A 975,175-nucleotide genomic window follows, 5' to 3' on the forward strand; every position below is an offset into this window, starting at 1 on the left:
GCATCAGATAATGCTGGACAGTAACAATGAATGAGGAACTCCGCAGAAGCAACAAGAATAAAACCAAAGAGGAAAACTGAATTACTGGGCTGTCTTGAAATCAGCATATGTATGTAGCTGACACACATTGTTAAGTGTTAATAAATAAAGGTGATAAAACTAAAACAATGTTCCAAAATGGCATAATGGGATTGTTAATAAATGTGGTTATCACTATCCAGCAACACATGCTAGAACTGAACATTAACCTTAACCAGCTTTAAATGCTCATTGAATATTCTTCTATGCTTAAGAATTTCAGCACTTTTCTTCCTGAAATGTACGACATACCATCAGCATTCAAAAAAAGAATCCCCCCAAGTCACTACTTGAGTCTATGAGGAGAGGTGCAGAGATCACCCATGGCCAAGACCCTTGGTTTGGAGAATACCCTGTCATAGCCAGCAAATCAAAGTCACCCCTGTGTAGCACTCACCTGTTCTCCATGCTGCAGGCTTCGAGTCATGGCCTTGAGAGCTTTAACAATCTGAGCTTTAGTGGCTGCTGGGCTGTCAAGATTTTCAAGACCAATGCCTTCGAGTAATTTTAAGAGGTATGGGACCAGATCTACTTTCAGGGCCTAGAAGAAAATATAAAGCATACCATAAACTTGCTGAAAAAAATGTAAACCATACACTGAAGAAACAATTTCACTCCCAGAACCATACCTGGAAGACAACCTCCTGTCTTTCATTTTAACATAGATGAAGATTTCTTTTACAGATCTAATAATAACGACACTCTTTTTTTTTTTTTTAACTCTTTTTTTTTAATGTTTATTTATTTTTGACAGAGAGAGCATGAGCAGGGGAGGGGCAGAGACAGAGGGAGACTCAGAATCCCAAGCAGGCTCCAGGCTCTGAGCTGTCAGCACAGAGCCTGATGTGGGGCTCGAACTCACAGACTGCGAGATCATGACATGAGCCGAAGTCAGATGCTCAACCGACTGAGCCACCCAGGTGCCCCAATGACACTCTTACTTAAGGAGATTTTATTTCATGCCATCAACTGTTCTAAATGTTACAGACTAGAAACATCTAGTTGTGTCATTACACATCACAACATGTAATGACATAGGCACTACTATTATTACTGATGGAAAAATCAATGCACAGAGGGTGAAACCTGTTGACAGGTAACAGGCAGCAATGCAATCTCTAACTGGAACTACAAAGTGCAGAACATGAGATTTTAGCCACTATACTGGGCTGTCTCTTCTATGACACTATAGTAATGGGCACAAAATTTAAAGTATCTTAATATTTTTTTCACATTTTTTTAAAACATCAACTTTTCCATTTACCATACATTTCCTGTCAGTCTTAAAAAGGCTAGTTAACATTCTGGTATCGCACAATTTTCAATACCCACGCTAAAACTCAGAGGGAAGAGATGGAAGTAACTAACATTTAGTGAGTATACCTCCCTTTATAGATACCGTTCTCCTAACAACCCTGTGAGGGAGTTAGAATTTTACTTCCCAGATGAAGAATCTGAATGGAAGTTTGTGAGTCATGCCTGAGGTCACAGAGCCATCAAGTGGTAGCACTAGCTCAAGCTGTTTCTAATACAACTCCTCTCCCCAGCCAATTATAAGTCTGAACTTCAGGGCATCCAAATACCTCCTTGAGATGTACCCAGTACTTCTGAACTGCCTAAATGAGGGATGGGAATAGGAGATGGGGGAGGAAAAGGGGCTGGGAGAATAGGAGGAGCAGATACAAAAATGCAAGGCCTTGTACTGAGGCTAAGGATGTCAACTGTCACTCTGTTATCTGGTGGTAATGGGAAACCAATGAAGGGTTTTTAAAATGAACGGTAACCCAGTTAGAGTTATATTTGAGGAAGATCACTTTTGTGATAGTTTTTGTTCCTTCAGTGTCTGTCTACACTACATTCGTACCCACCAAGTCTTATTTTCATTAGGTGGGTAGTCTCTTTGAAAAAAAAAAAAAAAACAAAAAAACAGTAGAAATCTTGGCATGTTCTTAAACATGACTTCAGAATCAAGGAATCACTAAACAAAGTGAATCTTTCCAAAGATAATGAAACAAATTTGACAAAGCAAGCTAAGAATAAATGCTTAGCAGAAAACCAAAATTCAAAACTTAAATATCACAAAAGTACTCTGAAGTTGGTTAAGATTCCTGACAGCTGGCCCACCTTTCTCAGTGTGTGTGTGTGTGTGTGTGTGTGTGTGTGTGTGTGTGTGTGTATGCATGCATGCATATATATATAGGCATGTGCCTGTTTGTATATAAAATATAAAGTCATGCATGCATTAACCCACAAATGATTTCTTTACCAAACCTATGTCAGAGAAACCAAATCAGTGCTAAACAAGTGAAAATCTATTTGCCTGGTATATTTGTTTTCCTGAAATAGTACTGAATCTAGAAAGTCACTTACTTGTGCTACTAATTCATTCTGCTCCTTCTGAAACATTCGATTAATTGCTTCACAGGCTAAACCAACAGTATCTGGTCGTTTTTTCATCCCATTCATCAGTGGGCCAATGGTGTCCAAAGATGCCATGGCTCGAACACACAGCTAAGTGTCCGAAAAAAGAAGTAAATACAATAAACACAGTAAATACAATAATAAAATATATGAAAAACCTACATTCAGCTCAAGTTTAATAATGAACTCAAATTCAGTCTCCTGTTAATTACATCATTTAAACTAGTTTAAGAGTTGCTACAATACCACTGGTTCACATGCAGAAAGGCACATGGTAGGAAGAGGATGTGTACTGCAATGTACATTAATCACAAAGAGGAAACATAAATAAATTCCAAATTTATAAGCTACTAACTGGATTTATCACTACCTCATTTTCAGACAGGGCATGGATAATGCGGATGGCACTCTTAGGAATGGCATTGTTCCTATGATTCATTGCCTGGATCACTTTGGGGAGGTGGCCCAATGGTGGGACCTGGTCAGCCAGCTGAGGCTGTGCATTGAAGAGACATACTGTTGCCATTGTCAAAGTTTCCAAAGTTTCTCCCTAGAGGGTATAAAACAAAGAAACAAACTATAAAATACTGACAAAGTTAAGTCCTAAACATCCTTGGAAACTATTTGGTGTTCTACCCTAGAGATCTACAAGTTCTACGTGCTGATTTTTTAAAACTGATTCACAAATCCTAAGAAAACAACTATCTTCCCATCTTGAAAAAAGGCATGAATTCAAAGTCAAAGGACTTTAAGAATGTAATCTTTTTTTAATGTTTATTTATTTTTGAGAGAGAGAGAGAGAGGGAGTGCGCGCGTGCAGGAGAGGGGCAGAGAGAGAGAGGGGGAGACACAGAATCTAAAGCAACCTCCAGTCTCCGAGCTGTCAGCACAGAACCCCACACAGGGCTCAAACCCACAAACCGCGAGATCATGACCTGAGCTGAAGTCAGATGCTTAACTGACTGAGCCACCCAGGCGACCCAAGAATTAATTAATCTAAGCAGTCTTTCACTGGGCCAGGTCACATCTCATTTCTGTTGCAGGTTTAAGAGAGAATCTCCCAAAAGTTATTACCAGAAAGTTTTAGTCAGTGTTATAAAAATGTCAGTATCAGGGAACATCAATAGTTCATGAGAATGCAGAAGTCATGAAATGGGTATCCTAGTTCTATTAAAAATCCTATTGAACCGGTTTGGCTGCCATAATGCACTTTCTATTGTGGATTGCAAAAAACCTGTAACTTATCCCATTTTATCAGACGTGTACACCCACAGCATCTGGAACAAACATGGAAATTGGGATAGGCCCCAAAGCCAAGGTGATAGGGGAGGAAAATGCTGTGTTTTCCCCTAAGTTTCTGCTTTTTGAAGATTTTTTTTTTTTTAAGGAATCTATTTATGTAGCAAAAATCCTAGTAAACAGAAAATGAGACTGAGAAGTTATGTACGTAAATATTTGGCAAAATAATAATACTTTTTTTTAAGTTGTGCTAAGCTAATGATAGTAACTAGTAATTTCTAGGTACTTGACATGTGCCAGACATTATTCTAAGTACTCTCCATATGTCAAAACTCACTAAAACCTCAGCCTTAGGGACAGGTGTCGTGATCCTTCCATAAATGAGGCAGACCACGAAGTACTGTTCAAGGTTACAGAGCCAGTCAGTGGTGAAGCTGGTACTGGGATCCAGGACCATCTAATAACACAGCTTGGGCTCTTTATTACCTTGTTCCATAGTCAGCCTGTTTAATACAGCCAACAGTCACGTACCTCAATTATTTTTACTCTAAAGGTTTAAATAACAAAACCTTATATAGTATAAGACTACTTTCTCACTCCTGCTTACCCTGTAGCCTCTGCCTTTGAACACAGATACTAGGTTCACTCTCCTATCAATGTCTTTCACAAGGGTCACATATGGAAAGCTGAGTGAAGTACACTAGCAGGACACACTTCTAGGGGAGCACCGAATGTTTGTGTTTTTCCTTAAACTAATATAACCATTGGAGATGAAGTTGCAGATACCTTCTTTTAGAGCCTCTATACTTGCCAGAGATAGCAATTTGTCAATATAGACATCTCCAACTTTGGTTCAGAAATAACCATGTTCACTTTTGAACATGCCCCCAAAATAAGATGAATGGGCATATCTGAATTTGAACCTGGCTGCTGTATTGAAAAAAGTAACCAATTCTTAATGTATGGGCCATGAGGATGGTGTTTTAACAGAAACCCCATCAGTATATTTAGCAAACTACTGGAAATGTTTTGCTGATGGCTGAAGCTTACATGAGGATTGTTCTTCTCCAGGAGCTCAGTTAATTTTTCTAATAGTGCAATAAGGAATTCTCTAGGCTTTCTTAGAACCCACGCTGGCTGTGCAATAAAGATTCTCAAGAAAACTCCTCCAACAGCAAGTTCACCCTCTGCTTCTCCAAACACCACAGCAAAATCTTCAGGCAACTTTAAAGAAAGAAAGAATCATAATCAAGTCATTTAATCCTTAGTCACACATGACACAAAAAATGCAAATCCCATTAAATAGCCATTAATATAATCAAATTATATACTTTTGTATAATCCCTTAATAAAATTCAAAAAAGGTACTTTGATTACTTACTTAAAAAGTGAATATTCCTAAATTTAAAACGTGACTTCCCAGGGGAATTCTTAAGCGTCTTAATGACAAAGTGTCTAACAGTTATCAAACTGACGCAGTAGGAATTAAAAAACAACAGCAAACTAAAATACAATAAAATGTAGAATTCCTTCCTCTGAATAAAAGTATATTTTACCTTCCAATTTACATCAGGGTTATCTCGCTGATTTTTAAAGTGCCTTGGGGAAAAAAAAAGTGAGAGGGTAGAATATCAAACTTCAGTCACAAAATGCACATTCATCAATTGTTAGAATAAGTATTAGAGAGGTGATGGACAAATGGGAAACATTTGTCCTTTTTGGCGATTTACCTGAAGGCATTACTTACTCTAACATCATTTCTCTAACTGTTGTAGACACTTTATCTCTGGAGCTATCATTCCAAATTAACTCAGGATTTTCATGAGTTCCTTCAAAAATATGTACAGCAGCTTCAGGGTTGTCTCTCATGGCATCCATGAAAACGCTTGGTAGAAATTTCATTAGCGTAATGCGGACCTACAGCAGGGGGGTTGAGAGAGAAAAGAGATCTACTGGTGTCGGGTGTGTTCTGTATTTCTCTAGGATATGATAACTGTTGTATTTTGTGGTGTGGCTGATCTGAGCCGTAACTATTATCCAAAGTTCTGGAGTGGGAGAAGGGATCCACCGTAGTTTATGCAAGGGTAACTTTAACAAGACTTCCTACTTACCTATCCAGTTTCACTTCATCTCGGTCTCACATTTAAGATACCTGAAGAAATTCGATACTGCTGACGCATGTAGTGTCTAGGGCACACCTTGCTGGATCATGCCTTGCACATACTGTTCCTTCTTCCCAGAATACCCTTATTCTGGTATTCCAGGCCTGTCCCCCAACCCTGCCCCATGCTCCCTGCCTTTGCAAACACATTTTTCTCATTTTTCTCACAAAGTGGCCTTTGTGTCTTTCAAGTCTTTTTTAGTGTACTTATTTTGCTATACTATGTTCTTATATTATACTGTGCCTTTTTCCGAAAAGGACTTAAAATGCAGCTTTAAGAATAATACAGGGGTGCCTGGCTGGCTCAGTTCATAGAGCATGCACCTGTTGATCTCAGGGTCATAAGTTCGAGTCTCACATTGGGTGTAGTGATTACGTTAAAAAAAGCAGTAAAAATAATACATCCAAAACACACGCACGCACACACACACACACACACACACACACAAACTGAAAATTACACTGAGGCATTATAATAGAGGGAAAAGGAAGGTTGGGAAGTTTTCTGCTGAGGTCTTCACTTGGTTTTCTCTCCTTTATATCACTCAAGCCTGTGCTCAAACTCATCCTCTGGAAAGTTTCCCTGACCTGGTCTGTCTCACTCATTGCTTGTATTCTCAGGCCCTGGCATGAGAGTCAAAAACTTATTTGAATGAAGACTAATATAAAGCCAGCCACAAAGGAAATAAAATAATTTTCTATAATTGACAGTGATATACTACACATTCAGTGTAGTAAATTTATACTACAAATTTAGTTCTGAACTTGCTAGGCACCCAAGAACTAAAGGAAACTATCAGTTACATAATAGAGAACATCCACCAGGAATTATTTCACTTTTCTTTTTTTTTTAAATGAATAAGTTTATTTTCAAAAATAAAATAAAAAGTAGATTTTTCAACTTACTAAATTTTAAGAAGTATCTATAGAACCAAATGTCTTGGCAATGCAGGATACTAATTGTCCTTCAATGTCTTTTATTTATTTTAGTTTCTATGATTTATTTTTTTATAATTTACAACCAAGTTAGTCAGCATATGGTGTAAGAATTATTCCAGAGTAGATTCCTTAACGCCTCTTACCCATTTAGCCCATCCCCCCCTCCCACAATCCCTACAGCAACCCTCTGTTTGTTCTCTACATTTAAGAGTCTCTTATGTTTTGTCCCGTTTTTATATTACTTTTTCTTCCTTTCCCTTACGTTCATCTGTTTTGTACCTTAAAGTCCTCATATGAGTGAAGTTATATGATACTTGTCTTTCTCTGACTAATTTCGCTTAGCATAATACCCTCCAGTTCCATCCACATAGTTGCAAGGCAAGATTTCATTCTTTTTGATTGCTGAGTCATACTCCATTGTGTGTGTGTGCACATATATATATATATATATACGCACACACACACACGTTATACATACATACCACACCTTCTTTATCTATTCATCCATCGTTGGACATCTGGGCTCTTTCAATAATTTGGCTACTGTCAATGGCGCTGCTATAAAATACTGGAGTGCATGAGTTCCTTCAAAACAGCACACCTGTATCCCTTGGATAAATACCTAGTAGTGCAATTGCTGGGTCATAGAGTAGTTTTATTTTTAATTTTTTGAGAACTTCCATGCTGTTTTCCAGAGTGGCTGTACCAGTTTGCAATCCCACCGGCAGTGCAAGAGGGTACCCGTTTCTCTACATCCTCGCCAGCATATGTAGTCTCCTGATTTGTTAATTTTAGCCACTCTGACCAGTGTGAGGTGGTATGTAAGTGTGGCTTTGGTTAGTATTTCCCTGATGAAGAGTGACATTGAGCATCGTTTCATGTGTCTGTTGGCCATCTGGATGTCTTCTTTGGAAAAGTGTCTATTCATGTCTTCTGCTCATTTCTTTACTGGATTATCTGTTTTTTGGGTGTTAAGTTTGAGAAGTTCTTTATAGATTTTGGATACTAACCCTTTATCTGATATGTTGTTTGCAAATATCTTCTTCTTCCGTCGGTTGCCTTTTAGTTTTGCTGATTATTTCTTTCACTGTGCAGAAGATTTTTATTTTTTGATAAGGTCCCAATAGTTCATTTTTGCTTTGGTTTCTCTTGCCTCCAGAGATGTGTTGAGTAAGAAGTTGCTGCAGCCAAGGTCAGAGAGGTTTTTGCCTGCTTTCTCCTCGAGGATTTTGATGGCTTCCTGTCTTACGTTTAGGTCTTTCATGCATTTTGAGTTTATTTTTGTGTATGGTGTAAAAAAGTGGTCCAGGTTCATTCTTCTGCATGTCACTGTCCAGTTTTTCCAACACCATTGACTGAAGAGACTGTCTTTATTGCATTGGATATTCTTTCCTGCTTTGTCAAAGATTAACTGGCCATAAGTTTGTGGGTCCATTTCTGGGTTCTCTATTCTGTTCCATTGATCTGAGTGTCTGTTTTTGTGCCGTATTTCACTCTTCTTGATCATGACAGAATTCAATTAGAAAGCAACCACTCACTGATATTAAACATGTAAGTAAAACAATTTCCGTAATGCAAATTCTTTGACTATAAGCCTTCAAAGTTATGTCCAAGTTACTTAGGTATTTGGCACACAAATTAGGGTTGGCACACAAAAGCCAAATTTGGCCTGCCACTGTTTTTATATGTAAAGGTTTACTGAAACACTGACACAACCATTTACACAGTTACTATCTATGGCTGCTTTCCTGTTACAAGGGCACAGCTGAGTATTTGTGAAAGAAATCGGATGACCCAAAAAGGATAAAATATTTTTTACGTGGTCCTTTATAGAAAAGTTTACTGGTCCCACCCCTACCTCACACCATGTACAAAAATTAATTCAAATGGATCTAGGATATAAATCCAAGAACTAAAACTATAAAACTCTAGTAGGAGGAAACACAGCCATAAATATTTATAACCTTGGAATAGGCAACGATTTCTTAGATATAAGATCAAAAGCACAAGCTACAGGGGGCACATGGATGGCTCAGCTGGTTAAGCAACTGAGTCCTGATTTCCATTCAGGTCATGATCTCATTCATGGTTTGTGAGTTTGAACCCTGTGTCAGGCTCTGTGCTGGCAGCGCGGAGCCTCCTTGAGATTCTCTTCTCTTTCCCTCTGTCTCTGCTCTTTTCCCACTTGCTCACACACCTCTTCTCTCTCAAAATAAATACACTTAAAAAAAAAGAGAGAGACTGGACTTTACCAAAATTGAAAACTTTTGTACTTCAACAAAAGGCACCATGAAGAAAAACAGAATGACATTCATGGAATGAGAGAATATTTGCATATCATATATCTGGTAAGGACTGCATCCACAATATATAAAGAACAATTATAACTCAATAGTAAAAAGACAAATGACCCAATTAAGAGATAAGCAAAAGATGTGAACCAACAGACATTTCTCTAAAAAAGATGTACAAACAGCCAATAAGCACATGAAAAGATACTCAACATCATTAGTCACCAGAGAAATGCAAATCAAAATCATGACATACCATTTCACACCCACTAGGATGGCTGTAATCAAAAAAGGTATCTAAAAACAAATGTTAGATAAGATATAACGAAATGAGAACCCTCATAACTGCTGGTGGCAATGTAAAATGGTGCAGCCATTTTGGAAAACAGTTTGACAATTCATCGAAAAATTAAATAAATGTTACCCTTTGATCCACAAATTCCACTCTCAGAGACATAAAAATACATACCCACATGAACACTCCTGCACAAATGTTCACAGTCACATTATTCAGAACAACCAAAAGGTAGGAACAATTCACGTCTATCAACTGATACATGGAAAAGCAAAGTGGTATACCTATACGATGGAATATTATTTGGCAATAAAGTACTGATACTTGCAATAATGTTATAAATTTGAAAACATGCTAAGTGATAGAACCCAGTCACGAAAGAACACATAATGTCAGATTTCATTTACATGAAATGCAAATGCTCAGAATAGACAAATCTAGAATGTAAGTTAGCAGTTGCCAGGTGCTAGGAAGAGTGGCTGCTAAAGGCAACAGGTTTTCTTCCTGGGTTAATGAAAACTGACTGTGGTTACCCAATCTGTAAATATAATACAACCATTGAATTGTACACTTTACATGGGTGAACTGTATGGTATATCAATTCTATCTCAATAAAGCTGCTAACCAAAAGGGAAAAAAATTTACTGACCCCAGTTCTAAAATATCTTCCTGCAAATCATTCAATTAAGGAGCTGTTACTTGTATTGTTCCCATACAAAAAGTTTAAGTATAAATATATTCGCTTGATAAAATTTGTCCCTCATATAGTTGAATTTTTTTTTTTAATGTTTATTCATTTTTGAGAGAGACAGAGTGTGAGGGCTCAAACCCATGAACTATGAGATCATGACCTGAGCCAAAGTTGGGTGTTCAACGGATCAAGCCACCCAGGCGCCCCTGTCCCTCATGTATTTCAAAGGTCAAAAGATACTGAACAGCTCAAAGTCAACTTCAGTATTTATTTTAAACACCTAAAATGTTATCTAAAACACTGTACTACACAACTCTAGCTTTAAGAAAGCTCAAGTATTAGGGGTGCCTGGCTGGCTCAGTAGGTGGAGCATGCATCTGCTGATCTCAGGGTAAGCCCCATCTTGGGTACAGAGATTACTTAAAAATAAAATCTTAAAATTAATTAATTAATTAATTTAAAAAGAGGGTGCCTTGGTGGCTCAGTCATTTAAGTGTCCGACTCTTGATTTCAGCTCAGGTCATGACCTCACAGTTTGGTTTATGAGTTTGAGCCCCACATTGGGCTCTGTGCTGATGGCAAGAAGCCTGCTTGGGATTCTCTGTCTCCCTCTTTCTCTGCCCCTCCTTGCCCCTGCTTGTGCGCCCTCTCTCAAAAGTAAATAAACACTAAAAAAAGATTCTCTCTCTCCCTCCACTCCTCCCCCCCGTGAGCATGCTCTTTCTCTCTCAAAACAAATTAACTATCAATACTCATACTTTTGTGGGCCCTTTCAACAGACATCCAAATGTAATCCCCATCAGTTCATCAACCCTTGTGATGACAGACTATTAACTTTATTCCCAAAGTAAAGCTGTTTCAGGCCCTGTGACACATTCTCAACATCTAGAGAGGAGACCAAACACACACACACACACACACACACACACAAAATCCAGATTACTTCACTGATGCAAAATCAGACTCCGGAAGTGAGGGCTCAGGAGCCTTTATTTCAAGACACATTTCACTGAGGTGCTGCTTCATGGGCTGGCACAGACAATGCTTCAGTGAGCACTACCTCTTTTCAAACTAAGTTAATAATCGAAGAAGACTGACTACACCTATGTCTGGACAAATTCTATTTAGAAGTACTGTTTTAACAGGTTCCTGCTCCACAAACTGGACCATGATTCCAAAAATCATCTGGTCACCTCCAGACTGTGGATGAAAAGATCTCCCTGCAGAGTGGAGAGGCTGTTACACTCACATGCCTGTATGGACTTACTTCCCGAGGGCTGTGTATCCTTACTAACACAGATGTGGTGGAGTGGGTAAGAACATAGATCACCATCTCCCCTTCACTAGCTGCTGCTACACAGACCAATCCTGACAGTGTCAAAGTCTAACTTAATTATCTTGTCTTCAAGGAAGTTAAACAGTTTATCACCATAATCCAACACACTCTTAAGACTTCTCATTTCCAATTCAGACTTCTCCAACTGTAACTCTTCTCAAAGTAGTAATACAGAGCAACAATTCCAAGTATGCCAATCCTCCAACTTTCATATCAAATCATATCCTCATCTTCAATGTCATACTTTGGTAAACTTCATGAAATCGGTATCAACGTAACAGATTTAACAATCAATTTCTTTCTAAAGACCCATTTTGTGCTCACCTTTGGACCTATTAGTTTGTCTGCGGTCATTTTAGCAAAAAGTTCTGCTGTTTGGGCTCGAACCTGTGGATGTGTTGAATTGCAGAACATATCTAATAAGTAAATCAAAGCTCCTATGAAGGAAAAAAAAAGGATTAGCATTTATACTATAAAGAATAGGACTTGTCTGATTAGTTGAATTCATTTTCAACTTCATTTCAACTTAATGCAGTTTGATTTTTTTTTTTTAATTGTAAGCCCTCCAAAGCATTCTTCTAGTTTATCAGACTACACATAACAGTTCAAAATAAGCTTCATCATCACTGAGCAGGACTAGATGAGAAAGCCCTCATACAGTACCTTTTGCCATTGCTTCTTTGATTATTTTTGTACTTGAGGTCAAAGCATAAAGAGTTTCCAGAACAAGCTGACGACCTGCAGGGTAAGAGACATTTCAAGGAATGCATTATCATCACATTAGCTGACATTTACTGGGCATCAATTCTGTGCCAGGCACTGACCCAAGTGTTCTACAGAGGGTATCATACTTAAATCTCCACAATAATCAGCGACTTCAAACAATGTAAAATTACATTGAATAAAGACTGTTACAGAATTCATAGTTTGAAAGTGTAATTTTATATTTTTATCTCATTTAATCTTACAGGTAAAGTAGCTGACACCTAGAAATCTCAGCCTACTCTGCTGTCATTTCTATTTTGGACTTAATTATCTGTCTTCCACTGTTTACTAAGGGACTTTAAATACATGAAATGTTTACTTAGCCTCCCTCTGTCCCCTCCAAAGACTTGTTTTCCTTTGAAACTATGTTTAAACAGGGGTGCATTTTCAATGATGTATTGTTGCTTCTCTTAGGAACCCCCTTCTGAATGTTTGTTCTCCTGTATGTGAACACAGCCCAGCCCAGTGACCAGCTTTTATTGTTGCTTCAGTATCAGCCTCACCCTTTGCAGCCTCCACTCTCCTTGCCAGCTCTTTACACCCCTTTGGGCACCTGTCTATCATTGCTATTTGACTCTAGGAGAGTGAAATCTAATAGCCCCTAGAGTCAAAAAGCAATAAAAAAAAAGAAAAACCGACTACAAATAACCTACAAATGACTTTCAAAAGCTGTCATTTTAGAGAACTATTTCAAATGTCACTTATTAAAACAAAATTATTCAATCGAAATTCGACTCCATTCAAGTCACTGAACGTAAAAGAAACACCTAAAGTGTGCAAGATACCAAGGCATCCATTAAATGAATGAGACAGGTTCTTGCTCTCACAGAGGAAGACAGGTATGAGCCAAGAGTGACATGGGTTCCAAGAGGCTGGCAAAGAACTGAGTAATGTTCTGTTAGTGGTGATGTTGGAGTTATAGTGCAATGGTCTTTGAAAAGCAGTCTCGAGGTTGACTCAAGCACAAATACACACAATGTTAGACAACGGCACAATTTAAGAGGAGCCTATATTAGTGCAGGCTGTGTTGAAGAAATAAGATAGGTATATTTTTAAAAACTAATCTCATACAGGAATGCAGGACTGAACTCTAAGCTGAAAACAAGGTAATGTTCATCTTAAGCACTTTTTTCCTGTCATCCAAGACCAATGATGTTTCTTTATAAACCGTGCGTCAATTCTCAATTACTTACATATATATCATCCTCAGAAAACTGAAAAACCCAGTTATTTTTCCTTACTTTTTGACCTCTCTCGCCTCCAACTTTCGAAATGGAAAATACAAAACAGTTTTATTATTTATGTATAACACAGTTAGGAAGACAACTTTAATATAAAAAATACCACTTAAGAGATTCCAAAGTAAACATGGCTGTGTTTTGTCAGAAGTTTTATATTATCTATGTAACTGCTCCCTCTACAGGTTGGCCATGCTGTGGTTTTCAAAATTCCATTCATGAATATATATATACATACTTGACGGCAATGAATGTAGAAGAGCCAATAAATTGGACAAAACCATTGATTCAGCAATATTGTTGACACAATCTTGGTTAGATGTCACTATATTCACAACCTGAAAATTAAATCAACAGGATATTAAGAGTTTGGGAAATAATTTTGGACCTAAATCAAATTAAGTCAGACCTAAATAAATTTGAGGCTTCACAAAAGTGAAAAAAATGTTTAGAGGACAAAATAGTTACTTTTCTTTTCCTGGTTATTTATTTTTTTGAAGAAGAGAGAGAGAGCACAAGCAGGGGAGGGGCAGAGAGAAAGAGAGAGAGAGAGAGAGAGAGAGAGAGAATCCCAAGGAGGCTCTGCAATGTCAGTGCAAAGCCCAATGCAGGGCTTGAACTAACAAACTGAGAAAATGACCTGAGCTGAGCTGAAATCAAGAGTCGGAGCCTTAACCGACTGAGCCACCCAGGTAACCCGCAAAATATTTTTAACAGTTTGATTTTAAAAGAATGTCTTTATTACTTTGATCTTTTGAGAAATAACTTAAAATGTTAATGCTCGTATATATATTATGTACTTTAGCTTCCTATTAATTTAGAAATAAATATTGAACAAAAGAAATATTTTAGCACCAATTCAAAATCTTGAGGTTATTAAGAAGTCTTTGACGCTATACTGGTTCATGCAATGTTTTCCAATCACAAAACTGGGGAGGGGAGTGGTTAGGAAGATAACAATCCTCACTAAATAAACATTAAAAAAAGTTAAAAAAAAAAAAAAAAGGATGAATTCTCAAGTCTAACTTTTATAGTAAAGATCAATTTTGCTTCACTTGAACCATGTGGTCAACCAACAGATCTTAGATTTAATAATGTTCATTTAAAAAGTTACAAGGTACATGGAGGAATTAAGTAGAGGAACATGCTTAAGATTTTTTGACCAATTCAACTTGTATTATTTTATTAAAAATCTTTAAACCAAAATGCAATCTAAGAACACGTTTTACAAATAATTTAGAAACTGCTCATAAACCTGTTACAGCAGTGTTCTTTACAAGTTGTGCTACAAAATGATCCTGGGAGCTTACTCTGGGTTGCCTAGACCATAAGCCCCCTACAGCTAGGGACTTCCTGCTTCTCCCAGAGGAAAAGGCTGCACCAGGCTTCCCATGGGACCAGTGCTTTGATCTCCTAAAGGAGGGGTTTCCAAGTTCTCTTGGACCTCCAAGGCTCATAGGTTCTGGGCAACTGGCTTTCCTAGCCAGCTCCTGTAAAGAGTGTTAACACCCCAGTTGTCTGTCTGTAACCCTCACTGAAAAGGCTGCTTTTGTACTAATCCACAAAAAGGGATAGCAACTGAAGGGAAGGGGCAGGGGGGAGTCTGTCCTCTAAACACAAACCTACAGTGTGTAGCCAGCAATATGCCCTGGTCTCTGGGGACACTGGGAGATCAAGGAAACCCTACCCCCTATTCTTGTCATCTGTGTCTTCCAAGCTTCTCCAGTAAAGCCCAATCCCTAATCCACACTGCATGACACTATACAATGCATCCCAAGTTCTGATGCATGACAGACAATGACCACACAGGGAAGCACCTTGAGTAACACTGTGCAGTTTTCTCTTCAAAATGAATACGCTAATTCAAATTTTAAGACCATGTTTACTTGGCTTAATACGCAAAATGAAAAAATAAACACACATGGAAACTTCCAAATTCAGATGGTGATTAATTAAGGCCTAAACCACATACGGTACTGGTAGGAAAGGCAACATGCTTTAATATAAAATTCTTTTACCTCTAAAGCCAACTGCTGCACTTGACCAGCTCCATGGACTCGGAGAAGAGAAAATATTAACTTAAAGTGCCCAATGCATTCACTTTCAGAGCCTGGGGAATAAGAATAAAAATGTTTATCTTTTATTTCTAAGCAATGTTCTCAATGACAGACCTTCAGAAAACCAATATACACTGTTGTTTACTGGCAATTCTAAGTCTCTGATCATCTTTCCTCAACATTTCTATCATTAAGTGAGTGAAGTTCCTCTAAGCAGCAGTAAATCTTAAGAGGCAAAGAATAAGACAGAATTTCTTAGGTTTGTTTTGTTTTCATTTCCATCCACACTCCTAGCCCTCAGGTTAAAAACAATGTATCAAATACACACTCCAAATACAAGTTTAAAAATAAGGGTGTAAGGTGGTATTTTTACTCTTTACCTCTAGATCTTATAGCTACCCCCTCTGCCTAATTATATTTTGGGAGTGTGTGACATCATTTGCCTTTTAGTTTTTAGACTGAATTGGAACTCTGCTGGTTGAGGACTACATCATAGACACCTGTATGCATATACAAAGGACTACTTGCGAAAATACATAAAACTGAATAGTATTTCTTTCGTTTCTCACCCACCTCAAACCCCAACCCCATATACTTACTACCATCTTGTTGTTAACAGAACAAAAACATTAAACATTAAAATTTTGTTCAGTGTATTTTTCCTTTTACTATATGGTAGTAAGAACACGTATGGTGTAATCTGTAATTTTTTGAGACTTCAGAAGAAAATTCACTAAGACTCCTTGAATTAAAAGAGTCTGAAAATATTCCCATTCATAGGTTGCTTTTAAATTCATTTTCAAATCACTATATCATCATAATATATACTGAAAAGAGCAAAAGAGTACCTGAAAGTTAATAAAAATTAATAAAAAGGATTTGGGGTCTTCAAGTAACTTACGTTGAATCTGTATTGTTTTAGGTTTTATATTCCATATCTGTTATCAAAGTTAGAAAACGCTTTCAGATTTTCACGCATGCATCTCCCTGGAGTCAGGCAAGACATTTTTGGAAATGTCCTCTTAAGGTCATTTAAGAATGAAAACTCTCACTTTTTTATTTCAATTTTTATATACCAAAAGCTTCAGTTTCTCAAAACTATGTGTCAGGTAGCAGAAAAGGCAAATTAGATCACCTAATTAATAAATCTAATTTAAGCACTTATATGTCAACTTATGTCATCAATGTGAAATTTTACACCATCAAAGTTATTCTACCTTTTCAACTCATTAAGACTTATTTTCTCTTAGAGATATGAATACTTCTAAACATGATGCCTTGACCTCTCTTTCCATCCTACTGTTTATAGGTAAAAATATGAGCTCAATTCTTGTTATGTTATACCAAGTAAACATTATAACCAAGTATACTATTTTCTTTGAGTTTCTCCGATAAAATTGGGAATTTTTAGGGCCCTTCTATTTTAAGGATCTTACTGATCAAGGGTATAGTCACACACCTGGATTATATTTTATGACATTTCTCAGAGCCTCCAAAGCCATTTCCACTCTTGGCAAGCGGTCTCCGTGTTGCTCTGACTCCACTTTTGCAGCATGTGTGATAGCCATGAATGTGTGGAGGTACTGGGCCTGGGAGCCTATATAATCCAAAAGACTTGCGGCAAATGCTTTTGGAACCTAAATTGAGTGGAGAAATGTTTACAAACACGTGTGCCCCCAGAAATAATCATTAAAAAACTCCAGAGCAACACCTTCCCCCACCCACCCTCCGGCAAAACCTTCAAGCTATGGAAGGATTAAATTATATACACACATGAACATCTATGAATTGGGAGTTGTGGGGACAACACCCAGTTGCATTAGAAAGTGTTTCAGGGCACCTGGGTGGCTCAGGCAGTTAAGCATCTGACTCCTGATTTCAGCTCAGGTCATGATCTTACAATTCATGAGATCAAGCCCCGCATCAGGCTCTGCAATGATAGCAAGGAGCCTGCTTGGGATTCTCTCTCCATCCCTCTCTGCTCCTCTCCCGCTTGCAGTGTGCACACTCTTTTCTCAAAATAAACAAACTTAAAAAATAAAAAAGTGTCCTTTAACTTTTGTCCTAATACATTAGAGATCTAATATACTCCCATTAGGATCTTAGTATAACAATTCTGAATTAGAGTATCTCTTCCCTTTACAAATCAAAGTAATTGATAGTACAATATGTAACTTCTATAGTTTGGTTATATTTTTATATTTTAAAAAATATATACTTAGAGTATCAATTCAAGGGACAGTTTTCAAAGAGACTTCACAAATAAATGAACTAATTCTGCTTAACAGCTATTTATATATATTATCGTGATAAATAATATATATTATGGTTTAGTAAATTCCTTTTTTTTCCAAGCACAAACTTTAAAACAGTCTCCCTTCTTCCCTCCTTACATGGCAACCAACCACAAAATCCTCCTTATCACTTTCCAAAAAAGTAACTTGTGCTGTCATTGTGACACTCACTTGCTTCTCAAAGTGATTAGGGATCACCACAAGAAATGACATGGTTTGACCTCATTTTCTAAAAAATCTCTTTGCTTTCCACGGGTATTTCCTTATTGTCCTCTAATAACTGGCCAGAGAAGTACTTCTATCTGGTGGATGATGGAGTGAATGTGTAAATGACCTTGCACTTCCAGGAGAGACTAGTAAGTTGAAGGCATATGCACATGACACAGCTGGGAAGCATTATGCATAAAATATAAAAAATAGCTGGGCGAGGAATAACTTATTCATGAATCCACAAAATCAAATTCTTCAACATGCAAAATAAAGAGGCCTGTAATGGTACCCCGTCACATACCCAGGTTAGTATGCAGCATTAGGCAAGAGACAGGTATTTATTATTTCTGAATACCACACCGAGAAGTGAATAAACTAGCAGCTTTCAATAACAAATGACTGAAGGTATCACACGAAACTAAAAGCACAGAGCTTACCTCTAGTTGGAAAGTAGGGACTTCATTATACACCCTAACAAAAATCTCCCCTACAATAAGTTCTTTGGCATGATCGCTATAGACAAATTCTGATCCATAAGTTTTGTCACAATCACCCTTTTTAAAAAAGAAAACAAGCTGTTAGTTGTAAATCAAAATCATTACTGTCTGGTTTACAAATCTAACCATATTCAATTTAATAACAGATAAATAGCTTAAAAGATCCATTCCTTTTCTAGAGGAAAAACAGGGTAGGAAACCAATCATAGCACTCAATACAATATTAATGTTTATAATAATATGAACTCTGAAATAGGCATGGAGTTATGTTATTTTTTAGTTCAAAGATTAATACTATAACCCATTTTAAGATTTCAAAAGATCACAGAAGTCAGCCAATGAAGTGTCTTAGAGCTAGTGTTTATAAAGCAAGTATACGACACTTGGTTCTTCTCATTCCACTCAGCAGACATTTGGCCTAGTCAGCTATAGAGTGATGGAGCTCAGAAATGAACACATTTGGACTGGCCTTTAAAAAGTAACACGCTGAATGAAAGTGCTGGAAAACAGAGTCTCTGAATAAAAAAAAGACAGCGTACTGTTACAGAGATTGCCAAACTGAAGAGTTTCCACTTAAGGAAAAGGAAAAAGACAGAAAAGAGGAATGGGAGAGAAACAGTCCCAATGAAGATTCAGGTTGAAATTACACAGAATTTAAGTTGGACTGAAATCATATGTAAAAGTATACAATAAATTGTGAAGTATTAAACAAAGAGAAGATGCTATTATGTCCCTTCTGGTAAAAGGAGAGATGTATAAAAACGTGAGATCTATTCTCCTCAGCTCTGCAATTTTCAAAAGACTTCTATCTATGTAGAGTTCTGAGTGACTATCATGAAATGAGTTAAATAGTTCAGGACATAACAGTGGTGTTTATTGCATAATAACTTCTAAACACACAGACATAACTGTCTGCTAACTCATCAAGTCTCAACGATCTAGTATGTGGATTATACAAGCCTTATCCTTATTGGGCACAGTACAGTCTTTTGGGGTTTTTTGTTTGTTTTTTCATAGCTTAACAGATTCTCCACCAGAAGATGGCAAGACAAGAGAAATCAATTCTGATACCAGAAAGCAACTCTGATATACTCAAAAAAGAGGCTGAAGAGAAGAGTGCTTTTAGGTAGAAAAATTCGTTACAATGGGAAGCAGCTACATGTAAACTAAACAGTAACAACCACAAATACAAATGTATCATTAAATACAAGAACACTGTTCTTACATGGACCACATATTAGGTGGCAAAAACCTATAGGCTTAATTAACATCAAACGGAGACACAATAAATACGTTTCTGTTTTGTCAGTACTAAGTTATATTTCCAGAGAATATTTATAAAAGTTACCCAAGAAATTTATGAAACAATAACATACTTTTTTAATCATGTTTTCTTGTTGGGATTCAAGAAACTCAAGTAGTTCTGCTCTTGTAGAATTGTTCCATATCAAATAGGGGCTCTCTGTGTTGCTGTTAAGCATCTTCAGAATCTAGGGCACAGAATATTACTATTTTGTAACATTTGGAAAAAAATAATTCAACTTATCATTTACTGAAACTGCTGATCACATGCCAAGCACTGTAACAAGTGCCTTAGGTACAATGGACCTCAATAATTCTAACAAGTTTGCGGATATCATCCATTTTGCAACTGAGAAAAATCAAAGCTGAGAGTAATCCAGGGATTTGTCCCAGGTCACACAGGCCTTAAGTGGGTAAACTAGGACACAAATTGGAGTCAGTATGACTTCACATCGTAACACTTGCTCTGCTATGGTGAAAATTACATGAGATAGTTGTGTTGAAACATTTAATAAACAGTAAACATGAGCTTAAAAAGAATCATACCATACTGCCTTTACATAAACAAATCAGAAAACAAAATCTGTCTTTCTGAAGCATACTGCTATGAAGGGAAATAAAACTGAGGAGCAGAGAGTCACTTTAGATTTCCTTGGCCAAACCCGGACTCAAGGCTGCATGAAGCAGTTTTGAAGACACAGCTTCTGACTGCTTAGCCATCTAGTGTGCTTTCCCACTGTTTATTTAGCTCTCCTCGATTAGCAGTGTTATAGAAAGACTTGAGACTCTCTAACACAAACTTCTTAATTCTACATTTACAGAGCTCTATACTAGGAGGAGAGTAGCAGGCTATAACCTTCCTCTTATACAAAGCCATCTAACCTGTTTTTAAAACGTTATAACTACTAGTTAAATAAAATGATTGAAAAAATACATTCTTAGGAAAATTATAAAACTTTGAGAAATGGCAGTTTAAAATAAGCATTTTGAAAAATCCACATGGGGATTAGGCCAAGATTCTGAAATGCTACTTTTCTCCCCCACCACCCCACCCGACAGTTTATCAACAACCTGTCAGCATTTCTGGAAAGAATGTTTTCAATCAGCAAAATGCATCATGTATACTTTGCATAGAGAAAGTACACACATCGGGAGCAGTATCTAAAGCTCTTCCCTCTTGCTCAGAGGGCACTGAGAAGCAATGGTCTACACTAAAAAAAGAATCAGGTTGAATTAAAAAACAAATGTCTAATAAATTCTAAGAATACTTTACATTTTGAACACTGAGGACTTTTTCCCTTACAAAAGTACTGGATGATCATCAGAGAAAACATAAAAATAGCCTATAATTCAGCCATTCAGGGAGAAGTACAGTTAACATCCACCCATTTAATACCAAAAATGGGATTTTTAGCCTTTTCACTTAAAATACTTTAAACATCTTCTTTTTTTAATTTTTTTTTTATATTTATTTTTTGAGACACATAGAGAGTCAGAGCACAAGTTGGGGAGGGGTAGAGAGAGAAGGAGACACAGAATCCGAAGCAGGCTCCAGGCTCCAAGCTATCAGCACAGAGCCTGATGCGGGGCTCGAACTCACAAACAATGAGATCATGACCAGAGCCGAAGTCAGACGCTCAACCAGCTGAGCCACCCAGGTGCCCCTAAGCATGTTTTAATGTCTTTAAACATACCTTCAAGGTTTCATAATATCCTACTCAGTGGGTTTTTATACTTTAATTCTTTAATGCTACATTCTTAGATTGTTTCTCAATGATCCTCACAAAAGAGACCAAAGAGGCCAAAGAGGTTGGGAGAGCTGTCAAAGTCATGCTTGACTTTTGTCATGAATCCACGTATGTGTATGTATTGGCTTTTAGGATTTCAACTCTGAGTGTAAATAAGTTAGAGCTTGTAAAACTAGACTCTGGGTCTCCTAACTCCCAGTTCTGTGCCCAGTGGGAAACACCATTCCAAGTTCACACTCTTGTCCTGTCTCTTCATGACTCAAGGTTGGGAAGAATTATGGTGGGCTCCAGAGCAGAAAAACCTGAAGTTAATCTACCCTTGCAGAAAGGGTGGACTTGTAGAACCGTTACCATCAATCCGCAATAAACTGAATTTCCTGGCTGAGAGAACAAAGGTGAACAGTTTCAATTTTTAGGTTTCCTACAGCAATAAACATTGCTGTGTTCCCCTCCTATTTAAAGGATCTTGCAATATTCATCAAAACCCAGGCTATCTCTGAAGCACGTACCTCAGTAGCACTAACTACAGCAAGTTTTCTAGCAACATAGGGTGTCAGCATGCCAGCTAAACTTTTTCTTATGGTTGGATTTTCTGGGGTCGCTTGTTCTTCAGGCAGGTATCCTCCAAGGCGACTCAGAGCACGGACACTCAATTTAGCAAGGCTGTTGGCTACTTCCTGTTACAAAAAGTATTAATACATTGAAGTAGGTATGTCATCTTACATAGGTAACATGGTGCCTTTATAAAATCAAAACTGTATGGACCGTATTTAAGGCGCAGAAAGGAAGTTCCCAACACTGATGTCAGAGAGTTCATGCATTAGAATGTACTCTTCCATTTACACAAAAGAACATCAGAATATACATACTCAGTTATAACCATTACACCATCTTATAGATAACTGGAAGAAGTACATTTGGGGGTAGGGTGGGGAGTACAGTAGAGGTAGGCAGACTTGCCTGCTAGAGGAACACACTAGCAACGTGAGTAATGAAGGTGAGTGACTAAAAAAGGAGACAGAAAAAATATTCAAGGAAATGAGGTTAAGTATTCAAGTGCCTGGGGGAGCTAGCCCCAACAGCACCATTGTATTTCTCTGTGATATACAACCATAATTTTGCAATCATAAAAATGATTCTAGGTAACAGAAAAGATTAAGTTATGTGCAGTATATGCTACTATAAATTCCCTCCCCTTGAATCCTCATAGCATAAATGGTTAAGATAAAATAAGTTCTGGGACTTAAAGAGCTATAAATTTAGTTATCCAGAAAAACAGTTCATGTCTGGGGCTCTGTATAGCTAGACCTTTGCTTTGCATTATTCAGCATTAACCTATGGTTTGGGTTTAAATTCAAGACTAAAGCAGTGTGAAGGTTACCTGCTGATTTGTTTCTTCGCTTTTCTGAATGCCACTCTCTTCTAGCGTGTAGTCATAATTAAATAGATAACCAAGCAGATGCCACAAAATTCCAGCCTGAAATAGGTGTGTCTGTAGCCAGAAATCAACAGCAAAGGAACTGACACATTCTACTCCAAGAGCGGCCACCCGTGGAATACTCTGAGAGATTAAGAATAATGAAATTAAAAAAAAAAAAAAAAAGCTCCCAAGGGAAATTGGTTATGAATGTACGTCAAGCTAGCCATCTTACTGTGCAAAATGTTCACCTCTCTTGTATTTTCAATTCCAATTTAAATCTTAATCCAATATCCTTTAAAGTCTAAAATTAAAAGTGACCCTGTGATAAGACACTGAATTGTTTTCGAGGCTAGTGCTCAAAGATTCGGAAATACAGTTTTCTCCATTTTTTGTATTCTAATTTTTAAAAATAGTGTTAAGGCATTACAACTCACATGCTAGGGTCTTAACTGTATCAGAAATATCTTTAGTGCAGGTGTATGGATTTACTTCTTTATATCAGAGTTTGTATTCTCATTAAACACTTCGAAGGACATCATGTAAATATACTTAAGAGATTTTCATCAGATTTATTAACTCTAGATAACTTAGTCCAGGATCGGCACCCCAATCCTATTCAATTCCAACAGAACTCACTCCATCCAGTTATCTAAGAAAGCTCTCTCTCCTTTCCAGTCACCTACTTCACCTACCCTAGTTTGAGGCTAATTTGCCTCAGCAGTACAGGATTTGGAGGAAATATTAACTTCTCAGCAACCCAAAGCCCTTCCCACCAGTGACTTGATTGTTACAGGTTTCACATGGTCCTTTACTTGCATTAGATTCATTTACTCTAGTCTCTCATTTCTTCTCTGCCTCTCTTCCAATGTTCAGATGAGACCCACTTCCCTTTACATGTCACTTTAGTTTTATTTCTTATGGGCCACCATAGGAACTAAAGCCTCCATTTACACCAAGGGTTCTGTGAAAAATGATTTTAGAGATCCAAATAATGCACATAAAAACAATTTTGGGAAAACAGCTTATGTATAAATTGGGGACTGGCTATGTGACAAGAACACCCATTGCCTACTGCATCTAGAAAGCATTAAAGATGAACTCTACCTTGCCAAAATATAGCACCCGACAGAGATCCTTGATGATGCCAGGCATTTCCGTGATCTTCTCTCGGCATTCTTCAAACTGAGCAGCCACACTGTAGCATTTGCTTATGTGTCCACACACCTGCATGCAACACAACAGAGCAAAAACAAAAACCAAAAAAAGGTTCACATGCACATTCCTTACTTAAGACACGAGAAATCAAGTCAGCAGAGATTCATGAATAATGCTTAATCCTATGTATGATGCTCCAAATTTAAAAAGAACATTTCTACTGAATCACTAGTAATTCTGGCTAAGATTTCCTCTATATGCAGGGTGGGCAAACCATGGCTACTGCAGTGCATGGGCCAAATTGGCCCTGGTTCATTTTTGTATGGCCAGGGAGCTAAGAATGTTTTTACTTTTTCTCAAAAAAAAAAAAAAAAAAGAGTATAAGTGGGGTAGGGGCAGATAAAGAGGGGAGAGAGAGAACCCCCAATCAGGCTCTGCACTGCCATATCGGCACAGAGCCCGATATGGGGCTTGAACTTATGAACCATGAGATTATGACCTGAACCAAAACCAAGAGCTGGATGCATAACTGACTGAGCCACCCAGGCACCCCAGTTTTACATTTTTAAAGGTTGTTAACACACACACACACACACACACACACACAAATATGCAAGAGAGACTGTAAATAGCCTGACAAAAATATTTATTTACTCTCTGGCCCTTTATAAAAAGATGTCTGCCAACCTCCGGTTAAGGTATTTTTGTCCAACTTATTAACATTGCAGAACTAACAATTCTACTTATTTACCACACTTCAAAATAAAGTATGAAACTAAAAAGCTTGTACTCATTTAAGTGTTTATATTTATTTTTGAGAGAGAGAGAGAGAAAGAATCAGATGTGAATGGGGGAGGGGCTGAGAGAGAAGGGGACACAGAATCTGAAGCAGGCTCTGGGGTCTGAGCTGTTAGCACAGAGCCCAACATGGGGCTCAAACCCACCAACCACGAGATCATGACCTGAGCCGAAGTCAGACGCTTAATCAACTGAGCCACCACCCAGGCACCCTGTACTTGTTTGTTTTATATTCTAAAATTTGCTAGCATAAAAAGGACCACACAAAAAGATGCATTCTACAATGATCTTAATGAATTCCTGATGGATTTTTCTCTCAATAAGTTCAATTATAACCTTAACAGAAAAAAAACAAACTATAGTGATGGATTGTTATATCTAAGATGACGAATGTTAGGTGAACCTGTGGTAATCATTTCGCAGTATATGTAAATCAAAGCATCATGCAATATGCCTTAAATTAATACAATGATGTATGCCAACTGCTTCTCAATACAACTGGAAAAACATGACTAGAGATGGGAGAGGGAGGTAGAGAAGGAAATTACGGAAGGAGCAGATGATAAGTGAAAAAAGAATGGCAAAATGACAAATGTTTGTAAGTGGATGGTGGGGATATAAGAGTTCATCATACTATTCTCTAAGGAAAAAAAAATCAAGCCACTAGATTCCACGTGATTTAGTGTAGTACTTAAGTGTGATAAAGAAACCAATAGCCTCAGTATCACCTGAGAATTTGTTAAAAGCATATTCAGTCCTCTACCCCAGAACCACTGAATCAGAAACTATGGGCAGCAGCCCAAGTAGGGGTCAGTCACCCACGTTTTCATGAGCCCTCCAAGTGATTCTCATAGAAGTTCAAGTTTCAATTACTACTGGTCTAGTGTAACTGTCTTGGAACCATACATTTTAGCCTCACCTGTACTGACATGTCACTTGGTTTACTAGAACGATTCAAGACAGCCACACAGCGACTAAATGCCTCCTGTAACACCTGAAGAGAAAGAAGTTATCCATTAATCACCCATTTTGACTTAAAGTCTGAAAAGTCTTTTCTGGTAGGAATAAAATATTAATGACCTTTTAATGTTAGATACTTGGTAAATAAATGTTTGCTCAATTAACATTTGTTAAACAAGTAAAAGATCCCTAGAAGTTTTTTGTTTTTTTTTAACATTCCCAATAAGCTATTTTGTGAGCAGTTAAGGTTATCAATTTTGAATCAAATACTTTCCATTTCACATTATGAAATAAAGCTTCATTTCTACCTTTAATTTTAATGCTAGAATATGGAGAATATAACATGTTATTTGGTGGAATAAATTAAGGTAAGAAATTCCATCAATTGTACTTGGTGAATTCTCTATCGCCAAAAGTCATGCAATGTGCCTCAACTAGCTTGAAGAGAAAGAAGGACAGAGGTCATCCCATATTACCTCAATTCCATTCTCCCTCCTGAGCTCTTCAGCATTGAGGGCCGAGCAGTTAACAGTATGGAAAGCTAGCTCTGTAGCAGCGGGCAACAATGGTGATTCTTTTGAGAACAGGAGGTCATCTGAAGTTTCCATTGTTATAGTCCTAATTAGCATGGGGTATCCTGCATATTTATAAGGCTGTAAATCTGAAATAATCAAAAGTTAGTGTTGGGAAAACAGTAAGCAAAACAAAAATTGATTGTCATGGTTTTAAGTTAATTCTGACACTATGTTCAATTGTGTTCCCTTAAAAAAAATGACAAAATATTTAACATCTTAAATGTCTCCTAATTCTAGTTCATAAAAATAAATTAAACCTAGTGTAAATCCCTTGGATCTTTCCTTTTCTAGCATACTTGTTTGGCTGATTTCTCTAAAATTTTTCTGCCCCCAAATAGATTACTTTCTGGTAGATTAAACTTTATTAAACTTAAGTATGTAGTGGTTTTGATCCTTTGCAAAATATCTACTTTCTACATTGTCCACGGAATCTTTGTAACTTTTCATGTGACCGCAGACAGCACAGACAGATCAGGACCCCACACCAGAACTTATTTATAAATCCCCTTTGGGAAAAGTGGGAGGTGCAGCCTGAAAAAACATTATGACCTTGATAATAAACCAATGGTGAGCCACAAGTGCAACTCTAATATAGTTATTAGCCATTAAAATGTAACCAATGGTTTGAAAAAGACTTGTTTAAAGTCATTTTGATTAGTGGTAAATGCCATATAACTAAATGCTTTACAAATGTGTTCTGTTCAATTCATATGCAAAAGTGAATCAATTAGTTACTGCTCTCAAACTGCTAGATCCCCATGCTGTCCCGTGTAATACTAAAACTGCAATCCCACTTGTCTTCAATTACCCAACAGTCCTGCTTATCTCAAATCCCCACTGTCCTCTCTTCCTTCTCTCCCAACATCATCCTACAGAGCAAATGGGTCTCTTACTCTTGGCTTCAAGCCAAGTTCAGTTCCAAAGACTGCAGTCTTGAAACTAACTTCCCATCCCCAACAAAGCCTTTAAAGTTTTCATTTTCCTGGCTTTCTGGTTATTGTTAACAGCAAATGGCACTGCAAACATGCTGGAAATTCCCAATAATCTTGTACTGTGAAATCATACCTATTTCTTCTACAATTATGGTTTGCAAACTATCCCATAGGATCAGAGGGTTTTGAGAGCTACCATAGGAAATGAGAAGTATGAGAAAAGTATATGATCACATGAAAAGTTTCTATTGGTTTTAAAGACCAGACCATTCTTTAGAAGCTTTTAAAGTTATGAACAGGCACAAAAAGCTAACGTCCTTCCAGAAGGAGTAACAAAAACTTGCTGGAAATGCAAAATACTAAAAAACATAGGTAAGAAGTGGAAAGTATAAAAACAAACAACATTTTGGCCCTTCCAATAGAAAACTGCCCTTTTACTCTAAAATGCAATTCTAAGAATCTTATGCAATAACTCTAAATCTATTAAAATATACTGTAGAAACAAGTAACATGGTAGATATCAGCTGGAAGGTAAATTAGAATTCGAAAATAACACATGCCTTACCTTCTTTATGACGGTTGAAGAGGATGCTCTGTGTTTTCAAAATTAAAATTATATTCTCTGGATCTGGCCCATCCACTATTTTTGCTGATTTGGTACATAAAAATTCATATGCTTTATTTACTTTTTCAAACATATCCTGTATATGACCAAACGTAATTAACTTTTAGTGTGGAAGATCTCAAACCAAACAGCTGGTCTGTATTTTACCATTAACTTCTTAGTTATTATTTTGTTTTTTACATTAAGGAATTCATTCCAATTGTAATCTAGCTGGTACACTCAAGGTGAAACCTTCCCGCCCCGCCCCGCCACCAAATAGCTATTTACTGACCTTAATACCATTACTAAAAAATTCTTCTTCACTTGGTTTATACCATATATGTCATATTGAACTCATACATATAAAGACAGTTTCTGAGCTATTATAAAAATAATAAGAGCTGTTTATGGAGTACTGCAGCAGGCATTGTACTAAATATGCATTACAAACATTATCTCATTTAATCCTCCAAAAGTCCATATGAAGTGTGAACAGTTATATCCTCATCTAGGGTCACAAAGTCAACTGGTGATGGGCTAAGACTTACACCCAGGTCTGACTCCTAAATCCATGTCTTAAATGACAACACCATATTATGTTCCTTGATCTACATGCTGATTCTTGTGTGTCATATTGTTTTACTACCATAGCTTTATAGAGTATTTCAACATCTGGTATTAAGTCTAGCAATTTAATACTGATTTAAAAATTTCTTCCTATCTTGACTGTTTTCTCTCCCAGATGAATCTGAATTGCTACACATTTCTCAAAAAATCCCAGGCTTTTGATTTAAAATGTCTTAAACATATAAAAGCAGTATCTTTTCTTTTTAAAAAAAAATTTTTTTTAAATGTTTATTTTTGAGAGCAAGACAGAGAGAGACAGACAGACAGACACAGAGTGTGAGCAGGGGAGGGGGAACCAGAGAGGTAGACACAGAATTAGAAGCAGGCTCCAGGCTCCGAGCTGCCAGCACAGAGCCTGATGCGAGGCTTGAACCCATGAACCTTGAGATCATGACCCGAGCTGAAGTCAGATGCTCAACCAACTGAGCCACCCAGGCATCCCAGCAGTATCTTTTCAATACCAAGTCTTCCCATTCAGGAGTAATGTCTGTCTTTAATTTAAAAAATATTAACCTTGAAATCAGTGGAAATTACTCCAAGTTTCTATGAATAAGCTATCAGTTGTAGTTATAGAAATCATACTGTGTGATTTCATCTTTTATGTAATCTTTCTTGGTATTTTCGTAGGAAGCTGAAGAGGCAGGATCAGGAAATACCACCACCAGGTAACTTTTAAGTCTGATCCAAATTTTCTATTTTTTCAGTTAGAACAATATGAAGTTGAATGTCATTAGAAAAAAAAAAAAATCACCCAAAGCAATTCAGATGGCCATAACGTCACCTACAAATTAATTACATTCATCCACATTCTTAACATTCAATTATTCATGTGACTGCCCATTAGACTTAATTCTTAGACATGAGAAAATATCCACTAGTTACTAGTATAAGGGCAGTCCTTCTGGTAAACTGAGAGGGAGGACCATTCATGCACAAACCAGGGGCATATGGGCCACAGGTTAATGTAACATACACTGGGCATTACGAGGCGGGCACGAGCACAGAGAGTGAATATACCTTTTTTCCACCTAAAACATTAATAGAGCAAAAGGAAGTCAACCCAAAAGTCCTAATTCCAAAGGTAGTACATACCCTCCCTTCTGGATTCTTATCAGGGTGGTACTTCTGTGCAAGTCTGAAGTAAGCTTTTCTAATCTTGCTCTCATCATGCCTGTTAAATAGCAAAATTATTTTATGAACAGAGTAAAGTACAAGAAAAAAATTTATATAATCATTTAAAATGATACTGTAAGAATCTTACTTTTATTATATATGATCACATAGTAGGCATCAAATTAAACCCAGTAAGATTCAAGTAAGAATTTTTTTGTAATGTTTATTTATTTTGGGGAGAAAGGAAGAGGGACAGCACGTGTGCGCAAACAGTGGAGGGGGAGAACGAAAAGGCAGAAGATCCAAAGTGGGCTCTGTGCTGACAGCAGGGAGCCCAATGAGGGGCTTGAACTCATGAACCGCAAGATCATGACCTGAGCTGAAATTGGACATTCAACTGACTGAGCCACCAAGACGCCTGAAGAGTATTCTTTACATACAAAAGATAAAACCTCAATGTTCCCTATGGAAGGTTATCATTCACTTCAAATCACAAAACTGTATTTGAAGAACTAAGAAAATTTTTTTCCAATTTTTCAAACTGTCACTTCAAACTCTATAATTTTAAGTAATATTGACTATTAGCCTTGCCAAAAATGTATAAAATGTATAAAATCAGACTTAAGAAAATGTCTTTTAAACCACTTTTCTCTAATATTATCTATTCTACTATAAAAACTTCACTTATATATTAATGAAGTAAATGCACACTCTTTCCTATACATCTTAGCGTCCTAGATATATTGCTACCAAATCTATTCCTCACATGTAACACAAATAGTAGGAGGAAGGGGGAAGATGAGTATATGAGTGACGACCATGTGGCAGGTACAGTACCAGGTGTTTTACATTATTTCAGTTAATAGAGAGCAAAACCTGTACCAGCAAGACAGAAAAATGTTAATTCTAACAAATTTGTAATAAATGATAATCACATGGATACAGTTCCATATGGTTATTCCCACAGGTGTATACATATCAAAGAATAGGCAAAAAAAAAATGTAAAAACCGTTGTTTAATAACTCAGTCTTTGAGGCGCCTGGGTGGCTCAGTCGGTTGAGCGGCCGACTTTGGCTCAGGTCATGATCTCGCGGTCCGTGAGTTCGAGCCCCGCGTCGGGCTCTGTGCTGACAGCTCAGAGCCTGGAGCCTGTTTCGGATTCTGTGTCTCCCTCTCTCTGACCCTCCCCCGTTCATGCTCTGTCTCTGTCTCAAAAATAAATAAACGTTAAAAAAAAATTTTTTTTAATAACTCAGTCCTTGATATTAATATTCTAAGGCAAGTAGGGGCGCCTGGGTGGCTCAGTCGGTTAAGCATCCGACTTCGGCTCAGGTCATGATCTCACAGTCTGTGAGTTTGAGCCCCGTGTCGGGCTCTGTGCTGACAGCTCAGAGCCTGGAGCCCATTGAGATTCTGTGTCTCCCTCTCTCTCTGCCCCTCCCCTGTTCATACTCTGTCTCTCTCTGTCTCAAAAATAAAATAAAATGTTAAAAAAAAAAATTAAAAAAAAAATATTCTAAGGCAAGGCAAACTTTTACTATTACAATACTGAAAATAACTCACGGGCCCTGTCCTTGAGGGAGATTAAGCACTTCATAAGCATCATCTATTGACATTGTAGGTGGCTTCTTTTCAACTTCCTTCTTCCAGGCATCAAGAGTATCTTTTAGAAGCTTAACCTTAAAGACAGAGGATTAAAATTTATATCTTTTATGAAAGTAAAACTATTTCAGAATGTAATTATAAATTACAGAATTCTTGTGCTGTATTTAAACTGACATTTCTGGGCTATCCAACTATTACGGTTTTCTGAAATACACATAACCAAAGTCACTGCTAAATAAGTAGCAGGGTATCTGCTACAGGGCTACATTCCTCTCTTTTTCTTATGTGTTATTTTTATTCTCTGACAATTTCTGTCTTTACTTTTAATTGTTAAAGAAATGTTCAGAAAGCACCGAAAATTTTGAAATTAGTGGATACACTGCAGTAGGAAAGAAAGCAGTATATGGTTACATGCTTCTCAAAGTGATCTAATGTAATCACCGGTAAGCTGACATTCAAACAAATCTAAGAGACAGTAAGTAAAACCAAGAGAGTCTGGGTAGCAGGTCAGAAGAAGAAAGCCAATATTTACTGCATGCATTTATGCCAAGGAGCTAGATGCTTTACAGCCTGTAGCAGACTTAATTCTTGTACAAAATTTCGTTAATACATGAAACCATTCAGATTCTTTGAGATAGCACCATGTTTCCCACTTAGTAAGTGGTAGAACTGGATTCAAACCTAAGTCTGACTAAAAAGCCCATACTTTTCTATTGCATGCTGAATCCATAACAGGTAGCAGAGATAGCTGTCTTTATCTGGTCACAATAAAGAGGCAATGCCTAAGATGGCAACTGTTCTGAAATCTTTTGATGATAAGGATAATGGTATAACCACTGCTAAACTAAAAAACCAACAGGGGCACCCAGGCCCACTTTATTCCAGGCTTCCAGCAGATATCCAAGGGCTCAAGTTGGAGGGTTCCCAAGGGCACTGTGGACAGGCTACTATATAAAATAGTAGGTCCCACTTACTGCCTCCTATGTGTGCCAGGAAACATGCTATTTTTCATATGAATTCTCAATCTTCCCAACCACATGAGATAGTTGCTATTAGTAGTAGTAGTAGTAGTACTGTTACTGTAACGGAGGCTTAGAGAAATCAAGCAATGTTAAATACACCTACTAATGGCCAAACTGAGACTCAATCCCAGACTGCCTAATTCCAACATCTGCAAGCTTACTCAATATGGTATAAAGACAAGCTTCTATATTTGGGATTTATCCAAATATATTACATTACACTCAGAGGTACACAGTCCTTAAATAAGAGGGAACATTTAAGGAAGCTATTATCCTTATCAGAGAAGAAATAAATACCCAGGAGTGATTAGAAGCTATTTTTACAGTTTGAGAAGGCACAAATTAACCTACTGACTTACCGGATCTTTAATGGGCCAATCTGGAAACCGGAGTGTATCGCAAAGTTGTTTGAGGTAATAAATATTACAAAATAGTTCATTTTCTAGTTGTGGATAGTTGATTACTGGGATGGGACAATACTGATAAAGTGCTCTTGTATTACTCTGAAGACGTGGTGTGAAATCAGCAAGATGGGCAGCAATCTTCTCTATCATGAGGCGTCTACAATTAGAAAACTCTCCAAGCATTATGAAAGGATTATTTTATTAAAAAAAAAAAGGTTAAGACAGGTAATCATGCACAATATTTACGTGGATCTTCTTTAGAGTAACTCAATTATTGGCCTAAAATGTGTGTTTATAAGAATGTTACTGAGAATATTCCATACTTGTTATGTAAAAAGTCTCAATGGATATAAACTTATTTATAATACTTATCTATAAGGACAAGCATAGAACAAAAGGCTGATATTCCCAGTCCTTCCAAAAATCAGTCATTAGAAGGTCAAATGGTATTGAATTTGCATACTTCATGCAACACATGAGGGCATAACCAGGGGACTAAGTTTACTAGCACCTCAAAGAAGCTCACTACACAGTATTTATTATAATTAACAATCTGGTGTCTGGCCCTCAGTTCAGCAGAAATTTGATCGGATTAGTATACAGACAGCTATATCTTTTAGACAGGGACTTATATTAACCAATCTCAGGGGAAAAATATTCCATAGAAAAGTTGTGTTGTAAACTTCTTTATATTCCTATACATTTGTTCCCAATGAAAAGCATGATTGTCACACAGAATACATTGTTGGCTAGCACATGCCAAGTCTACGGGTCAACCTACCTGACAAGCCAAATGATAACCAGCAAGAGGCACTGTGAGTGTGAAGTCAGCCAAGGGAGGGAATAACAGACTCAGATCAACCGCCATCCAACTAAGAGGACTGAGGGGTTCTCCACAATAGTGGTGGCCTTGACACTGGACCTATGAAGTGTGCAGTCTTTTTCTAGACACAGCCTGTCTGGATGCTGACGTCTGCTTCTGTGCCTCTACTTTTTCTTGTTTTCCAAGGCTTTTCCTCCTCAAGGGCATTCTTTAGGAAAGCTAATTTCCACATTAAGGTCAAAATGTGCTAAGGGCCTCATTCTAAAATGAATTGGGGTATCTCTGGTATGATCCATTCTATGTGGGCACAGTCTTTAGTGGGGGACAGCTCTGTTTCCAAATACCAAGGAGGCGTGTCTTGATTTTATCCCTATATATTCCTTACATACACTGCCTAAAATTCTACCAGTTCCATAGACTGACTTAAGCATCACCAGTGGTAACAGGGTCAACCTTATGTAAAGCTCTATTAAGGTAACAGTAACTCTGTCAAATCATGTTAGATTAGAAAAAAGCTCATGGCCTCGTCAAACTCATCCCTTGATTTGGCACCAATGATTACTGTAGCTTGGATTGTGTAACTAGTGAAAACAGTTCTTTTAACAGAAGTCAAACCAGGTGGCAAGAGGCAAGGATTCTGAGTATACAATACAAACAATCAGTTGGCTATTTACCTCATTTCACTGCTCCAGATTGCTTCTGGAGTATCAAATTCTCCCAGAAAAATCTCAGAAAACTTTTCAGGCTCATAATTTTCTAAGTAACAAACCATTGCTTCTGGTAGGATGTGTCCAAGTATACTTCTCTGAAAAATATCTTGTCCTTTTGTCTTTAAAACAAAACACAAAAACACTAAAGTTACCGTTCAATTTTCTAATAAATGAAAGAGGGTTAGGGAATATTTTAAGAAAACAACCAGAACAAATTGCTTTTACATTCTGTGAAGGGGAAGATGTCTGGTATTAACTGGCTTTGGCATGAGGTTCAAGGTAGAATTAACACTATCTGGGCCTCCAGCAGAGTCTTAAGCTCGTCAGATGTCAGGGGCTGCCGACATTATTTAGGATGATCTGCTTGGACCACATGTAATAGTAAAGGACAGCACAAGGAGAGATGCCACCAAGACTTATATCAATTTTGCAGTTTTCACCTAGAACTGCTTCTGTTTTCAAAAACAAGTTAAGTCCAGAAAATCAACATCTTAAAAAGCCTGTCCTCAGGAAGTGTGGCTATTTAGATGGAAAGTATCTATTCAAGGTAATTATAATTAACTGTATTAAGAACTTCATATTCTCTGGCTGGCAAATGGGAGTCAGGAGAATGATCATACTTTATCATACTAAATTTTAAAACTCATTTCTTTACCTGATGGAAATAAAATCCTAAGGACTATAAATACTTTTCTTTTTTCCTTCTAGGCAAAGTGAGAATGTTTTATTCCTCTAGGATCTGACAAAGAGACAGAAGAAAAAACCCAGACACGGTTTTACCACCTAGTGCCAAGACAAATTAGATGATAAATACTTTCAGGCTTTTTTGCTAAATTCACTATCCGTTAAATTTTGGGACAAAGAATTGGTGGTTTTGTTCTTTAGAATACCATTATTTGGGGGGCGCCGGGTGGCTCAGTTGGTTAAGCATCTAACTTTGGCTTAGGTTCATGGGTTTGAGCCCCATGTCGGGCCCTATGCTGACAGTTCAGAGCCTGGAGCCTACTTCATATTCTGTGTGTCCCTCTATCTCTGCCCCTCCCCTGCTCGTGTTCAGTCTGTCTCAAAAATAAACATTAAAAATAAAATAAAATAAAATAAACCATTATTTGGTTAGTTTTTGCATCTAGAGTTCTGTTACAAACACAGTTTTGCTGTAATTATTCAAAATACTGTTAGGTGAAATGATATATCATTTTTGTTATAAAAATTTGAAAAAAAGATTCCATATGCATAACTGCACAGAAAAAAAGGGGAAAAAAAGAAATGCCAAAAAATGCCTAATGTTATACTGTGATGGTCGCATTAATTTTTTTAAAACTCTTTTTATATTCTCATTTTCTATTTGTATAAAGCTGCGGAAATTATACTGCCATGGGCATCACTTTAATATTATTAGATTATTTTCCAGGCCTTCCCTGGATGCTCTAGAAAACATGACATTATATCACATTGTCAAAGAGGTGTAACATTCCTTGGTTAGTGTCCTCAGCAGTGGACTGCTGTTGGTTTATTATTCTGCTCACAATAAAATCTGAAAATCAATGCTCCGTGAAAACTCTAACAAAATTTGAATCATCTTTCAGTTATATTTTGACAATAAATACCTCTGTAAAATACAGGTATAAAGTTTCAGGTTGTCAAAGCTATCTGGATGAACCTTAGCTTTTTTTGGATGCCTATTTTTCTTCCCCAGTAAAATGGCAAGGATACTTGAAAGCACCTGAAGAATTAAATAGCTTCAAAAAAGAAATTGGCACTTCTGCCACCTGAGGATCTGAACAAAAAGAAGGATGAAGTCTTTACTGAATTTTAGCTGAGTGTGAGATTCAGATATATACTGAGGTATTTGTGGAAGTTATTAATCCAGGTTTTACACAATGGGAACAAGTTATATTCACAGCAGGGTCATGTTATAATTCATATCTGCAATTTCTAATGGGCTACATTTATTTTCATTAAAAAATATTAGCTTAGACTTTCTCTGTACAAGGTACCACAAGGAATGTGAAAGAGGAGTAAAACAGTACCTGCCCTCAAGTGCTTATAATCTAGTAAACATACACAGCTCAGGACAGTTTAGTGCCAAACAGCTTATGCAGCGTCAAGTTACATGAATTAATCTGGCTTACCTCCTCAGACTTGAAAGCCTGTTTGGTATGTGTATACTTCAAAAATCTAGAAAAAGAAATTACCTGTCAGACATAGGAACTGATTTAAATTAAGTAACCTTAGTTTTCTAAAGATCAGATTTTTTTATACTTAAATAAAAGCCATGAAAGGCAACTTGTAAAAATACATACTCCCAAATTGTTTAATTTCTAATTAAGGCAAGAACTTAAATGAATTAGAAAGATTTTTAAATGATGGTCATATTAAGAATATATAATATGAAAAATTATCTAATTTGAAGAAAAAAGCAAAATGTCAAACTGTACGTGCAATATGAACATAGTGATGTTAAATACATATTAAAACTGTATAAAAGATGGTGATAAATTCTCACGTTAGATGTGGTAAAGTGGTATAATTATTTTCCCCATTCTAATTTCCAAATTCTCAGACATATAAACAGCTGTCCATGTACATTTGAAATAATTTTAAATAGATTACCATTAAAGTTCTTACCGAGCAACAGGAAGCACATTGGAACCTGTATACATCATGATAAAGAAAAATACTCCACTAAGATAAAGACGAGGTAACTGTGGGTTATCTTGCATGATATGGTATAACAAAATCGCAACCTTCTCAACAAGTATAGGGTCAAAGGTCAGCAGTAGCTAAAAAAATAAAATGTTTTTGTTACTGGATTATAAAAAAACTTGCAATAACATCATTTACTTCACGCTTATGTACTTCATGTGCTGAGGTTACACTTTCTTATATGTAATAAGTTACAAAATAAAAATCTGTGGGATTTAGTAAGCTACTGTCTACCAGACTCATCAGATTTGAAAATTAATTCATTTAACAACATTTAATGCAGAGAGAGTAAAATATTGAGAACTGTTCAAAACTTATTCAGAAAAGACCCAAAGATGCCTGAAACTATGCTGTCATAATTACAGATAAAACCGTTTCTTATGCAGGAATCTTCTTAGGTGGCCTTTGTTAATGACAAAATAAAAAAGAAAAAGGTAGGTATGCTTTGGGTTAGTTTCAGGATGTCAAGAATTCCCTGGAGACTACTTGAGAACTCAAGGAGCAGAGAAAAACTATCAGTGCACACTAACAGTACTAAAAAATGAATCTACAAGTACAAGTAGAAGGAACGTGGGTGACCAAATACTAGTGGTACGTTTACTGCTGGCCGAAAGTACTAAGAGACGTGATCTCTAAAAAAAATGTGAGCTAGTAATACTTAAGGGAATATCCGGGGCCACCAAAAGGAGTCTGGGCTTTTGAAAATCATATAGAGTTGCTATGAATAAACATTTGATCAAGAAATTTTCTAAGTCTTATCTTAACACAAGTGGCACTTCACTTTTCTATAAACATTTCCAAAGAATCCCCAGTGTTGGGTCAAATGCCACTAGTACAAAAAAATAACAAGAGTAAATACTAGCTCACACTAGGAGGTCAAAGTTCCAGACTCAGGAGACTAAACTGGTGTATGTCTTGCCTTTTAGTAAACTAGATTTCTCTGTGTTCCGGTGTCTTATCTGTTCCTCAAGGTATTTTGATGTAGTATTTAGTACTATGAGATATTTTACAAAGGAAAAACAGATACAGTAACAGGATTTTCCCTAGTGTTAGTAGCAGTCGTAGCTCAAGACTTGACATCATTTTAATTAAAATATGGGAATAAGCAGGCAAAAACTCAGAATATTTGAAATTAAGACTATACCAGAAAACCTAGGACATTCACTCACTGTATCTTAGACACACTCTAAAAATTCCAAAGCTGTATCAAAAGGTAAAACCGGTGTACTCTTAAAGTCAAATGAAGTACAGAAATCTGTACCAACCGATGTAGATAATGTGTTCCTGAAAACTACTATAGCTGCCTGTGTTTAGCAAGAGTAAGGTCTCCCAGAATACAGGAAATTAAAGAAAAATAAAATATGTTCTAAAAGTATTTTTTGAACTCAGTATATACAAAATATATACACTATTAAGAGCAGTTAGAGTTAAAAATTAAATTCTTCTCCTGAGTCATTTTAATTGTTCAGCTATTACTAGAGATTTTTTAGTTAATTTAAACGGACTCTTCCCCTCGAAAGCTTCATGTTATACCAACCACATCTTTTTTTTTTTTTCCCAGTCATTCTTTCCTGGCCTGAAATTCAACAATGTTCGCATTCACTTCTTTCTTTTCAGTTCCCTGATTCTTGAAAATAATGCTCGGGAGAGGTAGATTTTCTAGGCCTTTATCTACATGTCCAGAAGAGAAGGCAAATCCCTCTTTTCATTCTACCTCACATAAGCAGCCACACAGTTCTCTAGGCTGGGGTGGATGGCGGGTTACAAGAAAGAACTGCAGTGTTCTTTCATGTAAGCACTGAAACAGAACGGTCCACAACAGAAAAGCATACAAATTTTGCAATGCTGATATGCTTAAGTAACAGAAGTCAGTGGGGGGTGGGGTGGGTAGTCAATAGGGTACTAGCACTGTATTTCAGAACTCTTTTTCATTATCAGTGACTTGCACAGGCACTTACTTACCTATCCATGAATGTAAAAATATACAAACTAAGTAATTCTCCTTTCCCATTTCACATCAATGTTTAAGTGATATGTACAAACAGCAAAGTTACTGGCATATATATACTTTAAAGTCACATCATGTGTGGTTAATATAAAAAATAAGATTTAACAATAGGACACTCCATAGACAGGAGGGAAGCACTGACCTGAAATCTCTGGGACCTGACTTATTTGGATTTAATGCTAATCTGGAGATACCTTAATTCCAGAACAGCAGAATAATGAGGGGGAAAAAAAGAAGAAAAGATACTTTAGTATATCCTGCATAATTCCAACTGAATGTACCGGATCAGCTGCTGTCCATGGAAACATTTAACTGAAAAGAGTCAAAACACTGAGGCAAACTGGCAAGACAGCTGTGATTATTTCTTGAGACACAGCCCAGCACATGTCCATTTCTGGCCCACTAGTGTGCTTCCCAAGAGTCCTAACTTCAATGGTGTGATTCTAAGAATGAATAAAGAAAACCTTTTGAAAATAATTCTGGAGTCTGGGGGCTTCCCATGTTTAGGCTCTTGGATACACAATCTTCCACAGTTTATTCAGAATATCAACTCAATTAGAAGTAAACTAAATGTAAATCAAAGTTGAGGCTTTTTGGAAATGGAATAGACTACAATAAAAAAAAAAAAAAGACTAGGGTTCATAATAAAATTGAACAAGGGAGAATGACTCTTAAAATACTGTTTCTAATTTGATAACATAAAGGTAACTCACCTGAATGATATGGGGTAGGCAAGCGCTGTCTGATAGCAGTCTTTTCACTCTGGGTAGAGGCCGAATGATGGCATTATCTTGATCCCTAGAAAATATTTTCTAAGGTCGGCATTTAATATATCTATTAAAATTTGTATGTGCAGAGCATAGGACATTCTACTAGGCATGAAGCATGTTACCTTACTTTTTTGTTAATGAAGACTAAGCTCTCATACAGCTGGGAACATGATTAGGTATTTTGGTTTAAATCTATTTGGCTGCTTAATATGACTTCATTTCCTTCCATAAGATTTCCTTGAAAAACAGTACCCTAGAAGAGCCAAAGACTCTTATTTATTATTTAATTGATTAAACTTGGTGTTGTCCAACACACTGTCAGAGGATATTTCCCCCCAAAGGGCATATCAAACGTTGTTACATAAATTTAAACCTTAGTTTAACTACTCTCAGTATTTTCCACGTATAGCTTTAATTTTAATGCTACATTTTTTCTAAATGCTAATTGTATGCTTTCAAGTGTGATCTGAATTTTAAAGAGAATTGGAACCATGAAAGCTTCAAGTGTTATAAAATTGATAGTCCCTCTGTAGTTTCCATCACAAAATATCTTTAGTACAGTAATAAACAAAATGATGCATATGCAAATATTTTATAAAGATAGAAAAATTCCCTGCAACAGTTATAATTATCACTGTATAACAAACTCTCACCTTTACTGATAAAGTGGAACAAGACCTGCGGCAAGATGTGGGCTTAGGCTCAAGTTCTATACCAGGAGTGGCTAACGTGACAGATGAAGAGCTGCTGGTGGCACTCACCGCTGTCTAGGACTACAGTGTATTTATTTCAAATGTTCATGCCTGCTTGCTATGAATGTGACAATTGTTACTGTTGCCAGAGTGTAGCTAGTAAGCCTCAATTTGGTAGCTTCAGAGAAGTCTCCCAGAGAAAGTTACCTTCTAGCTACTTTATCAATATAATTTGCAAGTTATTTCTTCTGTTTCAAAAGCTCCAAAACTCAGCAACATTCTCTCAAGGTCACAAAAGGAATATCCTTGCTCTAAATCACCAGACCAATCCCATGTTGTTACTGAGGAAGCACCCATTGGGAGAGAACAAGACATTTCAGAGTACCTCTTAACCATGGAAATGTTCAATTACATTTTACCTGCTTGGAAAATATCCACACATTGTGATCAACATGTTCAATATAAGGGTAGCAAGGTCAGTTTCATTTAGTACAGCCTGTCCACTGGCTAACAGACACCACTTAAGCTGAGGTATTGCCTGAAGTGGTCGCCATCCATCCATGCCTTGAGCCCAGCATCTGGTTTTTGCATTTAACATTCCTTTGGTCCACAATTCTTGCATCTAAATGAATGGAAGCACCATTATTACAAACATGAATGAAGCAAAATGAAGTTTGCTAATGTCTTGTATTCTGTGATAAATACACGAACTATGGGAATTTACATGCAAGTGTACAATCAAAAAAACAGTAACAAACTTTTGTTGACAAGCCTTCAGGAACCTGAATTAGGTTACTGATGTAGGAAAATTACCATACAGTTGGTCAACCTGCAGAGCATAAAGAACATTGGAAAGAATGCAAACAGTAGGCAGATGGTAAAATGATCAAGATATAAACAAGCTAAAGGCTTGGTCTTCTATAAAACTATGTTTGGCTAAATTCCAACTGAGCCTGGGAGGGCAAGATCAAGTATCAGCAAACGTTAAGATGGAAATTATACCTGGATTGCACAGGCAACTTTCAATGAATTTCAGACTTCTTATTAAAGTTTACCTGTTCATTCCATAATAGAAGTGTTACAGTTTAAAAAGCTTATTAATACTTATAAGATTGTAATACCTTATAACTATTAAGGTAGCAACTATTATTATTTTAAAATTCATTAAAAATCTGAATGCTACCTCCATAACAAGGGCCCATAAACAGTAAGGTTTGAAGACACAACTGTGTCTGCATGTCTGTGTGTATGTGTATGTGTGGTTCTTTAGAACTGCAAGCCATCTAATCCTTCATATGGAAAATGAATGGCAGAGCCGTTGGAGCTAATGATAGTAATTCAAACCATAGTTTAACAATCTTCAACACCCCTACGTTTGCTAAGCAGCAGGGCATAACAAAGACTAAGACCATCACAAAAAGTTCTTCTAAGACACAAACCTCATGAAATCCATATGGGCCACTCCTCTCTTTGTCTGCATTGCCAAAGTACCATTCCTTTTCACTCTCTCTTTTCATATCTGGAGCAGCTTCAATTACATTGCTCTAAGTTTTAAAAAGATTTAGTTATTTTCCAAGGCAGAAATCTAAAGGGCCAGATATCATAAAAAGTAACACAGTACTAATTTCCTGGGTTTACATTCCTTTAGAAAATCACCTTTCACATGACTTTTTCAGAGTTAAGAATGTCTGACCTAGTAGTTCAAAAAAGCTATTTCCTTATTAATATGCATTTGAAATAAATGGTTTCCTAAATTCACTTGGCAATCGAAGTTAAATTCAAAGACATCTACATTCCCTATGGTCATTAATAAATTCTTAGTACAATAACATTTTAGTAGCAAAGAATATTACAAATAACTATATAAATAAACACATTAACCTTAAACCACAATGCTGAAAATCCTTAAATTCTTTTGAGGGAAAAAACTCATCCAACTAAAAGTTTCAATAAGCATCCAAGATCAAAGAGTTAAAATACCAAAAATTTTTAATACTATTAAACACTTTCAATTTACTACCCTCACTACAGATACTTATAATTTTATAGGTCAATGTTTATGAGAACCTAAGAGAAAAATTTTATGTAGTTAGTGTATTTTATTAAAACAAGATTTTAACTACCCTATTAACTTTTGGTTTGATTCATATAGAGAGGCACAGCAAAGTGGTCAAGAGCAAAGACTTCCAGATTCTAACTCTGGCTCTGTTTCTTAATGCATGACTTTGGACAATACACTTGGCTTCTCTGTCCCACAATTTCTTCATCTGTAAAATGGGAGATCTGTCATGGAATTTAAAGAGTTGATACATCATTGGGGCGCCTGGGTGGCTCAGTCGGTTGAGCATCCAACTTCGGATCAGGTCATGATCTCACGGTCTGGGGGTTTGAGCCCTGCATCGGGCTCTGTGCTGACAGCTCAGAGCCTGGAGCCTGCTTTGGATTCTGTGTCTCCCTCTCTCTCTGCCCGTCCCCTGCTCATGCTCTCTCAAAAATAAACATTAAAAATTTTTTTAAAGAGTTGATATATCACGTATACAAGAATAGTACCCGGTATACTGTAATGATATACATGCATTACAATTACTAGCATTTATCCCTGATAATAGAAAATGCCATATTCTAAATATTCATCAAATAGCACTTTTGTACACAATTCAGCCAAAAACTAAGACAGAATATCTCAAACCAGATTAAACAAAAACAAACCACCACAAAAATCACCAAGCTAGGTATAGGTCTCTTGTACAAGTTAGGTGTCAGAAAAGGCCTTTTAGTAAAGACTTGCAGCTCTACCCTCTTACTGGCTGGTTTCAATAAGGGCTCCAGATTGCTAAAGACAAAGTATATTCTCAGTGGCTAGAACTAAAAGTTCTAGTTCCATAACTGATAGTCAGTTTAAATCTTAAAGATCACATTGCCTCAAAATAAACCACATTAGAAATACCGTTACTTTAAAAGACAAGAGACACAAGAAAAATAAAACTGGATCAACACTGTCCATTTTAGACTGCTCTTATGGTTATTTTAACTTTTTGTGTGTGACCTAATCTCTTAGGCATTAGTTCTATCGTAATTATTGGGTATCTTAATTATTGGCTATATTCATGGCCATATATACTGACATGTTTTCATGCCAAATTTTTATGATTCTTTTGATCCTAAATTGTACTCGAAGACCATTAAACTTGTAAAATCTAGATAAGCATACATACTTGCAGTGGTACTGTAGCTCGGCTTACGTGGAGATGTGCAAGGGTAAGCAAGTCCACAAGGATCCTAATTCCATTTGAATCCATGAGATCCTTAACATTTCTCTGGAAGACAAAGACACCTTTACATAATTGAAAATGTTTCTTCCAAATAGGTACTATTACCTACAAGACTCCCAAAGAAGAAAATATTTAGAATCTCGTTGGAAAGACTGACCTACAACTGATATTACTTAGTATTCAAGGAACATGAATTCGAGGAACATGACTTGAGATAAATGTGAAAAGAGCCAAGAGATCGCATAAGAATTTTTACTTAAACATATTCTGAGAAAATTAAAATAAAAATAAAGCCTAGCAGGAATAACACCCACGGTAAACTCTCTGGTTCTCCAAGTATCCTGCATTTTCCTAGGTTATTTTTGTTAATAAACAGATTATAATCAGAAATAAAATATGGTATATTAAAAAACCTTTTAACGTTCCAGTTTGTTTTTGTAAACTTAAGGCAAAACTGGTAATTTCTTACAAGTTAGAAAGATACAATTTAAATTTCCTTAAGACTTATTAATTACGCTTCATTTTAAAACGTGCATCATCTTCTAAAGATGAGACTGAAACTAAACAAGTTAAAATATAAAGATCTGCTCAGATTTCATTGCAACACCATATAATTGTGAACTGATGCTATATTTACAACTATAAATTCTTGTTGGAAACAGTATGAGCCTATTAATATGTCTTAAAAAGACAATGTGAAGAGCTAAACGGAGTCTTCAGTTTATGTCTTCAAATTAATTATCATCAAAATATACACTGAATAAATTAGAAACTTTCCATTTTATGTCAAACATTTGTTTTACTAAAAGTCCAATCTTAAAGAGTCCCTAAAGAATAATCGGATAATGATTTCATCCCTCATTATTCTTCATTCAGAATTTGATTAGTCTTAATTTATTTAGTATCTGTAAGAGTAGGACAGAATGTGCAGAGAATATCTGACAAAAAATTTTCACTCAGGTAGAGCACACTCCTTTCATCTAAAAGGAGAAAATAGAAAAGAATCACATCTGGATAATTAACCCAAACTGTAATAATTTATTTTTTTGTTACATACTTATGTGATTTATTTGAAAATAATTGCTTATTTAGGCAAAGATACTGCACCTTATTAAGGATCAACTTGTTAAGGAAGAGGATCAACCGATCTCGTTCAAGTTTGTCTGTGCACTAATGAAATAAATGAGAATTTAGTCAGAAGTGAGAGAAACACAAACTAAGATTATCATCATCACTGGACAAAATCAACAACAGTCAATAAGAAATAGTGTCATCTTTTTTTTTTTTTTTTTTTTTTAAAGTAGGTTCTACACGTAGCATGGAGCCCAATGCAGGGCTTTAAATCACGATCCTGAGATCAAAGCCTAAGCTGAGATCAAGATGCTTTGGCTAACTGAGCAACCCAGGTGCCCCAAAATAAGATCTTTTAAACGTCAAGAAAATGAGAGAAGACTGTAATTCATCAATGTCTTGCATTCTCTGCAATTTTATATAACTTATCCAATTTCCCTAGGAAGGCATTTATTTTATTTTATTTTTTCAATATATGAAGTTTATTGTCAAATTAGTTTCCATACGACACCCAGTGCTCATCCCAAAAGGTGCCCTCCTCAATACCCATCACCCACCTTCCCCTCCCTCCCCCCCATCAACCCTCAGTTTGTTCTCAGTTTTTAAAAAATATGGAACACTTCACGAATTTGCGTGTCATCCTTGCACAGGGGCCATGCTAATCTTCTCTGTATCATTCCAATTTTAGTATATGTGCTGCCGAAGCGAGCATGGAAGGCATTTATTTTAAAAGTCAAAAACAGATATATAGCTTTAAGAATGTATATAAAAATGAAATAAAAAAGAATTGGCCCAAATGATGTGAATGCAAACTGGTGCAGCCACTCTGGAAAACAGTATGGAGGTTCCTCAAAAAACTAAAAACAGAACTACCCTACGACCCAGCAATTGCACTACTAGGCATTTATCCACGGGATACAGGTGTGATGTTTTGAAGGGACACATGCACCCCAATGTTTATAGCAGCACAATCAACAATAGCCAAAGTATGGAAAGAGCCCAAATGTCCATCGATGGATGACTGGATAAAGAAGATGTGGTATATATATACAATGGAGTATTACTTGGCAATCAAAAAGAATGAAATCTTGCCATTTGCAACTACATGGATGGAACTAAAGGGTATTACGCTAAGTGAAATTAGAGAAAGACAAGTATATGACTTCACTCATGTGAGGACTTTAAGAGACAAAACAGATGAACATAAGGGAGGGGACACAAAAATAATATAAAAACAGGGAGGGGTACAAAATATGACACTCATAAATATGGAGAACAAACTGAGGGTTACTGGAGAGGTTGTGGGAGGGAGGGGATGGGCTAAATGGGTAAGGGCACTAAGGAATCTACTCCTGAAATCATTGTTTCACTATATGCTAACTAGTTTGGATGTAAATTAAAAAAAAAAAAAAAAAAAAAGAATTGGCCCAAATGATACTTCTCAAGTAAATATTCTAAAGAATGATTAATGATGTTTCACATAAATCACATCATGATGAACACAAAACAAGAAGGAAAAATATATCTACCTAAAAATTACAAATGCTATGCCACAAATACTCAGGTTCACTGGAGTAACAGTGAATTGGAATTCAATAGTACAAACTCGTATAACAGCAAAGAAAGATTTTTCATCTGGTTATGTTATTTCCTAGGTACATTTTGTAACCTTATCCAGAATCAGTTTCTTAATGTACAAAGCATGACTGACACATAAGGTAACTATAACAAGCACTGATTATAAAAACCATTTAAAAATTGGTGAAATAGGGGCACGCGGGCAGCTAAACGTCTGACTTCCACTCAGGTCATGATTTCACAGTTCATGGGTTCGAGCCCCACATCAGGCTCTGTGCTGACAGCTCAGAGCCTGGAGCCTATTTCAGATTCTGCGCCTCCCTCTCTCTCTGCCCCTCCCCAATTTATGCTCTCTCATTCTCTCTCAAAAAATGAATAAACATTAAAATTTTTTAAATAAAAATTGGTAAAATGGTGCAAAGGCAGTTCACTGAAATTTAAATGGTTAAATGTAAGAGAAACAGAAGCACAAATGAAAGAACAAAGTGTATATACTGCAATAAGTAGGTAACACTCAAATTTGGGCTGCACTAGATGAATGGATCAGTATGTTTTTTCCCCCAGCCAAGCTCAAGTGTCAAATGACAAACTTTCTAAAATGTGCTAACTCAAGGTTCCCTTTTTTTTGTTACCACTGTAGTTCTAAAAAGTTTTACTATCTTCACACTTTGAAATTTAGTATGCTAGCATCATTTAAGACTTTTTCCAAAGTGGAAAACCAAATATACACACAAATCTAAGAGTCACTATTTCTTTTACACACCTGTCCAGCTCATCCATACTTCACTGACATGGACAAACACTAGCCCATTTATTAGTCATTTTCCTATTCATCTAACTTATATTTAATTGAGTATTAAGTAAATTACACAAAAACTCATGCAGAAAGTTATGGTAACAATGTAATCAAACAGAATTTACATTTAGTTTTAAAAACGTAACAAGTACCCCAAATGCACTACCACATAGCAATTTCCTTAAATGATATCCTTACCCTCTCTAACATTCCAATGATGTATCTCGTATCTGTAAAGGGTCCTATTTCTTCATGACATCTGCCATAAACAATAGCAAGGGCTTGTAAACATAAACACTTCATGTTTACTTTTGGGGTGAGAAGGAAACGATGATAGAGCTCATTGAAAAACTCATACCTAGATTAAAAAAAAAAAAAGTTCACAATAGAATTAGCCATGAAACTACTAGTGAAAACAAATACAACAAGATATGAAGAGTAGCTTACGATCTCTTAATTGATCCACTTTCTTCATTCTCATCTTCCTCCAATAGTAACCTCAGGTAATAGTCTCCTATTTTGATTTCCTCTGCGAGGCACTCATATTTAACCTTTATTAATAAATGCAAATTAGATTATTTTAGTTTACAGGAAGTTTTTGACAGTTTCCACATAATCATTTCTCAAATTCTGTTCAGAGCTTTTTTCTTTTCTTGTTAAGATCACCTTTAACAGAAAAAAAAAAGTCATCATTTCTTAAAATATCTGGTAATTATGATTAATATGACCTACTATTTTATTTAAGTGTTAAAGAGCAGGAATTACATACCAATTTTATGAATATGAAACTTGCTGATAAAAACTTCCACAGGACTATATGGTATTAATGAGGTTTAAGGGAAGGAAAACTCAAAACACTGTTAACAGATTATCTGCTTCATTCCCTTCTCAGTTTGCCATGACCAACTACAGAGTAAATGATCCGGCATCATACACGGCTTGTGCAATTCACACAAGGAACCTCAGGTTTCCCTCATCTCCCAACATATCAACTACATTTTATGGTGTAATTTTTGCTTTGTTTGAGACAGAGACAGAGAGAGAGAGAGAGAGAGAGAGAGAGAGAGAGAGAGAGAGAAAGAGAGAAAGAGAGAAAATCCCAAGCAGGGTCCATGCTCAGTGCAGAGCCCAAAGTGGGGCTTGATCCTAGGACCCTGGAATCATAACCTGAGCTGAAATCAAGAGCCAGACAATCAAGTGACTGAGCCACCCAGACGACCCTATTGTATATTTTTATTTACTCATTCTCTGTATGTCAAATTACCCCAGATTACAAAAGAGGTGATACATGAAGGAGGAGCCCATGATCAGGAGCTAAGGCAGCACCATAACCCTTGTACTCAGACTATTACAAAAAGGAATTCCTTGACCAGATTATTAAATTCTTTTTCCAAAGCCTAAAATAACGGATTTCTAAAAATATAAATTATATAAAATCATGCATGCACACACACACATTTCACTTTCTGTAAATTCTGAGCATTCAATTCATTCGACTTCTATCTATTAAGCATATAATACTGTGTGTGCCATGCACTGTTCTAGTCATCAGGGATACAGCAATAAACAAACATAAAAATTACTGTCCTTATAGAAGCAGCAGATAAAAAAGTAAAATATGGGGGCACCTGGGTAGCTCAGTCGGTTAGTGTCTGACTCTTGGTTTCGGCTCAGGTCATGATCTCATGGTTTGTGAGATCAAGCCCCCTGTCAGGCTTGCTAACAGTGCCAGAGCCTGCCTGGAATTCGCTCTCTTCTCTCTGTGCCCCTCTCATTGTGCACATGTATATATGCTCTCTAAATAAATATTTTAAAAAGTAAAGTATAATTAACAGTTGGGTGACAGTGCTATGGTGAAATAAGGCAGGGAAAAAGGACAGTGTGTGTGCTTATGCGGGGGGGCGGGGGGAGGGATATCCATGTACAAAGAGGGCTGCATGTTTAAACAGACTGGCCAGGAAGGGTCTATTCAGATGATGATATGCAGGAAAAGACCTGAAGGAGAAAACAAGTTGAGGCTATCCAGGAAAAATAATATTTTAGTTAAGCAGGAATACCAAATAGAAAGACCTTGAGTCAAGAACATGAATTTGGTGTTTCCAGGGAAGTCAGTGTTGCTGGAGCAAAAGTGAAAGGCTCAGTAGTAGAACACGAGAACAAAGAAACAATGCTGCGGGTCAGGGGGTGCACAGATCCTGTAAGTCATTTCAAGGACCCAGGCTTTGACAAAGTAAGATGGGAAGTGACAGTGACAGAAGCACCAGAGGGCTCTGGTGAGCACAGGAGAGGCATGATCTACTTACATTTTAACAAGATCATAATGCTGCTATGTTGATAACATTACAGGGAGGCAAGAATGGAAGCAGATATACTGATATAATCCCATAGAGAGAAAATGGTTGGGTTCTGGATCAATTTGGAGGATGCACTGAATAGGATTTGCTGATAAATTAGGTTTGGGGTATAAGAGAAAAGATGACTTCAAGGGTTTTGACTAGAAAATAAGGGGAGCCATTATCTAAGATCAAAAAGACTACAAGAAAAGTAGGTTTAGGGAAAGAATAAGAGCACAGTTTAAGAGCTATACTCTAGAAGCTTACTGGATATCCAATTAGAAGATAAAAGTATGAGGTTGGGGCATCTGGGTGGCTCAGTCGGTAGAGCATCCAACTTAGGCTCAGGTCATGATCTCACGGCTTGTGGGTTCGAGCTCTGCGTCCGGCTCTGTCTGACAGTTCAGAGCCTGGAGACTGCTTCAGATTCTGTGTCCCTCTCTTTCTCTCTGCTCCTCCCTGGCTTGTGGTCTCTCTCTCCCTCTCTCTCTCTCTCAAGAATATTAAAAAATTGTTTCTAAAGATAAAAGTTTGAGGTCAAGAAAAAGAAAACCTGAGCTAAAAATATGGAAGCCACCAGCAAATAAAAAATACTGGAAGCCGTGAGAATGGTGACGATCACTGAGACAATGAATATAAGTAAGAGGTCCAAGCACTGGTCCTCTGGGACAATTTAGCAGTTGGGGAAATAAGACAAATGAACAAACAAGGAGGAATGCACCGTGAAGGAGGAGAAAATCCAGGAGAACACAGGGTCCCAAAACCAAGTAAAGGAAGTTTTTCAAGGAGGAGAGAATGAGCACAAATTGTTTTATTTTGGAAACGCAGTTGAATTCAAGATCAAAGCCTGTGGGGTCATGAGTAGGTTCATATTTACAGCTGTTATGAGAGTTTACATTATACACACAAATAAGATTATCTACACCACCATTTTTTTTTTTTTACCAACATGTTTCTTGATCTTGTTTTGCTGTTCTTCACATCAACATTTTAATAGAAAAGCAAAATATGGCCACATTCACAAAACTACCACAAAAAAATTAAACAAGGTACAAATAGAAGGAAAAAGGGAGAACAGGCTATGTTTTAATGGAAAAAAAAAAATCTAAGGAGAAAAAAAACAAGCAAAGAACAGATCTGGAAAGTACAGGATCCAATTCATTAACCCTCTACATGGTTTTCAGGCACAAAGCTGAGTTACTTAACGTAAGTAATTTTAAGTTTTTGTCTCAGGCAAATGTTAAAATTTTCTTTTAACATTTTAACATTTCTTTAACATATTTTCCCCACAAAATTAAGAAGGTAAAAATGTTATATAACCACAAATCTTAAAAAAAAAAAAACCTCCAAAAATAACATGTGCTTTAAAAAAAAATTAATATTACAAAGTTAAACTTTACCTCAAACTCATGGTGGTTCCAAGAGATCACATTAGCACTACCAAGCTCTCTATCAATATTAAATGCTCTCATTTCAGATTCAAGACTATCTCTCAGTTCTTCTCGTGTTTTGAAATTCCAAATTAGGTTTGACTTGGCATGATCCTGACCAAACCTATGCATATAATCAGAAAATAGTAGTAAACGATAAACTTTTTAAAAATCTATAAATACCCCTTATTACATTTTATAGCAAAAAAAACCAGTGGAATTAATAAACTCCAAAAAGTATAATGAAGAAAATAAAATCTCTGTACAGTACAATATAGAGTCTTGGTGACAGGTATCAGATACACACTGTAAAATTCTTTGACCTTTTTTGTATATTTTCAAGCTTTCATAATAAAATGCTAGCGGAAAAAAATGAACCTAAACTGTAAAACAAATCTGTGTAGATTTCAAACCAAGGAACTGTTATTTCAATTTCAGTATTTATTACTGGTATAAATTTCAGTCAGAAAATAATTATAATCAAAAATCAAATTTCACGTTGGAGATAAGAATTTCTGAACTATGGAGTGTGAAGTGTGTAGGATGAGCAACATTCTAGATAAGAACGTTACAAACTACCTAAGGAAGAATATGACTAAACTGCCAAACTCAGATTGGTATTTACAAAATATCTTCCTTTTGTTCCTGGAATAATTTAACTTGTGATAAACTTGGACCCAGGTCTGAACTGGAGGTAGAGGGGCATCATATCCTTTTCACTTTCATTCTGCAACCCTTCTAGAAAGCCTAATGTCAGAATTCGAAGACAGTTCTAGGGAAGACAACATAAAAGAAGAATTCCTGAGGAAGAAACCAATATTCTTAAGGCCATACTATATACTGTATCTATACTATATGCTTTAAAAGTATATTTTGGGAAGTATATTATATATAAAAGTATATTTGGGAAGTTTCCAAAGCAAAGCAGTATTTTCCTTTATTAGCCAAGGTATAATCAATGTCAGCTTCCAGAATAAGTACAGTAAGTTATCCCCAAAAGTTTAGCAAATCCCCAAAATGTTTCTAAGTCTTTCAGTGTGTATATATCTGTGTGTGTTTGGGGTGGAGGAACAGGAGGCAGGAGAAGTAGATGGAGAGAAGGGGTCAATAGATCAGAAAGGCTGGACAAGTATGAAAACACCAGCTAAGCTGGATACCCATTTACCTCAAGTCTCATGTTTTCATCCATCTACCTCTTTTAAGACCCCATTTCTAACAAGGCTTAAAGGTTGTAATGCTTAAACTGATTATCTCAAAGCCTTAATAAAATTTTAAAAGTGACTTTAGCTCCTCAGACAACCAACACTCTACAAAAGACATTAATTTTACGGAAGCATCATTAATCATACCGATCTTAACAGTTACAGTTTTTTAACTTCATGCTGTAAAAGTACTCATCGCATAAGTACTAGTTTCATGCAAGAAAAACCTATGATGATTCCTCTAATGGCAATGCCAAACTTCATCTGTTGGAAGAGAGGCTTTAAGTTTACCTGTAATAGAAGAGATCCCAATTTGCTTCTATTTTTATTCTTTGTCTTCTCTTTCGAAGAACAACTGGCTTTTGATTTATATTCTGGAAAAACAAAAACAAAAACAAAAAACTTCATAGTGCTCAATCTGGGACTACCAAATAGGCTCAGTCAGAAAATCATCACTTTTTAAGTGATGAGAGACATTTCCTACATCAAATTTTGGCAGAAACAAGTTAATGAAGCAAAATCTATAAAATATGAATATAAAATATTAGATTATTTCACAAAATACTACTGTGCTAGCAGGTATTTCCACAGTGTTGTTGAAATATTTTCCATTGTAGCCTAAAGTTGTTCCAACACCAAATTGTTACAGTTTACAGTGATGACTGATAAAATTTATGAGTCAAAAACAGTGACTTGTTTTAAACATTTACATGCAGTTAATACACAAGTCATGGGAAAATAATAAATGCAAAAGATTATAGGTTATTAAACTGCCACCAAAGCCATAATGCGCAAGTATAAAATTGAAATAGCTAACAGACAAGAAATAAGAATCTACATTCAGACACGTGAGGTGAGACTTGAATTTAATTAGACAAAGAATCTCAAAGACAACTCCACATGCCAGGCAGTTTAATGCATTTCACACATGTAGCAGGGACTTAAACTCACCATATTGTTTCTGTCCTGAATTTAATTGTAAAAAGGAAAAAATAAAAGTTTTAAAGAAAATAAAAATAACAAGAGTGAGAGTGAGTTAAGCTGTATCTATCACACAAATTCCATGAGGATGTCACCAATACAAATTACCTTCACCTTAAGACACCTGCTTCTCTAAGTCTGTGACTCAGATTTTAGGCAGTCATAAACCCATTTGAGAATTCAAAGAAAGCAATGGCCTCCTATTCCAGAGAAAGACATACATAGGTTTATAACTGGAGGGTAAGATTTCAAGGATTTCTTGAAGTCTATATATGGGCTGGCAGTTAGGTTTCTCTGCTCCAAGTAAAACCTGTAGATACGGCAGATGTTAAAATTCTAGTCCTTAATGTGACAGAACCAAAAAGTAGAAAGTATTATAAATTAAAACATGAAAGTCTGTAACTTCATTAAAGTGGCAAATTACCTAAAATAAAGCAAGAAAACAGACCAGATGACATAAAAGAATAAAGGCTAAATGAGTAATGAATTTTAAAAAGTAAATGCTGTTTGAAAAATAAAATCTATTGGTTATATAAGGAAATGTCTCCTACAAAGTTGTAATTCTGTGCACTCTCATGAAAACTCACGTAAAGTGACTTGAGTAAAGCAATAAATAATTCAAAAATTTAGTCTATTGATAAACCTTTCTCTATAACCTCTAATTAAGGAGCACTTTCTTCAATTTCCCCTGCTCTCAGGACAAAAAGCTGGGGGTCTAGAATAGTGAAAACGTAAATGCTATACATAAAAAATACAACCAGCTCTCCACAAACAGAGCTCATGGACTCAGAAACTTAGGCTAAAACCCTTAACTAGCTAAACAAATTCCTCAACTAAAAAAAAAAAAAAAAAATTAAATAAAAGTAATTTTATACATTAGCCAAAGATTATTAATTGGACACAGAACATTAGCTACAAATGAAATTGACTTACTAAACGTTCTGATTATATAAGAAATGCAGTTCATTTCAAGGCTAGCCAGTTAATCTTGACAATGGTTAGTTTTCAAACTAGCTAAAGCACATGATCATTCCATATATGGGTGTTAATATTTCTACAAAGAAAATAGTCACAAAGATTATTCACTGTTTTCTAAAGAAATTAATGTTAAAAATAGTACCATGGCAAAAATAATCCATTTGCTACCAAAACAGTTTCTTGACCAGCATATATACTGGGCATCATTTTTTGCTCAACATTTCAGATAACACTCGTAAATGAAACCAATAGACCAATAAAACATTATTTATGTTAAAAAATATATTCTTTTCCCTCTGAATTGTTCTCTTTAAATAACAAATGCTTCAGGGCACCTGGGTGGCTCAGTCGGTTAAGCATCTGACCTCAGCTCAGGTCATGATCTCGTGAGTTCGAGCCCTGCGTGGGCTCTGTGCATACAGCTCTGAGTCTGGAGCCTGCTTCAGATTCTGTGTCTCCTCCTCTCTCTGACCCTCCCATGCTCATGCTCATGCTCTCTCAATAATAAATAAATGTTAAAAAAAATTTTTTTAAATAACAAATGCTATCCACATTTAGAACTAAAATAAAGTAACTGTGCTAAAACTTACGCTGGATAAATGTTACGTAAGAAAGCGGATTCCAATAACTTATTTTCAGTTAGATAATTATATCCAACAGCTTGAATAACTATTATTTTAGAAATGGGCTTAACTACGTGAAGTCAGCTCCTAATTTTTTATTAACTGAAAATCATTCATATCCCTATTTATAGATTTTTGACTTTCCAAATGTAACAGCAATATTATCATGACCAGATATGTATACAGTGTTTCTATTGTTACTTTGTTATAATAAAAAAGCAAAGCAACACTACAGAACAGAGAAGGGAGATACTGTTATTCTGATTTTATGAAAGAGGAAAGTAATGTTCTGAAAACCCGTAACTTATGTTTGGGGTTAATAAATGATAAAACTAGGGGTGCTTGGGTGGCTCAGTCAGTTAAGTATTTGATTCTTGATTTTAGCTCAGGTCATGATTTCACATGATTTCACTCACAGTTTGTGAGTTTGAGCCCCACAGGGGGCTCTGCACTGACAGTGTGGAGCCTGCTTAGGATATTCATATTCTCTCTCTCTCTCTCTCTCTCCCTCTCCCTCTCTCTGTCCTTTCCACAGTCTCTCCCCCCATGCCCAAAATAAATGAATAAACTTAAAACAAAATAAAACTAGGCTCAGATGTAGGTTAAACAGTTCAACCTTCAGTATTTTCACTATCGTAGCCATTCAGAAAGCCTATCTAGTGATTCTTTATATTGCATATGCCACTCATACAAATCAGCATGAACGCATTTATGCTCAAGCTCTAAAGAACTGAATTTTGGTCTCATTTTCACATAGACACACAAGACTGCTATGTTCTGCTACACCTGATGCCTTATGTTTGGAAGTTCTGGAAATTCTTAAGAAACCTGTTTAGCAAGATATTTATATTACTTTCTCTGTATAAAGAAATAGCTACCATAAGCGAAAAGATGCTTAAAAGCAAAGAATCTCAGTGTGGTTAACAAAAACTGTGAGACCAAGTCAACTTCTATAGTTGACTTAACCACTGCACATTACATCCTAGAGAGAAGAGTGTATTACTGAAATTAGGTTCTACTGATTATATATACTACATGCTGAAGAATCAGGCCTGACCTGATTTGAGGAGCTAATATTGAAATTTAAGTACATACAGTAAGTTTAATTTAAAAATATGAAACTTATGGGGTGCCTGTGTGGCTCAGTCGGTTGAGCAACTGACTTTGGCTCAGGTCATGATCTCAAAGCTTGTGGGTTTGAGCTCTGCATCAGGCTCTGTGCTGTCAGTGTGGAGCCTGGAGCCTGCTTCAGATTCTGTGTCTCCCTCTCTCTCAGTCTCTCTCAAATCAGTCTCTCTCAAAAATAAATAAACTTTAAAAAAATGTTTTTTAACAAATAAGTAAATATGTATATTTATATGTGAATAGATATATATATTCGTGAAACTTATTACCAAAACACTGGTCTGGCTAGCTCTGCATAAAAATGCTAAGCAAGAAGAGCACCTTTACTTTTATAGCCATAAAATAAAATTCAGAGGGGTGCCTGGGTCACTCAGTTGTTAAGCATCTGACTTTGGCTCAGGTCATGATCTCACAGTTTGTGAGCTCAAGCCCCACTTTGGGTACAAATGAGCCCTACTTCTCTCCTTCTTTCTCTGCCCCTCCTGGGATTCTCTCTCTCTGTCCCTCACACAATTGCACGCACGTGCTCTCCCTCAAAAAATAAATTAAGTTAAAATAAAAGTAAAATTCAGAGAAGGATGAAAAAGAGATACATATGGATAAAGAAGTATAGGAACTGAAAATCATGGAAGAAAACTTGAGTGAAATTTTACATTCAATTTAATATAAAATACCTAAGTAAAAACCTAACCACAGATTCTTAAAACTATGAATTAAGAAAAACTTATATAAAAATATGAATCAATTAGGTGACATTTCTTCGTATGTTCAATCAGAAATACTGGACTACCATCTCTGTGAACAGGAACAATGAAAGTAAGCCTGGGATATACAGAAGTGCTACAAGTTTGGACGCAGATTTTATTTTTACCTCTTTTTGTGCAATGCCCATTCTATCCCTCCAGTGCATCAACACAAGATCTACTTTTTCTTTGGCAAATTTTTCAACTTCCTTAGCAGCTTTCCCAGCTAGTCTTTGCCATTCTGGAACTTTATTAAATTTTCCATACTGATCCTGTAAAATAATGTTAAAATCCATTACAGTCCTGTTTGTAAACTTATTTTTAAAATCCAAGTAAAGCTGAGTCACACTATTTGTTTTACATGATAAAATACATACTGGATGTTGGGGGCTCAGTGAAGAAACAAAGTGAAAATTTCTACAATAAATTACACTTTTGTCCAAGAAATCTTAACTTTTCTGCTTAAGTTTCAAGATGATTCCTATGTGAGGGGTGGTGGGATGTGAATGGGAGATGGGTGCAAATAGAAAAATGGGATGAGGAAAGGAAAAGAACACATACAAGACATTATTACAACAGTGTATCTTGAAAGATGTTTAAGTAAATTTTCTCAGAGATAGCCCAACCTTAATAACAAAGATAGCTTTTGTAAGAAAAAAGTCCTACCTAAGTTAATTTTTTCACTGTTGGCCCCTTTCACCAACAACATTTATCAATCACATATTACGTGCAAAATATCACATTATACATTTGAAACTTTAAAAAAAATCCATTCCTGAATGTGGCAATAAGCTGAGTGAAGGGAAACAAAACATACAAGATTACTACTATTCATAATATTAGACTGCGGTGACAGTTTTACAACTCTATAAATATAAAAAAAATTACTGAATTGTATACTTGTAACAAGAGAATATTATGGGATGTAAATTTTACCTCAATAAAGTGGTTAATGATACAAAAAGAGTACTATTATTCAATTCCGTGAATTCTTAGTTTATCTCTAAAAATTTTATTGTGTTTCAGAGAAGAGTGTTCTTTTCAACCCGAAAACACACTTAGGACAATCATATTTACCATTGCTATTTTCACATTATCTCTAACATGCATGCGATCAGCATCCTTCTCAGGAACTGGATCTGAGCTGTCCAAGTATGCCAGCAAGCCTGGCGGCTAAAAGTAAACAAAAACAAAACATAAAATCCATTTGCAAAACAACCGCACAAAAGAAAATTTAGCTTCCAAACTCAAATAAATACTATGATTTAAGCTATTGAGGTTAGCATTTATTATGTGACAACTTCTACAATAAACATCTTTTAAATAAAAAACAAACTAAAAAAATCCTTTAACAGTATAAATAAACTTACTCAATTAAATTTTATTGGACAAGAATGCATAAATCTTCTTGGTCATTCAACAGACTTACCAAAATGCGTTTCAACAGGTTTGTCGCAGTTACGTTATCAGCTGTCCAGAGTCCCACTAAATGTCTACTTAGCTGTCTGAAAAAAGCAGACGTTGAGAAAGGTTTGCTGCTTTATCTCAGCTAGAATAGAAAGGAATTTTTAAGAACAAAATATCATATAAGCAATATGGCTACAGGAAAAAAAAATCATTCTGACGTTAATATTTAAAGTCAGTACTTCAATGCGGAGAGGTGAATCAGATAGTAATTCAAAATATTGCTAATGTTTTAGAATTTTCTCCAATCAAAATGCTTCCCTGATCAATTCCCTGATTTTCAATGGACCTGAACATGAAGTAGGTTCTTACCTCATTTAAAGACAGGGACAATAAATAAAGCAATTAGACTGGATGATACAATTAGTTTGCATAATAAGTCCCAAAACAGTGATCATATAGCATTCTGGCATTCCTTGGAAACCTCAACATGAGCAAAAGTCAGTAACTATGTTCTAATATAACCTTTTTAGCAAGGTCAGGGATAGAAAATATTTTCAGTTTTGGAGCCTAGACAAAGGCTCAAAGCACTTAGAGCAAATTATTCTACTCTTGCCACTTTAATTTTTTTACGTTTATTTTTGAGAGAGACACAGAGCGCAAGTGGGGGAGGGGCAGAGAGGGACAGACACAGAATCCAAGCAGGCTCCAGGCTCTGAGCTGTCGTCAGCACAGAGCCTGACATGGGGCTCAAACTCACAAGCTGTGAGCTCATGACCTGAGCCAAAGTCAGACACTTAACTGACTGAGCCACCCAGGCACCCTTAATCATGCCACCTTCGAGGTAAAAACATATTTTAGTTCAAAGTGGAAATCTAAGATCCATGTTGACTTATGACTTAATCATTTATTAATCTTAACCCTCGTGATAACATCTGTCTCCTAGGCTAATAAGCTCCTCATAAGCAGAAAATATATTTCATTGTTGACCCTTCTGTGCTTCCGTAGGGATTCAAATTGTCATGTGCTTCAAGAATAGGCATGAAACCTGTGAGTGAAATAACCAAACCTATAGACATATATATTTATAATACGTTACATTGCCAGAAGAAAAAGGCTTAAAAACCCAAACTGCACTTTGTTACATTACCAAAAGAAATGAACACCAGTAAAACGTTCATTTCTGGGGCACCTGTGGGCTCAGTTAAGTGTCTGACATTTTGTTTCAGCTCAGGTCACGCATGATCTTGTGATCATGGGATCGAGTCATGTCAGGCTCTGTGCTGACAGTGTGGAGCCTGCTTGGGATTCATTCTCTCTCTCTCTCTCTCTCTCCCCCTTTCTCTCTGCCTCTTCCCTGTTCATGCTCTCTCAAAAAGAAATAAACTTAAAAAAAAACAAACCTGTTCATTTCTGTGCCTATTTGGAAATTACTAATGAAGTAATTACACTTATTTTTTCCTTCACTTGCATTGGGTAGGTATCATTATCAGTGATTCCTTAAAGAAGGCTTTAATCAGGGATAAACAGGATAACATTTTATAATAGCAAAGACATAATAAAAAATAAAGTAATGCAAATAACAAGTGGTACCTATATTATAAATTGATAGCTTTTCATTAGTGTAACTGATCACAGTAGGGAATGTAATTGATTAATAAGAGGAACACAAGAAGCAAACATCTAACACAGAGGTTTAATAGAATAAGACATCAAATAGTGTCTATTTTAATGAAAGATGGTATCTAGCATCGCTAAAAAGGCAGTATGCCAAGGAAATCATCTTTCTTTTAGATCTTTTTGTCCTCTCAGGCAACATAAAAGACTACTTTTGGGGCTAACATTTATAAGTTGAGGGATGCAGACAGCTTCTTATAATACCAACAGCAGAAAACTACTGGCAAGGCAGCATATCAAAGCATCCAGTAACTGAATATAGGTGACAAAAAAGGGAAATTTATGGTATCATAAAGTAAACCTAAGTGAAAATTTATGCTATCATTTAAGAAGTCAAAAAGAACATAATCAAAAACATCTTTTTTTAAACTAATGAATCATGAGTCATAATATAGTATGCTAAGGTTATCTGAAGAGTCACACATCAGGAATCATAAAGAATGATTAAAAGGGATGGAATTCACATGGCCTAGAATAAATGAATAGGTTTATATGCTTCCTTATATTTAAATGATTATTATAAAAAAAGAATTTGCCAAAGTGGAAACTGTTTAACTCAAACAGATTTAGGATAGGCCTACATTAGGCTGATTAGATAATGTTTTCTTTACTCTTTAAAAAACATTTTTCAATGTTTATTTTTGACAGAGAGAGAGACAGAGAGAGAGAGAGAGAGAGAGAGAAACAGACTGTGAGTCAGGGGAGGGGCAGAGAGAGAGGGAGACACAGAATACAAAGGAGAACCATGAGATCATGACCTGAGCTAAAGTCAGATGCCTAACTGAAGGAGCCACCCAGGAGCCCCACTGTTTTCTTTATTCTTAAAGTAGAGTACCTAACCAAAGATATTTACAAATTGACATCATGGCCAGAAGGAAATACAAAGAGAAAAGGCCTGGATATGTGGTTCTAGTTCCATAAGCTTCTAGGCACTATTTTTCATATTCTACTCCCTTGACTACGGGTCCCTCCCAAGTTATCCAGGGGCAGGGACAATGATCATCTGGGCACAATCTTTCTATAAGGGAAGGAAAAGGAGAACTAGGTGAATCAAAAGAAAATGAATCATTCATGTAATCCAAATACTTATTCAGTCTGTTTTATGTAATATCTGAATCCATTTTCTAAGCAGCAGTTAATTTACAGCAAATTAAATTTAACCTACCTATTTGTAAGCATCCTCTGATCTGAGCTTATTGTAAACATCGCAGTATGCAAGTGTCGAGGTAAGGCACCTTCACTTAGGGCAAGCTCCTGCATTTTTGTAGCAATTTCTTTGTCACCTTCCTTTGGAAAAAGGGTAAGATGATCCCTAAAGCAGCAATCTAGAACAAGCTATCCTAATTTTATAAAACTAATTTTACATCTCTAAGTAAAATTATACAGTATACAACGTAATAAAAATTTTAAATGCAACTTTACCCAAAAACAACACAGGTGATACAAGTAATTTAAAAAATATTATTTGACTGTGGTGTGAAGTTCTAAATGTTTACAAGTACATTTATCCAATGAATTATGCTTTGCTTAATTTAATATTAAAGTTAGGTTCATTCTCTGAGTATTTATCAGCCAATTAAAGGGAAATGCAACTCAGGGAAATCAGCAATTCCTGGTCTACAAACCAGGCTTGCTTTTATTATTAACAATACATACATTTTCATGGTGAACACAGTTATTTTTTTTTTAAAGAATGATTGATAATTGAGGTAGTTCTTTTTATTCTTAGATTTTACTTTGCTTATATGGGCTCATTTTGGCAACAGAATATGACAGGACAGGACTATTGATCAAAGGTAATCACAGAACTATGAATTAAGTAAGCAGTGTGATATTTCAGACAATCTGTTGAAAAGCATGAATGCTCACAATGTTAGTGAAAAAAAGTACAAGTATCTAGTACAACTGAGTATGTAGTATGTATACAAATATTCACATAGTGTGAATATATATGTACATGTATCATTCTGACAGCACTATCAATACAAATATATACAGTACATGGTTTGTATATGTACACATATAATTCTGAATACTACAGTCTGAGAGAAAACTTACCAAAATGCTAAGAGTAGTTACCTCAGGATGATAAAAATACAAACGATTTATTTGTTCCTTGATTTTTTTCTATAAACTCCAATGTTTCTTCAAAAATCATATATTGCTTTACAATCAGAAAAAATAATTTAAGATACTTGCCAGGATTTCAGTGTAAATAAAGAAGGTGTTCCTTACATAGATACCTCCAGCTCCAGTCACTGACTATGAAACGGACATGTATAGCTTATATTGAAGCCCTAAGTCCACATTTTGGTTATACATGGCCCTCAATAAGTATTTCTGAATGAATGGCAACATATTGGTGGATGAGGGTCAGGAACACACTTTTGTTTGGTCTCATGGTCTTAACCGTCCTTGGCTATTGTCAGCTCTGTGAGAGATACTTTGGAAACAACCCATTAACTAGAGGAAGAAAATCAGCCTTTCTATACCCACTAAAAATGAAAACAACCTTTGATGTATAACACCTATATAGAATTTTTTAACATCTACTTAGAGGTATACTAATTATGTGCATTTTATTTAGCAACATGTTATATTTATGAGTTACAATCACTGAGAGTTTTTGATAAAAGGGGCACTCTTACATTTTATCCAAACCACTACTATGACAACAAAAAAGTAAGAATTCAAAGCCACTTATACTGATGTTATCGTAAACATCAGTATGCAAGTTGATATTCATAGCCATGATTTTGTTTAGTAAAAAACACAGAAAGCTAAAGAAATTATCTTGGGGAAACAATATCTTGTGTCTGTCCAATAACATATACTAATCTCTAGAGCTCACTTACAAATGCACTTTAGCCTGAGGAACTTATTTTTGTTACCATTCTTATTTAACACCACTCTGCTATGAACTAACTCCATTAACAGATTTCCATGTAACCTCAGTACCTAAAGATTTCAGGAGCATCAATACCATCATCTCCCATGCCCCCCAAAAAAAGAGCAAGAGAGGAAGAATGCTAACTTTTAATTCTCTTAAACGAACACAACACAAATAATAGAGGAACAAGAAAGATTTATTTGCCCTAAACCCACTTACCTCAGAACTTTCAAACTCTTAGTTTAATATTGAGGATTGTTTCTGTAGTTTAAAACTAACTTCTGAATAAAGATTTAAAATTACTTTTCTTACCCAGAAAAAGTGCATGTTTCCCATAACAGGCTGAAAGGTAATTTTGTCAGCTTCAATGAAAACAGCCAATCAACATTCAAGTAAGTTTCAAATTTCCAAGCTGTTCTCACCTCTATTATTGCCTTCATAACCAATCCAGCTCCCTTGATAATTGCCATGGAAGGATGCTTTAACATGGGGAGAAAAATGAATCACAGAATGAAAGAATTTCATTCCAACATGGCTAGCTGTTGCTTTTAAGGAGGATATACAATTTTATTCAAGGTATAAGTCATAAAATTAGTAAAGGATACATCTGAAAGTCAGATCACAGTTTGGTTAAAAATTTTAGGTATCCTTACAACATAGCTTTAAAGAAAATCAAAGCATCAGCAGGAAACAGCTGGTACTTATTTGAATAATTATACTTATTTGAATAAATATCAAATGTAATGATACACTGACATTATACAAATTAATATGAAATAAAAATATAAGTATATAGAAACACATCATATATATGTAATACTGTAATATCATATGAAATAACAATGTTTTCAGCTATTTATGAACAGCTCTACTAAAACTCATCCTATCATTTGGTAATTTATAAAGAAAAGGGTACTCTGGGCCTATCATAGAAAAAAATGCACTTCTCACTCCTGAGATGGAGAAGACGGGCAACAGGGTCAAAACAGTGGTCAAAAGCCATTGATAGAACACCAAGAAATCTGTAGAATTTAAATATCCTTAATAGGATAACATACTAGGCTGTGTTTGCTTATCAACATGATTACAGAAGCACACATCCATTATTTTAAAACCAAACTCTAAGTGGTTCTCTTAGAGTAGCTGTTAGCTGATAAAGAAGATAAACTCTCTCACCTGAAAGAGTTTGAAGAGGGTTCTTCCATTGGATGCTACCATCTCTAAGAGCATATCAAACTGCTGTCCTTCTGTTGTCTCACTATATGGAGCACAGAGGGCAAAAGTAAGGAAGTCCAAGAGTGAACTAATAACTAGGGCACCAGTCCCATGATCCTGAAACAAGTAACATATTACCATGACTTAGGGCAGAATTTCAAGCAAAACAGCAGTAACATGCTTCTGCTAGTCTATATGTTAAAAGTATTCCTCAACATGAGGTTTAAAGTTTGACTAAGGAGTATTTGTTTTACTAATGCAATAAACCCACTGCTTACCATATTTCAAAAGGAAAATAATTAAAACTTGGTCAAATTTCAACAGAATAACCAAGACTCCTCAAACACGTATAATAAAGGTTAACGTGTATAGAATTCATATAAAAAGTAATCTTTGACAAAACTTATAAAACTCTGAAAATTTGTTCCTTCGAAATGTTACAGACTGCCCATCTCCAAAACTGTTACCAGTGACTGAAGAGTAAGGATGTCACTAATTTTTAAGAGCAGCTTATTTCATAATGACATTATTAAAGAACAAAAAAAAAAAAAAAACCCTGGAATATCACTGCAAAAATCTAAAGTCTTTCCAACTTACTCTTTTAGGATGAATGGATGCAGTCCTAAAACAGAGTATTTTACTATTAGTGAGTGACCAAGCTGACCAAACTGTGTATGACCAACTGACCAAAGCTGGGAGCTCCAATTAAATAAAAACTGTCTAGGTCACCTGGGTGGCTGAATCAGTTAAGCGTACGACTCTTGATTTGGCTCAGGTCATGATCTCATGGTTCATGGGTTCAAGCCCCCTGCTTGGGATCCTCTCTCTCTCTCCCTCTCTGCCACTCCCATGCACGCACTCTCTCTCCCTCTCTCAAAATAAAAAAAATTAAAAAAAAACCAAAAAACTGTCCAAACTGCACTTCTGGAATACCTTTCAATAATGTATGGTATTTCTCATTAAGACAAATTTAATTACAACTTACCACATGGGAATTAAATTTCTCCAGTAAGTTTTCCAGAAACTTCTTTGAAGAGAGAAGAGAAGCTTTGTTCAGCTGTTCTTGCCTTAAGTCATAGTCATCGTGCATGGGCTATTGATTAAAAACAGTGATAATTCATGAGCAACCCCATATGCCAGCATCACACAGAAGTCATTTATAGAGAGTATTCATTAAATACTAAAAAAAATTAAAAACCATAGCCTTTAAGGTTGAAGGCAGAAAGGAAACTCGTGATAAGACAAACAGGCAAAAGTGATGATTTCCCCCAGGGTCTGATGAGGCTTTGCAGATAATGAATCTGTAGCGAGTACTATATAAGGCACTCTCTCAAAAGTCCAGGTCTCCTCCTTAAAGGCATATGACATCCATTTCTTCTCCCCCAATTTTATAATTTAAATTTGAAATGGTAAAACTTAGCATTTATTTACCTATATTTTTAAACAGCATTTAAAAGCAGGTACTAAAGGAGCAGCAAATACTTCTTTGTCCCTTTGACTGGTGGAATAAAGGAGAATGGAAAACGGATTCTAACATGAGGGTTAGGAGTAAAGATCCAATCCTAACTTTGCTACTGACTACAGCTGACCTTAGGCAAGGTTAATTGCTGTAACTCCAAGTTTCCCTTTCCTCAGCCATCAAGTAGGATTAATGGCACTCAGCTCACAGGACTACTATGAAGCTTAAATGAGATAATTCATGTAAGATACACAGCCAAAACCTAATATGTAATGAAGGCTCAAGGTGTTTCACACTACCACAGTTTATTTTCTAGGTATCCCACTAACTCTTTTAATGGAGTTATCCGGAGTAGTAAAGATAGTAAAATTCACTTTGGAGAATAAATGTAAGACTTTATGTAAGTGATTACTTAGGTTTATTCTATACCACTGAGCTTGCCTACAGCACTTTATATGAAACATAAAAGTCCCACTGCTATATACAACATTGAAGTTAATCAGGAACTTCAAGTTACACTGAACAATTCATTGCTTCTCCTCCCAAAGAAACCGTCACCAAGTTAGACCTTTGCGCTCAGCCTTCAAATGTGCCTTCTTTAGTCCCAACCTACTCCAATCTTATTTCTTACATATTTAGTCTGCCTCTAACCTTACCTCTAATACAGTCTCCACATACCATCAATCAGCTTTCAGAGGTCCAAACCTCTGCTGAATATACTCCCTTGCTGAAAAACCTTTCGGGTTGTTCCTTACTAAAGAATATAAATCTAGCTTCTTTGATATAAAAGGCTTTTTGATAACTGTCTCTGCAATACATCTCTAACTTTAACTCCTAATCCCACATACCTCCATACATGCTTTATGACACAGCCATTTCAATTATGTGCTTCATCCTAAACATGCCTTTGTATATGCTATCCCATTTCTCAGGAAAGCCGCTCACAGAGGGAAAATACCTGTCTATCCTTTAAGATTGAGTTCAAGTGTAACACCTTCCAGAAAGATTGGCCTAGAATCTTTTATGTTTTCCTCACCACAAAACCAAAACTGAGTGCTGCTTTTTAGGGATCAGGTAACCTCTACTACTTTAGACTATACATACAAGCTTACCTTACTAGACTGTTAGCCATTTCAAGAAAGGAAGGAATTCTATTTCTAGTAGATAGCACAGTGACAGTTTATATGTTTAAAAAAAAAAAAAACAAAAAAAAAAACAAAAAACAAAAAACACACACACACACACAAAACCCACAAAAAAAAAAAATCACATTTATTTGAATAAATAAATGGCTATGAGAACAATCTAGGAAATCTAGGTTTGTGGAAATTTAAACCATCAATCAACTTAAGAAAAACCAGTAAAATGACATTAAGTAGATGGATTTTAAAAACTACTACTTACACACATGAGGGCACAGAGCATATCAACAGCTGCATGGATTACTCCATTGTTGCTCCTCTTGAGTGCTTTTACTACCTTCACTCCTAGACGTTCCCGAAACCTTGTGGAACAACAACAACAAAAAACCCCCAAGCATATAATAGCAATATCAGAGCATTACTTTATCATTAAAATGTGACATAATAAGTCTTTGTAAGTTTCTATTGCATTCAGCAAGTACATATTTTATTTTGAGAGAGAGAGAGAGAGAGAGAGTGGGGAAGGGGCAGGGAGAGTATCCCAAGCAGGCTCCATGATGTTAGCACAGAGCCTGATGCAGGGATTGATCCCACTAACCATGAAATCATGACCTGAGCCAAGCTCAAGAGTCAGATGCTCAACCAACTGAGCCACCCAGGCACCCCAGCAAGTATATATTTGTTTTTTTAAGTTTATTTATTTTGAGAGAGAGTGTGAGCGGGGGAGGGGCAGAGAGAGAGGGAGAGAGAGATCTCAAGTAGGCTCTGCACTGTCAGCACATAGTCCGATGCAGGGCTTAAACTCACAAACCACCAGATCAAGGCCTGAGCCTACATCAAGAGTTGGATGCTTAACCAGCTAAACCACCCAGGTGCCCTAAGTACTTATTTTAAATTCCACTTCCAGAACACATCCACTCCCGTAAGTTTTGTTCTTTGCAGGGGGAAGATTTTTTGTTTTAACTAATTAAAACTAAAATGGATTTCACTTCCTGTTCAAATTCACTAAAATAAGAGTCAGTAATATTACAGGTACGTATGAGGACAATATCCACCCCCTTTAGTACCACTCCCCTTTCCTCTTTAATTTCTTATGATTAAAAACTCCCATATCATCATATGAAAAAGTTTCAGGTTTAGACAGATATAAAGACACAAACTTGATCATTTGCTATTTTGACTTGTCAGTATACTCTATAAGAAGTTCAAAGCAACTTACTTTGGAAGCTGAGTGAAGGCCAGAAAACCAGCTTTGGAAGCTACAAGCCTCCTCACAGCCTGGAACTGACTCTCAAGTTCTGCATTTGAAGCAACAACATCTCCCTCTTGAGACAATAATGCTGTTATGGCATTATTGATCAGTTTTTCTTTGTTTTCTGAGAAGAGACCCTAGGTAAAGGAAGAATGTTTCAAAAAAGTTTCCATACCAAAAGTTAGTGACTATGAACAAATTAAAATACAATTCATCTTACATCCTGTGTTACTGCATGCAGAACTCCACTATATGAAATATTAGCGTTGAACCTGAATACAGCATCTGCGAAGTTGCCGTCTGTAAGATGAAAAGGTTTAAAAAGATTTAGAGGTTTGCATTCTTAACTTTTAAATTATTAAGCAGATGGATGGAAACGCAATTACACTTAAATCAATACTTACTCGGAGGTGTGGCCAAAAATCTGAGATGAAGGCTCTCTACTTCCTCATCGACAGGCATGCTGAGTAACCCCCATCGCTGACCTTTATGAGTTGGTGTCATTTTTACACAAACATCTCTGTTACCAGAGGCTCTTACTCCATCCAACAAACTTGCTAATAAGGAATCTCTAAGCAAAGTAAAAAATAAAAAGATTTTAGGACTGATAATTAAGGGGAATTTTGACTCAGAACACAGCATAGGCCCTTCAGCAGGGAACCTGTTCAGGGAGGGCACTCAAGTAGAAGAAGAAGCACGAAAGAAATGGGGCTTTACGAAAGAGCCTAGAGTGCCAGTGCTAGCTCTGCACTTTGTGGTCACATACCTTGTACAAGTTACTAAAGTGCTGTAAATGTAACATTTTGTTCTGTTTTTTGTTCTAAGATTTTTAAAAACAGTTTCACTGAGATACAACTTACAAATCAAAAATTCACCCAATTAGGGGCGCCTGGGTGGCGCAGTCAGTTGAGCGTCCGACTTCAGCCAGGTCACGGTCTCGCAGTCCGTGAGTTCGAGCCCCGTGTCAGGCTCTGGGCTGATGGCTCAGAGCCTGGAGCCTGTTTCCGATTCTGTGTCTCCCTCTCTTTCTGCCCCTCCCCCGCTCATGCTCTCTCTCTGTCTCAAAAATAAATAAACGTTTAAAAAAAAAAAATTCACCCAATTAAAATGTACAGTTTAAGAATTCTTAGTAAAGGGCACCTGGGTGGCTCAGTCGTTAAGCACCTGACTTTGGCTCAGGTCATGATCTCACAGTTCATGAGTTCAAGACCCGCATCAGGTGAGCTCAAGCCCATTCTAAGTGAGTAAAGCCCCACTTTGGGTAAAACAGGAGTCCTGCTTTGAGTAAAACACAAGCCCCACTTCTCTCTCTGTCCCTTGTGGGATTCTCTTTCTCTGCCCCTTGCTCACTTGTGCCCTTTCTCTCTAAATAAATAAATAAATAAATAAATAAATAAATAAATAAATAAATAAATAAATAAATAAAAAATCTTAGCAAGTTTTTTCAATTGTGCAACTATCCATCTGTGGCATACTTCCATCACCCCAAAAAGTTTTCATGCACCCATCTGCAAAAGACTCCTCAGCATCCAGGCAACTCCTTATTTTCTATCTCTGCAGTTTTAACTTTTCAAATAACTTCATCAAGAGAATGAAAAGGAAAGCCACAGGCTGGGAAAAAATATTTATAAAAGCCCTATCTGATAAAGGTCCATTATCCAAAATATACAAAGACCTCTTAAAAGTCAACAATAAGACCAAGAACTCAATTAAAAAATGATCCAAAGTCCTTAACAGACATGTACCCCACCAAACACAATACACAGATGGCAAATAAACATATGAAAAGATACTCAACACATATGTCATCAGGGAAATGCAAACTGAAACAGTGAGACACCACCAGGCACTTACTAGAATGGCCAAAACTGAACACTGACAATACCAAATGCTGGTGAGGATATGGAGCAACAGGAACTCTCATTCACTGCTGATTGGAATATAAAATTCACAGCCACTTTTGAAAGACAGTTTGGCAGTTTCTTACAAAACTCAACATCCTCTTACCCTATGATGCAGTGATCATACTCCTTAGTATTTACACAAAGGATGAAAACTTACGTCCACACAAAACCAGCACTCGGATTTTTACAACAGCTTTAATGGAAGCAACAAGAGGTCCTTCAGTAAGCAAATGGATAAATAAACCATGGTATGTCCAGACAATGGATTATTAAGTGTTAAAAAGAAATGAGCTATCCAGGAATGAAAAGACATGGAGAAAATGAAAGAAGCCAATCTGAAAAGGCTACATACTGTACAATTCCAACTATGACACTATGGAAAAAGCAAAACTTTGGAGACAGTAAAACGATGAGTGGCTGTCAAGATTTAGGAGGGAGGGAGAGATGAAATTAGTGGAGCATTAGGATTAGGATTTCCTCATCCAAAGTATTTTTACTGCTAGAGAGGATCTGTGGACATTTTTAGGGTGGTGAAAAGTCTGTATGATACTATAACAGTAGATAAATGTCATTATACATTTGTTCCAATTATACAATTGTAGGTTAGTCAATTTTAACGTATGTATCATTCTGGTAGGGGTTGCTGGTAATGGGGGAGGCTCTGCCAGGAAGTCTATGAGAAATCTCTGTACCTTCTGCTCAATTTTGCTATAAACCTCAAAGTACTCTAAAAAATAGTCTCTTAAAAATGCAAATAAACAGAATAATATGTAGTCTTATGTGTCTTGCTTATTTTACATAAATTTTTAAGGTTCAGTCCTTTCTATTGATGAATAGTTTTTCACCATGTGGATACTCAACATGTTTGCCTATTCATTCACCAGGTAATATATATATCAATTGTTTCTAGTCTTGGCTGTTAGGAGTAATGTTATTATAAACATTCACATACAAGTTTTTATGCAGGCATATGTTTTCATTTCTCTTGAGGTAGACACCTAAGAATAGAATCACTGGGTCATATGATAACTTTATGTTTAAGAAATTGCCAAACTATTTTTCAAAAGTTTATGACTTTATGTTCTCCCACCAGCAATGTAGGAGAATCCACATGCTTGCCAACAATCGGCATTGCCAGTTTTTTCGATATTACCCATTTTACTGTATATGTAGTGGTTTTACTTTTCCTTAATGAATCACGGTCTTTTTATGTGTTTATTTACCATTCACATATTTTCCCTGGTGAGATATCTATCTGAATATTTTGCCTACTTATTTTTTGGGTTTTTAATTTTTTTACTATTGAGTTAAAAGAGTTCTTTATATATTCTAAAAGCAAGTCTTTTACTACCTATATGTGTTTTCCAAATATATTCTTGCTGTCTGTGGCTTGTCTTGTCCTTTTCTTAATGGGGTCAAAGTTTTAAATTTTAACAAAGTCTAATTAATCAGACTTTCATGAATTATGTACTTGGAACTATATCTGAAAACCTTTTCCTAGAGCACCTGGATGGTTCAGTTGGTTAAGCGTCAGACTCTTGGTTTCAGCTCAGGTCATGATCTCATGATTCGTAAGACTGAGACCTGTATTGGGCTCTGTGCTGACAGCATGGAGCCTGGTTGGGATTTTCTCTCTCGTCTCTCTGTGCCCCTCCCCCATTTGCATGCACTTGCACTTACGCCCTCTCACTCTCAAAATAAACATTTAGAAAGAACAGAAAGAAAGAAACCTTGTCCTAATCCAAAGTCACAAAGAAACTGTTTTACTTTTTGCATATAAACTTGATTGGGAATAATGGCATCTTCTTCCTAGGGATCAAGATCAAACAATGTATGTACATAAAGCACATGACAAACTGTAACTGTTGAGATCCCTCCCCTGATTAGAACATGTGCAGTTTTTTTCCCCCCCAGAAGTTCTCTTCCTTGAATTCAGGACAGGAAAAAATACCACCTTTTTGCTTAAAATGTCATTTTTGTTGAACTTAGATCAAAAGCTTTCCAAGGTAAGAAAAGAGTTACTGGTCATACTACAGGAAGTGACAGGACTTCAATAAGGCTGCATTCTGAACAGTGGCAAAATGTGCCAGAACCATTTCAACTATGCTTTAAAAACAGATTCAGTCTCAATCTTTTTAAACAGCACAGAAGAACTGCCTGGAATGTAAAAGCTGCCAATACCATGACAATGGCTTAGTATATGAAGAGAGTTCTAGTCATTCACAGGATAGCATTCAAGTTCTTTACCTCACAGGAGTTGATGAGCTATAGCATCTCACAGCTTTTCACATCAACAGCCAAGTCACAGTGATATAAAAATAATCAGGCTCATTCCACTGGAAAATTAGTAACTAGACTAATGAAACTAACTTATAAAAACCTAAAAGTATATCTAAAGTAACTTGCTGCTGTTATTCAAACAAGTTAACAATGAAAAGTGAAAGGTGCTATTTTAAAGTGCTTTATTTAAAAGCATAAGTTACAGAAACACACCTTATTTTCATCATTTCATTTAAAATCAAATCACCATTTTTATTTTTTAGAAATTTGAAAACGGGATCTTTATTTTTTTAACATTTATTCATTTTTGAGAGATGAAGAGACAGAGAATGAGTGGGGGAGGGGCAGACAGAGAGGGAGACAGAGAATCTGAAACAGGCTTCAGGCTCTGAGCTGTCAGCACAGAGCCCAACGTGGGGCTTGAACTCACGAACCATGAGATCATGACCTGAGCCGAAGTCGGACACTTAACCGACTGAGCCACCCAGACACCCCAGTGAATGGTCATTTTATTTTATTTTATTTTTTATTTTTATTATTATTTTTTTCAATATATGAAATTGTCAAGTTGGTTTCCATACAACACCCAGTGCTCATCCCAAAAGGTGCCCTCCTCAATACCCATCACCCACCCTCCCCTCCCTCCCACCCCCCATCAACCCTCAGTTTGTTCTCAGTTTTTAAGAGTCTCTTATGCTTTGGCTTTCTCCCACTCTAACCTTTTTTTTTTTTTCCTTCCCCTCCTCCATGGGTTTCTGTTAAGTTTCTCAGGCTCCACATAAGAGTGAAAACATAAGGTATCCTTCTTTCTCTGTATGGCTTATTTCACTTAGCATCACACTCTCCAGTTCCATCCACGTTGCTACAAAGGGCCATATTTCATTCTTTCTCATTGCCACATAGTACTCCATTGCGTATATAAACCACAATTTCTTTATCGTGAATGGTCATTTTAAATCTGCACCAAAATAATGCTGCCTTTCCTAAGTTATAGGATTTTAAAGATCTAGATCATAACTTTGTTTTTCCTTTGATGGAACATTTGCCTTGCACATACTAGGATATTAAAAGCTGGATGAATTAAAAAAAAAAAAATACCTCTCTGTTGAAGAATATTTCCGTATTTGCCCTTTTATAAATTCAATGGTAAAAAGTTGTGGATTTTCTGAATCACAAACCAATGCAAATACCTAGTGAAAACAAAAAACAAGTTCAACAAATGGTAGTTTTATGACATTTCCTTAGAACTACAGACTACCCTTTTAGCTTACAAAAGTCAGTATTTAAAAATTGTTTGCAGGATCAGAATTTAAGAGCTGCTTAAAAGTCTCAAATTGTCATACCATTACTGAATAAAAAGTTTCATTCGTTGTATACTTGGAAAACAAATTTTGTAACAGTCACTGTTCTAAGTACAATAAATATAATAATGTGAAGAATTAAATAGATTCTCCTTATTTTCCATTTGTTGGGACATGAAAAATTACTACAATAGAATATTATCCTATATTATCAACAGGAATAAACCTCATTAAAGCTAATAATGTCAAACTTACTTCTCCTAAAGGCTTCAAAGTTGCAATATTGTATGTCGCTGGATCACGTTCTACTAAACATGTTTCTGTAAGCGCTAGGACTCGTTTTACAGGCTCCTTCAAACAAAATTTAAACATATTAAAAAGTTATTAAAAAAATACGTCAAAATCAGATGAACAAATTATCATTTTTAATATAGAGTCTTACCGAATGTCTAGGTGATATTTTTTGGACTATAAACTCTGCTAACGATGTGATGGATTCATCAGTGCTGTATTTTCCAAAGCGAAGATTCAAATACTGCTCAAATTCTAAAGGTTCTTTTCTGATGCGCAATGAAATACCTATGTAGTTGCCAGCATGATCTATTGCACTTTTGATAATTTCTTCTCTTTGCTCTGAAGCAAATAAATGCTGCACAGATTTTAAAATTTGAAAAGTCAGGATTGAAACAACTAAAATGTGACCATTTTGAATCAATTCACAAGAAAGAGACTGAAGTAGCAACTCTAAAGAAAAAAAAAGATAGTGGATCTTATCAAAGGTAAATAAGCAGTGTGTTATATTTGAACCACTCAATTAAAATCCCAAAGTCTGGGATATAGAACCTTGCAAATAACTAACTGAATGGAAATTATTTCATAACTTCTCAGGGTCTGGTTCCTATCATCATGTGGAAAACAGAATGCTGGGGCTTCCCAAAGTGGTCCCAGGGACCCCAGCCAAGTCCAGTAGGGGTAGTGGGTACTACGTGGGTAGGATTCCCAGTTTCAACGAAAGTAGCTCTGATTTAATGTTTTTATATAGTGGGCTTTCTTGCAAGATCACCTTGAGGAATGTTTATGTTTACAAGTCATTGGCTGATGGATATTACAAATCAACCTCCAAGAGTGTACTTTACAAAGGTAAGGATAAGGTACTGCTATCTGCATTTGAGTCCTGGAAGCCAAAAATGCTAAATGGGCTGCAAAGGACAGGGCAGGAGAGTGCCATGCAATGATAAGAACTGTCCTGTCCATATGCCAATACCTCCCCTACTGGCTGAGTAACACTGATTGAGATCACGTTTTAAAACCTGATTTTAGGGGCACCTGGTTGGCTCAGTCGGTTGAGTGGGCAACTCTTGATCTCGGGGTTGTGAGTTCAAGTCCCACACTGGGTGCAGAGATTACTTGAAATAAACAAATAAAATCTTAAAACCTGATTTTATTCCCAGCTGCTTATAACAGTTACTATATATGCAGAAGGTACCAGATAAAGGTTTGCTAAATGAATCTGTCATGGTATCATATTTGCAGTGAATTGACTCATTTTAGCTAGCATCTTTTAAAAGGCACAGTATGCTTAGAAAATGGATGATTAAAATTAAAACTACTTGATGCCATGAAAGCAATAAAAACTGTTGGTAACTGAGGAGTATCAGATAATTCTCATCCTTAATGTTTACCTCAGGCACTGTAAGGCTTAGTTGAATTACTGTGATATAGTTGTCCTGTTAAGGTCTGCAAGGCTACACTCCTGTAATTAGGTATGGTTTCCACCAAGGGGTTAATCATTACAAATTTCCACTGTCCATGAAAGAGATAAGATAAGCCTTTGGATGGCACTTCAACAACAGGCTTTAGGCTGCTCTAGGGTGGGGAAGGAACCTAATTTTCTCTTTGGGCCTAGATCTTTTGGGTCTAGACTCAAAGGTAACAAAATGTCTAGATATGTGTTCCTAGAGGAGGGACACCAGAATTGTACCCATCACCCAGGAAAAGGTGAAATCCAAGATGGAAAAAGGCCTCTAACTCCCTATTTTGTAAATCAAATAGTTCAGCACCCCTCCCCCATCATCATTCCCTTCTACTACCCTATCCCCTTGTGTTATCGAAAAGTTCCGGGCTTGCCCTGGCTCTACTACCAAGAGAAGGATAATTTATCCATAGAACACTAAATCATAAAGTAGCGGTTCCCAGGCCACTAAGATATCTACAGAAATTAAAATTCTCAAGAGAAAGGAAACTTGAGAGTAAGCTCAACTGAGCCTTTCCTTGTGGAAACTCTCCAGTGCTCATCTTGAAGAGGTGAGATTTCATTAAGGAAGGCAAAATGTTTCTTATAAAAAAAGATGGTCATCATTTAGAGTTCAGCTTCTATTACCAATTAACAAACGGTCTGAGCATCTTAAGTGGCTTTTGCTATACCTCACAATTCACATATAATTCAGAATTTCAAGATAAAAACATGCAATGAACTCCAAATTTGAAGTTTCAATGAATACTCAGACTTCAGATTACAAACAGCTGGGGAAAGGAGGAAAGACTATAAAAATAAAAGATCTTAAATTACTTTTTCAAAGAAAGCTTAGAATCTTTCAGTTAAGACACTGATATAATGAAAATAACAACTGTAACCCCCATTTACTGAACACTAAGACACATATTATGCTAAGCATTTCACATAAATTATCTCATAGAACCCTAAAACAAAAACCTATGACATACATATTACTCTTGTCACTTTAGAGAGCTCCACGTTGAGATTCAAGCTCAGGTCTCTTTGATAACAAAGCACGTACTCTTTAATACCATACTTCCTTCCACAAGACACATGTAATGTAAATAGAAGTGTAAAAAAACCCCGCTTTCCTTCAAATGGTTATGTCTCTTTTTAAATGACTTTTTAAAAATACTACTTACCAATCTACTAAATCCTCCATAAAGTATACAAAATCCCCCTTGATAATCGGAGAGATCTACAAAGCCTTCAATATTTCTATAGTCATAGGAACAGAGGACTTTGTTGGTTGCAGGATTAATTTGGTCAAAGCCTCCAGGAGTGACTTCTAAAACAACAGGTTTTCTTGTATCACTCCAGTGGTGCTTATAGCAGTTATACCTCTAGAGAGACAAACAGTATTACTTTTAGGTTCATATTTAAGCTTACCATAAAATAAAATCACATTTAATCTCTCAGTCACTGCTAAAACAACCAGAAATCCAAATATTATAATTATTTACAGCTACTATCCAATCGTTTTTGTTTATTGAGAGTGAGAGCCAGTGTGTGAGAAGTGGGGGAGGGGGCGGGAGAGAGGGAGGGGGAGATAAAGAGAGAGAGAGAGAGAGAGAGAGAGAGAGAATGAATGAATGAATGAATGAATGAATATATCTTAAGTAGGCTCCACACTCAGCTCAGAGCCCTACTTGGGGCTTGATCCATGAACTGTGAGATCATGACCTGAGGCGAAAAGAAGAGTCGGACACTTAACCGACTCAGACACCCAGGCGCCCCTACTAGTCAAATTGTTAAACATATTAATTTTAACTATTTGGAGGTTTGTATTTAAGTAAGAATGTTCACTCAAACTGAAGAAACTATGTCCTTTTTTTAAATTAACAAAAGTTCGGGTTACAATATTTTGTGAAACAATTTTAAGTCAGTCTTATGCAAATCTATTTTTTAAAAAAAGGAAATCCTAAAAGAATACTCTGAAATTTTTGCCGGGGAAAAAAGATTTCAACTTTTGTTGATGGATTCTTTTAATCCAACTTACATATGGAAAAAAGCTAAGTCACATTTTGGGGAAGTTACAGTATTCAATGTAAACAACCTGAGCTGGTTCAGTATATTAATACAGATTTTCTTCCTATACACACAAAAAATGCTGAAGCCTCAGTCTGACCTTACACTTTTCTAATCACACCAAAGGTATAAATCTGATCACATTAGTAAGTCAAATTCCATTTAGATAATGACATTCCTTTATAAAGTACCTACTATCAGAATGATTAGAGGGGTGCCTGGATGGGTCCGGAAGTTAAGTGTTCGACTCCTGATTTCAGCTCAAGCCATCTCAAGGTTTGAGAGATCAAGCCCTGAATTCCACTCTGCACTGACAGCAGGGATCCTGCTTAGGATTCTCTCCAACCCCCTCTCTCTCTCTCTCTGCCCCTCCCTCACTAGCATGCGCATGTACTCTCTCTCTAAATAAACATTTTTTTAAAAAATTTAAAAAGTGATTAGAATGGTTAACATCCATTTACTACCCAGTTTTATTCTTAAAAAGAAAAAGGGCTTCAGTGAGGCTGCTAACCAAAATGATATGATACAAGAGAAAATAATTCAAAATAAAGACAAAATGAGGCAAGAGAAAATAAAAATAATCAAGTGTCAGATGTGAAATGAATCTCCCCTCACCCACCCACTTCTCTACCCAACAATATAAAGAGGAACACACAGTCAGTTACATGACTCTGAAGGTAAAAGTAAATTGGATGCTCAAGAATACAGCTATTTCTCGGGTGCCTGGGTGGCTTAGTCAGCTAAGCATCTGACTTCGGCTCAGGTCACGGTCTCTCAGGTCATGAGTTCGAGCCCTGTGTCAGGCTCTGTGCTGACAGCTCGGAGCCTGGAACCTGCTTCAGATTCTGTCTCCCTACGTGCCCCTCCCCCACTCACACTCTGTCTCTCTCTCAAAAGTAAATAAACATTAAAAAAAATTTAAAAAGAAAATAGTACAACTATTTCTAATACTGAAATGAGAGAAATTCTCTTGTAGGTGTTTAGAAAAGTGAGAAGGGCATTCATAAACACCTCTACAACACCCCAACACTGAACCTAGCAATGAGCCTCAGTTTGGCTCAGGATCATATGACATCAAGTCCCCTTAGCACTACTACTGATCGATGACATAATGCACATTATAGTTCCATAAAAGGAATTCTGCAGAACAAAGGGCCTGCATTAACCCAAGAATATGCTTAGAACCTTGACTCTGAACTAAAGGATGGAGCAGTGCCACTCCTCTCCAGAAGGGAAGCCACGAAAATGGTGGTGCTTTTCCAAACTATGCTTGTTCATGTGCCCCAACCCACTCTGCAGGACAGTCTCTATTCCTCCCAGGTGATAATCAATGGCCATAATGAGATGTGCTGATGGAAACACATCATTATCCCTCAGGATTGCAGAGGCTGAGAGAGACTCAGACACCTAATTTAGGTATATCTCAATTGAAGGCCTGAGTGTCAAATTCAATTTATGCAATAGTGTTCAGCAGCAGAGAATCTGGGGGAGGAGAAGGTACCATTTATTCCTGATATAAAATTAAGTGGACTGTCTTTAGAGACACTGTTTCTACCTCAAAGTTCTGAAACATACTAAGTTGCTGAAGTTAACTGATATAAAGGGAAACTTACAAACAAAATCTAAAGTATGCTTTTGGAAGCAGCAGTTTTCCAAACAGATGAGGAATATGGAAAACTCAACTGCCAACATGAAAGAAATTGTAATTTATAGAAATGTGACTGTGGCTCATGAGCAACAAGCAACAAGCAGCTTGCCAACAGCCATTAATCTATTTTAAATGGCTCCTGAGCAGTCACTTGCTTGACTTGAGATCAGTGAAGCTTCTGGGAGGCTAAAACTAGCAGAACATCCACAGAAAGAATGAGGGCTTAAAAGGCAGGGAGACGGTGCTGCCAGCTTCTCAGAATTCAATTCCTGCCTTTTACCAGAAGAGCCAGAGTTCTGAACAGTGCTATCAGTTTAGGCATTATTCTGCCCCCTTGCCCGTTATAAATCCAATACCTTCTCACGGAAAGAAATTCAGTATTTCCAGGGAGTGAAAAAAAAGCACGGACTCCCATTTTCCCCCCTCAGGAGTCTCCAATTTAGTTTAAATGCTGGTGTAACATGATTACAGAATGCATGAGAAAGTTAGGAAGATTCTAATAAGCAACCCTGACTTCCCCAAAGCTGTCAGTGCACCATGCAAAGCCTTACTAGAAGCCAGATCCAGTGCAGGCACATATAATAAGACAGTTCTGACATACCCCAAACTTCTTAAAACCTTAATGCTTCTGAAACAGAAAAATCCTACACAAAACAACTGCTGCAGGTTCCAACAGTGTGTTGCTTACGATTGCTGTTTAGAATATTGAATAAAAAGTACCTGAGTGGTAACAGCATTGTTTTTATTGCTCCATAGTTCTGCCTGAAGACTTTTTTCCCTGTCATAAGCATTAAGTCATAAATCTAATTCCTCATATCTGAGTTTCCTGGTAAACTACATTCATCCATCACATAGTGCCAGACAACATTTAATGATGATTCCTTTTTTCCCTTCAGCTTTGCCATAAAAGGAACACACAGACCACAGAAGCATTTCTATATAATAATGGGCAACATTAGAAAAATAAAAATAGATATTAATAAATGCTAAATACTTGCCCTTCCTGTGATTTTTCCTTCTGAAAAATCAGTTCTAAATCTCTGAAAGAGAAAACATAATCACAACTTATGACAACAGACTGGTAAGGAAGATTTGCAGTTCAGTTCTTTCTATCCAAAACACGTAAAACCCCAACTTGATAACTTTGATATTAAAAAAATGTTACTGAAGATATAGTTTAAGGCTGTTCAATACAAAATGTGTGGAACTTCACTGAAAAACAAGATAGATTAAACACACGACTGCTTTGCTCTATATATGTGCTTAAAAAGACTAAACACTATCAAACATATCTGGATTTTCCAGACTTTCCATTAGAGAAAGTGAAAGTTTCACCGAATCAAGTTAACAGTCAATAAGAAAAAACACTGTGGTCACAGAGACTCAAAACATTAATATCTGTACTGTAACGTAACTGTTTAATTTAAAAAAAAAAAAAAGAGGAGAAATTTAGCTTATTAACACGGAACTGTTCTTACCAATGCTTCTGTAAGAAGTTCTGTTCTGTGCTCTGTAGAAAATTTTAAAGTTTCTGACTTCTTTCCACTGCCTTTACGAAATGTGAGGTTGAATTCTGTTCCTTGTCCTTTCCCAACGGGACTGACGCTGCAAATGTCTCCATAAGGCCACTAACAAAAAGAAATTCTCTCAAATGATGCTATAATATGGTGAAATACAACATTGTTTTTCCTGCTTTAATTTCACAATAACCGATTAAATTACAAAATAATACAGAGGTCTAGAAGGTGTCACATCTTATAGTAATTCTGTAACACAAATTCTTTTTAAGGTTTTCGGTTATCAGGGACAACAATTAAAAAATCCCATCTGTTTCCAACTTTAATGATTACTGACATTAATCCAAAGCAATTAAAATACAAACAAGTGAAAAGAAGTGAGGAATAAAATTTTATGATTACCTGCAGATCTGCTAAAACAACAAAAAGGAATCTGTAAAACATGTCTAATTTAGAATTAAAAATAAACTAGATTATAAATATGTTTACTTATCCATATTCAAGCTAGTCTTGCCTTTATAAACAGTAATCCTACTTCCATGACAAGTATTTTCCATTTACTGCACTGCAACTTCTGTATACCTTTATCACAATATTAATACCGCCTAGGGGCGCCTGGGTGGCGCAGTCGGTTAAGCGGCCGACTTCAGCCAGGTCACGATCTCGCGGTCCCTGAGTTCGAGCCCCGCGTCAGGCTCTGGGCTGATGGCTCAGAGCCTGGAGCCTGTTTCCAATTCTGTGTCTCCCTCTCTCTCTGCCCCTCCCCCGTTCATGCTCTCTCTCTGTCCCAAAAATAAATAAACGTTGAAAAAAAAAAATATATTAATACCGCCTTTAGAACTATAATGAACTAACGTACCAATTTCACATAAAAGAGACGGCAATCAAAAGTAATATATCAAAAAGTTATACTCCTTAGAGCCTAGAAATAAACACATTTTTCACTACCCGCTTTTATTTATTTATTTTTGGTACTGAGTACCAAGCATTATATAAGCATATCAATCTCCTTCAAAGTTGACTTTTCTAACCTAAAGTACAGATTTCAAGAAAGGGAAATCATGGGTCATATCCTGGCTTTTAAAATTCAAATGGAGTTCAAAACATGCCTAACAGCTTCTAACATGATTACCTGATTTGTTACTTCTAAGGTATTGGGATTATATGTAGTAATCGCATGGGTTCCAACTGAAAAGACACGCTTATACCTACAAAGAAAGACAAGTACTTAAATTTAGTCTTAAAAGAAACATTTTATAATAAAATAGGATACTAACACAAAAAGAATATTTCAATAAACATAAAAATTTAACAATTAATACTAACTAAATAGAGCTTAGTTTTATATTCCCACATTTTTTGATGTTCTAAAGTGTTATCGGGGAGGCTGGGTGCCGTCTGGATACTGTTCACAGGCTCTGCTTTGTTCTCCATGCATAAGTTCATAGACAGACATGAATGGGTAACAACTGGAAAAGGGTACTGGGACAGTGGAATCAACAATTTTGTATGGCAAACTTAGGGAGATGTTTACTGTAGTCTGAAGCTGGGACAAAACTGAACAAGCAAGATGAAATGTGCGAAAGCTGCTAGAGCTCTATTCTCCTCTACCAGGAGAAATAACTGAAATTAATGAACTCTTGAAGAAAATCCAGAACTTGAACAAATTTTATCAAGAAGATGGTTGGCTGATCAAGATAACTCAGTAATCCTCAGAACTGGATGAATTAATGAGTGAAGAAGCATATGAGAAAAACATAAAATCTACTGAGGACTCAAAATGGAACTCCTAAATAACCTAGTATAAAACAAAATGACCAAAAAAAGAAACTACTATTGGTATTAAAACCCACCGACCAGGGTACCTGGGTGGCTCAGTCAGTAGAGTGAATTTGGCTCAGGTCATGATCTCACAGTTTGTGAGTTCGAGCCCCACATGGGGCTCTGTGCTGACAGCTCAGAGACTGAAGCCTGCTTCAGATTCTGTGTCTCCCTCTCTCTCTGCCCCTCCCCTGTTGGCACTCTATCTCTCTCTCTCAAAAATAAAGATTAAAAAAAAAAAAAAAAACCCACCTACCACTCAGTTTACGTGAACCAGGGAGATCCTTAATTAGAGAAATATGACCTATGCAAGCAAGCTTGTGTTGACTTACTATACATGAAGTTTAAAAGATACCACCCGAGGATACCAAGATTCTAAATGGGAAATTTTATTAAACAACAACAACACTGCACACTACTAATTCTTTCAAAATACACTTTCAACAAAACCATGACGCAAAGGAAGGAAAAGCTATGGCCTGTAACTGATCAGTCACAACAATATTCTGGAATCTTAATAATTTCTATTTAAGCAACTACCTATTATAGTTAAGTGTTGCAACTCTATAGAAGTAGGAAGCTTATACACAGACAAGCCCCCAAGTTTCACTTCCCACTTTACTTCCTTCACTTAAAGTACCATATCTAAGGAAAAAAATCACTTGGGTATCAATAATCCTTTAGGATAGAGAGGAATTCATAATGATAAAGAACCTGAATAGAAAAACTTACTCAAAAATAAAGAATTAGTTCTTTAAAAATAAAATAAATACAGGGGTGCCTGGTGGCTCAGTCGGTTAGGTGTCCAACTTAAGCTCAGGTCATTATCTCATGGTTTGTGGGTTCAAGCCCCATGTCAGGCTCTGTGCTGACAATTCAGAGCCTGGAGCCTGCTTCAGATTCTGTGTCTCTCTCCCTCTCTGCCCTCCCCCGCTTGCACTCTGTCTCCAAAAATAAAAATGTTAAAAATAAAATAAATACATAAAACATTAGCTAGTCTAAAAAAACAAAATTAAGAATGTAAGAATTCATAATCATACAGAAGACATAAAGATGTGTGTAACTCTATGCAGATAACTTTGAAAATTATGAATAAACCAACCCCTATATAGAAGAGTTTAAGATAGCTGTAAACAATTACGACCTACAAAATAACCATGGCTCCAACAAGGAGGTGAATGCTTTAAAGGAACAGATAAATACCATGCTTCTTAAACTGTTCCAGGAAACAGACTAAGGACAGTTTCTAAATTCTTTTAGGGACACTAAAATCTGGTAAGACAACACACACATTAAAAAAAAAAAAAAAGATACACCAATCTATTTTTAAAATAAATATTAGCAATAGGGGTGCCTGGGTAGCTCAGTTGGTTGAAGCACTCGACTTCAGCTTAGGTCATGATTGATCTCACAGGTTGTGAGTGCAAGCCTCTCGCATCCGGCTCTCTGCCGTCAGCATAGAGCCTGCTTCAGATCCTCTGTCTCCCTCTCTCTCTGCCCCTCCCCAGCTCATGCGCATGATCTCAAAAATAAACATTAAAAAAATAAATAAGTATTAGAAGAATCAAGTAACATATTAAAATAGCAGTATACTATGACCAAAGAAGGTTCATGTTAGGAAAACAGATTTCAATATAAGAAAAATCTATTAATATGATTGGTCATATTTTATCTATTAGTATTTTAGTTAAGAGACTTTTAAATTACTAAAAATGGATGTTAAATACAATCAAATGCTTTTTTGATATTTATGGAGATCACAGTTTTCTGCTTTAAGCTACTAATACAGTAAAAAGACATACATACCTTAAACAGCAGCCATTATCAGACTGAACAGTAAAACACTAGAAGGATTTCCACTGAGATCGAGAGGGCTTTCACAATTTTTCTATTGCCTGTTTTTTTTTTCTAATTAGTATATTATATAATAAAAATGATAGTTATTTCCATTTGGGAAAAAAAGAAAAAGATTTTATTGATCTTTACCATATATTTATTTACAAAGTATTGCCATGTTACAAATACCTTTTCCCTAATTTCACATGTCTAAAATGGAGTGGGATAGGCACCTGGGTGGCTCAGTCAGTTAAGTGTCCGACTCTTGATTTCACCTCAGGTCATGACTTCACAGTTCTTGAGTTTGAGCTCCACATCTGGCTCCGTGCTAATAGTGTGGAGCCTGCTTGGGATTCTCTCTCTCCCTCTCTCTCTGCCCCTCCCTCACTCATGCTCTCTCTCCCTCTCTCTCAAAATAAATAAATAAACTTAAAAAATAAAATAAAAGGGAGTGGGAAATGATCCAAAGAGAGACTACCTAATATAAAAACATTCATTTGCTGCTTTCTAAAGCTGAGTGAGGGTTGAGAGATTGGCGAAGTATATAAGGATTAACCTAAACAGTGAAAAAGTCTCAAAACTTCAGAGGCTTTAACAATTTACAAGAACCAAGAAATAAGATCTTATTAAACCACTATCTACCTTAAAAGATTACCCAATGAAATCAAATGTATGATAGAAATGTGAATTCACAATTCTAACTTTCAGAATCATCTTGAGAGCCAAACATGCCAATTTTTATAGTCTTGAAGTGAAACTACAGAATTTCTTTACTTGACTTTGGGAGCAAAAGAAAGAATTAAAGAAGAATTAAATGCCTGAAATGTTTCCAATGTCAACTCGTGTTGTCACATTCAACACCAGCTAGGAAGATATTCTTTTCAATCATGTACTAATTTCCTCCACACAACCAAACCCCTTTTGACATCTTTCTCATTAACTTTGTTGCCTAGATTAGTGCCATGTGAAAGAACTTTCCAAGAAAATGGAAATGTTCTTTATCTATGCTGTCTAATGAGGCAATCATGAGCCACATGTAGCTATTAAGCACCTGAGATGTGGCTAATGCAAATGAATTTTACATTTATATGTGATTAAATTTAAACAGCCACAGGTGGTTAGTGACTGCCATATGGCAGAGAGCACATTCTAGATACTTCAGCAAAAGGATCCTAGAGTTAAGTGTCATTAGGCCCAAAGCACTGTTATGACTAGCAAACTAGAGCTATCTTTCAGATAAATACTGATCTCTACAGCCTCCATAAGAAAAAAGTTACAAGGAAACAGATTTCTCTTTCATTCTTCTCTCTTCCCCCTTCTCTTATTCCATGAGCACTCCCCCCGTTTCAGTCCTCTAGAACGGCTGCTGCACTTCCTTTAAGTATAGAACAAATACTTCTAGGTCATTAAAAACACCTTAATAAGCAGCCCTAAACCTTCAAAGATTACCTATAAAGCCTCCATTGATATCAGATTTAGAAATTAAAATCTGAATGATCTCACATGTATGGTATGTTAGTCACAGTACTTGCAAACTTAAGATTTTTTTCCTATCTTTTACTAAGTCATTAGTACCCTAAGTCAAGAAGAATAGACAAAGATTCCCTAAGTTCAGGGAGGTACAGGTCTTCATTGTCTTTGAAACTAACTTCTCACATAAGACCCAGGACTGCATACAGCACATGCTCAATGTTTACCAAATAGCTAAATAGGCCAATCCATCTAATAATAAACATGCATTCAAATCTATGACCTAATTTACTCTTGCCTTTAAAACAGAATAGCAACTACTTTCACACCAGGTTTTACTCATTTCATAACCACTATAATATCAGGAAATGACTAAGGTCTTTATTTTTATGAAAGAAAATATTCCCATTTTATTTGCTATCTGCAAAAAATACCATTTATAAATTATAACTTAATTTGCTATTCTTATGGGTTTAAGATGAATTTGTTGGCTAATTCCTTAAAATTATTATAAAGCTCCTATAAAAAGTTATATAAAATCAAATAAAAAAAGGAATAAAGACTAAAATAAAAGGTATGAGAAATTTATGAAAGATGCCATATGTATATGAAGAAATGTGAAAGCAAACATCTTTTCCCCCAATTGAGAAATTAATATTCATTATTGATTTTATTTACTGCACTTGTTTCCATTTTATTCAGGAAGTGAAGGTATACACATGATTAAATGTCTATAGGGAATAGGCATTTTTTCTCCTCAAGTTTTCATAACTCATTTATTCTAATAGGACAGCTTAATAACAAATATAATTTACATTACCCATTAACTCTAATGTTATTTAGAATCAAGAAACTGATGCTATTCAAATAAATAAAAACATGTTTGAGGCAACTGCCTTATCTATGGTTCTTTTTGCTCCCATAACTATTGGTGATAAAAATAAGAACAAGTAAAAAGGTGCTAATGACCGTGCTGACTGGAGATAAGAAAGATAATCTGTAACAAAGACCACCGAAGCAAAAGTTAGGGATGTAATCTGGTTTTGGATTGGACAGGTGATGTTCAGGTTTTTTTTAACAGACTAAACTTATATTAACTTACATTAAAATAAACACTCCTGTACTACTTAATTCCTGCAGATTAAAATGTTATTCCATTCTTAAACATTCTAGTCCTTATAAATATTGTTTTCCTCTTTGAATAACTTTTTATAACATGATTTTTTCCCTAGGGCAAGTTTTTTCTTAGGAAAAAAACCTGTTAGATCAGATACTGTATTAAGTATTCCCATGGATTGACCAAATATTAAATGAGCACAAATCAGTGCTGTGTACAAGGACATGGCAGTGAATGAGGGAGTCAGCCCCTCAAAGACCCAGTTTCCTCCCAATATTTTATGTATTGACTAATTCAGACATCTGAAATGAACTGCAAAGTAGTTAAGAGCTAAGATACTTGTCAGTCATTGTTTCAAAGTTAATTCCAGACTTGAATACTCCTAACTGGCATGTATCACTTTTGTGTAAAATTTAGGCATTTTAGGCAAACTGTGTAAAAATTAGGCATATCTAATAGTGTCAACATTAAGAGACTGCAAAAATACTGGCCACCATCATAATACTCTTCTGCACAAAAATTCATTATCATTCAACTATCTCAAACTAGAGAAAATTCAACAGTACTTTCTTTGTTTTAGTAGAGAAAAAGCTTATGTTTACTATAAAATAATGGTTGTCAAATTTCTCAAGGTCATAAAACCTCTGTGTATTACTTTTAAAGTTAAGATCTCTGGGGCACCTGGGTGGCTCAGTCGGCTGAGCGACCAACTTCGGCTCAGGTCATGATCTCATGGTTTGTGGGTTTGAACCTCGCTCTCTGCCCCTCCCCCACTCATGCTCTGTCTCTGTCTCAGAAATAAACAAACAAACATAAATAAATAAAGTTAAGATCTTCAATCCTTTCAGTAGATAGCCTATGCAATGTGCCTCAAATAAGCCAAACAGATCTAATCAGAGTTGGAAGACAGACATTATGTTTTGGAGCCTAGTCACCATAACATACAGCTTGAACATTTACAGTAGTCTGGGCAAAGTTGGCTAGTTTTAATTGTTCATTACTCATGCAAGGGAACTAACTAACCTTCCTTAAAAGTAATTCTATTTCGTGGTGCCTGTGTGACTCAGTCTGTTAAGTGGCTGACTCTTGATCTCAGCTCAGGTCTTGATCTCAGGGTCATGAGTTCAAGCCCAGCGTTGTGTTCCACGATGGGCATGGAGCCTACTTAAAAATAAAAGAAAAAAAAAAGTAATTCTATTTATTTTCCAGTACTGCAGATACTGCCCATTGTTCCTTAGGATTAAGCCAATATAGACTTCCCCACAAATTTCACCCTCTGGTCCAAGTTCTGTCTTTCAGCTTCACAAAGGTATAATAATTTTTGTGCCAACCAGACTTTCCCTTTGAATCCTCTTCCTAAGCTGAACACCCTAGTTCCTTCGACCATTTTAAAATAAGTTTTGGCTACCAATTTCTAGGAAGCCATTAGGACACACACAGAACATAGGGTTCTTCCTTTTATTATTAAAAGCTTGAAAATCCAGTTAACTGAATTAGAATTTTAGTTCATCAAATAGTGAAACTAAGGATAACTGAAATACAATGTTTCTCAAAGAGTTAGGAGATCAACGTTAAGCACTGCTAAAGGAGGCACTACAGCTTAACAGTTAAAGCCCACCAATTCTGGAGCCACACTGCCTGAGTTCGAACACTGTCTGGATTATTCACTTTCTGTGTATCCTCTGATAATCTGCTTAACCTAAGCTTCAGTTTCTCTATCTGAAAGATGTGGACAGTATATATACCTATCTCATAATATGAGAAGTAAAAGAAATAATCCGTGTGGAGTGCTTGTCACTTGCTGTTTATAATTGATAAATATTAGCTATTTTAACATTTATTCTTGAGAGATAGAAACATACAGCATGAGCAGGGGAGGGGCAGAGAGAGGGGGAGACCCAGAATCTGAAGCAGGCTCCAGGCTCTTAACTGTCAGCACAGAGCCCAATGCAGGGCTCAAACTCGTAAACAGAAATCATGAACTGAGCCAAGTTCAGACATTTAACCGATGAAGCCACCCAGGCGCCCCAATGTTAGCTATTCTTATTGGTATTATTCTGTTAAATAACAGGGAGGAGGGGCTCAAAACTCCAGTAGAGTCACTGAATTAGTTATAATTAGTATCATTATGTTTCCAGTAACCATGACTGCTAAATTCATAATACACAGAAAATAACAGGCAAAGTGATCAAACCTTAACAGCCACTCATCTTTTTACTGTCTCCAAAATTCTGCCTTTACTGCAATGTCATACAGTTAGAATTAAACAGTAGACAACCTTTTCAGACTGGCTTCTTTCACTTAAGTTTCTTCATGTCTTTCCTGGCTTGATGGCTTATTTCATTTTCGCACTGAGTAATATTCATTGTCTGCATATACTACAGTTTATCCATCCTTTCACTTACCGAAGGACATCTTGGTTATTTCCAATTTCTGATAATTATGAAAAAAACTGCTAGGAACATCTGTGTGCAGGCTTTTGTGTAGACATGTTTTCAACTCTTTTGAGTAAATAACTACAGAGTGTGATTGCTGGATCATATGGTAAGAGGATGGGAGTTTTTTGGAGCATTTACTCCACTGACTTTAGAGTGAGTACTGAAAGATATGAATTTATTGCCATCATGTTGCTTGTAGAGTTGGAGTTTCTGGTGGTGTTCTCTGGTCCTTTCTAATCTTTGTTGCTTTTGATATTCATTCATGTATTCATTCATTCATTCATTCATTCATTCATTCATTCATTCATCTTTTCTCCCCTCAGAGAGTTCCCCTTCAAATTTCTTGCAGGGCTGGTTTAGTGGTTACAAAGTCCTTTAATTTTTGTTTGTCTGGGCAACTTTTTATCTCTCCTTCTGTTTTCAATAACAGCCTTGCTGGATAAAGAATTCTTGGCTGCATATTTCTCTGATTCAACACATTGAATATATCCTGCCACTCTTTTCTGGCCTGCCAACTTTCTGTGGATAGGTCTGCTGCAAACCTGATCTGTATTCCCTTGTAGGTTAAGGACTTCTTTTCCCTTGCTGCTTTCATGATTCTCTCCTTGCCTGAGTATTTTGTGATATGCCTTGTTGATGGTCGGTTTTTGTTGAATCTAATGGGAGTCCTCTGTGCTTCCTGGATTTTGATGTCTGTGTCTTTCCCCAGATTAGGAAAGCTTTCCGCTATGATTTGTTCACATAACCGTTCTACCCCTATTTCTCTCTCTTACTCTTCTGGGAGTATAATTCTGATGTTGTTCTTTTTAACGAGTCACTGATTTCTCAAATTCTTAAATCGTGCTCTTTTGCCTTAATCTCCCTCTTTTTTTCTGCTTCATTATTCTCTGTAAGTTTGTCCTTTATATCGCTGATTCTCTGTTCTGCCTCAGCCATCCTTGTGGCCGCAGCACCCATCTGAGATTGCAGCTCACTTATAGCATTTTTTATTTCATCCTGACTAGCTTTTACTTCTTTTATCTCCACAGAAAGAGATTCTAATCTATTTTCGACTCCAGCTAGTATTCTTATTATCGTGATTCTAAATTCTGGTTCAGACATCTTGCTTGTATCTGTGTTGGTTAAGTCCCTGGCTGTCGTTTCTTCCTGTTCTTTTGGGGTGAATTCCTTCGTTTTGTCATTTTGAAGGGAGAAAAGGAATTAAGGTAGGAAATATTAAAATTAAAAAAATTAAAATTAAAACATTAAAATTTAAAAATTAAACACACACACAAAATAATCGAATAAATGATGTTAGATCCTAGGTGTGTTTTGGTCTGGGTGTTGAAAGTGGCTTGACAGATTAGAGAAAAAAGGGGGAAAAAAGAAAAAAAAAAGGAAATCATCTGAAAATTTGAAAAAATGAATACACTGAAGTAGACGAAAATGAAATGATGGAAGTAAAACAATTTGAAAACATTTACACAAAACTAAAAAATAAAGAAAAAAATTAAAAATATTTTTAATAAAAATTTAAAATAAAAATGAAGTTTTTCTCTCTCTGTATTCAAGAAAACAAAAAAGAGCAAAAAAAAAAAAAAAAGGAAAGAAAGAAAATTGAATAGTTGGACCAGGTAATAGACTGAAATACAACTGAAATTACTTTGTTTTCCCCTAAAAGTCAAACTATGAAGCACTTTATAGTCCATAAGCTAAGCAAGTGGTGAGACTTGTGTTCTTGAAGAGGGAGGTTGGCTCAGTTAGGCAGGGCTTAGTGTAAAGGCTCCATTCTCCACTAGATAGCGCTGCTAGCCTACGGGGGTGGATTGTTGTGGCACTTGTAGGTGCGTATATGCAGGCTCAGGAGCGGTGAAAATGGGGTCACCCAGATACCCAGTCTCTAGTATCGGAACTCTGTTCTCCCCGATTAGCAATCACGCACCTATCCTTCGTCTTCAGCTTCCATCCACTCGCCGTTTCCACGCTGTCCATGACCAGGCCCCAGGCAGCACCTCCCTCCCGAGTTTTGTCTCAGATGCGGCTGCCTTCCCCAGCCCCCCACTTCTGAGGGACTGCGGCTTTGACCCGCTCCACCCCTCTGTGAAGGGTCTCACTGAGCAACCACCGGGTGCCAGCCCGCCCCAGAAAAAGTTCACGAGAGTGTAGCAGCAGCGTCTCAGGGATTATGAAAATCATAACACACATCTGGTTTCACCCCCAACAACCTTGTTCCAGCACCAGCGAATGTGGGCGTTCTCTGGGGTCTGCTGGGTCCAGGTGGCCTTACAGCCTCTACCAAATGTCCTTCCAGCAGTGGAACCGCTTCTCCCCATGTGGCCTGAGAACCTCCCAAAGAGGATTTGGAGTTTTTTAAGAAACCATCAAACCGTCTTCCAAAGTGGCTGCACCATTTTGCATTCCCACCAGCACTGGATGAGAGTTCCCTTTGCTTCATATCCTCATCAGCATTTGGTGTTCAGTGCTCTGGATTTTGGCCAATCCAATAGTTTTATAGTGGTATCTCTACATTTGCATTTCCCTGATGACTTATGATAGGAAGCATTTTTTCATATGTTTATCTGCCAAGCGTATATCTCTTTGGTGAGATCCCTATTAAGTCTTTGGTTCATTTTTTTCATTAGGTTGTTGTCTTATTGTTGAATTTTAAGGATTCTTTGTGTATTTTGGATAATAGTCCTTTTTTAAATGTCTTCTACAAATATTTTCTCCCAGCTTGTCTTCACATTCTCTTGACAGGGTTTTTCACAAAGCAGAAACTTTTAATTTTAATGAAGCCTAGCTTATCAATTCATTTTTTTGAATGTATTGTCACATCTTTGGTGCTGTATCTAAAAAGTCATCACCAAACACAAGAGTCATCTAGATTTTCTCCCATGTTATCTTCTAAGAGTTCTGTGTTTCACATTTAGGTCAGTGATACATTTTGGGTTAATTTTTGTGAGACGTATAAAGTGTGTACTTAGATCCTTCCCCTCCGCCTCCTTTTTGCATGTCCATGTCCAGATGAACAGCATCATTTGTTAAAAAGACTATCTTCTGCTCCTTGAAGCTAGCTTTTAATGCAACACTGTGTGTAAAATATGAAAATCTTATAAAGCAGATAAATTCCTATTTGCACTTCTGGGTGAAAAATGTTCAAATCCCAGACTAATATTAAGCACAAAGAATTATATGAAGAATACACAAAAAGTGTTCAGGATGAACTCATCTGAGGTTTAGAGACTGGCAGAGTCAAGAGCCAGGATCAATAAATCAAGGGAAAAAACCCTCGGGATTTCTAGGATTATCAGAGTTGGTGACGTGTTAATACCAGGCAGCTAAAGAGTACCTCTTCTTTTCTAGGATTCCAATTTCTACACATAAGGTATCAGAAATTTGCGATCTTCACTTTGAGTCACCTTTCCTATTTCCTGTATCTAGTCACTGCACTGACTGTATATGAATGTCATAAGGATCTGCCATTTAATCTCATGAACTGATTACCATATATCCCAATGTATTAAAATCCCTTTCAGATACTAAAATGCCACCCTTAAATTCAGAGCATTTGCTACAATTAATATATGCAAATATCAAAGTGACCCAGAAGTAAATGCCCACGTTTTACTTGTGATTTCCATCCAGAAAAAACAAAGAACCATATTCTGAATATCACCCTCAAGTTTCCCAAAGTGAAACCGCACTTCTGCTTTAACTGAAACATATGCATCTTCCTTCCTATCGGAAATGATGTGCTTAGGCCAAAAAGGAAACTTTGCTCTTTCATGAAAGTGCTTGTTACTCCTGAAAGCTACTCCGTCTTCCTGCTCCTTCCAGAGCAAGCATAGAATTATGTACTTTCCAAGTGGGAAAATGACAAGTGTAGGAGAAAAGGTTACTTTGCTAGCCAGGGAGACTATACTGAGTGAACAGACCTGAAGTGGTAACAACATGAGTAGTGGCTGCAAAATGAAACACATGAAAACTATTACAAAGGTAACATGAAACGGGAACAAGGGAAATATGTTAAGAGGTAAAGATGGTAATTTAGGCATATCTTAAGAAAGAAAAATATTGGGGCGCCTGGGTGGCGCAGTCGGTTAAGCGTCCGACTTCAACCAGGTCACGATCTCGCGGTCCGGGAGTTCGAGCCCCGCGTCAGGCTCTGGGCTGATGGCTCAGAGCCTGGAGCCTGTTTCTGATTCTGTGTCTCCCTCTCTCTCTGCCCCTCCCCCGTTCGTGCTCTGTCTCTCTCTGTCCCAAAAATAAATAAACGTTGAAAAAAAAATTTAAAAAAAAAAAAAAAAAAAAAAAAAAAAAGAAAGAAAAATATTTATTCATCTTTACTGCTTACAGCTGCCTTTTTTGTAAAACTGACTAGCTGACTCTAAAATTCATATGGAAATGCAAGAGACCCAGAATAGCCAAATGTTATTAAGTGAAAAAAGTTGGGACCTCAAACTTCCTAGTTTTAAAACTTAATACACGGGGCGCCTGGGTGGCGCAGTCGGTTAAGCGTCCGACTTCAGCCAGGTCACGATCTCGCGGTCTGTGAGTTCGAGCCCCGCGTCGGGCTCTGGGCTGATGGCTCGGAGCCTGGAGCCTGTTTCCGATTCTGTGTCTCCCTCTCTCTCTGCCCCTCCCCCATTCATGCTCTGTCTCTCTCTGTCCCAAAAATAAATAAACGTTGAAAAAAAAAAAAAAAAAAAACTTAATACAAAGCCACGGTAATCAAGACAGTATAGTGTTGGCATAAGGACAAGCATATAGATCAATGAACAAAACTGGCAATTCATAAATAAACCTTTACATCTATGGCCAATTATTTTTGACAAGAGTGCCAAAACAATTCAATGAGGAAAGAATAATCTCTTCAACAAATGATGCTGGGACAACTGGATATCTACATGCAAAAGAATGAAGTTGGATCCCTTTTTCACACTATATACAAAAATTAACCCAAAATCAATGCTATAAAATTCTTAGGATATAGGATATGTCTTTGAGACATGGGTTAAATAATGGCTTCTTAGGACAACAAAAGCACAAACAGCAAAAGAAAAAAGATAAACTGGATCTCATCAAAATCAAAACCCTGTGCTTCAGTGGATGACTATCAAGAAAGTGAAAAGACAACCCACAAAATGAGAGAAAATACCTGCAAATCATGTATCTGATAGCAACTTGTATTCAGAACATATAATGAGCATTTATAACCCAATTAAAATGGGTAAATGATTTGAAAAGACATCTTATGAAAGATATACAAATGGCCAACATGCAAAAAAGGTATTCAATACTTTAGTCATCAGGGAAATGCAAATTAAAACCCTAACAAGAGGGGCGCCTGGGTGGCTCAGCTGGTTGAGCGTCTGAGACTCTTGATTTTGGCTCAGATCATGATCCTAGGGTCAGGGGATCAAGCCCTGTGTCGGGTTCCATGCTAAGCATGGAGCCTGCTTAAGATTTTCTCTTTCCCCCTCCTAGACTCCTCCTATGTGCACATGCATGCATGCACACACGCTTTCCTCTCTGTAAAATAAAAATTAAAAACCTTAAAAAGTAAATTAAAAAAATAAAACCACAACAAGACACCAGTTCTCCATTAGGATTGCTAAAATAAAAAAAAGACAATGACGAATGTCGGTGAGGAAGTGGAGAAACTGGATTCCTTATACACTGATAAAATTGTAAAATGTTTCAGCCACTTTGGAAAAGCTTGGCTGTTCCTCAAAAAGTTAAATACAGAATTACCATATAACTTTATATAACTCCATACAACACCAATTCCACTCCTAGGTATGTACCCAAGAGAACAGGAAGTACACATTCACCCATAAGGTTACACATAAACATTTACAGCAGCATTATCCATAACAGTAAAAAAGTAGAAATAAAACAAATGTCCATCAATTGATGAATGGATAAACAAAATGTGATAAATCCATACAATTGGCACACACACAAAAAAAAGGAATGAACTACTCACACAAGTTACAATATGGATGAAGCTTGAAAACATTATGCTAAGTGAAAAACAAAAGAAAATATTATGCTAAGTGAAAGAAGACCGTCACAAAAGACCACATAATTTACGATGCTATTCATATAACACATGCCAAATAAGCAAATCCTATGACAGAAAGTAGATTAGTGGCTGCCAGATGCGGGAAAGATGGGAAAAGAGGAGCAACTGCTATTACAGAAGATTTCTGGGGAGGTGATGAAAGTGTTCTAAAAATGGTTAGTGGTGACGGTTCACAACTCTATTAAATATACTAAAAACCATGGAGTGGTACACTTTTTTTTTATTAAGTATTTATTTTTGAGAGAGAGAGAGAGAGAATGAGAGAGCACACACGAGAGCACAGAGGGAGGGACAGAGGGAGGGAGGGACAGAGGTTGAGGGAGAGGGAGAGAAGGGGAGAGAGATCCCACAAACCATGAGATCATGACCGGACGCTTAACCGACTGAGCCACCCAGGTAACCCTGAATGGGTACACTTTAAAAAGGTGAATTTTATGTTATGTAAATTATATCTTAATAAAACTGTTATAAAAACAAAGTTTCAAGGTGTCAATGATGGAAGCAAGGAAATGTACTGACAACACATAAACAGTTCTCCAAATTATTACAAAAGAAAAAAAATATCTTAAGTCTTAGTCACAACTTTCCTAGAACATCAAAAAAAGTTTTTTCCAGATGATCACATTTACTGACAAGCAAAGCAAGAAGTATTACAGTAAGTTTGTTCTTTAGAATACATCAGTATGGTATAATTGTATTAAAAATAGAAGTTATATTATGATGACCAGAGCAATCTACCACTTGAGGAAAAAATAAAAATCATCCCAATATACAATTTTTTTAAGGCTAATTCAAAGAATTAAAGAGACTCACACTACCTTGGATATCTCAATTTTCTACCTTTGCTCAATGAAATTAAATGAAGAGAAAATTTCAAGACAGATATTCTACAAGTGTAACCATTATGCTCCCTAATTTAGGAGTTCCTACAATTGAACTACTAAAAGGAAACAAAATTAAACATTCTAATCTTTCAAAATTAGTCAGTTTGCTAATGCAAACCAGAAACACTACAGAATCACATGTTGCACCACTCTAAGTTACTACACTATTACCTAAAAAATGAAAAGTTCAGAAAAAGAACTAAAGGTATTGGCTTTGTGAACATGGCACGTTTTATGAGGCCTGATTTGAAATAACGTGGTCACCTATTCGTCACAGTGTGGGACACTCATTATACTTATTACTACTTAAAAGGGCTAGAGAGGAAACTTTTTTGGTGATGGTCAACAGGTGCCATTCACTGAATACTCAATTTATTTAAGTCATAATTTTAAAACCTTCACACCCTCCATGTCACTTCATTTAATCCTTACAGCAATGTGAGAGGTAGGAATTACCACTCATTTCACAAAAAAGAAACAGAAACATCAACATCTTGGTTTGACCAGGCAAGCTACTAAAAAATGTCACTGCCTCTCTCAAGGAAAAGGTAAGATCAAATCCAATTTTCAAAATTCATTATAGGCCTAAAGAAAGGTTACAAAAAGCACTACTAGCATATTCTCTCTTGACAGTCAAATGGACATGAAAATAGAGCGATCACACACAGGCTACAAACTTGTGAAGTTAATACTCTGCCACTACCATATAATTAACTGACAGCATCTAAGGAGGTAGATAGATGGTCTGTTTTCCTTTTAACTGGTACTTTTAATTCTTACCAATTTCTTCCCAACACAGAAGCAGAAAACCAGATATGTCAAGAGAAAAAAAGAACAATAATGTATTCTAAGTGTAGCATTTGCATTTAAAATATGCACATATATTTTTCAGAAGAGAAGGACTAAATGGCATAACTGAGCTGTGTGGTACTACTCAAGATATTGAAAGTTATGTTTAAAATGATACTTCATAGATGCACAGAAAAATAAAACCAACAGAAATACTTACTTTCCTCTCCATGAATGTTTTGTTGTGTAGAAACATGACAAATCCTTATTTTCCCTAATCATGTTCATTTTGTGCTGAAACCTAGAAGATAAAAATATGGCTGAATTTAGTACGGTTATCCCTCGAGTTTTTCCTGAATCTCACATACCATACTGTCAAAGCCTGCCATATGGTACTAATTTTAAGGCACAACTTATTCTACAAGTCCATAAGGTTTAAAGGGACAGGTACTGGTCTGTTCCCCTCTCTGTCACACACTTTAGCACACCATATTGTGACTGTCTGCTCCCCTCCACTACACTGGGTTTCTTAAAGACAAAAATTGCCCTCAACATCCCAAGAATAGAGAATCTAATAAAAAAGGTTAAAGTAAATGAATCTTTAAATCTCACATTACCAAACAATGCCTTGGCACAATACAAGCACCTAAAAATGTGTGCCAGGTGTCCAATCAATTCCAAAAAGTTTTTGCTGAGCTAAGTGCCAGCCATTCTGCTATCATTGTCACTTTAAAGGAGACCCACTCTAAATACGATTTAAGTTAAAAATAACATTTTCATTAAAGAAGTAATCCATGTCCATAGTAAAAACAAAAACAAAAAAAAAACCTAAAGTGCTCACAAAGTAAATCCTAGCATCCAAAGCTAATCATCCTAGCCTCCCTTCTAATTAGAATAGGGTTTTTTAAACAAAATTGTGATTGTCAATTGTACTGCTTAAGCCTGTTTTCACACAATATTAACCTTCTTCTATGGAATTAAAATTTTTAAAGTCTACGTGCTATTCCATTGTATGAATTTAGTATAACAATGCTACTCAAAGTTTAACTGCAAACATCAAGCCAAGTACAGAAACTGACAGTTAAGGATTTAGAAACTTTTATAGCAATTTGGTGTGTGGACTCCTCTGGCTGAAGAGTTACATAGACCAAACAGTTCAGGACTCTCAAACTTGTGTGATAAACCACACAGTAATAGCTTCCTACCAGCCATATGCACAGGGACCATGTTACATGAAATATTTAAAAATTAGTTTATTGACCATAACCCAGAAGTATATAAAATCCAGACTCTACTTATTTCATGAGAAAATTTAAATTTAGCTAACTGTACAGGATAAGTCGGTAGAATTGTTAACTAATGAAAGGCTGATAAATTTTGAAAATGCTACATAATTTGCTTCATATTGCATAAAAGTTAAAAATGAACATGGTCAGGCACCTCGATGGCTTGGTCAGTTAAGCGTCTGGCTCTTGATTTCGGCTCTGGTCATGATCTCACAGTTTGTGGGTTTGAGCTCCATGTCGGGGCTCTGAGCTGACAGTGGGGAGCCTGTAGGATTCTCCCTCACTCTCTCTCTGCTCCCCTCTGCTTGCTCTCTCAAAATAAATAAATAAACTTTTAAAAAAATGAATATGGTCATTTATTTCATCTTTTGTGACTTGACTATCTCTCCTTACCTTTAATTAGAAACGCATTTTTTTTTTTCAACGTTTATTTATTTTTGGGACAGAGAGAGACAGAGCATGAACGGGGGAGGGGCAGAGAGAGAGGGAGACACAGAATCGGAAACAGGCTCCAGGCTCTGAGCCATCAGCCCAGAGCCCAACGCGGGGCTCGAACTCACAGACCGCGAGATCGTGACCTGGCTGAAGTCGGACGCTTAACCGACTGCGCCACCCAGGCGCCCCTAGAAACGCATTTTTAAAAAAATTAAAAATACTGGATACATACCAAAGTGTCAATGCACACTGAATCATTAGAATCATGGTTCACTTCAACTCCCTTTATATCTTTATACACTGGTCTAATGTTTTTTTTTTTTTTATCAGCAAGTATTATTTTCATAATTTTAACAAAACCGTTTTTATTCAAAAACATTTTTGCAATAGCTTTTAGAGATATAATTCACACACCATAAAATTCACCCTTTTTAAGTGTACAAGTCAGGGGTTTTTAGTATATTCAGAGTTCTACAACCAAGGCTGTTTTTAGAACATTTTTATCACCCCAAAAAGAAACCCTGTTAGCAGTTAGCAGTCACTCCTCATTTCCACTCACTCCCAGCACCTGGCAACCACTAATCTACCTTTTGTCACTATGACTTTGCCTATTTTAAACATCTCATATAAATGTAACCACACAAAATGCAGTCTCTGTGACTGCCTTCTTTCATCTAGCATGACATTTTCAAAGTTCATCCACATTCTGGCATGGATTAGTTTCCTTCTATTGTAGAGATATACCACATTTTGTTTATTCATCAGTTGATGGACAGTTGTGTTGTTTCTACTTTTTGACTATTATGAATCATGCTGCTATGAACATTTGTGTGAACAGTTATTTCTCTTGAGTACATATACCTGCAGGGCAAAAACATTTTAAAAGACACCTCTATTTTGAAACTGCTTTCTTCACTCCTACTACTTGCTTTTGTATTAGCAAACTGGCAAGGTCCTCTACATTCTCTGTAGGACACTCTGCCTCTAGATACCTATATGGCTCACACCTCCTTCCAATCTGTGTGCTAATGTCAGTTTTGTTTTGTTTGCTTTTTTTTTTTTTTTTTTTTTAAGAGAGAGAGGGTGTGCACACCTGCATGCAAGCAGGGCAGGGGCAGAAGGAGAGGAAGGGAGAGACAGAGAGAAAAATCTCAAGTAAGCCCCACACCCAGCACAAGGCTCTATCTCATGACCATGAGGATCATGACTGGAATTGAAATCAAGAGTTGGATGCTCAACTGACTGAGCCACCCAGGTGCCCCAGATGTCAATTCTATAATAAAGCCTACCCTAACCATCCTGTTATAAATTATAATCATTCTCCTCATTTCACACTTTAAATCCTTCTGATTCCTGTTCATTTTTCCTCTATGGCAACTTTAATAGTCTAATATGCAACTTATTAAATGTATTATTTAATCCTGCTACCATATCCAGACAGAAGCGTTTTTGTGTGTTAAGCTCATTATACACACACACACATATATATACACACATACACATGTGTGTGTATATATGTATGTATATATATGTGTGTGTGTATATATATATATATATATACATATATATATATATGTATATATATATATAAAAACCTCAGAGCCTATAAGAGTGCCTGACACAAAACAGGTTCTCATTAAGTATTTGAGTGAATGAATGACATACAGCAACCCCGTGGGAAACTCTGATATCCATTTCAAGTTGATGTTCTAACAAGTACTCCTAAATAAAGTTTTGCCAAACCTGCAAAAGCATCAACTCATACTCTGAGGAATCAGAGAATCACAAGTAACAGCAAGGTTAGGGAAACCTTTACTGTTACCAGAGAGGAAATTACAGTCAACTGACATCTTCCTACTAGTGTGTATGGAGACAGCTAAATATAGTCCTGACAGTTGGTGTGTTTTGTTGTTTTTTTCCTGCATCGTGTATCTGGGATGACACAGCCAACGAAGACTTAGTAAACCAGCAAACATTTCCTCAGCCTTCTAAATCATTTGCAGTAAATGATACTGATGAAAAGAAACTCAGATAGGATCTCTGATAAAGTACCAAAATAGCGAAAAATACAGGTCTAGAGATATTCTCTTTCCCTTATACACTACGACTGAAGACTGGAATAAGGAAATAAAAAAGAAGACAGAAAAGATGATGGCTGATATTAAAGAGTAGAGTTTGGATTCCTAGAGTCAAGTTAAGATATCTGAATGTCAGACTCTGTACCAAGGGCCTACCTTAGGAAAAGTGACAAAAGAAAATGTATTGAAGTGACTGATATCATTAAGGGACTTTAAATTTAAAATGGAAGTGAGAGAAAAATAATAGACTTTAAAATGATAACCCCCAATGCCTGGGTGGCTCAGTTGGTTAAGCATCCAACTTTGGCTCAAGTCATGATCTCATGATTTGTGAATTCGAACCTTGCATCGGGCTCTGTGCTGACAGCTTGGAGCCTGAAGTCTGGAGCCTGCTTCGGATTCTGTGTCTCCCTCACTCTCTGCCCCTCCCCCACTCATTCTTTCTTTCTCTCTCAAAAATAAACACTAAAAAAATTTTAATGAAAGGGGTGCCTAGGTGGCTCAGTAAGTTGAGCATCCAACTTTGGCTGAAGTCATAATCTCATGGCTCACGAGTTTGAGCCTCACGTGGGCCTCTGTGCTGACAGCTTGGGGCCTGGGGCCTAGAGCCTAGAGCCTGCTTTGGATTCTGTGTATGTCTCTCTCTCTGTGCCTCCCCCACTCGTGCTCTGCCTCTCAAAAATAAATAAAAACATAAAAATTTTTAATTTAATAAAAAAAAAAAAATGACAGCCCCCCCCCCCCCCCAAAAAAAAAACTCAGAGCATGACCCAGAAAAAAAAACAAGCAACAAAAAAACCTCAAGAATTATTTCATAAGTATTGCTGACTTGGGGGGGAATATGTAACTCAAACAGATCTTTTAGGAGAGGAATTAAAACAAGTTTACATCAAGAAGGTTTATCTACAACTTTCTGGAGACATATGAACTTGATAGTGATGAAAGTGGTGAGATACCTAAGTAGTCAACTCAATCCAGAGAGTTCTTAGGTTAGGATAGATGAAAGGAAAAAGGGAGAGAAGACCTAACATATTAATATAAAAGTAAACTACTGGAAGATATACAAATGGCCAACAGGTATATGAAAAGATGTTCAATGTCACTATCAGAGAAATGCAACTCAAAAGTATGAGATTTCAACTCACACCTGTTACAATGGCTATTATCAGAACAAACTCCAAAGACAATTTTAGCAAGGATGTAAAGAAACTGAACTTTTATACACTGTTGGTGGAAATGTAAAATGGTGTAGGCAGTATGAAAAATAGTATGGAAGTTTCTAAAAAATTAAAAATAGAACTACCAAAGGATCCATGATTCAAACTTCCAGGTATTTATCCAAAAGAACTGAAATTAAAATTAGCATCTTGAAGAGCCAACACTCCCACGTTCATTGTAGCATTACTTGTAAAAGCCAAGATGTGGAAACAACCTCAAGTCTTTCAACAGGTGAATGGATTAAGAAAATGTGGCATACACAAACAACGGGATATTATTCAGCCTTGAAAAAGAAGGAAATCCTGCAATATATGACATGAGTGAATTCTGGGGGACATTATGCTAAGTGAAGTCAGTCACAGCAGGACAAATACTGCATGACTCCACGCAGTATCATGAGTTATCTAAACTAGTCAAATTCTTAGACACAACCAGGAAATGGAGTGTGGGAGAAATGGGGAGGTGCTAATCAATGGGTATAAAGTTTCAGTTATGCGAGATGATTAAATTCTAGAGATCTGCTGTACAGCATGGTGCCTACAGTTAACAATACAGTACCATACACTTAGAAATCTGTTATGAGGACAGATCTCATGTTAAGTGTTCTTACCACGATAAAATTTAAGAAAATTTTAAACTATTGATCACCTGACCTGACAGAAGAAATACTGATGTAGATAACTATGCTGACAGAAAAATACAATGTAAGATTTTAAAAGTACTCATCTCTCTGGACGTCAGAAGTTCCTATGGCCAAAATCAGCACACCTGACCATTATCTCTAATGTTTTAGGAAGCAATAAGTGATAACTGCTTTAATCCTGAGTAACAACCACCAAAAAAGGCTAGTAAAATGAAGTGCCCTTTATAAAAGATAATTACTCTCTCTAAAAAGCTTGCTTTAGCCATGTTAAGTATATATAGGCAGAGGTATATCTGAGAGGTAAGAGAGGGAGGAGACACTCACCTAAGTAGCCAAGTCAACCCCAGAAATAATGGAATAATTCAATGCTATTTATTACTAGTGTCTGCATAGCCTCATAATGGAAATCAGGATAATGCTTTTCTGAGCCCTCAGTAAAGATTATACTGAAATTGGGGAGGCATGGTGACCCTAATAAAAAGATTTAGAACACGTCCTGAAATTATGCAAAACCTGGGTTTACTGCGTATTCCTTATGCTTTAGTGAGCCAGGCCCTATGCATTTATCTACCTCATTTTGTCCTCTACCATGGTACAGGTAGGATGATCCCCATTTTATTGACAAGAAAACTGAGTTAGAGAATTTATATCACTTCCCCAAGGTCACACAGCTGGTAAATAAGTAGTTAGGCCAGACTTTGGACTCAATCTGCTTAACTCTACACTCCATGTATTTAACCTCAATAATAATACCTTCCCTCAAGTTTAGGAAATCAAAATAAATTCATTCTGACCATGTAATTACAGATTTATCATTTGACAGCACATTCCAGGATTAACTTAGAACGAGTTCCAATTATTATCTTTACACAATTTCAAACAATAAAACAAACTACCATACTCAACACAGGACAAAATAAATAAAAGAAAAAGGAAGGCTCCAAGGCTGAAATACTCTACCATCTAAAAATAAACTTTCAAAAATTTCTGCCTATAGATAAGCTTTAAAAACACTTTTTAAACAAAGGGTTCAAGACGAACATAAGATGACAGAAATCTGCTACCAATATATGATTCCACGATAGTCTTTAAGGAGCTCAAAAATATTCTTTTAACTAACACTGAACTTTTAAAATAGCCAGATTAGGGGCACCTGGGTGGCTCAGCCAGTTGGGCGTCTGACTTCAGCTCAGGTCATGTTCTCATGGTTCTTGGTTTGAGCCCCGTGTTGGGCTCTGTGCTGACAGCTCAGAGCCTGGAGCCTGCTTCGGATTCTGTGTCTCCCTCTCTCTGGCCCTCCCCCACTCACACTCTCTCTCTCTCTCTCTAAAATAAATAAACATTAAAAAAAAATATAGCCAGATTAATGAGATCTGAGGCTAGGACCTACTTTCCAACAGCATAATATTAATCTCCAAATTTTCAAGTCAATCTATTTTATATTCTCCATAAAGCCTCAATCACTTTATGACACAGTCATTTCATCTAATGAAGGCAACTGGTCTGGAAACAGCACTCTTTCAGACCATGAGGATACTTCTAGACACACAGATAACTCACTAGTAGACAATGGCAATACACAAATATCAGGAAAATGCAGAAGAAACAGGATAAGAAATTCTGTATTATGTATCATTCAAAGTGAGACTTGGAACACCTTCAAGAGAACCACTAGAAAATGAGTGAGTGCAAGTCTTGGGGTCTTCCAAGTACAGTGTTCAAGTGATGATTTAATCTGGCAACACAAACTTCAAATACTTCCCTGTAGCACAGATACCAGACCACAATCAACATAACTAATGATTAGCACAAGAAGCTACATTAATATACACACTAGTTTTCTTTTTTAATGTTTAATATTTATTTTTGAGAGAGATAGAGTGTGCACTGTGCACGCACGAGCAGGGGTGGGGCAGAAAGAAAGGGAGACACAGAATCAGAAGCAGGCTCCAGGCTCTGGGCTGCCAGCACAGAGCCTGAGAGGGGACTCGAGCCGACGAACTGCAAGATCATGACCTGAGCCAAAAAGCTGAAGGTTTAACTGACTGACCCACCCAGGCACCCCTGTATACACACTAGTTTTAACACTTAATCTATCACCAAGGTAAGTAAGGGTGGTGAATTTTTAAAATACTACTTATAGCTAAAGACATATTAGTAATAACTGCCATTTACAGGCTGCATAACTTTGAAAAAAGCTTCCTAACTTCTGGGAATCAAGGTTCATCTATGAAAGGGAGAGAAAAACATCGTTAACAAAGAGCTTTGGTGCAGACTAAATTAGATAACTCAAATAAAGGGGAGAATGTGATGGTTGGCTCAGAATAAGCACTCAAAAATATTAACTGCAATCATAATAGTTATTACTGTACTTTAAATAATAAATAGTACTGTACTGTACTAGATATGAAATATTTATCTTTCTAGAATTCTCTTTCAGGCTTCCAGGTCCTGTATCTCTTAAGGTGTTATTAAATTACTTGATCCTAAGTCTTTTCTCTATTAATTTCAATCCTTGTACTATTTAATGTATATTACCAACAAATATCAGTTGGAATTGTTATTTTCAAAAGTACAGTGTTTTACTGCCTTAATCAATTAGTATTCACCTGCCCATTCAAAATTAACTACAGGAACAGGGACACCTGGGTGGCTCAGTCAGTTGAGCACCTAACTCTTTACTTTGGCTCAAGTCATGATCCCAGGGAGATGGGATGGAGCCCTTTGTGGGCCTCAGCACTGAGCCTGGAGCCTGCATAAGATTCTCTCTCTTCTTCTGTCCCTCCCCCATTTGCACATGTGCACACATGCTCTCGTTCTCAAATTTAAAAAAAAAAAAATTGTTTTTTAAGGAATATATATTTCTTAATCTGGATGGAGTATGAGGGTGTCATTTTATTATCCATTGTTATTTTACTCTTCCAATTTATCTTACCGAAAAGAGTTTTTAAAAAAGAAAAAAATATATGACAGGTCCAGATAATCATGATAGATGAATTTTTTTTTTTTTTTTTTTTTTACTTTTTTTAAAAATTTATTTTTGAGAGACAGGGTATGAGCAGGGGAGGGGCAGAGAGAGAGGGAGACACAGATGGGAGGTGGGTGGGCTCGAACCCACCAACCAAAAGATCATGACATAAGCTGAAGTCAACACTTAAGTGAGACATGCACCCCACGATGGATGAAATTTTTAAAAATTACTAAGTCAACTATAACCTAACATTTAGCTTTTCTTTATTGCAACTTTAGTCCTATAAAATACTACCATTTTGCAAGTCAATGATACTTATTACATTATAAATACCCCCTCCTACTTAGGTATTTGGAATTTCACTGGTTAGAAATTTTAGATGAAACCAACATAATATTTTTATTTTCAAACTATTTTTTAAATATTTATTTTTAGGGGCGCCTGGGTGGCGCAGTCGGTTAAGCGTCCGACTTCAGCCAGGTCACGATCTCGCAGTCCGTGAGTTTGAGCCCCGCGTCGGGCTCTGGGCTGATGGCTCAGAGCCTGGAGCCTGTTTCCGATTCTGTGTCTCCCTCTCTCTCTGCCCCTCCCCCGTTCATGCTCTGTCTCTCTCGGTCCCAAAAATAAATAAACGTTGAAAAAAAAATTAAAAAAATATATATATACTTATTTTTAGAGAGAGAGAAAAAAAAAAAGAGAGCGCACACACGTAGGGGAAGGGCAGAGAGGGAGACAAGAGGATCCAAAGCAGGCTCTACACTGACAGCAGAGAGCCTACTGCGAGGCTCGAACTCCCAAACCACGAAATCGTGACCCAAGCCAAAGTCCGACATTTAACCAACTCTTGATTTCAGCTCAGGTCATGATCTCATGGGTTCATGGGTTCGAGTCCCACATCAGATTCCCTACAGAGCCTGTTTAGGATTCTCTGTCCCTCTCTCCTCTACCCCTCCCCTTCCATCCCCCCACCATCACTCAAAATGAATAAAAACTTAAAAAAAAATAAATTTATGTTTGATACTTACAAGTTAACTATGATTTAAGAAACTTTTGGAAAAAAGAACTTCACTCCCTAAAAATAATTTATGCTGCATTTAATATTTACATATTTCTCCATTAATATTTACAGATTCTTTAATAAGCTCTAAAAGTGGTTCTAAAATTATTGCTCACAGGCAAAAACTCATAAGCAACCACAATTCCCATTAATAGTCATGAAAATCTGCAACAATTTTTGTTTATTTACTTTTGAGAGACAGAGCGTGCATGGGAGGGACAGAGAGAGGGCGACAGAAGATCAGAAGTGGACTCTGCTGAGAAGAGAGCCAGATGTAGGCTCAAACTCACAAAAGGTGAGATCATGACCTGAGCCAAAGCCAGATGCTTAACTGACTGAATCACCCAAGCCCCCCATAATCCGCAACATTTCTAATATCAAGTCCCTCAAGCATCAACCAGGTAATAGCAGTAACAGTCACTTATAGGCACATTCTCTAAATAGCAATGAGGTATCCAACTAAGAACATGTAAAAAATTGTTAGATGAGATCTTGGTAGCAGCTGCATCATCAGCACTTGCTACCCTGCCAGTTGCTGAGATGCTACTTAAGTTAGCAAGAATATATTGTTCAGGGGCGCCTGGGTGGCGCAGTCGGTTAAGCGTCCGACTTCAGCCAGGTCACGATCTCGCGGTCCGTGAGTTCGAGCCCCGCGTCGGGCTCTGGGCTGATGGCTCAGAGCCTGGAGCCTGTTTCCGATTCTGTGTCTCCCTCTCTCTCTGCCCCTCCCCCGTTCATGCTCTGCCTCTCTCTGTCCCAAAAATAAATAAACGTTGAAAAAAAAAAAAAAAAGAATATATTGTTCAAACTAATTAATGCTTAATTTCATCTCCTTCATTCCTGCAATAGTGTCCCTCTTCAAATTCTTAAAGACCTACCCTTTTTTTGATGAGAAAACACAAGCTTCCATTTCTTTTGTAACTTAATCACATTGGAAGCATCTCCAATGTTTGCAAGTTGGCTTCGCCTGTTTTCATTCCAAATCTTAATATTACACCGCCAACAGAGCTTTTTTGCAACTTTGCATTTTGTTATTTTAAGAGGTGTTCTTCCAGGGGTTAAAAAGTCAAATTCAGGACAACACGGGCATTTTGGCTAGATTCACCCTATTCATGAGTTCCCTTGCTTCATGCTTTCCAACAACATTTAATGTTCTTCACATTCTCTAATTTATTACTGGCAGCAAAAACTGGCAATCCATTTAAGATAATTTATGAATAAAATAAGATCATTCAGAAGAGACAATTGTGACACAAAACCACAGGATCTGAGAGTCTACACTGAGCAGGAGCCTACATCAAATTGATACTAAGAACAAAGAGCAGGTTAAACCGCCTGGATACCACAGCACCCAAGCAGACAGATTACAGCCAAGCTAGAAGCAAAAGAATTTGCACACATAGCAAAATTAAACGTTATGTGCAAGTCTTAAGTAAAAACAGAGCCTTCACTTAGCCAGACATGTATGAGTATAGTCAGAAAAATAGTTGTGCCTTGACTTCATATGGAGTTACATCCTGATAAGCCCATAATCTGCTGAAAATGCATTTAATACAGCTAATTTACCGAAAATCATAGCTTAGCCTAGCCTACCTTACATGTACTCAGAACACTTGTATTAGCCTACAGTTGGGCAAAATCATCTAATACAAAACCTATTTTATATTAAGTGTTGAATATCTCAATGTAATTTATTGAATACCATACTGAAAGTGAAGAACAGAATGGTTGTAAGCGTATCAGTTGTTCACCCTGTGACTGTGTGGCTGACTGGGAGCTGTGGCTCACTGCCACTGCCCAGCATCATGAGACTATGCTACCACATAGTGCTAACCTGAAGAAAGTACCAAAATTCAAAGTATGATTTCAAATGAAGGTATACCACTTTCACGCCATCATAAAGTTGAAAAATTTTAGGTCAAACTATTGTTAAGTTGGGGATTCTTATTGATACACTAGTGAATAAATTAAGGAAATGGCTTTAATAAAGGCTATCTGCCTTTAAAGCACACATTTTGCATGACCAACAGAGTAATTTTTACGCAATTACAACTTGGGAGAGAGCTGGTAAGATACTAATTTTTCCACTTCGAGTCTGTAAAATGAAGAATTAACTCTGCTTTCAAGTAATGAATTAAAAACACGAGTTTGTTTGAAATGCATTAAAAAATAAGATGGATTGAAATATGATAAAGTACAGTAATGTTAATGTGAAAATCTTGGGAGACGAGTATATGAATATGTAAAGTTCTTTCAACTTGGCTATAGATGAAAAATTTATTTGGGGGGGGGAACTGCATTTACCTTTATTTTCTGACCAAATTCTCCTATAAGAGAAATATTTTTCTGCTACATTGTAACACTACACCAGAAAATATGGTATATAGTCACATGATAGGAACTAATTTATCAACTTAATATTTCCTCATACAGCTATATCCTATTAAAAATGCAGGGGGAAGGAGAACCACTGCTAAGGCAAAAGCTAATAATCTTGAGTAATAACCAAAAAGAGAACCCCTTAATACTAGCTTCTTAAAGGCCTAGTTTTATTTGTAACTGAATTCAAAATATGAGTGGCTAGTTCAGTTTCAAAAAAAGGTAAAAATGTTTAACATTCCAATTTTAGTAGATGTGCTGCCAAAGCAAGCACAAAATATAGTTAACAGAACATTAATTTTTACCCAGATTAAAAAGCTACAACTAGATTGTCTTAGAATGTTCTGTGTATGGGGGAAAACAGATATGAACTTGAATCTTTAATTTTCAGCTTCATGTTTTAATATAGAACACAAGTATAGGTAAAAGCATTTCCTTGTAAATAAACAACAAAGCAGTAAATGTAACTTATATAATACCTACTGTATAGGGATCTTTATTAAACAGATCACAAAATAAGGTTTGAATACATCCTACCTCAGCTTTCTAAACTTGAAGAACCCACTAACTCCAGAGATAAATGTGGTTAGCAAAGAAAGCCAGTGGTATTATCAAATTTCAGCTGACCAACAGATCTCCAATAATTGCCCCAAAGTTACAATACTGAAACCTCTGCACTGATGTATCACAATGAGCTTTTAAATACTTCCAAAATAATCTAAGATCCACCTTCCCATTTTTAAAAAAAACCCATTCCTTTCCAATTAGAAACCAGACATATATTCATGAAAAGGGCAAGGGAAACTCAAAAGCAAACACTAAATCTAAAAGAACACTTTTAATATTATCTTAATCAGGGGAAGGGCAAGCATAAATATCACAGCAGTTAATTTTGTTGGCCTTTCCTATTCAATATAAATCAAACATTGAAAAAAATTGCTGTCTATATTTTAATCACATGTATGCTGATTTCATCTGAGGGAATAATTCTTACTTTTCACAAAACAGACCTCTATCTGTTGTAACAAAAAAAGTTTTTTTCCAAGAAAGACACATGATTATGACTCTCCTTTCCAAAACTTAAAAATGCCCTGAATATTCACCTAAAAACTGCAAACATGTCCACTTCAGCAAATACTGTGAAATCAATGTCACTGATCATTTACATATTTTTAGTTTGTACACATTCTTGAAAATTTTTAGACATAATTTCTATCTTTGAAGCTAACCTGGCTTTTGCAAGAACAAAACATACTAGTTCAATAAGCTCTTCTTCAGCTCACAAACAGGTACTTAATAGTCTTGCTGTTACACTAAGTAGACCCTAATGGGTAAAAGAGACTTTCAATTGCCATGTTTAACTTGTTGCTGTTTTTTCTATCACTACAGTAAATGCATAATAGGGGTTTAATTACCTAAGCATATTACAAATACATCTTAGAGGAAGTTTAATAGTAAGCATCCTAATATGCAAATACACTATTAAAAGACAAGGAGTTGGGGCACCTGGGTGGCTCAGGTCATGATCTCTTGGTTGGTGAAACTGAGCCTTGCATTGGGCTCTGCACTGACAGTGCAGAGCCTGCTTGGGATTCCCTCTGCCCCATTCCTGCTTGTGCTCTCCCTCTCTCACAAAATAAATATACAAACTTTAAAAAAAAAAAAAAAAGACACATTTAGGCTGCTGTCATTTCCCTTTCACCCAACACAAAATAGCAACAACATTTAGGCTTTTTAGCTCTTTCTGAAATTTCCCTATTATTCCTAACTCTCCCATAGTTCTACACATTTTACAGAACACTCCCAAATCTATCAGTGAACTAAAAAAAAGAAAAAAAAAAAAAAAAAGGAAAATTCCACTTTTAAAATTAAACCCAGCAGATCTAAGGCTGGGGGCGAGGGAATGGCTTTAACTACTCTCAGATTTGATAAACACCCAAAATACATTCTGCATCTCAAGTAGAAGTTTGAGGGAGAGAAAACCTCCTAGCACTAGATGACTAAGGAATACATGTCTGAAAAACATGTAAAAAAATGTAAATATTATAATATAGGATTTATGAAATATTAGGGGGAATCTCCTATATTCATAACCTTATCAATCCTTCCATTGTGTTCTGGCAACTATTCTTGACAAAATCAAAACATATAAGTAATTATTTTAGATTGCTTTGGGATTTTATTTTTGATCTGTTCATCAAAATATCAAATTTTGGGGTACATGGGTGGCTCAGTTCGTTAAGTAGTCGACTCTGGATTTCAGCTCAGGTCATGATCTCACGGTCTAGGATTGTGAGCGCCACATCAGGCTCCGTGCTAACAGTGCAAAGCCTGCTTAGGATTCTCTCCTTCTCTCTCTATCCCCTCCCCTGCTGGTGCCTACACATACTCATGCTCGCTCTCTCAAAATAAATTTAAAAAATATGTATCATATTTTTACTCATCAACTGCACAGAGATATTACCAATGACCATGTGCTAAATATGTGAACACTGCTTAGGCAGTGTGGTCACTTCTAAGGGCAACTTATAATGCTTCAACTATAAAATCCCAATGAATTAACTTTGTTGTTTTAGAGATCACTCTTCTTTATAAGCAGTTCATAAAAGTACAAGTAAAACTCAAATATGCAGGCTGTTGAATAAAGTTAGGAGCATGTGAAAAGAGCTACTAGCAAATTATGTTTATCTTTATTGATAAACATCTTAGTGAACCATACTTAACTGTACTTTGCAAATGTAACTAACTGTGTCTAAGTTAGCAAAGATGATCACAACCATGCTGGCTTAAGTTACTTACTACAAAAATATCCCTAAATCACTGACTCTCAAAGGAGTATCCACAATTAGGAATCATTCCATACTGCAAGAGATGTTACTGATTGGCATGTGCTGAGCATGTGAAAACTGCTGAAGCAGAAAAATGTATTGAAAACTACTGACTACAATTTTACAGTAATGGTTGGGGCAGGATGCTGCCCCATGAGATACTATGATTAGAAACACTACAGTAGTCCCCCTGCCCCTTACCCATAGGAAATGTGTTCCAAGACCCCTAGTAGATGCCTGAAACTACATAGTAGCCAATCCTATATAGACTATGTCTTTATACATATTTACCTATAATAAAGTTTAATTTAGAAGTTAGGCACAGTAACAGATTAACAACAATAACTAATAATAAGACAGAACAATTATAACAACATGCTGCAATAAGTTATGGGACTATGGTCCCTCAAAATATCTTACTGTATTGTCAGCCTCCTCCTGATTTGAGATAAAATACCTATGTGATGAGATTACATGAGGGGAATGACACAGGCACTGTAACATAGCATTAGCTATTACTGACCTTCTGACATCAGGAGGATCATCTGATTCTGGACTGCTATTGACCTTGAGTAATTCAAACTGTGAAAAGTGAATAAAGGGGGATGGGGGAACTACGGTACTATGATTCAGTGAATGGAGCTAGATACCCCTCAATGTATAAGACAGTCCTATGGGTTGAAGAACTACCCTTAGTTGACTTTCAAATATCCAAGTGGGCATTCACATCCATAAAAACCTACTTATAACTAATGCCAATTTTAATTCTGTATTAAATATAAATCACAAAGTACATTTTGCAGAGTTTAATATGAATATAATTTTCTAGGAATGCAACTATCATGTAAATAGAAAGATTATACTTTGAGTCCTCTTGGCTTTTCAGAATGTCTGTATTTTGTCTTCATTGTTGAAAAATATTTTTGCTTTTTTTCTTCCAGTACTTTAAAGTTGTCACTCAATTGTCTTTTTGATTGCATGGTCTCTCTACTTTAACTCTTTGTTTCTCTGTATAGGTCTCTCTTTGGCTACCTTCAAGATTTTCTTTCTCCTTTGTTTACATCAATTTAAATATGATGTCAAGGTGTATTTTGAGTTTTGGGGGGGCATGGGTATTTTTCTTGGTGTTCTCTAAGATTCCGGATCTGTGGTTTGATGTCTGACATTAATTTTGGAAAATTTTCTATTATTTCCTCAAACATTTCAGTATTTCTTCTGCTCTGTTCTCTCTTCTTCTGTGATTTCAGTCATTATATATTAAAATGTTCGATACTATCCCCAAGCTCTTGGGTGTTTTTTAACTTCATGTTTCAGTTGGGTAATTTCTTCTATCATCTGTAAGTTTACAGACTCCTTCCTTGGCTATGTCAATTCTGATAAGCCCCAAAGCATTCTTCATTTCTTTACTGTGTATTAATACTTCTAGTATTTCTTTTGATTCTTTCTTATAGTTTCTATCAGGTGAAACCACCCATCTCATCTTGCACACTGTCCATTTTTCTGTTCAACATTTAACATTATAGTCATTTTACACTGCCTATCAGATAATAGCATCTATGTTAATCTAAGTGTACTTCTGATAATTGCTTTCTCTTGAGAAAAAAATTTGTCCATTTAGCATGCCTCGTAATTCTTGGTTGGAAGCTGAACATGTATAGAACAAGAGAGACTGAGGCAAATAAATTTGGTAACTGAAAATGGGCTTGTCTTTGCTAGGTCTTTAGTGCAGTGTTTGTGATCTGTTTAGAAGTTAGGTTGGGTTTGATGTGCTGTTGCTGTGGTTATTCTCAGTGTTCGACAGGCTTCAAATGTGCAGAATAGCTGGTGCCCATGGTGAGGACAGTTTACTAAAGCAATGTCTATTTGATCCTTTGTGCTGTACTCTTTGCATAATCTAGTTCCTCACCTAATAATACTCTGCATTTACTTGTTACTGAAACCTTCTTATGATGGTGGGGGTTGGAGATAGTCTTTGTGGTTCAATTAAGGTTCAGTCTTAGGCATACACTAGATCTCTGGATCTCAGGGGTATGATCTTATTCATGCTGGCAGCAATTTTAAGCTCAGTGCCCCTCCCTGAGAAGATTCTTTCCCCTTTTCTGGTCTTCCCCCAGCTCAATGAATGCTCACCAACAAGGCCAGCAGAGATATCCTTCCCTCCACAGATTAAGGTTTTTGCTCCATAAAAGAAGCAAAGAGAAAGAATCAGAGTTTTGTGCCCCTCCTGAAAACTGCTATTTTCCTCCTCTAAGTCAGCACCAACAACAGACATTCCCCAAGGTTCTTTCCAATCTTTTCTAGGAATGCCCAGTGAGTTTGTGGAGAAAAAGCGTGGAAAAAGGTATACTCAGCTTTCATCAATTTGTCAGCTCTTCTAGCTCAATGCTTCTTGCCAATACCCAGCTGTGTCCAATGAAGGTGAATTTGAACGCAAGTCTACTCTGTCTCCTTAAATTCTGGGCTAGTAGTCTGCTCTGTGACCTCAGTTTTTTTAACAGATTTCCAAAAAAAAAAAAGTCATGAATTTAAAGTTAGTCCCATTCTTTTCTGGTGCAACAGTGAGAGCAAAGCTTCTTTTTATCCCAGGACCAAAGCCAGAGGTGGCTGTATTATTTAAAAACGATCTTGGGACAATAAAGCAGGTGATAAAAATTATTTGGAATAAAAAGGGGGTCTTTATTAGGTTTAATGAAATTAAGAAACACTGTCTTAAAGGATTTCTTTCAAAACACCTCCCCTTTAACCCCTGCTAGACATTACAGTCAACATTTAGGCCTAAAACTATTAGCAACCAAATTTTTGTTATAGTTTATCCGCACAGTCTTGCATCTAATTTACTCATTTTAAGTACCTCAATCAGAGAAGCAGGGGAAAAGTGCAATGGAAATCTCAAAATCACCTGTGTAAACAGAACTGGTTAAGGAACTGAGCCAAATTAAAACAGGTCCTTTTCTTTTCAACTGTAATTTAGTATCTATTGAGAACCAGATTCAACTATCAACCTTTCTACAAATTTAATAAAGCCAGCATTGTTACATCCAACTTAGCAACCAGCTTCAATTTATTTGTGGGTAAAGTTAAATTCTTACAAATAACTCCTGCTTTCCATCATTCCATAACTTTTGCACTGAAAGTGTTCATGTATTTTATAGACTATTTACTACTGCCACTTTAGAAAAAGAGGAATATCCATTGCCTCCCAGTGGAATAGAAATGCTGGTATTTTCCATGAACTGGACTATAAGCTTAAGGTTCTTGACATTCCTATCTCTTAATAACCCTCTGACTCCTCTTTTCCTCCCTTAATATGTTCTATTTCCTGTTTTCAAGCTAGGAATACAGTGTAACATTTTCTAAACAGGACTTATGTCCCATTGTAATATTAATAGCAAAAGCCAAGTTTGAGATACAGCTGTTTAAATACTGTTTCATATTACATTTAAAATGTTAACAAGGTTTTAGGTTATATACTACATTCAGTTTAAACACTAAAGCACTTTCCAGAAACCAAAGAAACACGAATCAAGTCGTTTTCAGATACGGAGTTTCTGACAAGCAGTTTTCTAAATACATAAATAAATAAATTTTTTTAGGGCAAGTCCTATTTCATATCCCTATAGACTCAGAGAGTACTGATAATATACTACAAAACCTAACCACTGTAATTTCCTCAAACTCTGCAGACAGTATTTTCAAACCTAGAAATCCATCAGCTCTATAAAGTAAAAAAAAAAAAAAAATACAGTGAGACAATCACTAGGGTAGATCCTGAAGAAATATTCTGAATTTTTTCCCCCGAAGACATTACACTCAAAGAGGCTCAAAATAACCCTATATAGTGTAAAGTCCTTAATAGAGAACGTAAAAATATCAGGCAGAGAGACCCTCCTTTTTTAGGGGAATCACGGCAAGGTGAAAGGGAAAGCAGAGAAGGGAAATTATCACTTTGGGAAACCATGGCCACATTAGGGGGAGTTTTTTTACTGTCCCCCCCAACAACTGATAAAGGATACAATCTCAAGACATCAACTGATAAAACAATCTCAACACAAGAGTGGTTAACTGAACACCCTACAACAACGCAGTTTAAGGGAAGACACTCTTCTTCAGTGTACTCAAATTTGCGTTCAACTGCTAGTTCACTGAGCGTTTCAGTCCTACTTCACCTAATCCAAAGGCCACATTCAAAGGCAAAAACCACGGCAGTGAAGGAAAAGACCACTGAAAATAAGCTTCCCTGCAGGAAAAGGAAAAACCTTAGAGGATAAACTTGATTTTGGAAAAAGGAGACTGGAGAAAAAAAAAAAAAACAAACGCGGGTGCTCCCCATCTCCTAACAAAACGAAACAGAGCTAAGCAAAGAAAGTCCAAAAGTCTATACCGGACGTGGGGGGAAAAGGGGGTCGCCGACCCCAGGAAACGAGAGTTGCCGGCATCCAGCAGAAAGCGTGTTCAGACTAGAGGGCTGGAAGGGAATCCCGAGGGCGGAGTCCAGAGGGGAGTCAGGGGTGTGTGGGGGTAAGGCTGTAAAGAGCGGATCTGGGGGGCCACGGTGGGTAGAAAACGAAAAAACAAGCCAAAAAAAGAGGGGTGGGGTTGAACAAGGCAGCACCCTGGGAGACTGTCACTTAGACACGGGGGATCCGACGGGAGGAACCAGACCAGCAGCCTTGGGGGAGGGTAATCTGCTTTCCTTAGCAGCTGAAGGCCAAGACACCACCCCTCTTTTTCCTGTCCTCGGCCCCTCAAGTATCCGTGGCGTGAGAAGCGGGTAAGAAAGAGCCCCCAGAGGCCGGTGCCCAGAGCGGTTTACCTTCGCGGAAGGCTGGAGAGGCTCCAGCCCGAGCTCCTCCCGCCGCCGGCTCCGCGTCCGGAGTGAGATGAGGTGCACCCCAGCCTCCTCCGCCTCACCACTTCCCCTTTCCCCGGTCGGGGCCCTGTAGCTCCGCTGCCGCGGGTTCCTGGTGCCGCGGCGGCGCGGCCTCCCCGCCCCCTCCGCCTCCTCCCTCTGCCTCTCAGAGGCTCACTCTGGAGGCCGCCATCTTCACTCAGGCTTTCAGCGACCGTGCTCCAATACGCCTGCGTCGCCACCGCCCAGGCTGTCACGAGACCCGGTCAGCTGATTTCAACTCTTCCGCCTTCTGTCCCGCCCTCCCGCTGGCATTTCTCGGCTCTCCCCATCCCATTCGCCCCCTTTTCCCAGAAATTCCGCGTTCTACGACCCGCCCGCCCCCCAAAAGTTACACATGCGCAAAGTGACGAGGCCAGCTGTAGGATCCGGAGTCCACGCAGCGCGTGAGGGGGATCCGCCCCTTGGTGCGTGCCGAGAAGCACCCACCCCGGAGCGCGCGCGCCCTCGCGGGCAGAGCCACGCCCCTCCGGCGTGTTCTCCTAAGGTCACGCCCTGCGGCGTGTGGTTCTGAGTCCTGCCGGGTGTTGTGCGGTCCGGATATTTACGCTGTTAAGTCCCAGATGTCCTGTTTTAAATCCTTTACGCAGCTTCGCGCTGGACTTCAAGTGCCGTGAAATATCCACGAGGCAATCCGAAGAGTCAGCCTACTACGCGGTTTGGCTGGATTGCGAGTCAGCAGGTTCACCACTATTAAAACTTCCAGAACGACAGTTTGAGGGCTTAAAGTTTTGCTGGTCTGGGGGGGTCGCCAAGACTAAAACTTAGGTGTTGCCTCCAGCTTTCCGTCGATGGTAGGGCCGAGAAGATAATACTGATAGCTCCACTTATTGTCGGCTGATCACGTGTCAAGGGTTTTATTTGCGTTAGTTAATCCTCAACTCTGAAGTAGGAATTGTCCTTGTTTTGCAGAGAAATTAAGGCCCCTTCCCACAGTAACGGACTTGGTATTTGAGCCCTAGCAGTCTGACTCCATGGTCAGTGCCCTCAATAGCCTCTCCCCTGAGCATACAAGGGAGCTGGAGGCGGGGCGTCAGGTTAGAGGAAAGAAGGGACATTATGTGTTCACCTGTGAGCAAAAGTTAAAGGAACTTCAGTCTCCCCTCCCAGACCTGAACTCTAAAGACCGCAGTTCAAAAACAAACTATGCTGCTGCAAACTTCAAAAGATGAATGGGGGTGACTTGCATGGATACATTATTTCATGCAGGTTAAAGGTGTCTGATGAAGGGTTTAATATTCTGCAGAGCAATGCTGAAATTGATTTATCAGAGTCTTTTTCAGCGGTTGACTTGTTTTTAGAGATGGTGATTGCAGGATGAAAAATGTAGACAGTGACTTTTACAGGTTTTGCTTCTTGACTCTGTTGACCCTTTGCCCTACCTTGGGGCAGAAAAGACTGCATTTAAGCTCAGAGTAGTCTTTCCTGTACTGCAGCAGTAAGATAAGGTGCATCTAAGGGGTGGGGTCAGGAATAGCTGGGTGTGGACAGAACCCTAAACAGAGTAGAAGGGTAGAAGAAGAAAGAAACTTGAGGGCTTAGTTAAGGAGCCTTCTTGTCTTATCCCATGGAAACAGAAACGGGTTTATGTGGCATTTTATAGGTTGCAAAACCTGCCAATAATTACAGAAGTCAGTATGGAGTGTATTTTCATTTTTTAGAGGAAGCAAAGAGAGTCCAAGTGACTTGCCCAAGGTGACCTAACTCCTAAAGGTTAAGCAGAGATATAGTCACAGAACTTGTAACATCAAAGCCAGTGACATAGTAAACCTCCACACAGACTCTCTGTTCAATATTTGGGACAAATATCGGTTCTCAGAGTTGGGAGAAGACTTAGGCATACTGCAATGCCCCCATCCCCAATAGTGGAAAATCTCCTGCCTTCCAAGATATTTTTCTTAATGTTTAGAAACTATCTTATTTGGGGGCGCCTGGGTGGTGCAGTCGGTTAAGCGTCCGACTTCAGCCAGGTCACGATCTCGCGGTCCGTGAGTTCGAGCCCCGCGTCGGGCTCTGTGCTGATAGCTCGGAGCCTGTTTCCGATTCTGTGTCTCCCTCTCTCTCTGACCCTCCCCCGTTCATGCTCTGTCTCTCTCTGTCCCAAAATAAATAAACGTTGAAAAAAAAAAAATTAGAAACTATCTTATTTGTATTCAGCCAACTTGACCTCTCTTTCATGAGCATTTTGGTTTTTTGTTTTGCCTGTGTGTGGCATTCCTTTAAGTATTTGCCTATACAGCTAATCACCTATGTCACTCTCTCTCTTCTGTTTATCACTGACTACCCCAGCCACAGCTTCCCATCTTCAGAAACCGTATTCCTCATGGTTTCCGCTACTGCTTACAGGATGTGGTTTCAAGCCTTTTCACAATTGCCTTGGTTGCTCTTAATTTGATTTGTACAAGTTTGTCAGTGTCCTTCTTAAAACACTAGAGCTAAACACAAGAGTCAGGAAGGACAGGAGGACTTGTCCCTTATTTCCCTTTTCTTCTGTTAAATCCGTACCCGCCCCCCTCCCCCGCCACACACACTCTTTTTAAAAAGGGCGACAAATACAAGGCAGGCCCCTCAGACTTCTCTTTCTGGATTTGTCTTTTTACTCAAAATTTAAATTTGCATTAGCTTTCCTAACACGTTCATAGTGTACACAAATCAGATTTAGTTAGGAAAGGGGAACACAGAAGATGCCATTCTAAACTGTGTGATACATATACTGACAATATTTCACAGCTGTTTACTTTCATCAGTGGTGTAAGTTAGTTTACAAAGCAGGAGAGGTTTTAGATTTTAGGGAACCCACAAGATGGTCAAACACCTGATTAAACTCCCTGTTGCAGTTAAATTGTCCTTCCTGGGGCGCCTGGGTGGCTCATTGAACTCACAGTTTGTGAGTTCAAGCCCCAGGTCAGGCTCTGCCCTATCAGTGTAGAGACTGCCTGGGACTCTCTCTCTCTCTCTTTCTCTCTCTCCCTCTCTCTTAAAATAATAAACTTTAAAAAATTTTTAAAAATAAATAAATTGTCCTTCCTAGTTGTATCAATGTCCAGATCCAAAATAAATCCCTAGGAACTCTGTGTAATTCAGCAAGATTTGACCTGTTTTCTGTACAGTAGCCACTAACCCCATGTACCTCCTGAATACTTGAAATAAAGCTAAAATACCAGATTTAATAGTAAAATATTGCATTAATAATTTTTATGTTGATTACATGTTGAAAGAATATTTTGGATCTATATTTGGTTAAATAAAATACATTATTTAATTTTACTTGTTTTCTTTTTTTTCAAATGTAGCTACTAGAAAATGTAAAATTTTATAGGTGGCTCCTATTATCTTCTCCTCTGACACTGCTGGCTTAGAAAGTCTTGTACAGACATACAGTCTGGAAAATACTTTCCAGTTAACAAGCTTGAAACTCCCACAGAATCACCTTCTACTGGACTTCATTTTAATTTTCTATGTGGTTGTTTTTTGTTTGTTTTTCTTAAGGTTTATCTTGCCACATATAGCTTGTTATGTTCCTCTATGATGCTCAAATAATTGTATAGACTTGAAAATATTACCAACATGTGACAAATGATGATAGCACATGGAATCCTTGATGTATGTGCATATGCATGTACACATAAATAGTATTCACATTTAAAAAATAAATAAATAAATCATAGGGGTGCCTGAGTGGCTCAGTTGGTTAAGCATTTGATTCTTTTTTTTTTTTTTTTTAACATTTATTTATTTTTGAGACAGAGAGAGACAGAGCATGAACGGGGGAGGGGCAGAGAGAGAGGGAGACACAGAATCGGAAACAGGCTCCAGGCTCTGAGCCATCAGCCCAGAGCCCGACGCGGGGCTCGAACTCACAGACCGCGAGATCGTGACCTGGCTGAAGTCGGACGCTTAACTGACTGTGCCACCCAGGCGCCCCAAGCATTTGATTCTTGATTTCCGCTTAGAGGTCTTGATCTCCGGCATGAATTCAAGCCCCGAGTTGGGCTCTGAGCTGGGCATGGAGCATACTTGAAACCAGCCAATCAATCAATCAATCAATTCAACCAATCAATCATAGCCTGGCTTCACCTGTTCAATTAATCCTATCCCAGGAACTCTAATTTTATTAATATGAATGAAAATGTATTTTTAAAAAGTATAATTATGTTCACATAGGAAGGATTTTGAACTTCTATTACCCAAAACATGCTTTCATTTAATTACAGAAAATTACTGAGTTCTGACCTTATTTTCAGGGTTGGATCAAGAGGGAAAATGAAATACCTGGTGTGTGGTTTAACAATTTGAAACCATTATTGAAATACTATTTTATTAAGGAAAAGGCCTTCTGTATTCTTTTATTAAACTTAACCCCAACTGCTTGTTTTTTTTCTTTTCTTTTTTTTTTTTTTTTTTTTTTTTTTGCAGTCTATGCATTGCTGAGGATTTTCCAGTTCAAACGTTCCTACTAGTTAATGAAACACTTTCAGTATTACCAGATTTGAGGAAAAATCAAGAGGCTTATGTATGCTTTTCCATAAAGGATTTTGCAGTAAAGATTTCCAATCTGCTATGAAATTATTACAGACTGGCACAAAAACAGACACATAGACCAATGGAATAGAATAGAAACCCCAGAACTAGACCCACAAACGTATGGCCAACTCATCTTTGACAAAGCAGGAAAGAACATCCAATGGAAAAAAGACAGTCTCTTTAACAAATGGTGCTGGGAGAACTGGACAGCAACATGCAGAAGGTTGAAACTAGACCACTTTCTCACACCATTCACAAAAATAAACTCAAAATGGATAAAGGACCTGAGTGTGAGACAGGAAACCATCAAAACCCTAGAGGAGAAAGCAGGAAAAGACCTCTCTGACCTCAGCCGTAGCAATCTCTTACTCGACACATCCCCAAAGGCAAGGGAATTAAAAGCAAAAATGAACTACTGGGACCTTATGAAGATAAAAAGCTTCTGCACAACAAAGGAAACAACCAACAAAACTAAAAGGCAACCAACGGAATGGGAAAAGATATTTGCAAATGACATATCGGACAAAGGGCTAGTATCCAAAATCTATAAAGAGCTCACCAAACTCCACACCCGAAAAGCAAATAACCCAGTGAAGAAATGGGCAGAAAACATGAATAGACACTTCTCTAAAGAAGACATCCGGATGGCCAACAGGCACATGAAAAGATGCTCAACGTCGCTCCTTATGAGGGAAATACAAATCAAAACCACACTCAGATATCACCTCACGCCAGTCAGAGTGGCCAAAATGAACAAATCAGGAGACTATAGATGCTGGCGAGGATGTGGAGAAACGGGAACCCTCTTGCACTGTTGGTGGGAATGCAAACTGGTGCAGCCACTCTGGAAAGCAGTGTGGAGGTTCCTCAGAAAATTAAAAATAGACCTACCCGGGGCGCCTGGGTGGCGCGGTCGGTTGAGCGTCCGACTTCAGCCAGGTCACGATCTCGCGGTCCGTGAGTTCGAGCCCCGCGTCAGGCTCTGGGCTGATGGCTCAGAGCCTGGAGCCTGTTTCCGATTCTGTGTCTCCCTCTCTCTCTGCCCCTCCCCTGTTCATGCTCTGTCTCTCTCTGTCCCAAAAATTAAAAAAAAAAAAAAAAAAAAAAAAAAAAAAAAAACGTTGAAAAAAAAAAAATAGACCTACCCTATGACCCAGCAATAGCACTGCTGGGAATTTACCCAAGGGGTACAGGAGTACTGATGCATAGGGGCACTTGTACCCCAATGTTTATAGCAGCACTCTCAACAATAGCCAAATTATGGAAAGAGCCTAAATGTCCATCAACTGATGAATGGATAAAGAAATTGTGGTTTATATACACAATGGAGTACTACATGGCAATGAGAAAAAACGAAATATGGCCCTTTGTAGCAACGTGGATGGAACTGGAGAGTGTGATGCTAAGTGAAATAAGCCATACAGAGAAAGACAGATACCATATGTTTTCACTCTTATGTGGACCCTGAGAAACTTAACCGAAACCCATGGAGGAGGGGAAGGAAAAAAAAAAAAGAGGTTAGAGTGGGAGAGAGCCAAAGCATAAGAGACTGTTAAAAACTGAGAACAAACTGAGGGTTGATGGGTGAGAGGGAGGGGAGGGTGGGTGATGGGTATTGAGGAGGGCACCTTTTGGGATGAGCACTGGGTGTTGTATGGAAACCAATTTGACAATAAATTTCATATATTGAAAAAAAAGAAAAGAAATTATTACAGACATTTTTACTCATCAGCCCTTCAAGGAAATATAAAGTGGTAAAACATCACAAGCAAGTCTCTGATCCTCTTTGAGCTTCAGTTCCCTCATCTGTAAACTAGGGATATTGACAACTTGAGAGACAGTAGTGAGAGTTAAAATAACTTATGTGGATGGAGCACCTGCCTACTAAGCACTCAATACCTGCTAATTTCCTCACTATAGTTAATCTCAGGGTCTCCAACTGGTTTATATATAATCCTTGTGCTTGAGTTCCCTCTGTCTGGCCAAGACAAGATAAACAGACATTTAAATTATTAATTCACAAAACAGGGAAGTTCAAGTGTTCATTCTTGACAACTGTATCTGAGTACCATGAAAAATCATAAAATAGTTCATGCCAAAAAGGTGTCATTATTTTTTTATTTCTTGCAAGAGAACACAGTCGACTTGCTAAAGTCATACATGAATGTTAACAATGTGTAAAGACCTAGACGCATGCGGTGTTCATCTGTACAATATTTGAGTAATGAGCCAAAATTTGATCATGAAGTTATTAGAATGCCAATGGCCCATTCACTAGGAATCAAGGTGAGAAAACATCCTCTAAAGTTAATTAGGTGCACAGAAGCTTCTACTTCCCATTGATTTCATCAAAATTCACCACAACTCTGAGGAAAAGATGTCGATTTGTTGATATTGGATAATGACTTGTTCATATTATGTTCATCTAAGAACATAACACTTAATTACACAATTAAATTCTTGCTGACTTTGTACGTATAAAGATATGACTGCCATTTCTGTATAAAACTTAATTTTGCCAAAAAAACCATGACTTTTTTTTTTCCTTCTGAGCAACAGTAATCAGGTGGCAGCCACTTACTTAGCATAAAGCAAAATAAAACTAGTATATAGGAAGTAGTATTTCAAGCTCAGCTACTGGTTCTCAAATCTATACTGTGGATATTTTGCAAAAAATAAATAGTAAATGAATGTAAAGCAAAATAAAAGGTACCTATTAATCAATGCAATTTCAAAAAAATCTTACTAACATGAAAGTCACTCACACACTTAGTCATTGCAGCCACGCAATTTCAAAAAATGGTACAGTTACAGTGGGTCTATTACACTTCTGCCTATCAAACAAACCTTTGACAGTGGAAAGCAGTGTACTGTACTCAAAAGAAACAATGGTTTATTTACAGCAAGTAGGGTCCCCTTTTTTTCCCATTTGTGATTATCTTCTGACGAATGTATTCACTTACTTGGGGAGATATGTATGTACCTATGTTTTTCTTACCTTTCCTTTATCTTGTAAATGTTCAAATCCCAGTTCTACCAGTTATTAGCTACTTAACCTTTGGACCTCAATTTCCTTATCAAAGAAAGGAAGGTAATATACATATCAACTACAGTTGTTTTGAGGATTAAGAGTCAAGACACACTATCAGATAATGATGGACCAATATTATTTAATATTATAAATGTACATAATAGAAGAATAAAAATCATAAACTTAAAAATGGGATAAGGGAGAGGGAGATAGTCTAAATGTGCCAAGTCCTTATCTTTCATAATAGGGAAGAAATTAATACTGTCCAAATGTTAAAAACCAAGAAAGAAGGGCAAAAGAAGACTTTTATGGAGCATTTAGTAAGCACCACTCATGTTTCCTAAGTGTTAACTTCCTCTTTTCCTTATATACCTTTTGTTCTCTTTCTCTGTAATTCTAGAAGAAAATAATGCAATATTTGGGGCAGTGCTGGATTACACAGTAGGCAGTTTAAGCAAGTGCTTAGGGTACCAGCAAAGCAAAGACCCCAAAGATGAAAGAAACCTAAAAAGGATTTGCTATTTAATGTTTTATTAAAAGCATCAAAATAATAATCATGAGAAAAATCAGAATTTTGTTGAGTTCCCTTCACTTATTTCATGGGTGTAGAATTGAGGACCTCTAATGACCTAAATCCCGTTCTGAGTTGGGGAGATTTGTTTTTTAATCTGTGAATACATATTCATGGAATAGGAGACTTTATATTACTATGTTGAAAATGGAAGTTGAAGACAGGCATGACAGAGCAAAGAAGAGTTGTAAGGGAGGGGTATTACTGTGCACTAAAAGTTTACCCTACACCCTAACATGTTGTTACCTGTTTTGTACAGATGAGAAAGTCTCCAAGGTTCAGAGGGCTTATGGGACCTGCCCAAAGTCCCCCAGTTAAGTAAGTGCCAGAGTTAGAATTTAAATCCACATCCACCAAGGGTACCTGGGTGGCTCAGTCAGTTAAGCATCAGACTTCCAGCTCAGGTCTTGATCTCACAGCTGGTGAGTTCAAGGCCCATATCCAGCTGTGAACTGACAGTTTGGGGCCTGCTTTAGATTCTGTGTCTCCTTCTCTTTCTGCCCCTCCCCTGCTTGCTCTCTCTCTCAGTCTCTCTCTCTCAAAAATAAACATTAATTTTTTTTTTTTAAATATCCACATCCACCTGTTCCAAAGCCTAGGATTTTCCAAGAGTAATTTGATGACTGTTTTTAATTACAGGCAAAATGATACAGTTTGAACAGTTAGAATAGACAACTCAGATCTTCTTCTAGTCCTTCCTCTGTACTCTCTAGAAACTTAAAGATTTTCTGCTATGACCAGAACACAAATTCTGTGGTGATTATTATTACCATTAGTAGGTAGAGGAAAAGATGCCTAAGGGAGTCCCAGATAGTTTTAGGAGAATTACCAAATAATAAACACTGAGAATTTCCACCGGAGAGAAAATGTATGCAAGTAATAGCTAGTTAGAAGTTCAGGGGTTAAATTTTTCGTGAGGGTCATTAATATTTCTAAACCAAGGAATTTCCAACATATAGTCTTATATGTAGGCTGAGTTTATCATTTATGGTCTGATAACAGAATCTTTTGAAAATCATATGGATAGCTTAGACTAAGGAACACTTTAAAAGTTCACCAAATTGGGATGCCTGGGTGGCTCAGTTGGTTGAGTGGCTCAGGTCATGATCTCAGTTTGTGAGTTTGAGCCCCAGGTCGGGCTCTGTGCTGACAGCTAAATAATGTCAGCATTATTTATGTCGGGGAGGTGCTAAATAATGATTTACCACGTTTTGCTTGTTTCAGACCTAAAGCACCATGGGGCCACCATCTATTTAAATATCTCACTGTATTATTCATTGGGGACATTTTTGCAAAACTCGGACTTATTCATGTTTTAGAACTAATTTGGTTGTTGACAGAAATTTAAATTGAGAAATAAAAACTGTTTTGTTTTAATATTTGTAAACAATCTTAAATTATTTAACATATATAGAGACATCTTATGGCAAACATAGTTTTCTAATAGTTACATAGTTTTTCAAGTAATCCACATTTACACACAGACACATAGGTTAATGAAATCCACATTAGAGAAAATATATGTCTTCTAACATTATATAGAAAAACAGAATAATTAGACTTGGTGATCTGGTGAACTTATAAAAAAATTTTTTTTAATGTTTATAATTTTTGAGAGAGAGAGCAAGCAGGGGAGGGGCAGAGTGAGAGAGGGAGACACAGAATCCAAAGCAGGCTCCAGGCTCTGAGCTATCAGTACAGAGCCTGACACAGGGCTTGAACCCACAGACCGTGAGATCATGACCTGAGCTGCAGTTGGCCCCTTAACCGACTGAGCCACCCAGTGGCCCAGTGATTTGGTGAACTTTTTTTTTTTAATTTTTTTTATTTTTTAAATGTTTATTTTTGAGAGAGATTGAGACAGAGTGTGAGCAGGGGAGGGGCAGAGAGAGAGGGAGACACAGAATCTGAAGCAGGCTCCAGGCTCCCAGCTGTCAGGACAGAGCCTGATGTGGGGCTCCAACCCATGGGCCATGAGATCATGACCTGAGCTGAAGTTGGATGCTTAACTAACTGAGCCACCCAGGTGCCCCTATGCTATGAGCTTTAATACATCATCTGATTTAATTTTCATTGCAATCCTGCAATGAAAGGAAAATGCTATTATTATCCCCGTTTACTAGGTAAGGAACCCAAGACTTTAGAGAAGGTATTTAGCATTCCCAATGTCTTATCACTAAAAGTTACAGAGCCTTTCCAACCAGGTCCCTTGTATTTCAAAATCCATGCTCTAAACCGATTACCTTCATTTAAGACATTAGCTCTAATAGCCATGATTTCCTCTTTCCTTGATCATTACCAAGTCACTTCTGGTTGTAATTCCACTAAAAATTTATGTTGGAGGTTTGTAAATAAAGGAAAACTCTTCCACACGTTGTTTATGGTGTGTTTTCTCAAAATAACATGGCAGAACTACATTTGTACCTTATTCTTATCAACATCATTCATAACACTGTGTTATCTTGTATTAAAATTTGACCTATGGGTAAATGAACTCCTCAAAAATATTGTCTGTAATTTTAAATAACAGAAAATAGAACTTACTCTCATCTGCAGTCTTCCTCATTTCCAACCCATTGATAGCCTAAATTAGGAGTAACAAATAGAAAGTAAATAGTCCGTTTCTAGTGAAATCAAACAAATGACAAGGGGGAAGTGAAACTGCAAAATAATCAAAAATCAACTGAAATTAAACTGCATAGGATCAAAGCTGGTGGATTAAAGGGGATATTTTCATACTTTTTTTTTTTAAAAAGTAAAATGACTGTACATTAGCATTTTAGTTGTTTTATTACATTATCTGTTGCCTTGCACCCAGAGTCCACATCTATGTGGCATCAGGTGTATTAAGAAATTAGGTCCTGGAAGCTGTTGGTTATTTTCTTTGTTTCCCTTAGTGGTACTCCTTAACTCATTCACCTGTTCTTCCATTTGGCAAAAGGTGTCTTGGGAAAAGGAGGACTATTTCAACACTGGGAACACTCTCCCAATATTTTAAGAAGTGAGCAGATGAATATATTACCACAGCCCTTAATGGTGGTAACAACCCACAAAGGATGAGCAAGGAAACCTGGTTTTACCTTCAAACATACATAGTTGACCTTTCTATTTTTCTCTCTCTCCACCTGCATTTTTTTTGTCTTCGCTTTTTTTTTTTTTTTTTTGAGATAAAGAGTTGGCGGGGGGTGGAGGCGCAGAGGGAGCCTGAGAGAGAGAATCTTAAGCAGGCTCCATGCCCAACTCAGAGCCTGACTAGCGGGGGTGGCTGGGAGTGGTTGATTCCACAACCCTGAGACCATGACCTGAGCTGAAATCAAGAGTTGGATGCTTAAGTGACTGAACCACCCGGGAACTCCTTTACTTCACTTTTTTTTTTTTTTTTTTCAACGTTTATTTATTTTTGGGACAGAGAGAGACAGAGCATGAACGGGGGAGGGGCAGAGAGAGAGGGAGACACAGAATCGGAAACAGGCTCCAGGCTCTGAGCCATCAGCCCAGAGCCCGACGCGGGGCTCGAACTCACGGACCGCGAGATCGTGACCTGGCTGAAGTCGGACGCTTAACCGACTGCGCCACCCAGGCGCCCCACCTTTACTTCACTTTTTAATCACTCCCCCCAACTTCACTCAAGGGGACTTTTACATAAAAAAATGACCAAAAGGTCTTCAACCATCAACAGAGTTGAAGAGTCCTCCTACATGGTCCATTTACTCAGGCAACAATTGATTACAAAAACACCCTGATTAACATTGTAAGAATCTACACTGACTTAGGTGGCATTTGATTACACAGTTGCAGATTATTAAGAGTGTTTTCAGTTGAAAAAGGCAACTAATCATTCCTTGCTGCTGCTGTCCCTTTGTGACTGTGGTATTGAATCTCTCTTCCACTGCAGGAGTCCTGGGTGATGGCAAATCCAGTGCCACAAACTGGACAGTAGCGAGTGGTGGCTCGAGTGTCTGAAAAGAAGCCTGACTTCCTCTGGCTCAGAATGCTATAAGCATTACTACATGTCACCACTGTGAACTCAGAGCCCTGGGGGCTCACTCAAGCCTCTAACAATTTGGACTGTGAGAGATGATCTCCCGTTCTGCCAGGGGTAGGGCCGGAGTGAACTGTGTAGCACCCCCAGACCCTAACAAGCCTGTGGAGTGGAGGTTGCTTATCTCGTTTTGCATTAACCTTTGATTCTGTCTGTCAGATAGTCTTAACAGTTTTAGCAACGGATAATAAAAAAAAATCAATATATGAAAATTCTCAGAGAAGTCATGAAGATCACAACAGGATTTGTTGAAAATAGTTAAATGTGCTCAGTTAAATGAGAAGGATAGAGATTTTATAAAACATTAATTTTTACCATGGCACACAAAATAACTACAAAACATATGTAGTAGGAAGCTAATAAATAATTCCAGTTCTGCCTCTCTGAGGAACTGTTTTGATATCAGTCCAAATAGCCTTCAAAGCATGAATTTGGTCTCTGTCCCATTCTGCTTTCTGTTATCCCTCTTTCCTCTTTGTGACCCAGTACATGACAAGAACAGAAACTGTCTAGGATCATTAAAGCAAGCTGTTGCAGAAGCAGGGATGTTGATTCAGCATTTGGCTAAAGAATAGAAGGGCTGTTCAGTGAAAGCCTTGATTTCATTTTTGTTAGGCCAGCAAACAATAGCAGCACACTGGCTTTGCTGATAAAAAGAACAAAGAAAACAAACCAATACCTTTTGCTGACATTTCTCTTTCTAATGCAAAGAAGGGAGGTGTTTTCTCCCTTTTCCACCCTTTTCTGGCATCCAGAAGTCTACAGGAGCCAGACCGAGACTATGGTCCATTCTCTGATATTAAAGGCTCAAAAACAAAATCCATAAATATAAATAAATAAAATCAATGGTTGTTTTTCTCCCAGCTCTTCACTTCTGACCCTGTTCTGCTCTACTCTCTTCTCTTCCCACGGTGTTCCACGTTGTTATTTGCTGAACACAATTCTTTTTATAAGTGAGACTAGTTAGAGAGGAAAGATGTTTACTGCTTTGTAAACTTCCTGCTGCCATAAGCAGCGTCCTGGCTTATAGTTCTGAGCTGGCGTTGCTGAGAAAAGGCCTCCCACGATCGAGTCATGATGCCCTGTCAATATGTTTGGCTAAAGTGTTAATGCTGTGTATTTCACAAGCACAGTTTTCTATAGGGGAAGGAGTTTAAATCCAAAGACAAAGGACAGAAGTCTCCGTCTGCTTTTGTATTAACTCGAATAAAACCTCCAATACCCGGGGCAAGGGGTTTGTTCTAGAGAATAAAGAGGTTGTCAAATTGCTGTCTTTGGGTAAAATGTTCTGATACTCTCTCATAAGATACACAGTGTCAGCACTAGCATATATTATAATTTTCCGAATTATGCCAGTTCTGAGCCAGCTCTGTCCTTACTAGAAGTAGAAGGCTACAAAACAATTTGGCTTGGATAGATTTTTTTTCTTACTGCTTGTCGTTAGGAGCTATCATGGTTTTCCTTCGCCATCTCCTGTTTCTTCAGTTGCTCCGGTATTGTCTGTTGTCCCCAGTGCCCTTGCCTGGGGATTTTTGCTGCAATTTTCCCTCACTAGGAAGTTTTCTTAGACTTCTTTAAAAGGAGCACTAGCTTTCCTAAAATACATTAGATACAAAGAAGAAAGGGGGCTTTTCTGGTAGAAATTACCAGCTAGGTAAATGGCGATATTACCTGTATTGAGATTATAAAAACCTTGTCTACCTTAAGTATTTTAGAATTAATAGAATGTCATTTTTCTTACACATGTTAAGACATTTCACATATGTTCATCTCTTAAACCTTAAAGTTGTCTGAGGTAGGGTGGGGCAGGCATTTCAAGTACTGTGTTCAGAGTGACCCAGGAATTCATTCTGGCAGTGGTCTGCTGAAATCAGAGACCTTTGATGATAAAACTGTTACTGGAAGGGCGCCTGGGTGGCTCAGTCAGTTAAGTGTCCAACTTTGGCTCAGGTCATGATCTCATGGTTCATGAATTTGAGCCCTATGTCGGGCTCTGTGCTGACAGCTCAGAGCCTGGAGCCTGCTTCAGATTCTGCGTCTCCCTCTCTCTGCCCCTCCCCTGCTCATGCTCTCTCTGTGTCTCTCAAAAATAATGGCTGTCCCTCCACTTTGATCAATGAAGAACATGGTCACAGTCCACACTTCACTTTTGAGAGGGAGTTAGACAAGTTACCTAGTCTCTCTGCCTCAGTTTCCTCATTTAAAAAAAACATTTTTTTTTAATGTTTATTCATTTTTGAGAGACAGAGCTCAAGCAGGGGTGGGGCAGAGAGAGAGAGGCAGACACAGAATCCAAAGTAGGCTCCAGGCTCTGAGCTGTGAGCATGGAGCCCGATGTGGGGCTTGAACTGAAGAACCATGAGATCATTAACTGAGCCTAACACAGAAACCTAACCGACTGAGCCACCCAGGTGCCTCTCCTTATCTTAAAATGAATAAAAAGAACACATATTTCACAGAGTTATAGTGAAGGTCCGTACATACGTGCACTATCTATAGTGCGTGGAAAAGTGCCTGGAAAGTGCCGGGAACAGAGCAAGAGCACAGTAAATACCGCTCTACTACCTAGTACTACAATTGGAATTATAATTTGTTTCATTGAAGCACCAGAAAGGCTAAACTCAGCTCCCTAAAAAGATGACACTTAAAAAGCTGATAGCATTTCAATTTTTCAGGATGTCTTTTTAAAATCCAAGCTATTCCAGGATGTTACAAGAATGAGAACTAGAAAGCATCAGAACCACTCCATGATTCTGAGTATCTTACATGCATACATCGATGTATATATGTATAATGGATACATATGTGTGTATATGTATATATACATGTTATATAACACATATATAACAAATATAACTATATTACATGTATACAGTTAATTTTTACAAAAATGGTAGCAAATCACACCCAGTTCAGTAGCTTACATTTTTGATTAATAATATATCCCCAGAATTGGTTTCATTGTCTCATTCTTTGTGAAGGCTGAAAATTATTCCAATGTACAGATGAACCATAATTCAATTTTTCTCCTATTGATGGACTTTTAAGTTGTTTCCAGTCTTTTGCTTTTATAAACAAGGCTGGAATGAACATTATTGGACATAGGTCATTTCAAAAGATGTGGAAGAATATCTCTTGACTTTTTTATTATTAAGTTTAGTACAATTCTTCCTCACTCTGCAATAAATTGTAGCCTTCCTGTAGCTTAGAATATTCCTATCTAGTTATTTTATTTTTGTAAGATGTACACACAATATTTTTAACACATGTAATATGTTATATATTACATATGCCAAGCTTGTAGCAAAAATAAAGTACATGAACACATGGGTAATGTCTGCAAAGATTTCCTGTAAACAACCACTCTCAGTTCTGGTATTGATTCTCTTTAGTTTCAATCCTGTGATCTAAGTGTCCTATCCCTTTAATGACTTCAGCCTCCAGTCATGTTTTGTCCTAGATCTTCTTTGAGTTAGACTCACTTGCTAGATCCCTTGATCATCTTTCATACCCTATATTTTATTGCTTTTATTTCCAGAAATGAAGATGGTGAAATGTTTTTTTTTTTTCTTTTAGCTATCTCCAAAGGCAAGGAAGTTCTTCTAAACATACTGAAGACCAAGGAATTTCCAATGGCAGTAAAGCAATTCTGAGGAATTCAATATGAATAATCAGGGTTGAAAACACAAATATGAAGTCCCATTGCAAAAAGGGTTATATTCAACTGCATTAAAAAAGAGCATGATATAGGTTGAGAACTACCAGTAAGTTCAGCCATGAGCATTAAGTTCCTGATGGGCATAGCTAAGACTCAGTTTTATACCTAACCATTGAATAGTCCCAAATAGTAATAACAGTAGCTGATGTTTATTGAGTACTTACTGTTTTCAGGCACTGCCCTAATAATACTATACATGCATTATGTTATTTAATCCTTCAGAAACTTATAAGATAAATGGAATTATTAGTTCTTATTTGGTAGCTAAGAAAATGTGTCCCAAATCATATATATAGGTAGAGTTAGTATTCAGTCCTAATACTTTTAACCATTTCACTTTATAAAGAAAATATATATTTTTTGAAGTTTCAATTTTTAACTCTAAATGACTACTGGCTTTTTACTTCCTCGTTTCTTTCATTTTGAATGCAGCTATTTCTGAATTCAACAAACAGATATGGTAAAGAATAATAAGAAGTTGAAACACATGTGGTTTAAACTGATTTCTAATTACTGAGTTTCTACTGCGATTGTGGAAACTGTATATTCCTGAATAAAATTAGATTGCCATACTTCCATTTTGCTTAGTTTTGAAGTATTACCTATCAATTTCTTCCAGTATAGGTTTATATGCTTCATTGGTTTACCAAAAACAATTTATCTGAGCAAAATAGAATGTAGCAACAGGAAAAATCAACAACTGACATTGAAATTTGGCAGTAAAGCCATCTATAAACGCCAGCTGATCTATACACAGCAATAGCCAAGTTCATTGAAGAGATCAGGTGTGATTATTATGATTATTATCTGCTTCCACATTTAGGAAAGAAATCAGCTCTGTGGTTTTATTTCATACCAAGTCTACTATATCAACATGAAGAATTTGGCTGAGTATGAGGACAGGAAGAGGGACTAAACCAAGAGTTTCAGTTTGAAATTGCAAATTAATTTTTGTTCATTGTAACTAGTCTGGTGATACAGAGATATATCAAAACAAAACCAATAGAGATATATCAAAATAAAATCAATACAGATATATCACCCACCTTTCTCCAAATCCACCCACTTGAGGTTATAAACATTCTGTTTATCCTTCCAAACTTTCCCATACTTTTACAAACACCTACATACATCTAGACATATATAGTTTTATTTTTTACAAAAGTTGGATGATACTATATGCATTCCTCTAAATCTTGCTTTTCCCCCAACACAGACATTCCTCCAGCTCAATGCATATAAATCTAACTCGGGAATTTTGAGAGTTCCACATTATTCTCAATAAGTTGTACCATAATTCTATTCCCTTATTGATAGATATTCAGGTCATTTCCAGGTTCTTGCCATTGCAAACAATGCTGTCAGATACTTTCTTATTTCCAATATTTGAAGAAATATATATACACACATAAATTTTTGAAGAACTTGGTCTAAAGTTTGTGTACTCAAAATTGGTCCTAAATAGTGTACTAAAATAGTGTACTAAAAATTGGTCCTCTTGCCAGCTATGAACATAGTTCAGACACATGGTCAGGTGATGGGCAAATGCAGTTCTCCCACTGTTTATAGCACCATACGAGATATGCTTTTAGTAAAATTACACTTTGCATTGTCCTGTTTGATTGAATTTTTCCAATCCATTCAGGTGTAGTAAGTGCTTTTACTTTGTTATAAGAAAATTCATTTCTGTTTAAGCATTTTTTAATTATCAGCTACTTTTCAGGATTCTTACCATTGTTTACAGGTATAAGCTGAAACAAAAGGTAACTTTGATTTGATATTATCACAATTTCTTGTGTATGGGATTTATTTTCTCCTGCATCTCAATTTGTCATTGGAGTAAACTGGGTACTTTGTACTTTGGGGACCAGTAATGGACAGGAATTTGTTGAGTCTCAGCCTTCCCTGATCCAATTTAAACACTCCCAGCATTGTCAGTCTTTATTACAGTTTTTATTTTCCAGCCCACAAAGTGTCCCCCGCCCCCATTAGCTTTTTAACAGCTTTATTAATGTACAATTTACATATAAAAAATTCACCCATCTTAAGTGCACAGTTCAATGTATTTTAGTAAACTCATACGGTTGTGCAACCATCACCACAATCTGGTTTGGGAACCTTTCAATCCCTCCAAAAAGTTTTTTTATTTCCATTTATGGTAATTCCCTGCTCCCACTTTGAGCCTCAAGCTAACTCCGATTTGCTTTCTGTCTCTGTGGATTTGCGTTTTCTAGAATTTCATATAAATGGAATCATACAACATGCAATCTTCTGTGTCTGGCTTCTTTAACATGTCTTAAAAGTTTACCCACACTGTTGCATATGTCAGCAATTAATTCCTTTCTCTTTCCTGGAAGTATTTCATCATATAGATGTAACACAACTTGTTGGTTCTTTTACTAGCTCATGGACACTTGTATTGTTTCCTGTTTTTGGTGACTACGAATAAAGCTGCAGTGAACATTATCGTACAAATCTTTAGTTGGGCATGTTTTAATTTTTCTTGGGTAGATACCTAGGTGTGGAATTGCTCCATTGTATGGTAAAGTGACAAAAATTATATCTTTTTTTTTTTTTTTTTAATTTTTTTTTTCCAACGTTTATTTATTTTTGGGACAGAGAGAGACAGAGCATGAACAGGGGAGGGGCAGAGAGAGAGGGAGACACAGAATCAGAAACAGGCTCCAGGCTCTGAGCCATCAGCCCAGAGCCTGACGCGGGGCTCGAACTCATGGACCGCGAGATCGTGACCTGGCTGAAGTCGGACGCTTAACCGACTGCGCCACCCAGGCGCCCCAAAAATTATATCTTAAGTCAATGCTATTGTGTGCATATAATTTTTACATATTATCCACCTATAATAGATATACTTTATTTACACCACCCATAAATCATTATATATTATCTCCTTTTTCCTTCCTTGTTGTTCTGGGCCTTTTTAAGCTTTAAAGGTACTACTTCGAGGCGTAGAGATAACATTCTAAAAAGGAAGGGATCTATGACTGTGCTTGCCCCATGTCCTTAACAAAGCATTTATTTCCTCATGTGCATTTAATTCACTTCTCAAAACAGCACTTTCATTTAATATCCTATTACATTTCTCCACTGAAGTAGCTATTGTATCTGTTTTCACACATTACTGAACTCATCACAAGACTACAAACTGTAACATTGCTTCTCAGAAATTGTCTGAAAACAGGACAGGAATTACATTATGCAGTCCTTGTTAATAATAGATATTAGTTGCTATTTATTGTGTTTCCCATGTGCCAGGTACTTTGCTAGTTGCCTTGCAGACATCGACTTATTTAATCTTCAACAAATTCTGTGAAATAGATAATGTTATCATTCACATTTTACAGATAAAGAGACTGAGATTAGAGAGTTTATTCAGAGGTTGAGACAGCTAGAAAGTAATTTTTGTAGCTATACTAAGAACAGTAAAAAAGTTTTGAAGAACATGGCTTTTAACTAGCTGGTCAGAAGAATTCCTGCTTTTTACTTGTTGCTATAGAAAGCAACAAGATTGCTACATGATTAAAGTAACAAAATAACCCAAGTATTAGACATGCCTTAATAGGAACCTGCATGTCTCTGTTAAATATTCCTTGCTTCACTCTTTGATCAGAGTTTAGTGGCTTATAATATGAGCACTGAGAATGGGAGAAATTCTTTGTGGCTGAAAGCATAACTAGATAAAATGAACATAATTCTTGCCTTCGTAACAAGGAGCCAATTTATAAAGTCATATTATGGCAACTTGGGCTTTTGTTGGTGGGAATTAGATCAATGTCTTCTAGGAACATGCCTCTTTGCTCAGACGTATCCTAAAGGATGCAATTTGTAAAGAGATCTTAGGCCAGCCTGGAGCAGCTCTTGGTCAGCTCACCCTGACTTCCAGTGAGTCTTTTCAAACACTATTTGCCAAGATCCTTTAATAAGAGTATATCAATTTTTTATTTTAAAAATAGATACGAATGGAAGAATGATAAGAAGCAAATACATTAAACTTGGTTAACATTCGGTAGTGGTACTATAAGAAATGTTTCTCAACTTCATTGTGCTTTTCTACATTTTCCAAATTTTTGATCCTGAGCAAAATAAAACAGCAAGAAATATATTTTTCAGAATATTATCCTTTCCTAGGTACTGCATAGCGCAGGTACAATTGGAAGGACCACGAGGGAGAAAATCAACAAAGTCCCAAAGGTCATCAACCAATGTCATCATTTCATTTGGGGCTAAGTGCTAGGATTAGGACTGACTTTGCTGTCACCACAAAGAAGACAATACTTTATAGGATCAACTAGTAGGGAGGGGAAATACTACATTATACTTTAGTGTACCCAAATTCACTAGGTTCTCACAATTTGCATCAGAAATTGGAGTAATGTCTGGTCAGGATCAGGAACCTCTTCAGTCAGAGTGGAAATGTCCACAAGTGCAATTTGTTTCCTTCTTAAATGAACTTAGCAAAATGTGCCACCCCAGACCAAATGAATCAGCATCACCCGGGAACTAAACAAGAGGCAAATTCTAGGATCTTACCCTGTACCTACTGAATTAGAGTCTCTGGGTGGGGCCCAACAATCTGGTATAACAAGCTTTCTAGGTGGTTCTGATTTTTACTCAACTTTGAGAATTCCTGGCCCACAACATGGTTGTAGTTTAAAGCATGAGATTTGGAATCAGACTACACAGATGAGAATCCCGTATCTATCGTTAAATAGTTCTTTAAGCAAGGTGAATTTAGGCAAGTTATTAAACCTCTGTATCTCAGGCTCCTCAACTGAAAAATGAGGCTAGTTATTTTTTCATGTTTGTTGAAACTATAAACCAGTTAATTTTTGTGATAAACTTAGAGAAGTATTTGGCACATGATAAATACAGTAAAACCTTGGTTTCCAAGCATAATTCATTCCGGAAACATGCTTGTAATCCAAACCAATTTTGTATCAAAGTGAATTTCCCCATAAGAAATAATGGAAACTCAGATGATTCATTCCACAACACAAAAATATTCATATAAAAATGATTACAATACTGTAATATAATACAAAATAATAAAGAAATACAAAATATAAAGAAAAATGAACAACTAACCTGCACTTGCCTTTGAAAACCTTTGTGGCTGGTGTGAGGGAGACGAGAGAGGAGGGTTACTGTGTAGGACGACTTTCACTATCACTAATGGAATCACTGCTATCCATTGGCTCAACGGAATCTTTTTCTTTTCCTACAACTTTGACAAGGAACCTATTCAATGACTTAGAATGAAGCAAAGCATTCCTAAACTTGCTCCTGGAAAAGGAAAAGCAAAGGACTGTCCATAGGTGCTTTGAAGTGATAAAAAAAATACCCTAGTGCCAGTCGTGGGCACCTTCCAACATTCTAAAAAACCACTAATTTCTGCCAAACACCGCAGCCTGAGACCAAGCATCCGAGCATGGGAGACGATCACCCATAAACACACACACACACACACACACACACACACACACACACACACACACACAGATACAGAGAGAGAGAGAGAAAGAGAAAGAGAGTGCCACTGACTCAGTTGTAATCATGTGACATTCAGTGTCATGTACTGCTCATATGGCAAGACATCGCTTATTTATCAAGTTAAATATTAGAAATATTAGAAATGTTTGCTTGTCTTGCGGAACACTCGCAGAACAAGTTACTCACAATCCAAGGTTTTACTGTACTTGGAAAGTGTTTCCTACTATTATTTTTCTGGAATTGTAGCAATATCCCCTTTAATGTTGTTGGAATCAACAAACTCCAATAGAGGAGCAAACAAATATCTCACATCGAACAAATATCATATTCATTTATGCATTCATTCATCAAATATTGAAAATTAATTATTAAGCTTAAGGCATGATTTTATGTTCTGCACACTTTCAAGTACTAACCCATAATCTTAGAAGACACATTTAAGGGGTGCCTGGGTGGCTCAGTCGCTTAAACATCTGACCTTGGCCTAGGTCATGATCTCGCCGTTCCCGAGTTCAAGCCCTGCATCGGGTCAGCTCAGAGCCTGGAGCCTGTTTCAGATTCTGTGCCTCCCCCTCTCTTTCTGCCCCTCCCCACTCATGCTCTGTTTTTCTCTCTCAAAAATAAATAAACATTAAAAAAAAAAAGACACATTTAAGGGTGCAGTATTGGTTAGCAGACCACATGACGGTACCTGGAAAAGGATGGAATGCTAAAAATGATACCACTAAGCAAAAAAACCCCAACAGCCCTACATTAAAGAAAAGAGTATCTGTTTAACAAAAAGCTGAATGGAAAATATACATACCATCCCTCATCAGTGAGGATTCCTAACTTTGTTCTGACTTTATTCCTAACTGTAATATTTTGTAGCTGACAATTGCGGACCCATTAGTGTATATTCTAATTTCATTTTGATGAAAAACAATTTTATTTTATTTATTTATTTAAAAATTTTTTAATGTTTATTTATTTTTGAGAGAGAGAGAGAGAGTGCGTGTGTGTGTGTGGGGGGGGAGGGGCAAAGAGAGAGGGAGACCCAGAATCCAAAGCAGGCTCCAGGCTCTGAGTTGTCAGCACAGGGCCCAACACAGGGTTGGAACTCATGAACCGTGAGATCATGACCTGAGACAAAGTTGGACACTTAACCGACTGAGCCACCCAGATGCCCCTAAAAACACTTTTATTTTAAAGGATATAATTCTACCAACTGATCTTGCTGTCTCCATTTTATTTCCACTTAACCACTTGCCTAGAAATCTCCATGAAACTTTGCCTCTGTGGATCAAAAGCTATCTCAAATATTGAGTTGTAGGTTTCTCTTTTGTTTGTCTGCCATTTTTACCTGTCCTGCATAGACCCAGTTACCATCATCTGGTCTCCTAACTAATGTAATTCACTCTAAACTATGGCTCTTACATGAAAAGATGCTCAATGTCGCTCCTCATCAGGGAAATACAAATCAAAACCACACTCAGATATCACCTCACGCCAGTCAGAGTGGCCAAAATGAACAAATCAGGAGACTATAGATGCTGGAGAGGATGTGGAGAAACGGGAACCCTCTTGCACTGTTGGTGGGAATGCAAATTGGTGCAGCCGCTCTGGAAAGCAGTGTGGAGGTTCCTCAGAAAATTAAAAATAGACCTACCCTATGACCCAGCAATAGCACTGCTAAGAATTTACCCAAAGGATACAGGAGTGCTGATGCATAGGGGCACTTGTACCCCAATGTTCATAGCAGCACTCTCAACAATAGCCAAATTATGGAAAGAGCCTAAATGTCCATCAACGGATGAATGGATAAAGAAATTGTGGTCTATATACACACTGGAGTACTACGTGGCAATGAGAAAGAATGACATATGGCCCTTTGTAGCAACGTGGATGGAACTGGAGAGTGTGATACTAAGTGAAATAAGCCATACAGAGAAAGACAGATACCATATGGTTTCACTCTTATGTGGATCCTGAGAAACTTAACAGAAACCCATGGGGGAGGGGAAGGAAAAAAAAAAGAGGTTAGAGTGGGAGAGAGCCAAAGCATAAGAGACTGTTAAAAACTGAGAACAAACTGAGGGTTGATGGGGGGTGGGAGGGTGGGGAGGGTGGGTGATGGGTATCGAGGAGGGCACCTTTTGGGATGAGCACTGGGTGTTGTATGGAAACCAATTTGACAATAAATTTTATATATTGAAAAAAATAAACTATGGCTCTTAAGATTATTCTGTAATACCTGTAACTATGCTGCATAATGTCTTAAGCCTAGGATATTTTCAATAAATATTTGCTGAATGAATGCACAAAAGAATGATGTGATACTTGCTTGAAATGGGATATGTATTTGCTCCCCTATTCGGATTATGTATATCTTTTCCATCATTTTACTTTTGATCCACGTGTATCATATTTAAATTGAGTTTCTTACAGATGGCAGAGTTGGGTCACATTGTTTAATCCATCTCCACATTTCCTGTTTTTAAATTAGTATGTTTAGATAATTTACATTTATGTTATTATTGATATCATTAACAGATACACTGAAACATATTAAAAATTTTAAGAGTTTATTTGAGCAAAAATGGATTCAAATCAGGGCATTGTCCAATCTAGCCAAAAGAAAGAAGCTCTAAAGAACTGTATAAAATTAAAGACTACTCAGGGCGCCTGGGTGGCTCAGTTGGTTGAGCGTCTGACTTCAGTTCAGGTCATGATCTCACAGTTTGTGAGTTTGAGCCCCGTGTCAGGCTCTGTGCTGACAGCTTGGAGCCTGGAGCCTGCTTCAGATCCTGTGTCTCCCTCTGTCTCTGCCCCCCCCGCCCCCCCCCCCCCCCCCGCCAGCTCATGCTCGCACTCTGTCTCTGTCAAAAATAAATGAACTTAAAAAAATTTTTTTTTGGTTAAAAATTAAAGACTACTATAGCCAGAAGAGAGTAGGAACAAGAAGGTTATAGTAGGCAACAAAGCAAGTTGATTATTACAAAGTTACTTTTCCTTACGGGATGGGTCTATCAGGCAGATTGCCTAACTAGTACCATCCAGGGAACTGCTGATTGACTGGTTTAAGATTCCATATCTGGGAGAGCTGAAACTGTGATTAAGTCTAAGTTTAGTGATGGGGTCTTAGTGTAAGTGACGCCATTTGGGGCCTGTCATCTTGTTTTTGACAATCTGGATTTAGATTGATGGTACTCCAAATTCTGGTGTTTCCCACTCCCCTCCCCCAACCTGCCTGTTGCTATTTACTTTCCAGAGTCTTCACAAAGGTGTTCTGTGCATTCTCCCCAGGCTCTCTGGCTATATTCAGTGGGAGGCAATAAATGAAGCATGCTGACTCCATCTACTTACAATCAGAACTTTGGGGATAATTATTTTTAGAGTTCCCGTTAAGTCTGAGGGTCAGATTTCAAGTTTCTGATGGTTACATTAATGTTCCTGTCAAGTCACAGAATCTCAAATTTGCCACAATCCAACCAATTTACAGAAGTATCTTCCTTCAGCGATTAAAACAAACAAAAACAACTCTTCAGGACTTTCAGGATGAGTTGCTTATAAAACTTTCCCAGCTCTGCCTCAGACTCAAGTTTTCCAGAGTTAGGACATGCTTCAGGTGAGTATGCATAATAGACTTTTCCAAGACCAAATCAGACAGAATCTCTAGGCTAGCAGATGGATAACGTCACAAAATGTTTGTTCCTGTTTTTTTTTTTTTTCCAACAAATATTGTGGGTCAGATCCTGTTCTGAGTATTTGGGATATAGCAGTCAATAAGAAAATGGCCCTTACCTCTAGTGGGTGTTGGGGTAGGGAAGGAAGAAAGACAAGAGACACGCTGACAAATAAATGAATTAAATAGTTTCAGTTAGTGAAAGTGTTGGGAAGAAATAAAAACAGGGTAATGGGCTACAGAGTGAAGGGGGTGGAGGGTATAGTGGCTACTTTACCCAGGAAGTTGGGAAAAGCTCTCCAAGAAGCATTTGAATTGCCATCTGAATGTTGGCAAGGAGGAAAACAGGAAGATGTGGGAGCAGAAGTATTCAGGAAAAGAGAAATGAAATGGTCAAAGTGCAGTCTACCCTTTTTCTATCTCCTTTCTACATTCCTGACCACAGAATTTAAATCTAGATGAAGAACAGTTGTTGTTATGGTTGTTGTTTTTCTCAAGCAGCTGGAGACCTTCATCGAACCTTAAACTATGCACAGGCAATAAACCACCCCAGAATGTGACTGATATAACCCACTCCCTTAATAATGTTTTGTCTGCACATCAATGAAAGCCCAAGTTCTGGCCCAATATTAAGGGAAGAAGGATGGTGAATTTTAGCTGGATATGGTATTTAGAATGAAGGAGGCAGATCATTAGATTCTGGATAAAAAGAATCCAGATTGTCCCATTCATTCATTCATTCATTCATTCATTCATTCATAAGAAATAGTGAAACATTTAATTTGCATTTTGAATCCTATTTTTTAAACTATGAAAGCAAGCATACGAATACCATTTTTGGGCAGTAGGTGGCTGACTACACCTACAAACTAATGGTTAAGTCCTCTGCAACCTTACAAATATTTGGGAAAGGAGCTGGCCCCAGCTTCTTGAATCACAAAGATTAGGCCAAAGGTATATATCAAGGATACATACAAATGTTGGAATAATAGGAAGTTTCTGTATTCTGATACCACTGAAAGTGCCCCCTCACGTAAATACGCATTCAAGAGGTGCTGGGCCCTGGGAAAGAATGTTTCAGTGACTGAAACATCCTAGCCTCAGTCCTGTAGGATCTAAGTTACCATATGTAGAGCTTACAGACATGGACACTTGTCTTAAATTAGGAATTTTGAAAGAAGGTAGGTGGAGTGGGGGTGTCTTTGAAGCCCTTAGCACACTCTAGATTTAAAGGCAATAGGTAGTGTACTTAAGCAGTATGGTAGGAAAAGGCAATAAAGCCTTCAACAATGGCACTTTTATACATGGCATGATTTTGTGACATCAGCTGTCTGCCAGCCTAGAGATTCTGTTTGGTTTGTTCTTTAAAAAGGCTACAACATCATGGATGCTCATCCCAAGCATCTCTGAGCTAAGGGGAACTTCTGAGTCCGGAGGGATTCATTTCTAGCAGCCCTTCCTAGGAGTCCTGAGAATTTTGTTCTGTTTTTTAACCGCTGAAGGAAAATAATTATGTAAGTATGTTGGATTAATGGCAAATTTGAGATTCTGTGATCTGACAGGAACTTCAACATGACAGCAGAAACTTGGAACCTAATCCCCAGATTAAGGCAACCTCTAAAAACAATTATTCCCAGAGTTGCAGTTACAAATAAGATGGAGTAATCACACTTCATAGCTTCTCTCTCACTGAGCGTAACTACAAAACCCAGACAGACTGCATGGAACAAGTACCTTAAGACTCTGGAAAGTAAATAGCAATACACAGATTGGGGAAGAACACCAGATTTTGGAACACCACGAGTTAAAATCCAAACATATCAACAATAACATTAATAAAAATGATTTGAACATTCCAATTTAAAAACAAAAATTCTCAGACTGGATAAAGAAACATTGTCCAACTCTATGCCATCTACAAGAAACCTAGTTCGAACATAACGATATAGATAGGTTAAAGTAAAAGAACGGAAGAAAATATGCCATGCACACAGTAGTCAAGAGAGCTGTATTGATGTCAGACCTACCTGACTTCAGAGAAAAGAAAATTACTAGTGATAAAAGGGTTAGCTAACCAACAAGCCATAACAACCCTAAATGTGTATGCAACAACAGAGTGTCAAAATTAGTGAAGCAAAAACTGACAGAATTGGAAGGAAAAGGACAAATCTATAATTAGAGTTGGAGACATCAACACTCCTTTCTCAGTAATAGAGCTAATAGAATATCAAGGATATAGAGTAACTGAACGATACCATCAACCAACTGATATTTGAAAATAGTCCACCTAAAAACAGAAGAAAATGCATTCTTTTCCGTGCACATGGAACATTTATAAAGAAAGACCATACTCCAAATCATAAAACAAACTTTAACAAATTTTTAAAAATTCAAAATATACAAAGTATACCCTCAAACCATAAATGAAATTAAACTATAAATCAATAAAAGAAATACAACAGAACAATCGCTAAGCACTTGAGTTAATCAACACACTTCCAAATAATCCATGGCTGAAAAAAGGAAGTTTCAGGATAAATTATAAAATATTTTGAATGAAATGAAAATGAGGGGTGCCTGGGTGGCTCAGTTGGTTAAGCATCTGATTTCAGCTCAGGTCATGTTCTCATAGTTCATGAGTTTGAGCCCCACATCAGGCTCTGTGCTGACAGCTCAGCCTGGAGCCTGCTTTGGATTCTATGTGTCCCTCGCTCTCTGCCCCTCCCCCACTCACATGCTATCTCTCTCAAAAATAAATAAACATTTAAAAAAGAAATGAAAATGAATATAACATCAAAATTTGTGAGATGCAGCTAAAGGAGTGCTTAGAGGAAAACTTATAGCATCAAAATGCTTATGTTAGAAAAGAAGAAAGTAATCAAATCAGTTACTTGCTTTACCTTAAGAGACCAGAAAAAACAAAACCAAACTAAACTGAAAACAAGGATGACAAAGGAGAATAAAATCAGACCACAAATTAATAAAATTTAAAACAGAAAATAGAGAAAATGAATTAAAGGCTGGTTTTTGAGGGCAATAAGCTTGAGTAACTTCTTTGTTTTTATTTTTATTTTTATTTTTTTTATTTTAGAGACAGAGAGAGCATGTGTGATCAGGGGAGAGGGGCAGAGGGAGAAACAGACAGAATCTTAAGCAGGGTCTGCACTCAGCATGGAGCCCAATGTGGGGCTTGATCCTAGGACACTGGGATCATGACCTGGAGACAAAATCAAAAGTCAGATGCTCAACTGACTGAGCTACCCAGGTGCCCCAAACCTGAGTAACTTCTAGTAAGACTGACATAGAAAAACAGAAGGTACAAGTTACCAATATCAGACTCTGTAGGTATTAAAATGCTAATAAGAGGATATTATGAATAACTCTATGCATGTAAATCCAATGCTTTAGATGAAATGGACCAGTTTCAGCTCAACCAAGATAAAATATATAACTTGAGTTGTCCTATAACTATTATAGACATTAAATTTGTAGTTAAAAACCTTCCAGAAATGAATTGCCTAACCCTGAAGTTTCCACAGATGAATTCTAGGAACACTTAAAGGAGAAATGGCACCAATTCTATCCAATAACCTCCATGAAATAGAAAAAGGGGGAATATGTCCCAAGTTATTTTATGAGGCTAGTATTACTCTGATACCAAAAGTAGACAAAGAAAAGTAAGAAAAGAAAAATAACTATGGACCTATATTTCTCATGAGCATGGATGTAAAAATGTTTAACAAAATATTATCAAATTGAATTGAGGGATATATAAAAAGAATAATACATCACACTAAGTAGAGTTTATCCCAGGACCTAAGGTTCAACATTCAGATATCAATCAATGTATCCACCATTTCAACAATATAAAGAAGAAAATCTTTATGAGCATTATCAGTTGATGCAGAAAAGCATTAGATAAAATTTAAAGATCATTCTGAACAAAAACTTGCAGCAAACTAGGATTAGAGGGGGAATTTCTTCAACCTGCTAAAGAGTATCTACAAAAAAAACCCCAAAAAACTATAGCAAATATCATGCTTAGTAATGGTGAAATGCTTTCCCCTAAACTCAGGAATAAGTTAAGGATGTTCACTCTCAACATTCTTATTCCGCATTGTACCGAAAATTTTAACCAGAGCAATAAGGCAAGAAAAAAAACCCCACACAGATTGAAAGGAAAAAAACAAAACTGTTCCTATTCTCAGATCTCAGATAACATGATTCTGTAAGTAGAAAATCTCAAGCAATCTATAAAATAACTCCTGAAACTAGTAAGTGTTTAGCAGAGTTGCAACATATAGTCAATACTCAAAAACCAATTATGCACTAGCAATGTACAACCAGAAAGCAAAATATTTAAAAATACAATTTACAATAGCTCAAAAATTAAATACTTTGGTTTAGGTCTAACAAAACATGCTGATAAAAGAAATCAAATGAGACATATTTATGAAAAAAAAATATACCACATTCTTGGATTGGAAGACTCAACAAAGCAAAGATATTTTCTCCCCAAATTGAACTGTAGACTTAATACAATACCAATCCCAAGAGAAGCAGGACTTTTGGTTGATATAGACACACTGATTCTAACATTTATATGAAAAAGTAAAGAAACTAGAAGAGGTAAAACAATTTTTTTAAAGGAAGAATAAATTTGGAGCAGTCTGTGGAAAGAACATTTTGTACTTCAACAAAAAACTATGAATTGTCTATAATATACTTCTCTACTTTATCAGATTCTGATTCTAAGGGAGCTATTTTATAATTCTATAAGACAGATGGGCATGCTGTTTCATTTGGTAGAGGTTCAAACGTAGTCCCTCACACTCTGGAAAGACCAATTTCTTCTCCATATGTAATTCATTTCAATATTCCTTCACTCCATGTAAATATGTACTCTTTTGACCTTTCCTTTGAATGATTTATAACATCTGCTTGGTTCACTTATTAGCAAGTAAAATAAAACTTAACCTGTGTTCGATTTTGGATCTGTATGAGCTTTTACCTTTTTCTGAAAAATTGTTTTTAACAAATCACACTACCTCATTTCAAAACTCACTAGAAAGCTACAGTAATCAAGACAGTGTGGTATTGAAAGGATAGACACAGATCGGTGAAACAGAATGGAAAGTCCAGAAATAGACTCACATATATAATTTATAACTTTGACAAAGATGCAAAAGCCACTTAAAGTATTAAAAATAGTCTTGGGGGGTGCCTGGCTGGCTCAGTCAGTAGAGCATGTGACTCTTGATCTCGGAGTCATGAATTCGAGCCCCACTTTAGGCATAGAGAGTACTTTAAATCAATCAATCGATCAATCAATCAACCAATCAATCAAATAGTGTTTTCAACAAATGCTGTTGGAACAAGTGAACATCCATGGGTTAAAAAAAAGAGAGAGAAGGGGCACCGGAGTGGCTCAGTTGGTTGAAAATTAGACTTCAGCTCAGGTCATCATCTTGCAGTTGGTGAGTTTGAGCTCTGCATCAGGCTCTGTGCTGACAGCTCAGAGCGTGGAGCCAGCTTCGAATTCTGTTTGTCTCTCTCTCTGCCTCTCACCTGTTCACTCTCTCTCTCTCTCTCTCTCTCTCTCTCTCTCAAAAATAAATTTTTTTTTAAAAAAAGAGACAGATGCACTTCAACCATAACCTTATACAATACACAGAAATTAATTGAAAGTAGACCGGAAACCTAAATATAAAATATCAAACTGTACAGTTTCTAGAAAAAAACATAGAAGACTTTGGATTTAGTGATGACTTCTTACTTATGGCACCAAAAGTATAATCTTTAAAAATATGTAAAGTTGACAAATTGAGCTTTGTCGTAATAAAAAAACTTTTGCTCCGCTAAAGACCCAGGGCACCTGGGTGGCTTAGTCAGTTAAACATCTGACTCTTAATCTTGGCCTAGGTCATGATCTCATGAGTTGGAGCCCACATTGGGCTCTGTGCTGACAGCACGGAGCCTGCTTGGGATTCTCTCTTTCTCCCTTTCTCCCATTCTCTCTCTCTCTCTCTCTCTCTCTTTCTCTCTCTCTCTCTCAGCCCTTCCACCACTAGCACTCTCTCTCTCTGTTCCTCTCTCTCAAAATAAATAAACTTTAAAAAAAAGACTCTGAAGACCCAACAATAAGTAAATAAACTCTCCATTAAAAATCTGCCAAAGACATGAGTGGACACTTCACCAAAGAGATAAAATGGATAGCAAATAGACACATGAAAAAAATGTTCAACATCATAAGCTATTAGGGAAACTCCAGTAATCAATGAGTTACCATTACATTTTGGAGTGGTGAAAATAAGAATTACTGACAACATCAGGTGCTACTGAAGTTGTGGAGCAACCAGAACTCTTATACACTGCTGCTGGTGGGAACGCAAAATGGTTCAGCCACTCTGAAAAATGGATAGCTTCTTAGAAACTTATAAACATAAACTTACTGCATGACCCCCAAATTCCACTCCTGGTACCTGCTTTGAGAAATGAAAGCATATCCACAAAAAAAAAACCTGTACACAAATATTTATCATAGTTCTGTTTGTAATTGCCTGCATTTGGAAACAACACAAATTCCCTTCAACGGCTAAATAGAAACCAAGTGTGGTAAATCTGTACTAAGGAATACTACCCAGCAGTAAAAAGTAACAAATTCTTGATACACACAACATCTTGGATGAATGTTAAAAGCATGCTGAGTGCAAGAAGTCAGTCTCTAATGTCCCTTTCTTTTATCTTATTTTTTTTAAAGTTTATTTATTTTGAAAGAGAGAGAGCACACATGCACGCAATGGGGAGGGGCAAAGAGAGAGGGAGCACCGCGATGGATATGGGCTCAAACCCATGAATGGTGAGCTCATGACCTGAGCTGAGATCAAGGGTTGGACACTTAACCGACTGAGCCACCTGGGCACTCCTGTCCCTTTCTTTTAAAAGCCCTTAAAGAGAAGGAGGGTGTTGGATCTAAATTCCATACTCCTCAATCAGAATTATCAAGTTTTGCTCAGTTCTCTATCTTGTTCCACCAAAAAGACAGATACAGAGTGAGCCTAAGAAAAAAGTCTTTTGTGGATACATAGTTGAATACTATAGTCTTATGCTTTTAAAAAAAGGATTATTGTTGAGCTGTGAAGTGGTATTTATCTGTATCATATACAATTGAGACCATGAACTAGGTCTATCACACAAAAATATAAGTGCAATTTATCAAAAACTTAACTGATTAATTTAATAACAATTTCATTAATAATTTATATAAGTATATAGACCTCTATTCCACTAATCTATTTATCTATATAACTTTAAATTGTAACTACATTTCACTGAAAGACATGCTCTTTTTAAGTTTCCATTAGTGCATTTTGTATCAAGTTGGTGAGGTGACCAATAAAACAATTTTGAGCTGTATTTTCCTGTCTGATATTAATAAACCATATTTCCCTAAAATTATTCAATATTCAATGACTCATTTTATTTTACTCATTGGATTTGTTATCTATCTGTGTGTGTGTGTGTGTGTGTGTGTGTGTGTGTGTGTGTGTTTACAGAATGAACTAATTCAGTGTTGGGGATAAGGAACCAGTTCTAGAATCTAGAATTTCTAGCACAGAATGGTGGCATGACCTAACAGGTCTCTTAGTCTTCCTTCCAGTATTCCACCTCCCAAATGAAAATGAAAATGTGAGATGTGATTAATTTCATGTATTTCTTCTCTGCTCCTAGGAGTCCGTAATAAGGCTGATTATGCTAATTATAATGTTGGCTACCACTGAACCAGGCTATTTACATATGTCATCTCATTGGATTGTCACAACAGCTTTATGAAACAGATATTATATGTAGATCTGTTAATTATTAGAAAACTTGAGATTCTTCAGTGCATTTCCAGCTCTGGCATCCTAGACACCATGACCTTGCAACCCCCAGGGTCTTCACTCCTGCTGGGCTCCCAGCAAGTATGCCTTCAGGTATGCATGCTAATAGTTGTCTTCTCTATGTCTCCTGCTGGCCATTCTGACAATGTGAGCTGTTGGGTCTCAGTCTCATGCTTCTCAGCTCCTTCTATCATCCTATAGCCTTCCGGTAGTGTTGTAGATGGTCCATCTGAAACTATTTTTAATTTTTAAAAAATGTTCTCTTTATTCTTGAGAGAGAGAGAGCATGAGTGAGTAAGGGGCAGAGCAAGAGAGAGACACAGAATCCGAAGCAGGCTCCAGGCTCTGAGCTGTCAGCACAGAGCCTGACACGAGGCTCAAACTCACAAGCCATGAGATCATGACCTGAGCCGAAGTCGGACGCTCAACAGACTAAGCCACCCAGGCGCCCCCTCCGTCTGAAATATTAATCTTGCTCAAATTCAATTCCAATGACTACTTTCTCTCCAGTTCAGTTACCCACTGAATGGGTCACATTTTCTTTGTGGGAATTTGAGCCATCCTAGAAATCAAAGTCTAAAGTCCTTCTATACTTCTAGGTCTTTCCTGCCCGCATCATTCAGCCTCATAAAAACCTCAGATCCCCGCCATCTCTCATATTCCTTTTGGCACAGACTCCACATTCTTCCCTCTTCCCTTTGCCCAGCTTGAATTTCACAGTTCACCGCTTGACTTTCTTAACACTAGCCCCTCTTTGTTATAGCTTGAAATGTTTCTTGGGCTGATTCCTTCTTCCCTTGATGCAGTGACCTCCAGTCTTGTTCAGTTCCCTCCCATTTTTTCTCTTTACATTCTTCACTTTTTCTTCCTTACACCCCATGAGTTCATCATCCCACTGATTGTTCTTTATCCTGCCAAGTCATTACAAGTGCTTTCAGGAGGGTTGTTAATGTTGGTTCAATAGCCAAATCTAACGTAAACAAAATTGCTTAACTCCCTAGACAGTTTGCTGCCTTTCAAATTGCATATCATTCAGTAAGGTTTCCCTTTGAAAATGATTTTCATTTTCTTTTTTGGTGTATTGTCCTTTGTCAGTTTTTCAATTGGATTGTTGGCCTTCCGCTTATTAATTTCTAAGAGCTCCTTCCCTGCAAAGGAAAGGAAAAAAGCCCACTATCATTTATATTTCCCCTTTCTATCCAGGTTTGTCATTTGTCGTTTGTTAACTTGGTTTATGCTATTTTGTTCCATGCTCTAATTTTTAATATGTATGTAGTTTTATTTATTAAGTTCATAGATTATCACTTCTAAGTTTTAAAAAGTTTTTGAAAAGCTTTTCCTATTCCCAGATTTTATATATATATATATATATATATATATATATATATATATATATATGTATGTATAATCTGTATAATCTTACATGCTTTCTTGGTATACTATATCTGATTTCCTTAAAAAATATAAATGTATAATTTGTCTGAAAATTATTTTTCATATGCTTTCTAAATAGCTAGCCAGTTTCTCAGCCCTGTCTTTTCACTGAAATACCACCTGTTTCATATATTGATTTATATCATTTGTGCATACTTCTGGAATTTATACTTTCCCCCTCATTGGGCTGTCTATTCACAGACCTGTACAAACTGATTTAATTCCTCTAGAGATATAAAAATCACCATTGTCATATACATACCCACTTTTATGCCATTATACCTCTGGTAGATATATTATGGTTTCTAGAAATTATATATATAAATCTCCTATTCTCTAGATCCATCACAAAGTATCTCTTGTACCTTTTTGACTTTCCATGAAGTAAGAAGCAACAGATGATAACAAGTTAGGAACTCCTTTGTGCTTCAGTTTCCTCATTGTGGAAAATTAGATGAATTAATTCATGTTTATCTCTTGGAATGAGCTCACAGTAAGTACTCAGTGTTTCAGCTATTGTTAATAACATGAGTAACTTAGGACTCCTATTCTTCCTTTTGCCTCTTTTTCCACTTTTCTATCTGTAACCTGCTCCCAACTTGGGAACATTCATCATCTCATCTGTAATCATAATTCATCCTTGTATGCTTTGTTTGTTGGTCGGATCTAAAATTGGTAATATTGGGCGCCTGGGTGGCTCAGTCATTTAAGCATCTGTTGATTTCAGCTCAGGTCATGGTCTCAGTTTGTGAGTTTGAGCCTCAAGTCAGTCTCTGCGCTGACAGTGCAAAGCCTGCTTGGGATTCTCTGTCTCCTGCTTCTCTGCCCCTCCTCCGCATGCGTGCTCTCTCTCTCTCTCTCAAAAATAAATCATTAAACGTTAAAAAAATAAAAAATAATCAAATTGGTAATATCAGTATACAGTATTTCCATTATTGTGATTAGTTAATATTGCTCATTATTCAATGATTTCAGTACCCTTATTTTTACATTTTTTTTGGTCATATGTCTTCATCAAGTCAGTCAGATCCTCTGTCTTCTTAAAACATATCCATGGTAAAAGATACAATGTAATTATTGAAGATATATTTTGCAGCACTTTCTGCCTTCTTTTTTCAATCTGGACCAGCTACTCTCTGGGCTGGATGCCAGCCTCATCCTGATTTCCTTTTACCCTGATCTTGGGTTGAAGCCAGGGTTCTTGGATCTCAAATCTTTACCTTTCTTGGATTTTATTCTTGTTTTAGCTGAGAATATCTTCCAGTAATTTTCTTGAAAGCGTGCATCAGAAATAAACCTTTCAAAGTTCTACATGTCTGAAGTGACTTTATTTTGCCTCTCGATTGACATGTTTACTAGGTATAGAGTGTAAAGTTTCATAATTATTTTTCTCAGAGAGTTGAAGCTACTGCATGCAGGGATTCTAAGATGAAATCACATTCTTGTTCCCTTGTAGGACATATTTTTCCCTCTCTGGAAACTTAGGATATTCTCTATACACTAGGAGTTAAGAAATTTCTTGAAGATCTGCTGCTGTTTGGGTTGTTTTTTAATGTGTATTTATTTATTTTTGGAGACAAAGACAGAGCATGGGTGGGGGAGGAGCACAGAGAGAGAGGGAGACACAGAATCCAAAGCAGGCTCCAGGCTCTGAGCGCTCAGCACAGAGCCCTGACAGCTCAATGTGGGGCTCGAATGCATGAACCATGAGATCATGACCTGAGTTGAAGCTGACTCAACTGACTGAGTCACTCAGGTGTCCCTTGTTTTGTTTGAATTCCTCTTGTATCATGATTATATGAGTATATACAACTGTCAAAAATCATCAAAAAACATGGTGTCTTGAATCAGATTGAAGCATCAGGAGGAAGAAATCCTGTAATACTTAAAGCCTGTGCTACAACATTCAACATTAGATGATACCATTATGTAGGGTTTCTCTAATTAGTTTGCATTTATATATGTAATGTTTTGATCTTCATCTAAGGTAGGAAATCTTGAACTTTCTTTTGGGTCATGAAACTTCTGGCTTTCTGGTACAGTCTAGACTGCTTTCCAGAATAATGTTTTTAAATGTTTAAAATAAAATATGTAAGATTATAAAAGCGACTTTTAAAATTGAACTGTAGTTACCAAAATGCTAAAAAACACAATTGTAATAGAGTAATATATTGCTTCTTTATGAACACCTTAAGTAAGATTTAGTGGAGGATTTTATATCTACTATAATTTCAAAACAGTGATGTGTATAAATGATATTTTGAGATATCTGTAACAACTGAATGTGCTATAAAAACGTATATGATTTATTTTGATAACAAAATCACATGTGTTTCTATACACACTTGAGTTTGTGCTTATATTCAAAATGGAGAAAAAATGCTAAAGTTTAGTTAGAGACTAGGGAGAATAAAAATATAATTTTTCCTTCTAAGTTCAAAGACCTCCTGAGTTTTATGCAGGGACTCCTATTTATGAATCCCTGACTTAGAGTAAAAGCTCTTTCAGATGTGGTGGACTGCGTGTTCCCAGGATGGTGGCAGCAGTTTTTCCCACCCCCACACGCTCTTCCAGTCTATGACCTTGACCTTCCCTCTTCAAGAGGGAGATATTTCTGCACTCCCTTGAATCTGCCTGTGACAGCGTTGACCAACAGAATATGTTAGAAGTGGTGCTATACCAGTCCGAGCATGGGCCTTAACTGCTCCGTCAGCTTCTGCTTTGCTCCTCACAGAGGTAAGACACCATGTAAGAAGTGCGATTAACCTAGACCACCATGCTATGAAAAACCTAAAAGCCCTATGAAGAGGCCCTGGAGGATGAAACGCCATGTGGAGAGAAAAAGTGACCAAGGAACACTGAAGCACCAGACACTTGAGTGAAGAAGCCATCTTGGAAGTGGATCCTTTAAGCCACCCTACTTGATGCCATGTGGATCAAAGGTGAATTGATCCTCTGAGCTATTCCAGAATTCCTGACCTATAAAATTGTGAGCACAATAAAATGCCTGTTTCAAGCCACTAAAATCTGGGGTCGTTTGTTAGGGAGTAACAGATGGAATAGAGGACCATGACCATGTTCATGTGTCCTTCGTATCCTTCACGTTCATTAGCAAATTGACAGGCATAAAAAGGGGACTCAGGAACTGTTGACATATTGAGGCTTGCATAGCATTTTGCTGTTGTTAAAGAACCACAGCAAGTAACATCATGGGATCAAAGTATATTGTCCAATAAATGACCTCAGGTTCTAAGGTACCCAACCTGCTTTCTGAGATCTCAGATTAGCCCCAGGATCCTCCCCAAATGCTGACTCCTGGCTTGGTTTCCAAAGATTCTCAGAGGTTACACTCGCTCCAGGGAGGAGTATAAGAGGATTAGAGAGAGGATAATGGAAATGACAATTCAAATGGTGTAGTTGTGCTGGAAGCAATCTCGGGTGCATACAAACACTTGGACTGGGCCTGGTGACAGGCTCAGAGGGGCAATATTGCATCATGGTTGTGAGCACTGGCTCTGAAGTCAACATGTCATAAGTGAGATCTGGCTCCAACACAGGGCTTGCTATGTGACGAAGACATGTGACTTAATCTCTCTGTGCCTCAGTTTACACATCTGTGAACTAGGAATAAAATAGCATTCCCCTGCCCCCCTCATAGGAGTATAATGAGATTTTGATGAATTAATACATTTGAAACATTGTTTGGCACACAGATGTCCCACTGAGGACCAAATGGATCTCTCTTGAATTACTTTCAGTGACTCTTGAATTATTTAAGCGGTTCCTAAAATACCTATGTGCCACATGTGATTTCAGATAGTGCATATATCAACTTCTTATGACTATGGTAGTTTATAGTTGGCTTAATGTATATTAGAATATTGATAGCCAGCATTTCTGGGCTCACACATAGGATAGTATGATATTTTACAAGGGGTTAGTTGAAAGATACATGAAGCCATAAATGGGAATAGCAATGGCCCAAATGGTGAGGATGGAACTAAAAGGCCTGAAATGGACATGCGAGCATTGCAAATCCAGCAGTGTACAAAGGAGAGAGGAATACAGATATGGGGTCATTTATTCATATTCACTCAATCAGCATCCAATACCAGCAATTCTTTGAGTTAATTTATTTTATTTTGTGTTTGACCACTCTAAAATAGGCAACACCATTTAGAATCTACATGTGCCTTCCAAAAGGGCAATGCGTCTTCAATGGGGCAAGCAGTAAGATTTTTATTTCAGCATGTTTCCCTGAAAAGGATCATTAATTATGGTCTACAAAACACTGGTCTACAAAATTAATGTGTTACTTTGGTAAAAGTAAATTCTCATTAGGTTGACTAACTTTATTGTCATGTGCTCTGGTTTCTGGAAACTTGTCCTTATTGGTTGTGTGTGTGTGTGTGTGTGTGTGTGTGTGTGTGTGGGTGGGTGTTGATGCTGAGGTTGATCACTTTTTGAGGAGCTTACAATGGACTTTCAATACTACTCAGCTATTCAGTTGTGATGACATGATTTGGCAGTGACTTTGCAGCATGGAAACTAGGGGGAGATCTGACAACTCGGAGTTTTCAGCACTAAGTTTTTGTTAGGTGGGGCTATCTGACTCGTTAATAAACACCTGATTATTTTTATCAACATATTAAATTGTTGACATGAATATCTGAGCCCCAATATGTCATTCATAAAGTCGTGAGAGTATCAAATCTTACCTTCATATCTGACTGCACCTACGTGTCTATGTAATTGTGGCAGGTCAAATTTAGTCAAGAGAATTACATATTTTGTGAGTATAGAGTTACTTCCCAAATCTTTCAGGGATTTTAAAATGGCCAGATAGGATATTATTTTCCTAAAAAAGTGTAAAAACATAAACAAAAACAAAACAACCCCAAGTTAATTTATTCAAGAGATATCAAGTTTGAAATTATCAAAATAAAATGATATTCTACTAGAGTAGGACTCACATATCATCTTAGCAGTCATTTTCCTTTAGGCATTGATACACACACAAGTGAGATATCTTGGATAGAAGTAAAACAATAAAATAAGAATGAGATGTGATTTTCTGAGAATCTTACCTGAGTGCTTTTCCTCAAAGGAAGGCAAGTGTAGTGTAGCAGTTTAAATGTGCAGTGTCTAGAATAAGACACTGTGGGCTCAGATCCCATCCTTGCCACGTTCCAGTTCTGTGACTGTAGGCCGATTACTTAGCCTCAGTCTCCCCATCTGTAAAATGGGCATGATGTTATTATTAGTACCTACCTCACAGGACTAGCACATAGTAAGTGGTGCCATATAAGTGTTTGTTAAATGAATGTAAAAAATTTATTTGTTGACCACAGGGATGTTTCATCCATTGCTTTAATGAAACTAGGGTATTCCAAGGTCTCATACTACCATCCATATGGGTACTTTTCCACCTTTTAACAAAGAGTAACTTCTTTGGAAATATATATATAACTCATATATATGAAATTCATATATATATAATTCATACATATAATTCATATATATACATATATATATATGAAATGTTTAAATTATGAAAATAACAGCTTCTTAATGTCTTATGTTTGGAAACGCCATTGCATTAAAAGCATTATAAATGCTTTTCTCATCTCCATTTGTTCCTGTCAGTCTTTCAGAAAACCAAGGGAGGTAATTTTGCACATGAATGTCACCCTCAAGAGGCCAGGAAGATGATCTGGGTAGAAAGGAAAAGAAGATGAACAAAGTGGCTGTTTTAGTAACTTGGATAATTTCCTAGTCCACTGTACCCAGGATTCACATGCTGTGGGAAAGGGCCATTCATGGTTTTCTGCTGGCTTATCAGAGAGAGAAGACAAATGCCACCTGGAAAAGCTGGTCCATAGTCTGATCATGGGGATGACTGGACCCCGCTTGAAATCATCCAGTTACTGAAGGACCCCCATTCACCAGCAGCCTGCTCAGTGTTGGAGCAATGGTCATGTCTGCTCCATTGAGGTCAATAAAGCCCAGGCACAGAGGAGATAACTGACTTCTATAATTATAAGAAAGAAGTTAAGTCATAGCCAGAGATTAAAGAAAGACATCTAACACCTACACTCAATATTAGTCTACTTGAAATTATTCTATTTTATCATTAACAAGATAACACATTTTTAGAAAACCATTTGCTTGTGTTCTGTTTGTTTACAATACTTATCTTCACAATGAATTGGTAATAACTTAAGCCGGCTTCCCTGTGGAATCTTTCTTCATGCTTTAATGGCTTTTCTTTTCTCGGCATTCTATTACAATTGACCTTGCACTAATGTCTAGTTGCTTTGATTTTTCCGGAGAATATTAAGAGTATTACGTTCTCCCAGAAATAAATCCTCAACCAAAGTAACATTTTTAATAAGATCTCAAGTTTTCTTATTTCTCCACCAGATGAAACTTCCATCATTTTAATAATAGCTGTCACTTCAAGATGTGGTGTAATAAGACTGAAAAAAAAACCATGCTTTTGAGAATATACAGAGAGCTAATGAAAAACGACATCTCATGGTTATTTCTTTTTACTTTATAAAATTCAAAATGATAATGTTTTTAGATGGAAATGATAAATTCCTGTCTTTTCATTCCATATTTTATTTAACAAACCCTCTTTATGTTGTTTACTACGTGCCAGGCACTGTTCCTGGCACTTTACAAATATTAACCTGTTTATTCCTGTAACAATCTTCTGAGGTAGGTACTATAATTATTGCCATTTTACAGATGAGGCATCTGAGGCACAGGAACGTTAAATAACTTGCACAGGGTCATATGGCTAGTAAGTAGCAGAGCATGGATTTGAAACCCATGAAATCTGGCTCCACTATTTTATTCTTTTTGTCTCCCATATTTGATAATGGTATTGAATAAAATTCCTCTTGAGTTACTTCACTAAGAATGGTAACTTCTAACAAGAAGCACTTGGCAAAAATTTGGCTTAAAAGACTTGGCTCCTCTTCTATAAAAACTTAAAATAATTTAATTATATGTAGATCAGACATAGATGTCAGAAGACAGGGACAGAAAAGGGGAAGAAAGGAAAAAAAAATAAAAACACACTTCTAAAGATTGAAGGAGAGACATACATGTTTTATTTTCCTCCATCCATCTTATTTATTTCAAGTATCATTTGCTTTGTACAACATATGTAAGGGGGTGGAAGGTAAACAGGAAGTAGTTCTAGAAGATGTAACAACAATGAGTTACATATTAAAGTTTGACTTTAAATTTTCTTTGGTATGTTACTTACCTTGGCAAGATTACGACTTGTCCCAGGCTTTTCAGGGAAGTTATTGTTTCAAATATTTTATTGCATTGTAAATTTATTTTTCCTATGTTTGGGCCTGGAAAATATGATCACTGTAAGCATATTTCTATTTGTTTAGTAATAAAATGAGTTAATTTGTAAACCACAGATTGAGAATGGCTGACTTTTTTTTTTTTGAGAGCATGAACAGGGAAGGGGCAGAGAGAAGGAGACAGAGGCTTGAGAATCAGAAGGGGGCTCTGTGCTGACAGCAGCAAGACTGAACTCAGGAACCCTGTGAGATCATGACCCAAAGATCTGAGCTGATCAGATGCTTAACCGACTGAGCCACCCAGGTGCCCTGAGAATGGCTGACCTTTTTGAGGAGGCATCACTCTTTGTTCTCAAGACCACAATTTTAATTGTAAATTAATAGGCCTTAAATCTTTAATTTCTTCTATTCTTCAGGCAAGACTTATTAAAACTATGTTTCAGAATGTGAGCTTATTTCCAATTTCTTCTTTGATTCTTATTTTGAAAGTACTACTTAATTTCAATAGTCTATTTTCAATGTCTATTTAATGAAGGCACTGTTTTAGACCTCTGAGCTACTTCACAGATGAAGTAGATAAACCTGAAGTAACAGGTGAGTATCCTGCTCACCCTGAGGGGGTCTTGCGTAGTTTAGAGTAGGGTTTCTCCAAAGAAGGTCAGGAACTGCCTACAGCACAATCAGGTGTGATAACCTGCTAAAAAGGCAGATTTCTGGATTTACTAACTCAGCATTTCTAGGAGTGAGGACTGGGAATCTGAATCCTTGTAGATTCTTCAGCACACTGAAGTTTAAGAACTGCTAGTTTAGTTACACTTCGGGAATGTCCCTATAATCAATGAATTTGAGGCGGGGCTTCATGAAACCCCTCCGGCTTGAAATTGATCAAACGTGATACAGTCAGTACCTACAGTAATATTGGTTGGGTCAATCAACAAGTATTTATAGAGAACCTAGTTTGAATCAAACCAATGTATATTCTTGAATAAGGGGCAGAAAATAATCTTTTTTTTTTTTTTTTTTAATTTTTTTTTTCAACGTTTATTTATTTTTGGGACAGAGAGAGACAGAGCATGAACGGGGGAGGGGCAGAGAGAGAGGGAGACACAGAATCGGAAACAGGCTCCAGGCTCTGAGCCATCAGCCCAGAGCCTGACGCGGGGCTCGAACTCACGGACCGCGAGATCGTGACCTGGCTGAAGTCGGACGCTTAACCGACTGCGCCACCCAGGCGCCCCGGGGCAGAAAAGAATCTTAAGAATACAGGCATTCCTCATTTTATTGTGCTTTGAAGATACTGTTTTTTAAAAATTGAAAGTTTGTGGCAACCCTGCATTGAACAAATCGCCAGTGCTGTCTTTCCAACATCATTTGCTTACTCCATGTCTCTGTGTCACATTTTGGTAATTCTCACAATATTTCAAACCTTTTCAGTATTATTATATTTGTTACGGTGATCTGTGAACAGTAGTTATGACTCACTGACATCTCAGATGATGGTTAGCATTTTTCAACAATCAAGTATTCCAACCAAGTACGTTGGTTTTTCTTTTTTTTTTTAGACATAATGCTATTGCACACTTAATAGACTGCGGTATAGTGTAAATATAACTTTTATATGCCTTGGGAAACCAAAAAATTAAATTGACTCACTTTAATACAATATTTGCTTTGTTACAGGTACTGGAAGGGAACCTCAATATCTCTGAGGTATGCCTGTATATGCATTTGTGTTGGTTAGGACTTGGATTCAGGCACATACCTTGTACTCCCAACAGCACACTCCCGTGAGACCTGGCCTCTCCAGACACTTGCCCTCTTCCAGGTCTGGCCCTGGCTACACTGACCTGGGGGGCACAGAACGCAGCTCATCAGCCTGCTTTGGGAATCCTGAGCCCTCTGGGCCTGTGGATTCCAGCCAGTCCGGAATCATCCACCTAGCTTCCAGGGCAGAGGGAGCACACCACCCCAAATTCTTTCTGAAGAGGCAGTTTAGATTGCCCACAGGCAGTCCCCATTTGGCGCTGCCTGATAGGGTCCAGGGCATCCCAATAATCAAGGCTCTCAGGTGTCTCTCACTAAAGGCTACCTCCAGGCCTCATATTGGCAAGGCAGTCCAGATTCTTCCAGCTTTAACTTCAGGGAGAATATGTGCATTTGTGTGGGTTAAGACTGGAATTAGGATGATGCCAGATACCCTAAACAGCCTTCTCTTTTGAGCCAGCCTACCGCTACACCTGCCCTGTTCCAGGTCCCTGGCTACCTTGACCTGCATGGTGTGTGCATGTGTAAACACACCTTGTCATTTGGCCTTAGACTGCAGGGGGCACTCCAGGCCTGGTGAGCCCTGGAATGAGCCCCACCACCTGCCTGGCCTACAGGGAGGAGGAAGGCCAACTCCCTCAAATCTTTCTGAGTCTACAACTTTAAGTTGGCAATAGCCCCAATTTGGACTAGCTGCTTGGTGGAGTATCAATGTCCCCGGCCATCAAGTGTCTCTTTTTAGAGGGTGCTCTGACCACCCTGCACACCCCCACTCTGGCTAGCCAGTCCAGATTTCTCCAGCTCTGCTTTCAGGGGGAATACGTGCATTTGTGGAGGTGATGGCTTGGGCAAGGCAGATGCATGTACTCCCAATTACCCCCTCCTGTGACCCTACCTTTCCCTATAGATGTCCTGTTCCAGGTCCCTGGCTACACTGACTACTCATACATGAGGAATAGCTCCCCAGGGGGAGCCAGGGCACTCCAGGCCTGTGGGGCTTGAGTCAGTCCCGAACCATCTGCATAACCTCTGGGGTGGAGGGAACCCACCTCCCAAAACTCTTTCTGAGGCAGCAGCGTTAAGCTGGAGACATCCATCAGTCCCTATTGGGAGTGGTTGCCTATGGAGTCCTTCATTTACCAGTTATCAAGTCTCCCAGGTCTCTCCTACTGATGATACCCTGGAAGCCTGCCAGGCCCCTTCTTGGCAAGGCAGTCCAGATTCCTTCAGGGGGAATATGTATGTTCTATGCAAAATTAACTGGAAGGAGGAGGAGACCGTGTGGTTTAAAACCAGACATATGCTCGAGGGCAAAATTTGGTGATGGCACTATATAGGAAACGCCAAGTCCTTGAGGCACTCTAAAGGAAAAACGATATAAGCTAGTAAAAACAGAAAAGCCCAGTTAGAGAAATTATTTAGCTGTGAGCTTTATAAAGGCAGGGTCTATAAATAATTCAGTACTGTATTCCCTATGTCAAATCATGGCACAATGGTACTTAACCTTTCCTTGAGTTAAGATTCCCTTTGAAAAATATGAGAGCAACTAGGGACCCTACTTCATTCTAAGAGCAGGCACTTAGCAAATGTCGGTGAGATTAAATTGTGTACATAGTGTTAAGTCTTTTTTTTTTTCCCCCTTCACTGAATGGCTTGGCTCACTTCCTTAACTTTGACAGACACAATTATAGACTCCTTTGCTAAAAAAACAAACTTAGAGTTTCCTGTTTAGGGAAAAAAAATCCATTGCATCTGACTTCCCTTCCTCCCAAAGTTGTACTGAAGTCATATAAAAGATGTTAAAAATAAGAATGAAATCATAACAGTGCTATAGAGAGTGCCAGTGGCAGGTCAGATAGTTTAAGAAATTCTTCAAAGATAGGCAGATATGATTGAACTGATGAAGAAGTCAAAACAGGGAAATTATAGTCAGACCCACAAGAGATGAACATGGTTCTTTCTGAGGGAGCCACAGAGAAGGTGGGAGCTTGGCTCATCTCATAGATCATTAGGGAACTGTGAAGTACTTGTCCAAGTAGCTAAGGAACGCATTCTCTATCAGCTGCACATCCCACTCCTTTCTCATATATAGGGTGACTGCCCCCCCCCCAGATAAAATCTTCGAGGAGTGCTGTCTTTGGAAAGAGGGTGCTCATTTGGGAGGACACCTTGTGTGGCTGCTGTGCCCAGAAAGAGAAACAGAGTAGATGTTGAGATAACTCAGGACTTACATCACAGACATGGAGTGAAATTTTAATTTTTTTCCTTTTATTTATTTTTAATTTATTATTATGTTTTAAATAGAATTTATTGTCAAATTGGCTTCCAAACAACACCCAGTGCTCATCCCAACAAGCGCCCTCCTCAATGCCATCACCCACTTTCCCCTGTCCCCGAACCCCTCATCAACCCTCAGTTTGTTCTCTGTATTTAAGAGTCTCTTATGGTTTGCCTCCCTCCCTCTCTGTTTATAACTTTTTTCCTCCCTTCACTTCCCCCACGGTTTTCTGTTAAGTTTTTCAAGATCCACATATGAGTGAAAACACATGGTATCTGTCTTTCTCTGACTGACTTATTTCACTTAGCATACTACCCTCCAGTTCCATCCACATTGCTGCAAAGATTTCATTCTTTCTCATTGTCAAGTAGTATTCCATTGTATATATAAACCACACCTTCTTTCTCCATTCATCAGTCGATGGACATTTAGGCTCTTTCCATAATTTGGCTATTTGCTATAAACATTGGGGTACATGTGCCCCTATGTATCAGTACTCCTGTATCCCTTGGGTAAATTCCTAGCAGTGCGATTGCTGGGTCATAGGGTAGTTCTATTTTTAACTTTTGGAGGAACCTTCACTCTGTGTTCTAGAGTGGCTGCGCCAGTTTGCATTCCCACCGACAGTGCAAGAGGGTTCCCGTTTCTCTACATCCTCGCCAGCAGATATAGTCTCCTGATTTGTTCATTTTAGCCACTCTGACCAGTGTGAGGTGGTTATCTAACTGTGGCTTTGATTTGTATTTCCCTGGTGATAACTGACATTGAGCATTGTTTCATGTGTCTGTTGGCCATCTGGATGTCTTCTTTGGAAAAACGTCTTCTGTCTTCATGTCTTCATGTCTTCTGCCCATTTCTTCACTGGATTATTTGTTTTTCAGGTGTGAGGTTTGGTGAGTTCTTTATAGATTTTGGATACTAGCCCTTTAAACGATATGTCATTTGCAAATATCTTTTCCTATTCTGTCAGTTGTCTTTTAGTTTTGTTGATTGTTTCCTTTGCAGTGCAGCTTTTTATCTTGATGAGGTCCCAATAGTTCATTTTTGCTTTTGATTCCCTTGCCTTTGGAGATCTGTAGAGTAAGAATTTGCTGTGGCTGAGGTCAAAGAGGTTGTTGCCTGCTTTTTCCTCTAGGGTTTTGATGGTTTCCTGTCTCACATTCAGGTCTTTCATCCATGTTGAGTTTATTTTGTGTATGGTATAAGAAAGTGGTCTAGTTTCATTCTTCTGCATGTTGCTGTCCAGTTCTCCCAGCACCATTTGTTAAAGAGACTGTCTTTTTTTTCCCCATTGGATACTCTTTCCTGCTTTTATTTTGTTTTATTTTAATTTTATCTTATCTTATCTTATCTTATCTTATCTTATCTTATCTTATCTTATCTTAGAGAGCGAAAGAGTGCAAGCATGCATGCACAAGCAGAGGAAGGGCAAAGGGAGAGAGAATCCGAAGCAGGCTTCATGCTGAGTGTGGAGTCGGACACAGGGCTTGATCTCACAACTTTGGGACCATGACCTGAGCCAAAATCCAGAGTTGGCCCCTTAACCAACTGAGGCACCCAGGTCCCCTTTATAAAATATTATTTTATTTTATGGGGCACCTGGGTGGCTCAGACAGCTAAGAATCCGACTTCGGCTCAGGTCATGATCTCACAGCTCTTGAGTTTGAGCCCCATGTCGGGCTCTGTGCTAACAGCTCAGAGCCTGGAGCCTGCTTCTGATTCTGTGTCTCCTTCTCTCTCTGCCCCTAACCCACTCGCATTCTGTCTCTGTCTCTCTCGAAAATAAATAAACATTTAAAACAAATTTTAAAAACATTTATTTTATTTTAAAGAGAGAGTGGAGGGAAAATTTTTTAAAGTTAAGGCCATTCCACCCAGGAGATACATACACAGAAACAGTCACCCCAGCAAAGAGTACAGTCTTAATTTTTTGATATGTCATTAGCTGACATGCCACTTTCCTGCCCACAGACACTACTGGGCACCTATGCTATAGCTCTTGCCCTCCCATAGAAATTCAGATCAGGCCTTCCCATTCAAATGAGAGCATTCACTTCCATCTGTGGTTATGTACCTCTTATCAAGGTAATTTCCACAGATAACAACTATAAACTCTTAGGGAAAAATATAAAATACAACTAACTAAATGTACTTGAGAGCAATCAAAACAAGGCAGATTCTGGAGGGGAATCAGCATTTGGAAAAAGGGAATAGCTGCTAGGCTAGTTTTATTTTGTTATGGCCTTTAGTCCAAGTGCAGCCTCAAGTTCATGCCATGCAGGGGCAGAGTGTGGGGATGGAATGGTTAAAATACAGGGAAAACAAAACAAAACATAATCTTACCCACTTGAACCACCAGAGGACAGAGTTTGGGAGGTGGGCGCCCATAGTCTCTTAAAAGTGAGAAGGAAATTCCCCCCAATTGAAAGCCAGAGAGGAGAAACCCCAAGTTCTGTGTATAAACTCTGCCCCAACTCTATGGCTGACCCCATAGCTTAACTATCTATAGACAGGGAAGACTCCAAGCAGCCTTATTTAGGCTAAAAGAACTGAGCTGAGATTTGAGCTGCTGTCCATTGTAGGGGAGACTGTAGTTTGATTTTAGTCAATTTAACTGACAGCTCGAGGAACACGATGAAATCCAGAGTCTCTACAATATATCATTCACAATGTCTAAGACACTATCCAAAATTATATTCAAAGCAACAGGAAAACATAACCCATACATGGGAGAAGAGACAATCAATTAAGACGGGTCCAGAGATGACAAGGATGTTGCAACTAGCAAACGAAAATTTTAAAGCAGTTATTTAAGTAGACATTTGTTGGGGAAAGAGATATTCATGACTAAAAGGGAAACCAAGACCAGCCATCCCTATTAATCCACAGAGTTCTTTATTTGTGGATTGTGATTCATGAGTATGTGAGAAAACCCCAGAGCCTAAAAGAAGGTCCAGAATTAATACGTTTAAACAACAGAGCCCAGAGAAACAGAGATAATATAGGGAGCAGAGGAGAATTTGAAAAAAATTCCAAGTAGGATTCTTTTTTTTTTTTTTTAATTTTTTTTTTCAACGTTTATTTATTTTTGGGACAGAGAGAGACAGAGCATGAACGGGGGAGGGGCAGAGAGAGAGGGAGACACAGAATCGGAAACAGGCTCCAGGCTCTGAGCCATCAGCCCAGAGCCTGACGCGGGGCTCGAACTCACGGACCGCGAGATCGTGACCTGGCTGAAGTCGGACGCTTAACCGACTGCGCCACCCAGGCGCCCCTCCAAGTAGGATTCTTAAAGATATTCAAGAATAGATTGCATTCATAAAATAAGTGGCCATTATGAAAAAGGAACAATCAATGAATAGGAAAGTATTCTTTAAAATTTTTTTTTTTTTAACGTTTATTTATTTTTGAGACAGAGAGAGACAGAGCATGAACGGGGGAGGGGCAGAGAGAGAGGGAGACACAGAATCGGAAACAGGCTCCAGGCTCTGAGCCATCAGCCCAGAGCCCGACGCGGGGCTCGAACTCACGGACTGCGAGATCGTGACCTGGCTGAAGTCGGACGCTTAACCGACTGCGCCACCCAGGCGCCCCAGGAAAGTATTCTTAAAATAATAATTAAAAAAAGAAGAGGAACAGATTTCCTGAAGACTGATTTTTCTGGAAATAAACTTTCCTAGAAATAAAAGAAAAATCTGGAAAATATGTGAGAAAAGTTGAAGCATGGAGGATAGATCCAGAAAATTCAAATTCCAGATACTTTTTTTTTTTTTTAAGTCAAAGACCTGTATAAGCCAGATAGAATTAGACAGAAAAACAAATACCCATGCCTAAATACATCCTAGTGAAATTTCAGGACTCCTTGGATAAAACAAATATCTTTAAAAATTTCAGAAAAAAATGGAAGAAAAGGAAAAAAGAAAGGAAAGGAAAGGAAAAGAAAGGAAAGGAAAGGAAAGGAAAGGAAAGGAAAGGAAAGGAAAGGAAAGGAAATAATACCAGATTACTTACATTGGGTGAGAATGATACCAATCAGACTTTTCATCAGTAGGCCTGTGTGTTAAGAAGACAACAGAATACTACATTCACATTCTGGGGGAAAATGATTTTCAACCTGAAAATGTATACCTTGCTGACTGATAGGTAAGTGGGAGGGTAAAATACACACGTACTTGGACATATCAGAATCAGAAAGCTTAGTGCTCAAGTGTCCTTTAAAAAATTACTTAAAGAAAATGAAAAAAAATAATACAAGAAAGAGGACACCATGGGTTATAAAAGCAGGGAAAGATGTGAAAATTCAGAAAATCTAGGTATAAGTAAAGTTCATAAAATTCATGCTAGTCACTAGAAGAACTAAAACCAGATATCGTTGACAGGATTGTCTCTGATGATTAGAAATGGGTAGAAAGACTTTTTTATTGTATTTTATACTCTTCTATATCATCTGAATTTATTTTTGTTTTAAAAACAATTACTTATGATAAAAAAACTTAATAAAAATTTAAAAAGGTACCCTTTCCCCAATCTTGCAGTAGTTTTAAAGGGTGTTGTCACATTCCTTCTTCAGACATTTTAAATTTTTTTTTTTCAACGTTTATTTATTTTTGGGACAGAGAGAGACAGAGCATGAACAGGGGAGGGGCAGAGAGAGAGGGAGACACAGAATCGGAAACAGGGTCCAGGCTCTGAGCCATCAGCCCAGAGCCCGACGCGGGGCTCGAACTCACGGACCGCAAGATCGTGACCTGGCTGAAGTCGGACGCTTAACCGACTGCGCCACCCAGGCGCCCCTTTCTTCAGACATTTTATAAGAAGAAATAGTTCATTTAGTATAGGATAGTGTTGGAAAATTTTGGGGTGTTGCTGTGAAGACAGGTCTACAAATAAAATATTTCAGAGAAAACCTTGATCAATTCAGCACACACACACAAATAGTAAGATGTAGGCACATAAAAAAGATGACTTTCATTTCTTCACCATAACCTGAAAGTGAATCTTGCAAATTAAAACACACACACACACACACACACACACACACACACACACACAACATTCTTTCTGCTTCAAAAAGTTTGTCATTGGTAGAAAGTATAACTGTCCCATATGGTAGCCACCAGCCACATATAGCTTCTGAAACTTGACATGTACCTAGTCCAGATGGAGATGTGCTAGAAGGGCAAAATACACATCAGATTTCAAATACTTACTATTAAAAAAAACTGAAAAATATCTCAATAAAAATTAATAATGTGTTGAAATGATTTTTTCAGTGCACTGGGTGACATATATTTTATTAGAATTAATTTTATGTCTATTTTTACCTTTTTATAAAGTGGCTCTTAGAAAATTTTAAATCCCATGTGTGGGACTTATTCGTGGCTTGCATTATGTTTCTATTGGAGAGCCCTGGTCCAAAGCACCAAAATGTAGCACACATTCATTGCTGCTCCAGTGGGGTTTCTATAGAGAGTTTTGAAGGAGAAAACTAACATTTGGCTTTCACTTACCAAGAAACTCCTCTGGCTATGAAGACACAATCAATGCTAGCGATATTAGAACAACACAGAAAGAAAGAGACAGAAAGAGAATAGGAAGTTGGGAAAATAGAGACCATGACTGAATTCAGGGAGAAGAAATGCCAGTTCTCATATAAAAAGATTTCTTGAATGACGTCCAGTAAAATGTTTGCCTCTGTCTTATACTCTTCTAATATCATAAATTCTTCTTTTTATAATCATATTTTCTTAATACTTTCCTTACACAATGCCATTCTAGCTAGGAATACTAGCTAGACTAGTCAAGGGAATACTCTACCTTGACTTTTACAGAACTTTTCTACATGTATATTGATCATATTTTTTATAGTAGGCTATTTCCCTACATCCATGTGGTAATTACTACTTTATTCTAATCCTGTTCGAAGGTGTCTATAGCGGCTCAGATGTGGGGAATACACTGCAGAGCAGAAGTTATCTCAATCCTAGCAATTATCTTGCAAGCAATGTTTCTCCTCATGTCAGCTGAGCCTCTCTGACTCATCTGAAAAAGTCACTTTTATCAGTAGAGAGAATTTGTATTTTTCTGTTGAAGTTGGATGATTAGATTTTTCCTGGGGAATGTGAGAGCGCATCTGTGCTCTCTGCTTTATCGCCATAGATCATTTGTCACTTGTGATTTTTCACTCTGCCTTGAACTATGAAAAGCCAATTACAGTGTTTGTCAACAGAGTAGCTCTGTGGAAGGGAAAAGAAACAACTCAGTTGGGAATGACAGCTTTCTTTGCAATAATCAAGAGATAGGAGAAGGAAGAGAAATGGGAGAGATTAACCTCCCCCTGCTGAAACAATAGAAAGTATTAAACATTGACACTGTTAGAAGATGATATTAGGGAAAGCTTGTGAAGGTTTTTACTTTCACATTCTACCAGCCCTGTATAAGGCTGTCGTTGGGGTCAAACACCTTACTAATCACATTAGGGATGGACAATTTAGCATGTAGGCCAGCGATTAGCTAACAGTAGGTCCTCTAACAATGTTAAATACTTGAGAAGATCCTTGGCCTGTGGTTCTGTTTTCTACTTCTATTTTAAAGTCTCATAACTTATTAGCACAAGATATTATGTCCCATTACTAATATGACTGGCTACTTTATGGAGACAGTAATTTGTCATTTGTTTTTCCTGCTACAGATGTTTTACCTCTTCCCAAGTTGAGGATGAAGCCAGATCTTTCATTTATTTTCCTACATGCCTTTTGTGTTACTGGAGAAAGCAGCAGTTGCCAGGCAAGAGAACACAACTCCTTCTCAAGATTTTTTTTTTTTGCATAGCCTTAGCTCAGTGAAAATTACATAGAAAGTGAGGGTGATAGAGGTAAGTGCTTGAAGTTTAACAGGAGAAAGCCATGGAATCCAAGGGGCGAAGAAGATTCCTGAGACTCAGAGATGGGGTGGGGTTCTAGGAGGGTTTCTGGTTCATAGGTATCACCCCAGGTAGGGGACCGGACAATGCCAGGATGGTGAAGTCCAAGTGTGTGGTCTTGGGAGCCATGCATAGATGTCCTCTGCCTACCTTTAGGAGACCATGTGGGAATAGACAGTGTGTTTATTGGAGACCAGTGTAGATAGCAGTCTAAAGGACCCTCATCCAACTCTTCCCACAACATTCCAGGACCTTTAGTAATACCTGAGAAGGTGAAGAACTCTACCAATGAATGAGATTGAATTTCCCACCAATTGGATGGTTAAAAGCTCAGGATGGGTTAAGACTGTTTAGAATACATATCAGGCTTACTATAATGGTACCATTTATGAACATGCTTTCTTGGACAATGACCAATCCATGAATGAAATGAAATGAAAAATAAATTGTTCACAGAATATGAGAACTAGATGTGACCTCCATGTTTATCTAGTCCACTCTTCTTTTTTAGATAATTAAACCAAGGTTTAAAAGACTTAAAAGAACTTGTTCCAAGTTGTTGGCCTAAAGCCAGTGCAGAGCTGTGGCATAGGGTCATCAACCTTCATCCCATTTTTCTTTCTACTTCACCACTTGGGAAATGTAGATCTATTTGTGGTGATTAAATATATTATTATCTCATAGTGGCCATGAAAAGTTCTCATGAAAGTAAGTCTCTTACTTTTAAAATGAAATGAAGAAATTGGAACTATAAAAATATAGTCTCAAATTGTGGTTTATATACACAATGGAGTACTACGTGACAATGAGAAAGAATGAAATATGGCCCTTTGTAGCAACATGGATGGAACTGGAGAGTGTGATGCTAAGTGAAATAAGCCATACAGAGAAAGACAGACACTATATGGTTTCACTCTTATGTGGATCCTGAGAAACTTAACAGAAACCCATGGGGAGGGGAAGGAAAAAAAAAAGAGGTTAGAGTGGAAGAGAGCCAAAGCATAAGAGACTCTTAAAAACTGAGAACAAACTGAGGGTTGATGGGGGGGGGGTAGGGAGGGGAGGGTGGGTGATGGGTATTGAGGAGGGCACCTTTTGGGATGAGCATTGGGTGTTGTATGGAAACCAATTTGACAATAAACTTCATATATTGAAAAATAAAATAAAATAAATATATAGTCTCATGGTAGAGGTAGAAAAAAGAAACATGACTGCATGGACTTCCTGGTTATTCCCCATTATAGAAATTGTGGGGAAAATGACCTGAGCAACAATTACAATAGTTGATATTACAGTTTCTGAGAATTAAATACCTCTCTCTAAGGCAGTTTCAATACAGCTATGTGTTTGTATGTGTTAGTATATATACACATACAGAAATATGTTAGCTATCAAACACTGGGTAGGAGTTTCTTTTCAGGAGTGTATACATGTTTGTATTCAACCTACTGAACAGCTAAAAAAAAGATTTATTTACACCTTCTGGTTGGGTCTTATTTCTTAAGAATCATCCTACATGATACTATTTCTAGTGTAATTATTGTCATTATCCAGTCTTCTTTAATCTACGTTGTCACACGTTGTAACCATTTGCTCTTTGAAGGCAAAAGGCTGGTTGGAGTTTAACTTTTTTCTTTCTTTCTGGACATCCATGCCAGAGAATACAACTATCCTTTGCAGAAGAACTTCTTTCTAGCTGCGTGAGAAGCTTGCACTATGGGGAGGAGACCTAACCATCAGGAGACCTAACCAAGTAACTTGGGGTTCATTCATCAGTCCCTGGGTCACTATGAGTTCAGACCCTGCTCTAGCCAGGCTCAAAGGGAAGGGTGTGGGCAGGGTGATGTCCACATGGTGAAAGCCAGTCCTTTCCATGAGGCATCACTGAGAGGTGCTGCATCCCAGGAGGTTGGTGGTTGGTGTGGTGTGTCCGCCCTTATTCAGCCATCTGTTCAGATATTCCGATAGGGGTCTCTGTGCCAGCAGGGCCCATGGCGGATGAGGGTAAGCAGCAACACCACGAGGACACCAGACACCAGGCAAAAGGCAACAGCAAGGACGACCCTTAGAACTGTGGAAAAATTGGAAGACCCATAATGTAAAATTAATGGATTAGGAAAATATGAAGATTATAAAATGAGGAAAATAGGAAGATCACACATCAGTGTTGATTTCTGCCTAATTGTAAAAATTCAATGGTGTTTCCGAAGCAACCTTGAAACCAGTAGCGTGTGCTGAAAAGACACTAGACCAGGAGTCAGGAAATAACCTAGGTTAGTTCTGGCATGACCTTTGACCTCTGAGTCTCAGCTCCTCCACCATAAAGGGAGGGTGATTGACTTAAGTATTTCTTTTTCCTTTCCTTTCCTTTCCTTTCCTTTCCTTTCCTTTTCTTTTCTTTTCTTTTCTTTTCTTTTCTTTTCTTTTCTTTTCTCTTCTTCTTCTTCTTCTTCTTCTTCTTCTTCTTCTTCTATTTTTTTTGACTGAAGTATTTCTAAGGTCCTTTCTAGCATTAACTTCATGCATTTTTATACAGTTAAAATGATCAGTTGTTCATGGTCTCAGTGTCAACAGAAATACTATCATTAATTGGGTCTAAAAGAAATGGAATATCATCTTTTAGTTTCTGAATTTGTTTTTCAATAAATACATTTTAGAGAAGAAACCTTGAACACATGTTAACAATCACAAGCATTTTTAAGATAACTGTGTACTATTGCTAATCTGCATCTTTATTTACACATAGCCCTTTGATAGCTGACCAGTTATGGGGAGATATATGGGGTCATTTTTTATGAGATGCTATTCATTATTGCATATAGGAACTTACCCTCCACACACACACACACACACACACACACACACACATACACACATTCGTGCGCACACCCTGGTACACTGTAGTATATCCATCATAAATATCAGTTTGTACCATTTCTAAATGGATGTCTGATCTTCATTGTAAAACTAAAGGATTGGTGGTTGGTTTAGGCAGTGGGAGAGCAAACATCTCTCTGATCTGGCAGCTCTGTCTACAGAAGCCCTCACGCTCCATGGAACACAGTTGAAAATCACTTATTTAACCTAACCTTATCATTGTAGACATGAAAAACAAAAAGAAGCAGAGAGATTAGATAATTTGGCTAAGGATAAGCAGATAATTGTATTTGGGTTGGAATATATAGGTTTATCAGTCTCATGATTCACTAATGACTCAGTTCACTAATGACTTCCAAATTTAAATCTTCTGCAAACTCAAGACTCATATCTCCAACTGTGTACTTGACATATTCCCTTGGACATTGAATAGTCATTTCAATCTCAGCAAGTCCAAAACTGAATTCCCAATCCCTTCATGCCTTCCCCTGCCCCGAACTCTGTTCTTCCTGCAGCCTTCCTCACATCAGTTGATGGAAAATTCCTTCTTCTGTCTCAGCCCCATACTCTTGAAATCTCCTCTGATTTCCTCTATTTCTCTCACATCCTATAGTCAATCTGTCAGTAAGTCCTGTTGTTCTTCCAAAAACTATATCTAGAAACCAATGATTTCTCCCCTTCTCTCCACCACCCAGGATTATTACAACATCCTCCTGACTTGTTCCCTAGCTTCTATACTTTCTTCCCTATGATCTATTTTCAACACAGCAGCCAAATGACTTCAATTCAAGTCATGACACTCTTCTACCTAAAACAAAGTCTGCAATGAATGCTTATGTCACTCAGAATGAAAACCAAAGTCCTAACGATAACAGTTTATAAGGCTCTATATCATCAGGCCTGATTAACACAGATTTCGTCTCCTACCACCTTCCCTTCGCTTACTCTCTTTTGGCCACACAGGCCTTGTTGTTCCTCAGACATGCCAGGAACACACCCATTACAACCTTTGCTATAGTTACTACTATTGCCTAGATGCTCTTCTCATGAATCTCTGCATCAGGTAACTCTATTGCTTTCTTCGCTCAAATCTCATCTTCTCAATGAGGACTTTCTACTTAAAGGTGCAACCAATATGCCCTTTCCCCATTCCCACCCCCAGCTTGGCACTTGGGATCCTCACCTTCCAAAGTACTTATTTATTATATTTGTTACTCATTATCCAACCCTCCCTCCCTCTAATAGAATGTAAGCTTCATGAAGGCATAAAACTTTGTCTTTTTGTTCATGAATGTATCCCTGGCAGTTAGAACAATACCTGGCACATAGGAGATGCTCAATAAATATTTGTGGAAAGAATGAATGATTTAGAACTCACAGGTTCTCAATTCTTAGTTCAGTGCTTTTCTCACAATGTCAGGATGCCTCTTAGCATCACGAGAAGATTAATATTAATAAAGTTAGATCGTGGTGGATGGGTGCCATTACCCCTGTGAATGGAGTTTATATAAAGCTGGAGGAAACTGAAGAGAATTGAGGAAGGAAGGAAAGAGCTAAATAAAATGGGGGAAGAAGGCAGAGACTAATGATTCTTCAAAGTTAATGTTCATGGATGACTATCTGTATTTGGAAATGTATTTTCAATTATTTTTATTGGCTACATTGTCATAATAGTCCCATGGAACATACTTCCCCAATATTTTCCCTTCCTTCAGTCTTTCCTAGACATGCAGTGGGCACACACCATACGCCAGGTCAGCGGTGTGTTGGGTTCTGGGGTTCCATGATCCCTGATTTTGAGATCACTAATATCTAGTGGGAGAACCAGATAGACAATTATGAGATCATGTGATAAATAGTAAAATAGAAGTATAAAAGACATGCCATTGGAGTAGAGACAAAGTTGCAATTAATACAAAGCTTTCTATTTAGAAGAGAACGAGGTTGGAAAGTCTTCTGAGAAAATGATAAGATTTGAGCAGGCCTTTGAGGTAAATAAGACTTTTCTTTTATTTATTTATTTATTTATTTATTTAAAAAATTTTTTTTTCAACGTTTATTTATTTTTGGGACAGAGAGAGACAGAGCATGAACGGGGGAGGGGCAGAGAGAGAGGGAGACACAGAATCGGAAACAGGCTCCAGGCTCTGAGCCATCAGCCCAGAGCCTGACGCGGGGCTCGAACTCACGGACCGCGAGATCGTGACCTGGCTGAAGTCGGACGCTTAACCGACTGCGCCACCCAGGCGCCCCTAAATAAGACTTTTCCATGAGACAGAATGAGTTGCACAAGAGTGTGTTTGGGAAATAATGAGCAGTTGCACGTGGCTGGAGTATAGCTTCTGGTGAGTTAAGACTAGACAGGTAGGTTGAGGCCTAGGTTTTAGAAGGTCTGGTTTGTCGTGGGTACATGGAAATCATCAGCAATTATGACACACGGAAGTGACATGGCCCAATTTGTATTTAAAAAAAGAAAACAACTACAGAGAAAGATAGGGTGGTGGAGACACTCTAGGCCTGACGGCTGTTAAAATGCCTTTGACAAGATACTTAGGGTTCAGCACTGGAAGTGTGGTCGACATTGCAGATGAAGGAATTCTAGGATACTCTTGCAGTAGAATTGACAGGTTCTGTGATGGATTACAATGTACTGGTAAAGGAGAAGTGGGTCACGGCCACCCATGGGTTGTAGCTTGGGTGAAGAAGATGATTAGGCTATGAAGGGAGATTGGAAGCCCATTAAAAATGATCAGTTTGGAGTGGAGGAGATAATAAATTTTATTTCAAATGTAGGATTGAGATGGGTTAATATCCTCATAGAAATGATCAGTAGGCAGCTGTAAAAAACAGATCTAGAATTCTATATGCAGATGTGGAAATAAGGATTGTAGATGTAAGAAGATGGAGGCCCGGGTAATGCTGGCTCATGGCGAGGGTAGAATGATGGAACCAAGGACAAGCCAGTAGGATGTTATCATTTAGGGGGTTGGAGGAAGATATGAGTCTGAGAATGTAGAAAAGACTCAGGAGAGACTCTTTCTCCCTCTCCTAAATTAAAAAAAAAATTTTTTTTTAATGTTTTTAGTTATTTTTGAGACAGAGAGAAAGCACAAGCTGGGGAGGGGCAGAGAGAGAGGGAGACAGGAACCCAAGAGGGCTCCATGCCGACAGCACAGAGCCCGATGTGGGGCTCAAACTAATGAGCTGTGAGATCATGACCTGAGCCGAATTTGGATGCTTAGCGGACTGAGCCACCCAGGTGCCCCATATCTCCTCAATTTTTAAAAATTTATGCTCCCTTGTACTGAGAAGCATTTTGTGAGTTTGACAGAGTAATGTTCTAGGGTCTGAGAAAGTGATCAGTTGCATCTTACTGCGAAGAGGTAGGACCCGTAACGACGGACAAGCTCTCCTACTACACAGGAACACATGAAAGCCACTGAAGGCAGTGTGAATCAGCACTGCTCTTCTGAGATCTATTTTGGCAACATGTATCAAAATGCCTCTTCCTCTTGCCATTACTCCTGAAGTCCTGTATACTCTTCCTCTTTCCTGTTTGAATAAGTCTGTCTGCATCCTTGTCCTTGGATTACTCCAACAGTCTCCCAGCTGTGCTCCCTGCTCTCAGTCCCATGGCTCTCCGATCCTCTCTCCCCACTGAGGACAGAGGTCTTTCTAAAACAAGAAGCCAATCCCATCATCTGTCCTCTGCCGAAAACCTCTTAATGACCAGAGCTATTCAACTTGACCTGAGACACTTAATGTCCGCCTTCCCAGTGTTTGCACTATGACCGGACATACTCCTTCCTGTTCCTAAAATGCCCCATGTTGTCTTTAGCCTCTGGGCTTCTACACATTTTTTTTTGTCTGTAATACTCTCCTCTCTCCTCACCTCCACTCACCCTGTTAATTCCTTCTTTCCTTCAGGCTTTGGTTTATTTTTTTTTTTAATTTTTAAAAAATGTTTATTTATTTTGAGAGAGAGAGAGAGAGGAAGAGCCAGTAGGGGAGGGACAGACAGAGAGGGAGAGAGAGAATCCCTAGCAGGCTCCACACTGACACTGCAGAGCCTGATGCAGGGCTCAAACTCCCAAACCGTGAAATCATGACCTGAGCCAAAATCAAGTGTTAGACGCTCAACTAAGCCACCCAGGTGCTCCCAGACTTTGGTTTAAACAGCACCCCCTTTGAGAAGCCTTCTCTGACCCCTTAGACTTAAGCTAGTTGCCTTTCCCCTATGTCCTTTATTATAGTATTACCATACTTAACTGTTAGGGCTTATTTAATTCTTTATCCCCCTGTCCTCCCTGCCAAGGGGTCCAGGTCACATGGGGACAATTTTCTTGTATTGCTGCTACTTTCTCAACAAACTTAACACCTGCTACATAGGCACATATTGGGTACATGAGAGGTACTCAAAAAATACCTGTTATTAAATATTCATTAAAAAGGTTTTTTAAATGTTTTTACTTATTTTTGAGACAGAGAGAGACAGAGCATGAGCAGGGGAGGGGCAGAGAGAGAGGGGGAGACACAGAATCCGAAGCAGGCTCCAGGCTCTGAGCTGTCAGCATAGAGCCCAATGCAGGGCTCGAACTCATGGAGTGTGAGATCATGACCTGAGCTGAAGTCGGATGCTTAACCGACTGAGCCACCCAGGTGCCCTATTAAATAGTCATATACTTTGACCCACTAGTTCAATTTTTGGGCATTTGTCCCAGGGGAATAGTCAACAAGACAGTGTGGGATGGAAAGGGAAGATGATATAGTAGAAATATGGTGTTAGAGACTGTGAGGCTTGAACCCTGACCCTAACACTTGTGGCATGTTGTTTTCTGAGGCTGTTTTCTTCTCTATAAAGTGGGGAGATGTCCTATTGACAGGAAAACAAAAACAGATCACTGAGCTAGGTGCCGTGACTTTCAAAAGGGAAGTTTCCAAAAAGAGATGGAAGGAAGAACATCATTTTACGGAATAGTTCAGGAGTGAGTGAGGAGGAAATACAGAATACAAATGATTAGTTCAAGAAAATTGGGATTGAAGAGAGTGAGATGGTGCAGGCACTTGAGATGTCCTTTGATGAGAGATGTAGGCATTTCCTAGTAGAAGGAAGCCAACGCAGAGGAAGAAAAAGAAGCTAAGCTTCACTGAGGTCCCAGGAAATGAGGGGTGGGATCATACACATGAGGAAAGGATACTCAGGGAGTAACATGTTTTCTTGAGGAGAAGCAGTAGAGTCAAGTTAAGGCTACTAAGATATTTGGCGGTAGTGACAGGAAAATCTAAAAGAGTTTTCAGTGGACTATCTTGCTCTTCTAAGGACATCTCACTAGAATTAAACAAGCCAAGATGAACTTGAAAGTTTGGGGGAAAATAACAAGGCCTTCCTGTAGAACTCAGGAAAAGGGTCCAGGAAGAGTGAATACTTTGACCAAACAGCATTGAAAGAACCAGCTGGGGTTGAAGTAGAAATTTCAATATTCATAATTTGAAATTTGTAACAATAGGCTTCTGTTCCAATTTAGCAGATCAAAATGCCAACACTGTGTGGTTGGTTTAACCAAGGGTTGGATATTATTGTGGTGGGCAGGGTATAGGATGGGCCACTATTATGTCAGAATTGCCTAGGCTGAGGACAGGAGGGGGAGTGAGGAATGAGCTGGCATATATACCAGAGCAAGTTCCCAATGCCATTAATGAATGATGACACATGTCCTGGGAAACTGATGATAGTAGCAACAAGAATGAGAAACAGGTGCTATAACTGGCTTCGTCTGTGAGGGAGGTGGGGTGCTGGAAGGGGTATCAATGAACAGTGGCTCCAAAAAGCAATAGGAGAACAAAAGAATGCCAAGCTGACAATGCTGAAAACAGGCCAAATAATACAGACATATTGGTATATACATATATGTATGTAGTTGGTGACTGGGTCTTTATAGTACACTCCCATTTGAGGCTCATTCATAGCTTCTCTCCCCTATTTATTGAACAAGTGAGTTCTAAGCTCCTGATACCTGGGTCCAGCCATGAAGAAGCCAGGCTAAGTGTGAAGGGCTGAACATTTATTCAGTTAGCAAATACTGACTGAAGGTACCAGGTTCTAGGCATTGTCTGAAGATTTAAGGAGGGAAAGGGTAAGGATCTTGCCTTTAGGAAGCTCATGGTTGAATCTTGGGCATGTGTATATTTGCTGAAGATTTACAAAGATTTTTATAAGGAGAAACTTGAACTTCCCACCATTAATTCTCCTTCCCACTAAGTATGTGGTGGGTGCTGGAGATTGAGGGAGAGGGGTGGGAGAGTGCTAGCAATGAAAGTCTGACTGTGTTAGTAAAATTTTGGAATTAAGAAAGCATTTTCTAAAAAGGGATTTTATTTTCAAGTTACATAGTATGGAACTTAGACTTATCATGAATTCCCCAGCAAAGAGTCTGCTTACTTTAATTGATATGACAGTGATATTAATTGGGTCTACTAACGCTAGTGAATAACACTGCTTACAGGTATGGGTAGGATTTCATGGGTGGCAGAGTAGCCAGGCATTCTGCACATACACGATGTGTCCTGTATTTAATGGTTTGTCCTGCTTCCTGTATTGGCTTTCTCAGGACACCCTAAATGTTCTGTAGCCATTTTTTTTCTGAGTAAATTATAAAAATTCAGCAGTTAAAGCTATTATGCAAATTGATTTGGGCATCCTATTTGCTAAATTTTGTGCCCTACTAAGGAATCATTCAATGCTTATACGCTTCCATGCTCTGGCGTGCTTCATGGTGTCTCTGGCAAGGCAAATAGGATTTCCTGTCCCAGGAATTTCCCAACACTGAAAACAGTCTGTCTTCCTGAAATTTTTACCTGATACCCCAAGCAGCACTCTTTGAGACCATATAGAACAAACCAAATCCCTTTTCCTTAAAGAACTTCAGATATTGAATTTGCTTTGTTGGAGACCACCTCATGTTATAAACTCTTAAGTTTTCTATGAGCTCAATCCACTGGTGTGCTAGTAAACTGGATCAAAACCACAAAAGACAAAACCCTGGTTTGTGGCATATGCTGATTTCTGTGATGAAGACGCTCCAGCCATGACACCATGACCAATTTCATGCTGCCAAAGTCAAGTGATTGAACTCAGAGTTGGGAAGGGCTGTGCACATTCCACTCTCGAGGTTGGTATGTGTTGGCTCCAGCACACCGATGCTTCAGTTTTTGTTTTATTAACATATTTTGCTAATTGGTTTCACTCCATTTGAATACCGAATTGATACTGGTGTCTTGAGGAAAAGAATTTTATAAATACTCTACAGCGAGATTTGTGAAGAGGAGGTGACATATTGGCTATGGAGGATAAAGGAAAAGATGGGCTCAAAAATACCCCCCAGGTTAGCAGGTATCGCTGCTGATCAAGATAGAGACGGTATGTTCAGGGAGGAAAGGTAAGTGATCTATACATCCATTGGGCAAATATTTAGTGAGCACTAATTCATGTCAGGCACAGGTATTTCTGAGACAGCTAAAAGAGAGAACACAACAAATAAAAACCCTTGCTCTTGTGTTGTTGATATTTGATCTTATTAGAATTGGACCCTTGAAGGAAACCTGTGGGAATCTCATTGGACCCAGAACCTTCTGCTGAGTAAGTCCTCTACCCTTTTCAGCTTCAAGCCACTAAGAGATTTGATAAATGGCTTTCTAGTACCTTGTGCTGTACCATTAGAAACCTCCATCCAAACTGACTTCACATGGTGCAATTGTTACCTCTTACAGGTAGCCCTTCCTGACATTCCTTACTGCCTCCCTCCCTCTGAATCCAGTTAACTCTTGTTCCATAGCAACCCTTGTGGTGGTAAGATATAACCCTTGTTATTCTGTGTAATATGTATCTTTTTGCTTCCCCACTGGGTTGTAAATTTCCCAAGGGTGTTTTCTTGCAAGTTCCATCTTAATAGATAAAGCAGAGCCATCCATCAGCTTAACCTTTTTCTGAAGTAGTAAAGACCGAACTAAACTCATTTTCAATGTAAAATATTCACCTAAGCCAGTCAAAATCATTTTTACTTTACATTAATATTTTCCCTCCTGTTACATTAAAAATAAAATCCCCAAACAAAAATGTAGCCCCTAAAATCTGCCCTTCACGTATTTTATTCTAATTAAACACACACACACTTTTCAAAAATCATTTTAAAAGTAATGTTTTTGAACTCCCTACTAATGACTTTATTCACTAGTTTACATTTGTCTTATTGTGGAGGAAAGTTACATGCATGGGGGAGGAAGAGTAATCAGAGAGCAGCCCTGGGGACAAATATTGCCTTGGGAAAAAATAATGCAAATAAATATATGAATCAGTGTCTCAAGTCAGTCGTTCAATGACTCACTGGGAGAGGGAATGGTTTTTCCTCTGGACTCTGGCGCCCAGCGGAAACCATCTCTAGAAAACATTTCATCTTTTTCTACAATGGTAACGTAGCACAGTGTTCGCTAGGCGTGTTACATCTGCCACATGGCAAATCTACAAGACTCTAAAGAGTGCCATTTGAATATGATTTCTTCTTGCATAGTGAGTAGTTTCAGCAGGGCCAGGAGTTTGCTTAGGTTTTCTGAAGATAATCGGGATCAAAACCTTACACGTTCCTTTCGTCCTCAGAACAGCTATCACAGCCATACTTTTCAACATTCCGGTAAGTTTTGATCTTGAAGGCATTCAGGAACGCTCTTACATTTCTAATTTTGTTCCAGTTTGATATGTATCATACTTCCTCTCCCAAATCAACTCCACATTCAACATGTCTTACCATCTTCCAAGAGAAACCACTCATGCAGGGTACTCATCTCTGATGGTTGTGCCTAAACATTGTGCTCTCACCAAATTACTTATTTGCCAGGATGTCTGCTCTCCAAGAGCTGCCATATATATTATATACAGCAAAATTTTCTGGCAAATTTGCTTTTGGTTTCTTCAAAAGTAACATGGATTTTCCAGGGCTAAAGGATACAAAGAGGTGTTTATTTTTTAGCTTTTCTACCCAATTAGTTTTAACACAAATATATAAAGATAGTACCAGTGTCCCGGTGGAGGTGATTTCTCCGGATTGTTCCACTGTATCCATTTATCTGTCTCTCCTTGTGAGAAGGCTGGAACTAACAGTTCCAAAGCTGGTCCTCTGCCCATTTGCCTAGGATGAACTTCTTCCCTTCCTTGCTCTCACCCTAGATTGTGGATTTTGTTTGAAATCTGTTCCACTTCAGACACTTCAAGAGCAACCTCATTAATCCTGCTCAAATGAAATCTGGGAGTCCTTAAAAAAACCCCCAAAAGGCTCTATGTGGCCAGTTCATGGCAACCCCAAGAACTTTGATTTAAGTTTTGCCTCTGATTATATTTTGACATGATGCTTTTTTTCCGTAAACACTGAAAAAACCAAGTCAAGGTTTAGGCAAGTAGGGGCAGGGCCTCATGGAGAGGTTGGAGTTGCCTGAAGTTGGGGGGGGGGGGCCCGAAACTCACAATTATCACCTCAAACCTATTTCCCTCAAAGCTGGGAGTGATGGCTGAGTGATATTCTCAAAGCACCACCTGTCTGGAGAAAGGGTATTCTGCCTTCTCTACAGAGCTCTGCATGTACACTAATCCATAACATCCTCAGTAAGTACCTTGGTCGTTGCTTGTGGTCATACACTCCGTGGACCAGTCTTGGGGGATCACAGGGGCAACCAGCTCAGCAAACTTGGTCAGAGGACAGCTGGGAGTGCAGCCTGGCAGTGTGAGGGGATATGGTTTGTGCTGGGTCTCATTCCGATAGTACATCTCTATGAAATACTCCCTGGTGGAAGAAGGTAGAAGAGAGAGCTGTTAGTTCTGTGTTGTTGAACTGCCATTGAATATTTTCCCATCTGGCCTGTAACATGTCAGCTGTAGGACTAGGGGAAGAATATACAGGAATGAGTAGATATGAGCTAACTTAGGTGTGGGAATAGGGAGATTGGGGCCAGTGGGCCAGACCCCAGAGGGTAGAAATGGGAGGACTGGTTTGTTAGATAACCAGGGGCAAAGGAGGTAGGGACCAGGAAGCTTAATCAGAGAGGGAGCTACCAGGTGGTGGTTGGGGGAGTTGGGGGTGATTTGATGAGCCTTTGAGTAAGAAGTGGGGATCAGGTGGGGTGTTGGGTTTTCTTTCTCCTATTCTCTCCCCTTCATGATCCCCATTTGCTTCATTTTCTTTTCCTCTCTCAGTATTTCTTGTAGCCTTTCCCCTGAATGAAGATGTCTCTCTTCTCCTTAGCCAGGCAATAACTTGGAAACACATGCGCTTAAATATACATCAAGATTTTATCAAAATTACATCTCAGAAAGAGGGTGTATACCTAGGTAATTTATATTCCCTCATACTCGATACTTTACTTGAAAAAACAAGGTGTTGTTTCAGGAAAAACCACTGGCCTTTGCCAACCTTGTAAAACTAGTACGAGGGGCTTATGGAAGTCTTGCCAAACATGCAGGAGAGAAATTCAAGTAGGATTTAGTGATCATTCTTGCCGTAGTAACCTCACAACTGCCACTGTTGGTTGTTGTTATAAACAAGCCTTTAAAACATCACTTTGAAAGCCACATAAACAGTATTAACCGCAAATATTCGCTTAGAGAAATGTTTTTAAAACTTCCCAATATTATGTGAATGAGTGCTTATACCCCGGGATAATTTTCCAGTGACAGCATCTTTTCTCTCAAGATGATATGGCAAACATAACTAACAGTCAATCAAAATTCGTGATTCTCTTTCTACTGAATAGAGTTATGGCTGAAAATGGACTACATTTCCCAGATTCCCTTGTACCTAGGTGGGACCAAGTGACTACAGGTATTCCTTGGAGATATTGTGGGTTTAGTTTCAGACTACTGCAAGAAAGCAAATATCACAATAAAGTGATTGAAAGGAATTATTTGATTTCCTAGTGCATGTAAAAGTCATGTATATTCTATATAGTAGTCTACTAACTGTGTAACAGCATGTGTAAAAAATGTGTGTAACCTAATTAAAAATACTTTATTGCTAAAAAATGCTAACCATCATCAGAGTTTTCAGTCAATTGTAATCTTTTTGCTGATGGAGGGTCATGCCTCTGTATTGGTGACTGCTGACTGCAGGGTGGTGGTTGCTGAAGGTGAGGGTGACTGTGGCAATTTCTTAAGATAAGACGACAGTGAAATTTGCCACATCAGTTAGTTGACTCTTCCTTTCCTGAACAATTTCTCTGCAGCATGTGATGCTGTTTGGCAGTATTTTACCCACAGAAGAACTTCCTTCAAAAGTGGAGTCAATCCTCTCTAACCCTGCCACTGCTTTATTAACTAAGTTCATGTGATATTCTAAATCCTTTGTTGTCACCTCGACAGATTTCTCAGCATCTGCAGCAGAAGTAGCTTCATCTCAAGAAACCACTTTCTTTGCTCATCCATTCAAATTTTGTCATGAGATTGCAGCAATTCAGTCCCATCTTCAGGCTCCACTTCTAATTCTAGTTCTCTTGCTGTTTCTACCACATCTGCACTGAAGTCTTAAACCCCAATCATTCATGAGGGTTTTGGAATCAACTTCTTCCAAACTTCTGTTAATGTTGATATTTTGACTTCTTCCCGTGAATCATGAATGTTCTTAATGGCATCTAGAACAGTGAATCCTTTCAATTTGCTTGGCCTCAATCCATCAGAGAGGAATCACTAGTGTATCTATGGCAGCTAGAGCCTTCCAAAAGGTGTTTGTCAAATCATAAGATTTGAAAGTCAAAACTGCTCCTTGATCCATGGGCTGCAGAATGAATGTTGTGTTCTCAGGCATGAAAACATTAATCTCATTGTACATCTCCATTACAGCTCTTGGGTGACCAGGTGCATTGTCAATAAACAGTAATATTTTAAAAGGATATTTTTCTGAGCAGGTCTCAAAAGTAGGCTTTTGTAAAATACTATTTCAGTAAACCATGTTATAAACAGATGTGCAGTCATCCAGGTTTGTTGTTCCATTTACAGAGCACAGGTACATTAGATTTAGCATACTTCTTAAGGGTCTTAGGATTTCCCAAGTGGTAAATGAGCACTGGCTTCAACTTAAAGTCACCAGCTGCATTAGACCCTAACCAGGGAGGCAGCCTGTCCTTTGAAGCTTTGAAGTCAGGCATTGACTTCTCTCTAGCTGTGAAAATCCTAGATGGCCTCTTCTTCCAGTAGAAGGTTGGTTCATCTACATTGAAATGTGTTGTTTACTGCAGCCACCTTCATTAATGATCCCAGCTAGATCTTCTGGGTCACTTGCTGCAGCCTCTCCATTGGCATTTGCTGCTTCATCTTGCACTTTTATGTTATGGAGACGGCTTCTTTTCCTAGACCTCATGAACCAATCAATCTCTGCTGGCTTCCAGCTTTTCCTCTGCAGCTTCCTCTCTCTTTCAGCCCTCACAGAATTGAAGAGAGTCTGGGCTTGCTCTGGATTAGACTTTGGCTTAAAGGAATGTTGTGGCTGGTTTGATCTTTTACGGAGACCATTAAGACTTTCTCCATATAAGCAATAGACTGTTTTGTTTCCTTATCATTTATGTACTCCCTGGAGCAGCACTTTTAATTTCCTTCAAGAATTTTTCCTTTGCATTCACAACGTGGCTACCTGTGTGGCACTACAGGTCTAGCTTTCGGCCTATCTCAGCTTTCAACATTCCTCCCTCACTAAGCTTAATCATTTCTAGTTTTTGATTTAAAGTTTGACACATGCAACTCTTCTCTTTACTTGAACACTTAGAGGCTGTTGTAGGGTTATAAACTGGCCTGATTTCAATATTGTTGTGTCTCAGGGAGTAGAGAAGCCCGAGGAAAGGGAAAGACAGAGAGAGTGAGAGTAAGAGTGAGAGTGAGAGAAAGAGAGAGAGAGCGAGAGAGAGAGAGCAAGAGAGAGAGAAAATGGCAGGCTGGTGGAACAGTCAGAACACACACATTTATCTACTAAGTTCACGGTCTTATATTAATGTGGCTCACGGTGCCCCAATACAATTACAATAGTATCATCAAAGATCACTGATCACAGATCACCAAACAAATATAATAATAGTGAAAACTTCAAAATATGGTGAGAATTACCAAAATGTGATACAGAGACACAAAATGAGCAATTGCTGCCAAAAAAAATAGCAGCTGTCAAAAAAATTGCTTGACACAAGTTTGCCACAAACGTTCAATTTGTAAACAATGCAACAACTATGAAGTGCAATAAAGTGAAGTACAATAAAATGAGGTATGCCTATCATTTTAGCCAGTAGAATGCAAGCAGAAGTGATATGTGCCCCTTCTGGGTTAAGGTGGTTGATAAACAGGTTGTCTTCTCTACCCTCTCATTTCTTTCTATAAGTTGTCTGCAGGTGAGCACAGCACTCTTGAAAACTATTGGTCCAAAAGATGGAAGCCTGGGGGTGCCTGGGTGGCTCAGTCGGTTAAGCATCCGACTTCGGCTCAGGTCATGATTCGGTTCGTGAGTTCAAGCTCTGTGCCGAACTCTGTGCTGACAGCTCAGAGCCTGGAGCCTGCTTCGGATTCTGTGTCTCCCTCTCTCTCTCTGCCCCTCTCCCACTTGCGCTCTGTCTCTCAAAAATAAATAAACATTAAAAAAAAATTAAAAAATAAAAGATGGAAGCCTGGGTTCCCAAATCACGCCATGGGTGAATCAACTCCTATTAGCCAGGGACATCTCTACTAGAGTATTAGATATGTGAGAAAGAAATGTCCATTGGGGTAAACCTCTGAGAATCTGCGGTTCATTTGTACAGCGGCTAAAATTACCCTTATTTGTTAATATATCTGGAAAACAGTTTTTACGGGACTCAAAATTGACTCTAGTGGTGAAGACACAAGTTAAGATGCATACAAAGAGTTTGGATAAAATTGTTTCATGAAATCTGAAAGTGGAATAAAGCAATATTTTTAACTTAGTGAATTATTTTACATTTTACTTTACTTTACTTTAATTTTATGAGAGACAGTCCATGAGCAGGGGAGGGATAGAGGGAGAGGGAGAATCTTATGCAGGCTCTACGCCGATGCAGGGCTTGATCTCATGACCATGAATGAGGTCATGATCTGAGCCAAAATCAAGATTCGGATGCTCAACCAACTGAGCCACCCAGGTGCTCCTTTAGTATTTGATTTTAAATTTATGTACCTAACTGAAAATTAAATATTAAAAAATATTTAAGCTAATAATAATAAAACCTGAGATCAAGTGGTAGTGATTGTGAAAAGCACCTTTTAGATACCTACCCATTCTCAAGATACAATTCCATTATGTGGCAGGAAGCATAGGGAGGAAGGATTCCATTGTAAACATCTAGTGCCATCTGCAAGCCAGCCACGGTAGTATCATGCTGTGGGGATTTGAGACAAATCATTTTTGATCTTTACCTCTGGTTCAGATGTACGTTCCATAGGTAGTTTTAAGCACTTGTAGAAAACCATGATGGTTTCCGATCCAATTAAATTTGCCATAACCCCAATGACTCAAGGGGTAGAGAGGGGAAGAACTAATTTTGGTTGAGCATCTGTTGTGTGCTAGGCAGTGAGACTTAAATACATATTATTTCCATTACAAAGATGAGCAAACAGACCCAGAGATATTAAGTAACTTGCTTAATGTCATATAACCCTGAAATGGAAGAAAATAAATTTGAGTCAAGTTTTCTGCTTTTGTCCCTTGCGTTTTCTAGCGGAACATCTCTGTTTTAGCTGGTTTCACTGATTTGCATTACATTTTAAAATATGTTGGAACACATTAGTGCTAGATTGTATTTCTTCTACAGATTAGAATAATCTGTGATTTTAAAGTTGGGGAATAATATGTAAGGTTATAAATATCAGGGAAGACAAAAATGTAAGGAAATGGAGAGCACAGCTTAAAAGTAATTGTTAAAGGTTTATCCCAGTGTGGCTGGAAGGCATAGGGGACTGGTTTTTCAGTCTTAGTTTTGCCACTAATTAACTACACAATCTTTGAAAGCCCTCAGCTTCTCTATCGACAAACGGGCATAACATTTGGTTGCCTAAATTATATGGCAGTGTACATATATTAAAAAGGGGTTAGAACTAATTTACTAGAGAAAGAAATAGAATTACAGAATTATGACTTGCCAGAAATCACACAAGTTAGAACTGGAAAGCAGATGGGAAGCTAAAAAAATTGGCAGAATGGACTGGTTTCAGGAAGCCCTTCTCCAGGAAGCACTACACTCTGTTTCATCCATAAGCTCTTTGTCTTACCCCATTTAGAACCCCTGATCATAAACAAACTTCCTTGTATCTATAGTCACCTCATCCATCTTCCTGCAGAATGGAAACATGGCTTTCTTCAGCCAAACCGCATCTGAGAAATCCTCTATCATGGAAAAGTGGGTGGGAAGCCGAGTCACCATGTTGCGTGTCCTGGTTCGCTGATCTTTGCAGACTCAGTCCGTGGACAGCCATTTCAGTGCTCAATGCACCCCTCAAATCCCACCCTCCACCCCGCCAACAGTGCCTATTTGCCTGACTCCTGCTCCAAGATGGAGGTTTTCTCTGAGACCTCTCTTTTTCTTCCTGCGCCCAGTGTAGCTCTAACTTCAGGCTGCAGTCATTTGCCCCCTTCTCTCCCCTATTCCCTTTGCCACCTGGAGATTTTTATTTGGATGCTCCCTGGTGCTTCAAACCCAATTGTCTAATCATTCCCCTGCCCCAGGAGCACCTCCGTTAATGGCTCCACCCTCCTTTTGGTCTTGGAGGCTTGAAACATGGCCTTCACCTGTGGGTTTACCTCCACGTCATTACTCTCTGCCCACATCTAATTCATGCTCTGCTTTTGGTTTGGAACAGAAATGATGCTTCCCCTCTCCGAGGCAAAGCTTTTACCTGTACTGCATTTCCATACTGCTTTGTATGGTATTTATGTTTTCCTGTCAGTTTTAGACTGTAAACTCAAGGGCCAGAATTAGGTGTTTAATTTTAAAATTAAAAATTTTAAATATAAAAGCAAAATAAAATTTAAAAATGCCAACCACATAGGTGGTCACATATACACATATTCAGGAGATCTGACAAATCAATATTGAAAAGCTTTGAAGAGCTGTCTACTTTCTGCTGGGCATTAGGGAAATGATGATGAAGAAAATGAGGCTCCCTCCTTAAAGAGGTCACTTACTGGACAAATGGATATTGATTGGAGATGAAAATACTTACTGCAGAATACATGACAAGTTTTCTGTGGTTTGATGGCCGAGTTGCACTCTTCAGGTGATTGAGGATTTCACCGACCAGGACACCTTAAAGATAGATCAACAAAGGAGCTGAACCAAACGTGGGCTTATGTTTTAGTTCCTAAACTTTGTGTTTATTCCTACTTAGTGATTCTCTCTGCCATGATTCTCAAGACTTGAGAGGAAAAGAACTAACTTTGGTTGAGCATCTATTGTGCTTTATACACATTAGTTTACTGAACCTGACTTCTATCCCCCGTTTACACCAAGGAAGCTGAGGCCCGGCGACACACAGCGAGTCATATACAGGCTGTGCAAAGAGAGCTGGATTGGCACACTGGGACCCTACCACCCCCAGGTTTTGTTAAAGCTCAAGACAGGAGGTTGAGGAACTTGAAAGGAATTGCAAATGGCATTTTTCAGACAGTTCTTAGTGAGTCCTCTTCTCTAGGGAGCCGTGATGCGATAGCCTGGCACGTATTCTGTCTCCCCCTCTTGCTTCTGTTCTCTTGGTCAAACCTGTGGGAGGCCATGGGAAAAAGCAGCTCTCTGGATGTCTGTACAAGTCATGGGCTGTTTTCTGTGGCCCATTACTCCAGGTTACCCTGGGTATCACTATTAGGGGGCAGCCCGCATCTTTCATCTAAGGAATCCATCTGTCTTCAGTAGAGGAGAGCTCTTGCCCTTCATGTTTGTTGCTCCTGAGGTGATGAAGGCGGGTACACAACTCACAGTCTCCACGTCCTTGAAGGCTGAGGGGTACCTTGGAGTGCCAGGCATGGTCTTGAGGACGTACTGCCCCAGGAACTTCCACAACCATCACCTGAAGACTCCTTATATCTCTGGTGTTTTTTTTTTTTACTACACGTGTACTCTCCTGGCTTCCCAGTGATCAGTTTGTTTTTGTCAAGAGCAGGGCATTGATGTTAACAGATGGAAGGTCATTCTGGACTCTGTGGTCCACTCAGCAAACACACACTGAGCAGCTACCATGGGCCAGATACTATGCTAGGTGAATCAGACTCCTGCCTTCGAAAATCTCTTAAAATAGTACACAGAGACTGTTTATTCATCTATATACCAAGAGGCACAATAAAAGGCTAATTACGAAGGGAGGTGGTCTGTTCTTTCTGTAGATGCTGTGACTCCCTTGACTGGGAACAGAAGAAGCTAGATGCTGCTTCTCCAACGGGTCTACATCACTCTGCTTCAGAGAAGGTTGCTTTCTCAGAGTCCTTTAGGGATAACACCATCACATAACAGCAACTTGCTCTGCAACAGGTAACTTTGAAGCTGCCTTCAGCATTGATAATGGGAGATGATATCAGCTCTTGGTTCTGAGGTGATTGTCCACCTTGCCCCCAGAAGAAACTAGGGGTAACTACCATAGTCATCCCCGGGCTCTGACATGCCAATTATTTTGCTTTATAGGAGGGGAAACTGTGGTTTAGAGACACTCAGCAACTTGTCCAAGATTCCACAACTTGTGCACAGGGGAGCTGAACTTCTCTGAACCCAGCATGTCTTAATCACTAGACTCCACTGTAGCATGCACTAGCTTCTCCGTTCCCTGTTACATCATTTATTAACTGCATAAACCAGACAAAATATCACTGAGTGGAAGACATAAACTTCCCTTCCCACACTCTTGAGCTACAGCAGGGGCTGGCAAACTTTTTCTGCAAAGGACCAGACAGTGGACCATATGGTCTGCCATAACTGTTCACTCTTGGGTGGAAGCCCCAAACAGCCATAGTCCTACCTAAATGAATGAGTGTGGCTGAGTGTCAATAACATTTTATTTATAAAAAATAGGCAGCGGGCTGGATTTGGCTTGCAGGCTATAGTTTACTAACCTGTGGTCTATAGCAAGAAGAGGTTTACATTAATACAGATGTGACCAGCCATATATTCCTAAATGAACCTTAGGGATTTTCTTGGTGTGTGTGTGTATGTGGCAAAATGTGGGTGGAGTGTGCATATTACCAAATTGTATCATCCCTAACACCAACTGGTAGAACAAAAGTTTTGGCAAAGATCAGAAGATACCAGTCAAAGTCCTGATGTTCCTGTGTGACTCTGTCACCTAGACAATATATGTTTTTTTTTCCTGCAGGATTGTGTTCAGCCGCTTCATCATTCAACAAGCACGTAGTTGACAAATCTCTCTTGCCTAGCCAGATCCAAACAATAGGCTGAACTTGGGTTTTGGTAGGAATCATTCAGGAAACTATTCCCTGGTTTATCAATACACTGGACTTCTCCAGAAAACAGGGCAGGTGCGTTCACAGAGAAACCAGTCTTCAAAGTCCAAGACGGAAAGAGAACCCCTGAGGGAAAGACTCTCACAGACAGAATCTAGATGGGGAAACTGACTGAGCGGGGAAGTTATTTCCCTGAAATGCAATCTCTAGTAGTCAAAGGAAAAAAAGAAGAGGAACAAACTGTGAGGAAAACCCCCATTTTTTATTCCTGTACAGAGTTCTACATCTATTATTAAACTATTCTCAACTTCTGCCTGGCTTTCTCTGCCCATTTCTTCACTGTTTCTTGCATCTAGAGAAGTGCTTCTGAACTTTCATGTTTTATGAGGTACCTCAGGATTTCATTATAATGCAGATTCTGATTCATCTGGTCTGGGGTGGGGCCTGAAATTTCTGCATTTCTAACCAGAGGCTTGGTGAGGCTGAGATTACTGCCCCATGGACTGCATTTTGAGTAGTGAGGAGCTGAATTCCTCAGCCCATCATGACTAGGTTGAGGGACCTCAATCAAGAACCCTGTCTCTACCATCTGATGTGGCTTGGGATGGAGTCACACTTCTAAGGCCTGGTGGTTCAGGAATAAGACCCGGTGTATGTGTAGTCAACAAGGCCCAACTTCCACCCTCTGCCTCCTTTCCTGTTTAGCACATCAGATTGGGCTGCTTCCTGGTCTCTGTCCCTACACCCAGCCCTGAATGAACATCTGCCCAGTCTGGTCCAACAACCAGGATGCTTTGCCTCTGTCTATTCTCCTGGGGCTCTGCTGAACTTGTCCTGACCCCGCCAGTGAATAGGGTCTGGCAATGGTTGGAGTCTTGATGTGATTGCCCTTTTTTTCTCAAACTGTCTAGAGTATATGACTTGGAAATTCTAATCCTGTGGCTTAGAATTTCTTCACTGTTATGTCAACCTGCCATAATGGACTATCTTACTCTCCATCCTTGCTTTTATTTATTTTGAGAGAGAGAGAGAGAGAGAGAGTGAGAGAGAGAGAGAGAGAACAAGCAGGGGAGGGGCAGACAGAAGGAGAGACAGAATCCCAAGCAGACTATACAATCATTGCAAAGCCCGACATGGGGCTCGAACTCACAAACTGTGAGATCGTAACCTTAGCCAAGATCAAGAGTCAGATGCTTAACTGACTGCGCCACCCAGGCGTCCCTCTCCATCCTTACTTTTAATGCCTATATTAACAACACCTGAATCTGACGCTTCCTTTGGTATCTTGGCTTGGCCACCCAACTGCCCTCAGAAGCATCACATGTATCTCTATCCTGCCTGGTCCTAGCTTCTTTCGTCCACCCACCTATCCTGATTATAAGGATTTGGCATCCTCTTGCCTGGTCTACCTTTGTTATGATAGGATGTCCTACAAAATGAAGGGCCAAATCCAGCTGAAAGGAGGCATCACTGAGAAATAAACACCTTCCACCCCCAATGGGAACATTTAAGCTGTGTCATAAACTTGTCAGTTGCAGTATGTGTTAATCTACAGGACACAATTAGCCTGAAAAATATGTTTTATTAACTTAAACAGTGGATACCACCAAGAATTTTGGGAAAATGGGCCCCTTTTGTCATACTTCCCCCTTGAAAAATTCATACTATAGGCCACCAGACACAATTGCTTTTCATGGAGCTCTGATACAAAATCATTGAGGCACCTGGGTAGCTCATTTGGTTAAGCCCCTACTTCAGCTCAGGTCATGATCTTATGGTTCGTGAGTTCGAACCCTGTGTCAGGCTCCGTGCTGACAGCTGGAGCCTGGAGCTTGCTTTGGATTCTGTGTCTCCCTCTCTCTCTCTCTGCCCCTCCCCTGCTCATGCTCTTTCTCTCTCAAAAATAAACATTAAAAAAGTTAAAACAACAACAATAAAAGCCTTAATTGTTTGAAAGGATGAAAAGTATCATTTACCTTTATCCCAAAGCTTCCATTTTCCAGATAGGAAAACTAAGGCCCAGAGTGGGCAATGTTAATGAGTATAAAAACACATAATGTTTACTGACAGTGTATTATGTACCAGGTACTATTTGCCCTAAGCTTTTTGAATACATACGTTTATCGAATACATACGTATATATCACTCAACCACAAATCCAATACTCTCCTTTCACTTTCTTATATACTTACCCCCCTGCAGTCTAGATTTCTCTTTCTGCTTGTGAATTCCATAGACAGACAGGATGGACAATTCTGATAATTCTTTCAACTTAGTCATGGTGTCCCCTGTGGCCCAGGAGGGTAAAGTGAAATTGTGAACACTCTGTAGCAGAGAAAAAGGGAAGAAAATGTGTATTTTTATTTGTTAACTTTTTTGTCCTCTTTCCACCACAAGAACTCCTGGGTCTAGGCTTTCTTGTCCTGACATTTGTCTCCAGGAAACCTTTCCTTTGTGATAAGTAGTGGTATTAATTTTCAGAAGAAAAATTCACAGGGACTAATTTGCCCCTTCCTACCGAGCCCATAGCTTTTGGCTTAACTGTGGGTCCAAAGGATGATTCCTATTTTGCAAAGTAAGGGTGAGATAGGGTAAAAATGTACCTCATTCCTTTATGAAAGGTTTAGAAATCTATTAACCTGTGGGGAAGGTGACACTGACAGGGTTTGATGATGTTTTCCTCAAAGCTGAATGAATGTCCTGAGAGGATAGCCGGGAGAGGCAATATATTTCTGGAACCTTCAGTACCAGACCCCCACTCCCATTAGCTCCAGTTCACTGACTCCCGAGAAAGTGCACTGTATATACAGTAGACTCTTTGTGAAACTTTTTAAACGGATGAACAAGCTGTATAGCATGGTGGGTAAAGGTTTTGTGCCAATATTTATTACTTGCTATGAAAAATTGATTAAGACTCCCCCAGATTCGAAACAGGAGAGACAGAGAGACAGAGAATTCTTGAAAGAGGAGATCAAAGTGGAGTGGCCCAGAGGGGAAATAAGTGGGAGGGAGGAGAAAAGGAAACCACGCACCACGCCCACATTATAGAACAGCTCAAATCAACCCAGGGTAAGGAAGAAAGAAAAGAAATCAAGACTTGAACCAAAATGTGGGCTCTTGTCCCCACTAAGGAGTCTTTTGTAAAGCTAACGAATCTTCCTTGAAACAGGGGCTAATGATAAAGTGAAAATATTGGGAGAGTCATGTGTACTTTTAGGCAATGAACTCGATCATGAAAGGGGGCAAACTGTGTCATTTGTTACTAAGATGAACTATGAAAGTAATTGCTGTCCCCAGACATTCATGATGGCCTCAAGATGAGAGGTGGCTGTAAATCGTGTGGGTGGTCAGAATTTTGCCCCAGGATTCAGGGAGCCTGGTAGGGAAAACAGGATTATAGAGTACCCCTTTGGGCCAGTAGGTGGTGCATAGTGAGTGAAAAATACCACGTAGGCTTGAAAACCTCAAAGGTCATTGATCCAGCTACAGAGTTTATTTCGTATGCATTGTACCGCAAGGAAGAGATTCCCGATAAACCAATTTCAATAACCTGGTTTCAAGTTGGCTTGCTTATTTCTATATCCAGAAATGAGGTGCCTTTTTTTCTCCTGTCTATTCAGTAACATTGCTGCTTTCATTAAAATCCATGACAGGAGCCCAGCATTCCTGAGTGACTGAAAAATAAGTACACGGCAAGGCACAAAAGAAAAGCAATTTTGCCTGCAATTTTCTAAAGGGTGAAAACATAAATAATGGAGAGAAAAAGTCAGGATTTTTAAGTTCGTATAAAGAAGTCTTGAATTATGTTTCAATGTCAAAGGAAGCATAAGTAACATATCTGCCAAAAAGTGAAAGAAAATGTATTCATCTGTCTCAAAATAGGCAGGGGTCATAAAATCAGATTGCAGGTTAATCTTTGATAATTTTTCTTTTACCTCACAAAATAAAGGGTCATAGACTTTAGTCCACATTCCAAAAAGGTCCCGGGTATGGAATCCTGTAAATGTTGGCAAGGTTTCTATAAAATCCTGAAACACACACAGAGGGAGAAAACGTTTCTACATTAGAGACTCTTAATTTCAGCATTATGAATATTTGGGGCTAATTTTGTTGTGGGGAGTGCCCTATGTTTTGTAGGACATTTGGCTGTCTCCCTGACCTGTATCTACCAGATGAACAGCATGGCATCATCCCTCATCCCTCAGCTGTGACAACCCAAAGTGTCTCCAAACATTCCCAATGTTCCCTGTGGGGCAAATTTGCCCCCATTGAGAGCTGTGCCGTTCTTCACATGAAAGTGAACCTGGAATATTGGCTGTGGTAATACAAACCTGAAGAATTTTACGAACGCTAATTGATTACTTAAAAAAAATTTTTTTTTAACATTTATTTATTATTGAGAGACAGAGAGACACAGTGGGTGAGCAGGGGAGGGGCAGAGAGAGGGGGAGACACAGAATCCGAAGCAGCTCCAGGCTCTGAGCTGTCAGCACAGAGCCCGACGCGGGGCTCAAACTCACTAACTGCGAGATCATGACCTGAGCTGAACTCGGTCACCCAACCAACTGAGCCACCCAGGCACCCCACTAATTGATTAGTTTTAATGATTACATTCAAATGTGGGCACATGCTGGCTTACTGCCACGTGCTCCTGGTTTGTCTTGGAACCAGGCCAAGCGTACTACCTCAAATGTTTTTTTGGAAATAGGTGAAGTATAACTCACATATACAAATGACTGGTCAAGGTGGGAAGGGGAAGCAGGTCTTAGGCCAACACACCTCGGGAATATACAGCAGAAACTGGACCTGATATCTGGCGATCAATCAAACTTGGGAGGGACGCACACATTTCTCTAGATTCTGGATTATTCTTGTATTGTCATGATAATGACACTTACTGTTCAGCTACCTGCCTGATGGATTTGGCAGCAATTTCTGGGAATCCTTTTGAAAGATATTATATGGTGGATAAATTTTCTAGGAAAATATAATTTGCCAATATTAACCTAAACAAATCTTCTTAAAATAAATTAATTATTAAAGATCCCCCCTCTAAACGAAACGAAATCAAACCAAGTAACAGCTCTGGGGCCAGATAACTTTACAGAGGAATTCTACCAAGATTTTCAAGAGTAAGTTATTCTAATGCTGTTTTAACTGTTATAGAGTGTGGAAAAAGAAAAAAAGAAAAAACTTCCAAAACATTTTTCTGAGTAAGTGCAACACTGACACTGACAAAAGACTGGCCAGAAAACTATAGTCCAATGGTGCTTTGAATAGGAATACAAAAGGTCTAAGTAACATATTAACAAATAATTCAATATCCAAAGAAAGGGCTTGATTCTAGACATGTAAAGATGACTCAGTAGTAGCAAATCTATGACAATAATTAATCTTAGTAATTGATCCAAGGAGTAAAATAACTTAATTATATTTAAATAATGTTAAAAAGACTTTTCAAAAAATTAAACACCACTATGGATTAAAAACAATCAACACAATAGGAAAGATAGCTAGTTCCTTAACTTGATACAAATATCTTTATTTGGTCCTAAAGCCAACATGCTTAATAGATAAAAAATAAGACAAAGATGTCCTCTGCCAATACTATTACGTCATACCGTACTTTAAGTATTGGCCAGTGCAAATATGCAAAAGAAATCAGAGGCATAAATATTGGAAAAATAGAGATAAGCCATATTTGTTTGCAGATGTTATAAGCCTGGAGCAAACTTAACAATAAATGTAAAGACTTAAATGAAGAAAACCTTAAAAAATTCCTAAAGATAAGGGGCGCCTGGGTGACTCAGTTGGCTAAGCATCCAACTCTTGATTTTGGCTCACAGGTTAATGGGTTCGATCCCTGCATCAGGCTCCTGATGCTGATAGTGCAGAGACTGCTTGGGATTCTTTCTCTCTCTCATCTCTGCCCCTCCCGCGCATGCTCTCTCTCTCAAAATAAATAAATAAACTTGAAAAAAAAATCTTGAAGATGAGAACAAATAGGAACATGTACCATGTTCTTAGAAAGGAAGACTCAATATCATAGAATTGCAAATTCTCCAAGTTAATATATAAATTTAATCTGACTCCAATAAAAACACTAAAAAGTGAAAAAAAAGTGGTTTTGGAACTCAGACAAGTGGACTCTAAAGTTCACAAAGAAAATAAAAACATAGTCATGAAAAACCAGAAAAGTAGAGAGTGAAGGGTGACAAGCCTTTTAGATATTAAATCCTGTATAAATGTTACTAAGTGTAACAGTGTAGTTTTGGCTAATGAAACGTAAAAATAATTGAATAAAAATTCCAGCTACAGACCACATACACTGGGGAATTTTAATATATATAATAAGAAAAAGGTGGGAAAAAGAGGAACTGTTCAATAAATAGTGACAGGGTGATTAGGGAAATATGGAAAAACTTAAGCAGGTTACAAATTTCGCAGCTCGCACCAGCATAAACTATAAATGGGTCCACTATGTAAATGTATGATAGAGTGGAATTAGAAGAAAACATTGAAGACTTCCTTTATTACCTAGGAGTGGGAAAAACTTTTCTAAATATTACTACAGTATACAAACCATATATGAACGCATCAGCACACTTAAGACTATACCCTAGCAAAAACACTGTAAACAATGTCAATTGGCAAACAATAGAAATAATGCCCTTTATGGAACAGGAAAAAAATGTCAAAATACAGGGAGAAAGCTCCTAAAATTTATAGAAAAGAGGAAAGCAATAACTCAAAGGATAAATGGTAAAGGGATATGAAGACAACAAGAAATACAAAAGACATTTAACTAGATAAAGATATCCAAAGTTCACTCATCATAAGAGAAAAGTACTATAGCACAATGCTCTATAATGATGATGGTACTGGGCTTCCTTGTCTTGTTCCTGACTTTAGAGGGGATGCTTCTAATGATAACATTTTTTAACATACAGATTGGCAAATCTCCTCAAAGTTGTCTACACATTGTTGGCAAGGCTATAGAGAAACAGGCAATCTTGTGCATTGTTGATAAGGGTAGCCATTAGTATAATCACTTTGGAGGATATTTTGATAATATTTCCAATTGCCCCAGATTTTCTACTTCTGGGATACTATTCCACAGATATTCTTGCGAGATGATTTAGATGTACAAGATATTCATACAGACTGTAAATGACTGGAAATGACTCACTTGTCTATCAATATGAACTGGTTAGAGAAAGTATGGGAGGTCCATGAATTCAAATGCAGTTATAAAAAAATGAGGAAACTCTTTATGTACACATATAGCAATATTTCTAAGATCTATTGTTAATTGAAAAAAACCCAAAGTGTCCAACCTTGTGAATATAGTATACCACTTTTGTGTAGCAAAGAGGAAACCACCAAAATATATTTATATTTATTTGCATATGCATAAAGAAACTGCAAGACTTTATAAGAAAATACTACCAGCAATTACCTGTGGGGTCTTTAAGAGACTTTCCACTGTACTTAATGTATTAGAGATTCAAAATATTATTTTTTCTTAAAAAATACTTTTTAACGTTTATTTAGTTTTGAGAGACAGAGAGAGAGCACAAGTGGGGAAAGGGCAAGGAGAGAGTAAGACATAGAATGCAAAGCTCTGAGCTGTCAGCACAGAGACCGATGCGGGGCTTGAACCCACAAACCATGAGATCATGACCCGAGCTGAAGTCGGATGTTTAACCAACTAAACCACCCAGGTGCCCACAAAATATTTTTAAAAGTATGAAGCATTATATCTATCTTTTGCATAGTATTAAAAAGGGGTATTTTGCAAAGTGGAAACATAAAATAAAAAAGATTATCCTTTATGTTTGAAGATAAATGGTCCCAACCCCTCAACCTCAATAAGGCAGATCATTTTAGACTTGCATTTATTCTGACCTAGCTATGCACTTTCGTCTGGCTCCTTCAGACACACGGGTATAGGATTAGAAAGGGACTGGCTTCGTTATTAGCTTGTGGTCTCACACAGGGAAGGGAACCGGGTAGAGATGACTGACCCTCACTAAACATTTTAACCCATTGCTATAACCAGCCACTGGCAGACATATTCCTCCCACATGTTTAAGAAGCTGGAGTTTCATCCTTTGTCTTTGGCCCTTTCACTCCTGCACACCACTAAGTGACACCATTTTTTAACCTTATAAGGATGCAGCCTCTTCTGGAATTCCTCCGATTTGAGAGTCTCATCCTTAAGTTCTTTAAACCGAGGGCAGTCCCCGAAAGGCAGGTACAGCAACTGAGGACAAAAGAAAAATCATAAATTCTTTGTTGGAAGAACTTTTCACCAAAGAAGCAGTAGACATATTTTAAGCCTCATTAGGTACAAAGCGACCTGAATAAGAGATTAAAATGTGTTTTCAGCTGAAAGGAAATTCTAAAATTGAGGAAAAGGAGATAAATGGTCTGTAGGTCTTAAAGAGTAGGATATGTACCCAGAACTGAAAAGCTTTTTTTTTTCTTCTTTCATGAATTTGCCTAAGTAGGACTATATCATTGGTAAAAGAGTCACACTTCCTGGTTTTCCATGTTGATATGATTATCTTGCTTCCTACTGGACCTCTTTCATTTCTAGCACAAATTGCACATGTATGTGCACATGCACCCCTCCCCCCCACCCCACATAAGTATGGAGAAATGAATAAGAGGTTCTGGAAAGAATCTTAAGAGATTGATTAACCATTCATTGACTTGGATTCTTGCAAGTTTGCAGGCTGTTAAAATAAGAGCATATACTAAATATGTAGAAAAATACATTTAAAAACCCATTATGAGGACAAAGGGATGAGTTTAAATTCAACAATCTTTTGTAGTCTTAATATAACCTACAGGTTGGTGACTCTTCAGCTTATTTTGCTGCTCTGACTTTTCATTTGTGGCTGGTCTCGTATTTCCAGCCTTTGGTGGACATCACTACTTGGATGTTTCTCTCTCCTCAAGTTTAACATGTACAAAACTGAACTCAACTTCATTTTTAACCATTTTACTTCTGTAATCTCCTTACTTTTGCAATGGTAACATTTATCATCCTATTTCATAGACTACTCAGTTGTTTGTTTACTTTCAAAATATATCCAAAATAGACCCCTCTTCATTTTATTCATTGTTCCCTCCCAGTCCAAACCACTGTAACCTGTGTTTCAACTAATGCAAGGGCCTGCTATTTGGTCAGTAGGCATCCACTCTTTCTACCTTCACAATTCATTCTCCACACTGCAGTTACCCTAATCCTTTTCACATCATCTATCTATCTATCTATTTCTGAGAGAGACAGAGACAGCATGGGCGGAGGAGGGGTAGAAAGCAAGCGAGAGAGAACCGCAAGCAGGCTCTGCACTGACAGCACAGAGCACGATGCAGGGCTCGAATTCATGAAACCATGATTTCACAACTGAGCTGAAACCAAGAGTTAGACATTTAACTGACTGAGCCACCCCAGGTGTCCCTGGCATTTCATTTCTATAAACACAAATCTTTCCAAAGCATCAATCAGACCACACCATTCTGCAGTTTATAACTTTCACTGGCTTTCATCTTACTTGCTAGAATCCAAACTCAGCTAACTCTAGAGATCTCGTTGCCCTGCTTTCCTGCTACTGCCCCTTCACCCACTCCTCTCCAGCAACACTGTCGGCCTCCTTACTATTCCCTGAGCTCACAGGCTTGGGGGTGCTGCAGACGGTCCCCTGCCTGAGACTGTGCCCCCGGTGACTCTCACCAGCCTCTTCTAGCCATTCTTTCTTGCTTTATCTCCTTCAAAGACCTCATCGCCATTTGAAATCATTACTATTTTTTACTTCTTTATCATCTGTTTCCTATAAAATACAAACTCGAAGACAGTCAGGATCTTGTCTCTCTTGTTCACTGCTGTGTTGTCAATGCCTCGAACAGAGCCTGGCATATGAGTAGCTACTCAGGAAACTTGTTTTCTTAATAATTTGCTTCCTCACTCTGTCTCATTTGTCTTACTTTGCTTTCTTTCCTCTTCTTTAGCATCTAATTTCAGACCTTCATCTCCTCATTGCTGAATTGCTTCCCCAGATATTCTCAGATGCTCCAGTATCCTTTGCTTCCCAACCACTGTCAGACAGGTGCCTCAGACCACCACTTATCATGTGTGTACGGTACTGAAGAATGAACGTGCACAGGTTTCTTTTATGTCTGCTGCTTTACATCTTCATTTCCCTGCATGGCTTTCCAATTTTTCCACAGAACAAAAAGGGAAGACACTGCGAAGGGAAAAGGGACAGGACTGTTCATTTAAAGGTCTAGGTTTCAATGAATTACTCAACCTTCCTAGTCTTTAGTTTTCTCATCCCACATATTGAAATGAGAGAGGCTGAAAATAAGTGGGATAATCACCTAAACATCTGACCAGCATTTTGCAATTGACAAAATTTTTCATTTCTTAACCAACTGGGTTTTTATGAATCATCATGAAATAGTTAGGTGGGTGCTGTTGTTCCCACGTTACAGAAAAGGACACTGATGCAGGGTGGGGGGGTGACTTGAGGTCAAGTGTCTGAAATGGTAGTTGGCTCTCAGACCTAGGTTTCTCCAGCTTTAAATGCAGCCTTCCTTCTTTTTTTCAGTTTATTTATTTGGGGGGAGGGGGCAGCGGGGAGGGGTAGAGAGAGAGGATCCCAAACAGGCTCCATGCTGTCAGCGCAGAGCCCGACATGGGGCTTGATCTCATGAACCATGAGACGATGACCTGAGCTGAAATCAAGAGTCAGATGCTTAACTGATGGAGCCACCCAGGCGCCCCTAATGCAGCCCTCCTATATCACACTGCCACTTAGTCCCAAGATTCCCCCTGGCTATTCAATTTGGATTCTTTAATCTGTGTCCAATATAGTTATTCAGACATTTTCATTCTTTCTAAATATGAACTCTGGACACAGAAGGGCAAACCCTCTGTATATTCACCCACTGCCATGTTTTGGGGCTGCTTTCTTCTCCTTTCCTTCCTTCCTCCAAGGTCTGGTGCGAGCTCTCACTCCCTCCACGAAGACTCTGTCATTACGGGCTGCCCTGTGGCAGCTCCATGTGTGTGTTTCTCTGGGCTCCTCCAGCACGGGCAGCTTATACTTGGATCATCAACCCACTACTTGTATTGTGGTCTGCACGTGTCACACATGCGAGTCTTTTGTAATCAAGTGGATGATAAATTAGGGAAGGAACCTGGCCTTATATTTCTCTTTGGCACTTAGCACAGCTCTGGGAATAACTGTGTGTTGATTGATTTTGTCAGATTTCTTAGCTGATGTTAGAACTGCTTTCATCTTAGCACGTAGCTGGAAGCCATGATAATCTTGCTTGCTTCTCTCTCCCTCGCTCTCCTTGTTTCTCTTTTCCTCTTCTAATAGCTCCTATATTCTCTTTACTACATAATTTAATTACTAGCTTTCAGGATTAAGGGTTAAACAACTACCTTGGTCTGCACTGGCTAAATTTGGGTCTGCTGTCCAGTGTCTATCTTTGCAGAAAAGGCTGTGGCAAATGTGATTTTTTTTTTCTTTTTGGAAGACAATATTCACCAACTCCTAAGAACACTGATCATCATAATATTTTACTCCTGATTCTGTTGAAGAAAAAGAGGTACAAATAAATCATCCTATCTTTTCAGGAAACATCAGAACGACTGGTTAAAGAAGAGTTACCTGGAGTGATGTTGACAGGCTCAGGCTGTTTCTACAAAGTATTTGGGAAATATTCTTACGTCATTAGATGCAACAGTTCAGTCAAATGTCTAGGAGTACTGGCAGGGCAAAGAGGACAGTGGCCTGCCCCAGGGGGTCTCTGGGCAACAATCAGGGTGCAGAAGTTGTGCTAAGCCCCAGCTACAGAGAAATGACATGGTCATGCTTACAATGTGACTGCAGGGGAATCAGGATGGATTCCTTGTCCCAAACTATTTCCTTCATCTAGTCTTAAATCACGCATCTGGGAGATTAGTTAGATGTATTTAATACTATTAAAATAAAGCAATTCCTCTGAAAATGTTCAAGAGTTCTTGGTCCCTCCTATGCAGTGCAAGTAAATTTGAGAGCTTCTCTTATATAGCCTCATTCAGGCAGCTTGGTTTATGGTACTGGTTCTCACACTCAGCTGTCCACTGGAAACATCTAGGGAGATTATTTTAAAAGTACTCATATCTGCATCCCAGCCTCAGATATTCTGATTTGTTGTGGAGAGTGCCCTAGGTGCCAGGATTTAAAACATTCTCAGGTAATTCTAATATAATAACTTTGAGAACCACTATTTTACAGGGAAGGAAATTGCTCTGGAATGACCCAGGCCTGGTTCTAGTCCCAGTTGTGATGCTTACCAGCTTTGTGGCATTGAGCCCATTTTATTTATGTCTCTGAGTACTTATATCCCTGGATATAAAAGGAGAACACTAATATTGTCCATTCAAGATTGTTACAAAAGGTAATATGATGACACGTATAAAGTGCTAGTCACTAACTATGTACTCAAATCTTTCTTTTTTCCCCTACCTCGGAATGAGAGTTTCATGTGGGGATGGGTGTTTTGTAGGGAGAGAGGTCTTAGGATGTTCTGGAAGAAAGAGAACCCTATGCGGGGCACCAAAAGCCTGGGAATTGAAGGTAGAACAAGGGGAACCCCGTGTGTGTGCATGTGTGTGTGTGTGAAGATGGAAAGGGATGAACTGCCATTCGGTGAAAGAGTAGCACAACAAAGTCGATGATAAAGATCCAAGCTGAGATTCTGTTCCTACTCTCTATTGCCTGGGGCTTTCTGTGTCCTACTTTGTCCCTTGCACCTTTATTAGAAAAGGATTGAGATCGCACAGACCAAGCAGTGTCCAGACCTCCAAGCCCACAAGTACTGGACAACCTGCATTCCTCCTCCTCAGCTCCAGGGGATGTCCTGGTTATCCCAGAATACTGACCCGATCTTCAGAAAGAGAGATTGTGTGCACCGGGATGGGCTGCCATGGTAGGCTGGGATTCCAGATGCTGATACCCTCTGGGGGAAATAGGCCTGCAAGGTTTGTCATAGCACTCATCAAAGTCCGGTCAACGTCTGTGCTTTGAATGTAAACCTAGAGTGGGGAAAATCAAAGGAGAATCCAACCAGTTGGAACTGTGGGTTTTCCACTGTGGAGTGAAGAGTATTTTTGAGAAAGGCCAGGACCCTCACACCAAAACATTAGCATCATGATCGTAGTATCTATGGAGATAGAGACAGTATGATGAGAATGCCAGATGGTATGTCAATAGCTGAATTGACAAAAGAGATCAATTAAGTGGTGGCTACTTGCCAAGCCAAAGTATTTGCCAATAGTTATCCATAAATTTTTGAACTTATTCATATTCATAAATTTTTTAGGAATAAAATGTTTGTATAAAGAGGAGTATATTTGTAAATGAGATCTCTGACTTGTATAAGTTCCCTGGAAAACAGGAAAAACACTTTCACAAATGCACCATTATGTTACATCCTATCAAGAAAAAATGTTTCCACTCTTGGATCCCCAACTTACCTGTTCACGTTTGTAGGACTCATTCAAAAATTTTCTATATCTTTGCCTTATATACCGTCCAAGTTCATAATGCTGTTCCATGCCCAGCTATGAGAACAAATAAAAGCAAAAATCAGTGAAAGTAAATTCTGGAATCTTATGTGTGAGTCTCATCTCTCCTCACTGAATGAGCGGAGTAAATAAAGGTGCACTTCAACAGTTCAACAAAAACAACAACATATTTTTAAATGAAAACAAGAAAAGAGAGTTGTAATCTTTAGCCATGACTTCTGGAGAAAACTCATTCACCTTTATTGGCACTTAACATAGAGCCTTGCACACTTAATAGCTGGTGATTGATCTGATTTAAATAAATGGTTCATCTCTGGTGCGGTAGAACATCACTGGCTCATCTTTGTTGTAGAACATTCAAGAGAGCTGGTTGACCACTTGGTGGAGGTTTTGTGGAAGAAATTCAACCATCTGGTAAGAAGTTGGACTTGATGAATCTGAAGATCACTTTTTTCTCATTGTTGCATTTATGTTTTGAGACAGTTCAAGCGGGGGGACATGCAGAGAGAGAGATGGAGGGGTAGGGGGTGGGAACAGAGGATCTGAAGTGGGCTCTGAGCTGACAACAGTGAGCCTGATGCGGGGCTTTGAACTCGGGAACTGCGAGATCATGACCTGAGCCAAAGTCGGATGCTCAACCAACTGAGCCACCCAGGGGCCCCTGAAGATCACTTTTAACTTCTAGGTGTAATGATTTATTATATGCACAGTTTATTTATGCCTGGTTCATGAAAAACTAGAGCCTCCTACCCAAAATGTGGTCTGGGGATCAGCAGTATTAGCATCACTTGGGAGTATGTTAGAAACCCAATTCTTAGGACTCACCTTGATCTACTGAGCCAGAATCTTCGGGGGGGGGGCGGGGCATGGAGCTCAGGAACCTGTTTTTAACAAGCTTACTAAGATTCTGATGGCCAATAACCATTGAGGAGTGTTGCTTTAGTTCAGTGATCCTCAAGCATTACTGTGCATCAGAAGCAAAATTATCTAGGGGTTCTTGTTGAAATGCAGATGACTCAGCACTTCCCCCAGAGATTCCTGCTCATTAGATCCTGGGGTGGCCCTGGAATCTGCATTTCAACAAGTACCCTGAGTGATTCAGATCCATGTAGTAGAGTGCCATGCTTTGAGAAACACTGCATTCGAGTCCATCTTTAATCCCAAGTTTTACCAGAGCCTCAGGAGTCAGAGAGGATATGGTCACTATAGCTCAGCTTTTGTCCCACTTGTTCATTTGCTTCTACTCCTAGATACCATGATCATTACCACCTCCCTAGGATGAAGAAGCAGGTGTGAAAAGAGTCAGGTGTGCTTTAATTTTTGCTTGTTTCCTGGGTGATGCAAGCAGCTAAAGAAGCAGGTACTTTGGACCTAATTTGTTGCATTAACTTACAGCTGAATTTTGAAGAAACAGTCATCTTCTACAGAGCAGGGGATTTCAAACTCAGCATTCCCAGAATCACCTGGATGATTCATTAAGACAAAGGCTCCCAGAATTGAACCCCATAGTTTCTGGTTCAGTTGGGGAGGGCCAGAGAACTAACATTTATGACAAGTTTTAAGTGATGGTGATGTTGCTCATCCAGAGACCACACTTTGAGAGCCAGTGACCTAGACAGCCATCACTTGGTCATTATGTAGATTGGAAGTGCCTGGCCAAGGGAGGAATTTGAGCTCTAGAACCTTGCTACTTCATGTACCAGCACCATTGGTATCACCTTGGAGTATGTTAGAAATGAAGACTCTTAGGCCCATGTCAGACTGGCTGAATTAGAATCTGCATTTTTTCCCCAAGTGTCATTGAGATAAAATTGACACATATCACTGTATAAGCTTAAGGTATGCAGCATAATGGTTTGGTTTACATACAATGTGAAATGATCACTGGTATAAATTTAGTTAGCATTTCATACAGATACAATAAAAAGAGAAAGCAAAAAGAAAAAAAGAAAAACAAATTGTTTTCCCTTGTAATGGGAACTTTCGGGATCTCCTCTCTTAACAACTTTCCTATATATCATAGAATATCATAGAGCAGTTTTACCCATAGTCATTGTGTTGTAAATTATATCCCTAGTACTTATTTACCTTGTAACTAGAAATTTGTACCTTTTGATCCCCCTTTTCCCAACCTCCCTCCCCCTACTTTCTGCCTCTGGTAACACAAATCTGATCCCTTTTTCTAGGAGTTTGGTTTTTAAAATTTTTTTTAAATTCCACATACAAATAAGATCATACAGTATTTGTCTTCCTCTGTCTGGCTTATATCACTTTACACAATGCCCTCAGGGTTCATCCATGTTGTCCCAAACACCAGGATCTAATCATTTTAAGGCTAAAAAATATTCCATATATATATAATATATACCATCATATATACATATGTGTATGTGTGTATATATAGATATATATGTCTCTCTATATATTTCTTTATCCATTCATTTGTTGATGGACACTTAGGTTGTTTCCATGTCTTGGCTCTTGTAAATAATGCTGCAATGAACATGGCGGTGCAGGTATCTTTGTGAATTAGTGTTTTCATTTCTTCTGAATATTAGAACCTACATTTTAACAAGATGATACATTTACACTTGGCACTTGAGAAACACTGCTCTAGGAAAATCTGATGGCTAGTCAAGAGACACCCAGAGGAGAATCCAGATCCCACAGTCTAAAAGTATTTTACCGTCTTACTGGAAAAGCAAGCAAGGGAACAGGAGTCTTCACACCACCACAGGTATTAAGGACTAGTGCTGGGTTTTTGCTATCGTTCTCTCTCTTTTTTTTTTTTTAATTTTTTTTTTTCAACGTTTATTTATTTTTGGGACAGGGAGAGACAGAGCATGAATGGGGGAGGGGCAGAGAGAGAGGGAGACACAGAATCGGAAACAGGCTCCAGGCTCTGAGCCATCAGCCCAGAGCCCGACGCGGGGCTCGAACTCACGGACCACGAGATCGTGACCTGGCTGAAGTCGGACGCTTAACCGACTGCGCCACCCAGGCGCCCCGCTATCGTTCTCTCTTTTAAGGAGCCGCAAGCTGGGTAGGCTATGGTGGGAGGAGCTCAGACCTGGGAGCCAAAAGATACTGACCTCAAATAGCCTCAGTGGGATTTTTCCTCTATGAAGCAACATGGTTGAGTTAGGGAAGTGATTCTCAGCCTTGGCTGCACATTAGAGTCAAAAGCTCAACTGAGGAGCTTCTCAAAATCCCAACATCCAGGCCACATCTTAGATGAATCAAATAAGAACTGCCCAGACAGACATCAATGTTTTTTAAAGCTCTCCAAATAATCTCAATTTTTAGCCACGGTTGAGGTACACTGGTTTAAAAAAAAATTTTTTTTTAACATTTATTTTTGAGAGACAGAGAGCACAAGCAGGAGAGGGGCAGAGAGAGAGGGAGACACAGAATCTGAAGCAGGCTCCAGGCTCTGAGCTGTCAGCACAGAGCCCGGCATGGGGCTCGAATCCATGAACCACGAGATCATGACCTGAGCTGAAGTCAGACTCCTAACCAACTGAGCCACCCAGGCACCCTGAGATCCACTGGTTTAAATGTTCAGTTAAATGTTTAGAGATTTTTGACTCTAAACATTCTATGAGATTTTCTTAATGTATTTAAACTGCTTTGGTTGGGACAGAAGCAACACCTGCGGCCTCATGGCCCCAAACAGGCGCCATCCACTCTTGCAAGGGAAGGGGGTGGGGCACTGGAGTGGTGACTACAGATGCCTTTGTCCTCCTCCCCTTCACCTTCTCCTTTGGTGCTCTTCAGGGAGCAGGGCTCCCTATGTTTAACCGACCACTTATCAGGAAGGCTCAATCCCAGTGTACATAGCTGATAAAAAAAATCAAATTTGGTATGGGCATTTGCAGAGGAATTCTGTTTTCCTAACCCTGCTGATTCAGTTTATCGACTACAAGATTATTTTCTACTTTCTCAGGTGGAGGCTGAGAAACTCGGGGGGCTGGCCTCCAAGCATTTGTTGGCTCTCTTCAGCACCTTTAAGTTCATGTATTCATCTGTGGCCATGCACAGCTCTCATGCTTCAATAAAGCCAAACAGGGTAAAAAAAAAAAAAAATCAAAACTGGCAATTTTATACAATTTTCCTAGTTACTAGTCACTTGGGTGATCTGGTCATAATGAGAAATTACTGAAATTAAACATTATTGCCTCTCCTTCCACAATCAAAACACATTTTAGACTTTTTAGATCCTAAGCAACTGTGCAAAATACTCCTCCAGATCTGAGTAACTAAAGTAGTTGTATGGCTTCAATATATTACAGACCCCACACAGTTTAATTTCCCTTAAGACTTATCGGCAATCTTTAGCTAAAAATTCAACCAACCTGAGTGAGTTGGCCAAATCCTTGTGGCCATGAGGATTCTTTGATGGGGTCATTAGGAAAGGTTTCGATGGGACTTCGGTCTCCATGCCTAAATACCTGAAAAGAGGTCAAGACAGTAATGTTAAAAATTTCACTTCGGTGTTTTGCCTCTGCTCATCCTAATAGATTTTCTTTTAAACCGCTGGTTCTCAACCTAGGCTGCTTATTGCAATCACCTGGGGCAATTAAAAAAATTCTGAGGACTGGATCCCCCTCCTAGTGATTTTGGTTTAATTAGTTTGGGATGTGGTCAGGGCATCAGGATTTTAAAGATCTCCCCAGGTAAATCTCAGGTTATGAACCACTGTTTTTGTTTTTTCTTTCTTTCTTTTTTTTTGGTGTTTATTTATTTTTGAGAGAGAAAGAGTGTGAGCAGGGGAGGGGCAGAGAGGGGGGGCGGGACACAGAATCCAAAGCAGGATCCAGGCTCTGAGCTGTCAGCACAGAGCCCGATGTGGGGCTTGAACCCACAACCGTGAGATCACGCCCTGAGCTGAAGTCGGACACTTAACAGAATGAACCACCCAGGTGCCTCAAGGACCACTGTTTTAAGCTCACTAACACTTTTCCGTGTTTCAGGTAATGTAGGTAACAAGATGATCACTCATTAGAAAGCAGGCAAGCCACGTGTGGAGATTGGTTTGTATATCAGGGCAAGAAGGAACACAAAGCTTAGAAAAATCACTTTACCGCAGACAAACTCTGATAAGAAGTATTCTTCCTTAATTATGGTTACAGTAAAAATGGTGTTAAAAATTTTACATAACATAAAAATAGTGGCTTTTAAATGCCACATACCATTTGTGACTGTCTTGAACCAATGATTTATTAGTTTTTAGGAGATTAGGAATAAAGGACTTGTGGATAGGAAGATGAGAAAAGCTAAGCATCAATCCTTTAAGAACATACTTCTGGATTAATATGCATGTCATGCTATTTTGATTGCACATTTTATCCTTGGGGGAGAGTAGTCCGGACTTTCAAGACCCTGGTATTTTATGATTCCAATACACTTCCTGAATAATACCAAACCAAACACAAAGCTATTTTATAATCAAAAGATAAGACAAGTAAAACACTCAAGAAACTCAAGATGAAGTCTACACTGAGGCCACCAAACATTTTTAATACAGAGGAGGGCTGCATAATGCCTTGCGGTGTCTGAGATTTCCTGTACTTATCATTTACACTGCCTGGCTAAGATGCTCCAGTAAACGTAGAATAAGGAACAGTCTTAAATTTTGGTCATCTTTCAGATGGGATTCTAAGAAAGTGAGGGAGGCCTCTAGGACCTGGGTTGTGTCTCTGGTGTCTAAAGAAAACTGATCTTTTGGTCCCCTAAACTGCTAAGAAATTAAAGTCTCAGTAGAACAGTTTGCAACAAACAGACAGACAAGGGTATAGTGGGTCTTAAGCAATCATTTTGGTCAGGTAAGAAACTGCGGTCATGAATGGTCCCCTCATGGAAAGAAGAAAGGCTGCACATTCTCAGAAATTATCGAGGCTAATCATTGGTGCTCTATCTTCGAAACACATTTTAGACTTTTTTAGATCCCAGGTAATTGTGCAAAAATACTTTCCTACATCAGAGTAACTAAAGTTGGTATATGGTTTCAATAGATTATAAAAGCTACAATGTTTAGTTTCCAGGGTTTCTCAACTTCAGCACTGTTAACATTTGGGGCTGGATGATTCCTTTTGAGGGACTGTCCTGTTCATTGTGGGATGTTTATCAGCATGCTTGGCCTTTGCACACTAGACATCGGTAACAATCCCTAATTGTGGCAACCCAAAAGTTCTCCAGACACTGCCAAATGTGCCTTAGGGGGTTACCTGTAGCTGAGAGGCCCTGAGTTAGCCAAAGAGAAGTCAGATGAGAGACACTGTAGTGAAATAGAATTTACAATGCTTCCTACCGTACTATAACCACAAGAATTCCTCAAGGTTTTTTTGAATGCTTGTTGTGTCCTAGAAAATGTGGCAAGTGCTTCTCATAATTTAATCCATTCATCAGTTCTACAAAGCATTTACTATTATCTTCATTTCACAAACAAGGAAATCGGCCCTATAGTTAAGTGACCTCACAAGGTCACACAGAGTGTAAGTGATATGATAGGGCAGAGATCCAAACACAGACTGTGTGTCTCCAATGCCTGCATTCTCAACCTGTGTAAGAGGCTCATTTTTCTGTGCTAAAACATAGTCCTTAACATCCCACCAGTGGGTGATCTGGAATCTGGGGTTTCCTCTAAGATTGGAAGCTGTGTGTGTTGGGGGGGAGGCAGTGTTGCACTAGAGGAAAATAAAACCTTGATATAAGAAACAACCCTGAATACCATTTAAAAAATAAAACTGAGGGGCACCTCGGTGGCTCAGTCAGTTAAGCGGCTGACTTTGGCTCAGGTCATGATCTCTTGGTCCATGAGTTTGAGCCCTGCCTGCATCAGACTCACTGCTGTCAGTGCAGAGCCTGCTTCCGATCCTCTGTTCCCCTCTCTCTGCCTGCTCCCCTCCCCACTCTTGCACGCTCTCCCTATTGCTCTCTCTCTCAAAAATAAATAAACATTTAAAAAATTTTTTAAATAAAAACATAAAACTGAGATTATGCATCTAAATGACAGTATAGCCTGGGGAGAAAATAAGTGTGGTCCCCTTGGAGGAGGGATTGTTAAACAGCAGAGCCATGGAACATAATCATAAGGCTTAAACAAGCTTTCTCACTCTGTCCTTACAGGTCAGGAGTAACTCCTCTATATTTCAATAGGTTTTAGGGCTCAAACATGCCATGAGCTCTTCAGAAGGGGTGTCCCGCAGAGATACTTGATAAGCCATCCCCCCCTACCCAGCACTGGAAATCAACATGTGTGTGTGCGTGTGCACACGTGCATATCAGGGAGTGCCCTCAAGTGCACAGGTGGGATTCTTGAGCAACTGGAGTTTCAGCTGGAGCCTTTGGACGTGCCTAGGTCCTCTTTTAAGTCTGTGGAAAGGCAATCTTCTTAACTACTGCTCTGCCAAATTTGTAACCTATGTTCTCAGTCCAGCAGTCATACTCTACGAAATCCTTTAGAAACCTAAAAATAGAGGGTCAGCAGTAGGACTGTTTGCAGTAGTGGTAATTGCAATAGAAGACATCCAGGATAACAACCTCTTGTGTTTGTGCAACCCTCCATGGTTTTGTACAGTTCTTTCCCTGCTCTTTCAATTCTCACAACTCCTGTGAGGCCAGGCTGGCACTGTTGCTGTTCTGAACAAAGAAGGAAACTGAGGCTCTAAGAGATTGAATGAGTTGTGTAGATCTCCTTCTTTTCATGATGGCTACCCACTGTTTTCCCCACCACGTCACATTCACTTCATCCTTTTAGATCACAGGTAACTTTTTTTTTAATGTTTGTTTATCTTTGAGAGAGAGAGAGAGAGAGAGGGAGCAGAGTGGGAGAGGTACACAGGGAGACAGAGGGACAGAGGATCCTAAGTGGGCTCCACGCTGACAACAGAGCCGGATACAGGGCTTGAACCCACGAACCGTGAGATCATAACCTGAGGCAAGGTTGGACACTCACTGGCTGAGCCACCTGGGTGCCCACAGGTTACTTAAAACAAAATCAAAAACAAACAAACAAAAAAAACCATGGTTTGGACCCCCATGAATGATCTTTCTCCACTGAGTCTGCTAAGCAGATTTGGCATGTTACGTGGGTCCCACAGCACCCTACCTGATCTGGCCTTGCCCACCTGGATGTTATAACTTTATATTCTTACTAAACATGCTTTGCCTCAGAGCCCCTGTGGCACATACACCTAATACATTGTTTATCCTAGCCTCACGGCAGTGATGTTCTGTCGGCCTGGAATGTCCTACTTCGGCTTCTAATCCTGGCAGTCACTAATTTCAGGTCCCTCCTGAAAAAAGGCAATAGAGAGAGATCTCCCTTGACCTCCCATACTCACCATGCTTATTATTCTCTCTCTAAAAAGTTAAGAATAATGCTTCTCTAAGGGTTTTCTATGGGACACTCTGGAAAAGAAGGAGGTAGATTCTATGGTCAAAGTTTAGGAAATGCAGTTTTATTAAATCCTTTCCTTTAAAGCCACAGCACATGGCGCAGTCGGTTAAGCGTCCGACTTCAGCCAGGTCACGATCTCGCGGTCCGTGAGTTCGAGCCCCGCGTCAGGCTCTGGGCTGATGGCTCAGAGCCTGGAGCCTGTTTCCGATTCTGTGTCTCCCTCTCTCTGCCCCTCCCCCGTTCATGCTCTGTCTCTCTCTGTCCCAAAAATAAATAAACGTTAAAAAAAAAAGTTTAAAGCCACAGCACATATCAGAAAAAGACTGAGGAGTCCTGCCCTTAAAACACCTGAAATACGGTTTAACCCTTGTTCTGTTCCCAGTGCAGATTTAACTACTGAAACCCATTTTGTTTTTACCAAGCAACTCCTGTTAACAAGTCATCAAACTAGCATTCCATGAGACGAACTTTGATAAACCTGTTTTAAAAGATCATGTGATGACTCTCTTCATGACAGGGAACAAGAACCCGGGACAGTTTCCTGCTCTTTCTGCCAAGAACAGCTTTTTAGAATTGGGGAAGATTTATTTTTCTTGGATCAGAGAGAAACAGCGAGGAAGCCACCTGCTGATTTTGAGTAGGAGTTAAATCTGTACACCTAACCTCCATGGAAAGATCTCAGCTCCATGTGCTGGCTTAAACACATACAGCAGGAATGGAATATGTTTAGTGATTAAGGGCACGGCCTCTTTGATCATACAGCCTGGATTCAAATCCTGACTGCACCGTGTAACCATGGGCAAACTGCTTAACCTCTTTGTGTCTCAATTTCTTTATCTATAAAATAGAGTTAGTAAGGTTTTTACAAAAACTTTGGGGAACAATTGCCAGATATAGCAAACAAAACTACAGGAGGCCCAGATATTGCATGAAACACCCTTTATACTAAAAATTTATTTGATGTTCATCTGAAATTCAAATTTAACTTGGTATCCTGTGTTTTCCTAGAAACCCTACTTTACAGCGTTTTGGGGAGGTTAATGTGACATATTCCATATTGAACTCTCGGAGCAGTGCCTGGCATGTAAAAAACATTTGAGTCACGATTGGTTATTGTCACTAATATTACCATTTTAATCAGAGGCAGCTTTCCTTTATTCTGGTTCTAACAATTTTCTCTCATTTTTTTTTGTAGGCTTCACTGAAATATGTCAGTTAGAGAAAGACAAAAGAAACAAGACAGATGAACACAGGGGAAGGGAGGGAAAAATAAGATAAAAACAGAGAGGGAGGCAAACCATAAGAGACTCTTAAATACAGAGAACAAACTGAGGGTTGCTGGAGGGGTGGTGGGTGGGTGATGGGCATTAAGGGCACTCGTTGGGATGAGCACTAGGTGTTACATGTAAGTGACGAATCACTAAATTTTACTCCTGAAACCATTATTACACTACATGTTAACTAACTTGGATTTAAATAAAATTTTGAACAATAAAAAAAGAAAGCTAAAAAAATAAAATAATGAACACTTATATAGTTTATGATACTAAGCAAGCAATCTAACTTTCTTTGTCTTACTTTGCACATTTATAACATTGAGACTATAATGCCTAGGGAAAAGTCTTTTTAGAACAATTAAATTATGTTTTTTATGTTAAAAAATAATAATAAAGTAGGCTTCAGGCCCAGCACGGAGCACAATGCTGGGCTTAAACTCACAATCCTGAGATCAAGACCTCAGCTGAGATCAAGAGTTGAATGCTTAACCGACTGAGCCACCCAGGTGCTCCTGGTTCTAATAATTTTGTAAGGATTTGCCTGGGTATATAATTTAACCATGTATAGTCAAATATTCTCTATAATCAATAAAAACAAGAAAGTAGTATCTTCTTGCTGAAGTCCTTAGATAGAATTAACTTGTGGTCCTTGAATACATGTTAACTGAGAGTTATGGGGGAGAAAGGAAAGCCACAACAGTTTGGTACCAATGGAAGTTAGCCTGGACTTCGGTAAAAGAGGCAGAGAATTGGCCACGTGAAGTTAACCAAAACTTCCCTGTAATATCTCAGAGAAGATTCCACTCAGCCAGCTTGCAACAGGTTTACAGTGTTGACAATGTAATTTCTGCAGAGTCCCGACACTCACTTAACGCACGTGTTGGCAAGGAATACAAGTAAAAGTCTAACTACAGTGCCTGGGTGGCTCAGGCAGTTAAGCGTCCGACTTCAGCTTAGGTCAGGATTTCTCGGTAGGTGGGTTCCAGCCCCGTGGTCAGGCTCTGTGTTGACAGCCCAGAGCCTGGAGCCTGCTTTGGATTCTGTGTCTCCCTCCCTCTCTGCCCCTCCCCCATCCACGCGCTGTCTCTCTGGCTCTCAAAAATAAATAAACGTTAAAAAAACAAACAAAAAAGTCTAACTTGCATGGATGTCTCTACAGAAGGTACACAATATTACACACTTTTTTTTTTTTAGCACAGAAGTCTGGCAGCTGGTAAATCATTTGTAAATAAATTGATGATATGTTTCTGATTCTCTGTCTCATTTGTTGACTCATGACCTAGTAACGATTTACTGTACTAATAATCATATGGTATGAAATTTTTATTTTCTGTAGGGAAAGAAAGGAGTGCTGAATACGCTGAGAAAACAGGAACTTCATGTTTAATTTTTAAGTAAAAGATGACTTCCCTGCAAATTATAGAAATAAATTTTGAGTACTCTTACAGTATGAAAATTTAATTATTTACTAGCATATTTTCACTCTATCAAATAAAAAAAAGTGAGGAAGAGAAAGAGATTGAGAGAGCGGCTGTGAAAGACAAAGAGAGGGTCAGAGGCAGAGGGAGACTGAGTGAAGCAGAACAAGAGAAACAGACATACAAAGAAAATCAAACACAAAGAGAAACCAGGAGACCCAGAGGGATTGATTCCAGGACACCCAGGTAAAATGATAAATCCCCTTTACTTTGCAAAGCCCCTTTCTATCTATTTTTAAAATAACACCAACAGTATATTTTCTTTCCTTAACTTCATGCCACCCATTTTCCCCATAATTTGTCGCATGTTACATTGCGTGGAGAAAAACATTATTTTAATGGTCAACCAAATCTATGCATCAGGAAGTCCTCCTCGAAGTCTCGAGTTTAGTTTCATTTTTACGCTTCAAAGACTGTTTACAAATATATTTTCCAATTTCCTGATAAATAAAAGGGAAGGGGCTACTTAATTCAGAAAAGGACAGTTTTTTGGTTTGCAAACTAATCATCATTAAACTGAATGAAGCCCGATTAAGCTCCTAGTGCGAACCGTGGCCAGCTGCGGCCTCCCCCCACTTTGAGGAAGCTCCCCCTTCCTTTGAGGCTGTCAAAAGGAACGTGCAGTTAGGGCAGTTGTGAAGTAAGTGAATAAAGAACATCGACAAAGGCACATACAACCAAACCAAACACTTTTTGTCAGGACACGTTAAGTATTCGTTAGGAGGAACTTGAGAAACTTGATTATTCACTTTCTGAGTTTGGTCTCTGGGAGACCACAGGAGGCTAATATGAAACCTGACACTTGGTTATCAGCCGCTGCTGGTAACAGTTTTAAGGGAAAAGCAATGAGAAAAGTCTACTCACCAATGTCACAAACTTCAGCTCCTTAGCTACCACACCTCGGTCTACCCAGAAGGAAAGCAGAAACAAGAAGCTAAGGGGAAGACCTGCTGTCCTGGCCGAGGGGAGCGGGACAGCGCTCATGCTGGGGAGAACTGTCTCTGGCAGGAGTTAGGAGGTGCAGTTTCCAGAGCAAAAGCCATTAGAGGGGAAGCTATTTATCAAAGGAATTGAAAGGGAAGGAGTCGCTGGGAGGAGTCAGACTCAGAAATAGTAAGGTCGCCAGGTAGCTTGGGGCGGGGCTTGGCAAGTGACTGGTGAGATAATTTTGGGGCTGGGTGTGAGCGATCACAGTCTTCTGAATTTAAGGTAGAACTGAGGCCCAACGAGGGGAAAGCTGTTGCTTAAGGTCACAAAGAGCATGTTGAGAGACTTTTTTGTGGTTGGCAATTCTCTTTTCTTGAGGTGGGGTGTGATACAGTGTTTGCTTTGTGACTGTCACTTGGGAAAGGGATCAATCTTGACTTTGGAAACCTTAGGCCAGGGATTCCTCATCTTTTGGGAATCCAGAGTTATAGGCAGAGATATATGGAAGGAACTGCGGGTTCTGGCATATTTGGGGTCTATTCCCCAGGCCAAATATGGCTCCCTTTGTAAAACTCTCATGTAGCCTAGAGGGGTGTTTTTAAATTGAAGGCAAGTAAGAGGAATATTATTTTCTTTTTTTTTTTTTTTTTTTAAATTTTTTTTTTTTTCAACGTTTATTTATTTTTGGGACAGAGAGAGACAGAGCATGAACGGGGGAGGGGCAGAGAGAGAGGGAGACACAGAATTGGAAACAGGCTCCAGGCTCTGAGCCATCAGCCCAGAGCCCGACGCGGGGCTCGAACTCACGGGCTGTGAGATCGTGACCTGGCTGAAGTCGGACGCCCAACCGACTGCGCCACCCAGGCGCCCCGAGGAATATTATTTTCAAAATTTCCAGTGACACCTTAAGATATTTGGGGTTCATCTGTCACATCTCAACACTAGGATTGGAAGGACCTTTCCAAACCTGACACAATTTAAAAAACAACGACAAGGACAAACTTACCTATAGCTCTCTACTGTCAGTCACCAGCTTTGGCCACTAGCCCTACATTCTTCATTCTGGGAGTCACACCCCTGCCTCTCCAGCTATGATCTCATCAGGGACGCTATAAAAGAGGATAATCCGGACTAAGGGAATTTAGCTGTCCATTTCCCCCAACCTGTCAGTTCCATCATAGGCTACAACAGGATTTGGGTGCACAACTCCCTGTCACGATGCTTCTACTCCATCAGCAGAGAGAGAACAGTGGTTTTCCCCACAACCTATTCTCTGGTACATTGCACTTCCCTGTGACAAGAAGGTTCTGTTGTAATGTGATCACAGGATGCCCTAGAATGTGGTGTGTGGGAGAGAGGTTGCTTCTTTTGGTATGGGAAGATGTGTGTGAGGAACAAATGAATGTGTGGTTAGGGTTACACATTTAAGGGGACTTGTGACCCTCTCTTTGCTGCCACATTCTTCACCTGCCACTCCCCGCACTCCTCTTCAGTGGGTGGCACTTTGAGGAGATGGGTTCAGGGAAAGGGGGATGGAGATTGGGAGGTTGTCCAGGGCAGACTTGAAATTGCCACTCGGATCCCTGCTGTATGCACCAGGCCACCTGACAAAGAAGCTCCAGCACCTGTTTACCTTCCACAGACTTGGTTCTGACCCACATGCTTTAAATCATGCCAGATCCGTGATTCTGTTGAATGTCTTGTTTTTTTCAAGGATCAGCCTGGCCCCTTGTTCTCCTGTCTTCTTCTTTGTCTACCTTTGGATTGATGCCTGGCACTATTTTGGCTATACCAGTGCTTCCTGGTAATGACTGGTTCTCTAACCTACCTATGCCATGTCCTGTTAGCTGGGATAAATCCCTTTTCTGGTCCAGACCCGACTTTCTCTGTGTCACCTCTTTTGGGCTCCTTTTAGCCCTCCAAGTAGGAACAATAGTAGCAATAGCAGCAACAACTTCTTCTAGAGAGAACCAGAAAAAGGCTGATTAGAGTGAATACGTCTCGTCTCAAACTGATTCAAGTTGGAATAAGTGGATGGTTTATACTTCTATTCTCCACCCTAACTTCTACTTTAATCATCCAATTATAAGGAGAGGAGATCATAAATATAGATCTGAACACCATGAAGTTGAGTTTGAAAGCATCTCAACTCAGATAAAATTCATTAAAAAACCTTCTTTGGTCTCTGGAACCTTAAACTCATAAGGCTTTTGTAAAGACTTTAAAGAGTCATCTAAAGGGGCGCCTGGGTGGCGCAGTCGGTTAAGCGTCCGACTTCAGCCAGGTCACGATCTCGCGGTCCGTGAGTTCGAGCCCCGCGTCGGGCTCTGGGCTGGTGGCTCAGAGCCTGCAGCCTGTTTCCGATTCTGTGTCTCCCTCTCTCTCTGCCCCTCCCCCGTTCATGCTCTGTCTCTCTGTCCCAAAAATAAATAAACGTTGAAAAAAAAAATTTAAAAAAAAAAAAAAAAAAAAAAAAGAGTCATCTAAATAAACACACAGATATGGTAGCATTTAAGGTGAGACTTGAAAAAAATATTGGGATGTCGTAATTGATATCCCAATGAAGCGTGCCAATAATCTTAGTGTCAGTGATTAGCAGAACTTACTGGCTGAATCACTTTTGTTTCTTCATATGGCAAGTGTTCAGCCTCCAATTAACACGATGTTAGGAAGTCCCATAAATGAAGCAGGTTGGGTTCATCGGAAAGCAAACTTCCAGATGGAGATTTGCATGCAGGAAATTTTATTTAGGAATGCTCTCAGGATCAACAACAGAAGGGGGAAGAGAAATAAGCAGGGTTGGGCAGAGGGAGAAGGCCTCAGCTGACCCTGCTAGGCATGCTGAAACTGGAAAAGACTTTGGGAGTGGTGCTGAACTGGGGTGAGGGACCCAGGCTTTTTACCCCTGTGTCAGCCACTCACTGGAGGTAGGCTGCTCCCAGCAGAGAGTGTGACCGCAGGGAAGGTGGATCTCTTCTGCCACGGCAATTCTGAAAGGAATTGACTGCTGAGTGATGTCAGACAACAAAGTCCCAAGAGCTGGGGGGAATTAATCCTTCAGCTCATGAAGGGACATGTGGGTGGTATAACACAGAACCCATGCCAATGAACACATATTCATTGGAAAAGAATTCACGATCCTCAGTGGATCAAGGGTTATGAAATTACTAAGTGTACTTCTGATAGCAAGAGTCTGGGTTGGAGTTAAGATCCACTAATAGCTATACTGGTTGTTCACCAAGTAGGCAGGCTGTGTTTAAACTCCAGGACTTGCTATACCTTTACAACTGTATTGTTTGACTCTCAGTGACCTATGGACTATTGGGTACTGAATAGTATCGATTGATCAATAGTCATTGTAAAGGCAAATTGTTGCATCAGAACTTGTTTATAATGTTAGCTGTTTTGAGGCAAAATTTAATATAAGATGGGTTCAGATAAAAGTTTTCTGGGGTGCCTGGGTGGGTCAGTCAGTTAAGCATCTGACTCTTGATTTTGGCTCAGGTCATGATCTCAAGTTTTGTGGGATTGAGCCCTGGGTCGGGCTCTGAGCTGACTGCGGTGGCTGCTTAGGATTCTCTCTCTTTTCTCTCTACACCCTCTCACTCTCTCAAAATTAATAAACATTAAAAAAAAAAAGAAAAAATAGAAAATTTCCTCCCCTCACCTCAACGGATCATTTTGTGTGTTTTGTGTCTGTCTGTAGATCTATTTGCCCTTGGTATGTCTAGTTTATTTTTAATATTTAGGCAAACATCCAATATCCATGTCATTGGTGGAATGGGGGACAGATGTAAGATAAGCAACAATGCCCTGCCAAACCTTATGGGAGCCTGAGGCAAAAGGAAGTAATATAGATCCTGCCTTTATTCTAAACTTTGACATCTTTTTATTTATTTTTTAAAGGTTATTTATTTATTTTAAGAGAGAGCACGTTGAAGAGTATGAGTGGGGGAGGGGCAGAGACAGAAGGTGAGCCTTCTGAGCCTGATGCGGGGCTCGAACTCATGAACCATGAGATCATGACCTAAGCCAAAACCAAGAGTTGGACACTTAACCGGCTGAACCACCCAGATGCCCCAAATTTGACATCTTTTTAAATGACAGATTGTTTTACATTAATTTTTGTTTTTAAAAATACTGTGTTAAAATATTATCGATCATCTTTAGGAAGTTTTTGGCACCCCTTTACATCATGAGTGCAAGGTGAGTGCCTTGCTCTCCTCACCTAGTTCCCAGATGTGACTCTGAGAGTTGGAACCTGGGAGAGAACAATTTCTCTGAGCTCTGAGCTCTCAGCACAGAGCCCGATGCAGGGCTCGAACTCAGACTGCGAGATCATGACCTGAGCCGAAGTTGGACGTTCAACCGACTGAGCCACCCAGGCGCCCCTTCTTTTGAGATTAAATGATCTGACTTCCTCTGGTTCTGTCTCTGAGGAAATGAAGGCTTGGGTAGGAGAAGGCTCGGTTTGGATGGCTCTACTGAGGCATCAAGAACTAGGGGCACCTGGGTGGCTCAGTCGGTTAAGCGTCCAACTTCAGCTCAGGTCATGATCTCATGGTTCATGGGTTCGAGCCCCGCATTGGGCTCTGTGCTCTCAGCTCGGCCTGCTTTGGATACTGTGATTCTGTCTCTCTCTTCCCCTCGCCGTTCATGCTCTGTCTCTCTCTCAAAAATGAATAAAAACAAAAAAGAACTGAAAAGAACAGAGAATTTATCTGTTAGGCTGAACAAAGGTGACCTTCAGCTACCCCTTGGACTGTGATTACCTGCCTAGGGCTGGCCTCCCTCACACCCTTTTGCCCTTGTGATAACGCTGCTTTCTTCACATTCAGAACTAACCACCTGAGAGAAGAGAGGTGACAGTGACTCATAAATGAGTAGAAGCTCTGAAGACCAGAGATGTAGTCTGAAATTGTCACCCAGGAGCGAGTCTCAACTGCTCAGGCACTGGCAGGAGAGACAGGGCAGCTAGGTTTTGTCACGGTCTGTCTACTTTGCGTGTCATTCCAAGGTTCCAGTCACTGGGATAACCAGGCAAATACTGCCCTAGCACTGTTCCACCTCTAACACAGCTGTCCAGATTGAACATTGTATTGGTTCTACTGTATTTAACATGTAAAGGAAAGAACTGACCACTTACAAAAATATTATCTTATCTGATTTTGTGTAATGTGTATTGAAATATGTATATTTTGATGGTGCTTTATTCTGGGTGATGTGATTGTAAAGTGGTTTTACTTTCTTCTTTCTACTCCTCTACTTTCTAAATTTCTCACAATGAACAGATATTTTTATTAAATCAGAAAAGAAATTTTTAAATGTCTAATATGAATTGTATGCTATTTCTTACTTCATTACTGGGTGCCCTCAGAGTTATAGAAAGTGGGTCTTAAAGGTCATTGACTTTATTTTTTTAATTAAAAACATTTTTTAATGTTTATTTATATATGAGAGAGAGAGAGTGTGAGCAGGGGAGGGGCAGAGAGAGGAAGACAGAATCTGAAGCCGGCTCCAGGCTCCACGCTGTCAGCACAGAGCCAGACGCGGGGCTTGAATTCATGAACCACGAGACCATGACCTGAGCCAAAGTTGGACGTTTAACCAATTGAGCCCCCCAGGTGCCCTGTGTTACATATTTATTTATTTGTTCGTTTATTGTCTGTCTCCTCCATTAGAATGTAAACTTCATGAGAGTAGAGGACTTTACTGCTGGATCCTCATTGGCTAGAACAATACTTGGCACATAGTAGGGGTCTACTGAATATTTGTTGAATGAATGAATGAATTCTTACTAATCAATTCCTTTATCTAAAAAAACCTCCCAACATGTTTCAAAACTTTCTTATAATATCTCTAAACTGGTTCTGTTTATTCCATTACCAGAAGGACTTTCCTTTGAATAAATAAAGTCATGTCAATCTTTATCTCTTGATTCTGAGACTTTCAAAGCTTTGTGATTTTCTAAGTCCTCTTCTCCAGTATTTGACTGCTGATTTTAGGCTATCTGCTAATTTCTGTCAGTTGGGATGTATTTTGGGGGAAACAGTCAGATGAAGGAGACATATTTTTGAATTCCATATTTGATGTGAAAAATTAATATAACTTCTTCATTTTATGTGATAATGTCTGCGTTTTTATTTTAATAAAAATATTTTAAATTATTTATCACCTCAAGAAGTTAAAAGTAGAACTACCCTATTATCCAGTAATTGCACTACTGGGTATTTACTCCCAAAATACAAAAACACTAACTCAAAGGGATATATGCACCCCTATGTTTATTGCATCATTATATACAATAACCAAACTACGGAGGCAACCCAAGTGTCCATCAATAGATGAATGGCTAAAGAAGATGTGGCATGTATATACAATGGAATATTATTCATCCAAAAAAAAATAATGAAATATTGGGGCACCTGGGTAGCTCAGTTGGTTAAGTGTCTGACTTCAGCTCAGGTCATGATCTCATGGTTCACAAGTTTGAACCCCACGTCAGGCTCTGTGCTGGAGACTTGGAGCCTGGAGACCACTATGGATTCTGCGTCTCCCTGTCTCTGCCCCTCCCCAACTTGCACTCTGTCTCTTTCTCTCAAAAATAAATAAATATTACAAAAATTTAAAAAAAAGAATGAAATCTTGCATTTTCAGTGACATGGATGGAGTTAGGGAGCATAATGCTAAGTGAAATAAATCAGTGAGAGAAAGACAAATACCATGTGATCTCACTCATATCTTGAATTTAAGAAAAAAAACAAATGAGCAAAGGGGAAAAAGAGAGAGAAACAAACCAAGAAATAGACTCTTACCTATACAGAACAAACTGATGGTTACCAGAGGTGATGTGGGTGAGAGGATGGATTAAAAAAAAGAAAGAATAAATACCTTATCAGGGTACACACATCCCATGATGATTTTACCCTTTCCAGTCCTGTCACTGTCACACACACACACACACACACACACACACACACACACATCCAGGGGCAGTAAGATGGCCCCTGTTATATCATAGTGAGGTTAAGAGTAGGATTCCTAAAACTTTCTAAATATATCCACTTAACCCTATTTCATTCTTCTTCACTTCTCAATAAATTTATTACACTACATTTGTTCAAATAAAATTGAGTAACCTGGAGTTCATACTCTTTGCCTGACACTGGGCATTAGAAATAATGTTGAATACAGAAATATTATCCACAGCATGAGAAAAATTCAAGCTCTTTGGTAACATGATACAATTTTGGATGTCATTCAGATATAAAAAACAAAAATATTTTTATAGTTCTAATTTTGGACAAGACAGTATATTCTTACAGGAAATTACTGCCCTGATGTGTAGATATTAGTGGATTGGACCAGATTATAAGGCTACATGGCTATTGCATTCAGAAGAGTTTTAAAATTCAAAGGAAACCCACTGAGTCTCCATTCATGTACAACCCCCCCCCCCCCCCCGCCTTTTTGTTGTCAAAAAGCCTAACTGAACACTAGGGTCCTTGTTAGCTGAAGGATTTTAAAGTTAAGTGCTGCTACTGGTATTATGGAAAGGTAGTGCAAAAGTCATAAAACATATTCCCAAAGTATCAGTTGCTCAAAAATACAAATTGTCTATATGAAAAAAAAATACCATAGAAACTTCAGAGACGTTCTATCAAAAAATATATTTTGTTGATGTCTTTAGTACCAATGTTATGGCTTTACAAAAATCCCATCTTTTAATTTACAAAACAGTGATTCACATGAAATGGCTGCCAGTTCCACCTCTTCTCAAAGATCCCACTGGGACATAGTTGCTATGCTCAATCCTAAATCATCATCCTTTCTGTCAAATCCATAGTACCTAACCCAGGACAGAGTATTTATTTTTTTCTGAATCAATTTGTTCTGGTGAAGATTTACTCTAAGGCAGTGGTTCTCAAAGTGTGGGTTGGAGACTCTGAGACCCTTCGGGGAGTCCCTGAGATCTTTTCAGAAGATTCCTGAGATGTTTTCTGAGGGCCCATGGAGTCAAAACTACTTTTATAACAATGTTAAGATATTATTTTCTTTTTCACTCCCTGTCTTTCATGGGTATTCATTGGAGTTTTCCAAAGTCTACAGGACGTGTAATGACATCACTGCTCCAATGGCAAGTTGAATGTGTGCTTGTGTATTCTTGTGTTTTACAATGTCCTCAGTTTTAGGGGTCCCTGGATGACTCAGTCAGTTAAGCATCCGACTTCAGCTCGGGGCATGATCTCATGATTCATGGGTTCAAGCCCTGGGTCAGGCTTTGTGCTGACAGCTCAGAGCCTGGAGCCTGCTTCAGATTCTGGGTCTCTCTCTCTCTCTCTCTGACACTCCCTCACTCACTGTCCTCAGTTTTGATTTTTTTTTTAATGTTTATTTTTGAGAGAGAGACAGAGTGTGAGCAGGGGGAGGGGCATAAAGAGAGGGAGACACAGAATTTGAAGCAGGCTTCAAGCTCTTGAGCTGTCAGCACAGAGCCTGATGGGGGGCTTGAACTCACGGATGAGATCATGACCTGAGCCAAAGTCAGATGCTTAACCTACTGATCCATCCAGGTGCCCCTGGTCCTCAGTTTTAATTCTGAACACAGTAAATATCAACAGATAGAAACCACATAAACAAAATTGTTAAGCAACCTCAATTATTTTTAAGAGTATAAAGGGGTCCTGAGACCAAATGTTTGAGAATTGTTGCTACTGGCAAGCTAATGATTCAAAAAATTTGTTGAGTGTCTGTTATGATCAGGCCCTGGGAACACCAGGTTTGAGCAGACACAACCCCTTCCTCAAGGAGCATACTATCAATTATATTGTGATGAAGCTGGTGAACCATGCAGAGAATATTATGGTTACTAAGAAGAGGAACATTGACTTAAGCAAATATTAACCTAGTATTTAGGTCACTAGAAAAGACCTGGAGGCATGAGAGAACGTAATGCATTCTGGGAAACTGAAAGTAGTTGGATTGGTATATCATGAGGGTAAAAAAAATCTTTTTAAAACTTACCAATGTCTTTAGCTACTTCAGTATACTTGGTGATTATTGCTGGACTGTATACAAAACGATCCATTGACTAGCGTGTTGCAAATGTTTAACAATTGGATCTGAAAAAAAATTCTCATTTGTAGCATTTGCCAATTTCCATGGTGCAAATAGTCTCACCACAGCTGATTTCAAGCTACCAACATGATGTCACTGAGCGTGCAACTGGGAAGAGATAAAGATACCATTATATAGTATCTCCATCGTACTTATTACACTTACCATGAGTATAAATCACCTCAAGAGAATGGATAATAATACTATGCAGTAAAATAATTTGGAAGTGATGAATTTTGAGTATTTATTATGCTTTTAATATAACCTATTTGATTTTAAGTTTACGTAGTTTAATTTTTAGTAATGGCTGTGTTTAGCAGCGAGCTTGCAAAATTCCTGAAAATTTAACAGTTGGTTCTCACAAGCCAGTGTAAACTGGCTCCAGCACACCACTGGATCCACCATCGCATTAATACTACATTGTTAAGGATGGCGTCACTACAATTTCCTCATCTTGGAGGGGGAGGAATATGGGCCTTCCTGACTGAGAGACAGGTGGGAGATTGTAAAACTCCAGTTATGGGTGTAGTTACCTGAAGGCGTGGGTGGCAGACAGGGTGGGCCAGGGAAGTTGTGCAAGAGCTCAAACATAAGGGTAAAGAATAATAATTATAAAGTCAAGGTCAGAGAGTGAACACTAGACGTTGGAAACAGAAGGGCCCCTGAGAGGGCAGAGAGGAAGAGAGGGCATTAACATTTACGGAGTGCCTACTGTATGCTGTGAACTCTGCTAGTCACATGGCACATCTTATTTCATGTAATCCCCGCAACAGACTTGAAAGGCAGCTAGCTAAAGAGTCCAGTGTAAGAATGCGAACGTAGGTCTATCGAACTTCAAAATCCCTACTCTTTTCATTTCATCAAGCAAGGACAGAAAAGTTACAGGGTAGTGGACTAGGAATAACTTGAAGCTGAAAGCAAGCAGACAGATGCTGAGGCCAAGGAGGCATCAGTGTGAAAGCAAGACCACAAGGTGCTAGACATGGAAAAGTTAGGGCCACACTGGCAGTCTTCTGGCATTCTGGGGCAGCTTCCTAAGGGGAATGTCTGTGGTCTCCGAAAGACAGAACATACTCTTGTGACAAAAGAAAATTCTTCTCTCCATTTCCAGGAAATGCTGAGAGCTCTGTGCACATATAGCCAGCAACAGAGAGTCAGTGAGGCAGTTAAAGGAATTTGTTATAGGCAGAAGGCAGGAACCCACGGTTAAAAACATCTGACTCATGGCCATCCATACAAAGCCCCTACAACAGAAGAGCAGAAAAAGATCCCAGGGAGATGGTGCTGAGCTCTGCTTTATTCCCACCACTGCTGCTGTTGCTGGTCGTCTATACCTTCTCTCTCTGTCCTTCCTTCAGTGGAGGATCTGGGCTGCCTACCAAATGCAAGCAGACTGTTGCCCTGAAACTATAAAGCGTGAACGCTCCAGGAGCCTCCCCTCCTCTTCCTGCCTGTGTCTCATGCGTTCTTCTGTATATTGGCCTTCAGAGAGCATGAGGGCTGTTGGCCTTGCCCTGCACTTGGTTAATGTGTTGGTTAGGCCCTCTGGGAGGCACATGCCAAGACAGAGTTAGAAGCACAAGCTCTTTATTGGCGATAATGTCTGGTAGAGGGGAAAGGGTAGGCAAGGAGAGCTTCAGATTCAGGTCCAATACTTGGGAAAAGGAGCGATGGATGGGACGATTAGCTAGAAAGAGCCTCAAACTGTGGTGCAACCCTGTGAAAATCTCAGGCTGCAACATGGGGACTCCAGTGCAACAGAAGAAACTTGAATTAGGCCAAAATTCAGTATCCCACTATGCTCAGTTGTTGCCTGGGAGCTGTCTGAGAAGAATCTGGCCTCAGCTCAAATGCTACAGTGGATCCCAAAGGTAGTGCAACTAGAGGCTGCTAGCTAAGCACTCCTTGGAATTTCTGGCAAGTTTGTTCTTGAAGGCAGATCTGAGCCACTGCTACTTTTCCAGCTAGTGAAGGGCGGTTCTCATTGGCTTGGTGCTGAGGGAGAGTGGGCCTCAGTCAAGGTGCCTGGCTTCTGACCGGGGTTCCCTCCACCCTTGAACATCTGATGTTGGAGCTTCCTTTGGGAGGGCACTGGGAGCCTCTCTGAAGCCTGCAACCCACCTTAGTACTCAAGATTCTTTTGGTGGCAGGTGACAGATTTGTTCATCTCAGGCAAGGAAGAGAATTTTTTGCCTCATGTAACTGAACAAAGGGAAGGGTAAAGACAGTGGGACTTGGAACAAAAATGCAACTGGGGTTCCTCTAATGCATTCTTCTTTTCTCCTCTCTTCATGCGGCTTCCATTTCTCAAACCACACATCCTCCCAATTGAAACTAGAACCAAGGCTGCTCATAGCTTCACCCAAGAAGAAAGGACTCTTCCCCAACTCCAGTGCGAAACTCCCAGGGAAAACTCTAGTTGGCCTGTTTTGGTTACATGCCCATCACTACAAATTCAAACCAACAAATGTTTATTGGTCATCTGTCTGTGTCAGGCACTGTTCTAGGTCCTTAGAATGCTGGCGTGAACAACACAGGTGAGTTCCCTCTTTAATGAAACTTCTATTTTAGCAGGGGAGGCAGATAAGCAAATAAAGGAATGAACAGGATGATTTCATATAGTGATAATTACTGTTAAGTCCAGTAAAATAAGGTGACATGACAGTGAGCACATCTGTGGGCGGGGGTGACTTAAGATGAGTGGCCAGGGAGGGTTTCCCTGAGGTGATATTTAAGGTAAGACCTGAATGAAGTGAAGGTGAGCTACAAGGGTCTCTGGAGCAGAGCGGACTGGGCAAAGTGAGGGGCAGGTAAAGACAGAGACAGGAATGAGGTGGTTGTATCAGAGGGAAGACAGGAAGGCCAATGTGGTGGGAGATTAGTGAACATGGGGAAGATGCAGAGAGGACAAAGTCAGAGAGGTGAGGAGGTGCTAAATCACACAGGGTCTTGTTTGCTGTGGTGAGGAGTTTGGACTCATTCTCAGTGCAATGGGAAGACAAATGAAGAATTGGATCAAGGGAGTGATACATGTTCAAAATCACTGTGGCTGGGGTGCCCGAGTGGCTCAGTCAGTTAAGTGTCTGACTCTTGATGTCAGGGTCGTAGGTTCAAGCTCTGTGTTGGGCTTTGTGCTGGGCATGAAGCCTACTTAAAAAAAAAAAAAAAAATCACCGTGGCCGATTGTCAAGAATGGATTATTGAGGAGCAAAATGGGAAGCAAAGAGAACAGCCTGGTGGCTATGACACTAGCCCAGGAGACAGATGGGTTGGATCAGGGCAGACATAAGGGAGGTAGAAAGAAGTGGATGGATAGAAAAATACATATTTGGAAGGAAGGGATGACCAGCCTTGGGTATGAGATGTGAGGGGTGGGAGTATCAAGAAGCACTCCTAGGTCTTGGGTTTCAGAAATTGGATGAATAGTTATGTTGTTATTGAGGTCACACATCAGGATGCTTTGGGTTACGCGGGGCTGAAGACCATCTCAATTTTCTTTATTTTCCTTCCTTCCTTTCTTTCTTAATGTTTATTTATTTTTGAGAGAGAGAGAGAGAACTCAAGCTGGGTATGGGCAGAGAGAGAGGGGACAGAAGATCCGAAGCAGGCTCTCTGCACTGACAGCAGACAGCCCGATGTGAGGCTTGAACTCACAAACCGGGAGATCATGACCTGAACCAAAGTCGGATGCTCAACCGACTGAGCCACCCAGGTGCCCCAAGATTTGCATTCTTTTAGCATGAAAGAAATGTGGGTGGATGTTGTGAGTAAGCAACAAAGGTGTCAGATACAGATTTATGAACATGGGGGAGAGCAGGAAGTTAAGCTTGAGAGAGAAACAGTTTCACTTATTTAATACAAACTTATCTAACTCTTAGACCCTGGTCCTCAACCTTAGCCTCACATGGAAATGACTTGGGAATTAAAAAAATACCTGTCTGGGTATCACCTCCAGAAATTCTAACTTAATTGATATGGGGTGTAGGCTGGGCATCCAGAACTTTAAAAGCTGTCCTCAGAGATTCTAATATGTTGGAAAATTTGAGAACCACTGATTTACTATACCGAGGATCCTGTTTAAAATGCTTTGTGGGGGCGCCTGGGTGGCGCAGTCGGTTAAGCGTCCTACTTCAGCCGGTCACGATCTCGCGCTCCGTGAGTTCGAGCCCCGCATCGGGCTCTGGGCTGATGGCTCAGAGCCTGGAGCCTGTTTCTGATTCTGTGTCTCCCTCTCTCTCTGCCCCTCCCCCGTTCATGCTCTGTCTCTCTCTGTCCCAAAAATAAATAAACGTTGAAAAAAAAATTTTTTTAAAAATAAAATGCTTTGTGGATGTAAATTTGTCTAATTCTCTTAACAGTCCTAGGAGATAGGTACTATTCTCAAACTCCATTTTATAGAGTTGGAAATTAAGGCACAGAAAGGTTAAGTTACTTGCCTAAGGTCACATGACTAATAAATGACAAGCCAAGAAGATTCAAATCCTGGATTCTGGCTACAGACACACTCTTAGCCACTATATCATGTGGAATAAACAAGCAACAATCCTGCTTAGAAGTGTTTGAAATGTCTGTTAAAAATCCAAGTAGGGGGGCTCCTGGGTGGCTCAGTCAGTTGAACGTCTGACTCTTGATTTCGGCTCAAGTCATGATCCCAGGCTTGTGGGATTGAGCCCTGCATGAGGCTTTGTGCTGAGCATGGAGGCTGCTTAACACACACACACACTCTCTCTCTCTCTCTCTGTCTCTGTCTCTGTCTCTCCCTCTGGCCCTGTCCTCCACTCATGCTTTCTCTTGCTCTAAAATTAAAAAAAAAGGTAAATAAACAAAAGTAAAAATCCAAGTAGAGATGTTGAATGTCTATTGAAAATGTGAGTCTGTGTTTGGCAGAGAAGGGACTGTTGACATAAATCTGGTTATCCTGGACATAGAGACAGCATATAAAGCCACAGGCATATATGAAATCACCTACAGAAAATGTGTCAAAAGAGAAAAGGAAAAGTGAATCTATATATAGAGCAAGTTGATTTGTAGCCTCCTAGGCTGGGTGTGGGAACCAGAATTAGCTATAAATGAGCAAGAGAGATCTTACTGGGGCCAGAGAAATGTTCTAAAACTGGATTGTGGTGATGGTTGCACAACTCTGTAAATTTACTAGAAATCGTTGAATGGCACACTTAAAATGGATGAATTTTATGGTATGTAATTATACCTCCATAATGTTAGGAAGAGCAGAGCCCTACGGCACAGCAACATTTAACGTTTATTTATTTTTGGGACAGAGAGAGACAGAGCATGAACGGGGGAGGGGCAGAGAGAGAGGGAGACACAGAATCAGAAACAGGCTCCAGGCTCTGAGCCATCAGCCCAGAGCCCGACGCGGGGCTCGAACTCACGGACCGCGAGATCGTGACCTGGCTGAAGTCGGACGCCCAACCGACTGCGCCACCCAGGCGCCCCACAGCAACATTTAGAGTACAAACAGAGGAGGGCCCTGGAAAGGTGTTTTGAAGACTTGGAAGGGAACAGGGAGTGTAGTCACAGTTGATGGGCAGGGAGAGAGAAATTCACAGAGGTAGTGGCTGACCGTTTCGAAAGCCCCGAGGGTTTGCAGAAGAGAAATTGGGACAGAAGCAGTGACCGCTGGATTTGGCAAGAAGAGGTCATGTTGATTTTGATAAGGAGCAGTGCCAGTGGAGTCGGGGGAGATGGAAGCACAATCAGAACCCACCGAGAAGGGAACAAGAGGCTAGGATGTAGAAGCAGCAACCACCACCAACTCTTTGGAAAAATTTAGCTATGCAAAACGAGGCGAAAATGGGAGAAAGATGGAAAATCTGAGGAAGAAGATGGGGGCTTTCCCCACTCTGTGTTTGTGAGTGTGTAAGTATTGAGTTTGTATGATGATGCCGTCAGGAGTACAGAGGAAAGAGGGACTGGGATCCACAGCACAGCGGAAAGGGTGCACAGGAAGTGGACAATTCACGCATTTTAATAGGAGGAGAATTGGTTGTATTCTGAGGACTATTCTCCGCAAAAAAGTAAGAAACATCACCTGGCGAAAAGGAAGCAAGGAGAGTGGAATGTGTCTCAGAGGTTTCAGGAGCAAGGAGTTGGGAACTACATGTCCTGGATAGTAGGGAAATGAACAAGCAATGGAAGGACAGGGCAATTACCAGGCAGTGCCAGGGGCCCACGTGAAATCATGGCTATAGTATTTCAACATTCCTTTACTCCCATTGTTTTATCTGCTTATCTTTTATCCAGCACAACATCGTTAAGAATACCTTTCCGGGTTTTTGTTTTTTTTTTTTACCTCCTATTTCTCTTTTCTAATTGTAATAGTACTTAAAATGTAATTTTATTTTATTTTATTTTATTTATTTATTTTTTTAATTTTTTTTTTTCAACGTTTATTCATTTTTGGGACAGAGAGAGACAGAGCATGAACGGGGGAGGGGCAGAGAGACAGGGAGACACAGAATCAGAAACAGGCTCCAGGCTCTGAGCCATCAGCCCAGAGCCTGATGCGGGGCTCGAACTCACGGACCACGAGATCGTGACCTGGCTGAAGTCGGACGCCTAACCGACTGCGCCACCCAGGCGCCCCTAAAATGTAATTTTAAATCATACTTGTGCTACGGGGGCATTTTTAGCCCATTTCTGACTTTAAAGGGATCACTAATGTTTCACCATTAGGTAGGAAGTTGGAGTTTTTATTTTATACACACACACACACACACACACACACACACACACAAACACATAAATATGAGCATACATTCCCCAACTCCACCCCAAGTTTGTAGAATTAAAAATATTCCTCTATTCCATTCTTAAATGCAGAGAACAAACTGGGGGTTGCTGGAGGGGGGTTTGTGGGGGTGGGTTAAATGGGTGACAGGTGACAGGTATTGTTGGAGAAGTGGATAAAGTACACCAAAGATGGCTGATTGGACTGAAACAAACTCTGGTCTCTAGCTTAGAGACCCCTCCTCCGGTTTCTTCTTCCTTTGTTTGCAGCCCATTTCTCCTCCCCTTCCAGGCCAGAAAACCCTCCCAACAAGTCCTGGTGGCCAGATTGTACCCTCAGCCAGGGGCAGGCACTCTCCAGATGCCAGTCCACATCCGCTGATATCAAGAGGCCCTCAGGGGGATCAGAGCAGGGGGCTGAGAAGGCCATAAATATGCCCAGCTGCAAGGGGAAAGGACATTAAAAAGAATAAATGTCCCAACCAGGGAGAGTCCCAAAAACCCAGCAGAGATCAGGAGGAACCTTGAGAAGGGGACCTTACTGTTCTAGCCGAGATAGAACCAGACTAAAAGGGGACCCTGACTCTCTCTCCCTGTTTCTCTGCTTAATAGATGTGAGGGATTCTCCCTTAATTCCCAGGTTAACAGCTATAATTGGAGCCAACTGTGGTTAGTCTACCTTGGGCCCGGGACTTTAAGGAATATTCCCAAGCAGTTGCTGCTTCTGCCTTCCCCTCCCCCTCACGTTTCTGCAACAACTTGGGTGTGGTCCTACACCATCCTCAGTGTCTCAGGCAACATTGGTTCCTCCTCCCACCCTCCAGGTCAAGGAGCAAAATGCACCCCGCCCCCCCTTGGACCACCCATTTCAGATATCTCCACTGGTGCCCCAAATGAAAATTGACAATGGGGAAAAATTAATTTACTTTTAGGTGGATGCAGGTGAAACATATTCAATGTTTAAACTAATTTAAGTTTATTGGATCTGTCTTTAAAGTTATCAACAAAGGTCAAATAAGCTCATGTTATCTCTGTTGCAATTTGTTAATGATAATTAATTTTGTCTGTCTCAAAGATTTCATGGGTAATTGTTAAGATAACTTTCAAGGTCCTTGGTAACCTGAAACTTTCCAAATAGGATGGAATGCTAAAGCTTTGATTATTGAACATAGGTTTGTGTTTTTATCTTCTTATTGCTGAGAAATTAAGGTTATTCGGACCTATTGGAAAACATGCTTTGTGCTTAATTGGTTCATGAATTTACCATCTAAAAAAATTCTAATGTAAATCCCTCTCAATTGGTTACTAAGTCTTCAAATGGAGACTAAGGTTTCCTAAGAGTTAAAATTCTGCTAAATGTACTTAAGACTGATGAAAATAAAGCAACTCTGTATGTAGGAAAATAGGAGGTATATAAGAAAGATATAAGGAATGGAAATACAGTTTCGTTGAGGGTAGGAGAAAGTAATTTTGTCCTAAATGAGACTGGTTATTTGGAAAGAAATGGCTTTGGGACAAAATTTAGAAGCAAAAGAAAGTTATAGAAGGTTGAGATGAATAGAATTTTAAAAGTACACTAGTATAAGGTCGAAATCCTGCTTTTCTCTCTGATCAAATGACACAGTTTTCTTGAACTGTTGATCTGCTCTTGATAAGACAATGCAAACAAAGGTTTATCCTCCGGGAGAATCAAAGTCTTAGGTCTCATCTCTATCAGGTCTTTGATTACTTAGTTAAAACTTCTGCATGTTAAAGGAGCTAGGTTTTGATAACAACTGTATAATGCGATACATTCACCTTTGGGATCCTTTATTGCCACTTTGGTTGAATATATAAAATTGTAAAATTTGTAATGATCTGTAATTCTATTTAGGATGCACTTATGACTTCTGAGGTTTTAACAAACTTCTCAGGATTTAAATGGTAAATGAAGTCTTCTTGACGAATTAGGTCCTTTTATTTGGGATGTTAAGTTATTTGGAAAAGCTCTGTCATACAATGGTAAACCTTAGATTGTATTGCACAGGTAAATGCTATAACTGCCCGAATATATGCAATTCCTAAAATTTTAATGTTTTTTTTTTTTTTCAACGTTTATTTATTTTTGGGACAGAGAGAGACAGAGCATGAACGGGGGAGGGGCAGAGAGAGAGGGAGACACAGAATCGGAAACAGGCTCCAGGCTCTGAGCCATCAGCCCAGAGCCTGACGCGGGGCTCGAACTCCTGGACCGCGAGATCGTGACCTGGCTGAAGTCGGACGCTTAACCGACTGCGCCACCCAGGTGCCCCTAAAATTTTAATGTTTTGATAGAAGGTCATCACTTAATATTCTGATTACTTGAGATGTTATGTGTCACAGAAATAACCGAATTTATTTGTCAATTGCATCATAATAAACTCTCATCAGATCTTTAACGATGTCTATTTCCGAGATTTTGCCATTTATAATTGTTCTTATTCTCTCACAAAACGTGTTTCTTCTTCAAGGAGATTTATAAAAAGGACTTTGGGGATAAACATAGGTATTCGACATCTTTAAGATTAATACCAAAATGGGTAAAAAATTCCAGAACAAAGCTGTATTCCAATTGAACAAGAATTAAGAACATGGGATTAAATGAACTGAGGAAGATTATAGTTTTGTGATTCTTGTTGAAAATATTGCAGGTTTCTTAATGTTCCCTCTTCCAGATTAAGGAAACTTTCTCTTAAGATATCTACGATATACAAAAATGTCATAAAGTATGCATTTGTAAACTGAAGCATTTGTCTTTTCTCTCTACATAATTCCCCTGAAATTCAAAACTCTCAATGAGTATTCTTTCTTTCATGGCAATTACAATTGTTTGCATAAGTTCAATAAGAATCTGTTCATCTTATAACAGGTCACCATTTGGAAATACTGGTTATTTTACCAAGGCTTTGACCGGAATGTCATATTTGAGGATGACATTCATAGACTCAGATATGACCAGACAACTTTAAGGAATTAGGGTTGGCTTTATAAAACAAGGAGCCATAAAGCCCCTTGGAAATGTTGGCCTGGTGCCTTACTTACAGAGTTCCCAGCAGCCTCACCAGATAAGTAAAGAAGGTCACTTCCTGGCAGGTGCAGGAACCTCAGGATATCTCAGGGATCTCATGAAGAAGAATTCACCCAATTCTACAGGTATTGCAGGCCTGTTTGATGGCAAGTATTTGGCGTGGCTTCTGGCCTGGAGTTCAGAAAGTTCAACCCGGAGATTCCTTATAAAAGGTTCCAACAAAGCAAACTTTAAAAGATCCTCATGATCAATCGCTATTCTTGCTGAGCTTATGTAAATAATTAGGCCAGATTTGTTAAGACTGGATTTGTTCTACAAATGTATTTGTCTCAATTTGGCTATCTCTGGAAAGGGGGGGGGGTGTGGTTTAGAGAGAACAACTATGTTTCAACAATGCACCATTATGGATGTTAAATTCTAGTTATGATTGCCTTTAAATGTTTGTTGTTTTCCTAAACTAGACAACTTGAAATAAACTTTAGAAAATTGTCACAGTATTTCATATATAGGCAAAATTCTGTGCTAGTTATACTATGGGGATAATAATAAGACCCCATGGGCATATGATTATTTAAACAACTGGAAAACAGGATGGATCTCCAAATATGCAAACTATATGTTCCCTAAACCTGATCTGACAGTTACCAGAAACCCGCCCCTTTCGAAGACTTGGAGGTGGACTTACAGACATACAACCAAATAGAGGATTCAGTTTCAGGTATCACCCCATGGGTCCATCACTCCAGAGCTAAGAAGGCCAACTCAGAGGAACCCTCAACCCGGTGAAGTGATCCAGATCCAGTCAACCCGCTTAAACTGACCCTCAAAAAGACACTTGAGATCTCCAGCCCTGCTCCAGCCACACCCTGGAAGCTGGCTGGCCTGCGCGTGGCAGAAGCTTGAGAAATCAACACATGGACCGAGCCCAGGGGTTTGGATGCAACTCTGCCAGCCCTTGCCCCTCACTGGTGTCATAGCCCTGATCTTACTGTTGGGCTGATAGAGACTGCACCAACAAGCTGGACATGGGACAAAAGATGCATGCTGGGTCTCACATACCTCCTCTGGATGGGAGGATTATTAAGTATTGCCTGCATATTATGATAACCTCTCTCACCCTCACAACTGCTGCTTACCCACTTCACCCCCAGGATTGTTATATGATAATAAGGGAGTCAAGGGCGTTCAGTGCCTTCACCTCCCTCCACAAAGATTGCTACAAGGGAAAAACACGCACTCTCTGTCAGTCACCAGGTGCCCCAAGGACTAAGTATTGGACTGTAGAGATAACCCAAAATGTCAGGAACCCATGTCATGACAAGGGCCTCCAGAGAGGGAAGTGAGGTTGCTACACTTACCTTCCTCAATAGGGGAATCTTGAGCGGGGAAGGGATGCAGGACAGGACCCTTCAAAAAGTTATAAAGGATACCCAGGACAGGCTACCAGGGTTTGAGCCTTTTAGCCCTCAATCAGATGCTTACCAATTCCCCACTCCAACGTTGGACTAACACTACTCTACCATAAAATAGTCTTCCATAAAATAGATAATCACACCCAAACCTGCTGGATGTGCTTCCCCTCAGCCGGAGGGCTTACTTAGCCATTCCTATCCCTTTGACCTGGGAAGCTCCTGAAAATCTCAAAACCAACACTTCTGTCTTAATTGGACCCCTGGCCACTGGGATCCATCTCACAAATGCCAACAATCTAATCTGTACAGTCCCTGAAGATATGAATGGTACCTCTCTATACGGAAGAAATATAACCTTAAAGAGGAATACAACCCTATGTTCAACCTGTGGGGTGTTCTGTCTATATTCTAATTCGGCCTACCGATGCTTAGAGGCCAACTGGACTCAGATATGTTATTCCATCTTCCTAACCCCAGAGATATCCGTATACACTGAAGATCAGCCCCTAACAATCTTTAGCCCCACCTCCTGGGCTAAATGGGCAATCCTGCTACTCCTCTGATAGAAGCAGGAATTGTGACAGGAAAAGGAACTGGAATAGGGGGCATAGGTTCATCCGTCAGACTATACCATAGACTATCTCAAGAGATAAATGAACACGTGGAATAGGTGGCAGATTGTCCGGTAACCTCACAAAGCCAAATAAACTCTCTGGCGGCAGCGACCCTCCAAAATAGGTGAGCCCTCGATCTCCTCGCTTCAGAAAAAGGAGGGACTTTCATCTTTCTAGGGGAGGAATGTTGCTATTTCGTAAACCAGTCAGGAATAGTTACAACTAAGGTTAAGCAACTCAAGGAAAGAATTCAATGTAGACAACAGGAAAACATCAATCAATGGAAAGGATGGGATCTCACAGATTGGGCATCCTGGCTTCCTGCCTGGTGGGGGCCCCTCTTCTCCATAATTTTACTTGTATCCATCAGCCCCTGTATACTGAATGCCATGGTACGTTTTATTGAAAACACTGTTGTTTGCCAAACTACTGCATATATCTTAGCCTTCTGAGAGTACCAACCTGTAAAACTGAAAGGTGATGCCTACTAAAAGTTTTTTTTTAAAGTCATCAAAGGGGAGAATGTTGGAGAAGTGGATAAAGTACACCAAAGATGGCTGATTGGACTAAAACAAACTCTGGTCTCTAGCTTAGAGATCCCTCCTCTGGTTTCTTCTTCCTTTGCTGTGCGTGCGAAAATCCCTACAGATATGGAGGCTGTCGGCTATAAATTACCCTCCCCACTTGCATTCTGGGCTCAGACCTTTGGAGAAACAGTCTCGTCTGAGCCCACCGGTGTAAAATAAATCTCCAATCCACCAAGATCTCCGAGAGCCGCTTGGTTTTTCCGTCAGTGTTCCGGCCTGGTTCCGTAACAGTATTGGGGAGGGCACTTTTAGGGATGAACACTGGGTGTCATACGTAAGAGATGAATCACTTGAAACAAAGACTACACTGTATGTTAACGAACCTGAAGATAAATTAATAAAAAAAAATCCTTCTATTCCTGCTTTATTAAAAGTCTCCAAAAATTGAGACAAGTATATTGACTAGGTAGGGGATATTTTACAAGTTCCATTTTAACATCCATGGAAAGAATGATCTATTTTTGCTCCTTTGATCTTTAAATATGTTGAATTTTAATATTAAACTTCTGCAGTCAATCCCTTTTGATCATGTTGCATTTTTCTTTTAGTGCACAACTAAATTCCATTTCTATGATTTTATTTTGGACTTTTAAGTATTATTCTTAAAATATCAGCCTGTAGCTGTCTGTGTTAGTGTTTTCAGGTTTTGGTGTCAAAGTTATACTGGCTTTGTAAACACTGCTTGGATGCCCTTCTTTTCTCTTATGCTTTGGAACTATCTTAATAGCACTGAAAACTTTGCTCCTTGTAAGTTTGAAAGAAAGTGAATGAAATTCCCTGTGAAATTGTCTGGATTTAGTGGTTTTTAAAGGGTAGTTATGTGATAATTTTCTGTTTGTGGTATGTGGTCTCCTTTTTCCCCCATCTCTTTTGATGTCTGTGTTAATCATTTATATTAATATATAATTGGTATCTATATAAATTTGATAATTTATATTAAAAGAACCCATTTCATCTGGTTTTCTCACCATATTTTAAAATTCCCTTTATATGTGTGTGTACGGGCACATTTTTTCTCACTTCTTAATTTGTACACTTCCTATTTAAAAATTGTTTTAGCCAGTGAGCTATGTTATTGTTATTGTTTCAAGATTTGATTTTTGGGTTATTTATTAGCTCTATGTCTCTGTTTTTTTTCTTTTCTGTTCTTTTAATTTCTTGCTTTCTGCTTTTGTCTTTCTTTCATGTTGTTTCACTTGACCAAATTAAGAGTTTCAAAATTTTTTGATGACCAGAGTATTAGTTTTTTTATTTTTCTTAATTTTCAAAGGTAAGCTAAAGTCTCCTACTGTAATTGTATTTCTGCTCACTTCTCATTGCATTTTTTGAAAGTGCTGCCTTATGGATTTACATGCTATGATATCTGCTGTATAACAACTTACGATAATTAGATCTCTGTTGTAGACTGTATCATTATTTTGATATAGTGCCATCTTTATGTATTTTTTTTCTATGCCCAAGTGGCAAACTTACCCCAATTATTACATGGCTGGGCCTTTTCTTCATCTTACAATGTATATTCTAAACTTCTTCCCATTTTGAGCCAGTCCATTATCAAAACAACCCACATGTCATAATAAACAGCCACATGAATTCATAATTTCTATACCCTGATTCATAGCTTCAATTATACTGTTAAGATTCCAGGTATCTCTAGATCCTTTCTTAGCATAAAGAAAAATGTAGAATGTGGTGAATGTATTCCCTATAAAACTAACCAACCAATCAAACCTATAGACCTTGTTACTTGGGCAACCCAAGGATCTAGGGTCCAGAAGGCTGCTAGGCCCTAGAACTGTTCTGACAGAATCCACCAGGGATGCTGGTAAAAAATGCAGAATACTGGATTCTACTCCCAGAGATCTTGAATCTCCAGATTTGGAGGGTTGCATGGGGACAGAAATTGGGGTTTCAAAGAAGTATTGCAAGCGACGTTACAGAGCATGGTATTTCAATCTCCCTTTAAAAAACACTGACTTCGGGAAGGACTTGTGCCAAAAAATAAACACAGAAATACTGGAGAAGAATAAAAATCATTTGCTCTAGGCTGTTTGCCCACTTGGAACAGTAGGCCTCCCAAAGGAGCATGAGCTAGACTCTGGGATCCTTTTTCCTTTAGTTCCACAACCTCACAGGACATCATGGCCTGGAGCTGGGAAGGGAACAATGCTGTTGATACTCAGGTTTGATCCCAGATCTCTTGCCCTCTGCAAATGCTAAGCATTCTTTTTCTTTTCTCAATTCATCTCTGAGATAACATTTATCTGTCCCTGAATCTTGCCATTGAAGTCTATTTGTAATGCAGAGGAAGGAAACACAATGTCTTCCCGACAGTCTGCACTGATCCATTATCTTCTCAGGAATGAAACACGTAGGTGACTGTATCAACTATTTTTAGGAAACTTGTGGTTATATTGACTATTTTAACATAACAAATTAGCTTTTTGTGGACATTTTCCTTGTTTCTCCCCAGAGACTCAGTTTACCAGGCCGACAAGAGTTGCTGTCTTTTCTTCTTTCCCTCTTCCCCTTCTTGCACCGTGATTAGGTTTTAGGGCTGCTATGACAAAGCACCACAGACTGTGTGGCTTAAACAACAGGAATTATTGTCTTCACTGTTCTGGAGGCTGGAGATCCAAGATTAATGCTATTTAATTAAGGTTGGTTCCTTCTGGGGCTGTAAGGGAGAATCTCTTCCATGCCTGTCCTCTAGCTTCTAGTGGTTTCCTGGTAATATTTGGTGTCTCTCAGCTTGCATATGCACCACCCCACACTCTGCCTTCATCTTCCCATGGCATTTTCCCTTTGTGTGTCTATCTGTATGCCCAAATGTCCCCTTTTTATAAAGTCATATTCATTAGAGGCACCCTAATGACCTCATTTTAACTTGATCATCTACAAAGATCCTATTTACAAATAAGGTCACATTCACATGTAATGGGGGTTAGGACTCCAACATGTTTTGGGGAGATACAATGCAACCCATAATCCCCCTCCTCCTTCTCTTCCTGGTGGCACAACTATTGCTTGTAACTGCTGTTAATGACTAGCACTGCTTTCTACCTCTTTCCTCTTCCCTTCACTATTTGATTTTGGTTTTTCACTTATGTGTTAGCATTTCTTTCCCAGTGCGGTTGATCAGGCAGTCAATTATGTACTATTATTGACTTGCTAAATAATATTAGAGCAGTAAAATCTATTCATAATGGATTTATGAAAATAATAAATGATAAAGAAGAAAATAAAAGTAACCCATAGTATCATCAACAAGTGAATAAGAGAAAATAGTATCATAAATCCACAGTATTTTATAGAATCTAAAACAGTTGGTTTGAGGGGTGCCTGGGTGGCTTAGTCGGTTAAGCGTCCGACTTCAGCTCAGGTCTGATCTCATGGTTTATGTGTTCAAGCACTGCGTTAGGCTCTGAGCTGACAGCTCAGAGCCTGGAGCCCCCTTCCAATTCTGTGTCTCCCTCTCTTTCTGACCCTCCCCCACTTACACTGTGTGTGTCTCTCTCTCTCTCTCAAAAATAAATAAACGTTAAAAAAAATTAAAACAGTTGGTTTGAAGCGGATTCTAATTTCAAAATGTGAGAATATACATCTTGTAATCATTAAAATATAGTATATATATGCACATACATATGTATATAACTGGAATCACAAAATTCTATGAAAAATCTCTCAAATTCCAAAAACATAATGTTTTGTATTCCCACTATATTTTTCTTAGCATTGGCTTAAGTATTTTCCTAAGATACATATTTTAAAATTATGTTAATGACTTCATTTCTTAATAGTGTAATGGTTTAACAATTGTATTATTTTCATTTTTTTCCTATTTTGAATTATACGAAATGAACATTATTATACATAAATCTTATGTAATTTTTATTATTTCCTCAGGATAGATTCTAAAACTGTAACTACTGAATCAAATGGTGTGAATTTTTATTATTTTTAGTTTTTTTTAGTTTTTTTTTTTAATTTTTTTTTTTCAACGTTTATTTATTTTTGGGACAGAGAGAGACAGAGCATGAACGGGGGAGGGGCAGAGAGAGAGGGAGACACAGAATCGGAAACAGGCTCCAGGCTCTGAGCCATCAGCCCAGAGCCCGACGTGGGGCTCGAACTCACGGACCGCGAGATCGTGACCTGGCTGAAGTAGGACGCTTAACCGACTGCGCCACCCAGGCGCCCCAGTTTTTTTTTTAGTTTTTAAAAATTTATTTATTTTGAGAGAAAGGGAGAGAGAGAGAGAGAGACTGAAGGAGAGAGAGAGTCTCTGCAAGCAGGTGTGGGGCAGAGAGAGAGAGAGAGAGAGACAAAATCTCAAGCAGGCTCCATGCTGCCAGCACAGAGCCCTATTCGGGGCTTGAACTCATGAACCGTGAGATCATGACCTGAGCTGAAACCAAGAGTCTGATGCCACTCAGGCGCCCCTCAAAGGGTGTGAATTTTTAAAATGCTGTTCATAACATTGCCAAATTGTTTTTAGGAAACTTCTTTCAATTTTTATCACCACCAGCCATATATAAAACCCCAGTCAAAAGCATAATATTAATATTTTCTTCCTTCCTTCCCTCCTTCTCTCTCCCTTTCTCTCTCAGTTGTTTGATATGCCACAAATAGCATTTCAATGTTTTGTTAGGTAGTCCTTCAAGTATTGGCCAGCATAAAAGCTTTAAATTTGTTTGTTTAGCCATTTAAATTTCTTTTTGGTGAATGTTTTGTTAAAATTGTTTACCTTTATAGGGTTTAAACATTTTTTTTGTATTGATCTGTTTAAATACTGAATCTGTATTTTATTTATTGCAAATACTTTTCCTAGTTTTTGCTATTTGTTTAAATTTTGTTGACGATATCTCGACGTGCCAAAGTATTAAATTCTTACACAGTCTTTTTATCTATTTTTTTCTTTCAACTTTTTATTTATTTATTTTTTATTTCTTTTTCTTTTTCTTTTTTTCTTTTTTTTTTCTTTCACCTTTTTAAACCTTGGAGAATGATTAGCCAATTATCTACAAGAGCTCCAACAAGGCTCCTTGTAAGGAGGCTAAGTTCAGACAATTAAATGAAAGCACTTTCTAAGGGCCATGCATAGCATTTTCTGAAAGCTTTCTATGGTACCCCATCCTCTCAACACCCCTGAAAGTGTTGGTTCACAACCTGGGGAACTTCCTGAGTGAAACCCGAAACTGGTTCCCACACACAGAGGGCAAGGAGAGACCAAAGAAAGAGGCAGGCCACTCCAGATCGGTAGGTGGCTGGTTTAATAAGCGAAGGAACTTACCCGTGAGGTTTGTCTCCGGCGCTCCAAAATTCAAGTTTCCACACCTGCGGCCAGAATCTTCAAAGTTTATTATGGAGGCCTTAATGGATACCTCTAGATGGTGACAACAGCACATTGCTCTCTCAAGGCTTCGTCCTTGAACCAGGCCCCCACTGGGGGAAGGGTGGGCAGAAGTGTGTTTGTTCCAAGGACTAGGGGGGAGGGTGAGGAGCCTCCATGCCCCCGCCCCAGGGCCAGCTTACAGGTCAGCTGGGGGTCATGTCCCCTCCATGACCTCCTCCGACAGAAAGGTAGCTGTTATTGTCAATGTACAGATGAAGAGTTTGGAGTTAACAGATTTCTCAGGACGCAGAACGTTAAGGGCTGGAGTGAAATCCAGGATTTCCTGAATATAAAGCTGGTATTTTTCTTTAATTTTTTAAATGTTTATTTAATTTTGAGAGAGAGAGAAAGAGAGAGAGAGAGAGAGAGAGAGAGAGACACACACACACACACACACACACACACACAGCAGGAGTGGGGGAGGGGCAGAGAGAGAGGGAGATACAGAATCCAAAGCAGGCTCCAGGCTCCTAGCTGTCAGCACAGAGCCGGATGTGGGGCTGGAACCCATGAACTGCGACATCGTGACCTGAGCCGAAGTCACCGCTTAACCAACTGAGCCACCCAGGCGCCTCTAAAGCTGGTATTTTTAACCCTTCTGCTGTATCTCTGCTAAAAGGTATGTATGAGCCAGAGGTTTAAAGTTTAAATGACAAAATTTGAAATTATTATCTTGGTATTTAAATTAGCACAAACCAATTTTGCTTTCTATCGTGCATTTATTTAACAAATATTTACTGGAATCTGAATTTTGAGCACTGTGGTCGGTAGATGCTGGTATTGCAGAGATAAACGAAGCATGTTTACTTTTGGGAAGTATTTGAGAGTGAGGCAAGTGGAATCAGATAAACTAATAATTGCCTAACGTGGTGGGCTCAGAGTGCTCAAAAAAGAGGAATTGGCTGTATATGTGTGCGACATTCTTCCTTTTATTCTCTGAAAACCCAGGTGACGCTTAAGCAAACCTACCCCAGAACTTGGGGTTACCTTCTTCTTTGCATGGTCCCAGCCATCTGTTTCCTATCTTCACATTAACTATTGTTTGCCTCTCCACACCCTCTGGTCTCAATTCAAACTCACGTTTTTGAACAATAAATCTGCTGTGTGTCTTTCAGACAGAACAGAACACGTTTGGAGTAGAGGATGTTTCTCGGGTTTCCAAATGGATCTTTGTAAGGTCAATCTATGTAGGCCTCAGTGGTGGGGTTGAAACAGTGCTGCCTCTTTTAGACATGTTTCCTCCTTTCCCTCTTGAGTTTCATAGCGATTTCCTGCTCAGGGAGGAGCTGGCAAACTTAACTTCCTAAGAGTTATAATGTTTTACTTTTTTGCAACATCGTACAGCCTTCTGAGTGTCCTCTTCTTACCACAGACTTGGCAGTAGTCTCACAGGCCCATTAATCGAATCACTTGTCTAGTGCAACTCCACAGGCTGGGATGTGGTGGAGGGATTAAGGGCTCTGGTGGAGGCTTGACTCCGGATCCCACTACATACAATCTGTGTGTCTCTGCTCAAGCTCCTTGAGTTTATGAAATCTTAGTTTCCTCACCTATAAAATGGGGATGATAATAATAGTGCTTAACTCATAGAATTCTATGGGGCCTGACTCAAATAATATAAATAATATGTATTATTATCCTAGACAACCGATCTTTTAAAGAGAACTTTTTCAGGTAATAAAAATTTATTGAGCACCTGCTATGTACCCAGACCTGTATTAAGTGCTAGTGACATAGCAGTGAATGATGGTAATAAAAACATAACAAAACAAAGACCCTGTCTTCCTTGAGATTACATGGGAGTGGAAGAACAGACTATACTCCAATGAACATAAATTTATGGTATTATTTCAGATAGTATTAAATTCTGTGAAAAAAAATGAAGCAGGATGAGGGAAAGAAATAGGGGATGGTATTAGATAAAGATGTTAGTGAGGTGTCTTTGAACAGGTGACACTCGAACAGAGTGCTGAATAAAGAGAATGAAACATGGTTTTCTGAGAAAGAGCATGGGTCATGAGCAGTTGTGGAGGGGAGATGATCCAGAGAAAAGAAGAAAATACCTGATTTTTCCATTTTGTGTTTCCTGTTGAACTTCATTTCTTTTTTTTTTTTTTTTTTTAATTTTTTTTTTTTTTTCAACGTTTATTTATTTTTGGGACAGAGAGAGACAGAGCATGAACGGGGGAGGGGCAGAGAGAGAGGGAGACACAGAATTGGAAACAGGCTCCAGGCTCTGAGCCATCAGCCCAGAGCCCGACGCGGGGCTCGAACTCCCGGACCGCGAGATCGTGACCTGGCTGAAGTCGGACGCTTAACCGACTGCGCCACCCAGGCGCCCCGAACTTCATTTCTTTGAGTGCAACCATAAATTTAGACTGAACCCCATGGGAGCTTGTTTTGCATGGGTTATTTCATGGGTGAGCTCACTGCGTCGAGTGACTCTAGAAGAAGAGAGGAAATTTGTTCTCTGCCCTCCTTTTTTAAAAAAAATTTAAACTATTTATTTATTTTGAGAGAGAGAAAGAGAAAGAGAGAGAGAGAGAGAGTACAAGTAAGCAGGGGAGGGGCAAAGGGAAGGAGAGACAGAATCCCAGACAGGCTCTGTGCTGTCAGCACAGAGGCCAACGCAGGGCTCGAAACCCCAAATCGTGGGATCATGTCTGAGCCGTGATCAAGAGTTGGGTGCTTAACCGACTGAGCCACCCAGGTGCCCCGATCTCTGCTCTCCTTGTATAAGGGAAGCCTACTGTCACTCACTCCAGCAGGCTCTGCAGAGGTTGGGAGCCCAGAATTGGAGTGTGAGTAAGTAATCAGCTGAGCTATGTGGTAATGACAAAGATCTCCAACTACTTGCCAAGATCGAGCCACAAGTTAGAGGCGATAAAAATGCGCTGTGTAAAAGTGACCTCCCACAATAGGTAATGACATATTTCCGGCAGAAATTTTTCCTTTCGTTTTTACCATAGGTCTTTCTGATTTTAAAAGTTAAAGGAAATGTTGAGTAAGTGCCTTTTGTGTTCAAGGCACTTTATATATGTGTCTCATTTAATCCTCCTAATAATATCAAGAGGTAGGATTTATATCCTCATTTTTCAAACTAAGAAGGCTCAGGGAGGTCAAGTAATTTGTCCAAGATCACACAGAGAGTAAGCAGCAGAGCCAGCTTTCGAAACCCAGGTCATTGTGATTCCAAAGCCTATGGGTTTCCACTTACACAATATTGCTAACCTCAGGCAGGGAATTTCCATCATGTTAACCAGTGGGACGTTTTCTTCTGCACATTAAATAACTTCTCGCGGGGCGCCTGGGTGGCGCAGTCGGTTAAGCGTCCGACTTCAGCCAGGTCACGATCTCGCGGTCCGTGGGTTCGAGCCCCGCGTCGGGCTCTGGGCTGATGGCTCAGAGCCTGGAGCCTGTTTCCGATTCTGTGTCTCCCTCTCTCTCTGCCCCTCCCCCGTTCATGCTCTGTCTCTCTCTGTCCCAAAAATAAATAAACGTTGAAAAAAAAAAATTAAAAAAAAAAAAAAATAACTTCTCGCAAAGGAGTTTCCTCAGATCTTCATGTTGTATTGAGAACTGAAGAATGGATTGTGAGTTAGGAATGGTTGGTAGGCAACTGGTTTATAAATTGATTTAGAGGGAAGTTCATGACAATGAAGAGAAGTGCCAGTGCAATAATAATTCTCACATGACAGAGAAGTCCTCTTCTGAAAGATAGAGACTTACCCTGTTTGACGAAATCTCTCTCATGTGCTGTTTTCCCATGAGGAACCACAGAGAAGGTCCTATTGAGAAGCTTATTCCTTAGGAGGAACTACCATAGTTTAGTTTCACTACTGGCAGAGTCTGGATTTGAGTAAGCTGATTAAATACAAATATGATTTCGTCCTTTCCCATAATTGCTCTTTCGATTCTTAAAATACCATCAATGAGTGGTGTCACTTCCTCAGTAGTGGCTTCAACAAGAAACCTTGATGCTACCCTGGATTTCTTCATCTCCTGAATCCTTTCATATTAAATAGTCAACAAATCCTGCCAAATATTATGTCTTAGATCCAGAATCTCACTCGAATGTAGTTAATGTGTATCTGGGGTTCGGACCCCAGCTAGTACCTTAGCGAACTTCTCTGTGCTTCCCTTTTGTCTTTAAAGGATGCTGTATTAGTTTCCCATGGCTTCTGTGGCAAATTACAGAAGTTTTCATTTTGGTAACTGAAAACAACACAAATTTATTAACAGTTTGTTACAGTTCTAGAGGTCAGAAGTCAGAAATAGGTCTCGCTGGGCTAAAATCAAGGTGCCGGTAGGGTTGTGTTCCTTCTGGAGGTTCCACAGGGAAACTGCACTTTTCTTGCTTTTCCATTCCTAGAGGCTACGTTTTGTGGTTCATGGCCCTTTCACCAAAGAGAGAAGCCATTTATGGACCAATAACTCATATGGTAAGCAGGACAGTTCCTCATGGCAGAGCTATGGCCAAATCTCTGTTATAATAATGCACCTTGGATCTGTGCTGAGGCAGGCACTGAAAGTGCAAGTTCCAATCCAGGACAACAGTGTTGGTTGTGCCGGGATGAATGGCATGAGACTCCGAAAAGTAGGTCAGCAGATTTCAAGCAATGAAGGAAGAAAAGAAATCTGGAGTAACAGAGTCCCAGTGGTTAAGGACTTTTACCATTTACTTTGGGATGAGAAGTTTGATGTCCATATCAAACCTTTCTCAGTAGATACATTGCTTTTGCTATTAGAGCCGTGTAGTAATCTTTATGTGCTTCTCATTCCATAGTTTGGGTTCGGTCATTCTTTTTTTTTTTTTTTAATTTTTTTTTTTCAACGTTTATTTATTTTTGGGACAGAGAGAGACAGAGCATGAACGGGGGAGGGGCAGAGAGAGAGGGAGACACAGAATCGGAAACAGGCTCCAGGCTCCGAGCCATCAGCCCAGAGCCTGACGCGGGGCTCGAACTCGCGGACCGTGAGATCGTGACCTGGCTGAAGTCGGACGCTTAACCGACTGCGCCACCCAGGCGCCCCGGGTTCGGTCATTCTTAAATTGTTTGTTGTTATCATTAAGCCCTGAATTAAACAATACTACAAGTGTTATCAATAGCTATTTAGTTGGCTTGGGTGGACCCGGGTGGCAGGTGCTCAAAGTTGGGAGACCATATCAACACTCCCCCACCCCCTACTGGTTTAACGATGCTTGTTTTTCTCTCAGGGTGCACTTCCGGATACATCTGCATATGCTGTTTTCCACCTAGAATGCACTGTGTCCTGCCTTCAGCCCTATGTCCACTTTCTCACATCCTTTAAGAACTTGTGTAAACGACACTTTCTCAGTCTTTTCTGATTCCCCCAAGGAGTTATGTTGCCACTACCTCCTGTGTCCCACGGCCTTTGTACACATCTCTATTCCAGTATAGTCACTTAGTTACCTCCCCTCCCCCCCAGACCAACTGGGACCTACTTTAGGTACAGACTGCACCTGATCGATTCTCCTTTAATCTCCTCCAGACTCTCAAGAGTCGCCACCACGTGGTAGACTCCTGGCAAATGTCTGCAAACATTGATCTCATCTCTAGGGAGGCAGACGGGCCTGACAAGATCTTGGAACACCTCAGTGAAGGGACAGTTGACTTGCTGTGGACAAACACCTGTTTAGCTGTATAAACAGACTGTGATTTTCTCTGGTTAGTGGCCTCTTTGTCCAGAACAGAACACTCTGCTGATCAATCAGCTTGGTTAGAAGAAAGATAATGCTCTTATTTTTTAAGTCTACTTTTATTTATTTTGAGAAAGAGAGAGCAAGCAACACAGGGGCAGAGAGAGAGAGAGAGAGAGAGAGAGAGAGAGAGAGAGAGACAGAATCCCAAGCGGGGCTCGAACTCACAAACCATGAAATCATGACCTGGGCCAAAAGCAAGAGTTGGATGCTTAATCGACTGAACCACCCAGCAGCCCATAATGTTCTTATTTCATTAATAGGTCATAGTTAATGCCCTCCCAGTAACCTAGCTGCCAACTGCTTTGTATAAACTAATGGTGCTGTAACACAGTGGGTCTTAAAATTTATTGCCATTATTATTAAGAAATCTTTTGAATTTTTATTGCCAGAAGGACTTCATCTGCAATAAAGACTCAACCAAAAGTAAATATAAAATTCTGCCTTAAGAAAGGGTTTCAGTTGAAGTGCCTGGGTGTCTCAGTCAGTTAAGCATCTGACTTGCGCTCAGGTCATGCTTTCACGGTTTGTGAGTTCGAGTCCCACATTGGGCTGTGTGCTGACAGCTCAGAGCCTGGAGTCTGCTTCAGATTCTGTGTCTCCCTCTCTCTCTACCCCTTGCCCACTCACACACACTCCCTCTCTCTCAAAAATAAATAAACATTACAAAATTTTTTTAAAAAAAGGAAAGGGTTTCAGTTTGGTTATTCTATAAACACGCTTTTGCAAAGTATACATTGAATGAAGGGTATACATTTCCTCCCTCCCTCCCTTTCTCTTCCTCAAATATTTACTGAACACTTACATTTTGACAGGTCCCATTTTAGGCATAAGAGATACAAAGTGAAGGAGTCATACTCCCTGCTCCTCAGTTGCTTTCTTTCTAGGGATTTTCATTTGCAAAAAGAGAAAGAAGAAATTTGTAAAACTTGGAATTTGTAAAAATGAATTGAGAGTAAGAGTTGGCAGCCGATGATTAGTTTTGTGCCAGTTGAAATAGAAAGCACTCAGAAGGGCAAAAGTTCTCATCAGATAGTAAAATTCAGTATTTCATTGTCACAAATTCAGATTGTATTAATTTGTCCTTAGTGCACTGATATTGTATGAAATGAATAGACGATGTGGCCCCTGACCTCAGGAACTTCATCATTAGAGTGATAGCTTTTATGAGAACCTCAAGTTCTTTGCCAGTATGGTGAAAAGCTAGCATTATTATGTGTATACATAAGCTGGAGGAAACAAGGTTCTAAGAAGTTTGACTAGCTTAGACTAGACCAGTAATTCTCAAAGTGTGATCCCCAGACTAGCTGCATTATTGTCACTTGGAAGCTCGCTAAAAAGGCAAATTCTTAGGTCCTAACCGAGAGCTACTGAGTCTGAAACTCTGGGGGTGGCGTAGGACACAATCTATGATTTTGCAGACTCTCTGTGATTTTGATACATGCTCAGGTGTGACTGAGGGCCACTGCTCCAGTCCAGATCCTTAATATTCACAGTGTGGGCCATGGACCTGTAGCATCAGCATCCCCTGAGAGCTTGTTAGAAATGTACAGTGTTGGGTCCCACTTCAGATCTTCTGGGTCAGAATCTGGCCTTTCACAAGATTCTCGGGTGATTTGTATGCACATCACGTTTGTGAAGCACTGCTCTACACCAGGTTGGACATTGAAGGGCATTGAGCCAGGCCCAGACTGGGTCTCCTCCCATCTCAGTCCTCGTACTCCTGATGCACACCCACGGGCTGCTCTGCTCCACTTCCCTCTGCACTGGGAAGGTGTTATTATGAACTGGCGTTATGCAAGCTCGGACAGCACCAAGGTTTCTTGCAGAGCAGGCTTAGCTCCTGTCCACAAAGACGGAGGACAGTGTGGCTTGAAGCATAATAAGTTTGCCAGTAGCCAATAGGTCACTATGAAAGTTGTTTGTCAGATTTCCTCTTTCTTAAGATACAATTAAGTTTTTTTGTCTGAGGCAAAGGTAATGCAATTTCCAATATAAGTGAGTCAGGCAGACTGACAAAATGATGAGTAATGAGAAAAATCTGGGACTTCCTGGCCTGTTATTACATTGGCATTAGGAAGGGCCGATAGAGCCAATCAGATTGATAATTCCATAATAGACTGGTAATTAGCTGTTGTCTCCATAATGCTCCTGGTAACACAGCTCTTCCTTTGGGCTCTCACTAGAGCTCCTCATGACCCAGCACCCAACAGTACTCGAAATATCCTTTCCTGGCACATCATGGGCCCCTAGGGCCTTAAATAATGTGGTCTGCATCTTTTCTGATCTGCTGGTGCTCCGGCCCCACCAGTTGTTAGATATGGCTGATCCTTACTGTTTGCAGATTCCACAGTTGTGAATATACTTCTTCGCTGAAATCTGCTTGTAATCCCAAATCAATACTCACAGTGCTTCTGCGGTCATTTGTGGACAAATGCAAAGTGGTGAAATAGTTGACATGCTCTACGGGCATGGTTCCGGCTGAATGAAGTCCAACAAAGAGATGTTCTGCCTTCTTGTTTCAGTTCTCCTATTGCAAACAACTGTCCTTTTTGAGGTCTATTTGGTGGCATGTTTTTCGTATTTTTGTGCTTTTTGTTGGTGACTCCACTGCTTAAAATGCCCCCCCCCCCCAGTGTAGTGTGCAAGTGCTGTTTGGCGTAAGCACAGAAGTCCCTGAGGGGCGTTTCAGACAAAGCGTATATTAGATAAGCTTCGTGCGGGCATGAGTTCTAGTGCTGTTGGCCATGGATTTAATGTCACTGAATCAACAATACGTATCAGCTAAGGTGTCTTTAAACACAGGCACGCATAAAACAAGGTTACATATCCACCCAGTGATGAAGCTCTTGTGATCAAAGGCTTTCAGGAACCTAACCCTGTATTCTCCCTAGAAGCAATGGCTAGCTTTATTTGCTAACTCAGTGTTTGTGGCGGGTGTATACAACACACCCACCATATGTGAAATATCACCCCAGAGGTATGGCTTATTAGTGTTTTAATCTAATATTTTTACTCTCAATAGTCTAGCTGAAAATATAAAGAGTGCCATCACCCTAGCTCCCATTGGGACTGCCAGTTTCAACATACTTGCTGGGTGGTCATGGAGGATGGAGTAGTTACATGTTGCAAAGATATGTTTTCTTTTTTTTTTTTTTTTTTTTTTTTTTTTTTTTTTCAACGTTTATTTATTTTTGGGACAGAGAGAGACAGAGCATGAACGGGGGAGGGGCAGAGAGAGAGAGAGACACAGAATCGGAAACAGGCTCCAGGCTCTGAGCCATCAGCCCAGAGCCCGACGCGGGGCTCGAACTCACGGACCACGAGATCGTGACCTGGCTGAAGTCGGACGCTTAACCGACTGCGCCACCCAGGCGCCCCGCAAAGATATGTTTTCTGAAAAGAAAGTGCATGAAGGAGTTCAGAAGAAGCCTCCTCAAAATGTGCCAGTTTGGCATGTAGATTATTTTGAGGTAAATGCAATGGAAACCTTTTGGGTTCAGGAGAAAAATTTGCCTCTCGTTTAACTACCTAGAAGAATCTAAATTGGTTGCCTTTCCCAGAATAAGAGTTAATACCAGAGATAGATTTTAACTGAGTGACCCATCTTTGTGGCAGGGCAAACATTTAATTGCCAAATATATGTTCTTTCTACTGTCTTATGAGTCACCCTCCTTGCCTTCAAGGCCACAGCCCCCATCCCATTCCTTAGCTCAGGATGGCATGAAAGCCTCATTTTACCTTTCTGCCTTTGAATTGCTCATGCATGTGCAGTTCCCAAGTGTACATTTGATTTTCTCCTGCTAATCTGTCTCATGTCAATTTTATTCTTGGACCAGCCAGAAGAGCCTTTGAAAGGTAGAGGAACATTTGTCCCCACACCCAACATGTGTATGTCTTCATTGTATTCCCAAGGTGGCATTTACTAAATGTTTCCTATATGTGGTTAGTTGAATGTGAGCGTTGAAGGGGAAATCCTGTGAGCTGGTGATGGAACTATGAGGAGGAATGGGGGGTCTAGTTAGACGCCTGGCTAATGGTCCTTGCAAAATGCATGATGCCTTTAGCTAGACAGTGGATGTGAGAGGTCAGCGGCAGACAATGAGCAAGAAAGCGCCGTCCTTGCCTTTAAGAGCACAAAGCCATGAGCAAGACAGACTTGAAAAACAAACAATTCCCACTTGGTAATCACAGCCATATTCAAACTGTTGTAGGAGAAGCTGTGGGAAATTGAAGGAGGAAATGCCTAATTTTTCCAGGTTCCCAGAGAAGGAGACCTTTGAGCAGAGTTTGAAGCAGGGAGAAGAGTTCTTTAGGCAAGCAAGAGGGTGAGACTAACTGGGTTGGGACTGAGGAGAATTCTAGTTAAAAAGGAGCAGAATTAGCAGAGGCACGAGTGTGTCAGGAGCGTGTGTATGTGTGTGTGTGTGTAGGGTGTGTGTGTGTGTGTGTGTGTGTGTGCAGGGGTGTGAGTGGAGGGGGTTAGTAGGTAAGGAGGAGACCGAATGTTGGGGATGGGAGAGAGGAGTGGTGAGTGGGCCCCAAGATCAGGGAGTTGGACTTTACAGTGCAGGCCATAGGACAGCAGCACAGGATTTGAGTTTAGGAAAAGATCACTTTGGCAGCAGTGGACAAGATGGGCAGGAACAGGGTGATCAATACCCAGCTCAACCTGCTTCTGCAGAAAAATCTCTGTACCCTGGCAGCCTCCACAGGTCTATTTCCCTAAATTTAACACTTTCAGACGTGGATGGGCACAGAAATCAGTAGGTCTGAGTGCAGTCCAAGTTTCTGCAGTCTGAAGAGCTCCCCAGTAGTGTTGTCAACCTTAAAAATAGCCAGTTCTTTTACTCAGCAAAAGGAGTTTTCAGAAATAGCAGAGGGATTGCAACTTGTGATGAGCAAATTGTGGCAAACAATAGGCAAGGCCTAAGAGACAAAGGGAAGGTCAGCTTTTACCAGGTTATAAGAAGAAATTGGGGAGGATGGTTTCGAACAAGTTTGTTGAAGAATAAGAGTTTGAGGTTGTGTAAGTTGGCTGCAAGCAGTGTTTAGTGCGTTGTGGCTGGGCAGAGAGAGATCTTTCTCCCTCCCACCCTCCCTCTGTTCCTTCCTTCCTTCCTTCCAGAATGATCTTCCTTCTTCCTGCTGCTTATGCAGGCTGCAATGAGTGGTACTTGCACGAGAGCTCCCTCTTCAGGGCTTCCTGATTCCAATGAATTTTTTTTTTTTTTTTAATTTTGAGTATAGATGACACACAATGTTACATTATTTCAGGTGTATAGCATTCAACTTCTCTATACCCTATGCTCACCACAAATGTAGCCTCCATCTGTCACCATACAACACTGTTAAAATATCACTGACCATATTCCCTATACTGTGCCTTTTATTCCTGTGACTTATTCACCCCGTAACCAAAGCCTGGATCTCCCACTCCCTTTCACCCATTTTGCCCATCCCTCTGCTCCTCTTGCCTCTGGCAACTCTCAATTTGTTCTCTGTATTAATAGCTAACTCCATTTTAAATGAGATTTCCTTACTCATTTCACAATGCCAAAGCTATTGGTCCACAGACATACTTGGAGGAGAAAGGCTTCAACTTGCTTGCACACTGGAATAGCCTAGGTTTTTTTGTTTTGTTTTGTTTTGCTTTGTTTTAAAACTGGCTTCTAGTGGCACTCCCGAAACTCATTTAATAGGTATAGGGTGTGGTCTGGACAATGAGAATGTAAAAAGTGCCCCAGGTGAAAGACCAGGTTTTTCTGCTTGTTTTGTTTTAAAATTTTCACTAGAGGATGCTGGAATCTGGAACCACCAGCCATGCAGCTATGCAGGGTGGGAAGTGAGTGGGGATTCAGTGTCCTGGGAGGGAAGGAGTGATTGCTTCACCCTGGGCTAGTGTTGGATGGAGGCTAGAGTGGGCTGAGACTCCCACTGCTCATTGTGCTTCAGAGCGTGTGGTGCCTGGAAGGGTGGGGACATCCTAGGGAATCTCTAATAATTGCCTGGTAGGGGTGGCTTCGCCCCTATCATGATTCAGGCAAATCATTATGGAAGAGCAAGGAGGGAAACTGTTTTCCTATCTTCTTGGGTCTTCCCCTTAACTCTTCTCTCCTTGGCTTTGTAGGGAAGGAAAAATTCTTCCTCCCCTCCCAGGTCTTCCAGCTGGACTAAGAATTAGATTTATTTGAGACAGGTTAACAGGCGGAAAACTCCAAAGCTTGACTATGTGCCCATGGAGGCCCCAAAATGAAATTGGGACCTAAGCAAATGGCCGAGGCAAGTAGTTTTTATACTTTTTAGACAAAGGGACGATGAATTTGTGAGGAATTGACAGGATAAAGAAAACAGATGTTTGGGACCTTTAATTAGTAAGGAATTTGGGCTGAGGTGTAGTAGATTAGGAAAAAAGGAACAAGGTTTGTTTCTACAGCTTTCTCAGCATTGTAGTTCCTCTCTGGTGCTAAAGATGTCTTCTTAGCGCAGGGAGAGTACCTTTCATATGGGAGATGTAGTTCCTGCTTCCAGGGGGTACAGAGGAGGGTCTGAGTGCCCTTGCACCAGCTGATTCTTGTGTAACTTTTATTTAAAATAAACAAGATGTTGGGGCGCCTGGGTGGCGCAGTCGGTTAGGCGTCCGACTTCAGCCAGGTCACGATCTCGCGGTCCGTGAGTTCGAGCCCCGCGTCAGGCTCTGGGCTGATGGCTCGGAGCCTGGAGCCTGTTTCCGATTCTGTGTCTCCCTCTCTCTCTGCCCCTCCCCGTTCATGCTCTGTCTCTCTCTGTCCCAAAAATAAATAAACGTTGAAAAAAAAATTAAAATAAACAAGATGCAAACGTGGCACATTTTGGGGCACCCTGCCCTTGGCCCCTACACCTTCAAGGCTTGTGTTATTATACTGGCTTTAAATTTCCTCCATGAGAGCAGCACCAGCTACCTTCTCCCACACTCTATATTGTAACAAGTCTTGTTATTTCCTACATGCTGTTTCTTTCCCGTGCCTTCAAATGCTAGCTAGAACCCACAGCACAATGTTGCATAGGAAGTGGTAAAAGAGTTTGACTCTCCTTGAGTGGTTTCTGATTTTGTAAAAAATGATCTTAACGTATTACCATGGTTGCTTTTATTCCTGGAGGGGAAGGGGCTGTTCTTTATTAGGTTAAAGAAATTTATTCTTGATGTTAGGAATTTTTTTTTCTTTTTAAAAATCGTGAATATTACCGATGTTCATCAAAGGTTCTTTTTTATCTATTGAGATGATGACACTTTTCTCATAAGGTTTCTTAAGGTGGGGAATCACATTAAAGGATTTTCTTAATCTCTGCATTTCTGGGTAAAATCCATTTTCTTTATGTTATCTTTTTTTAACTGAAGTAGAGTTGACATACAATGTTTGTGTTAGTTTCAGGTGATTGGACAACTGCTTGGACAGTGTTTGGATAGAGCACAGTGATTGGACAAATCTATACGTTACTCAATGCTTACCACGGTAAGTGTGGTCATTTATATTTACACATTGTTGGATTGGCTTTGCTAGCAGTTTATCCTTTTTGCTCATGTATTAATGAGTGAGATGGTTCTCCTATTTTTCTTATTCATACTTTATCAGTTTGGACATCAAGGTTATGCTAAACTCATTAAATGCTTCCCTGTTTACCTAGTCCCTGAAAGAGTTTGTACAAGACTGGAATTATTTGTTTCATAAATGTCTGACAGAGCTTGATGCTTAAATTTTTGGAGACTGAGGTTTTTAATTTTGGTAGATTTTTAACTAACAACTTAATTCTATACTGGTTGTAGTGTTCACTGGTTTCTATAAACTCCCATCATGGCTAATATCAAGGTGTTGTTAAGAGTTGGCTCACAAATGTCCTTAATACTTGATAAATGGCTCTAGAATTCCAGTGTTAGATGGCTCCAGGACACTATTTTATAGGGCTATTTATCTTTGGGGACTTTTATTGGAATTGCATTATATTTTTTCTAGAAATTTATCCTTTTCATCCATTTTCAAATTAATTATCATAAAATTATTCCTAATACTGCCCCCGCCCCTGCTCCATGAGACAAATGGTGTGGCAGAGGAGCTGCCCCAAAAGAGCTATGACCTTGAGCAGAGCAACGTAGTCTCTGCCATCTCCATGGCTCAGTAAGGAGGGAGTAGAGAATAAATAATCCCATTTCTCTTCCTACCCTCTGTTGTTGGCCAGTATCACCCATTGAGTAAACCAAAGTAGAAGTGGGGCGCCTGGGTGGCTCGGTCGGTTAAGCATCGGACTTCGGCTCAGGTCATGATCTCACGGTCTGTGAGTTGGAGCCCCGCGTTGGGCTCTGTGCTGACCGCTCAGAGCCTGGAGCCTGCTTCAGATTCTGTGTCTCCCTCTCTCTCTGCCCCTCCCCTGTTCATGCTCTGTCTCTCTCTGTCTCAAAAAAAAAATAAACGTTAAAAAAAAAATTAAAAAAACAAACAAACAAAAAAAACAAAGTAGAAGTCAGCTGAAAGGTAGCTGGAGTGATATGTGGTCCTTGGAGGTGGGACTTTCAGGGGCACAAAATAAGGGCAACTGATAGGGGGGTGTCAGAAAGTAATCAGCAGAGAGACTTAGCTCATTTATTTAGTCCCTCTCTGCCCTTGCCAGATCTGTGTATTTAAGGCTATATATTTCCCTCTAAGTACTATTTTAGCTGCATCTCATAAATTGCAAAGTGAGGTATATTCATTATTATTCATTTCTAAATATTTTGTAGATTCTGTTAAGATTTTTTCTTTAATCTTTGAATTATTTAGGTGTATATTTATTTACAAAAAGAAGGGTTATTGTGGTTTTCATTTTTTATTGAATTTTAATGTAATCACATTGATCTGAGACTGTAGTCATTTTGACACCAATTCTTGGAAATCTCCCGAGACTTGTTTTCTGGCCTAGTACACGATGTTCTCTGTGTGCTTGAAAAGCTTGTATATTTTGAAGCACTTGGTAGTAGTAGTCTATTTATGTCTATTTGTCCCCATTAGATCAAGTGTCTTTATTCAGATCTTTTATGACCTGACGTTTGTCTTCTTGATCTATCAAGGACTGAGTGAAGTATAGTAAAATGTGTCATTATGATGGGGGATTTTTTTCATTTCTCTTTTGCTTTCAATTTCATAAATACAATTGAAAAATATCTTGTTAGAAAGACAGACTTGGGAGTCATTTCTTCCTGGAGAATTCAACTCTTTATAACATGTCCTGAACTTTTTCATGTGTTACTATTTTTTTTATCTAAAAATCAATCTTGCGCATGTTGCTCCCTCCCATGGGCACACTATTCTCACTTCTTCCTTCTACGTATGGATTCTGGCTAATCCTTTAAGTCACAGCTCGTCCCAAGGAAGCTTTCTGGACACCTCAGACTAGGTCAGGCTCCTGTCTCTGTGGGCGATGTAGCATCTTCATTGTCTCTTCTTAGTGATTTCCATCGTTTTTACTTTCACATTTTGAAATTATTATTTGATTTTGTATCTATGTCCCTCAATAGGCCGTCAGATTTATAATGGCAGGGAAAGTATTTTTGGTTGTTCACCTTTGTGTCTCTAGAACAGTGTTGGAAATTAATAAGTTCTCAACAAGTATCTGATGAGGGAATAAATCAACAAAATGAAAGCTGATGGTAAAAGCAGTGTATTTGTTAGAGCCACCATAACAAAGTACCACAAACTGGGTGCTAAACAACAGAATTCTATTGTCTGACATTTCTGGAGGTTAGAAGTCCAAAATCAAGGTATTGGCAATGTGGGTTCTTTCTGAGGACTGTGAGGGAGGGAGGGATCTGTTCCAGGCATCTTTTCTTGGCTCCTGGATGGTCCTCTCCTCCTTACTGTCTTTTCCCATTACTTTTCTCTGCAGATCTCCATGTCCCAGTTTCCTCTTTTTAGAAGGACACCAGTCATATTGGGTTAGGTCCACCCTAATAATCTCATTTTTACCTGAGTACCTCTAAAAGAGAAGCTAGAGGCCATTTCTAAATAAGGTCACATTCTGAGGTACATGGGATTAGGATTTCAGCACATGAATTTGGGAAGGACAGAATTCAACCCATAACACATGCTTACAGGCTACTTCCTTTACTGGTCAGTGGAGTTTGAGGCTGAGAGGGATCACAAATTCCTGATGATGTGTCTATATATGGGGGGGGGGGTATGTTTTAAGGGAACAGAAGCAGAGGAGGCACCCAGCCAGCAAGTGGTGGATCCAGGACATAAACTCTTTAACTTAGAAGACGTTTGCTTCTTTTCTATATTTGGATGTGTACTTTTTTTTTATTTTTTTATTTTATTTAAAAAAAAATTTTTTTTTCAACGTTTATTTATTTTTGGGACAGAGAGAGACAGAGCATGAATGGGGGAGGGGCAGAGAGAGAGGGAGACACAGAATCGGAAACAGGCTCCAGGCTCTGAGCCATCAGCCCAGAGCCTGACGCGGGGCTCGAACTCACGGACCGCGAGATCGTGACCTGGCTGAAGTCGGACGCTTAACCGACTGCGCCACCCAGGCGCCCCGTGTACTTTTGCTTTTGTGCAATAATGTAATACTTTGAACACACGGGGTCTAAAAAATGATATATTACTCTAGGGAAGTTTCCCCCAGTTTCTTAATCTGTGAATAAGAGACATTATGGCAAAACATGTTTAGGAAATATCTCGGACATCCATCCCCCTCTTGGAGTATTATAAGGCACAGTGACATATTAAAGCCTCTGAGAACTCTTGCGGTAATGTGACCTGATTAATTTTATTGAATGCAATATTTCTTGAACTTATTTTTACCAAGAAAAACCCTCCTTTTTATATTATAATTTACCAATGTACCGTATCATTTGATTAGGTAGGTTTGGGAAATGCTGGCTTCGGTGGATGGGAGAGAGATGCCATCGGTGGTGACTTCCTTTTTGTCTTTCTTCTAATAACAGAGAAATTATCTCTCTCTCTCTCTCTTCCAGTTTATAGTTCATTAGTGCTTAGGTCTGTCACATTTGGGTTTTTTATAAATGGCAAAGGCTCTGGCTGAGATTAGTAGTTCAGGATCCTGTTACAAAAGGGAGCAGACAGTTGTATTTACTGGTTACATTTGTCTACAAGGAGCTTTACAGGAAATTTGTAAAGAAAACTTCCTTCATTCCACTGCTCTTAGAAACTCTACGAGCCAAACATAAGATCTCTAAGTGCCTCAGTGATGATGTAAGCGGTAGTCATGCATCTGTGGCAAGCTCTTCTTTGTGAAGATCCAATTTTAAGAGCTTCTTCAGTGTAAGTATCACTCCTTAGTGGGAGGTTGATTAAACGCCCAATGAGACAATGAGATCAAGTTGATGTTCATTCCTTTAGAGCTTATTGCACAGGTTTATATGAGAACTGAGAGCAGGCTCATTCTAAAGCATCTGCTCCTTCTCACATCCCTCCCACTTAAGAGTGACGAGGAAAACTGCTGAGGAAAACCCCCAGTCAGGCAGCTCCAGCCTTCCTGGAAATGGATAGGTCAAACATTTAGGTGAGTGTGGTTATGGAGCAAGTGAATCACTGCATTTTTGCATCCTCACTCATCACCATTTGTGACAGATCAACAGTTGTCATTTTCTTTAAGCAGAACCTGGACATGACTGCCTGAGATTATGTGTGGGATAACAAGAAGGTTGAGGGAGGAACATGAATTCCCCGACCTTCAGCCTGGGGGCTCAGTTTCCCTTTGTTTTAGGTCCAGAAGTACAATTCTGGCTAGAACATCCCTCCAAGGAAATGAGCCTGGTCTAAAGGATGCTGGGAAGGCCAGCATCCAAGGAGACAGCTGAGGATTAGGGAGGCTCTGGGGTGAATTTGATCCAGGAACCAGAGCTGTGAATTTGAGTGAACAGCCCTAAAGGGTTCTCTTAGGAAATGTTCTTTATAGTCGTTTTGGCTTCTGTGTAATTCTACCGTCCTTCAGCTTAGAAATGAAGTCATAAGTAGTAACAACTGCTATAGATTGATTGTTCACTGTGGGTCAAGCACTCTGCTAAGAGCTTTGCATGCATGCTTTTAAAAAAATTTTTTTTAATGTTTATTTATATTTGAGGGGGGGGAGAGAGAGAGAGAGAGAGAGAGAGAGAGAGAGAGAGAGAGAGAATATGAGAATGAGCAGGGGAGGGGCAGAGAGAGAGGGAGACACAGAATCTGAAACAGACTCCAGGCTCTGAACTGTCAGCACAGAGCCCGACAGGAGGCTTGAACTCACAGACTGTGAGATCATGACCTTAGCCAAAGTCAGATGCTCAACCGACTGAGCCACCCAGGTGCCCCACATGCATGCTTTTTAATGTGTAAAATCACCCTACGATGTGAATTCTGTAATTATTTTGTAGATGTTGATACAGAGGATTAGGAAGGTAAAGCCACCTGCCCAAGGTCAAACATACCACCTGGATCTGACACCTGAGCTCCTGCTCTGAACCACCTAACTTCATGTGGTTTAGGTGGCACTTTGTGAAAGGAGATGCAATTTTCCCATGCATCTCCCTCCATTCCTGCTATGATTATGTTAGGGCGAGCAGGTAGGAGTATTCCCCTCTTGCAGAAGAGGAAACTGAGGCACAGAGAAGCTGAGAGAAGACAAGTTCCATAGTAATAAGTGATGGGATCTACATAGTCTCCAAGTTCGGTTTCTTCCCACTGCCATGCTGTTTTCTGGCCCCCCTTCTTCTCTAAGCCTGAAGGCATAGTCAGGGCTTGAGTCAGAACCCATTTCATTACAGAATGAACACCATAACACCCTTAGGATGGAAAGTTATTGCTATTATTTGTTGTTTTTAAACAACGTAAATAAAATTTGTAGATTTAGTTTGAAATACAACTGTTCCACTGACTTGCTTCCTAATGCTTCTCATTAAATAACAAACCTGATGTAATAAGACTAACAAAAGTCTAACTTGCCTGAGCAAAATCCATCCTTTTTTTATTAAAAGTTTTTTTTTTTTAATTTTTTTTTCAACATTTATTTATTTTTGGGACAGAGAGAGGCAGAGCATGAACGGGGGAGGGGCAGAGAGAGAGGGAGACACAGAATCGGAAACAGGCTCCAGGCTCTAAGCCATTAGCCCAGAGCCCGACGCGGGGCTCGAACTCACGGACCGCGAGATCGTGACCTGGCTGAAGTCGGACGCTTAACCGACTGCGCCACCCAGGCGCCCCTATTAAAAGTTTTTTTAATGTTTTATTTATTTTTGAGAGACAGAGAGAGAGAAAACGAGAATGAGCAGGGGAGGGACAGAGAGAGAGGGAGACACAGAATCTCAGGGAGGCTCCAGGCTCTGAACTGTCAACACAGAGCCCGACGCAGGGCTTCAACTCACGAGCCATGAGATCATGACCTGAGCTGAAGTCGGACACTTAACTGACTGAGCCACTAAGGTGCCCCAAAATCCATCTTATTTTGCTTTATAAGTCACTTGAGGGGACAGAGAGCAAATGTATGTGCAGAGGTGAGAGAAGCAAGCAGGGAGGGCAGCATGCAGGGAGGTAGCGAAAGTAAAGAGCTAAGACCCTGTGAAATGGAGCAGTAGTCTGAATTACTCTATTTGAAAATTTTTTTTGTGGATTCAACCTTATAGGCTTAAAAGACAAAAACAAAAATCAAAATCCAGACAGATTGCAAACTAATGAAGCTGCTCATAGTACCTTTACCTTTTATTTATACGTATGAAAATATTTATAGATGAAATGATATGATATCTGAGATTTCATTCAGAATAATCTAGTGGACAGGGAAGTGGATTGCATAAGTAAATAAGGCTGGCCACTTGTTCATAATTGTTGACATTGGGGGACAGGTACATGGGGGGTTTGTTATAATATTGTCTTTACTTTGTATATGTTTGAAAATTTTCATAGTAAAAAGTTTTTTATTTTTTAAAAGAAACAATTTCATTATAGCCAACTAGTGCCATCTATGGGTCATTCATGGAAACTGTCCTTTAGGGGAGGAAAACCTGGCGGGCAGAGAGCAAGCTGCAGAATGGCTTAGAAACATGTTCGATTCCCTGGACAACGAAACAATGTTGGCAGAAATGGAATGGGTCATACTGCAAAATTTATGGGGTCTGGGTTCCAAGGTGTTGATGATAACAGCCATACCAGTTAGCATAGTTCAAAAGTTATGATTTTTTCATTTGTAGCATCAGATAACATACATGTCCTTTTTCTTTTCCTTTTTTTTTTTTTTTTTTTTTTCTGGAGAGACCTTAGCAAATCAACGAATCGTTTCGAGGATCATGTAAATTCTAGTGTAAGTGACTTTTGAAATTGGAAATTATTTTTCTGAAATTGTCTCTATACTAATGTTTCTTAATATTTCTTAGGTTATTTGGAATCTATAACAATAGATTTCTGGGTTCGAGTGGCTTAGGGGTTGGACTTTTGTTGTATCCTGATTTGATGCTTTTCTATCCAAATATAGCCAGTTTGCAGGTTAAGAACCATTTTAATCAGGAAAGGGATGGGAAGACAACCATTAGGTGTCTGCTTCCCCCTGCCTCTCTACCTTTTCTTGTTGAGTCATCACAAACACCCTTTCATATATATTGTTGTATTTATACTAGTTGCTAGGAGTGCCAGACTGCCAACAAATATCACAGACTGCGTGGCTTAAGCAAAAGAAATTGATTTCCTTAGAGCCCTGGAAGCTAGAAGTCCAAGATCAAGGTGTCTTCGGGGTTCATTTCTACAGAGGCCTCTCTCCTGGGCTTGCAGATGGCTGCCTTCTCACTGTGGCCTCACAGGGCGATTTTCTCTGTGCCTGCATATCTTCCTCTGCTTATAAGGACAACAGTTCTATTGCATTAGGGCCCATTCCAGTGATCTCATTTAACCTTACTTATCTTTTTAAAGACTGTATGTCTGGGGTGCCTGGGTGGCTCAGATAGCTAAACATCTGACTCTTGGTTTCAGGTCAGGTCATGGTCTTGCCTTTTGTGGGTTCGAGCCCACGTCGGACAGTGTGGAACCTGCTTGGGATTCTCTGTCTCTCCCTCTATCTCTGCCCCTCCCCCACTCACTCTCTCTGTCTCTCTCGAAATGAATAAACTTAATGAATAAACTTAATGTACACCTAAAACTAATATAACACTGTGTGTTAATTATACTTCAATTAAAAAAAAAGAAAAAGAAAGAAAAAAACCTTGTCTCCAACAGTTACATTCTGAGGAACTGGAGTTAGGATTTTAACACATGAATGGGGTGTGGGAGCACAATTAAGCCCCATTCCAGTGTTCTCATTATTCCGTTTATTGCTAGTGTTGAGTCTGAGACTTAGAGAATTTCAGTATCCACCCCCCCCCCCCCCAAGATCTCATAACTTGGAAGTAGCACAGTCTGTACCTGAATCTGGATTATTTGCACACTCTCCTCTCTCCTACACTGCATGCTAGTGTCCTGTTTACTCCTCTTTTCGTGCTAACAAACACTTTTCCTGTCTCTGACCTCCTCTGGATGAACTGGACCACATCCTCTCAACTCATCTGGTCTTCGTTGTCTCCGAGAATGAAGATTTTGTTGTTGTTGTTTCATTTTGGTATTAAATGAAGGTTTTTTTGGTTCATAGTTTTTAAATTCAGTTGTGTTTATTTCAGTAATTGAAGGTTTTCACTGCTCATTTCCCCAGGTAGTTCAACATGGGATAACCCAAATAGTAAAGTTGGGGGAACAGTGAGTTCTTGTCCTAATTTCTCTAGTCTGTGTTCCAATTGCCTTTCTTAGCTGGCTCTTGAGGAACTTTGAACCTCCTTATTTTCTCTTTTACCCTGAACATAAGCTGTTAGATAATCTTCCTCTCCCTTCATTTGCTTCCCCTATCACTCCATCTTCCTCTGATCTATTTCATCAGGAAGATGTCTGGAGTCAGTCCCTTATTAAAGTTTGAAGGCTCACTTTGAGCAGACCAGTAGTGGTGAATCAGCAGATGATTCAAAAGTCTGCTGACTTCCAAGTGGTGATTTACATCTTAGGGGAGCCCAAAAAATGGGTAGTTTTTATCCATTTGCTGTCTTCTTGGTATAGGAGTTTTTTCATACCTGTCAATAATACTATCAATAATGAAACTTTATGTTCAAGATGGCTGACTGAGAATGCCTGTTTACCTGTCCTCCCTTTCCAAATCTCATTAGAATGAACAGAGAAATATAAAAATTGAACATATAAATATGTTTCTACTTACGTTACTTATGTTTCTACTTTCACACATATTCATTTAATCTTTACAACACATGTGGGAGGTAGGTAGCAATACTAGCATTTTCCATAAGGAAGCTAAGTCTCAGAGAAGTCAACTAATTTGCCCAAGGCAAAACAACACAACATATCAGTTGGCAAAGCAACGTGGCACCTCAAGTGGAGTCCAGAATTGCCTCATTCAGAGCTCTGGTCTGCCCAGGTTATTTGGTTTAGCAAGTCTAACCATCCGATCAGGCCGGATCGACTTCTGATTGCATAAGAATTGCTAATATGGAGAAACCACTTTACATGTAATTTAAAATCCAAAGGTCTGTTTTTATTTGTATTAAGTCTCAGTTTACAATGTAGACTGCATCTGACTTCACCATCCATCCCTCTAGATCATGAGCATTTTTTGTGGTGCTTGGATGAAGCCTGAGGCTCATTAAGTTGGCTATTTTAGGCAGTTCTGTATTTCATTTAGTTTTACAATAGCACCTATGTTTTCACTTGGGGCCTGAAATAATAATCCAACTTGATATGTAATTAAAAAAACCTTTTCATCTTATTGAAAAACAATTTCAACTAGGGTTTAGTTGAAAGCAATGCCAACTGTCCAGTTTCCAAAAGTGATAAGCAGAAACAGGTGAAGCAGGTGTCTATAAGGACTCTGCCTTTGTCCCTGAATCCAAAAAGTTTTGAAGATCATGGTTTCAGATCATTCTAAATAAAAATGAAAGATTCAAGAGCAGTTGTATAAAGAAGAAATGCATCCAGTCATGGCCTTACTGATGTCATTAAACAAGTGTTTAATGACCAAAAGCTATTCAGGAGAAAAGTCCCTAAACTGGCCCTGAAAACCACTTAAAACTGAACATAGCAGATATAAGAGTGGATTTTACAAATCAAACAAAACCAAGTCAAACAAACAAAAACCAGTCCCTAAATCTAAGCATTTAAGAGCTGCCAGAGAAGGTGGTAGCTAAGATGTACACAATGACTGAAGGATTTGAATATACTGACATTTAAAAATAATGATTTTTCTTATTTGCTATATGCTTTTTTTTTTAAATATGAAATTTATTGTCAAATTGGTTTCCATACAACACCCAGGGCTCATCCCAGCAGGTGTCTCCCTCAATACCCATCACCCACCCTCCCCGCCCTCCCACCCCCTCATCAATCCTCAGTTTGTTCTCAGTTTTTAAGAGTCTCTTATGTTTTGGCTCCCTCCCTCTCTAACCTTTCTTTCTTTTTTTTTTTTTCTTCCCCTCCCCCATGGTCTTCTGGTAAGTTTCTCAGGATCCACATAAGAGTGAAAACATATGGTATCTGTCTTTCTCTGTATGACTTACTTCACTTAGCATAACACTCTCCAGTTCCATCCACGTTGCTACAAAAGGCCATATTTCATTCTTTCTCATTGCCACGTAGTACTCCATTGTGTATATAAACCACAATTTCTTTATCCATTCATCAGTTGATGGACATTTAGGCTCTTTCCATAATTTGGCTATTGTTGAAAGTGCACCTCACGCCAGTCAGAGTGGCTGAAATGAACAAATCAGGAGACTATAGATGCTGGCGAGGATGTGGAGAAACGGGAACCCTCTTGCACTGTTGGTGGGAATGCAAACTGGTGCAGCCACTCTGGAAAACAGTGTGGAGGTTCCTCAAAAAATTAAAAATAGATCTACCCTATGACCCAGCAATAGCACTGCCAGGAATTTATCCAAGGGATACAGGAGTACTGATGCATAGGGGCACTTGTACCCCAATGCTATATGCTTTTTGTGGAAAGTTTCTTAATTGCTTAAATTCATTGTGTAATTGGAGACATAAAACTGTGATTTCACTGTATGAACATAATAACTGCCATTAAAAAAATTTTTTTTAATATTCTTTGAGAGAGAGAGAAAGAGAGAGAGAGAGAATGGGTAGGGGAGGGGCAGAGACAGAGGGAGACATAGAATCTGAAGGAGGCTCCAGGCTCTGAGCTGTCAGCACAGAGCCCAATGTGGGGCTCAAACTCACGAACTCTGAGATAATGACCCGAGCCGAAGTTGGATGCTTAACCGACTGAGCCACCCAGGCGCCCAGTCACTGCTATTTTTTTAATTGCATTCTCTACTGCTCTCTTTATTTCCTGTTCTCTGAATGTGTATAGATGTACACACATTTACACACATGTACCATGTATACCACATGTATACATATACCCACATACACAATGTAGCTAGTGGCTCTATACACATACAGACACATACATACCTGTGTATATCAAGATTATATTACATATGTTGTTTTATAAGCTTCCCCCTGCCCTTAACATATAATGAGTTTATTTCTATGGCAATTAATGGAAATATACATTAAAAAGTGCTTTATTCCCAAGGCCAATTCATAAGTACCCTGGTCCTCAAGGTTTATCCATGTTGGCAGGACCTCCTTCTTTCTCATGGATGAATAATAATCCATTGTGTATGTATACTACATCTTTTCCACTCATTTTGGCTATTGCGAATAATGCTGCAGTGAACGCAGGAGTGCACATATCTCTACAAGATAGTGATTTCGTTGCCTTACGATAAATAACCAAAAGAGGGATTGCTGGATCGTAAGGTAGCTCTATTCTTAATTTTTTGAGCATTCTCCGTATGGCTTTACCAATGTACACCGACAGCATACAATGGTTTCATTTTCTCCACATCGATGCCAACACTTGTTATCTCTTGCCTTTTTGATGATTGCTTTTCTAACCGGCATGAGGTGATACTTCATTGTGGTTTTGATTTGCATTTCCCTGATGGTAAGTGATGTTGAGCATCTCTTCATGTACTTATTGTCCATTTGTATACTTCTCTGGGAAAATGTCTATTCAGTGCCTCTGTTCATTTTTAAATCAGATTATTTTCTTATTATTGAGTTGTATGAGTTTTTAAAATACATTTTGGACATTAACCACTTGTGTGATGTATGGTTTGCAGATATTTTCTCCCACTCCATAGGTTGACTTTTCATTTTGTTGAGGGTTTCTTTTGCTGTGCAGAAGCTTTGTAGTTTTTTTTTTTTAAAGTTTTTATTTATTTATTTTGAGAGAGATAAAGAGAGTGAGTGGGGGAGGAGAAGAGAGAGAGAGGGAGAGAAAGAATCCCAAGCTGATAGCACAGAACCCAACACGGGGCTCGAGCTCACATACCATGAGATCATGACCTGATCCAAAGTCAGACACTTAACAGACTGAGCCACTGAGGCACCCAGAAGCTTTTTAGTTTGATGTAGTCCTGCTTGTTGATTTTTGCATTTATTTCTTGTGCTTTCAATGTCATACCCAAAGAATCATTGCCAAGACCCAACGTGAAGGAGCTTTTTCCCTATGTACAGCTTGTATTTTAATACTCTATGCGATACCTTCCTTGCCACTTCTGACTCATTTTCAGTGCAGTCACTTGCAAACCTTTTGTTACCCATCATGTATCAAAATTTTCACTGGCGTGTGATGTGAGGGCAAGACGAAATGCAGTGACTGAAGATAGTACTGTAACAGGGGCAGGGGTGGGAGCAGTTGCCACCCCTGGGTGCTGCCAGGAAGTGGGGGCACTGTCTACAGGGGTTTAAAAATAGCAACGCAACTAAAAGTTGGTCTGCTTTTTATTATCACCATGAACCAGTGAGTCCAAACAGTGGCAGTGATAAAATACTTCTCTGTGCTTCAGCTGACCACTCTTACTACCTCCCTGCCGCTCTTCCACTTGGAAACCACTACTCAGCAAACACCGATTGCCAGGCTTTTTCTACAGGGAAGGAAGTGGGTTGATGCATTTGTACCTTCTGGATGAGAGCATTAAAATAGCATATAGCAGGGGCTTCCGTATGGCTCAGTCAGTTAACCAACTTTGGCTCAGGTCATGATCTCACAGTTTGTGGGTTGAAGCCCCGTGTCTGGCTCTGTGCTGATGGCTCAGAGCCTGGAGCCTGCTTTGGATTCTGTGTCTCCCTCTCTCTATGCCCCTCCCCTGCTTATGCTCTGTCTCTCTCTCTCTCAAAGATAAATAAATGGACATTGAAAAAAAGTAGCATATAGCAGACCTGCACTGTCTGATAAGGTAGCCATGGCCACATGTAACTATTACATTTAAGTCAGTGAAAAATAATATTAAAAGTATTTACTTCCTCAGTCTCACTAGCCGCATTTCAAGAGTTCATCAGCAGCCCTATGTACCTAGTGGCTACTATACTGAATGGCATAAACAGAATATTTCCATCATTAGACAGCATTGTTCTAGACTCTACCAACTAACTGACCATATGAAAAATATCTATTAACTGTGTACTGCTTATAAATATTATATATATAATACTATTTATTATATTTAATACTACTTGTTATATGTGTTACACATTATGTATTATGCTATTATTAAATTAAATATATTATTAACAAATAGTACTACATGTATTATATATATCAATATTTCAGAAATGAACAGTGGCATAGCAGCTCACCGTTTTATGGAACAGCATTAAATAAGATATGTCTCTACCCATTAAAGTTTGAGAATAGTTCAGTTCAATATAAATATTACTGAATGCCTAGTGAGTGCCAGAACTGTGTTAAGTACTGGAGATAACAAAGTAATTAATCAGATTCCTGCCCAGGAGATCATCGTCTAGTACAGGAAACATACAGTAAATAGATATATTGCAGCATGATACGTATAGTAATTGAAGTGTGCTTAGAGAGTCAGCACAAAGGAAGGTTTAATAACTATCTCAACCTTGAAGGTGGGAGGAAGCTGGTATTTGAAGTATGTGAAGGAAAGGGCAATGTATTAATTAAATTGGAGAAATGAATATCTAGGATGATTTATTCACAAGGATCAGTTCAGCCCATGCCATCGTAAAAAGGAATAAACAAAATGGTTTCTGGTCTTAAGGAAAAATGGTGAGCTGTTTGCCTATGTACTTCAAACATTGATATTGCTAAATTGGAAGATGAGTTTGGTTGGTGGGATTAGGAATGTCAACTGAGTTAATGTGACAGAATCTGCGTATTTTGGAGGAAACCATTGTTTAGAGAAGATGTTAAGTTTGCTAAGAAGAAAAGGGTAATGTGTTCATTGAATCAGGACACGAAAGAGTGAAGATGTGTTGAATAAGTTGGGGATAATGGCATGCTAAGCTAGGGAAGTGGGGAAGAAGCATATTATAAAGGGCAAAGCCTATTAGGAAAAACCAGAGGGACTTTCTTCAATGTAGTGTCGAATTCTATCTAGAATAAAGGTAGAGCTTTTGCCATAATAATGGAAGCATAATTACACAGCGGAGGAACTGGAGTCTCAGAGGGCGTGTGGTTTTGTCAACCCCTAACTGCTTTCTAAGTACATTGGTGCCTATTAAACACTTGTGGGATAAATATAAACTACTTATTGTGGTGGATCTCAAAATTTAGTGAGCATAAAGCTCACTAAATGAGCATAAAGTGAGCATAAAGCTCATTTAGTCTCCTAAATGAGCTTGTTAGAAATAAAGACCCCCTGGGAAAGTCCCCACCTCACCCCAGTGGGTTTGGGAGGAGGTCAAGAATTTTTAACAAGCCTCCCGGGTATTTCTGATGAAGGTGGTCCTATTGACCACAGTTTAAGAAGTACAGTTTATCAGAACACTCAAATGGTCAGACTACTGGAAGATTCCCTGGTCATGTCCTTTTCAAGAGAAGAAGAGTTTGCAAAGTGAGTATTAGTTTTGATTTCTAATATCCAGAGAAATTTGCATCTAAAGCAAATGGCAAATGGATTCCATAAATTAGCTATTTCATGTGGAAACGGGCTGACCTCACTAAGAATATTAAAAGGGTAATAATCGCTTGCACTTTAAGATTTACTTAATTTGCAATGCACATTTATTAGCAATAAATTTGTTTAGTTCTATAATTGGGCACAAGGGCACAGCTGGGCTAGCTACAACTCTGGGCAAAACAGTAAGCAGAGACTGAGTGGGAATCAAGGTCTTTCTTGCAACCAGTATGTTGCCTCTCTGTTGGTTCTCAAAGACTCTTTCGGGGCACCTGGGTGGCTCAGTCAGTTGAGCTTCTGACTTTGGCTCAGGCCATGATCTCACAATTTGTGAGTTCAAGCCCTGCGTCAGGCTCTGTGTTGACAGGTTGGAGCCTGGAGCTACTTCAGATTCTGTGTCTCCCTCTCTCTCTGCCCCTTCCCTACTCAAACTCTGTCTCTCTCTCAAAAGTAAATAAACATAAAAACAAAAGGCCCTTTTCAAGTTCCCCCTGAAGAATGTTTCCCACTTGAGGTAAGGAGGAAGCTCAATGTCTTCCTAGTTCGCCATTATTGATTTTACCTAAACTTCCTTTCTGGCCAAAATGAATGGCTCACTATCAGTGGATGGTCAAGGTAGAGTGGTTTTTCTCGACAAGAGAAGTGCAAGGGTGACTAGTGTGGCTTAATGTTATGTATTCTTGGGGATAAAAGAGAGCAGAGAGGGTATCTGGGCTTCTTGGCACAGAACAGGGACAAAGGTGAGGAGAAAGTAATGAGATGTTTTGAATCTATCTGGTTTCTTTATATTTCATCTTGTACATCCCTTATAAGTCCATTTACTTTAGTTATTAAGTCCTTACCGGAATAGTATTTATTCCTTATTGGGTGGATGACAAGTTCAACTGGGACCTGGGTAGACAGGAAGTCTTGTAGAGGGTTCTAAGGGGACAAAATTCTAGAAGAGGAATAGAGAACAGGTTGGCCTCCCAGCAGCCTGCTGGAAGAATGTGTTTAGGCTGAGGAAGATAAAGGTATAACCTCAGGAGAGGTTAGAAAATGGGAATGGCTTTTGTAAGTACTGAAAATCTCACTAAGTCTCATCGTTACTGCCTTTAGGTAGAGTTCCATATTCCTCATTTGCCTGGGACTGATAAGTGTGAGGCTCTCTTCTTCTGGATAGGAAGTAACTACATAACCCAAGAAACTGAAGTCCTGCTGTTAAGTGGTCTCCTCACTACCATGCTCAGGAAAAGAGTATGAAAGGTTTTCTATATGCAGAAGTGAACTTTTTGGGTGATGATAGGGTGGAAGATTTGGGTGATGATGGATTAGGGAATGCAACTCTGCTGTGACCCAGACTAGGGTTGGCTGGAGGCCGAGGACAGTCTAGGACCGACTAGCACTCCAGTGCTGATTAGAAGGAAGTGCAGTGGATGACAGAGGGGGTAGGGGCAGAAATGACCTGGGAGTGGGAGGAGTCTGGCTTGGGATACCTGTTCTCAAAGGATCACCTTTGAGAGGCTTTCTTCTCCAAACTCCAGAGCTCCAAATAAGCTGACTGACTCATGATGTGAAAACCCACATCACACAACTGCATGAGCCACAGCAACAACAAAGGCCACTGGCCCTGCAGGACCGCTGCTGATGCAGTTTATGTTCTCAGGGTTTCCAACTTGAGGAGACTATAACTGTAGAATAGAGCAGAAAGTCTCAATGGGTACTATTTATGCCGCCATGGAAACTCTCTCATTATCTAAGGCATTGGTTCTCAAAGTATGGGCCCTGGACCAACAGTATTAGCATCTGGGAAATGGTTAGGAATGCAGATTCTCAAGACCTCACCTCTGACCTCTGACTCAGTCTGGATCTTGTCCCTGAGCCTTAAAGTACTCAACACTTAGGCAATCTGAAAAACACCTCTCCCAAGAGTTCTGTAATCCCTATGCTCCTTAGCTTTAATTGGGTACTGGTTTAGAATTTGGGGGGAATTTTAGGAGTTTGGGCAACATATTTCACCCTCTTACTTGGAGCACACAAAGGAATAGCTAACACATTGAACAAACTTGCTTTTCTTTCCTCATGAATTGCCAGAACTCTTAATACATGAAATAAAAATAAAAGACAATTTCATTAGCAAAGAAAATCCATAGCAAATTGGAAAGCTGCAGATATGACATTAAGATCAAGGTCTTGCAAAATGTATATTCTTATGAGATATACAGGTAACTTTATAAGATTAATGGAAAGGGAAGAAGAAAACAGGGTGGAGAGGTGTAGGCTCCAGAGAGTCAGCGCTCTTTTCTGCTCAGCCTGTACACATTTCTGGCAGGTGCCCTCATTTCTCAGCCTTAATAATGGCGGTTCTCACCCTGAACACAGTGGCTCTCCCTGCAGGTCTGTCTCTGACTTCCTGCTGCACCATCTGCTTTCTGCTACCTCACTCACTTGCCATATTTTTGACCTCTCCCTCCATTTCCTACTTCTTTCTTTTGGTAGGATTGCCAGTACATTTCTGTCTGTTCTAGATCAAGGTAGAATACATTTGAGCCCTTCCTGCCTTTACTGGCTGTCTGATGACATATCTCTCCCTCATTACTGTAATTGTGGTCCTCATGGGAGAAAGCCCTGCTCGCCTACCAAATAAGTACTTTCCTTTAGCTGAAGACTCACTTCTACTAATGCATTTCAGGTAAAGTTGCTAGATTACCAAATAAAAAATACAGGCAGTTCTCTTAAAGTTGGATTCTAGATAAACAATGAATCATTTTTTTAGTATAAGTATATCCCATGCAATACTTGCAACACACTTATACTAAAAATTTACTCATTATTTATGTGAGATTTAAATTTAACTAGATGTCTTGAGTTTTTTCTGGTAAGCTTACTTGCAGGCAATAGGGATTCCCATTTCAGTTGCCTAATCGAGGAGAGGCACTTTTTAATTTAATTGAATTTTTTTATTTTTATTTTTATTAGAAAATTTTAAGGTTTATTCATCTTTGAGAGATAGACATAGAGACAAAGTGTGAGCAGGAGTGGGGCAGAAAGAGAGGGAGACACAGAATCTGAAGCAGGCTCCAGGCTCAGAGCTGTCAGCACAGAGCCTGATGCAGGGCTTGAACCCAAGAACTGTGAAATCATGACCTGAGCCAAAGTCAGAAGCTCAACTGACTGAGCCACCCAGGCACCCTGAGACACTTTCTTTTAGAAAAGAATATATTTAGTCACAAAAATAAGGACAGGCTATCTGTACATAGCTGTGCAGTCTAATAAATCAGCCGCTAGCCACATATTGTTGAAGACCTGAAATGGGGCTAGTTTGAACTGTGTAAATACGTACCTGATTTAGAAGGCTAAGTATGAAAAAAGAATATAAAATATCTCAATAATTTTTTACATATTGCTTACATATTGAAATGACAATTTAACATATTAGATTAAAAACATTTTGGAAGTTAATTTCACCTGTTTATTGTTCGTATTTATTTATTTATTTTTACATTTTATTTAAATCCAAGTTAGCTAACATATAGTGTAATAACGATTGCAGAAGTAGAACTCAGTGATTCATCAGTTATATGTAACACCCAGTATTCATCCCAACAAGTGCTCTCTTTAATACCCATCACCCATTTAGCCCATCCCCTCACCCAACACCCCTCCGACAACCCTCAGTTTGTTTTCTGTATTTAAGAGTCTCATGGTTTGCCTTCCTCTGTTTTTATCTTATTTTTCCTTCCCTTCCCATATGTTCATCTGTTTTGTTTCTTAAATTCCACATATGAGTGAAATCATATGATATTTGTCTTTCTCTGACTGACTTATTTCACTTAGCATAATACACTCTAGTTCCATCCATGTTGCTGCAGATGGCAAGATTTCATTCTTTTTGATTGCTGAGTAATGTGGCCTACTGGAAAATTAAAAGTTGTATATGTACCAATTTTCATTTCCAGCAATGGTGCACGAGGGTTTGCTTTTCTCCACATCCTCACCAACCTTTGGAGGGAATGTAAAATGGTGAAAACACTGTAGAAAATGGTATGGAGTTTCCTAAAAAAAAAAAAAATTAGAGGTAGAAATACCATAAGATCCAGTATTTTCACTACTGGGTATTTACCCAAAGAAAATGAAACCTCTAATTTGAAAAGATATATGCATCTCTATATTTATTGCAGCATTATTTACAATAGCCAAGATATGGAAGCAACCATATTATGCTTAGCAACCATCTAAGCATCCATCATTAGAGTAATGGATAAAGACGTGGTGTATATATATATACAATGGAATATTACTCAGCCATAAAAAGAATGAAATCTTGCCATTTGCGACAACATGGATGGATCTAGAGGATATTACGCAGAGTGAAATCAGAGAAAAACAAATATGATTTCATTTATATGTGAAATCTAAGAAATAAAACATAGGAACAAACAAAAAAAAAAAGCAGAAACAGACTCATAAATACAGACAACAAACTGGTGGTGTCAGAGTGGTTGAGGGGTTGGGTGAAATAGGTGAAGGGGATTAAGAGGTACAAACTTCCAGTTATAAAATAAGTAAGTCATAGACGTGAAAAGTACAGTGACAGCATGTAGTCAATAACATCATAATACTGTTGTTTGGTGATAGATGGTGACCACACTTACTGTGATGAGCACTGAGTAACATATAGAAGTGTTGGATCACTATGGTGTACACCTGAAACTAACATAACACTGTATGTCAACTACACTTCAATAATAAAAAAAAATTATGTGTGTAGCTCACATTTGAGGTTTGCATTGCATTTCCAATGGATGGTGCTGTCCTGGAGTGGGAGCCAAGTCAGGCAGACTTCATGGCTATCAGGCCACAAAGCAGAGGCCGGCCACCCAGAAGGAGTTAGTTCTCATTACAAGCATGTCGTGGCCGACACGGCTGGGGGTGTGCGGAATCTTTGACTGTAATATGTGTTCACGAAGTTTCGTTGTTCTTGTTTTCTTTTTTTTTTTTCTTTAATTTTTTTTAACGTCTTATTTATTTTTGAGACAGGGAGGGACAGAGCATGAACAGGGGAGGGTCAGAGAGAGGGAGACACATAATCTGAAACAGGCTCCAGGCTCTGAGCTGTCAGCACGGAGCCCGACGCGGGGCTTGAACTCATGGACCGAGAGATCATGACCTGAGCTGAAGTTGGCCACTTAACTGACTGAGCCACCCAGGCGCCCCTCGTTGTTCTTGTTTTCTATTCTGATGACAACTTGGTGATTTTTGAATAATTGCAGTCAAATAGAGTCAGGACTGATGTTTGGTATGATGTGCAAATATTTGGCAGTTGAGTTACGACATTAGATTGAGACATGGTGGGAGACAGGAGGGGGTACTGAAGGAGGGGGTGAGCTGGGAAAGATCCTGGCTCCTGGAAGCTGTGCCAAGTTGTTCTTTTTCACTTCTTTTTCTTTCTTTGGTTTTATGATTGCAAACTGGTGGTGGCAGGACAGCTCTGACTATACTTGTTAGAAGCAGATGTCCGTGTTAATTTAGGATTTCAGAGATTGGAAACTATAGCTAGTGACACTATGAAATATGGAAGAGGCAAATGAAAATTTTGTCAGCCAAGTGAAATCACTGCAAGTCTCCTGACTTCTGAAAAGTGTTTACAGAACTGGGTTCTGAAATTGGGACATCTTTTTATAACTGAAATATTTTAGGATTTCAAAGTTTAGATCCAGGACTTAAATTCTCCTTGATCTGCCACTCCCATTCTCCCCCCACTTACCTTCTTCTGAAGTTCCTGGAAAGCAAAGACACATTAGTGAAAGCAAAGCAAATAAAAAATTTAGACCTTATGGAAGCCAAAGGTTTGCTTGATCTGTGGTAAAATAACCTGACCTTTACAAAGTCTATTTAAAATCTGTATGCCAACCATGTCACATTGAAGAATCAGTTCTTGGCCGCAGGATCTGCCATCTGTCAATTTCCATTTTTTGTTCCTAATCTCACCACCCACACCCGGGGTTGCTGCATTGCCCTCCACAGACGCCTTGTCACCTCATTCTAGGATACGCCATCCAAGAGGTCACACCAGTGAAAAGGGGTTGCTGCCATATTCCTTATCAGCTGGCAATCTAGTAACTCTGGTGGTTATTTTACTGAATCCTGTGGCCCTCTCCCCTGCAGTGGGTCTTCTTGTTGGCATTGCCGTCATTAGTTGGGCATGTACTGTGGGGTGGCTTTTCAGTAAGCTGATGCTGATGGCATTGGCTGGCAGAATGAGGCAGGGAACAGAGACACATGGGCTGTGTGCCAGATGCCATTTGGGGAGGAGAACATCTCACTTCCTTGAAGCCTTGAGATTTCAGACCCAGAGGAGACTGGGACTGAGTGTGTAGGAGGAGGGCTGGGTGCTGACCAGGAGATTTGACTGTGGGAAAGTATCGTCGCGGCCGCACTCTCTCCCTCACAGGACATCCTGGCTTGCCTAGAAAGGGGTCTGAGGATTGGTACCTGGCGTGGGGTTCTGCCAAGCGAAGCTAGAGATTTTCCAGAAGCCCATCATCCACTGGTCACTGGTCCTTGTTGTAGACCAAAGGGAAACTTGAGATGTAAGGCAATGCTCTAGATGGAGGTGCCAGGACAGATTAAGAACAAACAAAAAAATTCAGACATGTCAGGCTTTGCTCACCAGACCGAATTCAGCCTTTAGACTTTGATTTCAACCACATTGCCAAATTCAACTATTAGACTTTGATTTCATTTTCCTTATTTACTGCCTAGTCATGACCATGTTACTCACCATCATGTTTGTACTATCTTGTGTTTCATCCACAAGGCAGTGATCCTGCAAATCAGAATGGGTGAGGGAGGGACAGGGTCTGGATCTTAGCCTCATACGTTGCAATGCTGGTGGGGGATACTCAGTGAGATAGAAAAGGAATAGGATCCAGGGGCACCTGAGTGGCTCAGTTTGTTAAGCCTCTGACTCTTGTTTTTGGCTTGGGTCATCATCTCACAATTTGAGGATTCAAGCCCCAAATCAGGCTCTGTGCTGACAGCACAGAGAGATTCTCTCTCTTCCTCTCTCTCTCTCTACCCCTCCCCTACTCTCTCTCTCTCTCAAAATAAATAAATAAACTTAAAAAAAAAAAGAAAGAAAATGAGCAGGACCCCAAGGCCTTGCAGTCTCCAGTCTTGGCTGAGGCACGGAGTGATAGAATGCCCCAACAGCTACAGCAATGACAGGGAATACAGGCAGGTAGTTCCAGTTATGTATTGTTGCCTGATAAACCATCCCAAAGTTAATGGCGCAAAACAACAGCTGTTTATTATACTTAAGAATTCTGTATGTCAGGAATTTGGAAAGGGCACCATGGAGATGGGTTTGTCTCTGCTTTGCATCATCTGAGCCCCTCAGCTGGAAGACTTGAAGGCTGGGGTTGACTTGCCAGCTAGGACTGGAATGATCTAGGCTTGTTCACTCACGTGTCTTGTTGTTGGACTTTAGCTGGGGCTGTTGGCCTGAATACCTACACATGTTCTTTCCATGTGGCAGCTTGGGCTTCTTCCCAGCATGGATCCGAGAGTTAGAATCCCAAGAAAAGTAGGTGGAAGCTGCATGTCCATTTCTGACTTAGCCTCAGAAGCCATACAGCATTACTTCTGCCATACTTTACGGGTTGTAGAAGTCCCAAGTGCTTGGTTAGAATCAAATGGTGGGGACTACTTTCCAATGGGAGAATGAAGCATTTTGAAGTCATGTTTTAAATATGTTTTAAAACAAAATCTATTCTCTGACCACAATTGTTTACATTCTTTCCACATGCAAAATACATTCAGTCCTCCAAAGTCCCTACAAAAGTCTCATCCCATTATGAAATCAGGCTCAGCCTCAAGGTTCAAGTTCAAATGTGGGCCCTTGGGTGTTGCTCCTCAAATCTTTCTCCTTGAGTATCATCCTTCTCAATCTGGAGACCTGTGAACTGAAGAGATTATGTGTCCCACTATGGTGGTACAGGCACAGGCTATCTGGAATAGACACTTCCATTCAAAGAGAGGGAAAACAGGAGGCAAACAGCAGCCCTTGGTCTATAGAAATTCTAGAATCAAGCAAGACACATGTGTGCCTAATTCCGGTAAGGCTCAATGCTACTATCATGATTTTCCATGCCTCTTGACTCTGCCTTCTGGGCTCTTAGTTTTGCCCTCAGAATTACCTGTCCTTGTCCAGAAAAAAATGGACTCAGAGGAAATGCTGGGAGGTTTGGGAAAGGAGGCAGCCAAGTAGTTGGGCCATCTGTCCACAGAGGGCAGAGCTCTGGCCCCTGGGTTTGGTTCTGCAGCAGACACCTGATCATCACTGGGCAGAGACTGGTGATAAAGTGAGATATATAGCTCACTGTACATCTTCAGGACTCTTCAGAAATTAATGTCTGATGTCCCTCACATAAAGTGGGGACCTGGGTCTAGGTATGCATCAGCTCAGGTAGCATGGAGGACCCAGGTCGACGAGGCAGGTTTCCTAAAAGACAAAGACTAAGGCTCTTTTGATCCATGTGAATTTGGTCAAGTCAGAAAAACTTTATGCTTATTTTTTTTTCCCCAAGCTGAACTCACTTCCCAGAAGTCAATCAAGGCCCTTTGAGAGCTGTATTCTTCCCAGCAACCTTAAATAATGTATTAACTTGTTGTTCCCAGGTGACATAATCAATGAGTTTTAACCTATAGTAGTTTTCCTTTAGAGCTGCTGAAATATTTTAATATTTCCTTGTAGTTTATATTTCACATACTTCCAAATAGGATTGAGCAGTATACGTTTAAGAAACAAGATTATCAAAATAAAAAAAAGGATCAAAAACCATGTAAATAAGTATGCTAAAAATTAGACTTAATTTAAATTTGGTAACAGTGAGAAGAGGGGACAAGATGATGGAATAGCATGGAAGGTTTTTTTGCTTCTCTCGTCCCTGAAATGCAGCCAGATCAACACTAAACCATCTTGCACACCTAGAAAACTGATTTGAGGATTAAAACAACAATTTGCACACCTGAACCACAGAACTTGGCAGGTACGCAGCGTGGAGAGGTGAACGGGGGGAGAGAGAAGCCACGGAGAGCAGGGAGCTGTTTTTGCTTGCGGACAGAGGGCGGAGATGGGGGATAGTATGGGAAAACACCCCGCATCCCCGCAAAAGCAGCTGGAGAGAAAGTGGAAAAGTGGAAACTGCCACAGGGACTGAATGCAAAAGGGAGAAAGGAGAAAGGAGAGGGTTTAAATTCCATTAAGACTTTATAAACAGGTGGAGCATAGAGTCTGAAACTCTGCAGTTCAATACCTGACGGTGTTCTGGTGGAAAGGATGAATCCCCAGGAGCAGAGAGCAAGGTCTGAGGGGTCCATGGGCCACACAAGGAGTGGTGGTTCCCCTGCTGGGAGGACATTTGATAGAGGCTGTGCGGTCTCCTCACAGGCAAAGATCCCAGCAGACCATGGAGAACAACCACATTCACTGGTGTTGGAACAAGGATGTTAAGGGTGAAGCCTGGTGCCAGATGTGTGTTATAATTTTCCATAATCCCTGAAACGCTGCTGCCACAAGATCACACGAACTTTTTCTGGGGTAGACTGGCACCCAGCCGATGTCTCTGGGCATCGGCAGCAGTGCTGTCTTGAGAAGGTTCCTGGGGGTGAACCCGCACCTGGCCATTGCTCAGCAAGACCCTCCTTCCGCCAGGGGATCTGAGCCGGTCAAAGCCGTTATCCCTCAGAAGTGAGGGGTTGGGAAACACAGTTGCATTTGAGATTAAACTCAGGAGGGAGGTGCTGCCTGGCTGTCTGATGACTTGGTCACAGACAGTGTAGAAGTGGGGAGTGGATAGAAGCTTGAGACAAAGGAGGGATGCTTGATTGCTGGTCGTGGAGAGCAGAGAATTCTGATATTAGAGACTGGGTAGCTGGGTGACACCGATTTCATCCCTCTTGAGCATGCGCATGCCCATACACGCCTACATGCCCCACAGCAATCCACCCCAGTAAGCTAAGCAGTGCCATCTAGTGGAAAATGGAACCATGACACTAAGCCCTGCCCAACTGGGCCAATACCACTTTTGACAAACACAAGTCTCTCTGCCTGCTTAGTTTATGGACTATAAAGTGCTTTATAGCTTAACTTCTACAGGAAACCAGATGTAATTTCAATCGTACTTCATTTTGTTCTCTGGTCCTTTTATTAAATTTTTTAATTTTATTTTCTCATTCTTCAATACAGACAGAAAAAAATTATTTTTATTTTTCATTTTTATTAACAAGATTTTTCTTTAATTTTTCTATGTATTTTTTAACTTTTTAATAATTTTTTAAATTCTGTTTTACTCTCATCATTTTATTCTATTTTATTGTATTCATTTTTTCAAATTTTCAAACGTTTTCCTTTTTTCCCTTTTCTTTCCTTTTTTCTTTTCTTATAGTTCCCTTTTTTCTCTAATCTATCAAGCTTCTTTCAACAACCAGACCAAAACACACCTAGGATCTAGCATTCTTTTTTTATTTTTATTTTTTTAAAATGTTTATTTATTTTTGAGAGAAAGAGAGACAGAATGTGAGCTGGGGAGGGACAGAGAGAGAGGGAGACACAGAATCTGAAGCAGGTTCCAGGCTCTGGGCTCTGAGCTGTCAGCACAGAGCCCGATGCAGGGCTCAAACTCCTGAACCACAAGATAATGACCTGAGCCGAAGTCGGAGGCTTAACCGACTGAGCCACCCAGGTGCCCCTAGGATCTAGCATTCTTTATTTGATTTCTTTGTGTTATTTTAAATTTTTTAATTTTCAGCTTTTTTTTTTACTTTATTAATTCCTTTTCTTCCTTCAAAATGACTAAATGAAGGAATTCATCCCAAAAGAAAGAACAGTAAGAAATGACAGCCAGTAACCTAATCAACACAGATACAAGCAAGATGTCTGAATGAGAATTTAGAATCATGATAATAAGAATATTAGCTGGTGTTGAAAATAGACTAGAATCCCTTTCTGTGGAGATAAAAGAAGTAAAAGCTAGTCAGGATGAAATAAAAATTGCTAAACTGAACTGCAATCTCGAATAGATTCCATGGCAGCAAGGATGGATGAGGCAGAACAGCAAATCAGTGATATAGGGGACAAATTTATGGAGAATAATGAAGCAGAAAAAAATAGGGAGACTAAGGCAAAAACCATGAAATAAAAATTAGAGAACTCAACTCATTAAAAAGGGATAACATCAGGGCGCCTAGGTGGGTCAGTCAGCTGGGCATCTGATTTTGGCTCAGGTCATGATCTTGTGACTTGTGAGTTCAGGCCTGTGTCAGGCTCTGTGCTGACAGCTCAGAGCCTGGAGCCTGCTTCAGATTCTGTGTCCCTCTCTCGCTTTGCCCCTCTCCCTCTCATGCTCTCTTTCTTTCTCTCTCTCTCTCAAGAATAAATAAACATAAAAAAAGAAAAAAAGGAATAACATCAGAATCAGAGGGTACCCAGAAGATGAAGAGAGAGAAAAAGGAGTAGAAAATTTATGTGAGCAAATCATAGTGGAAAACTTTCCAAACCTGGGGAAAGACACAGACATCAAAATCCAGGAGGCACAGAGGACTCCCATTAGATTATAAAAACCGACCATTAGCAAGGTATATCATAGTCAAGTTCACAAAATACTCAGACAAGGAAAGAATCATGAAAGCAGCAAGGGGAAAAAGTCCTTAACCTATAAGGGAAGACAGATCAGGTTTACAGCAGACCTATCCACAGAAACTTGGCAGACTAGAAAGGAGTGGCAGGATATATTCAATGTACTGAACTGGAAAAATATGCAGGCAGGAATTCTTTATCCAGCAGGCTGTCATTCAAAATAGAAGGAGAGATGAAAAGTTTTCCAGACAAACAAAAATCAAAGGAGTTCTTGACCACTAAACCAGCCCTGCAAGAAATTTTAAGGGGGACTCTCTAAGGGGAGAAAAGACAAAAGAAACAAACAAAAAACCAAAAACCAAAAAACAAACAACTAGAAAGGACCAGAGAACACTACCAGAAACTCCAACTCTACAGGTGACATAATGGCAATAAATTCATATCTTTCAGTACTTACTCTAAACATCAATGGTCTAAACGCTCCAATCAAAAGACATAGGGTAACAGAATGGATAAGAAAACAAGATCCATCTGTATGCTGTTTACAAGAACCCATTTTAGACCTAAAGACCCCTTTGGATTGAAAATAAGGGTATGGAGAACCATCTATCATGCTAATGGTCAACAAAAGAAAGCCAGAGTAGCTATACTTATATCAGACAATGTAGACTTTAGAATAAAGACTGTAACAAGAGATGAAGAAGGGCATTATATCATAATTAAGGGGACTGTCCACCAAGAAGACCTAACAGTTGTAAACATTTATGCTCCAAATGTGAGAGCACTCCAATATATAAATCAATTAATCAGAAACATAAACTTATTGATATCATAATAGTAGGGCACTTCAGCACCCCACTAACAGCAATGGACAGGTCACCTAAACAGAAAATCAACAAGGAGACAATGGCTTTGAATGACACACTGGACTGGATGGACTCACAAATATATTCAGAACATTTCATCGTGAAGCAACAGAATACACATTCTTCTTGAGTGCACATGGAACCTTCTCCAGAATAGATCACATGCTGGGACACAAATCATCCCTCAACAAGTACAAAAAGATTGAGATCACTCTGTGCATATTTTCAGACCACAATGCTATGAAACTCGAAATCAACCACAAGAAAAAATGTGGAAAGATAACAAATACTTGGAGACTAAAGAACATCCTACTAAAGGATGAATGGGCTAACCAAGAAATTAAAGAGAAAATTAAAAAGTACATGGAAGCCAACGAAAATGATAACACCACAACCCCAAACCTCTGGGACACAGCAAAGGCAGTCATAAGAGGGAAGTATATAGCAGTCCAGTCCTTCCTAAAGAAGGAAGAAATCTCAGATACACAACCTAACCTTACACCTCAAAGAGCTGGAAAAAGAACAGCAAATAAAACCCGAAACCAGCAGAAGACAGGAAATAATAAAGATTAGAGCAGAAATCAATGCTATTGAAACCAAAAAACAAAACAAAACACACAAACAAAAAAACCCAGTAGAACAGATCAATGAAACCAGGAGCTGGTTCTTTGAAAGAATTAACAAAATTGATAAACCCCTAGGCGGTTTGATCAAAAAGAAAAAGGAAAAGGCTGAAATAAATAAAACCAAGAATGAAAGAGGAGAGATCACAACCAGAACAGAAGAAATACAAACAATAATAAGAGAAAATTATGAGCAATTATACTTCTATAAAATGGACAATGTGGAAGAAATGGACAAATTCCTAGAAACATATAAACTACCAAAACTGAAACAGAAAGAAATAGAAATTTGGAACAGACCCATAACCAGTAAAGAAATTGAATTAGTAATCAAAGTCTCCCCCCCCAAACCCCCCAAAAACAAAAAACACAAGAGTTCAGGGCCAGATGGCTTTACAGAGGAATTCTACCAAATATTTAAAGAAGAGTTGACACCTAATCTCTTGAAGCTGTTCCAAAAAATGGAAATGGAAGGAAAACTTCCAAATTCTTTCTATGAAGCCAGAATTACTTTGATTCCAAAACGAGACAAGCCCTCACTAAAAAGAACTATAGACAAATTTCTCTGATGAACATGGATGCAAAAATTCTCAACAAGATACTAGCCAAGTGGATCCAACAATACATTAAAAGAATTATTCACCACGACCAAGTGGGATTTATACCTGGGATGCAGGTTCAATATCCGCAAAACAATTAATGTGATATATCACATCAATAACAGAAAGGACAAGAACCACATGATCCTCTCAATAGATACAGAGAAAGAATTTGACAAAATACAACATTGTTTCTTGATAAAAACCCTCAAGAAAGTGGGGATAGAGGATCATACCTCAAGATCATAAAAGCCATATATGAAAGACCCACTGCTAATATCATCCTCAATGGGGAAAAACTGAGAACTTTCCCTCTACGGTCAGGGATGTCCACTCTGGCCATGGTTATTCAACATAGTATTGGAAGTCTTAGCTTCACCAGTCAGACAACGTAAAGGAATAAAAGGCATCCAAATCAGCCAGGAGGAGGTCAAACGTTCACTCTTTGCAGATGACATGATATTTTATATGGAAAACCCAAAAGATTCCACCAAAAAACTGCTAGAACTGATCTATGAATTCAACAAAGTTGCAGGATATAAAATTAATGCACAGAAATCGGTTGCGTTCCTTATACACCAATAATAAAGTAACAGAAAGAGAAACCAAGGAATCTATCCCATTTACAATTGCACCAAACCCATAAAATACCTAGGAATAAACCTAACTAAAGAGGTGAAAAATCTATATACTGAATACTACAGAAAGCTACAGAAATACTATGAAAGAAATTGAAGAAGACATACCCCAAAAATGGAAAAATATTCCATGCTCTTAGATTGGAAGAACAAACATGGTTAAAATGTCACTACTACCCAAAGCAATCTACATATTCAATGCAATACATATCAAAATAACACCAGCATTCTTCACAGAGTTAGAACAAACAATCCTAAAATTTGTATAGAACCAGAAAAGACCCTGAATATCCAAAGCAAACTTGAAAAATAAAACCGAAGCTGGAGGCAGCACACTCCTGGACTTCAAGACATTACAAAGCTGTAATCATCAAGACAGTACTGGCACAGAAACAGACACAGATCAATGGAACAGAATAGAGAACCCAGAAATGGACCCACAAACATATGGCCAACTAATCTTTGACAAAGCAGGAAAGAACATACAGTGGAAGGAATACAGTTTCTTCTGCAAGTAGTACTGCGAAAACTGGATAACAATGTGCAGAAAAATGAACCTGGACCACTTTCTTACACCATACTGAAAAATAAACTCAACAAGGATGAAAGACCTAAACATGAGACAGGAAGCCATCAAAATCCTAGAGGAGAAAGCAAGCAAAAACCTCTCTGACCTTTGCCGCAGCAACTTCTTACTCAGCACGTCTCCAGAGGCAAAGGAAACAAAAGTAAAAGTGGAACTATTGGGATCTCATCAAAATAAAAACTTCTGCACAGTGAAGGAAACAGTCAGCAAAACTAAAAGGCAACCAATGGAATGGAAGAAGATATTTGCAAATGACATGTCAGATAAAGGGTCAGTATCCAAAATCTATAAAGAACTTATCAAGCCCAACACCCAAAACACAAAGAATCCAGTGAAGAAATGGGCAAAAGACATGAATAGACACTTCTCCAAAGGAGACATCCAGATGGCGAACCAACACATGAAAAAATGCTCAACATCACTCATCATCAGGGGAATACAAATCAAAACCACAATGAGATACCACCTTACACCTGTTAGAATGGCTAAAATGAACAACTCAGGCAGCAACAGATGTTGGTAAGGATGTGGAGAAAGAAGATCTCTTTTGCACTGCTGGTGGGAATGCAAACTGGTGCAGCCACTCTGGAAAACAGTATGGAGGTTCCTCAAAAAATTAAAAATAGAACTACCCTATAACCCAGCAATTGCACTACTAGGTATTTGTCCAAGGGATACAGGTATGCTGTTTTGAGGGGGCACATGCACCCAATGTTTATAGCAGTGCTATTGACAATAGCCAAAGTATGGAAAGAGCCCAAATGTCCATTGATGGATGAATGGATAAAGAAGATGTAGTGTGTGTGTGTGTGTGTGTGTGTGTGTGTGTGTGTGTGTGTATATATATATATATATATATATATATATATATATATATATAAAATGGAGTTTTACTCGGCAATCAAGAAGAATGAAATCTTGCTGTTTGCAACTACATGGATGGAACTGAAGGGTATTATGCTAAGTGAAATTAGTTAGAGAAAGACAAATATCATATGACTTCACTCATATGAGGACTTTAAGATTCAAAACAGATGAACATAAGGGAAGGGAAACAAAAGTAATATAAAAACAGGGAGGGGGACAAAACATAAAAGACTGTTAAATATGGAGAACAAACAGATGGTTGCTGGAAGGGTTGTGGGAGGCGGATGGTCTAAATGGGTAAGGGGCATTAAGGAAGCTACTCCTGAAATCATTGTTGCACTATATACTAACTAACTTGGATGTAAATTAAACAGCAGATAAATTAAAAAAAATAAACTTGGTAACAGTGATTGAATATTAAATTTACTGTGTTTCACTCTGAAATATGCTTCTATATAGCTGTGTCTGTGGTTTGACATATTTTTGAAAATGTACAAAAGTCTAAATATTTGCATCTGGAAATATTTACTTCCAGCTCCTTTAAAGATGAAACTTCTCTTAGTGTATATAGAGTGTTATTTAGAAGATGTATTTTGAATGGAATGTTTGAAGATGGAGGGGTATTGAGAGATGAATTCCAGTTCTTTCTCTCTGCAGGTGAAGGTTGGAGGATCCAAAGAGATTCAGGCGCTTGCCCAAAGGTCTGATTGAACAGAGCTGGTTTTGACCTGTAGCCAGTGTTCTTCTCCATCCCATAAAGGAGAGATTCTTGGGTCTGAAGTTTTCAGAATTATTGCTAGATAAAGCTTAATGAGAAATGAAGAAACTGTATATTTGTAGCAAGCAATTATAATTTGATATACACAGGTCTGATTTCAGATACAAAGTGACTCTAAACAGACAAGAACCAATAGGTAAGGGTAAGGGTACACCTATGAAGAGAGAGCTCAAGGAAGGCTGGAAGCTGTTCTGGGTGCTGCTCACAGTGAGGTTCGCAAGAAAATGGCATATTTGAATCTGAATGCCACCACCTTTCTCTTCAGCCATCCAAGAGAATGCCATTATAGAGAACAATTTGATTGGACCAAAGAATTTCAGCTTCCACATGTCATTTGCTGACTTCTTTCCTCCATTAATTAGTTAGGTTGAATCAGTGAAGCAGAAGCATATATGTGATATAAAGAATTTATTATAGATATAAGACCTTATGCAATTGTGGGAGCTGGTTGAGTAGTATACATAAGTCTGGTTAGTCTGGGTCTGGTGCTGGGCCTGAGGCCAGTGAGGCCAACAGTCTGCAAGGGAAGATGGACATGAAATGGGGGAGAGAAAGGGCAAACTGGAACTCATAAAGATAAACTGGAACCCGCATCAGTCTCTCAATGCCTCCAAACCTCCAACTTCAATGATGTGGGTGACCTGCTGGCACATTTCACCCCAAAGCTGCTCATGAACGTGGCCCAGTATTCAGAGAAGCTAAGGAGCAGATCCAGCCAGAAATGGACAGGACTGTGAGCCTGGGAGTGTCCAAAGCCAACAAAGTGGGCCTAGAAATCAGTGAGTGCGAGTGGACAACAACGGCACGTGCCCCGGCTCCCTCTATCTCAGTGTAAACACTTCCCCCACCTTCCCATCTCCTGCACACTCTCTTGTGGGTGTAACCCTACCCCAGAGCCATGCAGAGAAAGGACTTCTGGGAGATGTAGTTCCAGCTTAGCTCAGTTGATGTCATACAAGCCACCACATTTATAAATGAAATTATTCTCCTTATCCTCCCAATAACCTTATATTTGGTGTACTAGCCAAATGATTGGCAGGTTGGCTATTTTTATTTTATTTAATTGAAAAATTTAATGAAGTTTAGTTGATGGACAATGTCACATTAATTTTAGGTGTATAACAGAGTGATTCAACAACTCTGTATGTTATGCTACACTCACCACAAGTGTAGCTACCATCTGTCACCATACAATGCTATTACAATATCACTGACTATATTCTCTATGCTGTGGCTTTCATCCCTGTGACTTTTCTCATTTCATAACTGGGAGCCCGTGTTTACTTTCCCCTTCACCCATTTTGCCCATCCTCTTATCCCCCTCCCTTTGGCAACCATCAGTCTGTTCTCTTATTAATGAATTTGTTCCTGCTTTTTTGTTTTGTTTTTTTTTGTTTGCTTTATTTTTTTAGATTCTACATATAAGTCAAATCATATCATATTTGTCTTTTTCGTCTGACTTAGTTCACTTAACATAATACCCTCTAGGTTCATCCATGGTGTCACAAATAGCATGATCTTATTCTTTTTATTGCTCAGTAATATTTCATTAGTTATATATACCACATCTTTCTCCATTCATTTATCGATGGACACTTGGGATGCTTCCATATCTTGGCTATTGTAAGTAATGCTGCAATAAACATAAGGGCACATATATCTTTTCAAATTAGTGGTTTCATTTTCTTTGTGTAAATACCCAGTAGTGGAATTATTGGTAGTATGGTATTTCCATTTTTAATTTTTTTGAGGAAGTTACATATTGTTTTCCACAGCGGCCGCACCAGTTTGCATTCCCACCAAAAGTGCACGAGGGTTCCTTTTTCTTCACATTCTCACCAACACTTGTTATTTCTTATCTTTTTTATTCTAGCCATTCTGACTGGTATGAAGATATATCCTGTGGTTTTGATTTGCACTTTCACATGATGATGAGTGATGTTGAGCATCTTTTCATGTGTCTTTTGGCCATCTGTATGTCTTCTTTGGAAAGTGTTTATTCAGGCTCTCCGCCCATTTTTAAGTCGGATTATTTGGGGTTTTTTTTTGGTGTTGACTTGTGTAAGTTCTTTATATATTTTAGATATTGACTCCATATTTGATATATAATTTGCAGCCGTGCAGCGTTGGTGGTATAGTGGTGAGCATAGCTGACTTGCATATTGGATATGTAATTTACAAATATCTTCTCTCATTCAGTAGATTGCTTTTTTTTTTTTAATTGTTTCCTTTGCTGTGCAAAAAAAGCTCTTTATTTTGGTGTAGTCCCAATGATTTACTTTTGCTTTTGTTTTCCTTGCCTGAGGAGACATATCTAGAAAAATATTGCTAAGGCTGATGTCAAAGATATTACTGCTAGGTTGGCTGTTTTTGGAAGATTTTTAGGAAAGCTTAGAGAGAGGGAATATGTGCCAGGCAAGACAATATTTCATGAAACAAATTAGCACAGGCATTCATGGAAGGACACAGGACTATGGTTATCACATAGTAAATTGTAAGGAACCAATTTTCCCACAAATGAGGCACTTCTGTACCTGAAATTTTAACTTCTGAACTGAAACAATGCAATCTGAGTAGCTTGAATGGACCTTGTAAACAGGCTGTTGTTTCATTTAGGGAATAAATTGAACCTTGGGAGAATCTAGATTGCTTTGAGAGACAGAAAGAAGAATGGAAGAGAGAAGGGGAGAAGGAGATGGAGAATTTGAGAGTGAGTTTTACAGTAAAATACAACACTTATTGTGACCTCAGGGTTATAACCTGCAGAGCACATGACTTTTCCTTGAAGGCTCTGGAGATGTAATGTAAACTGCAAAGCAATTACTGAAAATACCATTTGGCCAATCTTCCCCATGACAATTCATTTGGATGCCCTTTGACTGGGACACCCCCTGACATACACACAAAATTGTAGTAAAACTAACAGGCGCCAGCCTCCAACTTTCTTTCACCTGGCTGGAAGCTTAGCACAAACTTGAATGACTTCTCTAGACTACGTATGGTCAGAGTAGAAAACCTGAGCACAGGACAGGTGGATTTGCAGGTTGGACTGTGGGTCTAAATCCAGAGGCTGCTTCTCCAAGAACAGAAAAATAGGCTATGATATTAGCTTCATTTTGCTTTTTTGTTAAATGGGGGGGCTAAAATAAATGATACAGCGACCATCTGGGGAATAGAGAATGCCAGGTGGTGGTATGCCCTGCTGGGAGCAGAGAGAGGCATTTGGGCTTGCCTTTGAGTTAGAGGAAGAATTTTTCTTGGTCTGTGAATCAGGCAAAATCTGTTCATGAAGCTGGAGGTTGTGAAGTAGCTTTCCATCAAGTGAGGTAAGCACTTACATATGCCTGCCATTTCTACAACGGGCATGTGTTTGGTTTTTTGAAGTAGCTTGCTTCATTACTCAAGTTCTTTTTAATATTGGGCATAGGTTTTTTTTCTCCTGGTAAAAAACATATAACATTAGGGGCACCTGGGTGGCTTAGTTGGTTGAGCGTCTGACTTCGGCTCAGGTCATGATCTCATGGTTCGTGAGTTCAAGTCCTGTGTTGGGCTCTGTGTGACAGCTCGGAGCCTGGAGGCTGCTTCACATTCTGTGTCTCCCTCTGTCTCTGCCCCTCCCCAGCTCGCACTGTCTCTCTCTCAAAAATGAATAAACATTAAAAAAAACATACAGCATTAAATTTACCATTCTAATAATTTTTAAATATTTATTTATTTTTGAGAAAGAGAGAGAGAGAGAGAGAGAGAGAGAGACCACAAGCAAGGGAGGGGCAGAGAGAGCAGGAGACACAGAATCTGAAACAGGGCCTCAGAGCCTGACACAGGGCTCAAACTCACGGACTGTGAGATCATGACCTGAGCCGAAGTTGGATTCCTCACCAGCTGAGCCACCGAGGCGCCCCTCATTCTAACCATTTTTAAGCATACAGTTCATTAGTGTTAAGTATGTCCACACTGTTGTGCAATAGACCTCTAAAACTTTATCTTGCAAAACTGAAACTCTATACCCATTAAACAATTCCTTTCTTCCCCCAGCCCTCAATGACTACTTTTTTTTTCTTTCTTTTCTTAAACTACTTTATTGAGGTATGACTGATGTAAAAAAAAAAAAAAGTATATATGTGTAATGTATACAACAACTTGTTGAGTTTGGAAATGAGTTCACACTTAATGAAACTATCACCACATTCAAGGCTGTAAACCTTCATCACCTCACCTCTAAAAGTTCCCCCTCATCCCCTTTATTTCTAAACATTTTTTTATTTACTTGTTTTTAATAGATGTTTTCTTCTGTGGTAAGAGCACTTCACATAAGATCTACCCTCTTAGCAAATTTTTACGAACACAATACAATATTGTCAACTGTTGGCCCTATATTGTACTGTAGATCTCCAGAACTCACTCATCTGGCTTCAGTGAATTGTATCCTCTGATCGGCATTTCCTCATTTCCCCCTTCACCCGGATCCTGGTAACCACTATTCTGTCTACACTATAGTTATATGAAAGAAATAATTTGGCTATTGGAGATTCCTCATGAAAGTGGAATCAGGCATTATTTGTCATTCTGTGTCTGGCTTATTTCACCTAGCATCAAGTCCTCCAGACCTATTCATCTTGTCACAAATTGTAGGATTTCTTTCTTTTTCAAGGCGGAATAATATTCCATTGTATATTTATACCACATTTCCTTTATCCATTCATCTGTTGATGGACATTTGGGTTGCTTCCACCTCTTGGCTATTGTCAATAATACTGCAGTGAACACAGGTGTGCATATATCTCTTTGATACCCTTCTTTGAATTTTTTCGAAACACATACCAGAAAGTGGGATTGCTGAATCATAGGGTAGTTCTTTTTTTTTTTTTTTAAGTTTTTTTTTAACTTTTATTTATTTTTGAGAGAGAGAGAGAGAGCAAGGGAGGGTCAGAGAGAGAGAGGGAGACACAGAATTTGAAGCAGGTTCCAGGCTCTGAGCTGTCAGCACAGAGCCCAACGTGGGGCTTGAACTCACAAACCATGAGATCATGACCTGAGCCAAAGTCGGACGGTTAACCGACTGAGCCACCAAGGTGTCCCAGGGTATTTCTGTTTTTAATTTTTTGAGGAACCACCATACTGCTTTCCATAGTTGGCTGCACCATTTTACATTCCCGCTAACCGTGTATGAGGGTTCTAATTTCTCTTCCATCTCATTAACACTTGTTATTTTCTGTTCTTTTGATAGCAGCCATTCTAAGGGGTGTGAGGTGATAGCTCATTGTGGTTGATATGCATTTCTCTTTTGATTAGTGATGTTGAACATGTTTTCAGAGAGCATAGATATTTATAAGAAAACATATCTTGTGTGGAATAAAATGAGGAAGAATTAGGGTAGTAAGGCTGATGGTAAATCTTGTGGCCACAGTAATATATTCCTTCTTTTTAATCACTTTTTGCTACCATGTTTTGGCCATGCTTGTACTTTTTATCTAGTCCCCCACTGAAGCTAAATTTGGAATTTGTGAGTCATACATTGTTGGGATTGGAAAAATTTAAGGAGATCTTCTAATCGCAACATCCCCATTTTACACCTGAGGATTAAAAAGTGAAAAAGCATTTGATTAGAAGGAAGGTAAGGGAGAAATTATTAATATAAGGGGAAAAAGGCTTCTGATTACTGAAGCTTAAATTCTAATTCATTCCCATTATGAAATAGTCCTGTGGGATCTGGAAATATTAGGAAGACTCAGTCCAAAACTCCGTGGTTGAGCATATTTTGAATAATTGCCACAGTTTTCCAGAGGTTTCTGCAGATGTTTTGTGCTGTCATCCCCTCCTCCTCTGTGGCCCTGATGTAAATCTTTGAGTGATGGGCTTTGGAGCTCAGGTTAGATTATTTGTCTTGTATACCTTACAGTTAAAACACATACTAACTTTTACTTATATTTCCACAACGAGAGCCAGTTCATGTGTGTGATATCATGATGGTGAAGGGAAGAGAAGTTAGGAATACAACAGCAGTTCAGTTCAACCATCATTCCTGATCCCCAGCTTGTAGGTAGGACAAGTGGTGCTGTTTTGTGCACCTGCGACAGTTTTGTTTGATAGCACTAATGAAGTAATCAATAAGAGAGTAATCAGAAGTAGCTCAACCCATCAGCTCCAAAAGTAGTTTTTCTCTTCTCTTCTCTTCTCTTCTCTTCTCTTCTCTTCTCTTCTCTTCTCTTCTCTTCTCTTCTCTTCCCTTCCCTTCCCTTCCCTTCCCTTCCCTTCCCTTCCCTTCCCTTCCCCTCCCCTCCCCTCCCCTCCCCTCCCCTCCCCTCCCCTCCCCTCCTCTGCTCCTCTCTAAATCATATACTTACCCCATCCTTCTTTCTCACGAGAATACCTTACTTTCCCCACATGAGCAGGGCACTTTTCTAAAAATCTTTTTTTTAATGTTTTTAAAATTTTATTTTTGAGAGAGAGAGAGAGAGAGAGAGAGAGACAGAACACGAGTGGGGGAGGGGCAGAGAGAATGGGAGACACAGAATCCAAAGCAGGCCCCAGGCTCTGAGCTGTCAGCACAGAGCCTGACACGGGGCTCTATCTCACAGACCATGAGATCATGACCTGAGTCAAAGTCGGACACTCAAATGACTGAGTCACCCAGGCACCCTAGGACACTCTTCTGACTACTCCATTCCAAATCTGCACTCCCTGAAACAATTATGAGTCTCCAACTAAACACCTTTGTACTTTTTCAGTTTCCAGTTGACAATAAGTCTGATATTTATCCCACAAACATTGACAATAAGTCTGACATTTATTCCACAAACGTTCATTGAGCACCTATATCATTCCTGGCAGTGAGGAGTCTCCAAGGAGCTGGTAGTAGGGAGGACCCTTGGTTCTGATCCTGCTTTGGTATGTCTGTGACTTTAAACAAGGGTCTTTGGCTTCCCTCCATCTGTGTTTCTTAGTCTGCAAAAGAAGTGGTTGGAATAAATGATCTCCAAATCCCTTCCAATGCTGGTTCTTAGATATGGAGCACACACTACTTCTGTTGCTGCTAAAATCTCAACTCCCACTGATGTTCCAGATGGGGAAAGAACAATGAGCAGAGCATGCATTGTGATTCTTTTCTTAGTTCTCAATTCCAGCCTGCCACAGAGGAGAAAAAGAATGAAATGGAGTCTCTCCCTCTCCTGGGCTCCCAACCAGCCACAACCCTGACACACAATGACCAACCCACCCAAACTTAGGATCTTTTGAAAAGACCTGAAAAATGTATGTAGTCTGGGAAATCAGTGGAAGAGAGACTTCTCAATAGGTTTAAGCATTCAAGATTTTCAAAAGAAGCACCTGAACCATTTATTAGGGTGAGAGGTAACTTTATATAAAGCCATGAAATATAGGTGGCTCTAATTGTGGTTGTATTTGCAAGTTGAAAAGGAATTTTGGTGGTAGGTAGGACCAGGATACATAATTTACTTCATTGATTAAAAGGCTCTTGCTTGGAACCTTGTTTTTCTTCATCAAAAGACCTTTTGGGATTGACAGTTTTCCAAGTTTTAGGCAAGTTATGTTACATAAGAATGTAACTCAGGGGCCATCTGTTTTTGTGGGATTAAAACCATCTTACAGTTATGGCTTGGAAAAGCTATCTCACACAAATAATTATTTACACATATTTTCCCCAGAATCAATTTAATGAAACAAATATCTATTGAGTATCAGTTCTGAGCTCAGTTCTGTGAAGTCATTAAGAGGAATGAGAAGCGCAGTTGCCAGGAGCTCTGGCTATAAAGGAAGTGTGACAGGAATCCAGTCATCGACACTACACTGATGTGGCCATTTGTGGAAAACCTGATGATTTTTACCTGGAACTGAGATTCTGTTTATGTGAGTCTCATAGAGTGGACAGAGAGGCTGTGCGTATTGGGAAGCCTAAGAAGAGGCTCAGGGAGCTTAGTTCTCGGGAATCCTGTCTTTTTTCATAATAAACTTCTAAGACTTATAATGCCCAGACTGCTTCCAGGCAGCATTCTCTCTAATTATAGCTCCCCTGAGTCACTGGAGGTTTCAGAACCAGTAAGTTGAGGGAGAGATAGACTATAAAAACAAGCTCATTTCACTGGGGGTATAGCTCAGGGGTAGAGCATTTGACTGCAGATCAAGAGGTCCCTGGTTCAAATCCAGGTGCCCCCTGTACAGTCTAGTTTTTGCTTCAGAAGAATCTGGATCGACTTTAGCTTTATTATTTTCCATAGCTCATGGTTGAATAAATAACTAATGTCCTTTGTGTATAGGCCAGACATCAGTCTAAATTATTTACATTAATTATCTCCTTCATTTCTCTCCAAAATTTTATGAGATACATGCCATCAGTATCCTCATTTGACATGAGGAGACAGACTTGGAGATGCTCAGTAATTGGCTAATGGTCAAAAAAGTCTACAAAGAGAAGGCCTAAGGTTTGAACTCAGAGCACACAGCCTCAATGACTCTATCATACTACTCTTGCTGTTCTAGTGTTAAAAGTTGTGTGACAAAATTCCACTTAGTAATGCTCCCAAGGTGCTAGGACTGTCCATCCAGGTTTAGAACCTTTTGGCTGCAGGGTCAACCCAGCAGCTTAGCGACTGTGCCCACCCTGTGCAGTGACCTGGGGAAAGTCAGGGAATAGTCTTCACCAAACAGGACTAGGGCTGAGCATGAACTGGCCTGAAGGTGAGGGAGCTGCACTCTCTTCCTGCTCTAAAGCCTGAGGAGTTTCTATTTCCTTTCCGCCCCTAATTCATTTTCTGCAGCTCAGCTCTCCCACCTTGGGTGCCTTCATTCAGGATCCAGAGTGGACCAGGCCCCTGCCCACAGCCCAGGCAATGCTGTGTCTTTAAAGGAGCCTGAACAACATATAGAGTGCCTTCTGTGGGCCAGAGCCGTGCAGAGTGTGAACCCAGAGGTGACTGAGACACAGCCCCTGGCCTCAGTGTGCTCTCATCCAGGGAGCAGGCCTGCAAAGTACAAAATCGGACCAATTTGAGCTGCATGTCATTGTGCCAGCCTCAGTGCATAGGAGACAGTGACTCCTTCTATGTGGAGGAGGGAAGGTTAAAGGAGGCTTTTGGAGTTGCAGATGGCAAATCACAATTTCAAAGATAAATGATATCTCACAGGACAGAGGGTGGAGTGGAGGTAGGGGTGTGCGGGGTGGTGGCCGAGGTCCAGGTAGACAAGGCTGCCTGGGCAGAGACTGGGGCCAGATGGATGCAGGTAGAGGCAGCAGGAGCACAAGAGGTGACATGGGCATGTCAGAAGATGAAGTTGAAGAGGCAGTTGGGGATCCAAACTTGGAGCCTTTCAGGAAGGCATTTAAGGGGGGCATGGCCTGGATAGACTCCATTGAATTTTTAAATTTTTAATTAAAAAATTTTAGAAATGTTTATTTTTGAGAGAGCAAGCACGAGTGGAGGGAGGGGCAGAGTGAGAGAGAGGGGGGCAGAGAATCTCAAGCAGGCTCCCCCACCGTCAGCACAGAACCCGATGTGGGGCTCGAACCCATGAGCCATGAGATCATGACCTGAGCTGAAGCTCAACCGATTGAGCCACCCAGGTGCCCCTAGACTCCATTGTAAAACAGGCTGCTTGGGGAGCAGCAGGAGGATGGCTGTAAGGGGTGGAGGCTGGGAGGCCATTTAGGAGGTGGTGGCACTGCTGGTGTGGGGGTTGGGATGAACCTAAATGAAGTCAGAGCCACGATCAGCAATACCCAGCGATTACCTGGAATTGGAGAAGAGCCGGTGAGAGAAGCGCCACCGTTGTAAGTGTTTCGACCAAATGACTGAGTGCACAGTGGTGTCACCAACCAAGATGGGGGGAGACTGATCAGATGGTTCAGGAGGCAGGCCGGGCGCTGCACCCCAAAAGTACACTGGAATCCTGGCTGCAGCACCTCCTGGCTGTGTGACTACTCTGTGCTTCAGTTTCCCTACCTGCAAAATCAATATGCTAATGATAACGTCTTTTTTATGGCGTTTTCGTAATGATTCTCGGGAAGTTACGGGTGGAAGCTTTAGTCCCGTGCGTGGCACGTAGAAAGTGTCCAGTAATTATGCGCTGTCCTTATCAAAACAGAGCAGAATAGGAGGAGATGCAGGCTTGGGCAGGAAGGTGACAGGTTTGTCTGGGGCACCCTGGGTGTGAACTCTGAGGTTCCTGGAAAGCCTCAGAGCGGAGTGACTGGGAATGGGTATCTGGGACCCTTGAGAGCCTGTGAGCGGAACCTCTGGCTGCCTTCGCTCGGCAGCTTCAAGGAGGAAACGGGCCTCCTCAGGGAGGATTGGTTGCAATGACAGAGTTTTCCTTGACCTTTCTGCTCAGTGTCAGAGGTACACAAGATTAAAAACCCTCAGACTGGAACCAAAGAGAAGAGGAATCAGAGGTGCTCAAAGGTGAATTTTGGACTTTGGAATACCTAGTTGTTGTTTGACTGTAAAATAAGACAGTTCATCCTGGATGAGGTCTCCTTTGAAAATTTGATGAAAACGTACACAATATACGATGCACGTACATACACAACATTTGCCTACACTATCGGAGTTACATCTGAACCTTTGAAGTTTGTGGATACCCAGTTAAGACTCCCTCCCTGTCCAATACTTGTTGGTGACCCATAAAACTTAAAACATTCGTTGATGTGGGGGTGGGGGGAGAAACATTCACGATGTGCCCAGAGATTTTTAGGCAGTTGGTAGTGTGTTTTAAAAACTGGAGAATTATATGGAGAATTATACTCAGCTTGAGGTGCTGGGAAGAGAATGAGTATATATACTCTGGGAAAAGCAGGCGCTGGTGTGGCTGGAAGGGAATTGAAGATGAATTTAAGTCCAGGAAGAATCTGAGCCATAAAAGGTATTTATGAAGTATGACGTAACTCATAAAAGTGAAATAAGTATTTATGTGCAGCTTGTTACCATCAGGGGGTATAGCTCAGTGGTAGAGCATTTGACTGCAGATCAAGAGGTCCCTGGTTCAAATCCAGGTGCCCCCTCTGTGTTCTTTTGCTCTTCTTGGCAGCTTCATTAAAATACTGGGTGTAGAGTGAGGAAAGCAAGGTGCCTAGGGCTCAAAATTTAAGGATGTGCTCACTCTCACATAAGTACCTTGGCTTGTTAATTCCCTCGCAGTAAAGCTGTGTACATATAAATTCACATAAACACAGCCATACGTCCAGAGGCATATACACACCCCCCACACACCAGATGTCCCCCGACCACATGCACACATCCTGACCCACACACCATCCCACAGACCCACCAACAGACAAACATACATACACATATGCTTACCTGCATCTTCTCACGTGGACCTTTGTTTTTTCCTTTCTGTGTATTCGATCTTATTCACCAGACCCTTTCTAACCTCCTTTCTTCAAACTTTTAACCTTTTAATAGTTAGGATTTACAGAAGAGTTGTGAAGATACTACAGAGATGTCCCATATACCCTTCACTCAGCTTCCCCTAGCGTTAACATCTTGCATAATCATGCCACATTTATCAAAACTGTGAAATAAACATTGGTGCAACACTATTAGCCAAACCTTAGACATCATTCAGATGTCACCAATTTTTCTGTTACTGTCTTTTTTTCCTGTGGCAGGATTCAGTCCAGGATGCCATGCTGCCTGGAGTCATAACGCCTCCTTAGTTTCCTTCTCCGAGAGTTACTCAGTTTTTCCTTGAGTTGTTGTTTGTTTGTTTTGTAATCTTAACACTTTTGAAAAGTCCCGGTCAGATATATATATTTTTTTTATAGTTCTATGTTTATTTATTTATTTATTTAATTTTTAATATATGAAATTTATTGTCAAATTGGTTTCCATACAACACCCAGTGCTCATCCGAAAACGTGCCCTCCTCAATACCCATCACCCACCCTCCCCTCCCTCCCATCCCCCATCAACCCTCAGTTTGTTCTCAGTTTTTTTTTTTTTTTAATTTTTTTTTCAAAGTTTTATTTATTTTTGGGACAGAGAGAGACAGAGCATGAACGGGGGAGGGGCAGAGAGAGAGGGAGACACAGAATCGGAAACAGGCTCCAGGCTCTGAGCCATTAGCCCAGAGCCCGACGCGGGGCTCGAACTCACGGACCGCGAGATCGTGACCTGGGTGAAGTCGGACGCTTAACCGACTGCGCCACCCAGGCGCCCCTGTTCTCAGTTTTTAACAGACTCTTATGCTTTGGCTCTCTCCCACTCTAACCTCTTTTTTTTTTTTTTTCCTTCCCCTCCCCCATGGGTTTCAGTTAAGTTTCTCAGGATCCACATAAGCGTGAAACCATATGGTATCTGTCTTTCTCTGTATGGCTTATTTCACTTAGCATCACACTCTCCAGTTCCATCCACGTTGCTACAAAAGGCCATATTTCATTCTTTCTCATTGCCACGTAGTATTCCATTGTGTATATAAACCACAATTTCTTTATCCATTCATCAGTTGATGGACACTTAGGCTCTTTCCATAATTTGGCTATTGTTGAGAGTGCTGCTATAAACATTGGGGTACAAGTGCCCCTGTGCATCAGTACTCCTGTATCCCTTGGATAAATTCCTAGCAGTGCTATTGCTGGGTCATAGGGTAGGTCTATTTTTAATTTTCTGAGGAACCTCCACACTGCTTTCCAGAGCGGCTGCACCAATTTGCATTCCCACCAACAGTGCAAGAGGGTTCCCGTTTCTCCACATCCTCTCCAGCATCTATAGTCTCCTGATTTGTTCATTTTGGCCACTCTGACTGGCATGAGGTGATACCTGAGTGTGGTTTTGATTTGTATTTCCCTCATAAGGAGTGACGTTGAACATCTTTTCATGTGCCTGTTGGCCATCCGGATGTCTTCTTTAGAGAAGTGTCTATTCATGTTTTCTGCCCATTTCTTCACTGGATTATTTGTTTTTCGGGTGTGGAGTTTGGTGAGCTCTTGATACATTTTGGATACTAGCCCTTTGTCCGATATGTCATTTGCAAATATCTTTTCCCATTCCGTTGGTTGCCTTTTAGTTTTGTTGGTTGTTTCCTTTGCTGTGCAGAAGCTTTTTATCTTCATAAGTTCCCAGTAATTCACTTTTGCTTTTAATTCCCTTGCCTTTGGGGATGTGTCGAGTAAGAGATTGCTACAGCTGAGGTCAGAGAGGTCTTTTCCTGCTTTCTCCTCTAGGGTTTTGATGGTTTCCTGTCTCACATTCAGGTCCTTTATCCATTTTGAGTTTATTTTTGTGAATGGTGTGAGAAAGTGGTCTAGTTTCAACCTTCTGCATGTTGCTGTCCAGTTCTCCCAGCACCATTTGTTAAAGAGACTGTCTTTTTTCCATTGGATGTTCTTTCCTGCTTTGTCAAAGATGAGTTGGCCATACGTTTGTGGGTCTAGTTCTGGGGTTTCTATTCTATTCCATTGTCTATGTGTCTGTTTTTGTGCCAATACCATGCTGTCTTGATGATGACAGCTTTGTAGTAGAGGCTAAAGTCTGGGATTGTGATGCCTCCGGCTTTGGTCTTCTTCAGAATTACTTTGGCTATTCGGGGCCTTTTGTGGTTCCATATGAATTTTAGGATTGCTTGTTCTAGTTTCGAGAAGAATGCTGGTGCAATTTTGATTGGGATTGCATTGAATGTGTAGATAGTTTTGGGTAGTATTGACATTTTGACAATATTTGTTCTTCCAATCCATGAGCAGGGAATGTCTTTCCATTTCTTTAAATCTTCTTCAATTACCTTCATAAGCTTTTTATAGTTTTCAGCATACAGATCTTTTACATCTTTGGTTAGATTTATTCCTAGGTATTTTATGCTTCTTGGTGCAATTGTGAATGGGGTCAGTTTCTTTATTTGTCTTTCTGTTGCTTCATTGTTAGTGTATAAGAATGCAACTGATTTCTGTACATTGATTTTGTATCCTGCAACTTTGTTGAATTCATGTATCAGTTCTAGCAGACTTTTGGTGGAGTCTATTGGATTTTCCATGTATAATATCATGTCATCTGCAAAAAGCGAAAGCTTGACTTCATCTTTGCCAATTTTGATGCCTTTGATTTCCTTTTGTTGTCTGATTGCTTGATGCTAGAACTTCCAGCACTATGTTAAACAACAGCGGTGAGAGTGGGCATCCCTGTCGTGTTCCTGATCTCAGGGAAAAAGCTCTCAGTTTTTCCCCGTTGAGGATGATGTTAGCTGTGGGCTTTTCATAAATGGCTTTTATGATCTTTAAGTATGTTCCTTCTATTCCGACTTTCTCAAGGGTTTTTATTAAGAAAGGGTGCTGGATTTTGTCAAAGGCCTTTTCTGCATCGATTGACAGGATCATATGGTTCTTCTCTTTTTTTTTGTTAATGTGATGTATCACGTTGATTGATTTGCGAATGTTGAACCAGCCCTGCATCCCAGGAATGAATCCCACTTGATCATGGTGAATAATTCTTTTTATATGCCGTTGAATTCGATTTGCTAGTATCTTATTGAGAATTTTTGCATCCATATTCATCAGGGATATTGGCCGGTAGTTCTCTTTTTTTACTGGGTCTCTGTCTGGTTTAGGAATCAAAGTAATACTGGCTTCATAGAATGAGTCTGGAAGTTTTCCTTCCCTTTCTATTTCTTGGAATAGCTTGAGAAGGATAGGTATTATCTCTGCTTTAAACGTCTGGTAGAACTCCCCTGGGAAGCCATCTGGTCCTGGACTCTTATTTGTTGGGAGATTTTTGATAACCGATTCAATTTCTTCGCTGGTTATGGGTCTGTTCAAGCTTTCTATTTCCTCCTGATTGAGTTTTGGAAGAGTGTGGGTGTTTAGGAATTTGTCCATTTCTTCCAGGTTGTCCAATTTGTTGGCATATAATTTTTCATAGTATTCCCTGATAATTGTTTGTATCTCTGAGGGATTGGTTGTAATAATTCCATTTTCATTCATGATTTTATCTATTTGGGTCATCTCCCTTTTCTTTTTGAGAAGCCTGGCTAGAGGTTTGTCAATTTTGTTTATTTTTTCAAAAAACCAACTCTTGGTTTCGTTGATCTGCTTTACAGTTTTTTTTAGATTCTATATTTTTTATTTCTGGTCTGATCTTTATTATTTCTCTTCTTCTGCTGGGTTTAGGCTGCCTTTGCTGTTCTGCTTCTGGTTCCTTTAGGTGTGCTGTTAGATTTTGTATTTGGGATTTTTCTTGTTTCTTGAGATAGGCCTGGATTGCAATGTATTTTCCTCTCAGGACTGCCTTCGCTGCGTCCCAAAGCATTTGGATTGTTGTATTTTCATTTTCGTTTGTTTCCATATATTTTTTAATTTCTTCTCTAATTGCCTGGTTGACCCACTCATTCGTTAGTAGGGTGTTCTTTAACCTCCATGCTTTTGGAGGTTTTCCAGACTTTTTCCTGTGGTTGATTTCAAGCTTCATAGCATTGTGGTCTGAAAGTATGCATGGTATAATTTCAATTCTTGTAAATTTATGAAGGGCTGTTTTGTGACCCAGTATATGATCTATCTTGGAGAATGTTCCATGTGCACTCAAGAAGAAAGTATATTCTGTTGCTTTGGGATGCAGAGTTCTAAATATATCTGTCAAGTCCATCTGATCCAATGTATCATTCAGGGCCCTTGTTTCTTTACTGACCGTGTGTCTAAATGTTCTATCCATTTCTGTAAGTGGGGTGTTAAAGTCCCCTGCAATTACCACATTCTTATCAATAAGGTTGCTTATGTTTATGAGTAATTGTTTTATATATTTGGGGGCTCCGGTATTCGGCGCATAGACATTTATAATTGTTAGCTCTTCCTGATGGATAGACCCTGTAATTATTATATAATGCCCTTCTTCATCTCTTGTTACAGCCTTTAATTTAAAGTCTAGTTTGTCTGATATAAGTATGGCTACTCCAGCTTTCTTTTGGCTTCCAGTAGCATGATAAATAGTTCTCCATCCCCTCACTCTCAATCTAAAGGTGTCCTCAGGTCTAAAATGAGTCTCTTGTAGACAGCAAATAGATGGGTCTTGTTTTTTTATCCATTCTGATACCCTATGTCTTTTGGTTGGCGCATTTAATCCATTTACATTCACTGTTATTATAGAAAGATACGGGTTTAGAGTCATTGTGATGTCTGTATGTTTTATGCTTGTAGTGTTGTCTCTGGTACTTTGTCTCACAGGATCCCCCTTAGGATCTCTTGTAAGGCTGGTTTAGTGGTGACAAATTCCTTCAGTTTTTGTTTGTTTGGGAAGACCTTTATCTCTCCTTCTATTCTAAATGACAGACTTGCTGGATAAAGGATTCTCGGCTGCATATTTTTTCTGTCTAGCACACTGAAGATCTCGTGCCAATTCTTTCTGGCCTGCCAAGTTTCAAAGGAGAGATCAGTCACGAGTCTTATAGGTCTCCCTTTATATGTGAGGGCACGTTTATCCCTTGATGCTTTCAGAATTTTCTCTTTATCCTTGTATTTTGCCAGTTTCACTATGATATGTCGTGCAGAAGATCGATTTAAGTTACGTCTGAAGGGAGTTCTCTGTGCCTCTTGGATTTCAGTGCCTTTTTCCTTCCCCAGTTCAGGGAAGTTCTCAGCTATAATTTCTTCAAGTACCCCTTCAGCACCTTTCCCTCTCTCTTCCTCCTCTGGGATACCAATTATGCGTATATTATTTCTTTTTAGTGTATCACTTAGTTCTCTAATTTTCCCCTCATACTCCTGGATTTTTTTTATCTCTCTTTCTCTCAGCTTCCTCTTTTTCCATAACTTTATCTTCTAGTTCACCTATTCTCTCCTCTGCCTCTTCAATCCGAGCTGTCGTCGTTTCCATTTTGTTTTGCATTTCGTTTAAAGCGCTTTTCAGCTCCTCGTGACTGTTCCTTAGTCCCTTGATCTCTGTAGCAAGAGATTCTCTGCGTCCTCTATACTGTTTTCAAGCCCAGCGATTAATTTTATGACTATTATTCTAAATTCACTTTCTTGTTATATTATTTAAATCCTTTTTGATCAGTTCATTAGCTGTTGTTATTTCCTGGAGATTCTTCTGAGGGGAATTCTTCCGCTTGGTCATTTTGGATAGTCCCTGGAGTGGTGAGGACCTGCAGGGCACTTCCCCTGTGCTGTGGTGTATAACTGGAGTTGGTGGGTGGGGCCGCAGTCCGACCTGATGTCTGCCCCCAGCCCACCGCTGGGGCCACAGTCAGACTGGTGTGTGCCTTCTCTTCCCCTCTCCTAGGGGCGGGATTCACTGTGGGGTGGCGTGGCCCGTCTGGGCTACTTGCACACTGCCAGGCTTGTGATGCTGGGGATCTGGCGTATTAGCTGGGGTGGGTAGGCAAGGTGCACGGGGGCAGGAGGGGCAGGCTTAGCTCGCTTCTCCTTAGGTGATCCACTTCAGGCGGGGCCCTGTGGCAGCGGGAGGGAGTCAGATCCGCTGCCGGAGGTTTGGCTCCGCAGAAGCGCAGAGTTGGGTGTTTGCGCGGAGCCGCTGGCGAGCGCCTTTGTTCCCCACCAAACTGAGCTCTGTTGTCCGGGGGCTCAGCAGCTCTCCCTCCCTTTGTCCTCCAGCCTTCCCGCTTTCTGAGCAGAGCTGTTAACTTATGACCTCCCAGACGCTAAGTCGCGCTTGCTGTCGGAACATAGTCCGTCAGGCCCCTCCGCTTTTGCCCGCCAGACTCGGGGGCTCTGCTTGGCCGGCGAGCCGCCCCTCCGCCCGGCTCCCTCCCGCCAGTCCGTGGAGCGCGCACCGCCTCGCCGCCCTTCCTACCCTCTTCCGTGGGCCTCTCGTCTGCGCTTGGCTCCGGAGACTCCGTTCTGCTAATCCTCTGGCGGTTTTCTGGGTTATTTAGGCAGGTGTAGGTGGAATCTAAGTGATCAGCAGGACGCGCGGTGAGCCCAGCGTCCTCCTACGCCGCCATCTTCCCTCTCTCTCCCCAGTCAGATATTTTGTAGAATGCCCCTCACTTTGGGTTTGTGTAATGTTTTCTCATGATTAGGCCAAAGTTGTAGATTTGGGGGAAAAATATCACAAAGGTCATGGTCATAGGCCCTTATCCTCCTGTCTTACTAGGGGTGGAAGAAAAGCACTGCAAACATTTAGGAGTCTGCTACATTGTAAAATGTTAAGAGTACAAGGTCTGAAGCTTGTGAGGATATACCTTCTGAAGTGAGATACCACCCAGAAGGAAGCATATCACATGGTGGGTCTCTTTGGATTTTGGTGTTCATGTATTTGGATGTGCTTCTCTGGTACGTTTACTAGGTTTAAACAATAGCCCATAAGATTGTCTGTTGTTCTGTGGATGCCAGAACAAGAAAAAAAGTCTGCACTCAGTCCAGGCCATGGGGAAATCTATTCCTTCATGGGGGTACTGTGACTTAGTACTGGAAGTATAAATGGCAACTCTAGCTTTGTTAATTAACCTTTTTTTGCTTGTTTCAATAGCACATTGAATTTACCTCTTTTTAATATTATTGCATGGCATATTGTAATTGTTTATAGGTCTGTGTATTAGTCAGACTAACTTTGGCAATAGTGTGGTGTCAACCCTGAAATCTCAAGAGCTTAATACAACAAAGATTTGTATCTTATTGATGCAAGATCTGAAGTGGGTGTGGTGGTCCTTCACCCTCTGGCAACTATGTCCATCTAGCACAATGGGGCTTCCAGAGTCATTGCTGCAGGGGTAGAGAGAGTTGGAGAAGTCACATAAGTTCCCAGCTGCCTTAGCCCTGGAGTGACACGCCTCACTTCAGCTCACAGTTCATTAGACAGACCTAGTCTTATGTCCCCAGTGTCATTGCAGTGGAGGCTGGGAAAGAGAAGAAAGCATTTGGATAGTTAGTGAGTACTAACTTTCACTGCCATAACTGATCTTACCTACTCAATTCTTTTTGATTCTTCTTGTTATCACCAGTGACTGGTAAGTACCTTGCCCATGGTAAGGGCTCACAAGGTATTTGATGAATAACAACTTTTGGCTAATTGAGTGAATGAATAAATGAATGATACAAGATAAACAAGGTATATTCTTAAGTTATTTGGAAACTGATTCTATTATAAGGCAAGAATTATACCTCTCACATTTAAGAAAAAAACAACTTGGGGCACCTGGGTGGCTCAGTAGGTTAAGCATCTGACTTTGGCTCAGGTCATGATCTCACAGTCCATGAGTTTGAGCCCTGCGTCGGACTCTCTGCTGACAGCTCAGAGCCTGGAGCCTGCTTCCAATTCTGTGTCTCCCTCTCTCTTTTCCCCTCCCTTGCTCATGCTCTGTCTCTGTCTCAAAAATAAATAAAAGTATTAAAAAAAAACAACTTATTGCTGCCTTCTAAACATTCCCTTAAAAGATTCAAACTTTTGTTGAAGAAGACAACTTTGTGTATGCCCATCAAGTAAAACATAGAATACTATCTTTTTTGTTTGATTGTTTTTTTGCTGATTTATTTTACTTTGGAAAATAAATGTCTACTACTCTACCTCCCTTTCTAAAATTGTCCACATGACCTTTACCCATTATAAAATCAAAATACATTTACTGTATAAAACTTTAAACATATATCAAAGTTTATAGGAGGGAATAAAATTGGGTTGCATCTCTACCACTATCTTTTGTTAACTGTTGTCTGTTAAATGTGATGGGACATGTGTGTGTATGTTTTATGTATGTACACATAAACATAACCAAAATGTATCAGGCATGTCTTAGGCAACATCTCAGATCCTCTTGTCCTTCACTGTTCCTGAGGCCCTCGGCCAGCTTCTCTACCCTGGCTGCCATTGCAGTGGCAAGTGTGCATTGACTTTATCAATGATGGATGCCTCTGGCTTCCTACTCTTGGCTTCCCTCTTGCTTTTGAGTTATGAGAGGCCATGAGACCCCCTTGGTGCCCCCACCTACAGAACCTGGAAATGTTGAGGAGTTAATGCAGCATGAGGAAAACCTTTCACCAACAAGATACAGAAGTTGAGGGCTAAGTCTTCTTCTCCCTTCCTTGGGACAGAGTGTCCTGGGATGCTGTAGCTCATATGCCCTCTGGAAGACAGCTTTATGGGATCAAGCAATCAATTGCACTTGTTAACAAATGATGACCAGCTTGGAAACACACCTTTGCACTGACCTAACCTTTCTCTGCCTCGCTCCCCCTTTTACCTCCCTCCTCCCTGGGGGTCGCGCTTTGTGAAAAACTAATAGCAGGTAAGCTTTTGCCTCTAGCTCTAGGTTCTGGGGTATCGAGATAATGCAGGCAGTCAGGATGGTCTGCCAGTTTTCCCTTCACCCTTTACCACAAGGCGATAGAAATGAATTGCATCCAGGCTTTCATTAAACAAGATACCATCTCTGCCTGATTCCAGCTGCCAACATCTGCATCTCTTCCCCTGAGTTCGTTCGTTCTTTCTTTCTTTCTTGGCAGCCAGAGCCCATTCTATATCTGTTTGAGGCAAGCTGGAAGTGCCAGAGAATTAATGGCCCCTGGGAGCACCTTCAAATAACAGCTGGCAGAGGTTGCTGTTTAAATAACCCAGATTCCTTACCCCTCCCGTGGGATAGCTCAGCCATGATGCCATCCACCTGGGCTCCAGAGTTCTCAATGGCACTAAGCTGGGCTGCCCACAGTGTTAACTTGTATGACAAAGCAACCTTTATTGGCTGCTTCCCTTTTCCTGTCTCACTTCCCCTCTCCTCTACCAGTGTATCCTGTAGTCACCTCCCAAATATGCTATTTGAATTAGAATTCCTGAATTTTGCTGCCATGAGAGCCCAAATCAGGACATCAGCCTAAGACATAATTAAAAAAAAACTCTTATAAACTGATCTTTTTCATTTAATAATATATCCTGTATGTGATGTTCAATATTCCAAAACTTATCTAAAATATAAGAGTGTAAATGCTGCTTGATATTTACTGTATGGATTATATAAATGATATGTTGGGCATTTCAGTTTCCAACTTTCCTATCCAACTGTAATTAACCCAGTGCCAAACAGAGTTGGACAGGCTTTGTCTCCTGGGGTGAGAGTCGTAAATAAATGAGCTACAGATCAGTCATTTGTGCACATGATAAGAAGGAAATAGTCAACACAGAGATTTCCCCTGACTTCTATTTGGTGGTTTTTGAAGGTTGCCCTATAGCAGGAGTTCTTAGGAAAATATCAAAAACATCTCGATTATGTTCTACTTTGAAAGGAAATGAATTGCATCCAAGCTTTCATTAAGCAAGGTACCATCTCTGTCTCATTTCTCTTTGAAAAATAATGACAGCAAAAGCTCATTCCATGGTACTTTGCTGCCTGATGGGTTTTGTTTCACTTTGTGGAAATTTGGGCTTCCTGCTTCCAAAGGGGTATACCTCTCTCACCGTTAGACAGTTAAGATGACTTCTAAAGTTTTATTCCAGTTCCTTGAATGATTTGGGGCCAGTTAACCAACCTATGTAAGTTCTGGGTTCTTTTCATTTTGTACATTGGAGTTAATAATAGTATTCCTCTTCCTAAGTTTGATGTCAGAGTGGTATAATGTTAATGAATCCATAGTGACTGCTCAATAAATGATAGCAATTACTTCACAGTGGGTTCATTTTCAGTGGTGAAAGGAGCAGCACAGAGCAGAGGGTGGGGCTTAAGAAATATCAAGGAGGGGCGCCTGGGTGGCTTGGTCTGTTGAACGTCAGACTTCACCTCCGGTTATGGTCTCCCGGTTCGTGGGTTCAAGCCCTGCATCAGGCTCTGTGCTGACAGCTTGGAGCCTAGAGTCTGCTTCAGATTCTGTGTCTCCCTGTCTCTCTACCCTTCCCCTGCTCACATCCTGTCTCTTTCTCTCAAAAATAAAATAAACATTAAAAAAATTTAAAAAGAAGGAATATCAAGGGGACATAGGATTGGGACATAGAGATACCTAATTAGATTCAGGGAACATGAATGTCTCTCTGCTCGAAGATATCTCCTCCCCACGTTCCTCCTGCTGCAGCAGACTTAGACCCGAAGCTGTGCATAATTCCAGCCCTTCTGCCTAGTGTAGCCATTCTCCAAGGAGAGTCAGCAGCACCTTGGGAACTAGTTAGAAATGCAGATTATCAGGTTCCTCCTTTGACATTAGAATCAGAATCTCTGGGAGTGGGGCCTGCTAATATGTTTTAGAAAGCTACTCTTGCACATTAAGGTTTAAAACCACTAGTCTCATTTAAGGCTTTTACCTGGCTTGCCCAGCACCTCCTCCCATGACCAGCTCAGAGGGTTCTGCTTGATTCAGCTTCCTCCTCTTCCAGCTTTCACCCTGAGATGTTACTGTGTGTGCTGTCTCAATTATACACTCCTTTTCAGCTCTGGGTTTCATCTCTCATCTTTTGCATTATACTAGGACCTTAGATCTGCCATTGCGTGTGATTTCTACCCCTCCCTTCATCCCTGTGTCTGGCAGCTCCAGACAACTTATTCTGGTGCAGTTTAGCCCCTGGGACCTCATTCTACCTGGAACTTGATCAGGAAGCTGATATTTCCACCAGGTTTTGCCCTTGCAGGAGGATCAGCCCTTACTAGCCCAATGTTCAGTTTCAGTGCTGCCCCAGGCTCCAAGAGAGAGTAAGGCATGCTTTTTAAGATCTAGTCCCTGAGGGGCGCCTGGGTGGCTCAGTCGGTTGGGCGACCGACTTTGGCTCAGGTCATGATCTCACACTCCGTGAGTTCGAGCCCCGCATCGGGCTCTGTGCTGACAGCTCAGAGCCTGGAGCCTGTTTCAGATTCTGTGTCTCCCTCTCTCTCTCGGACCCTCCCCCGTTCATGCTCTGTCTCTCTATGTCTCAAAAATAAATAAACGTCAAAAAAAAAAAAAAAAAAGATCTAGTCCCTGAAATCATAAACCATCATTTCTGTCACATTTTATTTGTTAGAAATAAATCACTATGAGTAGTTCACATTCAAGGAAAGGGGAACCAGGCTTTATTTTCTGATGGGAGGAGTCTCAAAAATTTGGGGGCATATTTTATAACCACAGAGTCCATCTTTGGAGAAAGCTCCCTTCCACATACCACTCAATTCTTTTTTTTTTTTTTTAATTTTTTAACGTTTTTTTTATTTTTGAGAGAGAGAGAGAGAGAGAGAGAGAGAGAGTGTGAACAGGAGAGGAACAGACAGAGAGAGAGGGAGACACAGAAACTGAAGCAGGCTCCAGGCTCTGAGCTGTCAGCACAGAGCCCAAGGTGGGGCTCGAACTCACAAGCTGTGAGATCATGAGCTGAGCAGATGTTGGTTGCTTAACCAACTGAGCCACCCAGGCGCCCCTTCACATACCACTCAATTCTTAAGATGATCTGCTCTGTTGGCCCGTTCTGGCAGAGTCTAGATGCTCACCTTTGTCTTTGGCCAGGTGTCCTAACTAGCCACTAGACAGAGAGCCCTTTCTATGTATTTCTGATACTCAATCCAGGTTGATGTCACTATCCAAGGGGTCTTATCTCTTTATAATGACAAGTTTCAGTCATTTATTGAACACTTACCTTGTGATTGCTAACTGTTGTATTGGTTATGCCCTAATTGCCTGTGTCTAACTTGGTGAGTTATTAACTTGAGCTAAGTTCCAACTTTTTGTATGTTAACCAGGCACAGAGCTGCCGTGTAAATATATGCAGTTAGAAGAGAATGCAAAACTGCTCATCTGAGAGGGTGAGTTGCGGCTGAAATCTGGCTCACACTCCACTAGCTGAGTTAATTTGGACTCTGTGTGCCTAGAGGAAAGGGAGCTTGCTTCCAATGTGCACAGACAGACGTGCTATTGATTTGCTCAGCATGAAGCCCTCAGGGCTAATTTTCACATCCGTGCTTGTGAGCTAGCAGTGGTCCTGGTTGGATGTCTTTTTGTTGTACACAACAGAAACCAACTCAGACTGGTTTTAGCAAAACAAGAATTTAAATGGAAAATATCTAGCTTTCATATTTGGCTTCAGACATGGCTGGATCCACGTTCCTGGATCATGTTACCAGAAGTCTGTTTCTCTCTTTTTCTTGGGTCTGCCTTTTTCTGTGTTCACATTATTCTCAGAATGATTCTCCAAGTGGTGTCCAGTTGACCAGATGTACTTCCTTCTGGCTTAGCCACCCCAGGACGAAAGGAAGTTTTCTAGTGTTTCCAGTCCTGTGATTAAGTCTCATTGGCCTGTTTCTGCACCATTCATGTGGCAATGTCCACGGAGTTCTCTGATTTTGTTGCAGGATTCTTTACCTCAATACCCAGGATTTGTTGTCTCACTGCTTCAAAGAATAAAGAGGTGGACACAATAAAATGAGCAGCAGGCAAAAGTTTATTAGAGTATATAAGATCAGAAAGAAAGAACAGTATGAAAGCTCTCTTCACAGAGAGGGGGCTTTTGAAAGTGAATGCTGGGGACAATAGGTAAGGGACTTTGTTTTATAAGGTCTGGTCACGCCCCCACCCTTCCCTTCCCCCTTGATCCTTCTTAGGAACTCCCCTTATTGGCTGGACAACTCTAGGTCCTGGGTTGTTGACTTCTGATTGGCTCGATTCCCTTGTGTGAGGAGTCAGACCATGGTCATACTGTCCCTCACATAACACAAGTTTTATGGTTTACTTATTTTAGTTAGGTATTTTGATTGCCAAATTCCTGAGAGGAACCTGAGGGAGAGTAGATAGTGTCTGTCACATTCTTAAGAGGACCTTTATGCTTGAGGGGGTTAGTTTCTGGTCAGATACTTCCAGCATTGTTCTAAAATATGCGTTTTTCCCCACCCAGGGACCTCAGGTCCTCATTTTTCCCTCGCTGCCTATTTTATCTTACCTTTCCCTATCCCTTTTCCTATCATAATTTGACTGTTTCTAGAGTTGGGGAGTTGGTTCTTCCCCATCCAAACCACACGAAGGTTGAGAGTGGACGGTTATCTATTTAAAAAAAAAATGGATGCTTTTACCAGAAAAAAAGGGGGAACTAGATCTTGGATGGACTAAAAACAATACATAGTTATTACATCTATTCGTTGGATTCACACTTGGGTATGGCCAGTCAGAATCAAATTATAGAAAGGGAACTGAGGAGATGATAAAGAAAGACTGTGGGTCTTACCCATATTCCCATGGCAGCCACAGGTGACCCTCAGGTAACCTACAGGTTCTCTTCTCGGGGAATTGAAAAGCTCATCCCATAGCTGAGTTTGGCCTCTCAGTATCAGCAACATAACCAGGATCTCTTATGTAGCCTCTGGATTTTACTTCATGCCATTTTGTTTTCCATCTAGCTCTTGCTCAGAGCTCCTTGTAGTACACGGCAGCCTGGGTTTGAAGAAAACGCATGGCATGCTTTGGATGTATCCATCCTTGATGTCACTGGCTTTTCCCTTCTCGTTCTCATGCTGCCTCGCTTTTGAGTCTTGTTCTGGGGGGCAGGAGCTGATATGCATGGGCACAGACTCTTCTGAAGGGATCCCTAACAGGATTCTTCTCATTCACAGGAGGTAGGTTGACCCCTGAGAAAGATCGGTTGAATCCAGGGATTTGATCGCAAGGCAGGATGCAGTCACTTGAGGAATTTATCCTGTTTCTGGCTATGTGCTATTTGGTGGCCCATTCTCGGCCAGGGTCCTAAGCCAATCCTTCGGTTGCATTTCTTGCTCTACAGTGATTGGTTAGGAAATGGAGTCACAACCCAAGCACAGCGAGTGCTTCTCGAAGGGACTGTTTCTGATTCTTTTAGGAAAGGGCTCCTTTTTTTTCTGTTTACTTCTTGCAGGCCTTGAACCTGAAAGTATGCAAAAGATGGAGCTTTTTCGCCAACTAAAAACCATAAGGAGTAATAAACTCTGAGGACAGAGCTGCTAGTACAGAGGAAGTGGAAGCTGAGAAATGGAGAGAAAAAGGCCAGGACCTGGTAAGGTAGTTTTAGCTCCTGGAGCAAGGGATGCCTGACTTGCTAGACAACTCCTGGGGTTTTCAGTCATGAGATTCAGAAAATTCACTGCCAGTCTTGTTTTCTGTCACCTGCAAACAAAAGATTCCTCAGGAATGCATCCTGACACCAGTGATTGGAGGTCCAGTGAGGCCTACGTGTTCTTCATACCCAAAGCTGGGTTTCTCACATACTTAACCTTAACTCCAGAATCCCAGTTAGTCCTCCCCACCCTGCTGAGACTGTTTCTCTCCTTGTAAATATGTGGTAATAAGTCATGCCATCCACCACCTATGGGGGTTGAAGACTAATTAGAACTCTTGTGAAATCTTTTGTTTTTACAAAATGTCAGCAGAAGAGTTCTATGCATTATCTTTTCCTCTTGAGTCTCCTGCCCTTTTGTGTTTTGTTCTGGTTTTTAAAACTTCTCTTCTGCAAAATAAAACTTGTCTTTTCTTTTTAAATATGACCAATTTTCTAGATTCACTTCTTAGGTGTAACAGACTAGACTAAAAATATCCCTGTCTGTGGTAGGGGGGTGAGATTCAGGACCATACTGGCTCTCTCCTTTCTGTTCTCTTGCTTTTCTTCCTGGATCTTCTTCTTCTTCTTCTTTTTTTTTTTTTTTTTAAACATTCAACGTTTATTTTATTTTTGAGACAGAGAGAGACAGAGCGTGAACGGGGGAGGGGCAGAGAGAGAGGGAGACACAGACTCGGAAGCAGGCTCCAGGCTCCGAGCCATCAGCCCAGAGCCCGACGGAGGGCTCGAACTCACGGACCGCAAGATCGTGACCTGAGCCGAAGTCGGACGCCCAACCGACTGAGCCACCCAGGCGCCCCTTCTTCCTGGATCTTCTTAAATTCTTGAATTTTGGGTTTCCAGTACTGGAAAGAAATGCAGTTAATTCAGAAAATGCCAAGACAAGGGAGCTGTTAACTTGACTTTGTTTTGAATCTAGGTTTATCCCCCACTGGCATCATTTTGAGAAAATGTTCCATGGATTTCTGTGAGTGAAGTGGTGGTACTATGGAGGAAATTAACCATACGATAAAGACACCAGGAAGGAAAAAAGGGGGAAAAATGTATTGGAAAGGAAGGGGAGAAATAGAGGATGAGCAGTAAAGAGAGGACAGTGACAGGGATTGAGATAGAAAATACACTTGGACCAAACTTTGATGATCACATTTTGGTCAGATAATGCAATACTGGTAGAGTTGCCAGACTTAGCAAATAAAAATCCAGGACGCTCAGGTGAATTTCAATTTTAGATAAATAATAAGTAAATTTTTAGTATGAATATGGCGATTTTTCTTTTCTTTTTTAATGTTTACTTATTTTTGGGAGACAGAGACAGCCTGAGCAGGAGAGGGCAGAGAGAGAGGGAGACCCAGAGTCTGAAGCAGGCTCCAGGCTCTGAGCTGTCAGCACAGAGCCCGACGCGGGGCTCCAACCCATAGACTATGAGATCATGACCTGAGCTGAAGTCAGACGCTCAACCGACTGAGCCACTCAGGCGCCCCTGGGGATTTTTCTTTTCTAGGGTCGATGGGTTTTCTTGCTAACATTCTGGAACCTATGAGTGAAACTGACTCCAGCTGGTATCTTGAGATCAAAACCATGGAGTCGTTGCCTATAAGTTCCTGCAGCTTCTAGCCTCTTCCCTGTTTCAGCACATGCCTTTAGCGGGCTGAAATGTTCACATATTCTTTCTATCTGAGTCCTGGGAAATTCTCAAATACATGCAAAAGTGGAGAGAATTACAATGAACTTCCATTACTCTGAAGAGCCATTGACTTGTTGCCAGTCTTGTTTCATCTACACTGCTTCACCCCCTTTATTTTGCAGTAGTATTTAAAAAATTTTTTTAACATTTATTTATTTTTGAGAGACAGAGACAGAGCACGAGCAAGGGAGGGGCAGAGAGAGAGACACACACAGAATCTGAAGCAGGCTCCAGGCTCTGAACTGTCAGCACAGAAGCTGATGTGGAGCTTGAACCCACGAAGTGTGAGATCATGCCCTGAGCCGAAGTCAGATGCTTAACCAACTGGGCCGCCCAGGCGCCCCTTATTTTGTAGTAGTATTTTAAAGAAAATCCTAAACTTCATGTCACCCTTTTAGATATGTTTCTTTTTAAATTTTACATTCCCTTTCCTGTCCTTAACTGTGTACCTGATCTGTTTAATATTGCCAAGATTCCATTTTTCACCTTTGTTTCCCTTCATGTAAAATAGTAAATACAAAATACTGGCTCTCTTCCTTCATGAGATAATATTGCTTCATTTTCCTCCTCAGAGCATCCCTATAGTTCAAGAATTTCCCTCACTCTGGTGGCCTATTCAGGCCTCAGGGATCTGGTCTGCTTTGTGCTGTGGGGTCCATGGACCATGATGGGTGGGAGGTAGGGTGGGGGTGAGGGTTATCACTTTTTGGCTTTCTCTCAAACTTCCTTCCTGTGACAAGTACTGATCTTTTTTCTCTTTATTGCTAACTTTATGCACCATGCAAGTCTCTACTTTTTTAGGGCAAGCATTAGATCCTCTGATTTAACATTTAAATATTCCCAGGAGTAGATTTGAAGATGCTGAGAGGAGCATGGCTGAGGACTGAGGATGTCACACTTCAGTGTGTATGGGGTCCCCTGGAGGGCTTGTTAAAAACACAGACGCAGAGCCCACCCCCTGAATCTCTGGTTCTGTAGGTCTAGGGTGGGGACTGAGAATTTGCCATTTCTGTGTGTTCCAGGGGATGAGTTACTGGTAGTCCTGGGAGCACACCCTCAGAACCACTGGGGTTAGTAAAAACTTTCTGGTTACACAACCCTGAAGAAAAAACCTTGGGCAGGTTACTTAACCTCTCAGATTTAGTCTCCTCATCTGTGATCAACAAACGGTCATTCCTTCTCCCTTTCCGGTGATGGCTTGGCTGCTTTTAAGAGTGTCAATGGAGAAGAGGAGAACAAAATTGAAAAAGAACAAAGGCCTTTATTCGGGGTCTCAGAATTACCCTTTGGGGAGCACAGATCCTGGAGTAACCAGAAACATGTGCTACTTCTGTGGGGAAATCAAGGGGTTTTTATGAAAAGAAGGAAAGGGTAGTTCCATAATTTAGATAAAGAAGAGAAGGGAAAAAACCCTGCGAATCTGGTGCTGACCAGTTGAGCTGCTTTTGATTGCTATCTTATTGATTACTGATGAGGGAGCTTGGGGCAAGCTGAGGGCAAAACACAGGCTGGCAGCACCCCCCCCCCCCCCCCCCACCAGCCCAGGTGGAATATGTGTGATATTCCTCGGACACTCCTGGCTATCCAAGAACAAAGGAAAAAGGTTTAAGTGCTTGGCCATGATGATGTGGGAAACTAAGGCAAATGAAAAATTAAATTCCCTTACTGCCTACAGCCCATTGACAAGTCCTTGAGACCAGCAGAGTGACCTCCCTCTAAGAGCTCATCTGCCTCGATGATGACACTTTGCTAGGGGCAGAAGAGAACCTTAGCTTAACATTATCCCAACCTTGAGGATCTTGTAAGTCTACTTCCTTTATCTCAACTGCCCCAAGATAAATGCTTGAGATCATATTTCAAGCTTATAGCCTCCCAATATATCTCTGAAGGGTCTCATAACTAAGGTTTTACTAAACGGTAATAACGAGTGGCATTTCCCTAGCAACAGCTAGCCCCTCAAGCAACATCTGGAAACCTTGCTTCCAAAATTCCTTAGAGACTTAACTCTATCCCTGACCCCTAACTCTATCCCTGCCCTATCCTCTATCCCAACCTGAGGGTATATAATGAGTTACCCGTCACAACCCCAGTGCAGCTTTTCCTGCCCACGGGTCCTGTCTCCGTGCTTTAATAACGTCACCTTTTTGCACCAACGATGTCTTCAAGAATTCTTTCTTGGTCGTAGGCTCTGGACCACCCCACCATCACCCCAAAACTTCATCAATTGAAGCACCAATTATATTGGTGCTATCAAACAAAACTGTCTCTGGTATGTACTAGTTAACTTTACTGCCCTCATAGGATCCAAACTAGCCAGTTGCTCTGTTGAAATTTTATGAGCAACCGCTTGTAAACCAATTGCCGCTTCTGGCCCAGTTCAGGAGTTCATTAGTTGGGAAGGAAACCAAAGCTTCCAATGGAGACTCTTATGTCCAGAAATGTTCGACAATTTCACCAAAGCAAAAGCACACCTTTCCTCTATGCCGTTTTGTCTGTGGCTAATTGGAAGCAGTTTTGACTGTATTCATTTCTTAGAATCCAGTTGCATTGGTAGTATGGAGTTTTGGGTCAACTAAAGCAATGTTGAACTCAAGGGGCTGTACTCCAGGTCCTGGATAGAGGGACTGGTGAGGAGACAGTTATAGGCCATTCATTCACCCACTGTGTATTGAGGACCTACTATGTGCCAGGCACTATTGTGGCTGGTAGAGATACAGTTAGACAGGATCGTTGTCCTTGGGGAATTTGCATTCTAGTAGGATGAGAAGGAAGGGACCATTCCTGGTTGGGGCCCTGATAAAATAGGAAAACTACAGTGAAGAGCCAGTTCAATAATAATTTGTATTATTAGGAGTCCAAAATCAGCTTCACTGGGCTCAAAGCATGTGCTGGAAGGGCCATGCTCTCTCTGAAGGTTGTAGGGGAGAATCTGTCTCTTATCCGTTCTGGCTTCTAGAGCTGCATTCCTGGACTCCTGGTTCCTTCTTCCATCTTCAGATGTCTTTTCCACCCCCTCACCTCACCTCCTGTCGCATAGTGTGGGGCAGTGAAGAATGTAGAGGCAGGGGGGAAGATGATCCAGGAAGGCTGGGAACAATGTCTGAGAACTGTGATGACCATGGCCGCGGGTGCTCCATGAAGCCATGTTGTCAAGCAGCAGTGAAGACGAATGTGGATTGGAAGGTCTCCATGTACCATGTACCACATGCTTTACAGGCCTTCCTCCTCTAATTCTCACACTTTACTCTTTTTAAAAATTTATTTATTTTTATTTTTTTGAGAGAGCGAGCAAGCAGAGGAGGGACAGAGAGAGAGAGGGAGAGAGAGAATCTGAAGCAGGCTCTGCATTGTCAGCGCAGAGCCCGATGTGGGGCTTGAACTCACAAACCATGAGATCATGGCCTGAGCCGAAATTAAGAGTCAGATGCTTAAACCAGCTGAGTCATCCAGGTGCCCCTCTCACAATTACCTTTGAGGGAGGTGCTTTTGACACGTGAAAAAAAAAAAACTAATGCTCAAAGTTGACTTGCCCAGAGTCACTCCTAAAGTGGTAACACCTGGGGCACAAGGCAGGCAGCCTTCCTCCAGAGCAGAGCCCTGAGGAAAGCCTTCTTAGTCTGTAGACCAACAGCATTGGAATCCCTAGGAGCTTGGTAAAACTGCGGGTTCCCGGGCTCTGGGCTCTGTGCTAGACCTGCTGAAACAGAATCTGCATTTTCACAAGAGCCCCTGAGATTCCAATGCATGGATGTGTTAGAGAATCTCTACCACCAAGCATTCCACTGGAAATGCGGGGAAACTACATTTTCAGCAGCTGTGGGAGCTGGTGGAGATACCTTTCTCTATGGTGTTTGCTTTAACAATATTAGGGAGCCCAGTTATTCTGATATGTCTTCATTTGGGTAAGCAAATAACCACAATTAAAAAACAAAACAAAACAAAACCTCTAAGTTCATGTCTCCAGTCCTAAGGAAGGACACCACAGTGCCCTCTAAATAGCAGTTACTTGTCTCCGTGGCACTAAAATATTTGCTGACTCGGGTATTCATCATCTCTGTGTGCTGCAGGGTCCAGGGTGATAAATTATGGAAGAGAGTTATTAAATTACAACACTGTCTCTTACATCAGATGCTGGTGTTAGGCATATTTTGGGCCCCGCAATCATCACACAGCAAGTAGAGAATCGCGATTATGGTCCTTATAAAAGATGCCTATTCATGGAAGTTTGTTTTTACCCTAGGTCTTTGTTAGGCTGGTATTCTATTTCTACACTTTAGAGTGTGTGGTTTTGGCTGAATCAAGGAATAGAATAAACAAAAATAGAATCAGGCTAGTAGACCAGTGTTTTTCGTGGGCCATTTGCTTTAGAATTGCTTGGTGCTAGTTAAACACATAGATCTTTCGGCCCCACCTGGAAAATTAGAATGTTTAAGGGTGAGATCTAGAAATTTTAATTTTTAACTGGCTGACCTTGCAAGTCTTACAGAAATGAATCTTTGAGAATTACCATTGTATACATCAGACCTAACTCTGTGATCATGTGGATGACAAATCAGAAAAAGAGAGCAGTATAATGACTTGCCTAAAATTTCAGTGCCTCACATATAGTAACATTTCCAATTTTCTTTTATATACATATAAAAGAAAAAAAAAGTCTTGTATAGATAGTTGGTTTTTTCGGAGAGCCTTTTGGATCTGTCAGCATCTAATAAAGGTAGGGCTAGCCGATTGTGTGGCTGAACGTGAGATAGGCAAGTAACTGCAAAAGAAACAGTAACGAAATGTAAAAATTATCTCATGTGATAGATACTAAGTGACCATTTGTTACCAGGCACGCCAAATCCATACATAGGGTTTTACTCGGATTTAAAGAGTTAAGGCAACTGGCGGAGTTCCTTGAACGAGCTGACATAATGCCACAAGTTGCCAGGAGAGGGCAGCAGAGAGCCGCCGAATGGCCCATAGAGGCCCCCTGAAGCAAGGTTATCAATTAGGAGGATGGTAACCGCAGCCCAAAGCTGGCTTTTCCCAGGAGTGTCTGCTAAGGACACATTTAACCTGGACAGGTTGAAGCTTAGCCCTAAAAGAAGAGATATGGGTCTGAAGCAGAGACAGTTACCTCTTATGACAAAAGGCGATGCCCAGGCTGGTGGGTAGAAGAGAAAGATGAAGTCAGAAAGGCAAGCTGAGTGAGTCAGGAGCAGGGGTAAGTGGTGTGTATGTCACAGCGGGATGGTAGACTCATCAGGACGCCAGGGAGCACCAGCTTCTTCTGAGGCAGTGACCCTGGTTTATAGCATTTTAGGGGCCACTGCCCTGGTAAGTAAGATCAGGAAACAGTGGGGCTCCTGATGAAGAACATTTCATAACCAGATGATTAAAAACCCTGGAACTTAATCCTTTATTTGACAAGTGCTTTGGTAGTGAGATCTTCAAATTCTTTCTGGAAAATGCCATAGCATTAAAAAAAAAACCTTAAGGAATAGAAGACAGTGCGTGATTAAATACTGCAATTATGGTACAATCAATACTCGCTCAAGAAGTTTCACTGAAGGGGGAGATCAATGAAGGTTTGAGTGGCCAAGGAAGGTTTTTTTTTTTTTTTTTTTTTAAGGAAGTGAAAAATGATCTAAGCCTTAACTGGCAAGTATGAGTTAGAAAGGCAAGGAGGACACTCAGTGAGTCAAGGGAGAAAATTTCCATCTGTTTGCTTGGTGCTAGTTAACTACATAGATCTTTGGCGCCACCTGGAAAATTAGAATGTTTAAGGGCGGTTTAAGGGTGAAGCCTGTGAAGAGACTGTCTGCCTGGATCAAGGGAGCCTAGAATGTACAGTGGGCTAGGACATAAAGACACTTGCTTGACGTTTGCAAAACTTTGTTTTGTTTGATGGTTTCCAATACATTTTGAAGGAGGAGCGTCCAGCTTCTTAAGCAATAGAGTGTATCATTCGCTTAGAGGAAATAAACTTTGATGCCGCGTGCACCTGACACAGGTAGCTCACAATGAGAGAATCGCTACGGGGGTGATGCTGCCTGATTCCTCCCTGTTGCGGCACCGTAATCTCGACCCTGCAAAAAGGTAGCATCTACTCGGTGCATGTCTGGATACTGCACCCAGAATTTTACGAAGATGGTGCAAAGTTTTATTGAGAATTCCTGAAATCATATTCTGTTCTGAGAACCAGGTACAGTTAACTTGCATGCATACACAAAAAAGGACCCAAGAGATCCATTTTCCACCCACTAACGAGCTGGTGATTATCCCTTACAGTCATGGCCTAGAGAGTAATTATGATGTATTTGGGTATACTTTGTTAGTATATCCCATCTGTTCTGGGACGTTAGCTTCATGCTTGTTATTACCGATCATTGATGGGTCTTTTGGTCTTTGCTTACACACTAGTTAAAAACACGATCTCCTTTTCAACTAATTTTTATAGAGTGCTTCATGTCCCTCCAATATACTCTAAAGCATGAACCTTTATTTGGGTTCTCGACACAGCAGCTCTTGTTTCTCTGATGTACTGTCTCTCATCTTTCTTTCTTTCTTTCTTTCTTTCTTTCTTTCTTTCTTTCTTTCTTTCTTAAGTTTCTTGTGTGTGTGTGTGTGTGTGTGTGTGTGAGAGAGAGAGAGAGAAAGAGAGAGAGAGAGAAAGAGAGAGAGAGAGAGAGAGAAGAGAAAGAGAGAGGGGGAATCCCAAGCAGGCTCTGCACTGTCAGCACAGAGCCTGTCATGGGGCTCGATCTCATGAACTGAACCATGAGATCATGACCTGAGCTGAAATCAAGAGTTGGATACCTAACCAACTGAGCCACCCCAGGTGCCCCTGTTCATTCATTCATTCATTCATTCATTCATTTTTGAGTCTGAGCAACTTGAAACACTTCCCATTAGTAATGGTGGCTCCCTATGGCAGGGATTCTCATGAGAATGGAAATGGGGAGGATGAAGAGGAAAGGACATATCCCCCATCACCAAGGGAAACATCACAGAGATCCCGAGAAATCCTCCTCTCTATCCCCTGTAGTGCTTTTAGCTAAGAGGCATTGCTATCACTTCAGGATTCAGGACACTGTGTGTGTGTGTGTGTGTGTGTGTGTGTGTGTGTGTGTGTGTATGCGCACGTGCGAGCACATCCACGTGTGCTCGCCCATACACAGGTATCTTGCAGTATCAGTGTTCTCTATCTGCTCTTGGTTTGGGAAGGTGTGTGTAAATCCTTATGGCGAGTCCCTTTGGTAGGTCCAATCACTTCCAGCTTAGGAAAGCATATTCCTCATGGGCAGTACCAAGGATCATTTCTTGGAGAACACCTCTACATTTCCTTCTGGCAGCATAAATTTAGAGGGAGCTCAGGGATGGTGTTATTTAATCAATTAATGCCCACTATTGGGATATACATTCTTTTAAGAAGGAATTTTCCTTTAGGCCATTCCTCAGAGTGTCAGGGCATCCATAAACAATTATTTGAGGAAGAGAAAAGAGCTAAAGTTAGGGTCAGTTGTTTGAAGCTCCACATAAGAAGAAGGAAAACTTAGAGGAAATTAACCATTGGAGGTATTTCATACCTCTGAATGGCTAAGAGTTGTAGGAAATGACTAACAAATCTGGTATCATAGTTGCATGCTGCATTAGTGAGTCCAGGCCATATTAAAATAGATGAGGGTTGCTTATGTCTGTAGCTGGGACTACAATTTACATACAGAGAGTAGGTAGTTTACTTCCTAATTAATTGATCTGATCCACACTGCTGGATACTAACATGTAGTCCAATGGAATAATTTTAGTCCAACTCAGTAATTTAAACAGTCTATAAGTTTATGCTTATTTTTTGGCATGAACATTCTCTTCCTGTCTCCACCCACTGTGCCTCTTTAAAGTCATGGTGGGTACATTAGGTGTTGTGTATGTGACCTTGGCTGGTCGGTGGGGGAAGGAGGATATAATTCTTGGACTTCACTGTTTTCTGGAACTGCTCTGATCTCTCTAGCAGAGGGGCTGAGCTAGGCCACGCCCTGGCTTGGAGAACTCCCAGGTCAACTAGCCCCTTCAGAGGGATGTTCAGTTGATATCTACTGCTGAACCCCAGTGGTTTGGCTTCTCTCATTACACCGTGTTTCACTGTTAACTTAGCCTTCACCCTGGTTCTTGCTGTGCTGTCGGTACCCCTGAAGCCTGGTGGGGATCCCCTGTTGTGATAGTTTCTGTCAAATTCCCCAGGCTGACTTTCAGAGGCTTTGAGGAGTTTTGGATACCAACTACGGGACCAGAAGAAGGCAATGGAGAGTTAACTGAGGCCTTTCCTCAGGGATGCTCACATCAGTGTATTTTCATTCCAGTGCTGGAAACCACATGCTAGACAGAAGTCTTTTCCTTTTTGGAAATTCCCTTAAACCCCTTCCTAACATACCTCTGCTCTCTGGGACTCTAGTCCAAATAGGGGATATTGAGTTTATGTCTTACCTTCCTCTGCTTCCTTTCTTCCTTCCATCATCCCTCAGGTTGGAAGGGAAAAACTTTGAGCTTCCCACTTCCTGTATACCTTATTTTTTTCCTATCCTGATGCAGCAAGCCTCATGATGAGCCATCAGATGTGTGAGGAGTAACCTCCCTGTGGTGCATTCCTACTTCACATGTGGCTCATTGACCTGCAGCGTCTGTATCACCTGGCAGCGTATTAAAATGCAGAGTCTCAGGCCCTACTTGGACCCAATGGATCAGAAGCTGCATTAAAAATTTTTTTAAGTTGATTTGTTTATTTTGAGAGAGACAGAGAGACCGAGCAGGGGAGGGGCAGAGGCAGAGGGGGAGAGAGAATACCAATGTGCGGCTTAAGCCCACGGACTGTGAGATCATGACTTGAGCCGAAACCAACAGTCAGGCACTGAATTGACTGAGCCACGCAGGCGCCCCAGAAGCTGCATTTTTAACAAGGTGCCCTGGGGACTTATATGCACATTCAGGTTTGAGAAGCACAGGTGTGGAAGAAACTGTATGATCTAGCTGACTTAGGCTTAGCCCTTAGCAAGTTAATGGGAATTAAAGAGATTTAGGAAATCCTTTTTCTCTTGAAAAGCCTTGCTTTTATCAACCATTAAGTTGCTGCCAGACTCCAAAGCTGAATATTAACTGTGTTTCCTTTTGCACTCTTGCTATAATAATCATTAACCTTACAAAGGGAAACAGACGTTTCTAGTAGACTATGGGATGTTTGGTATGAGGAAATACAGAAGAGAAAGATACTTAACATATTAAAATACTATCACAGGTTTTGAAAAAAAAAGAGAAGAAATAATAAGAGATTAAATGAGTAAAATAGTTAAGTTGGTGACAATATAATTTATTATACTTAAAATTTTTAGTAACTATTCTGGTACCGTACAGTTTGTAAGTACAAAGCAAATTTAACTGATTAGTGTCACTATATCCATGCTTCCCAAAGGTAGTATGTTTTGCCAAAGTGCTCTAAAAAAGTGGGTTTCATAATCAGTTCATAAAATTCTGTGAACTATATATTCCTCTTGGAGACTTAACAATAAACATGGCCATTATAAAGGTACTGCAAGGTCCTGCCAGGAAATCCCTCTAATCTCATCCAACAGGGATTTCTACAACTCACTTATCTATGGAATCTTATTTCATGTAATATCCATTAGCATGCCGGAAAACCTGTGTTCTCTAGAACATGCTTTAGAATGTTCTAATCGAAACATATTAACCATGCAATGATTACCACGTCTAAGTAAGTTGTGGTGTTCCCAAGTGCTACCTGGTGGCTCATGACTGATCCAAACTGACCCAGATTCTTTTCACTCGCCATCAAGGTCAAGGGCCCTAGGATCCACACGGCTCCCTCCAGGTGGTGCCTCCTCCTTCCCTGTGTCCTGAACCTTGCTGCTCTGCCTGAGGTGTCTGTTTTTGTATCTAGGCCTTGTTTTCTGCCCATATAATCAGTCAGTTCAGTTGACACCACGGATTGTCAGCTTGCCTCTCTATTCAGTTTCACCTCAGATGCCACCTCTTAGATCTTGGAATCGAGCTCCAAGCAGATGATAAAGAAGCTGACATTTCCCTCTCACAACCCAGATCAGCTCCTAGGCCAGGTTCCTAAGACTTCTGCTGATGAGTAGGAGAGCTGCACAATTATTGAAGTACATCCACTCTAATGAGTCAGCACTGTCTGCCTGACAACAGCTGCAAGAGCTGAAGACATGGCTTTGCAAACCCAAAAGGAGGACATACCATCTGTAAAGCGTTTCCGTGTCACTTTCTGGCATAGTCTTAGAAAATTGTTCATATGCCGTGTGAGGCTAGTCTTGCAATTTCAGATTCTTTCTGGTAACATCGCACAGATAGAGTACATGCATGTTTAGAAAGGATGAGTCTCAGAGATGCTCTCCTCTTTTTCTCTCATGGCAGAAAGAGTCTGGTGTGCTCTGTGTTTGAAAACCAAGCCTCATTCTTTAGTTATGCATATAGTCCATTATGGATAGGTTAGCATGGAATGCAATTCCATGGAACTGATTTTTCTAGATATGAGTCAGAAGAGAGTCCTGTAGTCAAAGTAGTTGAGAACTGCTGGGGTGAGAGTTGGAATATTGATGGGGTCAGAGTAGGATGGAAGGAATGCCAGAAAGCTAATGGACTGTCAGAAGGTAGTAGAATTCTACACCTATGCTCAAGACATGGCCTCATAGTAGGTGGAATATACTTCCCTGTCCTTTGACTAGGGTTTGGCTATGTGTCTTGTGTTGGTCAATGGGATATTAGCAGACCTGATGTAAGCAGAGGCTTGAAATATGCTTGTGGAAGAGATTCCCCCAGGTTGCTACTGTTCCTTCAGTCTGGGCCTCAGAATGAATACTCCAGAGGCTGATCTGAGCCCAAAAGCTAAGCCCAGCCAATCCTCAGCTTGTAGCAGAGGTTCTCAATGGAACCCAGCCTAGATCAGCCAAATTATTATCAACCAACAGACTTGTGAGTGTCAGAGTAATTGCTTGTTGTAAGCCATGGGGTTTTGGGGTTGTATGTTATGCAGCACTGTTGTGGCAATAGCTGCCTGATATACTGGGTTAAATAAAGTTAAACAGTTTCTGCATTGCAGTTTCTTAGAGACTTTAATCTTGGGTGTGTACAGAAAATCTTTGAGATCGGTTAGCATGGAGTGCAATTCCATGGAACTGATTTTTCTAGATATGAGTCAGAAGAGAGTCTGAGACTCTCTTAGAGACTTTAATCTTGGGTGTGTACGGAAAATCTTTAAGATGGCCATAGAACTAGTGGCAACTCTCACGAGACCTTTATTTTTCAAAACAATTTATGATATCAAGGCAGGTGGAGATATAACCAGAGTTGGCTTTTGGGGGAGGGTAATTACCCCTCTCCTTTCTCCCATTCCCTAATTCAACACACACACAGAAATTCATCTTGATAAGAAGACTGCTAATGTTATGGGTTATAGCCACATGGTTATGGGGTCATGGTGTTAGGAGGAATAGTTTGGTGTGTGGAGAAGGGAAAGGTGAAATTTTTGAGATTGCTGCATTTATTATCTTTATGCACATAGTTATTAATGTGGCTATAGCAAATACTCATTCCTTGGGAAATGGATACAGAAGACAGCATAAAATGGGGGAAATACATGCTGTCTGATACAGGGAAGATACCCAGCTGTGAGGAATGAAGAACAGAACTAGGAAGTGTGACAGTAAGGTTATCCAGCTAATTACCACACCCACTAGCTCACTGGGGGTGTGTTTTCGTCCTAAGTTTTCCTAGTGCATCATTTTCTCTTAGAAGGGCTGACTGGAGCTGCACCCTCACGGAAGGAGCCTCTTGCCTTGAGAAAACCTCAGGACCCTGGTCTGCCTGAGGTCTTAAGAAGTGTTCCATTTTCCTCTTGGGTATACATGTACTTTCCTTGCCTGCTCTTGGCCATTGGAGTGATGAAACCCAAAGCTAAGGCAAGGACACCAAGAAGGCCACTTACCTCTACCCTTTGGGATAGGGGTTGGAAAAACTCTGTTTTCCCAGAGCCACAGAGTAAATAGTTTTGAGCTTTCAGACCATGCAATCTCTATTGCAACTACTCATCTGAAGGCAGCCATAGATAATACGTTAGTGAAAGAATGTGGTTGGGTTCCAATAAAGCTTACTTATAAAAATAGGTGGCGGGATGAATTTGGCCTGTGGCCATAGTTTGCTAGCCTTTGCTTTGAGAAATGATTTCATACAGTGAGCATATCACTGCACTTTAAGTCAACCAAAGCCCATTGTAAAGAACATGTATTTTCCTGAGGTTTCCTCTCTGTGCATCTTGCTCATGAACCTGTGGCATAAAATGTTAGGTTTGAGGCTCCTGGGTTTGTGTCATCTTTCTCTCCTTCTTTTTCACAGACAGGACAAAAAAAATAAATTGTGATGCTCTTGTGAGGTAAGCTGTACCCATAATAATTTTGCCCCTATTTTGCAGATGCTTGACATTTACTTTTGAATTTTCTATAAAGGACACATTGGGGAAAAAATCTAATTGCAAGACAAATTGTAGGAAATTAAATGATGCAATTTTGTGACTTGTAAAAAGGTAGGTTAAATTTGCAATAACCATCATGAGACATGAGACACTGGTATATTGCTTGTGCATTAGAAGGGTGGTCAGCATATTTAGTGTAGGTGAGTAGGGATAACTATGAAATAAAACTTCACAGTAATGAGACCCACACCATCTGCACAATAGCCTTCCTGCGTTTCTGTGCATTGGAAACTTTAATGACATTACCTCAAAATATGGCCCAGATTTCTTCCCTTTTATGAATCTCCAAAGTATTGTGCCACTGCTATTTCTCATAGGATAACTACAGGTCGTGGGTTCGGGCAAGCTGAAACAGAGTTACACAGGAAGTCACTCCTGCTGTTCAGGATCCACTTAATTGCCAGCTTTGCTAGATCACCCATCAGGTAACCCCAAAACTTTTCTAAAGAAACAGAGCCGAAATCAAGGTGGGGGAGATTTGATGGTTGCCAGCATGTGGCTGCATTTTTCTACCTTTGGATACCAGTGGATTCATTTTCAGGCTTGCCAAGGTCTTAGGCACCTCCGTCCCTTCGTTCCACAGCGAGCAGTTTCTCTAGACACAATGGGGGTACAAAGAATGCAAGCAGAGAGTTCTGGCAGCTAATTTATAAATCTCTAGCTTGAATTCTATCCTATTGGTTCTCCTGAACTCTATGAAATCTAATTAGACAATTCTGTCTGATTTTCTCCCCAAACCTTATGTGCCTTTGTATCTTCTCATTTGATACCTAATGAGTGGGACTGGGTTCATGCTTATCAGCTGGTCTTCCTGAGGTCTGTGAAACCATTTCCAGAGTGAAAAAGTCACAGGTAACAGTTGCAATTAGCAGAATGCATGTAGCTTTCTTCTAAAAGAACCCAAAGCAGAAGCCTAGGTTACATTTGGTTTGGATTAGTTCTTGATTTCAGTACCTATGACTGAGAGGCTTTCTGATAAAATAATACAGCACAAACAAACAAACAATGAAAAATCAAGATGTAGTTTGTCCAGTGTGTTTAAGGCTTTGGAACTGACCAAATACCACACAAAGTAGATTATATAATTGCTTCTTCTATTGCGTTTTTAATTTTATTGCATATTTAATACCTTGTGTGACCTAATGGGCCTATTAGAAGGGAAATATTTTAACATAAAGTATAAGATCTTGAGGAACTTAACAGAAGACCATGGGGGTAAAGGAAGGGGAAAAAAAACAAACAGAGAGAGAGGGAGGCAAACCATAAGAGACTCTAAAATACAGAGAACAATCTGAGGGTTCATGAGGGGTGAGGGAGAGGGGAAAATGGGTGATGGGCATTGAGGAGGGCACTTGTTGGGATCAGCACTGGGTGTTGTATGCAAGCAATGACCCACAGGAACCTACCCCAAAAACCAAGAGCACACTTTACACACTGTATGTTAGCCAATTTGACAATAAGTTGTATTAAAAAAATAATATACAGTATATGAATATCACATATTGTATCTAACGAAGTCACAAGATCAGATCTTGTTGCCTTTGTTTAGGCAACCAGTGTCCGTCCTTCTCACTTTTACTACCAATTACTTGGAGAATGCACTTTCCCCTTTTTTGTTGTTAAAATTCCACTTTCCAACTCCAGACTTAGCCAACTCCATGCCACTAAGGCGCTCAAATCATTGCATAAGTTCTGGTCACCAACATGAGTTTTAAGTGGGTCATAGGTTCACTATTAAGCCAATGGAATATCTTTAGACTTTCCCTGAGACATATAGGATAGAAGCAAAAGTTCTTTCCACCGGATTTGAATAAAAAAACCTAATGTAGCTCTTCACGCAGTTACAGCTGTGTTGTTGTCATGTGAATGCTAAGCATGGGTTGAACCTCTACAGGGCAGAGCCAAGAACTAAAGAAGAAGAAAGGTTTTGGGGACAGTCATTGGAGCCCTAATCAGTTCACATCTGATTTCCCCATGGATTTTTCAATTATATAAGTTAATAAATTTTGGGGGCACCTGTGTGGCTCAGGCAACTAAGTGTCTGACTCTTGATTTTGGCTCAGGTCATGATCTTGTGGTTTGTGAGATCAAGCCCTATGTTGGGCTTTGTGCTGACAGCATGGAGCCTGCTTGGGATTCTCTCTCTCCCTCTCTCTCTGCCCTTCCCCCACTTTGCATGCTCTCTGGCTCTCTTAAAATAAATAAACGAATACCTTTCTTGCTTAAGAACCTTTGGGTTATATTTTCTGTTACTTGTAAGCAAACAAGGTATAAATATTCAGACACAGATGAGCACTGATCATGCTGAAAGGAACCTGAGGGATTATTCTCTCCAACACCTTTAGAATTAATAAACCAGGGACAGGTGCCATTTACATAGTCTGCTGGTGGCGGAAGTATGTGTAGCCTCTGAGACTTTCTTTTCCTGCCATTAAATCAAGGACTGTATCTCTCCTTGGGAGATGAGACACATTCCAGAAAGTTACCTAGTCTTTTTTATTTATTCTCATTCAAATATGCCAGTTCTGATGTCAGTTCCTACTTTTATCTTCTAAAATAAAACCACAACTGGCTTGCCAACTAAACAAAAACAAAAGCAAAAAGAGTTATTGTAACAGCTTTTGCCTTGTCAACGAGTTGAAACTATAACATCTTCTATGGCTGTGTGATGGGCCTGTGATACCCTCGTTTCTGTTACCTCAAAAGTGGGTACATCCTACCCACTGGCATCAGATAACTTGACTTGGCTCCCATGGTGGCTTCTAACCAACCCAGCCTCCCAGAATTGAGGACTGAGTCTCCATCCTTTCTCTCCTGGAGTCAGCCTCTGCTTAGGTGCCTCCTCTACTTTGGGCAAAGCCTCTGGCCCTCCCCAGAGTTGATGCTCAAGTCTTATCTGCAGTCACACTTCCCTGTCCCCTCTCACTAAACTCTCTTTCCGGGATTCTACACATAGTTTGAACTCTGGTTCTTATAAACCTGTACTGCTGGTCCCTTTGGCCTCATTAAAAGGTTATCTGTGGTGTTTTCCTGCTCAGATGGCCCTTGAGACTCCTTTGACTATGCTCCTTGGGAATGCTGGAATATTTCTTTCTTGCAAAAAGAGCAGTTACCCTATTTGCTAGTCCCAGAAGACTTTAGCTAGTGCTGATGTCCTGAGGGCTTAAATGAATTTACAGACTTAAGAAAAAGTAAAATATGAGCCAGTATTTAAAAACCTGTAGATATTATGTCACAACTATCTAGTTTTAGACTATTCTTTAAAAAATTAGATGATCTGGGGCACCTGGCTGGCTCAGTCAGGCATCCAGCTCTCGATTTTGGCTCAAGTCATGATTTCACAGTTCATGGATTTGAGCTCTGTGTTGGGCTCTGAGCTGACAGTGTGGAGCCTGCCTGGAATTCTCTCTCTGCCCCTTCCCAACACCTCTTGCTCTCTCTCTCTCAGGACAAATAAACTTTAAAAAAATCTTTAAAAATTAGGTGATTTGACAACTCTGTCTCCCCATTTTCACATTTTACAGCTTTTTGATATGAGTGCCCTTTGGAGAGAGTATGCCGCAGTCCCCAGCATTCCCTATTGTACCTCTTCCAGCTCTACCATGGCTTTACCTTATCTGCCTGCTCAGTGTTCCCATTTGAGTGTGTAACTTCTTTCTGAGTTCAGCCATTCCAACCCTGTTCTAATCTCAATGATATATTGTGAGTATCTCTTATTCTCAAGCACGTGCAATTCAGATTGTGTATATGTTGATTTAGTTATTCTTTGTTGGTTGGATATCCTGTACATATGTAATAATATGTTTTGGAGTATAACTCCCGTAGCATAGTAGGTGCTTAGAAATGTCTCTTGAATCAATATTTGTGAAGCAGCTACTAAGTACCAGTAAAGCATAGTGCAGAGTTTCTCAGTGAATGGTTCATAAACCACTGATTTTAGAATCACCTGTGGTGTTTGGTGATGCTTAGTAAGTATATAGATTTGGAAGCCCCACTCCAGGTCTACTGTAGTGCATCATCCAGGCGTGAGGCCCTGGAATCTGCATTTTACAGAAGGCATAGTTTGAGACTCACTGAGTGGGCAGTGATGGTAACACCCATGTTAGTGATGGTGGCCTGGGCAAAGTGATGAAAATGTGCTCCAGAAGGAAGAGCACCTGGCAGTTCTGTTGACCAGCTGTGGGCACCATAGCCCCCACAGCATGGCAGGGGCCAGCCAGGAGTTAAGTGGGCCCATCAGTGTAGGCCCGGTTTAAAGCAGTGTGGGGCAGGCAGGACAGGGACAGTGCTTGTTTCCAGTTGGGTTCTCCATGAGCCCATTCTGCACTGGGGATTTGTTTTTTGTTTTTGTTTTTTTTAAATATGAAATGTATTGTCAAATTGGTTTCCATACAACACCCAGTGCTCATCCCAACAGGTGCCCTCCTCAAGGCCCATCACCCACTTTCCCCTCCCTCCCACCCCCCATCAACCCTCAGTTTGTTCTCAGTTTTTAAGAGTCTCTTATGGTTTTCCGTCTTCCCTCTCTGTAACTTTTTTTTCCCCTTCCCCTCCCCCATGGTCTTCTGTTAAGTTTCTCAGGATCCACATAAGAGTGAAAACATATGGTATCTGTCTTTCTCTGTATGACTTATTTCACTTAGCATAACTCTCTCCAGTGCCATCGATGTTGCTACAAAAGGCCATTTTTCATTCTTTCTCATTGCCAGTAGTATTCCATTCCAAACCACAACTTCTTTATCCATTCATCAGTTGATGGACATTTAGGTTCTTTCCATAATTTGGCTATTGTTGAAAGTGCTTCTATAAACATTGGGGTACAAGTGCCCCTATGCATCAGCACTCCTGTATCCCTTGGGTAAATTCCTAGCAGTGCCATTGCTGGGTCATAGGGTAGATCTATTTGCACTGGGGATTTGAATGCAGCAAGTTTATTGGGCTTTGTTCTCAGGATCAACACCTGGGGTGAGAGGGAATGAAGAAAACAAGACTGGGAAGAGAGACAAATTGAACAACAAAAGGCCTCAGTCATTCCTACAGGGGATTCTGCAGCTGAGGTGGCTTTCAGAGTTGCCGTGAGTTGGGTCAAGTAGACCGGGCCTTTATATTTTCCATCCCAGTCACTGGATGTGGGCTTCTCCGGAAAAGACAGAGTACACCTCGAGTAGAGACCTGTCTTCAGCTGAGAGCAGGCCCCACAGAGGGTCTCAGCAGAGAGCTTTCAGCTTCTATAATTCCCAGCACCAGAAACTGAGAGTACTCTAGTCCTGAAGGCATAATGCAGGCAGCACTCAACAGCATCTTCTATAGCAGGGTTTGACAAACTGTGGCCCAACATGCAGCCCGTTACATGTTTTAGTAGATGAGATTTTCCTGGACCACAGCCGTGGTCATTCACTTATATATTGTCTGTGGCTGCTTCCTACCACAATGGCAGAGTTGGCTCGTCGTGCTAAAATATTTACTACCTGGCCCTTGAAGAAAAAGTTTGTTGCAGACACTTGAGGAAGGAGAAGACCAATCCACAGTGGCTTCTCCAGCAGAATGTCTTTGTGACACTTTACAAATACTAGGGTATTAGGAGGCAGGTGGAAGGAGGGAAAGGTGAGAATAAGGGAAAACACTCTGACTTAGGCAGGAGCCGTCTTTAAAAATTTTGCCTCAAGCTATTTAGGTCCAAGAAGGTAACTTCCGGCTGTCCCACTGAGCTGCCCTACAGCCTGGATCAGGGTTTTCTCTTACTTTTACATGATGGGGTCAAAGAAGGAGGTCCATGATTATTTTTACAGAGGTGATGTAATTCATAAAAAGCTTATCTTATATTTTTACATTCATTTGCTACAGGAAGAGAGGGTGACCAGCTCAATCTTGTGTTTAAACAGGGTCTGGGATTAAAAGGGTTTAAGGTATTCGGGAGTTCTAAGGCTCATGTTAGAGGGAGGAGGAGAGCTCCAGAGGAGCCATGGCTTAATGTCTTCATGGTCAGAGACAAACACATGTGAATGTCTGTTCCCCAAGATGTTCGTTTTGAACAAGTAAGACTGCCCAAGCTTTAGTAAGAGCTTGTTCATTTCAACCAGTGCTTCTTTACCATTCACTTAAAATAGGTAGTTTCTATAACAACGGTCCTAACTTAAATAGATACATGCTCATCTCTTTGTTATGGAGGAAGACAATGTTTCCAAGACTCTGTTCTGCTTTGCTAATCACTTTCAAGACTGAAAAAGATGTTCTGACTCATAACTTCATAGGGGATTGAGCCCGTCTCACGAAGTTGTCTCTGTGAGCTCTGAATGACTATTTGGGGGCAGAATCCAGCAACCTGTGGGGGCCAGAAACCCATTTGTCTCTGTGCAGAAGTGAGGTTAGGTCCATTTGAAGTCTCGAGTCTTGGCTGAGACAGTTAAAAATGCAGGACACTCAGTGTGGATGACACCCACGAGCCAGTCAGCAGGGCAGGTGGGAGGGGAGGTTTAGGATGAAAGAAAGCTTTTGGAGGGTGAGGGCAGTGTTTTTTAAGTCGTGACGAAAGACCATCTACATCCGGATTACTTGGAGAGCTTGATTTTTAAAAAAAGGCGCCTGAGCCCCAACTTGATCTTTCCAAATCAGATTCTAGCAGAGTGGAACCCTGAATCTGGACTTTTAATTTATTTTTTATTAACTTATTTTTTATTTTAGAGAGAAAGAGTGTGTGAGCATGTGAGCAGGGGAGAGGGGCAGAAGGATAGAGAAAGAGAGAATCTCAAGCAGGCTCCATGCGTAGTGAGGAGCCCAATGTGGCACTTGATCCCACAACCCTGGGATCATGACCTGGGCTGAAGGCAAGAGTTGAATGCTCAACTGACTGAGTTACCCAGGTGCCCCTGGGCTTTTTAAAAACAGTGTCTTCAGGTGATTCTGATACACACCAGTTTGAGGAACATCTTAGCTCATCTTTTGCTCCCTTGCTATCTATCTACCGCATCCAGGGGAAAATGTATTTACATGACCATCAAGAACATATTTGTTGGGGGGATAAAATCCCAGTGAGGGACTTGTATTCTGATAGGGTTGGCATTTAAGGATGTGGTAGTGAGGCCATTAAGGTTTATGATTTCATGTGTGTAACTGTAGATCTTTCATTCATTCTTTCTAAATTCAGTCAACAAACATGTAAATATTGATTGATCATCTGCTGTGGAGCAGGCATTGTGCTAGGCATGATGGGTACCAGGATGTATAAAAGGAATCCCTACCCTCAAGGAGTTCACAGTCTGGCAATTGCTGCCATTTCACAAATGAACCACAGGCTCAGGCAGTTTGCAGAGATGGACTGCTACTAAGTGGCAGAACTGGGACTCAGGTTTGAACTCCTGAGTCTCCTAGTCTGGTGTCTTTTGAGCCCACCTTCTACTTTTTTAAATGTAATGATGGCCTTTCTTTAAAAAAATAGGCTTGGTTTGGAACATGCTAAGAACATGAAGAATCACACTCAGCATATTTTTACCATCTTTTTTTTTCACCCCCCAGCCATCTCTTTGGAGTTAGGAATACTGCCATCATTTAGAAATGATTATGACTATGTAAGTCTCTCACTATAATCATGTTTGAGCCTTGAGACTTTCTTGAGTGAAAGGATTCCTTAAAAGAAGAGTGTTTTGAAACTTTCCTAAGTAAGCTTTCCTACATGGAGGTCATGGAGAGCAAGATCAAGTACTGCAGAGATGTTGAATAAGAGGCAAAAGGAGATGAGGTCATTGAACATGGGATCTAGGAGGTCATTAGTGACCCCCCAGGGCGAGTAGCCTGTCCAGTGGTGTGGACAGAAGCCAGAAAGCAAGAGAGTGAAAGGGAGTTGAGGGAGGAGCAGGAGAATGGAGCTGAACTCAGATGATCAAGATAATTGGGATCAGATAAATGGTGGTAACTGAGGCAGGGAGCAAAACTTGGCCAAAGAAGCAGGGAAATTGAGCACAGGAAGTGGTAGGTTAGAAGTGGAGTTGGGGTTATTTCCAGAGATGCAGAGGAACACTCAGAGGCAGGTATTTATCCTCACCTAAGTGGGTGGGCTAAATCTTGTTACAGGGGGTGGGGCTACATAGCTGGCTCTGATGTGGTCATTGGCCAAAACAAATGAGGTCATCTCAGACTCAAAGGGTTAGGAAGTAAGTGTTGGAATAGTTTTCCCACTGAAAAAATCATACTGCTAACAGGGCGAATAATTGTGGCCCCTTTTGCACACAGTCTACGCAATCATCTTTCTGCTTCTGTGAGCAGGCAGAGCCCACCATATTGGAATGTGAGTCATACTTCGTTGTTTGCACAGAAAATCAACTCCCTTTCACTAGGGGTGAAGTCTGCCCAGGTACCCACCAAGTGAATCAATGGCAACAGAGTTATTATATCTTCACTGCCTTGTCTTAGGCATGGACAGTAGGCTTCTTGACCCTGATTACCTGCAACATGTTCTGTAGGCCTTTGAACTTGAAATGCTTTTCGTAATGGCTTGCCACCCAAGGGACCCAGTTCTGGGAAGAATGTATAATGCTAGCAGAAATGAACAATACAAAAGGTAATTGAGCCCCATGACTTCTGGGAACATCCAACACAAAAATATCATTTTGACACACTCCTTGGTCTTCTCAGGAGATGACCAACAGTACCATGAACTTGATATAATTAAGCAGTAAACTCCCTGGATAATAATGTTGTTGCCTAACCTTAATATGTAAAGAATCTTGTCTTCCTCCTCCACTGTTACAGTGCTGATAGGAGCTGCCTTTAGGACTTCTTTGTAGTTGAACAAAGCTAGTGACAATCCCAATGTACTCAGTGAACCCCTTCCAAGGGATGGCCCTTGAATATCAAATATGCTGCTTCCTCTCCACAGGGCATGCAACCATCATTAACATTCCTCGTGTGCCTTTTGTGAGAATTACAAACTAATTACAGAATGCATAATTAAGTGCTTCATCTTTCAAATGTGAAAAAAAAAACAACCACCAAGCATTCCTCCCTTTGAGCTTGATTTTACTATTGGTGATTAGCAACATGATTCACTCTGAAATGGGAAGGGTGTGCTTTGAAGCGTACCTCTCATTTTTTAAGCATAATAAAAGGTTGGAAGCTCAGGACAGGTTTGATGTATTTTTTTCCCCATAGAAGTAGAGTTGATTGGAAACCTCTCACCCTTTGTAAATTAATGTTTAATTCTTATTGGGCTTGTGGAGTGTATCTGCTCTTCACTGGCTGAGGTAAAGGTAGTGGGTCTGTGAGGCATAAGACAACTACTGACGTTCACGGAGCACTTTACAGTTAGGGAAGTTGGTTTATACCCATATTTCATTTAGTACTTAGAACAAGCCTGTTTGTATCTCTTTCACAGTTGAAGGTCCTGAAAGTCAAGGAGTTTATGTAATCCAGAGTCATATGACTAACTAAAGGATGACTGGGGTCAGTATGATTCTAAAATTCCATGTGCTTCCTCCTACAACATTATGAAAAGGTGAGAGTTCAGCTGGATAAGTGGGTAACCCCCTTCATCTTTCTTTTGTGTTTGATACAACCCAGCCCTGCTCTTTGTGATATTTGGTGGGAGTGGAGTTGTGATAGCATCAGGTACACAGGCAAACTCACCCATTAAAGAAAGTGGATGTAATACTGTCTGCATGTTGAGATTTGATTATGGGGTTGGACTTTGTTAGATGACTCCCCCTTAAAATAGCTTAAAGAGTGTGGAGAAAGCCTCCTTAGATGTGAACATGCTTCAAAGTAATTAGGCATATGTATAAGAAAAAATTCTTTGTTATTCTCTATTCACTTTCCTAACACTTTTGTAAAGATTTTATTTTTAAGTAATATTTACACCCAATGTGGAGCTTGAACTTACAACTCTGAGATCACGAGTCTCATGCTCCACTGACTAAGCCAGCCAGGCGCCCCTGTACTCACAACACCTCTGACACAAGATGTGTGGATTCTTCCCACACCAACCAATTCTCAGGCACCAGATAGCTGTCCTACAGTTCTGTTCAGTTCTGATGCTGTCTTCTTGGAGTTAGTATCAGATCCCACAAGTTAAGGGCTCAGTCCCGTAAGACTGTCCCCCAGATCAGATGCCAATTGCAAGTCCAGGTTGTCAGCTGTAGGGACACTCAGGGAAATATGTATACTGGTTTAATAAATTATAAAAGGTACAGGACAGCCAGAGGAAGAGATACATAGGGTGAGGTTGGGAAGGGTCCTGAGCATAGGAACTTCTGCCTCTGTGGAGGTGGGGTGCACCACCCACCCTCGTGATGTGTGGATATGTTCTCCAGCCCAGAAGCTCTCCAAACTCTGTACTTTAGGAATTTTTTTTATGCAGACTTCATCATATAGTAATGAATGATTATTAACTTGATTTCCAGCCCCTTTCCCCTCTCTGGAAAATGGGGGTGGGATAAGGCTGAAAGTTCCAAGATTCTAATCATGGCTGGTCTTTCTCGTGACCAACCCCCATCCAGGTGTCCACCAGGAGATGCTTCGTTAGAACAAAAGATGCTCCTATCACCCAGGAGATAACGAGGGATTCAGGAGCTCAACATCAGACACTCCTATCACTTAAGAAATTACAAGGGTTTTAGGGGCCCTGTGTGAAAAACTGGGGTCAAAGACCAGTTAGTAGCAGGAACCAAAGTAGTGGGCAGAGACGTGTGTGTGTGTGTGTGTGTGTGTGTGTGTGTGTGTAGTGTGTGTGTATCTCTTATTATTTCGTAACATATTAACCCAGTGAATAGCTAGCTACCCTCTGTCCCGCCCTGCCAAGTTTTCTCATTTTATTATATTTTCTCTTTTTTTCTCCACTAGATTGTACAGCTGTCCCACATTTAAATCCCAAATTGGAAAGTGCTTAATGTATGAATCAACTGGCATTCCTCCTGTCTTGGTCTGGAAAATGAAGTCCAGAAGAGCTTTGTTGGGATTTCCAGAAACTGCCAATGATCTCTTTTGTAGTAATATTCTAGAAACCCTACTTACCATCCAAGTCGTGGCACCTGATTTCTTTGCTGGAGGCTGTTCTCTGGCTACCAGAGTCCATTTTAGAACCCACTGGGCAAGCGAGAAGTGCTAAGGGCTTAACATCCTCTGAAAACAGTCCTCAACCAAGGGGTTATAGGAGGTGGTGGATAAATACTCCAGTTCCCTCACTTCTCCAGCAGGATAACTTTGAAACATGTGGCCTCCAGAGTTTTTTCGGTGAGACTGGGCTCTAGGCACCTGTTGACATATCTGACTTGATATGCCTGCTTTTCCCGGTCTTGCTCCCCCTCTCCCCCTTATTGCCCATATAACTACTTGCATTTGGTTACTCATAGCAGATTTAGGGTCTGCTTCTCGAAGGAGTCCAAACTTAGACACCTTTGTACTCAAGCATTAGAAGCACTTCTTTCTGCCAAGCACTTCCTTCTGCCAAGTGCCCATTCTTTGCCAAGCATCATGTGTGGAGAGCAGGATTTCCCAAGTGAGTTCTCCAAACTCAGTTTGGTCAAAGCAGATTGGGAAATGCAGCCTGCTACAGTCTCCCATATAGCACATAGTCATATTAAAGGTTGAGAGAAGTCCAGCAATAAAGAAATAGGTTTACCTTTGTTTATTTTAGCATTTCTTAAACTTTTTAGGCAAGGAACTCGGGTTCCCTGCCATAGCAACTATTATATTCCTGTATAATGTGATGGCAAATGCTTATCTAGAGGGACTAATACACCAGGGAAAGAGCAACTCAGGACAGCATTCTGATATCAGGAGTTTCTTTTGTGCTGTGATGGCTTCTTTCAGAAAGAATGTTAAATCTTTTATGGTTATTCTTCTTTCAATATGGCACTAAAATATTCTCATTCTCTCCATCTCTGTCTCTCTTTACATGTCTGTACATTTATGAATTTATTCACTTATCCATTCTCTTATTCACTCATTCAACTAATATTTGAATAATTACCATATGCAAGGCCTAATGGTGAATACTGGGAGACATAATGCATAAGTGGATGTAACATTTCCACCTTTCCAAATATTACCCAGCCATCAAAAGAATGAGATCTTGTCATTTGTGACAACGTGGTTTGACCTAGAGGGTATTATGCTAAGTAAAATAAGCCAGAGACAGACAAATGTCATATGATTTCACTCATTTGTGGAATCTAAAAAACAAAACAAATGAACAAACAAAAAAAGCAGAAACAGAACCATAGATACAGAGAACAAACTGTTGGTTGCCAGAGGGGCTAGGAGTGGGCAAAATGGGAGAGAGGGGCAGTGTGAGATACTGGTTTCCAGTTGTGGAATGAAGAAGTCATGTGGATGGAAGGTACAGCATAGGGAATATATATAGTCAATGGTATTGTAGTAGTGTTGTGTGGTGACAGATGGTAGCTACACTTGGTGGCGAGTATAGCATAATGTATAGAGTTGTTGAGCCACTATGTTGTACGCCTAAAGCTGATATAACATTGCATGCCAACTATACTTCACTAAAAGAAATTTCTACCTTTCCAAAGTACAGAACCATTTTGATACATTTTGGGTCTTGTTTTAAAACTAAAAAATCTATTTTGTGTTCTATCAGTTTCAGTGAAAATATTACTTTTTTAATACTTTGTTTAGAGCAGTTTTAGATTTACAACAAAATTGAGAGGGAGCTACAGAGATTTCTTAAATACCCCCCACCCCGACACATGCCTGCTTTCCCCCAGTATCAACATCAGTCACCAGAATGGTACATTTTATACCAAGGAAGAGTCTACGCTGACGCATCATAATCACCCGAAGTCCATAGTTTAGTTTAGAGTTCACTCTTGCTGGCGTAAATTGTATAGGTTTGGACAAATGTATAATGACATGCATCTGTCATTATAATATCATACAGAGTATGTTTATTGCCCTAAAAGTCCTCCGAGGTCCACTTGTTCATCTGGATTTTGGCCATTGTAATAGTGTAGTGGTACTTCATTGTTCCTTTAATTTGAATTTGATGGGGAGCATCTTTCATATGTTTATTTGACATCTGTATATCTTCTTTGGTGAGGTGTCTGTTAAAGTCTTTGGCCCATTCTTAAACCGGGTTCTTTTCTTATCGCTGAGTTTGAAGCGTTTTTTGTGTATTTTATATGGCAGTCCTTTATCAGATATGTTTTTTGAAAATATTTCTTTGCAAACATTGGTTTGTCTTCCAGTTCTCTTGGTATTGCCTTTCACAGAGCAGAAGTTTTTAATTTTAATGAAGTCCAGCTTATCAATTACTTCTTTCATGGACTGTGTCTTTGGTGTTATGTCTAAAAAGGCATCACCATACCCAAGTTCATCTAGGTTTTGCCTATGATAGCTTCTGGGAGCTTTCTAGTTTTGTGTTTTACATTTAGGTCTGAGATCCATTTTGAGTGAATTTTTGTGGAGGGTATAAGGTCTCTGTCTAGGGTTCATTTTTGTGTGTGTGTGTATGTCCAGTTATTCTAGCACCATTTGTTGAAGAGACTGCTTTTGTTCTATTGTATTGCCTTTTCTCCTTTGAGAAAGAGCAGTTGACTGTATTTATGCGGGTCTATTTCTGGGCTCTCTCTTCTGTTTCGTTGATCTATTTGTTTTTTCTTTTGCCAATGCTGTACTCTCTTTTTTACTGCAGCTTGATAGGAAGTCTTGAAGTTGGGTAGTGTCAGTTCTCCAACTTTGTTCTTCGGTAGTGTTTTAGCTATTTGAGGTCGTTTGTCTCTCCATATAGACTTTAGAATCCTTTTGTCTATGTCCCTAAAATAACTCTCTGGGATTTTGATCAGGATTGCATTGAATCTATAGATCAAGGTGGAAAGAACTGACATCTTGATCATGTTGAGTCTTTCTGTCCATGAACATGAAATGTTTCCATTTATTTAGTTTTTCTTTGATTTTGTTAATCAATTTCATTGTTTTTCTCAAATAAAGCTTGCACATATTTTATTAGATTTATATCTAAGTATTTCATTTTTTAGGGTGCCAGTGTAAATGATACTGTGTTTTTAATTTCAAATTCTAATTGTTCATGTTGACTTTTATGAAATATTTGTTTTAAAAATTAATTTTGTATAAAGTATGCTTTTAATCATAATGGAATTAAATTAGAAAGTAATAACAGAAAGAAGTTTGGGAAGCTCACTAACTTGTGGAAATTGAGAAATACTCCTGAGTAACCAAAGGGTCAAAGAAATCACAGGGGACATTAAAATGTACTTTGAGATGAATGAAAATGAAGTTATAACATACCTAAAATTATGGGGTGCAGCTAAAGTAGTGCTTAGAGGTAAAATTATAGCTATAAAATGCCTGTTAGGAAAGAATACAGACCTAAAGTCAGTAACTTAACCTTTCACTTTAAGACACTAGGAAAAAAAAGAATAAACCTAGATCAAGCAGAAGAAAGGGAATAATAAGGATGAGGGCAGAAATTGATGAAGTGGAAAAATGCAAAACAATAGAGAAAACAACAAAATTAATAGTTGTGTTCTTTTAAAAAAGATCAACAAAATTGACAAACTTTTCTTCAGATTTGACCAAGAAAAAAAAGTGGGGAAGACTCAAATTATTAGTTTTAGAAATGAAGAGGGGACATTGTTACTATCTGTCTTAGCTCAGACTGCTATAACAAATTGGGTAGCTTATCAACAACAGAAATTCAAAGCCTGGGAGGTCCGAAATCAGGGTGCCAGCATGGGCGGGCTCTGGTGAGTGCTCTCTTCCAAGTTACAGACAGCTGACTTATTGTAGCCTCACATGGCAGAAAGACTGCATGCTAGCTAGCTTTCTGGCCTCTTCTTAGAAGTGCACTAATCCCATTCATGCAGGCCCCAACCCCAACATCTAATTACTAAACCCCCTACTTCTAAACAGGATCACGTTGGGGATTAGATTTCAATGTATGAATTTGGAGGGGACACAAACATTCAGTCTTTAATAGCAACCTTACAGAAATTAAAAAAAAAAGATGTTGAAGCAATATTATGAACAGCTGTATGCCAATAATTTAAATAACTTAGTTAAAATGGACAAATTTCTAGAAAGACACAAATTACCAAAATGAAATCAAGAATTAGAACGTCTGAATAGACCTGTAATAAGTAAAGAGATTGAATTAGTAGTTTAAAAAAATACCCACAAAGAAAATCAGAGGCCCACATGGCTTTACTGGTGACTTCTACCGAATATTTACATAGGAATTAATGCAATTTTTAAAAATAAACTTTTTCAAAAAAAAAAGGAGAGGAGGGAACATGATTTATACAATCTGCTTCTCCAGTTTCCAACTCCACAACTTCATTCCCTGGTTTACAACTCATTCCTTGCATGCTGGCTTTCTACTCACCACATCACTTTGGCCTTGGACTCCCCATGTGAGAACTGGCCCTTTGCAGAATCCTCATGAGATGAAACCCAAGATCCTGGATCTATTCCAGTCTCTTGGCTCGGGCCTCAGAGGACTAGACACTATGCAGCTGAGATGCTGTCTCTCTCCATTCCTTCCTTGAGCTAAGAAATGGTTTAGCCACTTAAGAGACACGGGGGTCTCCTCCATCATGCCTCTGGCTGTACTTAACCAAACAACGGCCACGTGGACTCCCTCAGAGCCTATACCAACTTGTTCTGGATCAGCTTCCAGCCAGGATCTGTCTGGTAGTGCAAGGTCAAGGGATGGGGTGTGCAAGCACATGGCTAGGTTCAGTTTTTCCACAGGAAAATGAGCCATCTTTAAGAGGTTTTTGACTCCAATAAGCAGGACAGCTCAATGGCTGTGTCTGGCTTTATGGTCTATATCAGAAACTGCTTGGAATAAATTGATTCATAGGAAGGGCTTATAATGCTGTCTGGGATGTAAAAAACCCTCAGCAAATGTTAACCATTTGTTGTTCATCACTTTTATGGTTTCTGACCCTTAATGGAGACTCAGTAAATGATAATTTACCACTGCTACTGACTCATGCTATCCTGTGTACGCCAAAGAGTTTATATGAAATCAAGAGAGAAAATAATCCTGTGGGCTCTTGGTAATCTGCAAGGCACAAAACAAATGCTAAAGGAAAACTTCCTGGTGATAGCTGCATTTATAGTTTTCAAAAAGATATGAGAAGAAAATAGTAGACATGTATAAAAGTTTTTGACTAATTGATTCCTACAAAAAGTTATGAAATGCTTAGCAGGGTGAAACAATACAATCCCTTTAGCCAACCTACCATTAGACCTGCTGTGGAATTAGTAATTTTTAATGACATAAAAAATGTGTTTTTCTTATGCCTAAATCTAATCCTATGACTTAAATCTAAGCATAGATTTATTGTATTTGATAGAATTTAGAATGTACATTTTGAGACAATTCACACTAATTATTCCTTACATTTCCTTTCTTATTATCTTGTTAGAATGGAGGGAGAAGACTATTTTTGAACTTGAAAGCTTCTTTGTAAAAAGATTGAGGTTCCCATTGTTTTTAATGTACCGTAATTACTCCAGAGAGAGTCAGCCAGGGGCTAAGAATATTTTATAAAAATAACCCCAAATCAGTTTGTTCTCTCTTGTCTCTGCTCCCTCCTACCTGGTGGGATCTTGGTTTTCTCCACAGGGTTCTGGAAGTTCCTGGAGCAGGTCTCACACATGCTCTCCCCCAGTCTGCCTTTGTCTTTTCCCCTCATGCTCTGATCTACTGCAGTGACTTCCAGCTCTGCCCTGCTACTCTCTTTCCTTTTTCTTTTTGATCAAACTGGCTAGGGCTTTATCAATTTTGTTAATTCTTTCAAAGAACCAACTCCTGGTTTCATTGATCTGTTCTACTGTTTTTTTGGTTTTGATAGCATTGATTTCTGCTCTAATCTTTATTATTTCCTGTCTTCTGCTGGTTTTGGGTTTTATTTGCTGTTCTTTTTCCAGCTCTTTAAAGTGTAAGGTTAGGTTGTGTATCTGAGACCTTTATTTCTTCTTTAGGAAGGCCTGGATTGCTACATCCCCCTTATGACTGCCTCTGCTGTAGTCCCAGAGGTTTTGGGCTGTGGTGTTATCATTTTCATTGGCCTCCATATACTTTTTAATTTCCTTTTTAACTTGGTTAACCCATTCATTTTTTAGTAGGATGTTCTTTAGTCTCCAAGTATTCGTTACCTTTCCAAATTTTTTCTTGTGGTTGATTTCAAGTTTCATAGCATTGTGGTCTGAAAATATGCACGGTATGATCTCAATCTTTTTGTACTTGTTGAGGGCTGATTTGTGTCCAGTATGTGGCCTATTTTGGAGAACGTTCCATGTGCACTTGAGAAGAAAGTGTATTCTGCTGCCTGAGGATGAAATGTTCTGAATATATCTGTTAAGTCCATCTAGTCCAGTGTGTCATTCAAAGCCATTGTTTCCTTGTTGATTTTCTGTTTAGATGATCTGTCTATTGTTGTAAGTGGGGTGCTGAAGTTCCTTACTATTATGATATTATTATCCATGAGTTCCTTTATTTCTGTGATTAATTGATTTATATATTTGTGTGCTATCACATTTGGAGCATAAATATTTATAATTGTTAGATCTTCTTGGTGGATAGACCCCTTAATTATGATATAATGCCCTTCTTCATCTTGTTACAGTCTTTATTTTAAAGTCTAGATTGTCCGATATAAGTATGGCTACTCTGGCTTTCTTTTGTTGACCATTAGTATGATAGATGGTTCTCCATCTCCTTACTTTTGATCTGAAGGTGTCTTTAGGTCTAAAATGGGTCTCTTGGGGCGCCTGGGTGGCTCAGTCAGTTAAGCGTCCGACTTCGGCTCAGGTCATGATCTCGTGGTCTGTGAGTTCGAGCCCCGTGTCGGGCTCTGTGCTGACAGCTCAGAGGCTGAAGCCTGCTTCGGATTCTGTCTTCCTCTCTCTCTGACCCTCCCCCATTCATGCTCTGTCTCTCTCTGTCTCAAAAATTAATAAAAAAAACATTAAAAAAATAAAATAAAATGGGTCTCTTGTAAACAGCATACAGATGGATCTTGTTTTCTTATCCATTCTGTTACCCTATGTCTTTTGATTAGAGCATTTAGTCTACTGACATTTTGAGTGAGTACTGAAAGATATGAATTTATTGCCATTATGTTGCCTATAGAGTTGGAGTTTCTGGTGGCATTCTCTGGTCCTTCCTATTTTTTTGTTGCTTTTGGTCTTTATGGTCTTTGTGTGTGTGTGTGTGTGTGTGTGTGTGTGTGTGTGTGTGTGTGTGTGTGTCTTTTCTCCCCTCAGAGAGTCCCCCTTAAAATTTCTTGCAGGGCTGGTTTAGTGGTCAAGAACTCCTTTGATTTTTGTTTGTCTGGGAAACTTTTAATCTCTCCTTCTATTTTGAATGACAGCCTTGCTGGATAAAGAATTCTTGGCTGCATATTTTTCCAATTCAGCACATTGGATATATCCTGCCATTCCTTTCTGGCCTGCCAAGTTTCTGCGGATAGGTCTGCTGCAAACCTGATCTGTTTTCTCTTGTAGGTTAAGGAATTTTTTTCCTTTGCTGCTTTCATGATTGTTTCCTTGCCTGAGTATTTTGTGAATTTGACTGTGATATGCCTTGTTGATGGTCGGTTTTTGTTGAATCTAATGGGAGTTCTTTGTGCTTCCTGGATTTTGATGTCTGTGTCTTTCCCCAGGCTAGGAAAGTTTTCTGCTATGATTTGCTCACATAAATTTTCTACTCCTTTTTCTCTCTCTTCATCTTCTGGGACCCCTGTGATTCTGATGTTATTCCTTTTTAATGAGTCACTGAGTTCTCTAATTTTTATTTCATGCTCTTTTACCTTATTCTCCCTCTTTTTTTCTGCTTCATTATTCTCCATAAGTCTATCTTCTATATTGTTGATTTGCTGCTCTACCTCATCAATCCTTGCCACCGTGGCATCTATTCGAGATTGCAGCTCAGTTATAACATTTTTTATTTCTTCCTGACTAGCTTTAACTACTTTTATCTCCACAGAAAGGGATTCTAAACTATTTTAGTCCCCAGCTACTATTCTTATTGTCATGATTCTAAATTCTGGTTCAGACATCTTGCTTGTATCTGTGTTGATTAAGTCCCTGGCTATCATTTCTTTCTGTTCCTTCTTTTGGGGTGAATCCCTCCATTTCATCATTTTGTCATTTTGAAGGAAGAAAAGGAATTAATAAAGTTAAAAAAATAAAAACTTAAAATTAAAAAATTAAAAATAACACAAAGAAATCAAATAAAGGATGCTAGATCCTAGGTGTGTTTTGGTCTGGTTGTTGAAAAAAGCTTGATAGATTAGAGAAAAAAGGGAAAGAGAAAAAAGGAGAAGAAAAAGAAAAAGTGGAAAGAAAAGGGAACAAAAGGAAAAAAAGGAAAATATTTGAAAATTTGAAAAAATGAATACAATAAAATAGAATAAAATGAAATGATGAAAGTAAAATAGAATTTTAAAAATTTACAAAAAAGTAAAAGAAAAAATTTAAAAATCTTTTTAATTAAAATGGAAAATAAAAATAAATTTTTTCTCCCTCTGTATTCAAAAATGAGAAAAGAAAAAGAAATAAAATTGAATAGATGGACCAGCGAACAGAATGAAGTATGGTTGAAATTACATCTGGTTTTCTGTAGAAGTCAAGCTATGAAACACTTTATAGTCCATAAACTAAGCAAGGAGAGACTTGTGTTTGTCAAGGGTGCTGTTCGCCCAGGTGGGCGGGGTTTAGCATAACAGCTCCGTTCTCCACTAGAGGGCGCTGCTTAGCTTACTGGGGGTGGATTGCTGTGCGGCACGTAGGCTTATATGTGTGTGTGCCGGAGGGGTGAAATGGCTGCCCAGTCTCTAGTATTGGAACTCTGTTCTCCCGGACTGGCCATCGAGCACCCCTCCTTTGTCTCAGGCTTCTGTCCACTCCCCGCTTTTACAAGCGCGACCTAGCAGTCAGGCTGCCAGGCGACACCTCCCTCCTGAGTTTTATCCCAGATGTGGCTGTGTTTCCCAACCCGTCACTTATGAGAGACTGTGGCTTTGACCTGCTCTGACCATCTGAGGGAGGGTCTCACCAAGCAATGGCCAGGTGCCCACCTGCCCCCGGGAAAGTTCATGAGGTCGTGCTGCTGCTGATACCCAGAGACTGCGGCCGGGCACCAGCCCACCCCAGAAGAAGTTCACGTGATTAGGTAGCAGCAGCGTTTCAGGGATTATGATAAATCACAACACACATCTGGCACCAGACTTCCCCCTTAAAGACCTTGTTCCAGCACCAGCAAATATGGTTGTTCTCCAGGGTCTGCCAGGACCTCTGCCTGTGGATTGGCCACACAGCCTCTACCAAATGTCCTCCCAGCAGGGGAACTGCCTCTCTACGTGTGGCTCCTGGACCCCTCAGACCTTACTCTCTGCTCCAGGGGATTTGCCCTTCCCACCAGAGTACCGGCAGGTATGGAGCTATGGAGTTTCAGACTCTGCACTCCCCTTCTTTATAGAGTCTTAATGGAATTTAAAGCCTCTCCTTTCTCCTTTCTCCCTTTTTTGTTCAGTCCCTTGCATACTCACTCTTTCTTCTCCAACTGCTTTCTGGGGGGCGGGGGGATGCTTTCCTGTACTCTTCCCCTGCCCGCCCAACCCCCCATCTCTGTTCTCTCTCTGCAAGCAAAAACAGTTCCCTACCCTCCGGGGCTTCTCTCTCCCCCCCAGTTCACCTCTCGGTGCCACGTACCTGCCAAGTTCTGTGGTTCAGGTTGTGCAGATTGTGGTGTTAATCCTCAACTCAGTGTTTTAGGTGTGCAGGATGGTTTAGTGTTGATCTGGCTGCACTTCAGGGAGGAGAGAAGCAAACAAAACTTCCATGCTGTGCTAACTAATTTGAATGTAAATTAAAAAAATAAAATTAATTAAAAAAAAAAGTAAAAAGAAAAAAAAAAACTTCCATGCTGTTCTGCCATCTTGGCCCCGCCCTCTGCCCTGCCACTCCCAATGGAGCCATTGCTGTCTCCTTGGTGCCAGTCTTTCTCCAAAAGCCACTGACACTGACCCATTGTGTCCTGTCACCACAGAACCTGCTGCTACTGATGTCCCCGTAATGGCCCAAGGAAATCATAAACAAAACCAGCTATATTTACTCACTTGATTGTTGCAGCCCAGTTTCCCCATGATCCAGACTTGAGTCTACAGAGGTTAGGGAACAATCTGAGGAGAAATGACATGCTCTTCTCACAGGTACCTCCACCCCTCAAAACCTGGGTTCCTGCCCTTGAAATTTACTCCCCCTCATCCTGGCCTCACTTTTCTAGATCCTGGTAGCATCAGGCTTGTCCCAGCAGTCCAAATCCCAAGCTGACACAACTCGGGACCATTCTTAGCCTCCTGTTATTGCTAATGTTACTGCTAATCAATTGTCAATTGATTTTTAAATTTTTTTTAATGTTTATTTGTTTTTGAGAGAAAGAGACAGAGTGTGAGGGGGAGAGGAACAGAGAGAGAGGGAGACACAGGATTCGAAGCAGGCTCCAGGCTCTATGCTGTCAGCACAGAGCCCGACGTGGGGCTCGAACCCATGAACCGCAAAATCATGACCTGAGCCGGAGTCGGACGCTCAACCAACTGAGCCACCCAGGCATCCCGGTGATACCTTTCTATTTCCAGAAAATCCTTACAATTCCCTCATAGAAAGGCTCCCAAAGTGCTCCCTGGTTGATTTTATATCAGATCTATCCCAGCATGGGTTCTGGAGTCACACCTGGGTTTGAATCCGATCTCTGTCATTTAATTATCTGTGTGACCTGGGCAAGGTATTTAGGTTCTGTGAAATTTGATTTGTTCATCTGTAAAATAGGGGTAACAGGTAACTTTCTTATGAGCTGACTATGAGTGCTAATTGGTATATGCCAAGTGTTTAAGGGAGAATGTGGCCCATAACGAGCATTCTAGCGTGAAGACCAGTCTTCAGTGTTAATGGCCGTTGGGGTCTTCAAATAACTTGAAAGAAGGCAAAGCCCTTCTGACCTAAAGTAATAAGGGAGAGTTTTATTATTTTTGTGAAGTCAAAGGAAAGGCAGAAATTGACGTCCCTCAAGCCTGCCTCAAAATGCAAAATTTTGGCCTAAAATGAATATTAATAACAAGCAATCTCTTTTCCTAGTGTAAGGGATGGGAGGGGGCTATCACTAGTTGAGGTGGGTCACATTTCTAATGTAGAACCTTTTCTCTTGGAGGCACTCTCTTAGGATTGTCTGATGTAGCAAAATAAAATACAGGACACCGAGTGAAATCTATACTTCAGATAAACAACAAACAATTAGAAAAAACAGACACACACACAAACAACAAATAATTCGTTGATGTAAGTATTCCCCACAGGTTGCATGGGCATCCTATATTTTGTCTGGCGATGCTAACCCTTCTACCTCTCCTTTTGAGATCCTGGAACCGTGTGGCTTTCTTTGGACATTTCACCAGACATTTTGGTGGTTGTCTCTCTGTGTTGGTTGGTGGTTGACATATCTGTGTCAGAAAATCAGCGGCAACAATCCTGAATCACAGAGTTCATCCTTCATGACAAGAAAAAGCAGAATCTTCTAAAACTGAACTCTGGAGTGTGGGTTATGATGAGGCTGCTCTGTGTAGCCAGTGAGGAGAGGCTGGCTGGAGGGCTTCTACCTGGCTCAGGTCTTAAGCATCATCATACTCCTTAGCACTTAAATAGGCAGCTCAGAATAGACCAGCCTTTGTGGCTGAAGCCAGGCCAAGGGAACACTTGATAAATAGTGCTACTTATTAATATTTGTCCCCATTTCACCTGGGTCTGCTGATCACTGGAACCATCTGTTCCAATTCTACTCTGTGAGAAGCCTTGATGGAAATGCCCATTCATCTGGGACTTCTGGGGAGTAGGACTGATGGCAATTAGTTGACAATATTTATTTGGGAAACTGCATTACTTTGTGATAAGTATAGAACAATGAGTAAATCACCCCCCCCCCGACTTCTCATTAATAATTGCAGCCATAGAGACATGTAGAAATTGCTCTGGTATCTTCCTGAACTCTCTAGGAAGTTATTTCTCCCTGACAGCTGGAGTATGTTTTGGAGACTAGGCCACCTCGGTGGTGGCTGTTACTCTTCATCTTTCCAGTAGGAACATGACAGTCTGGATCTTCCTTAGGGACCTTAAGTGGCCACCTGCCTTCCTTTCCTTAGTAACAGTCTCTCCTGACTTAGTGGGGAAGCTAGAATTATTAATAAAAACTCATTGACTGAAGCACGCAAAAATCAGTAATAAAACTTTACATTTGTCGGGGTCCTTGCAAGACTGCTTCACACATTTTATCCTTTTGTGGATTCATAGCAATCAGTGAAATCCCCTTTTCACAGAAGAAACCAAAGTGTTAGGATTTTCTTAAGGTAGTGAAACTTCTGGGATTAGAATCCAGGACACCTAACCATTAGGCCACATTCTGTCTGGTAGCTCTGATCTTCTTTTGTGGCCACCTTCTAGGAGAGGAAAGTTCATTTCATCTGCACTGGAAGAACAATTGCATGGTACCAGAGAAGGTGTCATTCTTATTTGGCCCAAAATTTCAATTAAGGCATCATGGAAATTAGCAAATATTATCTACCCTTCCCCAACCAGTTATTAAATAATTACAAGCAGGCCATTGCTAACCCTTCAAGGCAGGGCTGCTTTCCTCGGTCAGTGTATATATTTTCTAAACTGCTTTCTCTACTACACCTGTGCTGTCTGATTATGGGAACACTATGCATGTGCATCTATAGAGCACTGGGTGGCTCAGTCGGTTAAGTGGCTGACTCTTTATTTCGGCTCAGGTCATGATCTCACCATTCGTGAGATCAAGCCCCACATGCTGATAGCTCGGAGCCTGCTTGGGATTCCTTGTCTCCCTCAAAATAAATAAATAAACTTAAAAAAAAGGTGGCTTGTCCAAACTGAGGTGTGCTACATATGTAAAATACACACCAGATTTTCAAAGACTTAATATGAAAAAAAGAATGTAAAATATCTTATTAATAACTTTTAAAATATTGATTGCATGTTGAAATGGTAATATTTTGATGTGCTTGGTTGAATAATATATGTTATTAAGATTAAATTCACCCTTTAATTTTTGCTTTTGTTGTTTTGGTTACTAGAAAATGTAAAATTATGTATATATATATCACATTATATGCCTAATGGACAGCATTGTCAGACTATAACCTCCTTGAGGACAGGAACCATGTTTCCTCAGTAACTAGCAATGTTTGCTACATAGTAAGTACTTCAATAAATATGTGTAGACTGAATGTGTGGAAGAAGGAAGGAGAGCTATATAGAGAATAATTAAGTGGTATCTTGTAATCCATAGAGGTGTATAACCATTAGAAAGTTGGAAGGGACTGTAGAAGTCTTATGTGTAGACCAAGTGCTCTGCCAGTGATGGAACACTGTCTTTAGGTGGCCTGGTGGATAGAATCCTGCCTCTGTAGGGAAACATTTAGTGATTGGGAATACAGTGCCTCAGAAGGGCATCTGCCCCTGGATGGCTCCATTTGCTCGAATAATCCTTAATGCATACTTGGGTGCATGTGCATGTGCGTGCCAACACACATGCACACACACACACACACACACACACACACACACGTGTGTCCACACACACAGACACACACATACCAGCAGCTGCCTGCTTGCTGGTGAGGAGTCACTCCAGGTTCTACCTTTCTCCCTCTCTCCTGTTGGCTCTGCTTTTAGTCTCCTTCCGGGATCCTACCTCTTTGTCCAGCTTCCATTGGTTTGGTGATGTATTTGCATGGCCTTTTGGGGTTTTGTATTCATTCTTTCCCAGAGCACTACTGTCCACTTTATGGCTTCCTCAGCTTCACATATCCCAACTTCCAAATAAAAGAAGGGCATAGCTTCACCCTCAGAGCAAGCTTTGTGGGTAAAGACCACTGGCTTGAGACATTACCCAGAGTTTATCCTGCCCCTGGCAGGGGACTTGGGATGGGAGCAGCACACCCTCTTATTGTGGGATGGCATTTATCCATGGGAAATCTTCCCTCTTATGGAACTGAATCTGTCTCTTGGAAACTTTCACCCATTAGTCTGTCTTCCTCTACCTCCTCCTCCCTCTCTTTATCATTTAATAGAAATAGCTAATATTTATAGAAAAATTCCATGAACCATTGGCATCTAAGCCTTTCACACCCCTTATCTTATTGAACTCTCACAACGACCCTGTGAGGCAGGTAATACTAAGGTTTAGAGAAGTTAAATTACCTGCCAAAGGTCATGCAGAAAGAATGGCAGAATCGGGATGTGACCCAAATCCAGTCAGTTCCAAAGCCTAAGCTACTAGCCATGTTGCTATACTGTTTTGCAATCAGTTAATTCTACATTCTGAACGTTACAGTCTCTTCCTGCTTTCACATGTCAATCTTTCAAGAGTTTGAGGACCGCACACTGCTCTTTCCTGACCCAAATACTAGTTGTAATTCTTTTTTTTTTCCCAGAGTGGTCACTTTTATTTTCTTCCACCTTTCCTCCTCTAGTTCTGGCTACCTGTCCTGTTCCTCACACCTAGCTTGGTATTGGTCACATAACTATTTTAGAATTAGAAGAAGTGTTGGTGTAGGAGAAAATAACAACATACAGCTCTTTTTTAAAAAAAGAATTTTTACATCTACTGTATCTTAACTTGAGTTTCACAACAACCTTGAGAGGTAGTCTTAATATTTTCGTATATACTGTGATAATAGCAGACAAGAAATTAAATGATTTATTCAAGGTTATACCTTATTCAAGGTTTTGGGATGAGCAAAAGAATTAGAAATTTAAACCTAGACCTTCCTATGCAGAGTCTATCTTTTCCCCACTTTAAGTGCACCAATAAATGATGTTGGAGTCTTTATGCATATTGACATATTAGCCCCATAGGGCCCTGGTTTCATAGGTTCCTGCATCAGAGCTCCTTGGAAAGTCTACGAGACAACTTTGAAAGCCAGATTCATTCTTTCAGAAATATTACAAAGGCATTGCCATTTATTTATAATTATGCAAGTTTTTTTATTGAACTATAATTAATATATAATATTAGTTTCAGGTACAGCATATTGATTTGGCAATTCTATACATAACTCAATCCTCACCACAATAAATGTTGCTACCAACTGTCACCATACAACATTATTACAATATTATTGACTATATTCCCAATGTTGTACTTTTCATCTCTGTGACTTATTTTATAACTGGCATTTTGTACCTCTTAATCTCCCTTATATATTTTGCTTATGCTGCTACCTGCCTCCTCTGTAGCAACCACCAGTTTGTTCTCTGTTTTTAATTAAAGGTTATTATTGGGGTGCCTAGGTGGCTCAGTCGGTTGAGCGTCCGACTTTAGCTCAGGTCATGATCTCGGAGTTCGTGAGTTCGAGCCCCATGTTGGGCTCTGTGCTGACAGCTCAGAGCCTGAAGCCCCCTTCAGATTCTGTGTCTCCCTCTCTCTACCCCTTCTCCACTCATGCTCTGTCTCTCTCTGTCTCTCAAAGATGAATAAATGTTAAAAAATGTTAAAGAAAAAAAGAGTTATTATTCACTAGAGCCAAGATGTAGAACCCAAGTGTTCATCAATAGATGAATGGATAAAGATGTGTATGTATACAATGGAATATTACTCAGCCATAAGAAGAATGAGATCTTGCCATTTGCCACAACATGGATGGCCCTAGAGCATATTATGCTAAATGAAATCATCAGACAGAGAAAGACAAATACCATATGATTTCATTTGTATGTGAAATCTCAAAAAATGAAACAAATGAACAAATGAGACAAAACACTCTTAAATAAAGATGTGTTTTTGAAAGAGTATTTGCATCTTTTCAGAAAGGCTTAATTTTGGTTGAGAAAAGAGACCAGAGACTGAAGGAAACCATTACAAACACCTTGGTGGGCCAAAATTTACAGCCATGCAGACTCCTGGTAGAGCACTTTGTCCCCAGTGTGCAGTAGGCCTTCAGTGAGTGTTCAGTAGAATGAGTATGTTTGCAAGGCTGTACAAAGGTGAAATAGAGCAGACTGACCTTCTTTCTCCATGTAAGGAGCAATCAGAGCCTCGTAAGCTGAGGTCACTTTTCAATATTGAGGAATATTGAATATTTGATGGCATAGCTGAGGCTAGAGCTCAAATATAGTTATCTGAGCCAGCCCTGGATTTGGTCACCACCTTATACCCCTGGTAGAGTGCTTTAGAAAGGTCCTTTGGAAGAGTTTGTAAATAGGTGCCCTGGTGACCAGCTTCCAAGCTGACTAGATACAACGGGCATGGTGGTAGTCTGGAGAAGGTGTAGCCAGTATACTTGACCAAGGCTTCCACTAACACCGCTGCCCTAGTTTTCCCTGGGAAAGGACTGGGGCATGTCCTGTGGCTAACAGGTTTCAGACGGAAATGAAACATTTCCATTAAAGGTTCCTATAACATTGCCACTGAATTACATTGTAGGCCCATCTACTAAGTGTCCAGATCTGTCTTTAACAGCTCTCTGTCTTTAACCCCTCTCTGCCACTAGAGTCACAGTGCAGTTAAATTAAGTAGCATCGTCTTGGCTATCACATGAGTTTTCACAACTTACCTGCCTCTTTTGCCTCCACCAATTTGCTGGGAAATAGTAGCACCATTTTTTTTTTTTTCCTGAATGGCAACATAAATGCAGGTTGCTCTGCTTTTACACCCAGCTTGATAATAACACGTGCATACTAATAAAAATAATAATGCTTTGTAGCTATAATCATTATCATATTTCATCCACACACAAACCCTGGGAAGTACCTATTATTACCGTTTTACAGATGAAGATGAGAACTGAATCTCAGAAAATGTAAATGTCTTATTCAAAATCACGTAGCTCGTAGTGAAGAGGCTGGGACCCAAAACTAGGTGCTTCAGCCTCAAAGCTGGTTGCTAGTACAGGACAGCCCCTTGCACGGCCTCCCAGCCTTTTCTCTGGCTGTTCTCCCAGAATCATCCTAATCTGCTCCTTCGCATTCCTGTGGAACTATTTGCTGCAAACACTGTTCTGCTTCTTAAATTGCTACTTTGTGTTTCGTTCAGAAACCTCATTTAGCTCTTTGCTTCCCTGGACAGTGTCTCCTCATCTTTAGAACCCAGGTAAACTATTACCTCTGTGGTGAGATATTCCTAGAACCTCTCATCTTTATTAGAAAAGACTTGTTTGGGGCGCCTGGGTGGCTCAGTCGGTTAAGCGTCCAACTTCGGCTCGGGTCATGATCTTGAGGTTTGTGAGTTCGAGCCCGGCGTCAGGCTCTGTGCTGATAGCTCAGAGCCTGGAGCCTGCTTCGGATTCTGTGTCTCCCTCTCTCTCTGCCCCTCCCCCACCTGTGCTCTGTCTCTCTCTATCAAAAATAAATAAAATATAAAAAAATATTTAAAAGACTTGTTCTAATGAATGGCATTTATCTATTTTCCCATCTGACTCTCCACCAGGGTGTGAGCAGATTGAGGGCAGGGCCTGATGCTGTTTGCTTCTGTTTTGCCAGGACCTACTTCAGTGTCCAGAACCAAATAGAAATTTAATAAATGCCTTTTGAGGGGCACCTGAGTGGCTCAGTCGGTTGAGTGCCCAACTTTGGCTCAGGTCATGATCTCACAGTGTGAGTTTGAGCCCTGTGTCAGGCTCTGTGCTGACAGCTCAGAGCCTGGAGCCTGCTTCATATTCTGGTCTCCTTCTCTCTCTGCCCCTCCCCTGCTTGAGCTCTGTCTTCCCCCCCCCACCCCCCCCCCCAGAAAAAACCATTAAAATTTTTTTGAAAAAATAAATGCCTTTTGAAATGAAAGGCCCACATGTACTTCTAATGGTTAAATGTAATTCAATTTCATTTGATTTATGAATGTGTCATTCCTTTCCTTTCTGTGGGCTGACACATTCTTGCAGAGGATGAGCTGCCCATGCAGTGAGGGGTGAGGCATTCTGTGTGAGTGATTGAGCAGCATTCCAGTAGATCATGAAGGCACATTTTAATTGTCAGAATGAGATTCCTCCTCTTCAATGACTAAGATTATTGGTCTTTATTGTTACTCCCTACCCTTCAGTCTTCAGTTGATAACTCCTAAGGAGCATGTTTTTCTGTAAAATTTGTCTTAACAATTACTGTGTGCAGGGTCCAATTTAAAGCCCTTATTACTTAGAGAAATTTGAAAAATGACTTGTTTTTGGCTCAAGAATGCTGGACACTTTGCAGTTTTCTCATCTCTTTGGAGTAAAGCTAAAAACAATTTATTTTCTCAGGAACAACAATTTCCCTGTCATTTTGAATACCACACTTTGTCCTTCTCATTGAAGATAATGGTCTGAGACGACACTAATTTTCCTAAATGAGGATAAGAGAATTGTAGGCAGGCTGCCATTGTGTTACTGCAGCTTTGTTTTGGCTGGAGCCTCAGCTTTGTCTTCCTTCATATGTAGTTACAAACTTTTCCCCCGTTTTCAGTTAAGGGAGTATCTTTTAGACAGCTACCTGTTAAGAATGAGACTTCAATATCATGAAGCAAGTATCAGTGTTGGTATTTGTGGTAGACATCATGAGGCATTTCTCTTAGTCCTTGCTAACAGAACCCCAAATTAATTCCCAGCAACAATATACCCAGCCCTAACAGAACACTTGCAATTAGCTTATCATGGCTTTCTGGAGCTCCTTGACTAGATAATTCCTTTCTCTGCCTCTCTGGAAGCCAAGGGTAGAACTTTGAGTGTCAGTGAGCTGAAAGGAAGGTTCTCTAACTTGGCTACTCCTATCCCCCTCGCTTCTTGCCTTAGAACATTGAAATGACAAGGCTAAGGTAAATAAGCAAATCCTTACGGTGGTGGAGGGAAGGACAGCGATCACTGGATTCCTGGGGACACATTTGAGCTGTTGCACCAGCCCTGGACCCCTACCTCTGGGTTTGTTAAGTAAACCAGAAATGTCCTTAAAGCTTAGGGCACTGTCTTCTAGACTTTTTATCACGTGTAGTCTTTGGCCAGTGATGGATATACTACAGTTGAGTATCGTACTTTCATATCTATAGCAGTCAGGACCCTCCCCCGATGCACAGACCTGTCTGTGAGATTCTGAGCTACTCCTCAGAAATATATTGCTTTTTCCTTCTGGTTAAGCATCAGCTACCCATTTCTTCATAAATTCAGCTTGAGTTAATTTGCATTTAACTCATGTTCTTTTCTCTGCCATCTAGGTTCTTCTCAGCATTTGTCCTAATATTTCCAGGCAACAGAAGGCAGTAGGTGAACCAACTCCTATCCCAGCAATTATAATGAATACTTTGCTTTACTCTTTTGATTGTATGACTGTCTCTTGGGTCTAGACCCGTACTCCCCAGTAGAAATAAATGAGAGGCTCATATGTAATTTCAAATCTTCTAAAAGGAAAAAGTACATGCCTATTATAAAACAATAGTATCTTATGCAATGCAGTGGTTAGAATGAAATGTAATCCTACCAAAACACTGAAGTGTGTTTGATAGAAAAAAAATTTTTTTTGCGTTGCTTTAGTTTTAAAATTTAAATGAGTTAAAATTTATTTATTACCCTGGCCTTATGTGACTACTCTATTGGATAGTTCAGGCCTATGCTCTAAACCCCTTGAGGCCAGAAACTGTGTCCTATGCAGGTCTCCTCTTAGTTATTGCTTCTTCCTGGAACCTTTCCTGGGTCCCCCAAGGCTGGGTTAGTTCCCGTTTCATGTGCTCCTGCAGTCCTCTGTGCTGACTTGGCAGTGTATTGCAGTTACTTATTTACTTGTCTATAGGTTCCTTATAGGCTAGGACTGTTTCTAGTTCACTCTTACATGTCCTGTGCTTAGTAAAGGGCCAGGCATATTGTAGCATTTATTAAGTATGTGTTGTTTTTCTTATGAGTTGTAAGATTCATCAAAAATGTTGTTTTTGAAGCTTTTATCAGAATAAGAATTCTTTTTTTTTTTTTTTCAACGTTTATTTATTTTTGGGACAGAGAGAGACAGAGCATGAACGGGGGAGGGGCAGAGAGAGAGGGAGACACAGAATCGGAAACAGTCTCCAGGCTCCGAGCCATCAGCCCAGAGCCCCCACGCGGGGCTCAAACTCGCGGACCGCGAGATCGTGACCTGGCTGAAGTCGGACGCTCAACCGACTGCGCCACCCAGGCGCCCCAAGAATTCTTGAGGGTAGGGATCATGACTTATTCATCTCTGTACCCTCTTCACCTAGTGTAATGCTTAGCACATAGTAGGCACTTCATAAATGTTTGTTGAATGACTACTGAACTCTGCCACAACCTTAGGCTTTGCAGCCCTTCTGTCTTTATTCCTGATGCTGGCTGATTTTGTATGCAGCCTCAGCTTTTCCCTCAGTCTTTGATACTTAGACTCACCTTCGGAAGACCTGGGCCTGATTCTCTGAGCTCGACTCTACCCTGCTTCCTCAGCCTGGCTGGTGCTAGGCCTGCCTTGGGCTTATCAGACTCCCTCTGCCTTCCTCTGTAAATGGCTGTATGACCAGAGGCAATGGCCCCATTGGCTTTCTGAGCCCAGCACTCCCTTTGGAGTGCTTCGTCTTGGATTATGCTTTACTTTGATTTGCATGGTTCCGGTCACCTGGTGTAGGCTGATTTCTGGTCTACAACCATGCTTGCATAGCCTTGGGATTTCCTCTTCTGCCCAGGAGACTAGATTTCCTCCCAAGTCGACCTCAAATTAGCTGTTTGGGTTTGCAGTGATAGAGAACACTTCCAAGAGGTGACATTCCCTTGCAGTAACCCTAGATATGAATAGTTATTTAGACAACATTCCAGCAGATGGCAATAAAGTGTTTTGAGCAAGGGTTGCCTTTTTCTGGTTCACACAAAGCCCCCAAATAGGCTGGTATCTGAGCTGCCAGTGGGGTGTGCCTGCAAATCTAGTGGGAGAGTCTAGTTGCGGTTTCTTGCTCCTCTCCTCTTACCCTTATCCTTATAGTTAATCTTAACCTGGCTAGGTGTAGAGAAGCCATGCTAAGTAGGAAAACCTCATGCTTGGGGAATGGGACACACTTCCTTACAACTTTGTCCTGTTGCAGGCATCACAGGGTGCAGCTACGTGGACCACCCCTGAGCCTTGCCTCAATCCTTGCACTCTGGCCTCATTCCCTTGTTTTTTGTAATTGATCTGTAGATAAGATCTGTACTGTATTATGAGTCTGCTTAAGAATGCTTGGATGGCACTCCAGTTTCTTTTTGAGCACCAATGGAACATGGCCCTGGGGATTGGAGCCGTGGCCTTGGAACCTTGGAGGAATATTTTATGCAGGATTTTTGTTTTTAATTTAAAGAGAAAGCCATTTAAGACCACTAAAGGAAAGGACAAAGAAACACAAGGGAACTATTTAGTGGTTCTAAGAGAAGTAAAGTGCTAAAATGCTTATGATGTTAATTTTCCTTTTAGTCTCAGTTTTCTGGATTGGTGGAATCATATCTAACCATATCTAAGAGGTTTTTCTTTTCAATGTTTATATATTTTTGAGAGAGAATGAGTGAGAGAGAGAGAGAGAGAGAGAGAGAGAGAGAGAGAATCCAAAGCAGGCTCCATGCTGACAGCAGAGAGCCTGATGAGGGATCCCAAACTGATGGACCATGAGATCATGAGCCAAAGTCAGATGCTTAACTGACTGAGCTACCCAGGGGCCCCTAACTGTGAGAGCTTTATAACCCTATGAGCATCTCTGTGTGTGAGCCCTCCAGTTATTGACTTTGTCATGTTGCATTTCAGCTTTTGGGAAGGAGAATCCATAACCATACCCCTGCAGGGCTAAATTCCATCCCCTCAAACCAGTAGATTCTAAGGAAGAACACATCACAACATGTAGCACTCACTCAGTTCTGTCATTTCAGAGCCAAATTTATCCCTGAGAATCCCATTGTCATTCAATTTTCCTGAAGATATATTCCTGCTTAGGAGAGCAGAACCAGTCATTCTCTTGTTTGGTTCTTCCAGGGTTGGGCTATTCCTTGGAATATTTCAGATTATTTCTTGGTGGTTTGTGAGCCAACCTGGTATCAGGAGTAAGGGGTTGCCACCCACTGCTTAAAAAAGTGTTCACTGACCTGGCACAGTGGAGATTTGCTCAACTTTCTTTCCTGAGGCTATGTAACAGACACCCCTAAGATTAAAGGGAAATTTTCGCATTCTGAGATATTGCTGGGGATACTAAATAGAACTGGATTGGGGGAAAACGGAGTTCTAAGCTTGGTCCTGCATTTTCAAGTAGTTTTGTGCTTTGGGAAGCATCCTTTCTGGATATTATTACTCTACATCAAATGCAAGATTTGGAAGAGGGGAAGTTTCCAGAACTCTCTAACTTTGGGTGCTGTTTGTCTTGGCAGGCATTTCCAATGCAAATACTGAATTTATAAGAGCAAGAATTCCAAATGCTTGGCACTTTGCTGCCACATTACTCATAATCAATCCCACTATTCTTTCCTATTGAGCCTGAGTGTGGTCTCAGAATCCTTCTCAACACAGTGCCCCAGGAGGGGCCTTCAGGATGGAACCTTCTTGCCATCCCAGACTGAGTTCAGGGCTCCACATCTCTCATCATGTTGGAGTTTCTGTTAACTGCTTCTAAAGCTAGTTAATTGTTCATGATGACAGGTATCTTAACAGATTCACTAGGATCAACTCCCATTTCCAGTTTTTGGCATACATCAAAGAAAGGGTGCCTGAATGTGAAAACACATGAAATGAAATAAACAGCAGCAGTAAAGACAGAGGCTGTATCAATATCAATGAATGACATTTGATTTGTGCTATATTAAGTAGGAGAGATAGAGAATTAAACAAAAAAAATGATTCTAAATCTAGTTTGGCAAAACATCCTCACATCTCAGAATAAGGAGGAAGATCCCTTGGGTTAATAATGTGTTAACAATTCTGTGTTGCTGATTTGAACACTGAAGACTTTATCTTTGCCTTGCTGTAATTTCATGGACAGTGTAGCCCATAGTCTATGTTCCCCAAGGACAAGAACCACATATTCAACGTCTTAACATTCTATATACTTTTATGTGAATCCCTTGAGTCTTATTTAGATGCAATATTGTATAGTTGGGCCAGAACTTATTTCATGTTATTAGTTTTCACTAGTGGTTCTCAGACTTTATGGGTAATAGAATATACTAGGAAGCTTACCAAAAAATGCAATTTCTTGGGCCCTGTCTCCAGAGAGTCTGACTTAATCAATCTGAGGTAGTGCTCAGTAATACGATTTTTTACCAAGTCCAAGAAGGTCCTTAGATCACAATTTGTAAAATAGTTATCAATATATGGTGAAGTCTTTCTTTCCTGAGCTTAAAACCAGACATTGATGGCTTCCATTCTTCATGTAAGTGAACCTCATGGTGCCATAATTTAATTCTGTGGTCCTCAGTTTGCATCATATCTTAAGGAATAAATTCAAGAAACTACAGAGAGAATAGCAGTTTTTGAGTATAAAAAACCCTAATGACAAAATATCATATATCATGTGATAATATTGAACTTTTGGTACATACTGATTGAAAACATATGCAATCATGAGAAAATGCTATGAGTTAATTAACACCCTAAAGGCACTTATGTTTCATCAATAGCATCTATGCACAATCTAAAGTATTGGTGTACATATGAGTGAAGGATACCGTTTATTTAATCTATGTACGATGGATTGGGAAACCCCATGAATGAATTCCATCAACTGAACCATGTGTCTCACATCCTGCCCTAAGGGTTCTTGACATAGAAATTTGAATCATTTGGAGTAGGGAAGGGCCTAGGAAGACTTGATTTTGAATCCCACAAAGAGTACACACTGGCTGAGCTATGTAGCTACTTAATCCATATGTCTTAGTTTCTTCATCTGTAAAATGATGTTGGCTAATATATTCCTAATGGATTTCATGTAAAGATTAAATTATATAATATATGCATAGTTCTGGCCTGAACTACACAACCAGTGTTAGTTTTCTTTCTTTCTTTACAAGAATTAGTGAAGGGACTCTTGATAGCCACAGGAGAATCTGAAGCTTCATGCTTTCCCCTTTGATTCAGCTGGAATGTCCTGAGGCCTTCCTTCTCTCCATGGGATAATGTGGGGGACTTTCCAGATGGGTCTATGCTGATACTTCTTTTGCGGCTCTCAGTTGACCAAGAGTATATAAACCACAGTAATCTCAGGAAAATAAGGTGCAGAATTAGAGTGGGCTCCAGCAAAGTTACTAGTATCTGACATTATTTTTCTTCATTAAAAAGATTCTCAGCACTCAAGGAATGGTACAGAACAAACAACAACCCCATCCCCTTTCATTTGGAGAGGAACACAAGGAGCATCACCCATAATTAGTGTGTTTTTGTTCTTAATGTTCCCGAGTCAAGTCTACAGATGAGCCAAGGTTATTACATCCACTTGGAACATTCTTTTTTGCCCCTCGTCAGGAGATAGCAGGAGGAAGATTGTGTTTCTCTCTTCTTCTGCAACTATTCTAAAATCTGACACTGAAAACACTCAGGCTCGAGGTTTAATTTGAATATCTATGGTATAAAATTACCAGTGTTCACATCCCCTAGCATTTTCCTGACAAATTAATTGCCAATACAATTTTCAGCAGCGGGTGTATGTGGAGGGTGGTGGGGTTGCGGGTTCAGTTTACGGGAGGTAATTACGGGTGCCCTTGGCCAGGAAAGAGCGGAGATGATATTATGGGAGCCAATGTTTTGGGTAAGCACCACCTGCTCCTTTGCCTGCTCCAAAGACTGTGGATCTGGGGAACACATATAATTTGGAGGATTTAGAGTGTCACACCTTTAGTGCATGTAATTTAATTTCTTAAACATAGTGTGATCTGTGACTGCCATGGGCTCTCTGAAATCACCCTGGGTGTCACCGTTACCTGGTTCTTAGATATTTTGTCCATTTTCTTCCCCCAGCATTTCAAGTTTTCAGAACAGCAGAGCAAAGAAGGCAAAGAGCAAAACGCTTAAGGCAGAGATTAAATAGGCTAAAAAGAGATTCTTTGTTTCAGCTGGTCTTGAATTTTGGGGTACTTTTGTTGACATATCTCCACTGATGGAGGTGGGAAAACATTGTGTTGGGATGAAGCATCTGACCTTTTAAGATGAGCCTCTGCTCATTTCAAAGTCTTCATCGAAAAACCATTTCCCTGAAATGTACATCTTTAGATGAGATGTCTAAGTTCCTTTTTCAGCCTAAGCCTCTCTCAACATTTGTAATTCTTTGGTGTCAGAGGCATTTGCTGCTGGAGTCGTTTTCATTTTCATTGTGTTTAACCTTAACAACAACAACGACAACAAAAACAAGCGAACAAATAAAAGCCAACAAAAATCCCAAGTTGGGGTGAGGAAAGGGTGGAGGTGGTAGAGACCAGAAGAGATATAAACTCTTAAACATCCTCCTAAAATATTTTCAAGTGTTTAAAATATTAGCACATATATAGAAAGTAATACAGATTTTTTTCATCTTGAAGATATTTTTGGAAATAAAGCGTTGTAACATTGTGTGACAAAAAAACACCAGCAACAACCAAATAACAAAAACCAGAGAAGTGTGTACATTTGATTCCATTAAGTCTTGTTCTCAATTTTTCTCTGTGATGTCAGTTGCTTTTAAAAATATTAAAGATCCAATGAGGATGAGATAATATTCCTGGCATTCTAATTCCTAGAATAATGGAATTGGAGGGAAAGGAATGAGGCTGTTTGTTGGCCAAGGTTGGTGGACAAGGGTTTCACTTGCCTTGATGACTTTGGATCTCATCACCCAAATATCCTGGTTCCCAGACTTCTGCCATGGTTCCTGGGAGACAAGCCCACTCTTTCAGAACTGTTATCAGGGTAATCATAGTCCAAAGATCCTAGAGTTGGGCAGGGCCATCTATACTAATCTTTCATTTCACAGAGGCCCACTTATGGCCAAGGGACTTATCAAAGATTGTCAAGCAAGTTAGTAATAGAGCTAGGGCTAGAACCTAGACATGAATGTGTTTAAAGCAGCAATAAGCACATGTTATGAGGCCGTAATCAGTTACTTTACATGGAGCTGGGCCTTGAATTCTTAATTTGAAAATCCACTTTCCTCAACATAATTTGCAGATTATGATGCTCTTGATACAAATGCCATAGTGCTGACAGTCAGGTGGAGCTGGGGAAGGAGAAGAGACAGTGGATGTTTATTGAGCACCTACTATTTCAAGGCACTTACATTCTACTATTGCATGTAATTTTCACATGTCCCTAATGAAGGAGATATTATTTCTATTTTATAAATAAGAAAATCAAGGCTCTAGAAGTTGAGCGTTTTGCTGAAGATCTTTCACCTGTTAGTGTAGTATTTTAACCCATAAAATATATGATTCAAAGTCCATCTATAGTCTTTCCGTTCACTAAGTTTGTTTCACCCCATTCCAACATTGTTTTTGTTATTTTTTCCTAGAACCAGGCAAATCCCAAAGAAGGCTCAAGATAATCAGCCTTATCATCTAACATAGGCATTTCAGTGCGTCTACCAAGTACTCAGCTGTGTGTTGGGTAGGGGGAAAATACTAAAGTACGAAATCTTTGTGTAATGGAGAAAAGTTCTAGAGGTATGAGGGCATCAGATAAATGTGACTTTCCACTGCAGTTGTAGGAAATTCAAACATTTTCCCATGGCTTGTAAGGCCCTATATTCTTAATAGTCATAGTGGGCTCTGAGAACCAGTAGTGTTAGCCTCGTCTGGTAGCTGATTAGAAATGTGGTCTCAGGCCCCAGCATAAAGCACTGAGTCAGACTCTGCATTTTAACAACATCCCCAGGCGATCTGTACTTACATTCAAGTTCTAGGAGCCTAGCCTACAACCTCTTTGATATTACGGCCCAGGCACAGTAGCCTTCTTTATGCCCATAACGTGATTATTTGGCTCCTACCTCAGGACCTTGACACTTGGGATTTCCTTTGTCTGACTGCTCTGCCCCTCCCATTTTTTTCATGGCTCTGTTTCGTCATTCAGATTTCAGCTCAAGCAATATTCTCTCAGACAGCGGGAGAGTGCTGACTCCTATAGTCCATATTATCTTGTTACATTGCCTCAGAGTATTTCTTATTCTCTGAAATTATGTATCATTTATTTGTTCGCATGTTTGTTACCAGTTTCCTCTCGCTAGAATGTTAAACTCTATGAATGCAGGAATGCTTTGCCTGTCTGGTTCGCTGTTTTATTTGCAGCACCTGGAACACTGCCTAGTTCAAGTTTGAGGTTCAAAAGTGTTTTATGAATAAATGAATGAATGCTATTGGAATTCCAACATATGGATATTAAAAGCTAAGGCTATTTGCAAATGTTTATCTAACCAAACTACCAATCTCTATGACAACAACATTTTTTGTGTGTTTGCTAGTTTGAGATAAAGTTCCCTGGAGCTTTATTTCATGAATCAAGGAAAGCTGTGGTAGGAAAAAAAAAGTTCTTCTTCAACTTTTGCCAATTTACTATAAATTAATTTTGTTAGGGTGGCATTTGGGGAATTTTGACTTCTTTGCATAGGTGAGTTTTCCACTTAATCCTGTATCAGCAATTCCCTTGAGAAATGTAGACGTTTACTCTTGGCACATGCAGAAAGGTGATTGGAGACCTCTTGTTATTTATAGGCACCTACAAGGAAGTGGTTTATTTCTTGGTTAAAAAACTCCAGTTTGGAGAGACTTCATGCATACTTTACGAGCTGAGTCTGCAATAATACACTGCGGATATTCCTGGAGTGAACGGCAAAGGTAATTGCTCTGCATTCTGATGAGACAGGCTGGGAAGAGCTCTCCCATCTATGATCTATCGAGGCCCCATAAACAAGAAAACGAGAAAGAAAAATTGTTTGATACTTCACATATGCCAGGTGACTCAGAAAACAAGATCTCATTTTAATTCTCGTAACAACCTTATGAGGCAGTATTACCCCATTTCACAGAGTGTGACGTGAAGGTGAAGACATTAAGACGTAATCAGAGTCATCCTGCAGGTATGTGGCATAGCTGGAACTCAAATCCATGTTCTTGCCACCATGGCACTGCCCATTCTTAGCGCAACTTCATTCTCCACCATCCAGTGTCCTTGGCAGGGTGATTCTATTGCTCCCCTTTTATATGAAAACTTTTCTTGTGAGAGCCAGGTTTTCTGCTTCCTTCAATGGAGCACCCCAGGGGCCAAGAGCATTCTAAAGGACTTCTAAGGAAAACAGAAGTGATGATGTAGAATCTTTAGTCCCACACAGACCAAGGATGCTGGAGCTATTAGGTGAGGAAATCCAGAGATGAAACTTTTGTTTGCTTCACAGGACTGTGGCATTTTTAGTCAGTGGATTTAACCAGAATATAATTTATTAAGAATTTGAGAGATCAGTCATTGTGATTTCACATAGACATGTCTCTTATTAGCCAGACAGTGATAGACATTGTCAAGGAGAGGACCCAGTTCAGACTAAATATTCATGACTTGTTTTGTCCACAAAGGAGAAAAGAATTTTGAGTGCAATCTGACATTCAGATGACTGAATCTTTCTTTCTAGTTACCTGAAGGCAGTGAGAGGAGAGGTTGCTTGGCCAGTATCCCTTCCCCATTAGATTCTACCCCAAACCCTAACCCTCTTACAGAGATGTTCTAGAGCCTGGATTTCCTGAGGGACTCATTTTACATATTTTCTCCTGGAAAGGAAACCCCTAACTCTAACACAATACCTATGCAAAGGACAGGATTCTCAGGTGAACCCAGAAGGGTTTGCCTGGGTTGCCAGGAGTTTCCTTTTCTATGCCTGGAGGCCATTGTGCAAAATTGAGTCTGAAATTTCGTCGCTAAGTGCTTTGAAATTTCCCAAGACAGAGTTTGGGTAATTCCCAGTAGATGGCGGTCAGCAGCAACTTTCTGAAAAAGCCAGACTTCGAGCTTTTACTGAAGTACTGCAAAAAGATTTTGAGATACAGCCTTTTGGAAGACTAGAGCTTTTTTATAAGATACATTTTTGCTCATTTACTGATTCATTGCCCATTCTTTCAGAAATCAGAATGCGAAGGGCAGGAAGGAAGGTTGCTTTCCTTAGTTTATAAAGTTATTTTCTTCAGTTTTTAAAATTTTGTTAGCTTTAGTATTTTCGATGGCTCAGAGGAAACAAAGAAACAATCAGAGAATGATTCTTCTCCATCTAGCCCCCATTTTGGTTTTTTCCTCACTGATGGGATCCAAATGTATCTCTCTCCCCTCTCTGAACACATTGTACCCTGAAGGTTTTTATTTGGATGTCCATGGCTTAGAACTCAAAGTCACCTTCTTCTTGAAACAGGTGTTTTTAGAAATGGTGTTTTTAGGAATGTTTTCTTAGCTCCTGCTGTGTCTGAAGTTCAGAGTCTCGGCACAATTTCAATAAAATCTGGGCATTGTGTATGCCATTGTTTCTATGGAAAATGAATTCTGAACTCCTCTTCTCTCAGTGGAGCTGCAGGGGCTGACACTTTTCCTGGCACCTGTAACTTGCTCATTTATTATCCTGGATTATAGAGGCGGAGCTTACCAGCCTTTACGCTCTGTTATCCTTAAACAGACAAAGGTGGGCAGTTACACTCCTGGGGGCAGCCCTGAGCTTCCTCCCCATCCAGGGCTTTGGGAATCCACCATTATCAAAGCATAGGATGTTTTCCCTGAAAGTCACATCTCCTATTGTGTTTATATCTTCTTTCAGTAGTCGAATAATCCTATTTTTGGCAGAGGCAGCCTCACAATAATTATGGAGTTTTAATCACAATGTTTATACATTATAAAGGATATCTGGGAAACATTGTGGTAGAAAAAGGATTGAAAATGCAGTTCAGGGGGTAGCAGAGTCAGAGAAAATCTTTGATGGTGGGTAATTCACTAAAATCTTCTTTTAGAAACTGTGGGTCATTTTATCATCAGCTGATGGGACATACCATTCCTTCTATATTCAGGCCCTGTCTAGTCTAAGCAGAAATGAGGTCCTTAGGTTGGGTCTCAGGTGTCTCCTAACACCTTAGGGTCCAGCTGATAAGTCATATCTTAGCTCTTTGCACTTTGCTAAGTATATTCTCAGCTCTTTGCTAAGTCTCAGAAGGAGAGAAATATTAAATTTTAGTGTTAAGTACATAAGAGACAATAAGACTTTTTAAAATAATAAGCTATTGCCAGCAATATCCAAGAGACATTTTGCTGACTATTTATTTTCTCTCCTATTATTTTTAGTGTTTCCTCCCAGAAAGTGTTCTGTTTAGATCTCTCATTTATTTATGCATTTGATAAATATTTACTTAACATCTTCTACATGTCAAGTCCTCATTTAGATAAGAGGCCAATAAGCTATTGTCCGTGGGCAGAATCCAGCCCACCACCTATTTTTGTAAATAAAGTTTTATTGGACACAGCCATGCTCACATATTTACATATCATCTATGGCTGCTTTCATGCTACAGTGACAGGGCTGATATCTGAGTGGAGGGAGGGGCATACAAGGAGATCTGGGGAAGAGCCCTGGGGTGGGGGAAGACCACCAGCAAAGGCTTAGTCTGGAATCAGGTTGGCATGTTAAAGGTGCAGAGAAAGGTCAGTTAGTTAGGGATGGACACAGCAAAAGGAAGAGTGACAGAGATGAAGTCAAACAGGTGGTTAGGGGCTGGGTCAGTGGGGCTTTAGAGGCCATGGTTAGGCATTGGATTTGTCTAAAACACTGGGAAGCCTTTGGATGGTTTGACACAGGGTAACAGGGTAGTGACATGAACTGATGCATACTTTCAGAGATCATTCTGGATGTTAGGAAATGGACTGGAGTGGGGCAAGGGTGAAAGCAGGAGGCTGATCAGGAGAAATCTAGGTGAGAGAGGATGGAAGCAGTGGTAGTGATGAGAAATGGATTGATCTAGGACACTTTCTGGAGTTATGGCTGATGGGACATGCTGATGGGTTGGATGTGGGGTGTGAGGGGAAAAAGAGGATTCAAGGTGAGTTGGGGTTTGGATGGAGTAACCAAGTGGGGTGGTGTATTTATCTATCTGGAGATGACTGAAGGTGGAACAGAATTGGGTAGAGATGTGGATGAAGAGTTTATTTGGGAAAGTTAAGTTTGAGATGCCTATTAGATATCCAAACAGAGATGTCCAATAAGCTATTAGACATATACTTTTGATGTGATATCAAAATTAGAGTGATATCAGAATTGGAAATAAGAATTTTAGAGTCCATGGCATATAGGTGGGTTTCATAGCCATGGGGTGGAAGAGATCACCTAGGAAAATAATAATATTGATAGAAAAAAAAGAGAGGGCTACCAAATAGGTATAAATACTGCCAAGATCTACTCACGGAAGGGGAAAAGTATGAATCAGATCCAGATTCTAATTCTTTCTCAGCTTTACTAGCCATGTAACCTTGGCCCTTTTACATCCTTGGTCCTCTGTTTCCTGAATTTGAAAATCTTAAAAATCTATGACTTTTAGCCTCTGATTTAACCAGTAATTGGCTACCAATTCATATTCTTTAAAAAATTTTTGTTTAATGTTGATTTACTTTTTGAGAGAGACAGAGACAGAATGCGAGTGGGTTAGGGGCAGAGAGAGAGGGAGACGCAGAATCCGAAGCAGGCTCCAGGCTCTGAGCTGTCAGCACAGAGCCCGACACGAGGCTCAAACTCACAAGCTGTGAGATCATGACCTGAGCTGAAGCCGGCGGCTCAACCGACTGAGCCACCCAGGTGCCCCGTCCAATTCATATTTCTTACCAAATCATGAGTCACTTCTACATGGAAGAGCAAAGCTCCTTGATCTTCATGTGTTCCCATTTGAAATCATTTCCCAGATTTGTGTATCAAGGACAGAAATGTTTGGGATACAGTGTTTGCAAACCCTTGTTTGATCTAATGCAGGTAGGATTACTGAACATTTTTAGAGGCTCCTAGCTTCCTAGCTACCTTCCCACTTTTTGCTGTTAATACTGAACCAGTGGTGATGCTTGCTTAGGAAGGTTGATCTCAGGCCATCTGAGAATTTGTGACCAAAGATTCTGCATTTATAGAGTGATTTAAGCAAACTACTAACCTTCTTTCTTTGAGTTCAGGTGTCCCTCTATCTATGAAATGCGAACAGTATCAGTTTTTTTGTTTTTGTTTTTTGTTTTTTTTTTGAGAGAGAGAGAGAGAGAGAGAGAGAGAGAGAGAGAGAGAGAGAGATGGAGAGAGAATCTTAAGTAGGTTCCATGCTCAGCATGGAGCCTGACGTGGGGCTCAATCCCACAGCCCTGAGATCATGACCTGAGCTGAAATCAAGAGTTGGATGCTCAACTGACCAGGCCACCCACGCGCCCCTAGTATCAGCTTTATTGGGTAGTATATGGATTAATGGAGATGATCTTTGTGAGAATGTCTAGCAGAGTCAGTATCAGTTTCTCCTCCTGTGGGGTACACTCCTGGGCTGTCCTTAGTATGCCCTGCCCCAGTGACTTCATACAATGATGTTAAGACCTGAGAACTGGAGCCAGCTTTGGGAAGGAGGCCTGGAGGAGGAATTAGGCTGTTAGAGCTGGTGAGAAAAGGAAGATTCATCTGCAACACTGGGGTGCTGCTTCCTGCATTTCCCTCAATATCCTGTGTTTTATAAATTCTCTCCAGGTATAATGTGCTTATTGTATCACTTGTTATATTGTGATTTATGATAAGTATATATTTGATCTTTGTCCATTCCTGACACAGAGCTCCTAAAGCCCTTGGAGCTTCCAGTGATGAAGGTGGTAAGGCGCCTTTTGTTATGCAAATGAGGCGACTTTTGGAAAGCTGCCTAAGGTTGGGGGCTGGCTGCCAGGGGAGCCAACTGTGTGACTGGATGGTCTAAACTTTTTGTTGTGTCCCCCTCCTCCAACCCTGACCTCCAGAAGGAGAGAGGAGCTATTGATTGAGTTCAGTCACAAATGGCCAGTGATTTAATCAAAATGCCTATGTAATGAAGCTCCATAAAATCCCCAAAGGATGAGTTTCAGAGAACTTACAGGTTGTTGAACCAGCATGCATCCATGTTCCTCTGTGCCAGGTCCCAAACTCCACGGAAAGAGAAGTTCCTTTGTTTGGGACCTCACCCTATGTATCTCTTCATCTGGCTACTGACTCCTATCCTTTAATGTCCTCAGTAATAAACTGGTAATCTAGTGAGTAAACTAATTTCTGAGTCCTGTGACCCACTCAAGCAAATTAACTGAACCTACAGAGGAGGTCGGGGGAATCTCTGATTTACAGCCAGTTGGTCAGAAGCACAGGATAATCTGGACTTGTGATTGGCATCTAAAGTGGGGGCAGTCTTGTGGGACTGGATCCTTAGCCTGTAGTATCTGATGCTATCTCTGGATAGATAGTGTCAGAATTGAGTTGAATTTTAGTCCAGACAGCTGGTGTCAGAGAACTGCTTGGTGTGAGATAAAAAGCCCCACAAATCAGAACTGGTGTCAATATCATACCATTAAAAACCACTCTACCTCTTCCAACCCTGCACAGACACTAAATGTACTGAATTTAAACAAATCTCATTTATTGTGCGTTTCTTTTATGTTACGAAGAGGGTATAGTGTACAGAAGTATCAGATCAATGAAATCAGAGGGGAGGGACTATGCTTCTAGCTTGGCTTATTTATACCCAAGGTTGGGATATCTCTAGAACTTCTCTATACGACGGAAGAATTTACTCAAGGCCAGTGCATTTGAGTTACTCAAACTTTTTTATTTTTTGAATTTACTCAAACTTTAAAGTGGTTTTGATTCATCTTAAAGTCTCATTAAAATGAAGATTCTGATTAGTACGTATGGTGTGAAGTCTGAGATTCTTTCCAAGCGATGTTGATGTTGCTGCTTCAGGGACTGTATTTGAGTAGCAAAGGCCTAGATTTCTTCAAGGTTGAAAATGCTATGATTTTGTAGAGGATATAGAAGGTGTACCTTTGTCACCATTCATTTATTTATTTATTCAGTAAATATCTAGGGCTCGACATGGGTCAAGACTTGGGATTGTAGAGCTGAACGTGGCCCAATCCTACTTAGAAAGTCAGCCTCTAGTCAAGGAGACAGACGTGGAAACAAACATTTTCCAAAACCACTCTGACCCAGATTCCTGAAATAGCTATTTCTTTCATTTCCTTAAAATCCTTATCTATTCTCTAGTTAAATTCCTTTTATTCTCACATACTGAGGCCATCTTAAAAGATATATAGAGGGCAGGAAGCTGATTGGCATGTCTCCAGTGAAAAGAGAACTGGATTTACAGCATCACAGAGTTCATTTTGAGTCTTGGCTCTTTTATAGCCATGAGGCCTTGGTCAAGATTCTTGAGACCTTGATCTTCCCTTTTACAAAAGGGGAGAATTATAACTAGGTTACTTATCACATGGGATTTTTGTAAAGTTTAGTCAGAGATAATGGATGTGAAATGTGTTTGAAACTGTAAAAGGATGTATAAATGCAAAGAAATTGCCAGATTATCACATGTACAAGCAGTATGGTGTTATCTATAATAGTGAAAAATATTTGAAATGAATGTAAGTGTCTCAAAGATGGGACTGCGATAAGGTTGGGACCACGTGACTAGTTCCAGCCAATGGACTGTGAGCAGCAGTGACATGTTGTCAGTTCTAAGCTGTGGCAGTTTAAAGCCAGTGTGCCTCCTTCGTCCTTCCCCTCCCCTGATGCAGAGACCCCGAAGGCTACACATACCAGATTGTCTAACTACATAATGGAAGCAACCTAGATCTCTCAGTCACCATTTGGAGGAGAACCACGTAAGAGGGCCACCTGTCTCACATAACACTTTTTGTGAGGATAAAATAAATTTTTACTGTGTTGAGCTATTACAGTCTTAGAGTTATTATCAAAGAATAGCCTATCCTATTCTAAGAATACAGTTAACTCCTTCAGACTTTCTATGCATTTAGATATATAGGCAGTTACAAATATACAGTATTGCCTTGTGTATTCTTCCATAAATGTTCTCTTATATATTGTACTGCAATTTATTATTTTTACACAAGAATATATTGGAGACATGTTTTATGTCAGTTCATATAGATCTATCTTATTCTTTCTGTAGATACAAAGAATTTATATTAGGTATGTAGCCATTCCTACACTGATGGATATTCCATTTCTCATTCTTTCATTTTCTCTCCCAAACAATATTAAAATAAGCATATTTATATATGTTCCTTGGTACACATGTGGGTGATTTTTTAGAACAGATACTGAGCATCGGAATTGCTGAGCTCTAGGGCAAATGCATATCGAATGTTAACAAATACTGCCAGATTGCCATCAAAATTGATGCAAAATTTGGTTTTGCGTTCAGTATATACTGAATTTATACTCTCAGCAACAGTATGTGAGAGTGCCCATTCCCTACACCTTCCTATTACTTCTTAAGTAAGAATATCTAAAAATCATTGTTTAACTTATCTATTGCTATGTAACAAACCACCTTAAAACTTAGTGGCTTAGAACAACAACCATTTTATCACTTCTCATGATTCTGTAGCTTTACTGGTCTTAGTTAGACAATTCTTCTGCTTCTTATGATATAGACAGAGACTGTAATTATCTGGGGATTCAACTTCCCTGGAATGTATGAGATGCTCATTCTTGTGGCTGCCCCTGGGCCCTCTGTGTGTGCTGTGGAACTTCCTGTAGAAAAGAAGCTGGCTTCCTGGAGAGTTGTCTTAAGTTTTCTTAAGGTCTGGGCTCTTAAATCCTAGAACATCATTTCCCCCTATATTGGTCACAACACTTACAGGCCAGCCCAGGTTCAGGGGCAAAGGACTTGAAAATTGTTGGTGGCAATTTTTGGAGACTATTTTCAGAGTTATTATGTATCATCAAAACAATATTTGTATCTTTGGGTTTGAAGAAAGCTGAAAAAAAATGGTATCTGCAAAACTTCCCATAAACAAGTGGAGCTTAAAGTGTTTGATTCTTGATTATGAAGTGAATGTGCTCTGTGTTAATCAAGTTGGAGAAATATGAATTTCTGCAAGGAATTCTATCCTTTTGAAGGTCAGGGACTATGTAAGTCAAGGCGTGAACAAGCTGTAATTTCTTCCCATTCTAACGCTTTCTAAATATACCAGTAGAAAATAAAATGAAGAATCAAGTTCAGGCTCATTTCCAGCTGTCTATCACGTATTTGGGAGCTTCAAGGGTAGATATGATGGGAAACATTCAAAATAAATGGCTCAGGCATGTACAAGGTCTGCATCATTCAGAGTGGTAGTTCACCAATTAATCTCCTGCTCCAGAGATGGGGTAGGAAGTGAGGCAAGTGAAGGGGTTGTGGTGAGCAGAGAGGGCAGGGGCTTGGAGGCAAGTTCATTGATACCACAAGTATAACAGATGGATCAGGAAGGCTTTCCTGATTTGCGGTCTTGATTTAGCTACACATTACAGTGTGACCCCTAGATTGGTGGGCAGAGATAGGAACCAGAACCAGGGAACCAGAGTTTGGGATAAAGGGGGAAGAAGAAGATATTTGTCATTTCTACCTACTCATGGCTCCTAGAAAGGACTCTTTCTTTCTGTCTATTGTAGAGAAGATGTCTCTGAAAATATTCCTGGTCTTCATTGTCTTATTATAAATTTGCTGATGGAAGGCCATCAAGTATCAAATTTAGGGCTTCCTAAAATGTTGGACCCAGAAGTAGAAATACAAAAGATTTGTAGAGGAGTAACACCACTGAAATGAAAAAGGAGGGAGTGGAATTGGGCAGTAAGTAGACCATGATGTTGAACTGGCAAAGCCTCTGCCAGTCCATTGGGGAATTTGGAGGTGGGCGGGAAATTGTCCACTAGGGGAGTCTGTCCTGCATTGGGTGGAGATGGGTAGTTCTTGCACCACATGCTTTGCTTAAGTTGTCAGCTGCAGGCTGCCCCCAGCAAGACCACAACTACATTGCTTTAGTCAGTCATTGGCTAGAAGCTGCCAGAATCATGTGCCATTGGACCAAAAGTAGAGACAGGTCAGCCAACCACATTCCTTCCAGAGGGGCATCGAATTCTTTCTTGAAGGAGGATCTGAGCAGTGCTTTTCTGTGTCTGCCACATGTAATGTATCTTTCTCTGTTTTTCTCCCCCCCAAATTTTCTTTAAAGCTGCATTGCAAAAGCAAGGTGTTCTTTCCTGTTGATTCCATCATCAGACTCTTGGTTGCAAGTATTTGAGAGTGAACCTGCCTAGGAGAAAAGGGGATTTTATGACTCAGGTCTCAAACTGTGGGAAGGCCAGAAATAACTGATACCAGAAACTCAGATGCTCCCAAGACGCTCACTGCCTCTTATCTACTCTTGGTATGTTGGGTCTTTGGGGAGCGCTGGAAAATATGTCTGCCTTGCATTCACCATTCCCCTTCTGCCAGCAGAGGGGAATGTTTTATCTTGGTTCTAATATTTTAATTCTCAAGCAAGGATTCTTAAATCTCAAGCAAGGACTTTCTCCTTCCCCACCTTTTCCCTGGTCCCAGCTTCATTTTCTAATTGTTTCCAACAATGGATGTTCAGTTTAAAGGTGAATGAACACTCAGTTTTAATCAGGATTTTTAAACCGTATTCAGGCCTCTTGAGGCTTTATCACTAAAAGCAGTGTTATTCCATTTGTTTAAGTCAATGTTTGCTTTGAGAGAAAATAAAGACTATCAAAACCTCTTTCCAACCTGCTTTGAGAACCTCCATCAGCTAAGAAGATTTTGTTCAGTTTTATTTTTATATAGTTTTTGTGTCAGCTGTATATTACAGAAAAATGGCCTACCCCAAATCAGTGGCTTCAAGCCCTGAACATTTATGTTTGCTCACAAGTCTATTGGGCATGTCTTCGGTCTCAGTTGGACTCAGGCATGTATCTGTGCTCAGCTGTGGGCCAGGTGGCCGCTCATTTGATCACAGCTGGAGCTGGGTTTACTCACATATTTGGGTGTCAGCTGGTTGAAGGCTGGTCAAGGCTGGCCTCATGTGGGACAACTGAGCTCTGCTCTGTCTGGGCACCTGTCCTCCAGCAGGCTAGCCTGAACTTGTGTATGTGGTGGTGATGGGGTTCTAAGAGAATGAGCAGAAGTGTGCAAACCTCTTGAGACCTAGACATGGAACTGGAAAAACACCCACACAAGCCAGATCCGGGGTGTGAGAAAAGAAAATCTACCTCTTGATGGAAAGAGTTGCAAAGTCACATTGCAAAAGATGCAGATATAGGGAAACATGAAGAATTGAGGCCATTAAAAAAAAAAAGAAAAAAAAAAAAAGAAAAAAGCTTACCATAGGTTTAAAACAAACAGAAATACCTTAAATTTTTTTTTCATGATATGGTCTTTTATTATAAAAGTACCATTTTTTATGGTACACCTGCCTCCTCCCTATATTTATAACTGCTCTGCCTCCCATCACCTCTCTCCCTTCACACACCATGCTCCTCTGCACCCAGCTGAGGAGGCCCTAGAACCTGGCAAGGATTCAGAGAAGACAGATTCTCCACTTGACAAAAAAAGAGACATAGGGCTGGATTAACTGTATAAGGAGGACTGTTGGATGAATTAATAAAAGGAAGGAAGGAGATTAAGTTACTTTTTGTTTTTTTTATTTTTTTATTAAAAAATTTTTTAAATGTATTTTTATTTATTTTGAGAAAGAGATAGAGAGCAAGCAGGAGGGAGGCAGAGAGAGAGGGAGACAATCCCAAGCAGACTCTGTGCTGTCAGCGCAAAGCCTGATGCAGGGCTTGAACTCACAAACCATGAGCCAAAGTCACGAATCAGATGCTTAACCAACTGAGTCACCCAGGTGCCCCTAAGTTACCTTTTTAAATGAGGAGATGGGAATGGGTAATCCTTAAGATATCATCGGGATGGTGCATACTGACTCTGCATTTATAGTCTTTGTAAATCATTCAAATTAGACATTCAAATTAGAAAACGGAGTAGGTTGGGAACAGCAGCATGGAGTCAGAGCAGGAGAGAAAAGTTGCAGTTTATTGAGTTCCCCTGATACACTAAGCTTTCTGTTGTATTTCACCTTTCCCAGAGCTTGTGTGCCAGATAGTATCGTTTCTATTGTGCAGATGAAGAAATGAAAGCTCAGTAATATTAAGAAATGCACCCAAGTCTCACAGTTAGTGGCAGTTGAAGGTGGGTGATTGGGCGGTGAGGAACAGAGTGGATCTGCAGCAGAGTCTTGTAGGAGGTGCAAGTTGTGTGTGATGATTGTAAGCCTCTGGAAGACCTGCTGTGCCTCTTCTTCACCTCTGTATCCCCACTGCTCTGCGTAGTGCCTGGCACATGACAAACATTCTTGTGGGATATAATCGGGTATTATTCTGCAAATAATAATACAGAGGTTCTGTTAACATGCGATTATCAGGGCATGACTGACACGAGGGAGAATAAACAGGTGGAAGTGAGGTATGGAAGGGACCACAGGAAAATACAAATGGTTGCAAAGCCAGGAGCTCTGTGGCTACCAGGATAGGAGGGCAGGCAAGAGGTGAAGAGGGAGGCTGATGGAGCCCAGCTTTCTCCACTCAGTGGATCTGGACACTGGAGTTCTCCTGAGTTGCTAGAACCAATACTGAAGCTTTTCTCGTGGACCGAGAGAGGGAAACACCTGGCATCTTTTAGCTCTGCCACAACTAGAGGGAGTAGTCAGTAATATTGGGAAAGAAAAGATTCCAAGAATGGAATGAAATACGGGCAATTGAGACCATCTTCAGGCTGCTTCTATGTGTCACAAAGGAATCCTGCCTTATCACAAAATGACAGACACTGGGCACTAATTACTTACTGTAATAGGTAATGAAACAAGTCCACAGATACAGGACTTTGGGTTTAATGCATAAGTCTTTTTGTTTCCTTTTTAAAAATCAAGCAACTAGTAGTAATATAATTGAAGATTGTCTGAAAACAATAGTTAGGTTAAAAATACCTGGAAAAATTTGTCTCTAAGATCCAAAAGTTTTACTAGTGGTTCATTTACCAATGTGGGTCCAGTTAATGTTATATTACAAACCAGCCTGAAACTCTGCAGCACAAAATAACTATGTTAAATACTCACAGATTCTGTGGATTGGTATTCCAGACAGGGCACAGCAAAGATGGCTCCTTGATGTCTGGGACCTCAGATTCAAACTCTGGGAGTTTCTCAGTGGCTTGGGGGACTGGAATCATCTGGAGGCTTCTTCACTCACACATGAGGTGATCCCGGCTGTTGGCTGAGACCCCAACTGGGCTCTCAGCTTGAACACCTACATATGGCCTCTCCATGTGGTCTAGTTTGGGTTTCCTCCTGGTATGGCGGCTAGGTTCCGAGAGCAGGTGTCCCAGAAGAACATGGGGGCATTTTAATGTTTTAGCCTCAGAAACTATGTAGCATCATTCCTGCTCTATTAGTTGAGGAAGCCACAAAGATCTGTCAGGTTTCAAGTGGAAGGGACACAGACCTTCCCACTCACTAGAGGAACATCAAGGTGCAGTGTAAGAAGAGCACGTAGGATAAGGGATGATGTTGCTGTCATCTTAAAAATATAATCCTGGGTGGCTTAGTCGGGTAAGCGTCCTACTCTTGGTTTCGGCTCAGGTAATTATCTCTTGGGTTTGTAAGTTTGAGCCCCATGTCAACTTACTCTGTGCTCACAGCACAGAGCCTGCTTGGGATCCTCTCTCTCTGTCTTTCTGTGCCCCTCCCCTGCTCACTCATGTGCTCATGCTCTCTCTCTCTCTCAAAATAAATAAATAAACTTAAAAAAATACAGTCTGTCACAAACACTGATTCCTGTTTTATGATTTAATGGTGGAGTCATCATCACCGACATCCTTCCTGGCACTAGACTTCTACAGCACCATCCTGGACATGAGAAGAGCCTCTGGCAGAGTTCATCCTAAAAGAGCACCCTGGACTAGAAATCAAGTAGCCAGAGTTCCAGACCTAGCTCTGCCACATCTAGCTTGCCCTCAGCCCCTTGTCTATAAAGTTTGAGAGGTCTAAGAAGTTAAGAACTCTGTCCTTAAGTTATTAGAAAAAGAAATTTTCTTTGTGGGCATTAAGTTGGATTTCCAAACTTCAGCAGAGATGGCCTCTACGCCAATCATTTCATGCCCCTTTCTAAACAAACCTCCATTGCACTAGCCCCAGAGAGAGCAGTTCTTTGTATTGCGTGACCCACCACCCCACTCTGAACCAGGACGGCAGTTTGTACCAGGGAACCACCTAGGTACAAGCTGGTTACACTGGACTTCCTCTCTTGGGACCCCAGAATTTCAAATGGGAGACTAATTAGGTGGCACTGGATGTTTGGGTGGGAGGTCACGTTGAGCTTTTGAGCCCTTTTCCACCATGTGCCATTTACGCACAGAATGCTGCTTTGCAGAAGATGTGAGTAAGGCCTTTGAGAGGACAGAGCCAGGGGTGGGGGGCACAAGAGCGAGGCAGTGGGGGATAACAGTGTTCATGATTTATGGTCCCTGGTTTCACCCTCTTGTAGGATCTAGCTGTGCTTCATCCATTTCAGTTTTAAGAAAGCCCTGAAGTTTCTGGAAAGTTTCCCATTTGCTTGAGCATTACAAATGGGATTCTATTCTTCTCAACAAACTATGCCTGACCAAGATGCATATTCCAACTTCAGTATAATGAACTTGACATGATAGCCCAGATGACACCCATCCATCTCAGAATACTCCTCCTCCTGACTCTCACCAGTCACAGACTGGTGCTCATACTGTAACATCCTTGATGAGTCTCACTCTGCAGTGTTTTTTTTTTTAATTCTTCAAGGACATAGAAAAGAGAAGAAAAGTTGTAAATATCAGTCCTGGAAGAGACCTTGGGAGGTAGTCTAGACACCAGCCCCTCATATTACAGAGAAGAGGGCTGAAAGCAGAGAAGGGAAGTGACTTACCCAAGGTTTTGGATTAGTTAACAGTGGAGCTGGAATGAAAAATCAAGTCTGATTGTCATTTCAGTCCTGCCTGACTTTAAATCAGCCAGAGCTATCTGGGAGAAAGAGAGCAGCTGATTGAGCAATCACATATATATTCTGCATTGCTTTTCTTTCCACCTCTGTTTGTTCTCATGGGCATCAGAGGCTGTAGGAAAATCTTTACTGCCAGCAGTGACAGACATTTTGGCTATTGCCCTGATACGGGGGGTGGGGGGGGGCAGTAAGTGCAGAGGGAAATAAATGAAGGTCAAATTTAGAGGTCAAGTTAAATTTGCATAAACCTAACATGTTCCTGAAAACTCTAACAACACCATTTAGATTACAACATGCATGAGGGAGCATTTGTTAACCTTCCCAGGGAATGAGGGGAATAGATACGATGTTACCTCAAGGCCCCTTCTAGTTCCATGACTCTAATTATGTTGTACCAAGAAGACAAAGGTGTTTATTTTCAACTTTTACTCTGGACTATTTTAAATATATTGAAAAGGGGACAGAATAGTGAAATAGATCCCAAGACAACAAATACATATTTTTAAAGCTTTATTGATGTATAATTGACATAGGATAACTTGCATATATTTAAAGGGTACAATTTGAAAAGTTTTTTTTTTTTAATTTTTAAAAAATGTTTATTTATTTATTTTGAGAGAGAGAGAGAGAGAGAGAGAGAGAGAGAGGGAGAGAATCCCAAGCAGGCTCCACATTGTCAGTGGGGAGCCTGATGAGGAGCTTGATCTAATGAAATGTGAGATCATGACCTGAGCTGAAATCAAAAGTTGGATGCTTAACCAATTAAACTACCCAGGTGCCCCTGAAAAGTTACACACACACACACACACACACACACACACACACACACACACACGATTGTGAATCCATCAACATAATCATGATAATGAACATATTTTACACCTTCCCAGGTTCCTCATGCCTCTTTGTACTCTTTCCCTGTGGCAACTCCCCATGATCTCTCTTCTCCACCTCCCTTGTCCCACCTGCAGGCAACACCATCTGCAATCTGTCACTCTAAATTAGCTTACATTTTCCAGAGGTTTATATAAGTGGAATCATTATGTAGTCTTTTTATTTATTTTTTCCCTTGTTTATTTTATTTTATTTTAATTTAATTTAATTTAATTTAATTTAATTTTTACTTTATTTTATTTTATTTTATTTTTACTTTTATTTTATTTTATTTTATTTTATTTTATTTTGTTTGCTGTTATTTATTTTTAATTTACATGCAAGTTAGTTAGCATATAGTGCAACAATGATTTCGGGAATAGATTCCTTAATGCCCCTTACCCATTTAGCCCATCCTCCCTCCCACAACCCCTCCTGCAACACTCTGTTTGTTCTCTATATTTAAAGAATCTCTTATGTTTTGTCCCCATCCCTGCTTTTATATTATTTTTGCTTCCCTTCATCTGTTTTGTCTCTTAAAGTCCTCATATGCATGAAGTCATATGGTATTTGTCTTTCTCTGATTGACTAATTTTGCTTAACATAATACCTTCCAGTTCCATCCACGTAGTTACAAATGACAAGATTTCATTCTTTTTTATTGCTGAGTAATACTCCATTGGATATATATATATATATATATATATATATATATATATATATATCACATCTTCTTTATCCATTCATCCGTCAATGGACGGATACTTTCCAAACTTTGGCTATTGTCAATAGTGCTGCTATGAACATTGGGGTGCATGTGTCCCTTCGAAACAGCACACCTATGTCCCTTGGATAAATACCCAGCAGTGCAATTGCTGGGTCATAGGGTAGTTCTATTTTTAATTTTTTGAGGAACCTCCATACTGTCTTCCAGAGTGGCTGCACCAGTTTGCATTCCCACCAGCAGTGCAAAAGAGATCCTCTTTCTCTGCATCCTCATCAACGTCTGTTGTTGCCTGAGTTGTTACTGTCAGCTATTCTGACAGGTGTAAGGTGGTATCTCATTGTGGTTTTTACTTGTATTTCCTGATGATGAGTGATGTGGAGCATTTTTTCATGTGTCTGTTCATCATCTGGATGTCTTCTTTGGAGAAGTGTCTATTCATGTCTTTTGCCCATTTCTTCACTGGATTCTTTGTGTTTTGGGTGTTGAGTTTGGTAAGTTCTTTATAGATATTGGATACTAACTCTTTATCTGATATGTCGTTTGCAAATATCTTCTCCCATTCTGTCGGTTGCCTTTTAGTTTTGCTGATTGTATCCTTTGCTATGCAGAAGGTTTTTATTTTGATGAGGTCCCAATAGTTCATTTTTGCTTTTGTTTCCCTTGCCTCTGGAGATGGGTTGAGTAAAAAGTTCCTGTGGCTGAGGTTGAAGAGGTTTTTGCCTGCTTTTTCTCTACGATTTTGATGGCTTCCTGTCTCACATTTAGGCCTTTCATCAATTTTGAGTTTATTTTTGTGTATGGTGTAAGGAAGTGGTCCAGGTTCATTCTTCTGCATGTCGCTGTCCAGTTTTCCCAGCCCCACTTGCTGAAGAGACTGTCTTTATTCCATTGGATATTCTTTCCTGCTTTGTCAAAGATTAGTTGGCCATGCGTTTCTGGGTCCATTTCTGGGTTCTCTATTCTGTTCCATTGATCTGGGTGTCTGTTTTTGTTCCATGTGGTCTTTTTAATGTCTGATTTCTTTCACTCAGCATAATTATTTTGAGAGTCATTCATGTTGTTGTGTGTATCAATGGTTCATCCCTTCTTTATTGATGAGTAGTATTCCATTGTATGGATATAATAAAATTTATTTATCTGGTAACTTGCTGATGAACAGGTGTATTGTTTCCAGCTTTGGGCTGTTACAAATAAAGCTGCTCTGAACATTGTGTACATGTCTTTGTGGGGATGTATACTTTTCTTTCTCTTAGGTAAATCCTGGGGTAGAATGAATCATATGTTACTTGTATGTTTAACTTGTTAAGAAACTGCCAAACTGTCTTCCAGGATAGTTGTAGCATTGTACATTCCCACCAGCAGTATGTGAAAGTTCTGTTTCCTCCATATCCTTGTCAACATTTGGTATGTTCAGTTTTCCAAGTTTTTGCCATTTGAATTGATAAGTAGTGATATCTAATTGAGATTTTATTTTCAGTTTTATAATGGAAAGTATAATTATGCTGAGCATCTTCTCACATACTTATTTGACATCCATACATCTTCCTTGGTGAATTGTGAATTCAAATCTTTTGCCATTTTTTAAAAGTTTGTTTTTTTCCTTGCTATTTATTTTTAAAGTTTTAAAAATATATTTGGATTCAGGTTCTTTATAGATGCGTACGTTGCAAATATTTCTTCCAGTCTGTGGCTTGTCTTTTCATTCTCTTAACGGTGGCTTTTGAAGAGTGAACATATTTAATTTTAGTGAAGTCTAATTTACCAATTGTTTCTTTTATGGACCATTCTCCAGTGAATTGCCTTTAGGCTTTTTAGAATGATTCTGGAAGAGTCAAGTAGGAGATGGCATCTGACCTGAACCTTGAAGGATAAGTAGTTTTGGGAAAGGCAGCCTCATGCCAGCAGTCTTGGGCTCCCACTCAGTTACATAAGATTGGGTCTTGGGCCTCACCAGGAGATAAAGAGCTTACATAGCCTGTGCTGGGCTTATCACCTTGGGTGGGAATATCTTTCCCTGCTTCAAGCACAATGAGTACACTTCTTTCTGATCAAAGTGGGTATATCACTTTTATGATCTGACCTGTCTTGTATTGTTCAGAGTCATCTCTTGCCAAATCCCCCAACCCTACTATTCCAACTCACGATCCAGGTAAACCAAATGTTATCTAATTTTCTGTGAGAGCTATGCTGTCTCTAGACTGTAAAACTTAGTACATCCTGTTCCCTTTGCCTGGAGCCTCCTTCTCCATTTCCCTCAACTCACTTTCCCAGCTATTTCCGACACCCTCCTAGGACTCAGCTTTTGAGCTTTCCTCAAACCCAACCCTGTGTATCCATAAAACATGTTGCTAATTGGAGGGGGTGGGTTACAGAATTTTCAGAGCCTAGTGGAAAAGTGGAAAATAAAACGTGGGGCCCTTTGTTCAAAAAGCAGGAGAAAAAGTGCCACTAAAGGTATTATAATAGAGGTGCCTGGGTGGTTCAGTTAGTTGAGCACCAGACTCTTGGTTTCGGCTCAGGTCGTGGTCTCACAGTTCATGAGTTCCAGCCCCACGTCGGGCTCCATGCTGCTGGTGGGGAGCCTGCTTGGGATTCTCTCTCTCTCTCTCTCTCTCTCTCTGCCCCCCCCCATCTTTCAAGATAAAAAAGTTACTGTAATATAAATCATTTTCTTTTTTTCCATACTCTCTCTTATTTTTTGCTATTTGTTGTTTATGTGCTATTTAATATAATTCTAAGTAAAGAAAATTAATATTTAAAACAGTGAATTGACATGAATTTTGCCACTCATGTCTATATTGTTCAAAGCCAGTTATATATAAGAACATCTACCTCACATGTAGGGTCACCAAAATCACAGAATTAATCAGAGATTGTACATGGAGATATATTTTGTTCTTACCAGACTATAGAAAATATGCACAAAACTCACTCAACACATTGAGTTTTACTTTCTGATAAGCACACATTCTACCAACACTCCAACCTTCAGCTCACTGACGAATAAGGAAGGACTGAAAGGCAAAGGATCTGTGGTCTGCTGGATATTTTCCTTCCTTCTGTATCATCATTTTCAATGTAAATGATTGGCTAATAACAGGGGAGTAACATGAGCAAAAGAAGAATATAATAGTATTTCTTGGCCATACATGTTTGTTAGAATGCTATTGCCTTCTTTCTATGTTTGATTCAAATTTTGTTCAGAATTTTAAGTGTGGCGTCTTTGAGTTGTCAGCCACCCCCCTTCCTCTACTCACTCAGTTGTACAAGTAAAAATCTTATCTTGTACCCTCTTTGAGTCCCACTGAGATCCCATGCATTGTGAGTCTACTGGAATTAGTAGGTCACAGAGCATCACAAATGCTATCTAGGAATGGGGTGGCAAGGAACAGTGAACATGCATATTACATGTATCTCCTTCTGCTCACACACATGCTCCATTGTCCCATAATACTTCACTCACAAAATACAAGGTTGAAGATAAAATTACCAAGACTTTAAGATGGTGACAGTAGAGCATATAACCCAGTCCTTCTGAGTTTGGGGTCCTGTGTGACTGCACAGATTGCATGAAGCCAGCCCTAGTGCTAACTCAGGTTATTAATCACTGTATCATAAATGCCTGATATTGTTGTTGAGTTCTGGGAAGTTGTATTAGAGTTCTGCAGAGAAACAGAACCAATGTCTGTCTATCTATCTATCTATCTATCTATCTATCTATCTATCTATCTATAATTTTTGGGGACCCAAGGAAAAGTTGATGTTGTAACCTGAGCCAGAAGGCAGTCTTGAGACAGAATTCCTTCCTCTGGAGACTTTGGTCTTAAAGCCTTCAACTGATTAGATGAGGCCCTTCCACAGTATAGAGTCAATCTGTGTTACTCAAAGTCTGCTGATTTAAATGGTAAACACAACCAAAAAATACCCTCACAGCAATATCTAGGCTAGTGTTTGACCAAAAACTGGGTACCATAGCCTAGCGAAATTGACATATGTAATTAATCACCATGAAAGTAGACTCTGAAAAGGATATCATCACTGTGCAGGAGGTTTATTAAGGAGCTTTCTGGAATCAATACTTGTGGAAAGGAAGGGAAGGAAGTAGGATTGGTCAGAGGAAGAAGGTAAGCTGCAATGTCAATGTCAGCCAACACTATGGGTGTTCTAAAGAGGAATGACCCTTCAGAAGTGCCCCAGTTTGGAGCAAGGGGACTGTGCCTTTGTATACTAAGTTGATCAGTAACTGGCTATGAACTCCTCAGGAAGCAGGCATGACCTTGGGCAAGGTGATTCTCTTCATCTGGGCATTCCCTCAGAGGGATGAACGCTACCTCCCACAGCAGGGGGAGTAAGTCCTCTGACACGAAAGGGGGATGTCAGTGTCACAGCATAGCATCTACTCCACTTAACTTCCCTTTCCTATTGCCCTTCTTAACCCCATACTCCCCATCTCATTCCACAGACTAGTCTTTGAGGATCAGTATTTCATTATATTTCTTCTGTATTTCCAACACACAGTCCATTGTCTGACATGTCACAGGCATTCAACAAACCTTTATTAAATGAATCAACAAAGATGTGGAGTAAAAAATAATATCCTCTAACAAAAAGTAGTTTCTGGTAAAGAATAGGGTGACTGTGAATGCTCATACTGCTTTTCACAATTCCCACAGCTTTTTCACTTTTGGCTCATTTAAGTTTCACAAAAACTTGGTGAGGTAGGAAATGACAGTTCTCATTTCTGGATGAAGAAGCCAAAGCTCAGAGAAATGAAATGATTTGCCTAGAATTGAAGAGTTAATGAATGACTTATGCCAGGTATCCTTTGCTGTAGCTTAGAGTGGTTGTGTTATGCAGACTACACAGGTCCCATCCTTCTTATCTCCAGGGACTGGGTCTTCATAGTCATACTCTAAGGATAAGTGGACAATCAAATGTCCTGCCTCCCATTAGCTCCCTGAAGGATGCTACTGACATGTGTTTCTAGTAGCAGCATGAGTTAAGGAAGATCCACCCACACTTTCTGGACTCCATTGTGACTGCTGGTGTCAATGGTGGTTCAGCTGCTCCAGAGCATATCAAAGCTACTTCAATGACCTCCCCAGGGATAGAACTAGTCCTTTGTTCTCATTATGTAATTGTGCTCTAACTACCCAAAGTAACTGGTTATTGATAACACAGGGTCAGGCTTGAGGCTGTTAAGAGGAGAGTGATTTGTGTGAGGGCTTCTTAAATAGTTTTGCTTTTCACTTCCATGGGGCTGACCTTTAAAAAATCCTGTAGATCATCAGATGAAAATAAAAATAGCCTTCTTGGCATTAGATTATTTGACTTGCCTTGACAAGGGGGTCATAGATTCACCCATTTGGGTGATTTCTTCTTTTTGATTAACTAGCCAAATCTATTGAGGAAAGAGCATTCTACTCTTTGGAAGAAGAAAAATGGAAATGTTTAGGTAAAGGACATCTTTTTTTAAAGCTGCATTTTTAGGTGACTTACATTTGATCTTATAGAACACGTAAAGTATAGATCTGTGGGTTGGAATGATAGCAATAGAACTAAACTCTATTTTTTGAAAGCAAATAAAATGTACCAAATATGTCTTCTGGTACTTGGGTGGCCTAATAACAAGGAAATTAAAACCAAAAGTCAAGAGCCCATGACTCAGTGCTCTTCAAGCCATCTGTGATGTAATGGGGAAAGAGTAGACTTGGATGTGAGTGGACTTTAGTCCATCTTGTATTTGCTAGCTCTGTGACTCTAAACCTCAGATCCTCAGCTGTAAAAGGAGAATAAAAATATGTGCCTTGCTGGACTATTGCTCAGGTCAGATAAAATGAAAGTGAAATTTCTCTGCAAAATTAAAGTGATTTTTACTGAAGTACTTACCAGTCATAGTATAAATAAGGATGAAAACAGACTTGTGTAGGTCTATGCTAATTGAGGGCATTAGGTATCCCATTCAGTAGTCACATTGTATTTAATCCAATCATGAGTAACATGACAGCCTCCTGGATTCTTATACCAATCATTTTGATTCCAGAAAGCCTTTGATATTATCTGAGTCTAAATAATTTGAGTGATAAAGTTGTGTTTTTCAAATAGCAAGTCATTACCTACAGTTTAGGTGTAACCACCATAACCACCATTATAATCATGATATAGAATATTCCCATTACCAAATTTCCTTGTGCCTGTTTGTAGTCCATGTTCCCCACCATATATATGTGTGTGTGTGTGTGTGTGTGTGTGTGTGTGTTTACACACACACATATATATATATACACACATACATGTCATTAAGAACAAATTTCATGTCATATATATATATACATGTCATTAAGAACAAATGTCTCTTATATGCTATTTTATATAAATGGAATTATACAAAAAGTACTATTTATATCTAATTTCTTTCACTCAGTATAATCTGTGAGGTTCATTGATACTGTGCGTATCAACTATTCCTTTTTGTTGCTGAGTGATTTTCCTTTGTTGGGATATATCACATTTGTTTACTCCCCATTCATTTGTTGGGGACTGATGATGGTTGTTTCCACTTTTGAAGGATTGTGAATAAAGCTGCTGTGAATATTCATGTGCAAGTCTTTGTAGGAAAATGTGTTTTTATTTCTCTTGGGTATATGCTATGAATTGCTCAGTCTTATAGTAAGTGTGTATTTAACTTAATAAAAACCTGAAAAACTGTTTTCCAAAGTATCTGTACCATTTCACATCTTCATTAGCAATGTGATGATGACTCCCAATCGTTGCACCTTCTCGGCAACATTTAGCACTGTCAGTCTTTTAAATTTTAGCCATTTTAGCGTGTGTTAGCGGTATCTTGTTGTGGATTTTATTCACATTTCCCTGATGAGTATCTTTTTATGAGTGTCTTTTCATGTGCTTATTGGCCATTTGTATATCTTCTGTTGTTAACTGTCTGTTCAGATATTTTGCCCATTTTGTAATTGGGTTGTTTGTCACTGATAGCTTTTAAAAATGAAACAACACAAAACAGAATAAGAAATATCAAAATATGTTATATGTAGTATGCTTTGTTTCATTAAAATTTTATTTCAGTATTTATACAGATAACCACATGCATGTGTGTATATATAGGCATATACACATCATACATATATACTGTGTTGCAATGTTAAATACATCTATTATCACTATACCTGATTTCTTATTAAGTAATAAAAGTCTCCTCCTCTATATCTTTGACTCATTAAAAGTTGACTTTGCTATTACTTGTAGCTGAAGCACGTCTGTTCTGACTTATGTTCCTATAGTTCTGCCCTAGAGCAGCCTCTTTACTTTTCGCTCCTTATATGATACATAGATTTGGAGTCATACATTTGAAAAATATACAGAAGTGTGTTCGTTTTGCTTGGTTGATTGTGAAGTGTGTAATTGCTGAAAAGTGGAAGTCATCACTAGCTATTGACATTTGGTTTCATAAGCTTAGATGGAAAAGTTTGGTAGGAGAAAAGGGGATATGCATGACATAAAAGACCTTTAGGGTAGAAATACAGGTGATTTGATGCACCTTTTCAAATTATATTTTATGCTCTTTAGTTGATTTGTAATTAATTAATTTTCAGGTCATTAGTGGTAGTAGTGGTAGTTTTCCAGAAGACTTTGGAGTTTATTAGCTATACCGTGTTTGGTTTCAAAACGTTTTATTATTCAAGGATTTTCTCCTTTGACTGGTTACAGTGTTAAAATGTTTGCAACAGAAGTTCTCCACATGCAATTTGGAAAAGAAGTGAGAACTTTCCTGCTCATTTTTAGTATATTTTTCATATCCAAAGTTTAAGGCTAAAACTATCCCTTTCATGGCTCTGAGTTGTCTGGGATTTTGCTGTTCCCCAAATGTTCCACAGCTGCTTAATAAGGCTGGAGGATGTTTTACTTTTCTGCACCAAGTGGTTAGCCAAGGGAAATGTGTGTCCTATATCCAGAGAGAGCTATTTCCTGACATGTTGCTTATATTTGTTAGGGTAATGCAAATTTTATTTTATTTTATTCAAAAAAATTTTTTTAATGTTTATTTTTGAGAGACAGAGGGAGACAGAGTGTGAGTGGGGGAGAGGCAGAGAGAGAGGGAGACACAGAATCTGAAGCAGGTTCCAGGCTCTGAGCTGTCAGCACAGAGCCCGACGTGGGGCTCGAACCCACAAACCGTGAGAGCATGACCTGAGCTGAAGTCGGATGTTTAACCGACTGAGCCACCCAGATGCCCCAGGATAATGCAAATTTTAGTAACAAACCTCCAAATTGCAGGGCTTTACCCAGTAGAAGTTTACTTCTGTCATGGATAACAATCCAATGTGGCTAATCAGGAATCTGGTGGATGAAGGAAGAGTCTGCTCCGTGCAGTTTATGCAATCAGTGAAGGACCTAGACTAACAGAGGAGCTGCCATCTTCAATATGTTCTTTTCATAGTTACCCTTGACATTGACATGTAGCCAGGGGAGAGTTAAGAACAAGGAAGATTGTGCATGGTACTGTCTCATAGGTTGGACTTGGAAGTTGTACACATCACTTCTGCTCACATTCCATTGGCCAGAACTCAATTGTATGGGCGTATCTAATGCTAGGGAAGCTGGTGGCTAAGATCTGAATGTTTGTGGCCCCCCACCCCCAATTCATATATTGAAATCCTAATCCCCTAGGTGATGTATTAGAAGGCAGAGCTTTTCAGAGGTGATTAGTTAGAGTCCTCATGAGTGGAATTAGTGCCCTTATGAAAGAGGCCCCAGGGAGCTCCCTTGCCCCTTCTACCTGTGAGGACACAGCAAGAAGGCCCAGATTTTGAACCAGGAATAGGGTTCTCACCAGACACCAAATCTGGCACCTTGATCTTGGACTTTTCCAGCCTTTAGAACTGTGAGAAATAAATCTCTGTTGTTTATAAGCCACCTAGTTTATCTTATTTTGTGATGGCAGCCTGAATGGACACTGGAACACGTAGTTTGGCTGTTTGCTCAGGGAGGAGAGAATTTGGATTTGGATGGACAGTTTGCAGTCTTGGTCTCACCCCTTTTAGTTTCACCTTCCATGACTCCTCACTGTAGAGATGGTGAAACACAGACTCCAAATGAAGATGAGAAAGGATATTTGCATATGGTGACAGGGTGGAGCCACAGCAGGTACCCGGGTATGCTAATCATCCTCCTATTTTACAGATCATGTGAATGGCCTTTCTTCTCCCATCTCATCTCCCATTGGAGCCTAGCCACACTGGACTTCTAACTCCTCCAGAGCTCCAAGCTTAAGCTGTCACAGGGGCTCTGACCCCTGCCTGAATAGTCCTCCTTCTCTATTGCCAAGCTATATTCTGCTCACCTGGGGGGTGCCAGCTTCAGGGTTCTCTCCTCACACAGACTCTCTATCTCTTTTTTTCTTTTTCTTAAAAATTTTTTAATGTTTATTTATTTTTGAGAGTGAGAGAGACAGAGTGCAATTGGGGGAGGGGAGAGAGAAAGAGGGAGACAGAGAATCCAAGGCAGGCTCCAGGCTCTGAGCTGTCAGCACAGAGCCCGACAAGGGGCTCGAACCCACGAACCGTGAGATCAGGACCTGAGCTGAAGTTGCTCGCTCAACCCACTGAGCCACCCAGGTGCCCCCAGATTCTCTCTTAAGTCGTAACCTAAATTCAGTCCCCTCACTCAGCTCTCTCAAGAAATCCTGTTCTTTTTTCCCTTTATATCAGTGGTTCTTAATGTGGAATGGGGAGGGGGTATTTTACCCCTCGTCCTAGAGAACATTTGGCAACACGTAGAGACAGTTTTGGTTGTCACAACTTGAAGGGAGGGGTTGCTACTGGCGTGTAGTGGGGTAGAGGCCAGGGATGCTGACAAACATCATACAATGTGCAGGGTGGCTCCCCGAACCAGGAATTACGTTTCTACATGAGAGCAGTGCCAAGGGTGGGGCACTGCTCTACCATCTATCACAACTTGTAAATGCAGTTCTTGGTGTGTTTGTTTAATGTTTATCTCCCTCACTAGATTGAAAGAGATGGTAACTGGTTTTTCACTGCACCCACAGATTATAACACATGGCATGTCTTGTAGAAAGTACTCAACATTTTTCGTTCAGTGAATAAAATAATTCCAAATCTAATTCATTCACATATACCAACTTAGAAACAATTCTTTTGATGTCTACCAAGCGTCAGGCACTGGAAAACCAAGATGAATAAACTTAAGACTGAACCTCTCGCTCTTTATAGCCATATTTATTGTGTTAACTATGTCCCGGGTATTGAACTATATTAATTATATAATTCTCTCATCTAGGCTTCTCGATGAGAAAAGCCCATGAGATGGCTGTAATATTATTATTGTCATTTTCCTATACATAACATTCAGAGAGGTTAATTGATTAGCCCAACATCATGGAGTAAGCAAGTGGAACAGCCAGGATGTTTAGCTCTTTCCAGACTACCTCACATGTTCATCGCTTCTAAATTTGCTTTCAGCCAAGACTCAGCATTCTTGTTTTATCAGTAGCTGTTAGTGGCACCAAAATGCAAAAATTTTTGAGAGGTAAGAGGGATAGAATTTATTGTAACCATTTTAAGAATAAGGAAAAAGAAACTTGGTAAAGACAGTTGACCTGCCCAAGAGTACATCCACTAAGAACAAAGAGAGGAAATAAGATGTTCATGTTTAGCGGCCAAAGACCACTAGCCACACACCTGTGGTTGAGCAAGTTGGGTTCATTGGTATCCGTTTCAATAAGGAAAGACACACACCATGGGGAACCACAGGGCATTTCTGTAGGAGAAGCTTATTATGAGATTGAGCTTGGAGATTTGGGTGCGTGGCTTTACTCTGGATTGAGTGCTACTAGGAAATAGGACAATTCTACAATTGGGTGTCTTAGTTAACTTTTATTTAGGAGCTCTGAAGAGTGAGCTGAGATAAAGCTGTAATTGATAAAGAAGCAGCAGCCACCCATTTTAGCCTCTAAGAAAGATATTTTTGTGTTTTGCATGCTGTTCTTCCGAGATCTTTTTTGTCTTTGACAAGAGTGATCTCATCTGATGTTAATGTTCTGAAATGAAAGTGTTAGCTAGAGAATACTAAGGTTTACCTATGAGTGCCAGGCAGCTAACATGTGACAACTGTCAGAGGCTGCTTTTTTCTTTTTGGAAGATCTTGGCACCCTAATCTTGTGTTCTCACTATACTACGCTGCCTGCCTACATGTGTGGAGTTTTCTCAGTACGCTGTCAGGGTTTACAGGTTTCAGAGAAGGAGCAATGAGTCTGGGTGGTGGTGGTGAATCAAGAGTTTGTCTCCAGTCTCACTCCCAGGCTACTGACACCACACATCCCCTGTTGCCCCTCAGTACTCAATACTCAGTGCTCTGAGTCTACCCTATCAGAGGAAGGAAACTGACAGATTGGAAACTGACACGCCTTGGACATTCCCAGTGACCCTCTGCAAGAACAAGATAACAAATCCCTTCTTTTCTAGAAGATTGTGGAATTTTCATCAGTTTATTTTTTGAAGTCTTTTATTTTCATTAGAAACATAACCTATGCTCATTAAATGAGAATCAAATAGAACAGTAGACTTAAAAAAGTCACTCAGTCCCACTGCCTGAAGAAAAATGCTATCAATATTTTTGAACATTTCTACCAGAATTTTCTCTACCATAATCTCATGTGGGGTGTGTGTATGTGTGTGTATGCGTGTGCATTGTTTTGATCAGACTCGTTATACCACTTTTGTCCTGTTCTTTTTAATAATATACAAGTATTGGTGTATGAGGTACAAACAGGAGTGTTTAATATTTAAAATGCCATGCCAAATTTATTTCATACTTTTATTTTGGGGAATTTACATTGGTTCTACTTTTTATTTTTATTTTTTATTTATTTTTTTATTTTTTATTTTTTTTTAAATTTTTTTTTTTCCAACGTTTATTTATTTTTGGGACAGAGAGAGACAGAGCATGAACGGGGGAGGGGCAGAGAGAGAGGGAGACACAGAATCGGAAACAGGCTCCAGGCTCTGAGCCATCAGCCCAGAGCCCGACGCGGGGCTCGAACTCCCGGACCGCGAGATCGTGACCTGGCTGAAGTCGGACGCTCAACCGACTGCGCCACCCAGGCGCCCCTGGTTCTACTTTTTAATATAGTAAGTAATCCTGCGATAAACATCCTGGTACAGAAGAGTTGCATGTCTCTGTTTCTTCAGACTAAGCTCCTATCCTGGGGTTGATAAATTGAAGGATATAAACATATCCTATATGTTATTTATAACATATATATTTATATCCTACTTATTTTTGAGAGAGAGAGAGAGAGAGAGAAAGGCACTTGTGGGGGAGGGGCAGAGAGAGAGGGAGAGAGAGAATCCGAAGCAAGCTCCGTGCTGTCAGTGTGAGATCATGACCTGAGCTGAAATCAAAACTCAGATGCTTAACCGACTGAGCCACCCAGGTGCCCCAGGATATAAACATTTTAAAGACTATTAACATATTATTAAATTTGGATGGTTATATTTTAAGAACAAAAGCCTTAGGCTAAAGAAATGAAGATCTTCTGTGGAATTACAGGTTTTGGCCAGAGGGCTGGTGAAAAGGAAGAAGTGGTATGAAACATCAGTTTTTCTGAAAAGCGTGCCATTCTTTCTCTTTCACGTTCCAGGTTTTCCCAAAGTCTTTGGAAGGAATTTAGCAGACTCAGAGGGCAAGGGGGCTGCAGACCTAGAGGGTAAGAGAGGAGAAACCAGAGAACAAACTGAGGGTTGGGGGGGGGGGGTAGGGGAGAGGGGAAAGTGGGTGATGGGCATTGAGGAGGGCACTTGTTGGGATGAACACTGGGTGTTGTATGTAAGCCAGTTTGACGCTAAATTATTAAAAAAAAAAAAAAAAAAAACCAAGAGAGCAAGAGAGCGAGAGAAGGAACCAAAGATTCATCCTTAATGCAGTTGACTTGCTTTAATTCAATCCCTTCCGGAGGATTGCTTTGAGCCACTTGTGGGGCTGAAGGCTGCAGGATGATCTCGTCTAGCGCCTGAGGCTGTTGAGATGAGGAGAGTGACAGGTACTGTTAGCATTTGCCCCAGATGAGTCATGGGACAAGAGAAAAGCACGTGGCATGGCAGGTCTAAACTGCAATTGGTGTCAGGGTTAAGGCTTCCCCTTCTCAGCTGCTTCTCATTCAAGACATCTCAATTCCCCCTTGTCCTCTAGGAGAGGCGTTAACTACACAGCCCCAGGGAGCTAGGGTACGCAAAGTGCCACCAGAGGAGAAGCATGCTAGCTGATTCTTTTTTGGGGGGCAATTCTCTCTCTTTTCTGACCTCTACTATTAAGAATCCTGAAGTACTTTTGAAAGCCTGCTGTAGCTTAGAACAAGCTTTTGTGTCTTAAACGAAAGGTGCAAACCAAAATAGTATCACTTTCAGAAGGCCACTGGCGAGAGGGGAAAGCTGGGAGGAACTGGTGTTTCTTGGGGAGCTGGGAGCCACTGGCTGGGCAGGTTATCAAGCAGAGAGGTAAAAAGATACATTCTGCCAAGACTGTGGGGAGTAAGTAACTGCTGTAGAAAACTAATAGCTTCTTTAAAAAAATTTTTTTTTAATGTTTATTTATTTTTGAGAGAGAGAGCAAGAGAGCGAGAGCACCAGTGGGGGAGGGCTGGAGAGAGACACAGAATCCAAAGCAGGCTCCAGGCTCTGAGTTGTCAGCACAGAGTCTGACGTGGGGCTTGTACTCACCAACTGTGAGATCATGACCTGTGCCAAAGTCAGCGGCTTAACTGATTGAGCCACCCAGGCGCCCCCAAAACTAATAGCTTCTTAAACAGAGACACAAGTCCCTTGGTAGAAGGGGCGTGATGGCAATATGCAAATTGGTTGCCAAATGTTATACTTCAGGAAAGCGAAGGAAGGAAGGTAGAAAATGGACATTTACCAAGCTTCTATTAATTATTGGGACCCCACTTGGCACTTTCTCATTTATCCCCTGACCTGACCTACGAGTTAGATGTGTAAATAATATTCAAGCCCATCTTTTGCATCAGCAAACTGGGTTTCAGAGAGGTAGCTGATTGCTGAGTCATCGAGCTGGTTGGGTGGATGCAGAGGCAAGGCTGATGCCCTTGCAAAAGAAATAATTTCTATGCATGAAAAATGCATCGAAAGAAATATTTTTAAAGTTCAACATTTAACTGTCTTTCATTGAATTATAATTTACACACCTTAAAAATTCACCCTTTGTAACAGTTAATGCAGTCGTTTTAGTAAATTTATAAAGTGTGCAACTACCATCACAGCACAGTTTTTAAGTATTTCTATCCAAATGTACTTCTTTTTATGCAATAAAAGCTCTGTCTGAAAATGTGGGTAAAGAATATACTATAATTTCCATTGATTGCCTAGTCTATCTTTTCTAGATTCTGGAGGGGGGAAGAGGATGTTGATTGAGGATGCAGAGACCAATTATGGCTTCTTAGAGCAAACCAAAGAGGGTGAAATTTCCAGAAATGTGATTCTAAAAATCAGTGATGGCCCATATGATATTACTTGATGGACTATGAAATAAAGTACATAGAGTCCTCCTGGTATTATTAAGTATACATATAATACTGTAGTTATATATATATATATATATATATATATATATATATATACACACACACACAAATATATATATACACAAATATATATATACACAAATATATACATATATATATATATATATATATATATATATATATATATACAACTGCAGTTATAAGTTCCACTTATGTTCCATGTTGTTCTTTTTTTTTTTAATGTTCATTTTTGAGGGAGAGAGAGACAGAGCGTGAGCTGAGAAGGGGCAGAGAGAGAGAGGGAGGCACAACACAGAATGTGAAGCAGGCTTCAGGCTCTGAGCTGTCAGCACAGAGCCCGATGTGGGGCTCGAACCCACGAACCGTGAGATCACGCCTTGAGCTGAAGTCCCGTGCCTAACCGACTGAGCCACCCGGGCACCCCTGTTCCATGTTGATCTTAAACACCTTAGATTACTGAAACATTTGACTATAGAAAATTGAGATGATGACACTCAGTGTATATTGTTCTTCTGTGCCTACGTCTGGTTTAGGCTTAGCCACCATGTCCTCCAGGCATCTATCTCTGACCTTCCTTCCACCCTTCCCGAGTATGGTTTATATCCTCCCATAAAATCCTGTAATTATTGCTACCATATTTTTTATCTCTCTGTGTGATATTGTCCTTCCACCTCGATGTCTTCCCCATAAGATTCTGAGCTACCTGAAGGTACAGGAATTTTTTTTCCCTTCTTTTGAGTGGTAAAGAATTCACATGGATTCCATTTCTATTCTAGTTCACCTACAGGATTGAAAAGATAAAATGGTAAATATTACTTGAAATATTTTTGTAGGGGGCTAGAGAAGATTGATTTCAAAGCATTAGGAACCATTACTGTCTAAAGGATAAAAGTCAATCAGAAAAGAATGTAAAATACCTCTGTGTTTTTAATGTCATTAAATGGGACAAAGATGAGGTGGTGTGTGGGGTTTGGGGATGGGTTTTGTTTGGAAAGAAGGTTTCCAGTTATATTTTTTAAATAAAGTACTTTAAAAAGGCACATATATAGCATAGGATTCCCTAAACTTCTAGATTATTTAAAAATTACTTCCCCAGCCTAAAAATCTTAAAATTTTTCTAGAAATGTTTAAAATTTAGTAATAGCTTTAAGCATTGGCCCTGAATTTTCATTTGATTCAATTTTGTGTCACTCTAGTTCTTACTTTTTAAAAATATTTAAAAATGTATTATATTTTGTCTGAAAAATGACTTTCTTATGTGATATTTGTGTTATCCATAGCAATTTGATTCCTTTGGACCACCATAGGACTGTATGTGTTAAACTAAATGAATACCTGGAGTTTTATTTTAAATATGAACTTGGATGCTAGTAATTATTTAACCTTTGATGTTTTTGTCGTAAGGCATTTCTTAATCTCTTGTACTCTTTATACTTGATGTGATGGACTCTTCAGTTGATTCATATCTAAACAACTGTTTGCACACCCCCACAAAATTTCTCGCATTGTTGTTTTGTCTTGGCTCTAGAAAATATAGGTCACTTTTTCCTCCCTGGCAGCAAATGTAACTGCTTCTGACTTCTTTATTTGCTTGCTTATTTGCCTGTTTATTGGAGCAAGAGGGAGCCTGCAGTCTGAATGTTGATTAAGGAAGTTAATTACTCCCAATTATCTTTCCAAGGAACTGTGTCTCTTTCTGACTTGGTATTTCCTGGAATTTCTTAACCTACTCTAGGGATAACTATGAGGTCACAACAGAGCCACTGCTAAACAGGTTTCAACTGTGATGGGTCAGCATTGGTGACCGGCAAGAGAGGCTGTGTTTTCCTCCACAGGACATGCCAGTTTTTCTCTTTTTCCTTTCAGTTTATGGCAGAGCAATTTATTTTATACTAAATTGGGGTGCAAGTTCAGACATAATAATTATTTGTAATAATTATTTGTAATAATTATTTGTACTGGTGATATTTTCTCTTGGGAGCTAAGGATGGGACTAGGTTCTCCTTGGACACTTTGTGGGTCTTGGAGCTTTTTAGCAGAGTCATGGAGGAGAAACTGGGACTGAACAACACAATATCAATGCTTCCAACGATTCTCAGGTTTTCACCAATTGACAGTGGTGAAATCTTGACTGAAAGGGACTGACCATCACTATTAATCTGGCTGCTTTTCTAGTATTCATTTTATTATGCTTCTTCTCTTCACTTCATGCAATTCATACTTTATTTGGACCTTAGGTGCATAGAGTTAAGATTGGCATCTTCAGTTTATGGCACACTATTTGACATAGGTCCCTCTCTTGTTTTATTTATTTTTTTCTCTTTAATGCCTTAGCCTCATTCCCATTCTTTTTTAAAAAACGTTTATTCATTTTTGAGAGAGAGACAAAGCGTGAACAGGGGAGGATCAGAGAGAGAGGGAGACCCAGAATCTGAAGCAGGCTCCAGGCTCTGAGCTGTCAGCACAGAAGCCAATGTGGGGCTGGAACGCATGAACTTGTGAGATCATGACCTGAGCCAAAGTCAGATACTTAACCGACTGAGCCACCTAGCTGCCCGCCCTCCGCCCCCATTCTTTATCCATGGGCATGTACCTCTCTAGGCACCCTCTCTAGTATATCAGATACGTATCCTTGACTATGTGTGGATTTGTAGAAAATATAGTGTGTATGTGTGTATTTTTAAAGTTGACACATAGGGTTTTTCACTACAGCGTTTATTCTGATTTATTTGGTTTTTCATTCAACGCTAACTTTTTGAGGTTTAATCATGTTATTTTGCCATGTTGAACATCTGGTTCATTGCTTCTAATTCCAGGAGAGTATTCCACAGTTTGAGTCTACATCTTATGTCTCCATTTCCCTAATGAATAAACCAGGCTGCCTCCAAACTCCTTCCACAAACAGAATTCTGGTGAACATCCTTGACTACTTTTGGACCTGGGCAAAGGTTTCTTTAGGGAATACATTTCCCCCAAAGGAGAGAAGTGCTGAGATTTCAAGGACACAACATTTATCTCCATTATCTATAACCAGATTTATTTATAAAATTGGCTGAATGGACTCAGAATTCCAGTAGCCCTACATGAAGCTTCCTTTTTCTGCACTTGAAATTTTTTTTACAGGAGGCTAGAGAAGATTGATTGCAAAGTGTTAGGAGCTATTACTGGGTAAAGAATAAAAATCCTTTGGAAAATAATATAAAATACCTCTGATACCAATACTTAGTATCATCTGACTTTCTTACTAATGTGATGAGCAAAAAGTGGGATCTTATTTTGTCTTGCATTTCTCCAATTATTAGTCATGTTAGCTTTTTGGATTTCTCTTTCTGTGATTTGTCTATTCATAAATTTTTTTTGCTCCATATTTGTTTTCATTGGTGTTTTTATCTTTTCCATCAAACCTTTTGTATTTCATTGGAAAATGTATAATTAGTAAGTAATGATTAATTAGTTATCCTATTTTAGCATGCCTATATCTCTACCTGTTTTTCCATCTGCTGACTGTGGCTTCCTACCGGCCCTTCTAACCAATGAGTTGATAGAATGCCAGCTAAACTGGCCTGGTCTGTTAGTCTATATGACCATATCCTAGCCAGCATAACATTCCTATTAGCATTTTTAAATGTTTGAGGACAGAACATTGATGGCAGACGTCTGAGAACTCCTGGGAATCTCCTAAGGAATTCATCTGGTAATCATTGACTTAATTCCCTAAAAGGAATTAAAACAAAAATCTTCCTAAAACCTGGAGTATTTTTTCCTGGATTTATGTATCTTTCGGGCCATTTGACTAATCAATGAAGTGGTATTGCTCCATAAAGGAAGGACCTTATAAACTTACACTGGATGTCTATAATGTCAGTGATGCTGGTAGAAACAGGTGTATATATCCTGCTTTGTTTTTCTTTTAAAAAGCATTTATGTAAGAATATTTATTCAGAAAAGCCAGACGTGAGGGGCGCCCGGGTGGCTCATTTGGTTAAGTGTCCAACTCTTGGTTTTGGCTCAGGTCACGATCTCACGGTTTCATGAGTTTGAGCCCTGCATCGGGCTCTGTGCCGACAGTGCAGAGCCTGCTTGGAATTCTTGGTTTCCCCCTTTCTCTGCCCTTCTCCCCCACTCACACTGTCTCTGTCTCTCTCAAAATAAATAAACTTAAAAAAATGAAAAGTCAGATGTGAATTCTGTTCTCATGTAAAATCTAAGTATCATTCCAATTCCCACCTTTGGAGGTAGTTTCTTTCTTCCAATGATACTGCACTTGTTCAAAATACTTGCTCAAAATACTTCCTCTTTAAAAAAAGCTAGACCACCACAGTCTAGAGCTAGGAATTCTGAACTACTCTTCGAGAGAGCTGAGCTGAAAGGCAGCTTTACCATTCTTATCTGTATGCCATTGCACACGATATTTAATTTCTCTGAATCTCAGTTTTCTCAGGCAATATTGATTCTTCACTCATAGGATTGTCAAGGAAGGTGAATAAGACAACATAGTTGAAAGTCATCACCCAGAGATTAAGCAATAATTAATACTGAAATTTCAGATATTAGTTCCATTGGAATCTAAACTTGTTTAAAAATCATAAGGAGCTCCATAGCTCCAACCTTTGTCTAGGTTTCAAAATGTAGACAGGCAGAATGGACATGAGCATCACAAAGTTGTTCTTGGTATTTACACGTGCCTTGGTGAGACACCCCAGTTTCCATCCTTCTTCTGTCACGGAGACAAGTATATCCTGTTTCCCTTCAAAGTATTATGACAATACCATCTGTCTGTGGGAGTAACAACAGTACTAGCTTTGGGTGATTACTGAGTGACCTGAGGGTCATCAGAAAGCTCTCTGTTTCTACCTGAGGAAAGTCCATCCCATACATTTCCTGACGATGGCACCTAGGGTTAATGGAAACCGAAAGGTCCAGCTTGGATTCTAGGGGCAGGTTCGTAACCTGCCTTTACCATCCTGATAATGCAGTTGTGGGCTTTTGAAAAGTGCCTGTTATTGGTAGTTCTCGTAGATCTAAGTTCTTCTGTAGTCACATTCATCTTTTGGGTTCCACGAACACAACGAACCTCGTTTTGTTAGCCACATGACCTTGAGCAAGTAATTTTATCTCTTTGAGCCTCCATTTCCTTATGTATAAAAGGAAAAAGATGACTTTGCAGGACTGTTATAAGGATTAAATGAGATACTGCATGAAAATCTTATGTACTTTGCCAGGCACGTTACAGGTTTTTAGTAAATTTTATTTCCTTTCTGATTCACTTATCCACAGAAAAAATAGCCTGCTGTGTGAGTTGAAAGCCAAGTGTACCTGTGTCTGATTCCAAATTGGGCATTCTTCTGAGATTCCCATCAGGTACTCTAAAGTGCATTCATATTTTGACAGATGCTAGACTCTGGATTTACAAAGCCCACTCTGTGACAGTGTTGAGTATGCAAATTAAACTTTCCCAAGAGCTGCTGAATATCAGGGAAACAGCATTTCTTTCAAAGACTATTGATGCATCCTTTTTTGCCACCATTGCTCAAGCTTTCAGGAGCCTCTTTTAAAGTTTTAAAACGAAAATATTTCAAGGGCTTGCCAAGGCAGGACTCACTTTTTCTCACAGCAGCCTGAGAAAAATGACTGGAGAAATGGACTGGTGAGAGACTGAGTGACTCACAGCCTCTGAGATGCTGACCTAAGCTGGGTTCTAATGCCATGGGATCAGAGCACATAGTTTTGAGGGAGGAGAGTAAATAGCAACTTGGGGAGAGGAAAGTGCTAACCCTCTCATTAGGCATCATGTGAAAAAGTGGCCTACTTTGCCAGTAGTGAGGGGCCTCTTCTGCTTAATTTGCCTGCAATCCATTTGCCAGGCCAGAGTATCCACAGTAAGAGCATGGCTCAACAGTGCAGAAGAGGAAGATGAGACCTGTTTTGAGGAATCTGGCATAAAGACTTTGCTGGACAAAAGAAGTCTTTACTTAGGACTGCAGAAGGCAGAAATTTGTAAACAGACCACTAAACCAGAAGCTAGGACACTCAGGGACTCTGTGGTCTACTTATAAATTTCCTTTGCATCTCTTACCTGACATCCAGGTCTCTTTTCTAGTTTTGACCTGGGTGTTGCCCTTAGCTACTCCAAAACTGTGAACTAGGTATGAATATCAGAAGCCTATAACAATAACAATAACAACAACAACAACAACAACAATAATAAATCTGGTACAGGCTATATTGTGTATGAGTAGGTCTTATGGTTTAAAGGAATCAGGCAGAATTATGTAACCTGTATAAAGCTTGCATTGGCTAGTGTAGTGGTTAGCTGTTGCTGTGTAACAAGCAAACATAAAAATCTCAGTTGTTTACAATAAGCATTTACTTAGCTCATATGTCTGCTGGTTTGTTGGGGTGTCTCTGCGTCAAGCTGAGGGTCTAGTTGGCTCAGATATGCTCCATGTATTTCATTCTGAGATTCAGGATAAAGGAATAGAAATTGCCTGGAGAAAATTCTTCTCAAGGCAATGGCAGAGGCACAAAAGCATAAATAGAAATACATGAGGACTCTAAAGGCCTATACTTGGAACTGGCACTCCTGTCCATTTGTAATTGGCTAAAGAAAGTCACATGATCAAGCCCAAAGGGAAGGGTTAGGGAAAGGTACCTCATCAATAGAGGCAGGAGGAAATTTCTTTTTTCAAAGGCACCTAGTATGGTATTTGGATACAAGGAAGAATGAGGGACTGGAGCTGGTAATCCCAGGCAGGAATTAATAGGGAGACCCGAACTTATGAAAATTCTATTTTGTTAAATGTAATGCCTACTTATTTATTTTTCAAGTCACCTTGTGATTTGTGGTACTGAATTAATGGATAATATTTTCCTTAAATGCACACATGCCAAGGACAATGGGATATGAAATATCTTTGCATGTATTATTTCTCTATTCCAATTAACATTCATGAAGATAAACCAAGAACTGAAATTAAACCATGAAGTTCACAGAGTTTGTCTTTTTAAGATGTTTTGTTGAAGAATAATGTATATTCCAAAAAGTACACAAATCACGAGGATATAGCATAAGGAGGTTTTACAAACTGAGCCCAGTAGTGTAATCAGCACCAAGATCAACTGACTAAATACAACCAGGGTCCTTGGAGTCCACTTTATGCCATCTTTCAGCCATTATTTCTGAAGAGTAGACACTATCTTGACTTGTAACACTATTTTTTTAATATGAAATTTATTGTCAAATTGGTTTCCATACAACACCCAGTGCTCATTCCAACAGGTGTCCTCCTTGATGCTCATCATCCACTTTCCCCTCCCTCCCGTCCCCCATCAACCCTCAGTTTCTTCTCAGTTTTTAAGAGTCTCTTATGGTTTGCCTCCCTCCCAACTTGTAACATTATAACACTATGGATGAAATTTAGAACTTTATGTAAATGGATTGAGTTATAAGCCAGATTCTGTCTTTTGAGTCTTCAGCCTCTCCTTTATGTGTTTCTTCATATGCCTTTCCAAGTTTCAAGAGCCTTTATTTATTTGTTTGTTTAGATATTATTGAATTATAATTGGCATATAGTATTATGTTAGTTTCAGGTATATGACATGGTGATTCAATATTTTTAATACATTATGAAATGATTGCTTGAATAGGTCTAGTTACCTTCTGTCACAAGAGCCTCTACTTATCACATCTTCCTAGTTGAGGGATTTTATAGTTCATTGGCATTTTTACTGATAGACAGTAACACAAGTGTGCTGGCATTTAAAGTTATTTTATCTCTAAATACCAGTGGAAGATGTATCTCCTGCTATAGATTTTGTGGGCAGTGGTGTGAAGGTGGGTGCAGTGGTTCAGATTTTCTACATTTTGACTGACTTTTCTATCTAGTTATTCTATTGCTTTTGAGAGAGTTGTGTTAAAATATCCAGCTAGAATGGTGGATATGTCTGTCTCCCTTTAGTTCTATCAAATGTTGTTTCATATACTTTGAATTTTTATTATTGGATGTATATACATTTATAATTGTTATATCTTCCTGACATATTGATCCTTTTATTACTTACAAAATTTTTTTAAATGTTTATTCATTCTTGAGAGAGAGAGAGAGACAGAGTGTGAGTGAGGGACAGGCAGAAAGAGAAGGAGACACAGAATCTGAAGCAGGCTCCAGGCTCCAAGCTGTCAGCACAGAGCCTGACATGGGGCTCAAACCCATGAACCACGAGATCACGACCTGAGCCAAAGTCAAACACTTAACTGATTGATCCACCCAGGCGCCCCCCAATGCTTTTATTACTTTTATTAAAGGGTCTCTCTTTGTCTCCAGCCCATTAGACTATTTGAAAGAACTGAGATGCTACTAAGGAAATGGAGCTTATAGTCACAGTGTTGTGTCCTTTCTGTGAGGCCATCACCCCGGACTAGAGAGGGAGCCTTTGTCATATGAACCTTTGTATAGGTCAAGGAAGAAAAGAGATGACATACTTGAAAGTTTTAGGTGAAGAGGGTTTAATGAAGGAACTACTTACAAAGTATGAACAGAGTTATAGCCAACAACAAAGGATAGGAAAACACCCAGAGATTGGCAAACGAGGGGAGCCGTCAACTTTATTAGGCTGAGAGAGGGAAGCAGGGATGGTGTCCAGAGTCCAAGGAGAATGGGAAGGATGGGAGAGTGACCACCTAACAGGAGCAGTAGCCACAGCTAGAGCTGTTGTGAGGTAAGGAGGGAGCGGGGAAGGATTGCAGTGGGGAATAAATATCGTCTTCCCACACTCTTGTCTCCTGCCAGCCCTTTACATTGGCCAAGTCCAACTGAAAGCCCCAGGGAAAGGGAGCCTGGGTGCTGCAGGTGGGGTTCAGCCTGCCATGACTCAGAGGGCAGAGCAGGGTGAGAAGTGGCAATGGGGGCTGAGATGGGGGGTACAGAGAATAAATGGCAGGGTTCCTACAATGCTCCAGGATGGAGACTGTAGAGCAAACAATTTAGGAACCCAGATTCCAGAGCCAAACTGTCTAGGTTCAAACCACGCCTCTGCCACTTAGCAGCTGTGTTGCTAGTTACTTCTCAGTGCCTCCATCCCTCCCCTACAAAATGATGATAACAGTATCTGCCTCATCGGGTTGTTTTGTGAAGATTAAATGACGATATGTAAAACACTCAGAAGAATGCTGGGCACATCATATTATGGAGGTGATGCTTCATTTCTATAGTCCAGCGCCCTGGGAATCTTGCTTTTGTAGGCTCTTTAGCATTTGGGACATATTGCTTTGGTGTTTCAGTAACTTAAAAAAATTTTTTTTAATTGTTTATTCATTTTGAGAGACAGAGCATGAGGGGTGGGGGAGGGGCAGAGAGAGAGGGAGACACAGTATCCGAAACAGGCTCCAGGCTCTGAGCTGTCGGCACAGAGCCTGATGCGGGGCTCGAACTCACAAGCTGTGAGATCATGACCTGAGCTGAAGTAGGACGCTTAACCCACTGAGCCACCCAAGTGCCCCTTGGTGTTTCAGTAACTTTAAAGTAAGAATAGAGGATGAGACTAGTTGATAGGATTCTGAGTATAGGCAGAGGAGAGACAACCTCATCCCCAGAGGTCAGTGAATGGCAGGGCCATGGGGGTCCAGCCATAAACAAGAGGCACTCTCCTGTGCTAGGAGAGGGTTCAGGTATGCGGTCTATATTTTCTTGAGTGCATATGTGGGTGTGCATATATGATGCTTAAAATAATAATTCCACAGGCTTTGCTGCTAATTCTAGAGATTAGAAAACCAATAAAATGAGGAGAATGCCTGAAAAAGTGGCTTGTTTGTACACAAGTAATTGCCAGCATTCATGTATATCAGTTACCACTTAAGTATAATTATCATGCAACATCACATGAATATGGTTAGCATTCCATAGGTTATTTTATGAGGGCTAGAAACTCAGCTCATTTTTGCATGGCTTTCACGGTTTGTTGTCCACATAGGATGCCAATCAGTAGAAGCTTCAGTAAAAAGTGAAATAAATGTGTGTACCTATTACTACCTCCATTGCTAAGTGAGAGAATAACAGAGTTCTCAGTAAATCAGTGTATGGCATTTCTCTCTCCACATATTGCTGATGCACATCAGGATCCTTGGAGATGAGATCCTGCTTTTTACTGATGAAGAATCTTGGAGTTCCAACGAATGATTATTGACAAAAGAAGGAGGGAGAGGACACTGGGTGCAGAACCGGGCTCAGTAAATATTCATAGGGTAATAGATTGAGCAGCCCTGCAAGAGTCATGTCCACAATTTGCTGCCTTTAAAATGCCATTAGCTTTTTCTACTTATGTCAGAATGATGATGTATTGGTAAACATCAGGCCCTCTGGGTCATCTCTCCACAATTTCCTTATCATTTTTACTTGCCTTCACTGTCTTCCTGGTAAATGCCTCACATGAACTGATACAGCTCATAAGTCCCAATATCCCTTAGAAAATTTCTTTTGTCAAGCAGGACTATGTTAGTTGAAAAGAAAAGGAAGGCCAGCTGAGAGAAGTTTAAACAAGGGGTTCACTTTTCTCACTTGATAAAAAGCATTGAGGCAGGCCGCTGCAGCTTCCCAGTGATGCCCCTGGGGACTCGGGCTGTTTCCCATTCATCATCCTTTTTGGGTCAGGTTCTATCCTCATGTTTGTCAGCTCATGGTCAGAGATGGCTCAGCAGCTAAATCCCTAGGCCTCATGATTGTAGGCAGAAAGGTAAATGGTGGAGGAATGTCTTTTTAGCAAGGCTTAACTTTTTTATTTAGGGACTTCCAAATCTGCCTTAGGGTCTTTTGCCTATATTTCATTGGTCAGAGATGTGCTATAGGACCACTGTTGTGAATAAATAGCTGTATCACTACCCTGAACAAATCAGATTAGTAAGAAAGAAGTATGTGTGTGAGTAGGGTGGAGGGTGGAGGAGTGGGTGGTAGGAGGGAGGGAGGAATGACCACTGCGTAGACGATTAACAATGTCTATGTCAGGAATTCCTTTGTCGTGTGGTTTTAGTAATTGATTCTCTAATCTCATGCTTGGATGTATCCTGGAGACTGCCTTGCTTTACACTTGTACCGACATGAGTAAGGCAGAGTTTATAACCCAGTGGGTAGTTTTAGCAAAGGGTCCTGGAGGTAAGCTAGATCCTCTGCTTCTCTTTTATCTGTCTTCAAGAATAATAGAGTCTCTCAGAACAAGGTATTCATTTTGCAGTAAGTGTCTGACCCAGTAACTGGGGTGCGTGTTGCATCTTGCAAGTGAAAATCACCCCTCCTGTTGTTGCCGTGGGAAACAATAAAGGGGATCACAAGTCTAACAGTTGGTGGCTTTGGTGATGGGAGTATAAATCCCAGCCAGATAAGAAAACTTTGCTGTACTGTTTACTGGGACTTCCCCTCTTATCGTTCCCGAGTTCTGTCCCCTTGTGGGCCCGAGAGCCCACAAATGCACCACCTGTCTCTCTGATCCAAAATGCCACAGAAGAGCCATTGAAATGATGACATGGTAATATCATTCCCTTGCATTTGAAGAGCCCCTACGTCCCATAGCCTTTTCTGTGTACAGCAGTTTAGTTGCATCTTCACAGTTACTTGGCCAGGTGCAGCCGCGGGAGGACAAATTTCAAGTATTGTCTTTGTAGATAAGCAGACTTGATGAAAGATGGGAACTTCGGTAAGTCTAGCTAACCAGTATTCGCCCAACTTCCCACCCTAACCCATTAAACGAGGAAACCCACTTACTGGACCAGCTCCTGCTTAATTAAAAAAAAAAGCCACAAATGCCGACTGATGTTTTTGGTGATTTGATGCTCACCTCCTTTCTTATTAACCTTTTCCCCTGAATACCTATTTTTGACTCTGCATGTCTTCTTAATTTGACCATATTTGGGACCCTTTTCAAGTCTCTCCTTAATCCCGTACCTGGGTTCCAACATAGTCATTGGTTTGATGTGTCCTTACTTCTTGCCCTGGTGAGCCCTACCCACTCATGGTGCCTTACCTCACGCCACCTATTATGGGGAGCAAGTCATGCTATCTCCTTCCAACAAACTGTGTTATGATGAGCTGGGAAACCTAGGAAGGAAACAGTTCCAGATGACAGCAGGCACTTATTGTATCTGCATTCTTGATTACATCTCTGCCTGCCAGCTGTCCCCACAATTTCCCTGTTGACTTCGGCATCCTTAACAGGGGCCCCTATGCCCTATTTCTGGGCGAGGTTACTGCTGGCATCTCTCAGTTATTCTCTAGCTGATAAAAATGAATTAAGAACAGGTGGCTGACTTCCTTGGCCCAGAGCCAAGGAAGTAGAAAGGTTGAAAAAAAAACATTGGAATCCTTTTTCAGAATTTCAAAGTTAAAAATCGTCTCAGATTGAGTGTTGTGACTTGAAAGAGGAAAACAGTGCTATAGCTAATGGTTAATGGGAAGTAGAGCGAAAGAATTGGAGGCATAATAGAATATGCACAAACTAGATTTGCGTAACTTGTATTCTGCTTCTGGCTCTGCTGCTAACCAACTAGTTGCGGGATTTGGGACAAATCAGTTCACCTTTCTGAGTCTTGCAACTGGGCTACTTATCAGTCTCTTTCCAGCTTTAAAATCCTCCAAAAGGAGCACCTAAATGTTTCCATCTTTTTTTAGGGCATCAGCTATGCCTGTGTATTATCTTTTAAGTCTCATTCTCAACATGTATTTATAAGTAAGAATCTTTTCCCCAGGCTGTTCCCAGGGTCCAAGCTAGAGGCTATCCAGTGTGTTCACTCTTTATGAAGACTCTGCCTGTTCAGCACCTTGTCTCTGTGAAACACTAGGTCTCCTCCAATTTCATGAATTGGTCTGGCATAGCACAGTAGTTCTTGAATTTGAGTGTGCAATAGAATCACCTGGGCGCCTATTAAAACAATAAATTGCTGGGCTCTATGCCTAGAGGATTGTTTGTTTGGTTTTTCAGAGGGTCTGGGATGAGGCCCGAGGATTTGCATTTGTAATGAGTCTGTAATGCTGTGGCTGAGGGTGCAGGAAACACACTTCCAAAACCTCAGTAGTGGACTAACAGAGGGTTGGCACACAGGCATGAGTTCAAAATCTGACTCTTGGAGCTCCCGGATGGCTCAGTCGGTTAAGCATCTGATTCTGGATTTTGGCTCAGGTCATGATCTCACGGTCCTGACATTGAGTCCTGCTTCAGATTTTCTCTTTCTTTCTCTCCCTCTGCCCTCCCCCACTCACTCTGTCTCTCTCTCTGTCTCTCTCAAAACAAAACAAATTCTGACTCTTGTCATTTACTTTTTATGTGACTTTGGGCAAGTAATTTCGTCAGTGTAAACCTTGGTTTCCTCACCCATAGGTAGGACAAAAATACTTGTATTTCCCATGGCTGCTGTGAGATTTAACTATTGCTGTGTATCAGTGTTTGGTATGTTGTCAAAATTAATTTCCTATTCTTTGTTCTTTTCCACCTCCCTCTGAAATCTTCTAGGAAAATAATCAAATCATGGAGTATCTTGTAGATGGCAACCATAATCTCACAAGCTGAATTGAGGGAAATAAATTCCTATTCTTACAGCCTCCTGAAAAGACTTAATTTTAGTGAGTTTAATAAAAACCTTTCTGGACATTCAAGAAAGTATTTCACAGGAACCTTCCCATCTAAAACTCTCAACTATTTTTCAGTGATTGCATATTTGGCTGGTACATTAGCCTTTGTTATATACCCAGAACCCCAAGAAAATCAGGCCAAGACTAAAATGAGGCCTAAAGTCTTGGGGAAATAGGTAATTGTCATTCCTTTCCATTTTCTCTTAACTTACATGTGTGGAAATTATGTATCGGAGTGGAAATTATGCATCCCTACTAATAACAAGTCATGGTAGGGACAGGATACCAAGGACTTCTTTTGGATTAGACAAATACAGAAATCACTAGGAACGTTAAGAACTATTACAGATATTATTATTAGGGGGAAGTGTTCAAAGATTCTTTCAATCCAGAGTCATGAACTCAAATATCTGAATTTGTTCAGAGAGTAGTCTTTGTTATGATTTACTTCATTGGACCACCTTTAATGACATTTATTTCCCTCAGATTCACTTTCACTTATTTTATTTTTTATATCGAACCCATATAGAAAGAAACCACTCTGTGGGGTGCTGACAACACTGACTCCATCTTTGGCCCACTATCTTGTTCATGTCCACACAGTGGCCTCCCTCAGGGCTACGTGTTCCAGGCACCATGGAGGGTTAATGTATGGCCTGACCAGAATGTGAGAAGCCTTGTTCTGATCTTCCCTAAAGTGACTCATTGAAGGCTCCACTTTAGCTAACTAGTAGAGATGACTGGAGCACACATGGTGCCACTTGAGATAACTACCCTTTGACTCACTACAATGCCTCTTGCTGTATAAAAGCTGTGGGTTAAAGACCAGACTTGACGGATAAGAAGAGTATTTTGGGTGGTGAATAGTTGTATACTGCCTGGATTGTTGCCTGCCTGATTCCCCCTACATTAGACTGTAAATGGCATGGAGTGGCTTGGGTCATTTTTCATTCTCAAGACGACTTCTCATTTTGGAGGATACTTTACCATCCTCTACCTTCTGACATGTTCCAGCAAGGAAATAAGCTTTCTCTTATTGTCTTAAAACACATGGCTGCTTTCTTTTTTTTTAATCTTTCACCTTATTTTAGAGATGTTGAGACATAAACAATCTCACTTTTAACTCTTTTTAAAATGTTTATTTACTTATTGTGTGTGTGTGTGTGTGAGAGAGAGAGAGAGAGAGAGAGAGAATGAGCAGGGGAGAGGCAGACAGAGATGGAGAGGGAATCTCCAGCAGGCTCTACACTGTCAGCACAGAGCCTGATGCAGGGCTTGATTCCATAAATGGGCATCATGACCTGAGCCAAAAGCAAGAGTTGGATGTTTAACCAACTGAGCCACCCAGGCGCTCCTCACTTTTAACTCTTTAATAAAAATGGCAGCACAAGTGTCGTGATAAAAGGAAACTGTTGCTCAGTGTCAGGATAAAGGAGACAAAAAGGAGGGAAAAGGACTCTGAACAAATAAAAAATCATGTCCTGTTTGCAGGGGCAGCTTCTACATGCCCGGAGCAGATTTCCTTCTAGTGATAATGTAGGCTCTTTGTTGCCACATTTTGATATTTTTAAAGAGAAGTGGGAAATGAAGGTTTTATGTGAAGATAATTTTTAATGTTAACAAATTAAAAACTTAAAATACTGTGCAAACTATCACTGCGTATGTGAGATAGAATCTGCTGGTGGTTTTGCCACGGGCTGCCAGATTTCTCCCTCTGCTTTAATGCATCCTGAAAGTCCTCTGAAAAAGCAAGCTGGTTATAGTCACTGTGGTTCAGGAGGTTGAGGTTGAGAAGCAAATCCAGACTCAGAGGATGTGGATTTCAGACTTGGCTTAGTGGTTAGATCTTCTACAATTACTCTGCAGCCTGGGAAGTGATGTTAAAAAGTCTCCAAAAAGGAAAACCATGTGGGTGAAATAAATTGATGTTACCTTTTTAATATCTTGAGCTTGTGTGACTTTACAGCCTTTTGTGTCAGGTGTTGACATGGCATTCCTCTCCTTTTTAAAAAAAAATTAAATAAAATTATTAACATATACAGAATATCTTTCCATTGATTTGTGTCTTCTTTAATTTCTTTCATTTCTGTATTATAATTTTCAGTGTGCAGGCCTTTTGCTTCTTTGGTTAAATCTATTCCTAGGTATTTATTCTTTTAGATGTAATTGTAAATGGAATTATATTCTTGATTTGTCTTTCTGATAGTTCATTGTTAGTGTATAGAAACACAACTGAGTTTTGTATAGTGATTTTTGTATCCTGCAACTTTACTGAATTTGTTTATTTCAACAGTGTTTTTGGTGGTGTGTTTAGGGTTTTCTATATAAAGTTTTATCATCTGCAAATAGAGATAATATTACCTCCTTTCTGATTTGGAAGATTTTATGTTTTTCTTGTCTAATTGCTCTGGCTAGGAATTCTGGTACTGAATAATTGTGGTGAGAGTAGGCATCTTTGTCTCATTCCTGAAATGAGAGGAAAAGCTGATGTTAGCTGTGGGCTATTACCTTGATACACGTTTTCTGTACTCCTAGTTGAGAGTTTTTATCATGAAAGAACATCAAATTTTTTCAAGGGTGGTTTTTGCATTTATTGAGATAAACATATGATTTTTATCCTTTTTGTTGTTGATGTTTTGTGTCACATTGATTTACAGATGTTGAAGCATCCTTGCATTGCTGAAATAAATCCCACTTGATCATAGTGCATGATCCTTTTAATGTACTATTAAATTTGGTTTGCTATTATTTTGTTAAAGATTTTTGCATCTATGTTCACCAAGAATATTGGCCTATAATTTTCTTTCCCTGTAGTGTCCTTGTCTGATTTTAGTATCAGGGTAATACTGGCCTTGTAAAATGAGTTTGGAGGTTTCTGTCCTCTTCTACTTTTGGAAGAGTTTGTGAAGGACTGGTATTAATTCTTCCTTAAATGTTTGGTAGAATTCACCAATGAAGTCATCTGGTCCTGAACTTTTCTTTGTTGGGAGGTTTTTGATTACTGATTCAATCTACCTACTAGTTATTGTTTTGCTCAGTTTTTCTATTTGTTCATGTAGGTTGTATGTTTCCAGGAATTTATGTATTTCTTCTACATTTCTAAATTGTTGGTGTATTATTAATAGTAGTCTCTTATGATCCTTTGCATTTGTTGCAGTTATAATGTCTTTTCTTTCTAATTTTGAGTCTTAACTACTTTGTCTTAGTGTAGCTAAATGTCTGTTTTGTTTACATTTTAAGAACGATTTTTATTGATCTCTTCTATTGGCTTTTTAGTCTCTGATCTTTGTTATTTCCTTTCTTTGACTAACTTTGCATTTAATTTGTTCTTGTTTTTCTAGTTCCTTGAGGTATAAAGTTAGGTTGTTTATTACTGTTGTCTCTTAGAACTCTTTTAGCTGTATCTAAAATTTTGGTATGTTGGGTTACCATTTTCCTTTGTCTCAAGATATTTTTTGATTTCTCTTTTGATTTCTTCTTTGATCCATTGGTTGTTCAGTAGCATGTTTTTTAATCATCACCTATTTGTGAATTTTCCAGTTTTCTTCTTATAATTGATTTCTAGTTTCATGCCATTGTGGTTGCAAAATATGCCTGATAGGATTTGGATCATCTTAAATTTATTAAGACTTGTTTTGCAGCCTGACATATGATCCACCCTGGAGAATGTTCTATGTGTGCTTGAGAAGAGTGTATTCTGCTGTTGTTGGATGGAATGTTCTGTAAGTGTCTGTTAAATCCATCTGGTCTAACATGTAGTTAAGTCTGATGTTTCCTTATGACTTTTCTGTCTGGATGATTGGCAACTTATCTATGACAAAGGTGCAGTATAAATTCAATGGAGAAAGGATGGCCTTTTGAACGAATGGTGCCTAATACATTTGGGATTCATCCATGTTGTTGTGTACTTCAGTAGTCATTTCTTTTTTATTACTGAGAATTATTTCACTGAGTGAATGTGCCGCATTTTATTTATCAGTTGAAGGAGATTTGAGTTGTTTTTGGTGATTATAAATGTTGTATGAATAATCACGTGTAGGTTTTTGTGTGAACATAAATTTTCATTTCTCTTAGGTTCATACCTAGGAGTGGGATTGTTGGGTCATATGGTAAGTGTATGCTTAACTTTGTGAGAGACTAATAAATAGTTTTCCAAAATGGTTCTAACATGTTGAGCTTCCATAAGCAATATATGAGTCTTCCAATTGCTCTGTGTTGTCACCCACACTTGATACTGTCATTATTTTTCGTTTGCTCATTTTATTCTATGTGAAGCTGTGTATCATGGTGGTTTTAATTTCCTACTTTCTATTGGCTAGTAATCTTGACTAATGATGTCTAATGACTTATTTGATATATGTGTATTTTCTTTGGCAAAGTATGTTTATTTTGGGAGAGGTTGTTTGTTTCCTTATTATTGAGTGTTGAGAGCAGTTCTTATAGATTTGGAATACAAGTCCTATATCAGACATGTAAGTTACAAATATTTTTTGCAAGTGTGGGACTTATCTTTTCATTCCCTTAATGGTGTCTTTCAAAATATAGAGTAACATTATCTATAATAGCCAAATTATGGAAATAGCTCAATGTCCATTGATTGATGAGTGCATAAAGAAGATACAATGGAATATTACTCAGCCATAAAAAAGAATGAAATCTTGCCATTTGCAACAATGTGGATGGAGCTAAAGAGTATTATGCTCAGCAAAATAAGTCAGTCAGACAAAGACAAATACCATATGATTTCACTCATATGTGGAATTTAAGAAGCAATACAAACGAGCAAAGGGAAAAAAAGAGAGAGGCAAACCAAGAAAAAGGTTTTTTTCTTATTTTTTATTTTTTAGTGTATTTTTATTTTTTGCCTCTTAACTATGGAGAACAAACTGATGGTTACCAGAGGGGAGGTGGGTGAAATAGGTGACGGGGATTAAGGAGTGCACTTGTGACAATCTCCGCATATTGTATGTTAAGTATTGAATCAGTAAATTGTACACATGAAACTGATATTACCCTGTATGTTAACTAACTGGAATTTATTTTTATTTTGCAATCTATGAAGTTTATTGTCAAATTGGTTTCCATACAACACCCAGTGCTCATCCCAAAAGGTGCCCTCCTCAATACCCATCACCCACCCTCCCCTCCCTCCCACCGCCCATCAACCCTCAGTTTGTTCTCAGTTTTTAAGAGTCTCTTATGCTTTGGCTCTCTTCCACTCTAACCTCTTTTTTTTTTTCCTTCCCCTCCCCATGGGTTCCTATTAAGTTTCTCAGAATCCACATAAGAGTGAACACATATGGTATCTGTCTTTCTCTGTATGGCTTATTTCACTTAGCATCACACTCTTCAGTACCATCCATGTCGCTACAAAGGGCCATATTTCATCTTTCTCATTGCCACGTAACTAACTGGAATTTAAATAAAAACTTAAAAAAAGGTGGAGCAGAAGTTTTACATTTTGATGAAGAGCAATTTATAATTTTTTTTCTTTTATCAACTCTGCCTTTGGTGTTATATTTAAGAAATCTTCGCCTAATTCAATGTCACAAAAACGTTTCCTTAAAATTTTCTTCTAGAAGTTTTGTAAGGTTAGGTTTTACCTTTAGGTGTAATATCCATTTTGATTAATATTTGTATGATGTGTGAGCTATGGTCAAGATTCTTTTCGCTTACACGAATGTCCAATTGTGGCAATATCATTTATTGTTCACTTCACTAATACCTCTTCAGCTGTATTAAACCAATTTATCCTTAACACTTCAACGGAATTTTCACTTTCAGTTATTTATGTTAATTCTAAAACTTTAGCTTATTGATTTTTATATTCCGACGAGACTTTTTGGTGTAAAGGTCTTTTTTGTTTATTTTTATTTTTTATTTCTTTAAATATTTCATTTATGTTTTATACTTTGTATCTGATAATACAGTATATTTTCATGGTGATTGTTTCCATGTGTATTGGTAATTTGTGCTGTGAGATCACATCTAATTGACCTTCTGGGAGATTACTGAGAGCCTAAATTGGGAGTTGCTCTCACTGGATAGGATTCGTATGTGTTTCTACTGGGAGCCAGTGGGATTCAGGACCACTTTAATTTCTTTTTAAAATTTCTTTTGAGAATGTAAGCCTAATACAGAGGACTTAAATTAGGTTTCCACCTTGCCCTAAGTCTAGTCTCCCTTTTCTAATGCTAGTTTTGACATGTTCCCTCAAGGAAACACTGGTTTTTGATCTTCCTCATTGCTCATCTTTCTGGTTATAGCTTACTCACTCTTGTTCCCCCTCCCTCACGACCTGTTTGGTGCTGTGCCTTACTTTGTTGTGAGCTCAGCAATGCTTTGGAAATATTGATTTTGTCATTTATTCAGGATCTAGTTATATATATATTTTTATTAGCTTGTTATATATTTTTAAATTTACATCCAAATTAGTTAGCATATAGTGCAACAATGATTTCAGGAGTAGATTCTTTAGTGCCCCTTACCCATTTAGCCCATCCCCCCTCCCACAACCCCTCCAGTAACCCTCAGTTTGTTCTCCATATTTATGAGTCTCTTCTGTTTTGTCCCCTCCCTGTTTTTATATTATTTTTGTTTCCCTTCCCTTATGTTCATCTGTTTTGTCTCTTCAAGTCCTCATATGAGTGAAGTCATATGATTTTTGTCTTTCTCTGACTGACTCATTTCACTAACCTCCAGTTCCATGCATGTGGTTGCAAATGGCAAGATTTCATTCTTTTTGATTGCCGAGTAATACTCCATTGTATATATACCACATCTTCTTTATCCATTCATCCATCGATGGACATTTGGGCTCTTTCCATACTTTGGCTATTGTTGATAGTGCTGCTATAAACATGGGGGTGCATGTGTCCCTTGGAAACAGCACACCTGTATCCCATGGATAAATGCCTAGTAGTGCAATTGCTGGGTCGTAGGGTAGTTCTATTTGTAGTTTTTTGAGGAAACTCCATACTGGTTTCCAGGGTGGCTGCACCAGCTTGCATTCCCAACTTGTGTTTTTTAATTTAAAAATAAATTTAGCCTTGGGGTGCCTTGGTGGCTCAGTCAGTTTTAAGCATCTGACTCTTGATTTCAACTCAGGTCATGATATCATGTTTTGTGAGATCAAGCCCTGTATTGGGCTCTGCACTAACACCCTGGAGCCTGCTTGGGATTCTCTCTCTTCCTCTATCTGCCCCTCCCCTATTCCTCCTCTCTTTCTCTCTCTCTCTCTCTTCAAAAATAAATAAATACATACATAAATAAATAAACATTTTTAAAAAAATAAATAAATTTAGCCTTATCCTAAGCAATAATATCCATGAAATTGACTTTGGTAAGGTAATTATATATTTGTGTCTAGTAAACATTAAATCACAAACATAACTTAAAATTTTAAAATATTTCTTTGTGAGCTACTTAAAGTCACTCAGTATACCCATGTACCTGTGTGGTATGTTTACAGTGCTTCGGGAAATACTGAGCAAAGGTTAGCAAACTTTGGCTAATTGCCTGTTGGTGAAATTAAAGCTTTATTAGAACACAGGTCCATTCAGTTTTCTATTGAGTATGGCAGTTTTCATGCTACAACGGCAGAGTTGAGTAGTTGCTACAGAGATCTTATGTGTTGCAAAACTGAAAATATTTAGTATGTGCCCTTTATAGAAAAGTTTGCCAACCCCTGACTTAGAGGAACCCTTCCTAGTTGGGCTTTGTCCATTTCCATGGACTGTCCTCTGGTTTCCATTCATGTCTAAGTCCTCTTCTTCTTAAAAGTATCTTTTGTGAGAAGAGACTGTTCCACCTTCTGGGAGGACCAGACTAGAGAAAATTCACTTCTGCGTAGGCTGAACCCACAGTGTCTAATGAAGGTCTATTGATAGATCTCCACCAAATGTCAATTTACTGCAGGAACTAGCTGTCTCATTATCTCCCAGCCAGCTGGACTGAACATTCCTACACTTTTCTTCTCTCCAATCTTCAAAATGGTAGTGACATAAGATGAGATTTCAAGCTTGAAAACTGACTTTGAATAAGAATTCAACATTGATGTGTTTGTCACCTTTAGCTCTGATGTCTATATTCCTGGCAAGTGTGGGCAGCTTTTGTTTGAGGTAAAGTTGAAAATTGTTAAGCAGGAAAGTAATTTTCATCAGGCAAAGTAGGGAGAACAACTGTGAAGTTGTGTCACCTTGTATTATACTGTTGGGCATTTTTTTTTCTTAGTTGTTTCTGGTGGAAGAGACTGAAAATCCTTACATAGAAAGCAAATGAGATATACTAAATTTGAGGACAAGGGAAATGGCCATGTGTATGGGATTTAGCTATTGTTTGTTCTGAAAATGTTTTTGTTATTCTTATTGTTATAGTTCATCATTGGATATTAACATTAAAATATATAATATGAATCCAATTAATGAGATAAGAAGGTGTCACAATTAAGCATTTTTGGCAGGCGAGAATTCTACCACTGAACCACCAATGCTCTAAATTAAGCATTTTTGGTATAGGCCTATTTCTTCAAGGTGTTTGTGGACTAACCAAATTATGAACAAAGGAGATATTATATAGAAGACAATGGTTTATTGTATTTTTATTCAAGTATAATTAACAGACAGTGTTATATTAGTTTCGGGTATACAATGTAATGATTCAGCAATTCTATGCGTTTCTCAGTGTTCATCAAGATAAGTGTACTCTTTTTTTTTTTTTTTAACGTTTATTTATTTTTGGGACAGAGAGAGACAGAGCATGAACGGGGGAGGGGCAGAGAGAGAGGGAGACACAGAATCGGAAGCAGGCTCCAGGCTCTGAGCCATCAGCCCAGAACCTGACGCTGGGCTCGAACTCACGGACCGCGAGATTGTGACCTGAGCTGAAGTCGGACGCTTAACCGACTGAGCCACCCAGACGCCCCTAGTGTACTCTTTTATAAAAGATTTTTTTAATGTTTATTTCTTTTGAGAGAGAAAGAGTGAGTGAGGGAGAGGCAGAGAGAGAGGGAGACAGAGAATCCCAAGCAGGCTCCACGATGTCGGTACAGAGGCTGAGGTGGGGCTCAAATTCATGCATTTTGAGATTGTGACCTAAGCTGAAACCAAGAGTCAGATGCTTAACTGACTGAGCCACCCAGTCGCCCCAAGTGTACTCTTTTAAAAATCATTTTAGAGAGAGAGAGAGTGAGAGGGCAGGAGAGGGGCAGAGGGAGAGAGAGAATCTTAAGCAGGCTCTGTGCTCAGTGTGGAGCCCAACATGGGGCTTGATCCCACGAACCTGGGATCATAACCTGAGTTAAAATCAAGAGTCAGACACTCAACCGACTGAGCCACCCAATTGCCCCAAGGTAAGATAAAGTGCCCACTGTCTTAAGAGAAGACAGTGATTCATTGGGAGGTGGATGTGTGGGTGTATTTAGGCTCGGGAAGGATTGGGTAAGTTTTCACAGAGGACATTTTATTTGAGTCTGGAAGGATGAGTAGCAGTTTTCTAGGTGAAGGAGTAGGTGGAAGACATTTCAGGCAGGAGGACCAGTCTACGTCTTATAGGAGTCAGTGGTCAGACTTCATAAAAAGATACATTAACTGTATCTTCATTGTTTATGGCAAGTTTGATCCTTGACAAGCCTTTAGGAACAGTGTCTTTTCTGGGTCTGCTTGGTGGGTCTTTTGTGAATGAACCACTTGTTCTCGGAGAAAACCTCTTTGGGTAGAGGATATATATCCCCTAATTCCTAATGCTTTGGCCTGGCTCACCAAACCATGTAATTTCTGTGATGTGGTCCATGTAGGAGCAGTGAGGTTTCAGGTTTGAGAAGGGAGATGAGACCCGGGCCCCAGCCTAACTCTTGCTGAAAGATTTTCTTTTCTGGGTGACTGTGGGGTGACACTAACAAGCTTCCCTGATGCATCTGTACCTCACGCCATGAGACAGTATCCTGCTGACTTCTCCATGGTCTGGATCCTCCTGCCAATTCTTGATTGGCTCCTGTAGTGGGGATGGAATCAGCCAACAGATGCTGACCTTGTCTTTCTACATCAGTGAGGGTCCCACTGGGCCAGGATCCCATGTTTCCTGTGGCTTAGCCTTTACCCTTCTCTTGGGAAATAGCATTTGTCCTGTTGGGGAGGGGGGAAGCAGGTGTGGCAGCTTGTATTTCAGGCACTCTTTGCCCAAGAGCAGAGAGATTCACAGGGCCGTTTGCTGCTAGAGGCATGGAGCAGTTTTGTGAGCAGCCTACCAAGAGCAGAGGCTTTATTCACAGTCGCTCCGACAGGATGTGGCAAACAGAAGGGTAATGGGGAAAAGAGTCAAAGGCAGAACTAACTATAGCTTTCACAGTCTAACTAGGGCACATCAAGTGGTAATTTCTAGTGACTTAAATTTGGCAGAGACATGTGTTGGGATCTCATGAAGACTGTGGTAGTGTAGCCTGTATATCAGGGGGTGGTGTGGGATAGATGCTCCAGCTTCTCCGGGACCAGTATTATCTGGAGGATGGCTGAAGTGACTCAGCCAGGAAAGCCTCGTGGCAGGCTGGGAATAGGAAGAAGGAGGCTCAGCCATAGTCTACCAGGGCTCCCACTTGTTCTGAGATTCTGCATCATAGTAAGGTCCAAATGCTCTTTGCCTCTTTTGTGAACCCCCTTGGATTCACATAGTTCATAGAATCATTGCATGTAGAAGTGGAAGGTATCTTAGCGTTCATCTGCTTCAACTCTCGCTTTATTTCAAGATGAAAGCTGAGGTCCAGAGAGGGCAGCTAAATGAAGTTGTCCAAGAATGGCTAAAATTCTGTGCCCTCTCCTTCCTTCCCTTCTCCCTTCCTTCCCTCCTCCCTTTCTTCCCCCTCTCCCCCTTCTCTCTTTCTCTCCTCCTTTCCTTTCCTCCCTTCCTCCTTACCTCCGTCCCTCCCTCCCTCCTCCCTCCCTCCCTCCCTCCCTCTGTCTCCACCTCCCGCCCCTCCCTCCCTTCCTTCTACAAATATGTTTTAAGTACCTACTATGTTCCAGGCAGTCTTCTAGGGAGGTGGGACATATCAATGGACAAAACAGTGAAAGATTCCTGCCTTCATGGATCCTACATACTACTGAGGAGATACACATTAAACAATTTGGGTAATAAATTAGTCATACAATTTGATAAGTACTATGGAAAAAACCCAGGGCAGGATTCCTGGGGATAGAAGAAGGGAAGAATGCAATTTTAATTTTTTTTTTCAACGTTTATTTTTATTTTTGGGACAGAGAGAGACAGAGCATGAACGGGGGAGGGGCAGAGAGAGAGGGAGACACAGAATCGGAAACAGGCTCCAGGCTCTGAGCCATCAGCCCAGAGCCTGACGCGGGGCTCGTACTCACGGACCGCGAGATTGTGACCTGGCTGAAATTGGAAGCTTAACCGACTGCGCCACCCAGGAGCCCCGTGGAATGCAATTTTAAATAGAGTGGCAAAGACAGAATTTGCTGAGAAGGTGACATGTGAGCAAAGGCTTGAAGGCAGTAATAATATGCTATGTGGATCTCTGGGGGTGGGGGATAGTCAAGAGTATTATCTAGCATATTCTCTACTTAGAGTATTCCAGGTAAAGAGAGCAGCCAGTGCAAGGGCCCTCAGGTGGGAGTATCTCTGGTGTGTTTAAGGAACAGCAGAGTCTGGGGAGTGGAGTATATGAAGAGTATAAAGTAGATGGGATCAGAAAAGTAGCAGGTTTATAATTACTTTGTAAATGATTATGATGGACTTTGGTTTTTATTCTGAATAGGATGGGAAATCATTGGAGGACTTTTTAAGCAGAGAAGTAATAGGGTGTGATTTATATTTACAAAGGATAATTCTGTCTTCTGTTTGGGCATGGATTATGAGAGGGCAAGGGGAAAAGCCCCAGTCAGGGCTTTTTTGATCAGATAGAGCTGGTGAGATAGTCTGGCTATATTTTTCAGGTAGAGCCATCAACATTTGCTGGTGGATTGAATTGTGGTGTGAGATAGAGTTATGGACAACTCCAGAACCTTTGACCTGAATGATGGGTAAGGTAGACATGCCATTAATTGAGATAATTAGGTCTTTGGTGGAGCAGGTTTTGAGAGGGGAAATTAGGAGTTTAGTTTTGGACATGTTGAATTTGATATGCCTATTAGACATCCAGGTGGAGTTGTTAGACGGGTGGCTAGATGTTGAAGTCTGGGATTTAGGAGAAGGCTCTGGACTGAAGATGTAAATTTGGAAGTAGAAATTTGCATATATGGTATTTAAAGCTATGAGACCTGATGGAGTTGTCAGGATAGTGTGTATAAATAGAGAGGAAGAGATGACCAAGGACTAAACCCTGGGGCACCTCAACATCAAGAGGTCAGTGGCGGAGACTAAGAAGGTGCAACCAGGGAGGTAAGAGGGAGGCCAGGAAAGTGTGGTGTCAGGGACGTGACTGAAAACAGTAGACTCAAGAAGGAGAGAATGAGGAACTGTGTTAAATGCTGCCGATGGATCAAGGAAGATGAGGACTGAAAGCCAACCGTTGGATTTCAGCATAAAGGAGACTTGAATAAGAGCAGTGTTGGTGGCGCAGCAGTGGAAAAGCCAAGCTGGAGTGGATTTTTGTGAGAAGAAGGTAGTATGTGCAAACAACACTTTCGAAGGGTTTGGCTGCAAGGGAGGGAAAGAAATGAAGTGGTAGCTAAAGGGAAGGTCGGGACTTCTAGAGAGGATCTTCCTAAGATGGGAGAAATAATTTTTTGTAAACTGGTGGAGATGGTTTGATAGAGGGTGACAATTTGATGATGTGGGAGACAGAAGGGAGAATTGCTAAAACAATATCCTTCAGTGGTCCAGAGGGGATGCAAAAGTGCAAGTGAGAAGAGGAGGGATTGTTTTTAGACAGGAGTTTGGTTAATTCTTACGTTAGCAGGTGAAAAGATGGAAAATGAGGTGTTGGAGATGGTAGATGGGCAGAGGGGTGGCTGAGTTTGTCGAAGTTCTAAGCTGTTCCAGATTTCTTCACTAAGAAGAAAGTGAGAATTGTCTGGAGTGAAAATGTGGGAGGGGTCTTGGAGTTTGAGGAGAGAAGGCATGAGAAGGAAAGTGAATGGACTAGAAAAGGATCATACATTTCCTCCCTCCCTCCTTCTCTTCTTTCCTTTCTTCCTTCCTTTAATCCAACTGTCTCTTGCATGTCTATAACACACAGAGCACTGAGTATCTGTAAGCGATGGACGAACATTTTTCTGTGGAGAGCCGTCCCTGTTCCATGTTGCTATTGGGAGTGAATTAGCCAGGCAATCAGGCCCAGAGCCTTCAGAGCTGTTCCTGGCAGGCAATGATGGATGGCTAGAAACAGGCGGTTAAAATGCTGGCTGAAATCTTCTGTAGGAGAGTGCAAATCCAAAATTCAGCAGTGAAACTGAGTTTGCCTCACTCCCACACATAGGTTCTCAAATTTCATTATTTCAGAAGGCTGTTCTCCTAAGTCAGTTGACTAGAAATTTGATTAGGGTTATTTCTTAGAATTAGATTAAAAACATTTTTATTATAATGTAGTGTTTTCAGAACATATCCAAGCCAAGGCAATTCATCATTTGAATCAGCGAAGAAATACCGGTCAATATGTCTTTTTCAAGGGCCAATAGGACTCTCAATATCTGATAGGTGCTTGGAGCCTGTAATATGGATTGGACATTGTCTTTATTCAGGGGGACCTAAGACAGAGCAATACAGAATTTACAGATGAGTTTAATTACAAGTGAAAAACTGAAGCCTTCATAGGAAGTGGAATGGTAGATATTCCATTCGAAATAGCCTTTCTCCTCTCTCAAAATTCTGAGGGTTATTAAAAAAAATATGAGCTTTGGTAGTTTTTAGTCTTTCCTATCACTTTGACTCTTATTTTCTTTATGTCAGCCTCTCCCTTGCCTCTTCCCTTAGTATGTTAACATATTTCCAATGACTGAGGGGTCTAAAGTTGATCAAGGTGCTTAAGGTTGACTCAAGCTAGGTACATAGTTCTAACTAGAAATGCATTTTAGAGATTCAACTAGAAAATGCTTATATTCCTAGGGGAGATCATTTTTTAAAAATGAGCTAAGATCGGGGCGCCTGGGTGGCGCAGTCGATTAAGCGTCCGACTTCAGTCAGGTCACGATCTCGCGGTTCGTGAGTTCGAGCCCCGCATCAGGCTCTGGGCTGATGGCTTAGAGCCTGGAGCCTGTTTCCGATTCTGTGTCTCCCTCTCTCTCTGCCTCTCCCCCATTCATGCTCTGTCTCTCTCTGTCCCAAAAATAAATAAACGTTGAAAAAAAATTAAAAAAAAAATGAGCTAAGATCGTATCTATAATAGAGATGGTGCCATGGCATCATCATTCCGTTTGCCAGCAAATCATGGAGTGCCTTGGTGGTTGTATTCACTGTTGAGTCTGTACTGTGTTCAAAGTATGGATTCCTCCACATGACTCACTGCCTATCCAACACTCTATTTGACGTGGGTCCTCTATTTGCTTTGATATTGGTCACTTGTGGAACTCCTTGGGACAGTCCCTTTGAAGGAACAAGTATTTTTCACTATAAGTCCATCAGAAGGGTGGATGTGGAATAAATAATGCATTCCTCATTCCCCTTGCTGATGACACTATCCTCAACCTACACCACTCAAGGTTGTGTAGGGATGCTATACTTTACTGAAGAGTCAAGAGAGGAAATGTTCAACTATAGGCTAAATTTGACTTTTTGCAATTCCTAGTTCCCCACTGCCCTGTTGATTTTTCCTACAAATACTTTATTATAAATCCTCAACTCAGAACCTTCTTCTTGGAAGACCTTAGGAAAAGCCTACCTAAGACATACACCATCCCATCTTAAGATATATTTGCGGCTTGTCAAAAGAAGCCTTTAAGGAAATTTCACACTGTACCCTAGAAATAGTGGTCATATTTTCTCCAAATGCCAAGAGAACTTACACATACAGATGTTAACAAAAATACACTTGGCAAAATGATTGAGAGATTAGTTTTATTTTGGTCTCTGTATTTTTTTCCCCCGCTCTCATTTCCATTTCAAGAAAGTAACCAGGCTCTTTGTAACTCCTTATAACTTGGAGTTTTGCAGTGCAGAAAGCTAAAGTTTCTGGAAACCTATATGAAGACCCATATTCCTATCTCTGTGAAAGTCCAAACTTTTTGAAGTTATAATGTTCAATGTCCCAGAAGAGAAGGAAGGAAGAAGAGAGAGAATTTCCTTGATGTCCCTGAGAATAAGAGATTGTCTCAACTGGGAAGGAGATGGAGGTTGACAGGACCCAAAAATGTAGGACCCAAGGAGTATTCTTGGGGAAGGCCCTGAAGGGAGATGGTTTCGTGGTGGACTTAAGGGCTGACTCCCTGCCTAGACCAAGGGGTCCTTCATATAAAAAGTGGGGTTTCCCACAAGTTGGATAGAAAGTCACAAACCTGACATTAAAAAGAAGGAAAAAAAGATTCAGCTATGACAGGGAGAGGCAAGCATTTGAAGGCAGACAAGTAGGACTTGGAACAAGAGGGTGCTCTGCCGGAGAACCTCTTTGAATGGTCTAATTCTCCTGTATTGGAGTTATAGTAGTTGTTCAATGAATGTTCATTGTATAAATGAATGGCGTTACTTAAATTCCATCTTACCCAATCCTTAGGAACGGTTGTTCCAAGTTCATTAAGATGGGAACTAAGAAAACTAAAAAACACATAAACTCATAGGAAGCCTTATAAAGCTGCTGGTGACAGTGGTGAGATTGATCCTAATCCCAGTTGGTAGAAATGGAGTAGATAACACCAGTGTCCCTAGCAAGATCAGAGTCCTTGGAGAATTAGACAAAAGAAGCAGCAGCTTCTATGTAGAGTCACTGTGCAGTGGGTTGGATACGACACTGTTGGGAATAGCAGTAGTAACAATAATGGTTATTATTATTATTATAACAATGATAATTATAACATTAGCTACACTTACTAGAGAACCAGCTATGTGTCATGGGATTTAGAAAAATGATCTCTGTGATCTTGAGAACCATTATTATCATTATATTTTTAGATGTTGAAACTGTGATTAAGAAAGATTAAGTAATTTTACCAAGATCATGCACCTATTAAGAAAAGAACTGGGATTCTGACCAAAATAGATCTGATCTAGGAGCCTGTTGCACCCTGTGTCCTCCGTAGGAAACTGTCAATGTCCACGGAGGAATCTCAGATCCCACTTTGGGAAAATAAAGAATTGGGAGGTTTGGGTGCCAGGGATTCTCAGGGTTGAGGTCATGGAGATAGAGTTCTTCATGATTCTCCCTCTGATTGGTGTGACCTAGAAAGCAATGGTTCTATTAAAATACAGAAAGTGAGTAAATATTTCACTGGGAAGAAGACCTTTATTCCTGACCATTTCAATTTCCTTGTACTTTGCTTTTCTAGATCTTAAAGGCATATCTCTTAAGGTCCTTGCTTGAATAGAATGAGATGACTAGACTGCCATTTCATTTCATTCCGGGAGCATCTCAAACCACCTCATTACCTATTTGCAAATGGTTATTCAGGAACAGCTATGTTATATCTGGGTCTGTGGACATACCAACCTATTTCCTATTCATTTTGCTTCAATCACTGCTTATGGATTCATCTCCATCATAAATAACTCTTTTTAAAATCTATTTTAAAAACATTTGTTTTCATTAAATGTTTGCGTGCAAACGAGTTAAAGAGTCAAACTGTGTTACAAGATTTGATATGAAAAACAATAGCCCTCATTCCACATTTTTTAAGGCATGTGGTTTTATTTATTTATTTATTTATTTATTTATTTATTTATTTATTTATAATGAATTTACTTAAATCCAAGTTAGTTAACATGCAGTATAGTATTGGTTTTAGGAGGAGAACCCAGTGATTCATCACTTACGTATAACACCTAGCGCTCATCACAACAAGTGCCTTCCTTAATGCCCATCACCCATTTAGCTTGTCTGCCTCCCCCCACATCCCCTCCAACAAACCTCAGTTTGTTCTCTTTATTTAAGAGTCTCTTATGGTTTGCCTCCCTCCCTGTTTTTATCTTATTTTTCCTCCCCTTCTCCTATGTTCTGTTTCTTAAATTCCACATATGAGTGAAATCATATGATATCTGTCTTTCTCTGATTTATTTTGCTTAGCATAATACACTCTAGCTTATCCACATCATTGCAAATGGCAACATTTCATTCTTTTTGTTCACTGAGTAATTTTTTCCCTCCCTCCATTTTCATTTCTTTTAGTGGATTCTTTTGATACTGACCACCATATTTTTAAATAATATTCTTCCATTAGGCATTAACTTTAGAGGATTTAATTTCCTTTTAAAGCCCATTCTCCATCCTCCCACCACACTTTCCATTTTCTTGCCATACTATAGTTATACCCTAATCTATGAGATTAATATTCAGGGTTTACACTGTGACTACAATGCACATAGTTTACAATGACATTACAATTTAAGAATAACTTTGCACTGCTCTTTGTTTTCCATAGTGAAATTGTCCTTTGTTTGCTTGTATAGTTTTCTACGTACCTTTCCCTAAATTAAGCCCAAATTTTCACCAGCTGTCTAGTTTGCCTCTCAATATATTCAGATGCATCAGGCATTATATTGATTTCATTTTCTTGACAAATCTGTCCCGGAACTGCCTTATTTTCTCCAGTATAGACTGCTTTCTATCCTGAGTGCCAGCTGCTTTTCTGGGATTACCCCTCCCCCATCATTTTTGGGATTCTGGTGTTGCTTCCTGTCTCCTAAAACCAAATCTTTTTCTTTTTGGTTTACTCTTCTCTTCTTCTCTTCTCTTCTCTTCTCTTCTCTTCTCTTCTCTTCTCTTCTCTCCTCTCCTCTCCTCTCTTCTCCTCTCCTCTCCTCTCCTCTCCTCTCGCTCTCCTCCTCTCCCCTCTCCTCCCCTCCTCTTTCCTCTTTTTCTTTCTTTCTTTCTTTCTTTCTTTCTTTCTTTCTTTCTTATAGCACACATCTACCAGTAAATGCCTACGAAAGTTTGCATGAAAGGTAGCTTTAGAAGTACATGTTTAGGTAGCAGACCTATACAGTAAAACAAGGAAGTTTAGGATAATGGTTACCTTGCAGGGCAAGCAGTGAGTAGGGATTAGGAGGGAGTCCAATGCAAGATTCTAAAGATGGCAATGTTCTTTTTTTTTTTTTCCCTAACCTGGCTGGGTGATTACATGGATATTCCCTTTTTGATAAGTTATTAAGTTATGCATTTTTGTGCACTCTGTATGGATAATACATTTGACTATAAAAAGCATAAAATAAAAAAGGGTTTAAGTCAATACTAGATATGTAGTACACCCTCAGTAAATATTAGTTATTATTATTGTTAAAACAGTAATTTTCAACCAATGACAATTTCTCCATTTGGGACATTTGGCAATATCTAGAGACATTTTGGTTTTTTCGCTTGGGGAAGGGGAACAATGCTATTGGCATCCATTGATTCAGGGTCAGGAATCTTGCTAACAACATCATACAGTATATGGGACAGTTCCCTACTACAAAGGATTATCTACCCCTAAATGTCAATAAATAGTCTGAGTTTAAGAACCTCTGTTGTAAAGCCTTTCATATGGTATGTAATACCCAGAAGACCTCAATGAATGGTCATTCCCCTCCCTCAATCCTGATCACAAACTATATTCTTTATTTATGTCTGTTATGGCTTTCCTCTCAATCAGTCACCACTTCAGTATGATAACAATGCATGCCTTCTGGTTCCTTCAAGATCAAATATTGGATAAACTGTAAATAGATAAAAATAATAATGGCCAGGATTATCTCTTAAATCATTTGGCTAAGGTAATGGTCTGTTTGCTAGCAATGAACTCTCCTCTCCAGAGTCACCAGATAATTAGGCATATGCTATATTTGTCTTATCTTCTGATTGACAAGGATCATCCCTTGTCTTCTTGAAGTCTTTTTCCTATAAATTCAGTCTGCATCACAGCAGGCCTGGCCCCTCAGGCAGCAGTGGTATCATCTTTGCTGAAGATCCAGAAACTCAGGTCAATGGATAAAACTCAGAGGCCATGGGCACACTGAACATTTCTTCCTCTGGATGTAGCTAAAGAACCATTGGGACACAATAGTTTCCCACTGTTTGTTTGTTTTTTTCCAGCCACAGCGAACAGCTTATTTCTCACTTAGCAAAGATTACAGATGATCCAAAATTAATGTGTCAGTTTCCCCTGATTGAGGAAACAACCTCAAAAATAAAGAAATTGAATTGATACTTAATGATTTGATGGAACAAGTGGGAGGCAATGATAAATTTCATTGTTTATAAAGCCTCATATGACTTCATAATGTAGTGGGTTGAATAGTACATCTGAGCCCTGATAAATCAAATAGTTTTCTTTTATTTCATTCCTTTTTTTATACCACTCTGCCTTGAAAAAAACGATAATGTTTGATACACTTTGGAAATCCAGAAGCTGAACCAGGTGTGATTTAACAACTCGCCGTAGATTTGGACCTCTGATATCACACCTTGTGATTTTATTTTTTTCTTCGTGTGCTTCAAGCAACAACTTTCTCCTGGAGGTGCTCTCTTGATCAGCAGTCAACCTGTCAGAAGCTATGCTTGGGCACAAATTTTAACATTTATTAACTAGGGATTCTGATTATTTTGGCTTGGCTCTTTTGTTCCAGGATAGATGACACTTCTCTCTCTATAATTTTAGTATTTTACCACCATTCAAGACATTTTTTCATGGTACAATTAAAATAGAAAAGATTTTGGCTTAGTATCCTAGCTCTGCCACTTACTGCTTGCATAGGAGAGTTCACTTAACTTCTCTGTGCCTAAATTTCCTCACCCATAAAAGGAACAGGTGCCTATCCTGTTCTGAACAGCTATGAAAGTGGATAAAGGGTTGTCATGGGATTGTAGGTGAGCAATTTCACCCAGAAAGGGCCATGGGAGAGATAGGCAATTATTAACATCACTAAATAGCTAGGGACTAGGAATTATGTTCTGAGGAAAATTCAAAGACTTAAAATTTAATTTGGCCAACTATAGAAAGACAAAAAGGGAAATCAAAACATTTTGAATGTCTGTATGCCCAGGATATGCTAGGTACATTTATACATTTCACCTTATTTAAATCCTTAAACTGGTTCTATAAGATGTGTATTAGTTTGCTACTTTTCCAGTGGATCTATCAGTTTGCCAGGCTTATGACATGGCCTTGGCCCCAAAGATGAGTGTGACCCGAATGATCCTTGCTTTTGGGACTCAGGAAACAGAAAGTGATGTTTGGTAGAGGGGGGGCACAGAAAGCATATAGTTCATAAGAGAACTGGGGAGAGTGGACCTCGTCTCCGTGGCCACCTCAAGTGCTATTAATTCTGTAGATCCAAGTTAAGTGTATCCCACCTAATCCCTATCCCTGTGTACATTTATTCAAAGATGAAATCATGTGGGTGGTTCTTTTCTGAGGTCCCAATTAACCTCATAATATTACAAACACACACAATCCCCAGCAAGCCTCTCCTGAGTGCTGCCTGAGAGCCAGACACTACATATAGATAAGGGAAGCCACCAGGGCCACATGGCTGTAAGGAATAAATTTGGAATTCCCCCAGGGCTTTCATTTGCATCTTTGCTCACTTCTCCATAGCTGGTTCCTAATGTCCAGGCTTTGCCTGGCCAGTGAGAATAATTGATGGTGGGCTTCCTAATTCTGTGGAACTATATAAAGGAACAAAGCAGTGAGTTATTTACTACCTGATCAGCTCTTCCTCCCCATTGTCTATCTACTTTGCTTCTTGCCCTTTATACCAGGGCAGTTTAGCTAAATAATTAAACAAAACAAAACAATTGTGTGTGGGTGTGGCCACCACCTGGAACTTCTCCCCACCTCTGCCTCTTAACTATTTGCCTGTTCCTGATATTCTTTAGTTTCTGATCTTCATCCTTTGATCACTTGGTTCCATAACCGTGAACTTGACCTCTCCTGGTATATTAATTTCATTTCATTTCATTTCATTTTTAAATATTTATTGATTTTTGAGGAGAGCGCAAGCATAGAAGGGGCAGAGAGAGAGGAACAGGAGATAGCACTGACAGCAGAGAGCCTGATGTGGGGTCAAACTCATGAACCGCGAGATCATGACCTGAGCCAAAGATGGACGCTCAACTGACTGAGCCACCCAGGTTCCCTTCACCTGGTCTATTTAAACCTTGCTTTTCACCTTCTGAATTTTCTGTAATACACTTGCTGTTTATCATGGTGCCTGAATGTCCCTTAGCAGCAGCTCAGACATTTGCACTCCCTTGCAAGAGCAAGGAGGGCATTTAGGCATCTTCCCAAAGTACATTTTTCAACACCTGCACCAGTGCGATTTAGCCACTAAATAGAGCAGCAGTATGTAAGTCCATGTCTGAAAAGGACTGCAGTAGAAGGCGGGGGACAGCACTGAAATGAAGTGAGGATCCTGAGGTTCTTGGTGGCTAGTGAATGAGTTCCTGCTGTTCACTGGAGACCACAGGAGAGAAACCTGGAGGTGAGAGGTTTGTCCTGATGCCCTGAATAACTTAGGTGTATGGCAAGAATCCAATATCACTGACAAATTGATTGATCCCTTGGTTTAGTCATTCATTCTCTTGTTTATCACATATTACGTACTTGCTACATGCCCCGAACCAGGTCTAGGAACAAACCTTTTCTGCTTCCACAAACTTCTTTAGCCAATGTATTGCCAAAAATAAGCATTATAAACTGCCCAGACGTGAAGCCAAGTGTGTGAACAGGAAAGTCCCATTTTCAAGCTGTGCTGGTGGCTGAGAAATTACCAGAACAATTAGATTTGCTCTTTTTTTCTCCAACAGCCAGCTGCATGGTGCAGTCTGAGATCTTGTGGAGGAAGTCCAATTCCTTTAGAGCCCATGTGGAAGGAGTCCCCTGCTGAAAGCACAAGATAGTTACAGAGCAGGGCTTGCTCCTTGCTCCTTGGCTTGGCCAGTATCTGAGCCACTCTCGGTATTCAGAACATACAGAAAAGTCTAATGAAGATTTTTTTTAAGTTTATTTGTTTATTTGGGGGGGAGGGGCAGAGAGAGAGGGAGAGAGAGAATCCCAAGCAGGCCCCGTGATGTCAGTGCAGAGGCTGATGTGGGGCTCAATCTCACTAACTGTGAGACCATGACCTGAGCCAAGATTGAGAGTCACATGCGTAACCAACTGAACCATCCAGGAGCCCCCTAATGAAGAATTTTATATTGTCTGTGATCTAACCTTCCATACATAATCTTGTGTACAAATAAGATTATAACATATATACCGTTTGTATGTGGCTGTTTCCTCTAACATTAGGTCTTGAAAATTTTCCCATATCATTGAACAGTTTTAGAATAGAATTGTAATTGCTACATACATTTCATTACTTGGGTGCGTCTTTATTTAACCATTTTAATTGATTTTTCTTTATTATAAATAATACTTTTATGAATATTCTTTGCATCTCTGATAATACTTTTTAAAAAATTTTTAAAGTTTATTTATTTTGAGAGAGAGAGAGCATGAGAGTGGCATAGGGGCAGAGAGAGAGAGGGAGAGAGAGAACTCTAAGCAGGCTTTGCACAGTCAGCAAGGAGCCCAGTGTGGGCCTTGAACTCACGAACTGTGAGATCATGCCCTCAGCCAATATCAAAAGTCAGACACTTAACGGACTGAGCCACCCAGGTGCCCCCTCTGATAATTCTTTTAGATAGATTCTTAGAAGTACTGATTTAGGGATTTTAACTTCTAAAGGCTCTTAATCCGTACCACAGAAAGTGTTTTTTTTTTTTTTTTTTTTTTTACTGAAAGTTCCAAAATACACCCCATCAGCAATGTGTACAAGTGATTTCAAAAGTACCCTCTCTCCAATACAGTGTACTACTCTAAAAATTATTGAATTAGCTGTTGAATGGTCTATTGAAGTCTCAAAAGAATCTCTTGTTATATCTGAATGTTTATTACTCTTTTCGGACTATTTCCCCGAGGAGGATGAAGAGAACGAATCAGGTGTCCAGAAAGCCCTCGTTACTTTCTACATCCTCCGATGTGCCTTCATCTTGCTGCCAAGAAACATCATAAATGATTCATGTTCTTCTTCACCCTCACCCCCTCAGAACACTTGTCTTGTATTATGATGATTTCTCTCTTCTCCTTCTGGCTGATAAAGAAGTCAGAGTGTACTTGGGGGTATGATATGTCTTGAAGCTGCTGATTAGGATCAGGAGAGAAGGGTTATTAGAACTTTCTTGCCCACTCAGCATTTTGACCTTGACTTAAAATTAACATCAGGGAGAGAGTCTTACTCTGGTTTTGTCATACTACCAGATGTATTCATTTTTTTTATTCTGGGTTGCCACAATTATTTTCCAATATAACTAAGTATAATTTAATTTGAAAAATTAATTTGAAAAACCTTTTAAGGAGAAGAGAGTACTGTAAAATCAAACCAGCAGTTTGAGTTTCTCAGCTCCCTGAAGATTGACAAATATTACCTTAATGGCAAAAGACCTTTTTTTTTTTTTTTTTTTAAAGTACAGGTGAGAACAGTGAACTAAGGTTGCCCAGGATGAGACCAGTGCTGAGATTACCTGCTTACTGGGAGGAACTAGCCGTTAGAGAACAGAACTAACTGTGGGAGCTGGAAAAAAAGTGAAACCTATGTATATAACATGGTATCTAAATAATATGGCAACAAACACTAGATAATATGACAATAATGGGTGACACAAGAAGTGGGCTTCAACAAGAAATATGGAGATGTCTCAACAGATAAGTATAGTACAGTATGAGAATGGATGGCTGTGTGATCCTGCCAATGTGGTCAATGCTTCAGTGAATGCTTTCAGAAGATTGTATGTGTCCAGATGTTATGAATGTAGGACCTAGGCTCTAGTTCCTACCTACCTAAAGACGGTAAGATGGTTGAGGCCCCTACAGAGAGATTGGGATCCTAGGCAGGCAAAAGGACAGAAAGTCAGTTAACCAGATGATGGCACAAGGTTGTCACTTGATTTAGAAAAGAGGAGTTCTATAACCTAAACAGAGTTAAGACCAGAGCTACCTTACAATCCAGGGTAACAAAGCTGGGTCATGGAGTGTTAAGCAAGAGCTTTAAATGACCTGCTGGCTCAGAACCGGTTTCGTCCCAGGATAGGCTGGCAGTTGAGGGGTCAACTGTAAGGAGCTTGCTGTAAGGTGAAACAGTTGTGTTTGGCAGGAGCCAGGTGGGCCTGGCTTTAGACCAGGAACACAGCATGGATAATGTAATTCATGCTTTTGTTTCTGTTTGGTATCAGTGCAGTACCCTTTCTTTTGAATCTACAGATTGATTATGAAGATGGTTTTTCATCCATTCCTCTTATTTTCCCTTTGCTCATGTATCTGCCAGAAGCCAATCATCAGTGCCCTGTTGAAGAGGATGGAGAGAGGGGCCAGAGAAGGGAAGTGCATCCAGTTCCCTTACCAGTGTCCTACCTGTCAGGAAGGCTGCAGGGATAGCCCACCTATCTGTTTCCATGAGTGTGTTCTTTAAAAAGCGATTCATGGTGTGCGTGCAGTCCTCCATCATAGCACTCTTAGCCCTTACCACAACCGTTGCAAAGTTAGAAAAATTTTGTGCAAGGAGAGTTTGGGGAAAATTGCTTCGAGGTTAAGGGGTAGAGAGAAAAATCACAGTCTCCATGCTCTTAACCTTGGAGCATGGAGACTATGATTTTTCTCTCCATCTTGGGCAAACCCTCAGTCTACTCTTCAAAGTACCTGTCATATTGTGCAGTGGGCAGAGCATGAACACGGAGGCTAAACACACCTGGGATTTAATTCCAGTCCCCACACTTATTAATTGAAACTGATCCTTAGATTCTTTCTTTCTTTTTTTTTAAGCTTTAAAAAATTTTTTTTTGTTTGTTCATTTTTGAGACAGAGAAACAGAGTGTGAGCAGGAGAGGGACAGAAAGAGAGGGAGACACAGAATCCGAAACAGACTCCAGGCTCTGAGCTGTCTGCGCAGAGCCTGATGCAGGACTTGAACTCAGGACCTGTGAAATCACGACCTGAGCTGAAGTCGGTCGCTTGACCGGCTGAGTCACCCAGGCACCCCAAAGTTTTATTTTTTAAGTTTATTTATTTATTTTGAGAAAGAGAGACAGACAGAGAGAGAGAGAGACAGTGAGCACAGATGCATAAGTGGGGGAGGGGCATTTGAAAGAAGGAGAGAGAAAATCCCAAGCAGGCACCACGCTCAGTGCAGAGCTCCATGCAGGGCTTGAGCTCACAAACCATGAGATCACGACCTGAGCTGAAACCAAGAGTCAGATGCTTAATCTACTGAGCCACCCACGTGCCTCTAGATTCCTTATTTCTTATTTTTTTTTAATGTTTTATTTATTTTTGAGACAGGAAGAGACAGAGCATGAACAGGGGAGGGTCAGAGAGAGAGGGAGACACAGAATCTGAAACAGGCTCTAGGCTCTGAGTTGTCAGCACAGAGTCTGACGCGGGGCTCGAACTCATGGACCGCGAGATCATGACCTGAGCCGAAATCAGCTGCTTAACTGACTGAGCCACCCAGGCGCCCCTAGATTCCTTATCTCTAAACCAATATCTTTCTTGCCTGCCTTCTAGGATTGTTTAGTGTATTGGATGGAATAATGCACATGCAAATGCTCTATGTAGTGAAAAGTATTACTCAAATAAAAATTGTTTTTACTGAGTAAAAAGAACAATTGAACTAATGAATCATCTGTCCTCTAAGTTGATCATCTACCTCCAACTGTAACAGTGGCCAGAATCTAGAGACAAACAGAGCAATGCTTTAACATACCAAATCATTAGAGCCAAATCCAGGCCAACATTAAGCACCATTCACATTGTCTCATGTATAGTCATACAATAGGAGGGGAAGGGTTAATAGGAGAAGGCCTACAATTCAATCTCTCTCTTTATTGGAGTTCTACCCCTGGAAAAAGGGAAGAGACATGGTCAAGTTTCCTAGTAAACATGCTAAGGGAAGACTCCTTGGAAAATAAGCTTAGCCTTTGTCTATAGGATGCTGTTAGGGTTCTAGGATTTTTATCCTAAACAAACCTGAATCTATGGATTTGTGGGTAGTGGCTCTTTGGAAAATGGCAGGTAAGCTATGTTACTAACTGAGCACGGGCAACCTGTTCTGTGTAAGTGATATGAATTGCACACATTGCTTAGAGAGTCATAGGTTAACATGGGCCTGGAGTGTGACCTGATGTAGCAAGAAAAGACTTGGAGGGGTCAGTATCAGAAATCTCCAAGCCTCTCTGTGCTTTGTCTGTGCCTTGTGATTACCTGTATCTTTGAAATTATTAGAAAAGCTTGATAACTGTATAGGATCTCTGATTTCATGTTAGTCTGATTTGACAATCTGATCCTTTGTGTTTTCTCATACCTTTCTTAAAAAATAATTTAAAAAAGGAATCACTTGCTCATTATTTTCTCCAGAGAGTATATGTCTTCATAGGTACTAAAATAGCTATAGCCTGTTCAGGACTCAACAACACACTAGGAAAGCTTGTGTCTATATCATCCAGTCATATTGTTTCCTTCTCCCCTTAGCCCTTTCTCCACCTTTGACTCCTCCTCAACATCTCCCTCCCAGTACCATATCTGTCAGGTCCTGATACCTGGATGTTCTGCTTCAGCTTACCGTTACTTCATTAGGTCTCATTAGCATTGAGATTTGTAGGGTCTCCCAGAGTCTTTGAAGCCAGCCGTTCCCTTGAGGTCTTGTAGGATCCTGATACACCTGGTTTCCATCTGGGTCTATTGACCCTTGTATAGATTCTCCTTTCTCAGAACAGTTACTTCATTTCCTGGGTCCTTCTGGCTGACTCAGAGTTTCCTGTCTTCACCTCCTTTCATTACATGAATTGAGAAGAAATACATAGCTATAGTTCTCAGGCAGCTATAAACTTAATAAAACACTGCACATCCACACTCTGTCTCTTTATCGTCACTACTCACATGCAAGTGTCAGAGTAAAGTTTCTTGCATTGGCAGAAGAGTTGTCTTAGAGTTTCTCATCCACAAATAGTTAACTTCCTGCTGTACACTGGTTGAAGGAAGATGACCTTCCCCAAATCTTTGACAAATGAGCCTGTTCTCATGTACTGTTCTGCCTCTATGGATTTGTTCTATTACAGGTGTCCTTGGTATTTAAAAATCAGTTTAAGAGGGTAAAAAATGTTGTTGCATGGGACGAACGCCATCTGATTCTAATTTTCTTAAGTGGGTATTGAAAGTTTTGGAGGATGAGGAATCCGATCTAGGATTACTGTGTGTCCATTTCATTATTATCATTGTGCCTCTTGGGAGAACTGGGAACAGGCAGTGTGGTAAGATGGTAAAAGGGCATGAAACTTGAAGTTGAAGATCATGAAATGGGGACACCTTCTCTTTCCCACTTAGTGACTGTGGCCTTGGACCCATCCTTTCTTATGAGCTTCATTTGCCTTATGTATAAAATTGAAATAAATATATACATTGAAGGGTGGTTGCAAGTGACAAAGCACTACAAATAAATGTTCTAATTGATATATATGTTTGAATATTTATTTTTGAGAGAGAGAAAGAGAGACAGAGACAGAGTGTGGGTGGGGGAGGGGCAGAGAGAGAGGGAGACACAGAATCCAAAGCAGGCTCCAGGCTCTGAGCTGTCAGCACATAACCTGATGTGGGGCTTGAACTCATGGACTGCCAGATCATGACCTGAGCCAAAGTCGGACACTTAACCAACTGAGCCACCAAGGCGCCCCTCTAATTGATATTTTAAATAAAAAGGGCTTAATTATTTCTTGGGGCTTTCTGAGTTTTCCCCCATTCCCCCTCTGTCCCTCTGATTAGCAGTTCCATAAACATTTAACGTGGGAGGTTAGGCTCTATCAGGCTCTTGGCAGACCATCTGCTAAATGAATCCGAGATCTGCTAGAGCAGAAATTTAAGGAACCAGAGTACACATATACATGCATGCATACAGATAACACACTCACAAGTGCATACAGACATTCCTCCCCACGCCCCACCCTCCCAATCTCAGAGCTATGATTTTTTTAAATCATGTGTTGAAAAAAAAAAATGTAATGTTTTCTCCCACCATTTTTATAATGTCATCTGGTGCCCGTATGCTGATTTGTAAGTTCATGGTGGTTATGAAGTCAGAAGGGAGGTAGGAGGAGAAACAGGACAGCTCCTTGGGAAGGGTCATCTTGGGATCAGAAATCAGGGTTAGGAATCAAACTGTCAAGGCTCTGATGTCATTCTGGCTCAGAGACTGGTCCCTTAGCTTTGTTCCTGCCTCTGTGACTTTATGCTGTTATCTCATGGGGATGATAAAGAGTGAGGTCCCATCCACTGAGCCCTTGGAATGTTCCATTTAGTTCAATAGAGGCAGGAGGCAGAGCAGCAGAATGGACTCAGCATGTTCTCTGGTGATTGAGGAAATTGGAATCAGGTTACTCTGAGTTACAAGGTCATCACTGAGATATTTAATAGTTATTCTAGACATGTGTGTTTTATTTTTATTTATATTTTTTTAAATGTTTATTTATTTTTGAGACAGAGAGAGACACAGCACGAGCGGGGGAGGGTCAGAGAGAGAGGGAGACACAGAATCTGAAACAGGCTCCAGGCTCTGAGCTGTCAGCACAGAGCTGGACGCGGGGCTCAAACTCACAAACCGTGAGATCATGACCTGAGCCAAAGTTGGACGCTTAACTGACTGAGCCACCCAGGCACCCCTAGACATGTGTGTTTAAAACCAGGTATCTGTATCTTAGAATAGCTCCATAATTCTGTGACTTTTCATTAGGCAAATTTGGATCTTTGTCCACAATAGGACTTAGAAAAACTAGCTGCTGAATTATGGCTGCTTTTCAGCTGTGTTCCCAGATAATTAGTACAATTGGAATTAGACAGATGTAGGTTTAAATCCTACCATCGAGTTTTGAGGTCATGGACAAGATGGTTGATCCCTTCGCAGTAAGTTTTTTTATTTGTAAAATGTGGATAATAATAACTCTGTGTTTTTGTAGAATAGAGGAAACACGTAACTTTTGCCAGAGATGGAGCAGGTACTGACAAGTGTTAGTTTTTTTTGCAGTCCCTTTCCTGCTGCAGGCTCTCCCCGTTGTGTTTTCTCTGGATAACTCCCTCCATCCACAGTTGCTGTTTGGATTTAGATTGTTTAAAGCTCATTGGGTTATTTGTCCAATTGTTCTCAGTCTAATGGAAATAATCATAAGACCTAATAGTACTTATGGGTTCATTGTAGAGGATAAATAATAGATTACAAACAAAACAGCACAGACCTTTTCAAATAGTAGGTGGATACAGGTTAGCTAAATTTATTATCCTTCTATTGAGTGAGGAAGAAAGGAAAAGACAGTCCTTGAGCCCCAAATGTTGCCCATCCTTACTTGTTCCTGTAGTGCCATCTCCAAACTCAGTTATCCCGAGTTTGAATCAGTAAGTCATCAAACTATTGTCTCTGTTCCTAGTGACCTGACACTACAGAAAGATTTCAAGTCATCTAGGATATTGCCTTTGTTCTATTTTTTCTGCAGATCTTTGTTGTTTGGCTTGTTGCAATAGGATTTGTTGAGACCATTCCCAAACTGTAGACTGTGAAATGTTCCTGAAAATTCTATGTAAGGCTTTCTCTGTTTTCTGGGCTTGGCCAGTGAGGGTAAGGTGGCAGGATCTGGAAATCCTCCATTTTACAAAGGAGAAACACTTCCTACTTTTATCCTTTTCTGGTTCTAGCTTCAGATCACAATGCAAAGGCAAATATACCTCCCCCAACACGCTTAGGGCAATCTAAGGACAGCACCCAATTCCCAACTGCAGCTTCTTGGTGCCAATTCCTCATACTCTCCTCTCTTTAGATACTGATAATTATTGGGACTCAGTTTTTTTCTAATCTCAAGAAAACAATAATCTCAAGAAATAACAATCTCAAGTAATAACACTGATAAAGAATAGTGAAAAAAATCCCTACCCAGAAATGTGTATCTGTGGCATCAGAAATATGCAACTATTTTCAGGTATATCTAGAACTGGTACATTGGATTATAGAATTTTTTTTAATGCTTCTCTTTCAGGACATTTCCTAGATCTTAATATGTAGAGAATGGAAGGATGTCATATTAATCATGAAACAAATTTCTCTATTTTTTGCGTGGCAGGAAGAAAAAAATAGTATTTTAAAGAGCAGAAAAATGAAATGTAGCCACTTTTGCAGGCTGGGGAGGGTTTTATTTTGCATCAAAGGAGATGAAGAATTAGGAATCTACCTTGATAGTGTCTTTGAGGGTGAAACTCGAGTGCCTGTTTTCCCAGGGCATCATCTTAAAGGAGAAGAGGATAGACAGGGGGACAGGATTACTTGCATAATAAACCTAATAAAGTGAGGGGAATTTTGAATTTCTAGGGGCCACCCAGGAAGGGATAGGGTTTGTGAGAGGCAAGGGAACTAAGAGAACGAAGACAGATGAAGGAGAGCTGATGAAGGAGAGCTACCAGAGGCACCGAGGTTGGCAGGAAGCCAGTGCCCAACGGAAGAAACACAGCCAGAGCAAAATGGCTTACTTTCCAATTTTGAGATGGCTTACATTATTGTAGTCCCCATTCTATTGCTTCAAACTTTGAGTGATGTTTGGTTATACAGACCTGCCATAGGTCAGTGGTGCTTTGTGTGGAATGAAGGATCAGTGTAGATTCCCAAAGGGCTGATGATGTGCAGGAAAAACAGAGCAGTTGCAGGAGAAGGGATGGAAAGTGGAGATGGAGGACTTGGGAAAATCAGGAAAATGAATCATAAGAAGAGATGAGCAAAGGACAAGTTAGGATCTGTGGGAATCGTCAGAAACATAGGAGGGGGCAGGGAGAAGAGGAAGAGTGTGGGTGGTGGATTTTCCAAGAAAGTAGGATGGGGGCTCCAGTAATTCTATTTGAAAATTAAAGGATAGATGCCTCCCAGAAAGCTTGAATATGTGGGTCTGCCAGAGGCAACTGATTTGCATGTATGTGTTGACCGTGGGTGTGTACATGGCAGGAGGGGGGATATCCTGGGGTGAGGCAATTAACAACACTGATAACCTTTTACATCCACACGACTTCATAACTTACAGAGCTATTTTGTGTAAGTCTAGGGCTGAAAAGAGAGTCTTGATGCATGGTCCTCATTCTTGACAGTCAACTATCCCATGTTGGCACGTTGGAGGCAACCTAGGTGAGTGGTACAGACCTGTCACGTCACAGGTGCATTTTGTAGACAAACTTAGTATCCTTTTATAACAGGGGGTCAATTATATTCTGCTTCTGATTCTACAGCTGTGCTGTAGATTCTTTTGCAGGGCTTCTGCGTAGACTTGTGTTTTATATACTACAAGAAGACACCTGGTTAAGGTAGAGAGTTGCTCGTCATTTTAAAAATTTTACTTCTTTTGTGTTTTTTTGTAAGTCCTAGTTTAGTGTTCTTTGCACAATGTGCCTTCAGAATATTCTTACTGACTGGCCAAAGCTTTAAACACAATCATTTTGTACTCTCTGAGGTCATGTTTTTCAATCTCCTCAACTTCTAAAAAAAGAGACAATGAAATACTACATAACATTGGCAAGTTCTTGTGCTTTTCTTAAGGGAAATAAAACCGTTATTTCACAGGAGGCTCAGAAAGTGAAAATTTCCACTAAGAATGCTTATCATATCTATTGTTTGCACTACTTGTCATAGTCAGACCTACTTTAGAATTATATATTTTGCAACGTGATCTTCCCAGCTGGAATGTGAGTCTTGGTGAAAAGGAGCCATGCTTTACTTTCCAAGACCCGGATGAGAGATTTCATCTTGGTACTATTGGTAGTAGTTGCCAGGAGAAGTGTGTTAAAAAACAAACAAACAAGCAAACCAAAACAAAACAAAAAAAATCCCCAAATGGTGGGGTTGTATTTGATTTGGCTCAGGAATAGACTGTCACAATCAATTAATGAAGCCTCTATGGGTATGGGAGAGGGAGTATGCCATGTATTACCTGGTCCTGCTCTAGGTCATTTTTAGAGTGTTAAAAGAATAGGCACTTGCTAAGACTTTGTTTTATTTCATCAATTAAAACACAATGTATAACTATCAACAAAACTCGAATCATCACTCTATTCGTTTTCTCTCTATGTAGGACAAGGAGGTGTATACCATGAACATATAGTGTATTGTTCAAATTGGGATACTCTTGATAGTGAAGGAAGGCTGTATTAATAATTATGCTGGGACTGTGCATGTATACTAGAACTGTCACTGATGAGTGAGCTATATGGGTCACCCTATATGTCTTCTAAAGTGGCCCTAATTTAGGGCCATCCCAATGAGTATTTCCTCTAAACCAAGGGTTAGCAAATTATGGCCCATGGGCCGAATACAACCAATCATCTATTCTTATGAAGTTTTATTAGGACATAGCCATGCCTATTTATTTATGCTTTGTGTCTCTGACTGCTGTTGTTATAACAGAGTTGAATAGTTGTGACACACCGTATGGTGTGCAAAGCCAAAAATATTTGCTAGTGGGTTCTTTATAGCAAAAATGCTGGCCCTTGCTAGTCAATAGAGCTCTTGCTGTTGAAAGGGTTTCTGGCTTCCTGGAGAAGAAAACTAACATGTTAGGACCTACTATGTGCTGAGTTTCATGCTAAACATGACCTTACTTAATCTCAAATGACCTTGCAACATAGGCATAATCTCCAATTAATCTGAAATTTTTCAGGCTACCAATAACAGAAGAAAGGAGGCTTTCAAACCTACAATTTTTACCATGCTCTGTGGAATGCTCTGACAATAACCTGTGAGCCATTCATAACTTCTTTCTGTCTCTCATATCCCAAATCCAATCCGGCAGGGTATCCTAGGGGCTCTATCTTCAAATTATATCTAGAATTTGACCACTTCTTACTATTGCCACCACTGCCCACCCCCATCTGAGTTATCATCCAGCACATGGTTTAAGTCAGTCTTCTCTGAGTCGGCTCTTGACCCTACAGTCTGTTTTCATTGGAGTACAGTGATCTTTTTGAATCTCAAGTCAAACCATGTTACTCCTCTGCTCTCCTGCAGTTTCTTCCTATCTTAGAGTAAAAAGCCAAAATCTTGATAATGGCCTACAAGGCTCTTCACTATCCAGCATGGTAGCCATATGTGGCAATTGAAATTTAAGTATATTAAAATTTGGGGCGCCTGAGTGGCTCAGTTGGCTAAGCGTCCAACTTGGGCTCAGTTCATGATCTCATGGTCCATGAGTTTGAACTCTGCATCGGGCTCTGGGCTGACAGCTCAGAGCCTGGGGCCTGCTTTGGATTCTGTGTCTCCCTCTCTCTCTGCCCCTTCCTGACTTGTGCTCTTTCTCTCTTGCTCTCTTAAAAATGAATAAAACATTAAAAAAATTTTTTTAATTAAATAAAATTAAGAATTCACACTAGTCACATTGCAAGTGCTCAATAGCCCCATGTGGCTAGTGGCTACCAAACTGGACAGCATAGGTATAGAACATTTTTATCATCACAGAAATTTCTATTGAATGGCCCTGGGATCTCTCATTATCTCACTGGCTTTTTTTCTCACCACTTTCTCCTTTGCTTACTCCATTCCAGCCACATCAGTCTCCTGTTTCTTAAATATCAGTGCCTCAGGACTTTTGAATGTGTTTTATCCTCTGCCTGGAATGTTCTATCCCTAAATAACAACATGGTTTGTTTTTTTAAAAAACTTTAGGCCCTTGCTCAAATGACACCTTCTCTGACAACCTATTTAATCTGCAACCCCCTAGCTAGCACTCTTCCTATCCCTCTCCCCTACTTTATTTCCCTTTATCATTTATTGTCACCTGACATATATGTACAAATATGTGTATATACACTCCCCAATTTCCAATCATATAACCTCTGTGAGTCAAGTTTTTAGTTTTTGTTTCTGTTTTTTCTACTTCATGATTTTCCCCAGCACTGTAGTGATGACTGACGCAATAATCTCTTCAATTTGATGAATGAATGAATGAATGAACGGGAATTTCAACAGGCATTTATTTGATCCACTAGAAGCCTACCTAACTTTATCTATACTCTGCCACATTGTGTTTTTTCTTTTTTTTAACCCACTAATCTATTGCTTTGTTTTGTAATTGATTTTGGTTTTATCACTGAGTTTTATCTCCTTTTCCAGGGGCTAACTCACAAGAAGTTCCAGAAACTGTCTTTAATTCTTCTCCCTCCTCTGCCAGTGCAAAGTGACCTCAGTTCAATGCATATTGACTCACTATGTCCACTAAACCAAGAACTCTCTTTCTTTCCTAACCCAAAGTAGTAGAAATATGTTTAAGAATTGCCAATATTCCTTCTTCATTGCTACTTCTAAACGTTATTTTCCCTATTGCCTTGAGAAATTGATGTGAACTAGGGAGGCTATGCAAATGATGAAGTGTTTTTATTATTTTAATTAATCTAATTTCCATATGTACAGAAAAAAAATCCAGTGAAAGACAATTTACATGGCAATGGGTAATTACAGTAGCTGATAAAAGAACATTTGTCCAAAGTTATGTCTTCACGTCATTGTCACTGAAAAAGCTTGAATTCGTGTCAAACAAAGCCATATCTCAGCTACTTGTTGCTATGGCATATGGTGAGGAGCTTTTAATGCTGGTCTCATGGCACACATATTCTAGAGAATAATGTCTGACCGAGGGTAGGGTAGCTCAGAAGGGCTAAAAAATAAGCCATGTAAGTAAATTCAGAGTACTGACAAGGCATTGGCTTTGGTTCAAATCCTGAGTTGGACATTTTGGGGCTGTGTGAACCCCTCCATTTCTTTAACTCTTGGGAGAGACCTAGAACAGCACAGTGTAGCAGATTTTTTTAGGAGCCAGACCAATATTGAAATCTCTGACCCATGATTTACTGGTTCTGTGAGCTGAGGTAAGTTGATTCCTATAACTTGTGGAGATCAGAGATGAGGTATCTGGTATAGAGTGGACACTCAATAAAAATGGTGGCTTTATTTGTGGATTGTCCCACTTCTGCTACTAACGAAATGTGGGACTTTAGATAGGTCACTTCAAGTGTGGATTTAGTTTTTTCATCTATAAAATAAAGGGTTAGAGGGGTGCCTGGGTGGCTCAGTCGGTTAAGTGTCTGACTTCAGCTCAGGTCATGATCTCGCGGTTTGTGGGTTTGAGCCCTGCGTCGGGTTTTGTGCTGACAGCTCAGAGCCTAGAACCTGCTTCAGATTCTGTGTCTCCCTCACTCTCTGCCCTTCCACTGGTCGCGCTCTGTCTCTCTCTCTCAAACAAACATTAAAAAAAATGTTTTTTAATTAAAGGGTTAAACTAGATGAATGCATTTTTTAGGTCCCTCCGATGTCTAACATTTGATGATTCAACTGTATTTATACTCTGTAAAGCTGTGTCTGCAGTTTAATTCATGTGGATTTCATTCACCTTCCTCTGAGTGTTCATGTTATCCATGAAAATAAGACACTGTAAAGGAGCTCTCTCCCTTTGTTCCCCCAGGATCTGCTTCTTGATGCCTCAGGCATGACCCTGAGCCATACTGAGCTCCTTTCCAGCCTGACAGTGAATGCCTCATTCTTGCTTCTCACTCCCCATATCATAATACCCTTGAGGTAAGCTCACATCCTTCAGAACCTACAACACCGTTGCCTGTCACCCTTGCCAGCTTTCTGCTCTACCTGAGCTGGAAGATCAAACACGAATCTGGACCCCAACACTCAAATTTTGGTTCTTTAAGACTTGGTTCAGGATTAACACCTCTGAGAAGTATTCTTTCAGTTTATCTGTTAGGTCAGGTTCAATAGCCGATCTCTGTGCTTTCAATAGTGACCCACGCATATTTTGATCATGGCACTTATCACACTATATTGAAATTGTCTATTTCCCCATCTGTGCCCCTTTGTTAAATTTTCAGCTTTTTGAGTGAGGATCAAACTCTTCATCAAATATGAATCTACTTCACTTAGCTGTACATGTGATAGATGTATTGTAAGCATGCATACAATAGGTGCTTAATTAATGTTGAATCAATAAATTCCTATTACCTGAAGTCAAGTTGCACGGCCTTTCATCCCACTTATTTTCCCCCCAACTTCCTTCCTTTAATATAGAAGAGAGGAAAGACACAAGGGGAGAATAAATACAGTTATTCTCAATAACTGTTCTTCAGTCTCTTACCATATTATAACCTTTTCATGTCCAGAGGAATTTATCAATATTAAAGGACCTTTTACATTCATTGTCTTGCTCCAACTTTCCCACTGTCCTGTGAGAGGGCAGCTTGAGTACTCTTGTTTGCTTTTAACAGAGGCAGAAGATGAAGCAAAGAGCTTTCGTTATACTAGGCTGCACCTGTATATCTTGCGTTATACAACTAGTTAGAGATGGAAAACAGTATTGGCATCCAGGTCTTCCAGTTCCAAACCCAGTGTGTATCTTGCCGCTGTGGCTTAGAACATCTTGATATAGCATATGAAAACATTCTTTCCATCTCCTTTGGTTTATCAAGTTTGGCAGACTTGGTAGAAAATGAACTTGGGAGAAAAAAAAGTCTAGGAAAATGGTTAACATTCTCAAGATGCCAAAGGAGTTTTTGGGGGGCTAGAGGCTGCATTCACCCAGGCCTCCATTTGTCAACTGTCTGGGGACAGCAGATGAGACTTGACTAGGGTATTGATAAACAGATTAGTTAGGAAAAGACAGACTGAAGCCTGTAGAATCAAACAAAAATAGGGTGGTGAGGCTGAGATGCTAGAGATGTGCCAAGAACAAAGTCAACTCTTCTTGCTCAGAGTAGAATGGGGAACAGATCAAGATAATTTTGGAAGATTGGCTACCTTGTAAAGTTCAGAAAGTCCAGTGCCTGGAGAAAAGTGAATATAAGAAACGCTATCAGCCTTCAGCAAAATGTACTATAATAGTTGCCTGCTCTCTCAGAGACAGTGGTCTCATCCTCTCGCTCCTTGCCGGCAACGAATGCTGGGGTGAGAGAAGTTTGAGATCTTTCAGGTGAGGATTGCTAGCATCTGGCTGGGTGATGAATGTGGCCCAGGAGAACAGCTGCAGCTCCTGGCAGAGAATGGCCTCCAATACCTTGGTTTTCAGGGAGAAGGAGACACTCAGAATCAAAAGCTGAAAAATCAGAGTTACGAGGATCCACAAAATAGTAAGAGTTAAAAAGAGTCATGGATATTGATGATGGGGTTACACTCAACCCGCATTCACACATCAGGGGTCAAACTGGAAACAAAGATCAGATCAGAAATCCTACTTTTTTTTTTTTTTAAGTTGCTCTGATGGAGCATTGGTCTTGCTGGTCCTTATTTAATAGCCACAGTGGCTCATCCATTCACTTACTCATTTCTCTCTGGACAGCTTCCCACCTCCCTCACCCCTACCCCCACCACACAAAGGAGTTCCAATTCAGTTCTCAGGTTCTGTTGCAACCTTCTACCCACTGAGGTTGGGCCATGGTGATCCATTGCTATTGGTGCTTTTCTTTACTCTCATTTCAGTAGTGGTTATGTCATCTGTGTTTCCTTCACTGATGGGAAGTTGTTCTGAAGTTGAGATGTAATTTGGCAGCTCGTAATTGTTTTATATTTTATTTTTTCTCATTTTCACCTGAGCCAAGTATAAAGGAGACTTAATTCTTGAACAGCATGGGGGTTAGGGTGCTAATCCCTTCCACCCCACCCACACAGTTGAAAATTTATGTATAACTTCTGACTCCCCCAAAATGTAACTGCTAATAGCCTACTGTCGACTGGAAGCCTTACTAATAAAATAATCGAATAACATGCATGTTGTATGTTATATGTATTACAGACTTTATTCTTACAATAAAGTAAGCTAGAGAAAAAAAATGTCATTGAGAAAATCATAAGAGAAAAATACATTTATAGGACTGTATTGTATTTATCAAAAAAATCTGCATATAAGTGGACCCCTGCAGTTCAAACTTGTGTTGTTCAAGGGTCAACTGTGCTCATTGACCTTATGGGAGAAGGCTTTTATTTTATTATTTTTTAATGTTTATTTATTTTTGAGAGAGAGAGAGAGAGAGAGAGAGAGAAAGAGAGAGAGAGGCAATGGGGGAGGGGCAGAGAGAGAGGGAGAGAGAAAATCCCAGGCAGGCTCTGCAAGGAGCCCAACATGAGGCTTGAACTCACAAACTGTAAGATCATCATTTGAGCCAAAATCAAGAGTTGCTTAACCGACTAAGCCACCCAGGGGCCTTGGAGCTTTTCTTTATTTAACAATGATCCAAGAATATATGGTGGTAGTGTTGTAAAACATATACAGAGAAGAGTAGTCGAAGTGAGTCAGGAGGAATTGGGGATGTTGGGACAAGGAGAAAATCCATGAAACATCTTTGGTAAGGCTGAAGCAGAATGAAAATGGGGTTGTGAACTCTGAAAGGATATAGAAAGTCTTTTTTTAAAATTTTTAACACATTATCTTTTTTTTTAATTTTTAATTTTTCTTTGTTTTTTTTTTTTAATTGAAGTATAATTGACATACAATATCTTGTTAGTTTCAGGTATATGTCAGAGATTTGATACTTTTGTACATTATGAAATGACTGCCATCATAAATCTAGTTACCATGTGTCACCATTCAAAGTTATTACAATATTATTGACCATATTCCCTGTGCTGTACTTGGAAAGTAAATATAAACTTGTTCACCAAAGCCCCTAAAAAATTGGGAGAGCCAATTCTAGGATCACTAAAGAAAGACATGATTTCACGCAGCGGATAGTAAACATGAGGTTTGTAACAAAAGGTAGCAGAGCTGAAATGAGTGTTTGAATGTCACTGGAGACTACCATGACCCTCAAAGCACATGTCTTGGGGTCACTCTGAGAAACTGAAATCTAGATTATATAAGCTATATTTCTGATCTTGTAGTTTATTGTTGTTAATGACTTTGCTGTTTTGTAAAAATGTCTCATAAACTCATGCTAAGAGCTTCAAAGAATATAAAAAGTACAAATAAGATCTCCTCCAAATCTCACCATCTGGGAATAAACCATCATTAATATTAAGTGAACATTATTCTAAACATTTCTTACCCCTCTTCCCCACTACAATAGAAAAGTGGGTGGGTTAGATGAAATGATGATTATATTAAGAGATCATACTATATGTGTCACTTTAAATTTAAATTATCTTAAATTTAAACCAAAACAATGATTTCTCTAAAAGAACTTATTCCTACAAGCTCCTTCTAAAGCAAGGGTTCCTGGACCAGTAGCATCAACAATCATCTTAGAACTTGTTAGAAATGCAAGTTCTCAGGCATCAGCCCACACCTACCAAAACAGAAATTCTGCACGTGGGGCCTAGCACTCTGTATGGTAACATCTCCTCTGGCATATTCTGTACACATTGAAATTTGAGACCCACTTTCTCTCAATAAGAAAGTACTTGGTAGAAACATTGACAGGTAGGAGTCATATATGGTTTTTAACTGTGTTCCATGTTGATACAATACTGATTGTTTTTCTACTATGAAAAAGGAAAAAGCACAATTACATTTTTTCCTATTTTTCTTTCCCTTATTTCCTGATTTCCTTTAGTGGTATTTTATTTTTATAGGTCATCAACATTTAAAACATTTACTTTTATTTTGTACCCTAATTCCCATAATTGTTTGATCTTGATTTTATTTAAAATGAATTAGTTCTTTTATGTATAGTTTCTTTATACTTGAATTGTGTATTTTGATTTAATGCTTTATTGGCTTGATTTAATCACATGAAAGATTTTTGTTTGTTTGTTTTAAATTTTTTAAGGCATCTCAAGTGTTATCCCTTAACTCTTTGAAGGTGAAAGCAATTTTTTGGTTGCTCTGTACTTGAAAGGCATCTTAATTTTGTAAGCTAGTCTTGGGTCACAGTTTCTTGAACTCAGAACTTTGGAGCCATTGGTCATTGACTTGTGTTGTTATACTTTGCTGTAGAGATTGTGAAGCCAGACTCCTATTTTTTGTCCTCACAACTTGCTTTTTTGTCTACTAAGTGCCTGAAGAATTTTCTTTTAGCCTCAGAGTCCAACAACTTAACCATGATTTCAATAATTCTCTAACAATTATTAAGTTTTCCTGGAACATTCTATGCCCTCAGTTTGTAGTTTTTCTTTATTTCAAGGAACAGCTCTTGTACAAGTGTTTTTTTTGTTTTTTGTTTTTTGTTTTTTGTTTTGTTTACTGAAATAGGATTAACATACAGTGTCACATTAGTTTTAGGTGTACAATATAGTGATTCAACAATTCTTTTTGTTTTTTAATGTTTGAGAGAAAGCAAGAGAGAGAGAATATGAGCAGGGCAGGGGCAGAGAGAGAGAGGGAGAGAGAGAATCCCAAGCAGGCTCTGCATTGACAGCGAAGACCTGATGCCGGGGCCTCATGCCACGAACTGAGAGATCACAATCTGAGCTGAAACCAAGAGTTGGATGCTCAACTATCTGAACCACTCAGGCGCCCCAGTGATTCAGCAATTCTCTACATTACTCAGTGCTCATTACAAGAAGTGTACTCTTATCCCCTTTGCCTGTTTTACCCATCCTCCCACCTACCTCCCCTCTGGTATCCATCAGTTTGTACTCTATTTAAAAGTCTGGTTTTGGGGCACCTGCATGGCTCAGTTAAGTGTTTGACTCTTGATTTTGGCTCAGGTCATGATCTCATGGTTCATGGGTTTGAGCTTTGCATCCAGCTTTGCTCTGCACTGACAGCGGGGAGCCTGCTTGGGATTCTCCCTCTCTCTCTGCCCCTCCCTCCCCCAAAATGAATAAATAAACATTTTTTAAAAATGAAAAAGAAGCTCATCTTTTTAAAAAATAAGTCTGGGGTTTTGTCTTTTTTTCCCCTTTGTTTTGTGTCTTAAGTTCCACATATGAGTGAAATTATATGGTATTTATCTTTCTCTGACTTATTTCACTGTCATTATACCCTTTAGGTCAATATTGTTGCAAGTTGTAAGATTTCATTCTGTTTTTAATGGTTGAGTAATATTCCATTGTGTATATATATACCACCTCTTCTTTATCCATTCATCAATTGATGGACACTTGAGTTGCTTCCATATCTTGGCTACCATAAATAATGCTGCAATAAACACAGGGGTGCATATATTTTTTCAAATTAGTGTTTTTGTTCTTTGGGTAAATAGCCAATAGTGGAATTATTGGATCATGTGGTATTTCTATTTTTAATTTTTTGAGGAAACTTCATACTGTTTCCACAGTGACTGCACCAGTTTGCATTCCTACCAACAGTTCATGAAGGTCTCTTTTTTTTCTACATCCTCATCAACACTTGTTATTTCTTGTCTTTTTTATTTTAGTCATTCTGACAGGTGTCAGGTGATCTCTCACTGTGGTTTTGATTTGCATTTCCCTGATGATAAGTGATGTTGAGCATCTTTTCATGTGTCTGTTGGGAATCTGTATGTCTTTGGAAAAATGTCTGTTCACATCCTCTGCTCACTTTTAAATCAGGTTGTTCATTTTTTCCGGTGTTAAGTTGTGTAAGTTCTTGATATATTTTGGATTTATTATTGGTTATGTCATTTACAAATATCTTCTCAATATCTTCTCCCATTGAATAAATTGCCTTTTGGTTTGTTGATGGTTTCCTCTGCTATGCAAAAGCTGTTTATATTGGTGTAGTCCCAATAGTTTAATTTTCCTTTTGTTTCTGTTGCCTGAGAACTACATGTAGAAAAATATTGCTACTGCTGATGTCAAATTACCACTCATGTTTTCTTCTAGGAATTTTATGGTTTCAGACTCACATTTAGGTCCTTAATCCATTTTCAGTTTATTTTTGTGCATGGTATAAGGCGGTGGTCTAGTTTCATTCTTTCACCCATGACTGTCCAGTGTTCTTCTATAACTTTTAATACATTTTCTGTTCCACTTATTGAAGTTTCTATTTCTACAACAATAATATGCCTTATGTTGGGCCATTTTTTGTTTCTCTTTTCTGCATCTATTATATTTTTTCTTATTGTTTTAGGCTCTTGGTTTTTTCCCTTCTACCTGAACTGTGATAAAGTCTTCCTTATATATTAGTCATTGTTTTCAGCTGTGTCTATTATATTCCTTTTTCCATAATGGGCTGTTTTGGTCTTTGTCTAGTTTCCTCATCTTTGCAATCTCAGTTTAATGGCATTTTATTGTTTTATTATCTTTGGTTTGTAGTCTTATTTCATTTTCTATAGAACCCCATTGAAATATTACAGTGTGAGGTGCTGTCAGAGAATTTTCTTCCATGTTAGGTTTCGAACAGTTTTGGGGAACAGATATTCTATCTGCTCCCCCACACCTCCTGCTCTCATTTGGCTGTGGTATGTTCTCTTAATGCCACACTATTTCTTTTCATCTTCATTACTCGAAATGGACAACTCTACCCAGAGTTTTATTTGTTCTAATAATATAGGTAGATTCTCCTCCATTCTCCTCCACTCCTATGAGTAACTTCTTTGTCTTCCTCCTTTGAGCTACTTTGTCATGGGCATATTGTGAGTTCTTATTTGAAAACGTTTTAATTCCAGTGTAGTTAACATACAGTGGTATTTCAGTTTCAGGTGTATGATATAGTGATTCAGCAGTTCCATACATCACCCAGTGTTCATCATGAAAGGCACACCTTAATCTCCATCACCTATTTCACCAATCCCTCACTCTGACATTCCCTCTAGTAATCATCAGTTTGTTCTCTATAGTTAAGAGTCTGTTTCTTGGTTTGTTTTTCTGTTTTTCCTTTTGCTCCTTTATTTTGTTTCTTAATTCCACATATGAGTGAAATTTTATGGTATTTGTCTTTCTATGACTGACCTATTTTGCTTAGCATTATACTCTGTAGCTCCCTCCATGTCATTGCAAATGGCAAGATTTTATTCTTTTTTATGACTGAATGATATTCCATTGGATATATACCACACTTTCTTTTTTTTTTAATTTTTTTTAATGTTTATTTATTTTTGAGACAGAGAGAGACAGAGCATGAACGGGGGAGGGTCAGAGAGAGAGGGAGACACAGAATCTGAAGCAGGCTCCAGGCTCTGAGCTGTCAGCACAGAGCCTGACGCAGGGCTTGAACTCAGACTGTGAGATCATGACCTGAGCTGAAGTCAGACGCTTAACCGACTGAGCCACCCAGGCGCCCCAATACGACACTTTCTTTATCCATTCATCTATTGATGGACACTTAGTCTGCTTCCATATCTTGGCTATTGTAAATAACGCAACAATAAATGTAGGGATGCATGCATCCTTTTGAATTAGTGTTTTTGGCTTCTTTGGGTAAAATCCCATAGTGCCATTGGTGGATCATAAGGTAGATTTAGTTTTAACTTTTTGAGGAACCTCCATACTCTTTTCCACAGTAGCTGCATCAATCTGCATTCCCATCAACAGTGCACAAGTGTTCCTTTTTTCCCACATCTTCGCCAACACCTGTTGTTTCTTGTGTTGTTGATCTTAGCCAGGTACCTTCTGACAGGTATGAGGTGATAGCTCATTGTAGTTTTCATTTGCATTTTCCTAATGATGAGTAATGTTGATCATCTTTTCATGTGTCTATTGCCATCTGGATGTCTTCTTTGGAGACATGTTTTTTCATGTCTTCTGACCATTTTCTAAATGGATTATTTGTGTTTTGGGTGTTGAGTTCTTTATATATTTTGGATACTAATCCCTTTTGGGGTATGTCATTGTAAAATATCTTCTCCTATTCTGTAGGTTACCTTTTAGTTTTGATGGCTGTTTCTTTTGCTGTGCAGAAGCTTTTTATTTTGATGTTGTCCTAATAGTTTATTTTTGCTTTTGTTTCTCTTGCCTCGGGAGACCTATCTAGAAAAAAAAATTGCTATGGCCAATGTCAAAGAGGTTATTGCCTGTGTTCTCTTCCAGAATTTTTATGGTTTCAGGTCTCACACTTAGGTCTTTGAAACATTTTGAATTTATTTTTGTGTATGGTGTAATAAAGTGGTGCAGTTTCTTTCTTTTGCATTTAGCTGTCCAGTTTTCCCATCATTTGTTGAAAAGACTTTCTTTCTTGGATATTCTTTACTGCTTTGTCTAAGATTAATTGACCATATAATTGTGGGTTCACTTCTGGGTTTTCTATTCTGTTCTATTGATCTATGTATCTATTTTTGTGCCAGTACCACACTGTTGTTGATTACTACAGCTTTGTAGTATAACTTAAAGTCTGGAATTGTGATGTCCTCAGCTTTGCTTTGTTTATTCAAGATTGTTTTGGCTACTTGGGGTCTTTTGTAGTTACATATAAATTTCAGAATTGTTTTTTTCTAGTTCTGTGAAACATGCTATTGGTATTTTGATAGGGATTGCATTGAATCTGTAGATTGCTTTGGGTAGTATAGACATCTTAACAATATTCTTTCAACCCATGAGCATGGAATGTCTTTCCATTTTTTTGTGTCATCTTCAATTTCTTTTTTTTTATTTAAAAAAATTTTTTAACGTTTATTTATTTTGAGACAGAGAGAGACAGAGCATGAACGGGGGAGGGTCAGAGAGAGGGAGACACAGAATCTGAAACAGGCTCCAGGCTCTGAGCTGTCAGCACAGAGCCCGACGCGGGGCTCGAACTCACGGACCGCGAGATCATGACCTGAGGCGAAGTCGGACGCTTAACCGACTGAGCCACCCAGGCACCCCTCATCTTCAATTTCTTTCATCAGTGTTTTGTAATTTTCAGATTACAGGTGTTTCATCTCTTTGGTTGGGTTTATTTCTAAGTATCTTATTTTTTTTGTGCAATTGTAAATGGGATTGTTTCCTTAATTTCTTTCTGTTGTTTCATTATTGTTGTATAGAAATGCAACAGATTTCTGTACATTGATTTTGTATCCTGCAAGTTTATTGAATTTGTTTACCAGTTTTAGCAGTGTTTTGGTGGACTCTTTTGAGTTTTCTATATATAGTATCATGTCATCTGCAAATAGTGATAGTTTTACTTCTTCCTTACTGATCTGGATATCTTTTATTTCTTTTTGTTGTCTAATGGCTGTGGCTACGACTTGCAGTACTATGTTGAATAAAAGTGGTGGGAGTGGACTTCCTTGTCTTTTTCCTGACCTTAGGGGAAAAGCTTTCAGTTTTTCTTCATTGAAGGTGATGTCAGCTGTGAGTTTTTCTTATGTGGCCTTTATTGTGTTGAGGTATGTTCCCTCTAAACCTACTTTTTTGAGGTTATTTTTTTTATTATGCATGGATGTGATACTTTGTTGAGTGCTTTTTCTGAATCTGTTGAAATGATCATATTGGTTCTTTTCTCTTATTTATGTGTTGGATCATGTTGATTGATATACAAATACTGAACCACCCTTGCAGTCCAGGAATAAATCCCACTTGATCTTGGCGAATGATTTTTTTTTTTTCAATGTACTATTGAATTGGGTTTGCTAATATTTTGTTGGGGATTTTTGCATCTATGTTCATCAAAGATATTGGCCTATAGTTCTCTTTTTTAGTGGTGTCTTTATCTGGTTTTGGTATTAGGGTAATGCTGGCCTAAATGAATAAATTTGTAAGTTTTCCTTCCTTTTCTACTTTTTTGAATAGTTTGAGAAGAACAGGTATTAACTCTTCTTTAAATGTTTGGTAGAATTTGCCTGTGAAACCATCTGGTCCTGGACTTTTGTTTGTTGGGAGTTTTTTGATTATTGATTCAATTTCTTTGCCAGTAATCAGTCTGTTCAAATTTTCTATTTCTTCCTGCTTCACTTTTGGTAGTATATGTTTTTATGAATTTATCCATTTCTTCTTGGTTGTCCAATTTGTTGACATATAGTTTTTCATAATAATCTTACAGTTGTTTGTATTTCTATGGTGTTGGTTATTTCTCCTCTCTCATTTGTGATTTTATTTATTTGGGTCCTGTCTCTTTTTTTCTTGGTAAGTCTGGCTAGAACTTCATCAATTTTATTGATTTTTTTTTCAAAGAACCAGCTCCTGGTTCCATTGATCTGTTTTATTGTTTTTTTCGTTTCCATATCATTTATTTCTGCTCTAATCTTTATTATTTCCTTCCTGCTCATTTTAGGTTTGTTTAGTGTTCTTTTTCTAGCCCCTTTAGGTATATGATTAGGTTGTTTATTTGAGATTTTTCTTGCTTCCCAAAGTAGGTCTGTATTGCTACAAACTTCTCTCTTTTTTTTTTTTTAATTTTTTTTTCAACGTTTATTTATTTTTGGGACAGAGAGAGACAGAGCATGAACGGGGGAGGGGCAGAGAGAGAGGGAGACACAGAATCGGAAACAGGCTCCAGGCTCCGAGCCATCAGCCCAGAGCCTGACGTGGGGCTCGAACTCCCGGACTGAGAGATCGTGACCTGGCTGAAGTCGGACGCTTAACCGACTGCGCCACCCAGGCGCCCCCAAACTTCTCTCTTAAGACTGCTTTTTTAGGACCGCATCCCAAAGGTTTTGGACTGTTGTGTTTTCGTTTTCATTTGTTTCCACATACTTTTAATTTCTTCTTTTATTTCCTGGTTGCCACATTCATTATTTAATAACATGTTATTTAACCTCTATGTATTTGTGGTCTTTCCAGGTTTTTTTCTTGTGGTTGATTTTGAGTTTCAGAGCATTGTGATGAAAAAGATACATGGTATGACTTCAATCTACTTGAATTTGTTGAGGTTTGTTTTGTGGGCTAACATGTGATCTATTCTGGAGAATGCTCTGTGTGCACTTGAAAAGAATGTGTATTCTGCTATTTTAAGGATGGAATGTTCTGAATATATCTGTTAAATCCAACTGTTCCAGTGTGTCATTTAAAGCCATTGTTCCTTGTTGATTTTCTGTTTAGATGGTCTGTCCATTGATGTAAGTAGGATGTTAAAGTCTCCTACTATCATTGTGTTATTATTGATTAGTTCCTTTATTTTGTTATTAACTGTTCTATGTATTTAGTTGCTTCTGTGTTGGGTGCATAAATATTTACAACTGTTATATCTTCTTGTTGAATTGTCCCCTTTATTATTATATAGTATACTTCGTCTCTTGTTACAGTCTTTGTTATAAAGCCTTTTTTTGTCTGATATAAGTATTGCTACTCCAGCTTTCTTTGACATCCATTTGCATGATAGATGTTTCTCTATAATTCTCATTTTCAATCGGCAAGCAACTTTTGGTCTAAAATGAGTCTCTTGTATACAGCATATAGATGGGTCTTGTTTTTTAATCCATTCTGTCACCCTATATCTTTTGATTGGAGTGTTTTTATTTCTACTCATTTAAGAAAATAAACAGCCCAGAACAGTGGGAGACAGGTTGGTTTGGGTTGTGTGTGGTCTTTGGAGGACCTGGGACTTCTCTTTCTTCTGAAGCTTTGTCAAATGTTCCCTATCAGGACTCATTGCCCCTGGTTGGAGATGTTTTCTATTCTTGTGTAAGGGAGAGAGGACAAGGATAGCATCTTTCTTTGCATCTGTCCTGTAAGTCATTGTGGACCATACTTATATCAGAGAGGTCATCCTGTTTATTTTGTATTCTGTTTCCATTTACCTGTCGTTTCCCAATGGTTGTTTCTATTCCTGCCAGTAGAAATTAAAAAATAGCACCTGGAGATTTGAGTCCTTATTCATAGCTCCTAGTGGAGACCTGAGTTTTCATCTGGGGTTCTCTGTGCACCAACCCCCCCCCCCCCCACACACACACACGTCCTAAGAATACACTTTTTTGCTTCGTTCCGCTAAGTCCCTATTATTGTTGGAGACAGATCTAGGTAGTTCTAACATTTTGTCTTCCTTCTTATTTTTCTCAGCTGGAGGATGCTCAGATGGAGTGGTAGGAATTCCTCTCATTCCTTGGTGTTCCTATGGTGATAGGCACCTCCTGATTTGAGGGCTGTTTGTGATTATTCTCAGGTCAATCACACTCATCCTAAGTTGCCCCAGAATCCTCTTTTCCTTTACTCCCCTGACTCAGCTGCTGTCTTTATAAGTTTATATTATAACGTTGGTTGTGGTGGTTCTTTTCCCCTTTAAAATAATGTGTAGTTGTTGTTATTGTTACATATTCAGGGGAAGGAGAGTCTGTGACTTGTTGTCTTTACCTGCCAGAGCACTTATCTTGTTATGAATTACTAAGTTTTTACTGAATTTAGAGGTGTGCCTGGCTGGATGTTCATAGCACTAGTGATAATTTACTGATATGTTGATAAATTTGGTGCTGGAGAGAGTAAGGGGACTTAACACTAGTGTTCTTGATGTTGTCCCCTGTGGGATTGCCCAGATGCTAGGAAATGCTCTTACTGAAAGTTCCACCAGGAAAAGCTTTCTCTGCTTTTGTAAAATATCTACATGAAACGGTAAACGTGGCTTGAAATCAAATGGTGAAGTGAAAAAGTATGAGCTTTGGAGTCAAACAGGTCTCAATGAAATTCAGTCTCTACTACCCATACATGTATGATGTTGGTCACATTCTTTAACCACCTTAAGCTTTAGATTCCTCACTTGTAAATGGGAATAATATCCCTTGGGTAGATGTATGGGGTGGAGTCAATGAGAGGGCATATTTAAAGGATTGGGTCTACCACCTGACCCTACTTAGGTGCTGGGAAATAGTAGTTCCTGCTTCTCCTCGTCCTCTCTCTTCCCTTCCTCCAGCTTCTTTCTGATCTGCAGACATGCCTGTCTGATCAGAGTTAGTTGAGTAGAGACCCTTTGCTTAGTGAGGAAATGAGTGTGGGAAACTGCCATACACTTACTTTTCATAGATGCTTTTCTTACCTTATATCATGTTCTCCTATAAGGTCAGATCACGTGGTGGGCAGGTGGCAAAGAATTTGCTTTCCGATCTATCCCTAGATAATGGGTTATGCTTTCTTCTTTAAAATTCAATTTGTATAAAAATCCAGGAAGTCATAAAAAATTATTGTCTACTAAATCATTATTCCCTGGGGGGGAGGGAGGGGAGGGTCTTGACAAGGCCCTAGTAAGAATTAATACATATTAATAAAATGTATGAACAAAAGACTAAGGTATTTGATTTTTAGATGATTTTCAGTAGACATAATCTCCTCTGCTTGCTTGCCCCCCACTTATCAGTGAGGAAGAGGGAATCTCAGTAGACCACTGAACTGACAGAGGCCCTGGTAAGGAGGGCAAGGGTGTGACTTGATTAGAACATAATACTGCACTGGAGAAGTGCAGCTGGTGGGATCTGGATATTATTACTTTTGCTTAGTAAGAGAGGGAGATTGAAATGTTCAAACAGGGAACAATGAGCCTTGAAAAATTCTCTTTGAGTTAATAAGTCTAGCAACAATGTAATGCTTAATTTGACTTTCCCCCAAAGCTAACCCTGAGACAAGAATTTTGGTGCAAGAGGTTTATGAGAAGTTATCGCAGGAAGCAGAATTGAGGGGCAATAGATATGAAAGGCCAGAAAGCCAATAAAGGTTATTCATGACTGGGTTATCACTGTAGGCAACTGGGCCTCAATTTCAATGAAGAACTTCCTCAGAGACTTTATAGAACATGCCTTAGAGTTGCTCTGTGAAAGGATGAGGAAGTTGGGATATTTATCCACCGGTTTTCTTACTTTTTTGGTTGGAGGTCACTCTTGGGGACACTGACTTGCTTGTTTTCTGGTCTGCCTCCTGCCAGTGGCCAGAGAATGCCCCCAGACTCAAGTGCTGGCAGCCATCTGTGTCTACAGGTGACCTCAGATTTGGGTGGAGGAGGCTTGGCAAGGGATGGGGAGGGAGGATACCAGTAGCATCTGCTACACTAAATAAAACCGGTGGTAAATGATGTCACACATTTGAACTGTTTGTGTATTCTGGATCCATGCTAAATGAACCCAAGTTACATGAATTTTGATCTTATCTATGGAATCATCCAGCTCTTCCATCCTCGCTGTCACCACTTGGGTCTAGGCCACCATCATCTTCCCACCAGATCAGTGCCACCATCTTAAATAGTCTCTCTGCTTCCTCTCTTGCTCACCTTTAATCAATTCTCTATTCAGCTGCTAGAAGGAGCTTTCTAAAATGAAAGTAAAATCATGCCAATCATCTTTTAAAAATTTTTCAATGACTCGTTAAAGTCTACTCTTTAATGGAATTATAACATCTTCCATGACCTGCCTCCTACCAGCCTCTTCAGCCCCTTGCCCCCTCATAATTCTTATAGAACTCTATGTCATGGATTCAGCCAATCTCCCTTTCCCATCTCCAGCCCCACCTCAATTCTTCCCCTGCCTGTCTCTTCCACCTCTTTCCCCAAACACTTTTGCCTCTGGACTTTCATGGACACAATCCTTTCTCTGCCTCCTCCTCTTCCCTCATTCCCATTTTGTGGGCAAGTCATACTGACTCTTCATTCTGAGCTTAAGTGTTACTTCTCCAGGAAGCCTTTCCATTTCCCTAGAGCTGGTTAACTCCCCCAGTTATGTGCTGCCATGGCACCTGCACATTTTCTGTTATAACCTCACTGTGCTTTATAAGATTTAACTGTTGCATGACTATCACCCCATGAAAATATCAATCTGTTTTTTCCTTGTATCTTCAGTGACCAGTAGAGTACCTGGCACATAGCAGGTGCTCAGTAAATACTTACTTACTGAATGAATGAATAATGGTCAACACTTGCTTTTGACTCTGTGCTTCTCTATTCCTTGAAGAAAGCATTCAGGAAGAAGAAATGAATCACAAATAAACTGACTTGCTACCTGTGGCAACTCTAATAAGAGTCTGTGGAATATTGTATCTGTGTGATCCTGGTCCTTTTTTTTTATGGATCAGAAAATATCACATAAAGAGGAATCTTGAAGTCCTGTTGATTTGATATCTTAAAAAGCAAGTATATTTTCGGGGTGCCTGGGTGGCTCAGTTGATTAAATGTCCGACTCGTGTTTTCAGCTCAGGTCATGATCTCATGGTTTGTGGGATTGAGCCCATGTGCAGAGCCTGCTTGGGATTCTCTCTCTCCCTCACTCTCTCTGCCCCTCCCCCCACTCACACGCATGCACACATGTATTCTCTCTCAAAAATAAATAAACTTAAAAATAAACAAAGTTATTATGTGTAGAATTATTTTCTACAAATTTGATGGCCTGAACCACCCCCTTAAATGACCTGACATCTTTCTTTATCTTACTTGTGCTGCTTTTCACTTGTAAAACTGGTTAATATTGGAAGGCAAGGGGTTGAGTCGTAAAATCTCTGACATGCTAAAGCCAGAAAGAATGTTTTGTGATCTGTATAGAAAGAATCCTGTTTTTGATCAAGGCAGGGACATATTTTTAGTTTAGGCCTGATCTTAAAGCTGATGTTTCTGTCCCCGAAGAGCAGAATGTCAGATGTTTTTCCACTGACACAGAATAGGTGAAATACAGAGGCTTCCAGTGAGACAAATACAAAAACGGAAAATAAGACAGAGAAGCCATTCCCAAGACAAGGAACAGCCAGCAGCTGAGTTCGAACTGCTCTTAGAAATAGTTGATGAAGTCTCTGTATTTAAAATTATAACTTTGAGTGATTATTCATCAAGAGGCTGGAAAGTGTCTACCAGTCATGATAAAGCAGCCCAGCTATGAGGACTGGTTCATCACAGAATGATGTGGAGAAGAGGCTCATCAGAACCCGTGTAATCTGTGAAGATTGCATATCCAGAGCAGATCACACACTGAGCATATATCCTATAAATTATTATGAATTCATCCGTGGAAAACTGTGCAGTGACAAATGCAGGGTCATTATTAGCTACAGCCAGCACCATGACTCTCTTCTTAATGGTACCCCGATTTTCATTTAATTGGCCACTACTTCCCCACACAACGCACTTATTTGGGGAGTGGGAAGCTTAAGCCATCAGCATATTAAATTATCCTGATCCCAGCATTGGCTCTTTGCTGGCCATATGACCTAAGTGGTCAAAACAGAGCAAACCTTCTGACTTTTGCATGGGAATTCTGGACAAAGCGTTTTCTCTCATCCTCTGGACCTGTGAATGTGTGATATGAGAAGCTGTAACTATCTCATGATCTCAGATTGAGAGGAGTAAGAGTCAGAGTTATGGGATAAAACCACCTGATTATTGTACTGCCTCTTGAGTCTTCCAAATACACAAGCCAATCAATTTCTGATTGATTAAACTAGTTTATGTCCATATTTCATTTGCTTACTACCAAAAATATTCCAACTTGGCTCTCTTGTACAGTGAGTATTAAAAATTATGAAAATTCTTTTGAGAGTAAAGCATACATAAGGAAGAAAACCAAAATATGGTTCATTCATTCAGTAAGTATTTATTGAGAGTCTATTATGTATAAAGCTCCATTCTAGCCTCTGGTATACAATGTGAAATGAAATAGATGAGGACAAGGATAATTAAACCAGAGTGGTAACGGCTATAGTAGGGTAAGCACAGGCTGGTTGTGGACACATAATAAGACCATATTATCTTGTTCAGGAGATTCAGGATAGGATTCTCAGCAGGAGGAAAATTACTTTTAAGACTTTAAAAATTAGGGGCGCCTGGGTGGCTCAGTCGGTTGAGCGACCGATTTCAGCTCAGGTCATGATCTCATGGTTCGTGGGTTCGAGCCCCGCGTCAGACTGTGTGCTGACAGCTCTGAGCCTGGAGCCTGCTTCGGATTCTGTGTCTCCCTCTCTCTATGCCCCTCTTCCGCTCGTGTTCTGTCTCTCTCTGTCTCAGAAATAAATAAACATAAAAAAATTAAAATTAAAAGACTTTAAAAATTAGCATGTGCATGTATGTGTGCATGCATGCACATGCACATGGAGGGAATTCCTAGTACAGGAAACAAACAGCATGGAGGAAGGCTCAGAAACAGGAGCTGAAGGACCTGAAAGAAATTTAATCTTGCTAAAACACAGATATGGAGAGCTGGAGAGGGTCATAGTGTGAGACCAAGCAAGAAAAGGAAAAAGGACTGGATCATGCAGAAGACCTACAGGCCATGTTAGGGAGTTCAGACTATCCTGGGAGCAATAAGAAGGTATTGAAGGGTATTAAGCAGAAGAAGAACATGTGGTCTAATTCACCATTAGACGAACTAGTGGAGTGACAAATTCAACACCATTGGAGGAAGTTATCAAAAATGCAGGAGTTAGGAAAATGGGGCTATTAGGATTAATTAAAGTACCATTGTACAGGTTTGATAGAGAAAGCTGGAGAGTGAGCACAGGAGTAAAGGGAAAAGGTTTGGGAAGAGATGAACAAAGGAGGAATGGGAGAGCAGGTCAGAGCCACACAGGGAGGGAGGAACTGAGTGCTGAGAGGTTGTCCCTGAAGAGACCTTGCTTTTAGGAGAGAAACAAGTTAGTCAAATGCAAATGAGTTGTCATTATGATGCAATTACAGATTTACACCAAGACTGTTGCTAAATTAAAATATAGCTTTCCTTACCTAGCTCATTCTCTCCATTGAACAGAAATTCTTTTTTTTATATTTATTTATTTTTGAGAGAGAGAGACAGAGACACAGCATGAGTGGGGGAGGGGCAGAGAGAGAGGGAGAGAGAATCTAAAGCAAGCTCCAGGCTCTGAGTTGTCAGCACAGAGCCCCATGCAGGACTCAAACACATGAATTGTGAGATCACGATGTGAGCCAAAGTCGGACGCGTAACCAACTGGCCAATTGGGCCACCCAGGCGCCCCTGAATAGATAATTCTTTACAAATGTATACATGTGCACACATGTTGCACACTATCTAGAAGGCAGTTGAGAAAACGACTCTAATTTTATCACATTTAAGTAGCTGTGGCATTTGGTTGTGTTAGTTTTTCTTCTTGTTTTCATTCTATGGGCAGAGGTCATAGTTAAATGAGTGGAGATCTTAGATTTATTTAGTCCTTGGATTGAATTCTGACTATCCCCACTCACTGGTGGTGTAGTGTTGGGAAATTACTTAATCTCTCTATGCCTCAGTTTTCTTATATCATAAAAACAAATGACTATTCTTGTATCAGTTTGCTATTGATGTATCATAAACCACCTCCAAAACTCAGTGGCTTAAAATAACAAGCATTTATTAGCTCCCAATTCTCCCCAGGCTCAGCTGTTTTGGGCATGGTTCATTCATGCCTTTATGGCCAATTGAGGGTTGGCTGGGAGCTGCTTTGCTGATCTTGCCTGGGCTGTCTCACCTGTCTGGGCTTTAGCTGCAGTGTCTCATCACTGGGCCATCTCTCACTCATCCTCCAACAAGATAGCCTGTGCTTGTGCTCATGGTGGCTGAGTGGAATGTGCCAGACCTCTTAAAAGTCTAGGCTCAGATCTGGCTCAATATCACTTCTGCTGCTTCTCTTGGCCAAAGCAAATTACAAGGCCAGCCTTGTGATTCAAGAGGGTGGAGAAACAGACTCCCCTACTTGATGGGAAGAGCTGCAGAGGCACATTGCCAGGGCGGTGGATATAAGGAGGGGAAGAATAGTGACCATTTTTGGAATCTCCCAGACTGTTACCCTGCATAGGTGGGAGAAGTCAATGAGAACATACTGAAGGGGCGAGTACGGTGTCTGATGCACATATGCTCAACACCTGTTATGTCTCCCTTCCTACAACAGCAAGATCAGACACGAAGTAGATCACCCACAGTACGCTGCCATAAGAGGAGGTGATAGAAACAGAACAGATAAACTTTTTAATATATGCCTCAGCCTTGTGTCTTTCCCAACCACCAAGTGTTTTTAAAAAAGATTTTCAAAAGAGCAAAATTACAGGCCTTACTTTTAGAAAAAGTAGGCAATGTGGTCTGTCTCCTGCTCGTCTTTCTTTTTCCCCCAAGAATACCCTCAGAATGATAGGACTTCACCTTCTCTTCTCTAGAGGAACAATGTGTTATTTTGGTTTGCCTTTGATCACCGGTGATTCACTTTAAAGGCAGCGCTGCTGGAAAAACGTAGAAAGTGGAGTTGCAATCAGAAAAATGACTATGTAAAAATGGCATCCTCTGACTTTCTGTCTTTGTGTCCCAGAATTTTTTTGGTCACTTCGTCATTCCTTTGGCAGTTGAGAACCAGCCAGGCTGGGAAAGGGGGTCTGGCTCCTAATCCTGTGGCGTTTCTCATCCATATTCTGAGTTCTGCCAGGAGTTAGCTGGGGAATGTCTTCCTGGAGAATTTGCCAAGAAGGCATTTGACCTAAAGATGACAATCAGATAAAGTAAGGTTTTTACTTACAGAATAGGCCAAAATGATGGATTAAGTTAAATTATCATTCTGGTAACTTCATAAAATACATCAAAAACCTGAAAATTATACATAGCTTTCACCACAGCTAGTCTAACTTTATCCTAAGGAAACAAGTGAGAAAGTTGTGTGTGTGTGTGTGTGTGTGTGTGTGTGTGTGTGTGTATGTGTGTGTGTGTGTGTTTAAAATAAGTCTTTAATTTGGGATAATTTTAGCTTTACAGAAAAGTTGTAAAGATAGTACAGAGCATTTCCATATACTTCTCACCCATTTTCTCCTCGTGTTAACACATTTTATTACCGTGGAACATTTGTCACAACTAGAAAACCAGCACTGGTATGTTACTATTAAGTAAACTCTTGACTTTATTTGCATTTCACCAGTTTTCCCATTAATGTCCTCTTTCTGTGCTAAGATCCAATGTAGGACACTACATTACATTTATTGTCATGTCTCAATATCCTCCTGTCTGTGATAGTTTCTCAGTCTTCTCTCTCTCTCTCTCTTTCTTTTTTTAATGTTGACAGTTTTGAGGAGGACTGATAAGGTCGTTTATAGAATGTCCCTCAATTTGTGTTTGATATTTTTCTTATGATTAAAGTGGGGTTATGGATTTTTGGAAAGAATACCACAGAGGTACACTGCGTGGTGTTCTTGTCACATTACATCAGGGGTACGTGATATAAAAGCATGCTCATGGAAGCGTTATATACAGTATTGAGAAATTGGAAACAAATGCCCCCAAACAGAGAATCAGTTTAGCATGTTTTGTTACATTCACGTATGGGGATAGTTCATAGCCATTATAAATTATGATATAGGTTAATATTTTTAGATATTACCTACAAAAACATGTAGGCTGCAAAGCAGAATATATAGTAAGATTTAATTTAATAATTAAAAGTATCTTTATGTGTATGTGGTTTAGAAACTCTGTATAGTGCCTCACAAGAGCCATATGAGGAAGACACTTTCATTCTAGAATCTGGCCCTGAGGGCCTTGTGGCCTGGTCCACTCCTATTATAGGCATGTACCTTCCTCCCATAGGAGCCAGTGTCTTCTGCCATACAGAGGTCCACTCTGTGACTCAGGAAGCAGGTGGCCTTCCTGGGGCAACCTGCACACGTCAGAAGTTATCTTCGATCAGAAGGAGTACACGTTTGTCAAAGGTGTGATCTACACAATGGCCCTAGTGATGTTTCCTAGAATTATTGCAAGGAGTAAACAAGATAACACAACCGACAGCATAGATGAAAATATTTGGCCCAAAATGTAACTATTCATGGTGGCCAAACCTGAAGAATCATCAAGAAAACAGAAGCAGTGGGAAAGAAGTTCTTATGAGGGAAGGGATTCTGCTGAAGCTAATCCTGTTCTTCCTTTAAGTCTCCTTTGTGAACATTTGGAATCACTCTTCCAGAAATGACCCTCTGCATGTTGGTTGCCTGAGCTCATTGACCAGAGGTCTTGGTTTCCATTGATGTCAGTGGAAGCTGATCTTGTCTTTAGTCTATGGGATGAAAGTAAACTCCCATCCAGGGGCTCCTGTGGATTATGCCTGCCGGATTCACTTTCTGTTCTATGCTTTGCCCTGGATGATACAATCCTGAAGAACATCCTGAATGTTTTGTCAATCCCAGGACCTAGGCAGGTGTTTGGCACAGACTAGATGCTTGGAAGGTGTTTAATTAATGTAACTAACAAGATAAGTCCTCTATCCTGTTGAAGCCTCCTCACATCCTTTTGATCCCTCCTTTCTCTTTCTCCGTTTAAGAAGTTTCATGTGCTGTAACTGCCTCTGTTGTCCAAACTCTTAAAGCTGACCATTAAGAATGTAAATAGACTTTTGACCTCTGAGCCTTTCCCCCCCTTCCCCCTCCCCATCTCTGGAATGCTCTTCCCCCGGTCTGCATGTTCATTTCTTACTTGTTAGTGTTCAGCTTAAATGTTCTCTCTGTAGATAGAGGTGTTTTATTTATTTATTTATTTCTTTATTTTATGATCCTGTCTAAAGAAGCATTTCCCAGTTACCCCTGTCTCATCACCCTTTTACTTTGTTTTTACAATCTGTAGTAATTCTTCTTTTCCTTTCTCTCTCATTCTCCTCTCAGTACGACTGTCAATATCATTCTATCTTTTTCATTTACTGTCTCCCCAACTTGACTGACAACTCCTTGAGGGCAGACACCTTTCCTGTCCAGTCTATCCCTGTATCCTTAACCCCACAATAGTGCTCAATACGTATCTAGTGAATGAATTCAATGAAAAGACATCTTGTTCTGGGGTTTCCCCAACACTAGCATTTTCCCTCTCTAACCTGCCTCAATTTAACACTAATATTTGATCACCACTGCCTCCTCAACATTCTTCAATGTCTTCTCATGACCTCCTGCTGATTTATAAATGTTTAGATTTTCACAGAACAGATCCCAAAGCACATTTCTTGGTTTGCCCTTGGCTCATAAGTACTTATATTTTACCAAGTAAGAACATTTTATTTTATTAATTTTTTAATGTTTATTTATTTTTAAGAGAGAGAGAGAGAGAGAGAGAGAGAACCTGAAGCAGGCTCCAGGCTCTGAGCTATCAGCACAGAGCCTGACATGGGGCTCGAACACATGAACAGTGAGGTCTTGACCTGAGCCAAAGTTGGAGGCTTAACCAACTGAGCCACCCAGGTGCTCTAAGTAAGGCCATTTAAAAAATGACAAGACCTCACAAACAATGATAAGAATATAGTGACTAAGATTTAAAGGAAAAAAAAAATGAAGAGATCATCTTAAAAATATAGCTGTTAAAAAAAACTTCTTGTTTTTCTCATTTCACCATGGGTTAAGAAAAATTCTGTAATCTCTTTCAAGATTTGGGAATAAGTGACTCATGGAATAAAATTAAATCTTCTTAAGTAAGTCTTATAGGACCCTTTGTACAGGCCCAGCCTACTTGTTTGCTCCAGTCTTTGCTCCTTTCTCCCTCTTTTTGCCCCAGATATAATGGATTATTCAGTTACTTTAGGTTCCTTGATCAGGCCATGCCTGCTCTTGACGTGGAGACCTTGTGTAATTTCCTTGTTTGGAAAGCCTTTTGCTCTAACCTGTCAGGTCAATTTCTATAGCTTATAAAGATAAATATCATTAGTCTTTTCTGTGGTGGAAAAAAAATCAAAACCATGATGAAAGTGATACCGAGGATGGAATGAGACCCTTGAAATAAGTAAGAATCTGATGACATTTATTCACCAGGAGAATTTCATTATGCAGGTGTGGCAAGAGCCAAATGGACTTGGATTTGAAACTCCTCTCTAAAACTAACTATGTAGATTTTGACAAGGTCTCAGTTTGTTAATGCAAACAAAACAAAACAAGAAAGATACTTACCTTGTTAGGTTGTCATGAGAGTTAAATATGATAATGATGTTAAACTATGCAGCCAATTTTCTTTAAATTTATTTTCTCTATTTTCTTTAAATCATTCAGCCAGTTGTTTTCTTTTTCTCTAGACATCTACCAACATCTTCAGGAAAATGCATAACTGTTCTTGAGCCAAACTATAAAATACAGGACAATTCTTTTGGGTATCATTAATGTCCCATTTCCTCCCTTATGTCCCATTTGGCATGTTGAAATGAATGATTAATACTTATCTTATTGTGGGTACATACATTGTTTTGTTTCTTTTAGCCAAGATCTTGTCCTCTATTCTGTCCAAAGTAAAGGAAACTGGGAAGAAACTTGTTTATCCAAAGTCATTAATAGAAAACTAACCATTTAACTCTCTGAAGGTACCTCAGTTAGACACAAAACTTGGCTGTTATAATATGCTGAAAATGATGGCTGGAATCAATTGGTAGTTTGATTTTTCTCATAATAAAATTGATGATAAGGTGGTTGCCTTCATGTTATTATCAAAGACCCAAGTTCCTTTTTCCTTCTGCTTAGCCTGCATTGGCAAATACTGCTGCTTCATAGTCACATGATGGCTGACCTACCTTCACCTTCAGGCAAAAGGAAGGGAAGGGTAAGTGGGTAAGGAAATAAAGGCACATGTCTATTGAGTCAGTCTGTTCTTCCCTTGGAAGACTATCATAGAAACTGTTCTATAACTTCCACTGCCATCTCAACAGGTAGACCAGTGTTGCACAGCAAAACTTTCTGCAATGATGGAAATGTTCTGTATGTGACCTGAGATGACTAGCCCTTTATGACAATTAGCTTTTAAAATGTGGCTAGTATGACAGGGAAGGAAACCATCAACAAAACAAAAAGGCAACCTATGGAATGTAAGAAGATATTTGCAAATGATATATCAAATAAGGGATTAATATCCAAAATATATAAAAAATTTATGCAACTCAACACCAAAAAAATCAATCTGATTAATAAAGGGGGGAAAAAGGGTGCCTGGGTGGCTCAGTTGGTTAAACGTTTGACTTTGGCTCAGGTCATGATCTCACAATCTGTGAATTTGAGCCCCGTGTCAGGCTCTGTGCTGACAGGTCAGAGCCTGGAGCCTGCCGCAGATTCTGTGTCTCCCTCTCTCTCTACACCTCCCCCATTCTCTCTCTCTCTCTCTCTCTCTCTCTGTCTCTCAAATAAATTTAAAAAAGTGGGCAGAGGACATGAGTAGACATTTTTCCAAAGACATACAAATGGCCGGCCAACAGACACATGGAAAGATGCTCAATATCCCTAATCATTAGGGAAATGTAAATCAAAACCACAATAAGATATCACCTTGCATATGCCAGAATGGCTAAAATGAAAGATAAGAAAGAACAAGTATTGGCAAGAATGTGGAGAAAAGATACCTTCATGCACTGTTTGTAGGAATGTAAACTTCATATGAAGTTTCCTCAAAAAATAAAAAATAGACATATTATATGATTTAATAGTTTTCCTGGGTATTTACCTAAATAAAACAAAAACATTAATTTGAAAAGATATGTGCACCCCTATGTTCATTGCAGCATTATTTACAGTAGCTAAGATATCAAAGTAACCTAAGTGTCCATCAATAGAACAATGGATAAAGAAGATGTCACACACACACATGAATATTACACAGACATAAAAAAGGATAAGATCCTGCACTTTGTGACAACATGGATGGACCTGGAGGGTATTATGCTATATGAAATAAGTCAGTCTGAAAAAAACTAATACCATATGATTTCACTCCTGTGGAATCTGAAAAACAAAACAAACAAGCGAAAAGCAAAATCAGATTTATAAATACACAGAATAAACCAATGGTTGCTGGAGGAAAAGGGCATAAGCAGATGGGCAAAATTGGTGAAGGGAGAGGGAGATACAGGCCCCTAATTATTGAATGAATAAGTCATGGGAATAAAAGGCACTGCAAAAGGAATATAGTCAGTGATATTATAATAGCGTATGGTATCATAGATGATAGGTACACATGTGGGGAGCATAGCATAATGTATAGAGAAGATGCTGAATGGCAATGTTGTACACCTGAAACTTATGTAGTATTGTGTGTCAACTATTCTCAAATGAAAACAGAAAGAAAGAAAGAAAGAAAGAAAGAAAGAAAGAAAGAAAGAAAGAAAAGAAAAGAAAAGAAAGATTAATTAATTCTGTTGGACCTTGATTTGAGACCACCATCCTGTAGAACTGTAGGAAAATACATTTCTTGTTCTTTAAGCCCAAAATAATTTTTTAAAAATTTGATAGAGAAAGAGGCAGAGAGAGAAGAGAGAATCTCAAGCAGGCTCCTCACTCACAGTGCAAAGCCTGATGCGGGGCTCGAACCCGTGAACTGTGAGATCATGACCTGAGCTGAAGTCAAGAGTCGGATGCTTAACCAACTGAGCCACCCAAGCACCCCCAAAATAATTATTTTCTAATGTGGCTAGTATGACTGGGGAAATGAATTTTTAGTTTCACTTTATTGTAATTTAAATGGATTTTAATAAATTTAAATTTAAGTAGCTACATGTGTCTGGTGGCTACCTTGTTAGTGCAGGGCTAGACCTTTGTCACATGACTATCCTATCTGCAAGAAAGCCTGAGTAATGTGGGTTTGGGGCTGAGCACATTGGCCACCTCCCACGAAACTGTGCTTTTCTTAGTAAGGAAAAACAAACAAACAAAAATTATCATAGGCTAGGCAAATAGCAGCCTCTTCAGCAGGGTGATAGATACATACTAACATTCCTTAGACCCAAAGGAATGACCTCTTAATGGGTTTATCAGAAACACGGGTGGTGTGGTTGGGCAGACATTATGTGGCTAAAAAGCAGAATCCCAGAGCTCGAGTTCAGTTCAAATACTTACTTTTCATAATGAGGAAACTGAGGCTTACAGAGGTGACTGAGAGGTCTAATTAAGAGTTAAATGGGATATCCTGCTTTGAAATAATAGCTGATTTAGTGTCCTTTAAAACACCACTTGTGGCAAAATGCGAAATCTCAGAAAATGATCTCTGCCTGTTTTTTTGTTTTTTGTTTTTTTTTTAATGCAATGAAGAAAGGCTAGAGGGATTTTGATGCCACCTATTGGCAGACAGAAGTATAAGGCACTCCTTAATTGCCTAGCTTGTGCCCTACTGATGGGTGTTGGAGGCACCAGGTTCACGCAGAGTGCCGCCCATATAGAGGAAGTGCTGACAGTGGAAGATCTGGTCCCTGGTCAGCTTGGAACATGTGTTATCAGTTCTTTCTTGACCCTTAGCATCTTAGAAGGGTTTTCTTAGAGCTGTCCTTTCTGCTTTCCAGTAATACAACCTGTCTCAGGCACATACAGAAACACAGAGGAAGACCTATCAGTCACTTTTCAAAATCACATGAAAAAGAAAAAAAGAACACATTTTGAGCTATAAGTAACTCTGGGGTGGGGGGGGGGGGGAATGCAAGGTTTTTTATTTGATCCAAAGCCTCAAAAATAAATCCTGTTATTTCCAGCCATCCCTTTGACTAGTTGAGTATGTTACCATCCTACAGCTTGAAAGAAAAAAAGAAAACAGAAATTCAGTTTCAAAACAAAATGCTCACCCTGACTCACTCAGGGATGGATCCAGGGTTTTTAATGCAGGGCATTGACTCCCTGCCTGTTTTTCCCCTTCATCATCTGCTACCCTTAAAAAATGGTATCAACTGCATTGGTAAGAATCCACATTTCTTCCCTTTTGTTCTCTGGCTCCATTCCAGCATTTCCCTTGTCACACTGATGGGTGGAGTGCCTTTCATATTGGCATAGGACAGTGAGCGGATGTCTCCCCTTATGTTATCAAACAGAGACCCGGCGAGTGAATCCACTCAGAGCTGGAGCCTCCTTCGCGGCTTGGGAACACCAGTGGTGCCGTGACTCTGTAGCTTGGATTTAGATCATTTTGACTATGGCTGTAGAACCCAGCAGCTCCGAATCCATGAGAAGGAGAGTTGGAAGGAGGTGAGTGATACAAATAAGGGGATGTTGATGTCACAATTGTTGAAGGGACTCCAGCTGGTGAGCAACTTGCTGTGGAGACAGTAACTGCAACCATAGTTCATTAGCTGGTTATCTATCTTCATTTGTAGAGACGAGCTGTTGATTTTATATGAGAGGTGGGAGTAAATTCTGCTTTATGTGCCCTGCGAAGAGTCTTTTTGAAATTACCTTCAGTGTCATGCCTTGAGAAAAAAAATATCCAAGTTTCTGGAAAAAAAGCTGCACGTGTGTTCTGCACACTGGTTTGCGGGCGACTGTTTGTTTCTAATTAGGGAGCTGCAGCCTGCTGGCAGAGGAAACCATATTTGTCATAAGTTGTGGCATTGCATTTAGTTTGTGTGTCTCTGCTTTTAACATGGGGGCCAGAGATGATTGTACTGGATTCTTCCCTGTGGGTTCTGACTCTATTCTGCTCCATGGTTCATGTGTTCAGCCATTCTTACTTGTCCCTTCAGAGCCTGCTTCCGTTAATATTCCCTGTTCTCTCATTAACTAGTTGTGTTCCCTAGTCTGGTCTTCCTGACCATCCAAATGCCAGGTTTGTTGTAGATATCATAAAACCTACCTGGCAGGTTGTTCAGAAAATTCGATGGGATGGTCAATAGAGTGCCTAACAGATTGTCTGGAAATAGTACATGCTCAGTACCTCTTAATTTCTTTTCTCTCACCTGTAAGAGTTTTGTGTTAAATGATCTCTAAAGTATTTTTTTTTAATTTAATTTGACAAATGTGTACTGACCACCTGCTAAGTGATGGACATCGAACCAGGCATTGGGGTCACAATCACAAAGAAGACAACAAAACAGACTATCATCTGCCTTCATGGGACTTAAATTTCAGGGAACAAAATCAACATGCAAAGAAATGCATGAGGACTTTCCTTTTTCTTCCCTTCACCTTTGCAAGATCAATTCAGTTCAAACTTCGAGTTCATAACTGAGGCTTTTTTTTTCTTTTAATGTGTATTTATTTTTGAGAGAGAGAGGAAGTGCAGGGGAGGGGCAGAGAGAGAGAGGGAGACAGAGGGTCCATACCAGGCTCTGCACCGAGAGTAGAGAGGCCGATGCGGGGCTCGAACTCAGGAACTGTGAGATCATGACCTGAGCTGAAGTACGAAGCTTAACCAACTGAGCCACCCAGGTGCCATGAGGCTACTTAATTAAACCTGAAAGAAATATTTTCTGGGGCACCTGGGTGGCTCAGTCAGTTAAGCGTCTGACTTGGGCTCAGGTCATGATCTCAGGGTTTGTGGGTTCAAGCTCCACATCAGGCTCTGTGCTAACAACAGCTCAGAGCCTGGAACTTGCTTCTGTGCTAACAGCTCAGAGCCTAGAACTTGCTTCGGATTCTGTGTCTCCCTCTCTTTCTGACCCTCCCCCGCTCATTGTCTATCTCTCAAAAATAAACATTAAAAAAAAGAGAGAAATATTTTCTGACTTAATATTTTTACATTTAACGAACATAGGCTGATTTTTGCCCGCTCGGCATCCGTCCCCTCCATGCCTGGTAGGAAGATCCTGAAACTACATTGGAGAACCATCCCAATGTTTTACTCTCAGTTGATGGGGATCAGTTGGTGCTCTGCTCTGGCTCTGGGAGTGCTACAGAGCACACTGAATGCTCCCAGATGCTGTGGAAGGCCTGGTGCTTCAGTGCAATCCCATATCCCAGGGCATATCGATGGGCTGATGTGTAGCCACATGACCCAAGTTTTTCAAATCAAAGTCAATCAAAGGAGCTTCAGTGTATAGGCAAGCTCCCTAAGATCCTGGGGTCAAGGTTTAGTGTTATTCCAGTTCAGAAGGTCTTGAGAGCCAAGCTGAAGGAAGAAATTTATTATTGTATTATTATTATTATTATTATTGTTATTATTATTATTATTATTATTGTCATCTTTCTGAAGGTTCTTCCCCTGCCTCTCAAAGACCTTCCTAATTGCCTCTATAGAACCATTAGTGGGGCACCTGCTCCTTATTGTATTATTTTGCCTTCACTGCTCTTTGAAATCGAGAACTCAGGAGTTGGTGAAAAGTTCCTGGCTGATAACCTCTTTACATGAAGAGGGGTCTTCCACTCCTATCTCCCCGTATTCCTGTCCATATTCTATTGTAACATCCTTCGTGTCATCCCAATGTCAGAGACAGCATCTTCTGACCCTGGATTGCATTCTGAGGTCCAATTTGTGATTCTGACAATACTTGAGAGATATGGCATGGCAATATGCTGACAGAATAGTTGTCTGGTTTATCTGCTGTTGCAGAAACAATCAGATACAATGTACAGTGTGTCCTTCCATTGCTCATTCATCTGAATTTGACTTTGAATAAGTTTTGGAACAGGAAAGCCATACTGGCTTCCTCAAGTGCTTCCTAACATGTGGCAGTGGTTACCCCTTACATAAGACAGCATGTTTATATCTATTTTTAAATACAGTACTGTCTAAGTATTTCTGTATCTTATACTTATTTGTGAGATGGATGTATTCAGGAAGACATGTGATGAAGAAAAGTCTCCTCCAGTCAATTATTCATGCATTCATTTACTAAAAAATAAATATTACCCTCCTACCATATGCCGGGCACTTTTGTGAGCCCCTGAAGATACAGAGGTGAGCAATCTCTTCATCTCTGGTGGCGGTTGAGCATCCATCCAAGAAGTTTCCTTGAATGTGTGCAAAAAGAACTATCACTCCCACCCTCTCCCAGATATTAGCGCTTTACTCTGCAATGGAGATGAGGTCTGAGCCCTTGGGAGAACTCAATTATGGTCCCCAGGAGTCGGGCGTGAGGGACAGAGCCCAGCGGGCAGCGGGACCTTGGGCGCGGCGGGCCGGTGCGGCGCGCCCCCCGCCCAGGGCCAGCGCTGGGCGGGGCCGCGGACTCGCATTCCCCGGCCAAGGGCTCGCCTCCGCCGGAACCCCCCAGGGGGCGCTCGCGCCGAGGTTTCCCAACTAGTATCTCGCCGGTTGCCGGGAGCATGGGTTTCGTCAGAAGGTGGAAATCTCTCTGAGAAGCTGCCATCTATCTCCCCGCCACCCTCGCGTCCCCGTCTCTTCCTCCCTCCCTTCCTCCCGTCTCCTCTCGGTTCCCTCCCGCTTCCCCCCGTACCTTCCCCTCGACTCTCTGAGTTAACTGGGAGCTCAGCCTCCACCCCCAACATTCCCACCCATTCCCCAGCCCCCATCTCCAAGGATGGAGTCGGGGTTTCCGGAGAGACCAAACTCCCCTCTCTGCATCTTTTCCGTCCGCTGTTGCTAAACTGGCCTCAGGGGACGAGGAGGGAGAGCGTCCGACTCCCCTCACACCACTACCAACTACACCACCAACCACCTCCACTCCAAAGCCGGATTCTGTCTGCGTCCTAGGGGTGGGACACACCTTGTCCCGGACTCGATTCTCTTCCTACTCTTCGAGGTTGACACCTCCAGGTAAGTAGACACCAACTCTGTCATTCCTGTGTTCTTGGGGCGCTAGGAAGGCAAAGTCCTTCGGGGCTGCTGCGTAGCAAGACCAACTTTTGAGACGCCCCGGGTTTCGCTCAGAGTGGCTTGTTTATCATCGCTGTTGTTGTTTCAAGACGCAGCTACGAGCCGTCTTCCATCCAAGGGAACTTTCATCCCTTGCATCTCCCCTCCGCTCGCCGGGTGGGGTGGGGCGCGCGGGGTCGGGAGCAACCCTACGGAGGGGACCGTAGCGCACCCGCTGGGGAGCGGGTCCTGGAAGTCCTGGAGTGGGGAGGACATGGCTGTTTTAGAAATCGGGGAGAGGGCCGGGAGCAGAGTCCTGGCTGAAGTTGCAGCTTCCCCTTTGACTGTGAGACAGCTGTGGGAAACTGTATCCGTGGCCAGTGGCTTGACCTAGCTGCTGTTGGATTTAGCCTCTCAACTCCCCCCCCCCCCCCCCCGCAAGTAGGTCCCAATAATATGTAATTGTGGTCGAGGCTCTCCAGCTAAAAACTAATCAGTAGGCTTGCAAGTCCCTCGATTCAGCCAAGTCCCTCCACGCTCCTTCTAATGTTAGATAAAGTGGGGGGGGGGGGGGAGGTGGTAGTAGGGGGAGGAGGCCAGGGGTGGAACCGGAGGGACTACCGAAGCGCTAGCCACTGCCGACCAAAGAGATTGGGACCCCTTGTGTATCACAGAAGCTCGTGGATTGTTAGGGCGGAATCCAGGGAGACAATTCGGGGGCGGTCCACGCCAAGTCAAGTGAGTGTTGATGACCATGCAGTGGGGAGCTGGCTGAACACCGAGAAATACTCTTAGGAAGATGCACTCCTCCTTCCTCTTGAGGAAAGAGGCTCGGCTTTAAGGCTCCAGGTCCCATCCAGCTCTCCAGATCCGACCGCGCCCCCCCTCCCCCCCGACGTCGTTGCAAGACTGGCTTCCAGTCCCAGAACTTGCCAGGCTCCAGGAGACATCGCAGACTGTAGCGATGATCCGTGGTGCACGAGTTTAGGAAATGCATGCCATGGGGCTTCAGGAGGTGGAGGAAAGAAAGGTGAGCAGAGTAGTGAGGGTGAGGGAGTAGGGAGGAATGAGTGTCCAGGGAAACTTTGCGAGAGAAATATCTGGAGAGAACCCCCGCCCCCCACACACTGACCCACTTGATGCTACAGGATTTCGGTGCCTTTTGGGAAGAGATACATCTGTTCCATTGCACCTGTGCTCAGAACTATGCAAAATCAACCTCTCCTCCTCTGGTTTCTTTTTGTTGCTTTGCCAGGGATTTTTGAAGCCCTGCTCTTGATTGTTCTTGGCTCACGTGGTTTTCGTTTTCCTAAACAGCATTTTTGAGCTGTCCAAGGTGTTTAAAGTGTTCTTGAACTGAGACTGAAGTCTAGTCTTAATGGAAAAACTGTCTTAAGTTCAAATGAAATATCCTTTCCTCTCTATTCCTTCCTTCGACTGCCCTCTTAATCCCTATTCTCAAAGGTGTTTGTAGATTTTTTTTTTTTTTTTGGCTTTAGGTCAAAACAACCCCCCCCCCCCCAATCAACTGTCCTGGAGTACAGGTGTTTCGAATCCATGGCAATGTTTTGTAGTTAGTATGCAGTGGTTAAACTGCATAGCACATCCCCCCAAAAGCCAAAGGCCAGCAAGAATTTTACTTCTTTTATTTGATGCCCTTCAAGTTTAGGAAGGTCCCGTTTCTTTTTTATTACTCAGCAGATAAGACCCAGCTCAGGACGGCTATTGCTGTGATTAGATAACTTCTGATGTTTTCATTTCCCTTACTAAGCTGCCATTCCCAGGTTAAATTAGTTTTATTGGCCTATCTATTTTAAAGAAAGACTGGCAGAGTTGCTCTAGCAGATCAGGGGGCTGAGCTCAGAGTAGGTCAAAGGTATTCACATGTAGGGAAGTGGATAAAAATAGGAGGGTTGGCAAATACAGATAGGACACCTGTGTTAATGTGCATACTAATGAAGGCCAGAATCTCCTCGTTTATCTCTGATGGAAAGATTCTGACAGCTTCACAAGATCAAACTCAAATCACATCAAAACTAGGTGATTTCCCCTGAGCATTACATAAAAGGAAGTATCAGTCCATAGCAGGAGCGGATGTTGAATCCTAGACAGTTTTGAATGGTTGGGTGAGAAGAACTTACCTATAATGTAATCAAAGGTCTACTCATGTAATACTATGTGAGAACTCTCATGACCATCAAATCTATACCTTTCCTGTGAGTGGTCAGCCTCATTTTTAATTTTCCAGACACACTTCCAGTGGAATTTATTGGAAACAGGCCCAGATGGGGTCTAGTGAGTTTCCCAGCATGAGACAACCACTTTACTAGAGCTTCTAAGTATTTCTTTAAAAATAGTAGCTCTGAGGTTTGTGCATTGTATTTTAATTGTACTTAAAAGACTTCCAGTTTATCTCTAGGTCTTTGGTAGCAACATGGCATTTTGCTTGAATTATTGATTTTTTTTTAGGGGAATCCTGCTTTTAGAGGTTTTAATTAAAAGGTATCTTGTATTAAAGTGTTTCTTGATCTGCATGTGGATTTCTGATTAAAACATACCTCATTCCATTTAGTAGAAAGCAAAGGTGTTATCTGTTTCCAGAGAAGATTTATGTAGTATTCCAAAATATATATACATATGAGCTTGGTTCTTCCTATCACCAGATGATTTGAGTCCACCATGACTGAAAACCTTAAGATTATGCTGACTATAAAAAATAACCACAGAAAAAAAAGTGGGTTAATAGTGGAATCTTTGTTCTCACCTGTGTTTGAATCTTTTGGTATCCAACTGAATGTTTTCATATGGTTTGCACCAAGCCTTTTTTTCTGAAGTATAACACTCTGGATCATTATGGCCACTTTTATTCACATAAAGGACTTTTCCATTTGGAAGTAAACATGTTGGACGTGAATAGTCAATGTGTGTGTCATTAATGCCCCACGCTTTCATGGGGATCTGAATCCAGAACAAAGAGTGAGAAGAGTGCTTTGATAGCCACAACCTGCTAGATTGGGAAAAAGGCTCTACACTAATTGGGAAAGTCACTTCATGAGTCTTTGTATTTTTAATCAGAGATATGGCCAGAAGATCTGTATTTCATGCATTTTGAAGAAGAAAAAGGCTAAATTTGTTCTCTGTATTTGATCTTTCCATTTTTGTCTTGTTAATATTTTAAAACAAAACAAAAACCCCTTTGGATCCATACGGTCACCCAAAGTCATATTGCCTTGGCAACGGTAGTCAGTACACCAGAGTCACAAAATATCAAGACAGGAAATTTAAAATGCATTTAAAATAAAAATGTCACATGGTTCAGCACTATCCTATAGTGCATTAGCACTGACCTTCCAGCATATAATAATAGAGTTGCATTTGAATCTGCCTTTCTCCTGACTGCACGTAGATAGTAAATAACAGATTACAGGACTTTAAGTTTTTTTTAGGATGTCCTAAAAATTCTATAGTGGTTTTTCTTTTGAGGGAAGCGTGTTATGAAAATAAGTGGGTTGGAGTTACAAATCCATTTTTTGGATGAGGTGTTTATGTGGAGGTTGGTGGTAAGTCTGAAATCAAGCTCAATCAATGGATCAGGCATGATGTGCTGTCTTCTGTATGATATCGGAAGTAGACCGTATGTAGTCAGGCCTCAGCACTCAGTTCAGTCAGGGGATATCTACTAACACTTGTGGCTGCAGTATAAAAACGTCATAGTGCCTACATATACTTTTAGTCTTTTCTGTACTAGAAATCTCATTTACGTGGGAGCTTTCTGTTTAGTCTATGAATTACTAAATATATATGATATATAGTATATGTTTTTTCTAAGCTGGCAAATCCCAAAAAGTTCTTTCTTTGGCTGTTGTATTTTTTGGAAAGTCTCTTGAGAACCACTAGCTTTTAGATTAGTAAATATTGAAGGCCTGAAGGCAAGTGTTGGAAAGTTGAAGAAAGTGGTAAGGAAGGCTTATTTGGGAAGGTTCATTCCAGTCCTATGACTTTGTACACTCCGAGGGGTGAGGGAACCAACTGAGGGTTGGCCTGTGGTGGGTTTATTTCTCAACTTGGACAACAACTGTTTCTCTTTGAATCTATGACTCTCGAACTGGAAGAGAGCTTGGGGATAATCTGTTGACTCTAGCTGTTTAATTTGATAGATGTGGAAACTAAACCTTGGAGAGCTTGTTCAAGGTCAGGGGACTCACTCAACAACCCTCCTGATTATTCCTTTCTCTCTCTATAGACTTGAGTTCCCTGGAGATAATGACTGTAGTGGCGCCAGTGTCTGGTGCCATGTGCACTGATAATCTTTACTGAGTTGGGGATGGTGGGGTGGGGGGCTCCCACCTCCATTGCAGTATTTGGAAGAGCAGGCTTGGGACTTACTACTTTGCTCTCTATTGGAGTCAGTGCAATATTTACCCAATAGATGTGATTAAATTTGTACAAAATCATTGTCTGCAGCCATCTCTGTTAATGTACATGTTTTGTGAAGAATTGTTCATGCACAGTCTTAGGTTTTCTACTTTAAATGTCATAACTGAATCAATAAAGTAAACAAAGAGATTTTATGAGTGTTTATAGTTCCAGGAACTCACAGGGGAATCTTTTTTTCCTGTTTTAAATTAAAGGTCCATTCAAAAAGAACACATTCTAAAATGTTTTTCTATCATTGGCTCAACATAATATTTCTAACTTTGAACTTCTTATTACTTAGAAAACTAGAAACATTTCTCCTTGGAAACATCAAGGGAAAAATACAGTATTTCTGGTTAAGCCTAGAAACCTTCTCAGGTTTAAGGTGTATTGACTAAAAGACCTTCCTTACCCAAAAGATTCCAAACCTCTGCAGGTCAGTTCATTGAGCTTTGAGGGAGAGGAGGAACAAAATTAGGCTAGCAGGGGTCCAAGGTGAAGGCAGCCCCCAGTAGCTGTTGAGGCAAGGGGGAAGGGCGGGAGAGAGTTGGCATTAGAGTGGACGGACGCTAGAGGGCGCCGGAGCACCGGCAGAGCCTACCTCCTGGGACCATGAACCCGACTTCTAGGCTCGGGGATGGGGTTTGACTGAACCTTAAAGATGTGCTCAGGTATGAAATACTGGTTTTCCCCGTGCCTCTGACTCTCCAGTCCACATTGCATCACTTCAGGGAGAAGACAAAGGATTTTGCCTTCAGAATCCAGTAGGGCACTTCCAGTGCCTGCTTGGGTTGCCCAGTGGCTGGACAGCACGCCAGCTTTTTGCATTCAGGCTGTCTGGAGTCTGACTGCTCTCTGTTTCCTGACACCAGGACCTTTTGCCAGTGGAAGAACTCTGGGTTCAGAAAAACTTCGTTTAAATTTGGGCTTATAGTTTTCAAGCTGCAGACAGAGTGCACCTGCATGAGTGTTAGCGTCTGCAAATGGGACTAGTGGTGGTTGGTGAATGTTGGAATGTTTAAAACGGTCCAGTATTTTAGCCGGCAGGCAAATGCCAGTTCCTGCGTCCCTTCTCTTAAGAGTTCTCCCAAAACTTCATCCTTTCCTTTCCATCTGAGCTTCCTTCTGTTTCCACACCCCCGCCCCCTCAGCAGAAGGGTCTCATTTATCCATCTGTTGAATAATAATTGATCACATCCTTTATGCCAAAACCTGTGTTAGGCACTGGGAATAAGTGTGATGTTCACATTTTTGGAAGTGCAGGCTTCAGGGGTAGACAGGTGCGTGAGAACAGGCATTAAAACCTGTGGAGGTAAGTGTAAGGAGAGAGATGAACAAATGATGTGGGTTAAGAGCTAAGAGAGTCATTTGCTTTGTCTCAGAGAACCTGGGGAATGGTCCCTCAAGTCCTCTACACTCAGGTGTTTTTTCTTCTCCCTATATATCAAGACACGTGGTCTGGAGGGTGATTCTGAGTGAGAGGAAGGATCAGGGTTGGGGTGTGGGGGCGATCTCCCTCAGTGTGAGCTTAGGTTTGTGTGTATGTTTAACAGAGGTTCTTAAATCCAGTCAGCTCACAACGCTGCCCTGTGGATTTTAACCGCATCTATATCATAAGATAAATGACTATATAGTAGACTTAATCCATTTAAACAGCAAAATGATTTTTAAAGGAAACGGGAGAAGAATGACAGCAACAACAAGAAACTGACCACTAAATGTGGGTCTGGAACAATCTAAATAAGGATTCTATTTTTAAAATATTAAAAGATGTATTCAATATAAATATCAATAAAAAAGAAAAATTAGGGGCGCCTGGGTGGCGCAGTCGGTTAAGCGTCCGACTTCAGCCAGGTCACGATCTCGCGGTCCGTGAGTTCGAGCCCCGCGTCGGGCTCTGGGCTGATGGCTCAGAGCCTGGAGCCTGTTTCGGATTCTGTGTCTCCCTCTCTCTCTGCCCCTCCCCCGTTCATGCTCTGTCTCTCTCTGTCCCCAAAATAAATAAACGTTGAAAAAAAAAAAAAAAGAAAAAAAAAAAAAGAAAAATTATACCGGAAGGAGAATGGTTAAAAGAAATGTTTTATTATTATCCTTAAAGCGACAGAAAAGCTTTTAAGTTATTTGGAGACCCTGGGGGCCCAGGGAACCTGATTGATGTCTTTGTTATATTTTGTACAGTTCTTTTAACAAGTAACTGAGAGACAAAAATTTCAGTGACAAAATGGAAAAGTCAAGGAGGTTTATATGTGAGATCTTGTTGATATGAAACCAGGGATGGGCACTTTGGGCCATGTGTGTTAATCTTATCTGCTAGGTAGATCTCTAAGCTGCTAGAGTCCATGGTTGGAATTCTGTGACTTCACTGACTGTGAATCGTATTGGGAGGAAAGTCCTGATAAGAGGAAAATGGTAGAAATAGTTGGTTTGGTGCAGGCAGAGCAGAGTGAGCAGCTAATAATATTAAATTACAGCTCATGGCCTGATTGAATTTTATAGAGACAGGAAAGGAAATGCTTCTTATGGAATCAAAGAATGTAAGAACTAGACAATCCTGTAAAATTAGGCTCACCCCTTTCCATTGTTTTGGATGAGGAAACAGAGGCCCAGCAAGGTGAAATCACTCACACAAGCTGTATGGAGGTTGAGTTAGAGCAAGACAGAAGTTTCTGCATCCTTTGTCCTGGCCCATGCTATACTCATCCTTCCTCCCTACTTCGTGCTTCAGGAGAGAGCAGCCCCCCCCCCCCCGCCCCGTCTTGTTCATGGCTGAACCCCGAACAGCACCAGCCATCTAGCGATTGCTCAAAAAATTTTGGTTGACTACGTGAGCCATGTTTTTTCCTTCTTCCTCACTCTTATTTAGGAATGTGCCAAGGAATCACTAGGTTGCAACACAATTTGGTAAAGACAAATATTTGCCGAGTTTTGTTATGATATGGGCTTAAGCTTTGAAGGTAAGCAGACTTGGTTCAAATTCTGGCTTTGCCACTCAATAGCTGTTTGGCTTTGGGAAAATTACTCAATGTCTTTGAGCCGTATTTCCTTGGGGATAAAGCTATATAAAGTAGCAGAGGACCTGCATCACAGGTATGTACTAAGTGTTAGTTTTTCTTAGTCTCCCATTCCTCCTCTCTGTTCTTCCCAGAGAAGATTTAAAGGAGAATACAGTGAATCACACTTTCCAAAGTGATTTTAATTTATTTCAGATAGTACACATTTATCTTGCATAAAAAGTAAAATTATTTCACTGTGTAAGCATAAACGTATATAATCACTACAAATGAGTATTCTGTGGGTTAGATATTATTAGTCACATTTTATAAACAATTGAGTCAATGCCAAAGCACTAGCAACAGAGGGGGACTGAAATCTAGGGGGCTCCCACTCCAATTCCAAAGCTGGGTGTTTTTTTCAAATTCGTGTTTCGTACGATCTTTGTTTCTTACCTATCCTTCCACAGCTGCTTCTCTCAAGAAGGTTCACATCCTCTTCTTCACATGTCCTCATGGCCTGGCTGCACCCACTCCCCTGGCGTATTACAAGCTTTTCAGGGTAGTAGCTGTGTAGTCCACATCTTACGACAACTCCAGAGTGCCTAGAACCTTCTGGTACACGGATAACTCTCTCCGTCACCCTGTGTGTGTGCCCACCCCCTTAGCATGTATCCTGAATCTAGGCCAAGTTTGTGGGTGGTTACACTGCACATTGAACTTGCTCAAAATCAACCCTACAATGTCTCTCATTTATTAAAAATACTCTTGAAAAAATTAAAAAAAAAAAAATAGAAAAAGGGGCGCCTGGGTGGCGCAGTCGGTTAAGCGTCTGACTTCAGCCAGGTCACGATCTCACAGTCCGTGAGTTCGAGCCCCGCGTCAGGCTCTGGGCTGATGGCTCAGAGCCTGGAGCCTGTTTCCGACTCTGTGTCTCCCTCTCTCTCTGCCCCTCCCCCGTTCATGCTCTGTCTCTCTCTGTCCCAAAAAAAATAAATAAACGTTGAAAAAAAAAATTTAAAAAAAAATACTCTTGGGGCGCCTGGGTGCGCCGGTTAAGTCAGTTAAGTGTCCGACTTCAGCTCAGGTCATGATCTCACAGCTCGTGAGTTCGAACCCTGCATCGGCCTCTGTGCTGACTGCTCAGAGCCTGGAGCCTGGCTGCTTCGGATTCTGTGTCTCCCTTTCTCTCTGCCCCCTTCCTTGCACTCTGTCTCTCTCTCCTTCAAAAATAAACACTAAAAAAAATTAGAAAAAAATACTCTTACTATATTTTGATCGTTCTGTATTGTGTAATCTAAATTAACATTTGAGGTTTTACAGATCTATATAGACATTGTCTATGTAATACAATATATGTTGCACTTGAACAACTTATGGAATTTATTTTGAAGATTATTTTGATTGTGTATGAGTTTTATTTCACTCATTGAATCATAGCCCCTACCTAAAATGTGCTCCATTATATTTACAAGGCTACACTCTGTGCTGTATATAGGTAGGTAGAATTATTAGTGAAAAGCATGAATTTTTAGCCAGGGATTCCTGGGTTTGAATCCCAGCTCTGCTTAATCTCTTGAAGTTCAATTTCCACAGATGTAAAATGAGTAATGATAGTGCCTATGCCCGAGGATAGCTGTGAGCCTTGAAAGATATAGTGCACATCTGTGGCATCCCAACTGCCCATCGGATTTCAGGCACATGGAAATTGCTCAAGCGGTAACTAGTATTGGCTGGTGGCACCCCTCAAACTTGGGAGCTTGTGAGTAATTACCCTAATGGTAGTGGTTTGCTGTATTGCAAAGGGGTTGTGAAAAATAGGAGTGTGTTTATGAAAGTATGATGGAAATCGGCAATAAAATGTGTGCTTTCCACAGCTACTGACATAACCACTTACCTTTCTCCCTTCCCTCTTCTCTGTTTCTACCCACAAATTTTATGCCTAGACACAAAGATGACTCAAGGGGTATGCTGGGGTTTCTCTAAGATAAAACTTCTCTGTTCCTGCTGGTTCCAGCTTTATTTCTGATGCAAAGTATGTTTAGCACTGGCCCCCAGATACACAGCTAGAATACAAAATCAATCACCCTGCCCTGTAAGGTCCAGCAACAGACATTTATTGTATTTGACTTTAAGTATCTTCCACCTTTGTTCAAATAAGATTCTAGACAGCAAACAATAGACAACATATTGGGGGTTTTCTGCTATCAAAGTCCAAAATGCTGCTAGCATAAAATACTCTTTTCAGAGAGACCCGATGCAGGTCTTAAAGCCAAGTTTCTCACACTTGAGGACAAATCAGAATCTCCTGGAAAACTTGTTACAACACAGATAGATGTCTTCCGGCCCCCGCCAGGTTCCAATTCAGTGGGTCTAGTGTTAGAACCAATTAATTTGTATCTCTGACAATTTCCCAGGTGATGTTGATGCTGCTGGTTTGGGGACCACACTTTGAGAACCAAGTCTTAAATATTCCCTTTATTTAGACAAACTGTGAACTTTCTATCTTGTGTGGTAAAACCGAGAACAGCATTAGTGGTGAAGAAAGGGATCTGACATTTACTGAGCAACTATGACATTTGCTATGTGTCAGGTACCTCAGCGGGCACTTTATGCATGTTGTCCTATTTAATCCTCATAACTGTCCAGCCAATCAAGTCACAATTATTTATTGAGACCCTATCATGTATCATGCTAGGCTCTGAGATATGGGGTGAACCTACAGACATAATCCTGACTTTCTGGATATTATGTTTGAGCAGGGAAACTTGTTTGAGCAGATAATTATAAGGGTGGCTAGTCTGATGTATAGAGTATAGAAGACCAGAGAAGCTGAGTAACTTGGCTAAGGTTACACAGCCAATGGGAGAGGGCACAAAACAAACTTGAAAATCATTTTACTTTAAAATATCTATTCTTTCCACTAAACCAGAGGTTCTTAGACTTTTTGGTCTCAGGGCTCCTTTATACCCTCAAAAATTATTAAAGATCCCAAAAGAGCTTTTGTTTAGGTTCAATCTATCCACATGTACTGTATTGGAAATTAAAGGGGTTCACCTTCTGAGAACAGCTGCACTAGACCATGCTGCAAATAGTGCCATTTTTCTTAGATTCTCAACCCTAATTTGTTTTGATGACTTTTGTAGCCAGCAAAGATGAGACTCGTCACATCTCCTCCTATACTTGTATTTTTTTAAGTATGGGAGCCTCTCTTAAGCCTTAGCCTGTATTTCTAGTGATGGCAGCTTCCTAAAGAAAAGGCTGATCTGCTTTGGAACTGCGTTCTTACATTTTTATGTGTGTAAGTATGTATGTGTATGCGCATTTATGATAAGGAAAAGCCAACAGTTAAACTATGTATCCCAGAACAAACTGAGATGTGGTGGCTTTATTATTCCTCGAAGGATCTCTATCCCAGCCAAGGGCATTTAGAAAGATACGGTCTGTGAATGTTTGTGGCATGTATTGCCTTCAGCGTTCCTCAGGGCACATGCCCCCAAAAGAGAAGTCCAAGGAAGCAAGCTGAGGGCTCACTCCTGCTAACTCCTCACAGTGGGAGGAAGAGATGATCGATTAGATTCCAGTGCTGTGGCTTTTCTGTGTAATGTTGGCAGCTGAGTTGTGTTTAATTGTGGGCTAATGACTGATTCCATCATTTTTATTCATTACCTAACGGGAAAGAGGAGTCCTAGTAGATACTTTCCTTTAGTGTTTAATGGTCCATGGTTGTTCAGACTTGGATGCCCTGGTTGACTCTTAATGCTTTGTGGCATCGTTAAGTTTTACTGAGTAAAAATCAACCAAATCAGAGCTGACGTAACTCAGTGTGGTTCTCAACTGATGATCAGTGAATTCAAATCTCCTTTTATTTTTCACAGAAACCAATGAACTCTAAGGGAGATTCTGCAGCAGAGCTAGGGCAGTGAGTTAGATGTAGCAGATCCTTGGATGAGAAGTTGGAAAGAGGGTGTCTTCCAGTCCTTTGACTGTTATATCTTTTTGACAGCAAACATCTGGATCACTGGTTCACAGAGAAACTTTAAAAATGTTTATCCAGATGTTTGGTGTCACAGAGGCACATCCCACAGCCACAATAAACAAATAAAAAAATGTGATGCTAGGTGATCATTTGTCATCTTCCTTAAAAGCTGAAATTTGACATGAGGCATTTCTGTGAGTTGACCAGACGCAGCATGGAGTCCTTTATGCCACATTTCTGTGTACAGAGCACATTCTGCTAGGTAATTATAACTTTGTGAAGAAATTCTCTTTCTGGAAAGCAGCATTTGGAGGAGGGTCTAGGGCATAAATGAGTATACCCGCAGGTCACATCTTCTTTTCATTCACACCAAACGGGAGTCTGTGTGGTATGCCCCATGAATGGCCATCTCCTGGGAGCCCTTTCAGCCAACTTTTGGGTGCTGTTTTTAAGTTGTGAGCTTCTTGCCCCAAATTCTCAAATTCTGACTCAGTGGGCTCGGGTGAGCAACCCTGTTGGTTTTGTAGATTGCTGGGGCAGCTTTTGAGATCTCCTTTCTCCAAAGCAGACACAAAGAGGGAAGGATCCTCGCCCCCTGTTCCTCACCCACCCACCCACCCTGTCCAGGGAATGGGCTCAGGGAAGACCATAGCTGCTTACTGACCCTTTGAGTTTGTCCTGTGTCTGCCTTTCCAACCAAGATAAGCAGCCCTGCTTAGACTTGCATCCAGCAGGAATAGGTGGGAGTTATTGTCTATAGGGACAGAATGATGGGAATCTGGGGATCTGCCTGATATCCTAGGAACATCATCTTTCCTAAGCTGGGAAAAAGAGACGTCATCCGATTAGGGAGGCTCAGTGCTTGGTTACTTAGATGAAAACTTCTTTCCCTGTTTGTTTGGATGAGCAAGAACAGTTCTGTTTGTGATTCCCATTCTTCTCCGGTGTTTTATGGGTAATTATAATAGCTGGTTACAAAGTTCATTCTCTAAACAAATTTTTATGTGATTTTTCCTTCATAAATACTTTTAAACTTCTATGAATCTAAGGGAGGTTTGAGATTAAACAAGACCTGATTAAGGCAAACTTGAGATCTTCAGCCCATTGTCAAATGAGATCCACTAAGGGCAGGTATCAGCAAAATGTAGCCTGTGGGTCAAATCCAGCATGCGGGCTTTTTTTGTAAATAAAGTTTTATTGGAGCACAGTCATACCTGTTATTGCCTATAGTTACTTTCATACTACAATGCCAGAACTGGGTAGTTGTGACATAGAGTATAGCCCACACAGCTTTCTATCTCGCTCTTTGTAGAACAAGTTTGCCAGTTCCTGCACTTGGAACGTATTTCTGTTTGGCCATCTCTAGACAGGAAACATACATAGACTTAAAAAAAATCCAAGGAAATATTTCTCTGAAATATGGGCTATAGACAAGATAGCTAAATGATAGAATTTTCTTGCCATGCATTGTGAAGCTCTTATACCCAGTAGGTGTTTGTGGGTGAATGATCGTGAGTTTCTAGATGAATGGTTTATGATCTGGGTCCCAGGGTGCCTGGGTGGTTCCTTTGGTTGAGGGTCCGACTCTTGATTTTGGCTGAGATCATGATCCCAGGGTTGTGGGATTGAGTTCCATGTCAGGCTCTGTGCTGGGTATGGAGCCTGCTTGGGATTCTCTCTCTCTCTCTCTCTCTCTCTCTCTCTCTCTCTCTCTCTCTCCCCCCCCTCCCTCTCTCTCCCTCTCCCCCCCCCCTTTCTCTCTCCTTCTCTCTGCCCCTCTCCCCTACACATGTGCTTTCTGTCTCTAAAAACAGAACAACTTTATGATCTGGGTTCCATTTCCCCATTTATGAAACCAAAGTATCTGATCTGATCTCTAAGGATCTAAGGATCTTTCTTGCAAGACTGTTTTACATATTAGAGAGAGCGAGGAGGCAAGACAGCCTTGGTGCCTTACACCCCAGTCTGCCAAAGTGACAGCCATAGCCTCTTGAGTCACCATCAGTCATATTCATTTAGCATCAGCTGGAGTTATTACACAGGGTCAAAAAAGCACAACAGTCCGCTGTCACAGTGTTATCGGGTGTCCTACATGGAGAGAGACACGGGGATTTAACAGTTGAAAGCATCAAATCATGCTTAATGCTTATTCTGAGTCGTTTTAAAGAGATGGGCTTGAAGAACATATTTATTGTTCATGTTCAGCAGCTCTTAGTATAATCTTGGGCACGTGCCAGATGTGCCTGATGTCCCTTTGCTCGCGTACCACAATCATAGCTTGAGATCACACACTCCTCCTGGTTTCCAAAACTCCTGGACAGGGGGGTAGAGAGCTATTGATTGATTACTTGGTGGGGGATGGAGGAGGGAGAGATGATGGTAATCTTCTGGCTTTGACCATCCTCCACCCCTCAGGGGGAAATAAGAGATACATCATCCTGGGACAAGGGGTCATGCTCTGTGGTGTGATTTGGGTCGCCGACTTCTGCTTCAAAGCATATATTGTGCTCCTCTTTAGGAACGGGAGTTCACCGTGTCCCCTGCCTGAGGAACTAGCCAGGGTTTCCATGTGCTCAGTTCCACAGATTTGACCACGGGGTTATCATTTATTAATTCACTCATTTGGGAGGGTGACATGCTGCCTTTGCCGGGATGCGAGCAGAGCCTCAGCCTCCGTGTGCGCATCCTAGGCTGCACCCGGTTTTCCTCTCGGTCGCTCCAGCATCCGGACCACTGGGTACTGACGGAGCAGCCCTGCCTCCTGCCCCTCGTGGTAAGTGACTTACTCACTGGCAGGTCGGACAGCTGAGAGCAAGCAGGATTACGAGCAGCCCTGGGACGGAGGAGGGGAAAGCCTGCTCACAAGCTCTTGGCTTTTATGTGTAGGACCTAGACCACTTTCTCCCATTCGGAAAGGGGAGGGGAGGAGCACCGGACAAGGCTGACACTGGCACCTTGCAGTTTGTGCCACATTCTGACTCTGGTACCCTGCAGCTCCTTGGGTGATGCATGGGAAGACTGCCTGGTCCTTCTGGCTGAGGAGCAGAATTTGCTTCTTTCTAGGATGCTAGTTTCTGAGAGCATCTGATTCTTAGAACTTGTGAAAGCCATTAGTCTTAGGACTGGATGCAGAGTGATTGCTTTTTGCTCTGTTGAAGTATAGCTAATGTTGCAGTGCAGTAAAGTGGCAGATTGTGTCAAGCGAGGGCATTGAGGCAAATTTTCCTGAGCCACAAGTTTCATAGTGGTTGACTCTATCATTCTGGTTTTTAAAGTAAGTGAACAAATCATATGCATATGGATTGTAAATGTTCCTTATTCCTTTATATGTGTCTCTTCCTCGGTCCCAGTTAATGTATATTTACCTTCATTTGTCAAATTTGTTTCTCAGATGTGTTGTATCACAGACTGATGTGTAATACCATGTCTTTTGTTTTGAATCCCATTTTTTTAAATCCTTCATCTAAAACAACAGCTCTCTGAGCATTTCTGCTACTCACTACCTAGGGCGTAGATTTCATGTGCAGTCAAGGCAAAGTCTTAGAGTAGACGTTCCTTTTAGTAAGAGACAGCACTGTTTCTGCTTGGAAATGAAGATGCTGATATTCAGCTTCACAGAATTGGACATATTTAAAACTTTACCATACTTTCTTGCTTGCTTTATTTGTGAATGTTGATCCTTGCGCAGAGAACTTCAGAGCTTTTCCTATTTTCTTGTTTCACATCTCCTTAGGAACGTGCAAAAGGAAAGGTAATAAAGGACAATCTTTTCAAGATAAAACATGATTCATAAAGGTGACAGCCATGCCATATGTGAGCAGTGATTAGCAACTGCAGAGTCTGCTAACGGCTTTTTAAAAATAAAGTGATAAAGCAGATTTTCCCATTATTTCGTGTTTCGGGGCTTGCTCAAGTGCATCGCCCTGATTTTTCTCGGCTTCATTTTATTCTGTAGCAATCGAATCACTCGTGTCCTCACGGTGCTATATTAGGGCTTAGATAAATACTTCACGTATATCCTTGGTCATTCTTCCAGTGATATTTTAACTTTCAAGACAATGATGTGGTATATTAAAACTACCTTCTCTAAAGCCACTCATTTTATTCCTATGGAGTGCATTTGGGCAGACAGAAGGGAGAGCATTTCTAGGCTTGCTCATTTGGAATTGGTTTACTTTAATTCAGAGCCGTGATGGCAGTGGGCATGGGCTTAATGAAGTGTCACAAGTTTAAATGGCCTTCCCCTGCCGTCACCAACAGATATAGGCTGGTGGGTACAGACAGGCACAGACTGTTCACCTCGGAGATGCGAGGTGGAAGGCGAAGAAAATTCAGTTGTCATATTAGCAAAATGGGTTAATTCTGGGAAATGCATTTTCATGAAATTCAGTTGTCTTTGGCAAACTAACCGAGCATTGTTTTCCTGATTGATAAGCCCCCAACAACCTGCCTTACATAGGGTGATAGTTTTAATCTTGTTTGGGTCACAGTTCTCTTGGAGAAGTCTACTGAGAGCTGTGGACTCTCTCACCTGAAAGGCGAACACACCTACTCGTATAATCAAGTCCGCTTCGAATTTCGGGGGTGCACAAACATCCCTGGGGCATAGACTATCTCCTTTTCCCCATCAAGAACTCCTTCACTGCCTCTTCAATGGATGTGTTTTCCATGGCAAATTTCTTTTTAAAAATATGTACATGAACGCTTGTAATGTTGTGGCATTTCTATTAGAGGGAGAAGGGAACAATAGAGACGGAGATTGTCTTGGGAAGTCCAGAGCTGCCTGGGATCTTTTTTGGGGGTTACCACAAAGAGCTGTGCATTTGTTGAGAGTTAGACTCCAACCTTCCCGTGTTGTCTGGGACACAGTCTGAATTGAGCGTCTGGGTCCTTGGGGGGTGCTTGGAGGAGGTGCAATGGCAGTGCCTCAGGGGGTTAGCAGTGAGGGAGGCATGGCTGTGTGCCAAAGAGTATCCTCAGAGGCACTGCCCTGCCCCCACCCCATGGAGCCTTGGAGCCCTGATTCCCTGATGGGCTGCCCAGGGAACCAGTGGACTGAGTGTGTCATGTGACACCGTGGCACAAATAAGAGGAGAAGACCTCCCTCTGCAACTCCTGGTGCAGGCCAGTGGTGCCTCAGCCTTCTGCCCAGACGTCCTCCAGAGCTGTCAGCCCTGAGCCATGAAATGCAGCTTTCCTGGGGCTGACTTCCCAGGATTGGTGGCACTGTAACCTGCAGGAGATGGCAGGTGCTGACCAGTGAAGCGAATTAGCATTGGACGTGGTTTACACACGGCTTTCTGCAGGTGCACCAACAAGCCTGGGACTAGGTGCTGGGTGCCCTGTAAGGCACCAAGAGATATTTTGGAACACGAAAGGGTATAGTATAAAAATGGAAGATCCAGAAGTACAAGGGTAAGACTTGTCCCCTGTCCCTTCCTCTTCTTTTTTCTACCTCCCTCCTCCTACCTTTTCTTCTATTTTTCCCGCCATCCTTCCTTTCTTCCATTCTTCTCTCCTCCATCCTTCCATCTTTCTTTCCCCTCCTCACTTTCTTCCCTCTTATCACCCTTTTCTTCCATCCATTCTTCCTTTCCTCACATTCTTCCTTTAAATCAACAGACGTTTCTAGGTATCTCCCGGGTGCTATTGGTTTAGTTTGCATGGAATTTTGATTCCCTCTCCGGTACAACAGGTCCACCTTCATGCTACCGTGGGACATTTTTGTTCTATGTTGTTACCTTTCCCCTACTCATTCCTTCCTTGTTTGTCTTCCTGAATTACTAGCATATATTGAACACCTACCATGTGCAAATTACTGTGTTAGAGAAAAAAGCTTAAACAATTATGGACTTTACTTTCAAGAAGGTTAAGATCAAACTTAGGAATCGAGACGTGAGTGCATGAGAAGTCAGATAATAGTGTACCAGTTCTGTGATGTCACGAAACAAGAATGTAAGATGATGCAAGGCAGTGTGAGCATTATTGCTAGATGAGTGGAATGAGAGACATTTTGAGTTCCGAGAATGGAGCATTTTTTTTTTTTTTGTGTGGGATGGATGGGTTTCGGGAAGTCTTATAGAGAAGTAATACAAACTGGGGTTCCAAATAGGATTTATTATTTGAAGAGGAGAGAAAATTTCAGTCCAGGAATGGGGACTGATGTAAGTAAAAGCTCAAGCAGCATCTTTTTTTTTTTTTTTTTTCCGCCTTCATTTTCCAACAGAAAGTTCCAGGGGAAGCTGTTTTCCTCTCTTAGTGCTCCTTTTGCTTCTCTTTTCCCGAGCACAATGCCTTATCCTCTCTAGTTTCTGTATCCCCCACCCCCAGGTGCCACTTCTCTCAGCTGGCAAGGGGCTCAGGGGAATCATTCAGTTTATCTCAGTCAGGCCCTGCCTTGATCCGTAGATTGGTTACCTTATGCTACACAGGAAGAGCTACTTGGAATGGAAGCCTAAATTAAAGAGAGAGCCCTGAAACCTATTTCCCCCTCGTAGTTGAAATCACAGTCTTTAATTATTGGCGGCTCGTGGATGAGCCAAAGCACCACCCTTAGCGCTACTGGTCTGACATGCTGGAGATCGCAGACAGCCAGGAAGTCAAAGACTGCAGTTGAATTCCTTGTGTGGCTGGTCCAATATGGTAGAGTCCAATACAGTATGTAATGCTTAGCATGTTGTTAGGGGTTTTGTTTTTTGTTTGTTTGGTTTTTTTAATTGCAGCAGCTCAGGGTTGAAAGGATCTTAGAGATTGTCTTAACTTTTACATTGTTCAATACCATAGGTCAGGAAACTCCTGTCTTTCTTGTTCCTTGATATGTACATTTAACCTGTGTTCTTGGATGTTTCCATAGTAAATGCGTGTCTTATGAGCTGAAATGAATTCATGCTATTTACTTCCAATATCTAATCCAGGAAGGAGTATTTTATTTTCAGGTGTCTGACGAGCCCTGTTCCTAGCCTGATGTCTGGGTCTTTCCTGGCAATGACTTACTTGAATGAAATCTAACTGATACACTGTGGTGACGGTCTAGCCATGGAAGTTGAAGATTCTAAATTTGTTCCTGCTGAGGCTGGCATTTCTCTGTGATTGTTCCATCCAATCCTTTTAACAGCTTACCCTCATCGGCAGTATTCTTTAGGAGATACGGGGCGGCTGGAATCCCCTCGCCTTGCAGCCTTTTGATTTTTGCCCTTAAGTAAAGGAAATAATCGCTTCACCAAATATTTGCTGGCTGCTCCAAAAAGATATTTTCTCATTGGCACATTCAGGCGTCATATATTTAACTTGTGTGTGTGTGTGTGTGTGTGTGTGTGTGTGTGTGTGTGTGTCTGATGAGTTAGAACAAAGGACTTCCTTCCAAGGACAGTATGGTGATTTTTAGGGTCTATTTTATTTTTCCTTTCCTTCCTTCATCAGATGAAATCTGATAAAAGGTTATCTTGTAGAAGAAAGAAAGGCGAGATGGCCCTGGTGGTAAATGGAAGCCTCGCTATCCTAGAAGAGCATTGTTAGAAGGCAGTTTTGAAATGTTTTATTCAATTCATGTAATAAATAAGGGAAACTTAGGTTCAGAGATATGTAGTGATTTTGGCGAAAGTGATTTGGGCCAGCTCGTTAGCAGATTAAAGAAAAACTAAGATCTGAGAAGAGATTCTCAGACTCTAGGAAATAGTTTGATACACAGAATCTTTGTACCCTATTATCAAAATATGTTAGACAGAGAAAGCAATGATAAGTAAGTTAAATATTTGATCAGCAGAATAATTGAAATAGTCTTGTTCCATATTTCATTAGGAGTGATTTAACAGAATTTTGAAGAAAAATTTTAAAAATGGAGGATAAAATATTTTCCAAGAATATAGAAGTTTTCCACAAAGATATATAGGGTCTGTTTGAAAAATATTCTTGGTTAAAAAAAGCAATCAGACTTCTTGCACACTACATTCTCATACCATGTTATAGTGACTTTGGAGGTATAGAATACTAAGCTAATTAAAAGCTATCCAGTCGCTTGAAACTATTAAATAACTGTTCTGTGAAAGACAGAAACCAAGAAGACAATATAGTAAAAAACAATAGAAGTGTGATCCTCCCTATAGACCATGGGATGTAATCAAAACTGTAATTAGTCTCTATTTCCTACTCCCAAATGCCAACGTTAGACCAGAAAAACAGATTAAAAGAGCTTCTGAATCAAAAACATTTTAAGAAAAAAAAGGAAAGAAAAATAAAAATACCCTGGATATTGAGGAAGGAAAAGCCAAGTGGTCTAATGAACAAAGCCATCATTTCTAGCCCCTGCTAGGTAGTGCCTCTGCCTGCTCTTTCCTCCTCAGCTGCCTCTAGCCCTCACCCCAATCACTGGGATATTCAGAATGCCTGACCCCTGTGTTCCGTAGAAGCAGGATCTCAGAGAGATGAGGAGAATGAAGTGGAAATTTGCCCTGGGGCCATTTTCTCTACCCTGTCCTCTAAGAGAAGGGTCTGAGAGTGTGCACGGAGAGCATCATTTCCAGGGCATTCCAGCCTGATGCTTTTGAAAAAGGGCTTTCTTTACAGAGCTGCAGCTCTGTCTCCTGATAGCTCTTTTTATGGCTTCCACCACTCTTAGAACTCTGCTCCCTTTTGAGAGGGCAAGGCAGTACAATGGTGCCCACTTCAGGAGAGGGAGGTGCACAATGAGTCTCCTGGCAATCGTGCACAATTTGGCTGAGCTTCAACTCAGACTTTGTTTCCCACTTCTCAGAGTCATTACTGTCATTGGCCCTCAAAAGTTATTGATCACCTATATTGGTTGCATTATTGGAAGCAGTATTACATACAGGTTAAGAGCACTGGCTCTGGAGCTGGGATACTGGGGTACAAATGTGGGCTCCATCACTTGCAGCTGCATGATATTGGGCAAATTACTCATTCTTTTTGTGTCCCAGCTCCATTAATCATCAGTATAGAGTAATAAAAATAGTGAGCCCTAACTCTTAGGTTGTTGTGAAGTTATTAAACGAGAGGGGCTTTAAAGCACTCTGAATAATGCCTGGCATTAGAATAATTGCTCCTTGAATCGTAGCAATTATAATTTTAATCTGTGGGGACTCTGGCCAAGGGTGTAATATTACTGACAAGAACAAAAGTCCCTGCCCTGGAGGGATTATGGTATAATCAGGAAAACAATATTTTTTACTCATGAAGAAGGAATTTGGTCCTGTGTTCTGCTATCCGGTGAAGGATGAGCTGTTATGCCTGGTGGTGGGGGTGCGGTGTATACTCTCCCTCCTCACGGTCTGGCGAGGAAGGAGCAGAGGTAAAGCCTCTAGTCATGTTAATGGCTTCCAGATCTTAGGCCTCTGAGAAATCCTGTTTAGGTTTGTGACACAGACATAAGCCAATATAACTGACCAAAGAAATACAGCCAATGTGAATTCCTAAATGTGCTCCTGCTATCGAGGTCTTCGTTTTGGTGGTTGTATCCCTTTGGTATCCTGGGAGAAGGTAGAGGGGAGGCCATTCTGGTTTTCAGAATCTTCTACTAATTTATTAATCTCATGATGCCATGGGAACTAGCATTTGGGGCATATCTTAGGATGAAGCATCCAAGCTCTGGATAAGTCCCTTCTCTTACTGCATGATACCAGTTTTCTCTGTTTAATTTTCTTCCCAGGGGCACCTGGGTGGCTCAGTCAGTTTGGCATCTGACTTCGGCTCAAGTCATGATCTCATAGTTCGTGGATTCAGGCCCTGCATTGGGCTCTGTGCTGACAGCTTGGAGCCTGGAGCCTGCTTCTGATTCTGTGTCTCCCTCTCTCTCTGTTCCTTTCCCCCTCACACTCTATCTCTCTCTGCCTCTCAAAAATGAATAAATGTTAAAAATAAAAATAAAAATAAATCTTCTTCCCAGCTCCATGACAATCAAGGGTAGAGTCAGAGGAAGGATTTCCCACCCTTGCCATCTTGGATTCTCATTTCTGTTTGTCCAGGAGCATCCCATCTTGGTGGCTTTTGCAACCCGTGTCAATGAGCGGGGGCTAAATGAGTCCAATCTAGCTAGCCACCAGTTTTAATGAATAAAGCTTTTTTGGAACACAGCCACAATTATGAATTTACATATTGTCTCTGGCTGCTTTTGTGCGACAGTGGAAGAGTTGAGTAGTTGTGACAGAGACCATGTGTCCTACAAAACCTAAGATAAGTGCTATCTGGTCCTTTATAGAAAAAGTCTGCTGACTTTTGACCTACAGAGCAGACAAAAGGAAGAGGGGGAAGTTTTTGTCCCAAGACAGTATAGGGAAGTTGAGATCATCAACTGGTTCCCATTCAGGAAAACTGATGTTGCTTAAGCTGTAGTATATAGTAACGCATCTAATTCCAATCAAAGTTGCCCCTAATAATATGCCCCATGTTTTTCTCATCACAAAAAATGATACGAAATACTCCAGTGGTCGGAAATTTAATGGACTTCCCTGAAATGGTTTCCTGTTTTTGTAGCTATGCCATGCTGACCGTTACAGTGTCAAAACAAAGCTGTCCTTTGGGATTTACCTTGCATATTTAAGTGTTGCCTCTGAACTCAGTGATTAGGCTCCCCTTCTCCAGCTCCTAGAGCCCCCTTACTCCTTTGAATGTGTTGAGTTTTTCTGGGCCACCAGCTATATATGAAGTATCCTTAAGGAACTCACACCATGGCAGGTGTCTACGTTTCCCCATACTGTCATTAAAGGGACCAAAAGGAAGATGGATTGTGAAATCCATTTTTTTTTGGCCAATAAACCTCGCTTTGCAAGGAGATCAGAGATTCAGGAGCCCTTCATTTTCCATAGGTAACTGACTGTACTAAGAGGTTGTCAGTCTGATCTCAGCTCTGTGACCATTCATTTTTGTGATTTTGAGCAAACCCCTTCCCAGAGCTTTTGCACAGGACTGTTCGGTGCACAATGAGGCCTGTCTTGGCCTGAGATCTGGGCCTCTTCCACTTGTCAGGCTGTTTCTTCACCGTGGCTCAGGACTGCCTCCATCCAGATGGGGGCCATTTCTAATTTGCACAAAGGCACCCTATGGGCTAGTGGCAGTACCTGGTCTTCTCCTCTTTCTGAGCTTCAGATTTACTGGCCAGGAGAAACTATGCTAGATGGTTTCCAAGGCGTCTTTGAACTCTTTGATTTGAAGGCCTTTTGAGGCAGTCTGTGTGGCTGGCTAAGCAGTTCTCTTCATGCTCTGTGGTGCTCCCCTACCTGGGGTGCCTTTGAAGTCAGCAGAAAACATCGTGCGCCAGGAAATGGGGCTTGGAGAGAGGAGAGCTCCAGGGTTGCTGTGAGGACAGTGTTGTGTTGAGGCAACTATTGGTTATGAGAGGTCAAAGGGGTGTCAGACCAAAGGCAGGTGTGGCTAAGTCTGTCCTGATTCTGCTCAATATTGGAACAGTAGACTGAGACCAGAGCCCCACTGCCTCCATGCACAAGGGAAACAGTGACATGTGCGTAAGTATCAGGTATTGACAATCTCTTCTCCATGACCAGATTATCTGGCCTCTGACCATAGACACTTTGACATAAGTGTGACCTGATACCTGATCTGAGCAAAGGGACAATGATAGTTGAGGAAAGACCAACAAGATGGTGGGACTCACTGGATTCAGAGAACCCTTTAAGGAAAGAGGCAGCAGGTCTGAGCATCCTGAGCATTTTGACCTCAAACCCCAATTCCCTCAAATTACCAAGGTGATTGGTAAATTTCTCTTAAAACCCTGTTTTGTTCTGTTTTGCCCTCACTTTGTTGAGCCTTAATAATCATCACTCAGGTATTTGTAGCTGTGTAGGCATGGTGCTAAATACTTTCTTATCATCATCTCGTAATTTAAACTTCATAAGTTAAAGGTGGCTGGTTCTGTCTGTGTTTGGCAAAAGAGGAAATTGAGGCTCATTGAAGTTAGATAACCTGTCCAAGGCTGTAGAGCTAGAAAGTTCTGCACCTAAAATTTAAATCTAGATCTTACACTCAGCTGATACTCCTTTTAAATGCTATGCCCTGATGCCTTCCTACATGACCCTGAATGTGTCTAATTTTATTGCTAGTGCAATGAGGAGCGCCTGGATGGCTCAGTCAGTTAAGCCTCCAACTTCAGCTCAGGTCACGGTCTCAGGCCTCATGGGTTCGAGCCCTGTGTCGGGCTCTGTGCTGACAGCTCAGAGCCTGGAGCCTGCTTCGGATTCTGGGTCTCTCTCTCTGCCCATCCCCCACTCATGCTTGCTCACTTTCTCTCTCTCTCAAAAATAAATAAACATTAAAATTTTTAATTGTTAGTGCAACGAGGTTTCAGGGGGAAAGGGGGGGGGTTTCTTATCTGTTCAGAGTTACTATACCCCAGCATTTCTCAATCTCAGCACTATTAACATTTATGGCCAGAGAATTCTGTTTTGGGGGGCTGTCATGTGTCACTGTAGGAAGTTTAGCATCATCCCTGGTCTCTACCCACTAGGTGCCAGTAGCACCCTCATTTCTGCCCAATTGTGACAACCCAAAATATCTCCAAACTTCGCTCAGTATCCCCCTGGGAGACAAAATTGACCCCGGCCAAGTGAGAATCACTGACATAAAGTAATGTTAATTTGCCATTAAAGAAAAAAAAAACTACATATGCAATTTCTTTATTGTCTTCTTTAATTTTTCTCTTTTGCACCAAAATTCTGTTATTAATGACTTGGGCCCTTCTCTCTGCCTGGCTGACATTCTGAACTGTGTCACTGGGAACGCTTTACCTTGTTGGCATCTTCCCAAACTCCCAAGACACCCTCTCTTTGAGCCTGGAGTCTCCTGGGGAAGTATTAAGAGCCAACCAGCTATGAAAATAATGTTCTCTTCCTTGTGCTAAGTGCCTCTGTTCAGGCAGTAAAATGCTTCATTGGCATGAACATATGGCATCAACATGGCCTCTGAAAACCACGCTGGGTGTCTAACAAGCATGGAGGGAAGGGGACAGGCAGTGTTGAGCTCTGGAAGCTTTAGCACAGACTCCCCTCACCCCTAGGAGCAGCTGAGCCGGGGTTCCTCAGAGATCTTCATTCCACACAGGCCAAGGCTTTATGGGGAAGAGGGCTGGTATCTTGAAGCCATTGCAGTTTGATCCTTTAATATAACACCCCTCAGACCTTGACATCTGCCATGGAGAAAGGCCTAGAGCAGCCATGTGGCCCAGTGCCAGCCTTTACCTCTGGCTCCAGGCAGGCATCCTGTTGAACCATGCCTTCTATTAGGTAAGAGGACATGGGGCTCAGTGGTGACCCACTGCTTTCTGAACACATAGCCTCTGGAGAGTTTTAGGTCAATAAACAGCCTGGGAGTATTGGTCACAGAGCAGGTACCCTGAGCTGCTCAGCAGCCCATTTAATAATTCTAGGATGCAAAAGGTTGGAGAGGTCATTGGCATAGTTTCCCAGAAAAGTAGACTGCTTGTGAATTTTCATAATCATGCCTACAGTGAGACATCTTCTTCCTGGGTAATGTCATCATGGGGATTCATAATGGTTTTTTTAAATAGGCATTTTTTTTAAGAACATAAATTTTTTGGAGTGAAATAAAGTCACCAGGAAAAATCTGTAGAAGTTCAGTTCAGTGAACTCTTCTTCATGAAAGGATTTATGAACATATCCTGAACTGTAGCGACAGTGTGAAGTATACACATGCCTGCACCTTCATGCCCATATGCACACATGTGCACATACACTCTTTTCTCCATATGGAAAGATCAGACGAGCCTGTTTTAAATCTCAGTTAAGTCATTTCCTGCACATAAGGCATGGATGAGTTACTTAACATCTCCGAGCCTGTCTCCTTGTCCTTAAAAAAGGCATAATAGTACCTATATTATGGCATGGTTGCAAAGGTTGCATACATTTAAAGTTGCAAAGCATAGAAGGCACTTGATAAATAGTGTTAATATCATTACTATCACGATATCAGTTTATGAACCATTAAGAAAAACAGATACCAAGTCTGGGACAGAGATGATTTTCTTAGATAACTCTTCAGTAATTAGGCTATTATCTGTTATATCTGATACTCCATTTCACACTTGGAGCTAAATGTGGGTGTTTTCCACTTCAAAATAACTTTCTTTAAAAAAATTTTTTTATGTTTATTTATTTTTGAGAGAGAGGGAGAGACAGAGCATGAGCAGGGGAGGGGCAGAGGGAGAGGGAAACACAGAGTCCGAAGCAGGCTCCAGGCTCTGAGCTGTTAGCACAGAGCCCGACGCAGGACTCGAACTCACGAACCACGAGATCATGACCTGAGCCAAAGTCGGACACTCAGCTGACTGAGCCACACAAGCACCCCAAAATAACTTTCTTTCAGTCCTTATTTGATAAGGAATGATAAGTCATCTTTCAAGACTCCTAATTATTTTTACTTAACATTTCCAAGGGCCCGAACTTTTCATGCATTCTGTAAACATTTATTAAGCACTTATTATGTGTCAGACACTGGTCTAGGGGCTGGGGAATTGAGAATGAAAACAGAGACCCTTGCTTCCTGGTAGTTTACATGACAAGTCTACTCCAGCCATGCTGTTAGGAAAGATGTATATCATTCACCATCAGAGCATCAGAGATATATGTTGTGAACAGATTTTGTGTGCTCTGTGCTGAGTGCTTAGGGAAGAAGGATGTAGCGATGAACAGAAATTCTAGAAGATGGCAGTATGGTGGGTGTGGTGAGTAACTGACACATGAGCAATTGACTATGAGATGGAAAATCTAAAATCATGACAGGTGTCATGGCAATCCAAGAACTGATTTAAAATGAATTTATGGATGGATAATTCATTAAGGCTTACTAAAGGGAAGTTGAGAGAATAGTGCCTGAAACATGGTTTGTGAATTTTTGAACGAGTGAACTGTTGAATGAAGGAAAAGGGCTGCCATGTGTGGTTGTATGTTTTATACCGCGTAACTTTGAGGCATGCCATTCAAAGTGTGAAGATAGTGTTCAGCCTGTGTGGTCATGTGCACTGGGTCTGCCAAGCACTTCACATACACAGTCTTATTTAATCTTTCCAACCCTCCACTGAATAAATTGTGTTTTCCCCGTTTTGCAAACACAGAATTTGGAACTCAGAGAGGTTGTTATCTGCTCTGGTTCACAAGTTGAGTCAGTGGCATGGTGGGGTGGAAGGGAAGGATTCACAGTTGGAATTGGGACTCCATTGACTCTAGAGTTCTTGCCTATAAAATAGGAGAAAACAGTTTCTTGAAATTAAACTTGATGATTTGGGTCTTATCTTGTCTTTGAACCAAATGCTTAGGTCTGGTCTATAGGGTCAAAAAGGAGAAGTGAAGGGGTGCCTGGGTGGCTCATTTGGTTGATTGTCCAACTTTAGCTCAGGCCATGGTCTTGGGGTTTGTGGGTTTGACCTCTGTGTCAGGCTCTGTGCTAACAGCTCAGAGCCTGGACCCTGCTTTGGATTCTATGTCTTCCTCTCTGCCCCTTCCCGGCTTGCACCCTGTCTCTGTCTCTCTCTCTCTGTCTCTCTCTCTCTCAAAAATAAATAAACTTAAAAAGAAGTGAAGATACCCAAATGATTATATTTCCAGGTCTTGGGCTCCAAATCACAAACTGTCCTGTTTTCTCCTACCTGACCACATCATGCTCTTGGCTCTTTTTCCTCTCAAGAGAAGCTTGGATCAAAGATCCCAGAAATCTGCACCCGCCCCCCCCCACCCCCCCGGTAGAGTTGGTAAGCACACCATTTGTATTATTAACAACAAATGCAAAGTAACAGCCCTAGATCAGCTGACACAAGGAGCTGTTGTAGTAGGAGCTGTTGAGGCATGGGATCAGCTTCTCTGGCAGGAAGATTAATCCAGGTCCGACCTGTTTATTCTACAACTCATTTTTAATCTCTCTCCATCCCTGAGTCAGCAGTAAACTGGGTAATACAATGTCACGTTGGTGTCTTCTCAAGACTTGTTGATTGTGAAATAACAAGTCCTTCCCCACCCTGTGCCCCATGAAGTCCTTGCATTTCATGCTTCTGTGTGATAACGGAAATTCATAGCAGGTGGGGTTGACAGACTGCTCCTGATTGCTTTTTGCTCCTAAAGGCGATTTATTTCTCAATCAACTTTTTAATAAAACAGCTCAACCCAGAGAACTACAAAGGGGAAAGAAAAATTTATGTCTGGCTAAACAAACAAAAAAAGCGAGTAACAATGGATACAATTTTAAAGTTTCAGGAAATGAAGGGTTGCGAGTTATGACTTTGGAAGGTGAATTGCAGTCTACCTGCTTTGCAAACTGCTTGCTCCTTGTGCTCTGCTCTTCTCTCCTAATTTCAGAGCCTGTAGGATATTTAGAGATTATCTACTTACCGTTGCAAACAGACTTTACATCTGTTTTTCTGGTTATCTTTCTTAAAAAGGGGGAGAACTGAGGAAGAGATTTATGTTTCTGAGTTAGGCACTTGATTTCCTTAATTCCTTCCAAGGGTCCTGAAAGGAAGTATTATTACCTCCATTTTATTGATGATATAACTGAGGTCTTCAGAAGTCACATGGCCCAGGGTGTGGGTTCAAGTTTTGCACATCTGGACTATCAGCTGCATATTCCGTGCTCTTTCTATTTTAACACTTGGGAGGGAGAGAGGGGCTACTTTCCTGAAATAGGAGGAGAAACAATTCTGTGTTAATAGTAATATTCCATACAGGTATATAAAAAACAACAGTAGCAGGTATTTAATGAGTAATTACTCTGTGTTAGGCATTGTGCTAGATGTTCTGCTCTCACAGCACTTCAGTGAGGAAAGTACTGTTTTTAATCCCCATTTGACAGACGATGAAGCTGAGGCTCAGCAAGATAAACTATCTCCCCAGGGTCACACAGCTGTAAAATGTGCCCAATCTTTGTACTCTTATGGTTTTCTTCTCTGTTAGACTTTAACTTCTAGAAGATGAGAACTGTCCCTGATTAATTTCTTTATACCTAGAAGCCTCTGCAAAGTGGTTTTTCTCATAGTAGACATCTGCATAGGTCAATGTCACCTGACCCTGGGGTCTGCTCTCCCTGCTTTTGGTCCCTTCTCATATTCTGATCAACCTTGTTTTATCAAGTGGACAGATGGGTCTTAATTGATGGTTGCCTCCTTTCTCTTCTGTAAAGCCTACAGCTATCATTCATATATATATATATATATATATATATATATATATATATATATATATACACACACACACACACACATATATATATATACATATATATATATATATATATACACACACACACACACGATAAGATGTATGATAGGAATGGGACATTCGTTCTTTTTTTGTGTGTGGCTATATTAGTATAGAATAGATTATGCTAACTTAACAAATAACCCAATGGCTTAGTACTACTGAGCAAATCTTCTAAGGAAGTTGTTCCCCATTATCAGTGGTCTAAGATACTGCCCAGATCTTTGACTCTGCCATTTCAACACAAGACCCCTTTCATAGTCACCACAGCAGGACAGCTGGGTGCTGGCACTGTCTTGCAGTGGTCATTGAAGAGACACACAGCACTTCTGGTCACATCCTGTTTGCTGAAATTGGTCATATGCTCTCAGACTGCTAAGGAGGTGGAGAAGAGGCATTACCCCTTGTGCTCAGGAGGGAAGGGAACATAGACATAAGTGAGCTCCAGAAGACTCTACCTCGGTGGTATTGGTTATTGTTTTTTCTTCTACTACTGAGTCATGGGAAGGATTAAAGGTAACAGCTATAATACCAAGATGTTTCTTCAGAATAGTTTCATGGACTCACACTTCCATTAGGCATCTGATGTTGATTTTAATTCCATATGTTTAACCACAGTGACTCATGCTGAGATTGGCTATCTGAAGTTTCTATGTGTTGGCTATACCAGTGGCTGCAATTTTTAAAAAATGTTTATTTTATTTTGAGAGAGAGAGGAGGGAGGAGGGACAGAGAAAGAGGGAGGAAGAATCCCAAGCAGGTTCCACACTCAGTGTGTGGAGCCTGACTCAGGGCTCGATCTAACAACTGTGAGATCATGACCTGAGCCAAAATCAAGAGTCGGATGCTTAACCGACTGAGCCACCCCGGCTCCCCATGCAATTTTTTAAAAAGGATATTTCTTCTAAACCATCAAGAATGTTTTATTTCAAGAAATTGTTCTCTTTTTTTGATACTGTCTCAAAGGATGACTTACCTGGAGTTCTTTCTTTATTTTTTTTTTATCAATGTAAAAATATGTTCTATCAGATTGTTAAACTCCTTCATAAAATGATGCCAGGTGAACTTAACAGCATATAAAACTATATACATTATGATCCCAAATTTCTGTTTCTGTCTCTCTGACAGTTGCTGTCCATGTCTCTCTTCCTCTATCTCTGTCTTTGTCTCTCTCTCTACACACACACACACACACACACCCCATACTGAAGATCAATATATTAAAATATTAACAGCTACAAGCTCTGAGCTTCATGGGTATTTTGCTTTCTATAGTTTTCTGAATTTTACAAAAATTTTTACACTGAAATTCAACTTTTAAAAATTAACATTATTTGTTTTGCTTAGATATGTAATAAGCAGAAAAAATACATTTTAGATATAGAATGGATATTTAAAAGTACGTATGTACTTTTGCAATTCTGTCTCACAGAATGGAATTAAATGGTGCTCATTATAGATTACTCCCTTGCTCTGTTTCCTCTTTGAAGTCATTTAGAACTTGGAGATTGTGTTGAGAGAAGTGTGCAGAAAGCAGGAAGGGAGAGAGATGCCATTCAGAGATGAGGGGACCATCATTTCCATCACAAAATCCAATTTAATGAGGGTCAGCCAGTCCCCACGTCACCATCCCCTCTGCTCTTCCAGGTTAGTTAATTCGGTATATTCTGATGAATGTCATCTTGCAATTAAAATGCTGGTACTGGCAAGTTTCAGCATCTCGGCTTCGATGGCCCTTAGCTGTCAGCAGTCTTGTCTTTCTTTTTTTTTTTTTTTTTTTTTTTAATTTATTATTATTTTTAATTTACATCCAAGTTAGTTAGCATATAGTGCAACAAAGCAGTCTTGTCTTTTTAATCAGGACCTGTATGACTTGGTTCCATCAAGCAACTTCTTATTTTCCCAGATCCCAAGAAACTTGGATGGAGAAGAGAGATATTAGTTGAATTTTAATTTAGTCACTCGCCCCTCAGGATATGTGCTAAAAAGATGCCATTAGGATGGTTCATACAATGCAAGGATGATGTGTCTACTGGGGTCTCATGCCCACTGACTCATCATCTCATTATGGAGCACCCAGGGTGAGCCTGCGGCCTGCCCCCCAGAAGTAGAAGGTGAGGATGACCTCCTTTGGAAGTAGGAGAGAGATGGGCCTGCGGCTTTTGAGGTTATAGTAAGCCCTGTTGTCCTAATCATAAGAGGAGGGGGATCTGAGCTCCACTTGCCTGCTCCCCAGGAACAAATTAACAAGGCAAGGTGCTGGGGTCAACAGAGTGGGAGCTGACTCACGGGGACTTTGTGAAAAGGCTCATCAGACTAATAGCTCAAATCCTCCTGACGAGAGAATCATCCAAAATAGATGGAGAAGTTGCCTCTTGACAGATAACCTCACTTCTCTCTCACCTACTCCTTAATTGCACAGAGTCCCTCATGTGGCAGCCATGATGTCATCTGTGTGAACCATGGGCTTACAGTGTGGTTTAGACATTCACCACACGCAGCTGCCAATGATGAGTAAACGAGCAGAGTATATCCGTTACCGTGAGTTCCATTCAGAACCCACAGCTTATTCATTGAATTCAGTGCTTCCCAAGCCCCAAAGTGCGTAGAGATCACATGGGGATCTTGATAAAATGTAGATTCTGCCTCAGTAGATCTGGAGTGGGGCTTGAGATTGTGCATTTCAGCAAGTTTCTAAGAGGTGCTGAGACTGCTGATTGTAGGACCACACTTTGAGTAGTGAGGGTTTACTGAATGGACAGCTGTTGTCTTCATTGGGATCATTAGCCTATCAGAAGGATGTTGGCAAGGCTTGGTACTTTCCTGTATTTAAATTTTTACTTATTATAATGGGTGATTGTTTTAATGTGGATTTTGAGATACAAATAACTGTTTTTATTTAAAATTTTTTTAAACATTTATTTCTTTTTGAGAGACAAAGAGAGACAGAGTGTGAGCAGGGGAGGGGCAGAAAGAGAGGGAGACACAGAATGTGAAGTGGGCTCCAGGCCCTGAGCTGTCAGCACAGAGCCTGACGTGGGGCCTGAACTCATGGACTATGAGATCATGACCTGAACAAAGGTCAGATGCTTAACCGACTGAGCCACCCAGGTGCCCCGAGATGCAAATAACTCTTAAAGGGATTGATTCATGGTTGGTTTTTTTCCTCTCTTTTTTAAGTTGCTATATGGGCATCATCATTTGATTTTCTACAGGCTGGACGGTGGCACACTTCATCACCTTAAACCTGCATCCTTAATTCCTTACACTGAAAGCTTCTGGAGAACAAAGGCCAATGGTTCATGCAGATAGGTGCTTATTAAAGACTTTCTTGTCACATTTCACATTTTTCTAATGTGATCTAACGTGGCAAAAATTAGAAATAATTAAGAAGGCCTAGATATGTGGGTTAAAAGTGGCAAGGAAAATTAAATTTCTCTAGAACTTCTTTGCCTTGTATTCCTTTTTAAATCAGAATTCAAGTCCTTACAAACACTCCCAAAAACCAGCTATACATTAAGGAGAACTTTGGTCTCTGTCACTTGCCTTTTCTTCCTGGGTCCCTCTGAGGATTTCTGCCAAGGCATGGGTTTAATTTAATATCCCCATCTCTGCAGCAATTGGTCTTTGGCCTTCTGAGACTCTATTTTGAACGCCATGGTGTGCTATTGAGATGACTGATGGGGCAAATAAGAGAAGTCAAGAAAGCAGCCATGGGAGGCCGTTTCCACGGTGGATGTGGGTGCCAGAGGTGACGACAAGATTGGCAGCCTAACAGATTTTTATTAGCTGGTGCTGCTGTGTCTGCAGTGATATCATCCTTCGGAAAGGAGCCCAGGACTCACTGGGAACAGCATAACCTGGTTAAGGAAAATAAAAGTGTTTGCAAAAGGATCACAAATGGGAAAAAAATTTTATTCAGCAGCAGCTGATCTAGGGAAGTTAGAAAAATGAGTTTCGTTGCATATGTGCTACCAGGGTTAATATCCAATGATTTCTTGCACTGGGCAAGCCTTAAATAACCTTCTGTCATTTGGAGAGTCTTGGTGTGACCTATAGATGTGGGTTTTAGCCTGGATGCATCTCTTGGGTCTCTGGATGTTCTCTTCATTTGTGGAATGCATGGAAGGAGAAAGGCTTAAGGCCCATGTTCCATCTCTTCATGTAGGCATGGAGCTGTTTTTCAGAATTGTTGCTTGGAATCAAATACTCAGTATGGATGGATTTATTATTATTATTATTATTATTTTATTATTATTATTATTTTTATTTTTTTTTTAATTTTTTTTTAATGTTTTATTCATTTTTGAGACAGAGAGAGACAGAGCATGAACGGGGGAGGGGCAGAGAGAGAGGGAGACACAGAATTGGAAGCAGGCTCCAGGCTCTGAGCCATCAGCCCAGAGCCCGACGCGGGGCTCGAACTCACGGACCGCGAGATTGTGACCTGGCTGAAGTCGGACGCTTAACCGACTGCGCCACCCAGGCGCCCCTATTATTATTTTTTTTTTAATGCTGAGAACTACATGGCTCCAGCTGTTTCCTATGGTCCAGGCCAATAGGCTTTGAGTTTCTGTTTGGAACAGTTGCTATATCATATTTGTGATGTATTTATAGTTTTCATTTGCAGACAGATTGCCTCTATCATTTCATCTGTGGTATATTGATTAACCACATTGCTGACATTATCTACTCATCATACTTGGATAAGATTTTCCCTCTGCCCCTTTAGGAAAGCATTTTATTTTGGTTCTTCTGCATTAAGATTAATCATAGTCCTTATCTATTCAAATCCAGTCATCTTTTGGTCAACATAGTTGACCTTCTTGTTCTCTAGCCAGCTGAAGAAATCACTTGGTAATCAGGATTTAGTTGAATTTGCTTTGCTTTCTTGCTCAGGTTATAATATTCAGAACCTTCGAGTTTTCTCTCCTGGTAACACTTGTCGAGGAGGGACTATACTTGTACATTAAAGCAACTTTGCTCTGACATGGTCATGACTTATCTTACTGAGGTTTTGTTTTGAGTTGAGGCTATCTTAACATTTCTGTGCCTTAATTTTCTCATCTGTAAAATGTCGAGATAATAGGACACAGCTCATAGGGCTGACAGCTGTGGAATTAAGTGAGATAATAATGTCTTCTCCATTTTTTGATGTTTGTTTAACATGTTTAAAATGCTCCTGCCTCTGGGCATTGGCATTTATGGTTTGTTCTATCTCCTTGAATGTTCTTCTTCTGAAATCCTAATCATCAACTCTCTAATCCCTTTATGTTTTTACTCAAGAATTCCCTTCTCAATGGGATTTCCCTTATCTCAAATGTTTACCATCACCCTAACACTTTATATCCTTCCCTGCTTCATTCTTTGTCTTAGCTCTTATCACTGTCTAATAAACTGGGTATTTTATTTATCTTGTTTATTGACCACCACTGTCTCCCCACAACCAATTAGAATGTAAGGTCCATTTAAAAAAAAGTACCCTGTGTTATCCATAGCACTTGGGGATAAAGTAAAGATTTGTTAAATTAATGTAATGTTTCTATCACAGCTCACCACAAAATAGGTACTTAATAAACATTGCATTGTGACTGGAGACCTCATACTGCCTTTTCTCCACTTATTATTTAAATTCTGCAGCTGAATCCAGGTTATATGTCTTTCTGGGCCCACTCACATGTTCCTCTTACCAGTTGCTTTCTTCTTTAAATCCCATTTTTACAGTAGCATTATTGTTTTATGTCTCACATCTTGTTCTCTGATTATTTCTTGTGAGTTAGCCCAAGCTCCCCAACTATTTTTGCAAGCTTCTTGTTAGCAGGAATAAATAACTCTTATTTTTCCCTAGTTCCTTCAGCATAGTGCCAGGGGTATGGTGAGTGTTCATTGAACATTGTTGCCATATCAGTCTGCATTGAGGGGATGCTATATGGCCATGGAATTTATCATTTATGAACTAGAAACCATGAAACCAATTGAAAGGAAGAAAATAACTCTTATTTTCAATGAAAAAACAAAATAGTGAAATACATTTATTTGTGCGAATGATTTGATCAATACTTATCTCCACTACATTAGGCTGCTCTAGTTGTATTGAACTTTTTTTCTTTTCCAAACTTTTATTATGAAAAAAATTGAAATACCAGAGAAGTTGAAAGAATTTTACAGTAAATACCCGTGTACTGACCAGTTAGGTTCTATGGCTACCATTTTAGTTTAATAGATACCATACATGTATACATTTGTTCACTCTTCCGTCTATTATCCATCTTATATTTTGGTGTGTTTCGCAGTAGATTGAAACACACCCATCAGTCAAAACATTTTCTTCTAATTATATCAACTAGAGTCCAGTGTTGTCACCACCATTCTGATTTTTCCCAGCATAGATTTCTTTTTCCTCTCTGGGGCTTCATAATGAAAACATGCAGTATATACTGTCTTTTACATGGGGCTCATTCACTAAACACAGTGCTCCTGAGATTCATCCATGTCTTTACAAGCTCGTTCCTTTTATTTGCTGAGTAGTATTCCACTGCCTGGATGCCTATAGTTTGTCTTTATACCATTTGCTGGACATTACCAGTAAAGCTGCTATTCATGTACAAAGCAATCTCTTTCACCCCAGATAAATACCTAGGATTGAGATTTCTGGGTCATAGAGTACATTCGTTGTCTTTCTTATTTGTCCTCAAACACACTAAAGTTCTTTCTGCCTTACAGCCTCTATACTAATTCTTTTGTTTATCTGGAAGGCTCTTCTCTGTGTATAAAATACCTTTGTCCCTTATCATCATGTAACTGCCTCTTTGTATCATTCAGATCATAGGCTTCCCTGACTACCTATCCTAAATAATCACATAGTCCATCTTCAACAAATGACTCTATTTTAATAATCTGCACAGCATTTCTTACAATCTGATAATTCTCTTTTTGTCCATTATAACATAAGTTAGGGATAGCTCCTGTCAGCTCTAGTATTCTCTTTCTATAATCTAAATTGGTTGACATTAGTTTAGTTTTAAACAGTTTTATACTATTCTGTGGCCCAAAATTGGCATGATTTGTAGTAGGCACTCGATAAACATTTGGTAATGAATAATTAAATTCCTAATTGCTAGAAGTCTAACGATCTTATTCACTGTTTAATCCTCAGTACCTAATAGACAGCAAGTGCATATTATGTATTTGATAGATAAATGAGAACAGTTTCTTGATGAATCATAAACGCTTAAGAAAATGCCACTCTGGAAGATGCCTTCTTTCCTGCATTGTCAGATGAAGGCAGTTAATTCGATTTTTTTAAACATATTCAAAAACTGGATAAAAATGGGTCACAGCTGGAGATATGAGGCATCTGCCCTATATGACTTGATATCCAGGGAGAAATTGCTGGTGCAAATTGGAAAACACACTTGTAAGCTGTTGTGTGACCAGATTGGCTAATTATGTAATGTTTAGTAGTGCTAATATATATTTCTCCCCATATAGTTCTTGGTAGTTATCCTAATTAAGGGGGTAAGGGTGAAGGAAGAAGCACTTACCTTATAGGATAATTACTACACACAGTGGGGTTAGCGATTGGACATGGTTTTCTTGTCTTGCTCATGGATTATTATCTAGGATGCCTGTAGCCACAGCAATAGGGGATCTTTGAAGTTCAAAGACAGGAAAAATCAGCAATTCTATGCTCTTGGAGTTCCTGGAGTGGCAGAGAAGGACAAGAATGAAAGAATGCCTGGTGATATCTACCTCCAGGTCTTTCCTTTCTCAATCTAGCTGACCTTGTACTATGTAGGAGCAGAGAACTGGACCTGTTCATCATATGAACTGAGAGGGGAGTCCCTGAATTTTATACTCGATGCAAGCAATGGACAGCCAGTGGGGACATTGGAATAGAATCTTCCCAGTATCAGCTGCTCTTTACACCGGCCCCTGGTGTGCATGTGTCCTGAATATTATAAACAGAGATATGAAAAGAGGCAAGTTACGATTGAAGTTGTGTATAGTCCCAAAACCAAAGCTACCCCCATAAGCCCTAGTCTGATGCCACAGAGGAGAATCCACTTTTTTGGAGACCTAACTCAAGCAGCCATCTTCCATTGTGCCCACTATTAACACTTGCTCCTCCTCTCTCAATAGAAGCTGGCTTACATTTGTTAAGGCTTTGTTCAGTGCATAAATTGAATCAAACCATGTCTACTAAATTTCTTGGTTTGATGAAAAGGTAAATTGATAGTATCAAGACAATCTAGAACAGCTTGATGAGGGATGAGGGGAAATTGACCTGGATTTCTCTTTCTGCGATAGGCATAACCATGAAAAACCAAGCACCTATTGATTGTTTTTTTTTAATCAGGATGTTGGAATTCAAAAGAGGTGCTACTAGGGCTCCTGGGTGGCTCAGTTGGTTGGGTATCCGACTTAGGCTCAGGTCATGATCTCACGGTTCATGGGTTCAAGCCCCACGTCGGGCTCTGTGCTGACACCTCAGAGCATGGAGCCTGCTTCAGTTTCGGTCTCTCTTCTCTCTCTTTGCCCCTCCCCTGCTCATGCTCTGTCTCTCGAAAATAAAAATAAATAAACATTAAAAGAAAGTTGAGAGAAAAAAGAGGTGCTAGCTACTCTGCACTGTGATATTTTGTGAAGCAGAGTTTATCTTGTAATGTGAATAATCACCCCACGTTATATCTTTTAGAAACTTAGACTTTGATCTGTTCAACTGCATTAAAAAAATATTTGAGTTTAAGGGACATCTTAAGGTAAGAGATTATGGGAAGATGGTAGCCTGAATGTGTATTCTTCATATCATTTCCTCTCACCTCCCATTTATTTCTGCTGAGCCAAGTGGCATTTGGGATTGACAAGCTGGCAGATGCTGGAGGTATAATTGAGGCCACTTTGCCTGGGATTTCTGAATACGAGAGCAAGCTCAGGACTTCACCTTTGGGACAGATAAGTTCTAGGAAATCTGAATACTGAAAGACCAGGTGAAAAAAAAAAGGCCAAAATAACCCCAAAATGTTGACCCAGGAGAGATGATGAAAGGACCTCTTTCATAAGGAGTTCACGTGTGGTTTTTGATAAGCCTGATGGATCTTCCTAGACCCTGAGTGACTTCCAGGAAGTGAAGGGGACAGGATGAGATCCTTCAAATCCCTGAGTCTAGGAGACCATTAGCTCTTGTAGTTTGGAAGGCCTGGGTGCAGAGAGGCTTCCTCTAGGAGAATGAATAAAAGATGGGCACATACTGACCAGTGCTATATTGGCCCACAGTGACTGCTGCACATTCCACTATTTGCTGGGGATTAGGAGGAGTGTGGAAGATTTTCACTTGTGATTAGTCAAAGGAAATAGTTGTGTAGCCTTAGGGAATATGGCCCAATGGAATATCTAGGACAGATGTTGCCTAGGGAAATTTAGCTACTAGGAATGCAAGATGACCAAGTGACAATAAAAGAGTATTTAGGAAGATTTGCTTACAGAATAAAAAGGAGTTATTGGAATTATAAAATTATTTTTATATTAAAAATGTGACAATTCAACTGAAAGAAAAAATAATTGCTATTAAGAACTAAAAGAGTAGCTTGAAAGATGAATGGGGAGAAGTATTTCAAAGACAAAGCAAGGGTATAAAAATATTAAAATAATGAGGAATACTGAAAGACCCAGAGAACAGTCTGAGGACTCTAACATAGTCATTGTAGAAACTCCACAAAAGAGCAGATGGAAGAAAGGCAGTTATTTTTAAAAATAATAAGAGAAAATTTCCTTACTTTGAAGAAAAACTTGAGTCTGTACATTGCAGGTCCTTATTGAGTTCTGAATGACCTTAATTAAAAAAAAATTAAAAGGACACACATTTGGGCATAGGCTTTTAAAGCTCCTGGATTTCTCCCAAATATAAAGTATCAAAAGCTTCCATCTAGGAAGAAGTTACTGGCAAGAGAAAAAAGAAATCAGACTTGTCATATATAACTCTAGAAGCTGGGGCATGGTGGAAATAACATCTATGGAATTTGAATTCTTATGTCTATTGTTGAACTTTCTGAAAAGAGATTATTTGTAGTTTGACTACATGACTTAGAAATGCTAATTGCTTTATCGAGAGGGAACTCAGAAGATTAGTGGATGTTCCCAGTATAATCTCCTGAATTACAGAAAAAGCCCTTTAATTCCATTTTCTCCCAAACCTCACTCTTCCTTCCTGGGAAAACCCTTTCCCAGTATCACAGAAAATAGTTCTTGAAAACAGAAATATTCGAAAATCCCAGACTTATGATGGATCTTCTGTATTATTTGGTTCTACCTTTTACTTTGTAAAGACCAGGAAACTAAGGAATATCAAGTAAGTTAGCCAAAACTTCACAGGTAATGAGTGGAAAAGCCAGGATAAGAATCTAGATCTTATTTCCAGGCTCATAGTCCATAGTGAAGGGCGGAAATCCTTTAATTCTGTGATTTACTTCATGTACTTCCAATACCTGTTTTTGTTAAGTGGCTTTGAGTAAGTTTCTATTGCTTGCAACTGAAGGACCCTGGCTGATTAAAAGACTACAGTAGTCTCTTAGTTTCAATAAGACATATTCTTTTTTTTTTTTAATTTTTTTTCATGTGTATTTATTTTTGAGAGAGAGGGAGAGCATGAGAAGGGGACAGCAGAGAGAGAGGGAGACCCAGAATCCGAAGCAGGCTCCAGGCTCTGAGCTGTCAGCACAGAGCCTGACAAGGGGCTCAAACTCACAAATCATGAGATCATGACCTGAGCTGAAGTTGGACACTCAATCGACTGAGCCACCTAGGCACCCCAATAATGACTTATTCTCATGCGATGACTAAATTGATATATCTAGGCGTGATCTTTTCCTCAGTATCTCAAATTTCCTTAAAAATGTTTCTCTTTGTATGGCTTTCCCACTTTTCAAACTCAACAGGCAGCAAATTAAACTTACCTTATTATTTCCAAACTGGCTGTTTTCCTAATGTTCTTATTTCTGTCACTGATACCACCATTGCTCCAGAAACGCAGGATCCTGTTTGTTAACACTCTGGCCTCACATTCAAGTGCCTGTCAAATCTGACCACTTTATTGTTATTAGGCTAATTTTTAAAATATTCATACCTTGTTAGCATAGGGGACATTCTACCTAAGATGGCTTCCCTCTACCTGTGAAAATGTTCTCCATATTGTACATAATTAAGCTCTGTGCTTAAAATCAAAGATCTTGAACTGCATGTTAGTTCCACTAATCCAGCTATGGGTCCCTGAAACTTCAGTTTTCTTATCTATAAGATATGTACCTTTTCTCTTCTAGGTAAGCCCTTTCATTTTATTCAGACAAATAAAATTAAAGCACAGAGAATTTTGGAGACTTTATCAAGGTCACGTTGCTTTCAGATAGCAGGGCCAGCACTGAGGAAAATTAAATGAATATTAGATGCTTCATCCTCAAGTAGACCATTTCTCAGGAGCCCCGTTGCCTGTTGCTGCTTGTAGCATTGAGCATATTCAGCTTTGAAGACCTGTCAGTGCAGCCGGGAGAAGGAGGACTGTTTGGGCAGAGTTTGATCTGTTAAATTTGTTGTCATGTTTAGGATAACAGTGGCTGTTGCAATGTCTGAAAGTTTAATTCCCGAGTGGTCTACCCTTTCCGCTGTTGGTTAAAAACAGACTTTTCATGTGCTGGGAAGTATTTTTTTCAGACAAGTGAATTAGACATTTGGAGGGATGTTAGAATCCAAAGACTTTCTATTAAAAAGGTTGTATCAAAACCATGGTGGAGTGAAGGACTGTTCAGCATACTTGAGTTAGTGGGAGGCATTTCCAGTAATAATACCAGTGTCTGCACTTATTATAGCCTCTTCACCCTAGACTTATCCCTGTATTCTTATTTCTGTGTAAAAGTTCTTGGTGTAACCCAGCCATTCTCATCATCACGTGTAAAACCCCGTAATTTTGAGCAAATGCTTTATGCAGTTTGGAATATTTCAAAAATGCTGGTACAAACTTTCCGGGCCTCCTGAAATTTGGGCTGCTTCATTTCTGGACAAGAAAACACTTTTCCAAAGAGATGGGGCCATTCCTTCATTATCCCCTCCTAACTGAAAAAACAGGTCATGGCTTGTAGGGCTGTGACAGTGCATTCTCAGGAGTCTCAGGATTCCACAGTAAGTCCAAACCCATGAACTGTGCTTTCATACAGAACCATCAGATCTGATCAGGTCACATCTGGGAGCTGCAGGCAGATGATGGGCAGAGTTGAGAGGCAATAATTAAAGTACCAGACCATATTAAAAACCCTCACTGCAGGGGTGAGGATTTTCTTATGTGCCTGTCTCAGGGCACTGTCTGTTTCCTTCCTTTATTACGTTTTCCATCTCATTCTGACATTGTTGAGTTTCTCCTTCTAGCGCTCATCTTTCTCTGCCTTCGCCATGTGCGCGGATTCCTTTTCCTCCTACTTGTTGACTTTTTCATCTCCAGCCGTTTCTGCCTTCCTGCCTGAGTTCATTTTATTTTTAATGGAATTTCTCCTTTGGTTCTCTTCTCTCTCCTCCTACTCTCTGTGTTCTTCCACAATCCCCAGCTATAAATAACCCAAGACATCCAACCTTTTGCTCTCATGGAGAAATGAATAATTAAAACTCCAAAGGAAAACACGTGGATTAAGTCAGGCACTTAATTTCTTCAAAACACAGAGAGCATTTCATGGTATCCTGTTCAAATGGATGAGTCACAGCCAATTACTTCAAGAGGGAAAAAAAGCTGAGTTTTATCTTGATCAACAGCATATTTACACAATGGAGCAGGCTGATGAATGTCAGATACTGAACAGGAATGACACTTCTCCCAAATTCAGCTGCATGAGGTCAATGGAGCCCTTGCTGTAACACATGTGGTGCTGACAGAGTTAGTGTACTGACCAGCGGTTTCTATATAAGTTTCTCTGTAATGTTTCTTTGACACAATCAATTACCACAAATTCTGAGCTGCTGCTTGCTGAATATGCCACGATGGCAATTCATTTGCTAGAAGTAATCTTTTTGGTGAACCAGGGAATTGAGCTTTTCTTAGAGACCATGCTGAGGTGAGGGTTTACGCAACTGCTTAATAATATGTGCTCAGAAAGCAGTCAACATGACTTCTGTAGAAGATGTCTCAGAACTGGTAGGCCACAGAGGAGGTTGGGAAGATTCCCATGATGCTAGGCTTCTGGGCCAATTCTGAGCTAAATGGTTTTGACTGGCTTCCCTCATTTTACATGTTCTTAGCAGGCTTTCCACAAACTGGTTTCCTTCCAGAGAGGTCTCATTTTATGGTATCTTCTCTCTCCCTGAGACATCTTGCTTATGTGTCCAGGAAAATGCAGGTTATCAGGATCCGTGAGGCCAGAGCTAGTTCTCTGGCTTTGTGAATGGATGTTCTGCAGGAAGGTAAAGAAGCATGTTCAACTACAGGACCTTTATATGGAGGCAAAAGTTGGGGAGGGTAGCATTCAGAGGTCCATAAGGAGAAAAGGTCTGGGTCCTGGATTTAGAAATAAAACATGCACACAAACATAAAGAAAATATTGGTAATTTTACAGCAATATCTAAGACCTGGCTCAACCCCTGAAATATCCACATGTTAAAATTCCCTTAAAAGGGTGTGTGTGTGTGTGTGTGTGTGTGTGTGTGTGTGTGTGTGTATTCTACTTTGAGAACAGATAAAATAAAATTAAAGCTACCTTAGAGGAAATTACTTGGTGAGGTAGGAGTGAAGGAAGAATGGTATCTTAAAAGTTGAACTGTAAGGAGGACAGTGAACTTATATTTTTATTACAAAATTATTTGGCCTTGTGCTTCGGTTAAAGTCTTCTTCTCTTTTAACATTGATTAACTGCTTTTCTCTAAAAATGCCAGTTTTGCTACAGAAAAAAAAATATATATTTACATTTGTGTATATTCCCTCCAGTGTATATGCTACTCTCTAAAAGTTTAGGTCCTTAGGGAGGAGTAGGTGTTAATTAAGCTAAGTAGTTTCTTTAACTCATTCAGACCTCAGAGATAGCTTTAGGGGCCCAGAACATAGGGCTCCAGTACATGGGGCTCTCCCAATGAAATAAACAAACCTTTGGAAGAATTTAATTAATTTCTTTTACTTGCACTTTGCTGCCTCAATAAGGGAAAAGTCTTTGGATAACAGTGATTTGTTTGAGGGAAGGACTGGAGGTGAAAATCACACTAACTTCTCAGATGTGAATGTGCATACAGATTGAATTGCCTGGGAATCTTGTTAAAAATGCAGATTCTGTTCAACAGTTGTGGAATGGCGGCCGGATGGTGCAGCTGCTGGTGGTGCATGAACCACACTTTGAGAAGCAAGGAGCTGGCATTTAAAACTGTGATTCCATTGCACTTGAAGCTTGGAGTTCTCTTCAACTTTTTCTTATGTAAGATGATATTTTGCAGAACACAGCCACAAAACTCACCTTCTTGCTATTTTGGTTGGTGTCCAGTTGAATCTACACAACGATATCAAGTCTTCCAATTCACAAAATGGACATACACATGGCCATTTATTAGGTCTTCTTTGATTTTGCTCTTTAACATTTTGTACTTTCAGCATACAAATCATGGGCGTATCTTGGTAGATTTAGACCTTCATCTAGATTTAGATTTCACGTTTTAGGTACCACTGTGAATAATGCTTTTAAAGAATGTTAATTGTTCACTCCATGGCTAGCATACTGATAGGTTATTGCTTTTTGAATATAGTCTTTGTATCCTGCAACTTTGCTAAGCTTGCTGTCAGTTCTAATAGCTTTTTTTTAAAAATAGACTTTTGCGATTTTCTATGCAGATAATCATTTTGTCTGAGGATAGAGGCAGTGTTATTTTTCCCTTTCTAATGTGTGTGCTTTGTTTTTTTTCTTGTATTTTTGTACTAGCAAAGATCTCTGGTGTGATTTTCAATAGGAGTGCATCAATGATTCTTTTAAAGCTGGGGTATTATTTCAGGCAATAATTAAGGCAATTTTAAGTGTGGTATCTTAAACTGAGAATCCATTGCCTGTTAACATATTTTCAGGCAATTTTTTTTTCATAGTTACTGTGCTGCAAAGAGAGAATCTTCTCTGTGGGCTAGAAACCTCTCTAGAGCTCATCCTCTACCCAAGGGTTTTATTTCTACTTCTGCTTCACTTTAGGATTTTGGAGTTGACCCAGACAGCCCTGCTTCACAGACAAAGTCATGCTAGTGATTCACAGAGCTTGAGCTCACCACTGTCTAAGCAATGCTATCTCTTGCCGTTTCTCTGCACAAAGCAGGTGTGTTTTCTGGTCGGGCAACCCATATTTGAATAGCCATCCCTAACAGTAGTTCTCTGTGACCATCTTTTGCTTTTTCAAAAGGATGCTGAGCACAACATAAAAATCATAAGTTATCTGTGCCCTTTGAGAAAGGTCCTGAACCTGGGTACCATTTATTAATCAACATAGCTTCACATAGCAAAGGAAACAGAAGATGTGTTCTTCCTTTAGAACTTTAGCACCATCCATAATTCTTTTTATCAGTGAGGTGAAAGAGAACATCTCTTTTTTGTAAATATGAAATTTATCGTCAAATTGGTTTCCATACAACACCCAGTGCTCATCCCAACAGGTACCCTCCTCAATGCCTATCACCCACTTTCCCCTCCCTCCCACGCCCCCATCAACCCTCAGTTTATTCTCAGTTTTCAAGAGTCTCTTATGGTTTGCCTCCCTCCCTCTCTTTTTTTTTTTCTTTTCCCTTCCCCTCCCCCATGGTCTTGTGTTAAGTGGATCTCGTGTTATGTGGATCTCAGGATCCACATAAGAGTGAAAACATATGGTATCTGTCTTTCTCTGTATGACTTATTTCACTTAGCAGAACACTTTTCAGTTCCATCCACGTTGCTACAAAAGGCCATATTTCATTCTTTCTCATTGCTAAGTAGTATTCCATTGTATATATAAACCACATCTTCTTTATCCATTCATCAGTTGATGGACATTTAGGCTCTTTCCACAATTTGGCTATTGTTGAAAGTGCTGCTATAAACATTGGGGTGCAAGTGCCCCTATGCATCAGCACCCCTGTATCCCTTGGGTAAATTCCTAGCAGTGCTATTGCTGGGTCATAGGGTAGATCTATTTTTAATTTTCTGAGGAACCTCCACACTTTTTCCAGAGTGGCTGCACCAGTTTGCATTCCCACCAACAGTGCAAGAAGGTTCCCAAGAATAGAACATTTCTGTGTGGACCCACTTCCTTATTACAGTTCCTTGTATCTTTCTAGGTCCATTGCAAAGGGACCTCTTCCAGCTCTGCCTGTGCCTTATCCTCCATTACCTTCTAGGCCTCCATTATCCTCCTTTTCTGTCATCATCAGTGGATATCCTGGACAAGCAAACTATACTGGAACAGAAAGAGAAAGGGATACCAATGAGTATTTTAATTCATTTTCAAGTATAAATTCCCAAATTAGATATCTGTTTTACAGTAAAAGATCAAGGAAATTAAGGAAGCCCAAATTTTCACATATTTCATTCTGCACTCACCCTGTTCTGAAGTTAAGTAACATTTCTATTATGTAGCTTACTGAATATAAGCTTGGAAAGCTTTGTTCTGTGTTTGCTTGGGGATCTTAAAGAGAAAAAGAATTTAAATAACATTTATTCCACATACAAGACAATTATTTTACTTTTATTCAACCATGGCCATTTGGACTTAATCACTAAAAAAAACTCAACTCGGCCTTCAAACCAAGACATTTTTAGGAAAAAAAAAAACCCTATATTATGCACAATCAGAATTTAGATATTGAGATTATTATTTCACAAACCACCTCCTGCTCCTTACTGCCTATGTCTTTTCTTGAAGAAACTTGAGCATAGGGATGCCTGGATGGTTCAGTTGGTTAAGCTCCTGACTTAGGCTCAGGTCGTGATCTCCTGGTTCGTGGTATTGAGCCCTGCCTTGGGCTCTGTGATGAAAGCATGGAGCCTGCTTGGGATTCTCCCTCTCTCTCTGCCCCTCCCATGCTCACTCTGTCTCTCTCTTAAAATAAATAAACATTAAAAAAAAAAGAAACGAACACAGATAAGTTTTTGTCTCTCGGAGATGTTGTCATATTAGTCTACAGAGACTTAAATGATAAACAGAAAACAATAAAAGAAGATAAGAAATTTTATTTAATTATTTTAAAGTTTATTTATTTATTTTGAGAGAAAGAGTGATAGCAGGGGAGGTGCAGAGAGAGAGGGGGAGAGAGAATCCCAGGCAGGCTCTGTGCTGTCAGCGCAGAGCCCAAAATAGGGCTCCATCTCATGAACCTGTGAGATCATGACCTGAGCCGAAATCAAGAGTTGGATGCTTAACTGACTGAGCCACCCAGGCACCCCAAAGGTAAGCAATTTTAAATGTCTCCTTGATGTACAAAGTTGTCAGTGAAAACTTGAGCATCACAAACCAACTGGAGAGAATAGGAGCTTTGACTAAAAATTTATAATACTTTGATATATGCTTTGTTCTTATCATCCTACAGCCCTTCTGCTCCATAACCTTCAATGGCTTCCCATCTCAACCTCTTTAGCACAGGACTCTGTACTTTCTCTGCTTGTTTCTGACCCTACCTATTCCAGAGCAACTGACCTTCATTTACACCACACTGCTGTTTGCTAAAATCCAAACACAGTTTTGCTTCTTTATGCTTTTGACACAATATAGTCCCCCCCACCAAATTTCTTTGTTTGAAGGCTGAGTTGTCTTGGGATAGGCAGGCTTTTTCTGCCTGTTGAAATTTTATTTATTTCCCAGCCATCACCACCTCAAATTTCATTGTCTTTATAGTGTCTTTCTTGTTTCTCCAGTAAGAGAAAATATATTGTTCCTCTACCTTTCACAAAAATTGCTTCTCTCTCTTCTTAGCACCAATTTCATTCTGTTTTGAGTTTTCTTTCATTCTGTCTCCCCAGGAGATTATAGTTCCATGAGGGTAAGACTTTTGGTTTTATGGATCCCCAAACTTGTGTTCTGTTTTCACCGTCATTAGTGCTTAAGATGTAGTTTTTAAAAATAAGTGCATTTGTAGTCAAAGCTTCTGGTGACCCACTCACAGTGATGGTTGAAAACTCACCATGTTATATTCTAAAGCAGCATTTTGTGCCTGAAACAAGCGTGAGTGCTTTTAGGTGCCTTTAGTTAACCTAATCAGACTGTAGTCAACTCCAAACTCCTATGTGTTGGTGCTGAATCTGATCTCAATAGCCACCAAAAAGTTTTATTTCCTCTGGATGCACAATAATGGATCCCAGTGTGCAGCCTGTCACCTTGAGGTCATGTTTATCATCTACCATGCTTTGTGAGGCACCCGCAGTCATTCAGGCACCTGTGGGCTCTGACTGTGCTTTTAAAATGTATTTGTATGCTTCAGTAAATACAGTTTTTATTTGTCAAGTATACCTCAATGAGGCTGGAGAAAAGCCCCACTGTTTTACATGCAAAAAAGTACATTACTCTGGGAAGTAAATTCAACACACTGTAAGCCAGCAGAGCACACAATTATAAGCAATTTCCTAAGCATGTGTCTCTATCTTATGAGCACTAAAGGGAAGAAGGAAGGGAAGCATGAAGAGAAAGATAATTTAGATTCATTTTTTGAATTTTGGGACTCTGTATTCACAATGAAACCTCAGTGGGCCTGGCATTAGGGTGATCCATGGTTGTATGAGTGTACCTCACTTAGGAAAAGGGCTATGGTGATCTTTGGAAAAGAGCATTCTTGTCAAACTTTTTTTTTTTTTAACCTGCGGATTTATTTCTAGGAAAAGCCTTAGATTTGGTAAAGTACATTAACTGGAAAGGAATAAACTTGCATGAAATTGGGATATTTTTGATAAGCCTGGAAAATATGGAAGCAATAAGGACAGTGTTTCCCCAGCTTTGTGGATGACACTTCCATTTTTATAGTTGTGCTAATGAGAAGAGTCAGAGTCACCTCTGACACCCTCATAGTCAATCTATCATCAAGACCTGTGTATGTTATCCCATAAATCTCTGAGAATCACGTCCTTCTCTGTCTGTGTAGCTGTCACCCTTGTCTAAGCTAATAGCTTCTCTCCTTTGGTCTGCTGGACTAGCCTTCTTTCTGCTCCCCCCACCCCCCCATGGGTTCTACATACTGTAGTTAGAGTGATCTTTTTAAAAATGCAAATCTGATTATGCCACCCCCCTGCTTAAAACCTTTCAAAGGCTTCCCATTGCTCTTAAGATAAAGACCGGGATCCTTAACGTGGCTCTCAAGGCCCTGTTTGCTCTGGCCCCTGCCTGGATCAGCATACTGTGCTTACCACTTACCATGCGTCCTCACCCTCCAGCCACATTGGCCTTCTTTCAGCAACTCCATTTCACCCTGCTCTTATGGCATTTATCTCATTTGGGATGAGTAAGTATTTGTGCACTTTCTGGTCTGACATCTATAAACTCTGGGAGATGGGGAACAGGCACCTTCCCTGACGTGTTCAGGTCTATATCACTTGCTTCTAGCTCATGGCAGGGACTCACTGAGGCATTTCTTTTCTTTTTTCTTTATTATTAAAGTTTATTTATTTATTTTGAGAGAGAGGGAGAGAGAGAGAAAGAGAGAGAGAGGGAGAGAATATCCCAAGCAGTCTCTGAGCGGTCCGCCCAGAGCCAGACGAGGGGTTGAACTCACAAATCATGAGATCATGACCTGAGCCAAAAATCAAGAGTCGGACACTTAACTGACTGAGCCACCCAGGCACCCCTGAGGCATTTTAAATCAGTGAATGAATTTGTTACATTAATTGTTTGACCTCAGTAGACTGACTTCCTCAGGGGCAGCACTGTGCTTGAGGCTTAGTCATGGGCTTCCTGTTTTACACCAACTGGGCGCAGCCATCTGCCTGGCACATTATAGGTAACACTTATAGCAAGTCGACATCTAAGTCCTGATTCCAGTCTAGAGCCTTGAGACTCAAAACATGGTCAGACCAATAGCATCAGCCTTGCTTAGGAGCTTGTTAGAGATCCAGAATCTCAGGACCCATCCAGATCTACTAAATTGGATTCTGCATTCCCCGCCCCCCGCCCCCCACCTAGTACCACTCTTATTGTTGAGATATACCATGTATACAGTACAGTGTACAAAGTATACTAAACTTAAGTGTACAACTTAGTGTGTTACCTGTGTTACCACTCTCTGGATCAAATGTAAAACACTGCCAGCACCCAAGAGGGTTTCCTTCCTTTTTCTACTCAGTACTCTCTCAGAGGTGACCACTAGTCTTACTTCTCTTGCTATTAATTAGCTTATTAGCTTTTCCTTCTCCTGAACTTAGAAAGTACCACTGTTTTTTACTTAATATTTTGGGAGCCTGCAGTTTCACAAAATACCCAGGTGGGTTGCATGCACATTCAAGTTTGAGAAGTGTGGTTACGGAGTGTTCATTTTCACCGGCCTGTCGTCGCTAACAGCTGATGCCTGGGTACCACTCCCAGAGGTTCTGACTTCATTGGCCATGGGTGAGTCCTGGGAAGCAGGATTTTTAAACAGGCCTCAGGGGATTCTACTATGCAGCTGATGTCAACAACCGCTGCTCTGTACCTCCTACGTGGCACAGCTCCTCTTGCCTCTCTGATCTATGCTGGGAAAGAACAGTCTTTACCTCGCAGAATGAGGCAGAACTTGCCTAGAGCAGATCTTGCCTGCTTTCTCAGTTTATTGCTTTTCTCTGCTCCCACCTTCCCTAGAACCCAAAGAAGACATAGTTAAGCCTTTGGTTTCTGTTATCATCATCCCACGGGAGCAGGGGCGTGCCAGAGCTGGCTCATACTGGCTTGGGAAGGCAGATTTTGTGCTTCTCTTTCCAATTATGAATTCAATGACAACACATTGGTAGCTTGAAATTGGCCATGGTGGGAGTATTTACACCACAAAAATCGGCAAACACTACCAATCAGGTTCCGCTTCTTCCCCCATCTCCTCCTGGAGAGCTGTTTTGCCACCACACACTCCCTGTTGGTAAATACTGCTAAGGAGCAATGCTTAATCTAGTCAATGTAGTTGTAAAGTGGTTGTTCCTGTTGTCTGCTCAAGCTTTCACTTTTGCCAACCCCAACTTACCATTTGGCAATTAATAATTTTGGCAATATATAATTGCCAAATAATTAATAATTAATAGTATGTTTATGTTAAGTAATGTTGGCAATGTGTCCACTCCTTTGGGGGTATAAAAAGATGATTATTATGTTTCTTCCATCCAGCTTGGTTGGAAATCCTTGGAATCACGCTTCTAGTAGTCACTATGGTCTGGTCTTACTTAGGCCAGTAGACACAGTGTTCTACTCACTACAGGGACAACATAGCAGAAATCAGTGACAGCATTCATTACTGCATCTCACCTAAGAGTTTTTCATTGAATCTAGTATGCTCTTGGAATTAATGGGTGTATGACTTATTAGATCTCTACTGATCATTGAATGCCACTGATTACAAAGTGATTCAAGATCTTTTGCAGATTTTTGGTATGTAAACCTGTGGAGCTACACTGATAATGGACTGTGATTCTTGGTTAAAAACAAGACTTTGGAATCAGATAGATCTGCCTTTGAATCATGACTCTTCTCCTAGCTGAGCAACTGGTAGTCAAGTTATTATATCTGTAAATTTCATGCTTCTCATCTATAAGATGAATATAAAAATAATCTGTTGGATTGTTGTGAGGATTAATTAAGATGAAACAGGCAATACACTAAGCTTCAAACCTGGCACAATGAAACTCACTTTTTCTTGTTCTCAAATCATGAATGATCATGTCAGATTTGGAAGATCCACTCAGGAAATACTGGTAAGGCATGAAGAAGTGAGACAGGAAGAGATGGAAGCCAATAAATGGTGCGTTATTGAGCCAATTTGTGCTGTAGGCAATTGGAATTTAATCCTACTGGGAAACTCTGAAGATAGAGGAAGCTGATGCATGAATCCACTAACTCCTGCCAGTCATTGGTTCTGAATTCCCTGGCACTACAACTTGCCATGTATATGAGCAGAGCAGGATCCAGTGACCGGAGACAGCCCTCAAGCAGAGAGGTGTAGGTAGTGGCAGTTGGAAGTTGGACTGACATGCATAGAAATAGTTCAGGGCCAAAAGGATAGGACTCATATGGGCTGACATCTATGGTAGCTCCACGAACACTCACTAGTAGTTGCTGTATATGGAAGAGTTCTTCACACCAGAAGTTGGTTTGCTGATCAATTACTGTGAGACAGGAAGGTTAGTATGGTCAAAGGAGCATTAGTTCATCCCCTAAGACTAGTTGTAGCTCCAGTTTTCACAAATGTCTCATGGCATATTTCTTTTTGCATGAACAAACATCGCTGCTGTTGGATTAAAATCACACACACACACACACACACACACACACACACACACACACCCTTATGCGGTTTTACTTTTCATGTGGTGGATGGGGAACAGTACTGTTTTAACCATCCAATGCTACTATGATAAAGCACAGATTTGTCTAGAGGCAGAGTGGCTCAGTGGAAGGACCACAGAATGGGGAGTTAGGAGATTTCTGTGGAAGCTTGGCTCATCTGTATGGCCTTTGGAAGGAGCAAAGTCTCCCCAAATCTCCACTGAAAAGGAAAAATTACCTGTCTGGTCAATTTGTTGTGCTGAGGAGCCCATGGAATAGTTCTTTGAAAAGGGGTTGTCCCAGATGCTGAGGTCTGGGTAGGAGTATCCAAGTCTTACATCAGCCACCAAAGCAAGGTGCTTCTGGTTGCTTTTGGCAAGATTCCTGAATTCCCTATAGGGCTTGGTGATTATCTCATGCTTCTGTATTCACAACACTGCAGTAATTTTTGGCCTGAAGACACAGGGACCCTCATGAGGCACATGGGACACACTGATGTATGTCAGCTGGCTCCAAGGATTCCATGCAGAGTGTCTTCAGTGCAGGGTGTGGCTGCAACTGCTTTGCTCAGTTTCCCCAGGAAGACAGTGTGGATATCAGTATCTCTGACATCCCAGGAACACTTCCTGGGCTCTTCAGACACGAAGGGAAAGAATCCATACCAATGTCTATATACGTTCATTCCCCCTTGTCCTCAAATCCAGGGAATGATCACATCAGATGTGGTGGTGTGGAAGGCGTCTTTGTCCTCACCATGCCCACCGCTTTCTAAATTGAGTTCTACTTGTATACACGGTATTGGTTTTATAACTGGATAAATATTTAGGTGGAAGACTTTAGAAGTCTAAGAATTTACTGCATATTTTTAAAGAGCTCTTTTTCTATAAATTAGGTTTTCTTGTAGCTCCACATGGAAGCAAGGAATTTATAATAGGTATATATTTTAAAGATGCAATGTGGCATTCTAGCAATTAAACAATCTCAGTATGATGTAAATGTAAATTAGTCCTGTCAGGTTCTGTGTTTTAAATGGCAGTACAAAATTATACACATTTTGAGAAAAATAAGTCTTAAGTATCCCTTTCTCTGTCTCTCTTTTTAAAATAAATTTAGCCAAATATCAAATTAACTGGAGTTAACTAGAGTTAATTCCCAAAGCCCTAAACTCAAGTATCTAAAAATTTAGATATTTATAGGTTAGTGGTTTTTAATAAGAAAATCTAAAACTTACCAAAAGTATAATTCAATATTAGTGTGGTTATAGTATTTTCTTTCTTTCTTTTTATTTGGTTACAGTATTTTCTAATTTCAATTTTTAGAAAATAGTTTTGGTGAAATGACTTGGACAATAAAAATAATGAGACAAAGTTACTGGGAAATACTTGTCTCATCTTTTTCTCCATTAAGAAACTTTTGTTCAAATCAGCACTATCTATTATTTCAACATTGTCACAGATTTTGAGTCTGGAGTTCTCTCTTGTCCAGCAAGAGAGCGGATGCAGAATTGAATACGAGAGAAGCTAATGTCTGGGAGGAGACAAGAGTCCTTGTAAGGACCAAGTAAGGGTCCTTGTTCTGTATTCATTAGGATCAGAAGGCTTACAAATGTGCTGGACGTGCAGAAAGAGACAATGAAACAGTGATCATTAACTCAAGTGTGTGAGAAAAAGGGGGTTTTGAAGATATGTGGTGTTAGGGGTTTGGGTCAATACAAAACAAAATCCCAGCACTGAGCAGATGGCTGTTTATGGCAGGCACCAGGCGCCATGTCTGTTGATCTTAACTTGCCTAGGGGATTAGACAGAGCATGCTACCTCAGGGTCAATAAGGCACCTTTCTTTTGCTAGTTTCCTCCAGGCAATTTCACCCTGCTACAGCGGTCTTTTGCCCTATTTACTTGTTTACCTATTCTAGATGCTTTTGTCCTGTGGAAGCAGCTTCCGGCTCTATGCTTTTGTTCTATGTTGGGGATGCTTTTGCCCTGTTTACCTACTCTGGATGCTTTTGTCTTCAGCCTTGTTAACCCATTGGTGCAAGCTCAGGGAATTCCTAAACGTATTCCCACACAACATAACAATAAATTTCAGAGCATCCATGAAGATAAGGTGGACAGAGTAGTTTTAGATAGTTTCATGATAAGCCACGTCAAAGTTTTCATATATATGAAAATAAATCTTGGCCTTTTCTCTTTTTTCTATCAATATGAATTTTTTAGTACATAGACAAATGTGAAACTCACATAAGCAAATACTAACAATATTCCACCAATGATCCTGGCAATAAAATACACACATTGGGTGGAAGTTATGATCTTCCTTGAACCATAAACTCTCATCCTGGTAAAAAGGATAAGAAGTTATAATAAATCAATGTAGAATAATTATATTTGAGAAACCGATTACTCCTTTTATGTGACTTCAGTTTCTAAATCTAGCACTTTGTTTTTTCAAGTTGATGGACCTGCATATATGTGCATCCTGTCCATAGGTGTGCAATGAATAATTGCAGATTGATTGGACTCTTGTGAAGCCTCGTATTTTCTTATCTATCTATCTATCTATCTATCTGAGAGAGAGTGCACATGAATTTACTGGATTGTTTGCATAGATGCCACTTCAGATGCAGGTCTTGTTTGAGGGGTGAGTTTTTCTTGTGCTACTTTTCACAATCATGAAAGGAGGTGTTGTGATGGCTAATTATTACTGTATCTTGTTTATTATTATAATGACAAAATGGTGTCTTGCTTGAACTGATTATCACCCATGTGGTGAAGATTTTTTTCCCCAGCGATTTGGTTTACTTACTAAACAATTGAAATGCAACCCGGGAGGAAACCGGCAATTTTTACCTATTCTCCGCTGCTGTCAGTTTCTTGTTTATAACAGGAGCCTGGTCTTTGTTCCTCTCTGGCTATGTCTCCCCTTTACCACTTTAACTCCAGGCTACTTAAACATTGTTGCTGACCAGAATTAGTTCATACTTGATTTGCATCTTTACAAAGATTGTTGGGGGAAAGAATGAATTAGGTTCACGTAAAGTGGGTTTATCAAGAATGGAAATATTTTTCCTTTATCACTTATTCATTTTTTAGTGTTGGATATTTCTTTCTTTCAGATATTTAGAATCCAATTGTCAAATCCTTCACTAGCCATTACACAACCAGGTCATTTCCTTTGGCTCTTACTCAGAAGTAATTTCCTTGATCATTTGTATGATTCCTACCCTGCCTCCCATCCCTGCCCCCAGCTTCCTTTAATTACTTTTCCTCTTGGGTATAGTGCAGCCTGATGCTAGACATAATTTTCTGACATTCCTCTTAGGAGATTACTTCAGGAGAAGACTTATTTCTCTTGTTTTCTTCTCCTCCTCTCCTACTTTTCCTCCTGCTCTTCCTTCAGGAAAAAAAAAATTAAAAACCCAACCAATAGACTTCTTTCCCATATAGCATTTCATACCCAAATTGCTACACACAGGCTGATCTCTTAAAGGAAAAATAGCTTAGGCAAACTTTATGAAAGTTTTCTGTTCTCATTGTGGAGTTTTCATTTATTTGTTCATTTTTATATGAACCAAGCTTTTGTTTTTGATTAGGAAAGTAAACCATGGTCATAGTATAAAAGGATTTTAAACCTTGTAAGAGTAAATCTCCCTCTCACCCCAGACTCCTGGCCCAGATGTTCCTGCTAAAGTGATAAGTAATGCTGATTTGAGCAAAGAAAACCTTCTTAAAGGAGAAAAAGATGAGACAATTACTTCCTAGTATCTTTAACTGCTTCATCATTTTTATTTTGCAAATAAGTAATTTTCCAAATACAGTAATTTTTGGCCTGAAGACATAGGGACTCTCATGAGGCACATAGGACACACTGATGTATGTCAGCTGGCTCCAAGGATTCCGTACAGAGCTTGTCTTCAGTGGAGGGTGTGGCTGCAACTGCTTTGCTCAGTTTCCCCAGGAAGACAGTGTGGCTATCAGTATCTCTGACTTTCTGGAACATTTCCTGGGCTCCTCAGACATGAAGGGAAAGAATCCATGCCAAATGCTTATATACCTTTATTCCCCTTGTTCTCAAATCCAGGGAATGATCACGTCAGATGTGGTGGTGTGGAAGGCGTCTTTGTCCTCACCATGCCCACCGCTTTCTAAATCGAGTTTTACTTGTATACATGGTATTGGTTTATAACTGGCTATATACATGATATTGGTTTTGAGTTGCTGAACAAATTATAACTGGGCGGAAGACTTTGGAATTCCAAATTTTACTGTATATTTTGAACTTTAAGGAGATTCTTTTTTTTTTTTTTTTTTTTTGCCATACATTGGATTACTTCTATATTCCAAGGATTGAATGTTCTGTAGGAGAGAGGACAGGGGCAAGAGAAAGGAAGGAGAGGGCACTTTCTTTTTGAAGAAGAATACTAGAGAGAGCTTATTAAGGTTTCTTGTCACCAACAAGTATATCTTTAGAGGTCTTTTTATGTCAGTATCCTCAGGTTTGTTTCATTCTTTGTCACAGCTGCATAGTATGGAAAAGTTGTCATCTATTCTATGTGCCTTTTATCAGTGGACATTTCAATTATCCCATTCATTCATTCATTCACTCACTCGTTTGTTCAGTCATTCATTCATCTTGGCTGTTACAAGCCATGCCGTAAGGATTCTATTTATTTGTCCACCATTTCCTCATAACTTGGTATATATTTGTTGGATAAATTCTGTGCATCCTAGACATAAATGTGTATGTATTCAGGTATAAGTTTGTAGCTACTTGTATACACAAACAGCAACTCTTAGAACATGCGGTTTGCATCCTGATTTCCTTACTTTGCAATGTACCTTAGGATGTCAACGGGTACAGAGCCACCTCATTCTTTTTAGGCTGATCATGCATTTCCCCTTGTAGATACAGATGTCAGGCTGCTTATTTCTGCAGCATTGGCACTTGGGGCCTTTAGAAGCAGCATGAGTAGATTTCCCTGGATGGGAGGTGAAAAGGGCTGAAGAAGTGGGAGCCTGTAGTACCCAGGCTTGTCATAGCTTAGGAGCCTAGGCTGGGAGTTGGTAGAAGAGGTGACAAGGAAATTGAATCCAGCTCCTCATTCTCAGAGTGGAGGGACTAAGCATCTGGGGAAAGTCAGTCTCATGCCTGAGTCACCTACTGTGGTGAGGAGCAGAACCTCCTATCTTGTCACTCATGGCTTTTCTACTATGCCATGGAAACGTGCACTTTTGTCTGTATTTCCAGCAGGCCACTTCTTTTACTGTTTACTATTTTTCCTTATGACCTTGACTAGGATCTCCTGACTAATCAATTCAGACTTGAAAGGGGCATTTAGACACCATCTCACTGAACCTCCAGAATCTAGTTAAAATTTGGCAGGCAGTCTCTCTTGCAATAGAAATTTTGCCAACTTCTCTGAGCCCCAATCTCAAATTGGTGAATCTCAAGTTGATGATGGTTTCAAAACCACTGCTAGAAATTAATGGTATAACTTGGGGGAAAATGGCTGGTTCTCTCTCTCACATCACTTTTGAACAGGCTGAGGTGACAGGGGAGACAATGGGCAGACAGGCATGGTGCTGTTGGCATAGCATGGAGGAAGGACAGAGCAAGTATGCAAGCAGAGATGTTTTTATGCCAGTGGCAACCTTGCTGAGTCAGATCACATCCATGTTGGTCCTTTTTTCATTACAGGCAGGGGAGAGAAGATGCTGGTTGGTGTCTCTCTCAGCTGAGTCTGCTTCCAGATGGATAGGTTATCTGTCAGAATTGTGAGCTGAGAGTGCCATGGTGAGAAGTTGGGAAGTCAGTATGTGTGTGTATGTAAGTGTTAGATGTGTATGAATGTGCACATTATGTGTGTATATAATGTGCATTTAGTGTTTATGTGTATATACATACATGCACATGTATGTATTTATGTATAAATGTGGGTGTCTGCATATATATACATGCATGCACAATAGAATTTACAATGTATAGCTTTGAAGGCAAGCAGAAGATAAGGTTTCTCTTAAATCTCTTCCAGGGAGAATAAGAACAAACAACTATATTAAGAAGATCTGAGAACAGAAAGTTCTGACAAAAGCAAGGGTGTTTTTCTTCCTAAAGTGAAAGATCTCCCGCAGGACAGATTTTCTCCAAATACCCCCTTTCTACCACAAACAGGATTTTAATGACAGCCCTTCTCCTGTCTTTCCATGGGGGCATCTCCACTGACTCTGGTTGCCATGGTGATTTAAAGCAACTGGTCTGGCCATGTAGTTTGGGATAACATATTTTGAATAGTCAGGGTAAAGAGCCCAGAGAATGCATATTTTGTGGCTAGGCACCTTGCTAATCTGTGCTGAATTCTTAGGGGAAAAACATCAATGCTATGCTTGGTGAACCAATTGCTTTTGACAAGATAAGTGCTTTTGACATCTCTACTCCTCCCAGATAATTGTTAAATAGACATACAGATTAAACTGACCTTAGAGATAAACATTCACACTCATTTCTCCACTGTTGTTAACTATTCAAAGCATTCCTTCAGATTTCTTCTGAAAAGATTCCCATGGCGGGGTGAGGGGGAGAAGTTGTTCAATATAATGGGTTGAAAAGCATTGACTCTGGAATCAAATTGCCTGGGTTTCAATCCCAGGTCTGCCACTTATTGGCTGGGAGACCTTGAGAAAATTACTTAATTTTTTTATCCTCAGTTTCCTTGTGTTCCAGTGGGATGATATGTTCTCTGCCATTCAGGGTTGTAAAAAGAAATAAATTAATATATATGAAGCACTTAGAATCCATGCCTTTTCCATACAAGGGCCTATATAAACGTGAGATCCCTCCTCCTCCATCTCCTCTTTCCCATTACTTATTTATTTTTAAAATTTATTTATTATTATTATATATATTTATATACACATATAAATATATATATGTTTAATTTTTTAAAATTTACATCCAAATTAGTTAGCATATAGTGCAACAATGGTTTCAGGAGTAGATGCCTTAGTGCCCCTTACCCATTTAGCCCATCCTCCCTCCCACAACCCCTCCAGCAACCCTCAGCTTGTTCTCCATATTTATGAGTCTCTTCTCTTTTGTCCTCCTCCCTGTTTTTATATTATTTTTGTTTCCCCTCCCTTATGTTCATCTGTTTTGTCTTTTCAAGTCCTCATATGAGTGAAGTCATATGATATTTGTCTTTCTCTGACTAATTTCACTTAGCATAATACCCTCCAGTTCCATCCACGTAGTTGCAAATGGCAAGATTTCATTCATTTTGATTTCCAAGTAATACTCCACATTTTCTTTATCCATTCACCCATGGATGGACATTTGGGCTCTTTCCATACCTTGGCTATTGTTGATAGTGCTGCTATAAATATCTCATTGCTTATTTCTGTTATTATTACCTTGAATTCTTGGTGAAGAAAATTGACATTTTTTTCAGTCTACACTTTGATGAACTCTGGGGAGATGAAGGAAACAATAAAGTCCATAGAACAGAGGCTGGGTAGGACTTGAAATCATAAGAATTTTTTGAAGATCACCTGAAAATCTTGAATACATTTGAAAATCTCCAACCTTGCTCATAAACTCAGATTTTGGTAGCTTTTAAGGTGGCTCTCGTACCACTAATGAGTTGTATAAAATGATTTTTCTTTAAATAACCAGATTCACTGGGAGTTTGCGCTAAATCACACTCTGCTATTACAACCAGGTGAAGTTTTGGAGCCAAGAGAGAAGTTAGGGGTATGTACACGTGATGGGAAAAAGATGGCAGTAACCTAAGCTGCAGATTTTTGTTATGCTTTAATTCTCTCTTTTTAAGATATGTTTATTTTGAGAGAGAGAGTGAGCACGCTCATGTGAGCAGGGGAGGGGCAGAGAGAGAGAGAGAGGGAGAGAGAGAATCCCAAGCAGACTTCATGCTCAGTGCAGAGCCTGACGCGGGGCTTGATTGCACAAATCATGAGATCATGACCTGAGCCGAAATCGAGATTTGGATGCCCAACGGGCTGAGCCACCCAGGTTCCCCTATGCTTTCATTCTCTTTTTATACGTTAGTGCTTTGTTGCTAGGTTTTCCTTGAAACCTGCAATCCTCAAATGGTTGATCTGGGGTAAGTCCATTACGAATATCCTACTTTAACCCTTCCAGTTGTGGAGGAAGAAACAGAAGCCTAGAAACATGAATGGCTTGTCCAAGGTAACCTGGGTGAGGGGGAAGACAGGGGTAGGATGAGAACCGAGGTCTAGTCCAGAGCTAACTTTCAGAAATAGAACTATTCATGGTTTGAGTCCTCTGTACCATTTGGCCTCCTCTCCATTGTCATACTCTTCCAGTTTCTAGTCTGGGGTGTAGGAATGATGTTTTTGGCCCTTTAAAACTATTAGAGGATTCCTCCCAGAGGTGAGAGACATCCTTTGTTCCATGAGAACAGCAGCTGCCTGTGGGGTACAGTGTTTTCTCCTGTGGAATTCCAACAGAAAAGACCAGAATTCTATCTCCCCAGTAATGTTATCTGTTTATTTAAGAAAGAACCAAAAGTCACTAGGGATTATCATTGTTCTAGTTCTGTGTACTTACTTACCCCAGACAAGGAAACTCTGATTCTAAATGCTATGATGAGACTTGGAGTTGGCTAACTTAACTTGGGGAATTCACCAGGTGGAGAGCTATGAACTTTTTTTTTTTTTTTTTTTTTGCCATACTGGAGGGTATACTTAATGGTGGCAGGGAGACCTTTGTGTGCCAAGAGAGTATTAATGTATAACGCTGAGTCTTTTAATTGACTTCAAAGACTCTGAGAGAACAGTATTTACTTTCCTCTGATAAGAAGTTTCATTAATCACAATTCTGACTTTTGGTTGTCATGTACATTTGGTTGTCATGTACATTTGACAACATTTTGGTTGTCATGTACATTTGGTTGTCATGTACATTTGTTCTACAAACATTCATTAAACATCTACCAAATGCTAGGCAAAGAGCTAAATGAAGGGGCACAAAGGCAACCAAGAGCCTATCCTGACCCATCAAAAGTCATCAGGCTAGTGAGAGTGAGGTAAGTAAGTGGTTCCATTGTGTGCTCAACAGATAATGCTTTATAAACGTTGGGAAAATTTGACTGAATTGAATAGTCAGAACTGAAATTTGAAGATGATTTGGTAAGGTATTTCAGGTCTGTGGCCTGAGAGAATATTTCACATCTTCTAGTCCAAGTGAGGAAATATTTCAGACCTTCTGGTCTGTTAATGATCAACTTTTTGTAGGTAGTTTTGTTGTTGTTGCTTTTTGACATAGAGTCGTTTCAAGAAACGAATTCAACAGTAATCTCCTCATTGATTTCTCATTAAGAAATATTTTGATGTTAACACACAAGAAATAATCTAAGAATATATTTTTACTCAACACTGCCCTCAGAGAGGACTGAAATAGATTTAATTTTAAATTGTTTTAATAAAACCTGAATGCATTTTATTTTTACTTCTCTTAAAACTGCTATTACTGCTAGGCCTGAGGGGACAAGAGTAGGAGGTGTTATTGAGATTAGAGAAAATAGCTGTCTCAAGTGGGTGATGTCTGACAGGAGTTGTGACCTCAGCCTAGCTAGAGGAACATGACCAACCACAATGCTCCACATGGGAGGGAGCTGGGTAGTATGCCCTTGCTCACTCTCCTTTTGCCCTATACTCCTCTTCCAGCACCTCCGATTGACTGCATCCAATGAGAAACCAGAGGATAAGGGAGTCCCCGATGTAGCCAATGCAGGTCAGATTTCCAGGGAATATAACGATGGAGTAATGGTGAAGAGTGCATCTGGAGGAGCAAGGAAATATCTATAACAGTAGAGATTTTGTACATGAATCCAGGTAAACCCTCTGGGTAACCAAGGAAGACATTTAAACTCTAAGGGAATTACTTTTTGCTCATCAAAGCTTATAGTCATTGGAGTTTTTGGATCCAGAGATTTCATAGGAAACCAGAGAAGCAGTTAAGAGGTTCTGTTTCATGGTATAATAAAGATGATTACAAATGCTGTGGTAGCACTCCCACTGAGACATAGACTCTAAATCCCCCTCCCTGTGAGCTGAATATAGGATAATTGGTTTTTTTGGCCAATAAATTTCAGCAGAAGTGATCTCTGGGATTTCTAAGGCTAGGTCCTAAGAAATCTTGCAGATTCTGCCTTGGAATACCCTCTCTGTGTACCTCAATTCACCATGTAAGAAACCCAGTTACCTTGAGACTACCATGTTGGAGCAGGCACTCCAGTTGACAGAGCCAGATGAGCCTACACCTTCCAGCTATTACCACCAAGGTGTCAGGTATGTGAGTGAAGCCATCTTGGACTCCCTAGACCAGCTTCGCCACCAGATAAACACTACTGAGTGGCCTCATACGTGGAACATTCCAATACATGGAACCGAAGAATCACCCAGAAGAACCCTTCCCAAATTCCTGACTTACAAAACCTATGAGATACAATAAAATAGGTTTTGTTTTAACTCCCTAAGTTTTGGGACAATGGATAATCAGGAGACCTCTCAAACTGTTTATTTTAATTCATTCTATATTCACGTTAGTAATGGGAGGTAACAGTAACCCTCCATCAACCCCTATACATACATATGCTAACTCATACAACTTTACAGTTTTGGGATAAGTGATCTAGCCAGATAATTGACTCTAACGTGAAACTGTTAGGTTCTGGATAGATTTAGTTTCCAGAAGTGGAGAAAGCAATAAAGAGCAGTACCACCAGATATCCTAGAAAGTGCAACACAGGGAAAGATGATCACCCTTCTCACCTTGAGTTGTTTTTAAATAAAAGTTCAATTTTAAGAAACCATAATAGATTATATACTTCTTGCCCAGATGCTCTGTCAAGTAAACAGTATTAAACATTTTATTCATGTCAGAGTGAATTTTTTGATTAGATTATTTTCTAAGGACAAAATGCAACAAGGAAATGTGCAACTAATGAAACTTAATCAGGAAGAGGAACTAATATTTATTAAGCACAGTCTTGGTCAGAATTTTGCCATTGGCTCATGCCGTTGTAATAAGCCCCAGCTCTCAGCGACTTAATGCAAGAGAAGTGTATTTCTTGCTCATACTATAGGTCCAGCTGAGGTTGGTGGGTGTTTATATTCACTGAAGTTAATCCAGGGACCCATGATATCTGAGGCATCACCTCAACACGTGCTTCTACCATCTCCAGGACATTGGAAAGGAAACTGGAGGCTCACACACTGATTCTTGAAACTTCATCAGAGTGAAATAAGTAACTTCCATTCCCTTCTCACGGGCTAATGGAAGTCATGTGATTGCATTCAACTTGAAGAGGGCAGGGAAGTTTGCCTGGAAAAAGGAAGAACCAGAAACACTTGGTGAGCAACATCAATTATGTCCACAAGCATCTATTATATAGAGAGAGCAGATACTCTACTAGGCATGTCTCACTGAATTCTAACAAAATCTTATTTTATAAGTAGAAGAAGCCTGTGGAGGTCAAGCAGCTTGCCTATGGTCACAGCTGGTAATGGGAGAGGAGAGCCTAGAATCCAGGTCCTTAGGTCTAACTCCAAAGTCATGCTTTTTTTCTTTTTCTTTTTCTTTTTTTTTTTTTTTTTTTGGCATGGTGTTGTCAAGCATATTTGTATTATTTAGGAACTAGAAAGGGAAAAAGGAATAGGGGAAAATTTAATAATTGTATTTGTATTTTGGGGTCACTTTCATCTTAATAAGTCACTGTGTTTCCCCCTTACACCTGTGCTCTCAGGTTATGGAGTCCTGTGTTCAGGGTACTGTTGCTGGCCTGCAAGGGAAAAGAAACAATCAAGACACAGCCTTGAATATCCTTGTAGAGCTTATTATACTACATGAAAAACGGACATCCTTAAAAAATAGGTTTAAATACACTTAAAGGGTCCATTTGTAAATTAATGTATGCTACATCTCTTGAAGCTTGAACAAGGTGTTTTATAAGAGAATAAGGATTCCTTTCATATACAAATGGCAAAGTCTTAGAACTTGTTCAGGTATACATGTATGTTTTAAGGAGAGTTTAGAAAATGCTTCTTAAGGTTTTTGAATCAGGGACTCTTTTGAGAATCTGCTGAAATCTAGGAAAATGTATTTGCACACTTGAAATTTTTTTTTTAGTTTCAGGGGCTCCATAGATGCATTCCCCACCAGAAACTCATCCATTTGCTTAAGATGCCATGACTTAGATAAATATTCAATTATAAATGTTTAAGTTCCTAGACGGCCCCTCCACATATTAGGTGCTCAATAAATGCTGTTGAGTGAATGAATAGAAAGAAAGAAGGAATATTTGACATATAGCTCTAATATATATTCTTTTTTGTGTGGTTGTCACTCAGAAGGATAGTCTGGATTTTGCTCTGGAGCATCTGAGCACATTTTTTGTTGTTGTTGTTGTTGTTGTTGTTGTTTTTGTTGTTCATAGCATGAGAGTTGGTCCCAGAGGAAGTGAGAGACGATGAAACACTGAATGAAAATAAAGCAATGCACTGATTGTAACTGTCAGAGTTGGCTCTCAGAGTGGTTGTTGAAACATGTTGGAAAGAGAAAGATGTCTCATCATTTACCTTTGACTGAGTGTGTGCTAAGCACTGAGTACTTGTTGGGTGGGTATTAAGGAAAAAGAAAGTAAAGGGAAAATTCTGATCTTGGGAGGTCCTTAGTTTAATGGATCAAACAGAAGGAGGCAACCACCCATAATGCATTTTGAGAATAGCCATAATGAAAGCACAAGCAACTTGCTGTGGGAGCTAAGAAAAAGACAGGACCGTGAACAGTAAAGGGTATAAAGGGTGTTCTGGACTCAATACTAACATGTGTTTGTGTGGGGGTAGACAGTAGGTAGGTAGTAGCAAGGCAGTAGCAACTAGCAATTCTCAGGTAGTAGCAAGATGTCTGAGAATTCAACTCAACTCTGATAATATCTACTAGGAGATAGCATCAGATTTCACAGGTTGGGGACTCAGTCTCACAAGACTGCCCCCTCTCCCACCTCAGAAACTGGTTGAAAGCCCAGGTTATTATCTATATTTCTGACCAACTGACTATAAATCAGAGGTCCTCCGTGACTTTCTCCTTCCTTGGGCTTGATTAATTTGCTAAAATGGCTCACAGAACTCAAACATTTTAGTTACTAGATCACCAGCTTATTATAAGAGGATATAACTCAGAAACAGCCAAATGGGAGAGATGTACAGGGCAAAGTATGGGGAAAGGGCACAGAGATTTCATGCTCTATCTCGGTGTGCCACTCTTCCCCAGATCTCCATGTGTTCACCAATCTGGAAGCTCTCCAAACCCTATTCCTTTGGGTTTTATAGAGACTTCATTCATAGGCCTAAATTGATTAAATCACTGACCGTTGGTGATTCAACTCAATCTCCAGCCCCTGTCCCTTCTCTGGAGGTCAGGGGATGGGGATGAAAGTTTTAACCTTCTAATCACATGGTTATCTCCACTGGCAACCAACCCCCATCCTTAGGTGGCTTCCAAAAGTCACTTCATCAATGTTAAAAAAAAAAAAAAAAAAAAAAAAAAAAGACAAGTTTATCATTTTCAATGCTTAGGAAATTCCAAGGGTTTTGGAAGCTGTGAGCCAGCAAGTGAAGGAAAAAAATATATTTTTTATAAGTTAGAAGGAATTTTCCAGGTTAAAAGGGGAGTCTAAACAAAGGGTGATAGCAAATTCGTGGACATTTGTATATACATGGAATTCTAAGAACTTCAGGGAGTCCAGTGCTTTTTTTTTTTTTTTTTTTTTTCTTGAGTAGGAAGATGATAATGGCCTTTCACATGAGATGGATTACAGTGGTGAGAAAGGAAGCCAGGAGACCTGTTAGGTGGTAATTAAAGTGAGGATATCCACAGGAGCCAAAGATATTCTTCAGTGAACTCTATCCCCGCAGATTAGCACCCCTTACAAAGCCTAGAATGTAGGAAGTGAATTTGCTGGGGAATGAATGAGGCAATCTAGATTTGGTTGGTTGGAATGGAGATAAGTTAATGAAGGAGAAATGTTTTGGAAGTGGAATGGGCAGGACTTGGCGAGGTGTATGTAGTGGCAGACCTGGGTCTTGACAGGGAGAAGGGAGAGAGCAAGAGAGAGAGAGATGGAAGTTACTCTGTGATACCTAGTTTGTATGATTCTTGGTGATGCCATCCCCATGGTCTCTACTCTTTTCACCTGCTGGTCTTTCTTTAAGGGCATGGTTTAAGGATTTTAATGAGGGACCATAAGCCCCCTTCCATCCTACATAGTCTGCCTTCAGTCTTCTAGGTTTGGATCTTGAGAGTCAGATGTAGGGAACAGGGAAAGAGGAGAATACTTTTGGAGAATATGATATGCTTGCTTGTAATGGGGTAATACATTGAATGCATATTTTTTTTTTTAATTTTTTTTTCAACGTTTATTTATTTTTGGGACAGAGAGAGACAGAGCATGAACGGGGGAGGGGCAGAGAGAGAGGGAGACACAGAATCGGAAACAGGCTCCAGGCTCTGAGCCATCAGCCCAGAGCCCGACGCGGGGCTCGAACTCACGGACCGCGAGATCGTGACCTGGCTGAAGTCGGACGCTTAACCGACTGCGCCACCCAGGCGCCCCAAATGAATGCATATTTTAATGACAGTTTCCTTTCAGCCAGGTCATTGGAAAGGCTAAACTATAGCACACTCACTGGGGAAGTAGCCCAACTCCATTTCCTTCGGCCTTGTGATAGTGCATATTTGCTGAATGCTACTTTGAATGGGTTCTTGTATTGAGCAATATCACACAGGTTTGTTCCTCATAGCAATACTGAGAGTTAACCAGAATTCCCATTGTTCAACCAGTGATAAAACTGAGGGTCAGAGTGATTAAGTTACTCACCTAGGGTCACAGGGAGTATACTGAAACTCAATCCTTTAGGATGTAAGGGAGTTTAAATTCTAATACAACACTCTGACATGATTGCTCAAAAAAAAAAAAAAAAAAAAGAAATCATTTTATGAGTCATAGTTACTCCTAAGAGGATTTTTGTTGTTGTTTTTCTCTCTCTACAAAAGCATGGAAGAAAGGACCCTGGACAAAGATTCAGGTGGCCAGGATTTTAGTCCTGGTTCTGCCACTTCTGCCGCTAACTAGCTACCTCTGTGGCCCTAGAATAGTCACTAAACAGTTCTGGAACTGTTGTTCCCTGTGGCATCTCGCTGAGGTTGTCATATTTGTACCCTAAAGTTTTGACTAGATATGAGCTACATGTTCTGATATAAATTATGGCAGTGAGACTAAACTGTTTGAAATTGACTCTAGATTGGAAGGCAAATCAAATATCACATGGAAATAAACACGGTCAGGAGATATTATCAGCATTTTCAAAGCCATAAGGGTTTCTGAAGTAATATGATTATATATGACACTATTCAGCATGAATGGCTCTCACTCTTTCTCTGTGTCTCTCTCATATTCTTCATACAGTGAATTGTCAGTCCCACAATTGTTTCCTTTTCAAGGCTGCTGTTTTGAGTCATCTTAATGACCCAAATCGTTAGAAGCACCACATACTGTGACATATTGCCTGAATTTGCTATTAGGTTTTAGTATTCAGAAGATATATTTCTTAAAATAATGGGGTTAGCCATTTAAAAGAAAGAAGCTTCTGTTAGGCATTCAAATTCATAGCTCACTGTCATTGTAATTCAGGGCACTGTATGACGTTGTAATTTAGGGGGCTTTGTATGTGAGTGGGTGGGGGTGTGTGATAAAGGGGAGCAAATGAGATCATCTTAAATTGCATCTGGGAGTAGAAAACATTCTTTGCAAGCTTCCATGATTTTTCAGAGAGGCACCATCATGCTTTAGTGTTTTAGGCAGTCTAGTAAACTAGACTGAGTGGAAGAGAGATTTTTTTTTAATTGGGTGTTTCAAGTTCAATTTTCCATAGTCTGATGGTGTTGGGCAATTACACAGTGATCTTTAGATGAGTGTGTAGGAAGCTAGTATCTATGCCCTGATGCTACCCCTAACGCTCTGTGTAGCTCAGGCATATTGGCCTCAGTGATTGATAATCTGTTCTGAAAGAACAGTGTTTGGGTTTGTGATTTTTGTCTCATGGGTTTTGATTAGAAATAGCCTGTCTTTCTTCTCCACCCTCATAGTCCCCTGACTGCTTAAGTCTTGCAATATTTCATTTTATCTTTCTCCTATTATTCGATGCTTTTTATGTTTTCAGTGCCCAGTAATGACCTACTCCCAATCTCTCCAATCTTCTTTTCTAACTCACTGGTCTTTTGTTTTTGGTTAGAGGACTCTTGCCTGATTCACAGACTGTGGCAGATTGCAGCCAGGAAATGGGGCCGCACGTGTCATTTATGGAGACTTCGCTGCTCTAAACACTTGGCTTACATTTATCTCATTTTATTCATTGTAAAAGTCTCCAGGATTGGGGTATGCAGGAGGACTTATTACTAACACCAATTTAAATATGGGAGAACTAAAGCTTAGAAAAGTACACACAGCTAGTATGTAGGAGAGCTGGAATTGCACTCCAAGTCTCTGATTTCAAAGATTCTGGGATAGGGCAGTGGTTCTCAAGCATGGAGTGCATCAGAATCCCCTGGAAGGCTTGCTAAAACAGCTTCCTGGACCCTAGCCCTAGTTTTTGAATTAGCAGGTTAAGGGAGGGGACCTGGAAATTCACATTTCTAGCATTTCTAGCATTGCTAGCATTTCTAGCAAGTTCCCATGTGATGCAGCTGGTCTAAGGACTGCACTGAGAACCACTAGGTGTGGTGTACAGAAATGGATTTCTGGAGTCAGTCTGCGTGGATTCAAACACTGGCTCCATTACTAAGGGCTGGGGAAAGTCCTTTGGTCTCTGAGTTACTTATCGTTCATCTTTATCTGCCTCATAGACTCGAGGTGAGGATTACATGAAGTAAAGCATTTCAAATGCTTTAAAAGAGTGCCTGGAATCCAAAAGTCACCCTATAAAGTTACCTGTTGTTCTCATTCTTACTAAATCACACTGCCAGGGCTCTGCTAGTGAGCCTCGTGCTCTGAGACATCATATGTTTTGTTTTTGAAGTCCTATTATTTGCTTATCACATCTGTGTTGCTTTCTATCCAACTCTGAGGTATTCCTTCTCTCCTTCGTTAACAAGTACTGCCCCTAGCTCACATCTTTCTCCCACCAACTAAACATGTGGTATTTAGAAGCTTCACATCCACATGGATAGGGTAAAGTTTGAAACCCTCTGGCTTTGCAATTTTTCCACTCAACTTCATCTCCAGCACTTCTCTGCTTCATCTCCCTTCCAGCACAGAAGATGCAGTAGAATCGCTTGATTTCAGAACTCTCCTTCTAGAATAAGCTCCTTGAAGACAGGGGCTATGGGCAACAAACCTTTGGTCCTCTGCCGTGCCTCCCACAGTTAGCAGGACCCTAACAAATATCTGGTGAGTGACTAAGTGAAGGAGTTGGAAGGCCTGAGGTTAGAAAGAATTTTGTCACCTGTGGCAGATTCTTTCCCTGGTTTGGGTTTTGCTTTCCTCAGTGAAAGGCTTGAATTTGAATTAAAAAAAAAAAAAAAAAAGTAAATACAGGCCTTTTCTGCTACATCTGCACACTCTTTAGGTCAACTGATCTCCTATTCAGCAGTTTGATAACAACGCTGGTAACCAAAGGTTCTGTGCATGCTCTTCAGCTTATTTTACAGTTAGGGTCTCCTTTCCATGTGTCTTGTGCTGAATTGAACACAGCCCGTGCTAGTGTATTCTATGGAGTCTTTTCTTTTTCAAAATCCCCATGATTGGCTTCAAGAAGCTGTTATAGTTGTGCTGGAACCAGGCTGACAAGCATGGATACATTATTTTTCTTTGTAAGGATTGTATTTATTTATTTTTTTTTTTAGTTTGGAGGATGCCCTAGATGTATTCTGACAAGGATAAGGTTCTAGTGGGTACGTGCTCTGATAGCAGTTACAGATGTCAGCAGTTTCCTCGCCGAGTTCCATTGTGGGATGCTGCTGCATCCCAACTCAGTCTAAGTAGGACATGGCATTGAACTGGGAGAGAATGCCTCTCACACAGGATGATCTAACACCCCATCCTAGATCAGTGTGGCTGTAGAAAACAAGAGTGACCTAAAAATATTTTATAACCTGTTTTCTTCCTGATGACAAAGTGTCATCGTGTTCATGATAAAATAAATAAAACTTTAATGAAGACTATAACAAGGTTAAAACTTTGAGATATATCCTACTAATCTTTTATTCTTTCTCTTTTTCTACGTTTCTCTGCTCCACCCTGTCTTTTACTATTTGCAAACAAAATTAAGTAATAGAATATACAGCTTTTTCTCACCTGCCAACCCAAAGTCTTTTCTCATAATCTCTAAATATTCTTTAAGAACCTAACTTTTACTGACTACATGGTATTCAATTGGGTGGATTTAACATTGTTTAAGAGTCTCATTTTTTGGATATTTGTACTGTTTCTAAAATTATTCGTATAACAAATGCTATATTGAACTTCTATCAATAGAAGTTACCTACATATAAATTTTGTGTACATTTATGATAATTTCAGTACAAGAACTCCATAAAAGTGAAACTTTACTGGATCAGAGGGCATAAGTGTGCTCTACTATTCCATTACTTTCAAACCACATTTTTAATGCAAACCATTTTAATACTTAAGATTTTATTGACTGATAGAGACATAGAAAACCTCAGTGAGCCAATATTCACTAAAGAAGTACTCTTAGTAGTTAAAAATATGCTCCAACAATCCTACATCTCTCAAATATAAGAAATACATCAGGCCAATAAAATTTGAGCACAAGTTTCATCAACTCCACAAACTGGTAATCCCCATGTTATGCATATTTTGTAGAACATAAAAAGAAAAAAAAAAGCTACCAGGTCATCTGAGTGGCTCAGTCAGTTAAGCATCTGACTCTTGATTTTGACTCAGGTCATGGTCTCAGAGTTGTTAGGATTGAGCCCTGTGTCGGGCTCTGTGCTGGAAGCGCAGATCCTGCTTGGATTCTCCCTCTCCCCCTCTCTCTCTCCCCACCTCAAAATAAATAAACATTAAAAAAAAAAAGAAAAAAGATATCAAACTCATTTTATAGACAAATATTGCTTTGATATTAAAATTAGATATAGACAGCAGTAAAAGAATACTATAGGAGCACGTAGATGGCTCAGTTGGTTGAGCATCCAACTTCAGCTCAGTCATGATCTTGTTCTCAGCTCAGTTTCGTGAGTTCATGAGGACAATAGTTTTAAAAAAAGTAATGTTAGGCAAGGAAAGATGCAAAGCAATTGTGTTGCTATACTGGTCCAATTTCCAAACACCTTACAAAGACATCCAGACATACTCCTTCATCTCATGGAAACTTCTCGAAAAGTTTTGCAACAGGAATGTACACCATGGAGCAGTCAGACAGAGACTAAAGGAAAGGAAATTTATCAGTCTGGTTCTCTCCTGACTCTTGTTTCCCGTTGGTCAAGTTTCCTCCTACCGAGACCTAATATTCCCATATACATGGCAACAAAGCAATTGCTAAAGAAGCAAGATCCTAAACCCTGTTGTGTGGCATTTCATCCAAATCCAGAGACAGAGGGGAGATTCAGCAGGTTTGAATACCAACCAAGATAGAAAAGGAGGAGACAGCTGAGGGAAACCTAGGAGGCACACAAAAACTAATATGCAATACGGTTCAAGAAAAGCATTGGATGTGGTATAACATTTATGATAAAAAGTAAAACAAAAAATCTTTAACTATGAAATAAAAGGAAACTATATAACATGGTCAAATATACCTACCCAAAAGCAATAGAAATTTCATAGAAGTTTAAAGGCAGTTCCATTAAGTCAGGAACAAGATAAGAATGCCCATATTCACTGCTATGATTCTATCTTGTACTGGAAATCCTAGTCCTTACCACTTAAAAAAACAATCCCCCCCCCCCCCCCAAAAAAAAAACCTTCACAAAATCCCAGAATTTAACCACGTGATTGTAACAGGGAATAGGATATGCAATTTCTAACTGGTGGCCATGTGCTCAACTAAAACTGGTGTGTGTGTTGGGGAGTAGGTCCTTTTCCAAAATGAAAAAATGAATGGATGCTGGAGTATAATTTTTAATTTCTTCCATATCTGTATGCAAACAACCCAACAGAATCTATAGATGATAATTAAAACTAACAAGAGGTAGAGTGTTTCCAGATAAACATTTCAGTAGTGTGGAAATGTCAATTGGTGCAGCCACTATGGAAAACAGTATGGAGGTTCCTCAAAATATAAAGAATAGAATTGCCGTATCATCCAGCAATTTCACTTCTGTGTATATATCCAAAGAAAATGAAATCACTATCTTGAAGAGTACCTCTTGAAGAGGTATCTGCATTTATATGTTCATTACAGCATTATTTACAATGACCAAGACATTTGGAAACAACCAAAGTGTCCACCAACAGATGAATGGATGAAGAAAATGTTATTTCTGTCTATATTTTTTCACTATATATTTATATTTTTTACTAGGTATAATGCCCTCGAGGTCCATCCATATTGTCACAAATACAGATTTCCTTCATTTTTATGGCTGAATAATATTCCATTATTACATATATGTGGAATCTTAAAAAACTAAACTCCTTAAAACAGAGAACAGATTGGTGGCTGCCAGAGACAGGGTATGGAGGCAAGGGAAATGAGTGAAGGTGGTCACAAGGTACAAACTTCCAGTTATGAGGCAAATAAGTTCTGGTCACATAATGTATAGTGTGATGACTATAGTTATCAACATTGTATGGTATATTTGGAAGTTGCTAAGAGAAGTGATCTTAAATGTTCTTAGCACAAGAAAAGGAATTTGTAACTGTATGTAGTGATGTTAATTAAACTTATTGTGGTTATCAGTTCACAATATATACATCTATATCTCAATTTATTATGTTGTATACCTTAAATCAGTACAATGTTTATATCAATTCTATCTCAATAAAACTGTGGTCAATTTAAGTAGTCTTATAACTACAGTAATCAATTAGAAAATGCTATGGATGAACATATAAATCATAATAACAAAAACTGCACAATGCCTGGAAATAAATTTAATCTCCGAAGGCTCAATGTTCATATAGAGAAAATCACAAACCATCTCTGAATTAAAGAAGATAGTAATAGATCTTTTAATAACATTAATTCTCTTAAAATTAACCTATAAAATTGGTGCAATTCTAATTCCAACATAAATATCTGTAAAACTGAGGAAATTTATTCTAAAAATTGTATGTTGGATACATACATATGAAACTTATATGTCCAAGGATAGCCAAGACAAACAGTCAACAAATAGGAGAACAGGCAAAGAGCATTTAACAGGCAATTCATATGGGACCAAATATATAAAAGGGATTCTCAATCTCACTAGTAATCTGATAAATCCAATTACCTTTTATTGTTTTATTTTAATTCCAGCATAGTTAACCTACAGTGTTATATTAGTTTCATGTATACAATAAAGTGATTCATGAATTCCGTACATCACCCAGTGCCCACAAAGACAATTGTACTCTTTAATCCTCATCACCTATTTCACCAATCCCCCCACCCACCTCCCCTCTGGTAACCATCTGTTTGTTCTCTATAGATAAGAGTCTATTTTTTGGTTTCTCTATTTTTGTTTTGTTCTTTTTCTTAAATCCCACATATGGGTGAAATCATAATGTCTTTGTTTTCTCTGATTCACCATTTCATTTAGCATTATACTCTAGGTCCATCCATGTTGTTGCAAATGGCAAGACTTCATTCTTTTTTATGGATGAATAATATTCCATATATGTACCACATCTTTATCCATTCATTGGTTGATGGATACTTGGGCTGCTTCCATAATTTGGCTATTATAAATAATGCTACAATAAACGTAGGAGTGCATATATCTTTTCAAATTAGTGCTTTTGTATTCTTTGAGTAATTATCCAGTTGTGCAATTACTGGATCATATGGTCATTCTATTTTTAATTTTTTAAATTTCATTTTGTTGAATTTACATCCAAATTAGTTAGCATAAAGTGCAACAATTATTTCAGGAGTAGATTCCTTAATGCCCCTTACCCATTTAGCCCATCCCCCCTTCCACAGCCCCTCCAGTAACCCTCTGTTTGTTCTCCATATTTAAGAGTCTCTTCTGTTTTGTTCCCCTCCCTGTTTTTATATTATTTTTGCTTCCCTTCCCTTGTGTTCATCTGTTCTGTGTCTCAAAGCCCTCATTTGAATGAAGTCATATGATATTTGTCTTTCTCTGACTGAATAATTTTGCTTAACATAATACCCTCGACTTCTATTCATGTAGTGGCAAATGGCAAGACTTCATTCTTTTTGATTGCCAAGTAATACTCCACTGTATGTGTGTGTGTGTGTGTGTGTGTGTGTGTGTGTGTGTATGTGTGTGTGTGTGTATATAAATATATATATATATATATCTCACATCTTCTTTATCCATTCATTCATGGATGGACATTGGGCTCTTTCCATACTTTGGCTATTGTTGATAGTGCTGCTATAAACATGGGGGTGCATGTGTCCTTTCTAAACAGCATACCTATATCCCTTGGATATTTATCTTATTAGTGAAATTGCTGGGTTAGAGGGTAGTTCTATTTTTAATTTTGGGGGGAACCTCCACTGTTTTCCAGAGTGGCTGCAGTAGCTTGCATTCCCACCAGCAGTGCAAAAGAGATCCTCTTTCTCCGCATCCTCGCCAACATCTGTTGTTGCCTGAGTTGTTAATGTTAGCCATTCTGGCAGGTGTGAGGTGGTATCTTATTGTGGTTTTGATTTGTATTTCCCTGATGATGAGTGATGTGGAGCATTTTTTCATGTGTCGGTTGCCCATCTGGATGTCTTCTTTGGAGAAGTGTCTATTCATGTCTTTTGCCCATTTCTTTGCTGGATTATTTGTTTTTGGGTGTTGAGTTTGATAAGTTCTTTATAGATTTTGGATACTAACCCTTTATCTGATATGTCGTTTGCAAATATCTTCTCCCATTCTGTCGGTTGCCTTTTAGTTTTGCTGACTGTTTCCTTCACTGTGCAGAAGACTTTATTTTGATGAGGTCCCAATAGTTTATTTTTGGTTTTGTTTCCCTTGCCTCTGGAGACGTGTTAAGAAGTTGCTGCGGCCAAGATCAAAGAGGTTTTTGCCTGCTTTCTCCTCAAGGATTGTGATGGCTTCCTGTCTTACATTTAGGTTTTTCATCCATTTTGAGTTTATTTTTGTGTATGGTATAAGAAAGTGGTACAGGTTCATTCTTCTGCATGTCGCTGTCCAGTTTTCGCAGTACCACTTGCTGAAAAGACTGTATTCCTTCCATTGGATGTTCTTTCCTGTTTTGTCAAAGATTAGTTGGCCATATATCTGTGGGTCCATTTCTGGGTTCTCTATTCTGTTCCATTGATCTGACTGTCTGTTTTTGTACCAATTTCTGTTTTTAATTTTTTGAGGAACTTCCATATGGTTTTCCACAGTAACTGCACCAGTTTGCATTCCTGACAACAATGCATGAGGGTTCCTATTCACATTCTCTCCAACATATGTTGTTTCTTATGTTTTTGATTTTAACCAATCTGACAGGTGTGAGGCGATATCTCATTGTGGTTTTGTGATAAATCCAAATTTAAATAATCAACTGTAAGTTGCCATTTTCTGTGCCTTGGATTGACAGAAGTTAAAAATAGTAACAATATCAAAGGTTAGAAAGAGGACACTTGGATGGAATGAAACAAGATGGAAGTGAAATGGGTATACAAATATTTTGGGCAATAATAGCCAACATCTAATAAATGTGAAGATGGGTATACTTTAATATCTAGGAATACCAATTCTAAGTGTAGTCAATCCTCATTACTCACAGATTCCATATTTGCAAATTTGCCTATTTGCTAAAATTTATTTATAACCCTCAAATTAATATTCATGGTGTTTTCACAGCCATTTGCAGGTATATGCAGAGTAGCAAAAAAAATTGAGTCACAATGTGTACAGTACCAACTGAGGTCAAGCAAGGTGATGCTCTGCCTTCTTGAAAAATATTTTTTTCATATTCTGGTTAGTGCCATTTTTGTGTTTCTTGTTGGTGTTTTCACCGTTTAAAATGTCCCCCAAGTATAATGCTGAAGTGTTGCCCGATGTTCCTTTATGCCTTACAAAGAAAAGCATGTGTTAGATGAACTTCATTTAGGCATGAGTTATAATAAATGCTGTTGGCCATGAGTTCAATGTTAATTAATCAACAATGTATATTAAATAAGGTGTCTTTAAACCGAAACACACATAAAACAAGGTTATTTATTGATTGGATAATAAAAATGTTGTGACCAGAGGCTTGCAGGGACCTAACTCTGTGTCTTCTCTAGGAGCAATGGTTCAGTATCTGCTAATTTAGTGCTCACAGTGAATTTATAGAGCATAGCTACTGCAAGGTATAAGAATCAACTGTGTATATCGTAGAGAAACTCTCACATGTGCACAAGACATATATGAGTGTTCATTGCTTGTAATGGTGGAAATGTAGAGACAGTTCTAATGTTTCACATGTGGAATGGATGAATATATTGTGTTTTATTCATACAATAGAACAATCATGGTGCTAGTATTCTAGTGGAGAGATCTAAAATAAATATAAATCTATGTAAATTATATACTATGTTAAGGGTAGAAAATGCTATGGAAGAAAATTAAGATATGGGAGATAACAAGTAAATCTTGGGGTGTGGGGTTCTATGAAATTTTAAATAGGGTGGCTAGGAAATGCTTCCCTGCAAAGGTGCAAATGATAATAATTTGATCTTCTCTTTCTATTCATAAGGTAGAACTTCTAGAATGTACTAAATAGAAATTGTAATAGCAGATGTTCTTATTTTATTCCTTACCTCAGAATCTAGCAAATAGTAGATGATGGATAAATGTTTATAAAATGAATGCCTCTGATGTTTTGCATTTAAATATGATTTTGGCTCTTGCATTTTTTTGTGTGCTTTATTGAGTATTTCAATTGGAATATCGGGAAAAGTGTTTTAGATATTCCTGGCTTTCCTCCATTCTTTTTTTTTTTAAATATTTTAAATATTTATTGTTTTTATTATTTTTTAAAATATTTATTTAGCTTTGAGAGAGAGAGAGAGAGAGAGAGAGAGAGAGAGAGAGTTAGTTCAAGTGGCGGAGGGGCTGAGAGAGAGAGGGAGACACAGAATCTGAAGGAGGATCCAGGCTCTGAGCTGTCAGCACAGAGCTCAATGCAGGGCTCAAACTCACGAACCATGAGATCATGACCTGAGCCCAAGTTGGACGCTTAACCTACTGAACCACCCAGGTGCCCCAAGCTTTCCTCCATTCTTATCCAGAGTTTCATGATTAACATTTTAATCTAAGTGAAGCATTGTACCTGGCATGAATTAATGCTCAATAATTTTTAACTGAATTAATGTGGAAACTCAGGGGGTGAAGGGAGTACCATTTTTACTTTGATTTGTAATGTTCAAATAACCAGATATTTGGCAGCTATACATTTTTTTTGTTCCCTTGCCCTGGGCTTTGCAAATGGTAGGAATAGGCTTAGTTAGCATCAACTATGTTCTAGGTACAGAACATGGTCATTTACACGAAATCATAACAGAACCCTGCAAGGCTGATATTATCTTTACAGAGAAGAAAACCATTTCAGAGAGATTATGCAAATCTTTCAATGTCACACATATTGAATCATAGCAGAGCTGGCATTCTAACCCAGTTGGCCTGACACCAAAACCTGTACTCTTTTCTTCACATAATGGTACTGGTTCTCAGAGTCACAATCAGTGTGTTCAGAACTGCCTACTTAGTTTTATTTACTTTAGCTTGTATTGCTTTTTATATACTCAGCAGCTTCATGCCAAGGCATACTAGCAGATAGGGGAAACCACTTACTGTGGTTTAATAAATACTGAGCTCCTACATCAGTTTTTCCCCTTTTTAATGACTCAAAATTTATAGAGTTTATTTCTTATTCATATAAACTGCAAAGTAGATGATCCTGATTGTCAAATGTTTTTCCTCCAATCATTGATTCAAAGATTCAGTATCCTTCCTTCAATCTTGTGGCACTGCTATCTGCAATCTATGGTTTTCTGGGAAATACCTCCATTCCAATTATCCAGAAGAGCAAAGGAACATGTTAGATCTCAAGAGGGAGGTTTTCATGAGTAGGCACGGAAATGGTACACATTGCTTCTGCTCACATTCCAATGGTTAGAATCCAATTGCATGGTCACATCCAAGAACAATGTAGGCTGGAAATGCTGTTAACGTGATTTCAAAGAAAGTAGTGAAAAAAGAATCATTCTTGCTGATTTTTGATTCTCATCAGCTTCAACAAAGATTTCTTGATGGCTGGAGAGGATGAGTTTCCTCCAGCAGCTGCAGCCTGGATTATTTCTCATAGAATGTGTGTAGTTCCTTTACAACTTGAGAAATTACATTAATTCATTGCCAAGTTTCTGATGTACCTTGTTTGCAGAGTTTACTTGTAAAGGTTTGGCCTTTTTCTAGCTTGCTTGGAGCATAGATTGTCTCCAACCCTTGTGATAATATACAGTCCTCTTCAGTGTGACCTCTTCTCATCCTTTAGTTGTGTAGTTTGTTCTGCTAGTCTTCAGGTCAATTTCTGACAAGTTTAGGATGATTTGATAGTTATCTAGTTGTATTCATGGGATGAGGCAAGCCTAGGGTCCTCCAACTCTGCCACCATCTTCCCAACTGTATCAGTTGTTTTCAGTGCTTTATAAGAAGACATAACCTTCTTAGTATGATAAAAGACATCTATGGAAAACATATAGCTAACATATTCAGTGATGAAAGTTTTCCCCTTATGATCAGGAGCAAGACAAGGATGCTTACTTTTATCACTAATATTCAGCATTGTACAGGAAGTTCTAGCCAGGACAAGTAGATGAGAAAAAGGAGAGTAAAAGGCACTGAAATTGGAAAGGAAGATCAGTAAAATGATCTCTATTCACAGATGATATGATCCTATATATAGACAATGTCAAGGAATCCACAAAAAAATTATAGAGCTAATAAACTAATTCAGCAAAGTTGTAGCATACAAGATCAACACACAAAAATTTGTTGTGTTTTTATATGCTAACAATGAGCAATCTGAAAAAGAAAGTAAGAAAATAATTCCATTTACAAAGTACCCCAAAGGGTAAAATGCCTAGGAATAAACTTAACCACAAATATGAAAGACTTTGCACTGAAAAACTACTAAACGTTGCTGAAGGAAATTAAAGAAAACCTAAATAAATGGGAAGACATCCTGTGTTTATGGATTGGAAGACTTAATATTGTTGAGATGTCAATACTATCTACAATGATCTACAGAGTGAATTGTGATCTCTATCAAATTGTAAGTGGTCATTTTTTTTTGGCAGAAATGGAAAAGCTGATTTTCAGATTCATATGAAATTGCAAACACCTCTGAATAGCGAAAACAATCTTTAAAAAGACAAACAACTTCTTGATTTCAAAATTTATTACACAGCAGTGGTAATCAAAACAGTGTGGTACTGGCACAAGGATGAATGTATAGACTTGTAGAATAAAGTTCAGATATAAACCCATATATCTATGGCCAATTGATTTTTGACAAAGGTCCCAAGATCTTTCAATAGGGGAAGCAAATAGCACTAAGGCAAGTGGATATTTATATGCAAAAAAATGAAGTTGGACCCTTACCTCACACCGTACACAAAAATTTACTCAAAATGGATCAAAGACCTAATTGTAAGAGCTAACACCATACAACATTTAGAAGAAAATATAAGGATAAATCTTCATGACTTTGGCGATGAATTCTTATATATGAAACCAAAAACATGACCAACTTAAAAAAAATCAGACTGTATTGAAATTAAAAACTTTTGTTTATCATAAGACATTAACAAGAAAGTGAAAAATAACCTACAGAATGGGACAAAATATTTGCCAATTATATATCTGATAAAGGTCAGAATATATATTTAAGAAAACTCTTAGGATTCAACAATAGAGATAAACCACCAAATTTTAAAATGTACAATGGATTTGAATGGACATTTCTCCAAATGTTATATGCAAATGACCAACAAGTGCATGAAAATATGTTCAACACTATTAGTCATTAAGGAAATGTAAATCAAAGCCACAATGAAGTACCACTTTATACAAAATAGGATGGCTATAATTTAAAAAATGGAAAATAACAAATTTCAGTGAGGATACGGAGAAATTATTTTTTTTATAGTTTTAAGTTTTTATTTAAATTCCAGTTAGTTAACATATAATGTGATATTGGTTTCAGGAGTAGAATTTAGTGATTCATCACTTACATATAATACCCAGTACTCATCACAAGTGCTCTCTTGTGCAAATGATGATATCCATCATTTGCTTAACCCATCCCCCTGCCCACCTTCCCTCCAGCAACCCTCAGTTTGTTCTCTATAATTAAGAGTCTGTTTTATGGGTTGCCTCTCTTTTTCTCCCCATATGAGTGACATCATCTGATGTGTATCTTTCTCTGACCGACTTGTTTTGCTTAGCATAATACACTCTAGCTCCATCCATGTCACTGCAAATGGCAAAATTGCATTTTTTATTGTGGCTGAGTAATATTCCATTGTATACATATACCACAACTTTTTTATCCATTCATCAGTTGTTGGACATTTGGGCTCTTTCCATAATTTGGCTATTGTTGTTAATGCTGCTATAGACATCTAGGTACATGTATTCCTTTGAATCACTGTTTCTGTATCCTTTGAGTAAACACCTAGTAGTACGATTGTTGGATCTTAGGGTAGTTCTATTTTTAACATTTTGAAGAAGCCCCATTCTGTTTTACAGAGTGGCTGCATCAAAGATATGGAGAAATTAGAGCCATTGTACATTTTCGGTAGGAATGTAAAATGGTCCAGCCACTATGGAAAAACAGTTTGGCAATTTCTCAAAAAGTTAAACATTGATTTAATATAAAGACCCTGCATTTCCATTCTTAAGTAATACCCAAAAGAACTGAAAGCAGTCACTCAAAGAAGTACATGTACATACATGTCCACAACTGCACTATTTACAGTAGCCATATGGCAGAAACAACCCAAATGTCTGTAAATAGATGAGTAGATAATGAATTTTGGAATGGAATGGAATACTATTTAGTCGTAAAAAGGAAGGAAGTATTGATACATGCTACGAAGTAGATAAACCTCCAAAACACTATGTGTGTACCTCCAAAACACTTCTTGTGTACAAGAATCCAGACACAAAATGACAAATACTGTGTGATTCCATTAATATGAAATATTTAGAATTGATCAAACTGTCTAATGGTTTATCAATTTTGTTAATTCTTTCAAAAAAACCAGCTTCTGGTTTCATTGATCTGTTCTACTGTTTTGTTGGTTTCGATAACATTAATTTCTGCTCTAATCTTTATTATTGCCTGTCTTCTGCTGGTTTTGGATTTTATTTGCTGTTCTTTTTCCAGCTCCTTAAGGTGTAAGGTTAAGTTGTGTATCTGAGATCTTTCTTCCTTCTTTAGAAAGGCCTGGATTGCTATGTACTTTCATCTTATGACTGCCTTTGCTGCATCCCAGAGGTTTTGGATTGTGGTGTTACCATTTTCATTGACTCCCATATGCTTTTTAATTTCCTCTTTAACTTCTTGATTAGCCCATTCATTCTTTAGTAGGATGTTCTTCAGTCTCCAAGTATTTGTTACCTTTCCAAATTTTTTCTTGTGGTTTATTTCGAGTTTCATAACGTCGTGGTCTGAAAATATGCACAGTATGATCTCGATCTCTTTGTACTTACTTAGGGCTGATTTGTGTCCCAGTATATGGTGTATTCTGGAGAACATTCTATGTGCACTGGAGAAGAATGTATATTCTGCTTTAGGATGAAATGTTCTGAATAGATCTGTTAAGTCCATCTGGTCCAGTGTGTCATTCCAAGCCATTGTTTCCTTGTGGATTTATTGATTAGATGATCTGTCAGTTGCTGTGAGTGGGGTGTTGAAGTCTCCTACTATTATGGTATTACTATCGATGTGTTTCTGTATGTTTGTGATTAATTGATTTATATATTTGGGTGCTATCACATTTGGTGCATAAATGTTTACAATTGTTAGGTCTTCTTAGTGGATAGACCCCTTGATTATGATAAAATGCCCTTCTGCATCTCTTGACGCAGTCTTTATTTTAAAGTCTAGATTGTCTGATATAAATATGACTACTCCGGCTTTCTTTTGTTGACCATTAGCTTGATAGGTGGTTCTCCATCCCCTTATTTTCAACCTGAAGGTGTCTTAAGGTCTAAAGTGGGTCTCTTGTAAACAGCATGTAGACGGATCTTGTTTTCTTATCCATTCGGTTACCCTATGTGTTTTGATTGGAGGATTGAGTCCATTGATTTTTAGAATGAGTACTAAAATATATGAATTTATTGCCATTATGATGCTTGTAGAGTTGGAGTTTCTGGTGGTGTTCTCTGGTCCTTTCTAATCTTTGTTGCTTTTGGTATTTGTGTATGTGTGTGTGTGTGTGTGTGTGTGTATACACACACATATATATGTATATATACACACACACACACACACACATATATATATATACACACACACAATAGTAAGAGAATATTATGAGCAATTATATGCCAATAAAATGGGCAATCTGGAAGAAATGGACAAATCCCTAGAAACATATACACTACCAAAACTGAAACAGGAAGAAATAGAAAATTTGAACAGACCCATAGCCAGGCAGGAAATCGAATTCGTAATAAAAAATCTGCCAAAAACCAAGAGTCCAGGGCCAGATGGCTTTCCAGGGGAATTCCACCAAACATTTAGGGAAGAGTTAACACCTATTCGCTTGAAGGTGTTCCAAAAAATAGAAATGGAAGGAAAACTTCCAAACTCTTTCTATGAAGCCAACATTACCTCGATTCCAAAACCAGACAGAGACCCCACTAAAAAGACCAGTTTCCCTGATGAACACGGATACAAAAATCCTCAACAAGATATTAGCCAACTGTATCCAACAATACATTAAAAAAATCCTTCACCACGACCAAGTGGGATTTATACCTGGGATGCAGGGCTGGTTCAATACCTGCAAAATAATTAACGTGATTCATCACACCAATAATAGAAAGGGCAAAAACCATATGATCCTCTTAATAGATGCAGAGAAAGCATTTGACAAAATATAGCATCCTTTCTTGATAAAAACCCTCAAGAAAGTAGGGTTAGAGGGAGCATACCTTGAGATCATAAAAGCCATATATGAATGACCCAATGCTAATATCATCCTCAATGGGGAGAAAGTGAGAGCTTTCCCCCTAAGGTCAGGAATGAGACAGAGATGTCCACTCTTGCTACTGTTGTTCATTGTAGTATTGGAAGTCTTCACCTCTGCAATCAGACAACACAAAGAAATAAAAGGCATCCAAATAGGCCAGGAGGAGGTCAAACTTTCACTCTTCGCAAATGGCATGATACTCTATAAGGAAAACCCAAACGATTCCACCAAAAAACTGCTAGAATTGATTCATGAATTCAGCAAAGTTGCAGGATATAAAATCAACGCACAGAAATAAGTTGCATTCCTATACACCAACAATGAAGCGACAGAAAGAGAAATCAAGGAATCGATCCCATTTATAGTCACACCAAAAACCATAAAATACCTAGGAATAAATCTAACCAAAGAGATGAAAAATCTATACACTGAAAACTATAGAAAGCTTATGAAAGAAATTGAAGAAGACACAAAAAAATGGAAAAAGATTCCATACTCCTGGACAGGAAGAACAAATATTGTTAAAATGTTGATACTACCGAAAGCAATCTACATATGCAATGCAATCCCTATCAAAATAACACTAGCATTCTTCACAGAGCTAGAACAAACAGTCCTAAAATTTGTATGGAAGCAGAAAAGACCCCGAATAGCCAAAGCAATCCTGAAAAAGAAAACTAAAGCAAGAGGCATCACAATCCCGGACTTCAAGTTGTATTACAAAGGTGTAATCATCAAGACAGTTTGGTACTGGCACAAAAACAGACACTCAGATCAATGGAACAGAATAGAGAACCCAGAAATGGACCCACAAACGTATGGCCAACTAATCTTTGACAAAGCAGGAAAGACTATCCAATGGAATAAAGACAGTCTCTTCAGCAAGTGGTGCTGGGAAAAGTGGTCTCTTCAGCAAGTGGTGCTGGGACAGCGACATGCAGAAGAAAGCAGGAAAGACTATCCAATGGAATAAAGACAGTCTCTTCAGCAAGTGGTGCTGGGAAAAGTGGTCTCTTCAGCAAGTGGTGCTGGGACAGCGACATGCAGAAGAATGAACCTGGACCCCTTTCTTACACCAAACACAAAAATAAACTCAAAATGGATTAAAGACCTAAATGTAAGACAGGAAGCCATCACAATCCTTGAGGAGAAAGTAGGCAAAAACCTCTTTGATCTTGGCCGCAGCAACTTCTTACTCAACACGTCTCCAGAGGGAAGGGAAACAAAAGCAAAAATGAACTACTGGGACCTCATTAAAATAAAAAGCTTCTGCACAGTGAAGGAAACAATCAGCAAAACTAAAAGGCAACCGACAGAATGGGAGAAGATATTTGCAAATGACATGTCAGATAAAGGGTTAGTATCCAAAATCTGCAAAGAACTTATCAAACCAAACTCCCAAAACACAAAGAATCCAGTGAAGAAATGGGCAAAAGACGTGAATAGACACTTCTCCAAAGAAGACATCCAGATGGGCAACCGACACATGAAAAAATGCTCCACATCGCTATCAGGGAAATACAAATCAAAACCACAATGAGATACCACCTCACACCTGCCAGAATGGCTAACATTAACAACTCAGGCAACAACAGATGTTGGCGAGGATGTGGAGAAAGAGGATCCCTTTTGCATTGCTGGTGGGAATGCAAGCTGGTGCAGCCACTCTGGAAAACAATATGGAGGTTTCTCAAAAAACTAAAAATAGAACTACCCTACGACCCAGCAATTGCACTACTAGGTATTTATCCACGGGATACAGGTGTGCTGTTTCGAAGGGATACATGCACCCCAATGTTTATAGGAGCACAATCAACAATACCCAAAGTATGGAAGGAGCCCAAATACCCATCCATGGATGAATGGATAAAGAAGATGTGGTGTGTGCATACATACACACACACACACACACACACACACACACGCACACTCGGCAATCAAAGAAGAATGAAATCTTGCCATTTGCAACTACGTGGATGGAACTGGAGGGTATTATGCTAAGTGAAATGAGTCAGTCAGATAAAGACAAAAATCATATGACTTCATTCATATGAGGGCTTTAAGAAAGAAAACAGATGAACATACGGGAAGGGAAACAAAAATAATATAAAAACAGGGAGGAGGACAAAACAGAAGAGACTCATAAATATGGAGAACAAACTGAGGGTTACAGGAGGGGCTGTGGGAAGGGGGATGGGCTAAATGGGTAAGGAGCACTAAGGACTCTACTCCTGAAATCATTGTTGCACTATATGCTAACTAATTTGGATGTAGATTTTAAAAAATAAAAAATAAAATTAAAAAAAAAGCTTTAAAAAAAAGGAGGAGTTTGATCCAAAAATAATAAATTAAATAATAACAATAAATAAATAAATAAAATGGTTAATTTTATGTAATGTGAATTTCACTCCAATAAATTACTTAAATAATTTTATGACCAACAACCAGAACTTCTAGTTGGTCTGAGATGGGTTTTGACTATGTCCATTTTGAGAAGATAGCACAAGTGGTTCAGATATTTACCAAAGGTAAACTGTTGGCCATGCCAGCAGTGTCTTGGGAACTCTCACAAGCTTTATTTCATTATCCCATTTCTGTCCTCACTAAGCTTTCTTAGGACCTCAGTGGTCCATATTCACTATGTGTGTGTCACTTTGGGTCCTGCAAAAGGCAAATGTGAAAATGGAATTAGATGTGCAAGAGATTTATTTTGGATAAATAACTGAAAAGAATAAAGGAAGAAGAGAAGAAGTCTGATACCTGTGGAAGGAAAGCAAGAAGGCAGAGGATTGTGTAGAAAGAACCTCAGACTTCAGTGTAGTCTCAACCAGGCTATGAAGATCCCCAGAGCAAAGATTATTTATCAGAGGCATTCTGCTTTGGTCTGGAATGGCTCATCTCTAATACCTGAACCATCTTCCATCATTGGCTGGGAGGAACACTAGAAGAGCATGATCTCGGTGATGAATGTTGCCGTGGATTCAAAGGCATGGCAGCTGGAAGATGTCTGCCAACTACTCTTTTGCAGAAGTTTCTCTTGAAGGACAGTCTGGTCAGTACACCTCCATGATCATCACAGTCTGATGGACAGGTCCCGTAATCTCTCTGAACCCTCATCTGCAAAATGGAGCTAATGTCATTTTCATCACCAGGTTTTAGGAGGACTAAATAAGGTAATAGAAGTATACCTAGCATGAATAAACAATTGACCATTATTCTTTTGCCCATTATGCATATGAACAAATTTTGGCTCAGAGAGAGAAACTTACCTTCCTGAAGGCTACATAGTAAGTAACAGATAGGAGATTATAACCCAACCTGACCCCACATCCTATACGTCTTCCTTTCAAGCACACTTTTATCTAAGATTTTATTCCCATTCTGGAACTGAGGACTGCATGAATTCTCTCTGTATTGTATAAAGCTGTCTCTGTAGAAGTATGTGCCAGGCCTGGGGTTGCACATATGTAGCTTTTACTTAATTTCCTCATGTCTTACTTTCCATTGGCACATCACAGAGAAGTGCCAAACAGCTTCTTCTCTTGTCGCTAGATGCATGTTGGCATTTGGAGTTTTTGGAAGGATGATAACATTTCCAGCACTTAAATATTCATCTTTGGTAAACACTATCTTAGGAGGAAAGAACATAAGATGTAAATTGGTTTCATTTAAATCTTACCACTTCCATCACACAACCCCACCAAGTTGTCACTGCCACCCTGGAAATGGCTTCCTTTCTCCCATGTCCTCTTTAGAGAGGCAGATGGATAGCAGCTGCTGCTCGTCTGGGGCTTTGAGTCATGGGAGGTAGCCAGTTGAGGGTGAGTTGAGCTCTGCTTATTTCCCCTGCTGCTATCACGTTGTTTAAAGTGAAATATTGACAATCCTGATAGCCAGGAGCAACCTGCGGTCAGAGAAGACACACAGAACCCCCTGTGGTTTCACAGCCATTTGTCTTACTTTGTATGCTTTTCTGGATGTTCCTCAAGAACACAGGAGCCCATCCCTTCCTCCCTCATATTGCCTGTATCGTGAAGTCATTTGTCAGCTTCCACTGCAGAAGAGATGACACCAAAAGGACTCCTTTGGGCTTTCCCTGCACAGATTGTTTTCTGGCCAAAAGAGAGAAATAGGTTCAGCTTTGTTATGTTTAGGAGATAAACATTTGGTGCCTGGTTAACCTTATAACACAGCGTTAGTCCAGGGATTCAGTTTTGTAAACTTTTTTAATGCTGACCATGGCCAGGTGCTAGAAATTTGGAGTTGAGAGACAGTCCCTGTCTTCAAAGAGGGACACATAGGAGCAAACAAGCTCCAATCGCATGTAATAATCGCATATGGTGGTAGAATTGAGTTAGAAATGTAGTAGAGTAACAACAGAGAGGATAATGATTTGGGGCGTGTGTCATGGGGTATCTGGATGCATCAGGAAAGGCTCCCAGGAGGAGGTGCTGCCCAAAAGGGACATCAGAAGTAACTATGGATTCATTGAGGGGCTAACAGAGATTAGCATTGTAGGCAGAAAGAAAAGTTTCTGCAAAGGCTTGGTGTGTTTGAAGGGATTTAAAGAGGTATTGCTAGAGTGTGAAATATGAGAAAGGGATGTTGCAAAAGATGAAGCAGGAACCAGAGCAAGAACTGATATGGTAGATCACACTAAATGACTTAGGCTTATTGGAGTCAGTGACAGGAAGCCAATGAGGCTAGTGAGGAGAGATGTGTGGTCATGTTAGAAAATTCTGTGCTTCCAGGGGAAGATGAGTACACTAGAAAAGACTGGAGGGGGGAGGATAGAGTCAGTAGCTGAAAGAGGATTCCAGGTGGGAAAAGATGATGATCAGATTAATGCCAACGAGTGTGGCAATGAAGAGAAGGGGACAGACAGGACAGAGATTTTGAATAAGAGATAATAACAGTAACGGCAGTGGTAAGTTGTTGCGTAGTAACGTTTTTGAGTCTTTGCATCTGTACCAGACCCTGTGATAGGTAAGGTCTCTTTATATTTATGATAACCCTATGAGATATTAAAGGGCTACAAATCCTTATCCATGATTCTAAAATTTTGAAAGTGTCCCCCAGAAAAGTTTTTCCCAACTCATTTGCGGTAAAACTTGACTAGACTTTTGAACTCACTTGGAAAAGTCTGACCTGAAACACAAGAGGCTACTTATAGGTTTTCTGTTACCTCATGTAAATGGCCATAAGGTCTGCTGCAGGAATATGGATGTGTTTGATTACAGAGTGCTACCCAAGATCCTTCTGGGAATATTACCAAATATACAATAGATGTTGTAATGCCCTCTACGGGTGTTACAAATTATGCTTTATATCCACTTTATCACCTTTGTAAATTCCAAAGCTTCTTGATTTCCATAACACATGTGACCCCAAGGGCTTCAGATAAGGGATTGTGGACCTAGAATTACCACTTATAGCTGTGGACATGAAAGCCCAGAGAGATGAAGTAATTTGTTCAAAGGTACACAACTGGGTGATGGCAGAATTCAAATGGTGACTCAGCCTTTTTGGATTCCAGAACCTGCACTCTGAACTCTGTTTTTGCATTGTCTACTTAGGTTGGCAGAAAGAAATCTTAGAGATCATTTTACCAGGTGAGACAACCAATGTGTTTCTTTTAAGCTAGCTTCTGTGAATGGTAATACCTAGGCATCAGAAGAGTGGAAGCATTCCCTTACCACATTTACTCAAATTGAGTCCTTTAGCCGGAAAAACAATGGAAGAAGCTTCTGGCATTAGAGATTGGTTTCCAGTTTGGGAAGACTCAACAGGTTGAGGTGAAAGTTAATAGTCGTCTAAGGTCACGGAGCTCCAGATTGAAGGAATTGGGATAAGATTCTAGTCCTTACTTTTTAACTCGCCAAAATAAAATGATGGTGTGCACATGCACATACACATACAAATTGTACACACACACACAAATTGGCAAGAACCCTGCCAAAATATTAACAGTGATGAACCTTGGGTGGCAAGATTATATTTGATTTTTTTTTGATTATTAAAGCTTTCCAGATTTTTCACAGTTGTCACATTTTACTTGTATAATTAGAAAATATGCTTTTAATATGTATATATTTTACAGATGATGTATCTTGGGAAAGAGAAAGCAGGAAGTGTCTTATAAATAAGTATTACTTTCAGTACATACTTCATATGTTCAATGGATTGACTACTTTCTTATCCACTTGCTAATGGCCCATGAACACTGGAAAATTTTAAAGTAGAATTTTTGTTAACTATTTGGAATTACCTCATGTTTTCTAAGTGTTTTTCATTTTTTTAAAGCTATACTGGTCCACTTTATTGCAATAACAAATTTTAAAAGGTATCAAAAGATTTCCAGGTCATAGTGAATTGTTTGGTAAAAATAAAGCAATATTTAATGTAATAAACATTTTAGTAACATTAGGGAGCTTAGGCAGTCTTTTAAAGCTTATTAAAACCCAATTTTATTTATATTAGGTTTTAGTAAGAAAGTAAACGTGTTTTTGTGTCAAACAAGATATTATTGTGACACTTATACATGTTAAGAATAAACAACACTTTTGTAAACCACCGGAGGCAATTTTTTTATTGAGCATCTCATTTGTGACCAAGATGATCAAGGGACTCAAAGAAAGTGGTAGGCCTGATCTTGGTATTTAAAATATGTATCTTCTAAACCGGAAGTTTTAAATTTCTTTAACCTTTTGTCAAATCATCTCTGTAATATTTTTCCGTAAAAGAACAGTAAATAGCATCAGATATACTGTATGATTTTTTTTCAAAAATAACCTCTTTTTGGGCCTTGGTTTTCTCATACGTAGTTGAGGATAATAAAGTCTATTTTATAGAGGTGTGACTAGTGGTGTGCTGGTAAATGATTAACAAATAGCCTTCAAAAAGAAGAAAGAAAAGGGGAAGAAGAACTCTGATTTGCCGTGTTTCCTCATTTCTGTGGCGTAAATATTTCCACCTTGGCTGATTTCAAGCTACCATGGTAACATCAAAACAACGTTATGTAGTATCTCCTCCCTTTCTACATATGTAGTAGATGTAAATAACCTTAAGAGTATAGACTATAGTAAAATAATTAGGAAGTGATGAGTTTTGCATATTCATTACCTTTGGTTTAAATATAAAGTTTATGCAATTTAATTTTTAATAATGGCTATGTTCAACAATCAGCTTGCAAAATCTTGAAAATTTAACAGTTGGTTCTTGGAGCCAGTGCAAGCCAGCTCCAGCATACCACTCACTAGGTGTTACAAAGATTAAAAGGAAATCATTAATTTTAAAACTACCTAATCGTGCCTTGAAACATCTTAGGTCTTCCATAAATCTTAATTTTCTCCTCTCTTACTTTATGTTTTATTAAGTCTCTTCCCCCTGCTTGGTGTCTCTGACAGCATCTCTAGTTTTAAAGCCATCTCCAAAGACAAATTAGATTGATGTGTTATTCAGAATATTCAGGAAAATTTGGCATGATTCTCTCAGTCAGTCTTCTGAGAAGCTTAGATATGAGGGAGAAAGGCATTGATGTCCTCATGTCTCCTTGTAAACATTTGTTCCTGTTCACAAAACCTGGCATGTCTAGAATTTGCCAACCCCTTTTCTCGGATCAATTGTTACTCTTTTTTCCTCACCCCAGAGCTGACCAAATAGAGTGATCTCATTAGAGAATGAAACCTTGGCTTTATTCAACTCTCGATGGGAGTTCTGAGAGATGTTTCCCACTGTATATTGGGAAAATGTGCACTTCATCAATTTTGATATAATCATTTTTGTTTTATTTATCTTCAACTATAAGCCACATAATTAGAAGTCTCTATTGGGGCCTATATATTTTCCTTTATAAGTAGATTATTTATGCTTTTCAAAATATAGACGATAAAAATGCTCAATATAAAGACCATAATACTGAAAAATATAAAGATGAAAACAAAATTTCTCATAATTTTGCAACTCAGAGAGCCACTGTTATTTTTTGGTGAATTTCTTGTTTTTTATTTTTTTTTTCCTGTTTGTGTGAGTTACGTAATTAAGATCATACTATATATGAAGTTTAGTGTTCAGTGTGGATACCTGTTGAGAGCCATGATGTATCAAGAATATTCATATATTATAGAGGAGCATTGGTGAAAACAAAGTTTCATCAAGAGCATAAACTTAACCTGTTTTCCTTTTATCTGTAAACCATCATTATACCTTAATTTCATGATAAAATTATGAGGAATTAAGCTTTTCAACTCCAAACAATATTATTACTTATTTATATTGAGCTTCGGGGATGAAGTTTGAACACATACACACAAGTGTATACACACACACACACACACACACACACACACACACACACGCACACATACACACGCACACACACACACAGTTTTGGAGACAGACCAAACTCGGTGCAAGCTCTAACTAGCTATGTTATTACCTGACTGTGTAACTTTGGGCAAGTTACGTCAACTCTTTGTGGGCTCAAGTTTCATCACATGTGTAATGAGAACAGTGTTAATACCTGCCTGGAAGGGCCATTAACCAGATTAGATGATGAGAGAATGCATATAAAGTGCTCAGGGTACTGTAAGTGCTCTATGAAAGACTGTTACTGTTATTTTCATTACTGACTGGCCCAGTCCTGCCAGCATGAAACCAAGATAAGAATGAGACACTGGCTGCAGTAGCAGTGGCACAAAGTGAGCTGTGACGATTAAATATACATGAAGTATTTAAAACTGTGCCTGAAACAGCATAGGAGCTATGTAAGTGTTTGCAATCATTGGCTGCCTGTGCAAGTTAATGGTAACCTATAATTAATCATCTAAATTGAAACAATTTTGAGTGTAAGGAGGCATTGCTAATAATTAGAGTGGAACAACAGGTGTAACCCAGGATGGTCTGGGCCATACACGATAATCCTAGACTAACCAAGACATGTAGTCCACTCTACCTATCCACCCTACTCTCCCAAACCCTCCCCAAATGTACACACTGTTAATTGTCTCTAAAACATTTTCCAGTTTCTTTATAAATACACAAGCAAATAGACACATGTATGTTTTCTTATTTTCCTCACTTGTTATAAAAAGGACAATATTTTCTATATACTGTTTGTAGCTTTATTTTTTTATTTTCTAATAGTATATTCTGGAGATCATTCCATATCAACACAAAAAGCCAGTCTTATTCTTTTTTTTTTCTTTTAGCAGCTGCATGGTGTTCCATTGTTTGGTTAGACAGTTAACTTATTTAACCAATTCTCTATTGTTGAACTTTAAATTGTATACAATCTAGCTATTTGTATACAATTTAGCTATTTTGACTAATGCTATAATGAATAACTCTGTGTATGTGTGGATAAGTGGAGTGGTTGGGCCAAATGGTATGTGCTTTCATAATTTTTGACAGCATTACTAAATTTCCCACTGTGTACCAACTTGTGTTAATGGTGCATGAGAGTGCACATTTCCCCAGGGCTTTGACAACAGTGTTTGGGCAACCTTTTACTTTTGGTTTTGGCAATTTAATAATATTTTAGTAGTAGTATGAAATTCATAATATGCTGAACAGTACTCATTATGGTAACTATCCATGAATATTCCTGACTTTAATGAGATGACCCTTGAGTTTGCCCATTAAATCTCTCTTTTGAGCTCAGATGTTTTTGTTGTCGTTGTTAAGTATCCATATACTCCTATTGTATGATGCTTTACGAAGTTTTAAAAAACTTTTACAGTGTAACATTTTCCTTTTTTTTCTTAGAGTTTGATATTTAGAAAACATTTTTATTCTAATATTTTCTTGATATTATAGATTTATGTAGTATGCTTACCTTTCATTATTTGTTTCCTCTTTCTTTTTTACTGAAGTTTATTTATTTTGAGAGAGAGCATGCATGTGAATGGGGGAGGGACAGAGAGAGAGGGAGAGAATCCCAAGCAAGCTCTATCCTGTCCTCCCTGCCTCCCTTTCTCTCTCTCTCTCTCTCTCTCTCTCTGATTTCACATATAAGTGATATCGTGCAATATTTATTTTTCTGTATCTGTCTTGCTTCACTTAGCATAATACTCTCCAGGTTCATCCATATTGTTGCAAGTGGCAGGATTTCTTTCTTTTTAAAGGCTGAATAATATTCCACATATATATGTGCATATATATTTACATATATATGTATATAATGTGTATGTGTATATATATATTATATATATATTCCATATATAATATATATAATGAAATAACAATATCTAGTGTATGTGCTGCCAAAGCAAGCACGTGAAATACTGATATCTACCTATATGTTACCTTTTCTTTATCCATTCATCCATCAACACTCTTAGGTTGTTTCCACACCTTTCCTATTGTGAGTGATTCTACAGTAACATGGGAGTACAGCTATCTCTTTAAGATAGTGATTTCATTTTCTTTGGATATATACCCAGAAGTAGGATCATATGTTCGTTCTATTTTAATTTTGAGGAAGCTCCACATTTCGTATGATGGCTTTATAGGTTATATTCTCACCAACAATGAATGTACAAGGGTTCCCTTTTCTCCACATCCTCACCAGCATTTGTTACTGCTTCTCTGTTTGATAGTAGACATCCTAGCCTTGTGTTCTGATTTGCATTTCCCTGATTATTAGGGGTACTAAGCACCTTTTCACATACCTGTTGGGCATTTGTATGTCTTCTCTGGTAAATTGGGCAGGTTCTTTGTGCATTTTTAAGTTGATTTTTGTGTTGTTTTTGCTATTGAATGAGTTCTTTATATATTTTGGATATTAGCCCTTTATTGTATATGTGGCTTGCAAATATTTTCTCCCATTCCATATGTTGCCTTTTCATTTTGTTGATGGTTTTTCTTGTGCGGAAGCTTTTTACTTTGATGTAGTCCCACTTGTTTCTTTTTTCTCTTGTTGCCTTTGCTGTTAGTGTCAATTCCAAAAAAAAAAAAAAAATCATTGCTAAGGCCAAGGTCAAGGAGTTTACCCAAATGTTTTCTTCTAGAAGTGTATGGTGTTAGGTCTTAAGTTCAAGTGTATAATCCATTTTGAGTCAATTTTTGTGTATGGTTTAAGATAATCATCCAGTTTTATTCTTTTCCATGTATATATCCTGTTTTTCCAGCACCATTTATTGAAGAGACTCTCCTAATTATGTGTTCTTGGCACCTTTGTTGAAAATTAATTGACCATATATGCATGAGTTTATATCTGGGTTCTGTATTCTGTTCCATTGGTTTATGTGTCTGTCTTTTTGCCAATACCATGCTTTTTGATTACTATATAGCTTGTTATATAGTTTGAAATCAGGAAGTGTGATGCTTTCAGCTTTGTTCTTCATTCTCAAGATTGATTTGACTGTATGCAATCTTTTCTGGTCATGCTAATTTTAATATTGTTTTTTCTATTTTTGTGAAAAATGTCATTGGAATTTTGATAGGGCTTGCATTGAATCTGTAGAGTACATTGAGTCATATGGGCATTTTAACAATATTAATTTTTCCATCCTGTGAACACTTAATATTTTTCTTTTTATTTGTGTCTTCTTCAGTTTCTTTCATTAGTGTCTTATAGTTTTCAGTATACAGGTCTTTTGCTTCCTTGGTTAACTTTATTCCCAAGTGTTTTACCCTTTTTGATGCTATTGATAGATTGTTTTCTTCATTTCTCTTGTTTGACAGCTCATTCTTAGTATATAGTAACACAACTGATTTTTGTATATTGATTTTGTATCCTGCAATTTTACTGAATTTGCTTTTATTTATTTATTTTTGTTTTTGTAATTTTTAGATTTTATTTTTTAAATTATTTTTAATATAATTTATTGTCAAGTTGGTTTCCATACAACACCCAGTGCTCATTCTAACAAGTGTCCTCCTCCATGCCCATCATCCCCACTTTCCGCTCTCCCCCACCCTTCCCTCATCAACCCTTAGTTTGTTCTTGGTCCATAAGAGTCTCTTATGGTTTGCCTCCCTCCCTGTCTGTAACTTTTTTTTCCCCTTCCCCTCCCCCATGGTCTTCTATTAAGTTTCTCAAGATCCACATATGAGTGCAAAATATGGTATCTTTCTCTGCCTGACTTATTTCACTTAGCATAATACCCTCCAGTTCCATCCACGTTCCTGCAAATGGCCAGATTTCATTCTTTCTCACTGCCAAGTAATATTCCATTATATACATAAACCACAATTTCTTTATCCATTCGTCAGTTGATGGACATTTAGGCTCTTTCCATAATTTGGCTATTGTTAAAAGTGCTGCTATAAACTTTGGGGTACATGTGCCCCTATGCATCAGCACTCCTGTATCCCTTGGGTAAATTCCTAGCAGTGCTATTGCTGGGTCATCTATTGTTAATTTTTTGAGGAACCTCCACATTGTTTTCCAGAGCAGCTGCACCAGTTTGCATTCCCACGAAAAATGCAAGAGGGTTCCCATTTCTCTACATCCTCGCCAGCATCTATAGTCTCCTGATTTGTTCATTTTAGCCACTCTGACCAGCCTGAGGTGGTATCTCAGTGTGGTTTTGATTTGTATTTCCCTGATGATGAGTGACATTGAGCATCTTTTCATGTGTCTTTTGGTCATCTGGATGTCTTCCTTGGAAAAGCGTCTGTTCATGTCTTCTGAATTTGTTTTTTAGTTCTAAAGTTTTTTTTGCTGGAGTCTTTAGGATTTTCTGTATATAAGATCATGTCATTTGAACATAAAGACAATTTTACATGTTCCTTTCTGATGTGGATGTTTTTTATTTTTCTTTTTGACTGATTGTTCTAGCTAAGCATTCCAGTACAATTTGGAATAGAAGTGGTGAGAGTGGGCATCCTTATCTTGTTTCTGATCTTAGGGGAAACGCTTTCAGCTTTTCATTGTTTATAATGCTAGTTGTGGGCTTTTCATATACAGCCTTTATTATGGTGAAGTATGTTCCTTCTATATCAAATGTGTTGAGAGTTTTTATCATACAGGATGTTGAATTTTGTCAAATGCTCTTTCTACATCTATTGACACGATTGTATGATTTCTATCCTTAATTTTGTTCATGTAGTATATCACATTTTTGATTTGCAGATGTTAAACTATCCTTGCATCCCAGGAATAAATCTTACTTGATCATGGTGTATGGTCCTTTTAATGTACTTTTTATCACAGTTTGTTGATATTTTGTTGAGGATTTTTACATCAATGTTTATCAGGGATATTGACCCATAATTTTTTTTTTTTCTTGTAGTGTTCTTGTTTGACTTTGGTGTTAGTGTAATGTTGGCTGTGTAAAATGAATTTGGAAGTGTTCCCTCTTCAGTTTTTTGGAAGAGTTGGAGAAGAGTTTGTTTTAATTCTTCCTTAAATGTTTGGTAAAATTTAACAGTGAAGCCATCTGGTCCTAGATTTTTCTTTGTTGGGACTTTGTGATTACTGAGGCAGTTTCCTTACTAGTAAGTTATCTGTTTGGATTTTCTATTTTTCATGATTCAGTCTCAGTAAGTTGTATGTTTGCAGGAACTTACCATTTCTTTTAGGTTATATAATTGATTGGCATATAATTGTTCATAATAGTTTCTTATGATCCTTAGTATATCTGTGTTATCGGTTGTAATGTCTTCTTTTTCATTTTTAATTATATTTATTTGAGTCTTATCTCTATTTGATTTATTTTCACTGTGATCTTTGTAATATTCATCTTCCTAGTAACTTTAGGCTTGTTTGCTCTTCTTTCTCTAATTCCCTGAGGTATAAGGTTAGGTTGTTTATTTGTGATCTCTTTTTTCCCCCCTCAGTGTAGGCATTTATCTCTGTAAACTTCCATTTTAGAACTGCTTTTGTTACATCCCATAAGTTTTGGTATATTGTGTTTTTATTTTCATTGTCTCAAGATGTTTTTTGATTTCCCTTTTGATTTCTTTTTTTGATCCATTGCTTGTTCAGGAGCATGTTGCTTAATTTTCACGTATTGGTGATTTTTCAAGTTTTCCTCTTGTAATTGATTTCCAGTTTCATACCATTGTGATCCAGAAACATGCTTGATATGATTTCAATCTTCTTACTTTTGTTAAAGCCTGCCTTACGACCTAACATATGATCCATTCTTGACAGTGTTTCATGTATGCATAAGAATATATTATTCTGCTGTTAGATGGAATGTTCTATAAATGTCTGTTAGATCCATCTGATCTATCATGTAGTTTAAGTCCATTTTTTAATTGGTTTTCTGTCTGGATGATTTATGCATTGTGAAAGTAGGATATTGAAGTTCACCACTACTAGAGTGTTGCTGTCTCTTTCTGTTTTCAGATCTGTTAATATTTTCTTTATATATATAATTGCTGTGGTGTTGGGTATATACATATTTAGAATTATTAAATCTTCTTAGTGAATTGACCTCTTTGTAATTATATAATGACCTTCTTTGTCTCTTATTACAGTTTTGGCTTAAAATCTACTTTGTCTGATGTAAGTATAGCTGCCCTAGCTTTCTTTTGGTTTGTATTTGTGTGGAGTATGTTTTTCCATCCCTTCACTTATAGTCTTTATGTGTTGTTAAAGTGAGTCTGAAGTGAGACTTTTGAAGACTCACTGAAGTGAGTCTTTTGAAGGCAGCATATAGTTTGGTCTTTTTTTTTTTTTTTTAATTTAAATTCAACTTAGTTAACATACACTGTAGTCTTCGCTTTAGGAATAGAACCCAGTGATTCATCTCTATATATGATACCCAGTGCTCATCCCGAAAAGTGCTCTCGTTAATGCCTATCACCCGTTTAGCCCATCCCCCCACCCAACAGCAACCCTCCGTTTGTTCTCTGTATTCAGGAGTCCCTTATGGTTTGCCTCCCTCTCTGTTTTTATCTTATTTTACCTTTCCTTCCCCTATGTTCATCTATTGAGGTCTTGTCTGGTCTTGTTTTTTTTGTTTTGTTTTGTTTTGTTTTGTTTTGTTTTTTGTTTGTTTTGTTTTTTACCATTCAACCACTTTGTGTCTTTTGATTGTGCATTTTAGTCCATTTACATTTAGAATAATTATTGGGGTGACTGGGTGGCTCAGTCAGTTGAGCATCCAACTTCAGCTCAGGTCATGATCTCATGGTTCGTGAGTTCAAGCCCCACATCAGGCTCTGTGCTGACAGTGCGGAGCCTGGAGCCTGCTTCAGATTCTGTGTCTTCTTTTGTCTCTGCCCCTCCCCTGCTTGTGCTTTGTCTCTCTCTTAAAAATAAATAAACATTAAAAAATGAAAAAAATTAATTATTGATAGGTATGGACTTACTATTGCCATTTTGTTGTTTTCTGGGTGCTTTTTAGTTTCCTTTCTTCTTCTTCTTCTTCTTCTTCTTCTTCTTCTTCTTCTTCTTCTTCTTCTTCTTCTTCTTTCTTCCTTTGATGATTGATGATTTTCTATGGTGGTATGATTTGATTTCTTTCTCTTTACATTTTGTGTATCTACTATAGGTTTTTGTGTTTTAGTTACCTTGAAGCTTACAAAAGCTTACAGTCTATTTAAGCTGATGAGAGCTTAACTTCCAATACATATAAAAGCTTTATGTTTTTACAGTCGCTCCCTTTTATGTTTTTGATGTCACAGTTTATATATTTTTCTGTTATGTAGCCAGTGACAAATTATTGTAGTTATAATTATTTAACACTTTTGCCTTTTTTTTAATGTTTTTATTTATTTTTCAGACAGAGACAGACCTTGAGTGGGAGAGGGGCAGAGAGAGAGGGAGACACAGAATCCAAAGCAGGCTCCAGGCTCTGAGCTGTCAGCACAGAGCCCAACGCGGGGCTTGAACGCACAGACTGTGAGATCATGACCTGAGCTGAAGTTGGACGCTTCACTGACTGAGCCACCCAGGCGCCCCAACACTTTTGCCTTTTAACATTGATACTAATTATCAGTGATTTACCCACCATCATTACCATATTAGAGTATTAAATAAACTATATATTTACTTTTAACTCTGAGTTTTATGCTTTCATGTGTTTTCCAGTTACTAATTAGTATCCTTTAATTTCAGCTTGAAGAACTCCCTTTAACATTTCTTCTAAGGCCATGGGGCACCTGGATGATTCAGTCAGTTAAGTGTCTGACTTCGGCCCAGGTCATGATCTCACGGTTTGTGAGTTCAAGCCCCATGTCAGGCTCTGTGCTAAAAGCTCAGAGCCCTTCATCAGGCTCTGTACTAACAGCTCAGAGCCTGGAGCCTGCTTCAAATTCTGTGCCTCCCTCTCTCTCTGCCCCTCCCCCACTTGTGCTCTGTCTCTCTCTCAAAAATAAATAAAATTAAAAAAAAATTTCTTCGAAGGTCATACTACTGGTGATTAACTTTTTTAGATTTTGTCTTGGAAACTCTTTAACTCTCTTTCAATTCTGAAAGACAGTGTTGCTGGTTAATGTATTATAGGTTGGTAGTTGGTTTTGTTTTGCTTTTTCCTTCTCAGCACTTTGAATATATCATCCCACTCCTTCTTGTCCTACAATATTTCTGCTGAAAAATTTCCCAATAATATTATAATGGTTGCTTTGTACTTAACAAGTTGGTTGCTTTCTCTTGCTGCTTTTAAGACTCTTTAACTTTTGACAACCTGATTATGATCTGTTTTCATGTGGTCTTTTGATTCAACTTATTTGATATTTTCTTTACACTTCCTGGATTCTTTTTTTTTTTTTTTTTTTTAATTTTTTTTTTTCAATGTTTATTTATTTTTGGGACAGAGAGAGACAGAGCATGAACGGGGGAGGGGCAGAGAGAGAGGGGGACACAGAATCGGAAACAGGCTCCAGGCTCTGAGTCATCAGCCCAGAGCCTGACGCGGGGCTCGAACCCCCGGATCGCGAGATCGTGACCTGGCTGAAGTCGGACGCTTAACCGACTGCGCCACCCAGGCGCCCCAACACTTCCTGGATTCTGATGTCTGTTTCTTTGCCCAAATTAGGGAAGTTTTCAGCCATTATTTATTTGAATAGGCTTTCTGCCCATTTCTCTCTCTCTCCTCCTTCTAGGATCCCTATAATGCGTATATTGGTCCTTTTGATTATGTCCCACAAGTCCTTTAAACTATCTTCACTCTTTTTCTTTTCTTTTTTCTTCTCTGACTGAATGATTTCCACTTCTCTGTCTTTGAGTTCACCGATTCTTCTGCTTGATAGTGTCTAATGTTGAACCCCTGTATTGAATTTTTCAGTTCAATTATTGTACTTTTCTGCCTTATGATTTTTGTTTGGTACTTGTAAATATTTTCTATCTCTTTGTTGAAATTCTCACTTTGTTCATACATTGCTTTCCTGAATTTGGTGAGCATCGTTAGGACTTCATTTTGAACTCTTTATCAAGTAAATCATTTACCTCCATTTCATTCAGGATGACTTCTAGAGATTTATCTTGTTCTTTTGTTTGGAATATATTCCCTTGTGTCTTCATTTTCCTTGGCTTTCTGGGTTGGTTTTTGTTCATTAGATAAAACAGCCACTTCTCACAATCTTGAAAAACTGGCCTGAATAGGAGATGGACCACATCAATCACCCCAGCCTGAGCTCCTGGCTGTTTCATAAACTATTGTGATTGTCTAAGCTGCTGTCTTTGTTCTTAGTGGTTCCCAGTAGATGATGGTATGCCAAGACCTGTCAGTGTCCCAGAGGTGTGGGAAATGACAATATGCCTCTTCAGGCTCCTAGAGGACTACTAATTGCCTGATCCTTCAGCTCCATGGTGCACACTCATTGGAAGCCTGACCTTAAGGCAGCAGCTGGGAAAGCCAGGACATTGGATATGCATTCTAGCCCCTGTCAGGGAGAAACTGAGAGCGGAATATTTTTGACTACTCATTCTGTGCTGAGCCAGAGGAAATAGTCACTGGTAGTGCTTGTGTGCAGAACCACTTCTTTGATGTGGTGGGGAACTCACGAATTCTGAGCCCCATCATCTCCCAGAGCTAGGCAATTTGGAAGTCACTTCCTCAGTTCCACAGTGGGATGATACATGTGTGGACAAGCTATTTCCAGGAAAAATCTGGGCACTTGGTTTTATGCTTGGAGTGAATGAGGTGAGACAACAGGAGATATGCCCACCAGCTCTTTCAGGCTCCAAGGAAGATCACAGTCTGCACCCACATTTAAGCTGATTAGAAGCCAGAACCTCAGGCAGCAAATAAGAAAGCATGCAGTCAACCCAGTCCAGGGCGAGACTGGGAGATGGGCATTTTTGCCTATTCCTTCTTCACTGAGCCTAGAGGAGATAGCCACAGAGAGGGCTTGTGTGCCTGTTAAAAAGCTGCTTCTTTCTTTGCTATTATCCTGTGGGACTCGTGATTTCAAACCCCATTGGCTCTTCAAGCCAGGTGATGTTGGGGTCTGTCCCTGAAGTAGCAGTCTTATAAGTTGGGGTGCTACATGTGTTACACACCCTTTGTGCCTCATGGAGAAGCTGGGCATTAGGAGGTCCCTATTAAATGTAAGGCGCTATGCTAGATATAGGATTTATGGTGAGAATGTGTTTCAGCCTTTCCTACCCATTTCAGTGTGGGTATGTTCTAGTCATTCAACTAGTTTCTGCATTTCTCTCAGAGGGAATTGATCTAATTACCAATTTATCTAATCAGCTGTCTAATTACTGCATTTGTGGGAGGAGGGAGAGTCAGGAGTCTCCTGTGTTATCATCTTGGTCAGTCCTTTATTTCCTTTGCCAAAATCAATTAGTGACATGTAAACATATTGGCCCTTTCCCCTCATTTTCATTTCTCTTTTTTACCACCGATTTTAGTCAATAATATCTTTCCTATTGATCAACTCTGTACTACTAAATGTGAGTATAGTTTTTGTTATTTGATTTATCAGCTTTAAATGATACAGTTTTTCTGTCAGATGCTACATATATGAAATAGCAGTCTTACTTTATCTATAAACTTTCCTTCTTTCTCCCCTATATTTCAGTTATTTGCATATGTTTATATGGCCAAGATGTTAATATATACATTCTGTTCTGGCATCTTAATACTCACATTTGTTTTAGTCTTAGTTTGAGAGTTAAATATATTCAATGCACAGTTTGCCATCATTTCCTCAGTCATCTTGTAATTTGCTTAAGTTTATCTTCTAATATTTTATCAAAAGATTTTATAAGTACAACATATTGGCTGTATTTAAAATCCTTAGCTCATAACTTCATGCTTTGAAAACTTGTAGGTGTTGCTGCCTTGTCTTCTGGTACAGAGTTTCTCTGTAGAGAAATCTTACATCAGATCTCTTAAATCTGCCTGATTTTTCCTCCATAGTTTTGCATTGTTGCCCAAATAATTATTTAAAATGTAGAAGAGAATATATAATGGGGGAAAGGACAGTCTCTTCAATAAGTGGTAGGAAAAATGAACAGCCACATGCAAAAGAATGAAACTGGACCACTATCTTACATCATATATAAAAATTAGCTCAACGTGAATTAAAGATTTGAACATAAGACCTAAAATCATAAAGCTTCTAGAAGAAAACATAGGCAGCTATATCCTTGACATAGGTCTTGGTGACAATTTTTTTGAATCTGACACTGAAAGCAAAAGCAACAAAAGCAAAAATAAACAAGTGAGACTACATCAAACTAAAAACCCCTGCACAAGGTTCCTCAAAAAAATTAAAAATAGACCTACTCTATGACCCAGCAATAGCACTGCTAGGAATTTACCCAAGGGATACAGGAGTACTGATGCGTAGGGGCACTTGTACCCCAATGTTTATAGCAGCACTCTCAACAATAGCCAAATTATGGAAAGAGCCTAAATGTCCATCAACTGATGAATGGATAAAGAAATTGTGGTTTATATACACAATGGAGTACTACGTGGCAATGAGAAAGAATGAAATATGGCCCTTTGTAGCAACGTGGATGGAACTGGAGAGTGTGATGCTAAGTGAAGTAAGTCATACAGAGAAAGGCAGATACTATATGTTTTCACTCTTATGTGGATCCTGAGAAACTTAACAGAAACCCATGGGGGAGGGGAAGGATAAAAAAAAAAAAAAAAAAAAAAAGGTTAGAGTGGGAGAGAGCCAAAGCATAAGAGACTCTTAAAAACTGAGAACAAACTGAGGGTTGATGGGGGGTGGGAGGGAGGGGAGGGTAGGTGATGGACATTGAAGAGGGCACCTTTTGGGATGAGCACTGGGTGTTGTATGGAAACCAGTTTGACAATAAATTTCATATATTAAAATAAATAAATAAAAATAGAAAAAAATAAATAAAAACCCCCTGCACAGCAAAGGAAATCATCAAGAAACTGAAAAGGCAACCTAAAGAATGGGAGAAAATACTTGTAAATTATATAATCTGACAAGGGACTAATATCTCAACTATATAAAGAACTCAATAGAATTCAATAGCAAACAATACAATCAATTAAAAAATAGGTAGAAGATCTGAAAAGACATTTTTACACAGAAGACATACAAGATGCTCTATATCATTAATCATTAGGGAAATGCAAATCAAATTACAATGATATATCACTTCACATGTGTTAGAATGACTATAATCAAAAACACAAGAAATAACAAGCGTTGGCAAGGATGTGAAAAGGGAACCCTCATGCACTGTTGGTGAGAATGTAAATTGGTGCAGCCACTGTGGAAAACAGTATGGAGGTTCCTCAATAAATTAAAAAGAGAACCACTATATCATCCAGCAATTTTGCTTTTGGGTATTTATCTGAAGAAAATGAAGATAATAACTTGAAAGATATATGCAGCCCATGTTCCTTGCTGCATTAGGTACAATAGTTGAGATATGGAAACAATGTAAGTGTCCAATGAAGGATAAATTGAAAAAGAAATTGTAAAACATATGTGCAATGGAATATTATTCAGCCATAAAGTATTATGAAGTCTTACCATTTGCAACAACATGGATGGACCTCAAGGGCATGAATGAAATAAGTCAGAGAAAGTTAAACACCATGTAATCTCTCATATATGTAATCTACAAGTAAATAAATAAAAATCAAGCTCATAGGTTTAGAGAACAGATTGGTGGTTGCCGGAGGCAGGGGTTAAGGATGTAAGCAATGGATGGACTTTTTTTTAGTTTAAATAAATTAAATTAAAAAAAATAAATAAAAATAAAATGTGATTATTTGGGATATGTCTCTGTATTGACTATTTTCATATAAACTTTCTGGTGCATGTAGTACCCTTTCAATAAGTATATTCAAAACTTTTATTACAGGCAAGTTTTCTTGATTATATTTTAATTGTTTATTTTGTTTTGTTGTATAGTTTTGTTTAGTTTTATTTTTGGAGAGCTCCGATTATTCATAGTTGGCCTTTCTCATACTTTCCATTGTCTAAACCTTAACTCATTTATGTGCCTGTTTTTCGGTTTATTGTTTTCTCATTCCTAGTCTACATGTCCCTTAATGTACTATCTTTGATGTTTATTCTTCTCTTGTTTTTTGAAGTTTCATCTTTATGTCTGATTTTTTCTTTTTGCTTGTTTCCTAGGTTTTGCTAATTCATTTCTTTTTCTCTAGTTTTTCTGTCTTTTTTTTTTTTGAGTTCTTATGTTACTACTCTATGATTTTCCATAATAGAAGGAATTGTTTCATTAAATTTTAAAAGTTTGTGGTAAAATGTATTTTACCACACTCTTCATATGTACATGAAAATTTCTAATTTTTTTTTTTTTGGCTTATATGTAAGTTTTTTCTCCTCTCTTGCACATTTTCCTTATATTTGTATCAGGTCTTTGCCAATTCACTTTTTATTACTCTTTAGTGAACAAGTTGGATTTTCCTGAACTAGTTATATGTAGTAAGTTTCTCTTTGAGGTGGTAAGGGTCTAGGGTAAACTTAAAAACATCCCAGCCCAAAGATTCTCTCTCTCTCTTTTTTTTTTTTTTTTTTTTTTTTTGATGCTATATAGACAAGACTCATCTTAGTGTTTCTTGTGTAATCCTGTCTCATTTTCTCTGAACCAGACTTAGGACAGCAGGCTTCTGCTACCAGTCCTGCTCACCCAGTCTACACACTGCCAAACAGAGATACACCTTTTGCACTTCAGGTAAAACCCTTACCTGATTAAGTACATGTTGCTGATCCTTTCCGGAATCTGTCCATGTTGATTTGTCTTTTCTATTTATTCATGTTCCTCTCCAAGGCAGTTTCTGCTTCTGTTGCTTTTGGCAACCCTCTTATGTGTTTCAGGGCTCTGTGGAGTAAATCTGTTCCTTGTTCTCACTAAAAATGGCATTTGAAAGTTTTCTTTATATTCTCTTTATTTTATTTGGTTTTTATGTGGAAAAGGGTAAAAGTTCTGGCTTATGCAGCCATTATCATATCAGTTTTGAATACTCTTTGTGCAAAAACAAAAAAGAAAAACCCACACACACAAAAATAAAACAAACAAGCAAAATAAGACAAAGCAAAATAAAGTAGGAGAATCACATTGTTCGACTGTACACTCACTGTCCCAGCCTTAAATTACTCTTGGGTTTTCTTAATGCATAAAGGGAAAGTCATAGCTCTCCACTAATCCATACATATTCCTCACAGATCTCAAACACTATTTTCTCCCTTCAAAAACCGACTCTCGGTTGGCGTTTCCTGGAATTCTCCAAACAATACACTTACCTAAATCTTTTACTTCCGACGCAAACATTTCATCCTCCGTTTTGCCTAGGTTGACATACGGTTGAACCCCTAAAATACGACTTTTCCTGTAGCCTTATCAAGCAAAGTGTATTTTTTCAAAGCCACATTATCAAGCCATGTTGTCTTCTTTCCTTACTCCTGGTCACATCTTTCAATCACTGAAGACCTGACTCAGTCTTCCTCAGCATCTTACCTTCTGCTGTTATCCTAAAAATCTTGAACTCCTTGATATGACATATAGTACTTGAATATTCCCCAAAGGATGAGACCTTCCTATCTCCAATGATCTTTTGCTTTCTTTTACACCATTTATCCTATCTGTGTTTCATTTTTTACTTTGGTCATCAATACAATGTGCCCCACCTCCAATATTGCCAGTTCAATCATCCCACCTTTCAGTTCACTCAATTATCTCTACTCCGTGATTCTGAGACCTCATTGATATGTCTACTCTACTGATTTCTTTATTTTTTCTGCCAGCCTCTTCCTATTTCTCCTATCCAGATTATATTCCATTAGCCTTCATTTTAATCTCTCTCTTGCAATATACCTTCAACTTCCTTGCCCTACACTCCATCACTGTAACTGAACTCAGCCCAACTGCACCAAACTGTGTGCCACATCCAAAGAGCTAGTTGGAGACCTCTGGAGAAAATCATATAATGGGAAAAGATGATGTATCTATCTATCTATATGGAGAGAGAGAGAGAGAGAGAGAGAGAGACAGACAGACAGACAGACAGGTGGAGATGTCTCAATAAGAAAAAATCATACAGTTCTATCAAAACATAATGCTTGATTTCCATCTCTGGTTACTGTATTTCTTCCTTTCCCTGTGTCTCTCCCTTCTCAGAAATTAGCATGTACCTCCAAATATGTAGATGGTCATTCCATGAATATAGGCAGGTGTCATTTTGTCATCTCCTTCATCTTCTATTCATATATCCCTCTTTGCACAAGACCTGTCAATTTTTTTCCCAAGATACTTCTAAAATCTGACCATCTCTGTCCTCTGCCACTGCATCAGTACAAGCTTCTGACATTTTCTGACTTTGCAGATGTAATGACCACCTAGATATTCTCTTCAATTCCATTCTTGCTGTTTCCCCATCCATTCTTCACACTGCTCCAGAGTGGTCCTTAATGAAATTATATAGGTCATGTCACTTATCACTATATGTAAAATTCCAAACCTTCAGTGTGGCCTACAAGGTATGTTCTGACCCTTAATAGCCTCTCAGTATCCTTTTCCTCCTGTTCTCAGTGCCTCAGCCACATTGACTAAGTATAGACAAGTATAGACAAGCTTGGAGACTTCAGATATACTGGAATATTCTTCCATTAACTTTTTCCTTGACTGATTCTTACTCATCCATCAGGTTCAACTTAAATGTTCTTTCTTCAGAAAATCATCTCACACCATAAAGTACCTCCCTTATACTATCTCATCACACTCTTTACCCTTTCATCATGGCCCGTATCCAAGTGTATAGGTCTGTGTTTATATACTTACTTGTTTAATGTCTGTCTTTTCCATGATGGTGGATTCTGAGTCAGTCTTAGTCACTTAATCACCAGCACCTAGGACAAAATAGGACATAAAGCAGGAACTCAATTGATAATATTCACTAGATGATTGAGAGGGGATCTAGGTTAGGTCTTACTTTGAGACAGAGGTATTTAGTGGCTTAATCTGTCATCTTTCAGATATCTAGGTTTCTTTTTAGGCTTCTATACTGTGACCTTGAAACCGAACCAGCTGATTTTATGGTAATGAGGCCTTTCAGATTATCAGCATGTGTATACTTCTGTTTACACTGTTGACCTTTGGTTCTGAGATCTTGTATCCTCCTGTCCAAACCCATTAACTGACATGTGAGGTCTCTTGAACCTTCCTGTCCTCTGACTATTGTGTCCATTTGGAATGTTGCCTTTTAATTATGGCAGCTGAAACTATATTAGATTGGTGCTCACTTGTATCATAGTACCAAACTAGAGGTAGAAAAAAGAGGTAGTATTTTGAAAGGCAATGAACTTGAAGATGTAAGAACCAAGGGGGTTGTTTACTCTCAGATTAGGAGAAAGTATGTTGTAGTTCTAATCTAAATCTCTGTTGCACAGATAAGAAATTTGAAGGCCAGAGAAGTAATTTCTCTAATTACAGTTTCCTGATCCCTTTGTCCAGTATATTTATGTTAATAACCAAAATATGTGCATGCTGCTTTAGATTGATTTTCTTGGAATTTTTTCTGAGCTGTAAAAAGATTAGAGCAAAATGAAGGTAGGGATGAAATGAGGATGGGGACATCAGCAGTCTCTGTGATTAGAGGGAAATACTTAGGTTCTTCATCCCTCAGAATTCAAGGGAGCCTCAGAAGTCAGATAGACTGAAAACAGTGGGGCAGTTCCTACAAACACAGTTGACATACACATGAGTATGATATGCAACACTGAGGTAATTAGGGATAGAGTTTACTCTCTAAATATAGTTCCCTTTGCAAAAGAGTGCTGCTGGTCAAGATAAGGATACTCTTCTGCTTGAGGAGAATTCAGTTCCTCCCTGACCTTTTAATTAAATCGGTCCACCAATTTCTTCTTTACTGAAATCATTTTCATTTCCTTTCCTGAGACATTTTTCACTACTCACATGCTGAGGATTTTGTTCAGTGGTGCATGGGTTTCAGGAGCATATCACGAAAGATCCTATCAGTCTGTTTGGTAGAGCAAGTTTCATTGGCTGTATTTTCTGCCATGATTGAAACTGCCCTGAAAAAAAAAGAAAGAAAGGAAGAAAGAAACTGCCCTGAAATTTATGACGAATGACTAAGTGTAAGTTGTCTTTGCTAAAATATCAGGTAGTGATATTTCCTGTATGAAGTATTGGCCTATGCGTTGATTAGAAATATTTCTAATCAACACACTTTGTTTCCTGTGTGTGAGCTCATTCTTTCTCACCTTGCATCTGTTCATCTGCCTCACCTCACCTTGTGAGAAAGGCAAAGGCACAAGATGGGAAGCAGGAAGTTTGAAAGCCTGTTTCCGAAAATTCTAGGATTACAGGAGTCAGGTTTGAAAGCTCCATACCATTCAGTGAGTTTTATGATAACTAAAGGAAAGAGGTAAACTGAAGGGGGCAGCTCTGTTCCTTAGGTTCCCGTATGTAAGGACCCCGAGAGATCTACGTATAATCGGCAACTTTAAATTTAGTTACTTGCCTGGCACTGTACTGTGCAGGCCTGCTGTATTACCTGATACCAGGGGGCACCATTCACACTGCAGGCTTTGTAACATGTACCACTAAATGTCGTGCAATGAGGTATTTCTAACGTCTATTATCACAATTGCTACAACTGCTTCACAGATAACCGTACTAATAAATAAATCCTTTGGCTTCCAGTTGTTTTGTTGTTGTTGTTGTAGTTGTTGTTGATGTTGTTTCTATTGGGAGCCCCAGCAGGCGATCAGACAAAAGATGACGTCAGGGTATACATTCCTTGGTTCCTTTCCACAACGTCTCTCTGGGCTGCTGCATCCCTAATTTGAATGTGCATTTGTTTCCTATAGGGATCCTGACTAATACAGTCTACATTTCAAGATAAAGTTTATCTGACTAGAAAGTTAAGGTCCTTTCCAATACCTCTTGTTAATAGCCATTGAAATACCTTAACGTTGAGGAGGGCACTTGTTGAGATGAACACTGGGTGTTGTATGTAAGCAATGAATCACGGGAATCTAACCCCAAAATTACACTGTATACACTGTATGTTAGCCAACTTGACAATAAATTATGTTAAAAAAAAAAAGAAATACCTTAACATGACTATTGATTGAGTCAAGTGTTGTCACTTGGCAAGAGCCTCCAAGGTGGTGCATTTTAGGTGCCTACTTGCAAAATCTCCACAGCACATTTACAATAGCACTTGTAACCAAGAGGACCTGCTCTGCATGTGCATCTTATAGATGGTACTCAAGTGATTGTTGATTAAGAGACACTAGAATAGTACCTCCCCTGAAAAGGGGTCTTTCCGCTCCCAGAAGCTTGTCAGGCAGCCAGTGCCATTAATGCAGATTCATTCAGTAGCACTAAGGTTTTGCCTCTAGGAGCGTTCAGTTAAAGATTAAAACAAAACAAAACAAAAACAAAACAAAAATCCTATCGGTAGTATACATTTTTGACAGACTGGCCAATTAGTTGAAGAACTTTCCAGCAAGATAGCTAGGCAGGAGAGAATGGGACACAAAAAGGGTCAACTTTGATAAAGGAAGGAGAATTTGCAGAGTAGCATCTGAAGCTTTGCCAAGGAAGCGAGTCTGTGCAGGTGGTATGGTATGGTGAGGAAGTTCTCAGAGGCCAAAGGCACCTAACAGAAGAGATGTAAAAACACAAAGAAGGGATAGAAAAGAGACATGGGGCAAAACTAAAATCTCTGTGTACCTTAAAGGTTTTTCTCTTCTAGGTCCTGGATGATGTCATTGTAGATCTCTGGCAAAGCATCTTTCTGGCTTAGAGTTTAGTCCTTCCACCTCATCATAAAGAGTCACTCTGATTTCCTATTTCTGATATCTGATATTTCTGATTTCTCCACAAACTCAAGGGGATTTCCATGAAAGAGATTACAAGAACAGGAGAGATTGGTAAGCATTTGGAGCAGGTTCACCAATTCTTTAGTTGTTCACACCTTAAATTAGGCCCAGGGTTGTGGTAGGAGCTACCAAGAAACTACTGGAAACTGTATCAGTGCCATCTTTGTCCCACCTCCCACAACCTTGGTTTTAATAGGAATACTTTAGTTGGAACGGAAGGAGAGAGGTAGTGCACAGTAGAGTGGAAAAACCCATGAAAGGAATGCTAGTGGTTAAGAACAAGCTCTGATATCAGACTCTGATATTTAGTAATCATGTAACTTTGGCTAAATTGCATTCCATGATTGAGCTTCAGTTGCTTCATCTATAATTAAGATGATGATGATGATGATGATGATACATCATGTTGCACTGTGAGCATTAACTTAATTCAAGTAAAGTGCTTAGCACAATTCCTGGCACACACTAAGTGCTCACTCTTTGTTAGCCGTTATGGTTATTGTTACTATTATGCGGAAAGGGAAGGAAGGAACATTATTGACAGTCGGTGAGAGGTTACCAGAAAAACCTTACCCACTTGAGTTTGGCTGGAACTGATCCAGATTGTGTAACTAAGAAGCATCTTTTTGGGTCCTCTTTGCCATTCATTCTACCATTCATGAGTATTTCTTGAGTGTCTACAACATGATAACCACTGAATGAGGTGCTGGGTCTATAGTACAGAACAATGATAGTCTCTCGCTCAGTTCACCTGAGAGTGGAGGAGACAGGTCAGTGAACAGGTAATTACAGTACAGGAGGGCATGTGCTATATCAGGGATAGAACCAATATGTTCATTGTATATAGAGAAAGAAGAGAGGAGGAAGGAGATGGGGAATTTAATTTGGTTTGGAATACTGCCAAGGTATACTTCCTGCTGATGCTGACCAACCCCTTAATTGAGGAAGCTAGATAATGCATTGAACAACAGACTCAAGGTCAGTTACTTTACTAATTGGGGTTGGTGCTCTAAAACTCAATGAGGGTAGAGACTTTATCTCTTTTACTCTATTCTCAGTTAACACCTGTGGACTGATACAATGGTAATATAAAGGAACATAGAGACCTAGGTGGTACCCAAAGTCATTCAAATCTTGGTCTGTACTGGGGATTGCTGGTCCCTTGTGGGCTTGGTGTTTGTGTTAAGGTGGTATCTGTGCTTCTTCTCAGGCATAAATGAGTGAATAGTGAGTAAATGCAGCCATCATGGTGTCTTCCAGAATATACCAAGTCTTTTTTGTGTTTGTGAGGACAGGTTGGGGACTGGTGACTGGTAAATAAATGAGAAGATGGCAAGATGCGTGACATATAAATCTGGCTGAACTTAAAAATCTTAAGCATTCTAGAGGTGGAAGGAGTCTTCTGTCTCCTCAAGGCTCATTTGATGGACACTAGAAATCAGAATGACTTTCTTTGCAGCCATCATTTGGGAGACTCTCGAGCTCTGCTCTCTCTCAGCTAATGCCAGGATTGGCTGTCTCCACTGGACTGCATCCAGAGCCTCGTTACTCACTGTCAATACCAGAAGCCAGACTTAGATGCTGGAACAGCCAGCTGCTGCTCCTTCCCTTCATTTTCTACATCCTGACATGGGTGTCAGGGAGACAAAAGCTTCTCAAATGACAGCCTCCTCTGGCTCTTCCATCTGTTTCAGAATGACATGGAGTGAGTGTGGACAGCCAAACAATCACTCCAGGATGTTTGCCTTAACAATTACCGCCAAATGCAGGCATGGTCAGGACGCAGTGTTTGTCTCCTCATGGTAATCACACCTCAGGCACATCCGCTTGGACACAGCTTCAGGTCTTGAGGTGCGCTTTGGCGTGCTTGCTCTGGACAGTCACTGCTAGGATGCTGTTGCTCTTTAAGACCTCTGTCTGTAACAGATGGGCAACTCTGATTGCTGAATGGCAAAGGAAAAAGGGCTGTGGGGGGTCATTGGCTTGAAAGGCTTGTTCCTTTGAATAGGTTTGGACTGCTTTCATGATGAAATTCCCTTAGGTTTCACAGCCAAGTAGATTTAAAGCATGCATCACTAAGCTTTTGTGTTAAGTACAGTCCCAAATTTATCTGCAGACAATTGTTTTAGGAAAGCAGACTACATTTTAAATTACATATGTTTTAATTCATTGATATGGTATAGATAATTAGTACATTCTTATTGTAGATTTTGAATATCAATATTATACAACTAGAGCTCGTGTCTACAGGATTTGCTTAATGCTTTAAAACATAATCCTTATTGTGTTTTTGTTACAAAAGTAGTATATGCATATTTGTTACCCACAATTTAGAAAATTCCAAAATGCACAATACTGAAAATTAAAATCACCTATAATCCCATTACTCTGAAATAAATTAATATTAACATCGTAGTGTATTTTCTTCCAGGCCTTTATTCTATGCATCTATCCAATATGAGTGATTTTTACATATTTTTACATAAATCTAAATGGCATCAAGAATGCAAACAACAAAAAAAAAGGAAATAACTTTTCTTGCCTGTTTGCAGGATTGTTCTTAAATGTTCTTTCAAACATAACCTCACTACCTACCTCTACCTCCTGCTACAAAAACAAAGCCAGGAAACCATGATGGGGAGGTAGGCAGTGGAGGCAGGCAGAGAAAAATTAAACTCTGGTTAATGTCCAGATTAGAGGGCAAACTATACTGTTGAATGTATTTGGAGGATTGCTTTGCATAGGGGAACACAAAAATGATTTGATTGATTGATTGATTGATTGATTAGTTTGTCCATTCAACAAACATAGATCGTGCCCTCATTTTCAATCAGGCGTTATACTTGGCAATGGGATACAAATATAAATAGGACACACCTTTGACCTCGGAGAACACCCAGTCTGGGGTGGGATCCAGATGAATAATTCACCAATGACAATGAGGTGTCTTAAATTGTGATGGAGCCCCATGAATGTGTAGCACATAACAAGCCATTTGCAGTGGATGGAGGGAAAGGCACATGTGGAGATACAGTGGGAGAAGGGCTTTGTGCGTCAAACCGTGGAGCCTGTTCTTAATCTTCAAAGTGCTGGAGTGCAAAGTAAAGGATTATTGAGAGGGAAGTTAAATGATCATTTTTGTATTTTGGCCAGCACAATTGGAAACAGACAAGATTTGAGATCAGACAGTTCCATGATCCTTTCAAAAGCAAGTAAAACAACTAAAAAAAGTTGTTCAAACAAGTAAATAAACAAGATTCTCTAAGTTTCATTTTCCCCCATCTGTAAAATGGGATTAATTGCCTGTCAGGTTTACATGAAAAGAAAAAAATTCAACGAGAAAGAAAGTAAATTGTGAGGCCAAATCGCCGAAACCTGATAAATGTTCAGTACATGACCCCAGCTCTTGTTAGCTGTAAGGCACGCAATGTCCCTCAGTTCAGCCTCCTGTCGGTGCTGCTCTCTCCTTTCCACCACATCCTATGTTCTAATCACATGGATCACTCGGTGCTGTACCCCTGCCTCCCACTACCTCAACCTCAGACCTCCACTTCTTTGCTCAACCTGTTCTGTTTTCCTGGTGTGCTGTTTCCTCTTTCTCTTGTCTGCTTGCTTTAAGACCCATCCTTCAAGTCCTGACTTAAATAATCCCCCTTCTCTAGAGGAGTAAAGGAACTTAAGACAACAGGAATGGAAATTTTCTCATTTCAAATTTGGAGACTGAGTTTAAAAGAATGAGATTTACAGTTTCAGGCATTTTGTTTAGTGAGATTTACAGATATAAACTTTAAAATAGTTTATTCTTACTTAAAACAGCTAAACCTACAATCAGGGGGTGTTTCTCCAGGGGGTGCTTCTCCATGGGTACCTGACCCAAGGAGATCAGCTTCCTTCCCTGGTTTCTCATCTCCCTGCTCCTCCTGAAAATCACTCTTGTTTTATTCATGTTTGTGTTTTCTTTTGTCTTCCAATAACCCCACTTGTTTCTTCTCATTATAATTCTTTCCTTATGATTGTTCACATCTTTGTTTTTATTTTATTTTTTTATTTTAGAGACAGCACACATGTGTGCAAGCAGGGGAGGGGCAGAGGGAGAGAGAGAGAGAATCTTAAGCAGGCTCCAACTCAGCACAGAACCTGACTGGGGTGGGGGGGCAGGGAGATGAGCTTGATCCCACAACCCTGGGATCATGACCTGAGCTAATAAATTCAAGAGTCAGACACTCAACCAGCTGAGCCACCCAGGCATCCCTTATATCTTTGTTTTTAAATGTATTTGTTATAAGTATCATTATAATTACTCATTTACAATTCTTGGTACATCTATTCTGGTAGTTCTGTTTCAAATCAACGTGTTTATTAGCTGTTGTCTTTTTTTTTTTTTTTTTTTTTTTTTTGCAGCGCTTGTTACATGCTAACTTGGGGGAGAAGCAGACAAAATACCTAGTAGTTTTTATTCATCCTGTCCCTGCCCTTGGAGTTTCTCACAAGATTTTAAATTAATGCCTCTAATCCACACCTCCCTCTTGTTTCTGTGGATTCTCCATGGTTGATTATAGTGGAGACAACGCACAGTTCAGGCTAGTTAGCCATCTTATTATTTACCTTTAAAAAATTGCACTTAGAATTTTTCATTTGGATACAGTAAGTTTTAAATATTGTGCATGTGTATTTTTAAAAATCCAATTAGATCATAGAATTTTTTTCTATGATTCCTTAACTGCTATGATATCTAATTATTTTCCCTCTTTCCTTAGATAGCTTACTTGCTGTTGAAACCCACCAGAACTGAGCAAATCTCCTTAGCACTGGGATGTCACTTAGCAATGAAATTTCCCACAATCTGAAGACTATTACTTCTAATAGTCTCTTCTTTATTCCATCTGTAGATGTGAAAGAATCAATCCTATTTCTGACTTCCTCACTTTCCTGACCAGGCAGGTGGAAAACACATCAAATGTCCCTAGATTCCCTGAAATTATCAATAAATGCAGGATAACATGGTGATTAATCACTGAAAGTCAGAATGCCTATGCTTATTTTTTAGCTCAAGTGCTCATTTGCTGTGTGACCCTGGGGAAATTACCCAAATAGTCCAAGACTTTACATTCTATATATTGAGACGTGTCTTAGTAACACCCTTTGGATGGTTGATGCATGAACTTCACTTACATGTATATGTACTTTAGCGTAGCATTGGGCACAGAATAAGAATATATTCTTTCTTCTTTTTCTTCCCATTTTTTTCTCCCCCAATCCCAAAGATATATTTTACCAGTCAAGTAGAAGGATAAAAAAATCTTTTTTCCTCTCAAGCAGAAACTTTTTTGTGTACAAGTTAAGTTTATATTTTATGTCACGTGCCAATTGATGGGCATTTACAGGTGGAAAGATGGAGGGCCTGTGCCCTCTTGGAGCTTAGAGGTTTGTGGAGAAAGCAGACAGATGAATCAATGACTGTAATCAAATGAGCTCTCTGCTGGTGCAGTGATGAACCCAAGGTGTTATGGGAGCCATGAAGATAGGCAACTAATTTAGCCTATGGGTGTCTCTGGTCGGCTTCCTGGAGTAGGTGGTTTTCTAGTTGAAATTGTCCTGTATGTGTCGGGGGAATGGGAAGGCATTCCAAGTAAAAGGAATTTGCAAAATTATAAGAGAGAATGAGAGAGAGTGAGAGTTGGAAGTTGGGGTGGAGGATGGAGATGGATGGCCCTGTAGGGAGGAGAACAAATGAGGACTTAACAGATGAAAGGGAAATAGGACACGTCATGTGGCTTTGTTATTGCCTGTGTCTCTGATGAGGTGTTCAGGACCTTTGCTTTTTCAGTGTCCTTGGCCAGTCCTGAGGGAACGTGTAATGTGTGGAGGACATTGCAAATAAATCCTATCACCAGGTGAACCATTGACCCAAGTCCCTATCTAGTCTCCTACTCTGTGGGATTGAATTGGACCATGTGAGAGTCAGGAGGGTCCTTTTGGTTATTTAGACCGAGAGAAGAAGAGAAGAAGCCATCTGGCCCCTTGGTGCTTTTGTCCTTTCCCTCTGGGACTCACTCTTGGTGTCGAGAGGAGAATTAGAAAGCTAAACTTAGAAAAAAATGAGTCATTTTTGTTAGGGCCTGAGGCTTAGCTCCCATGAGCCACTCATCTACTTACCTCTTTTTACTAGACCCCTCTCTGTTGGGCTTTCTGCACTTCCCTTGGCTTCTCACAAGCCAGATGGCTCCCACTTCACTTCGGTGATCAAAAAGCAAAAGTATCACATTGCTTTAAGGAATGGTACTGTATAATTTTATGAAGCTGATATCTGGAGTGAAGCTGGGCTTCGTGATACTGATGTATATATGTAAGTCTGTTAGAGTATCTTTGAAGAACAACAGTCTGGGATTAAAATCCCACATGTGCAATGAACCAGTCTAAATTATCATGAACCTATTTATTCTGAAGTTTTTGGAAAAACTTAACATGTCAGTATAATGGAATATTGGTTATTAAAGCCAATGTCCATAAAAGCTTATGACAGTGGGATATACTCTTTAATGTATCATTAGGTTAAAAAGCAGTACAAAAATTACCAGAGGGTAGGGGGAGGAGGATGGGTTAAATAGGTGATGGGGATTAAGGAGTGTACTTCTTGTGATGAGCACCAGAGTATGTATGGAATTGTTGAATCACTATATTTAAAAAAGCTGTACAAAAAAAACTAATACAGATTCTGATTCTGTTTAAAATTCATAAACATGAAATAGACCATAATAAAATATGTCGAAATAATAATAGTTTTTAATATCTGGGTCGTGAAATTACAAATGGTTTTTGTTTCCTTGTGCTTTCTTCATATTCCCTGTTTTTAAACCATGAACTTGAATTTCTCTAATTTCTGAAAAATATTATATAAAAGAAAACTGTAAATTGTATTTTAAGAAATGTTTGACAATTTGTGTAAGGCACATGAGATAAAACCCATGGACAGAAAGTTAATTCTTCCTGGAGAAGTCATAAATAATGGACAGTGTCTCTACAAAGCCAGAATGACAGGCACTTAGTGGCTAGTTAGAAAACCATGAGTGATCAAAGAGGAATTTGAGGGATGGATTAATGAAAAGTAAGAATTGAACTTCAAGAGGCTCTTCTACCTCAGCCATTCTAGGAATAGCCACTGGTGGAACATTCAGTTGTCATTATAGATTGTTATTATAGTTTTCATTATAGATGACTTACTCCAGAAGACCCTTAACCAAGTCTAGGAGATAGGTCTAGCAATCAGAGGCAGTAAATCATGTCCACATTCTTACAGAGTGATTTTCTCTGATAGCGTACACATTGGCACATCCTTTTTCTTTGAATCTCTTGTATTTATACCCCACCACACACACACATTTTATTTGAGTCAGGAAAAGAAATTGATATGTCTATTACATTGATCAGGATAGATTAGGCTATGTTGCAATAACAAACAAACCAAATGTCAATGCCTGGCACACCAAAGGTTTATTTCTCACTTACATAAAATCCTTTTTGAAGAAATATTTTTCATGTTTATTTATTCCTGAGAGACAGAGACAGAGCATGAGCATGGGAGGTGCAGAGAGAGGGGGAGACACAGAATCTGAAGCAGGCTCCAGGCTCTGAGATATCAGCACAGAGCCTGATGCAGGGCTCAAACCCACAAACTGCGAGATCATGACCTGAGCCGAAGTTGGATGGTTAACTGCCTGAGCCACCCAGGCACCCCCATAAAGTCCTTTTTAAGTCCAGATATTTGTCCATAGCTACTGTCTTTTGGTGGTGACTCAGTGACTCTAAATGCTTTGATACTGTCACTCCAGTGTCTCAATAGAAGGCTTCTTTGGTCAACATGGCAGGAGGAAGAACAGACAAAGGACACGCATTAACTCTTCTGCACTTCTTCCTAAACAGCAATGCTACTCAAAACTCAAAAACAGGGGCGCCTGGGTGGCGCAGTCGGTTAAGCGTCCGACTTCAGCCAGGTCACGATCTCGCGGTCCGTGAGTTCGAGCCCCGCATCAGGCTCTGGGCTGATGGCTCAGAGCCTGGAGCCTGTTTCCGATTCTGTGTCTCCCTCTCTCTCTGACCCTCCCCCGTTCATGCTCTGTCTCTCTCTGTCCCAAAAATAAATAAATAAACGTTGAAAAAAAAATTAAAAAAAAAAAAAAAACCTCAAAAACAGTCACACGGCTCTGCCTAACTGTAAGAGTGCTAAAGGAACAGATGGAATGCTTGGTGAGATTTTTATACTGCATCCCCCAGCCCCACCCCACACACATTTTCACCTCTGCTTCTTTAGCCCTAGTTAGCATGAAGGAGGACTATGATATAGCAGAGTTACTTACAGCAGGCTTTTCAATTAAACTAAACTTTGACTTTCAAGTAAGAATGGACTTAACTAATTTTTTTTTGCATTTTTTTTTAATATATGAAATTTATTGTCAAATTGGTTTCCATACAACACCCAGTGCTCATCCCAACAGGTGCCCTCCTCAATACCCATCACCCACCCTGCCCTCCCTCCCACCCCCCATCAGCCCTTAGTTTGTTTTCAGTTTTTAAGAGTCTCTTATGCTTTGGCTCTCTCCCACTCTAACCTCTTTTTTTTTTTTTTTCCTTTCCCCTCCCCCATGGGTTCCTGTTAAGTTTCTCAGGATCCACATAAGAGTGAACACATATGGTATCTTTCTCTGTATGGCTTATTTCACTTAGCATCACACTCTCCAGTTCCATCCACGTTGCTACAAAGGGCCATATTGCATTCTTTCTCATTGCCACATAGTTGGAGTTAACTAATGTTTAACATCCCCAAAACTAATGATTTTACAGAACTTCCCCAAAGTTTCACATGTCTGATGAACAAATCTAAATTATAATTGGACTGGGGTGTCTAGGTGGCTCCGTTGGTTAAGCGTCTGACTTTGGCTCAGGTCGTGATCTCACAATTTGTGAGTTTGAGTCCCGCATTGGGCTCTGCGCTGACAGCTCAGAGCCTGGAGCCTGCTTTGGATTCTGTGTCTCCCTCTCTCTCTATGCCCCTCCCCTGCTTGTGCTCTCTCTCTCTCTCTCTCTCTCTCAAAAGTAAATAAACATTAAAAATATTATAATTAAACCTGTTTGTTCTAAAAGTTTTGACCCAGACCAAAATAGATGAATAACTTAACATGAGCTTTTGATTTGGAGTCTTGATTTATAATAATGATTCATCTTTGAATCACAACTCTCTCAAATGATCTGACACTTGAGTATGGAGAGCATTTGGGAATTTGATATATTCGGGGCCATAGGACAGGAGAAATGGAACCAGAAACAACCCTTTTAGGAAATCTGTATTGGTTATTATGCTTGGTTCTTTTATGTCTATGATTTCCTCTAATCTTCACTCGATAGCCCTGGGACATAGCTATATTTATCTTCTTTTTCAGAATGAGAATGCTAAGGCTCAGAGACCTTCTATCACAACTAGGAAATGTCAGAGCCAGGACACAGATTCAAATCCTTGGTTTCCTAACACTTCCAACTCTATCATGCACCACACAGGTGATGTTCTTAGCCATTTGAGCATCTCATGACCTCTAGGTACAGCATGCCGCTTCTGTGTCTTTGCCATTTTTTGGTGACTGGATATTCAAATTGGCATTTTCCTTCTTCTTTTCTTACCTTCTCCAAATTCAGACCAGGCTCTTGGGCTTAGCTTTGGACCCGTCCCTTCCATTTTACAGATGATGTAGTGATGGTTCAGTGCACCTGATAAAGAAGGCTATTTGATAAATATTGCTTTTCATTTTCCTTTGATACATTTTGGGCCGAAAGCTCTCTATCTTCTCTGAGTTTTATCATCACTTGTCTTGTCCTTGCTAATTACTTTAGCAATTTATCATTTGGTACTTGCAAAACTATTTTTTTGCATTAGCACTGGTACCATAACAATTACTTAGCACTTAATCTATGCTCTGTATGTACATTGTTACTCCCTGAATCATCACAACAGTGCTAAGTAGAGCCTCCTATTAGTTCCATTTTGTAGATGAGGAAACCAAAGTACCTCTTGCCTACAGTTATAGAGTTAGTAAATTATAGATCTAGGATTCAAGCCAGGCTGTCCGGCTAAAAATTGTACATATTTAAATATCATGCGATAGTGCCTTCCATGAATAAAATATTTCATCTACTTGGTCACACTGACAATCTTCAAAGGTAGTGACCACATCTTAATATTTCAGTGCTCCTCATAGTATGTAATAGAGTATTAGGCACAATAAGTATTTTGGGGGTTGGATTTTATGGATCTTAGGGGTGAAAGGAGAGTATTCCTGATTATGAGCATCTCTTCCCAGTGGTCTAGGATTATAAGAATTTGCTTTGCTTGCTTCCTAGGCTTTTCGCTCCAGTGAAATAGACAGACACAAAGACTAGAGCCTGAGGGATCTGAGGGTTAAGGAATGTACTCAATTGTTCTGTTCCAATTGGTGGTGGAAGTAGGAATGAATTGGGTGGGAATAAATTGAATTCTACCCAGAGGTAGCATCATCTCTCCTTAGAGAATTGGATTTATAAGATGCAGAGGCAAAAGTGTCACTAGTGAACTTACTGCATTTTGGTACAGCCCAATGAGTGTCAACTGTGTGGGCACAGTGGTGTCACTACATCAGGCATAACCAAGAAGGCTTTGTTGTGATTGTTTGGTTACTTGTGGTTAACCAATCCGACTGAACCTATGAATTTCAGACACTCCATGGTTTTCTTTTGCTTCAGCCATGTACCGTGTAAATCTGTGTTTGGGGTAGTATTAGTGAGAAGCTTAGTGCAGGGAGAGAGGGAGGGAGGGAGAAAGGAAGCAAAGTGCTCTCTTGGATAGGATGCTTTGGAGTCTCACGCTGAGGTAATATTTGGTTCTAAGATGATGGAATAGGCCATACTTGCTGCATTTCTAGGCCACCTGGCATTTTGAGGGCCTGGCTGGCTACCTGAGTCTGTATTTCTGATTCTAGAGATCTCTTTATCAGCAGCTGGAGCCACAGATATTAAAGTATCAAACACTCAAGACCTTCTGCCCGTATCAGCCAGGGTAGGAGGCTTCACTCCCAGTGTATCCGGCTCTCAGCTTTTGTTGAACAGTCCTTGGTCCCTACCCACCAGGACCATCACAGCTTATAGTTGTACTTGCCTGTGATAACTGATGTGAGGCATTTGGCCTAAGTGAGCATGCCACTCATGGCATGCTTTTTTTTTTTTTTAATAATAAAATTATTTTTATTTTAAAAATAATAGAATCCCATGGGCATATCAGTAGAGGGACAAAGAAGACTTGAAAGTGTGGTAAAGGGTTACGAGAACAGAGGTGTTTAAAGTGCCTGGAGAGGAGACAGGATGCCCGATGGACAAGGGTAGGAAAAGTCAGTTGGTAATTCTAGGATGGGAAATGTGGACTTGGGCCTGCAGAATTTACGTACCACAGAAGGATGTTGGGCAGGGGAGTGACCAAACTTGAGTTTAACAATTTGGCAAATACCCCTGAAAACCTAGTAGCTGCTGGTTGCAATGAGGGATAAATTATAATGAATCCAGGTTGTCTCACTTGAGGTTTGTTTCCTTAGATTCGATTTCATCTTATGTTACTATTACCCCCTCCCACTTTCTTTTCATTGGAGTTTGTCTATTTTTCTTTATGTATTCACTCATTCACTTGCTTATCCATTCATTTATTTAGTATAATCTGTTTTATAAGTATCACCTAATTATTTTAAAGATAATCTAAGGTTCTCAGTCCTTTGGTAAGGGAAATGTAACTTTTTTATGATTAGTAACATATGAAATACGTTGGCCTTGTGTATACCATCTGTTAGTTATTTTTAAGGAAAATTTTATGCAAGTGCAACAAACATACAGAAGAGTTCCCATCATAAGTATATAGCTCCGTGAATTGTTACAGAGCAAACACTCCCAAATCAAGATAGAGAATATTTCTGCACTCCAGAAGCCTCTTTTGTATCCCTCTCGTCATTGCCTCTACTAAAGGTAGCTGTTATTCTGATTTCTATCATTATAATGAATTTGGGCCTGTTTTTGAACTCGATATAATTGGGACCAAACAGCATGTACTCTTTTGTGTCTGGCAAATTTTTTTCAACATTGTGTCTAGGAGATTCATCCATGCTGGTGTATATCAAAAGAGGTCCTTCATTTTCACTACTATGTGGTGTCGGGGAACAAGAATTTCCTGTTCCCTTCAAAGGTCCTTCCAGCTGGACTGAGAATCAAATAGACATGAGACAGATTAACAGGAGAAAATCAAATTTAATTTTATATATGCAAGGAATCCACACAGACATGGACATTCCAAAGACAGGCAAAGTGAGGCATACATATATGTCATCCTGAACTAAAGAGGACAGGGTAGGGGGTGTGGGACTGCACACCTGCGATTTGCAAGGCAGTAAGAGGAGCAGATGTTTGCCTTGCCATACAGATAGGTCATTCAGGTAAAATTCATCTCTGCTAACAATCCTTATTCTGGAAGAGGCCCCCAATTTAGATCCATCCTTCTATGTAATTAAGGAACAAAAGTTTCTCTTCAGCCTGCAGAGTGTCAGTTGCCTTCAGCTCAAAGTAGGGGCAGCCTATTTTGCCCTCTTGGGGCAGCCTGCTCTTGATCCCTGCAGTGGCATTGTGTCATATGAAAGGACCACAATTTAGTTATCTCCATCCTTTTCTTGGGTCACATGTTATTGCTGTTGTTATTTTCTTTCCCTTTTTAAAAAAATGCTTATTTATTTATTATGAAAGAGAGAGTGAGTGAGAGAGGAGAAAGAGAGAGAGAGAGGAAGCAGGGGAGGGGCAGAGAGAGAGGAGAGAGAGAATCCCAAGCAGGCTCAGTGTGGAGCCTGACTCAGGGCTCCATTTCATGACTGTGAGATCATGACCTGAGCTGAAGTCAGGTGTCAGACACTTAACCAACTGAACCACCCAGGTGCCCTGAATGTTGTCATTTTCTATTTAGTCATTCAGCATTGGGAAAAAATTCTGTCTAGCCTGGCATTTACCAGCCAACAGGCTAAGTGGAGTGTCATTAATCCTCCTTAATATCCACTCAGTGCTAGCTTCTACCTTTCATTCGAATGTCTGAAGGTGACCTTGATATCTAGTACCTATCTAGAGTTGGTGAACTCAGTTGGTATTTATCTGGAATAGGTTGGCCAGACTGTGGCTGGAGCTCTCTGACTCAGAAGCTCAGAGTCCATTCTTCCACGAAGTGTGGTATATGAAAGATAATGCCTCCCACATTGCACTGCTTCTTGGGATATTCTCGTATCAGCCCCCAATTACAGTACTTTCCATGGGAAACAGAATATCCCTAAATGCAATATGCCTCTGCTTATTGTCCTTGCCCTTTAACCTCATTTTCCCCAAGTTTTTTTTATGTTTACTTATTTTTGAGAGAGAGAGACAGCAGGAGAAGGGGAGGGGCAGAGAGAGAGGAAGAGACAGAATCCAAAGCAGGCTGCAGGCTCTGAGCTGTCAGCACAGAGCCCGACGTGGGGCTCGACCTCACGAACTGTGAGATCATGACCCGAGCTGTAGTCAGACACTTAACCCACTGAGCCACCCAGATGCCCCTCCCAAAGTTTGTTTTTGTTTTTCTCTTTTGCTAATCATTCATCTTTGAAAGTGTTCCATGAAAAATTTTCTGGGACTAAGTTTGGAAAGCATTTTACATCATACCTACCTCCTTTGTGGAGATTCACAGAGCACATTCACATACCAAAGACTAAAACTTCCTGCTGTAAAGAAACCTACTTTATGTTATAAAATCTTACATTTGCTTCTTTTGTAAATATCTATTAGTACCTCATACAATAAAACAATAGTTCTATAGCATAGTGCTATGTAGAAAACAGCCAGAAGAAATTCCACCTGGATGTTTTTTCCTTTCTAGTGCTATTGCAAGTTTCTGAGTTTCTCCTTGGCTATTTTAATGGAAATACAGCAAAAAGCAAAACAGGCAAATTAATCCATTATAAATATTTACTTATCTATATCCCCATTTGCCTGTGAGCTCCTTGAATGTAGTAACCCCGTCTTTTCATCTTTGTATCTCCCAGTTCCCAGCATGGTTTCCAGCACCTACTTGAAGCGTTCAATAAATATTTTATGAATGAATGAATGAGATATAACATTCTGGGACTGCCAGCATTGAGGAACTCAAGTAGAACTGGAAAGCAACCCTAGATTTTAAGGTGTACAGGAGGCAGAACAACATTACGGAAGAAATCCTGAACTTTGGAGTTGGGGTTTAAAAAAACTCTGGTTGAATCCTGCCTCTTCCACTTTTTAGTCATGTGATCTAGCAATTTACTTAGATTTTCTGAATCTCAGGTTTTTCATCTGTAAAATTAAAATAATATCAAGTTCCCTTTTATAACCATTGAAAGGATTAAAGGTGCTAGTGTGACTGGACGCATGGAGCATTGCGCTGCACACATAAGTATTCAAGAACAGTTGCTATAATCGGTATCGCTGTGGCTGTTATTACTTTATGTGTGGCACTTGCTTCTCTGGTCTGTCTCTGCCCACATCGGAGCCTACAGATTTTCCTGTGCTCAGATTCTTCTCACATTTGGGGAGGATTGGAAATCCACAGAACGCTTCAGCTGCCACACACGTGGTATCTAACATATTTCTTCCTCATCTACTAATGTCTCCCCTAAAGCCTTACCCAGGTTCTTAGACTTGATCAGTGTGGCCTCCCCCTCCTGCTGCCAGAGGACCCCTAAAGTTTCTCCATGCTAGCAGAGAGAGTCTTCTCCTTTTCAAATAATTCCAGTGAATATGCATTTCTCACATTGTTACGCAGAAGCTATCCCACCTTGCAGTCTGGTCCTCTGGAAGTTTGGGAAAAAGAGAGAGAGAGAGAGAACAAGAACGAACCTGTGTGTGGTGTGTGTGTGTGTGTCCATGTGTGTGTGTCCATGTGTGGATGCTGGATGCCATTCCTTCCACATGTGCTGTGGCTTTCCTCTTCCCCAAAGCATCACCCACGTGTCCATGAGGGCTGGTCATATAACCTCTCTCTGAGACAGACATGATGCTATTTTCCACAGTGTCCATCCTTTTAAGCAGTTCTTCTCCACTCCCAAAAACCATGTCCGGTTCACATGCTACTTCTACCTAAATTCTTGTCTCTCCTTTGTTTTTATCCATAGCTGCTCTAGCAAGGCCATTTGCCACAAAGCTTATGTTCTGCCATTTGGAAACTTTTAGTAGAAACATTATTACACATCAGACTTAAAGGTAATGCCGTGTTATTCCTCAAATAAATAAATAAATAAATAAATAAAAACAGAGCTACCCTATGACCCAGCAATTACACTACTAGATATTTATTGAAAGGATACAGGTGTGCTATTTCGAAGGGACACATGAACCCCAGTGTTTATAGCAGTGCTATTGACAATAGCGAAAGCTTGGAAAGAGCCCAAATGTCTGTCAATAGATGAATGGATAAAGAAGATGTGGTGTTTGTGGTGTTTATGTGCGCGCGCGCACACACAATGGAGTATTACTCAGCAATCAAAAGGAATGAAATCTTACCATTTGCAACATTGTGGATAGAACTAGAGTGTATTATGCTAAGCGAAATTAATCAGTCAGAGAAAGACAAATATCATATGACTTCACTCAGATGTGGAATTTAAAATACAAAACAGATGAAAATAAGGGAAAGGAAACAAATAATATGAAAACAGGGAGAGGGACAAAACATAAGTGACTCTTTTTTTTATTTTATTTTTAATTTTTTAAAATTTACATCCAAATTAGTATATAGTGCAACAATGATTTCAGGAGTAGATTCCTTAGTGCCCCTTACCCATTTAGCCCACCCCCCCCACAACCCCTCCAGTAACCCTCAGTTTGTTTTCCATATTTATGAGTCTCTTCTGTTTTGTTCCCTTCCCTGTTTTTATATTATTTTTGCTTCCCTTCCCTTGTGTTATCTGTTTTGTGTCTCAAAGTCCTCATATGAGTGAAGTCATATGATTTTTGTCTTTCTCTCACTGACTAATTTCACTTAGCACAATACAGTGCCATTCATGTAGTTGCAAATGGCAAGATTTCATTCTTCTTGATTGCCGAGTAATACTCCATTGTATATATATACACCACATTTTCTTTATCCATTCATCCATGGATGGACATTTGGGCTCTTTCCATACTTTGGCTATTGTTGATAGTGCTGCTATAAACATAGGGGTGCATGTGTCCCTTCGAAACAGCACACCTGTATCCCGTGGATAAATACCTAGTAGTGCAATTGCTGGGTCGTAGGGTAGTTCTATTTTTAGTTTTTTGAGGAACCTCCATACTGTTTTCCAGAGTGGCTGTACCAGCTTGCATTCCTATAGAGACTCTTAAATATAGAGAACAAGCTGAGGGTTACTGGAGTGGTCATACATGGGGGGATGGACTAAATGGGCAAGGGGCATTAAGGAGGACACTTGGGATGAGCACTGGGTGATGTTATATGTAGGGGATGAATCACTGGATTCTACTCCTGAAATCCTTATTGCACCATATGCTCATTAACTTGGGTGTAAATTAAAAAGTAAATTAAAAAAAAATAAAGGTAATGCCACATTAGAAGGAAGTTCTAAGGAGATACCCACCCCAGTATTTTCCTTAAGGTCTGTCCCAGTACCAGCAGAGAAGCCACAAGCTGCCACTTTCCCCTGCGGCTTATGTGGGCGGCAGCCATCATTAATGGTGCACTCTTTCCCCCGCAGTCTGTCTTCATGCAGTACCACAGGCAGTCACCACCAGTCGGCTGGAGTGGCAGATGAGGAAAGCCTAGGAGCCAAGCTTGGACCTATTAAGTCCTTTTAGTGCCTCTGCATCCAGTCTCCACCACAGAGTGCGCGGCTAGATTCCTCTTATAAGAGAGGCCTGTTTTAATGAATTGCTTTAAGGTGAGGTCCTAGACCTTGCCTTTATATTGGGAAGTGTTTTTGAGCAATACCACTTAGCTTTAGTCTTCTGGAGAAACAAAATCTTAAAAAAAAAGAAAGAAAAGAAAGCTATGAACAGGAGTCTAATACAGTGTGTCCAGTACATGTCAATTATGTTAGCCATTAGCCACAGGTGGCTATTTAAGTTTAAATTTAGTTGAAATACAATTAAAAACTCACTTACTCAACTGCACTAGCCAGAGTTGAAGGGCTCATCAGGTATGCTGTATGGGTCAGCATAGATAGGAAACATTTCTAAAACTACACATATTGCTGTTAAGCAGAGCTGAATTATAGTTCATGTTCTGTATCCTGAGAGCATTTCTTTTTTACACTTTGTCATCTACTCAACCCCTTCTTCTTTCCCAAAACACATCATGTTGTCCTTTACCACCTAAGCAATAGCATGTAGATGCTAGGGTGTCATTAAAAGCAGAAGCAAGTCTTAAATGAGAAGGTGTAGGAGCAGATAAGAGATCGTAAGTAGATCACTTATCATGCTTTCTCAAGGAAATTGGCTTCTGGCTTTATATGGCGTCTTAGATTCTGCTGTTGAATGTAAAAATAATCTTGCTCCTTTTTTCCTTTAAATTTAGCTACATGTATGAGACCAGAAGCCCGAAATCCATTTTGTGAGCCCCTAGCTTCCTGTTAACGTGATATTAATGGAAGAATCCAACCTATGATGATATTAAAAAAGGCAAATAACTGAACAAAATAAGGCTGGGATTTGATCTTTCTACTGGGTAAATTTAGTTGCCTGAGAAACAGGAGGAAATTATTTCAGTGCCAAAATAATAAAGAACATCACTGAATTTGCTCTTTCTCTCTCCTTCAGGAGCTATAGTTGGTATGATAGGAAAAAGAGGGCTCTGACATGGAAGAGATAGTCATTCATATGATTTCCTTTGATATTTTGTTCAAGTTTTACTTCTAAAAGTTTCTATCAGCCTTTATAATTATCCAGTTAAATTTATACATCCAGTTCTTCTCCCAAAAATGGGTGACATTTGAATGCTATAAAATTAATATAAATGTGATGCGATGGACATAATTGCTTTCTAGAAAACTCTCATCTTTATGACTCACTGCTAGAGACAAAAATGTGAGCCTGGAAGTTCCTAGAACATCGATATATCTGATTCCTTATGCACATTTCCTCAAGAAAGCTGTTTTTCAGGAAATAACATCTCTGCTGAATTTTTTCTTTTAGTCTGTCTGTTTTCTCAAATTAGAAAGCTCAGGAAATGACTGAAATAATAATTTATTGCCCTTGAGTGATTTGGCGTAGTATATTCTCGAAAAACATTCATGTACACATAGTGTGATTTTGAATCTTATTCATTCGAACCATGGCCTTTTGTGGTTCACATGGTTTTATCTCTGGGTTTGCTGGGCGTGTTAGCTCCACCATCTGTAACCCAGCAAATGCTCAGGGTTTGAAATCCTCAGAGTGGGGACACTGGATTCCCAGACCTCTCAACTTGCTGACAAGACTACTGAAACACAGTTGCAAAAATGACTTGAGCTGCCTGAAAGTAAGGGGAAAAAGAAAAGTGAATTTTTAAACACTGCTAGAGCACAAGCTCATTAATGCACACACTGTGCCGTAGAGATTTGTTAAGATTGAGACAGGGTTGAAGTTTGCCTTTGCATCATCTAGAAAGAAAGTAATTGTTAAGCAAATTAAGAATGTAAATCATTTTATAAGAAATGGTCAAATACACAGGTTTGGAAGTCCATTAGACCCAGGCTTAATTCCTGGCTCTGTCACATACCAGCTATGACATTGGGGCAGGTTACTTAACTACCACCGTGAATCTCATTTTTTACATCTATGGCACAGGGCTTACAATTCTTTTTTTTTTTTTTTTTAATATGTGAAATTTATTGTCAAATTGGTTCCCATACAACACCCAGTGCTCATCCCAAAAGATGCCCTCTTCAATACCCATCACCCACCCTCCCCTCCCTCCCACCCCCCATCAGCCCTCAGTTTGTTCTCATTTTTTAAGAGTCTCTCATGCTTTGGCTCTCTCCCACTCTAACCTTTTTTTTTTTTTTTTATCCTTCCCCTCCCCCATGGGTTCCTGTTAAGTTTCTCAGGATCCACATAAGAGTGAAAACATATATTATCTGTCTTTCTCTGTATGGCTTATTTCACTTAGCATAACACTCTCCATTTCTGTCCACGTTGCTACAAAGGGCCATATTTCATTCTTTCTCATTGCCACGTAGTACTCCATTGTGTATATAAACGACAATTTCTTTATCCATTCGTCAGTTGATGGACATTTAGGCTCTTTCCATAACCTGGCTATTGTTGAGAGTGCTGCTATAAACATTGGGGTACAAGTAGGGCTTACAATTCTTATCTCAAGAGATTGTTTCAAGGATTAAATGCAACAGTATATATATAGTTGGTTATTAGCATAGTTAGCATTAGTGGCTAGGGAGGCAAGTTCTTTTTAAAAGAGATTTATAGAGAATCATATGCTTGATGAGGACAGAAAGTATAAATATTCACTGCTTTTCTCCCTTTCCCACCCTCTTGGGAAGATTCAGTGTTTGCGCTGCCAAAGGGGGAGCTGACAGGGTAAGTAATGATTAAAGTTGTGAGAGGAGAGAAACCTAGAGGGCAGATTAATTTACAAAATAAAAACTCTCTATGAAAGAAATTTTTAAAAAAGGATCTAAAAGCCTGGGAGACTGAGAGAGAAGGGTGCTGCAGGTTTTATGGGGTGGGCAAAAATAGGGTGGGGGGCGGCTGCAGTCAGACATTCAGGGGAACCAGGTGTGTCAAGAAAATGTTGGGAAGCGTTGTATGCTTTTTTTGGAAAGTCTACTTAAGTAGCTGTCCCATAGGGGAGGCAAGCATGGCAGAGTGGGTAAGGGCCCAAATTCTGGCCCTGGAGTTCTGGGTTCAAATCCTTGTCCTTACTCTGTGCCTGGTTAGCCAAGTGCAATTGTTGCACTTCTGTAAGCTGTGGTCCTGTCCTGGGAAATGGGTGTCCTAACAACACCTACCATGGGATTCTCTTGAGGATCAGGTGAGGGATTTTCCTGGGGATCTGATGACTTAATGTCCAGTGCCTGTCAGATATAGAAGAGCTTGATAAATGTTACCTGAACTTCCTGGTATAATTTCTAGAAAGTACAATTTGCATTTATTGAATGCTCAGTGTAGACTAGGCACTCTTCTGAGGAATTTATGTGGATTCATTCATTTAAAGCTCAAGACAACTCTACAAGATAGGGACTATGATTATCCCATTTTCCACATTATAAAACTGAGGTAGAGAGGATTCTAGTAATTTGCCCAGAGTCATACAAGTGAGTAATACTTGTATTAGCCTCAAATGCTCTCTCTAATGCTTCATCCACACTCTTATCCTCTATGCCTTTCTGGAGCTCCTTTGTGGGTGTTTGATCTTAAGATAAACAACCCCTGGAACAGCTTGTCTCATTTTATAAATGCTGAATTTATATTCAAAAACCTTGCTACTCAAAGTGTGGTCCAAAAGCCAGTAAGATCAGTGACAGAATCAGAAGCAGAATCGGAGGCCCCACCACAGACTCTTGAAATAGGAACTATGTTTTAACAAGCTCCCCATGATTTATGATCATGATTTATGATCATGTTAAAGTCTGAAAAGTGCTGCTCCAGAATATGAACCCTTGGGCAGAGGGACTGGCTTAGTGCTTGCCACCTAAGAGCAGATTTATTCTTTTTTTTTTTTTAAGATTTTATTTTTAAGTAATCTTTACACCCAGTGTGGGGCTTGAACTTACAACCCTGAGATCAGGAATAGCGTGCTCCACTGACTGAGGCAGCCAGGTGCCCCGAGTAGATTTATTCTTGATCTAAAAGTATACCAAGGAATATTGAATACGAAATAAATTGATGAGTCCTAGTGGAGTAGCATCTGGTTTATCTTCAGCTGAGTGAATGAATGCCTGCTGCCTCCAGCATCCAGCACAGTGCCAGGCACGTAGCAGAAACCTCATGCATATTTCTTGAATCAAGATGGAAATGTTGTGCGATAGAGATATCCAGCACACCAGCCTTCCCTGGATGTGCTGTGACATTTAAAAAGGCCAAGTAATGCCAAAGCAAGCAGAACAGTGATTATGCACTTATTCTTAACACAGTTTTAAGACAAGCTCTGCTCAGTTGGTTCCCCTGTGAACTCAAGCTGATTCTCTTCCCTCTTGAGCTCTCTATTGTCTTGGCGTTATTTGCAACTCATTCAGAACCTAATTAAGTTTCAGGATCAGTTTGTCCTGTTAGAGAGTGTGGATATGCTGAAGTGGTGGGTTTTTTTTTTCTTTTTAATATAACTTAAATTATCTGAGTGAAAGGACAATTATAATTTGCTTCTAAAATTGGCCAAAAGTCAGCTTTCATCAAAATAATTCTCAGCAGACATTAGTCTCTGTAAAACCAAGGTATTGTACGAAAGGCAACAAAGAGGATTTAAACAGGCCTCGGAAAATGTATTGATAATCTGGTCATATTAATCCTGTTCTCTAACAGAGTGTGAAATTAGTTGTTTACTTCACTTATCTGTGTCTGGAGGTAGCTGATCACTCGTTGACAGAGCCATATTTTGTGATCACCTTTCAGCAGTGAGCTTCTGCTGGGCCAAAGCCAAGCAATTCGACTTCACTGTCTATGTAGCACCTCCAAAGTCAAGGTCAGGACTATTGTTCTCTGGGCAGCCAGAGGAACTCATGAACTCCAGTATATCTGCTCAGGGCTTTCATTTGTGCATGGACATGAAGGTAAGCCAGGATGCTAGGTATAATTGTGAAAGGTTAGGAGTTTTATCTTCAGTATCTCTACATCTTACCTAAATGCTATCTTCCACTCCCCATCTGAATTGAAGGTTTGTATTGGTTTCGTCGTCAGTCTACAAATATTATCAAGATGAACATTATTGGGGATACAGTAAACTGTAAGAATAGTTTCTGACCTAAAGGAGTATGTGTGTGTGTGTGCGCACACACACACACACCAGAGATTAACCAGTGAGGTGAAATAGACCCTGTTGATATTCTGCCCAGATCCCTTTATCAATTTGGTGGATCCATCCCCCAGTGGTGGTGAGTGTTGGCTGTTAATGGCTCACAGCTGCCTCTTTTCTGAAGCATTGACTACTCTTAGCCAGTGGGGATAGGGACCAAAACTAAGAGGTTATGCTTTCTCTACCCTGGCATGACTGACTTATATGGGATTATATAAGAGGCCAGACCTCTTTCCATGAGGTGGACAAACCCATGTTATAATCCATGCTAGAGAGCCCCCCATTGGAACCATGCTTCAGCGGTTGGACCTCTACTGAGGCTACTTCCTTGCTTCCTTCACTTCCTTTCTATCCTCTGCTCAGTTAATCAAGTACATCTGGATCCCTGTTTCAGTCTCTGCCTCTATGATGCCCAACTTAAGACTTGTAGGAAATTAATACTACCCACAAAACTGGTAGAACAAAAGGAGGAAACAGTATTACCAAAGTGAAGTGAGAGCTATAACCTTGGAGATAGAATTGCCTGACAGGACCAGGGTCATTCTGGGAATTTCCACTGCTAAGGAACAGGGTAGGAGTTAGGAAGAAATATTCTCTCCCTCCCTTCCCTGGGTCTACATCCCTTTAGTCAAACCCAACAGGTGTCTTAAGTCTATATGAACTGCTGTCACAAAGCACCATAGACTTGGTGGCTTATGAACAACAGAAGTTTATTTCTCACAGTTTTGGAGTCTGCAAGTTCAAGATCAGGGTGGGCTTCAAGAACAGCATGCAGGTGAGGATTCTCTCCTGCATCACATACTTCTCATCGTATCCTCATGTAGTGGAAGGGCCTAGGACACTCTATGGGATCTCTTTTTTAAGAGCACTAATCTCATTCATAAGGGCTCCACTCTCATGACCTAATCACCCCAAAGTCCCCACCTACTAATACTATCACCTTTGGGGGTGAGGATTTCAGTGTCTGAATTTGGGGAAGGGTGTGGGTGGACACAAACATTCAGACCATATCAACAGGAAAGTAGCCAGCAATGAGCTGGCAGTCAATACAAGTCAGTGTCTGAGATCCCTAAGTAAGAGAAAAAGGGAGATGAATCAAAGAGGAAGGAAGAAATAGGTAATGACCAGCATAGCAGCCTTGGACAATCACAAACTTTTTTCTGTCCTTCATTCCAACTATCACATTGGCACTAGATTGATCTTTATCAAATGCTTATTACATCATGTTCATTTTCTGAGCTTTAAATCCTCCAAGTGTTTCCCATTGCCTAAAGGAATGATCCATAAAATTCCTGGATCATGTACCCCATTGATTAAAAAAAATTTCTAACCATGTGCCCTGGTTCCTTTGTGTATTCATTTGTAAACTATTTAATTTCCTATCAACTAATAAATAGCTCTGAGTACTATGTAGGATATATCATTAATGATTATATGCATAAATTATGTATATATTTCAAGAAGATTTCTTAATAACTAAAAAAACTGTGGACAGTTTTTGGCACCTGCAACTGGATTGTTTTTTGATTTTTTAGAAAGAGAGAGCGCACACGCAAGTACGTGAGAGGGGCAGAGGGAGTGAGAGAATCTTAAAAGGGATCCATGCTCAGTGCGGAGCCCTGCTGAAGCTGACGCAGGGTGTCAATCCCATGACCCTGGGATCATGACCTGAGCCAAAATTAAGAGTTGGATACTCAACCCACTGAGCCACGCGGGTGCCCCACATATTGTTACCATTGTTTTACTACCTGCCTTGTGAACGTATGAGAGTTACTGGTTAATGTATTTGAATCTTCAGATAAACTACTGATTTGGAAGGTAGCTGTATGAATAGGTGGAGAGTGTTATGCCCAGAAGGTGTGGGCTGCAAAGACAGAATGCATTTAAGGTGGCTAGTAGAACTTTGATCTTAAAGTAACAGTGGGAATCCTAAAAGAGTTTCAGTTGGCAGTGGGAAAATGAATAATTTAATACTGAGAGCAGTCAGATTACAATAATAATAGCTCTACTTTTGGAGCACCTACTGTATACCTGGCATTACGCTAATCACTTTACATACATTATTTCATCTGCTTATCATAGCAACTCTTCAGAGTAGGTATTAAGTACCCTGCTCACGGTCACACACTTAGTTAGCAGAGAAGCCAGAATTTGAACCTGGAAGGAACTACATGTCTCTTTGATAGAATCTTTTTTTCCATTATACCTCACGATTAAGACTAGACATTAGAGAAGATGTCTCATTCTGTACAAAAAGCTTGTGTTCTATATAAAGGAGTCAGTGGGTCAAGAAAGTGGATGGATGAAAGGGGCCAATCTGAAAAGCCTACACACTCTATGATTCTAACTATATGGCATTCTGGGAAAAGGCAAAACTATGGAGACAGTAAAAAGATCAGTGGTTGCCAAGGGTTAGCAGGGAGGGAGGAATGGATAGAGAGAGCACAGAGGATTTTTAGGGCAGTGAAACTACTCTGTATGATACTATAATGGTAGGTCCATGCCATTATATATTTGTCTAAACCCATAGAATATGCAACATGAAGAGTGAACTCTAATGTCAACTATGGACTCTGGATGATAATGATGAGGCAAGGTTCCTCAGTTGTAACAGATACACTCTGGTGGGGCACTTTGATGAGGAGAAGGATACGCAGGTGGGGGAAGAGGGGATATAGGAAATCTTTGTACCTTCTTCTCAGTTTTGCTGTGAATCAAAAAATAAATTGTTCTGAAAAAATGAATTATTTAAGAAAAATAAAATAAAACAAGAAAAAGAGAAAGAAAAGAGATGGACACAGGCATGAGTCTACAAGGATAGGAGCTGTTAGAAGAGATAATAGCTCCTAGAGATAGGAAAGACCACTTAGAACAGCACAAGGGAAATGTGAATTCCAAGGAACCAGTTAATGCATTGGGAAAAGCAGAATTCAGGAAGACATGGATTGAAGAATGAGCTATCTTTATCAAAAAGTTGATAAAGTGCTCACAACATACTTCCAACACTACCTGAACACAAAGCCATGTTCCAGTAGTCTATTCCTTCTTTTTTTTCCACTGTTTTTTTAAACTTGCATCTCATATATGTATGCTCTGTCTTCTACGTTGCTCTAATAATTGGTCTACTCACAACATGTAAAATTAGAGGGACAATTTATTAAGCTGTGCATTTATGATTTGTAAATTTCTTATACATGAGTAAAATTTACTTAAAAATAGAAGGAAAATATGATTCTGTATGGAGGTTGAAATAAATCAGGGATAGTGTATTCACTGATCCTTAATAGATTCAAGCATTCTCCAGCTAAAGGTATTATGAGTAGTAAAAAACAGCTCTGGGCTAGGGGATAGAAAACTGGCATTTTGGCCCCAGTTCTGTGATTAGAATAACTGTGTGACATGGGTAAGGTGCCAGTTCTTTCTGAGCTTGAATTTTCTTATATGTAAAAAAGAATGTCCACAAATCCTTGTTAATGTTCAGTATGGTTGAACATAGAGCAACTCTTGTCCTCAAGCTGATCCCATAACAGATACTAAAACAGAACTGTAATTCTTCCCCAACTGTAAATTCTCCTTACCTGATATATAAGAGTGGAGCTTGGAAAGCATTTTCTAAAGAGGGCCAGATGGTAAATATTTTAGGCTTTGCAGGCCATGTAGTCTCTGTTGCAACTACTCAACTCTGCAGTTGCACTGAAAGCAACCACACACTATATGTAAATGAATGAGCTTGCCTGTGTTCCAATAAATCTTTATTTACTCAAACAAATGGTCAAGCCACATTTGACACAGAAGACATAGTTTGTCCTTTCCTGTTCAAGGACATGACTTTGTGGCAGTCAATACACTTTCCCTTCAGTATATATAGGGGAAAACCAATGTTCATAATAATTAGATAAATAGGGCACTGGAGAGTTGGAAGTGAAAAGAAGGAAGGAAGGAAGGAAGGAAGGAAGGAAGGAAGGAAGGAAGGAAGGAAAAGAAAAGAAAAAAGAAAAGAAAAGAAAGAAAGAAAGCAAGAAAGAAAGAGAAAAGAAAGAAAAAAGAAAGAAAAAGAGAAAAGAACAGAACAATGGAGGGAGGCAGGAGAAGAGAGAGAAAATGAAAAAGAAGGAAGGAAGGAAAATGGAAGAAGGATGGAGGGCAAGAGTGGAGAACTTTGTAAAAGAGCATTGGGAGAGAAGATTGGGTGTATCTGCCATGAGGGTGGGGCATTGTCAGATTGGAAAAGGCTTGGCTTTGGCATGGAGCTAGCAGCTAAGTTTGGAGAGACTAGCTGGGGCGTGCACGTGTGTGTGTGTGTGTGTGTGTGTGTGTGTGTGTGTGTGTGTGTGTGTCTGCGTGTGTTTGTGTGTGGTGTGTAATACTAAGGCACACTCATCACCTTGTGAAAGAGGTGGCATGGTGTATTTGAACCTAGTATGGTGCCGGGTACCAAGGGGAAACTCACTGAATATTTGTGGAAAAGGGAAGGAGAGGAGGGATTGCCCTCATTTTATAGATGAAGAAATTCCAAGCCAGGGCCCTGACGCTGTGTGAGGTTGAGGAAGTCATTGCTGTTTTCCTAAGGAATCTGCAAGGAAACCGAATTCAAAGAGAAGGACATTGAATTTCACTCCTGAGAGAAGCTTCCAATATCTTCACAGGTCCAATCCTCCTCAGAGAAGGTGGAAAGTGTTGGTGGCTTCTGGGGGATTCCCGGTAGCCCAGGCCTCCATGAGGCCAAGTGTTACCATAAAGGTTATCCTGTGGAGATGGGAGAGGGGCCTGCAGTGCTTATATTGGCTCCTTTTGCCGTGAGTTCAGAATCAGAGGCTGTGCTATTCCTATCTCATAGTCTCCCTCTTACTTTCTTCCTTTTGATTCTGAATTCCGATGTGGCGGGTAAGAGGGATGAAAGCTGAGGAGAGACTTCTGCACTTGGAGCACAGAATCAGATTCTGGGCCTCTCTCCTGGAGCTGGCTGGCTATCTTGAGAAGATGGGCCAGGGTTTAGGAAAGGGAAATTTGGACTGTGTCTCAGGGAGGACGATATCCTCTCTGTGCCATCACGTAGAAGAAGAAGGAGACCTGGATTTTTAGGGAGTCTTAGAAACTTGGAAGGTGAGTAAATTGATTAGCCAGCCAATCTGTAAAATTTCACACAAGCCACGCACTTAATATAGAGCTGCATTACGGTTTGCACTAATTCATAAATTTTGTTTCACAAGCTAAAAATTTTGCTATGCAAATGTATGCAAATCATATAGAAAAATAACGTTGTTAGCCAAGTGTACCAGCACCTGTTGGGGTTTTTCTCTGTTTCTTTGGTTTTGTTTGTTTGTTTGTTTCATTGGAACTGTGCCACTGGGGTGAAAAGCGAGGTAATAAATACATTCAATATTAGAACTTGTGTATTGAACAAGATTCTGAAAGATGATTGGAAGGCTTTCTCCTTTAACAAATACTGTGGTGATTGGCATGTCTTTTTTCCTCTTTTTCTTCCTAAAACAGAATGAAGAAGATGAGCAACATTTATGAGTCGGCTGCCAATACGCTGGGAATCTTTAACAGCCCCTGCCTGACCAAAGTTGAGCTGCGTGTGGCGTGCAAAGGCATTTCCGACAGAGATGCTCTTTCCAAACCAGACCCCTGTGTCATCCTCAAGATGCAATCCCACGGGCAGTGGTTTGAGGTAGGCATGGCCAAGGCAATGGACTGGAGGGTTGATTCAGAAATGTTTTTGCATTTCCTTTCTTCAGGTGGTTTATTTTGATGAGATAGAAAATTCTTGAAATGAATACAATCATATTTCTGCTTGCATTGTGATGCTTTGACGCGACTGCTTTAATGCTGTGGATATTTTGACATTTACCCTTAATCTTTGTATTCATTGTAGACTTAGTGACCCTTGGGGAAGAGCAGGGAGGAGTGCCTGACAGAAGCCACATGACATAACATTTATTTTTTGGAGCGAAAACTTAATATTAGCTACATTTTATTGGATACTCACCAAGGGTCAGGCACTGTTCCAAGTGCTTTATGTAAAAATAACTAATTTGGTTGTCACAACAATCCTGTGAGGAAACAGATGAGGAAACACAGAAAGGTTAAGGATGTGCCCAAGATCATTCAGCTTGTAAGTGGAAAATCTGATACTTACAACCAGGCTGCTGGGCTCCAGAGCCTGAGCTCTTTCTTGCTATTTTATATTGATGGTGGGTACCAGTGTGGTCTTTGGTGGTTTGTGTGGCAACACTGCAGGTTGAATTCTGCAGTTGGGTTTGTTAATTGATTTAAAAGTTGAAACAGATTGGATGAGGACTCTTTTTTTTAATGTTTATTAATTTTTGAGGGGGGGAGGAAGGGAGAGAATGAGCAGGGGAGGGACAGAGAGAGGGAAACAGAGGATCCTCAGAAGGGCTCCAACTCAGGAACCCTGAGATCATGACCTGAGCCAAAGTCAGATGCTTAACTGACTGAGCCACCCAGATGCCCCTAATGAGAGCTATTTTTTAAGTTCTATTTTGGTTTGGTTTTCCTTTTTTCTAAGTACCTGGTCTGAGGAAGCAATGTCTTTTTTTTTTTTTAATTTTTTTAATGCTCTCTTATTTTTGAGAGAGAGACACACACACACACAGTATGTGAGTGGGGGAGGGGCAGAGAGAGAGGGAGACACAGAATCTGAAGCAGGCTCCAGGCTCTGAGCTGTCAGTACAGAACCTGACATGGGGCTTGAAAGCACAAACCGTGTTTTAAGTTGCACACTTAACTGACTGAGCCACCCAGGTGCCCCTGAGTAAGCAATGTTTTAAAGATCTGGTGTGAGGTGAATAGTGGGATGGAGAGGAGGGGTGGAGTTGGGGAGATACAGCAGAGGGAGCAGTAATTATCATCTCTAAGGGAACCAGGTACTCCGTGGAACTTGGAGAAGGGGTTTGAAGCCATGCTGAGCAGAGCAGTGGTAGAGGTTACTATCAACTTTGGGTCCATTACAACAAACTCCTCCAGTCTTCAGCACTTGTTCCAACTATTTGCAAATAGCTGGAAGATGCTGTTCCAGGAGGTAAAAGCTTCCATTCCACAGAAGAAAGAGGGCTCAAAAGCAGCCTGTCTGCTTATTCTTACATATGTGATAAAAGCCACTTCTCTGAAGGGGAAGTTTGGTCGGGGTGAGTGAGCACACGAAATTCAGGTGGAGGCATCTTGCCTGGAGGAAGGCAGGACAGATGAGCAGTCTGGGGGTCTTGGACTTAAGACTTCTCCAGTGTTTATATTGTAAATGTAAAATAGCGTTCATAGGTCTCTTAATGTGTAATGTGTTTTTTTCCCTTCTAAATAGTCTCATTGACTCTGTTGATGGGTTTTATGGTTTTTAACTTTTTATTTAACAAAATGAAATGGCAGCCTGCATTAGGGAAAACATTACTCTTTGAAAATGAGAGGAAAGAAATTAGAAAGAAATCCATCTCCTAATGCCCCCTTTACATAAGACAACTATTATTTGTATATATGTCTTTTCCTTCTGGCATTCATATTCTTACATGATTCTTATGCATGTAAAATTTTCTTTCCTCATTTTATTACCTAGTAGTATATATTTTTCTATATTGCTGTAATATTAATCGTTACAATTTTTAAAGTTGCATAATATCCCATCACATGAATTTATTTACTAATTTTCCTGTTTTTTTTTCCACTTTGAAGTTGCTTCCAAAAATACCCTATTTTAGGGGCACCTGGGTGGCTCAGTCGGTTGGGCGTCCGACTTCGGCTCAGGTCATGATCTCACGGCCCGTGCGTTTGAGCCCCACTTCAGGCTCTGTGCTGTCAGTTCGGAGCCTGGAGCCTGCTTCGGATTCTGTGTCTCCCTCTCTCTCTGCCCCTCCCCAACTCACACTCTGTCTCTATCAAAAAATGAATAAACGTTAAAAAAAATAAAAAACCAAAAATACCCTATTTAAAATTTTTTTTTTCAACGTTTATTTATTTTTGGGACAGAGAGAGACAGAGCATGAACGGGGGAGGGGCAGAGAGAGAGGGAGACACAGAATCGGAAACAGGCTCCAGGCTCTGAGCCATCAGCCCAGAGCCCGACGCGGGGCTCGAACTCACGGACCGCGAGATCGTGACCTGGCTGAAGTCGGACGCTTAACCGACTGCGCCACCCAGGCGCCCCAAAAATACCCTATTTTAAACTGCAATGAGTATCTTTGTGCATAATGCTGTTCCCTACTTTTCCATGAGTTCCTAGGAGAGATTGTCCAAGTGGAACTACTGGTACAAAGATAGGAAACTTTGGGGGCCATGATACGTATTGCCACATTGCTTTTCCAGAGTGCTGTATTACAGTGTTACTCAAAGTATGGTCTGCACACAGCTACCAGCTCACAACCTCTGTTACCAGTACGCAGGTAAGAAACTTGTGCCATAGTGTAAATTGATTCCCTGCTTCCTTCATCTAAACAGTCTTACTCTTTAAAAACAATAATGTCAGCTGATCTTCCAGCATACAGAGCGATAGGCTGTTTTATAATCTGGCACTTTGAGAAACACTTCTGTAATCTAGTTTATACTCTTAACAGTATGCATTCAGGATACAGTCAGAACAACAGAGCCCATGCCAGGTAGCTAATAAAGGATTTAATTCAGGTTCCTAGTAATAAAGGAGTTGGAAATGCTGAGAAACTAAATAGGGACAGTGAGGGAATGCAGGCATCAATGACAAGAACCTGTTACTTTGCTTAGGGTGGGGCAGTAGTGTGCCGAGGCCATCTTGTATAGGTTTGTGAAAGCTGACTCTTACGTATTCGGGAACTTTGCACGCAGTTGTGGTGTTGGTATTTAGACCACAGACTTGGCAGATATTTCAGATCAGGGCTCGACTCCCACTCAGAGCCATTTGGTAAACATTTATCAGCACACCACTGGGCCAGAGGGGCCAGAGGGGGAGGTGGGAGTACTGGAAACAAACAGCTATTTAGCAGAAGCTGGAAGGAAGGAAGGCCTGTCTAGTGGGAGCCAGGAAGATAGAGGAGATGTGGATAGTGCTGGAAATGCTGCCTGAAAGGGAGGTGAGGGTACCCTGGTATCTGCCTGCCTTTTGCTCTCATGTATCTCACTGTGCCTTCCACTGACCAAACCTTGATAGAAGCCCATTGACAAGGTTTGCAGGGAAAGAGTACAGAGTGCACTTGAGAGCAAAGATGTACATGGCCAGCACATAAACCTTTGACAACTCACAGTAACTTGGATCATCATTCCCTGTCTCATCAAGTAATGCGTGTTTGTTTAACGCTAACACCTACTTTTCAGTACAAATTCAGCAAATTCTAGGAGTTAGAAGCACACCTTTGCTACAAGTTAAAAGCATCTGACAGTCTATTTAAACCATGTAACGACTACTATCCTTGCTTAGTGAAGGCTAGCAAACATGGACACTGGGATAAGATTTATTGATGCATTTACCTGTGTCTACCCCCTACAATACATCTGGATTTGCAGAGAGATTTCCATGTACACTGTTAGAGAACTGAGAGAAATCCTTGCAGAATAGAATTCATGCTGGCTGTGTGCATGTCTTTTTTTTGTGGGGAAATCTGGTAATTGATTAAGTGGAGAAAAAAACAGAGGCTAAGCTGATTTGCATAATGAAGAGATTGTTGGGGGGGGATGTGACAAGGTGAGAGAGAGAGAAAAGCAAGGGGAGCATATCTTTCTGAGGGAATTTTAAAGTTTGGCTAAGGGGCGCCTGGTGGTTCCGTTGGTTGAGCAGTTGACTTCAGCTCAGGTCATGATCTCGTGGTTCATGGGTTTAAGCCCCAGGTCGGGCTCTGTGCTGACAGCTCAGAGCCTGGAGCCTGCTTCCGTTCTGTATCTCCCCCTTTCTACCCCTCCTCTGCTTGTGCTCTGTCTCTCTCTAAAATAAATAAACATTAAAAAATTAAAAAAATAAATAAATAAAGTTTGACTAAAGAGGCTCTCCAGTCAGCACTGTCCACTGGAACTTGCTGCAGTGATAGAAATGTTCCCCATCTGTTGTGTCAGACAAGGTAGTCATTACCACATGTGGCTACGAGCACCTGAAAGGTGGATAGTGTAACTGAAGAACTAAAATTTTTAAATATTTAATTTTAATTAATTTAAGAGTAATTGTAAGTAGTATGGTTCCAGAGTCTTTTGGTGTGCTAGAGAATTTGGCTGGGTGGGTGGGGAAGAGGAGAGTTTGTAAAAATGTTAGAGTAGGCTCTTAATTTTACAACTTCACTGGGTTTGGGGAGATGTAACTAGAGTTTTGACATTTCTTTTTTATTGTGATTGCTGGCCTCTGCTTTTCATAATGGAACTGCAGCAGGGAAAGGGCCCCGTTTTGCCCTGGTTCACAGCTCAGGTTACTACTGCAGTAGTTAGAACTGCTTTCAGATGGCCTTCCCTTATGGAAGCGAACTGTTTGCTCTTTTAATACGCTGTAGCTTGTTAGCCCTGGAAAAAGAACATTGGCCTCTAAAGTGATCATGACACTGTAAACCTGATTTTTAGACTCAAAAAGACCTACAGTCTGACCTCCTGTGCTGTTAATAGTATTAAGGGTCAATGAGGATAAATCTATGTCTTTGAAATATCGGAAATCAATTGTACTGAAATGCACAAGAGACAGTTGCTCTTTGCAGATGCACGGAGTTTGGAATGAATATCTGAGGACTGAGAAAAGAGAGAGGATGCTTTTGTTTCCTCCCAGAATATGGAGATGGGATGGTATTCTTGTTGGGTGAAACTTTCAGCAAATCTTCAATGGCCATGATTATAAGTGTTAGAAAAGAAGGAAAAAAAAATACTTGTTAGTTGGATGTACATTCCAAACTGAGAATTGCCGAGTTACCATTTAATTTCCCTAATTTAGAATCATGCTCATTAAAAAAAAATCCTCCCTGCACTCACACCTAGCCATATGGGGCAACAGTATATGGTACAGTTCAGTGTAATGATATTTAGACCATATTCCATTATCCAATGAAGAGTGGAAATAATTTCCTCCTGCCTTCTGGTGAGTACTGATGTGTTCACTAACTTTTGGAACCAGGCAACACATCCAAGTGGGAAAAATTAATACTTCTTAGGGATTCAAAAGACAAGGGCCCTTGTGAACTAAAGACTTGTATTCAGTTTCCTAGAGCATATGCTGTATCCCTTGGGTACACCGGATATTCTCCATGAAGCAGAGCTAAGCCCGCAGTGCCATGGCCCTTGGCAGAAATCCTCTAAGTGGCATGTACTTGTCCTTATTGGAAAAAGCCAAATTATTCCCACATTGCCAGGATGTTGCTCTAATCACCTTTAATTCCATTTTTACATTTAATTTTAATACACAGTGTTTGAGTTTCTTTATAGGAAGCTCTAAGTAATTCTGAGAACTAATTACCCTTGGATCAATTCCATTATGAAAACATGTTATGATGAATCATGTGCTTTGGTGGATTGTTGATAATAATAATAATTGTTAGTAGCAATTAGTGTGGTTATCTAATAATTATCAGTGCACCCTGATGCAAGATTATTATTGTTTATAATAATATATCCATATAGCACTTTATATTCACGAACGCCATCTACTTACATTATTTCATTTGCTTCTTATAATAGCCTCATGAGAAGGGGTTACAGACATTGAAATTAATTCTAGTACGTATTGGGTATCATGATAGAACCTGGTTTGTATCCTCAAAGACCTCAGAATCTAGTAGAAGAACTCTGTCTTAGAGAGGGAGGGCTGGAGGCTAGGAAGATTATGTGACTTTGAGGAAGAGGGCTCAAAACAAGGTCCGGACTTAAATGAACTCTTCCTTCCCCTGAATGTGCAGTGGGTAGATGTTTTACGGCATCTCAGCCTATCTATAACCAGTGTGGTGGGTGGACCTACACTTGTGGTTCTTAAGATTGCAAGATGTCTTTCAGCAATAACCATCAGGGAGCTTTGAAAAAATAAAGGTTTGTTGCTTACAGGACCTAGAAATTAGATCGAACACCTGGGGCTACTCAGCAAGGTCTTGGGTAGGATGAGAGAGAGGGAGTGTGCACACGAGCCTGGGGTTCTGTTTTTATTGGGGTTGAGTGTGGGGGCCTAGGGTTTTGCAGGCCCACTCTTTGTTGATGAATTTAAAGCGTAAGAGGAAATTCAAAGTGCAGGAAGAGAAAAAAACAAGGGGACCAAATGGTCACTATTCAAAATCAATCAAGGTTTCTAAAACAAAAGAGCATCAGTGTGGGGAGGTGGCCTGGCTCTTTAGGAAGTCGGTGGCTGCCTGTGTGTTTATTTGAGATAGTCCTCTTTGAAGTGGATACTTCTTTGAAAGCCTGAACAGTGGAAGCTTAAATCAGGTACCAGCTTTGCAAAACAGAAAAAACATGTCAGGGCTTAGGCTACAGTAGACCATCTCAAGGGTGCATAGGTTACCTTTATGTGGGATGGGGATAAAAATAAATCACTCTTCCACCTCTCCTTACTTTCTGTCCTCTCTCCCCACTTCCTATCCATCCAGATGTCGGGTGTGTTTGCCGTATGATCTTGCATCCCTGCTGGCAGGCAGCACTGAAGGGGAAATATGAGTGTGGTGGGGGGGGGGGGGTGCGGCTTGCCCCCTCCCAAATAAATGGGATGTGAATTTTTTCAGCAATTCCCTTTTGGTTAGAGGGCTCATGGAAGAATTCCATAGGACAAGACCCATTTGTGCTCGGGACAGTAGTGAGCCATCACCCGTTTGTGTCTGAGCCAGGAAGGTGAAGCCCTAAGTAGCAGCTTTGCACGTAACCTGTAACAGAGATCATCAATTTTCCTTTACTCCAGAGTGCTAAAATTTTGTGAAAATAGGTCAGGCAATATGAACACTTGGGTGATGACAAAATAAAGTAACCATCTATATGTGTTGACACCAGCTTGGAATTAGTCCTTTTACATATATTCTTTCTAATCCTCACAACTACTCTGCAAGGGAGACTTTACTAACCAGGTAAGGAAACTGAGGCTGGGCAGTCTTAACAAATCACCTGAGGCCACACAGCTCATAAATAGGAAAGCTGGAATCTGGTTGATTCCAAAATCTGTATTCTTTTCACCTTAACCTGGGATTACGACTTGAAGCTCAAGGCCTCTGTCCCCCACATAATTTTGTTCGGCCTTCATGGTGTTCAAGCAGGTCTGCACTGGTTGACAAAACTTAAAGATGAGGAGTTTTATTTTCTCATAAAACTCCAGATTTCTGGTTTCTTTAGAATAACCAGAAAAACTAGCAACATGGAATCTTTAATTTTTTTTAATGTTTATTTATTTTGGAGAGAGAGACAGAGTGTGAGTAGGGTAGGGGCAGAGAGAGAGGGAGACACAGAATCTGAAGCAGGCTTCAGGCTCTGAGCTGTCAGCACAGACCCCAATGTGGGGCTTGAACCTACAAACCACAAGATCATGACCTGAGCTGAATCTGAACGCTTAACTGACTGAGCTACCCAGGCGCCCTTGGAAACTTTAATCTGTGTGCAACAATGAGCTGAACGTGGGTAGCAGCTGCCTGTATCCAAAGTCTGAGTCTGTCCTTCTACATCCTGCTAGCCAGCCTGTCCCATCATTTGCCCTCCTAGCCTGGCCCCTGGGGGTATTTGAGTTTAGACTACACTCCTGTACCTGCCTGGGCTGGGTCTCTCAAACATAGTTAACCTCTCAGTTGTGGACACAGACAAGAGCTGAAAAAATGAAAATTAAGTCAATTAAAGCATTCCCTCTGGATATCACAAACAACCTCCTTTCTTGAAAGATTTTCTGTTCACACTTTGCTGACTTGTAGCGTTTTGGTGGCTGACACCTAGCATGACAGATGATAAAAAAACAACAGTTTTCTTCAGTTGTTCACAAAGTTTTCACTCCAGTTTCGCCTCAGACTCCCACTCGGGAAAACTTTGATGTTGTTTTCTACCCCCCTTAACAAGTCCTTAATAAGAATAATTTCTCTCCTCTAAAAAGATGTTGTTAGAAATCTTACCCCAAGCACTGAATAGAAAACAAAATGAAATAGTAGAACCAAAAAATGTTTCCTCCTTGCTGCCTGAGGTCACTTCCCTTTGACCAGAGCCTGCAGTTGCCTGCTGTTCAGTCTGTAAGTGATGCACTGGGGTGAAAAGAGAGAAGAAAAATGCATTGCATACGATGCGACTGAGTGGCTTTCTTATCACTGAAATCTCAAAATTGTCAATGTCATGGTGTCTGAGAGCAGAATTGCACAAGATGGAAATTTGGGGCTGCAAATGAGGGAAAAACAATTTGAACTGAAATCCTGTGTCGACTATTAATTAATTAACTCTTGTGTGTCTCAGAGAGGATTTATCAGTTGCAAGAACAATGTCTGTCCTCCTGCAGCGAGGAAAGCACCGTGCCATGGGCTTCATTGCCTCCTTAGCTTGTAGAACTGGCAAGCCACAGTTGAACATCTAGACTGAGCCATTGGTTACCATGGCTTTTTATAATGTACCTTGAGTCTCATGATGAGTATTTGAAAGATGGAATTATAGTTCAGGGAAAGAACTTCGGGAAGCGTTTATGATTTAGAGCCCTCTGCCTCTAGCTTAAACAACCTTCACCCTCTCCAGGAAGATGTTTTCAACATACTTCCTGGGTTCCTGTTTTAATGTTTAAACTAGACTCACTACTGATAATCGTGTCCTTAAGAAAATCATCTTTCTTTTGTAATTTCAATCCACTTAATATTTTTAAAATTAATTGTATGGTGGTTTATTAATGATGATACCTTGGGGTGCCTGGGTGGCTCAGTCAGTTAAGCATCTGACTTCGGCTCAGGTCATGATCTCAAGTCTCGTGAGGTCAAGCCCATTGTCAGGCGCTTTGCTGATAGCTCAAAGCCTGGAGTCTGTTTTGGATTCTGTGTTTCTCTCTCTACCCCTCCCCCACTTGCACTCTGCCTCTCTGTCTCTCTCAAAAATAAACAAACATTAAAAATTATTAATGATGATACCTTGAAATATGTTGAGAGTGGTTATACAGTATATCAGGTAATCTCCTAAGCACTGTATATGTGTCATCATATTTAGTTAGTAAAACAACCTTATAATTTGGACTCCATATATACTTTATATAGAGGCACAGAAGAGTTAAGTAATTTGCTCAAGGGGAGCACAAGTAGTAGGTAGAGGAGTCATGACAGATTGAACCCAGACTGTCTGTCTCTAGAAACTACGCTGCCACTATCCTTCACTGCCCTCCTCTGAGAAAAACGAGTACCATTCAGTGTCTGAGTGTCCACCACTTGCCATGGGCTAAATCTTCACATGCATTTTCTACGACCCTCATGACAGTATTAGAAGATAGAGACTATGCTTACCCATTTCACAGGTGAGAAAACTAACACAGAGAACAGTACATGTCCAAGGTCACAAGACTAGGAAGAAGTGGTGATGGGATTTGAACCCAGAGCTTTGTGTCGCCAGTGCCCATGTTGTCTCCATGACTCTGTGTCTCTCCCATCCTGGCCTCTGTGGAGGTAGAGTAACCCCATATAATGCTACTAATCCTTAAGATGAACATGTTTTCCTCTCCTCAGAGAATCCATTAACTCATTTAAAACTGTTTGCATTTATTTTTTTTAACAGAAATTAGATTTGCTTTGGTAAATACCTGAAACATCCTTGTAATCCCCTAATTTGTACAATTTTAGCCTGACTTCCTAAAGGTTCCCCAAGGTGCATGGCATAGGGGCTCTGAGCTCAGGCTATGGGGCCAGACTACCTAGAATGAAGTCCTACTTCAGCCTTTGTTAGCTGTACCAATGGGCAAATTAGCCAAACCTTTCTGTGCCTCAGTCTCCTCACCTATAAAATAGATATCATAATGGTACCTGCTACCATTATGAGGATTCAATGACTCGATACCTGTTGAATGCTTCTAGTGTCGTTGATACAACAGAGTCAGTGATCAATAACTGCTATGATTAAGGAACATTTGTCATTTTTCAAGAATTGTTTTCTAAAGAAAGATGTGCTGGTTGGTCCTCAAGTGTTCTGACAATTGATGCCCTGTGGCTAGAGGCTGAGCAGTAGAGACATATCAAGAGGTCGTTGGAGAAGTAAATTCTGGGACACTAAAGCTGTGACTGTTTTATTGACTTTGCATCCCTAGTGCCTACCACAATGCCTGACACAAGAGATGCTTGTAATTCAGTAGTTAGATGGATTTCATTTCCATGGTCCATTTCCCCATGTTCACCTCCAAAGACCCTTGGATTTTTGAGGACTGTCCTGTTCTCATTCAGGAAAATGAGAACTCAGCTAATTAGAACTCACTTACACCACTAGGCTTATCCCTTTTACATGGAGGTAGGATTATTGGTGCCTGAGGCAAAAAGTTTGATTTGAAGGGATTTTCTTTATGTGTTTGTGTGTAAACTATTCAGGCAGTATTGTAACTATGTTGAATGGAGTCATGAGATGATATTGGAAGGACATTTCCTACCACTCAGGGATGAGGAGTATGGAGCCCTTTGTTACCAGGCTCTGTTAGCCTCTGCTTCCTTCCTTACATCCTTTTGGCTTTAAACTTCTTTGTGCTCCCCTTCTTTTCCTCTCTCCCTTTTTCTTCTTCCTCTGGGGAGAGTGAAACAGAGACAGGCAAGGAGAGCTATAGCTACAGTTAGTGTTGGAGACTGGGGTCTCCCTGTGTCTTCTCTCCTCCACCCTAGGCGCCATCTGGACTTATCCTCCTGGATGACTTATCCTCCTCCTGGATCTCTCGCTGAGACAATATGGGAAACAGTAAATTATTTGCTGAAAACACAACTTCCTTCCACCTAGTTTTCTCCTCTGTCTGCTTCAGAAGCAACTGAGTATAGAGGAAGTAGCAAGTTTTTCTTGTTGGCTCTCAGGGATTAAATGTTTTTTTTAAGGCATTTTATTTTTTTAAGTTTATGTATTCATTTTAAGAGAGAGAGAGAGTGAGCGCACGCGCAAGAGCATGCAAGCAGGGCAGTGGCAGAGAGAGAGGGAGAGGGAGAGAGAGAGAGAAAGAGAGAGAGAGCATGCAAGCAGGGCAGGGGTAGAGAGAGAAGGAGAGAGAGAGAATCCCGAGCAAGCTCTGCACTATCAGCATGGAGCCCTACACGAGCTCGAATCCATGAACCGTGGGATCATGGCCTGAGCCGAAACCAAGAGTTGGATGCTTAATTGACTGAGCCACCCAGGCACTCCTTAAATGGGCTTTTTTTTTTTAAGCCATGGAAATCCCTGGAATGAGAGTGAAGTTCTTCAGTGTCTTTATTTGAACCTTAGGACACGAAATATTCTCAACTTCCCCATTCTGAGTCACTGCAGCATTTGTTTTGAAGACTTGTAAATAGTGTTCTGGGGGTGGGGGTGGGGAACCTAGCTACTTTGGAAGTACTGCAAACATTTGTTTGAAATATAAATTTAATTTTTTGCTTCTCAATTTTGAGTGAGGCAATTTGCATATGAAATCCAACCAAAAACATCCATTTTGGATGTTTTGTTGGATGAGTTTTGACAAATATATATACACACTTGGGTAGCCACCATCCCAATCAAGATATAGAACATTTCCTAGAATATGTGCTAATATTTAAAATATATTACAGGAAACAACAAAGATAAATTTCAACACATCAGAAACCACTAACTCTCAGATTATGTTCCCATTGATTGACATGTACTAAGTGACAGAAATTTCAGCTTATAGAGCAATCTTATACTAATGAAATATCATCTTTAACTGTTAAATATATTGGGGCTCTGTGTAAGATTTTTGTTGAAAAGAGGAAAAGATGTTTCCATAGCTAAGGAGCATTTGAAAAGTCAGAGAAAGAGACCATAAGAAGAAAAATAGACCCAGAGCTGGTTTAGCTCAGAATCAAACTAAATTATTTATAGTGTGACTCACCAGGCTTCAGATCACCCTGAAATCCCCATTGCTGACAACTTAGGAAGCTGCCAGAGCAGGCAGGCTTGATCTAAAGTCAGTTTGGAAACATGACTGAGGTCTAGCACAAGTTAACTGGGTGACCCTAGAAAGTCACCTAACATCTCTGAGCCTCTCCTGCTGCTTTGTGTCTAAATGGTTGTTATCAGTATTAAAGGAGTGGCTGGCAGGACGTGAAGTGGCTGACGTTGTAGACCCTGGACTCAGACCGCTTGAGTTATCTGTGTAACCTTATGCAAACGCCTCAACTTCCCTGGGCCTGTGATTTCAACATTTATAAAATGGAAACAAAACAAAGCAAAACAACCTATTCCATGAGTTTATCATAAAGATGAAATGAGATGATGCTTAAGAATTGCTTAATATAGTACCTGGGTCATAGTAAGTGCTTAATAAACATGAAAGGAGATAATGTGTGCAAAACTAACGAGGTTAGCACACAACTTAGCGCTCAGGATATGGAAGATATTATCAGGTAATATTCACTTCGAGGTGTGTTCAATGCCAGTGACAAGTTTTTGGTCTGCCATTCAGCCCTACAAGAAGTCTTGGTCCCATTTGTCTGTGTAAAATCAGAGAACTTTCGATGAGAAAGTTGAACAAGTCTTTAAGTTTCTGCCAAGTCTCTGACTAACCACTTTGATCGATTGGTTTTGGCTCTCCTGGTCAGGAATTATCTGAGCCTCCTCATCCCCTGCATTCTCTGCATTTTGAGGAAGATGAATAGACTTGGAGCAACTTCATTCCGCTTGTCCATGTTCTCTAATCTGTGGATGGGAATCAGAGAGGCTGTGCTGATAACCTTACCTTTCCATCTTTGCTTCTGTGCCAACACCAGCCCCCACAATTTGGCAGTCTCAGAGAAAAAGTGACAAGAAAAATGTTCCCTTCTGGAAACTCCAGATGTTCTCGGGGTCATTTTATAGGCTAATTAAATATTTTATCTTGATTCAAGCTCAGAAATGTTCAACTCTCTATCTTGGCTAGTCAAACACTTGGTATTTCAATAGCTTCCTTTCATATGAGAATTTAGTCTTAGATATTTTCTTCTTGAATGTGAAGACTAGTTCTTCTTGTTGAAAGATTACAGTTTTGGAACTGTGTGTTGAAGTAAGCAATTCAGATACCTTTTTAACCTCCCTTTCGTGAATTCTAGCCTTTTCAAAACAGCTTCTGAGAAATGGATTTATGGTAGGGGAACCAATTTAAACCTGCCACTGTTGAAGATTTGCTTCAGCCGGTTTGTTCTAATTACCACTCTTGCATAGCAATTAGCCCAAAATTTAGTATCTTTTTTTTTAATGTTTATTTATTTTTGAAAGAGAGAGACAGAGCATGAGTTGGGGAGGGGCAGAGGGAGAGGAGACTCAGAATCCAAAGCAGGCGCCAGGCTCTGAGCTGTTAGCACAGAGCCTTATGCAGAGCTTGAACCCACAAACCTCAAGATCATGACCTGAGCCAAAGTCAGATGCTTAACTGACTGAGCCACCCGGGTGCCCCCTGCCCCCAAATTTAGTATCTTAAAGCAACCATTTTATTAATTTCCTGGATTCTTTGCATTGAGACCCCAGACAGGGCATAGTGTGGATTGTTTATCCCTGTTCCACAACGTGCAGGGCCTCAGCGGGGAAGTCTGGAAGGCTGGCAGTGACTAAGTCTGGGGTTTCAAGTCATCTGAAAGTGTCTTCACTCTCATGGAAGACTAGAACTCCTGATTAGAGTATCTGCGTGTGGCCTTCCATGCATGGGCAGCCTCTGGCCAAGGACACAGACCCATCCTTTTAATTGGAAGAGTGTTGAATGTTTGCCACATAGTTTAAAAATCTGTATCTGGAAATTTTAATGAACTAAGGAGCCCCATCTTATTATCACATGATCCTATGATTACCCTACAGGGTGTAGTTGGGGGAATGTGGGCATATTTGTAATCTTAATTCCCATTTAGGATACTGTTTTAGAGGTTTAAAAGATGCAAATATAGAACTTGTAAAAGGAGAGACTTTGCTCTGAGTGTTGAAAATAGGAAATGCAGAGCCTCAAGAAGTGCAACAGAAAGTGTAAGTTGAAATCTTTCCCTTGGTTTTAAACCCCAGTTTAAAGAACAATGTGTCTATATGTTACCACCGGTAGATAGAAGAAAGAAGAAAGAAGAAGCAGAAGAAAAAGCAGAAGGAGGAGGAGGAAATAAGAGTAACTGGTATCTACATAGCCCTTTCGCATTTTCTTTCAATGACTCCTCACAACAGTCTATTTAAATTCAGCACTGCTAGGGGCGCCTGGGTGGCTCAGTCGGTTAAGCATCTGACTTCGGCTCAGGTCATGATCTCATGGTTCTGAGTTCGAGCCCCACGTCAGGCTCTGTGCTGACAGCTCAGAGCCTGGAGCCTGTTTCAGATTCTGTGTCTCCCTCTCTCTGACCCTCCCCATTCATGCTCTGTCTCTCTCTGTCTCAAAAATAAATAAACATTAAAAAAAATAAAAAATAAATAAAATCAGCACTGCTATATTCATTGCCAATTCACAGATGAGAGAACTGAAAGTCAGGGATCTTGTACCGATATTTCCAAGATTATGTGGTCAGTACGTGTGGAATGTGCTCTCTAAAATCGTCTGACTTCAAATTTTGGATCCTTTGGTTATACCATGAGACTTCTCCCACTGGCACCCATTATTCCTGCCCCCTCCAGAGAAGCCACTGCACCCATGGGTGAGGGCACCATCCTCACATAACTGTCCATGTTTTTGCTTACTCTCCATGTTTTTGCTTACTTGATCCTTCTCTTGTCCACTCCCTACCTGCCACCTTGAAATTTGCCCAACTGCATTTTCCAATCCTAATAAGTATTTTCCACAAAGATTCATTGGCAAGAGAGAAGTCTGTCCTATGAGTACATAATCTATTGTAGGTAGTAGAAAGTGCTATGAAGAAAAGGAAGCAGGGATGGGAGTAGGGAGTGATGGGGTGGAGACCAGTTTAAAAATTGTGGTTAGAGAGGGCTTATCTGAGGAAGCAACATTTGCACAGGAACTTGAATGGGGAAGGGAGTGAGCCATCTGGATACAGGGAAAGAGTGTTCTAACAGAAAGATGAGCAGAGGCCATGACACAGACATTTACTCGGCCTATTTAAGCCAAAGAAGGGAGGCAAGAAGGCTAGAGAGCAGTGGGATATGAAGACAAGGGAGAGGATATGATGCAGGAGAGGCAGCTAGGGGCCAGAATGTACAGGACCTGATAAACCATGGTAGGGATCCTGGATTTGTACTCTAAATGTGATGGGGGGGGGGTGCACAGAATTGGAAGTGCAGGGAAGTGATTTATATTTTAAGAGATAACACTGTTTGCTCTGCCAGACAATTGTACAGAGACAAGAGCAGATGCTGAAGAAGACTCAGGAGCTACTGTATTTGTCCAAGTGAGAGATGTAACAGTTTGGATCAGGTGGTAACCATGGAGAAGATGAGAAGTGACTGGAAATGAGATGTATTTTAAAAGTAGACTCTATAAAATTTGCTGATGGATTGCAAATAGGGTATGAGAAAAAGAGATCAAGAATGATTCCAAAGCTTTGAGCCACTGGGTCAGTTATGATGGATCATACTGGGGGAAGAGCAGATTGTGTCAATAATCCTGCAATGAACATGCTTCTAATTGTGAGAGGCAGTGTGATGTACTGGTACGGTGTGATCCTGTTAAAAACAGTCTATATTTTAATCCTAGCCCCTTTATTTACCAATTATAAGATCTTGCACAGGTCAGTTTCCTCCATCTTCTCATCTGTATAATGGGGACAATAAAAGTACCTACATTGTAGGGTTGTTTGGGAATTTAACACACAACGGTGCCTAGCACTTAGAATTACCTAATTGATGGGGCACCTGGGTGGCTCAGTCGGTTAAGTGTCTGGCTTTGGCTCAGGTCATGATCTTGCAGTTCGTAGGTTCAAGCCCTGCATCGGTCTCTGTGCTGAGAGCCTGGAGCCTGCTTCAGATTCTGTGTCGCCTTCTCTCTCTGCCCCTCTGCTACTTGTGCTCTGTCTCTGTCTCTCTGAAAAATAAATAAACATTTAAAAACTTTAGAATTACCTGATAGCCATCAATGTTATTATTAATTTAATTCTGTGAACACTTATGATTGTTTTGTTAGGGGAAGTGTTGGGTCAAAGGATAAAGACATATTTTAAGCTTACCCATTTACCTATATGGAATAATCATACCAATATGTCCCTACCAGCACACTGTGAGATGCAAAGGAAGCAATTCTTTAAAAAAAAATATTTTAAGTAGTTAGATTTTAATGTACAGACTCCTGGGACCTTTTTCATCCTCTCTTACCCCAGTCATAGAATGAGTATTTCCTTGGTTTGGCATCATTTGAGCTCATTAAGTGAGTCTAATCATACTTCTGTCCTCCTTCCAAAATTATCTTCATATTAATATGCATAGTAGTTATTACTGTAATATAACACGACTGATATAATAATAAAATACTAACATAATTAAAACAACTAATTATTAACATTTTTTTTACTGTACAGAGAGTGTGTGTGTGTGTGTGAGTGAAAGTTTGCAAGAGAGTGAGAATGTGCATGAGAGAGATGTGGGTTTCATATGTGTGTGTATCAGAACTGAAGAATGAATCCAAACATCTTCAGGTTGTCACCTTTAATTCTGAATGATCACTGCAGTTGATTCTGTGCTTTATTTAAAGAGAGGAAGAGAAATTGATTTAATAGCCTGTCACATTATACAACACAAGAAGAACTTGGGAAGAGAAAACGCTCTGGTATTCTAAGTGGGAAGAAAAATATTGTGACAGTTCCATGGAGAAATCTCAGAGACAACTGGTAGAAATTATGGTGATGAGCTGAGGATCTTAGGAAAATGCACAGCTTCCATGGAAAAAATTTGACCACTATATTACAGAGCTCTATGTTATAGAAGGCTTTTTCTCTCCTTAAAAATAATTTATTCTATCCTCATTTCTCCTGGGGGTTTCTAAAATATTCTATTTAACTGAGGTGGGATGGAATAACAGTAAATTATGATAATAATATGAAAGAATTGTAAAATTTAATCAAGAGTTTTTAATACCTTAGTGTTAAACTCAGGCATCGTGGAGAAGTTGGCTTGTACTTTAATGAACAAATAATGTTAGGGAATAATAACCTCCAGCCACTAGTAAGACAACTATAGTTGAGCAAGTCGGGTTTATTATTACTTATTGCCACAATGGAGAACACTGTCCTTGGGAAACTGTGAGGCATCTCAGTAAGGAGGTTTAAGAAAGGACTTATAGAATTTGGGTTATTGTTAGGTGTTTTCTTTTTTCTTTTTTTTGAAAATGTTTCAGCAGTTTTATTTTTTTTAATATGAAATTTATTGTCAAATTGGTTTCCATACAACACCCAGTGCTCATCCCAACAGGTGCCCTCCTTAATGCCCATCACCCACTTTCCCCTCCCTCCCACCCCCCACCAACCCTCAGTTTATTCTCAGTTTTTAAGAGTCTCTTATGGTTTGGCTCCCTCCCTCTCTAACTTTTTTTTTCCTTCCCCTCCCCTATGGTCTTCTATTGTTAGGTGTTTTCAGGAGAATTTAAGGAAGGGAGGCTTTACTTTGGATTGGATGGTTTGAGGGAGCCAGAACAATTTTATAATTGAGTCCTTTAAAAGATCTTGTCTAGAGAGAACAAGAGACCAAGGCTAAAGCTGTAGTCTGTGGAGAGGCAGCAGTCACTCATTTTAACTGGGATGGAGGGATGTTTGGTCATTCTTGTGGCTTGGACAGTGCTTATCTTTTTGTCTGCTTCACGTGTGATTATGGAGCAGTTTAGTTTTTGTCTTGCTTTATCATGGGTACACGGTGGCCTCGTGTTATGATGGTGTTCTGTGAGATCTTCTTTGTTCAACAGAACACTAAAACCTAGCTCTACGTGCCAGGCCAGCGCCTGGCAACACCAAGGCCTAGCTGATAGCATCAAGCCAGCCCAGCAAGACAGCTCCCAGACGTTCAGAGGCGACTCTCCTCTTGCTCATAGTGAAACCTCGAAGTTAGGCTGTTCTGTTTCAAAAACATTTTGTTAACAAGGGACCAACTTGTTGGCGAAGCAAAATACCCAATTGTAAGAAGTCTTGAAACCATACAAATGACTTTTTTATTTCTCAGCTCTCCTTATTATCCAAAGCATGATATTTATTATGTTCAATATACACGGATTCTTGAAGTTATTTTTTCCCCTTCAGTTTAACCCCAAATCTTCCTATTATTCTTTCTCTATCTCCCTTATCAGTCAGAAGAAAAATTTCCAAGAGTCCTTTTAAAGACATTCTAGTTTCTGCTCGTCTCTGCTATTGTAAGCTCTTTAAGAAATACTCTTGTGTCGGGGCCCCTGGATGGCTCAGTCGGTTGAGCATCTGACTTCAGCTCAGGTCATGATCTCACGGTTCATGGGTTTGAGCCCCACGTGTCAGCTGTGCTGACAGCTCAGAGCCTGGAGCCTGTTTCGGATTCTGTGTCTCCCTCTCTCTCTGCCCCTCCCCCACTCACGCTCTGCCTGTCTCTCTCTCTCTCTCTTTCTCTCTGAAAAACAAGTAAACCTTAAATTAAAATTTTTTTTAAATTTAAAAAAAATTAAAAAAAAAATAGTCTGTGTCTATCAGAGCCTGAGTTTTCATTAGAGAGCTCGACAGGAGAATTTTTTTTAAAGATGAGGTAGATGGCTTAAGTTCTGTTCCATTTATTAAGTCAGCTCCTAAGCTGTGTTTGGGGGGAAATAATTTTGCAAAAGTTCCATTTTGTAAGTATTACCTGGTCATTGACATGGCTTCAATAAATGGCTATTGAATGCCTCCTGCGTGCCGTGCATCCCCCTTGCCACTTGACATGAGAATGGACAATTATGGTCTCTGTCTTCAAAAACCCATATTCCTTAAGGGACAGAAAAATGTGTGAGCCAAAATATTCTTTAAACGCTTGGAGGGGTCAGAGGAAAGTATATTCAGCTGTAGACTGGGAAGAAGAGACAGTGAAGGTTTCATAGAGAAGATGCTACTTACACTAGATATTAGATGCTGACTCTGCCAGGTAGACAAGATAGGGAATAACATTGTTTAAAAAAGAAAATTATGTATATGCAAAGGCTGACTTCAACAGGAGGCAACAGCCCCTCCTAATCATTGAACTCAATAATTCTGATAATAAATGGTTCTTGATAGGACTTTATGAAAGGACCATTGTCTTTTTGGCTAGAGCCCTGCCTAAGCCGTACCCCCAGAAGAGAATATCTCTTCTATTTTTAAAGACCTTCCGAGAATGGGAGTCCACAGTCATCCTAGGAGGTCGATGGGTTTTGAGTCACAGAGCCTATTAGCACAGATGGTGTTCAGCAGCTCTCAGTGGGGAGAGGAAGGGACGTTCCAGGAAGGATCAGGGGCCAGTTTTGAGGGTTTAATCCTTTGAATAGAGAATAAGTCTGATGAAGCCTTGAGCTTGAATTAGATTGCTTATGTGCCAGCCTTTTCCCATGAATGTACCACAGGAGACTGGATATGGTAATGTCAGATGAAGCAGCTGACTTCTTTTACATCATGAGATCTTGGGGAACAATGAGGAAGCTTAAGAAAAAATTTATTAATGGAAATGGATTTATGTTAGTCACAAGATTTCTGCCTTGGTTACACACACCCTTACTCATACACACTCCTATAATGTTCCATACTCACTTCCATCACTTCATGTAATCATATTTTTGTGTCTTAGATCATCTCACACACTGTGTGGTTTGTACTCGCTGACAAATTCTAGCAAATACTCTAAGTCTGGCTGTCTGGGTGTTTGTTTGTTTGTTTGTTTGTTTTTACAAACAACACATACCCTTCTACACTTTTAGATTCAATTCAGAGTTAAATCTAGTTAGTGGGCTTACCATGTGAAACTGATTCAAGAAGTCAAAAAGTAGGAGATAGTCTCAGTCATACTTGTGATAGAACTTTCCAGAATAAACAAATGAATTTCCTAGGTGTTCTTCATTCAGGAACTTAGGGTTGGACATGATCTCATCCTTTTTTATGGCTGTATGTGTATATACACACAGAGCGAGATGCACATGCACATACACATACACACAACATCTTCCTTATCTATTCATCTATTGGACACAAGTGGCTCCATGTTTTGGCTGTTGTAAATAATATTGCACTAAACTTACTGGTGCATATATCTTTTTGAATTAGTGTTTTTGTTTCCTTTGGGTAAATCCCCAGTAGTGGAATTATTGGATTGTATGATATTTCTGCTTTTAATTTTTTGAGGAACCTCCATCCTATCTTCACAGTGGTTGCACCAATTTACATTCCTGCCAAGGGGGCATGAGGGTTCCCTTTACTCCACATCCTCGCCAATACTTGTTATTTCTTGTCTTTTTGATTTTAGCCATTCTGAAAAGTGTAAAGTGATATCTCATTGTGGTTTTAATTTGCATTTGATTTGCATTTCCCTGATGATTAGTGATGTTAAGCATCTTTTCGTATATCTATTGGAAATTTGTATGTCTTTTTGTAAAAATGTCTATTGAGGTCCTCTGCTCATTTTTAATTCAGACATTTATTTTTTGGTGTTGAGTTGTATAAAGTTCTTTATATATTTTGGATATTAATCCTTTATTAGATAAATCATTTGCAAATATCTGCTCCCATTCAGTGAGTTGCCTTTTTGCTTTGTTGATCATTTCCTTTGCTCTGCAAAAGCTTTTTATTTTGGTGTAGTCCCAATAGTTTAGTTTTGCTTTTGTTTCCCTTGCCCGAGGAGACATATCTATAAATATGTTGCTAAGGCAGGAGGTCAAGACTTTTATCTATCTTATTCATTATTGAATCTCCAGCTTCTAGGACAGTGTCCAGTACTTGATATACACTAAACAAATACTTGAAGGTAGAGATGAGTGAGGTTTTCTCTTGCTTATAGGGATTGTTGGTGTTTTATCAGTGCTGAACTTGATCACTTGGAAATTCTTCTGTAGAGATTAATGTACCCTAGGTAGTTGTAGCACATTTGTTCTGAATAGAATATCTTATTTCTTCATAGCAAATGGAGTCAAGGATATGTCTTCTCCTCATTTGAACCATCTAATTGGTGTAAGTTTTGTTTAAGTCTGTCTTTGGAGGAATGTCCTCTGGTAATCATTTTAGGTAAACTTTTTATTTTACAAATCATAAGTGTACAGCCCAAGAAATTTTCAGAAAATGAACCCAGTTGTAACACAGCATCCAGATTGGGAAGCAGAACATCAACTTTACCATGCCACACATATTGTGCCTCCTTGTGTTTACTACCTTTCAATATGTGCCAGAGGTAACTGCTATGCTGACTTCTAACAGTATAGGTTGGTTTTGCCTTTTTAACTTTCATACAAATAGAGCATGCTCTTGTACTCTTTAGTGGTGGGCTTCTTTCATTGAGCATTATATTTGTGAAATTCCTGGTATTGCATATAGTCAAGTTCATTCATTTTCATTGACGTATACTGTTCCATTGTGTGGATATACCACGATTGATTTATCCATTCATCTGCTGATAAACAATTGGTTTATTTCCATTCTAGGGCTACAGTCAGTAATGATGCCAAGAATATTCTTATAGGTTATTTTTTGTGAGCATATGTATATGTTGCTTTGTAAAAGTCCCCAGGAGTACAATTGCTGGGTCATAGGCTGAGTATATGTTTAGCTTTCGTAGATATTTCCAAAAAGTTTTCCAAACAGTTGTACAGAAGTACACTCCCGTCAGTAGTAGCATATGGTAGTTAGCATTGTTTCACATCTTCTTCAGGATTTGATATTGTCTATCTTTTTCATCTTAGCCATTATGGTAGATATATAGTAATATCCCCATTGGGGTTTTAATCTGCTTATCCCTGATGCATAAAAATAGGAGGGCTTGCATATTTTTGTTGGGCGTTTGGATTTTGTACTTTGGGAAATGCCTCTGTTGATAAACATTTTGTTTAGTTGTCATCTCTATTTTGCATATATGTCCCCAACCCCAAAGGTTGCTTTCTTCTCAACCTGTTCCTAACTCACTCCTACAGTAGTTATTACCATAATCACCAGGTAATTCTTAGCTATTACAGTCATTTTGGCTACTGCTCTTTTTTTTGTTGGACTTCACATTCTTTTCATTACCTTTATTATTGATGAATATTATTGATATCTTTTTATTCAAAATGCTATATTCTTGACTCATAATTGTGTGATCATCATCCATATTATAGCATAAGCTTTATTGTAAGCCATAGTACATCTCTGTGCCAGCTAAGAATGCTTTTATCTGTGAGAGAATGAGTCTAGAGAGTCTTAAACAAATAGGGGTTAATTTTCCTCATGTAACGCAAAGTTGCTGGTGGTGGGTCAGCTGCTCCACATCACCATTAGGAGCTCAGATTCTTCTCTCAGTTTCTTTGTGCCTTTCTTAGTAAGTTTATTGACTTTCCCCCCTGTAATTGTTGCCTCCTGGACACAAGATTGTTGTTGAATTGCCAAATATAATACCTACATTCTAGACAGAAAAAAATGGGGTTGGGCAGGAAGCTGTGCTTTCTATGTCTGAAACTCTTCTTTCATCGGCCATTTTTTTTTTCAGGAATTGGCTATTTTTTTTAATATGAAATTTATTGTTGGGGTGCCTGGGTGGCTCAGTTGGTTAAGCGTCTGACTTCGGCTCCAGTCATGATCTCACGGTTTGTGTGTTTGAGCCCCGCATCGGGCTCAGTGCTGTCAGCTCAGAGCCTGGAGCCTACTTCGGATTCTGTGTCTCCCTCTCTCTATGCCCCTCCCCTACTTGTGCTCTGTCTCTCTCTGTCTCTCAAAAATAAATAAAATTGTAAAAAAAAAAAGTTTAATATGAAATTTATTGTCAAATTGGTTTCCATACAACATCCAGTGCTCATCCCAACAGGTGCCCTCCTCAATGCTCATCACCCATTTTCCCCTCCCTCCCACCCCCATCAACTCTCAGTTTATTCTCAGTTTTTAAGAGTCTTTTATGGTTTGCCTCCCTCCCTCCCTCTCTAACTTTTTTTTCCCCTTCCCTTCCCCCATGGTCTTCTGTTAAGTTTCTCAGGATCCACATAAGAGTGAAAACATATGGTATCTGTCTTTCTCTGTATGGCTTATTTCACTGAGCATAACACTCTCCAGTTCCATCCACATTGCTACAAAAGGCCATATTTCATTCTTTCTCATTGCCACGTAGTATTCCATTGTGTATATAAACCAAAATTTCTTTATCCACTCATCAGTTGATGGACATTTAGGCTTTTTCCACAATTTGGCTATTGTTGAGAGTGCTGCTATAAACATTGGGGTACAAGTTCCCCTATGCATCAGTACTCCTGTATCCCTTGGGTAAATTCCTACCAGTGCTACTGCTGGGTCATAGGGTAGATCTATTTTTAATTTTTTGAGGAACCTCCACACTGTTTTCCAGAGTGGCTGCACCAATTTGCATTCCCACCAACAGTGCAAAAGGGTTCCCGTTTCTCCACATCCTCTTCAGCATCTATAGTCTCCTGATTTGTTCATTTTGGCCACTCTGACTGGCATGAGGTGATATCTGAGTGTGGTTTTGATTTGTATTTCCCTGATGAGGAGTGATGTTGAGCATCTTTTCATGTGCCTGTTGGCCATCTGGATGTCTTTAGAGAAGTGTCTATTCATGTCTTCTGCCATGGGCCATTTTTGTAATTGGAACCCTGATGTGCTTACATTTCAATGGTCATTTAATGATCACTATGTCAGTGGTTACTACTAGCTGAAAGGGATGCTGGGAAATTAGTGTTTGGCTTTGTAGTTCCTAAAGCAGAAGAAGACAAGCAGGAGAGTGTTGTATTGGTCCTAGGTAGTTTCACAGTAAGCATCTTTGCCACAAACATTTTTGTGGCAAACATTTTAGCCACATAACTAATGGGCTATAAGGCAATTTTGCCATAAAAGATTTAAAAAATGACTGGTTGACAATTTGGTTTGACAGTTTGTTGGTTTCATCAACTGGTTGACAGTTTGGTTTAATTTCTACATTGACACAGCACTCCCATTTTATAGTATAATATAATGTAATGTAATTAATATAATATAAATCTTAACCCTCACAGTGGTTTAGACAATAGCACAGAGTTTTGGACCTACATTTCCCATAGAACTTTGAAATATCTATCAACAGACATATGACAATACACCAAGAACAAACAATAGTGTAGAAGGCTTTTGCCATGCAATTCAAAGCTCAGTTACAAATGTGCATTCTGGTATTTGGAAACTGATACCTCTCATATGGAAGAAGATAAGCACAGTATCAAATGAGAAGACAAGTCAATAAGCCAAAAAAAAAAGTATAATACCATGACCAAAAGACTTTAAAGACAAGTGCTTAGGTACAACCCACAAAATCAAATAATTTATTTGTGCAGTATTGCTATGGCTCTACACACATTTTAAATATATTCAAATATTTTGTATCTTGCAATAAAGGCTTTCTAATTTTATTATTCATTTTTTTGCGTTTTATTATGTCCTTTTTAGTGAACAGCTCTCTTTTATTTTTTGCATTTTTATCTCTTATGGCAATGTTGACTTAAGGCCAATTGATTATGCCATAAAAATGCTTACAGCAAAGATGCTTAAGGCAAAAATACCAGACCTGGAAGGTTTGGAGTCAAGGAAACAAACATACAGTGTCTGCTATAGACTGTTAAAGAAAAGAAGCCAGAGACAACATGATACAATCAACTCCTCTTTAGCCTTGAAAAAAGTAGCACTAAAATGGCTTTTTGAAACATAGGAAATGTCCTTTGTCGATGCTGGTGCACTTTCGACCAGGTGCTCACGGCATGATTTAGGGAGCACTTGCCATGTTGTCCCTAGCTGTTTCTTCTGATTAGTGATATTGCACACATGCTTCATTAGGCTCTGCCACCTTTTGTCAGTTACCACGCAGATTAACCTTTACCGAAATTGATGATAAGACACACACATGTACACACACACACTCAATGAAAAGGGGAAAAAGAATGTTTCACAGCAATAAACAGCTCTCACAATCAATGAATGATAGGCCTTCCATTTGGTTGTAGTTAAAACTATATATACATAGATAAATATTATTTGTTTTTGCTTTTTTAATTTTTTTTACATTTATTTATTTTTGATAGAGATAGACCAAGCACAAGCTGGGGAGGGGAAGAGAGAGAAGGAGACACAGAATCTGAAGCAGGGTCCAGGCTCCAAGCTGTCAACAGAGCCCAATGCAGGGCTTGAACTATCAACTGCAAGATCATGACCTGAGCTAAAGTCAGATGATTAACTGACTGAGCCACCCAGGTGCCCCTGTTTTGCTTTTTATTGATAAATATGGGAACTTGTTTGCCTCTGGAAGAGTAGCTCATTTCTTTTTTTAACTGCACTAATGAGTAAATAAAACAAAAATACCAACCAACAAAATCCTAACAGCCTATTTAGGTTTTTAAAAGCCCAGTAAAATTTCTGATGGCAAAAGGCAAAATGGAGTCTTTTTAAACATTTTTTCCAGCTTTTCTAAAGAATGACAAATAAAAATTGTATATATTTATATTGTTCAACATGATTTTTGAAGGTATGCAATGTGATGATTTCATACATACACACATTGTGATAGTTACAACTAATGAACACATATGTCACATAGTTGCCTTATTTTATTTTTCTGGTAAGAACACATAAGATTTACTCTCTTAGCAAATTTCAAGTATAAAATACAGTATTATTAAGTATAGTCACTAAGTTCTATATTAGATTCCCAGAAATTATACATCTTATGACTGAAAGTTTCCACCCTTTGACCAACATCTCCCTATTTCCCCAACCCTCTGCTGTTCTACTCTGTGCTCCTGTGAGTTCAATTCTTTTAGTTTCTGCATATGAGTGAGATCATACAGTATTTACTTTTCTGTGTCTGGCTTATGCCACTTAGATAATGTCCTCTGGGCTCATACATGTTATCGCAGATGGCATGATTTCCTTCTCTTCTTATGGCTGTTTTGGGTGCTATTCCAGCTTATTGATAACCAGTGTTGTGGCTGGACCAGAGCATCTGGTTCTTATTATGACTGCAAGATGCCCTTCAGCAATAACCACCAGGAAACTTTGGAAAAAAAAAAAAAAAGAAGAAGGTGTATCACTCACGGATCCTGGGAAGCAAATGGCATACCTGAGGCCACACAGGGAGGTCACGGGTAGAGAAAGAGAGAGAGCGTGCACACATGGGCTTGGGGTTCTGCTTTTACTGGGGGTCAAGGACTTCACGGGCTCACTCTATACTGGTAAATTTAAAACATAAGAGTAGGATTTTAAAGTGCAGGAAGAGATAGAAAACAGGTGGCTCAAATAGTCAGTTACTGAAGTCAACCAAGATCTCTAAAACAAGGCTCCCCAATGTTGGTAAGATGGCTTGATTCTATATCTAGAAACATGTAGCTGGCAATGTATTCATTCAAGAGGCCATCTTTGAAATGGGTGCCTCTGCAATCAAAGCTGAAGTCAGGCATTTGTATTACAAATTGTATATGTATGTGTGTGTGTGTGTATATATTCTTCTATATGTATGTGTATGTGTGCATATGAATATACATATAATCATATTTTATTTATCCATTCATCCATTGACAGACACTTAGGTTGTTTTCATATCTTGGCTTTTGTGAATAATGCTACAATGAACACAGGAGTGTAGAAATTTCTTCAAGATAATGATGTCATTTCCTTTAGATGTATACCTAAAAGTGGGATTGCGGGATTACATATGGTAGCTCTATTTTTATTTTTCTGAGGAACTTCCATACTATTTTCTATCGTGGCTATGTTCACACTCCTACCAATAGTGTACATGATTCCCTTTGCCTCACACCCTTGCCAATGCTTATTATCTCTTGTCTTTTTGATGATAGCCATTGTAACAGGTGCCAGGTGATAGCTCATTATAGTTCTGATTTGCATTACCCTAATGATTAGTGACATTGAACATTTTTCATATACTTAATGGCCATTTGCATGTCTTCTTTGGAAAAATGTTTATTCAGATTCTTGGCTCATTTAAAAATTGGCTTATCTGAGTTTTTTTTTTTTTTACTATTGAGTTGCATTAGTTTTTTAAATATTTTTTGGATATTAACTCATTATCTGATATATGGTTTATAACTATTTTCTCTCATCCCATAGGTTTCCTTTTCATCTCATTGATTGTTTCCTTTGCTGTACAGAAGCTTTTTAGTTTAATGTAGTCTCACTTCTTTATTTTGGCATTTATCGCCTGTATTTTGGGTGTTATATCCAAAAGCTGATTGCCAAGACCCTGACAAGGAGGTTTTCCCCTGTTTATTTTTAGGAGCTTTATGGTTTCAGGTCTTACATTTAAGTCTTTAATCTATTTCAAATTAATTTTTGTGTATTATGTAAGATAAGGGTCCGATGTTCTTTCTTTCTTTCTTTAAAAAAATTTTGAGAGAGAGAGAGAGAGAGAGAGAGAGAGAGAGAGAGAGAGAGAGCGTGTGTGCACGCGTGCAAGCAAGTGGGGGAGGGACAGAGCGAGAGGAAAACACAGAATCTGAAGCAGGCTTCAGACTCTCTTAGATGTCAGCACAGAGCCTGATGCAGGGCTTGAACTCAAGAACCAGGAGATCATGACCTGAGTCAAAATTAGATGCTTAAGTGACTTAGTCACCCAGGTGCCCCTCTCCCTCCCTCCCTCCCTTCCTTCCTTCCTTCCTTCCTTCCTTCCTTCCTTCCTTCCTTCCTCCCTCCCTCCCTCCCTCCCTCCCTCCCTCCCTCCCTTCCTTCCTTCCTTCTTTCCTTCCTTCCTTCCTTCCTTCCTTCCTTCCTTCCTTCCTTCCTTCCTTTTTTTACATGTGAAAATGTATTTTTCCTAACATTGTTTATTGAAGAGACTATCCTTTCCCTTTGCATATTCTTGGAAACCTTATCAAAGATTAGTTGACTGCATATGGTTGTGTTTGTTTCGGGTTCTCTATTCTGTTCCACTCATCTATGTGTCTGTTTTTAATGCTGATACCATGTTGTTTTGATTATAGTTTTGTGATATAATTTGATATCAGGAAATGTAATGCCTCCACCTTTGTTCTTCTTTCTCAAGATTGCTTTGGCTATTCAGAGTCTGTTGTGATTCTATACAAATTGTAGGATTGTCTTTTCTATCTCTGTGAAAAATGTCTTTGGAGTTCTGATAGGGATTACATTGCATCTATAGATTTCTTTGGGTAGGATGGCTTTTTAAACAACAATCCATGAACACAGAATATCATTTCACTTACTTGTATCTTGTTCAGTGTTTTTCATAAATGTCTTATAGTCTTCTGTGTATAGATCTTTCACCTCCCTGGTTAAATTTATTCCCAAGTATATATTGTTCTAATGTTATTGTAAAGCAGATTTTTTTCTTAATTTCCTTTTTTGGAAAATTTGTTATTAGTGTATAGAAACACAAGGCTGTGTCTTTTCTGATCACAGTGGTATGAAACTAGAAATCAATAATAGGAGGAAAACTGGAAAAGCTACAAATACATGAGATTTAAACAACATGCCCCTGAACAACCAGGGGGTCAAAGAAGAAATTTAAAGAAGGAGATCAACAAGTATCTGGAGACAAATGAAATAGGATACACCATATACCCAAACCTCAGGGATGCAGCAAAAGAAATTCTATGAAGGAAGTTTTAGTAATAAACGCTTACGTTTTTTTTTAAAAAAAGAAAAAATCTCAAATAAACATCCTAACCTTAAACCTCAAGGAGCTATAAAAAGAACAAACTGAGCCCAAAGTTAGCAGAGGGAAGGAAGTAAAGATTAGAGCAGAAATGAATGAAATAGAGACCGGAATGACAATAGAAAAGATCAACAAAACTAAGAATTGGTTTTTTGAAAAGATAAAATTGACAAACTTTTAGCAAGACTAGCCAAGGAAAAAAAAGAGAGAAGATTCAAATTGTTTCTTAAATAGATTGTTTTTCAGCACCCATGGAGACACTTTCTTTCATCTGTGTGTGTGTGTGTGTGTGTGTGTGTGTGTGTGTGAGATCAAGTATTTATTTACCGCTTTCTATAAAGTCATGTGTTATGAAATCAATCCATGGCTTTTAGAGGTTAATTGTTTAAAGGTGGAATCCCAGATCTTCTACCTGCTTGTTGAATAAGGCTGGGCAAGTTACTTAGCATCTTAGCCTTTAGTTCCCTTATTTGTGTAATAGTAATGCCCATCTTATAGGTTTGCTAGAAAAATTAAATGATAATCATGCTGACAAATCTCCTTAGTCAAGATCAGGTGGCAAAGGCCTTAAATGTCAATCTAAAGATCTTTTATTCTGTAGAAAGTTTGGGTCTCAGCAATAGCACTGCTAGGAATTTACCCAAGGGATACAGGAGTACTGATGCATAGGGGCACTTGTACCCCAATGTTTATAGCAGCACTCTCAACAATAGCCAAATTATGGAAAGAGCCTAAATGTCCATCAACTGATGAATGGATAAAGAAATTGTGGTTTATATACACAATGGAATACTACGTGGCAATGAGAAAGGATGAAATATGGCCCTTTGTAGCAACGTGGATGGAACTGGAGAGTGTGATGCTAAGTGAAATAAGCCATACAGAGAAAGACAGCTACCATGTGGTTTCACTCTTATGTGGATCTTGAGGAACTTAACAGAAACCCATGGGGGAGGGGAAGGAAAAAAAAAAAAAAAGAGGTTAGAGTGGGAGCGAGCCAAAGCATAAGAGACTGTTAAAAACTGAGAACAGGGGCACCTGGGTGGCGCAGTCGGTTAAGCATCCGACTTCAGCCAGGTCACGATCTCGCGGTCTGTGAGTTCGAGCCCCGCGTCAGGCGCTGGGCTGATGGCTCAGAGCCTGGAGCCTGTTTCCGATTCTGTGTCTCCCTCTCTCTCTGCCCCTCCCCCGTTCATGCTCTGTCTCTCTCTGTCCCAAAAATAAATAAACGTTGAAAAAAAAAAACTTAAAAAAAAAAACTGAGAACAAACTGAGGGTTGATGGGGGGTGGGAGGGAGGGGAGGGTAGGTGATGGGTATTGAGAAGGGCACCTTTTGGGATGAGCACTGGGTGTTGTATGGAAACCAATTTGACAATACATTTCATATATTGAAAAAATAAAAAGTAAAAATAAAAAAAAAGAAAGTTTGAGTCTGACAATGTAGGTAGGTATATGAGAAATATCCATAAATAACACACATGTTTTGTTTTGTTTTGTTTTTGTCTAATTTAGCTTTAAGACAAAATCTGTCCAACTTCTCCCATTGTTATAGGGAATTTCAGATGTGAATTTTCAAATTCATTGTTTGGGGCATCTGGGTGGCTCAGTCGGTTGGGTGTCCAACTTTAGCTCAAGTCATGATCTCACGGATTGTGGGTTTGAGCCCGTGTCGGACTCTGTGCTGACAGCTTGCAGCCTGGAGCCTGCCTCAGAATCTGTGTCTCCCTCTCTCTCTACCCCTCCCCTACTTGCTCTCTCTCTCTCTCTCTCTCTCTCTCAAAAATAAATAAATGTTAAGAAAATTAAATTCATTTTTAATTATACAATTGAAATGAATCATTTTTAATGAAACAACTGTGTAAATGAAATAAACATTGTAAATATAACAAGAAAAATGAGGTAACATCATTTTGTTTTAGATTCAATCCAATATGTATGTAATACCTTTTTAAACAGAAATTCACTTAATATTCACTACGACTGCCAAATCAATGGTGTTACCTTCATTTATAACTGAGGAAATCAAGGTCACAAAATCAGCAAAAGGCGTCTTCCTATCTTCAACTCTGCTGCAACCTAGGAACATTCAGAAGTTTAAGAAGGGAAAACAAGTGGGAATTTCTCAAGATAATCCATTTATAAATGCACCATACCATCTTGAGGACTGGGACTGTATCTCATCCATTCCCTGTTTCATCCTCAGTTTTTGGCCCAGTGCCTGGAGTGCTCTAGCTGCTCTTGTCCAATAAGCAACTGGATGAATGAATAGCTTTAAAACTAAAGTAGTTTTCAACTGAGATTAAGTGGTCAAATAGTGCAGTCTACACTGGACCATCATCTTATCATGGATGTCAAAGCCTAGGTAGACAGAAATGATTGGGAGGAGGCATCTAGTAATCCCTCAGTCTTCCCACAGTCTACAGAATGACCTGAATGGGGAAAAAGAGGCAGGTAGTACAAAAGGAAGACAAGGAGTCAGAGAAGATACAGAGGTCACTTCTACTTTCCAACTGCCCCCAGTGCCCAATGCATACCTTGCCCATAGCTCTCACTATGCTGAACTGAGATGATTCATTTATGGCTAAGATTGTGGGCTCCTCAGGGATAGAGATTGGGCATTTGCCATTACTGAATCCCCAGCATTTAGCATGAAAGTTAGTGTTGTTTCCTACCCCATTCTTCCCCAAGCTTAACTGAGGTATGATTAACAAATAAAATTGATGTATTTTTTATATATAGGTTTTACAACATGATGTGTTAAAAATCAGTGTTTCATAGCTATTTGTGAACATGAATGGGACACGCTGATGTACTAAAAGAAGTGTTTTCCATGCAAAAGAATTGTATCTTCTGTAAGTGAAATTCCATGCATACCAGATGCCTCAAAGTGGTCTCAGGGTCTACTTACAGAGCCAGGAGGTAGACCTTGATTTAAAAGATCAGGATATCAAGAGGTGAGAGCAGGTGTCCTAAAGGCAGGTTTCTCTGACAGAATCTCAGAAGCTGGCTTTGCTAGAGTAATAATTTTCATCCCCCACCGTGTCAATCAGAGTCTAGTCAAAAGAAAGAATATACAAGTTATTTTAAGAGACAGAATTTAATATAAGAAATTGCTAGGAATTAAAGATACGGAAAGGCAAATAGGAGATATGAATGTATCAAAATAACAGCAACTGCAGAAAGTGGCTTTTGCCCTTGGGGCTGGAAGAACAAGGGGGGAAAGGTGGACTAAAATTCAGACCTTTGAGGAGAAGACTGTGCCTTGTGTCTAGAGGGGGTGACAGGCTGGCTCTGTGAGTGTTGAAAAAACTGCAAAGTGGATTCAGCAGCTTCCAGGGGAATGAAGTGACATTGCCAAAGTGAGAAGTCTTGCTTGGGGAAGGTTGCTGATGCTCATGGGGGGCAAGAAGCAAAACTGGAACAGGGAGGGGCAGGTCTTTTCCTCTTTCTCCTCTAGTCTTGTGGTTACCTCTGGTGACCCCTTTTGGTAGGCCCTAGCAGGAATCCAGCTGCCAAAGCAGAAAGTAGTTTTCAGAGTTCCTGTCTCAGAAGCATGGGTTGGAAACTGAGAGACAAGAGTTTAATAATTGGCATACCCACCTGTCTTCCCAAGGCTGTCAGTCTGCAGTTATTCCACAAGACACCTAAGTCCTACATTTGCTATTGCTGATACTTAAATAGTTAGATTTCATGCTCATACTACCAGCAGTCCTAGATAGATGAGAGTAGATTTTCCATTCTTGTCTGAGCTCTTGTCTGTGGTCTTTTATATTGAGAAGTGGTTAAGCTCCAAGCTGTTCTAGGCTGTAGAAGTTTGATTTTTGCCTAAAGTTTGAATCTTGACTCTTCCAGTGCTTTTTGTGCAAGAGAGTCTTTGCCTCTTTGTGCCTCAGTTCTTTCAGATTCTTAAGTAAAAGAGCCTCCCTCATAGGGCTAGGGCTGGTGTGGATATTAAATAAATTTATGCTAGGGGCGCCTGGGTGGCTCAGTTGGTTGAGCCATGATTTCGGCTCAGGTCATGATCTCACGGCTGGTGGGTTTGAGCCTTGCGTCGGGCTCTATGCCGAAAGCTGAGAGCCTGGAGCCTGCTTCAGATTCTGTGTCTCCCTCTATCTCTGCCCCTCCCCTGCTCACGCTCTGTCTCTGTCTCTGTCTTTCTTTCTCTCAAACATAAATAAACATTAAATAAATTTATGCCCATAAAGCCCTTAGAATATTTGCTTGCATTGGTAGGGGTTTAGTGAAGATCTGTTCTTATGACTTATGTTGACCTTGGGTTATACAAGGTAGAAGATGTCAGAGAAGAAAAAAAGAGCAAATTGAGATGGGTCCTCTGAAAATTCATCTGCCCAGCAAATATTTATTTATTACCCTGTGCTAGGTCTTGGAGACGTACAAGTGAAAAGACATGGTTTCAGCCATATGAGAGTTCCTAATTTTGTCAGAGATAAAGTAAATGAATTACTTCATGTGATAAGAGCTATTATTTCATTAAAATCCTTAAAATGGGTACTGTAGGGCCATGTAAACTGGTATCTCTATTCATTTCCTACTGCTGTGCAAAACTTCTTAAACCTTAGTGGGTTAAACAAAAATCATTTATTATCTCTCACGTTTTCTGTGAGTCAATGATTAAGACAGGGCACATTTAAGTTAATTTGTCCCTCCACAATGTCTGAGGGTCTGAGAATTTGAAGGCTAAGGGCTAAAATCATCTGAGGACTCATTCACATGTGTAATATTTTGGCTGGGTGTCAGAACATCTGCATATGGCCTCTTCATGTGGTCTGAGCTTCCTTATAACATGATGGCTGGGTTCCCAAGGCAATTATCCCATGCGAGAGCCATACAGAAGCCATATCACTTTTAATGACCCAGTGTCACAAATCATGCACTTCTATCACAATATGTTGTTTGAGGCAGTTATACAGGTCAGCCTCGGGAACAATGATCCCACCTCTTGATGGAGAAATGTCAGTGCTGTGATATAAGAAGAGGACATGGGACAGGATATGTATTGGTGCAGCCATCTTTGGAAAATGTGATTTGCCACAGGATCTAACTCGGCCTGTGGTTAGGATAGGAGGTGGTCAAAAAAACATTCTTAGAGGTGGTGGTGTTTCCTGCTGAATTCTAAAAAACATTCTCAGTGCTGACACCTAAGAATACAATCCTATTTTTAAGTCTTCCTGGAGGAAGACTCCTCAACCTTCATTGGTATATCTTATTTCAATCCTCTGAATCCTTAACAGGAAAAATCACAATTGATTCTTATTTTCTAATCACAATCGCCCCCTAGGGTAGAGGGAACACATCCTCCTATTATGCTTTTACTCTGTGAAGTTGTACAGCACTTGTCCTCCATCAGCTTGGAAATGCAAGTTATTTTTTTAAATATATATATATATATATATATATATATACACATACATATATATTTTATTTTGAGAGACAGAGCATGAGAATGAGGGAAGGACAGAGAGGGAGAGAGAGAATCCCAAACTGTCAGTACAGAGACCGAAGTGGGGCTCATTCTCACAAACTCTGAGATCATGACCTGGGCCGAAATCAAGAGTCAGATACTTAACTGACTGAGCCACCCAGGCTCCCCTGGGAAGTGCCAGTTATAGATATCTTGATGTTGCTGATTTTTTTCTCCTGTACTCTCCCTACTTCATCCAGGGAACAGTTTCTATCTTTGCAATATTTCTTCTTTCTTTCATTCCTTTATGTTCCCTTTGCCCCCTCGTTAGACTCTTAGAATGTTCTCCCTGAGGTGGTTTAATGATTGGTCTCCTAAACTGTCTTTTCCCATCCCCCACTTAAGACATCACTAGTCCTCTTCACAGAGGGCATTCCTAGAAGGAGGTTACTGAATTACCTTTCCATCTTCTCTTCTCCACGCTGAATGATCTTACTTCCCCAGAGGGTGGCTCTCTGTGTTTCCTCCTAACATAGTTCAGTGTGATGTCCTGGACCCTGAGTCGAATGATTTCTAAATAGAAACCTTCTGCTAGCACCATCGTTAATTAGCATCCTTTCTCAGAACATCTAAAAGAAGCTGGTTGGGAGAACAATGCATGCCCAACAAAGCTAATGAAGTGTAGAAGTTGGTTGCTTTAACAATAAATAAGTGAAGTCAGCCCTTCTGGTGAACTTTCATGCAGTTTATCGAACTCTCTCTTTGCCTCTCCTTTGGTGTCCCTTGATCTCTCACCCACTGCCTTTTTGTTCTCTCCCCTCAGAATGATAATTGTTGTCTTTTAGTGACCACTCTGTGTCCCGTTCATGCCTGATTATTAGCAGCTGAAGTCCTGATACCAGCAATTTATTCACGGATCACCTCTTTTGGCAAAACTGGTTGCTCCTTGAGGGTAGGGATCATGTCTTATTTTGTCCCTTTAGGCTCTGTAATTATAAATGTTAAAAGGCAATTTGAGTGACTATTTTGAATATTTAGTTGGCTTTATTAAACAATTCTTGAATTGGGCAGCATCCTATCCAACAGGTAGAGGGGAGCTCCAAGGAATAGTACAAAATAGAAGATTTTTGTAGGAAGGAGGATTGGACAAGAAGTTATTAGCAAAGGAAAAAGGATTGTTTCAGGCAAGATCATCTTCCCATAGGGGAAGGGCAGGGGGTGGTATCATGTGGATTCCCTCATCTTCCTTTAGGAGGTGGAGAGGGCCCATACGTCAGATTACCTAATTGGTGCTGACTAGAAAATTCCAGATTGCAAAAGAGGTTAGAGTGGGAGAGAGCCAAAGCATAAGAGACTCTTAAAAACTGAGAACAAACTGAGGGTTGATGGGGGGTGGGAGGGAGGGGAGGGTGGGTGATGGGTATTGAGGAGGGTACCTTTTGGGATGAGCACTGGGTGTTGTATGGAAACCAATCTGACAATAAATTTCATATATTGAAAAAAAAAATTCCAGATTGCTTGTCTTAAAATTCCATCCCTGGAGAGGTTGAAGCTGCAGTTAAATCAGGGGCGCCTGGGTGGCTCAGTTGGCTAAGTGTCCGACTTGGGCTCAGATCATGATCTCATGGTTCGTGGGTTCGAGCCCCACGTTGGGCTCTGTGCTGACAGCTCAGAGCCTGAAGCCTGCTTTGGATTCTGTGTCTCCCTCTCTCTTGGTCCCTCCCCCCACTCATGCTCTGTGTCTCTTTCTTTCAAAAATAAATAAGCATAAAAAATTAAAAAAAGAAACTACAATTAAGTCATGTTTGGCTGTCCTGGTGGCAAGTGTCTCCACCTTGAGCCTGTGGAGTTTTCTTTTTTTTTTTTTTTTAATTTTTTTTTAACGTTTATTTATTTTTGAGACAGAGAGAGACAAAGCATGAACGGGGGAGGGTCAGAGAGAGGGAGACACAGAATCTGAAACAGGCTCCAGGCTCTGAGCTGTTAGCACAGAGCCCGACGCGGGGCTCGAACTCACAGACTGTGAGATCATGACCTGGGCCCAAGTCGGCCACTTAACCGACTGAGCCACCCAGGCGCCCCTGGAGTTTTCTTTTTAACAATAGCCAAGTATGTAGTACTTAGTAGATGCTCAGTGAATATTCAATAGCTGACGGAATGAACAAGTGTGTTATTTTGACCATTTTGGGTAAGGTAGCCAAGTGGGACCCAGTATGGTATCTTGTCATGATCCCACTGAGATGTTCCGGGACAATTACCCATGCCGTTCATTCTGCTGAAGACCTTCCTGCAGACCATCTTCTACTCATCATGGATAGGTCTTAGCTTAGCTGTCATTTCCTTGAGAAGCTTTTCCTAACTCCCTCCCACCAAACTTTTCTCTCTCTTCCTTCTTTACCAGGTTAGGGACTCGTATATAGGCTTCTTTATACTTCTCATGTCACAGGAAATGCCATATTTTACTGTTTGCTTATTATCTATATTCACCTTCAAGTTGTAGACCTCACAAGAGAAAGGTCCATATGTATCCTCCTTTGTATTCCCAAATGTCAAACAGAATACTGAGTATACTGTAGGCTCCCAACAAATATGAATAAAGTTATATATGAATGATTAATAAACACAGGATTTTCCCTATTGGTCTTAGAATAGTTTTCTTTCTCCTTTTCTTCCCCCAACATAGAACAATAACCATCTATATAGTTATGATTGAGCTGTGAAAAATTAAAATATAACATATACAATGCATTGTATAAAAACCCAGCAACATCTTTTATTTATGCTTTTATCTAAAAATACTCTGTTACTATAAAATATGCAGAAGCAGAAGGTGCATGGCCCACAAATTTTCCTTAAACTGAAAAGCTGAGATGACTAATGGGCTCTGGATTCCTCTGCTGTTCTTTGGGAAGGGGCTATCCCGGCTGTTTGGAGAATTATAAGTGCCATCCATCTACTTCTTAGAGGAGGATGTGGTTATTGTGAGACGCACTGAGGAGTTTCATCTAAAAAACAACAAAAGAAATTAATGGTCCTAATATACCCGGTTTTGGAGAGAATATTTCCTACATACTCTTTATACTTCAGCTGCTATGGGCAGCGAGAACACAACATCATTGCGAGAGAGACAATGTAAAATTTGGGTCTCACAGCACAGGGAGGAGCAAGACTGACCTCCCCAACACTCTGCTTTCTGGAAGTGATAAGACTTGCCCAAGTGTTCTAGGTGTAGGGCTAGAGTGTGGAGAGGTTAGGTGGAAAGGAGAAGTAAGGACTTCTTTGTTTCCTGAAAAATTCCTCTTGAAGTCTTGGCTTAGTTCTCAAAAGCCTTCGAAATGCACCTCATAGCAACTTAGCAAGGTTTTCTTTTTAATTTACCTGCTATTTTCTGATACTGTGTTCTCATGTCCTCCTAGTCCTTGCTTAGATAATTTAAAGTGAATGAGAGTCCTTTGAAAAGGTTGTGTCCATCCCCTACTTAATTATAGAGAGGTGATTGTCCCTTTTAACATGTCATAGGAATGCTTTTCCATGTAGAAGGCAACGTGAGTTGCTTCTGAAATGTTCTAGACTTGGATCAATTCTCTTTTAGGGAGTTTGTCTTATATCTGCTATTGATTGCTTTAGAGAGAAGGAAGGGGTGCATCGGGATAGGTGTCAAAATTGTCCTGTATTCAAATATTAGCCCCATGAAAGTTTTCACCAAATTATTAAATCTGTAAAATAAAACTAAGAATTCCTGGATTTGTATCAGCCAGGACTTATTTGGGCAGCAAGTGAAACAAATAAAAATACTACTTATGTAAACAAAATAGAAGTTTATTTTTCTCATACTTTAAACATGTCCAGAGCCTGCTAAGGCAGGTTCGTGGAGTTGTGAGGAATCACCCCGATCCTGTTGCTTTGCTGTCCTCCACAAGGAGTTGCTACCCATCCACGAAGTTGCCTGAGCTCCACCCATTAGTTTGCACTTGAGCTCATGGCAAAGAGGAAGCTTGGAAGAAGTGCATGGTCACCTCTTTTTCAGGGCATACTGTGGAAATGTTAACAGTTTCTGTCAGAACTTAGAGAGGTGTTGTGCTTATCTGCAAGGGTGGGAGGCGTGGGGGTATGTGGGGACAGGCTGGGAAAAGCAGTCTTTATTTTAGGTGATCATGGGCCACAATAAAAATTAGGGGCCTATTCCTCTGCAGACAAGAAGAATAGATATTGGGGGACCATTACAAGTCTTTGCCACCACCATCCCTCACCTGGGAGGATTAAGCGATACAAATATATATCATAAACTCTTAAACCTGTATCCTTGACAGATTTTGTTTTTAAAAGATCATTAGTACTGTTCTTATGGGTAGGAATTCAGAAGAGTAAAGACACAGGAATCAGGGTTGTCCTTTTCCGAAAGGGCAATTGTTAGGTGAAGTTTCATTTTGGAGAGAGTTATTGTTGAGATGTTTTATGAAGGATTATTATAAGGAAAACACCATTCATTATCCAACTACATAGAGAATGAGGGAAACTGGGAGAAAAATGGTCCACCTCCTTCATTTTGCAGATGAGGCCCAAAGAGAGGATGCTGTTTTTCCAAGGTCATAAAGCTGGTTAGTGGCAGGGCCAGAATTAAAACCCAGGATCCCTGGCAGAATATAATATACCCTGTCCGTTGCACAACCCTCCCCTCCCCCAAATGAAAATCAACTGTAAGATGAGGAGTGATTAAACTATGGAAGGAAGTTGTAGAGAAGTTGCTAGAATTTTCTGAGAACGTAAGGAACTGGGCATTTGCTCAGAGGGCTGGACAGGTTGACCTCTGACGATGACCTCAGCCTCAGGCTTTCCTCATGACTAGAGTTAGAATTCACAGTGGCTTATTCAAGTTGTCTGTGTCCTTTTGTTTCTCAGTCACTAGCTGATAGTGGCCACCCTGTGGCTACGCTGTGGTTCTTGAAATCTGGTTAGCATTGTGTTGGTCTCTGGTTGCTGGATTCTGAATTCAAGGATTCTTAGTTTATCAGCTCCTAGTACTTTTTTACCCATTCCTGCAACAGCTGTGGCCCAAGGGAGGTGGGGAGTCTGTTCCTACTGAGTGTCACAACCCCCATTCCAGCTCTTCCCTCGCATCAGGAAAACCTATTTCTGTCTTCAAAATGTGACCTTTAGCTTCTTTTATGAACATTGGCAACAAACTCTTAACACGCTCCCAGCAGCACCAGCTGCCTTTCTGACTTCTCACTTGAATTGCTAAGGAGTGTTGCTGACTAGTTGCTGAGATCCTTGTGCTTTGTGTCTTATGCTTGCAGTTTTCTTTTAATGCTTGGTGGTGTCTTGTTCCTGTTTTGCCCTTTTCTTTGTTATTCTCTTTTTTGCCCTCTTTAACTTAACACGACTTTGACTTTGTCCCAGCAATCTGTTTTCTGCCGCGTCAGGCACTATATGCCTCTCACTCTCTCCTTAATCTCCTCTGGCAAGCTTAATTAATGCACCTAATTTTGCTATGCTAAGTGGGAAACCGTCACTTGACAAAACCATGGTTACCATATGAATCTACCCTGTCTCTGTGTTATCCAGTCTTCTTCCGTGCCACTTGTTTCTCCTTTGAATGTAGGTGTTTGAACCTGGATTTATATGGCAGCAATCTCTACTTGCCAAATATCCATTCTGCCCTTTTCACCAACAAAACTCTGCTTTGAGGGAGAGTGAAAGACGGGAAATTGCTCCCAGATACGAAAACTAGAATTTCCATGTTATGCATTTTTTACCACAATAAAAGATAAAACTTAGATTGCTTCATACTTCTGTTGCTCTGAAGTTGTTATTTTTATGTGTCTGTATTTTGTCTCCTCACCAACACTAAACTCTGGATGGAAGTATGCCCTTTATTTATAAATAGCTAATCTTAGTATAATGTCTTATGCACAATGACCACTGTGCTGTGACCAATATAGTAGTAAAAGTTCATAGAGGTTAGTAAGTGTAAGTAAGTATGATGAAAAAATTATGATTTCCAGTCTCCCTTTCGTCCAGGGGTGGCCATGTGATAGTGTTCCCACCAATGTGATATAAATAGAGGTCTGAGCTGAGAATTTCTGAAAAAGTTTGGTTCCTCATACAAGTCAGCTCTTTCTTCTTTGTTCTGTGTCATTTCTGCTCCCTGGAAAATGAACACGGTACATAAAGCTGCCACAGCCATTCCTTTGGCCACAAGACAAAGGCCCAGAGGAATGAGGAGACCTCAGCCCTAGAACTCTGGGCCACTGAACTAATGTCAGCAATCTCCTACCTACAGAATTCTTGTTCAGAGAAAAATAAAGCCTTGGGTGGGTATATATCACTGCTCTGGGCGACTCTGCTACTCTTAGCTAAATGCAGTTCCTAAGTGATCCGATTATAACTAAATGAATTGAGTTTCTGTGGTGCACACTGAGATGTGCCACCCAGATCCAAACAAGGAAGAAATCACCCATTGCCTTGGCCACCGGCCATGCTGTCAGCGGGTGATCCTCAGCTGCTGGCCCTTTGGGGATTATCTCATTTTCAGAGAGCCTCATCTCCCAAGGTCATTCCCTTTCCTGGAGCGGTCCACATTCAATAAATCATCAGTTGGGTGTGAAAAGGCCTGGTCATGTTGCTGAACTTGGTAACATTCTAGAGGACCATTTAGAGTTTCCATTGGAGTGGCTGTGGCTGTCAGTGAACTAGACAGCAACTTGACTTCTCCCTCTGTCCACCCCTGATTTTCTCTCCCTTCCACAGGAACTTGTCCCAAGAGCACTCCTAAATACATACCTCTGCACTAGACTCTGTCTCTGGGTCTTCTGCTCAGAGAACACAACCTGTGATACCTGGTATATTGCTTTGCAGTCACAGATGTGTACTGATATCCTAGCCAGTACCAGGCTCAGTGCTATGCCTTGATTGGTGGTGGTAGGTGGAAGAGGGAGGGTTGACAGCACAAAGATAAATAAAACAAGGTCCTTATTCAGAAGTAGCCCTAGTCTTGGTGAAGAAGTCAGAGAAGTTAACAAATACTTTTCATTTGGTGTAGTGAGTCGAAGTATAGGGGTGATTATGTGGGATTATATGGGACAGATTGAAAAATGTCCTGAGAGAGCCAGAGAAGGTCTCACAGAGAATGTGAGATTTGAGAGGAGTCTTGAATGTGGAGGTGTTTACCATATAAAGGAAGGAGTGAAGGGGATTAAAAAAGGAAGAGCATATTTAAAAAAAAATGTGGCTTGTTGGAAAAAGACAAATGATTTTCTGGTAGGACGGAAGGCAGGTGGAATTGAAGCCAGGTAGTGGAAGACAGATAAATCTTTGGGAAACCATTTGTATTTGTTTGTATCAGAATGAAAGTTATAAGAAAATCTGAGGTTTGATGAAAGACCAATTAATGGCCATGTAAAAGGAGGTTAGGTAGGGAGAAATCAGAGAAAAGCAAACCAGGAGAGAGCCTGGTCTGGTATCTAGGCAACCCATGATGGGAAACTGAACTAGAACAGGCACTGGGGGTACAGAAAAGATGCAGTGGATTTAGGAAATTTTGGTGGGAGAGTTCTGTGGGGCTCAGAGTCTAGATTGATGTGAGTAGTAAGGAAGGGGAAGGAATCAAAAAGATGATTGAGAATTTTGGCTGATGAGATGTAGTTATGGTACTCTCAAGAGCCAGGGTAAGAATTACGAGAGGTTTAGGGTATCAAAGACATTTACAAGACAACTTGAAATAGATTTCTAACACATAGAACCTTGCCTGGGCTGCAAATGTAGGTTTCTAATACACTGAAGTGTTTGTGTTACTTGAAGCTATACGTTTGAGTGATATTGTTTAGAGAGGATGTAGAATGTAAGAAAAAAATGGCAAAGAACTGACCCCCAAGGAAACAGCTGTCATGTCTAGTAGGACTTGAGTAAGTAAATACTGTTGAATCCTGAACAGAGTGATATGACTAAATATTTGTGTTTCCACTCCCTTCATTAACATGCAGTGTAAGTCTCCCTTTGATGATTCTAGAAAACTCTAAGCTGGTGTTTAGACTTTATCACTTTGTATATTCACTGGACGAAGCTTGCCCATTTTCTGTGCTCTTGAACACTGTCATGTGGAAGGGAAAGTAGTGTTCTCCTCAGTTCCAACATTGTATCCCCTTTTAACAAGGTAAGGGGCCCAAACTCAGAGCCATAATAAGGTGACTGGCATTCACAGAAAGCAACTGTAAATGCTGAACCCTTGAATCAGGAGGGTTTTCTGCAATAGAAGCACTTACTCTACAAATTCTTTGAAAGCAAGAGCTCTTATATTTGTCATTGAAAGACTTGGTGAGGAGTAAACACTTAATAACTTTGTGTTGAACTGAATCAAATGGAGCTGAACCAAGCCTGTAAGAGTCTCTTCAATAAATGATGCTTTACAATCATTACTTGACTCCAAATGTGGGGTTTTCTGCAAAGACGGACAATATATATCTAGTTTCAGAAATACTAAAATTGAGGTAAATGCGAATGTGTTTCTGATTGTATTCAACAGTGAAACTCAAACTCATTTTTATATGAGGTGGTATCTTTGTATCTTAGTGCATTCAGGCTGCTTTTACAGAATGCCATAGACTGGGTGGCTTATAAGTAACAGTTACTTCTCACCATTATGAGGCTGGGAAGTCCAAGTTTAAGGCACCAACAGATTTGGTGTCTGCTGAGCACCTGCCTCATGGTTCATAGACAGCTGTCCTATCGCTGTGTCCTCACATGACAGAAGGAGCAAGGGGTCTTTGGGGTCTCCTTAAAAAGGCATAATACCATTCATGAGGCCTCCACCCTCATGATGTAATCACCCCCCAAAAGGTGCCAACACATCTCCTAACCCCATCACACTGGGGATTATACTTCCACATAAGAATTTGAGGGGGGTACGAATATTCATTCCATAGCAGGCAGATAGAAATGTTCGAAGTCCATAGTGACAGAGGCAGCAGAACATAACCAAATATGGGATTCCCATATTTTTTTATTTTATTTTTTTTCAATGTTTATTTATTTTTGGGACATGAACGGGGGAGGGGCAGAGAGAGAGGGAGACACAGAATCGGAAACAGGCTCCAGGCTCTGAGCCATCAGCCCAGAGCCCGACGCGGGGCTCGAACTCACGGACCGCGAGATCGTGACCTGGCTGAAGTCGGACGCTTAACCGACTGTGCCACCCAGGCGCCCCGGGATTCCCATATTTAAACTAACAGCTTAGTAAAGTTGCATACATTGATGTGCAGAAACTTTACAGAATTCTCTCCCCTCAAGAATTAAAGGCAAGCTCATGAAGCAGGTGTTATTCATTCAAAAACACTCAACTATCATTTGTGAGTCTCTTTGGTGTGCTAATAAACATTCTCATTTATTTGTTCTTGGTGTTGCTTTGCATTGTTTGGCACACAGATGATACGAGCTATTGTATTTTATCCATCCAGCATCTCCCGTGATATAAACAACATAACTCCTTGAATAGGAGTAAAACAAGGACTGTTTGAGTTTGATTGGCCTAGTCACACAACCTAGATCTCAAACTTAGGTCTGACTGACTCAAAGTTCCATACTCTTTAAAACATGTCCACACTGTTTCCATTAAATCCTTCATTAAAAATGTGTACAGGCCCTCAAGCCCTCACTAAGGGGAAGTAAATACAATTCTCAGATGTCTTAATTCTCTTAGTGTATCATGCATCCCAGCAACAGGAAATGCTGGGGAATATGCAGACTTTATCTCAACTGTTTCCCATTCCAGACCCTTCCATTTCTGTATTTTATAGCTGTAATTAAAATGAGCTCAATTAGTTTTTGATTCTTCATATCTTGGCCTTTTTCTCTTTGTGTTCTGTAATCCTCAGTTAATATCTAAACTGTTTCTAAAAAGTTATTACAGTAACTTAGTAACGGTTTTACTTTTGTAAGTCCGTCACCTTAGAAACTAAAAAGTCTGGTGGATTGGGTCTTTATTATGAACACCTTTATTTCCCAAACGTAACTTCTGAGGCATTTGGTATCTCATGCTTTGTTTTGTGATATGCTAACATAACTGTATAGACACAGAAGGGCTGACTTTAAAGTTGAAGACCCAAGTGCCTTGACTTGTCTAAATGATGACTTAGGGGTTGTTGTAATTCTGTGTACATAGGAGAAAGATGGAACCCAGGAGAAGGTGATCTGTTTGAGATAAAGGAAAGGAATGAGGAAATAAGTGCTGAGTAAGAAAGTATAGAATGATGATCATTCTGTGGATGGATTTGTATCAGCGTTTTCTGTTTTAATTAGTTTATGGACTAGGTTCCACTGGATTGAAATCACTATAGTTTCTTCAGGCCGTATCAGTACTCCTCTGTGCATCTTTTCCCATTAGCATCTGACACAAGTTTCCCCTTTTGATGTAAAGTTCTTGAGAACAAAAGAGGTTTGGACATCAACAAATTCAGACAGTAATCTAAATTGGACAGGGTTCAGTGGTTGGCAACACTAGCTGCTTTTTGGGATCACCTGAACAGTATTGGTCCTCAAACTTGACTATACACCCAAATCACCTTAAAAAAAATACCAATGCCTGAGTTTTACCCCCAGAGATTCCACATCTATTGGCCTGGGAATTGGCCCCCCCCGCCCCCCCCCACACACACCACCACCACCAGAGTTTCTAAAGTGCAACTTAAGAACCACTCTGATAGAGGATGAAAATCATTAAGATAGAGGCTAAATTTGGGGGAAAGATAGTAGGGAAGAGGGTCAAAAGCCAAGACTGGCCTGAGTTGCAAAAGTAGCCAAAAGGAGGTTAACTGCAGGTGGTTTCCAATTTTGGATATTGGGTAGAGAAGAACATCTTGAGGACCACTGAGATCCCAGCAAATGAGGGGTAAGCAAATCAGGAGCCAAGCTGGGGTGTGTGACCAGCTTTCTTGGTGGTGTTTCATGGATAGCTTAATATATAAATTATCATCTAAATCACACATTTTTGAAAATGAAAAGGAGTGCTATTAACAAGTACAATGAAACAGTGGGGATTAACTAAAATTATCTTGGATAAATTGGGGGGTATGTTCACCCTTAGCATGGGTCTCATTCATCACTTCTGATGCTAAGGTCATTTGGCTAGTGTAAACATATCCTTTATTTTATTTTTTTCTTTTATTTTTTTTTCTTTTTAAAAATTTACATCCAAATTAGTTAGCATATAGCACAACAATGATTTCAGGAGTAGATTCCTTAGTGCCCCTTACACATTTAGCCAACCCCCCCTCCCAAAACCCCTCCCATAACCCTCAGTTTGTTCTCCATATTTATGAGTCTCTTCTGTTTTGTCCCCCTCCCTGTTTTTATATTACTTTTGTTTCCCTTCCATTATGTTCATCTGTTTTGTCTCTTGAAGCCCCCATGAGTGAAGTCATATGATTTTTGTCTTTCTCTGACTAATTTCACTTAGCATAATACCCTCCAGTTCCATGCACATAGTTGCAAATGGCAAGATTTCATTCTTTTTGATTGCCAGGTAATACTCCATTGTATATACATACCACATCTTCTTTATCCATTCATCCCTCAATGGACATTTGGGCTCTTTCCATACTTTGGCTATTGTTGATAGTGCTGCTATAAACATGGGGGTGCATGTGTCCCTTCGAAACAGCACCCCCATATCCCTTGAATAAATACCTAGTAGTGCAATTGCTGGGTCGTAGGGTAGTTCTATTTTTAGTTTTTTGAGGAACCTCCATACTGTTTTCCACAGTGGCTGCACCAGCTTGCAGTGCCACCAACAATGCAAAAGAGATACTCTTTTTCTGCATCCTTGCCAACATCTGTTGTTGCCTGAGTTGTTAATGTTAGCCATTGTGACAGGTGTAAGGTGGTATCTCATTGTGGTTTTGATTTGTATTTCCCTGATGATGAGTAATGTTGAGCATTTTTTTCATGTGTCGGTTGGCCATCTGGATGTCTTCTTTGGAGAAGTGTCTATTCATTCTTTTGCCCATTTCTTCACTGGATTATTTATTTTTTGGGTGTTGAGTTTGACAAGTTCTTTATAGATTTTGGATACTAACCGTTTATCTGATATGTCATTTGCAAATATCTTCTCCCATTCCATCGGTTGCCTTTTAGTTTTGCTGATTGTTTCCTTCACTGTGCAGAAGCTTTTTATTTTGATGAGGTCCCAGTGGTTCATTTTTGCTTTTGTTTCCCTTGCCTCTGGAGATGTGTTGAGTAAGAAGTTGCTGCGGGCAAGATCAAAGAGGTTTTTGCCTGCTTTCTCCACTAGGATTTTGATGGCTTCCTGTCTTACATAATTTAGGTCTTTCATCCATTTTGAGTTTATTTTTGTATATGGTGTAAGAAAGTGGTCCAGGTTCATTCTTCTGCATGTTGCTGTCCAGTTTTCACAGCGCCTCTTGCTGAAGAGACTGTCTTTATTTCATTGGATGTTCAAACATATCCTTTATAAGTAGAAAGTGGTTAATTTTTTTGATCTCTGATAATATCATAGTCACAGCTCCACCAGCTTCTTTATACAATGATTCTCAACCTAAGCTGCATATTAGCATTACCTAGAACTTCTAAAAAAACAAATATTGATCCCCATCCTCAAAAAATTCAGATTTTGAGAGTAGAAATCCAGACATTACAATTCTTCTTTTAAAGTTTTTTAAGTGTTTCCAATCTTCTGCTATGGTTGCCATTGGGTTTGCTCAACCTGAAAGTGTTTTCATCCCTTTGTGGAGGGCTGACCGATGACAAGTGACAATATATCAAGATGGATTGTGCGGTTTATGTAATGAGTCTTGTTGGTTTATAGCCATAATTCCTGTATGTGCTTTGTCCCATTTGGTGTTAAAATTATGTGATGGTTTGGGGACTCATCATCTTTAAGTTGCTGTGGGTTTGTGAAGACTTTGGCAGTGAGTATTTTCAACTGTTTCGCCAATGTGATGGTATTCAAAGAAGAAAAAGTCTGAAACCCCTTTTATAAAACTTTTAGAATACCATGATATTACCCTAGGATGTAAAAGGCTCTCCATTGATGAGAAGAAAAGCATCTCCTTTTATGTTTTCAGTGAATATTAAGCACGTCCTCTGTGAAATAGCTGACTTTTAAATTCCAGATAATCAGCACTTCTCTATTCTTTTATCCCTTACCCTGGGGCTGCTTTTTTGTTTGTTTGTTTGTTTGTTTGTTTGTTTGAGCAGTAGCTCATTAGAGTTCATCAAAGGAGGAAACATCATAAAGAAGGAGAGACCAGACTAAATGCTATTTTCATTAATGGGTGTGGTGATAGGGTTGAATGGGAGGAAAATATGAAGCTGGGGTGGGAGTGGTGCTTCTACATTATCTAAATGATGCCATTCATTTGCCTTTTTTTCACTCTTTATGTTTTGAGAGAACAAATCATGGTCAAATCTTTAATTCTCTTGGCTTCCAGAATATAAGAGAAGTTTGAAGATATAATTGCATTGAATTAGCTCACCCACATGACAAATTGATATTTTAAAACTAATAAAAATCCCTAAAGAAATGTGTATAGCTGTTCCAGAAAGTTGAGTTGTCAAGAAAAGAGACTTATTTGCATAATTTGGAGAACTTATTCCCCTCCAAACACCTGTGTGGTAGTATTTATATGGGCTACATCTGGTGTGAGTCTCTGTGCTCTTTCTTTTTTTTACCCACCTAGCACCTGCTTGAAATTGCTGTGTTGTCAGGAGAAATTAGGGTTGTATTGGATTCCTCAGTAGATTCTACAACATAATTAGACCAGGAGTTTAACTGAGTAGCAGAGAGGTTGAGAGATGGAAAGGCAATGAGTGAGGGCTATAACAGGGCTTCCTCTACCATTTCATAGAAGATTTCTCTCATTGACCCTCCCCCAGAAAGTAGGAACACAGAAGAACCTTCCATCCTGGAGGCAACCAGCACTGATTGTATACAACTGAGAAATGTCATATATAAGGCATTAGAGAATTTCTAGTCACCCAACTCTTCTCTGTAAAATGAAGAAAGTAAGGCCCAGGGAGACAGAAATGTTCCATATCCAGCTAATTCAGTTTTCTAGTTTCTCATTCATTGTTCTTTTCACTGTATCCCATTGTCCAGCTGGAAATTTACCAACTCTAGGGCTCCACTGACTTGTTTGGGAACTGTACAAATGAGGAAGTATTCATGTCAGACAGCAAGTGAGTGAGCCGCTTTTACCAAATTTATTTTGGAGTTCTACATAAGATGTTCAGAGTAGAGAAAAACCACAGTTTTGCTACCAAAAATATAAAATACCCATTGGCCCAAAGGGTAAGTTGCTTGAACACACTTTTGAAACCCTAGAATCTGGCACTGGCATCGGAACAAAGTATCTCTCAGTAAGATCTTACTTAAAGAGTATGGGAAGGAACACATGAATGAAAGAATATGACTTGCCATCTTTGTTTCTCTCCTTGTATAATCCTTTCAGGCAAAGGTTTGACATACACTTCCAAGTGGAATATACACATGATCTAAGTCAGACAAAGCTACCATGTCTTGTAAACAGAAGTAATGTCAAAAACCATACCTTCTTAGCCCTCTGAGTGAATGAAATCATGTACCATCATGGGAAAGAGCATGGACTCTGGAAACTGACTGAATTCAAATCCCATCTTTGCCATTTATTGGCTGTAAGAAATTGAGTAAGTTTTTTTGTGATTTAGTTTGCTCATCTGTAGAATGGGCACAATAGCATCTACCTCATGGGAAGATGAAATGTTTTGAGACATACAAAGCTTTAGAATAATATATGGCAGGGGCTCCTGGGTGGCTCAGTCAGTAAGCGTCTGACTTCAGCCCAGGTCATGATCTCACGGTTTGTGGGTTCGAGCCCTGCGTCAGTGCTGACAGCTCAGAGCCTGGAGGCTGCTTCGGATTCTGTGTCTCCCTCTCTTTCTGCCTCTCCCCTGCTCATGCTCTGTCTCTCTCTTTCTCAAAAATAAAAAAAAAAGAAGAATATATGGCAGATGTAAGCACTTAATAAATATTGATAGTTGTTATCAGCCAAGAAAGATAATGCCTGGAAAGTCCTTTTGTGGTCATCTTCTCCAAAGTTCCATCATTTCTCAGTAGATTTTTCTTTCTACCTCCTATGTTTCTCATACACATGTGTAGGGTTTTTTTTTTTCCTTCTTCCAATGCCTTAGTGCAGAAACTGCATGTGAATGTCCCATCTTGCTGTTGCTGGATTCATCATATCCTATACCATCATAGAATGTTAGAGCTGGAAGAAATCTATAGATTGTTCAGAATGTACAATGCCTTTGATTTCCTGGCTCATTCATAATGGCATTTTGGAATACTTTGCCTTCTATAAAACATCTTAACTTGGATAGAATGATTACATTATCATTGTGAAAAACAATTATAAAGAAATGATTTAAATGGAAATGTTTAGGTCTTTTTGAGATGCTGCATATACTGGTTGCCCCCAGAGATGTTTGCTGACCTGAATAGACTTTATATATAGAACCACATGGTTGGTTATTTTTCTTTTTTTGTATCAGATTATGTTATCAAAAGTTCCTGGCCTGTGTTGGAGGAAAGCACAATATCTTGGCAAATAGAGGGACTAGTCTAAACATATCACCTATTGGCTTGAATCTCAAATATATTTCTAGTTTCAGTCAGAGGAGGACTCAGAGAAAAGTGGATATATGAGACCAAGTACAGGAATAAAATTACAATAAATATTATTTATATGAACTCAATATCTGTTTATTAGAAAAGATCAGGCTTGGCTGCAGGGATAATGATGACAAATATTGCTAGACATATGATGATTGATTTAACCAAGCAGAGTCTGGAAGTGGAGCCCTTATCAAAAGAGGCCCAAACAAAATGCTTCAAAATTAAATGGTTGCAACACACACACACACACACACACACACACACACACACACTCACAAGGGGAACAAATGCCTATTCAGATCAAAACAGAAATTCAGGAACTCATGATTTACCTAATTGTGCAACTAATGAGTGTGAGCTGGACAATGACAATGATGATTTTGAAACCAATCCAAGTCTTGAAAAGAAGGAAGAGCTGTAGGAGAGAAGGCATCCTTTTCAAACACCTGTAGCACCTTCCTGACACAAAGGCAGAGTCAACTCTGCAATCAGAGTGCTGTGAAAGATGGTACAATTATTGCAAGTCAAGAGCCAAAAATATGTGCCTGTGCCTAGAAACTGCAGATGGGCAGTTGTAGGTATTTGTCCTTTTTCTGTCACCTCATTGGATCCAACCTCAGTGGGTACAAGCCTAGTACTGCTGAACCAAGTGTCCTAGCTGTCACATAGGCTAATCTTTGTCCAACTTTGTCCAACTAGGAAATCATGAGACCTTGTTCATCAATAGTGCTATGTATCTTGGAGACCAGAGAAGAAAAATTCAACTACTGTGGAATGGATCCATTGAGATCAGGTCTATGGAGACCTCCTTGAATACTGGAAACTAAAACCTAGAAAGAGGCTAATAAGAAATGCACTGACATGAACCAAAAGCTAGTTTCTCTTAAACCTGCCTTTTCATTGGATTGCTGATCAAAAGGAGCTACAGAAACATGTATGGGTTTGTCTAGGCCAGTGGAGAAAAGTTTCATAGACAAGCACTTGGATGTGTTTGTTGTGCTTTGGTCACACAGAATTTAAAATCTTGGGTTGAGTGGAATTGTATTCTTCAAATAAAGCTCTTCCGGTTTTCTAGGACCTTCAAAATAAATAGAAGAAAAAGGAGAAAGAGGGAGAGGAATATAGAAAGGGAGAAAAGGAAAGAAAATAAAAGAAACAGTCTCTGCTTAATGATGTTGACTACTATTTATTTTGGTATTCGAATGGAAAGTATTGATGTTTTACCTTGGGTTGGAGTGCAAAGATTAGTTCTTCATTTTGAAATAGAATGTAAAAATACCTTTCTTCACTGGGATTTTGGGAACAATTATTGACCTTTTAATAGAATTGAGGTAAATTTGCATATTAAATACACAGATATTCAGTTTGATGTTAATGCATATTACTTTGACAATTATATATACTTATGTAACAACCACCCAAAACAGTATGTAGAATAGTTTCATCACCCCAGAAATTCCTCATACCCTTCTCCTTCCAGTCTCTTGCTTTGCAAGAAAACAACCACTATTCAGATGTGTATTTCCATACATTTATTTTATACATTCTTGAATTTCATATAAATACAGTCCTTTGTTTCTGGTTTCTTCCTTTCAACATAATGTTCTGTAGAGTCACTTCTGTTGTTTATGTACCTGTAGTTTATACCTTCTTTGGATATACCAAAATATTTTTATTCATTCTTCTGTTTATGGACATTTGGACTTTTTCAGTTTTCAGCGATTATGAAGAAAGCTGCTGTGAAGATTCTTATACAATGTTTTAATGGACATATGTTTTTGTTCCTCTTGGGTAAATACATAGGAACACAACTGTTGGGCTGTAGAGGAAATGTATGTCTAACTTTATAAGCAACTCCAAACAGTCCTCAAAGTGGTGTCACACCATCTTATACTCTTAGGAACGAATGAGAGAGTTCTAGTTTCTCTGTATTCATGCCAACATTTGGCATTGTCACTGTTTGTTATTTTAGCTATTCCAGTGGATTTGAAATGTTATCTCATTGTTGTTTAAATTGTATTCCCTGCTGATTAAACTATATAGGCATCTTTTCATATGCATGTTGGTCACCATAGATCTTCTTTTGTGAAGTATCTTTCACATCTTTGCCCATGTCTTTATAAATTGAATTGTTTGTATTCTTTTTTTTTTTAAGTTTATTTATTTTGAGAGAGAGAGAGAGAATGAGCAAGGGGGAGAGGGCAGAGAGAGGGAGAGACAGAATCCCAAGCAGGCTCCATGCTGTCAGCGTACAGAGCCCAACGCGGGGCTTGAACTCACCAACTGGGAGATCACGACCTGCGCTGAGATCAAGAGTCTGTCACTTAACTGACTGAGCCACCCAGGCGGCCCTGTTTGCATTCTTATTGTTGATTTGTAGGAGTTCTTTATAGACTCTGAATATTCATATTGTAAATATTATCTTCATTTCTTTCATTACATTACTTTTCATTTTCTAGTAATATATTTAGAAGATTAAAAAAAGGTTGTTTTAAACTCTGATTAAATTCAATATATATATATATTTTTTTTCTTTTATGTCTATTGCATTCAGTATCTTATCTAAGAAAGATTTGCCTTTTCCAAAGTCACAGAGATACTCCCCTCTTTTCTTACAGAAGCTTTATAAAGGTCACATCTTTTAGTTCAGCCTATAATCCATGTCAAATTGATTTTGTTTAAAGAATCAGGTAGGATTTGAAATTTTTTTTAATTATTTTTTATACAGATATCTAGTTATTTCAGTGCCACTTGTTAAAAAATTTGTTTTAACTTGTTTTGTTCCATATTAGATTGCTTTGGTGCCTTTGTCGAAAAACATTTGAAAATGTATAGGTTCATTTCTAGACTCTTTTCGGTTATATTTTTATACTTGTTTATCCTTATAAAAGTATTACATTTTCTTGTTTCTATATCTTCATAGTATATCTTGAATTCAGATGTGAGTCCTCAGACACTCTTATTTTTCAAGATCATTTTGACTATTCTAGATCATGCGCATTTTGACAAAAATTCATGATCAATTTGGCAATTTCTTTAAAAACCTCTGCTGGTATTTTGTTTGGATTGCTTTGAATCTATATCAATTTGGGGAAATTAATAACTTATATGTATACTTTAACATGAAATAGCTCCTAAATTTTTTTTTAAATTTTGACAACTTTGTATGGTTTTTACTATTTAAGTCTGTACATGTTTTGCTAAATTTATCTCTAAGTATTTTACTTTTATGTTGTTTTAAATTAATTTTGTTTTCTAATTATTTATGATTAATATACAGAAATACAGTTGATTGTTTTATATATTGATATTATGTCCTGTGACTTTGCTAATTAATTTATTAATTTTGTTATATTTTTAGATTCCATAGGACTTTATCACCCTAGACTATAATATTTTCTGTGAGTAATGGTAATTCTCCTTTCCACTCTTCCCCCCCACCACCCCTGCTTGCACTGTCCAGAGCTTTCAGTATACTGTTAAATAGATGTAATGATAGTGTAAATCTTTGCCTTGTTCCTAATACTGGGTAAAAATGTTCAGTGTTTCACCATTAAGTATGTTAGCTCTAGGTCTGTCATAGTTGTCCTTTATCGCTCTCAGGAAGCTCCCTTCTGTTTCCAGTATCTGAAGAGGTATTAACATGAATAGGTTTTTGAGTTTTGTCAAATACTTTTTCTGCACTTCTTGTGATTATGATGATGTTTTTCTTCCTTTATTATGTTAAATTATGTGGCAAGTTATATTGATTCATTTTAAGTGTTAAACCAGCCCTGTATTCCTGAAATGAACCTCATTTGGTCGTGATATGTTATCTCTCTTACATATTTTTGCATTTTACACGTTGCTTATATGTTGCTAATATTGCAGTGGACACACAGCCATCATACTCTCTCATTGGATTTAATTCTTGAGAGGGCAATTTATTTCTATCTTTGAAAGTACCTATCGCTGTATCATACTCATGGTATCCAATAAATACATAGAAAATATTTTAAGAATAGAAAACTTCATGAATAAACAAATGTGTGTGCTTTGGTTCTCCCATGTCTCTTTCCAGAGTAGGCTTTGCTTAATAAAAAGCATGGGCTTAAAACCTTTTCCTCTGCATAGTTAGGGTGCCATATACAGCTGTGTGCCATTACAGCTGTCCATGGTGTAGACAGGTGTCTGTATGGTTCCATTCTCACTCATGCAAGGAGGCTCCTCCATGAGATTGTAGTGATCATGAAAGGGCTCTGGATGGGATCCTAGTCTGGGCTCCGCTGCCACCAGGAGATGTTGAGCAACCCACTTCTTCTGCCTGTGTCTCTGTTTCCTCATCTATAAAGTAAGAAGGCTCTGTGGTCTCTAAGCCCTCTTCTAGGTATAAAATTCTATGAGTCTGGGGTACAACCCAATGAAGGGAGGCCAGGAATAGAAACTAGGTCTCCTCAGGCCAAGCAGGCTGTTTTCTCCATGGAGAACTCTGCTTTCCTCGTTCTGATAATGACTATTCCATGCTGTTTGTTTAAAGGCATGTATTAAAAGTGTTCAGCAAAAGGAATGCCTATTCTCCTTCTCTTCTATTACCAACTCCCATGAAACGATGCTACAAGTTTTTTTTTTTTTTATACCCAGTTTCTGTTAACATGAAGATGGAAGTTAAACCCTTCTTTTTTTTCCAGCTTTACTGAGGCATAATTGACAAATAAATTGGTAAGATATTTTATATATACACAGATCCTTATTTACTGATAATTAATCCCTCAGTACCTTAGAGCCTGTCTGTATGATTCATTTGAAGACTGAATAGTCCAATTTATGTTTTATGATGTTCTAGCCGTAATTTTTTCAGCTTCAGTTATATTTCCTCTGCCCAACTGTTATACAGCTGGTGCTAAGCTCATAGATTATGCTTCAAGTCAGCCTTTGGAGTTTCTCATTGAGTTTTTTGTTAAGGAGGGATTAAAAATATAAATTTTTAATTGAGTAATATACAAATACAGTCTCATTTTGAAAACTTCAAACATTATAGTCAATGCTTAAATCCTTCTGAACCAACCACCTTCTTTCCTGGTCACCTCCCAAGGGATTATCCATTTGGTGACTATTCTCATGTATTTACATACATACATACACCTAAAGAAATCTAAAATGTCAATATAAAAGGCTTCATGCAGTGCATAATTTTCAAAATATTCCCTCATTATGTTGTGTCAGTTTATCAATATTATGAGTGGTTCTACAGTGAAATTTCTTATACATGTTGTCTTGGACACAGGTATAAGGAAAAGTGGCAGGAAGTAGAATTGCTATATCATGAAGCATGTATATGGTTTTATTTATTTTCTTATTTATTTATTTATTTATTTATTTATTTATTTTCTTATTTATTTATTTTCTTATTCATACATTCATTTAGAGCCGGGGAGAGAGAGAGAGAGAGAGAGGGAGAGAAAGAATCCCAAGCAGGCTCCCTACTGTCAGTACAGAGCCCAACATGGGGCTTGATCTCATGAACCTTGAGATCATGGCTTGAGCCAAGATCGAGTCAGACCCTCAACCAACTAAGCCACCCAGGTGCTCCAACATGTATGTATTTTATTTTAATAGATAATATTATAGCAGAGTGGTTAAGAGCATCGGCTCTGGAACCAGACTACCTAGGTTTGAATCCCTTCTCTGCTACTTCTGTGTGATTTGGGCTCTGCAAAGTAAGGATACGTTCTCATAGGATTATTATGGGGTTTAAATACAATAATACATTGAAGCACTTAAAATAGCTCCCACCCCCAGTATGTCCTCTGCTACACTTCAGTTCACTGAAGCTAGGGACCAAGTCTTACTCACATTGTATCCCCACCAAAGTGCCATACTTGGCACATATTAGGAATTCAGGAAATCCTTTTTGAACAGTCTTAGTTTAACACCAAAATGGCTATTCTTCCATATAGCCATAGTAGCTCCTTGCAGAAGAGAAGCAGAGTCAAAGTGGGGGCAAAATGAATATTTATTGAGTGTCTGTTACTGATATATGCCAGGTATCATGCTGGGTACTCTACATTGCTTACCTAAGTTAACTGCCCTATTAGGTCTCAATTTATAGATCAAGTAATTATGGCTCAGAGTGTTTAAGTAACTTGTCCAAGGCCACACAGCTAGCAAGTTGTAATTCAAATTCAGTATTGTCTTCTTTTTGATCCAATGAATACTCTCCCAGGACAGACAGCAGAGTGTCTTTAGTATAGACAGGGTACTCATGGGGGAAGGTATACTTTGTCTAAGGTGTCCTAATCCTCTATCAAGAACCCCCACCCCAAAAAAAAGTTTCCTAAAAGTAGTCACTATCTTAAGATATAGTTAACATTAGGGGCGCCTGGGTGGCTCAGTCAGTTAAGCATCTGATTTCGGCTCAGGTCATGATCTCACAGTTTGTGGGTTCAAACCCCACATCAGGCTCTGTGCTAATAGCTTGGAGCCTGGAGCTTGCTTTGGATTCTGTGTCTCCCTCTCTCTCTGCCCCTCTCCTGCCCACTCTCTGTCTCTCTCTAAAATAAATAAACATTAAAAAAAATCTAATTAACATTAAGCAGATGAGAGGAGTCTTGGATCTTAGCCAAAAATTTAAAAAGTATTTTAAAATGCAGGAAAAGCAGAAGTAATGAATTTTGCAGAGTGTATCAACCAAATTGATACTCCCAATATTAGGGAGATACCAATCAGAATACTCCAAATTTTATACACAATGAAGGATAGCATCTGTATACTAAAAGATATGTTTACAGCAGCAGACCCAAGGACAGGGTACTCCCAGCTCTCAACGCCTGGGTTAGTACGATATCAGTTTGCTATTACTACAGTGATGCTGTGGCACAAATAACCACAAAAACTCAGTGACACCAGAAATGTGACTTTATTTAGCTCAGGTGTCTGTGGGTTGGCTGAGGGCCAGATGGTTTAGGCTGGGCTCCTTCATGTTCTTTCTGGTTGGGGCAACTCTGTTCCTTAAAAATCTTATTCTCTTCTTCAAACTGAGGGCTATCCAGGACACGTTCTATCGTGGTAAATGGTGAATGTCCCAAAAAGCAAAAAGCATCACACAAGGCCTCTTATGGCCTGAACTCAGAGCTAACACAGTGTCCCGTCCGCTTCATTCTATCATCAAAGAAAGTACACCATGGAGAAACCCAGAGTCAAAGTGTGGAGAAATACACTCTGTGCTTTTGGGGTGAAGAAACCACTGGCAAAGGGCATGGAATCAGGGAAGGTGGAAAACTGACCAGCGATGCAATCTACCTCTAGAATTTTTTTAAACTTTTTAATTTTTATTTTATTATTTTTTTAATTTTATTTTTTTAAAATTTACATCCAAATTAGTTAGCACATAGTGAAACAATGATTTCAAGAGGAGATTCCTTAGTGCCCCTTATCCATTTAGCCCATCCCCCCTCCCACACCCTCTCCAGTAACCCTCTGTTCTCCATATTTATGAGTCTCTTCTGTTTTGTCCCCTTCCCTGTTTTTATATTATTTTTGTTTCCCTTCCCTTATGTTCATCTGTTTTGTCTCTTAAAGTCTTCATATGAGTGAAGTCATATGATATTTGTCTTTCTCTGACTAATTTCACTTAGCATAATACCCTCCAGTTCCATCCACATAGTTGCAAATGGCAAGATTTCATTCTTTTTGATGGCCGAGTAACACTCCATTGTGTATATATACCACATCTTTATCCATTCATCCATGGATGGACATTTGGGCTCTTTCCATACTTTGGCTATTGTTGATACTGCTGCTATAAACATGGGGTTGCATGTGTCCCTTTGAAACAGCACACCTGTATCCCTTGAATAAATGCCTAGTAGTGCAATTGCTGGGTAATAGGGTAGTTCTATTTTTAGTTTTTTGAGGAACCTCCATACTGTTTTCCAGAGTGGCTCCACCAGCTTGCATTCCCATCTACCATTAGGATTTTAGTGAGAGTTCCTCTGAGGGTATGTGTCTGCTCTTCCAACATCGACTGGGTGGCTAAGACAGAAAGAGGAGATGGATGGTTTCTTTGTTTTTGTTTTTTGTTTTTCTTTTTTGGAATTACCACTCTTATTTCACTAGTGAGGCTGTGATGGAAAATGCCTCCTTCAATCCTCCCTCCCCTATGGGCACATGGAGTGAAGAGTAATTTAAAATGAGCAGGCTGCTTTAGAATTTTCAGAACACCTGCATCTTATTTTAGAAGCAATTGATGCTCTTGGCCTGGTTTGTGCTTGGGCAATTTGGAGTGATTAAAGAATTTTACATCTCTCAAGTGCTTCTGTGTTCAGATGAGCCAAAATAAGGGTTGGGTGCAAATCTTCTTCAGTACTTTCTTTTTTTCTTTCAGGCATTTTTAATTACTAATCACCTAATAAAGTAGTTAAGATATGAAGTTCCCAGTGTCCCAGTTTGAATTCACAGCAGAACAAATTTAGAAGCCTCCCTGGCAAACTCCAGCTCATTGGGTTGGTATTTTTTTTTACCCTTTCCTTTCTTATTTTTAACAACAAGAAGAGTTTGCCTCTGTATTTGTCATTTTTGCTTACATGGTGCAGGCTTGAAGGAAGTCAGCTTAAAACAGATGCTCTCTTAAATGAGAAGTATTCTGGGATGGGGATGAGATGAAGTAGGGAGAAAAGAAGAGTGAGGGACCGGATGGAGTAGGAGCTGGAAAACAAGACGGGTCACTGGTACTACCTACTTTCTGTTAGGGATACATAGATAACCGAGGGCTGATGACCTAGATGCAAGGGAAACAAAAACACTTGACTTTTTTCTTTATAACTCTTTATTTATTTTTGAGAGTAACAGAGTGCGAGCAGGGGAGGGGCCAAGAGAGGGAGACTCAGAAACTGAAGCAGGCTCCAGGCTCTGAGCTGTCAACCCAGAGCCCGATGCAGGGCTCGAACTCATGGACTGAGATCATGACCTGAGCTGAAGTCGGATGCTTAACTGACCGAGCCACCCAGGTGCCTCAACCCTTGACGTTTTAAGTGAAGCTGTCTCCCAAGGAGGTAGATTATACTAAATACATGTTCCACTGTTAATGAGAACAATGGATTTGGAAAAGCAAAAGGGTGGGTTTGGAAATGTAGCTTGGCAATAGAAGCCTGTAAGAGCAGAACTGATCTGCATCAAGGAAAAATATGGAATTCCCAAGAGCTTCTACTCAAAGTATTGTTCTTGGACCAGCAGCATGGGCAACACCTGGGAGCTTGAGACCACCCTAGATCTATTAGATTAGAATCCACACTGTAGGAAGATCCCCAGGTGATTCACATGTACATTGGAGCTGGAGAAGGACTGCCTCTGAACAGGAGGGAAAGGAGGAGTAAAGATGGGGAGAAGAGGGAGATAGGAATGAGATGGTTTGGGCTAAGGAGTGGGAAGCTGCCTGTGAAAAATCACCAGTGGTGGGCAGACCAATGGACTTTTAAGAACAAAACTGCCTAATGCTCAATTTTAGTAGTTTACTTTCCTGAAGTATAAATCCCTCATATGTATCCTCTCTACCCTTAAAGTTTCTTCTGTATATCATAATGGCTTGTGGTAGTGTCTGCTTCTGCATGTGTATGTAAATGCCAGGACTACCTGAGTTTCACATCTGAGTCTAGGTGAGAGAGGATAGAGATAGCAGATATAGCAGGGCAACATGATTCTGGACCTAATTGATCTGTTGGATTTGGAAATCTTGGATAAGAGACAACCAAGGAGATACTGGTAATGATGAGAATGTTTTAGAATATGTTAATATATTTTTCCCTTTAGCATTTGCTTGCGACCTCCACATTCAACTAGAGGAAAACTTTGTCTCAAGGAGTGCTGGGATTGTTAAAACAATCAGAGAGTGTCAGTGTGCAACTTCTTATTGTCTTGAATACTAAAAGCATTTCTTAAATTGTAGAAGCTCTCCTTTATATAGCAGGACTCAAGCCTACCTGGCTCTGATCATAGAAAGTTATTCTGAACACTGGTATAAAGAAGATCCAAACCTTGAACATAAGGAAGGTACCATCTGGCAAGAAGTGGACACAGAAGTCTTTAGCAGAATAAGGAGGAGATAGTTGAGATAAGTCCAAGGTGAGGACTCTGCCCCACAAGGAATCCGGTTTCTCCATTCCATGGGCTTTAGCTTAAAGGAGCTGAGAAGAAACCCCAGATGGGTTGAGGAAGAAGCCAAAAGCAGAGAAGACTTCCTGTTTGTAACTCTAGGAGGGGACATGACAGCTGTCTCATGGTGACATGTGGTGACCCCAGTAGGATTGAAATGGCATTGTAGAATGTAGAATGAAGACTTGATACCGTTTTCCCACTAACACCTACCCCACTGTTCCAATAGCCTGTGGATAATGAGGGAAGGACCACATTTTACCTCTGTGCTCAGCGAAAATGTGGTATATATCTGAAGGACATTCTCTGGCAAGGTCTGGCCAGAATGTCCCTGTTTGTGGCTGAGGGTTTCTAGGAGGACTGGCCAAGCTGCTATTAAATTGGAGTCATAGAGCTCAGAAGATCAGCTGAGCCTGCAAAAGCTGATGGCAGAGTCAGCAAGGAGAAGCCAGGCCTCAACCACAAGTGACCCCAGCTGTGGAGGAGTGGTTGCCCTGAGGGCAGAGGCCCACTGCCTAAATCCCGGGTGGGGTGAGCTGTCCTCGGCCTTGAGGTCATCAGGGACCACAAGGAAGGATGGCATAGGACCAGACATCCCTTCCCCCTGCTCCCAGACTGCTTGTAGAAAGACGGAGGTGGAGAGATCCTTTAAGAAAAGAGAACACCCATGATGGGGAATTTGATGAATTGGTATTTACCCAAAGGAGTGGAAATAACTTGTAAGTATATTTTAATGTGAAGAATGTCACTTTTAATTGGCACATGCATGTTTTCTTCAGAAACTGAGAAAAAGATGAGATGATTTAATAGAAAATAAACTACATTTTTTGTAATTTGATTTATTGAGTTAAATTTCCTCTGTGCCCATTCACCCCAACGCACACACACACAGACGCGCGCGCTTGCACACGCACGTGCGCACACACACACACACACAAACTTTCCTTAGAATTTAGAAATTTATGGAGGGGACTTTAGAGTTCCATAGTGTATGAAGTTGGACCCCTTAAACTCTATGGACATTGAGACTTCAGCTGATATCCAAGTGGCAGCTTGGATAGGTATCAAGTATTTGAGTATCCTTTATGTGCATTGTATTGGTATTTAATGTATTATTCACAATAACTTTTACAGAAAAGTTTGTGATTTAGGTAGTGGTATTTCAGCTACAGTTGGAAGCCGGGGGCTCAGAAGGCTTACTTATAAGTAACTTACCCAATGTGACATGGCTAGTAAGTGATAGCATTGGGATTCTCATACAGACTTAACTCACCTTCGATATTTGATAGTGTCTCAAAATCTAACTTGCATTTTAGCTCTTGGTTATAGCACGCATTTCCCTTCTCCATTCCCTCCTCCTTCTAGGCCCCGTGTTTCTGTTTTGCTTGGCTTTGCTTGACCCTTTTATAATGGCTTAGTGAATATTTCTCTTCAGTCATCCACATATCTGTTCTTTGCTGTCATGTGCGCTCCATAGGCTGACTCCTGGGTTTGACCGGGCCTTTCTCAGTGGTCCTCAGCCATTGTAGGGAAGAGACACATGGGCTCCAGTGTTCATGGACATCATCCCCAGAGACACAAAGTGTGGCCTACCGACTTTTGATCGTTACAGGAGCTTTAGCCTCCTGTTTACATTCTGAAAAATGGCAGTGGTGACAGTGCCATGGAGTCACCCTCATGTTAGCTGATGTTGACTTAGGTAATACATGACATTTGGTACAGGTGTGTTCTATGTTCTGGAAGTTCCAAATCCCCTCTGGACTCTTGTTGCTGTTCTTTATCATGGCGTAGCCTGATTGGTTCTGCTATTATAAGAAACTTGTAGAACATTGCCTCTTATTGTGTTGCTTATTCCCAGAACATATTTTCCCCTGTCCCACTTCTCTTTTGGGAAACTCATGTGGGATTAAAATCTGAGAATTCAATGATTGAGTAAAATATTATGTATAGTTATTATGAAGCCTCCCTAGAGTCATGAGACCTGGAAGAATTTGAAAATGCTGCTTACTCAGCCTATAAGATCAAAAGTGTTAAAGAAGAATAGAAAAATCTAGAGAAAGGTTTGGTGTGTGTGTGTGTGTGTGTGTGTGTGTGTGTGTGTGTGTGTTTCTCTCATAACCTATTTATTTTAGGAAGCAGGTCTACCAAGCAGTTCTGTACTACTGCTTTGCAGGGTCATATTGCTGCAAACTGCATTCTAATTCTTCATGAGTTACCTATATTTACTGGTTACTTTTCTCTCAAATTAGCAATGGATATCCCAACAAATGTCAAGAGTGTATATGAGTGATTTGCTTTGCATGAGCACAGTGAGAGGAGATGGCATCGGCACTGCCTGCAAACCCAGAGAATATATAGGATATATAGACTGGATTGGCCACTAGACAGTGAGGAGATGTGCAAATGATAATACAGTGCTACTTATTCCTACTATAAATCAGTCAAGAGAGCCAAGACATACAAGCACTTTCCTACTTTTTGAACTAGGCATTTCACTTTGGGGGATATTTCCAAAAGAAACCGAATGAATGAAAATTGCAAGCAGAAATTGTACTGATTATATACTATGGGGTTTATTCCTTCAGTTCTTTCAATAACTTACCTATAAGACTCTAACGATTTAGCATGCTTTAGGGGGCAGTACTTTGAGAACATTTCCAATTTCTTTAATGGTTATTAGACCGTTCCAATTGTCTGCTTTTTCCTGTGTCACTTTGTTACTTCCTATTTTTTCCACCAATAGTCCATTTCATCAAACTTGTCACATGTCTTTATAGTTTCTTAAGTCTCCTTCATATTTGTGGTGATAGGATTTTCCCCAACATTTTATCATGAAGTTTTTCAAACATTCAGAAATGTTGAAAAGGTTTTTCAGTGAACAACCATGTACCCACCACCAAAATTCTGCCATTAACATTTTAAAATATATTTTTATCACATTTCTATCCATCAACTCATACTTTTTAAAAAAATGTACTCCGAAGTGAATTGCAGACATAATGGTGAGATTTTTTAAATGAAAAAATATGTTATTTCCTTGATCAACATAATACTCTTGCATTATCAGTTGATGTGTCTGAGGGTCATGGCAGGAAAGAGATAGCATATCGAGGTGGGTAACTTGAGAACATTCGCAAAGAGGGAAACAGTGCTGTGCCCAGGGAGAGTGAGGTGCCAGCACCACCTCAGGGCCTTGTGGGACAAGAGAGTGCTCACTAGCACCAGGGACACAGCTGTGTGGAGTGGGCTGCCTGACAGGAGAAATGCGCAAGGGATCTGGGGGAATAAACACAAGTCTCCCATTTCTTTTCCTTCAGTCTTCTGCTGTGCTCCATGCAGCCCAGTCCATCCAGAAGCCATGGGGCAAGGTCAGCCTTTGGAGCAGAGGATAGGATGGTGAAAAGTAGAGTGGGTCAGGAGGGGAGAATGGAAGCCATCAGTTTTGAGTTCTCTGGTTGGAAGCATTTGGACCATCTAAGTAGCATACATTTTAGTAGAATACAACATGTTCAGCAATAACCTAGATTTTGAAACCCTTGGAGTAGCTTGAGTGGACCTATGCATGGTAGGTGACCAGGAAATGTCAATTAAATTCATATCAGAGTCGTGAAAAGCTTAATTTAAGGTGATTGAAGCCTGAAAAACCCTTGGCACAATAGCAGAAAGGCTTCTGCATGGGAGAAGTAACTGAGGGAAGGAGAAGGCAAGAAAACTGTGTGGTCTATTGACTATGCAGTAGGTTTTTGTTTCCAGTGGATCTCCTATCTCATTAGATAAAATAAATGCTGAGACCAAATGACTCTGTCAAGTGCATGAAAGTGTACTCTCAGCTGTGCAAATCTGGGTTATTGCTGACTCACTTAGGCTGGCCCACTGGCTGCATTGCCTTGGGTCAGGCCAAGGACAAAGAAATAAAGAGGTCCACACTACAAAGCATAGTAGGTGCTTCACAGTCATTTCAGCTGCCACATCTATTTCTATATTTGGGAAATCTCCATCTTATATGTTTGGGTACCTAAACCTCCTTCCCCCATGATGTCTCAGGCTCTTTGCAATGCTGTTGCTGGATCTTGACTCAAATGCTAGTGAAAGGAGACACAAGGGACAGGAGTCTTTCTTTCTGGTGGGCTGTTGCCATAGGGGCAGTAGTTTTCTCACCAGAATTAGTTGAAAAGGGAGGCATTAGTGATGTTTCCTGACTGCTTAGCTTGAGGTTAAGGTCCTGTGAAGGACCTCAAAACCTATAAATATAGTTCTCTTCCCCCCTCAATCTCTTTTTCTTTCCTCTCTTCCTTCTTTCCTTCCTTCCCTTCCTCCCTCCTGACTCCTTTCCTTACTTCCCTCCCTCTCCCTCTTACTGTCTCTCCCCTTCACTCTCTTTCTTTCTTTCCTTGTAGTTAAGAGCTCTGATAAATATTAGCACACCCCAATAGATACATGGGCACAGACTATGGACAGATAGTTCCTAAAGCAGACTCTTAAATGGCTAACAATCACATTAAAATACTCTACTCCATTGATAATCAAATAAGTGTGAATTAAAATAAGATACGATTTTTCAATCATCATAATTACTTAGGTTTTTAAAAATGATAATATCCAGGATTGTTGAGGGTACAGGGGAGGGATGTTCTAAACCCATTATGATTAACAGTGGAAATAGAATCTAATGAATATATAAACCTTATGTATAGAGAAAGATGCTTCTCACAATGTTATTATAATAGTGAAAATATGAAAACAGCCTACATATACAATAGGAAAATAATTACATAAATTATGTTCATACAATTCAGTAGTGTTCAGTCATTAAAAATGAGAATTCAAACAGTGTTTAATGACATAGGTCATGAAATAATGCTGTTTAAAAAGGATACTTAACTAGAGAGGTAATATCCCATTTCTGTTAAAATTATGAAAAAATATGTATGTTGTTATATGCACCAAATTACCGGAAGAAAACCTCACTAAAATATACATACTGTTTACCTCTGTGTTATGAGCAAATGGGATGTTTTAATTGTCTTCTTTATTGTGGTTGGTATATTCCAAGTATTCTTTAATAGTCATTTAAATTATTTTTTTAATCCATGGTCATCATTTTCTCTCTTACATCCTGTCTGACAATAGCCCATCTGCTGCAATAAATATCTGTTTTGTCTCTCTATTTGAATTTTTTAGTATGCTCTTGAGATAGTGGGATTTTTTTAAAACAATTGGTTTTCTAAAGTAGATGGTAATCTCCATGCTGTTGAGCTGGCTTTTAACGTTCATTGTGCCCACCTGGACAAACCCCAGTGTGTGGAGTTTGAGTGAAGCCCTACTATTTTGACATTTTTAACACCTGATTAGCAGTAGCCTTCAATTCAGCCTCTACCAATTCATGATTCTCTTTCCAGTTTTGCCTCAATTCAGAAAATAACCAGATTTATTCTCTGAATAGACAGGGTCAGCAATGCATGCAGTTATACTTAATCATATATGCCTAGGGTTGCAGCAAAATAAATCATTAAGAACATTAGTTTCTGGCAATAGTAATGCTAGTTATGACTAATGATGAAATGAATGGAATCTGCTTCTTTACTAGATGAGAGGCAGAGAGGTGAAGGGCATCTATAAAAAACTTTTATTAGACAAAAGTGACAGTGGAAATAGTGGTGATGAGCAAAACCAAGCATAGGTGGGCAACTGGACCCAGGGCATAGCCATGGAGGAATATGAGGTGAAAGCCTTAAGGTAACAACATCTGGAAAAGGAATGGCAGGAACACAGCCTGGCAGGAGCCAGTGATGAGATATTGTGCCTAAGAGAGAACACTAGACCAAGTTAGTTAAAGTCTGAGGGGGAGTGTAACAGACTGTATTTTCCAAAGATGGCCACAGTAATTGACCAACCCTCACGCTCTTCCTATAATAGGACTTTGACATCCCTCCCTTCCAAGATGTGGGATCTGGGTAGACCGTGACCATGTGAATGTAATGCTCTGTGACTTCTGAGGCTAGATCATAAACAGGAACATAGCTTCTGCCCGGTCTGGGTTGGGGGGACATTTGCTCTTGCAACTCAGCTATCGTGCTTTGAGGAGCTCACAGAATCCAGATGAGCATGTTAAAATGGTGGCTTTATACCACTAAGTGTGGATAAGAAAACAAGATCCATCTATATGCTGTTTACAAGAGACCCACTTTAGACCTAAAGACACCTTCATATTGAAAATAAGGGGATGGAAATATACCACTAAGTGTGGGATGTTTGATGTACAGCATGGAAATTGGAATAGGGAAGATGTGAACAGAAATGGTCAAAATGTGAGAATCTGGTGCAGAGATGAGGCTGGATCCCAAAGGCTAGAATCAAGTTGTTTGCTAAAGATGGGTAAAAACAAAGCAAGTCAACTGACATAAAAGTGACATTTAGCTAGTAGTAACTCTATGCATGCTGCGATATCACCCAAAGCACAGGAAAAGAAAATCCACAACACCACCAGACATTGAGAAAGACTCACTCTATAAGAGTTTTCACACACTTTAAATCTCATGGAGCTGAATTGAGAATCTCAGGAGGCAGCCTGCCATCTGAAACCACTCACCAGTGTGAAAGAAGGAAGGAAATACTTTCTCACTTCCTTGCTAGGGTCTGAACCAGGCAGAAAACTGAACATCTTTTCACTGTGTGGATATGAGTTCATGAAGCAGCTAGTTTATTCTATCCTTGCCATGCCTTCTATAAATGTTCCTAGTAAATTCGCAGCTGATTTGCTACTTTTATCCACCTCCTGCGTAAGGCCAAGCCCTTAGTACCTCTCTTTCTACATCTATTCTGAGACAGTGTTTCCCTATCAACAGACAAAGAATGGGGTGAGAGGAAGCAGGCTGTGCTGGGGTAACTGGAGTGATGCAAAGAGTTTTTAAAGATAAAGTTCTGACTATAAAGCACAGTAACTGAAGGGTCAAAGAAAAATGCAGGTAGCTGGACATGGTGGGGAGATGGTGATTTCTATGAATTTATTTCATCAAGAAGACATCAGCTCATTTCAGAGCATCTGTGCTCAATGAATATCTTTTGGATCCTGAGAATTATACTAGATATTCTTAAAGAATATATACAAACTGCCAAACACTTCTAAGTGATTTACATGCATTAACTCATAATAACTCCATGAGTTAACTACACCCTTTTCCCCCATTTTACATGTAGGAAATAGGCACAGAGAGGTGAAGTGCCTTGCCCAGAATTGCAAAGCTTATAAAAATTGGAATTTAAGCAGTTTGGCTCTAATCCCTGTGCTGTTGACCTGTATGCTATCAATCTCAAGTGTTTATTTTAATTCCGGTTAACTTTCTAGAACTGAGAATAGAATCGAGGATGCAGACTGAAAAGGTTTATCCTATTTCAGTAAAAAAAAATTCATGGAGAAAGACTCAGTCCTCAATTAAGTGTGGCTAAATTTTTGACACAAAGCAAAAATACAAAGCCTGTAAACACCCAACTATTTTTAAAATATCCTCGAGGGTACCAAAACCAAATTAGTGTCCAATTTCTGCCACATTAAATACCAGAGGAAACTGAGTAATCTACATAGTCTTTGAGCAAGATGTGTAGGGACCAACAATTTCATGCCTAGTCAAGTTGCTGTTTCATCAACTGATTGTTTATTCATTCAGTAAGCATAATTATTAAGTGCCCATTATGTTAAAGGAAGTATATGAAAGTAGCAGAAAAATATTCTTAGATATATTTTAAGTGCCTTGGAGCCATGTTCCGTCTGTGAGTCTCTTGACTGTCATGGGTTCTTAAACTTAAGGCATATTTCTCAGGATGACGTTAAGTAGATTAATGGAATTGTGTTACAGTTAACTTTAGTCTTCAGAAGATTTGACTACAGTTAAATGGGTGCACGGTGTAACATTTGGAAAGCAGAACTACATGGTAAAGTGCAAAAACTGATGTCAGAGAACACTGGGTTTGAATCATGAGCCAACTGCCTGGAAGTAACCTTAAGTAAGATATTTATCATTTATCCCTATTAAGCCTCAGTTTCCTCATTGTGAAATGGATTTAACCATGTATACAGTGTTGTTTGAAGATTAAATGGGGCAATATATTTAAATGGTTGAGCATGGTACCTAGCATATAGTTAATATTCAACATAAGGTAATGATGTTGGTGGTGGTTGTGATGATGTTATAATCATATACAGTAGGAGTCAGTCTTTTAAATCAATGCACTAAAACTTTTCAGCAAGTGTTAAATCCAGTGAATATGCACAAGTGGAATCAAAACGCTGAAAGCCTATTTTTCTTTTTCTATTAGATATTTCCCTGAATCATCTTTTTATCTCACGTAATGTTGAAATTTATATAAAAGAACTAGCAAGGAAAGAGAATATTACTAAATAGTGAATGTGTAAACTAGAAGTAGCAGATGGGATAAAACTTGTAGCTCATAGTAATTGCACTTTTCTAAGAGTACTGACTTGTATAGTGTACAGAATATCCTTTGGTGTCATGTGGGAGCCATTCTGAAGAATTCTGAAAGAGAAAGAGGAAGGTAGAGGCTGGGAAAGATTTAACATTGTTTTATACACATACACACACACATATACCATATATATGGTATAGAGAGATAGACTTTATAGATACAGTTTATATATAGGAAAAATATGAATTATGTATATATAAGTTTTACACACACACACACATAGACACTGTAATTGAAAAATCAAAAATAGGAGAGAAAGTGATTATATTTTCTATGATCTTTTTTTTTTAATTTTTTTAACATGTATTCATTTTTTGAGAGACAGAGAGACATAGCATGAGTGGGCGAGGAACAGAGAGAGAGGGAGACACAATCCAAAACAGGCTCCAGGTTCTGAGCTGTCAGCACAGAGACCGACGTGGGGCTCGAACCCACGAACCACAAGATCACGACCCGAGCCTAAGTCAGATGCTTAACTGACTGAACCACCCAGGTGCCCCTTCCATGATCTTCTTGTTCCATACTCTCAAGGTTGAAATCAGACAACTAGCACGAATTGGATATCTACAGTATGCCCTCCTCATGAGGGACTCTGATGTGGAAAAAGCCATGAGGTATGGACATCACAGTGTAGTTCCTAAGAGCTTAGGCTACTGACTTGACAGCCTGGACCCAAATACCTCTTCTGTTCTTTCATAGATCTATGACCTTCTATCCATTATCCTCCCTGAGGCTCCATCAACTTATCTGTAGAAAGGGCATGATAATAGTACCTAAAACAATGACAGTTGTGAATATTTTATAAGATATCTATTAAAACTATTTGCTTGACATGTAGTTGACAGTAATAACATGTTAACAGTTATTTTTATTACAATATCAGTTTTGAGGAGCTACAGTTTGGTGGATAGAATGGCTTTGAAAAAAGTAATGAGAACATGCCATATATGGAACATACAGAGATTCCTAGGATCATTTATAGGAAAAAGTTGCTTTTGTCTTTCTGGAGGACTCAAAGAAAATGTCACAGAGACCTTAGAGAATGAGCAGACATTTGTATATGCTGTAATTAGAGCACAGACTGGGGCCAACAGAGGGGATAGGCCTGGGGGGTGTGTGTGCAGAGATGCTAACCAAAGATAAGGAAATGGAAGGGAAAAACTGTCTTTTAATTAATTTCCCCCCTCCATCTTTATTTTGCTTCCATACCAGTGCCCTTCCCCGTGTCTTTCCACTGCTCTGTTCAAGAAACATTCATCTGTGTGTGTGTTGGTGCCATCCTCAGACCAGGTCAGGGGAATAGTACCCATGCTATTTGAGAGGCTTCATGGCAAAAATTCCCCCTTGGTCTCCTTTAACAATACAAGGCTAGGGAAACCAGAGCAGAGGGTCACACTGGTGACCCAGGGGTAAAGAGGAAAAGGTCCTTGCAATGCTAGACTCAACACCGACTGCTCTATGCCCAGTGTATCATTTCATCTTTCACTGTGATCTTAAAGGAAGATCTTGTTATCTGCAGTTTGCATGGGAGAAGAAGGAGGCTCAGAATGATCACAAAGCTGGAACTAGTGCAAAACTTGAAACTACAATTCAGAAATAATATGCTGCTTGTCCAAACAGCCTGCTGAATAGTATGAGAAGAAATAACTTCTTTCCATCATGGACATTGTCAACACACATCACGTCATCTTTAAAAAAATGTATCTAAAATGTGTTGAATTGATTAATAAATACTCACACTTGCCATGTAAACACTGTTTTCTGTGTGCACCATATTGCTTTGCCCTCTTTATTTGAGCAGTGTACCCTGGACTGTGTAAATAAGACATGATAACTGTAATGTGTGTGGGGAGGGATGGATTTGATAAAACAGAAGCATGCATAATTCAAAGAGCAAGCCCTGTCCCACTCAGTTTCTGCATAAGTAATTTGCAGATTTTCTGGATTTGTGTCAGCAACTGCTATCCCCCTTTCTCTCAGAATCGTAGTGGGCATCATATATGGAGATGGGGGTGGTAGGGATAAGACTTCATTTTCTCTGAATCTAATTATTGTCATTTCATTTTTCAAAGTGTTTTATGATTAATATTACTGGGTTTTATTTATTTTTACTAGCAGGCAAATTGAGATGCAGAGATGGTTAAAGGTAGTCCAAGGTACTGTTGCATATTGGTGGAAGGGGTAAGATTGGGACTAAGAGCAACCATGTTGGATTCAGCCCATTGAGCTTGTGTGTTATTCTTACATGCCTTATTTGCTCAATGGGTAAATACTGTGCATTGTCACTGGTTCTTTCCATCGTGGAGCACTTTTCAGATGTGTCTAGTGAAATCACGTTACTTTTAAAGATATGTTGATGGCTTAAATTTTTCAGTGACAACACAAAATGTGAAAAGATATGACTTTTTCTACAACAGAATAGGGCTTACTCTTGAGCCCTCATTTCTGCTTGGTGGTGATGGAGATGACCCTAAATTTCCGGTCTATAAGAGTCTCATCCAGGTTAATATGATCATTTTGGAGCAAATAGTCAATTTAGGACTTAAACTGAGTCAATTCAAAATGCATACTTTCCATCTTGTCACTTCTTTCTCAAGGAGTCTTCCCTTTCCAATATGATGCTGGGGTTTAGAGGGACACTGCGTAGATAGCTACATGGCATCAGAGGAAGGGTGTCTGGCTTTTGTGCAGTCATATGGATCCTTCCTAGCCACCTCTGAAGTAGATATTTGTATTCATTGTACTGAGTGCCCTTGGAAATGGATCCACTCAGGTATTAGTGGAGCTCTAGCACCACTGACTTTCTCTCTATGCCTTCATCATCTCAGTAACAAGTTTGTTTGTTTGTTTGTTTGTTTTCAGCTGATTGGCCCTTTTGAGCTACTTCCATTCCCTGCAGAAAGTTCTGCAAACCACATATAGATACTGGGAAACTGATTCTTGTATTTTTACCCCTCCCCTCTCATTCAAAATACTATTCCAGGGGCACCTGGGTAGCTCAGTCAGTTAAGTGTCCAATGTTGGCTCAGGTCACAATCTCACAGTTCATGAATTCAAGCCCCACGTCGGGCTCTGTGCTGACAGCTCAGAGCCTGGAGCCTGCTTCAGATCCTGTGACTCCCTCTCTCTCTGCCTCTCCCCCACTCATGCTCTGTCTCTCTCTCAAAAAATAAATAAGCATTAAAAAATATTTATACAAAGTGCTATTCCATTTTTATTCTATTTGGTAGCCTTAAGTTGGTTAGGGTACTCTAAGAAGGCCCCAAGCCCATCTAGGTTTTCATTCTATTTATGCCTAAAGGGAGAGGCATGGCGCAGACTTCAACTTGTGTTTTAACACCCCTCTCCTTTCTCTCTCTCTCTCTCTCTCTCTCTCTCTCTCTCTCTCTCATTTCTATCTCAGTCTCTCTCCAGTTTTCTTTAACATAGGCAGAATTTTTATTTCTTCCCAGCGTGGCAGGAAACCACCTTCACTTTTATATCATAATGTCTCCTACTCCATGGTTTATAGCTGGCTCTGGGGCTCAGGTGATGGCCCAAGAAGCTGCTACTGAGGACTATCTATTGATAGCGCTCCCAGTTCCTGGGGCAACAACTCCTTCCTTAAAGGAAGATCTGGCTGGTGCATCTCCATGTCCATTACAATGATGAGTGACTTCAAAGCTTTCTAAGTGATACAATTTTGACTTTCTTCCTTTGAATATCTAAATACTCTATGTTCCTATGTTCCTAATTTCCTATGTAGAAATTTCTTTGCTTCATGGCAGTGAAAGGAAGGGCAGTTTATGCTCATTTGGGAAGATACACTCATTTCCTTATGGGAATCTGAACTGGCAATACTCTTTGTCAATCCTGACACTTCCCTGTGTGACACCATTGAACTCCCCTTCATGTTGCAGTAGCTCAATGGTTCCCTTCTAGCCATCCCAAACTCGGGTGCGATGAAGGCACTACGCTATGCTTGTCTCAGGAACTGGAAAGACAGCCTTTCTCCTCCTTACTTGTTGGTGATGTGTTGGGGAAGGACTCTGTTCAGAAGCAGAGTGCAGGTGCAGCTTGAAAGGAAACTACCCCACTTCTTGAAAAGTGTCCCAAGGGAATGACTCTGTAGATGGCTTCAATATCCAGATAAATGGTCCCACTGGAAGGCCCTCCTGAGATAGTGCAGATACCTATTTGTATCATTACTACTGGGGAAAACAACTCCAAGTACATTTCCTACCAAGCTGGTGTCATAAACAAGCCAGAATTTGTGTTCTAGAAGCCCACTCTGAGGATGCGAGGGCATTCAAGCGGCATGATACGAAAAACTAGAAAATAAGCACACTACAGGACCTCTAAAAGGGCTGCCAAGGACTCAGGGTGGTGTCTGAAGGTGTTCAAGAACCACACCGTCTAAGGTTGGCAACTGAAATACTAACACAAATATTTGTCTTGCTGCTTCAAAGGTTCTTTGATTAGAATTCTGGAGTTAACCAGCTAGATATACCCTGTACTCAGCTGAGCAGAAATTTAAATCAAACTGTAGAATTAAAATCCTGTTGATAAATATTTTGGCTGGCTGTTTTCTACTGAGGTCGGCATTCAGCCAACATATTTGTTAACCGAGCTGCGATTTGTTCTTTTGGATTCCAATTCACTGGTTTTATGTCACTCTTTGGCTGCTGACAGGGCTCACTGCAGAGGAAATTGAAATAAAAACTAATAATGATCCAAACTACTAATGGAATAAAATTGGAAGCCAATTGAGAAAATTATAGGGGAGAAAATCAGCTGAACTGGGAGTGGAAGAGATAAGGCTGATTATGCTAACTCCTTCTTGAAAACGTTTCTGCTCACCCTGCCAGATGTGGCTTCTCCTCCATTCCTCACCCCTCATGGCACTCACCAAATTCTCTCTCCAGCAAGTGGATTTATATGTGTATACCTTTGTTTCCTCCTGAGTAGACAGTAAGGTCCTTGATATTGAGCCCACTGTTTCTTACATTGTGTCGTACAGTGCCTCATACATGCTTGCTAACAACTGTAAGGTAACAGAGCTGGGAACCCTGAAATGACATCATCTAACTCTTCCTTTAACAGATAAGGAAACTGAGAATGAGGAGATTTTGACAATCTGCCTGGGGTTACCTGGTTAGTGGTAACATAGCAACTTACCACCATGTCTTTTTACTCTCAAGGCATAGTATTGTTCTGTTTATAATATTATTACACATTTGCATATGTTATACATAAAAATGCTCCCATATGTGATAAAAATATACAGCATAAAAGCAACCTATAATCCTACTACTCAGGATAATCACTATAAACATGGTATTAATATTTATATACATAAATATACAAATGAATAAAAGAGGCATTTACTATATTGACATATAAAATAAAATACGTAAGATAACATATAACCTATATGTAAATGTAAATAAATGTTTGTCAACATTTTAGTAATTAATTATATATTAAACAGGATAAATAAAACAAAATATGAATATATTCATATATAATATATGTATAATTTTGTGCCCTGATTTTTATTTTTTTTAATGTTTATTTATTTATTTGGTGGGGGAGGGGCAGAGAGAGAGGAAGAGAGAGAGAGAATTCCAAGGAGGCATCATGCTATCATTGCAGATCCTTACATGGGGCTCGAACCCATGTACCATGAGATCATGATGTGAGCTGAAATTAAGAGTCGGATGCTTAACAGACGGAGCCTCCCAGGTGCCCTCCCTCCCTGATTTTAAATTCATTTTATATTATAAACACTTCCCGTGGTATTATATTGTCTTCATAAATATGATCTTTAAGGACTCCTTAAAAATTCCATTGTGATTTACAAATATTTTCTCCCAGTTTGTAGCTTGTCTCTTCCTTCTTTTAACAGTGCCTTTGGGGCACCTGGTTGGCTCATTCAGCTGAGCATCTGACTCTTGATTTGGGCCCAGGTCATGATTCCAGGGTCATGGGATCAAGCCCCGAATTGGGCTCCACACTGAGTGTGGAGCCTGCTTAGGAATCTCTCTCTCTCTCTCTCTCTCTCTCTCTCTCTTACCCCCCTCCCATCTCTCTACCCCTCTTCCCCACTCAAACACATACATACACTCTCTCTAAAAAGAAAAATAGTGCAAAAGTTGATAAAGTCTAATTTATCAACTCTGTCTATTATGGATCATGCTTTTGGTTTTATATCTAAGAACTATGCCTAACTCCCATTCACAAAGGGAAAATTGTTATTTTTTTTCCAAACTGTATTTATTTTATTTTTCCTGTCACACAAATTAGAACATCCTTGTGTTGAATAGGATGGTGAAAGTAGACATACCTGCGTTATTCTTGATCTTAGGGGGACAGCATTCAGTCTGTCACATTGAATACGCTGTGAGCTGTGCATTGTTTTGTAGATGCTTTTTATCATGTTGAGGAAGTTTCTGTCTATATCTACTTTGTTGAAAGTTTTTAGCGTGAATGGATGTTAAATTTTATCAGATTTATTCTGCCTCAATCAATATGATCATATGGATTTTCTCCTTTAAACTGTAAATATGACAGATTGCATTAATTCATTTTTGCATATTGAGCCAACATTGTATTCTGGAATAAACCCCATTTGATCTTGATATATTCTTCTTTTACATATTTACTAATGTTTTGTTAAGTTTTTGTATCTATGATTGTGAGGGCTCTGGTTCGAATGCCAATGTCACTTTAAAACCTTCATTTTTTTAAGTTCTTATTTAAATTCCAGTTAGTTAACATACACTGTAATACTAGTTTCAGGTGTACAATCCAGTGATTCAGCACTTCCATACAACACCCAGTGCTCATCACAAGGGCCCTCCTTAATCCCCATCACCTATTTCCCCCCATCCCCCTACCTACCTCCATTCTGGTAGTACTATTCTGGTCTGCCACATTTGTGCACACTTACCTGGAGGGCAACCTGAAACCTGGGCGATATTTTATACCATAATTCAGTTCTCAGAGCATTTGCTATGTTCATTCCAGTTGGCTTCATGCACGGGCCACTTCAGCGTGAGCCTGGGACTTCATACACAGACATAAATGATTCCTTTCTAGCTTCCTCTTCTCAGCATCCTCTTCTCGCTCTCTAGTTGGGGCAAGGAGAGTAGAAAAAAAGATGCTGCCTCTGCTTACATTTGCTTAGTGACGGGCATGGAGAGTCCTGTACAGCTCCACTCCATTGTTTATGCAGCTGTCATGCCGGGAGGTGGGGTGGGTCACCACCTCTTATTGGCACTTGCTCAGCGTGAGAAGTGAGTTGATAGGGCCCCCACTCCAAGACTCTTTGGTGGATGCACCCACGGGGGAGGGGCAAAGAAAGGGACGCTGCCTGTTATGCCACAGCTGTGTGGTGGAGAGAGTGAAAGGGGTATGGCTTCTTTTGTAGGATTAGTAGGGCAGGTAGGGTAACAGGGATCCACCCTACAGGATCTTCTTAGTCCTCTAGATAGAGGAAGTGGACTTTTCCTGGGATGCTATTTATTAATTACACCCTTTGGTGGTTCTGCATTGGAGGTACCTCAGCACCAGACCAAGAAATCTATGAGACAAAAATAATGCCCTAGGAACCCACTGTCAATTGCTCCCTCTTCATTAGCCCAACCATCTTTCTGATTCTACCTTTTAGCAGCTTCTGATAGTTGCTTTATGTGGGTCCAGGGTTTTATTTGTAATTAGCAGCAGAAATAGGGTGGAATCTGCTGATTTCATTTTCACCCAAACCAGAGCTATCATTTTATTTTCATTACTAGTGAGATGGAATTTGATTTCTGTATGTATTATTCTTATTTCCTCACTGAATTACTTGTTTATGTCCTCTGGCCAATTTCAAAGGAGATTTAAATGTTTTCCTTATTATTTAATATGACCACTTTATATGTATTACTTATTCATAATAATTTTTTTGCTATAAAATAATTTCTCCTTTTTATTGTTTTTTAAAAATATTTTTACAAATCTATAATTATTTTTTTCTATTGTGATTTCTGGAGTAGATTCCTTAATGCCCCTCACCCATTTAGCCCATTCCCCCTAATTCTTTTTATATCCTATGGTGAGGTAAACAATGTTATATTTTCTTTGGTTTCATTTATTTGTTTTTTATCACATTTAAATCATAGTCCATCTTGAATTTATTTTTCTTCTATGGTAAGAGGTGATTCAACTTGATTGTTTTCTTCCAAATGGTTAATTGTCTCAGCATTTTTGTTTATTTAGTGGTCCTTTCCTTTTCTACTAACAGATATAATTATTGAATGAATAAGCCCTTTTTCGTTCAAAGAAAAATTCCTTTGCCACCCACATCTTCAAGCCCAATGCAGCCTCTCGTGGAATTTAAATAAGAAAATAAAATCTAATTTCTCTCGTAAAAGGTAACTCAGAAAGACTTCCCTTGTCCTCACCTTTCTCCCCCTCCCTCATCAATCCACATCTAAAGGAATAAACAGGTAAATGAGTCAAACAAAGAAATAGGAAACATAATTTAAAAGGAAATAATGAAATCTGGCTGTTCCATGATACTAATAAAGGGAGAAAATGCAGCAAGATAAAGGTTATTACAAAATCTAAAGAGGGAATTTAAACCACAAGCTTTCACTGTAGTTTGCATTTTTCTAACTTTTGTCTTTTAAAAAATGCAAAATGTATGAGTATTTATTGTCATCTTATCTTTCCAAAATGTGGGATTAAAACTGGTGTTTCATGGAGGAAAAAAAAATTGTATCTTTCTTGATTTGCAGATATTTCTTGTTTCCTTGCTTAGGTCTTTGAATTGTTCAAATATTTTTAATTGGCTATTTTAATAGCTATATGAATTTAAAGATATATATCAACCCCCAGTCGCCCCTGCTTTTGTATGGATGGGGAAAATATACTCCCAATGCCAATTTCCTCTTGCTGGAATGTATGCGACTGTCACAATGGAAGAAGGAATCAGGGTAAAAAGTGGGGTAAAGGAGAGAATTGGAAATGTTGGATGTTCTTGATGAGTCAGTGGTGACCTTTGCAAATTTTCCCAATTTTGACGAATTATTCTTGAGTTAGTCAGCCCAACTAAGTTTCGTATTTCTAGACTGTGGGCCAGCCCTCCTCTCGTACAGATGGCATTTTTAGCTGAAAGATCATCCTTGTTCCCAACGTGACCTCACTTGACCTACCATTTACTGTCACTCTCCATTCAAAACTGGCTGGACTTGCTGTATAAGAATATCCATAACAAGCACTCCCTCCCCCAAACTATAATGACGTATTGATATAAATGTCAACTACAAAATATAAACCATAAATCCATTAAAGAGAACTTTGAACCCTTGGCAATGTGGACTCATGGATGCCCTGAACAGGCAGGATTTTAGTCATTGAAATTAAAGGCCAAGAATCTTGTGTGACCCAGAAGGGAACTAACATTTTGAAACATCTGCTTGGTGGTTTCACATATTCTCTCATGTAACTGCCACACCAGTTTGCAAAATAGGTGCTATTTGCTTCACTTCATAGACGAAGGAAAATGAAACTTGGAGAGATTATTTTTCTAGCTCAAGTTTGCCGAGTCAGTAGGTGATGGGGGTCAGCATTTAAATCTGGACACTGCACTCCAGAGTCCATGCTAACCACCATATGGCACAAGGGACAAAAGAATATTATAGGAGAAATCTGAGCACAGTCTTAGATCACACAATGTGTGCACTAAATCACACATTGAAATGGATCTCAGAATTCTCTTTCTACTGATAGTGTCAAAAAGAAACTTTTCTTGGTATTATATATTTTTCATATCATTTTAACATTTTATGTTTTCCGTTTTCAACAAAGAGAAAGAAGCCCTCAAACTCAAAGCATTGGGCCAGAAATAGTATCAAGCAAGAATTTGAGAACTTTACATTTTTGTTGTATGTATTTTTGTCTCTTCTATTTATTGCAAGTGACATTAATTTTCCATTTGTGGTAGTAATATAAAGCGTCAGGTTTTTAGATATACTTAATTTTGCGATATGTCAATTTAAAGAAAAAAATATCTAGATGCAAGTAATCATAGTATATGAAAGACTAATGTGTGGGAAGTACACATTTTGTTTTAGATATGGTGCTGTAAATTCTTCGAACAGTGTCAGTGCTTCAACAACATGATGTATAATCCTTTCCTCTAGAACTCACCACGTTAAGCCCATGTGGCACGGACCACTGAATTTGAGAAATATCAGTGCCAGAATGTGACAGCATTTTTCTTGCAGGGTAAAGAAAAACTTATTGTTCTCACTTTTGAGGAATTTCTAAAAATGTTATATACAAGATGAACTGCTAGAAAAACTAGATTTATCTTCCTTCTTCTACTTCCAAGTAAGATCATTTTTACCTAGAGTTCTACAGAGAATTTTAAATTTGACATACAACAATGCTTCTAACAGTATCTTTCAATATATTTTCTAAATTTTCCATGCGGAAGTTCACCTCAAGGGAGACCTTTATTTTCAGAAGCATCTAATGCAAGGGTATCCATTTGTTCCACAAAGGCTTATTGAGTACCTAATGCATGCTAAACATTGCACACTTGGCATACGTATATCAGTGAATAAAATAGATGAGAAGTGGGGCTTGCCTTTGTGGATCTGGTTAGGGAAGAGAGACAACAGATGCCATATATCATAAGTACATAGAAAGACAGTGATCAGCTCTATGTTATAAGAAGGATTGGGAGGGCAGGCTGGTGCTGGGATATGAGTAAGGTGATCTCGCAGGCTTTATTGGAAAGATGACATTTGAGCAAAGACTTGAAAGTGGTACGTAAGAGTAAGGAGAGGGAAATACCATCACAGTTCTATGATACAGGAATATTTCTGAAATGTTCAAGGAATATCAAAGAGGCCTGAATAGCAAGAGTGGAGGGTGTAAAGAAATGAAATGGTAGGAGGTGAAGTGTTTGGAGGAAATAGAGTAACAGTGATCTGTATTATCTTTTAGAAGACATGCTGTCAGCTGGATTGAGAACAAACTGTAGAGAAACAAGGATGAAAGCAGGTACACCAGATGGAAGGGGTATTATAACTAATACAGTTGAGAGGTGATGGTAACTTGGATCAGCACAGAAGTGGATAAAGTCGTAATATTCTGGATGTATTTTGAAGGTAGATGGATTTCTTAATGAATTGGATGTAGAATGAGGGAAAAACTTGCAAACAAAAGGGGAGAATAGAATGGAATACCTGGGAAGGAATCACTGTAACAAGGACATGAATCTGGAGAAAGATATGGTCCTTAGGAAACCATATTTTAATGGAATCTTCTAAGGTAAACACTTACTTAATTCAAGAGACAAGATCTATAAGATACTTGTGGGTTTTTTTTTTTTTTTTGCCTATATAGTGAAGTAAATCTAAATGATGACCACCACTTCTTGCCAGAATCTTCCATAGTTGAATTTCAGAAGTGTGTGTGTGTGTGTGTGTGTGTGTGTGTGTGTGTGTGTGTGTGTGTTTGCATGTGTTTGCCTGCACATAAGATCTCATTAATTTCTACCTCTAAAAGCTATCACCTGGGGCTTCATTGAAATGCAACATGATGTTCTGCTGGTTAACTGTCCCAATGGCAGTGATGTGTATGAAGTTATTTCAGCAGATGTCACATAAATCCAACCAATTTCTCCCCATCCTCTTGTGAAGGGGTGTCACTTGTGATTTATTCTAGCTTAGTATTTTCAACAGTTGTCAGGCAATGTCCCATTGGGCTCTTTACTACTTAATTTGTTGTTTTTTATAGTATAGTTACAGCATCATTTTATAGGATTGTGTAGTTAATGTTCTGTGCGTTTTTTTTTTTTATATTTGTTGCCCTATCAGCTCCATCTGGTATTTGAATGTTGATTCCTGGCTCTTGTAACTTTTCACCTTGTGCTGGTGAGGTTGGATTGTGGGTTGGGCTGTGGATAAGAGGGAGTAACTAAACTATACCAGTGAAATGTAAGTTTGGGTGACTCAGCAAAAACATACGCTTCATTTTACAAGTATTTACTAACCTCTGGCCATGTGCCAGGCACTGGGATAATACTGATGAAGAGATACTGTCAAGATATTTCAAGGTGCAATATTCTAGAGGAATGATGATAAGGCCTAGTCTAGAGCAATGACACTGATAGTAGTGAGAGAGGAAATGGAATCCAAAAGTGTATTATCCATGTACATAAAACACAAAGCTATTTTTATATAAGTTCTCAAGAAATAAACCATTTCTCAGAAACACATAACCTACCAAACTTTTCAGCAAAAATCATTCAAATATGTGATCCAGATCACTAAGAGGTTAATCAGAATAAAAGTACAAGAATAGAATGTGTGAACTCTAGACTTTTCCTCCTTCATATTTATCCATGGAAAAAATATATATCTTCACAATGACTTCTACAAAAATGTTCATATCAGATTTATAATAGCCCAATTGCAAACAATCCAAATGTCCTACAATATAAGAATAAATAAGCAAATTATGGTATATTTATATAATGGAACACCACCCAGCAATAAGAACAAACTATGAATGTATACAGTAATGTGGATAAATATCATAAACTTTATTTTACTGAAGAAAGCTAAATATAAAAGAGTACATTCTGTATGTACTTACCGTTCCATTTATATGAACCAAAAATAAGCAAATCTAATCTAAGGTGATAGAAATCTGTACAGGGAAAAGCTTGCTTAGATTACCAAAATGTTCTATATCTTGATTATGGTACTGGTTATATTAATATGTACATTTGCCAAAACTCATTAAACTGTACTCTTAAAATCTGTGCATTTTATTGCTGGTATCAATCAAAAAGAGCAGGGGAAAGTAACGTTTGAGGATCAAGCAATCAGAAATTTGTACCAAGCAGGTTTAGAATTTGAGCAATACAGTGTTATGTTGGCTTGCCCTAGCCTTATTAGGATGCTTCCACCATATAAATGATTTACTATATTTTTAATTGTTGCTTCTGCTTCATTCTCCCTCTCTGAGATATGAGCTTATTAGTCCATAATTCACCTTTGTTGAAAGCATAATGCATATCATAAAGTATTTTCTTAGAATCTATTGTGTCCCCAGACTAGGAAAACCATCCAAGGTATGAGTAATGACAGTCCAGCTCATGTGAAGTTTGTTGTAGAACTGCCATATACTTATGCCATGCTCCATCTGGGCCAGCATCACGTTTAATCTTGTTTTATCCTGTTAACCTCTCAGTTGTTTCTGTTACAAATCCAACTTGAAGAGCCACCAGTTTCTTACATTTCCTACATTTCAGTTTCAACTCAAAATTCTTCCTGATGATACCATGAAATAAATCTGAAGACAAACATTGGAAACTCTAAAACATTATAATCATTGCGACAAATATGGGAATTCATTGGTAGATTTGATTCACTCCTCTATTTTGCCTTTTTGGCATTATGGCTGTTGTGTTTAAATCATAAAATGTTTTATGTTTTGCTGTGCTACCAGTTATATCCTATTTGTTCATTGCTGCTGTTTTCTAAAAATACAAATAAGTCTAGAGGCTGCTTCTGTAGATGAGCCCATGAGACTGTCATAGCAGCGATGGGTTGCTTTTTCTACTTCGTTTAATATGTCTTGTTCTATCTGGATAGATAGATAGATAGATAGAACACATATTTGTTTTATATATATGTATACAACACATGAAATCATATACGTAATGTGCAAATTAAAGTCATGTGTGTAATGAGGCAACTTTCCATTTCTGAAAAAGCTAAGAAACTTTACACTAAATAGATGATTTTTACAATGCAGTCTGGTTTCTTCCTAGAATACATTTTAGGTAATTCAATGTCTGTGGTTGGGCACAAAAACAATTGGGAACCAGGCTGATCAGGCTTGATGCTGTTTTTTCCTAAAGTGATCATCCTGAGACATTTTCTTCTCTCAAATATGTATCTCTGACACTAAAGTTTTAACTGCATCTTTTTTGAATCCCATAAGAGAAGTCATCAACATAATTCAAATTCTTCTCTTTCTTAACAAATTAAGTACAGTTGACACACAATACTAAATTAGGTTTGATATACAACTTAGTGATTGCACAACTCTATACATTCTGCTATGCTCACCACAAGCATAGCCACCACCTGTTACCGTACATTGCTGTTTACAATATCATTGACTATATTCCCTATGCTGTACCTTTTATTCTTGAGACTTATTCACTCCATGACTTGAAGTATCTCTCACTGCTCTTCACCCATTTTTCCCACCCCACCACCCCCTCCCCTCTGGCAAACATCAGTTTGTTCTCTGTATTGATGGGTCTGTTTCTGCTTTTTGTTTGTTTGTTTTGTTTTTTAGATTTCACATATAAGTGAAATTATATGGCATTGGCCTTTCTCTGGCTTCTTTCACTTAGCATAATGCACAACAGTGCATTATAGTTCCATCTATATTGGTCGCAAATGGCAAGACCTCCTTTTGTATGACCGAGTGATATTCCACTGTGTATATATACCACATCTTCTTTATGTATTCATCTATTGATAGATACTTGGGTTACCTTCATATTTCATATCTTGGATATTGTAAAAAATCATATTCTTCCCTTTTCAAGTGAGATGTAACATATGTTATGATTTCAAATTACATAGAAGAGTCTTCAAAGAATATAGTAAAGTTCAAGAACAGTAACAAAGAAGAACTCAGGCTGTTTGTGGAAACACAAAGCTCATTGGATTTTTCTGACTAAGACAAAGACACCCGGAAGTCCTAATGTGATAGGGTCTATGGTACTCCTGTGTGTGTTAACATTTATGAGGTAGATGTGGCTACTAAGATCTCATTGGATGGCCCTGTTCAATAAAAACAATGTTTAGGATGAGGTTTAGGGAAGGGTGTTAACTTAAGAGGTGACATAAATTTCTTCCATTTATTTCGTATTCCTCAATTCTGAGTAAGTTAGTGGTATAAGGGAGCTCATCCCACAGGGGAGCCAGAGAGACCAAAGAATATATTGAACCTGAAAGCTGTTTGTCCTGAGAAAGTTTTTTTTTTCTCCCAGGTTCATCTTGCAGTTTTCCTTTTACTCTGACCTTTATGGCATAAGAGACTGGATGGAAAGTAGCCTACTTAATGCTCTAGAATGGGGGGCCAACTCAGGGTGGTTGAAGTAACTGAATCCAGTCAGAAGAACTAGGGTTAGTCCTGCATGATCTAGGCAAATATATCTTTGTCCCCTGAACCCTAAACTATAAAAGCACGAATAGTCTTCTCTAAGTTTCTTTTCAGCCTAGTCTGACTTTCTGTGACTTTGGCTTGAAACTTTCTCAGTTATAAAATGATCTGTAAACTTCCTTTTTTCTAGTCCACCCAACTGTCCTCATGTGGTGTCACTTGTACCCTTTAATCATTTGTGTTACTCTAACCAAAAAATCCCAGATTCTCTAGGGCTCCCTTAGGCCAAGAAGAGCCAAACAAACATACTTGTCGACTATCTAAAATAAGCTAAGCATTCTACTAGGCACATATATGCACACACACACACACACACACACACACACACACACACACAATTTTATTTCATCATCATCCACAACCCTGTGAAACAGATATTATTTCTTCTATTTTCAGGGGGATGAAATGCAGCAACTTACCCAGGATCAGTTTGTATGAATCAGAATTGGACTCCAGGGCCCATGATCACCTCTCTGTCTTGATTCAACTCCCTAAAATACTCACTGATTTTACTTATTTGTTCATGTAAATTCAGGACTTGTATTAAGCACCTACTGTGTGCTTATCTGTATACTGGGGATTTGGGATGCTCTTAGCATCTACAGAAGTATTAGTTCAGGCATTTTTTTTTCCTTCAACGGTGAACATACTTTAATAGATTCCACTAGAGCTTTTGTGGCGTTCTCTGCTTCTATCATAAACTTCTCTGAGCCCCTTGCATTTTTTTTAATTATTTCTGGCTTCACACAATGCCCGTCAAAGACCTAGGGCATAGGGTCTGGGCTCTGGGTCATGCTTCGGTCATCAACTGCCATGCTAAGAACAGATGGCCTGTGCCTTTGGGTCTGCCGTTGTCGACTGAGCAATATTGAATGAAATGACTGAGAGATCACCGTGTGTTATAGTCTTTTGAAGCCCAAGGACCTTGGTTGGGCCTCTCTCCAATAACCTGAATCACAGTCATCAGCCTGGGAAAGAATTTTATGACTGCTTTCAATGTAAACCTACACAGAGTGGTTGTATTCTTGCCTGCCTTGAATTTTGTGCTAATACTCCATTTACTATATTCAAGGCAAATCAGGACATGACCAAGAAGCGGCTGACAATGGTAGGAAAAGAATGACTTCTTGCATTGCATTTGTTCTCACATTCTTGTTGGGACAAAGCTCTACCTTAGAAATGACTACCCACAAAAATTACCACTCTATTTGTTGATTGGGCCTCAAGACAGTGAAAATGGTTTTGTCAAATTTTAGCTGCCATATCTAAGGATCATTTTTAAGAATATGCTGCAAGAACCACTCCCACAGTCCCTATTTCTCACTCTGGATTACATTTGGCACTGTTCATTACTATGACACTAAAAGCTGCCAAGGACTCTCATGATAGACCCCTTGTGGTTCTCTGAAGCTCTTAGGTCCCTCACAGGGTCCCGCTTCAGCAAAGCCAATTACCTAATTCATATTCCATTGATGGTGGAAGTACAAGTGTCATGTTCCATGAGAATAGGACCAGAGGACCCATGCGGGTGGTCCCATTCAAGATTTCAAGATTCCGTGCTGTTATGAAGAATTTTCAGGAATATCTGTCCTATCTTATTTCCTGCCCCCTAATTTTCTGTCTACTCCAGGCCCCTAACTGAAGATGCTCTTCCAAAGTACCCTAGAAATGAGAGAGTTCTCTAGTTTATCTCTCTTTTCTAATTCTGTTCCATACAAGAAGGAAGCCAACATACCAAATAACTGGGAAAAGTTTCTTTTGAAGAGGTTCCTCTGCTTAATCTGCTTTCACTTACACAATGTGCTGTTTTCTTTACTATGAGAGAAGATTACGCAGTAATCAGAAGATGACACAGTTTACCTACTTAAATATGGATGAAACTGAGACGCAGAGACAGTAAAAGACTTGATCAGACCCCTGACTTCAATCAACCTCAGCAATTCTACTCTCTTTCCCCCCATACCCAACTGAAGGATAAGCCTAATCACCAGGTCACATCACATGTGCAAAGGTTACTGGCATCCACTGAAGATTTGAATCCCATCCTTTGTCTACATACTCAAGAGCGCTCAAGCTGCCTTTTGAGATAGGTAGTCCTTTTTCTTTTTTTTTAACTTTGAGTTCTGTATTTCTTTCTAAGCCACATTTATGTGAAACTCCTATGCTATTGGGTAACAAGAGAGATATCAGAGGGTAAGTATGGTCTGAATAACTGATTCTGTTTCATAGAATCATAGAGTCACAGTGTTAGATGGAGACTTTCAAACCTCTCATGTGATAAATAAAGTATGAAAGACCAGAGAATTTAAATCACTTACCCAGCTAGTTAGTTGTAGAGGTCAGTTTTTCTGTCTTCTAGACTCATTTTTAGTCTGAAAGCTTAGCCTATTAAAAATTCTTAGTCAGTGCTGGATTCTGTCCTCTGGCCTCTAAGGAAGCAGGATCTCATTCATTCACTCAAGCAAGAATTTGTTGTATTATATCTTTCCTGTGCTGATAGAAGGGCTCCAAGGAATCATGAAATAGTTCCTGTATCCAAACCTTACAATGTAGTTGTAAGCTCCACTATGCACACCAGTACCTCCATTTCTTTTTTAATTTAAATAAATAAAGTAAAGAAATATCTGGCTTGCTACATATGATACCAGACTGGAAACAGAATATAGTTTTGATGTTGCTCTTATTGAAACCCTGCAACATGTGCTTATCCTTAAATATTTTGCAATGTGGCTGATGAAAGCAACTTGGCCTTCATGCCTAACTTTTAGGGAAGGTGTGATTGCAACACGATTTTACATCTCTAGTCATTTTTGTATTCATTAGAAAGTACCTCAGTGATGCTCCAAAGCTCATTCTCCATCATGTGCTTTCAGGGAAGGTATTTAATTGCCATGCACTCAGTGAAAATGAACGCCTGACCCCGTCTATATTGAGAACACATGTCCCATTTTAATCCCAATAACTCATTGTGGTGGAGTCTGTATTGATGTGACAGTCTCCAAGAGGCTGATTTCTGAACTGTGGTGCTGTCAAACTTGTGGCTAGCTGACTGTGCTACAGTGGAAGGCTCAAGAGTGATGGAGTTAGGGTCAAATACAGCTCTGCCAATTACAGACTGTGGCATCTGAGGCAAATTACTAACATTTCCAAAGGTCCATTCAGTGAAAAGTACACGGCATCCCACAAGGTTGCACTGGGGATTGAATGATATGTGGAACATCTAGCATGACACTTGGCACATAGTAGGCTTTCAATAAATGTCAGTTTCCTTCTTTTTTCTCCTGCATAAAGAATGATGTGTAAGTGGCCACTTATTACTGTCTCCTTGCTAAGAAATGGGGAAATTATGTTGGAGATCCAATACTGGACGAAAATAACCAGTTGAAGCATGTGAAACAGCAATATTTCCCAAACAATCTTTTAAGTAGCTGGATTTTTCTGGGATGGCAGAAGTGAGGCAGTGACCTTGATGTGTGTTACACCTATGTGAACAAGGTACCTGCTGACTCTAACATTGTGTCTGGGCAGACATTTGGTTTTCTGTGTAGTTAGAAAAGCCAGTCAACTCCCCAAGGCAGACAAAGATAATCAACCTTGATAGCTGAATAGCAAACCCAAAGTCAAATTCTCTCCACCCTGTTAAATTAGTGAATTCTGAATCATGTGGGGATGTGGATATTTAATGGGAAGAAGAATAAATTAATTATCTTCTAACCCTTGCTAATATATCACTTTGGAAGATGATCCATTCAAACTACGTCTAGACTTACAGTTATTGGTCAGTGCTGATCTAAGGATCAGGGCAACCAGGGTAAGGAACACATAAAAATCCCTCTTCGACTCTTAAAAACTGAGAACAAACTGAGGGTTGATGGGGGGTGGGAGGGAGAGGAGGGTGGGTGATGGGCATTGAGGAGGGCACCTGTTGGGATGAGCACTGGGTGTTGTATGGAAACCAATTTGACAGTAAATTTCATATTTAAAAAAAAACCCTCTTTGAGATTTCCTGACAAGTAACCAAATTCCAAACCCTATCAAGGGACTCTGGTGGGATTTCTACAGAGGTATGACCAAAATACCTTTTGTTTTAGCCTGACTGGAAGTTAAAAATCTAAGTAGTTTACCTTAGAACCTGAAAAAAAAAAAAAAAGGATTATATTTGGCATAAGTGACTGATGCATCAGCTCCATTAACCTCTACTTTGTTTTGTAAATCCAGTTCCTCTGAATTTAAAGGATTTGAGAATTAATTGGCTTCCTCTGCCCTGGTTATTAGGAATATGTATACAGTAGCAATTTCCCCAGATTATGGGAATATTTACCAAGTCCTTCTTACTGTTAAACATTACAGCTCTTTTGGTAATCTCTTGAAGAAGCACTCAGGGTTGGTTGTCAAGTTTTCCTATTTTCCAGAGGAGTCTATCAGGTATAAATGGGAGGCATAAGAACCTCTGGAGCAACCTAGGGATCTGAAAAACAGGATCCTGAAAGGATTTGAACAGTGTAAGAATACCAGATATTCTAATCAACCAGATATAAGTTGATTTGGTTTGGAAATATAAGACTGAGTGAGCAAGCTATAGTAATGAGTGTGGGAATTTGCATAGGAGTACACAGCTACATCTCCCCTTCCAAATATACCCATTCCTCTTGTGAAATAAAATCTCCCCCAGTTGGTGTAGCCTTGGTAAGAGAAAAATTCCGTGTGCCCTCATTGACAATAGAAAACAAAGGGACCATGCCCTCTCTGTCCTTTCCCTAATATAACCATGGGGCATCCAATAGATGATTTCTCTTCAGACTTTCCATCTTGAGTGAGTGACAAAGGGTGGAAGGAGTATTTGGGAGCCATTTATCACATGTTTCCCCTAGCAGAATGGGCAGCATCTGTCCAGTCTTCTTGCAATGAGACAGATTGCTTCCTGGCTGCTAGCCCCACAGGGCTATGTAGTCCTGACAGTTTCTGAGTCTAGTCCTCCAGCCTTCCACTGATGCCCTAAAATCCTAGTATTCTCCAACAAATGTTATTTTTTATACATTAGTCAAAGCTAGTGTCTGTTGGTTGCAACCAAGAAACCAAAACTGATCTAGTCCTTTATCCTAAGCTTGTCTTAAAGTATATTAGAAGCCATCAACTAATAGGCAGTATTATCAGTGGAGAGTTCTCAAGCTGAAAGGGGCTTTACAGGTCCTATAATCTAACCACTTATTTTTCTGCAGTTCTTAGGAGGAATGTGGGGCGAGACATGGGATGATTACGCTTGAAACGTGGGAACGTTGTGGCATAAAGGTTAAGTGAGTTGGCAACATAATATGTGAGTCACCGATATCAACAAATGGGAAGAAAGGGAGCACAGCTCCCTTGACATTTCTGTTGTTCAATGGTTGATGGACTGAGTTAATGTGGAGCAGGCATAGCAATGGTGTGGCAAGCACCATTAGAATCCTGTTCAATAGAGTGTGCTTTCACTCCCAACTGCTTGTCAGAGCTAACTATTTCTACTTAACTCTCCGTACTTATTTCTTCAACTATAAAATGGAGATGAACATTACCTCACAGAATTATCGAGAAGTTTAAATGAGATGAGTATGGGTTTCAGAGCCCCAGAGCTCAGGATATAACAAAGCACTAAAAGTTATTTTTGAGAGCAGATATTGTTGGAATGTTAATCATAATGGTTTTTTTTTCTGGACACCAGAATCTCTGTTAGTAAGAGATGTTTGTAAGGATCACATATGCAAAGGAAGTAAAGCAAGCAACTACTTGTGTAGTGTGTATTTGGATATAGAGATGTGACATTCAGATTCCCTCTTCAGAGGATTTGTTGTCCAGCTGCTGCTAATGCTAAAGGGACTAACTCCGCTGCAGAGAGTCCCCTTACCCAAGGTCATGTCATTCCCTGAGCAGCCCATCTGTTGACTGACTGATGGAGGTGGGATAAATGTTCTGGCCATTTCAGCCCACTGTCAGACAGCTATCAGGCCATGTTAGCTCCAGAGCTTTCCATGAGGTCAGCCATGTCTGTTGTTGGGCCTTCATCTATCCTATCTAACTTTCTTCCCTTCCCTTCCACAGATGTTGATGTCAGGGCATTGTCTAATAAATACCCAGAGCACTGCACTCATAGTCTGCCTCCAGGAAAACCTTATCTATAACACCCTGTGTTGGGCATTTGAGATTGAATTCTTTTAGGGACCTTATGAAACATCTATCATTTTCCCCATTGTAACAGATAAAGGAATTAGAGCTAACTGAATTAAGAAACTTGTCTAAAGAAACACATTACACAACAAGCTAAGATTCAGATCTAGTTCAGTTTGATTACAAAGACTGTGTTTCAAGAAATTATTAGTGTATCTCTTCTTGGCCTGAAAGGACAATATTCTTTCCCAGAGTGAGCAACTGGGTTCATGCTTTGGGCAGGGTGAGAATCATTCTGTCCATATAACCGTTTTGGTTGGTTTAGATGAGATTCCTTTCCTTTTGCCTTTGTTCATTGACATCCTTCTTTACTCCCTGAGTTCATGGCTATTGTTTTAGCCTAAAAATAGCAAGTGTCAGCTTTTACACATTTTCAAAAATTTCAATGTAATCTTTTAAAAATAGGCTTCGAAATTTTGTTTTCCCTCTATTGGCAACCACGGTTGCTATGGAGTTCAAGTAATAGATTGTGATGTTTAACACTGAATTAATTACTACTTCTCACTCCCAGGGAACATCTAATTATACATATTCATGCTGAGCAGGATTTGGTTTTCTTAAGGAAAGTGTGTGTGTGTGTGTGTGTGTGTGTGTGTGTGTGTGTGTATCCTTTTACTCTTCAAGATACATGGGATGGAGGAAGAGTTTTAGTTTGTGATCTTCCAGAAGACTTCTCTTTCCTTTTTAATTATAGTTTTTCCTACTAGATCTGGCCTATATTGATATTATATTTCTGTTATATGCCCAAATGGCTTTTTCTACATGGTAATGGTGGTCTTTTTCTTTTATTTTAAACATCATGTTGAGGTAAAGCATGAAGATTTCATCTAATTTCCTCCCTCAGTCTTGTTCTCATGGTCACATGTATCATGAGGCAGTGAAGTATTACTGGAAACAGCATGTATCTTTTGGAACCAGATATATGCCTGGGTCTGAATCCTGGTTTCACCACTTAATTGACTTGGAGCAAGTCACATCAGGACTGAACCTCAACTCCTTCATTGGTAAAATGGGGATGATTTTATCTACCACATGGATTTAATTAAGTTTAAAACAAACAGCACTGTACTCCTCAAACTTTAACGTGCAAGATAGAGATCTTGTTAAAGTGCGTATTCTGATTCAGCAGATTAGGCAGCATTTCTAACAAGCTCCCAACTGATGCAGATGCTGCTGGTCCATGGGTCTCATTTCAGCGGTAGGAACTTAGATAATGCTGTATACATAATATGAGGTCCATGCATTTGTAGCTATTAGTATGAACCCTTCATTAGTTATCCTAAGCTTTTTGGACAGAAGAGCACAAAATTCATACCTATTAGCCAGATGGAGAAACTGAGCCATGGGCAAGCAGATCGTGCAGTATCAGCTAGGTGACCACTGGGTGTCTCCGCTGCTTATTGTTGTCTTACACCTGCGAAGCTTCTATTTTTCCCTTATGGGAACTTTGCAACTAGTACTACTAATGGGAGTTACCCAAGCATGTGTTGACATAAGAACATAAATCTTGTGGCATTTTTACGTATTCAACTAATAAAGCAATTCTGTGTTTTACTGAAAAGAAACCAATTTTTTGACACTGACAGTAAGGCATTGAGGAATTTACTCCTTTTGATGGACTCCTCAGACGACTACGTTTTTAAATTGTATTTGGGATGTTCATTTGAAAATGGAGTTGTGGCTCAAAAGCTTAAGGGATCTAAATGGTTGAAATTGTGCAAAACAACACGGTGCCTTTTGAGATTAGAATGCAGCCCCTTGTTGAAAAGATCCTGGGATTCTTACAAAACAGGAGTTGGCAACCTTTCAGATGTGGGTAGGCGGTGTTTCTTTTATTTATACTCTTCATTTAGGGGAGGTGGTAAAATGTTTCTTCTTTGAGAAGGTTGGGAAGGGATTTTTCTGCATTCCTTTATCAGTGGATCAAGGAAGTGCTCTCTTTAACTTCTGCCATGAGCATCAGCAACACAATCTTGTGTCTGCTGGACCTCCTTCGCTTCTTCCCTGGAACTTCTGTCTTCTTCCAGCCTGCCCTCTTGGATCATTCTTCCCTTCAGCAAGCCTTTGCTGCTCCATATTTTTGGATCTTGGACCACAACTAATACATTACCTGTCACTTTTTCCTTGGCTAATGAGCTTGCTGGCCCCAGGTTCTTGTTCCAAGCCCCCTTATGACATGGTAGAATAACAATAGTCAAAGTCCTCCAGTGGCTATGTAGGTTGATTTCTCCAAAACCTCTCTGACTTCCTGTCCTAGTATTTACCTCTCATTTATCACACTTCAGCCACATTGGTCTTCTTGGTGCTCCTTGAATATACCAGGTATATTCCTGCATTAGGACCTGTGCTATGGCTGTCCTCTTTGCCTGGAATTCTTTGCCTCCTTAGAGCATCCGGGCTAACTTCCTTCCCTCCTTCAAGTTGTACCTTCTCAAGGGAGGCTTGCCTGACTACTCCTTTAATGTTGCAAACCCTAAATCATGGCTACTCCCACTCCCACCCTCTTGACTTCTCCTCCAACTTTACTTTTTCTTCTTTCCAATGGGCTAATAACCTTCTGTTCCTATACAGTGAACTAAAGTGCCAGTTGAAATCACTCCTTACTTCTTTGTTCCCTCTCAGCATTACTGATTTGGGCTGAAATCCCTTTCTTCCACATTAGGCAAATCTAAGTCTTCAGAAACAGCAGAAATAGTTTTTTCCTAAAGAAAAGTTGAGGTTGTCATGTATCCTAATTTTGCTGCTGGCTACACAGGTGTGCACACTTGTCAAAACTCACCAAACGGTATACTTTAAATGGGTACAATTTACGATAAATAGATTATACCTCAATAAAGTTGATTTTTAAAAGGAGGATATAAGTGTCCACCTTGGGACATGGGGTGCGTAAGGGGTAGGCTGATATTACAGGGTAAGGGTAGTAATTGGCATTTAGGAAGGTAAATTTCTTCCTTAGAAATAGTGTGGATGAGTAATCAGTACAAATTGATACCATCCAAATCATTTCTGGCTTTGAATGACTGGAGCATATCCTCGGTGTTAACACATCTGCATTGTCCTTGCTGGTTCTTCTCTCATTTGCAGAGTTACTCTTAGAAATCCAAAGATTAGAAATTTTCAGGTCAGTTTAGTTTTGTTTTATTCTGAAGTGAGCTGCTCCCTGTTTCACTCCTATAAAGAGATAAGGATTAGAATCCCTTAACTCTGAAAACATGCAGTTTTCATCTGGAAAACAAATACAGAAACAAACAAATAACCCCCCTCATCCTATCTGTCTGAAAACAAACTAGGAAAAAGTAAATGATTGAACACTTCTCATATTAATACCAGAAATGACAAGTAAGAAGCCAGCTTGGAAACTCCTCAGATATAAATACTCAGGTATCTGAAGGTGTTCACTTCCGTCTCCCCCAATTTCACGTTTAAGTTTTCAAATAAGTGGGGTCAATCTCTGATGTGAGGATGCAAAGAAGTAAAGGGAAGACATAAATCTAAATTTTGCCACCTCTGAAACACCCACTGTGCCAGCATGGAAGGTTTTTGAGAAGACCTATTAATACCTCAGTATCAGTGTTAGTCCTGGACATATTAAAACCTATGGTTCTAGACTTGGAAAATATTAAAATATTTATAGAAGTACCTTAAGTAACTATATTTTAGTGGATATTAGGAATTCTCCCCAAACATAATCCAAGTATTATTTATAGTCGATTCTGGAGTGTTCCCATACCGGAATAGAGGGAGGGCTTGTTGTGAAGTATTCCGTGGTTTAGTTGAACTTCACTTCTCAGAAGTGTTATCAGGAGGATGTATCTGCTTCTATCCTGTTCCCTCAAGTTGCAACCTGGCGAGCAATCATAAATCTCTAGCGTGAATACGGGGCATCCGGTTTGCCCACATGCTTTTCATCTCTATCCCTGGACATCTCCATTTCTCATCCAGTCTTTATCCATTGGATTTTCTTTCTCCTATCTCCTCAGATAGAAAGTATTCCGTAATGCCTCTGTCTCTTTCACTTTATACTGTTAGCAGTTTGTCCAAGTTTGTGATACCAGAGTCCATTTCCGCATATTTATCTCTACCGTATCTTGTGATACTTTCTGGTTTTCATGCTAAATAAGTCTCCCTTCTGAATCCTTTACATTTTATGAATATTTTTAGATTGCTGCCATGTCCACCTCTACCACCCACTGTTGCTCCCTACTGGGTCTGCTCAGCCAAACTATACATATTGAATTCTCCTAATCTTCCTTTATCCACCAGACTCACCAGTCTCTTAAAATTGTGTTGCTCTTCTTTAGACCTCCTCCTGATTGTTGGTGCCCTGTGATCCTGCAGACTCTCTCTCTGAGATGGTATTTGAGGGCTGCTAGCATCACATCTCAGTGTTTCATGCGTCTGTTAAAAATAAACAATGCAGAAAGAAGGATTCTTGCAGTTGTCTGGTGATGTCTGTCAAACGTCTCTAGTTCTCTGCCTTCTGAACACACAGTAGGATTGCACTTCCTGGGCTCTTATCATTGGGAGAGAACTGTGACTAATTCTGGCAAGTGATGTATGATTGAGTCACTTCTAGACCAGTGAAAGACCTTCCAGAGTGCTGTTTTCTCTCTTGAACAGTGACTGCCAGTGTATAAAAACAGTGTACAAAATATTGGCTGCTCTGTTAGCCTGATTCCTTGAGTTACTACAAGGAACTGAAACCCCTCCACCAAGCTATTATGTCCATGTAAAAATAACAGAGAATGTACCTTTGTTATTTTAAGCCTCTGAGAATAGAGAGCTATTTGTTACCGTGGAATAATCTAGCCTGTCCTGACTGATACAACTCTAACAGATACCCTTCAGTGCTCCCATGTATGTAGGTGTCTATGTTACAGCCAGCAGCCTGTTTTAGCGGTTTTGAGTATGTGAACACAGCAAACCTCCGTTGGATACAATACCACATCAGTGATGCCTACATCCAGACCCTTGTCATTTATCAGTCAGACAGAAATCAGGCCCAGAAGAGATGACATGATTGGAACCTCTTGCCAAAGACCCAAGATACAGAAAAATCAAGTATCCCCCACACCTTCAAAGCTGTGTCAGATGTAATTAAACACATCATATCTTGGATTCGGGTACTGTGACAGTGACAGGAACAAATATGTGTTCTGGGAGTTTTCCTCCTAGATCCCCTCCCTCCCACCCCCCCATCTCTGTTTCATATCATGCAAATCACTCCCTCTTCAGTTGGTTGCTCTTTGAGATTTCTATTTAAGAATGAAATCAGTGAAGTTTTTTCCCCTTGACAAATAGGCTAACTTGTTTCTTTTTTTAATTTTTTTTAATGTTTATTTATTTTTGAGACAGAGAGAGACAGAGCATAAACAGGGGAGGGGCAGAGAGAGAGGGAGACATAGAATCGGAAGCAGGCTCCAGGCTCTGAGCCATCAGCCCAGAGCCCGACGCGGGGCTTGAACTCACGGACCGCGAGATCGTCACCTGAGCTGAAGTCGGATGCTTAACCGACTGAGCTGCCCAGGAGCCCCTAGGCTAACTTGTTTCTTTCACACTTAGATAAAATGGAATATTTTGGATAATCTACTAAACTGTTTTTACAAGATTCTGATTAGTTCGGTATCACCTTGGTTGGCCACACTTTAAATTTAGATATACACGTGAGTATGTATACATACATACATTATATGCACACATATTAAAACAATATGAATGGGTTTTTAATGTTCCCGTCACTTCTGCTATTCTGTTACAACAACTACTTTCATTTCTCTGCTTTCTTTTTAATCTTTGTCAGTATGGAAACCTATTTCACAGGCGTGAACTTGTATTACACTTGGAGTTTTTGTTCTTTGTATTTCAGCTGCCATTATTTCATGAATTCTTTTTTCTATTTCTACATAGTCTTCACAGATTTTCTCCCATTTTCATTGGAACAACTTACATTAGATCGAAATTCCACTGGGTTAAAGGATGTGAAACTGCCATATAGAGCAAAATATTTTTTTTGCACAACAAACATTTTTACCTATTCTTCAGTGGTTGAACATGCTGATTGTTAACAGGTTTGAACCTCAAAAATAAACCCGCTTTACATGTCTTTAGGCATTTATGTAGAAATCTGTTTTCTTAGCGCATATTCCCAGCTGTGAGATTATGCCTAAAATGTTTATTCTTCCCTTTATTTCTATCTGGTGAACTTCTGTCTATACTCTGAGAGCCAACTGAAATGGTCATCTATTTGGGAAAACATCCAGTATGCCCCAGGCTCCCTCTGCCACACTGCGTATTTTGAGGCACTGAATGTTCTATACCTCTTGAAATTTGTAGCCTACCAGTCTGCTTTCAGACTGGCCTCTGAGCTGCTGTAGGGAAGGCACTGTATCTTATTCTCCTCTCCATCACCAGTATTATCAACAGCGCTTGGGACACAATAAGTGCTCGATATGTGTTTGTGTAATGAGATGAATAAAAAGTTGGGAATACTCTCAGGCACACAACATTAACACGTGTTTGACATTTATTGCCAGGGCTGTTGGTCACAAGACAAGGCTCAGAGAAGTTCAGATTCTTTTGTTTTTGTTTGAATCAGTGGGAATTGTGCTTTGGGCTAATTGACAGAACAGCAGGCTCCAGTATCTTTGTTTTGGTCCCTGAGCCTGGTTGCTACCTTGACTGGACCTTCACCTTGCTCTGCATCATACTGTGCTAAATATTTGTCTTTGCCTTTTCCCCTTCCTGGGCATTCCTTTCACACCTTTCCTCCCTTCACCAAGCTAAGTCTCTTTGTTTTAGTTTCATCTTAATGTCTCTAGCTTTATTGATTCTTTGAATAAAATTGTGCTTTCCAGACTTTGTGGGGCTTTTTTCTCCCAAGATTGGCCAGCTTAATTTCCCCTTTCTTTATTTTCTCTTGGGTAACCACAAACACTGGAACTGAATTATAGTCCTGGATGAGTTAGACCATCATCTAGGAGATAGGAATAAAATCACCTGACTTGTTTTTCATAGACCCAAAGATCTGGGCAGGGAGCCTGGAATTGCTAGCAAGGATTGCTGACTTCTGAGCCCTCCCTCACCAACCCCTGATTTTCCCATACCTGAATACCAAGCAGTACCCTTCAACACCATCTTTCTGAAAAGCCACATTCCTAATTTTGCTGATTGTTAGCTGTATGACTGTAAGCAACATATTTTACCACTTTGAGACTTAGTTTCCTGATAAGGATAATTACAGCTACCACATAAAGATGAGGGGGTTAAATGAGATGATGCATTTAATATTTAAACCCCTTCACATCGTGCCTGACATGACATCAGTTCTTTGTAAGTATTGATTTCCCCTTTATTTTGGATTGTGCTGATCTTGGTTCACTATACTGATTATTAACTTGAGAAGATCTACGTAATGCCCTCCCTCTGAGACATTCAGCAGACTAAGAATTTTATATAAGGGCTCATTTGAATAACATTCTCAGAGAAAGAATTAGAGGCAAGGTTAAGACAGAAGGAAAACATAGAAGGGTGGACTCTCATGAAAGGTAGCTTTGAACACATAGTAGAAACTTCAGTTTGTACCAGATGACTGTGTTGTTGGCTGTGAAACTGACTTGTCTTTCTCTCATTTCCCGATCCATGTCCTGGTGTTCCAATTCAGCATATTTAGGTTATTTCTAGGTATTAACATCTTTATATATCGATGTCTTTTATACCTCTACCTTTTCTTCATCCTCCTCCTCTTCCTCTTCTTTCTATCTCTTTCTTCTTCCCCTGTCCTCCTTTTCTTCTCCTCCCTCTCCTTCTCCTTTCCCTTCCACTCTCCCTCCTCCTCATTTGACTTTTTTAAATTTTTGTGTCTTGTATGTCTCACAAGATTTTTGGCCAATTCAGGATGTAACCTATTATCCTGATTACTTAGACTAACCTAAAATAATTGTTTTTAATCCTTAAGAAACACCGTCTGCCTTTTTATAGTCAACTTGTAGTTATTTATTCCCTTTTGTGTTAAATTTGCAAATTTCTACAATAATCTATAAGACAATTGTGACCTGTTCACACTCTTATAAGTGAACATTGTAGCTTCTGATCTGTTTGTCTACGTTATATTTCCTGTTTAGCACGTGTTCCGTTGATTTCTCATTAACCCTGGTGTATTTTATTGTCAGTTTTGTCATATTTTTATTACCACGCAGTTTGGGTTGACCCCTCATATTCTGTTTTCTCACTATCTCCTTGGTATCCATTGAAGCTCTGTGGATGAAGGGAGAGTGCATATCCATTTTCCATTGCTTTTGTAACAAATTACCACAGACGTAATGGCTTGAAACAACACATTTATTATCTTACATCTGTATAAGTCCAACATGAGTCTCAGTAACTAAAATCAACATGTTGGCAGAGCCGGAAGCTTTAAAAGAGAATCCACTTCTTTTCTTTTTTAGGTTCTAGAGGCCCCTACATTCGTGGCTTATGGCCCCCTTCCTCCATCTTCAAACCAATAATGACAGGTTGAATCCTTCTCATATCACATCATTCTGACCTACCTTTTGGCCTCCCACTTCTACTTGTAAGGAATTTCGTGATGACATTGGGCCCACCAGAAAAAAATGTAGGATAATGTGCTTATTTTAAGGTCAGCTGGTTAACAACCTAAATTCCATCTGCAACCTGAATTCCCTTTATCGTGTTACCTAACATAGTCACATGTTCACACACACACACACAAAATGAATGCACATACACGTGTGTGTATGCTCCCTATATCAAAGATTATCAAAGATATAAGTTCGGTTCATTCAGAAGCTACAGAAATCTATACTTTGGGGGGAAGTCTACCTTCTAGAAAAAATGACTTTCATTACAGTGCTTAGTTCCTCTTTTACAAAATCCTTTACAACACATTCTTCTGAAAATACTGGGAAAAGAAGAAATTTAGTCTCTTCAATATCAGAATAGAAACTGACAAGTTGTCACATTTCCTTCTTACTCTCTCAATACTAAATTTATTAAATAGGTTTTCTCACAAAAGTTATCTTTACTATTTTAATTTTTCCAATTTCACAAATAATATATGGAGTAACTCTGTTTAAAATATTTTAAGGATTATATGGGTTTATTTTTTTAAAATTCACATTATTTATAGTAAATTAAGTTTATTCCCATATTTTACTGGTCATTCTTCAATTAAGATTTTTCTTTGTCTTTGTGTTTCAGTTTCAGTAGTTTATGTTGACCTGTCTGTCTTCAAGTTAACTGTGGCGAGTCTACTGATGACCTAAGCAAAGTCATCCCTCATCTCTGTGACTGTGGTTTTTATTTATAACATTTCCATTTGACTCCTTCTTATAGTCTCCATCTCTCTACTGAAATTCCCCACCTTAACATGCATATTGTCCACCTTTTCCCCTTTAGCCTTTATATATCATTTACTCCTTGTTATCTTACATCTTCTGTCTGATACCTCTAACACTGGGTCATCTCTCAGTCTGGTTCTGTTGATGCGTTTATCTCTTGATAGTAGATTATTTTTCTTTTTCTTTCTTCTGTCTCTTGTTTTTTCTTTTTGTGTGTTTCATAATTTCTGATTGAATGGCAGATATCATGTATAGGGCAATAAACTTTGAGGTAAAGAGTATTTATGCCTGAAAATCTATCTCCTTATATATTGCTTTGCTGTTGGTATGGAGAGTTGAGTCAAATTAGCCAAAAGCTGAGCTCATTTTGAGTGTTGTTATTGCTATGGTTACTTTCAGTTCACCACTGAATTAAAATTCCTCTAGCATTACCTCCTACTTAATTTAGGGGTTGTTTTTCCAGAGGGTTTTCTCAGTGTCTGTTCCACTCCCACCTTTAGGCTTTCCCTTTCTGTCTGTACCTCTTAGAAGGTCTCTTCATGCTCTTGCCTCTCCCTAATGGAAGATTGCTTTTGCATATTACTCAATGCTTGTTAGTTTGTGGGAGAGGGTGTTCTCAGTTGTCCTGGTCCAATATCCATCTTAGGCAGACCCTAAACTCTTGATTATTAGGTTTGGGCTTTCTCAGTGATCATATCTCTTCCTCAGTGCTAAGAGATTGCCAATGGTCCCATCCCAGAATACTTTCCAGTTGCTTTTCCAAAGACAGAGTATTTTTTTTCCTTTTTCCTTCTTTTCTTATTTCAATGGGTTTTTACCTGTGCCCTGGAGGTGACAAGGTTTGCCACCCTTCCCCTAGCATTTAACACTTTAATTCCTTAAGGTATGAAGTGTCTGATGGGCACCCTTGCTTTTCTCACAGTGGTGAGTCTTTCCCTGTAGGCTTGTACCACTGAAGGAAGCTTCCTCCAATATCCTGCCTGCCTCTGATTGTTCTCTTGAGCAACAGGTGAGGTCATGGAGAAAAACCTGTAAATGGACATGAACTCTCGTTCTATGTGTGGCTTGTAGGGTTCTGTATACTTATTTTACTTTTTTTTAAAATCTTTGTTTATTTATTTATTTTGAGAGAGATAGAAAGAGTGCAAATAGGGGAGGGGCAGAGAGAGGGGGAGAGAATCCCAAGCAGACTCCACACTCAGCACAGAGCCCAACATGGGACTTGATCCCACGACTGCAAGATCATGACCTGAGCCAAAATCAAAAGTCAGATGTTCAACCAACTGAGCCACCCAGGCACCCCTGTATACTCACTTTAGACCAAGTCCACACTTAGCTTTAGAAATTCATTAAAAATTGTAGCTAAAGTCTTTTTTTTTTAATTGAGGTATAGTTGATGTATAGCATTATATTAGTTTCAGGTGTGCAACAATGATTCGATGTTGTATGTACATTGCAAAATAATCACCACAATAAGTCTAGTTAACATTTGTCCCCATGCATAGTTACAAATTTTTTTCCTTGTGATGAGGACTTTTAAGATTTACTTTCTTGGCAACTTTCAAAATGTAATACAGTATTATTATAGTCAATAATATGCCAAGACTATAATCACCATGCTGTACATTACATTATTTATTTATTTTATAACTGCAAGTTTCCATCTTTTGACCCCATTCACCCATTTTGCCCACATCCTACCCCCCCCACCTCTGGCAACCACCTGTCTGTTTTCTGTATCTTAAAACTTGGGTTGTTTTTTGAATCTGTTTCTTTCTGTTTTGTTTTTAGATTCCACATATAGGTGACATCACACAGTATTTGTCTTTCTCTGTGTGACTCATATCACATAGTGTAATGCCTTCAAGATCTATTCATGTATCACACATAGTAAGATTTCATTCTTTTTATGGCTGAGTAGTACTCTATCATTCTATGATTCATATATCTATCATTCATATATATATATATATTCATATATATATCATTCATATATCTATCATTCATATATATATGTGTGTGTGTGTATGTATGTGTATATATATATATATATATATATATATATATATATATATCACGACTTTTTTTTCCCTTTCATCCATTGATAGACACAGGTTATTTCCATATCTTGACTATTGTGAATGATGCTGCATTGAATATGGGGGTAGGCTATACCTTTTTGAATTGGTGCTTTTATTTTCTTTGGATAAATGTCCAGAAGTTGAATTGTTAGATCATATAGTAGTTCTTTAGGAGGATTCTTGCACAAAGAGTTGTAACACCGAGTCTTTTCTTTCCAGAAAGCAACTTTATTTGTGCTGACATGGCTCAGGTGGGTTCGTACCCGAAAAACTGAGCCCTGAACATCATGTGGCATAGTTTTTTATACACTTTCTATTCATTTGTCTCCCATGTATGGTAGCACACAAACATGCAGTCTAATTAATTGGTCTAATTAAGTGGTCTCATGTTACAAAGTCATGAGGGATGTTCTCATGTACACATATAGCCAGATTGCCTTGAGGGTTGTTTTTTCTCTCCTTAGGGAGGGGACCCTACCACAGTTCTGTTTTCAGGTTTTTTTTGAGAACCTTCATACTACTTTCCATAGTGGTTGCACCAATTTATATTCCCATCAGCCGTGCACAAGTATTCCCTCTTATCTATATCTTCACCAACATTTGTTGTTTCTCATTTTTTTGATAATAGCCATTCTAAGAGGTGTGAGGTGAGATCTCATGGTGGTTTTGATTTGCATTTTCCTGATGATTAGTGATGTTGAACACCTTTTCATGTACCCATTGGCCATCTGTATGTCTTCTTTGGAAAAATGTCTGTTCAGAACCTCTGAGCATTTTTTAAAATCAGGTTCTTTGTTTTGTTTTGTTTTTTTGCTACAGAAATGTATGAGTTCTTTATATATTTTGGATATTAACCTTTTGTCAGATATATGATTCGCAAATATATTCTGCTGTTCGGTAGGTTACCTTTTCATTTTGTTGATGATTTCCTTTACTGTTCAGAAGCCTTTTAGTTTGATGTAGTCTCTCTTATTTATTTTTGCTCTTGTTGCCTTTGCTTTTAGAATCAGATCCAAAAAATCATTGCCAAGACCAGTGTCAAACAGCTTACTGCCTGTTTTTTCCCAGGACTTTTATGGTTTCAGGCCTCACATTTAAGTCTTTAATTCATTTTGAGTTAATTTTTGTGTATAGTGTAAGATAATAGACTAATTTTCACCTTTTGCTTGTGGCTGCCCAATTTTCCCAGCACCGTTTATCAAGGAGACCATCCTTTCCCCATTGTGTATTCTTGGCTCGTTTGTTATAAATTAATTGGATATATATGTGCAGATTTATTTCTGGGATCTTGATTCTGTTCCATAGATCTGTGTATCTGTTTTTACACCAAGACCGTACTAGCTGAAACCTCCTTACCTGACACCAGAAACAAACCGGTATGTCCAGGTTTATTTCTGGGAGGTCAATTCCATTCCATTGACCTGGCACCATTGTGGTGTTGTCTTCCTCTCATGCTCTGCCACAGGCGTGCTAATGTCAGCACCTCACCTCTCCTCATAGGCACTTGTCTGTCCTTAGCTCTGCAGCTCGTTTGTTACCCCATGACCTCGGTTCTCTGTTGGGCTTAAGAAAAGTTATGAATGTTTAGATCATCTGGCTTTTTCTGATCATTATAGTGGAAGTAATGTTCTTTTCGGCTTTCAACATCCTAGACAGAAATCTTTATTTCAAGTAGATTTAAGAAAGGTACATTTCTCCTTCCACTCTCCTCTGTGTTTCAAACATTCATTCAATTAATACTGATTAAATGTCTTCTATCATGGACAAGGGACTGTTTTAATTTCCACATGTGTAAAAATAAAGAAGACAGGCAGTGTTTTCTACTCATTCTTTTGCTGCTAAAATGTATCATAAATTTTAAGAAATATTTTTAAAATAATATGTAATGAGAATGGGGAAACAAGTTATTTCATATTTTGCAGATTAGGATATTAACTACCATTTAGAAGATAACTAGGCAAGACTGAAAATATGTATTTTTAAAAATGTATCTTCTTTTGGGGCACCTGGGTGGCTGTGTCAGTTAAGCCTCTGACTCTTGACTTCAGCACAGGTCATGATCTTGCAATTTGTGAGTTTGAGCTCTATATTGGGCTCTACGCTGACAGTAGGAGCTTGCTTGGGATTCTCCCTCTCTCTCTGCCCTTCCCTGCTCACCTGGATGCTCTCTCTCTCTCTCTTTCTCTCTTCCTCTGTCTCTCTCTCAAAATAAACTTTTAAAAAACGCATCCTCTGTGACCCAGGGATTTCTCTTTATTTACCCTGGAGAGATACATGAAAATGTTCACAGGGAGGCTGTCACAAGGTCATTCACTGCTATGTTGTTTCAGAAAAAAAAATTGGAAGAAAATAAATATCTATAAGTGGGAAAATATATTCTACTTTGTATCTATATTGTGAAATATGCAACAGATATAATAGGGTAGATCTATCTGTGGTGACCTGAGCATAAGACAAAATTGTTTTTTTTTAAGGTGTGAAATAGTATGTGTCATCTGATACCTTTTAAGAAATAACTTGTAAAAAACCCCACACAGTAATTTTTATTTCTATAGGTACATATGTGTGTATTTCTATTCATAGAAAAAGGTCTGGAAAGGATACAAAGTGGAGAAATGTGATTACCTCTGGGAGAGAACTGGCATTGGGTGGTAGTCAAGAGATTTTCACTTTGTATGTGATATTCCCTAGACCTACCCATCTATTTAAAAACTGAAAATGTAGGGGCGCCTGGCTGGCTCAGTTGGTAGAGCATGCGACTCTTGATCTCAGGGTTGTGGGTTTGAGTCCCAAGTTGGGTGTAGAGATTACTTAAAAATAAAAAAAATCTCTAAAAAATATAAAAAATAAATAAAAACTGAAAATGTAGATGGAGTGAAGTAGATCAAAGAGTGGAAACTTTCAGTTATAAGAAGAATAGGTTCTAAGGCTCTAATGTACGACATGGTGACTAGAGTTAATAGAGCATTGTCACCACACACACAAAAAGGAGTTAACTATGTAAGGTGATGGATGTATTAATTATCTTGATCTTGGTAATTACTTCACAATATATATCTATATCAACTCATCATATTGTACACTTTAAGTATATTCAATTATCTTTGTCAATTATTCCTCAACAAAATCTAAAAAATGAAAACCTCTTACTATATTTCTTTTGGAGTAGAAAAAATAAATATAATATTTAATGGAATGCTAAATTGGTTCAACCACTGATGCCATCCTGGAGAAAACTTGTAGGAACCTGTCTGTATTTGGCCCTAATATATATTTTCCATATCTATATATACTTTTTATGCAATTGATTTAATAACAATATTAAAGACAGTTTCATTGGAATTTCAAAAGATCTAAGGATTTGAGGAATGGTAGGGATTACTAATATAATCCAAAATCAGAATGGTCACTTCAGATCACAACAGTGAGATGGAATCAATAAGATGAGTTTGATTAGCAGAAGATGAAGGTTTGCCCTTATGTTCTGGAAGTCAAATATGCAAGGAAATAGGAATTTGGAGACCTGACTCAACTGAAATTTTACCTAGGGGCTTGTCAGCTGTGAGATCAGCAAAATCCATCTATATCTATATCTATCTATATCTATATCTATATCTATATCTATATCTATATCTTTATCTATATCTATATCTATATATCTATATCTACATAGATATAGATATACAGATATACATCTATACATATAGATATAGATATGTATATATAGATATGGATTCTATATAGATATCATTATATATATAGATAGAGAGAGAGAGAGAGAATGTGTTCTGTCTTAATCACCTGATATCAAATGTCCACAAAATTTTGTTAGCAGGATAGACATCAAAAAATAAGTTGATATACAGAAAAAATACTAATGAGATAAATCTGGATGGTTTGTGATCTGAAAACAGTGTTCAGTGATGAATAGCTGAAATTACTTCTTAGAGACATGACAGATAAATTTAAATAATGCTAGCGGAGAACTATTTATTCATAAACCTGTTCAGATATTCACTAAGAAGCTGGATATTCACACAAGTTCCTGAATTGAGCAGATAGATAATTACACCAGCTAACTTGAAGGTCTCTTGCAACTCTGAAGTTATATGAGACTATTAAAAGTCAAGGGCAAAAGCAAGTTTGAACTTATGTTTCTAATCTTAACGTTCAACTAAGCAAATGTGCTACTTAGCCCCAGTGCATGAGGACAACTTAAGTTCCAGCAGGAAATATTATAGCTTAAGGGAATGGACTGACTGAGAAATATGTACGATGGGCTCTCTGAGGTGGTCACATGGTTTCATGGAGCTCTATATTAATTATCTATTACAGTGTAACTCCTGACCCTGAACCTTAGTGGCATAAAACAATAAATGTTTTTTGTTTCAAGCTCTTTTGGGAATTTGAGAGAGATGCTGCTGGGTGGTTCTGGCTCAACGTCTCCCACGAGATTACGGTCAAGATATTGGCCAGGGTTGCGGTCATGTGAAAGCTTGACTGAAGTTGGAGGATTTGCTTCTAAGGTGGCCCATTTATGTGGAGAGTGAGTTGGTGTGGGTGGTTGGCAGGAGGCCTTAGTTCCTCACCATGTGGACCTTCCCACAGGAATATGTGAGTGCCTTCATTATGTGGCAGCTTCCTCTAGAGCAAGTGATCCAAGAGAGAGCAGGTGGAATCTGCAATATCCTATATGACCTAGCCTCTGATGGCACACCTCATCATTTCCACAGTACTGTCCATTGCCCAGGTTGGCCCTATTCAGGGTGGGAGGGAACTACACAGGAAAGTGGCTACCAGGGACTGGGAATCATTGGAAGCTATTTTGGAGACTAACCATCACAGAGTAATTTTCCAATCCATTATTTTTAGCCACATCACTAAACAAAAGATGGCCAGACTAGATTAGATGATAAGAATGATTACTATCACTATTTATAATATGTTCATTAAATTAAGAATTAGGTTTTTCCATTGTTTTCCTTTCAAATTAATTGTATTTAAACTATTGCATGATTGGGGCGCCTAGGTGACTTGGTCGGTTAAGTGTCTGACTTCGGCTCAGGTCACGATCTCACAGTCCGTGAGTTCGAGCCCCGCGTCGGGCTCTGTGCTGACAGCTCAGAGCCTGGAGCCTGTTTCGGATTCTGTGTCTCCCTCTCTCTCTGCCCCTCCCCTGTTCATGCTCTGTCTCTCTCTGTCTCAAAAATAAATAAACGTTAAAAAAAATTTAAAAAAATAAACATTTGCATGATTGCCTACAATATGCAAAGAAAATAGGAGATGAAGACTCACATATCTGGCATTATAAGGCTGCTCTTTTACAGCAGGCTTTAAACATTTTGTCATATTTAACCTGTTCAAGAATCCTGTACATCGTATAATTTGTTTCATATCACAGATGACAACACTGAGAACAAATGAAATGTTTATAATTTTGCACCCAGTCCGTGGTGTTATCAGGATTTGAACCCAGACTGTCTTGATATGTTCTTTGCACTAAACTGGGATGAAAAGCATTTCCTCCTTATGTCCTTAATTTTCTGTCCATTAATATGAAATTAATTTTATTAAACTTAGGACAGTAGGGACTACCAAAATATTATTTGTCTGAAAGTAATGCAATGGTGATGAATCTCCGTCCACACACTCATGAGTAAGAAATGTAACTTACTCTATTTTCTTTAATACAATTTAATATTAACTACCTTTAACATCTGTCTTTTTTGTCTCTCCCCAAACCCTCCTCATTTCCTATCTGGTTGGTACCAGAGTAAGGCAAGGACCACAGAGTTGGTCGCTGAGACATCCTTTGTCTCATGACCTTGAGGGCTTGTGACTTCATTAGGATTCAGTGTCTGGTTTGGGGCAAGAGCGCTTCTGTTCAAGGTGTTATCTGCCCCCTGCCTGTGCCCACCATGGGCATGTCTCCTCTACAGATTTGCTGTGCACCCTTCTCTCCAGTGCCCCAACATACTGGCTGCTCAGAGTTTTGGCTGTAGGTCTCTAAACTCCCCCACACTCTTAATCTGTTGGCCATCGTGGCCTGTCCAGGAGTGCTTCCCCTTGCTCCGATGTTATATGTGCCTTTCTTTCTCTTCTCTCTTCCTCCTAACCCGGGGAAGCTCTAGTTGTGAATAAGGAGAACCCCTTTACCTCCTGCTTCAGTTTAGGAATTTTTGTGAAAGCTTCAAACTTCTTCCCTCCCTATCCATGTCCCTGAATGGATGTTAGGTTTTCAGAAACAAACCTTGTTTCTTGCAAGGCATTCACTCTCCCTTCTCCTTACTACATCCTTCTTTGGAGGCAAGGACACAGAGTAGACCAGAGATATGAAACCAGGGCAGGAACATGAATGCATAGCTTTGTTATAGTTTGTGGCTTCTAAAAGTGTCTAAGAGATGGTTTTGAATTTTTACCTTTTTCCTGCACCTGGGGCTTAACATCCATCCGCTGACCAGGTTGGCTGTGGGGTTTTTGTTCAAGGCAGAGGCTGACAACTGCAGAATTACTAGGTACTGATTAATATTTTAAGGTGAAGTTTATATTTTAAATTGAATATCATTTAGTTGAATGTGGAAGGATGGCATCCAGCCAACAGAAATGTTCTCATTAACTTCCAAGATGCTTTTTAGGAAAACTCAGGGAAAATTTCAAGTTCTAATTATATCCAAGACCTGGCTGAATATGGCCACACAGTATTTAACGTCTTAGCGCGACTGTAGCTGCATGTTACTGAAAGTAAAGTGACTTTGGAATTTCCTCATTTCCCACTTTTTATACACACACATTTGGGAAGTTTTCTTTTCCGATGTAGGCTATACTAGTATCTTCCACCCTACATATTCTTCTTTAAATGTGACCTTTCCACACCCATAGGTATGAGAGGTAGAATCCGTGTCCTCTGTTCCTATACCCAGGCACACTTTTGACTGAAGAGAGTGGAAGAGACAGTAGAATCTGTTTTACAATGGAAGTGACACTATGTGACCCCCGAGGCATTAAAAGAGGTACAACTTCTGCCTAGCTCTTTCTTGGACCATTTGATCTTGGTGCCTACTCATCACGCTTTGAAGAGTTCCAGGCCATGTGAATAGACCAGTTGTAGGTGAATGGCAGCATCAACCCCAGACATGTGAGTAAGGAGGGGCTTCGAGGAGGCTCCAGCTGCACCTACAGTCTGGCTGCAACTTTGTGTGAGATCTGGAGTGAGAATCATGTAGTCGAGCCTACTCCATGCCCACAACTGTGAAGGTTGGGGTGTTTTTTATACATTTAAATTTAGGGTGTTTTTTAAAGACAGACAGAAAACTGGAACAGAGCAGGGACAAAAACAGCCCTGAACTGGAGGTGTCAAAGTTGTTGGAATCACCTGCTTGTGGTTTCACTGTAGCTCCAGATGCTAATTTTTTTTCCATCCACCTCTTTATCTTGCCATAAATACTTGGAAAGCATGAGAGCTTCCTGTCACATACAGCTCTGCAAAATTATTCTTCAGACTAGCTAGCCAGAATAATGTATCTCCCCGGGGCACCAAGGAAAGTAAGAGATGTCCTTTCCAGGGGATTGCGCATCTCTCAGTTTTGCAGGTATTGTTTGATTCAGTCATGGGCGGTTTAGATGGTAATGAGGATAGAAAACTCGCATAATGGGCAACTAGAATTTTTCTGACCAAACCCAAGGCAAATGAATCTGAGAAGTGCTCAGATTTCTGTTCACTTTAGCATCTAGTCTGTTTCTATTTCCCTTCAATTATAAACCATCCAAATTATAGTGGCTTAAAAAACAACCAGGTATTTAACTCCCTATTATGTGGATAGCAATTTATATGTGCTTACTTGAGCAGTTCTTCTGGTCTCAGATGGACCTTCTCATGTGTCTGTGCTCAACTGCCCTTAGGCCTGGCTAATGACAAGGGCAATGGGGATCACCTGGCAGCGTGTCCCTTGTTCTTCAGCAGGTTAGCCTGTGATTAGTCACACGGCAGTGGCCTAGTTCCAAGAGAAAGAGCAGGAGCATGCAAGCATGCGATAGCCTTGGCGTAGAACTGGCACACTGCCACTTACACCACGTTTCATTGACTAAAGCAGGGCCCGCCCAGATATAAGGAATGGGGAAATACACTATACCTTGTGACAAGATGAGTTGAAAAGTCACATTATAAAAGATGTTGGCGCAGGGAAAGGTAAAAACAAACAAACAACAAACAAACAAACACACAACACACACACACATACACAGTTTAACAATCATTTAATCCTGGTCTTGGTTGACCAGCAGTACAATTAGTTCATGCTAATTCAGTGTATCAGGCTCTGGAGGGCAGTCTAGCTGGCTGCAGGCATTTATTCACAAGGCCAAAGTCATACTTGGAACATATACCTCCATTTGTAAGCACATAATCTATAGATATTTACAGTTTGGATTTCTGTAGTACTTGCCCATTCCCTGATATTAACGTTTCCTCTCCAGTACCCTGATCTCATTTGGCTAAATCACGTCATGTGGATTCTTTTTAAGACAGACAACTGAGTTCCACAGAGATATAAATGCTGGTGATAATAAAACCCGATGTGAATGGACAGGAAAGGCAGAAGTGATAGCAACTCAGAATTTCTACCTGATGGTGGAATCAGAGAATCTCAAATGTTCAGTGCTAGAGGGGAATCTCAACCAACCGCTTCAACTCTGATAGGATAGATTAATTAATAATGGTGTGTCTGTGAGAGACAGAGACAGAGACATTTACTTCTGGATACTGTGAGACATAAGAGATAAAACAAAGTGATAAAAAAGAACTAATATTCGTTGTGCCGGGAACTGTATCTTACAAACTCAGATGTTCAGAGATGCAGTCAACCTTATTAAAAACTATTTTTTTTGTTTGGTAAGAGGCTAGTTTTTATTTATGGTTGTCCGTTCTTTTTATAACTATCATTTTGACTATTGCATGATGTTCCAGCAATTAGAAGCACATAATTTATTTAACTGTTTCCCTTTTGTTAAATATTTATATTGTGTCTTGTTTCTCATTGTTACCAATAATGCTGCAGTAAACATTTGAGCCGAGTATGTTTTCTCCGCCTTGTGTATAAGCTTCAGGAGGGCAGAAGTTGTCCATCTAATGTGTCTCTGGTGCCTAGAACAGCGCCTGGCATGGAGCAGGTGGCTAACAGTGTTTTTCAGTATCTTCCCTCACATTTTAAAGTCTTTGCTTAGGAGAGATTCCCAGATGTCTATGCCGCACAAGTGTTCTTATCCAAATATTTCCTTTAAGGAGAAGAACAAGTCACATAGGCGCAGTTTTCTTCCTTGTGAAAAACTTGATAGAAGCAATTCTCAGCCAAACTTTTACTTTTGTTCTCTGGCAAGAAATAAGGAACTGAACTGGAATGAGACTGACTGGACAGAGAAGGGGAAGAGAGGTGACTCTTCTTACCACTTACTGCGTGCCAGACGCTGTGCCAGGCATGATGTTCGCACCATCTTATGTCACCTTCACAACACCCAAGATGCGGGTGAAATCATGGCCACATCCAGGCCTCTGGGAGATTATGCAACTTGCCTGGTCCCAAGGGCACTGGCTGGCTAATGGTAGAGCTAGGATTTGAATTCAGATTTGTCTAATTTAAAAGCACTTTTTTTTTTTAACTTCTCACTGCCTCCCTGGAAACCAAATTGGACATATAACTTAGAAGATACCCCAGGGTGCCTGGGCGGCTCCCTCAGTTAAGCGTCTGACTCTTGGTTTTGGGCCAGATCATGATCTCACCGTTTGTGGGTTCGAGCCTGGCATTGGGCTCTGCACTGACAGTGAGGAGCCTGCATGGGATTTTCTCTCTCCCCTCCCTTTCTGCCTCTACCCAACTCATGTTCTCACTCTCTCAAAATAAATAAACTTAAAAAAAAATACTCCAATAAACAAACCTCAAAACTTCTAATTCCAGTCCTGTGTTCATCACAGTTTTCAGTCTGAGGCGAGGATGTTGAAACCCCAGGCTCTAAGTACCAATTTAGGGATAATTATCTCTGCGTTGCTGTTCTTTATGATTTGTGCTCTGTGTTGTCTTAACCTGGTCCCTCTTTGCAGACAGGGGGAAAGCAGCATCTTTTTCTGTGTTTATAAAGCTGAGTATTCTGTCTTCACTGTTGGATTCAATTCTGAGCTTCCAGATACATTAATGATTTGGGGGAGATTCCAATGTTCCCCTCTGTGAACACTTTGTGGTTTGGGGATGCTGCTAAGGGGCTCTGTTTAAACATCTGTTCTTTGACATCATTCACAGCCTTGCTGTGAGATCAGCACAGTGTGACTCAGGTCTTTCCATTTAATAGTGCCTGTCAGCACTGTCCTGGCCCCATCCCACCTACATTCAAGGCATAGCAGCATCTGCTGACTTCCTCACTCCACCTGGACTTTCTCACTCTTCCTGGGTTTTGGAACCCAGAGGGAGCAGCTGGGCAATTTGTCAACATTTTTTGCTGTGCAAACCAGAAGAGTTTGTAATAGTCTACTGTTCTGCACCTGAGACCAGAGGTCTGAGGCATGTGAATGATATTCCTTAATATTCTTCTTGTCTTCTGCTTTGGGGACATGATGTTTCTATGGCCCCGAGTCTCTGTTACCCATTGCACTCTACTTTGACCAGGTGGGTGGGTCCTGATTCTTCCCAAAGTCCTTCTGGGACATTTTCTATATTATTCTTTTCCTCTCTCACTTTGTATGAATAGCCTGATTTGGCATGAAAATGATCTCCTTTTATCTTTTCCCAACTTCCCCCACCCTATTTCCTTGGCCTGGAGGATTGGCTCATCTGATTATTGCCATCTCATCTGAGGATCCTAACAATGCTGTGTGCTCTCTCTCTCTCTGTCTCCCTCCTCCCCCGCCTTTGTCTCCATTTCTCTTGGATTCTGGCTTAATTTCTTTTGAATCCTAGCATGGCTTAGACTTAGGCTTAAGCCACTAGTCAATGTATCCAGACTAAGTCCTGACACTGAGCATTTACTAAATAACTATCAACACTCACAAGCCCAAGAAGATAGTAATAAAGTATACTGCATTCTATATCCCAGAATTTTTTGCACTGTGATGCCTTTTTTGGGTTGAGTCCTGTTTTTGATAAGAAGTAATGGCCCATAGCTCTTAAGACTCCCCAGTTTCTCTTCTGCTGGCATACAACTTTGGCTGAGACCTGACCAGATGGAATATCTGGGTTTAATTCCACTTCTTGTTCTGTTTAGGGTCACAAGGCACCTTTTTGCTTTCATCCGATAGATTCAACTCTTCTGCAATGGTATACATGGTCTGGAGTGATTAGACAGGACGTTCTTGTGAAATGCAGTCAAGTGCAAAAATAAACCTGACCTCATTTCAATCATGAAAGCCGCATGAGCTTTTTACACAATTTCAGGCACTGCCTGAATAGTGACTGATTGGCCTGCTGTGGACATTGCTAATAGAAGCAGGTCATTTCTCCCAGGCCCCTTGAATAAATGATGGAGGCTGCCTGCAAGTGCCATCTGAGGAAATTTATGTTCATGTACCACGTTACAGGGTTCTGGATACTTACTGTACTTGATGTAACCCCCTGCTGGCACTTTGAACTCTGTCCTTTTTCTCAGCTCCACTTTCTTCTTTACAACCAACACGGAATCCCTTGGAAATCTTCCTAGATGACCCCTTTCTGTGATGATGCGATGAGTTCACCCTTAAAATAACTCTCAATCTCAAGTTCTTTTTTCTCCTCACCCTCATTGAGGTCATCTTCATTTCCCTCATAGAGGATTCAGTGGCTGCCTGTCAGGCACATCTGCCTTGGTCCTGAGCCTTCTCCCATTGCTACCAGTGTGGCTTCCTCCAAAATAGATCGAATTGTGTTGTTTATGCCAAGCTTAGAGCCAATCACTTCTCTCATGTGTTCAAAAACCTTCATCATAAAATTAAGGCCACACCCTTAGGCTGACATTCAGAGCCTCCCTAGTCGTGACCCCAGCGTTTCTTCAGATTATCTTCAGCCAGGCCTTCCCAGCCTGCACGTGGGCAACATTAGTGGGAGATGCTCAGTAGAAGGGCCTCACGTGGGGTTAATTCTGCATTAAACAGAATTGGAAAAGTCCCTACTTTTCTCACCCATCAAATATTTTGACAAGTACTGTCTCAGATCCGTTCTATCCTGGACATTTTAAGTGTCTATAAAATGAAAATATTGATACACTTAGGATCAGAATCCTGAATATTGTATTCTTTTTTGCCTGGAGTGGATTGATGAAATGTGACAGAATTAGCAAGGTAGTCAAACTTGTGCAAAACCATTTCTATTGTCATTTTTATCCTGAGGCTACAACCCCAAAGCAACACCCATTCTACCATTTATCCATCCATCTAGTCATCTGTAAGTATGTATGGAGCAACATCTATACACTGGGCACTTGCAAGGAGCTGAGCATATATAAGTTTTAAAGATAAATGGGCCCTGTCTTCAAGCAGCTTACCAGGTGGTGGACACCTGTAAACAGAGCTGTATCGTTGTGTGTTATGAGAGCTGCACTAACAATCTTAATGGTTACATAGGTAACACGAACTTTCTTGGGGTGGTTAGGAAAGGTTTCTGGGAGGAAACCAGAACATGAAATACTCACATACTAGCAATAAACAGTCCTTGTGAAGACTGAGATCTGATGTTTAGGGCTCTTGGGAACTAAAGCCTGCTCCATTCCTAGACCTTGTTTTTGCTCTTCATCAATAGAAAGAAGACAGTAACTCTGGCTGCTCGCACTGGCCACCTCTTCACTAACCCTAAAGTAATCTACAGTGAATTTTCATTCTGGGTACATTTTACCAGTGATTACACTATGTAAAGGGAGTCTAGGCTGCCATTTAAAACAATGATTGTATGTAGCCCTAATGTTGGTGATAGAGCATCATTCAAAGGAGCTGAGGGATGGGAGAACGGGTGAGGATTGTAGAAGATTATGCCTCTTTATTTCACAATTAAATGTGGGGACTGGGGAGTAACAGCGAAATATTAGAAAACAAAACAAGCAGGTAAAAAATAATGATCTGTTTTCGGCATACATAATAATTCTGTGAATCCCTCTTGCCTATAGAGTAGATTCAGTGAGTTGGGACTGAATACACATGGGAGAGTTCTGAGCCTAACCTGACTCCATGGGTGCCGCATCGTGGATATTAGTATGATGGTCCCTTTTAGTACTGCAGCTCCTCCTTGCCTTGGTCTTAAAGGCACTGCACAGGGTTTAACCTTTAATGAGTTTATTTTTACCTCTGGAGCAAGTCCTGGCCCAGCTGTCTGTGTCTTTTCTAACTCAATTATATCTAGTCTCTCATGGGATAACTTAAAACGTTAAAAACATATCCACAGCAGTATTCATGACATTTTTTTTTCTTTCAGGGCCAGTTTTCAAAATTCCACGAAGTGAATAAATACATCTTAAGCTCTTTGGAAATGTCTCCTCAGGAGAGTTTGGAGAAAAGTGACTTTAATTGACTATGGGGCACACAAGTTCAATTTAAATTCCAAAGTGTAATGGAGTTAAACCTTCCACAATTTTATCTTATTGATTTCCTTCTTGGTTTTTGGTTAAAAGAATGAAGAAGAGAAAATAAAAACTTCTAAGCAATCACTTTTCTTTGTGAAGTTCAAGCTATGAGCCCAGGAACATTAATGTTATATTAACACCACCTAATTAATGCCATGTTAACACCACCGAATGCCCATAAGTGTCCAATTCAGCTAATTATTTCATGAGAAGAGAATAAGAGGTAATTGCTTTCTTTCTTCCACACTCTTGCCTAGTTGAAAGAAAATCGGAAGGTTGGCAAACTTTTTTCCTTGGACTCTCATAAAGCTGTCCCATCACACTCAACTTAAGAATCACCTGTTCTAGGAAGTATCTTCTTATTACCCCTTAATAGGCTAGGTTAGATGATGTTCCTAGGTGTCAATTTTCATATCACTCTGTCTTTAATGTCAGACTAAATTATTTTGCTGTAAGTATCTATGTGTGCATCTCTTTTATATAGTAGACTGCCCCTTATCCGTAATTTCACTTTTTATGGTTTTAGTTACCTGCAGTCAACTGTAATCTGGAAGCAGATGCTCCTCCTTGTGACATTGTCAGGGTCAGCAGTAGCCCACCCTCCATCCCCATGCCTGCCTCGTTCACCTCATGTCATCTCATCAGGTAGCCATCATCTCGCATCATCAAAAGAAGGAGGGCGAATGTGGTACAAGAAGATATTTTGAGAGAAAGAGAGACTATAGTCACATAACTTTTATTAAAGTAACTTACTGCAATTGTTCTGTTTTGTTATTACTTATTGTTGTTAATCTCTTACAGTACCTAGCTTATAAATTAAGCTTTATCCTAGGTATGGAGGCATAGGAAAAAACTTGGTATATACAGTGTTTAGAACTATCTGCAGTTTAGGCATCCACTGGGGGTCTTGGAACACATCCCCATGGATAAGGGGGTGCTACTGTGCTATAATATTCCTGAGGGTGGAAACCATGCCCTACTTACCTTACCATTGTCTTGCGTGGGTCATGGCACAGAGTAGGTGCTTGGTGGTAACTGAATGAATTATTGTCTATATTTCCAGAGATCATCTTAGTTGGTAGAAGTCTGTGACTGGTGCCTTTTGAAGAGTGCTATTCTTCCAATTATGGCAGAGGGTCAGTGGTAGAGCATCTGAGGTCACATGTTCATTTACTGGGCAATTTCATTCACCCAATGTTTTTAATAGGCTGGCCTCAACACAGCTCATTCAGTGAATTTTGATGTAAAAAGTACTGATGTGTTATGTCTTAACAGGACAGTCAGTCTGTCTTAGAACATCTACTTTAGTTTTAGTGAACCAACCAAAGTTTAGTTTAGTGACCAACCAGCTTGCCATTCCTAACTGGAGTAGAAGACTTAACCCATTTTCTGTAGCTGTGACTCTAAAGTATTAACAAGGTTTGCAACTAGAGCCCCCTCATTTCCACGTCCCTGGTTCCTGCAGAATGGGACAAAAGCATATAACAGGTATCCTGAATATTGGACCATTCTAGGATGTTCACTTGGTAAGCTTCTGACACAGTCTATCTGAAACATTTCTAATGGAATGTCTGGTCATCTTTGTCTGCATTCTGAGAGGGATCTCTGTGAGGGGATAAACCAGTCCATCCTGATCAGTCAGTGTGGCATGAAGCCAGTCACTACCATAATTGATTCATACGTAGATGCCTAGCAGATTGGATATATTCTCTCCTGTCTTATCCAGAACCATCACCCTTGCCAGTTTGGGGATACTTGCTCAGGAAATACTAAATCCAAGAAAACAGACTGAAGCCCAAGGTCAGTGCAAATTATGAGGCTACGAGGGTGATGTGCTCTGCTTTCAGCCCATCTCTCCTTGAAAAATGGGGAATGCCAAGAAAGATGGTCCTGCTGTGGCCAGCATTTCAATCCAGAATTCAGACTCCCTTAGTTTAAGAATACCAAAGCCACTGTGACCTACAGTATGGAGTAAAGCTTAAGTGAATACATGTTTAGAGGCTGGAGGTGACTAATACCATCTGGAGTGAATAGGAACCCGTTCTGCCCTTTTCCAAAGAAAGACTTCAGTCTTCTGGTTGGAGGCAGAGTGGTTACCTTTGCAAAGAAAGTTAAACTTGCCCAACATCATTAGATGAAAAGAATATATGTGTATTATTCTAACAACAAAGCAATGTCAGTGAGAGGAAGGCTCCTGCCAGCTGCTTCTGTGAGCTACAGTGGCATTGATGCTCTTTGAGTGGGAGGTTTCTGTTCATTTGCAAATGCGATGACATTTTCAGCTTTTTGTACCAGGAAGGAAGCGCCTTGGGAAGCTTGTGGTTGAATGCATTCTCCCTTGAGAGCAGCAAATGAGGTTAAATCCATTTACTGATGGAGGGTCTGGGGTGGGGGTGGGGGTGGAAGGGGGAATCTGGGAGAAGAAGGGGCAGATGGGTGTATGGCCATGAATTATTCTAGTTTGAAGTGACTTAGAGATGATGTATTTGTTTGCCTCCTTCCTCCAACCTTCATCATTTCCTCCAAAGACTGAAGGACAAGGCTAGAAAAACATGTCCATAGCAGAAAGCTATGGGGTGGTTGTATGCTCTAGACCTGAAGGGGCAGGGTCCAGAATAAATGACTGTGTCTGTAATTAAACTCCTGAGGATCAAGACACCTGACTTCATCCAAGTTAGGGATTCAGTTCCACAGCAAGTTTGATAAAAAAAAAAAAAAAAAAGGAAGGTTGGTAGTGACCAAACTAACCTCCTTGAGTAATTAATGAGGCTGAAGATAATTCCAAAGTGGCTTAATATGACAGAAGGTGTCTCACAGGATGGTTCTGATTCAAATAACCTTGGACCAGCTGTGATGAAAGAGTAGAGGAAGTTCTCCATTTATGAAAAACAACAAACAAACAAGAAAACCCCAGCCCTGCTGCTATCTTGAGCCAAAGATATTAGATCCCAGAGGAAACTTATTTGGTGCTGCATCCACCCTGTCAATTTCCAAGGAAAGAAAATGAACCCTGAGAAATTAAATGACTCCTGTGTGATTGGAGGGCATCATTAATGTACTTCTCTGTGCTTTAATGATTATGCCTTTCACTCTGGAATCTTATATCCAACTGTTGCCCTGTGGTCCTTGGTTACAAACCAGGGATCGTCCCAAAGTAACAGTAAGAATACCAGTCATGGAAAGAGTTCTAGATTTTTTGTCAATTCACTGGCAAATTTTTGACTCACTGAAATAGTTTCTACTGGGATAGAGTACTTCACCTCTGAATAACAGAGTTGTCGTCTGCAAATATAACAATAAATAAACAGCAAACAGAAATAATAATATTGCCAGGGCTACCTCTACCTCATGTGGCACCTTTGCAGAAAAGAGAAAAAAGCCCCCTCTGGTGGTTGAATTTGAGAAAAACACCCTTTCCTCTGGACAGACTTTCTCCTGCCAGGGGACTGATGTGGTGAGGGGCTGGCTTTTATCCCTCACACACCCACGTAGCCAAGCACGCTTCTTAGGGTGACAGTACACCATAGGCAAGAAAATGGAAGGGCAGCCAAGAACAACAAGCTTATAGAAACAGGACACGTGATATGTGAGTGACTGGAGAATGAATGCATGGTGGCAACTCTTGACAGGAGGACTCTGATCTCATGTACAAGAAGACAAGACAAGACTCATCTCATGTACAAAACAAGAAGGTTTGTAAGTCTGCTGCCCGATTCTGTGTGACTCCCTCCTCATTAAAGAAGTGATATTTGAACTGAGGTCTGAATGGTGAGAGGGAGCCAACCAATTTGACAATCTGGGTATAAAGCATTCCAGAAAGAGGAAATGATTAGTGCAAAGGTCCTGGGGCAGGCACCAATTTTGTGTGTTTGAAAAAAGAAATGAGCAGGTATTTTTGGATTTTAATGACTGAAAGAAATAGTGATTTGAGAAATGGCCAGAACAGGGTAGAGAGGTCATATCATGTTGGACAGTGGTTGTGAACTCTCACCATGTATCAAAAATGCAGGTGCTCTACGTGCAGAGATTCCAACTCAGTTAATCTGGGGGAGGGTGCTGGTATTTGATTTTTGTTGTTGTTGCCACTCTTGTTGTTGTTTTAAGTTCTCCAGGGGATTCTAATCACAGGTGAAATTTTACTGATAATATAGTCTTATAGAAGTTTGGGTTTTATTTTAAGAATAATAGAAAACCAAAAAGGATTTTTTAAAAGATTTTTAACATTTATTTATTTTTGACAGACAGAGAGAGACAGAGCACGGGTGGGGAGGGGAGAGAGGCACACACACGCACAGAATTAGAAGCAGGCTCCAGGTTCTGAGCTGTCAGCATGGAGCTCAATGTGGGTTTCGAACCCAGGAACCATGAGATCATGACCTGAGCTGAAGTCAGACACTTAACCGACTAAGCCACCCAGGTGCCCCATAAAAACCAAAAAGAATTTTAAGCTGCAAAGTGACATGATATGATTTCAGTGTTTAAAATGTCATTCTTGGGGGCACCTGGGTGGCTCAGTCGGTTGAGCATCCAGCTTCGGCTCAGGTCATGATCTCACAGTCTGTGAGTTCCAGCCCCGCGTGGGGCTCTGTGCTGACAGCTTAGAGCCTGGAGCCTGCTTCAGATTCTGTGTCTCCCTCTCTCTCTGCCCCTCCCCCACTCATGCGCGCTCTGTGTCTATCAAAAATAATAAAACAAAAAAAACATTAAAACATCATTCTTGCTCCTGTGTAGAGAATCGATCGAAAGCGTAAAAGAGTACAAGGATGAAGGAAACTATCAGAAGTCCATGGTGGGGTGTCTAGGTGGCTAAGGTGGTTGAATGTAAGACTCTTGATTTCAGCTCAGGTCATGATCCACGGTTGTGGAATCAAGCCTTGTGTTGAGCCCGCTTAGGATTCATTCTCTCTCCCTCTGCCCCTCTCCCCGATTCACATGCTCTCTCTTTCTAAAAAAGAAATGAAGGAAGGAAGGAAAGAAAGAAGGCAGGCAGGCAGGCAGAAGGTCCACAGTAAATATTTGTGGAGTCTTGCTGTAGTCAGAGAGAAATGGATAAATAGGGGAAATGTGAAGGTGTAGTCCTTCACATTTTCTAAAATATTTATTTAGGATTAGGATTTGAGGGAATGGGAAATGATGAATGACCAACAGATTTTTTTTATTTGGGCAACTTAATGTATTGTGGTGTCATTTACAGAAACAGAAGACCCTGAGGAAAGCAAGTTTTTTTGGAGGGTAAGGAAGTGGGGAAAAAAAAACCGTCTTGGCATGTTATGTTGGGGTACATGTTGGGTTTCGAAGCTTAGATGCCTGGTTGGTAGTTGGATATTCACAATAGGAATTTAGAAGAGAGATAAAGGCCATGCATAGAAAATTGTGAGTTTATATAGTGTGTCAATGGTATTTCATGCCATAGATTGAGATTTTTCTTCAGAATGAATGTGGAAAAGCTATTGGAGTATCGAAGGAAAGTGGGTGCTTTGGGGGTAAATGAAAATTGGGAATAATGTCTCTATGCAGAGCACCCTTACACTGGTAATGAAATATTTTCCCTGAAGAAGAAAAAGAATCTGAAGTGGAAGAAAATGGAAGTAAAGAGTTTGTTATATATACAATAACAATGTATACAGTTATATGTAGTTAATATATAACAAATGGTCTGTTGATTGATTTTTCTCTTGAGAAAGAAATTGGATAGTAACAGGCAAGAGCTGGTATGAGGGTGGGGGGCATAAGTGAACTTTTCAAGGATAAAAGTGTGGATCCTCTCACACTATGGCAGCCAAGGGCAAATCTATGAGGGTAACTCATTGTATCCTATTCTGACTCTGCTCCTCATCCTAGTCTGGTTCTCTCTGCCAGGAAAAAGGTAGGTACTTTTAGGTCCTGGTTTCCTTTCATTCTGATACAAGCAGAAAACTGCCTGTTTTGTGACTGAGTAATTCTAATCCAATATCTTAAGTAACTGAATGATGTCTTAATACCAGACTGAATGGTGAAAATGAGTCATGTTGTTAGAGAATGGCTGAAGTAATGGTGAAACAGGCGTGGCTGCAGATAGCTCCCCAAGAGTGAAATCTGCCACCAACATGGCCCCAGGGCACCAAAATGGCCCTGGGAGGTACCTTCCCAGAGAAGTTTGATGAATCTCTCTAACCCAGAACCATGGCAGTAATTTGCCTCTTTCCCTGGTCTTCTATGATCTGCTGATTGGTTGACTTAGGGCAACACTCTTCAAACCTGGAAGGGCACACCCCTAGGAAAACAAAGATTTTCTGAAGAGTATGCAGGGCTTAATTTACAGTTCAAGTTTCATCTGTACTATTTCCTAAAATTGAACTGTCTAGGAACTCACCCTTCTCCTACTTAATCTAATGAAAGAAACTCTGTGCCCTCTGCAGTTTATGGCGCATTGCCCCGTGGTTTTCAAAACCTCCTAAGTGCTAGACAAGGGACCCCTTGAAATATTAGTGTAGATATTGAGAAAATGGATGACCGTCCTGACTCGGTAATCCACAAATCTTTCTGAAAGATCTTCCGATTCTTTGCTTTCTACAAAATTGCGGGTGGACCTAATCGACTTGTCAGTTGCCGGATCATTAAAAATAATTTTCGGTGATACATGACTATGTGATTTTGATATACAACTAACTTGGAAGGGGTACAAAAAATTGAGTGGCACTGCTATTATAAAACTTCCATTCATGTCTATTTATTTATGAGAAAAAGTTTCTCAGTTTTAAGCATTTATAAAAATGAAAAATAGGAATGCAGTAGAGGCTAAGTCTCATTTATTCTGGTGACTGGTTATATTCATCCACCAGTACGTGAAGTAATTACAGGAGAAGTAGCCATTCATCTCATTAAGAGATGTATTTTGGATTGTAATTTTAACTTTAGTAATTTTTTATCAGACTTTGGAAGATATTTTATGGTTTTGATCAATTTTTTACTCATAATTATAATGATAACTCAATCCAAATGAAAAGCTTCAACACTTAGAGTTGTGGAAAACTTTTTTTTCAAGATTTACACTTATAGACATGTTTTTGTCACAAAGAGGCATGAGAGACCAATAAAACATTTTTTAATGTTTATTTATTTCTTTTGAGAGAGAGACAGTATGCATGCACAGATGGGGGAGGGTCAGAGAGGGAAAGAGAGAATCCCAAGCAGGTTCCGCACTGTCAGCACAGAGCCCAACTCAGGGCTCAGTCTCATGAACCATGAGATCATGACTGAAGCCAAAATCAAGAGTCGGATGCTCAACCGACTGAGCAACCCAGGTGCACCAATAAAACATTTTAAAGCATAAAATTATATTTCATTAGGATAAAATTGTATGAGGAACATACAGTGGAAATACAATTTGAAGGGAGAAAGGAATAGATTTCAAACAGTTACAAGATGGCAGAATTAAAATATACTTCTTTGCCTATTTTATATTTGAATATTTCAATAATTATATTTGAATATATTCTTTGCAGCTATTGAAGCCTGTGATGAAATTATTTTAGATACCAGCTTAGAAGTGTTTAGGTGGATTCACAGCTTTTCAAAAAAAAATTTAGGGGGGGCATAAAAGCAACAAAACTCAAGGATGACTCTTTTAGAGCCCATGGTAGATCTTCTGATGGGCCATTTAGGTTTCTTGTAGGCTAAGGACACAAAACTTCATTCTAAATGGCCACTCTTGGGCCACTGAGCACTGGTGTTGCAGTCTTAATCCAGGGCAATTTCAAAAGTGACCACTGGGGCACAAGAGGGGTTGGAATTTATGTATGTAAAATATAAATAACATAAAATTTATCATTTTAACCACTGTCAAGTGTATAGTTCTGTGGCATAAGTACTTTCCCATGTTGTTCATTCATCACCACCATGGAAATATATATTTTAATATATATTGTAAAAAACTACTTAGCACCTAAAATATCTGCCATCAGTGAGTTGCAACTGATTGATCTTTGCTAAGAGGAAACCAGATGTATGAAACTTTGTACTTTGTTTTCCATATAATTTTGATTAAGAGTTTTGTTTACTCTGTGCTACCATATAAGTCCCATGTGAGAAATACCTCTTGGCATTCAGGTATTGGAAAGAATTTGATTTAGAAAATGTTAGCAATGATTGGGCTCTTTGTTTTATTTATCTGCACTGAAAACCTGTGATAATCCTGTATTCCTTATGTGATAAAGATAAAGATAAAACAAGAGAAGTTTGGATGCCTTTTACTGAGGGACATGAGCTATATGCTCATCTTTGGATGGCTAAGGGCGGCCCTCTATGATGCCCTAAGAGACATAGTCCAGGAGGAGGTCTATGAGGACATTTTTCTGCCTAGAATTTTCTCTGTTATCTTTGCATTAAGTTATATACCTGACCTGTCTGGGAAGTTCATTTGCTTGTTCACTCATTCATCACTCATTCATCAAACATTGAGGACACCTACTGTGTGCCAGGTCACCACCATGCTGGCACTGGGCCACAAGTAAAAGGTGAACAACCACTTTCAAAAACAAACAGACAAAATAAACAAAAGCAACTCATGGTTGAGTTGGGAAAGAGAATTATTCTAAATGTTACTAGGGGGATAAGTGTTGTTGCTGATGTCTAAGAAGTACCTAACTCAGGGGTGCCTGGGTGCCTCAGTCAGTTGAGCGACTGACTTCGGCTCAGGTCATGATCTCACAGCTCGTGGGTTCAAGCCCTGCATAGGGCTCTGTGCTGACAGCTTGGAGCCTGGAGCCTACTTCGGATTCTGTGTCTCCCTCTCTGACCCTAACCCACTCGCATTCTGTCTCTGTCGCTCTCAAAACTAAATAAACATCAAAAAAAAAAAAAAAAAAAAAACCTAACTCAGGGTTCCCTGTTGTATTCCATTGGTCTATGTGTCTGTTTTTGTGCCAAAACCATACTGTCTTGATGATTACAGCTTTGTAGTAGAGGCTAAAGTCTGGGATTGTGATGCTTCCCGCTTTGGTTTTCTCTTTCAATATTACTTTGGCTATTTGGGGTCTTTTATGGTTCCACACAAATTTTAGGATTGTTTATTCTAGCTTTGAGAAGAATGCTAATGCAATTTTGATTGGGATTGCATTGAATGTGTAGATTGCTTTGGGTAGTATTGACATTTTAACAATATTTATTCTTCCAATCCATGAGCCTGGAATGTTTTTCCATTTCTTTGTACCTTCTTCAATTTCCTTCATAAGCTTCTATAGTTTTCAGCATATGGATCTTTTACATCTTTGGTTAGGTTTATTCCTAGGTATTTTATGGTTCTTGGTTCAATTGTGAATGGGATCAGTTTCTTTATTTCTCTTTCTGTTGCTCCATTATTGGTGTATAAAAATGCAACCGATTTCTGTACATGAATTTTGTACCCTGCGACTTTGCTGAATTCATGTATCAGTTCTAGCAGACTTTTGGTGGAGTGTGTTGGGTTTTCCATGTAGAGGATCATGTTGTCTGTGAAAAGAGCATGGAGGAGGGCACTTGTTGGGATGAGCACTGGGTGTTGTATGGAAACCAATTTGACAATAAATTATATTAAAAAAAAGTACCTAACTGAGCCAAGAGACAGAGACAGAGACAGAGACAGAGAAAGAGTCTCAGATGGGATGATATCCCAGCTGAGTCTCAGAAGACAAGCAGGAGTCAGCAAGGTGAAGAAAAGGGCAGACTTTCTAGCCAGAGGGTACAGCTGGCCTTCCCAAATAGCCCTCGGGAGGCTTGGCCAGATCTTAACTTGTATTGGAGAGATTTGAACTTCTAAATTAGACTTCTAAGAAAAGTGCCATTTAGAACCAGGCATGGAGTGACTGGCAAACAAATCAGCTATGTTGGGGTGGGGGGTATCCAGTGAGGTCCCATTTAGCCTGCAGAAGAAAGAAGCCCCCTGGGGAGGATGGGTTTTGGCTAAGCGGCTTAGTTAATTTTCAAATGTCCCCATGTTCTTAAAACTCTGTGACAGCAAGACATGAGTATTTACTCCTTTGTGAGCACAGGGGTTAGTACAGCCTTTCACGAAAGGTCAAACCAACCCATAGAGGAGAAGTATATAATTCCCATATCTGGCTGGCAGGAATAGAAGAAAGGACCTTGAAATGTCAAAAGTATGTCATATATGAGTGCAAATTGGTATTATACTTCCCAGCTGCCTGAAATGGGGGTGGGTAAGTAGAACTGGGAGAACGGGCATGGTTCTCCCTCCTTCCCTCTCCTATTTCTTGTCAGCCCCTCTCCCCTTAAGGACTTGACAGAGGGAGGTCATTAGAAGGAGAATGGAATAGAGGAAGGAAATGGACATGGATTCAGTGCCTACTGTGTACTTTAAGCTCCAGCTCAGTATCATCTCCTTCATTGAACTCGTGGACTTCATAATGAAGAGCTCCTTGTGTGTGCTCCTCGAGTGCCTTGTACAGAGCTTCAATTTGATATATTCTATTCTATTAAGGACTTTTTTTTTTCCTTCCAGTATCTCCTCAAAGTTATGACTTTCTCAAAATCAGAGGTGATATATTTTAATACTCTGGATCCCTAGCAAGAATTGGCACATCATAGGCACTAAATTCTTAACTGAATTGCATATCTTCAGTGGTGTTTTATGTTAGATGCCTCCTTGAATAATCTTAGCAAGCACTGGCATAGTGTGTATTCAGTACTGTTCTTAAGTGCTTATTAACCCATCTGCTTCTCCTGAAGCTCTGCAGCATGGGCACTATTATTATCTCCCATTAAATAGGGTGCCACCATATCCCATAAAAGTTAAATAACTTGGCCCTAGTCTCACAGTGAGTAGATAGCAGAGCTGGGATTTTAACCAAGGCAACGTGACACTGGTGTCTGTGCTTTGAACTGTTGTACCATAGTGTTCTTGTTACAATACTATTAAATGGGTCACTTATAACCTTATAACCCTGTTTTGCAAAGGAAGTAAAGGGGAAGTAAGTCTCTGAGAGTAAAAGGGAGCTGCCCAAGACACACAATGATTGGCTAGCCTAGGACTCAAATGCAAGCATGTGCAACTCAAAATCCACGTCTGTTACATACTTCCCAGCAATTTGTACACTCTCAGAACTGGAACAATCAGCTCAAATACTTTGACTAAGGAAGCTGAGAGGGTTCAAGTGTCCTTCCTTCATGAATGTAGGGAGAGTAGCAGAAGAGGGGTGCCTGGTGAAAGAGCAGGAGCAAGCTGAACCTTTCTCTGCTATTTGCCCCTTATTTAAAAGTCTGTCAGGGCAACTGGCTGGCTCAGTCCATAGAGCGCATGACTTTTGCCCCAGGGTCATGCGTTCCAGCCCCATGTTGGGCATAGAGATTACTTAAGGAAATAACTAATTAATTAATTTTAAAAAGTGTGTATGTGTGTTTGGTTGAGTTCCCTGAATATAAAATTCATATGTGCACAGTGTAAAAATATTGAAAACAGAAAAAAGAATGAAGAAATGCCATAGTTATCATCATTATACCCTCCCGACATCGTCATTGCTAATTTCTATTCATCTAGTGTGTGTGTGTGTGTGTGTGTGTGTGTATACCATATATACATATGTACATGTATATGTATAAATGTATTTATAAGTGAATTGAGACTCACATTGTTGCATGTGACGTTTTTCAACTTAACACTATAACCTAATCATTTTCTAATTTCATCAAATATTATTCAGTGATGTGATTTTTAATAGCTTTCACAGTTTATAGTTTATCCTATAATATATTTAATCCTAATTTTTCTGTTGTTGGATATTTATCAGTATTTATATCTCAGGTCATTTCTTTACAGAAAATTCTTAAAAGTAGAATGCTTGAATCATAGTAATTTTATGTAAATGGTGAAAATGTCCTCCAGAAAAATGGGATAGATATATTCTGCCACCAAATCTATATGCAAATCTCATCTCCCCAATTTTTGTTTACAGTATTATCTTTTCAAAATTTGTCAGTTAGGCAGATGAAAAATGTTTTTGTCTGTTTTAAAAGTGTAGTCCTCTGATTATTAAAGTGGCTAGACCTTTTCAATATATTTCTTGGTCATTTGTATTTCTTCTTTTTGGAACTGTACTTTATATCATTTGCTTTTTTTTCCCTGTTAGGGTATTTTTATTATCTTAATCAACTTCTGTGACCTCTTCATTTATTAAAAAGATAACTTAATTGGTTACAAATGTTTTCCTATTTGTTCATTTGTCTTTATTTTTTTCCTTCTCTTCACATATGGAAATCTAAAAATTATATAAGAAAACTATGAATTTATTTTGTGGTTTCTTACCTTGCTTCCAAAATTTGAATACCTCAAAATCAGAGTCATGTTAACCCATGTTTTCTTAGACTTATGATTTCAATTTCTATAGTTAAGACTTTAATATACTTGCCATTCATTTCGGTACATGGGATGATGTAGGTGCCAATTAGTCTTTTGTTTTTCTCATTTAAACAATTGTTCAAAGTGATAGATTGAGTGATCCTTTCCCCTGTGGTCCTTGGTACAATTCTCCCCTAGCTTTTTATTTAACAAACATCTGTTCCACCCTCATATAGAGGACATGTGGTATGTGCTGTGGGGGTCTTTAGATCCATAATTCCCAGCTTCTGCTCTCCAGGAACTTTTTTTAAGTTTTTATTTAAATTCCAGTTGGTTAGCATACAGTGTAATATTAGTTTCAAGTGTCCAGTATAATGATTCAACATTTACATACAACACCCGGTGCTCACCACCACAAGTGCACTCCTTAATCCCTATCACCTGTTTCACCCATCCCGTACCTGCCTCCCCTCTGGTAACCATCGGTTTGTTTTCCGTAGTTAAGAGTATGTTTCTTGGTTTGCCTCTCTCTCTCTTTTTTTCCCCTCTGTTCATTTGTTTTGTTTCTTAAATGCCACATACGAGTGAAATCATATGGTATTTGTCTTTCTCTGACTTATTTTACTTAGCATCATACTGTCTAGATCCATCCTTGTTGTTGCAGATGGCAAATTTCATTCTTTTTTCTGGCAGAGAAATGTTCCATTGTATATGTGTGCCACATCTTTATCCATTCATCAGTCGATGGACACTTGGGCTGTTTCCATAATTTGGCTATTGTAGATAATGCTGCTATGAACATTGCCCTCCAGGAACTTGTAACCAAGTGTAGGAAAGTCAAACTACTAAAAGATCTCTCACACAAAAAGGGAGGAAGGAAGGAGTCATTTTGGTTATGGCCTTAAGGCCCATTAGAATATTGATAAAATCCCATGTCTAGTTTTAATCTTCCCTATGGAAGATGCAGAGATGTACCATCCAGATCCCTCTTCAAGGAAGGCTGATGCCCAGCAGTGAGGAGGAAAGTCATCAAAGAGCCTCTGGCTGTTAAACCCTTTGGGGTCTGCCTTGCAGAAGAACACTTCAACTTTCAGGGGGCTTCTAGTGACTAAGTGAGGCCAGGGCATAAAAGTCTAGTTATTTGGACCTAATGCAGGGTAATTCTGACAGACAGTTTTTGCTCCAGATCTGCTAAGACTCTATCAGCCCTGCCTTGTAGTTCATCATCTCCCTCTGCCACATCCTGCTTCCTCCCCTTCCTCTCATGGGTGCTAAGCCCTCATAAATAGCTTGTACCTGCAAAACCCACTTCAACATATGCCTCTGGAGAAGCTAACCTGAGACACCCTCCTTCTCTTTCCCCCATGTATTGGCCTGAACTGAGGGATCAGATCAGTCCTTCAAAGTGTCTACAAAAACTTAATTCTGGTGACTTAGGAGAAATCGTACAAATGACTTTGGTGCACTAGGAAGTGAGTTGGAGCATGATGAATGCATCAATTAGCAAGTAATATGGGTTTTAAATGTGTGAAGATACAAATAGAGAGGTAGAAGTTCAAGTTGGTAATAACTGATGTGTTCACAGAAGGTGTACAGGGAACCGCCTGGCAGTCAGAATATGTGCTGGTGTTATCTTCTTAGGATATGAAGAAAGAAGCAGGGCATCACATCTTCATGTCCAAAGAGAGGATTTTTGTTTTCCTGAACAACACAAATAGGATTTCTAAATGGGTGCTATATAATAACTCAACATTTGCAAAGTATACTCTGTGCCAGGCACTGCAGTAGGCACTTTCTTTTTTTTCAAGTTTATTTATTTGTATTGAGAAAGAGGGTGTGCAAGCAGGGGAGGGGAAGAGAGAAGGAGAGAGAGAAAATCCCAAGCAGGCTCCATGCCCCCAGCACGAAGCCCAAGGCAGGGCTCTAACTCAGGAACCATGAGTTCATTCATGACCTGAGCTGAAACCACGAGTCAGACACCTAACCAACTGAGCTACCCGGGCACCCCTGCACTAGGCACTTTCTAAGAATATTCTCACTTAATCTTTACATTCAACATTATTAATTCCATTCCCATTTTCCTTAGAAAGTTTAGTTGTACACATGATAAGTGGTGAACTCAGGATATGTGCCTCGGCAGCCAAAACACGACTTTATTCTGGGTTTGTGTCAGCCAATAACCAACTGTGTGACCTTGGAAAATTCCTTTAACCTCAGCTGCTTCTTCTCTACAATAGGCACACTGCTGCCTGTCTCACAGAGTTATTTGGATGACTGAATTAGATGGTGCAATATAAAGCCTCTAGAAGTTCATTTGCCACAGAAGGAACTCTTTACGCATCAGTTGTTATTATCGGTGTTGTTATCTTCTAGGTTTCTAACATGAACTTCCACATTGTCTGAACTATGTTTCATTGCATATGAGATTCTTCTAGCATTCTCTGGCAAACTGATTGACATAGCAAGAACTCTGTGTTTCTCCAAACACAATGAAATGCTAGACGAAAACTACAATAGTATTAAATAAACACAGAGCTCAACTTGAAAGTAAGACAAGGCAATCCCAGCTGTCAGAAATGAAGAAGGGAGACAAAGCCGGAGTATTTGGCAGAAGCTGTTGATGGCCAGCTCACAAAGCTGCAAGATCCAGATCCTAGAGACTTGGTGTTGAAACTCCCATAAAGGACAAGAGATTAGGCACTTGGGCCTTGCACTTCCCACTTAGCCTTGGGAGTTACCACTTAGCCTTGGGAGTTACCCTGATTGGAGAATTACACTTGATCTTAGCCAAAAGGCCAAGAAGTGATACCCTTATTGGAGAATTAAAAAAGAAATCTGAAGAAGCATCAAGAAAACTGGTCATTTATCTAAAGACACGAATATAAATAGTCCTGGGTGGCTTAGTCGGTTAAGCATCTGACTTCAGCTCAAGTCATGATCTCACAGCTTGTGAGTTCGAGCCCCGTGTTGGGCTCTGTGCTGACAGCTCAGAGCCTGGAACCTGCTTTGGATTCTGTGTCTTTCTCCCTCTGCCCCTTCCCCTCTCTCACTCCGTCTGTCTCTCTCAAAAATAAATAAACACTAAAAAATATATATACCTTTAAAAAATATTTAAAAAGTAAGTAAATAAATAAAAATATTTACTCACAGCTATACTTTTAATAACAAGAAAAAGGGAAGGAGCACATTAAGAGGTCAGAAATTATAGCAACAACTGGGTGGCTCAGTCCATTGAGTGTACAACTTAGGTTCAGGTCATGATCTCACAGTTCATGGGTTCAAGCCCCCATCGAGCTCTGTGCTGACAGCTCAGAACCTGGAGGCTGCTTCAGATTCTGTGTCTTCCTCTCTCTGTCTCTCCCCCATTCATGCTTTGTCTCTCTCTCTCAAAAATAAATAAACATTTGATTTAAAAAAAAGAAATAAAAAGAAATAGTCACCTGGGAATAGTTAACATAGTCCTGTTTTTTACACTGTCTAAATATGTAAAAACCCAAATCAAGAAATTAGTGCACAAAACAAGTAGCCTAGAACTTTTGGTTCCTTTAGGATCTTGGCAGAATCAAACATAAAACCCATCCCTTCAGGATGGCTAAACCCAGAGCACCCAGACTCTCAAGGAACATGACTACTGCTGAAGATTAGCTCACAATAAAAATTACAAAACACATAGAGAAATTAGCCATCATGAGAGAGGGTTGGCAGGTATAACTGTCAGTTTTGTACCCAAAGAATTGGAGATAATAGCACAGTCTGAATGAAACTTTCAAAGAACTATTTTAAAAATATGCAGGGAGCTACAAGGAAGGAAGCAATAAGGTAAAGGCAAGAATATAAATAAAACTTTTGGAGACCTGGGGAGCCATGGGAAGGAAGACTGTAATAAATAAGGTAATCAGGGAGGCCTCCTGGGAAAGGTAAAACCAAGCTTAGACAGGAAGGAGGTGAGGGAATTAGTCAAGTTGGCATCAGAAGGAAGGGAGTTCCAAGTGGTAAGAATAAAGAAGGTCCCTTGAGAAAGGATTGTGGCAAGGATGTTGAGGATGGCAAGGATGGTCCCTTGAGAAAGGATTGTGGCAAGAATGTTTGAGGACAGTGAAGAGGCCAGTATAGCTGGAAGGGAATGAATTAAGGGAGAGAGTTAGGTCAGCTAATCTCCCTGAGCCTCTGTTTACTCGTCTGTAAAATGGGAAATGGCTACTTCTCAGAGTTGGGAAGATTAAATAACTTTGGCAAAGAAGCCATATTTATGGAATAGCACTGCTTTCGATTTATTATGTCTGCTGTGCAAGCCTCACAAGAAGCCTCGGAGGTAGGTCTTATTATTTCCATTTTACACATGAGAACACTAAGGCCTCAAACAGTTAATAGTGAGAGATACAGCTGGGATTTAAACATAGGTGCTTTCGTCTCTAGCCCAAGTTTTTCCCATAGTCTGTGGAATGGCCAAATGCACTGATGGGCTTACAGTAGGCAATTAACAGCAGTAGTTTCATTTTTCTCTCACCCTGAACCAGATACAGCAGCAATTGAGTCTTAAGTTTCAGTTCCCCCCATGGCAGAGCCCCAGGCAAAGATTTGAATGTAGGCGTTTTATTTGGGGAGGTGATGCCAGGGAGCAGATAAGAAGGAGTGGGGAGAGTGGGAGAGGGAAGAAGAAGAAGACAGCAAAGGCTCTCACTGCGGTCGGCAACCGGGGCCCAGTCCTGCTGAGGGCTAATGAGGAATTGTGTGCAGTGCACCTCAGCTTGTCCCTCCAAAGGCAGGGCGATGCTGGGACATTCACCCGTCAGTTCCTGACTCTCTTGGTGAGGGGTTGCCTCCAGGGCGATAACTCACCACACCTCCAGGCCACCTTTCCCGTGAGCTCCCGCAGCTTCAGAAAAAGTCTGGAGGCTTTACCATTTCCTTCTAGAGAAAATTTCAGCAATGCATGAAGTACCAAGAGATCTATATTTCCATTTATCATTCCTTCGCAAGGGGACCAAGAATCTCTGGCTCTCCAGCCGCCACCTCTTTCACAGGGTATTACATTGAATGTTTTCAAATCTAGTTGCTTAATTCCCCCAAACCGTGGATGGCCTTTTTGGAATAAAATTAGTCCTTCAAAATAACTGGGAACAATGAAATTGTGCGTGTGTGTGATTTTAAACGAAATGAGATAAACTGGACTGAGCTTATTCAGATGTGTTCAAAGGGCTTTGAATATCAGGAAGATATGGATTAAATTATTAAATGTTTCTATAGAATTATAAAGTATTTGTAAGGTATGATGTGTTAGTGCACATTTAATCTGTTTGAATAGACATGAGATGGTCATAGTGTATGATAATCTTTTGTGTTGGATGTCCCTTTTCACTAAGATATTATGTTTTTTATTTTTTTATTTTTAATTTTTTTATTACTTCATTATTTTTGACAGAATGCAAGTGGAGGAAGGATAAAGGGAAGGGGGGGACAGAGGATCCGAAGTGGGCTCTGCACTGACAGGCTGATAGCAGTGAGCCCCATGTAGGGCTCGAACTAACCAACCATGAGACCTGAGCTGAAGTCGGACACTCAACCAACTGAGCCACCAGGTGCCCCAGACATTATGTTTTTTCTTATGAACTTTAGAAACTGTCATTTTCAGAATTGACCAAATCGGTACTTCCCCTTACATACTACAAAGTATGGCTTCCTTTGTTTGAAGCACCCATCTACTGAAGATTTTAAAGATGCTTTACTGAAGGAAAGAAATGAAGAGTGGCAGTGAGAGTGGCATTTTAAAGTCATTCAACCATTTCAAAGTATTTCCACGTCAATTATCTCCTTTCCTCGCTCGCTCATTTACCAGACCATAACTACTGGTGCCCTCTCTGTGCCAGGATCACTGCAGGCTCTTGGAGGTGGAGACTTGAAAAACTCGTCTCTGCTTCGAGAAACTCTGGAGGCAGGGTCATGGGATTGGTGGTTAGGTCCTTCTGTGTGCTCTGAGCAAAGGAAAACAAGACTGACGATTAAGCCATTTACATAAGGGAACAAGTCTGTGTTTGAAAAAGCTGAAATTTTGACCATGTCTCCTGGCATATGCGAAAAGCCCAGGCATTTTCAAAACGGTGCATTTAGAAAGGGTTTCATTTGGCACGTAGACCCAGAATGTTGACTTTTGAGCCAGTCATGACCCAGAAGGGAAATTTTTAAAAGAGAACATGCAAGATTTTCGCTTGTGTTTTTCAGTGAGTGTTTTTCATTTACTTCAACCTGCGTTTGGACTCCTCTGCGTGTCTTAGTTGCAAACACCTTAATTTTAATTTTTCAGTTTTTTATTTAGAAGGACCTGTACTTTGCTCTGCCATTAAGATTCTGAATAGCCTTTGCATGTTTATTATTCATTGGTTTCTTCATTTTAGATATTCAAATGACAGGGGTAAATTTTGAAGCTTTAACTCTGGTAAACACAAGATGGGGTACAGATTTATGATATCGTTCATCCTCCTTATGGAAGGCAGGACAGAAATGTCTCTACCAACAGGCTTTCTGCTCTTTTAACATATTTGTTCCTGAAAATTGCCTTCTTCCAGCCATATCCAGGCAACCTATGTAAAAACTGGGTAAAATGTTCTTTGTCTTTGTTATGCACTCTAGAACTTTGACTTTTTGGTAGGGGTTGGGCCAAAGTTAGACCCAGTTTCATTTTATCCATACCTGGGTGTACCAGCAAGCAAGGATAGACTGATTCAGAGGGAATTCTGTTTCTGTTGTTTTCTCTACCTCAGACAAACGTCCAGCCAGGCTGACTCACGCAACTTTCAGGAGACCCTGAGCAAACTGTTTGTCACCATGGCCAATGTTCATGTCCTTCTCTCCTTTCCAGCCCTCCCCTACCCTCCCATCTATACATTTGATCTCAGGCTATACATTGGCGCACTTCTCCCCTTGGACATAAAAACAGTTTTAACATCTCTCATTTTCCCATCCGTGTTCCTCCCTGAGCACGAGTTTTATCTGACCTTTAGCTCAATGAGCTGCTGTCCCATTCCCCTTTGCTCCTGAGAGGAAAGATATGACAGGTAGGGGAGAAGGTATCTGTAGCTTGCCATCCAGTGTCTAGACATCCTAGGAATTTTCCCAGCTTGCTGTGTTACAGGTGTTCTACAAATGAAACATTTTCTGATCTATCATACGATAGGATTGGAACAGAAAGGTAGTCTATAGAGGGAAGAGAAAACATCTACCATTATATATCCTATTCTATGCCAGAAACTGTACTTTACCTGTACTTCCTGTCTAGTAGTGATTATAATCCCCATTTTCTAAATGAGGAAACTTAGGTTTAAAGAAGTTACATGACTTAGCCAATGCCATATCATTTGTAAGTGCCAGGATTTGAACCTTCCTCTGGATTCATACTCGGTCTAGAATAGGCTATGTGTCACAAGACCTGAACTAGAAATACACTCCGGGAGGGGCCCACACTGAGGCAGTATGCATGAAGTATATCATGCAAGATTCTGGCCATAGGGAGGTCTGGCGAAGGCAGTGCAGTATACCTAAAGGCAGAAGGTAGGAGTGGGCAATATGAGGCGCTGCAGTGGACCAGGGAGCCTTATGAGAGACCCATCATTTGTTTGCAGGGAACAGGCCTGATGTTGGAGGTCAGCCAGACTCTAATCCAGAGGACAAGGGCAAGACGAAGGCAGGCTCCCTACACAAGGTGGAGAACATGTCACTGGAGAGCAAAACTGAGACCTATTGTGGGACTCCATTTTGACAAGTGGATCAAAATCATAAAGAATCAGTGTGAATCCCCTTTCTGAAGACAAACCTATCACACCTCAACACACCATCATTAAGTAATAGCCTCAATATAGTGGTGTATTTCAACTCCAGGCCTGCTCAGGAGTTCTCTACATTGTTTCTTGCCCAAGGACAGGTGCCAGGTGCTTTTTATTCCATATCCTCATCATCCCTTTACATGCCTAAGGATCACTCTTGGTCTTGAGGGGCTTAGGATTCTCCTAGAAATGTGGAAAGGGTGTTGCCAATAAAGAATGAAACCAATGGAATTGCACAAAATCTTGGGGTTCATATTGAGTCTCAATGGCTGCTGTTGGTAAGACATCCTTTCCAGGGAGGGTAACCACCATACCTCCTGATGAATAATGATCCCTAGGATGGCACTAAGTCTGATCCTAGGTCCCTTTCAACCCTTCTCTCCGATGTGATCTGTCCTCCAGTGGGACAACGCTTACCTACCCTCAGGGGAGGTCTTCCTGCTCTTCAGCTAATTCTTTCCAATTCTACTGATTATATTAAGATTTGCTTTTGTTATTTGAAATTGCTAGGCTCTTGAAACTGAAAAAAAAAAAAATTTCCTGAAATGCTGTTGTTGCTAGTCTAAAGTCTACTTAAAAACTCAAAACTGGGGCGTCTGGGTGGCTCAGTCGGTTAAGCGTCTGACCTCAGCTCAGGTCACTATCTCACGGTTCATGAGTTTGAGCCCCGCGTTGGGCTCTGTGCTGACAGCTCAGAGCCTGGAGCCTGTTTCAGATTCTGTGTCTCCTTCTCTCTCTCTGCCCCTCCCCCTCTTGCACTCTGTCTCTCAAAAATAAACAAAAAAAACTTCAAAAAAAAAATAAAAAAAAAACAAAAAAACTCAAAACTGAACACATTTCATATTTTTCCTTTGTCTCTACAGTTATGGAGCTACCTGAGGGCAGGGTATATTGAAAGCTCTTCTTGCTTTGTGAGGTCTAGGAGAAGTGAGTAAGTCATTGTAGGGGAAAGACACATGCCTTATTCTCATGTTACCTCACCACACAACATTTCAGGAGAAATAAAGGGTTTCCACATTAAAAATGCACCTTTATAGGATGCCTGGGTGGCTCAGTTGGTGACGCATCTGACTCTTGGTTTTGGCTCAGATCATGCTCTCACAGTTTGTGAGTTCAAACCCCACATTGGGCATGCTGACTGTGTGGGGCCTGCTTGGGATTATCTCCCTCTCCCACTCTCCCTGCCCCTCCCCCATGTTCCCTGGCTCTCTCTCAAAATAAATGAATAAATTTTAAAAAATAAAAATGCACCTTTATGTAAGATGAGCCCCCACTTCGGGACGATTAATGTGTGTGCTTTAGAATATATCTTGGATGAGACAGAGCCTGTAGGTGGGGTATAGTCCAATGGCTGTGCTCTGAGGATGGGAGGGACATGCACCTCCAGTTAGAAAATGTAAAAGTACAGCCAATTCTAGTTCCTTCCTGTGCTACTAGGGGACAGGAGTAGCAGTAACCAGTATAAAAGTCAAAGAATTACACTGTCACTCTTTAATTCAGTCTATACACTTGCTTCGATATACTTCTTAATGTTTAATAGGTCTCTGTAAATATCTGTGTGGCAGGTAGAGGATGAGGAGGGGAGTTGCTTTTTCCCTGAAGAAAGGTCCTTAATCAACTGTCAGCTCCTGATGAACAAAGGGCCATTGTCCAACAAGATGCAATAGAGGCAGCGTATTAGGTGAAGTGGCCCCATTTTCAATAGTTTGTGTAAAATATGTTGGCTTTTGGAGATGCTGATTGCTTCCAGTCTAAGTGCTTTTGTGCAGCGCTTTTCCAAAATTGGCATCTGCTTTATCTCTAGGGGTAACTCTCTCACTTGGCTTCAGTGCATCAATTTGAAGCTGACTGGAATGGTTTTGTCTGAAAGAAAGTTCCCATCATCACATGCTCTCCTTATCCCTTGTGGGCAGCAATAGGATGCCAAGGTGACAAATGTTCAGCCAAGATGCTTTCAGCCTCCTCCCTCTCTGGTTGCAGCCTCTGGTTTCTTGAAGCCTCTGACTGAAGCTCTGGAAGGTCCTGAGGCAGTGGAAAGAACACAGACACCCCCAGTTGGGAACCCCTGGTCTGCCATTTGCTATCAGTGAAACTCTAAAAACTCCTTAAAATGTTTGAGCCTTGGCTTCCTGACCTGTGAGAAGGGAGACAATTTTATTGAAGGAGGTAGGATCCCCTCCACTGATATCAGGCCCATGACAAATACACGAAGAGACTGATTTGTGATCACCCAGCTAAGATGCACGGTTGTTTGGGGAAGCTTGTTGGAAAGCCAGTGAGCAGTTGAGATGGAGTGGGGCAGTGACCACAGCAGGAAGATACTCCAGGGTAAGTCAGAGGGTAGAGAAGAGGCAAACATGAAAAAGGGTTTACTCAACCCTGGAGGAGAAAACCAGGGCCCGAGCCTGGAAGTGTGGATAATCATGTGTCTGCTGCCTCACAGTTTCTACCTCTGGGTCATATTTGTGCATGAGGGTCTAGGCAGCTCTGCAGCCTGGTGAGGCTGGTGCATGTACTGGGCATTTGTTTTCATGATGTGCTTTGCTCGAAAAAAGTTCTCCTATCAACCTGTTCTGATCTTCTCCCAAACACGGGGAAGCCATGGCATTTGCACTGTTTCCTTCACCTTTTATTCCAGAAAATAAACTGGGATTATGGATTGAGACAAAGAAGAAAAAGGAAATGAGGAACTCTGAACTCTTTTTCGTATCCATCTGGAATATTTCCAGATTTTTTTTTCTTAACTTGCTCTCTGGCTCTGTGCAAGTTACCGGGGGGCGGGGGGGGGGGGGGGGGGACGCTGGTCCACAGAAAATAGAACCCGAAGATTCAGGGCTCTCAGACCATTCCCATTTCTCATTTTTACCTATATCCCATACCACAAACTTAGAGAATTCAGGTTAGATCCTTCCAAAGAAGTATGTATTCAGTGGCATTCAAACTTATGGAAGAAGAGGTTAGAACACTTCCTTTCTGTTCCTGCTTCCTCCTCTCCATACCCTTTAATTGCATCTTTTAGACATTTATTATGTATGAACTAAAATTCTACCCCACCTAAGATGGTTAAATTTTCTGGAATAAAAGAAATGATCACTGAATCCTGTCTTGAGAAGAATCAAAGGTTTTGAAGAACTTCTGCTCTGAGCTGTTTGCCACAGTACAAATTTTACTGCCCCTCATCACCCCCCCCCCCACCCCCCAGCATCTTCCCTGTCGTCTCTCTCCTCTGCAGGACCCTTGGCCATTTTACTCCTCATCAGAATCCTCCCTGGAAGTGAAAAATGAAAAATGGAAAAGACAAAAGACAAAAAAAAAAAAAAAAAAATCCAAGTAGAAAACAAGCTGACTTCACTTTTTAATCGCCCAAGGGAAAAGAGATCTAGATAAGAAAGGGGAAATTAGACTAGTTCGGTTAAAGGATGGTTCTTGAATTGCCTTTGGATTTCATCTTTCCTTCCTTTCTCCTTCATTCCTTATCAGCCAAAGTAATTGAAGCAAGCCTTAGACCAAGATTTTAAGAAGGGTCCTCATAAGCAAAAGACAACTGCTAGTTTAGAATCGGCTTGAAGAAAAAAAATCCATCTTTTTTTTTCTTTTTTTTTTTTTTTTTAGAAAAAATTCATCTTTAAAGAGGCTGCATAGTGTGGTGCTAGGGTTTTCTCTTATAATCAGGAGAAACTTATTAAGAGGCGTATCTAACCCTGAGCCTCTGTAGGTTAGGGAGTGAGGTGGGAGGTAGAGCATTGGAGGGCAGCGTAAGGTAGTTCCAGTTTAGCTTCCCCTTCTCGACAGCAGCCCCTGAAGCACTCAAGAGGAGGATTCCCAGGGGCCCCCAGATCACATCACCTTGGTAATTTTGTGGGCTTTGTGGTCAGTCAGCCTGGGCTTAAATCTCATCTCTGTCACTCTACAAGCTAGAATGCTTTTGACCGCAAGTAATAGAACACTCAACTATTTATTAATTATTATTATTAATGTTTCTCCAAACCCAGGCTCTTTCACCCTTTTGTGCCTCCATCTGAAGCATGTTGGCTTTCATGTTCAGGCTGGTTCTGCATTATAGTAAGAGGGTAGCCACAGCTCAAGACATATGTCCCCCCTCTTTCTTTCCACAGAAAGAAAAAGGGTTCTTCTTGCTCTTTGATGCTTTTTTTCTCAAGGTGGGAAACATATTACAGAAGCCCCCTCAACAGACTTCCCCTGCTGTATTTTTAGCTGGAACTAGATAGAGGGTCACCTCTATAGCAATGATTGACCAAAGAGAATGAGATGACATTTGAGGTTTTGTCCAGTCATGCTTCACCTCTGAGTAGGAGGCCATCTTGCATGAGGACTCTGCCTACTGGCTAAAACTGGGGTTCTATTAGCCAGGAAGAAAGGAGGAATGACTACTGGGCAGGCAATCATGGGTCTGATGATCCTGAGCCTCAGTTTCCTTATCTGGCAAATAGAGAAAACAAAACCTATTTGACAAGATTGTTGTGAAGATCGACAAAAGTGAAACCAGCAAGGAGCTCAGAAAAGAGATTTAGGTGTTATCTTCCTTGTAAAGTTCTGAATTAGTTGGAAGATTAAATAATGACTTGTGTCTTTGCGCATGAAATTCAGTTGTCTCCTTGTTGTAAGATACAGGATTTTCTGCCATGGAGAGTCTTATGAAACCACTTACCCATCTCTTCAAATTAATAGATTCAAGTGTGACTTACTCAGAAACCAATGTATTAAGTCCAATACAGTTATAACCATAGTGAATTGCTCATTCAACAAAAACAAAACTGAAAGATGGCCCACTATTCTGAGGGACATAAATCAATCAGTGAATGGGTAATTTTTATCTGATATGTGATAATGTTGCTATCAGACCACATATTCTGATTTTAATTTAACACAGTATGTTCATCTTCCATATGTTACACATTAACAGACTTATCTTGAGAGACATTATGTTTTTCAATTTCCTGAATTTATAGGATCACTCTTTAAAATGCTTTTTAGTCATCTTTAGTTATAAATTTGATAAATTTCTTTCATTGAGAGAATTTAAAGTCCTATGAAATCGGAATTGTCCTTAAAAATATAAAGTCACACTAACATTATATGTTCTATCAGTGTTTCCTCTGATCTCACTGAAAAAAAAGTTCAAGTAATATTCAGCATAAACCATTATATGTAGAGTACTTTCACTGATGGATGCAAGCAGATATTTTATTTCCTTCTCCACCCCACTTCCCTATGATATCCCACTGATAGTGGTTAAAACTATCGAAACTTCTGAACACATATTTGGGTATAAAATATCCACAGTAGCTTAACTAGCTAATACTTAGAAGAAAGTTTTCCCTTTTTGTGCAACTGTAGAAAGCTGAAACACTTTACAAACACATTTTGCACATTGATGTATAAAAGTGTTCGCCCATGCAACTATTTGGAAAGTAGTATGGCCACATGTTTATAAGCCAATAATTACACTTCAGAAGGTCATTTCCAATGAAATAACCCCCAAATATAAAGAAATGTTGGACACATAGGTATTCAACACCCTGTTATTTAAAGAGCAGACATTTAGAAGCCGTTGAAAATGTCCAGCAATAAAAATGGTTAGGTATGTTTTGGTCTACCACCTAATAGAATATTATGTAGCTATTTAAAATATTTTTGAGCATCGCTTCTCGGCCTTTTGGCTAAGACCAAGTGTTAAAATATTTGTGAACAAGTTGAAATGTTCATACTAGGACATGAATTAGAAAAACAGGATGTAAGATTTTATAATTACTAAAAGTTACCAAATAAGACTCTTTGGATAGGGAATTTTACAAGATACATGACATGAAGTATGTCAGAATGTTACGGTGTCAGCGTGTGCAGGATTGGATTCTTTTTCCCTTTACATTTCATTCTTTTCCAAACCTTCATTGTTCATGTACATTAAATCATGTATTGCTGGGCCCCTGGGTAGTTCAGTCTGTTAAGGGTCTGACTCGATCTCGGCTCAGGTCATGATCTCACGGTTCATGAGGCTCTCCTGCTTAGGATTCTCTCTCTCCCTTTCTCTCTCTGCCTCTTCCCCCGCTCCCGCTCCAGCGTGCGCTCTTTCTCTCTCTCTCCAAATAAATAAACTTAAAATGATCATGTATTGTTTTTATAATTTTAAAAACTAACATTAATTTATACCCTTATTAAAGTAAAAGAATATGTGTCCTTGCTGAAACTAGCTAGAGAATCTTCCCTGAGATTCTTTACATTTCTCTTTCAGATTAAAATGCTGGCTTAAAAACCATAGAGCCAGTTGTCCTCCATCATACTTCCTTGTTTAGCAGATTATGGGATCCCAAATTGAGGGTCAAGGGATTTTGCCTCCACTGGATTCTATGAGATTCTGCAGTGCCTAATAAGTACTAGACATGTAGTAAGGTGTTTAATTCTGTCCTTTTGTAATTTAACCATGAGTTCATTCAGTCCAAAAAATTCAGTATATTCTAAAAAGGTTTCAATAAATATTTATGTAATTGATCATGTATCAGTTCTTAAGGAATTGTATGATAGAATTTGGAGGCATATTCTTAAGTTGTTGAGATATATTTCTCAAATATCAACCAATCCATCTCATCACCAGACATACCATTAACTTTTATTAATGGTGTACATCGGCAGCACATCAGGCCAAGGACAGCCCAGCCTTCAGTGGGCAATGCTCCCTGGGCAGCTCCAAGTTCAGTCTTTCCCCATGCACATTCACGATGTAGCCTACAAATCATTAGTTCTCAAAAGAAACAAGTATAAACAGGAACAAAATGGAAGGAATGTGCTAATATTAAATCATACACAGTAAGATCTGGGATAGATAAACATCCCTCCCTACTGCATTCATCCCTTTTAATTGACAGGGCATTACCAAGCCATCTGTGTTTCACAAATCTGAGTAGAAAGATCAGGTCACTGCACATCAATAATTTTAGTTTCAGAGAAAAATTATAGCTTCTTGCATCTGTGACTCTCTGATGAGTCTACTAGGGAAGGAGATGCATCCAGTGATTCTGATGCTGTCGAGAACCCCGAAGTGGAATTTCCTTGCACATGACTAACGTGGTGGCACTACCTCATAGCTTACAGACTCTGTCTGACAAAGCTGCTACAACCATATTTAGTGTGGCAAAACACTAGAGACCTCACTCTTATTATTAGTGTTTATGATCTACCAGTTAGTGTTTATGATCAAAGTTAGCCCATCCAATCATTCACTTAACATACATTCGTTGAGCACCCACTATACACAAGGCACAGTTCTTGGTGTGGTATGGGTATGGGCCAAAGAGTCTTGTTTTCTTTGTTATTCCTTCCTCTCAATGGCAATGAAGATAGTCCAGCAGCTCAGCCTTGCGACGTTGCCATCTGTGGTGGTCAGCTCCTGTGATAGAATAAGGAACCTGCTTTGAGGGATAGGAAACCTGCTAAACCTCCTAGGACATCTCGTTTTTAGGACCTCCACTGGTACCTTGCTCCATCTGTTGCCTGGTCATTTGCTCATTAATGATGAGGAGCGTCGGTGACAGCTCAGCAAAGGGCCATCACTCCCTTAAAATCAATTAAACTAAATGTAGACCTACGGGCAGGCATGATTGTGTCTAGAGTTGTGTGCACTGGGCAATAATTTAAAACCTGATGCTAACCTCCAACTGTGCAGTGAGAGTCTGAGGTGAAATTGGAAGCACATGAAACCATTTTCAGATAGTATCAACCTAATCAGAATGTGCATTTTAAAAATCAATATGGATTCCAGAACTAAATTTCCTCATCACTGGATAAATAAATAAATAAATAAATAAATAAATAAATAAATGTATGCCTTCATACTTGTATGTGTCCATATGTGGCATTTTAAAGATTTGTTGTTGCTTAAACAACTATTTATTGAGCACCTATCATATGGCAGACTCTGTGCTAAACCCTGAGGATGTTGCATTAAAGAAGTCACATGTGGGGGCGCCTGGGTGGCTCGGTCAGTTAAGCATCTGACTCTTGATTTCAGCTCAGGTCATGATTTCAAGGTTTGTGAGTTTGAACCCCACATCAGGCTCTGCACTGACAGAATGGAGCCTGCTTGAGATTCCCTCCCCCCGCCCCTGCCCTGCTTACACTTTCTCTGTCTCTCTCAAAATAAATAAATAAGCTCTAAAGAAGAAGAAGAAGAAGAAGAAGAAGAAGAAGAAGAAGAAGAAGAAGAAGAAGAAGAAGAAGAAAAAGAGGAAGTAGTCGTAGTAGTAGTAGTCCCATATGTTTCTCATTTTCATGGAGCTTAAAACTTGTTGGAGGCAAAACTTTAATAAATAAGTATACAGAAATAAGGAATTGTAATCAAGACAAAGACTATGGTGGTCACCAGCAATTGCTTTTAGCTATTACTTCCATAAATAAATTTTTATGTGTTCTGGTTTTGTCAGTCTGACTTCTGAAAAGATATGTGATCTCTCCATATTTTGCAGGCAGACAACTTTAGTGAATGTCTTATGAGTAGTTTAGAGTCTTCAGCAGCTTAGAGTCAGGGATCCAGCTCATGACATTTAACTTAGGAAGGTAGGTCAGGGAGGTTTTCCAAGATAAGAACTTTTGGTGGCAAAGACACAACTTAAGCTGATCCTAAGGTGGCAGCAATCTCAAGATATCAGCTTTAGAAATTGCTCTTCTAGGCTTATATACCAGCAGGTGGTCAAAAGCACCAGGCAGAGCACCCCAGCGCTCTTTAAGCTATACCTTCACTCCTGTTTCTAGATAATCACTCCATAGTTTACTGGGCCTCCTCCAGGTGGCAGCACTCAAGAATGGGATACATGAAAGACAGCTCAAAGCTGTCTGCCTTCCAGGATAGTCACCTGACCAACAGAAAAGTCACCAATCTTGGCCACAACAAATGATGGGCGTCCTTAATTCTCCTGCTCTCCCCTTCAGCTCTCTTATTTTACCATTCGGATAGGCACCAAGGAAATATTAGCAAGCCCACTGCACATGCAAGTGCCTAACCAGCAATAACATTTGTCTGTCCTTGCCAGCTCCACCAGTCTCTCTACGAGAGCTCTCTGCAGTGAGTCTGCTCCACTGACTTTGTAGAGTGAAGCTTTACCTCCCCCTTTTGGAGGAGAGAAGGGAGTTGTAACACTCCCTATCAGCCAATCAAAGTAGTTCCATTGCTTTGCAACCTTCTCTTTCTTCACCAATTTAAGTTTCTATCAGAGGCAGCGATGGATAGGGATTTGGTTGTCTTCTCAGAGGGAGTGCCTGACCCCCAGTTTACTCTTCTCTTTAAAATATGGGGTACTTAACATCTGTGTTTTCAGCTTGAGGTAATTCCAATGCAATAGGAAAAGCCCCACGTAAAATCCTTTCACATTTGGAATACGTTGACACAGTCACAGAATTCAACAATTGCTTGTGAATCTACAGGGTGGCTGGTCAGTGCACAAAACATGTTTTATGCTGTGAAAATAAACAAAAAATTACATCCATATAGAAATTGAATAATTTGAAGTCATTCAAAGCTTAAGGTTCTTGCTTTGTTGTTGGAGTGAATGCATCATGAACTAAGCAAATTCATCTTATGTGTTTTGTGGTTCAGACCAGAGTAGTTTAGCTCTGAGAATAAATTGAAGGTTTATCTCTGGCCCTATTTGGCAAAAAAGTAGCTAAGAGGAAATAAGCAAAGCTCATCTCATAATGCAATTCTAATTATTTGATTTCAACAGAGTGCTGTTTAAAAGATAGGACACACAGGAGTGCCTGGGTGGCTCAATTGGTTAAGCAGCCAACTTCAGCTCAGGTCATGATCTCACAGTTTGTGAGTTCAAGCCCCACATTGGGCTCTGTGCTGACAACACAGAACCTGCTTCAGATCCTCTGTCTCCCTCTCTGCCCCTCACCCACTCGTGCACATATGCACGCTCTCTCACTCTCTCAAAAATAAATAAACATTAAAAAAAATAGGACACACAAATAATTACTCACTGTCCAGCTCAAAATAGAGAAGGGAGAAATCTCCCCCCCCCCCCCCCGCCCTGGTTAGGAGTAGCCAAGTGGATTGCCCCTGCTGCCATGTAAATTCTAAGACCAGCAAGACTGGTCATTCAGGAAAAAGGGGCAGGAGGAAGTAAGTAGATAAAAATATGGAAAGAGGCTTCTTAGACAGTGTTGTGTACCCTGTATTTCCTTTCTGCTATCCCCTGACCACTTGCAGACAGCAGAATTTTATCCCCTGCTCCCCAGAAGGTTATCATCACTGTGGCTTGGAGGTTTCTTCTTCTCTGGGCATAATTTTCATCTAGGCTCCTCACTAACTTAGCATAATAAAAAGCTTGAATATTTAGTTTTCAGTGTAGACCAATCAGCTGTCAGCTGTCTTGTCTACAAAAGGAACTGTTAGATTTAATGCATACATGTTCTTCACAAAAGCATATAACCTCATTTAAAGATGGCCATGTCTCATGGTTTGTCAGACAGAGGGAACCTGGTGCTTGAGTTTTCTTCATATCTTTCCACAACCCTGAGAGAGACACCCACAAGCAGTTTTCTCTCTTTTCACTTGTATAGCAAATTGATTTTAGAGGTCCCGAAACCCAATCCCTGAGCTTGCCTTCTGATGGTAAATATTCAAGAAGAGGATCATTGAAGTAAATATTATCTCACCTAACACTAGGGAATCCATAAGCATTGGAAAATTCCATAGGCAACAGAATATGGGTCTCTCTCACAGCACTAATGGATGAACACAAACTTGAACAAGGTCAGGGTTTGTAGATGTTTGACCAAAATTGACACATTCCTGCCAACGTATACCTAAAAAATATAATTATGATAACAACTTACTCTGCCCAGTCATCAGGGCTATGAAATATTCAGAATGTCCTTGTCTAGCATATGTAAGATACAAAGAACTTAGAGTTTCCCTTGTATAAGCAAATTGCCTTGAGAAGGATAGAGATAGCCTTTCTAACCGGACTAGTTTGGGGCTTGAGTTTCTTTCCAAGGGACTCATTCAGTATTCATGCACAATCTGGTTGCACTATGGGAAAGTATGGCATTGCATTCATGGTGCACCAGATAAAAAACAAGGCAAAATCATTCTCAACAACAGAAGGAGATCAATTCTGTTTTTCCAAGGCCTTTCGACAGTTGATCAGAGGAAGCCATTTCCCATCCTGCTTATGATGAAGCTGTTCAGCAAACATCCCTCTGGACCATTCTGATTAAAGCAGCTTTTGCAGACGGTGTTGGCCGAGTCTCAGCCAGTTCAAGGTCCTTTAAGTGCTGCAATTTCTTAAAATTGAGAGATTCTATTTGATACCGAAACAGCACTGGGTGGAAAGAAAAGATCAACATGAAGGGCATTTACACAAAGGAGGATTTCTGATTCAATTTCTATCCCCATAGATGGACTAATTCTGGACTCAGGATATTACATTTATGATAGGATTTTTTTCAAGTCTCTCCTGTATCCAGTTTAGCTTGTCTAGTGGTCTGTTTTTATTTCCACTTCTTCTTGCAAAGTGAGAAATTGGAATTCCTGGGCTGACAAAATATCTTTTCTGGCATCCTTAGTGACCTGGACAAGCCAGCAGAAGTCAGATCTGGGTTCTAGAATAAGTGGGTGCAAAGGCTTCTCAAAACCAGCTCCTGCTTTTCTGTAGAAATTATGGGAGCGGGAGAGGATCAAAACCTCCAATACCTGAAAAATGGCCTCAGCCTGATTGCAACCATATGTCTTAGCCTCGTTTTCCACCAAGCTTTGGGATTCCAGATATCCTGGGACATACCTACATTAAGCTACTTTTCTTTCCCTATCTTCCCCTTAACCAGACCTAGGAGGAGAAACAAAGCAAGGGGACGGGAAATCCTAAAACCCAAATCATCCACGAAGTGGAGACTTGGTTTCTGAATAAAATAGTAGCATGTAAGCTCTATTTGAAAAGGGTACTTGACTTTCTGGATACAGACACTCAAAATGTGTTTCTCTTAAAAACTGTGACATCTGAGTATGGGCATTTGCGGGGAGGGAGTTTGGGGAATTGAAAAGAAATTCTTCTAGCTTAAAGTTATCCTTTTGGTAGGCAGATTGGATCTGAAGCTCTTGGTTTGAAAAAATGTTCACTGGGGAAACAGGGAAAAAATGTGACTGTGATTTTTTTCCCTTTCAAGTCTGACAAATTATGAACAATGTTCTCTCCTCGCCTAAATGAGAAAGGGGTCATGACTGTCCCCATACCAAGCCTTCTTTCAGTGCCCAATCCATGTTGAAGGGAGCCAGCTGGGCTGTTGGTATATAGAATGTCATTCACTGGGCCAAATCAGGTCTAGCCCTTCATTATTGAGTCCTGCTATTATTTTAACCAGTCTAAGCTGGTTTTCTCCAACTTTCCTTAAAGAGCCAGCTCTATTTGCAGATGACATATTGGTTAAAGGGTTAGTATCCAAAATCTATAAAGAACTTACCAAACTCAACAACCAAAAAACAAACAATTCACTGAAGAAATGGGCAGAAGACATGAATAGACACTTTTCCAAAGAAGACATCCAGATGGCCAACAGACACAAGTAAAGATGCTCAACATCGCTCATCATCAGGGAAATACAAATCAAAACCACAATGAGATATCACCTCACACCGGTCAGAGTGGCTAAAATGAACAACTCAGGAAACAACAGATGTTGGCAAGGATGTGGAGAAACGGGAACCCTCTTGCACTGTTGGTGGGAATGCAAATTTGTTCAGCTGCTCTAGAAAACAGAGCAGTGTGGAGGTTCCTCAAAAAATTAAAAATAGAATTACCCTATGACCCAGCAATAGCACTACTAGGAACTTATCCAAAGGATACAGGAGTGCTTATTCATAGGAGCCCATGTATCCCAGTGTTTATAGCAGTGCTATCAACAATAGACAAATTATGGAAGGAGCCCAAATGTCCATCAACTGATGAATGGATAAAGAAAATGTGGTTTATATATACAACGGAATACTACTTGGCAATGAGAAATCCTGCCATTTGCAGCAATGCGGATGGAAATGGAGGGTATTATGTTAAGTGAAATAAGTCAGTCAGAGAAAGACAGATACATGTTTTCACTCATATGTGGAATTTGAGAAACTTCACAGAAGACCATGGGGGAGGGGAAGGGGAAAAATAGTTTCAAACAGAGAAGAGGTAAAACATAAGAGACTCTTAAATACAGAGAACAAACTGAGGGTTGCTGGAGGGGCTGAGAGGAGGGGAAACTGGGTGATGGGCATTGAGGAAGGCACTTGTTGGGATGACCACTGGGGGCTGAATGTAAGTGATGAATCATGGGAATCTACTCCCGAAGCCACAAGCACACTGTATACACTGTATGTTAGCTAACTTGATGATAAATTATATTTTAAAAAATAATTAAAAATAAAAACAAAAAAAGAGCCAGCTCCAATTATATGTCTCAGTATAGTTTATCATTGCTGGATAGAAGGTAAACCAAGCTGAGAAGTGATGGAGGTCTTTTACGAAATATCTAAATATATGTGAACACCACACACACACACACACACACACACACACACACGCTGAGCACTTTCCACATAGTGCTTTTACTACCACATAATTGGTTGTCATAGGTAAGCTACTTTTGTTGAAGACAAAAGCAGAGAAAGAGAGAGAGAGAGAGAGAGAAAGAAAGAAAAGAGAGAAAGAAAGAAAGAAAGAAAGAAAGAAAGAAAGAAAGAAAGGAAGGAAGGAAGGAAGGAAGGAAGGAAGGAAGGAAGGAAGAAAGAAAGAAAGAAAGAAAGAAAGAAAGAAAGAAAGAAAGAAAGAAAGAAAGAAAGAAAGAAAGAAAGAAAGAAAAGAGGGAGAGAGGGAAGGAGAGAGGCAGTCAAGCAGGCGGAAGGGAAGGGTAAGGAAGGAAAGCCTTTTTCTCTTCCTTGTACACATATGTTTGTGCCCAGGTTTAGACTCTGCCTTGAAGTTTTGTTATGATATATTGTGCATACAACATTAACAGGCATCTAAATGAAAGAAAAAATTCACTTGCAGCCTTGCTTCAACAATAAATCAAACTCTTTTCACTCTGCTGTATTCTTTTCCTGTCTCCATCCTGATGTTGGTATCAATTTATCTGCATTTAATGTTGATTTTAGAGTAGCATTGTTTATGAGGGGCATCATTGATTTATTAACCACTTTTCAGACCAAAAAAAAATTAAAGAACATGAAATGCAGATTGTAAAATGCCTCCTGAGCACAGAAAATCAGCAAAACTGAAACTGCATTTTAGAATCAAGGAAACCTGTAAGTTACCATCTCATTACAGATGTGATGTTGAATATTGATTTATTTTTTTATTATCATAAGCATTTTATAGGGTGTATCTAGTCTTCATAATTCTAATTTTCATAGCATCCTATTAGGTTATCAAGGGACATTCTACTGATCACTGTACTTTGGCAAATATTAAGCCTCTTCCCAGTGTTGTGCTTAGCTAGCTGGTACCAGCCCTTTGTGCACATCCCTTCCCTACTCTGGGTTCAAATTGGCAGGTTAAAATTGGCCATGGGGGGAATCTTTACACCATGAAAACTAGAAAATATCACGAATTTACCAACACCTTATTTCTTATTTCTAAAATTTTTACTAGTGTACATAACACCATAATGATTGGGGCACCTGGGTGGCTCAGTCAGCTAAGCATCTACTCTTGATTTCAGCTCATGTCATGATTTCACAGTTCATGGGTTTGAGCCCCATATTGGGCTCCGATGCTGACAGCACAGAGCCTTCTTGGGATTCTCTCTCTCTCTCTCTCTCTCTCTCTCTCTGCCTCTCTCTCGCTCATGTGTTTTCTCTCCCTCTCTCTCAAAAATAAATAAACATAAAAATTTTTTTTAAATATCGTAATGAGTATCTTTAAGCCCTTCCCCTCCCACACACAATTTCCCCCCTCCTGGCATGCAAAAGAATTCCACTAATGGGGTAATGATAATGAAGTAATCATAAATGAAGGGTAACACTTCCTTATAAAGATGTTTTTAATTTTTTTTTCAATGTTCATTTATTTTTCTGAGTGAGGGACAGATGGAGCATGAGCAGGGGGAGGGGCAGAGAGAGGGAGACACAGAACCTGAAGCAGGCTCCAGGCTCTGAGCTGTCAGCACAGAGCCTGACTCAGGGCCCAAACTCAAGAACAATGAGATCATGACCTGAGCTGAAGTTGGACGCTTAACCAACCGAGCCACCCAGGTGCCTCTGAAGGCTAACACTTCTTGAGTAGCTTTATCCTAAGTCACAGAGCTAATGAGTGGCAGGACCAGGGTCTGAATGCAGGCCATCTGACCCCAGAGGCCACCCCCTGAACCACAGTGCCAGTCATTAGCATTCCTACAACTCCAGCTTTGAGCCCCAACAAGTGGACTGTCTGCAACAGCCCTGTCACAAGCCCAGTGGGATTCACACACTCTCCCTGGCCACCCTGAAGCCTGGCAATCCTGAAGCTGCTGGTGCCAGGTCTACTCCGGGGGCCTGTTCCCCTCCGGGCACCATTTGGTTCCAGTCTTCAAAGAGTTGATAGAGCTTCTCCATCCTTAGAGTCTTCAGCACTTATTCCTTCATGGTTCACCTTCTTTCCCTGCCTTCCTAGTGCCAGGGCTATCCTTCATAGGGTTCTACTGTTTGCCTCTGCCTCAGCGATGTTACACCCATCACCTCATCAATCCCTCTCACTCCCAGTATCTTCTCCTGTTCCTGAACCTGAAAGCAAACAACTGTTGCCCCTGCAAAAGACCACCAGAAAGCCTAGTGATCAAGAAGGCAAAGTTTTCACTTTGTTTGCCTTACTGCAGCGAGAGAGAATGCCACCCAGACAGAGTCTTAGTGGCGTCTCAGAGGATATTTAAAAAGGTTTAGTGTCTGGGCTGGGTGATGTAAGGCAGGTCTTTCAAGGCAGGGAACTGGTTAGGGTTGGGGCAACTGTGTGAGCTTATGATTGGTGGACACAGTAAGGTGAGTGACCTATAGCAGTTCTTAATAAGCAAGCCATTAGTCTTCATAAATAAGTGATTATGTGGGTTCAAGATCTCATCTTCCTGATGCAAGTATTCCCTAGAGCAATTAACTAAATCACTTTTGTTTCTTCACCATAATGTTTAGCACGGAAAGAGGAAAAATGCTTGCTCCCTCTATTGTTTATATGAGACAGAAAAGTGATATTTTCAGTCCTCCGGAGGAAGAGGCCCTTTCTGCACTAATGCTTATGAATTGTCAGACGAGGCCTTAAGCCACTTCTCACGGGGCTTCATGGTAGAAGCCTGAAACAAGTCCCTGAAGACAATACCAGTGACCACACAAGTGTTATACTCCAGAGGCCTTCCCTCCCACAACCACTGGCGTGTCTGGATTTAGGTCTATTTGGTACTTTTTTTTTTTTTTTTTTTTTGGTGCATTTCCTGGTTTTAGTGGCACCCAGGGCATTGAGAGGAGGCCTTGGTTAAACAGTCTCAGAGTTCTTCAGTATTTCTAGTCATTACCTTACCTTGTAAGCCTAATGAGAAACTACAAATAGGAGCCTCGGTAGCTGGCCAGCTTCTCAGGGTTCTACCAGTGGGTGCACAAATTAAATATTTCAGTTATATATTTCTTACTAAATGCATGAAGCAGTTTTCTTCTTTTGAACTGTGAACATAAGGAAATTTCGAAAAATAGAACCATAGAGTAACAGGAAATAAACATTTTCATGGCTTTTCACCTGATGAAGATTGCCGGCTACCTTCTGTGGAGGGTTGTACCAATTTATACCACCAGCAGCAACACAAGAGTGTTTTTTCACCAGAATATGGATAACATTAGGTTTTGTGATTCAAAATATATATACTATAATTTAATGATAATGTTATTTATATATTAGATATTAGAATGTTGTATATAATATATGTTATATATTATAATGTTAGTTTTCATATTCAAATTTCCATTTCTTTGATTTCTAAGGAGGCTTAACATTTGAATGTGCAGCCTTTGTAACAATGATTGGAGGAACTAAGAGACAAACAAAAACAGCATTTCAGAAACACCTAAAGATGCCACCCAAAGATAACCATCGTTAATACAGTTGGCTGTATCTTGAGTAATCTTTAGGTTTCTTCCTGTCTATAAATACATTCTTCCTTTTTTGCTGTAAAAATGGGGTCACACTGTTCGACCTATTCTGTAACCTGCTTTTTTTCACACACCCAATATGTTGAAATTTTTTCCATGAAATGATACGTATCTGTAGTATTATTGTACTGACAGAACATTAGTACATCGTTGTGAGGCAGCATAGATGGTTTGAGTTATGAGGATGAAAGGTACAGCATAGGGGATATGGTGAATGACATCATAATGGCATTGATGGTAACAGTTGGTAACTACACTTGTGGTGAGCACAGCATAACATATAGAGATGTGGAATCACTATATTGTACACCTGAAACTAATATAACATTGTGTGTCAACTGTGCTTCAATTAAAAAAAATGTGGACCATGTGCCCAGCTGCAGGGTTCAAATGTCTAGTAGGCCATTTAATAGCCATGGGATTTGGGGCAAGTTATTTATATCCCTGTGATTTAGATTACTTATCTGTAAAATAGGACTCATACTGCCTCATAGAGTTCTTTTGGAGATTAAATAAATTAAAATTCATCATACTCCAAGAGTCTGGAATACTATGTGAGTTTTTGTTGGAAATAATATTAGATGTGCCACAATAAATTAGTCAAACCCATATTATTGGACGTGTCGGTTTGTTTCCTTTTTTCTTCTATTACAAAAACTGTTGTGATGAACATTTCTTAAGAGAAATTCCTAAATATTAAATTGTTTGATTGAAGACCACATACATATTTAAGGCTTTTGTTACATATTGCTAAGTTTTCCTCCAAAAAGTATATGCCATAAACCACATAGAAGAGTGCCATTTCTTCCTTGATGTTAGCAAGCAACTTCCTGTAGATTCTTCCTGAGACAGATAAAGTCGGGGAGGTAAACACGATCTGATTGGAGAGCCAGAGGCACAATTTCCTGTGGCCTCTTTGCTCTGCCCATCATAATCTCCTCATTAGCTGGCCCAGGACTTTATCTATAACAGAGAACATTAGCCACTTAGGCACTGTTTTAAAGTGAGAAATAATAACTGGTAATATTGTGTTTTGGGTTATCATTAACTTGAGCTAAATTACAATGAGACATCTCCAGAAATAAATGGAAGGTTTGGAAGAGTAACAACCTAATTTATTATAACTCCACATGAACACATTGAGTATTGGACAGGCTTATCATGACCAGCACTTCAGAAGAGTATACTTCGGATCAGCTGCATCAAATGAAGGCTGCTTGAATGTGGCAGCTGTGGTTCACGTTATCTCGGTTATTAAGTCAGTTGCTAAGTCGCATTTATCATGATACTTTATTACTTGTCCAATTTAAAGAGGAAAAACACATTGTGCGAGAGAGTCCAACATCGGCAGCTTTATCATAATTAAGATCACATGCAACAACCTGGAATTTCCTGGGGAAGCATAGCTTACTGTATTTGGGGGAGATTCTGTGGTCCTGTCATGGTAAAAAAGAGTTTTATTTTCTAAAAGAAACCACTTTGTGGCATATGTTCTTGCCTGCCTTACGTCCTTCCCCATAGGAATCTCAGTGGGGTCGATCTAGTCACTTAGGTGTATGTGCATGTCTTTTTTCCTGCTTTGACAGGTACAAGTTTAATTGTAATATTGATTGAAAAGACTGTAAGCTTGGGCCCGTTGTAACTTGGCCAAAAAGAAAAATAATGTATGTTGAAAGTAAGGGGAGGGGGGCTGATATTTTTATTACCTGAGCTTTCCCACTGAAAGGAATGGAATTGTACTTATCAAAGCTTTTATTTCAAGGAGTGGTTATCCAGTTCTTATTAAATACTGTTCAGGTGACAGCTTTCTCCTTTTTTCCCGTTACACGCTTCAGGTCATGTCCCTGACTAACAACTTGTTAATTCCTGAGAAAAAGAGTTAGAATATGTGTGTCATCCTACTACCACTCTTAAGTTGCTCTAGAAAGTTTGAAGACAGAGGTTGAAGCTCTTGGCACAAATGAGATGATAGGCTCACCTCTATCCCTGATACACTTCCTCCCCTAAACGACACAGATGCAAAGGTGGTTGTTTATAAGGTGGCAGCTCAAAACATAAGAGACTCTTAAAAACTGAGAACAAACAGATGGTTGATGCAGGTTGGGAGGGAGGGGAGGGTGGGTGATGGGTATTGAGGAGGGCACCTGTTGGGATGAGCACTGGGTGTTGTATGGAAACCAATCTGACAATAAATTTCATATTTAAAAAAAAATAAGGTGTCAGCTCTACAGTAAATTCATCTGTCATTTACAGTGCTCAGAGCATGTATTATCCACTTTGATTTATTATTCAAGAAACAAAGACCTAGAAAAAGAGATGAGACAAGATGCTGAAACTGACCATACATTAAGCCATACATTAGATGTGCTAGTATATGATGAATCACTTAACCTCAGCTCACAACCGTGAGACAAGAGAATAAATGTCCTGGCTTGGCAGACATAAAATGCATCATTGAGGTCAAGAAAGACCATAGGTGTTTCAGTTATCAGGAGTCAGTCACTAAGTGCATTACAGAACTTATCAGGGTCTTTAATTTGCTAATTAGCATTGTGGTTCCTCAAGAAGGGCACATAATAGACAGAATTTCCCAGCTTATTTGCCACAAGTCCCCACTCCCTTCCACACACACGTATGATACACATCCAAACAGGCACACTTTTTTTTTTTAAACAGAGTATCTCATCAATTAATGTTTTATAAAATACATTTAGAAAATACCCTTCATTGTACTGGTGAGATATTAGAGACCCAAAGAAGCTAATGACTCTTTCAAGCTCATACAGGAGATTTCAAGATAGAATTGGTGCTCAGCCCTAGGCCATCTCTTTTTGGGTCACCCCACCCAAAAGAGATCTTCACCTTGAGCAGTCATAGAATTGCTTTAACATGAAGCCTTACAGGTGGTGGTAAAAAAGAAAAAAAAAAGCTGAACTCTAGCTGATAAAATATTTTTTCCTCTAGTTTCTTCTTTTTTTCCTATATGCTATTCAATACTAATTCTCAAGTTGAGTAACAAAAGCAAGTTGCTCCTTGTTTATCCTAAGCAAATTAAAAAAAAATCCTAAGATTATTGAAACTTAGCTGAGAAATGAGATGTCCTGGAAAAGTTTATCAGTCTGTGATTTGAGCAGGCATGGTGTACTGATTAAGGGCACCACCTTTGGTTGAGAGAGACAGCCCTGACCCATATCTGGCTGTCACTTAACCGCTGGGTTCTTTAAATTTAATGAAGGCAGTGTCTCTGTTGGTTTTGTTTAATGGTATACACACACACACACACACACACACACACACACACACACACACACATTACTGGCTTACAGATCCTTAAAGAATAACAGTTAAGCATTATCATTCCAGTGGCCCACAAAGTCGCTCATAAGCAGCCTCTCCCTTATCTCTCCAGCCTCATCTATTTCTACTCTCCCCTTCACTCAACCTGCTCTGGCCACACCAGCCTCCTTGCTATTTGTTGAGCCCTCCAAGCCCCTTGAAAGTTCTGTTCCCTCTACCTAGAATGCTTTTCCTAAAATAGCTCACTCCCTAGCCCTCTTTGTATCTTTACTCACAAGTCACCTTCCTTTCGCTGTCTATCACTGTGTAATAAACTGCCTCAAAAATTAATGTCTTAAATAATAAGAGTTTGCTATTGTTATATTTGGTGACTCTGTGGGTCAGGAACTCAGCCAGGATGTAGAGAGGAAAGCTTATTTCTGTACCCAGTGTCTGGGGCTTCTGCTAGATGACTTGAACAGATGGAGAGGGAAACAGTGGGGGGATGGCTGGGACTCTTCTCCTCTCTTCACATGCTTCTCCCAGTGCATAGCTTGGGCTGCCTCACAGCACAGCACTCTGAGAGTAGTAAAAGTTCTTGCATGACAGTTCTGAACTCCAAGAGGCAAAAGTGGAAGCTGACAGTTCTCTTGAAGCAAGGCTAGCAACTAGGCATAGCATAGCCTCTGCCAAACGCTGTTGGTTAAAGAAGACACCAGATTCTAGGGGAAAGGTATAAATTGACCCCCTTTTTCAACAGGAGAAGTGGCAAAGAACTTGAGCCCTCATTAACCCATTGCGTGTCTCAATAAGGCCTTCCCAATCAATCCTATTTAAAATTCCAATCCCACTAATGCTTCCTATCCTTAATCTTACTTTATTTTTCATTATAACAGCATAATAATAATATGTCTTATATCTTATATATTTAGTTTATTGTCTATATCTCCCACTTGGATATAAATTCCATGAGTCCAGGGACTTTCTCTGTTATGTTCACTGTTAATGTCTTCAGCAACTAGAATAGTGGGTGACACACTGTAGGTGCTCTATAAATAGTTATAGAAAGGAAGGGAGGAAAGAAGGGAGGGAGGGAGAGAGAGGGAGGGAGGTAAGAAGGAAAAGAGGTACTGGAGTAAGTGAACTACTGTGATCCTCAGTTTTCTCATCTGCAACATGAGAATTATACTACCTTGATTCTAGGGCCCTTGTGAGAATCGAATGAGATCAGGTATATAAAATATTTAATAGAGAACCTGAAAATACTTAGTTACTGTTCATTTGAGTGACCACTGAGTTCACTTAAATGGATTTCAGAAAGATCACAAAATAAATTTAGACACTGTCTTCCTGGGCACCCCTTAACATTCTGACATATGGATGAGCTGGACAACTTCAAACCAACTAAGCCTTCACTCTCCAGGATAATTGAGTTCAACCACAAAAGGAGAGTGAAGATTTGATGGAAGGGGCAGCAACCATTTATTTTAAAAATGAGTTTCCTTTTGAAGTGAACATCAAAGTTGCTAGAAAGATCCTTAATAAAAATGAGCATCATGTGGGGTCACTATTTATATTTCACCAAGCAGGGAAACCTCATTTGAGTGCTATCATTTGCTCCTTAATTGATTGACTATAAATAGTAATCCAGTCATTTATTTCTACTCAAAAGGCCTCCTAATTTGTTCATCTGAGCATTAAAGCAATGCTAATGTAGATTTTCATCTCCTCTCAGCTGGAGAATCATGTTGTTTTTTTTTTTTTTTTTAAGAAACATCCAGACATCCTACCTGCTTCCATTTTTACATCTGTCTTTGCTTCTTCTTCTTCACAGAGTTGTTGAGAGTTAACCCAAGACATCATTGTGGGGTGGTAAAAGTCCTAGGGTTCTAAGAGAGGCAAATGGAATGAAAAATATCAAGAGCACAGAATTGCAAAGATATTATGTACAGGTGTCAGCTACCTCAGGTATTGGATTGAACCTGACCCAAACTGTTTCATAGCCTGTGGGAGTCTAGAGTCACCCCCTGCCCACCCTCAATTGTTAAAAGTGCTCAGAAGCTTACTTTCTTACGGATCTCTGCCTCTATGACCCCAGTATTTTTCCTATGGTACCACTCCATTATTCCAGACAATATTCCCAGGCTTTTCATGAACTTTTATTTAAAAATTCCATTTTTGGGGCGCCTGGGTGGCGCAGTCGGTTGAGCCTCCGACTTCAACCAGGTCACGATCTCGTGGTCCGTGAGTTCGAGCCCCACGTCGGGCTCTGGGCTGATGGCTCAGAGCCTGGAGCCTGTTTCCGATTCTGTGTCTCCCTCTCTCTCTGCACCTCCCCCGTTCATGCTCTGTCTCTCTCTGTCCCAAAAATAAATAAACGTTGAAAAAAAAAATTAAAAAAAAATAAATAAATAAAAATTCCATTTTTTCTCCCGGTGCCTGAGTGGCTCAGTCAGTTAAGCGTTTGACTTCAACTCAGGTCATGATCTCATGGTTCGTGGGTTTAAGCCCCGCACCAAGCTCTGTGCTGACAGCTCAGAGCATGGAGCCTGCTTTGGATTCTGTGTTTCCCTCTCTCTCTAACCCTCCCCCGCTCACAGTCTCTCTCTGTCTCTCAAAAAATAAATAAAAATGTTAAATTTTTTTAATCCCATTTTTCTCAAGTATTTTATGACTTCAGTAACCTGATTAGAAATGAAGGTGGTCATTGAAAAGGAATCACTCCATATGTCAAGAGACCTCTCCTCATCTCATCTGCTGTGCATTCTTTCCCCTATCTTCTTTTTCCTAAATGTTTCATCACTCTTTGCAGATAAAAACAAATCTTACCCTAAGTCTCAGGCTTGAGGGTTCTGTCCTCATTCAGGCCCTGAAGGCTCAGATTGTACTCCCAAATGGACTTACCTAGGCATCTTCTCAACAAGGAAAATGTGTCTCTTCCTTCGAGAACTTCTTGAGCTCACTGCTAAGAAAAGTAAATCATCTCCCTGAATCTCCTTGTCTTGCTCTGACCAAGGTCATATCCCCCATCTGATTCACCATCCCTTTGCTCCAATCACCACCTGAAATCACCACTTCATGAGGACAGACAGAACTGGCAATCTCATTTTAGGAAAAAGTGCTGCTATTATCTGCATTTCCAAATTGCCATTTTGAAAATAAAAATTGTCACATATTTAAGCTTTCCTCGGAATGAAGTGTCTGGTTGCTCATGGGGTGTGAGTGAGGACTTCCAAATCTTGGCTTGGCGAATCATCCTCATAGCAAAATGATTTATCTCATCCCATGAAATATACAAATGGGCACACACCCTTCACCTTGAAAACTACTGAAATGATCTGAGGGGTAAAAATGATCCAGGCTTTCTGCTATATGTGGACCTAAGATTATTAGGTCACCTAAAGTGAATATTTAGACACGTATCACACGGGAACCTGGGTTTGATTAGTGAATGGGAAACTGTCAAAAGTTTTGTTTTTACAAATAATTTACTTTAAGGAAAGCATCAGATTCAAATATCAAATCTGCAACTTAATAGTTAGACATCTTCAGGCCAGTTATATAAACCTTCCTTGAGCTTCCTTTCCCTCATCTGCAAAATAAGGTGAAGGATGCCTACTTCACAGGGATGTTGTGAGAATTAAGTTATATAGACAATATAAGAAGGTCTCAAAACTGTCAGTCTAATTTCCTCCTACAAATCAGATAAAATCATATAGCCATAACTTGGGCTTTATTGTCATGCATTTCATTTCAATGAGATTGTTCTTGAATTAAAAGCTATTGTGGCAGTTCCAGTATTGATGGAATTGTTTCAGTCCATACTATTTTCACTCTGAACAAGATGCATCAAAGTTGCTAGTAAGATTCTTATATATGTGGGTTTCATAACAGGTCGCAATGACCAAGCCGTTCTCTTTGTAATGGAGGAAGTACTATTTTAGAAGTGGCAAAGTATCTAAGTTTGATTCTGTAAAATGGACACCCGATAAAGCCATAATACTGATGACCTTCTGCCCTCCACAGCACTTAAGATACATTAGAGTGCAGTCTTTAGAATAGCTAGTGTGGTGCCGTATAGATCTATTCGCATCTGTAGAAGGAATGGTGCTGAAGTTTTCTCATTTCTCATTAATGTTAATCACTTCCTTAAAGAATTTCCCTGAAAATATGCTTTAAAGAATCTATAAATTTTCCTTAACCCCTTATGCGATTTTCTGTTTATTATCGTAGCAAAATGAAGCAGTTGACATAGCCTGGTAAATGAAACAGTGTCAGGACTTGATTGTAATTCCATATTTTTCTCCCATTCCTCACTTTTATTTGGGATCTGATCCAACATCTTTCTTGCTTGGGCTAGTATCTCCATTTCCATTTGCTCATTTGAATGGCAGGGGGAAGGGCTTAGATGAGTTTTAGGATCCCCATTTTGTAAACTAGAAGTTGAGCTTTAGGGAAGAAGAAATCAGTAACTGTGGCTTGGCCCCAGTAAATAAGAGAATGGAAGAAGGTTTCAAGAAATCAAATTTCTTGGCTTTTAGTGACAACTCTCCAAGGTCAGGTGACTTTCTAGTGAGGATTCTGATGAGAGCCTACTATGGCAGAGGATCATGGGATATTAAAGCTACCCTGTGTATAAATGGAAACTTTAGGCTGTGACTCCAAAATCAATTTGTTGCCTGCCAACCTCAGTGGCTTTTTAGCATCCATCTGACCTGTTCCTTATTGCCCAATGACCTGTGCTAACTAATTCCTGACTTGTTCCTTCCTTCTTGCTTGGTTCCTTCCATTTTCTGCCATTTCCATTATCTAAGTAGGACTGGGTAGATTCCACTGGTATCCAATCTACTTGATTCTCTCTTTGAGTTAGTCGTGCTTCAGCTCCCAATTCTGAGCCTCCAATTTAGCCTCTTGCTATTGAACTCCTAAATCCCCAAGAATTGTCACTGATGGCCCTATCCCAAATGGGGCTTCTTAAGGGTCCGCCATCTCTATGTGGATGGCCCTCTCCTGCCATCTCCTGGCCAAAACTGAAGCTGACCAGCTGCCTTCCTCCATTTATCCTTCCTATTCCCAGGCAGAGCATGGATGAATAATAATGGAATTTACCTTTGTAGGTGAAGGCACTTTGGGATTAGCAGCAAAGTAGGAGATGGTCTACCCTGTAATGGTACTCCTAGATTCTGGTTCTGGATAGTGAGAACTACATCCGGGTAGGTTGCTGTGTGGGTATGGTGGATGTTGAAGCTTAAGAATTAATGTAGTGAAAATAGAAGCCTGAGCTATGAACAAATGTTAAGAGAAAAACCTACCCTTTTCTCAGCATGTGATAAGGGAGGACTGAGAAAGTGAAATATGCAATTGTTAGTTTTATGAGGTCATTTTTGCTTTAGCACTAATGAATATGTGGAGGCCTAATTACCAAGACAGTATCCACCTTTCTGGTGTTTGACAAAAAAGATGCTAAAGTGTTTTAAAAACCAAAGCTTTCTGGCATCTTTTAAATTGATTTATTCTGAGAGAGAGAGAGAGGGAGGGAACACATGCACACATACATATGTGAGGGAGGGGCAGAGAGAGAGAGGGAGAGAGAGAGAATCCCACGCAGGTTCTGCGCTGTCAGCACAAAGTCCAATGCAGGACTCTCTCTCATGATCACAAGATCATGACCTGAGCCAAAATCAAGAGTCAGATATTTAAACAACTGAACCATCCAGGTGCCCCCATTACCCACTATCTATAATAGTCACCCATAAAATTGTAGTGTAAGCTTGCATTGTCCATGGTAGTATAACAATGATTGGATCAGGTAGGCTTAGATTAAGTTCATTGGAATTTTCTTGAGAGGGAATGGACACTTTATGCAAACACACCATCAAGAATTTCTTTTGGACATGCCAGGGAAGCTTTGCATTTTGAAATTGGATTGGAGAGTCTCTCTGGAAAATGTTTTACTATGCTAGCAACCCTGACAGTCTCCAGAATAAGAATGCCTAATGTGATGGGACAAATGATCCTAATATGATTTATTTAATAATGATATAATAAAGTAGACATGTGGCCTTTGTATTTAACAAAATCCCATTATAAAACACACAAAGGAAATAATCAACTCTAGAATGTGCAAATTCTGAATAGATCTGATGCTTGGCTTCTGAATATTAAGGAACTTGTCAAACTTACTGTGTCTGCTAGCAAGGCAGCTCTCAGATTTATGGCTCCTGAAAACCCAGTGTAACAGTAATCGATTTGTAATTGTTTTATATGCTTTCACCCCTGCAGGTTGTAATGGAGGCAGAGGATGGAATATCAATTAACTCCTTGGGGTAAATATGAGTAAAGTCAGTGGTAGCGCTTTTAGGATTAATTTTTTTTTTTTTTTTTTTTTTTTTTTACAAATTTACAAAAGGAGGAAAGAGCTCCTTGTATTTAAGTAATGGTCATCTGTCATAGGCCCATCTGGCTATTTTCATAGTGATTGCAACCATTGCCTCCTCCCTTTGGAAGTTTGGCCTTAGCTTAATTTGCGGTGTCCTGTAGCAAATGACACACTCACAGAGACTTAAGTGGCTCAGTAATTCTCTTATGGTGGATCTAGGCTAAAAGAAATAACTTGAGAAGTTGTGTAATGCCCAACAGGCACACACATTCCATTATCAAATAACTATAATAATTAAAGAGTGAAATTTAAAATATTTGTTCTTTCAATTTATTTTATTACTTTTTCAAAGGACTTTTTCAGTTGTTTGGACCTAACTATTTAATATGGACACTGTCATTGATTTACATGATGGAGACACATTTACATCATTTCTTGTATCTTGCTTTAAAAAAAAACAACAACAGTACTTTGTGAAAACCTCTCCAAGTCAATTGAGATAGTACTAATTCATTCTTTCAAATGCCTGTGTAATATCCTATGGTGTGAATGAACCACAATTTATTCAGCTATGCTCTGACTGATGGGCATTCATCATGTTTCCAGTTTACCTGGCACTAAAACAGTGCTACAGTCCACAACTTTGTTCATATTTTCTCATATACCAGTATTTTTATTTCCAAAGGATGTATTCCTGGAGAATTCCTGGATTGAAAGGCATTTTCACACTTTAAAAAATTTTTAACTTTTTTTAATATACTTTTTAATGTTTATTTTTTTTGAGAGAGAGAGACAACATGAATGGGGAAGGGGTAGAGAGAGAAGGAGACACAGAATCTGAGGCAGGCTTTAGGCTCTGAGCTGTCAGCACAGAGCTCTATGTGGGGCTCAAGCTCATAAACTGCGAGATCATGACCTGAGCCAAAGTCAGATATATAACCAACTGAGCCACCCAGGTGCCCCTAAAAAACTTTTTAAATAGATGTAGCTAGATTTCCCCAAATGCCATAATATTTACATTTCTCACCAACAGTGAATTTTGATGCCATATCTCAAGAAGAATAGGTATTATTGCTCTTGAATTTTAGCCACTCTGATGGAAATTAAATGGTATCTTATTTTTATTCCAATTTGCAGCTTCTTCAATAGTAGCAAATTTGAGCATTCCAAAATATGTCGGCCATTTGGATTATCATTCTGTAAATTGTCTATTTCTAGACAATTTTGGTGGGAAATATTACTTACAATTGTTTTCAAAACTCTGAAATATTTAGATGTAAATCTAACAAAATATGTACAGGACTTGTATGCTAAAAACCACACAATGTGAATAAAAGAAATCAAAGATCTAAGTAAATGGAGGCACATGCCATGTTTGTTGTTTTTCAGTTGTTTGGACCTAACTATTTAATAAGGTATCAATTTCCCCCAAATAGATAAATAGCCTTAACATAATTTCTCTCAAAATACCAGCAAGATTTTTTTGTAGATATAGACAAGATTTTTCTAATGACAAAAGAACTATAATAACAAAAACAGTTTTGAAAAAAGAAGACTAAAGTGGGAGGAATAAGTCTACTCAATTTCAAAACTTATCATGGAGCTACAGAAGTTAAGACTGTGTGGCATTGGCATAGGGGTAGACGCCTAGACCAATGGAACAGAACAGAGAACCCAGAAATATACCTACTGAAATAGGCCCAGTTGATTTTTTTTTTTTTTTTGAGGGAGATGGGGAGAGGGAGAATCTCAAGCAGGTTCCACACTCAGCACAGAGCCTGACGTGGGGCTCGATCCCACAACCCTGGGATCATGACCTGAGACGAAATCAAGAGTCTGACACTCAACCAACTGAGCCACCCAGGTGCCCCAGTGCCCACTTGATTTTTAATAGAAGTACAAAAGTACAACTCAACAAATGGTGCTTGGAGAACTGGCTGTTCATAGACAAAAAAAAAATGAACTTTGGCCTAAATCTCACACCATGTTAAAGAAAAAATTAATTCAAAATGAATCACAGACTTAAATGTAAAACATAAAACTATAAAACTTTTAGAAATAAATCAGGAGGAAATTTCGGGGACTTAGGACTAGGTGAAGAATTCCTAGGCTTGACACCAAAAGCATGATCCATAAAAGGAGAAACTCATAAATTGGACTTTATCAAAATTAAAATTTTAAGTGTACAAATGACTCTTTTAAGAGAATGAAAGGATAAGTGGCAGACTGTCAGAAAGTGTTTGCAAACCACATGTCCAGCAAAGGACTAGAGTCTTGAAGACATTTAAAAATCTTGAAGCCCTATAGTAAAAAACAAACAATCCAATTAGAAAATGGGTAAAAAACGTAAAGAGACATTTCACAGAAGATGACAAATGGATGACAAATAAGCATATGAAAAGATGTTTAGCATCATTAGCTCTTAGGAAAATGCACATTAAAACCACAGTGAGCTATCACTACATACCCATCAGAATGGCTAAAATAAAAAGTAAGGATAGCGAATGCTGTGGGGGATTTGGAAAAACTAGATCGCTCATACATTGGTAAGTGGAATGTAAAATGGTACACTCTGGAACACACTTTTTAGTTTCTTTAGAAATCAACATGCAACTACCAGTCCGACCCAGCAATTGCACTCCTGGGCATTTGCTCAGAGAAATTAAGATTTATGTTCACGAAAAAAGCCTGTTCACAGATGTTTATAACAGCTTTATCTATAATAGCTGAAAACTAGAAACAACGCAGGTGTTCCTTCATGAGTGAATGGTGAAACAAACTGTGTGCATCTGTATCATGGAATTCTATTTAACACTATGGGGAAACAAACTACTGATACACACCACAATCTGGATGAATCTCCAGGAAATTGTGTCAAGTGAAAAAAGTCAATCCCAAAAGCCTATATACATACTGTATGAGTTCATTCAAATAACATTTGTGAACTGACAAAATAATAGAAATGGAAAACAGATTAGCAGCTGCCAGCAGTTACGGAGGGGAGAAGGCGGGGAGGGAAGTGGGTGTGGCTATAAAAGGCAACATGAGGGATCCCTGTAGTGATGGAAATGTCCCGGGTATTGACTGTATCAATGTCAATATCCTGGCTATGATATTGTACTATAGTTTTGTAAGATATTACCACTGGGGGGAACTGAGTAAAGGGTACAGAGGATCTCTTTGTATTATTTCTTATAATTGCATAGGAAGCTATAATTAGTTCCAAATAAAAAAAGGCTCAATTTAAAAATAAAGATAAATATCATATGATTTCACTCATATCTGGAATTTAAGAAACAAAACATAGAAACACAGGGGAAGGGAAGGAAAAATAAGATAAAAAAAAAAAAGGAGGCAAACCATAAGAGGCTCTTAAATACAGAGAACAAACTGAGGGTTGCTGGAGGGGAGGTGGGGTGGGGGAAGGGCTAAATGTGTGATGGACATTAAGGACACTTGTTGAGGTGAGCACTGGGTGTTATATGTAAGTGATGAATCATTGAGTTCTACTTCTGAAACCATTATTACGCTATTTGTTAAGTACTTGTATTTAAAAAAAAATAAAATGAAATAAAAATAAATTTAGTTGAAGGTTAAAAAAATCTTTTATCACTATTATGAGTGGACTATTTTACCTATTTCCATTTCTGGATACTTATTGTTAAAATAGAGGAAAACTAGTAGCTTTTTAAATTTATCTTTAGGCATGTTACCAAATTCTCTTATTAATACTTGTAGACTTTATTAGGATGTCTTCTTTGTACAATCATGTAATTAGCAAAACAAAGGTCATTTACTATAATTTTCAACGTATCTATCAGCTATTTCATTTTTTATTATTTTCAAATAAACTTTTAAATAATAATAATAGGAATTCTGGTCTAATTACTGATATTAATTGAAATGTTTTTATTATTTTATTTATTCTATTTAGATCTGAATTGCTTCTAGTTATTTAAGCAGTTTCCAGCCATTCCTGTTTTACTTTGTATTATTTTTGACATCTATAGATATGATCACATGGTTTCTTTCCTTTGATGTATTGGTATAATTAATTATATTGATTTTTTTTTTTTTGAGGGAGAGAGAGAGCAAACAGGGGAGAGGGGCAGAGGGAGAGGAAGAGAGAGACTCTTAAGCAGGCTCCATGCCCAGTGTGGAGTCCAACACAGGGCTCCATTTCAGGACCGTGAGATCGTGACCTGAGCTGAAATCAAGAGTTGGATGCTTAACCAACTGAGCCATCCAGGTGCCCCTAATTCATTATATTGATAAATGTCCTGATACTTAATTCCATTTGCATTACCGAAATAAACTCTATTTGGTCTTACTGTATTTTTGCATACACTGCTGGATTCTTTTGCCAATGTTCTATTTAGAATTTTCATATGTATATTCCTAAATGAGGTTGGCATAGGCTTTTCTATTTCTCTACTATTCTTTATCAGATTTGGGTATGAAATTTATCCTTGCTCCATAAACTTAATTGGGGAGCTGTCTAGCTTTTTCTACAGCCTGAACAGTTGAAGTAACGTCATAATTATCTATGCCATAAAGGTTAGATAAATCTCAGCTGTGAACCCATCTGGTCCTAGTGCCCTTTTCAGTGATGGTTCTACAATCACCTTCACCAGCTTCCAGCTTGTCTACAGTTGTTGCTCTGTTCAAATTTTCCACTTCTTTTTAAATAGGCTGGAGTAATTTATATTTTGCCAAAAAATAATTTACCCTCAGGAAATGATTTGCATGTAATATTCTTTTAATCTTTCCTGCGTCTGTGATTCTTCTTTCTCTTTTATTTATATTACCACTGCTAGCTAGGTGTTAGTCTGCTTTATTTTACCTTATTTTTCAAAGAACCACCTCCCAAATTTACTTATCCTTCCTAATATTTGTATTTCTTTGTCTTCTATTTTGTTGAGACAAGCTTTTATCTTTATTTATCTCTCCTCCCAGTTTCTTGTGATTTATTTTACTGTTCTTCTAGTTTCTTAAGATGAATAGCAAGTTTCTGTATTTTTATTTTTTATTCTTTACTAATAGAAACATGCAAGGCTACACTTTTTCTAAAGAGTAGAATGTTCACTGAGTCTCATGGATTTTGATGAGAAGAGTTCATTTAGCTGATTTCTAGATTGTTTGAAATTTATTTTTATTCCCCCTTTAACACAAATATAATCTGTGAATTTTGTTTTTAAATTGTAAAGTAAATAAGATTTTTGGTACTTTTTAATTTTTAATTTTTATTTTCATTAAATTCTTTGTCATATAAAATCTCTGCTGTTTAAACTTTATTAAGTTTCACTTGGTGGCTAATTATAAAGTCAATTTACATAAGTGCCCCATAGACATAAAGAAAAACAGTCTCCTATTTAATGAGGATAAAGATATATATGTGTATGTGTGTGAATATACATGTGTATGTATGTATCTGTGTGTTAATTCACATATTACATGTGTGTATATAATGTGTATATGTATACACACTTATTTTTTTGTACTAGCCAATTCCTCTGTGGCCTTATTTATTGTTTATTGTTTTGGGTTTTTTAAAATTTTTTTAATGTTTAGTTATTTTTCAGAGAGAGAGCATGAGCAGGGGAGGGACAGAGAGAAAGGGAGACATAGAATCTGAAGCAGGCTCCAGACTCTGAGCGGGCAGCACAGAGCCTGATGCGGGGCTTGAATGCATGAACCATGAGATCATGACCTGAGCCTAAGTCAGGCACAACCAAATGAGCCACCCAGGCACCCCATTTATTGTTTATTTATGTACTGTATTGTTTATTTCTTAAATCTGCCCATTCTGAGATAGATGTATTGAAATCTCCCATAGTTATTGTATTTTTGTAGCATTCTCTTGCATAGGTTTTGTTTCACATATGTATAGATGATTTTTATGTGTGTGTGAATTCAGGTTTATGACACATATCTTTTTCACAAATTGTGCAACTTACAAATACATGGCACCTCTGTTTACCTTGTTAAGTACTTTAACCTTAAATTCCATCTTGTTTGTTATTAATATCATCAATCCTACCATCTTCAAATTTGTATTTTACTGAATTCATCCCTTTGTGTTTAATCTCTATTTTCCCTAACTATGCTTCTTACAAACTGCATTAACCAGGTTTTTTTTAAGCCAATAAGACAGTCTTTGTACTTTAATGGGAGCATTCAGTCTATTTACATTTAGGCAATGATTGTTCTATTTGTTTCTTCCATCATATTTTATGTTTATTATTTATTTTACATTGTTATTTCTCGTTCATTTTCCTTATTTTTGTTCATATGATAAAGTTGCTGTTCATGTCCCCTCATTAATTTGGACTATTTTTCTTCTAATTTTCTTTAGAAAAATCAGGAGTGATTATTAGGAGCTCTGTTTTGACATGTAAAGTCTTAGATACCTGTGAAATGTTAAGTGGAGAGGCAGAGTAGGCAGCTGAGTCCATGCTTAAACCCCTTTGTCCAGTTAGATTTTCACACTTTACTATTGGATGTGGGGTATGGAACCAGGGAGAGTTGGTGGGGGGCTTGGAGACTGTTTTTAGAGTTCAAGGAGTTTCAACTTTTCCTTTTATTTAGCAGTAGTTCTGAGATTCTTTCTCCAGCCTGCCCTGAAAGGATGAACTTTGAATGTGTGCACAGTCTCCCAGACCATCAGGGATGAGTCTGAATTTATTTTTAAAGCCTGGCTTCCTAGGAATCATCCCTGAGTCAGAGTAGCTTAATATTTAACTGGTGTTGGTTCGAATTTGTGCTTAATCCCCTTGAGCTCATAAGTCCCCTATGTTTTGCTGATGGATCTGTGTGTGGCTTAGGAGATGCTTTCATGTCTGCCCCCATGTTCTGGTCTGATTGTTCCTGAATGGGTGCAGCCAAGAGCATGCCCACAGCCTTCCTAACCAGCACCACCACTGCCACCAAGGCTTTTCGAGCCTGTCCCTTTCCCTGGTTCTGTTAAGTATCTGGCAGGTTGGGCAGGTGGTTTGTTGCTACTAGTATCATGGGACTTCTAGCCCTCTCTTAACTGCTCATCACCAACATCTCCATGGTTTTTGACATCAAGGCATTTAGGAGAACTTCTCCAACTTCATTAGAAGTAAAATCAGCCCCCTTCGGCAGAGCTCTCTTTAAGGCTTGCTTCTCCCCTTGGACAGAACCTCTGTGTCACTGCACCAAGGTGGAGGTGTGGATAGTGCAGATAGATCTGTGTGTCTGATGTTCAGGGTGGACCTCTGGGCTTGAGATTTCACTTTGGAATCCTTAGTTTATCAGTTTTATTTAAAGCATAGGACGGGAGCCAATGTAGAGGTAAAATAAAAGCAGTTCAAGAATTGAGCCTTGGATCATCATAACCTGTAGAGCTGAATTAAGGCATTTTGCTGTGAATAGAAGTGTTCTGCCTGAGGCTAGGGCTGGGAGACACTTGGCTCCATCAGCCAGAGGCAAGTGCCATCTGAAGCCACACTAGACAGATTGAGTTTCAGTACCTTATATGCCTTATCTTGTACCCATATTACTCGCTTATAAACATGCTTTTTTCATTCATCAAGTCTAGCATATGCTGTTGTCTCAAGAATCCAACTGGCTCTGTGAGTAGGAGATGAGCAGAATCCTTTCCCATTCTGTGTTTTCTACCTTGAAGCAGAATGAAGGAAGGCTGCTCTGACATTCATATTTGGTGTGGAAAGTGATAACTGGGGTATGATTTAAATAAATAAATAAATAAATAAATAAATAAATAAATAAATAAATAAATAAAACCTGGAACAGAAAGCCTGGCTTCTTGTTCAGCACTGCCAGGTGCTGCATGTGTGACCTTGGGCATTATTTAACTTCCTCAGGTGTCAGTTTCTTGGCCTTTAAAATAAAGGCATTGATTGTATCTACCTTGCTACCTTGTAATGCTGTTGTGTGCTGAGACTTAGGTAATATTATATGAGCATAGCTCTATGAAGTAAATGCTCCATAAATGTCAGCATCTTTCCTTTACTAATCTTAGAGACCAGGGGAAAGCTATTAAATCCACAGAATAATCCCTAAATTTCCATTTTAGTTGTTTCTTTTCTATCAAATTGTCTGCCTACCTACAGTTACGTTGTTTCAAGGGTACCTGGATTTATTTTAATCAGGTATGATAAGACATATAGACACAGAATGATTATCATAAAGGAAGAGATTTGTACTTATATTTCCCCGCAGACAGAAGACATCCTACATGCCCACACTGGGCCACATTGGGAAGGACTGCAGTCAGTCAGGAGGCAGAGAGGGTAAGGAAAAGCACATGATAGAGTCTTTACTGTGCTTTTCATGGAAAAGAGTGGGCAAGGCAGACTGTTAGTCAACATAGTATTGGGAGCCTTAGCCTCTACAGTCAGACAACACAAAGAAATAAAAGGCATCCAAATCGGCCAGGAGGAGGTCAAACTTTCACTCTTCACAGATGACATGATACTCTATATGGAAAACTCAAAAGATTCCACCAAAAAACTGCTATAACTGGTTCATGAATTCAGCAAAGTTGCAGGATATAAAATCAATGCACAGAAATCGGTTGCATTCCTATACACCAACAATTAAGCGACAGAAAGAGAAATCAAGGAATCGATCTCATTTACAATTGCACCAAAAACCATAAAAAACCTAGGAATAAATCTAACCAAAGAGGTGAAAAATCTATACAGTGAAAACTACAGAGAGCTTATGAAAGAAATTGAAAAAGACACACAAAAATGGAAAAATATTCCATGCTCCTGGATAGGAAGAACAAATATTGTTAAAATGTCAATACTACCCAAAGCAATCTACATATTCAATGCAATCCCTATCAAAATAACACCAGCATTCTTCACAGAGCTAGAATAGATAATCCTAAAATTTGTATGGAACCAGAAAAGACCCCGAATAGCCAAAGCAATCTTGAAAAAGAAAACCAAAGCAGGAAGCATCATAATCCCAGACTTAAAGCTGTACTACAAAGCTGTAATCATCAAGACAGTATGGTACTGGCACAAGAACAGACACTCAGATCAATGGAACAGAATAGAGAACCCAGAAATGGACCCACAAACGTATGGCCAACTAATCTTTGACAAAGCAGAAAAGAATATCCAATGGAATGAAGACAGTCATTTCAGCAAGTGGTGCTGGGAAAACTGGACAGTGACATGCAGAAAAATGAACCTGGGCCCCTTTCTTACACCAAACACAAAAATAAACTCAAAATGGATGAAAGACCTAAATGTAAGACAGGAAGCCATCCATCACAAGCCTCGAGGAGAAAGCAGACAAAACCCTCTTTGATCTTGGCCGCAGCAACTTCTTACTCAACATGTCTCCGGAGGCAAGGGAAACAAAAGCAAAAATGAACTACTGAGACCTCAACAAAATAAAAAGCTTCTGCACAGCGAAGGAAAGTCAGCAAAACTAAAAGGCAACTAACAGAATGGAATAAGATATTTGCAAATGACATATCAGATAAAGAGTTGGTTAGTATCCAAAATCTACAAAGAACTTACCAAACTCAACACCCAAAACACAAAGAATCCCATAAAGAAATGGGCAAAAGACATGAATAGACACTTCTCCAAAGAAGACATCCAGATGGCCAACCGACACTTGAAAAAATGCTCCACATCACTCATCATCAGGGAAATATAAATCAAAACTACAATGAGATACCACCTTACACCTGTCAGAATGGCTGACATTAACAACTCAGGCAACAACAGATGTTGGTGAGGATGCAGAGAAAGAGGATCCCTTTTGCATTGCTGGTGGGAATGCAAGCTGGTGCAGCCACTCTGGAAAACAGTATGGAGGTTCCTCAAAAAACTAAAAATAGAACTACCCTACAACCCAGCAATTTAACTACTAGGTATTTATCCAAGGGATACAGGTATGCTGTTTTGAATGGGCACATGCACCCCAATGTTTATAGCAGCACTATCAACAATAGCAACATACCAACAAAAAGAATGGAAAGAACCCAAACGTCCATCGATGGATGAATGGATAAAGAAGATGTGGTGTATATATACAATGGAGTATTACTCAGCAATCAAAAACAATGAAATCTCGCCATTTGCAACTACGTGGATGGAACTGGAGGGTATTATGCCAAGTGAAATTATTCAGTCAGAGAAAGACAAAAATCATATGACTTCACTCATATGAAGACTTTAAGAGACAAAACAGATGAGCATAAGGGAAGGGAAGCAAAAATAATATAAAATCAGGGAGGGGGACAAAACATAAGAGACTCATAAATATGGAGAACAAACTGAGGGTTACTGGAGAGGTTGTGGGAGGGGGGATGGGTTAAATAGGTAAGGAGAATTAAGGAATCTACTCCTGAAATCATTGTTGTACTATATGCTAACTAATTTGGATGTAAATTTAAAAAAAATTTTTTTAAAGGCTAAAAAAAAAAAAAAAAGAAGAATGAGCAAGGCAGGGTACAGATTAAGGATTAGCTAGTTTGAATAATTTCAGTGAGCTCCATAGAATAGGGGCTAACCCTAGCAGTCTGTTACCTGTCCCTGGGCTGATTGGGATAGAAATCATGGCCCAGAGCATAAGAGCTAGGCAAAGGAGGTCACTGGGGGTATGGGCTGTGAATTCGTTGGTTTGCATATGAAGGTCATGATCCAGGTTTCTTTACTGTCTCTAAGAATTAGCCAGCCCTGACAGGGACAGACCAGACCCTCCATGTTCAGCAGGGCCTTGAGATATGAAAGCATGAAAAATATAGAAAGGAAAAAGTCCTAATTAATACATTCATTCTGTTTTGCCTATGTTTGTGCATATGTACTAGACCAAGAAAAATAGACCTCACATTGGATCAAGAAAAGCCAGCAAGCTGGAAATGAACCACGAACAATCTATAACCACTAAGCTTATTCTCTAAGTAATTAAAAACTGTCCATTCTCTGGCCATCAAAGCCAGTTAAAAAAAATCTTATTTGGATTCAGGCATAGAATTAGAATCCCAGAGTTAGAATAAACCTTAAGAATTAGTCCATTCCATGGGTCGCTTGGTGCCTCAGTCAGTTAAGCATCGGACTTTGGCTCAGGTAATGATTTCATGGCTTGTGGGTTTGAGCCCCGCGTCAGGCTCTGTGCTGACAGCTCAGAGCTGGGAGCCAGCTTTGCATTCTCTGTCTCTGTCTCTCTCTCTGTCCCTCCCCTGCTCACACTCTGTCTGTCTCTCTCTCTCTCTCAAAAATAAATAAACGTTAAAAAAAAAAGAATTAGTCTATTCCTCATCCCTCCCTGCATCTCTTATTTAAATCTCCTCTACTTCATTCCTGCTAAGTGGTATCTTATTCCTTCTTCAGGTTTTTCTGATTATAAGAAAGGTCTTCTCTGTATGGAACCAAAATCTGCTTCATTTTGGCCTCGGCCTGTTAATTCCTGAAAGCCTGATGTCTTGCCATACAAATACAAAAAGCATTTAGCCCTGCTCCCAAAACAGCTTCCAAATCAGATAAAATGTGCATAATGGGCTTGCAGAACTGATGAAGAGCCACTCGAATTCGTTACACACATTGTACATCTAAAGATGTCACTTACGAGAATTTGTTTTCTGTCTTGCTTTCTGTGAGCAGCAATGTCTCCCCTGCAGGGCACCACAGTGTTGCCAATAGCCACCACTACACAGAATGTCCTTCCTGTGTACTCAAGGCTTACCACGGAATAAATGGGACCTTGAGTAGGACATCTATGTTATAAACTGGACTCCATGCTCTGGGTTGAATGATAATGTATTTAGTTTAAGGCTGAACCCCTAGGACCTAGCTCAGTGCTGGAAAAATCACATGCATTCATTAAATCTTCACTGAGTGAATGAGTACACTTTGTATTTGAAGTGAAAACACTATCTTTCAGGGGGCCAAGGTTAGGCACTGAAATCACTGATGTGGCTACAAGAAAGCAATATTTTGGATTACATTTCCTGAAGCTTCTCACCTGTTGAACAAAGAGCCAACATAGAAGGGCTATTGTATAGCTTCAAGGAGAGAGTGAGCATTAGGAACTTAGCACAGAGCCCATGGTAAACTGTCAAAGCACTCCAGATATTACTGAGAGTGCCCAACCCCCTGCTTATAAAATTAGGCCTGTAATAAATATTGGTTATGGATGATCATTTTAATGATGCTGATGGTGATGATAGTGTGATGGGCAAGTTCATCACTTAGAGATTTGGCTCCACTCACTAATAGTGCTTATATCTAGTGAAGCATCCCAAGGTGAAGCTCTTCAGTATGACAGGATGACTGACAAATGAGTAAGAGTGATGTCACCGCATCAGTGGAAGACACTTCTAAAAGAGACATATGCTCCATAAAAGAAGCATTGTGTGCTGTATGTACATGTGTATGTAAATAGAGGGGAAGTTGAAGTTTAAGAATGGAAAGGGAAAAAAAGAAAGACAGAGAAGGATTTTTACCTCTTCTAATAAAGACATTATCTTGTGACAGCCTTAGAGTACTTGCCACAAAGAATCAGTCTACCTGAGTGGTTGGCAGCGAATTGAAAATCCGTTGAGATTAATTTTCTGATTACCAATCCTTTTCATTTATCAAAAACTCTCTCTCTCTCTGATGTTTACAAGGAAAGAAACAGGAATAGGAGGGGGAAAATATGCATTTGGAGAGCTTTGTATTATATGGAGTAGTTGAATCTTCTGGGTGGAGAGGGAGCTGTCATTGTATTAGTCTAGCACATTCTAGTATTCAGCCTACTGATGGGGGATTCAAGTCCCAGATGATCAGGATTAAACAAAGAGGATGTGCTTCTAAAATGTTGGGTATCCATCCTACCATGCTTTCTCTCAACCCTGTGTGAGCAGCTTCAACTTTTAAATTAACAAATAGGGGGCGCCTGGGTGGCTCAGTCGGTTGAGCGGCCAACTTCAGCTCAGGTCATGATCTCGCGGTCCGTGGGTTCAAGCCCCGCGTCAGGCTCTGTGCTGACAGTTCAGAGCCTGGAGCCTGTTTCAGATTCTGTGTCTCCCTCTCTCTGACCCTCCCCTGTTCATGCTCTGTCTCTCTGTCTCAAAAATAAAATAAACATTTAAAAAAAATTAAAAAATAAATTAACAACTGAGTAAAATATTGGAAATTCCTTGCCTTCAAGAAGAAATCTTTTAGAAAGTAGTAAAGCAATATATATATATATATATATATATATATATATATATATATATATATATATATATATGTAAATGGGGCAGAAGGAGTGGGTGCTGGTTGTTGGGTTTCAGTGAAAAGAAAATCCAGGTATATAGCCACTGACTAGCAAATGTGTCACTCAGCAGGGCCTGTGACATAGGGCTAAACAAAGCTGCGTGGTCTAAATTGACTGTGGAGAGAGGGTCAGGGGCCTGTGGCACATATTAGAATCCACCTGAGGCTGAGAAGAAACTCATTTCTCTCTACTACTCTACCTATTTTCATAACACTTTAAGGAAAGCTCTTTAAAATATATGTTGTTGGGTGTTAACATATGTATCTCTGAAAAGAAAAGGAGGGTTTAAAAAGTTTGGAAAATACTAGAAAAGTTAACACATTTCTTTGCTTCAGAACTCAAAAACCTTTAATATAAATCCCTCTTGATGGCTTTCTAAGAAAAAGGGATAGTAGGGTGGGCTTTCAAAACTCATTTGACTACAGAGTGCTTTACTTCCAGGAGCTGCTTTCAGAGCTAGTGTGCTACAGTGCATGTTCCAGAATGCTGCTCGAAAGCATTAATCACCCCATTCAAAGGACATTCAGTGATGTCTGATCATGCACCATTCTCTTAGCTGACCAGTCACATCTGGCTTGGTTCCAGGACCTCTTTGACTGATGCTTGTGTAGGGAGCCACCTGCTAGCCCATTTCTTGGTGTGGCCTAGTTCCATAGTGTTGCCCCCTTCAGAGGATTTGTTTTCCAGAATTTTGTCTTAGATGTTGTGGGGGATTTGTTTTTATTGATAAAAGCAACAAAAAAGGCTAGATGTGTATATGTGGTTTTTTGTGTGTTAAACTGTGATTTCTAAAACACCAGGCCCTGGATCCTATTAGTTGTATATTCAGGAAGTCATGGAATAAGAGGTTTGATGTGGTGAGATGGAGCAGTGCACCAGGAGTCAGGGAATCTAGCTGGATCCGCATCTCAATTGCTTCCTGAATTGGGGAATGTCATTTTAAGACCCATGGGCCTCTGTTTCCTCTGCTAAACGTTGAATCACTGGAGTAGAAGAGGAATGACATACGTGTAACACATTAGCCACTCCTACCTCCTCCTACACCCAGGGAAGACATTGCTAAGTGATCAATAGTCCCACTAAATACAGAGATAGCCTCAGGTACCTTTGTAACACCACATTCCCACCAATCACTCTGAACTAAGAGCAGGATAAAAGGTGCTGCCATTTTTATACTTGATGAACTAAGAATCAAAGATCTGAGATAACTGCTATCAGTGGCATATGCCTCATGAGAAAAGCAAAGTGTCAAGAAGAGGTAAGCACCCCTCCGTTAATGAAAGAATGCTGTGGGCATAAGGTTGATGTGCTCTCACTACCCAGTGACATTTGGAGAAGGGCCACTTGGATCACGTGACTGATTCACAACTTGGACAATTGGGAATTGACTTACAAGCAGAATGGATATTGGTAATTCTAAAGGAGTTGGGGAAGAAGGAATTGGGACCCAGGGGGCTGACCCCAAGCTATGGACAACCTCTTACTGCTTCATCCGTGCACGTGGACAGTTATTATGAGGAAGGCGGAGGCACGCCTTGGCGAGTCCACCTTCACAGTGTGCTGGCTGGTGAGCATGTTGGACTTGGGATGCGTTCACAGCACCCTGTAGATGAGTTTCTTTTCACTATTTCAAACATCAATTAATAAGAAAAGTAAGGCTCTCCAGCCTTGGACGACCTTTCCAGAGGACTCCACAGCTGTGACAGAGAGATGAGAAGGTGGGAACATCCTGTTAATAAGCAACATCTGAGTGAAGTGCAAATTGCTTTGCACTTGTGTGGGATTAGCCTCCAAGCTCCTGGATGAAGAGGATCTGACATTGGCCACAACTTGGAGTGACCTGCAATCCAACACCTTCCCACTCCCAATCCTGCAGGCCCTGCCTGCTTTTAGAAGGCAGGAGTGAATTTTGTGAGGCAGTTTCTGATTGCTTGATATTTATGTGCCAGCTTACAGCTGGAGTGGGAGGTAGAAGGCAACTGATTTAGGATTGAAAAACACCATTTATGGGGTGCCTGGGTGGCTCAGTCGGTTAAGTGTCCGACTTCAGCTCAGGTCATGATCTCACAGTCCATGAGTTAGAGCCCCGCGTCGGGCTCTGGGCTGATGGCTCGGAGCCTGGAGCCTGCTTCCGATTCTGTGTCTCCCTGTCTCTCTGCCCCACCTCCGTTCATGCTCTGTCTCAAAAAAATAAATAAATAAACGTCAAAAAAAAAAAAAAAAGAAAAACACCATTTATGTTATAGAATCTTCTTTTTTTAATTAATTAATTTTGATGGGGGAGGGGCAGAGACCCAGAGAGAGAATCTTGAGCTGGCTCTGCACTGTCAGCATGGAGCCCAATGCAGGGCTCGAACCAACGAACTGATCATGACCTGAGCCAAAATCAAGAATTGGATGCTTAACCGACTGAGCCACCCCAGCACCCCTGTTATAGAATCTTCTTATGTCCTCTTGGCTTAGAGCATTCAGTTTTCTCCTGAGTTATTCTAAAGGGGCTCTAGCTAAGTGAAGGAAACTTGAAGAATAAAATACAGAAGAAGGGAGAAGAGAAAGTTTGAAGACTGAGAAAGGTGCACTGGATACTCAACAGTCACACTAAAAAGACTTTAGGGTCTGTCACCCAGCTGAAGGTGTTAAAGATTGTTTTCTTCTCAAAGAGCATTTGGAGTATTGAGTGTTGGGAAGGGTACTTCTTAAAATCACTGTAGTCAGAGGGTACCTAAATAGATGTGTTCTCTTTAAGAGAGATGCCATGTGCCAGGAAAAAGGTTTAGGGGAAATCCCAAGTGGCTCTATCATTTAATAGCTGGTGACTTTGGGCAAGTTAACTTCTTTGACCCTAAGTTTCCTCATATGTAAAATAGTGGTAGTGCTAATATGTGGTTGTTGGGGTGACTAAGTGGAATAATATATGTGAAGGGGTTAGGACAATGCCTGGTGCATACTAAGTTCTCAGTAAATGTCCTTTATGATCCATTGTTGAACATGATTGGGGAATACAATATTGTGGCTAAAGAAGAAGTTACCACATGAATCCCACATGGATTACCACTTTTCGAGGTCCTAAAAGATCATAGAATTCACTCATCATGAGCCACCAGACTGGACAAAATTCCATCTCCCCTTGGGGGATGAAAGGCTCTTCCAGGTTTTGCGGTATCTCGGGCCATTTTTAAGGGCATACCTGAATCAGTCAGAGTTTCAGCCAAAAAATATGTTTATAAAGGAAACATTTATAGCAGTGTCAGCAAAGTTAGAGGGATTAGCAAGAGATTCTGAGATGCTCAAAGACTGGCAATAGTGAAAAACTACCACTAGGCTTACTGGGCAGGCAGAAGTAGTAGTGTTACCAGAACCCAGTGAGAGCTAGAGCCTTTCAGGAAGCATTTCTAGGAGATCTGTAGGGGGAGGGACATAGTCACTGCCAAAATTGCAACATGAGGCAGGAAAGGGGCAAGCAAAACATACCAACCTCTCTTTCCTCCCACTTTATGATCTCCTACTTGCACATCCCATTGGCTGAAGGAGGCAGAGTGCAGAAAAAAAAACCAAATGAATCAACCCATGCAGGCCAGTTTCTTGGGGCACAGAGCAGAGCAGAAAGATCTGGAGATGCAAAAGAGAATAACCACCACACTCACTAACTCTTGCTTTACAAATTAGGGGCGCTTGGGTGGCGCAGTCGGTTAAGCGTCCGACTTCAGCCAGGTCACGATCTCGCGGTCCGCGAGTTCGAGCCCCGCGTCAGGCTCTGGGCTGATGGCTCAGAGCCTGGAGCCTGTTTCCGATTCTGTGTCTCCCTCTCTCTCTGCCCCTCCCCCGTTCATGCTCTGTCTCTCTCTGTCCCCAAAAAAAAAAAAAAAAAAAAAACAAATTGGGAGCACACCATTAATGGAATACTCAGCTGGACAAGACATCTGAATAAACCAACCCATAATGTGGTTATTTCATTCAGTCTTCATGTCCTATAGCAAAATGAGCAGTAGTCAAAATGGCACTTCCACAAAAGCAGAAATGTACCAGTATACAAAGTCTGATCCAGGAGCTGGGGTGTGACACTCAGAATAGATCCCACAATACTTTGTTTCCTGGTCTCTGTGTACCTTGGGGCTGAGTCATAACAGTTGGTAATATAATATTACTGGTTTTCAAACTTAACTGTGGACATTGGTTAAGATTTTTAAACTACTAGGTAGTTTAGCCATACCATAGAATGGGTAGCTCATAAACAATATGAGTTTATTTCTCACAGTTCTGGAGGCTAGGAAGTTTAGCTCAAGGGAGTCTGAGATCAAGGTACTGGTAAGTTCATTGCCTAGTGAGAGTCCTCTTTCTGGTTCAGAGACTGCCAGCTTCTCACTATCTCCTCACATGGTGGAAGAGGAAAGGGAGCTCTCCAGCATCTCTTTTATAAAGCCACTAATCCTATTCATGAGGGCTCCACTCTCATTGAATTTAAAATTCAATTCCTCAGGCCCACTAGCCACATTTCAAGCGCTCAGTAGCCATATCTGGCTGGTGGCTACCATATTGGGCAGTGCAAATTTAAAACATTTCCATCATAATGGAAATTTCTATTGTATAGCACTGGTGCAATGACAAAACCCCTAAGCTAAGTGGGCTGGGGCTCAAGACAATGAGACATGGAGTAGAAAGCAGGAAACTAAGCCACACAAACTGGGCACTCATGTTGAGGAAAAGGAGTAGCTGTAGAGGACACAGAGGCATTCAGCACAGGAAGACATATTTGAGCCCTCTGCCAGTATGCTGATTTAGTCAGCATTGACTCTGGCTCTGTATGAATGGAGCCAACAGCCTAGAGGGGCTGGAGAGGGCCAAAAAGGAATAGGAAGAACTAGAACCCATCATTGTGACACTAAAGACCTCTACGAAGGTGCTTATAGGTTGATGCTCATTTTATTTACTTCTGAGCCACACTCCTGGGCAAGGTGATGTCCACTCTGAACAATACAAGCCTGGAGCTATGTCAGGTGACAAAGGACTGTCTAGCTCTAGTTCTCTAGCAGGCTCAGCTCCAGGGCCCCCAAAATAGAACCTAGCTGGCACAAGAGCACAAGATGTCCTGTTACATGAGAGCCAGGCTAAGCGTATTGTCAGGCTAAGATGCCAGGAGAGTTCAATGGATCGATAGAGAGACATTTGTAATCCTGAACTACTTACTCAGTTTAATCTAGAGCATTTGAAGGTTTTACCATGTGGTGGGTGAAGAGTGCCTTTTTTGGAGATAAATCCATGAAAAAAAGCCAGAATGGATATTTCTTGAGAGAGGTAGAACGGTGTATTTGTTTCCTAGGTAACAAAGTACCACAGATTGGGGTAAACAACAGAAGTTTATTCTCTAACAGTTTGGGAGGTTGGAAGTCCAAGATCAAAATGTTGCCAGAGTTTGTTCCTCCTGAGGGCAATAGGGAGAATCTTTTCCATGCCTGTCTCCTGGCTCCTGGGGATTTGCTGGCAACCTTTGATGTTGCTTAGATTCTCCAGTCTCTTCCTTCATGTTCACAGCATATATCCATGTATGTTTGTCTGTGTCCAAATTTATTCTTTTATAAAAGACCAGTTGTATTAGATCAGGGTTTACCCTAATCTAGTACGACCTCCTCCTCATTTAACAAATTTCTTCTGTAACAGTCCTATTCCAAATAAGGTCACATTCTGAGGTACTGATGATTAAGACTTCAACATATGAATTTTGAGGGGTATTATTCAACCCATAACAAATGGTACAGAAGAAAGAACATATATTTTGGAGTTAGACGGACTGGGTTTGAACCTTGCTTTTGCCACTGCTTTTTCAATGCAGTTTGATTTTTTATCTGCACAATAAGGATGATATATTTAACAGATTCATTTGTAAAGTGATAAATCTGTGGTAAAATGAAGCACTTTTATGTATCACCAGTTAAGAAAAGATGCTTCCAATTAAACAATGGCATATCATCAATTATAACATGCCTCTCGAGTTTAAATATGCTAAATTGTGAAATAAAATTATGTTTTAAAATCAATGAAGGTAAAGACTAAAGATGACATATAGAGTGCCTTCTGTGGAAAGATAAGAAGGTATACAATAAAGGTGCATCACTTTTGTACCTCACCCCTTCCTTTGCCTGAGTGGAAAAGTTATTATCACCATTGGTCATCACCCAACTTGCCATCCACTTCAAGACCGAATAAAATAATTTACTGCTCAGGGGTCAAAAGGATTCTCTAAGGAGGTGGCTTTTGGGAAGGGTGTTACCCCCACAAAATTTTTATGATTGCTTCAAATAGGAGGTGTCTTCCAGCATTTCTGTCTGGAGGACCCCACTATTTATTCCTTTGTTGGCTAACAATTACATTCATGCAGATGGTTCTGAGAACCAGAGAGCCTCGGAGAAGTTTCTGTTTTTTTAGTTGAGGGTGAAGGTTGGATTACTAGGGGACACCACTAGCTTTAGGGCACGTGTAAGTCTGCGTTGATCAGGACTCATGTCTCCAATGTCAGATAGGTAGCATCCAGCAATGTCACCCCCTCAGTGACAACTCCAAACACCTCTCCACATTTCCAAGTGCCTCCAGGAAAGTGAGTATTATCCCCAGTGAGAAACCCTAAGCTAAACGAACATGTCCAGGTGGGAGGTCAGCTTCTGCCTGGTATTTTACGATAGAGGGAAGCAAAAGCTGCCAAATATCAAGCATATCTTCAGTTTTAGAAACTGATGAGCAGGCACCCCCCATCCATGCGGTAGGCCAGCCAGGCAACCAGGAATGATGCGACCCCAGAATGTAGACATATCTTAAAAAATGGCACCAGTAAACTCAAGTTTCTACATGTGACTCTTCATATAACCAGTAAAATGTTGAAGAGTTCTAGTCCTATCAAAGTAGAGAATATACTTAAACTGAAAATAAAAGCCACATCTCACAGCATCACCGTATCATCTCTGTTGAGTGCTTTGTGTTTGTTGCAGCTATAGGGCAAGCCACCAGTGCTGCAGCCAGTCACTTGAAATCAGCAGCTGCTAGCAGCTGAAATCCTGAAATTGAATAACACTATTTCTGATGGCTCAGTGATTTATTTTTATTACCTAAATTTTATGTGGTTTAATACATCCCCTTGGTAGTTATGTGGTTTGAAAAAAGATAATAAATCCTTTCTTTTCTTCCAACCCTCACTAAGTAAATATTGAGGAAATATTTAAGGAATATCAGTTTGAAGGAAAAATTTATTATAAGCTTGCCAGCGTTGGGGTGGAGGGAATCCTTGCGTCTCTCTCTGGCTCATGATGTCTTTCTTCACCAGTACCTGTTATCTTTGGGATAAGGGCCTGTACTTCTCCAGAAACCTTAGACCACTCAATGACTGGCATTAGTTTTGTCTCCTGGCTTTACCTTCCCCCCACTAATATCATCACATTGCTTAGCTCTCACATCCCTCACCTCTTTTCCAGCCCTTGGAAGCCCAAGGGAACAGACAGCCATTCTGTGCATAGTCTTGAACCATTTCATGATGACATTTGTCCCCTACACAATCCAGTCCCGATGGATGATGTTCAGGGCCCCCATTATACCTTTAATATGCCCAGTGGATAAACCAATCTGCAGAGGCACAACCACAATGTCACTCACTGAATTTCCCTACCACCTCCACATTTTACATTTGTCATCTGGTGTGTGCATTACTCTGAGCAACATGGTTTAAGTGGAAAAACTTCAAGTTTGCATGACTGCATAACATAAAGGTAAAACACACAGACTCAGGAGCTTGACTACCTAGGTTCAAATCCTACCTTTTGCAAGCTGTGTGAAATTGGGAAAGTTAGAGTCTCTCTACCTCCTGGTAAGAGGGGATAATAACAGTACTTACTTCATAATGTTCTCATAAGGATGAAAAGAGAGTGCCTGTCAAATGATTTCAACAGATATTTCATCAAAGATATATAGATGGCAGAGGCTCCTGGGTGGCTCAGTCGGTTAAGTGTCCAACTTTGGCTCAGGTCATGATCTCACTGTCCATGGGTTTGAGCCCTGTATCAGACTCTGTGCTGACACCTTGGAGCCTGGAGCCTGCTACAGATTCTGTGTCTGTCCTCTCTCTGCCCCTCCCTCACTCACACTCTGTCTCTCTCTCTCAAAGATATATAAACATTAAAAAATTTTAAGATGGATAAATAGATGGCAAATAAGCATATAAAAAGATGTTGATCTTTAGTTATTATGAACATGCAAATTTACATCACAATGAGATACCACTGCACACCTATTAAAATTTTTTAAATTAGGGGCGCCTGGGTGGCACAGTCAGTTAAGCATCCGACTTCAGCCAGGTCAGGATCTCGCGGTCCGTGAGTTCGAGCCCCGCGTCAGGCTCTGGGCTGATGGCTCAGAGCCTGAAGCCTGTTTCCGATTCTGTGTCTCCCTCTCTCTCTGCCCCTCCCCCGTTCATGCTCTGTCTCTCTCTGTCCCAAAAATAAATAAACGTTGAAAAAAAAAATTAAAAAAAAAATTTTTAAATTAAACATACACCTATTTCAATATGTATTTGAATACATATTCAAATATGTATTCAATATGAATATGTATTCAAATACATATGTATTTGAATGTATTGAAATATGTATTTCAATATGTATTTACCCAAAAGAAGAAATATATGTCCATACAAATGCTTGTACATGAATAGGTAAGGCAGTATAATAGCCAAACTGGAAACAATCCAATTGGACATCAGTGGAATATTACTCAGCAATAAAAAAGATGAACTATTGATGTACATAATAATGAATAAATCTCAGAATAATTATACTGAATGAAAGAATAAAGACAAAAAAGACTATATACTATAATATAAGCTTATCAAGGATACAAACTGATCTGTCATAACAGAAAGCAGATGGGTAGTTTCTTGGGAATGGGTAGGGGGAAAGATGGGAGGAAAGAGTTATGGAGGGGCATGAGGAAACTTGAAGCGGTAATGGCTATGTTCACTATCTTGATTGTGGTCATGGTTTCACAAGTATGTACATATATCAGAACTTATTGAATTGCACAATTTAAATAGATGTGATTTATTATATGCCAACTGAACCTTAGTAGTGCATTTTTAAAGTACCTTCAGGGTGCCTGGGTGGCTTAGTCAGTTAAGTGTCCAACTTCACTCAAGTCACAGTCTCATGGTTTGTGAGTTCGAGCCCCACATCAGGCTCTCTGCTCTCAGCAGAACCTGCTTCAGATCCTCTGTCCCCCTTTCTCTCTGCCCCTCCCCTGTTTGTGCTCTATATCTCTCAAAAATAAAAGAAAATTAAAAAAAAAACATTTAAAAAAGTAGATACATTGGCACAACATGCCTTTTATAACTATTAACTATTATACACTTCAACGTTATACTGAAAAATGTTTTAGATGAAAATTTTTTTAATGTTTATTTATTCTGTGTGTGTGTGTGTGAGAGAGAGAGAGAGAGAGAGAAAGGCAGAGAGAGAGGGAGAGAGAGAACCCCAAGCAGGCTCCATGCTCAGCATAGAGCCTGATGCAAATCTCAATCCCACAAACTGTGAGATCATGACCTGAGCCAAGATCAAGTGTTGGACACTCAATCAACTGAGCCACCCAGGCACCCCTAGATGAAATTTTTAAAAGAGCATCTCAGCAAAAGCAGTACTTGATCATTGATTCTACTGCCATCATACCATAACCTAGCCACATTTTTCATTTCTTTCAAGGAATTCTCATGAGGAAACTTGAATTAAGGAAAATAGTCCAGGCTTTGAGGTCCAAAGGCATGAGTTCAGGTGCTCATTCTATCATCCAGTACCATGTGCTGGTATTTGTCCTTGACTTTTCTCATTTTTGAGATAGTACAAAGTTACATCACATGATTGCTGTAAGAATCAAATAAAAAACTGGATGTAAGCATGTTCTGCAAATTATAAAGCAACATGAATATATCAGTAGTTATAACTAGGGAGGAAAGGAGATAAGCAGAATTTTTGAAGACTGGGTAACAGGACCAGCAAGATTAAAATAAACCTTGACAAAAAAAATCTCACACAAGAGTAAGGGATAGACCCTACATCTCCGTATTTACTCTGATATTACCACGTCAGAATTGACTGTGACGCTTTTAAAACTGCAGATTTCTAGGTTCCACCCTATACTTGCTTAGTCAAAATCACCAATGGTAGAGAATAGGAACCAGAGTTTAAAAAAAAAAAAAAAGGCTGCCTGGTTGATTCTAACTCAGCTGGTAGCACCAATCAGTGGATGGTCTTTTGGAAAACAGTCACCTTGATCTAGATGCCTGTCAATGAGGAACATGAGCTATCCTAGGCTCTATTGCTCAGATTAAGCCTCACTTCAGTCTCCAGAAAAGATAATGCATCTCCCTTAATGACTATGAATGGAGAAAGTTTTGAAACATCTTCTAAATATGCATTTAGTATTGCAAGCTCTTCCTCTACCTCATCCTCCTTCCTTTCCTGAGCTCCTCTATGCTTTTAGGATTCTTACTGGTTCTGAGATTGTCTTTGGAAATTATCTGTATTGGTAATACAATTGTGTATTTCTTAGTTTCTTTCCAACCAATCATTTCCCTCAAAAAAACAAGTCATTCCATGTTGCATGTTGGCAGCTTGCCTTGGATAGACTGTCTGACGTGTGTGCCTTGATGCCGACATGAACTTTATATCTACGTGGAATCACCATATGAAGATCAAGAAGTGAGAAGAAAAGCAGCAGGATCAGTGCACATTAGCCCTTTGTGCCATCTGGGGTGGTTGAAGCAGAGGAACAAAGATTAGAACTGGGTGGAATTTCCAGTCTCCTATCTCTTATCATCTCAACCTGCCTAGGACTCTATTCTTCCATCCACAAGGAGAGAAGATTCCTTTTCTGTGTCTTGAGGATGTCAAATCCACCTATAAGCTAGTTCTTGGGGATTATTTCAAAATTCTCTATCAAAAGGCACCACATGAATGTAATAAAAATTCTTATATGGCTCATTATTCTGTGAATTTGGACCAGACATTGCAAAAACACCTCTAGGGCTCAGACAAGGAAACTCACTTAGGGAGAATAGCTTGGAAACTGGAGAGTGAGTGCCCCATCTGAATGAGGCAGTCCCCAATTGTTGCCATGTAAATGTGGCCCCAGGGTGGCAGACATTCTGATTTTTTTCCAAAGGTGGTGGGGGGGGGGAGAAGAAAAATAGTCCCTTCTATGGGACTATTCTATTTTATCTGTAATTGCCTTTTATGTTGCCAAATTAAGGGAATAGTACTTTTATAAAAAATATTTTTAAAGCTTTTTATTTATTTATTTTGAGAGAGAAAGAAGTGCGAGTTGGAGAGGGGCAGAAATAGAGGGAGAGAGAATCCCAAGCAGGTTCTGCACTGTCAGCACAGGACTCGATGTGGGGCTTGATGTAGGGCTCAAACCCACGAACCGTGAGATCATGATGTGAGCTGAAGTCAGATGCTTAACCAACTAAGCCACCCAGGCACCCCAAGGGAAAAGTAATTTTAAATGGGACTAATAAAACAGTTCCCAAGTCAGCTTGAACTTGCAGACTGCTTGTTTGTGACCTCTGACTTACACTATTATTCAAAACAATGATTTCTTAACAACTGAAAAAAATATGCCAGTACAGTAAATCCTTGTACCTATACAATCAGCCAATGACATATTCAGTCCTGTCCTGCAGAATGAACATTATATAAAAATCTAAAATCCAGCTCAAACAGAAACTGAGCTTTAAGCAGAAGACAGAGTAGTCAAATAACCATTGGTCTGCCTAGTCAACAATAGGTTGGGATTTGGTTTCCTATCTGTTGGACAGGGACATGACCAGAATCACATTCTCCTTCTCACAACCTGGATTGTCCATCCCATCAAGAAGAGCAGGTGAGGGGCGCCTGGGTGGCTCAGTCAGTTAAGCGGCCGGCTTCGGCTCAGGTCATGATCTCACGGTCCGTGAGTTCGAGCCCCGCATCGGGCTCTGTGCTGACAGCTCAGAGCCTGGAGCCTGTTTCCGATTCTGTGTCTCCCTCTCTCTCTGCCCCTCCCCTGTTCATGCTCTGTCTCTCTCTGTCTCAAAAATAAATAAATGTTAAAAAAGAAAAAAGAAAAAAAAAAGAAGAGCAGGTGATGTTCCTTATAGGACAACTCTCTCACACACAGGGCCCAGAGGGAGGGCTGGAGCCAGGGTCAAAATACTGAATGCAAGAATGTCAAGGGAGGCTGCAGCAAGTATTGAATTTTTTCTTTGCCTGATAACATGTATGTGCGTGATACAAACACCACCTTCCCTTCATTTTTTTTCTTTGAGAGACTATTTCCCTGTACCGTAATAAAAGTGCAGAAAATCGTTTCCCCAATTTGTGCTAATGAATGACACTTGGGAAGTATCCAATAGACCATGTTTCTATTTGAAAGCTGAAAGTACATGTAGGCTCCCGTTGATCTGTAAAATATGAGTAATGGATATTTCCAGTTGAGAAATACTGTAAGATCTTGGGTTAACTGTAATTTGGTCCTTTAAGACTTCCCAGGATATAAATGGTATTGTAAATGGTATTTTCATATGTGATGGGCATAGAAGAAAAGAATCTTAGTGGTAAGGGTACCAGCAAAAACAGCATACCCGGAGAGTTTCATCTAAAGTGTTAAATTCTTTTTAGAGGGACTCTTTCTAGGGACATGGGCAAGTATAAGGGAGCCAACTAAGGATGGTGAGGCTCACTGGGGATAGCAACAGCAGAAAGTCATTAGCACCCCTTAGTCTGAAGGGTCAAGACAGGGAGGGGTGATTGTGTTACCAGAACCCAGCAAAAGCTCCCTCCTTCTACTAGCAGAATCTCTGTGTGCAGAGGCATGGTGTGCTGCCAGCACCTCTCTATCCTCCCACCCTCTGATCTCCTGCCAAGTGTTGCTTTTGGATAACTCAAAGCAGAATCTACAGGGTAATAGAGCCCAATCAATTCCACCCATAGAGGTCAACGTCCAGGGGCAAGAGTAGGGTGGACAGTGGCAAATACAGATCTGGGAAAGAGGGGCAAATAAGAAGTTATTATCACAGAAGGCAAGGGGAATCATAACTCATGGAATGTCAGAGTAAGAAGAGGCTTTTCATCTTCAAATCCTCACTTTGTTGATGAGGAAACTAAGGCCCAGGGAATTAAAATGACTGAGTAACCATTATAAACCCAATAAAGGTATACCTGAGACCAAAGGCAGTCATCTTCATATCCATTCTCATGGCCTTCCCACTTCATTATTCTAGGACTCAGGAGTTATAAAACTAATGTTAGGGTAGGATTCGTTAAAATGGGGTACCTGCATGGTCATTTGCCATTATTGTGCCCATCAGACTTCACTGATCTCTTACAGATTTCTTTCCTCCTGAGCCCAAATGTGCCTTCAGACTCTTTCTCATCCTAAGGCTCCAGGAAGCCACCAATAATTGATCCATCTTGTTGCCTTATTACACCCAACAGTATAGCATGCTCTAATCTTTAAATACAAAGCTTCAGATTATGCTAATAAGATTTCCCTCCTTGACACATGGCTCATTCTCTGATGGTGCTTCCTTGTGTGCTTTCAAACTGCTTCACTCTGGTGACTTGATGGAGGGCATTTATGTTTTGGAAGAAGGAGAATCACCATAAGATTATTTCACCTAAAGGGTAATAATAAAAAGCCCTAATCCCTGGTGTTTTTTCTCTTCTCTCCTTGCAGGTTGACAGAACAGAGGTGATTCGCACCTGCATAAACCCGGTGTATTCAAAACTGTTCACTGTGGACTTTTACTTTGAAGAGGTACAGCGCCTGCGGTTTGAAGTTCATGACATCAGCAGCAACCATAACGGGCTGAAGGAGGCCGACTTCCTGGGTGGCATGGAGTGCACGCTCGGCCAGGTGGGTCCACAGAGGGCCCTTCCCACTCCTTGCCTCCTTGGGCCCTCTCTTCCTCCCCTTTTTCCTGTCTCCTCTGCTTTATTTCTCTCTTTGATTTTATTTTCCTTTTACACGTAGCATTTTAGGAGTTCCCATTCACTGCAATACCCATTATAGTTAACTTTATATTTACATAGGGATGATGCAGCAAATATGTGAAGACTTACTTATTTTGCAAAATTAACTATTTTCTCTTTTGAATTCCTTCATTCTGTCAGTTATTTCACAACTATTTACTGGCACTTTCTACACTCTGATTGTATGTGCTATATATAGTCTTATGCTGTTACATTATAAATTACCATCTTCCAACTCAACTATGAGAACCCCGATGCAGGGAGTACTGCTCATGTACATGTATTCCAAGCTTTTGGTGCCAAAATATCCCAAGAAAGGGGATAAATAGCTTTTGGTGCATGAATAAATGCTTTTACTTAATCCTCACAATTATGTGAAATAAACATTATTATATCCATTTATAAATGAGAAAACTAAGACTCAGAGCAGCTAGGCCTAAAGCCTCACACTGATAAGTGGCAGAACTAAAACTCCAACCAGGTTGGTCTCACCATAAACTCCGTAACTTTACATCAGGACACTTTTACTTTTCCCTTCCCTACTGCCATGCCCAGAACTTTAGTAGGTTCTGAGGGGAGGTCTAAATGAAGAAATAGCCCTTGTGTGGAGGAAGTGGACATTCTAATTGGAGAAGGCACACTACATACACCTAAAAGTAATTCATGACGCAGCTTAAGCCATAATGAGACAAAATATCCTGGGCTAGGGGCGCCTGGGTGGCGCAGTCGGTTAAGCATCCGACTTCAGCCAGGTCACGATCTCACGGTCCGTGAGTTCGAGCCCCGCGTCAGGCTCTGGGCTGATGGCTCATGATGGCTCAGAGCCTGGAGCCTGTTTCCGATTCTGTGTCTCCCTCTCTCTCTCTCTGACCCTCCCCCGTTCATGCTCTGTCTCTCTCTGTCCCAAAAATAAATAAACGTTGAAAAAAAAAATTAAAAAAAAAAAAATATCCTGGGCTATATTCATAGGGTTGTAGGCCTTCAGGAAGGGAGAGCTTTCTGATTGGTAGAATCACAGAAAGCATTGTGGATTCAAACATTGAAAAAATATAGTCCATAGATGGAAGAAGGAGGAGGAAGACCTTTCAAGTAAGAAATCAATACAAACAAGGCCTAGAGGTCAGAACAACCAGGGCAGGGGTAAGGGCAGAGGAGACCCAGTTTCACTGAATCAAGCTCAGATGCTGATTTACTACAAAACTAGTGAAGCTTGAACTTCAGAGCCCCTCACTTGGGTAAACTGCTTCCAAGGCTCTGTGTGACATTTTTATTTGTAGTCATGTACTTTTTTCTGAAAGGATTCCAAACGATATAAACCTCAACCCTCACAAAACCTGCATCAATCCCATGCAGAGGCAAGGGTGTGGTTTACGGTTTAGTAAGGAAGATTCTGCCTGGCAAAGAGGTGACGAGCCTTCATGTTTATTTGTTTTTACCATGCCTCATGCCACTTATCACTAATTTCTCCATTGTGAGCACTGAGTGACAAAATAAATAATGTCCTCAGATACCTTTTTCAGCAAATATAGTGATTACTTTCATAAGATTGTTCCTTGTTCCTTTAATGAAAGCCAAAAGCCCAATGTAGATGAAGGCAGAGAAGGACTCTGGGGTATTCTCCATAAACATAATCTCTCTCATGACTTTTGAAAAGAATTGATGGTAGATAGTTCCAGAGTCTTGCCAGGTACAATGCCTAATAAGTAGTAGGCATTGAATGAATGAATGATTTCAGGTAGAATTCTGTAATGTATAAATAAAATACAGTGATTTAAATGGCATATATTATAGACATAAATGAGCCACTCCAAGATTCTCTCTGAGATTGTGGACATCCCCTCATGTATAAAAGTTAGATTCTTCCTTAAGAAACAAATGTAGATCCATGTAGGAGTCATGTGAATCAAAGATCTTTTTCATCCCAAGATTTAATCATTTTGTCTGTGTGAATAACCCTCAAACTTACATCTTTAGTCTCTCACAACCCTCATCTTTCCAGCAGCCAGTAAGTCCTTGACCCTCCACTCTGTGTCAGCGGTGTAGTGTTGAGCCAAAAACATTGTCCCTACACTCAAGCAGCTCACAGTCTAGCTGGGAATAAAGATGGGAAGCAAGTAATTAATTAAGTTATGCAGATAATGAATTAAGTTACAACCATTATAATTATTGCTAAGGAGAAGTATTAGAAGAGGAGAGCAAAACTGAGAGAATAGTGTCAGGTGGAGAAGAGATCAAAGAAGGATTCCAAGGGGAAGTGACATTTACACCGAGACTTAAAGGGAGAGTAAGCGGATCAGGTGAGAAGAAAGAGGAAACATGTTCCAAGCAGATGAGAAAACTATATACAAAGCCTCTGGATTCAGGAAGAAGTTTGGCATATGGTACATAGTAGCTTCATTTGGGTTTCCCACAAAGCTAACTCTGAGATATGAAGTCAAAGGAGGTGAAGGAGATGCCATAGCAGAGTGAAAAAGTGAGACAGGAAAAGGAAGGCAGCCTGTAATAGTGTTGTCAAGCCATCCACTGCTGTGGCCAACTGGAGCTTAATTCTGCTGGGGAAATTCTGGAAGCCAGTGTAGAACAGATACCACTGAGTTATCTCTCCCCATAGGTGAGGAACGGGGGCATTTATATTCTTGGGTGTATATATATATATATATATATATATATATATATATATATATATAGTTCATCAGTTATTGAGGGCTTTTTCCAGGGTGGGAACATCCATCCTCCAGTATTTCTGGCTTATTTCACAGGCAGCAAAACAGGTTCCAAAGATCCCAAGAAGCTTACAAGCAAAGAAATGCAGGTGCTAGTGGTCAGAAGTCAGTGGTGTGCACTGAAGTCATAGAGCCTGAGTATATGAGCAGGGCATCATATCAGCTGTCTACCCAAAAGCCAGTCACTCCACCCTTTAAGCCATCAGGTCCTGATCATTTTCTACCATGTGGCTGTGCGGACAATAGCCCTATCCCTAGCTCAAGGGCGAATGTTGAGTATTATCAGCCAATCATATGAATCCCGTTCCCTTTTGCCAGAGATTGGTTTAGGGGTGGGCTGGTGGCCAGTTCTAATCAATAACACATGACAGTTTTTTCTTGGAAAGTTTCCTTAGCCTAACGAGAGAGAGAGACAGAGAGAGAGAGAGAGAGAGAGAGAAGGAGAGACACCCAACACCCACATATGAAGAAAGAAGTCTCTGCCTGTCATTCTTGGAACTACTGCAGTCACTTTGTAGCAGGGATGAGGATGAGAGCACCCCTAAGGGGAAGTCAGAGCCAAGACAGGTGGAGGCACTGGCTGACATTCTGTACATGGAGCCCACCTTGTCTGTGGACTCCTTATTATAAGATAATAAAGTTTCCTGGGATGGGATTTTCCATTCCTTGAGCTGAAAGCATCATGATTGATATAGAGTATATCAATGAAAGCATATCAGTGGAAGATGGATGGACTTTCTAGAGTGGGGTGAATAAAGGGAAATGGGGGGGAGTGCATTGCTTTAAGTTTTTAATCTCTCAAGATGAGGAATATCTAGAAGCGAGCACTGAGGATAAGATTACAATAGTACAATAGTACAATAGTAGTTTCTAGTTATATCTTGAGACTTGAAAGAGCTTCCATACTGACCATTTGACCCTCTTAACAAGTTTGGGAGGACAAGTGTTACCACCTGCATTTTATAGCTGAGAAAACTGAGGATCAGAAAGGTTCAGTGTCCTGGCGGAGCCAAAACCAGAAGTCAGGAGCTTTTGGTCCCTAATCTGAAAGCTCTTTCTTCTGCCATTTAGGGAAGGATAGTGTGGAGAGGCCACATGCTGAGATCTCTTTTAACATCATGGCTTAGATGAAACAAATGAGCAGCAAGTCAAACTTGTTCAGTGTAGCCTTAAGCCATGCTCCCCAAGCCATACTGCTTTCCTGCACCGCAGCCCCACACATACCCCCCTCCCCGGGGACAGGCTAGCCTCTCTGGGTATCTTGTATGTTCATGGACAACCACCCTTTTATATTATCAGCCATGTGATAGGTACAACTGACCTTTCCATACTTTTGGGGTGGGCACTAATTGACTGAAATCAATCAGGATATACCATTTTTGTGGCCACAGTGATTAGTTCAATGAAGGTATGTAACGAATCAGAGATAGTGAAATGTAAAAACATATTTGCTAGAGCCTTGTGAGAAAGAAAAGGTGAGGCTGTGAGGTCTGGAAGTGATACCCTTCAAGGGGAGAACATCGAGCTGCTGTGGGAAGAAAAGGAAGGGTGATAACATGACAAAATGTGGACGAAAAGGAAAGAGCCTGGCATCTCAAAGGGAAGAAAAGAGAGAAATTGGGTCATATTATTTGCATGCTAGATAGTGTCCTGTCTGCAGCCAGTCCTTCCTAGGAATTTTGGTCAATAGCTTCACTTTGTTATTTAAATCATTGTGGGATAATTCTTTTTGCCGCTTGCAACATGGAGTTCTAACTAATTAAGTCATATTCTATAGAACCCCTTCTCCAAGCCACAGTGACCTTTCCAGACTCCAAGATCCTGTAACCCGTCTCCATCTCATTCATTTAGTAACTCGTTCTTCACTGCCTCCAGAAGTTCCTTTTTCTCAGTTCATTAAAATAATTTCTCTCTCAATTAACATTTTTATACATACTATCTAGCCCTCCAGCTAGTTTGCAAGTTTCTTAGGGCAGAGGCCAATCAATACTTCCTTTTTGTGTCTAATGCAACACCGTGCTTTATATATCACATATGCTTAAGCCACATTTACTGATTAATTTTGAAAATTTTAAATCAGTATGAACTTTTATTTTAACATGGTAAGTTTCATTCAGTCACGTATTTGTTATTTCAACAAGCATTTAGCAAGTGCCCCAGATACACCAACTTGTCTCTAATAGGTGCTAGAGACACAAAGATGAAAAAAGAGAGAGGCTCAGCCCCAGAAGTGCTTAAAATTAGCTGGAAAATTATTAAAATTATTAAATAAGTAACTAAAATGCATGTTATTTAGTGCTGCAACAGGATATTTTCCAGGGGCAACAGGGGAAAGACTTACCTTTGCCTACAGGGAACCAGGGAGGTCTCATAAGAAAAATGATTTTGGGGGCACCTGAGTGGCTCAGTTGGTTGAACGTCTGGCTTCAGCTCAGGTCATGATCTTCCAGTTGGTGGGTTTGAGCCCCACGTCAGGCTCTGTGCTGATGGCTCAGAGCCTGGAGCCTGCTTTGGATTCTGTGTCTCCCTCTCTCTGCCCCTCCCCCACTCACACTCTGTCTCTCAGAAATGAATAAATGTTTAAAAATTTTTTTTAAAAAAAGAAGAAAAATGATTTTGGACCTGAATCTCACAGGATGAGTAGGAATTCACGAGCAGATAGAAGAAATAAGGACCCTCTGGGCAAAATGACCAGGGCACACAAAGGCACAGCAGCACAAGAATAACAGAGAACTCTAAGGGATTCAACATGGCTGGATAGTCAAAGGTTGGGAAAAGGATAACGGAGGCTGGAGAGGAGAAGAGGAGCCAGACCAGAGGCTTTTAAGTGCCTTTCTCTAAAGTTTGGAGAGCTTGGATGTGTTACACTGGAAGTCCTGAAGGGTTTTGACCAGGGAGAGGACAAGATTGGATGTGCATATTAGAAAGATCACTTTAGCATTCCTTGAAGGGTGAATGGGTGAGAGTGGATATGGAGGCAAGGAAGCCAGTTAGGAAGCTCGTGCCGTAGTAGGAGCATCTCGTCAGAGATGAGGGCAGTGGTGATGGAAGTTGAGGCCCAGGAAAGAGTTTGGCCAAACGCAGGATCAACAGGCCTTAGAGAATGGGTGAAGGAGGGAGGAGTTTGCAGGTAGCTGGCTTAGGTCCTACAGGAGTGATTTGTCTGTCTTTCTGGGGAATCATATTGAGGAGTGGGGTGAGGAATAGAGTGTGATGCTGGCGTGTTGAGCTCAGGATGTCTGTGGAGAATCCAGAGGAGGTTGCCACTTGGCCTCTGACCATGAGGATCTGGAAATGATCCAGATTTGGCAGTGGACTCCCTATGGCCCATGCAGCCTAAAAGTGGATGAGATCCCTCAAAGAAAATGTTTTGTTTTTATTTTTGGAAGGTAACTCATTGATATATGAACAAATCAAATGATTTTTTAAAAACTGAGTATGTGACGACATCTCTTTCTACATTCTTTCCACACACACACACACACACACACACACACAAATCAACATTTTTCTTCTTTATAATTTCAGTGGTTCAAGAAGATTCCTTTCCTTGTACTGGTTAGTTAGGCAGGGGATGGCTGGATCCAGGAGCTTCTATATGAATGGTGCATTCAGGGTCTGAAACACAGTTTCATAATGCTGAAAAACACTTACAATGGAGCCTGATGGTCTGGTGTCACATCCCAGCTCAGCTGCTCTCAAGTTGTATGTCCACAGGCAAATTCTTGCAACCATTTAAGACTTAGCCTCTTCATATACAAAATAGAGATAATAATAGAGCTGGTCTTGAGAAATATTGTGACAATCAAGTGAGAAAATACATACAAGGTGCTTAGCAGAGAGAGCATTCAGGGTATGGAAGCTGTTATTAAGGACATGAAAATCTAGGAAATGATGAGAAGGATCAACATACATTGGGGCCAACTTTGTTTCAAGAGTGAAAGTGGAAGCAAAAAGGGTGAAAACAGTATGACAAAACACCATATCCTGGGCAATGAGTAAACTGAACTTATGACTTTGCCTCAAGTTTGTTGAAAATATTATTTAGTCAAAGGTTTCAGTGTGTGTGTGTGGTGTGTGTGTATGTGTGTGTGTGTGTGTGTGTGTGTGTGTGTGATATTTACTTTTTTCAGACTATTTTTAAATGAAAGTGGTTTCAACTCAGGTCTCTGAAATAATTGGGGGACAGGTATTCCAATTCCTATCTGAGCTCAACTAAGGCCCCAAAGGAGAGAGAAAGTGACATCCCAAAACCCATGCTGGAAGTCACACATTCAGAGCTGTCTCTTCAAGACTGTCTACTTGCCCTGTCCATGTGAGTTTACCACATTCTCACTCTGATATGTGAAACAGGGGGATTTGTGGCTTTTAGGAAAGGAAAATGGCAGCCCTCAGCATGCTGGAAGCTGACATTGGCCATGAAGTTGAATATAAGCACAGCCAGTGACTTAGCACGGAGCAATAATGCCAGATGAAGGTTCATGTCTCCAAGAGCACTCCAGGCAGAACTGTGTGTTCTCAGCAGATGGATGAGGGGGGCGAATCACAGAGATGCAGGGTGGCCAGAAAGCTGTGTACTCTTTCTGGGTGAGCTTGAAGACCGTCCTTGGATTTCTGTTGGCAGAAAGGAGACCAGAAGCTAAGCCCCTCTCCTGCTGCACCCAACAGAGGGCATGCCAAGGACAGCCATGGTCCCTCACTATCTCGAACAGCAAACAGACCTTCTTCAAGGTGCCACCTTCACTTCTTTCACTGCTTGCTAACTAGTCCAGTCATCCCCAAATTTTTCCACTTCTTCATGCACCAAATACAGTGGGAACACCGAATCAGAAATAATGAGAATAATAAATGTAGTAGTTAACTTTCCCTGGGTACTTTTTATTTACCAGTCACTGGGCTAAGCATTTGTTACATCTCACTTAAGTTAATCAGCTTGACATCCCTGGGAAATAGGCACTACCATTATCCTCATGTACATCTGAGGAAATGCACTGAATAAAGCTGGGTGACTTATTTAAGGCCACACAGCTAGTAAATGGTGGAGCTAGAACTCAAATGCAGATCTGTTTGCCTCCAAAGCCCCTTGAAGCTCATCACTAGCTAGTGTAAATTGGAATGTAGTATCTATTAATGCAAAGCCAAGTTGGAGTTGACCTTGCTAGGGTTTTGTTTTATTAGTTTCAGTTTATTTGTTTCTCTTATAGGAATCCTCTTGGAAAAAAAAAAATATATATGTATGTATATGTGTATGTATATATATATGTGTGTGTATATATATATAGGCCATATATATATGTGTATATATATACACATATATATACACATATGTGTGTATGTGTATACATATGTGTGTATATGTACATATATACACGCACGTATATATACACACATATGTATGTATGTATATGTATATATAAGCATATGTGTACGTATATATATACATAAATATTTTTATGTATACATTATGTATACATTTATATATACGTGTACATATATATGGCCTTGGTCATCTTTCCTCCATGTTTGCGTGTTTGCATACTGAACTAACTCCAAATACAGCATGGTTTCTTAAATAGTATCAGTCTCAACCTCCCAAAACCAGAACCTTATAAATTCAGCACCCAGAAGGTACCCCCTCCTGATCTTTTCACCCTTAATCATGTTGAACAAACCCATCACCCAAATTTAGAAGTTGTCCCTAGGTTTTATCATTGCTTTTCCTGTGGGTGTTTTCTCTTCTTCATGGCTCAGAGGACTGTGTATAGTCGTTGTCTCTTCATTGCCGTATAGCTTTACTTTAGTGTATTCATTCCCCCAAAGCTCAGATTTCTGTTAAAACTGAGAATGTCTCTATAAAAAAAAAAACAAAAACAAAAATCTGAAGCAGGCTTCAGGTTTTGAGATGTGAACTATCTGCACAGAGCCCGATGCAGGGCTCGAACTCACGAGCTGTGAAATCATGACTTGAGACAAAGTTGGATGCTTAACCCACTGAGCCACCCAGGAGCCCCCAATTTCATTCTTTTGCATGTTGCTATCTGGTTTTCCCAGCACCATTTGTTGAAGAAACTGTCCTTTTCCCTTTGAATATTCTTTCTTACTTTGTCGAAGATCAATTGACGATATAGTTGTGGGTTTATTGTGGGTTTTCTATTCAGTTCCATTGATTTATGTATCTGTTTTTGTCCCAGTATCACACTGTTTCGATTACTACAGCTTTGTACTATAACTTAAAGCCAGAATTGTGATGCCTCCAGCTTTGCTTTTCTTTTTCAAGATTGCTTTGGCTCTTTGGAGTCTTTTGTGGTTCCATACCAATTTTAGGATCCTTTGTTCTACAGATAGTTGCATTTATCTTCACCTATCTGTGCTATCACACCTAAATCAACACTGAGTTCATCAACAAGTCTGGTGAAATTATTGAATTTAAAATTCTAATTATTCTATAAATCCTAATAATTTAAAAAAGTCATTGTCATCTGAACATATGATGACTAATCACTTAAAATTTCCTCCAAGAGGGGCGCCTGGGTGACTCAGTCGGTTAAGCATCCGACTTTGGCTCAGGTCATGATCTCACAGTCTGTGAGTTTGAGCCCCGTGTCAAGCTCTGTGCTGATAGCTCAGAGCCTGGAGTCTGCTTCAGATTCTGTGTCTCCCTCTCTCTCTGCCCCTCCCCTGCTCATGCTCTGTCTCTCTCTGTCTCAAAAATAAATAAAAACATTACAAAAAAATTAAAAAATAAATAAATAAAATAAAATTTCCTCCAAGAAATTTCCTTTAAGAAAACTCAATATACTTTTCGGAAAAGGTGCAAAATGGAGAAGAGTTAAAAGAGGATGTACTTTTTTATTTACCAAATGATACTTTGCTTTAAATATTTTTGCATTTACATAGCATGTTACTTCAACATAGCATTTTTGTTTATTTTTTAGAAACTTAATTTATTGATAAAATAAATTAGGATTTTATCCATAAAGTGTAAAAAAAAAAAAACCAACTGAGAATGTCCTGCTTTCTTGCAGCATGAGTGGGGCAGGGCAATCTCTGATTCCTTAAAGGAGTTCTAGGCTGTCTGGGGGCTCTGACCTTCATTCATGAGAAAGGAATCATGTACCACCTTCCCACAGAGCAACGGTTCTCAAACCTCAAGTCTAATCAGAATCCCTGGAGACTTATTCAAACACAGAGTGCTGGGCCCCACTCCCAGCACTTCTGATTCAGCAGATTTAGCAAAAAACCCAATAATTTGCATTTCTAAGATCCCAGGTGACAAGGATACTGCTGGCCCTGGGCCACAGTTTGAGAACCACTGCCACAGAGTCTTAGGGGAGGAATGCTAATAAGTCTTGGGCACTGAATCACTTGTTTTAATTATGAAAAAAACTAATGTTTTAGGTAATTATCTGAGAAATTAAGGAGGACAAAGAAAAGATCTAGAGAGCAGGAAAAATGTTGCTTCATAAAGTTACATTCCCACAAAGGATCATGTACAGGGCTTAGAATTTACATTTTTGGTGAAGATCTCAGCTCCCCTCTACTAAGTGTAGTTGAATGGGTCTATTAGCCAGACTGCTGGTTCCTTTCTTGATTCAGGCAAATGTTAGGATTACTTCAGCCACATTGGCCCCTGAAAGGATTGGCAGACCACAAGCTGTCAGTGGTCAATGGGAATTTGCTGTCAGGGTGGGTTGAACCCAGTTGGTTGACACTGTGGGTATGACAATGCAAGAGGGAGCTATCCACACTCAATGTAATGCTCACATTGAGACTCCACAGGTTGGTTTTTGTTGCATAACATCTAATAATCCTCAAGGCATAAAATTGATGGCTCGGGGAAGTCAAATTTACACATTACAGCAGGCAATTCATTTCCCTTCTGCTTCTCACATGAAAAGCTTTCTTTAACTTTGCAGAATTACTGCAAACAGAAGCGGCATGAGTGATAAATGATGTCATAAATAAAAACCATCCTCTCAGCTCCCTTGGACTGGCTGAGAAGTCCCAGGAAGTGGTCTCAGTGCTGACTGTCTATTCTGCTCATAGGCAACTGGGATTCATGTAGAGTGACTGTAGGTGAGCAAGCCCTCAGTTCTCCAAGGAGAATAAAATTAATTTTTGCCTTTTTCTTTGCTGTCATTGTCAGGCAAGTAATCTTAAATTCGCATCCTAGGAAAATCCTTCTGCTTTCTCTGGAGTTTTCCTTTTGTATCTTTAAATAACCTTGATGGTGTCCTCCACTGGAGTCTGAGACCTAGGTCCTGGATCTGTCACCAACTCCCTGTGTCGTAATGGGCAGTGTGCTTAACCTCTTGGTGACATAGTGACCTCATCTATAAAGGGAAGGTTTCGTATTGATTCATCTCCAAGTTCCTTCCAGTTCTAATAGCCAATGACTCTTAGTCATCTCTTTCCTTCCCCTTGTCACTAAAAGTAAGCATCCTTTCCTACATTCTCATCCCTTTTCAGGATACTCTCTGTCCCCTTCCACCCTACCCCCAGTCCCTTTTCACATCATCTGTTAGCATGAGATGCTTCCCTCTTGCTAAGTCATAGATGTCATTCAGCCACAGACTTGTGTTCCTACCTAAATGCTCTCCAGGAAAGCAACTCCTTATGTCTACTTAATTTCAAACATAGTTTTCAAAAGATACATTTAGTGGCAATGAAAATGGTCTGTACTTATAAGCCACACTTGGATATTATACCTCTACTGGCTCCAAATGAGAAGGGGAGGAGAATAAGAGATTTAGAACTGGATGAGAATTTGCAAGAACTGACATGTCACACTGAAAAGAACCTAGCTGTTTGTCCTGGTCCCAACCCTTTAAGCCAGGCTGGTGTGAGGCACTCAGCCCCTAGCCCACCGCCCCAGTGTCCCTGGACCTGCCTCCCCAAACAGGGAGCCACATATGACACCTGGGTTTGAAGGCAGCCACCTAGGACCTTTACCACAGCTCCCACACTTGCTTGTTTCCAGCCAGCTTTTATCCCAGTTCTTCTTGCTCCCAACTCAGAACTACTTACTTACCTACAAAAATCCAAGCTGAACCCTATCTCCATGGTGTTTACACATGCTCTCCCCAGCATCTGGCCCTTCCTTTTTCCCTAATAAATGTTGTCTTACTGTACCTTCTTACTTATCAGCATCCTAAGTGCCTTAAATAAAAATGTCCTGTACTTGGGGTGCCCGGGTGGCTCATTCAGTTAAGCGTCCAACTCTTGGTTTCAGCTCAGGTCATAATCTCACGGTTCATGAGATCAAGCCCCACATCAGGCTCTGCACTGGCAATGCAGAACATGTTTGGGATTCTATCTCCCTCTCTCTCTGCACCTCCCACACCCCCCCCCCGGCTCGCTCTCTCTGTCTCTCTCTCTCAAAATTAATTAATTAAAAAAATGTCCTGTACTTGTCTCAGGCCTGAAGCTTGAGACCATATGGCACATGAACTAAATTATCAATATGCCAAACAGCCAATTCGCTGAAGTCAAATAACCAAAAAGCCACTCCACCAAATAATACAGTAGGCCAAATACGAATTCTCTGCTAAATATTTTTGTTTACCAAAATACTTGATTGAGGTATTTGAACTGTTTGTAAAGTATGCTACAGTTATCTTAAAACCTGTGAAGATTTCTGCTTTTTTTAAGTTTAGTCTGCTTATGAATTTAGTTACTGATTATCATAAACTTTTATGAATATCAAATGTAGTCATAGGAAGACTAAATTATCTTTTGCCTTCTCTCTCAAAGGTGGGAAAAAATATGGTGCAAGCTCTTAAAGTACCCATTTCTTCCCAGACCAGAGGACTAGGAGGATATATTTTTAGATAACAACAATGATGGCATGTAGATGGGATTATGGGTGACTTTTAGTGTCACCTCCATATTTTTCTATATTTTCTTCAAGGAGTATATATCACCTCTATAATCAGAAAAAATTACAATAAATGTTAGTAAAAATTAATAAAGCCTATATACTGACTTCAAAGAATTCATATTCATGTAGAGGAATATGACACATATGTATTATATAGATACACTTTTGAGGAACTTTAGAATATGTGAAGAGTCCTACTTTGGGAAATGTGAGGGAAAGGCTTTGGGATGAGCTATTTGCTGAGGCTGTGCCCTCTGGCAGGTTTTTGAGAGAACATTTTGCAGATGTTGCAAGTAAAGCCTTAGTCCTCATCCCCCAACCCCTTGGCCCACAGGGAGGAAGGTTTGCTTGGGTAATCTGATTCTGATCTTTTGTGATACCATTTTTTATTACAGAAGAGACCCTGGAGGGCTTGGAGCACCACTGAGGATTAAGTTAAGGAAACTTCCTTGGAACTGCAAAGAGGTTCTGACATTCCTTCAAAGCCTAGAACCTCCAGCTCAAGCCTAACTTGGGAAAAAGAATATTTTTATTTTGAATTAACCCAATGAAGTTTAGGGGAAGAAATACACAGTTACTGCTTGGGTTACAAAATCATTCCCAGGAGTCTTGGTTTCAGATTCAAGGACAAAATGAGGCTGGGTACGAATTCATTAACTTTGTTTTGGATGGAATGTGAGTCTTTGGGGCTCCTCCGGACACGAAGGCAGGTCAGGTGAGGCCATGAGTGTGCTGATTAATGTGTTTCACCCACACTTCCTTGGCATGTGCCCACAGGAGGCTGAGGTCAGCATACATTCCCAAGCCAGTTAGCAGAAGCAAGGGAGCAGAAATCTTCCAATGCTCTCTCTCCCCAGTGAGAATCAAACCAGGAAGACTACTGTTACAATTAACTTGCAGACAGAACTCCAGTAGAATCAGAAAAGCTTGAAATGGGGAGGAAAACCAAAGCAAGGTTGAGTTTAGCCAGATCAGTATGAGAGTCTGCACTCTGGTGCTTCTGGTCTCTCCTTAAATACTTCCAAGGAGGGGTGAATTCATCCTTACATGTCAGGTATCCTGATAATGTTAGTGTAACCTATGACTGCGTTTGCCCTAGTCCATCTTAGTTTATACCTATTGTCATGACTTAAATATGAACACTGCCTCCTTTCATTTTCAAAAGTGTCCCAATTTAGACAAAATAGTTGATGGTCCCTTTGTGATAATAAATCACGCTCACAGCTAACATTTACTAAGAGCTGATCATGTGCCAGGCATTCATGAGCTTGGTGCTATTGACATTATCATTATCATTATCATCATCATCACTATTATCACCAAGCCAAATTTACATGCATCCTAAGAGGCAAAATCAAGATGCAAAAACAGGCATTTGTATTCAGATTCAGGGTACTAAGTAATTCCTCCTGCACCCCTAAAGTGTGCTACCTCTGGGCTTCCATTTCATGCACTCAGGAAAAAAAAGATCCCTATCTCTTTACAGATCTCCCACACCTTCCCACTGATTTTCTCATAAGTAATCAGTTGAAATGAGGAGACTGATATTCTGAGGGTCTTATTATATCCCAGGTATCATGTCACAAGAGGGCCACTATCTTTTCTACTTGACAGATCAAGATCTAGGCTTGGGGCACCTGGGTGGCTCCATCGGTTAAGTGTCTGATTCTTGATTTCAGCTCAGGTCATGATCTCATGGTCATGGGATCGAGCCCACATTGGTCTCTATGCTGACTGTGGAGTTTGCTTGAGTTTCTTCCCTCTCCATCAACCCCCCCCCCAGTCCCCCCCACACTTGCATGCACTCTCTCTTAAAAAATAAATAAATAAAAGAACTAGGATTTAAGAGCTCAACTAATTCATCCAAGATCATGGTGACAGCAGGTCATGGAGCTAAGATTCACACCTGAGTTGATCTGATTTCAATACCTGCCTTCCCATTAGACCATATTGCCTACCAAACTGCATTCAATTTCTGTAACCCTTTGCAAATCAGAAAAAGTGGAGTAGCAATTCTCCCTAAATGCTATCACTGTAAGACTGTTAACTGAGGTCAAGAAGGAAGCAACCTTTTCCACAAGTTGGTTAAATTGACTCCTATATCTAAACAGCCGTTCTCCCAGCTCAGGAAGACCTGTGACATCCATCTGCAAACACATGCCCCATTCGTGAGTGTTTATCTGAAATACTCCTGGACCACAGTATCTGAGCAACTTATAGTGTTTAGGCCTCATCCTTCCCTTGGCATGGACCTATTGCTCATTTACCAATTAAGGATAATAGTCAGATGTAAATAACTGGTATTCATTCATTCATTCATTCAGTGAATAGTGCATTAATGCTAACAGTAATAATTTAAAAGCATTTAATTTAAATACAGTTATCCACTCATCCAAATGATTATGCATGAAATTATTCATTCATTTACTGGACACTTACTGCATGTCAGACACTCTTCTAGAAACCGGGGCAACAGCTGTGAACAAAGAGGACAAAGCCCTGTTTTCATGGAGCTTATGTTTTCCTCCATGATATAATAACAGACAATGATAGTGACATGAAAGAAACCCTAAGGAATGTAGAGTGGTGGCAAGGGAGTGGGTGCAAATTTACATAGGAAAGCCAGAGAGGCCCTTTCTGAGCAGAGACCAGAATGAAGTATGGGCATGAGCCATGTAAAGAAATGCAGAAAATTGTTTCAGGCAGAGAGCAGAGCAACTGTTCTTACATAGTACTGCCAGATCCCTATGCTGAAAACTTTGCATGCATTATCTCATTTAATCCTCACAAAAGCCCTGAAGGGAATGTGCCATTATTTTTTCATTTTCTGCCAGCCGTCTGCACATTGAAGTGACTTGCTTACCTGCACACCACTTTTTTCTCTTTTTTTAAACATTTATTTATTTATTTTGAGAGAGAGAGAGCAGGGGAGGGGCAGAGAGAGGGGGGGAGAGAGAGAGAATCCCAAGAAGGCTCTGCACAGTCAGTCCAGAGCCAGATGTGGGGTCATGAGATCATGACCTGAGCTGAAATCAAGAGTCAGACACTTAAACAACTGAGCCCCTCAGGCACCCCAAGTGCACGCCATTTTTAAGTGAAGGAGCATGAGTTAAATCCAGGCCTCCTGGCTCCCAGACGACATCCCCACTGCAACTACTGAGCAGCTGATTGCCTCACCCAGCCTGCAACACTCCCCTGCACTTTTAACACAAGACTGAGAGAATGACTGATCCCTAAGAAACATCTGCAAAGCCTGTATCCTCCGTCTGATTCTGCGTCAGATTTTGGTCTTTGTAATGTTTTGACTACAGAAGAGACCCAAGAGGGTTTGCAGCACTAGCAATGAGCAAGTTAAGAATGTTCATGGGTCCATGAGGATGGGGGCTTTAAATCTTTGTCTCCTTCTAGAGGCTTTTGCTCCAGAGACCCTCCCTCAGCTCTGTTGCAGGGCCTGCGTCTCAGGCTCCTCCTCCAGACATGCAAGAACCTCTTCTACATGACATCCTTGTAAACCAAGCAAGTTTCCATCCCTCCACCCCATTATTTGTAGGGAATGGCTCTATTGTTTTTCTGTACATAAAGGCAACACACGCCCCTTTTAAAAACTGTTCAGAAATATACAAAACTAATAAAATCATCCTTCATCACAACATTGAGAGATAGTTAGTAAACATTCTGGTGTATATTCTTCCAGAGTTTTTCTTATGTATGCACATACATACAGTTGTTTTTTTCAACAACCATTTGGTCATTTATACATGCCTTTCGTTGCTTGCTTTTTTCTCATAAAAAATATCTTGAACATCTTTCCATGTTAATGTACATACTTCTACATCTTCTATTTTAAGGGCTACAAAGTATTCCACAGTAGCAAAAATCATGTAAGGCCTCCCGTATGTCAGACATGAAGGCTGTTTCTAGTTTTCCACAATTTTAAACGACACTTGAATGAGCATTGTATTATGTATATCTTCATGCCCTCTGATACTGAATTTTTTTAGAATAAATTAATAACAGTGGAATATTTGGGCACACATTTTAAGGTCCTTGATACAAATTGCCACATATCTGTGTAGAAATGTGGTAGCAACGAACAGTGCACTATACTGTGCACAATGGTATTCTTTGTATCCTCAGTAATGCCTCCCACTTTTAATCTTGTTCCTTTTGAAGTCTCTTTCAGCACAGGGAAAAGAAGACCACTGCCCCGAACTGGATGTCACCCACCTGCCCCCGTTAGAGGTTCCTCTGGTCCCAGCCTAAGCGGGGAGGACACAGAGGAGCATGACCCCTCAGGTCCCTTGTGGTCCTGGAGGCGGGGCCCCCACAGGTTTTGTCCAGAGGCTACAGGTAGAATGAGGAAAGGAGACATTGCCTTAAGTCTCAGCCTGGGAAGGTTGCCTCGCTCTCAGACTTTGTCCTTTCTCTCCTTCATGTATGCCCCCAGCAGCTCCTGCCCTCCCATTTATCAACCACATGTTGGAGACTCCCAGTTCAGGCCTCTCCTCTGAGCCCCAGACTCATGTCTTTAACCATCTCTAGATACTGACTGCACTCAGGTGACTCACAGACTTCTCAGACTCCACAGCTCCAACCACGCCACCATCTCCCCTTGCTCTCCCAGCCCACCCCCTCCACCAGCTCCTCCTCTACTGTGCCTCACCCAGGCAATGGCACCTCCACCCTCCCAGATGGGGAGGCCCCCAAACTGGGAGCCTTCTTTTGTACCACTCTCCTATTTTCTGTGCCCCACAGCCTTCCCATCAGTCAATCAGTCACAAAGCCCCATCAATTTAGTGTGTTAAATATCTTTATTATCCACCCCCTTTTCTCTTCCACTGCCAGTGTCCCAGTCTAAGATAAGTCTGTAATTATCTCTTTGTGGGGATTGATAGGATGGGAGAAAAAAGAGGAGGAAGGAACATTTCCTAAGGATCTATATGTGACTGATTCTGAGATTTTGTTAATAATACTCATTATGCACACGATAAGCCAATGGAGTAGCTAATGTCACCATTTTACAGAAAAGGAAACTGAGGCTTGGAGAGGTTAACCTGCCCGCTCTCAGACCAGAGTCAACATTCAGAGCCCTGTGTGTGATTCTTGTTCTACATTATGTAGTAAGAGTGAAGCTAGAGAACCAGTTGGGAGGCTCTTGCAATGGTCTGAGTGAGAGGGAACGTGCTCTACGGTAAGCTCCTACGGTAAGGCAAGGAGTGAGTATGAATCACTTTGTGTGTCTGGTAGGGTTTAGCGCAGGACCTGCCTCTGTCATTTGTGGAAGGCAGAAGAGTGTAGCAGCTAAGGGAATGGAACTGGATGGACTAGGGAGGCTAAGGGAATGAGTGTAGCAGCTAAGGGAATGGAAGATGTCCTGGCTCTGGGACCTTGAGCAAGTTATCTAGCCTCTCTGTAGTGGGCTAAGTGGTGGCCCCAAAAAAGATACATCCACATCCTAACCCCATAATCCATGAATGTGGATTCTTTGAACAGAGTCTTTGCAGATCTAATTAAGTAGAGGATCTCAAGATGAGGAGGTCATCCTGGATTACCCAGGTAAACCCTTAATCCAGTAACAAGTGTACTCATAAAAGAGCTCCAGAGGAGAGACACAGACAGGAAGGAGCATGCCACACGAAGGAAATGGAGTCATATAGGGACACATCAAGGAACAATGGCAGGCACCAGCAGCTGGAAGAGACAAGCTATGGAAATCTTCCATAGAGCCTCCAGAGAGAATATGGTCCTGTAGACAGCTTGATTTCAGGCCTCTGCCCTCCAGAACCAGGAGAGAATACATTTCTTTTCTGTTCTGCCACCGAGTTGGTGGTAATTTGTTATGGCAGCCGTGGCAAACGAATACACTCTCTAAACTCGTTGCTCTCATCTGTCAATGGGCATATGATCATACTTCATAGGGCTGTCATGAGAATTAAATAAATCAATACACATAAGGAAATTTAGAGCAGTAGCTGGCACATATTAAGTTCTCCTGAAGTAGTATTTATTATGACTAATAAATGATAATAATAAATTTATTATGACTAATGTTCATTAGCTGAGTGACCTTAGTTATCTTTGACCCTCTGGTTCCTTCAGCTGTTGAAGGTTAATAAAAATACTTATTCTGACCACCTCAAAGCTGGAGTTTGCTTCTTTCACTTAGAAATGGTCAAAGAATTTCTCCAATCCTCCTCTGTCCTATGGACTACTAATTTAGTTGTGAGCCTCACTGAAGACAAGTCACAGAGTGCCAAAGATGACGGTTGAAAAGTGCCTCGTGCCCTTGGCCTGATGAAAATGCGCTACCCTGGGCACTGGGCTGCTTGGAGAAGACAGCTCTTTCTCTTTCTCCTGATTGCCATGTAGTATGACTGGGGGCTGGTAAAGGGTGGATGCAGAGCCAGGTCATTTGTGATGAGGAGGACTTACACCCATCATCAGAGACAAAGGTGGATAATTAATGCACAAGCAATTCTTAAATCCCTCTCAGAAACTCTCTCTCCACTCCATCTCTTGCTAATGAAGTCAGAGAAAGGGTAAAAGCCTGTAATTACACTTGAAGTAATTAGAACTCTGCTTAATAGAAAGCTTAAGACAGTTAAGTCCAAACCAGTAGATCACCCATTGTTCCTGTCATTCTGAATCATTCTCCCCAGGGTGTTCCTTTTGTAAGCCTCCACTGGGGAAGCAAGGACTATACTGAATTCCCATAAAATGTATGCACACATGCATGTCACATGTCCTCTCCCCTGGATGGCTGACAAAGCTTCAGCATGTACCTTTCTTAGTTCGTACAACTTTACCCATTAATGAAAGTCTAAATCAGAATGGATTAATTTAAAAGGCCTTTCCTATAAATCTTTAAAATCTGATCATATCATACTAAAATTGTCTACATTCATGCTCAGTGCTTCTCAACTTTAATATGCATGCAAATCACCTGGGGATCTCGGTGAAATTCAGATTCTGATTCAGTAGGTCTGGGGTAGGTCCTGAGAGTCTGCATTTCTGACAAGTTCCCAGGTCATGCTGGTGCTGCTGGAGGGAGCCAGATAGGATAAAGAGGGGAGGACACACATTAGGAGCAAAGCAAAAGTTCTTCCCTGTCCCACAGGTGACCACTTTCCTCCTACACAGCAACTGTTGAAAGCTTCTAATCTTGAAAAATGAATAAAATTTGCCCATTGAGGGGAGAGGGTATGAGTCATCCTAAGCAGAGGGAATAGCCAAAGAGGAAGCACAGTTCTTGAAGTTTTTTAAAAAGTGTTCTTTAAAATATTTTTAAAGCTTCTCTTTATTGTTTTGTACATAGGAGAGGCCAAAGATCTCAGGAGTTACTCTGTGCTCAGACAACAATGTAGGTCCTTTAGGTCGGCAGTGGCAGCAAGGCAACCAGGAAGTGGAGGGACAGCACCAGGAGACAGTGCACAATGCAGACCTTGAGCAGGTCTGATTTCTACCAGGTGAAGTAATACTGCCCAGCAGTCTTGCTGAGGGAAGTGGTAAGGTAGGGATTTCCCCAGAATCAGCCATCACTGAGGCATCCTTTCCCGGAGTTTGAACCTGATCGTGGACTAACTTCATGTATTAGTTCCCCGTGTTTATAGTTACAAATTATCACAAACATGGTGGCTTAAAACAACACAAATTTATTTTCTCACAGCTCCAGGGGGCAGGAGTCTGCAGCCAAGGTGTCAGAAGGGCCGTGCTCTTTCTGAAGGTTATAGGGGAGAATCCATTCCTTGCCTCTTCCAACCTCTGGTCCCCGCCAGTTCCTTAGCTTGTGGCCACATCACTCCAAATGTCCAGTGCCTTCAAATCTCTCTCTGTTCCATCTGCATGGTTTCTTCTCTTCTGAGTGTGTGTTCTCATGCACCCCCCCTTCCCCCTGCCCACTGATTCTCCCTTGTAAGGACACTGGGATTGCATTTAGGGTCCACTCAAATAATCCAGGATAATCTCTCCATTTTAAGATCTTAACTTAATTAAAGCTGCAAAGACTTTTTGCCATATAAGGTAATATACAGAGGTGTTAGGGATTAAGGTATGAATATCTTTTGGGGGGTCATTTTTCTTTTTTTTTCTAATTATAATAAGGGTTTTTATTTCTGAAATTAAATCAAAGACATCTACACTTAATAGAAATACAAAAGTATGAATTGTCCTTATTACTCATTCAGACACTGCCGGAATACCCAGACATGTGCAGTAATCATTGAATTTAATTTTTAGAATATTTTACCAAGTTTAAACATCTTAAAACGTGGGTGTTTTAAATATTGTTTTGATACTTGTAGATATCCAGGAAGGAAGATAAAACATGGTTTACTTAAAATCTGTGGCTTCATTTATAACTGTTAAGATTTAGGTTTTTTTTCTAATATGAAATTTATTGTCAAATTGGTTTCCATACAACACCCAGTGCTCATCCCAACAGGTGCCCTCCTCAATGCCCATCACCCACCTTCCCCTCCCTCCCACCCCCCATCAACCCTCAGTTTCTTCTCAGTTTTTAAGAATCTCTTATGCTTTGGCTCCCTCCCTCTCTAACCTCTTTTTTTTCCTTCCCCTCTCTCATGGTCTTCTGTTAAGTTTCTCAGGATCCACCTAAGAGTGAAAACATATGGTATCTGTCTTTCTGTGTATGACTTATTTCACTTAACATAACACTCTCCAGTTCTATCCACGTTGCTACAAAGGGCCGTATTTCATTCTTTCTCATTGCCACATAGTACTCCATTGTGTATATAAACCACAATTTCTTTATCCATTCATCAGTTGATGGACATTTAGGCTCTTTTCACAATTTGGCTATTGTTGAGAGTGCTGCTATAAACATTGGGGTACAAGTGCCCCTATGCATCAGTACTCCTGTATCCCTTGGGTAAATTCCTAGCAGTGCTATTGCTGAGTCATAGGGTAGGTCTATTTTTAATTATTTGAGGAACCTCCACACTGTTTTCCAGAGTGGCTGCACCAGTTTGCATTCCCACCAACAGTGCAAGAGGGTTCCCGTTTCTCCACATCCTTGCCAGCATCTATAGTCTCCTGATTTGTTCATTTTAGCCACTCTGACTGGCGTGAGGTAATATCTGAGTGTGGTTTTGATTCATATTTCCCTGATGAGGAGCGACGTTGAGCATCTTTTCATGTGCCTGTTAGCCATCTGGATGTCTTCTTTTTTTTTAATATATTTTTTTAACGTCTTTTTATTTATTTTTGAGACAGAGAGAGACAGAGCATGAACGGGGTAGGGTCAGAGAGAGAGAGGGAGACACAGAATCAGAAGCAGGCTCCAGGCTCTGAGCTGTCAGCACAGAGCCTGACGCGGGGCTCGAACTCATGGACTGCGAGATCATGACCTGAGCTGAAGTCGGACGCTTAACCGACTGAGCCATCCAGGCGCTCCAGTGGATGTCTTCTTTAGAGAAGTGTCCATTCATGTTTTCTGCCCATTTCTTCACTGGATTATTTGTTTTTCAGGTGTGGAGTTTGGTGAGTTCTTTATAGATTTTGGATACTAGCCCTTTGTCTGATAGGTCATTTGCAAATATCTTTTCCCATTCTGTTGGTTGCCTTTTAGTTTTGTTGATTGTGTTCTTTGCAGTGCAGAAGCTTTTTATCTTCATGAAGTCCCAATAGCTCATTTTTGCTTTTAATTTCCTTGCCCTTGGGGATGTGTCAAGTAAGAAATTACTGTGGCTGAGGTCAGAGAGGTTTTTTTCCTGCTTTGTCCTCTAGGGCTTTGATGGTTTCCTGTCTCACATTCAGGTCTTTTATCCATTTTGAGTTTGTTTTTGGGAATGGTGTAAGAACGTGGTCTAGTTTCATCCTTCTGCTTGTTGCTGTCCAGTTCTCCCAGCACCATTTGTTAAAGAGACTCTCTTTTTTCCAATGGATATTCTTTCCTGCTTTGTCAAAGATGAGTTGGCCATACTTTTGTGGGTCTAGTTCTGGGGTTTCTATTCTATTCCATTGGTCTATGTGTCTGTTTTTGTGCCAATACCATGCTGTCTTGATGATTACAGCTTTGTAGTAGAGGCTAAAGTCTGGTATTGTGATGCCTCCTGCTTTGGTCTTCTTCTTCAAAATTACTTTGGCTATTCGGGGCCTTTTGTGGTCCATACAAATTTTAGGATTGCTTGTTCTAGCTTCGAGAAGAATGCTGGTGCTCTTTTGATTGGGATTGCATTGAATGTGTAGATAGCTTTGGGTAGTATTGACATTTTAACAATATTTATTCTTCCAATCCATGAGCATGGAATGTTTTTCCATTTCTTTGTATCTTCTTCAATTTCCTTCGTAAGCTTTCTATACTTTTCAGCATACAGATCTTTTACATCTTTGATTAGGTTTATTCCTAGGTATTTTATGGTTCTTGGTGCAATTGTGAATGGGATCAGTTTCTTTATTTGTCTTTCTGTTGCTTCATTATTAGTGTATAAAAATGCAACTGATTTCTGTACATTGATTTTGTATCCTGCAACTTTGCTGAATTCATGTATCAGTTCTAGCATGGGGGGTCATTTTTCAACCCACCACAGCCAACAATGCTAAAGCACCTAGGGTCTGAGTGCAATGCCACCAAAAGCCTAGTCTCTGGGGATCAGTTAAAGATCTTCTTTATGTCTTCATACTCACCCTGCTCCTCATACTCACTTATACCCTTTTTACCTACAGTTCCTCAACTCAGAGCATCATCCCTCCCCTCTTTGACTATTCAGTTCTCTTCCAGAAGCCTCAGGTCAGGAGTAGTTTCTTCGGAAATGCCCTACCTGACCTCCTGGACCAGGCCAGTCTTCCTTCGTGGCATGGCATTGCTTCTCCTTGCAGAGCTGGCATTTGACCTGTGTGTTGTGTGGGAGGACAGTGCCCCTTCCTGCTCGTGTCTTCACTGTATTTTCAATACCCAGCACATAATATCCAATACATATTTATTCGATGAAGGAATGAATCCTGGCTTCAACTCTTATAGGCTGTATGTATCAGCTTGTTAGGGCTGCCATAACTGAATACCACAGTCTGATGGCTCAAACAACACAAATCTATTGTATCATAGCTCTGGAGGCTGAAATTCCAAGATCAACATGACAGCAGTGTTGGTTTGTGGTGAGGCCCATCTTGCTGACTTGCAGGCAGCTGTACTCACTATGTGCACATAGCCTTTCTTCCGTTACATATGCAGAGGGAGAGAACTCTCTGATGTATCTTCCTCTTCTTATAAGGAGGCCAATGCTGTCGGATTAGGGTTCCGCCCTCGTTTCACCTTAATTATCTCTTTTAAAGTCCCTACCTCCAAATACAGGCACTTTGTAGCCTAGAGCTTGAACATACGAATTTTTGGAGGACACAATTTAGTCCATAATGTTATGTGACCTTAGATAAACTCCATAATTTCTCTAAGCCCTGCTTCTCTAGTTCCAGTTGCTTAGGGAAAAGAGAGAGTATTGATAATTAAACAACAACAAATGAGATAAGATGTGTGAAGCACTCAACACACTATCTGGCACAGAGTAAAAGTTTTGTTTGTTTTCCCAGAAGCAGATAAGGACTGGAGAGTATGTAGATTATTGGAGGAGGTGAAGGAAAAACCAAAAGGGGAGTGGATAAGTGAGACAGGAAAGGGAAATAACCAATAAAGTAAAGGGTGTGTTGTCTGACAAATCACCACTGGAAAAACTAGAGCTTCTTCCCACCAGGGAAACTTGGATGCCTGTGTAGAAAAAACACTGCAGAGTTACCCCCATCCCTGGGGCAAAAGAACTGGGGGATTTCTGTACCAAAGCCCTTCAGTCATTGGTTGACGTCACCGCCAAGGATGGTAATCCTCCCTGCTTTCAGCCTGCTGCACCTGTAGACAACAGGCATGGATACCAGAGAAAGCCCTGAGGCAATGAGATGCCCATGCCAGCTGTTGGAAGCCCCATTAGCCCTGCCATAGTAAAGCCTGAGGGGCTCTGGGCATGTCTTCCTCTCTCCGTCTCAGTGTGCCATCAGGAAACCTTGCCTGTTCTCTGGAGTGGTGGTGGTAGTCATTGCTAGTTTGCAGAACTAGAGATGCTCCTTGACAAAAAATTCTGGAGCCAAACAAATGTAAGGAAGGCTTCTTACATGGTTGTACTTAGGGAGATGCACATCCAAAGCTCGGTTGATGTCCTACAGTTGAACTATCAAGCTTTATTTGATCCTGTGATTTCCAGACTTATTTCCACAGTTTTTTCATACAGTTTGTACTTACCTTTTAAGAAATAAAAGTTCTCTAATACATGATTTGGGGGTAATTGATTCTGATTCATACTAGAGAGGTCAATATTTGCCAAAGAAGTTTCTTATCAGTTCACCACTACAGCCTTAGAACAGTGCCTGGCACAGAGAAGTTGTTCAATAAGTGTGTTTTGTTACAACGGAGTCTTCAAGCAATTTCAAAAAAGAATCTGAAGATATTTTCAATAAAAGCAATCTCATAAAAAACGACTGTCTAGTCCCCAGAATGACTGTTTTGAAGGACTTTGAAAGAAATTTCAGCTGAATGTACACTTGCTGAAATATTGAACAAAGCATTTTTTATTTTCCTGGTTTGTTCCCATTCATCCAAATGAAACAGGGGACTCTCCTGAAAAATGAGAACCCATGGTGTTAGCATATTGTCCATTTCACAGGGAAATAAGTGTTTCCTCCCCTGATCCATCTGTAAATGCATATCATGCATGGCACTGATGTCCCTCTGGTCCAACATTTTCTAAAAAGAGTGTCTCAACTTCTGTTTCCTCCCCATACACTTCGCCATTTTGTTGAATGGTAAAGATTGCAGTTATGACCCCATTGTAGAGTAAAAAATAATCAAATTAGAGGGCTTCTGCCTTTAGGTCTAAAATTAACTGCCTTTTATAGGCAGCATATAGATGAGTCTTGGTTTTTTTATCCATTCTGTAACACTATGTCTTTTGGTTGGTTATTCCATTTACATTCAAAGTAATCATTGATAAATATGTACTTATTGCCCATTTTATTACTTGTTTTGTGATCATTTCTGAAGATTTACTCCAATCCTTTCTTGTCTTTCTCTTTTTCATGTTTTGCTGATTTTCTTTAGTGATATATTTGGATTTCTTTCTCTTTATTCTTTGTGTATTTATTGGTGGTTTTTGATACATGCTTGCCATTATGCTTGTATATAAGCTCTTCTGCAAATAGCAGTTAATATTAAGTTGATGGTCATTTAAGTTTCAACCCATTCTTTCTCCTCTCCTTTCCACATTTTAGATACATATTATATTTTATATACTTTTTTGTGAGTTGCTTGACTGATTTTTTTACAGAAATATTCCTGTTTACAGCTCTTGTGTTTCCTACCTTTGTATGGTCACTTATGTTCTCTACTTTCCACTCAAAGAATCCCCTTTAGGGGTGCCTGAGTGGCTCAGTCAGTTAAGTGACTGACTCTTGGTTTCAGCTGACAGTGCAGAGACTGGCTGAGATTCTCTCTCTCCTCCTCCTCCTCCTCTCTGCCCCTCCCCAATTTGCACTATCTCTGTCTCTCTCAAAATAAATAAATAAACTTAAAAAAAAAAAAGAGTCCTCTTTAATGTTTCTTGCAGGGCTGGTTTAGTGGTCACAAATTCTGTTAGTTTTTGTTTTTCTGGGAAACTCTTTATCTCTCCTTCTATTCTGAATGATAGCCTTGCTGGATAGAGTATCCTTGGCTGCAGATCTTTCCCCTTCAGCACTTTGAATATGTCGTGCCACTTTCTTCTGGCCTGCCAAATTTCTACTGGAAAATCCTGCTAGCCTTATGGGTTTTCCTTTATAAGTTACTGATTTCTTTTGTCTTGTTGCTTTTACATTTTTTTCTTTATCACTGTACTTTTCAAATTTAATTACAATATGTATTGGTGTGGGTCTGCTTTTGTTTATTTTTATGGGAGTTCTTTGTGCCTCCTGGATCTGGATATCTGTTTCCTTCTACAGATTAAGGAAGTTTTCAGCTATTGTTTCTTTAAATAAATTTTCTGCCGCCTTTTCACTCTCTTCTTCTTTTGAGACTTCTAGAATATGAATGTTATTATGTTTGATGGAGTCACTGAGTTCTCTAAGTCTATTCTTGTTGTTGTTTTTTTTTTAATAATTCTTTTCTCTCTTTTGTTCAGCCTGATTACTTTCCATTACTCTCTCTTCTAGGTCACTAATTCATTCCTCTGCTTGTTTAATCCTACTATTCATTACATCAAGCATGTTTCTCATTTCATTTATTGAGGCTTTTATCTCTGCTGTGTTATTCTTTATCTCTGCATTAAGGGCCTCACTCATGTCTTCCAGTCTTTTCTCAAGTCCAGTGAATATTCCTTGTGATCATTGCTTTAAATTCTCTATCAAGCATTTTACTTAAATTAGAGGACTTCTACCAAGTGCATCCTCTTGCCAGGCAGAGCTGGCTGTTTGTTGGCCTTAGATGTCCTCTGACAAGACTTAAGGCCTTTCTAAGCCTGATGCAGTTGCTTCAGGAAACCTACATGAAAAGTGAGATTTGCAATGAATAGGGTTTTTTTCTATAGAACACTGACCCAGCTGGACATCCCTACCACTTTTGCCCAACAGTCCTAAGAATGGCAACATCATTGTTTGTTGATCATTATTACAATGAAAGGTTTGAATCCCTAATTATTACTCATTCTTTGGAGCTGAGATAGAGGCCTGGGGGCTGTAAAATTAAGTTTGTTTCATTGCTTGTTTGATTAGCCATTTGTATACCCAAATGCCCACTTATTAAGAAGGAATATTTCTGAGGATACTGCTTATCTTCCTAGTACTTGCAAAAGGTAAGAGCTGTAACATAGTAGCATTTTCTTTACACCCAACAAATGAGAATGTTGGCATTTCTAGAAAAGAGTGAGGGAAGAGAATGTGACCATCCAAGTTCTTGTAAGTTAAGTCTCCCTTGGTCTCACTTGAGGAATGAAAATGTGGATCTTGGAAGACAGAATTTGTAAAGACAGTGTGCCCATACCCATACCCGGTAACCCAATGAGTGTGTTATTACAGTGCTGAAGGGGTGGTGGGGTCACTTTGAGCCATAGGGGTAGGACACCAATGTGGATGAAACAATGAGAATGGAGTATTTCTTTTTATTTATTTATTTATTTTATTTATTTTTGAGAGAGAGAGAGAGACAGAGTGTGAGCCAGGGGAGGGGCAGAGAGAGGGAGACACAGAATCCGAAGCAGACCCCAGGCTCTGAGCAGTCAGCACAGAGCCCGACGCAGGGCTCAAACCCACGAACTGTGAGATCATGACCTGAGCTGAAGTCTGATGCTCAACTGGCCAAGCCACCCAGGCGCACCTGGACAGAAGTATTTCTGAGGCCAAATTTATTTAGTAAAAGATATGTTGCCTTTCTTTAGTCAGATGTTGGCCTGGCTGCTACTTACCAGTGACCCTTGTTTTGTAAATTATTCGTGTGTTTCCACTATTCCTCCTTGCTGAAAACCCCCTGGAGAGAAACTATAAAGTCTTTCTAATGTCCCTTTGCTGTTTGTTTCCCTGTGTTTCCTCTGTGTTTTGGTTCATCTCAAGTTCAAGAATGATGTCTACATTTTTCTAGGAAATTGTAGCTTTTCTCAAACAAGTGATAAGCTGTGAATGACAGAGGGAGAGGAGATAATTTTGGCTATGAACCACTGGAACCTTCTTAATGAGTAGAGTGAAAAAGATGAGGAATTTAGATTTAGAAGTAACTATAAGAAGGAATGCTAATTCTATATCATCTGAAATTTTTTTCACATCATTTTATTGATAGCCAGCTGTGAATTAAAAAAAAACAACAACCTATGTTCTTAATCATTATGCTACACCCCCCTTAACCAAGGCCAGTGTCTTCAGATTACTTCATTCTTAAGGTTTAAGTTGGTTATTTCTTTTTTTTTAATGTGTATTTATTTTTGAGACACACAGAGAGAGAGAGAAAGAGAGAGAGAGAAAGCACAAGGCGGGGAGGGGCAGAGAGAGAGAGAGGGAGACACAGAATCTGAAGCAGGCTCCAGGCTCTGAGCTGTCAGCACAGAGCCTGATGCGGGGCTTGAACTCACAAACCGCGAGATCATGACCTGAGTGGAAGTCAGACGCTTAACCACCTGAGCCACCCAGGTGCCCCTAACTTGATTATTTCTTTACAATCTTCTTCATGTTTACATATTGAGGGTTAAGTTCACAAATACGAGATCAAGGGCTTAAAAGCAAACACATAAAGTGAAAATCCAGGAGTGAAAATTTTCTGAACCTGTTTCATGAATTTACTTACCAGCTACGGCTTGACATCAGTTTCTGAAGTCAGAGCCATGTTCAAATCCCTGCCACACTAACTCTAAGGACTGTGTCCTTGGAAAAGTTACTTAAACTCTCTGTGTCCTATTTTCCTCATGTAGAAAAGGAAACTAACAATCCCAAATTTGTAATCATATAAAATTAGCAATAAAGTGACCACTAAAACAGAAACCTTAATCAATTTCTCATTTCCTGAAGATTCTATTCTATCTCTCTGCCTCACTTTATCACCAAATTTACTGAAAGATTTGTGTTCATATGTTTGCCCCATTTCCTTCCCTCTTCATCTCTTCTTCAACCTACTTCAATCTATTTTCTGCTCCAAACCTGAACACAATGAAGGGTAAGTAAATATTTGGGGAATGTGTTCTCCTTAAAATGGGAGCTCCCATTGCGGTCATCATCATCACCATCATCATCATCATCACCATCAAGCACCAGATGGTTTCTTAAAGAAATACTCTTTCCTCTTCAAATCATAGTCAGTTGAGAATCAGGATATTTTTATTTATTTATTTATTTATTTATTTATTTTGAGAGAGAGAGAGAGATTGAGCAAGGGAGGGTAGAGAGAGAGGGAGAGAAAGAATCCCAAGCAGGCTCCACACTGTCAGCACAGAGACCAATGTGGGGCTCAAATCCACGAACCATGAGATCATGACCTGAGCCAAAGTCAAGAGTTGGACACTTAACTGACTGAACCACCCAGGAGCCCCAAGAATCAGGATCTTTAAATCTGCTTGGCTTAGGAAAGTTCTATGAATTTTTTTTTATTTAACACAAGCACACTCAGTATTTTCATTGCTCTAAGACAGAGACAAAAATATCTAAGGATGTCAGAGAATGGGTTTGTCTCCTTGCTTTTTATAGTGATCTCCTTTCTTATTCTGTAAATAATGTGTATATGTATGTTGTTCCCTGTTGCTACATAAAAAATTATCCTAAAACTTGACAGCTGAAACAAGCATTAATCTCACAGAATCAGGGAAGAGTGTGGCTGTGTCCTCTGGATCAGGGTCTCTCACAAGGCTGCTGTCAAGGTGCAGGTATCTCAAGGCTCAACTTAGGGGAGGACCTGCTTCAAGCTCATCATGGGCCTCTTGGCAGACTTCTGGTTCTTACTGGCTGTTGACTGGAAACATCAATTCCTTGCTACATGGGCTGTTCTGTAGGGCTACTCACAACATAGTAACTTGCTCCCCCCAGGGCCAGGGCTCTGAGAAGAATAAGAGATGATGATCAAGAAGGAAGTGACATTCATTTTGTAACCTAATCTCAGAAGGGATACTCCATCACTTTTGTGGTATTCTATTCATTAGAAGCAAGTTATTAGATCTATCCCACGCTCAAAGAGAGAGAGTTGCACAATGGCATGAATAGGACTGTTGGGAGCCGTCTTAGGTAGAGCTGCTTACCACAAAGTATGACTTTGTTCTCCCTTAGCAAAAGCACAGCTTTCATTTGATTCTTTTAAACCTCTTCTCTTTTGGGAATCATGGGTTCCATATCCATCAGGTCTTCAATGCCTTGCCATACTTTTTTTTTTTTTTTTCAAAAAAAGGAAGTAAGAGGGGGATGTGACACGTTCTGCTAAAAATAGCTCCCAATATAATGGCAACTTTGGTTGTCATCACATGTTGTGCATTGATACTGAATTACGAAGAGGACTCCAATGACTCCTAGTGGTTTTCTGAGCATCAGTTTCCTAATGACTGACTTTATAGCTTCCTAAAGAATGTATTAAAAACAGAACTCTAGAGATTATAGATACAGAAGATGTATATTTAGACCTTGAGTTTCTTTTCCTCCCTGTAGCCCATCACCCACTTTGCGCAGAGGTTTTAGTGCTAGTTTGAGATCATTCTGAAACTTTATCTGCTTTATCATAAAATGCATATCCAACATTTTCTATCTAATTTGGTGGTAAACGTTTCAGAAACAATTAAGTCACCTCTGAATTAACTGAATCATCTGTAATTTCTTATGCCCTCACTCTCTTACATCACATGCCATAAGAAGAAAGAAAGAAGAACCTGTATTTAGGAGAGGCTTATGGAAAAATCTTAGAAAATAAACAGATACAGTGTTATAATTTCAAGTAGAGTTGTGAATGCAGAATTTTGTAAAGGAAAAACTAAAAAGTAGACAAACATTCATATAAATAATATCTTCACCTTTTGTTTTCTTTTGTGCAGATTGTTTCCCAGAGAAAACTGTCTAAATCCTTGTTGAAGCATGGGAACACAGCAGGGAAATCCTCCATCACGGTAAGCCCTCCCTTAGCAGCTCTCTGTCTTGGTGCTTAGACGGCGCTTGCTGGTCCAAACCTGCAGTGAGAAGCAGACTCTCTGCCCATTGGGGTTGATGCCACAACTGCCCAGCTGTCCAAGTCACCCCCATCCTTCTTGTTCCTTTTTTCTTAGTTATCCTTCTTGCCCATATAATTTTGACCCTTCCACCCCTAGGAAAAAGGAATAGAATAAGGATTTGAAAGTGAGGTCATTCACTTTTATTAAGCACTTCTGCAGTTAATATATAGGTTTTAGTGGAGGACAAAAATGGAGTTGTCAATGACATTAAGAATATAGAATTGTCTGGGGTTTTCAAATGATCAAACTACCTATCCCTGCTTCTCATTTTTTTGAGAATTAAAAATCTGCTCTGATAATGGTTAGTCCAAGGTTAGATTTGTTGCCTAAGGACCAGAGAACCCAGCATTTAGCCCTCCTCTTTAATGTAATAGTTTGGATTTATGTTATCGTTTTTAGTGGCCATTAACCACATGTGATTATTTAAACTTAAATAAAACTATTCAAAATTAAATAAAAGAAAATATCCATACCTTACACTAACCATGTATCAAGTGTTCATATATATCATAGCCAATATTTACATGTGGCTATGAATCTGGGGAGGGAAACAGAGATTCAGGAGGCACGGAGATCCCCCAACAAACTCAAGCCAAGGAGGTCCACACCAAGACACATAGTAATTAAAATGGAAAAAAATAGGGATAAAGAAAGAATTTTAAAGGTTCCAAGAAAAGACAGTTACATATGAAAGAAACACCATAAGGCTATCAGCTGATTTTTCAGCAGAAACGTTGTAGACCAGAAGGGAGTAGCATAATATATTCAAAGTGCTGAAAGGGAAAATTTTGCAGCCAGGAATACTCTATCTAGCAAGGCTACCATTCAGAATAGGAGAGATAAAGAGTTTCCCAGACAAATAAAAATTAAAAGAATTCATGACCACTAAACCAGCCTTACAAGAAATGTTAAGGGGGATTCTGTGAGTGCAAAATAAAACCCATAAGTAAGAGTAAGAAAAATAGCACAAAAGCCGAAAAATTAAGTGTGTCTGTAAAAATCAGTCAAGAGAAGCACAAGATAAAAGGATATAAAATGTGGTACCAAATATCTGAAATGTGGAGGGGAAAAGAATGAATAATGAGTTCAAAATTAAGGGACCATTAGCGTGATATAGACTGCTATACGCCGAAGATGTTATATATAAACTGAATGGTAACCACAAATCAAAAAACAGTAATAGATATGCAAAAAAATAAAAAGTAAGGAATCCAAGTATTTTACTAGAGAAAACTAATCATGAGATAAAGAACAAGAGAATAAAGGAATAGAGAGGAACTATAAAAACAACCACAAAAAAAGTAACAAAATGGCAATAATTACTTTGAATGTAGATGTACCAAATACTCCAATCAAAAGACATAGAGTGACAGAATAGATTTAAAAAAAGAGAGAGAGAGACCCATCTATATTCTGCCTACAAGAGATTTATTTCATACCTAAAGACACATACAGATTCAAAGTGAAAGGATGGAGAAACATTTATCATGTAAGTGGAAGTAAAATGAAAGCCAGGGTAGCAATACTTATATTGGAAAAAATAGATTTTAAAATAAAGGCTATAACAAGGGACAAAAAAGGACACTTTAGAGTCATAAACAGTACAATCCAACAATCATGTCCACTCTCACCAGTTATTTAACATAGCACTGGAAGTCCTAGCCACACCAGTCAGACAAGAGGAATGAATAAAAGGCATCCAAATTGGTAAGGAAGAAGTAAAACTTCTACTATTTGCAGATGACGTGATACTCTATAAAGAAAACCCTAAACACTCCACCAAAAAGCTACTAGAACTGATCAATGAATTGAGTAAGATTGCAGGATACAAAATTAATGTACAGAAATCCATGGCAGTTTTATATACAGAAATAAAACAACAGAAAGAGAAATTAAGAAAGCAATCCTATTTAGTATTGCACCAAAGATAACCAAATACCTAGGAATAAACTTAGCTAAGGAGGTGAAAGACCTGTACTCTGAAAACTATGAAATATTGATGAAAGAAATTGAACATGACACAAACGAGTGGAAAGATACTCCAATGTCATGAATCAGAAGAATAAATATTGTTAAAATATCTATACTACCTAAAGCAATCAGCACATTCAATGCAATCCCATCAAAATACCAACATTTTTCACAGAACTAGAATAAACAATCCTAAAATTCCTATGGAACCATGGAAGACCCCAAATAGCCAAAAAAATCTTGAAAAAGAAAGACAAAGGTGGAGGTGTCACAATTCCAGATTTCAAGTTATACTACAAAGCTTTAGTAATCAGAACAGTATGGTATTGGCATAAAAATAGTCACATAGAGCAATGCAATAGAATAGAAAGACCAGAAATATACCCACGTTTATATGGTCAATTAATCTTTGACAAAGGAAGAAAGCATATGCAATGAGAAAAAAGATGGCCTCTTAGACAAATGGTGTTGGGGAAATTGGATGGCTACACACAAAAGAATGAAACTGGACCACTGGCTTACACCATACAGAAAAATAAATTCAAAACAGATTAAGGACCTAAATGTAAGACCTAAAACTAATAATCCTAAAAGAGAATAGGCAGTAATTTATCCAACATTGGACATAGCAACTTTTTTCTAGATATTTCTCCTGAGTCAAGGGAAACAAAAGCAAAAATAAACGAGACTACATCAAAATAAAATGCTTCTACACAGCAAAGGAAATAATCAACAAAACTAAAAGACATTCTAATGAATGGGAGAAGATATTTGCAAATGACATCTCTGATAAACGGTTAGTATCCAAAATATATAAAGAACTTATACAACTCAACACCCTAAAAACAAATAATCCAATTAAAAATAGGCAGAGTACATGAACAAACAGTTCTCCAGAGAGGACATACAAATGACCAACAGACACATGAAAAGATGCCCAATGTCACTCATCATCAGGGAAATGCAAATCAAAACTACAATGAGATATCACCTCATACATGTCAGAATGGCTAAAATCAAAAACACAAGAAACAAGTGTTAGGATGTGGAGAGAAGCCTCATGCATTGTTGGTGGGAATGCAAGCTTGTGTAGCCACTGTAGAAGAGTATAGGGGTTCCTCAAAAAGTTAAAAATGGAACTACTGGGGCGCCTGGGTGGCGCAGTCGGTTTAGCGTCCGACTTCAGCCAGGTCACGATCTCGCGGTCCGTGAGTTCGAGCCCCGCGTCAGGCTCTGGGCTGATGGCTCAGAGCCTGGAGCCTGTTTCCGATTCTGTGTCTCCCTCTCTCTCTGCCCCTCCCCCGTTCATGCTCTGTCTCTCTCTGTCCCGAAAATAAATAAACGTTGAAAAAAAAATTAAAAAAAATTAAAAATAAAAAAAAATGGAACTACCCTATGATCCAGTAATTGCACTACTGGGTATTTACCCAAAGAATACAAAAACACTAATTTGAAGGGATACAAGCATCCCTATGTTTATTGCTGCATTATTTACAATAGCCAAGATATGGAAACAGCTAAAGTATTCATCCATAGATGAATGGATAAAGAAGATGTGGTATCTATATATACAATGGAATATTATTCAGCCATAAAAAGAATGAAATCTTGCCATTGGCAAGAACATGGATGGAGCTAGAGAGTATAATGTTGAATGAAATAAGCCAATCAGAGAAAGGTAAATACCATATGATCTTACTTATATATGGACTTTAAGAAACAAAACAAGCAAAGGAAAAGATTTTTTTTTAAAGGAGAGAGAGACAAAATAAGAAATAGATTCTTAACTATAGAGAACTGATGGTTACCAGAGGGGAGGGGGTGTGGGGATGGGTGAAATAGGTGAGGGGGATTAAAGAGCAGTTATCATGATGAACACCAAGTAATATATAGAACTGTTGTATCATTGTACTATACACCTGCAAGTAATATAACATGTTATGTGAAACAGCTGTAATTTTTAAAAAATTAATAAAAAAATAATTACGCATGGCTATCAGTTACTGTATTGGACAGTGCAGATTACAGAACATTTCTGTCATCACATAGTGTTCAATTGGGCAATACTGGAAGTATTTCTAAATAAAACCTTACATTTTCAAAGTACTCTAGTATTTGAAACTTTGGCATCTTGTTTTAGAGCCCTTGAGAAAGGTAGAGAAAGTGTTCTCATCATTTAGTTGTGGGGACAAAAGAAAAAGAAAAGGTAGAATGACTTACCAGGAGAATCTGAATTGCTAGGGAGGTAAATTGCCAGGAGGCAAACCTCCTGAGTTCCTTTGAACATTCCTTTTTAACTTGAAAGTGACTGATTCCCTTTTCAAAAATTTTAAGCCATTTTTTAAGGGAAAAATTCAAAAGGATTCCCTGTGATTTAAGTTATGACCATTCTCACAAGCACTTACCTGAGTTTGTTGCTTGAATATTTTAAATGATACATTCATGTCAAAGTTTTTTTTTTTTTAACTTCTTGGTTCAATTCCATACAAATGATTCAAAGGGTCTTTGAAGACCCCATTGTTGCTCTAAAAAGCCATGAATCCAAAGGCTCACTTGCAAAGCCCACAGTCCCAGAGAAGTTTTGGGATATTAAATCCAGGTATGAGATTTACCTTTGTTCTTTCCCAGGAGAACAACCCCTCATCTTGCCATCTTTACTTTAAGACATCTTAGAGATCTTTTTCCTTCACTCATCTCAAAAATATTTAATCTCCTTCTTAATTTTAAATATTTAAATACTTCTCTTAATCTGGGATCCTTGGAGTAGAACAATGACTTCAACAGCTTCTGGAAAACACTTGAAAATATGTGAAAATTTTTTCCTTTAGGTGATTGCTGAAGAATTATCTGGCAATGATGACTACGTTGAACTTGCATTCAATGCACGGAAATTGGATGACAAGGTAAAGTGCTGGGTGTTAACCTAACTGAAGAAAGTAATAAGGCTAACATACAAAGTTTAATCAGATTTTCCCCTGAAGCTGTTTTCTCCCTTTCCCACATTATTAGACAGATCAAAGATTTCACAGAGGTCTGCAAAGTAAGACTTTCCCCAAATTTTAGAAGCAGTTCATGAGAAGTGGGAGGGACTATAATTAAAAGAAGACAATTTTGTTACACCTAGGCTTCATTTGTTCCCAAATGTCACAGGTCAATGTGCACAGATAAATACGGTTTAAGCCCATTGTTAGGGACATTTCATAAGAAAAAAGAAGACATGAAAGGGAGGAAAAGTGACTTTCGTTAAGCACCTATGTTTTCCAGGAACAGTGTTAAGAGCTTTTTTTTTTTTAAGTTTATTTATTTTGAGACAGAGAGAGAGTGCATGTGAGGGGTGGGGAGGGGCAGAGAGAGGGGGACTGAAAAAATCCCAAGCAGTCTCCATGCTGTCAGCACAGAGACCAACTTGGGGCTCCATCTCACAAACCGAGAGATCATGATCTGAGCTGAAATCAAGAGTCAGATGCTTAACCAACTGAGCCACCTAGGCACCCCTAGAGCTTTTCATGCGTTATCACATTTGATCATTCTTACAGCTCCCATGTAACAGGCATTATTAACTTTTGCTTTGCAGATGAGGAAACAGATTCAAAGATGAAATAACTTAAGGTCATTCCATGTGTTAGTCCAGATAATCCAAGAAACAGACACCAAGACAGGCTTAAATACCCAAGGATTTTATTAGGAAAATGCTTGTGTAGGGAACATAGGGAGGAAGTTTGCAGACCGCAATGCAAGTCTTACCATAACTAAAGGAGAGAGGGAGAGAGGGAGAGAAGAGCAGGTGGCAGTGTCCTAGAATGCCATTCAGTCTAAGGAAGGGTCAGCGAAGCCATCAGGGAGTCCTGGGGCCAATATTGACCAGCAGAAAAGTTTCATGTCTCCCATGCCTGCCTTAATATCCCCTACACATGCAGGCACTGGCTGGGAGCAGCCCATGGGAAGCCTGGCCTTGGTGCAAGTGCAGAGATGTATTTCAGGGCACAGTGGCTGGGGCCCTTGGTCAGTTACATTCCCTGTAGTGGGAGGTCTGTAAAGCAGCTTTCTTGGCCAACATATCCTGCTAGTAAATTGTAAAACTGAGGATTCATTTCCATGTCGGTTACATGGGAGTCTGACTCCCGTCTGTGTTCTTTCTATTGTATCTCACAATTTTTACCCAACCATAAGCCATGTTAGTCTTGTATATACAGAAAAAGTTCCTTAGTTTCCACCCATCAAAAAGGGTGGGGGGGTGTCCTTTCCAACCTCACCATATTTTTCTGATCTCCCTCCAACCATATCTTTAAGTCAAAAAAACACATCACATTAATAAATATATGCACAAAGGATTCCATTTTCCTAGAGCACAACTAGAGAACAGGGGATTTTTAGAGGTGGCACCACTTTTTCAAACACTTGCTTATAGGCATTAGGCTGAAAAAGGTAAACCAATGTCTCAAGCAATTCCTTAAAGTCTTAGGCAGCTTATATCCTGGCGTATCTCATTCACTTTCACCTATGAATAGTACTCAGCCCATTTATACACCCATTAGCTCATTCTTGTATTTGTTCATTCTCCACTCATCATTCATTCACAAATCTTTGCTGCATGCTTGTTATGCATTAGATGGTGGGAAAAGACATTCTTTAAACCATTCTCATACCCACAACCTAGAATTCACTGTCTAACTAAGTGAAACATAAATTTAAACAACAAATGGTATAAATAATACTATAGCCATGACGGGATGTGATAGGTGATGTATAATCAGAGTGTCTGGAGAAGGTTAATTCATTCTGCCTAGGGACATCAGAAAAGACTCTATACTTATGAATGGATGATATTTGGATGTCTTTAGTGTCCTGAGTAGATTGTGTGAAACTTTCGAGAACTGCTACTTTCTGCCATTAGCATGAACTGGGTGCTGGAAACTGCAGTGTGCATTGATGTCACTTGGACGTAAGCTTTTAATCTTCAGTTCCTAATGGCTATTATGCTCTTTCCTTTCCCATCATCTCCCCAGGTTTTGGAATAATTCACCAAATTTCTTTGTAGTATCTTTCCTGATGCCATTATAAGCCACTGGGTCAGTGTGTAGCAGTTTTAAGCTGCTCAGTTAATGGCTTATAATGGCTTCTTTCTACTTAATAGTCTCTTAAGCACCTCTAGTCCACTTTCTAACTGACTTATGTTATAGTGCAAGAGGACTTGGGGGTTTGTTAGTGGGCCCATTAGCTCTGAGGTGTTTGAACAGTTTCCCTTCATTTGAATGAGTACTGGCTCACAAAACTGAAAAAAATCTCATGTAGCACTTAATTTGGTTCTAGGTGGCCATTCCCACCTTTGTCTGGGGTGATTATCTAAGGCCCTGGTCACCGCTGAGCCTCAGTGCCCCAGTGATGTAGACTCCAGATCCTTCAAATTATGGTGGTATCTAGCCCAGACTCCTTAGTAATCCAGAGAGGAGAAGGCTGAGGCCATTGCTCCTCTTTGGACTGGTGAAGGTGAATGGTCTTAGGTGGAAAAAGGGGAAAGTTGTAGAATTAAGGAGCTCTAAGATGATACCGTGAAGATCACCTCATACAACCTCTTCAGGAAACCAAGGCTCAGCAAGGTCTGGTGACTTATCCAGATACTACTACTCCACTGGTTATGTATTGCTGCAAAGCAAACCACCTCAACACCTAGTGACTTAACTCTTCTATTACATGTTATGATTTTGAGGGTCAGAAATTCAGGCATGGTTCAATGGGGCAATTCTTCTGCTTCTTATGATGTTGACAGAAGCCATACAGCAATACTCAGCTAGGGGAGGAGCTTGTCTGGAGAGCTCAGTCTAGCTTTACTCACATGCCTGGCACATGGAATGGCTGAAAGGCTGGGTTCAGCTGGGTTGGTCAGCCAGCATGCCTACATAGTAGTCTTGGGTTAGGCACATTTCCCACATGGTGGCTGGCTCTTCCCAGAGAAAGCATCCCAGGAGAACAGAAAAGCTGAGTGGCATTTTTATGACTTAGCCTTGGAAGTCATGCAGCATCACGTCTGCTGCATTGTGTTAGTTCTATGTAGGTCATAAGGCCTGCCCAGAATCAAAGAGAGGGGAGTTAGACTGCACACTCTGATGGAGGAGTGGCAAAGTTGTGCTGTAGAAAAGCATGTGGACAGTGGACATGGTGGTAGCCATCTTTGGAAAATGCAATTTGCCACAGTATTTTTGTGATAGAATCAGAATAAGATAATACAATTATTTCATGTCACAGCAAGAAAAATAGTTCCCAGAGTTTATCAGGGAGAACCTCCTTCTTGCTTTTAGCATTACCTACATAACCTGCATGTTAGCAGTTAAACTTATCTATTAATTGAGAAAATGTATCATGACTAAAAGCCACTAAGATAAATAAAGGTCTTAGTTTTTTAATTGTGTTAATTAGTATCATGAGAGCAACTAATTTCTACATATACTTGAAAGTTTTCAGTATGAATATGTGGGGAAAATATGCTGTATCCAACTCAGACAATGTGTATAGGTCATCTGGATCCCCAAGCCCCTGTAATACTCTGGTAACCTTCTGATACCCAAATGCATCAGGTAGAAAGCCTCTGATCTAATGTCATTGTTCTCATCTGTAAAAGAGATGTGAAATGACTTACCCAAGGCTATACACACATACACACACACACACACACACACACACACACACACACACACACACACAGTCACTGACAGAGAGGGATTCAATCAGGTTGCCTATCTAAAATCCAAATTTTTCTTCAGGACTTAGGGCAAATGAATATAAGTTGAATTGGTCTCTAGATGTGGAGAACTTGGTATTTCAGGGAAATAGAACCAGGGAGGAGGGAGGTGAAGGTATGCTGTAGGCAGTTGTCCTCAAAGTGTGGTTCAAGGTCCCAAGACCGTTTCAGGGGAATGCATGAGGTCAAAACTGTTTTCATAATAATACTAAGGTATTTTCATTCTTCACTCTCATTCATTCACATGTGTACAATGGTTTTTTGGAAGTGGCATGATGTCTAATATCACAACAGATTGAATGCAAAAACAGATATGAGAATCCTGTTGCCTTCTATTAAGCCATTAAGTCATTAAACTGATTTGCAAAAATGTAAAATAATGCCACTTTTCTGACTATTTTTTAAATTTGGAAAATGTGGTTGTTTTCCACTAAAATGCTATTTTTGTTATTTTTAAAATGATGCAACAAATGAATATTTTTTAAATTTCAGTTTTAGTTTATAATAGGATAAATGCCAATAGATATAATCCACATAAACAAAAGCTCCTTGAGGTCCTCAATAATTTTTAAGAATGTAAAGGGGTTTTAAGACCAAAGAGTTTGAGAACTGCTATTGTAGGTATACCAGTGAGCACTAAGTACTTTGCAAATCACAATGACAGAGAAATTCCCCCTTTTCTTTTGATAGAAACAGTCACTTAACTTGCATTTCCAGCGAATCAGCAGCCATCTACCTAAGATCGAAATCCAGAGTCCTTGAAATCTGAGAGGTAGTCTTCAATGACAGCCACACATAAAATAGATTAGGTTTGCAAGAAATAACTTATTTATCTAACGTTAATGCAATTCACTTAATGGAGAGGTAGGTGTTCTAATTTCTAAAGTACATTTAGTACATTAGCAGCTAGTTGGCAATTAATCTAATAAGTAAGTAGAGATAGGAATGTAATCACTTTAGAACATTCAAGCCAACAAAGAGTATTCTTTCTCTTTTTCCTGAGAAAGTATTCATGTTGGTATGCTGGAACTAATTCTCTCACTAATGATCCCCACATCTGTAGCAGTACTCATTATAAACTCCATTTTTAGTGTTCCCGAGATGCTAGATTGATGGGTTGCTGAATAAATAAACACATATGTCTCTAAAGCAGAGGTTGGCAAACTTTTTCTATAAAGGACCAGATGATAAATATTTTAGACTTTGCAGGCCAGATAGTCTCTGTCCCAACTACTCAGCTCTGCTTCTGAAGCATGGACACAGCCATAGACAGTACGTAAATGAATATGTCAGCCTTCCAGTATAACTTTATTTACAAAAACAAGCTGTGGGCCAGATTTAGGCCACACACCATAGTTTGCCAACCCCTGTTCTAAAGCAACATTAAATCTCTAACTCCTGGGCTGTGATTTTACTATGTTCAAGTATGCTGCCTGAAAACTAACCTAGCCTGAGTTGATGACAGCAAGTTATAATTAATGAGCATCTATTATATACCGAGTGTCAGGCATCTAACCTACATTATCTCCAAAACTCAAAAACATATTCCTAAAGATGGATGTTATTATTTACATTTTACAGATGAAGCATAATAAGGTTAAATAGTTTGTCCAAAGTCACAGTGATATAGAGTTTGGGTATGGCCCCAAATCTTTCAGATACTCTTTTCTTATTCCAATATTCCATTTTCAAGATCGCTGTCATAGAAATGCACTGCTTCTTTTTCTATTCCAGACCTCAGCGGATTGCTTATTGCCTTCTTGCCTGACAAAATGTCTTTCATATTGGACCAAAAGGGCAGGGCGATATAGCCTCCAAGTTATTAAAAATTCTACCAGAGCAAAACCTCAGTAAAATGCCTATATCATTAACCTTGCTTGCACTGAGCTGTCCCAAGGGCCATCTTAATGCTGATGGTCAAGCAAAAAAAAAAAAAAAAAAAAAAAAAAAAAAGCCAAAAATTCCACATTGTGTCATGCAACCATACAATTAATCCCAGAGTTGTTGTTTTTAAGTTACAAATTTCTGAGTGTACATTTACGATATTTTTGAGCTGCTTATGAATTGTTTTATTTCTAGGAATCAGAGGACTCCTTAGTGGTAATCATCCCTGATAGTCATGTAGTCCTTTACAAAGTGTCCTCATACACTGTGTCTCTTATTGATAATAATTGTGGCAGCAACACTTTTTGAGTACTTATTGCCAGGTGCTGGACTCAACATATCACATGGATCAGTGATTCCCACAGTGGTAGGAGGCAAAATGTGACATCCTTTCCATTTACCAACCAGAAAACTGAGCCTTAAAGAAATTAAATATCTTGCCCCAGATCATGGAGATTGTAAATAGTGGAGTCAGGATTTGAAAGCAGTACTCAAGATAGTGTGCCCGTAGTAGATTCTCAATTACATGAAGGCATAGATGGCATCTGATCTTTCCTTCCTTGATTTATACTTTGTCCTGACAACATCTCTGTGTTAACCCTATAAATAGTATTTTATTTTATTTTTGAATGTTTATTTTTGTGAGAGAGAGAGAAAGAGCATGAGCCGGGGAGAGTCAGAGAGAGGGGGACAGAGGATCCAAAACGGACTCCATGCCGACAACAGTAAGCCCAATGTGGGGCTGCACTCCTGAGTTTCGAGATCCTGAGTCACACTGAAGTCCAACACTCAACTGACTGAGCCGGCCAAGTGCCCCACCCTAAATAGTGTTTTAAAGGAATATAAAATAAAATAGAAAAACTGTTGTGATATACTACCAAGACAAAAAAAGATGTTAAAGTGTATGTAAAGTATGATTACAAATATATTTTTAAAAGAAAGAAAAGAAAATTATGTCTAGATTCTAGAAAAATATTTACCAGAATGTTATTGATAGTTGTGGAATTATGGATATGAGTATTGGCTGCGTTTTTCCTTCTTTTTTTTCTTACTTTCTATTTTTAAATAAAAATAACAAAAGTTTAAAATATCAATGAAAGAGAAAAGAAAAATGACTGATAAAATTCCTTCAGTGTGGTCAGCAATTTTTAAGTGCAATTCACCAGCATGTTCCCTGAGGGAGCAACAATCTATTTAAGGAAACAAAGCCGAAACTCTAAGAGAGGAATCCAAGGGCATCTAGGAACAAGCTAATGTGGCTCACATCCATTATGAAAGGGAGGTAAGAGGGAGGTTCCAATTTTTTAAGATGAGTATTAAAAATAAGTGGGGAGGGGAGAAATGTGAATGTCTTGAGTAAAAGGGGTAGAGATAGGAATTGACTACCAGTTTGGGAGGGAAAGGGGCCATTTTGGTAGACAGACACAGTTTGCAGGACAGATTTATTGGCAAAAATAGCCATTGTGGGTTCTTAACAAGATGAAGCTTGTGGTAATTTGGTACCTTCAAAAATAGAATAGGAAGGTATACACCAGACTCCAACTGTTGTGGCTCATGGTGTTTAGTTTCAGGCTGGGGCAGGAAGACCACAGGGGTAAGATAAATAGTCCTATCTCCCATCTTTTCTCTTTCTAAGGTGTCCTACAAGGTTTCTAGTTTCTAGGCTGATATTGTTTATTATAGAGCCTGTCATATTGTTTTCCTGCTCAAGATCTGACATTGACTCCCAACTGCTTCCCAAGGCAGATGCAGAGTCTTTGGATGAGCATTTAAGACCCTTCACCTCATGGAGCTGACTTTGTCAGCATTGTCTCAAACTCCTCTCCACATCCTTAGGCTGCAGTAGAATTAAGCTGCTTAGTGTGCCTCTCTGTTCACTCTTTCATACCTTCAATCATTCTGTTCCATCCCTAGAAATAACTTCCTCACAACCACATTTCCCAGTGAAAATCCATCCCCTCTTACCGCCAAACCAGATGCTACTTTGAAGAGTTGAACCCAAGTTTTATCCTTCCTTGTATATTAACATCAAGCACAAAGACTCTATGATCAGTATATTTCCTGAGAATATTTTGTTGAGCTGAAGACTAGGATGGCTTTTGGCTTCATTCTGTTTTGCCGCAGTCTAGAATTCGGTGGGGGTTGGGGGGTGGGGGGATCACTTGAGGAAATACATAATAAGAGTGTAGTGACTAAGGCTATTGCTCAGATAGCCTCCTATTCTATACCAGTTGTTCATATCATTCATTCATTTATTTGTGTATTCATTCATACATTCCATAAACACTATGTACCACTAAAGTCTAGACATTGTAAAATATGAGGAAATTGTAGAGATATAAAAGAAAATCAGATATAATTCCTCCTTTCTGAACATTCATAATCTATTGGGGTAGAAACTAAGTGTACAGGAAGGATATGGCTATGTCTGCTTCTAGTAATGAAGTACCTGCTTGTTTTACATTATTCTCCCAATGAAAATGGCTAGAAACACTGGATAAGAACCAAGAGACATCTGTTTGAAGGTCCTAAGGCTGTCAGGTTTTGAGGGGCCAAAAATGGAAAGAAGAGAAATCCGCTGAGGTGATTCACACATTCTATCCAGGTTTTCCACTCAAGGCAGTTCCTCAAGCCTGATTAATAAAACACCATGGGTAGAGATGCTAAGAAGCCTAGCAGAAAATAGATAGTGAGAAATAAGAAAGTAAGCAGAGGTCTTTGTAATCTCATGGGCCTGGAGAAGCAAAACTGAAGTTCAGGGATACTAAGAGAGCTAGGGCCCAAGATTCAGAGATGCTTCAGAGAAACAGTCTGAATGTCTTATTCTCCCAAGACAACCACTAATTAGCAAAGCAGCATAAAGAGAAACTGAACAAAAAGCTAGAGCCAAGAGACTATGGAGATAAACAGAGCCTTGGAGAGTCTCACAAAAATTAGCACTGAGGGCTTGTTAAGGAACACCAGCCCTTATAAACACAAAACCTTTCAGTTGGAGCCCTTTAAGGACTATTTTCAAAGAATAAGTGAATCAAAAATATATTGCTCCTATAAAGATTTTTGAAGAAACTTACCTCTAAATAGCTCAACCTTAATTGGAGTCAGGTGACTGCCCCCATTCTAACTGCTTGCCAGACTCTTGCTAAAGACTCATCTACAGGCCCCTGGGTGGCTCAGTCGGTTAAGCTTCCGACCTCAGCTCAGGTCACCATCTTGCCGTTCATGAGTTCGTGCCCCATGTCAGGCTCTGTGCTGACAGCTCAGAGCCTGGAGCCTGCTTCAGATTCTGTGTTTCTCTCTCTCTCTGTCCCTTTCCCGCTCTGTCTCTCTCTCTCTCTGCCTCAAAAATAAATAAAACATTAAAAAAAAAGACTCATCTGAGTCTTTATAATCTTTATTTACACAGTATCTGCTGCACAAGAGGCAGAACCAAGAAACAGATAATAAAAATAGATCCAAAGGTGATCTAAATATCATAATCATCAGACATAGGCTTTAACAATGACTCTAATTAATATGTTTAAGAAAACAGAACGGTGCTTTTCAAAAAACTGGCATTTGAATTGATCTTTGAAGAATACTTCGGATTTCAATTAACCAAGATTGTACTTCTCCAAGGACTTGGAGTCAGATGCAAGTCATTCTAGCCAAGGGTGGATCACAGAGATGAAGAACAAAGCAGGGAAGGGTCAAATCCAGCAGTATTTGATCCAGGGAAGGACCAAATGTGTGTAGGTGGGGAATAACTAATTTTTGTCTATTTCAGGATTTCTTCAGTAAATCTGACCCATTTCTGGAAATTTTTCGTATGAATGATGATGCAACCCAGCAGCTTGTACACCGAACTGAGGTAAGAAGACTTATCTTCAGCTGTGCCATCTCAGCTCCTAAGATAATAAATTGACCTGTTTTGAGAAACCCCTTATGTTTCTTAATGTCTGTAGTTGTGCACTCAGACCTGGAGCCTTCACTGTCCTTAAGAGGACTCTCTGTCTTTTGTAGCTTTTTTAATTCTCAATTTAGATGTTAGAAGACCCTCTCTCACCCAAATTTTCCATTGTTGACCTTCAATACAGACTGTCAGCAACATATTAATAAGAATATGAATATTAGGTAACATTTAATGTGTATGATTAGGTGCCAAGCATTGTACTAAGTGATTTGTATGCATTACTTTATTTACTTCTCATAACAATCCCTTGACATGATTATTATTACCCCCATTTTATAGTTGATTAACTGAACCTTTGGGAAGGCCAGTGACTTTCCAAATTCTCATAGTTAGTGAGGGGTAGAGCAGAGGTTTGAATTGAGTTTGTTTGGCCTGAGCTTCATGATAATTTGAGAAGCGCATCTGCTTCCCCAGCAAAAGTTCATCCACTGGGCTGATGTCAGGCCTATTATGTGAACGGCTGTTCTGTCCCAGCTGCCGCTTGGTCTAGCTGCAGCTCCTTCTCAAGCTCCCTTGTCTTTCTCTCCGGGGCTCCGAACCTTATCTCTTATTAACCCACCACCCAGTGCCACACACCCACTCAACAACCAACCCCAATCTCCACTTTTCGTTTTGTTTACAAGCTGGTCCAAGAGAGAGTCTGTGGGGATGAGAAGTACATTGATAAGGAGGAAGTGGGATGATTGTGATAAATGAAAGAGCTGAGAGAAGACTATTGTGTGTATATATTCATATATATATATTCATGAATATATGAATATATATATTCATATATATTCATATATATATATATATATATATATATATATATATGACTATTGTGCATGCATATATATGTGTGTGGTGGGATAAAAGAAGAAGGAGCCCTCATGACTTTCATAGGGTGATAGTAGGGTTCCATGTTCCCACCACCCCATATTGGAAGTCCATTTCCATTTTCCTGAAGTAATAGAGTCTCAAGTAGTGTTTGGGGAACTTTTTGTGTCATATTAAAGGTATACAAGAATTAAATAGTTTGGATGGGCAAAGTCTATGGATACCATCTAGTTCATAGTTGGCATTTAATAACTTGTGCTTAATAAAAAAATGAATAAATGAATGAAGCTGAGTATAGATAGTATGTCTGCTACATGTTATAATAGTACAATGTAGTTCTCTGGAATTTAACCCCTGGGGAACAGTTTGGGGTACAGTAGTCTCCCTGAATGGCACCTGATTGCCACCACCAAATAGAGTCCTTTTCACAAATACAGATTCCTTTGGTAGGACAAACTTCTTTCGGGAGAAGTAAATAAACTTTGGGGAGAATTAGAAGTGGTGTCCATTTGCCCTTTTGTTCCTGTCATTGAATGGGGGCTTAAATGTGCAGACAGAAAGGAGATGGGAGTGTATCATTAGACTTCTCTCACAAGATCTCCCTTTCCTTTGCTCCTGATACCAGTCCTTTTCTCATTATTAGTATTAGTAAATTCTCCTACTCCCAAGAATCTCTAGAACTCCTCCCATACCTAATTGCTGAGGAGCTTGTGGAGTCTCACAAGCAATGCAACTGTTACGTTTTCCAGTGAGTCAAGCAACACAACATTGATTTTTTCCTCTTTCTTATTCAACAGATATGAAATAAATATTAGGCAATACTTTCTCTTGGAGGAAGCACACACATGTACACACAGATTCTAATTTCATAGGAAATTTCTAGTTGAAACTTTGATCTGCTATGTTTAAAAACTGTTGCAATAAAATATCACTTCTTAGTGTTTTTATATAAAGGTGAGAACTTTAAATTAACCCAGATGCTTTTATCTAACTTTTCTTCTCATGACAACTTTGATCATCCCCAGGGTATCAGGGCACAAGACAAAGCCCCACAGGAACATAATTTTTGTACTTTAATGCATTAAAAGAAATTTAATAATGAGTCCATGATACAATCAATAATTCATGGTTATATTAAGGAACCCAGTAGAAGAGGGAATTACTTATAAAATAATTATGTTATTTGGATAGAGAATTCATTTTTTTATAATGCTAAGACTTCTGCTAACTAAAACTTTCACAGGAAGACAAATCGATATGACAAAATTCCATTTGACTTCATTTGTATATACCCTAGAGCAGTGGTTCTCAAATTTCATGCATCAGAATCATCTAGGGGGCTCACCTCCAGAGTTTCTGTCAGTAGGTCTGGGCACAACCTAGAAATCTAGAAACTAGAAACTTCAACCTAGAAACTTTAACAAGTTCCCGGGTGATGCTGGTTCTCCTGCTGTTCCAAGGACCACACTTTGGGAACCTCTACCCTAAAGTACACAATATAGCCCTAGGTACAGAGCAGATTCTCATGCATTCTATGTCCATGCAAATTATTTGAACCATAGTGATGGCAGGCTGACTTGACTTGTATGGACTATGGGGCAGGATTAGTAAGCTGCTTTCAGAAGGATTTCACTGTATTATAGACTTAGTTTGTGACACTAAAGATCTGAAGATCTTCCATATTATACCCTAATATGAAAGCTGGTGTAAGTATGCTCTTGGGATTTTTCTTTTAGAAACTTCTCCTCTGACTTGAATCTGCTCTAACCTGAGGTCATGAGTGACCAAAGACTATTCAATTCTTTAGCAGTAGAAATGTCCTGCTATACTCCCTACACTAACCAATAGTCTTTACCTATACTCAATAGAAGAGAATTTATGCCATAGGAATGACACTCCTGTAGAACTTTATCTATGCCTGTAGATCCTTTATCAGAGGCCAAAAGCAGACCTGCCTCCTAAATCCTAGCTCCTTTCAGTGTAGAAGGGTTCATCTCCAGCATCCATATGATGATCATTATTCATGAGACAACAGCCAGGCCAGTGATCACAGGAGTTCTGCTCATAACAAGCCACTTAGTGGGCACCCTTACTCCAAGTTTTCATTAAGACACTTATTCCAGACAGTTGTCCTTTTCATAAGCACCACAATACTTCTCAGACGGTTTTTGTATTGAAATGTGAAAATGTCAAGCTTTCCCTCCCCAACCCACCACTCCTCTCTTTGTTTTCTCAGGTTGTGATGAATAACTTAAGCCCAGCCTGGAAATCATTCAAAGTATCAGTCAATTCTCTATGCAGTGGAGATCCAGACCGCCGGCTGAAGGTCAGATATATATGTCTGAGAAATGCAATTGTTTATGTATTTAACTCTCCTCTTTCTCCTCGTGTGAATGTTGGAAAACCCAAAATTTTCTGTACTGCTTACCCAAATCTCTTAGCATCTTGATGGAAGATGAAGGGGATGTTTCTTCTGCAGGAGCCACTGAAGCTCATGAGATAGTCAAAGATAAATCCCAGGGGCGCCTGGGTGGCGCAGTCGGTTAAGCGTCCGACTTCAGCCAGGTCACGATCTCGCGGTCCGTGAGTTCAAGCCCCGCATCAGGCTCTGGGCTGATGGCTCGAGCCTGGAGCCTGTTTCCGATTCTGTGTCTCCCTCTCTCTCTGCCCCTCCCCCGTTCATGCTCTGTCTCTCTCTGTCCCAAAAATAAATAAAAACGTTGAAAAAAAAAAAAAGATAAATCCCAATTGTGTTACGTCAAGAGGGAAAGTCCATGGCTTCTCAGAGACAAACTGTGGCAATAAGTTCATGGCGTGATTGGGAGTTATTAAGAACACAAAAATTACTGTATCAATTATCTATTGTTGCATAACAGATTAATCCAAAATGTAGTAACTGAAAACATTAACCATTTATTTAGCTTATGATTCCATGCACTGGCAAGTTGAGTTCCTGTAGGAGGTTCTTCTCTTGATCTTGCTTGGATGCCCTCATGTATTTGCAGGGTGGCTCTGCTTCTGGGCCTTGACTGGCTATCATCTGGAATGACTGGGTGTTTGAGCCATTTATCTCTCAACATTCAGAAGGCTAGTCTGGCCTAGTACACACAGCAACCTTAGAGTTCCAAAAGAGCAAGAACAGAAGCTGCAAAGTCTCTTAAGGTCTAGTCACAGAATGCATAGGAGGTCACTTCCTCCACATTCTGTTGGTCCAAGCAAGTCACATGGCCATCCCAGATTCAGGGATGAGGGTGAGGAAATTGACTCTGCCACTTGGTGAGAGGAACTGCAAAGTATGGTGGCCATTTTTTTCAGTCTACCACAAATGCTTTTTGGGTATCGTGGGAATATACAAGTTGGAAGAAAAGACACATTGTGAGGGTGACCAAAGGAAGACAAGAGGCTGAATGCCAGAAGCAGATTCCAGGAGGCATTTTTTATGGTCCAAAAACTGACCCTCCTTCTACCTTGGAAGTCCAGAAGCTCCATGTTATCAATGCCCCCAAGTTGATTCTACCAATTCAGGATAACAAAGTAAAATCAGTAGAAACCAGAGCCTATAAACCTAAGGGCCAATAAATTCATATTGAGTGAGCAACATGTCCCTCAAGCAGAGTCAGCATTCACCTCAGTTTAATCAGGGCATTTTCTCTATGTGGGCCAGCCATAGGGAAGACAACTATTAGACGGCTACTATATTAGCCTGAAAGCCTGGGACGTCTGCCTCCACTATGGGAAGATGGGTTCATTCAGCAGACTAAATGTTCACGTTGATCTTTCAGGGCACCTAATTTCCTGGAAACTGTTAGATGGGCATTGCCAATGTTTGTCTTTGTAACTTTACATTTTCCTCATCCATTTTGCCTCACAAAACTTCTTGTGATAGAATTATTTTGATTTGTCAGCGTTGTCAGATTAGAACCCGTTTTCTCTAATGTGACCTTATATATCTTTGCTTAAGACCATTCTGTGTGGACTTGGTGCTTGAACTCTCAGTAGACCACTTACTTCCACATTCTTGAGGAGAAAGTCAGAGTTTCCCTAATATCTTGTGTCCTGTAAGAGCTAAGATACTTTAAGCTTCAATTGGCATTGGAACTGCCTTTTACGTCAAAATCAGGACTCCTGGCTGTTTGGGACTCCATGTGTCAGCTCATATGTGGAATGCCAAGGGCTTTAGCTTCAGGCATAGGGTGATGATTAACGTCTGTATTCTGAGTAGCTCCATCCCATTCCTAGCAAGATAATTGACCCTGTTTAGGATAGAAATCAAATAATATGTCCATTAGCAATAGATCAACTTTGTCATATGGAGTTATTAATTGAATAAAAGGAGAGGGTTGTATGTAATTGAATAAATAAATGCAGAAAAGCAGCACATTATGGCCTTGTGAATGTTTTGCCATCTGTAGAGGAACAAGTAGGAGTAAAGGAGATAGATGATGAGTGACAGATGAGAAAGAAAGAGAAAGAAAGAAATAGGGTGTTGGAGAGGGAGCAGTAGGAAGGGAAGAAGGAAAGGATCGGAGCTTCTCAACAGCTGCACAACTGACATTTGGATTTTGTTGTAGGGGCCTGACCTATGCATTCTAGGATGTTTAACAAACAGCATCCCTGGCTACTTGATGTTAGTAATACTCCACTTACAGCCAGTTTTACATCAGTCTTACAGCCAGAAGTCCACTCAGACATTACTAAATGTTTTCTGGAGAATAAAATTACTCCTGATTGAGAACCAATGGTTTCAAACTTAACATGCATCAGAATCACCTAGATAACTTGCTAATGTATGTGTGTGTGTGTGTATATATATATATATATATATATATATATATATATATATATACATATAATGTATGTGTGTGTGTATATATATATATATATACATATAATGTATATGTGTGTATAAATTACTGTTTGAACCAATGGTTTCAAACTTAACATGCATCAGAATCACCTAGATAACTTGCTAATGTATGTGTGTGTGTGTATATATATATATATATATACACATATAATGTATGTGTGTGTGTATATATATATATATATATATATACATATAATGTATGTGTGTGTGTGTGTGTGTGTGTATATAATATATATATATATATATATATATATATATATATATATATATACACACACACAGAAACTCTGAGTATTTAGTATTTACAAAGTATATATTTATATATATACTCAGAGTTTCTGATTCAGGAGGTCTAGGGTGGGCCTGAGAATTTTGCATTATAACAAGCTCATGGGTAATGCTGCCACTGCTGGATTCAGCCCACACTTTAAGGACCCAGGGGTAGACATTTGTTTCTTCATTATGACTCTCCCATGGCCTAGTGTCTCCACAGCAATTTCCAGCACCCAGTCTCCCCTTTACCACCTTTGTTCTGCCCAGCACTTGTACCTTTCTGCACTGTCCCAGCCTTCTCAGCTTTGCACACACCTTTCTCTCTTCCTGAAAAGCCTTCCTCAGTCTGCTTTTCTTTAAACAGGCTACTTTTCTTCAGGCCTCTTAAATCGCCCTCCACTTTCAAAAAACCTTCCTCTTTAGCTTCTGTGGGATACTTTCTAACCCTTTCTACCTACCCCATTAAACTACTTCTCAACTTGTTTTAAAAATTTCTGTGTACATCTCTGTCTCCTCAGTAGACAACTTGTCCTTTTCAGTTTGCTCCTTCAGGGTAGAACCATGTTTTGTTCACTGTGTATACAGCTGTCTAGCATAGTGCTTGGCACAGAGTAGATACCCAGTAACTTTTTAAAAAATGTTCATTTATTTATTTTGAGAGGTGGGGGGAGAGAGGGAGAGAATCCCAAGCACCCAACATGGGGCTTGATCCCATGAACTGTGAGATCATGACCTGAGCCTAAATCAATAGTCAGATGCTTAACCAATTGAGCCACCAAGGCATGCCTACCCAGTAACTTATTGGAGAGTGAATGATTAGAGGTGTGAGGGAAGTACTGAGAGGTTACCAGGGGGTATCCTGGGGCAGGGACTGGAGTGGAGAATTGCCCACAGCAGTATTTGGTATGCTGGAGTTTCCTAGGCCACAAAGCCAATGTTGCACTCACCTGCTCACAATATCCAAATGCAGTTTTCTGAAAGGCAGGATAGACTTCCTGTATTGCCCTTTACTTGTATTCATTATTTTGTCACAAAGGCCACTGTGAAATTTTCATAATGCTGTCCCTAGCTAGCTTTCTCCAAAATAAAATGGCAACATATTGGCAGGCAGCATTTCTGTCCATATGGGTGTCATTCTTCCTACCACCAAAGAACATTAGAAAGTGATTTAAAATTTTTTTAATTTTAAAAACACTCTGTCAGGTTAGATTTTAGCAATCTTAGCAAAATTTTGACACTTAGGTCTTTGTCCCAAATGAGGCTTGGTATCTTTAATTCTCATTTATTCAGGACCCACATGAACACCCAAGTTCAAATAACCAGCTTTTTCTGCTTTACTTTTATTTATTTATTCTGTACTCTTCCTTTGTGTAAAAAATAAAAGCATTCAAAGAAGCCTTTTTCAGAAACTGGTGTTTTAACTTACTATGGAAATATTCAAACATACATAAAAGTAGAGAAATGATGTGATAACTCCCCATGCCCAGTACACAGCTTCAACAATTATTATCTCATGGCCAATTTTACTTCACACACACCCCTAAAACCCATTTCCCTCTTCCTCTCTGAAGCAAATCCCAGACCAGGGCCAGCTCATCCATTAAGCCCAGCAAGCACAGTGCCAGGACCCACCAGACTTTCAGGAGTCCATGAAAATGTTTTCATTCTTTTAAAATTAGAAAGGAAAAAAATGAACTTATAAATAAGATTGAATAAAATGTTTTATTTTTTTTCTCACCTCAGAAAGCAATGACATTTTTAGAATCCTAAAAATCTACTATGGTGGAAGGGGACCCATGAAGGCAAAAATGCCTAGGGCCAATGAAGGTCAAGGTATGGCCATGTCCCAAATACCTTATCACATCATCCCAAAATGCTTCAGTATAAGAATAAGAATAAGGAATCATTCTATAAACATAACTACAAAGCCATTATATAATCTAATTATATTACATATCTAAGAATATTAACTAAGCCTCCTTAATACCATCAAATATTTTGCCACTATTCATATATGACTGATGGTCTAATTTATTTAAAAAAAATGTTTTTGCACCTTTTTTTTTAAAAAAAGGGGGATCTAAATAAGGTCCAAGCATTGAATTAGACAAAAATACCTCCAAAGTTCTCTTTTAATCTGTTAGTTCCTTCTCCTTTTTTTTCCCTTGCAGTTTACTTATTGAAGAAATCAGGTTGGTTTACCCTGTAGCATTTCTCATGTTCTGTGCTCCCTATAAATGAGGAGTTAGGACTTGATCAGATTTGGGGTCTGATTTCTAGCAAGAATGCTTTATAAGTGATGCAGCTTTCTTAGGGTGTGAATAGTCATTGAGGAACTTTGCCTATATCCATTTAGTTAGGGCTTCCAAAATGGTAATCTTCCACTTCTGTCATTACTTCTTTATCTGTTGTTTAGTGTCTTCTATAAGGAAAAGCTTTTCCTTCAATAACTATTTGGTTCCCTGAGGTGTGATTCATACAGGAAAGACAGGAAAAATGGTTTATTTTTCCCTTCTTTTTTAACCAATTTTCAGAATAACAAATTAGTTCTCTGGCATCCTCCATAGGTAACTAGTAAAGTCCCCAAATATTATTAATAATTTATAGATTTTTTAATATATCTGAGTCTTTCAATTCATTTCAGTTATTACTATTCCTTTGAAATCTTGAATTGCTGCATGTTTAAGCAATGAAAACTGCTTTAAGTTAGCTCTTGAGTTCTTTTGACATAAACTTAATACTATGTAGTCATTTCCTAGCTTTCTTGTATAAACTTTAAAATTCATAAATTTTGAAATTGTGTAATTCCCTTTCTCCATCAGATCTATCTCTCTGTGGATGCTGAGTCATATATTAAAGTCTCTTGAAACAATTTCTCTCCATAGCTAAACATCTACCCCATAGAACTCTCATTTTGTTTCATTTTGCTTTCCATTGCTAGGATATTTTTACAAATTTAATTTTCCTTTGTATGAAATGTTTACATGATTCTAAAGTCAAAACTACAAAACAAGTATATTCAGAAAAATTTACCTTCCATTCCTGTCTCTTCCACTTTGTACCCTCTTCCCTTACAGGTAATCATTTTGTAGTATACTTTAATACTTGGCAGTGCTAACTCCTTCCACTTCTCTATTCCTTTCCTTTTTAAGGGTTTTCCTGGATATTTTGCTTGTTTTTTTCTGTCCCTTTAGCTTTAGAAACAACTAGTACTGGGGTGGGGCGGGGAACAACTTGATGGTATTTTTATTGGTATTGCAAAGGAAATCTCTTTACTATTGAGTCTTCCTGTCCTAGAATATGGTATGTCTTCCCATTTGATCAAATCTCCTTTTATGTTTACAGGAGTGCTTAATGTTTTTCTCTTAGAGGTCTAGAACATTTATATTTAAATTTATGCCTAGTTTTTGTGTGTTTGTTTCTTTACCTCTTCTAAATGGAATCTTCCATTATGCCTTCTAACTATCATTTGTCAATGTAAAGGTTATTGAATTTTGTTTGTTTTCTAAAACTGCTATTTTATTGTTACATTCTTTTTTATAGTAATTTTCTGCTCATTTTTTTAGCATTTTCCAAATATATAATTCTATCATCTGAAAATAGAGATTGTTTTACCCATTCTTACTATCCTGATGACTCTAGTTACTGCTCTTCTTTATTTACATGGACCAATACTCCCAATATAGTGTTAAATAGTAGAGGAGAAATAGAGCATCTTTGTCTTATCCATCACCACAGTGGAAAATTCTGTAGTGTTTTTCCATTCATTCTGACTGAGATTAATTTTTAAAACTGATTATGAAGGTGTCAGAGGCTTAGCGCTTTTCTTAGCCATGTCTACCGAGCCTTAAAGACCTGTACTAGCATTCAGGGAGGATTCTTGTTGGTTTTGGTAACCCTAGAGACAAAAGTTGCTCTACTTCCTGAATAGATTTAGGTTTATGTTTAAGATTAGCTATTTGATGAAATATATATTTAACACTTAATATTAGCTATTTAATGAATCTGTCCATGGTTTCTATGGCATGGTAGAGTCCTTATCAAAATCCTAGTTTCATTTACTTCTAACCATGCAGTGAGGTAGTTTCCATTGTCTTCATTTTACAGATGAAGAAACAGAGGCTCAAAAACCCCCATGCATTAAAATGCCGACTTTAATGCTCTTTTTTATTGAATTGTACTGTCTGTATTTTGTTGTATTTCTTAGAAAATAAATCATCTTGATAAAGCATATCGCTTAACTCTGAACCAGCCAGAATGTTTTATTTGCCATTATTCTCACATTTAACAGAAACAAGTCTTGTATATATGTAACATATTTCATGAAGTCTGAGACCCTATTAATTATGTAAAGCAGCACAAAGGGAAAAAAACGTTCTTAATGAATCCATAGTGCCATGCTTTCTTACCAACATGTGTTTATAAGGAAATCTGTGCCTGTTAAACTCCATGAAATGTGGTATCAATCATTTCTTTTGATTTGATCAATACATTATTAATATCCAGTACATATTCTTTAGAAGGCATTGTTAGTATTCAGAATAGATTCTACCAGATGGGGGTCTAAGAGAAGAGGGTGAGAAGGCACTATCAGCAGGCATTATTAACACATTGTTAACACCCTAAATGTACCTAGTACTATAGGAAAATGCCATGACAGAAAAGTCTAGGAAAATACCATATAAGAACCTCAAGGCCATTTCCTGTCTCCTTTTCTAATTCTCAAACCATACAGGTAACTTGGACACTCTCCATGCAGAGTTCATCAGGCATTTTCTGAGTATGGTTGCCTCGAAGAGGGAATTAAGGTGATCCTTGTCTCACCCCGTCCCCATGCCTATGCAAGAGAGAGACCCAGGTTATTAGCTGAGGTCATGGTGCAGTGAGCACACCCAAGACAACCAGGCAGAAGGAAGTAGCAGAAGAAAAAGAGAAGCAGATCCCCAAAGTCAAAGCAGAGGTTATAGGACTCAGGAGCCCACGACAGCGTGAGAGGAGGCCCAAAGTCCAAAGCAACCAACAAATGACATCTTCACCCACGATTGATCTCACTCACCTGTCACGCCCTACTTCTTCTGTAGCCACGTGTGATTGATTTAGGACAGCCATGTTCATGAACTCCCTTCTGACACCCCCAAATTTGGATTCCTGGCCAGTCAGAAAAGTGCTTTCCTGAATCAGCATCGTAGACCCCATTGGTCCTGGAATCTTCATTTTAACAACTTTCCCAAACAGTGCTAGTGCAAGCCGTTTGCCAAGCACACACTGAGAAATACTGTCTTCCTACTGAATCTTCAAACCTAGGTGACTTGCTGGAACTTCTCTTGGGAGGTCAGTATTTTCACTGAAGAGCTAAGTGTATATGTATGTATACATTCTGCTCTTCCCTCTATATGAAATCTGTAGCACTTATCCTTTGGTTACATCTAGCTATTGGTGTCTTCCCTTTCTCAAGTGTGACCAGGCCATCTCGAATTGAAATTGCATTTTCAATACAAATTCATCGTCTTTGCTTTGGACTCTCTGAGCCACATTGATTCAGAGAACACTCAGGAGAGTGTTCTTGGAGTTTGCCTTGGGCCTTCCCCCTTTATTCCCAATGCTACGTGACTCCTAACTCCTGGATTCCTGAGTGCCTTTTATTTTGCCTCAGATCCTTTGAGCTTAGTTGCCAAACTTGTTTTATTTCTGCTTCATCCTGTTTTTCTGTAACAACCCTTCTGACTCTTAATGCTTGAAAAGGAAACACACACACACACACACACACACACACACACACACATCTCAGTTCTAACCCCAGATCTCAATCCTTGATGGTGGCCCCAATTCAGCCCCATAATTCCCCCAAACCCATAGATTCAATCATGAGATCTCCCATGGGTTACACTAACATTTTCTGATTCTTGGTGCCAAATACAGGAAGGTGGAATTAAGGGGTCCCTTGGTAACTATATTTGGTGTTGTTGGAAACGCCTGTAATAAAGACATTCTCAGACAGTTGAAAGCAAGTTTACTTTCCTTCTCTATCTACCTTACAACTGAAAGAGGAAAAAAAGAGCTTGAATGGTCCATGGGCCTGTTATGTTCTCTTGAGATCTGTTAAAATTCAAGTACTTCTTTTTATGGCCTTCTGGGCTCAAGGGTTTCTGGGTTTGTGCCTGTCGATACTTCACTCAGCCTAAATGTCCCATGATTACCAGAGGACTGAAGACTCCTCTAGATGTCTCTATATTGGATCAGCCATGGCACAGGAATTCTTGACTCCACTTAAGTAAATGGCACCCCTGACCCAGCAGGCTGCCTCTACTGAGATCTGTAATCAATACTGCAGCATGGGAAAGCAACAGCCATCTTAAACAGTGTGGAATCATATAGGAATAAAGGAGGCTTCTGAATGAGACAAAAACTACACACTCAGTTTTAATAATTTTTTCACTTTTCATTAATATTTTCCCCTTTTTTACAGATGACGAATTCAAGGTAGCATGTAAGCAAATTGCTCAAGATTACACAGCTAAGTAGTGCAGCTTAGTTTAAACCCAGGTCTGTCATGCTCTGTGGTCCTTGCTCTTCACTACTGAAAGTTAGCTAACATTTACTGAACAGGGCATTCACCAGCTACCTGGTACTGTGCTGGACACTTTGCTTAAATTATCTCATTCAACCCTATGCTTATCCTAGGTTGAACCATGCTGCAGTAGCAAAGAGCTCCCATACAGTAAAGTTTATTTCTAGCTCACATAACAATCAAAGGTAAATCTTCCTAATCAATGGTGTCTCTCTCCTTGATTTGAGAACCTGCATTGCTTCCATCTTGTGGTTCATCCATACCTTACCGCCTCATTGCTATTTGCATTTAGCACGTGGAAGACAGATGTGGAAGGAGCTCTCTAGAAGTTTTAGCTGAAAATAGCACTTGGCATTGCTGCCTATATTCCAACGACTAGAACTTAGTCATATGACCACACTGAACTGCCAGGGAGGCTGCAAAATGTGATCCAGTTGGGGCCTAGAAAGAAAAGAAAACAAATTTTGGGGGACCACCTAGCTGACTCTTCCACTGGAAGATGTTGTTATTGTCCCCATTTTGCTGATGAAAAAACTGAGGCTTGGAAAGATGAAATAACTTTTTCAATTCACAGAGCTTCCAAGCAACATAGGCAGGATCAAGTCTGTCTAACTCTGGAACCTACACTCTATAGCTGCATTGTCCAGTAAAACTTTCTGATAGTGGAAACATTTCATATCTGTGTTTTCCAGAAGAGTAGCTAGTATGCACATACAGCCAGAACAATTCTCTCCCAACCTCTCTTCTCTCTTTCCCTTTAGGCTTTCTTCCTATTTTCAGTGCCCCCCCCCCCCCGCGTTAGTATCCCATCCTCTCTTTTCCGGTGAACACCATCCAAAGAGAAAATTCCACTCCTTTATGTGTCAGGCTTTTGCTGCTAATGGGAGCCCTCTTCTGCCCAGTCTTTAATGATTCCATAGGGGAAGGAATGGGTTTCCTACACATGGGGTCAACAGTAGGTACTTCAATGCCAAGATAATTTTTCATCAGTGAGAATCAGGTCTGATTTCCTTAATATTTGAGAAGAGAGCACACCTTGCTAAAGCAAGTTACGGGTTTTGGATTTTTTTAATCCAGGAAACCATATAATCTGGTCTTAGATTTTTAAAAAAATAATCTTGAGAGATAGTGTTTAATGGATATAGAGTCTCCATAGGAAGATGGAAAGGTTCTGGAGACAGATGGTGGTGATGTTTGCACAACGATGCAAACATTTAAAATTGCTAAAATGGCAGATTTTATGTGACATATCTTTTGCCACAATAAAAAGAAATTTATTACAAAAATAACCCTCTTCCTGTTACCATGACTTTGAACTTCCTCTTGTGAAACAACCACTCGATGTTATTGTACTAGGAGCATTTGACATCTGCCTATACCTGGCATACCTTACCTGTGATGACACTTGCCTCAGCAATCTGGGATGAGAGTGTGACAGCTCCTGAGAGCTTCCTCATACCCACATTCCTCCCTCTCAGAAACCCTTCTGAGGGTGAGGGGAGAGCCTTCTTTTCGCCACCATTATAAACAAAGAACATAAAAGAGGCAGCGTAACCCAGCCAAACTATTTTGTTGGGACAGTTGTCCCTGGCCATGCTCTGTCTTTGACTAACTCAGAATATGTTTTTGAAGAAATCACCTTTGGAAAACACTTTGAAATTCTGAAGTAAGAACACCAGTTGAACACATATTGGTGTCCTGGTGAGATAGTTTAAAGTGCAAAGGGAGCCCTCTTGCCATCCAAGGTGGACATTTCTCCACTAGTGAGAACTCCCATCTCAATAAATCACAATTACTGTGATGGGAAGAGGTTTCTTCCCATTATTTAACCCATGCATGTCTGCTTCTGCACTAAAACCTAAGACAGCTGAACAGCTACTGAGAGGATGCTTGAATAAAACTAGGAAGCTGGACAAAGCAGCTGAATGATGCAGAGGAAGGAATGTTCTAAGCAGAGAGTCTGAGAACCTGCTGATGGAGCTTTATGGCACACCTCAAACTGGTGGGGTTGCCACTCTGTCCCAATGACGCTGTGTGCTGACATCCCTTTCTGCTGGTTATTCTTGTCTACTGCTTGTATTCATTTGTTCACTTACTTGTTTATTAACGCGAGCCACTTCACCTTTCATTGCACTGCTTTGTTAATATTGAAGCTGAAAAACTTGCCTCAAGAGCTCAATTTTTATTTTTGCACTTTTGGAAATGTTTTTAAACCTAGCCTTGTCAATAGGAAGTCTTCCACAAACTGAGCTAACATCCCAAGAGGCCTTTGCCTTGAGTCAGCTTCTGTAGGATATTCAGCTACTCTGCCACATTTTAAACACTAAACAGAAACATTTTTTTTGAGTATTGCAATCTGAAGCCATCCTGGGCATTTCTCTCTGGGAAGTCTTTTCAATAGAATTACCAAACAAAACAGTGAGAGACCTATCTCTTAAGAAGGATGGCTTTTATAAGGAGAGAGTCCTTAAGGCCAAGAGAAGTGACCCATTTTTAGGTGCTTAGCAGAATTCCACATTCCCTCCTTCTCAGGGAGGGGGGTATCAACATCTCCTCATGGAGATGTTGCCTGTGGGATCCTAGCTGTCTGCAAAGTGCTTGGATTTCCAGAAAAGTGTTGGGGAATGCCAGGATTTTGTCTGTGGGGAGCACATGAAATTGATGTCAGGGAACAACAGGTTGACTGACCTCATAAAAAATGAATTATTCATTTCCTGGGAGCATATAAATCACCTTTTTTTCCTGTGACCTTTGATTCATTGGAGAAAGGACACAGATGCTTTTGTGCCATCCCAATAAGGAGAAGAAAGCTACAATGATCATCTTCCCTGCCTCCACCCTAGAGTTAGAAAGAAACAAGCTGGAGACACTTCCTCATGATGCCTGCAGAGGCTGCACAGGCTGGGCTGTTCCAGCTAGCGTTCCCTGTCACCCAGTGTAGTCTGCAGCTCCTTTGAACTTTTACATGAACTCAGCTTTGTCCACGTGCCCCAACTTGATAAGACCTGGAAAAATGGACTCATAAAACAGGTAGATGGAGGCCAATATATTAAATTATAAAACTTTTAATAAAATTTTAATAAATTAATTTAACGAAACCTATAATCCTTGTGTTCCACACAAGGCTCTCCTTCCTTGAAATCTGAACACTTATGAGGCAGAATTAGCAATTAGAAAGTTACTTGGCGAGCATGGAAAAAAAATCAAGGCAAGGGCGTATATGGAGTCTCGAGAGATTCTACTTTGGTTAGCAGTTTGACACAAAGGCCCTCTAGAGAGTCTGATTAACTTAATAGGATATTTGCTTTTAAAATGCATACAATTCTAGGGCTTTGTGAATTCATCAAAGCTGATCTCTGGACTCCAGACCTCTGAGCTGAGTCATGGTGAGTCTGGTGCAAGTATAATTTTCAAAAATTTAAAAGCAGGGCGCCTGGGTGGCTCAGTCAGTTGAGCGTCCGACTTCAGCTCAGGTCATGATCTCACGCTCCGTGAGTTCGAGCCCCGTGTCGGGCTCTGTGCTAACAGCTCAGAGCCTGGAGCCCGGTTCAGATTCTGTGTCTCCCCCTCTCTCTGCCCCTCCCCTGCTCATGCTCGGTCTCTCTCTGTCTCAAAAATAAATAAAAACATTTAAAAAATTTTTTAAAAAAAGTTAAAAGCATGACTCTCATCCAACTATCAAATGAACATGTGTCAAAGATTTCATTCACTTCATTCATTAATGAGGAAACCAATAATATGATTAAACTGTTCTCCAAGAGCAGTTTGAGGAATCGAGTTTACATAGCGTTTTTGTTTAAACAGGAGTAAGATTTCTAGGGATACAATTGGTTAATGTCCTTCACAACAGTGAGTCATAAACTTCAGGGTTATCTTTGCTATCAGACAGAAATCATTGCACCATATGCAAGTTTACCAATGTAACTCCACAGAGTCTGAGCTCTTAGTTCATTGATAATAAATAGGAAAATCAAGCAATGGTATATTCATGTAGGAAAACAAATCATCCTTGGGCAGGCCTGTTAAAGCTTCAGCACGCCATTGAAAGAACTTGCAATCATGCTTTTGGATTTATTTCTAGGTTATGGGTAAATTTTCTTAAGAGGCTCAAATAGCTCCTGAGTTCACATTTCTAGAGCCTGATATATGCTTGAAATCCCTAACTGGCCCCCTCATCCCCCTCTCCACCTTTGAATGGCTGGCCTATTCTTAACCTTCAGGTGTCGGCTCAAAACTCAACCACTCAGAGACACCATCCAGGCTTCATTGTTCATACATGCACTCCTCCAGTTAGTCTCCATCTTACCACTTTATCAGTCCCCCTCATGGCACCTACCATCATCTGTAATCATGTTTATTTGTTTACATGGTTACTGTTGGTCTCCTCTGATGAAATGCAAATACCAAGGTTCAAGGGAAAGGAACTGGCCAAATTTACCTCTGTATCCCCAGCCCCTAAAAGAGTGCTTGCATATAGTTGGTGCTTAATAAATATCTACTTAATGGATGGAAGCATGGGTGGAGGGATATGTATATATGCATGCCCATATATACATTAACCAGATTCCATGGAAAACATTCTGCCAGGTTTTTGCTATTTTGTTTGCCCTTTTAAAGGCTCTAAGAAAAGCACTCCTATCATCTACTTATTCTTACCCTCACGTATGTTGACACTATTGATTAATTTATTAGTGCCATCACATCACTTTTGACCTGTGATGCTTCCTTTTCAAGGCAAGTCTAAATTCATTATGGCTGTTTTCTTATTGTCAGTGTCTTAGAGAACACCCAAATGCAGCCCATTTATCATTATACCACCCCCCACACACAGTTTTTCCATTGAATTTAAACACATCTTTCCCTCTAGGAGCCGCAGAGTTGCAAGAAGGGGGTAAGGGGAAAGCAAAGAAGAGTCTGGATGAGGAAGAAACCAGCAGGGAATGACTCTCCTTTAGGAGTGAGGGGCTGGAATGAAAGTCATAGAAAGAAGAAACAGTGTCTTGGCCTCACCTGACTCTCACAGAAGAGCTTTTGGAGGATAAAGGGGCCTAAATTCTTCTCAGAAAAGGAATGGGAAGGAAAGCAGCCTGGTAGACTTACCAAATATCAGGTCTCTTTCATTTCACTGGTATAATTCACGGTCAGGTACAGTACTTCCTTCAAACCATCTCTGAAATAGCAGGGACTGAGTCTCTTATTAGGAAGGATGAATGCTGGCTTACCTTTAAGCCATGAGATATTCAATGGAAAAAATCAGGAGTGGGGGTGGGGTGGGTAAGACAAGCAGGATTCAATTAAGCCCTGGAGTGGCTGAGAAAAGAAAGGGCCATCGTCTATATTCTGATCCTTGGAACCTTTTCTATGATTTGCTTCTCTTTTTTTCCTTCTTTCCTTTTCCTTGGCAATTAAACATCTACCCAAATATTGTTGTTGACCACCTGCATGCCTGGTTGCACTGTCATTTAAAACATTTTATGACAGCCAACCCCTGAAAGAGTAAAATCACTAAATGGACTTGTCAGGAAGCATTACCTCCAGCTCATCTCCCCTGCAGACCAGCTGGCCCTCTTCAGAAGCTCTCTTACAATTCACTCACCTATGCCACTCCCAGTAATGAAACTGACCCTTAGAGGCATACAATGTACTAAACTGCAGCAGACCTTATGACAGGTCAACATATGATGGAGAACAATGTTGTCAAACTTGAGCATGCATCAGAATCTCCCGGAGGACCTGTTAAAACACAGAATTCTGGGCCCCATCCCCAGAGTTTTTGATTCAGTAGGTCTGGGGTGGGGCCCAAGAATATACATTTCTCACAACTTCCTAGGGGATGCTGATGTTGCTGGTCCAGAATTCATGTGGAGAATCACTGATATTGAAGTAGTAGTCAAGAGACCCCCTCACCATCATGTTTCCCTCAATTCATGCATCTCCACCTTAAAACTACTCTATATCTGCATCCACTGTTTTCTTCTTTCCAAAACTAACTTATTCACAGGCTCACTTCACTCTAGATCCTCACAGAACTCAAAGGCTCTTCCACAGCCAGTCATTGATACAAGTATTTTAAAGCTAGAAGGAAGCTTTGAGATCATCTGGTCCCTCGATTGGAGTTCCTCAGCTTCAACACTACTGACATTGGAGCCAGATAATTCTTTGCTATAGTGGACTGTCCCATGCATTGTAGAACATTTAGCAGCCTCCCTGGCCTGCACCAATTAGATGTCAGTAACATACCCCCAACCCCAAGTTGTGACAACCAAAAATGTCTCCAGGCATTGCCAAATTTCCCCTTGGGGACAAAATTGCCTGTGGTTGAGAACTACTCTAGTCAAATGTATCTTTAATTGCTCCCTCTCTGTTGGGGTTTGAGAGTGAAAATTCATTGCATCCCTTCCCGAGTTTGGTCCAATTGAGAAATAAAGATGGAACTCAAAGCTTGGAGATTAAACTATCACTTCACTGCTGCTAAAGAAAGGAATGCTTCCTCTGGGAGAAGTTTGGGCTGTGACTAACAATAGCTGTGGAAGCCCACAGTTAAGCTTAGGATGGACAGAAAATAACTGTGTAAATACCAGGTGGCACTGCAGTGGCCTAACTATGGCAGTGGTTCTCAACCTTGGACACATACTGGAATCACCTGGGGAGCCTTAAGAATTATTGATTCCTAGACCCCATTTCAGACCAATTAAATAATTTCTGGGTGTGAGGCCAAAACATCAGCAAAGTTGATAGGCTGCCAAAATGATTGTAATGCTCACTCGTGCCAAGAACCGCTTCTCAACTCAATAGACTGAGAAGATTGAGCCCCTTTTTGGATTTTCTTATGTGTACCGAGGAGGCAGCCATCTGATACAAGATCTCCCAGTAAGTTTAAGACTTTTTCAGCCAATGAATCTTCAAAATTCTGCTGACGTGTAAGTTATGTAAACTTATTGTAAAGAATAGAAAATATTTACAGGCTTTAGAGAAGGCTCCCTGGGAGAACATAGCATTTCAGAAGCTTGAAAGTGTGTTAAAAAGGCCCAGAATTATGTGATAATAGATCCTGTGCTGCCACATTTTAATATGTTACGGACGAGGCCCCAGGGCAGGGCAAAGCTACTGAAGTAAACAGAACCTTGTGGGCCATGCTAAGGAGTTTAGATTTTTATCCTGAGAGCAGTGGGAGGCACTGAGAGGTTCTATGCAGTAAGGTAACTTGGTCGTGTTTTGAATTCTTGGAATCAGTACTCTGCCTTTTTTGTGGAATTTGGATTGAATGAGGGCCAAGTGAAAGCAGGAGATCTGGTTAGAAGTCATAGGAGAAATCCAAGTAAGAATTACCTACCAGACAGGGATGACCAGAACTTGGTACCAGAGTGGCTATTGGATAGAGAGAGAAGAGGAATGCCTCAAGAATTCATCCCTAATTCCTGGCTTGGTGACATGGATGGAAATGGCACCATTCCTTAAGATCATACCATCAAAGGAACAGGAATTTTGGGGTGGGAATGATGACTTTGGTTTTGTACTTGCTAAGTGAGAGGTATGTCTGGGCCATCCAGTGGACTGTTGGCCCAGAATTATCTCAATTTTAGCACTGAAAGTTCCACATCTCTGGAAACCATCAGTCTTGGGCAAACCAGGACAGTTGGACAATCTGGCAGTTGCCTCTTTGAGTTAGGCTCTCAGAAGAGAAAGCTGGGCTGTGGCATAAATGTCAGAGTTGTCAATAAATAGATGGTGTGTGTGTCGGGGGGTGTGCGTGTGCATGCGCGTGTACATATTTGAACGTGCATACAAGTGCACATGTATATGTGACTAGAAGGAAACATACCACATGATAACTGTTAAAAGTGCACCTTTTTTTTTAATTTTAAAATGTTTATTTTTGAGAGAGAGAGAGAGAGAGAAAGACAGAGAGGCAGAGAGAGCACAAATGGGGGAGGGGCAGAGAGAGACAGAGGGACAGAGGGAGACACAGAATCTGAAGCAGGCTCCAGGCTCGGAGCTGTCAGCACAGAACCTGATGTGGGACTCAAACTCACGAACCATAAGATCATGACCTGAGCCAAAGCTGGACACTTAACCAACTGAGCCACCTAGGTGTCCCAAAAGTGTACATTTCTTAGTGGCTAAATAATGAAGCAATTTTTTTTTAACTTTTAATTCTACTTTTTAAATTGTTCCACCATAAGAATGTGTTACTTTTTGCAACAAGGAAAAAGAAAACACTAGTGTAAAATACACAATTTTTAATATCAACACCAGTTTTCTCTTTAGTATTATTATTAGTAGTGTTTCTACTGCTTTTTGGTTATTTTAAAATTCAGAATTGAAATAATTATTCTTCAAAATTCCAGAGTGTTTTCCTGGTGATAGACAAGCATATCTTATTTTTGTATAGTAACATTATACAAAGTTAGGAAATAGACTGTAGGTCAATTTGGCTTATATCCCCTTAAATTCCAGTGTCTTCTTAGGCGTAAAGTAACCTGGCAATAGAGCAATTGCTTGGTAATACAAAGTGAAACAAACAGAGAAGTTTGTTTTATTGGTTTTCTAAAACAAGTTTATCATATACTGCATTTCTGCATTGTCCATTCTACAATTACAGCCTTAAGTACACATTAAGCATGTAAAGCAGTAAGTCATTATTATGTACCAACTGTGAGCCAGGCACTATGCTGGGTACTTTCCCACATTCCATCTACTGTAATCCACACAACAAAATTATGACATTAACAAAGACGGAACCTGAAGCTCAAACTGTTGAATAAGCTCCTAAAAATTCACTGACCTTCTAAGGACAGAACCTGAAACCCAGGTCTGAAGGTTTTCTAAAGCCCCATGGTCCTTCTATGAGGCCACACTATCTTCCTTAGATATACTTTGGTGATTGTTGTGCAAAATCATGATGATCCCTTGGGGGATCAGTTTCAATCATTGTCCCCAATGCAGAAGAAAAAAACAAATGGAATATTTATTTATCCATCATCCTCTGTTATTGAAAGATGAGGGAAGAGGAGAAAACCAAGGACATTCCTTAATATCACCCATCAGCCAGGAAACAAGAACCTCAAGGATTTTTGTAAGCTTGTTATAAAATCCAGAGAGTTCCATAGTATTTTAAATCTCTTGGGAGTACCCTGTACAGGCAGAAAGGAGATGATACCTTAAAAGTTTTTTCTTGTTTTTCTTAATTCAAAATCGGAGATGATGAAATCTCTCTTTTACTTTTCTGCCTACCTCATAGGTACTGTATCTATTTCCAAATACTCCCCAACATTTCCCCATTAGAACTCCATCTAGGAGGTAGACAGGGCAAGAATTGTTATTTCCATTTTATGGATGAAGAAACTAAGACATAGATTAAGTAATTTGCACAGGATATCAAAGAAGAGGAGCTGAGAAATTATTTTCTCCTCTGTATCAATCAGGATTCTGGCAGAGCATTTAATGAAGGACTATCACAGATGTAAAACAAGAGATGGTAAAGTGCCCAGCAACTAACAGTAGCAGGAAGCTTTTACCACCCCAGGTCTAAAGGGAAAAGGAGAGGGAGTTATGTTACTGGAGAGCTAAAGTAGGTCCCCCCCGCCCCCCACCCCCACCCCTGCTTCCCCTAGGAGCTGTGGCTGTAAAGGAACATCCCCTCTCCTGCTGGTGTTTCTCCTAAAAGGAAGTCAGCCCTTAACTAAGCTTTCTGTTGGGTTTCTATTAATGCTGTTCACACTCTCCTGAATGCTTTACTTCAGCACTGATACTTTGTATGGACTGTCTCTCTTTAGTGACAACAGTGGGTTCTGGGTGTAGTTGTTTCTTACACATGAGAAGGAGTCTGTATGAGAACCATCTGCCAGGGCCATAAAGATATTGGACTGGAGAGCTCAAACTGTTGAATGATTCAGTATCAATGGAGCTTGGAATTCTGGGAGGCAGTCTGATATGGCCTCTCTTTTCATTTTACTGTGATGTGCTAAATTGGAACAGCATGCCAAAAACTGCTGCTTTTTGCAAAGCAATTTTCCACCTGGGCATAGCCATCCTATCAGCTGTTGTCCCTGTGTTTCCAGGTTTCAGGCCTTGCAAACCTATCACCAGTCAAACCCAGGAGCATAGAGTAAAGTGGGAAAATTTTTGGTTTCCATACTTGCCTAGCTGGTTGTCATTTCATTCTAGTGAGAAAGGACTTTTACAAAAAATAGAAAAGCATCAGACAACCTGAAACTGGCTTCTGGCTCTTCTACCCACTTACAGGTGATCAGACCTCCTTGGATACGTCCCAGAGCTTATTACCAATCTGTCTGAGCTTTGCTTTCATCAGTAGTTAAGTGGAAATAATAGTGCTTGCCCTTATTCCATAGGACTGCTTCATTCATTCATTCACCAAATCTTAGGTTATTAAGAACAAATCTTAATAATCCACGTTAACCAATGTCATCAAGGGGAAAACCTAGATCTTTCAGAACCATCTCAATTTCAATTATTTAAACCGTTTATTCCTTAAAAATGATAACTCTTTGCTGAATATCTTTTAAGTAGCAACTTCCTTAACTACATTAAATATATAATCATTCATTCAGCCATGTATAAATCTCTATTTAAGACCTACTCTCTGTGAAGCACCATGTTAGTTTCTGGAGGTACAAAGATGAACATGTCCACTGTCAGGACATTCAAAGTGTAATGGGGAAGCCTGATGTCAATGCATAAGCAGAGGGATGTTTTTTAAAGTGCAGAAATACCAAGGAAAGAAAAATCCATAGGGCACCCAATCTGGGGTATGGGAGAAGAAAAGATTAGGTTAGATTTGTATCTCTAATAGTTAATCTGGCTCCATGGACTTGAATGAGGGGGGAAGAAAGCAGTTTAGGTGCTACTATGGTGTCCAAATCAGAAATAATAAGGCCCTGAAGTGCAGTGTCATTGAGGGTAAGAGAACAAAGGAGTTATTTGGAGACCTATTTTAGCAACACATTTGCATACCTAGATACCAAATGGGAAAGGGGAGAAGAGAAATGGAGGAATCAAGATTCCTCTCCAATGTCTAGCTAGTGTAATCTTATTAATTCCTTTCATCAGCCAGCCCTGCAGGGTTGGTATTGTTTTTGTCATTTCGCTCAGAGAGCCTCAAGATCAAGCCTCTCCTAAGCTCAGGGCCAAGATTCAAACCCAAACCAGCCTGACTCCAAAGCCCATGCTTTTCTACTCCAAAGCAAGCCTCTTCCAGGATCTTCATATTAGTCTGACCACCTGCCCCTCTTCTTTGATCCAAAAACCCACTCCCTGAACCATCAGATGGGACAAGGGAAGGAAGGAACATTGCAGGACTGGAGATGGTGGAGGTCAGGCAAAGGGTGGGGCTGACAACCAGATTTCCCTTCCCTCAAGCATCAGCATCCCTTTCCCCCACCTGTCCGCCCCCCACTCTCCTCTACCAGCAGGCGCATGATTCTCAGGGTTCACCAGGTAACCTGATCCTCTCTGTAGGAATTAGCATGGGCAGTTTCTGCAGTGATTGCTGGCAGGCAGATTTGCTGGGATTGTTCATGGCATTTCCAGGTTTGGGAGGTATCTGATGTGCTCCAAAGGGAACAACTTAAGGGATGAGAATCCAGGAACTCCAGTTTGCTGTTTGCTTACCAGGATTCCCAGGCTCCATCCTTCACTCTAACCATCATTTGCAGCACAGAACTTTCTGTCTGGCCAAAGGAGTATCTAGACAGTGGAAGGGAGCTATTTGCCCCTCTGAATTTCCTCTGGATTTGCACAACAGTTGTAAGACAGCTGCAGGTAGAGTAGAAAACTCCTCTTCCCCCATCTTTTCTGAGGCTGTGCCCTGACTTCAGCTAGTGGTTCAGATGACAGAATGGTGCCACCTGAAGCTCTGCATCATCAGTGATTTCCAAGGATATTCTCTAGCCGCCATGGAGCCCAAAGATTGTATCTAGCTGTCTTCACTGGCTTTCCAGGCCTTTCCTCATCCTGACAGGTTAGCATATCTCCTCCTTTTCAACTTATCTATTTATTGCTGCACCAAATTGCCAAGGAAAATTTCAAAGAATCTAATGGCCTAGATTTGAGATGGTTTCCTAACACTGGATACATTGTGACTGTCCTCAGCAGGACTCACTCTCTGAATTTAGCCCTGTGACATTAGTTGGACCTTGGAGACATAGGAGAGGTTTTATGAGGAAGTTTACTGAGGACAGAATTTGACCTCAGGAGTTTTTCTGTTGTCATAATACGTAGGGGAAAGAGTTGTCTTACAATAGGTGGTTTCAGTTAAATCAATAAAATTACCTAAAGCAAATTCTATTTTCCAGTTGATTCCATTTTGTAATAAGAAATATATAGGGAGGGAGCACCTGGGTGGCTTAGTTGGTTAAGCATCCGACTCTTAATTAGGGCTCAGATCATGATCTCATGGTTCGTGAGTTCAAGCCCTGCGTTAGGCTCTGTGTTGACAGTGCAGAGCTTGCTTGGGATTCCCTCTCTCCCTCTCTCTCTGCCCTTCCTCTGCTCGCACTCTCTCCCTTTCAAAATAAATAAATTAATTTTTTAAAAAGAAAAGAAAAAGAAATATATAGAGAGGGCCACCTTGGTGGCTCAGTTGGATGAGCAGCTGACTCTTGATTTGGGCTCAGGTCATGGTCCCAGAGTCATGAGATTGAGCCCTGTGTCAGGCTTCACGCTGAGCATGAAGCCTGCTTAGGATTCTCTCAGTCGCTCTGTCTCTGTCTCTCTCTCTCTCTCCCCCTCCTTCCCTCCCTGCCTCCCTCCCTCTCCCTCGATTATACTCTCTCTCTAAATAAAACAAACAAACAAACAAACAAACAAACAAACATAGGGTGGGGAATTGTATGTTTTGAGAGAAATGTAATCCAAACCTTTCAGTATCCTAGTCTGATATGCAGTGAAAGGTTTTCTATTATTTTCCTTCTGTTTGTATATAGTTTGTTACCTTTTTTCAGCAAAGTTTGTGTCCTTAGTGAATCACAAAGAGTGAGATTCTGGCAGCTTTCTGTACAAAGTAACCTCTGCATTAGAAATTGGATACTCTGCTGCTGTTGTAAAAAAAGGTTTTTCATGGACAGTTTCTTCAGCTTCCTGAGTCTTTCTCCAAGGTCAAGGTCTGAGTTCTACTCACAATTCTGAAACTCTTCTGTGTGACTTTGGATAAATAACCTTCCTGTACTTAAATTGCTTTATCTACAAAACAAAGATGGTAATGCATGCCTCCACTCACTTCTCAATGACATTTTTTGAGTCAATGAGAAAGTATGGAAAGCACTTTGGGTTGCTCTAAGGGACCTGCTATTTTAGAAATGCCTTCTTAGCAGTCAGGGCCACACAGGGCAGCCAGACATATGCCACCAAGTCTTTGAATGTTGAGACTTCAAAGAAAGAAAAATCAACTATTGCTTACTTTATCAAGACTCTACATTTGAAATTTTGGATCTTGTTAAATTTATATGACAAGGTAAGACACTTCTCTGGACCTCTGACATTAAATAGTCCCTGCCTCATAGCTCTGCAGTAGGATTTAAATGAGGAAGTGCACACAACACACTCAACATATAATGAGTCATCAAGAAGCATGGGCTAAGTTACCTGTATTAGATGTTATGAAATATCATTTATTCAGAAGGTTTATTGCCCAGGAACCCAATGAAATTAAATGTACATGAGGTACCAGCCAGTCCTATAGAGTGCCAGGATTTACAAGAAAAAAATGGCTAAAGCAAAAAAAAAAAAAAAAAAAATGTGGGCATACTATCATAATTAGTAACCAAGAGGCCTCTAGCATAGGTAACTCTAGCCCTTAATGTTGAAGGCCTGGTCCCATTTCAGGATAGTTGCAAAGTTAGTTTGGACATTGAAGATTGATTGTAGATGGATAGTGGATGGATGGCAAAAACAGAAAAGTAATTTAAGCTATCTTGTGTCCTTTAAGTTTGGAGAACTTCTCCCCAGCATGATTTCAGTCTTTTGGCTTTTTCCTGTTTCCTTTCTGGGCAGTGATGGTTTGGTATTTCCAGGATATCTCTTGGCAATTGATTCCTAGTCCCAGTTCATCAGAGGCTTTTTGTTAGGACAACATCACTCGAGGCCTCTTCCTCCTTATCTGAAAACTTTTTTATTGAGATGCAGCTAAATTATCTAAAGCTAGAATAGTTGCTTGCTGTTTCTTTGCTTCTGTCCATTACTGGACAATCATTGAAACTTTATACTGTGCCCACCTTTTCTTCACCTTCCTTGATTATGCACCTCCTATATTCCTGCTAATTTTATCTAGAGTCCATAGCATCCTTGGACCTTTTCATTCTCCTGAGGCCCAGAGGATGGTACGACTTGCTTCGGGCCTCATATATTCAATCAGTGGGCTGAAACAAGAAACAACGTCTTCTAACTTCTCATTCTGGAATCTTTTCATTTCCTCTGTAGATGGCCTCTTCTACCAAAAACAGAAATGTGATTCACATTTCCACATGGACATGGAAAATGGCCCGCCCTGTAAAGAACCATTAGCAAGCACTGAAACTAGTGTTTCTCAAAGTGTGGTCCTCTAACCAGTAGCAACAGCATCACTAAGGAACTTGTTAGAGATGCAAAACCTCAGACTCTACCCAAGACCTACTGAAGCAGAAATTTAGACCCCACACGTGATTCTGATGTATGTTCAAGTTTAAGACCCTCCAGTACAGGCTATGCCAAAATCATATACCTTGATCGTATATGGCCATTAAATGGCCACTGATGCATGAAAGTGTGTTTGGATTCCACATACAGGTTTGAATTTCAAGTCTGCTCTTTTACCCAGAAGACAAGGTAAACTAATACTTTGGAAGACCCAAGGTTTTGCTGAAATTAACAGAAGTGTTATCAGGGCCCTGTGGGATCACAGACCTACCTTAAAAAAAGCAGGATTCACTTATTTCTCTGGATGGAGCTTGTACTTGGTATAGTTCAATTCAAACACACATACTAAATCTCTCTCTAGTCTTACACTAGGTTGCTTTACCCATATATTGTACCGTCCTGGTCTCTGAAGACATTTGAGTTTGCTACCCAGCCTAAACCTTATTTACTTTTTATGCAGGGTGTTAGATAGATGTGTCAACTAGCGCTGTCACATAGAACTTTCTGTGATGTTCTATTCTGTGTTCAGTAGTATATTCCATATGAGTGCTGTCCAATAGGGTACCCACTAGCCACGTGTAGCTACTGAGCACTTAAAATGTGGTTTTGGGGCAATAGAGGAACTGAGTTTTTAGTTTTATTTAATTTTAATGAATTTACATCTAAATAGCCACATGTGGGTAGTAGCTAACCTACTGGACAGTGTAAGTCTGGATATGTCAATCTAATATCTCACACAATAATTGATTAAATAGAAAGTGATTATAGGGGCACCTGGGTGGCTCAGTCAGTTAAGCATCTGACTTTGGCTCAGGTCATGATCTCAGGGCTCGTGGGTTTGAGCCCCACATCGGGCTCTGTGCTGACAGCTCAGAGCCTGGAGCCTGCTTCCGATTCTGTGTCTCCCTCTGTCTCTGCCCCTCCCCTGCTCATGCTCTATCTCTCTCTCTCTGTCTCTCTCTCTCTCTCTCTGTCTCTCTTTCTCTGTCTCTCTCTCTCTCGAAAATAAATAAATATTAAAAATTTTTTTAAAAAAGAAAGGTGATTATACACATTACAAAACTACTTAGAAAACTTACAAAGTGATCATCTACAATACCCTTTTTAAAAATTGGTGGGCCACTTCTAGGGTCGGTCCAAAAGTGATTATGTCTAAACCATGTATTAGGACAGTTTGACAAAGTTAGGAACCTTCTATTCATGATGGGGACTAAATAATCCTAGGACCAGCAGGCTTTCTGGACTTTGCAACTTCAGTTCTTTGATAATCTATTTTAAATGGGGAAATGTTGCAAGATCCAAGTTTGAAATAAATCAGAATGTGCAACTGATAATTCTTCATCAGAAATTATACAAAAGTGTTTTAAAAATCTAAATTTGTTTTTGATCCTGAGTGATGTCACCCAGTAAAAAGCTATCATTTTGGGGGCATCTGGGTGGCTCAGTCAGTTAAGCATCCAATTTCAACCCAGGTCATGATCTCGCAGTTCATGAGTTTGAGCCCCGCATCAGGCTCTGTGCTGATAGCTCAGAACCTGGAGCCTGCTTCAGATTCTGTGTCTCCCTTTCTTTCTGCTCCTCCCCTGCTTGCATTCCCCGCCCCCCCATCTCTCCCTCTCTCTCTCTCTCTCTCTCTCTCTCTTAAAAATAAACATTAAAAATTTTTAAATAAATTAAAATAAATAAAAAGCTACCATTATCAAGTTTTACAAAAGGTTAGATATCAATAAAAGAATTTGAAGTTTAAAAGTTCATATGTGACTGCATCTGAGTACCATTTGATGTCTTGTCAAGTTGATGTTTCCAGATATATTTTTTTTAATTTTTAGTGTTTATTTATTTTTGTGAGAGAGAGAGAGAGAGAGACAGAGAGAGAGACAGAGAGAGAACATGATCGGGGGAGGGGCAGAGAGAAAGGGAGACACAGAATCTGAAGCAGTCTCCAGGCCCTGAGCTGTCAGCGCAGAGCCTGATGCGGAGTCAAACTCATAAACTGCAAGATCATGACCTGGGCTTAAGTTGGGTGCTTAACCAACTGAGCCACCCAGGCACCCCTGTTTCCAGATATTTTTTAGTGTTTGGAAATTTCCTGTCCCAAGAGAAATACCACCCACTTCCTTCATTTTCCACTCAGGATGATTTCGGTTTATGAAGTAATGATATAAAACCAAGAAATAGCCTTTCTTAAAACAGCTGGAAATTCTTTATTTTTTTTATATGAAATTTATTGTCAAATTGGTTTCCATACAACACCCAATGCTCATCCCAACAGGTGCCCTCCTCAGTACCCATCACACACCCTCCTCTCCCTTTCACCCTCCATTAACCTTCAGATTGTCCTCAGTGTTTAAGAGTCTTTTATGGTTTGGCTCCCTCCCTCTCTAACTTTTTTTTTTCCTTCCCCTCCCCAATGGTCTTCTGTTAAGTTTCTCGGGATCCACATAAGAGTGAAAACATATGGTATCTGTCTTTCTGTGTATGACTTATTTCACTTAGCATCACACTCTCCAGTTCCATCCACGTTGCTACAAAGGGCCATATTTCATTCTTTCTCATTGCCACATAGTACTCCATTGTATATATAAACCACAACTTCTTTATCCATTCATCAGTTGATGGACATTTAGGTTCTTTCCATAATTTGGCTATTGTTGAGAGTGCTGCTATAAACATTGGGGTACAAGTGCCCCTATGCATCAGCACTCCTTGTATCCCTTGGGTAAATTCCTAGCAGTGCTATTGCTGAGTCATAGGGTAGATCTATTTTTAATTTTTTGAGGAACGTCCACGCTGTTTTCCAGAGCGGCTGCACCAGTTTGCATTCCCACCAACAGTGCAAGATGGTTCCCGTTTCTCCACATCCTTGCCAGCATCTATAGTCTCCTGATTTGTTCATTTTAGCCACTTTGACTGGCATGAGGTGGTATCTCAATGTGGTTTTGATTTGAAATTCTTTAAACTTTAGTTTCTCACTTGAATTCAGAAAGAGCATTGATTCAACTTTACCTTCTTATTCTCTAATCTCTCTAATCTATATTCTCTAATAAGGGATCGTCAGGCTCAAGAACAATTTTGAAGGTCAGAGTAGGTTTATGATAGAAGTAATCATATTTACCCAATCTGAAACATTCACCTCAAGAATGGAGTTGAGCAAGTAAGAACTATGGCATTATTGAATATTACTAGCCCCCTAACTAGAGATCCAGGTTTAATTGTCCCTAGAATTGCTTTGCTAGCTGAAGTTCAGCCAGATTAGGTTGGGACAATAATTGAGTTTGATTACTTTCTTCATTGGTTCTGACAGCTTTACCTAGGGAAATGATCCAAAGTGAAGCACTCATTCTAATCTGGATTTCCTATGTATAAAGTCTTGGTAAAACATTTGCCAATCTTGGCATTTGTATCTTTTAAACTTATTAAGTCAGTTAATGGATGCTCAGAGTATGCAAAGTTCAGGAGATTATTAAGTGCATTTCCAATACCTGAGGGATAAATAAGCTTGTTGGTAGGGAGGATACATTGTTATACCTCTCAAAAAACAAGATCAAGAATAAGAGGAATATATTGTTACTAAATTTATCAAGGGTTGTGGTATAACCTCCAACATTAATTGAGGTCCATGTGGCTAACCATAACAATCCCCAAAGATATCTGAGACCTTAAACATGTGCAAATTTTTACCCTCACAGTTATTCTATATATATCATCAGGGATTTTATATTTACAGATGAAATGTTTAACATAGATTGTTCATGGTAACATGAACAATATAACAGTCTACATAATGGAATCCTCTTTACCCTTTAAAAATAATATAATTTCAGGGCGCCTTAGCTGTCTCAGTTGGTTAAGCATCCGACTTTGGCTCAGGTCATGATCTCGCAGTCTGTGAGTTCGAGCCCTGTGTCGGGCTCTGTATCGACAGCTCAGAGCCTGGATCCTGCTTCAGATTATGTGTTTTCCTCTCTCTCTCTCTCTGCCCCTCCCCTGCTCATGCTCTGTCACTTTCTGCCTCAAAAATAAATAAAACATTAAAAAAAATTAAAATAAATAAAATAAAATAAAAATAATATAATTTCTAGATAGGGTATTTGGGGTGGTGGGTGGAGGGGGAAGGGTAGAGGTTAAACCAAAATCATTTGCAATTTTTTTTCCTTCCTCCTACTTTCTTCTGGTTTCTTCTCTTTTTTTTTTTTTTAATTTATTATTTTTTTTGTACATTTAAGTTGAACATTTGGCTTGTCAGGCTTTTAAAATTTTTATTTACTTTTAAGGGGTGCCTGGGTGACTCAGTTGAGCATCCAACTTTGGCTCAGGTCATAATCTCACAGCTCGTGAGTTCAAGCCCCACGTCGGGCTCTGTGGTGACAGCTCGGAGCCTGGAGCCTGCTTTGGATTCTGTGTCTCCCTCTCTCTCTGCCCCTCACCCACTCGCATTCTGTCTCTGTCTCTCTCAAAAGTAAATAAACATGAAAAAATTTACTTTTTAATTCAAGTATAATTAACATTCAGTGCTCTATTAGTTTCAAGTATACAATATAATGACTCAACAATTCTATACAGTTTTTAGTCTTTCTTCATTAATAATATAAACATCCAGGGCTTTAACTTTTTACTGAAGGGTCATTTTAACCACATTGTACAAATTCTGATATTTAGTGTCTTCATTGTCATCTAGTTCCAACTTACATTCAATTTCCGTTATTATTTCTTTTGTTATGAGTTACTTAGATTAGTGAAGTTTTTTAAATTAGAAATATGTTTAGATGTAGCTGTTTTTTATAATCAATTTTTAACTTAGTAGCAGTTACAGAACATGATCTGTCTTATATTGACTCTGACTTTTTTGAGGTTCACCTTAGGGCCTAGGCTTAGCCGGAAGTCAGTTTTCATAAATATTTCATATGCACTGAGAAGAATATGTTCCCCCCACATTAGAATGGATTCCTATGGGAGGGTGGGTTGGTAGTGGGGAGGTGAATGAAATTGCTACAGAGGAGTAAGGGTGGAAGCAAAGAGACCAGTTAAGAGGCTATTGCAGTAATTTAGGCAGGAAATGATGACACGGATCAGGGAGATAGTAGTGGAAGTGATGAAATAGAATTGGATTATGGATATATTTTTAAAGTAAAACCAACATAATTTCCTAAAGGATCGAATGTGGAGTGTGGGAGAGAGAAGTCTTGCCCGAGCAACTGGAAGAGAGGGATGTCATTAACTGAGCTGGGGAGGACCACAGGTAGAGCAAGTTGGGGTAGGAGACTCAAATGGGGATATGTGTTAGAAACCCAAATGGAGAGGTGGAGTAGGCAAGGGAAAGGTTTGAACTGAAGGTATAAGCTTGGGATATAAATTTGGGAATTTGGGGGTTTACTGGTGGTTTTTAAAGCCATAAAAATCCATGAGTCACCTAAGGCATTGGTTCTTAACTAGGGGTAACTGGGGTGAGTGCTACTGGCATCTAGTGGGTAGAGGCCAAGGATGCTGCTCAGCATCCTATAATGCACAGACTTGTTCCATCACAGCCAAGTATCTGGTTTAAAATATCAATAGTGCTAAGATTGATAAAAACCTGACCTAGGTCACCAGGATAGCTAGAGAAGAGTACATGCTCAAGGACTTAGCTCTGGGGCACTCTTTATTTACTAGGAGTTCAAGGAGACATGGAGAAACAGTCAAAGGAATCTGAGGGTGTATGTCTAGTGACATTGGAAGGAAACCAAGAGAGGATCATGTACTAAAAAGCCAAGTATAGAAAGTCTACAGAGGAAGAGAGAGTGATGGGCTATGTCACATGCTGCAGGTAGGTCAAGAAAGATAGGACTGAAGACTGATCACTGGAATTTGTCTTGTGGGGTCATTGTCAAGGCCCCCATGTTGACAAGAGCAGTTTTAGCAGAATACTGTTGGCAAAAGGTCACTGAGTGGCCTGAGGCAAAGTACTTGGCCTCTCTAAGTTTTAGTTTCCTCACTCATAAGATGAAGATAATAATCTGCTTTATAGAGTTGCATGAGATAACGTGGACCATGTGTGTAAAGCCCCTATCACAGAACTGGCACGGAGTAGGCACTCATATAATGTAAGGTCTCATTTCACAACTCTTTCATTCATTTCCAACTTCTCTCCTCCTGTACTCCTCCCCACAAACACAAACCTACTGCTGCAATTCTTTATCACGTTCTAGGTACTATTTAGCATTATAGGAGGCAACTCCTTCATTACAATGCACTTGATGTTGGACAGCATATCTGAATTATCCCTTAGTATGAACTGAAGAAAAAGAAATGTGTTAACAATTTGAGTTTTTTCTGTATTAGGTGATAGATTGGACTGGGAGAGAGAGAATAGCAATTTAAAAACATACAGAATTATAAAGTAATTTCTCATGAAGTTAAACATTGTATTATTAAGTTGCATTATTTTTTTTAAATTTTTTTTTCAACGTTTATTTATTTTTGGGACAGAGAGAGACAGAGCATGAACAGGGGAGGGGCAGAGAGAGAGGGAGACACAGAATCGGAAACAGGCTCCAGGCTCTGAGCCATCAGCCCAGAGCCTGACGTGGGGCTCGAACTCACGGAGTGACCTGGCTGAAGTCGGACGCTTAACCAACTGCGCCACCCAGGCGCCCCTTAAGTTGCATCATGTATTAAGTCTTTCTACAGTCTTGGAACTGTGAAAACCTAAAACAGTAGCCCCATTTGCTAGGTTTATTATAACTCTGCATATATTCCCTACATAAAACTCTTGTATTCCAAACTCTCAGTTAAAGCCAGAATCCTCAGAGAGCCATGTGAAAGGTTAGAGATCGTTGAAAATCTAGAGAGGTGGAAATTCACTCTTTAAAACCTTTTACTACAGAATCTCCCACTGATACTGTATTCTTTAGGGACTCAGTTCAATGATTATATATTACTCTACTGATTGCATAGTAACTTTATAAAAATGAATTTAATTTCAAAAGGTCAAAGGTAATCAAATTGTGGGAAAAAGCTGTCTAAAAACATGTCATTCTGCACTCAATTCTAATTTCCACAGAACTGGGGGTCCTGGAAGTTCATCCAAGTAATGAGATTTTGTGCTAATTCCTCAGTCACACTCAGTGAGCTCTCAGTCCAAGTGGCTCCTGACTGCTGTAAAAGCTCAGAAATCTAAAGAGGAAATCTCCATGATTTAGAACTTCTGGATGCCCTGACTCAGTCCCAGATGACTTTCAGGCAGTCTGATGCTCACATCTACCAAGTCCTCAAAGAGAGATTTCATTTATCTCCATACCTCTGCATCTCCTATATTTCGCCAAGTCTAAGACACACATTTTGCGCAAATTCTTATGTGTCAGAAATCAGGTCACATCATATAATCAATGGCATGTTACTATAGCCATTGGTCAATGCTGTCTAAAAGAATACTTCATGATAATGGAAATGTTCTATATCTGTTCTGCCCAATACAGGCACCACAAGCCACATGGCTCTTGTGCTCTTGAAATGTGGCTGGTACAACTAAAGAAGTGATTTTTGCCATTTGATTTAATTTTCATTGTCCTGAATGTAAATAGCCATATGTGGCTTGTGGCTACCACACTGGACAGCAGGTATAAGTTGAATTCTTCCAGAAAGGATTTGCATTTGTTTCTTCCACTCACTTGAGGAATGACCGGCTTGAGACTCCTTGAAATTAAATTCTCTTCTTCAGGCTTCTTTGGACTACTCTGGTAGTATGATTTCAGACTATATAGACCTGAGTGAATATCAGCTCTGGCTCAGGTTCTCAGAAGAGTTTTTTCTTCCTCAACCAGTGGCAAGATTGAGATATGTAACTGTTCCTGATGTCCCTTCCTGCATGATGTTTTTTTTTTTTTTTTCTCTCATTTGCTCTTACTCTCAGGAGTAACCCTATGGAGTCACAGCATTGTGCAGAAGTTTCCTATTAAACTCTTCATCTTGGATAAAGAGAAAAACCAAAAATAATTATGCTCCCTTCAATCAGTAATAACTTAGATCCAGTGATATATGGTAATGTAATTGCTGATGGATAATAAAATTTAATAAATATTTGTTGAAAAAAAGAATGGAGGGAAGGCCAAATAGGGCCATACAGTTTCCCTGTTTGTTTTCAACTAATGGTCCTATGACCCTTTAGATGTTTTGGGAGAGGCTGTTGGAGGATTGTTAAATGCATGCTAACTTTTGTTTGAATGGAAAAGGAGAGGAACTGGAAAGGAAATCTACATATGAGACCCTGGTAGGGTGCAGGGGGAAAGAAAGGTTTAATAATTAGTGTAGTAGTCAGAGTCCTGGCAGGAAAGAGGTGCCAAGCCATAGATGGATGGAACAGCATCTCCTTTGGCCTGGCTTTTTGAACTGGGCTAGAGCCCAGTGAGTTGCCTAGGTGAGACCAGAAGCTAGACACTGTTTCATGAGAATCTTTATGAGCTTCTGTGCACAAGTGCAGCTTTGGGGTTCAGGTAACAATGCAGGACATGAGGAAAGGATCCTTGTCTTTACTTCTACAAAACTCAGTCCTACTCAGGACCCCCACATCTTGCAACTTTGAGGCGACTTTCTTACGTGCAGGTGTCATCCTGGACACCAATGGCAGCTACAATGATGAGGCATCCTTAAGTAGCTAAGGAGAGACTAAGAAAAGTAACTGTGCCCATAGTAATGAAACTGGACATGTTCATTTCTGAGTACAATTGGCAACTCTGTAAGATACTTGAGATATAAAGGTGACTCTGGAAATCTGCAAATGACCATTCATTTCTGTGTGAATACATGGAGCTCAGCTCTAGCAGGATTTTAGTAATAGTATTTGAAGGACATCACTTTAGTTGAAGAGTAGGTGAAAACTGGGATATTCAGATCATCAGAGAGGGGGAAAAATGAAGAAATTGAGTTAGTTCTTCCCCAAACTGAAACTTCAATCACAGAAGAAAATAACTATGAATATCCCTTTTATATACTCCATATAGATTTTATCTAGAAGATGTAAAATCTTTTAATTTCTGGAAAGCCATAAGCCTATTGGATCCCAGACATAAAGCTGGGATTTGTTCAGAGTACATTTTTGGCCTCAGGATTATGGGACACCAAGGTGTGTCATCCCCTGTCCTGATTAGAGGAGTATTGGGCATTGTAAACAGAGAGCCCTGGCCTTGGGTGACAAACCTTGGGTTTCAGTCAATTCCAGAAAAGCTTCACCATCTTGGTGAATTCACTTAACTTTCCAAGCACAATATCCTTGCCTGAAAATGAGATATGATAGACTCTCTGACCTCAAAGAGTTTTTGTATCATCAAATGAGAGAATAGGAACCTAGTAAAGTGCTATATGATTATAGGGGTGAAAGAACCGATAGGGCCAATCTGAGGTGAAACATTATCCCCTTGAAGAAAGAAGAAAGCACAAACAATGTTCACCTTCTAAAAAAATTATCCCAAATTAATATCTGTAGGTTCCAGTCCATATCTTTCAACTTAATTGAATCTACTTGGATTTGGGGTTGAATTGAACATACAGTAAGTTCTGTCAGTGATAAGAGATAATGGAAAGAATATGAAAAGTTAGAAGGCTTTCTAAAAAATACACCCATTTGTTATTCCAATTTTGTTTCCTTACTCTGCTATTATATTTAAATTCAGAAAGAGGCCAAAACAAACACTAGAGGAAGGGTGGGGGAGTCTACTGTGTATGGTAAGAAAAGAACTTTTCTTTTCCTATGTAAGCACAAGTTACTTCTCTCCAAGGTGTAACCCTGGAAATCTCTAGGGGCAGCAACAATTCCTAGAAATTTGGGCCCAGGTCTCAATAGCAGCTAGGATAGTAGGTATCCCATGGTTAAAATGAGAAAACTATGTTCCAAGGGCAGATGTAGCAATGGGACATGTACATGGGGCAGAGAGGCTCAGAAAACTTGATAAATAAGATGGGAAATCATGGCCAAAATGATGTCTCAAGTCAAAATTAGAAAATATCTAATGATATTTTATCTAACAAATATTAGATGTGTTATCTAATGATAACACAAAAGACAACAAACTGACATGAAAAACTCAGAAAAAGTTTAGAACAAGAGCAGGCACCAAAATTAAAGAAGATGGTGAGAAAGGAGCAGGCCTGCCAGAGCTAAAGGGAAGGACAAGGTGGTGAACAAATGTTATGGCAAATACAAAGAAAAGGAGCTATACCCTCTTTATCTTTTATCCTCAGAACCTAAGGCTGGGCCTAATACAAAGTAGGAGCCCATTAACTTTTGAATGAATGCATAAACCCTTCAGACAGATTTAGGATATTGGTAACTGGCCTTTCTAATTCAGCCAACTGATAGCCTAAACCAGTACTTCTCAAACTTTAATATGCACATAAATCACCAGAGGATCTTGTTTAAATGTAGGTTTTGGTTCAGTAGGTTTGGGGTGGAGGCTGTGCATTTCTAACACACCTGTGGTCACAATGATTGCTGATCAACAGATACACTGATCTACCCCACAGTTTGAGCAACTAGGACCCCAGACTCAGTAGCCTGTAACAGCTTTTTGTTAAGGCAGAAATCAATTCCAAGAGGGAAGACTTCAAGTGGAAATAAGGAAAGCATCTATCAGCAGTAAGGAAGTGAAGTTTGGGCAAGAATGCCAGTTCTTAAGAGGAGTGATTTGGGGAACTTTCCTTGGACAGTGGCTGCTGACAGTCCCATGGCCAGCAGGAGGGGAACATGGTGACCTACAATTTTACATGCAGATTGGGGAGTGATAGATAGCCAAATATTTAAAATGGTTTTCCCATGGGATCCATCATAGCTTTTCATAATCTGAACAAAAATCATTACCCATTGATGGACTTCATTTTAGCACACTCCATCTGTCTTGTTGCATAAAAATAAAAGTTCAAGTTTAATTTTTTTATTTTGACACTACAGTAGAATTTAGTAATATAGAAAGCTTATGTAAAAATAGAATTGATGGTGTCGCAAAAAGATAGAAATGGGAACTCTGTAGACAGAATTATCATATTAACTCCATAGTCTCCCATTAACTACTCAGTTCTTCCTCTGTCCTTGTACCTATTGTCCTCTGTGACCTGTAGCATGTGGACTGGATTCAAAGCATACTTGGGGATTTGAGAATTCTTCTATATCTTCTAGATATCCCTAGGTATAGTCACCAAGTAACAGGTGAAGATAGTATGCAGAATCAACCCCAAGTTGACTGTGATGAGATTGTGGCCTAGGACCAGCATCTTCAGCACCACAGACAGAGGCAAATCCCTGTGGAGGTGTTTCTCTGACTTTGGTATGGTCTTTGCAGATAATTTCCCCCTCTCCACTGTGTACAAGACAGTCATTTCTGACCTGCCCTATCAAATATCCACCTTTCCTGCTAGTTATGCTCCCCTTTACTTATGTTATAGGATTGTTTCCTTATGCATGTATGCAGGACACCATACTCCTTTTCACATAGGCAGGTGCTGCCATATATATTCCTGGAATTAGGCACACATATATCAAACAAGTTTTTCAAGATGCATCTATCATATCATGTCTATAGGAGTAGGAGGTGGTGGCCTTGAATATTTTTAAATGAAACACACTTTAGAACAAGGATCCATGCAAACTTAAGGTCATGTATGGCGATGAGATACTCTATTGACAAGATGAGCAAAATCAAGTTGCCACTTTTCCCTATAATAGTATAGCAAGTGAAACCCCCTTCGTAGCAGAGGTGTCCCTGACACCAAAAATTAGAGTAAGGAAGTAAAAATACAAGAGGTTCCTGACGGTGGTGAAAGCAGATAGTAGATAGCAACCAGACCTAGAGCTGATGCCTACAAATAAGAAACTTTCTCTAAGGTACAAAGAGTCATAAGACATGGGTCTTAGATTAGGAAGCCAAGAAAGAACACATTGGAATGTGATACCCAGACACATGCCATTTAATGGCCAGATTTCTAGCAAACATTTACCCTAATTTCCTCAGAATGAGATTGACAGACTGTAAGGGTCAATGGGAACATTCTCTGAAGCTGGCTGTGAGAGCTGCAGTTTCTAAGGGATAATGGCCTAGAGTATACATGAGGTGATAACATCAGAAGTGAGAACAAATGACCATTGCAAAGGCAGTGAGATGGGACACTGTCACTGTCAATTCCAAGAACAAGAAACCCCATGGATCTCATAGTCACATGTGGGAATTAAGGCTTATCTGCCAATTGATAGTTCTAAGCCAGGATCAACACCATAGACTTTGAACTTGGGTCTTAACTTGACCCCTATGATGGCTTTTCATAAGGAACCCACTTGACCACAAGATCTTTCCTGCTCAACAAGGAGATAACACAAACCTAATGACTTAACACATCACAGATTTATTATATGGTCAGAAATCCAAAAAAAGAATCTCTCTAGTCTAAAATAAAATATAAGCAGGGCTACATTCCTTCTGGAGTTTCTAGGAGGGAATCAATTTCCTTGCCTTTTCCAGCTTCTAGAGGCTGCCTGCATTCCTTAGCTCATGACCCCCTTTCCAGCAATCACATCATTCTGACCTCTGTTTCCCTCATCATATTCCCTTCTTTGACCTCTTCCTCCCTCTTCTAAAGACTCTTGTGATTACAACAGGCACACCTGTATAATCCAGGCTAATCTTCCTACCTCAAGATCTAATCATATCTGCAAAGTCCCTATCACCATGTAAAGTAACATATTCACAAGTTATAGGAATTAGGATGTGGACATCTTTGTAGAGCAATTATTCTGTCTACCACAGGTGGTATCTTCACTAAAGGCAAAAAAAAAAAAAAATAGCCTTTATGTGGTCTGGAGGTAGCAGGCAACTTGGGACCCAAGGGATCAGGGGAAAATGGCTCATTGTGCTAAAAAGAAAGGGATTTACACTAGCACAGTGTTGTCAATTTAAAACTTTTACAAACTTTGACATAATTTCTTGCTCTAAGAAACTCTTTAAATCATTTCATTGTAATATAACATCATCATTATTGTTTAAATCAACCAATTACAGTGATTTTTGTGTTCTGAAAACAGGGACATGATAGTTGGCTGCTCTCCCAGAAACCCTTTAACATTTCTTTTTCAACGATGAGTATTATGAAATCACATCCAACACATTATGCAACCAGAGCAGTACACCTGCATGCAACTACACTCTGGCTGGATCTCTTTTGAGGTGCTCACACCCAAGGGAACATAGTAGAATGGTCATTTGCTGCTTTTACCCTACTTAGAGAAGAATTTTGTTGTGAGGCAGAAGTTTACAACCCACAGAACATTGGAAAGAAATGCTGATGAGGGATTGAAGACTTTCCTGTAATGAGTCAAGTCCCGTCAATTCTATCTCCTAATCTCTTTACATCCCCCCTTCCTCTTCAACCTCATGCTACTTGCCAAAGCAGCACAATACATTGCAGGGTTTCCCCAAAATGACCTGATCCTAACAACCACCTAAGATGCATATCAAACATGCAGATTCCCTGGCACCTCACTTGGAAATTCTGATTTTAAGTCTTGGCAGGGCCCTTGGAATCTACATGTATAATAACCACAACCCCCCCCCCCCCCGCCAACCCTGCCATGTGAATCTTGTTCTCAGGCAAAGATGGGCAAGACTGACATGATGAAACAAGCTGGGCTTAGAAGTCAGGCATACCTTTGTTTGAGTATTTTTCAAGCTGGTGAACTTGGATAAGTTACTTAGCTTCTCTGAACCTCTTCAATGAAGAGTGCATAGGTTGTTTGGGGAATTAAATGAGATTGTGTGTGCATTTCACTGTATACAGAGCCCCAGAGTTCAATAATTGTGAGTTATCTCCTTGCCCTTCATGCCTCTCCCCACAGTACCTGTTGTATTGTGGTTTTCACAGCTGGGAGATGTTGACTGACTGCAGATGTCATAGAATGACAATCAGCAACACTTGGTTAATCTCTCTGCCAGCACCTCCCCTACCCACCCAGTGACTAACTTCATTGTGTAATTACATGGGCTTTCAGAGCTCTCCCAGCCACATGGCTTCCTCTCATTCATGAGGAAATGTCCACAAAGGTTCCCCTTTCTTCACTCACCGGCGCAAAGAATGCTAATCTTCCCCACAGCTGTGTCAACCACAGTCCTAGGAAGTGCCTCCAGGAAGAGCTTGACTTTTATTCTACAAGAAAAAGAAGCATGACAGATTTACTTCCCAGCAGGCTGAGGTTATGACTGGATCCTAGTCAGGGGCCCCTGCTGGCCAGAGTTTCATCACCACTTGCAAGGAAGGAAGGAGGAGTCTTGAAAACATGGTAGGCAGAAATCAGTGGCTCCATAAATGTTCAGTAGATTTCCCTTGTCCATCTCTCTTATCACATGAAAGTGAATGTGCCTTTCTTCCCTTTTCTTTCCTTCTTTCTCTCCTCTTCCTTCCCTTCCTTTCTCCCTCACATCCTTCCTTCCTTCCAAAATACCTTCCCTGACTCCACATTCTGACTTAGAACCTTTTTTGTGTTTCTACAACATTCTGTCTTCATCTTTATCATAGCAAGTGTTCAACTCTACCATAACTGTTAGTGTGTTTGCCTGTCTTTCCTCTTTACCACTCCTCTGTCCAGCACCTCAACTCCCTACACACACTAAATTATAAGCTTCTGGGAAAACAGATACCATGCCTTGTTATCTTTGTATCTTTAACCTTTAACAGTGTCTGATACATAGTTGCACAGAGAATGAATGAATGAGTGAATGAATGAATGAATGAATGAATGGCTTCGGTGGTGGTAGGTTAATGTTGTCTCACAGAAGCCTTTGAAGAAGATGGTCACGGTGATTAAGCAAAGGCTCAGAATGGTTTGTTGGGAATCAGATAAAGTTATCACCATTCAAAAGGATCCTGTTTATAATCCAGTGGAGATTCTGACTTAATTTGAGGAAAATTCCTATAATTTCAAAGTGCTGCATAGAGAACCAAAGATATAAAGAAGACACTGTCCTTAAGGATGGGCCTTTGCTATAGTCCAGGGAATGTGGCATCGGGATGAAGGTGAGAGTTGTAATAAAAACTAGCATTTCTATTTCAAATTTTAGTTTACAAATTGATTTCAAATATATTATCTATAGAGAAGGCATATGTATTAGAAGTCAGAGGATCTGGGTTTCCAAAAAGTGGTCTAACTTCACTGAGTTTTATCTTCTTTATCTATAAAATGGAAATGAAACCTCTGCCCATTTCAAAGGATTGTTGAGAGGCTCAAATAAGACTAGATATATGAGAGAAGTGGGGCTATCATAAATGGTCCCACGAAATAAGTGATTTAACAGGTCAGTAAGATGAAGTTTTTACTGCCTCTAAGCTAAGAGCAAGTAAAGCAAAGCTTTAAAAGCAACACTATCATGAATAAATGTTGTGCTGTTCATCTTCCTACAACCTGTTTTCTTATCCTTAAAATTAGAGAGTCATAGTAGAATGATCCCCAAATTGCCATTGAATCTAAGATACTAAGATTTCTATAACCAACTTGAAGCAAGGCATGATAAATTCCCATTTAATGAATCTAAAGATACCAGCACTCATCAGAATAGTGCTCAGACTCTATAAATCTACATCACACAGGGTACAGGGTGAGTATCTGAAGCACATCGTCCTCTGGCTCATTTTAGAGCTGAGCTTGTTGGTAGTATGTCCCTAGCCCTCATTATCCCTAGTGGACTTGGACCAATTGGCCAAAGCCTTACAGAGACTGGCGGAGCTAATTATTTACAGATGCAAGCTCATCAAAGGCTTTGCACCTTCCTTTGTGGTGAGGGCTCATTTCCCTGACTCCCATTCTTCCTTTTTTTTCTGTATTGTCTGTTTCTTAATTCCTTGCATTTTTATGTGCCTTCAATTCTGATTAATTCAAAACTGTGAAGATTTTAGCTTACTAATCCTTCAGTTGGGAGTGATCAGGAGGGACAGGGTAGAAATACTATCCCAGTTCTGCACATATAAAACCTGAGCCTGGGGATATAAAATGAAGATTGGAGAGTGAGCATCAGCTATGTGCCAAATCTATCTCTAGAGGATTTCCATAGTTTATGTTGGTTAGAATATTTTTACTAAAAGGAATTTTGGTGACCTTGAGTTTGGGTGAGTTGTGTAAGAACTCACCTTTAAAAAGGAAGATTAAAAAAAAAAAAAGGATTTTGCTATTGTCCCAGGATTCCAGGAACTGTCAGTTCTCACAGAGCTTATTAAGTAGCTCAATACTCAATAAATTATGCAGAATTCAGAGTAGCACTAGTGACTGGGTCATCTGGTCAACCTCTTAAGCAGCAAGGATTCACAAATATTTCTTATGCTTTACCAACTCAGCTATCCTGTGTCTTCGACTACTAGTCCCCAAACCAACTGCTTCTTTCTTTTTCTCTATCTGAAGTTCTAATTTATCCAGTTATTCCAGTAAATCCCAAACCAGGTCATCTCATATAGTTCTGGCCAACCTACGGATTGGCTGTGCTTAGACAAGGTACCCACTTCAGGGAAGGATGGGCATGAGGTGTCATTATGGAAAGTTGTATGAAGAGAAATCCTCAGAAGAGGAATGTGGAAGTAGGAAGTAGATGTTCTGAAGACTAGCCTGTTCAGTAAAGGGTTAAAAGTCAGTGCCATGGGGCGCCTGGGTGGCTCAGTTGGTTAAGCGGCCAACTTCGGCTCAGGTCATGATCTTGCAGTCCGTGAGTTTGAGCCCTGTGTTGCGCTCTGTGCTGACAGCTCAGAGCCTGGAGCCTGTTTCAGATTCTGTGTCTCCCTCTCTCTGACCCTCCCCCGTTCGTGCTCTGTCTCTCTCTGTCTCAAAAATAAATAAACGTTAAAAAAAATTTTTTTAAAGAAGTCACTGCCATAACAGAGGCTAAGATGCCTGTATAAGCCAAATTTTCTTTCCTATAAGTAACTATGATTTGTAAAAATCAACTCCAACTTAAAAAGCACATATGTTTTAAGAATTCCTTTTTGCGGGGCGCCTGGGTGGCGCAGTCGGTTAAGCGTCCGACTTCAGCCAGGTCACGATTTCGCGGTCCGCGAGTTCGAGCCCCGCGTCGGGCTCTGGGCTGATGGCTCAGAGCCTGGAGCCTGTTTCCGATTCTGTGTCTCCCTCTCTCTCTGCCCCTCCCCCGTTCATGCTCTGTCTCTCTCTGTCCCAAAAATAAATAAACGTTGAAAAAAAAAAATTTAAAAAAAAAAAAAGAATTCCTTTTTGCACCATTTCATTATTTTAAAATTTATCCTACACTACTCTCTTCTTTGAATAAAGATCATTCAATTAGTGAGCTTCCTAATGTGCTAAAATACAATTTAATTTAGCATAATTTAGTGGTCATGTAACTTCTAAGGATCATTTGTTGAACAAAGTGAAGCATGCATGTTCAAGGTTGTGTTGGTTTAACTATAAGTATTGCCATGGTGTTTCCTTCCTGTGATTATCTATTGTAGAACTGAGTGCATTAGTTATATTCCAGGTGACCTAGGTTTTTGTGGTGAGCTGGAGACCTCAACTATTCACAACTTTGTTGCAGGAAAATAATGTTCTGAGTTCTAAAGATCCAATTAATTGTAGGAACTTCCAGAATATAATCATTTCGAAATTGGAAATTAATGCAGTTTTAATCCAGAAATCTTATATCAAGTATCTTTGAAACAGCTACCTTCAGCAAAGATTTTTAAAATCTCTGCTCATCACAGCCATCTTATGACATTTTGATTCTCTCCATGTCTTGTGAAGTGGTATAAATATGAGGGAAAGGGAACTGTATATTTATCTAAGGCAGTGTTTCTCAAACTATGGCCACAAAACTAGCAAATTGGCATCACCAGAGAACTTGTTAGAAGTACAAGTCCTGGGGTGCCTGAGTGGCTCAGTCGGTTGAGCATCTGACTCCTGCTCAGGTCATGATCTCACAGTTGGTGGCTTTGAGCCCTGCGTTGGGCTCTGTGCTAATAGCTCAGAGCCTGGAGCCTGCTTTGGGTCAAAAAGACTCTGTGTCTCCCTCTCTCTGCCCCTCCCCCACTCACACTCTGTCTCTCAAAAATGAATAAATGTTTAAAAAAAAAATTTAAAAAGTACAAGTTCTGAGGTCTTACCCTAAATCCACTGAATCAGAAACTTGGCAGATGGGGCCCAGAAATCTGTGTTTTAACAAGCCTTCTGGGAGATTCTCGTGCATACTAAAGTTTGAGAATACTGATCTCAGACTTTTGTGAGTTTCAGAAACCCCAGGAAGTCTCCATTTCCCATGAGAAGAATGCAGTATCCCAGTAACTTGATTGGGAACAAGAGGCTGTACTATATTCCTAGATGTTTCTGAGTGGGGATTAAATCTGGGAGGAAGCCCAGTGTAAGGATGAAGCACATACCTGGATCTGTTTCACTATTCTCTGTTCTTCCCTTCTGCTTCTGTAGGACTGCTGCCCACTGTTTCTAAGCTCCTTCAACTTCTTATGTAGAATTTCCTCCTACTTCCTCTCTGTCAACCCAAACTCTATTATTTCCTTCCAGTTTTGCTTCAAAAATGACTTCCTTCAGGGCCCTTTCCATATTCCCTCTCAGTTGCATTCATCAAGCATTTATTTACCACTTTTTTTCCTGCCACAAGTTACAAAGACAAGTAAGATTCCATCCCTGTTTTCATGTCCAGTGAAAGCACACAACAGATCACTTCCTCCTTTGATTTTACTCTAACCTTCCTCTATAGTTTCTGATAAATTTTCACCCAACTTCACTTTGGTTTTAGGTTACTTTCAGTATATGTTTATCTTCCCTACTAGATGGCAAGCTCCTTGAGGGATGTTTTAAACTCACATTATATATGGCATGTTTCCTGGAAGCCTACTAAGCACATATTGGGGGCATGCTGTTGGGTTGGAAAAATAAGATTATGACTGAAATAATAGTATAGTCACGTACAAAATGGAATCTGTACCTTCACAGTAAGTTTCTCCGTATTTTCTTCCTCTGCCCTTTGATCCATCCTTACCCACTGTCCTAGGAAATAAAACCAATAGAATCCTAATAACAACTCATTTGAATAAAAGTAGGTTCCTGTTTCTCCATGCTGGGCTGGAAAGAAATCCAAATAAGTGTTGGGCCAACTACCAGGTCAAATGCCAATCCACAGAACTCTTCATTAAGTTTAAAACTAAATCTTAAATATTGTGCTTTATCTTCCCCTTACTTTTGGTTGGGATGATGTTTGGGCTTTGAAGAAAAATTTCGTAGAATCCTGATTCAGGGCCAAAAGGACCAATCGGATGCCTTTAATTAGTGAAATTACAAAGAACCTGCCAAATGAATCATTTGTACATAACCCAAGAGACACAGGGGAGGGCAGTGGTCTGTTTAGCAGTGATTATATATCCAAATCTTTCAACTGAACTAGATTACATGCCAAGCTGAATTCTCCAAAAGCAGCTGTCTATTGCTTGCAAATTCTCTTTGACTCACATGTCAAAGCAATACTTAGGTCTATAAACACATACCTACTTGCCAACATGATTGTTTGCAAACATGAATAATAATATATTACAAGGTCCATGTTTGCCAATTTGTTCACCCCTTCATAGATCAAAGCTCCAGAGAGCATCTTAAAAGCTAAGCTTCTATGGGGCGCCTGGGTGGTGCAGTCGGTTAAGCATCCGACTTCAGCCAGGTCACGATCTCGCGGTCCGTGAGTTCAAGCCCCGCGTCGGGCTCTGGGCTGATGGCTCAGAGCCTGGAGCCTGTTTCCGATTCTGTGTCTCCCTCTCTCTCTGCCCCTCCCCCGTTCATGCTCTGTCTCTCTCTGTCCCAAAAATAAATAAACATTGAAAAAAAAATTAAAAAAAAAAAAAAGCTAAGCTTCTAAGTAAGGACAGAATGAGAAGAAGGCAAGGTTCCTATGGTTCTCTTAGAAACTCATGCTGGGGAAATCATCATCAACATCATCATTATATCCATGGGATATTGGGCTCTTCAGTCATCTGGAGACTTTGATATTTGCTATCTGATCATGTTCCTTTAGTGACATATAAAACTAGAAGGACATGCCATGGAAAACACATGACTTTGTGAAAAGAATAGACCAGAGGAAGAGGATGGAATGATAATTTCTGTGAATGAAGTAAGTTCTTGCTACCTCATTGTGAGTTCTTGACCGTCTTGTCAAGGTGACAAAAAATGAAAGTTATCTTTTTTAATAAAACAGCACTCAGGATCACTAAGGCTGTCAGTAGGAGGAAGAATCTCAGAGTAAGGAAAAGTAGCTGAATTAAAAGACCTACACTTCCTACAAATATTCACTAATTAGCAGTCTCAGATGTACTCTGACCTCAAGGTAACCTAGCTTTCCATTTAACTCTGTTTCTATCATGGACACACAGTTCTCCTCTAGCTACTCTATGGCCCAGCTATGGTAAGGCCAGACCATTCAAATGAAATGTCACTGAAAGAGAAGTGAGAACATAGAGAAAATAAACCCAAGGAGTAGTATTACATGAAAATTATCTGGTTTAAAGACATGACTCATTCTCAGGGCTGACAGTACTGCTCCTTCGGATAAGGTGATGATCTTTAGGTAGTTCTTTACTTCCTAGAACTCATCCCACCATCAGTGTGTACAAGATATATGTGCATCCTGATGCATTAGGCTTGAAAACAACACTAGGAAATAGGATTCAGTCTTATATTCCAACTCTGACCAATAGACAATGGCCAACTGGGATGCTGGATTGATGAGGAGTCTAGGGTTTTATTCTGTCTCAATGAGGAAAGTATAATGACTTATTGGTGACATCTGCAATGAATGAGGATAAAAGGATGGGCAGGGAATAGTGGGAAGGATAAATGATAATGCCTATGCTGGGTGTTTACCACCCTTTTCCAGATCTAAGAGGGTGTTTGCAAGAGACAGGTACAGAATCCTCTCTTTCACTGTTCAAAGGACCTGACATTTCTTCCATGGCTGATACTTCCTATTTCAGAGAAGACCTCACCTAACCACGAGGTCCAATTAGCCTCAAATTTCATACAGAAGAAACTCACACTAATGGGGAAGTTATATCTTTCCATTAGCCATTTTTCCTTCTGGAAAGAATCTCAACAATTGTCTCAGACTTCCTTCCAGCCACACAGAAACTGGGGTTTCTGAAGTTACAGATAGCTTTCACAGGCAGAGAGTCTGGCCCTTCTGGGTGACTAAACTTTACAAAATGGTCCATAAATGAGAGGAAAATTCTGACTTGGTCTTCTCTACTCACCCTGCTTATGGTGAATTTAATATTCATTTTTCATTCCTGGTCAGATCAAAGAGGAGAACATGCTACAAAATGTCCTTATGAGGGAAAGCTATTGCAGAAGAGTATAAATTTAAAGGCAACTGGTAGAAGGAAAACTAAGTGAAAGGAGGGACTAGTGGGCAAAGGAATAACTCATGAGTGGGAGAGACCTAAAAAGAGAAAGTCATTCCAGATAAAGAGAAATTGAGAGATTCTCAATATTGGTTACCCTCCCAAAAGGCATCATTTAAAAATCAAGCTAAGCAGCAGGATTGGACTGAATATAAAGAAGCAGCAAACAGCTTTAAATCTTGATAGGAACTAAAAGTCCCTATCAGCATGAAGCCTCACACCCAGAACAACGATTCAGACAGGGAAGCACCAAAACATCACAAGTCAACGTTCACATCCCATATGTGGCCCAGTGACAAGTGTTTATGCAATATGATTGATTACCCTGCAATTTACTTTGTCAATCAGTCACAGAGTTAATTACATGTTACTCTTGGGCACTATTATAAATAATGGTACAGCAAACAGTGCTAGATTTAATGGTCCTTAGCGTTCAGCTATTAAATTGATGACACAGCCACATCAGTATTGATGAACAAGGACCTTCTCCATCAAGGATAATTTATATCACTAAATGTAATGGGCTCTCCCGCTCCCAGTTTTGCCAAGGCATTATTCACACTGATACAGGCAATGAATCCATCAATAAAGGAGGAACAAATATGTTTTGTTTTGTGTTTTTTTTTTTCTTAATCCCCTGATAAATGCTGATCATGAGGAAACAGGGAATTTATATCACTGACATAGACTGTAAGGGAAATGTGAGCTCACCTTAAAACTTACCAAAATGGGGGGGGGGGGACACTTGGGTGGCTTAGTTAAGTGTCTGATTTTGGCTCAGGTCATGATCTCCTATTTGTGAGTTCGAGTCCCACATTGGGCTCCACACTGACAACACAGAGCCTGATTAGGATTCTCTCTCTCTCCCTGTCTTTCTGCCTCTCCCTCACTCATTCTCTCTCTCTTTCTCTCAAAAATGAATGAATAAACTTAAGGGGGAAAAAATCCTGTTTCTTGGTTTGTCTCTCTTTAAAAAAAAAAAAAACTTAACAAAATGGTAAACTCAGCTGGATTCAAGAGGAATAATTTGCATCCAACCACTACCTCTTCAGGAGGAGTGTCTACCCTGTTCACCATGGACTAGAACATCCTTTTATTCCACCCACATACTTGGTTGACTCTATTCATCCATCAGACATAATCTTAAGTGGCACATCTTCCAAGAAGTCTTCTCTGGTTTTCTGGACTGGATTAGATGCCCATTGTAGTCTGGGTCATCCAGAAGCTGACCCTGAGATGAGGATTCATGTGAATGTGTTCCCAGGATTAACTGGTAGGGGAGTGGAAAAATGGGACCAGAGAAGGAAAAGAGGTAAAAACAAAGATAGGATATCAATAAAAGTCTCAAAGAGGGGAATCTTGGCTCAATCTTGCCAGGAATATATTTTTAAAAAGTGTAGTTATAATTCAGAGTTGTCTCAATCAGGGATCTCTGCATGTGTCCATCACTGGTTAAGGGCTACCTCAAGAACTTCGAGTACTACACAAATAGGAAAAACAGCTTGAGGACAATCCCCTAACAAAGACATAAGTGCTGGAGTTGGGAGAGAAAGAATAGTAAGAATTGGTGTGCCCCAGATGGCAAAGGGATCCAATGGGACATGGGTGGAACATGCTGACAGTGTCTGCTATCCTGGCCTTGTGAAGTGTTTCCATAGCACAGTGTACATTCTGTAAGGTAGCATTTATCATACTGCTTTGCCATTGTTTAGTTGTCTGTCTTTCCTCCTAGATTGTAGGCTCTATAATGGCAGAAGCCATGCTGTCTTATTCGTAATTTTATCGCCGTGACTAGCACAGTAGCTGGCCCACAGTTAGTCCTCAAACAGTCTTTGTGAAAGGAGAGAAACAAGGGAGGGCAAGAGCAAAGTTGGTTTAATGGAAGGATTACACTAGTATAATGTATCACAAACTCAAACAAAGATGAATCTGGGTAAAACATCATTCTTAAAGGGGTTATGCTGATGTAGTCACACTCTCTTTGACTTTAAGAATCTTGGCTCTAAAAGTCAGATATTGTCCATCCATCCAGGAGTTCATTTGTAACAGTCCAATAGGGACTCTTAAATCAAACAGATGAGGGGGATATAATCAAATCATTAGTCTAAAATGAAGGCTGTGATCATTTTACCACACAGTCAATTTGAACAAACATAAATATGACAATAATAAGATTTCAACTAATTCCTAGCTCCTTTTCATTAAATGTTTTTGAAAATCTTTAGCTAGTATGGGCCAGAGAACGAGCTCTATTCTGATCATATCTGGAATTGCTTTTTAACCTTTCATTTATTCTTTACATGTATTATTTACATGTGCTCTTTTAAAACTGCTTCTAAATGGCTTAGTAAAATGGAAGTTTATTTCTCAGTTAAGGAAGATCCAATCAATGTTGCATGGGCAGTCTTCATACAGTGATTGAGAGATCCAGGCTCCATCCGTCGTGTGGATCCACAATCCTCTGAAACTTTAAAGTCCTTACCTTCCAGCCAGTGGGAAAAAAAAGAGAGTGAGAAAGCATACCCCCTTCTTAACCTTCAGTCCAGAAGTGAAACACTTCACATTCCCTTGCTGGTGACCAGTCACATGGCTGGGAAATGTAGCCCATCCAGCTGTGCTGGGTCGCTAACCTACTCCACCACCCAGTCATTCAACAAATATTTATTAAGCACCTCAAGTATGCAAAGTTCTTTGTTCACTGTTAGGAATAAAATGGTGAATGAAACAGGAGTGGTTTCTACCCCTGGATCTAATTGACAGCTGATGGGGAGGATAGAAATTAATCAGGTAATTATGAAAACACATAATCCCATATGTGCAGTGAAGAAAAAGTACAGGGACAGAAGAAAGTTTAAAATAAGTTAGATCTAGTTTGAATATCTGAGGAAGGGATATTTAAGCTGACACCTGAAATTTAAACAGTCATCTAGAAAAAGTTGGAGAGAAAAACATTTTGGCTAGAGGAAACACCATGTGCCAATGCCCTGATGGAAGGAGGACATTTAACTTCTGTTATCCAGACTTATTCAGTGACCCAAACTTATTTGAGGACCAGTCCTTTTTTATTTTTCACAAATACCTATTAACCTCCTATGCAACTGGCGCTCTGTAAAACAAAATGTTAAAATGCTTCACTACTATATTGATTAATAAATTTTTGTTTCTGTTCTTTCAAATGATAACCTTAATGTGCATATTGGAATTTAGTTGGAAAGTTGGGTCTATTTATCAAAAACCATCATTGAGGGGCACCTGGGTGGCGCAGTCGGTTAAGCATCCGACTTCAGCCAGGTCACGATCTCGCGGTCCGTGAGTTCGAGCCCCGCGTCAGGCTCTGGGCTGATGGCTCAGAGCCTGGAGCCTGTTTCCGATTCTGTGTCTCCCTCTCTCTCTGCCCCTCCCCCGTTCATGCTCTGTCTCTCTCTGTCCCAAAAATAAATAAACGTTGAAAAAAAAAAAACATCATTGAATATATAATGACTGTTAGGTTAGCGCAAAGAACTTCTAATTAGTTTCCACTACTTTTTCTGGCCTCCCAAAGCAGTTATTGATGAAGCTGTTATTGGGAGGCCATTCCCATCAGTGAATGGATGGGTTTACACTTCCAGGTAAAAAAAAAGTTCTATTTCATCTCCCCAGAGACAAATACAGCTATAGGTCTGTCCAGTGATAGAAATGGAATGAGAAGAAAGGTTCAATTACTTGGGTAATAAGCGTGATAAGATAGGTCAATGGCCCTGCTTACCACTGTCAAAATCTCAGATCTCTGCTTGTCCATCTTACAAATGTGTGTCTGACTCCATCCAGATGAAAAGAATAGGATGTCTTCCTGTCTGACTCATAGAACCAAGTCCTATCTCTCAGGAAAATGTTCTACTCAAAAGTCTGTCTATAATAATTATTGTTTAGAAGAGGAGAAATTATTCTCTTTGACAGATAGAGCTTCACCAGTACCAATTTTAGGCTAACAACATTGTCCAAACTTTTGGTTTTCTCCTTTTATCTAGGGAATTCCAAACTCTTTGTCTCACACTGTATAAGTAAGCATCATAACTTAGTGAGGCACAGATTGACCATGAATGGCCAAGTCTATATAGAAAATCTAAGTGACAGACATTTTCACACACATACACACAAAGATGAAAATTAAAAAAAAAAAAAGAATGGAGTAAATCTACACAAGACTCCAATCAGAAGCTAATTCCTGGGTGCATAAGATCCAGTCCTGAGTCAGATGTGATGGTTCCCCAAAAGAGTCATGAGTGAGAGGATCCCAAGGATTAGCTAGGCTCTAAAGAGTCCTGAGAATCAAAGTTTGTATTCAAAGGATAAGCTAGACACCCAAGCAAGTCAAAGAAACATTATAAACACTAGAACAGAGCAAGGACAATCGATGGTAATGATGATGCAAGAGGATCCAGAACAATTTTTTGTGAATCTGACTGGAATGCCTGAGTTTGTTTCATATTATCTTACAGATAGATGGTAAATCCAATTTAAATACCCAGAATTGGTTTGCACATGTCAGTGGCAAAACTATTTTCTGTTGATCATTTCATGTGACTGATTAGGAGTGGCTCACTTCTTCATGCTTTTAGGATCTGTTTTCTTCCCTTGTTTTAAAACTTCCAAGTCCTGAACACCTATGATGGTTGCATAGACAATAATTAAACAAAAGAAGCAAGTAAATGAGATTATGTTGGGAATACACAGTAATCAGTTTCCCTGGCTGTGCCAAGACTTCCTCCTGGCTGTCAGTGAGTCCTACATTGCCAACTTGTGGGTTCCAGAACCATTAAGCCATACAAATGGAGTCATCTGTTCTTTTCCGGTCCTCAAGCGCCTTTTCCTCCTCAGGGACACAGCAGGAGGTTGTCTCTAGGCATCAAATTATAGCAATCAATAAACCACGAGCAGCATGGCTCATTTAGAAACAGAGACACAGGCATTTTGCTGGAAGAAACAGTGATTACTCACCACAGGTCCAGAGAATCATGATGTCAAAATCAGAGGTCAAAAATGTGGGATTCAGCATGATCAAATAATAAACTATCTCTTGGCCCTCAAACCTGTTCTTTCTGTGATTCCCATATAGGTGAGTGGTACACCAAAATCGCCAAACCAGAAGCTTGGGAGCAATTCTCAGTTTTTAATTCCTCCCTTTCTTCTCCCTCAACCCCATCTACTTAGAGATTGTGACCTATAGTTGCCATTTCCCTACTTTCTGCATAATCTTTCCAATGTCACAGGTTTATTTCAGGCCTTCATTGGACTTCTATTTCTCCCCTCTTATTCTTTCTCTACGAGGCAGCCACAGTGATCTCCCTACATTGCCTGTGGAGGACTAATCTAAGCAAGGAATTCTGTAGGCTGGCAAATTCTGGGGTGGATTAACTTCATAAAAACAGTGAAATAGCACCCTGTCTCATGTAATCAGTGCCCAGAGTATCTGCACATAAAACATAGTAGATACTCAGTCGATATTCATTCACTGATGAATAAATAGGCAGTATGGTATGCGGTATATGGAAAAGTACAGACTCTTCTCCAAGAAACCAAGGTTCAAATCCCAACTTTACCACTTTCTAACTGAGTAACCTCTGAAAAGTTATCTAATGTCGCTGGGCTTCAGTTTCTTTCAAAATGTTTTTATCAGTACCTACCTCATAGGTTTGTTGTGAGGATTAAATGATATGTGCTCAGAGAACTTAGCCAATGAGTACTTGGCAAACAAAAATAACTCAAATGTTGAGAGAACAAACTGAGGGTTGAGGAGAGTAGGGGTGTGTGGGCGGGGTGGGTTAAATGGGTGACAGGCATTAAGGAAGACACTCTTTGGGAGGAGCACTGGGTGTCATATGTAAGAGATGAATCACTGGGTTCTACTCCTGAAGTGAAGACTATACTGTATGTTAAGTAACTTGAGAATAAAAAATAACTGGCACAAAAACAGACACTCAGATCAATGGAACAGAATGGAGAACCCAGAAATGGACCCACAAACGTATGGCCAACTAATGTTTGGCAAAGCAGGAAAGAATATCCAATAGAATAAAGACAGTCTCTTCAGCAAATGGTGCTGGGAAAACTGGACAGCGACATGCAGAAGAATGAACCTGGACCACTTTCTTACACCATATACAAAAATAAACTCAAAATGGATGAAAGACCTAAATGTAAGACAGGAAGCCATCAAAATGCTCAAGGAGAAGGCTGGCAAAAACCTCTTTGATCTTGGCCACAACGACTTCTTACTCAACATGTCTCCAGAGTCAAGGGAAGCAAAAGCAAAAATGAACTACTGGGACCTTATCAAAATAAAAAGCTTCTGCATAGTGAAGGAAACAATCAGCAAACTAAAAGGCAACCGACAGAATGGGAGAAAATATTTGCAAATAACATATCCGACAAAGGGTTAGTATCCGACAAAGGGTTAGTATCCAGAACTTATCAAACTCAACACCCAAAACACAAAGAATCCGGTGAAGAAATGGGCAAAAGACATGAATAGACACTTCTCCAAAGAAGACATCCAGATGGCCAACCGACACTTGAGAAAATGCTCAACATCACTCATCATCAGGGAAATACAAATCAAAACCACCAGGAGATACCACCTTACACCTGTCAGAATGGGTAACATTAACAACTCAGGCAACAACAGATGTTGGCGAGGATGCAGAGAAAAAGGATCTCTTTTGCACTGTTGGTGGCAATGCAAGCTGGTGCAGCCACTCTGGAAAACAGTATGGAGGTTTCTCAAAAAACTAAAAATAGAACTACCCTATGATCCAGCAATTGCACTACTAGGTATTTATCCAAGGGATACAGGTGTGCTGTTTCGAAGGGACACATGCACCCCCATGTTTATAGCAGCACTATCAACAATAGCCAAAGTATGGAAAGAGCCCAAATGTCCATCGAGGGATGAATGGATAAAGAAGATGTGGTATGTATATACAATGGAGTATTACTTGGCAATCAAAAAGAATGAAATCTTGCCATTTGCAACTACGTGAATGGAACTGGAGGGTATTATGCTAAGTGAAATGAGTCAGTCAGAGAAAGACAAATATCATATGACTTCACTCCTATGAGGGCTTTAAGATACAAAACAGATGAACATAAGGGAAGGGAAGCAAAAATAACATAAAAACAGGGAGGTGGATAAAATATGAGACTCTTAAATATGGAGGATAAACAGAGGGTTGCTGGAGGGGTTGTGGGAGGGGGGATGGGCTAAATGGGTAAGGGGCATTAAGGAATCTACTCCTGAAATCATTGCTGCACCATGTGCTGACTAACTTGGGTGTAAATTATAAAAAATAAATAAATTATGGAAAGTAAAAAATAAATAAATAAATAAATAAATAAATAAAAATTGAGTGGGCTAAAAACATGCATTTATTAGGCATCACCTATTCAGGGTAGTTTACAAGGAAAATTGAGGCTTTGTGACCTCTGGCATCCAGAACTTAAAGCCTACATTGAACATCTTGCCCCTATTCAGTCAAAGGACATTTACCCAGGGCTCATCACTCAACCAGAATTCACCTTTTTCAAAAAAGTTAGGGAATCTAATATGGAGATACCCCAAAGTCAAATAAGGATTTTGTAGTTTTAAAAGTTTAGTTTAAGGGGCACCTGGGTGGCTCAGTCGGTTAAGCATCCAACTTCGGCTCAGGTCATGATCTCATGGATTGTGATTTTGAGCCTCGTATTGGGCTTTGTGATGACAGCTCAGAGCCTGGAGTACTTCACATTCTGTGTCTCCCTCTCTCTCTCTACCCCTCCCCCGCTCACACTCGGTCTCTTTCTGTCTCAAAAATAAACATTTTTAAAAATTTTAAGTTTAGTTTGATATTTCTAGGAGAGATATCAATGCCTCTTGGAGTTAGATGTAACTAATAAAAATCAAATGGAAGATTTTAGAATTTGCCTTCTAACTTTCAGTGAGTTGTTACTGTCTAGAATAGATGCAACGACACAGGAAGCATGATACAATCATTCTTCCCAGAGTTGATCAAGTATGATCCCACTGATGGGTGGGAATGACACTAGGTAAGGGAGAAGGAAATCACTTAATTTTTCAATCATTTTAAGAGTAGGACAGGAACTTAAGGACCATTGAGTCTAATCCTTTCTTTCTCCAGATGATAGCCTTGAGCCCCTGAGAAATAAAGTATCCTGCTTAAAAGGGTAATGACTGTTCCGAGACCAAGAGCCCTCATCTCCTGCCTCTGTCCAGTGCTCCTCCCACTGAGAGATGTGCAGAACATTTGTTTCTGTGACTCAGTGAAAGACCATCTTTACTGAGAATGTTGAGATTTCCCCCCCAAAGGGCCTCTTTCCTCAGTATCTCTCCAACATGAGATGTAGATAGACTTCGATTTCTTTTCATGGCACATATTGTGGATATGGTGTCTCAGCTCTTGAGCCCTGGAATGGACTTTCTGTCTTACAGCTTTGAGGTTATAAAGCTATGAAGTTGTAAGTTATATACCTAATCTAAATTCTAAATGAAGTAAGTTATATTCCTAATCTAAATTCTAAATCAGTTCCTACATATCCTCTAAAACATTAGGAGGGAATTATTACTTACCCTTTGTGAAAAGTGCCCCAAGACCTTTGTGTGAATGATGCCATTCATGTGTTTATTTCATTCTCTCATTCATTTGCCCAACCAACACTTACTGAGTCTTTAATTATGTACCCAGAAATTTTACAATTTTTTTCTATATGTGATAAATGTTTTTATGACTGGACTGTAAGCTTAATGTGAGTAAAAATTAACTCATCTATCTTTACCATTTGTTGCTCTATGTATTGCACCTAGCCCCTGATGGTGTAGATACTCAGTAAAAGTGTGATAATGAATGAAGAAAATTATAAAATAGGAAAAATAAAGTCCATAGTCACTTTTTCAATCTCCTACTACCAAATACATCAGCTTCACCTGCAATTATTTCAGGAAATATGCAGAGAGGTAAAGAGATAGAAAAAAGACTGAGAGACCAGGGACCAGAAAGAGTGGGAAAGAGGCCCTTATAATTTCAAAACTCCTCAAGGAGAACCATACTTAATTATATGTTAAGGATAGTATGCGTCATACATCAACAGCCTACTGGACTGACTTATATTATTGAATATCTGTGCATTAAGTAGAGATGGTGTTCATATTTGCAATTTACATAAAGAAGCTTCCTGAGTCCAACACCCATCAGCCCCTGATTGAATATCAGCTTCTCAGATAGATCTTACACCTGTAAATTTGGTACAAAAGAGTGGTACAGGTTGACCAATTCAGAGTGACTCTGATCATGAAGATAGAGCTCTTGTTGAAAGCTTGAGGCATAAGTCACTCTAAAATCCTGCCTCTTCACTCTGCCCACACCACCATGGGAGCTTCAATCTTCCTAAAGAGTAGCGAGGTGTGAAGTTAAAGAGGTTTGGACAAGCATTTGGGAGCCCCTGAAGCTTATCTGAACTAACCAAGCCTCCCAAAGCCATAAATCTCCAAAGAAAGCTTCCAAGAGTGACATACTTCGTTGTGAAATCTCTCAGGGATTGGCTGCATTCCAGGGAAGAAGAGATGTGTGGACTGCAAGATAAAGCCAACATGCACATTACCCCTCCCTCCTGGGTATCTCTTAGTCCAACTCTCATAAGCGTAACATTTGAGGATGTTGCCTGCCTGCTTAGAGTAGTGCTGCATTGCATGATCATTAAGAAGCCAGGATGGCCCTTGAATGTTGTTTTCTGTCTGTGGTCAGGTTCTTACTGGATTGAAGAAGATAGTGTGAACCATGATATAAATGTAATTATTGCCACCGTTGTCACAGACTACTGGATTTGCTATTGTTTCTCAATGTGTCCAGAGACCGCATGCATACAAAATGGCAAGTTGCTTGCTTTGAAGACAGACTCTTGGGACCCTCCCCAGAAAACTGAATCAGAATCTCTGAAGGGAGGACCTGGGAATCTGAAATTTAACAAGCTCTCCCTTGGCATATTAAATTCACAGGCATAAAATTTTCTTATCACTATTCCTTTAATGCAAGCCAGTCATTTTGCAGAATAGGACTCAGGCCCAGGGAGGTGGAATGACCTGCTTAATGTCTCATAGCTGGTTAACACCAAAGGCCACTCCAGGGCCCATGTCTGTACCTTCCCAGATCTGTCCTTTTATTACCACAACATCTTCACCATCATATCCTGGAGCATTCATCATGGCATAGCACAAGTTCCTGCAGGAAAGTGCTCTGAGATGCTTGCACTGTCTCTGGAGCATGTAACCTGCAGGGAGACAAGAGACTCAATTAGACAGATTACATTCCAGTTCTGTGCAGGCTCAACGGTAAACAAGAGGAAGGAGAGAGTAGCTCTGCATCATCCAGTTGTCCCTCAGGCACCCAGGGTGCTCTCCTGCTCTATCTGTCCTTTATGCTCAGAAAAGGATCTTCTTTTTGCCATTTATCCTTCTGTATAAGTAATATAAAGAGCTCTTATACTTGCATATGCCATTCAGCAAGTGTATATTTTCTTATTTGCTCTTAGAAGCCTTCCCTGACTCTCCACAGTGAACACTCCTAGACAACCCTTGGTGCAACCCTCCAGTTTTGCGATTTCCACTCTGTGTGACTATTATCTACCTACAAGTGCATCTCCTGCACTAAACTGTCAGCATCTTGAGGGCAGGAGATAATGTCTTTCGTCTCTTTATACCCGTTGCCAGCACAATTTCTATTCCAAGGGAGGTGATAAATAAATAATATATGGGTGTCTAATAAATTCTTGCAAAAACCTAGTGGTAGAGAGGAATTATCATCCCTACCTTAGAGATAAATAAACTGGGTATAAAAAGACAAAGGAACTTGGTAATGATTACACGGTTGTCCAGTGAAAGGGAAGACATTTGAATCAAATTATGAATGACTCGGGGCGCCTGGGTGGCGCAGTCGGTTAAGCGTCCGACTTCAGCCAGGTCACGATCTCGCGGTCCGTGAGTTCGAGCCCCGCGTCGGGCTCTGGGCTGATGGCTCAGAGCCTGGAGCCTGTTTCCGATTCTGTGTCTCCCTCTCTCTCTGCCCCTCCCCCGTTCATGCTCTGTCTCTCTCTGTCCCAAAAATAAATAAACGTTGAAAAAAAAATTAAAAAAAAAAAATTATGAATGACTCCCAAGAGCACTGCCATTTCTATTCTTATCAAACCACTAGCATGTTACCCTCAGCATCAAGGTATTTCCTCCTCTGGAGGTAACTACTTCCATAACCAAATCTCTAATTTGGAAAAGGAAATTTGGCCTGACAACTTGAAATGTAGTGAATGCAAAGTGTAAATTGGGAGCAGATTTGGAAGAAAAAGCAGTTAACAGCAAAAAAGTCTAGAACCAAAAAACAGATTGAGTCAAATGGCACTGACCTGAGTCTACAAGGGGAACTTATGCTTTGGATGCTTCTCCCACTAAGCACCTGGTCTGAGTTTCAGGATTAGAGGAAGCCCCATCATTCTGGACATACAGTACTGACAAGCAACACAGAGCACTCCTCCACTGCATCTACACTTCGTGTCCCAGATGCTCTGTGTTTCCTCTTGAGGTGGGGATCAGTGATGAGGGCAGACCAGTCAGGAAAAACAGATGGTGGATGACTGTGTACAGACACATTTACAGGGCCCACACTGGAATTAAAACATGCTGGCACCCCCAATATTTAGCATAGATTTTAAAACAAAGACTGGTGAGAGAACTACATTTTACTAGGTCTTGTTTATCAGCTAAAGTAAGACCTCTGCCTCTCTCCCTCCCCTTTAAAGTTTACCCTTCAATTATTTATTTGAAAACTTCAGGCAAGTTCTTGCACATGCTCATCCACAAGTCATTTCAGCTACCTCACGACCTGGACCATGCCATCCACCCTCCTTTTGTGCATTGTCTCCTGTTTCTGCTACACCTGAAACCAGCTGAGGGCGCTTCTCCACTTTAATTGTGTCAGAAACATTAACCCCAAGACAAGAGGGGTCATATTCCGTGGATCCTAAAGATTCCAGCACCATTTTCTCTCTGCTATAAGACCCTGCTATTTCATGAAAACTGTTCTTTCGGGCTGCCTTTTTACTGAAAGCCCCCTCCCTGGAACTCAGACACAGGGGCAAGGCCTGTGGAAAAACCCGAGTGATTATTACCAGACTCTACTCAGCCTTGCCCCACTCCTGTAAAATCCGATTCTTTGTTTCTGGACCCATATTGTCAGCCTACTGTCTCCTCACCTTAGATGGAGTCCCACAGAAGATACTCAGGCTGTCATACAGACAAACTTCTATTAGTCCTGCCCACAATTCCAGTGAAGATAGCTCCCAGAGATGGACATGCTCGAGGCTTCAGCCTTGACTGCCACTTCTAGAGCTGTAACTACACAATGTTTATTTGAGAAATTCTCCCCTCCATCTACATCCTGTATGTTACCATATTACTAGATCCAGCTTCAGTCTCTGCTCTACTATGAAGCTCTGTCTTTGCTTCTTATGGAACCCTGCCTGCCCTGCCAAACTCAGAAGTCCAAGTCAGAGTATTCATGTCACAATGGAGGAACTACTTTTAATTACCATGCTAACAGCTTGGTTAATGTCAGATGGCAATTGCCAGTGAGCAATCACAATGAAGTGATTAGAAGATAACCAAAGGGGTTTAGATCCTCTTCCCATGGACACACCCAGCCAAGGTCTGCCTGTGCCCAAGTCACAACCATCAAATAAAAAATTATATATATTTGATATTCTTCTTAAAGATATTTATGGTGCTGTAAACTACTAAACAAATATGGTGTTAAGGGTTGTCACGGCATTTTCACAAAAAAGAAGTGATCCCAAATACTAAGGAATGGATGAATTTCTCACAAATCCCTAATCATGGCTGTCCTGAAATATGATTGTATATATTTGCCTAAATCCTCCTTAAAATGCTGGAATATTGCCTGATTTCCCAAAAGCTACAGTTAAAAAACTGGTCTAGACTGAGTGATATGAGAACACAGTTTGATTCCTCCATTGTTAGCCCTTAATTTTGATGGTCTCAATTTAAAATTACATCTTTAAATGAACCTAGTAAGACCCCACCTGGATTAGTCATTCCAAGCAATTTCAAAGAGTTCTTATTATCAAAGAGAACATTAAAAATATATAAGTGTATTCTTCCCTGAGATAGGTCAGATATCATGAGTTAGCTGATTATTAAAAAAAAAAAGAAAGAAAAGAAAAGAAAAGAAAAGGATAAGGGGAAAAAAGCTTACCATTGGAAAGGCACCTGCAGAAGTATATTGTCAAGCTATAATAGTGTAATGGTATAATGGTATAATGATAAGAGCCCTGGATGTAGAGAAATGAAACCAGGTTCACAGCCTTATTCACCTCTTCCTACCTCTGCACTTGGAAATAGGCCACCTTCAGTTGCCTTATTGCATTTTATGATCATCATCTGTAAAAATGGACCCTTTTCTCAGGGTGAGGGTTTTGTGAGGATCATCATGAGACCATAAACGATTGACTTTTAGCTTTCCAAGGTGTATAAATATACCTAATAAAAGAGAACAAAGAGAGTATTATCACATTAATCAGGCATTGATAGTTAATTAAGAACTGTATTACTTTAGGAGCGCCTGGGTGGCTCAGTGGTTAAGTGTCCAACTGCAGCTCAGGTCATGATCTCGCAATTCATGGGTTTGAGTCCTGTATCAGTCTCTGTGCTGACAGCTCAGAGCCTGGAGCCTGCTTCAGATTCTGTGTTCCCCTCTCTCTCTACTCCTCCCCCACTCACACACTCTCTCTCAAAAATAATAAAATAAACATTAAAAAAATTTTTAAAGAGAATTGTATTACTTTAATATGATAGTCTCAGACTTTGAAGCAGAAGGTTGAAAAAGGAATAAAGATGTAATGCCATATAACTAGGGAATTCTGGATCTGGAAGGGACCTCACAGAACATTTGTTCCAATTTTCAATCCCCAGACACCCATTTTATAGAGAAGGAAACACAGAGAGATTGAGAAGCTTTCCTGGGATCTCACAGCACTACCTACAGAGCTCAGACTAGAACTTCGCTCTCCTGCTTCCCAGTGCCTAGCACCTATGACTACAATTGTTAAACTGTGTGCATAATCCCTTTTCCTACATTCCTACACCCATGTCCACAACCACCAAAGCTTATTATCCAGTTCAATTATGTCCTTTAATAAAAATTAACAAGATGATTGCAATACCTTCCCTTCCCTTTGCAATGTAGACAGGACTGAACACTTGGAGAACTGCCATCAACTTCACTCAGGGGGAGAGACCTTTTTCATTCAGTATCAAATATTTATCTGAGTTCTTACTTACCACTTACAGTGGTGACCACATAGTTGGAGATATTAAAGCAGATATAAACAGACTGCAATAGAAGCTTAAGGGGATGGTGTGACTAAGGAACCAAGAGAAATTTGACAGTGAATTCTGCTTCATCCAGACAAATGACAAGTATACAATATTAACAAAAATTAAAATGTGAAAAGTCAAGAGATCAGATTTCCTTCATCTACAAGAATTCTGCAGTGATCAGTGGCAGTTATATAGTTTTATGTTCCTGGTTTGGACAGCCCACCCTTCCTACCAGGAACTGGATCAGATTCTGTCCCTGAGAACTCTGATGTCAAAGTCAGCCATACTCTGAACACCAAATATTCTGTACTAGCAGTAGATAACTAACCTCTGTGTTTCTCAATTTCCTCATCTATAAAGGAGAGACAATTATAAAAGCTCTCCATTGGTAAGGTTACCTTGAGGATTAAATGAGTTTGACCATGTCAAATGCTTAGAACAATGCCAGGGACCAGGTGCCTGCATGGCTCAGTCGGTTAAGCATCCAACTGGGACTCAGGTCATGATCTCACAGTTCATGAGTTCGAGCCCCACGTCAGGCTCTGTGATGACAGCTCAGAGCCTGGAGCCTGCTTCAGATTCTGTGTCTCCCTCTGCCCCTACCCCACTTGTGTTCTGTCTCTCTCAAAAATAAATAAACATTTAAAAAATGTAAAAAAAAATCCAAATTCCAGGGACCAAGTACGTGTTCAATAAATGTTAGCATCTCAGTATGGGAATACCAAGTGTCACTGAAAACTCACTCCTAAATGTGAATATATGAATGCAAGGGAGGAGATGAAGAAAGGTGTGTCGATCAGGCTTAACCAGAAGAACGGAACTGGTGGGGGATATAGTTTAAGAGATGTATTGGAAGAAATTGGCTCACATGATTGTTGAGGTGACTAAACAAATCTGAAATCCCTAGAGCAAGGCCTTGCGAAGGGCAGACTGGCACTCCTAGGCATAAGCTGAAGTGACAGTCCAAGGCAGAATTCCTTCTTCCTCAACAAAGCCTCGGTTCTGCTCTTAAGACCTTTCAACTGATTGTATCAGGCTCACCCGGATTATCAAGTAAAGTCTCCTTTACTTTGTTTTTAACAGCTTTATTGAGATATAACTGATATACAGAGAACTGCACATATTTCATGCATGCAATTTGATGAATCTGGACATATGCAAACACCTATGATACAATCACCACAATCAAAATGATAGACATATCCAACACCTCCCAAATTGTCCTGTATCCTCACTTAACATGAGAGCTAGCCTTTCAACAAGTCTTTGAAGTGCATAATATAATATTGTTAACTATAGGGACTATGTTTTACAGCAGATCTCTAGAACATATTCATCTAGCATGAGAAACCTTATAAACATGGAACAACACCTTCTCTATCCCTCCCAACCCCCTCAGCCCTTGGCAATTACTATTGTAGTCTCTGTTTCATGAGTTCCATTCTTATATATACCTCATAAAAGTGGAATCAAGCCGTATTTATCCTTCTGTGACTAGCTTATATTACTTAGTACATTATCCATCCATGTTGTCAGAAATGTCAAGATTTCCTTCTTTTTTAAGGTTGAATAATATTCCATTGTGTATATATACCCCATTCTCTTTCTCATTCATCTGTCTGTGGATACTTGGGTTGTTTCCATATCTTAGCTATTGTGAATAGTGCTGCAGTGAACTTGGAAGTGCAGATATCTTCAAAACACTGACTTCAATTCTTTTGGATATATACCCAGAAGTGGAATTGCTAGATCATATGGTACTTATATTTTTAATTGTTTGAGAAACCTTTATATTGTTTTCCATAGCTATTAACATTCCCACCAACAGTGTATAAGGGTACCAATTTCTCCACATCCTTGTCAACAATTGTTATCTTTTGTTGTGTTTTTTTTTTCCCTAAGTAATGGCCATCCTAACAGATGTGAGGTGATATCTCATTACAGTTTTGATTTGCATTTCCCTGATAATTAATGTTGCTGAGCATCATTTCATATACCTATTGGCCAGTTGTATATCTTCTTTGGAGGAATGCCTATTCAAGTCCTTTGTCCATTTTTTAATTGGGCTATTTGGAGTTTTTTCACTGTTGAGTTGTAGGAGATACTTATATTCTTTGGAAATTAACCCCTTATCAGATATATAGTTTGAAAATATTTCTCCCATTTCAGAAGATGCCTTTCATTTTGTTGATTCCTTTCCTGGGTAGAAGCTTTTTAGTTTGACCTTGGTTTTGTTGCCTATGCTTTTGATGTCATATCCAAGAAATCATTACCAAGACCAATGTCACGAAGCTTTCTACCATGTTTTCGTCTTTAATTTTAATGGTTTCAGGTCTTATGTTTAAATCTTTAATCCATTTTGAGTTGATTTTTATGCTTAGAAAGGTTTTAATCAAATTCCTTTCCTTTCCTTTCCTTTCCTTTCCTTTCCTTTCCTTTCCTTTCCTTTCTTTCCCCTTTCTCTTTCTTTCTTTCTTTCTTTCTTTCTTTCTTTCTTCTTTCTTCTTTCTTCCTGCATTTGGATATCTAGTTTTCCCAACATCACTTGTTAAAGAGACTATCCTTCACTGTGTATTCATGATATCTTGTTAAAAATTAGTTGACCATATATGTGTGCATTTATTTCTGGGCTTTCTGTTCCGTCTCATTAGCCTACAGGTTTGTCTTTATGCCAGTGCCATGCTGTTTTAATCACTGTAGCTTTGTGATATATTTTGGAGTTAGAATTATAGTGCATCCAGCTTTGTTCTTTTTTCTTAAGATTGCTTTGGCTCTTCTGTGTTGATAAATTCAACACCATTTCATGATAAAATGCTCAACAAACTAGGTGTAAAGGAATGTACCTCCAAAGTAATAAACGCCATGGTTAACAACATACTCAATGGTGAAAACTGAAAGCTTTTCCTGTAAGATCAGGAACAAGATAAGGATTCCCCCTTTCTACTCAACACAATATTCGAAATCCTTTCCAGAACAATTAGGAAAGAAAAAAAAAACAAAAGAAATATAAATAGGAAAAGAAGTTGTAAAATTATCTGTTTGCAGATGACATGATTCCCATATGTAGAAAACCCTATAGACTCCACCAAAAAGAACTACTAGAATTAATACACAAATTCAGTAAACTTGCAGGATACAAAATTAATATACAAAAGTCAGTTGTGTTTCTACATACTAACAATGAACAATCCAAAAAGGAAATTAAGAAAACAGTCTTATTGGGGCACCTGGATGGCTCAGTTGGTTGGGCGTCCGACTTCAGCTCAGGTCATGATCTCACAGCTTGTGGGTTCAGGCCCTACATCAGGCTCTGTTCTGACAGCTCAAAGCCTGGAGCCTGCTTCCAATTCTGTGTCTCCTTCTCTCTTTGCCCCTACCCCACTCATGCTCTGTCTCTGTCTCTCAAAAATAAACATTAAAAAAATTAAAAAAAAAAAAAAGAAAACAGTCTTATTTACAATAACATCAAAAATAATAAAACACTTAGGAATAAACTTAATCAAAGAGGCTAAAAGTTGCACATTGGAAATGACAAAACATCGATGAAATTAAAGGAGACACAAATAAATGGAAAGACATTCTGTGTTCATGTACTAGAAGACTTAATACCATTCAAAATATCCATACTACTCTAAGTGGTCTATAGATTCAATGTTGTCTCCATCAAAATCCCAATGGTGTGTTTTTGTTTTTGTTTTTGTTTTTGTTTTTGTTTTAGAAATAGAAGAACGATCCTGAAATTCATATGGAATCCACAAAGTCTCCTTTATTTTAAAGTCAACTGACTATGAACTGATTAACTGTGTCTATACAATATTTCACTACAACACCTAGATTAGTGTTTGATTAAGTCACCGGGGACTGTAGCCTCACCAAGTTGACACATAAAACTGACCATCACAAAAGGCTAATGAAAAATAAGATGACATATCTTTCTTCTAATGCGCTCAATGCAAATGTCCAATAAGAACCAGATGGAGTAGTACAGACCCTCAAGACGCACCTATCCATGCATTTCACAGACCAAGCTAAGGACCCCAGAGACAATGTGCACGCTGCTATCGATGCAGCCCCTTGCGTGGGAACAGTGAACAGGTTCTCTCTGTTGCTTGGTGTGTTTATTGAGCTTTGGAGAATCCAAATAATTTATAGTTTCAATCACAGAATGGAGTTGTTTACACAGAGCAAACTAACAAGACCTAAATTCTGAATTTCCGCTTCCATTAAAAGGCAGTATGGTATAACAGAAAATATATCACCTGTGCATCAGGCGCCTGGATTCAAATCCATCTTTGTCACTTTCTAGGTGTCCAGTCAAGTCACTTAACCTCTCTAAGCCTGTGAATGGCCATTACCTGTGAATGGTAAAAATACTATTGTCATTTCAACGTTATCGTAAAGGATTAAAGACCATAAACCAAGTGGCATGAGTTCATAAAACATGATCAGTTAAGACATGCTATGAACTTCTTTTAGTTCGGAGATTATCTAGTGTTAGCTGAGTAGTCTTGGGAAATTTACTTTCCTTCTCTGTGTCTCAGTTTCCTCATCTGTGATATGAGCATAACAATAAATTGTTCTGGGGATTAAATGAGTTGATATGTATCTTTTCATATATAAAATTAATTTATATAAACTGTGTGCTCAGAATAGTGCCTGGTACACAGTAAGCACTATATAGGTTGCAATTATTATAATTTTCCGTTGATGTGGTAGCTGTGAAATGAGGGACATGGAACACCTGGATTTTAGTCCCAGCCCTGCACTGGGTGAATGCACAGAAGCCACTGCACTTCTCTGCCATCATTTCCTCCTGTGTAAAATGAAGGAGTTGATTGGACTGTCTGCGGCACTCAGACATTGTAAGATCGCATGCTAAATTCCACTGAGAGATGCAGGGACTTGAGAAGACTTCTGGCTCATAGAGTCTCCAGCTGCTGATCTCTCACAGATCTGTCAAGGCTTCCTTATTGATTCACACCAAGAATCCTGCCTCGGTCTTGGTTTTTCTGCAGGGCAGTTGATCTGTTTACTTTGCACCAAGATGTGTTCCTCTGTCAGCCTCCTCGGAGCTGTCACAAGCCAGCTGCATGGCAGGGAGAGAAGGAAAAAGTGTTTTTGTTTTTCTGCTTCACTGTGTCTTCCTTCCTTTAGGGTCCCTTCTGAAAAAGGCCAAAACAGAATTCTGTGTCTGCCGTAATGAGACATGCTAGCCAATCGAAGAAGCAGGGCCCATGTCAGTGACAGGGCCTGCCCCAGGGAGGCCAGGATTAGAGCCCCGTCAAGCCTGACTCAGCCTCCAGTCCATGGGGCTTCAGTGGTCACTCCCTTTCTGCCCCTGACATATAGCACATTACAAACATCCTGAATGCTGTGGTTGGCAGGTGGAAGGAGGGGACAGTAACTAACTAAAGCATGACAGGAAATCTAAGGGAGGGCAAAAAAAGAGTGACATGTGGTTTTTGCCTAAGATTATGTGGCAGACTGAAATTCTACATACATCCTGTCTTGCTTTTTCTGTATTATACTGTGACTAGGGAGGCAGGAAGGAGGGACTCCCACCTCTTTCGTCAAGGCAGAAGAGTTATAAAGGCTGCTTCCATTTCTTCTCTCTCATGTGCTTCTGCCCCCTTTGTCTTTTTATCTGCTCCTCCCCAGAGGTAGAAGAATATCTGAGTGTCAGACTCAGGTGTCCCATGGTTGTATTTATGACCAGGCAATGTTATGAGCTTTAAAGACAGGGTCCCAAGAACTGCCCTTCTTTCTTTCTGTGTCCCAGCCCGTGTCATAAACGTCTAAGGAGGGACTGGCAAACAGGGAGAAGAACACCTGGTTGTAAGTAACTGCAGATCAACTGACTGTGTTCAACAACGTGATATTTATAATACGCATTCTGAACGGATTTTTCCAAATGACTGACTGATTGATTGGTTCCCCTGGCCATTAGAATAAATGAGGTAGAACTTCATCCTACTTTGAATTAAAAAGGGAGTTCTCATCACTCCTAACAAACACTGCATTGCTTATCATTTCCATCAGAAAGAGCTAAGCCTTTCATTGACATAGGTTATTTTGCAACCTATACAGCTCCAAATAATCTTAGCATCTCCAAGGGAGAAGAAAACTCAAAAGAACATCCCACCCAGTCCTCTATAACATTCTCCACTTGGCTTTCTCTACCACGTTTTTGGGGAATAGTTTCTTCTTGAACATTTCCAGTAATAAAACACTCACTCTTACACAGATGACTATTTCTGAACAGGTATAATTCTTTGTTACTTCCTTGTAACTTCCTCACCACTTCCTCCCCGCTTTTGGAGTCAGACAAAGTAAATTGAAATACCTTTTCCTATGACAGCACTTTAAATGGTTCTCAGACTAGGTTATGCTGTAATGATCTCAGTGAATCCTTTCATGTAGACACAAATGTCCATCCTGGATCATCTGGGGACTCTGCTGCACATTTCCCTCACTTAGAGACTAAGGTTAAGATAACAGATACTATTAGTAGTTTACTTTTAGCATCTACCAATTGAGTAAACATGCAATGACCGAAAAGTTAGTGTAACTTGAGTAATGGTTTCAACTGAATTTTAATTGTTATTCTCCAACTTCCTGGGATTGAAGTTTCTTTCAAAACCTAAATAGGATATCTTGAGTTCTAACTCCATGTACTCCAGAAGTTGATACCCTCCCCAGTGTTTCTGTGGGGTTCCATTCCTTGGAGTTATCTGTCTGACTCTCCCTCCACAGCCCTTCTCCCCCAAGTTCTCAATCCCTGTGGGCCATATCACACTGCAGTCTGGTCTGCTTGTCCCAAAACATGGACACAGCCCCTCTCCTTTATTCTCCAAGTCACCACCAGAAAATGCTATAATGGGTGGCAGATTTACTAGAGTCTTAAGGATAACAGGGAAGAGGAAGTAGAGAGGGCACCTGACTATTAGAAGAGGAAGTAGACAGGGTCAAATGACTTGACCTTTGAAAATTAGACCTCACAGTTTCCAAAGTTCCTTACCTGTCTCCTACTTTCCCCAACCCCAATGTCAGGCCCATCTTCAGCTCTCTGATGAATCCTTGCCTAATTTCTTCTCAACCCACACCACTGGGCCCCATGTCTATGTCTCTAGTTACAAAGGGAAAATTCAACTTGACATTACTTTATTCAGCAGAGCAGCTGAGCTCCCTTTGTCTTAACCTCTACCATTTTGATTTATTCTAATACAATCTCCTTCATAACAAGGACTTCTTAATATGTTTTACAAGTGAAAGAATTATCTACCATAGCCTCCACATTAAAAGAGAAAGCAAAAGTTGAGAAATTAGTTTTTCTTTAAGATGCCTCAAAAAATTTTGTAGCAAATGCTTTTTGTTCCAATCAACTTCATATTAAAGAAAATTTGAAATGTTGTATGCATGGATTGTAAAGGGTGAATTTGGGGATATCCAGGAAGTCAGATCATGAAAGTCCTTAGAAGACCTGTTAGCTTATATGCATTTTTTTATTTTAAGCAGGAAATTAGCCTGATTGGTGGATTAGCATTGGGGGTTTGGGGGTGGGGAGCATAAGAGAGAGGGCAAGGAGACCAGCCAGTGCTGGAGTCCAGCCATAGGGGACGGAATGCACAGGAGTTGGTGTGGGAGCTAGGACTAGGCAAGGTATCAGGAATGACACTCGGTTTTCTCTTTGTAGCAACTGGTTGAGTGTTGGCACAATTCACCATGACAGAAAATAAATGAGCAGAAATCAATGGGCGGGGGGATTATGTTTCTTTTTGGACACAATTCATTTTAGGTCTGAGGCATCCCACAGATCAGAGAAAGGAGTTAAGTCAGGTTTTTCAGGCAGGACTGGCCAGAGAGGTCTGCATCCTGAGGAAGGACCAGGTTGCCTCTTAGAACCCCAATATTCCAGGGGAAACTTTGGAGTAAAAGATCCCTTTTGCTGCCTTCATCTTATTCGAGGTCTGGGACTTCCTTGGTGCAAATCACTAGCTTAATATATGGAAGTGACATCTACAGCGCTTGAGACTGAGACCTTATTCCACAACCTGCACCCTGGAAAAAATGGAGAATTCCTTCTTCACCTATGTATGTGTAACCAAACAGAGGGAGGGCTATTGATTTAATCTGAGTCACTGTACAGAGTGTTGCTTGGGGGCCCAGAATTTAACCTCAATATTGCTTGAAAGAGCCTTCTTGTAGAAGTGAGTGTCTCATTGTGATGGATGCCTGACATTTACCAGTGTGACTTACCTGTCACTGTTTTCCACCCATTTTTCATATGGGTACCGTTAAAAGATTTCACTTGTTTGCCTTCTTATGCAGCATTATTAGCATCATGCTTTTGCCTTCAGAAAAAAAATAGAAAAAGAAAATGTGATTAGTATTGTCCCATTCAAATCATTAAACCTAAACTGCCATCGTAGAAGCTACAGACATGGAGTCAGGCATCAGTTTCCAGCTCTAGACCAGGGAGGCTCTCTGCTGTGGGGAAGAACACTGGAATTGGAGTTAGGACATCTGCCTTCCCATCCCAGATTTCCATTCACTAGATAGTCCTTCAGTGAGTCACTCATACCGTTTTGGTCCTGTTAGTCTTATCTGAAAAATGGGCAAATTATTAGTCACTGATGAATCACAGGGCTGCTTTGAGATTGTGGTGGCAAGACTAAGTAAAGACTCTAGAAACCACTGGGAGTGAAATCTTGCCATTTGCAACAGCATAGATGGATCTACAGAGCATAATGCTAAGTGAAAGAAGGCAGGAAAGAAAAATGCATATGATTTCACCCAGATGTGGAATTTAAGAAACAAAACAAATGAACAGAGGGGGAAACGAGAGAGACAAAGCAAGAAACAAACTCTTAATGATAGAGAACAAACTGATGGTTGCTGGGGACGTGGGGGGGGGGATGGGTGAAATAGGTGAAGGGGATTAAGAGTACACTTACCACGATGAGCACTGAATGATGTATAGCATTGTTGAAATCACTATATTGTACACCTGAAACTAATATAACACTGTATGTTAACTACACACTGGAATTAAAAATTAAAAACTTAATTAAAAAAAAAAACTATAGAAACCAAAGGGATACTACATCCCGAATGCCACAATCTAAGAGTGCTGGGCTTTTGGCATCTCTCATCAGTTCTTCCTCATAAAGTTCACACTGCCTTCAGCTACTGTGGATGCATTCTTAATTTTTTTTTTAAAGATACTTCCTTTCTCTTGCAGTGCATAGTATGGGACTGGGACTCCAATGGCAAACATGACTTCATTGGAGAATTCACCTCGACATTCAAAGAGATGAGAGGAGCAATGGAAGGGAAACAGGTAAGTGGTAAAACCACGCATGCTATTTCCCCACACACTTCTCTCATGATGCATCCTTAGCACCCTCTATACATGGAACAGCAGGAGGCGAGACCTCAATACTTGATTAAATGTGACAAGTAGGGAGCATGGGGGGATTTGAGTACCTAGAGTCGAGTACTAGCCCCACCCAAAGCAACCAGTGTGACCTTGGACAAGACACTGCCTCTGTGTGGTACAGTTTCTCCATCAATAAAACCGAGGGGTCAGATGAGAATGTTTCTCGTTTCCCTTAGCTGTATAGCCTGTATAGACTCAGTTTTCTCTGTGCCTCAGTTGTCTCACTTAAAAAATGAGGGTGGTTGGGGCGCCTGGGTGGCGCAGTCGGTTAAGCGTCCGACTTCAGCCAGGTCACGAACTCGCGGTCCGTGAGTTCGAGCCCCGCGTCGGGCTCTGGGCTGATGGCTCAGAGCCTGGAGCCTGTTTCCGATTCTGTGTCTCCCTCTCTCTCTGCCCCTCCCCCGTTCATGCTCTGTCTCTCTCTGTCCCAAAAATAAATAAACGTTGAAAAAAAAAAAATTTAAAAAAAAAAAAAAATGAGGGTGGTAATTGTACCTACCTAATAGAATTTTGTGAAGATTAAATGAGATAATCCACGGTATTCACTTAGCAGAGTGCCTGGCATGCAGCTAGTACTTCCAAAATATCTGCTTCTAGTAATACTATTCTTTCCATGACTTGGTGGCATTCAGTGCGCATTTAGTGCTTTGGAAAAGTTATTGGATTCCTCCAAATTTTCATTATGGACACTAGATTTTCATTTGGCTTCTCCATTTCACTCTCACACACTGGATACCAAGACACGTACCCAAACACTGCCATATACCACAGAGGCACATAGGGATTTCACTGCACCAGACACAAAGCTAAACTTCCTCTGCATTTCTTTCAGACACACATGCATTCACATATCAATAAATTGATCAGTCAGTTGCTGTCATCTGGACCCTAACCATGGAACTGCTGTTCTCACCTGTTCAGTGTTCACCTGCCCAATTTCCAACTACAAAACCTGTATCTTTTTGCCTGAGGGCTTTGTCTGGTGACTGGGGCCCATTCATCCCAGGGCCCACAGGAGACTGAGGTATGAGGGTAGGTGTAGCTCCTTCTAGGGAGTGGCCCTCAACAAATAATTCATGGGGGAAAGGGGAGTATAAATACCCAGCTCTCTTGCCCCACAGGTAGCAGAACTTGGAGTGCGTGTTCTATGCAGCTTCCCAGGGTTCCCCAGTGGGAATAGGCCCTGGTGGCCACAGTGGTAACTGACCCGCACACCTTTTTGGCAGCCTCCGCATCTCAATTCCCTACTCCTTGATTGGTACTTTCTGGTATTACCTCCCAAGTGAACCATTTACACTTAAATCCTTGCCTCTGGGGCACTCAAACCAAAATACCTGACATTCTTACTCTGGGACCCACTGTCCCCATGGAGCAGAAAAGAGTGACAGCTGACCATTCAGTGGCTTTGAGAAAGGTCTTTTCCCTAGAGATAAGATCCTATACCCGGCCTGGTCAGAGGTGCTGATTACAGAAATGTCACAACTCATTTTTCAAGTCTCTTCTTTCAGATATAAGGTCAAGATATACCTAGACTGGATGGGAATAAACTAACATGCTTGAGAATGGAAGCTTAATCTAAATCGGACCGTTTGTTGAGTACTTACATTTGGTCTAGAAAATCAAGGGCAGCTTTTTTCATAACTCCCACAAAACCTGGTGTATATCCTCTATTAAATATCCAGTATTGCAAGCAACTTGTGAAACACGCAGAGATCTTCCCCACGAGCAGGCATGCAGAGTTTCAGGGCCATAGTCAAAATCACACTAAATTATAAGTGCGTCACACCCAGGATAACAAGGAAGATAGCCAGAGAAGTTGTTGCTCTGTTGAACCAGGCCCCGCTGTGCTAATAAATCAATGAGTTATCAATACCACCTACTAGAGTTCTAAAAATTTTAATAAAGTTGTACCTTATTCTCCTCTACAAGTAGAAATAGCCAAATCAATAAATGTGAGAAACGTGTCGTCTTTAGGCTCCTAAGAGGGTGTTAAAAGTAAAATTATAGCATATATTATCATTGAAAAACACCAAAGTCTGATGCTTTCAAACAAACAGAAATGAATCCTCAAGTCCCACTGAGGAAATGGATCATATGATATGGCACTTTTCTGTATCACCAGAAAGATTTTATTTGGTCCCATCACTCAGCCCCATTTGGGTGCATTTACACTGTGGGAAATGTTCTCTTATTTACTGATTCTACTAATATTTATAAGGAACACCTACTAAGCACCAATCTCTAGGTGTGTCATGACTGTGCATCAGAGTACAATATAGACATGAATCAAACAAAAAATAAAAATGTTATTACAGCTTGTGACAAATGCTATAAAAAACTGAACCAGTTCAGTATAAAGGTATGGTATTGGAAAGATAATCTGAAATGGCAGCATTTAAGCTGAGGTCCCTTAAAGATGAAAAAAGCCAACCATGTAACAAGCAAGAGAAAAGCATAAAGGCCAAGGGAATCTTACATTACAAAGTCCTGAATGAGGAAAGAGCTTGGTGTGATTAAAGATGTGGAAAGAGACTAGTGTATCTGGAGCAGACAGCATGCACGGGATGTGGTCAAAGACAGAAGCAAGGGCCAGGAAAAGCACATTCTAATATCTTGAAGAAAAGAGTTTCAATTTTCCTCTAACTGAAAAAGAGACAGCTTTGTGCTCTCCAGGACAGGAGCCACGAGCTACATGTGAGTATTTTAGCCTCACTTTTAATTAATTAAAAATTTGAGTTTCAATTTCAATTCCTGAGTTACATTAGCCACACTCCAAGTACCCCATCACCTCCTATGGCTAGTGGCTTCAATGTTGGTTGGTGCAAATATAGAATATTTCCATCATTGCAGAAAGTTCTACTGGACAGTGGTGCAAAGGAGTCCAAGCTAGAGAATGACATGACGGGTTTTAACTTTTTTAAAAGATTATTCTGGCTACTGTGTACATAATCCATTCTAGAGAGAAGACAGTGAAGCAGACCTGTCAGAAGGCAAGACAAGAGGTAACAATGACTTAGGCTAACAAAGTGGTAATGGAGATGGAGAGAAGTAGAGAGATTTAAGATGGATTTTGGAGACAGGGGCTAAGACATGTTGAGGGTTTGGATATGAGGGGGATAGATGGGTAAATGTGGGTGCCATTTCCTGAGTAAGGAAGTCTTGTTTCAGGGAGGTCCAGTTGTGTGGAAAGTTCAAGAATGGAGTTCGGGAAACTGGCACTCAGGGGAGAGGCCTACCTGGAGATGTATTTTGGAGCCGTCAGTAAACAGAAGTGGTTGATGTTAAGAGAATGGAGGATAGGGAGACAGATAGAGGAGGGTTGAACCCTGAGGAATCTCAGTAAGTAGAAACAGAGACAAAAAGAGGAGGCATCATCCTCTTTTAAGCTCCTTCCTATGAGAGTCATGGTTCTGCAGGTGCAGGGTAAATTCTTGATTAACTTGGATGAATTCTTGGGTGGCCTTCATGAACAGCCTTAGTCTGAGGTGGCCAAAAGGGAGACTTGCAAGAAGAACAAATAGGAGAGTCCCTCCAAGATCCTCCCCGTGGAAGCCTGCATTAATAGGCCAGGTTTTGGAGCGGGACTGACAGGTACCAACCCCAGTTTACCAGTTGCCACCCATATGACCTGAGCCTCATCTTTAGTCTACAAAAGTGGGTTGTAGGGAGAGTTAAGTGGGATTGTAGATGTAAGGCACATACCCCATAGTTACTTGAAAACTTTATCCCAAGACAGATGCAAACTACTTACACCTGGTTCATCAGCATCCCCTTCCCACCCAACAGGCATGAAAGCCCCAAGTGCCTGCGGGCTCCGACTCAGCTTCCTTGGAGCCCTTGTCTGGCTGCACCAACCCATCCTCCACTACTGGTCTGCCTTAGCCTGAGAAATGAGTGCACTTTTCATGGATTATCATTATAATTCTTTTTTTTTATTTTTTAATGTTTATTTGAGAGTAAAAGAGAGAGAGAGAGAACAGGGGAGAGGCAGATAGAGAGGGAGATACAGAATCTGAAACAGGTTCCAGACTCTGAGCTGTCAGCAGGGAGTCCAATGTGGGGCTCAAACCCACATACCGCAAGATCATGACCTGAGCCAAAGTCGGACCCTTAACCAACTGAGCCACCCAGGTGCCCCTATCATTATAATTCTTAATAGAATTTGAAATCTAACTCAAAGTTTCATTTGTTATGTCCTGCTTTGTTGAAGAAATTGAGGTTAATGGGAATGATTGAAAACAACAAAGGGACCATCACAGCCTCACTTTCTAAGTGTTACGGTAAATCCCCACACTACTTGTTCATACTGTGACATTAGAGGAAGATTTGGGGGAAAGGCAATTTCAGTTTTGATGGGTTTGGGAGGGGCTTGGGGTGCTTTGTCTGAAAACACTAAATCTGCTTTGAGACAAGCTAGAATTCTTGCTTATCAAGAGCTTGCCACATGGAGAGCAGATTAGAAGAGAACCTAAGAGAGGGAAGAAAGACAACCATCATGATGGTGGAAAGATTAGGCCTTTGAAACAAAACAGGGTTGGAGATGTCCTGATTTCAGATTCAGTTTGACTCTTCTCTCTTCCTCTCTTCCTCTCACGCTCTCTTCCTCTCACCCTCCCTTCCTTCCTTCCTTTCTCTTTTTATTTCCTTCCTTTTATGGAAGGAGTTTTAGAGAGCCCTTAGCCAGTACAGGATTCCTTTCTTCCTAACTCTTACATTGTTGCCCAGTCCCTACTGGAACTTCCCCAGTGTTGAGAAACTACTGTTCTCAGTTATCTGTTGCTGAGGAACAAATTAGCCCAAAACTTTCCGGCAGAAAATAATGATCATTATTTACTCACAATTGTTGGCAATTTAGGCTGAGTTGACCTGGGGCAGCTCCTCACCACTCTACATGATGTCAGCTGAACTCACTCATGCATCTGTGCCTCCGCAGCTGGGATGGCGGAGACGTTTCTCATGTACTCTTTTATTCTCCAGGAGAGCAGCCTAAACTTTTTTACATGGTGGTAAAAACCTCCCAGCAGCAAGAGGATGGCAGGCCCCAATGCCCAGACACTTTTTAATCCTCTGCTCATACCACTTTTGCTAATGTCCCATTGGCCAAAACAAGTCCCATGACTAACCTCACCGTCATTGTGGGAGGGAACTGCACAAATACACAGACACTGAGAGGAATGGGTCACTGGGAGCCAATGCTGCTTCGGTCTACCCCACTCACATCTGCCTGAGAAACTGCTTTATTTTCAGGGGGTGCCTGGGTGGCTCAATCACTTTAACGTCGGACTCTTAATTTTGGCTCAGGTCCTGGTATCACGGTTCGTGAGATCGAGCACTGCATTGGCCTCTGTGTCACAATGCGGAGCTTGCTTGGGATTCTCTCTCTCCCTCTGTCCCTGCCCCGCTCTCTTTCTTTCTCTCTCAAAATAAATAAATAAACTTTAAAAATTTTTTTTTCAACGTTTATTTTTATTTTTGGGACAGAGAGAGACAGAGCATGAACGGGGGAGGGGCAGAGAGAGAGGGAGACACAGAATCGGAAACAGGCTCCAGGCTCTGACCCGTCAGCCCAGAGCCCGACGCGGGGCTCGAACTCACGGACCGTGAGATCGTGACCTGGCTGAAGTCGGACGCTTAACCGACTGCGCCACCCAGGCGCCCCTAAAATTTTTTAAAAAGAAAGAAATTGCTTTACTTTCAGATACCGCTAATTGCCAGAGAGTGAAAATTGGTCTCCTGAGTGGAAATCCAAGGATCCAGCCCCCACAGAATGGTGGGCAAGAGTTTTCAGTGGCTCTTGGATGTTTGGCTTGAAGTTGATTTTGTCACATGAAGTCTTCTGTAGGCTTGAAAGGTTGATATCTGTTCTCCTAAGGCCCCCCTTAGCTCCCAGCTACCTCCTCAGTTTCCAGCCACTCCTGCAGCTCTGATACTATCCCTCAGAGAAGCCCCTTTGGAGATCTGTTGTGTCCCTGGTGTGATATGTATCACTCCATTATTTTATTTCTCAGGGAAGTTCTGTGCAAACTCATCATTATCCCCACTAATTTCCTATAGTCAGCACTCACTGTCTCTCAGTTTTCTGACCTTTTAAGCTAATTCCCACGCACTAAGACTCAACAGTGTGTTACTCAACGGTGTGTCTACAGATGTTTCCTTCCCTCTGGTGCTTGATTTGATCCTATTAATAGAAAGCATTTATAAGTACCAGGCACTTTTTTAAATGTGTTATGTGGATTAATTATTAAATCGTCACAATAATCCTATGAGATAGATACAATTACCAGCTCCATTTTACAGAGGAGATATCCAAGGCATAGAGGAATCAAGTAATTTGCCAAGGGTCGCACAACTGGAAGTGGAGGGACCGGAACTGGAACCAGGCAGCCTTATATCAGAGTCTCACTCAGCCACGCCTCCTTAACCACCCTCCCTCAGAATGCACGGGTTATCCCGCAGAAACCATTTGTCAGCCCTCAGATCCATGCCGTAGCACCTGGGGGCTTGGCTTCATGGAATGACTCCACTTCTTCCTAAGCAGGCTCCCTTGCTGTGGCCCCTCTTGTTGCAGGTGCAGTGGGAGTGCATCAACCCCAAGTACAAAGCCAAGAAGAAGAACTATAAGAACTCAGGCATTGTGATTTTGAATCAGTGCAAGGTACGTACATAGCCCTTCTCTTTCAGGAGTATGAAGCTAGGGCTGTCTGGGAGGAAGAGCTCAGACTGTGTGGCCAGAGGGAGAAACTGTCAAGGAGGTGTAGTGTTTTTTGTAATAAAAAACATAAAGTCCATGTTATAATGGATGTGGAGTGAAAAACATAAGTGTGGGTGGTCTTGGAGCTGTGGTGGCCCACTGCCACCATCCCTTCTGCAAAGACAGTCATACCCTCAAAGATGGGGAGTCCTGGTCACATGTCAGGCTCTTCTCTGTCCTGACAGCACCAGAGGGAGATCCCCCAAAAGGGGAAGACAACATTTCCAGAGCTCCTGCTATGCACCTGTCACAGTGTTCAGTGCTTTATATGTGGTGCCTCACCCATGCCGAAAGGGTACTGTGAAAACAAAGCAATGGAGAAAGATTAGAAGGCCTAGAAATTCCTCCCAGAAGGGCTCTAACTTCACAGAAAATCCCACATGCTAGTAATCAAATCTCTTAAATCATATCTGAAAATAATTCTGGCATTGGTTGAGTACTTACTATGTGAGAGTAACTATGATGAATTCTGTTTAACTTGTATCATAATGCTGAGATTTCTGCTGTCAACTGAGATCAGTAACTAGTCACACACATGGTAAGTTTAAGAGCTGAGATTTTAATCTATGCATGTCTAACTCCACCATATACAATTTGAATGCCATCTAGTTTCTCTCTGTGTATGTCAGCTTCCTTTTCCCAGATTGGCTTCTCCCTGGCTGCCAGGAGCTGTGGGAGCATATCCTCTCATAGCAAGAGCAATAGTAGAGGAAAGACTGATATGCCCACCCCTTGAACCAATCAGTGTATTAAGATTGGCCATCTAGGATCATTGTATTAATCATGTCTTTTATTTTCTATACTTTTTTGATGCATTAACATCTCTGGGCCTTGTGGGCTGGGTAGGAACTTCTCCCAGGGTTAGCTAATTCCTATAGATAGCCAACAACTTGCTTGTGAGCCTGCCTTTGATATGCAGACCAACCAATCCAGAGCCCATACCCCCAACCACCTCCTTTATCAAGCTTACACACACACACACACACACACACAAACACTATTCCTCTGTCCCTATATCTCCCTGGGTCCAGGCTTTACATAATTAGAGACCACCCCTATAGCCCAGAGTCACCAAAAGTATCCAAACTCTCCAATCCTAAACCAGTTTAACTGCTTACCATACCCCACTCATTCCTTCCCATGATAAAACACAATAAAGACTTCCACCCACACTTTCCTCTCAATCTTTCTGCCTTCTGACTGACCCTAGTGCTTTCCCATGTGGCCCCTGAGTGGCATGACATGCCTCCTACCCTTTGGGGAACTCTGGGTAATAAACTCTTCTTTGAAAGGCAGTTGTCTCTGGTCATCTCCCCTATCTATACAAATCAAATCCCAGGCACATTCAAAACATCCCTGTGCCCAGGGAAGCAGGAGAAAAGATGTGGATGAACCACTTCAGTGGTTGTCTGTCTCCTTAAGGTGCCTGTGATAAGTCTGTTTTGATTCTCCATGAATTGATCTTACAGTTTAGTGCTTGGGGCCAATATTATTCAACTCGTTCCCAAGTTCTTATTTCCTGGGTACATAGACAATAGTAGGGTGTCCCAACCATCAAGCAAAGCCAAGGGAGCCAGGAGCAGGCACTATTCAGGGGGCCAAGTGAACACCAGCCCTGAAAAAAGTCTGCCAAGAGATGTGTGCCACCTAGAGGTGGTACCTAGAGACACCAACATGAGATCTTGTGGGTCAGTCTCTGAGAAGCTGCCCTGAGCATCAGATGAAATCTGAAAATTGAGGGTCAAAAATCACAGTTACTCACTGTCCAAGTTAAAGTGGCCAGATGACAAACTTCATGACTGTGGGTATCGTGTCTGTTTTTCTCATCACTATATCCCTAGCATCTAGTGCATAGTGAGGGCTTTGTTAAATAAAATTTAAAAATTTATTGTTAAATAAATAAATGGATGAATATCACCAAGGGTCAAGAAGCAGAATCATAAGGAAGCAGAAATGAAGGCCAAAAATTGGTATGGCACATGAGAACACTGATAATCATGGTTGGGCAAAAAACAGAGACTATGCTGACTTCCAGCACAGAGGTCCAAAGGATGGACTATGCAGTCCATTTGCCACCATTTGAGTCCCACCTCCACCTTCTACTAGGTAGGTGATCTTAGCCTCAACTTCCTCCTCCACAAAAATGGCACAGTAGAAATAATAGCTCCACCTTTACAGGGCTGTCCTAAGAACTAAATAAAATTATGGATGTTAAGACCCTGACTTAGAGTTAGTCATTGCTGATCATGGCATGGCAGGAATCTAATGAATGGGAAACGGCCAGTAAAGGCCTTCTCAGGTAATTCCAATCCTGAAGCAGCCAACCTAGATTACTTGTGGTATTAAGAATGTTACCAGGACTGGAACTTAGACTGGGGAGCAAGAGTGAAGCCTAGTGTGAGACTTTATTAATTCCGAAACAGTGGTGTCCCTTGAAAATATAGTGTTAGCTCTCCCTGGAGGCATGCATGCCCCAAAAGAGGGGAGCAGGGCATGAATAGCTGCAGCCCTCACAGGGCCATCTGAATTAGGCATTGCTTTCTTTCTCTCCTATAAAATCAAAATTGGAGCAATTAAGCATCTGACTCTTGGTTTCAGCTCAGGTCATGATCTCATGGTTTCGTGGGTTTGAGCCCCATGGTAGGCTGATGCAGAGCCTGCTTGGGATTCTCTCTCTCCCTCTCTATCTGTCTCACCCCCAGTTATGCTGTCTCTGTCTCCCTCGAAAATAAATAAACTTAAAAAAATAAAATCGGGGTGCCTGGGTGGCTCAGTCGGTTAAGCGTCCGACTTCAGCTCAGGTCATGATCTCACAGTTTATGGGTTCGAGCCCCACATCAGGCTCTGTGCTGACAACTCGGAGCCTGGAGCCTGCTTCGGATTCTGTGTCTCTCTCTTTCTCTGTTCCTCCCCTGCTCTCACTCTGTCTCTCTCTCTCTCGCTCTCTCTCAAATAAATGCAGATTTTTAAAAAATTAAAAAATATATATTTATAAAAAAATGAAATCAAATCAAAATCAACTGACCTATCTCTTCCCCACAGATGTCTTTCTGCTCTTTCTTCTAGGTTAGCAGTCCAATGCCAAAGACTAAGGTTCCACTCCATAAGGAAATAGATCATGCTGTTACTAAAACGATTTCCTCTCCTCCTCCAATGCAGATCCACAAGATGCATTCTTTCTTGGACTACATCATGGGCGGCTGCCAAATCCAGTTTACAGTAAGTTGTTTCCATATTTGTTCATATTCATGGAGCAAGGTGTGGGGCATGGTGGAGGGTTGTGGGAATGTGGAGACAAAAATTTATTAAAACCCTTGGTCAGCTTTTTTCAGGTCTCATTGCTGAAATATTGTATGATATAATTTTTTTTCTTTTCTTTCTTTCGATATAATTTTTTAAAAGTGAGTTCATACTTCTGTTTTCTCCAGTGACTATGACTGTCAGGAAGTCATATCAGAAAAGTCATGCCACTCAACCTCAGGTGGTTTGGGAACCCTCCTCATGCTTCCCATTCTTTCAGTAATTGCATGAGGCATGGGGCAGTGGGCATGTTGCCAGATCCCATTACCTGGTGAGTAGGAATTGGAAGGAAGTAAGCCACTCTGGTAAGTCCCACTGACCCAAGGCAGATGCAGCCCAAAGACCAACACCAACGCCATGCCCAAGGGTCAGTGCCACGAGTAAGCCATCCAAATGGTTCATCAGGCAACGAAAAGGTGAATTCCAAAAGATTGGAGAATTAGGCTTTCAAAGTTGAGAAACAGAGTGTCTGGACTCAGTGGGTAGATCAGGGATCATTTCCTAAATATAATCTGTGAACCCATAGGATTTATACACTCCAATGATTTGAGTGGGTAGGCTGGGTCTCTTTAAGGTGCCTGGTAGGCCAAGCTTATGAATCCATCTGCCCTTGAATAACTTACTTTCGGTGGCCTAATATTCAAAACCCTCCCAGGTTTGGACAGATGTGACCTCCAGAAAGAGGATCCCAGATGGCAAGGATAGATCTGCTAAAACCTATAGGAAAGCAGCACGGCAAACAAGAGAACAACAATCTGAACAGCTTCTGCTCCCCATCTTGCAGATGTGTACTCGTGAAGGTCAGCCCTGTTTAGCTCCCTTGACTGGATCAGTCATGTGAGAAAATCAAGGCAGATGGGTTTAAATTTTTTGTCCAGGTTTGAGCCCAAGAGAGTAGACAGGACCAGTGTATTTCTGGGACGGGGACGGCAATACTCAAAGGACTAAAAGGAGCTGCAAGGGGTTGAGAAAAGCGGTAGTTTTATAGACTGACCTCTCCTTAGCTAGAAGCCTATCCTCTAATCTCAGAAGGGTCTGCCTATATCTTCTCTAAACTTGGGGCATGGTTCACTTACTCCTGAATAGGTATGGGTTAATTATAGAATTTGGTCATTTCTTTAGAGTCTAATGTACACCCACCCAGCCCTCCTGCATGCATACTGGCACATACAGAAAGTAGCAAACATGTTCATCGTGAGCACACACATCTAACTCCAGCTGTCCTATGGGTTCACTGTCGCACTGATGTATACACATAGAGGTAGAGACGCCAGCAATGTCATATAGGAGAGCTCCTGGAAATAGTGTCCCACAGTCTTAGGCAAAGGAGCAATTCAGGAAACTATTTATAGGTTTTCAAGGGAGAGCACTATTGATTTGGTTTGGAGTCTATAGATTCCATGCACTCGAACAACTCTATTCAACCTTCAGGGGCTTGCTCTGCCCTTGGAGTTGTGCTGCAAAGAGCCAGCCCCCGTGAACACCAGAAGTTTATCCCCACAGGGTCCCTAGCTCCACAACCTGCGTCCACGTGGCTTGCCTGACCCAGGCTGGCCCTCCCCTCCTTTCTCACCCCTGCTGATCCTCCCTAGCTGAGGAGGTACCACCTTAATGTATGTACCACTACTTCTCAGCTTCAGCTCCTTCTCCCTCCCTTAGCAGTTCAGTCTTCCTGAAACTCTTTGAATTGTCCTTTTATTAAGCTCTCCTGGATCATCCCTTCTGAGTGGGCCATTTGTTTCCCGTTAAGACCCTGGCCAGTACACTTTACAAACAGGGGCTGAGAGAAAGCTTTTGCACTTTCCACAGATGCCTGGTGCTTTTGACTCTACCTTAAGAATGTCAAAAGTGGAGCATCTTCCCCTTCAGGTGCCAGGCTGATGTGTGTTAGGTACTTTTATTGAATTACAATGGATCAAACCCTAACCTTAAAGAGAGGGAAGAATGAGGAAAAACAAGAAACCTGATGAATAAGTATGATACTAGTTTTGGCTTCAAAAAGCATCCTATGAACTTAAATGTTTATGCATCCATATAGCCTAATGATAAATACCAAAACCTTATTTGGGTTAATATGCATAAATGGGGTATATTTAGGGGAGTATTGGAGAAGGGGTTTGGATTAAGAATTTGAAGGGCAAGGGCGCCCGGGTGGCTCAGTTGGTTGAGTGGCTGACTCTTGATTTTAGCTCAGGTCATGATCTCACGGTTTGTGGGATCGAGTCCTGTGTCAGGCTCTACATTGACAACGCGGAACCTGCTTGGGATCCTCTCTCTCCCTCTCTCACTGCCCCTCTACCTCGCTTGCACTCTCTCTCTCTCAAAATAAATGAATAAAGTTTTTTAAAAAATAATTTGAAGGGCTTTTAATTTTGAAGTAATATGGTGGATAAGGGAATGTTCAGAAGAATCTTGAGCAGGACATTGAAGCAGCTGGGCACATGCTTTAGGGAACCAAATCTGGGAGTGTTTGGTGGAAGGCATTGAAGGTGGTGAGGAAATTATGAAAGAGACGCAAGCAGAGGGGTGCCTAGGTGGCTCAGTCGGTTACGCGGCTGACTTCCGCTTTGGCTGAGGTCATGATCTCGCAGTTTGTGTGTTTGGCCCCAGTCCAGCTCTGTACTTACAGCTCGGAGCCTGGAACCTGCTTCGGATTCTGTCTCCCTCTCTCTGTCTCTCTGCTCCTCCCCCACTTGTGCATGCTCTCTCTCTCTGTGTCTCTCTCTCTCTCTCTTTCTCTCTCTGTCAAAAGTAAATAAATAAACAAAGAGATGAAGCAAGAAGAGATTAACCATCCTGAGGACAAGTAAGAAGAGGCTAAATTAGCAGGACAACAGTAGGGGAGGCACTGTGGAAAGAGAGTCCCATAAGCCTTGGCCTATGATCGATCCAATGAAGAGACAGAAGGCAAGGGAGGATGATGAGTCCAGAGGACTCAGATCTTTTGTGCCTGACTGACAAAGCATGGTGATCCTATTCACGGCAATATGGAAATTGAGAGGAGCCACCGACGAGATGATGGATTTTATTTTGGACATGATGGAGGTATTTTCAGGCCTCTCAGTGTCGAGATGGCACCTATAAATATGGTCCTAGGTTTCAGGAGAGAAGTAGAAGCTACACACATATGGGTTTGGATGAGATGGCCAGAGAGAAGAAAACAGAGAAAAGTTGTCTCAGGGAATTATAGAAGATCTCCGTCAGGCAGCAAGGAGAAGAAGGGAAACCCATAGGAGGAGAAATGCCAGAGGAAAAGGTCCAGGACGGGGCAGTAACCCAAATGACCAGAAAGAAAATATTAAAAGATCAAGGGCAATAATCCCATATGCAAGAAGGTGAAGAATAAAAAACTGGGTCATGTGATAAAGAGGCACATATCACCTTTTGAAAGAGCAATTTCAGCAGTATGAGACAGGGAGACCCAGAAGTTAGGGTCTAAACAGAAGGTAAAAGAACTGTTCATTCAAGAAGGTTGGCAACAAAAGGCCATATTTCATTCTTTCTCATTGCCAAGTAGTATTCCACTGTGTATATAAACCACAATTTCTTTATCTATTCATCAGATGATGGACATTTAGGCTCTTTCCATAATTTGGCTATTGTTGAAAGCGCTGCTATAACCATATATTTTCACTCTTATGTGGATCCTGAGAAACTTAAGACCATGGGGGAGGAGAAAAAAAAGTTAGAGAGGGAGGGAGCCAAACCATAAGAGACTCTTTAAAAACTGAGGATAAACTGAGGGTTGATGGGGGGTGGGAGGGAGGGGAAAGTGGGCGATGGGCATTGAGGAGGGCACCTGTTGGGATGAGCACTGGGTGTTGTATGGAAACCACTTTGACAATAAATTTCATATTAAAAAAAAAAGAAGTTTGGCAAGATGGGGCAAGAGAGGAAAAGGAGGATAGCAACTTGAGTATCAAAATAGGGGAGGTTTCAGGCTAGAATCAGACCATAAGCAGAGGAGAAGCCTCAGTGGAGTGAACAAGATTAACAATGCCAAAAAGAGCCTTAGTCAATGATTCTTTTTTGGTCAACGGCACCACTTGAGAATCTGATACACAATCCATATCCTCTCCCTGGAAAATGCACACACCCGATTTTGCACACAATTTCAGGAGGTCAAGGGCGCTCTTGAGGACATTTCATCTCCTCATGCAAATCCTCGGGTCATAAGACCTGGAGGGCAACCGTCAGAGGGCAGACTTGGAGGAGGTGGATGGAGGTGGAACAGACTAGAGGGCAGGGGTGGGGGCTGCAGGAGGAGTTCACTGTGTTTGGCACATGGCAAAGCAGCCAAAAATAAAATTAGATAACTAGAATTTCACACACAAAACACAAAATTATAGACAGCACAGAAGAGACAGGCACCATAAGGTGTTTGGAAAGAAAATGGTAGAAGAGTTCACCATTTCCTTTGAAAGTTATTGCTTTCCCAGATGCATAAAGATGCACTTTGTAAAACAGATTTTCAGGGATAAGCTGTATGTAAATTACAGCACTCGTTTAGGTGGATTATGATAAAGTCATTTTATTTATTTTTTCTTAAATATGAAATTTACTGTCAAATTGGTTTCCATACAACACCCAGTGCTCATCCCAACAGGTGCCCTCCTCAAGGTCAATCACCCACTTTCCCCTCCCTCCCATCCCCCATCAACTCTCAGTTTATTCTCAGTTTTTAAGAGTCTCTTATGGTTTGGCTCCCTCCCTCTCTAACTTTTTTTTTCCTTCCCCTCCGCCTTGGTCTTCTGTTAAGTTTCTCAGGATCCTCATAGGAGTGAAAACATATGGTATCTGTCTTTCTCTGTATGACTTATTTCACTTAGCATAACACTCTCCAGTTCCATCCACGTTGCTACAAAAGGCCATCTTTCATTGTTTCTCATTGCCACGTAGTATTCCATTGTGTATATAAACCACAATTTCTTTATCCATTCATCAGTTGATAGACATTTAGGCTCTTTCCATAATTTGGCTATTGTTGAAAGTGCTGCTATAAACATTGGGGTACAAGTGCCCTATGATAAAGTCATTTTAAATGATTATAATGATTGATGATAACATAGGGACATGTTTATGACATAACATTAAGTGAAAAAAAGGAATGTAAAGCAGAGCCACCCTATGGTTACAACCAGGTAAAATGTTTATATATTTATATATATGTAGAGAGAGAGATAAAATCTAGAAAGGAAAAGAAAAACAAAACATAACTTGCTTGCCAGTGGAATCCTTGAGGAACAAGGATTGTCCTTGGAGGCATCCTTGACCTCCCTAAATTGTGTGCAGAATTAGGTATGTGCATTTTGGGGAGACTGGATATAAATCTTGTATCAGATTCTCAAGTGGTCCAGGTGACCCTCAAAAATGTATTTTTTCATATTTTCAGATGGCCATTTTTATTATTTCTAATTTTTTAACATTAAGGGTGATGTTGCTTTCCTTTATCTCTGATTTTGTAGTCTACATTTTGGCAATATAATATTGCTATAATAAGCTGAATGTGGCTCCTCCCACATTAACCTTCAGCCTAAAGAAAAAGAACACGTATTACAAGGTGGCCAGCTATTCCTATTTCTCAGGAAATCTTTCCAACACTAACACATGTCCACACTGTGTCCCAGTTTACGTTTTACATCTTTATATCCCTGACTAAACACTGGTGGACTCTGGTATAGACCTCTGAGAAAAGAGAATGAGCCCTGGGTTGAAGAGGGGAATGCTTTGCAGTCTGCAGGAAATGAACGGGGTGACCTCAGGAGTCCTTTCCATCAGGTCTAGGTTCCTATTTCTTTGCCCACAGTGGCGCTTTGAGGAGGTAGAAAAGCACAAGAGTTTAATCTGTCAATTAAGAAATGGTTCAGACTGAACGGTATCCCCACCTACAAGGCTTATTGTTACAGATCCAAATTGTATACAAATATAAAACAAACAAGCAAAAAAACAAATCTCTTGTCCCAGCAGACGATATGGCAAAGGTTGACTGCACGTTGATTGCAGAGAGATTAGGCAACTAACCAGAGGTTGGTTCCCAGCAGCTTCGCTTAGAAAACACCCAAGAGGTTTCAAATGGCTTGTTTGTCACAGGCAGAGAAGGGAATCTGAGGAGTGGGCTTGTTTTGTGTAGAAGCTAAAAATGTCCAATGATAGATGCTCATCACTGGCTTCCAGCCTTTTCCAGGAAGCAGCTCTGCACTGGGGACTTGGTGGCAATGGAGGGAAAATTTCACATTCCTACTTTACAAGGTCTTGCAAAGCTGCTCCACAGCTCTGCTTAATGATGAGTGAGGCCTCCTGGGCAGAAGGGGAGAGGAACGGGCGGGTGCCTATTCTTGGACCACCTGCTGGGAAGATTGGAGCACATACCAGAACCACAGGCTTTCGTAAATGCTTCATATCAGAAAATGAAAACGTAGCCGCTCTGCAAGCTCACCAGCATTCAGGAAGCAGGCGTCAGCAGCCACCTCCACAAACTGGCATTTTTCAGTCATTTCCTTGCTTTTATTTCTCAACTTAATCCCGTCTTTCACTGCCTCCCTGTTGCTTTTTAAAATAAATCTAACCTTTCACTCTGTTCTCCTTCCACTAATGCTAACTTAAAGAGCACAGAGAATTCTTGGTAGAAGGCCACCTCCTGAAGATATTTTATCTCCAGCTTCATCAGGGCGACTTTAGAAACCATCACTTGCCAGGGAAACAAATCTTTCAGCTGCTGTGTACTTAAGACTGTCCATTGCTTTCTAGTCAATGATAAAATATTTTTGTTATGAGGAATGGGAACTATAGAAAGGGGTGGGTGGTAAGGATCATTGATTTATTTCCCTTTTCACCATGTAATTTTTAAGTTCATACCTTTTCCCAAAGCTCTATCAGAGTCTCCAGAGCTAGAATGGCCTCTGTGGTTGTCACAGATACTGGGGCCATCCCCATGGGAAAAGTGGAGCCCTGCCCCCACCTCCTGCAAAGGTCTGCCTACAGAAAAAAAAAAATTAAAATTTCCATCAGTCTTGTTTGTATGTCTAAACAGCACCACCAAGAGCAGGCAGCCCAACACCAACCTTCTAACAGTGATCTTTAGGTGGTTCCATTTTCCTCTAGATGTCGTTTCGACTTCCAAAGAAATGTGGTTACCTCCCTTTCTCTAACTGGCATCAATCGGTCACCAAATCCTGTTCATTTTCTATCCTTAATATCTCTGGTCACAATCCCCTTCTCACCATCACCTCTGCCCCACACTAGTTTGTTAGGCATAACAGAATTATTCCAAGCCTGGGGATGAAGAGTTGATAGAAATGAAATGACAAAATAGGGCCAGAATGAAGAAGCAGGAGAGTAGAGAGGCGCCAACAATGCAAAATTTAAAAAGAGGCAATCACTCTCAAGATTGTGCAAATGTAGGGTCAGCTGGGAATGAAGTCCTTCTTGAATTGACACCCTCATCACCAGTCTTACCTTCCCTTGGTCCCAACCCTATGATGTGTGGCTTTATTTTAAAGTGTTTTGTTGCCAAAATCTGCGTATGTTCACCCAGACATTATACACACTTCTTCCCATAACACAACATACTCATTCGGGTGTTATATCTGGGCTTGCACGCTGCCACTTGGTGCCTGCATACTTGGAGGATCTTTCCCATGCCTGGGGAGGAAAGGGGGACATTTAAGTTTCTTGAGTTGTCATTTTTCTTTATGGATGTTTTCTCCCTCTGGTGTTTATATGACCTGATTTTACTCTCTGGCTTTATATCAAGACACCAGCATGTTTTTCTCATTATGGAATACCCTTGACACTCAGGTAATCAACACACAGGACAATTTTCAACTGCAGCCTCAAGAAGCATAGGTAAAGGATTGTGGTGATCCTTGATGAAGAACATCATAAACACGAGCGCGCGCGCGCGCGCGCACACACACACACACACACACACACACACACACACATTAATTGCCCTATTTCTATATTTTACAACTGTTTTGATTATAAACAGCTGTTCATTCAAAGGCCATTCTCTCCTAAATTACTCTAGCTGCCTTGTAGCTAGTGTCCCTACTTCCAGGCTAAATCCTCTCCATTCTTTATAGTCATAAACATACCCATGTGACAACTTGGCATGTTAGCCACAGCCTTATGTTTTCTTTGGGGTATATAGTGGCATAATGGAGGAAAAGCCTTTGGAGCCGTATAGACTGGGGTGTGAACCCAGCTCCATCACCAGGAAATTTCATCACCTGTGGGCCTCAGGGTCTTCATCAATGAAAAGGAATAACAATCTCTGCCTTCCAGAGTTCTTTGATGAAAATAAAATAACATAACACCTGGAAAGCAGATAGCGCAGTGTCTGACACAGAGTAGGGTTTTAACAAGGGCTAGTCCTCTCCCCTTTGTTATCTAAAGTAAGAGCATCTCAGGGGTAGGAAAGCACCTTGCAGTTTTTCTCCACGTGACCTTTCCTTTTGAAACATTATTAGTATTAGCATCTTATCAGCTGGTACTCCCTTGTTGAAAACATCTGGTTATTCCAAAAATAGAATTTGCATCCTGCTTAAATTTCTTTTCAACATAATCCTGGGAGAGGTGAAGAAGAAAAGGGGAAACAAAATCGGTGATGATAAGAAATAACTTCATGAAAAAAAAGGGGGGGAGTGTAAGTGAACTCCTGGTAGCCTATTGCTTTTCTTCTTCTAGTCATGTGGATTGGATTGCAGCATTACAGTATAAGGTGTGGCTGACATTTTCCCCTATCAACCTTACTCTTATAGGCTGATCTCTCAGAAGCAGAAACAGAACACAAAGCACCTTTTCTCTGTCCTTCCAGAAATAACATCCACCCTAAATAAACCCAATGGGATATTCCAATTATTTGTCATAACGGAATGTTGTCAAATAACATGCATGTAGCATTTCCCATCTGCAAGATTATAAGAGAAAATAAAGCCTCTCTGTCATTAGTAAGTGGATTCAGCTGAGTCCTGAAGAGAAAGGGAAGACACAACAGGAACATCTCTATCTTTTACTGCAACTCCTTTTGTTTTAATTCCCCCATCCTTTCTCTCTACCCCCCACCAAGCTAAAGCTTTTTTGTTTGTTTGTTGGTTGGTTGGTTGGTTGGTTGGTTGGTTGGTTTGGTTTTTTTGAGAGGTGTTTGCTGGGCTAACTTTTATTTAAATGGTAATGATGCTAGAAACCAAAAGAAATGTTTCTTCTCAGTTTAGCACTCTCCAGGCTTGAGCCTTTTGTTGTTTGTTGATGTTAAGAGTGTTAAGTGGGTCAACTTTTATTTAGATAATGATGCCAGGGGTCAGAAAAAATTTCAGAAGTTCAAAGATAATATCTCCTTGGTGACAAGGCAGAGGATTCCCTTTTCTGCTTCCCACCGACTATGCCATAGCATTCAGCTTCTTCTCTGGTATAGGCAGGACTTCTCGCTGAATGCCTCACTCAAAGCTGCTTCTTGCAGAAAATTCATTATAACCACTTCAACACATCTCTCTGCAACTGGCTGCACACGAAAGTATGACAATGGTGTTCTTCTATAGACCACATCTTTAACACAGAATGTAGTTTTAAGGGATTTTACCTCTGCCTCACAAACAGAATTGTCCTGCCTGAAGAGCACAGGACTCTTTTCTTAGTGAATTATGAACTGAGGGGCAGATATTCCATCCTTCCTCTTGCTGCCTGGCAACGTGGATCAGCAGTGTCTGGGCTTTCTGACCTCCGTGTCAATCTCAAGTTCTGTTTTGGGATTGGGGGAGAGGAAAATGGAAGACTACAGAAATGGCCTCAACCAGATTAATAACTTCTCTCACTTTCCTTCTTGGCAGGGTACGTGATGTGCTGCTTTTCCCATCCCTGGCCATGTCTTTTCTGTGGCTGATCACAATTCCTACCAGATGCATTCACTTTAAACCTACCCATTCTCCTATTTTCTCTTCCAGGTAGCTATAGATTTCACTGCCTCAAATGGGGACCCCAGGAACAGCTGTTCCCTGCACTACATCCACCCTTACCAACCCAACGAGTACCTGAAAGCCTTGGTGGCTGTGGGTGAGATTTGCCAAGACTATGACAGGTACAAGACCTCCGGTCGTCCCAGGTCTTATCATCTCTCTGTGGGTTCTGATGGTCCCTGGATGATCCTTGGCAGGAAAACAGACGTGCAGTCAGCAGTTACCCGTACTGGGCTCATGAAGCCACAGAATAGAACCTTGACCCCAAATTTTATCCTCTCCACACCTAGAGAAGCTGAGTTCATGCCATGCTCACCTGGGTCACCAAAACCAAAATATCCTTTCTCAGCTTTCTTATGTGGCTTGCAAAACTACTTTCCATCTTGTGAAGTTTCGGAATGGGTCTTGCTACTCAAAGTTTGGGCCGTGGACTAAGCAGCATAGCACCACCTGGGAACTTAGAATCCCGAGCCCCACTCCAGACCTATTGAATCAGAATCTGCATGTTAACAAGATTCCCAGATGATTTGTGTGCACTTTGGAGTTTGAGAAGCACTGGTTTATTGGACATTTTTGAATCTAACCCTCACATTATACCTTATGTTGTAGGTATTGTTTAACAGAAGAGGAAAGAAAGCTGGGCAGGGAGGTTAAGCTATGCACTGTCATTCAGCCTGAGGCAGGATTTGAACTGAGATCTATTTCCTCCTACCGTTTAAGCTCCTAATCACTGTGTTTCACTGACTTCAGAGCTATTGGTAACATTAGTAGAGGGTGTGTGTCTGCCCACGTGCACATGTGTGTGCCCATCCACAGAAGTGTGTGTGTATGTGTGTGTTTGTATGTGTGTATATAGATAACATGATTTTGAGATCAGACTGGTACTACAGTTATTTTTCCTTGATGGTAAATATTGACCTTTCCCACCAAGAGAATTGTGATTTACATAAATTACATTAAACTGAATTTATTTTGCCTTTCCAGTATTTCCAGGTTGAGATGAAGTTGTTCACATGTTCAAGAAGGTTCTTTGAGGTAGAACGAATATAAATATAAATATGGATACATCTCAGTTGAGTCATTAGTGTGTTTGTAAAACAAGGCTAGTTAGTAATAAGAAGCAATAAAGTGAGCCTTTAAATCAGGAAAATAAAGAAAGTGACTCTGTCCTCTAGTTTCAGAGAAATTTTATGGGACAGCATGATTTCTGTTCTTTCTAGTGTCATAACCAGTGGTAGGTATATTAAAAACCCCTTGCCCCAGGCACCAGAGGGGATGAGACAATCTAGTGACCAGAATGTGCAGAGAAACCAACAGGAGAGGGATAGGAAAAATCTCATCTGTGTCCTCCTGCTGGTGAATCTCTGCATTCGGCTTGGTTATTTTCAATAACTCAACTGGGTGTGAGGGCAGTTGGGGAATGAATAAACAGATCCAGTACAATCACACAGCCTTAAACACTCAGGCCTTTGCTGACACTTGCCCTCTTATACAGTTAGAACAGAGGGCAATAGCATTTTAAATTACTTTGTTAAAGTGATACTTCTTATACTTAACCGAGGTATCGACTGTGAAGACAACTTGAATTTCAGCTCTGATTTCTTTTGGCCCAAATACAGGGAGTATTCCTAGAGAGGGTATATATCATATGGAGAGTTCTACCAAGGAGAGAAAAAATTAACAAATTGCCTCCCCACTGCCAGAAACTTCTCCAGACATACCCAAGATACCAAAACAGTCATTTTTTCCTAACATGCACATGAATGATTTAGTGCATGATTTAGTATATACATAAGAGGCAAGAAAGAAGGAAGAGGATGTATCTTCAGGATTCTTAATAATTTTAAATCATGAAATGCTCATAAAAGAGATAAAGTAGGTAAAGCACTCGATGCAATACTATAAATACATGCTGCTTAATAATAAAATTGACTCAGACTCTAGGGGAGAAGGCAGTATAATAACGAATTCCAAAGAGAAAATTGGTGGTTTGACCAGAAACTAAGATGCCAATGCCCAGAGCCTTGGCTACGGTCCTGCAGCAGATTTACAGGATGATCTGGAACAAACCGCTGAACTTCCTGTTTCCTGGTTACTTCACAGGCAGGATGCAGATACAATCCAAGTGACCCATACATCTTTTAGAGCTATTATCCTCTTATAATATAAAAGCCAGGCAAAGCCTGGAGAGCATTTAGTATTCACTCTAAAATACAGATTCAACATAAAAGTAAGGTATTATACCTTAGGGGTTACATAAAGAATTACTGTAAATGATTCTTTTTAAAATTTTAAAAGGAAAATAGTGAAGTTATCAGCCCATCTGACCAGGAAAATCAGGTTTCCGCAGTTCAGTGGAACTATACATGTATACGTATATGTGTACATATATATATATACGTATACATGTACATATATACATATACGTATACATATAAAGAAGGCAGCTCAGCATTAAAAGGGGCAAATGCCTAAGGAAGAAAAGAACTGAAAAGCCCAGGCGCTCTTTTGAGAGACTCCCTGGAAGAATGTGTAATGCAAGCCGCTCATTTGAAAACTGACAAGGTTCTGCAGTTTCTCCTTTGCGTGGGTGGATAGACAATAGACAGGCAGAGTCAGGAAATTTCAAGTTGGGGCTTTGGAATTAATTTATTCTCACATCAAAGTCACTGAGGTTGATGTTCAAAAGAAACACTTGAATAAAAACTGACAGAAGGCGTCGTTCCCCCTCCTGCAGAGACGGAGAGGTTTTTAATCCCCATGAGCCTTAGAAATTGCTCCCAGCCTCTGACAGCCAAGGGTTTTCTTTCTGCCTTGTACAGTCATTGCTAAGGGGTCATTACGAGGTGATCAATGAAGTAGAACAGCTTGGAAGATGCATAAAGCCCTTCTCAGGGTGCCTTGAAGGGGAAGCTTCTCCACAAATTTCTGGTCCTAAGGCCAGAAGACAGTCCTGCCAGCTCACTCTGTCTCTTATGCCTCTGAAAGAGAGAACACTGCCCATTCCCTCCCCTTTGCGTCGCCAAGCATGCACACATGTATGTGTGTACACACACATACACACACACACACACACACACACACACACACACACACACATAAGCTCATATATTCCCTGTTGGTTGTAGCACTTGTCCAGCTCCTATGAACATCCTGGTCAGGCTGCTCAAGACCAAGTGACATCCATTCTGTGAGCCCAGCAGAGGTATGGATCTCTGACCACCTGGAATGCCCTCCAATAAAAGGCTGGTCTGTCTGCTATCGATAGAGTATAGATACTGAATACGGTGCTTGGAAACACAGACTGCCATTTTATGGATGCGACCACCCCAGCATAAGGTGGAGGTTTCAGCACCTGAGGCAGGAGTCTTCCTCCATGGTGTGCTAGGAGGCAAAGTTAGAACTGATACCCAATCTGACAGGTACTGGGTTTAGAATCCAAAGATAGGTTCATGTCACAGTTCTACCTTTTCTACTCTACCAACACCAGTCAGTGGTTCTCAGCCTTGGCTGCACATTGGAATCATTCGGGCAGTCTTAAAATATGCTGATACCTGGGCCCCACTCCAGAGGTTTATTAGTCTGGTGTACATCCTGGGGAATTCTAGTGGGCGTCCCAAGTTGAGACCCAGCGTTAAATCGGGAGAGAATGGGTCAGATGGAATGGCTAAGGACCAAGCAGCACCTATTGGCTGCCAGGTACCTCACATGGTGTTGTAAGGACAGAGATAAATTAACAAAGCATAATTTCCCCCCAGCTGGTTCACAGTCTCAGGGAGAAAAGGGCTTGTAAATAAATCGCAGCCCAGCTTGGTCAGGGCAGCTGACTGTAGACGAGGACTGCATAAAAAGAGAACGATTGACTTTCTCCTTTGTGGGAGAAGATGTAGTCAAGGAAGGCCTTCTGAGGATGGTAAGTTCTGGGAAATTTAGTTGTTATTAGAACATGAATGGACTTATCTTTATTAGTCTGAATTGTTAGACCCAACCCGCCTCCTACAAAGGGCAGAGTCAACAGGAGTGGTAGAAAGAGCATGGGGTCCCAGCGACAAATAGACCCTGGGTTCAGACCCCAGCTCAGCTACCTCTGTTCTGAGGTTTACATTCCATGTGCCTTGGTGTCATTGATTTCAAGTGGAAGTTTTCTCTAACTTTCCTTGAGGAGCAGTTGTAAGGGTTAGATGTACAGTGGCTAGCTAGCACATGTTCGGCCTGTTATACTCAGTAAACGATAGAGACTATTATCTTTGACAGTCTTAATTAGGTTTAAAAATAAACTGAACACAAAAGGAAAAAGGATTATGGTGTCAGATCTGAAGGACATTTTGGACCAATGACCTTTAATTTTTAGTTTTGAGCATGTACCCCTAAAAATGATTTTATAAAAATGTGTAACCTCACACATTTTTACATTTACATTGACATCTAATGTTTTCCATTATGAGTTTAAATAATGGCAAAGAATGGAAATTCTAGTGTATTGTAAATATGAACATTTAAAAATAAAACTCTTACATAACTCTTGTGAATGCATCCAGTAGAATGTAAATGCCATAGCTATATGATCCATCATCCATTTTAAAAATGCATGAACAAGCTCTTTAGTTGGAGTTGAGAATTTTAATTATTTCTTTTTTTCATGAACTTGTATTTTCACTCCCCTCCCCATAGAATTTCATCCTAATGTATCATTAAAATTTGGGTTCAAAATTCTTTTATTGGTCACTGTATCATACATTTCTATAATAAAAATACAAATATAAATTTTAAAATATCTAGTTTCTAAAATGTTCTGTGTTGAAAAGGTTTAAAGTATTTTTTAAAATCTTCTGTTTGAGTTTTTATTACAATCATTATTAGTGCATAATTGACCAAAAGAACAAATGTATTGGAAATTTCAGTATTTAATTATTGCCCATAAAAAATGAAAACTTTTAATGAAACAAATAGTGAGGGGTTTTCCCTAATTAGTTTACAATTTGTAGATGAATGCTATCCATTACTAAAACGGAAGAGTCTACTTTCAATCCTATTCCAATTTTTTTTACCAATATAAATACTAAGAAAACCTGTTCTTATAAATAAGTACATGGTAATGGAAAGAGTTTGACTAGCAGTTTTACTCATTTCTTTCAACTCTAAGTTATACATGAAAAAAATCACATAATGGTTTATCACCACAATGTATTTTTAATGATCTACCAGCTGATATAAGCACTTTCTACAACTTTTTAAAGCAAAAATTGGCAACTGCCCAACTTGCAAAAGGATTTGTTTCCTCATTCCCTTATTTTCTGCTGCAGAGTTTTTACACTAAGGAACAATGCACCATTGTGGTTAAGATTCATAATGGGTAAGGAGAAGGATAATTGTGAAAGGGAAAGGTGTGAATGGAGAGCAGGTCTTTCTATTACACCTGTTCCCAGAAGATCAATTTCAGCAGAGACTACATAGGAGCAGAGGAACTGAATATTGATTTCCTTAAAAAATAAATAAAATCATGCCCTACTATCCCCAGAAGGGCATTGCATTTCCATGTACCCCAGTGTTAAGACCACTGCCTTAGAGAACAGTCTTAATTAAGTGTCTAGGTGTTCTGAAATGCCAGTTTGCCTTGAGTCGGTCTCTGTTTCCTTATGGATGAGGTCATTTGTCTTTATTTTTATTACTCTCTTGCTTTGTCTCAAAGTCTTCCCTAACTGGAGGGTTAAAATGGTGTTTGAAAATAAATCTTCCATCTGGAGATCCTTTAACCATCAGTCATTCCCTAAGAAGTTCAGGACTCCATGCTCATTACCACTGAAGACCATGGGCTCTTTTATTGTATTTTATGCTGTTCTATTCCGGTAATAAGAAATATTGCCAATAGCAATGTGGTAACATGCTCATGAGTTTTCCAAGTTCACAGATTCCACCAATCATATTCCTAGTAGTTGCAGAGTGGCCCCTTTACTCAGTGCTGAGTGCCCTTTACTCCAATCTCAAGTTCTTTGAAGTGCTGGCATATGGATGCTTGCTTGTGTGCTCAACCTGCCTTCTCTTGCCTCTTGCATAAGACTCCTCTCTGACTAGTTTTATTTTTTAATCAGGAAGAATGGAAGTGTAAATCTATTGTGCTTATGCTTGAAAGTTTTTCTTTGGTATGTTTGTTAGTTAGAGACTTCATGGTGGCTAACTTCAGAGAATTGATGCCCTCCTGGGTTATTAATTATTCTTCTTGTAAGTGAGGCATTTTCCCTGCCTCCCTGCTCTTAAAACTCAATTACATAACAGTGCATCATGCTCAGCAAACCTCAAATCCCCAGGGTGGCTTGGAAGGTATAAAAAGAATATCCTTAAGGCTGGAACATTGGTTTGGTGATTAGAAATGGATGGAATATTAGATCTCACCCTTCCCGAACTCCTCAAAGAAAAAAATAAAAGGTATGGAACCTTCTAGGTTTCTGTTTTGACTTTTCGGAGCTATCTCTGGGTTGGAAGAACCAGGACCCCTTCTCCAACCCAGAAACTTTTCTTCCATACCTACTTACCCTGAAAGGGCCTCTGAAATCTCCCTCATAGATTCCCTCTCACAGCTGCCTGCCCTTGTCTTGGTTAAGTGGGGGGGGGGGGGGGAGGGGAATTACTGTGGCAAAGTATTTCAGTATTTCCAAGGACCAGAAGTATGTTTTTTCTCAGAGCTGTGGCTGATCCTTTATAAGCTGTTGTGTTTTTCTATTTATCAGTATTAATACCTTTTCTGCTACCTGCTAGATGCAGTGCACCACAAAGCCCATATCTACACAACAGTGAGGAAAAGGGAGAGCTGGTGATTTTCTGGAGAATTTGACTAATTTCAAAGAATGCTGGCTTCCTCATATCTCCTACCCAACCTTGCTCAAATTGGCTCATTTTGGTGAAGTTTTATCAAAGCCATCATTGGCTACTAATGACCTCTAAATCTGTCAGTTGGTGGTGGGTGAAGATCTGGCTTTGGTACTTTGACTTCTCTGTCAGCCTTGTGGGGAGGGGGGGTCCCCTCTTATTGACGGAGCCATTCAGGGACAGTGAGCCCTAATGAGTTTCCTTTTCTCCTTGACTAACTCTGCAAAGAACTGAGAAATGTAGGAATTGTTCCAAGAACAAATCTCGGTGGTATATTTAATGGAAAAGTAAAAGGTAGATGGCATGAGAAGAACATTCCTTTGCTGACAGCAATACTCCAGAACCCCACAAAATTTGCCTAAAGAGAGTCTTACCTGTTGTCTGGTCAGGGGATCAGTTAGTGCCAGAAGGAAGTGCCAGAAGGAAATCACATTTAATGCTATATATAATCATTAAAGTATAATGGGACGACAGAAAAGGCACGGGCTTTAGAATCATACGATCCTCCCTGGTAAACACCTTAGGCCACTTTCTTAGCTTTTCTGAGACTCGGTTTATTCATCTGTAAATAGGAATAATAAGTAGGTGGAAATTCAAGGGGAGTGTGAGAATTAAAACAAACATGTACATTGCCTAGCATCATACCCGGCAGATTGGATGTGCCAGTTAAGGTTAATTCTTCTCCCCATCATTTCACCTCTAGTACAGTAAAGTACGAGGTAAGGTATAACATATGTGAATGAATAAATTAAAGAGAGAAATTTCAATATGCCTAAGAGAAACCAAGCCATGATTCAATTCATGGGCTATCTTTTCATTAAATATTTATGGAGCACACACTCTGTGGCAAGTATTATGCTGAAGAGAGGGGCAAGGGGCAGTTTGGGACAGAGAGGCAGTGGCAGATGTAAAGATATTAATACCAAAAAACAGCATCCCTTTGCATTCAGAAGACATGAAAAGACATGTAAATAATTTATCCTTGTTTGTATGAAATAAAATAATGGGCAAACTGAGTCCTGTAGATGGAACCAAGCTCTGTCAATTAGCCAGCCTTCTAAGCTTCCTGTACACAGTCAACCATTGGAGTTACCTAATTCATGATCACTTTTCAAAGACACAAAAGTAGGCTTGGGGAGGTGAGGAAATCCTGGACCATTATTCCTCAGTATCAAATCTAGCAAAAAGTTATGGGAAGAAATTGCAGACTAATGACTGTAATGAACTTTGGGATTCCTTCTTGATTTTAATTATCCACGCTGCCACTATCCCCTGTTACCACAGATAATCAAGAGCATGAGTCAGCATTTGGCAGAGTAAAATGTCCCAGCAAGGTAACACAGGTTCATGTTTTTCTTCCTCATTGGGTGAACAAATGAAGCAACTTATTTTTTTTTCCAGTGACAAAATGTTCCCGGCCTTTGGATTCGGTGCCAGGATACCCCCAGAGTACACGGTGAGTGAGTATAGATCCTCTGGTGTAAAAAGAATAACTTGGGTTTCCCTCATAGGAATTCACTCTTTTGGCCCTTGATAAAAATATGTAAGTAGAGCCCCAAAACTCAGAAATGGTCTTCAGAACTAGTGAAATTAGCCCCTTGGAGCCTTTTGATGAAACAATCTCCTGGTATTCTGGATGAGTCTTCCCAGAGGGGCACAGGAAGAGTCCCATTGTTGAGCTTCCTGTAGGTATGGTCAGAAACTGAGAAGACGCTCAGGAAGTTGGTCTCCACTGTCTCGGAACCTATCTACGCAGGTGTCCTCTATAGAAAGATCCTATTGATCACAGTGCCAACTGTGAAAGTCCATGACGAGGATTTCTGCAGAATCCCTTAGGCCAAGTCTCTGAGCACCAGGCTTGTGTGGCAGAGAGATACAGAGAAGTCCTGAAGGAGAAGCACTCTGGTTTAGAGTATTGGGGAGCTGAAAGCTTCCCGTGTAAACACTGGAGTCCTATTTGATACCGATTTCTCATGAACACAGAAGACAAAGGTTGTGCAGAGAGATTTGCACTGCAGTGGAGCTGAGGCATTGTGCTGTGGTATACCAGATGCCCCCATGGGACGCTCTCCAGAGAGAACTCTGCTCCCACAGGAGGAAGGGCCTTGGAGAGACAGCAAGGTTCCTGCTTCGAACTCATCAATTCCTCTGAGCTGCAAGCCAAGTGGAAGCAATACTGCTCAGTCATCAGTTTCTCTTTTACCGATTGAGTCTTAAGGCAGGAGGAAAATGCTGACGTTTGCTCCCACACCAGAGCTGTCACACCAAGGGCCTTCCCCTTCTGTGTCCTTTTTGTAAAAAGGGAATCCATCTCCCCGATACTGCTGAAGTGAGCCCTGGATGGAGTGGCATGTCTCCCTGACCTGTCTTCTTTCTTGTTTGCCTTATGCCTCATACTGTCTTCCCTGCTGGGCATGGCTACAGATTTCTAGAAGCTTTTGTTGGAAATGGAGCACATGGAGAGGAAGAACATAGACTGGGAGTTGCTGACTGGTGGCCTGTAGACATTATTCAGGCCACAAATGTATTATATTTGACACAAATTTTTTTTAAGAATTAACCAATTTCAGGGGTGCCTAGGTGACTCGGTCGGTTAAGTGTCCGACTTCGGCTCAGGTCACGATGTCACAGTTCATGAGTTCGAGCCCCACATCAGGCTCTGTGCTGACAGCTCAGAGCCTGGAGCCTGTTTCCGATTCTGTGTCTCCCTCTCTCTCTACTTCTTTCCCGCTCATGCTCTCTCTCTGTCTCTCAAAAATAAATAAACGTTTAAAAAAAAATTTTTTTTAAGAATTAAGCAATTTCATGTAAAATATCAGATTTCTGGCTTCTCTGGAAAAACTAAAAGAACTGACAACACTGAGATTAAGAGATTTCACACGCAAGAATTAGCAGAGCTGAAGAGATGCAATCCCCTTCAGATGGGGATGCTGTCTCAACAGGCATCCTTCACATATCCTCATCTGTGCTCTCACAAAGCCATGCAAATGCCCCTTTGCCGTGCCTAATTTCCCCTCTGCTCTAATAGGCACTGGTGGTCTCAATCAGCCAGGTGCCCCCAGAGAGTTTACAAGGTCATCACAATTTACTTCTTTAGGATAAAATCTCAGAGTTTGTCTTGAAACTGAGCCACAAGCGCCTGTGTCTTAGTTTGCACTTTCCTGGGAATAGATCTTGAGACAAGGATTTGGATGCAAGTTGTTTATTTGAGAGGTGGAGGAAAGCTCAACAGAGGGTGGGAAAATGGGGAGAAGTCAACATAGGGTATGCTAACAAGCCAGTTACCACTGGGGTAGCCAGAGCTGAATTCTTCTGGGGCCTCCAGGAAGACAACGTAGAGTGCACACAGATCCCAAGAGATAAAGGGAGCTGGGGTATTGACATACCATATCCTGTCATCCAGCGAGTGATTAAGGGCTACTCGCCAGGGACATTCATTTCCCAAAACTTTCAGCTAGGCAGGCAAAGCAGGCTCTGGAGGCCTGAGAAAGACTTAAGGTAAGTAAAGCAGGTAAGATGGTTAGAAGTCAGCTGACTTCCTGGAAGTTCTCAGGGCAAAGAAATGTGGGCTAGCATGAACACTAAGAAAAGAGGGGTCTTTTCACACAGTGACCTATTTTCTAGCACCTAATAGAGTCAATGCTTGGAAATAGCCTTTGAAATGCAAGCCTCTATATAATTCCAAATGATCCAATAAAAATGTCCAGATGCCAAAACATCCCTCTTGTTTTATCAGGTTTTAGAAACAAAAAAAGTAAACAATATTTTATTCGACCTTATGGTCCTACCTGGTCTTGCCAGGTAGAGGAATTTGTGCTGGAAGCTTAAAAAGTATATTACTTTATTACTTTTCCAGGAATAGAGTCCATTTTACCTGTATATATCTGAAAATCCTCTGGCCCTATATTTCTGCATATAATGTTAGAATGATTCGTAAATGTCAACAGCTTAGCTGGAGCCTTTATAACCATCACCATGTTGAGCAGACAGCTTGGGTTATTGAGGGTCCAAATAGAGTTCAGCCAAATCTAAGCCTCCAGCCTATGGCCAGTTCTATCTGGAAGCTATTTGGAGTTACATTTTTCTGAAATCTTTTCTTCAATTCCTTTTATATGCCTTATTCTCCCCTCCTGCCAGCATTTATCTGATTCTAGAAAATCTTCCTGTCACCTCAACTCCACGGGGAGCTTAGAATTCACCCTCCATCTCAGATTGATTGTGTAAAGGCTTAAAATGGTTCCTGCTGCTTAACACATAATGAATGTAATGGGCATTTGTTTGCAAACTCTAAGCCCCAGTGCCTCCTTACTGGATTAAAGTTGTAATTCTCCTTTCTTCCTTTTTTAAATTTTAATTGGTGTCTAGGTCTCTCACGACTTCGCAATCAACTTTAATGAAGACAACCCAGAATGTGCAGGTAAATCACACATAAAAGATAGCCAAGGTCTCACATCCCTTCCGTGTGTACCTTTCCTATTTTTGTCTCTCTGCTCTGATACAGTGTGTCAGTTATCCACAGTCATCTGTCCACAGCAGACAGCTAGACTTTCTCTATCCAAATAAACTTACTACTCCAAAGGCAACAGAGAGCCATAATAACAGAGCAGAAAAATAGCCATAAAAGACAGAATGCAGGGGTGCTTGGGTGGCTCAGTTGGTTAAGCATCTGACTTTGGCTCAGGTCATGATCTCATGGTCCATGAGTTCAAGCCCCGCATCAGGTTATGCACTAACAGTGCAGAGCCTACATCGGATTCTGTGTCTCCCCCTCTTTCTGCCCCTCCCCCACTCATTCTCATTCTCTCTCTCTCTCTCTCTCTCTCTCTCTCAAATAAACATTTAAAAAAATTTTTTTAAAGACAGAATGCAGAAGAGGTCTTAAGCTTACAGCAAGAATATTGATAGTAATTTCTGGATTTCTCTGCCAAAGAAACATGGGGGAGAAATTTATCCAATGGGCAGTGATACGCTACCCCTCTTTCTGCTTTCCAAGTTTTCATTAGGGATTTATTTTTCACAACTTCCTCCTGTATAAAGGAATAAAGAGAGGGGGAAACACGGAAATCATTTGACACTTTCAGCATGTTGGCAAAGGATATGGCCTCAGTGACTTCAAACAAGAAGCTTTATGGTTTTGTGCCAGAAAGAGCCTTCTCAAAGGATTTGGTCAGTGTTCCATTATTTCCAGCTAGAAATCCCTCAACATATTCCATTAAATAATGATGATGACACGATGTACACATGACTCCTACGGGTGGCCGAGGGTGATATAGACTAGAGTCAGCAGGTGGTGTGAAATCTAGAGAAACATTAAAGCTGACTTGCCTAGTGGCTGAGAGCACAGCCTTTAGAGAGAGCCAGGCAAGACCCAGGCTTGAATCCTGAGACTATGATTCACTTGCTTTGTGACCTGAGGCAGATCATTTAGCCTCCCCGAGCCTCAGTCTCATCACCTATAAAAGGGGTGTAACATCTATTTCATTGTGCTGTGAAGATCTAATGAAATCTTTTGTGTAAAGTGGGATATTAGGGAAATGTTTGTGGAAAAGGTTGCTTTTGACTTGAGCCTTTAAAGAGAATGATTTCATCAGGAGTGTGGGCAACACCACCGGTGATGTGGTGTTTTCCTTTTTACCTTAAGGACATAAATGTGACATTGAAAAGGACTATTGGGGCAATTTAATGTTTTATTTCTGCATGTGTTTGATTACACATAGATTTAAGGAGATACCGAAGTGCTACTGATCTTTACCAATTTCACCTTAGGAATTCAAGGAGTTGTGGAAGCCTATCAGAGCTGCCTTCCCAAGCTCCAACTCTACGGTCCCACCAACATCGCCCCCATCATTCAGAAGGTCGCCAAGTCAGCATCAGAAGAGACTAACACCAAGGAGGCATCGGTAAGGAGAGGGCTGGTCCTCCTGCTAAACGATGTTCGCTCACCCGGATATTGGCCAGAGCACCCATCCCACTCTGACAATAAATCCAGACATTTCTACTTGTATGAGTTTGGACAAGTGCCTTCACCCTCCCCCACCTTCAGTCTCCTCATCTGAAAAATGAACATAATCATACCCAACTCTGCTGGGTTATTGTGAGGCTCAGAGATGACACATCTCAAATGTCTGCAACATTATCTGAACCCAGGAGACACTCCACACGGAAGCTATTATACTCCATGGCAGGTCATACTCATCTCATACTCCTGGGGCAAAAAAATCGTCCAAAAATAAGCTTGCTTTCCAATGGACCCATACTACAGATGAAAGCAAAGCAAAACAGAAGTAAAACAATGGATGATTCTGTCCCCTGGTGGTCAGATGCAGCAACACAAAACATCATGGCAAAGATTTATTTTACATTCTGTTCATGGTTTTCTTTCTTTCTTTTTTTTTTTAATTTACATCCAAATTAGTTAGCATATAGTGAAACAATGATTTCAGGAGTAGATTCCTTAGTGCCCCTTACCCATTTAGCCCATCCCCCCTCCCACAACCCCTCTAGTAACCCTCAGTTTGTTCTCCATATTTATGAGTCTCTTCTGTTTTGTCCCCCTCCCTGTTTTTATATTATTTTTGTTTCCCTTCCCTTACGTTCATGTTTTGTCTCTTAAAGTCCTCATATGAATGAAGTAATATGATTTTTGTCTTTCTCTGACTGACTAATTTCACTTAGCATTATACTGTCCAGTTCTATCCACGTAGTTGCAAATGGCAAGATTTCATTCTTTTTGATTGCTGAGTAATACTCCATTGTGTGTGTGTGTGTGTGTGTGTGTGTGTGTGTGTATACCACATTTTCTTTATCCAGTCATCCATCGATGGACATTTGGGCTCTTTCCATACTTTTGCTATTGTTGATAGTGCTGCTATAAACATGGGGGTGCATGTGTCCCTTCGAAACAGCACACCTGTATCCCTTGGATAAATGCCTAGTAGTGCAATTGCTGGGTCGTAGGATAGTTCTATTTTTAGTTTTTTGAGGAAACTCCATACTGTTTTCCAGAGTGGCTGCACCAGCTTGCATTCCCATGTTCATGGTTCTCTTAAGAGAAATGTAAACCAAGGCTATAAGGCTGAAAAGAGTTTGGTTTTTTCTCCCCTAAAATCTTAGAGTTGAATATAACCATAATAACTTTTCTATATATCATTTTTAATGATACCGATATCTTTCCTTTCTAGCTTTCTTAATTTAGTAGAATATTGCCAATGTCTGAAATTTTCTCTAGTTTTATCCTGGGTCCAAGATACTGCATTTCCGTGAAGAAGATTATATGCTACTCCCTCATCTCCTGACATGAACTCACCCAACCTATGTGCCCAGGTTCTCAGCCTTCCTCATGTTAGAATAGATGGAGGGCCATGCTGGTACCTGAAGTCAACCTCTTGTCTTGTGTCCTGGAGCACATCCCCTCTCAGTTATCCAAGGACATTGGTCCAGCAGTTATGTTCCCCTTCTCTCCTTATCATCTATTTCCCCTTCCTACTGAAGACTTATTGCCATTAGCAAATAAAACAGGCTATAATCTCTATTTGAATTACAATCTCTCCCTTGACACCACTTTACCCTTTAGCTACTGTCCCTTACTTCACTCTCCTTTAAAGCAAAAGCAGAATCTACCTCACTATCTCGATCCGCCTATACCAGTCAGACTTTCCTCCGCAACATTCTTCTGAAAATTGTACTTCTCAGAGTCAACGGCACCTCCATCTTGCCAAATCCACAGAGGCCATGGAGAAAATCTGAATCCTCACAGATACAAGATTTACAAATAAGGGTTTCAACAGGATCAGTATTTCATTTTCTTTTGTTTAACTTTTTTTCAATCACGGAACTTCAAACTCAAATTCTTCAAATGATACCTTGGTCAGAAGTCCAACATATAAAATGGATTTTAAGAAAATAGACCATTCTTGCTAAATCTGGGCTAAGGAATGAGGTTCAAACTTGTCTGTTCGCCTTTACTTCCTTTATCCCCAAGAGCAGACAAGATATCCCCAGAGCTCCCTACAGCCCAGTTTAAAAACTGAATGATCCCAGCCCCTCTAGCAAACCAGGACCCACAAGAATAAAAAGAGAATAGGGCTGACATGGGTCTGGATTTGGGCCTGATTAAAGCCAGTGTGAGTTTTTGGCCATGACTCACTCCCCCAAGGACAGGCGTGTCTGCTTTGAAAGGACATGTCAGGAATCAGCGAAGGAAGTATCTAATCCACACAACCTCAGATAATTTACCCTGTAGGCCAGAAACACTGATGTTTTTCCCCAGAGATTTTCCCTGTTCTTTGAACAGCGTATGGTCCAGGGCCCCTTGTTATCACTGATAGCTGAAGGTCCTAACCTTGAGCCTCTTGGGCAAGTTGTACAGGGCATCTATGGCTGTCAGATTTTCTTCTCGGTTTTGTGGAACCCTTGTAGGAATAAAAAAAAAAAATCCCCGCCTATCTAAAGACCCCAGTTCATTCAAAGACTGTAATGTTTCATCTGTGAGCATTTTCCTAGCCTGACTTGGGAAGTAACTGCTACTGCTTTCTTTATTGGAAATTTCCATCAGGATTTCGATCCGGCAATGTGCAGCCTGTTACTTTTAGCTAGATTGAACCTGGAAGGATCAGATTCTAAAATCCTGACAATCTTCACAGAGTGGGGGTTCTAGACCTGTTTTGTTCCAGGAGTACCATTAACAGCTGGTGAAGCCCGTGGACTGCTTCTCAGAAATGCTTTTAAATGCACAAATTAAAATATATATTATAAATAAACCAAAAGTATTGAAATGCATTCAACAAAACATTTTTAAATGTAGCTAAGAAGCATGATAAATATAGTAATAAAATGCTTCTTTTATTAACATTAAATTATACGAACTAGTAACTAGTCTAATAATTCTGTAATTTCTAAGTAGTATTGATATAAATGATATAGTAAGATATTTGCAGTCACTGTAATTTAACAGGAAAATATTCTGTGATTTCTATTGGTGATGAAGCTGCAAGTGCAGTTAAAACTAATTTTATTTGCTAATTATATTAATAATTGAAATAATGATAAATTTCAGTTAGAGGTTAGTGAAAATAAAAATGTAATTTTCCCCAAGTTCGCAGACTATCTGAAATCTTTCAACAGTCCACAGGCCCAGGTTAAGAATCCCTACTCTATGGGCTCCTGGTTGGCTTAGTTGGTAGAGCATGCACCTTTTGGCCTTGGGGTTTTGAGTTCAAGTCCCAGTTTGGTGTAGAGCTTACTTAAAGATTAAAATCTTTAAAAAAAATAAAGTAAAATCCCTGCTCTAGATGAAAAGTCAACAAACTACATTCTGCAGTGCGTTTTTCAATGGCTTACAAGCTAAGAAGGGCTTTTACATTTTTAAATGGTTGAAAAAATCAAAAGAAGAATGATAATTTCACGGCACATGGAAATTATATGACATTTAAAACTTCGGACTCCATCAGTAAAATGTTATCAGGGGCGCCTGGGTGGCTCAGTCGGTTAAGCGTCCAACTTCAGCTCAGGTCATGATCTCATGGTTCGTGAGTTCGAGCCCTGCGTCGGGCTCTGTGCTGATAGCTCGGCACCTGGAGCCTGCTTCGGATTCTGTGTCTCCCTCTCTATCTTTCCTCCTCCGCTCTTGCTCTCTCTCTCTGTCTCTCTCTCTCTCTCTGTCTCTCAAAAATAAATAAACATTAAAACAATTTTAAAAAAAGAACACAACCATGCCCATTCATATTAAGTATTGAAATTGCTGTTCTCATATTACGCTAGCAAGATTAGGTTGTTGGATAGAGATTACTAAATTATTGGTTATTGTCCCTTTACAGAAAATATTTTCCCAACCCTATGTCTAGACCATTTCAACTCTAAAGTTTCTTGATGTGGTAGTGTGACTCTCAGGTGTTTTTGTTTCTGGAGACATCGAGCAGGTAAGGATGATCCATCCCTTGGGGCTACAAAGATCAGGTCAGGTGGCAGTTGGGGAAAGTGGAGAAAGGAAGACTAGGGCTCATCTGTTTATGAGTCAGAAGCAATCTCCATCCAGGTGTGGCATCTGCCTGGCCTTCCAAGGCATACCCTGGAAAGGGTGATTTATGATTCTGGTGTATTCTATACCTCTTCCCCATATCTCCCACCACCAAGTTGCCTCCTTCTGCCCGTTCTCTGCACCTTCCTAGCTGTACTATGCGGTCATCCTACTGAAATCTTCCTCCAAACTCCCAGGCTACCTTTTTTTGTAACTGTATAAGACTCAAAGAGCATGGCTATGAATGAAAATGTACAACTGAAATGAACTTGTATATTGGTCGGTTAGCTAGAACTAGGGATGGGTAGTTAATTAATGGACATGGAACAGAAATAGTCTTTACGTTTAACTATATGAAAAGCGTGTAGAACATGTGGCTGTCTTCATCATAGTGTGAATTTCTATTCTCTCCAGTTGCACTTTTGACAGGTTATTTCACCTAAAATGTTTTTTTCAGACTTACAAAGAGAAGTGGGAACCTTTAATGCTACCAGCCTGTGTGCAACCTTTTAAGTAGGATTCTCAAAACCAAATGTTTTCAGAATGTGGCTATTCTATCCAGCCTTTCTTCTTTGAAATATGGCAACTTGAAATGGCTTCATAATCCCACATTTATTCCCTGTAGATGTTGGGCCCATTGCAAAAATTATAGTAGATTGGCATGAGTGGCAGGCCAGGGCCCTACTTCTCTCTCATCTCCCAGTAGAGGCTATCATGATGCCACTCACAGCAGTGATGACCTCTGATAGTCTTCCTTCTCCAGACCCCATAGCACGTCCTGAGCCCTCCCTGTGCTGATGCGTACAGAGCCTCTTCGGCAGTCTCCATCTCAGATGAGCCACCTGCCAGCCTATGCAGGTGGAAAGGGGCCAGCCAGTCTGCAGGCAGGAAGCCACAGGAGCTGAGCACCCACAAGCACACTCGAAGTAGACCATGGTGCATGGCCTCTGGGGAAAGAGATTGCAGCCCTCACCCTCCGCCAGCAAGGCTCTAGACGAGTGCTGTCCACTGGAAATGTAATGGGAGTCGTATATGCAATTTTAATTTCTCTAGTGGCCACATTTTTAAAAGTTAAAGGAATCTAGGGAATTCATTTTATCGAAACCCAATATAACCAAAATATTCTCATCTTAATATATGTTCCGTATAAAAAATTATTAATGAAACATTTTGCATTCTTTCTTTGTACTCAGTCTTCAAAATCCATGTGTATTTACTTACATCATCTTAATTTGGATGCTAAATCATCACCACAAATACTTGATCTTTCTTTAGATTTTATATGTTAATCGTTGAGAAGCTAGATTCACATACCTGAGTGGTTCCAGATGTCCTTCAGAGGTTTCCAATAACTGAATCGAGTCTTCATTTTGAAAGTTAAATTTAAATTCATTTAAATGAAATAAAATTAAAATTCCAGTTCCCCTGTTACTCTAGTCACACTTCAAGGGCTCGGTAGTCACATGGAGCTAGTCGCTATCGTATGGGGCATTGCATTCATAGACTCTGAAAAATCCCACAGCTGAAGAGGATGGGATAAATGGTCTAGTCCCATTCCTCACTTCACAGATGAAGAGACTTAGACCCAGAAGAGGGAAGGAGTTTTCCCAGGAACTCAGAGAGTGAGTCTTTGAAGCGAGGCCCTCTTGACTCCCCTCTGCTGCTCTGTCCACTACCCTGTGCTTTGTAACTGCCACTAAGGTGATTATTAGAATTAACCCACAATTCGTATGCCTGCATTTAAGTTCCATTCATCATAACCTTAAGTCGTTAGGGCTGTAACACTCAATAAAAGACTCCATAAAAAGACAGACTCCATAAAAGTCTGTCAGTACTGGCGCAGTGATCAGTATGCACAGAAGCCTCCTGGGTACATAACTGGTATTGTCCTTGTCTCCCCCACCTCTCCATCCCCATGGTCACCTGGCCTCCAATCAATTGCAGCAATACTTCATCCTGCTGATCCTCACCGACGGCGTCATCACAGACATGGCCGACACCCGGGAGGCCATCGTCCACGCCTCCCACCTCCCCATGTCGGTCATCATCGTCGGGGTGGGCAACGCTGACTTCAGCGACATGCAGATGCTGGATGGTGACGACGGCATTCTGAGGTCACCCAAGGGAGAGCCTGTCCTTCGAGACATCGTCCAGTTCGTGCCCTTCAGGAACTTCAAACACGTACGCATATCTCTGGGGCTTCCCGTGGGAGAGCAGAACCAAAGCAAGCCCACTCCCACATTTTGCCACCAGTGTCTAGGCTGAAGCAATGCTAGCTGTCCCTGCAGGGCCGGGCCATCTCACATGCAGGATACATAGAGCTTGGCTCTTTGGAGAAAGACGTGTGACTTAAGTAAGAGATGAGGAGTCGTGCTAACTGTGGTGGCCAGCGTTTCACTGGCACTTGCCCCCGTCCGTATAATTTCGGCTCTCTTGTGCGCACAGGGCTGCATGCACCTTTGGGCAGGCTGTTCCCTTCCCAAGGGTGCCAGGCTGAAGTAGCAAAGAGAAGCTGAAATTCAGCCTGGGTTCTCCTTGTCAAGCCACGGACCCTCGGAGACGCCTGTGTTTGCCTTGGAAAAGTATAGTTTTGAAATGATAGAGACCTAAATCCTCTATAAATATACAGTAAACAGCATGAAAGATTTAATCTTTAGTGAGGGAACCAGAAAGATAACAAAGCTATTCAAAGGAGGGTATAAAATAGTTGATTATGGTCACGGCGGAGGCGGGGGCGGGCAATTTTGGCATAGGTTTGCTAGGCGGATTCAAAACTGCTTAATAACCAAAAGGGTTAAAAAATAATAATTATCATCTTTAGATTACTTTCTTGACTGGGCAGAAATCTTGTCAGTTTTCTGCAAGTTAACATCTAGCTTTACAGCCTTGGGCTCCCGTCAGTAACAAACAGTAAGTCAAGCAGTGTCACAGTCCCCAGACGACCCCAAAGCAGGCCCACTAGACAATGCTCTGACACGGCCTTAAGAAATTGCTCTGTAACAGGTTTTCGGCATTTCCTAATTTGGGATGATTTTTAACTCAAGGAAAGACACCTTTAAAATGTACACAAAACCCTGCACGTGTAGGGCTGCTGTTGCCCAGAGTAACACCTTCTCTGAGTCACACAAAGGTCCCCTCTGTGCTGGTAGTGGCCCTGAGGGGTTCTTCAGAGCCTCCTCCAGCTGCATCTGGGCGTCACGTGTGTTCTCACAGACAGTCCTCTGTGTTCTTTTGTTCCATGCTGCTTGTGGAGGCCGCTCAAGAGCGGAGCACCCGCAGCCCCTGCTAGCCACGGAGGCCTTGCCTTCTGCTCTGCGTGTGGTGCCAGCAATACCGCTCCCAGGCCTGGCAACTGAACTTGAGCTGCCCCAGCAGGAGGGAATCTCCAGAATCTTAGTGCCCGGAAACCCAGCGGTCCCCTTGGAAATGACAAGAACCCCCTCCTCTCCATGCTACGGAGAGCTCTCTGTCACCTGGACTATTAAGGCAGACCACCAATGCCTACGCTTCCCATCCCCCTGCTGGAAATGTCTTTGGCTTCCCCCTCCAGCCCCTCTGTTCTAAGCCTGAAGTCAGTTATTTAGGGTCAGGCACTCTGCCATCCAACTTGAGCTTTCCCTTCTGACATTTTCTGGAAAAGCCTTTCTCCTCAAGCCCAAAACCCTCATTCAAATGAAACCCTTCACCCTCCTAGCCAATTTATCAGATACATCCAGAAACATCGGAATCCCAATCTGGGCTCACCCTGGGACCCCAGCTACACTGGGTAAGGCAAGTATGAAAGTAGGATGGATGGGTTTATTGTCAACAAGTCCCAGTGCCAGCGTCATAGCCTTTGGCATACGCTTTTCACAAACTGCTGCTTACCACCTTTTTGGGATGGACTTTAAAGCAAACATTCAGATAAATCACAAGCCCAGCAGCCTCCACTGAACCCTACATCTCTTGGCCTACCGAGACCACTTAGAGAGATCCCTGCACACTCCAGGGCTCCTTGAAAGATAAGGTATTGCTCATAGCCTTACAGCCACACAATTGCTATTTGCCCTTTAAGGAGAACTGTGTGTAATTAGAATCATTAAAGGAGCCAAACATCAATCCCTGGTTACAGCCTTGAGTACAAAGGGAGCTCCAAGTAACACCAAGCCCCCAGAAAGCACATAGGCACTAGTGGGGGGTGTGGGCTAGCTGTGGAGGAGGCTGTTTGCCTGGGGAGGGTGTTTCCAAATGAAACCACTTACTAAATAAAAGAGCCTCAGCAAGCCCTCAGGTCATCTGCATGGGGACAGCGAGGAGTGTTATCTGCTAGGTGGAGGGATGTTTTAGAGCAGGCTAGATTTGCTGCAATTGTGTTCACCAATGAAGCTATCACTTCCCCCAAACCATCCTCTCTCTGTCCCTGCATGCACACATTTGTGCAAACACACACACACACACACACACATACACACACACACACACACACACACATCTGTGTGCTACAGCAATGCCACAGAGCCATGCAAGTTCTCGCCTCTCCTCCAGCTTCCTCGTATTCCTCAAACACTCATGGAGCACCTTCTGTGGGCACAGCATGTGCTAGACTAGGACCACAGTGAGATGATAAAGCCACAGAGCCAGGCCTCGAGGAATTTTCTGGAGAACTACATGGTTGGGACATACGTGTCAGCAGAAAACTCCCATGCTAAGCAACCTGTGGGTGATTGAAAAGGGTTCAAATGTTGCTCTAGGATTTCAGAGCAGAGAGGAGCAGCAGAGAGGAAAGCCTCACAGCTTGAGGTCGTAAAAGGAAGAAGGACAGAGCCTTGGTGGGCAGGGAGGTGAGGGGGCGTCAGCAACAAGGGAAGCGCCCTGATCAGGGTGAGGGAGTGGGTGCTGCTTGCGCGTGTCTGGGGCACAGAGTCTCTAGCAGCTCTGTGGGTGACGAAAACAACACCAGGGGCATATCACCCACCTTATCTTCGTGGATTTCAGATTACAGTTTGAAAACTGTCATCATCCAAACGAATCTACTCTGAATTCAATACACAGTAAATAAAATGGAAGGTGAGCTGGTATCATTTCATATAAGCCAGTCACCCATGAACTGCCTCTCTTTGCATAATAACTCAAAGCTTTGAAGTGGACAAGGCACAGACTCTGAGCTGTGTGGCTCTGGGCAAGTTATTTAACCTTTCTGTGCCATAGACTTTCATCTGTAAAATGAGGCAAATGACAAATACATTGGGAGAATGAAGGTGGTACCTATATAAAGCTTGGCACAGCAGCTGGGCGTCATGGGTAGTTAATAAATACAGCTGCAAATACCAGCTGTGTTCACCTTTTTGGCCTTTTCCCAACCAGATCATGCCCTCAAGCCCTAACTGCTCACCAGAGCCACCAGAGCCAGCCCAGATATGCAAAAGAATGGGAGAGTCATTTAGAAACTATGCTGTCTAGGGGCGCCTGGGTGTCTCAGTAGGTTACGCGTCTGACTTTGGCTCAGGTCATGATCTCAAGGTTCATGGGTTCAAACCCCATGTCTGCACTTTCAGCGCAGAGCCTGCTTGGGATTCTCTCTCTCTCCCTCTCTCTGCCCCTCCCCCACTCATGCTTTCTCTCTCTCTTTCTCTCTCAAAGTGAATGAATAAATTAAAAAAAGAAAAAAGAAAAAAAACTGTGCTAATACAGTGACAAATAGCCACATGCAGCTGTTTAAATTAATTTAAATACATTTTAAATAAAATTTAAAATTCAGTTTTTCATTCACATCAGCCACATTTCAAGGGCTCGATAATCACATGAGTCTAGTGACTGCCATACTGGACAGTGCATATATAGAATATTTCCATCACTGTACAAAGTTCTACTTGCCAGCATTAGTTAGGGATATCTTTGTCTTCAAATAACAGCAAATTCATCTTACAGGGGATTACACAAGTGGTTCTTAACCAGGGACAACTTTGGCAACATCTGGAGACACTTATGATAGTGACAGTTTTGGGTGCTACTAGCAGGTAGTGGGTAGAGGCCAGGGGTGCTGTTAAACATCACAATGCACAGGACAGTTCCCCACACCAAGAATTAGCTGGCCCAAAATAGCAACAGTGCCAAAATTGAGAGATTCTGGATTGTGTAAATACAAATACATTGTTCTTCTGTAACGAGAAGTTAGGGACTGGCAGCTGCTGACATCTTTTTTTCAGTGATTTGATAGTATCAGGGCAAGCACTTGATGATTCCCTTTGCTGTTGTCTCATGATGATAAAACAGTTGCCGTAGCTCCAGGAATTACATTCTAGTTCAAAGAAAAAAAAAGAAAAGGAAAGGGAAACAAAGCCTATTATGTCTGTGCCCTCTAATCAGGAAAAAAAAAAAGCTTTCCAAGAAACAGCCTTATGTCTCAAAGGACAAAACTGGGGCCTATGGCCATCCTTAGGTTCAAGGGAGGCTGGGAAATTAAGTATTTGGCTTTCTAGCCTTTATATGACATGTGGCCAGAGAGTAAACTACAGTAGGAATGACTTTCATAGTTACCCCAGTGTACATGTGGACCATGCTGTAACACACAACCCTGAGCAGACATTTATAAACTAACAGAGCATTCACAGATGTCAGGTGCCCAACATGCTAAGACATCTTTGAAATGTGAGAGGTCACTTTAGAAAAACTCCCCATCATGTTTTCAAGATATGTGTCTCTATTTTGAGCCTCCTCAAAACTGTGTGAGATAAAACCTATCCCTATTCTTTGCTGTTTTGTCTCCAAGAACACAGGGGCTCAGCCAAGTTGAATGGCTGAGTGGCAAGCCACAGAAGAAGGAAAGAGCAAGAAACCAGGTCATTCAGCATTTAGTCGAACTCTCTTTCTTTCCTTTGCTGAGGAATCTCAAGCACTCGTTAACTGGTCCCTCGGCTTCAAGATTTAAAGTTCAATAACAGCTAATAATGAGACTAGGGCAATTTTATTTGCCCGGAGTCTGGAAAGTTAGTACTGAATGCCAGAACCGGAGGTCAGATCCAGCTCTGTATGACTCCAGAGTCCATGCAGAATACCAACCTCCACCTTCCTCTGCCCCAAATCATACAGGGGGACCAGACTACATTAATTAGTGGTATTCAAGACCCTCCATCACCTGGCCTCAAGCTTATCTTCCAACAGAATACTCCAACAATCCTGCATCCCCCAACACACACACACACACACACACACACACACACACACACTTCTTTCAGCCCCATCAGATGACTCCCTGTCCCTAGAATGATCAAACGTCATTCCCCTTCTTCTCTACATTTTAAAACATGCCTAACTTAAATCCCACCTCCTCTTGGAAGTCTGCTGTGATTTCCTCTAATATGACTTGGTCTTTTCATTTTCTGTGCTCTCGTCCCAGAGCATTAATGACTCTAGAACAGTGCTTCCCAAATTTCAGTTCACATAGGAATCACCCTACGGGCACCAAGTTAAAATGCAGATGATGATTCAGTAGCTCTGGGATGTGTCTAACGTTGTACGTTTCTATTAAGCTCCCATGTAACGTGCTGTTGTTCTGTGGTATGTACCATGTTCACGCTCACAGTAGAGTTCATTTTGGCCACACCAGGCTCCCCTGTCATGATTATACCTCCTTTAATGGCAAGAACTACAAACTCTTATAAACCCTGGCATCGTGCCTGGACTCGAACACAACTTGGGAACCAAACTTAAAGACAATTCATTCTGCTGTCCAACTTTCACCCGTCTTCAGCTGTGGATAGCTTTATATTTTGAGACAGGCATGAAAAATATAATTATTAAATGAAAGGTTCATTTTCCAACAATCTAACAACTCTCTTGCTTGGAGTAGATGACCAACAAATATCGATTGATTGAATGAATGAATGAATGAATGAATGAGAGAGAGAGAGAGGGTAGCAGCTCAGAGCAAGACTGCAGTCTTGTAGGCTGATTCTGGATCAGATTCCTTGGGCTAGGTGCCAAAGTCACGGTGATTTCTTCCTCCCTGCAGGCATCTCCAGCTGCCCTGGCAAAGAGTGTGTTGGCCGAAGTCCCAAATCAAGTCGTGGACTATTACAATGGCAAAGGGATTAAGCCAAAATGTTCATCAGAAATGTATGAGTCTTCCAGAACACTAGCGCCGTGAACTCCGCACGCTTTTCCAGAGTTCTGAAACACTATTCCTGATAACATTTACTACTTCTACTACTCCTGTACTTAAAGACACACACACATACACATTTAAAAAATAGCACGTTTGGGTGATTTTTAACTAACTGACAATTTTTTTTGCATGTGTAGCCCTGAGGCCTGGATCTGTTAAGCTCTTGTATTGTCAAAGACTTTTTACAAGGAAACACAAATAATTGTAACTTACTCTTTACATTATAGCATGTCGCCTTGAAATAAAATGTTGTCTGTATCCGTTTTTTATACAGGTTTGTCGAAATTTTGCTAAATTTCTTATTATCTTTACACTGTGAAGCATTTTGAAACATTTACCGAACGTCGATAGCCAAAACATATTTGGTTTTATCTGCTACGGGATGAGAGACTTTTCAAAATGGCAGATGCATGGACTGTATTTTGCATGTTTAAAATAAAAACAAACCAACAAACAAACCACACTGTTTTTTGCAGTTGTTATCTATAATCCCTCCCTGCTAAGAACGGTCTCTTTGCTGAAGAAAAGGTTCATTCACCTAGACATAGACTTCTAGAAGTGGGTCTGGGGCACCTCTCAGCCCAGCACCTCTCAGACTTGACTGTGCACACAGACTACCTGAGGATCTTGTTAAAATTCAGACTGGTGCAACAGGTCCACAAGACCCAAGATTCTGCATCTCTAACAAGGTCCCAGGTGACGCCATTGCAGTCTACACTGAAGAGTACTGAGGTTCTAGGCTTTGGGGTATCATCCTAGAGACCGTCTGAAACAGGGAAGCACCTCGTCTGCTTGCGAAGGGCACTTGTCCCCTGCCAGTAGCACAAAAGTCCCACCTGTCTCCGAGGTGGGAATAGAAAGTAGTGAAACTGATTCCAGAAGCTGCATACCCCAAATCAGTCTCACTGCTTTATAGTCACTCCTCTCTCTTAAAAAGACTAGGGAGGGTTCCTCCTTGCCAGCCCCTGCCCTCTTAAAGGAGGCATCACACGACCTCAACAGGGATGGTTCCATTTTTATGTCAATCCTTAGGAGAGACCTCAGAGTCTTCAGTGGGACCACAACAATGGAAACTTGTTCATGGCCAATGGCCATGTGGTATGGTTCTCCAGAAACTTGGCCCACCGAGCTGATCTTTAAGCTTAGTGTCGGGCTTCTGACTGCCTCTTTTTATCACTCCTGAGAGCAAATTCTACCAGCAGAAATGCCTAGAATCATTGTTCTGCGTGGAGGTGTTTTGTTTTGATAGAAACCGGCCAGTCTTGAACGAGAACGAATGTTTCCCTTGTCTAATGTTCACACAGAGAAATGGACAAGTGTTTTGCAGGTATAAAAGGCACAAGGAGGAACTTATTTTTGGTCAGAGCATTGGGGAAGTAAATCACAAGGCAAAATAGATCTGTTTGTTGTTTGTTGCAGAAGTATTAATAAGCAAATCAAATGCCTTGTATGATCTCCAGTGTTATAATTATAGATCCTAACTTTGCAAATACATGTCAGCCAAATGCACAACATTTTGGGAATGATGGTTAAAAAAAATGTATGACTGAAAAAAATCATAAATATTTAAACTGTACTGTTTTATGAATAAATTGAGTACTTACAGAATTTTTTCCAAGAGTTATAGTCGTGTTTCTCTTTTCCAGGCAATTTGCTAGCAGTGATTTATTTCATGTAGATGACACACCCTCAGATTAGGACTCGCTCTTTCACAGTCCCATAGAAACACATGGATCATTGTTTTTGACAAACAAGGATTCAACTATTAAGGCCCTATTGTACAGAATTATCTGATGGTGGTTTCTGTCATCAGATGCGCTTCCATGTCGATGTGCCTAGAACATAGTAATAAGCAGTCCATAGATATTTAATGAATAAAGAGATGACTAATCAAATGAAAGAATGAATGAATGGACTTGTTAATGTGCCTCGTGATTGATCTCAAATCTATTGTAGATTTAACAGGTGAGTTAAGTGGATATGGCTGTTAATCATGTCATTCTCAAATATCTGTTGGGATCTGTTACATTCATGTCAGGATCCCTGGGATCTGTGAGGTAGGGTGACAAGGACAGAGTCTAGTTTGCCTGGCAGAACCTGATGGCGGCTTACTTGAATTTTCATAGCCAGACTGAAGCCCGGCTCAAAAGAAGAATAGAAATAGTAGCTAACAGTCATTGAAGGCTTACTGGTGCCAGGTCCTGTCCCAAGTGCTTGCCACATACTATCTCATTTAATTCTCCCAAAAGCCATATGAGGTAGATAATCCTACTAGTCTCATTTTGCAGATAAGAAAACTGAGCCACAGAGATCTCACGAACCGTGAGATCATGACCTGAGCCAAAATCGAGTCAGAAGCTTAACCGACTGAGCCACCCACGTGCCCCATGGCTCCCGAGCCCATTTCCTAATCCCAAATTCAGCTATCTCCTGGCACTATACCTACCCACTTGCCATATTGAGCAGTAGATACTTAGGACATTTGAGAGAATGAGTCCTAAAACTTGATCTTTGCCTCCATTTCAGAAATTTCTCTGGGTCATCTAGTATCTCAGCCTCTTGATGTGGGCTCTTGGCATCTTGTGATGTAACATCCCCCTGGGAGCCGTGGAAGAGACTCAGGATACTCAGGTCTTCCCAATTTCCTGCCACCAAGGAGACCATGTAGATCAGGTATTACAAACACGAATGCTCCCAGGAGCTGAGCAAGCCATGTGAGTGACTGAGGAGGAACAGGTTAAAACAAGGGACATAAAGAGAAGAGTGTGGTGAGGATGGAGAGAAACTAGAAAGCACGTGTCCACAAAAGGGCATAGCTCCAGGGCCCTGGCACAAGTGTGAAAGCAATGCAGCCAGTCCCTCCGGTTCTCAAAAGAATTGGAACATGTGATCTTTCACATAAAACTCAGCAATTTGTAAATGTGGCAAATTCATTCAAACTCCCACAATTGTTTTAAATACAACAAGGACCAAACTGTAAGAGGCAAAGGAAAAATATCTCTGAGCTTAAATTGGCTGGGAGGGTGAGTTTGGAACCACCGAGTTCTATCCATGTGTGGTCTGCCCTCCACTGGGCCTCAGTAGACAACGTACACTCCAAAATTCCTGGACAACCCACAGATATTTTATTTCTGTGGTTTATATCTATCGACATTTGCTGCAATTTGAAATTGAAACTTAAAATATATTTACTAACTCATTTACATAACACTAATATACCCATTACACACTAACATAAAGAAACTATTTTTATTTTAAAAACTGTATTTCAGGGCACCTGGGTGGCTCGGTCGTTTAAGTGACCGACTTGGGCTCAGGTCATGATCTCGTGGTTCGTGAATTCGAGCCGCGCATCAGGCTCTGTGCTGACAGCTCAGTGCCTGGAGCCTGCTTCAGATTCTGTCTCCCTTTCTCTCTGCCCCTCCCCCGCTTACTCTCTGTTTCTCTACCTCAAAAATAAAATAACGATAAAAAAATTTTTTTAACTATATTTCAAAATAAAATAACATAAAAAACTATATTTTCAGGGCACCTGCTGGTTCATTCGGAAAAGCATGCAACTCTTGATCTCAGGATCGTGAGTTTGAGCCCTCTGTTGGGTGTAGAGATTATGAATGAATGAATGAATTAATTAATTAATTTTCAAAGACAAAAAATAGTGACGCAAGCAGCATTGTACATCTTGCTTAATAAATGCCAGCTGGATTCTCATATCTGATTCTGCATTCACCCTGCTGTGTAATGATGTTTTGGGTTGAAGTACAACGAGGAAAATCTAGCCTTGCATGGCTATGTAGTTGGTACGGGGAGGGGGACTTTCAGCCTTCTCAGATAATTGTGCAAATTCTTTTCACCACAGCACATCTCAAGAAGTGGTAGTTTCTTAAAGGTTAGTTGCAATGTCGAACGTGAAACCCTATCAAAAACCCTTCCTGGCATTTTCAATGTTCTTGTACCCATGCGTGACTTTGTAACATCACACACTGATCACTTGGAAAATATTGACCCGCTCACTGATTTAGATGCTCCAAATGCTTACATAGTTTATTTTGAAATACCAAAAAAAAAAAAAAAAAAAAAAAGAAGTCACTTTCTTTTGTTGTATAATAACACTGCCTATCTCCTCAGACAAAGTATTGAGAATCTGTCAAATTATAGCGGCAGACTTAGGTTTTCCAAAATTCTAATCTTTGCTAGAAAGCTCAAATGTTTTCACTGGCAACAAACGCTGTCAGTTGTTTTTGTTGAAATGACAGATGCATTTCCTTCATTTTCAAGAAAGTATCTCCCAAATACCCACATCTGAGTAACTCTAGTTTATGTCAGTCTTTTTGTTTTCCAAGTAAAAATGGTGTTCTGTGGAGAAAAAACAAAACAAAACAAAACAGAAAAAGCAGCCCATTGAGGATACAACACGAAGGCGCACGCGTCTTTAAGGCAAGCATCTTCGGTTGGACGACAGCAAGCGTGCTGTGTGAGGGCTTTGTGCTCTGTCACCCAGCATATGAAAAAGACATAGACTTAAGGGTCAAGACGTAATAAAACTGCTAATTTTTCTGCTCCACCAAGAACATCCTTAGGTGAAACCGCATGTTCTTTCCTGAAAGGGTGTGATGGAGAAAAATAAAATGGCCTCTGCTAAAGTGTGGCACCACCTTCTTGATGGGAACTGAGACTCCAGCAGTTTGCCCACCATCGCTTTTGCACCATTGGTGCAAATGTTCAAGACAGGGAAAGAGGTACATAACATCTTAGCATTATTATGAAAATAGTTTTTACCTCACAGACTCCCTGTGAGGAGGGTCTCGGGGACCTTCAGGAACCACACTTTGAGAACCGCTCGCTCTAGACCATTTGACAAAGCGTGTGTTTGTTTACTATTCCTGCATTACAGATTACCACAAGCTTAGTGGCTTAAAACAACACATATTTATGACCGCAGTTTCTGTAGATCACAAGTCTAGGAAGACAGCTGGGTCCTCGGCTAAGGCCTCAGGAAGCCAAAATCAAGATGTCAGCAGGATTGCGTTCCAGGTGAAAGAATCTGCTTCCAGGTGTATTCAGGTTGTCGGATGTGGCTGTAGAACGGAAGTTCCATTTTCTTACTGGCTGTCATTTGGGAGTGGGAGAGTGGTCTTTACTCCCAGAGGCTTTCCACATCCCTTCCATGCTTTCCAAACGGCCCCTCCAGCACTGGTGGGTCAAGTAAGTACCTCTCAAACATTGAATCTCTCAGGCTTGTGTGGCATCCATCTGCCTCCTGCCAGAGAAAAGTTCTCTGCTTTTAAAGGTTCATGTGATGAGACTGCACCACCCAGGTAACCCAGGATCCACTATCCTGAGATCTGTAACTTTAGTTACATCTGCCAAGTCCCTGGTGTCATGAAATATAACATGTTCGTAGGTTCTAGGGATTCGGGGTTGGATGTTTCACAGGCCATTCTGCCTGCCACAAAGGGAATGCAGGATATTGCCAGACGATTCTAAAAGGAAATGTGGTGTGTTCAAGAACTGTACAAGGGCTGCCCACAGAGACAGAAGGAGGATATAGATGAGGTCAAGGAGGACAGAAGGAGGATATAGATGAGGTGGTAAAAATACCTGCTGACTCCAAATCTCTGCCCAGGAGAGCTCATTCTAAATCTGTTTGAATACCTCCCTTTTTCAGTCTTTCCAGCACTTGCTAAATACCAATCCTGCACTAGGCTTGAAGGTGAGGATGAGGAGTGGGATGGGGGTGGGCGGGGGTGAGGCTTGAAAGAAGCAGGAGGTAAAACACGTGGTGTCTGTTCTGCTCACAACCTAGAGCTGCCCTCTGATTCTGGGACTTTGGAATCTTATTGTACATATTTTACATGCCTTAGCATTTAAAACATATAATATTTAAGGACTTCCTCATGAAGATGTTCTTAAGTACTGAGAGTAGAAGAGTAGAGGGAGACAGGTAGGGACACAGGCAAGAAGAAACAGAAAGCCTGCCAGCCATTTGCATCGTCATCCTCTGCTTTGCCCCACATGTGAAATAGACCTACAAATGGGACCTAAAAATTCTACTTTCTAAATATGTCTAGACTCTGTGCCCTCCTCCTGAGCATGGTTGAGTGGAGATACCTAGTGTTTTCAAGCCAGGATAAGTGGATCCAAATCCAATCTTTGCTACTCGAGAGTTGGATAATGTCTCCGAGTCTCCATTTTCCCATCTATGAACACAACGTGCATCTGAGTTCCATTGTCCCACTGGCTTACTGGCTGTCAGTTGGGGGTGGCCTAGCGGTCTTTACTTTTTGTCCACCTCTAGCCATCCCACTGTTAGCTAATGACCTCTTCACATTGTGTTTATGGAAGCTTCCCATGCCACCTTCACTCAGTTGACTTCTACTCATCTTTGAAGTCTCAGCTCAGGTGCCATCTGGCTTCAGAAGCCCCTGGACTTGGCCAAGCGTTCTTCCTGACAGTCCTCTCCTTTCACCTGTACGTGCCTCCATCAGAACCTCTCTCTCCAACTAGAACTAAGTCTCTCCCACAGAGCAGAGCCCTGTCTTACCCACCTTTTTCACTCTTGTGTCCTATTATTGGCCATTGATTCACGATTAGAACATGCAGGAATAAATCAGGAAAGGAGGGGTGCCTTCTGATGGGAGGGAATAAGGTGTGTGTTAGAACCTCGCTGCGGTCCTCTGAGAAATGCACCTGCTGAGCACATGTCAGATTCTGGTGCATCAACTTCCATTACACAGAAATTCTCAGCTTAAGTCAAAGATTTTCAGGCAAATACCATTAAGGACAACAAACTTACAACACAAGAGAATGTAGTCAGTGCCTTAAGGTTTACGTAAAGCAATTACATAATCCAGAGATCTCCCAAGCTTCTCCAGCCTTTCATTAAAAATCCCAATAGAGGGCGCCTGGGTGGCGCAGTCGGTTGAGCGTCTGACTTCAGCCAGGTCACGATCTCGCGGTCTGTGAGTTCGAGCCCCGCGTCGGGCTCTGGGCTGATGGCTCAGAGCCTGGAGCCTGTTTCCGATTCTGTGTCTCCCTCTCTCTCTGCCCCTCCCCCGTTCATGCTCTGTCTCTCTCTGTACCCAAAAAAATAAATAAACGTTGAAAAAAAAAAAATCCCAATAGAATACAGTGATTGGTAGAGATGATGGTGCACAACACTGTGAGTGCACAGACTGTCACTGAATTGTCCACTTAACATAACGTATATAACATATATAACAGAAAATTAGCAATTTTAATTTCACCTCAATTTAAAACAAAACAAGGGGCGCCTGAGTGCTCAGTCGGTTAAGCGTCTAACTTCGGCTCAGGTCATGATCTCACAGTTCGTGGGTTCGAGCCCCGCATGGGGCTCTGTGCTGACAGCTCAGAGCCTGGAGCCCGCTTTGGATTCTGTGTCTCCCTCTCTCTCTGCCCCTCCCCCCCTTGCACTCTGTCTCTGTCTCTCAAAAATAAACAAACGTTTAAAAAACAAAACAAAACATGTTCTAATAGCCCAGCTGATTTGATTAACAGGCAATCCAGTGGCTCATCAGGTGCCCCTCCCAAACCCAGCCTCCTTTCTCACCTTGGACCTGGCTTCAGGTTCTTTTGCTAATCACCTCCTGCCACTAATATCTCATTAACACATTTCTGGGCTGCTGAGTTTTTCTTTAAATCATACTTCACCACCCACTCCCCACACCCACCACCACAGCCACAGTTCTTTTGCTGAACCCCGTGAACTCCAGCTGAGAACACACAGCAGTACTTAACAGAAATTTTCCTGCATACTGGAACCAAACAAAAGAAATTTTAATGCGAAGAAGACACACTTAAAACCGGATGCCTTGTTTGTGCTGAGAACTCACGGATTATAAAATGCATCATTAATTTAACAACCCATAGGAGGAAAAGAAACACTTCATTAAATATTTACAGAAGTCTTCATATTCCCCCAAAATATCACACGTTTAACCCCACAATCCCATTGTCCTTTCTCCTTTGGTGACAAAATACATCTAAGCCTTCTTCATGTTGTGGCTTTAAAGGTTCTTCCACTGTGAGCAGTTATTCAGAGCACCACAAAGAAATGTTGGGATTCGTAACTATGCTTGGGACCCTGACCTTTTCGGATCTTCAGGGTGAGTAAAATAATTCTGAAGTTTACCCAAGAACACTGGGGTTTTGTATGCATTTCCTATTTGATTAAACTTACAGTGGTTTCTATTTTAAAAGCCCGTTGTGGAATCACAAAGGAGCACCAGGCTGCCTTTCCACCCCATGTGTGTTTCGAATTCCTCGGAGCATGAGAGGATCCTAAAACTGTGGCCTTGTTGACAGAACACAAAAATACTTTTCCCCGGAAAGTAAATACAGCTTCAGGTTCTGACAGTATGAATAATTTCTCTAGTCTTGCTCAAGAATTTCTGAAAGAAAAAAAAATAGATTCAAACATGCACTGGTGTCTTATAGTATATGGAGTGCCCTTTCCCTTTATGCACACGTGTGCGTACACATATGTATGCACATGTGCGTATATTCATTAACTTTCACTTTTGTAAAACTGAAAGCAAAACCCAAGGTTGGCAGGCTCACTCTAAAA

At 39.9% G+C, this 975,175-nt stretch overlaps 3 protein-coding genes and 3 non-coding genes across 13 annotated transcripts in view; 3 read left to right on the plus strand and 3 right to left on the minus strand.

Moving 5' to 3' along the window:
* The window catches only part of DNAJC13 (DnaJ heat shock protein family (Hsp40) member C13), a 125,532-nt gene extending 8,857 nt beyond the window's left edge, over positions 1-116,675 (minus strand). Inside the window, exons 1-55 of one of the 3 annotated variants that reach the window (XR_006718734.1) lie at positions 116,244-116,521; positions 96,756-96,836; positions 81,246-81,321; positions 80,075-80,224; positions 79,595-79,636; positions 76,063-76,263; positions 73,586-73,792; positions 73,399-73,494; positions 72,941-73,032; positions 68,063-68,229; positions 67,879-67,958; positions 67,626-67,795; positions 66,669-66,768; positions 64,791-64,898; positions 63,767-63,922; positions 63,013-63,069; positions 60,866-60,987; positions 58,049-58,124; positions 57,697-57,792; positions 56,748-56,891; positions 53,121-53,135; positions 52,461-52,543; positions 50,938-51,091; positions 47,652-47,755; positions 47,403-47,562; positions 44,867-44,929; positions 43,703-43,804; positions 41,927-42,031; positions 40,907-41,109; positions 39,739-39,823; positions 36,940-37,094; positions 36,444-36,489; positions 34,276-34,430; positions 32,734-32,935; positions 31,311-31,426; positions 29,726-29,804; positions 27,968-28,103; positions 26,372-26,556; positions 25,855-25,929; positions 24,087-24,206; positions 22,944-23,123; positions 22,072-22,239; positions 19,889-20,002; positions 18,453-18,569; positions 16,971-17,148; positions 15,473-15,564; positions 13,693-13,792; positions 12,115-12,189; positions 11,776-11,888; positions 5,486-5,655; positions 5,295-5,337; positions 4,789-4,962; positions 2,870-3,049; positions 2,449-2,589; positions 476-619 (exon numbers count right to left, since the gene is read on the minus strand). Coding sequence is in view for 2 of the 3 variants with exons in the window: in XM_045503629.1 (XP_045359585.1) it covers positions 476-619; positions 2,449-2,589; positions 2,870-3,049; positions 4,789-4,962; positions 5,295-5,337; positions 5,486-5,655; positions 11,776-11,888; positions 12,115-12,189; positions 13,693-13,792; positions 15,473-15,564; positions 16,971-17,148; positions 18,453-18,569; positions 19,889-20,002; positions 22,072-22,239; positions 22,944-23,123; positions 24,087-24,206; positions 25,855-25,929; positions 26,372-26,556; positions 27,968-28,103; positions 29,726-29,804; positions 31,311-31,426; positions 32,734-32,935; positions 34,276-34,430; positions 36,444-36,489; positions 36,940-37,094; positions 39,739-39,823; positions 40,907-41,109; positions 41,927-42,031; positions 43,703-43,804; positions 44,867-44,929; positions 47,403-47,562; positions 47,652-47,755; positions 50,938-51,091; positions 52,461-52,543; positions 53,121-53,135; positions 56,748-56,891; positions 57,697-57,792; positions 58,049-58,124; positions 60,866-60,987; positions 63,013-63,069; positions 63,767-63,922; positions 64,791-64,898; positions 66,669-66,768; positions 67,626-67,795; positions 67,879-67,958; positions 68,063-68,229; positions 72,941-73,032; positions 73,399-73,494; positions 73,586-73,792; positions 76,063-76,263; positions 79,595-79,636; positions 80,075-80,224; positions 81,246-81,321; positions 96,756-96,823 (6,540 nt within the window). In the remaining variant the exon portion in view is untranslated. Of the gene's footprint in view, positions 1-475; positions 620-2,448; positions 2,590-2,869; positions 3,050-4,788; positions 4,963-5,294; positions 5,338-5,485; positions 5,656-11,775; positions 11,889-12,114; positions 12,190-13,692; positions 13,793-15,472; positions 15,565-16,970; positions 17,149-18,452; positions 18,570-19,888; positions 20,003-22,071; positions 22,240-22,943; positions 23,124-24,086; positions 24,207-25,854; positions 25,930-26,371; positions 26,557-27,967; positions 28,104-29,725; positions 29,805-31,310; positions 31,427-32,733; positions 32,936-34,275; positions 34,431-36,443; positions 36,490-36,939; positions 37,095-39,738; positions 39,824-40,906; positions 41,110-41,926; positions 42,032-43,702; positions 43,805-44,866; positions 44,930-47,402; positions 47,563-47,651; positions 47,756-50,937; positions 51,092-52,460; positions 52,544-53,120; positions 53,136-56,747; positions 56,892-57,696; positions 57,793-58,048; positions 58,125-60,865; positions 60,988-63,012; positions 63,070-63,766; positions 63,923-64,790; positions 64,899-66,668; positions 66,769-67,625; positions 67,796-67,878; positions 67,959-68,062; positions 68,230-72,940; positions 73,033-73,398; positions 73,495-73,585; positions 73,793-76,062; positions 76,264-79,594; positions 79,637-80,074; positions 80,225-81,245; positions 81,322-96,755; positions 96,837-116,243 lie in introns of all 3 variants that reach the window. The other 2 variants (XM_045503629.1, XM_045503630.1) reach the window with 2 other exon arrangements.
* LOC123576213 lies at positions 45,436-45,542 on the minus strand. Its single transcript, XR_006701234.1, has one exon. It is a non-coding gene; the product is annotated as a U6 spliceosomal RNA (small nuclear RNA).
* A 53,782-nt stretch (positions 116,676-170,457) lies between the features above and the next one.
* On the minus strand, positions 170,458-216,197 carry ACP3 (acid phosphatase 3). Of its 4 annotated transcripts, XM_045503634.1 has the most exons (12): positions 215,962-216,018; positions 212,287-212,353; positions 208,297-208,392; positions 203,891-203,977; positions 203,297-203,449; positions 198,518-198,616; positions 194,286-194,378; positions 192,543-192,675; positions 188,130-188,212; positions 186,186-186,289; positions 181,541-181,710; positions 170,458-171,077 (listed from the first exon to the last, which is right to left on the minus strand). In XM_045503634.1, the coding sequence occupies exons 2-12, from the start codon at positions 212,287-212,289 to the stop codon at positions 170,959-170,961; spliced, it is 1,140 nt and encodes a 379-aa protein (XP_045359590.1). In that variant the 5' UTR covers positions 212,290-212,353; positions 215,962-216,018; the 3' UTR covers positions 170,458-170,958. The 4 variants fall into 4 exon arrangements, with proteins under 4 accessions (XP_045359590.1, XP_045359587.1, XP_045359588.1 ...); XM_045503631.1 differs by lacking the exon at positions 212,287-212,353 and having other exon boundaries at positions 215,962-216,196; XM_045503632.1 differs by lacking the exons at positions 170,458-171,077; positions 212,287-212,353 and adding an exon at positions 173,483-173,695 and having other exon boundaries at positions 215,962-216,197.
* A 79,165-nt stretch (positions 216,198-295,362) lies between these two features.
* TRNAC-GCA lies at positions 295,363-295,434 on the plus strand. The gene has a single exon. It is a non-coding gene; the product is annotated as a tRNA-Cys (tRNA).
* A 2,770-nt stretch (positions 295,435-298,204) lies between these two features.
* On the plus strand, positions 298,205-298,276 carry TRNAC-GCA. The gene has a single exon. It is a non-coding gene; the product is annotated as a tRNA-Cys (tRNA).
* A 174,291-nt stretch (positions 298,277-472,567) lies between these two features.
* On the plus strand, positions 472,568-968,196 carry CPNE4 (copine 4). Of its 3 annotated transcripts, XM_045503637.1 has the most exons (17): positions 472,568-472,682; positions 472,816-472,969; positions 613,693-613,873; positions 803,029-803,208; positions 834,443-834,514; positions 839,416-839,490; positions 848,971-849,054; positions 852,209-852,298; positions 921,365-921,463; positions 928,131-928,217; positions 931,473-931,532; positions 941,555-941,688; positions 949,832-949,886; positions 952,796-952,847; positions 954,197-954,330; positions 960,390-960,626; positions 966,436-968,196. In XM_045503637.1, exons 2-17 carry the CDS (start codon positions 472,917-472,919, stop codon positions 966,568-966,570), a joined length of 1,728 nt encoding a protein of 575 aa, XP_045359593.1. In that variant the 5' UTR covers positions 472,568-472,682; positions 472,816-472,916; the 3' UTR covers positions 966,571-968,196. The 3 variants fall into 3 exon arrangements, with proteins under 3 accessions (XP_045359593.1, XP_045359592.1, XP_045359594.1); XM_045503636.1 differs by lacking the exon at positions 472,568-472,682 and having other exon boundaries at positions 472,761-472,969; XM_045503638.1 differs by lacking the exons at positions 472,568-472,682; positions 472,816-472,969 and adding an exon at positions 476,267-476,435.
* The last annotated feature ends 6,979 nt before the right edge of the window (positions 968,197-975,175 follow it).

This window comes from Leopardus geoffroyi, chromosome C2, assembly GCF_018350155.1.
Source record: "Leopardus geoffroyi isolate Oge1 chromosome C2, O.geoffroyi_Oge1_pat1.0, whole genome shotgun sequence".
NCBI lineage: Eukaryota > Metazoa > Chordata > Mammalia > Carnivora > Felidae > Leopardus > Leopardus geoffroyi.

Coding starts and splice junctions, on each gene's coding strand:
- ACP3 (XM_045503631.1), bottom strand. CDS start 216,081: ATGAGCGCTGTCCCGCTCCCCTCGGCCAGGACAGCAGGTCTTCCCCTT. Junction 203,978..208,296: donor GATTTGGCCAACTCACTCAG/GTTGGTTGAATT, acceptor TTGTTCTCATAG/CTGGGCATGGAACAGCATTA. Junction 171,078..181,540: donor GACCACAAGCAACGACCAAG/GTACTTACTGAG, acceptor ATTTTTCCACAG/TTCTAAGGGTCGTCCTTGCT.
- CPNE4 (XM_045503637.1), top strand. CDS start 472,917: ATGGCTGTAGAACCCAGCAGCTCCGAATCCATGAGAAGGAGAGTTGGA. Junction 803,209..834,442: donor TGGAGTGCACGCTCGGCCAG/GTGGGTCCACAG, acceptor TCTTTTGTGCAG/ATTGTTTCCCAGAGAAAACT. Junction 839,491..848,970: donor CACGGAAATTGGATGACAAG/GTAAAGTGCTGG, acceptor TGTCTATTTCAG/GATTTCTTCAGTAAATCTGA.